Source organism: Podarcis tiliguerta, assembly GCF_965153285.1.
Source record: "Podarcis tiliguerta genome assembly, chromosome: 4".
Lineage (NCBI taxonomy): Eukaryota > Metazoa > Chordata > Lepidosauria > Squamata > Lacertidae > Podarcis > Podarcis tiliguerta.
The window spans coordinates 6,247,774-7,271,551 of record NC_139537.1 but is presented as its reverse complement, the minus strand read 5'-3'; the positions used below and the strand labels follow the sequence as shown (position 1 = coordinate 7,271,551).

The 1,023,778-nt window shown below is 46.9% G+C and overlaps 9 protein-coding genes and 5 long non-coding RNA genes across 33 annotated transcripts; 8 read left to right on the top strand and 6 right to left on the bottom strand.

Annotated features, from left to right (window-relative positions):
* Positions 1-1,652: 1,652 nt before the first annotated feature.
* RPS3 (ribosomal protein S3) lies at positions 1,653-9,697 on the bottom strand. Its single transcript, XM_083436874.1, has 7 exons — positions 9,539-9,697; positions 7,745-7,875; positions 6,412-6,505; positions 5,072-5,166; positions 4,153-4,340; positions 2,412-2,608; positions 1,653-1,725 (listed from the first exon to the last, which is right to left on the bottom strand). The coding sequence occupies exons 1-6, from the start codon at positions 9,566-9,568 to the stop codon at positions 2,415-2,417; spliced, it is 732 nt and encodes a 243-aa protein (XP_083293000.1). The 5' UTR covers positions 9,569-9,697; the 3' UTR covers positions 1,653-1,725; positions 2,412-2,414.
* A 22,249-nt stretch (positions 9,698-31,946) lies between these two features.
* Positions 31,947-177,890, bottom strand: FCHSD2 (FCH and double SH3 domains 2). Of its 6 annotated transcripts, none has more exons than XM_083436398.1 (20): positions 177,553-177,890; positions 172,498-172,595; positions 148,779-148,824; positions 115,962-116,038; positions 112,905-113,049; positions 109,632-109,765; positions 109,287-109,341; positions 108,147-108,275; positions 89,635-89,757; positions 87,254-87,349; positions 73,898-74,014; positions 70,221-70,325; positions 55,834-55,995; positions 47,429-47,563; positions 44,696-44,773; positions 44,343-44,520; positions 42,137-42,357; positions 38,847-38,976; positions 37,207-37,298; positions 31,947-34,991 (listed from the first exon to the last, which is right to left on the bottom strand). In XM_083436398.1, the coding sequence occupies exons 1-20, from the start codon at positions 177,571-177,573 to the stop codon at positions 34,911-34,913; spliced, it is 2,223 nt and encodes a 740-aa protein (XP_083292524.1). In that variant the 5' UTR covers positions 177,574-177,890; the 3' UTR covers positions 31,947-34,910. The 6 variants fall into 6 exon arrangements, with proteins under 6 accessions (XP_083292524.1, XP_083292525.1, XP_083292522.1 ...); XM_083436399.1 differs by having other exon boundaries at positions 37,207-37,292; positions 177,553-177,889; XM_083436396.1 differs by having other exon boundaries at positions 44,690-44,773; positions 177,553-177,888.
* A 5,963-nt stretch (positions 177,891-183,853) lies between these two features.
* LOC310675886 lies at positions 183,854-401,734 on the bottom strand. Its single transcript, XR_014510282.1, has 2 exons — positions 401,609-401,734; positions 183,854-184,060 (listed from the first exon to the last, which is right to left on the bottom strand). It is a non-coding gene; the product is annotated as an uncharacterized lncRNA (long non-coding RNA).
* Positions 216,476-261,498, top strand: P2RY2 (purinergic receptor P2Y2). Of its 2 annotated transcripts, none has more exons than XM_083436700.1 (2): positions 216,476-216,866; positions 258,129-261,498. In XM_083436700.1, exon 2 carries the CDS (start codon positions 258,133-258,135, stop codon positions 259,213-259,215), a length of 1,083 nt encoding a protein of 360 aa, XP_083292826.1. In that variant the 5' UTR covers positions 216,476-216,866; positions 258,129-258,132; the 3' UTR covers positions 259,216-261,498. The 2 variants fall into 2 exon arrangements, with proteins under 2 accessions (XP_083292826.1, XP_083292825.1); XM_083436699.1 differs by having other exon boundaries at positions 216,499-216,855.
* LOC310675861 lies at positions 217,664-404,906 on the top strand. The gene is made up of 2 exons (XR_014510253.1): positions 217,664-218,534; positions 403,188-404,906. It is a non-coding gene; the product is annotated as an uncharacterized lncRNA (long non-coding RNA).
* Positions 351,877-352,918, top strand: LOC310675922. The gene is made up of 2 exons (XR_014510320.1): positions 351,877-352,260; positions 352,744-352,918. It is a non-coding gene; the product is annotated as an uncharacterized lncRNA (long non-coding RNA).
* P2RY6 (pyrimidinergic receptor P2Y6) lies at positions 353,192-400,869 on the top strand. Of its 2 annotated transcripts, none has more exons than XM_083436749.1 (2): positions 353,192-353,302; positions 398,791-400,869. In XM_083436749.1, exon 2 carries the CDS (start codon positions 398,847-398,849, stop codon positions 399,813-399,815), a length of 969 nt encoding a protein of 322 aa, XP_083292875.1. In that variant the 5' UTR covers positions 353,192-353,302; positions 398,791-398,846; the 3' UTR covers positions 399,816-400,869. The 2 variants fall into 2 exon arrangements, with proteins under 2 accessions (XP_083292875.1, XP_083292876.1); XM_083436750.1 differs by lacking the exon at positions 353,192-353,302 and adding an exon at positions 386,129-386,509.
* Positions 404,907-407,174: 2,268 nt separating the features above from the next.
* On the top strand, positions 407,175-591,273 carry ARHGEF17 (Rho guanine nucleotide exchange factor 17). Its single transcript, XM_083436021.1, has 21 exons — positions 407,175-413,805; positions 526,840-526,917; positions 536,515-536,697; positions 538,212-538,328; positions 539,008-539,100; positions 549,856-550,032; positions 552,336-552,386; positions 556,057-556,166; positions 560,666-560,751; positions 561,875-561,993; positions 564,405-564,618; positions 566,461-566,534; positions 567,743-567,936; positions 570,482-570,732; positions 574,274-574,517; positions 576,264-576,350; positions 578,314-578,381; positions 579,885-580,033; positions 583,030-583,204; positions 588,758-589,015; positions 589,771-591,273. The coding sequence occupies exons 1-21, from the start codon at positions 409,918-409,920 to the stop codon at positions 589,944-589,946; spliced, it is 6,792 nt and encodes a 2,263-aa protein (XP_083292147.1). The 5' UTR covers positions 407,175-409,917; the 3' UTR covers positions 589,947-591,273.
* Positions 591,274-610,947: 19,674 nt separating this feature from the next.
* Positions 610,948-698,466, top strand: RELT (RELT TNF receptor). 6 transcript variants are annotated; one of them, XM_083436565.1, is made up of 13 exons: positions 610,948-611,138; positions 629,612-629,820; positions 655,078-655,160; positions 661,874-661,981; positions 665,977-666,155; positions 670,828-670,913; positions 675,349-675,606; positions 682,246-682,326; positions 683,656-683,737; positions 685,514-685,762; positions 687,018-687,198; positions 692,792-692,841; positions 695,341-698,466. In XM_083436565.1, exons 2-12 carry the CDS (start codon positions 629,733-629,735, stop codon positions 692,837-692,839), a joined length of 1,443 nt encoding a protein of 480 aa, XP_083292691.1. In that variant the 5' UTR covers positions 610,948-611,138; positions 629,612-629,732; the 3' UTR covers positions 692,840-692,841; positions 695,341-698,466. The 6 variants fall into 6 exon arrangements, with proteins under 6 accessions (XP_083292691.1, XP_083292693.1, XP_083292692.1 ...); XM_083436567.1 differs by lacking the exon at positions 629,612-629,820 and having other exon boundaries at positions 610,949-611,138; XM_083436566.1 differs by lacking the exon at positions 692,792-692,841 and having other exon boundaries at positions 610,949-611,138.
* Positions 698,467-715,520: 17,054 nt separating this feature from the next.
* FAM168A (family with sequence similarity 168 member A) lies at positions 715,521-889,413 on the bottom strand. 5 transcript variants are annotated; one of them, XM_083436845.1, is made up of 10 exons: positions 889,180-889,413; positions 856,178-856,275; positions 819,752-819,840; positions 751,204-751,284; positions 740,712-740,837; positions 732,988-733,130; positions 728,743-728,917; positions 725,613-725,693; positions 724,987-725,117; positions 715,521-720,553 (listed from the first exon to the last, which is right to left on the bottom strand). In XM_083436845.1, exons 3-9 carry the CDS (start codon positions 819,819-819,821, stop codon positions 725,005-725,007), a joined length of 789 nt encoding a protein of 262 aa, XP_083292971.1. In that variant the 5' UTR covers positions 819,822-819,840; positions 856,178-856,275; positions 889,180-889,413; the 3' UTR covers positions 715,521-720,553; positions 724,987-725,004. The 5 variants fall into 5 exon arrangements, with proteins under 5 accessions (XP_083292971.1, XP_083292970.1, XP_083292972.1 ...); XM_083436844.1 differs by lacking the exon at positions 889,180-889,413 and adding an exon at positions 885,381-885,503; XM_083436846.1 differs by lacking the exon at positions 740,712-740,837 and having other exon boundaries at positions 889,180-889,411.
* LOC310675911 lies at positions 729,096-730,366 on the top strand. Its single transcript, XR_014510309.1, has 2 exons — positions 729,096-729,664; positions 730,039-730,366. It is a non-coding gene; the product is annotated as an uncharacterized lncRNA (long non-coding RNA).
* LOC310675923 lies at positions 787,341-804,022 on the bottom strand. Its single transcript, XR_014510321.1, has 2 exons — positions 803,165-804,022; positions 787,341-787,473 (listed from the first exon to the last, which is right to left on the bottom strand). It is a non-coding gene; the product is annotated as an uncharacterized lncRNA (long non-coding RNA).
* A 26,475-nt stretch (positions 889,414-915,888) lies between the features above and the next one.
* PLEKHB1 (pleckstrin homology domain containing B1) lies at positions 915,889-957,657 on the top strand. Of its 2 annotated transcripts, none has more exons than XM_083436916.1 (7): positions 915,889-916,054; positions 918,236-918,316; positions 927,238-927,390; positions 939,670-939,772; positions 948,113-948,152; positions 950,147-950,249; positions 953,499-957,657. In XM_083436916.1, the coding sequence occupies exons 2-7, from the start codon at positions 918,280-918,282 to the stop codon at positions 953,633-953,635; spliced, it is 573 nt and encodes a 190-aa protein (XP_083293042.1). In that variant the 5' UTR covers positions 915,889-916,054; positions 918,236-918,279; the 3' UTR covers positions 953,636-957,657. The 2 variants fall into 2 exon arrangements, with proteins under 2 accessions (XP_083293042.1, XP_083293043.1); XM_083436917.1 differs by lacking the exon at positions 915,889-916,054 and adding an exon at positions 916,100-916,411.
* Positions 957,658-961,924: 4,267 nt separating this feature from the next.
* On the bottom strand, positions 961,925-1,021,402 carry RAB6A (RAB6A, member RAS oncogene family). 3 transcript variants are annotated; one of them, XM_083436900.1, is made up of 9 exons: positions 1,020,856-1,021,367; positions 987,716-987,774; positions 981,081-981,134; positions 978,713-978,826; positions 978,545-978,650; positions 973,209-973,320; positions 971,636-971,729; positions 967,698-967,764; positions 961,925-964,087 (listed from the first exon to the last, which is right to left on the bottom strand). In XM_083436900.1, exons 1-9 carry the CDS (start codon positions 1,020,923-1,020,925, stop codon positions 964,023-964,025), a joined length of 741 nt encoding a protein of 246 aa, XP_083293026.1. In that variant the 5' UTR covers positions 1,020,926-1,021,367; the 3' UTR covers positions 961,925-964,022. The 3 variants fall into 3 exon arrangements, with proteins under 3 accessions (XP_083293026.1, XP_083293025.1, XP_083293024.1); XM_083436899.1 differs by lacking the exon at positions 978,545-978,650 and having other exon boundaries at positions 978,721-978,826; positions 1,020,856-1,021,402; XM_083436898.1 differs by lacking the exon at positions 978,713-978,826 and having other exon boundaries at positions 1,020,856-1,021,374.
* Between the last annotated feature and the right edge of the window lie 2,376 nt (positions 1,021,403-1,023,778).

The following is a 1,023,778-nucleotide window of genomic DNA, read 5'->3' as shown; positions in this document are numbered from 1 at the left end:
CCCAAAGGCCTTGCCACAATTCAAGGACACATTTTAGCCAAGTGGGAAAAAAGCACACAAGAAGCTGGTATTGAGGCTTTTCTGGTTTTGTTTGACAGGAGGCAAGAACCTTATACACCATGAATTTTTCTTAATCCCCGTTGGCAGCAAACTTATTTCCCGTGGGACTGAATTGCATACAACACATGGTTCATGTGCTGAACGCTACCCCCACCCCCACTTGTGCACAAAGCATTGGGCCACTGCCCTATCGAGGGAAGGGACGCAAGGCAGAAGCCCCAATCAAGGGAAGACCTGGGACAGGCTGGGCAGCAGCTTTGGAGACTTCCAGGCACAGTTCCAGCTTTTAAAGTATTTCTTGTGCTGGGGTACTAGATACTGCAGCACACACAAAAGCTATCTGCGGAGTGTGCTTGGCTTCGATCTCGCCTCACCTGCTAGGCTTAAGCAAGTCAAGGGGTTCTCAGCAAGTCTCAGGATCTGCCTAGCAATGGCAACCTCTGCCTGGGTGGGGTGTGAAAATAGCACACACCTCCTCCTCTGCCCATGCAAATCCTTCCACAGCCAAATAGTACTATCTGTTAGGATATTTCCGTTCCACCTTAAAAGGGAGCAGGATGTTTGTGTCACAGCCTGCACATTTCCTGTCTCACAGGATGTTTATGTTATGCTTTTTGCTTTCGTTTCTCTCTCTCTCACTGCCGGAAACTCTCTAGCAGGCAGTCATGGTTTTTCTTTGTTCTGATCAACGCTGACTAAACTTGTAAATCATGCTCTCCTGGGTGCATCTTTTGCTGTGCATATCTGCTGATAGAGTGTGCAAGAGCTCTGGATCCTTTTCAAGCTATTTCTGGAGCTCCTGTCGCTAATTGCTGATACTGCGTGTCTACGGGAGATCAATGGACGTCCGGAGACGACATGAAGGTCAAGATGGACTTTGTCTCCCTGGCAGTATCCCAACACTATCCCCCCACAATAAGGGAGGTGTCAGGAGGCTTGGGGGATCCTCGAAATTTACAGAAATACAAAAAGGAATGAATTAGAAGCGGAAAACACCCTAACGAGAACAGAGCACGCTCAGTGGTCACACAATGCAGACTGAAAATCAGAAAATTTGGCAGGATGTTCAGCCAGACCTGCATGAACTAAGGCGTGACTGGCTAGTTGGCACCTTGAACAAGTGCATTGCACACAAAGACACTTTGCTGCAAGAGAATGAGTGTCAAGTCAAAATGGCAGCAGTTGTTTCGCTGAGGAGTCAGACTAATTCAAGTTTTCCACTCCTTCTCTGCTGCTATTGGTATTCCTCCAATGGACTTTGCTTGTGCTAGTGACATCAGCATATAAACAGGGCTGGGACACAGCTAGAATGCAATTTCTGGTTGGTTGGAATCTCAAACAGCTACAGAAAAAGGGGCAGCAAATAAACAACAGCTGTAATCAACGGGGGAGAGCAAAATCACTATCCCTTCAGCTTGAAGAAGATCGAGGTCGGTGCTAATGAGAATGTTCATAGAACCTTTTGAACACATGGGTGACTCAATGGTTAAATCTGAGCTGGGGTATCAACAGGGAACAAAACTAGAAAGTTTCAGATATTGGTTGGCAAAAAAAAGTAAGGTGAGCAGGTAACAGAAACAACCTCCAGCATGTTGTCTTTTTCTGATTTTATTAAAGAGATATTTGTACAAGACGCCAAACTCTTTGTTCCAGATGTTTTTAAACCTGCAACAGAAACCGAAGAATTAGTGAGTGGGGAGCTAATACCCATACCATGAACACAATCCCTGGGGCAACAGCCTGCATTGTTTTATCCCTGTAAAGCAGGTACAGGGAACCTGTAGCTCTCCAGAGGTTGACGGACTCCAGCTCCCATGAGCCAACAAAGCCAGTGGTGAGGGATGATAGGAGTTGCAGTCCTGCAACATCTGGTGGGCTGCAGTTATAAAGCATTAAATACACCGATTGCCATCTACAAAACACTAGCAGCAACATGCAGCCAAGAAGCGCAGTACGTTTCAGAGCACAATTCAAAGTGTTGGTGCTGACCTTGAAAGCCCTAAACGGCCTCGGTCCAGTATATCTGAAGGAGCGTCTCCACCCCCATAATTCTAAACGGACACTGAGGTCCAGCGCCGAGGGCCTTCTTGGTAGTGGCACCCGCCCTGTCGAACGCCCTCCCACCAGATGTCAAAGAGAACAGCTACTACCAGACTTTTGGAAGACATCTAAAGGCAGCCCTGTTTAGGGAAGCTTTTAATGTTTAATAGGTTATTGTATTTTAATATTTTGTTGGAAGCCACCCAGAGTGGCTGGGGTATAAATAATAAATTATTAATTATGATTACACTGTGGCTCACCCCCAACGTTTTCTCCCAAAAACCCGTGAGGAATAAAGCAAAGCGACTCACCCCTTATGCCGTGGGGACGGGCTGCGGCATGGGGGGCTGTTCTGGCTTTGTGCCTTTCTGCTCGGAGATGGGGGTGGTGGGCAAGATCTCCTCCTTGGGCTCCACGATGCTGACGTGGTCTGGCAAGGGCTTCTTGGGGCCAATTTTCCCGCTCGGGTCCCAGGGAAGCATGATTTTCACTTTAATGCCCAGCACACCTGGAGTAGCAAGGAGACGCTGTCAAGAAAAGCAGCCTGGGCAGAGAGTTTCCTCTGCCACCCACAGCCTAGGCCTTCATTCTGTCTTGGGCATAGGCAAACCCGGCCCTCCAGATGTTTTGGGACTACAACTCCTCCCACCATCCCTGACCACTGGTCCTGTTAGCTAGGGATCATGGGAGTTGTAGTCCCAAAACATCTGGAGGGCCAAGTTTGCTTATGCCTGGTTTTAGTCTTTGCTGTCCTTGTAGAAAGAGAGAGACCAAGCAGGCAATTCCCCTCTCACAGTATTGGGGGGTTTGGTGTTTCAGAACATTGTCCTTGGGCACCTCTCACACCTCTGCATGAAAAAGAGAGAAACAAGCCAGAGAGGTTTCCCGAGACACTTCTGCAAGCTGGTTCACAGGCCGTGAAACTGAGCTTTCAAGGAGTTACAGGTTCGGTGCTCCCCCCTCAACACATGGCGGTTCCTTCCCTTGGCTTGAGGCAAACCAGTGTGCAATTTTTCCCCAACCAGCAACTAATGTATAACAACAGCTTCATTATTTATACCAAGCTAAGATAAGAAATGAGGTTTTTAAGCACTGTTAGCAAGACAGGTGCAAGCTATGACAAGACAGCAAACTATGGTTTGCCTCAAACCAAGGAAGAAGGGGTACCAATAAGACCAAAGGTCCTTGAAGGCTCAATCACCATATGCAGGGGTCTGAAACCTTAGGTCCAAACGCAGGCCTCTATCTGGCCCCTGGGATTTCTCTCCCCAGACCACACCCTTCACCGGCCCTGGCTGTGAACTGGCTCTGATAATGCTCCTTGTTCTCCTGGATTCAGGGTAGAAAGGGATATAATAATAATAATAAATTTTATTTATACCCCGCCCTCCCCAGCCAAGACCAGGCTCAGGGCAGCTAACAACCAATATAAAAACAAATTGATTGAAATACAACTTAAAAACAAAATTAAAAGACAACATTCAAACATTAAAATGCAGCCTCATTTCAATAGAAACTCAAATCAAATCAAAACCTTTTTGGGGGATGAAAACGTCAAATCTCCACCAAGGCTAACTATCCAGATTGGTCCTGCTTGGGCCGGGAAAAAGCCAGGGAAGTCCCCAAATAGGAATTCCATCACAGGAGGAGAAAGGAAAAAAGAAAGAGGGAATCAAATAGATTCCAAGCCAAAGGCCAGAAATGCGGAAAGAAATCAGATCCTGCAGGGCCCTGGTCTCATGAGTCCCAGCCGGGGCCAGTGTTGAAAAGGCCCTGGCTCTGGTTGAGGCTAATCTAAATTCCTTAGGCCCCCTCTGGCCCCCTACACTACTGGCACGTGGCCCTCCAGAAGGGAACACTCAAGGAGGCTGAGAAGAGCCAAAGAAGGTTCCCCGCTTCCGACCTACTGCCAAACCATGGCTTGACGCAACAGGAGAACCAGCCCAGCTAGACTACGAAGCAGCCGGGGGTTACAGAAGTCCCAGAATCTTTTTAGGAACAAGGAAGCCAACTGGGGGCTGCCTGAGAGATTGCCTGCCCCCCCCCACTCACCCTGCCTGAGGAGGACGTGGCGGACAGCCGTGTCGACGTAGTAGTTGACGGGGTCTCCGCTGTGGATCATCAGGCCATCCACAAATTTCATGGACTTGGCTCGCTGGCCACGGAGCTTTCCCGACACCACCACTTCGCAGCCCTTGGCTCCACTCTCCATGATGAAGCGGAGGACACCATAACACGCCCTGGAAGAGAAGGAAAACTCTCCACTGAACTGCGCTGGGCCTTCTCCTCTGATCTACTGCTTTATTATCAAGTTAAGGAGGACATCCCACCCTCCCATCCCCATAGACTTCCAACATTGGACTTCATCCGCAACACTCCCTTCTCAGACAAATGCCTCAAGATCATCCAATGAACAGGACGCCTCTGTTGGGAGTACCCAAGCACAGCGCCACAGAACGTGACACTGAGCTGTTTACTCCAAGCAGGATGGCGGCCGTTTCTGACTCGTCATCGTATCATCACGGAAGGGTTTTTTCATTCCTTTCTTACAAGGGTTGCCATTCAGCAACGCTCAAGGAAGAGGCCATACTTTGGGGGAATCTGGCAAGGCAAGTTAGCTCGAGTAGAAACAAGAATCTCGCAAATTCGTTGTGGCGTAAACTTGCCTGGGTCCGGGTCTCCCCACTCTGCTCTCCCTTTCCCTATATTGAACATCAGATTGCAAGCCCTGCAGGGCAATGACTTGTCCTCTCCACCTCTGAAACAGCATGCGACATTAATAATTTTGCCCATTACGCAGAAGAGAAAGGAGCAACTGCACCAGTGCAGAGATGAGGGGAACTTTAAGGTGCGTTAAGGTGGGATTTAGTCAGCCCAATGTGTTGATTATAAACTTCCACAGAGGCACAATTAAAACCCCCGTTTTCTAAATGCTATTGCAAAATGATTAGACGGAGTGTTGCTTGCTTACCTACGGACGGCAAGGCCCCCCAGAAGCTTGTAACGCAGCGACTCAGCTTGAGCAATGGCGCACAGCCCTCTCGTGGCCACCTTCTCAGCGTACAGCTGGAAAAGAAAGCAGGAACTTTTTGTCCATTTTTTTTTTTTTGCAAAGTTCAGGCTTGCAGGCACCTCTGTTGCTTTACAGGCTCATCTTCACTTTGCACTCACGAACTCTCTGAAAATACTTACATGACCTTAAGGGTTTGTAGGTGTTCTCCTCCGCTCCACAGGCTGAGCCAAGGCATCCCATAAACACACCAGTTTTCAGTGTAGGGCCCACTTACGCTGTGCCTTGTTGCAGTATCATGAAAATGCGTTTTAAAAGCCAGTTTGGTTCCAGAACCGTTGGCCAACTTGGAGGTGCCACCGTTGAGACGCTTCCAAGGGTGGAAAGTGTCTACGGAAAGCTCAACCAGGTGACTCAACCTGTTTGGCCAATACTGGGCAAAAACATCATTCCAGACATGCCAAGCACAGAAGGGGCAAAGGGGCTAAAAACTTAAAAAGAAATTAATAGTAAGAGTGCCATATACGCAAGAGGTGGAAACACAGCACTAGCTGGGAAGCTAACAGCTGAGAACTTCTCTTAACACAGCCCAGCACCTTCCAAATGTTTTGAACTACAATTCCCAGCACCCCCAGCTAGCATGGTTGTTGCATGAAAGTAGATTCTTACAGCTTTGTACAGCTTACTAATGGTTAACGTAGGTGTTTGGCGAATCCAGCAGCTATAAGAAACTTGAAAGGGTAATTAAGTTTGCAAATTTGTTTTAGATTCGCAATTCTGATCATGGTTAGGGGCTTTGCTAATTTTAACCCTCATCCACCCAGAAGATTTGAAGCCTCTGACCTTCGTAGCCAATGCTCCAACCTAGACTCCTGCAACCCTCCAGATGTTTTGGGATCCAGCTTCTACCAGACACAACCTCTGGCCATACTGGACTGATAGAAGTTGTGGACCACTGACAACTGGAGGGAGGGGTGGCTGGCTAGACAAGGCTGCTCGTCTCTGAAAAACAAACCCCGTTCTCGTAGCGTTACAATCACATCAGCCTAGATCAATAAATCGAAACCAGTTTGAGGAAATACTCCCCAAACCTTGACTCGCCCTTCTCAGACAAATGCCTCAAGATCATCCAATGAACAGGTCACCTTTGCCCAAGCACCCACACACAGCACCACAGAACGTGGCGCTGTGCTGTTTACTCTGAGCAGGCAGGTGGCCATTTCTGACTCGTCATCAGATCATCACCGAAGGGGGAACTTGGCACACGATAAGCAGAGAGTAAAAACTGGGGCAGCCATTACCTCAACGCTTCCTTCGGGAAAGCCAAACCGCTTCTGGACAACAGCCGTCAGCTCACGAATACGTCGTCCTTTTTCACCCAGAACATTCTGAGTTCTGAAAGAAGGAGCAAAGGCAGGGCATTAAGTCCTCACTTAAGATGTTCAGGTATTTTAGTCTACATTTTGAAATCGCTGAAATAACATGGGGTACTCTAGGAGTTATCAGCACTGAGAATGTAAGAGGCAGGTTGCTTGATCCAGCAGGTTTTTCCCCTTTTAGAAACAGTGTGTAAAAGCAATCATTTGTCCCGTCCTAACTCTGACACTGCCAGAGTTTAACACATGAAGAGATGTTAAACTGAAGGATCTGATCATGTGTGTGTAGGCTGATATGGAGGAAGGGGTGAGTTGTTCCCAGTTACATTAGGCTGTGCATTTACGACTGGCCATGACTCACTCTTGGCAAAAAGCAGCCCTTGGGTCAACACGCAGGTTGGAAGGGTCTGCCATTGTTTTCCCACACCAAATCATTTGCAGCAGATGTAATGGAGGCCCAGCTCTTAAATCAATATTATACAGTCCCTGACCCATTAACAGGAAGAATAGTATTTCCAACATAAAATGAATTAAAACTACAAAAACACACATTTTAAAAAAGAACTAAGCTACACTTAAAACTGACGAGTCCCTCATTAATTTTTGCTGCAAAAAATCTGGAAAATGCTAGAAACATGTTTGAAACCAACATGGATTGGATTTCCAGGTACAGCAGCACTTAGGCCACCCCTACCCCCACGGATCACAACTCCAATCAGCCTCAGCCAGCATGACCGAATGTCAGGGACCAGGAAAACAGAGGGCATCAACGTGCAGAAGGCCTGAATCTAGATCAATACCAAGTGAGTCCAAGTGCACCTGTGGTTTTTGAAAAGGGTGAGGAATACAAAGCAAGTTGTTTGCTTCTACAGAGCAATATAGGGAAACCATGCAAATCACAGCAACTATTCTGATCCAACTCAAACATTCAGGAAGAAACCATTCCTATTCAACAGGAATGCAGTAGATCGATCCAATGGTTGGCTTGGTAAAAGGAAGCTTGTGATATTCCACCGCAAACTTCGCATGCGCGGGAGACTGGAGATATGGTTTTCAAATACACGTGCCCTACATTTACAGACACCCCCCCCCCAAATCTTCCTGCAGTGCATACATGTCTGTAGTGGGTACTGGCTTCAATATTTCAATTGCCTCCTGGATTCAGTCAAACCACCCTATATGAACACACCGCCAGACTTTTGAGTTATCGCAGCGGCAGAGTTGTTCGCCCACCACCAGACACCTAGATGCAAGTCACCTGGTTGCAAGGATGATGATTTCTGTCCTGGTTGGGGTAACTCTGACCTCCACACCAGAGTAGCCATCTTCAGCCAGCTCCCGGGTCAGGAATTCATTCAGTTCAGCTTTGAAGATACCATCAGCCACAAACTATAAAGAGCAAAACAGATTATGAGAAGCCAGCAGCAGTTTAACCCTGCAAACCCCAGGGGAAAAGTCTCGTTTAAAAAATAATAATTGACAAGCACTTACTTATCTGCTGGGCCTGATGTGCACCAATCTTGCCCAGTGCATGTGCAGCATAACCAAAAGGCTCAAAATTTTACTCAGTATGGAGATGGACTGGATTAAGAGCCACCCAAGTTTCTGCCGTGACTCTTGGAAGAACCTTAGGTGATATAGTTACACTTCCCAGAGTGGTTTAACAATTACCGTATTTTTCGCTCTATAAGACGCACCAGACCACAAGACGCACCTAGTTTTTGGAGGAGGAAAACAAGGAAAAAAATATTCTGAATCTCAGAAGCCAGAACAGCTAGAGGGATCACTGTGCAGTGAAAGCAGCAATCCCTCTTCCTGTTCTGGCTTCTGGGATAGCTGTGCAGCCTGCATTCGCTCCATAAGACGCACACACATTTCCCCTTACTTTTTAGGAGGGAAAAAGTGAGTCTTATAGAGCAAAAAATACGGTAATCCTTTTTCGCAGGAGACTGGGAACTGTAGTTTTCTACGGGAGAATAGGGGTCCTATCAACTCTCAGAACCCTTAACAAATTAGTTCCAGGATGCTTTGGGGCAAGCTCTGACTGTGGTATGATCCTGCGTTCATGTACAATGTAGATGGGGGCAAATTTCTTGATCCTGCTGTCCATAAAACCGGGTTGCCACCTTAAAAAAGAAAACTTTTAGCAGAAACCTTGTACTTTTGTCTACCGTGAACGAAGGCAATATACTACCCTGTCAGAGAACTGCCTGCTAGGTAGCTGCATTCTACAGGAAAATAATGCATTTGTGACGCCAAAACAGAATGCACTCCGGCAGTAAGTCCTCTTTTCCTGCAAAAACTCCTGGTCCTCCAGGACTTCATTTAGTTTCCCAGGGGCACATCGAGGACAAACCTAGCAATTGCTCTTCGCCCTGACAGCCCCACAGAACCTCCCACGTGGAAAAGCAGCATCCTTGCCAAAAATGCCAGTCACCGAGATACTGGTGCTTAAATGGTCCCCAAAAGGCATCTAGCCGAGACGGCATAGAATCATAGACCCTTCTTATTTATTTGGGAATAGGAGTTTGATACTAAAATACAGCTTATCATCCTTTTTCCATTAAAGACAGCCATTGCTTCGCACTCAGCAGCGAGAGCACTTGCGCTGCGTGCAACAGGCCCCACGCTCAACCCCCAGTGGCCCTTCCAGGCGCTTTTGAGGGTCCCCTTCCCCAAAACCTGGAGAGCTGCTGCCAGCCAGTGCAGGCAATATAGGCACAGGCAGACCAACGGCCTAAGTGGGGCATGGCGCAGGTTCCTGTGTTCTCCTGGGCAAACCTTTGAGGGCCTCGAGCGGCCTTCTCTTGTCTCCCAGCCCGGCCTGTCCAGGGCCAACCCGGCCTCTGCCTTGCCGCCATGTTCTTCAAGCCAGGCCCAGCCGGGATAGGGGGGAGACCGGCCTCAATCCGCGTCCATCCGCCGGTCTCGCCCCGCCGCCGGCCCCTCCGGAGATCTCAAACCCCACAGCTCGGCTCTCTGCTCCTCATCCCAGCCGCATTTCCCGGCTCGAGTCCCCGCGGCTCCGCACCGGCCCCCCGGGCTCCCTCACCTTTCGCTTCTTGGAGATCTGCACCGCCATCTTGAGCCGAGCAGCCCGGGCTGAAAAGAGGCTGTTTCCGCCGCCGCATAGGATTATAGGGCGGGCAGGCCGCTTTCCGTTGGCTCACGGGTGTCACGTGGGGGGAGCCGCTCTGCATGCTGGGAAACGTAGTCGACGTACCTTCGCAGCACGGCTCGTGGCGCATGCGGGATTTCGTCGCAGCAATTCGCTGCTTCCCATTGGTCCGCAGTGGTCCCCGCAAGAGTGCATCATGGGAAATGTAGTCTTTCTGTGTTTTTCACCCAATTAAAAGGAGTTTGGCCAGACTTGGCGGGGTCGAGGAATGAAATATTGTTAAATGAGCGCAAAGATAATTCACAGGAGCGCACATAGCTGTGCGCATTAGTCGCTTGATGATGATGCTGATGATAATAATAATAATAATAATAATAATAATAATAATAGTAATAATTAGTATCCCGCCCATCTGACTGGGTTTCCCCAGCCACTCTGGGTGGCTTCCACAAAGACCAAAAATACACTAATATGTCATACATTAAAAACTTCCCTGAACAGGGCGGCTTGAGGGAAGTATGGCCATATAATAAAATATAATAAAATTGCTAATAGGCAAATGAAACCTCCAGGAACGGAGGCAGTCTACCTTTAAGTGCCAGACAGCAGCGACAGCCAGCAATGGAAAAGCTGTTCATGTTACTTGCATTGGCATCTGGCTGGCCGCCTCCAGAGTATTTTGGAACAGGTGGCCTGATGCAATAAGAGGAAAGGCTGTCGCTCCACTAGTACAGCATCTGTTTTTCCTGTTGTTTTATTTGATGTTGTGATGTGTTGTAAACCACTTTGAGATTCCCGCCCCCCTTTTAAAATATAAGGCGGTATAGAAATGAAATGACTAAGAATAATAAATTTCATTGTAAAAAAAAAAATGGTGCCTAGCCATTTCGTTGTGCTGACCATAACCTAGGTTTAAGGTGCCATTTGGCGATTAGCTTCTACATCTGAGTTTCCAAAATTGCTCTGGAACTCTTCCAGCTCTGCAATTCTATGATTCATAGAATCATAGAGTTGGAAGAGACCACAAGGGCCACTGAGTCCAACCCCCTGCCAAGCAGGAAACACCATCAGAGCACTCCTGACATATGGTTGTCAAGCCTCTGCTTAAAGACCTCCAAAGAAGGAGACTCCACCACACTCCTTGGCAGCAAATTCCACTGTCAAACAGCTCTTACTGTCAGGAAGTTCTTCCTAATGTTTAGGTGGAATCTTCTTTCTTGTAGTTTGGATCCATTGCTCCGTGTCCGCTTCTCTGGAGCAGCAGAAAACAATCTTTCTCCCTCCTCTATGTGACATCCTTTTATATATTTGAACATGGCTATCATATCACCCCTTAACCTCCTCTTCTCCAGGCTAAACATGCCCAGCTCCCTTAGCCGTTCCTCATAAGGTATCGTTTCCAGGCCTTTGACCATTTTGGTTGCCCTCCTCTGGACACGTTCCAGTTTGTCAATGTCCTTCTTGAACTGTGGTGCCCAGAACTGGACACAGTACTCCAGGTGAGGTCTGACCAGAGCAGAATACAGAATTCCATGTACCGTATTTTTCGCACCATAGGGCGCACCTGACCATAGGGCGCACCTAGTTTTTAGAGGAGGAAAATACGGAAAAAAATATTCTGAATCAAATGTTGCACTAAACTATTTAAAGCAGCAAAGCGGGTGGCTCCTGTCCACTTTGCTGCTTTAAATTGAGCCTCAGAGGAGGGTAGGAAGGGGAACCATGGCTTATGTAAGTCCAGTTAATAATGCTGAGCCTGACTTATGGCCATCGAGATTAGCCTGGCCATCTCAGTGGAAATCTGGGGAGGCTGAGGTGGACTTTCAGTGGTCAAAGTGTGGTTGTGTCTTCCTGCCCAGCCTCTATTTCCTGCCCTCTTTCCCCCCTGCACCCCCGCACCCTGCTTTGAGGGAAGGAAGCGGAGCCATGGATCCTCTGCTCGCAACTGCACTGGATTCCCTCCACTTTGAAGCAGGAAAGTGGGAGAGGAGCTGCTTACACAAGTGTAAGCTGCTCCCCTCCCACTTTGCTGCTTCAAAGGGAGCCCGGGAGAAGGGAATCTGCTGCATTCGCCAGCAGAGGATGCATGGTCCCCTTCCTTCCCTCCTCCTTAGTTGCTTTGAAGGAGGAAAGTGGGAGAGGAGCTGCTTACACGAGTGTAAGCTGCTCCCCTCCCACTTTCCTGATTCAAAGCAATCACGGAGGAATCCCTGTGAGCAGCGGAGGATCCATGGTCCCCTTCCTTCCCTCCTCCGTAGTTGCTTTGAAGGAGGAAAGTGGGAGAGGAGCTGCTTACACGAGTGTAAGCTGCTCCCCTCCCACTTTCCTGATTCAAAGCAATCACGGAGGAATCCCTGTGAGCAGCGGAGGATCCATGGTCCCCTTCCTTCGCTCCTCCGTAGTTGCTTTGAAGGAGGAAAGTGGGAGAGGAGCTGCTTACAGGAGTGTAAGCTGCTCCCCTCCCACTTTCCTCCTTGAAAGCAATCACGGAGCAGCGGAGGATGCATGGTCCCCTTCCTTCGCTCCTCCGTAGTTGCTTTGAAGGAGGAAAGTGGGAGAGGAGCTGCTTACACGAGTGTAAGCTGCTCCCCTCCCACTTTCCTCCTTCAAAGCAATCACGGAGCAGCGGAGGATCCATGGTCCCCTTCCTTCGCTCCTCCGTAGTTGCTTTGAAGGAGGAAAGTGGGAGAGGAGCTGCTTACAGGAGTGTAAGCTGCTCCCCTCCCACTTTCCTCCTTCAAAGCAATCACGGAGCAGCGGAGGATCCATGGTCCCCTTCCTTCTCTCCTCCGTAGTTGCTTTGAAGGAGGAAAGTGGGAGAGGAGCTGCTTACACGAGTGTAAGCTGCTCCCCTCCCACATTGCCGCTTCAAAGGGAGCGCGGGAGGAGGGAATCTGCTGCAGCTTCCCCCACCTCCCGCAGAAGCCGTGCGCTCTTTAAAGGGGCTGCGCGGCTTCTCCTGGCTTTTCTGGGAGGTGGGGGGATTCCCCCACCTCGTAGAAAAGCCCGCAGGAGCCGCGCAGCCTTTAAAGAGGGCGCAGCTCTTTGGGGCTTTTCCCCGAGGAGGGAGAACAGACCGATGCGGCCAGTCAGTCCCTTCTCCCTCCTGGAGAAAAGCCCGCAAGAGCGCACAAAGCTTGTGTGCGGCTCTTGGGGGCTTTTCCCGCCTGCCTCCCCCTTGCATTCGCTCCATAGGACGCACACACATTTTCCCTTGCTTTTTAGGAGGGAAAAAGTGCGTCCAATGGTGCGAAAAATACGGTATCTTTTTTTTTTAAAGAAAATTTCTAGATATGACCACAGTGGGGCAGTCCCTTCCTGCAGAAGAAGACACATGCTTTGCTTAGCCTAAGATAGTCACATTTTCCAAGGAGGCAGGTGGACTCTGTGCTTCCTTAGAAGCTGATCAGGGGCTTCCTCAATGAGAGGACAATCGAGAGAGAAGATTTCCTAGAAGACAAGAGGCCCACAAAACCTCTAGTGACGTTCAGCCAATCATTGGTCTCAAGCATCAGACATATGCTGAGCCACCAAGGTTACACATAGGAGAGAACTTGAGCCACTGGCAGCTCACCATCGTCCACAATTATCACTGGTTCCGTGGCCCAATTGCTTCCTCCTCCTTTTCAGCTGAAATCAACACTCCCGTTGTAAGCCAGAAAATAGCTTATCTCCTGAGTTTATGCCAGTCCAACATTGATTGCAAAGCAATAGGTTACAGTCGGATCGTTCCGCAAAACTGTGAAATAAAAAAATTAAGGTCTTATATATATAATAAATGTACCAAGCAAACACGTAAATAAATATATAAACCACATGTCTGAAGCAGCACAGGAAAACAGCCCTGAAACCATCTTGACTTCCAAACTGACCAAATGATTTCTCTGCAAGGTCAAGGAAAATGGAAAAGCCTCCCCATTGTCTTTTCCTTCACAAATCCTGTCTTAAGGGTATGTCTGTGTATGAACAGGGTGAGTCTGTGACCTGGCTCAGGAACTAAGTGTTTATCATTACAAAAGACTGGCCAGGCTCTCCAGGGTATCCAATCAAGTAAGCATTAACAGATAACCTGCCAGACAGGAGGGAAACAATGCACTCGAATTTCTGTTGTAGACTGCCCTTTCTGTGATGCAGGTATGATGTATCTGGGGGGTGGTCTTGGACTCCAGGACAGGCAATTTAAAATGTCTATATAAGGGCAGGCCTCGTACTCCTGGGTGTGAAGGGGACACCCTGTTGCAACAGTTCAATAAAGATCAGGCTTATGAGCTGCTTTGCTTCTCAATATTTCCTGGTTGGCCTCTGTTATTTTCTCCAACCGATGGAGAACCTGCAAAGGACTCTATAAGGGCTCTTGTGTCCCCCATAAAGGAATAAGGGCAGATTTACGTTTATTACAACTGCAACCCCGCCCGGTGGTCCAGGCAGTGGTATTTATAAAATTTCGAGCAAAGCATTTCAATTTCCACCTATCATATACATCATTACCTCATTTTATGTTTAAAAGGTAAAGGGACCCCTGACCATTAGGTCCAGTCACAGATGACTCTGGGGTTGAGGCGCTCATCTCGCTTTATTGGCCGAGGGAGCCGGCGTACAGCTTGCGGGTCATGTGGTCAGCATGACTAAGCCGCTTATGGCGAACCAGAGCAGCGCACAGAAACGCCGTTTACCTTCCCGCTGGAGCGGTACCTATTTATCTACTTGCACTTTGGTGTGCTTTCGAACTGCTAGGTTGGCAGGAGCAGGGACCGAGCAACGGGAGCTCACCCCGTTGCGGGGATTCGAACCACAGACCTTCTGATCTGCAAGTCCTAGGCTCTGTGGTTTAACCCACAGCGCCACCCGCGTCCCTAAAGTCAATCAAATTCATGGTGGCATAAGCTTTTTGTCCTGCTTTCGAACTGCAAGGCTGGCAGGAGCAGGGACCGAGCAACGGTAGCTCACCCCGTTGCGGGGATTCGAATCGCCAACCTTCTGATCGGCAAGTCCTAGGCTCTGTGGTTTAACCCACAGCGCCACCCACGTCCCCTTATGTTTAATACGCATGCGCAATAAGCACTGGAAATTTCTGCTGATTAAGTTCTGATTCCCACCGTGTTCTGTTACATTGTGTTAGTGTGAATGTTGGAAACCTGTGTTACGTGGAGCCATTTGCACCATGTAGCAACTTATGTTCTAGCTTTGAGCTGTATCTTTGTGGTTCACATATTTGTTGTATTTCTGCCCCAATTGGGGGGGGGGGGGGAGCAGCAACTTGCAAGATCATGTTTCACAAAGTAACAGGCTACCGTAACTTCTCTAATAGAAGCACACTGAAGGATTTACAGGCGTACACATTATGACATTTATTGTGGCCCTTTGGGCCACTGCCACACCGTGACTAAAGCCCAATAGATGAAGCCGTGAGAAGATGCAACTTCAGGCCTCTTCTGCAAAAAAAAAAAAAAAGCATCATTGTGGCACCTGAAACAGCCATGGCTTCCCTCAAAGAATCCTGGGAACTGTAGTTTGAGAGACAGTGAGGTGTAGTGGTTGGAGTGTTGGACCAACCCCACTGAGCCAAGCTGAAGTTCACTGGGTGGTCTGCAGGGGGCCGTCACTGGTTCTCAGCCCAACCGACCTCACAGGGTTGTTGTGAGGATTGAATGAGGACAGAGCCTCGTGTACCACCTTGAGGTCCTGGGTGGTAAAGGTGGGATGCATTTTTATTATTATTGTTTTTATTTGATTTTACACATACAATGGTACCTCGGGTTACAGACTTCCTGTAAAGTGGGGCTTCCTGTTGGAGAGAAATAATAATAATAATAATAATAATAATAATAATAATAATAATAATAATAATTCAGTGGTACCTCGGGTTAAGAACTTAATTAATTCTGGAGGTCCGTTCTTAACCTGAATCTGTTCTTAACCTGAGGTACCACTTTAGCTAATTTCTGTTCTCATCCTGAAGCAAAGTTCTTAACCCGAGGTACTATTTATGGGTTAGCGGAGTCTGTAACCTGAAGCGTCTGTAACCTGAAGCATCTGTAACCCGAGGTACCACTGTAATAATAATAATTTATTATTTATACCCCACCCATCCAGCTGGGTTTCCCCAGCCACTCTGGGCAGCTTCCAACTGAATATTTAAAACACAATACAGTGGTACCTCTGGTTGCAAACGGGATCAATTCCGGATCCCCGTTCGCAACATGGGCAGAACACAACCCGCGTCTGCCTGCGCATGTGTGTGTCGTCATTTTGTGCATCTGTGCATGCGCGAGGGCGAAACCCAGAAGTAACCCTTTCCAGTACTTCCAGGTCGCTGCAGGACGTAACCTGAAAACACACAACCTGAAGCAAACGTAACAAGAGTTATGACATTAAAAGCTTCCCTAAACAGGGCTGCCTTCAGATGTCTTTTAAAAGTAAGATAGTTGCTTATTTCCTTCACATCTGATGGGAGGGTGTTCCACAGGGAGGGCGCCACCACCGAAAAGGCCCTCTGCCTGGTTCCCTATAACCTGGCTCCTCGCATGGAGGGAACCGCCAGAAGGCCCTTGGCACTACACCTCAGTATCCAGGCAGAACGATGCGGGTGGAGACGCTCCTTCAGGTCTACTGGACATTGCAAAAGAGAGAGAGAGAAAGAGTTGAGTTGTGCCTTCCTAAAAGGGAAGATTTCCATTCATAACCCCCGTTTGGAGGGTAGAGAGTTAATAATCATAGCAAGAGTCCACCGGGCTCCTCTCGTGTTCTTATAAACAATGAATACAGTATATAGTAAATAATCGGCTGCTTTCCTTGGTTGTCGGCCGCAGCCGAAGCAAGAGGAGAAGGTCAAAAACACAAAGCGCAGATAATTACAGGCTCGTATCCTGTCCCCAGCAAGGGCAAACAAGCAGAGCACAGTCCCCCTTCAGACTTTCTTATCTGGACCATGCGAATATTCATGCGAGGCTGCCTTGATTTCTGCGCTGCCAAAGCAAAGACGCTGCAACACAGACCCATCTTTGTTTGCTGAGAAAGAGGTCTCTGCAGAAAGCCGCAACGTGTAGTGGATTTTAGCAGTTTGAGCGCATCCGGGAAGGCAGGGTTCTTGCTTTCAGAGGAAGCGCCCCAAGCTCAGTTGGCAGGACACCTGCTTTGCATGCAGAAGGTCCCGGGGGTTCAATCCCCGATGGCACCTTCTTCAACACAATTCCTCAACATCAACTTCGTTGGACTGGTCGTGTGGTTCGGATGCCTGATTATCGTCTTCCAAAGCAACTACTCTACTTAAAGACACTCTCAAGGCAAATCTTTAAAAATGCAGTACAGTGGTACCTTGGGTTACAGATGCTTCAGGTTACATACGCTTCAGGTTACAGACTCCGCTAACCCAGAAACAGCACCTCGGGTTAAGAACTTTGCTTCAGGATGAGAACAGAAATCACGCAGTGGTGGCGCAACGGCAGCAGGAGGCCCCATTAGCTAAAGTGGTGCTTCAGGTTAAAAACAGTTTCAGGTTAAGAATGGATCTCCAGAATGAATTAAGTGCTTAACCTGAGGTTAAGTACATGGGGAAACTGTATAAGCAAAATGGGGAAACATGCCATTCACATTTTTCCAGATTTGAACCTAGAAGAAGAAGAAGAGGAGGAGTTTGGATTTGATATCCCGCTTTATCACTACCCGAAGGAGTCTCAAAGCGGCTCACATTCTCCTTTCCCTTCCTCCCCCACAACAAACACTCTGTGAGGTGAGTGGGGCTGAGAGACTTCAGAGAAGTGTGACTGGCCCAAGGTCACCCAGCAGCTGCATGTGGAGGAGCAGGGAAGCGAACCCAGTTCACCAGATTACGAGTCTATCGCTCTTAACCACTACACCACACCTAATCAGGAACTCATCATACGCTTTAGCTCTAAATAATTTAATTAGACAGCACCTATATGATATTGAGTGGCAGAATAATTTGGAAATCATAAGGAAATTTTGACCACGGTGCCATTATTTTCTACCTAGTCATTTTGATACATTGCCACCCTATTTGCAAAATTGAACAATTCCAAAATACTGATGCGCTTTCACTTCCGCAAGATTAAAGATGCTGCATAAATATATTTCGCTTTCAAAAAATTCCGCTGGAAAAACAGTTATGTCCCATGTGGAGATGGCAGTAGTGAGTCTGTGGCTTGTGCTTCTACCTTGCACTCTTTATAAAGATTTGAGGAGTGAGGTTATTACCCCTCTATTACTATCTGTCAGGGAACTGCCATCGGAGCCAGAGGGAGAGGGAGGGCTCCAGAGGGATTCCAGAGAGCGTCCCGGGAGGGAGAGAAGCAGCACATCTTCTGGGGAAGGAAATCAGCGTAGCACCAGTGGAGAAGGGGGGCAGATGGGGGAATCGGCGAGGCGGTCCCATGACTCCTTGCCGGGGACCAGCGGGGAGAGCACGGGTCCTCCGATGCCCACACCCTCCCTGCGCAGAAGGCTTCCGTGCAGGGAGAGTAGGCGGCGACTAGGCGTCAAATAACTTTTATGCTGGAGGAAGTTCAAGAAACGCCCACTGACGGATTCTGCCAGCGATTGAGACAGCCACGGGCGAGTGGCTGTCCAGACAGAAAGGGTTCACTCAGGCAACCCACCCAGGTGTGGCGCCGATTTACGCACGAGCAACCCCTAGAACCATTACACTATCCATGCTGGATTGCTCAACTGTTGCTGCTGTGTCCTTTATCCTAGCAGATTTAAAAAAAAATTAGCAGGAGAAATTAGAATAAAGTTATTGATTATTGATGTAAACCTCCAGAATGTATTTTGTATAGTTACGTTTTTACCCGTAACTTCAGTACATTGTACTTTATTGGTATGGCTAGTGGCTGATTGGTTCAAAATTGGGAAAGGAGTACGACAAGGCTGTATATTGTCTCCCTGCTTATTTAACTTATATGCAGAATTCATCACACAGAAGGCTGGACTGGATGAATCCCAAACCGGGATTAAGATTGCCGGAAGAAACATCAACAACCTCAGATATGCAGATGACACAACTTTGATGGCAGAAAGCGAGGAGGAATTAAAGAACCTCTTAATGAGGGTGAAAGAGGAGAGCGCAAAATATGGTCTGAAGCTCAACATCAAAAAAACAAAGATCATGGCCACTGGTCCCATCACCTCCTGGCAAATAGAAGGGGAAGAAATGGGAGCAGTGAGAGATTTTACTTTCTTGGGCTCCATGATCATGGCAGATTGTGAAAGCAGTCATGAAATTAAAAGATGCCTGCTTCTTGGGAGGAAAGCAATGACAAACCTAGACAGCATCTTAAAAAGCAGAGACATCACCTTGCCAACAAAGGTCCGTATAGTTAAAGCTATGGTTTTCCCAGTAGTGATGTATGGAAGTGAGAGCTGGACCATCAAGAAGGCTGATCGCTGAAGAATGGATGCTTTTGAATTCTGGTGCTGGAGGAGACTCTTGAGAGTCCCATGGACTGCAAGAAGATCAAACCGATCCATTCTGAAGGAAATCAGCCCTGAGTGCTCACTGGAAGGACAGATCCTGAAGCTGAGGCTCTAATACTTTGGCCATCTCATGAGAAGAGAAGACTCCCTGGAAAAGACCCTGATGTTGGGAAAGAGGGAGGGCATGATGAGAAGGGGACGACAGAGGACGAGATGGTTGGACAGTGTTCTCAAAGCTACCAGCATGAGTTTGACCAAACTGCGGGAGGCAGTGGAGGACAGAAGTGCCTGGCATGCTCTGGTCCAGGGGGTCACGAAGAGTCGGACACGACTAAACGACTGAACAACAACAGTGGCTGATGCAAATAAAGATTCTTCTGATTCTGATTCACTTTAGCTCTAATGATCACGGACTGTAACTTTTGCATCTTATTGCCATTCAGCTCCCACCATGTGATTCTCCACCCCCCCCCCCGGAAGATTTAACTTCCTGCTGCATCTGACCAAAGTGGTTTCGAGTGCATGAAAGCTTATTATGCTGCCACCAATGTGTTCATCTTTGAGATGGCACAAGACTCTTAGCTCTTTTCTCCACAAGGAGATCACACAGCTGCCCTTTCTGGAAATTCCTAGAGCAACATCTGTCTTCCAGGCCGGACGTCCCATCATTGCCTTTTTTGTTTCTGCCAACGTTTCAGTTTATAACTTGTTCTGCTTTTTAAGCAACCTGCTTTTCCGCTTCCTCTTAAATCATGCGAACATTCAGCGGATGCTGACTCTTGACTATATATATGTGGCATGTCTTTTATTATTATTATTCCTTCTTGGAAACAAGCTCATCTGGCAAAGGGCCCCGCATCTCAACGGCCAGGCTGCCTATCTGCCCAGACCATCTGCAGCAGAAAAGTTCCCTTCCGCAGAAATGACGAGGGGTCATAATTCTTGCTGTTGCATCACACATGCCAACCTGCCTCTTGGCTCCAGAGGTAGCAGGTTCACTGGGAAAAAAACTTGTACAGTGGTACCTCAGGTTACATACGCTTCAGGTTACAGACTCCGCTAACCCAGAAATATTACCTCGGGTTAAGAACTTTGCTTCAGGATGAGAACAGAAATTGTGCTCCGGCGGTGCGGCAGCGGCAGCAGGAGGCCCCATTAGCTAAAGTGGTGCTTCAGGTTAAGAACTGTTTCAGGTTAAGAACGGACCTCCAGAACGAATTAAGTACTTAACCTGAGGTACCACTGTACTAGTGCATACTCGATTAGACTCGGATTTTAGGAGGAATAAGGGATAGACGCGTGCAGTGGCGTAGCGTGGGTTGTCAGCACCCGGGGCAAGGCAAGTAATTTGCACCCCCTAACCCGTGGATTTTAGCACTCAGAGAGCTGCGAGTGCGAGCGCGCCCCCCGCCAGATGTTCCACCCGGTGCGGCCGGCCCCCCCTGCACCCCCTGCACCCCCCACGCTACGCCACTGGACGCTTGGGCCTTGCCACCCCTCTAACCTCCAGTTTCTTCCCTGAATCTCCCAGGACATAGGAACACAGGAAGCTGTGCTAACGGTCAGGAGCGAGCCAGCAATAAATCACACCGAGCCGTGGGAGTTAACTCTTCATTAGCCAAAATGGTCTGAGCAGAAATGCCAGACCTAATAAGCACTGCAATCCATCTCCAGCAAGTCTTGCCCCCATGAAGCATGAAGGTTTACACCGCCCCAAGTCCCCCGTACTTTCCAGGGCTTTCCCCACGCAATCAGAGACTGTGTCTTCATGAAGCTCAGTTCCAAATTTACGTACAGTGTTACCTCGGGTTACAGACGCTTCAGGTTACAGACTCTGCTAACCCAGAAATAGTACCTCGGGTTAAGAACTTTGCTTCAGGATGAGAACAGAAATCGTGCGGCGGCAGCGAGAGGCCCCATTAGCTAAAGTGGTGCTTCAGGTTAAGAAGAGTTTCAGGTTAAGAACGGACCTTCAGAATGAATTAAGTTCCTCTCCAGCATTTTGGTGAGGTTCCTGGGTGTATTAGCGTTAGACATGGAGACAAATAGAAGAAACCTGTTTGCCGTGCTTCTGAACTCCCACTCAGCTGTCCTCGAAGAGAGCAGCGTTCCCTGCTTTCAAGTCCTTGGGTTAACCCAGGCGAAGGCTAAATGCAGCCGCTTCATTAAAGTGTAAAGAGCGGAACAAATGCAGACTAAATCGCTCCTTGTTCTTTCTGTCTTCTTCCTTTCCTATGTTTACACACCCGTCACTTCAATAATTTAGTGGTGCATTAAAATTAAAAAAGAGAGAGAAAGAAAACAACCTCTTTGGAGTGAAGTGCTGCTGGGAAAGCAAATCTCTTGTTTGCAAAAAGACAACAACATTTCCTCTGTTCGTACCTGGATCCTTGCCCCTCCAGCTTCCTGGAGATCAACAACACCGTCATTTTATTTGTAGGCCGCCTTTCCATTGTTAAAACTATTGGTGGCAAGGGGGGAAAATAGGCCTAAAAGGAGAATTCCTGGGTGCCAGGATCCAAGCTTTTGGTGAGAAAACCCCAGATGTAGAATCGCAAAATATGCAACAAAATAAAGCATGGAAATACAGGCTGTTAGACTTTTAAAATATGACCAAGTACCTTCCAAAGTTCCCCTCCCACAGAAAAAGACCACACATTTGCTAAGTTAAAAACTGATTTACTTACAAACACTTCAAAGGTCAGGTTCATGTGCTTTTCCACGCATCAGTCAGAAAACACAGGCTGTAAAACGTGGCTTAGTTTCCTAAGTTATTGGTATAGGAACTCAAGAGTGGCTTGTGAAAGTCATGCAGTCTGAGCTGTTGCAACCAGCTCAAAGACTCTTCACCTGCTGAACTTTTCTGGCAGACTGAAAGTATAACCATAGACTTTTTATCTTCCTCCCAAGGTGGGGGGGGGGTGACCTAGCCCAGCCTGGCAGGACAGCTTACTCTGTGGCGTTAACCCCTTCATGCATTAATTAGACTTAAGCATGTTGGTTAGATGAGGCTGGTTATACCACAAAAACCATGTCAAAGCAGCTTACAACATGCAAATAAATTACACCATTACAAAAGTAGCTGTAAAAAATTGGTAAAAGACATCAAAAAGGACAAAAAAAGAACAATTTTTGCATAAATCATAATAAGATTTAAAAATAAATATTCCCAAAAAATCATGATTTTTGTATACTACTTAGATATTTTTTAATAGTAAGTCGCTCAGAAATGCAGACACACACACACACACACACACACACGGAGAGAGTTATCTGCTGCCCAATTAATCGGAGATGCCTTTCAAAATATATATATTTTGAAATTGATCAGTTTTTATTTTAAAATCAACCAGTTAATTGATTACACATTGCAGCACTGGTGGTTTGTTTGTTTTTTTAAGAAAAACCATGATTTAATTGGGGATGCAGCCTCAAATTTATAAAGTGCTTTCTATTGATCCTGCAAGTGCTCACTAATTTTTGGTCTCCTGTAATGGACGGCATTTGAGTAAAGCAAATCCTTTTAAATAAACAGCCAACTTTGCATTTGGTAATGCAAAAGTAATTCTTGGGAGGCAGCAATTTAGCATTTCGGACCACAGGCATTAATTTTAGCACGGCTGTTTTCTTTTGGTTTATAACCCTCTTCGTTGTTCCAGCCCTTCTGGGGTTTGTAGAAGCTCCAGAAATAGCTCTGAGGACGGACTCTGAAGCCTTCTGCAGCTTGTGGGTACAAGGCGAGTTCTTGCCCTTCCGAGGTCTTTTGTCCTCCAGACTTTGAGCATTGAAAAAAGAGAAGAAGTTCCTCTCTAGTAAAATGTTGTTGTTGTTGTTTGGTCGTTTAGTCGTGTCCGACTCTTCGTGACCCCATGGACCAGAGCACGCCAGGCACTCCTGTCTTCCACTGCCTCCCGCAGTTTGGTCAAACTCATGTTAGTAGCTTCGAGAACATGGTCCAACCATCTCGTCCTCTGTCGTTCCCTTCTCCTTGTGCCCTCCATCTTTCCCAACATCAGGGTCTTTTCCAGGGAGTCTTCTCTTCTCATGAGGTGGCCAAAGTCTTGGAGCCTCAGCTTCAGGATCTGTCCTTCCAGTGAGCACTCAGGGCTGATTTCCTTCAGAATGGATAGGTTTGATCTTCTTGTAGTCTATGGGACTCTCAAGAGTCTCCTCCAGCACCAGAATTCAAAAGCATCCATTCTTCGGCGATCAGCCTTCTTGATGGTCCAGCTCTCACTTCCATACATTACTACTGGGAAAACTATAGCTTTAACTAGACGGACCTTTGTTGGCAAGGTGATGTCTCTGCTTTTTAAGATGCTGTCTAGGTTTGTCATTGCTTTTCTCCCAAGAAGCAGGTGTCTTTTAATTTCGTGGCTGTTGTCACCATCTGCAGTGATCATGGAGCCCAAGAAAGCAAAATCTCTCACTGCCTCCATTTCTTCCCCTTCTATTTGCCAGGAGGTGATGGGACCAGTGGCCATGATCTAGCAAAATAGCAGCAGTCTGGTTTTTGCTGGCTGTTCTTGGGGTGGATTTTTCCATTTTTTACAGAGGTGTTTGGAAATAGCTTTGGGTATGCAGGACTAGCGTGATGCCACAAAGAGATTATTCAGCATTGCAGCACCTAAGCACTTCTGTGGGGAGGTATACCATTTAGGGGCTGCCACAGACAAGGACCTGTCCTGCTGCCCCAAAGCAGACTGCAGCTTCTGAGTGTAATGGAACTGCTAAAAGGGCTCTCTCGGCTGATTTTTTAAGGCTTTTTAAAAAAAATTATTTGATTTTACAAGCATAGAGTTATAACAATACCAAGTAAATATTCACATTAAGATAGATTTCTCTGAATCTCCATATTTCCCACCATGGGACTTATTGTCAACATTTTCAACTGCATATTATTTCATAATCCATTTTTTTTTTATATCTCTCCATAATGTCCATGATATTTGCTACGTTACAAGTGTTATTAAAATCCTGCTAAGGTGTTCACCTGCTGACAGTGGTCTCCTAAATAAATTATAAATTTCTCCTATTCTTTCTTAAAGTCTTCTCGGTTCCTGAGCTTTCCGGTCAGTTTTGCCATTTCGGCATAGTCCTGGAGCTTGGTTTGTCATTCCTCTTTGGTAGAGACTCTTTCTTCTTTCCAAACAACAAGAAGACACAAAACAAAAAAATTACAAATAAAACATGATTACGTACGAAAACATACAAAACAAATTGTCAATTACACACACACACATTTCACTTCTTCCAATTGACTTCCTTCATCCTCAACATGGTTCTTTTATCGTTTTTGGTAAACTGTCTCCTTTTTAGTTCATCATTACCTTTTTCTTTCTGTTTTTAACTTAAGTGCCATAAATTATTTTGCAGAAGTTAATGGAAACAAGTCCAAGTATTAATTTGAGGGCACTACTTTTTAAGATAGTCTCTGTATTTTACCCATTCTTTTTGGAATGGTTTTGCTTGGTTTGACCCTTGATTGGCTCTGTCAATCTGGTCAATTCAATATAATCAAATAATTTGTCCTGCCATTCTTTTTTTGTCGGGATTATTTATTTTTTCCCAATTCTTGGCAACTAGTGTTCTCGCCGCTCCTATGGCGCAAAGGAATATTTTCTTATTTTCTCCGGCAATATCTCATCTGACAGATCGATTCGGTACTTTGATTAGGGAGCACTGGTGTTTCTCGAAAGGTGACCAGTTTTGCTTTCAAGAGTGGCAAATTAAAATAGAAAGCTTTGCAGGGATGGTGAGTTGAATTTTTAATTGGACAGAATTTTTAATTGGACAGAATGTCTAGTTTGTACAAGAGAACAGGCCTTCTCTGTGGTGGCTCCCCGTGATAGGTGAAAACATTCAACTTTGCCCAGGCCTATGACTATTAAATAATCTATGGCCTTTAAAGAGGGGGGGGGAATGGGCTGCCATTATGATGACTATTTTATTGTTAGGCTGTCAGTCTGTATCCTTTTTACTATGTTTTTATTATATTTTTATCATTGATGTTTTGTAATGTGTTTCTAATGTTGTACACTGCCCTGGGATCTTTTGCTTAAAGGGCGGCATATAAATTGAATGAATGTAAATGTAAAGAAAAAGAGGGAACATTTTATCACATGTGGTGGGAATGTAAAAAGGTGAAATGCTTCTGGGTGATGATATGTAATGAGTTGAAAAAAATGTTGAAATATACATTTATAAAGAAACCAGAAGCATTTCTATTGGGCATTGTGGGGAGTGACATAAATAGAAAGGAATGTAAGCTCTTTTTATATGCAATAACAGCAGCAAGAATATTATTGGCCCAAAAATGGAAGCAAGAAGAATTACCGACGATTGAAGAATGGAGGATGAAGTTAATGGACTATGCAGAACTAGATAAACTAACAGGAAGGATTCGAAACCGGCAAGACCAGAAATTCACGGAAGACTGGAGTAAATTTACAGACTATTTGAAAAGTAATTGTGAAGAACAGACAACGTTTTAGGGTTGCAAGAAGTTTTGTGAGGAGTATTATTAGAAGTATTGTAACAATGGAGAAGGGGGAGGATGATTTGTTAAGAGATGTGAAGGCAATATAAAGTTAAGAAATACATAAGAAGTGGTAAAAACGGTGGATCATCAGAGGTGCTGATGGAAGTCTAAAAAGATTGTATAAGTGATACGTTTTGTGGTACATTTTATAATTTATATGTTATAGAAAATATTATAAAAAAATTAATTGAATGAATGAATGAATTATAGTTTCAATAATTACTTTAACTGTGCAACGCGTTTTGTTTTATGTCTCTTGCTTTGCAATGGCTGTGCAATCAAACATATGAACAGAATTTTAGGGGATTGTAGCAAGCGTCTGTAAGGAAAGGACCCCACTTTTATTATGAAAGCAGACACTTCTGAAAGTAAACTTCAGCCAGGGAAAGAACGCCGCCTAAAATGGGAACTTTGCTTCTGTTCACCAAATAAAACATTTTCCCGCTTTTGCGAAAATTCAGTACACTTGATGCCTCAGAATTAAATTAATCCTCGGGCTGAGAACAGTTTTTTAATTGGATCCTTGCCATTGATTTTTACCTGGCTAGTTCAGAAGATTTTAAAAGAAGCAATTAATACTTGTTAAGGCTTGCAGTTAGTCCTAGATGCCTCCTCCTCCGTTCCTTCCCCCTTGATTAATTAGCGCAAATTCTCCCTAATCGGCCAAAAATGTGTGTCTGCACATCGCCACTCTGTTCCTACTGAAGTTTAACAAAGTTCAAACTGCTGATGAGTGGTGCAAGAATAATACTGCTAGCACATTTGCAGAGCTAAGCAGCATCTGGTATGGTTTCAGTTTGGATGGGGGGCTGAATGTTGAGATCCCTTCCTTGCAAGGGGTTGTACTAACTAGAGCAGGGGTCAGCAAACTTTTTCAGCAGGGGACCGGTCCACTGTCCCTTAGACCTTAGTCTAAGGGGGGCCGAACTATATTTTGAGAAAAAAATAAAATGAACGAATTTCTATGCCCCACAAATAACCCAGAGATGCATTTTAAATAAAAGCACACATTCTACTAATGTGAAAACATGCTGATTCCTGGACCGTCCGAGGGCCGGATTGAGAAGGCGATTGGGCTGGATCCGGCCCCTGGGCCTTAGTTTGCCTACCCATTAACTAGATGACTATCAGTGGCGTAGCGTGGGGGGTGCAGGGGGGGCCGGCCGCACCGGGTGCAACATCTGGGGGGGGGGTGCGCTCGCACTCGCAGCTCTCCGCCCCTACCTGGCTCACTCACTCTCTCTCACTGCAGTGCTGGCTGTGCGAATCCGATCCGAGCCGCCGGGTCGCCGCCCACTGTGGAGGGGAGGGTGCCAGGCGTGCGGTGCGGTGCGGAGAGAGAGCGAGGGACTATCTGGGGGAGGGACAGTGCAGCGGGGGGGGCGCAAATTACTTGCCTTGCCCCGGGTTAGGGGGCGCAAATTACTTGCCTTGCCCCGGGTGCTGACAACCCACGCTACGCCACTGATGACTATTGGGGTCCGTTCCAGCTCTACAGTTCTATGAACAATCTGCTTATGGAAGCAGAAGGCCTTTGTGTATGGGAGGGATATAATGGGGGCAATTGTATTGGGCCCCAAAGATAGAGGGCCACATCAATGAGAAGAAATTGGTGTTCCCGCTGGTTCTCACTATCTGGGTCCTTTGTTCTACCCCTCATGGAGATGCCTCATTTCCACCTGCTAGGGCTGGATTAAACCTTTAGAGGTGCACAGCACACTTAAAATATTTTGGTGCCCCCATATATATACAGTGGTACCTCAGGTTAAGAACTTAATTTGTTCTGGAGGTCTGTTCTTAACCTGAAACTGTTCTTAACCTGAAGCACCACTTTAGCTAATGGGGCCTCCCACCACCACCGCGCGATTTCTGTTCTCATCCTGAAGCCAAGTAGTGGCACCCGCCCTGTGGAACACCCTCCCACCAGATGTAAAAGAGAACAACAACTACCAGACTTTTAGATGACATCTGAAAGCAGCCCTGTTTAGGGAAGCTTTTAATGTTTAATAGGTTATTGTATTTTAGGGTTTTGTTGGAAGCCACCCAGAGAGGCTGGGGAAGCCCAGCCAGATGGGTGGGGTATAAATAATAAATAAGTTGTTTATTATTATTATTATTATTATTATTATTATTATTATTATTATTATTAATTTCTGCTAGGGAATTCCCTATGAAGCGAATACCTCTGCCAGGTGCTTTATGCTTGCACCCAGGAAGATTGGATCAGGCCCCACATATCTGAGAGATCACCTTCCTCCCTACAGACACTCTTGGGGGTTAAGATCAGGAGGTGTGGAAGCTTTAGGGCACTTCTACCTCCCTCAGAAGTTCGGGTTTGCGTTTGCAATGCGCTCTACGTGGGGCTACCTTTGAAGGTGACCCGGAAACTACAACTAATCCAGAATGCGGCAGCTAGACTGGGAGTGGCTGCCGAGACCATATAAAGTCAGTCCTGAGAGACCTACATTGGCTCCCAGTACATTTCCGAGCACAATTCAAAGTGTTGGTGCTGACCTTGAAAGCCCTAAACGGCCTCAAAGGCCCAGTTGACCTGAAAGAGCGTCTCCACCCCCATCGTTCTGCCTGGACACTGGGGTCCAGCTCCGAGGGCCTTCTGGCGGTTCCCTCACTGCGAGAAGTGAAGCTACAGGGCCTTCTTGGTAGTGGCGCCCACCCTGTGGAACACCCTCCGACCAGATGTCAAAGAGATAAACAACTACCTGATATTTAGAAGGCATCTGAAGGCAGCCCTGTTCAGGGAAGTTTTTAATGTGTGACATTTTGATGTACAGTGGTACCTCAGGTTACATACGCTTCAGGTTAGAGACTCCGCTAACCCAGAAATAGTGCTTCAGGTTCAGAACTTTGCTTCAAGATGAGAACAGAAATTGGGCTCCGGCGGCGCAGCAACAGCAGGAGGCCCCATTAGCTAAAGTGGTGCTTCAGGTTAAGAACAGTTTCAGGTTAAGTACAGACCTCCGGAACGAATTAAGTACTTAACCCGAGGTACCACTGTATTTTTAATCCTTGTTGGAAGCTGCCCAGAGTGGCTGGGGAAGCCCAGCCAGATGGGCGGGGTACAAATAATAAATTATTATAATATTATTATTGCAGTGAGTGCAAAACACGGGGGGGGGGCGAGCCCACACCATTGGTGGCTTTCTATCTGCAGGCTTGTTCTTTTGTCTTATTTTTCTCATTGAAGTTTTGAAAGCCATTCCAAAGGGCCTTTTCAGTGGTGACTTGCAGAATCGGTCCCCCCCGCCCCCCCCCACGGTGTGTGCAATGGGTCAGTCTTCCTCATCGTTGACTTTCAGGGGGAAATACTGTCCTCTGGGATGGACTCACGTTAACCAAAGTGGATCTGTTGGGGTCCCGTTCAGAAACTCGGCTGCGATTCCTGCGCTGCAGGGGGGTTGGTCAAGATGACCTCTGGAGGGCCTCTTCCAACTCGGATGGTAATCTGCAGGCAGCTTTCCCCCCCCCTTCATTTGCACATAGCAACCCCTGACTCAAGGACTCCTAGTTTCCTCAGCGTGCATTTCCCTTTCCATCTGTCCGTAAAAATGGTTCCTCTTCTCCCTCCCTCCTCTCCTGCAATGCAGAGGCTTGTTCTCATTCTGGTCAGAGCCTTCAATCAGTTTTATAATCCCAGTTCCTCTGGGTTTAATGCTGGGGACAAGTAGGAGCAGCTCCTGCTGTGTAGATCGCAGGCAGAGATCTCTCTTTCTCGCTCACACAGTCAGCTTGCAGAGGCCTGGAAGATTTATACCCAATTTTGCCACACTGCACAATTCTTACCATGCAGGAAAAGCATCTGCCACATCTTCCAGTGCCCTGATCTGGCCACAGTGATCCACGCGATGGTCACCTCCAGGCTTGATTATTGTAACTCCTCTACACGGGGCTGCCCTTTAAGGTGACCCAGAAACTCCAGCGGGTGCAGAATGCCACAGCAAGGCTCCTTACGGAGTCTTTGCCGCAAGATCACATTCATCCAGTGCTTTACCAGCTGCACTGGCTCCGGGTGGAGTACAGGGTCAGGTTTAAGGTCCTGGTTTTGACCTTTTAAGCCCTACGTGGCCTAGGACCCTTGTACCTATGGGACTGCCTCTCCCGGTATGTCCCACGGAGGACCTTAAGGCCCACAAATGACAACACTTTGGAGGTCCCAAATCGCAGGGTGGTTAGATTGGTCTCAACTAGGGCCAGGGCCTTTTCAGTACTGGCCCCGACTTGGTGGAACGCTCTGTCACAAGAGACCAGGGCCCTGCGGGACTTGACATCTTTCTGCAGGGCCTGCAAGACGGAGCTGTTCCGCCTGGCCTTTGGCTTGGACTCAGTCTGACCCTTATGTTTCCCTCCCCTTATGGTTTTGATGGGCTACTATTAAAATGAGGCTGCATTTTAAATTGTACTTTGACCCGTATTTTAAATTGGTTTCTTTTCTTATCTTTTCTTTTCCACCCGTTAGGTTTTTATTGTAATTTTACTGGTGTTAGCCGCCCTGAAGAACAATACAATACAATATAAAGACACTACATAACACTAAACACAATAAACTAACAAAACCAAACAAAAACAATTTAAAACACTCAAACAATTTTGATATCTTATCTTTCAATCACTTATTTCACCGACCTCCTCACACCTCCCTTTTTGTATTCCACTTCTGTCAAATGTTTCAGCAATTCCTTTCCATCTTCCTCTGTTATCTGTCATTATTATTATTATTATTATTATTATTATTATTATTATTATTATTATGTGCTGCACCCCCCCCCAGCCATTTTGGTCTCTTTACTTAGCTCATCGGTCCAGCTTTTCCACATGTAACGACACCTGGATTGTATCTGTGCTATTTCAATGATGATAATTTTTATTAAATTTTCTGTTTTACAATTTCAAATGAACGTTTTACGAACTTTAAAATATCCAATGACGTCCCCCTTCTTCTCTTTCCACGGTTCATTTTACATATCACACATCCCTGCATATTTTACTATGACCATTCAAATCAATTTCCCACTTTTACATCTATCAAAAATTACTTACCTTAACGCTGCCAGTGTTTTCAGCCGCCTATTTTCGATGTTTTCCAACCTTCTTTAAATGTATGTTCTTGCTCTCTTGAGAATTCTAGATCAGGCATAGGCAAACTTGGCCTTCCAGATGTTTTGGGACTACAACTCCCATCATCCCTAGCTAACAGGACCAGTGGTCAGGGATGATGGGAATTGTAGTCCCAAAAACACCCGGAGAGCCGAGTTTCCCTATGCCTGTTCTAGATGTTAAATCTGCAAGTTGCGCACATTCTGTCAACGTAAGTTGCTAGTTCTCTTTGGTTGGGATCTTGCTTACTTAAATGTGCTGCCTCCGGGTCATGTGGCCAGCATGACTAAGCCGCTTCTGGTGAACCAGAGCAGCGCACAGAAATGCCGTTTACCTTCCTGCCGGAGCAGTACCTATTTATCTACTTGCACTTTGACGTGCTTTCGAACTGCCAGGTTGGCAGGAGCAGGGACCGAGCAACGGGAGCTCACCCCGTCACGGGGATTCGAACTGCCGACCTTCTGATCAGCAAGTCCCAGGCTCTGTGGTTTAACCCACGGTGCCACCCGTGTCCTTTCTAAAATTCTATGAGCATATTTAGGATATATATCAAACAAGCGTGTGTGTGTTTTGAGATTTTTGAAATGTATGGATGATGAAATGGAAGAACTGGACATTGCTTTGGTTGAGGTTTTTTTTTTACTAGATGACCCTCAAGATGCTTCACATCTCTACGATTCTTGATCATATTGATCTGTAAGTCACCCCGAGAGCCTCTGCCTGAGACCCTGGAGAGCCAATGGCAATCAGTCAAGGCAATACTGAACTGAGATGGGCCAAAGGTCCGATTCAGGGTAAGACACCTGCAGACATTCAGGTTTATAGGTAAAGGTTAAGGGACCCCTGACCATTAGGTCCAGCTGTGGCTGACTCTGGGGTTGCGGCGCTCATCTTGCTTTATTGGCCGAGGGAGCCGGCGTACAGCTTCCGGGTCATGTGGCCAGCAGGACTAAGCCGCTTCTGGCGGACCAGAGCAGTGCATGGAAACACCGTTTGCCTTCCCACCGGAGCGGTACCTATTTATCTACTTGCACTTTGACGTGCTTTCGAACTGCTAGGTTGGCAGGAGCAGGGATCGAGCAACGGGAGCTCACCCCATCGCAGGGATTTGAACCGCCGACCTTCTGATTAGCAAGTCCTAGGCTCTGTGGTTTAACCCACAGCACCACCCTAAATCCCTTTATAAAAGTGCCCCACTTGTTCAAGCTTGATGAAAGGCAATGCCTCAGCATTCAATATGCACTAAGCCACACCCCATGATTTAAAGCCACTTTTTATTATTCAACATTTTATACATAATAAATACAAAGTTTTACAGCCAATATAAAGAAAGCATTCAAAGTTCTGCTTTCAAGTGTACTGTCGGTGTACACAGTGATATGTTCTATTGCATGCCCTGTATGAAGTTTAAAAAGGAGGTGTATTTTTACAACTTTTATTTTTTAAATAAAAATTAGCAGCTCTTACAGAAAATATTTTTAAAATATAACTAAGAAGATTTTTTTTTTATTTTTTAAATAACACTTTCTGAATTTTGAGAGTCTGGGTAACACACACAAAAAAATATGCGGGAGACTGGCCAACCAAATGGAACATGTTGATATTATTGGCAACGTTTTTCATGAAGCATTTTAAAATGTATGCAGTACAGCTCTTTTAAAAAAATGGATTTGTGTTGTTGTTTTTTTAAAAAAACTTAAGAATAAGTTTGATAAACATTTTTTTTTAAAAGACCTCAAACAGATCAACAGGACAGAATTAGCACCCCCCCCCGCAACCCCCCCACCCACTCCCCCCAAAAAATTTCTTCACAGGAAAGCTGCCAGATACTTGGCAATTGCCGCCGAAGCCGCTATTAGGCTTCAAGCAGCTCTTCCCTTGCTCAGGCCAACCAAACGAAAGGGAAATAAAAAATTGGCAAAAACAGTCATATGTCCAGAGACCCAGCCAAGATTATTTGTGCAAAGTTTTAAGATGAAAAATCTCGTCAAACGGTTTCACGAAATGCAGCCACGGAATTAAAAAAGAAGAAAAAAAAGGAAGATGTACTCCATTAGGCAACAAAGTGCGGAAACGGATTCTAGGTTTTACTCGCTTTGCAGGGGGCCGGGAGGGTCGGCTGGAGAACGAACATACAAGAGCTCTTTCGACAGGACTGACCTTTCAGCTCCTAGAACATTTCTGTAGGTGGTTTTTTTAAAAAAATATATATTCCAGCCCTTTGGTTGGAAACGACTTGGGACGGAACTTGATTCAAATGGTCGCCCCTTCTTCCTTTTCCCTCGAGTATTGCCCCTCAGAGACTAATTCCACCCGAAAAACTTTTCCTCCCCCTTATTTGACTGTTATTCAACTACAAAACGACCGCCTGTCTTGTAAGTCGCAAGCGCCTTTCGCTCAGAGAATCCGGGGTTTGGAAGCGGCTTCTACGCTGCGCCCCCCCCCCCCGAGAACATCTACTTTCCGCTCTCCGCCCTCAAAAGTGGGGCGACGGTGATGGCAAGACCCCAGAGATGGCTTTTTGAGCTTGATTTGGGGAGGGCATGGTCGCCATTTCCCTGCCCCTAGTCCCAAGTGCGGGGGGGGGGGGAGAGAGCGAGCGGCAAGACGGAGGCCTTGTTTTCGATTTCTTTTGACCCGCTGCCATTTCCTCTGCCAAGCAGGTTTTTCAGATTTTTTGCAGAGCTGGCTGGGGGTGGGGAGATCATTCGAAAGCCTTTTGGAACAGAGGCGATAGCTGGACAAGCAAAACGAGTGCTGCAGGCGGCAATGGCGGCGCCGGGCCTCTTTCAACGCCGTTGGGGGTGAGGAGGAGAAATCAAAGGACTGTCCGTCTCCAGCCGACGTCGCCGCTGCCCCCTGGGTCAGAGGCTGGCCGTTGGGCTTGGCGCGGCGTTCTGAGCTAGCACTACCCAAAGCTAAAGCTAGACACCACACGTCAATATTCTAAACACTTAAAACTTCTTCACTCTAGCCGGATGTTCCAGTGTCCAAAAGATACTGCTAATGTCAAGAGAGGAAAATACACGGCAAGGACCGGGGCCAGGAGAGTACGAAGTACGAAAGGAGGGGAGGTTGGTGGGTTTGGGTGGGTGGGGGAAACCCTCTCAAAGAGGAAATGAACAGCTAGTTCCAGCTCTAAGGTGAGAATCCTGCTTATTCAGTTTTACCCTAAGAAAAACATGTCGTTGCTACTAAGTCAGCATTTCTGTAGTAGTAGATACTCTATTACTAAACGCACCGCATAAATATCAATACAAAAGGAACGTTCAGCGCTCAGGTTTCGCGGTTAATTACGAAAAGAGGTGCGCGCAGAAGTAATTCACCCCTATAGGGTCTGCAGTGCTTTTCTTTAGTTGTAGGATTGGGGTTTTTTGTCTGTTTCATCTTTTGTTCGGGGCAGGGGAGAGAAAGAGAGAGGAACCAGCCCCTCTTTTAACTTACACTTGTGTGCTTCCCCTCCTCTATCCCATACATTCTGATTAATAAATCTAATCAGATAAGTAACGCTACTTGAATAGGAAAAAGAATTATTTTTTTTGACACATTCCTATGGCAACAGTAATATACTGTACTAATGCACATGGTTTATGTATGCAAGACTATGGGATGGCCTACATGCCCTGCTACCGCCTTGCAGAAACATATTCCTGCGGCGACTTTCCGCTCCTGCCGCAGCCTGCAAGCACCGCTAAAAATCGCCCCCCATTTCCCTCGTCAAGAGGTCTTAAGGTGTCTGATGCGACGAGGAAGGGGACCTTAACTCTTGGTGCTACACGCTGCAGCAGTTACGGGGAAGAGTCAACCTGCAGAACTGTTTCCGCAAGGGAAGCTGCGATCTGTAGACCGGCTGCAAGCGACACGGAAAGGGGAGGTCCCAGAAGCCTCCGCCGGAAACTGAGACGGCCAGCTTTTCAGCTGCAAAGGCGTTCCTCTGCTTGCTTTTTGTGCTAAAGGAGTAAGGATGGCAGATATATAAAGTGGAACCAAACAGCAACAAATTAAAAGGCACAAAATATTAATGACCGTGGGAAGAAGGGGCCACCGCCACGTCAATGGCCCCGGAGAATCCTCCCGCTTCTCCTCAAGTCTTTAAAAAAAAGTCTCTTCCATCATCATCGTCATCATCATCATGCAAAGGTGCCCAAGAATGAGAGCTGACCAAACATCGCCAACATTCGGCCTTGATTGTAGCACTACTGCGCAATTCGTCCCCGCTGGTCACACCAAGGTGATTTCAACATCCTCAATCTTCTCTGTCGGCCTGCGATGCTGCGTGGGAGGGGGAGGGGCAGCTCGCACCTGAAACAGTCAAAACCGAGCATGAGAAACCAACCTGAGCACAGAGCCAACCATGGTCCCAGCCACTCTGGGCAGCTTCCAACAAAGATTAAAAATACATCAGAGTGTCACACATTAAAAACTTCCCTAAACAGGGCTGCCTTCAAATGTTTTCTAAATGTCAGGTAGTTTTTTATCTCTTTGACATCTGATGGGAGGGCGTTCCACAGGGCGGGTGCCACCACCGAGAAGGCCCTCTGCCTGGTTTCCTGCAGCGTTGCTTCTCGCAGGGAGGCAACCACCAGAAGGCCCTCAGAGCTGGACCTCAGTGTCCGGGCAGAACGATGGGGGTGGAGACGCTCCTTCAGGTATGCTGGACCGAGGCCGTTTAGGGCTTTAAAGGTCAACACCGACACTTTGAATTGTGCTCGGAAACGTACTGGGAGCCAATGTAGGTCTTTCAGGACCGGTGTTATGGCCCACCTAGACCAGCATCCTGCTCTCCCAGTGGCCGACCAGGTGCCTGTGGAAAACTTGCAAGAAGGCCAGCGCAAGAGCTCTCTTCTCCCCTCCTGCGGTTTCCAGCAACTTGTATTCAGAAGCATCGCTGCCTCCAATTGCGGAGGCAGAGCCCAGCCATCACGGCTAGTAGCCATCAATAGCTCCCTCCACCACAAGCTGCTGCTGGTTTGGGTGCTCAGCAAAGATCTTGGTGCCTATCTCCCTATTTTGCTGGAGGTGCACTTCCTTATTTACAGCAGCGGTGGCAAAGGGTGCCACAAATCAAGGGTAAAGTTACGAGATGCTTTGCCTATCGTGCCGGGAGAGCTAAACGGAGCCTCCATCTATTCACTCTGCTTCTGAACATGAGATGCTGCGGCCATAGCAACAGGACTACTACTGCTACGCCTTAAGGTAAAGTGGCCCCTGACCATTAGGTCCAGTCATGACCGACTCTGAGGTTGCAGCGCTCATCTCGCTTTATTGGCCGAGGGAGCCGGCGTACAGCTTCCGGGTCATGTGGCCAGCCTGACTAAGCCTCTTCTGGCAAGCCAGAGCAGCGCACGGAAACGCCGTTTACCTTCCTGCTGGAGCAGTACCTCTTTATCTACTTGCACTTTGTGCTTTTGAAATGCTAGGTTGGCAGGAGCTGGGACCGAGCAACGGGAGCTCACCCCGTCGCGGGGATTCGAACCGCCAACCTTCTGATCAGCAAGCCCTAGGCTCTGTGATTTAACCCACAGCGCCACCCATGTCCCTGCTGGGTTTCTATGCAAGCAGGCAGCCAACCCCTGTTGGAAAGAGCGTACTGGGCTAGCTAGATCTGTGGTCTGACTTAGCGTGGCTCTTCTTAGGTTCTTCATGCATCTAAGGTCTTCCACATTTTGGGTGTGAAAGATGGACGCCTTCAGCATCGCATCGTGGAAAGAGAGTGATCCACCACCAAACTCCTCTTCTACCCTCGCCCCTGGGATCTGCTTGACTGCTCCAGCACAGCCTTGATGGGGGAGGGGGGCAGGAAGAACATGGTCCTGTCATTATATACCACTTCCTGCACATGCTCCCTGCCAGCACTCAAAAATCTTGCAAGGTTCCTGAGCCCCACGGAGTCACAGGACTGCACCACTGGCACCACGACAATTAGCCTGGCATCTTCTGTCTCTGAGACCGCATCCTCGTTGCCAGGACTGTGTGCCAATGCTGGCCACCGCTTTTGCTGCCACCACCATGGCTGCTGGCATTGCTCAGGGCAACCTTTTTCTTTGGCCTACTGTACTGGGGAGCAGGAAGTAGAGGAACAGAGGAGAATGGGTGCTACAACCAAGTTTACAAGCCTCTTATCCAAGAAGACTCGGCTACCCATGAACAGTGGCGTAGCGTGGGGGGTGCAGGGGGGGGCCGGCCGCACCGGGCGCAACATCTGGGAGTTAGGGTTAGGGGGCGCAAATCCACGGGTTAGGGGGCGCAAATCCACGGGTTAGGGGGCGCAAATTACTTGCCTTGCCCCGGGTGCTGACAACCCACGCTATGCCACTGCCCATGACAACCATATCTCAGGCTGGCCACCAATGAAATGTAATGACAAAGTTCTACCCAAAGGTGCAGCATGCAGCAGACTGTTTCTAATCCAGTTTGTGTTTGAACCCAGTGCAGTTAAGCTGTTGACTTTACCCCACGAGAGTCAAAGCAACAACACTCAATTTCTATAGCTCTGCGGTGCGTTTGGAAAACTTACTGGTCTCAGTTTGCCATACGAAGTGCTTTCGGGAAGAGGTCGTGGTGGCTGAGAGAATCCAGGAGAGTTTGCAGGGTAGCTGTTTTCTGAAATTGGTGGGGGTGGGGTGGGGAGAGAAACAAAACAAAAACAAAGGTATGTCAGGACTGGTGCAGCTGCAGGTCAGCACAGAGACGAGCAGTAAAGCCGATCCTTCATTCAAGGAAACAGAATACGAACAGATAAAGCTACGGGCAAGACTGGCTCCTGTAAAGCAGTTGCCAGAACTGACGACCTGTGCCTCCCACTTCCCCCTTAGTCACCTCCCCGTCCGGCTGTTTTCCCAGCAGTCTTAAACTCTGCTGGGAAGGGACTCGGTTGTCTTTGCTCTGCTTCACACAAAGCACTCTGTGCCCTTGTAGAGGGAGCCAAATACAGTAGGACTGGCCGGCTCTTGTGAATCTGTTGCAGCCTCAGCCCCCACCTCCTCCTCAGCTGCCTGTCCTGCGTCTGCAGTGCTTTCTGCCTCTTCTTCCTCTCTCTCACTCCAGCCTGTTGCTTGTTCAGCATCCAACCATTCTGCCCCCTCCCTTCAAACTCTGACCTGTCTTCAGCGTCCCAACCACCACCACTCCCTGGGCTCTGAGCCTTCCTCTTCTTCCACCATTCCTCCTCATCCAGCCAGTCCCTGACAATATTTGCTTCTAGACGAAATCGGTCACATAGGCTGCACCTCTGACATAAGCTGAGTGGAGAACTTTAGGATTTCAAGCCTTGCGTAAGAACATTAATTTTGGGGAGACTTTTTTCTTTTGCAATGGAGATTCACGAACTTCAGGGATGTGTGTTTTCTGTGTGGCCACATAAGAGAACAACACCTCATTCAAAATTTAACATTCTGAATCCGAGACCAGGGAGAAGAGTCGGTGGAAGAAGACTGGAAAAAGTTTAAAGATTATTTACAGAAATACTGCAAAATTAATGAATGTTAAAAGATTGGTGGAATGAAGTTATATGGCTTTAGTAGAAATGTTATAAGGATTTAAGTATAAATAGATTAATAGAATATTATAGGTAAGGTAAGGTTAGAATGTGATAAGATAATTATAGGACAGAAAACAGAGGAAGATGGAAAGGAATTGCTGAAATAATTGATAGAAGTGGAATACGAAAAGGGAGGTGTGAGGAGGTCAGTGAAATAAGTGAATGAAAGATAAGATATTGAAATTGTTTGATTGTTTTAAATTGTTTTTGTTTGGTTTTGTTAGTTTAATGTGTTAGTGTTATGTAGTGTCTTTGTGTTGTATTGTATTGCTCTTTTTTGTTTTTGTTTTGTTTTGTAGTGTTTAAATTGTTCAAAAAGTAATAAATATTATTTTTTAAAAAAACCAAACAAAATTTAACATTCTGAGAGTTTATTTTCTGGTTATCCACCGCAGCTGCCCCCCCAGCTCCTGGTGCATAGCATTATACTGTGTAAATGACTGATTGCAGGACTTTGAAAAGTCAGAAGGGCAAACCCCAGTGGTTTGCATTGCTCCCTGCTACAACCTTACATTAAACCTGCTCCATCACCTTACAAAATTTGGCTATTCTCTCGTGCAGGGAACACAGAGACACCCAGGCTCTCATCTTAGCGCTAGAGCTTTCATCTCTCTTACCATTTGTCGTTGGAGACCTTGGGAAATACTGGGAGCTTCTCTTATCAGGGCTGTGGAAAGGACTGGTTGGAGGCTGGTCATAGAGCGGCAGTGGCGCCAGAGAATTCTGGGGTGCTGGAGATGGAGATACCTGCAAGACAAGGAATAAACAGTAGGAAGAGCTGAGACAAAGTAAATTGGGTAGTTTCTGCCCACAAAGAGTCGCGCCTGCATAGTAGGCTCTTTTCAGGGTTATCTTAGCAAACCATTTCAAACGACAGGAATAGAAGCATTCATTCATTCACCGTAATTCTGCGACCGGCAAAAAAGTTTTGTTATTTATGAATACTATCCAAGACCGATTTGTCACAGTGATCCAAGGTGATCAAACAAGAAGTTAAAAGGATTACTTTGTAAGCTGCTTTTGGCTTCACAGGGAAAAAGGGAAGAAAGGCAGACACACATTATGTAAACAAAAGCATAACATATATATTTTTTTAAAAACCCAGTGCACTGAAAACAAATTTAAAAGCAAGACACTGAAATTGAGATTACCATATTTTTCGCTCCATAAGACACACTTTTCCCCTCCTAAAAAGGAAGGGGAAATGTGTGTGCATCTTATGGAGCGAATGCAGGCAGGAGGCTCTGCTCAGTGCTCCCTTTAAAGAGCCGCGTGGAGCGTGTGTGTGGCTCTTGGGGGCTTTTCCCCGAGGAGGGAAGAGGGCAGCCCATCAGTCCCTTCTCCCACCTCCCTCCCCGAGGAGGGAGAAGGGCAGACTGCCAGTCCCTTCTCCCACCTTGGGGGAAAGCCCCCAAGAGCTGCACTCCCTTTAAAGAGCCACGCGGGGCTTTTCCGCGAGGTGGGAGAAGGGACTGACGGGCTGCCCTCTGTCCCTTCCTACACCTCCCGGAAAAGCCAGCAAGAGCCGCTGCCAGGCTCTGCTCAGCGCTCCCTTGTAAGGGCTCCCTTTCGTCCCTCGTCCGCTTTGCTGGGAAGCCAGCAGAAGAGGCGCTGTGCAGCTATCGCTCTTGCTCTGCTGGCTTCAGAGAGAGCTGCGCAGCTTGCTCTGCTGGCTTCTCAGTGAAGCAGGAGGAGGGACGGAAGGGTTTAAAGCAAGAAAAGCAAGAGCAGCTTACATGCTCTGTGCAGAATGTTTTTTTTCTTGCTTTCCCCCTCTAAAAACTATGTGCATCTTATGGTCAGGTGCGTCTTATGGAGCGAAAAATATGGCACTTAAAAACAGCAGAGATATAAAATATCAAGCTAGAAAAATCTATACTAAAAAGCAGAATAAAACAATTTTAGGGAGGCCAGGAGGGTTCATGTAGACCTCCTGAGGGAGATAACTCCACAGCTGGAGATAGTTTCATGGGCACATCTGCAGGGCATTTGCAGAGCTCCTTGCTCATTGAAATCTCCCTGTGTACCAGAGAACCCACAGAGCTCTGGGCTGCAGGCCTCTCCACCAATTAAGCAGTATCAAAGGAGTGTGTGCCCTCGTGTGTGTAAATGCAGCATGGAGTTGCAGCCAAGTCCAGTTCCGTGGCGTGTAACTGAAAGATGCAAGTGGCCAAAAGCACGCATTTGCCACGTGCGTGATTTACAGAATCAGTGTGCTACAGCGGAGACTTGAGTTCGAATCCCCGCTTGACTATTCTTTTTTAAAAAACAACAAATGCATGGGTTGCTTCATAGCGCAAAGCGGTCGACGTGGTGTTAAAGATAACGGCCACGAAGTTCACTGGGTGTGTTTTCAGCCCATGCCGCCACACAGAAATAGCTCCGCATGCATCACCCTTCGCTCCTTGGAGAAAGAGGAGGCAACAAACAAACAAAGGAAAGACGTTTTTAATGTAAAAGAAAGCAAGGAAGCAAGTTCAACAATAAAAAGTTGACTCACTCCCCCAAAATGAAGGCGCATTTTTAAGAAATGAGCGCACTAGGCTGGAACTGCAAGCACTGGCAATTCTGCTGCTGCCAAGCTCTGTTTGATCTCTCAATGTACCACACAGAGATTAATTACAGGAAGGAGACGGGGAACTTCCTTCTTCTGCCTCTTATTTCCTTTTTGCCCCTCACCACTCCTTTCATTCTTTGTGCACATCTGCTGTTAACCTTTGCCAATGTTCGAAGCACGATTAATATTAAATGGACTCGGGCAAAGAAAGCGGAGGGCTGGGGCCTTCGTTTGCAATTCTCCAAAAACCTCCCATTAATGCGGACATTTAAAGATCTCACAAGCAGCTACTGCCCCGAATCACAGCGGGAAAGTTAGGATCAGGTGGCTGTTACAACTTCCACAAAGGGATCCCAGGGTTTTGATGAGCACTTATAACCTCTAAGGAGCACAGAGGTACTGAAATAAGTGATCCTTACTTGTCCTGTCGGCCCACAATGTGTAGAGCAGGCATGGGAATCCTTTTTGGCTCCACAGGCCAAATCATCATCGGGACTGGCTCCACAGGTCAAATTTGATTGGTGGGGGGAGCTGCCCATCTGTCCATCGCTTGATGTCACAATGACATTCAGGATTTGAAAGCACCTTGCAACCCACTGCTAAAACAAAGCCCCTCCCCCATTTTTAGCAGGCAATTCTGATACAAACCACTTCCTATTACAGGAAGGTATTGTTGTTGTTGTTGTTATTAACAACAACAACAACAATTTTAATATATATTCCCTACCCATCTGGCTGGGTTTTCGCAGCCACTCTGGGTGGCTCACAGAACATTTGCACTGGTATCACCTGTTAAAATGAAGATTCCCCCCCCCCCTTTTTTAGCAGGGGTTCAGAAACGGGTTTACATGGGATCCCCTGCTAAAATGAATGGGGGCGGGGAGGAACTTTTGTTTTAGGAGAGGGATTTCCACGCAGGATCTTTCTGGAATCAGGAAGGGCTTTGCAAATTGCCAAGATGAACGGGATGGAACCCTGCTGCTTTGGCTGTGCACCTCTGTTCCCCCGCTGGTGACGCACACACGTAGGTGGAGCTTCTTTCAAATATTACACCTCTGCTGGACGTGTCATTGTGCGGAACGCTGCAAGCGGACCTTTTCAACAATTGCAGCAATCAAAGTTTTCCAGTGTAAAAGCAGTATGCCACCTGGCTCCTGAGCTAGGAGAGGAAGAGATCAGCTCCCAGATACTTGCCTGCCTTTGTTGCAGCGTTAAGGGCACTGTCTGAAAAGCACAACTGTCTAGTGAAACAGGGGAAATGTGGCAACTGCTGATTACATTGTGGCCGAACAGGCCTTTGTCCAGTCCCATGCATGCCCATTCAGGACGCGGGCAAAATTCTTCCCATACCTGAGCATCCACAACGCACTGAATCTCTCCGTTTTCCGAGGCCGTTAGCTCTTCTACTAGTACGGATGGGAAGACCCCGACACATCCGTTGAACTCCCCTTCCCAGAAGCCGTCATCGTCCTGGTTTTCTTTGTTCAAGATCCGGATTATCGCTCCCTCCGGGAAGGACAGTTCGTCGTCTGTCTGCCCCTCGTAATCATAAAGTGCTTTTACAAAACATACTGGGGAAAAAATGGCAAATGTCATGATACAAGAATCTGACAAGGTTTGAAACGTCTTTTAGCTGAATGTGCTTCCTAGATCTGTTTCTGCTGAAATCCTAAGGGTGGCTCCTGGAGCTTTTCCCAGCACAGCTATACAGTGGTACCTCGGGTTACAGATGCTTCAGGTTACATACACTTCAGGTTACAGACTCCGCTAACCCAGAAATAGTACCTCGGGTTAAGAACTTTGCTGCAGGATGAGAACAGAAATCGTGCTCCGGCAGCGTGGCAGCAGCAGGAGGCCCCCATTAGGTAAAATGGTGCTTCAGGTTAAGAACAGTTTCAGGTTAAGAACAGACCTCCAGAACGAATTAAGTACTTAACCCGAGGTACCACTGTACGATTGAGGGGTGTGTGTGTGTCATATATAAAAAGCAGTGTTGTAAGTGGCTGTATCTGCCCGTTTTGTTATTTACTTACTACAGTGGTACCTCGGGTTACAGATGCTTCAGGTTACATATACTTCAGGTTACAGACTCCGCTAACCCAGAAATAGCACCTCGGGTTAAGAACTTTGCTGCAGGATGAGAACAGAAATCGTGCTCCGGCAGCGCGAGGCCCCATTAGCTAAAGTGGTGCTTCAGGTTAAGAACGGACCTCTGGAACGAATTAAGTACGTAACCAGAGGTACCACTGTACTTCAATTTCTATCCTGCCCTTCATTAGTTTATGATCCCAGAACGGGTTACAGAATACAACAAAAATATTCAAGCAGCAGGCTAAAACAATCAGTTTGGAGTCGTATATTAAACAGGCAAGTTTTCCGCCGGTGACAAAAGCTGGACAATAGTGGTGCTTGTGGGAGAGGTTTACGGATCATCTGGGCTACCATTTATCTTTCAATAACACCCACAATGTAACTGGCTGGGCCTTTGCAAAGTATAGTTGTTGTATGCAGTTGCTGTATGCAGGTATCAGACGAAAGATACGAAAGATCTTCACGTAGCCTTTGCAAAATATAGTTGCTGTATGCAGGTATCAGACGAAAGAACTTAAGACAAGGGTTCCTGGAATAATACCTGGTTTCACCCTGCTGGGCTTCGTCAGCATAGCATGCTCGGCTGTATGCAACTATACTTTGCAAAGGCATATGTGGAACATTACGAAGAAAAAGTTCATTTATTGCAAGTACTGTTTCTTAAAGTTGTCGCGTCTGACACTTGTATTCATAAAGACATAAGTGGAACACAAAAAAAAGCTTCTATTTGGACATTACATATATAAGAACTGATCTATTTGTATTTCCTGTTCAAATGTTGGTCTTTAATTAAAAGGTAAAGGTAAAGGGACCCCTGACCATTAGGTCCAGTCGTGACCGACTCTGGGGTTGTGGTCCTCATCTCACTTTACTGGCGAAGGGAGCTTCTGGGTCATGTGGCCAGCATGACTAAGCCACTTCTGGGGAACCAGAGCAGCGCACGGAAACGCCGTTTACCTTCCCGCCAGAGCGGTACCTATTTATCTACTTGCACTTTGACATACTTTCGAACTGCTAGGTTGGCAGGAGCAGGGACTGAGCAACGGGAGCTCATCCCGTCGCGGGGATTCGAACCGCCGACCTTCTGATCAGCAAGTCCTAGGCTCTGTGGTTTAATCCACAGCACCACCTGTGTCCCTGGTCTTTAATTACTTCTTTAATGTGAAAAGAGGCATGTTTATATGATGTATAAAGAATTCCTATAGTTAAACACAGCCAGTTAAGTTGTGGGTGTTATTGTCAGTTGGATTTACGTAACTATAGGTTTGATAGTGTTGTGTACCACTTATGTTTCAGCAAACAAATTTGTTCTTAAACATTGCTTCCATTTATCTATGGCGTGTTTTAATCAATCTGCAAACTGCCTTTGAGTAAGAAAGAGTGCGACTCAAAACTTATGGAATAAACGTTCGCCACCTGAAGGACTGGAGCTCATCGCAAAACACCAGAAGTTGCTGGCACTCACCGCTGGAGTCTCCGTTGAGGCTCCCTGAGACCAGCTCGGCTTCCGTTGAATTACTAGAAGTGTGAGACCGACTGTCCAACGCCGCCAGTGATTGCAACATGCTCAGGAGACTGTTGGAAGTTGGGAATTGAAGGTACTTCTCTGGGACGTAACCCACGTGGCCAGACTTATTCCGTGCCTGCGGGAGTTGAGAAAATGAAAGGCTTAAGAGAAGGGGGCAAATGGATGGAGGAGCATATATATATATACACACCTTTCTGTCTTCTTTTCCCGTTTAAAAAGGGGCAACCTACCACCCGCCACGGCCCTTTCAACATGCCACAACGACAGGAAAAGCAAAATGATACCTTTACCCAATCTTCCATATCTCCATCTTCAATAACTTCCAAAACTTCATGTTCCTCAATGGTTAACTCGTCTGGTTGGGAAGCCTGTGGTGAAGGAGAGAGATAAATACCGTATTTTTCGCTCTACAGGACGCACTTTTCGCTCTATAGGACGCACCCGACCATAGGACGCACCTTGTTTTAGAGGGGGAGAACAAGAAAAAAAAATCCCCCCCCTCTCTGCTCAGCGCCCCTTCAGCGAAGCGGCAGGAGAAACAGAGCCCCTTTCATTTCTCCTTCCGCTTGGTTGAAGGGGTGCTGCACAGCTCTCCCTCTCTGCTGAAGCCAGGAGAGTCTTGCTCTCCTGGCTTCAGCGAAAGCAACGAGAAGCCTCCGGAGCGCGGAGGGAGCGCTCCCTCTGCGCTTTGGAGGCTTCGCGTTGCTATCGCTGAAGCCAAGGAGCCTGCATTCACTCCACAGGACGCACACACATTTCCCCTTAATTTTTGGAGGGGAAAAAGTGCGTCCTATAGAGCGAAAAATACGGTATCTTGGCACACTAAGGCTCAGGAAAGGATACTAAGGCTCAGGAAAACACAACTTGTAATGGGTCAATTTTAGCAAGGGAAGGATCAATGATGCCACTCCCTGGCTGAAGCAGCCGTCAAGTGATTTCTTGAAATCTATTCACAACTGAAAGAGTACCTTCTCCCATATTAACCAGGTGCAGTTCATTATCATGCTTCCTAGAGACCTATTTCCTCAGGATGTGCATGCCCCCCCCCCAAATTCGCCTTGTATTTGTAACCTGGTCATTAAATAAAAATAAAAATCTGCCAGAGATGGAAGGAAGACCAGAGAGGAATGGCAAGCTAAGCTGATGGACTATGCTGAAATGGCAAAGCTGACTGGAAAACTCAGGAACCAAGAGGACAAAAACTTTTTAAAAGGATGGGGAAAATTTATAACGTATCTAGGAGACCACTGCAAGCAGATGGAAGCATTAGCAGGATTTTAATTTCACTTGTAATGTAGCAGATACCATGGATAATTTGGATTGACATAAAATATAGAATATGGAATAATATGCAGTTGTAAATGTTGATAATAGGACCCATGGAAGGGGTTGGGGGGGGGGAGTCGCAAGATTCAGAGTAATCTCTACATATGGATATGCATTTGGATTGTTATAATTTTATATTAGTAAAATCAAATAAAAATGATTTAAAAGAATCTGATCTGTTTATATACAGCTCTCTGTTCCCTCTGCCTCGATATGTGCTCTGGATTTGAAGCCGTGCTATAAAATGAATCTCTGCGTCCCTCATTCTCTAGAGCGGAGAACCAAAAAACGACTATGGCTTTTCCCACTTTTGGAAATCTCTTTGGGAAATTCAGGAGCTGCTCCTCTGAAAGGGGCCAGAGCTGATGCAAAACAGTCCCTTCTTCCAAACGCAGTGCATTCATTCTAACCGAAACCTAGTGCTTCACGCTGAGGTCTACTAAGGATGCTTTGATTTTGAACACAGCTGAGGCTTCATTGATGTCAAAGTCGGTATGATCATTTGTTGACCAAGGCCTCTCCCTCTTCCCGGAAGGGAGGGGTTGTGAGTGGGAGCAGCTTCCTGCCGCAGCAGCAGGGAGGCGTATTCAGCTCCCTGCTTCTGATTTGCCCCGCTGCCGCGACCATGCCCTTGAGCCGGCCAATAGGGCTAGCTGGTGGGCGGGGTTAGCTGCATTTAAGCAGCCGTGGCAGCGCTCTGTCCCCAGTCTGTTCCTGCTTGCATTGGATCTCCCGCCCTCCCTCCCTTTAGGTCAGTTTCCTCTGCAGATTGACCTTGCTATGGACTTTGGTTGGTTGCCTTGGTTGCCCAAGGGACCTGGTAGGACTTTTTTTATCCATTTGGCAAATTGGCACCAGCCTCTTGGTTTTTTCGCCTACCTCGTAGCAACTTGTCACAACTTTCTGGTTTTGGAGGTTAGGCATTGGAATATGTGTACTGTGTTGGAGGATTGGGTATGCCCATCATCTGCCCCTCCTCTTTTGGGTATTCCGTTAAAGGAATCCGGTGGTCGTGGATCCTGTCCGATGCCCTGCTGGTGGCTAGGGCCATGGCACGACCCCTGGTGATGTCATGGGGAAGCTTCCAGTTGTATTTGCATCAACAAGCTCCTCCCACTGGTTCTTAACCCTGAAATGACTCCCTGAGGAGCGGGGGTGGAGTCATGTATTGCTGTTTTATTCAGTGCCTAAGCCAATACTACTCACATGCTGTAACCAATAAAGTTGTGGCCTTATTTTGCCCATTAACCAAAAATAATGTGTCTTTGTGTCTTATTATAATCCTATGCGGTCCAGTATACCTGAAGGAGCGTCTCCACCTCCATCGTTCTGCCCGGACACTGAGGTCCAGCACCGAGGGCCTTCTGGCGGTTCCCTCCCTGCGAGAAGCCAAGTTACAGGGAACCAGGCAGAGGGCCTTCTCGGTAGTGGCGCCCGCCCTGTGTAACGCCCTCCCATCAGATGTCAAAGAGAAAAATAACTACCAAACTTTTAGAAGCCATCTGAAGGCAGCCCTGTTTAGGGAAGCTTTAAATGTTTAATAATTATTGTATTTTAGTGTTTTGTTGTAAGCCGCCCAGAGTGGCTGGGGAAGCCCAGCAAGATGGGTGGGCTATAAATAATAAATTATTATTATTATTATTACTATGTGGGTGGCAGGTCCTCGACTCACAACAAGATCCCACCCTTTTACATACCTTGTATGAGTAAACAACTTTGCAGGTCAACGGGTAGTTTCTGAGCGTACCAGAAGGACTGGAGCTGCTGTCATCGAAAGCATCCATGCCATCCTCTAGCTCTTCCCCTTCTTCCTTTTCCATGTCAACATTTAGCTAATAGGAGAGAGATTGGAAGAGGAAAAACCTGTCACAATTATAAGGTAAAGGGACCCCTGACCATTAGGTCCAGTCGTGGCCGACTCTGGGGTTGCGGCGCTCATCTCGCTTTATTGGCCGAGGGAGCCGGCGTACAGCTTCCGGGTCATGTGGCCAGCATGACCAAGCCGCTTCTGGTGAACCAGAGCAGTGAACGGAAACGCCATTTACTTTCCCACCAGAGTGGTACCTATTTATCTACTTGCACTTTGACGTGCTTTCGAACTGCTAGGTTGGCAGGAGCAGTGACTGAGCAATGGGAGCTCACCCCGTAGTGGGGATTCAAACCACCGACCTTCTGATTGGCAAGTCCTAGGCTCTGTGGTTTAACCTACAGCGCCACCCGCATCCCACAATTATACCTACAACCTAAAGGGAACACCAGCAGGACACTTGCCAAGCGAGGATCCAAAAGCAAAGGCAGCAAGGGGACCGAGCTGTTGAGATAACAACATTATTTGCCAAGAAGCTGTTTAGGCACCACTGCTGCCCAAGTAATTTCATTCTACCTTGGATATTATCCCAGCTGTGAAGTCAGTTATGAAAAAAGGCACCAAATCAAAAAGGTGTGAATTGCCTTGTACGCCATGAATGAGTTAGAAAGCGAACGACAAGTTGGCCTGTGTGTTCCTTCCCTCCTATGGAAATTCACTCTGTGTGTCTCTCTCCTTCCCTCTTCTACGTACAGAAGCAGCTGCGCTACTTTGTGGATGGCAAACCTCTCCGACTGCCATGCACGCGTGAATCTTCCGCCTCCTGTTCGCAAGCCCCGAATCGCTTGCAGTACCTGCCATGTCTCAGTTTGAGCATCCATGGAGAAAAGCATTACTGTATTTTTCGCTCTAAAGGACGCACTTTTTCCCCTCCAAAAATTAAGGGGAAATGTGTGTGCGTCCTATGGAGCGAATGCAGGCTCCTTGGCTTCAGCGATAGCAACGCGAAGCCTCCGAAGCGCAGAGGGAGCGCTCCCTCTGCGCTCCGGAGGCTTCGCATTGCTTTCGCTGAAGCCTGGAGAGCGAGAGGGGTCGGTGCACACCGACCCCTCTCACTCTCCAGGCTTCAGGGATAGCCGCCTGAAGCCTTTGGAGCGCAGCGGGAACTTGCGCTGCGCTCCGAAGGCTTCGGGTTCCTTTTGCTGAAGCCGGAAGAGCAAGACTCTCCTGGCTTCAGCAGAGAGGGAGAGCCGCGCAGCGCCCCTTCAGCAAAGCGGGAGGAGAAACGGAAGGGGCTCCGTTTCTCCTGCCGCTTCGCTGAAGGGGCGCTGAGCAGAGAGTGGGAGATTTTTTTTTTCTTGTTCTCCCCTCTAAAACAAGGTGTGTTCTATGGTCGGGTGCGTCCTATAGAGTGAAAAATACGGTAGTTTTTTTGTACGCAGGGAGAGGCTGTAGCACAAAGAGAGTCAGGAATCTCCTCTTTTTCTCCCACCAGTCGAAAAATCCTGGAAACAACTCTTTCCAGACAATCCTGGCTCGGCATCCTCAAAGGAACGGAATGTGACTGCTGACAACTTCAGTGTGCACCACAGACAGTGCAGAGTGCTGCCAGCAAACAGAAATGGCTCTATTTTGCATTTCCTATCTTTTGGTGTTCCAGCGGTCTGGTCCTTATGCCAGCGTTTCCCAAACCTCTGGTAATCTGGGAGGACTTACAACATTACTTGAATTGAAAACTGGAGGCATGCTCCATTCTTTCACATTCTAAGCCCTTAGGGTCAAAACATCTAGTACTTTCAAGTTTTGTAACCCATGTGGCCTTAAGACAACTGTATGTTAATTACCCCTCAGTTTCCACATGAAGAGGCAATTGACAATCAGATTATCCAATGGATTTATGGCCCCTAAATGCCTGAGAAGCTTCAGGGCAGGAAGTCCTGAATTTGGATATCTCCTTTTTAAACCAAGAGGCTCTTTTGGGTTTACATGAATTTGTGGGGAAAAGGTGTTAAGAGCCAGGATTCTGCTGTAACTTAGGGCCCTTTTACACAATCACCTATGCTGAGAAGCCTGCAATGCAGTCGTCCAAAAAGATTTACCGTATTTTTCGCCCCATAGGACGCACTTTTTCCCCTCCAAAAATGAAGGGGAAATGTGTGTGCGTCCTATGGGGCGAATGCAGGCTTTCGCTGAAGCCGGGAGAGCGAGAGGCATCGGTGCGCACCGACCCCTCTCCCTCTCCAGGCTTCAGGAAGCTATCCGCAAGCCTTGCAAGCCCTGTGGGAGTTCCCACAGGCTCACAAGGCTTGCGGGCAGCAGCCTGCCGCCCGAAGCACGGGGAACCCTCCGGAGGACTCCCCGTGCTTCGGGCGAGTGTCCCCAAGCCTGGCGCGCCCGACGGGAGGTCCCGCCGAGCGCGCGAGGCTTGGGGCGGCAGCCTCCCGCCCGAAGCACGGGGAGGTCTCCCCGTGCTTCGGGGGCGTGTCCGCAAGCCTTGCGCGCCCGACGGGAGGTCCCGCCGAGCGCGCGAGGCTTGGGGCGGCAGCCTCCCGCCCGAAGCACGGGGAGCCCTCCGGAGGACTCCCCGTGCTTCGGGGGCGTGTCCGCAAGCCTTGCGCGCCCGACGGGAGGTCCCGCCGAGCGCGCGAGGCTTGGGGCGGCAGCCTCCCGCCCGAAGCACGGGGAGCCCTCCGGAGGACTCCCCGTGCTTCGGGGGCGTGTCCGCAAGCCTTGCGCGCCCGACGGGAGGTCCCGCCGAGCGCGCGAGGCTTGGGGCGGCAGCCTCCCGCCCGAAGCACGGGGAGCCCTCCGGAGGACTCCCCGTGCTTCGGGGGCGTGTCCGCAAGCCTTGCGCGCCTGACGGGAGGTCCCGCCGAGCGCGCGAGGCTTGGGGCGGCAGCCTCCCGCCCGAAGCACGGGGAGCCCTCCGGAGGACTCCCCGTGCTTCGGGGGCGTGTCCGCAAGCCTTGCACGCCCGACGGGAGGTCCCGCCGAGCGCGCGAGGCTTGGGGCGGCAGCCTCCCGCCCGAAGCACGGGGAGCCCTCCAGAGGGCTCCCCTTGCTTCTGGCGGGTGTCCGCAAGGCTTGGGGCGGCAGCCGCAGCTGAGGGGGGGAAATAAATTTTTTTTATTCATTTCCCCCCCCAAAAAACGAGGTGCGTCCTATGGGCCGGTGCGCCCTATAGGACGAAAAATACGGTAACCGGCCTCCAAGGTGTTGCATGTACAATTGTTAATTCAGAAACTAGGGGTGGCAACATTTGCTGCCTCTTGAATCCTTTGTATTTCATGCAAGGGAAAAGTAAATGTGCAAACCAAGCAGCAGGGTTAGCTCTGGTGGGCATTTCTCCCAATTCCATAGAGAAACAGTCACCAGGAAGCCCTGTCGGACGTCCGGCTTCCAAAAATAGTTCGCAAACCGGAACAGTCTCTTCCGGGTTTGCGGCATTTGGGAGCCAAAATGTTTGGGAACTAAGCTGTTCCAAAACCCAAGGTACAACTGTATTTGATCAAGTGAGGCTAAGCAATGGGATGTCAGCAAAGCATATGCACAGCTCCAAAACAGCCTGGAAGCCACTGCTCCTGCACAGGGAAGCTGGAATCCCAAGAAGAATGTCAAATGCCAACCTGCAGAACATAAACAAGTACCCAGTGCCCCCTCACGCTTCGAAAACATCACTTTGAAGCAGAATAAACATTTTAAGAAATAAATCAATAAACCAAAGAATGCTAGCAGGATGTAATTGAATAGGAAGTGTACTGGACATTCTACTGAAAGTTTAAGATTCTAAACCAAAAATGTTTTTTTTTAAAACAACAACCCATTGGAAGCCTGCATTGATTTATTTTTTAATGTGCAATACAACTGCTGGCAGCCTGTAAATGTCACAAGCTAGAAGCTGGCTCCACTCTGCTGCAATTGCTATTGCCAGTTCAGCAGCTTGTAGTCCTATAAAACGTGGAACGCAACCAGACTGTGCCTACAGACACCTTTGTTGTAATTTAAAACACAGGGTGATAGCTACCCGAAGTCATGAACAGCCTAGAGAACCACCAAAATGAATAGACTTGAGTTCATTTATTTCAATTGTCTTTTCAGAGTATGAGTAATTTTGGACATAATTCATTTAAAAACATGCTCACTTGTGAACGGCAAACATTTTGAGGAGGGTGGGGGAGAGGTGCTTAAATGTGCAATGTGCAAAGCAGAACAAGCAGTATTCAGGATATAGGGAAACTAGAATTGGAATAAATTGTAATTTTTGAGGGCGGGAGGAGGAAGTTATTATTGTGGGAAAATTCCAAAACCACATTCAAAATTGTGAATAACCAATCAATGTATGCTTGATGCTCTAATTGGATCTCTTGATCTTTCTAAAACGAATCTGCAAGAACCTATGTGTTCATAAAGGGCAATCCTCTCCTGTCCTACATTTCTGTGTAAGCATATGGGAAACTGCCAACCTAGCACTTCGAAAGCACGTCAAAATGCAATTAGATAAATGTCCAGTTGTCTGTGTCCAGTTCTGGGCACCACAGTTCAAGAAGGACACTGACAAACTGGAACGTGTCCAGAGGAGGGCAACCAAAATGGTCAAAGGCCTGGAAACGATGCCTTATGAGGAACGGCTAAGGGAGCCGGGCATGTTTAGCCTGGAGAAGAGGAGGTTAAGGGGTGATATGATAGCCATGTTCAAACATATAAAAGGATGTCACATAGAGGAGGGAGAAAGGTTGTTTTCTGCTGCTCCAGAGAAGCGGACACGGAGCAATGGATCCAAACTACAAGAAAGAAGATTCCACCTAAACATTAGGAAGAACTTCCTGACAGTAAGAGCTGTTCGACAGTGGAATTTGCTGCCAAGGAGTGTGGTGGAGTCTCCTTCTTTGGAGGTCTTTAAGCAGAGGCTGGACAACCATATGTCAGGAGTGCTCTGATGGTGTTTCCTGCTTGGCAGGGGGTTGGACTCGATGGCCCTTGTGGTCTCTTCCAACTCTATGATTCTATGAAATAGGTACCGTTCCGGCGGGAAGGTAAACGGCGTTTCCGTGCACTGCTCTGGTTCGCCAGAAGCGGCTTAGTCATGCTGGCCACATGACCCGGAAGTTGTGCGCCGGCTCCCTCCGCCAGTAAAGCGAGATGAGCACCGCAACCCCAGAGACGTCCACGACTGGACCTAATGGTCAGGGGTCCCTTTACCTTTATATGGGAAAGTTGGCTGTCCGCAGCAATCTGCTACACACAGTAAGCATCAGCAACTGGGACAATTCCACGCCTCTCCTGCTACATCCTCTAGGTGCCATTCTGCTAAAGTAGTGAGGTGCGAACGAGCCCTGGCTGCAGCAGCAGAACTTGGCAGCAGCCCAGCTTGGAAAGTGGTGGCAGGGCCTAACCCACCAGCCTTCACTGCTTCCTCAAAGTGAGCCTACAGTAAAATGACTTACTGACGAAAGCTCTGCACAACCTGCAGATGAAGAGCGAAGGGGCCTCGGTGGTATTAGCAAAGGTAACATGCAATTACAAAAGCTGCTGTCTGCACAACTTGGATCAATGAGGCATGAGGCTTTCCTGCCCTGAGACAACTGTTCCAACGTGATCCGTTGGAGAGCTCCAGCGCTTTCTGCAAGGGATCTTCAAATCCATCAGGTCTCGTGTTGCTTCAGTGGCGCACTGAAACATTTTTGCTGCAACAAGTGACTACATGGGCTGTTTTTTCTGCCGTAAGTTTGCTGGCTTGTAATACGCCACCTTTTAGTTGCTGTTGCAACAGCCTAACACTGCTACCCCTCTTGAAACTGATTCTTTAGTAAGCATTTTGACAGGATAAATATTGAACTTTCAAGCTGCTTGAGGAACGCTATTCTCTTATTTAGAATTTGTTCGGCACACAGCTGTCAAGAACCCCTTGAAAAAAATGGGTCTGCAAATGCAAAGAACACAAATGTACCTTTGCTAAGCTACGTTTGGTAAGGAATGGCAGAAATAGCTTTGCTGTTGTCATATTTTTAATCGCACGTGCCCCTAGGGAATGCACAACGGAGAACAAGAACGAGACAGTCAGGTATTTTTGTTTCGGAAACTCGCACCTTTAACTGCTGTAAAAAAAAAAAGCCAGCTTCTAGCTAACTCCAGCATGCCCGCCAAGGGCAAGCCAGGAAGCTGGCTAGAGGGAGTGTGTGTCAAAGGGGGGAAATGGAAATTAGATTTTATCCTCCCACACTCCAGCATCTGCCAGTTTGTCAGAGACTGGCAATGGCTATAGATGCCGTTCCAACTGCTGGCATGCTGCACTGGGCAGACGAAGGGAGCTGGGGAGAATCCAGGATTTGCAACAGGAAGGGAAGCGGGGAGCCAAATGAAAGGAGGGAGGGAGAAAGCAGCTTGGAGGAATGAGATGTTTCTTTTTCTGCGTGGTGGTGAAAAGAGATCTAAGGCTTAATCCCCCCCCAGGCCTCTTCCCAGCAGAAACAAAGCCCAAATTCACTTAAATCCATTTGTGTGCATTCACATTCCTCTTGAGCCTAGCCTCTGCATCCTTTCCAACCCCCAACCCACCCACCATCAAAATGTATACTGTAAGCTCCTTGGAAGAAAGTGGCTTTCTCTCCCCCATATTGCCCTGTCAAGCCAATGTGGTGTAAGGGGGCCGTGTATCTGACACAGGAGCTGGGAGACCAGGGTTCACAACCCCCGTTCAGCCATTTGAGTCACCTTGAGACAGTCCCAACCTGCCCTCGTAGGGTTGCTGCGAGGAAAGGCATGATAGTGACATGCGTCACCTTGAGCTCTTTTGAGGAATGGTGTGATATAAATGTAAGGGGGGGGGGGAATGTGCACCTTGATACCAGTTGCAACGGCAGCTTGAATGTAGACGTCGGCTTGCAATTCTGATTATAACCATCTGCAGAAATAAAGCTCTCAGGGACGGGGCTGAGAGAACCCATTGGAAACCTTGCAGGGTTTCCAGAGTGATCCACGGCAGATATAATAGGAATGTGGCAGGAAGGGAGGTGAGGAAAGAAGGAGAGTGGGAGGACTTGGTCAGTGGGCAGGAGTGCTTATTCTCTCCTGCACCCATCTCTCCCACAAAAATGCCCCCCACGGGGATTACTTAGCAGTGTGCCTGTGGTTTGCAGTTTCTTGTGAAACCTTTGTCTGGACTACGAAATGCTCGGCTGCGTTGGAGCAGATGTGCTAAGCCAGGGGTGGCCAATTCCCAAGAGACTGCGATCTACTCACAGAATTAAAAACTGGCAGTGATCTACCCCCTTTTTTGGGGAGGGAAAAAGGGGAAGAGCAACTCACAGATTGCTGAGGAAACAAACAGCCTCACTGAGTAAACTCTGTCTTCTGTTCTGCAGATTGTGCAACAATGGATCCCCACGACGGGATGAGCTCCCGTTGCTCAGTCCCAGCTCCTGCCAACCTACCAGTTCAAAAGGACGCCAAAAAGTGCAAGTAGATAAACAGGTACCGCTCCGGCAGGAAGGGAAACAGCGTTTCCGTGAGCTGCTCTGGTTCGCCAGAAGCAGCTTAGTCATGCTAGCCACATGACCTGGAAAAAACTGTCTGCAGACAAACATTGGCTCCCTTGGCCAGTAAAGCAAGATGAGTGCCGCAACCCCAGAGTCAGGGGTCCTTTACCTTTTTTAAGGAAAGGGACCCAGCGATCGACCGTGATCTACCAAAACCTCCCAGGGATCTACCAGTAGATCGCAATCGACCTGTTGGACATCCTTGCGCTAAGCAATCCGAAGCAAACTTTCTAATTCGATGGAAAGGGAGAGGGGGAAATATCAGAGTTTACGGCACCAGTTATGGAAAAGAGAGAAGCCCCATTGAATAGATGCCTGCTCACACTATGTTGGATCTCACTCTATGCACAAAGGGGCTTACGTTCCAAAGGCTCTTCTACATATGATATATTAAAAGGCGATGCAGTTGGCCACCTAGCTACTGGCTGCATAAATTCTCCTGGTATAGAGACAGCCAAAACACATCAATACTCATTAAATCATAACCACGCCTTTTGGCTCAGCCCTCTTCCATCTTTCCTGTTATTGGTGTGGCCCTCTATTCCACTTTGATTTGGAATATGCACTCACAGATCTGCTGGGCTGAAGTTAGAAACAGCCACCTCTGATGGTTTCTAACACCCACTGACAATCTGCAATGATCTGTTCCACTTAAGCAGTACCAGAGGAGACGCAGACGCGCCGCAGGGATGCGTGACTGTAACTAAGGGTTCAAAAGGAAAGAGGAGGGGAAAGGCAAACATCACGAAGAGGAACGTACCAAGTGCGAAGAGCCGTTATTGGCCACGGTGGGGAGGCTGGCCCATCTCTCGTTCTCCAGTTCCTCCATGACTTGATTCATTGCACTTTTTAGCCAGGTGTCCACTGAAACCCCAATCTGCTTCAGAAGGTCGAGTCGAGCTTCTGCTTTCAGCTTTATTATCTGTTGGTGGAAGGGAAAAGAGAAAGCAATTAGGCTCATTGCACTTCCTGAGGCACTTGCTTGAGGAAGACGGACGTCAGCAAGAAGATCTGGTTTTGAATGAAGTACCGTATTTTTCGCTCTATAAGATGCATCAGACCACAAGACGCACCTAGTTTTTGGAGGAGGAAAACAAGAAAGAAAAAATCTGAATCTCAGAAGCCAGAACAGCAAGAGGGATCGCTGCGCAGTGAAAGCACAAATCCCTCTTGCTGTTCTGGCTTCTGGGATAGCTGCGCAGCCTGCATTCGCTCCATAAGATGCACACACATTTCCCCTTACCTTTTAGGAGGGAAAAAGTGAGTCTTATAGAGCAAAAAATACGGTACCTAAAAGAGTTGTTCTCCCTCCCACCCACCATTTTGGGCACTTCGAGCAGCAGCAAAGGTCCTGCCCGCGGTGCCAGTGCTGAGTGGCACCGACCCGAAACAGAGCCTTAATGGTGGCATTTCCACCTTTTGCGGAATACACACTCCTTGGTGAGCTGCACTTGCCTCCCTCATTATTAGCATTCAGGAGGAATTTAAAACTCTCCTGTTCATTCAGGCATTTGATGGCTAAAAGAGGCCGTCCCTGGTAATCTTGAAATGATTAGCTGCAAGGGTGTGTGACTGCTTTTAAAGGGCTGATTTAAATAAGTCTTCTATTTATTGTTTTGTTCTCCTGCTTGGTTGCTTGTGATTCCTTTGGGAATCACAGAGTTGCAGAGTTACAAGGGGCCCAGAGGGTCATCCAGTCCAACCCCCTGGCAATGCAGAAATCTCAACTAAAGGGAGATGGGGAGCAACAGAAATCTAATAAATAAATTTCATTCTGCAGCATCTGTACAGAGTTATGGAAGCATTTGCCAAAATATTCTATTTATTCAGAAAATGATTTCTAGATTGCCCTTTGTCAGGGAACTGCCATCGGAGCTGGAGGCGGAGAGAAGGCTCCAGAGGGATGGCGGAGAGGGTCCCAGTAGGGAGAGAGGCAGCCCATCCGCTGGGGAAGGAAATCAGCGTAACACCAGTGGAGAAGGGGGGCAGATGGGGGAATCGGAGAGGTGGCTCCAGGACTCCTCGCCGGAGACCAGCGGAGAGAGTATGGGTACTCCGCTGCCCACACCCACCCTGCGCAGAAGACTTCTGCGCAGGGAGACTAGGAGAAGACTGGGCGTCAAACAGATTTTATGCTGGAAGGGGTTCAAGAAACACCCACTGACGGATTCTGCCAGCGACTGAGGCAGCCACGAAACTTGAGGCTGTCCAGACAGAAAGGGTTCAACCAGGTAACCTAGCCAGGAGTGGCGGCAACTTACGCACAAGCAACCTCTAGAACCATTACACCCTTCATCATATGATTCAAAAGTATGTTACAATACAAATAAAACAGTGTGTGCCGGGGGGGATGTACAGATCACAACTCTGCACATACATGATCACAGCCACCCTTTTGGACTTACACATTTACTATCAGTTGTTGTTTTGTTTGAAGGTAGCGCTTAAAAAATAGCTCTGTGCAACCCCCCCCTGCATATAGAAAAATAAAAGCTGAATAATACAAGCTCAGAATTCTGAGATCTGCTGGTGGTTTGAGGGCTTCAGTTCAGTGGTTAAGAACATGATTTGCATACAGAGGGTCTGTGTTGAATCTCTGGTACGTCCCAGCTAAAAGGAATTCTATAGCAGGGCTGGGGAAGACCTCTCTCTCTGTGCCCGAGACCGTGGAGAGCAGCTGCCATTACTTGGCTAGATGGACAAATAGCCTCATCTCAATGTAAGGCAGTTTCAAATGCTGTCAAAACCTTAAAGCAAAGTGTTAAAAGTTTCGGAAACTAGAAGGAAAGAAGAAGAGAGCAAACATCCCTTGCTTTTCAAACGCAAAGACTAAGGAACAATTTCCATGCATTACTGTACCCATCTCATTGCTCACTGCCAGTACTACAACCATCTCTTTGGAAACTTTAAATACCGCAAAGCAGTCTGGAAGGACCTGAAGTTTCTCGCTTCCCAAATATGCCCAAAGTTCAAAGAGATGGCCCAGAAGTGGCCCAGAAAAGGACTGCGAAACTAGGACATTTACTGCAATGTTATTGTTGGGTGGGCAGTGTTTGGGCCATCTTGCCCACAATAGCTCAACCTCTTGAGAAAAAAATTATTGCCACAATTCATTCATTCATTCATTGCCTTCTAAAACACCATCTCAAGGTGATTTACACACAGGAGTTAAAAACACAAAAGCAACAAATACATTTAAAACAAGGCTAAAACCCTAGTAAGGACCCATTCATCTGACAGCGAAAGCCTGTAGGAACAAAAATGTCTTCAACTCCTTCCAGAAAGTGAGGCAACCATTGTATCTCAACAGAAATGCTATTTCAGAAAACCTCAGTGTTCTTTCCTTGATGAGTGTTGCACAAGTGTTGTTGACACTCCCTATATACCACTATATAAAAACAAAGGGTTCCCACAGAGAGCAAAATGTGAACCCTACAACACACCACTACCTTTAACAAAAAAGCCCAAGCCCCACGCAGATATCTCCCCACACCATATAAAGGTAAAGGGACCCCTGACCGTTAGGTCCAGTCGTGGCCGACTCTGGGGTTGCGGCGCTCATCTCGCTTTATTGGCCGAGGGAGCCGGCGTACAGCTTCTGGGTCATGTGGCCAGCATGACTAAGCCGCTTCTGGCGAACCAGAGCAGCGCACGGAAACACCGTTTACCTTCCCGCCGGAGAAGTACCTCTTTATCTACTTGCACTTTGACGTGCTTTCGAACTGCTAGGTTGGCAGGAGCAGGGACCGAGCAACGGGAGCTCATCCCGTCGTGGGGATTCGAACCGCCGACCTTCCGATCGGCAAGCCCTAGAGGCTCAGCAGTTTAACCCACAGCGCCACCCACGTCCCTTCGCCACTCCATATACGATGCACCTAAAGTTGCCTTGGTCCTCTACCCTGTATGCCCACATGTTGGACTTCACATGGGACAAGAAGTCTAGAGGTTATCAAAAGAGGACCCTACTTGTGTGATCTTCACTACAGGATGGAGGAGCACCGTTCACGGATGTCAGGTGAGGCGGGGCACGATCCCCATCAAATCTGACACATGGCAGCAGGATGTCTGCAGAAGGGTTAAAGGTATACTGCTGGTTTGGGAGCAGTTTGCCAGTGTGCACCATTCCTTCCAGAAATAGTAGGAAACAACAACAACAACTCTTTCCATGTGATGATTTAGACAAGGAAGTGACTCATGAGACCAATCCAGCATCGCTTGAACGTTCCGTGGGAAGCAGACTTCATCGTAGCGTGCCCTTGAATCGGAGGGGGTGGGGGACAAAGGTTCCCACTTCGTTGACCCCAATTTGCAAGGCCTGACAGTGACAAGCATGTATTTTTCAACAAGAACAGCAACCTAAAAGGCACTGGAATACACCATGTAAAAAAACCAGGTTGTACTCCTATTAAGGATTGGAAGGAGGGAATAGGGGAGTGGATGATGGGAGCAAGAGTTCAGGGCAGCGTTTCTGTGGGAAAGAGCACGGCTACTGAACCAGGAAGAGGTTTCTGCGTCGCAGCCGCCCAGGCAATGTTGCTTATCGCCGAACCGTCGGATTAATGATTTAATGCCACAGATGCCAATTCTCACGGGCAAATTTCTCAAACGAGAAATCAAAATTCTCTCATGCGGCAGCGAATGCGTGCCCACACACCATTTGCCTTCAACTTGTATTAAAATGCCGAGTGTCAGATGGCAATGGTGGTTGCTTGCGAGTAACCAGTCAGGACTCTGACCTGTCTTTTACAGGTTTTATTTTGGTGCAAAACTATTTACAGTGCAGAGCCACAAGTTCATGTCTGCTTCGATCGCTAGCAGAATCCAGGAGTGGTCATAGAATCATAGAATCATAGAATCATAGAATCATAGAATCATAGAGTTGGAAGAGACCACAAGGGTCATCGAGTCCAACCCCCTGCCAAGCAGGAAACACCATCAGAGCACTCCTGACATATGGTTGTCAAGCCTCTGCTTAAAGACCTCCAAAGAAGGAGACTCCACCACACTCCTTGGCAGCAAATTCCACTGTCGAACAGCTCTTACTGTCAGGAAGTTCTTCCTAATGTTTAGGTGGAATCTTCTTTCTTGTAGTTTGTATCCATTGCTCCGTGTCCGCTTCTCTGGAGCAGCAGAAAACAACCTTTCTCCCTCCTCTATGTGACATCCTTTTATATATTTGAACATGGCTATCATATCACCCCTTAACCTCCTCTTCTCCAGGCTAAACATGCCCAGCTCCCTTAGCCGATCCTCATAAGGCATTGTTTCCAGGCCTTTGACCATTTTGGTTGCCCTCCTCTGTACACGTTCTAGTTTGTCAGTGTCCTTCTTGAACTGTGGTGCCCAGAACTGGACACAGTACTCCAGGTGAGGTCTGACCAGAGCAGAATACAGTGGCACTATAACTTCCCTTGATCTAGATGCTATACTCCTATTGATGCAGCCCAGAATTGCATTGGCTTTTTTAGCTGCCGCGTCACACTGTTGGCTCATGTTAAGTTTGTGGTCAACCAAGACTCCTAGATCCTTTTCACATGTACTGCTCTCAAGCCAGGTGTCACCCATCTTGTATTTGTGCCTCTCATTTTTTTTGCCCAAGTGCAATACTTTACATTTCTCCCTGTTAAAATTCATCTTGTTTGTTTTGGCCCAGTTCTCTAATCTGTCAAGGTCGTTTTGAAGTGTGATCCTGTCTTCTGGGGTGTTAGCCACCCCTCCCAGTTTGGTGTCATCTGGTCGTTTCTGGGTCCTCCCACAACATAAGAGCTTAGTCACCCCCAGCCTTTTCCTTCCTTCTTTGCGTTTTACACCTCTGCACAGAAGAGGCGTGCTTCCCTCCTGGCTGGCTTGGCAAGGAGTGGTGCTGAGGCTCCCAGCAGCATCCTCTAGCCCTTTCCCCTCCTTTACCCAGGAGGTGTGGCTTTCCCTTATCACTCCTTCGGGTAGTGATAAAGCGGGATATCAAATCCAAACTCTTCTTCTTCTCTTCTTCTTCCCCACCCTCAGAGTGTTGAGGTGCGGCGCTGTGGCTCCCAGCAGCATCCTCTGGTCCCTTCCCCTCTTCCCCACTGGAGGTATGGATTTCCCCACCGCAGGAATAGGAACTGCTTCGCAAGATTTTCGGAGGGCCCCTGTATCCCAACTGCCCCCTTCCTCCCTTCCCTGTTCCAGTGGCCGTCCCCTGACACCGAGGATCCAATCGAAGGCAGGAAGAGGAAACAAGGATCCGGCAAGATAGCACAGCATGGACCATGTTAAGGGGAGCTGCCGCAGGCTGAGAATGTGGCCGGTTTTTTCTGTGCATGCGCAAGACTGATAATCTACTAGGAGAAGTGGTTCCTCAGGTGAGGAAGAACCAACGCACTTCCACCACAGAAACACAGTTTTAAACACCCCATACAAAGTGGCACAATCCGTATAAAACCCCCCTGTAAAAATGCAAGCTCCACCAGCGGAAGCCGTCATGTTGGCAGCAGGATTGTTTAAAAAAAGAAACAGCCTCCACTTAAAGCTAAAAAACTGTGAGGTCACCCACATCTCTCACCGAAGATGGCAACCCAGAGCGTGGGAACAACCACAGAGAAAGCGCTGCCCGCCGCATGCTCCAGCGGAGCAAGCCTGAACACAGATACATCCTCCGATCTCAAATAGTGGGAAGGATCATACTGGTGAAGGCACGCCCTTCAAATATATCGGAACATGGCCAGTTGCAGCTTTAAAGCGGGGGGGGGGGGTGTATCTGTGCCCATCTAAATGTTGCTAAGACTCCAACTCCCATCAGCCCCTGCTAAGCTTGGCCAACGATCAGTGAGGTGGGAACTGCGAACCAATGACTCTGGTGGGTCACAGTTTCCCCAAACTTGCTTTAAAGGAAAGTATCAGCCAGGGCCATCTTACCCATAGGCACTTGGGGTGCGGGGCACCCGGGCGCTGGGCTCTCAGGGGCACCAGGCCGAGAGACCGGGGCCCGAGAGTGGAGTCTGGGGAAGAGCCCGCCCATCGGTCGGAGCGCCGCGGCCGACTCTTCTGCTGTGGGCTGCTCTGCGCCATGAGTTTGGGGCGACCGAGACAGCGAGATGCTGAGGCAGTTGGCCGGCTCCGCCCTCCTGCGCGCCTGGGACTTGGCAACCGGGGAGGGGGCACCAGGCGGATCTTTGCACCCTGGCGCCGCATATGCTTAAGACAGCCCTGGTATCAGCATCCTGAATTTGGACCAGAAGATTAGATGTTGTGGAGCCAGTTCAAGGTGAGCCCACACTGGTCTAATATGGGGCCTGTCACTTTTTCCTGTTATTAAGCAAGCCTCAGGGAAATGAGTTAAAATAATGAAGCACGTTACAAGGAAACCGTCTAAACTGTCCTTTCCTGTCAGCATAATTCTCAGAATCGTGAGTTTGCAACAGAAGCAGAAAAATCTGTTCCAGAAGGAAAGGAAAACAGTAACAATCATTACATTGCATCCTAACCTGTTAAGATGAAACATTTTTGGACAGAACTTGTAACATTAATAATTACTTTGAACCTTTCATGAAGTAAGAGGAGAATGAGCTTGCAAAGGGGTGGGGAGATTCTCCTTCAGCATTTCTAGTCTACCCTCTTCCACTTACAATCAAAATCAAAAACTGAATTTCATTGTCTACAAGAAATTAGACCTCCCCAGTCTGATTTCCTAAAGTCTTAGTTTAACACACTATTTGTCACAACTTTCTATCCTCAGGTAATCTTTTCTACACCAACCTATGTGCCAAGGAATATTGTTGTTGTAAAAATTATATTGCCCTTTATCTGAGGATCACAGGACTGTTTGCGTTTTTAAAAGCTGAAAAGTACATACCATAGTTACAAAAAACCCCAATACCTCCCCTCCCCAATTTAAAAGCCCATAGATAATTTAATTAGCCAAAGGCCTGGGAGAAGAGTAATGCTTTTGCCTGGCACCTAAAGATATGCAATGAAGGCACCAGGTGAGCTTCCCTGGGGAGAGCATTCCACAAACAGGGAGCCACCACAGAAAAGGTCACCCTCCAGACCTCTCCCAGAGGAGGCACATGAAGAATGGATGATCTCAGGGTCCAGGTAGGTTCATATGGGTCTTTGACATATTGTGGTCCTGTGCCATTTAAGCCTTTATAGGTCAAAACGAGGACTTTTAATTGGGCTTTGAAAACTTATTGGCAGCCAGTGTAGTCGGGCCAGGATTGGTGTTATATACTCAAACCGTCTTAACCCGGTAAGCAACCTGGCTGCTGAATTCTGCACCAGCTAAAGTTTCTGAACTGTCTTCAGAGGATGTTAGCCTATCCCTGTCCAGAGAGGGGCACAGCTGGGCTACGAGCTGAAGCAAGGGCATGCAGTCATCCTGACCAATGAAAGCACCTTGTCCATGCCTTTGAGCCTTACTAATGTAATGTAATACGACTAGACAGTGCTGTGGACTGAGGTTCATCTGCTGAAACAATGGAGCCAAGGTCCCAGTGGATGCAAGCAACTTTATCCTCAAAATGATTTGCGAACAAGTCATAGTGAGCGACCGTCAGTTCTGTCACCTCCTTAGGGCCAGACTGTAGAAGACTTCAGTTCTCTCTCCATCTACATTTGTTGTTGTTTAGTCGTGCCCTACTCTTCGTGAGCCCCTGGACCAGAGCACGCCAGGCACTCCTGTCTTCCACTGCCTCCTGCAGTTTGGTCAAACTCATGCTGGTAGCTTTGAGAACACTGTCCCACCATCTCGTCCTCTGTCGTCCCCTTCTCCTTGTGCCCTCCATCTTTCCCAACATCAGGGTCTTTCCCAGGGAGTCTTCTCTTCTCGTGAGGTGGCCAAAGTATTGGAGCCTCAGCTTCAGGATCTGTCCTTACAGTGAGCACTCAGGGCTGATTTCCTTCAGAATGGAGAGGTTTGATCTTCTTGCAGTCCATGGCACTCTCAAGAGTCTCCTCCAGCACCAGAATTCAAAAGCATCAATTCTTCGGCGATCAGCCTTCTATATGGTCCAGCTCTCACTTCCATAGATCACTACTGGGAGAACCATAGCTTTAACTAGACAGATCTTTGTCAGCAAGGTGATGTCTCTGCTTTTTACACCATCTACATAGGAAGCCACAAGTCAGACCTTTGGGTTCATCTAGTTCAGTACTGTCAACTGAATTAGTTGACAGCAGTTCTCCAGAGTTTCAGGAACCAGATTTCCCCAGAACTACCTGGGTGGCGCTGTGGGTTAAACCACTGAGCCTGGGGCTTGCCGATCGGAAGGTTGGCGGTTCGAATCCCCGCGACGGGGTGAGCTCCCGTTGCTCAGTCCCTGCTCCTGCCAACCTAGCACTTCAAAAGCATGTCAAAGTGCAAGTAGATAAATAGGTACCGCTCCGGCGGGAAGGTAAACGGTGTTTCCGTGCGCTGCTCTGGTTCACCAGAAGCGGCTTAATCGTGCTGGCCACATGACCCGGAAGCTGTACGCTGGCTCCCTCGACCAATAAAGCGAGATGAGCGCCGCAACCCCAGAGTTGGCCATGACTGGACCTTTACATGGAAACTGAACCTGAGGACTTTTTCACGTAAAGCATGTCCTCTACCAGTGAGCTACAGTCCTTTCCAATAACCCCAATGCACCTTCCATGAGCTCCCCTGCACTTTGCAGAAGATTCCACTACAGTGGTGCCTCGCAAGACGAAATTAATCCGTTCCGCGAGTCTCTTTGTCTAGCCGTTTTTCGTCTTGCAAAGCAACCCTATTAGCGGATTAGCGCTATTAGTGGTTTAGCGGCTATTAGCGGCTATTAAAGGCTTAAGGGATTAGCAGATTAGCTGCTAAAAGGCTATTAGCAGCTTAGCGCCTTAGAAGAAGGGGGTGGGGAGTGGAAAAAAACCTCAAGAATTGCAAGACATTTTCGTCTTGCGAAGCAAGCCCATAAATTCGTCCTGCGAAGCGCATTGAAAAATGGAAAACCCTTTTGTCTAGCGGGTTTTCCGTCTTGCGAGGCATTCGTATTGCGGGACACCACTGTACTTCTTCTCGGGCTTGCACTCCATCCACCTGGAGCACTGGCAGTGCTTGCCTTTGCTCTGCAGAAATGCCAGAATTTGTCCCAAATAATCCACAGCGGTTGCGCCTTGTGGGAAAAGATTGGTCATGGTGGGGAGGCTGCAGCTCAGCGGCCGACCACCTGCTCTGCCGGTCCCAGGTTTAATCCCAGGCATCCCCAAGGCAGGGCTGGGAAAACCCTCACCTGAAACCCCTGGGAATCACTGCCTATCAGTGCAGACAGAACTGGGCTAGATGGACGGACCAACCTGACTTGCTATAAGGTGGCCTCTTTCCCCCCCCTACACAAATGGGCTTTCATAAAATCTATTATTCACCTTGTTACTGCATAACCCGATACAGCAAAGCTCCTTGCAGTTTTGGGTCTCCTCAGAGGTTTCAGTGGAAAAGACTGAGGATAATAGAACAACAGTAGCAACCTTTCTTCTGTAGAGGGTCTTTCCTGGAGGGTAACCTGCCATAGATCACAGTGGCCAGTGTGTCCCCACACCCTTGTCTTTCCGCATCTCTACCTTCCTGCCCAGGGGACGCGGGTGGCGCTATAGGTTAAACCACAGAGCCTAGGACTTGCCGATCAGTAGGTCGGCAGTTCAATTCCCTGCGACGGGGTGCGCTCCCGTTGCTCGGTCCCTGCTCCTGCCAACCTAGCACTTCAAAAGCAAGTCAAAGTGCAAGTAGATAAATAGGTACCGCTCCGGCGGGAAGGTAAACGGCGTTTCCGTGCGCTGCTCTGGTTCGCCAGAAGCGGCTTAGTCATGCTGGCCACATGACCCAGAAGCTGTACACCGGCTCCCTCGGCCAATAAAGCGAGATGAGCAACGCAACCCCAGAGTCGGTCACGACTGGACCTAATGGTCAGGGGTCCCTTTACCTTCCTGCCCAGCAAGCTGTGGGGTCGAGGGACAAGCTGCTGCTGCTGCCCCAAGCCTGAACCAATCACTTGCAGGCTGCGTTTGGAATTAGGCTGAGGACTGCAGGTTGACCCAACCCTGCATTGCAAGTGAAGGCTAAAAACTACTGCACCAGCTGATTCAAGTCCTTAGGACACAGTATTCCATTGTCTATTCCAGCACATCAGCACAAAACAGCAAAATAGGTGCTGAAGGCCTGTCCCAGCAGTGCTGTGGGGCAGATATGCGATGGCAAGTGTTCAGGAGAGGGGAAATTGTTTCCCAGAGCTGGAAAGAGATGCTGATGTCTGCAAAAGCTACACGGATAACTTCCAGAAGCCGGAGCAGGGATAGAACAGCACAGCAGAGCTCTTCAGTTTTCTGAAGTGATTATCTGGGGAAAAAACATGAACTGGCTTCCTGGACTTAGTGATTTATTAAAATATACGGATACACACAAGATTGCTAAGTGAATGTTGCACAATATATATACTTATGCGTAAGCAGAAACAGGGGATGTTTGTTTTTTAAAAAGCAGTCTCCAGGCAAGATTTCGCCAGGGCTTCTATAATCTGGTGGGTGAAGTTAGTTTAGTTACTTTTGCATCAATGCTATAATTTGTATCCAAGTTTGGTGAAGGTCACCATTCACAGGAAATGTTAACTGTCATTATATTCTGGAATTTAGTGAAAAATCAACATAGCCAAGTCAATTAACCCCATGCTGCTCCTTAGCTTCTGATCAAAGAAGCTTTGCAAGCCAACACTCCCCCATCAATGTACAGGTGAGCACATCATTTTTAGCTACTTAATGCAGCAAGGCTCTTCAGAATGTTTTAAAAGCAGATTGCATAAAAGCAGTATTATGGCTTTGGTGAGACTGGACATCTAATTTTAGGCATGTGCGTCTCTGAACATAATTGACCAGTAACATGACTCAGTTGAACATTCCTAGGAGATGATTTACTAGCAGAAAAATAACACCTGAAATTCTGTTAAGCCTGGATTTGCCTAAATATTAAACTATGGGAAGCAAAGTGCTTCACAAAAAGCAGGACAGTTCATTATTTTGTCTGAGCAGATCCATGCAGAAAAACAGCACTATGCAGAAACGAAATAAAGTACAACTATAAACAGCTACTAGCAGCTGTTTTGCAAGTGCTGTAGTGGATTTTTCCAGCCATTTCCCCTTACAAATATTTACTTGTTCCACAAGTTAGCAGGTAACTCATGACAGCTTTGGTGGAAACCCATTTATTATAACACAAATAAGGTTTACTCAGCACACAGCATTTTCATCATTGTACATGGGAGGCAAACACTCCCAAAACTCATGCAACAAAAAGGGGCTGCCACAGAAACCGTGATCTACACTGGAAGATAAAAAGCAGTAATGTATTGAAGAGAGAATCATAAAATCATAGAGTTGGAAGAGACCACAAGGGCCATTGAGTCCAACCCCCTGCCAAGCAGGAAACACCATCAGAGCACTCCTGACATATGGTTGTCAAGCCTCTGCTTAAAGACCTCCAAAGAAGGAGACTCCACCACACTCCTTGGCAGCAAATTCCACTGTCAAACAGCTCTTACTGTCAGGTAGTTCTTCCTAATGTTTAGGTGGAATCTTCTTTCTTGTAGTTTGGATCCATTGCTCCGTGTCCGCTTCTCTGGAGCAGCAGAAAACCACCTTTCTCCCTCCTCTATGTGACATCCTTTTATATATTTGAACATGGCTATCATATCACCCCTTAACTTCCTCTTCTCCAGGCTAAACATGCCCAGCTCCCTTAGCCGTTCCTCATATGGCATCGTTTCCAGGCCTTTGACCATTTTGGTTGCCCTCCTCTGGACACGTTCCAGTTTGTCAGTGTCCTTCTTGAACTGTGGTGCCCAGAACTGGAGGTTCGACTGACCAGCTAAACCAGGTGAGGGTCTCAAACCCTCAGTGAGTTAGGGACTTGTGAAGACAGGCAGATTGAGTGGATGAGACCAAGAGTGGATCCCACGGTCAAGAAGGTGGTTTCTGCACGAGCTGTAGAGGGAAATGTGGGGCAGTTGGGGCCCATCAACCTGGGATGGGAGCCCACCTAGGAGAAGGAAAACTCTGAAGCTAAACCTCTGCTGCCTTGCAGCTATATCCATTCCTGAGAATGGGAGTAAACTCAGAGGAAAAATCCATACTGACTGCCTTATGGGACATCTTTGGGAGAAGAAAAGGCTAAGGAGTCAACTACACAAATCCAGAGTGGAGTCCCTAAGATGGTTAGATGGTGCCTTGTAGGCCTCCTTCCCGCAACTCCTGCAGCCAAGCTGGTGCCAAATGCCCTGCTCTCCTTTGGACCCCATCAGTGCGGCCGAGAGGTGGGTCGTTGTGTGGGAAGCCCAGGACCTCCAGACACACTGCCCAGGCTTGAATTCCAGAGAGGTCGCTTTCGTGCTGTTACAGCAGCAAAAACAACGCAGGAGGCAGTTAGGAGCTACCAGTCTCTACAGCCACAGCAGTCGCTGTGATTATTCTCCAGTAGTTGGACTTCGGTGCACTGCATTGTGTCTCGAGACAGACAGATGCCAACAAAAAAAGAGAAAAGAAACAGAGGCATGGTGGATGTTCACAATTTGCAAAAACAGTAAAAAGAAATCCTTGTTTTCTGACCTGCTTATGGGCTTCTTGGCAGCATGTGGAACCAGATTCTTTGGTCTGTTCCAAGCAGGGCCCTTGCGTTCTTTTTTGAGGGGAAAAGTCGACATTCGATACTTTCGCACTCTCCTCCTCCCTCACAAAGGTTTTCTGCACTAAGGCACATGTCAGCAGCAGCTGCTTTGCCTTACTGAAGGTGTGAAATCATTTTCTCATTGATTTCCTCATTTTCTCCCCAAAACAGACTAGGTTAATTTTAGACTCTATTAATATGTGCCGAAAACCACGCAAACGTCAGCACTGAGGTGAAAAGTTAGCAGCAAAAAATATGCCAACACCAGGAGGCTGAAAGATAGGCCCAGGCACTGAGATGCAACACACACACAGACAAAGGCTGCAGGATTTCAGAGAGGACGACACAAGCGAAGCATGACTGAGGATCAGTTAAAAGAGAACTGTTACTGGCAAGACACAGACTCGACTCAGATAAATGTTAGGTGGTAAAGCATGGGGAAGTTGTTGTTTTTTTAAAAAAGTTTCCTTTCCAGTAGCAATTTGTACCCAATCTTCTTTGGCGATCACTCATAGCCGAGTAAGATTGTCTTCCCTAGACACAGTTTTAACAATCAGTCCGTAAGTGACTGTGGAGGCCAATTCCGGATCCACACATCCTTCCACAGTGGGGACATTGGTTTCCGGGCGGGAATTGATCACGGTGTGGATTTACCAAGCGTGCCTTCCTCTTAGCACCTTGCGTCCTGAGTTCGAGCGTCTTCAAAGCCCATGACACCTTTGGTAAAGGCTGGACTGGAGAAGCTCCAACTGGAGCGCTCGCAGGCCAGTGTTTCCCAGTTGTTGGTGTTTATACTACATTTTTAAAGATTTGCCTAGAGAGAGTCTTTGAACCTCTTTTGTTGACCACCAGCATTACTCTTTCCATTTTTAAGTTCGGAATAGAGTAGTTGCTTTGGAAGACGATCATCAGGCATCCACACAACATGACCAGTCCAACGAAGTTGATGTTGAAGAATCATTGCTTCAACACTGGTGATCTTTGCTTCTTCCAGTACACTGGCATTAGTTCGCCTGTCTTCCCAAGGCATGTGTAAAAAATTTCGGAGACACCGTTGGTGGAATCTTTCAAGGAGTTGGAGATGTAGGAGTTGTCAAAACTACCTGGGAGTTAACATCACTGACCTAATTGGAGTCCTCCCCTCGGCTGCTTTAATTACTGCAGCCCATTCAGCCAAGAAACCTGGCAGCATCAGTACTTGTTTTTGCCAACAGGTGTCTTGAATCAGTGACCATACCCTTAACACAACACTGCCCGGTTTGGGGTGGGGGGGTTGGGGAGGAAGAGAGCTATTTCCTCTCCTCACAGCCTCATGTTTATTCTGCATTTTATCAATCTAAAACAGATTTTAGGAACCCTTTTGCATGTTTTAAGCTGCTGCACACACAACGAGAAAACTGCTAAAAAGAAATAATGTACCGCTGGTGCAAGACGACCCATTAGCTGCTGCAATCTGAGCCACTGCCCTAAACCATCAGAGATAAGGCTGGAGCTAACATTCCTCTCACCTCGGCTTTGCGGATGTTCTCTCTGGCTTCATCTATCTTCTGTTCCAGTTCTGCTCGGCTCTGCTCAGACACCACAGACCCGTGGCATTCTAATTCTTCCAGAGTCTGCCAGAAACAGGAAGGGGAGGGGGAAAACATTTGGTGTGTTTTTAATTGAACTGTTGTTTCTGGAAGGGATATGAAGCGTCGCTTCAAACCTCGCGCAGCAGCTCTTCCTTTGCAAGGCTTTAACAGGCGGACTGCCGTCCTGATTTGCAAACAGCCACAAATGGGAAGAAGAGAAGTCTTTGCTGCTCTCCCTTATGCGGTTTGATTTACTTCCCTTTGTATAAAACGAGCCCGAAGGAGGCCCCCAACCCGCTCACAGGTCCTTGTAGGATCAGTGGAAACAGTTGGCCCTGGCAAGTATCAACCACTCTCAATTCCAACCTGATAATTGCCACCTGCCCAGATTTTAACTTGTCTGAATTAATTTTAAGAGGTATTTTAATTAATTGATGTCTGTTTTTATGCATATTGTGTTGTTATGATGTTAGCCGCTCTGAGCCTGGCCTTGGCTGGGGAGGGTGGGATACAAATTAATAATAATAATAATAACAATAATAATAATAATAATAAACCAGACACGTATCCTTTAATGCTGCTCACTTTACACATTCGCATTTGAACACAGATCTAGGTCCACACATCTCATGGTTGCTTAAGACAGCGGTGCCTTTGCCCGTGTTGAGCTCAACAGAGCTTGTATTTTATGCAAACCACAACTCACAGCACAAACAACCAAAAGAGCCAGAGCTTGCTCTGATTTCTAATGCCGTAAGGGTGGACGTTCCAAGCCATGCCCTTCTCCTACTCTGACTGGTGTCTTTCCAAGAGATCAGGAGGAAAGGAAAAGAAGAAACTTGGAAACTGTCTCACTCAGCTGGCTTTGTTTATAAATTTAAAAAGCAATGTCACAACCATGCTACAGAGTACCAAGATTTTCCCTTCCCTCCTCTTTGAAGAGGGAGGAAAGGAGAATTAAGGATATAACCCTTTGATCTGGACATTTCCACTCAAATAAAATTGCTTAGATATGTGCAGTGTCTCGGCTTGCTTCTCAAACAAAATGAAAACAAAAATTAACAAAAGTGCAGCCTGAAAGATTATGCAGGGAAAGAGGTGTGGTTCCAGTACCATGAAGATATAAAAATAGATGTCTGCAAATGGAAACGATTTATGGAAAGAGTGCATGAGAGTACCTGAGTCAATTGTTTGTGATGTGAATTGCTCCTATTATTTTAAATGACAGTCTTGTAAGGTAAGGACAACTGAAGGGAGACATAGAAGATGACAATACATTGAGGGAAGTATCTATTTGTTTCCAATTCTATGTCCTCTCAGGTACAAGTTTTTACCCATGTTGTCTGGCTTACATAAAAACCAAACCTTGTAGGTTTGTTTTTAAAACAAATGTGTGTGTAACAACACATACAAGTATAATTGAGTCCGAATAGAATTGTGTCAAAGTGGAAAACTTAAGGTTAAATTGTGTTAGGATAAATTAGAGAATAAAAACTGAAGAAGAGGGAAAGGATTTGTTGAACCAGCAAAAAAGGGAGGTGCGAGGAAGTCGAGGAAATAAGTAAATGAAAGATATAGATATGAAACGTGGATGTGTGTTTAAATGTCTTTGTTTTCTTTTTTTGTTGTATTGTTGTATTGTATCTTTTTATTGTTGATGTATTGTCTGTTGAATTTATGTATTGTTTTTTTCTACTTTTCTTCTTTTTATAACTATAAAACATTTAATAAATATTATTAAAAACAACAACAAAAAACGAATAGAATTGAGATTTATACCAGTATAAAGCTACTGCTTTGCAAATTTAGAGAACTACCCTTTTTCCTCAGCGGTGCATACAGGCAGTGCCGCCTAATGTTTCCTGAAGCTACTTGGAAGCTACACAAATTAGGGGCTTGAAAAATCAAAAGGAGAACCAACTCTCTCACAATCCTAAATGTCGTATAGGCCTTCCTGGTGCGAACTGACAAGGACATAGATTTGTAAATGAACCAGAGACCTCTAATTTGGACTGCCCTTAAAAACGAAACATCTTGGCAAGGTAACGCTGCAGTGTAGTGTGGCAGCACACAACTAATAAACAAACGAGACAACTCTGGCAAAGGCAAGCCCCTTGAAAACATGGCCAACATGACTGAGAGTAATTATCACGTGTTAATTATCACACATCCCAGTTCAAGCACTTTGAAGAACAAGGTGATCTATTGGGACAATGTGGAACAAAGAACTCTCTCAGTGCAAACAAGGCCAAAGCCAGAGTTATGTGGGATGCCATAGGATGGAATATATACCGTATTTTTCGCTCTATAGGACGCACTTTTCCCCCTCCAAAAGTTAAGGGGAAATGTATGTGCGTCCTATGGAGCGAATGCAGGCTCCTTGGTTTCAGCGATAGCAATGCGAAGCCTCCGAAGCACATAGGGAGCGCTCCCTCCGCGCTCCGGAGGCTTCGCGTTGCTTTCGCTGAAGCCTGGAGAGCGAGAAGCGTCAGTGCGCACCGACCCCTTTTGCTCTCCAGGCTTCAGGGATAGCCGCCTGAAGCCTTTGGAGCGCAGCGTGAGTTCCCGCTGCGTTCTGGAGGCTTCAGGTTCCTTTCGCTGAAGCCAGGAGAGTCTTGCTCCCCCGGTTTCAGCAAAAGGAACCCGAAGCCTCCAGAGCGCAGCGGGAACTTGCGCTGCGCTCCAAAGGCTTCAGGGATAGCTGCAAGCAGCCCCTCCGGCAGGGAGAGACTGCATGTGGGCTATGGCTTCTTTAGCCCCACGCAGTCTCTCCTGGCTGGAGAGGTTGCATGCAGCTAAAGAGGAGGCAAAGACAGTGAGCCGGATCCATCCCGCTCGCTGTCTTGGCTTATGCCATAGCCGCGTGCAACCCCTCCAGCAGTGAGAGGTTGTGTGCGGCTAAAAAAGAGCTCTGGGAGAAGCGGACAGGCTGTGCACAGCCTGTACGCTGCTCCTTGGGGCTGGGGGGGAAATAAGATTTTTTTTCTTGATTTCCCCCTCTAAAAACTAGGTGCGCCCTATGCTCTGGTGCGCCTTATGGAGCGAAAAATAGGGTATACCAACGTCAGGGAACTGCCATCAGTGCCGGAGGGAGAGAGCAAAATCCAGAGGGATTCTGGAGAGCGTCCCGGGATTGGGAGAGGCAGCCCATCTTCTGGGGAAGAGAATCAGCGTAGCACCAGTGGAGAAGGGGGGCAGATGGGGGAAGCGGTGAGGCGGTCCCATGACTCCTTGCCGGGGACCAGCGGGGAGAGTAGAGGTCCTCCACTGCCTACGCCCTCCTTGCGCAGAAGAGGAGACTAGGCGTCAAAGAGCTTCTTTGCTGGAAGAAGTTCAAGAAACGCCCACTGACGGATTCTGCCAGCGATTGAGACAGCCACGGGTGAGTGGCTGTCCGGACAGAGAAGGTTCACTCAGGCAATCCAGCCAGGTGCTTGCACCGGCTTACGCACGAGCAACCCCTAGAACCATTACAACCAAGGAAGCTGTTTCCTTTCCTCATGGAATGACAGATGCTGTGAAATGGAATATGAGTGGTGTAGTCCTTCACCAAGGTGGCTGGATGAACAGGACAGGTAAGAAGCCACCAATAATCTTATTTGTTTTCAACCCACCCGTTGACTGTGAATAATGTTTTTGTGCTCTCTCGCCACACGCGTGGCCCATTTTCGGGCTTCCTTGTTCAGACTGTGCTCTTCTGTCGTTCCGGTCTCAGATTCCAGTTGTCTACTCTGAAACACACACATACAAGAAAGGAAAGTGAGTGAGGGGATTTCCTGGGTCCGGCCTTCCCACCTGTGACATCCTCGTTTATGTAGCCATCCGAAAAATGTTATTTAACTCACTTACAAGACTTCGCAAAAGGGCTTTTCCCAGATTCTTGTTATATGAAGCCGAACATAACAAGCAAATTTCAAACACAGAAAAAGCCCTGCTGTCTGTCCGTGAGGTTTGTCATGGGGGAAATGAAAAAACTGAAACCAGCGTAATTTGCTCTTTAATGCTTTTCAAAAAGCAAGATCGGGTTGTTTTCTTTCTTTTTTAAAAAAAGAGGCTGCTGTAAAGTGAAAAGGAATTATCTTTAATACGATAAATTTCTGAAGCAGAGGAACCAAACAAAGAGCAGATAAAATGCCTCAGGCAAAGAGGGAATTTGGGGGCTGAGATCTAACTGAGATCTAAACTTTATTCTGCATTGCGTTTCCCAATGTTTCATAAGCTTTCACGAGATTGGTGAACACATGAACAAAAGATGATTTCACAAAGACCCTGAATACTTACCAAACTAGCCCATGCATTTAATCGAGGCAAAAGCAAGGTATTGATCCGCACTCCCACCCCAGAAATTATTACCAGCAGCTGACAAGCGCATGCAATGCTTTACTTGCACCATTACAGGACGGTTCTCGCATCACAGGCAACAGTCCTATGATGGGACAACCACGTTTTGCAAAAGCCGACAGCAGGGGTGTTCGGGGTGGGCTGGATGATAAAGGGATATGCATTCAACCCTGAGCTCCTGCACGTCACAGAACGGAAAAGGTCTCAATCATCTAAAGAACCATATAAAGTACAAGTGGTCCAGAAGTTGAGGAGAGGCAATCCTCTCCACTGTAACAGTTGCTGCTTTCCTCCCTTCTCTTTCATCAGAGCATCTTGGATTTGGATTTGATATCCCACCTTTCACTCCCTCTAAGGAGTCTCAAAGCGGCTAACATTCTCCTTTCCCTACCTCCCCCACAACAAACACTCTGTGGGGTGAGTGGGGCTGAGAGACTTCAAAGAAGTGTGACTGGCCCAAGGTCACCCAGCAGCTGCATGTGGAGGAGCGGAGACGTGAACCCGGTTCCCCAGATTACGAGACTACTGCTCTTAACCACTACACCACACTGGCTCTCTTGCAGAGATGCAAAAAAAAAGTACGTTCTTCTAAAGCAGGAAGACTGTGCCCATTACCTCCTTCCCCGTGAATAGGGACTTTTACGTCTATTGGGAAAAAAATCCAAGAGCTACCCACTTTAATCCTTCAAACTACACTTACGAATTGGCTCCAGTCTCCTCTTTAAAGGTTCTACAATAAATCCCCTAACTCTCCCCTAAGCAACGGATGTTGTCGGATGATGCCCTCCCGCAAGGTGCCCCAGTAGCAGGAAGCAAGGAGGATAGCAGCTGGGGAGCAGACATTTCCCACACTTATCCACCCCACCAGTGGATCTCTCCCCCCCCCCCACTCCTGGCCAGGGAGGCTTGCTTGGGATACCTTTTTATATTTTCAGTACCAGGCAGATATTTTTATTCCTTTAAAAAAAAAGGGGGGGGGTCTCAGAACAAAATTGATAGAATCATAGGATTGCAGAGTTGGAGGGGGGGGTCATCTAGTACAATCCCCTGCAATGAAGTAATCCAGCCCACAGCCATCCCTGGGTGGGCTTGAACTACCACCCTTCTGGTTAACAGCCAGACACATGGACCCATTGCATCATAGAATCATAGAATAGAATCATAGAATCATGGAGTTGGAATAGACCACAAGGGCCATCGAGTCCAAACCCCTGCTAAGCAGGAAACACCATCAGAGCACTCCTAGCATCACTAGGGTAGTTTGGGTATTTCTGGTGACTTTCAACTAGTGCCCCTGTTGTTCCACTAATTAATTTTTCTTAATGTTTTATACCTGTTGTCTTTGTCCATGGATCACCGAAGAATGGATACTTTCGAATTATGGTGCTGGAGGACACTCTTGAGAGTCCCATGGACCGCAAGAAGATCAAACCTATCCATTCTTAGGGAAATCAGCCCTGAGTGCTCACTGGGAGGACAGATCCTGAAGCTGAGTCTCCAATACTTTGGCCACCTCATGAGAAGAGAAGACTCCCTGGAAAAGACCCTGATGTTGGGAAAGATGGAGGGCACAAGGAGAAGGGGCCAGACTGTAGAAGACTTCAGTTCTCTCACCACCTACATAGGAAGCCACAAGTCAGACCTTTGGGTTCATCTAGTTCAGTGCTGTCACTTAAGAGGCACACTCTTAAGACAGACGGATGCCGACAAAGGATGTGTGCCACTTTTGAGTGTCAGCTGCCAAAGAAAATATGGCTTGTCTCGGAAATAAAATAGAAACCATGCCAATATATTTCCTGAAGGGTAGCTGTGATGGTTGTTTCTGCTGGAATGGACGGTATTCAGGTGCCATAATGCCAACACATTGGTTCAGCGCCGTAAGATTCTTGGGTTATTTGAAGTGTCCCACCAAGAAAATTGCAGGATTTGCTCATCAATCCTATTATTCTGTAAGATTATAGATTTCGCTGGACCATTTATTTCAACCAACCAATCACACGTCTTGTGCACCATGAGGAAAATTTCTCCAGCTCCAGGGAAAACTTTGGTGGGTATGGCCTAATCTGGTATGTTGTGCCAGCTCACTTGCTAGGAACAACACAGGACACATAATGGTCTATTCCATTGTTATTCAGCTGTGGCCTGCTTGACGTAAGAATTCGAACAGTTCTTGAAATGCCCCTCTTTTTTTGTGTGGGCTACAAGCTCATATAGGCTTCAGCCACACTAACTGAATTCCAGCAGGGATGTGTATTTGCTGAGATGGTGCCAATGTTTATTACGGGATCTTAGTTCCAACTCCATCCAGGAGGAAGAAAACAAACCCTCCCCCATTTTGGCCTGAAAGGACAAACAACAGTCCAAAAAGCGGAGCTAATTATAGATTCACTTTCTGCCTTGAGACTTGCGGCGAAAGCGCTCTGAAAAACCCTCCAGCCTTTGAAAGCAAAAGAGAGCACTCAAGTACACAAAATGGCACAATATCAGCCGTCCCGTGGCACAACCATCTAGCCAGATGAACCCTACCTGAAAAGAGTGTTACTCCTAAGAAGTGGTAGAATAACTGTCTATCAAAAGAGGAGGCAGGGGAATGGACAGGGGTCATGAGATAGGAAGTGATGCCAAAAAACGGCATGGTTTGCTCAAACAGCAACAAGGGAAGCTAGAAATTGTTCCTGGAGCACTAAAGTAGAATCTAAACTGGGGACCACAACATTATAACGTAATGTGAGATGCTGTTTAGGGATCCCAGATATGAACATTAACAGCATCTTCAGCCAAAGACCAGCTTGGCTGCTTGACAAAACTGTTGGGAAATTCCATTCCACCTTAAGGAGCAAACATGGGATTATTACATGTCACATGTCTGTTTACATTCCAGCACAGTTTGCTGCGAACTTCCTTGTATGTATAGCTTTTGCTTTTGATTCTTTTGCCGAGAAGACAAAGAGAGAGACGACATGTTTCTTTGTCCTGATTTATGATTAATAAATTTGTAGTTGTAGTATACTTCCACAAGCCTCACGCCTATTCTGTGTGTGCAGTTTGCTCTGCTAATATAGTGTGCCCTGGCTTTGAAGCCTGGGTTGCTGATTTACATCGGAGCAGAGGCTGATGGGTCTTCGCTGTGGGATGGCTGGAAGGAGACGACCCAGCTAGGGCTAGCCAGCTGGCCTCTGGACCCACTGCAAGCCGACAACTACCAGCCAGGTTAGTAACTAACATACTGATTCTCAAACAGATTAGATCAAAGAACTACAGGCAATTGTGTAGAACTTACAAATAGTAACTGGGCCTTTGTCAGGGTTGCATAATGAAACGCTCCTCAATAATAATAAAACTGCCAATGTCACAATTTATAATCTATGGTGTGACTGCATTTGGGTATAGTTCTGGTTGTCTCATCTCAAAAAGGATATTGTGGAGTTGTAAAAAGCTCAGAAAAGGGCCACCAAAATGATGGTGGTCTTTGTTGGGAATCTGAATACGTGCAGCTACTCACGCAGAGTCAATTAGGGTTTGGCAGACAGCCAAGGCAATGTGGAGGAGTGAGTCTGCCTGGTGATACAGAGGCACGGAGACAGCTCCATGATTGGTGAAGCTCTCTCAAGGGAGTGATGATTAACGGCCTACTAACTGGAATGTGTTAGTTCAGCAGTACGAATTTGAGTGTAGGAGTTGGAGGTTGAGTGTTGCGAGTCGTGTATGAGAGAGTTAGCTAAAGATCCGTGTTCTGTTCTGTTCCTGTAAATAGTCCGCTGTATATAATAAACACCTAACTACAAGTTCCTGGTTCCTGCTTTGTCTATCCTGTCTGCAGCCAAGTTGCCAATTGCTTCTGTGGATTCTGCGTTACTTTGCTAGGTCTGGCTAAGCTCCTGCAACTAGTTGGAAAGTTGCGAAACACCAAACAGGTTTTGCCAATAGTCTTCTCCCTTGTTTCCCACAGGCATCTAGTTGGCCAATGTGAGAACAGGATGCTGGACTACACTGGGCCATTGGCCTGATACAGCAGGCTCTCCCTATGTTCTTATGTTAGCCAAGCCATTCCCCTATCAAGCTACTTTCCTATTTGCATAGATTTTATTTATTTGTGTGTGTGTGTGTGTGTGCGTGCGCGCGCGCGCGCGAAGAACATTCCACCAGTCCGAAGTTGCTCAGCCCAACCTCAACTTCTGTCTTTGAGAACCAGGCCACAGCCTGTATTTCAGAATCTCTAGACTCTGTTCCCCATCAGAAGCACCGCACCTGCCTTACAGAAAGGCAGAAAGACTGGGTCAAATATGTATTGCAAGCTTGACTGCTTATTCAGGAGAAAACCTGATTTCTCACCTATTTTCTCATAAATGGTGAGGAGTCTGAGAGAGGAACGGCTCAAAGTCTAAAAAAAACAGCAACATGCCAGGCTCTCATTAGAGCTGCAAAGGGAATGCCTAGCTGATCATTGTAAAAATCAGAAAACTCCCAACAGAAATGAGCATTTATTGCATGCCAGCTACCATACACAAAGTGCAACAAAACAACTCAGTCATTGCTTTGGACAGACATGGGGCGAGGTTTCTACAGCTCACCACTGTAGGGCCCAGCCACTGAGAGCAGGAGAATATGCACAATTTAGGGTTTAAAAGACTTCTGCCTTTTAAAAAGGCACAGTTGAATTTACCACCCTGATGCCCCTCGTTTTCAGTCTGGATTTATTGTGGCTTATTTTATTTTTACTTTAGTTGTAGGACTACTCGCTGTACCGTTTTTACTTTAGAGGAGTCTCTGAAAGCACTGCGGGATAATGTATTCTTCTGTTAATAGCGCTCACATGCAGTGTGAAAACTTGCACAAAGGCTCCCAACAATTCCTCGTTCTGTGCAGACAAGCCAACTACCACAGCAGCTGTGTTAGAATCTAGCACTTCTCACATGCAACGCGCAGATGTTTAAATAGAAGCAGAAGAAAGGTTCCTGTTAAAGCATCCCCAGTTCCGAGGCGGGGTGCGGGAACGGGGAGAGAAGCATCTTTGAAAGGCTCTTGGCACATAACTACAGACTCCTTGATTGTCTAAGGAAGACTGCAAAGAGGAGGAGGAGAAAAAAAGTTGGCTTTCTAAATGGGGGTGTTCACAAGCCTGTTGGGTCCCACAGAATGAAGTGACTCATGCCCCTGCACAAATACCCAACTTTGCTAATAATACTATTTTTGTTCTGCCTTATCTATTCACCGCCTTCCCAGGAGTTTCGGAAAACCCTAAAGGAAGTTCGGAGAGAAGAATGGCTCTCACTTTACAGCCCTGTTTTTCATTTGCGGCAGGTTTTCTCAAAGGGTGAGAGTGATATGGTTTTAGACCTGGGGTCCCACAGTATCTGCAAGAAGAAATTAACCTACACATTCACCGTTTGTTTCTTTGTACTCGTCTTTCTTTCTGCATGTTTTATTTCCTTACCCCTTTTACCTCCTTGCTTTTTTAAAAAAAAAAACCACCCCAAAATTGTGGGGTGCCATTGGTGTGACCCACTTTTAGGTCAGAATGTGAAATAACATGTGGATTCTGATCTGCCGCTCCAAGGAGACTTGCAGCCTACTGAACTCTTTCAGCAAGCCTTTAAGGCAGATTTCCTCAAACTCAGCCCTCCAGATGTTTTTTGGCCTACAACTCCCATGATCCCTAGCTAGCAGGATCAGTGGTCAGGGACGCTGGGAATTGTAGTCTCAAAAAACATCTGAAGGGCCGAGGTTGAGGAAGCTTGCTTTAAGCTAATATCTTTTCCAATCTGTATCGGGATTGCTTTTAAGGTGCTTTAAATATGTGCTTATTGCTTTATCACTCGGTGTTCACTCTTCTGGGTTCCTTTCAGAAGAAGGGTGAGATATAAATTTAATAAATAAATAAAACCTGTAGCATTTAGTATCAGCTAGAATTCTACACTTCAGCACTGACCATCACTCTGCATATTGGCTAGAATGAATCAGGCATGAGTGAATTTTGCAATACCCCAAGGTTAGAGCAGTTAACCTCCAACGTACAGAATATAATGTCACAGGCAGCAACTTGGCAAAAACAGGAAAGAACTGCTTTTAAAAAAAATTGTTTCAGCTCTTTGGGGCCATTATCTTGGCAGTAGATTTAGTTGTTTATTGCATTTTCTCACAGGATCACATGCTGTTTGAGGAAGGGGCCTCCATTTCCAATCAGGAAACATAAAGAGCTAGCAAATTTCCTCCTATATTTTGCCATGCTGTTGCAAATATGCTTATCTATGCATTAGTGAGCTTGATAGTAAGTGCACTGCAGTTTGGGGAAACTTCTGATTAAGACGTTTACCTTGCCTCCTGACAGCTTTGTGGTTCGGATTTGATTTTAGTCCATTTGCTTTTAACAAAATTTGATAGAACCCCACTCACCCCATTGCTAAGTTAAAACTACCTCCCTTAAGCCCATTTTTGTTCCCCTCCATTGCTCTTCCCACTGTCTTCTGTTATTTGCTATGCCTCCACCCTCCAATTCCCCAACCTCGGCCTCAAGACAAAGTCTTTCTAATCACAACACTCAGATTTTCCTTCAGCCTGGATTGTGTAAGCCACCAGCTTTGCACCACAACATTCAAATGTGATCTACCGTCCTCCTGCAAAGGGTAGCACGACGGTTGGGTGGGAACCCAATGTTCCATAGCCAGTAATTTACGTGACCAGGGCAGGTTCTCAATTCTTAACAGAGTCCCAGTACTATACAAATGTTGGCGGGTAATCTTCTAGGAGTGTAAACTGGCGACACACCTGCCCTGTACAAAGTGAATGGGATAATCCGGCAAGTTGAGAATGGCTGTGTATTGAAATTTCACCTTCTGCTTGCTGTTGTACAGTGGGCTGGATCGATCCGAAGCTGTACAGTAAAACAAGCAACAACCCTCTGTTGGCAGCAGGAGAGTCACCTGCCTCTTTTACTGACCCCCTTTTACATGTATTTGGTGGCTGACGGCAGCAAGAATACTTATCGCAAAGTATTGGAAGACACAAGAATTACCCACTCTGGAAGAATGGCAGATGAAGGTGATGGACTATATGGAATTGGCGGAAATGACTGGCAGAATCCGAGACCAGGGAGAGGGGTCAATGGAAGAAGATTGGAAGAAATTTAAAGACTACTTACAGAAACACTGTAAAATTAATGAATGTTAGAATGATGCTGGATTGAAGTAAAGTGGGACTTTTTAGCAGCAAGGTTAAGGAATATGTAAAAATGGATTGTTAACAGGTGATAATTTAAAGCTATAATATATTAAGACAAAAGATTAAGATAAAACTAAAGAGGGAAAGGATTTGCTGAATTAACCAACTGAACTGGAATGCAAGAAAGGGAGGTGCGAGGAGGTCAGGGAAACAAGTAAATGAAAGATATGATATGGAAAGATTGATTTGTTTTTAACTGTTTCTATTTTGCATCTTCTTTCTTTTTCACTTTTCTTTTTTCACTTTTTATATTTTCTTGTTTTTTTCTTCTTTTTTTCAAATCTTTGTAATATATTGAAAACCTTAATAAATATTTTTTAAAAAATAAATAAATACATGTATTTGGTGGCTGAAGGTGTTATCCTGGGTTGTCGACTTTACTAACCCTCCCAAGACATAGCCGGCTTCTCACTTGCACCCTGAAAACATGCTGAATTATTCCAAGCAGAAAAACATAGTTTAACAGCTATAAATGTTAGACTGCATATGCCCCTATCTCTCCCCGCTCTGTAGTTAAGCAACTGAAACCTCTCTAGGAAGAGGCACCCAAATTCTGTTGAACTATTTATTTGATTGAAAAATTAGTCATTGATCGGGCGGGGGGGGGGGAGTCTTGATTTTAGTTCAGGTCAGCAGATTACTCTGTAATGTTCACTGCACAGTTTGCCCATTGAAAACAATCATGCATATCCCATGAAAAAGCTACTTGCGCCGAACAGCTCCAACACAAAATGGAAACGAGGTGACTAAAATGCATAACAGTTGCATATTTTTACCCCCTACTTCAAGGATTGTTAACGAGGAGAAAAATAAGAGTGTATATAGAATTCCTGGTTTTGAGTATTATCCAAAGAATGACTTGCGGGATGAAATTTAGAAGGAAAGTAAAATGGCCAAAAATGAAACATCGGCTATGTGGACTGACAGAAATAAGGACCCCACTATCTGTTTCCTGGATCCAATTTGATGACATGCGTTTTTGGAAAAGCAAAACAAGGCTTGTCTTGCTTTTATGTCAACTTCAGTATAATGAAAACCAAAGAAAAAATTCAAGTACTGTATCTGAATACATTTGTACTGGCTCAATAATGGAGCCTACATTACAGTTTGAAGCTCCTGCATCTTGGAGGGGGGGCTAACTGAGCACGGCACCCATTCCTTTACCTGGCCCCTGAAGATTAAAGGTAAAGGGGACCCTGACCATTAGGTCCAGTTGTGGCCGACTCTGGGGTTGCAGCGCTCATCTTGCTTTTTTGGCCAAGGGAGCCAGCGTACAGCTTCCGGGTCATGTGGCTAGCATGACTAAGCCTCTTCTGGCGAACCAGAGCAGCGCACGGAAACGCCGTTTACCTTCCCGCCGGAGCGGTACCTATTTATCTACTTGCACTTTGATGTGCTTTCGAACTGCGAGGTTGGCAGGAGCAGGGACTGAGCAACGGGAGCTCACCCCAGTGCGGGGATTCGAACCGCCGACCTTCTGATCAGCAAGTCCTAGGCTCTGTGGTTTAACCCACAGCGCCACCCACGTCCCTTGAAGATTAGGACAAGTTAATTACGGGGCCTTCTGTATCTCACGGTACCTTCAAAGATGAAGTTAAGTGGGGTGCTTAAGAGGGCATTTTCTGTGCAATGCCTATTGTTCAAGATGGCTTTTGGCCACAGCTGAAGGTATTTTGATCCCTTGGGCAGCCTTCCTCAATCTGGTGTCCTCCAGGTGTTTTGCACTACAACTCGCACTGACCCCAGGCAGCATGGGCAACGGTCAGGGATGGCAGAAGTTGTAGTTCATGTGGAGGGCAGCAGGTTGGGGAAGAGTGTCCTAGCAGATGAATTATTTTTGTCTGCTGTCCTCTGCTATCTTAATAGTATTTGTTCGCTGCTGCTGCTGAAGTATGCTGCCTCGGGCGCTTTAGCAATTAAGGCAGAAAAATGACATATAAATATCTTAACTGCTAAGCAGTTGGCTCCTTACCTCTCTCGCCCTGACCTAGCCACTGTGATCCACGCGACGGTCACCTCCAGACTGGATTATTGTAACGCGCTCTACGTGGGGCTGCCCTTGAGACTGACCCAGAAACTCCAGCGGGTGCAGAATGCTGCAGCGAGACTCCTTACGGGATCCTCGCTGCGAGATCACATTCACCCAGTGCTATACCAGCTGCACTGGCTCCCGGTGGAGTACAGGATCAGGTTTAAGCTGCTGGTTTTAACCTTTAAAGCCCTATACGGCCTAGGACCCTCGTACCTACGGGACCGCCTCTCCTGGTATGCCCCACAGAGGAACTTACGGTCTTCAAATAAAAACACCTTGAAGGTCCCAGGCCACAGAGAGGTTAGGCTGGCCTCAACTAGAGCCAGGGCTTTTTCGGCCGTGGCTCCGATCTGGTGGAACACTCTGTCACAAGAGACCAGGGCCCTGCGGGACTTGACATCTTTCCGCAGGGCCTGCAAGACAGAGCTGTTCCACCAGGCCTTTGGTCAGGGTGCAGCCTGACTCCCTCCTCTGGCAATCTTTACAAAACTTTAGTTTATGGTTGCCATCAATTTTGAATTTGATCTTAATTAATTTTTTATAATGTTTTATAATGTTGCACTATTTTAGTGTTGTTAGCCGCCCTGAGCCCGGCTTCGGCTGGGGAGGGCGGGATATAAATAAAAAATATTATTATTATTATTATTACTTAGTTTAACTGAAATCAAGAGTATGGTAGTTTTATTCCGCTTTCCCAGAAGGGTACATGGAGCTGAAGGGGGCACTTCTGGTCACAGGATTATGTAAAGCTACTCTAGATATCAGATGGTGCATTGACATCTCACTTCAAAATTCCGAATTATTATAAATTGTGCGCTGTTTGGTCCAGCAAAGTTAAGTAGGGCTCCGAGAATTTAGTTCAGTTCTGAGATCTTGACAGTAGGAATCTGGTTTTTAACACGTTATGCATTCGTTTGTCACTTTATGCATGGAAGCAGATTGCACCATAACAGTCCTTGTCATCATGCATATCAGCAATACCACGAGACAGTAAATGGGGATAGCAGGTGCTGCCATATACCTCTACTAAGGTCATTCTCAGAGCACTGACAGGTGAAGGCTCAATATCCACCAGCTGAACGGCATTAAAACTCTGAATGTCAAAGGTTGCACAAGGACAAAACACACACACACACACAAACACATACACACACACACCAGTTAGAACTGCAAGGCAAACACAATTAGGCAAATATGGTTAGTCAGGGAAAACTCAGCCCACTGCCTTTTATATACCCTTGGACTTGATGTAAACAATGCGTTGGAAAAGTCAGAGATATAAAATTAACTTATCTTTTGTTGAGGATGAAGTTAGAAAACATCTGAATTTCAAGGGCAAGTTTGTTGTTTTTAACAAGGTTTACCCAGTTTTTATCTGCCTTTCCCCTAATGCAGCGCCGACCCAGATCCCCCCCCCTTGCTAACTATGGTTTATCAAAAATCTGCAAAAAGAAAGGACTTTTTTTTTTAAAAAAAACAACTTACACTTTGCTTAAATTGGTACTTTCTATTACCTTGGTGTAAGAAGCACAGAAAACTGCTCTTTAGCCACCTGGTGAGCTATTTGCTTAATGTGAACATCTGCAAATATTTGGGGAGACAGTACGATTTGGAAAAAAAAATATTTGCCATTATCAACCATTTCTTAAAATATGATAAAATTTTTAGCAAACCCCTCCCAGCTTCCCCTGTATTTACAAATTATTCTCAACATAAAATAATTAATTTAGGAAGCTTTTTTGAGGACCTAAAACCTTTAAAAAAAGGGCAATAAGCAAGGGCTGACCACACACAAGGAAAACACACAAGGCAAACACTGGGATCGGTTACAGAGCTTTGTTGTACGGTTGCAAAGATGAATTAGACCTTCCGCTTGGTAAAGGTAAAGGGACCCCTGACCATTAGGTCCAGTCGTGACCGACTCTGGGGTTGCAGCGCTCATCTTGCTTTATTGGCCGAGGAAACCAGCGTACAGCTTCCGGGTCATGTGGCCAGCATGACTAAGCCACTTCTGGCGAACCAGAGCAGCGCATGGAAATGCCGTTTACCTTCCCGCCGGAGTGGTACCTATTTATCTACTTGCGCTTTGACGTGCTTTCGAACTGCTAGGTTGGCAGGAGCAGGGACCGAGCAACGGGAGCTCACCCCATCGTGGGGATTCGAAACACCAACCTTCTGATTGGCAAGTCCTAGGCTCTGTGGTTTAACCCACAGCGCCACCCACGTCCCAGACCTTCCGCTACCATACTCTAAAAATGTGTCTAAATGAACAGATGTCTTAATAAGCTTCATATTCCAACCCACCAGTGCAACTGCTCAAATCCTACATGCGGCAGGGGATGGGACTGCGCTATCCGGCCTCACCTTTCATCATGCATTCACCCCATACAACACTTGCATGTTGGACTTCATATCTACATAGGGAATGGCATGAATAGAATGCAATCTATTGTACAGCTCAGTTTTGTGTGGGGCCAACAGGAAGAACTTGTGCTGGGCTCTAGACACCAAGGTCACTACGGATATATGAAGTTGAATGTGCAGTATCGGATGAGGAAGATACACCCTGAGTGGGGTAGGTTGGTATAATCCCAATCTCCCACCACTCATGGGATCTGAATGTTTGAAAAGGGGTAGAAATGTAAAGGACCCCTGACAGTTAAGTCCAGTCGCGAACGACTCTGGGGCTGCGGCACTCATGTCGCTTTACTGGCTGAGGGAGCCGACGTTTGTCCGCAGACAGTTTTTCCAGGTTGTGTGGCCAGCATGACGAAGCCGCTTCTGGCGAAACCAGAGCAGCGCACGGAAGTGCTGTTTACCTTCCCGCTGGAGTGGTACCTATTTATCTACTTGCACTTTGATGTGCTTTCGAACTGCGAGGTTGGCAGGAGCAGGGACCGAGCAACGGGAGCTCACCCTGTCGCAGGGATTCGAACCGCCAACCTTCCGATCGGCAAGCCCAAGAGGCTCAGTGGTTTACACCAGAGCGCCACCCGCATCCCTTGAAAAGGAGTAGCACTCAAAAATTTTGCTGTTGTCCAAAGCAACTAAGTGCACTCGAGCCCACTCCTTTTAACAGGCTTAGCACACCTGACTCAGCGCACCTTAGCACACCTGGGTCACAATCCAGTGTTCCCTGTCTGCTGAAGAAAGGTTTAAAAGGCTATGCGAGGTTGCAAAACTCTTGGGCAGCACATCAGTGTGTTTCTCCCTGCAGAAGTATGGATTTTAGAATTTCTTGGGTCATGCCCACGCAGACAACTGCACACGGCAATTTATTTGCACGTAGACCTTGTTCCCCTTACAAAAGCTGGATTGTGGCTCATTCAAAGCATTGAACAAAGGAGTGGAATTAATGTATTTTTTAAAATGCCCTTACGGTGTCACTGTCACAAGGCTGGAACTGGAAGGACTGCGGTTTATGAAATACGGAGTTCTCTTGCAAGAACAGCTGAAAATTGTAATCTCGCACTACCTGAAAGAGACAATGAATACATTTACAGGCATTTAATCCCTGATATTAAAGAGAGAATGTGTGAGACAGAAAAACTGAAGAAACTGTAACACTGCAATAGTTAAGCCAACACCGGAATTTCTGCAAGGTGCAGTACAACATTTAAAACGAAATCAACAAAGATGCTGTAAGAGCATCATTTAAAATACCAATAAAACATCAATGAATACTTACTGGATTAAAAAAACCCACATTTTGTAAAGGCCTGTCTTAACAAAAAAAGTTTTCACAGGACATATGCAGAAAGGGAGACATCGTTCCTGCTCAACCTCTAGTGGTAGGGGGTTCAAAAGAGCTGAGCCTGCCACACTGAAAGCTTGGCCCTGAGTGAAGACCAGCTGAACCTTGGGGGGCCACAAGGGAAAACGCAAGACGTGCCTGATCACAGGATCTCAGCCTTTCAAGTTGGAGCTTTTGGAACCAGGCCATTCTTAAGGTACTCTGGGTCCAAGTTGTTTAGGGCTTTTTGAATTAATGTAAATGCCTCAAACCTGGCCCAGCAGCAAACTGGCAATTTGCAATTGAAGAAGAAGAAGAAGAGTTTGGATTTGATATCCCGCTTTATCACTACCCGAAGGAGTCTCAAAGAGGCTCACATTCTCCTTTCCCTTCCTCCCCCACCACAAACACTCTGTGAGGTGAGTGGGGCTGAGAGACTTCAGAGAAGTGTGACTGGCCCAAGGTCACCCAGCAGCTGCATGTGGAGGAGCAGGGAAGCGAACCGGGTTCACCAGATTACGAGTCTACCGCTCTTAACCACTACACCACACAGGCTCTCAATTTGTATACAATTGCAATATATACAGGATCTGTAGATGCCTGATGGCTTGAATGCATATTGATCTTAAACGGGAACGTTATTCAGAAAACTTAAGAACGCATATACGATCCCAGAATCCAATGCAGCCACCTGCTCAATAGTGTAAGCCATCTTTATCAGGGTGTATTTTAATTCTTAAAACTCTACAAATTGGGTTGGAGTTGTAAGTGTCTGTTATTTATATCTATATTTTTAGAAACCGCAGAACATTAAGAGTGAAATGTGGTATCAGAAAGTCAAAAGGCTTATGAAGAGACTAGAGAAGCCGGATTAAACCATCACGAGCTTGAGATATCCAAACAGACAGCAAGGGTGGATTAACCACATCAGTATCAAATGCAAGGCAGATAAAGTTTTATGTGGGTTCCTCCAGTTGGCCTGGGTGGCCTGTACAACTACAGTCCTGTGCAGAGGTGATTGGACAGAGCAGAGGTGATGCGTAATGGATAAATCCATTTGATGGATTGAAACTGCCAGCTAAGGGAGACTGTATACCCTAGGAAAAACCAATGCTGCAAAATATTCCTCAAGCAGCATTGTAACTGCATTGTAAACAGTTACAGAACTTGTAACTGCTTTTAAAGTATACTTGGAGGATTCCAGGCCAACTTTGATAACAGTGCCGAGCTCCAAATCAAAGGGATAATGCTATTGCTGTAAGACAGAGACGGCCAACTCCTAAGAGACTGCGATCTACTCACAGAATAAAAAACTGGCAGTGATCTACCCCATTTTGGGGGGGTTCAGGTCAAAGCTCTTGCGTTGTTTTTTAAGGGAGGAAAGTCCCTTTTTTAAAGGGTTCAGGGCAAACTTGTTGACTTTTTTAAGGGAGGAAAGTCCCTTTTTAAAGGGGTTCAGGTCAAAGTTGGGCCGGATTTTACCACTGCTAACGAAAGGGAGCCAGCAATCGACTGCAATCCACCGAAACCTCGCAGGGAGCTACCAGTAGATCGCAATCGACCTGTTGGACATCCCTGTTGTAAGAAATGGAGTAGGGGGTGGCGGTGTCAGGTTTTTGCTCCGAATTATTCCCAGGTATATGAAACTGCCTTATATAGATTCAAGCCACTGCGCCAGACAGCCAGCGCTTCATCTGGTTGGCAGCAGTTATCCTGTGTTGCAGGAAGACATGTCTCTCAGCCCTGCCACCACAGACAGAACCTCAGACTTCCTGCATTTAAAGCTCACTATCAAGCGTTACATCACTACCTTACGAAGCGCTGGCCATCTCCATAATGCTGGCCTCTCCGTCCTCATCACCCTTTTCATGGTAGCTAGTATTAACATTGTGGTGGTGCAGTATTCTACTGCCCTGGTTATGACCACTTCAGGCTCCTCCCATTTTCAAAAAAAAAAGTCACAGGTCCCACCCTGTCACAACTATTTTAGAACACAGACAAAAAAACTAGTTTGCTGAAAAACTTACCCGACTGGAAGTTTCCAAAAGAAACTGGAATGTGCTTTGTACAGCTTGGCATACTTCTAATTCAGTCCTGCTGAATGCCATTAAATAATCCTTAAGGTGATCACATACATTCCCATCAAGAGCCTGCATTAAAACAGAAGCAAAAAAATAAAATAAATCCTATTCATGCTCATCTGGTGGAGTGAATATCCGCTATCTAAATAAAATGCATTTATTCGCCTTCATGCTTGGTCATCTTGGGCTCATAAGCATCCCACAACAGAACTGAAATTGCTACCTATTCCCACTAGCTGGCACTAAAGAGTATTCCTAAAGCCAATAGGGGCTAATAAAAACACTTTTTTTGCATTTTCACAAAGGAGATGTACCTATAACATATATTGGAGATATCAGGCCTGAATAATATATTTAGCTTAGAAAGGTTGCACTTCATCCGCAGAAGTTGATTGTCCCTGCAAGAAACACACAATTCCTATTCGATTAACCATGTTGCTTTCTTAACAAATGCTTTTACTTGAAAGAGTAAAAATATTTAAGGATACTCTAATCGCTAATAAACTGTAGTTGGCTAGTCACAGAAAGTAATAGGTAAAGGACCCCTGGACAGTTAAGTCCAGTCAAAGGCGACTATGAGGTTGTGGAGCTTCTGCTACCTTGCAGAGAATTACCGGAGGTTGTCAAAGTGAAAATGTATGCAGTGCTATTTCTAGATATGCAAGAGAATTATCCGTAGCTAGCATGTTTGCAGCTTTCTCATTTCACCTACTGCATTTAAAGATGTTGGTATCTCTCAAGTTCAGTGTAAAGTGGTTGTCAACACATCCCTGGATCATGCGAGAAGTTAATTAAACAGGAGAACATTCACGCTGACATTCAGCATATAGGAACTGAACTACTGCTTTAATTGTAACCGGCTGAGAGAAAGCAGGGTTTATCTCAGGGTTGTAATGGCTAAATTTGACTGGCCACAAAACCATTCATATTATATAACAAAAGATTTTTTTAATTCGCGGCAAGCAAGTGATATGAAGCAAGTATACAGCCATGGTAGGGAGTGCCTTAGGAGCAAAATAAACTTACTTGCTAAGTGCAGATCCTAGAACTGATCAGAAAGGAAAAAGCTAACAATGTGTGAATAGGCATAATGTAATATATCACACTTCCATCAGGGCTGTAATGGCTAATTTTGACTGGCCACAAAACCATTCATATTATATACCAAAAGGCAGAGGGCTGAAGGAAGTACAGTGGTACCTCGGGTTACATACGCTTCAGGTTACATACGCTTCAGGTTACAGACTCTGCTAACCCAGAAATACTACCTCGGGTTAAGAACTTTGCTTCAGGATGAGAACAGAAATCATGCTTCAGCGGCGCAGCAGCAGCTGGAGGTCCCTTTAGCTAAAGTGGTGCTTCAGGTTAAGAAGAGTTTCAGGTTAAGAACGGACCTCCAGAACGAATTAAGTACTTAACCCGAGGTACCACTGTACTTGATGGTTATTATGAGGGCTGCAACAGAGAGTGGGTTGGAGGCGCATTCTATGTGCACTGCATGAAGCTCTGGGGATGCAGAGCCTCTGTGCATCTAAGTAACAGGGCACCCCCGCAAAGAGGATTCAGGAGTTCACATCACCATGATGGCATCTCAAACACAGATTCTCCTTAGGAATGAGGGGCAGACAGTGGCAGCAGAGGCTGGGTGGCCGTCTGTCACGGAAGCTTCAGTTGAAATTCCTGCATTGCAAAGGGTTGGACTAGATGACTCTTAGGGTCCCTTCCAACTCTACAATTCTATTATTTATATAGGGGGAAAAGATGCATGCTTAGAGACGTCATAGAATCAGAGACCTGCAATAGACAGAAGCTTCTAGGGCAGTGGAAGAGATTATTGCAAGGCATAGCCCATTGACTAAGCCATTTAAAAGTATCTAGTTTAGCTTATATGCCTGTTGTCTTTGTCCATAGAGTTTTCTTGGCAGGGATACTGGAGTGGCTTGCTGGTTTGCTCCAGGTGGACCACGTTTGGTCAAAACTCTCCATTATGACCTGTCCATCTTGGGTGGCCCTGCACGGCATAGCTCATAGCTTCTCGGAGTTATTCAAGCCCCTTCGCCATGGCAAGGCAGTGATCCATGAAGGAGAGTCCCATGGACTTGAGAGTCCCCTGGACTGCAAGAAGATCAAACCTATCAATTCTTAAGGAAATCAGCCCTGAGTGCTCACTGGAAGGACAGATCCTGAAGCTGAGGCTCCAATATTTTGGCCACCTCATTAGAAGAGAAGACTCCCTGGAAAAGACCCTGATGTTGGGAAAGATGGAGGGCACAAGGAGAAGGGGACGACAGAGGACGTGATGGTTGGACAGTGTTCTTGAAGCTACCAGCATGAGTTTGATCAAACTGCGGGAGGCAGTGGATGACAGGTGTGCCTGGCGTGCTCTGGTCCATGGGGTCACGAAGAGTCGGACATGACTAAACAACAACAAGTTTAGCTTATGTCAGGAACAATTTCTTGTACAAAAGAAGAAGAGAAGAAGAAGAGTTTGGATTTGATATCCCGCCTTTCAGTCCCCTTAAGGAGTCTCAAAGCGGCTAACAATCTCCTTTCCCTTCCTCCCCCACAACAAACACTCTGTGAGGTGAGTGGGGCTGAGAGACTTCAGAGAAGTGTGACTGGCCCAAGGTCACCCAGCAGCTGCATGTGGAGGTAGCAGAGACTCGAACCTGGTTCCCCAGATTACGAGACTACCGCTCTTAACCACTACACCACACTGGCTCCCTGAAGAAGTAAACATTAGCAAAGCAAATGTATTTGCTAACTCAGTTGGTTTCCCCACCTCCCACCCCAGTACGTGAACTTGCTTTTAAAACAACAGCTACTCTACAGACTCATTTAGAGGAAGGCTAAAAGTTTAAGGAAGATAAGAGCTTCATCAAGTGGTATAATATTAACCGCATCAACTACCTGCTTCCTAAATCTGAGACAGAAGCAATCAGCAGTGGTTTGGGGTTTCAAAAATCCATAGGACTTTCAGGAAGTGAAACCAACAGCTTCAAGAGAAATGGCAGGTGTTTCTTTTTTTAACGGCAGGCTGAAATTCCAGTGGGACTTGTACTGTTTTATCATGACTTCAAATGCTGTTTTAATGTGCTTTCTAGCTTTTCCTCCTTGACACAGGCAAAGTTCCTGCTCAAATCTTCAACAGCTGCATAAGAACAACTATGCACAGGATAGCAGTTCTGTTATAAAGTCTTAGAATCACAGGGACAATCCTAGAATTCATACTGCCCTGTGCATGATTCTGCTTCCAACTCCAATGGAAGAACTACCTTTTTCTCGCAATGGACAAAGTGGCATCACATGGTCAAATGTTCTATCTATATATTTAATCAAACCTATTCGAGAAGACTCCCTGGAAAAGACCCTGATGTTGGGAAAGATGGAGGGCACAAGGAGAAGGGGAAGACAGAGGACGAGATGGTGGGACAGTGTTCTCGAAGCTACCAGCATGAGTTTGACCAAACTGCGAGAGGCAGTGGAAGACAGGAGTGCCTGGCGTGCTCTGGTCCAGGGGGTCACTAAGCGTCAGACACAACTAAATGACTAAACAACGACATTCCTTTTAAGAGCATGCAAGCTTTCGAGTTACAGAAACACCCTGGATTAAGAGAAAAATAATGTTCTCTAATTGTTAACTGGCAAACTCACACCAGAAGAACACTCACTGAAAAGGCATGTGTCTTGTATCTTTTACTCTCTAGGTCCTATTGCTTCATATATGTATTTTCATACCTGCACTAGTGTAAAATGATTCGACGTCCTACAAGAAATGGTACCACACAAGCCTTTATTGTGCTGACTCTCCTTGGCGATGAGCCTCAGCACTCAGTATGCACAATTTTGTGCTAGTGTTTTAGAAGCCCCTGGTTCTGCCTGCTTCTCTCATTCTGTCCCTATAACCCGCTTTTTGTACAAATTTTACTTGGGCAGAGGGCACACGGGTGGCGCTGTGGATTGAACCACAGAGCCTAGGACTTGCCGATCAGAAGGTCAGCAGTTCAAAACCCCATGACGGGGTGAGCTCCCATTGCTCCGTCCCTGCTCCTGCCAACCTAGCAGTTCGAAAGCATGTCAAAGTGCAAGTAGATAAGTAGGTACCGCTCCAGTGGGAAGGTAAATGGCATTTCCGTGTGCTGCTCTGGTTCGCCAGAAGTGGCTTAGTCATGCTGGCCACATGACCTGGAAGCTGTACACCGGCTCCCTCGGCCAGTAAAGCGAGATGAGCGCCGCAACCCCAGAGTCGGCCACGACTGGACCTAATGGTCAGGGGTCCCTTTACCTTTATGCTTGGGAAGGGACACAACATGGGATGGCTACAGCACCATGTGTTGTTGTAGTGGTGCGACACCAACCTAAGACTGGCCTGGTGAACTACACAGTGAGCAAACCTCTCAAATAACAAGAAAGAAAAGATTTATAATCCTGAAAAACACAGTCTTGATCTTATTACCATGTCAACGGAACTGTTACTGCTTAGGACAATTTTTGTATTTAATTGAATTTCCAGTTTAACAGTTTCTGGACATTAATAATGAACTTAACATACCTTAACTCTGCTGAGATCAGCAGCAACACTCTGACTAGCAGAAAATATGAGGGGTGGCCAACATTTTCTTTTTTTAGGAAGGATGAACAGGAAAAGCTCATTGCTAGTAGCTGCATTCCACTGCAATTCGGTCTCTTAGCAAAAGTGTATTTGTTACATATTTTAGACGCTTCTCCCTGCAGCAAACCAAAAGCCTCACACATCACTTCCTAGGGATCTACTCTTCTCCCCACCTCCCCCAAGTTGTTTTTGGGCAGAAAACACAAGCAGTTCAGCCTAATGGTACATATTTGTTATGGAAAGTTTGAGCCTGGACAGTCAATTTCTGGGCAACTGAAAAGAGTACTTTGAACTGGCATGTTTGTGGCACAAACTAAAACTAATACTTGCTTCACCTTCAACCTCAAGTGTCTTCAAACAATCAAGACTTTTAAAAAGTGTGCATCTAGTCACAGACTGCACCATAGGTGGGATACTTTTGGAGACCATGCTATTTCCCCTCAAGCATTTTAAGGTATTATATCAAAAGTTTAGAGTTTTAGGGAAACACAGTTGCAAGGGACTCCAGCAATCATTTAGTTCGTAAGACGGGCTATCCCATACCTAAAGCACTCTAAAGGTAAAGGGACCCCTGACCATTAGGTCCAGTCGCAGACGACTCTGGGGTTGCGGCACACATCTCGCTTTATTGGCCGAGGGAGCCGGCGTGCAGCTTCCGGGTCATGTGGCCAGCTGGACTAAGCCGCTTCTGGCGAACCAGAGCAGCGCACGGAAACGCCGTTTACCTTCCCGCCTGAGTGGTACCTATTTATCTACTTGCACTATGACGTGCTTTCGAACTGCTAGGTTGGCAGGAGCAGGGACCGAGCAACGGGAGCTCACGCTGCTGCGAGGATTCGAACCGCCGACCTTCTGATCGGCAAGCCCTAGGCTCTGTGGTTTAACCCACAGCACCACCTGCGTCCCTAAGGCACTCTAGCAAGTTCCTATCCAGCTTTATCATTTCAGAATAAGAGACCTTTGTGTGGGTAACATGCACACTGAGGAATTGCTGCAATCATACGTACCTCTGAATAGTGTCATAAAATGATCTTGAGACAAAGATTTATAAAACAATTTAAAAAACACACAAAAATTACAGTAGATCACGAGATAGCATGGAAAACCTTTTCCTTAACTGTCGCCTGGTGGCAAAGCTAGCGTTTGAGGGTTAACACAGAAGGCGCTTGGTGAATCTCTACTGGAAGAGCATTCCACAAGACTGGGCCAACCATACGGAAGGCTCAGTTTCATGCTGATGTCAAATGAGCCTCACCCACTGGGGACAAACAGTGATGCTCCTACAGGTGATTTCAGCGATAGAGCAGTTCTGGGTTCTGGGGTACCTAAGGCAAGTTGCTCAGGGCTTTGTAAGTGAACACAAGGACACTGAAGCTGGCTTGACAGTAAATTTGACAGCCAGTGCAGATGTTTGAACAACTGAAAATCTAGGGACATTAAAAAGCAATAGGTGTTGTTCTTTTCTGAAATTTTCTCTGCTTGGTAAAATGTTAAGCCACAAAAAAGCACCCAAGATGGTTTTTTTTAACCGATTTATGTTGTTGTTGTTTAGTCGTGTCTGACTCTTCATGACCCCATGGACCAGAGCACGCCAGGCACTTCTGTCTTCCACTGCCTCCCGCAGTTTGGTCAAACTCATGCTGGTAGCTTCGAGAACACTGTCCAACCATCTCATCCTCTGTCGTCCCCTTCTCCTTGTGCCCTCCATCTTTCCCAACATCAGGGTCTTTTCCAGGGAGTCTTCTCTTCTCAAGAGGTGGCCAAAGTATTGGAGTCTCAGCTTCACGATCTGTCCTTCCAGTGAGCACTCAGGGCTGATTTCCTTCAGAATGGAGACGTTTGATCTTCTTGCAGTCCATGGGACTCTCAAGAGTCTCCTCCAGCACCAGAATTCAAAAGCATCAATTCTTCGGCGATCAGCCTTCTTTATGGTCCAGCTTTCACTTCCATACATCACTACTGGGAAAACCATAGCTTTTACTATACGGACCTTTGTTGGCAAGGTGATGTCTCTGCTTTATCGGTTTATATAACCGATTTATAGGTATAGATAAATAGCAATACAATTTTCAGTCTCTTTTGCTCCATCCATCCAACCACCCCCCATGCACTTCCTTCAGCCTTGAAGAGCTATCCTGTCTCTTGACCAAGCCATTTCCCTTCTCTCTAAATCCACTAGGGAGAATCTGTTTCACTCAGATGTTTTACACTGTGTCCAGTACTGATCAGAGTCTGCAATGCTAGCAAAGCGGTATTACTGGATATTTCTCACCTTTCAAAACATGTTTCTTGCCCTATCTTTAATCCTGATAGCTGCTCTGTCTTTCACTGGAGAACAGTTCCGAAATATCATTCTGATTTGGAATCTTTTAACTTACAAACTAACATTAGGGGCAGATCAATGAGGAGGCAAATGGGGGTGTTTGCTCCAGGCTTCTAGGCAAGCAAGCAGCCAAGCCAAGGACAGCCGCTCCCCTAATTGTTTCAGACAGATCCTGGAGACCAAATACAATATTTTGCCTCCTAGGAGAAAAGAGATATATAAAAGATGGGTAGGGATGTGGTAGCAATAGTGGTGAGGACACATTATAAAAGGCTAAGATTTCCTTTGGACCCCCAAAGTCTAGAAACGACCTGTTTGACAAATCACATGGGTCTTTTTGAAAGGCATGTCACAAGATTGATGCAATCACCCGGTTATCAGCAATCTGCTCTCATATCCAGGGCAGGGTGCTTCACAGGGGCTTCCTTCAACATTCAGCAACGCAAAGAACAACAAAACTGCCTCTGTGAAATCAATGCCAAAACTGTTGCGAGAAATAACCATGAACTGCTACCGGCTGGGCTGAATTTTAAACAGATAAGATAGACAGATAGATAGATAGATGCAGGGCACTGTAGAAGTAGTTAATAAATTCTGAAATCTGCACATCGGGAAGAAATGCAAGAATATGTTATGCCACCAAGCTGTGACTGAGTAAGGGAACAGGGGCTTTTACAGCAGAGGCTAAAGAGAAGAAATGAAATGGAGAAGATGACACGTGTGTGTGTGTGTGTGTGTTTTAAACACCCCTTTGGGAAAGAGGAAATATATCATCCATTGAAGATTTATAGTGAATCTATTTTATTTATTTTTAAATAATTTGTTTTATGTACCACCAAATCCCAGGGGCTTGTGAAAAGGACTGCAGTATGTATTACACAGTTTAAAAACCTGAGCTGACAGACAAATGAGTTCAGGGCACGCTCCTCTGCCCCTCCTTTCCTTGATTTAACCCTCCCTCTAAATAAAGCAATTAAAATTAGAAAATTAATTACTGTATGTTAGTGAAATGCAAGCAAGGCATGTGGGGGATTTCCAGGTTATTATCTTTCTTTCTTTTTACTGTATGTCACATATACAGCTATCTCCCTGTTGCACAAAAATCCAATGAGCAATGAGCTGCTGGCTCTCCAGGAACAAGTTCATTCCCTTCAGGAGAAAGCTCGCTAACCCAGAAAAGATGAGAAGCAGAGAGATTGCTGGATGCGGCCTTTAACAGGAGGGGAGTGAGGAACTGGGGCTTGTCTCACACACAGCCAGCACTAAAACCACACACAGACTAAGCCCACAACAAAATTAAAACTGTTTGGTTAATGCTTTCTTTTGGACTGCATGGGTGTCCCGAGGGAATGAAGTACTATGAACCTGCTCATCGTCTTTTGATTTAGAGACAGAGGAAGATTTGAACGGTTCAGAGAGGAAAGAGGAAGCATCTGATTGGGGAAACACGGCCACAACTTGAAGAGTTCACAGTATGTAAAAATGCAAAGAATTCCTTGAGACAGCTTGCCTCTTACTCTTTAGCCACCAGAAGCCAACATACCACCATTTTTCTTTTTCGATGTTATGAAGGTTTAACGCTACAGTGCTTTAACTTTGCAGCCTCCTTCCACCTTGGCGCATCTCAAAGGAACTACCGTATTTTTTGCTCCATAACACTCACTTTTTTCCTCCTAGAAAGTAAGGGGAAATGTCTGTGCGTGTTATGGAGCGAATGCCTATGGGTGACGGGGGGGATCTGCTGCAGTCGTGAGCAGAGGATCCATGGTTCCCCTTCCTTCCCTCCTCCGTGGCTCGCTTTGCTCACTTTGAAACAGCAAAGCGGGAGAAGAGAGGGACAGAGAGCCTGGTTACAAAGCACGGATCCACATGGATCCTCAGGATTTTTGCACCGGGTCACCCCAAATTCACCATCAGATCACATAGCATGTCCATGGCTACAGCTTGCACCAAAAAAATCACGCACCCACTGTTGCCTGGGGCCGCAGTGGTGCAAAAACATGGTTACAAAGCATGGATCCACATGGATCCTCAGGATTTTTGCATTGGGCTACCCCAAACTCACCGTCAGATCACATGTCTGTGGCCACAGCATGAACCACAAAAATCATACATCCACTGTTTCATTTAGAATATTTTTTTTCTTGTTTTCCTCCTCTAAAAACTATGTGCGTGTTATGGTCGGGTGCGTGTTATAGAGCAAAAAATACAGTAGTTCCAACATTCTGCAGTCAGCTCTTGTTCACCTTTCATCTAGTACCAAACAGAACCCAGCTCTCCAAAGTACTGCTTGTATTACTAAAGGTTAAGGCATGATTCTGGAAGGACACACAGATGGGACTAGCTGATGTCAGTTCTCATTTTCTTGAGTGCAGGGCTTTGGAAAAGGCAAAAAGGTCTTTTGTGACATTGTATTTTAAGGGAGGAAGGGAGGCAGGGTTCTAGAACAAGGAGGAGGACACTGAACTTTCAGCACATGTTGGGCTGCACCAAAAAGTACACATGAAGATGCCCTTTCTTTCTCCCCTGTTTTGCAAATGCATCCACACCTAAACTCACCTCCCTTCTTACTCACCCTCAAGGCTGGCTCCCTAAACATATGAATTCAATTCCACCTTTGTCAAAGAAACGAAACACCCAAAGCACACAAAAAGTAACCACTACAACAAGGAAACATTTGAGCCTGCATTTTTCCATCACTCGATGAAGCCGCTCAAAGTCATTCCCGATTAAAAGGCCCATGTGCCCCAAAAGCAGCTCTAATAAGCCTCTGTGGGGAAAGAACTTGCCAGCTGGGCTACCAAGATGGCCTCTTCCTACACTTATTGCAACATCTGGGCACAAACAGTATATTCAAGGAGCCCTGAATTCCAGTATCTAGAAACTACAGTCATACCTCAGGTTACAGACGCTTTGGGTTGTGCGATTTTGGGTTGCGCACTGCGCCGAACCCGGAAGTACCAGAACGGGTTACTTCCGGGTTCGGCGCTTGCGCAGAAGCGCTAAATCGTGACCCACGTGTGCGCAGATGCAACACTGCGGGTTGCGAACGCGCTTCCCACACAGATCATGTTCGCAACCGGAGCATCCACTGTATTGTGGAGCAAACACCCCAAAGGAACAGAAGCAGAAAGATAAATCAATAGGGAGCGGAAGGAAGACAGGGGATTTTGCAAGCTGCCAAACAGGAAGGGAGAGGAATAAATCGGGCAACCTCTCTAAGATACAGGGGTACTTCTGGATGCGAACGGGATCCGTTCCGGAGCCCCGTTCGCATCCTGAAGCGAACGTAACCCGCGCCTGTGGGTCACGATTCGCCGCTTCCGCGAGTGACATAATTTTGATCGTCTGCGCATGCGCGAGCGACGAAACCCGGAAGTAACGTGCTTTGTTACTTCCCAGTCACCGCGGAGCGCAACCCAAAAATACTCATCCCGAAGCTACTTCAACCCGAGGTATGACTGTATCTCAAAAGGTCTGGGCTATCCTTCTCGTTTTTTAAAAAAATCAAAAGAAGATTAATAGCACATACTTTGGGGAGGGGGGCTATAAGACTATGTAGAAAATCTGACTTGTGACCTGTTAAGTTCACAATAATGGTTCCCCACCCCCAGGATTGGATGGTAATTTCATCAATCAAAGTCTCTAAACAGCTCCATGTTATGCAGACCACTGCAGTTTCTTTTTGTCACTTTCTTCAACACAAGCGTTGGGTTGTAACCAGTTCTGCGTGAGCCAAGCCCTGCTAAGATAACAGGACTTTCCTCTCCTCTCCTCTGCTGCCTCCCACACGTCACCCCAAATCTGCTCCAGAGGGTCCCCCCATCTGGAGAGGGTAAGCCCCGCTGTGCAAGCAGAAGTCGGTTCCACTGGCGCCGCAGGAACATTGGATACAACCCATTGTCTGAAATGCGATTTATGAGGCCAACAGTATAATTCACCAAAACAACTGTAAATCCGGGATTTTATGCACGGCTAAGTATAAAGACTCACATTTAGTGCACATATAATTATGTATTTTTTCAATAAAAAAAAAATTTCAAAAAAGACTCACGTGAGATACTATTTCTAGCATGTTTCAAAACCTTGTGGAGACAGTTCTTCTGTACAGGGCCTGCTTTAACATATTCTTGGGTGGGTGTGGGGAGAAATACTTAAGCAAACATTTTCCAGGAAAATATAATTAATAAGCTTATTTGCTTTGGGCACCTGCCATATGCAAAGCCTTTTCTATGATATCTCTCAAGTCGATACACTGCAACACACATACACAGTTTCTGCTGGGAGTTCAGAAGTAGTGCTGGTATTTTATGCCTGTGCTAAACAAAATTTACTGTTTTTATTTTTTCCAAGGTTTAGATAGAAGGCAGTTCTCTCCCTACTGCAACCCGAATTGGGTTATCCAAGTAAAACAGAGCTAAAAATACTAGCTGAGCCCCATTCCACACCGATTATGACAGTGCTTTCTTTACCAGTGAAAACTGCAGGAGTGTTAGGGCAGCTGTTATAGCAGCACTTGACTTTTATTGTTTATTTAAAATAAAATAAAATAAGGTATCTGAAGAAGTGTGCATGCACATGAAAGCTCATACCAATAACTAACTTAGTAGGTCTCTAAGGTGCTACTGGAAGGAATTTTATTTTATTTTGACTATGGCAGACCAACGCGGCTACCTACATGTAACTATTGTTTGTTTATTTATTGTTTATTGGGACCTTGCTCTTCTTTCAAGGATTCCAGGGCAATGCACACAGTCCTCCGATTGACAACAACCCTGTGCAGCAGGTTAGGCTGAGATATATAGGGAGTTTTATGGATAAGCCAAGACCTGAAGCCTGGTCTCCCTGGCGGAAGTCCAACATTCTCTAGTCACATCACACCATCATTTTTAATGTATTTATTAATCAGGGCTATGTGCAGCCCCATAACCAGAGCTCTCTAGGCAGTTCTCTGACCACTATTGGAGCTGGGAAGTCCTCTCCCTGGAACAGTTGCAGAAACAAAAGACTACCCTGGGTTCATGAGAGACGAACATCTGAAGAATACTGTGATTGTGTATTCTAGGGTCTCATTTGTAGCTCACTGTAATGAGAAAGGGGGGATTATACACACACAAACACGTCACAGGATCCATTTTCCTTCCAAGAGGTGAGCAGCAGATTTTGCACACACACAATCTTCACCTTCCCAGAATACGGAAGCACAAGACACAAGGTCCTTATAGTCTGGACCAATAAGTAAGATAAAGGTAAAGGTAAAGGGGCGCCTGACAGTTAAGTCCAGTTGCGAACGACTCTGGGGTTGCAGTGCTCATCTCGCTTTACTGGCCGAGGGAGCCAGCATTTGTCCACAGACAGCTTCCAGGTCATGTGGCCAGCATGCCTAAGCCGCTTCTGGCGAAACCAGAGCAGCGCATGGAAACGTTGTTTACCTTCCTGCTGGAGCGGTACCTATCTATCTACTTGCACTGTTCGGCGTGCTTTCAAACTGGTAAGTTGGCAGGAGTTGGGATCAAGCAACGGGCGCTCACCCCATTGTGGGGATTTGAACCGCCAACCTTTTGATCGGCAAGCCCTAGGCTCAGTGGTTTAGACCATAGCGCCACCCGTGTCCCTGGACCAGTAAGTACTGTACATCAAATGGAGAAATAGCGCCCAGCTGACATCCAAGGGAGAATAATTCTGTAGGGGTTAGGAGGCTGGGTCCAACAAGAGGCAGCCACCATTGTCTTGACACAGCTGCAATGCCCCCTCAGTTTCTGTTTTAACCTTTAGCAGCAATCAAGGACACATTTCCAAGATTTCCAGTGCAACTGTGAAAACTGAGATGTTCAGGACCTTGCACAAGACAACAGATCCCGCAGCCTAGGCCTGAGTGCAACAATGCAGATTCTTATACCACCCCACCTCAGGAATGAAGCCTGTACTGCGTTTAACCTCCCCCAACAGTTTCGGAAAACGATAAAGAATGGAATAGCAAGCTTTCAAGGAAAATCACAACCCATCTGTACAATGGCAAGGTCACAGCAATGGCAGATGCATCAACAGAAGCATCTCCTCAGAAAACCTCAAGTCAGCAGCAATTAAGGTGTACAATCTCTGAACTGGATCCGTTCCAGCAAAATAAGTCAGGCATCAAACAAGCACACTGTCAAACAGATCAGTGGGCAGCTGCCCCGCCGATAGGAAAGAACCACAGCACAAATTCCTGTACTTGGAAAAAATAATCGGACAAAGAGATAGAACGTGCAAAATCACAGTTTGCGGTACAAGGGAAACACAGAGGTTAGAATCAAATAATTGGAATTAAATGGTGCAAAATGCAAAACCATCTTGAAATAATGTCAGGGATTTTCATTTAGCAAAAACACCGCCGACAGCACTTTGGGGCTGCACATGAAGGAATTAAGTAGCAGGAGCCGCAGAGGGCTAAACATTCTGCTTTCTCTCCCCCCCCCCCCATGCTGGTCCTTCAGTCAAAATTAGCAGCCCTCCCATGGATCCTTTTGTAACAAAGGAAAAACATGCTGTGCCACATCTGTTTTGTTCCCAAGTTTCCAAAGTTTGGGACAGTACAAGGTGTTCTTGATTGTGCACTGGAGATTGCACAAATCTGAAATGGACACAACGTCCTGAAAGAGGGGAGAGTCCGGACCCCGTTGTCTTCAAGGTCTGAGTGGACGCAAGAGCAACCCTGGGAGCATATGGCAAAGAATTTAACTCCCAAGAAGGTAAAGCAACATACAAGGTTAAGTGCTCCTGGAGATCTTTCTGATCACTAAGAATTTCTGCAGCAGCCCCCGCCTGCTAACACAGACCCCACGTTGTTTTGATGTAACGTGGGTCTCAACATTTCCCTCCCCTTTTCTGATGGCTAGTTTTGTACATCTTCATCAAACAGTTTCCATGCCCGTTGCTTCCTTCTTTGCTCTCCTGGCTCCTATGAACAAATGATGCTGCCGTGGACCAGTGCAGAGCACCTACTCTTGCTAGCTATAGTTCCGTCAGGTGGAGACTTCGCCCCTATTCTTTTAATCAAGAGATGCTACAAACTGCACCTGGGTTCTTCTACATACAAAGCATTCATTTTGTCATTGATCTCCCAGCCTCATTTAGATAATGCAGTGCTACCTCTGGTTACATACGCTTCAGGTTACAGACTCCGCTAACCCAGAAATAGTGCTTCAGGTTAAGAACTTTGCTTCAGGATGAGAACAGAAATCGTGCTCTGGTGGCGCGGCGGCAGCAGGAGGCCCCATTAGCTAAAGTGGTGCTTCAGGTTAAGAACAGTTTCAGGTTAAGAACGGACCTCCGGAACGAATTAAGTACTTAATTAAGTACTTATATGTGCATAGTAATTTGTTCTTTTTTTTCTTCAAAATATAGTCCAGCACACCACATGGTCTGAGGGACGGTGGACTGGCCCACAGCTGAAAAAGGTTGCTGACCTAAATGAAAACATTCCTTTTCCCTCAGGCCTTTGGCTAATTAAACAATCTATAGCCTTTAAAACGGGGACACGGGTGGCGCTGTGGGTTAAAGCCTCAGCGCCTAGGGCTTGCCGATCGAAAGGTCAGCGGTTCGAATCCCCGCGGCGGGGTGCGCTCCTGTTGTTCGGTCCCAGCGCCTGCCAACCTAGCAGTTCGAAAGCACTCTCGGGTGCAAGTAGATAAATAGGGACCGCTTACTAGCGGGAAGGTAAACGGTGTTTCCGTGTGCGGCTCTGGCTCGCCAGAGCAGCGATGTCACGCTGGCCACGTGACCCGGAAGTGTCTTCGGACAGCGCTGGCCCCCGGCCTCTTGAGTGAGATGGGCGCACAACCCTAGAGTCTGTCAAGACTGGCCCGTACGGGCAGGGGTACCTTTACCTTTTTAGCCTTTAAAACAGTGTGTGTGGGAGGGTTGTTTGTTTGTTTGTTGTTGTGTATTTTTGTGTTTTTATATTGTAAACTGCCCTGTGATCCTCAAAGGAACGGTAGCATAGAAATTTAATAAATAAATAAATAAATGTCTACTCCCAAAGAAATTCTCTGAAGACACAAATATTGCCACTGGTCATATGATGCTAGACAAATTGCTCATTGGAAATCAGATATGCTCAAGTATTTGGTGCTGAGGTTATAAAATTATTTATATGAAACTTAAGAAGACAAGCACAGGCTAGAATAAAAACAACAACACGTCAGCTTAGCTATGATTTAAGGATATTGCAAATCAAAATGCCTTGAAAGCTCATCCTGGGCTTCAAATTACTAATCCGACCAGATCACTGGATTTTCTTCTTCTTTTTTTGGTCCAGCACATTTGTATTCCAAATATGTATGACAGAACTAAAATTACATCATGCTCTGCTGTGCCAAAGTGGTGTGTGTGTGTGTGTGTGTGTGTGTGTGAGAGAGAGAGAGAGAGAGAGAGAGAGAGAAAACGTAAATAATTTAAGAAATTAAGAGGCATGGAGGGGCTCCAGGAAAAGTGACATTAAATTGATTTTTGGATCATCCTCCCAGACTGTATTAATAATTAAAATGGCATTTTGAAAAGCACACTGCACAGTTGTCTGTCTGGGGATTTAAGAGTGCCCATCTCAGTTCTCATATTTCACCCTCAAGACAAAGTCCAAGCAACGGCTCCTGCACAGGCACCACCAAAATGCACACAGGGGCTCACAATAAGGTCTGTGCGCAGAAGGGTAGTCATTAGTGACGCCACTGAGATTTGAGCTTCTGGCAGGAAGCAGCCTTTGTCCTAAACCCAGTATAACGCCTGGTTCACAAGCTCAATAGTGATGAGGGGGCAAAAGTCTCTGAAATCTTCTAAGGCTATACTGGCCCAGCTGGTAAAAATCATAGAATTGTAGAGTTGGAAGTGACCATAATAATAATAATAATAATAATAATAATAATAATAATAATAATATATTTATCCCCCCGCCTATCTGGCTGGGTTTCCCCAGCCACTCTGGGCAGCTTCCAACAAAATATTAAAATACAATAATCTATTAAACGTTAAAAGCTTCCCTAAACAGGGCTGCCTTCAGATGTCTTCTAAAAGTCTGGTACAGTGGTACCTTGGGTTAAGTACTTAATTCGTTCCGGAGGTCCGTTCTTAACCTGAAACCGTTCTTAACCTGAAGCACCACTTTACCTAATGGGGCCTCCCGCTGCCGCCAGAGCACGATTTCTGTTCTCATCCTGAAGCAAAGTTCTTAACCTGAAGCACTATTTTTGGGTTAGCGGAGTCTGTAACCTGAAGCGTATGTAACCCGAGGTGCCACTGTAGTTGTTTTTCTCTTTGATATCTGGTGGGAGGGTGTTCCATAGGGCGGGTGCCACTCCAAAAAGGCCCTCTGCCTGGTTCCCTGTAACTTGGCTTCTTGCGAGGGAACTGCCAGAAGGCCCTCGGCGCTGGACCTCAGTGTCTGGGCAGAACGATGGGGGTGGAGACGCTCCTTCAGGTATACTGGACCGAGGCTGTTTAGGGCTTTCAGCACCCACCACCCACTGGCAATGCAGGAAGCTTTCTGCCCAACGTGGGGCTCGAACCCATGTCCCTGAGAGTAAGAGTCGCATTCTCTACCAACTGTGCTATCCCAGTTTACGTGCTGCTGGGGAAAAACTGCAGAATAATAGGAATAATAAAAATAATAAAATTTTATTTATATCCCGCCTTCCCCAGCCAAAGCTGGGCTCAGAGCGGCTAACAACAATAAAAGGAACACAGAAGGATTGTGTATGCAGGGATGGCCGTGTGCCACTTTAAATCGACCCCTCCCTGGCTCCGTTCAAATGCAGTCTGGACCTAAGTGACCAAGTGCAGCTATTCATCGAACCTTTTCCGTGTCAGGTTTTGCAGTCCGATGATCCATCTAGCCTCCAGCTCCAGAAGGCGGCTATCGTTCTCTACTAGCGGGTAGTGAAACCAAAAGCAGAATACATTCATTTAGCCCTGCATGCCTTGGCTCTGCGGATTTTTCTTGCAATGTTGTTGCTTCTCTATCACCAGATGAACTGCTATTTAGTTAATAGCTGACTGGTCAGGGACAAACTTTGTTCTCCAAACTAAACCCCTGCCAGCCATATACATTACGAAGATCCTGCAAAACTTTTCTCATTCTGATCTATCATTGTTCCATAAATAAGCCATAGGTAAAGGCAAAGGGACCCCTGACCATTAGGTCCAGTCGTGGCCGACTCTGGGGTTGCGGCGCTCATCTTGCTTTATTGGCCGAGGGAGCCAGCATACAGCTTCCGGGTCATGTGGCCAGCATGACTAAGGTGCTTCTGGCGAACCAGAGCAGCGCATGGAAACACCGTTTACCTTCCCGCCGGAATGGTACCTATTTATCTACTTGCATTCTGACGTGCTTTCGAACTGCTAGGTTGGCAGGAGCAGGGACCGAGCAAGGGGAGCTCACCCCGTCGCGGGGATTCGAACCACTGACCTTCTGATCGGCAAGTCCTAGGCTCTGTGGTTTAACCCATAGAGCCACCCGCGTCCCTCTAATAAGCCATACGTTGCTTCAAAGCCTGCTATTACTACTGTACAGGGTTTTTTTGGACAGGGACGGGGATCGTAATAGATGCTGCAGACTGTGGAGAATCTCCAGACTGTTTACAAAAGATCAGTTCAAATCTACCACCAGACAGCTGATGACTGGGGACAGGGTTGAAAAAGCTCAGTCATTTAACACCATTTTACGCACATACATTAAAAACCAGACTGAGATATTAAAAAATGCTGTTTGTGTGTGCTCAAAAGGTTTGTGCATGCCCAGTGGAGTGCCCTCTCTTGGTGGGGCATTCATGCCATTCAGACCACAGCGCCTTTGGGACACCACTCAAAATTCGAAAGCATGGTAAAGGGGTAACCACAAGTCCAAATGCTCTATGAGCAAGCAGAACTACCGTAATTCCCTAGTTCTTTAGATCCAGGCTGCAGAAAATACTCAGTGTGCACCAATTCAACATTCAGCACTGCATCACGTTCCACACTGGCTCAATTCAGACGTTAACACCAAACACACATGCACTAACCATTGGTTTAGGACCCAAATCACAGTTTGAGCTTTCAAATGCACACTATCCAAAAGTGACTTGGAGGGGTTTACCCGCTTTCACCTGCTATCTTCTCAGCACCAACAATGGCCTGTAAAATCCAACTATGATTTCCAGTGCTGGTTTACGGCTGACCATAAACCAAACTATCAAGTCAAACATCATACTCTGACGTCAGTAACACATACAGGCACGGTCTGATATATGAACGGACCCATTTTCTCTACTCATAATCTAAGGGGTTTGTAACTTGACAGTGTTTAAACATAGTTACAGCTTTATTTGGCTGGTATTACACAGTAAGGAAGCACAGAAATATTTCTGAATCTTCCAAAATCTTAAGACACAGCATGAACCTAAGCACAAAGCAATAACGCTCTTATATTATTCCAACACTGTATCATATAACAGAATCTATAACACAGAGGGGGAAATATAAATCATTTGACTAAATTTTATCTGTCATTACCTTCATAATATTTACTAAGTCTGTCTGATAGTAGCGATCTTGGTGTGCGTTCGCGGCTGCTAAAGTGAGAAGGTAGTCATTCCTCGCATGAGTAGCTTTGGAATTACACTCAGACCGTCGTGCTTTTAACTATATCAATAAAACAAAATTAGTTGGTAAACAAATGATGAGCAATGATTAAGACATGAAAGTTTAACATTGTGAAGCAATAAGAGGATGAAGTTTAACAGCCCAGTATATCTTTCCAATGATACCTGCTGCAATTCTTTATGGACTAGAATAGGTATCTAATTAGATACACAATTTTGAAATAAAATAAGCAGGGTACAAATATATAATACAACTTGTCATTTATGCGCTAAGTATTGAGGGCTCGAAACACTTCGTGTATGTTCTTTTACTAACAACCCCACAGAGCAGATTGTTATCCCCAAAATATAAATGAAAGGCTAAGCTTGTGACATAGTGGGTTAATTAATGTCACCGGTGGAGATTTTAACTTCATTGGGGACAACAATGCATCACACTACCCCTTAATGGCTCTAGTAAGGAACATAAATAATATATTTTATGAAGGTTGCATAAGTACTGCATAACAACAAGAAGAATTGCCTGCCACTCCTATAATCTGAGATGGAATCTGAGTCTTTGCCCTTTTGCCTTCTGCAAATTGTGTATTACAGAATGTTCTCGGTGCAAAAACAACATTGTCCTGCCATAAGCAGACTAACTGGGCTGGCAAAGTAGCTACAGGAGACACTTTGCTGTACACAATGAGGTAACCAAAACAAGACCATATTAAATATAATCAGGTAAACAGGCTAACTGGCCAAAGCCAAGAGCTCTGCTAAAACCCTGCTTGCTAAACCCAGCAGGTGGGAAGGGTTTGGCACTGGGAAGTATTTCCTCCTTTGGGAAGAGGTCAGAGTTGCACTTGTGGCAGAGATGGAAAAAGTTATTGCAGATTATAGACAGCTATAGCTTGATGCCGAGGAGAAATGCTTAAGAACTTCAAACTCCTGGGTTGTTCTGAATGGATTCTAATGTACTGTTACACCTGCGACTGGAAAATAACCTGCCCTGGTCACAGTTTATGGATTTATACTTTATATCCCTAGAATTATATTGTGCAACACTCACCTTTACACTTGCTTTCTGTAAGCTTATCCTTGACTGAAAAAGACTAAGTTTAGACCTGTGAACCAAAGTAAGACAATCGATCAGCAGATGTCTAGAACAGGCATTACATTTAGAAAGCAGCTCATTTGAAGATGCTTATCTCCCCCAATATGGATGTAACATAGACACAACACTGGAGAAAATGGAGACAACTCTTTCCTAGCGACTGGATTCGATTCTAAAGGTGACCAGCAGAGTGCCTGTTTACAGCCTTGAATTACATCACTAATATTCAAGCAGGGTGCATTACATAAAGCTATTTTAAACACATTTAGACGCAGGGACTGTAGACACGTCGTTACATACTTGGCCTCAATATCGGCCTTTTCACGGACAGCGTGAGCCATCTGCTCTGTTTCGAAGTACTTCTTCTTGCCCTTAGCTAAATCTTTGACCGTCTCTTGCAATTCGGCCTGGATTCTGGTCAGCTGGTCCACACACTGAACAAAAAACACACAAAAGAGGAAAAACTATTATTGCTATCATCATCAAAGTAGAACAGTAGCTACTACTGTATCCCTAATTCAAAAAAACCAACAACCTTCCATTCTAAACATATTGACACAGGGTATTTGTATTTTGTACATGCTGCTCCAAGCTGACATTGTCTACGATGGGAACACTGTAACCGCAGCCAGTGCAAACTGTTATACTTGGGAAGATGATGCAGGCAAAACGGTTTAACAGATGCTCAGCACAGAGCAAGTGATTGTGCTGCCAAAGTATTACTCCATGTGAGCGTGGCCATAGGATGCCGTAAGGGCCACTGGGATAAATGGTTTTTTAAAGAGCACTGAAGAGAAGGTGGTCTACTGATCACCGCCAGCTATAATAGCCAGAAATACAACTCCAGTTTCAGGGACCGCACACACTGGGGGATGAGTCTCTCCATCAAGCATTATTTGAGATCATCCCTGAAGCACCAGGGAGGGCATCGTCTGTGGAGACGGACCATTGGTTTACCTTGGATTCCTGCGTATGTGTGACTAGGTTACCTTGCCTCTCAGTAAGGTAAAGGTAAAGGGACCCTTGACCATTAGGTCCAGTCGTGGCTGACTCTGGGGTTGTGGCGCTCATCTCGCTTTATTGTCCGAGGGAGCCGGCGTACAGCTTCCAGGTCATGTGGCCAGCAGGACTAAGCCGCTTCGGGCGAACCAGAGCAGCGCATGGAAACGCCATTTACCTCCCCGCCAGAGCGGTACCTATTTATCTACTTGCACTTGGACATGCTTTCGAAATGCTAGGTTCACCTAAAAAAATGGCTCTTACTCCAGAACATAAATCTTGCCAAGGCAAGTTCTCATATAAGAGTTATTTTTGTGACGTGCTGATTTTTGAGTGTTACAGATGCTACATGGCATGCAATGTGTGTGTTACAGAGAGCAGCTCTCCCTGCATAACACACACACACACACACACACAAGAAATGTGCGCTTAAGTCACGTTTGGAACTCCAAGAGAGGCATTCAGCTACCATTTGCAGTCTCTCCAGATCTATGACAATGGTCTCCAAATTTTCATTGATCTTTCTTGGAAAAATTACAACATCAATTTGCAGAATGCAAGCGAAGCAACAAATAGATGCCATTTCTTGTGGCCTCACCGTTGCGGATACAGGGAACAAGTACAATAATTAATTTCGGATCTGCTATTTATATGAGAATGTCTTTTGATAAATCGGAAGAGGAGGAGGGCCTGGGAGAGCTATCTACCAGCTTCAGCTGATGTGCCAGTTACAGTCTTTGCCGGACAAGGATGGCAATATTAACCTTGAGATTGACTAGAAGAAGAGGAGTTTGGATTTGATATCCCGCTTTACCACTACCCGAAGGAGTCTCAAAGCGGCTAACATTCTCCTTTCCCTTCCTCCCCCACAACAAACACTCTGTGAGGTGAGTGGGGCTGAGAGACTTCAGAGAAGTGTGACTGGCCCAAGGTCAGCCAGCAGCTGCATGTGGAGGAGCCGAGACGCAAACCCGGTTCCCCAGATTATGAGTCCATCGCTCTTAACCACTACACCACCCTGACTACTGCAATGTGCTCTCTGGGGAGTTTCCACTCCACTTCCCAGTGGCCGGGGGTTCACTTAATGCTGTTGTTGGTTCCCTGGCTTTGTTGTGAGCCTTTCCTTTTCTTTTACTGTGGGGGCTGCTTGGGCTGAGGCAGCGGCCACATGTCTAGCTGCTGGGGCAACGCGAGGCTGCCATTTTGGACCACGCGGTCTACTACCGGGAGCGGTTAGGGTCATTCTGTTGCTGGTGATGGGGGGGGGGGGACTTCTGGGGCCAATTTTCAAGCATATTTCTGCTTCATCTAGAGAGCTTGGTGTCCTCTGATTTAATTTGCTCTCGTTTTGTCCTTTGGTGGGGAGCTGCTGCTGCAGCCGGCGTATAAGACGACCCCTGACTTTTGAGAAGATTTTCCTGGGTTAAAAAGTAGTCTTATACGACAGAAAATACAGTAAGTTCTATCCTAACACTAACCTGCAACCCGTTTACTCAATGCAAAATTAATTGTCACGATGTCACTTTAAAACCAGCCGCAGATTAGCATCTAAACTGATGAATTGGTACCTTTCACACTGGACATGTTTCAGGTACCCATACATGAAATATATTGCTACAAAGCTAGGAAACTGTACCCTTCAGCTATTGCATCATTTCTCAAAAAAAGAGGAAAAGGGGGGGAAAAAAGGAAAAGTAACATTTGCCTCCTTTAATCAGAATAGCCCTCTTTGTGTATTAAGGCACAAGGTTGCCTCTGTACTGATTTTTCTGGCCAGCTGCCTGGGATGCCTTTACAGGATGTGGCTGAATCATCTCGATTTCCGCTACACCCTTAGATCCTTCAATAATTCCTCAAACATTTTAAAAAGGTACCACACCTTAAATTCAAAGCCTACCCCAGCCTAACTGGGAAAAGTTCAAAGCTACCTCCAAAGATGCTTATTTTTCATAGATTTTTTGCAGTGGCACGGGATGTATTTGATTTCAGTGAGAAAGCAAGCTGTGATGCCTGTTCTCCCCCAGCTGTTTCAGCTAAAATACTGTATTTTTTGCTCTACAAGACTCACTTTTTCCCTCCTAAAAAGTAAGGGGAAATGTGTGTGCGTCTTATGGAGCGAATGCAGGCTGCGCAGCTATCCCAGAAGCCAGAACAGCAAGAGGGATCACTGCTTTCGCTGCGCAGAGATCCCTCTTGCTGTTCTGGCTTCTGGGATTCAGATTTTTTTTTTTCTTGTTTCCCTCCTCCAAAAACTAGGTGCGTCTTATGGTCTGGTGCGTCTTATAGAGTGAAAAATACGGTACAAGGCACATGATGGTACTTTGTTGCTTCAGAAAAAAGAAACTCAGTTTTAACTTCAACAGAAAGCATCTGTGTACATCATCTCAAGAGCGGTAGAGTTGAGACAAGCCTCAAGGTCATCTGGCTCAATCGCTAAGCCCCTTTGCCTCAGATGAAACACACTTAACAAAATAACCTTAGTGGGGGGTACATCTCCCCCTCACTCCTCTCTCTTCAAATCTGCACCCTGGAACACAAACGTTTGAAGCATCTGACGAACTGTTAGGACAATACCTTCTTCAGCTGCTGTTCTTTAAAACACTTGACTGCCCTGGCAGGTTCAGAAATTAGGTTCTTGTAATTTTCACAGATATTGAGTCTGGATTGAGCCACTTGCACTGTGCCTTCAAGAAATGATTTCCACACTGGATACATGCTCCTAAAATACAAAAAAGAGAGAGAGAGAGAGAGAGAGAAGGTTGGTATCACTTGCGCCAGTTAATGGGCTGTTGGAACCATCAAAGGCCTGCTGTGATAAGCTTGCTAGGCAATTTGAGGGCAAATCGCTCATCTTCATGCTGCCGCAATCCTGTCTTTGGTGAGGTGTCTGTGGAATCAGTTTCAGTTATAGAGGCCTGACAATGGGGATAAAATGACTCTGGCTGTCCATCCCACTCTTGCCCTCTTGCCCCTTGCCCCTCCTGGCTTATCCGTGAAATGGTGAGGGAGGAATGAGAAGGTGGATACAGGGGGTAGTTGGCATCTTCTTGCATGAGGGTGTGGTGTGCAGCACTTTGAAGGAGACAGTGCCCTTGGAATCATCTCTGCCCATGAGATCCAGGAGCCTTCATGGTAAAGAGTGCCCATCACCAGCTTTGGCTACAGCATCAACTGTGCCTTTTCCTGGACAAATATGAGACAGACAAATATGTCTATTTTTACATACCCTCTACTGTATCTACATCTTATTTCCCTTTTTTTCCTGTACTAAAAAGCTGCAAACTTTCCTTACAGGGAAGTTGTTTCAACCCCACGATAATTCTGATTGCTCTTTTCTGAACTCTTTTCAGCTCTGCAATATAATTTTTGAGGTGTGGCAGCCAGAACCGAACATAGCAGATTCATTTCAGTATGAGCAAGTTAGAGGGGTATTATATTTGAACATTATATTGGAGACTTCCAAGTTTTACAGTCAAATTCAAACCATCGTATGACTGTCCTAATTCCTTAAGTAACCTTTGCACACCTGGGCCAGGTAATATAGCATTATGTGAAAAACTCTTGATCCACTTAGGAGAACATCTACTTTTCTGCAAGTTGTTCCCATGGAGGAAGTTCATGAGAGATGGACTGATAAGGATAGAAAGGTGAAAAAGAATAATGGAGCATTTCATTCAAGCTGCCCTTTCACATCCACCATCCCAAAAACTTTACTGGTCCACATCTATTTCTTTTATTTTTTTCTTGAAGTGGCACTGTTTAATTGGAAATTAGACACATTTAGCGCAACAGCATATGCAAATTTGCTCATACTTATTTTTTATACTGCCATTCATCTGAGGATCACAGGACAGTTTACAATATAAAAACACAAAAACACAGTGGTACCTCGGGTTAAGAACTTAAATCGTTCTGGAGGTCCATTCTTAACCTGAAACTGTTCTTAACCAGAAGCACCACTTTAGGTAATGGGGCCTCCTGCTGCTGCCGGAGCACTATTTCTGTTCTCATCCTGAAGCAAAGTTCTTAACCCGAGGTACTATTTCTGGGTTAGCGGAGTCTGTAACCTGAAGCTTCTGTAACCCTAGGCACTACTGCACATAACATAAAGGTAAAGGTAAAGGGACCCCTGACCATTAGGTCCAGTCGTGGCCGACTCTGGGGTTGCAACGCTCATCTCGCTTTATTGGCCGAGGGAGCCGGCGTACAGCTTCCAGGTCATGTGGCCAGCATGACTAAGCCGCTTCTGGCAAGCCAGAGCAGCGCACGGAAACGCCGTTTACCTTCCCGCCGGAGCGGTGCCTATTTATGTACTTGCACTTTGATGTGCTTTCGATCTGCTAGGTAGGCAGGAGCAGGGACTGAGCAACGGGAGCTCACCCCGTCGTGGGGATTCGAACCGCCGACCTTCTGATCAGCAAGTCCTTGGCTCTGTGGTTTAACCCACATTGCCACCCGCGTCCTGCACATAACATAAAAGGTAAAAGGTAAAGGTACCCCTGCCCGTACGGGCCAGTCTTGACAGACTCTAGGGTTGTGCGCCCATCTCACTCAAGAGGCCGGGGGCCAGCGCTGTCCGGAGACACTTCCGGGTCACGTGGCCAGCGTGACATCGCTGCTCTGGCGAGCCAGAGCCGCACACGGAAACGCCATTCACCTTTCCGCTAGTAAGCGATCCCTAGTTATCTACTTGCACCCGGGAGTGCTTTCAAACTGCTAGGTTGGCAGGCGCTGGGACCGAACAACGGGAGCGCACCCCACTGCGGGGATTTGAACCACCGACCTTTCGATCGGCAAGCCCTAGGCACTGAGGCTTTTACCCACAGCGCCACCCGCATCCCCTGCACATAACATAGGAACCAACAAAACAATACCCTCCTAATTTAAAAGGCCCCGGACTGTTAAATTAGCCAAAGGCCTAGGAGAAGAATAATGCTTTTGCCTGGCACCTAAAGATATATAACAAAGGTGCCAAGAGAGCCTCCCGGGGGAGGGGAGAGCATTCCACAAGCAGGGAGCCAACACAGAAAAGGCCCATTCTCGTTTTGCTGCCCTCTGGACTTCTCCGAGATTCAGAGTCCAGGTCGGTTCATATGAGGAGAGGCAGCTTTTGAGGTATTGAGCTATTGCAGCCCTGAGCCATTTAAGGCTTTCTGGGCCAAAACCAGCACTTTGAATTAGGCCCAGAACTTTATGAGCCACGGAACTTCATAATTTCAAGAGCTTCAATTCAAATTTAGCCTCTGACAAAGGGCTCATTCAATGTACAAAAGGTTTTGATCCAGCAGAGATTTTCTGACAGAGTGGGGATGGGTAGGTGGGTGGGAGAGAAGTTCTTCAATTCCTGCCCCACGCCACAGCTCCTCCCACTATTCTGGAGGGTCACCAAAATCTGGGGCAGGTTTTCAGAGGATGCAAGTGTTGTAGGGGGTAGGGGGAATTAGTGAAAGATGCCCCTGCTTCCACCAGCAGGGACATCCTTTGCTCCAGAATTCTGCTCTGGGGATGGCTCCTACCCACAGAAGCCAAGTTGGGATACAAGTCCATATAGAATATCTGTAAGAAAATAAAGAGCATTTGATCTTAGGCACGGAATGCCATCGGCAACGCAAGTGAACTTGCTGAAATTACCTGAAGTCATGTCGATCATCAGCTTTTATTCCAGGCCACTCTTTCTTTAAGTACTGACTAGCCAATTTCTGAATGCCCTGTTTGAGAGAGAGAGAGAGAGAGAGAGTGAGTGAGAGAGAGAGAGAGAATTATTTACAAATGAATTTGGACTCTTGGCATTTCTCCAAAATATTAAATGTAGTTTTTCAGGAGGTGTTGAATTCCCTCTATAGTGGTACCTCGGGTTAAGTACTTAATTCGTTCTGGAGGTCCGTTCTTAACCTGAAACTGTTCTTAACTTGAAGCACCGCTTTAGCTAATGGTGCCTCCTGCTGCCGCCGCGTTGCCGGAGCACGATTTCTGTTCTCATCCTGAAGCAAAGTTCTTAACCTGAAGAATTATTTCTGGGTTAGCGGAGTCTGTAACCTGAAGCGTATGTAGCCCGAGGTACCACTGTATTTGAATTCCCAACAGGGCCAGCAACCCAAGACCCATCTATACTCTCAAAGAATGGCATAGCATCCCCTCATGGATCACAGCACTGACGGCTACTAAGATGCTTCACGGTGCACATTCACGACAGGAGTTAAATACTGGTAGCATGAAAGCTTGTGTTGCTGCATTTGTTTCACAGAAAGCCTATGCCCAAAATGGCTTGTGTTTATGCTTGCCACTCCGAAGACTGCTTTTTGCTGTCAATTTCAATGAAGCTGGTAACCTTGAAGAGATTTTCCTGAAGAGCATCCGTGGTAATTTCAGCTGTGTATTTAACGCTATTTTATTACCACTAGTGATCTGTGTAAAAGAAATCCAACTATTTCTATAAAAGAATTATATGTGAAATCCTTTATGCCTTTTAAGGTAGTGTAGGGGATGCGGGTGGCGCTGTGGGTTAAACCACAGAGTCTAGGACTTGCCAATCAGAAAGTTGGCGGTTTGAATCCCCGCGACGGGGTGAGCTCCCGTTGCTCGGTCCCTGCTCCTGCCAACCTAGCAGTTCGAAAGCACGTCAAAGTGCAAGTAGATAAATAGGTACCGCTCCAGCGGGAAGGTAAACGGCGTTTCCGTGCGCTGCTCTGGTTCGCCAGAAGCGGCTTAGTCCTGCTGGCCACATGACCTGGAAGCTGTACACCGGCTCCCTCAGCCAGTAAAGCGAGATGAGTGCCGCAACCCCAGAGTCGGCCACGACTGGACCTAATGGTCAGGGGTCCCTTTACCTTTACGGCTATTAGGTAACACAGCCTTTATATAAAGTATTTATGGCTGAAGTAGGAAAAGGTTTCACGTATACACACCAAAGGCTTGAATGAAGTTAAATTTGGTTGTAGGTTATAATAACTGGCCTTAAAAAGATTGTATCCATAAATAACACTTCAATAAGTGTGGAGATTCATTTTTGTGGCTTTGGATTTGTGAATGCAGATTTTAAAATTAATTTAATGAGTGATTGTTGACATTTTTCAGTTTATCCAGGAAGGCTGCTTATAATGGAAATTTGAAGTAAATGCTTTACTTCTCCTTTATTTGACTCTTCAGCGGTGAATATTGCTATCCTGTTTTTTTATGCATGGTTGCTTATTCTGACTTTAAGTTCCTTTAAAAACCAGTTTTGTTTAGTTTTTCTGGTGTTATATTAGGCGACTGTTGAAGACCTTCTGTTGAAACGTATTTGACTTACATTAAAATATACTGAACAGGACTGGCCTAATAAGGATTTATTACTGGGTTGTTTGTAAATATAGTGTTTATTTTACTGTAATAAAAGAATTCTGGGCCTTTTACATACATTTCCCTCCACAACTCTGTGCCATGGTTGTCTGGCCAATTTTTTTAGTGGTTTGTGGGAATGTTGCCAAGGAATTGGGGATATGACGTGAAGCCAATATGGTACAGTAGAAACACCAAGGGGCTTAGATGTGGGAGACCCCAGAAAATTACTATCACAACTACTGTGGACACGAACACAACTGAAGTATTGCAATACCAATCATGACCTCTTGCAATAGAACATATTGTGATTTTACCAATACCCAGCTAATACTCTGAACTACTGAACTTAGATAAAAATTCACCCAAATTGTCAAAAGGCCTGCACATTTTTTGGGTTGGTGGGTGTGATTTCACATACGTAGCCATAAATGGCAGCAAAAGCATCTCTTTTCCAGTGAAGGCTAGTACAGTGGGTTTGTATTTGCAGTAAGCGTATAATATAAGGTCCTCCTTGTTCTGTTCTCAAGGACACTTGCTGCTTCTCCTCTCAAAAGGTCCCCAAGACAAAGACCATCACTGTTTGGCTCCAACTGGGAAATCTACCAATAGTTTAACCTTTGGCACAGTTACATAGAGCATGAGGCTTAGGAGTGCGCTCAGTACTTGCTTGTGGGTCACTTGGCAACCTTTTAATTCAAACAGTCGTGGTTGCAATGTTTAAATGAAGGCAAAATCCCATTATTGTACATATGACAATTAGTCCAACTGTAAAGATTCGGGCTAAAAAATCTGGGGTGGGTTTTTTTAAAAAATTCCTATGTAGAAATTAAAAGGTACTGTTGCCTAACCTCTGGATTCCCTAATATTTCAATCTGAGGGTTTGCTCACATAATACACAAGGGAAGGTAATTTTCATAGATATATGACATCCATGATATAGGCCTGAGTATGTTAATTGGTAGTTTTTAGAATCTTAAATACTTTGTACCGGACACTGCCCTGCACTTCGAATGCAACATGTAGATTTAACCCTTTCCTCCTCATCACGGTCCTGACAAAAATACCCTCCATCCCCACAAATGCTGCGAACAGCATGGAGAATATGTACTGTATCGTATTCTTCAGCCACACCAGCCTAAGTTATGATCAGCATTTCACATAGGCGTGGTTCACACGTAAAACTAAGCCACCGGTTTATTTAGCCAAAATGTGGTGTGGTTTGTTTGAATGTCCAAATCAAGCCCTACAAACTAATCCTGGTTTCTCTTCTGGAAATAAACCATGATGTGAAGCCACTGTTTACCGTTGGCTTTTGAACCATGGCATGTTCCAACTATGGTTTGGCATTAATGTATAACAAAGGCGGCATTTTTTCATCTTCGCCAAGCTAAGCAGTTGTCTCCTTACCTCTCTCGCCCTGACCTAGCCACTGTGATCCTCGCGACGGTCACCTCCAGACTGGATTATTGTAACTCGCTCTATGTGGGGCTGCCCTTGAGACTAACCCAGAAACTCCAGCGGGTGCAGAATGCTGCGGCGAGACTCCTTACAGGGTCCTCGCTGCGACATCACATTCACCCGGTGCTATACCAGCTGCACTGGCTGGTGGAGTACAGGATCAGGTTTAAGGTGCTGGTTTTAACCTTCAAAGCCCTATACGGCCTAGTACCCTCGTACCTACGGGACCGCCTCTCCTGGTATGTCCCACAGAGGAACTTACAGTCTTGAAATAAAAACACCTTGGAGGTCCCGGGCCACAGAGAGGTTAGGCTGGCCTCAACCAGAGCCAGGGCTTTTTCGGCTGTGGCTCCGATCTGGTGGAACGCTCTGTCACAAGAGACTAGGGCGCTGAGGGACTTGACATCTTTCCGCAGGGCCTGCAAGACAGAGCTGTTCCACCAGGCCTTTGGCCAAGGCACAGCCTGACTCCCTCCTGTGAGGGCAATCCTCACAGAACTCTAGCCCAATGGTTGCCATTAATTTGATTTGAATTAATTTTACAATGAAATGATTTTAGAATGTTTTATCATTTTACTGTTGTTAGCCGCTCTGAGCCCGGCTTCGGCTGGCGAGGGAGGGATATAAATAAAAATTATTATTTTTTATTATTATTATTATTATTATTAGTAGTAGTAGTAGTAGTATTAACCTAGAACCATGGTGTGCTTGGCTACCTAACTGCAGATGTTGGCAAAACTAAACAAGCTTTGGAGAAACAAGTCCATGGCTTGCTTGCTTGCTTGCCTGCAAGGCAATTCCTAGATTGCTGAACAAAGCAAATGGAGAAATTGTATTGGCAGAGTAGCAAGCAGCCACATCGTTTGCATTTAGACACTCACATGAATATATAATTAACAAGATGAGGCCTGCGAAAAGCCTTTGAAAAATGGAAAGAAGGCAGGAAGGATAAAGAGGAATTTTTTTCCCATCCTTTAACTCTTTGGTTCCCCCCACCATACTTCCTCTTTAGACCTGACTCCAGGGATGATTTCTGCAGTTGCAGCCTCTCTGCTTGGGTTAGGGCTCTTCCGCAGCTCTTTGGAAGCCATTGTGGGCAAGGAAACCAACTCCTAGGGACCTAGGGCTCTTGGGCCCCCAATAAAATATTTTAGGGTGCCAGCCGGCCCTCTCCCAGTTGATGGATTCACATGCTCCCCAGCTCCTTTCCCTGTCTCACCCTCTCCACTCTGTTTCCGGGCTTGGGAGCAGGGAGTGATGCCCACATAGGCAAATGGACTGTGTGCGCACAAATCATGTGCATGTGTTTTAGCTCGGCTTTTTATTTCTTATCTTGCCCCACCATTTTATTCTTTTCAACGAGCAGGTAAAGGTTTTATAAACTCACAGCAGAAGAAATCATGGTCTCTTCTATACCAGTCATAAGAAGATATATTTGTTCCTCTCCATGCATAGTCCTCTGATATGATTCTTAAACTTTCACATAATATACCATTAGAAAGGGAAGAGGGAGAGGAAGCTGAAGATCAATGCATCTGTCAAGCAGAAAGTTACGAGTAGCAAAGGCCAGCTCCTCTGAAAACATCCTCCTATGCAATTAGCGAGATCTCCCCTTTCTAGCCTGTGCTTTTATATTCCACCTTTACAGCCTAATAAGGCTAATCTGAGAGAAGATGAGAAAGTAGAGATGAACTTTCCCCACTGTTAAGGAAAAATTATCTGGTCCAGATAATGCATTTTGTTCGATGCAACCAAGCCATCCTCTGACTGGAATTTAAATTGCAGAATGCTCTGCCCCAGCCTAGTTGAGCTGCTTCAGTGCACTTAGCAATTTTATCACAGGCAGAAGTAACTGCTGCATCAGTTAAGGAGTCCATACCCAGGATATTAAAAGGTCATCTTTAAAGTATATTCAGGGATCACTTAACCCCACTGCAGAATACAAAAGAGCACGGCCATATAGGTTTTTACTGTTATTCTCTTGTAGCACCAACACCCATATTTTTCTGGTTTTCCTCCTTGCATTTGCATGCTCTGGCAAAAATGGGAAACAGTTCCAAACAATTTAATGTTTCAAATAGTTAAACCTTATCCACGAAAATTTCACATTTCCCAGAATTAAAGAAAACCTGATGCAATTCGAGAGGGAGAATACGTAAAAGCAAGGTTTGCCAACTTTTGGACAAGCGTCTGCTCTTGTGCCTTTAGCTGAAGCTATTAGTTGATAATAATGCCATTAAAAGATTCACCTGATTCACAGAAAAAGCTGCTGTTAAAAGGCACAGAAATAGACCAGGCTGCCTGCTCCAGTCAACTGACAACCTTGAATTATATGGTGGTCAAATTGTGCAAAGAAGTGAGCATCAGGTCAGAGCTATAGTGAACACTCTCAAGGGCAAATGCAAGGCACTGGCAATATTCTACCCTAAGCTTTCCCCAAAAAGCTTTCCTGACAGCAGCCACGAAATTAAAAGACGCCTGCTTCTTGGGAGAAAAGCAATGACAAACCTAGACAGCATCTTAAAAAGCAGAGACATCACCTTGCCAACAAAGGTCCGTATAGTTAAAGCTATGGTGTTCCCAGTAGTGATGTATGGAAGTGAGAGCTGGACCATAAAGAAGGCTGTTCGCCAAAGAATGGATGCTTTTGAATTCTGGTGCTGGAGGAGACTCTTGAGAGTCCCATGGACTGCAAGAAGATCAAACCGATCCATTCTGAAGGAAATCAGCCTTGAGTGCTCACTGGAAGGACAGATCCGGAAGCTGAGACTCCAATACTTTGGCTACCTCATGAGAAGATTCCCTGGAAAAGACTGATGTTGGGAAAGATGGAGGGCACAAGGAGAAGGGGACGACAGAGGACGAGATGGTGGGACAGTGTTTTCGAAGCTACCAGCATGAGTTTGACCAAACTGCAGGAGGCAGTGGAAGACAGGAGTGCCTGGCGTGCTCTGGTCTATGGAGTCATGAAGAGTCGGACATGACTAAACGACTAAACAACAACAAGCTTTCCCCAAAACTCTCTAGGCAAGTTTTAAAAGTATATCTTTAATTTATTGTCTTCTCCTTTCTAGGACTAAATCCTTCCAAGGCAACTCACAACCGATTAAAAACATACAATTCATTTATTCTACAGATTACAAACCATAAAACAACTTTTAAATGTCAACATTACATAGAAAGCTCCAATATGTGCTCTGGGTGCACATCACCCCAAAATATGAGAACTGCAAACAGATCATGAAGAGAAAGAGATGCTTACTGAATATTATCCAATTTACAGCTAGCAGTTCTGATATAATAAGCACAACCAAATTGCTGGTTAGCAGTTCCTCTTCCAAATCCAGCTTAATGCATTTTGTAAAAATGTTCTAGTTCTAGCTGAGTGAATTTACATGTATATGTATAGCCACTACATAATTTTGTAGTTATTCATCAAAGTCTTAACTAATTTTTCTTTTAAGGGGCTATTTTATAAAGCTGCCTATCACAAAATTATGGGCTGATGTCCATTAGAGAAATGTGAATTTCAAATCCACCACCACTTTGCAAATCCTATGCAAAAAGCTGTAGAGATCCTTCTATCAATGCCTTCTTTCTACAGAAGTAACAATATTCCACATTCCAAGATAAAACTTCAAGAAATGTTTTCTCTCTCTCCAGACACTACAATACTATTTCCTCCATTACAACGTACTAATGGATATTTTAAAAACCTCGCAAATAACTGCAGATGCTATTGCAATAGAGTAACAAATATAATATGAACTCATGCAACAGTATGAAATCCTGCACCACAAAAAACAAACAAACCCACCCCCCCATACAATTATCCGTACAATTGGTTAGAGATTTCATTGTTTTAAAGGAACAGTAAAGCACTGGTGCTTCATAAGTGTTCTCTCTGATTTATATACATTATAAAATGAAATAACAACAACAAACTTTACACACACACAAAAAGCAAAGCACTGGTGCGTAACTGCATATTCCTTTGCATGTAGCTGCACGGCTGTGAGCATGCATCACTAACAAGGACTGAAGGCAAAGGTTATGCCAGGAATCTTAGCTTTCTGCTGAAAGTAAATTTGAACACAGGTGAACTCCATCATGCAATCCTCACTGAAGTGGGGCAGTGCAAGAACTAGAGGTGTCTTGTGTGCTGAGGCCACTGCCCCTGACACTGACACAGCTGTTTAATTAGATGGGGTTGGGGCAGTGTGCTTGAACCAGCAGGATCACCAGACTGGTGGCTTTGCTCCACTCAATGCCCTGCTACTGCCAGGAACAGGCTTACTGTACAGACAAACTCCTAAGCGAGAGAGCCTCTCAAGTCTGGACCCTGGAGTTCTCCTACAGAGGTCCCAGCCATACCTGCTGTTGCAAAGGGAATCATAGAATCATAGAGTTGGAAGAGACCACAAGGGCCATCGAGTCCAACCCCCTGCCAAGCAGGAAACACCATCAGAGCACTCCTGACATATGGTTGTCAAGCCTCTGCTTAAAGACCTCCAAAGAAGGAGACTCCACCACACTCCTTGGCAGCAAATTCCACTGTCGAATGGCTCTTACTGTCAGGAAGTTCTTCCTAATGTTTAGGTGGAATCTTCTTTCTTGTAGTTTGGATCCATTGCTCTGTGTCCGCTTCTCTGGAGCAACAGAAAACAACCTTTCTCCCTCCTCTATGTGACATCCTTTTATATATTTGAACATGGCTATCATATCACATGACAGCTATCATATCACGTGACAGGAATCACTCCTGTCACAGCCTATTATGATTTCATGCTTATTTTCCCAGGCTCCCCGCCATTTCTCTGCAAGTAGGACCAAGGTAGGTAATAAAAGGAAAGGGTTACGAGATGGTGGTGGAAGCTGCATGGAAATGGTTTGGAGCTCCAATGGTCTCGCTTAAGAAGTTCATGGGCTGGGCCTTTTGTTTTATGCATACACAGTGAATGGCAGAGCTGGAAGGAAGCCCAGAGGCCATTTAGTCAAACTCCTTGCAGATGCAAGAATCACAGCTAAAGAATCCCTGGAAAATGGCCACCCAAGCTCTGTTTGGAAACCTCCAGGGAAGGAGAGTCCACCACCTTCCAAGGAAGTCCATTCATAGTTGCACCTAGGTTCAAAAGGGATGGCACCACATGGAGCCACTCTTAGTTTGTGAATGCCAGGGGCAGAATCGGTGAGAGTGTTGTACTGTTGCTCTACCCAATCCAGCCATGTTGGTTGTCTTAATCAGTTGATCGCCTTATGGGCAGTTCTTTTAAAAATGAAAACAAGTCCAAATATGGGTTATGAAAATGGAACAGGTGAACCACGCTGTGGTTCCAAATGCAATTATTTCTTTTATTAAAGCATATGAAAGGGGGAGAGTTAGCTTTGATGGTAGTGTGAGGAAAACAAGCCCCTCTCCAGGGGGGCAGTGGGAAGGTCATTGAGCAAGACTTGGAAAATAGCCATGCTGTCAACTATTATAAATCTGATACATTTGGCCTTGCGCCTTTCCACAGGGAAACCTTTTAAAGTTTTATTATAAAGTGCCCCAGATCTCTCACATAACATCTACACTGCAAAATAAAGAAGATTTCCCCCTCCATACTTCTTTTCCGGATATCCTTTTCTGCAACACACTGCTTCTATAATAGCCCTAAACAAATATAAAAGTGGGTGGAATATTTTTTGCTTTGTCTTCTCTTTGCATTGTATTAAATGAGAGCATTGCTGCAACTGTGTGTGCTGTTCCAAAGTCCAATGATAAATACCTATCATTAAATGCTGAACACTTTGCCGTATCACACAGTACATACAAGCTAGCCAAATTAATGGTTAGTTCTTGGTTTGGTTAACAGTATCCTTGACTGGTCCAGGGGAGCTCTGATCTCTATGTGCTGCAAGCATGTGGGGCTGCATTCTCCCAGAACAGGTTTAGTGTAGCGACTGAGACACATGCTACTAAGTCCCTGGTTCATCTAGCACATGGATAGGCCAACTAAGGCCCGGGGGCTGGATCCGGCCCAATCGCCTTCTAAATCCGGTCTGCAGACGGTCCGGGAACCAGTGTGTTTTACATGAGTAGAATGTGTCCTTTTATTTAGAATGCATCTCTGGGTTATTTGTGGGGCCTGCCTGGTGTTTTTACATGAGTAGAATGTGTGCTTTTATTTAAAATGCATCTCTGGGTTATTTGTGGGGCCTGCCTGTTGTTTTTACATGAGTAGAATGTGTGCTTTTATTTAAAATGCATCTCTGGGTTATTTGTGGGGCCTGCCTGGTGTTTTTACACGAGTAGAATGTGTGCTTTTATTTAAAATGCATCTCTGGGTTATTTGTGGGGCATAGGAATTTGTTCTTCTTCTTCTCCCCCCCCCCCAAAAAAAAATATAGTCCGGCCCCCCACAAGGTCTGAGGGACAGTGGGCCGGCCCCCTGCTGAAAAAGTTTGCTGACCCCTGAACTAGCACCTCAACCATGAACAGAGAGTGACTTTAGGTGAGCCACTGTCTCAGACCCAGCCTCTCATCAACAACAATACTCCTGCGATTGAACTAACTTTCTCAGGAAGGAAAGCATTGCGGAACAGAGGCAAGGAGTGGTGACAAGAGATGAAGTTCTAGGCTCTGCTGGCAAATTAAAACCTGAGTCTGGGTTAGAGTTCTCAAAGTCCTAAAATGTGAAAATGGTGATTTTTTTTAAAAAAGAAAGAAACGAGGGGAAAGTAACTTGCCTTTAAGATCAGCCTCTGGACCAGAGGACTGGAAAGAGGGCATTGTGATACTCTTCTGGAAAGGGGACCCAGAGGGGAGCCAAGAAACTACCAGCTGGTTATCTTAATGTCTGCTCCAGGAAAATGGGTGGAAAGCACGATTAAGGACAGACACAGGAAGCAAATGGAATAATGTGCTTTGCCAAGGCAGAAACAGCAAGGCTTCTGCAAGGGTAATTCTGGCCTCTGTAATCTTTTAGGGTTTCTTTGAGTGTGTCGGCAAGCGTACAAATGGAGGCAATCTGATCAGCATTGATCAGCGTCCTTTCATTGATAAGAGTGACATGGTGCAAAGTGAAAATAGACTGTGCCGGATCACAACAGGCAAGGTAATAGATACAAAGGTAACTGTGGCAGGTGTTGGCTAGACCTCCCCAAAGAGAGCTGTGGTCTTCTGAAAGCTGGCTAGTCTGGACCTGCAGTTAATCCCACTCCAGCTAAGGGCCATTGCCCAATTTTGCAGTCACTGGCTCTCAGTGTGTAAGGGCAAGGAACATATCAGGGGGCACCATCCACATCTAAGGACTCTGGTAATGTCACATCTTCTGGCCTGGATGAAACCTGCAGCAGAGGGCTACAGGTCCCCGGGCAATGCCAGATGGGAAACTGAGGCCAGACACAGGACATGACACACATTGAGTATTAATCCCTAATCAAGTCATCAGTCCCTTTACTTTTCCACACTTTTCAACTGCCTCAGAATTCACCCTTCCTCCAGGCACCTCAGAATCCCCACCCAGATGAGAATGGAAGTCTATTCTGTCTTAAATTAAATTCTAGTTTAAATTAAATGAAAACTACCACCAAAAAGGGGGGAAAGATTAAGTGTAGTTTCCCAGAAGTATGTGTCACGATCAGCGGACTGAGATGTGGTGTGAGACTTTGTTGAGAATATTGAATCATTCCTTCTTCCATCCTATTCAGCTGAGCTCCCACCCCTTAGATGGCTCAACCACTTCTGCCTTCAGAGAAGACTTGCTGCTAGCCTGTGAAAGGAACCCTTAGCTTCTGTTTTTCATCAGCATGGTATTTTACATTTCTTTTTAACACTGACTTTCCTAGCTTTCTTTTCTGCCTGTCCTCTTGCTTGGCTGATGTCTGCTGGCCATCCTTTCACACACACCCCATCTCTGTGTTCTTATGTTCTGAATGTACAGTGGTGCCCCGCAAGACAAATGCCTCGCAAGACGGAAAACCCGCTAGACGAAAGGGTTTTCCGTTTTGGAGGTGCTTCGCAGGACGAATTTCTCTATGGGCTTGCTTTGCAAGACGAAAATGTCTTGCGATTCCTGGGGGTTTTTTTCCGCTCCCCACCCCCTTTTTCTAAGGCACTAAGCTGCTAATAGCCTTTTAGCAGCTAATCCGCTAATCCCTTAAGCCTTTAATAGCCGCTAAACCGCTAATAGCGCTAATCCGCTAATGGGCTTGCTTCGCAAGACGAAAAAACCGCTAGACGAAGAGACTCACGGAACGGATTCTTTTCGTCTTGCGAGGCACCACTGTACTTCTGTTCTTGCTTGTAGTACCCGACGTGATCTTCGGATGAAGGACAATACGTAAATTTAATAAGGAATGGTAATATTCTTGCTTCAGAATATCCAAATTCTAACAGAATCCACACTAACCTAAGTCCTGCTCACAGTGGCCAAACTAGGTAAAGGTAAAGGTACCCCTGCCCGCACGGGCCAGTCTTGACAGACTCTAGGGTTGTGCGCCCATCTCACTCAAGAGGCCGGGGGCCAGCGCTGTCCGGAGACACTTCCAGGTCACGTGGCCAGCGTGACATCGCTGCTCTGGCGAGCCAGAGCCGCACACGGAAACACCGTTTACCTTCCCGCTAGTAAGCGGTCCCTATTTATCTACTTGCACCCGAGAGTGCTTTCGAACTTGCACCCAGGGGTGCCAAACTAAGCCACAGCAATAAAATAGTCTATTGTAGACAGAGGCAGATCAGATCTAGAAGGTGGGTCAACTCCTTCCCTTAGGATGCAGAAGTCTCTGAAGACCATACCTGTCAGGATCCAGAGGGAGGCATCATCCTGTCAATGTCCTCCAGTTCATTCTTGCAAATCATGGAAAGTCTCTCAAATCCTCCAAAAACAACCCCTTTAGATGAATCATTTGCTGTGACATACATTGCTCCCTCCTTTTTAAGGAGCAAGTAAAAAAGGGAAGTACCGTATTTTTTGCTCTATAAGACGCACCTAGTTTTTGGAGGAGGAAAACAAGAAAAAAATATTCTGAATCTCAGAAGCCAGAACAGCAAGAGGGGTCGCTGCGCAGTGAAAGCAGAAATCCCTCTTGCTGTTCTGACTTCTGGGATAGCTGCGCAGCCTGCATTCGCTCCATAAGACGCACACACATTTCCCCTTACTTTTTAGGAGGGAAAAAGTGAGTCTTATAGAGCAAAAAACATGGTATATTGATTTGAAGTCCAACTGCAGATACAGGTATTGTTGAGCAACTTCATAGGGGACTGAAGAAGAATGTCAGCCTAATGCTACAAAAAGCAGCTTTCTCCTTTTGGTACTCCGTGGTATCTGCTCAGTTTGGGGATTGAGGACACTAGAAAGCATCAGAACCATCTTTGATGTGGATGCCCATCAAAACATCCTAGAACCATTGCCAGGGAAAGGGTGGTTCCTCCTCATGCTGTGTGAGAACTGCTAATCCTAACACCCAGCCTCTCATGCCATACCTTAAAGTGGTCGTATCACAAATCAATACTATGTGGAAAGTTGCTCATTGTGTGTGTGTGTGTGTGTGTGTGTGTGAGAGAGAGAGAGAGAGAGAGAGAGACAGAGAGAGATTTAACCAAGCCAGCATATTACCAAAAAGATGGTGGTATTCAGGTAGTAAAGGCTGACACCTTGTCGTTTGCCAGATGTTTATATGCTTGTTTTGAATATACCCAATTGGAGCTTTACACTGGATTAGATGAAGTTTGTGCTTAACCATTTGCGTCAGATTTTCACTTGACTCTGATATTTAACATACTGACTCCTTTCTATTTGTGCTTTTTCTAATCTGTGTTCTTCCTAGACAAATATGTCTAATCAACGGTGTGAAGGTATCTCATACACCCCCTGAAACCCAAGTGTTTCCCCCCCCAATTCCACTGAAACAAATTTAAAATATATTTAAAGGCTCCCTTAAAAGCTCCCTTCATCTCATACATGATTAGAGGACGTGCTTATAAAAATACACTGTAACAGCTCAAGTATTTGAGCTATGTTAGTCCAAAGCGAGAGTTGAGCAACTTTAAAAAGATTCCTTTTAAAAGAGCTGTGGCCAATGCAACCCTGAGGTTCTCTTAAAATAGAAAATGCCTCCTTTGTTTTCCCCACATTACTGAATACCTGATAGACTTGTAATCACTGCAGATGTGTTTGCATTCAAGTTCCAAAGGTAACGAGCTTTAACACCCCAGGATATAGAATTGTTAGGTGTCAAAATACTGGCAAAGTGTGTCTGAAAATATTTATCATTTCAAGTTGCAAAGTCAGCTGCGATCCGCGCTAACTGCAAAGACAAATCAAAATAACTTACATTTTATTCACAAAACGAACTGACCATAAGGTGCTTTTTAAGAAAGCTGACCTTACAATTAAATGGCATAAAAAGCAACAGCTGAAAGGGTGATACCACCATGATTTCCACAGCTGGTGGCTGAGGAAAGTGCAACACCCTGCTCCAACTGTGGATTTCCTTCCTTTATTTTTTCCATATGGGTGTCAAATTTAACCCATCAGTGTTGGGCTGTATGTTTCATCACCTAACAAAGTTTGCATTATTTGTGAAAGTACTAAAGTACTTTTTGCTTAAGCTGTCTAGAAAACAATGCTTCCAAACTCTAGTTTTTTTAAAAAAAAGTCTTCGAATATACATTTCCACCATTAAATATCCACATTAATCAACTTCCTTTCTTCCCCTTCCATGGTTTTTTTTAATTTTCCCATAGTTTCTGCATATTCTGAAAACACCCCAACCCATTTAATTTAATTTCCCCCAATCCTATTTCTTTATTATACATTATACTGTCGAATTTACCTTAATCCTGCTAGCATTTTCACTTGTTTACAATTATTTTCCAAATATTCCACAAAGATATTCCACTCCTCTTCATATACAGTATGTGATCTTCTTGCTCTCTTAATCTGCTGGTTAGGCCTGCTAACTCTGCATATTATATCATTTTAAGTTGCCTTTCCTCCTTCTTAGGGACCTCTCCCTAAGTGTGGTGAGTGAGCCAGTGTGGTGCAGTGGTTAAGAGCGGTAGTCTCGTAATCTGGTGAACCGGGTTTGCGTCTCCGTTCCTCCACCTGCAGCTGCTGGGTGACCTTGGGCCAGTCATACTTCTTTGAAGTCTCTCAGCCCCACTCACCTCACAGAGTGTTTGTTGTGGGGGAGGAAGGGAAAGGAGAATGTTAGCCGCTTTGAGACTCCTTAAAGGGAGTGAAAGGCGGGATATCAAATCCAAACTCTTCTTCTTCTTCTCACCCTCCATTTTCCGGCTAACAAAATCCTAGCTGCTGTAGTTGCATACATAAATAAGTTTTTCTGACTCCTGGGTACCTCTGTCTGGACCATTCCTAAAAGGAATGCCTCTGGTTTTGGGTGGAATGTTCTTTAAAACATTCTTTTCATCTCATTGCATATCATTTCCCAATATTCTTTGACTATTCTGCATGCCCACCACATATGACACAATGTTCCTTCTACTTCTTTGCATTTCCAGCACTTGTCAGATTCAGATTTATACTTCTTTGCTAATCTGCTCAGAGTTAAATACCACCTATATATCATTTTCATTCTCTTCAGATCATATAAATCTTTCGCCTTTTACAAAATCTAGTTTTACAGCAGAACACACTTGCACAGCTTAAGCTTGTCTTCATGGCTGCTATTGGAAATATTGGCTTGCTCTTGCTTGGCATTTGGTTTAATAACAGGCAAGCCTAAAAGACAACTAAACCAGGGATTATGAATTGTTGTTGTTGTTTAGTTGTTTAGTCGTGTCCGACTCTTCGTGACCCCCTGGACCAGCGCACGCCAGGCACTCCTGTCTTCCACTGCCTCGCGCAGTTTGGTCAAACTCATGCTGGTAGCTTCGAGAACACTGTCCAACCATCTCATCCTCTGTCGTCCCCTTCTCCTTGGGCCCTCCATCTTTCCCAACATCAGGGTCTTTTCCAGGGAGTCTTCCCTTCTCATGAGGTGGCCAAAGTATTGGAGCCTCAGCTTCAGGATCTGTCCTTCCAGTGAGCACTCAGGGCTGATTTCCTTCAGAATGGATTGGTTTGATCTTCTTGCAGTCTATGGGACTCTCAAGCACCAGAATTCAACAGCATCAATTCTTCAGCAATCAGCCTTCTTTATGGTCCAGCTCTCACTTCCATACATCACCACTGGGAGAACCATAGCTTTAACTATAAGGACCTTTGTTGGCAATGGTGATGTCTCTGGGATTATGAATATGTTTATATTTTGTACCCATCCTTCACCCTAAGGTCCCAAGGTGGGTAACCTTCAGGCCCAGGGGCCACATTATGCATTTTTCTGGGTTACCTTGGCCCCTGCCATCCCTCTGTAGCTCAGAATAGGAGATCAAGCTGCACCGCTTCTTACCTGACACGGCTCCCTCCCATCAGGAACCAAGAGGGCTAAAGTCTAATCTGGGGTGGCAGAGTCAAAGAAGAGGCATGTGCTCACTTACCTTAAAGGGCACTTCTCCCATTCAAAAATGAGAGATTATCCCAAGGCCTCTGGCGTAAATTCCATTTTGCAAAGAAAAGAGCGCCTACTGGATTGAAACCAGCATGCATACATGTACACGGCTTTTCATTTTAGAATCCTGGCATACTTTTTAATCTGATGGTCCTTGGCTAAACAAACTGTGATAGCTCAACTGGTAGAGCCTGAGGCTCTTAACCTCAGGGTCATGGGTTCAAGCCCCATGTTAGGCAAAAGATTCCTGCACTGCTGGGGGTTGGACTAGATGACCCCTGGAGTCCCTTCCAACTCTACAGTTTTAATATTATATGAACTGTAACCGTACTGAGTCTGGGATAATTCCAGGGTCTTCCTGGAAAAGCTGCTGGGGAGAGATAAAATAGCGATCAACTGCAAAGGGGATTTGGGTATTTAATTTGGCACATTTTACTAGAGAATCTTCTGCTATTCTAGTTTATGCAACAAAGAATCTTAGTAGTTGTGACCGTGGTTTATATTGTATGTGTGGTGCCTGATGATTTTTATGGTTAATGCTGTTTTTCCTTTTGTTATTTTTCTGAATGATGCCATGGCCTGTGGCTAGCGCAACATAAGTCTATGATGATGATGAATGCTGGGAAGAGAGGGTAATGTCATCATGATAGAGGTGGGGGAAATTCAGCCATCCAGGCTCAGAAAATTAGTCATTCCTCATGCAAAACATTAGGAAATGTCAGATTTTTAGATATCATGAAAATCTTTAACGTCTTCAGGGTACTCAAGGGAGACATACTCAGATGACCGCTTTCAGATTTTTCCAGTCCCTGAATGTGCGCACACCAGGTAGACAGGTTTTTAGCTTTTGGGGAAGTAATCTAACCGTTTCTAGAAGAGGATATCGAGGTTATTCCACTGTGGCAAATAAACCAGGACTCATGTGCCACCTTAAAGACAAACATAGATATTATGGACTCACTTATGCGTCAGCCAGTCCCCAGTTGTCACTTGTTTACTTAACTATATCTATTTTTAAAACTTGCATCTTACTTCCTATCCCCCCCAAAAAAAACTCAAAAGCGCCTTGCAACAATACAAGATACAAAATAAATTCACAAAAATTATTAAACCACGCCAGAAAATGCCGCTTCATAAAAGCAGACGCATTCCTAAAGCAACACAGAGCAACTCTCAAATCTCAAAAAAATGGAAACAACCAAAACATATGCACCATGAGAAGAGAAATTCTTCTGCTGAAGACCTTCCGCTGAAGTGAGGTTACAGGGAACCAGACAGAGGGCCTTCTTGGTAGTGGCGCCCACCCTCTGGAACGCCCTCCCTTCAGATGTCAAGGAAATAAGCAGCTATCCTATCTTTAAAAGACATCTGAAGGCGCCCTGTTTAGGGAAGTTTTTAATATTTAATGTTGTATTGTTTTTAACACTGGATTGGAAGCCGCCCAGAGTGACTGGGGAAACTCAGCCAGACGGGCGGGGTATAAATAAATTATTACTATATTATTGTTGTTGTTATTGTTGTTGCTGATATCATGTGGAGCTCTTGGAGAAGACTCAGAAGCTTCAAATTAGCTGCCAGAATTTTAACCACTGCAGCTGGATGGAATCACTTGATTCTAAAACAGGGGTAGTCAACATGGCGCCCTCCAAGTTTGTCCCAGCAGCACCAGCCACCACAGCCAGAGGTTAAGGTTAATGGGAGCTGTGGTCTAACATCTGGAAGGCATTGAGTGAGTTATTCCTGCTCTAGAGCAATGGTCTGTCACCAACCAGGATCCACAGAGCTTCCCCCTCAGTAATATTTTTCCTTGCCTGCCAAAGTGTGCCATCCTGATCGTTGTCAGGTCCAGTATACAACTCTTTGGCCTGAATCCTGGTATAATACAAAGACCCCTATATTTTTATCTGCTGCATCTCTAACGATCTCAGCTTGGATGCTCTGTTATTCCAGGCCAGAAAAAAGGACAAAAATCTATATCCCAGAAAGAGATGTTATATTTAAACATTTATGAAGCAACCTTATCGGGAAAAGTGGCATTAAGTGGGAGACATTGTACCATTTGTAGGAACCACGTCAAACAATTGCTTATGCTACTGCAAACCCTTCATTATCCAAGTACAAAAATGCAGCTCTTAAAAAGCTGCCTTATCATAAAAGTGTATTAACCTGAGACTACAATTCCACAATTACATCAGGAAGTGGTGACAAAAAACAGCATGCATTGGACAGAACTTTTGTGTCCTTTCAAGAGCTTTTCAAATATACTTTCTAATGACGTCAGTTCATAGGAAGTCAGCTATCGACTGTAATCTAGTGACATGAATTAACCCATACATACTGGGTGTTACATGTGCATTTTACATGTACACATAGATAAAAGTATATTGATGTGAGAGAAAGGGCTGGCTAGAAATATTATGGTATACCTCTTTAAATATAAACAGCCCTTGTATTTGGATTTCAACTTGATGCCTTAATATAGTTTGGCAAGAAGTAATGCAGTTATTCAGCTTTGAAGATCAGCAGCATTTTATCGTTCTTAAGAGGGTTAATGACTAAACCAAACAGGGGCTACATAGAGAGGTCAGAATGATGCGGTGAAAATCCATGCAGTCAAATGGTATAGTTTCTATTTTAATGTGCCCCCACAGTAAACAACAACAACAAAACCGTGCACAAAGCAACTAACAACAAATATTACTTTATCAAAATACATTACATTTTATGAAGAGGTACAAACGGATTTAGCTTTGTAAGCCCACTTTCTTAGCTAAATAAGCACCTGGGGAACATTACACATGCCTCTTACAAGGAGGTTAATAAAATAAATAAATGGATGCATTTAGTAGGTATTTTCATTTTTATTTTATTTCTATTTGCTAAATAGAAATTATAGTCATATCCAGCATTTTCTGAGGTTCATGTAACCTCCTGCAATGAAGTATCAGTGAAGTTTATCATCTTCCATAATTGGTTACCAGCAACTTTCTCTTTTCCCATTTTCTATCGTTATTATTATTATTATTCTCAATCATCATCATCATTTAATTGCTCTGCATAGGTGAACTGGACCATTAGCGAATGCTGAACAACATTTAATTTATAGAAAACATTTTGAAGTATGGAGGGGTTTCTTCCTCTCCCCCCCCCCACAATTCCCACACCCCTAATTAATATTCATGAGGATAATTTCACAAAGGCAGTTATAAAACTATGTCAGAGAGGACCTTCAAAATATCATTGTGTTAGCATAGAAGTAGGAAATTCCTTCGCTCCCTTGAAAGGGGGGATTAAAAACCCAACACAAGCATTTACTGAGTGATTAGTTTTATAATATTTTAATCAAGTTATTCATTACGCAGAAATAACACTGTGGAAACAGAGATAAACGTTGCACAAAGGCTAAGTTCATTTGTTCTGGACAGGTGGCCAGTCTGCTCCTCCACACTGGCATCCAGAGCCCGCCCACAATAGTACTAAAGACGATTATGCAAATAGCCACTATTCCCTGCTATTTTCCCAGGAATGGGAGAAGGGGTCCATGTGGAAAGAGCGATTGTTTCCCAGTCATGTGGAAAAACAAACCAGGATTTCCCTCTCTGCCTGTTCCCCAAAGGGGAGGAAAGGAGGGAGAGAGGGGAAGAGAGCGTGCAGGCGGACGTGTGTGCCGAAGTGTAAGAGGGCAAAATTAACTTACTCGCAACTCACTCCCCAAGTCCCCCTTTCTCCTGCTGTTCCACAGAAGTGTGGCACAATCGGACAGAGAGGTGGGCAAGAGAGGGAGAGGGAGGGAGATCAAAACCGAAGATGTGCTACCTCTAGAAGACATGTTAATACAGGTCAAAAGCGGTGCTGAAGCTGCAGGAAACAAATTCTGCTACACATCTCGAAAGCTCTGTTTCATGATTATCAAGAGCATTCCAAAGATTTTATATAATTTAGGAACCCCTATAGTTCAAGCTATGGTTTTCCCAGTAGTGATGTATGGAAGTGAGAGCTGGACCATAAAGAAGGCTGATCGCCGAAGAATGGATGCTTTTGAATTATGGTGCTGGAGGAGACTCTTGAGAGTCCCATGGACTGCAAGAAGATCAAGCCGATCCATTCTGAAAGAAATCAGCCCTGAGTGCTCACTGGAAGGACAGATCCTGAAGCTGAGGCTTCAATACTTTGGCCACCTCATGAGAAGAGAAGACTCCCTGGAAAAGACCCTGATGTTGGGAAAGATGGAGGGCGCAAGGAGAAGGGGACGACAGAGGACGAGATAGTTGGACAGTGTTCTCAAAGCTACCAGCATGAGTTTGACCAAACTGCGGGAGGCAGTGGAAGACAGGAGGGCCTGGCGTGCTCTGGTCCATGGGGTCACGAAGAGTCGGACACGACTAAATGACTAAACAACAACAACAACAACAACATGTAAATATTTATAGCATATGCTTAGTGATGCAAAAATATAAATTCATGCAACATTGCCTGCTATCTGGTAATTACAGCGGTGTGTAGGTTTATTTGTGTAGGCTGGCTGGGCAGGGGGTTGGACAATTTTCCCTTGGTTCATTTCAACTCCTCCCTTACTTGCCTTCCTTCCAGAATTACAATTTTGCAAAGCCTCAGTGAGTATTGTATACCATTGTCTGTCAGGCCACATGTGAGGAGCAACAAGAACTGGCAGGCTGCAGATATCACTATCATTGCTCAAATTTTCAACAGGCATATATATCCTAGAACAGAGGTGGGGAACCTCAGACCTAGATGTGGCCCTCCAGGCCCCTCCATCCAGTTCTTGTTGGGGGGGGGGCCACAAGCCTCAAAAGTCCTGCTCTGCGCTGTCACTGGTGACTGGGAGCAGCCGCCAGGACAATGTAACATTGGTCCTGAAAGACCTACACTGGCTCCCAGTACATTTTCGAGCACAATTCAGTGTGTTGGTGCTGACTTTTAAAGCCCTAAATGGCCTTGGCCCAGTAAACCTGAAGGAGCATCTCTACCCCCATCGTCCAGCCTGGACAATGAAATCCAGAAAGGATCTCCCTCTCTGTGAGAAGTGAAGCTACAGGGAAGCAGGCAGAGGGCCTTCTCGGTAGTGGCGCCCTCCCTGTGGAACGCCCTCCCACCAGATGTCAAAGAGAAGAACAACTACCAGACTTTTAGAAGACATCTGAAGGCAGCCCTATTTAGGGAAGCTTTTAATGTTTGATTACGGTATTTTAATATTTTGTTGGAAGCCGCCCAGAGTGGCTGGGGACGCCCAGCCAGATGGGCGGGGTATAAATTATTATTATTATTATTATTATTATTATTATTATTGTTGTTGTTATTATTATTATTATTATTATTATTATTATTATTATTATTACTATTATTATTATTAATATGTTGGAAGCTGCCCAGAGTAGCTGGTGCAACCCAGTCATGTGGTGGTGGTGGTGGTGGGGGGGTTATGAAGAAGAAGGAGGAGGAGGAACTTTTGCCTGGCTGGTATGTGTCATTGAACAGTGATGTTTCCTCCTTGCTTGGATATATGGGTGCATGCACATGGCATATCTGAATGACACAGCCCTCTGACATTTTGGAGTGGCAGGAGTGTTGCCTAATGTACAAAGGCAGAAGTCACATCCATTGCTTTCTCCAGTTTTACCTGTGGCCCAACCCACCAAAGGCCTTCAGCCCCCTGAAAAGTTTCCTGTGAGGGAATATGACCCTTAGGCTGAAAAAGGCCCAACGGCCTAGACACATAATTCTTCTGCAGATTCAACCTATCCTCAAGCGTACCAATTCCAACTGTAATGTGTTCCGCATTAATTCGGGGAACCCAACTCAGTCATCACCAATAAAAAGTGTACACTCAAATGAAAAACTTCCCGTGTTCTTGAGGAGTCTCTGGACTTGTGTTCTCAACAAGAAGTATATACAGTGGTACCTTGGGTTAAGTACTTAATTCGTTCCAGAGGTCCACTCTTAAACTGAAACTGTTCTTAACCTGAAGCACCACTTTAGCTAATGGGGCCTCCTGCTGCTGCTGTGCTGCCGGAGCACGATTTCTGTTCTCATCCTGAAGCAAAGTTCTTAACCTGAGGTACTATTTCTGGGTTAGCAGAGTCTGTAACCTGAAGCATCTGTAACCTGAAGCGTATGTAACCAGAGGTACCATTGTAATGCTGTACAGGAAACCAGATACCCTGGGGTATTATTTGAGCACACAAGCACAAAATAATTTGGCAAAAAATATATAAAAGGAACCAATAAACCCATGTTCAAAATGACGCACTGAAGTGCCGAGAGAGAGAACACATTGGTCAATAAAAGTAAAATAAGGAGGTTGAATGAAATCTTTTGCTGCTTACTGGCATGTTGATTTTTAAGATGATGAATTACTGGTCAGCAGTAACAAGCAGCAAAGTGCTCTTTAATTTCCTGAATTTCCAGTAAATGATGACAAAACTGAAGCTATGATAATCAGTGGCTGAGAGCCAATTCTGAAGGATCTCACTCAAGGACAGTGTAAAAATTTAAGTACCTTTGGCTGATATATATGCAGCCCTCTCACTAAGAACAGACTACAATGCCAGTCATCATCAGGTGCAGAAATGTAGGACTTTTAGATTTCAATACCACAACAGCCCCACACACCAGATCAAACATTCCACACACAGGTCCAACTGCCCCTCCCCAGTACAGAATTAGCTGCTCCATTATTTGGATTCCAGCCAATATTAAATAAATTAAACAAAAAAGCCTACCCTGAATAAAGAAGAAAAAAAATCTTCTTCTGACACCTGTATCCAAAGTTATGAGACTTTCCTGCCTCTGCTCCGGAGAGTCCCATAACTCCTGGGAACTCTTCCCACTCAGGGAGGCCTGTTCCACACATGGGTAGATACAAATGACTATCACTCACAAATTCTAAATACCAAGCTTAGCAGTCAAGATTTAATATAGATCATACTGGAAAATAGCAAAACTGTTCATTTTCAAAATTCTGACGCAAACAGAATTCCACAGCACTGACAATAAATGGAATTTCAATTCAAAATCTTTCTGAAGGTGGAGAGCAGGATTTGTTAAAAAACAGAGTTCTCTGAAAACTCAACTCCCCCAAGATATTTGGATATGGCGGAGGTATGTTGGGAAGTGGAACTGAGAGCTGGACCATAAAGAAGGCTGATCGCCGACGAATGGATGCTTTTGAATTCTGGTGCTGGAGGAGACTCTTGAGAGTCCCATGGACTGCAGGAAGATCAAACTTCTCCATTCTGAAGGAAATCAGCCCTGAGTGCTCACTGGAAGGACAGATCCTGAAGCTGAGGCTCCAGTACTTTGGCCACCTCATGAGAAGAGAAGACTCCCTGGAAAAGACCCTGATGTTGGCAAAGATGGAGGGCACAAGGAGAAGGGGACGACAGAGGACGAGATGGTGGGACAGTGTTCTCGAAGCTACCAGCGTGAGTTTGACCAAACTGTGGGAGGCAGTGGAAGACAGGAGTGCCTGGCGTGCTCTGGTCCAGGGGGTCACGAAGAGTCGGACACCACTAAACTAAGATGATTTCTCTGAACCCAGAAATGCCAACTATCCAAGGGTGTGACAAATATCCTCTTTGGAGGGCACAGGTGGTGGGAGCCCAGCTTCAGGCATGTATGAAGGAAACGAGATTATCTGAAACTGTTTCAGTCTGACTTCATGCCCAGTCACTGCACAGGAAAAGCCTTGGTCACCCAAGGGGGATGTGGTGTGTGTGGGACTGTTCAGTGCCATGGAAGCTGGTCTGTTGGATCCTGCAGTCTTTGGTCTTGCCCTCTATGCTATTCTACATCTACCTGAAACCACTGGAAGCTGTCATCAGGATATCTGGTATCATCAACATGCAGATGACACCAAATTTCTCTCTCTACTCCAGTGTTTCCCAACCTTGGGCCTCCAGCTGTTTTCGAACTACAATTCCCATCATCCCTGACCACTGGTCTTGCTAGCTGAGGCTTATGGGAGTTGTAGTCCAAAAACAGCTGGAGGCCCAAGGTTGGGAAATGCTGCTCTACTCCATCAGAATCAAGAGATGAGGTTGAAGAGCTAGGTGGTGATGGACTGGATGTGGACCAATAAACTGCAGCTGAATCCTGAAAATACAGAGGTGTTTATGAGTCTGGGAGGTGGGAAGATGGGCTGCTCTGGACGGAGCTGCACACCCTTCGTACGGTTAAGTCTTTGGAATTGGGGCTTCCATAACTAATACGGGAAGATAACAGGGGAATGCCTAGTTGCGCAGGGAAGCAGCAAGAAGGAATTGAAAGGAAAGGTTTCCCCAGACAATTTCCTTCACGGGCAAAGGGCACTTGGGAAATAGCAAATTACCAGTTTAATTTAATGGCATGCAACCTAGCTCTTACCACACAGCAACTGAAGGACAGCTCTCACTTGGGTTTTGTTTTTCCGCTCATGAGTTACTACACTAGCTCTGCATCTTAACAAAAACAGCCAGCAGCAGTTGCTAAGCCAGACAGTGTCTCGTCTCCCTGAAAGATGTGCCAAGAGGAGGAAAATCTCTTCTCTCCACAAAGGCTATTTCACGAAAACCGGACTTTTCTTTTTATGGTCCGCAGTTCTAACAGCCTCATGCTCCTTTATTCAAAGTTACAAAGCAGGAGGAAACAAAGTATTTCCAGGATTACACTGAAAACACATTTCTTAGAATGGCTGGCAGGAAATGGGGGAAATAAACCCCAAGGCAGGTTTAAGTTCAGATTTGTTTTTTTTTTTCTTTTAAAAAAGCCAAGTTAATTGTCAGAGTCCTTATAGATTTCCTTTAGAGCTTTCGTCACATCTTAACATAAGAAGGGTTTGCTGGATCAGGCCAATGGCCCATCTTGTCCGGCATCCTGTTCTCACAGTGGCCGGCCAGATGCCTGTGGGAATCTGGCAGGCTAGATCTGAGAACAAGGGCCCCCTCCCCTCCTGCCGTTTCCAGAAACTGGTTTTTTGAAGCACTACTGGCTCCAGCTGTGGAGGCAGAGCGTAGCCATTGTGGCAAGTAGCCCTCACCTCAATGAATTTCTCTAATCTTCTTTGAAAGCCTGCTAGGCTATCGCTACAGGGATGCGGGTGGCGCTGTGGATTAAACCACAGAGCCTAGGACTTGCCGATCAGAAGTTTGGTGGTTTGAATCCCCGCAACGGGGTGAGCTCCTGTTGCTCGGTCCCTGGTCCTGCCAACCTAGCAGTTTGAAAGCACGTCAAAGTGCAAGTAGATAAATAGGTACCACTCTGGCGGGAAGGTAAACGGCGTTTCCGTGCGCTGCTCTGGTTCGCCAGAAGCGGCTTAGTCATGCTGGCCACATGACCTGGAAGCTGTACGCCGGCTCCCTTGGCCAGTAAAGCGAGACGAGCGCCGCAACCCCAGAGACGGTCACGACTGGACCCAATGGTCAGGGGTCCCTTTACCTTTAGGCTATTGCTGCCGTCTGCTGTATGAGTGGAAGTGGCCAAGAGAGTTTCTGCCTGTGTGCTGACTAGCAATTTTAAAATGGAGAGGGGGGTATTAAGTTTACTTTGACTCTAACTTCTATGGAGAGGAGGTTTCTTAGTGAGAGAATAACGTAACACGTAAGTCTTTCAAACTGTTGTTTATTCATTCTAGCTCACCATTGTCTTTAGTAAGGTGAGTTTGAAGTGAAGAGGACATGACCTTAGTTTTGTGAAGACCACAAACTTCACCTTTACAGTTCCTGAATCACTCTGTTGTTGTCGTTTAGTCGTGTCTGACTCTTCGTGACCCCCTGGACCAGAGCACGCCAGGCACTCCTGTCTTCCACTGCCTCCTGCAGTTTGGTCAAACTCATGCTGGTAGCTTTGAGAACACTGTCCCATCATCTCGTCCTCTGTGGTCCCCTTCTCCTTGTGCCCTCCATCTTTCCCAACACCTGAATCACTAAGTCACCTTAAAACGTTTTCATTATCTGTATGAAGTCTGGTTTCTGCTTGCAGGAGAGTGATAATTAAACCTTTCTGGAACATACAAGGATTAGTATGCTGATCTTTTTTCCTTTTTTTGCAACTATTGTGGAACAAGATGTTAATTGTTCTTCCCAGTTCAAGTCGCAGATAGTTCATGAGCTGTATATTTTATATTAAACTCATGCCGGGTGCACGAATGCCATGATCCATAGACATAAAGCATGTAGAAAGTTCAGACTAGCACCTATCATTACAAGCATCAAATAAAGCTCCATGATTGACAGAACTGACTCATGGAGGGTAGGTCTTAGCCACTGACTGTCACTAGGTCATGTGGACATGAATCCATAAGGAAATTTTGCATTCAGCTACCCTCCTTTACTGGAACATACTGCAGCTCAATTGGCATGTCCTTGAATCACTTTTCTGGCTTCAGAGATTTCATCTGATATTGCTCAAAGATTTTCAAATAGATCACCACAACTGTAAGATTTAGAAATTTGCCTTAAAATAAATCAAAATAGAGATTCCCAAACTGCTGATGCCAATATCACACTCAGTGGTTTTCCTAAATACAGTGGTACCTCAGGTTACATACGCTTCAGGTTACAGACTCTGCTAACCCAGAAATATTACCTCGGGTTAAGAACTTTGCTTCAGGATGAGAACAGAAATCGTGCGGCGGCAGCGGGAGGCCTCATTAGCTAAAGTGGTGCTTCAAGTTAAGAACAGTTTCAGGTTAAGTATGGACCTCCGGAACGAATTAAGTACTTAACCTGAGTTACCACTGTATATGCTTACACTGGTCATCTCAGGACAACACTATCCACTTCCTTCCCTGAGCCACTAGTTCAGCATTCCAGTGTGATATAGCAGTCCCATCAATAACAGGAAACTGTGAATGGGAAGACACTAAAGGGAGAAGAGGGCGCTGCAGAGATTTGTCAAGAGAATGGAGAAAGTAAAGGAAGCTACGAAAGCTAAACTGAGGACAGACACACAGCTCTTCTTACACGAGCTAGAAAACTGACCCAGATCCTGTGATCATCATCGGAGGTCCTTCTCCATGTGCCTCCACAAGAGGCCTGGAGGGCGGCAACACGAGAGCAGGCCTTTTCTGCAATGGCTCCCCTGTTTGTGGAATGCTCTCCCTAGGGAGACCCTCCTGGCGCCTTCATTACATATCTTTAGGTGCCAGGCAAAAGCATTCCTCTTCTCCCAGGCCTTTGGCTAATTAAAGAATCTGTGGCCTTTTAAACTTTGTGTGTGCGTGTGTTTCTGTTTGTTACCATGTTATATACTTCTTTTTTTATATATTGCAAATGGTCCTGTGATCCTCAGATGAAGGGGCAGTATAGAAATTTAATGGATGATAATATAATAGAAAACTCAATTTTCCACTTCATAAAGAAGGATCTGCAATCCCATATGACTCCAGCATTGCATCACTCCGTTTTTTCAAGAAGTGAGCAGGTGGCAACGGAGGGAACTGTTACGTTTTCTCCTTACCTCTTATGCCCTTAAGGAATTGTCGGGGGGTTTCAGGAATTTTCCTGTGCAGAGTCCACACACATGCACACACAGGGATAGACAGCTTTTTGTCTACACAGCTATGCTTGTTTGGAGATTTTTGTCTCCTCCATATAAAAAATAAGTAACCTCAGGGCAAACTTCTTTTAAAAAGAAGAACCACTGATACCAATAATTGGCAATAATACTCCTCCTGTACCTGTATACAGACTGAACATCTGCATTGCATGAGTATCTTGAAGCCAATGGCAATAAATAAAGCAAAAAAATAAGTATTCACTCAGTCTGTATCTCACAAACACACCTCTTTTTATCCAAGCGCTGCTTCTGGGCTTGTGGCCAATGTGATATTTAATTAAAGTCTACTCACTCTTGATTCTCTCTCAATAACTTGGTTACCATCTTCAACGGCCATTAAAGGAATCTCATTACACAAACTGAGCTTCTGCTGAATTTCCAGATGTTGCAATGGTGTGATTTTGAAAGAAGTGGCAGCTTTAATGACAACAGAAGGCCACAGATAAGACTTTTAAAATCAGTGAGACGTCATAGCTATCCGTCTCCTCCACTGAGGGATGGTGTGAATTTGCAATTGTACCCTCCCGGCCTAGGACAACACACAGCCTTCGATAACAGACAGATCTTCAGGAGGGGACTTTGCCTGCACTCCCTGCTTCTTCATCCCAGATTTGTCCTGTCCTATAATATGCTGTATGTATGGAAGTGAGAGCTGGACCATAAAGAAGGCCGATGGCCAAAGATTTGATGCTTTGGAATTCTGGTGCTGGAGGAGACTCTTGAGAGTCCCATGGACTACAAGAAGATCAAGCCTATCCATTCTTAAGGAAATCAGCCCTAAGTGCTCCCTGAAAGGACAGATCCTGAAGCTGAGGCTCCAAGACTTTGGCCACTTCATGAGAAGAGAAGACTCCCTGGGAAAGACCCTGATGCTGAGAAAGATGGAGGGCACAAGGAGAAGGGGGCGACAGAGGACGAGATGATTGGACAGTGTTCATGAGTTTGACCAAACTGCGGGAGGCAGTGGAGGACAGAAGTGCCTGGCGTGCTCTGGTCCATGGGGTCACGAAGAGTCGGACATGACTAAACAACAACAACAACAATATGCTATTAGGCAAGGGTGTTCCTGTGATTGTACTAAGGGCCTTACATTTTAGAGACAGGGAAATCGAACCCTTCTTCCTGTACAAAGCTGAGTGTGACCTTACAAGATAAACCTTGGAACTGAGGCTACCTTCCATATCTCATCGCCAAGGAAGACCATTACCTAGCCATTGTGGATAAGGAAACCTGAGTAATTAAACTGGTGTCTTGTTACCAAGGGACTAAAAATATTTCAGATTCCCTACAGCTCTGTCAAAGCAATGAGCCAAAACCAAACTACTTAGAGAGAGTGGAGTTTGCGCACTATTGGAAGTTCAGATCTTGCATTAGTCCACTAATGTTTCTCCATGTGGGAAGAGGCTGGGCACTAACTGAAGGGAACAGGAAGTCTTACATGCGCCATTCTGACTTCTGTAAAAGGGCGACATGCAAACATATAAAGTGACTCTTTAAAATATGTGTTTCACTCCTCGTGAGCAAAAAGCACGCTGAAGCTAAAATCGAAGAACTGTTTTGGTCATTACATATACATTAAGCTCGCAACTTACTATGTCAGGGATGAGGAACATTTGGCCCTCTGGACATCGCTAGAGTCCAACTTCAGACAGCTTTTATCCAAATAATAACCCACTGAGAGGGCTGATCATTCTGTGTGACTTTCAGACAGTCGTTCCTAAGGTCAATGTACGCATGATTTCTTTGTCTATAGTTTGCAATTAACCAGCAGAGTTATAATGAAATCATCTGTTAAGGGTTTTAAATTTTGTATGAAATATTTTGTTCAGTGCGGGAGACATTAAGCTATATGTTATCTCTCTCACACTGAACAAAATAACATTTGCACAGGAAGTTCACCAGTCCCTGGGATCTGAACCATGATCTTTCGCACACAATTTAAAACCCTTAACAGATGACTTCATAGCACAGAAATTATGAAAGGGGAGGAAAAATCTATGCATATTTCCTTTACCCCATTGTAGTGGCTAAATAAGATCACATTGCTCACGGCAGTCAGTCTTCTGGCTGGAGTTTTGAACTGGAGTTTGAACCTTATCACTAAATGCAGCACTCCTTCAAATTAGGGTATAATCTTTTTTAAAAGAAAAAAGAAGGACCTTAGGGCTACAGAGAAAGTTATGACAATATTCGAAGCGCTTAGTGAAATCTCAGAACACCCTGGGGAAGGACACGCCAAACAGGTCCTAGTGGAAGTCTGCAATGCTCTGTGTTGTTCCTTGTGACATTAGCAGAAGACAAACTTGTGTTTAATAGACAAGACACAATAGTTCAGGTTGCAAAAATGTACCACCCCACTGCACAGAATTTGGACTTTTAATTTTAAAATATTAAGCACCAAGCACACACATCCCTTTATTATTTGGAAATTTAAGAAAGAAAAAAATGTAAGATATAAATAAAACTAATAGTAATAAAAAACCACTATGATCAGTTCACATTAAAGATACAGTAACCACCAGGGCATGCATCTTAAGTTAAATATATGAGTTTTTTTTAAGTTTTCTAGATGTCCAAATGGGTATCCACATGAAATTGATGCCACTCTATGCAATATGTTCAAACAAAGCCAGGGCGGAGTGGTCCTCAGATCACTGGGCAATGGATGTGTGTGCCTTTCCTGTAAAAGCACTCTTAAAGGATCCATGAAAAGCTGGAGAATGGAAGTTCTACTAGACAGAGATGGCATGATGGGTTGCACTACCATTATGCCAACAAGTTCAGTAACGTGCTGTAACTGAAAGATGCAGAAGGTGGGTTTTTAACTTCAATCCAATACTTTCATTCAATAAGTATTTTTCTTGTCTGGACAGCAACCCAGATCTTAACTTGCCTCGCACTACAATCTCACGCACACTGACCAAGAGGAAATTCCCACGGAGTTCAACAAGATAAACTCCTAGGAACTGCGTAGAATTGCAGCCTTAAGTCACACTAGTGGATTCAGATCTCAGTGATATTGCATGCTCCCTCTAGCATTAATTGCAAACAAAAAAGGGGGGGGGGGTTTCTAGCTTTGTTAATGAAATAAGGCTATCCAAGTGAATGTTTACACTTCAGGTGAGGAATGGGAATTTGATCCTGAATTGCTTAAGATAATTATGACAATGGCAGATGCAGCACTGCAGCCTTCACGATGGTCGGCCAAATATAACCCACTACCCTTTGGCCCTACAGGAACTTCTCCCTGCAGGTAGCAAATATTTGTCAGATTAGGAGCCTGCCTTTTTATTACTTGGCAGCTGGCACAGGCCACTTTCCTGAGTCGACTTGGCCACCCTTACATTTCCGCTCTCCCCCCTTTTCTTTCCTTGGGAGGGTAAGGGCTGGAGAGCTGGGCTGATAGAAGGCTTTTTATCTGCTCGAAGCCAAACAAGCCAGCTACTGTACACTTAGGACCTTATACACTGAATAATCATTTACAACAGATTTAACTTAAACATTCTCTCTGTTTTCTTTAGCTGTCAACACTTTCTGGATTTCTCTGCGACTGAAAGCACTGCTTCTAGCACTGCAGTGAGGGGAAACAGGCTTTAAGGAGTTCACTGTGCCCCTTATATTCCCTAGACTAAGAAAAAAAGCACTGTTCAAACCATCTTGCTCAGCTGTGCTCATAGCCGTCCACTGCATCTGGTGGGGTCTCCTATAAAGTCCTGCTCACTAAATCAGGGGCGTCCTTAGGATGGTCAATAAAAGTCTGGCTTAATTTGTACTAAATGTATGGTAACCATGGCCAACTTTATAGTTTAACTACTGCTACAGAAAAGGGCCCCGGCAGGACGATACACAAACACCTACGCAATGGACATATTCCATCCAATTCACGTTTCAATCCGCTTCAAGGTCTCCTACTGCTCAGAAATTCTGGCGCATGTTCCTTCAATCGACACATGAAAGAGTACAGCCTTTGCAATTCAGTATGCTTTATTATAGGACTTAAATGACAAAACACTGCCATTTCTTTGTTTCCGACAAGACACGGCTGGCACAGCACCAAAGAACTCGCACAAAGCAGTTTATTTCATCTGTACCATTTTGTTTTCTGAAGAGCAAGAAAAAAGGTTACTATTTCTGTCCGACGTAAGGGGCAATAAGAGGGACTCGCTGAAGCCAAATGTTTCAAGGTGAGGTCTGTTCTTCACTGCTTGTGGTCTTCAACATGCCACTCAAAATTTATTGGCAAGCTACATTTCCCCCTCAATAACTCTTCCCCTGCCTTCAAACAACAAACAACTGAAGATAAATGTTTGGTAATTGACAGACCGTAAGATAGCAGAAGGGGAGACACAAAGGGGGGGGGGGGATGTGACAAGTCTGACAGAACTGCGACCAGCAGGCATTATACATGTATTCTTTGTCAGAAATAATGAAAATGAATTTCAGATATGTTGCAGACAGACAGACAGGATAGAAAATGTTCTTATTTAGTGTCCGAATTCGCCTAACGAGCTGATGGTCAGCATGCCAGGAAAGCATAGACACTTGCAGACACATGAATAGTTCAGTTGCACCAAATTAAACCAGAATAGTTAAATGTGTGCATCCGTGCAGCATTTTTAGTAGCGCTGTTGGTATTATTTATTGTTCACGTGGGATATAATGTGCAAAGGATATCCAATTTCTCGCGAAATTCATCTTCTTAAGGGAGCCTGAGAAGAGTGCCCCTATTTCTGTTTTAATGAGGCAGCCCCTGCATTTCTCAAAGCTATTTAGGGACTTCATGGTGAAGGAAATTTATCCCTAGATTTCAGGAGTCCAAAGCCATTCAACAGCACCACACTGGCTCAAGCAATAAGTGTACTAAGAATGGAGTGCAATGTGCAGAACACTGAAGGCAGGGCCGCGTTATGCAACTCTTAAGTCAGAGGTCGGCAACCTTAATCGGAAGATGGGCCGGTCGATGCTCCGTCCGTCGGATGGGCTGGAGCGTGTGCACATGCGCGCTCTTCCAGGTAAGAGGAGGGCCAGTGTGCGTGCGCATACACTATTTCCAGCGCTCCTCTGACCCGGAAGAGCGCCAGAAATAGCGTGTGTGCATGCGCACAGGTGCTGGGCGCTTCTCCGTCCTGCACGTGTGCACGCACGCTATTTCCAGTGCACATCCAGGGCGGAGGAGCACTCGTGCGCACAGGCACCATCACCCCGGAAGTTGGTCCCTGTGCTACGCTGGGAAGAGCGGGCAGCGGGGGTCGCCATGGGCCAGTTAGACAAGCCTCGTGGGCCGCTACCGGCCCATGGGCCTTGGGTTGCCGACCCCTGTCTTAAGTGCACTGGAATAAGGAACCCCAATAGTCTTGAGGTGAGGGAACAGATCATCAGCAAGAACCTGTATGCAACAAAAACATTCCTACTGCTAGGAATGTGGAGGTTGGTAAGTTTCTCTGTACCTAATTTTTGTGGCACCGCTGCTACCTTTTCTGGGTCTGCCTTGTTGGCAGTGGCCATGTCACCAGGACGGGCTTTTTTTGGTTGGATGGGAGGGGAGAAGGAGACTTGGAGCAGAGGAAAAGAGACACTTTGCCAGCCCTCAGACAATCAGCACGGAGTTATTCTCCGACTTACCTGGGCATATTCTCTCTCAATTGCAGCCTTCTTCTGACTGAATATCCTACAAGAAACATGAAGGAAATGTCATCAAAACAGAGAGTATTACAGTGCAAATGCAACTGATGCACTTTAAATATAAGTTCTGCATAAGCTCAGTTCACTTTGTAGGTTTGCCCTGGCAAGAAAACACACAGACGATGAACTGTACAATGATTAAAACATTAACGGGCACCTGTAGCTTATGTGTTCAGAAGCACTTCCACCTCAAGTGGAGGACAGTTCTTGGGGATGCCACAAGATATTTCAACCAGCCCAGCTGAGCCACACCTAGGCTTTTTGAAAGGAACTGTTCCAGTTTTATCCTTAGCATGTTTGCCCAGTTTTCCCAAGTGCAAGACTCTCATCCCCTCTCAAAGAAATGCCCTGCTTCAGTCACATTGGCATAGATCCCCTTACTGTCAATGAAGTGAAATGGGAAATTTCCCAGTGCTTCATTTTTCTTAGGATTTTTTTCCATTTCCTAAGTTCATTAGCAGCAAACTACAAATAAATATCAGGCAAGCCTAGCAATTTCAAAGGTTTTAAGTTAAAATAAATTAAATCACTCTCTAGGGTATCAGGACGGCTTTCTTTAAATGCAGACTGAAAATCTGCATGTCAATTTACAATTCTATTCCTTGTAATGAACAAGTCCTACCTGAGAGGTGAAAAGACATTCATTCTTTATTGGTGTCTATTTTATCAGTTTTCTACTTTTCAGCAAATTCAGTAAAGGTTTTGTCAAGTAATAACCTGAACATTCCAAGATATATTTTAAAATTCTCGGTCATAAAAGCAACACCAGAATGAAATGTATATAATCTACTTAAAAGGAAACTCTCAATAACAGGAGAAATAACATGAAGACAAGGTAACTGAAAACTGAGATTAAACCCCCCCCCCCCAGTATTTTCTTATTGTTTTAGTCAGTCAATAATGGTTATAAATCATATGCTCTATATAAAATAACCCATTAATATTACATTATACCAGAAACTTAGAACCATAGAATTGCAGAGCTGAAAGGGACCAAAGATCATCTAGTCCAACCCCATGCAATGGGACTTGAACCCACAATCATGAAATTAAGAGACTCATGCTCTACCAACAGACCTATATTTCCATGAAAATATATTCCAATTTTAACAGATGTGTTTCAGCTCAACACAAGCTTTCTTCAAGCTGTAGGAATTTGTTATCTTTTAGGTACCAGGTCCTCATTCTAACCATATAATAGCCTTAATGGTATTAATAAATCCACACATGGCAATTCTTAATAATTTTGACAGATTTCTTTCAGAGCTGTTGAATATTTCTACATGCCCACCTAGAAAGCCATATGGTATTGGTTCGGCACATCTCTAACACAAGTGCATCTTTATTTATTTTACTTAGTCATGTTGAGATGGAGTTTTTTAACTGAGACCACATAACACTGGTTCTGAAAGACCTGCATTGGCTTCCAGGACGTTTCTGAGCACAATTCAAAGTGTTGGTGCCGACCTTCAAAGCCCTAAACAGCCTCGGCCCAGTATACCTGAAGGAGAGACTGCACCCCCATCAGACACGGAGGTCCAGCTCCGAGGACCTTCTGGCGATTCCCTCACTGTGAAAAGTGAGGTTGCAGGGAACCAGGCAGAGGGCCTTCTCGGTAGTGGCGCCCGCCCTGTGGAACGCCCTCCCATCAGATGTCAAGGAAATAAACAACTATCTGACTTTCAGGAGACATCTAAAGGCAGCCCTGTTTAGGGAAAATTTTAATGTATGATATTTTATTGTGTTTTTAATATTCTGTTGGGAGCTGATCAGATGGGCGGGTATTGATAATAATAATAATAAATTATTATTATTAAAATTTTCTCTCTATATTTTCATTAATCACTACTTGACAATAATTTGATCATTCGGCTTTCAAATAATGCATTTTCATTCTTTTCCTTCTCCATTAAACCACATAAAATTTAGATAACTCCTTCTGAGTCACCTGTAATTATACTAACAAATTTTCAAACCAAGTTAGTTACTGGCCTACCTTTTCATATATTTCAAATGAAAATATTCCAACCAATTCTTTCTTTCCAATATTTTTATTATCTTTAAATAAATATTTTCCCCTTTATTCATTTTTAAAGAAGATTTAGGTGTACACATTCACGCTTTAGTCAGGGCCATGTGTTTCCTGCAATTCTGCAAGAGTACAGAATATAGTGTTTATCATGGAGTTATTATTCATAATCTTGGCTTGCTTCTTTAAAAAAGCACGTTTCTGACTGCTAAAATCTGTGAAATTTTTCAAAGTCCTTGCCCCTCCTCTGATTAGCAAAACCATGATAAATTATGCGAGAGCAGGAGTTGCAGAAATATGCAAATTTGTGTAATTGCATTAAGCTATGGCTCACAGTTTAGCTTAAAACTTTTGTCCCCCCCCCACCAAGCGTAAACTAACAGTAGTGATAAAGCCTTGAGGATTTCCCCCTAAGAAGCTGACTTGAAACATAAGTTCAATTCATAGTTGCTTCCTCTCATAGAAGTCTGCTTTGTATGAGTCTCTCTTCAAGATAACTTGAAGCTCTATTGCAGAAACGAATATTGTACAGCAACTATGAGCGTTGCTCATGCTACTTTGTGAAAGAGTCAAGCAGCTTTTAAGATGCAGAATAGCCAACATCTGTTAGAAATGCCAATAAAGGCATCATTTTACCTTTCGAAAATTACAGAACAAAGTAAAAAACAAAACCAAGTTATGTTGTACAAATAGACTAATATTTTTCTGCATTCCAAATTAGTCAACAGCTGAAGCAGAAACTGATTTTTTTTGTCGTCTTAATCCATTTTATGGCAATAGGCTCCCTACCCCTCAAACAACCTCAAATTAGTTTGCTTTGCAGCCAATTCATATAAAATGCTCCTGTCTCTTGCAACAGCAGATACACTAAGTTGCACAGAATGCACTACGATGATTTAAAACTTTCTTTTTGTCCCCTGTGATCATTATCAAGCAGTATGTTAGAAATCTTGCTTTGTAGCAATGCTATTCTAAGGTACAGGAAAAGCCTCTCTCGCCCCCAATATTTAATTGCAGCATGAACTAGCTATTGCATTTTATTCTCTCTTTGCAAAGAATTGACTTAGGAAGAAGCAATACTGGAGATTGACAGTACCAGCCTTTTATGTTTTCAGGATTTGTGTTCTCTCCAGCTGTGTTACTGACATCCCTAAACAGACATATACAAAGCTTTTTTTTTTCCACCTCAGGACAGTTTATACAGGAACCCTCTTATGACATCTAGACGTTTATTACCAGACATCAAGAGAAACAAGATTTAAAGAGTCAGATTTCCCAAGAGTAAAGAACCTCTGCTAGCAGCAGGGGAAAAAGTCACTGATCTAAAACATTTACTGTCTTATCTTGAGTAATCTGACATTCCACATTTGTACAATGTCAAGAATTTCAGATTTAACAGTTTAATTCAAGAAAGGGGAGGGGGCTCGTTCGTTCACCAGCATTCTAGTAGTGAATGTTTGGCATTATATATTAACAAAAGCCTTCTGTAGCACTCATTAAAATCCTGGAAAGGCCTTATTTGCTTGCACAACCCCCTCCCCCATCTGTTATGCATTACGCACATGTATTCATAACTGCTGTTTTATATGCATGACTTCGACATTAATAATTGCTACAAAAGAAGGCTAAAGATGGTAAACTGCATTCCCTTCGACCTTGTCTCTGAGGCAGAAGCTGGTGTTTTCAAGAAATCTGTCAAGTAAGGAAACCTTGTCCTATCAGAGGTATTTATGCAGTATGCTTCCAATGTTTACCTTCATTTTTTTCCATAAGAGCACACAGAAAAAGCCAAAGGTTTTGTTTTAGATGACCAAGGTGGGGAAAATGCTTTGCCTATTTTTTTTTTATATGCTGATTTAAGTTCTCATTTATCCTCCTAAACTACTCAGGGCCAGGAAGCACCTTTGCACAAGCATAAAATCATGTACCTGTCTTATGCCTCCTTTGAAAAGCAACCTCCCAGGCTTCTTGGGTGCAGAGTAAAATGTGACAATATGCAGACATCAGAAGAAGCTGCTCACACCAGGAATCAGGGCTGGGCAGAAATTAGCAATGGCCTTTGGGTAGGGTGATGTGCATATATTCTCCCACAGTTACATCAGGTCCTCATGACTCCGCAATGCATCTTTTCTTGCCCCCAACAATCCACCTGCCTCTCAAGTGCTCACCAAGATAGAAAACAAACATGTAAATGGTTTAAAGGGCTTTGGAAATGCCTGTTGCCTTTGTCCATGGAGTTTTCTTGGCAGGGATACTGGAGTGGCTTGCTGGTTCCTGCTCCAGGTGGATCACATTTGGTCAAAACTCTCCACTATGACCTGTCCATCTTGGATGGCCCTGCATGGCATAGCTCATAGCTTCTCTGAGTTATTCAAGCCCCTTCGCCATGGCAAGGCAGTGATCCATGAAGGGGATCACTGCAGATGGTGACAGCAGTCACGAAATTAAAAGACGCCTGCTCCTTGGGAGAAAGGCGATGGCAAATCTAGACAGCATCTTAAAAAGCAGAGACATCACCTTGCCAACAAAGGTCTGTATAGTTAAAGCCATGGTTTTCCCGGTAGTGATGTATGGAAGTGAGAGCTGGACCATAAAGAAGGCTGATCGCCGAAGAATTGATGCTTTTGAATTATGGTGCTGGAGGAGACTCTTGAGAATCCCATGGACTGCAAGAAGATCAAACGCATCCATTCTTAAGGAAATTAGCCCTGAGTGCTCACTGGAAGGACAGATCCTGAAGCTGAGGCTCCAAGACTTTGGCCACCACATGAGAAGAGAAGACTCCCTGGAAAAGACCCTGATGTTGGGAAAGATGGAGGGCACAAGGAGAAGGGGACGACAGAGATGGTTGGACAGTGTTCTCGAAGCTACCAGCATGAGTCTGACCAAACTGCGGGAGGCAGTGGAAGACAGGAGTGCTTGGCGTGCTCTGGTCCATGGGGTCATGAAGAGTTGGACACGACTAAACAACTACACAACAACAACTTTGGAAATAGAATATGTGTAACAGGGGATGGGGAGAGATATCATTTTTGGTACAAAATTGGTTTCCTCTGCACATTCTTCAGATGGGCATTTTATATACAACTCATTCATTTGAAATTAAGTGAGATTGTCATGTTCTGGCCTTCTTGTTACTGCCCCATTAAGATTTGCTAGACAAAGGATGGCTCCTGGGGCAGACCTGCCAAGCCAGCAACCCCGCGGGGCCTCAGTTGTAACATGCCGGTCTTGTACTGCAGCCTGCCAAGCACTCAGTAAATATAATTTATGTAGCCCCAGGTAAACTTTAAAAGAAGAGCTTGAGTCTCTGTCTTGTGCGCTCTGTTGGTTGCTAATAGAAAACAGGCAGCCATGAGTTTGACAGTTCTGCCCTAAAAGGGAGATTCCACCATGCTCTCTGAGAAGGGAGAGCCTCTTCTCAAAGCAGCAAAGACTTCAAAACCAGGGGAACTCCTAGAATTAATAAAAGGGAAGGGGTGGGGATAGAAACACAGTAGAGGTATTAGCCATGTCAGGAAACTGGTGTAGAATGGACATAGGGGATAGCAAGAAGGCACGAGCCAAGGTTAGAGAGCACAATAGTGAGGACATTTCTGGTGCACTTCTAACCTGTCCCTGCTATTACATTGGGAAAGGGAGATAGCCATGCATGTGTCCAGACAGACAATTAACAACAGATCAATTCACACCGGATGACTTCCTAATGTGCAGTTAAAAGCAGTGTTTGAAATTCGCCAGGTGCATTTTGCACCCGTCACTTGCGACCAAGTGAAGACGCCCAGGCGCCACAATGTCGCCTGAAGTCTCCACCATCTGGAGATGCCTGCCTGGGGATCCTCGGATTTTGACTATTTTCACACACTAGCAACACATCCCGTAGAATTCCATCCATCATATTTTATCCGCACGATCAGAAAGTTCTATTGATAAAACGTGGTTTTGGGGCCTTCTGGCCCAAAAATGGCAACTAGGTTTCCATTTTGGCAACTATAACACTGGTTTTAAGGAGCTATTTGGCGCCTATCTGAGTTATTTGGCGCCTGAGTTTCTAACATTGGTTAAAAATCTGTTGCGTAAGACGGTTGACCCAAAGTTTCTTGCTGTCCCCACCATTCATTCTGCTGGATCCCCCTGCCTCTTTCTACAAATAAAATACTAGGGAAGGACAAAGGAAGCATTGAGAAAAAGCATACACAAGAGTTAGGGGAAGCTTTTTCAATCCAATGGGAATGGAATGATGGAAGCCAACAATTCTCTCTCTCTCTCTCTCTTTTCCTTTTAAGGGCTGCTAGCTAGCTGCACTATGCTTCATATAAGTGTAGTTTATACATTCAAAGATACATTCTGGACTTTCCAGGGGAACAGAAAGGCTAGCAGCAGTACCCTTGGGAATCACCTAAAACTGGTGAGAGGGCGATACATCAGTTCCTCCTCTATACATAACTGTGGAGGAAACTAGTATTATGTGGTCTGGCTTTTAAAAGAGTTCTTTCTCCTTATACCAAAACAAGTAAGCAGTGTGTGTGTGTGTGTGTGTGTGTGTGTACAACAACACACACACACACACTTGACAGAACTTGGCAGGTTCATGAACAGCTCCAGTTTCTGAAGATTTGCAACAAACGTACCACTGCAGACAGAATGTATATTGTTTGCTGCAACTGGCGAGCTAGTTTATAGCCCTGATTAACAAATAATATTCTCCACACCATCTTGAAATGGATGCCTTTATAAAGCAATGCCACTGCAAGATCTTAAGTCGAGATGCAGCAAAGTGTTGCTTAAATGAATGGAAAAGACTAGCTTCAGAGAGGTAGAGCTAGATGACAGCTTTGTGGCTATGAGTCTGTTTTAATACAGTGTTTATAAATCAGCTTACTGCCTTGTACCAAGAACTGTCACAAGTTATAATTTATAAAATTTACAGTTATAAAGGCTCTTCAAGGAAGTTCACACTGCAGGAGGGAAAGGCAGTATAATTTTGTTTTGCTTAAAATAATTACTAATTACTATTTAAATTTACCATTTACCGCATGACACAATTGGCCAACTATTTTTTGGCATGTGTGGCACAGGAAAAAAAGCCCAAGCTAAGACTGTACCACTCCAGTTCCATACACAGCTCGCTGCCACTCACTGTGAAAGTAGATTGTGATATGTAAATACTACCTTTTTTGTTTAAAAAGTATTTAAGTGCCTACCAATTGCATTCTTTTCTTTTGTTTCCTTTTCCTGTGTCAATGCATGGAGTCAGATTAAGCCCTCTCATTATCTTAGGAAGCTGGTGCATTTGAACTCAGAGAAACAGACTTCTTCTAATGATTCTCAGAAGATCATGTAGACTCAAACTAAATTTGGCACACCTGCCAGCACATCCTCTTTCTATCACCCTTGTAGCTTTCAAATTGAAGCGAAACTGAAATTCAATGCAGGAAGCAGGTTGGGATCGTAACGGTTTAGAAAGTTACGGTGGAGCAGGGGCCAAAAGCTAATAAAGGCATCGAACGGTAATAGAAAGGAGCATGTTCATGAAAGCAGAGTAGCTAGACTTCAAAATGAAAAAGATTGTGATTGTGGTGATCTTTTCAGGTATACTAACAGTGTGGAAGAACCTCATTTGACAAGGAGAACCTTTCAAGTGCTCTGGTGCACAATCTGATTCTAGTTTTGTATTCAACTGGTGAATGCAAGACACGCATCTATACAGTCAGGTGTCAAATACCTGCTGGGGCTGCCAGAGTCCGCTCACAGTTTTCGCCAGAGTTGTCCAATGCTAACTTTCCCCTTTAGTTTTTCTCCATGGTCCCCCAAGACTTTTATACCAGGCTGAGTGCAGGCAGTCTTTTTAAAAGTTTATCTCACACGTACATAATGCTCTGAGTCAGAGTTCAGGAAAAGTAAGTACTACACCTGTCCAGCAAATATAAAAAGGAATTTATTCTTTTAAGACATGTGGACTTTTCCACCCGGCTTTACCATAACATCCAATGAAGGGAACTGAAGGGAAAAACCTTTGTTTCATTTACAATTGTAAGGCAATAAAGCATGGGTAAATATATGACTTGCTACCAAAGGGAAGCTTCTCTATGTTTGTGCTGCACTTGTTTTCAAAAGGATGAAGCTTTTCCAGTGACTCAAAGTCTCCAGGTCTAAATTTTCCAACACTAGCTGCCATTCTGCCATCACTCTCAACATGCACTTTAAAAGCTACTTATCCAAGTTTTCTTTTAAAACCTTATTTATGAACATTATCTCCCACCTTTCTGAATCTAAATCCAATCCAGACAGCTTTCAAATAACATTCAATTATATACACAACAGTAGCATATTAAAGTGAGGGGGGGGGGGGACATAGCAGGATCTGGCCCACATGATAGTAGATGGTGGATCACCCTGTGTTGCTGGGGGGTGACGGCTACAGTACAACTGAGGCAGGCCCTGACACAGTCTTTTTCAGTCTGCCTCCCACTCCCTGCAATCTCTCCCACATGACAGATTTTCGAGAAACCGCATGGAAGAGATATATGCTCAATCCAAAAATAAATGGCCTAATAGAGAGGCACATCGTCCCTTATAGTTGACGGTGCCTCCACTTTTTGAAACATTCTTGGGATCCTAAGCCATTCTCCAATACCAAACTGATGTGATGAAAATGATGTGTAGAGCAGGCACAAGGGTTCAAACTGAGCTAGGGAGGAGTAAAATCTAGGTGACCACAAATTGTGGACCCCTGAATACAACCACCAAGGGCTATTCCAGCTTTATCAGGGTTACTTTACATGTCATTTGATGACTTGAGTTTGCTTATGAGCAGTGCTTTCTTTCTTTAAAAAAAATGTTTAGGGGCACTCTCATTTTCCTACTCATACTGAAATATTGCCCCTCAATGAGGCCAAACTTAGATTCACAAAATGTTTAGGGGTATGTGTACCCCCGTGTCCCCCAGAAAAAAGCACTGCTTATGAGCCATTACAAAACACACAGCAGAGACAGCGCCATCACACGCGGTATTTTGATGGAGTGAGTTTACACGCTGGCTTGCAAGCCTTCAAGCTCTGACTGTAAGACATGGTATACATGCATGAACTGGTCCTTAAATCTCAAAAGCGCTGTTTCTACCAGTGTAGCTCACCTGTATCCCTCAACAAATGTATGTGCAAGTTTCAACAGGCACCCACAAACCATTTCTGCAGGAAAGCCTTTGCACACTATTGCGCTTTGCTACACCCCCACATTAAACAGTGTCGGGGTTTTTTGTCGGTTTGTATTATTTGATCATGAATATTGCAGTATTTGACAAGACACTTCTCCAGTGTTAAGCCCTTGGCTCTCAGCTTGAGCAAAATGCCTGGGAACTTCAGCTTATGCTTATGAAAAGGTTAGCAGTGCAGAGAACACATGAACCTCAAGGCTCCAAAAGCAAAAGGCAGTTTTTAAACAAACAAACAAACAAACTTTGGGATTATTTGTTGTTTTGCAACGTTTTGGCAAAATATTTCCGGATGCCTGGAACCGGAACAAGTGAAGCTCACTGCTGACAAGCAGCCATTCCTCTAGCCTGCTGTTTTACCACTTGGCTGCGACTTCAGTTCTGGATGTCACCCTCTGCGCTTTTGAATGCACAGATTCTGCTTGTTTAATTCTTTTACACCATTAACATTTGAAAATGCTTCCAAGATTCTTCAGAGGCACAGGACAAGTTTTAAACGTAATGCAGAATTTTTTTTTCCTTCTGGTCCTATGTTTCAAAGGTCATGTTGATCTTTCATATGTAAAGTTTTGCCAGGTTGTAAATGCAAACAAAAAGTCTACATTGAGAAATAATATTTCCTTCCTGTTGGTTCATGTTTTGTTATGCAAGGACTATTATATAACCTAGACTGCCTCAGGTTCCAAAGAATAAAACACTTTAATAGTGCACGCAGCTGCTTTCTCTGCTGCCAAGCGGAAGATAAGTTGTTTTCTTTTGATTACCTATAGATATTTAATATTAGACCATTACACATAATAAAAACCATCTAGTTTCAAGAGGTCCAGCCAGTTACATCTTAAATTGGGAAATGAAGTTCTGTCTTTGACACATTGTGTTCACTCTACTGCCCCAAATTCTAAAAAGCAACTACCCCTATAAAGGCTATTATGTAAATCTTTCTGCCATGGAGGGTTTCCGGTTTAGTTCCTTGGAAAATAAACTAAACATGGGGACTGTCAGCTCCTTCACTAACCATTGTCTCTACACTGTGGTTTAACACAAAGGTTCAACCAGTATGAAACATCTATTCTTCCTACCTGGCTGTCATTTATTACTGACCAGAGCCATATGCAACAATACAGGACAGGTGGCAGTCAGTTACAACACTGTGAAATTGTAAACTTGGCTTTATAGCTTTGCTAGAAGCAATTAAATGACGTCTCGTTTTAGCACAGAAACTGTGTCACCCAAGATTTTGCATGCAGAAGTCAGATTCTGTTGTCCTGACACCATATCTATTTAGGACTTGTAAGTTCTATATAAAACCTTTTAACCCCCAGCAGCATGAATATATATGTAAACACCAAGAGGAAAAATATTCTAGTCTGTGTAACTGTTTTAAAAATGGATAAGCCACATACTGTAAAGGATTACAATGCGTTGCTATTGGCAACAAAGCTTTTTAAAAAAAATCAGATTGGGGCATCTAGAATTCCCTTAGCAATAGAAGTAGTAAATCCTAGGCAGCAATTCTGCTTTCATCAGAAAGACACTGGAGTACATCAAATGCTTAGAAGAACATTTCATCCTAGACACAATGGAGTACCAAGACTGGTGGTTTTTCCCAGGGGGGAGGGGAACATTGGTATGAACAGTAGCTATGGAAGAAGGTAATCATAGAATTGCTTGCATTAAAAGCTGCTAGTAATAGATGTGCTCAAATATGCTAGAAATACATCATAAAAGCCCTGACTGGCTTTTACTGTTGGTAATTACTTCATCTAGACCAGTGATGGCCAAACTTGGCCCTCCAGCTGTTTTGGGACTACAACACCCATCATCCCTAGCTAACAGGACCAGTGGTCAGGGATGATGGGAACTGTAGTCCCAAACTGCTGGAGGACCAAGTTTGGCCATCACTGGTCTAGACAGTATTAAGCTACCCTTTAATTATTTTTTTTATTTAACAAAGAACAAAAGTAATACGAGTAATTTCTACAAAATCAATCCTCTCTCATATTTCCAAGAATTAGCAGACAATAGCTAGTGCTGTCCCTCTAACAAGAATGCTGAGACAACAATCCGATGGGTTACCTCTTATATTGTTTATATATATATATCACCAGATGAACTCAAGGGCTGGCTCAATGCCTAGACTCCAAAGTATGCTACTTGTACCCTACAAGCCTTGGAGACTCATGTACCACCAACATATTTAACAGTGGAAAACAGCCTCTAGGTATCCGGTATTAACTGGCAAAACCATTGAAGAGGTCTTTTCTGTTAAAGCTCCCCTCAATCCTGAGAGTTAACAAAAAGTCTGAGCATCCTTAAGAACATATAAAGTTTATTTGAGCAAGCATGTGAGTTTTGCAACTACTATCTCACCAGTTCCAGCAGAGAATTCAACAGCCGCCTGACCACTTGGTCAAACTATCAAGTGCCTCCTCTGGTGGCAAAGACCTGCAACCCTGGAACAGAGTTGCATGCAAACTGCACATGTGATCCTGTATCCCTTTCTGAGTCGAGCATTAAAGCAGCTCTTTCCTCCAAGGAAGAAATGTCATCACTCATTGTGATTCAGGAACCTCCTGTGTCCACAGCGAACCATCAGATACACCTATTAATGTACTAAGATAGCATCAGAATTAGAATGACCTTCCAATTATAAGTGCCAGTGCAAATAAAAATGTATTGCAGCACTTCTGGGAAGTGCTTGAGTTTATTGGCAAATCTCCAGAAGGAGTGCCAGAACTGCAGGATACCCCATAATACAAGCTTGATGCAAAGTTGAGAGGTCAAGATCACAACGGAACACATAGAGGAGGGCAGCTTCTAAATATGGGAAGGATCCAAAGTGTTGACAGCTCATAAAGCAAAACCCAGCTTCTTGTATTCAACCTGGATGACATGGAGCAATGGTCTGACGCACTCTGTGAACTTGGAGGATTCTGCATGCACAACATATCCACCACCATCCCAGAAAGCATAGGTGGGAAGAATATTGGAAAATAATACAGTATGCAGTCTAGCATCTTCTTCTCAGCACCCAACCAAAAACAGGACATGAGCATGAGAGCCCTCTCAAGCTTTTCAAGGTGTAGCAACCAGAACTGTAAACAATATTCTAAGAGTGAACATGATATACATTTATATAAAGGCATTGCAATGTGGGTTTATTTTTGATCTTCTTGCTAATGATGCTCATTGTGGAATCTGCCTTTCACAGCTGCTGTGTACCGGGTTGACGTTCCATTGAACGTCAAAGACCTCTTTCCTGCTTAGCCACCATCAACTCAGTCTATATCTGTGTACAGTTGAAATAATATTTTTTGTCCCAGTGTGCATCGCATTAAGCTTTCACTGAATGACATTTGCCATTGTCTTGCCTGCTCACAGCGTTTCAAGAGATCGTTTTGGAGCTCTATGAAATCCCTTTGTGTTCATTGCCCACACAAACAATCTGGAGTCTTCCACAACTTGGCCACCTCATTGCTCACCCCTTCTGGTCATTATATCTCACAGATCTACAATACAGCAGGAGTATGAGCTTGCAAAGTGATAACCAAGCAATATCTGTTCAGGTCTTGGAAGGAATGGAAATTTTAAGCTGTAGTAGCTTACACTCGTGATCCAATGTTTGTGTACACTGGTGGAGTCACATGACTTTAGAAAAGAAAGAACAGTTGTATGGACATAGAACTGAATTTTGATATTTGCAAAGGTGTTACAGCTAAGACACGCAGTCAAGGTCACAGTGCTCACTGATGTTTGGATTTGCAGATGATAAAAGAAGGTACTGTTTCATGAAGTCAAAGCATTCCATGGCACATACCAAAAGCATACCGGTATGGTGCAGTTTTAACTTGACACACAATTCTATCTGAAGCAGCTGCAAGCTTCACAAACACTTCATTGAAAAAGCAGAACCATGTGATATCTGTCCCCTCGTGTTATCATAATCTTTGAACATGTCACCTATACATCACCCATTTTACGGATATACTACACCACATGGTGCCAATTTATGTCACAGATAAACAAAAGGCTGGCTCTTTGGTATTCTGTAGTCAAAGCAAGATAAAAATCTATAGGAATTATAGCAAGAAACACTGTAATATCCACTATGGAAATTTGCAACCAACATTTAAACTTGCCAGAAAGGAGGGTTGGACCCCATCATTGTTAACGATGCATATGAAGTATTAGTTATACACAATGAAGTAAATGTATATTTTTTCTTTAAAAGGGTGCTGTGTGCCAGGTTGGAGAGTTTATAACTGCCAAGGCCATCTATTTTATTCACTAATCCCCAGGGCAACGGTTTGGACTCAACTCAGAAAATCTAACATGCTAGTTGAAACCAAGGGTTGTATTCAATATAGCGCTCAGCAGAATGTGAAGGAAAAATCTTGTGCTGGTGCGACAATGGAATTATCTCCCCCTTTCATCTCCCAATACCCCTTTAAAGTAATTTTGTGGTTCCCCCAACCCCTCCAAAGAAATTAATGGGGGAACAGGAAATCCTCTTATGTGAGCATTAACCCTTGTACTAACAAAAATGCTGCCCCATATTTGTACAGCGAGGAGGGAAGGGGCAGGAATGCCTCATTCACAAATGGAACTCCACTCATGGTTCTTGGGATCCAACCTATAGTTCCAAATATTGGCTAAAATGTCACTGTGTTCAAAGTTAATCTACTAAATCTCCCAAGGCTATATTATGGGATACAGAGTTTTCCAGAGACAAGATTAATGTAAATCTTCACCAGCCTAAGTTTCTGGACTGTATTTAGAGGCAGCCCCACATATTACATATTGCAGTAATCTAACTTAGAAGTCACCAGAGCATGGATGACAGAGGCTAGGCTATCCCTGCCCAGATAGGGGCACAGCTGGGCCACCAGCCAAAGCTGATGGAAGGCTCTTCATGTCACCAAGGCCACCTGTGGCCCAAAGTACCCTAAACTACATATCTGCTCCCCATCAAGAGCAGGCAACCTCCCATCCATCCGGTCTAGGGAACTACCCACTAACAGTACCTCAGTCTTTTCTGGATTGAGCTTCAGTTTGTTGGCTCTCATCCAGGCCATTGCTGAGACAAAACAATGGTCCAGCACATCCACTGCCCCACCTGCAGATGTAATTGAGAAGCAGAGCTGTGTGTCATCAGCATATTGCTGACAACAGGCTCGAAAACTCTGGATGACCCCACTTAGCGGTTTCATGTCGATGTTAAACAATGTGGGGGATAAAGCTAAACCCTGAAGAACCCCACACTGAAGGCTCCATGGGGCCACGTCGCACTCGGCAAGCATCACCCTCTGGAAATAGCCATCCAAGTAGGATTGGAACCACCACAACACAGTGTCATCCCACAACCCTGCAAAGTAGGACAGCTACTCCAGAAGGATAGCATGGTTGATGGTATGAAAAGCCACTGAGATGTTGATGAGAATTAACAGGGACACATTTCCTCTGTCTCTCCCCCAACAGAAGTCATCATACAGGATGACCAAAGCAGTTTCTGTGCCAAACCCGGGCCTAAGTCCCGACTGAAACGGATCCAGTATGCATACTGTGTGGGTGGAGGGGAGAGAGGTTATTGGTTTGTGTCTTTCTGTTCCTGTTTTTATTGTCTATTTTGTGCTTTTATATTGCATTACGCTGTGAACAGCCCTGAGAATCTGCCAATGAAGGGTGAAGCCCTGAGAATCTGCCAATGAAGGGCCAGCATGTCTTTCAGAGAACTTGAAATGCCAATGGTGTTGAAGTTACACGGAGGGTTTTGACTAGCATGTGTCTATAAGACCTTAGCTAGAAAGTTCTAGTAATAATAGAAAGAAATGCTGGATGATCTCACCCCTGAAACTACTACTGTTCCAAATATCCTAAGGCTAGTAGGGAAAGCGGTTGGACTCACAAACTCTGGCACAAAGAACAATCTAGGGGCTACCAGCAAATAAGTAAAATGTTTGTTTCTTTGTTTGTTTATTACATTTCTACACTGCTCTTCATCCTAAGATCACAGAGTGGTTTAGAATATAAAATAGTCTGGTAACTATAATGAAGAATAATTGCTAGATGTAGCTGATTTTCTTTCAAGAGTGTTTTGGGGTGGTTTTTTCAGTGTGTTTTTAAAAAAAGACCTGGCATTAGTAAGAAAATAATTATGGTGGAGAATGAAGGAGTGGCAGAAACTGTATTAGGTGCCCCCAAGGAAAGAAACCTAGGAAATATTATCTGTTTTTCAAAAATTACCTGTCTGTTGTAATAAGAGTACGACTGAAAGGCACCAACACTTTTAATTTAGTTCCTTCAAAAAGAAGCAAAATCCAGAGCGCTCTCCATGCTATGCATTAATGTCCTTTCAATATAACATTTCCCCTGCTCAATATTGTTAAAGCATTTGCTCTGAAAGAGATGCAAATCAAACAGCAAGCTACAGTCTCACAGCTCAGCCACTAAGTATTGCATTTCTCAATTTCCTCCCTCTTTCCTCTAATCAGATTCCTGATCACAGATCCCTGTTTATCATATTTGCTGTACATGTTGTATTCTATGGCTCACGCAGCACATTACGTTGTGCCTGCTAGCTGAACATATTTGCTTTTAAGATTTCCACTACATGCTCAGGTGCGTTCCCAAACACAAGGCAGTCTCTTCTACAGCAAACAAAAATTGCTAAAGCTGGAAGGCAGGCTCAGAAGCTTTTCTTGTAACTGGAAAGTTTAGAAGGAAAGGAAATTTAGATTGCTGGTGTCTGGAAACAGGACAAGGTAAACATCAATAGTATTTGAAAAACCTTCAGTGCAAAGGGAGCCTAGAAATCTGACCAGTCTTAATAATTCTTTCTAGAGCCATGACTTTGATTAGTGGAAAGAGTTGCTTTTTTACTAACATCTACTCAAAGAGCTCCTGCCAACCTAGCAGTTCTAAAGCACATCAAAAGTGTAAGTAGATAAATAGGTACCACTTCGGCGGGACGGTAAACAGCATTTCTGTGCGCTGCTCTGGTTCGCCAGAAGCAGCTCAGTCATGGTGGCCACATGACCCGGAAGCTGTACGCCGGCTCCCTCAGCCAATAAAGCGAGATGAGCGCCGCAACCCCAGAGTCGGTCACGACTGGACCTAATGGTCAGGGGTTCCTTTACCTTACTCAAAGAGCAGAAGACCTTAATATGTTCACCTCCGATCCTTTTCACATGGTAAACCAAGTTGTAGCTGCTAAGATATGTGTTAAAGAAGATGTGAATTACAGTTACTCAAAGCACATTTTATTTGTAGGAGTTTTTCTCCAAGTACCCCTTTCTCGCCCTGTTCTTCAATTTCTATACATTAAGAGAAAATTGAATTCAGTAACTGCTTTTATTCCCATGCTGAGTTTCTACAATGCCACAGTCTATGTCGAATAGGCATCTTGATTTTGAAGTCTATTTCTTGAACATATTTCTCTAATTAGTGCTTGGAATCTGTGTCACTTGTTAACTAACACATTGTTACAACAATGTAATGAAATAATGTTTCTGCTTTGATGCTTTTATGTTTTGTTAGGTACATCATCAATGACAGGCTATACTCAGTTATTCCGTTTAAGACATATACCCAATAATCAAAACATGATTTGCTTACGATACCTGAGTTAGCAGTATGTAGCATCTTCTGATTTCACCCCATAATTTCAAACTTCTGTAGGACCAGGCTCTTCCCAAATTTAGATACACTACTTTAATCTATTCCTCCCTGCTACTGAGATACTTGTTGGATAGAAACCACATAACCAAGTATTCTTTATCTACACTTTTTTCCCCCCAGTAACATAAAAGATGGAAGGATAACTCACCAAGCTTTTATGTCTTTTGAGAATGATTGGCAGTGGTTTAGTCATGCTGGCCACATGAGCCAGAAAGCTGTTTGCGGACAAACGTGGGCTCCCTTGACTTGAAGCAAGATGAGCGCTGCACCCCATAGTCACCTTTGAATGGACTTAACTGTCCAGGGGTCCTTTACCTTTACCTTAGTACATAGTAAATTATAGCTTTGACTGGCCAGCTAAACCAGGTGAGTGTAGCCAATGAGTCTTAAACCCTCAGCGAGTTAAGGACTATCCCTGCATTCAAAGACAGGCTCTGGTGGATTGCGTAGACAAGACCGATAGTGGGTCCAATGGTCAAGAAGGTGGTTTCTGCATGAGCTGTAGAGGGAAGTGAGGGGCAGATGGGGCTCATCAACCTGGGATGGTAGCCCATTTAGGGAAAGGAAAACGGATCCTAAACCTCTGCTGCCTTGTGGGATATCTTCATGAGAAGAAAAGGCTAAGGAGTAAACCCTACACAAATCTAGAGGGAGTCCCTAAGATGGCTGGATGGTGCCTCGTTCCAGCAACTCCTGCAGCTAAGCTGGTACCAAATGTATTGTTCTACTTTTCTTTGGACTACACAGCGAGGCTGAGAGGGAGATTTTGTTGTCTGGGCTTCTCAGGACCTCCAGCCACACTGCCCAGGCTTGTGCCTCGGGGAGGTCACTTCAGTGCTACTAATGCAGTGGGATCTGACTTCACCCCCCAAAGTACACTCCATTCTCTCTGGAGACTGATGGATGCCAACAAAATTAGCGGAAAGATGGTTAGGGAGCTGAGCTTTATTCGGTTGGTGGATGAATGGCCCTGCATTTGAGCAGAGGATACGGTAGGTGGGTCTTACACAATCTGTGACCTACCAAGCTGCAAGCCAGCCATATATTGGGCTGTGTGTCAGATGCCTGGCAACCCCCCTGGCATTTTAGTTCCAGATGGGCAGCAAGAACAAAATGTTTACTGACCCACCATGTGCCCCTACCTCCCATTTGGTGTGATGGGTCACAAGTTACATAAGTTGAACTCGATGGCCAAATTGTGCCTCGGTTCCTTTCAATTTTACTATTATTCAATTCCAGCACTGGCAAAACACATACATGCAACCCCAAAAACTCCCATTAGCTCAATTCATAGAGTGAAAATGATAGGCAGTAAGCCAGTGGTCAAAAAAAAAGCACATTATCAGTGAGAAAGCTTCAATAATAACACCTCTGTTCAGGCGATGCCTCATGAAGAATCAGTACAGAAGTGAATCTTATTTGCAGTGGGTGTGTTCTGTCTTTCATGTGGCTATTTTGTGTTTACCAACTCCCTTCCTCTGAAGACATGGTAAAGCCGGGAGGGCTTCAGGAAGTGGTGGGTGGATTTCAGTGGTTGGCATTAAGTCAGCCAGTTTGTTTTGAAAAGAAATAGAGAAATCAATGGAAGATGTGTCTTTTTATCAATAGCTCTGGCCAGGATAGCTGAAAAGAACCCTAATGTTCTGAAGGTAACATGGTTAATTTATGATTGCCAGATGCTGGAGACAGTTATCAGTTTCATACAATCTGATGAACTTACTGAAGCCTCTGGCTTGCCTCTGCTGGAAACAGAACGCTGGGCAAGTTCTTAATTGTGTGGCTGTAGCCTACACCACTAGTTTTATCTCAGTGTTCAAGGACAGAATACTGCACAGTATCTTATGCAGGTGTTTGGTTCCAAGGGTTGCATTTATATGCAAAAATGCATATAGCTATGAGTCCTGGAAGGACTAGGAGGGCAGAACCCAGACTGACTCCAGCTACAAAACACAGGCCGATAAACAGACTCTTGGGCTCAGGTATTGCTTAGGGGAGTTTGTTGCTGTTACTGATGTTTCTTTGTTTTTTAGATATTATGATTTATGTGGAAATTGTTCAATTTGGTTGTGTATTTTTGGATAGTTTGTTTATGTTGTAATTATGTGTTTCTTCATGTTGTAAGCCGCCTTGAGCATGGTTTGAACCATGGAAAAGCAGCATACAAATAAAATTATATAATGTATATCTAAACCCTTGGGGAAAAAACTCCCCAGTGAGCATCCTGGGGCCGCTGCAGGCAGCGCGCCAAGAACGCCTTGCCCTCCCTGTCCCTCAAAGGAAGGCAGAGAGCTAAAAAGCTCTTTTGCAGGTTTTACCAGCACAAAAAGCTTTTAAGCTCTCTGCCTTGTTCGCATTTAACTTGTGGGATTTTCAGTCACCAGCCTCCGACCACATATGGTTGAAATCACCCAAGTTAAAAGTGCTTAAGATGCGACTGTACTGTAGGGAATTATTAAAGGTCCAAGCCCTGCAAAGAGAGCAAACGCTAGGACTAAGCTCCGGGGCCTGTGTATCCTAAAGGAATACCACCTGTTGAATGCACCTCCTAATTTAAACCTGGAAGGCCTCACTTTCCAGCCTTTCCTTCAAGCAGGTAAGCTCAGGCCAGGTCTTCTCCCAAACAGCCCCCACTTTTTAGGATGCATTTTGAGAAAGGTCTTGCCTGGCTCTTTCACTGGCAGTTGAAGACATGGCAGTTTTAGTAGACATTTTCTTCCGGTGGATGGCATGGGTAACCCATTCTAAATTATACATTTTAACTGTGATCTGAAGCTGCTGGGGACTTAATATTTTACTCTGTGAGCAGTGGGCTTTTTAATGTTTTTAATTTGGGTGTGGTTTACAGCAAAGTGGCCACTGAGAAATACTAAAAAGAACTGAATTTATTTTGGAGCACATTATGAAATGCAAGCTTTGGTGCATAATAGAGAGTGTTGGCTCATCTTTAAACAAGCCATGACACATACTCCTGAGACAAGCAACCTTCTGTCCCTCTGTGAAGATGAGCCACCATGCCAAATCCACACCTCCATGCTTGTATCACATCCAGTTCCAGCGTCAGATTACTTTCACTTTTTGTACAAGCAAGGTGGTTAAAAATAAACATCACTCTTTTACAAACACAGTTCTGAACTCCTAGTCAAATCTGGGACAGCACAGTAAGAGTCAAAAGAAGTCATCTATTCCACAACAATATGCCATGTGGCTAGTTACTAAAAATTCCTGCAAACTACAGTGCACAGTAAATTAAGATTCATGTTTAAAACAAAACATTTTCCTTGTGTATTTACATTATAGAAGGCAACTGCAAAAGAAGCTAGTTCAGAAAAAGATCTGTAACCTCTGGAGGGACCTCCATTTCCCAATACAAATTGCAGGAGTAAAAAAAAAAGTGTGCACATTTGTAGAATGTTCTCAGTCTTACTAATCACATTTGCTAAAGCACGAATTAGTAACTTGTATAGCCGTTTTAAGAACACAGCTCATTTATCAAGTTCAGTTGTACATCATCTATGATAACAGAGCTCCCAATTCTCCCAAGTGCCACTTCTTATGTAGTCAAAAATGGCACCACACACACACAAATGGAGCCTCAAAATTTGCAAAAGCCCCCACTCCAGCTCAACAGCCAAAGCCTGTTGAATAACCAGGGGGAGGGGGGGTGTTTGTCAGAAAACTGGGTGGAGGGGGGATGGGATGGCAGGAACCCTAAACAGATACTATCCACGCTGCAACATTCTGTCACCTCTATTGCTATCTCAGTTGCTGAAGAACATAAATTATCACCCTCCATTGCTCAATAGGTGCAGAAATCCATTCATTAGGAGTTATTTGAATTTTAATTTTTAGGTACCGTATTTTTCCATGTATAAAATGCCCCCATGAATAATACCAACAATCCCTATTTTTTTGAACCCCAAATTAAGAAATTGGGGCAGAGCCAGAGCCTGAACTCAGGTCACCCATGCCAGAGCCCGAAACGGACCCCAGGCTGCCCACACCAGAGCCCAAACACGAACCCAGGCCACAACGACCAGAGCCCAAGAATGAACCTGAACCCTTATGCATTCACCATCTGTGTATAATATGACCCCTAATTATTAACCCAATAATAACAAGAGCAATAGACTTACTGTAGAAACAAAACATGCAGAAGTGAACAGTCCTTTGTATGTTAACTCAGATATGCGCTTTTGTCCATGTACCTCTGTTCTGCTAAGAGAACACCTTAATTCTACTTGCTTTGAATAATCAGTGCTGACTCTGAATTGCTAGTTACATTTAAGTGTAGAAGTGCCAATTATTCTGCAATAATTAGCAGTGCATATTTGACACCAAAATTACAAAATAATTTTTAAAAGCAGTCCAAAAACTTTATGATCAGGAATGGACATTATCACAGCCAGAATGGGAAACCACGACAACTGAAGCACAGTTGGAAAAATCAGATCACTTATGTTTCAGGCATTTACAAATATCAACAGTAACAGCACAGAATCTTAAAATTGGCTGTCAGCAGACAACAGATTTTTCAGCTCGTATTTAACAAGTTAGATGAGTAAAAAAAAGAGGAGAGCGTGCTGGCACTTAATTAACAGTACACTCTTTAGTGAATCTTAAGAGAACTTTGAAATATAACTAAACCACCCCATCTGGATTTCAGGGGGCATCTGATTCTACCCACCGGAAAGACAAGGTTTGCTGTTGCCCAGGTCTCTGTTGTTGTTGTTGTTGCTGCTGTTGTTTTAAAAAAGGTAGCTACAGTCTAAAGCAGATGAACCATTTGGTTAGTGTCTGCCTGTCTTATTTTAATGCATGAATTGTTGTAAGATCTAGCAGTTATTAGGCAGGATACTTGTTTCCCTACAGAAGTTTCACAACTGGATTTGTATGAGATTGTGCAAGTTTGACTGACTGTGATTGTCCCTCAGTCTTGGGGAAGAGATGCGTACTAGTTATAACACATGAAGAGAGCAAGAATGGTTGACAAGTATTGGAAGAATATTAGCTGCTGCTGCTGCATCCAGCAGGTCAGAGGTTCCCCAGCACTCATATGCTGGATGGATTTCTTCAACCTACCAAAGCCTCTTGAAGCAAGCAAAACCGGAAAAGGGCCAGATCCTATGCTGTACGGTCTTGTTATTTCCGAAGAACCTTGAACCTTTGATTGCTATAGTGAAGAGATCAAACTCCAACCACAACAACGGCAGGCCAGCTGCAGATCCTTTTCATGAACTAAAACTGAAACACTTTGCAGATCAGCACAGGTAAAGAATTCTCTATTACAGATGTTCTCTATGTAGGTGCACCTGTTATCTTCCTCCTTATCTCGCACTGCAACGCTTCAGAAACTAACATAGAAAAGAACTATTCAGAACGTAAGCCTGAATTTTCAAATACCCAGGTTTCAGGGGCATATTTGAAATTTTGAATGCAAGTTACCCCAATTTATCATATGAGGAATTCTACACAGCCATTCCATGTAAAACACGGAGGACCCCCCCCCCCAATAAGGAATCCTGAGAATTCATCCCCCATGAAACTATAGACTGCCCTGCACAGGTCTTTTGTTTGATAAAGACTGAAGACTGTAAACAACCACTTACCATATATTATATTACAACAGACATATTTGCTTGGGATGGCTCAGTTGGTAGAGTAAGAGACTCTTAATCCCAGGTTGTGGGCTCAAGCCCCACCTTGGACAAAAGACTCCTTCACTGTAGGGTCTGGACTAGATGACCCTATGATTACATATTCTAGATATCACAACTTTACATGTGTCATGCTATAGAAAGTATTGAGAGAGGAGTTCCTGAACTTGCAACCAAGTGCCGCAGTCATAAAGTGTAATCCCTATAAACAACCTACTCAAATCAACCTGACCGTGGTTAACTAAAGTTTTATTTCACCAAGAATGCATACTCGCTATTTTTACATACCATATGCTGCAATCTTTCCCATAAAAAGCAAGTTTAACTAGTTAAGATATTGATCTTCATAGACTACGGAGCTTTTTAGAAGAATTTCAGTGATACAGAAGTACTGTCAGATTATAGGACTTTATCAAGCCGACACTTTCTAATCTGTCTCTTCCACCTTTTCTATGTGCTGATATGTAAGCCTAGGTAATCTTTTTGAATTTGCAGTACTGAGAGGGAAAGGGCAGCTACAGGTTTATTGACATTTAAATATTCCTCAACATGTCCATGCTAGAAATCAATGGTCTCTAAATGGAGCTATTGATTATTTCTCCAGATGCTTCTCAGATACACATTACTCCCCATAGTTGCTTTGGCAATAAAATGCATAAACACTAAGAACAAGAAATTCCCCATTAAGATCAGGTTATAAACGAATTTTGTACTGATCAACATAAAGGACAGTTGCATAAAGGCTGAATTAAGAAAAGTTAGTTACATGCAATTTAGGTGAATTACCACACCCTAACATTTGTAAGGTAAAGCTAGGAAGCATCAGAGAGCTTTCTATAAGAAGAATATTGCCAGAAGGACCGGGATTGTTCATGACACATATTTATAGCCACCCCTCTTTCAAACTGAGCAAGTATGCATTGTGTTAGTTCCAGTTATAATTTCCAGCTGTGTCAATGCTTTAAGAGTCTAAAAGCAGGAAATCCAAGAGGAAATTCCATCGTCAGTTCCCGGAGTTTTGTAACCCAAATGTTCTTCCAAAAAGGAGCTCTGAAAAGAATCTGGGAGTGTTTGTTGTAGCCTTACCTCATATCTTCAAGTAAGTCACATTCTGCCTGATGTTTGGCTTGAATTTTTGTCATCTGTTCAGCCTGGATGAGTTTTAGCTCTTGAGTGATTTTCACCTTAAAAAAATAATAATAAGACATATAGCGAAAGGTGTAATTTAAAATCTGTTTTATTCTTGTAAAATTGGTTCTCAAGATGCTATATTCTGGAACATATTATTTCATATTACAAGCTCCATGAACAGCGACATGTTTTTGCTGACTTCTAAACACTGCAGTTCCAAACTGTAGAATAGGCAACATGCCCTCCACCAATCTGTTTATATGGTCTACACTCCTGGAAGGCACCATGTAGCAAACATACCCCTCCTCTGAATTTTCTCTGAACTGCAGTAAACTTGAGGAGCAGGTCTCATGTCACGATGATTTGAAGCAAGCAGACCAAATGTTAGCACGGAAAGCACCTCACCACCACTAAGGAAGAGTAGGAGCCACTTCTCTATTGCAGTGAGCTCTGAAGAAGGCAGAAAGGCACATGTTTCTCACAATTTTACCCAAATCCGGTATTACAGAAAACACCCCTCTTTCTTTTTCCGAATCTCTTCTCCCACTCAGCCAAGCTACCCCAGGATGTACTATGGAGCTTGAGAACAAGTTAGAAGCAAAGGCAAATAACGGCCAACTAGTGAGCCAACCTAAAATTTATGGATCCCTAATCCACAATACTCTCATTTTATAATTTGACAACTGTAGCAACTAACATCGGCGAGTTTGCCAAAGTAAAGTCATTTGCATATCCAATTTTGAATATCTCAAGCTGGCATAATGCAAAAAACTTTGCCTTTGGATGGTATTGCAAGCAAAGTTTTCAGATTGCTAAACAGTCAAACAATCAAGAGAACTCAGAGTCTCAAGCCTTGAGCTACTGAGATGTCACCTTGCAGTCAGGTCACATATGAAGTTGGCAAAAAAACAAACAAGGAGGGAGAGGGCGCTCAGAATTCCAAGGTGCCAAAAAGCTTACTGAAACGTTTCTCAAAATTATTCTTAAAATGCAGATAATGTGGATTACGTGAGTCCTTATTTCTCTCTGTTCTAAACACTGTATTGAATTTAAACTTTCATACCCACAGCCTCTCACTGCTTCTTGCTGCTGCGAGCAATATGTTCACTTCTCTCTAAACATCCAAGCACGGACCCACTTGCAGCAAGAGATTCAGCTCTGTAGTGCTTGGAGCAAGAGTGCAAATACTGAGGGCAAAGAGGCAAAGCACTCCTAAACTCAGGATGTTGAAGAACAACACCAGAACACAGGATGAATCTGCTGAACCTGCCCAATGGTCCATCTAGCATAGCATCTTGTTCTCAGGATAGCTGACAAGATGCTTCTGGGAAGCTTGCAAGCTGGATATGGGTTTAACATATCTCCCAGTTGCGATTCCCAGCAACTAGTATTCAGAGACATATGATCACTATTACTATTATTATTAATTAGATTTGTAGAACAGTGATTGATGCAACTAAAGTTCACATTGGTTGACTCCACGTAACATCAACCTTTAAATGCAATTATCTCAGTCGAGTGTCCAACATCCTTAATGTTTTCTGAATATAGCAGTCAAATATACCTTTGTGTCGTAACAATATATCATGTTGAGGTCATGTTTTTTTCAAGCTGCCGCTTAGCAGCATGACAGCGGTTGGACTGACTCGTTATAGGCATCACCACAGAAATTCACAAACATTTTTTAAAACACACAGGCTCAAACCTTTTAACCCTTTTTGCTTTTAGCATCATGTTGAGCCAGATCATTATATAGAGAAAAAACACAACTCTTCTGAAAGAAAGAAAAAAAAGAACAAAAACAGGGAAACAGACCTTCCCTCAAGCAAAAGCAATCTTCCCCATCTTATCCACTAGGCAACAGAAATCTCACCTCCCCCTCTTCTGGCAATCCCAACCCTGAAAATACTCCCCCAGCAACAAGAATGCCCCAATCCTAGAAAAACACGAAGAGGCAAGCTTTTATGCCCAGTTAGCCAAGACTTAGTACTTTTAAACAAACGGAGAATCCAGTATTCTTTTTTTAAAAACTAAAAAGCTGAACATGTTTGAATTTTATCCAAACAGCACGAGAAATAAATTCATCAAGCATAGCTGCCTTAACCCATGGAATGGAGATAAAATCCCCTTGTGAAATTGAAACACAGTGCACAATGCATAAACTTGCATGCAATATAAACAGAGTGGAAACTAGAATGGCCTGTAACATAAATTCTGCTTCCTGGCCAAGTCCACCCTCAAAACAACACAGAGGGGCAGAGAAAAGCATCCTTCTTCCCTCCCCCAAATGTAACCAGCTATCTTGATGCACTGAGGAGTTCAGGCTTTTTGTTTTACACAGTTCAAACACACACACACACACACACACACACACACACCCTCCAATATATTCGGTAGCTTCCAAGTTCCATTTTAAACACACATATATATGCAGCTCTTTACAGAGTTCTAGTAAACAGGCCCCGAGATCTCAAGGGTAATGTCCTCAACTCTTACAGCACTATACCCTCCTCCTAACACTACCAAAAGCATTATTTGAATTATTTTTTATCCCCAATCCCGTGCATCACATTAAACATGCTGTCTGATAATACTAGAACCCAGAGCTTTCCAATTAAGCTGGTTATCAAGATTCAGTACACACAACACGAAGTACTTCTTCACACAGTGCACAGTTCTGCGAAAACAGAATGCTGGACTAGATTGGGTCTTGGTCTGATCCATCCAGGCTCCGAAGTTCTTGAGACTTACTCATTCCCCCTTTTATAACACAAATGGTTAACTCCACCCACCCTCATCCGTGTCCTGTAGACTGAATTGCTATTAATAGTCCTTCCATAACTCACTTCCCAAGTTCTCAAAGTGATTATCCCCACCACTGGGTGTCAACACCAGAGATGCTGCAAAAGCACCACAAAATAAAGGAATCTACAACCCTCTCTTATTTCTTTAGAGGCTTTAGCATGGTGCTGTCCTGACCTACCAGAGCTCTTGAATCATATGACTGCAATGCAAACAGCTGACCAGCCTCCTAACATCCCAATGTAGTCAAAGTCAACTTTAGGACACCTGACACCACAATGATTCTTTATTCTTTAATGCTGTCATCCACACTCAGTTCCTCTTTTCCCCGCCACCACAAAGTCACCAAACTTTGCTAATGCATCCCATATCCCCAAGGAGCAGCCTCAGTGTCTTGCTAGTGTATTTGGCACTGTACATATGCGCTCAGATGAACAGCAGCTGTCCAAGGTCTTTTGCAGGCCTCCTGGCCAATTACCTGTAAGCAAACTTCTGAGGACTTGCACATGCAATGAAGGTGCTTTACAATGGAGCTACAACCCCTGCTAGCACAGATTTTTGTGGCCCGGTCTGTGTGATCCAACATGACCCTACCCTAAAACAGCACCAGCCTTCCAATCTCACAGCACTCAAGCATCCATATAGCTATTTTGATCAAGACCTTAGTCCTCTTATACCAGAATCCTACCTTCCACTCCCATTGCTCTCTGCAGTGCATATCATTCCTATTTAACCCTGCCTGTTTCCAACTTCCTATGACAGCCAGCATCCACCAGAAATTGCACTTGGCCCCATATCGAACCAAGGCAGGCAATCTGCCCCCTTACAAGCAACCTGACCCCCAAACATTCACCAAACAGACCGAATCGCCATAGCTGACTACCACAGCCTTCAGACACTTTTGATACAAACTTGGCCCCCTAACAATCATATTCTGCCACGATTCCCATTCCTCTGCAGCCTACCCTCAAAATCCCTACAGCTCTCACTGCAACTATTTTCTCCACCTCTTCAGCACCTCACAACTGCTTGTTGCCTGTACTGAGTTCTAGTTCTCTTGCTGTTACAACCATCCCAATTACACACTGCCCTCCACCAACTTGGCTGCAAGCATATGGCACTGCTGCAAAGCCCCGTGGCCCCTTCACTGTGCCAATGGCCTCTTACTTTTAGGTAGCCCATCCAACACTCAACACACCCCAAATCTCAGTATGTCAAAAGCACCCTTAGGCCCCACTAATTCCATGCCCCAGGGCAACCTGCTACCAACCCCCACCCACTGCAATCTGAATCCAACCTCCAAAACGCTTAGCGTGGGACAGCAACCTACCTTCCACCAGTACCCCTTTGGTCCTCAGTAATATATCTAGCAATCCTTGCTCAGATTCACAAGTTGCACTGTACCTCCCCCTAAAAAAAAGCCTCAATTCATGGAAAGAGACCCAAGCACACGCCTGTCTTCTGCACCTCCCCGCCCTGTGCCACCTTTGCCATAAGCAGCTCTGCAGCCCAAGCAGACACACAAATAGCACCTTTGCAACCCTCCTTTCCTGTTCCCCCAAGATGCCACCCCCCCCCCCGCCAAAATAGGAAGCCTATGTGGCTTTGCCCTCCGGCCTGCAACACCAAGCATCCCTTCCACCTGCATCCCAATTCATAGGCTCCTGCAGCCAGCCTGACAGCCAGTTGCCCCCCCATCACACCTCCCTCCCTGCTGCCCCCTCCACCCCCCTGCCATGCCCCGCACCCTGAAATCCAGTTCCGCAAGGGACACCTCTGCAGCCCCTGCTGCGGTGGGTGCCACCCCCAAATGCAACACATTTATAACACACACGTACACACCCTCCCAAAATCCAAATCACACTCCCCCCCCCCCGGGGCCTTCAACGACCCTCTTCTCCCCCTCGTTCTAACCCTCTATAAAGCACGGACCACCCCCCCTCCTTCGCTCCCCTTTCCCTCCCCACACATCACTACGTACTCGCCCCCCCCTTTTTGCAACCAAGGCTGTCTCTCTCTCTGCATCCCCCCCCTCAATTCAGAGCCCCCTCCCTCAATTCAGCCTGCCCCCCCCCCGCCTGTGAGGGGGCAGCACCTTTTCTCCTCCCTCCCTCCCCCCCCGTTTTTAATTTTTACCTCAGTCCCGTCCCCCCCCCCGCACGGCCTGGCCCTCCAACCCCCCCCTTTCCTCCTCCTCCTCCTCCTCACCTTCCTCGGCGGGGGCTGCATGGCGGAGGCGGCGGCGCTGCCGCTCTCGGCCTCCACATCAATCCCTTCCCCGCCCCAAACGGCGGCGGCGGCGGCAACGGCGGCTCTGCTGAGGGGAGCTGGAGGGGGAGGGGAGCAGGCAACGGTCGGCTCCGAGGAGGCGGCGGGAGAGACGGCGGCGGCGGCGGAGGAGGAGGAGGCGAAGCCGGCCCAGCTCGGTCCCCGGCGCGTCTCGCTCTCTCTGCGGCAGAGGCAGAAAGCGAGAGAGGGAGAGAGGGAGCTGCGGGTGGGCGTGGCCAGGGCGGAGAGAGGGAGAACGAGCGGTGGGCGTGGCTACGGCACCGGGGGGGGGGGTGGGAGGAAGAAAAGGGGGCGCTGCTTTCGGCCCTCCCTTTTCCGCGCCGCCGTCTGCGCCCCTCGGGCGAGAGGTGGGAGGAGCTTGGCGCGCGAGAGAGAAAGAGGCAGAAAGACCTCGCGTCCGGGGCGCGCGCGGGAGACGCACGAGAAGGCGAGGTTATAAAAGGCGGCGGCGACGCCGACGCCGGGGTCTTCTCACTGAGGCGCCGCCGCCGGCGTTGCTGCCCAGCTAACGGAATGCGCGCGCGTGCCCGCCTCCCTCCCGTGTGGGCCTGAGGAGAGCGAGTACTAATGGGTTGGGGGCGTGAGGAGAAAGAAAGAGAGATTTGTCGGGGGAGAAGAGGCGAGGATACGGGTTCCCTCACTGTGAGGGAAGCGGGAGGAGGAGGAGGCGGCCTGACAGACGGAAAATGAGGCGCGCGCGCGCTCCCGCCCGCCTCACTGAGGGGACAAAAAAATTAGGGTTTTTTTATTTTAGTGAGTGGCCTCTTCGCGCGTGTCGGTGTGACACAGGCGGGACCGGCTTTTCATCGCCTCGCACGTGTGAAGGAGAACCCGCCGCGCTTCACATCCGTGACAACGTGGGGGGGGAAGGGATGGCGGCACGGGGAGATAGAGAGAACGCGAATGCTTTCCGTCTCCGTTTCATTCTCTCCTTCCCAAAAAGGGGGTGTCTTTCCAAGCCAGCCCCGCATCCCGCTTATTCAGACGACCACCTAAACACGGGGAGAGAAAGGGGCGGGGAAACACGGGAGAGTCTTGAGGGGCGGGGCTTAAGCGGGGCGCTCGCGCTCTGATTTGACTGACAGGCGGATTAAGTGGGCGGGGAAGGAGCGCGCGCGCCGACGCTGCCCCGCCTCCCTATTGGCTGGCGCGTGTGAGCGTGCTTAAATAGCGAGAGCCGGCTTAGCTGTTGCTGCCCCCTAGCGGAAAGACGCCGCGAATGCGTCGAGGCGCAGGCGAGATACATTTGCAGATCCTATATGCACGTGTGGTCGTGTTGGGGTCCCGCTGCTGGAGCTTGCGTGCAGTTGCCTGGGAATTCGGTCATCCGGTGCGTGGTTGCGGGGTAGTAAGCCTCGATGCATTCATGCCAAGCTGCCTTATACTGAGGCTGTAGACTCAGGGTCAATTTAAAATAAAAGTCATTATTTTTCGTAATTCAGATCAGAGCTGAGGGGGGGGGGGGGGTTAACGCTTTAAAAATGCAGTAGGTCATAAGAAACAATGGGGTATGGCCAACGTACATGTGTCCCGCACCCCAAAACCAGAGGTGGAGGTGTGCTGGATGCAGAGTGAACAGATTGTGCACAGTCTGCTCTCCAAGGTTTCTTACTGCATTTCTAGCTTGCTCCTTCAAGGAACTCAAGGTGGTGAGTTACCTTCCTTGCTTTATCCTCACAAGCACCCTGTTAAGTAGCTTAGGCTTGCCCAAGGTCACCCAGCAAACTTCATGGCAAAGTGAGAATTTGAACCCTGGTCTCCTAGTTCAACACTCTAACCCAGTGGTTCTCAAAGAATATGGCATTCCACATTGGTGTGGCAGGAGAGAATGACAAGTGTGGTGGGAAGATTCAAGGACCACCAAAGAGACATTTCAGTGTCATATAGGATAGTATAAGAAAAAATTAAATTTGCAGAATATGGCTATATATATATATATATATATATCTTTTCAAATGAAAGCAGGAGCATTCCCTATTCTACAGTTCTCCACAGCATATTGTTGTGAACAAGGATTTTCAACTCTGACAAATATGAAAGATCAGAAAAGAGAAAGGTTTCTTTGTATTGATGAGGAGATGGGAGTGTGTTTGTCTCAAAATTAGACCTAATAAATGAGATTGCCCTGCAAAAGAAAGCTCACATCTCTCATTGAGTTTGTATACATACTTCATTATGCAAGTGGCTCATTTATAATTATATTTTGGGGATGATTCATATTCTTATGTCGCTGTATCGTTTTATACTTCCCGGATGTCCCTTGATCATACTATAAAGTAGTTGTGTTCTGTGATATAAATCAAGCAGTAGGTGTTTTTTAATTTTTGTTTCCCAATATTCTTCTTGTTTGAGAACCACTGCTCTAACTACTACACCACAGTGGCTTTCAGATTTTAAGGCAGTGGAATCCCCAGCCCTACATGAAGATGTCAAGGATTTTGCATGCATGGTCCTTCTCTTTAAATAAACAAGGCAGTGCAACCTCAACTGTATCTACTCAAAAGTACCTAAAAGTCCCATTGAATTCAGTGGTGCTTACTCTCAGGTAAAAGGGATATAAGATTTCAGTCTTCGTCTGTCTTTTTGTAAGGAGAAGGGATAGTGCTTAGGATCTGCCAGGCTATAACAGACGTCCAAACAATGGGGCAAACTCAAAATGCAAATTACATGGAATCAGGGGTGCTAACTTGATTGGGCAGCCCAAGTAAGCTCTGCCCTGCACAATTGATCACATGACATGGTGCACAGACACCTATTTGAATAGCAATGTCCATCAACTTTGGGGAGGTAGCCTCAAATATTTTACTGGATCTCGGCCCCTAGGAGCTGGCTCCTATACGTGGGACTTGACCATTCCAGTTCTTGTTGTTTAGTTGCGTCCGACTCTTCATGACCCCCTGGACCAGAGCACGCCAGGCACTCCTGTCTTCCACTGCCTCCCGCAGTTTGGTCAAACTCATGCTGGTAGGTTCGAGAACACTGTCCAACCATCTCATCCTCTGTCGTCCCCTTCTCCTTGTGCCCTCCATCTTTCCCAACATCAGGGTCTTTTCCAGGGAGTCTTCTCTTCTCATGAAGTGGCCAAAGTCTTGGAGCCTCAGCTTCAGGATCTGTCCTTCCAGTGAGCACTCAGGGCTGATTTCCTTCAGAATGGATAGGTAATCCAGTTCTTGCAAAGTACTAATTATGTGGCTATTCCAACCTTAATGGGATGCGGGTGGCGCTGTGGTCTAAACCACAGAGCCTAGGGCTTGCCGATCAGAAGGTCGGCAGTTTGAATCCCCGCGATGGGGTAAGCTCCCATTGCTTGGTCCCAACTCCTGCCAACCTAGCAGTTCGAAAGCACATCAGAGTGCAAGTAGATAAATAGGTACCACTGTGGTGGGAAGGTAAACGGCATTTCCATACACTGCTCTGGTTTCACCAGAAGCGGCTTGGTCATGCTGGCCACATGACCCCGAAAAACTGCGGACAAACGTCAGCTCCCTTGGCCAGTAAAGCGAGATGAGTGCTGCAAACCCAGAGTCATTCATGACTGGACTTAACTGTCAAGGGTCCTTTACCTTTTATTCCATGGGTAGGCAAACTAAGGCCCAGGGGCCGGATCCGGCCCAATCGCCTTCTAAATCTGGCCCGCGGACAGTCCAGGAATCAGTGTGTTTTTACATGAGTAGAATGTGTCCTTTTATTTAAAATGCATCTCTGGGTTATTTGCAGGGCATAGGAATTTGTTAATTTCCCTCCCAAAAATATAGTCTGGCCCCCCATAAGGTGGACCGGCCCCCTGCTGAAAAAGTTTGCTGACCCCTGTTTTATTCCAACCTTGTCTAACAAAAGCAGATATTTTTGTCATCTTGGTCTCTTTGCCACTAGGGGGCATATGTTGCCAGGGTTATTTCTTTGGTTTCGTTGTCAAAATTGCTAGCTGTTAGAATTTCCCACCATGTCTTTTTTTCCTTCTCTTAACAGCAAAACAAAAATGATTGTATTTGTGTATTTCTGCCCGTCATTGCCCGCAGTGGCTTGTAGACTTCTGTTTGGCAGCCTTTTAAAGAATCTTTTGTAGATCACCAGCCAATGATAAAATACAATAAGAGGCATTGAATTCTCAGTTGCCTGCTGGCAAAGCTGTGAAGAGCAACTCCATAAGATAATGGACTCAACAGATCAATTGATGGTTTTATACACAAGCCCTTAAAGCAATCCCTGGCTTGAAAGGGCAAGTTGTTCCTTAGGAGTGGGAAGATGGATGAAGAATGGGCTGTTTCCTCCAAAAAGCTACAGTAGCCCAGTGGAAAGTGGCGGAGGCGGGAATGGACCTGCTTTCAGGTCCCATCTCTGCCTGAGGCCCAGCGCCTTGCTCTCTCATCTGCAAAATGGGACTGTGATGAAGTAGAATTACAACTGTGATTGATGTAACATACACAAAACAACTTTGATTATTAATGAACAGTAATCCTTGAGCAAAAATTAGAGGCCTCCCCATAACTAGTACAGTGGTACCTCGGGTTACAGACGCTTCAGGTTACAGACGCTTCAGGTTACAGACTCCGCTAACCCAGAAATAGTGCTTCAGGTTAAGAACTTTGCTTCAGGATGAGAACAGAAATTGTGCTCTGGCGGCGCAGCGGCAGCAGGAGGCCCCATTAGCTAAAGTGGTGCTTCAGGTTAAGAACAGTTTCAGGTTAACTACGGACCTCCGGAACGAAATAAGTATTTAACCCGAGGTACCACTGTAGTTATTGTTGTTTGCTATGATTCTCCCTGTGCATTCCAGCTCTGCAAAGGCAGGGATTTCTACCAGGGCCACTCTGCGGCGTTTGGGCACTGTAGGCAAAACTTCCTGATGCCCCTGCCTCGTTCCTGTGCCTGCCGTTGCACCCGCCTTGCCACCAGCCCCACCACTCCAGCTGTACCCTCGCCTGCAGCTGCAGCACCACACGGCTGCTATAACACAGCAACACTGCCAGTGCAGTTTTGTGTACAAAAAGGTAGTATTTTCAGTCTCTTCCAGTGTGACGAGCGAACCTCTTACTTAGTGTGGCTTCCAGAAGGAGGAGTGGACTTTGCTCTCCTCACATGGCTGGAGGCTGTGTCTTCCTAGGTGTAGGAGAAGAACAGGTCATAGGCTAGACTGGTTGGATCTTGTCTGGAGTTGAGAAGACACCTGAGATGAGCCACATTAGATGAGTGGGGATTTTTTTGCAAGGGTGAGAGTCTGCAAAATGTCACCCATTTCATGAATGGTGGATTTCTACTGGTCAGTCCACGCACCATTCCTCTTTATTAGTTCTGCGATGCTTCTCCAGTGTTGTTTCTATTTGGAGGGATGCTCTTAAAGGTAAAGGGACCCCTGACCGTTAGGTCCAGCCGTGACCGACTCTGGGGTTGCGGCGCTCATCTCGCTTTATTGGCCGAGGGAGCCAGCATACAGTTTCCGGGTCCTGCGGCCAGCATGACTAAGCCGCTTCTGGCGAACCAGAGCAGCACACGGAAACGTCATTTACCTTCCCGCCTATTTATCTACATGAACTTTGACGTGCTTTCGAACTGCTAGGTTGGCAGGAGCAGGGACTGAGCAACGGGAGCTCACCCCATCGCGGGGATTTGAACCGCCGACCTTCTGATGAGCAAGCTCTAAGCTCTGTGGTTTAACCCACAGTGCCACCTGCGTACCGAGGGATGCTCTTACCCCCCCCCTGCCCGTACGGGCCAGTCTTGACAGACTCTAGGGTTGTGTGCCCATTTCACTCAAGAGGCCGGGGGCCAGTGCTGTCCAGAGACACTTCCGGGTCACGTGGCCAGCGTGACATCACTGCTCTGGCGAGCCAGAGCCGCACACGGAAACGCCGTTTACCTTCCCGCTAGTAAGCGGTCCCTATTTATCTACTTGCACCCGAGACTGCTTTCGAACTGCTAGGTTGGCAGGCGCTGGGACCGAGCAACGGGAGCGCACCCCGCCGCGGGGATTCAAACCGCCGACCTTTCGATCGGCAAGCCCTAGGCGCTGAGGCTTTTACCCACGTGCAAAACAGAAACAGGACAAAATGTAAACTAGGGCAGTTGCGTTTTGGGAAGTTGCAGGATTCAGGAGGAAGCTATTGTGGCGATCACACAGGGTCCCCGGACGTTTCACCGTCTATTGATCCCTGTGCCACCACTTTATTTCTCACTGCCACCACCCAGGCCCTACCTGGTACAATACTGAGTCCAGTCAGGGTTAAATTGGAACATAAACTTCTGTTTATTTATTGCAGTTTAACAAGCGTGTGGTTTCATAAACAGTCTCGGTCAATTACAATCATGGGGTGCCTATCCAGACCTATAACTTCCGCTACCTGCTCTCACTCACTAAACCACCTCTCAGATATTTACTTGTCTTCCCAGTTCCTAACTGTACCTGACTCAGCTTATTTCTCTACACTAACTCAACCTGCCCACAGACTCTATCCCAATCCACTCCCACTCCAACCAACCACCCAACTCCCAACGAACTCCTCCCAGAGCTGGTTTTATAGTCCCTCTGACTCCACCCCCTTGGGTTCTGATTGGGTAACCTGTTTAACTATTTCACCTCCAGCACTCTCATATGTTAACGTCACAGCTATAGGGTGTTCAATGGTCAGGAGCCTGTCGCTCTGAGATGTTCGCAGATGTGGTATTGAAAGCGGGAACATGTGTAACCGGCTCCTAGACCATCAGGAGTGCAAATCCTCATGACTGCTCAATAAAAGGGGTATCCGGAGGACCCCAGAGTTTCTTTAAATCATCATTTTGGAAACATTTTAGTGTTTCAAATTGCTGACCTGATCTAAAGCAGCTTCCTGTGCTGCTAGAATAGAGGGCTCAAATAGAGGAGAGGCAAAACACTATCTCACATTGGGGGAGGTGTGCGCTCGATAGCTTCAAGAAAAATGCAGAGAGCAAAACCAACCCCTGTATATAGCCTTTATTGACCTGACTAAGGCTTTTGACACTAAATTGTAATGCCCTGTGGACTTTTCCTTCTGAAAATTGGCTGCCCAGATAAATTTGTGAACATCCTTCGGCTCCTCCATGATAATGTGACAGCAACAATAGCAGATAACAATGACTCTCAAAAAGAACCATTCACAGTGCGATCAGATGTTAAACAGGGTTGTGTTATTGCCCCATTATTCTCATTTGGGAAACACTTATTTCATTCATTATTTTCATTTGGGAAACACTTGCCTGCGAGCGCTCCAATTGGAGAACAGCCTTTACCAAAGGTGTCATGGGCTCTGAAGACTTTCGAACTCAGGCATGTTTAGCCTGGAGAAGAGGAGGTTAAGGGGTGATATGATAGCCATGTTCAAATATATAAAAGGATGTCACCTAGAGGAGGGAGAAAGGTTGTTTTCTGCTGCTCCAGAGAAGCGGACACGGAGCAATGGATCCAAATTACAAGAAAGAAGATTCCACCTAAACATTAGGAAGAACTTCCTGACAGTAAGAGCTGTTCGACAGTGGAATTTGCTGCCAGTCTCCTTTGGAGGTCTTTAAGCAGAGGCTTGACAACCATATGTCAGGAGTGCTCTGATGGTGTTTCCTGCTTGGCAGGGGGTTGGACTCGATGGCCCTTGTGGTCTCTTCCAACTCTATGATTCTAGGACGCAAGGGAGAAACACGCTAAGAGGAAGACACGCTTGGCAAATCCACACCGTGATCAACTCCCGCCCAGAAACCCATGTCCCCACTGTGGAAGGACGTGTGGATCCAGAACTGGCCTCCACAGTCACTTACAATCTCATTGTTAAAACTGTGTTTATGGAAGACAATCTTACTTGGCTACGAGGGATCGCCAAAGAAGCAGCACAAAAGTATGCCACCTTGAACCCCGTGGAGCAATGGTGGGATGATGATGATGATCTGGGAAAGCTGTTAGCTTAAGTATTCTGCCCAAACCATGGTTTGCTGTTTTGTGCAAGCTACTCCGCATCCTCCCCCCCCCCCATCTCTTTCCTTGTTGTTTTGGTTCTGTTATGTACTGAGTTGAATAGGATCCAAACTGCAGCAGTCTGATTGGTCCTAGAACAATAGGATCCAAAAGGCAGCAGTCTGATTGGTCCTAGAACAATAGGATTCAGAATGTAGCAGTCTGATTGGTCCTAGAACAATGCAGCAGTATGATTGGTTGGCAGGAACCACCCAGTCATGCTCCAGATAGAAGTGAATCCACAACCTGATTGGCTTACAGTAGAATTCCGGAATTAGCCAATCATGTGCAGCCCATTGTGTAAATAATGTATATAAAGCAGATACTTTGAGGGGACTTTCATTCATTCCTCCTCACCACTATGAGCTGAATAAAGAGCATGTAATCACTTTGCGGCTCTGAGTATATTTCAGGTTCTCTCCACATGAGGGAGAGCCTGCTCCCACAAACCAAAGGCCAGGAAAGTATATTTCCGAAGGGCAAAGTGAGATTGTATTGAAGGAGCACTGGATTGGGAAAGTGTTGAACATTACGGATTCAACTTTCTGCTGGTGCTAGTGTGGTCTCCACACCACTGCAATCTTAGGCATCTCTTCAACAGGCAGGCATCCATCAGGTGAAACCATTGCTGCCTGTTCATATCCATGGCAGGACAGTCTGCACCTTTGGGGTGGCTTCTTGTCACATGACCCCTGCCTGGTGGTGTTTTTTTAAATAAAAGGGGGAGACCATCATAAAAAAATGTGTTGACATGTCAGCTGGACGCAGAAAGAATGACATGCTCAAATAGCCATTCTGCCACATTCCTCAGTGCTGTGGTTTAGGTTGTTGCTCCCATTTTACATAGAGGAAACTGAGGCTGAGAAGGGGAAAAAACCTGGCTGCAGTTCCTGGAAAAGGTGTTATTCTGGTGTTCTTGGGTACAATCTGGGCTACCTTCCCAGGCTGATGAGCCCCCCAACCCTAACACCCCATAGACCATAATTGCAGAAATGAAATTTGCCGGCATGCAGTGGAATCTCACCCAAAAATAGTAACAGCCTGGAAAGCCCCCCTTTGTTCTTTATTATTATTTCAGGCCTGCCGGAGTGCCAGCAATTCCGTTCATGCGTCCTGCTAGCTTGGCTGTTAACTCTTTGACTCATAATATTTATGTTCCTTGGGTGTTGGTAGCAGGATTAGTCTCCATGGGAAACATCTGCAACACAGCGCCAGCTGACAGTCGTAGATCTCTCATGGGTTTTTAAATGTTTGGCTTGGGAGAGGTAGACCCGCAGATGGAAAATGAAAACAGAATCCTCAATCAGGTGGACTATCTCCTTGGTTCACATTTGGCCCTGGAGAATATTAAAGGTAAAGGTACCCCTGCCCGTACGGGCCAGTCTTGACAGACTCTAGGGTTGTGCGCCCATCTACTCAAGAGGCCGGGGGCCAGCGCTGTCCGGAGACACTTCCGGGTCACGTGGCCAGCGTGACATCGCTGCTCTGGCAAGCCAGAGCCGCACACGGAAACGCCGTTTACCTTCCCGCTAGTAAGCGGTCCCTATTTATCTACTTGCAACCGGGAGTGCTTTCGAACTGCTAGGTTGGCAGGCGCTGGGACCGAACAACGGGAGCGCACCCCGCCGCGGGGATTCGAACTGCCGACCTTTCAATCGGCAAGTCCTAGGCGCTGAGGCTTTTACCCACAGCGCCACCCGTGTCCCTATTAACCACTCTCAATTTTACCTGTGGAGAATATTAACCACTCTCAATTTTACCTGTGGACTGCCATCTGTCCAGATTTTAATTTGTTCTGAACTAGTTTTAAGATTTGGGACGCGGGTGGCGCTGTGAGTTAAACCACAGAGCCTAGGACTTGCCAATCAGAAAGTTGGCGGTTTGAATCCGCGACGGGGTGAGCTCCCGTTGCTTGGTCCCTGCTCCTGCCAACCTAGCAGCTCGAAAGCACATCAAAGTGCAAGTAGATAAATAGGTATCACTCTGGCGGGAAGGTAAACGGCATTTCTATGCGCTCTGGTTCGCCAGAAGCGGCTTAGTCATGCTGGCCACATGACCCAGAAGCTGTACACCAGCTCCCTCGGCCAATAAAGCGAGATGAGCGCCGCAACCCCAGTGTCGGCCATGACTGGACCTAATGGTCAAGGGTCCTTTTACCTTCAGTTAGTTTTAAGATGCATTTTAATTAATTGATTGCCTGTTTTTATGTTCTTATGTTCTTTGTATACTGTGTTAGTTTTATGATGTTAGCCGCCCTGAGCCTGGCTCTGGCCGGGGAGAGTGGGGTATAAATAAAAAATTATTATTATTATTATTATTATTATTATTATTATTATTATTATTATTATTGTAAAAGACCAGAAACATACCTTTTGGGAATATTGAATAGTGATATTTATAGAGAAAATACTAAATTATTTCTGTACGCGACATCTGCAGCGAGAATCCTGGTGGCTAAGTACTGGAAGGGTAACCAGGTACCGACCAAAGAGGAATGGTTATGTAAATTATGTGAATATTTGGAACTGGCCAAATTGACGGATATAATAAGATTAAAGCCAATTAATACAGTCAAGAAGGAATGGAAGTGCTTGAATGATTATTTAGAAAGACAAGGTTCTAGTGTGTGTGTGTGTGTGTATATATATGCATATATATATATATATATATATATATATATATATTTGCTTTCGTAGATTTTCACGGGTACAGGAATGCAGGTTTTGGTGTCCTCGGGTGTCTTCCCGTGTAAAAGTTGGGGTGTCTAGGCGACGTTTCGACGAGGTCTCACTCGTCATCTTCAGGCCGGTGCTTTCGGCTTCTTGTTCCAGTAACAAGAAGCCGAAAGCACCGGCCTGAAGATGACGAGTGAGACCTCGTCGAAACGTCGCCTAGACACCCCAACTTTTACACGGGAAGACACCCGAGGACACCAAAACCTGCATATATATATATATATATATATATACACACACACCCTATATATTAAGATGTATTAAGATGAAAATAATACTGAAATACAGATAAAATATGAAATGTGAAAGGAAGTGTTATGAGAGTGACGGAAGTCTATTACTATTATTACAGTGGTACCTCGGGTTACATACGCCTCAGGTTACATATGCTTCAGGTTACAGACTCTGCTAACCCAGAAATAGTGCTTCAGGTTAAGAACTTTGCTTCAGGACGAGAACAGAAATCTTGCTCTGGCGGCGCGATGGCAGCAGGAGGCCCCGTTAGCTAAAGTGGTGCTTCAGGTTAAGAACAGTTTCAGGTCAAGTACGGACCTCCGGAATGAATTAAGTACTTAACCTGAGGTACCACTGTATTTTGTGAAATAGTGTTTATTGTATTGAAATATTATACGTTTTTTTTTATTCTTTTACTGTCTACTTTTCTTCGTTTTTTTGCTTTCTTTTTTCTTTTTCTTTCTATTATTCTTTATGTATGGCTTGGTATTGATGTATTTACTTTACAATAAAAATTCTAAATAATAATAATAATAATAATAATAATAATAATAATAATAATAATAATTGCTTGTATAATAAGGCACCCTGGTCAGGACGCAAAGGACTGTGAGATTTGGCCCAAAGATCGCAAGGAACTTGTTCGTCCGGTAGACTCGTAATCTGGGGAACCGGGTTCGATTCCCCGCTCCTCCACATGCAGCTGCTGGGTGACCTTGGGCCAGTCACACTTCTCTGAAGTCTCTCAGTCCCAATTACCTCGCAGAGTGTTTGTTGTGGGGGAGGAAGGGAAAGGAGAATGTTAGCCGCTTTGAGACTCCTTCAGGTAGTGATAAAGCGGGATATCAAATCCAAACTCTTCTTCTTCTTCTTCTTCTCATGGATGAAAATATACTGGCATGTGGGTGAAAATATACTGTGAGCTCGGAGACTGAGTGTCATCAGCAACTGCAGGCACGTTCTTCTTCTTTCCTACAGTCTCTTTCTTGCTGCGTGATGATGCATCTCTTTGGTGTGGAACAGCCTGCCTTGATTTAAGAGCCGAGAGGGTGTTGCTACTTCTAGTTAAAAATATACTAGACGGCGTAATTGCCATGCAATATGCTTTCAGCAGTTCACAATATGTCATGGGTGGCTGCGGTGCATGTGACGCGGCAGCTAAAAAAGCCAATGCAATGCTGGGCTGCATCAATAGGAGTATAGCATCTAGATCAAGGGAAGTAATAGTGCCACTGTATTCTGCTCTGGTCAGACCTCACCTGGAGTACTGTGTCCAGTTCTGGGCACCACAGTTCAAGAAGGACACTGACAAACTGGAACGTGTCCAGAGGAGGGCAACCAAAATGGTCAAAGGCCTGGAAATGATGCCTTATGAGGAACGGCTAAGGGAGCTGGGCATGTTTAGCCTGGAGAAGAGGAGGTTAAGGGGTGATATGATAGCCATGCTCAAATATATAAAAGGATGTCACATAGAGGAGGGAGAAAGGTTGTTTTCTGCTGCTCCAGAGAAGCGGACATGGAGCAATGGATCCAAACTACAAGAAAGAAGATTCCACCTAAACATTAGGAAGAACTTCCTGACAGTAAGAGCTGTTTGACAGTGGAATTTGCTGCCAAGGAGTGTGGTGGAGTCTCCTTCTTTGGAGGTCTTTAAGCAGAGGCTTGACAACCATATGTCAGGAGTGCTCTGATGGTGTTTCCTGCTTGGCAGGGGGTTGGACTCGATGGCCCTTGTGGTCTCTTCCAACTCTATGATTCTATGAAGTGGAAGCCTGTGGCGTGCATTTATCCAGCTGCGTGCTGGCGGTGAGATGCTGCCATTCTGCACTCAGATATAGAACCAGTGCCGGATTTACGTAGAAGCTAAACAAGCTATAGCTTAGGGCCCCACTCTTGGGGGCCCCCAAAAAATTTAAAGGGAAAAACAACTGGATGCCCATTTCCAGAACGTAAGATAAAACATATTTTGTTGTGTGCAAATGGCTTGAGATACCTATTAGTTCCATAAATGACCATACAGCATATATTCAACACCAAAAACTCCTAGGCTCCTAGGATGTAAGCCATGGGCCCTGCCTGCTAGCCTGCTCCCTAAAATATCACTGGTTTGCTCATTTCTATATATAGGGTGCCGACATTCTGCATGGACGGTTGCACAGCAATATGTAGCAATTAGCTGCAGACTGCAGTGTAGCACAGCTGAATGTAGGTCAAGCTGTTCTACCTGTTGTTTATTCATTTAGTCGTGTCCGACTCTTCATGACCCCCTGGACCAGAGCACGCCAGGCACTCCTGTCTTCCATTGCCTCCCGCAGTTTGTTCAAACTCATGCTGGTAGCTTCGAGAACACTGTCCCACTATCTCGTCCTCTGTCGTCTGAAGGCAGCCCTGTTTAGGGAAGTTTTTAATATTTAATGCTGTATTGTTTTTAACACTTGATTGGGAGTCACCCAGTGGTGGCGCCTGCCCTGTGGAATGCCCTCCCATCAGGCGTCAAGGAAATAAACAACTATCTGATGTTTAGAAGACATCTGAAGCTTTTAATATCTGATGAATTATTGTGTTTTTAATATTTTGCTGGAAGCCGCCTCGAGTGGCTGGGGATAAATAATAAATTATTGTAGTAGTAGTAGTAATAATAATAATAATAATAATAATAATAATAATAATAATTTATTTATACCCTGCCCATCTGGCTGGGCTTTCCCAGCCACTCTGGGCAGCTTCCAACAAAATATTAAAATACAGTAATGCATCAAACATTAAAAGCTTCCCTAAACAGGGCTGCCTTCAGATGTCTTCTAAAAGTCTGGTAGTAGTTGTTGTTGTTTGTGTGTTTTTTTGGGGGGGGCAGGGTATTTCTTAAGGCTGTCCAACGAAGAACAATGTGGTCCTAGAAGAAGTGATTCAAACCCCCAAGAAACACCCAGAGAAAAGGAAGGCTTTAATTCTGTCTCCAATAAATACTCCCAAAGGAAGCCGTGTTTTCTTCCTTCTCCCAGCGATTTTCAGTAGGATTGAATTGCATCCTTTGCTTTGCAATGTACAATGCTTTGGCATGCCTTCTGCGTGGGATGAATGGGCTCCCTGAACGCCCAGCACAAAAGCCTGGGTTTTCCCCCTTGTCTGAGTCAGCCAGCACTGAAGACTCGTTGTTTGTAGGAGCAACTGTGGCTTCCTTCAGATCACACAGCACAGAGACACTCCTACTGCCAGCTAACATCCCCTTGTGCTTATGCTGTGGTTATCAAGTTCAGGATAGAGTGCAAAGCATACTGAAAATGTGCAGAGCTGCATAGATTGGCATTTTGAGCCTAATGCAGGTTACGATTGCTGCATGTCTTGCTTGAGAATTTCATCAGCCTTTTCCTCTTCCCTTTGATGGTTTTCTTTTACCATTAATACATCGAAGAGATCAAAAAGAAACCTTGTTTGTCAAATAAGATACCATTAGACTAGATTAAAATCACACAGGACTGAATGTTGTCATTAAACTAATCATTACAAAGAGCACCTATTTTTCTATAAACTTGTTACATGATTTTTTGGGTAGTATTTTAACTTAATCAGTGTTACAATAGACCAGACCTTTTTTAATCCCTTCGTGTTTTGTATGCCTTCCCCCAAGTCTTAGCAGTCATTATTCTTGAAGCTTTCAGAAGATTAATTACTATTTCTAGATCGTTTTCCAAAATAATATCTAAGCAGGAAGGCTTTAGGTTCCAAAGGTATATGACATTCCATCATTCTGCACTGTTTTCCAAAAGATTTGGAGCTGCAGACAAGAGATACGTATAAAATCAGCTTTAACTAAACCACGTCTCCAGCAAATGTCAACTCTAAGCGCATATTAGCTTTGATCATTTTCAAATGCAATTTATTTTGTCTTCCATTGATGGAGAACATTAGAAAGAAACACAAACTGACAAACTGGAACGTGTCCAGAGGAAGGCAACCAAAATGGTCAAAGGCCTGGAAACGATGCCTTATGAGGAACGGCTAAGGGAGCTGGGCATGTTTAGCCTGCAGAAGAGGAGGTTAAGGGGTGATATGATAGCCATGTTCAAATATATAAAAGGATGTCACCTAGAGGAGGGAGAAAGGTTGTTTTCTGCTGCTCCAGAGAAGCGGACACGGAGCAATGGATCCAAACTACAAGAAAGAAGATTCCACCTAAACATTAGGAAGAACTTCCTGGCAGTAAGAGCTGTTTGACAGTGGAATTTGCTGCCAAGGAGTGTGGTGGAGTCTCCTTCTTTGGAGGTCTTTAAGCAGAGGCTTGACAACCACATGTCAGGAGTGCTCTGATGGTGTTTCCTGCTTGGCAGGGGGTTGGACTCGATGGCCCTTGTGGTCTCTTCCAACTCTATGATTCTATGATTCTACAAGGAAAATATTTTACCACAGTACTATCAGGAACTCGACTTCTCCCCTTCTACATGAGCAGAGCAAACCCAGGTTTAAATGCATCATTTTGCTCCCATCAGGAGAACCCTAGAATTCTAGAATAACAGAATTGCAGAGCTGGAGGGGACCCTGAGGGTCATCTAGTCCAACCCCCTGCAACGCAGGAATCTCAACCAAAACATCCAGGACAGATGACCATCCAACCTCTGCTTAAAAACCTCCAAGGAAGGAGAGTCCACAACCTTCAGAGAGAGACCATTCCACTGTTGAGCAGCTCTTACTTTCAGGAGGTTTTCCCTGATGTTTGGCCAGAATCGCCTCTCTTGTAACTTGAGGCCATGAGTTCGAGTCCTGCCTTTCAGTACAGGAGAAAACAAGCTGCTCAATCTTCCATGGGACAGCCCTTAAAATATTTGAAGATGGCAATAATAATAATAATAATAATAATAATAATAATATGTATTTATTTATACCCCGCCTGGGGGGCTTCCAACAAAATATTAAAATACAGTAATGCATTAAACCTTAAAAGCTTCCCTAAACAGGGCTGCCTTCAGATGTCTTCTAAAAGTCTGGTAGTTATTTTTCTCTTTGACATCTGGTGAGAGGGCGTTCCACAGGACGGGTGCCACTACCGAGAAGGCCTTCTGCCTGGTTCCCTGTAACTTCGCTTCTTGAGTGAGGGAACCGCCAGAAGGCCCTCGGTGCTGGACCTCAGTGTCCGGGTAGAACAATGGGGGTGGAGACGCTCCTTCAGGTCTACTGGACCGAGTCCATTTAGGGCTTTCAAGGTCAGCACCAACACTTTCAATTGTGCTCGGAAACGTACCGGGAGCCAATGCAGGTTTTCAAGATGGTGTTATGTGGTCTTGGCGGCTGCTCCCAGTCACCAGTCTAGCTGCCGCATTCTGGATTAGTTGTAGTTTCCGGGTTACCTTCAAAATTAGCCCCACGTAGAGCGCATGGCAGTAGTCCAAGCGGGAGATAACCAGAGCATGCACCACTCTGGTGAGACAGTCTGCGGGCAGGGAGGGTCTCATGCTGCGTAACAGATGGAGCTGGTAGACAGCTGTGAGTCCAAAATGACTCCCAGGCTGCACACCTGGTCCTTCAGGGTCACAGTTACCTCATTCAGGACCAGGGAATCCTCCACACCAGCCCGCCTCCTGTCCCCCCAAAAACAGTACTTCTGTCTTGTCAGGATTCAACCTCAATCTGTTCACTATCATATCTCCTGTCAGTCTCTTCAGGGTAAACATGCCCAGCTCCTTCAACTGTTCCTCATAAGGCTTGGTTTCCAGACTCTTGACCATCTGGGTTGCCTCCTCTGCGCACGTTCCAGCTTGTCAATATCCTTCTGAAAGTGTGTTGTCCAGAACTGGACACAGGACTCCTGGTGTGGCCTGACCAAGGCAGAATAGAGTGGTACTATATCTTCCCTTGGGACGCGGGTGGTTCTGTGGGTTAAACCACAGAGCCTAGGACTTGCTGATCAGAAGGTCGGCGGTTCGAATCCCCGTGACGGGGTGAGCTCCCGTTGCTCGGTCCCAGCTCCTGCCAACCTAGCAGTTCGAAAGCACGTCAAAGTGCAAGTAGATAAATAGGTACTGCTCCAGCAGGAAGATAAATGGCATTTCTGTGCACTGCTCTGGTTCGCCAGAAGCGGCTTAGTCATGCTGGCCATATGACTTGGAAGCTGTACGCCGTCTCCCTCGGCCAATAAAGCGAGACGAGCGCCACAACGCCAGAGTCGGTCACGACTGGACCTAATGGTCAGGGTCCCTTTACCTTTATACCTTCCCTTGATCTGGACACTATACTCCTGTTGATGCAGCCTAGAATAGCATTAAGTTTTTTTGCTGCTGCATCACACTGTTGACTCATATTAAGCTTGTGATCCACCAAGACCCCTAGTTCCTTTTCACATGTACTGCAAGTGAGCCAGAGACATCCCTGCTTGATGTTTAGCATTATAAAAATCTCTGGCCAGGCAACAACAGCCTGGACATCCAAATCTTTCCTTCACAACAGAGAAATCTGCCCCAACAAGTTCCCTGTTACTTATTAAGCCACTGAGAAACAGAGGTGGCATATTCGGTCTGCAAATGGCATTGCGGCGCCAGTGACCTGCTGTGGTTAACAAGTGCAGAAAGATTCCTGCCTTGTGTAATATGTATATTGCTCCATCCATGTTTAGTGGCACATCACTTAAATGTTAAAGCAGTGGTTTCCAAAACCTTTTCAGGCCACTGCCCTCTTGGTTCCATAAACTCGTCCCCAGTGCTGTCCACCCTAAGGTAAAGGTAAAGAGACCCCTGACCATTAGGTCCAGTCGTGGCCGACTCTGGGGTTGTGATGCTCATCTCCCTTTATTGGCTGCAGACAGCTTTTCCGGATCATGTGGCCAGCATGGCTAAACCGCTTCGTCTGTGACTGTGACCCTGGTGCAAACTCCTATCTCAGACATGGCCTGGAAAGAATAATTAACATGATGATTCCAGTAGTTGCAGAGAAGTTCGGCACGCTCGTCCTAATGTTTACCAGCAAAGCTTTTGTTATCGTTCTCCAGTAACTTCCTCATCCTGGAGAATTTTGGGTTTGTATGGCTCCCTAAGCTGTTGGAAGAAGCCAGAGCGTCTTGTAAGCTGCTCGGCTTATTACACAAGCTACATTTCGCTAGACCTCTGTGGCAAATAAACTAGGGTCAGAATTTCTTGTGATAATCACCATTCGTTTATTAATCGCCTTCTACACAATTGTCTCAAAGCGATGTACCAAAAAAAAAGCAACCAATAACACGAAAAACAGCAGGAAAACTGATATTTCGAAGGACTTTATGGAAAGAATCTGGTAGAACAGCCCCTATGTGCTGCCCATGCAGTTGAAGATCTTTATCATTATTTACTATACCGTCCCTTGCATTCTGAACCACAGGCAAAGTTTATTCTGCAGTTGTTAAATAAGAAACCTGATATTGATGATCAAGCAAACATTCCGTATTTGGTGTCTGATTCTGACAAACTGGTGACAGACGACATTACAAGATTTGCAGGGGTAGCCCAAGAGCGAAGGATAAATCTTACTGAGACGAATGTGCCAAATTGCCTTGATTTAATTGGATCGTTTGATTTTAAAATTTATCTGGATGCTTTTAAATGTATTAGTTCTCCTAACTATTTGCATTTTAATATATAGTGTGTTTTATTCTTTTTTAACCTTTTTGTTAATAATAATAATAATAATAATGTGAAGACATTTTGGTCAATGCTGTTTTTCAATATTGCACCAGTATATGTTATTATTTTTCTGTGGCTTGTCAGGAGTGCGTGCAGGAGCCATGCCCTGTGACCAGTAAGGCTTTGCAGGACCAGGGACTTCCTAAGTTTGTTCTGGAGAGGCAAGGCACACAGGTGAGGCCGCTTGCTAACTCACAGCACCTGGTGGCTAGAGCCGGGAAGGGATATAAGGTCAGCATTTCTCTTCGGCTCTTTGCTTCTCGACCCTCAGACCCTTGACTTCGTGACTCCCTTGTTCCTGACTCTAGGACCCCTGGCTTCTGGACTCTCGTTCCTGCTCCCACCCCGCCATCTTGCCCCCAGTCCCGACGTCCTCAGCTGGGACTTTGATCTCCCGTAGACCGGACAGTGACATGGCTGATATAATAATAATAATTTATTATTTATACCCCGCCCATCTGGCTGGGCCTCCCCGGCCACTCTGGGTAGCTTCCAACAGAACACTCAAATACAACAACCTAATAAAGATTAAAAGCTTCCCTAAACAGGGCTGCCTTCAGATGTCTTCTAAAAGTTTGGTAGTTATTTTTCTCTTTGACATCTGGTGGGAGGGCGTTCCACAGGGCAGGCGCCTCTACCGAGAAGGCCCTCTGCCTGGTTCCCTGTAAATTGGCTTCTCGAAGCGAGGGAACCGCCAGAAGGCCCTCGGAGCTGGACCTCAGTGTCCGGGCAAAACGATGGGGGTGGAGATGCTCCTTCAGGTATACTGGACCGAGGCCATTTAGGGCTTTAAAGGTCAGCATGACCCTGATGGTCAAAACACCAACAATATAAAATAGACACTCATGGATAAGACTGATTCATCCTGCTCTGAGTTACTACGGAGCAGACTTCTGGGATCCTTACAACAAACAGAACAAATACATTGTGGGTGGGGGTGTAAACCTATTGCGTAACTATGGCAATGCAAAACTTCCTGTGCTGATACTAAGCACATTGCCCAAGAACCGGAGATCTTCCACTTTGAGGATCCATTTTTCCGCATTCAAACAGCTGGTGCAATGAAATCTGAGCAGCACCTGGAGAATTCCCCCCGCCTCCGGAAGCATATTTCACATATTTAATTGTGCGTGAAGCATCTGCGAAGATTTGCACACCAGAACTGCCCTAGATGCGTTGCGTTCCTGTTTGTAACCTTTTGCGCCCCGGCTATTTCTGGTGTGTCAACCCCAAATCTTCCTTACTTGATTTGGGTCCAGTCGAGGAATGACCCCCTCTCTCCGTTCTCCACCTGCTGAAAGAGGGAGTCGTTTTGCAAGGCATGTCAGGAGTTTGTTACAGGATCCATGGTTAGCTGAGTTTCTTTTCCAGCATATCTCAGGGTAGTTGGAAGGCTCCCGTTACTGCTCATACATATTGTTTTAAGAATTTTAAGGTCTTAGATATATAGTAAGGTAAAGGTAAAGGGGACCCGTGACCATTAGGGCCAGTCGTGGCTGACTCTGGGGTTGCGCGCTCATCTCGCTTTACTGGCCCAGGGAGCCGGTGTACAGCTTCCGGGTCATGTGGCCAGCAGGACTAAGCTGCTTCTGGCGAACCAGAGCAGCGCACAGAAACGCCGTTTACCTTCCCGCCAGAGTGGTACCTATTTATCTACTTGCACTTTGACGTGCTTTTGAACTCCTAGGTGGGCAGGAGCAGGGATCAAGCAATGGGAGCTCACCCCGTCGTGGGGATTCAAACCGCCGACCTTCTGATCGGCAAGTCCTAGGCAAGTCCACAGCGCCACTTGCGTCCCACTTGATATATAGTAAATGTTCATAAATGTACCAAGCAAACATGTACATAAATATATAAACCACATGTCTCAAGCAGCACAGGAAGACAGTCCTGAAACCATTTTGACTCCCAAACTGAGCAAATGTTTCTCTGCAAGGAGGGAGGAGGTGAAAAAACCTTCCTTGTTACAGGAATTGGGAAATCACCATCTCAAAGGAATGGCCAGACTACCAGGAAAGGCAGTCCGATAAGGCATTATCAGATAACCTGGCAAGGTACCACTGTATTGCAATTAACTTCGTGGCTAAATATACAAACAACCATACGCCATTGATAATTGCAGACCTCTTTTTTCCAATTGGGTGGGTGGGTGGGAGGAATGCAAATCCTCCTTTTGTGACCATGCCCCCCCTGCCTCGCTGTCCCCACCTTGAGTAAACCTGACTTGATAGGTCCATGAGAGACTTAGTGGGACAACTCCCAGGACTGGAATGTAGCAGCTGAAGGACAGAACCTCTTCGGAAAAAGAAAAGGGGGGGGGGAGTGCTGCTTGTATTTACCTACAGTGGTAAATACACCTGGTCTGGAGCATCATTCCCCTGTGTGTGTGGGCAGCACCCTAGCAGACCCTATAAAAGGGCCAGTCACACAGCCATCATCCTTTTTTGCTCTTTGCCTTCTTTTTGCCCTTTTGGACTCTTCTATTGGCTCTTAGACAACAGCACATGGCTCATCCTTACAGAAGATGGAAGCCGCAACGTAGAAAGTCTGAGGCCTAACTCAGGCTTCTCTTATCTACAAATGTACCTTGCTTTTGAATTGTGGTGCTGGAGGAGACTCTTGAGAGTCCCATGGACTGCAAGAAGATCAAACGTATCCATTCTGAAGGAAATCAGCCCTGAGTGCTCACTGGAAGGACAGATCCTGAAGCTGAGGCTCCAATACTTTGGCCACCTCATGAGAAGAGAAGACTCCCTGGAAAAGACCCTGATGTTGGGGAAGATGGAGGGCCCAAGGAGAAGGGGACGACAGAGGACGAGATGGTTGGACAGTGTTCTCAAAGCTACCAGCATGAGTCTGACCAAACTGCGGGAGGCAGTGGAAGACAGGAGGGCCTGGCGTGCTCTGGTCCAGGGGGTCACAAAGAGTCGGACACGACTAAATGACTAAACAACAACATAATCAAATCACAGCTTTCACATACAGGAATCGAACCTGCAACCTTGGCGTCATCAGCACTACGCTCTTAACCAACTAAGCTATCCAGGCTCAGCCAAAATAGAACTCTCAATAACTTATTTCCGATATGAAAATCTGTGCCGCAACCACATTTGCAACCCTGTGTAATGTTCTGGTCGCCACACCTCAGAAAGGATATTGTAGAGTCCGAAAAGGTTTAGAAAAGGGCCACCTAAATGATTGAGGGGAAGCGGCAACTCTTCTCTCAAGAAAGCTTACAGCGTCTGGGACTTTTAACTTTAGAGAAAAGGCAAGGAACACCCGATAAATAGAAGTTTATAAAATTATACATGGTAGGGAGAAAATGGGCAGCGAAAGCATTTTTTCCTCCCTCTTTCATAACGCCAGAATTCCTGGAAATGCCATGAAGCTGAAGGTTGGAAGATTCAGTACAGATAAAAGAAAGGTCACGTAATTAAACTGTGGAACTCCTCCCACAGGTGTTGCTGAAATCATCACCATTATCGCAATCCTTGCCAAGTCCCAGAAAGATTCCCAAGTTGCACACCAGGAAATTGTTTGAGTGCATGTCTGGAGGTGGCTAAATCATCCTTCCTTCTGCTAATAGCAAAACAAGATCTTTATTTGGGCCAACCGGAAAACATCCACGGTCGTGTGCCAACTTTCAAGCAGCCTGGAACTTTGTGATTTCGGCCGTTTTATTTACTTTGTTGTATGTAATTTTTATTAAATTTTCTGTTTTACAATTTAAAATACTCATTGTACATCCTTGAGATATCGGTGACTTCCCTTCTTCTCTTTCCATGGTTCATTTTGCATATCATAAATCCCTGAATAGTTTACAAAAACTGCACCATTCAGTATTCCATTGTTGCACCCATCAAAACTTACTTACACTGTTGAATTTATCTTAAGGCTGCCAGCGTTTTCAGCTGCACACAATTATTTCCCATATACTCAATATATGTTTTCCAATCTTCTTTAAATGTGTGCCCTCCTTGTTCTCTTATTCTATATGTTAAGTGTGCAAGCTGCGCATATTTTGTCAACTTAAGTTGCCATTCTTCTTTAGTTGGGACCTCGCTCGTTTTCCATTTTGGGGCTAACAAAACAAGGCCACAGTAGTAGCATACATAAGGAACATTTTTTTGACACCTGGGAATTCCAATCTGAATTATCCCCAACAGAAAGGACTTTGATTTTTTTGGGAAAGTACTTTAAAACATTTTTTTCAATTCATTATGGATCATTCCCCAATGCTCTTTTACCCTTTTCCAAGTCTGCCACATATGAAAGAACATTCCCTCTACCTCTTTGCATCTCCAGCACCTATCTGAGTCAGTCTTATACATCTTTTGGGGTGAAATAATATTTATTAAGTTTTCCATTTTAATAATCCAATAAAAACATTCCAAATTACAACACAATCAAAAAAGCCAAATATAAATGCCAAATTATATAACTTTGGGTGACTCCCATGCTCTGAATTTCACGAAGTGCTGATCATCTAATATCACGCTGCATTTCTTAATTAGTCAATAAACCATTCCGATGTTAATCCCACATTTAATTTTCATTTATTTTTACAGCCACTGGTCTGTTCAACTTTCGCCCTCGTACTTCTGTGTGAAATATTTTCCCCAGTCTTATACATCTTAGCAAGTCGCCTCAGAGTTAAATACCACCCGTGAATCATTTTCATGAAGTTCTCCTTCGAAGAATAACATGCTGTAAACTTCAAGTCGCTTTCCCAGAGTTTTCCCCAGAGTGTGATTTCGCCCGTTTTACAATCCTTGTATGGGTTTAAAAGTGAACCAGCTTGCACCAATTGTGATTTGGGTTCATCATTTAGTTCAGGGGTCCCCAAACTAAGGCCTGCGGACTGGATAAGGCCTGAGGTACTCGTTTATCTGGCCCATGGCGACCCCTGGTGCCCACTCTTACCGGCGCTGCGTTGCATGGCCAGCCACTTCCAGGTCGGAGGAGCACCGGAAATAGCTTGTGCGCATGCGCAAGCATTATTTGCACATATGCAAGCGTTATTCCCGGTGCACATCCAGGTCGGAGGAGGCCCGTACACATTTGCCCAAGCTGTTTCCGGTGCTCCTCTGACCCGGAAGTGCGCTGGAAATAGTGTGTGCGCACCCATATCCGCATGCGCTCCTCTGCCCTCCGGCCATAACTGTCAATTTTTCCCTTTTTTAAAGGGAAATCTTATTCGGAATAAGGGAATTTCCCTTTTAACAAAGGGAAAAAGTTGACAGCTATGCCTCCGGCCCACCGCGCGATCGGTGCTGGAGACCCCGGCCCGAGGCACGGTAAGTTTGCTGACCCCTGATTTAGTTAATTGTGGCTTTGGGGGAGACACGGCGGACGCCGGCAAAACGCTGGAGGGAACAAAACGAACGAGGATGTGAAAATGCGAAGCAATCCGGCCCGTCTGCTCCAGCAAGCAAACAATAGTGACCTCAACGCAGGGCATGGAACCATCAGGCCCTGCCAGTCAATGGGATGACGCAAGAGCATTCTGCAGCCTCCTGGTGGATTTAATCCATGTGCGGAGGGCTCAGATTTCATCGCAGGGCCGGCGCCTGCCAGCAGCAGCAGAAGCCACCAGCAGCACCCCTTGCTAAGCAGCACAGCTTTCCTGTTTCCCCTGCGTTGCTGACAAGGCAGCAGCAGCCAGCCGGCAGAAAACATGGGAACGGCTCTCGCTTGGACCGCAGGGAAGGCCAGTCGCATTAGGAGCAAAATAGGCTGAAGACAGGCCATCTCACCTGGATACTCTCCTCTCTGACATTCGCTTTCTAGGTCCTCAAGCAGGGATCCCTGCAATCAGGAATGAGCAAATCGGTCAATCTCAGACCCTCCATGTGCCCCCAATTTCCAGGGACAGCCCTGGATTTACAGAAGCTGTCCCAGTTTCTGATTTGATCCCAGAATGTCCTGCTTTTCCTTAGGATGTCCCGACTTTTAACAAAGAAATGTTGGCAGGTATGGTAAAGGTAAAGGTGGAGTATAGCATCTAGATCAAGGGAAGTAATAGTGCCACTGTATTCTGCTCTGGTCAGACCTCACCTGGAGTACTGTATCCAGTTCTGGGCACCACAGTTCAAGAAGGACACTGACAAACTGGAACGTGTCCAGAGGAGGGCAACCAAAATGGTCAAAGGCCTGGAAACGATGCCTTATGAGGAACGGCTAAGGGAGCTGGGCATGTTTAGCCTGGAGAAGAGGAGGTTAAGGGGGGATAAGATAGCCATGTTCAAATATATAAAAGGATGTCACATAGAGGAGGGAGAAAGGTTGTTTTCTGCTGCTCCAGAGAAGCGGACACGGAGCAATGGATCCAAACTACAAGAAAGAAGATTCCACCTAAACATTAGGAAGAACTTCCTGACCGTAAGAGCTGTTTGACAGTGGAATTTGCTGCCAAGGAGTTGGTGGAGTCGCCTTCTTTGGAGGTCTTTAAGCAGAGGCTTGACAACCATATGTCAGGAGTGCTCTGATGGTGTTTCCTGCTTGGCAGGGGGTTGGACTCGATGGCCCTTGTGGTCTCTTCCAACTCTATGATTCTATGATTCTAAAGGGACCCCTGACTGTTAGGTCCAGTCATGGCCAACTCTGGGGTTGCGGCGCTCATCTCGCTTTACTGGCTGAGGGAGCTGGCGTACAGCTTCTGGGTCATGTGGCCAGCATGACTAAGCCGCTTCTGGCGAACCAGAGCAGCACACGGAAACGCCATTTACCTTCCCGCCGGAGCAGTACCTATTTATCTACTTGCACTTTGACGTACTTTTGAATTACTAGGTTGGCAGGAGCAGGGACCGAGCAACGGGAGCTCACCCCATCGCGGGGATTCGAACCGCTGACCTTCTGATCGGCAAGTCCTAGGCTCTGTGGTTTAACCCACAGCGCCACCCGCGTCCCTGGCAGGTATGGTAAAGGTAAAGGTAAAGGTACCCCTGCCCGTACGGCCCAGTCGTGTCCGACTCTAGGGTTGTGCGCCCATCTCACTTAAGAGGCCAGGGGCCAGCGCTGTCCGGAGACACTTCCGGGTCACATGGCCAGCGTGACGAAGCTGTTCTGGCAAGCCAGCACCAGCGCAGCACACGGAAACGCTGTTTACCTTCCCGCTATAAAGCGGTACCTATTTATCTACTTGCACTTAGGAGTGCTTTCGAACTGCTAGGTAGGCAGGAGCTGGGACCGAAAGACGGGAGCTCACCCCGCCGTGGGGATTCGAACTGCCGACCATACGATTGGCAAGCCCTAGGCTCTGAGGTTTTACCCACAGCGCCACCTGCGTCCCGCAGGTATGGTAGGACGTCCCTACTTTCATCGGAGAAATGTTGGAGGGTATGGTTATGCAACCCCCGAGTGAAGGAGATAAGTAACAATGCAACCTTTAGAAGACATCTGAAGGCAGCTCTGTGTAGGAAAGTTTTTTAATATTTAATGTTTTATTGTGTTTTTATGTATGTTGGAAGCCGTCTAGAATAGCTGGGGCAGCCCAGTCAGATGGGCGGGGTATAAATAATAAATTTATTGTTGTTGTTGTTGTTATGATGATGGAATAGGACGTCCCTATTTTCACCAGAGAAATGTTGGTTGGTATGCAGCCTCTCTCTCCATTTTTCGTCCTTCCAACCTCAAATTCAGTTCTGCATTTGCGAAAATGGCATTTAAAAACGTGTTGTACAGTGGTGCCTCGCAAGACGAAAAGAATCTGTTCCGTGAGTCTCTTCGTCTAGTGGTTTTTTCGTCTTGCGAAGCAAGCCCATTAGCGGATTAGCGGATTAGCGCTATTAGCGGTTTAGCAGCTATTAGCGGCTATTAAAGGCTTAAGGGATTAGCAGATTAGCTGCTAAAAGGCTATCAGCAGCTTAGTGCCTTAGGAAAAGGGGTTGGGGAGCGGAAAAAACCCCCAGGAATCGCAAGACATTTTCGTCTTGCGAAGCAAGCCCATAGCAAATTCGTCCTGCGAAGCACCTCCAAAACGGAAAACCCTTTTGTCTAGCGGGTTTTCCGTCTTGCGAGGCATTCGTCTTGCGGGGCACCACTGTATTTCTTTGTGGGGGGGGGGATGTGCATCTTAGGCAAGATTGCATGTGAAAAGGTGTAGAGACAGTATGAGATTAAGAGCCTAATGCCAGGCTCAAAATGAGGGGGAACAGGAGGACAATTGATTGATTGATTGATTGATTGATTGATTGCTGTAGTGGAAGCTGACACATGGCTAAGGATGTACAAATCTATCAGTTTTGGTTTCTCCCAGGCTCTCATTTTGCCCAACGCGGGACTCAAACTCACAACCCCAAGATTAAGCTCCTGATAGATTCTATGATTTGCATGCATGCCTTACCCTGGCGCATATGCATTTTTGCACACATTACTTGGCAGGAGAGCTGCCTTGCAAAAATCAGAGAAGTGAGGATGCTGAAGGATTCCTGTGTTTCGGCTCACCTCTTGTTTCGGGAAGTGCTTAGGTAGATTCACCTTTAAATGTGAAACGAATCAGATTTCTCCTACACCGCTGCCTGCAACGTGATGCTTTTAACTGGGGAGGGAGGTTAGGCATCTAGCCAGGAGCTTTCTGCGTCCAGAGTGGTTGCCTCCCCAACAGGGGAACATCTATTGTCGCAGGCCAGACTATTTGTCCGTCTAGTGCAGGGGTCTGCAACCCGCAGCTCCGGAGCCGCATGTGGCTCTTTTACACCTTTGCCGCGGCTCCGGGGCGGATACTAGCGAGGGGAGGAGGCGCATTGTACGCCCCGACACTCCCCACTGTGGCGGGCGCTGTACTGGCTGTGACGTCGCATGGGGGCAGTGCGTGCGTTAGTCACGCACCGTCCTGACGTCACCTTCCCACCCACCCACCCGCTACATTGTAAGGGGCATGTACGCTGGTCACTGCATTGAAAGGGGGCATGTACGCTGGTCACTGTCTTGAAGGGGAGTGAAGAACACACACACACAAAAAGGTAACTTGTTAATTTAACGTTTATTTCTATGAGGAGGAGTAATTCTGAGGGGTCAAACAAAGAAATAATAATAAGTGACAAAAAAGTTATTTTTATAATGACGAGTTTTGCGGCTCCCAGTTTTTTTCCCTTCGGAAATGGGTCCAAGTGGCTCTTTTTGTCTTAAAGGTTGCAGACCCCTGGTCTAGTGCAACATTGCCTACACTGGCCGGCAGCAGCTCTCCAGGGTCACAAGCGGGACTTTTAAATTACTTCTTCCCACCTAAGCCAGGGGACGTCCTACTAAGACAGGGCCAAAACAATGCAAGGGAATCATCTCCCCACACCCATCCCTCGAATTTGAGAGCGAGTGTCTTGAGCTGGGATTTCTCCATGAAATGCGGAAGGGTGAAAGAGGGCGTCAGTTTTGTTTGGAAGCCTCATTCTGCAAGTGAAACACTGCGGGGCTGAATTTCCCCCACTCCTTTGGAAATGGGGGTGTGGGGCAGGGCTGGAATTAGGTTTGATGAGGCCCTCAGCTACTGAAGGTAATGGGGCCCTTTCAGTGGCGTAGCGTGGGGGGTGCAGGGGGGGCCGGCCACACCGGGCGCAACATCTGGGGGGGGGGCGCTCGCACTCGCAGCTCTCTGCCCCTACCTGGCTCACTCACTCTCACTGCAGTGCTGGCTGTGCGAATCCGATCGGAGCCGCCGGGTCGCCGCCCACTGTGGAGGGGAGGGTGCCAAGCGTGCGGTGCGGAGAGAGAGCGAGGGACTATCTGGGGGAGGGACAGTGCAGCAGGGGGCGCAAGTTACTTGCCTTGCCCCGGGTGCTGACAACCCACGCTACGCCACTGGGCCCTTTATATGTCCAGCTGTCCTTTGTCAACAACAAATTGTCGCTGTTTTTTTGTGTTGAATATATGCTATATGGTAATTAGACTCTTGAGAGTCCCATGGACTGCAAGAAGATCAAACCTCTCCATTCTGAGGAAATCAGCCCTGAGTGCTCACTGGAAGGACAGATCCTGAAGCTGAGGCTCCAATACTTTGGCCACCTCATGAGAAGAGAAGACTCCCTGGAAAAAACCCTGATGTTGGGAAAGATGGAGGCCACAAGGAGAAGGGGACGACAGAGGACGAGATGGTTGGATAGTGTTCTCGAAGCTACCAGCATGAGTTTGACCAAACTGCGTGAGGCAGTGGAAGACAGGAGTGCCTGGTGTCCTCTGGTCCAGGGGGTCACGAAGAGTCGAACACAACTAAACGACTAAACAACAAAAATAGGTATCTCAAGCCATTTGCACAAAGCAAAATATGTAGTTTATCAAAGTAATTGTTGAACTGAAATACTGTTAAGAAGAAGTGTATGAATAGTGAACTGTGGGTTAAACCACAGAGCCTAGGACTTGCTGATCTGAAGGTCGGCAGTTCGAATCCCCGCGACGGGGTGAGCTCCCGTTTCTCGGTCCCTGCTCCTGCCAACCTAGCAGTTCGAAAGCACGTCACAGTGCAAGTAGATAAATAGGTACCACTCCGGCGGGAAGGCAAACGGTGTTTCCATGCACTGCTCTGGTTCGCCAGAAGCGGCTTAGTCCTGCTGGCCACATGACCCGGAAGCTATACACCGGCTCCCTCGGCCAATAAAGCGAGATGAGCGCCGCAACCCCAGTCACGACTGGACCTAATGGTCAGGGGTCCCTTTACCTTTACCTTTAAGTTCAAGTAACAAGGGCCACTGCTTGTATTGCAACCCTTCCTGTCTTCTTCTTTCTTCTTCTTTGGTGATCAGTCTTACTCATAGCAGAGTAAGATTGTCTTCCATAAACACGGTCTTAACAGGGAGTCCGTAAGTGACTGTGGAGGCCAATTCTGGATCCACACGTCCTTCCACAGTGGGGACACAGGTTTCCGGGCGGGAGTTGATCACGGTCTGGATTTGCCAAGCGTGCCTTCCTCTTAGCACGTTTCTCCCTTGCGTCCTGAGTTTGAGTGTCTTCAAAGCCCATGACACCTTTGGTAAAGGCTGTTCTCCAATTTGGGGGGAGGGCCAAGAGAGTGGGGCCCTAAGCTATAGCCTGTTTAGCTTATACATAAATCCGGCACTGGTGTGGGGAACGTGTTGACATTCATTCCTGACCTGGAGAAATGTGTCGTGACCATGCTCATCTGAGTTCAATCCTGCACCTCGACGTTCCAGGCGTTGTCGCATATTACAAGCAAACAGGCCGACAAACAAACTCATGCCTGGAATGAATGCCTGCCATGGATGAGTACAAACAAACGCCTCATTTCGCAGGGGCCAATTATGGTTATTTTAAGGTTGTTGTCCAATGGCCCCTCTACTGTTTTGTAAGCATACTCACATTTTTCTCTCTCCCAGGCAGGCAGGAAAAAGCAAAAAACAAACAAGGAAGGGGCTGGAATAATCCCGCTTTGGGGGGCGGGGAAAGGTTATGACATTTGAGGTTTGGGGTTTCTTTGGTTTAGAAAAAAAAAAGAGGAGTAGGGTAAAGGGAAGTAGCAAAAAGGACGTGAGCAACAAGAATTTTTCCTCCATCTCTCAGAATTTGGGGACATCCAGCGAAACTGACAATTCAGGACAGACAATAGAAAGAACTTCTTCACAAAGTGCAAAGTAATCTAAGGCAGTGATGGCTGCTTACCTGTATGGTTTTAAGAGGATAAGGCAAATTCACGAAGGATAACAGGAGTCAGCAAACTTTTTCAGCAGGGGGCCAATCCACTGTCCCTCAGACCTTGGGGGGGGGGGGCGGAGTATATTTTGAAAAATAAAAAATAATGAACGACTTCCTATGCCCCACAAATAACCCTGAGATGTATTTTAAATAAAAGCACACATTCTATCCTTCGTGAAACACCAGGCAGGCCCCACCCTCACGACAAGAAAAAATAATGAACGAATTCCTATGCCCCACAAATAACCCAGAGTTGCATTTTAAATAAAAGCACACATTCTACTCATGTAAAAACACGCTGATTCCTGGACCGTCCACAGGCCAGATTTAGAAGGCGATTGGGCTGGATCTATCCCTGGGCTTTAGTTTGCCTATCCATGGATAAGACTGTCAGCAGCTACTACCACTATCCCAGGTCCTGAATGAATAGGGTAACTGTGCCCCTGAAGGACCAGGTGCGCAGCCTGGGGGTTATTTTGGACTCACAGCTCTCCATGGAGGCACAGGTCAAGTCAGTGTCCAGGGCAGCTGTTTATTAGCTCCATCTGGTACGCAGAATGAGACCCTCCCTGCCCGCAGACTGTCTCATCAGAGTGGTGCATGCTGTAGTTATCTCCCGCTTGGACTACTGCCATGCACTCTACGTGGGGCTACCTTTGAAGGTGACCTGGAAATTACAACTAATCCAGAATGCGGCAGCCAGACTGATGACTGAGAGCAGCCACCGAGACCATATAACACCAGTCCTAAAGGATCTTCACTGGTTTCCAGTACGTTTCTGAGCACAATTCAAAGTGTTGGTGCTTGAAAGCCCTAAACGACACTGAGCTAGATGGAGAAAAGATTTAACTTTGCCTAGCTTTCTGGTGGTTGGCACGAGGCTGCTAATAACATGACTTAGGAACGTTCCTCTGAAATTCCCCCTCCAATTTCTCCTTTCCGGCGCCTCTCCTCTCCCTGGCAGCTGGTGGAAAGAGGAAGTGGGACCCCTTTCTCCGCTACCCCCTTGCCCTTCCGCTGGGAGACGCTTCCTCTAAAAACCTCACACTCTGGGTTTTTCTTCTGCATCAAACCCAAATTAGGGAAACAAAAGTTTGAAGGCAGGATGAAAGAAACCACACCCAGAGCCACGAAATTGAGCCCTTTGCTCGCTGACATATCTCTGCAAATCTGTTTTTGGCTGTAAAACGAAGTGGGGAACCACCCAGCAATTTGTCTCCTTAAGCCAGAGGTTTTCAACCTTTTTGGGTCCACGGCTCCCTGGACCAACTACATTCCTTCTGCGGCACCCCTGTGGGGCTCAGGAACCCAGTTCTGTCCACCCCCCTTGCCTGCAGAGCTGGCAGCCCCCAGTGGCGTAGCGTGGGGGGTGCAGGGGGGGGCCCCGGCCGCACCGGGCGCAACATCTGGGGGTTAGGGTAAGGGGGCGCAAATCCACGGGTTAGGGGGAGCAAATTACTTGCCTTGCCCCGGGTGCTGACAACCCACGCTATGCCACTGGCAGCCTCTCACCCCTTTTCGAACACCCTCCCTTCTGGAGGGTTCCCTCAACCTCCCCTCCCCTTTCCTGGGTGTCCTCTGGGCAGCCCCAGTTGCTGCCCCTGTCCCAAAGAGAGAGACCTCATCACACTGCCCCACAGGGGCCTGGGAAACATGCCTGGCAAGCTCTGGTCCATGGGGTCACGGAGAGTTAGACACGACTAAACAACTAAACAACAACAACAACAGTGTAGCAGGCTAGTTTCTTCACACTTCTTCTTTGCCAAGCCTTTATTAGGCACTGCGAGCATAGGCCATCACAAAACATCCATATATAAAAGATTTAAAATATATGCAAATAAACAGCCATGTAAAATATGTAATAATGAGAATTTTCATTGGAATTTAGATTCGGCAACCCCTCTCTGTTCCGCAGCCGGACAAGCAAGAGGCACAAGTCCAAGGGCACATCTCAGTCAGGCGAAGATGAATGCACAGGTGTTCATTGAATTATAGACTTGGAAGGGTCCCCAAGGGGTCATCTAGTCCAACCCCCTGCAAAGCACATGACGTGTGCTGCTCATTTTGCAACTTCGGATGAGCTGAACTTGACCTGTCTGAGGAGCACGCTCCGTTGGTGCAGCCCTTGTTTCCCAACTCACACAGTACAAATTCATTGCTGTTGTAGGACTCTTATAGATACAGAAACAGGAACTGCCACAATCTTGAAACCAGCAAAACAGGATGGCTACTTGATTTGTAGTTTCCTGAGAAAAGTCCCTAAAATAAAAAAAGAAAAGAAAATTGGATTGCTGGTTGACCAGGAAGTATATGTGGGGGAACCCCACAACTAGCCCGTTTTAGTTTCTAATTCTTATTTTTCTCCCCTTTCGGACCACTTGCCAGAAAAGGGAGAAGGCGTTTTATCTCCCCGTAACCTTTCTGTGAAGCAGAAGTGGGCATCTATTTCTCTGTTGGAGGCTGCATTGCATCAGGGTGCCCTGTAGGGGGCAGCACTGCTAGAAGAGGCGGAGTCAAAGGTGGGTGGGGCTAAATTAAGGATGGGCGGAGCTACCCACATTCTCTGCTTACTGCCCTCTCTGTCTGTCTGTTTGTCTGTCTTTCTCTCTCTCTCCATATCTGTCCCACAGAAGGGGCTCTCTCTGTGGTGGCCCCTTGCCAATGATGATGATGATAATACAGTGGTACCTCAGTTTTCGAACGTCTCTGTTGACAAATGTTTCGGAATTCAAACACCAAAAAACTGGAAGTAAATGCTTCCGTGTTTTTTTTATTTTATTTTCAATGCAAAATTACAACAAAAATTACAAACAAATCCAAAATAAAACAGTACAAACAAGGAAAAAAAACACAAGAGAAAAAAAGAACACACAAAAAAACAACAAAAAATCTACAAATAAAACCATATCATCATTCTAATCTAATCATTACATACATATACACATATCAACTTCCTTCCTTTCTTCTAAGCCCTCGAAATTTTTACTCTTTCTAAGTTGTTGTGTCTAATGTAGATTACCTCTATCTTTATACTTTTTACACCCATTTTCTTTCTTTAACCCTGCAAAGCATCATTCATTACATACCGATATTCTTACTCCAGAACAATGTTTTTTCATATACTCTTTAGCACATCCCCATTCTTTTTATAATTTTTGGTCCGATTGTCCCCTTATGAATGCCGTGAGTCTTGCCAGATTTATATATTTACAAAATTTAATTTGCCATTCTTTTATTGATGGAATTTTTCTCCCTTTCCATTTTTTTGCTATGAGCATCCTGGCAGCTGTTGTCGCATAGAGGAATACTTCTGTGTATAGAAGAATGCTTCCATTTTTGAACGTGCCTTGAAAGTTGAATGACTTCTGCTGTGTGTTTCTCAATTTTCTCAGTTAAATTTCCAGGCCCTTTGCGCCTTGTTTTTCAAACGTTTCGGGACTCGAATGGTTTTCCAGAACGGAATACGTTTGGAAACCGAGGTGCCGCTGTATTCATATACTGCCCATCTTACAGTGTGGCCCCTGCCACTCTGGACGGCTCCAACAAAAATATTAAGAACTCAACTTTGGATCCAGCACAGAGCAAGAAGGTCTCTGTGTCTCCAGCTTCCAGCTGCTTCCAGCTCAGCCCCTACACCCAACTCTGGCCCTTGTTCTTCTACCCAGCAGACAGGTGAGGGGACTCACTCATTGTGAGCACCGTCACTCATGAGCACCTATCTGCCCGCAGACTGTCTCGCCAGAGTGGTGCATGCTCTGGTTATCTCCCGCTTGGACTACTGCAATGCGCTTTATGTGGGGCTACCTTTGAAGGTGACCCAGAAACTACAACCAATCCAGAATGCAGCAGCTAGACTGGTGACTGGGAGCGGCCGCCGAGACCATATAACACCGGTCTTGAAAGACCTACATTGGCTCCCAGTACGTTTCCGAGCACAAGTCAAAGTGTTGGTGCTGACCTTGAAAGCACTAAATGGCCTCGGTCCAGTAGACCTGAAGGAGCGTCTCCACCCCCATCGTTCTGCCCGGACACTGAGGTCCAGCGCCGAGGGCTTTCTGGCGGTTCCCTCCCTGCGAGAAAGAAGCCAAGTTACAGGGAACCAGGCAGAGGGCCTTCTCGGTGGTGGCACCCGCCCTGTGGGACACCCTCCCACCAGATGTCAAAGAGAACAACAACTACCAGACTTTTAGAAGACATCTGAAGGCAGCCCTGTTCAGGGAAGCTTTTAATGTTTGCTGTATTACTGTATTTTAATATTTGGTTGGAAGCTGCCCAGAGTGGCTGGGGAAGCCCAGCCAGATGGGCAGGGTATAAATTATTATTATTATTATTATTATTATTATTATTATGTCTCCAAGCTCATTATTTTGGGATGCTAGAGGACACTTGAGCTGCCAGCTAAGTTTTCTGACCTGTGCACAAATTTGTCTGAGCAGTTCAGCAACCTCCTCTGTTAGATTTTAACCCTTGCTGAGGATAGGATTCCAAGGATTGGAAGGGACTCAGGACATCATCCAGACTGACCCCCCCCCCCAACCCACAAAACTACATTTAGGATTCTGGGAGAGGGAGGTTCCTGCAGAGACGCCTGCCAGCGAGATGGGAGATGCTGGGAAGCTTTTTGCAGAGGCTCCTGGGAAATTAAAACTCCTGTTCCTGTGATAAACGATCCCTGGACGGTGTCCAAAGACTAGAAAGCCGGTTGCACATTAAAAGGGTTGCATTATTAATGTCGAATTAATGTCACATCCGAAACCACATGCCAATTATATGGGGTTCGACAGCTGGTCGACGTAGAAGGGCTCTTTGAGCCCTTACTTCTGGCAAAAGGTTGAGACTGATTCCCTGGAAAGCCCCCCCCCCCTTTGATCAATGGATCATTTAAGGAGGATGTTGACAAGCTGGAAGGTGTGCAGAGGAGGGCGGCTGAGATGATCAAGGGTCTGGAAACCAAGCCTGATGAGGAACGGTTCAAGGAGTTGGGCATGTTTAGCCTGGGAAAGAGGAGATGGAGAGGAGATAGGAGAGTGAGACTGGTGACTGGTAGTGGCCACTGAGACCTTATAACACCGGACCTACATTGGCTCCCAGTACGTTTCAGAGCACAATTCAAAGTGTTGGTGCTGATTGTTCAAGCCCTAAATGGCCTCGGTCCTGTATACCTGAAGGAACATCTCCACCCCCATCGTTCTGCCCGGACACTGAGGTTCAGCTCCGAGGTCCTTCTGGCGGTTCCCTCCCTGCGAGAAGTGAGGTTACAGCGAACCAGGCAGAGGGCCTTCTTGGTGGTGGCGCCCTCCCATCAGATGTCAAGGAAATAAACAACTACAGTGGTACCTCTGGTTGCGAACGGGATCCATTACAGAGGCCCGTTTGCAACATGAAAAGAGCGCAACCTGCAGCAGCGTGACTGCACACGTGTAGGTTGCGATTCGCCGCTTCTGCGCATGTGCGTGACGTCATTTTGCGCTTCTGCGCATGCGTGATCAGTGAAACCCAGAAGTAACCCTTTCCGGCACTTCTGGGTTGCTGCGGGACGTAACCTGAAAGAACGTAACATGAAGCGGACGTAACATGAGGTATGACTGTATCTGACTTTTAGAAGACATCTGAAGGCAGCCCTGTTTAGGGAAGTTTTAATGTTTGATGTTTTCTCGTGTTTTTAATATTCTGTTGGGTGCTGGCCAGAGTGGTTGGGGAAACACAGCAAGATGGGCGGGGTATAAATATTATTATTATTGTTATTATTTACAAATATATCAAGGGCAGCCACATGGAGGATGAAGCAAACCTGTTTTCTCCTGCTCTGGAGGGTAGGATCCGAACCAATGGCTTCAAGTTACGAGAAAGGAGATTCTGACTAAACTTTCTGACAGTAAAGAGCTATTCCACAGTGGAACAGTCTCCCTTGGGAGGTGGTGGACTCAGTGGCGTAGCGTGGGTTGTCAGCACCTGGGGCAAGGCAAGTCATTTGCGCCCGCCCCCCGCACTGTCCCTCCCCCAGATAGTCCCTCGCTCTCTCTCCGCACCGCACTGCACGCCTGGCACCCTCCCCTCCACAGTGGGCGGCAACCCGGCGGCTCGGATCGGATTCGCACAGCCAGCACTGCAGTGAGAGAGAGTGAGTGAGCCAGGTAGGGGCAGAGAGCTGCGAGTGCGAGTGGCCCCCCCCCCCAGATGTTGCGCCCGGTGCGACTGGCCCCCCCTGCACCCCCACGCTACGCCACTGGTAAAGAGCTATTCCACAGTGGAACAGTCTCCCTTGGGAGGTGGTGGACTCTCCTTCATAAGCAGAGGCTGGATGCCACTCTGTCATGGATGCTTCGGTTGAGATTCCTGCATTGCAGGGGGTTAGACTAGATGTCCCTTGGGGTGCCTTCCAACTCTACAATTCTGTGATTGAGTTTGTATACATACTTAAGGTACATATGAAAGAGGCTCATTTATCATCGAGGAACGGCTAAGGGAGCTGGGCATGTTTAGCCTGGAGAAGAGGAGGTTAAGGGGTGATATGATAGCCATGTTCAAATATATAGAAGGATGTCACATAGAGGAGGGAGAAAGGTTGTTTTCTGCTGCTCCAGAGAAGCGGACACGGAGCAATGGATCCAAACTACAAGAAAGAAGATTCCACCTAAACATTAGGAAGAACTTCCTGACAGTAAGAGCTGTTTGACAGTGGAATTTGCTGCCAAGGAGTGTGGTGGAGTCTCCTTCTTTGGAGGTCTTTAAGCAGAGGCTTGACAACCATATGTCAGGAGTGCTCTGATGGTGTTTCCTGCTTGGCAGGGGGTTGGACTCGATGGCCCTTGTGGTCTCTTCCAACTCTATGATTCTATGATCATTATATTTTGGGAATGATTCAGGATCTTATGTAGCAGCCTTGCTTTAAACTTCCTGGACATCCCATGATCATATTATAAATTAGTGGAGTTCTAGGTTATAAATCAAGCACTGCTAGGAATGGTTTCTTTCTGCTTTCCAAAGTATTCTTCCCACTAAAAAAAATACAGTGGTACCTTGGTTTACATACGCTTCAGGTTACAGACTCCGCTAACCCAGAAATAGTACCTCGGGTTAAGAACTTTGCTTCAGGATGAGAACAGAAATCGTGCTCCGACGGTGGGAGGCCCCATTAGGTAAAGTGGTACTTCAGGTTAAGTACAGTTTCAGGTTAAGAACGGACCTCCGGAACGAATTAAGTACGTAACCAGAGGTACCACTGTAAATCCAGTTTGGCACAAGCAATTTTTATTTTTTATTTAATTTTTAATCATTTTTTATTAATGTTTATAGAGAAAAACACAAAACTTAGTATTTTCCTCCCTTTTTAAAACCAAACCAAGATTTTTATATACATACAATAAAAACAGGAAAGGGGGAGGCAGAGAAATAGAGAAGGAAAAAGAAATAAATAAAAAGAGAGATAAGATGTTATAAGAGAAACACAGGGGGGGGGGGAAGGTTCAGAAAGTGATGAACTTCCGATTCTTCATCTGTCTGCCAAATAAAATCAATATTCACTTCGTCCAGACCATGGGTAGTCCAACTAAGGCCCGGGGGGCCGGATCTGGCCCAATCGCCTTCTAAATCTTGCCCGCGGATGGTCGGGGAATCAGCGTGTTTTTACATGAGTAGAATGTGTCCTTTTATTTAAAATGCATCTCTGGGTTATTTGTGGGGCCTGCCTGGGGTTTTTACATGGGTAGAATGTGTGCTTTTATTTAAAATGTATCTCTGGGTTATTTGTGGGGCATAGGAATTCGTTCATACCCCCCCCCAAAAAAAATATAGTCCAGCCCCCCACAAGGTCTGAGGGACAGTGGACCGGCCCCCTGCTGAAAAGGTTTGCTGGCCCCTGAGGTCTCCAGACCAATCCAATATAATAACCCACAGAGCCAATTTATAGAAACCAGTGGCGTAGCGTGGGGGGTGCAGGGGGGGGCGGGCGCACTGGGCGCAACATCTGGGGGGGGGCGCACTCGCAGCTCTCTGCCCCTACCTGGCTCACTCACTCTCTCTCACTGCAGTGCTGGCTGTGTGAATCCGATCCGAGCCGCCGGGTCGCCGCCCACTGTGGAGGGGGGGGGGTGCCAGGCCTGCGGTGCGGAGAGAGAGCGAGGGACTATCTTGGGGAGGGACAGTGCAGTGGGGGGGGGCGCAAATTACTTGCCTTGCCCCGGGTGCTGACAACCCACGCTACGCCACTGATAGAAACAATAGAAACAAACATCTCCAGTCCTCAAATCCAGATGCAAAGGTTCCATTTTCTTTTTTTATGCAAAAAGTCACAGGTTCACGATGACTTTTTTCTGATTAAACATGCAGTTTTTTTTATTCTGAAACGGTGGCCTGGAGTGGGCGGAAAAAAGTTTGAGCGCCACTGATGCAAACAGGCAACGCTGCGCTAAAGCGGACCGAAGTTCTGAATCTCTGTAGAAGGAAGATTCCTGGGTTGCCGGGGGTGGGAAGTGAAATATGGGCTGGGAAATCCGGCTTGTTTCCTACGAAGGATTTTGACCCCGAGCTGTTCGCCTCTGCTCTGACAGCTGGCGGCAACTGGGTGTCGCGTTTGCAGCGCGCGCCTTTGCCAATCTGACTTGAGAGCGCAGCAGCTTGCATTCCTACTCATCTTTGCCCAGAGAGAGAGAGAGAGAGAAAGGGAGAGAGAGAGAGAGAGAGAGGCAGGGCTGCCTCTTCTCTAATCTTCCCCCACCCAGGGGCCAGTCTGGGCAGGCCAGTTCGCAGTCCCAGGCACGCCTCTCTGCCTCCACTCCGCTTTGCTGCTGCGCCTCTTTTGCAAACCGAGACAGAAACAAGCGAAGTGCTGGGGAGAAACAAGCGCAAGAGCGCGCGCGAGGAGCCAGCCAAGGAGAGGCGGGTAGAGGGAGTGAGATGCTGTGTTTCCCGGCGATTCCTCCTCCTCCCGCTGCTTTTATCAGGCAAAGGAACTGAGCATGGAAAAGCCAAGAGACCTGGCATCGTGAGATTCTCCCTGGAAAAAGCAGAAACTGTAAGTTTTGGGTGGGTGTGTTTGCAGGTTTCGGAATAGCGCGCGGAAAACGTCTCTGACACACTCCAGTAGCGAGGAGTTCCAGAGGTCAGGCACTCCGTGGAAACTTCCACCCTCCTCACACAGAAGTGTTCCCTTTGATCTTAACTGGGTCTTTTCCTTCTCTTCCCCCCCCCAGGTTTGTGATAACTGAATCCCCCTGGGATGTCGATCTCTCCCTCTTGCGCTATTTTTAGGTTCCTGTTTTGTCAACCGCCGGTTTTAAATAGGTTGTGACCTGCGAGGGAGATGGGACCCAACACCTAGATCAGTTTGCAGCCTCGAAGACTTAGAAAACACACAATTAAAGGGCCATTTTAAAAAATTATTTTAAAAAAGAAGGTCAGGCAATCAGCCCTTGGGGGTTCAAAGCGGTATATGAACAGGTTTAGAAAAAGCCTTTTGAGTAATTGCAACATAGGTCACATTTTGCACGATAAAGTGATTTATTTCATGATGATTCATGGTTTATTTATGTTGTACAAGTGTGGGTTTGGTGTGTTTTTTTTAAAAAAAGGTTGCTGGCTCCTTCCTTTTGAGTAAGCATGAATAAACTCTGGCAGTAGGTTCTCGCAAGGGGGGTTGTTACACCATTGTATTCCCCACTCACTACAACCTGCGAGGCTTCCCGGTAGCCTTCATACCTGACCAAGATTTGAACCCAGTGCTTCTGAGTCCAGTGTTGTGTTGGTTGTTAAGTGTGGGTGGGCTAGGAAGCAGAAGTGTGGGTGGACATTACTTGGAAGGATCCGGCCATTAATAAATCTGAGCAAAAAGTTATTCAACTGTTAGTTATTTGATGAGTCAAATCAAATCCTTTACTAATCTCTGTGGAGCAACTGTGAGGACACAGGCAGGCCGTGGAAAAACACATTTAGGAAGAATATATTGCGATTTCTATTATGCTACCTCCCTGTTCAGCTCAGGGTGTTTGGGTTTGCGAGGAGCTGTTGTTTATTCTTTTTACTGTATTGGGATTTTTTGTCTAGGTTGAGAGTTTAAAATATATTACTTGACCTGCTCAAGTGGCATGGGCACCCATAGTTTGCAGGGGGTCAGGGAATTACTGGATGAACCCCAATTTCCCAGATCCTCAACTTTCATGAAGCAAAAAACTTCCTAGTATTTGTGAGCCTGAGATTTGAAGCAAAAGATACTGACACTGTTACGATCATTTGTATGTGTGCAAAACTAGCTTATTCCTCACTTTCAGAATTTGGTTTCCCCACCCTCCCAAAATTCCCGGGAACACCCATGGCTCTAAGGATGAAGATTCAGACACGGAAATAATATTGCAGCAGCATAGCTGTCAACTTACAGATTTGAAAATAAGGGACCAGCATCCTCGAAAGTAAGGGATCAGCAGCCAAAATAAGGGATCAACAATTACTTTTATAAAATACATATTTTGTTGCGTGCAAACAGCTTTAGATACCTAAAAGGTCCATAAATTACCATATAGCATATATTCAACACAAAAAACAGCAACAATTTGTTGTTGACAAAGCACAGCTGGACATAGAAAGGGCCCCATTACTTTCAGTAGCTTATTTAAGGGCCATCATCAATAAGGGACAGCAGTGGGACATGGCACTGGAATAAGGGACTGTCCCGCCAAATAAGGGACGCTTGACAGCTATGTGCAGCAGTCCATCAAACACACAACACACAGCCCCTCTAGGCTTTGCCAACTCAGTGCCCTCCAGAAGTTTGGGACTACAACTCCCATCAGCCTCGGCCAGCACAAAACATCTGATGGGCACCAGGTTGGTTAAGGCTTTGAGGGTCTTCTGTTTTTGTTTTACAGTTGAGGGATGTATAAATTTTATCAATCCAACAAATAAATAAATTCCAGAATGACGCGTTCTCCCACAGGTTTGTCACAAACTGCACATAGATGTCTCCGCAAATTAGTAGTTTCTGCATCCTGCATCAGACAGAAGGAATTTGAGCTAAGCTCTTATTTACTTAGTGTAATGCAAGGTGTTCAATTGGAGCGAGCCTCCTTTAATTCCCTTGTAGCATGTGCTGGAAGCACAACTTGAACGATTAAGCGCACGTTTCCCTGCTTCCCAGAAAGCCACGAGAAACTCAGGCTGCTATCGATGCCAGACAGCAGCATCTAGCTTCTAAAATTTCCGGGTAGGGCAGGGTGAGGCCCCCTTGCCCATGAAACCCTGGATAACCTCTGCCAGTCTGGGTAGACAATGCTGAGCTAGGTGGAGCAGCAGCCTGGCTCCTTTTCAATGCAGCTTCCCATGTATTTAAAGCACAATTGTGTTTTGGAATGTCAAAAACAATTGGCTCTGTGCTTGCAAAATGATCCGATCCAGTTTCGAGCGAGTCTTAACGCCCAGTGGGCAATCAGAATAGGCACAGGTGGCGTGTTAGCGACAGGACTGGGAACAAACCTCATCCTCATTGTTATACGCACAGAAAATAGTTATGTTGCTTGCTTTAATAGAAGGATGAAAGGAAGGATCAGATGACTCCATAGAACACATCAACACAAAAACACCCCTTGCTTTGGAAACCTGGGCTTGACCCCCCTAACCTTGTCTTTTCATTTGTTTTATCATTGAAGCGAAACCTGGTTTTGTTCTTGCGAGACGTGAATTTGCTTGGAGTTGTCACGGCGCCGTCAATCTCTTAATTTGTTTGCGGTGCGGGCGAGGGGAGCGTTTGCATACAAACAAGGATACCCGCAGGAACTGAAATCACTTCTTGCCTAGGACCCACGTATCTACGGGACCGTGGCTCCTGGTATGCCCCGTGGAGGACCTTAAGGTCCACAAATGACAACACTTTGGAGGTCACAAGTCGCAAGGTGGTTAGATTGGTCTCAACTAGGGCCAGGGTCTTTTCAGTACTGGCCCCAATCTGGTGGAACGCTCTGTCACAAGAGACCAGGGCCCTGCGGGACTTGACATCTTTCCGCAGGGCCTGCAAGATGGAGCTGTTCCGCCGGGCCTTTGGCTTGGACTCAGTCTGACCCTTATGTTCCCCTCGCCTTATGGTTTTGATGAGGCTGCATTTTAAATTGCATTTTAACCTGTATTTCAAATTGTTTTTCCCCCCTATTATGTTTTTACTGTAATTTTACTGGTGTTAGCCACCTTGAGTCCGGCTCTGGCCAGGGAGGGTGGGGTATAAATAAAATTTTATTATTATTATTATAAACTCCAAAGTGATAAGGAGCTGGCATTGTCGGAGTGGTGGATGTTTCAGGAGGTAAACATAGGGAAACAGAGTGCCTCTTTGGTGGCCAAACTCTTAGTATGCCCGGATTTGCAAAATATAGTCCCCAGCTGGGGCGTTGCTTCGGCAAGTGAACCCCATGCTCTTTCACTGTTCAAAAATGCCCTGGCTGTTGCTCAGATATGTCCAGAGCTGGTGCCAACGCCTGGCATTTGGGGGCAGCTGTTGGGGCCTCCAGTGCCCCCGGCAGGGCACACGGCTATGCCTGTCCTAATCCTACCCACTCCCCTTTAAATTCTTGCCTGGACCTGCAGTCAGTGCTGGATTAACCCCTCTGGAGGCTCCTAGGCAGTTGAAATCTCGGCGTGCCCCTCGCAAATGACCCGCTGATATATTTTTTTTGTTTGATTGTTCAAGATCAAATCAATATTACTTTGATCTGTTGCCACAGGACCCCTAAGGGACATGGGTCAGTGCCTACTCTACCTATTTTGGTAGGGTGGCGCTGTGGTCTAAACCACTGAGCCTCTTGGGCTTGCCGATCGGAAGGTCAGCGGTTCGAATCCCCACAACGGAGTGAGCTCCTGTTGCTCTGTCTCAGCTCCTGCCAACCTAGCAGTTTGAAAGCACACCAGTGCAAGTAGATAAATAGGTACCGTTGTGGCGGGATGGTAAATGGTGTTTCCGTGCGCTCTGGTTTCCATCACAGTGTCCCGTTGCGCCAGAAGCGGTTTAGTCCTGCTGGCCACGTGACCTGGAAAGCTGTCTGCGGACAAACACCGGCTCCTTCGGCCTGAAAGCGAGATGAGCGCCGCAACCCTATAGTCGCTTTTGACTGGACTTAACCGTCCAGGTGTCCTTTACCTTACCTTTACCTGCCTATTTCAGCACTGCCTGAATCTGATGGGATTCAAGCCACAAAAGCCTGATATTTTGGACCACAGCTCACTCCCCCCTGCATCGGTCCTGAAATCCTTTCCCAGTCCAGTCCTGTAACCCGTGAGTCGTAATAACAGTGTTGTGTAGAGACCTTTGCACCCAAGACACTGCTCTCCTGGTCCCATTGCTCTCTAAGCAGCTCTGGGCAGCCCCAGCCTGAAAGGGACTTTGCCCCTTTGGCAACCAGCAGCGTCGTAACCTGAAGCAAGACACAATTCGGCTGCTTATTGGAGCACAGCGTCCGAGAGGGCAGACTGAGTTTAGTGGGGCAATGCCCCACTGGCCCTAATGACCCCAATCCACCAGGTAGCAGCATGCCTTTCAGTGTGCGATGCTTGCCGTGCTTCCCTACAGACCCTCTCGGGTGCCAAGATCAGCCAAGGGGGCCCTCTTGGTAGTTCCCCCACCCTCAGAGGCCCAAAGTGATGGTGGCTGTCCAGGAGAGAGACTTCTCTGTGGCTCCTAAGCAGTGGAACTCCCTATCCACAAAGGGGCGCTGGGTACCTTCATTGTACAGCAGTGGCGTAGCATGGGTTGTCAGCACCCGGGGCAAGGCAAGTAATTTGCGCCCCCTAACCCGTGGATTTTAGCACTGATTTTAGCACTGAGAGTGCGAGCGCCCCCCCCCCAGATGTTGCGCCCGGTGCGGCCGGCCCCCCCTGCACCCCCCACGCTATGCCACTGTTGTGCAGCTTTCGGAGGATGCTGAAGACACACCTGGCTTTTGACACTTGAGGCCTACATTTTTAGGACTTGCCTGATTTCATTGATTGTAAGATGTTTTAAGTTGTTTTCTAATATTGTACAGTGGTACCTCGGGTTCCAGACGCTTCAGGTTATAGACCCTTCAGGTTATAGACTCCGCTAACCCAGAAATTGTACCTCAGGTTAAGAACTTTGCTTCAGGATGAGAACAGAAATTGCATGGCGGGGGCAGCAGGAGGCCCCATTAGCTAAAGTGGTACCTCAGGTTAAGAACGGTTTCAGGTTAAGAACGGACCTCCAGAACGAATTCAGTTCTTAACCTGAGGTACCACTGTACTTGTTTTACCATAACCTGCCCTGGAACCTTAGCGTAAAGGGATAGGTAGATACAGTCGTACCTTGGTTGTCAAACGGAATCTGTTCCGGATGTCCGGACGCCTTCCGAAAACATTCGACAACCAAGGCGTGGCTTCTGATTGGCTGCAGGAGCTTCCTGTACATTGAACCGGAAACCGCGGAAGCAGCGTCGGACGTTTGGCTTCCAAAGAACGTTTGCAAACCGGAACACTCACTTCCGGGTTTGCGGCGTTTGGGAACCAACACGTTTGACTCCCAAGGCGTTTGGCTTCTGAGGCACAACTGTAAATAGATACATAGATACTTACAGGGCTGTCTTAAGCATATCTGGCACTGTGGTCCCCCCCTTTCCCAGGGTTGTTGACCTTTCTCCAAACCTCTGCGGGGATCACCCTACTCCCGTGGGGGCTTGGCAGGCAAGCTGCATGCCCGCCAGCCGTATGGTTGGTGGGGCACAGCTGGCAGACCTGCAGGGAAAGGGGAGGCCGCTGGCAAAGCCGCACAGCTCCCCCACTCACTGGGGTGTCCCTGAGAGGCCAGCGCCCTGGCACAACGCGCCAGTAGGCCCAATAGGAAAGACGGCTCTGGATACTTAGATAGATAAACCGGGCTTTTCCCCCAGCTGGAACTCAATTCTAGTACCTCTCAGGTGGGCGCCATTGCTATTATAAAAGAATAAGGGAGGCGTTCCGTTTCTCCCAATACTCATATTTCGCAAGCGATCCTCAATAACACAGTACATTTCTGCATGTTATAATCACTCATATACTGGTTCATTTCTCTTGTTTTTGGTTGGACAATTGGACCTGGGACCTCCTCAAAATCCAGAGAATTACACATTGAAGAGCTGGGATAGACATAGTTGGTAGACATCGCTCGTAGCACTGAGGCTCTGAATCCAGGGTAGTGGGTTCGAGAACCACGTTGGGCAAAAGGTTCCTGCATTTCAGGGGGTTGGACTAGATGATCCTCAAGGTCCCTTCCAAATCTGTGGTTCATGGTGCGATCCGGAACCTCTTTTTTTATATGTATAGAAAAATAGCACACTGGATAGATAGATGATAGATAGATAGGTGATAGATAGATAGATAGATAGATAGATAGATAGATAGATAGATGATGGATATAGATAGATAGATAGATGATAGATAGATGATAGATAGATAGATAGATGATAGGTAGATAGATAGATAGATAGATAGATGATAGATAGATAGATAGATAGATAGATAGATAGATGATAGATAGATAGATAGATAGATAGATGATAGATAGATAGATAGATGATAGATAGATAGATAGATAGATAGATAGATGATAGATAGATGATAGATGAAAGATAGATGATTGATAGATAGATAGATGATTGATAGATAGATAGATAGATGATAGATAGATAGATAGATAGATAGATGATAGAGAGATAGATAGATGATAGATAGAGAGATAGATAGATAGATGATAGATAGATAGATAGATAGATAGATAGATAGATGATAGATAGATAGATAGATGATAGATAGATAGATAGATAGATAGATAGATAGATAGATGATAGATAGATGATAGATGAAAGATAGATGATTGATAGATAGATAGATGATTGATAGATAGATAGATAGATGATAGATAGATAGATAGATAGATAGATGATAGAGAGATAGATAGATGATAGATAGATAGATAGATAGATGATAGATGATAGATAGATAGATAGATAGATAGATAGATAGATAGATAGATAGATGATAGATGATAGATAGATGATAGATAGATAGATAGATAGATAGATGATAGATAGATGATAGATAGATAGATGATAGAGAGATAGATAGATGATAGATAGATAGATAGATAGATAGATGATAGATAGATGATAGATAGATAGATAGATGATAGATAGATAGATGATAGATGATATAGATAGATGGATAGATGATAGATAGATGATAGAGATAGATAGATTAGATAGATAGATAGATAGATAGATAGATAGATAGATAGATGATAGATAGATGATAGATAGATAGATAGATAGATGATAGATATAGATAGTTGGATAGATGATAGATAGATGATAGATAGATAGATAGATGATAGATAGATAGATATACATATAGATAGATATAGATAGATATAGAGATAGATAGATGATAGATAGATAGATAGATGATAGATAGATAGATAGATAGATAGATAGATAGATAGATGATAGATAGACAGACAGAGATGCCTGTCCTAGTCTTCAGATTGGACCAGGCTAGAAATGAAAAGGAAATGCAACGCCACTTCCCATCATATAACCCCACCACTAATTCCACGCTAAGCTAATTTCCGCTGATGCCGTCTTCCTCCCGAACTGTTTCCCCTTGAGGTTGCTGTGCCAGGATGAGGAAGGTTTAATAGTTCCTCTCTCAGCCTGGCCAGACTGCGGAGAAGAGAGAGGGAGAGATCGAGAAAGAGAAGACATTCATTGCTCCTCTTCCCTGGGCGAGGCGGGTGTTAGAATTCCTGCTCCGTGATTGCAGTCATGGGATTTTTGTCTATCACATGACGGTGTATGTTTTGACTCCACAGAGTGGGAAGTGACGGAGACAGGATGCTTCTGTTACTGTGTTCCGTGAAGTGGGACTATTGTCCTTTGTTTTTTCTCTTTGCTGTCTGATGCTAGAGAGAGAGGGAGCCATGTTGCAGTGCTCCATGTGTGTTTATATGTAAATAAAGTAGATTAGCCAAAATGCTGAGTTGCTGAGGTCTGTCACGCGAACTGCGCAAACTCTGCAGATCCCTAAGTGTGCCAGTGTTGGTTGGCATCGGTCGCTGTGATGTTCGGGCAGAAGAAAGCTTTTGAAGCTCCCAAACAAAAGACCAGGAGGCAGAGAACATGCCAGCCGGGCATGTGTCTCTACCAGGGTCCTACTTGAGTGTAGGATGAGCTCCTGACAGCGGGTGAGTTGAGGGGGGGGGGCTGCCCTTTCTCAACGGCACAGGATTAAAATCCTGCTCTCCGTTCACAAATGCATAGGCTCCAGTTAAGTCACGGGACCCAATGCAGAATCAGAAAGGTGTCTTTGCTGTAGGCAAGGAGGTGGGATTATAGTTATCAACTGAGACCCAGCATGGATTTCTCAAAAGCAAGTCATGCCCGAGAATCCTCATCTCTCTCTTTTTAAAATAGAGTTACAAGTTTGGTGGATCAGCATAGCTATCAACTTTTCCCTTTTCTTGCGAGGAATCCTATTCGGAATAAGGGAATTTCCCTTTAAAAAAGGGAAAAGTTGACAGCTATGTGGATCAGGGGAATGCTGTGGTTGTAGTGTAACTACTGAGATTCTATGATCATTAATGCTAAAAAAACTGGTTTTCTGGAGGAGACCTCATAGAATCATAGAATAGAATCATAGAGTTGGAAGAGACCACAAGGGCCATCGAGTCCAACCCCCTGCCAAGCAGGAAACACCATCAGAGCACTCCTGACATATGGTTGTCAAGCCTCTGCTTAAAGACCTCCAAAGAAGGAGACTCCACCACACTCCTTGGCAGCAAATTCCACTGTCAAACAGCTCTTACTGTCAGATGCAGGGCGGGGGGGGGGGGGGGGGAGAGAGAGAGAGAGAGAGAGAGAGGCTTCACACAATTTGCAGTGAATGTGCATACAGTGGTACCTTGGTTCTCAAACTTTATCCATTCTGGAAGTCCGTTCCAAAACCAAAGTGTTCCAAAACCAAGGCACGCTTTCCATAGAATGGATTAATCTGTTCCAGACTTTTAAAAACAACCCCTAAAGCAGCAATTTAACATGGATTTTACTATCTAGCGAGACCACTGATGCATAAAATGAAAGCAATAAACATGGTACTGCAGCCACACAACCAATCACTCAGTAGCTGAACTGGATTCCACACAGTCACAAAAACAAAACAAAAAGAGCTGCAAAAACGAAAACGCAAAAATAAATAGCAAAAACCTCAGCATAACAGACCTCAGCGTAACACTCAAAATGGAAGCGTGGCACTCAAATCAGAAGCGTAACACTCAAAACGGAGCACGTTTGGCTTCCGGAAAAAGTTCGCAAACTGGAACACTTACTTCCGTGTTTGCAGTGTTTGGGTTCCAAGTTGTTTGAGTACCAAGGCGTTTGAGAACCAAGGCACCACTGTATATATATATTTTGGGGTGAGACAGGAAGCCTTCCGTGTTGATGCCAGTTCCTGCCGCCCAAAGGCATTTCACCCTAACACCATCTGAAAAAGGCTCAAGGCCCAGCAACCAAACTGCGACAACTCAAGCGGCGGGGAGCCATGTGTGAACTGACTGCCTAGAGAATGATCTGGCAAGCTGAGCTGGCAGAAATCCTTCCAATTCCCAGAGACTCAGGGGACAACTCTTTTTTTTGGGGGGGGGGGGGACACAACCTGAACAAAATGTTCCATTTAGCCGGACATCAGAACAAATAGTTTACCGGCGGAGCGAGTTTGTTTGCTGTGTCTGCACAGAAGCACGGCAGGGCTTTTGGCTGCAATGCCTGGCTGGGGTGTGGGGCAGTATTAAGGGTGGAGGGGCAGCACCCCCCCTATTCTTCCAGACCCCTCTCCCCACAAGCTGCTTCCCTGTCATTGCAAACGAGGGGTGGACACTGTGAGAACAGGATTCTGGGATAGATGGGCCTTTGGTCTGATCCAGTTACAGAACTCTTTTTCTTCCTCGGTACAGATTTGCGTGCTTAAGTTTCTTATGCACTGGTCTCTTCCCATGTTCATAAGTTCTGTAAAAGGGACTGGGTTCAGAGCTGGTGTGTGTCGTTGCGCCATCCGAGTCCTGTTGTTGAGAGAGCAGGGGCTAGGAATCTCCGAGAAACACTGGCCTGAGATCAGAATTCGCATATGAAGTCCGACAGTCCAGAGGTCAGGGAATCCAGATGATCACAGAGCCAAGGGTACAGACACAGAATAATAATTGTTGTTGTTGTTTAGTCGTGTCCGACTCTTCGTGACCCCCTGGACCAGAGCACGCCAGGCACTCCTGTCTTCCACTGCCTCCCGCAGTTTGGTCAAACTCATGCTGGTAGCTTCGAGAACACTGTCCAACCATCTCGTCCTCTGTCCTCCCCTTCTCCTTGTGCCCTCCATCTTTCCCAGCATCAGAGTCTTTTCCAGGGAGTCTTCTCTTCTCATGAGGTGGCCAAAGTATTGGAGCCTCAGCTTCAGGATCTGTCCTTGCAGCGAGCACTCAGGGCTGATTTCCTTCAGAATGGAGAGGTTTGATCTTCTTGCAGTCCATGGGACTCTCAAGAGTCTCCTCCAGCACCAGAAGTCAAAAGCATCAATTCTTCGGCGATCAGCCTTCCTTGTGGTCCAGCTCTCACTTCCATACATCACTACTGGGAAAACCATAGCTTTGACTATACAGGCCTTTGTTAGCAAGGTGATGTCTCTGCTAATAATAATAATAATAAATTTATACCCTGCACATCTGGCTGGGTTTCCCCAGCCACTCTAGGTGGCTTCCAACAAAAGATTAAAAATACATTAATATATCAGTCATTAAAAAGCTTCCCTAGGCAGGGCTGCCTTCAGATGTCTGCTAAACATCAGATAGTTGTTTATTCCCTTGACATCTGATGGGAGGGCGTTGCAAAGGGCGGGTGCCACCACCGAGAAGGCCCTTTGCCTGGTTCCCTGTAACTTCGCTTCTTGAGTGAGGCAACCGCCAGAAGGTCCTCGGCACTGGACCTCAGTGTCCAGGCAGAACGATGGGGGTGGAGACGCTCCTTCAGGTATACTAGGCCAAGACCGTTTAGGGCTTTCAGGTCAGCACCAACACTTTGATTTGTGCTTGGAACGTACTGGGAGCCAATGTAGGTCTTTCAGGACCGGTGTTATATGGGCTTGGCGGCCGTTTCCAGTCACCAGTCTAGCTGCCGCATTCTAGCTACAGTAAGGTAGGGCCAAGAACCACAGGCGTCGTTTCCAGCACCTGACCGTTGCTGAGAGCTCTGTTTCAGAAGGCTGGAGCCAGTTGATTCCCATTAGTGCCTTTCATAGAATTGTAGAGTTGGAAGGGACCCGAGGGTCATTTAGTCCAACCCCCTGCAGTGCAGAAATCTCAGCTAAAGCATCCATGACAGATGGCCATCCAACCTCTGCTTAAAAACCTCCAAGGAAGGAGAGTCCACAACCTCTGGACGGTGAAGCCTGATCAGCTGCAGATGGAGCCAGTATGGTGTAGTGGTTAAGAGTGGTAGTCTCGTAATCTGGGGAACCGGGTTCGAGTCTCCGCTCCTCCACATGCAGCTGCTGGGTGACCTTGGGCCAGTCACACTTCTCTGAAGTCTCTCAGCCCCACTCACCTCACAGAGTGTTTGTTGTGGGGGAGGAAGGGAAAGGAGAATGTTAACCGCTTTGAGACTCCTTAAAGGGAGTGAAAGGCGGGATATCAAATCCAAACTCTTCTTCCTCTTCTTCTTCTGCCATGCCCCCCCTTCAGGCTGGTGTTCAGCAGGTGAAGCTGACCCCTGGCCCATGACTGTGTCCTTCACCAGATGCTGTTGGACTACAACTCCCATCATCCCTGAGCTCAGGCCTTGCTATCTAGGGGTGATGGGAGTTGTAGTCCAACAACATCTGGGGACCCACAGGTTGAGAAAGGCTGCCTTAGGGTTTCTGTATGTGTTTCCGCTTTCTGCAGCAGCGGCCAGTGGTACCTACAGGCTTGGCCCACTTCCATTTCTCAACTCTTCTCCTCGGATCGGCAGCTATTTAAGAGTCTGTTTTGCAGATGGTTTAGCAGGAATCAGAGCAGAGGTCTCCGCCTGTGTGCACTGAAGGAGGAGCTGGCGAAAATCAAGGACTCAAAACATTTCTAGTTTTCAAGGAACCTTTACGACCTTGTTAAAACCTCAGGGAGGACAAAGGGTGAAAATCAGAATATATTATAGAGCTGTTAGTGGTGGGAACTCACCCTTCCTGGCAGGCTACATAGGGAAGCTGCCTTAAACTGGTCTATCTAGCTCCATAGTGTCCACACTGACTGGCAGCAACTCTCCAGGATTTTAGATAGGGTTGTCCTCTCCTACTTACCAGACTCAGACCTGCAAAGTGGTAGCTTTGTGTAGCTTCAGACCCATTTTTGTTGTTGTTTAGTCGTTTTGTCGTGTCCGACTCTTCGTGACCCCCTGGACCAGAGCACGCCAGGCACTCCTGTCTTCCACTGCCTCCCACAGTGGATGCTGGTAGCTTTGAGAACACTGTCCCACCATCTCGTCCTCTGTCGTCCCCTTCTCCTTGTGCCCTCCATCTTTCCCAACATCAGGGTCTTTTCCAGGGAGTCTTCTCTTCTCATGAGGTGGCCAAAGTATTGGAGCCTCAGCTTCAGGATCTGTCCTTCCAGTGAGCACTCAGGGCTGATTTCCTTCAGAATGGATAGGTTTGATCTTCTTGCAATCCATGGGACTCTCAAGAGTCTCCTCCAGCACCAGAATTCGAAAGCACCAATTCTTCGGCTATCATTTTTGAGATTGCATCTCAGTACAGCTTTCGCCACTCTTTTGTTAACTATGAGGGCCACTCCATTTCTTTTACCGGTTTCTTGCCCACAGTACCCTGTTCCTATAGGGACACTGAGGATTTTCTCTCAGAGCTGAAGATAAATGGTGATTTCAGTTTATATCCACCTTTCTTCCAAATAGCAACCATTTAAACAAGCATTCTCAAAAGAACAGAAAAACATTCCAAACACAGTTTAAAAACATTCACCCAGTGGTTTCACAGGGTTGCCAGGCACAGTATATTTCAGCCATCAAATGGGTAAACAGGAATGTTTTAAAATTCCTTCTGTGAGACAGCAAGGAAGGAGGCAGACCCACCTCACAAGGGAGGGCATTTGGGAAACAAGGAGCCACCGCCGAAAAGACCCTGTCATTGCTCAATGCCAGCCAGGCAGCCACAGTGGTGTCACCACCAGCAAGGCCTTGCCTGATGATTGTAGGGCCTCTAGTTGCCTTGGGAAATGACAGTTCATAAACAAGATTTGGTTTGTGTAGAAATGAACTTTGTTTGTCCCAGGCTGTTAATAAGTGGCCTGGTCATGACTCTTCTGTTGGCCCAAATCCAGGTGTCCTCAGCAGCTCCTGGAGAGACTCTGATTACCGTGCATGTTCTGTGTGTGTAGTCCGTGTGTGTGCGGTTTGGGAGCTGCACGGTCAGGGGGAAAACAATGCTGTCCAGGGTTGTAAAGACTGCGGAGAGAATAATTGGGTGCACTCTTCCCACCTTGGATCAAATCTATGCTTCCAGGTGCAGCTGCAGAGACAGTGCAGGATAATGCACACCCCAGAAATGATCTCTTTCAGCTTCTGCCTTCTGGAAGAAGGTACAGGGTTATAAAGACTAGGACTAGCCACCTGAGAAACAGTTTCTATCCAAATGCGATTTTGGTTTTAAACGCAGTGTAAGGTAGTCTGCATGGGAGTATATTGTATTTACTTATCAGAGTTTTTAGGGGGCTAACCAGGTTGGGATAGCTGGGATAGCAGGCTTGTTGGTTTTGAACGCCTTCTGTAGATTTTTTTTCCAGTTTTGGGTGGCACTGTGGGTTGCACCTCAGAGCCTAGGACTTGCCGTTCAGAAGGTTGGCAGTTCGAATCCCCGCGACGGGGTGAGCTTCCATTGCTCTGTCCCAGCTCCTGCCAACCTAGCAGTTCAAAAGCACGTCAAAGTGCAAGTAGATAAATAGGTACCGCTCTGGCGGGAAGGTAAACGTCCCATCCCCAAATGGATATGTTGGAGACTGAAACCTGGGGCCTTTTGCATGAAAAACACAAGCTCATAGAAAGCTGTCTTATATTGAGTCAATTGGTCCATCTAACTCAATATTGTCTACACTGACCCGCAGCAGTTCTCCAGGGTTTTCGGCAGAGGGTCTCTTCCAGCCCCACCTGGAGATACCAAGGAATGAACTGAGACCTTAAGTACATAAGGAGAGTGCTGCATCTGGACCAGGCCAGCAGCCCATCTCTTCCAGCATCCTGTACTCACAGCAGCCGACCACTTCACCCAGATATTCTGCTTCTCAGCCCATTTTAACAATCTTATTAGGGAAATGAAAGAAATAGAAAGCTTCCTTTCTGACATTTCCCCGCAAGCCGAAACCACTTCTTTATGTGGTCAGCTGCTCGAAGCAGCCGTATCACTTAGAAAATCCACAAATGTCTGCTAAATCGAAATGTTTCCGAAAGCCTTTGTTAAAAGAAAGCATATTAGTAAACTGAAAAGCACCTCTTTTTTCCTGTTGCGCAAAGACATCCATGCGTACTGGCTGGTTTGAAGAGTTTGAAATCTATCAGGTAAATAAAAACAGTCTGAAATATCTAGCAGGTTCCAGTTAACCCCAACCCCAACTCTAACCCTAACTCTAAACCTAATCCCAACCCTAACCCTAATCCCATCTCTAACCCTAACCCTAACCCTAAGACCAACTCTAACCCCAATCTCAACTCTAACCCCAACCCTAACCCTAATCCCAACTCTAACCCTAATCCCAACTCTAACCCCAACCCTAAACCTAAACCTAATCCCAACTCTAACCCCAATCCCGACTCTAACCCCAACCCTAACCCCAAACCTAATCCAAACTCTAACCCCAAACCTAATCCCAACTCTAACCCCAATCCCAACTCTAACCCCAACCCCAACTCTAACCCCAACCCTAACCCTAAACCTAATCCCCACTCTACCCCCAATCCCAATCTAACCCCAACCCCAACCCTAAACATAATCCCAACTCTAACCCTAATCCCAGCTCTAACCCCAATCCCAACTCTAACCCTAATCCCAACCCCAACCCCAGCTATCAGTCATCTGAGAAGTGTTGTGGCTCTGCTGGAAGAGATGTCTTCCTAGTCTCTCTCTCTCTCTCCCTGCCCTCCTGCGTCTCCAGTCGGGTGACTCATTGCTTTAATAGGTCAAAGTCATCATGCTGTCGACGCGTGGGGTGATTTTATAGGCCGCTCAGGTGTGTGGGAGGAACATCGAGAAAGACAAAGGGTTTTGCGTTTAATGATGGGAAGGAACTTTTCAAAGATAAGAGGCCAATTTAGACAAGACGTTGAAAGGAGGAAGACCAAGTGAAAACGATGCACTTAAGGATTTTATTTGTTTGTTTTGGAGGGGGCACTTCCAGATTACCTGTTTCTTGAGGAATTCATCCTGATTCCTTTGCAGGGAGATGAGACAAAATTGGCTCTTGAATGAGAATTTGTTCTGCTTTGTTTTCAGGGAGATTAGACGAGAATTCTTTCTGTGTTGTTTTTTTGCAGGGAGTTTAGAAAAGGTTGGCTATTTAGTGAGTTATCTCAATTCATTTGTGGGGCAATTAGGCTATTTGGTTATTCAATGAGCATTCCAATTTAGGTTAGATGCTCCTGTGTCAAAGCAAATATTGGCTCACACTTTCCAGTGTGTTTTCTGCCAACTTCCTTATTGCTAAAAGCTGGCTCTTCGGGGGCGTGGGGTGCGGAAGTAGGTTTGTGGCACATGACCTCCCAATCAACTCTAATTACACAACCTGAACTTGCCATTATGGGATTGAGGTCACACCCACACCATGAGTTTCAGGCATGTGGCTTCACACAGAATCCTGGGGACTGTAGTCATTTAAGGGTGCTAGGAATTAGTTCTGTGATGGGTGAACTATAGTTCCTGAGGTTCATTGCAGGAAGCCATGGCTCTTAAAATGACATAAATGTGCATTAAATGTGGAGTTAGTAAAAGTAAAGGGACCCCTGACTGTTAGGTCCAGTTGTGGACGACTCTGGGGTTGCGGTGCTCATCTCACTCTATAGCCAGCGTACACCCTCCAGGTCATGTGGCCAGCATGACTAAGCCACACACGGAAACGCCGTCTACCTTCCCACTGGAGTGGTACTTATTTATCTACTTGCACTTTGATGTGCTTTCGAACTGCTAGGTAGGCAGGAGCAGGGACCGAGCAATGGGAGCTCACCCCGTTGTGGGGTTTTGAACCGCCGACCTTCTGATCAGCAAGTCCTAGGCTCTGTGGTTTAACCCACAGCGCCACCCGCGTCCCTGAAATGTGGAGTTATCCCGCTCCAAAATAGCTATAGTGCTGAAGTGCCCTGTGTTTCGTTTTTAATGAAGAAAGGGAACATGCTGAACATCCCATGTATAAAACAGGAACAAAATGTTGCAGTATGACAAGCTTCTGTTCATTGTTTCTTCTTCTCCCCCGCTTTTTATAATTCTTTTTTATTCAGTTTTACTCTATACATTTAAATTCAGACATTAATCATAATCATCAACATTCATGATTCCCTGAATCCTTGAACTTTCTTGCAATGCTTCCATTGCAAACTTTTTTCTACTCCATCATATATTTTCTCTATTTTCTTAAAATAATCCATTTCCTCCTTAGTTTTTAATATATCACAAGCGTCACTCAAATCCTGCCATAGTTTTAAGTTGTTTACAGTATTATCTTAAGTAAATTGTAATTTTTCCCCCCATCCCTTATTAAAGTTTCTGTCTTCTTGGTTTCTGATTTTCCCGGTCATTTTTGCCATTTCGGCATAGTCCATCATCTTCATCAGCCATTCATCTCTGGTCGTGACTTTAAAGTCCCTGTTCACTGTTTCAGCCAGCCGGATGTGCCTTCTTCCAAGATATTCCATCATGTTCTCCTCTCCCCAATTTCCACTTCTCCCTCCAAAAAGAGAAATTCAGTATTCCATGACCAAAGAGCATGGGTAGGCAAACTAAGGCCCGATCGGTGAATCTGGCCTAATCGCCTTCTCAATCCGGCCCACGGATGGTCCGGGAATCAGTGTGTTTTTACATGAGTAGAATGTGTGCTTTTATTTAAAATGCATCTCTGGGTTATTTGTGGGGCCTGCCTGGTGTTTTTACATGAGTAGAATATATGCTTTTATAGTGGTGCCTCGCAAGACGAAAAGAATCCGTTCCGCGAGTCTCTTCGTCTTGCGTTTTTTTCGTCTTGCGAAGCAAGCCCATTAGCGGATTAGCGCTATTAGCGCTATTAGCGGTTTAGCGGCTATTAGCGGCTATTAAAGGTTTAAGGGATTAGCGGATTAGCTGCTAAAAGGCTATTAGCGGCTATTAAAGGCTTAAGGGATTAGCGGATTAGCTGCTAAAAGGCTATTAGCGGCTGTTAAAGGCTTAAGGGATTAGTGGATTAGCTGCTAAAAGGCTATTAGCGGCTTAGATCAGCTGATAAGCGGCTTAGATCAGCTGTTAAGCGGCTTAGCGATCAGCTGTTAAGCAGTTTAGGGGCTTGGGGAAAAGGGGGGGGAGGGGAAAAAAACCCAGGAGTCGCAAGACATTTTCGTCTTGCGAAGCAAGCCCATAGCAAATTCGTTTTGCGAAGCACCTCCAAAACGGAAAACCCTTTTGTCTAGCGGGTTTTCCGTCTTGCGAGGCATTCGTCTTGCGGGGCACCACTGTATTTAAAATGCACCTCTGGGTTATCTGTGGGGCCTGCCTGGTGTTTTTACATGAGTAGAATATATGCTTTTATTTAAAATGCACCTATGGGTTATTTGTGGGGCCTGCCTGGTGTTTTTACATGAGTAGAATATATGCTTTTACTTAAAATGCACCTCTGGGTTATTTGTGGGGCCTGCCTGGTGTTTTTACATGAGTGCTTTTATTTAAAATGCATCTCTGGGTTATTTGTGGGGCATAGGAATTCGTTCACCCCCCACCAAAATATAGTCCGACCCCCACAAGATCTGAGGGACAGTGGACCGGCCCCCTGCTGAAAAAGTTTGCTGGCCCCTGGTCAAAAAGCATGGGCTCCTTTGGGTATCCTTTGCCCTCTTTTAGGTTTGCTTTCCCCCTAAAGATTTTGTGAACTTCTGCAAACTTTGGGGTTCCCCCTGCCCACCTGCAGATCACTAGCTCCCTCTTGTGGGTGGTGCGTTTGGGGCGCCTAAGAACAGGCGCTCAAGAGAACCAAGAGGGTTATCAACGACTTGGATGATGGACTCAAGGGCATCCTGATCAAATTTGCAGATGACACCAAACTGGGAGGGGTGGCGAACATCCCAGAGGACAGGATCACACTTCAAAACGACCTTGACAGATTAGAGAACTGGGCCAAAACAAACAAGATGAATTTTAACAGGGAGAAATGTAAAGTATTGCACTTGGGCAAAAAAAATGAGAGGCACAAATACAAGATGGGTGACACCTGGCTTGAGAGCAGCACATGTGAAAAGGATCTAGGAGTCTTGGTTGACCACAAACTTGACATGAGCCAACAGTGTGACGCGGCAGCTAAAAAAGCCAATGCAATTCTGGGCTGCATCAATAGGAGTATAGCATCTAGATCAAGGGAAGTAATAGTGCCACTGTATTCTGCTCTGGTCAGACCTCACCTGGAGTACTGTGTCCAGTTCTGGGCACCACAGTTCAAGAAGGACACTGACAAACTGGAACGTGTCCAGAGGAGGGCAACCAAAATGGTCAAAGGCCTGGAAACGATGCCTTATGAGGAACGGCTAAGGGAGCTGGGCATGTTTAGCCTGGAGATGAGGAGGTTAAGGGGTGATATGATAGCCATGTTCCAATATATAAAAGGATGTCACATAGAGGAGGGAGAAAGGTTGTTTTCTGCTGCTCCAGAGAAGCGGACACAGAGCAATGGATCCAAACTACAAGAAAGAAGATTCCACCTAAACATTAGGAAGAACTTCCTGACAGTAAGAGCTGTTTGACAGTGGAATTTGCTGCCAAGGAGTGTGGTGGAGTCTCCTTCTTTGGAGGTCTTTAAGCAGAGGCTTGACAACCATATGTCAGGAGTGCTCTGATGGTGTTTCCTGCTTGGCAGGGGGTTGGACTCGATGGCCCTTGTGGTCTCTTCCAACTCTATGATTCTATGATTCTACGATTAGTTTAGATGCGATGATAAGAAGATAAGAGAATGGAAAAGCGAAGGAGAAGAAGGATCGGAGCCAAAAATGCGAAACCTAACGAGTGTGGAAAGAGCAAAGGACATGAGATTAAGTGTACGGTAGATGAAAACTTAAAGGAACCAAGATAAGAAACTGATTTGCTGTGTCAACGTGATATTCCTCTCTCTGTTGTATACCACTCTCCCACAAAACTGTGTCCACAATTGTGGCTCGTGGCAGATCAAATGCGCAATAGCAATCCAGAAAAACGTATCAGAAACCATTAGGAATAAACATAATGTTAATAAGCAAATGCAAGCCATCCGGCCCCACTATAGCAAAAGAAACTAGCCTAATTTGACAGCTTAAGAGTAAAAGGAATACAGTGGACACTCAGGTTGCGAACATGATCCGTGCAGGAGGCACGTTCGCAACCCACAGCGTTCGCAACCCACAGTGCCACGTCTGCACACGTGCAGGTTGTGATTCGGCGCTTCTGCGCATGCGTGAGCACCAAAACCTGGAAGTAACCCATTCTGGTACTTCTGGGTTTTGGCGCATCCGTAACCCGAAAACGTGCAACCTGAAGTGTCTGTAATGCAAAACACAGAAATAAAATAGTGGCATACAAACTTCACCATGTTGCAGAGGATGTATCCTTAGGGCCCCACTCTCTTGGGGGCCCCCCCAAAATTTCACTATTAATATATTTCTTCTCAATTGTCTTTCAGTTCAACAATTACTTTGATAAAATACATATTTTGTTATGTGCAAAAGGCTGGTAGCCTGCTCCCTAAAATATCGCTGGTTTGCTCATTTCTGTATACAGTGGTACCTCAGATTACAGACGCTTCAGGTTACAGACTCCGCTAACCCAGAAATAGTACCTCGGGCTAAGAACTTTGCTTCAGGATGAGAACGGAAATCGTGCGGCGGCAGCGGGAGGCCCCATTAGCTAAAGTGCTACCTCAGGTTAAGAACAGTTTCAAGTTAAGAACAGACCTCCAGAACGAATTAAGTTCTTAACCCGAGGTACCACTATATAGGGTGCCTACATTCTGCATGGACGGGTTGCATGGCAACATGTGCAAAAATGGCTTTAGATACCTATTAGGTCCATAAATTGCCATAGAACATATATTCAACACAAAAAACAGTGACAATTTGTTGTTGTTGTTATTATTATTATTATTATTATTATTATTATTATTATTTATTATTTGTACCCCGCCCATCTAACTGGGTTTCCCCAGGCACTCTGGGCGGCTTCCAACAAAGATGAAAAATACACTAAAATGTCACATATTAAAAACTTCCCTGAACAGGGCTGCCTTCAGATGTCTTCTGAATGTCAGGTAGTTGTTTATCGCTTCGACATCTGATGGGAAGGCGTTCCACAGGGCGGGTGACACTACCGAGAAGGCCCTCTGCCTGGTTCCCTGTAACTTGAGTTCTCGCAATGAGGGAACTGCCAGAAGGCCCTCGGAGCTGGACCTCAGTGTCCGGGCAGAACGAAGGGGGTGGAGATGCTCCTTCAGATATACTGGACCGAGGCCGTTTAGGGCTTTAAAGGTCAGCACCAACACTTTGAATTGTGCTCGGAAACGTATTGGGAGCCAATGTAGGTCTTTCAAGACCGGTGTTATATGGTCTTGTACTGGGTAACGTACTGGGTCTCGTATGGTAATGTACTGGGAGCCAATGTAGGTCTTTCAAGACTGGTGTTATGTGGTCTCGGCGGCCGCTCCCAGTCACCAGTCTAGCTGCCGCATTCTGGATTAGTTGTAGTTTGTTGATGACAAAGGCCATATAAAGGGCCCCATTACCTTCAGTAGCTTAGGGCCTCATCAAACCTAAATCCGGCCCTGCTCAGAGGGGCCTTTCACCCACCATTATTGGGGTCTCTCACCCCACACGGCAGCCACAACATTCTTCCCCCCCTCTTCCACTAAGCAATATGTATTCCTCCTTCTGCGAGCCATGCGCAAAGCCTAGGAGCCTCACTCCCAAAGTCCTGACTCCCCAAAGGAGCAATTTCAGCACAGGGCCTCTGCTGTTTACACTCCACATCTGGCACTCAGAGGCAGACAATCCCTGTACATGGGTGTTCCTCGTCCTTTATTATATTGATATATCACATCACACACCCCAAAGTGATTTGCAGGACGGTAAAATACGGAGATACGCCGTGCAGTGGGAAGTTCACACACCTATAGACATACAAAAAGCGTTCGTCGAAAAATAAATAAATGAATCACTTAGAAACGCAAAGTCTCTGCCCACAACAGAAAACAAACGTGAACCCCGACAGCTGCCAAAAGGTCAATTGTTAGCGCTGTCCAAGAAACCCAGGAGAGTCAAAGCATCTTTCCCTGATGCTGAAAGGAAGATAGAGGAAGGTCTGGCAGAGAGCGTTCCATAGATGAGAGGCTAATAATCATAATAATAATTTTATTATTTATACCCCGCCCATCTGTCTGGGCTTCCCCAGCCACTCTGGGCGGCTTCCAACAAAATATAGGTAAAGGTAAAGATACCCCTGCCCGTACGGGCCAGTCTTGACAGACTCTAGGGTTGTGCGCTCATCTCACTCTAGAGGCCGGGAGCCAACGCTGTCTGCAGACACTTCCGGGTCACGTGGCCAGCGTGACGAAGCTGCTCTGGCGAACCAGAGCCACACATGGAACGCCGTTTACCTTCCCGCTAGTAAGCGGTCCCTATTTATCTACTTGCACCCGGGGGAGCTTTTGAACTGCTAGGTTGGCAGGCGCTGGGACCGAGCAACGGGAGCGCACCCCGCCGCGGGGATTCGAACCGCCGACCTTTTGATCGGCAAGTCCTAAGTGCTGAGGCTTTTACCCACAGTGCCACCCGGGTCCAACAAAATATAAAAATGCAGTAATGCATCAAACATTTAGAGCTTCCCTAAACAGGGCTGCCTTCAGATATCTTCTAAAAGTCTAGTAGTTGTTGTTCTCTTTGACATCTGGTGGGTGTCACCACCGAGAAGGCCCTCTGCCTGGTTCCCTGTAACTTGGCTTCTCACATTGAGGAAACCGCCAGAAGGCCCTTGGCGCTGGACCTCAGTTTCCGGGTAGAACAGTGCCCAGGTAATGCCCAACTCATTGCTGTCATTGGTGGTGATCATTGATGGGCCAACATGCCTGTCTCAGTTTCTTCTCAGTTTCCAGTTTTTTCAGACCCTAGATTCATCTTAAAGGAGATGATCTTAACCGATATTCTGACTAAACACCAGGAAAAACTTTTTGGCAATAAAAGCTGTTTGACGGTGAAACAGACTCCCTCCGGAGGTGGTGGACACTCCTTCCTTGGAGGTTTCTAAGCAGAGGTTAGATGGCCATCTGTCATGGATGCTGTTATGTATTGAAGTTCTCACCCTGGCCACCAGGAGTATCGTGTAGATAGTTTTCACTCAGGTCCACGTCAGTTACCTTAGGCAGGAAACCCTGGGTTGTTGTTGCTACAACGTTGACAGCCGGCTGCCTATAAAAGCAGGCCGGCTGAGCTGTTTGCTGTTCAGTTCTGTTCCAGCTTACAAATAAAGAGCTGCTTTGGAGAAATCGCTGTGTCGTCTGCCATGTCTACCCACTATTTAACAGATGCTTTAGCTGAGATTCCTTCATTGCAGGGGGTTGGACTAGATGACCCTGGGGTCCCTTCCAACTCTACAATTCTACGATTTGCTTCTCCGCATTGCTACATCAGTTTGTGGTTTCGTTTTATTTATTAAAAAGTCTCCATGAAACTTTGTCAGCATTTGTCAGCATTTCTCCTACTACAGAAAATTCATGTGCAACTTTTCCCCTGATATACACATTTTTGCAAAGCAGCTTTCCTGATATAACACATTTTGGTATGTTATTTTCACCAACTATGTAGTAATATGGACACTTTAGCCCAGTGCATATATTCTAGTACACATCACTCGGCTGAAAAACAGTCTTGCAAAATTCAGAGAAGTATACATTTCCGGATATGGCTGTGTTTTGGTTTGTTTATTGTTCCAGAAGGTGTGAGTTAGTTAGGATCATTTCTAAGTGTGACCTGAATTGAAGTCCTCCCTGCCTCTGTTAGGAATCCATAAGCGGCTGCAACAGGTCCTGCCAACATCTTGGAGCCTTTTCAGCTGAGTGAGGGGGCTGCATGCTGGTGCCTGGCGATCTGAATTCTCAGCCCCTATGATGTTGCAGTTCAGCCTAGGATGGTAGATGTGATTTTGTACTCCAGACTTGGCTGGGGAACTGCGTCGCAAAATTCAGAGCAGTTCGAATTTCGAAAGAGAGCTGTGTTTCAGTTCACAAATTTGGCATGTTCGCCGTTCGACACAAACTGATTTGGATCTCCCCCTCATCTCTAGTGATTGTTCAATCTGCCATGAGTTTGTCTAAGAAGAAAACGCACCAAGAACTCTGGCCAATATAATTTTCAATGGTGGGAGCAGTCCCTACTCGCAAACCAGTAGTCAATTGTAACAAAAACTAATCCATTCAAAAGCCTGTGTTCTGACAAGGATTACAAACTCAAATAGAGATTACAAACTCAAACAGAGATTACAAACTCAAATTTATAAGGACATGTTTAACACAATAATTTGTTACAGTATTAAAAACAAGAGTTTATGAGTAGAGATAAGTTCAAGTTAGTCCGTAGTCAGATTTGATGTGAAGATCTTAGTTTCAATCATTGACCAGAAGTCTTAAGTCAATTATGGATCAGAAACCAGGACAGGGCCCTGCTTCGATGTATTCATCTTCATCAGCTAATTTTTAAGGGGTCGTGTAAGTTTGAAGAATTCGTATAAATATATCCTGTTATTTTCTACGTTTCTCAGAGATAACAACTAAGTGCGGGTAGATCAACGTGTATCTTGAGCTTTTCTTAAAGAAAATAGGAAGGAAGGAAGGAAGGAAGGAAGGAAGGAAGGAAGGAAGGAAAGCTATCCTGGAATTGTAAATTCACGAAGGGAAGAGAACAGTCATGGCTTTCAAAGTTAGGAAGCTAATGTTTACAAAATCAGGAAAGAGACCAGTGGGGTTGAAGGGTGACAAGGAAAGGTGTATTCAAAGCTCTGAAGCGAAGGAACAAAACACTGAACAGGAAGCAAAGTGTTAAGCTTGGGGGAAAGGAAGGAGAGGGTTGTAATTCCATTCAAAGCCTGAGCTGGTCCTTGAACACTTTCAAGATGCCAAATCTGCCCTTGGGGTTGTGTTGCATGTTGTACGGTGGGCCTTTCGAGCACCAAAGGAAGGCAGAGGCCGAAGCGATGCTTAGAACGTAGCAGAAGGACGTCAGAAGAGCCTGGCAGCTGGATGAGGCCAAGCCCCCACTGGTCCAGCATCTCGTAGGGCCCTCGTATTTACGGGACCGTCTCTCCTGGTCTGCCCCGCAGAGGACCTTAAGGTCCATGAATATCCATAGTTTAGTGGTCCCGGGCCCTAAGGAAGTCAGACTATCCTCCACCAGGGCCAAGCAGCATAAAATACAGTATAAAAACATGAATAACAATAAAATTCAAGAATCATAAATCAATTAGATAATCCCCAGAGCTAGCTGGCTGAATTGGTCCTACTTGGGCCAGTGAGGAGGCCAGGGGAGAATTAGCTGTGGGGTCTCAGAGCGGGTGATCTTCATAAAAGGGGAGGGGGAGGGAAGAGAAGGGAAATAAAAGATCAGGCTGAATTCAAATTAAAGGCCAGGCGGAATAGCTCTGTCTTACAGGCCCGACAGGAGGGGGTTAAATCCTGCAGGGCCCTAGTCTCATGGGACAGAGCATTCCACCAGGTCGGAGCCATCACTGAGAAGGCCCTGGCCCGGGTGGAGGATAGTCTGGCTTCCTTAGGCCCCAGGACCTCTAAACTATGGTTATTCATGGACGTTAAGGTCCTCTGCGGGGCAGAACAGGAGAGGTGGTCCCATAAATACGAGGGCCCTTCATTTGATGAAGTGAAGGGACGTGAGGGCCAACCAGAGGGCCAGCCAAAGTTGTTAACCTTTTTTTAGGATTGAAGTTGTTGAGGTTTTTTTTTAGGATTTTACCCCAGGAAATAAACTGCCACAGCGGCTGGGTTAAACTGTCTTTGGACATGTCTGGTCTAGCACCTAAAGGTGTATAATGAAGGCACCAGGCAAGCCTTCCCGGGGAGAGCATCACACAACTGGGGAGCCGCTGCAGAAAAGGCCCTGTTCTCGTGTTGCCACCCTGAGGACCCTCGTGGAGGAGGCACACGAAGAAGGGAAGAAGGGTTGATCATTAAATCGTAGTGCTTTCTAGTGCAAGATGGGGCCTTAGTTCCTTACAAGCTAAGTAAAAAAACCCCCACAAGAGACGAGTATCGGGCTTCCTGCTTGCGAACAGAGAGGCATTTGCAGCCACTGGCATCTGTGTGACCCTGTCGCTCTTTGCAATCTTGCCAGCGCAAGGCTTAGTGCTTCCCTGGCACATTTTTGTCTGCCCACACCAGACTCCGCAAGAAGGTCACTGTGTTCCAGCATCTTTGCTCAGGGCGCCTGTGGATATTCCACCCAAGGTCCCCAAGGAAACAGGACTTGCTTCCCAGGATTCGCAGGAATGCAGATCTAAAAGCTGGTCCAATACCAGCCCAAGAGACGCTATAAATTCACAGGACGGCAGCAGGGCAGTTTGTGGATTTAAGATGTCTGGCAGGGTTTGCTGCACATGCCCGAAAACAACATTGGCTGTTGCCATGAGGACGGGACTCCCTGGCTCTGACATTTAGAGAGTGTGTGGGGTTTCTTAGATTTCTCCCTCTTTGCCCTGGCTTTCCTGCCCCATATACCCTGGTGCCCTGCAGTTTGTTGTCATTAGCAGCCAATTTGTAGAAATCTGAAAATCAATTAGAAAAGATTTGGCACACTGATGGACTTTTTGGAGCTGGCCGACCTGACGGGAAGAATCCGCCGCCAGAAAGAAGGGGAGACACAAGAGGACTGGATGAAATTTAAAGAATATTTAGCTAAATATTGTGGTATAAGATAAATAGAAAATCCTAGGAAGTATCAAATAGGTTTAGGAGTAGAATAAGAATAGGTGTTAGTAAGTATTAAAGATACAGTGGTGCCTCGCAAGACAAAATTAATTCGTTCCGCGAGTTTTTTCGTTGTACGAGTTTTTCCGTCTTGCGAAGCACCACTGCATTTAAACACTAACAACGTCGGGGAGGGGCGGGGAGAAGCAGGACAGCTGCCGCAGCCGGTACCTCAGACTCACCCGCGCGTTGTGGCCACCGTGCGACGCGGCTGCTGGAGGGCAGCAGGGCTCAGGAGCACGACTCTGGCTGCAACGCTGGCTGCTGGCGGCAACGGCTCTCTGAGGGGAGCGCGCGAGGGGGGTGGGCAGTGGCGCGAGGCAGCCGGAAGGTGGGAGGGAGCCGGAGGAGCGGGGAAGCGAGCGTGCGTGCGTGCAGTGACCGTCGCCATGACACGAGAGGCAGGGCTGTTTCGTCTAGCGAAGCAAGCCCTTAGGAAAATCCGTCTTGCGAAGCACCTCAGAAAACGAAAAACCCTTTCGTCTAGCGAGTTTTTCGTCTTCCGAGGCATTCGTCTTGCGGGGTACCACTGTAATAGTAAAGGAGAAGAGGTTGGTAAATGAAAGGAGTTAATATCATTAGAAATATGAATTTGGAGAACTGTTATAAAAGTGATATAATGAAATTCAGACAGAGGGGATTCGAGGAATTCACCTATTAATGTGAAAAAAGTAGGGTATTAGAAGAAATAATCTTTTTTGTATGTATTTAGTTTATTGCTGTGTTTTCTTTGTTGAGTCTTTTTATGTTTTTATGTGATGTTTTAGAAGTTGAAAATCAATTTAAAAAAATTGAAGAGAAAAAGAAGATGAAAAGATTTGGCACAAAGAAAACCTGGTGCCTTTTGGACCACAACTCCCACCATCCCTTAACTTCAGCCACACTGGCTGGAGCTTATGGGAGTTGTAGTCCCAAACAGCTGGAAGGCACCATCATGGAGGAAGGCTGGCCCTGAATCCTGGGAAATCCAACCAGACTCTGTGAAAAAAACAAGTCCCCAGGTGTCCATTGTGCAGCAATGGTCAAATAGCTCATATTCAGACACAGACTTGCTTCCCACGTAGCACTAAGCCCTGGTTTGTTAAACCATGGTTTGTAGTCCATGGGACTCTCAAGAGTCTCCTCCAGCACCATAATTCGAAAGATCCATTCTTCGGCGATCAGCCTTCTTTATGGTCCAGCTCTCACTTCCATACATCACTACTGGGAAAATAATAATAATAATAATAATAATAATAATAATAATAATAATAATTAATTTTATTTATACCCCGCCCTCCCTGGCCAGAGCCAATTTAAAATACAGGTTAAAATGCAATTTAAAATGCAGCCTCATTTTAAAAGTCAAAACCATAAGGGAAGGGAAACATAAGGGTCAGACTGAGTCCAAAGCAAGGGCCAGGCAGAACAGCTCCATCTTGCAGGCCCTGCGGAAAGATGTCAAGTCCCGCAGGGCCCTGGTCTCTTGTGACAGAGCGTTCCATCAAGTCGGGGCCAGTACTGAAAAGGCCCTGGCCCTAGTTGCGACCAATCTAACCACCTTGCGACTTGGGACCTCCAAAGCGTTGTCATTTGTGGACCTTAAGGTCCTCCGCGGGGCATACCAGGAGAGACGGTCCCATAGGTACGTGGGTCCTAGGCCACATAGGACTTTAAAGGTCAAAACCAGCACCTTAAACCCGACCCTGTACTCCACCGGGAGCCAATACACTCTGCTAAGTAAAGGAATTTGCTAACGCAAGTTAGGAAGGATATTAATAAACAATATATCCTCTCCTGCCTCCCTGAACATTCCCACAGCCCTCCCCCTGCCAGCTGGAAGGAAGCTTGGCAAACCTGGAGATTTCAGGTCAAGGCTGGATATCTGGGGACCTGAGTCTTTTGTTACATGTTGGGCAGAAAACTAACACCCTCTAACCTCATACTGAGCATTCAACAGCTGCTTGATCTGCAGAAACCAGCAGGCGATTCATTTGGAACAAAACATCACCTTCTGCAACCCCAGAATCATAGTGTGTTAGAGCTGGAAGGAACCACAAGGGTCATCTAGTCCAGCCCCTCCCCTGCAGAGAGAATAATTGGGTGCACTCTTCCCACCTTGGGTCAAATCTGTGCTTCCAGGTGCCATAAGAAAGCTGCAGAGATAGCGCAGGATAGTGCACACCCCGGAAATGATCTCTTTCAGCTTCTGCCTTCTGGAAGAAGGTCCAGGGTTATAAAGACTAGGACTAGCCGCCTGAGAAACAGTTTCTATCCAAATGCGATTTTGGTTTTAACCACAGTGTAAGGTAGTCTCTGGGACGCGGGCGGCGCTGTGGGTTAAACCACAGAGCCTAGGACTTACCGATAAGAAGGTCGGCAGTTCGAATCCCCGCGACCGGGTGAGCTCCCGTTGCTCGGTCCCTGCTCCTGCCAACCTAGCAGTTCGAAAGCACGTCAAAGTAGATAAATAGGTACCGCTCCAGCAGGAAGGTAAACGGCATTTCTGTGTGCTGCTCTGGTTCGCCAAAAGCGGCTTAGTCATGCTGGCCACATGACCCGGAAGCTGTACACTGGCTCCCTCGGCCAGTAAAGCGAGATGAGCGCCGCAACCCCAGAGTCGGCCACGATTGGACCTCATGGTCAGGAATCCCTTTACCTTTAAGGTTGTCTCTATGGGAGTATATTGTATTTAATTATGGGGTATCAGAGTTTTTAGGGTGTTAACCAGACTGGGAAAGCAGACTTGTTGGTTTTTGAATGTCTGTTGTAGATTTTTTCAACTTTGATGTTCTGTATGGGACAATGACAATAAAGATTATCGTATTGTATTGTATCGCAGGAACCTTTTGCCCAATATGGGGCTCAGACCCACGGCCCTGACATTAAGAGTCTCATGCTCTTGTGACAGATCTATCCTAGTTTCTCTGTGTCTGCAAAGTTTGAAGGTTGAATGCAATCAAGTGTAATGTGGTGCTAAACCAGGGCAAAAAAGAATAATTTCACATATATGCTCATGGGGTTTGGACTAGCTGGGAGCGACTAGGAATGAAGCCTTGGGGTCATAGCATGAAGATATGCGGCAGCTATGAGAAAGGCAGATTCCATGCTAGGGAGCATTAGGAAACGAAAGGAAGATGAAGGTGCTGATATCATGATGCTGTTATGCAAAATCTATGGTGCGACCACATTTGGAGCGCTCTGTAGAGTTGTGGTTGCCTCACCTCAAAAAAGGATATTGCAGAGTTGGATGTTGTGGGAAAGGGCAAGAAATGATCAAAGGGATGGAGCAATTCCCCTATGAGGAAAGATTGCAGCATTTTAGGGCTTTCTAATTTAAAGAATCCAGTAGTGATGTATGGAAGTGAGAGCTGGACCATAAAGAAGGCTGATCGCCGAAGAATGGATGCTTTTGAATTATGATGCTGGAGGAGACTCTTGAGAGTCCCGTGGACTGCAAGAAGATCAAACCGATCCATTCTGAAGGAAGTCAGCCCTGAGTACTCACCGGAAGGACAGGTCCTGAAGCTGAGGCTCCAGTACTTTGGCCATCTCATGAGAAGAGAAGACTCCCTGGAGAAGACCCTGATGCTGGGAATAATGGAGGGCACAAGGAGAAGGGGACGGCAGAGGACGAGATGGTGGGACAGTGTTCTCGAAGCTACCAGCATGGGTTTGACCAAACTGCGGGAGGCAGTGGAAGACAGGAGTGCCTGGCGTGCTCTGGTCCAGGGGTCACGAAGAGTCGGACACAACTAAACAATGACAACAACATTGGACTACAACTCCCATCATTCCTCGAGCATTGGCTACGGTGGCTGGGAGTGGTGGGACTTGTAGTCGAAAACGTCTTGAGGACACCAGGTTTGGGGGAGGTTGCCTTTGTGCCTGTGGCAGGGTAGAGGGAAGCCACCAGCCTGGCCTGGCCTGACGCGGGCTTCTTTCTCTCCACCTCGCGGGTTATTTGAGACTGGCAGGATTTCAAGAATCCCATGCCTGGGCACGAAGCTCCCGCTTGCAAAGGGAGCTGGTCTCCTCCGAGGCATTTGGAGAGAAGAAAGGCGAGAGGGGAGGCTGGTTCTCGGAACTGAGAGCTTCTCCCTGCCAAAGGGAGTCAACAATCGGGTGACATTTTGAGCGGCACGGAAACAATGGTGGCTTTGTTGCTGTCTGCTAATGCTGCAGCCAGGCTATGTCCTTTCAGCTGTGATAGGAATTTTGAGGTCTTGGATACATGTTAAATGTTCACCAGTGTACCAACCAAGCACGTACGTAAGATCAGCACAGGAAGACCGACCTGAAACCATTTTGATTCCCAAACTGAGCAAATGTTTTCTCTGCAAGGTCAAAGGAAAATGGAAAAGCCTCCCCATTGTCATTTCCTTCACAGACCCTGCCTTAAGGGCACATTTAAGATATGAATAGGGTGGGAGCCTGTGACCTGGCTCAGGAACGAAGTATTTATCATTATAAAAGACTGGCCAGGCTCCCCAATCAAGTGACCATTAAACAGGTAATCTGGCAGACAGGAGGTAAACAAAGCACTCAGATTTCTGCTGTAAACCGCCCTTTCTGTGATGTAGGTATGATGTATGGAGGGGTGGTCTTGAGCTCCAAGGCAGGGAATTTAAATTGTCAATACAAGGCCTTGCGTGCCATTGTTTGGGGTTCTTCCTCCCTCCTTTGCGCATGTGAGGAAGCACTGAATCGCAACCCGCTCATGCGCAGATGCGGGTTGCGAATGTGCATCCCGCACGGATCACATTCGCGACCCGAGCGTCCACTGTACCAATCATCCAGATGACAAATTATATAATTTAGGTGGCCTCCCGTGTGCTAGAATTGATGGTTCGATTATTTACTTTATTGCTGCGTTCCAAATCTTATTCATCTCAATTACACTCCAGCCAAAATAACAACCCCTTATATAACAACTGCAATATTAATGACTTCCATTCGGATTGACACATTAAATGATTTATAATTCTACAGGCGAAGCATGCAAACTATATCCTTGTTCTTCCTGTGTGTGGCAATTATTCGGTCCGTGATGTTTATTCCTGTCCTTGTAAAATATTATGTCTATCTATACTGCCTCCAGCATGAAGATCGCTACATGCTCACCTGCGCAACAGACTATTGGTGATGGATTGGGAGTGCAAGTTCCGGAGGTGGTGGGTTGAAAATGTTTGGAAGAAGATTGGAAAAAAATTAAAGTATATTTACAGAAATACTGCAAAATTAATGAATGTTAGAAGAATGCTGGAATGGAGTAATATGGTTTTAGCAGAAATGTTATAAAGAATTAAGTAGAAACTGATTGTTAATGGGCCAAAGTGGAAAATTTAAAGTTAGATTATGTTAAGATAAATTATAAAACAAAAAATTGAGAAAGAGGGAAAGGATTTGCTGAAATAGCTAATTGAACGAGAATACAAAAAAGGGAGGTGTGAGGAGGTCGAGGAAACAAGTAAATGAAAGGTAAAGATATGGAAATATTGGATGTTTTTTTAAATGTTTTTGTTTCTTCTGTTGTTTAGATGTATTTTTTTCTTTTTCTTTTTATTTATGATGTATTGTGTGTTAAACTTTTTATTGTTGTTTCCCCCCTTTTTTTCTGTAATTGTTAAACTTCTAATAAATATTATTTTTAAAAAAAGAAGAAGAAAATGTTTGAGAAACACTGTCCTAGTGAATTTTAGAAAGGGAGACAGAGAGAGTTTCCTACATTGGGCATACCTCCTTGGGCCTCCTCTCCCGCTTAGAATAAATTATGCAAAGCGCATGCCTGATTTGCATAATGCGGCCAGGCCACTCCAATATGAATAAATAAAAGGATTTGTTTATTTAATCATAACGTTTCCCCGCATGCTTTCCCCTCCAGCCTGGATGTCTAATGAGGTCAACTTCAACCCAAATAATTTCCCAACAACCTTACGCCAAAAACGCATCATAGTGGCTCGTCGAAATCTGACCCATAAAAATAACAATTCCCGCTCGTCATAGGATGAATTCAGCCTGATTGTAATGACCCCAAACTAGAGTGTTTAAGGTCCAGAAGCCTCATCTGCCTGATGTCCATTTGGCATGCAAGTAACCAAACAATTTAACCCCTGTTTTGCAAACAGTAGTCAGTGATATCCAAGGCAACACAATGACCAAATACAATGATACGACATCAATATACAGTGGTGCCCCGCAAGACGAATGCCTCACAAGACGGAAAACCAGTGTGGTGTGGAGAGCCAGTGTGGTGTAGTGGTTAAGAGCGGTAGTCACGTAATCTGGGTAACCGGGTTCGTGTCTCCGCTCCTCCACATGCAGCTGCTGGGTGACCTTGGGCCAGTCACAGTCTCTCAGCCCCACTCACCTCACAGAGTGTTTGTTGTGGGGGAGGAAGGGAAAGGAGAATGTTAGCCGCTTTGAGACTCCTTAAAGGGAGTGAAAGGCGGGATATCAAATCCAAACTCCAAACTCCAAACTCCAAAACCCGCTAGACGAAAGGGTTTTCCGTTTTGGAGGTGCTTCGCAAAACGAATTTGCTATGGGCTTGCTTCGCAAGACGAAAATGTCTTGCGATTCCTGGGGTTTTTCCCCCCTCCCCCCCTTTTCCCCAAGCCCCTAAGCCGCTTAACAGCTGTTCACTAAGCCACTTAACAGCTGTTCGCTAAGCCGCTTAACAGCTGATCTAAGCCGCTTATCAGCTGATCTAAGCCGCTAATAGCCTTTTAGCAGCTAATCCGCTAATCCCTTAAGCCTTTAATAGCCGCTAATAGCCTTTTAGCAGCTTATCCGCCAATCCCTTAAGCCTTTAATAGCCGCTAATAGCCGCTAAACCGCTAATAGCGCTAATAGCGCTAATCCGCTAATCTGCTAATGGGTTTGCTTCGCAAGACGAAAAAACCGCAAGACGAAGAGACTCACGGAACGGATTCTTTTCGTCTTGCGAGGCACCACTGTACACTCTTTATATAATAGGAAATATATGAAATCACATAAACGGAGTCTCTGAAAGTCACAAAATATGCACTCTTAATGGATTCTCTTGAAAACATAAAACCAAATAAACATAAGTCTTATAAGTCTCTGAAAGTCTTTGAAGACTATGCAAGTCTCTGAAAGAAGCAATGGATCAGATTCTTATCTGGTGAAAACAGGTTGAAAAGGTTTGTTTATGGCGTCCAACGCTGCCAAAGTAGTTCGCAAACAGACGTGGTGAACAGTGATTCTGGATATACCCACTGTTTCGTGAAATTCTGCTTCAGCACAGCAGAAGGATACAGAAATGCTTCATAAACCCATCTATATGGTGAATAGAAAAGTCTAACAACAATTGCTATGCAGCAGTGATCATAAGGTTATGTAGTCATTGCTGACTTTCAAATTATATTCAGGGTTTTCAATGCAAAACCCGTTTCCCAACTCCTGTACGCTGCAAATGCCTGGCATGATGGGGACCTGCCAAAGCTAGATGGCTTTCAGGCAAAATTTCTACAAAATTCAAACAAAATGCTTGTTTAACCTGGAGGGAGGCTGTATGAATTGTGCATTGCTTTGTAACGATTTGTTGGGTCTCTGGACCGTAATAAAGATTGATTGATTGCTATAAAGAGTGTATCATGACATTTGGCATGCAAAGCTGAGATATCCATATTTCACAGCTCCTGAACGACACCTAATATGGCAAAGCAGAAGAATAAACTCAATAGGTACCTGCTTATTTCACTGAAATTTACATCCGTCTGTCTTCTCATCAACCTGCAATCAGCAATGTTTTCTTGGGAGAAGGCAAAGTAGGCAAAGTGACTCTCTTTCTCAGAACAAGGAATTGGGCTGTGTCAAAGTGAAAGAAGATTCCACCTAAACATGAGGAAGAACTTCCTGACAGTAAGAGCTGTTCGACAGTGGAATTTGCTGCCAAGGAGTGTGGTGGAGTCTCCTTCTTTGGAGGTCTTTAAGCAGAGGCTTGACAACCATATGTCAGGAGTGCTCTGATGGTGTTTCCTGCTTGGCAGGGGGTTGGACTCGATGGCCCTTGTGGTCTCTTCCAACTCTATGATTCTATGATTCTAAGTGGTTGATTGACGCGAAAATCTGCAGTGGGGAGAAGGGAGGGAGGGAGATAAAAGCGACTGCTGCCAGCGATACACACAACAAGGTCAAGTTGGGCGTTTTTCCTGTCCAAAGCCCAACCATCACTTGGGCTGTGTGTGCACACCATACATTTAAAGCACCTTGTTGTTGTTGTTTGGTCATTTAGTCGTGTCTGCCTCTTCGTGACCCCCTGGACCAGAGCACGCCAGGCACTCCTGTCTTCCACTGCCTCCCCCAGTTTGGTCAAACTCATGCTGGTAGCTTCGAGAACACTGTCCAACCATCTCGTCCTCTGTCGTCCCCTTCTCCTTGTGCCCTCCATCTTTCCCAACATCAGGGTCTTTTCCAGGGAGTCTTCTCTTCTCATGAGGTGGCCAAAGTATTGGAGCCTCAGCTTCAGGATCTGTCCTTCCAGTGAGCCCTTGGGGCTGATTTCCTTCAGAATGGATAGGTTTGATCTTCTTGCAGTCCATGGGACTCTCAAGAGACTCCTCCAGCACCATAATAAATAAACAAATCTGGAAACTGTAGTTTGCCCCGGTGGAACATGCAGAGCGGCAGGGGTGCTGGCGCTTGCCAATGCTTTGCCGCTCGGCTCGCGAGTCATTGGTTTGGGAGTTGCGGGGGAGCCGCGCCAAATGTCGCCCCATTCAGGATGGTACCCAGGGTGGACCGCCCCTCCGCCCCGCTTCCTCCACCACTGGGCAGAACCAGCACCCTTAACAAACTACATCTCCCTGAATTATTTGCAAGGATGTGTGCGCTTTAAATGCATGTTCGTGGGCAGCCTTCTTCTCGAATGCGATGGTGGGAGACACGGCAGTCTGGATATGGGGAGTGCTTAATGCAAAGGCCCCTTTTCCCCTCTAAGGGCTGCATTACCTTCTCAGCGACCTTCGGGGGGCCACATGACAGGGAGGCCAGAGGCAAAATTGAGCAGAGCAGCGGGTGTGAATTACAGCTTTGTAGGATAGGCTTGTTTCTACACCTAGGCACCTCTTACCTACGGGACCGCCTCTCCTGGTATGCCCCGCGGAGGACCTTAAGGTCCACAAATGTTTAATGTTTTATTATGTTTTTATATGTTGCTGCACAGAGTGGCTGGGGCAACCCAGTCAGATGGGCGGGGTGCAAATAACAACAACAACTCAGTCCAACACCCCTATGTTGCAGGAATCTTTTGCCCATATGGGGCCAAACCCATGACCCAGAGATCAGGGGACTTATGTGTTGGGATACTGCCAGGGAGACAAAGTCCATCATGACTCCACGTCGTCTCCGGGCGTCCATTGATCTCCCGTAGACACGCAGTATCAGCAATTAGCGACACGAGCTCCAGAAATAGCTTGCCACATTCCAGAACTGATGCACGCTCTATCAGCAGATAATGCACAGCGAAAGATGCACTCAGAAGAGCATTATTTACAAGTTTATTTCTGCGTTGATCAGAACAAAGAAAAACATGACGGCCTGCTTCAGTGTTCCGGTGGAGAGAGAAACGAAAACAAAGACACAACAGAAACATCCTGTGAAACAGGAAATACGCAGGCTGTGACACAAACATCCTGCTCCCTTTTAAGGTGGAACGGAAATATCCTAACATCATGTTTATTTGGTTCTATGTTTTCAAGAGAATCCATTAAGAGTGCACATTTTGTGACTTTCAGAGATTCATAAGTTTTCTGTTTATGTGATTTCATATATTTCCTATTATATAAAGAGTGTATATTGATATCGTATCATTGTATTTGGTCTTCATGTTGCCTTGCATATTACTGACTACTGCTAGGGTGGTCAACTTTTTTGGGGGGGGGTTCAGCCCCCTCAAATATTTATGGGGCAGCAAAGGGACTTCTGTCCCTATGAGTTGGCTTCTATGGAGAGAGCAAGACTTGGAAACTGCCCAACAACAGACTGAGGAAGCACACAGACCACCTGCTGCATAAGCTCCAATATTTCTGCGATGAAAATAGGGATGCCCTATTATTATTATTATTATTATTATTATTACCCATCCATCTGACTGGGTTGCCCCAGCCACTGTGGGAGGCTTCCAATATATATAAATACATTTTTTAAAAAATTAAACATTAAAAACTTCCCTATCCAGGGCTACCTTCAGATGCCTTCTAAAGGTTGTATAGTTCCTTATCTCCTTGGCTCGGGGGTCGCCGACAAAAATAGGGGCATCCTACCATACCCTCCAACATTTCTCCCATGGAAATAGGGATATCCTAAGGAAAAACCATTTCAAATCAGAAACCGGGACGTCTTCTGTAAATCCAGGACTGTCCTTGGAAAATAGGGACACTTGCAGGGTCTGCTGTTGACAGCTTTGTTGCCTCTGTACTGAGATGAACTATATTTCTATCTAAATTATTAGGTAAAGGGTCAAGGGACCCCTGACCATTAGGTCCAGTCATGACCGACTCTGGGGTTGCGGCACTCATCTCGCTTTATTGGCCGAGGGAGCCGGCGTACAGCTTCCGGGTCATGTGGCGAACCAGAGCAGCGCTCGGAAATGCCATTTATCTTCCCGCCGGAGTGGTACCTATTTATCTACTTGCACTTCAAAGTGCTTTCGAACTGCTAGGTTGGCAGGAGCAGGGACCGAGCAATGGGAGCTCACCTCATTGCAGGGATTTGAACCGATGACCTTCTGATCAGCAAGTCCTAGGCTCTGTGGTTTAACCCACAGCGCCACCCGCGTCCCTTATCTAAATTATAGTCATTTCCAAATTTGTATCTACACACAAAAAGAATCTGTGTCTTTTTTTTAACCTCTCTTTTGGGGGGGCAGTTTGGGGACGTGGTGTGTGGTCCATAAATGGCCACCTTGGTCCATTTTGGCCTAATCAGATGCTACTGAACTGGTTAGGCTGCTGAAATCAGAGCAAAGCTTTCCGCTTATGCAGCAAAACCAGCCTGTTTGCTTTTTCATCTTCCCCCTCTGCATGACAGCTGGCCGGCACCTTCTGGGAGTTAATAATTAAAGTGCAAACTTTGCTCCTGAACCCGGAAAGAGTCATTTAATAGGAAGGATGAGAGCAATGAAAGAAATTTTTCTTGCACAATGAAAGAATGTTGTTTGTGCAACTCCCAGAATAGAAAGAGATTTTTTTATTATTATTTGAAGTGTCATGAGTGCTGCGGGGGCAATAAACTGCCATTGAGCATTTATTGGACTGGCAATTTGGGTTAAAAGGGTGATGACAGTGGAATTTCCCCTTGCTTTTGCCTTGGTTACTTGAATGCATCCGGACCTCATCTTAATGTGGATTGTGAACTCTGTTAATTCCCCCTTCCCCATAAATCTCTGTATTTCCCCTAAATCTAGAGATTCCTTATGCTTTGTCAATAATAATAATAATAATAATAATAATAATAATAATAATAATAATTTATTACTTATACCCCTCCCATCTGGCTGGGCTTCCCCAGCCACTCTGGGCGGCTTCCAACAGAATATTAAAATACAATAATCTATTAAACATTAAAAGGTTCCCTAAACAGTAAGAGAGCTACACTGATCGCACTGGGAATCTCCACATCCCTGCAACTTTTCACAATGCAATTTACTTTTAAAAATCCTCGTGAAAACCTGTTAGCGTTTTACTTCAAATTTCCTTCTAACAAAGACACACTTTGGCAAAACGATTTCGCCTAACGCAATGCATCTTTGTATGTCGTTTTCACGAATGTATGCTTTTCGATGGATGCGGTTCCCAATTGATACTTTTGAATTATGGTGCTGGAGGAGACTCTTGAGAGTCCCATGGACTGCAAGAAGATCAAACCTCTCCATTCTTAAGGAAATTAGCCCTGAGTGCTCACTGGAAGGACAGATCCTGAAGCTAAGGCTCCAAGACTTTGGCCACCTCATGAGAAGAGAAGACTCTCTGGAAAAGACCCTGATGTTGGGAAAGATGGAGGGCACAAGGAGAAGGGGACGACAGAGGACGAGATGGTGGGACAGTGTTCTCGAAGCTACCAGCATGAGTTTGACCAAACTGCAAGAGGCAGTGGAAGACAGGAGGGCCTGGTGTGCTCTGGTCCAGGGGGTCACAAAGAGTTGGACACGACTAAACGACTAAACAACAACAACGCATGTGTTTTTGTTCACATTGTAGGGCTGGAGAACTGCAGCAAAAGTCCCAGAGTTTTGAAAGAGCTGCGCTTCCATTTGTGTTCTGGTTCAAGGAGTATGAATGCAAAGAGAATCAAATTTCTTCCCCATCCCAAAGCCTTTGATATCTGCTTACGGCATTTGCTTCAACCACACCTGGGTTCCTATTCCTCTCGCTTTGACGCTCTTGGATGCTAAATCGGCACAAACCTCTTTTCATGTTGCCTGGTCTACAACTTCATTCGTTCATTTGGCAAATTTGCCTCCCAAAAAAGCTCCACAACTTTTCTGTCTGGATTTTCACAGTTTGAATTATGGCAACCATAATTTACGTCTAAGCTAAACAAGCTATAGCTTAGGGCCCCACTCTCTTGGGGGGCACCCCCAAAAATTAAAGGGGGAAAAACCTGGATGTACATTTCCAAAATATAAGATAAAAAAACAAATAAAACCTACATACAGCAACAGTGTTTTGTGTTGTGTAGGCTCCTACGATATAAGTCATGGGCCCCGCCTGCTAGCCTGCTCCCTAAAATATCACTGGTTTGCTCATTTCTATATATAGGGTGCCAACATTCTGCATGGACTGGTTGCACAGCAATATGTAGCAATTAGCTGCAGACTGCAGTGTAGCACAGTTTAATGTAGGTCAAGCTGTTGTACCTGTTGTCGCTCCACACAAAGAAAATGGTAGAGTTACGCAGCTGTGAATTCATTCATTCATTCATTCATTCATTCATTCATTCATTTTCTTAGCTATCTTCCCCGGGCAGGTTCCAGCAACAGCATATCCAATGATTTGTTGTTGTTTAGTCGTTTAGTCGTGTCCGACTCTTCGTGACCCCCTGGACCAGAGCACGCCAGGCCCTCCTGTCTTCCACTGCCTCCCGCAGTTTGGGCATCTCGTCCTCTGTCGTCCCCTTCTCCTTGTGCCCTCCATCTTTCCCAACATCTTCTGTTCTCATGAGGTGGCCAAAGTCTTGGAGCCTCAGCTTCAGGATCTGGTTGTACCTGTTATCTAATATTAAAGAGTGCTTGTAGACTGATGATCAGGAAGCATAGACTAAGGGTATGAGTCTTATGCCTACTGACTGATTTCATGTAACAATTACTTTGATAAAATATGTTATGTACTGAAGTTCTCACCCTGGGCCAGCAGGGGGATACTGTAGATAGTTTTCACTCAGGTCCTCATATGCGAATAAGGGATTGAAAGTGACGTTCAGTGATTGGATAGTTACAGAAAGTTGTTACTGTTGTGTTGTACTGGAGCTCTATATAAGCAGGCTGGCTGAACCCTTCAGTTCAGTTCTGTTCTGGCCTGTGAATAAGCAAGAGCTGTTTGAAGAATCGCTGTGTCGTCTGATATGTTCACCCACAACTTAACAAAATACATATTTTGTTATGTGCAAATGGCTTTAGATACCCATTAGGTCCATAAATTACCATATGGCATATATTCAACACAAAAATGAGCGACAATTTGTTGTTGACTAAGGACAGCTGGACATATAAAGGGCCCCATTACCTTCAGTAGCTTAAGGCTTCATCGAACCTAAATACGGCCCTGATGGCAACCCTAGTATGTGTATTTTTTTGAGCTAAATTGAGTGAAAGATTATGCGCCACGCGGACATGGATAGTGAGTACATAAACCTAACCGTGCTATGTTTATCTTTTGGCAGCTATTTCGTTCATGTTGCTAATATTTTTTCGCAGGATATACACGCCGTGTTTGTTAATCATCTATTCAGACATTTCCTTTAATTGTGCTATTTAGCTGATTTGTTCAGTTGCTTCGTGAACAGTGTGCTATAGATTACTATTGTTTCAAGGACGGTTTGTTGATTGTTCCATATGATTTATGCTGTGTTTGTGACGTTCTATTAGGCCCTTGTTATTTATTGTTTGTAAGCTGCTTCAGGATTCATCCGAATGAAAAGTGGTGTAGAAATATTCTCAAGCAGTCATCTTTTACGGCTTTTTTGTATTTGATTTTTATTTGTGGTATTTTTTAGGATGTTGTGTAGCGCTTATAGACTTTCTTTGAAATATGGCTGATTAAATAATCAACAACAAACTGTGGCATGGGTTCATTGTTTGGCTTGTAATTATGTATCTTTGCATTTTTATATTGCACAGTGGTACCTTGGGTTAAGAACTTAATTCGTTCCGGAGTTCCGTTCTTAACCTGAAGCTAATGGGGCCTCCTGCTGCTGCCGTGCCGCCACCGCACAATTTCTGTTCTCATCCTGAAGCAAAGATCTTAACCCGAAGTACTATTTCTGGGTTAGCTGAGTCTGTAACCTGAAGCGTTTGTAACCCGAGGTACCACTGTAAACCATCCTGTAGTCCTTATTTTAATCATCATCATCATCATCTTCCTTGCTGATCACTCATAGCCGAGTAAGATTGTCTTCCATTAGCACGATCTTAACAGTGAGTCCGTAAGTGACTGTGGAGGCCAATTCTGGATCCACACATCCTTCCACAGTGGGGACATAAGTTTCCGGGCAGGAGTTTATCCCGGTGAGGGCTTGCCAAGCGTGCCTTCCTCTTAGCACGTTTCTCCCTTGCGTCCTGAGTTCGAGCGTCTTCAAAGTCCATGACACCTTTGGTAAAGGCTGTTCTGAACTGGAGCACTCACAGACCAGTGTTTCCCAGTTTATACTCCATTTTAAAAGATTTGCCTTGAGAGAGTCTTTAAACCACTTTTCTTGACCACCAGCATTACCCTTCCATTTTTAAGTTCGGAATAATAATAGGAGTCCATCTATGACTGGCACACCGTCAACCGCCAATGCTGCTCCTTTCTAACCCTCCCTCTTTTGGTTCCCCCCAGGGCTATGGCGAATGCGTCCCTGCTGCTCCTGCTGCGCTCCTTGAACGCCAGCGCCAACGCCTCCGACGCCGACTGCGAGGAGGAAGACCCCTACAGGTGCACCTTCAACGAGGAGTTCAAGTACATCCTCCTGCCTGTCTCCTACAGCCTCGTCTTCGTGGTGGGCCTGTGCCTCAACTTGCTGGCCCTTTATATCTTCCTGTTCCGCATCAAGACTTGGAATGCCTCCACCACCTACATGTTCAACCTGGCTGTGTCGGACACCTTGTACGTGATCTCGCTGCCGCTGCTGGTTTACTACTACGCCAAGAGGAACCACTGGCCCTTCAGCGTGGGCTTGTGCAAGATTGTCCGCTTCCTCTTCTACACCAACCTGTACTGCAGCATCCTCTTCTTGCTCTGCATCAGCATCCATCGTTTCATGGGCATCTGCTTCCCGTTGAAGTCCCTGGAGTGGGGACAAGTCCGCTATGCACGCTGGGTCTCGGGCATCGTCTGGGCGGTCGTCATCGCCTGCCAGTCGCCCGTGCTCTACTTTGTCACCACCAGTCCCCGGTGCGACAAGATCACCTGCCACGACACGTCGGCGAAGGACCTCTTTGGCGACTTCATCGTCTACAGCACCGTGATGCTGGTCCTTCTCTTCTGCATCCCTTTCCTGGTCATCATCGTCTGCTACTCCCTGATGGCTCGCCGGTTGCTCCAGCCCACCCGCGGCACCACCCGAATGTCCAGCTCCAAGAAGAAGTCGGTCAAGATGATCGCCGTCGTCCTGGCGGTCTTCATCATCTGCTTCTTGCCCTTCCACATCACTCGGACCTTGTACTATTACTTCCGCGACTGGGACCTCAGCTGCGCCACTCTCGACGCCATCAACTTGGCATACAAACTCACCCGGCCCCTGGCTAGCACCAACAGCTGCTTGGACCCTATCTTGTACTTTTTAGCAGGGCAGAAGTTTGTGAAATTTGCTTGCCCCAAAACGCCGGGGCCGGGTGAGAACCAGACGACCTCCAACACCACCGTCAATTGCCGCTTGCGGGCCAGAGACCAGTTAGCAATGAAAGCGAAAAGCATCGTGTCGTAGGCGCTTGACATTTCCGCCTCCGCCCATCTGCAAAGTATTACTTACCCGTCTGTGTCGGTTGGGAAAAGTTCCATCTTGCAGGGAGAAGGGTTTGGTTCTTGACCTGTGAGACGCCGGAAGTGTATTTTCAACCTACATCTGCAAGAAGTGGTTCGAAAAGTGATGGACGCGTCACTTTTCCCTTTCCCCGACACTTGTTGTTGTTTTGGAAGCTAGGTACTATATTAAGCGTGTTGTCTAATCTGACAACAGCACAATAGACACTGAGTTGTGTGAATAGGGAATGCTACACAAGGTGTGTAGTGAGAGGCAATGTAGCGTAATGGACGAAGGATTGGGTTTAGACCCACTGAATACAAGCAGTGTATCACATGGAAAAATTCTTTCTAGACTGCACCACGTCAGTTTGCATTGGCGGGGTGTGTGTGTCACAAGTCTGAATGCTAAAACATTACTCTCCCACAACCAATGGAACCTACAGAGCTGCTGTATACAGAGTCAGACCACTGGTCTATCTAACCCAGTATCAACAAGTTTTACTGGGGCTGGATCTACATTGATCTGCTAAACCTTTTTGTAAAAAAAAAAAATGTTCTATAATGCTGAATAGCAGTTTTCCATCACTGACGGCTCTCTGCTCTGCAGCGCCCTCTGGGGTCAAATATTAATAACGTATTTTAACGTTATAAACGACGTGTGTAGATCCACCGAGGGATTTCAGGTCGAGAGCTTTCCCCAAGCCTACTTGGAGATGCCAAAGCTTGAACTTGGTCCTAGGAAGAACCTCTGGCATCTAGTTTTCAATACACGGGAAATCTTTTATTTAGGTGAACATTCAGCATTGCACCCGTCCACCCAAACATCTGCCGCTCGAAGCCATACAGTCCAGAAATGGTTTCATCATTTCATCTACCGTTCGGTCAGACCACAGCTGCCCCCTTCCTTGTTTCCTAGAAAGGGCTCACCAGGTGAAGCAGAGCTGCCACACTAACTTCCCAGCAGATGGCTATATTATTGTTATTAATATTATAGATGCAAGAGTAACCTCAGACCAGCTTCCCGTGAGCCCCACTTACTCCAGGCCAGTCCCGGCCAGCGACAACCCTCTTACAGGCAACCATTTAGTTAGACCCCACTCTCAGTATCCTTGAGCAAGCTTTGGGATCTCATCCTGACGCACCTCGCAGGGTTGTCGTGAGGATAAAATGAGCCCCGCGCTTTCCGCCCTGGCTGCTTGTGTTTTCTCTCATTTAAACCCAATGTCTAGATGCTGCCTGCCTTTCTGGGAAAAACCTTCCCATGCTCACCCATGCTTTCCCCCCCATAACCTCCAGGCTTGACTACTGCGATGCACTTTACGTGGGGCTGCCCTTGAAGGTAATTTGGGGACTGCCGCTGACGCTGGCTGTCTCTTTGCAGATTGGTCCCCCTCCCGGGCCCGAGCGAAGGTGCTGGTTTTTAACCTACAAAGCCCTTTGTGGGCCTGAAGGAACACCCCTCCCCGAATTAGCGGCAGGCGAGTGTGCGAGCCCCGGTTCCCGTGCCTTCATACTGCAATGGCTCCAAGAAATTGGACCTGACTCCTTCACACGAGAAAGAGTCCACCCCTGGCTGCCTTCTGCATAACACACTCCCTCTGCGTCTGCCTAAAACTCCACAAAGTCAGCAAGACCCATTTCGTCAGGCATTTAATTGAATCAGTAGTTTCAGTCTGTTTTGCTGTTGTCGATGTCTTTTCGTCTCGTGGTTTTGTGATCCTACTGTGTTGGTGTTGTTTTTTCAATATTGTATGCTGCTTGGAAAGTGGCCTATAGTGAGGTTAAATAAATTTATTATTATCAGCATTAACAAATATAGTGGGGGAGGGTTGTACAGGCGTGGCAGGGACAGCCCCCCCCCATGTAAGACGGATAGCTGGCCATTTTGCATGACTGAGTTTTAGACTAAGCCGGATGGAGGAGGTTCTGGGTTGCCATCTTATGTCTACTGGCCCTGCTCCTGTGTCCTTTGCACCTTCATGACTGGCAGGGATTTAGCACGAGGAGACTCCTCCTGGCATGCAGGAGGAGAAAAAGGCCGCCCTCTAAATTCCTGCGGGTTGTGCAGCTGCTTAAAAGGCATAGAAGAAACAAAGTTGGCAACAGCAATAGGGTGGCAGGAGGGATGGAACTGTGCCCTAAAACCCTGGACAATTCAGTTGAATGAAAATGTGACTGACGCTTTTTTTTTTTTTTTGCAAAAAAAGAGAAAGAATAAAATCTCAGCTATTTTGGGAAACCCAAACGAAGGTGTTGTGGTGGCATCCAAGGGTGAAATCCAGGACACATTCACCTGCACGGAGAAGAGTTGGTGTCCAAGTGGGTACCTTATAACTAGGAGGGACGCAGGTGGTGCTGTGGTCCAAACCACTGAGCCTCTTGGGCTTGCTGATCGGAAGATCGGTGGTTCGAATCCCCACGACGGGGTGAGCTCCCGTTGCTCGGTCCCAGCCCCTGCCAACCTAGCAGTTCAAAAGTACACCAGTGCAAGTAGATAAATAGGTACCGCTCCGGCGGGAAGGTAAACGGCGTTTCCGTGCGCTCTGGTTTCCGTCACAGAGTCCTGTCGCACCAGAAGTGGCCACATGACCCGGAAAGCTGTCTGCGGACAAACGCCGGCTCCCTCAGCCAGAAAGCGAGATGAGCGCCGCAACCCCATAGTTGCCTTTGACTGGACTTTTTTAAAAATTAATTTATTTAACATAATTATTACAAAATATAAGCAAAATGTTGCAAATACATACATACATATATATTTCAGATAAGCACACATATATATAAAAAAAGAACAAAAGAGAAAAAAGGAAGAAAAGAAGAAAAAATAAAGAGAAGAAGAAGAAAAGATGGAAGAATTCCTTCCAAATTTATTCTACAAATATCTCAAGAATAAAATTCCATTGATTGACTTCCATCACTTACACTGCACTTCCTATATACATTTTAAGCAAGGTTGTATCTGTTATTCCTTATTTTCCCCATACTAATTCACACAAATATTCTATAGTCACCATAGTCGCCTTTGACTGGACTTAACTGTCACGGGGTCCTTTAGCTTGACCTTTACATAACTAGAGAAGTGCAGTCTCTGGGTTTTTCGGGGAATGTCTTCACTACACATTTAAACCAATTTAACTGTCTTGGCTGCCATCCGAAGAACCCCATGGGACTACATTTCTCTGAAGCGTCCCTAGGATTCAGGCTGAAGCTTCTTGGAGCCCTCGCAAAATGGCGCCCCTTGCAGTGAGTGTTTGGGAAGCCCAGTGTGTAGCCCCTCTTTTAAATGGAACCATTAGGATCAGGGGGTTGGACTAGATGACCCTGGGTGTCCCTTCTGACTCTCCAGTTCTGTGATTCCTTCCTGCAGCCCTCTACTAGCTTGGAGAAGAGGAGGTTAAGGGGTGATATGATAGCCATGTTCAAATATATAAAAGGATGTCACCTAGAGGAGGGAGAAAGGTTGTTTTCTGCTGCTCCAGAGAAGTGGACACGGAGCAATGGATCCAAACTACAAGAAAGAAGATTCCACCTAAACATTAGGAAGAACTTCCTGACAGTAAGAGCTGTTTGACAGTGGAATTTGCTGCCAAGGAGTGTGGTGGAGTCTCCTTCTTTGGAGGTCTTTAAGCAGAGGCTTGACAACCATATGTCAGGAGTGCTCTGATGGTGTTTCCTGCTTGGCAGGGGGTTGGACTCGATGGCCCTTGTGGTCTCTTCCAACTCTATGATTCTATGATTCTATGATACTGCTCCAAAGCTACAATGTGTATGTGAAAAAGAGGGGGGAGGGAATACTGGTGTTCCTGTTCTCACTCAACAGGCTTTCGCTGCAGTTGTTGGGGGGGGGGTTGGGGGGGTGAGGAGAAACCATCACACAGATCAGGTCTGAAAAGACACGGCAGGACAGCACAGGGAACACAATGCAAAAACTGGACAACATCAGGCAGCCTGTTTACTGAGAGCATCCCTCCTGATTTGTAGTCACAAAGTTTGTGTGGACGTAATATGGCTTTTATTGAGCATTCATCCCTATTTGTTTGTACGGACGTAGTACAACATCGTGCCAAATGATGTTTATTCCACACTTTTCTCCACCGTACAGTGGTACCTCAGCTAAGTACTTAATTCGTTCTGGAGGTCCGTTCTTACCCTGAAACTGTTCTTAACCTGAAGCACCACTTTAGCTCATGGGGCCTCCCGCTGCCGCCGCACGATTTCTGTTCACATCCTGAAGCAAAGTTCTTAACCCGAGGTAATATTTCTGGGTTAGCGGAGTCTGTAACCTGAAGCGTATGTAACCTGAAGCGTATGTAACCCGAGGTACCACTGTATTTCACCGTCACCTTCCTTTCCTTTTTTTGGGGGGGGGGGGCATCTAGAGCAAGGGTCAGCAAACTTTTTCAGCAGGGGGCCGATCCACTGTCCCTTAGACCTTGTGGGGGGCCGGACTATATTTTGGGGGGGAGGGGATGAACGAATTCCTATGCCCCACAAATAACCCAGAGATTCATTTTAAATTAAAGCACACATTCTACTCATGTAAAAACACCAGGCAGGCCCCACAAATAACCCAGAAATGCATTTTAAATAAAAGGACACATTCTACTACTACTAATAATAATAATAATAATAATACTAATTTATTTATACCTCGCCCATCTGGCTGAGTTTCCCCAGCCACTCTGGGCGGCTTCCAATCAAGTGTTAAAAACAATACAGCATCAGGTATTAAAAACTTCCCTAAACAGGGCTGCCTTCAGATGTCTTTTTAAAAGTAAAATAGTTGTTTATTGCCTTCACATCTGAAGGGAGGGCGTTCCACAGGGCAGGCGCCACCACCGAGAAGGCCCTCTGCCTGGTTCCCTGTAACCTCACTTCTCGTAGGGAGGGAACTGCCAGAAGGCCCGTGGCACTGGATCTCAGTGTCCGGGCTGAACGATGGGGGTGGAGACGCTCCTTCAGGTATACAGGATGTAAAAATGTACCGTATTTTTTGCCCTATAAGACTCACTTTTTCCCTCCTAAAAAGTAAGGGGAAATGTGTGTGCGTCCTATGGAGCGAATGCAGGCTGCGCAGCTATCCCAGAAGCCAGAACAGCAAGAGGGATCGCTGCTTTCGCTGCGCAGCGATCCCTCTTGATGTTCTGGCTTCTGAGATTCAGAATATTTTTTTTCTTGTTTTCCTCCTCCAAAAACTAGGTGCGTCTTGTGGTCTGGTGCAAAAAATATGGTACGTTATGTACATTATACTCATGTAAAAACACGCTGATTCCTGGACCATCCGCGTGCCGGATTCAGAAGGTGATTGGGCCGGATATGGCCCCCGGGCCTTAATTTGCCTACCCATGATCTAGAGCGTCAAATCTATTCCCAGGTAAGTGGGGTTAGCATTGCAGCCTTGGCCATCTTTCGGGGCCCCTTAAAGAATGTCACAGAAACAAAAACCAGTGCAACCGATTAACAGATAAATTTCAGGGGGGTGCATTTCAAACCGGAGGCACGGCTGGCTATTCCAATCCATTGCAAGGAGAAAACTTGACTGAGCTGTGAATCTGTTCGTAGGAACCCAAGTCCCTTAAAGACCCCCCTGAGGATGTTTTGAACCTTAAAGACCTCTCTTGCAGGAGAACACTGGCCTCTTCTTAAGCAAAACAACAGATGCTCCTTTTGTTAGTGAGACCGATGGCACAGGGCCTCAAATACGCCATTAGCTGGGTTTGGCGTGGATGCAAACGTCGAGTTCTTCCGCCTAATGCAACGGGGAGAGTTGAGTTTTCAACACATCCTGTCCAGGCTGGAATTTGCTGCGGAGGTGTGTGTGTGGAAAATACACCGGGGAGAAAAACTGTCCGTCGCTTTTGCACGGCCCAAAATGAGGTACCCCGGGGAGGTGTCATGCTTTTAAGGCAACGGCAGAGGCTGTACCTTACACAGGAACCAAGGACTGAGGTGGGAACTTGCAGCCCCCACCATCCCCAAATTGGCCTGTTGGGTCAGGAGGCCGGAGCCTGCCAACCGTCTCCATAGCAACCGCAGCAGATCGTAACCCGAGCCCCTTGGCCGGTGCTTTCTCTTCTCCCATCCACTGCTGCTGATTGGCCAGCCCGGCCCTGCTCCCTCCTCATTGGGTGAATGCCAGGATATATTTTGGAGGTTGTTTTGCTGTTTGTGCAGTCGGGTTCCTCTCCAAGGCAACTGTCACCCGAGGCTTGATGGATGAAACTTGCTGAGCTGGAGTTTGCAGATTTTCGTCGCTGATCTCCCTCTGTCTTTTTAAAGGATCGGCTGTCCTGGGTTGCTCTGTCTCGACAGCTCAGCAACGATGCAGTGCTGTTCAGAGGAGAAGAAAGGAACTATTTCCCTGGCACCTCAATGTCCAGGATTTTATATGTCTTTGGAGAGTGTGTTTTAACAGAGGCAATATCTAGGGTGCTATGTTTAGGGAAGCTTTTAATGTTTAATAGGTTATTGTATTTTCGTGTTTTGTTGGAAGCCGCCCAGAGTGGCTGGGGAAACCCAGCCAGATAGGCGGGGTATAAATAATAAATTACCATATTTTTCGCTCTATAAGACACACCAGACCACAAGACGCACCTAGTTTTTGGAGGAGGAAAACAAGAAAAAAAATATTCTGAATCTCAGAAGCCAGAACAGCAAGAGGGATCGTTGCGCAATGAAATCAGCAATCCCTCTTGCTGTTCTGGCTTCTGGGATAGCTGTGCAGCCTGCATTCGCTCCATAAGACGCACACACATTTCCCCTTACTTTTTAGGAGGGAAAAAGTGAGTCTTATAGAGCAAAAAATACGGTATTATTATTATTATTATTATTATTATGCGACCAAGGCCACATTCGTGCTAGGAATTTAAAGCACTAGATACCACTTTAAACAGTCATGGCTTCCCCCACAGAATCCTGGGAACTGTAGTTTAAGGGTGCTGAGAGGTGTCCAGGAAACCTCCCTATTCGTCTCTGAGAGCTACAATTTTCAGAATTCCCTGTAAAGAGAAGGCATTGATCGTTAACCTAATATGGGGAATTTTCACAGTTTCACTCCCCCATTCCCAGCCCCTAAGTTCATTTCTTCCTATTTCCACAGCAGTTAACTTTTTTCTCTTTAAAGGTCCCATGAAAACACCGCATTTTAATGCAAATTTCTCCAAACAGGCATTTGTTTCAATGCAAGTTTGCCTAATATATTATATATAATATATATTTCGCCACGCCGTTTCCCTTCTAGTAGCGAATTCCTGTAGGTCATTCTCACTAGTACAGTATATGCATTCTATGCAACGCAAACCACAGCTGACGGTGGAAATTCACACTTTTCTGAATTTTGCAGTGTACTTCTGCAGCCAAGGAATGTGCACAAGAATGCATGCATGAGGATAGTATGTGCATAAAAACGCATGCATTAATGCAAATAACTTACAAAATATCTAATAGTAGGAAAGAACGCACCATGTTGGGGGACATTGCTTTGCAAAAATGTACATGAGGCGAAATCGCATACAGAAATTAGTCCGTGTTACTGAAATGCCGATGAATTTTCACGAGGGATTTGAAATCAAGCAAGCCACAAACTTGTGGATATGTGGAGAACGGAACATAAGATAGGAAAAGTCTGGTACGCAGGATGAGACCCTACCTGCCTGCAGACTGTCTTGCCAGAGTGGTGCATGCTGTGGTTATCTCCCGCTTGGACTACTGCAATGCGCTCTATGTGGGGCTACCTTTGAAGGTGACCCGGAAACTATAACTAATCCAGAATGCGGCAGCTAGACTGCTGACTGGGAGCGGCCGCCGAGACCACATAACACCGGTCCTGAAAGATCTTCGTTGGCTCCAAGTATGTTTCTGAGCACAATTCAAAGTGTTGGTGCTGACCTTGAAAGCCCTAAACAGCCTCAGCCCAGTATATCTGAAGGAGCATCTCCACCCCAATCATCCAGCCCGGACACTGAGGTCCAGCACCGAGGGCCTTCTAGCAGTTCCCTCCCTGCAAGAAGTGAAGCTACAGGGAACCAGGCAGAGGGCCTTCTCTGTGGTGGCACCCTCCCTGTGGAATGCCCTCCCATCAGATGTCAAGGCAATAAACAACGATTTTACTTTTAAAAGACACCTGAAGGCGGCCCTGTTTAGGGAAGTTTTTACTATTTGATGCTGTATTGTTTTTGATATTTGGTTGGAAGCCACCCAGAGTGGCTGGGAAGACCCAGTCAGATGGGCGGGGTATAAATTTAAAAAAATATTATTATTATTATTAAAAAGTGAGAGACCAAAACAGACAAATTCACTCCCTTGTGTTGTGCCGTATCACATAACAATGTGAGAAAGAGGCCGGCTTGTTCTGCAGTCCGGTCAAGACTATACGCCTCTAAGAATGTCACTCACCTAGAACGTGCAGATGTTTCTCTGCTTACTGCTGCGCTCACTTGGCAAAGCTCCCAGACGCACCTCTCTGGAGCTGACCCAGATTCATCTCTGCCCATAGGGAAGGGCCAGACACCATGTCACAATGTCTGGATGAGACCTAGTTCCATTCCAACTCTGCCTCCTGGGACCGCTGGCAACGTTGAACTTCAGCCCATTCTAATGTTCCTCTGCCTACTGACCATAGCTGTCAACCGTCCCTTATTTGGCGGGAAGCTCTCTTATCCCAGCACTGTGTCCCACTGCTGTCCCTTATTGATGAAGTCCCTTAAATTTCCCGGGTTTCAAAGGAAGCAGCTCCTCTCCCTCCCTCCCTGCCAACCAGGGAGGAGGGAGGCTCCAACTGTGTTGCTTGGCTGCGTTGCTCACCCAATAAGGAGTCTAAGAACGACTGGGGGGTGGACCTTGCATGCCTTGTGCCGATCAAATCGGACGCGTTGCCTGGGGACTTGCGTTTGCTCAGCGCTTCCCAGCGGAGAGGTGACGGTGGTTTTCCTTGCTGCATCCCCTTTGCCGGGTTGCTGCGCTGTGGGAACCACCGCTTGAGGCTTCGTTTGGCTGCTGGCTGGGCTTTCTGCCTTTGGCTCGGAGGGGCTCAGAAGTTGAACATACCTGTGCTCTGAAAATCCCTTATTTTGGCTGCTGATTCCTAATTTTCGAGGCTGCTGGTCCCTTATTTTCAAATCTGTAAGTTGACAGCTATGCTTCTGACCCAGTTGTCCATTCTGCACCTGAGCAGGCAGACGGCTGGTATTATACCAGACAGATTTACATATAATCTAAGAAAGCTATAGCAGCGATTCTCAACCTGTGGGTCCTCAGATGTTGTTGGACTACAACTCCCATCATCCCTGAGCTCTGGCCTTGCTAGCTAGGGGTGATGGGAGTTGTAATACAACAACATCTGGGGACCCACAGGTTGAGAAAGGCTGAGCTATAGCTTAGGGCCCCACTCTCTTGCCCCCCCCCCCGAAAAAACCCCCTGGATGTACATTTCCAAAATATAAGATAAAAAACAAATAAAATAAAACCTACATACAGCAACAGTGTTTTGTGTTGTGTAGGCTCCTACGATGTAAGTCATGGGCCCCGCCTGCTAGCCTTCTCCCTAAAACATCACTGGTTTGCTCATTTCTATATACAGGGTGCCTACATTCTGCATGGACTGTTACTTGCAAATGGCTTGAGATACCTATTAGGTCCATAAATTACCATATAGCATATATTCAACACACACACAAAAAAAAACAGTGACCATTTGTTGTTGGCAAAGGACAGCTGGACATATAAAGGGCCCCATTACCTTCAGTAGCTTAGGGCCTCATCAAACCTAAATCCAGCCCTGGGTATATATTTAGGGTGGTCATGTTGGGAGCACCCCAGAACCTGAGATTTCAGGGTCCAAGCCTGAGACAGTGATGTCACAGGGGGAGGGTATGTCATTTTGTGACATCACCAGGTGGTCCGCGACCAATGGCAACAGCTGGAGAGGTATCAGCATCGTCTTCCGAGGACTGACAATCATTAATCAGTAGCAATTAATGAATTGATTATTTCTCCTTTTAAATACATCTTTATTGGTGTTTTTTAATATATCAGTTCCAACAGTCATACAACATATCTTCTCATCTTATGCAATGCTTTAGACTTCCATCAACACCCCTGATGATTTCCCATTCTTTATCACTTATTCCACATTTCTTAATTTTTATATTGCATTTTATTATCCTTAACTAATAACTCTTTTCATGGTCTTTCTTGTAATATTTCGAATATTCCACCTCACAAAACTTCTTGCAGTCCTACTAGCGTAATTTGTTCATCACAATTACTTTTCAAATAGTTCATATATTTACTCCAGTCCTCTAAGAATCTCTGATCCCGCAGGTTTCGAATCCTTCCTGTTAGTTTATCTAATTCTGCATAGTCCATCAACTTCGTCCTCCATTCTTCTTTCGTCAGTAGTTCTTCTTGCTTCCAATTTTTGTGGCAATAATATTCTTGCTGCTGTCGTTGCATATAAGAACAAATTACAATCCTGTCTGTTAATATCATCTCCTACAATGCCAAGTAAAAGATTATTTCTCAGCCAGCCACACCCTTCGCGTGTCCTGATATGGGGCAGGGAGGACAAAATAAGTCTCAGATTTTTTAATATATTATTATTATTATTAATTGAATTTATATACCACCCTATACCTGGAGGTCTCAGGGCGGTTCACAGAAAAGATCACAACATATATAAGCAGAACAAAAATAACAACCCAATAACACGCCCCTCCCAGAAAAGAGCAACATTTTAAAAGGGTATAGGATGTCATTCAGGTCAACCAAAGGCCTGGTTAAAAAGGAACGTTTTTGCCTGGCGCCTAAAGGTGTATAATGAAGGCGCCGGGCGAACTTCCCTGGGGAGAGCATTCCACAGACAGGGAGCCACCACAGAGAAGGCCCCGTTCTCCTGCCTGTTGCCACCCTCCAAACCTCTCAAGGAGGAGGCACACGAAGGAGGGCCTCAGAAGATGATCTCAAGGTCTGCGTAGGTTCATATGGAAAGAGAGTTTCTATTATCTGTCTTTGAAGAAAGAGATAGGATAGACGCTATAGCTAGATGTACAGTGGTAGCTCGGTTTAAGAACAGTACCGTTTATGAACAATTCGGTTTATGAACTCCGCAAAACCGGAAATAGTGTCTTGGTTTGCGAACTTTACCTCGGTCTAAGAATGAAATCTGAACGGTGGAAGGGCACTGGCAGCGGGAAGTCTTATTAGGGAAAGCACGCCTTGGTTTAAGAACAGTTTCGGTTTAAGAACGGACTTCAGGAATGGATTACGTTCAGTGGTACCTCAGGTTAAGAACTTAATGTGTTTCGGAGGTCCGTTCTTAACCTGAAACTGTTCTTAACCTGAGGTACCACTTTAGCTAATGGGGCCTGCTGCCGCGCCACCGGAGCACGATTTCTGTTCTTATCCTGAAGCAAAGTTCTTAACCTGAAGCACTATTTCTGGGTTAGTGGAGTCTGTAACCTGAAGCATATGTAACCCTAAGCGTCTGTAACCCGAGGTACCACTGCAACTTTAAAAAGCTAAAACAGTTGCAAAAGTAAGATGACTTTTGAAGCGATACAAAATGGGCATCTTGGGCAGAGACTTTCATCGAACTCAGAATGCTCATGTTTGTAACTCGAGGTATGACTGTATTCTTATATTTACGGTGTTGCAACACAGGCTCGCCACTTGGTGGCAGCACCCAAAAGCGAGAAAACCATTCCGGCGGAAAATGAAAAGCAAATAACAGAAAACAAGATTGAGTTTCTTTCTTCGATGTTCAAAGACAAACTTGGACCAATCTTCTGTATAAAACAACTTTTTTTCTTTCTGCAAGAAACTGCTTTAGGAGTGCACCAAATCACATCAAATCACAGCCCAGCACAAGGCTCCCTGGAACTGATTTCACGGAGAATTCTATCATAGAACCAAAGGAACATACAGCTGGTGGGACCCCCCAAAAAGTGGCGTAGCGTGGGGGCTGCAGGGGGGCCGGCTGCACCGGGCGCAACATCTGGGGGGGGGGGCGCTCGCACTCGCAGCTCTCTGCCCCTACCTGGCTCACTCACTCTCTCTCACTGCAGTGCTGGCTGGGCGAATCCGAGCCGAGCCGCCGGGTCGCCGCCCACTGTGGAGGGGAGGGTGCCAGGCGTGCGGTGCGGTTCGGAGAGAGAGCGAGGGACTATCTGGGGGAGGGACAGTGCAGCGGGGGGGGCGCAAATTACTTGCCTTGCCCCGGGTGCTGACAACCCACGCTACGCCACTGCCCCCAGAGTCATCTAGTCCAACCCTGTACAACACAGGAATCTGACAACGCAGACCCCTATACGATTTGAAACCATTACAGACCCTGCTTCCACCACTGGCGGAAAAAAACCCTTTCCCCCGAGTTTCAGTGAAAGATTGGCAGAATAGCAGCGCCCTCGGACGTAATGTCCTCCTTTATCTCCAGGGTTTGCCCAGGATTATTATAAATAAATAATAATAAATTTTTATTTATACCCCGCCCTTCCCGGTTCAGAAAACTGGGCTCAGCGCGGCTAACAACAAATTTAAAACACTTAATTGATGCAACAAAAAACAGCATAAAATACAGTATAAACCGTGAATAACAATAAATTCAGAATTCAAAAATCAATTTAGGGGGAGGAAATCCATCCAATAAACATTAGCTGATCACCAGGGCTAGCTGGCTAAATTAGTCCTATTTGGGCCAGCGAGGAGACCAGGGAAGAATTAGCTGTGGGATCCCAGAGCGGGTAATCTTCATAAGAAGAGGAGGGGGAGGGAAGGAAGGGGAATAAAAGATCAGGCTAAGTTTAAATTAAAGGCCAGGCGGAATAGCTCTGTCTTACAGGCCCTGCGGAAGGAGGTTAAATCCTGCAGGGTCCTGGTCTCATGGGACAGAGCATTCCACCAGGTTGGAGCCATCACTGAAAAGGCCCTGGCCCTGGGGGAGGATAATCTGGCTTCCTTAGGGCCCGAGACTCTAAACTATGATTATTCATGGACCTTAAGGTCCTCAGCGGGGCATACCAGGAGAGGTGGTCCTGTAAATATGAAGGCCCTAAGCCACAAAGGTCTTTAAAGGTCAAAACCAGCACCTTGAACCTGATCCTGTACTCCACCGGGAGCCAGTGCAACTGGTAAAGCACTGGGTGAATATGCTCCCATGGCAGGGACCCCCACGTAGAGCGAATTACAGTAGTCAAGACTCCAACAGCAGAAGAACACATGTGGAGGAGCAATTTGGCAGTGGGGCAGAGTGGAGGGGCACCCGCAAACCAGTGCAACAACAACAACAACAACAACAACAACAACAACAACAACAACAACAACAATTTATTATTTATACCCTGCCCATCTGGCTGGGCCACTCTGGGCAGCTTCCAACAAAACACTAAAATACAACAACCTATTAAACATTAAAAGCTTCCCTAAACAGGGCTGCCTTCAGATGTCTTCTAAAAGTTTGGTAGTTATTTTTCTTTTTGACATCTGGTGGGAGGGCGTTCCACAGGGCAGGTGCCACTACCAAGAAGGCCCTCCGCCTGGTTCCCTGTAACTTGGCTTCTCACAGTGAGGGAACCGCCAGAAGGTCCTCAGCGCTGGACCACAGTGTCTGGGCAGAACAATGAGGGTGGAGACGCTCCTTCAGGTATACTGGGCTGAGGCCATTTAGGGCTTTAAAGGTCAGCACCAGCACTTTGAATTGTGCTCGGAAACATACTGGGAGCCAGTGTAGGTCTTTCAAGACCAGTGTTATGTGGTCTCGGCGGCTGCTGCCAGTCACCTGTCTAGCTGCCACATTCTTGATTAGTTGTACTTCCTGGGTCACCTTCAAAGGTAGCCCCATGTAGAGCGCATTGCAGTAGTCCAAGCGAGAGATAACCAGAGCATGCACCACTCTGGCGAGACAGTCTGCGGGCAGGGAGGGTCTCATCCTGCGTACCAGATGGAGGTGATAGACAGCTGCCCTGGACACAGAATTGATCTGCGTCTCCATGGACAGCTGTGAGTCCAGAATGACTCCCAGGCCGCGCACCTGGTCCTTCAGGGGCACAGTTGCCCCATTCAGGACCAGGGAGTCCTCCACACCCGCCCGCCTCCTGTCCCCCCAAAACAGCACTTCTGCCTTGTCAGGATTCAGCCTCAATCTGTTAGCTGCGATCTTAATCATGGTCTGAGTTTGCAATGATGCCGAAATCCAGGCTTTGTAAAGGAAGCGGAGAGGAAGTTGAGTGGGACGCGGTGTGTACTTTTGTGAATGAAGTCTCCCTGAGTCGCTTGTGGCTGTTCCCTAATGTTGGTTTTGGACGGCCTCGCTTGTTAGCTCACAGCGAGTCCCTGGTTGTGAAACCAAGATCCCACATGCAGTCCAGATGTTGAAGGAGTTTTGACTGGAAGGGGCAGGAGTGTCTTAGCGGCAGAATGGATGCCCAGCGACGTCCCAGCTTCAGTCCTTGGCATTGCCAGATAAAGCCTCAGGTGGTCCCAGTCATTGCCTGAAATCTTAAAACAGGCGTCCCCAACCCGGTGCCCTCCAAATGCTTTGGGCTACAGCTGCCATCAGCTCCAGCCAGCAGTTTTTCCTCCCTCTTTCATCATACCCATGGACAATGAATCTGAATCTTGGAAGATTCAGGAAAGACTTCTGAATGTGGCACATAGTTAATCTGTGGAACTCCCTGCCGCAGGAACGTTTGTGCAAATTAAGGTAAAGGTAAAGGGACCCCTGACCATTAGGTCCAGTCGTGACCGATTCTGGGGTTGCGGCGCTCATCTCGCTTTATTGGCCGAGGGAGCCGGCGTACAGCTTCTGGGTCATGTGGCCAGCATGACTAAGCCGCTTCTGGCGAACCAGAGCAGCGCACGGAAACGCCGTTTACCTTCCCGCCGGAGCGGTACCTATTTATCTACTTGCACTTTGATGTGCTTTCGAGCTGCTAGGTTGGCAGGAGCAGGGACCGAGAAACGGGAGCTCACCCTGTTGCGGGGATTCGAACCGCCAACCTTCTAATCAGCAAGTCCTAGGCTCTGTGGTTTAACCCACAGCGCCACTCGTGTCCCTTTGTGCAAATTAGATTCATCTTAAAGGAAATGATCTTAGAGGAGATTCCGACTAAACATGGGGAAGAACTCTCTGATAGTAAGAGCTGTTTGACGGTGGAACGGTCTCCCTCGGTAGGTGGTGGACTCTCCTTCCTTGGAGGTTTTTAAGCAGAAGTTGGACAGCCATCTGTCATGGTTGCTTGAGCTGCGATTCCTGCCTTGCAGGGGGTTGGACTAGATGACCCCTGGGGTCCCTTCCAACTCTACGATTCCATGATTCTTCATGCAGCAACTATGGAACTCTCTGCCACAGGAGGCAGTGATGATGACAGACCTAGATGGTTTTAAAAGAGGGTTAGATCAATTCATGGAGGAGACAGTTATCAATGGCTACTAAGCAGGACAGCAATGCTTCTGAATGCTTGTTGCTGGAAGCCACAGGGGTGAGCACTGCTTACTGAGGTCCAGCGCCGAGGGTCTTCTGGCGGTTTGATAAAACATCAACCATAAAAAGCCTCCCTAAACAGGGCTGCTTTCAGATGCCTTCTAAAAGTCGGATAGTTGTTTATTTCCTTGGCATCTGATGGGAGGGCGTTCCACGGGGAGGGAGCCACTACCGAGAAGGCCCGTTTCCTCGTTCCCTGTAACCTCACATCTCTCAGGGATTACAGGGAACCAAGCAGAGGGCCTTCTCAGTAGTGGCGCCCACCCTACGGAACGCCCTCCCATCAGATGCCAAGGAAATAAACAACTACCTTTTAGGAGACATCTGAAGGCAGCCCTGTTTAGGGAAGTTTTTAATGACTGATGTTTTATCGTGTTTTTAATATGTTGTTGGGAGCCACCTAGAGTGGCTGGGGAATCCGAAACCAGGGAGAAGAGTTGGTGGAGGAAGATTGGAAGAAATTTAAAGACTATTTACAGAAATATTATAAAATTAATGGTTGTTAGAATGATGTTGGATTGAGGTTAAGGGGTTTTTAGTAACAACGGTACGAAGGAATATGCAAAAACGGAATGTTAACAGGTGAAAATTTAAAGGTATAATATATTAAGATCAAGATAAGGATAAAGTAAAGAGGGAAAGGATTTGCTGAATAAATAAATTGAATTGGAATACAAGGAGGGGAGGTGTGGGGAGGTCCGGGAAACAAGCAAATGCAAGATATGTTATGAAAAATTGAATTGTTTTTAACTGTTTTTCTTTATCCATTTTTGTATTTTTCTTTTTGGAAAGTTATGGAAAATCTTAATAAAAATATTATAAAATAAAATAAAATAGAGTGGCTGGGGAAACCCAGCCAGATGGGCAGGGCATAAATAAATAATAATAATAATAATAATAATAATAATAATAATAATAATAATTATTATTATTATTATTATTACATGCTCAGGACCTGTTGATTTCGTATGGGCATGTTGAGAACGTGGCGATGAACTAGATGGGCTGCTGGTCTGATCCTGCAGGCTGCCTGAAGCTAAAGGTCTTGGGTGTTTTCATGTGGCCTATAGTTCCAGTGTCTCAGCCACGAGGGCCTTAGGATCAGAGCGCTGGTTGCTGCCACCGCAATTCAAAGACCACTGTGGCAGATACATACTCATCACTGTTGGGAAATAAGAAAGACAAGCAGATCTTGACTCATATCAATAAACCTCGAACAGCCTCCATGATCGCCAAATCAGCCTCCTCTTCCTGTTTGGTCAGCTGGTTCCCTGAGCTTGCAGGCTGTTCTGTGAGCAACTTGACCTTCTGGGAAAGGGGGAAAGGGAGAAAGATAAAGCGTGTTCTCATTAAAGGAGAGCACGTGTTGCGGATGGGGCCGAGCAAAGCACCCCATGGTTGCCAGGCAGGATAGATTGAAGGGGCTTGGATCGGATTGGTGGTTGGTGTTACTGGGGTAAATTTGATGTTGCCAATTTAGGGGTGGGAACAGAGTTTATTTAAACAAGGCTCACAGCATGTTCCTTTCTCTTTTGCTGTGGGCACCGGATCACCCGCCCACCCTCCCTTGATTGGGCTTGTGCTTTGACCTTGCTATGCCTGTCATGGGGTCGTCCGCCTTGGTGCGGGGGCCTGGTAGGAATTTTTCCTTTTGGCTGATTAGTGTGTGCCAATTGGGTTTTGCCTACTGCGTAGCAAATCGTCACAACTTGTAAGGTTGGCGGTTAGGCATTGGTTTAAATTGGTTGGTGGAGGAGTGTGGATTGGCTGTGCCTGCCCCTCCAGAGCTGCTGCTGCACGGGAATTCTGTTAATTCAGGGGCTTACCATCCTCTCGTCCAAACCCCTGGAATCGGGTGCGGGCCGCGTAAGCTCCTGGGAGCATGCAGGGAGAACCTGAGGGTCTGTGTCGTCCCTGATCTTGTTCCTCCACACTGGCTCTCGCTGGAATCCGGGAGTCAGTGCTGTCCCCCAAGGCGGGGGGGGGGGGGGGGACAGCTAGTCATAACCAATGCCTAAGCAACCACTCACAATTTGTATGTTAATAAAGTTGTGGCCAAAATTATGCCAAAAACCTTAAACAAAAATTATGTGTGATGTGTGAGTTATTGGGGTAGGGGGGTTTTGGGGACCTCAGCACGCAAAGTTCTTCTTGCAGAATAAACACTCATCCTTTTGCCCACAGTCCAATGCCAGAAGCACAGGCCCAGGATTTCGAAATATGCTGTGAGTTTGGCCGCCAACAGCTCTGTCTTTAGCATATGCGCCACCGGGGTGCAAAGATCCGCCCAGCGCCCCCAAATTTAGTTTAGCCCCCAAATTAACTTTTATTCTGCTTATGTCAGACACCACGCTTACGCCTTATCTCTTGTTTATGAAAGAAGGGAGGGGAAAAGAGCCAAACGTTTTTATTTGCTCATTTATTCACAATACCTTAAGTATACAACACAGCCATGCTTAAACTTATATAAGTATTGTTTAGGCACCTACTTAGGAGAAACACCAGTCGTGTCAAAGGTGCAGCTCAATACACTATGTAACACAATATTTTGATGTAAGAGTTAATTTCACATGCACGACGCCGTTGTGAATGACAAGCGACAACGGTGGTGTGGTGCATCTTTAATAAATGAGTGCACAAAGTCTCAACTAGGGCCAGGGCCTTTTCAGCACTGGCCCCAACTTGGTGGATTGCCCTGTCACAAGAGACCAGGGCCCTGCGGGACTTGACATCTTTCCACAGGGCCTGCAAGACGGAGCTGTTCCACCCAGCCTTCGGCTTAGGCTCATTCTGACCCATTATATGGAATTTGTCATATAAATTTTCCCTTGGCTTTTTTGCTGGCCCATGTAGGAGCAGCATGGATAGCTGGCTTGGGTGAATATCTGATGTTTCCTCCCTTTATGGTCTTGATTTATGGGCTCCTACTAAAATGAGGCTGCTTTTTAAGCTGTATTTTAAGACGTATTTTAATTAACTGGTGTTTTTTCTATTACGTTTTACTGTAATTTATATTTGGTGTTAGTTGGGGAGGGCAAGGTATAAATAAAATGTTGTTGTTGTTGTTATATAAAGTCCTTTATTGAAACAGTAGGTATACATTTTGGTAATACCTAGGTATATATATGTATTTTGTTTTTCTAGCTTGATCAAAATTAATTATTATTTCATAACAGGTAGATAGCTAAGAGCTTAGGTGGTTTCAGCAGCGGGTGCCTGGCGCCCCCCAGAATTCAGCACCCGAGTGTCCTGCACCCCTTGTACCCCTGGATAAATACGGCCCTGCCACCAAAATTTGAAGCAAGCAGAATGTGGGGTGAATAATACAAAGTTCCCCATTTCTCCTTAATAATTGCACTCTCGCTTGTGGGAGGTCAACAGCAAGTCATGCAGAATTGGAAAGAATCTGGGCCACCTTCTTTTTGGAGACAGGAGCATAGAATCATAGAATGGTGGAGTTGGAAGGGACCCTGAGGGTCATCTAGTCCAACCCCCTGCAATTCAGAAATCTCAGCTAAAGCATCCATGACAGAAGGCCATCCAACCTCTGCTTAAAAACCTCCAAGGAAGGAGAGTCCACCACCTCCCAAGGGAGACCTTTCCACTGTCAAACAGCTCTTACTGTCAGAAAGTTCTTCCTGATGTTTAGTCGGAATCTCCTCCAAGATCATTTCCTTTAAGATGAATCTAATTTGCACAAAAGTTGCATGTGCTACTAATTCATTGGTAGAAATGCAAACTTTGGCTAACCTCTGGAGGGAAAGCTGACTTGTGAGCAAAGGAAAATCTTCTTCTTTCTTCCTTGGTGGTTACTCAAAGCCGAGTCAAATTGTCTCCCATGAATGAGATCTTAACAGTGAGTCCATAAGTGACTGTGGAGGCCAATTCTGGATCCACACGTCCTTCCACAGTGGGGACGCAGGTTTCTGGGCAGGAGTTGATCACGGTGTGGATTTGCCAAATGTGCCTTCCTCTTAGCACATCTTTCCCTTTCGTCCTGAGTTTCAGTGTCTTCAAAGCCCATGACACCTTTGGTAAAGACTGTTCTCCACTTGGAGTCTTTGCAGGCCAGTGTTTCCCAGTTGTCGGTGTTTATACTACATTTTTTAGATTTGCCCTGAGAAAGTCTTTAAATCTCTTTTGTTGACCACCAGCATTACGCTTTCCATTTTTAAGTTGGGAATAGAGCAGTTGCTTCGGAAGACGATCATCAGGCATCCAAACAACATGACCAGTCCAACAGAGTTGATGTTGAAGAATCATCGCTTTGCCATATTACGGCCATAGCCAACCAAACAGTTATGTTTGTGCAGTTAGTTTTGGCTGTACAATGAAACTTCTGTGCCCTCCCCTATTACCCTGTGACACCCCCCTGCACCCCATAACCCCTGGCCCAGTTTTATGGGGCACACAGGAGATGTGTGGGGAGAGGAGAGGGCAGGGAAATTCCATTGTGCTGTTAAAAGCTATTGCACTGACAAATAGGCTTAGATGGTTATTGCCCTATTTTGTTTGTTTGTTTGTTTTTAAGGATGAAGAAGAGGAGGAGATTTGCGGCCTGGTGCAAAAGACCAGGGACTCGGGGTTCCTGGGCGACACCCCAACAACACCTCTGGCCATAGCTCCAGCAGGTTCAAATTCCATGGCCTCTGGCACACAGATAACAGTATTATGGCTTCCGCTTTGCACCTCAGTTAGGAACACAAAGAGTCTGAGCAGACAGTGGCGGCTGTTGCTTCCCTTTTCTTTGACGGTGACAAATATACTGTTAGGGGTTTGTGTGTGTGTGTTAGATAAAGCCCTGGTGATGTCAGGCCAAGATAGGGCCGGATTTAGGTTTGATGAGGCCCTAAGCTACTGAAGGTAATGGGGCCCTTTATATGTCCAGCTGTCCTTTGTCCACAACAAATTGTCGCTGTTTTTTGTGTTGAATATAAGCTAGATGGTAATTTATGGACCTAATAGGTATCCCAAGCCATTTGCACATGCAGAATGTAAAGGTAAAGGTAAAGGGACCCCTGACCATTAGGTCCAGTCGTGGCCGACTCTGGGGTTGCGGCGCTCATCTCGCTTTATTGGCCGAGGGAGCTGGCATACAGCTTCAGGGTCATGTGGCCAGCATGACTAAGCTGCTTCTGGCGAACCAGAGCAGCGCACGGAAACGCCGTTTGCCTCCCCGCCGGAGCGGTACCTATTTATCTACTTGCACTTTGACGTGCTTTCGAACTGCAAGGTTAGCAGGAGCAGGGACCGAGCAACGGGAGCTCACCCCGTTGCGGGGATTCAAACCGCCGACCTTCTGATCGGCAAGTCCTAGGCTCTGTGGTTTAACCCACAGCACCACCCGCGTCCCTATGCAGAATGTAGGCACCCTATATATAGAAATGAGCAAACCAGTGATATTTTAGGGAGCAGGCTATAAGGCGGGGCCCATGACTTACATCATAGGAGCCTACACAACACAAAACACTGTTGCTGTATGTAAGTTTTATTTTATTTGTTTTTTATCTTATATTTTGGAAATGTACATCCAGGTTTTTTTCCCTTTAATTTTTTTGGGGGGCCCAAAGAAGGTGGGGCCCTAAGCTATAGCTTGTTTAGCTTATACGTAAATCTGGCACTGGGCCAAGATGTCACCTTCTCAGTGCATGGTATCAGGCTGGTTTATGGCAGGTTCTGATGGGGGAGAGGAGATCACTGTGGGTAGCTTTATGACATACATCCAGGCAGCTATACCAACTTAGAACAAACAAAGCCATAAGAAGAGCCCTGCAGGATCAGGCCCATGGCACATATAATCCATCTTGTTCTCACAGTGGCTAACTGGACACAGTGGCCAATCAGCATTTTAATGTGGATTTATCCTAATTTACATATTTTTGTATGCAACTTGGGCTAATCTACACTTGTTTATTTTTTGCAAAGCACTTTCCCCTAATATAATGTACTTTGGGGTGTTCACCTGCACTCCTTACCCTGCTAGATGCAATTTTGTACACATCCCTGGCCTGGAGAACTGCATTGCAAAATTCAGAGGAATTTCGAAGAATGGCCACGGTTCGATTCGTGCATTGTTTAAAAACGTGAGAATTAGGGAGGTTAGCCTTGAAAAGTGAACTGAATCAAATGACTCACCCATCGCTGGTGGCATGCGGAAGCTCCTAGCTTTATTCCCCAGCTACCCCAGGTGGGGTTGGGAGAGATCCCGGCCCGAAAACTACTGGAGAACTACTGCCAGTCTGTGTCGACATTATTGAAGTAGATGGACTAAGGTTCTGAGTCAGTAAAGGTAAAGGTAAAGGGACCCCTGACCATTAGGTCCAGTCATGGCCGACTCTGGGGTTGCGGCGCTCATCTCGCTTTACTGGCTGAGGGATCCGGCGTCCAGCTTCCGGGTCATGTGGCCAGCATGACTAAGCCGCTTCTGGCAAACAAGAGCAGCGCACGGAAGCACTGTTAACCTTCCCACCAGAGTGGTACCTATTTATCTACTTGCACTTTGACGTGCTTTCGAACTGCTAAGTTGGCAGGAGCAGGGATCGAGCAACGGGCGCTCGCCCCGTCGCGGGGATTCGAACTGCCGACCTTCTGATCGGTAAGTCCTAGGCTTTGTGGTTTAGCCCACAGCGCCACCCACGTCCCTCTGAGTCAGTAGAAGGCAGCTTTCTCTGTTGCTATGTTTTCTTTTGCATAACATCTGGGGTGGACATGAGCTTCTGAGCGTCACCAAATCTTGTGAAAACGGATTCCGTAAATTGGCTATTACGCGTCGTGTGAAGAATTGCATCTGTCTGTCTGCATATAACCAATATATTTCCTGGCCTGTACAGGCAGTCACATGAACTGCTGCGGATTGTACCTGCAACTGCACATTTCAAGGTGCAATGCTTGTTTGCACAAGTGTTTGCCCCAGGAAAACAGGCTGTGCTTTTCTGGAGAAAGAAAGAAGAAAAACCCAGAATGCATCAACCAGCCCTTGGTCTCTGCAGAAACAGCTCCCAAACCTCCAACACCAAGAAAAAACACTGATTCTTTGAAGTTAGCCCTCTCTCCTTTCATCCCATCTCCTTTGGGGCAGGGGGAAAAAGAGAGAAAATTGAGCCTCTCCAGACACGGAGCCTGATTCTGCTTGAGCAACGAGCGCAGCCACATCCTGTCAGATAACCACAGCCTTGGCAGCATGGCCGTGGCTGCGTTGTATCAAAAGCTTTCTCTCCCTCCTTGCGGCGTCTGAGGAATGACAGGCTCAGCTGCGCTGTTCAGAAATTAGAGTGGAGAAGATGTGTGGTCCTTTTGCTGTTCGCCACAAGCCTTGTCCCCCGGGGAAAGGCCCTGGGGTGGGGCGGGAAGGGCCTTGGCACGCCCTGCGTTTGACCTCCTGCCCCAGCTATGTGTCACCTAGCGGCATGCTTGGGCTCAGCTCTGCGATACCTGATCCCGTTCCTAGAGCAATAATCCGCCAATGAATTTGGGATGTGGAACTGCAATGCCAGGTGACCGAGATGAATAAGCACCCAGCAATAAAAGGAAACGGGAGAGGATTTACTCCAGCAAATTATTTGTCAAAATTTGTTGTTGTTGTTGTTTAGTCATGTCCGACTCTTCGTGACCCCATGGACCAGAGCACGCCAGGCACTCCTGTCTTCCACTGCCTCCAGTAGTTGCTTCCTGAACATAAGAAGGGCCTGCTGGATCAGGTCGGCAGATGCTGCAATGGGAAACCTTGCAAGCAGGATTCGAACCCAGGAGCATCTCTCCCCTCTTGTGGTCTCCAGCAACTGGCTTTCAGAAGCATTGCTTCCTCCAACTGTGGAGGCAGAGCAGTGGCGTAGCATGGGTTGTCAGCACCCGGGGCAAGGCAAGTAATTTGCGCCCCCTAACCCGTGGATTGGCGCCCCCTAATCCTAACCCCCAGATGTTGCGCCCGGTGCGGCCGGCCCCCCCTGCACCCCCCATGCTACGCCACTGAGGCAGAGGATAGTTGTCATGGCTGGTAGATCACTCCATGGGAGCAAGCGCTGTGGGATGTAATCCACTGGGAGCAGTCAAACACAACATTCCTTGATTTCCTAGAGTGGGCATGCAAAGAGGATGTTTGGTCCAGCCAGTCGAAACTTCCTTGTTCCTCCCTGGGCTGGAGCACCCTTCCTTTTGCATGTGACTAGAAGTGGGTGTGACCTTACCTGTCCAGCTAACAAAAGGACAAAGCAAACAGCCCTCCTCCCTCTCTTTGACGTCCTCCGTCGTTGGACCAGCAGCTTTTTAGCTAGAGATGCTCTGCTGGCTTTCAGCCAAAAGAGGACAAAGGGACTGTCCACATATGAGATAGACCCACATGTGTATATTTTGTAACTAAGTCTGCCTTCAGGGAGCCAACTGTGAACTGACGATGTGAGTAAACTTCTTTTACATACTTTACACAAGACTGTGGTGTGTTAATTCTTTTAAGAGGGATATGTTGTTGTTTAGTCGTTTAGTCGTGTCCGACTCTTCGTGACCCCCTGGACCAGAGCACGCCAGGCACTCCTGTCTTCCACTGCCTCCCGCAGTTTGGTCAAACTCATGCTGGTGGCTTCAAGAACACTATCCAACCATCTCGTCCTCTGTCGTCCCCTTCTCCTTGTGCCCTCCATCTTTCCCAACATCAGGGTCTTTTCCAGGGAGTCTTCTCTTCTCATGAGGTGGCCAAAGTATTGGAGTCTCAGCTTCAGGATCTGTCCTTCCAGTGAGCACTCAGGGCTGATTTCCTTCAGAATGGATCGGTTTGATCTTCCTGCAGTCCATGGGACTCTCAGGAGTCTCCTCCAGCACCATAATTCAAAAGCATCAATTCTTCGGTGATCAGCCTTCTTTAGGGTCCAGCTCTCACTTCCATACATTACTACTGGGAAAACCATAGCTTTAACTATACGGGCCTTTGTTGGCAAGGTGATGTCTCTGCTTTTTAAGATGCTGTTTTAAAAAGAGGGATATAAAGGGGACTTACCAGGAATCTAATATTGAGAGGCTTGAACAAGCCTGCAACCAGCTATCTGCTATGGGTTTAAAAGGGGAATGTGAAACTCTGCTAAGTATAGGAACTTGCTAGCGCAAGTTAGGAAGGATATTAATAAACAATATATCCTCTCCTGCCTCCCTGAACATTCCCACAGTTCCAAAGTTCAGGAGATTGTTGTTGCATTTATATATTACCTTTTCTTCCAAGGAGCTCAAGGCGGTGTACATGGTGCTCCTCCTTCCCATTACACCCTCACAACAACCCTGCGAGGTAGGTTAAGAGTCTGCGACTGGCCCAAGGCCACCTGGTGAGCTTCAAGGTGGTCCAGGTCATAGTCCAGTGCTCTAACCATTACGCCACGCTGCCTCCCATGGCTGCACACCCCACTGAGAGTCCACAGCCACACTCCAAAGAAAAATTCAAAAATGCAGGCAACTGTATCAGCTACGGGGGACGCTTGGCCCTCCAGATGTTACTGAATGACAACTCCCAGCAACCATGGCTAGAGATTTCACTTGAAGAGCCCAAGATTATCAGCAAGCTCTGCTCTATAGGCTTGCCTGAGAGAGAGTCAAAGCTAAATTTCAGAGAGAGAGAGAGAGAGAAGGAGAGAGGGAATATTTTAAGAGCATTTCTTGTGGTTCCTTTGGAATAACCACATAATAACTAGATGTATCCAAAGTTCCTTCGCTAGCTGTAATTGTCTCAAGGACGGCGGACATTAGGGCCAATCTGCATTCTTTCTCAGAGCTCCCAGCCTTGTTTTCTTTTTGCAAAAGCGGCCTAATTTGGACGTGGAGAGGAGATGTGATGCTTTGCGTCCTCTGCTGCAAGTCCTGATCTCTCCCGCCTTGTCCCCGCACTCCCGGAGCTGCTGTTAGCTGAGGAGCAGAACATCTGGGGCAGGCCTAGGCAAACTCCAGCCCTCCAGATGTTTGGGACTACAATTCCCATCATCCCTAGCTAACAGGACCAGTGGTCAGGGGGAGATTATTTTTTTATCTGGTGCTGAGGGGTCTTGGAGCCTCAGCTTCAGGATCTGTCCTTCCAGTGAGCACTCAGGGCTGATTTCCTTCAGAATGGATCGGTTTGATCTTCCTGCAGTCCATGGGACTCTCAGGAGTCTCCTCCAACACCATAATTCAAAAGCAAGGTACATTTGTAGATAAGAGAAGTCTGAGCTAGGCCTCAGACTTTTTACGTTGCGGCTTCCATCTTCTGTAAGGATGAGCCATGTGCTGTTGGCTAAGAGCCAACAGAAGAGTCTAAAAGGGCAAAAAGGAGGCAAAGAGGAAGATGGCTGTGTGACTGGCCCTTTCATAGGGTCTGCCCATCTACCTGGTCACACACAGGGGAAGGATGCTCCAGACCAGGTGTGACAGGAACACCTCCCTGTACAGAGCAACATTCCCCTGCCTGTCCACTCTAGGAAACAGGAAATGTTGTATTTGACTGCTACAGTGATGATACCTCCCGCATCCCGAATCTTCCAAGATCCGGCCTCGTGGAATGTACACGAGTTCTTGCATTATGATGGGGAAAGGAGAACATCCTTTTCTCTATCCACCATGCTATTTATAGTTTTATTAGCTTTATTAACTTTATTAAAGAGCCAGCGTGGTGTAGTGGTTAAGAACGGTGGACTCCTAATCTGGTGAACCGGGTTCGCTTCCCCGCTCCTCCACCTGCAGCTGCTGGGTGACCTTGGGCCAGTCACACTTCTCTGAACTCTCTCAGCCCTACTCACCTCACAGGGTGTCTGTTGTGAAGGGAAAGGAGATTGTTAGCTGCTTTGAGACTTCTTAGGGGAATGATAGGCTTCCGGAGGCGGCGCGAAACCGTGATGGCGGACCTCTTCGAGCTCTGAAGAGGGGCACCGCAGAAAAGGGTTGTTTCGCTACGGCGCAGCGGCAACCCATCAAGAAAAACCACGGACAGAGAGAGTCCGTGGCCGTGGGACTCGGCGGGCACCTGGAGCGACCCCAAATTCGCGGAAGGGACCCCGTAAGGGGCTCCGGAGTGAAGGAGGGGGAGCGGTGCTGTGAGTTCATCGCTCTTTCTGCGGAGGCGAAGCCGCGCGGCTGTCACGGATGAGCGCTGACCTTTCTTCCAAAAAATACTACTCTGAAACAGCAAACCCGTGAGTAAGGACTTAAGATTTGTTACAATAACTTGAAGAAATTTGGCTGAAACCGGGAGATGAGAAAGAGGAAGTCCGTCTTCCGGCACTGCTTATAAGATCAAAGCAGACTGTTTAAAGAGCGGAAAGCGCTGTGAACAGGGAAGCTTTAAGGCTTTAAAGTGGGACTTTCGTGCACACTTGAAATTCTATTCTTAAAGGAAGAAAAAATACAGTTTAAATTGGACTTGGAGCGGTCCCCCATGGGGCGAGGGAAGACTCTAACTCCAAATCTTCGGGTGGCCGGGTGAAGTTGCTTGACTGCGGAACTGTTACAAACTTCCAGATACTTTTGTAACTGAAGTGCAACTTTTGGGCTTACTCAGTTTGAGTGGATACAATTGCAGGCACCTTGTTGGAACATTGTTAAACGTTTTAAAGTGCTCTGCAGGACTTTTTTCTTAGTGTTTTGGAACTAACTTGCTTTTAAAATTGTTTTTGAAAACGGAAACTTTAATGGCGGAAAAGTTACCTTCTTCTTACTAACTTTTGGTGGCACTCCCCCTAGAGGACATTGGATAGCAAAGGCCTGGGAAAAGTTTTTTTGCTTACTTTCTTTCTCCAGACTGTTTATAAATTTGGACTTGTCTTTCCCATGGGATTATAACATCTGACCTTGAACATTGACTGATGAGTGGTACAGGAAAGACAAGAGCAGCCAAAGCTAAGGAAGCTAAGGAAAAAGAAAAAGCAAAAAAGCAGGCACAGCTTTTGCAAACAACTTTAACTCAGGGACGTAGACTATCAGTGCCTGCTGTGCTTGCAACACAAAAAGTAGAAAGTGAAAAGCCTGAAAAATCTGAAGAGGAAGATATGGCATCAGGAGGAGCAGAGGCAGCACTGAAACAAGCTTTGGAACAATTGTCAACATTAAATCAAAAAATTGATAACCAATCAACAAAAATTGACCAAGCTACATCCTCGATCCAGAAATTGACAGATCAGGTTTCCCAACACACCCAAGCAATTGAAAAATTGCAAGGAGCAACGGAAGAGAACCGTAAATTGGCAGGGGAAGCCGTTGAAATTGCAATATCAGCTAAAAAAGAGGTTGAGGAAGTTAAAGCAGAAGTCAAGCCTCTGCATAAACAGATAGGGGACCAACAAACCTATCTCTCTTTGGTGGAACTGAAAAACCGGGAGACTAATCTTAGGCTTAGGGCGGTCCCAGAAATCGAACAAGAAGATTTGATTGGATTTTTGACAACAGAATTTTCAAAGTTCTGGGGCTTAAAAGAAGAAAGTGATTTTAAAATAGTATCGGCTTTTCGACTGGGAAGATTGGTAAGAAAAGATAGATCTAGAGACTGTCTAATAGCTTTGAGATCAAGAGAGGAGAGAGACAAAATATTAGGCCTACACTTCAAAAACTCAATTGAGATACAAGAGAAAAGGGTGGAAATCTACCGAGATATTCCTAAACAGCTATTGGATCTGAGAGCCACCTATTCAGAATTGGCTAAGTTGTTGAGACTTAACTCAATCCCTTATAGGTGGGAGTTCCCACAAGGACTATCATTTACTTACAAACAGAAGAAGGTTAAAATAAGATTACCAGAGGATCTACAAAAGTTCCAGCACGACCACGGAGAAGATCTCCAAAAAGAAGCAGCAGCCCTTTGGCCTATACTTAAACCAGGACCCACTCTGCCAGCAGGCGGAGGGACGCCTAAACCCTCGGAATTAGAGGAAAAAGAAGATACACCGCTCTAGGTGTAACAGAATAGTTCAGGATGTCTCTGCAGCTACTCAGTTGGAATATAAATGGCGGAAATTCCCCGGAGAAAAGAAGGAAACTGTTTCATATATTGAAGAAAGAACAATTGGATATTATTTGTTTACAAGAAACCCATGTGACCAGGCTCCACAGGAAAGTTTTGGTCAACAAAAGACTAGGCCAAGAGTTTATTTCCTCAGACAAGGTAAAGAAAAGAGGAGTGGTGATTTATGCTAAGGAGAGCCTGATACCTAAATTTTTATTCAAAGATGAATATGGAAGAATTCTGGCAATTGAAATCCAGACCCAAGGAGAAAAAATATTGATACTAGGAATTTATGCTCCAAACGACGGGAAATCAGAATTTTTCAAGAAGCTGCATGAGACGCTGCTGGACTATCTGGACTATGCTAACATCATAATGATGGGAGACATGAATGGAGTGGTGTCTACACATATGGATAAGTCTTATAACCAAAATCTAACATCAGACGGCAGACTGCCTAAAACTTTTTTTGAAATGACTGACAATCTGGATTTGATTGATATATGGAGGACAAAGAACCCCCTAGGTAAAGAAGGAACTTTCTTCTCTGAGGCCCACCTGTCCTGGTCAAGGATCGACCAAATCTGGACCTCCAGGGGGCTGGCACCCAAGATTAAAAAGGTGGAAATCTGCCCAAAAACATGCTCCGACCACAACGCTCTGAAATTAGATCTCAGACTTACTCAAACCGGTTCCTTCAGATGGAGAATGAATGACACTCTTTTAAGAGATCAAGAGATTGTGAAAAAGGCCCAAAAAACATTAAAGGACTATTTTGAGATAAATTTGAATACTACAGTAGAAAAAAGAACGATCTGGGACGCAAGCAAAGCTGTCATGAGGGGGTTTCTGATACAACAGAATACAATTAAGAAGAAGCTCTGGAATGGAAAGAAAGATAAAATACTGGAGAAAATACATCAAGGAGAGAAAAAATTGAGAACCAAACCAAAGTCAAAGGATCTGTTGAGAGAAATTAAATTCCATCAAGCAGAATATTCAAAATTGATTAATCAGGAGATTGAATGGAAAATAAAACAGATGAAGCAAAGATCCTTTGAATCAGCAAATAAATGTGGAAAGCTGCTAGCTTGGCAGCTGAAAAAAAGACAAAAGTTGAATACAGTTACAAATCTAGAGATTGAAGGAAGAACGGTGCAGAAACCAGAGGAAATTAGGAAGTGCTTCCACAGATATTTTAAAGAACTTTATGTACAGGGGCCTCAGAAAGAATCAGAGATAGATCATTTTTTAAAGACAAATGGACTATCAAAAATAACTCAAGATAAAAGATCAATCTTGAACTCTACAATAACCACCCAGGAAATTGAAAGTGCCATTCAGAACATGCAACTAGGCAAATCTCCAGGCCCGGATGGGCTTACCTCCAAATACTACAAGACTTTGAAAGACTATTTAACACAACCCTTGTTGGAGGTATGCAACCAGATCATGGATGGGAAGAGGGCACCAGAAACGTGGAAAGAAGCGTTCATCACATTGATACCTAAGATAGAATCTGAAAAGACTCAACTCAAGAACTACCGCCCCATCTCACTCCTGAATGTGGATTACAAAATATTTGCAGACATTTTGGCAAGTAGACTTAAAAAAGTTTTAATTGAAGTAATTCACAAAGACCAAGCAGGCTTTCTCCCTGGTAGACATTTATATGAGAATACCAGAAACATCATCGATATTTTGGAACTTTTACAAACTGACAGGAACACAAGGGCGGTGTTAATTTTTGTTGATGCGGAGAAAGCATTTGACAATATATCTTGGATGTTCATGAAGAAAAACTTGGAAGGGATGGGAGTGGGGCGGGGGTTTGAAAATGGGTTACGAGCAATTTATTCAGAGCAAAAGGCCAAATTAATAGTGAACAATGTGGTGACGGAGGAGTTCAAAATTGAAAAAGGGACACGACAAGGGTGCCCTCTATCCCCTCTTTTATTCATTTCAGTCCTGGAGGTGCTATTGAACATGATAAGGGAGGACCGGCTGGTACAAGGGATAGAGGTCGGAGTGAAACAATATAAACTTAAAGCTTTTGCAGATGACCTAGTTTTGACATTGCAGGAGCCAGAATCCAGTACAAAAAGAGTTCTTGAACTTATATCTGAGTTTGGTCAGGTGGCGGGGTTTAAGTTGAACAAACAAAAAACCAAGGTTTTGACCAAGAATTTGACACTTACAGAAACAGAGGGGTTTCAGAGAGAAACAGAATTAAATGTGGTAAAGAAAGTGAAATACCTAGGGATCTATTTGTCTTCCAAAAATTTGAATTTATTTAAGGACAATTATGAAAAATGCTGGTTGGAAGTAAAGAAGGATTTAGAAATTTGGTCAAGATTGAAACTTTCCTTGTTGGGAAGGATTGCAGCAATTAAAATGAATGTATTGCCGAAAATGTTATTCTTGTTTCAAACCCTACAGATCGTGGACAGAGAGGAATGTTTTGGAAAATGGCAGAAGGATATATCTAAGTTTGTCTGGCAGGGCAAAAAGCCCCGAATAAAGTATAAAATATTAACTGATTCAAAAGAAAGAGGGGGGTTTGCCCTGCCGGATTTGAGGTTGTACTATGAAGCTGCAGCCTTCTGCTGGCTGAAAGATTGGTTTTTGCTAGAAAACACCGACGTCCTAGATCTGGAAGGTTTTGATAATGCATTTGGTTGGCATGCATATCTATGGTATGACAAGGTTAAAGTTCACAAATTGTTTAAAAGCCATATTGTCAGAAAAGCGATTTTTGCAGTCTGGATGAAATATAAAGACTTATTAGAGAGTAAAACACCGAGGTGGCTATCACCGGTGGAGGCCAAAGCTCGAAAAAGACCCAATATGGAGGCCTATTGGCCGAAATATTGGGAATTAATTGAAAAAATTGGAGACGGTTGGAAGTTGCAGAGCCAGGACAAATTAAAAAACAAGGTGCGAGATTGGTTACATTATGCTCAAATTCAAGAGGTTTTTAAAATGGATAAAAAGGTTGGTTTCCAGGAGGGGAAATCGAAACTAGAGACAGAATTGTTAGAACCAAAGACCAAGATTTTATCTAGAATGTATAACTTGCTGCTTATGTGGAACACACAGGATGAGACAGTTAAATCTGCTATGATAAAATGGGCACAGGATGTTGGACATAATATTATGTTTGAAGACTGGGAAAGGTTATGGAACACCGGAATGAAATTCACGGCATCTAGTGCCTTGAAGGAAAACATTATGAAAATGATATACCGGTGGTACATGACCCCAGTCAGGCTAGCCAAGATGCATCACCTGTCTGACAACAAATGTTGGAAGTGTAAGGAAGCAGAGGGGACTTTCTTCCATCTCTGGTGGACCTGCCCAAAAGTGAAGGCCTTCTGGGAAATGATTTATAATGAATTGAAAAAGGTATTTAGGTATACCTTTCCTAAGAAACCAGAGGCCTTCCTGTTGGGCATGGTGGACCAGAAAATGTCAAAGAAAGATAGAACTTTGTTTATGTACGCTAGCACAGCAGCAAGAATACTCATTGCAAAGAGTTGGAAGACACAAGATTTGCCCACGCTGGAGGACTGGCAGACGCAGTTGATGGACTACATGGAGATAGCTGAACTGACCGGCAGAATCCGAGATTTGGATAAAGAAACAATTGAGGAGGACTGGGGAAAATTTAAAGATTATCTGAAAAAATATTATAAGCTGTATGAATCCTAAGAAAGTGCATGATTAGGAAACGTTAAGCCTCTGCGAATATGATTAAGTAAATGGTAAAATTAGTGACAAAAGAGAAAAGGAGATAATTTAAATTGAATATGTTATGTTTATTTTAAAGGTATTGAAATTGAGATATAATATATTGTATTTGGATACATAACATTCGAAAGTTACAACAAGGTATGAAATAAGGTAACAAAATGCTGACATTGTTAATGCAAAGAACGCAGAATCGGAAGGGGTGGGGAAGTCCAAGTTTTATTTTGTTTTTGTTGTTAAAAAAGAGAAAATTTGTTTCTTGTAACTACTTTATTGTTTATAAACCTATAAAATTATGGAAAGAAACTTAGGGGAATGATAAACCAGGATATCAAATTCAAACTCTTCTTCTTCTTCTTCTTCTTCTTCTTCTTCTTCTTCTTCTTCTTCCTTCCTTCCTTCCTTCCTCCTCCTCCTCCTCCTCCTTTTCCTTCTTCCTCTTCTCTTACCTTGTCTCTAAAAAGTCTCCAGATTTTGCAGTGCTTTTCTCCAACCAAATAATGTACGCAAAGGTGTATATATTAGGGAAATGCTGTTGTTTATTTATTTATTAAATTTGCATACCCCCTCCATCTGAAGATCACAGCATGAAAATACAAAACGAAAACACAAAATACATAATTAAACAAAAGCAAAAGCCAAACAATCCAGTACCCCCCCCTGACTCATTCAAAAGGCCTTAGAATGTTATGTGCATAAAAATCAATATGCTAATTGAAATAACATAGAAAACTGCATTAGATTAGGGCAATTTGCTTGCAAAAATGTCTACATTCATGAAAACTGCATACAAAGCTATGCTTACTGGGATAAATTTGGGCAATTCTCTCTCTCACACACACAAATATTAATTTATTTTTAAAATGGTTATAGACGTTTCTGCAAAATAGAATGTTGACAAACAAGATCTGGTGCCAATATACATAGTCCACATACAATTATAGACCACTATCAAACAAATACAGACATAAAATAACACCAAAATAAATAAACGAAAGGTATGTGAGTGCATGCTTGGGAGGAAAGCAATGGCAAACCTAGATAGCATTTTAAAAAGTAGAGACATCACCTTGCCAACAAAGATCCGTATAGTAAAAGCTATGGTTTTCCCAGTAGTGATGTATGGAAGTGAGAGCTGGACCATAAAGAAGGCTGATTGCCGAAGAATTGACGCTTTTGAATTATGGTGCTGGAGGAGACTCTTGAGAGTCCCATGGACTGCAAGAAGATCAAACCTATCCATTCTGCAGGAAATCAGCCCTGAGTGCTCACTGGAAGGACAGATCCTGAAGCTGAGGCTCCAATACTTTGGCCACCTTATGAGAAGAGAAGACTCCCTGGAAAAGACCCTGATGTTGGGAAAGATGGAGGGCACAAGGAGAAGAGGACGACAGAGGACGAGATGGTTAGACAGTGTTCTCGAAGCTACAAACATGAGTCTGACCAAACTGCGGGAGGCAGTGGAAGACAGTGCCTGGCGTGCTCTGGTCCAGGGGGTCACAAAGAGTCGGACACAACTGAACGACTAAACAACAACAACAACATGTGAGTGCATGGAAGGTAGCAAGTAGAACTATTTATAACATAGACACATAATGGTTAAACAAGACAAAGTTACAAAACATCAACCCTGTTATATTATATCAGTCATATCTATTCATAGGCTGAGGGGGTCCTTAGATACGCCCCCCCTGCACAAATGTATGAATGAATTTTCATGAGCAATTTCACCAGTTGCTGCAGAAACTGGAAGGACAGAACAGAAGAGAAACAGAGAATATTTATTTATTTATTTATACCCCGCCCATCTGGCTGGGTTTCCCCAGCCATTCTGGGCGGCTTCCAACAGAATATTAAAATACAATAGTCTATTGAACATTAAAAGCTTCCCTAAACAGGGCTGCCTTCAGATGTCCTCTAAAAGTCTGGTAGTTGTTTTTCTCTTATACATCGGGTGGGACGGCGTTCCACAGGACGGGTGCCACCACCAAGAAGGCCCTCTGCCTGGTTCCCTGTCACTTGGCTTCTCTCAGCGAGGGAAATGCCAGAAGGCCCTCGGAGCTGGACCTCAGTGTTTGGCAGTGTCTGGTGGAGACGCTCCTTCAGGTATACAGGACCGAGGCCGTTTAGAGCTTTCAAGGTCAGCACCAACACTTTGAATTGTGCTCAGAAACATACTGGGAGCCAATGTAGGTCTTTCAAGACCGGTGGTATATGGTCTCGGCGGCCGCTCCCAGTCACCAGTCTAGCTGCCGCATTCTGGATTAGTTGTAGTTTCCGGGTCAGCTTCAAAGGTAGCCCCACATAGAGCGCATTGCAGTAGTCCAAGCGGGAGATAACCAGAGCATGCACCACTCTGGCGAGACAGTCTGCGGGCAGGGAGAGTCTCAGCCTGCGTACCTGTGATGGCCTGGGACTCGGACCCAGATGCTGAACCTGAGGGATCCCAGCCTGCACAGGATTCCCTGCGTCCAGACCCAGCTGAGCCGGGGCTGGGGCATGAGCCTGAAGGGTCCTCACCTGTCCTGGATCCTCAGGAGCAGACACCAGATGAATCCACTCTGGCTCCGGAGGTGATTGAGGACCCATTGCCTGCAGGTGCTCCACTCTCAGCCCCATCAGAGGAAGCTGAGGTTGCCTCTGGGTCCAGTAACCCTCCAGCCTCTCCTGAGCTGCAGATGCTCAGGGCAGAGAGGCGGAGGGAACTAAGTTCCCGCAGGAGGAGTGCTCGCCTCCAGGCCAGGAGAGGCGAGTCACCTGAGGATCGGGGCCGCCCTATGCCTCGGGGCATCTTAAGTTGTGGGTGAACATAGCAGACGACACAGTGATTCTTCAAACAGCTCTTCTTTATTCAGATGTCAGAACAGAACTAACTGAGGAGCTCAGTCAGCCTGCTTATATAGAGCTCCAGAACAATGTAACTGTTGCCATTTTCTAAAACTATCCAATCACAGAACATCACTTTTCGATCCTTCATTTGCATACAAAACTATCCAATCACTGGACGTCACTTTTCGATCCTTCATTTGCATAACTATCTACAGTATCCCCCTGCTGGCCCAGGGTGAGAACTTCAGTACATAACAGGGCAGATAAAAGCCAGCCAGCCCCAGTCCCAAGTTGCGGGAGCAACATTGTTGGTTGCTAGTTCCTGCCTGAACCCTGTCCTGCTTTCCTGCCTGAGCTCCTAACCAGCCCTGGCTCCCTGCTTGCAAGCCTGTTCCTGACTTCACCCGACTCCCTGCCCTGCACCCAGCTTCAGCTACTATGGACTGTCTCCACGTTGCACCTTTGACCACGGACCGGACTTGGACCTCGCCTCTCGGGTAACCCATGGGACTAGCACAGTACCAGATGGAGCTGATAAACAGCTGCCTTGGATACAGAATTGCCTGTGCCTCCACAGACAGCTGTAAGTCCAGAATGACTCCCAGGCTGCGCACCTGGTCCCTCAGGAGAGAACTCAGATTGACAGATCTCTTCATCCCTAACTGGATGGCATGTTGTTCACCCTCTGCTCATCCTTCTGCTAAAACTGAAATTGCCCTGAGCAAGGTGGAGGCCAGAGTTGGCAGCCGGGTGCTTCTCATCGCCCCACTGTTATGTACTGAGTTGAATAGGATCCAAACTGCAGCAGTCTGATTGGTCCTAGAAAAATTGGATCCAAACTGCAGCGGTCTGATTGGTCCTAGAACAATAGGATTCAGAATGCAGCAGTCTGATTGGTCCTAGAACAATGCAGCAGTATGATTGGTCGGCAGGAGCCACCCAATCCAGCTCCAGATAGAAGTGAATCCACAACCTGATTGGCCTACAGGAGAATTCCGGAATTAGCCAATCACATGCAGCCCGTTGTGTAAATAATGTATATAAAGCAGATACTTTGAGGGGACTTTCATTCCCTCTTCACCACTACGAGCTGAATAAAGAGCATGAAATCCACTCTCGACTCTTGAGTATATTTCACCCACGCAGACCTGTCCATCACTCAGGACAAATGTCCCATTTGTTCAGTTTTGTAACTGGCCTTGGCCTTGGTCTCTTTGGAGACAGGGCTTTCTGTTCCTTACCAATGCCCAGGGAAGATAGAATTCTGGAGCGGCGGCGGGAGGGGGTGGGGCAGAACAAAGAGCCTTTTGTGGCACTTAAAAAAAAAACAACCCGAATGAGCAAATTTATTGTGGCAAGAGCTTCTGTAGGCTCCTTTCTTCAGCTGTAAGCTTGCGGCATAAGAAATCCATTCCGCAAGACTCTTTGTGTTTGTTTTCCTTGCTGCAAAAGACTAAAATGGCAACAGGATTCCAGAAGAAGGACTTTTCCTGTGTGCGGGTCACACAAATCTACAGACGTTGCTTGAGTTCTCTGCCTCTGACTGCTGCACATTTTGGTAGCTGTGCGAAGTGAATCTCGCCGTCCTTTCCCCTTGGACACTGGGAATATAGACACACACACACAAAATCTATCTGGAGAATAGAACACTGAGAGGTGATATGACAATCGTATTCAAATACAGTGGTGCCTCGCAAGACGAAAAGAATCCGTTCCGCGGGTCTCTTCGTCCTGCGGTTTTTTTCGTCTTGCGAAGCAAGCCCATTAGCGGATTAGCAGATTAGCGCTATTAGCGGCTTAGTGGGCTTAGCGGATCAGCTGATAAGCGGCTTAGCGGATCAGCTGATAAGCGGCTTAGCGGATCAGCTGTTAAGCGGCTTAGCGGCTTGGGAAAAAGGGGGGGGAGGAAAAAACCCCCGCAGGAACTCGCAAGACATTTTCATCTTGTGAAGCAAGCCCATAGGAAATTTGTTTTGCGAAGCACCTCCAAAACGGGAAACCCTTTCGTCTAGCGGGTTTTCCGTCTTGCGAGGCATTCGTCTTGCGGGGCACCACTGTATCCGAAGGGCTGTCCCATAGAAGATGGAGCGAGCTTGTTTTCCGCCGCAGGGAGGACCCAAATCAATAGGTCCAGATTGCAGAAAAGAAGATTCCAGCAAAACATTTGAAAGAACCTTCTGATGGGAATAGCTGTTCCACAGTGGAATAGATTACCTTAGAAGGTGCTGGGCTCTCCAACAACTGATTGGCCTGCAGGAAAAGACCAATCAGGCTCCAGGAGGAAGTTAATCAGCCTTTTAGGCTGGTAGGATCATAGAATGCAACAACTGATTGGCTTTCAGGACAAGACCAATCAGGCTCCAGGAGGGAAGCAGAATCAGCCAATCAGACGGGACTCAGTGTAAATAATGGATATAAAAGCCTGAGGTTTGAGGGGCAATTCAATCACTGTTTTACAAGCTGCAGTAAAGAGCATGAAATCACTACAGGACTCCGAGTATATTTCAGCTCCGGAGCAAAATCCCATGAAAGAAAAAGCCCTTCCCAGAACCTCAGTTTCTCTAGACCCTTTGCTTGAGGTTAGTTCTCCTTGCCTTCCTTCTTCCTGCCACTGTGGTCTTGGCCTCCCTGATCCAGCCAAACACAAAAGCATCCATTGTTATTCAAGGAGGGCTTACGGAAAGCCAGCCAGGGTTGAGTGGGAACGGATTTGAAGGTGAGGTAGGTCACTTGTCAACCGGCTGATTTGTCTTTCGGAGAGAAGGGTTCGTTTCTGAGGTCACGTCTTCTTCACCAAGTTTAGCAAATGCCTTCTCTTTGAAGTGTACTCTGATTTGATATCATCTCAACGGCGGTTCCCAGCCCGTCCTCCTTCCCAGAAAAGAGCTGGATCTTTCCCAGTACTCAGGCGCAACCTCTTCCAGGACCACGGAGCGGGACCACTAACCAGAGAGGGAGGGCAAAGGAAGGCAGTTGGGCTTTTCTACCTTCTCATTGTTGCATTATCCTAGGGAAAACCTGCCAGGGACAAGACCACTTTCGTGGAACTCGGATGGTCTGGGCCTGGTCAGTTTGTGGATGGGTGAGTGTCTGGGGGCAGAGAGTGGGTGGAATGGAGTCATAGCTGTCAACTTACAGATCTGAAAATAAGGGACCAGCAGCCTCGAAAATAAGGGATCAGCAGCCAAAATATGGGATTTTGACTTAGCTTATACAGAAATCCATCATTCATGGAGCCATGCTGCTTTTGCTGCGACTGACTGTGTTTTGCAGGGGGTTGGACTAGATGATCCTAAGGGTCTACAACTCTGACCAAAGAAGAGTGGCAGACAAAACTGATGAACGACGTCGAGATGGCAAAGCTTACAGGCAGAATTAAAAACCAGGAAGAGGACCTCTTTCATAAAGAATGGGGAAAGTTTATAATTTGTTTGAAAAGCTATTGTAAAGAGTTACATACATTGGTAGGATTGACAGAAAACTTGTAGTAAAAATTTGAACTGTGGATGGACAAATGATTTATCAAAATAGTTATGAAAGGGATGCAGAGGGGGAAATCACTGCATTAAGATGCTGCACTGGTTGGAGGGGATGCTAAGCAGCACGTCGGGGCTGCCGTCGTCCTGGCGTGAGGAGTTCCATTGGCCCTTCCCCGCCCAAGAGAGAGGGAGGGAGGGAGAGAGACTCTTGCCCACACCGCCCACGAGCCCGGCATGAGGTGGTTGCGGCGCCGCCACGGCCGCAGAAGCGCCGCTCTTCTGCATCCCTCCTCATCCCCTCCTCTTCCTCCTCCTTCAGGCTGCCTCCTCAGCCACCGCAGCCACTGCCGCCTCCGGCTTCCCCTGGCAGCGCGGTGGAAGTTTCGCAAGAGCGGGGCTGCTCGCCCGCCTGCCGCCACCCGTCTCCTCATGACGCACCCCTGAGGGGGAAAAGGGAGAGCGGAGACGCGGCAGCTCGTGCGCATGCTCTCTCTCGCTCTCTCACGGCGGAGGACCCCGAGCCGCTGCTTCCCTTCCGAGCCGGGCAAGCATGAAACCCGGGAAATTTAAGGGACATCATCAATCTGGGAAAGCAGCATGAAAGGGCGCTGGCATAAGGGAGTTTCCCACCAAATAAGGGACGAATGACAGCTATGAATGGAGTATCCTGTAAAAGGGCAGGGCTGGCTGGAAGCTGAAACAGGAGGACTCTATGGATTTACAAAGGCATCATTTTCTTCTACTCTCTACTCGGTGTGGCCAGCATTGCTTCTGTTCCGCTGCAGTTCACCCTCCACCAAAAACGATGCCATTCTTACTGCTGTTTGCTGTGGCGAAACTATGTAACCTACATAATTTGTGTAATTAAGCATGTGAGGTATGCTGTCATCCTGTTATTCATTTCAACGAGAAGGGCAAGCAGTGCACAACAAGAGCCTGCTGGATTCAGGCCAGTGGCCTGTCAAATCCTGTTCTCACAGTGGCCAACCATCATCATCGTCATCATCATCATCATCATCATCATCATTTATTTGGCCAAGGCACAGTCTGACCCCCTCTCTCCTTCTCTAATCCTGATAGAACTCTAGCCCAATGGTTGCCATTAATTTGATTCTGAATTGATTTTAGAATGTATTTTAATTAATTGACTGTGTGATTTTATGTACACTGTGCTATTTTTACTTGTTGCTAGCCACTCTGAGCCCTGCTTTAGCCGGGGAGGGTGGGATATAAATAAATAAATAAATAAATAAATAAATAAATATTATTATTATTATTATTATTATTATTATTATACCCTGCCCATCTGGCTGGGCTTCCCCAGCCATTCCGGGAGGCTCCCAACATAATTATTACAAAAAGGGAGGCGTGAGGAGGTCGGTGAAATAAGTGAATGAAAGATAAGATATTGAAATTGTTTGAGGTGTTTTTGTTTGGTTTTGTTAGTTTAATGTGTTAGTGATATGTAGTGTTTTTGTATTGTATTGTACTGGTTTTTTTCTTTTTTTCTTTTTTTCCCTTTTTTCTTTTTCTTTTTGTTTTGTTTTGTAGTGTTTAAATTGTTGGAAAAGTAATAAATATTATTTTTCCAAAAAAACCCCAGAAGCATTGTTGATTCCAACTGTGGAGGCAGAGAAGAGCCATTATAGCAAGAATTATGGACTGACAGATATGCATAGTTAGAGAAGAAGCTATTCCCTGAAATCCGGCCTCTTGCAGTCTGATAAACAACGTCTCCTTCAGATAACAACCTTTTCTGGAGAAGGCCCTTTTCAAAAGTGGACTGCTGGATGACATTATTTTATATAATAAAAATAACAGAATATTTCTGATATCCCATCCATCTGAATCTGTCGCCCCAGCCAATCTGGGCAGCTTCCAACAAAATACAAAGGGACAAAACAAAACATCAAACACAAAGAGCTTCCCAAAACAGGGCTGCCTTCTAAAAGTCAGATAGTTGTTTATTTCCTTGACATCTGAAGGGAGGACGTTCAACAGGAAGGGCTCCACTGCCGAGAAGGCCCTCTGCCTGGTTCCCATGTAAGCTGCCTTCTCGCAGGGAGGGAACTGCCAGAAGGCCCTCGGAGCTGGACCTCAGGGTCCGGGCTGAATGATGGGGGTGGAGATGCTCCTTCAGGTCTATTGGGCCGAGGCTATTACATTGGTACCTCAGGTTACCTACACTTCAGGTTACATACGATTCAGGTTACAGACTCCGCCAACCCAGAAATAGTACCTTGGGTTAAGAACTTTGCTTCAGGATGAGAACAGAAAGCGTGCAGTGGCGGCGCGGCGGCAGCAGGAGGCCCCATTAGCTAAAGTGGTTCTTATGTACTCACCCTGGGCCAGCAGGGGGATACTGTAGATAGTTATGCAAATGAAGGATCGAAAGTGACATTCAGTGATTGGATAGTTTTTATGCAAATGAAGGATCGAAAGTGACATTCAGTGATTGGATAGTTTTAGAAAGATGCTACAGTAACGTTGTACTGGAGCTCTATATAAGCAGGCTGACTGAGCCCTTCAGTTCAGTTCTGTTCTGGCCTCTGAATAAAGAAGAGCTGTTTGAGGAATCGCTATGTCGTCTGATATGTTCACCCACAACTTAACAGTGGTGCTTCAAGTTAAGAACAATTTCAGGTTAAGAACGGACCTCCAGAACGAATTAAGTACTTAACCTGAGGTACCACTGTATGGCTTTAAAGTTCAGCAGCAACACCAGAGTGCCTTCCATCTTCTTCGGCTGGTGGCCCAGCTACGCCCCTATCTGGACAGGGATAGCCTAGCTACTGTTGCCTATGCTCCGGTAACTTCAAGGTTAGATTACTGGAATGCGTTCTACGTAGGGCTGCTTCGGAAGACGGTTCAGAAACTTCATCTAGTGTATAATTCAGTGGCCAAGTTGCTCACTGGAGCAAGAGAGTCTGAGCACATTACACTGATCCTGGTCTGACTGCATTGGCTACCGATGAGTTTCTGGGCCCAATTCAAAGTGCTGGTTTTGACCTATAAAGCCTTAAACGGCTCAGGACCACAATACCTCAAGGACCGCCTCTTTCCATATGAGCCTATCTGGACCCTGAGATCATCTTCAGAGGCCCTCCTTCGTGTGCCCCCTCCTCGAAAGGTCTGGAGGGTGGCAACACTTTGAACTGGTCCCAGAAACGTACTGGGAGCCTATGTAGGTCTTTGTTATATATGTCAAAGAACGTATATACAGTGGTACCTCGGGTTAAGTACTTAATTTGTTCTGGAGGTCTGTTCTTAACCTGAAACTGTTCTTAACCTGAAGCACCACTTTAGCTAATGGGGCCTCCCTCTGCCACCGCACCGCCAGAGTACGATTTCTGTTCTCATCCTGAAGCAAAGTTCTTAACCCGAGGTACTATTTCTGGGTTAGCGGAGTCTGTAACCTGAAGCGGATGTAACCTGAAGCGTATGTAATCCGAGGTACCACTGTACAGTCATACCTCATGTTACGGACGCTTCAGGTTACGTGTTTTCAGGTTACGGCCCGCAGGAAAACCGGAAGTACCGGAACGGGTTTCGCCGCTCGTGCATGCGCAGAAGCGCTATATCACGCTTTGCGCATGCGCAGAAGTGCGCCGGCACCTGGGCAAACATGGCGCTTCAGGATGTTAACATTATATGTTGCGGACGTGCCTTCGTCACGGATTAAGTCCGCAACCCGAAGTTCCACTGTACTGCTAGATTGATAAAAACATGCAAACCTCAATGTGGTTTAAGGAAATAATAAGTCAATGACACCAGCTATTTAAAACGTTCAGAAAATAATTAAAATCAACGATAAGCTGAAAAGCAGATTAAAGCACATGCCAGCATTCTGCATGTCTGGAGACGCTTGCCTGAATGAAAATGTTTTTAGCGGAAACTGGAAAGAGTACAGCAAAAGTGCTTGCCTGATCTCAATAGGCGGGGAGCTGCCACACTAAGAGATCCATTTCTTACAAATGTGGAATGGGTATTAGGTGGCATCTGTAACAGGGCCATTACGGAGGATAGTCCTTTACTGAATGTGTGTTCTCTGTTTGTAGGATGGTTGTTATGTACTGAGTTGAATAGGCTTCGAAATGCAGCAGTCTGATTGGTCTTAGAACAATAGGATCCACAATGCAGCAGTCTGATTGGTCCTAGAACAATAGGATCCAGAATGCAGCAGTCTGATTGGTCCTAGAACAATAGGATCCAGAATGCAGCAGTCTGATTGGTCCTATAACAGTAGGATCCAGAATGCAGCAGTCTGATTGGTCCTAGAACAATAGGATCCAGAATGCAGCAGTCTGATTGGTCCTAAAACAATAGGATCCAGAATGCAGCAGTCTGACTGGTCCTAGAATAATAGGATTCAGAATGCAGCAATCTGATTGGTCCACAGGAGCCACCCAATCCAGCTCCAGGTGGAAGTGAATCCGCAACCTGATTTGCCTACAGGAGAATCCTGGAATTAGCCAATCATGTGGGGCCCATTGTGTAAATAATGTATATAAAGCAGACATTCTGGGGGACCTTCCATTCCTCCTCACCACTATGAGCTGAATAAAGAGCTCTGAGTATATTCCACTCTCAACTCTGTTTCAATGGTCCAGTCCAAGTCTGGTTTGGAGACAAAGAAGCCCAGGAACAGAGAGCAGGGAGACTGTAAGTTGCCCATTAGCAGTGAGAAAAGTCCTATGAAACTGGAAAAACAAAAGCAAAAAGCAGTAGAGCAGATGAAAAAGGTGTTATTGATCCAACATGTTTTGAACTCTCCTAGTCCATCTTCAAGGAAATCGAAAATCATTTCAAAATCAGTTACAGAAATGAATAATACATGATGCAGAAAAGATAAAGAAAATATTTAAAGAGTGCAGTTTGTTCCTCACATTCAAAGCAAATTTGGGAGATTAAGATCTGCTTCTTTCAGTAAAAGCTTTCTAGCGGAACAACAAACACTCCCGTTCTTAATATGTCAATACCCATCTTTTAGGAAAACCACATGCATACACGGCATAGATGATCAAAATTATAAATATAAAAAGGAGATATATTAGTGGAAATCACAAAAATGCATTATATGGGGGGGGTGCTTTTTAAAAATGGATATGTTAGGCAGAAAAAGCATTCAAGATTGTGTATATTAGGAGGACGTTGCACTACAGTGTTGACATATTTTCATGGGGATAAAAAGAAAAAATCACGAGCTGATGTGGAAATGTAAAGAAGTGGATTTAAGACTGGGGAAAAGAGAAATTGATCCCCACATTTCCTCCTTTCGCAATCCCACCTTGCACCCTTCTGCTTCTCCAAAGCCTGCTCTCTCCGATGGGTAAGTAAAGTAGCTTCATTTCGGATAACTCAGCTGGTAGACCGGTGACTCTTAACCTCGGTTGTGGGTTCAAGACCCACTTTGGTGTTGCTGTCAGTGTAAATTTGCAAAAATGAGCTCAAATTTATGTTGGAAATATAAAGGTCCACACGTGGTGGACATGTACACTGGTAAAGGCTTTCTGGGAAATGACAGATGATGAACTAAAGAAAATGTTTAAAAACACATTTGTTAAAAAACCAGGAGCCTTTTCGTTAGATATAATATGCAAAGAGATACCAAGAGGGGATAAAAGACTTTTTAATGTACGCAACGACGGCAGCAAGAATGCTACTAGCCCAGAGATGGAAGGAAGGAGAAACACCAAGGAAAGACGAAACTGATGCGGAGATGGAAAAACTGACAGGGAAGATCCGAAACCAGGAAGATCAAGTATTTCTAAAAGACTGGAGCAAATTTTTAATTTATTTAAAAGACCGCTGTAAACAGTTAAAATCCCTGGCAAAGATGTATTGACATTTGTAATGTGGAATCAACTACTACGGTAATTATGGATATATAACAGATGGACAATGGTAAAAGATGCAGTAAATTTAATCTTAAATATACAGTAGTACCTCAGGTTAAGTACTTAATTCGTTCCGGAGGTCTGTACTTAAACTGAAACTGTTCTTAACCTGAAGCATCACTTTAGCTAATGGGGCTTCCTGCTGCCGCTGGAGCACGATTTCTGTTCTCATCCTGAAGCAAAGTTCTGAACCTGAAGCACTATTTCTGGGTTAGCGGAGTCTGTAACCTGAAGCATATGTAACCCAAGGTACCACTGTAGAACCCACGGAGGGAGGGAAGGAGGTCTGAAGGTTCAAAAGACCCTTTAATTTTAATGTTTGAAATGGTTAAAGTCAAAATGTATAAAATTGTGAAAAGTCAAAAAAAAGGAAAAAAGACCCATGTTGGGAGGGAAAATTCCTGTATTGCGGAGGGTTGACCATTGGTCATCCAACTGTACAATTCTGTGTATGATCTATCTCAGCCCTGCTGGGAAGCTGTCTGGAGAAATCGTTTCCCAAGAAATCTTGAAAACGAGGTTTCTTGTTGACTTTGGAGCGTGGTTCATTTCCACGTCAGCGGCACGTCATCAAAGGAAGAGAAAGGTGTTGGTTCGGTGGGAATGCCTGCCGGATATTGGGAGAGGAATTATTGGAAGTGACTCAGGTCGTTGTCAGTACACCAGGGTGTGTTTCGTGTGTAGGCGGCAGTAAGTGAGATGTATAGTAATCACTCATCTCCCACTTCTCAGACAGGTTTCTCTGGAAAAGTTACCTAGAATCACAAGCCCTCCAGCCCTTCGGCACATCTTGTTCTGAGGAAGCCCAAATTCCTTCGGGAGGAAGAGATAAACAACGAGGACACAGGGACATAAAACGATAACGTCGATTTAGCCAGCAAAGGTCTTAATTGTGTTTTTGTTGGGAGCAGAAAAAATGGTTATGTCACAAGGACGAACGGCTGCAGACTTTTCGCACGTGGCTTAAGAATGTGTGTGTGTGTTTAAGAACGAAAAATGAGCCATTCAGGGACAGATTGTGATGTGGGGCTCGTCTGGTCCAGCCTGTTTTCAGAAGTGGCACCCCAGGACAGGTGTCCCACAACAGCCTGCAAGCGGCACAATAGCTGCACCCTCTTCCACAAAGCATGTGAAACTTGAACCACAGGCATATTTGTTGTGGTTCTGCTGGCTTCTTCGTGGCACAGTTTCTGTGCTGGTCCCGTGGGTTAACTGAGAGGCGAGGTCCTAGTCCAGTCCATGGTCAAAGGTGCACAAGGAGGCAGCCCATAGAAGCTGTAGCTGGATGCTGGGCATGGAGTCGGGTGAAGTCAGGAGCAGGCATCCAATCAGGGAACCAGGGCTGGCCAGCAGCTCCGGCAGGAAAGCAGGACAGGGTTCAGACAGGAACTGGCAATCAGCAATTTTGCTCCCGCAACTTGGGACTGGGGCTGGCTGGCTTTTATCTGCCCCGAGGCATGAGGCGGCCCCGATCCTCAGGTGACTCGCCTCTCCTGGCCTGGAGGCGAGCACTCCTCCTGCGGGAACTTAGTTCCCTCCGCCTCTCTGCCCTGAGCATCTGCAGCTCAGGAGAGGCTGGAGGGTTACCGGACCCAGAGGCAACCTCAGCTTCCTCTGACGGGGCTGAGAGTGGAGCACCTGCAGGCAATGGGTCCTCCATCACCTCCGGAGCCAGAGCAGACTCAGCTGGTGCCTGCACCTGAGGGTCCAGCATAGGTGAGGACCCTTCAGGCTCATGCCCCAGCCCCGGCTCAGCTGGTTCTGGAGGTGGGGAATCCTGTGCAGGCTGGGATTCCTCAGGTTCAGGATCCGAATCTGAATCCCAGGCCATCATAGTTTCACTCTTGAGGCTGCATCTAACATTAACCTTTCATAAAGCAGTGATTATGGTTCCACACAAAGAAAATGGTAGAGTTACGCAGCTGTGAATTCATTCATTCATTCATTTTCTTAGCTATCTTCCCTGTTCCCTTTCAGCAACAGCATATCCAATGCTAGAACAAATAAAACAGTTACAAGCATGAAACAAGGGTTGCTGAGTTACATTCAAGGCATCGCATTGAATAAAGAATAACTTCAACAGGGACAATCTCAGATTTACAGTAGCCATCCCAGTTTCTGATTTGATGCTGGATTTTCCTGCTTTCCCTTTATTTAGTCATTTAGTCATGTCCGACTCTTCGTGACCCCCTGGACCAGAGCACACCAGGCACTCCTGTCTTCCATTGCCTCCCGCAGTTTGGTCAAACTCATTCTGGTAGCTTCGAGAACACTGTCCAACCATCTCGTCCTCTGTCGTCCCCTTCTCCTTGTGCCCTCCATCTTTCCCAACATCAGGGGCTTTTCCAGGGAGTCTTCTCTTCTCATGAGGTGGCCAAAGTATTGGAGCCTCAGCTTCAGGATCTGTCCTTCCAGTGAGCACTCAGGCCTGATTTCCTTCAGAATGGATCGGTTTGATCTTCCTGCAGTCCATGGGACTCTCAAGAGTCTCCTCCAGCACCATAATTCGAAAGCATCAATTCTTCGGCGATCAGCCTTCTTTATGGTCCAGCTCTCACTTCCATACATCACTACTGGAAATCCCCGCAATGGGGTGAGTTCCCATTGCTCGGTCCCTGCTCCTGCCAACCTAGCAGTTCAAAAGCACACCAAAGCGCAAGTAGATAAATAGGTACCGCTCCAACAGGAAGGTAAACAGCATTTCCATGCGCTGCTCTTGTTCGCCAGAAGGGGCTTAGTCATGCTGGCCACATGACCTGGAAGCTGTACGCCGGCTCCCTCGGCCAATAAAGCGAGATGAGCGCCGCAACCCCAGAGTCGGCCACGACTGGACCTAATAGTCAGGGGTCCCTTTACCTTTACCTTACGGAAGAAGAAGAAGAAGAAGAAGAAGAAGAAGAAGAAGAAGAAGAAGAAGAAGAAGAAACATTCTTGGCGTATTCTGTTGCACGGTCAGGTGCAACAGCCTTGGGATCTATGAAAGCGGAACCCGGGTCTCTCTTCCCTGCTATCTGGGGCCTGAGGAGGAAATGAAAGCTCTCTAAATAGCCACTTGGGAGGAAATTCTGCACATGAGTTCTGCCCAGCCGTTGTACGCCTGCTTAGTTTTCAGCAGCGGCCCCCTCCAAGCTGCTATGCCAAATTTGGAACATACCGAGAGTTGCCATGAAAGCCCCTGCTTTGCCAAAAACAACCTGGAAGGTCACGGTCGAGTCCCCAAAATGGAAAGAGCTGGGTTTGACTCCTCTTAACACCACACACACACACACCCTGCAACCATTTTCACCGGAGAAATAATGACATGTTTGAAACCCGAGGGTTGGCGCACTGATCAAATGTGGTCAGCTGTCTACCAATTATTTGGTTGTGGTCAATTGTCAAATGAGCTATGAAACCGAGAACGCTGCTGGGTCAAGTCGAAGCTTTCGTTTACGATGAAAAACCAGCTTTAAAATATTACTTAGCTTTATTTCTGTTTCTGTTCCCATTAAAGAAAAATTAACTGTAGGTAGACAGTAATGTTGCAGGATAAAAACATGGGAGGGGAAGCTCAGGTCTATGGGGCAAATGTGGCCCTCCATGCTTCTCTGTTTGGCCCTTGGGTTGCTCCCCAGGCCACACACCCCAGGGCTTTGCTTTGCACCCTCCTTGATAGTTTTTGCCTAGCTAGAATTTGCCCTTAAATTCTGAATATACCTCTTGCTTGTCTGGAGGGCAGTAAAGGGCGCATATGTCTACATAGAAACTACCCCACTGTACAAAGCTATAATTTGCATTAATTACTCTGCTCCCTTTTCCCTTTGGCCTCAGGTACCAACATGTGGCCCCTGGGAAATTGTCTGGAAGGGAAGGCGGCCCTCAGAATCGAAAGGTTCCTTTTTAACCAGGCCTTTGGTTGAACTGATCAACATCCTATAACCTTTTAAAATGTGGGTCTTTTCGGTTTGTACAAACTCGACACACACACACTCACACACAACATACGTGATGTTTCTGTTATAAATTCATAGAAAATCAACCGTACATCGGATCTACACCAGTCCACTTTTATTTTGCTCCATGAAGGAAGGACTATCAAAAGGGGATGGTTTGATACAGGACAGCCATAATCCCTTGAGCGTATGCAGGAGCCCTACCCAGTTGGCATGCCAACCTTGATGGTCCTAGACAGAAGACCATCAAGGACACAAAGAACTTGCATATGGGAGTGGATTCAACAAGGACTGGAACAAAGGACAGCCACCAGCTCTTCCCTCTGGGGGCAGGAAACTGCCAGCTCCCCTTTGTCCTCTGGAAAATACTCATGGGGAGGGGGAAAGGAGGGACCAGCCAGGTGACAAGATACTCAGGTTACCTCCACAAACCCCTCCCGCAACTCCTCCTTTTTGTGATGTATCAATGATGTAGTTGTGATGTAGTTCTAGGGGTGTAGCTTAGGGGATTAGTAGCTAATAAAAGTTGGGGTCTTCATTTGTTCTGGGCTTCCATCTTGTTCCACCGTGTGGCAGGTGGGAGTCCTGTTGCAACAGTCTTCAATAAAGACCAAGCCTACTGGCTGCTGTTTTGCTCTGGTATTCCTGGCTGGTGTCCTTGCTTTTTTGTCCAAGGGAGCCCTCGGATTTCTCCGTTAACAGTGTTATTGGGTTGTTGTTTTTATTCTGCTTATATACGTTGCGATCTTTCCTGTGAACCGCCCTGAGACCTCCAGGTATAGGGCGGTACATAAATTCAATAAATAATAATAATATATTTAAAACTCTGAGCCTTATGGTGTCCTCCCTGCCCCATAACATGACACGCAAAGGGTGGGGCTGGCTGAGAAATAACCAATTCATTAATCGCTGCTGAGGCGTCCCACAATTATCAGTCCTCGGAAGATGATGCTGACACCTCTCCAGCTGTTGCCATTGGTCGCGGGCCACCTGATGATGTCACAAAATGACATGCCCTCCCCCCGTGACATCACTGTCTCAGGCATGGGCCCTGAAATCTCAGGTTCTGGGGTGCTCCCGACCTGACCACCCTAAATATATACCCAGGGCTGGATTTAGGTTTGATGAGGCCCTCAGCTACTGAAGGTAATGGGGCCCTTTATACGTCCAGCTGTCCTTTGCCAACAACAAATGGTGACTGTTTTTTCTGTTGAATATATGCTATATGGTAATTTATGGACCTAATAGGTATCTCAAGCCATTTGCACATAACAAAATATGTATTCTATCAAAGGAATTATTGGACTGAAATACAGTTAAGAAGAAGTATGTTAATAGTGAAATAATTATTAAGCTCTAACTTAAAATGGTTTTTTATTCCTAAAAAACTTAATAATGCAAACACATTGGCATTTGGCAATAACAAAAGTTCCTTTAGAAGCACAATTTACAAAGGCTCATAATCTAGTCTCTAGAAACTTGTTATAACATGAAATAATAGCAAAGCAATGATATTTTAGGGAGCAGGCTAGCAGGCGGGGCCCATGAATTATATCATAGGAGCCTACGCAACACAAAACACTGTTGCTGTATGTAGGTTTTATTTTATTTGCTTTTTATCTTACATTTTGGAAATGTACGTCCAGTGTTTTTTTTCCCTTTAATTTTTTTTTGGGGGGGGGGCAAGAGAGTGGGGCCCTAAGCTATACGTAAATCCAGCACTGAGCTCCTTCTGCGGTTGAGCAGCCATCCATCGTCGCATCTGGTGGGAAGAGCATGTTTGCTGAACTATTGAAATATTTGTCTTGAGCAAAGAGGGATGCGGAAGGAAGCTTATTTGACACGCTGAAATATACCCGGAGTCGAGTGTGAATTTCATGCTCTTTATTCAGCTAGTTGTAGCAAATGAATGAAACTTTCCCCAAAACGCCTAGCTATATATACATTATTTACACAATGGGCCCCGTGTGATTGGCTAATTCCGGGCTACTCCTGTAGGCCAATCAGGTTGCGGATTCACCTCCTCCTGACGCCTGATTGGCTGCTCCTGCAGGCCAATCAGGTTGCTGATTCACTTCATCCAGGAGCCTGATTGGCTGCTCCTGCAGGCCAATCAGGTCGCTGATTCACTTCCACCTGGAGTTGGATTGGGTGGCTCCTGCGGACCAATCAGACTGCTGCACTCTGGATCCTATTGTTCAAGGATTCAGCTTAGTACATAAGACATGCCATGATGGAGAGGCGGAAAAGGACCCAGCAAGCCTTGGGTTTGCCAAGTCGGGGAAGGCTTGTAACCAAGGGAGGAGGAGGAGTAGAGGCGCCATGTCAGATTGCAGCCAAAAAAGCGTAGGGAGTCTGTGAAGTTTCAAGGTCTGCTCTGGGATGTTTTCAAGATGCAAACTGCCAAAATAAAAAATAATTAAAAGTAAGCAATGCGCTTTTAAGGACATTTGTTGTGGTTCCCTTTTTTAATACCTCCTAATAACCAGCCATGTTGTCAACACAGATTGATCTGTCTGCTGATCAAAGTGAAGGGATTTCTGCAGCTCCAAACGGATTTTTGTCCATCCATTCTTGCAGTGAGAGCGATATACAGTCATACCTTGGGTTACAGATGCTTCAGGTTGTGTTTTTTCGGGTTAAAGGTAAAGGTAAAGGTACCCCTGCCCGTACGGGCCAGTCTTGACAGACTCTAGGGTTGTGCGCCCATCTCACTCAAAGAGGCCGGGGGCCAGCGCTGTCTGCAGACACTTCCAGGTCACGTGGCCAGCGTGACATCGCTGCTCTGGCGAGCCAGAGCTGCACACGGAACGCCGTTTACCTTCCCGCTAGTAAGCGGTCCCTATTTATCTACTTGCACCTGGGGGTGCTTTCGAACTGCTAGGTTGGCAGGCGCTGGGACCGAACAACGGGAGCGCACCCCGCCGCGGGGATTCAAACCGCTGACCTTTCGATCGGCAAGCCCTAGGCACTGAGGCTTTCACCCACAGCGCCACCTGCGTCCCCACAGCGCCACCCACGTTTTTTGGGTTACGGACCGCTAAAACCCGGAAGTACCAGAACAGGTTCCGGGTTTTGGTGGGCGTGCATGCGCAGAAGCGCTGAATCACGCTTTGCGCATGCGCAGAAGCGCTGAATTGCAGCCCGCCCATGCGCCCATGCGCCACTGTGGGTTGCGAACACTGCGGGTTGCGAACGTGCCTCCCGCACGGATCATGTTCGCAACCCGAGCATCCACTGTGTCATAATTTACGACAAGTGTCACTAACTCTATCCATAATGAATTGGGGAAAAAATGTTTAAAAGTACTTTCCCAAAAAATATCAGAGTCCTTTCTGTTGGGGATAATTCAGACTGAAATTCCCAGGTGTCAAAAAAGGTTATTTATGTATGCCACTACTGCGGCCCGTGTTTTGTTAGCCCAGAAATGGAAAATGAATGAGGTTCCAACTAAAGAAGAATGCCAACTTAAACTAATGGAATGTGTGCAGCTTGCAGACTTAACATATAGAACATATAGGACCAGGTGTACAGCCTGGGAGTCATTTTGGACTCACAGCTGTCCATGGAGGCGCAGGTCAATTCTGTGTCCAGGGCGGCTGTCTATCAGCTCCATCTGGTACGCAGAATGAGACCATACCTGCCCGCAGACTGTCTTGCCAGAGTGGTGCATGCTCTGGTTTTCTCCCGCTTGGACTATTGCAATGCGCTCTACGTGGGGCTACCTTTGAAGGTGACCCGGAAATCACAACTAATCCAGAATGCAGCAGCCAGACTGGGGACTGGGAGCGGCCGCCGAGACCATATAACACCGGTCTTGAAAGACCTACATTGGCTCCCAGTATGTTTCCGGGCACAATTCAAAGTGTTGATGCTGACCTTGAAAGCCCTAAATGGCCTCGGCCCAGTAGACCTGAAGGAGCATCTCCACTCCCATCGTTCAGCCCGGACACTGCGGTCCAGCGCCGAGGGCCTTCTGGCTGTTCCCTCGCTGCGAGAAGTGAGGTTGCAGGCAACCAGGCAGAGGGCCTTCTCGGTGGTGGCGCCCACCCTGTGGAATGCCCTCCCACCAGATGTCAAGGAAATAAACAACTATCTGACTTTTAGAAGACATCTGAAGGCAGCCCTGTTTAGGGAAGTTTTTAATGTGTCATGCTTTATCCTGTTTTTAATATTCTGTTGGGAGCCGCCCAGAGTGGCTGGGGAATCCAGATGGGCAGGGTATAAATAAATACTACTACTAATACTACTGCTGCTGCTGCTGCTGCTGTTACTACTACTAGCCCCCAGTTTTAAAATCCTATATAAGAAGGCTGATCGCTGATCGCCGAAGAATGGATGCTTTTGAATTCTGGTGCTGGAGGAGACTCTTGAGAGTCCCATGGACTGCAAGAAGATTAAACCGATCCATTCTGAAGGAAATCAGCCCTGAGTGCTCACTGGAGGGACAGATCCTGAAGCTGAGGCTCCAAGACTTTGGCCACCTCATGAGAAGAGAAGACTCCCTGGAAAAGACTCTGATGCTGGGAAAGATGGAGGGCACAAGGAGAAGGGGACGACAGAGGACGAGATGGTTGGACAGTGTTCTTGAAGCTACCAGCATGAGTTTGACCAAACTGCAGGAGGCAGTGGAAGACAGGAGTGCCTGGCGTGCTCTGGTCCAGGGGGTCACGAAGAGTCGGACACGACTAAATGACTAAACAACAACAACAAAAAGAAGGAGGACCTGTGGGATGTCACGTCCAGCTTGGTCCTCAGATGCCAGAGCAATTTTAGCAAAGCAATTGGCTTAATTAGAGTTGGCAAGCCAGCTGGCATCCTTCCTTGGTCTGACCTCGCGAGTCATGCCAGTTCTGGAGCCAACAGTCCGTGCCAAACCCTTTTGAGAGGAGACAGGCACACAATGGCCCTCTCCGCTGAGCTTCCTTGGGTTGCCTCAACCTGCAGAGAACACCCGACACCTCCTTGTCTCATCAGGATGGGCTTGTTCGTGTTTGCGAAACGCTTCGGGAGCTCTGAATGAGAAATCAAACAGCCGGGGGGGTGGATCTGAATCGCTTAATGGGGCTCCACCTCTTCTGTGGCCAGAAAGAATTATAAAGGAGGAAAGCTGAGACGCAGCCTTTAGATGAATGATGGCCTGTCCGTTGCCAGCGTCTAGGCTTTCGGTTACTATGGGGATAAAGATGCTGGCGTAACTGGCAGGTTTGCATAGTCTGTTCTTGTTTGGATTTATCAAAAGTTGCATTCCAAAGAAATGCAAAATATGAACAACTCAGCTGAACAGTTCAACAAAGACAAGCATCTGGTGGCCAGGAAAAATATATATATAGTTAAGGAAAGTTGTTGGTTTCACACATAATGACAAGCCCTAGTTAAAGCAAACCACAGTTCATGAGCCAACCACACTCCATGGTTTCAGACTGTGGTTTGTTCACAGTAAACAAACCATAGTTAAGTCACTTTTCTCAAGTTTTTCATGATGCATGTTATGTACTGAGTTGAATAGGATCCAAAATGCAGCAGTCTGATTAGTCCCAGAACAATAGGATTCAGAATGCAGCAGTCTGATTGGTCCTAGAACAATAGGGTCCAGAATGCAGCAGTTTGATTGGTCCACAGGGACCACCCAATCCAGCTCCAGGTGGAAGTGAATCTGCAACCTGATTGGCCTACAGGAGAATCCCGGAATTAGCCAATCACGTGGGACCCATTGTGTAAATAATGTATATAAAGCAGACATTCTGGGGGAACTTCCATTCCTCCTCACCACTATGAGCTGAATAAAGAGCATGAAATCCACTTTCGACTCCGAGTATATTTCAGGTGGGATAAAACTCAGGGGCATCAATCTCATTCAAAACTGAATCTCTCAAATCCACGCTTTGCATTACATGCAAACAGAGCTGTCATTTGGAATTTTTGGAGTTTTGCGATCCAGTTGTCACAATGCAGTTTTTGTTTTTTACAAAAAAGCATTCATAAGGGGAAAGCGAGCATAAAAATGAAGATATTAATGAAAATAACATACAAAAATGCATTATATCGGGACATATTGCTTGCAAAAAAAAGTGTGCTTCAGTCAAAACCGCATATAAGAATGCGTTTGTGAGGAGAAATTTGCTCTAAAAGGGTGGTGGTTTTCATCAGGGGGTTAAAAAGAAATGGGAAATTGTTGCAAAATGTGGGGAATTGAATTTAAGAAGAATATGAAATGGAGACAACAGAAGTTGACAGATTCTTCCGTGCCAGTCACAGCACAAGCTAAAGAAGGTCTATTCAGACAAGAATCCTGTTGCGCTCGATGAATCTTATTTAAAATCACGTCCGATTGCGCTCTTAATCAATGAAATTTGCATGTGACTGAGTTCTGGTGAGAAACAACCTGCTTTATTTTTAGCCCATTAACAAGCCGTGACCTTTTTTAAAAATGGCAGGAGAGGCAGCAGAGACCTTCACCTGCTGTTTCCCTCCTGCGGCCCGCCAGGAAATGTCACTATTAAGAGACACATTTCCAAATAGGTTCCAAGAATCCATTAGTCACTAGGAAGGCCCAGAGTCTCATTGATGTAGCACATCTGCTTTGAAGGAGAAAGGGACTCAGCTAGACTGGTGGAGAAAAAGCGATTTCCGTGGGCTGTGTGTGCGACATAACATGGTGCCACCAGATGGCGATGTGGAGCCCCTATTTCCCCCCACCTGTTTTCCCTATTTAAATTGACAACGCTTTAAATTGAAACGCTTCTTTGGTGTGTCTAGGATCTAACTATGGTTTGATCCCTGGAATCTCTAAGTAGGCTTGGTAATGCCTGAAACCCTGGAGAGCTTCTGCCAGTCAGTGTGGACTATATGAGGCTAGGTGGACAATGGTCTGACTCAGTATACAGCAGTTGTTTTGTTCCTGTATCCCTAAGCACCTAGGGTCCAACCGAGACAGAGCTACGGCTCACTGGGAGGGCGGGTGCTCTGTGTGCAGCCTCTTTTATAATGGAGGCAATGAGAGATTTTACTTTCTTGGGCTCCATGATCACTGCAGATGGTGACAGCAGTCACGAAATTAAAAGACGCCTGCTTCTTGGGAGAAAAGCAATGACAAAACTAGACAGCATCTTAAAAAGCAGAGACATCACCTTGCCAACAAAGGTCCGTATAGTAAAAGCTATGGTTTTCCCAGTAGTGATGTATGGAAGTGAGAGCTGGACCATAAAGAAGGCTGATCGTCGAAGAATGGATGCTTTTGAATTCTGTGCTGGAGGAGACTCTTGAGAGTCCCATGGACTGCAAGAAGATCAAACCTCTCCATTCTGAAGGAAATCAGCCCTGAGTGCTCACTGGAAGGACAGATCGTGAAGCTGAGGCTCCAGTACTTTGGCCCCCTCATGAGAAGAGAAGACTCCCTGGAAAAGACCCTGATGTTGGGAAAGATGGAGGGTACAAGGAGAAGGGGACGGCAGAGGATGAGATGGTTGGACAGTGTCCTCGAAGCTACCAGCATGAGTCTGACCAAACTGCGGAAGGCAGTGGAAGACAGGAGTGCCTGGCGTGCTCTGGTCCAGGGGGTCACGAAGAGTCGGACACGACTAAACAACAACAACAACAACATGTTTTATTTATGCTTTTCGGGTTTATACATTTCACTGATTTTACAATCATTTTAACATTTCAAAACTCAACTTCCTTCCCCCTATTTCTGCGGCTCCTTAAATTTATTTTTTAATATCTTCTGCATATCCAAATTAACTTAATTTGCTCTTTTATTCATCGACTGTAAATATAAACTCTCACAAAACTGCAGGTTATTACAATAATCCTGCCAATGTTCTTATCTGTTTGCAATTTATCTGTAAATATTTCCATTCTTAAATAAAAAGTTTTTTGTCTTGATTTCTTATTCTTGCAATAAGTTTCGCCATTTCTGCATATATTCTATAAGTTTCTGTATCCATTCTTCTTCCTTTGCTGGGACTTCTGTTTCTTTCCATTTTGGGGCAAGTAACATTCTTGTGTGCTTCTTGTAGTAGTTTAGGTATAATAATAATAATAATAATAATAATAATAATAATAATAATAATAATTTATTATGTATACCCCACTCATCTGGCTGGGTTTCCCTAGCCACTCTGGGCGGCTTCCAACTGAATATTAAAAACAATACAGCATCGGACATTAAAAACTTCCCTAAACAGGGCCGCCTTCAGTTGTCTTTTAAAAGTAAAATAGTTGTTTATTGCCTTGACATCTGATGGGAGGGCGTTCCACAAGGCAGGCGCCACCACTGAGAAGGCCCTCTGCCTGGTTCCCTGCAGCTTCACTTCTCGCAGGGAGAGAACTGCCAGAAGGCCCTCGGAGCTGGACTTCAGTGTCCAGGCTGGATGATGGGGGTGGAGACGCTCCTTCAGGTCCACTGGACCAAGGCCAATTAGGGCTTTAATGGTCAGCACCAACACTTTGAATTGTGCTCGGAAATGTACTGGGAGCCATTGAAGATCTTTCAGGACCAGTGTTATGTGGTCTCGGCAGCCGCTCCCAGTCACTAGTCTAGCTGCCGCATTCTGGATTAATTACAGTTTCCGAGTCACCTTCAAAGATAGCCCCACGTAGAGCGCATTGCAGTAGTCCAAGCAGGAGATAACTAGAGCATGCACTACTCTGGCGAAAGAGTCCACAGGCAGGTAGGGTCTCAGCTGGTAGACAGCTGCCTGGACACAGAACTGACCTGCACCTCCATGGACAGCTGTGAGTCCAAAATGACTCCCAGGCTGCGCACCTGGTCCTTCAGGGGCACAGTTACCCCATTCAGGACCAGGGAATCCCCCACACCTGCCCTCCCCCTGTCCCCCCCAAAACAGTATTTCTATCTTGTCAAGATTCAACCTCAGTCTGTTAGCTGCCATCCATCCTCCAACCGCCTCCAGGCACTCACCCAGGACCTTCACCGCCTTCACTAGTTCTGATTTAAAAGAGAGGTAGAGCCCCCGTTTCCTAGGAAAATCAAGATTGCATTGGTACCAACCCATGGGCCCAGCTGTAACTCTGGCCGAGAAGAGGGGAAATTGGTCTGTAGCCTGCCCCCCCTCCTTTTAAAGCTACATCTTGGGCCATTTCATCCAAACGATAAATTCTTTTTAAAAAATAATAATTTTTATTAATTTTAACATATAAATTATAATACACCACAAAACCTCATCACTTATACAACCTTTTTTTTTTTTTTTTACTTCCATCAGCACCTCTGATGGTCTACCGTTTTAATCACTTCTTATGCATTTCTTAAATTCATATTGCCTTTAATTATCTTAATTAATCATCCTCCCCTTTATCCATGTTTGCAATAGTTCCAATAATTCACCTCACAAAACGTCTTGCAAACGTAGTTTGAACATCACTATTACTTTTCAAATAGTCTGTAAATTTACACCAGTCTTCTGTGAATTTCTGGTCCCGCAGATTTCAAATTCTTCCTGTTAGTTTATCTAGTTCTGCATAGTCCATTAATTTCATCCTCCATTCTTCTTTCGTCGGTAATTCTTCTTGCTTCCATTTTTGTGCCAATAATATTCTTGCTGCCATCGTTGCCTCCAAACGATAATTTCCGACATACTCTGCTGAAAAGGCTCCTTCCAGTCCCCCACACGGAGCTATAGCTTTCATGGCGGACATGACAATGCAGCTTAGAGGAAACACAAAGAATGTGTAGAAAAGGGCAGGCGTTGAATAGGCTGAGAACCGATCCCATGTCCACTAAAATGCCCAGCCAAAGAACCAATTGAGTTGTGACAGCTGGGAGGAGACCTGCCTCATTCTAGATGCAATGACGTTTTCTTTTCTTTGCTACCTGACCTGTGTTTACTGCCACCCGCATGGCGGTTCGGACAAAGGAGGCTGCTGTGGATCCGTCTCTGCTTCCAGGAACGATTCAAAGGGCTGGTTTCAACCCTCAACGCTGAAAAGTGTTGCTGGCACCTAAAGCAGGTTGGCCATTTGCCCTGCTTTACAGAGGACTGTCCTCTTTCAGAAGGGCTGCAGAAGGGCAGTTCTCTATTTGAAGGCCTTCCTGGTTCGAGTCCAATTTAAAGACCTCTCCAAAGGGGTCTTTAAAGGTAAAGGGACCCCTGACCATTAGGTCCAGTCGTGGCCGACTCTGAGGTTGTGGCGCGCATCTCGCTTTACTGGCTGAGGGAGCTGGCGTACAGCTTCCGGGTCATGTGGCCAGCATGACTAAGCCGCTTCTGGCGAACCAGAGCAGCGCACGGAAATGCCATTTAACTTCCCGCCGGAGTGGTACCTATTTATCTACTTGCACTTGGACATGCTTTCAAACTGCTAGTTTGGCAGGAGCTGGGACTGAACAACGGGAGCTCACCCCGTCACGGGGATTGGAACTGCTGACCTTCTGATCGGCAAGTCCTAGGCTCTGTGGTTTAACCCACAGCGTCACCCGCGTCCCTTAAAAGGTCTTTAAAACCCTCCAAATGCACTGGCCACTGTGAGAACATCCAGCTTTCCTGGATGTCTGCAAGTTCCAGCATTATCCGAGAGGAGGGGGAAAAACCTTTGTCTTCACACTTTCTCCTTGCCAAGCCTAATTTTTATAAACTTCAATCAAGTCACCTCTCAGGGCTTAGCCACACTTTCGTTTTGCCCTCTTCTTTGAAGGCAGAGGGCAGCACTTTAATTCTCCATGTCTGATGAGTTGTTGTTGTTGTTGTTGTTGTTGTTGTTTGCTTTGTTTTGCCCTGAGCTTTCCCTCCCCCAAAAAACCTCAACTCTTTAACGCTGAATTGGAGCAAGCGTCAATTCAGGTTTTCCACGGGCTGTTTGCTCCGATTGAGCTTTAAAGAGTGGGTTTTAGTGGGGAAAGCTCCAAGTGGGGGAAAAGAGAAAAGGATGCTTGGAGCTTTAAATTGCAGGCTGTGCCTGGAAAGGTGAGGGTGGATAAGTCTCTCTAAAATCCCAAGCTTTCTCCATAGGGAAGTTGTTCCATCCTGTTATGTACTGAGCTGAATCCTACAACAACAGGATCCAGAATGCAGCAGTGTGGTTGGTCCACAGGGGCCACCCAATTCAGCTCCAGGTGGAAGTGAATCAGTGACCTGATTGGCTTGCAGGAGCAGCCAATCAGGCTCCTGGATGAAGTGTATCAGCAACCTGATTGGCCTGCAGGAGCAGCCCAGAATTAGCCAATCACGCGGGGCCTATTGTGTAAATAATGTATATATAGCTAGACATTTTGGGGAAAGTTTCATTCATTGCTACTACGAGCTGAATAAAGAGCATGAAATTCACACTCGACTCCGAGTATATTTCAGATCCCTTTGGTAATTTTTGTTGCACTTTTCTGGGGTTTTCTCCTACAATAAAGGTAAAGGGACCCCTGACCATTAGGTCCAGTCGTGGCCGACTCTGGGGTTGCGGCGCTCATCTCGCTTTATTGGCCGAGGGAGCAGGCGTACAGCTTCCAGGTCATGTGGCCAGCATGACTAAGCCGCTTCTGGCGAACCAGAGCAGTGCACGGAAATGCCGTTTACCTTCCCACCGGAGCGGTACCTATTTATCTACTTGCACTGGCGTGCTTTCGAACTGTTAGGTTGGCAGGAGCAGGGACCGAGCAATGGGAGCTCACCCCGTCGCAGGGATTCGAACCGCCAACCTAGTCCTAGGCTCTGTGGTTTAACCCACAGCGCCACCCGCATCACTTCTCCTACAATACAAGTCTCCAAATACCTACCATGCTTTAGCAGGCTAGGAGCATCTGTGGCCTTATTTGCAAGGCTGGTTTGAATGCCTCTGTTTGTTTTGAATCCTGCCCTGCTTCCAGCGGCGTTTCGCATGGCCCGGTGCATCGCCCATGCCAATTTGCATTTGCAAGTCATCCCAGGAATGGCAGCGCTCTAAGATGGGGCGCGCATGGTTAATAAATGCATAATTTGTCGGTACAGTCCCTTTTGGGTGGGGGGGGGGGTCCCGTCCAAACGCCTTTTTCTCCAAGCACAAGATGAGCTTTAATTCAGACAGATGTCTGAGGTGGTCTGTAGGAAAGGCAAGGACGGAACGGATTCCTTTATTAGATCACTTCGACGGCTGGAGAAGAGGCCTATTGCGACAACATCTGGTTCCCCTCTAGGTGGTAGCGAGACAATGGCGAAAGGAAAAGGCCTCTGATTTAATCCGTTGCAGGGCTTGTTATGGCATGTAATTGATTGAGAGTAAATTGAATGGGGTGAATAATTCAAGGGCGAGCGGAGGCGGGCAGAGCAGGAAGACAGCATCTCATCTGGAGGTGGGTCTGTTTCTTCTCAGTCGTGTGTTTGGGTAACCATCTCAACGAAGTTCAAGGAACTGTCTGTGGCTGCCTCCCAGGGACAACCGTCTCCAGAGTCGTAGAGCGGGAAGCGAGCAGTGGGGATACAAAAGCCACGTACTTCATCCCCTGGACTCGATGTGCGTCAGGAGGCAGTGGCCCAGGGGGTGCTGGGGGACGAGGCTCCAAACCTGAGGACCACCACAGGGCTGGAGGCCCCCTAGCCTGGACCCTCAAGGCTGGCCCAGCGACTGCAGCCACCTTGTCCCTTACCTCTCTCGCCCTGACCTAGCCACTGTGATCCACGCGGCGGTCACCTCCAGGCTGGATTACTGTAACTCGCTCTACGTGGGGCTGCCCTTCAGACTGACCCAGAAACTCCAGCGGGTGCAGAATGCCGCGGCGAGACTCCTTACGGGGTCCTCGCTGCGGGATCACATTCACCCGGTGCTATACCAGCTGCACTGGCTCCCGGTGGAGTACAGGATCAGGTTTAAGGTGATGGTTTTAACCTTTAAAGCCCTATACGGCCTAGGACCCTCGTACCTATGGGACCGCCTCTCCTGGTATGTCCCACGGAGGACCTTACGGTCTTCAAACAAAAACACCTTGGAGGTCCCGGGCTACAGAGAGGTTAGGCTGGCCTCAACCAGAGCCAGGGCCTTTTCAGCCGTGGCCCCGATCTGGTGGAACGCTCTGTCACAAGAGACCAGGGCCCTGCGGGACTTGACATCTTTCTGCAGGTCCTGCAAGACGGAGCTGCTCCACCAGGCCTTTGGCCAAGGCACAGTCTGACCGCCTCTCTCCTTCTGTAATCTTCATAGAACTCTAGCCCAATGGTTGCCATTAATTTGATTCTGAATTGATTTTAGAATGTATTTCAATTAATTGACTGTGATTTTATGTAAGCTATTTTTACTGTTGCTAGCCGCTCTGAGCCCGGCTTTGGCTGGGGAGGGCGGGATATAAATAAATTATTATTATTATTATTATTATTATTATTATTATTAATCCCAGGGCCAGCACAGAGCCAGGATTCAAAACCCATGAAAAGTCTTAGTCAACTTCCCTGTTTTCTCGAAGCTACGAACATGAGTTTGACCAAACTGCGGGAGGCAGTGGAAGACAGGAGTGCCTGGCGTGCTCTGGTCCATGGGGTCACGAAGAGTCGGACACGACTAAAGGACTAAATAAACAAACAAATTTTCATAGTACTTTCCCAAAAAATACCAGAGTCCTTTCTGTTGGGGATAATTCAGATGCAAATTCCCAGGTGTCAAAAAAAGGTTATTTATGTATGCCACTACTGCGGCCCATGTTTTGTTAGCCCCAAAATGGAAAACTAAAGAAGAATGGCAACTTAAACTGGTGGAATACGTGCCGCATGCAGACTTAACTTATAGAATAAGAGAACAAGAAGAACATAGAAAAACTGGAAAATGTTTAATGACTATACGGGTGAGAATTGTGTGCATTTGAAAACGTTGGCAGCATTAAGATAAATTCAACAGCATAAATAAGTTTTGATGGATGTAAAAACGGAACACTGAATGGTTTAGTTCATATAAAATATTCAGGGATGTATGGCATGCAAAATGAACCATGGAAAGAGAAGAAGGGAAGTCAGTGACATTTTAAGGTTGTGCAAATGAATATTCAAAAATGTAAAAAAGAAAAACTTAATAAAAGTTATACAAAAAGAGAGAGAAAGAAAAGTCTAAGTAAACTTTCCCTTCAACCTCCATAATGTGTGTTCCCATTTGCACTGGTTCCCCTCATAAATGCCCCTTAAACGGTCTGAAGAGAGGAGAGGTGGAAAGAGCTTCTTTCTGTGACTGAATGTGGTAGTAGCTAGTTTGGATTTATTTCTCCCTCACCCACCCTATAGATGAGGGGAGAACATGCCCACATCTTTTTGTGACCCTCAGCTCTTATAAGGTGTGGCAGCCATTTTGCGTTATGCTTCCTTGCGGTGGCCATTTTGTTACTGGCGCCCGCGGCATTTTCTCAGCATCCTGAATGCATAGCTGTCAAGCATCCCTTATTTGGCGGTACAGTCCCTTATATCAGCGCCATGTCCTGCTGCTGTCCCTTATTGATGATGTCCCTTAAATATGCTGCTGAAGGTAATGGGGCCCTTTATATGTCCAGCTGTCCTTTGTCAACAACAAATTGTTGCTGTTTTTTGTGTTGAATATATGCTATATGGTAATTTATGGACCTAATAGGTATCTAAAGCCATTTGCATGCAACAAAATATGCATTTTATCAAAGTAATTGTTGATGCCTTATTTTTGAGGCTGCTGGTCCCTTATTTTCAAATCTGTAAGTTGACAGCTATGCCTGAAAGTGCCCGCTTGGGCCAAAAAGGTTGGCGATCTCTGTGGCTATCCAGAACCTTAAGGAGAAAAACAGTAACATATTTTCAAATGTATCCCTATCGTGTTTTATGACTTCCTTGATATTGTATGTGGTCTGGAACTGGTCTGTGTCCGAAATAAAAAAAATTCATTCAGCAACATAGCTTTCCCATCACTAGCAACCTGATAATTTTAACGGGAGATGCCAGAAATTGAACGTGGGACCCTCAAAGTTCAGAGCAGGTTCTCCACAGCTGAGCTATGGCACTTGGCAAACTGAATACACATCACAGCCCAGGCAACTTTCTGAACCTCCGTAGATGAGCTGGCCAGACACAAATTCCCTGGTCCTGGCAGTTTCTGACGTTCTCCTCGCCTCGTAGACGAAAATATTGACAGGAACTCTTGCGCTGCTCTGTTGAAGCAGACGAAAATTCAACCAGAACTCTGTTGGGTGAAAAGGCCACGAGGTCTAAAGATAGCCAATTTCTGGTTTCCAATATTTGATTTCTGGGCTAGGCGGAAGCTGTAGAAATAGCAAAGACAATGACCAGAGGAAGTGGCCTTTTGCTGCCAGAAGACTCGGCAGGATGTGTCTGTGTTTGCCCAAAGGAAGCCTGCAAAACAGGCTGTATTACTCACGGGTGTCTTTGCGAGAAGAAGCAGGTCAACCTGCCTGCTGGACTTTTTTTATATTGAAATATACTCGGAGCTGAGAGTGGATTTCATGCTCTTTATTCAGCTCATAGTGGTGAGGAGGAATGTCTGCTTTATATACATTATTTACACAATGGGCCCCACGTGATTGGCTAATTCCGGGATTCTCCAGTAGGCCAATCAGGTTGCGGATTCACTTCCACCTGGAGCTGGATTGGGTGGCTCCTGTGGACCAATCAGACTGCTGCATTCTGGATCCTATTGTTCTAGGACCAATCAGACTGCTGCCATTTGGATCCTATTCAACTCAGTACACAACACTGCCAGAGTGGTACCGGTTTATCTACTTGCACTGTCGTGCTTTCGAACTGCTAGGTTGGCAGGAGCTGGGACCGAGCGACGGTAGCTCACCCTGTCGCAGGGATTCGAACCGCTGACTTTCTGATCGGCAAGTCCTAGGCTCTGTGGTTTAATCCTATTCAACTCAGGACATAATATATATATATAATATTTTTATTGCATTTCCATTTTCAAAATTTAAACACAATCTTATTGTCCTCGCTGCTTTTTGCTCACAAAAGCCTGTCGACTTCTCTCCCTCCCACCTCATGGCTTTCAAAGTTCATCTTTATAGCCTAACACTTATACATCTTCCATTTTACGTTTCTCTCAATCAACTTACCTCACTTCTTAGGTAAGTATAAAAAGGTAATAACCACGATCACTGCAAGGCTTCTTACAACCCTCCTAGTGTCATTAATTGCTTACAGTGACCCTTCAAATATTGTACAAATTTATTCCAGGCTTTTTGAAAAGCTTGATTGCACTGGTTTCGGATTTTCACGGTCAGCTTCGCCAGTTCCACATAGTCCATCATACGCTGCCTTTTTTTATTATTAACAATTTTTTATTTCCCAAAGATAACAAAAAATAAAAACAATAACAACAAAACAAAAAGAAATTGACTTCCCTCTAGTCCCTTCCTTGGTTCCCTTGTTTATCAATATACTCCATGTCCATTGTCAGTTTAAAATCTTATTTAAATTACTTATTGTCCAATCATAAACTTAGAGGTACAGTGGTGCCCCGCAAGACGAATGCCTCGCAAGACGGAAAACCCGCTAGACGAAAGGGTTTTCCATTTTTCGATGCGCTTCGCAGGACGAATTTCCCTATGGGCTTGCTTCGCAAGACGAAAATGTCTTGCGAGTCTTGAGATTTTTTTTCGCTCCCCACCCCCTTTTTCTAAGCCGCTAAACCGCTAATAGCCTTTTAGCAGCTAATCCGCTAATCCCTTAAGCCTTTAATAGCCGCTAATAGCCGCTAAACCGCTAATAGCTGTAATCCGCTAATAGGGTTGCTTCGCAAGACGAAAAAACCGCTAGACGAAGAGACTCGCGGAACGAATTAATTTCGTCTTGCGAGGCACCACTGTAATCTTAAAACCCTGCTAATGTATTCACCTGTGTACAATGTTTCCGTATATATGCAATAAGCATCTTTCATTCTTCCTTGAATTTGTTGTCGTCTCTTCCTCTTAATTTCATTGCCAGTTTTGCCATTTCAGCATATTCCATTAATTTAACTTGCCAATCGTTTTTAGCTGGGACACTTTCTTCTTTCCAATATTGTGCTAATAATGTCCATGCGGCTGTAGTTGCATGCATAAACAAGTTCTTTTGTGATTTTGGTAAATCTGCTCCTGTAATGCCTAATAGGAAAGCTTCTGGTTTTTTAACAAAGGTTATTTTAAACATCTTCTCCATTTCGTTATAAATCATTTCCCAGTATTCCTTTACAATTTTACAATCCCACCACATAGGGAAAAATGTCCCTTTTGTGATTTTACATTTCCAACACTTGCTTTCCTTAAAATTTATGGACCAGATGAGCCTTCCACTCCAACGATTCTATGGCAGGAGCGATTTTACGCAACACTGGGGCTTCCCCAGAAAGGTCAGATCTGGACTGAACAGGTCGGATGGAAAGATGGAGTGGCATTTTGATACCAATGACCTCGTCTGGATGCTGCCAAAAATTTGCACGTCGGAAGAGCACCCATCCCACAATAGGCACCACAATAAGAGGAGGTGCAGGATTCTGATCTTATGGAGGTATCTCTGACCTTTTTGGGAAGATGGTCCACTGTCCTAAGGCTATTTCCATCCTTGGCACTTAACCGTGGCACTGCCATCCAACATGCAGAAGTTATGGTCATATTTACTGCATCTTTGTTTTATTATTAATTAACAAATGGCAATAATTTGTTAGAATTATTCCTCGCACACCTTAAACTTAGTCGCTGGTGAACAGTTCCAACAAAGAATATAAATGGTTAAATTGTGGGTAGGCAAACTAAAGCCCGGGGGCCAGATCCGGCTCAATCGTCTTCTAAATCTGGCCCGCGGAAGGTCTGGGAATCAGCGTGTTTTTACATGAGTAGAATGTGTGCTTTTATTTAAAATGCATCTCTGGGTTATTTGTGGGGCATAGGAATTCGTTCTTTTCCCCCAAAAATATAGTCCGGACCCCCCACAAGGTCTGAGGGACAGTGGACCAGCCCCCTGCTGAAAACGTTTGCTGACCCCTGGGTTAAATGAACCTTGTTTATCCATAGTTTATTTGCTTGCTAATAATAATAATAATAATAATAATAATAATAATAATAATAATAATTTATTATTTATACCCCGCCCATCTGACTGAGTTTCCCCAGCCACTTTGGGGGCTCCCAATCTAGTGTTAAAAACAATACAGCATTAAATATTAAATAATAATAATTTATTTAATTTATTAAATTTATATCCTTTCCTTTAGGGACATGGGTGCCGCTGTGGGTCCACAGAGCCTAGGACTTGCCAATCAGAAGTTTGGCAGTTCGAATCCCCGCGACGGGGTGAGCTCCCGTTGCTTGGTCCCAGCTCCTGCCAACCTAGCAGTTCAAAAGCACATCAAAGTGCAAGTAGATAAATAGGTACCACTCTGGCGGGAAGGTAAACGGCGTTTCTGTGTGCTGCTCTGGTTCGCCAGAAGCGGCTTAGTCATGCTGGCCACATGACCCAGAAGCTGTATGCCGGCTCCCTCGGCCACTAAAGCGAGATGAGCGCCGCAACCCCAGAGTCAGTCATGACTGGACCTAATGGTCAGGGGTCCCTTTACCTTTTATCCTTTCCTTTAAGGAGCTCAAGGCTTCCACTGCGTTCCATTTTAATCCTCACAACCACCTTGAAAAGTAGGCTAGGCCGAGCGGCAGCGATTGGCCTAAGGTTACCTATTGAGTGAGCTTCATAGCTGAGCCAGGATTCAAACCCCAGCCTTAGTCTGATACTCTGACCACTACACCGCTTTGGGGTGGTGATGATGCCTTGTTGACAATGAAGGTTGTTGCAGTTAAGATAGCGTCCATCATGCTTTTGTTTCTCTGCCACAGTGATTCACAGCAATCCTTAAACATCTTTGCTGACGAGTAGCCCCGGCCAATAATATTTGCATGCGGCTGCAGATAGAAAGATAAGGCATCTCTCCGTTGTCGTGCGCATGCTGCTCCGCAGGCTGTGTCAGAGCAAGTCATAAGAAAGGAGATAAAGGGGGAAATATGGGGAAGATCTCAGCAGCGCAGGCAAAACGGAACTGATAAGCAAAATGCCATTTGCGTTGCACAAGTCAGCTATCGTCTCGAATGCCAAGGACAGAGAGAAAGCCGTGACCAACTTGGATTTCAGCATGGCTGTTTCTCTCTGCAAGACGAACGCTCCTATACCCTCCAGCATTCCTCAGGTGAAAATAGGGACATTTCGCACTCCCCCGAAACCACAACTGACCCTCATCGACCCCCCCCCCCATTTTTTGTCGTCCCCTCCGAACCAAAATTGCTGCCACCAGAAGCATTTTTATTGGGCATTGTTGAGAGTGATATAAATAGGAAGGAATACAGTGGTACCCCGCAAGACGAATGCCTCGGAAGACGAAAAACTTGCTAGACGAAAGGGTTTTTCATTTTCTGAGGTGCTTCGCAAGACGGATTTTCCTAAGGGCTTGCTTCGCTAGACGAAACGGCCCTGCCTCTCGTGTCATGGCGACGGTCACTGCACGCACGCACGCTCGCTTCCCCGCTCCTCCGGCTCCCTCCCACCTTCCTGCTGACGGCTCCTCCGGCTCCCTTCCGGCTGACGGTTAGTGCCTCGCGCCGCTGCCCACCCCATCGCGCGCTCCCCTCAGAGAGCCGTTGCCGCCAGCAGCCAGCGTTGCAGCCAGAGTCACGCTCCTGAGCCCCGCCGCCTTCCAGCAGCCGCGTCGCACGGTGGCCACAACGCGCGGGTGAGTCTGAGGTACCGGCTGCAGCAGCTGTCCTGCTTCTCCCCCCCTCCCCCGCCGTTGCTGGGGTTTAAATGCAGTGGTGCTTCGCAAGACGGAAAAACTCGTAGAATGAAAAAACTCGCGGAACGAATTAATTTTGTCTTGCGAGGCACTACTGTATAAGCTTTTTTTATATATGCAATAGCAGCAGTAAGAATATTACTGGCACAAAAATGGAAGCAAGAAGAATTACCGACGACTGAAGAATGGAGGATGAAGTTAATGGACTATGCAGAACCATATAAACCAACAGGAAGGATTCGAAACCGGCGGGAACAGAAATTCACGGAAGACTGGAGTAAATTTACGGACTATTTGAAAAGTATTTGTGAAGATCAGAGGACGTTTGTAGGTTTGCAAGAAGTTTTGTGAGGAGTATTATTGGAAGTATTGCAAAAATGGAGAAGGGGGAGGATGATTTGTTAAGAGATGTAAAGGCAATATAAAGTTAAGAAATGCATAAGAAGTGTTTAAAACGATGGATCATCAGAGGTGCTGATGGAAGTCTAAAAAGACTGTATAAGTGATAAGTTTTGTGGTACATTTTATAATTTATATGTTAAAATCAATAAAAATTATTTAAAAAAAAAACAAAAACAAACCAAAATTGCTGCCATGGGCAGCCAAAAATAAAATAGTGATGGTATTTTGTATAGCTGAGTACCATCACAAAAAAGCACCCAAACCCCATATGATTCAAAGCATATGACTCCCTGCAAAGAATCATGGGAACTGTAGTTTCTTCCTCACGGAGCTACAGTTCCCAGCGCCCTTAAAGAACTACAACTCCCAAGATTCTTTAGGAGAAGTCATGAGCTTCAAACATAGGGTGTGTACACAGTCAAAGGCCCCACCTGCAACTCTGGAGAGAGATGCAGGTGAGGAAAACCCGACCTTTTGGGCCAAATGGTAAAGGTAAAGGGACCCCTGACCATTAGGTCCAGTCGTGGCCGACTCTGGGGTTGCAGCGCTCATCTCGCTTTGTTGGCCGAGGGAGCCGGCGTACAGCTTCCGGGTCATGTGGCCAGCAGGACTAAGCCGCTTCTGGCGAACCAGAACAGCGCACGGAAACGCCGTTTACCTTCCCGCCAGAGTGGTACCTATTTATCTACTTGCACTTTGACGTGCTTTCGAACTGCTAGGTTGGCAGGAGCAGGGACTGAGCAACGGGAGCTCACCCCGTCGCGGGGATTTGAACCGCCGACCAAATGAGGTCTAAGAAAAAAAGCAATTTGGGCCACATGTCCATATTTAGCCAGCCTCAGCTACCTGTCTCACACCTGATGCCATATGAATGATTATGAGAGAGATAGACGGGGTTAGTTGTTTGCTATTTTTCACCCTGCCTTCTTTTCCACCAGTTATCCCTGGCTCTGCATCCCAATTTCAGACTGGGCTAAACCTGTTGTATTTCTGCCTAAGCAGCTGATCTCCCCTTTCAGGATCACACCCAGAGACATCACTGTTTTGTGGGTTCTGTTTTGGTATGCTGGCAAGGAAGCTGAAATTATTAAAGCTTTGGAATGGGTCCAAAGTTGTTGTATTTTTATTTTATGTCCCATCTGTAAAAATTCCAAGACAATAATCTTTCAGCAGGAATCCTGATTATCTAGAGTGCTCCTTTTCTACAAAGGCTGCCAAACAAGCTGTCTAAAAAGTCTAATGGAATGAAACAGGTTTTTCGTCTGCGTTTCAGTTTGATTAAATCATAAAGCTCTCTAGACTGAAGTTACTTAACTTTAATCAGTCAGTCAATCTGGGACACTTGTCAGTCTTAATAACTTGAGTCAAACTTGAGCTTTCAAGATTTCTGATTATCATTATTACTAGTGTCAGGGCTGGCTCCGGGTCCCAGCTCACCAAGGACCAACGCTAGCCGATAGTACAGTATCAAAGTCTTTATTGAAGAATAGTCTCCATTTACAAGTCTCAGCGTCCCAGCCCTACGTCTGGACTTTAGACCGGCGAAGCTCTGTCTGGATCTCCACCCCCCGTGCACCAGTTCAAGACTCTAATCTTACTCCACCTCTTCCTTCTTTCTCTCTTCCTCTGGGTCTTACTACCCCCCGGGGTCTCATTCCTCCTGGACTCTTCCGACGCGGAGCTAGACCCCTCTGACTCCTCCCCCTCTCTTCGGCGGGCTTTAGGACCTGGCTCCTTACCCGGGCTGCCCACCTTGCCGCCCTCCTGTACATTTGAACTTGGCGCGCGCGCGCGTTTTACTTTCCGGATGACCGTTTCCTCGCTCCCTGACGAGGGTGTGGCCACTCCTGCCTCACGTTCTCCCTCTGCCTGCGCGCTCCCTGATCCCGATGCCTTAGACTCCTCCCCCCTACTGCACTCTGGGGGGGACGCTGGTCCGGATTTCCAGCTGCTACTCTCTGAGTCCCCTTCTTCCCGAGGTGTCCCCCTGGGCACTCCCCTTGCCCTGACCATGGGGGCCCCTTTCTGTGAATCCTCCGAGTCACTGGAGAGACTCAGAGATCTTGGACTACTGTCGCCGCTGACATTTCCTTCCGACTCCTCCCCCTCGCTCTCTGTTTCTTCCCTCTCCAGTGACTCTGCTCCTGAACCCCTGACATCCATCCCCCCCTCGAAGCCCCCCCTTCCCCCCTCCCCTTCCTCCGGCGGGGGTGCTGGGTGCTCCGTCGCTGTGGGGGTGAATGGCGGATACAGTTCGTCCCCCGTGGCGTGCATCCAGTTAGAGAAATCCGGCTCGTCCTCCATGTCTTCGCCGACCTCGTTCTCCTCTGCTTCCATCTCCGTGCCGCCATGCTCGAACCCAACGTCCTCCCCCATCACGTCCATGTCCCTCTCACCCTCGTTCCCCTCTGGGTCCGTTGCCTGCCAAGGGCCCCTCAGCCACCTCTCCTCTCCTCGATTGTCCCACCAAAACGAGCGGTCTGAGGCAAACCCCGAGGGCGAGCCCTCCGGTGAACGTGTGTCTAATGGTGGTTCTTCGTCCGAGGTGAATCCCTGGAACGTGCTGGTAGAAAGCGTGGGTGTGAAAAGCCAGTCGTCGAAATACTCGGCTGGCATGGGCCTGTGTGGGAACAAGGCATGAAACTCCTCTTTGAGGAGAGGCTCGTCCAGGGCATAGTCCGGCACCCAACTGTTGGCGCTGGCCGGGGTACCTTCCCTTGCGAGAAAATATTCTACTCCCTCTTCCCCCCATCTCGAGTCCAAAATCTCTGTGACCTGGTTGATGGGTTCCCTTCTTGGCGACTCCCTCCTTGGGGGGATCTCCTTATACTGGTCTGGTGCCGTGCCCTGCGCCTGAAATCGGTGAGGTGCTTTGTAGGGCGTGAGCACCGACCTATGGAATACTGGGTGCATTCTGGATCCTTCCGGAAGTGTCAACCGGAAGGCCACCGGATTGATCTGTGCCTCAACTAGGTAAGGTCCTAGCTGCTTATGTCCGAGTTTCTTCTTAGCTAAGGATCTGGTCGGCACTGCGTGGGCCGCTAACCACACCCAGTCTCCCACCTGTATGTCTTCACCAACCCTCCTGTGCTTGTCAGCCTGCAGTTTGTATGCGTGCTTTGCCAGCTCTAACTGCCTCCTAAGCTGCTCGTGGACTTCCTGCAATTCCGCCGCCAAGACTTCCGCTGCCTGTGGCTCCCCCTCCCCCAGTCTCTCTAATCCCGGGAAGGTTCTGGGATGCCTCCCGTTGTTGGCGAAGAACGGCGTCACCCCTGTGGACACGTGCTTCGTGTTGTTGTAAGCGAACTCAGCGAGCGGCAGGTAGTCCACCCATGTCGTCGGCTGTTGATTTGCGTAGCATCTCAGGTACTGCTGCATGACGGCGTTGACGCGTTCCGCTTGTCCATTGGTCTGCGGGTGTCTCGCCGACGCTAGGTTGATCTTGACGTTCAGGAAACCCATCAGCTTCTGCCAGAAGCTCGAAATGAACTGGCGCCCCCTGTCGGACAAGATAGACCGTGGCAGTCCATGCACTCTGAAGACGTGGTCTATGAACAGTTTGGCGGTCTGTTCTGCCGTGGCGACCTTCGCGCACGGAATGAAGTGGGCCATTTTAGTGAACATGTCCACCACCACTAGCACTGCCGTTTTACCCCTTGAGCTGGGTAAATCCGTGACAAAGTCCAGGGCCACCCTCTCCCACGGTTCGCTCGGAGTCTGCAGCGGTTCGAGCAGTCCCGCCGGAGGTTTGTGGACTGACTTGGCCCTTTGGCAGGTGTCGCACCTCGAGACGTACTCCGCGACTTCCCCCCGCATCTTGGGCCACCAAAAATCTCTGGCAACGAGTTCTGCCGTCTTCTCCTTGCCAAAGTGCCCGGCGGTGGGTGCGTCGTGTAACTGCTGCAGTACTTTCGCCCGGAGGTCGTCTCCCGGTACGTAGAGGGCCCCTCTGCGGATGAGCAATCCGTCTCGTACTTGGAACTCGTCGTCCTTCACCGTGCCCTTGTGCACCTCCTCCATCTTGGCTTGTGCAAAGGGGTCCCCCTGCAGTGCTCGACGGACCGCCTCCAAGTCCACGGTTGCTGCAGCGCACGCCCACGCTTTCGGAGCGAAAATGTGCTTGGCCGCTGCTGGTGCCGCCTCTTCGAGGTATTGCGGCTTCCTGGACAGTGCATCCGCCATGATGTTGTTGTCGCCTGGGATGTATTCTATCCTGAAGTCGAAATCCGCGAAAAATTCCGCCCATCTGATGTGCCGCTGGTTTAGGAATCTTGCCGTGCGCCAGTACTCCAGGTTCTTATGATCCGTGCGAACCTGCACGGTGTGCTTGGCCCCGACGAGGAAGTGCCGCCACGCCTTGAATGCTGCATGAATGGCCAGCAACTCCCTGTCCCAGATGGTGTAGTTTTGCTCCGACTTGCTGAGCTTCCTAGAGTAGAAGGCACACGGTCTCCAGTCCCCATGCGGGTCCTCTTGCAACAGTACGGCGCCCACGGCTCTGTCTGAGGCGTCTGTTTCAACCCTCAGCGGTTTGCTGGGATTCACATGCAGTAGCTGCCCTTCGGACGAGAAGAGACGCTTAAGGTTCTGAAAGGACTGCTCCGCTTGCTCCGTCCAGATGAACTTCTTCTTCTTAGAGCTGAGCGTGTCAGTAATGGCCGCCGTCTGCATCGCGAACCCCTTGATGAACTTGCGGTAAAAGTTGGCGAACCCCACAAACCGCTGGACCTCCTTCCGATTGCGCGGGCTCTTCCAGTCCAACACTGCGCGAACCTTGGCGCTGTCCATGGCAAGCCCCTTGTCCGACAGCTTGTAGCCCAGGAAATCCACCTCCGTCCTGTCGAACTGGCACTTCTCCAGCTTGGCATACAGCCGATGCTCCTGCAGTCTCTGCAGAACTTCCTTGACGTCACCTTCGTGGGCCTCCTCAGATTCTGAGAATATCAGGATGTCGTCCAAGAAGCAGACGCATGTCTTGTAGAGGAGACCCGCCAGGACGTGATGCATGAAAGCTTGAAAACAGTGGGCGCCATTTTGTAAACCGAAGGGCATAACTCTGTATTCATATGTGCCCAGGGGCGTGAACATGGCAGTCTTCCACTCGTCTCCTTCCCGTATGCGAATCAGGTTGTACGCCCCTCGCAGATCCAACTTTGTAAAAACGCGTCCTTTCCTCGCCGTCGCCAGCAGGTCATCTATCTTGGGCATGGGAAAGGCCGCGGGCTTGGTTCTGGAATTTAAAATTCTGAAGTCTACCACAAGTCTTTTTTGGGGCGTGTCCCTCTTCTTCACAAAGAATACAGGACTGCCCCCCGCTGCCTTCGACTCCCGGATGAAACCGCGCTTCAAGTTGAGGTCTATGAACTCCTTGAGCTCCTGCAGCTCATCCTCAGACATGGAATACAGTTTCCCGGCTGGCAGCGTCGCTCCTGGCAGGAGGTCAATCTTGCAGTCATAGGGCCTGTGGGGGGGCAGCTTGTCCGCTTCCTTCTCGCAGAAAACCTCCAAAAACGCTGCATACTTGCGAGGCACTGCTTGCAGCGTGCCTAATTGTAGCTGCGGGTCGTCCCCTCCTTCTTCCGGGCTAGGAAGGATGCAATGTTCCGCGCAATAGGAGGAGCCGAAGGTCAGTTGGCGTTGGTACCACGCCAATGCTGGGCTGTGCCTGTGCAGCCAACTCATGCCGAGGACTACAGGCGTGTCCGACAGGTGTGTGACATTAAAGCTGATGACTTCTCGGTGATTTCCAATCCGCATCACCATTGGTTGCGTTTGTTGCACCACCTGCCCCCCTAACAAGTCTCTGCCATCCACCGTGACAACGTTCAGGGGCAGCGTGGCTGGTAGCAGTGGTATATTGTGCTGCTGAATGAATTCCAGTCCTATAAAGTCAGCGTTGCTGCCGGAGTCAATGGTGATCGGCACCTCCAGAGTGCGTCCATTGGGCAGTTGGAGAGACGCTGTAAGCTGCACCACTGGTTTGGGTGGGAGGGGGTCTGTGGGTTGCAAAAGTGCTGGGGATTGTTTCATTGACTTGTCTGACTGGACCCCAGTGCCTCTTCCTCCAGCCAGACTCCGTCGTTTAACTGTTGCTGCGTTTTCAATTGAGCTGCTTCAGCGACTGTTGCGGAGGCTGCAGTGTGCTTGTGGAGCCTCTGGGGACACTCTTTCGCCATGTGTTGAGCACTGTCGCAGATGTAGCACTTCCTGTTCCCTCTAGGAGGCTTCGTTTTGGCTGCTCCCGGTGTTAGGGCTCTGTTAGCTGACTGAGCCCTGGCACCTCCTATCTCCATCGGCTCTTCTCCCCCTCCCTGCGAGGGTGTGGAGTGCGCACGCGCTGCTTCTCTGGGAAAGAAGGGAGGTGCTCTGGCTGGTGCCCTTCCCCAACGCCCTTCTTCCCTGTTGCAAGGACGTTCTTCCAGATGCACCCCGATCTCCAGAGCCCTCTGGACTACCTGCTGGGTGCTCCTTGGTCTCTCCCCTCTTCCAATCTCCGCTTTTACATCTGCATTCAACCCCTCCCAAAAGAGGTCTCTGACTGGCGCAGAATCTTTTTCCCACCCCAGGGCATGAACCAGTCCGAAAAATCGAGTATGGTACTGCCGCACGCTGGCTTTTCCTTGTTTAAGTCCATGTATGTCCCTCCTGGCAATATCGACGTCTACCTTTGATAAAAAGCATGAGTCCATTGCTTTAATAAAAGCCTTCGCATCTTGGAGCGCTGGATCATTGTCCCTCCATAGATTCCGCAGCCACGTTTTGGCTTCCCCATGCAAATGGGACAGGATAAACCCCACTCTCTCTCTCTCATCTCTAAAGTCTTTGTCAAGTAAATCCAGCGCAAACAGCAGGTCTGCTCTGAAGTTGGGGTACTGCTGCAAACTCCCGTCGAAATGCGATACAAGGCTTCCTCCCCTTCTCCCCAAACCTATGCCTTCTGCCTTGGCTCCCGTTTGCCCCTCTTTGGAAAGCACGTCCAACCTGGCCTGGAGATCCCGGCAGGAGGTAACCATCTCCTCCTCTCTCTTCCTGGATGCAATTACCTCAGTGCTGAGTTGTGTCACCGCTTCTTGCAGGGCTTTTATCTTCTCTTCCGTCGTCATCTTGCCTGAGTTTTGTGAGCTCTGTAAGCACCCCTCCTCTGTCCTCGCTGCGCCGACTCACGTGGCGAGGTTCTTGGTGCCAAAACTTTAAAATAGCAGACAGAGCTTACTGTCAGGGCTGGCTCCGGGTCCCAGCTCACCAAGGACCAACGCTAGCCGATAGTACAGTATCAAAGTCTTTATTGAAGAATAGTCTCCATTTACAAGTCTCAGCGTCCCAGCCCTACGTCTGGACTTTAGACCGGCGAAGCTCTGTCTGGATCTCCACCCCCCGTGCACCAGTTCAAGACTCTAATCTTACTCCACCTCTTCCTTCTTTCTCTCTTCCTCTGGGTCTTACTACCCCCCGGGGTCTCATTCCTCCTGGACTCTTCCGACGCGGAGCTAGACCCCTCTGACTCCTCCCCCTCTCTTCGGCGGGCTTTAGGACCTGGCTCCTTACCCGGGCTGCCCACCTTGCCGCCCTCCTGTACATTTGAACTTGGCGCGCGCGCGCGTTTTACTTTCCGGATGACCGTTTCCTCGCTCCCTGACGAGGGTGTGGCCACTCCTGCCTCACGTTCTCCCTCTGCCTGCGCGCTCCCTGATCCCGATGCCTTAGACTCCTCCCCCCTACTGCACTCTGGGGGGGACGCTGGTCCGGATTTCCAGCTGCTACTCTCTGAGTCCCCTTCTTCCCGAGGTGTCCCCCTGGGCACTCCCCTTGCCCTGACCATGGGGGCCCCTTTCTGTGAATCCTCCGAGTCACTGGAGAGACTCAGAGATCTTGGACTACTGTCGCCGCTGACATTTCCTTCCGACTCCTCCCCCTCGCTCTCTGTTTCTTCCCTCTCCAGTGACTCTGCTCCTGAACCCCTGACAACTAGTCATTATGAATTTATATAGCATTGCACTGAATGCAAAAATGGGCTTCTCGGCTGGTCGAAGTATTTCGATTGCCACATGTCCATGCCAAACCTCTTTCATCTGTATTCAATAAAGTTGTGGCCTGTTTTTACCCCAAACCCAGTCTCACTGGTCTCTTATTTATATGGGTTGGGGTATGGAAAGTCCGATGCCTTGTCCTGCAAAGTACATTTCTAATATTCAAGAGTGAAATCTGGTGGGTAAGTGTACAGTGGTACCTTGGTTCTCAAACGCCTTGGAACTCAAACAACTTGGAACCCAAACACTGCAAACCCGGAAGTAAGTGTTCCGGTTTGCGAACTTTTTTCAGAAGCCAAACGTGCTCCGTTTTGAGTGCCACACTTCCATTTTGAGTGTTACACTGAGGTCTGTCTGTTTTGGCTATTTATTTTGCGTTTTTGCGGCTCTTTTCGTTTTGTTTTTGTGACTGTGTGGAACCCAGTTCAGCTACTGACTGATTGATTGTGTGACTGCGGTACATTGTTTATTGCTTTCATTTTATGGATCAATGGTCTCATTAGACAGTAAAATTCATGTTCAATTGCTGTTTTAGGGGTTGTTTTTGAAAGTCTGGAACCGATTAATCTGTTTTGCCTTGCTTTCTGTGGGAAAGCACACTTTGGTCTTGGAATGCTTTGGTTTTGGAATGGACTTCCAGAACGGATTAAGTTTAAGAACCAAGGTATCACTGTATCCCGAGCCCCACATTCGTTCGGAAGATGGAAAGCATTAATACAGCGGTCAATGATTTCTAGTCACGATGACTGTATATTCCTCTATCTTCAGCTTAAGTTTATCTTTTCAGATATGAAAGGGCTTCCTGACCCTCTGGCATTAGCGTTTAAAGAATTGCAAGTGGGAGGGTCCTTGATAACAGCATTTCAGGACATTTCTCACCCTGTCTTGACTTGCAACATGAGGAATCGTTACGCAGAGGGATCCATCATGAATGTCCTACAAAATATATCCACAAGATAAAGCTGAAACAATATCTGCTTTGGACCTACAGAATCAGACTAGGCAGAGAATACTTACCTGGGTCAGAAGTGGATGGAAATGAGGAGCCAGGTGTCTGGGAAATGACGATTTCAAAAAATTTAAAGCCTATCTACAAAAACATTGTAAAATTAATGAATGTTAGAAGGATGCTGGAATGAAGTTTTATGGTTTTAGCAGAAATGTAATAAAGACTTAAGTAAAAGTGGATTGATAACGGGATAAAATGAAAAATTTAAGGTTAGACTGTTAAGATAAATTATAGAACAAAAATTGAGTAAGATGGAAAGAATTTGCTGAAATAGTTAATTGAAATAGAATACAAAAAAGTGAGGTGTGAGGAGGTCGATGAACCAAGTTAATGAAAGGTAAAGATATGGAATATTGGATGTGTGTGTTTAATGTATTTTTTTTTTCATTTTTCATTTTTTTGTATTGTTGTAGTGTGTTTTTTATTGTAACTGTAATGTATGTTTTGTTAAATTTATATTGTTTCCTTTTCTTTCTTTTTCCTTTTTTTTGTAATTTCCAAACCTCTAATATTTTTTTTTTTTTTTTAAGGGAAATGACAATTTCATTTGCAGGAGAGCTCATTGATCCATTCACGAGAAAAGATGGGTTCAAACTGAAAAGTAAGGCACCTAAGGAAGTCGGCAAAATACTGCAGTTCAAAAGCAACTGCAGATCTCCTCAAAAAAATCAGGATTTGAAAGGAAACGTAAATCAAAGAAATAGCCCAAGAGTTTGGAAAGGGTAGTGGCTGTTCCAGCAAACTCATCTGGAAAACTAAGAGAACTACGAGCAATGAATTGATTCCAGCAAATCCACAAGAAATTGTTTATTGTTGATAGAACCCCATCTAGGAAGACCAATAGCATCAACAAAAGCATACCTTAGAAGATGAAATAGCAGATGCTGCAACAGCTGAATCGTAAATGTTGTATCACGCAACATGCCAGTTTTATTTGAGGCTTTTCATTTCATCCATTCCAATACAGTGGTACCTCGGGTTACATATGCTTCAGGTTACAGACTCCGCTAACCCAGAAATAGTGCTTCAGGTTAAGAACTTTGCTTCAGGATGAGAACAGAAATCATGCTCCGGCGGCGCAGTGGCAGCAGGAGGCCTCATTAGCTAAAGTGGTGCTTCAGGTTAAGAACAGTTTCAGGTTAAGAACGGACCTCCGGAACGAATTAAGTACTTAACCCGAGGTACCACTGTATTTGACACTTCAGAAACTGACAAACGTTTCGGGGTTTTGCTGACAATGGCATGTCCTTTACCCACTCGATACAACAGGAAAACATAATTCCTGTCCAGGGTTGTTAGGGGAGAAAGTTTCTGGCTCAATGGTGGAGCATATTTTACCCAGAGAAAACCCCAAATTTAATCCCTGGCGTCTCCAGGCAGGGATGAGATTATAGGAATGGGGCAAAAAATTGATTCCGTTTGCATTTAAAAGTGAATCCACCTAAATCTGTGCTTTCTGAAACAATAAAGGTAAAGGTAAAGGGACCCCTGACCGTTAGGTCCAGTCGTGGCCGACTCTGGGTTTGTGGTGCTCATCTCGCTTTATTGGCTAAAGGAGCCGGCGTACAGCTTCCGGGTCATGTGGCCAGCAGGACTAAGCCGCTTCTGGCGAACCAGAGCAGCGCACGAAAACGCCGTTTACCTTCCCGCCAAAGCAGTACCTATTTATCTACTTGCACTTTGACGCGCTTTGACTGTTAGGTTGGCAGGAGCAGGGATCGAGCAACGGGAGCTCACCCCGTCACAGGGATTCGAACCGCCGACCTTCTGATCGGCAAGTCCTAGGCTCTGTGGTTTAACCCACAGCGCCACCCGCATATGCAAACCAAACCACAACCATCGTTCAACATTCACACTTCTCTGAATTCTGCAATGCGGTTTCTCAGCCATGTGTATAAAAATGTATATATTTGGGAAAGTGAGAGAGAGAAATTAATCATATTGGGAAACTATGCTTTGCAGTAAATGTGTCTATTAGGCAAAACTGGGCAATGTACACCTGTCAGGAGCGACACCTCAACGCCTTGCAGACGTGCTGCATCAGGCAGATTTTAGGCATCACATGCCAGGAGAGAGTCTCAAGCAAAGGTGTGCTCTCCCAAGCTCACATTCCTGCTGGCTTGGTCATGGCCACAGAATGTTAAATGGGGAGATCCCCAAAGACGTTCTCTGTGGGGAGCTGGCTACAAAGATGTAGCTGCGCAACAAAGATGTCTGCAAAATGTGGCATGAAGGGTCAGGACATTCTCAGGGAAACCAAAATGCTTGTTTATGAAGCTATTGTACTGCCAACCTTACTGTACGCTTGTGAAACATGGACCACTTATAAACACCATCTCCAATTCCTCGAAAGATTCCATCAACGGCGTCTCCGAAAATTTTTACACATCACTTGGGAAGATAGGCGAACTAATTCCAGTGTACTGGAATAAGCAAAGATCACCAGTGTCAAAGCGATGGTTCTTCAACATCAACTTCGTTGGACTGGTCATGTTGTGCGGATGCCTGATGATCGTCTTCCAAAGCAACTACTCTATTCCGAACTTAAAAATGGAAAGCGTAATGCTGGTGGTCAACAAAAGAGGTTAAAGTCTGTCTCAAGGCAAATCTAAAAAAATGTAGTATAAACACTGACAACTGGGAAACACTGGCCTGCGAGCGCTCCACTTGGAGAACCAGTGGCATAGCGTGGGATGTCAGCACCCGGGGCAAGGCAAGTAATTTGCGCCCCTTAACCCAGGGCAAGGCAAGTAATTTGTGCCCCCCCCCGCTGCACTGTCCCTCCCCCCAGATAGTCCATCGCTCTCTCTCCGCACCGCACCGCACGCCTGGCACCCTGCCCTCCACAGTGGGCCGCGACCCGGCGGCTCGGATTGGATTCGCACAGCCAGCACTGCAGTGAGAGAGAGTGAGTGAGCCAGGTAGGGGCAGAGAGCTGCGAGTGCGAGCGCGCCCCCCCCCCCCCAGATGTTGTGGCCGGTGCGGCCGGCCCCCCCTGCACCCCCCACGCTATGCCACTGTGGAGAACAGCCTTTACCAAAGGTGTCATGGGCTTGAAGACACTCGAACTCAGGACACAAGGGAGAAACGCGCTAAGAGGAAGGCACACTTGGCAAATCCACACCGTGATCAACTCCCGCCCAGAAACCAATGTCCCCACTGTGGAAGGACGTGCGGGTCCAGAATTGGCCTCCACAGTCACTTTCGGGCTCGTTGTTAAAACCGTGTTTATGGAAAACAATCTTACTCGGCTACGAGGGATCGCCAAAGAAGACATGAAGGATGACTGCCGGGAGGAGCGCAGAGAGAGGAATCTCTCCCCCCAATGCTATAAAGTTGAGAAGCTAAGCTGACAAGACCCAGAGCTGGTTCAGACCCTGATTAACAACTTCGACCTGGGTACCTTCTTAGATGTAGGAAATAACAAGTCAGAGCCTGTTTCTACCAAAACAGCGGGCGGACACTGTGGCCTCATCTCCTGACGTTGGAGACCACTTGATTTGGAAAGCATACATGTGAAAGAGCAGAACTTCTGGAAATGCCCAGAAATGGATCACGCTGTCTAACAAATGCTTGGAACTTTGCCTTGACTGTCTGCAAATACCAGAATTGCCTCCTTGTCTGGGAACAAGCTTTGAGGGTCAAGCATCCTAGCGACAAACAATGAGAAGCTCAGGAAGAAAAGCACATCTCTGCCCGTTTGGGAAAGGGATGTGAATCACTTTTGCCAAACACCAGCCGCACAGCACCCACCCGAGTGGCAATTCCACTCCCAGAAATTCCCAAGGCCTCCGACAACGTCTGTGATAGATGATGGATGAGCGGCGACCGGGGCACAAAACGTCGGGGCAAGGGCATGTCCCGGCGTCCAGCCAAATTGTGTGCCGGAAGGGTCCCTCGCTGGCTCAGTTCTAGAGCAGATGAGCAGCTCTCCAACATGGAGGGAGGCAGAAATCTCCCTTGGCAAGGGTCGGATGAAGGAGGAAGCCGGCCAGCTATTTGAGAGGTGGAAGGAAGGAAGGAAGGCTCTCTGCCAAGGGCCCCATGAAAGGATAAGAGAAGGGGTATCTGTCGGTCCCAAAACTCCCTGAAATAGTTGCAAGCAGCTAGGAATAGCTCCGGACACCTCGTGGCCCCCCTGAAATCCATGGAGTGGCCTATAAATATGGAACACCCTCCCGTAAGATGTCAAGGAGATAAGTAAGGAGATGAGCATGTGTTAATCTCTGCATATTGTAAAATTGTAAAGATCCTTAATTGATCTATATGTATGTTGCCAATAATAAATTTGTATATGTTTATTCAAAAACCTGCCAAGGAGTCCAGTTCAGTTTGTTGTTTCTTTAAGTACTTTGTAAAAGGTTCCCATTCTTCTTTAAAGTCACAGTTGTCCTTATCACGCAGTTTGTGTGTCAGTTTCGCCAATTCCACATAGTCCGTCAATATCTCTTGCCATATTTCTTTGATTAGGATTTCCTCGTTCTTCCATCCTTGTGCTATTAAGACTCTTGCCGCCGTTGTCGCATACATGAAAATTTCCTTGGCAGGTCTTTTCCTACAATCCCTAACAGAAATGCTTCGGGCTTTTTTAGTTGGAACATTTTCTTCAACTCATTGTATATCATTTCCCAATTTTTTAAATTTTTACTACAATCCACCACATATGGTAACTGTTATGTACTGAAGTTCTCACCCTGGGCCAACAGGGGGATACTGTAGATAGTTATGCAAATGAAGGATCGAAAGTGACGTTCAGTGATTGGATAGTTACAGGAAGTGGTTACTGTTGCGTTGTAGTGGAGCTGTATATAAGCAGGTTGGCTGAACCCTTCAGTTCAGTTCTGTTCTGGCCTCTGCATAAACGAGAGCTGTTTGAAGAATAACTGTGTCGTCTGATATGTTCACCCACAACTTAACAGTAACCTTCCAATCAAGCTTTAAGCAGCTTTGAGACTTTATGCATACCAGGGTGGAGAGCTCAAAGGCATACCTGCTCCCAGATTTTTCACTTTGGCAACAAATTCCGCATTCAAATCCCACCTTTTCCTCCATGGACCTCAAGGTAGCGCTCATGGTTCCTGCCTCCTCCTCATTCAGTTCACGCAACAACCCTGTGAGGTGGGTTAGACTGAGAGGCTGTAACTAACTGGTCCAAGGTCACGAGTGGTGCTGAACTCTCCTTCCTCGGAGGTTTTTAAGCAGAGGTTGGACGGCCATCTGGCATGGATGCTTTAGCTGAGATTCCTACATTGCAGGGGGTTGGACTAGATGACCCCTGGTGTCCCTTCCAACTCTTCCAAGATTCCTTGATCTATGAGCCAGCAAACCTCATGGCCACTCCACCAATGTCTTCTCCTCTTGGACGTTCAGTTGCTCAGATCTGAATGTCTTCCTGCTGGCCTCCTCAGCTCTAAACAACTGTTAAAGATGAGCCACGTTCTCCTTTTGACTAGCTGCGGGTGCCGCTGTGGTCCAAACCACTGAGCCTCTTGGGCTTGCCGATCAGAAGGTCAGCGGTTCGAATCCCCGCGACCAGGTGAGATCCCGTTGCTCTGTCCCACTTGCTGCCAACCTAGTGGTTCGATAGCATGCCAGTGTAAGTAGATGAATAGATACCACTGCGGTGGGAAGGTAAACAGCGTTTCCGTGCGCTCTGGTTTCTGTCACAGTGTCCCATTGCACCAGAAGTGGTTTAGTCCTGCTGGCCACATGACCCGGAAAGCTGTCTGTGGACAAACGCCGGCTCCCTCGGCCTGAAAACGAGTTGAGAGCCGCAACCCCATAGCCGCCTGGATTAATGGAGTTTGCCACCCGCAGAGTCTGCCCTCCTCAGAAGTGGGCGTGTGCTTTGGGTTGACAGATCAGGATTTCACATCCTTATGGCTATTTACAGTGTGCCCCTCCTCAAAGACAACAATGCACACCTCCTCAGAGAGAGCAGAACAAGGCGACTCGCTCTTTCTCTCTGAAAAGACTCCAGGGGGGATTGACAGCTGAGAGGTCCAGCCTGGAGGTATCAAACACCTGTGCAAATATTATGTTTTAAGGCTCTATCTGCACCAACTCCCTTCCAAGTAACTCCTTAGTTACTTCTCATGCCTAACATTTTGAGAAGGCTCAGAGCACCGAAAAGAAGAAGAAGAGTTTGGATTTGATATCCCACTTTATCACTACCCGAAGGAAACTCAAAGCAGCTAACATTCTCCTTTCCCTTCCTCCCCCACAACAAACACTCTGTGAGGTGAGTGGGGCTGAGAGACTTCAGAGAAGTGTGACTGGCCCAAGGTCACCCAGCAGCTGCATGTGGAGGATCATAGAATCATAGAGTTGGAAGAGACCACAAGGGCCATCGAGTCCAACCCCCTGCCAAGCAGGAAACACCATCAGAGCACTCCTGGCATATGGTTGTCAAGTCTCTGCTTAAAGACCTCCAAAGAAGGAGACTCCACCACACTCCTTGGCAGCAAATTCCACTGTCGAACAGCTCTTACTGTCAGGAAGTTCTTCCTAATGTTTAGGTGGAATCTTCTTTCTTGTAGTTTGGATCCATTGTTCCGTGTCCACTTCTCTGGAGCATCAGAAAACAACCTTTCTCCCTCCTCTATGTGACATCCTTTTATATATTTGAGCATGGCTATCATATCAGCCCTTAACCTCCTCTTCTCCAGGCTAAACATGCCCAGCTCCCTTAGCCGTTCCGCATAAGGAGCGGAGACGCGAACCCGGTTCCCCAGATTACGAGACTACCGCTCTTAACCACTACACCACACTGGCTCTGAAGGCATATCCATAGCAAACAAATATGTGTGCAGCCAGGGAGCCCTGCCCTGGCTTCACAGTGCAGCACATGCCTTGTCTTGGGTTCAAATCCCGACGTCTCCAGTTAAAAGGAACAGAAGGAAATCTCCACTCAGGGCCTCGGGGAAGCTGCTGCCCTTCATTACGGTCATTAATGGGGAAATAGCATTACGGTATTGGTTGCCAATATCATAAAACTGCCCATATCATAAGGCCATTATTATGCAAATCTGTGGCGCGGCCATATTTGGAGTACTGCGAACGGTTCTGGTCGCCTCGCCTCAAAGTTGAGTTGGAAAAAGTTCAGAAAACAGCAACCAAAAATGATTGAGGGACTAGGGCTCCATGAGGAAAAGTTTGGGACTTTTTAGTTTAAAGGGGAGTAAGCGGGGCACAGATAAATAAAATTATTCACAGTGTAAAGAAAAATAGAGACCCATTTTTTTCCTCCCTCTCTGTCCAATGAAGTTAGGAGATTCAAGACAGTACTTTTAAACACCAACGTGGATATATTTAAAGAGAATTAGATGAGTTCAATGAGGATAGAGCTATCAATGGCTGTTAGTCATGATGTCTATGCTCCACCTATGTTGCCAGAAGCTACCGTATTTTCCGCTCCATAAGATGCACCTGACCATAAGACGCACCTAGTTTTTAGAGGAGGAAAGCAAAAAAATAATAATATTCTGAACGAAACAGTGGATGTATGATTTTTGTGGTTCATGCTGTGGCCACAGACATGTGATCTGATGGTGAATTTCGGGTGACCCAATGCAAAAATCCTGAGGATCCATGTGGATCTGTGCTTTGTTACCATGTTTTTGTGCCATTGCGGCCCCACAAAACAGTGGGTGCATGATTTTTTGGGTGCAGGCTATAGCTATGGACCTGCTATGTGATCTGATGATGAATTTGGGGTGACCTAATGCAAAAATCCTGAGCATCCATGTGCTTTTACCTCCCCCCTCCCAGGCAGCCTCCTTTATCTCTAGAGTCCCTTATCTCCCTCCCAATTGCTTGCCGATCAGCTGCTCAGCGGCTTCGTTTCAACGCTCCCTTCCCTCTTTCTTAAAATAAAAGCACAATCTGCTTTTCGCCCCGGGCAATTCAGCTCCAGGGACCACGCATTTGCTCGATAAGACACACAGACATTTCCCCTTACATTTCAGGAGGGGGAAAGTGCGTCTTATGAAGCGAAAAATACAGTATATGCCACTGCTGAGAACCTCAGAAAGGGATATTGCTCTTGTGCTTGGGTCCAGCAACTGGTATTCAGAACTATAATAGACTCACAGAATCATAGAATTGTAGAGTTGGAAGGGACCCAAGGGTCATCTAGTCCAACCCCCTGCAATGCAGGAATCTCAGCTAAACCATGACAGATGGCTGTCCAACCTCTGCTTAAAAACCTCCAAGGAAGGAGAGTCCACCACCTCCCGAGGGAGACCATTCCACTCTGGAACAGCTCTTTACTGTCAGAAAGGTCTTCCTGATGTTGAGTTGGAATCTCCTTGCTTGTAATTTGAAGCCATGAGTTCGAGTCCTACCCTCCAGAGCAGGAGAAAGCTACTCCCTCTTCCATGTGACAACCCATGAGATATTTGAAGATGGCTCTCCTATCTCCTCTCTGTCTCCTCTTTCCCAGGCTAAACATCCCCAGCTCCTTCAACCGTTCCTCATAAGGCTTAGTTTCCAGTCATCTTGGTCGCCCTCCTCTGCACACCTTCCAGGTGTCAACATTAAATAGTGGTGCCCAGAATTGGACACAGGACTCCAGATGTGGTCTGACCAAAGCAGAATAGAGTGGTCCAAGCTGGTGTGCCGTCACCGTCTCCTGTGGCAGCGAGTTCCACAGGTTATTTTTAAAAAATATATTATTATTATTCTAATAATAATAATAATTTTTAAAAATAAATCCGTGGAACTCGCTGTCACGGGAAGTATATGAATTATTTGCAGAGCAACTGTAATCAACAAATTACGCAAGCAGGACTACAAGACGTTTTGTAAGGAGAAATATACGAAGTGGTACAAAGTGGGAAAAGATAGAGATATTGGTTATGAGTTTGAAATGTAAAAGGGAAGATAAGAAATGAATACTAAGAGATTAGATTGGAAAATTTTCAGACAAGATTGATGGAAGTCAAAAAAATGGAATAAGATGCAAAAGTATGTTTAATTACTGTTGAAAATGATACGTTAAAAAACTAATAAAAATTTATATATATATATATATATATATATATATATTATTAATAATAATAATAATAATAAGTACGTTTCCAAGCACAATTCAGAGTGTTGGTGCTGACCTTTAAAGCCCTAAACGGCCTCCGTCCAGTATACCTGAAGGAGCATCTCCACCCCCATCGTTAATCCCAGACACTGAGGTCCAGCGCCGAGGGCCTTCTGGCGGTTCCCTCATTGCGAGAAGCAAAGCTACAGGGAACCAGGCAGAGGGCCTTCTCGGTGGTGGCGCCTGCCCTGTGGATCGCCCTCCCATCAGATGTCAAAAAGATAAACAACTACCTGACATTCAGCAGAAATCTTAAGGCAGCCCTGTTCAGGGAAGCTTTTAATGTGTGACATCTCAGTGTATTTTTGGTCTTTGTGGAAGCCGCCCAGAGTGGCTGGGGAAACCCAGCCAGATGGGCGGGGTACAAATAAAAAATTATTATTATTATTATTATTATTATTATTATTATTATTATTATTACCCCACCCATCTGGCTAGGTTTCCCCAGCCACTCTGTGATGTGCAAAAGTGCTTTCTTTTATCTGCCCCGAATCTTCATCTGATTCCCACGAGTTCTAGTTCTAAGCGAGAGGGAGAAAGTACTTTTTTTCCCCATGCAACGCATCCTTTTATAAACCTCTCTCATGTCACCTCTTCCGAGAAGCCTCTCTCCTTATCTGCCCAGCCCTGAGGCTCTGGGGACCTAGCCACATCACTCTCGGAGCCCAAAATCTCTTCTCCTATAAACATGAATCCCCGCTCCCGTTCAGAAGAATTGCAGATGACAGCCTTCTGCAATCTTTACAAAGTCCTTCCCGCAAAGAGTGCACAGATGGCCTTCTGGCGAAGTCCCTCTTGTCTAATGGTCTTTCTGCTCCCATTCATCAAACGTGAGCTAATGGTGTGTTGGCTGCCGTTGCGCGAAGCTCGGGCCCAGACTGCATCCATCAATCTCTCCATTTAGGCCTGCTGTAAATCTCGCTGCGCCAAGCTCCTTACAGAGCCAGGGTTCCTCCTGAATTAAGCATCTCAAGTTCCTAGGAACAGAGCTGTAAAGGGAGATACACAACTTGCAGGGCTAGGTAAAGGTAAAGGGACCCCTGGAGAGCCAGCGTGGTGCAGTGGTTAAGAACGGTGGACTTATAATCTGGTGAACCGGGTTCGCTTCCCTGCTCCTCCACATGCAGCTGCTGGGTGACCTTGGGCCAGTCACACTTCTCTGAAGTCTCTCAGCCTCACTCACCTCACAGAGTGTTTGTTGTGGGGGAGGAAGGGAAAGGTGATTGTTAGCCACATTGAGACTCCTTAAGGGGAGTGAAAGGCGGGATATCAAGTCCAAACTACTCCTCCTCCTCCTCCATTAGATCCAGTCCTGGCTGACTCCGGGGTTGCGGCGCTCATCTCGCTTTATTGGCCGAGGGAGCGGGCGTACAGCTTCCGGGTCATGTGGCCAGCAGGACTAAGCCGCTTCTGGCAAAACCAGAACAGCGCACAGAAACGCCGTTTACCTTCCCGCCAGAATGGTACCTATTTATCTACTTGCACTTTGATGTGCTTTCGAACTGGTAGGTTGGCAGGAGCAGGGACCGAGCAACGGAAGCTCACCGCATCACTGGGATTCGAACCGCCGACCTTCTGATCAGCAAGTCCTAGGTTCTGTGGTTTAACCCACAGCGCCACCCGCGAGAAGCATCTTAATATACTGCAGGACCAAAAGGTGCTTGTAAATTTGAGTCCAGGTTCCGTCTTCTGTCCGATGAACAACAGGGCAACCTCATTGCTGTTACTCCTTCAGAGTACAGTGGGACCTTGGGTTAAGTACTTAATTCGTTCCAGAGGTCCATTCTTAAACTGAAACTGTTCGTAACCTGAAGCACCACTTTAGCTAATGGAGTCTCCCGCTGCCGCCGCGCCGCCAGAGCACAATTTCTGTTCTCATCCTGAAGCAAGGTTCTTAACCCGAGATACTATTTCTGGGTTAGTGAAATCTGTAACCTGAAGCGTCTGTAACCTGAAGCGTCTGTAACCTGAAGCGTCTGTAACCTGAAGCGTATGTAACCCAAGGTACCACTGTGTGTCACGTGAGCAGTCAACCAGGGCTAAACTCTGTCCACCTGTGGACCTGAAGTCACTATAAATTGCTGTGCACAGGAGGTAAAGGACCCCTGGACAGTTAAGTCCACTCAAAGGCGACTGTGGGGTTGCGGCGCTCTCGCTTTCAGGCCGAGGGAGCCGGCGTTTGTCCGCAGACAGCTTTCCAGGTCATGTGGCCAACAGGACTAAACTGCTTCTGGCGCAATGGGACACCGTGACGGAAAGCAGAGCACACGGAACGCCGTTTACCTTCCCACCACAGTGATACCTATTTATCTACTTGCACTGGTGTGTTTTTGAACTGCTAGGTAGGCAGGAGCTGGGACCGAGCAACGGGAGCTCACCCCGTCACAGGGATTCGAACCGCCAACCTTCCGATCAACAAGCCCAATAGGCTCAGTGGTTTAGACCACAGCGCCACCTGCGTCCCTTAGAAGAAAGCAGGGACCCGAAACAAAATCTCTCGTGCCAAGCAGTGCATCCACAAGCCAAAGCTGATATCCCATTGTGGCTTCACATTCTTCCCACCCCATTTGGATTGTCGTAAAATCTGACCTCATGGGAAGCTGCCTCTGGGTGCTCTAGATTCCGAGGACTTGCTAAAAATGTGGGTCTGCATATTTTCACGCTGGAAAGATAAACAGTGGGCATTGAGTCTGCAGAGTCTAGACCCTCTGAGCCTGCGAAGGATGAGCGCATTGTATATAGGCCTCCTGGGGGAAAAACAAGAGTGTGGATTATTATCAGGGGGCACTTCCTGGCTCAAATGTATGGAACGGTTTCCCAAGGAACTGTGCCAAAACACCCAACCTAGAGGCAGTAGGAAACTGAATCAGGGACGAAATGCGAGGCGATAATGCGCTCGGCTTGCATCAGCAGGGATGAATTTTGCTGACTGTTTGCGTCACTGATTGTTCACTGTCCGCTGTGCCGTTAAGCGCATTAAACTGCATGACTTTGGGCCGTGTTAATATTTGGATTTAATTTCGAATTGAAAGCAGCCCAACCAAGTCTGCAGATGTCATTGGGGTGGTTTGCAAGGGACCTCTTTGAGCTGCGCTGATTTCTGGGAATCTCAAGGCTTTATGCGACAGAAACCTGACACACACCCAGCCTAAGTTTTTCTAAAAAGGTACCGTTGAAATTAAATCGGAGGCTTAAAAGGCTTTCACCGGTGGTGAAAACACCATGCCTAGCGAGCTTCTCTGTGGGGAGGCGATTCCGCAAATAGGGTGCCACCACCGAAAAGGCCTTCTCCTAAGAGGGCACCTGGCTAACTTCAGTGGGGCACCGGTGAAGATCAAAGGACCAGGCAGGTACATACTTATGGTAGAAGGTGATCCTTCAGATAACCTGCTCCCAAAACAAGGTTGTATCTGTTGACGATAGCAACACTAAGCATGTTGACAATAACTAATGTTATTTGGGAAACCAACGTCCCCCAAACATTTGTTGTTAGGACAGGCAGGAGGCAAGGAGCCCAGGAGAGTGTTGTCCATAAAATTGCTGGGGTAACTCAGTTGGTAGAGCATGGGTCATGGGTTCGAGTCCCACATTGGGCAAAGAGATTCCTGCATTGCAGGGGGTTGGACTAGATGACCCTTGTGTTTCCTCTCAACTCTTCTATGCTTCTTCTTCTTCTTCTTCTTCTTCTGTGATCACTCGTAATCGAGTAAGATCAGGGGTCAGCAAAGCTTTTCAGCAGGGGGCCGGTCCACTGTCCCTCAGACCTTGTGGGGGGCCGGATTATATGGGGGGGGGAATGAACAAATTCCTATGCCCCATAAATCACCCAGAGAAGCATTTTAAATAAAAGCACACGTTCTAGTCATGTAAAAACACCAGGTAGGTCCCACAAATAACCCAGAGGTGCATTTTAAATAAAAGCACACATTCTACTCATGTAAAAACACACTGATTCCATCCACAGGCCAAATTTAGAAAGCGATTTGGCCCAATCCGGCCCCCGGGCCTTAGTTTGCCTACCCATGAGTAAGATTGTCTTCCAAAACAGGGTTTTAGCAGTGAGTTCGTAAGGGACTGTGGAGGCCAAATCTGGATCCACACGAACTTCCACAGTGGGGACATAGGTTTCCGGGCAGGAGTTGATCACGGTGAGGGTTTGCCAAGCGTGCCTTCCTCTTAGCATGTTTCTCCCTTGTGTCCTGAGTTCGAGTGTCTTCAAAACCCATGGCACCTTTGGTAAAGACTTTTCTCCAATTGGAGCGCTCGCAGGTCAGTGTTTCCCAGTTGTCGGGGTTTATACTACATTTTTAAAGATATGGTCAGGACACAGAAACATCGTGCCCCCTTCTGCCCCACAGTGGCCTGTGCTAGCATTCAACACAAGTGTAGCAACAAACTTCCACGTGGAGCCGGAAACGGCAGCAACTGGAACCCAGGCACTGAGAGTCAATCTGAAGACCAAACCCACCTGCCCTGAATTGGCCTGACTTGGGCTGCGTTGCTCAAGAAGCTCAAGTAGGGTGGTTATGCTGGGAAATGGGTATATTATCACAGCCTTCATCAACCTCTGACCCTACAGATGTTCTGGACTACAAGCGGTGAGTCTTGCATTGCAGGGGGGTGGACTGGATGACCCCCAGGGTCCCTTTCAATGCTACAGTTCCACGATCCCATGTAATAATTCAGCAGCAATTCAAAATTGCAATAAATCATTACTAAAAAGATAACCAATAAAAACAGCAGCAAAGTTACCATATACAAAAGGCCACCCGAATAACCCCTGCTAAAAAAAGATCCATCTTAGCATAGAAGCCAACTTGGGGCCCCCAATAAAATATTTGAGGGCCCCCCCCAAAAAAAAAACCACCTTGATGGGCATTGCCATTCAAATGGTGTGTATGTGCCATGTCGAGAACTACGCAACTTTGAAAAGACATCTGAGAACAGCCCTGTACCAGGAAGTTTTTAATGATTGATGTTTTATTATGTTCTTTTGTATTGGAAGCCGCCCAGGGTGGCTAGGACAACCTGCCAGATGGATGGGGTATTATTATTATTATTATTATTATTATTATTATTATTATTATTATTTATTATTTTTATCACCATCATCATTATCATTATTATCAGTGCTTTTCCCCTAGAAAAATAAGTGCTGGCACTCAGGGGCAAAGCCAGGCTTTAGTTCACCCAGGTCAAAGACTCACTTTGGTACCCCACAACACACATTTGCATGCGCACACACACACACACACACACACACACGCATGCATGCAGGCTGTGAGCCTCAAGTGGCGACCCTCTGGGGCACACAAAAAACCCTGCCAAAAACCTCTTGTAGCTACGACTCTGCAGTACTGACTGTGAAGTTGTTACCGTAAGTGCCACACTTTTTAACAACAAGAAAAAGACGTGCCATACTACCCCCTGAAAAAAAGCACTGATTATTATTATTATGTGGGGGGGGGGTTACCTGCCCCCCATATATTATTCAAGCTGCCCCCCTCGCCACAGAGCATAGGAGCCACCTCCTAGGGGCCAAAGGGATCTTCGCCAACCCCCCTCCCATTATGAAACATTTGAGGGGGCCACCTCATGGGCGTAGCCAGGATTTATGTTAGCAGGGGCAAGCTTTATGTTGGGCGGGGGGAGAACCTCAGCTAGTTAAGTACCGTATTTTTCGCTCTATAAGACGCACCAGACCACAAGACACACCTAGTTTTTGGAGGAGGAAAACAAGAAAAAAAATATTCTGAATCTCAGAAGCCAGAACAGCGAGAGGGACCGCTGCGCAGTGAAAGCAGCAATCCCTCTTGCTGTACTGGCTTCTGGGATAGCTGCGCAGCCTGCATTCGCTCCATAAGACGCACACACATTTCCCCTTACTTTTTAGGAGGGAAAAAGTGAGTCTTATAGAGCAAAAAATACAGTATTTTATAGGTTTTTATTGATGGGGGGCTACGTCGATGAGCCGCCATGCCCCCACCCCCACCGCCCCATAGCTAGTGGGCATTGCCATTAAAATAGTACCTGTGTGCCATGTGGTCATGTGATCGATTATGCAGGGCTTACTTGGGGACCCCCCCCCGCCCCCCAATATTTTATTCAAGTTGGCACCCTTGCAACTGAGAGCAACATGACCTGTTGATGGCATGTTACCATTGGACTGTTGAGAGTGTATTAACTTACGGTCTGTGTGTGTGGTTTGGGAGCTGCACGGCCAGGGAAAAAACAATGCTGTCCAGGGTTGTAAAGACTGCGGAGAGAATAATTGGGTGCACTCTTCCCACCTTGGATCAAATCTATGCTTCCAGGTGCCATAAGAAAGCTGCAGAGATAGCGCAGGATAGTGCGCACCCCGGAAATGATCTCTTTCAGCTTCTGCCTTCTGGAAGAAGGTACAGGGTTATAAAGACTAGGACTATCCGCCTGAGAAACAGCTTCTATCCAAATGCGAATTTGGTTTTAAACGCAGTGTAAGGTAGTCTCAAGCTGTACGCCGCCTCCGTTGGCCAATAAAGCGAGATGAGCGCCACAACCCCAGAGTCAGTCACAACTGGGCCTAATGGTCAGGGGTCCCTTTACCTTTTTAAGGTAGTCTCTAGGGATGTGGGTGGCGCTGTGGGTTAAACCACAGAGCCTAGGACTTGCCAAGCAGAAGGTCAGCGGTTCAAATCCCCGCGACGGGGTGAGTTCCCATTGCTCGGTCCCAGCTCCTGCCAACCTAGCAGTTCGAAAGCATGTCAAAGTGCAAGTAGATAAATAGGTACCACTCCGGCGGGAAGGTAAACGGCGTATCCATGCGCTGCTCTGGTTCGCCAGAAGCGGCTTAGTCATGCTGGCCACATGACCCGGAAGCTGTCCGCCGGCTCCCTCGGCCAATAAAGCGAGATGAGCGCCGCAACCCCAGAGTCAGTCACAACTGGACCTAACGGTCAGGGTCCCTTTACCCTTTACCTTTAAGGTAGTCTCTATGGGAGTATATTGTATTTAATTATGGGGTATCAGAGTTTTTAGGGGGCTAACCAGGCTGGGATAGCTGGGATAGCAGGCTTGTTGGTTTCTGAATGTCTGATGCAGATTTTTTCAGTTTCGTTGTTCTGTATGGGACAATGACAATACAGATGATCGTATGGTAATTTAGGGAATTGTGGGTTAAAATTACCCCGCTTCTGAACTCATCCTCCTCCCCTTTTCCAAAGGCGCGCGCCCCTGACATCCCAAAGGGGATGGAGATCTGGTTAGAGGTCCCCGGGATGGACGTGGAGCAGGTGTCAACGGAAGGTGGCGGCTGCAGGAGCGAGGCAGCAGCGGGAGCCTCCGACAGGGCGGGCTTGGAGGGCTGGCCCGGGGCGTGTCTGCCCTCCCTCCCCACCGCCTTCCCTGCTGCCCGCCCCGCGCGCCGCTTCCCGGAGCCAGAGCGCAGCGCAGGTTCCCACGCGCCGGCGAGGAGGCTGGCTCGCGCCTCCAGCCAGGAGAGAGAGAGACCCCCGCAGCCCGGAGGAAGAGGAGGACACGATCCGGTAAGGCTGCCTGGGAGGGAGAGGAGGGGAGCCGGACCTCGCCTGGGGCTGCCTGCGTTTGCTTCAGCTGGAAACCCCCCCACCCTCTTTGGAGAAGGGTGCCCCAAAGACCCGGGGTTGGGGAAGGTTGGGTGGGTGGGTGCCTTTCCAGAGACGCCCCTTGCCTTCTGTGGTTCCAAGTCGCTTACAGACTGAGCGTTACGTCTCCATAATTATAATTGATTGACTGGTCTTTTGATTAGGCACCTAACTGCAGAAAAGCCTCTTAGACAAAATCAAGAGCCCCAAACGGCATTATTCACGTTGCTTTGTTAAGAGAGAGACTTGGTGTCAGGACAGCTGCTGGGCTTGCAGAAGGCCCCGGGTTCAGTCCTGGAGATCTCCAGTTCTAAGAGGGTCAAGGGATGGGAGATAGCTCTGTCTCTTTGCCTGAGACCCTGAAGAGAGTAGATTGGCTGGTCAAGGATTCGAGCTTCCTCTTATTGGTGGAGCACCTGCTCTGACTGCAGAACGTCTCAGGTTCAAGGTCTGGCATCGACTACGGCTTCAGAGATCAGGCAGTAAGTAATGGGGGAAGACCACCCATCCGCCATGCTCCAGGTTGAGACCATGGACAGCTGCAAGCGGTCTAGAAGGCAGCTCCTTACATTCTGCCACCACCACAGCTCCTCCTGCCATTTTTGGATTCAATAGGCAAATGGTCTGACCTGGGCTTCTCATATCCCAGTCTTGTTTGAGCATCAGTCCAGCATCTCCCGTGAAAAGGGGAACCACGGTGGTGGGAATTGCCTCTCTCCCAGACCCCAAAGCCCCCCAGAGTGAACCCGGCTAGACAAAACAGACCAACAGCCTGCTGACCTGGTCCGTCATAGGTTTTGGAAAGTCTTTCTGGTTTTTCGTGGGGGGGGGGGTTGCACAGAAATTTGATGCCACCGTTGCCAAATGAATTTAACAGCTTTAGCGCTGCATTGAAGTGCCAAGCTATGTGATGTCAGAAAATCTGATCGCAAAGCCCCTGTGTCTTTTTCTCTACTTGAAGGGAGAGGAGGGGGAGAGAAGCTGTGGGGACCAGGGGGTTAACCCTTTCCCCTCCTGGCTACTATTACCTCTGGGTTTGGTTTGGTTTCCAGGCAGGTGTTTTGTTGTTGTTGTTTAGTCCTTTAGTCGTGTCCGACTCTTCGTGACTCCCTGGACCAGAGCACGCCAGGCACTACTGTCTTCCACTGCCTCCCGCAGTTTGGTCAAACTCATGCTGGTAGCTTCGAGAACACTGTCCAACCATCTCGTCCTCTGCCGTCCCCTTCTCCTTGTGCCCTCCATCTTTCCCAACATCAGGGTCTTTTCCAGGGAGTCGTCTCTTCTCATGAGGTGGCCAAAGTCTTGGAGCCTCAGCTTCACGATCTGTCTTTCCAGGGAGCACTCAGGGCATACCTGTTTCTTCCTTGCAGCTTGAAGGAAGGACGTGAATTTGAGAATGGGCTCAAGGGAAAGCATTAAACTCTTCCTCTCTCAAGGGACTGGTCCTCATGCAACCCACACTGCTCCTTTCAAGCGAAGAAAAGAACCTTGAGGGATCTCTCTGTCCTCAGATATAGATAAGATGCCTCTCTGAGCCTCTGGCTCAACATCCATCTCAAATCAATATGTAGTCCGTGGAATGCCAAAGGGAGGCACCTTTGAGTTAACATAATTGAGTTAAACTGTGGAACTCACTGCCACAGGAGACAATGGTGGCCTCCAACCTTGATGCCTGGGTTACACAAATACATGGAGGAGAGGGCCATTGATGGCTCCTAGCCATAAGGGCTGTGCTCTGCCACCACATGGAAGCAGCAATGCTTATGAACATCAGTTTCTGGGAACCGCAAGAGGGGAGAGTTGCTCTCATGCTGAAAGGCTGCTTGCGGGTTTCCCTGGTCGGCCACCGTGAGAAGAGGATGCTGGACTAGATGGGCCAGTTAGCACGCCTTATGCTCTTCCGTGGAGTTTTCTTGGCAGGGATACTGGAGTGGCTTGCCGGTCCGTCTAGTTCAAGCTCTGGTTTTCCCAGTAGTGATGTATGGAAGTGAGAGCTGGACCATAAAGAAGGCTGATCGCCGAAGAATGGATGCTTTCGAATTCTGGTGCTGGAGGAGACTCTTGAGAGTCCCATGGACTGCAAGAAGATCAAACCGATCCATTCTGAAGGAAATCAGCCCTGAGGGCTCACTGGAAGAACAGATCCTGAAGCTGAGGCTCTAATACTTTGGCCACCTCATGAGAAGAGAAGACTCCCTGGAAAAGACCCTGATGTTGGGAAAGATGGAGGGCACAAGGAGAAGGGGACGGCAGAGGACGAGATGGTGGGACAGTGTTCTCGAAGCTACCAGCATGAGTTTGACCAAACTGCGGGAGGCAGTGGAAGACAGGAGGGCCTGGTGTGCTCTGGGTCATGGGGTCACAAACAGTCGGACACGACTAAACAACAGCAATGCTCTTCCGAGCCGTTAGTTTAGCAAAAGCTCTCTCTTCTCCAAACTCAAACACTTTTCGAAATAGCAGCTGGGTGGAATCAGAGCGCTGGGTTATCTAAGGATCGGTATATATGCTTTGTGTTCCTCTGCCTGGAAGTGGATATCATAACAGCCTCGGAGGCAGGGATGGAGGCCAACATATTTTTGAGGGGGGGGGAGGAATTTATGGAGCCCTGCAACCTCTGAAGAGAGAAGAATTACAGAGTGTGGATGCCTGTTACTTAGCACCCACAGAGGCATAACACTATCTATATAAGTTTGGAAGCGCTGGCATTTTGGACATTTAGAAGACGCCCCCCCCCCCAATAGTCAAGATCCCTCATAATCTGCTTAGTAAAACTTTTAGAAAAGAGTACTGTTTTTCTAGAACTCAGCCTGAACGCCTCCCTCGTTCTCTTAGAATTGCAATGGTGCCCACGGAGTTATGGGGGGGGACCCTGGAATGATAGATAGATAGATGATAGATAGATAGATAGATAGATAGATAGATAGATAGATAGATGATAGATAGATAGATAGATAGATAGATAGATAGATAGATAGATAGATAAAGGTAAAGGGACCCCTGACCATTAGGTCCATTTGTGGCCGACTCTGGGGTTGCGGCGCTCATCTCGCTTTATTGGCCAATGGAGCCGGCGTACAGCTTCCGGGTCATGTGGCCAGCATGACTAAGCCGCTTCTGGCGAACCAGAGCAGCGTGCAGAAATGCCGTTTACCTTCCCGCCAGAGCAGTACCTATTTATCTACTTGCACTTTGACGTGCTTTCGAACTGCTAGGTTGGCAGGAGCAGGGACCGAGCAATGGGAGATCACCCCGTCACAGGCATTCGAACCGCCGACCTTCTGATTGGCAAGTCCTAGGCTCTGTGGTTTAACCCACAGCACCACCCGCGTCCCTCAGATAGATAGATAGATAGATAGATAGATAGATAGATAGATAGATAGATATCAAAAGTATCTCAGTGCTTTGGCAGCATTGCTTAGTTCAGGAAAGCAAAATATGGGAACGGAAGTTTGAAAAATTATGCTAGCATGTCTTGACAGTGGGTAGCTCATACTCCCTTCAGACTGGAACTTTGAGTTCCCCCACTGAACGGGATTTGCAATGGATTTGGGAAACACCAAGGTTTTCAGACAGTGTGTTTTTTAGTTTATGCAATTTGCATAAATTGGGCGCTGCTTCTGATAACTTGAAAATAGGACCAGGCGTGGAGATACAAAAAAAAGCTCATCACTATTCTCTAAATGCATCCTCCATCTCAATACAGTGTTTATGATCTGTAAAAGAATATGAACAACATTAGCAAAACAGCAACCCAAAAAACAAACTGTTCAGTTTGTACATGCAGTCTCCCATTGGTGCAAACTCCCTGGGGCCCTGGGTGCCTGAGCACCCACAAAATTCCCCATGAAGGGGCCGGGCACCCAGAAATTTTGGTGCCAGGGCCATGCACACTGGATGGCATCCAAGGCCCTGGGCACTAACGGTTATGGGGCCAAGTTGGCATCCCTGCACTCTCCACAGCCCCGTGACTCATAATCGTTCACTCAATTTGGGTTATTAAAACACCCAGACACATATGTGTCTGTGGTTTCATGCCTGCTTTACCTGTGGGTGTGTGGGTGTGTGTTTGAATGAATTCTTGCACTTGGCTGTTGCAAAATTCGGTTAAGCGCAATTTTGGAAGGAGGGTTACGTTCTGGTTTGCGTCTTATTCTGGAAAGTGCAATTTAGTGTGAACTGAATGAAATTTCCTCCCCGTATCCCTCCATCTCCGGTTGCCCTCTCCCTGGGCTGACCTGGGGGAGCTCAGTCAGTCGATCATGAGACTCCCAAATGGATGGAAAACCACAAGGCTTTTAATCTCAGTGTTGGTGGGTTTGAGCCCCATGTTGGGTGAATGATTTCTGCATGGCAGGGAGTTGGGATAGATGACTGTTGTGGTCCCATACAATTGTATGATTCCTCTCTCTCTCCCTCCCTCCCTCCCTCCCTCCCTCCCTCGGATTCCTGCTTTCCCTGCCTCTTCTGCATCTCCTCCTCCTCCTCCTCCTTTCAACTCCCTTCTCAAGCAAAGCTTTATTTTGCACTTCCATTAGCATTCCTCTGGCTGCTTCTCCATCTCTGCAGGGACTTTCTCTCTTTTCTCTTTCGAGCAATTCTTGACCAGCGCGATATTGATGTGAAATTGATGCATTAGTACAGGGGTCAGCAACCTAAGGCCCATGGGGGTCATTTAACCGGCCCATAATAATAATAATAATAATAATAATAATAATAATAATAATAATAATAATTTATTATTTATACCCTGCCCAGAGTGGCTGGGGAAACCACTCCAACAAAGTAGTCTGTTAAACATTAAAAGCTTCCCTAAACAGGGCTGCCTTCAGATGTCTTCTAAAAGTCTGGTAGTTGTTGTTCTCTTTGACATCTGGTGGGAGGGCGTTCCACAGGGCGGGCGCCACTACCGAGAAGGCCCTCTGCCTGGTTCCCTGTATCCTTACTTCTCACAGAGAGGGAATCGCCAGAAGGCCCTCGGAGCTGGACCTCAGTGTCCAGGTAGAACGATGGGGGTGGAGACGCTCCTTCAGGTATACTGGACCGAGGCCGTTTAGGGCTTTAAAGGTCAGCACCAACACTTTGAATTGTGCTTGGAAACGTACTGGGAGCCAATGTAGGTCTTTCAAGACCGGTTTATGTGGTCTCGGCAGCTGCTCCCAGTCACCAGTCTAGCTGCTGCATTCTGGATTAGTTGTCGTTTCCGGGTCACCTTCAAAGGTAGGTGCGCATTGCAGTAGTCCAAGCGGGAGATAACCAGAGCCCATGGACCCCCACCACCTGCTTGGGGACCCCTGCCACCCACTCGGTCGGCTCCCTAAACCGGCGCAGAGGAGAGTGGGGACCGCCTTCCGTGACACTGGCCGGCTTCCCATTCGCTGCAGGAAGCTCCTGGAGCCAATCGGAAGCTGGGCATGCCTCCTCCGTGCCAGAAGGAGCGCCGGAAATAGTGTTTGCGCATGCGTGTGTTCACGCACACTCTGGCCCACCGCAGCATCTGCGGGACCGTGAACCGGGGCAAGCCACAAAAACTTTGCCGTCTCCCTGCATTAGTAGCGAAACGAACAGATGAGAGCTGTGTGTGCCACAATTGCAGCTCCACGTGGATTTTCATCTGCTGAAAGTTCTGCGGTCACATCCCAAGGCTGGCAGAACAAAGGCATCTTTAGCAGAAAATGATCGCCGGGAACAGCTGTTGCTACCCTGATGCCCTTCAGACTGCAGGTCCCATCAGGCACAGCCAGCACGGCCGTACAATGTTGGGGTCATGGGAGTTGTAGCCCCGAAAGCCTGGAGGGCAGCAGGATAGCGGAGGCTGGTCTGGAATATTCTAGAAAATGACTCTGGGGTTGCGGCGCTCATCTCGCTTTACTGGCCTAGGGAGCCGGCGTACAGCTTCCGGGTCATGTGGCCAGCATGACTAAGCCACTTCTGGCAAACCAGAGCAGCGCACAGAAACGCCGTTTACCTTCCCGCCGGAGCGGTACCTATTTATCTACTTGCACTTTGATGTGCTTTCGAACTGCTAGGTTGGCAGGAGCTGGGACTGAGCAACGGGAGCTCACCCCGTCGCAGGGATTCGAACCACCGACCTTGTGATCAGCAAGTTCTAGGCTCTGTGGTTTAACCCACAGCGCCACCCGCATCCCTTATAAGGGAGCTTACCAGGAATCTAATATCGAGAGGCTTTAACAAGCCTGCAACCAGCTATCCGCTGTGCGTTTAAAAGGGGAATGTATAACTCTGCTAAGTTATAGAAATTGCAAGTGCAAGCTAGGAAGGATATTAATAAACAATTTATCCTCTCCTGCCTCCCTGAACAGGAAGCACAAAGGGGCTCCCCCCCCCCAAGCAACCCTGTGCACCTTCCCAAAATTTGCTTTGGGGTGGGGTCAAGAGACACACACCCCTCCAGGACAGTAGGCAGGGATGGTTCTGTGAAATGCTTTCACGGGCAGAACTATCTGCTTAGTGCTGCACTGAATTCCACCCTATATTTATTTACATTCCTTGCCCTTCCTCCCAAAGTTGCTCAGGGCTATCAGCTTAGGTCAGTCACAGTCTCACAGCCTACCCTGCCTCGCAAGGTTGTTGTAAGGATAAAGTAGAGACAGGAAGAAAGGATGCCTGCCACTCTGAGCTCCTTGGGGGAAAGTTGGGATAGAAACGTAATAACAACTAATAAATATACACATGAAAACTTTTTTTAAAACCCAGTTAAAATATCTAAAAATATTATTATTGATAATAATAAAAATTATTTGCAGCTGTCCTGTAAGACTGGGTTTCCAACACGTGGGTAAAAATTAAAAGGTTTGGCAATAAACATCAGCACATATGAATAATTCAGTTCCAACAATTCGGTGAATAGGTACGATTTGAACGATTTAGCAGCTCGTTAAGTTTTAATTGTACAACAGATTGACGCCAGTATTGTCAAATATTAACACATAAGTTCTCCAAGGTATGAATTGATCTGCAGGGATCTAGAGGGCTGCATAAATAACAGCAAAATGCACGACACTAATACGAAATTATAAGCTATTCTTCCTCTTTTCTGCCTAAATTCACTGTGCGGTAAAAACCACCCATAGCCACCTGTTCCCTGCCTGGTGGTAGCGGCTGAGTCGATGACTTGAAAGGGATTGTGTCCACTAATTGTTAGTGGGACCCAAGGGGGAAGAAATGTTGAAAAGGATCGTTCGGCAGAATGTGTGCAAATACTTAATAGTACAGGTATCTGGTGGGTTCAGATTCCTAAGCTCTGCTGGGAAGAGCTTTGTTTACGCAATTGTGTGTTAACCCTCATTGATCGGTGCAGAGACGCAAAGCCTTTCTCCTCCTTTTCTTAAGATCTGTCTAATGGTTTCTTTGCTGCTGCTATTTGGGTGTAGCCCAGAGCTGGAAATAGCCAAGAAGGGAAAAGGAAAGAAGGTTTAGAAGCCTATTACTTTTCGAAGAAATCAACCGGGGCCTGGAGGGGCTAATTGGTAGATGTTTTCAATTAAGTCTATTCATCATGAATACCGCTCGTTGTGGGGCGAACAAACAAACAAGGCTGGGTCCTTTGCTTGCACGTCCCATTTGTGGCTTCCCAGAAGCTTCTGTTGCAAACGGATGCTCAGCTCAGCAGACCTGTTAATGTCTTCGAGCAGATTCCCTGATTCTTCTCTAAAGTCGTCCTCTCTTAAAAGCCATTCGATGTGGGCGGCGCGTCTTTAAAAGCTACGTGCAGGTTCTTGCAGATATACGAACTGTGATGTCTCGCTCAGGAGCGAGCAGCAATAAATCACACCAATGAGTTGGAGTTAACTCTTTGTGCGCAAAACAGGATCTGCACAGGTGTCAGGGTTTGAATCATAGAATCATAGAGTTGGAAGAGACCATCAGGGCCATCGAGTCCAACCCCCTGCCAAGCAGGAAACACCATCAGAGCACTCCTGACATATGGTTGTCAAGCCTCTGCTTAAAGACCTCCAAAGAAGGAGACTCCACCACACTCCTTGGCAGCAAATTCCACTGTCGAACAGCTCTTCCTGTCAGGAAGTTCTTCCTAATGTTTAGGTGGAATCTTCTTTCTTGTAGTTTGGATCCATTGCTCCGTGTCCGCTTCTCTGGAGCAGCAGAAAACAACCTTTCTCCCTCCTCTATGTGACATCCTTTTATATATTTGAACATGGCTAGCATTTCACCCCTTAACCTCCTCTTCTCCAGGCTAAACATGCCCAGCTCCCTTAGCCGTTCCTCATAAGGCATCGTTTCCAGGCCTTTGACCATTTTGGTTGCCCTCCTCTGGACACGTTCCAGTTTGTCAGTGTCCTTCTTGAACTGTGGTGCCCAGAACTGGACACAGTACTCCAGGTGAGGTCTGACCAGAGCAGAATACAGTGGCACTATTACTTCCCTTGATCTAGATGCTATACTCCTATTGATGCAGCCCAGAATTGCATTGGCTTTTTTAGCTGCCACGTCACACTGTTGGCTCATGTCAAGTTTGTGGTCAACCAAGACTTTGGTTCAGAAGCAGGCCAGTGCAAAGAAACAGAGTCAGTTGTCAGTGAAGCAGACCCTCCAACATTTCTCTGATGAAAATAAGGATTTCAATAACAACAACAACAACAACAACCTGCCCATCTGACTGCGTTGTCCCAGCCACTCTGGGCGGCTTCCAACATAAATAAAAACATCATAAAACGTAAAACATTAAAAACCTTCCCTATCCAGGGCTGCCTTCAGGTGTCTTCTAAAAGTTGTATAGTTACTTATCTCCTTGGTTCTTGGGGTCGCATAGCTCCATACCCTCCAACATTTCTCCGATGAAAAGAAGGACATCTTAAAGAAAAGCGGAACATTCCAGGATCAAATCAGAAACTGGGATAGCTTCTGTAAATTTGGGACACTTGGAGGGTCTGATAAAGTTATTCTTTATTCGAGGCAATGCCTTGAATACAACTCTGCAACCCTTCCCCAGTAGGTCTTGCCCAGGCACCCCCAAACCCGGCCCTCCAGATGTTTTGGGACTACAACTCCCATCATCCCTAGCTAGCAGGACCGGTGGTCAGGGATGATGGGAATTGTAGTCCCAAAATATCTGGAGGGCCAAGTTTGGGTGTGCCTGGTCTTGCCACTCTAGAGCAGTTGCCAGAAATGAAGGTGCCTTCCTTCCACCCTTTCGAAGGCTCCTCCACTGCCAGATGTTTCCCAAGAACACCTGTGGCATCTGTTCTGCTCTCCTCATTATTCTGCACATTTTTGGAGACCAGGGGGGATGGGAGCTTCTCACAGCAGGAGAGGGAGACTCCAGGGATTCTTTGGTGGTCTCTTAACCCCCCCCCCCCTCTGCTTCAGCCTCAGCATCTGAACTGCTCCCTGTCACAGCTTCCTCCTGCTCACGAAATCCTGTTGCCCCTTCAGCCCCTATCACCTCCTTCCAATCTTCTCCCTCTGACCTGCTGTTGTCCAGCCAGTCCCTTACAACAGGCCTATAATGATTTATTATAATAATTTGTTACTTATACCCCACGCATCTGGCTGGGTTTCTTGGTGGCTCCCAACAGAATATTATTAATAATAAAGCAGCCATAAAACATCAAACATTAAAAACTTCCCTAAACAGAGCTGCCTTCAGATGTCTTCTAAAAGTCAGATCATTGTTTATTTCCTTGACATCCGATGGGAGGGCATTCCACAGGAAGGGCGCCACTACCGAGAAGGCCCTCTGCCTGGTTCCCTGTAACTTGGCTTCTTGCAGTGAGGGAACTGCCAGAAGGCCCTCGGCGCTGGACCTCAGGGTCTGGGCTGAACGATGGGGGTGGAGATGCTCCTTCTGGTATACTGGGCTGAGGCCATTTAGGGCTTTAAAGGTCAGCACCAACACTTTGAATTGTGCTCGGAAACCTACTGGGAGCCAATGTAGGTCTTATATGGTCCGGTGTTATATGGTCGCAGCTGCCATTCCCAGTCACCAGTCTAGCTGCCACATTCTGGAATAGTTGCAGTTTCTGGGTCACTTTCAAAGGTAGCCCCATGTCATAGCTGTCAAGTGTCCCTTATTTGAAGGGACAGTCCCTTATTCCATCGCCATGTCCCATTGCTGTCCCTTATTGATGGATGCCCCTTAAATGTCCCTTAAATTTCAAAGGAAGCAGCTCCTCTCCCTCCCTGCCAGCCAGCCAGGGAGGAGGGAGGCTCCAACTGTGTTGCTTGGCTGTGTTGCTCACCCAATAAGAAGTCTAAGAACGACTGGGGGGTGGAGCTTGCATGCCTTGTGTGTGGCTAGTTAATGCAAGCTGAGGGTGTTTCTGAATGCTGGACGCCATTTTGTTGCACGTGCTGCTGCAAACGTTGCAGTGCAAAGCCAGGCCGGGGAGCCATCTTAAGTTGAGGCTGCATAGGCCTTGTGGTGCATGTGATTCAGATTCTATTCAGTTGAACCTCTGGATAGAAAGTTGTTTGGACAGTGTTCTCGAAGCTACCCAGTATGAGTTTGACCAGACTGCAGGAGGACAGGAAGACTGGAGTGCCTGGAAGAGGTGAGGCTGCCGGTCCCTTATTTTGGCTGTCGGTCCCTTATTTTCAAATCTGTAAGTTGACAGCTATGCCCCATGTAGAGCGCATTGCAGTAGTCCAAGCGGGAGATAACCAGAGCATGCACCACTCTGGCGAGACAGTCTGCGGGCAGGAAGGGTCTCAGCCAGTGTACCAGATGGAGCTGGTAGACAGCTGCTCTGGACACAGAATGAGCACAGCAGGTCTTTCCCCCATGAAGCAGTTGTGGTGACTAAATATCCTGACTCCCCACAACTGGCCATGTCTCCTTCTCTCCAGGGTGATTTCCAACCAATCAGAGACTGCGCCTGCATTCCTCCCTTTGCTCCTCTCACTTCATGCCTCTGCCATGGACCACTTGAAAACTGCTGGAGGTCTGGGTGGACCACTTAATGATTTTTCTTCCTAGAAGAAGCTGGAACATGTGCAGAGGAGGGTGACTGAGATGCTCAAGGGTCTATTAACCAAGCCTTATAAGGAACAGTGGAGGGAGCTGGGGATGCTTATCCTGGAGAACAGGAGGTATGATAGCCATCTTCAAAAATCTGATGGGCTGCCCTGTGGAAGATAGAGCAAGCTTGTTTTCTGCTGCTCAAACCAATGGATTCAAGTTAGTAAGAAGGAGATTCCGACTCAAAATCAGGAAGAACTTAAAATAACAGAAATTAAATCTGCCTTTGGCTTGTTTGTAATGTTTAGAAAGATGAGCAAAATGGATTTTTTATTTCTGTTGTCTAGTCATCTAGTGCAACCTCCTGCAATGCTGGAATCTCAGCTGAAGCATTCACTTACAGTGGTACCTTGGTTCTCAAATGCCTTGGTACTCAAACAACTTGGAACCCAAACACTGCAAACCTGTAAGTAATTGTTCCGGTTTGCGAACTTTTTTCGGAACCCAAACGTGCTCCGTTTTGAGTGTTATGCTTCCAATCTGAGTGCCGCACTCCTGTATTGAGTTTTACGCTGCGGTCTGTATGTTTTTGCTATTTATTTTGTGTTTTTGTTTTCGCGGCTCTTTTCGTTTTGTTCTTGTGACTGTGTGGAACCCGGTTCAGCTACTAATGGATTGATTGACAGCAGTTCATTGTTTATTGCTTTCATTTTATGGTTCAGTGGTCCCGTCCGATGGTAAAATTCATGTCAAACTGCTGTTTTAGGGGTTGTTTTTAAAAGTCTGCAACAGATTAATTCATTTTGCATTACTTCCTGTGGGAACGCTCGTCTTGGTTTTGAAACGCTTTGGGTTTAGAACGGACTTCTAGAACGGATTAAGTTTGAGAACCAAGGTACCACTGTAGCTCTTACTGTCAGAAATTTCTTCCTGATGAAAGCCTTAAAAACTGGCTGCCCAGTGGGTGGGGGTGACTCCAGTGGGCTGCCCCTCCCTGGGTGGCGATGGGGAACACTCCACCCCTGACTGTGAGAACGGGGCTGGACAAGGTGGAAACTGCTCTCCTCAGGCAGGTTCGCCTTATGTTCTTATGTTCTTAAGGAGTTTGGGGAACAGGGCTTTAGGCAGAAAGCAAACCCTGCTGTGTGTTCTGTTTCCCAGAAAGAATGTTGAGAATTAAAAGGCAGCTGGAAGTCAGCAAGTAATTAAAATTCTTCCGGGGGTGAAAGTTATGGGTAATAAAGAGGCTCTTTAAGTCCAGCGGAGCAGACAGGCCCGGCGTCAACCGTTGGCGCGTGAAAGTCGAACCCTGGCAAATTTTACATGGGCAGCAAGGGACGGACTGGAGGGGCGTCAATCAACCCTTGGAGTGCTTGCTACCTCCGTCTTGCAGGTGTCGGTTCAGCTATCCACATGGCATTCCCCGGAAAAGTGCAATCATCGGAGCGCAAAGTAACGAGGCTCTGATGTCGCTGCTTCAAGCTTTAATTGATTAAATCGCTGCAATTAATCAACTGGGGTTTGATTGCAAGTTCAGGTCTGATTAATGACTTGGCTGATGACAAGCAAAGACTCGGGGGGAGTGTTTCCTAAATTTCCAGTACCTAAGGCACAGAGGTGCCCCCCCTCGAATTAAAAGTGGGAGGGTACTTTTGAGCCATTTGGGGCCATCATTGTTGTTGTTGTTTATTTGTTTAGTCATGTCTGACTCTTCCTGACCCCCTGGACCAGAGCACGCCAGGCACTCCTGTCTTCCACTGCCTCCCGCAGTTTGGTCAAACTCATGCTGGTAGCTTTGAGAACACTGTCCAACCATCTCGTTCTCTGTCGTCCCCTTCTCCTTGTGCCCTCCATCTTTCCCAACATCAGGGTCTTTTCCAGGGAGTCTTCTCTTCTCATGCGGTGGCCAAAGTCTTGGAGCCTCAGCTTCAGGATCTGTCCTTCCAGTGAGCACTCAGGGCTGATTTCCTTCAGAATGGAGAGCTTTGATCTTCTTGCAGTCCATCGGACTCTCAAGAGTCTCCTCCAGCACCATAATTCAAAAGCATCCATTCTTCGGCGATCAGCCTTCTTTATGGTCCAGCTCTCACTTCCATACATCACTACTGGGAAAACCAGAGCTTTTACTATACGTTGGCAAGGTGATGTCTCTACTTTTTAAGATGCTGTCTAGGTTTGTCATTGCTTTTCTCCCAAGAAGCAGGCGTCTTTTAATTTCGTGACTGCTGTCACCATCTGCAGTGATCATGGAGCCCAAGAAAGTAAAAACTCTCACTGCTTCCATTTCTTCCCCTTCTATTTGCCAGGTAGGTGATGGGACCAGTGGCCATGATCTTCGTGTTTTTTTTTTATGTCTGGATACATAATAATAATAATAATAATAATAATTATTATTATTTATTTATTTATACATACATACATACATACATACATACATACATACCCCGCCAATCTGGCTGAGTTTCCCCAGCCACTCTGGGCGGCTCCCAATCGAGTGTTAAAAACAATACAGCATTCATATTAAAAACTTCCCTAAACAGGGCTGCCTGGCTGAAATCCTACCGAATGCATGGCTGAAATCCTACCAAAATCTGAACAGAGATATCGAGGGGGAGAGGCAGGCCTGTGTGAAAGGTCGCTGGTGGTTTTCAAAAGATATACAGAAGGTCCTAAATTTAATCTCCAGTAGCATCTCCAAGCAGAAAGAACCCTACCTGAAACCTCAGAGTCGCTGCCAGTTGGGACAGAAGACTCGGCTAGTTGTACCAATGCCATCACCTTCCTATGTCCCCAAAATTGCTGCAGCTGGTCTTGTTTTGAGTGGGAGAACTGGGGGGTAGGGGATATTTCAAAATCGCCCATTCCGGTACATGTTAGGCGAAATTCACCTGGTGAGTTTCCATGAGGGATGTTTTTTTTTAAAATGCAAACCTGATGCGCAGAACTGAACTCAGATTGGAAAGATGCAAATCGGGAGAGATTTGCACTCCGCTGGTTGCTCCCCAATCCCTCCCCACCCTAGTCCTTTGCCCTCCCTTTGGGTCTGTCAAGGCTGCAGCGCCGACAATGGAGGCCACATCTGGCAGAGTTTCCCCTCCCGGGATCTAGACTCCAGACATAACAAACCGTTCCTTTTCAGCCACCCTGTCGAGTGGCCAATCTCCCTCACATTCCTCCCTCTCTGGCATCATCTAGCACCTCCTGGCTTCAAGGTCTGTGGCGTTTTCTTCAGAGCAGTTCTTCTGCCAGCCCCTTGCTAACCCACTGCAAATGCTTCCTATTTTTGCCTGCGGTTTTTTGCCATAATGTACGCAAGCTTGCAAAGCCGTTTCTGTGGGAATGTTCCAAGTGGCAGGAGACGATATATTGCTTATTCATAACCTTCCTAACTGGCGCTAGCAAGTTCCTTTACTTAGCAGAGTTACATTCCCCTTTTTACATACACATCAAATGTCTGGTTGCAGGCTCGTGTGAGCCTCGCACTACAGTGAACCCTCTAGTTACGTACCACTCTGGATATGTAACTTTCGGGTTATGAACGTGGCAGACCTGGAAGTGTATATTTCCGGGTTTCGCTGCGCATGTGCAGAAGCGCTCTGTGCACCGTGCACATGCGCAGAAGTGCTCAATTGCACCATGCGTGTGTGCAGAAGCGGCGCCTCTGCTTTCGGACTTTTCGGGTTGTGGACAGACCCCCGGAATGAATTTAATTCATATCCGGAGGGTCCACTGTATTATACAATTCAGTCTGTCTCAGATTGAATTGTACATTCCTGGAAAGTTTCCTTGCAAAGGTAAAGGGACCCCTGACCATTAGGTCCAGTCGTGACCGACTCTGGGGTTGCGGTGCTCATCTCGCTTTATTGGCCGAGGGAGCCAACGTACAGCTTCCGGGGCATGACTAAGCCGCTTCTGGCAAACCAGAGCAGCACATGGAAACACCGTTTACCTTCCCGTCAGAGTGGTACCTATTTATCTTCCCGTCAGAGTGGTACCAGGGGGTTGGACTAGATGACCCTGGGGCCCTTTCCAACTCCACAATTCTATGATTCTATGACCATTCTCCTGATCCCGCAAGCACTTCTTATGCTTTTATGTTCCTAACTTAATATGATCCTGGCATCTCTGTTCTGCCTTTCTTTTCTTTCTTTCTTTCTTTCTTTCTTTCTTTCTTTCTTTCTTTCTTTGCGGTTTTGTTTTCTCTGCTGCAAACAATTTCCCTCCTGTGTCAGTCAACCAGTTTGACTGGTTTGGGTTCCTCCGGCGGCATGAAAGCAGAGGAGCTCCGGGGGGGCTGGATCTCTCTGGGAACTGGGAACACGACCCCCTCTTTCCACACCGCGCTCCTGCGAAAGCGAGTCAGGGGCTGGCGACTTGTGCATAAGGCGCCGTGATCCTGCTGTCAGTGCAAAATCTCAGCTGTGGCAGGCAGGTTCCAATGGGGTTTTGGTAACTGAGCAGGCTATTGAGCAAGGGCTATACAGAGCTTACTGGCAGGGCTGGGAGCCCAGGGCAGTTGTCTCCTTGCCCCAGGTGGAGAGAGAAAGCAGGAACTCCCCCCCCCCAGGTAGGAGCTTTACTTTAAGGGATAAAAAGGTAAAGGGACCCCTGACCATTAGGCCGACTCTGGGGTTGCGGCGCTCGTCTCGCTTTATTGACCGAGGGAGCCAGCGTACAGCTTCTGGGTCATGTGGCCAGCAGGACTAAGCCGCTTCTGGCGAACCAGAGCAGCGCACGGAAACGCCGTTTACCTTCCCGCCAGAGCGGTACCTATTTATCTACTTGCACTTTGATGTGCTTTCGAACTGCTAGGTTGGCAGGAGCAGGGACCGAGCAACGGGAGCTCACCCCACCTGCTTTTCGCCCCTGGGCAATTCGGCTCCAGGGACCACGCATTCACTCTATAAGACGCACAGACATTTCCCCTTACTTTTTAGGAAGAAAAAAGTGTGTCTTATGGAGCAAAAAATACGGTATATTGCTGGCAGACATGTGGCTTCCTTCCCAAGCCCCCGTGGGAAGAGAGCGATCCCCACAGAGGCTTGGGAAAAGGTCGACAACTCTGGGAAATGCGGTGCTGAAGGGATCTTTGCACCATGGCGCTGGATATACTTAAGACAGCCCTGTTTTCTACTTAGCTACGGACCCTACGCTTTCCGTTCTCTGGTAGACTGTCCCTGATTCTCCATCTCATATCTAGGCATATCATATCAGTGGAAATCTGCCTGAGCCTCCTCATAGCCCGATGGACGAAGCCGTCCTCGGGGGGCTGGCGTTTGAGAAGTATAACCCCCCTTACCGTCTATATTTTACCGAAAACTCCCAATAAACTCAGAAAAACGGGTTCCTAATGCATCCTTCCAGCGAGTGCTGCGGTCTGATTGCTCCTTCCGGGCTGAAGGAACTTCGGAAAGTGGAAGCCGCTGCTTGGTCAACTTGCGAGTCTGAGGGGGGGGGTTGCGGTTTCTCCCCCCCCCCCCGCCTGCCCACAGCGCTGAGTGCAGCCAGCCTCTGCCGCACGTAATGGATGAGTCTCGAGCTCAGAAGAAAAATCGATAAATCTCTTTGCTTCGCTGCGCAGCCTGTCGAGAGGCTATAAAAGAGGCTCTGCAGATTGATTCATCAGCTCATGTTTGCAAAGTGCCTGGAAGATATCATCACACACACCCCCAACCCAGTGCCTTTTTTTAAAAAAAAAGAGAAAAAAAGCAGAAAAGCCATTAGGGAAAGAGTAATTCCTTGTATCGAAGCAAAAAACCAAGTCTCAGAAAGATGCAGATTTCAGCAGTTCTGTGTGGACCAGCTATTATCTGTTTGTTCACCACTGAGAGAGAGAGAACCTTTTTTTGGGGGGGCAGATGCTTCAAGATGGGTGTCTGTTGTAAGATCTTATGTGCTGAAGAACCTCAAAGCAATGGCCAATCTAGAGCAGCATCCCGTACACAGCGTGGCCAATCAGAAGTCCGCAATCAGGATTCGAACACAAGATCAACTCTCCCCTCCTGTGGTTTCCAGCAGCGGCTATTCAGAAGCATTGCTGCCTCCGACTGTGGAGTCTGAGTGTAGCCATCACAGCTAGTGGCCGTCGATAGCCCACAAATTTGTCCAATCTTCCATTAGTTGGTGTCCGTCACTGTGTCTGGTGGGAGAGAGTTCCGCAGTTCAACTCTGTGCTGTGTAAAGAAGGACTTTCTTTGATCTGAAACTTCCAGAGGTCAGCTTTGTAGGCTGCCCACGAATTCTAGGTTAAAAAAAAAGGTGAAGGGCCCCTGGACGGTTAAGTCCAGTCAAAGGCGACTTTGGGGTTGCAGCGCTTATCTCGCTTTCGGGCCGAGAGAGCCGGCGTTTGTCCACAGACAGCTTTCCGGGTCATGTGGCCAGCAGGACTAAACCGCTTCTGGTGCAACGGGACACTGTGACGGAAACCAGAGCGCATGGAAATGCTGCTTACCTTCCCACCGGAGTGGTACCTATTTATCTACTTGCACTGGTGTGCTTTTGAACTGCTAGGTTGGCAGGAGCTGGGACCAAGCATCTACACGTTGTTGGCATCAAAATCCCAGTCTGCATTCCCCACCCCACCCTGTTTAAACTTCATTTACCCTTTGACAGGAAATCTGCCAAGTTTTGAAGAAGAAAAACGTCACCAGTGGCCTGTTTGCAAGGGAAGATCATCACTGGGGCAAAGCAGGGCAGAGACCTACCATAATTATTTTTCTAGACCCCAAAATTCAGAATGGTGGCTCTGAAGTCCATTGATTGTGCAGAAGGACTTGAGTTCAGTGGCGGGTCACAGGCCTTGCATGCAGAAGGCTAGCTCTATGATACCGGACAGCCACTGGCAGTCAATGTAACCAATACGGAACTAGATGTTTTTGGCCTCGGAGGCGAAACCGCAGTCTGGACGTTTGTCCGCTGCAAGAGCATTTCCTCTTTTCCTCTGTCTTTTGGTTAGGAGCTTGCATGTGGCGTCTGCATGCAGAAGGGGAGAGAGGATTCCCACCCCTTTTTGAAGATGGTGACAACACTTGCCTTCAAGTCTGCAGGAAAGTCACCGACATTGGCAAAGGAAATGCGCTTTATATCTGTTGTGCATGCAGTTATAACACGCCGACACCAGGTGGCGATGTGGGGTTCCGTTTTTGCCCACCTGATTTCTTTCTTTTTTATGAAAAAATTATTCACTGAAATTCATGAATGTCATTACAGATTTGAATTCTCACATACACATAGATATAAAAAATACATACAGTGTATTCTTACATTAGTTTAACATAAAATGTTAATTTAACCTTCCAATTCCACTTAGATATCCACTAAGCTAAAATCGTATAATGTTACATAAAATAAAGTAAAAACAAACAAACTAACTAAAGTAAAATAAATATAGACTTCCCATATTTCCCAATATAGTTGACATTTGTGATTTTGAAAGTATTTATAATTATTACCTTACATTTAATATACTTTCTAATACTTTCTTACAACCTAGTGTACCGGTTTTCCTCTATTTCTTAATTTTTTAGGTACACAAGGGTCATACAAACACTATCATAGATAATACATCGCTGTTACCTTTTTTGGAAGTATCTCTTAAACATTTCCCATTTTTGAGAAAATAATTGTAAACCCGATTTCTCATACAAAGTTTGCAACGCATTTTCCTGAAAAGCTTCTTGGATGTGTCTAGATCCAGTGGCGTAGTGTGGGGGGTGCAGGGGGGCCGGCCGCACCGGGCGCAACATCTGGGGGGGGGGCGCTCGCACTCGCAGCTCTCTGCCCCTACCTGGCTCACTCACTCTCTCTCACTGCAGTGCTGGCTGTGCGAATCCGAGCCAAGCCGCCGGGTCGCCGCCCACTGTGGAGGGGAGGGTGCCAGGCGTGCGGTGCGGAGAGAGAGCGAGGGACTATCTGGGGGAGGGACAGTGCAGCGGGGGGGGGGCGCAAATTACTTTCCTTGCCCCGGGTGCTGACAACCCACGCTACGCCACTGTCTAGATCCAGCCCTATTCCCCAAGGATTCTCAAAGATTATAGGCAGAGACTCTGAGATTACATCTGTAAACTCTCTTGGGTGCAGCTAATCAGGCCCTGGAGACAATTCATTTGAAGCAACTAGGTATTCCCTGACCACCTCTTTTTGTATCTTGGCTCCCTCCTTGCATCGTTTGTTCTGTTATCACCAGGTTGGGCACTGCTTTGGGCGAAGACAGAGGCGATGAGCAGTTCCTCCTCCTCCTCTCTGTGTCACCCAATAGCATTTGTGGACTCTCCTGCCTTGGAGGTTTTTAAGCACAGGTTGGATGGCCACCCGCAATAGATGCTTTAGTTGTGATCATTTTGAATTGCATTTAGTTATTTCTTTGCATTTAGTTACTTCTTTGCATTTAGTTATTTCCTTGCATTCTGCTATTTCTTTGCATTTAGTTATTTCTTTGCATTCAGTTACTTCTTTGCATTTAGTTACTTCTTTACATTTAGTTATTTCCTTGCATTTAGTTACTTCTTTACATTTAGTTACTTCTTTACATTTAGTTATTTCCTTGCATTCTGCTATTTCTTTGCATTCAGTTACTTCTTTGCATTTAGTTACTTCTTTGCATTTAGTTATTTCCTTGCATTCTGCTATTTCTTTGCATTTAGTTATTTCTTTGCATTCAGTTATTTCTTTGCATTTAGTTACTTCTTTACATTTAGTTACTTCTTTACATTTAGTTATTTCCTTGCATTCTGCTATTTCTTTGCATTCAGTTATTTCTTTGCATTTAGTCACTTCTTTGCATTTAGTTACTTCTTTACATTTAGTTATTTCCTTGCATTCTGCTATTTCTTTGCATTCAGTTATTTCTTTGCATTTAGTCACTTCTTTGCATTTAGTTACTTCTTTACATTTAGTTATTTCCTTGCATTCTGCTATTTCTTTGCATTCTGCTATTTCTTTGCATTTAGTCACTTCTTTGCATTTAGTTACTTCTTTGCATTCAGTTATTTCTTTGCATTTAGTTATTTCTTTGCATTCAGTTACTTCTTTGCATTCAGTTTTTTTTTTTGTTTTTTTTTGCATTCAGCTATTTCCTTGCAGAGCTGTGTGCGTGTGCAACCCCACCAGGGCTCCCCAAACCTCTCTGTCTAATCCACTCCTTCAAAAGTGCAGATTGCAAGCTTCCCTCGTTTATTTGCCAAGCTCAGAGCAGCCTTCTCCTCAACCTGGCACCCTCCGGATGTTCTGGACTACATTTCCCATCAGCCCTAGCCAGCATGGTCCCTGACCTGGGATGGTGGGAGTTGTAGTCTAAAACATCAGGAAGAAGCATTGCAGGGGGTTGGACTAGATGACCCTCAGGGTCCCTTCCGATTCTGCAATTCTATGATTTTATGATTCGGCGGTGGTAGGTGCAGTGGTTGGATGCACAGCTGGACAAGCCAGCTCTTCCTTGAATAGCTGTGGTTGCTGGAGCCATAATAATAATAATAATAATAAATTTTTATTTATACCCCACCCTTCCAGGTTTAAAAACCGGGCTCAGGGCGGCTAACAGCAAATATAAAACATTGATTAAAATGTGACTTAAAAACAGCATAGAATACTACATAAAATGCAGCATCAATATCAATAAAATTCTGGGGTCATTTTTTGGGGGGAAACAACAATTGTGTAGCCAGTGACTTCCCTCCATTCCACATCTGGGCTCTGCATGGGGCTTCCCTTAACTGCAAGCTGCCATTCAAACCCTAAAAAGAGCCTGCCAATGGCCCATCAAACACAGCATCCTCTTCTCCCATTGGCCAACAACATACCTGCAAGAAACCGTCAGAAAGGACCCTCTCCCCTCCGGCTGTTTCCAGGAACTGCTGTTCAGAATCGTTGCTGCCTTCAACCATAGAGACAGAGCAGAAGAATCCTGGTTTGCAGAAGCCGTCAATAACCCTTTGTTGAGAGCTCTGTAGCCAGGTTATTCAGTAAAGTAAAAAGAGTAAAGGTAAAAGATGCCTGCTTCTTCAGAGAAAAGCAATGACAAACCTAGACAGCATCTTCAAAAGCAGAGACATCACCTTGCCGACAAAGGTCCGTATAGTTAAAGCTATGGTTTTCCCAGTAATGATGTATGGAAGTGAGAGCTGGACCATAAAGAAGGCTGATCGCCGAAGAATGGATGCTTCTGAATTATGGTGCTGGAGGAGACTCTTGAGAGTCCCATGGACTGCAAGAAGATCAAACCGATCCATTCTTAATCAGCCCTGAGTGCTCACTGGAAGGACAGATCCTGAAGCTGAGGCTCCAAGACTTTGGCCACCTCATGAGAAGAGAAGACTCCCTGGAAAAGACCCTGATGTTGGGAAAGATGGAGGGCACAAGGAGAAGGGGATGACAGAGGACGAGATGGTTGGTCAATGTTCTCGAAGCTACCAGCATGAGTTTGCCCAAACTGCAGGAGGCAGTGGAAGACAGGAGTGCCTGGTGTGCTCTGCTCCATGGGGTCACGAAGAGTCAGACATGTCTAAATGGCTAAACAACAGCAACAAAAAAGGACCCCTGGACAATTAAGTCAAGTCAAAGGCGACTATGGGGTTGCGGTGCTCATCTTGCTTTCAGGTCAAAGGAGCCGGCGTTTGTCCACAGACAGCTTTCCGGGTCATGTGGCCAGCAGGACTAAACCGCTTCTGGCGCAACGGGACTCCATGACAGAAACCAGAGCGCACGGAAACGCCGTTTACCTTCCTGCCGCAGTGGTACCTATTTATCTACTTGCACTGGTGTGTTTTTGAACTGCTACGCTGGCAGAAGCTGGGACAGAGCAACAGGAGCTCACTCCATGGTGGGGATTCGAACCGCCAACCTTCCGATCGGCAAGCCCAAGAGGCTTAGGGGTTTAGATCACAGCGCCACCTGCGATCTTCCCTTGAGCAGAATTCCAGGATCCACACCTATTACACCTGGGGGGGGGGAGCTGCAGTGGCTGTCGATCAGCTACCGGGCCATCTCCAAAGTCTTGTTAAAAGATAATGCCACAAACGACTTGGGATAAGCTAACCTGTAGGACCACCTGCCCCTGTGCAGACCTGTACGATCGCTTTGTCCACCTGGGGAAATTCTGGCACTGCGTCCATTGTAGAAGCCAACTCCATGGGGCCAAGATGTCTTCAGCCACCCCTTAAATATTTGGGCCTCCTCCCCAAAGTTAATGGGGATTGCCATTCAAATGGTTTGTGCATGATTGGTTTTGCAGGACAGGGCTTGCCAGTGTGGTGTAGTGGTTAAGAGCTGTAGTCTCGTAATGTGGGGAACCGGGTTCGCGTCTCCGCTCCTCCACATGCAGCTGCTGGGTGACCTTGGGCCAGTCACACTTCTCTGAAGTCTCTCAGCCCCACTCACCTCACAGAGTGTTTGTTGTGGGGGAGGAAGGGAAAGGAGAATGTTAGCCGCTTTGAGACTCCTTAAAGGGAGTGAAAGGCGGGATATCAAATCCAAACTCTTCTTCTTCTTCTTCTTCTTCTTCTTCTTCTCCTCCCCCCTCCCAATATTTTATTCAAGTTGGCACCCCTGGCACCAGTATTTACTGAGACTTTTCCCAGGTGCCCTTTGAAGTACTGACTGGGCACAGCAGCACCCACAGCTGTTGGGTTGGCAATCCCTGCCAGAGACAGTTCCTTTATTTGTTGACGCTATTTCTGTACTGCTCACTATATTTAAAAATATCTCAAAGTGAAAACGACAGCAACTTGAAGAGCCACAGATATTACCAAAATGCAGTTAGCTCGTAAAAGGGGGTATGTCCAGTGGGGCTTACTTTTGAGCATAAAAAGAAAAATTAGGATGGCACTATAACACATTTATCTTGGTTTATAAGCCTTTGTGAGCATACTTCGGAAGAAAGCTCTGAAAATTCGGATCTGACCCCTGACCCCTTATATGGGATTTGACATATAGATTTTCCCTGGGCTTTTTTGCTGGCCCATGTAGGACCAGCATGGATAGCTGGCTCGGGTGAATATCTGATGTTTCCTCCCTTTATGATCTTGATTTATGGGCTGCTACTAAAATGAGGCTGCATTTTAAGCTGTATTTTAAGCCATATTTTAATTAACTGTTTGTTTGTTTGTTTGTTTGTTTGTTTGTTGTTTCTATTACGTTTTATTGTAATTTGTATTTCGTGTTAGCTCCCCTGAGCCCAGTCCTGGCCGGGGAGGGCGGGGTATAAATAAAATTGTATTATTATTATTATTATTATTATTATTATTATTATTAAAAGTTGACCCATAAAGCACATAATAATTTCTATAATTCGCCCTATTGGGTGAAGAGGAAGGGGAAAAGCCTTGCATTCTTCAGTTTGGATTCTTGCTCTGCTCCAGAGGTTGAACATAAGTTTCACAACGCCACAATATTCATGTTAGGAATATTAACAGCTCTTGTCTCGTCCGCGCTGAGTGACGTTTTCCGGAGATGTTCTTTCTTTGATTGAAGATTTCCTCCTGGGGTGTTTGACTGCTTTCTGCCGATAAGATCAGACGTGAGCCAGCCATAAACAGAATACCGCTGCTTTCGCCAAGCCGGCGCCCGCCGGATGTTTTGAACTTCATTTCCCATCACCCTCAGCACCGCAAGACTTTGAAGTCACAAACCTCCAGAGGGCACCAGCTTGGGGAAGGCTGGAGCAGGTTGTTTTGGCGAGCTCAGCTTCGTTTTGCAAGCTGGGAAAGTCCCCGGTCTTTATCCTCACCCTAACTGTCAGGCGTGCTTTTCGACTTGAAGACTGAAAAGTCTACAAGGAAAACAAAGCCCTGGGGGGGAATTTGTTGAGAGATGTAGGAAGCCGATCCTTGATTGCTGATTCCCGGAAGGGAGACGGGAGGAATCATATCTTAGACGCAGATCGTATTCTCTTGACTTGATGCTGACATGTACCTTTGCCACTGACGCAACCCCACAGCCAGGCAGGGCTGGGAGGGGCTGGGAAATCATTGAACAGTCCCTGTGGGCAGGTGAGAAAGCAGCCGGATTTTGATGCAGAAGTTTGCCTAAGGTGAAAGGGTTAAGCGCCCTGCATCGCCCCCTCACCGCTGCTATTTAGCTCACATTTATTCAGCGAGAGAGGTGCCTAGAAAGTGGGGAGCCTAGCCCTGTCTCTCCTGCTGTCATTCATCCAGTTTGGCCGTAAAGGTAAAACTTTTCAGGTTGCATGTTGATGGTAAGGATTTGCGCCAAAGGACGGAAGGACTTCATTCGATTTTGATAAGTAGGAGGCACAGGGCTTCTCTGGAAAGGAGCATTTGTGTAGCTGAAAAAGAGGAAATTCCGTTTTGGTCTTGTATGCACAGCCAGAATGAAACTTCACAGATCCTCTGGATTCCAGAAATGAAAATGGTGTTCAGTGTGCATATGTGCAGAAAATGTACTTCCTCAATCTTCTTTGATGGGCCACTCCAGATGTCCTTTTCGTTGTGCATTCACGATTCTTTGTTTTATTTATTTAACCACAACAACAACCCTTTGAGGTAGGTTAGGCTGAGAGGCCTGTTGTCTTTGTCCTTGGAGTTTTCTTGGCAGGGATACTGGAGTGGCTTGCCGGTTCCTGCTCCAGGTGGATCACGTTTGGTCAAAACTCTCTGCTATGACCTGTCCATCTTGCGTGGCCCTGCATGGCATAGCTCATAGCTCCTCTGAGTTATTCAAGCCCCTTCGCCACGGCAAGGCAGTGATCCATGAAGGGGAAGAAATGGAGGCAGTTAGAGATTTTACTTCCTTGGGCTCCATGATCACTGCAGATGGTGGCAGCAGTCACGAAATTAAAAAAAACGCCTCCTTCTTGGGAGAAAAGCAATGACAAACCTAGGCAGCATCTTAAAAAGCAGAGACATCACCTTGCCAACAAAGGTCCATATAGTTAAAGCTATGGTTTTCCCAGTAGTGATGTATGGAAGTGAGAGCTGGCTGATCGCCGAAGAATGGATGCTTTTGAATTCTGGTGCTGGAGGAGACTCTTGAGAGTCCCATGGACTGCAAGAAGATCAAACGCATCCATTCTGAAGGAAATCAGCCCTGAGTGCTCACTGGAAGGACAGATCCTGAAGCTGAGGCTCCAATACTTTGGCCACCTCATGAGAAGAGAAGACTCCCTGGAAAAGACCCTGATGTTGGGAAATATGGAGGGCACAAGGAGACAGAGGACGAGATGGTGGGACAGTGTTCTCGAAGCTACCAGCATGAGTTTGACCAAACTGCAGGAGGCAGTGGAAGACAGGAGTGCCTGGCATGCTCTGGTCCATGGGGTCACGAAGAGTCGGACACGACTAAACGGCTAAACAACAACAAGGCTGAGAGGCAGTGTCGGGCAGCGAGGTCACCCAGTGAGAAATTTGAACCCTGATCTCCCAGGTCCATATCTGATACTCTAGCCCAGGGGTCAGCAAGGTTTACCTCGTCTGGGCCAGTTCACTCCAGTGGAGATCCTTCCGTGGACTAGATCATTCGTGCACCCGCGATTTCCGGCATCTGCACAGAAGTGATTTTTTGCACCTGCGCATGCGCAGACATGATTTTCGGTGCTGCGGAAGCAATTCCTGCGCCATACTGCACCAGTTCAGTGCAGCGCAGGGGGAGTCACTGAGTGGGTGGCTCAGTTTGGGGGTGGCTCGTGGGCCAGTTAAACAACTCCCGTGGGCGGCTTGTGGCCCACGGGCCACAGGTTGCCAACCCCTGCTCTAGCCACTACCACCACACTGGTTCTCAGACCGCACTGGCTCTCTCAGGGATGATGTTGGGTGCTTATACCCAATTCTGCTTGCTTTCTTGTCAATCCATGCAGCTTCCTGCCCCTCCAGGCAGCAATAATGGGTTATCATTTAAGAAGCGTTGCAAAATAAGAGTGGAATGGCGTGTGAATGACTCATTATAAATCCAGAGTGAATGCATTATTATTGCATCAATGACATGTTTTGTGCATAGGGCTTCAATCTAAAAGTTCCACATTATATTTTTATTTTCGAAAAAATGTCTGCGGCCTGTACCAGGGTTCACACATGTGTGGTGCAAGCGAGGGAGATAATGAGACAGCCATACTTTTAAAGTAACTTTAAAATAACTTTTTGAGGGCTTCCCAGGGGCATTGAGTTGGCCACTGTGAGAAAAGGGTGCTGGTTTAGAAGGGGCTCTGGCCTGATCCTGCAAAGCTTCTCATGCATTCTTAGCATGCAGCTGTTCCCTGAGAGCACCTGGAATGTGGCGTTTTATTGTACAATTCTGCCCATATGGTTTTGGAGGAAACTTAGTGAAGAAATTGGCTGTGTTGGCCGAACTCTGCCCTTGAACTGAGCAACCAGTGTAGCCCAAACACATCCAGAGTCCAGAATGCGCCCTCATACTTTACCCCAGAAAATATTTGTATGTCCTGATGTCATTGTTTGATCAGAGACTTATGTAAACTTCTGGATGGGGACAAAGGCTAAAATTGTGAAAATGGCATTATCAGCGACAAATCCGCTGGTGCGCCCGGGATATACCGTATTTTTTGGTGTATAAGACGCCCCCATGTATAAGACGCCCCCCATTTTGGGGGACTAAATTTAAAGAAAATGAGGGGAGATGGCTCAGAGTTGTTGAGCTTCCCTATATGAATCTATTATTCTCTCTCTGTGTGTGTCTCTCATAAAGGTAAAGGGACCACTGACCATTAGGTCCAGTTGCGGACAACTCTGGGGTTTTGGCGCTCATCTCGCTTTATTGGCCGAGGGAACCGGTGTACAGCTTCTGGGTCATGGGGCCAGCATGACTAAGCCGCTTCTGGCGAAACCAGAGCACCGCACGGAAATGCTGTTTACCTTCCCGCTGGAGTGGTACCTATTTATCTACTTGCACTGGTGTGCTTTCGAACTGCTAGGTTGGCAGGAGCTGGGACCAAGCAACGGGAGCTCACCCCATCACGGGGATTCGAGCCACCAACCTTCTGATCAGCAAGCCCTAGGCTCTGTGGTTTAACCCACAACGTCACCTGCGTCCCTCGTACACATTTCCAAACTGGAGATCATTTAAAGAAGTTCACGTAATGAGACTAAAACATCAATACTACGGTAGCACTAACTCTCAATTAAAGTTTACTTCTTATGTATCCCAGTATTCTTGCAGGGTTTGAAATGCTAAACTTTTGTACGGCTGCATTGATCTGTTGCATGATGGGCTTGTCGTGGCCTTTGGCTCTAGAACAATAAACTTTGACAGAAATACAATAGCATGCAAACAAAAAAACCCCGCATTTTAACTTGTGTGAGCTGCTAATTTTCTGCACAGTCTTTGGTGACGCTTTCAGGTTGCATCGACAGCCCCAAAGAGGAAGTCAAGGTGTTTGGTTCTTGGAGGGGTTTTTCGAGAGCAAATCAGACTATTTGCACCTGCATATTTACACAGCTCATATCAAATATTGAAGGATCCAGGGCAATGCGCTTGACTGAGGAGAGGCTTTTGGGACGTTTGTTTAGGCCTTGCGCAGAAAGAAGAAAAGTCGGCGACAGATACGAGAAACTCAACAGTTTTGTCCTGTTGGGTAGATGACAAAGAAAGCACAGATTTGCATGCACTAATTTTTGTGTGCAGGTGCAAATTTAGAAAAGTCTCCTCTAACTTGAGCAGAAATATATAACAGGTGGTAGAGCATGAGGCTTGTGCTCTCAAGGTCGTGGGGGCAGTGGTGTAGCGTGGGTTGTCAGCACCCGGGGCAAGGCAAGTAATTTGCGCCCCCTAGAGTGAGTGAGCCAGGTAGGGGCAGAGAGCTGCGAGTGCGAGCGTGCCCCCCCCCCCAGATGTTGCGCCCGGTGCGGCTGGCCCCCCCTGCACCCCCCACACTACGCCACTGCGTGGGGGGGAATCCTGCATTGCAGGGGGTTGGACTAAAGGACCTTAAGGGTCCCTTCCAGTTCTACAGTTTTATGATTCTATAATACATCTCGCCATATGTTGAAGGCTCTGACAGGTGACCCATGAACTTGCCTGATCTGCTGTCAAGGTGCACACTGTTGACAGGCAACTTCAAGGCGTCTCTCTCTTGAGTTCTTTATTTTTGATGCAGATTTTACTGGGCTATTCCAAGACAGTCCTTTGAAAATCAGACAAATTCATGGAGGAGCAGGATCAACCAATGGCGACTAGGCAGGATTGGTGTGTTCTCCTGCCCCTGTCAGAGGCAGAATGCCCCTGAATTGCTGGGAATTGACAAGTGGAAAGAGCACTTTTGTCCATGGGTCCTGCTGGCTGTGAGAGGTTTTTAATATTTTTAATGTTTTTAATATTCTGTTGGGAGCCGCCCAGAGTGGCTGGGGAAACCCAGCCAGATGGGCGGGGTATAAATAATAAGTTGTTGTTGTTGTTGTTGTGAAGGTAAGTTAAAGGACCCCTGGACGGTTAAGTCCAGTCAAAGGCGACTATGGGGTTGCGGCGCTCATCTCGCTTTCAGGCAGAAGGAGCCGGCGTTTGTCCACAGACAGCTTTCTGGGTCATGTGGCCAGCAGGACTAAACCACTTCTGGCACAACAGGACACTGTGATGGAAACCAGAGCACACGGAAATGCCGTTTACCTTCCCGCTGCAGTGGTACCTATTTATCTACTTGCACCGGTGTGCTTTTGAACTGCTAGGTTGGCAGGAGCTGGGACAGAGCAACGGGAGCTCACTCCGTCGCGGGGATTCGAACCGCCGACCTTCTGATCAGCAAGCCCAAGAGGCTCAGTGGTTTAGACCACAGCGCCACCCGTGTTCCCCATTGTGAGAACAGGATACTGGGCTACATGGACCATTGGCCTGATCCAGAAGGCTTTCGCTAGGTTTGTAAGTCTGCTGTGCCATCACAGCTAAAGGGAACCAAATCCTGCAACAATATCTATAGAATCATAGAATCATAGAGTTGGAAGAGACCACAAGGGCCATCGAGTCCAGCCCCCTGCCAAGCAGGAAACACCATCAGAGCACTCCTGACATATGGTTGTCAAGCCTCTGCTTAAAGACCTCCAAAGAAGGAGACTCCACCACACTCCTTGGCAGCAAATTCCACTATCAAACAGCTCTTACTGTCAGGAAGTTCTTCCTAATGTTTAGGTGGAATCTTCTTTCTTGTAGTTTGGATCCATTGCTCCGTGTCCGCTTCTCTGGAGCCGCAGAAAACAACCTTTCTCCCTCCGCTATGTGACATCCTTTTATATATTTGAACATGGCTATCATATCACCCCTTAACCTCCTCTTCTCCAGGCTAAACATGCCCAGCTCCCTTAGCCGTTCCTCATAAGGCATCGTTTCCAGGCCTTGGACCATTTTGGTTGCCCTCCTCTGGACACGTTCCAGTTTGTCAGTGTCCTTCTTGAACTGTGGTGCCCAGAACTGGACACAGTACTCCAGGTGAGGTCTGACCAGAGCAGAATACAGTGGCACTATTACTTCCCTTGATCTAGATGCTATACTCCTATTGATGCAGCCCATCTATATTAATATCAAACGACATTAGGATGCTCGGCTCAATACGCCCCCATTGCCCTGACCCAGCAGAGATCTTCTTAGCTTATTTTAACTCTTCATCTGTCCCGTGCCACGTTTTTTGGGAGAGAGATCCCCAGGCAGCTTGCATGCACAGAGAAGGCACCAAATCTCATTCCAGTGAAACAAAACCATGAAAACAGTAGCCTGAAAACAATTTCACAGCCCAGTTTCACAGCTCATATAAAACCAATTTGCACAACCAAGGAGAAACCATTTAAAACCAGCCACACTTTGTTAAATAGTCAGTATTCAGTCCAAAATTTGGGATTAAAAGCGACTGGCAAGAAATGGATTTTAGAGGCCCCAACTTGAAGCCGTTACAGATGGAGGCCAAGCATCTACCCATTAAGTGGGATATGGGGCCACCAGCAAGAAGCCCTCCCTCCGTACAGTTTGCTGTGCAAGAAGACTTCCTGTGCAAAGTTCGTCGAAAGGAGCAGCAATCGCTCAGAGACATCTCCTTTTTGGATCTGACAAGAGTTTGTTCTCTGCGAGCGAGAGCTCAATCTAGATAACCATGTTCTGCCCTCGTCAGCTTGTAGAATTTCCTCCTCTCTCCCTCCCACAGCCTCTCATACATAATCTGTGTGGGGTCTTCTGCCAAACCCATCTTGGCAGCCCTTGCGTGTGTGTTTATGTGCGCGGCCTTTGTGGAGCAATTGTCGAAACATTTGCGAGGTTGTTGGAGGAGGGAGAAAGTTTGTTTGTGGTTTTGATCAAAGCCACGCATTGTCCCAGATCAGCCTGACCGGGCCGTCACCTTCCACGTGACGCTGTGAACACGCCTGGAGAGATCCCTGCTGACATGTCTTGCAGGAAACAAGGGTCAAGTCGATTATCCCATCTCCTTCCGCCCCCTCGGTGCTTTCTGGCTGCGAAAGCTTTCGAGCGTCAGCCATGGAAGATGCAGCGCTTTCCTGGTTCCCAGGCTCTCCTGGAGTTTCAAAGAGATCAGAGAACGGTAGAGTTGGAAGGGAACCCTGAGGGTCATCTAGTCCAACCCCTGGAAATGCAGGAATCGCAGCTGAAAAATCCCTGACAGACGGCCATCCAACATCTGCTTCAAAACCTCCAAGGAAGGAGAGTCTACCACAGGGGTCAGCAAACTTTTTCAGCAGGGGGCCGGTCCACTGTCCCTCAGACCTTGTGGGGGGCCGGCCTATTGGAAAAAAAATAATGAACGAATTCCTATGCCCCACAAATAGCCCAGAGATGCATTTTAAATAAAAGCACACATTCTACTCATGTAAAACACCAGGCAGGCCCCACAAATAACCAGAGATGCATTTTAAATAAAGGCATACATTCAACTCGTGTAAAAACACGCTGATTCCCAGACCGTCCGCAGGCTGGATTGAGAAGGCAATTGGGCCGGATCCAGCCCCCGGGCCTTAATTTGCCTACCTGTGGTCTACCACCTCCACTGTCTAACAGTTCTTACTGTCAGAAAGGCACTTCTTGATATTTCATTGGAATCTCCTTTCTTGTAACTTGAAACGATTGATTTGGGTCCTGTCCTCCGCAGCAACAGAAAACAACCTTGCTCCATCTACTATGAGACATCCCTTGAGATATTTGAAGATGGCTAGCCTATTTCCTCTCAGTCTCCTCTTTTCCAGGCTAAGCATACCCAGCTCCTTCAACCATTCCTCATCAGGCTTGGTTTTCAGAGTCTTGGTTGCCCTCCTCTGCACACACATTCCAGCTTTTTAATGTGTGGCATTTAAATGTATTTTTAATCTTTGTTGTGAGCCGCCCAGAGTGGCTGGGGAGGCCCAGCCAAATGGAGGGGGTACAAATAAATTATTATTATTATTATTATTATTATTATTATTATTATTATTATTATTATTAAGATTTGCCTTGAGAGAGTCTTTAAACCTCTTTTGTTGACCACCAGCATTACATTTTCCATTTTTAAGTTCGGAATAGAGCAGTTGCTTTGCAAGACGATTATGCGCTCCCGAGCCTGGAAGTTCAACGTAGCAGCTGTGGCCCAAAGCTGCAGACAGTTCTGTTATCGGTGAATCTTTCTAAGGTCTATTTAAAGCATTTGCTAGAATCTGCAGCCTCCCTCCCTCTTTCTTGCTCAGCCCCTGTCAGGCAGATACACCCGCCGCCCAACAGTTCTTCTGCCAGCCATCTTCTGCCACTATTCCAGTGGTCTAAAAGGGGAGGCTGGTTGCAGGGAATGTAAGAAAGTAAAGAACTTCTGGGAAATGATATATAATGTGATGAAAAAGATGTTGAAATATACATTCTTAAAAAAAAAAACAGAAGCATTTTTACTTGGTATTATAGGCCAAGACATTAATAGGCAAGATGTCAAACTGTTCTTATATGCAACAACAGCGGCAATTGTATTGTTAGCCCAGAAATGGAAGCCAGAAGAAATTCCGACGAAAGAAGAATGGCAGACGAAATTAATGGACTATGCAAAATTGGACAAAATGACAGAAAGGATTCAAAATCTGCGGGACCAGAGATTTACAGAAGATTGGAAGAAGTATATGAATTATTTGAAGAGCAACTGTAATAAACCAATTACGCTAGGAGGGCTACAAGAAGTTTTGTAAGGAGAAATATACGAAGTGTTACAAAGTAGGAAAAGAGACAAATATTGGTTATGAGTTTGAAATGTAATGGGGAAAATAAGAAATGCATACTGAGAGACTAGATTGGAAAATTTTCAGACAGGACTGATGGAAGTAAAAAAAAACTGAGTAGGATGTAAAAGACCATAAAGAAGGCTGATCGCCAAAGAATTGACGCTTTTGAATTCTGGTGCTGGAGGAAACTCTTGAGAGTCCCATGGACTGCAAGAAGATCAAATGCATCCATTCTTAAGGAAATCAGCACTGAGTGCTCACTGGAAGGACAGATCGTGAAGCTGAGGCTCCAATACTTTGGCCACCTCATGAGAAGAGAAGACTCACTGGAAAAGATCCTGATGTTGGGAAAGATGGAGGGCACAAGGAGAAGGGGACGACAGAGGACGAGATGGTTAGACAGTGTTCTCGAAGCTACAAACATGAATCTGACCAAACTGCGGGTGGCAGTGGAAGACAGGAGTGCCTGGCGTGCTCTGGTCCATGGGGTCACGAAGAGTCGGACACGACTGAACGACTAAACAACAACAACAGGATGTAAAAGCATGTTTAATGATTGTTGAAAATTGTATGTTAAAAAGCTAATAAAAAATTATATATATATATAAAAGCGGAGGCTGGTTGCACTTCCTCCTATCAGAGGCCAGGCAGAGGTCCATTCTCCCAAACTCCTGCTCCCGGTTGCTGCCCGTGATAGTGCTTTTGTGCCAGCCATCCCACAACACCAGGATGTGGTTACTGGACAGGTCAGATTTGCTGATCCTATCGCTCTTGCCTCGAGTTTCGTACGCTGCCACCCAGCCATCTGACATCCTGCTTCTGCTGCTTCCTCTTGCTGCCTATATAGGGCAGCCCCACAGAAGGACTTTCTGAGCTCGGGCACAGCAGGTGGAAAGGCAGCACAGGGCTGGGGGTTGCCGAGGCCACCTGAGCCGGTCCAGGAAAAAGAGGATTGTCCTGCAGGTACGCCAAAGGATTTGCAGTTGCCTGCACAGGCGTTTTGAAAAGCCACCCCTTTCGTGTGCCTCTCGCTCTCTGCGTGTGGCTAGACCTCCTGAAACAGAGGTGAGTGGCAGACCTGGGGTGGGTTGGCTGGAATTGTAGTAAAGGTTCGTTGGCACGTATCATACTTGTTTTTTAAAGCTAGGTTTAAGGATGAGTGAGGATGGGCAAATTGGCTTCTCATTTTTCCACTCCAAAGTTCAGGTTCTCCGCACGTCCACATCAGTTTGCAGAAAAAGTAGTGGAAACCCTGAAAATTTACCTGCTAATTTCTCTCAATGTACATAGTTTTGAATGCAGTTTCACCTGATAGCATGTGATTTTGCAAATCAATTTTCTCTTCTCTTCTTAAAATTTTATATTCTTTGTTGAAAAATTGTTGCTGTTGTTTAGTCGTTTAGTTGTGTCCGACTCTTCGTGACCCCATGGACCAGAGCACGCCAGGCACTCCTGTCTTCCACTGCCTCCTGCAGTTTGGTCAAACTCATGTTGGTAGCTTCGAGAACACTGTCCAACCATCTCGTCGTCTGTCGTCCCCTTCTCCTTGCGCCCTCCATCTTTCCCAACATCAGGGTCTTTTCCAGGGAGGCTTCTCTTCTCATGAGATGGCCAAAGTATTGAAGCCTCAGCTTCTGATTTCCTTCAGAATGGATAGGTTTGATCTTCTTGCAGTCCATGGGACTCTCAAGAGTCTCCTCCAGCACCGTAATTCAAAAGTATCAATTTTTCGGCGATCAGCCTTCTTTAGGGTCCAGCTCTCACTTCCATACATCACTACTGGGAAAACCATAGCTTTAACTATACAGACCTTTGTCTGCAAGGTGATGTCTCTGTTTTTTTAAGATGCTGTCTAGTCTGTGATTCTATCCTTGACTAAATTCAATAAATGTATTAAGAGGTCAATGGGTATCTTTGATCTGAAAACTTCCTCTTAATATCTCTGTTTCGTGCACCCAGAACCGTTTTGCTTTTCTGCACTCCCATCACAAAGGGGCAAAACTGTTACCTTTTCCTGTTCCCCAAACCAACACTTTCCCAGTGATTTTTGGATCCCCCTGTCTGGAAACCTCTTCTTGTGTAATTTAAGCCCATGCGATGTGGCTCTGCCCTCTGGGCAGCAGAAAAACAAGCCTTTGCCCGCTTTGCTGCAACCCTCGGGCATTTGAAGAGGAATTTTAAGTCCCCCCTCTGAGCTCCATGTATTACACATCCTCCTTTTCCCCTCTCCCTCTTCTGTTCTAATCCAAACAGTGCCCATTCAAAACCTGAACTTTCTGCCAACTTTACCTTTTGAAATCCGCTGGGGGTTAAGGTGCCCATTATACCAGGAGCGCTGGACCAGATTGGTTGGAGAGGCGAAGCAGTTTCTCAACCTCACAGGTGCCCGGAGACGGCAGTGGGAGGAGAGAAAAGTATCGCTTTCGCCCAAATTCAACACCCCACAAACAATTCCAACGCAATTAAGCGCTATACAATTGTTGGAAAGGAGGAGCCGTTCCTTTCAGCGCTGGCGATCTGAGTGGCTTTCAGCTTTTGTGGAGTGTGAATGGGGTAACAAAAAGGTGTTGTATGTCTGCCTACGTGACCCAGCGACTCTCATTAGCCGCCACGCGCAGTTCGTGACCTTTGCCTGTGAAGGTCATTGCTCTTTGGGGCCGGATCTGCCATTAGGCAGGAGAGGCACGTGCCTCGGGCGGTTGGATTGGGGTGTCACGAAAAGGCAGGAAATTGCTCGTTCTTTGGGGGATTTTTACGGGGATTTTCGGCTGTTGCGAGCCTTGCCTCTTGGGTGGGGTGGTGGGCAGAGGGGGGCATTTGCTGTTCCACCTCAGGCGGCAAACTATTTAGGGCTTGTCTTCAGCAATCCATGGAGAGAGTGATATGAGGGGTGCTACCAGACCCATTGAGGACCCCCAAGTAGCACAAGATGTATGTCTGTCATTCAGGAGTGCAGCCTTTCCCCCGTGACAGTGTGTGCCCGAGATCTGTGCTTTTTTCTAGGGGGTTGCATGCTCCTAAACGTTTTGCGAATCTTTGTACTTTTTTCCCCATTTACTGTATTTATTTCCCCCGATTTGAACTATAAAATGGTGATTTTCTTGAATCAAAATGAGAGTACCTCTAAACTGGGAGCTGCCGCCGAGACCACATAACACCAGTCTTAAAAGACCTACACTGGCCGCCAGTACATTTCCAAGCACAATTCAAAGTGTTGGTGTTGACCTTTAAAGCCCTAAATGGCCTCAAAGGCCCAGTAGACCTGAAGGAGCGTCTCCACCCCCATCGTTCAGCCCGGACACTGAGGTCCAGCTCTGAGGGCCTTCTGGTGGTTCCCTCACTGCGAGAAGCCAAGTTACAGGGAACCAGGCACAGGGCCTTCTCGGTGGTGGTGCCCGCCCTGTGGAATGCCCCCCCCCCCGATGTCAAAGAAATAAACAACTACCAGACTTTTAGAAGACATCCAAAGGCAGCTCTGTTTAGGGAAGCTTTTAATGTTTAATAGGTTATTGTATTTTAATATTCTGTTGGAAGCCGCCCAGAGTGGCTGGGGAAATCCAGCCAGATGGGTGGGGTATAAATAATATATTATTATTATTATTATTATTGGGAAAAAAGCACTGCCCGGGGCCATGGGTGCCGTGCAGAGTGCACTGAAATTGGTGGGTGCCCGGCTCCTTCATGGGGAATTTTGTGGGTGCTCGGGCACCCCGGGCCCCATGGAGTTGGCACCTACGCTGTCCCTTCTGAGGAGGAACTCATCGTGTGGATTCAGACCCCGGCACTTTCATATTTCAAACCTAAAAGATTCTGCGAGGATCGGCTTGGGATAGGAAACTGGGGAGATCAATCTGCCACACGATTCCAGGGACCAGACCCCCCCTACATCAATTTGATTTGATTTATTACAGTTCATAGAACCATAGAACTGTAGAGGTGGAAGGGACCCTGAGGGCTATCTAGTCCAACCCCCTGCAATGCAGGAATCTTTTGCTCCACATGGTTCTCGAACTCATGTCCCTGAAATGAAGAGTCTCGGGTTCTGCTGACTGAGCTACCAAGTTTTCCATGCTGCTTTTCATTCAGGCAAAGCCCCAAAGCGGCTTACAAACAATAACCAGTGATAATATGATAGGTAATGACGTAATAGGTAAAGGTAAAGGTACCCCTGCCCGTTCGGGCTAGTCTTGCCAGACTCTAGGGTTGTACGCTCATCTCACTCTAGAGGCCGGGAGCCAGCGCTGTCCGCAGACACTTCCGGGTCACGTGGCCAGCGTGACGAAGCTGCTCTGGCGAGGCAGAGCCACACACGGAAACACCGTTTACCTTCCCGCTGGTAAGTGGTCCCTATTTATCTACTTGCACCCGGAGGTGCTTTCGAACTGCTAGGTTGGCAGGCGCTGGGACCGAACAGCGGGAGCGCACCCCGCCGCGGGGATTCGAACCACGACCTTTCAATCGGCAAGTCCTAGGTGCTGAGGCTTTAACCCACAGTGCCACCCGCGTCCGTAATAGAGCATCGCAAAAGCAGCACAAATCACATAGAGTAATTAACAAATAGATGGTGGAACAATAGCAATCTATAAAACAGAGTTTGGCTGTCCAGTGTCCCTCGATTATTATCTGTGAGATGTCATAGAATTGCAGAGTTGGAAGGGACCCTGAGGATAATAATAATAATAATAATAATAATAATAATAATAATAATAATTTATTTTTATACCCTGCCCATCTGGCTGGACTTCCCCAGCCACTCTGGGTGGCTCATTCAGTTCAGCTGCCATTCTATGGTTCTGTGAGTTAAGAACTATGTAGAAACCTTTTAAAAATATTTGAAATTAGAGGTTGAAACTCACCAACTGGATAGGCTTGCCCAACTAAAATGTTTTAAGCAGGTGCAAAAACGAGTACAGGCAGGGAGTTCCAAAGATTCGTTGCCACTATGCTAAAAGAAGGATTTCTTACAAGTGCGGTTATTTGACAAATAGACTGCGGTGGAATCTACACACCTGTTCAAAACATTGCGGAAATGCTTTTTTTCACCACCTGGTGTCACAAATATATATTGCACTTTGCAACACATTCAAAGTGTTTCATTTGCAGCTGTATAGCTGAGTCCTGTATCTCTTTTGACCAGACCATGGGTAGGCAAACTAAAGCCCAGGGGCCGGATCCGGTCCACTCGCCTTCTAAATCCGGCTCCCAGATGGTCTGGCAATCAGCGTGTTTTTACATGAGTAGAATGTGCCCTTTTATTTAAAATGCATCTCTGGGTTATTTGCGGGGCCTTCCTGGTGTTTTTACATGAGTGGAATGTGTGCTTTCATTTAAAATGGGTTATTTGTGGGGCATAGGAATTTGTTCATTCCCCCTCCCCAGAAAATATAGTCCGGCCCCCCACAAGGTCTGAGGGACAGTGGACTGGCCTCCTGCTGAAAAAGTACCTGGCCCTCAATTAATTTTCGTTATCCTTCCTAACCCCGATAAAATAAAAAACGACGGGAAGAAGAAATGCAATTCCTTAGATGCTGGAGCATTAAAACGAGTTTGAAATCTGCTGCCCAGGAGGAACATTTGAGAGAGGCAGGTGAAAGATGTAAGCAGTGAAAGATGGATAGGATTTGCTGACTTAATTATTAACTAGAATACAAAAAAGGGAGGTGGGTGGAGGTCGAGGAAATAAGTCATTGAAGGATTGTTGTTGTTTAGTCGTTCAGTCGTGTCCGACACTTCGTGACCCCATGGACCAGAGCACGCCAGGCACTCCTGTCTTCCACTGCCACCCGCAGTTTGGTCAGGTTCATGTTCGTAGCTTCGAGAACACTGTCTAACCATCTCATCCTCTGTCGTCCCCTTCTCCTGGTGCCCTCCATCTTTCCCAGCATCAAGGTCTTTTCCAGGGAATCTTCTCTTCTCATGAGGTGGCCAAAGTATTGGAGCCTCAGCTTCACGATCTGTCCTTCCAGTGAGCACTCAGGGCTGATTTCCTTCCGAATGGAGAGGTTTGATCTTCTTACAGTCCATGGGACTCTCAAGAGTTTCCTCCAGCACCATAATTCAAAAGCGTCAATTCTTCGGCGATCAGCCTTCTTTATGGTCCAGCTCTCACTTCCATCCTTCCATTGAAGGATAGAGATGTAAAAAAAGGATGTGTTTTTAAATGTTTGTGTTTTTTCTCTGGTTGGGTGGAGGTATTGTTTTCTTTTTCGCTTTTTGATGTATTTTTTAATTTTTTACTTTTTCTTTTTTTCTATATATATATATATATATATATATAGTGTTTTTTTCTCTTTTTTTCTTTCTCCTCTGTAACTATAAAACTTTTAATAAATATCATTTTAAAAAAAAAAGAGAGAGAGAGAGGCAGGTGGCTTTCTGGCAGCTTCCTCCTCCCTAAATGTGTCAGCAAATTGCCACAGGCGATGGACGGACGGCCGTCTCCTCTGCCAGCAACCCCGACGGAGACACTTCAGAGCGAAACTTGTGCAAAAGGAGGAAGCGGTTGGTGTGTCAATTTCGGGTGAAAGTGATGCATGGGCACAGGCGGGGGGGGGCGGCCCCCTGGCCTTTGCAGCTGAAACCACAATGTTGCTTGAACGAAAAGGGGCAGAGGAATTAGACCGGCCCTGGGTGCAGGAGGCTGCCTGCCTTCTTATTTTTAGGTTTGAAGTTGCAGATTCCGATCCAACTATAGGTAAGTGGGGGGGGGGGCAAAGTCATAGCTTGGGGGTGAGGCATCCTCTTGGCATGCGCAAGGTTATATCCCGCTTAGACTACTGCAATGCGCTCTACGTGGGGCTACCTTGGAAGGTGACCCGGAAACTACAACTAATCCAGAATGTGGCAGCTAGACGGGTGACTGGGAGCATAGCTGTCAACTTTTCCCTTTTCTTGTGAGGAATCCTATTCAGAATAAGGGAATTTCCCTTTAAAAAAGGGAAACGTTGACAGCTATGACTGGGAGCGGCCGCCGAGACCACATAACACCGGTCTTGAAAGACCTACACTGGCTTCCAGTACGTTTCCAAGCCCAATTCAAAGTGTTGGCGCTGACCTTTAAAGCCCTAAACGGCTTCGGCCCAGTATACCTGAAGGAGCGTCTCCACCCCCATTGTTCTGCCCAGACACTGAGGTCCAGCACCGAGGGCCTTCTGGTGGTTCCCTCCCTGCGAGAAGTGAGGTTACAGGGAACCAGGCAGAGGGCCTTCTCGATAGTGGCGCCTGCCCTGTGGAACGCCCTCCCACTAGATGTCAAGGAAATAAACAACTATCTGACTTTTAGAAGGCATCTGAAGGCAGCCCTGTTTAGGGAAGCTTTTTATGTTTGGTGCATTACTGTATTTTAATATTTTGTTGGAAGCCGCCCAGAGTGGCTGGGGAAGCCCAGCCAGATGGGTGGGGTATAAGTAATAAATTTATTATTATTATTATTATTAATTTCCTGAGTTTGATACTTGACATCGCCAGGCAGGGATGGGAACATTCACTGTCTGAAACTCCAACACAGCCACTGACGGCCAGTGTAGACAGAGAGACAAATAGTTTGACCTGTTTATATGCTCTGCCTTGGAGGCAGATTCGGGTTCAACCCCTGGCCTTGCCAGGCAGGGCTGGGGATGTCCCCTGCCTGAAATCGCTGGTGATCCACTGCCAGTCCGTGAAGGCTGTACTGATCTAGGTGGAACCATCGGTCAGAGTCGGCAGAATGGAGCTCCCTATTAAGCTGGTTCCTTGTAAACCTCAAACGTTTCTGCGTAAGGCTGACACGCAGAACCCTCGTGCCTGAGGATTTTCTCTCTCTTTCTCTCCCAGTACTTTCCCCAGGAAAACCTGGATTTTTAACCCTGAACTGGAGCAAAACGGCAACTGTGTTTTCCGCCGGCTGCCAGCTGCTCCAATTCAGCTGTTAAAAAAACAACAGCAGCAAATGGGTTTTCCTGGGGAAAAGAAAAAAGATCAGACACAGAACTTTAAAACAGTGGCTAGAAAGCGCGGCACAACAGGAAGTCTGGATGAGCCCTGTGTGTGTGTGTTTGTGTCTAATCGCAGGATTTAGGTGGGAAGATTTGGGGCAGGCTAAAGAAAGCCCCTCTTCATGCAGCACATCGTTAAGCTGTGGAACTCATTTCCGCAGGAGGCAGTAATGGCCACCAGCCTAGATAGCGTTAGAATAATAATAATAATAAACATAATAATAATAATAAACATAATAATAAACAACTAAGTTTGTTCTGGGTATAAGATTTCATGTGCATGCACACTTCTTCAGATACTTTTATTCACATGTAGTTTTGTGCATGCACACAAAAGCTTATACCCAGAACAAACTCTGTTGGTCTCTAAGGTGCTACTGGACAATTATTATTTTTTTGACTGCCTCAGACCAACACGGCTACCTACCTAAATCTATAATGATGATGATGATATTTATACCCCGCCCATCTGGCTGGGTTTCCCCAGCCACTCTGGGCAGCTCCCAACAGAATATTAAAAACACGATAAAACATCAAACATTAAAAACTTCCCTACACAGGGCTGCCTTCAGATGTCTTCTAAAAGTCTGGTAGTTGTTTATTTCCTTGACAATCTGGTGGGAGGGCGTTCCACAGGGCAGGCGCCACCACTGAGAAGGCCCAATTCATGCAGGAGATGAGAGCTTCTCCTGCTTCGGCAGTCCTCAGGATATAGTGCCTCCTCCTAAAAGCCTTTGCCTTCTGCTCTATCCTTTGTGCAAGTCTTTAGCGCCTGCATACGCACAACTGCTTTCTTCCTGCTGTTGGTGCCAGAGCAAAGAGATAAAATGCATGAGGTTGAGCAAAGGGTGTCAAAAGCCATGTGTGTCTAGCCTGGCTGCAGGTCGGCCGGCGGACTAGCACAAGCAGTGCCGTTTCAAAATGCCAACCTCTCTGCAAAAGACAACTTCCCCGACCTCTTTGCATCTTCCAGCTTAAAAAAAAAAAGAATTAAAGCAAGCCAGAGGCCTGTGGTGGATAATAATAATAATAATAATAATAATAATAATAATAATAATAATAATAATAATTTATTTGTACCCCGCCCATCTGGCTGGGTTTCCCCAGCCACTCTGGGCGGCTTCCAACAAAGATGAAAAATACACTAAAATGTCACATATTAAAAACTTCCCTGAACAGGGCTGCCTTCAGATGTCTTCTGAATGTCAGGTAGTTGTTTATCGCTTTGACATCTGATGGGAGGGCGTTCCACAGGGCGGGCGCCACTACCGAGAAGGCCCTATGCCTGGTTCCCTGTAACCTGACTTCTCTCAGGGAGGGAGCAGCCAGAAGGTCCTCGGAGCTGGACCTCAGTGTCCGGGCAGAACGATGGGGGTGGAGACGCTCCTTCAGATATACTGGACAGAGGCCGTTTAGGGCTTTAATGGTCAGCGCCAACACTTTGAATTGTGCTCGGAAACGTACTGGGAGCCAATGAAGGTCTTTCAAGACCGGTGGAGATGATGTCAGGCTTTTCTTGCCCATTTGAACTTCTCATTTGGGTTGTGGTTAGCTGCTATCGGATGGTCTCGCTGCGGATGGTTTTGGTGGGTGGGGAGGGCGGGAGATGTTGGAGCAAGGAACAGAAATGTGTAAAGATGTGCAAGGCAGTAAAAGAACCAGCTTTCCTGGAAAGCCACTTCTGCCCTCCAGAGGAGGTGGGCTTCACGGCCCCTCCACTGCACGGTGGGTGGAGGCCAGCCCCCACGCGATTGGGGAGGATTCCCAGCTGTGTCACCTCCTGGCTGGCCAATTGGTCGGCTCAGGGGGCGTGGCCTGCCCTATAAAGGCAGGAAGTGGCTGGGGATCTCCGTCTTTGCTGCACATCAGCTGTTCCTGTTTTTCCCACCGTCCCACCCTATAAGGCTTTTGTTCCTTGACCTTGCTATGGACCTTGGTTGGTCGCCATTGAGGGGCCTGGTAGGAATTTTTTCCACTTGGCAAATTGGCACCAGCCACTTGATTTTCGCCTACCACATAGCAAATCATCACAACTTTCTGGGTATTGGTGGTTAAAGGTAAAGGTAAGGTAAAGGTACCCCTGCCCGTACGGGCCAGTCTTGACAGACTCTAGGGTTGTGCGCCCATCTCACTCAAGAGGCCAGGGGCCAGCGCTGTCCGGAGACACTTCCGGGTCACGTGGCCAGCGTGACATCGCTGCTCTGACGAGCCAGAGCCGCACACGGAAACGCCGTTTACCTTCCCGCTGGTAAGTGGTCCCTATTTATCTACTTGCACCCGGGACTGCTTTCGAACTGCTAGGTTGGCAGGCGCTGGGACCGAACAACGGGAGCGCACCCCGCCGCGGGGATTCGAACCGCCGACCTTTCGATCGGCAAGCCCTAGGCGCTGAGGCTTTTACCCATAGCGCCACCTGGTTAGGCATTGGTATATTTCTGTAGATGGAAAAGGGGAGGTAGCACCTGAAGGGTAGTCCGATAAAGGATTCCGGGGGGCGTGGCCCTGTCCGAAGCCTGGGGAGGTGAGGGCCTAAGGCATGCCCTCTATTGGTGACCCCGGGGAGCTCCTAGTTGATGTGCCTCAGCAGGACTCCCCCTACTGGTAGTTAACCCTTCCTGGACTTCAAGCGGATGGGCTGAAGTTGGATATACAGTGGTACCTCGGGATGTGAACGGGATCCGTTCTGGAGCCCTGTTCACATCCTGAATGGAACGTAAGACGCGACGGTGCGTCTGCGCACACACAGGTCACGTTTTGACATCATTTTGAGAGTCTGTGCATGTGCGAGCGGCGAAACCCGGAAGTAACATGCTCCATTACTTCCGGGTTGCCGCGGAGCACAACCCGAAAGCGCTCAACCTGAAGCACATTCAACCTGAGGTCTGACTGTAGCCGGTTAGGACCAATGCCTAAGCCAATACCACTCATCACCTGTAACCAATAAAGTTGTGGCCTTTTCTAGCTCATTAACCTTAATAATTGTGTCATGCATCATAATTTCCACGGGGGGGGGGGACTCGGCTTGCAAACCCATGTGCCTTGCATGCTGCTGGGCTCCGTCGTTTGCCAAAGGTGGTACGGATCGCTTTTCTTTTGGAGTTCTGTCAGTGGCGTAGTGTGGGGGGTGCAGGGGGGGCCAGCCGCACCGGGCGCAACATCTGGGGGGGGCGCGCTCGCACTCGCAGCTCTCTGCCCCTACCTGGCTCACTCACTCTCTCTCACTGCAGTGCTGGCTGTGCGAATCCGATCCGAGCCGCCGGGTCGCCGCCCACGGTGGAGGGGAGGGTGCCGGGCGTGCGGTGCGGTGCGGAGAGAGAGCGAGGGACTATCTGGGGGAGGGACAGTGCAGCGGGGGGGGGGGGGGCGCAAATTACTTGCCTTGCCCCGGGTGCTGACAACCCACGCTACGCCACTGAGTTCTGTTCCTTCAGGGTAGCACCAGTGTCGCCATAAAGAGACAGAAGAAGCACCCTGGGACTTTATGGTCAAGGGTTAGAGTAAGAACCCCAGGAAATAATGTTGGTGGTGATGTTGGGGACTTTTTGTGTTGATTAAGTGGACTTCTGGCCACCCAGCTGCAGTTTTTTTCTAGAGGGCCCGCAGGGAACACTAAAGGTTTCAGCCTAGGAAACGATTTGAGTTTTAGATACGTCAGTGGGCCAGCGCCAGGATTTGCACTGAGTTCAGAGCTCCAAAAAGCACTCCCTTCTGAGATCCACATGCCAGCGGTAGGAAAGGTGCTGCGCCAACAACAGGGGGATAGGTCCCTGCCCCAATGAGCTTCCAATCTGAAATTGCAAGCTCCTTTGGGACGAAGGGCGGGATAGAAATGTAATGATTAAACGAAGTAAATTTGACACAAGAGGAGGCGGCAGACAGGGGAAGGAGACAGAGGCAGTGAGTAAACTAGAAGAATATGCACACACACACATACACCTGCAGATACGTGTACTTAGGTGTACTTGGAGTGTTTTTTGGGTTTGTATTTTAATATTACTAAATGACATCCTTTTTGCATGACCTGTAATTGTAAGAATGTGCAGGCTTTCGAATGCTGCTTCAGTCAATTCAGTCAACGTATTCTGGCATTTAATTACTTTTTAACAAATACATTGCATATGGATTTAGCTTTTTGCATTTGATCTGTGTTGCAAGCCTCTTCAAGTCCCGGCCTGAGAAAAAGGCAGGATATAAATAAATGGATGGGGTTGAGGATGCATCACTCTGTAGCAGGAGCAGCTCAGATGCAGGTGCAGCACAAATTTGATTTCCTCCCTCCTTTCCTGTTTATCGCCTGGACTTTATCTCCCTGTGCGTCACACAGGTGCCATCTGCTGGCAAGCGAAAGTTAAACCAGGAGATGGTTTTCCCAATTGCAACAGATCTGACTGGGTTTTATTTTTACAGGGACCAGCCTCCACTGAAATAAACATGTATTAGAATCCAAGAATCCTAGAATTGTAGAGTTGGAAGGGACTATGAAGATCAACTAGTGCAGGCATAGGCAGGCTCGGCCCTCCAGATGTTTTGGGACTACAACTCCCATCATCCCTAGCTAACAGGACCAGTGGTCAGGGATGATGGGAATTGTCCCAAAACACCTGGAGGGCTGAGTTTGCACCCAATGTGAGGCTCAAGATGATGATGATGATGATGATGATGATGATGATGATAATATTTATACCCCGCCCTCCCCAGCCAAGACCGGGCTCAGGGCAGCTAACACCAAATATAAAAACAATTGATTGAAATACAGCTTAAAATACAAGATTAAAATATTAAAATGTAGCCTCATTTCAGTGGAAACTCAAAACCTTTTTTTGGGATAATGTAAATTGACTGTTAATTGGGAAATGTATTACGGTAATTTGTGTGTTTTTAATATCTATCTATCTATCTATCTATCTATGAATGAAATAATTTTTATTTTACAAGTGTACATTACCAAATACATATCCATATTTAGAGATTTCTCCGGCTCCCATGGGTCCTGTTATCAACCTTTCCCACTGTATATTATTTCATCGTCCAAGTTTTACGTCTCTCCATTTTGTCCATAGTAGTAATTTCTACATTACAAGTGTTATTGCAGTCCTGCTAATGTTTTCATCTGCCTGCAGTGGTCTCTCAAGTAAATTGTATTTTTTTCCCCCATTCTTGATTAAAGTTTTGGTCTTCTTGGTCCCTGAGCTTGCCGGCCATTTCGGCATAGTCCAACGGCTTGATTTGCCATATTCCTCTCTGCTAGGGACTTTATCTTCTTTCCATCACTGGGCCAGTAATATTCGTGAACTTATGAATATTTTGATTAAGGAATCTTTTGCATTCAGCACGGGACTCAAACATCTCACCCTCTTTCTGCCTTGCCCACAGATCCTAGCTGCCTCGAGGACAACCCAGGGCTCGATCCAAGCCCAGGAGCTTACGGCATGGATAACCTGACCTCTGCCTCCGGCAAGGACTCGTGCACCTACCACGAGGAGTTCAAGCAGATCCTGCTGCCGGTGGTCTACTCGGTGGTCTTCGTCCTGGGGCTGCCCTTGAACTTCATCGTCATCGCCCAGATCTGGCTGTCGCGCAAGTCTCTGACGCGGACCACCATCTACATGTTGAACCTGGCGGTGGCTGACCTCCTCTACGTCTGCTCCCTGCCTCTCCTCATCTACAACTACTCCCAGAAGGACTACTGGCCTTTCGGGGACTTCACCTGCCGGTTCGTGCGCTTCCAGTTCTACACCAACCTGCACGGCAGCATCCTCTTCCTCACCTGCATCAGCGTCCAGCGCTACCTGGGCATCTGCCACCCGCTCTCCACCTGGCACAAGAAGAGGGGCAAAGGCTTCACCTGGATGGTCTGTGGGGTCGTGTGGTTCCTGGTGGTCGCCCAGTGCCTGCCCACCTTTGTCTTCGCCGCCACCGGGATCCAGAGGAACCGGACTGTCTGCTACGACCTGAGCCCGCCGGACCGCTCTGCCAGCTACTTCCCTTACGGGATCACCTTGACGGTCACGGGATTCCTGATCCCCTTCGTCTCGATCTTGGGCTGCTACTGCTGCATGACCAAGATCTTGTGCCAGAAGGACGAAATGATCGGGCTGGCCGTGCGCAAGAAGAAAGACAAGGCCATACGGATGATCGTCATCGTGGTCCTGGTCTTCGCCATCAGCTTCTTCCCCTTCCACCTCACCAAGACGCTCTACCTGATCATCCGCTCCATCCCCGAAGTGCCCTGCCTCACCCGGCAAGCCTTCGCCATCGTCTACAAGTGCACCCGGCCGTTCGCCAGCATGAACAGCGTCCTCGACCCCATCCTCTTCTACTTCACGCAGCGCAAGTTTCGCGAGAGCACCCGCCACTTGCTGGATAAAGTCAGCTCCAAGTGGAAGCACGACTCGTGAGGAAGCGTCCGTGATCCTGTGCCAAGGGAGGGTTGGCGACGCCCCGTCTGCGCGGCACCGGGTGCCAGAGGGAGAGCTCGGCCTAGCGCGGCTTCAGAGGCCTAACTCTGGTTGCCATGCCAACCCTATTGGAAGGCCTTGGGAGAATGTCACTGTGTGAACAATGGACCGCTGGGATGCTCTGCTCCCTTCCTTGCCTTAGGGCTGCGAGGATTCGCTCCTGCTGGTTTGGGAGATATTTGCTGCCCGTGGCCGGCGCCAATGGTCCTTCGTACCGCCATGCACCCAGAATTGAGTGGCGGAAGAACAGGAGAAATGCGACTGGCGTAAAGTCAGGGACATCGAAGCCACCTTTCCCCAAGTCACTCTGCCAGTCCACCTGGCGCAGTCTTGTCTACCCGGACTGGCAGCAGATCCCCAGGGTTTTTGGCTGGAGCCGTACCTGGAAATCATAGAATTGCAGAACTGGATAGGAACCTCAAAGGTCCTCTAGTCCAACCGCCTGCAATGCAGGAATAAACGAGATGCCATTGGACACTGAACTTGAGACCTTCTGCATGCTGAGCAGTTGTTCTGCTGCTGGGCTACGTCAGCTGAAGGAGGGAGGATCCTGAGAGAGGATCTCTTTAGTGAGATATTCCAGTTGGACTGAATTGGCTCTGGGTGACCGGGAGTGGGTGGGGGGGTGGGGTCATCGCTTAATTGTTTAAAGCTTTTGGGGGTCACCCAGGCCTTGTTCAATAAACAGTATTATTACCTTTTCACTGAGAAAGGAGTCCTAGTCTTTCAGATCCCTTCTGAAATCAGGGGGTTCCAAGCATGAGCTGTGAACAGATCCTTCGACGACAGATCTCCAACCGGACAACGAACATCAGCAAATAAATGCAAACCCCCCAAGTTGCTGCGATGAACTGAGAAATGGGGCGTTGTCCCGTCCGGCGAGTCCTCCATCGCCACGTTTCTCTGACGGGACCCCGTTGAAAAACCACCAGTGTTGATTGATTTGTTGTCATTTCTTTCAGAAGATGTAATAAATTTCAGGCTTGGAACCTCAGCTTATTATATACCAGCTCCTGTTTGTGCAACAGTTGTGTGGAAACGTCCTTGTGAGCCTTACGAGAGAGTTGCGCTGTGGAATCGGCCTTCGGAAGAATGCCGGCTTTCTCTTTTCCCTGCTTACCCGTAAATCAAGCAAGTTCCTAGTCCTCATGAAATCCACGGTGCCTCTGAATACCAGGTGCTGGGAATCACAAGCGGAGAGAGTGTTGCTGAGCTCAGGTCTTGCTTGTGGGCTGCTCATAAGCGTCTTGTCGGTCCCTGTGAGACCAGGGTGCTGGAGTCAACACAGTAGGAAGCGTGGTGTAGTGGTTAGAGAGACGATAATAACTGGGGGGCCCTGGGTTCAAATTCCCGCTTGGTACTGCAGGCACTTTTCCTCTCACCCCAACGCACCTCACAGGGTTGTTGTGAGGCCATGACGAGCCAGGTTGGTGGAGGGAGAGAACTCTGCACACTATTCTGAGCCCTTTCAAGGAAAAGTAGGATAAAAATGTAGGCATTTCCGCATGTGCATCTTTCCATTCAGGCACATCAGAGCCATCGTCGCCGTTTAAAGACATATTTCAGCCAAGCAAAAGGCCAGCTAGGTGCTTGACCCAAGGCAGCCGTTCTAGCAGCAGAAAGTGGTGCCTAAGGCAGGGGGCAAATCTGAGATTTTCCACCCCCAGCCAGTTTGCTTTGCCCCATTGCCCTGGCTCAGTTTACCTGTCTGCTCTTTTGCACGCTGGTTTCACCTGTGCCTAGGGACGCGGGTGGCACTGTGGGTTAAACCACAGAGCCTAGGGCTTGCTGATCAGAAGGTCGGCGGTTCAAATCCCCGCGACGGGGTGAGCGCCCGTTGCTCGGTCCCAGCTCCTGCCAACCTAGCAGTTCGAAAGGACGTCAAAGTGCAAGTAAATAAATAGGTACCACTCTGGCGGGAAGGTATACAGCGTTTCCGTGCCCTGCTCTGGTTCGTGGCTTAGTCATGCTGGCCACATGACCTGGAAGCTGTACGCCGGCTCCCTCGGCCAATAAAGCGAGATGAGCGCTGCAACCCCAGAGTCGACCACGACTGGACCTAATGGTCAGGGGTCCCTTTACCTTTACTTCACCTGTGCCAGGAGGACTCCTTGCAAGATCCAGCCGGTCTTAAGAACCGATGTGGTTCTTTCTCCCTGGCAAACCTGCATCTGTTTTTCAAACCCAACAATGCCAGGAAGGGTGCCATTCATGGCAGCCCCATGGTAGCCAGTGTGGTGTGGTGCTTGGAGTGTCAGACTAGGACCTGAGAGACCAGGGTTCGAATCCAGGGAGAAATCCAGGGAGAACCACCTTGAGCTTCTTGGAGAAAAAGGTGGAATATACAATAAATGGAAATAATAAACCCACCCACCGGAGCCAATCTTCCCATATGTATTTTTCTCTGCCCTTTGCTTTCAACTACTATTTCATTCCTTGTCCAAATGCATGTGGAACAAGTGTTACCTGCAACAAAATGTTGCAGCGCATCTCTCCTACCCCCCAGCAGGAAGTGGCCCCCCCCCAATTTTTTAAATTGATTTTCCAAAATTTTTAAACAAACAAACATACATCTTAATTGTACTTAATCCAATCTTAGTAACATTATTAAGTGACTTCCTCAAATCCCCCTGGGTGAATTTCAGTGTATATCATTGTAACAGTTTTCCAAAACCAATTTTCTCATAAAATTAACTTAGTCACTTAACATCTTTCTTTCTTTTCATTTTAACTTTAAACATGTTATTCTCTAACATCACATATTTAAATCCTAAGCCTATCTGGTATTTGCAAATGTTTCCAATTAACATATTTAACTAAATAGTCTTTGAATTGCATCCATTCCTCCTGGTAGTCCTCCTCCTCCTTCTGGTCGCGGACTCTTCCGGTGAGGTTGGCTAGCTCCAAAAAGTCCATCATCTTCATCTGCCATTCTTCCACTGTTGGGACTTCTTGTGTTTTCCAATTCTTAGCTAACAAAATTCTAGCTGCTGTTGTGGCATACAAAAACAGTCTAACATCTTTCTTGGGCAATTCCAGACCTGTTATTCCAAGAAGAAAGGCCTCTGGTTTCTTAAATGTATATTTCAACATATTTTTCCAATTCATTATAAATCTTCTCCCAGAAGTCTTTCACTTTGGGGCAGCTCCACCACATATGATAAAAAGTACCTTCTTTCTCTTTACATTTCCAACATAAATCATCACTATTATGAGATATCTTTGCCAATTTTACAGGCGTTAAGTACCACCCAGCAGGAAGTGTTGCAGCTTCCGCTAGGTAATTCAGTCCCTCCTCCTGAGGTATTCCAGGTTGTGTGGTACCTTTTTCATCCCAACAGCCACAAATCCTTCTGAGCAACCTTACAGGATCCACATTCCAGGAATGGGTGGGTCCGGAAGCAAAATGGGGTGCGGGGCAAGATAATCTATATGATTTTGACCTCTTATATTCCAGACTTTCTTCTCCACACACAACATCCATCTCCCAGGCAAGCAAGAATTCATCAGAGTTGGAGGACGCATTTGAAAATCAGGCAGAGACATTAATGGGATAAGCAAAGCAGGGATTGGGCTGGGTGCGGCTGGGGAGGGGGGGTGTAGCCTGAGGAGAGTCCCCGGGGCCAGATGAAGAGGACTGGAGGGCCACATTCAGCCCTGGGGCCTGTCAGGAGCGAGAAAGCAGCAAATCGCACTGTGCAAGTAGGAGTTAACTCCTTATTAGCAAGAACACAATCTGCACAGACTGAGTGGAGTGTCAGGCCTAATGGGCACAGCAGCGCATCCCCGGTAGGCCTGGGTCACCCATGGATCAGTTGCCAAGACTGAAAGTCCCCTCCACCCCACAGCCATCCAAGTCCTCTCGAAGCAATCGGAGACTGCGCCTGCATGTAGCCAACCTCTCCTCCGCCCTCTGCATGCCTCTTCTAGTACTGGGAGACCCATAGCTGTCAACTTACAGATATGAAAATAAGGGGCCCGCAGCCTCAAAAATAAGGGATCAGCAGCCAAAATAAGGGATTTTCCAGGCATAGGTATGTTCAGCTTCTGAGCCCCTCTGAGCCAAAGGCAGAAAGCCCAGCCAGCAGCCAAACAAAGCCTCAAGCCTCAAGGAAAACCACCATCACCTCTCCGCTGGGAAGCGCTGAGCAAAGGCGAGTCCCCAGGCAATTTGATCAGCACAAGGCATGCAAGCTCCACCCCCCAGTCATTCTTAGACTTCTTATTGGGTGAGCAACGCAGCCAAGCAACACAGTTGGAGCCTCCCTCCTCCCTGGCCGGCAGGGAGGGAGGGAGAGGAGCTGCTTCCTTTGAAACCTGGGAAATCTAAGGGACATCATCAATAAGGGACAGCAGCGGGAGATGGTGCTGGGATAAGGGACTGTCCCGCCAAATAAGGGACGCTTGACAGCTCTGGGGAGACTAGGATGGAAGGGGAGTGTGTTGCAGCAGGAGGGAGAGACACGTAGGACTCATCTCTGCCTCTTGGCCTGCTTCCACTTCTGTACTTCTCTGCCACAGATTCTCCCCGCTCACGAAGCCCTGTTCCCTTTCCATCTTCTGACCCCTCCTCCTCCCAGTCCTTTTCCTTTCTGTACCTACTGAGCTTGTTCAAGGCTCACTGGGCCCATGGCTGGTGTTGTGATTTTTCATTTCAGAAATGCAGATCTGGGGGGGCTGCTCTCTGCCTGTCGATGCCTCCCTCTCGCTTCAGAGTAAGCCACGCCTTGCTTTGCAAACTGTCTCTGTACCCAAGTAGGTGAATTTGAATGCTGCAAAATAGTACGCCTCCCTTTGCAAGATGTTCCCAGTATTTACTTTTTTCCTTTCAAGCTTCAGCTCTATAAATAACTAGCTGTCTCGCTTAAATTTCCCCCCTCCTGTGTGTCCTTGCTGTTTGCTGTTGTGGGTTGAGGGTTTGTGAATGCCTTTGAGAATGTCTTTGTAAGCTCCTTGGGGCAGGGAACAGTGTTTGTATAACTTCCTATGGTCCTCTCTAAATAAAGAGATTTCTCCTGCTTGCACCTCTCACATGTTGTGGTGTTGTCCAGCTTTGTTTTGTGCACACAGGTTAAAGTAAATTGTACAGCATTTGTGGTGGTGGTGGGCGACTCTAGATTCAATAGCTTTTTGTGTGGAACAATTTGATCCTCTGGGGTGCCTGATAATACAAAGCCCATCATCCACAGCCGGCATGACGGTGGATGGTGGGAGTTGTAGTCCAAAATGTCTGGAGGGCACCGCCGGGTTGTTGAAGACTGGAAGTGGCGGCAATTGTACTTAGGAGGGGCTGAAATGTTTGGGGTGCCCTCTCCCCTCCTGTGTTTTCCAGCAGCTGGAATTCAGAAGTGTTGCTTTCTCCCACTTATAGAGGCAGAGTGAAGCCATCCTGGCTAGGAGTAGTCGAGAGCTTTCCCCTCCTTGATTTGGCCAGCAGTGCACGGAAACGCTGTTTACCTTCACGCCAGAGTGGTACCTATTTATCTACTTGCACTGGTGTGCTTTCGAACTGCTAGGTTAGCAGAAGCAGGGACCGAACAACGGGAGCTCACCCCGTTGCGGGGATTCAAACTGCTGACCTTCTGATCGGCAAGTCCTAGGCTCTGTGGTTTAACCCACAGCGCCACCCGCGTCCCTTTCTGTGGTAACATTTCTCTGATGAAAATAGGGACGTCCTATTTCGGATAATGGTTAAAAGCCTCAGAGAAGCAGCTAGTTGTTGTTGTCATCCGTCCCCACCGATGTATTTCTTATCCATAAAAAAATTGGTGTGGCTGAAAGTGTGGACCAGAGGAACCGCTGTTTTGCTCTCCCAAAAAACAGACCTTGGAGCATTTTACAGGAGATGCTGTTTGGTTATAGTGTAACCAGTGAATGCCACCAGCAGAGAACATCGGTTCAGATCAGAGATGGGGAGCACAGCGTCTAATCAGTAACTCATTGACAGCAGGCAAGAGTCTTTGGGTGTTCCTGGAATGCCTTGATGGCTCATTCTTGACAAACCTTTGCAGGGGACCTGCCAGAACCATGCGGAAGTAGTAGCCAGCCCAGAGAAGCTCCAGGCCACAGAGATGTCGCCCTCCCAGAGAGCCAGTGTGGTGTAGTGGTTAAGAGCGGTAGTCTCGTAATCTGGTGAACCGGGTTCGCGTCTCCGCTCCTCCACATGCAGCTGCTGGGTGACCTTGGGCCAGTCACACTTCTTTGAAGTCTCTCAGCCCCACTCACCTCACAGAGTGTTTGTTGTGGGGAAGGAAGGGAAAGGAGAATGTTAGCCGCTTTGAGACTCCTTAGAGGGAGTGAAAGGCGGGATATCAAATCCAAACTCTTCTTCTTCTTCTTCCCAGTCACGGGTATATTACAGGGCAGCGATGAGGATTCATTGATTCATAGAGCTGTAAGGGACCCTGACGGTCATGTAGCCCAACCCCCTGCAATGCAACACAGGACTCGAACCCACAACCCAGCGATTTAAGAGTCTCGTGTTCTACCAACTGAGCTACCCCAGGCAGGCAGCCTGTGTTCTTACAGACGCTGACGGACCCCCGACTCTCATCAGTCCCTGCAGCCAAACATGGCCCGACATAGCTTACAGCCCAAAATCTGCTGCAGGAAGTAGAATAAGAGGGAGAATGTGATACAAAGGAGAAAGATATTGATTTATTTCAGATAAGTGAATTCATTGGAGCTCCCTCTGCCAACTTGGAGCCCTCCAGGTATTGAGAGATGAGAGGCAGTATGGTATAGTGGTCAGAGCACCAGACAAGGATCCGGGAGAGCAGGGTTTTCATCCCCACTTGTCCGCGGCAACGCTCCTCCTGGGCAAGCCTCTGCCTCTTAGCCTATTCTACCTCACAGGGATGTTGTGGAGATAAAATGAGGAGGGGGACAAGGACCACCTGTGCCGACCTTGAGCTCCTTGGGGAGAGAAAAAGAGGGGATATAAGTGCAATAGATGCCTACTTGGGACTGCAACTCCCATCATGGCGTCTGGAGGGGGCAACTTGGGGGTGCTCTGAGATGAGGCGACATACAGTGGTGCCCCGCAAGACGAAATTAATTCGTTCTGCGAGTTTTTTCGTTCTACGAGTTTTTTCGTCTTGCGAAGCACCAATGTGTATTGACGGTTTCCCATAGGAATGCATTGGCGGTTTAAAAAAAAAGGCGCAAGACGTTTTCGTCTTGCGAAGCAAGCCCAGAGGGAAATTCGTCTTGCGAAGCAACTCAGAAAACGGAAAACCCTTTTGTCTAGCGAGTTTTTCATCTTGCGAGGCATTCGTCTTGCGGGGTACCACTGTACGCACTGTATACATTTAAAACACATTTCACACACAACCATCCAAAGAATTTTGGGTATTGTAGTTTGAGAAGGGGCGTCTGGGAACTGTAGTTCTGCAAGGTATACAGCTCCCAGAATTCTTTGCGGGAAAGAATGTGCTTTGAGGGTGCTTCAAAAGTGACATGTGCTTGCAAGCTAATGCACCCAGTGTTGAACTGTTTGGTCTGCCTTTCGACACATAGCCCGCTCCTGTGGGTGCAAAAGTGTTTTTTAATGAGCAACAGTGCTCGTAATTTTATTTTATTTAAAAAAGACCCATACAACAGGCAGAAACCAACAGGTGAAGCTTTCCCAGAATGCGCCTCTGCAACCGTACCTTCTCATTCATGCTTGATGAAAAGTCCATTTTTATTTGACTTGCAGCCTTGCAGACCACTTGACAGCTAATGTTTGAAAGTGTGTCTTCAATGAAAGATACCTATGCTAAACATGGATGCCTTAGAGCAGTCATTGCATTCAAGTAGGGTTGCCATGTGTCCCCTCCCCCCCCCCCAGAACATGTCCTCTTTTTCAGGGGTAAATTTTGAGACCAATTGCATCTATTTGCTTTGAACGGCCGTCCTCGCATCCTCAGTTCTGCTCTTCGGAATACAGCAAGCCCAAGAAGAGAACCGAGTTCTTTAAAAACAGTAAAATTAATAAACCACGTTTCTTAAAAGTACACCCAGCGCTCTCATTTGCTCCTTCCAAAAACACCAGCTGCAAGTTTGCATTTAGATCTGGATTCAAACGTTGGTTCGGCCAAAGGATTCCCTAACACGCGGAAACGTTTTATTTCACTCTCGATTCCTGCCTGTGAAATGGGTCTATTTATATCCTACCCCAGAAAGGCAGGGAAGAGAGCAAACATGTATACATAGGTATATGCACACAAGTGAAGACAGCTGCACAGTTGCTGGCGTTTAATCGGTAGATGGTGCCCAAATTGCTTCCAGAGGAAATGGGCTTTCCCAGGCCTTACGAGTTAAAAGCAACAACACTATTAAAATATTTGGCTGCAGTCCTAGCCCATTAAAGTCAATGGGAATTTTGGAACCGACTTCAGCAGAGGGAGCAAAGATCACACACCCTTTCCGTTCCTGACTTGCTACCTCAAAAACGGAGGGAGCCTTGGAAAGGAAGAGCTCCGATTTGGCCCAGATCAGAAAGCCACATCCTCTAAACAGAGAAATGGGAACTGACAAAACTCACAAGGCATAACCCAGCTGGAGATTCGCTTTGGGGGCAACTCGGTGCAGGAGATGCTCCCGCTGGAGTGCACCGCCAGCGCATCCACGGAGGACAGGCCCACCAATGGCTTTTTGTCACGGCTATTGCTACGGAGGAGCTCCCTGTGAAGGAGCAGTCTACCTCTGAGTATCAGTTTGCTGGGGAGCAAGCGTAGAGGGAGCAATCACTTCCAGGCTTTCTTCCTTGAAGCGTCTGGCAGGACACTGTGGGAAGCCAGATGCTGGCTTAGAGAAGTCCTGGGGTCAGATCCAGAAAGCAGTTTTTACGATCCTCCTGCGCCTAGCAAGCTGCCTTCAAGTTCGCTTGTTTGCAGAACCGACTCTCGCAGCGCAACGCTCTGGCACAACCCGATCCTATGCCCCTAGAAACAAGCCTTGCATAGGATGGCGGTTGCGAGGCCTGCTCCTGCAGGTTTCAGGGTCTCGCGGCTTGCAAGACCTGGAAGTCGAAATATAATATCCCTTCCGAAGAGACAAAGGGGGGGTGACTCCTCGTTTCCTCCTCCTCTCTCTCCCTTTTTAATTGCACAAGAAATGTTCCCAGAGACTTTGCTTTGCAAAAGACCATCCCCCTTTTCTTCTTCCTTTTTTTAAAAAAAGAGAAAGAAAAGAAACCACGCCTCTTGAGGGGGAAAGTTTATGTGAAATGCTAAAAAAAAAAAAAAAAGGCAGAGGGAAAAAAGAACCACGCAAAAATAAACACAACAAACAAACGGCTGGAGAGAGTAAGACGGGATGCCGTTTGCAACGCCGCCGGGGGCTCCTGCAACCATTTTTTAAAATTACTTTTTGTAAATTATTTTATTTTTTTTAAAAAATGCACGATGGCGAGAAGGGACCCCCGACCCCCACCCCCGGCCCACCAACCCCGGAGAATTCCTGCGCGTACTTGGAAGGGCGCTTCTTCGTACTGAGATGCGGCGGGGGGCTCTCCCGTTGAATCCGACGGGCCGGCCGGATTCCTGGGCCTGAAAGTTTGGCGTCGCAACCATCACCCTCGGCTTTCCTTCCGCTTCTCCAGCCGCCGGGATCTTCTTTCTTCTTCTGGGAAGGAAAAGAACCAGAAGTCCGGGTCGCGGGTGGTGGGGAAACGGCGGTTGCACCTCCTCCGGGAACCTGGATCGAGCAAAAGGAAAAAGCGAATCTGCAAGGCTGCGATCTCCCTTCCTCCCCTTTTTGTGCATTGTTGCAAAATCCAGCGCGGGCTGCTGCTGCAGCCGTCCACCCGCCCCGCTTCAAACTGAACTGCAAAACTGTGCGAACTTGCCTGGAAGTTTGGCCGCTGCAAGATCTGCTTCTCTCTCTCTCTGCCGCTTCCACCCCCCCCCCCCAAAAAAGGCCGCCCCCACTTTCTTTGCACGGCGGAAAGGAAGCGCGGATGGGCGCCGGCGCGGTGCCCCGGACGGTTTAGAGAGAGGGGGAGCCAGGAAGGGGGCGATTCCGGGGGTGGCTTTGGAAAGCTGGGCGCGTAAAAACAATGGCGGAGGGGGAGGCCGGGAGGAGAAGCCCCCTTTCCCGGAGCGCCTCGTGCAAGCGCCTCGAGAGGTGGATCGGGCCCGAGGAGCGGGCCGGAGGAGGCGGCGGCATCGGCGGCCCCCGGGGGGAGCGGGAGGCGGCGGCGCGCCCGGGCGCCCAGCCGTGCCAGGGTCAGCCTCCAAGCGCCAGGGCGCAGCAGCCGCCGCCGCCGTCGCCAGCACAGCCCATCGGACGGCGATCGCCCAGCCGAGCTGCTTCGTTCAGCGTCTCCCGCAGCGTCGCCAAGCTCTCGTCTTCCTCGCCTTCTCCCGGGCCGGATCCTGCTCCTCCGACGCCGCTGCCGGGCGGCCGAGCCCTGCGGAGCCTGTCGCCGTCGGTGCGCCAACTTTCGCGGCGCTTCTGCGCGCCCCAGAGCGAGCCGGGCGCGGGGAGAGGAGGCTCCTCCACCTGCGCCGGGGCCAGGGAAGACCAGGCGGCTCGGCCCGCCGATGAGACGCCGGCAGCCGCCGCCGCCGCCGAGCAGCCTCCTCCTCCGCCTCCTCCTCGGGGGAAAGGACTGAGCGAGCCCCCCAAAGGCGGAGACGCGGCGCTCGACTGGCCCAGCGTGACCGAGATGCGCAAACTTTTCGGAGACGGCTTTCGACGGCAACAGCAGGGAGGCCCCCGAGGCGACGCCGTCGAGGAAGGCGCGACACCGCGCGCCCCCCAAGACCAAGGCGGGGAGCTGGGGCACCTGCCGGGCAGCATTGACGGCGCCCCCCGCCTCCTGCCCGATGGGGCGGCGCCCGGGCGCAGGGAGGAAGAGAAGCCCCGCGTCGCGGAGCAGCGCCGGGAGGCCCCCCCGACGCCTCCCCCGCGCAGCTGCATCCCCTTTCGGACCCACCGCCTGCCCGCCGGGGGCGCCCCCCAGACCGAGGCGGAGAAGTTGCCGCAGCCGCCGCCACTTCGGGAGAGTTTACATTCCTGGCATAGTTGGACGCTGCTGCCAGCTGCCGCCTCGTCCTCTTCTTCTTCCTCCTCGTCCTCTCCAGCCGTCCTTCTCCTGGGCGAAGGTGGAAGCAGCAACTTCAGGCCAGGGGAGATTTCCAGCAGCGAGGAGGAGCTGATGGCCAGGCCCCAGGGGGCCCCCCAGCCGGCTGCCTGCTCCCCCCCTGGCGGCAACGGCTGGCACGGATCTCCCCACGAGAGGTCCTCGGGGAGCGAGGAGGAGAACCGCCTGGGCGCCCCCAGGAAGCGCTCCCTCCGGAAGAAAAAGAAGGACCCTTTGCCCCGAGAAGAGGCCTCGGGCAGCGATGGGCTGGTGGCGGGGATGGAGTGGTACCTCAAGGCCCAGGAGGACCTGGCACAGACTCTCTCGCTGCCCTCTGACGAAAGGACTAGGCCGTCTCCCGAGGTCAAGGCCTCAGCCACCGCCAGCTTGCTGGGCGAGACCAAAGCTGCAGGCGAGGGCCCCATCTTGGGTCGAGGCCCATTGGAAGGCGGCGGCGGCAGCAGCAGCTCCCTGCTCTGCACCCACGGGCCCCTCTCCTCAGCACCCACTCTCCCGCTCGTCTCCCGAGTCTCCAAAGTCAACATCCCCCCTTTCTCCCCGAGCCCCTGTGGGTCGCGAAGCAGCAGCAGGTATTCCAGCACCGAGACGCTGAAAGAGGAGGACCAGTTTGGGGCCTCCTGGCCTGGCCAAGGCAGGGCCTCGCAGGGGGCTCCGGGCCTCTTCCGCTCCCCGAGCTTCAACCAAAGCGACAGCCTGGCTCGGCTGCAGGCTCAGGTCCGCGCCCGCCCCAAGTTCCCCTTGGGGATCGTCCGAGCCAAGCAGGACTTCCCTCCGTACGAGAACCTGCGCGGCGTCGGCCTGGAGGCAACAGAGAAGTCCCGGAACAGGAAGTCCATGTCGAACCCGGATATTGCGACCGAGACGCTGGCGCTGCTCAGCTTCCTGAAGTCGGACCTCTCGGATCTGAAGGCCAGCAGGAAGGACGGCAGAGCCAGCCAACTCGAGGAGGAGGAGGAAGAGGCCTTTGGTGGCGGCAGGTGCAGAAGTTACCAGTATGGCCTGGCTGGACAGCAGCTGGTAAGTAGAACCCAAAGCGAGGCTCAGCCACCAAACCGGTGGGCACCGGGCGGCAGCCGGCCGACTCTGAAAGACCTCACAGCCACCCTGAGGCGGGCCAAGTCTTTCACCTATTCGGACAAACCCGTTCCCCGCAGGCTCTTCCACCAGAGCGCGATGAAGCAGAGCTCCTCCGAGCTCCTCCTCACCAACGCCAGCGACCAAGATGCCGTTTGCGGCCGTGAAATTGGCCGGGACGGCGAGTTGCCCGTTGTCATCCAAGACCAGTACATCCAAGAAGCCAGGCAGGTCTTCGAGAAGATCAGCAAGATCGGCTCCCAGCACGATTACAACTTCGGTCTGGACCAAAAGGACGTGGGAAGCGTGGAAGGCGAAGGAGAGGATGTGGAAACGTGGAAGGAGGGAGCTGCGGAAGAAGGCCGCGGGCAGGGCTTGCGGAAGGCGGACTCCGAAGGGAACCTGTCTGGCGGGAAGTCCTTGGAGGAACTCTCAGGTCCTGAATCCAGCATGACGGACGAAGGCATCGTAACCGAGCCCGAAACAGGCCCTGCCTACAGTTACCTTAACCCGTCGGTTGCGGCCTGGAAGCACCAAAGAGGAAGTGAAGGCGGCCTGTCCGCGGTGAGCTTTCCAAACCACACAGCCAAAGTGAACAGCGAGAAGTTGGGCACCACCGAAGAGGCCCTTCCCAACGCCAAGGCAACGCTGGAGGCGCCTTCTACGCCCAGTGCTCTCCGCCGGCGTAGGAAGTTCCCGTCGGTGGGGAACGGCACCTCCGAGTCCAGCAGCGGGAGCAACGGCGACTCCAACGGCGAGGCCTACCGGTCTTTGAGCGACCCCATGCCGCACAGGAGGTCCTCCCTCACGGACGACGCAAATAACTTCTCGGTGGACAGTAACCTCCTGGGGTCGCTGAGCTCCAAGTCGGGGATGCCGGAGGCCTCTGCCGTCGCTCTCTCCGAGTGCGCCGCCAGTGCCGCCAGCGACCTGTCGGTCTGCAGCGAAGGCGTCAAAGACTACAGCACCGTGATCCAGAACATCGTCAGCCAGCCCGGCGCCCTGGACAAAGTGATCGACGAGAAGGGCAACGGGAAGACCATCAAGAAGAAGTCTTTCAGCGACCCCAGCCGCCGGGGAGAGCTGTCTGGCGCTGGCTTTGACGGCCCCGGGGAGCCCATCAGCGAGATGGACCAGAGCATCCCTCCCTCCAGCAGCGAGCCCATCCTGTCGGACCAGGTGAGGGAGGCCGATGGCGGGAAACTGTACTCCCAGTCCGAGCACATCTTGCCGGCGGCTCCAGAGGGCGACATGGCCGACGTGGCTCCGAGCTACGGCTTCGACCCGAAGCTGGCCGAGGTCTTGTCACCCAGGATTGTCCGCCGAAGCTCAAAGAAGCGCAGCAACAGGGCCAGCTCGCAGGAGGGCCGGGCGGAAGACCCCGATCTGCCCCCTGCCGTCGCCCCTTCCGCTCTGGGGAGAGCCAGGCCGCCCTCCAAGCACACCCGCCACGCCAGCGAGCCTGCCACCTTCATCCCCATCACGGGCGCCAACACCCCCCCTCCGTTGAGCCAGAACGTCCACGGGGCCACGCCGGACCTCCCTCGCCTGCTCACGAAACCCTACCCAGTCCTCCAAACCCCTTCGTTGGAAGACGTCACTAAACACTACATCTTGGCCCTCGGTGAGCTGCCCTCTGCCGGCTCGGTGGATACGCCCAGATCTTCGCCCGCCACGCCGACCACGTCTGAGCCCAAACTGCCCAGGTGCCCGAAGCATCATGAGGAGCCGGGCGCCGGCCTGGCCAGGAACAAGCCGCAAGTGGTGAGTTGTAAGATATTTTGATTTGGTAGGGGCTAAGAGCTCTCATCCTGACTTTTTTGGGGGGGGAGGGAGGATTCCACCTTTGTAGATGGAGTTGCAAGATCTGGGCTTGAGTGGCGTGGGGTTGGGAGTCCCCACTTGCTTTCGAGCGTGGCTGAACTTTGGTGCACCTATAAATGCAGCTTGCTGTGCTGGAAACTGACATCCCGAGATGCTTGGCACCACGGAATTGGTTGTCAGTGGAACGTTTTGGGGAAGGATCCAGGGCTCCTTGCAAAAGTTGCATGGAGATGGTTGGTTCTGGAGAGGAAACTGTTGTGTGGAAATACGATCTGCATCTGCGATCTGGCGGATCGGTGCCGCTGTCCATATGTGATTTCCTTTTTCATTTCGCTTTTAATGTGTACTCTCGCCCCTTGTAATGATCGGATCCTGCGCAAAAAGTCATAGTGAAACGTAACTTTAGAATGCATGACTTAACATCAAGTGGCATTCATCTGTTTGAATATAACAGCACACAATAAAATTAACAAAATGCCAGCAAATAATTACAGAAATCCACTCTTAACCATTGCAATGATTACCAAACTATGATAAATAAAAAATAACGCCAAGTTATTAAAATGCCACAATATGTAAAAAGCCATGTAAAATAAGGTTACCAGATTTTTTTCAATGAATCTGGGGACACTTTTCAACTTCCTACTAAACAGATGGATTTTGTCAGGGGGCTGATTTGTAAATCTGGGGAAACGGGGACATCTGGTAACCTTAGTGTAAAAGGATCAAACTGAGGAACAAAGACTTATAAAATCATTCCTAGCGCTCATGCGCAAGTGGACCCGAGACGGCTGCACCCAATACCAGTGTTTTATGGTGTAAGGCTGCAGCCCACCATCTCTCCCAAAATTCCTGGTTGAGGAGTAAGCAATTTATTCCTCTGGGTTTGTTTGACATGCTTAGAGCTTGTGGTAGTGAAGATCTTGAGAGGTTTGATGTCGGGATAAGAGGTTCCTAGAGGAAGCACAGGCCCAGCTCTATCCAAAGAGTTTAGCTTTCCTTCCGGGAAACCCAGTGCCCAGCAAAGCGTTGAAACTGTGCGCCCAGTAGGACAGCCTGACTTGGGTTTTTTGCTGACTTGTGGTGTCTGTGTGACCAGGACACTTGTATCCAGCTTGCACATGAGCTCATTAGTCCAGAGAACCGTTCTCTTCCTGGCCTTATATCGTTCCTGCCTTTGTGGAAGAGGCATCGCTCCGTGGTACATCATCTACCTTGCATGCAGGAGGTTGCAGGTTCAATTTCCAAGGGAAGGACTGGGAATCAATGTTAGAAGTTCAGATACAGTGGTAGCTCGGGTTACAGGCGCTTCAGGTTACAGACACTTCAGGTTACAGACTCTGCTAAGCCAGAAATCGTACCTCGGCTTAAGAACTTTGCTTCAGGATAAGAACAGAAATTGCGCGGCGGCAGCGGGAGGCCCCATTAGCTAAAGTGGTACCTCAGGTTAAGAACAGTTTCAGGTTAAGAACAGACCTCCAGAACGAATTAAGTTCTTAACCCGAGGTCTGCGTATGTGCGGGTCATGATTTGCTGCTTTTGCGCATGCGCGAAGCGTTATTTAGCACTTCTGCGCATGCGCAAGGGCCAAAACCCGGAAGTAACCCGTTCCAGTACTTCCGGATTCGGTGCGGTGTGCAACCTGAAATCGCACAACCCGACGCGTCTGTAACCTGAGGTATGACTATATAAGTGAATTGCCACATGGTGCCTTAAACCTAGGTTAAGGTCACCATGGTATCTTGGTGACATTTGCTCCCCTGCAGTGGGATGTTGTTGTTGTTGTTGTTAATTTCATTTCCATACCACTTTATATTTTAAAGAAAAAAGATCGGAAGTGGTTTGCAGCACATCAGAACAGCAACTAAAACAATCCAGGATAAAACAAATGCAAGCTTCTTGGGAAATATTTCAGGTCTTTCTCTCAGGACTTGCCCCATGTTTATTTACTGACTTAATTTATAGAGCTGCCCCCTAGTGGAGGGACTCTAGGGAGCCAGGATTGTGTAGTGGGTCTGGGTTCAAATCATCACTCAAGTCATGAAGCTCACTCGCAGGGTTGTCGTAGGGATTAACTGGGCGGGGGGTGAACCATGTACTCCTTGGAGAAAAAGGTGAGATGTATGTGTGTGATGACAGCGGTGTGTGTATGTGATAATAGATCTATAGAATCTTTACAACATATACTATTCTGTCGTTCACTACACTCAGTTTCTCGGATCAGATTTTTGTCTCCTTTACTATCGGAAATCTCAGGTGATTCCCTGGAAACACAGCTAATGCATTTATTGCAAGATTCTGATCCGAGTAGGTCCCTTTCTGTTGCCAGATTTCTGATAACAGTATTAGCCTATAAAAGGAAAAATGGATTACTCCATGATTATTGATTATTGATTTTGCCTAAAAAATATTGATTTATACTGATAATTTGATATTTTAAGTGCTATATTGTTCTTATTTTAATGGAATTTAGAAACTTATGGTCTGAGATGTACTTGATTTTAACGTAATTTAATTTATTAATTTTATCTTGTTATACATGTGCTGCTTGTTATACATGTGCTGATGTATTGAATATGGGCATATGGCCGTAATAAACCATCTATAGGTTCAAAAGGCAGTATGTAAGCTCTTCTGCTCACCTGCTTAAGAAAGTTGGAGGGGGCCAGACAGGTGGAGATGTCAGTCAGCCAACCTGGCGCCCAGAGATCTCCACGTGGTCGCAAATGGACCCATGCCATTCGCCAAATGCTCCTGCCACCTGGGGAATTTTTAATTTTTTTAATAATATTTATTAAAAGTTTAATAGTTACAGAAAAAGAAAGAAGAAAAAGCAACAAAGAATTTAACAAACAATACATAAAAGAAAACAGAAAAAACAATACATCAAAACAACAAGAAAAACAAAAACATTTAAAAACGCATCCAATTTCCATATCTTTCCCTTTCATTTACTTGTTTCATTGACCTCCTCACACCTCCCTTTTTTGTATTCTAGTTCAATTAGCTATTTCAGCAAATCCTTTCCATCTTTCTCAATTTTTTGTTCTATAGTTTATCTTAACACAATCTAACTTTAAATTTTCCACTTTGGCCCATTAACAATCAATTTTTGCTTAATTCTTTATAACATTTCTACTAAAACGATATAGCTTCTTTCTTTCTTGGTTGAGTCCAAACCAAAGGGCAGGGGGAACAGTCTTAAAGGCCCTGCCACCTGGGGGATTTTGAACACGGGCCTGAAGCCCTGGAGAGCCTCTGCTGGCCACTGCTGACAATACTGATTTGGATGGACAAAGCATATTATTCAGTAAGGTCCACAAATGACAACATTTTGGAGGTCCTAAGTCTCAAGGTGGTTAGATTGGTCTCAACTAGGGCCAGGGCCTTTTCAGTACTGGCCCCGACGTGGTGGAACGCTCCGTCACAAGAGACCAGGGCCCTGCGGGACTTGACATTTTCCCTCAGGGCCTGTAAGACTGTTCCCTCTGCCCTTTGGTTTGGACTCAGTCTGACTCTTACGTTCCCCTCCCCTTCTGGTCTTCGGCGACTTTTAAAACGAGACTGCATTTTAAATTGCATTTTAACCTGTATTTTAAATTGGTTTCCCCCCGCCCTATTATGTTTTTACTGTTATTATTATTATTACAAGACGGCTTTCTATGTGCCTGTAGCTGAATCTGGGTAGAGAAACGTCGTGGTTTGAACGCTCTTCTGCACAAAAGAACAAAAGGTTGCAGGTTCGATACCCGTGTGGGGCAGCTAGCTGCATATTCCTGGATGATGCTCAGAATCCCTTCCAGCCCTGCAGTTCTTTGATTTTGTGATCTCCTTGCTCTTAGAGTTGCAGGCTGGCTTTTTCCTCCAACGTGCTGGTTTTGAATGCGTGAAGTTTCTCCCGCAATTGCGGGGGGGAGACACATTCATTCAGCCACTGAGTTCCTCCCACCTCCAGCCCAGTCGCAGAACGGTTTTGCCAGCTCGGCTGTGCTCTCTGCGCATCAGCCAGGAAGGCCCAGGAGTTTGCTTGCGCCCAAAGCGAGGGGAGCCACGTGGTGCTGGACTCGGTGCTGTCATGTGTGAACGCTGCCAGCAATAGTTCCCTGGACTGCTATATAAGGTCTCTGCAAAGTGTTAATCCGTTGGCTGGCTGTAGCCGATTTTGTGCCTAGAACATTGGATGAAAAAAAAGAGTTTTCAACTCCTCTGTAGGGGGTTTAGGCGGCCTTCTCTCTGTTTTATTTGATTACTTTCATTTTTTGCATTTGCAAAAAAATTCTGATGTTCTGCCCATTGTCATGCAAAAGCGAACAGAGGGTTTATTATTATTATTATATATTAAAAAAGGGAAAAAAAAACCTCTTTAATATCTCAACATTCCTGCATATGGGTATCTTTTTGTGGGAAGGAATGCAATGCTTCTCAGATTCGTATTTTGTTTTTGTGCGACAGAGAGGAACGGTTTCTTTTTCGAAAGCAGGCTTGCGACAACGCAGAGGAATGTGAAAATAAACGGGGATTTAAGATAAAATTCACGCGTATTGAACGTAAGGTTTCCATATATGCATATACACGTACATATAGCTCCGCTGGTAGAGCATGAGACGCTTAATCCCAGGGTTGCGGGTTCGAATCCCGTGCTGGGCAAAAGATTCCTGCATTGCAAGGGCTTGAATCAGATGACCCTTCTAGTTCCTTGCAGCTCTATGATTCTAAGGAAGGACTTCTGATTAAGATTGTTAAAGCGCAATATAAATTTAAGAAATGTGAGTAATTGTGATAATATGGAAAATTGTCAGACAGGCAGAGGGTAGTCTAAAAGATGTATATGTTAGAAGTGGATGTTAAACGTGGATGGAATGCATATTGGAAATTGAATAAAAATTAATTATTAAAAAAAAAAGAGATTCTTAGGAAGGGCTTCTTGCAGAGTTCATCTGTAGAATTTGCATGTTTTATGCCCTGTGTGGTTGTAATTTTGCAAGTTTGCAATCAGCTTGGATAGCTTGGATTTCTTTGTGACTGCATGTAGGAAGTCACAGTAGTCACCCACCAGAGACCTCCCTCCATCTCTCTTCTGGAAGTCTTCTGCCCCAGAGAGGAAGGCAACTAGTGTTTCGCCCCTAAAGTTTTATATTTGCCTACAAAGGTATAAATAAGATTGTTAAAAATATATATATATTTGAACATGGCTATCATATCACCCCTTAACCTCCTCTTCTTCAGGCTAAACATGCCCAGCTCTCTTAGCCGTTCCTCATAAGGCATCATTTCCAGGCCTTTGACCATTTTGGTTGCCCTCCTCTGGACACGTTCCAGTTTGTCAGTGTCCTTCTTGAACTGTGGTGCCCAGAACTGGACACAGTACTCCAGGTGAGGTCTGACAAGAGCAGAATGCAGTGGCACTAATTACTTCCCTTGATCTAGATGCTATACTCCTATTGATGCAGCCCAGAATTGCATTGGCTTTTGTAGCTGCCGCGTCACACTGTTGGCTCATGTCAAGTTTGTGGCAAAACCAAGACTCCTAGATCCTTTTCACATGTACTGCTCTCAAGCCAGGTGTCACCCATCTTGTATTTGTGCCTCTCATTTTTTTTGCCCAACTTTACATTTCTCCCTGTTAAAATGTGTCTGTTAAGATAAAATTGCACTACGATGCTGATGAGTTTTCATGAGAACTTTTAAAAGAAACCCCCACAAAGTGATGTGGAGATGTGCGGACCCTCAAGCTAAGATTGAAAAAAAATGAGGAGGAGGGAAACTGAAATGGACAGATTCAAAAGTCCGTACATCCAGGTAAAGGTAAAGGAACCCAGGATCCACCCGCATCCCTAAGGGCTTTAAAGGTAAAGGTAAAGGATCCCTGACAGTTAAGTCCAGTCAAAGGCGACTCTGGGGTTATGGTGCTCATCTTGCTTTCTGGCCGAGGGAGCCGGTGTTTGTCCACAGACAGCTTTCCGGGTCCTGTGGCCAGCAGGACTAAACCGCTTCTGGCACAACAGGACACTGTGATGGAAACTAGAACGCACGGAAACACCATTTACTTTCCCGCCACAGTGGTACCTATTTATCTACTAGCACTGGTGTGCTTTTGAACTGCTAGGTTGGCAGGAGCTGGGTCAGAGCAGCAGGAGCTCACCCCGTCGCGGGGATTTGAACCGCCAACCTTCTGATCGGCCAGCCCAAGAGGCTCAGTGGTTTAGACCACAGCGCCACCCGCATCCCTACATCCAACATCTTTTAGACAACACAGGGCTACATAGACATTTAGCTTGCTTGCCAGAAGGCAACTTTCTGTGTTTTTCGCTGTCACAAATATTTGGATATAGACTGGACCCTTCGTATGTGCTGCACCAGACATATCACTGCAGCAAAAGAAAGTTTGCACATACAAGACCAGAGTGGGGAAAAATTGCCACGTGCTACATTTCTGTGTCAGGTTGCTGTTAAAAACAGGCTCGGGTTTTGTCTGCAGTGAAATAAATCAACAAACAAACAAGAAACTGCAGCACAGGGGCATTTTTATTTTAAAGTAGCTACTGCACCTCAGAGCTCAGAAACTCTGGGAAGCTCTGATTTAGAGCAGAGAAACAATTTTTCAACCGAAGGGGTGTTGGGGAACCCTTAGCAAACTCAGGGCCTCTGGTCTCAAAACTTTTTTTTTTACTTTTCCCGACTCAAGCGTTTTTAAAAATCTGACAGTGAGGAGGGGAAGACAAATCTGCAGAGGATATAAATGTTAAGGTGGATTTTGAAAATCTGGCTGCAGCAAAGGGATCGATGCGGGTTCTTCGACACTTTTGTGGGTATCCAGCTATAAAAAAATACAGTGGCGCCTTGGTTCTCAAACGCCTTGGTATTCAAACAACTTGGAACCCAAACACGGCAAACCCGGAAGTAAGTGTTCCAGTTTGCAAACTTTTTTCGGAAGCTGAACGTACTCCTTTTCGAGTGCCACGCTTCCGTTTTCAGTGTTACGCTGAGGACGGTCTGTTTTTGCTATTTATTTTGCATTTTTGTTTTTGCAGCTCTTTTTGTTTTTGTGACGGTGTGGAACCCAGTTTGGCTACTGATTGATTGATTGATTGATTGTGTGACTGCAGTACATCCTTTATTGCTTTCATTTTATGGATCAAAGGTCTCATTATATAGTAAAATCCATGTTAAATTGCTGTTTCAGGGGTTGTTCTTAAAAGTCTGCAACGGATTACAGTGGTACCTCGGGTTAAGTACTTAATTCATTCCAGAGGTCCGTTCTTAACCTGAAGCACCACTTTAGCTAATGGGGCCTCCTGCTGCCGCCGCGCCACCGGAGCACAATTTCTGTTCTCATCCTGAAGCAAAGTCCTTAACCCGAGGTAATATTTTTGGGTTGTCGGAGTCTGTAACCTGAAGTGTATGTAACCTGAAGCATATGTAACCTGAAGTACCACTGTAATCCATTTTGCATTACTTTCTATGGGAAAGTGCGCCTTGGTTTTGGAATGCTTTGGTTTTGGAACGGACTTCCGGAACGGATTAAGTTTGAGAACCAATGTACTAGGGAAGCTTTTAATGTTTAATAGGTCATTGTATTTTAGTGTTTTGTTGGAAGCTGCCCAGAGTGTCTGGGGGGACGCAGCCAGATGGGCGGGGTATAAATAATAAATTATTATTATTATTATTATTATTATTATTATTATTATTATTATACCACTGTTTAGGTATCTGGAATGGGGACAATCCTGTGTTTTCTCATGCTTGCCTCTTGCTTTCCTTCCTTCCTGCATCAACAGGAGTATAGCATCTAGATCAAGGGAAGTAATAGTGCCACTGTATTCTGCTCTGGTCAGACCTCACCTGGAGTACTGTGTCCAGTTCTGGGCACCACAGTTCAAGAAGGACACTGACAATCAAGGGAAGTAATAGTGCCACTGTATTCTGCTCTGGTCAGACCTCACCTGGAGTACTGTGTCCAGTTCTGGGCACCACAGTTCAAGAAGGACACTGACAAACTGGAACGTGTCCAGAGGAGGGCAACCAAAATGGTCAAAGGCCTGGAAACGATGCCTTATGAGGAACGGCTAAGGGAGCTGGGCATGTTTAGCCTGGAGAAGAGGAGGTTAAGGGGGGATAGGATAGCCATGTTCAAATATATAAAAGGATGTCACCTGGAGGAGGGAGAAAGGTTGTTTTCTGCTGCTCCAGAGAAGCGGACACGGAGCAATGGATCCAAACTACAAGAAAGAAGATTCCACCTCAACATTAGGAAGAACTTCCTGACAGTAAGAGCTGTTTGACAGTGGAATTTGCTGCCAAGGAGTGTGGTGGAGTCTCCTTCTTTGGAGGTCTTTAAGCAGAGGCTTGACAACCATATGTCAGGAGTGCTCTGATGGTGTTTCCTGCTTGGCAGGGGGTTGGACTCGATGACCCTTGTGGTCTCTTCCAACTCTACGATTCTATGATTCCTTGAGGCAGAGAAGTTTGTTTGCATGTGAACCCCCCCGTCTGTCCTTCAGCCTGTACCTCTGTGATTTAAAGCGCACCAGAGGCTGGCTGGAGGTGGTGGTTTTTCCTCTTGGCACAGAGAAAGGGGAAGGATCTCTGATCTCCGCAGGGGGCCTGCCGGAGGGGGGGCGGGAATCATTCTCCTTCTTCCACCAAGGGGGTTATTATCCTTTCTAAAAGTATATTGGCATTTAATTCAGCACAGCTTGACTGCCCGCTCACTGGGACGTGGAGTTCACTCGCAGTTTCTTAGCTGCACATTGTGATTTTTTTGTTGTTGCGATGACGTGGAGGCAGAAAAATGGGATCTGGGCACGGTTGGTGGACTGGCCACATTCACAGACCGTACATTTAAGAGCATGAGACTCTTTAATCTCTGTTTTTTTAATTATTATTTTTTTAGGTTTTTTTATTCAAAATTAAAACAAGACATATCCAAAAACATTTCTTCCTTGTCCCCCCCCCCCATTTTTCCTCCCCCCGCACACACACACCCGACTTCCCTCAGTTCCAGTCTTTGGTTTCTCTAAAAATGCTGTTTTCTGCATGTTACAAAGTTGTATAGATCTTCAAACTATTTAGCTGATTATTATCAATAAAAAGTTTGTGCATGTTTATTCAAAACCTGCCAAGGAGTCCAGCTCGTTTTGTTGCGTCTTCAGATACAGTGGTACCTCGGGTTAAGAACTCAATTCGTTCCGGAGGTCCGTTCTTAACCTGAAACTGTTCTTAACCTGAAGCACCACTTTAGCTAATGGGGCCTCCCGCTGCTGCCGCCCCGCATGATTTCTGTTCTCATCCTGAAGCAAAGTTCTTAACCCGAGGTACTATTTCTGGGTTAGCGGAGTCTGTAACCTGAAGCGTATATAACCTGAAGCGTATGCAGCCCGAGGCACCACTGTACTTTGTAAAGGGTTCCCATTCATCCTTAAAGTCACAGTTATCCTTGTCCTGTAGCTTATATGTCAGTTTTGCCAGTTCTGCATAGTCCGTCAATTTTTTCTTGCCATAATTCTTTAGTTGGGGGAGACTCTTTAATCACGTTCTTCCATTCACTGTGATACTGCTTTAAACAGACATGCCTTCCACGCCCCCCCAAGAATTCTGGGAGATGTAGTTTGTTAAGGCAGGTCAGAGTTGTTTGAAGACCCCCGCAGAGGTGCCTTTCCGCAGAGTTCCCAGGCAAGAGGGATTGAGTGTTAAACCACTCTTGAGATTGCATGTATAAAGCACTCACCCCAAAATATTAGGATGAGTCCTGCCCATTCCCTTAAAAGTTGAACCCCGTTTTAGGAGGCAGCTTAATTACCAAAGGCCTGAGTGAAAAGAAAGGACTTTGCCTGCCATCTTAAGGCTGGCCATGATGGTGCTTGGTGTGTCTCCCTGGGGAGAGCATTCCACAAGATGTGGAGCCACCACCGAAAAGGCCCTGTTCTTGTGCGGCCGCCCTCTGCCCCTTGGGTGGGGCACACGGAGAAGGGCCTCTGATGGAGACCGCAGGGGCCCAGGCTGATTCATATGGGAAGAGGCAGTCCTGGAGGTTGTGTTGTTGCTGCTGTTGTTGGCATCCGTCTGTTTCGAGAGGTAATGGAGTGTGCCTCCGAGGGTGAGGTCAAATCACTGTGTTTGCAGCACTGAAGTGACATCTCTGGGACGCAAGGATAGGCAGTGTGTTTGGAGGTCCTGGGATGCCCAGATGACAAGACCGACATCTTGGCCTTGCTGGTACAGTGGTACCTTGGTTCTCAAACGCCTTGGAACCCAAACAACTTGGAACCCAAACACTGCAAACCCGGAATGAAGTGTTCTGGTTTGCGAACTTTTTTTGGAAGCCAAACATGCTCCGTTTTGAGTGCCACTCATCCTTTTTGAGTGTTAAGCTGAGGTCTGTCTGTCTTTGCTATTTATTTTGCATTTTTGTATTTGCGGCTCTTTTTTGTGACTGTGTGGAACCCAGTTCAGCTATTGATTGATTGATTGTGTGACTCTAGTACATTCTTTATTGCTTTCATTTTATGGATCAACGGTCGCACTAGATAGTAAAATTCATGTTAAATTGCTGTTTTAGGGGTTGTTTTTAAAAGTCTGGGACAGATCAATCCGTTTTGCATTACTTTCCATGGGAAAACGCGTCTTGGATTTGGAACGCTTTGGTTTTGGAACGGACTTCCGGAACGGATCAAGTTTGAGAACCAAGGTACCACTGTGTTGTGGTTATTATTATTAGGCTTTTGTGGAAGTGCCGTATCCCAGGAGGTTGAGCCCAGGTCAGAGGCCAGAGCGATGTGTGCTTGTAGTTATAGCCCAGGTTTTCACCCTCAATCTTACAACAACACTCACAACAACAACCCTGCGAGGGAGGCTAGGTTGCGAGACAGCAACTGCCCTGGGGCTGTCCAGTGAGCTTCATGGCCGAGCGGGGATTTGAAGATAGGACTTGCAGACCAGTGCTCCAACCACTAGGCAGCACTGCCTTTTGGCATGCATCTGCAACATATAGACCCATTTCGGTGCCCTGGGTCAGGTCCCCATCCCACCAAACCACACCGGCTCTCTTCGTCTTTTTGGCACCAAAACAAGCTTTTAAAGTCAAAATCTTTCCCAGTCTGCATCTGTACTAGGCTGTTAGCATCCTAGACTTGCAAAGCTGGAAGGGAGCTGAGGGTCATCTAGCCCAACCCCCTGCAATGCAGGAATAATTTGCTCAACGTGAGACTCGAACCCACAGCCCAGAGATTCAGAGCCTCGTGCCTCTACCTGCTGTGCTATCCCATGTTTAAATGATGTTTAGATATATTTTTAATCATTTTTTTTTCTCTCTCTCTTTTCACAATGAAATATTTCCTGTGCCTCCTTGATAGATTTCAACAGACGGATTTCCTGGATTGCTTTGTGCTTTCCACACTGGTTTTTGTTTTTTTTAATATTATTAATGACACCGCCGCTGGCTCTTCCTGCGATTGCAATCCCACAACATTATATAGCTCTTTCAAAGTGCTTCAGAAACTGGGATTAAGCCAGAAGGTCGTCAAGTCCGTGAAACCACCCCCTTTCCTTTTTTTGCAACAGCAAAAAAACGAAGCTAATGATATTCTAGGCTGCATCAACAGAAGTCTAGTCTCTTTATCAATTTCATTTCATTTCACTTTTAAGTTTTTATATGGTGCTTCACAAGCTGGAGAAACAACCACGTAATCTAACAACCTGAACCAATACCCCCAAAAAAGGCACAATAAACACGTTATATAAAATAAAGCAATATTCAGTCATAGAATCATAGAATCATAGAGTTGGAAGAGACCACAAGGGCCATCGAGTCCAACCCCCTGCCAAGCAGGAAACACCATCAGAGCACTCCTGACATATGGTTGTCAAGCCTCCGCTTAAAGACCTCCAAAGAAGGAGACTCCACCACACTCCTTGGCAGCAAATTCCACTGTCGAACAGCTCTTACTGTCAGGAAGTTCTTCCTCATGTTTAGGTGGAATCTTCTTTCTTGTAGTTTGGATCCATTGCTCCGTGTCCGCTTCTCTGGAGCAGCAGAAAACAACCTTTCTCCCTCCTCTATGTGACATCCTTTTATATATTTGAACATGGCTATCATACCACCCCTTAACCTCCTCTTCTCCAGGCTAAACATGCCCAGCTCCCTTAGCCGTTCCTCATAAGGCATCGTTTCCAGGCCTTTGACCATTTTGGTTGCCCTCCTCTGGACACCTTCCAGTTTGTCAGTGTCCTTCTTGAACCGTGGAGCCCAGAACTGGACACAGTACTCCAGGTGAGGTCTGACCAGAGCAGAATACAGTGGCACTATTACTCATCCATTAGTATGAGTCATCCATTAGTAAACTGTATCATTAAATGTCAGCAAATATTAGTTAAGCAGTTTACGCTTATCAATTACAGTGGACACTCGGGTTGCAAACGTGATCCATGCGTTCACAACCCGCAGCGGTGCGTCTGCGCATGCTCAGGTTGCGATTTGGTCTTCTGCGCATGTTCAAAGTGTGATTAAGTGCTCCGGCGCATGCGCAACCGCTGAAACCCGGAAATAACACGTTCCAGTACTTCCGGGGTTTTAGCGGGTGCGTAACCCGAGAAAATGCAACCTGAAGCGGCTGTAACCCTAGGTATGACTGTACAATAGGGAGAGTCATAGTCCTGCTCTCTTCTGCCTTGGTCAGACCACACCTGGAGTCCTCTGTCCAGTTCTGGGCGCCACAATTTAAGAAGGATGTTGACAAGCTGGAAGGTGTGCAGAGGAGGGCAACCAGGATGATCAAGGATCTGGAAACAAAGCCTTATGAGGAACGGTTGAAGGAGCTGGAGAATGTTTTGGAAAAGAGGAGACTGAGAGGAGATAGTTCTAGTTACAGGTAGGTAGCCGTGTTGGTCTGCCGTAGTCGAAACAAAATAAAAAAATTCCTTCCAGTAACACCTTTCTTGTTGTTTAGTCGTGTCTGACTCTTCGTGACCCCCTGGACCAGAGCACGTCAGGCACTCCTGTCTTCCACTGCCTCCCGCAGTTTGGTCAAACTCATGCTGGTAGCTTTGAGAACACTGTCCCAACCATCTCGTCCTCTGTCGTCTCCTTCTCCTTGTGCCCTCCATCTTTCCCAACATCAGGGTCTTTTCCAGGGAGTCTTCTCTTCTCATGAGGTGGCCAAAGTCTTGGAGCCTCAGCTTCAGGATCTGTCCTTCCAGTGAGCACTCAGGGCTGATTTCCTTAAGAATGGAGAGGTTTGATCTTCTTGCTTTTAATCTGCTCTTTGGCCAGAGAATGGCCCATTTGGCTACAGTTCCCAGAATTCCCCGGGAGGTGTTTTTCTAAACCGGCACAACTCCTGTTCCAAGAAATGGGTTATTCAAGGTCCCTTTAGCATCCTCATCCGTCCTCACAGTTTAACAGCTCCTTGGAGGAGCTGGCACCATCATCTTTGTCCCCCCAAAGCAAGATATTTTGGAGGGACCGTGACCCAAAATCCCTTTCTGGTCTCGCCTCACGCTGCGGTTACTTATTAGTATGGGAAATGGACCCCCAAGAAGCCGAAATTCCTCCCCGTGATTTTCTTAGGGATGCGTAGGAGAGACGAGCCTCTGATGTGAGTTCCTCATTCCATTTTCCTTTCTGTGTCCATTTCCAGATATAGATGGAAGTGACTTTCCTCATAGATTTTGCACCGTCAGCAGATTCCTCATTATTCATGATCCACACAGACAATCGAGTCTTCCGTGCTGAGTTTCCCCTTGTAGGTCAATACCCTGAATTCCTGCCTCAGATTAGATATCAATATTATTGCCTTTATTTCAATTAATTACGCCGTCTTTCACCCTCAGGTCCCAGGGTGGGTCACAGCCATTTAAAACACAACAGATTGGTTTTGGTTTTTTTTGCAATCCTATTTTATACTTTCTCCTCTATATAGCAAGTTACATTTGTTACTCAACAATTATATTCGAGTTCAGCAAAACTTCCCTCTCACCCAAGATGGATGCTTATAACTCAAATTGCACACAGTTACATTTTAAGGCTCCGTCTCATCTAATTTCATCCTCTCTAACATGTTTCTTAATATATCCTGCTCTTTTCTTACACTTCAAACCCCGCTGTGATCTTCGCGTACGGGAAAATACGGCGTTAGGAACGATTTTTTAAAACCTGCACTTGCAAAAAGCACAAGCACACACACAAAAATTAGCATCGCATAAAAAGCAACCAAAGTCCACATAATTGCTTTCAATTTGATTTCCAACCTTTCTGCGTTAGAAATTAGCCATTTGCTAAAAAGAGATTACTTTCTCCGTGTCACGGGACGCAGCCAGGAAGGCAACCTCTAATGCAGTGGTGCCTTGGTTCTCAAACGCCTTGGTACTCAAACAACTCGGAACCCAAACACTGCAAACCCGGAAGTAAGTGTTCCAGTTTGCGAACTTTTTCCGGAAGCCGAATGTGCTCCGTTTTGAGTGTTACGCTTCCAATTTGAGTGCCATGCTTCCGTTTTGAGTGTTACGCTGAGGTGAGGACTGTCTGTTTTTGCTATTTATTTTGTGTTTTTGTTTCTGCGGCTCTTTTTGTTTTGTTTTTGTGACTGTGTGGAACTCACTTCAGGTACTGATTGATTGTGTGACTGCAGTACATTATTTCTTTCATTTTATGGACCAACGGTCTCGTTAGATAGTTAAATCCATGTTAAATTGCTGTTTTAGGGGTTGTTTTTAAAAGTCTGGAATGGATTAATCCATTTTTGATTACTTTCTACGGGAAAGCGTGCCTTGGTTTCAGAACGCTTTGATTTCAGAACGGACGTCTGGAACGGATTACGTTTGAGAACCAAGGTACCACTGTACAGTTTTAAAGTCCAACTGTTGATCGGAAATGCGCTTTCAAAATGGTCCCTAATGTCCACAGCTGGCTCCCTGCCACAACCTGGAGCCCTCTATAAGTTTTGGACCACAACTGTTACCCCATCTATCTGCAACCCTGCACTGGCCCTATTTATAGGCTTATTTATAAGCTATTTATAGGAGGGCACCAGGTTGGGGAATGCTGACCTGGAGCAATTAAACAGGCATATTGCTTGCCTTGCAGGCTCATAATCCTAAGGCAGGCACATGGTTGTGTCTATTTGAAGGCTGATTAGTGCATATATTTAGATACAAGCTCTGTATTTCTCAGTTCGGTCTCATGATCGTAAATTAGCAGGGGAGGCGTTTGCTATATTCCGATATTCGCACCGGGTTTAGCGCCAGCTGCCGAATCTCTTCTTCATTCCTTTGTAACTCCAGATGTGTGCCACGGATGTGATGATGAGGCTTATTGTTTCCTAGTGGGGCAATGCTGCCATCAACCCAGAAATGGAATTGTTAATAGCCGCTCTGCTCACCTTTTGTGGGGTAAATGGAGGTGGCCAGCAGCAGAGTTAATAATAAATAATAATGATGAATTTTTATTTATACCTCACACTTCCCAGTTTAAAAACCAGACTCAGGGCAGCTAACAACAAATATAAAACATTGGTTAAAATGTGACTTAAAAAAAGCATAAAAACAGCATAAAATGCAGCATCAATGTCAATAAAATTAAAAAATTCAGGGTTCATTTTGGTGGGGGAACCCCAGCTAGTAAACATCAAATGATCACCAGGGCTAGCTGGCCAAGTTGGTCTTACTAGGGCCAGCAAGGAGACCAGGGAAGAGTTTAAATGTGGGGTCCCAGAAGGGTTTCTTCATAGAAAAGGAAAGGGAAAAGGGGATAGTAAAAGGTAAAGGGACCCCTGACCATTAGGTCCAGTCGTGGCCGACTCTACGGTTGCGACACTCATCTCACTTTATTGGCCGAGGGAGCCGGCGTACAGCTTCCAGGTCATGTGGCCAGCAGGACTAAGCTGCTTCTGGAGAACCAGAGCAGCGCACGGAAACACCGTTTACCTTCCTGCATGAGTGGTACCTATTTATCTACTTGCACTTTGACGTGCTTTTGAACTGCTAGGTTGGCAGGAGCAGGGATCGAGCAACGGGTGCTCAACCCGTCGCGGGCATTCAAACCGCCGACCTTCTGATCGGCAAGCCCTAGGCTCTGTGGTTTAACCCACAGCGCCACCCGCGTCCCAAAAGGGAATAGAGCATCAGGCTAATTCAAATTGAAGGCCAGGCGGAATATCTCTGTCTTACAGGCACTGCGAAAAGATATCAAGTCCTGCAGGGCCCTAGTCTCGTGGGACAGAGCATTCCACCAGGGCGGAGCCATCACTGAAAAGGCCCTGGTCCTGATGGAGGATAGTCTGGCTTCTTTAGGGCCCGGGACTTTTCAGCTATTATTATTCTTGGACCTTAGGGTCCTCTGCGGGACGTACCAGGAGTTGGTCTTTGCTTACCCTCCTCTCCAAAACATCTCCAGGCCACAAAATAACGGACGCAGGTAAAAACATTTGGGGCCTAGCTCAGTGGCAGAGCCCATGGGATGTGTTCTGAAGTTCCCCAGTTAAGCCCTAGACATCTCTGGTTAAAAACTAGCAGGTGAGAGGGATATAGCGTTCTTTTTCTCCCCATAAATTTTTATTGACTTTCATGTTGTTGTTGTTTAGTCGTTTAGTCGTGTCCGACTCTTTGTGACCCCCTGGACCAGAGCACGCCAGGCACTCCTGTCTTCCACTGCCTCCCGCAGTTTAGTCAAACTCATGCTGGTAGCTTCGAGAACACTGTCCAACCGTCTCGTCCTCTGTCGTCCCCTTCTCCTTGTGCCCTCCATCTTTCCCAGCACCAGGGTCTTTTCCAGGGAGTCTTCTCTTCTCATGAGGTGGCCAAAGTCTTGGAGCCTCAGCTTCAGGATCTGTCCTTCCAGTCAGCACTCAGGGCTGATTTCCTTCAGAATGGAGAGGTTTGATCTTCTTGCAGTCCGTGGGACTCTCAAGAGTCTCCTCCAGCACCAGAATTCAAAAGCATCAGTTCTTTCGGCGATCAGCCTTCTTTATGGTCCAGCTTCCATACATATTGACTTCCATACAATTTAACAAATTCAATTCCGTTTCAATGCAATGTCCAGGGCAATGCAATGGCATTCAGAGGCGTGCAATGGCTTCCTGCATTGCAGGGGTTGGACTGGATAACCCTACGGTTCTGTGATTGTACAAAGCTGGCATCGACTCTCGAGCTCATAAACGCCCAATGAAGCGAAGTTCTGGAAGATTTGAGAAAGATAAAAGAAAGTACTTCTCCAAGCCGCACGCGGTTGAGCTGTGGGACTCCCTGCCACAGGAGGGGGAGCGTACCCATTGCTGCTAGTAGCCAGTGGTGCCAGCACCGTCTGTTAAGAGTTTGGGTGTCATCTTCACACCTCCCTTTCCATGGAGGCGCAGATTTCAGGTATAACAAAGGCGGCATTTTTTCGTCTCCGCCAAGCTAAGCAGTTGGCTCCTTACCTCTCTCGCCCTGACCTAGCCACTGTGATCCACGCGATGGTCACGTCCAGACTGGATTATTGTAACTCACTCTACGTGGGGCTGCCCTTGAGACTGACCCAGAAACTCCAGCGGGTGCAGAATGCTGCGGTGAGACTCCTTACGGGGTCTTCGCTGCAAGATCACATTCATCCGGTGCTATACCAGCTGCACTGGCTCCCGGTGGAGTACAGGATCAGGTTTAAGGTGCTGGTTTTAACTATTAAAGTCCTAGACGGCCTAGGACCCTCGTACCTACGGGACCGCCTCTCCTGGTATGTCCCACGGAGGACCTTACGGTCTTCAAACAAAAACACCTTGGAGGTCCCGGGCTACAGAGAGGTTAGGCTGGCCTCAACCAGAGCCAGGGCCTTTTCGGCCGTGGCCCCGATCTGGTGGAACGCTCTGTCACAAGAGACTAGGGCCCTGCGGGACTTGACATCTTTCTGCAGGGCCTGTAAGATGGAGCTGTTCCACTAGGCCTTTGGCCAAGGCACAGTCTGACCCCCTCCTTCGGTAATCCTCACAGAACTCTAGCCCAATGGTTGCCATCAATTTGATTTGAACTGATTTTATAACAAATTGATTTTAGAATGCTGTATTATTTTACTGTTGTTAGCCGCTCTGAGCCCGGATTCGGCTGGAGAGGGCAGGATATAAATAATAATAATAATAATAATAATAATAATAATAATAATAATAATAATAATAATAAATTATTATTATTATTATTATCCCCCCATGGAGTTGCCTGGTCTCTTTTTAAAGCCGTCCAGGTGGCCATCACTGTCTCTTGTGGAAGCAAATTCTACAGATTAACTCTGCAAGAGGTCCTTCCTTGGAATCACAGAATTGCAAGAGTTGCAAGGCGCCCCCAGAGGCATCTAGTCCAACCCGCCGCAATGCAGTAATCTTTTGCCCAACATGGGCTCGAACCCACAACCCTGAGATTAAGGGTCTCGTTCTCTACCAGTTGAGTTATATCCTTTTGCCGCTTCCAGATCTCCCAGTGTTCAGCTTCCTCGGACGCCTGCGAGTTCTCGCATTGGGAGAGAGGGAGGAAAGCTTTCGTGTGCCCACGTTCCTCAGTCCACTTGGCTGCATCGAGGAGACGCTTGATCTTTCTGGGCAGGGCTGAGTGCGGGCAGCGGATCTGAGACGAGGCCTTACCTCACGCGAACCTCTGGGCTGCCCCGACCAGCGAGGGGGAGAAAAAACCCAGAATAACGGGTGCAATTTTTTCCCTTTTAAGGGCAAAGTTTTCTAGCCGTATCTCGGAATATCTCTCCTGCCTTTCGGCCTCTTTGTGCCACAGCCATAACACAACTTAAAAGAGCATTTTATCCCCCCCCCCTTTTGATTTATTATATATCAGGGCAGGGCACTGCGGGATGTTGAGATTTCAGAAGGCATCGGGTGGGAACGCAGAGCCCTTGAATTATTGCCGCACTGAGCTGCTTGGAAGAACCGGTTGCGACGGCACCAGGCATGCCTGCCTCCAGTTAACAGCGGGATAGGAGCAGATGCAGCTGCCTTGCACTGAGTCGGACCACTTAGCCCAGCACTGACTGGCAGCAGCGCTCCAGAGTTGCAGGCCAGAGTCTTCCTTGCTCTTTATTCAGTGCTGGAGGAGTGAGGAAAAGGGAAATCACAGTTTGTTTTTAGGGAGTCAAGTTGCAGGGAGACCATCCAGGGATCATCTTTCTATCCTTTGCCACACTCTGCATACATGTTTGCAGTTGCCAGGAACCATAAAAATAGTAAGAATTTATTATTTATACCCCGCCCATCTGGCTGGGTTTCCCCAGCCACTCTGGGCGGTTTCCAACACAATATTAAAATATAGTAATACATCAAACATTAAAAGCTTCCCTAAACCGGTCTGCCTTCAGATGTCATCTAAAAGTGTGGTAATTGTTTATCTCTTTGACATCTGGTGGGAGGGTGTTCCACAGGGCAGGTGCCACCACCGAGAAGGCCCTCTGCCTGGTTCCCTGTAACCTTGCTTCTCGCAGGGAGGGAACTGCCAGAAGGCCCTCGGAGCTGGACCTCAGTATCTGGCTGAACGATGGAGGTGGAGATGCTCCTTCAGGTATACTGGACCGAGGCCGTTTAGGGCTTTAAAGGTCAGCACCAACACTTTGAAGAGAGGAGAGTTGCTCTTACGCCCGAATCCTGCTTGCAGGTTTCCCACAGCCATCTGGTTGGTCACTGTGGGAACAGGATTCTGCACTGCATGGGCCACTGGCCTGATTCAGCAGGCTCCTCTTAATTTCTGAAGTAGATACACCCATTTATCAGCTCCAGATTTTAGCATCCCCCAAATGGAAAGCAAGAACTGGGAGTACCCATCAAGGCTCCCACAAATTCCTTTGCCATTATGGCTCTACCTGTCCCAAGGGACGCGGGTGGCGCTGTTGTCTAAACCACTGAGCCTCTTGGGCTTGCCGATCGGAGGGTTGGCGGTTCGAATCCCCGCAACGGTGTGAGTTCCTGTTGCTCTGTCCCAGCTCCTGCCAACCTAGCAGTTCGAAAGCACACCAGTGCAAGTAGATAAATAGGTACCACAGTGGCAGGAAGGTAAACGGTGTTTCCGTGTGCTCTGGTTTCCGTCACAGTGTCCTGTTGCACCAGAAGCGGTTTAGTCCTGCTGGCCACATGACCCAGAAAGCTGTCTGTGGATAAATGCCAGCTCCCTCGGCCTGAAAGCGAGATGAGTCCTGCAACCCCATAGTCGCCTTTGACTGGACTTAACCGCCCAGGGGTCCTTTACCTTTTTACCTTTCTACCTGTTCCAGGCTCTACCAGAGTTCACAGGACGCCAGGTGAGTGACAGGCGGATGTGGCCAGCCAAAACACCCTACTGAGCCAAAGGGTGGTCTCAGTTAATACAGAGGCCTCAGTTTGCCCATCTTTGAGCATCTTGACTGTTGTTTCTGACTTGCTGCCAGGAAGGATGCTGAGAAATCCAGGTGTGTTATCCATCAAATGAGCCAGCCACTCAGGTGATTTGGCCGCCGCCTCTGGCTCTCTATTCCTCCATCTTCCTCAGGTTCTTCACCCGCCCATTCTTCCTTGCTTACCCAACTGGGAGGACCAGAGTCAAGTCATGCAGATCTTGGTTTTGGCTTGGTGACCCGGAATCTATTGGAACACATCCATTGCAACCTTCCCCAGAGACCCTACTTGCCTGCCCATCATTTCCCAAACCCTCCACCATCCCTATTTCTCTGGGTCAGGTTCTTCCAAATTAATTTGGCTTCTTGCAAAAAAAACAAACACACTGTTCCCCATAATTCTTACTGAGACACTATCACCACCTGTGAGCATCTCATGGCTTTTGCAGCCCATCTAGCCCAACCCTTAGAAACTTGACATCTGAAACTCTAAATGAATTGGTTCCATAAAATACAATTTTGGCTTGCCGTGTGTTCTGCGGTGTGGCAACCAGTGCTTTTTATGCAACTTGAGGAGTGCATAACTTACTGTAGTTGGCACAATCTGAGCCACAGATGTTGGTGCAGTTGTTGTTGTTTTTTTTAATTCTAGACTGCTTGCCTATTTATTTCTTTTTTTTGCAAAGCTGCCGCAGAAGCTAGGCCTTCTTTGAGACGTGCGCGCCGTTTTGCAAAAGCGCTCGGCTCCTTTTTGTTCCTCCCGTCAGCGAGGAGGGGGAAGGAGGGCCGCGGGGAGGAAACATAAATATATCCTTTCCTGTATTTTGCTTACAGTAGTGATGCCCTCTCCGATGACCCTTCGGCCTCCTGGCCTCTCTTCTCGTTTCCCAGTGAGGCTCAAGCTGCAGGCGACAGCCGCAGGCTGGCTAGCTGAAGTCTCGCTCTGCCCCAGCCAGTTCACGCTCCCTTTAACCATTCACTCCTTCCTCTGAACAACCAGCCCCTTCCCCGTTGGCATACATCAGGGGTCGGCAAACTTTTTCAGTGGGGGGCCAGTCCATTGTCCCTCAGACCTTGTCGGGGGCCAGATCATATTTTTTGGGGGGGAAATGAATGCCTATGCCCCACAAATAACCCAGAGATGTATTTCAAATAAAAGGACACATTCTACTCATGTAAAAACACGCTGATTCCTGGACTTTTTTATTTTTTAAATGCTTTATTAACCGTAGTTACATCCGTACATCGAACATATTTTATAGTCTGCAAATCAAACTCATCAAAATAAAAATTCCAACAAAGAAGTATATATATCTTCATAAATTTGACTTCCTGTCCTTCTCAACATCTTTTCACTCTAATAAACCTATTGCCTAAATTTATCAGCAAAATCATAATAAAATATTGATACGCATCTATGTATATATTGCAATGCTTATTTTTTAAGTAACTCAGATTGCAATGCTTATTTTTTAAGTAACTCTTTCGAGGTTTCCAGTTATCAGCGAACTCCTGTTTTTGCATATCTTTAATCTTTTCCAAGAGACTGTATCTAGTTCAGCATATTCTAACAATTTTAGGAACTATTCTGATCTGATGGGGATTTGGCCCCTCTTCCAATGTTTTGTTATAAGTACGGTATTACTTTCGCTTTCTTTTTTTAAAAAACGACTTATTCTGATGGGTATTCGTAAGAGATCCAAAAGTCCAGGAGGACTTCCTCAGGAGGTAGTGCACCACCCTGGGAGGTTTTTAAGCAAAGGTGAGACGGCCATCTGTCATGGATGCTTTAGTTGTGATTCCTTGCGACTAGAAGACCCTTGGGGTCCCTATCCACTCTGCAATATGATTCTGTGTTACTGGAGCAAATATTGGCCTCTGAGCCCTTTGCAAACCCAGCTTTTCTGAAAGCCACAAAGTCTTTTTGTGCCAAATTATTATTATTATTATTATTATTATTATTATTATTATTATTACTATTATTTATTATTTCTACCCGGCCCATCTGGCTGGGTTTTCGCAGCCACTATGGGTGACTCCAAACAGAATATTTGTTGTTGTTGTTTAGTTGTTTAGTCGTGTCCGACTCTTCGTGACCCCCTGGACCCGAGCGCGCCAGGCACTCCTGTCTTCCACTGTCTCCCGCAGTTTGGTCAAACTCATGCTGGTAGCTTCGAGAACACTGCCCAACCATCTCGTCCTCTGTCGTCCCCTTCTCCTTGTGCCCTCCATCTTTCCCAACATCAGGGTCTTTTCCAGGGAGTCTTCTCTTCTCATGAGGTGGCCAAAGTCTTGGAGCCTCAGCTTCAGGATCTGTCCTTCCGGTGAGCACTCAGGGCTGATTTCCTTAGGAATGGATCGGTTTGATCTTCTTGCAGTCCATGGGACTCTCAAGAGTCTCCTCCAGCACCATAATTCAAAAGCATCAGTTCTTCGGCGATCTGCCTCCTTTATGGTCCAGCTCTCATTTCCATATATCACTACTGGGGAAACCAGAGCTTGAAGTATACGGACCTTTGTTGGCAAGGTGATGTCTCTGCTTTTTAAGATGCTGTCTAGGTTTGTCATTGCTAACAGAATATTAAAACACGATAAAACCTCAAACATTAAAAACTTCCCTGAACAGGGCTGCCTTCAGATGTCTTGTAAAAAGTCAGATAGTTGCTTATTTTCTTAACATCTGCTGGGAGGGCGTTCCACAGGGCGGGTGCCACCACCGAGAAGGCCCTCTGCCTGGTTCCCTGTAACCTGACTTCTCTCAGGGAGGGAACAGCCAGAAGGTCCTCGGAGCTGGACCCCAGTGTCCGGGCAGAACGATGGGGGTGGAGACGCTCCTTCAGGTCTACTGGGCCTTTGAGGCCGTTTAGGGCTTTCCAGGTCAGCACCAACACTTTGAATTGTGCTCGGAAACGTACTGGGAGCCAATGTAGGCTTTGAGCTGCCGCTCCCCACCTTTTCTTTTCCTCTCTCTGTTTCCATCCCTTTCGGAGGGTTTGAAAACAAAAACCTTCCACCGGTTGAGGATCCAAGACGAGAGCCGAAATGCCAGCCGGCGATTATGGGAGGAGGCCGGTTGGGCCGAAGGAAAATAAATAAGCCAAGGCCAAGCAGCTGGTTGCCATGGAAACCTAGCTCCCAGGTATGCAGTCTTGAGATGACTGAAGGGAAGGGGGAGAGAATGGCGTTCTGTTACTCGAGTGAAAAGCCGTTTATGCTTATTCCCACCACAAACACAGGCACTCAAGATGGTTGCCCGGTCTGCAGTTTTATTTTTGGGGGGAGGCTCTGCTTTATGTAATATAACTTTATTTGTCCCTCTTAATGCGAGTGCTTGGAAGCAAGGCCTTGCCTTGCCTCTGGATGGCTGCGGTGGTAAAGGCACAAACCCAGGCCCTTCTAGGTACCGTATTTTTCGCTCTATAAGATGCACCAGACCACAAGACGCACCTAGTTTTTGGAGGAGGAAAACAAGAAAAAAAATATGCTGAATCTCAGAAGCCAGAACAGCGAGAGGGATCGCTGCGCAGTGAAAGCAGCAATCCCTCTTGCTGTTCTGGCTTCTGGGATAGATGCACAGCCTGCATTCGCTCCATAAGACGCACACACATTTCCCCTTACTTTTTAGGAGGGAAAAAGTGAGTCTTATAGAGCAAAAAATACGGTATTTAAAGTGCAATAGGCGCTGCTTCCGACGAAAGTAGTAGATCTGCAACCACAAAGCTGGAATGCCATTTTGCTACTGGTGCAACTGGTTCCAGTTCCGACTACATGGAGGTTTCTGGGCGTCGGGTTGGCGACAGACATTCAGGACTGGGGAGTCCCCCACACCCGCCCACACCCTGTCCCCTCAAAACAGTACTTCTGTCTTGTCAGGATTCAATCTCAATTTGTTAGCCGCCATCCATCCTTCAACTGCCTCCAGGCACTCACACAGGACCTTCACTGCCCTCACTGGTTCTGATTTAAAAGCGAGGTAGAGCTGAGTATCATCGACATACTGATGAACGCCCAGCCCAAACCCCATGATGATCTCTCCCAGCAGCTTCATGTAGATCAAGGGTCAGCAAACTTTTCCAGCAGGGGGCCAGTCCACTGTCCCTCAGACCTTTTGGGGGGCCGGACTATATTTTGAAAAAACACACACAAAAGAACGAATTCCTATGCCCCACAAATAACCCAGAGATGCACCATAATTCAAAAGCATTAATTCTTTGGCGATCAGCCTTCCTTATGGTCCAGCTCTCACTTCCATACATCACTACTGGGGAAACCAGAGCTTTAACTGTATGGACCTTTGTTGGCAAGGTGATGTCTCTGCTTTTTAAGATGCTGTCTAGGTTTGTCATTGCTTTTCTCCCAAGAAGCAGGCGTCTTTTAATTTCGTGACTGCTGTCACCATCTGCAGTGATCATGGAGCCCAAGAAAGTAAAATCTCTCACTGCCTCCATTTCTTCCCCTTCTGTTTGCCACGAGGTGGTGGGACCAGCGGCCATGATCTTAGCTTTTTTTGATGTTGAGCTTCAGACCATATTTTGCGCTCTCCTCTTTCACCCTCATTAGTTTGGGCCAAAGGTTCCAAAAATCTAAATAATGGGGAAGTTTTTGCTGAAGAAAGGGATGAAGGGAAGATGCCATTGGGGTCTCAAAGGAGATTTTTTTTTTTACCTTGCACAGATCTCTCACTTGTCCCTTCTTAAAGTCCCCCTTTGCCCCATGCCTCCTTCCCCACCTTATCTGCATTAGACTGAGTCAGACCATTGGCCCATCTAACTCAGTGTTGTCTACTCTGACTAGCAGCTGCTGCCTAGGGTTTCAGGAAGGAGATGTTGGAGATCGAACCTGAAATATTCTTCGTGCAAAGCGAAGCTCTACCACTGAGCTGTGGCCTTCCCTTGTCCTCATAGCCTGAGCCAAAACTGCAAAATGAAGAAAGCAAAATGAAAAACACTCACAAACTGACTCTCTCTCTCACACACACCAGTAAATAAAGTCCAGCGTAGCAGCTGGAATAAATGATATCTATTCAGGACGTCGGTGCTGATTGCAGTCGACAACTGCAAATGTTTATGACCAGTGCAATTAAACGTAGGTTCCGCTGGAATTTCAAATTCTCGACAGAACAAACACAACTTATCCAATTTATGGCTATTAAGATCTGATAATGAACTCGGCAGCAAGTCGGAGGAGACCAGTCTTAACCTTTGCGCTTCAGGTTTATTGTGTATATGCTCTTGTCATACCCGTCCCTGTCCCCCCAATCTCTTAATAATAGGAAACACAGCTGTTTTCATGCTAAGAGTTTGCTCACTCAAAGGACTGTTTTTGTGGGTAGCTACCTCCAATTTAGGGACGTGGGTGGCGGCGGTTCGAATCCTCGCAACGGGGTGAGCTCCCGTTGCTCGGTCCCTGCTCCTGCCAACCTAGCAGTTCGAAAGCACGTCAAAGTGCAAGTAGATAAATAGGTACCACTCCGGCAGGAAGGTAAACAGCATTTCCGTGCACTGCTCAGGTTCACCCGAAGCGGCTTAGTCATGCTGGCCACATGACCCGGAAGCTATACGCCGGCTCCCTCGGCCAATAAAGCGAGATGAGTGCCGCAACCCCAGAGTCGGCCACGACTGGACCTAACGGTCCTTACCTTTACCTTACCTCCGATTTCTCGGCTTTTTGTAATTCTACCAAACAAGGTCACCTTGGGGGAAGCGAGGGCTTTGGGAATGGGTTTTGCATCACCCAGCTTGCAGGCAGAAGGTGTTGTCTACAAGTCTGTGATTTTTGAACTCCCCTTCGGTCTTGGGAGCCCTTGATCTCTTACAGACGCACAGATTGGGAACCTTTTCTCGTTCACCTGAAGCACATCTCTCTTAATTCTGGATAAAATCCTAAATCAAGCCCAGAGTGGCTTCAGAGTCTCAGCAGAAGACCAATGATGCCAAAGGAGGTTGCAAAGTGGTTCTAGTTTTTGCAGTTTTCTAGGTGTTTGTTCATGTGCTCATAGCCAGAGGACAGGATGGAAACGTTCTGTTGTACCCAGTAGAATAGCCTGCAATGTTTGCTGGCTTGTGGTACCCATGGCACCTTTCACCAGATAGCTAATGTGCTCAAAGGCCCAGAGAATTGTGTATCCTGTGGAGAAAGAGCTGGAGCTCAGAGGTAGGACATCTGTCTTGCATGCAGAAGCTCCCAGTTTCATTCCCCAGCATCTCTGGGTAGAGCTGGGAATGTTCCCTGCCCTAAACCCTGGATAACTGCCTACCAGTCACTGGGTTTGATGATCCAGCCATCTGACTCCGTATAAGGCAGTTTCCTGGGTTTGGAATGACAGGTTTTTAGCAATGGTGTCAAATAGATTCAGGCAGATGGCCAGCTGCAGTGCCATTGACCAACAAAAGTTTGGGATGGGCAACACATTTGCAGAAGAGTTATTCTTCAGAGGCTTCATGCTGCTCCATGGGAGTCCACAGGCGTTGTTTGTGGTCACCGCTGGTTGCCTTGCCTGCATCTCTGTGCAGGTATAGAGAAGTTAATAATAATAGTAATAATAACGATAATTTTATTATTTATACCCCGCCCATCTGGGTGGGTTTCCCCAGCCACTCTGGGCGGCTCCCAACAGAATATTAAAAACAGAATAAAGCTTCAAACAATAAAAACTTCCCTAAACAAGGCTGCCTTCAGGTGTCTTCTAAAAGTCAGATAGTTATTTATTTCCTTGACATCTGATCAGAGGGCGTCACTACCGAGAAGGCCCTCTGCCTGGTTCCCTGTAACTTGGCTTCTCGCAGTGAGGGAACCGCCAGAAGGCCCTCGGAGCTGGACCTCAGTGTCCAAGTTGGTCAATGGGGGTGGAGACGCTCCTTCATGTCTACTGGGCCTTTGAGGCCATTTAGGGCTTTCAAGGTCAGCACCAACACTTTGAATTGTGTTCGGAAACATACTGGGGGCCAATGTAGGTCTTTCAAGACCGGTGTTATGTGGTCTTGGCGGCCGCTCCCAGTCACCAGTCTGGCTGCCGCATTCTGGATTAGTTGCAGTTTCCGGGTCACCTTCAAAGGTAGCTCCATGTAGAGCGCATTGCAGTAGTCCAAGCGGGAGATAACCAGAGCATGCACCACTCTGGCGAGACAGTCTGCGGGCAGGGAGGGCCTCATCCTGCGTACCAGATGGAGCTGTAAGACAGCTGCCCCGGACACAGAATTGGTCTGCGCCTCTGTGGACAGCTGTGAGTCCAAAATGACCCCCAGGCTGCGCACCTGGTCCTTCAGGGGCACAGTTACCCCATTCAGGACCAGGGAGTCCCCCCCTGCCCCCCCAAAAAACAGCACTTCTGTCTTGTCAGGATTCAACCTCAATCCGTTAGCCGCCATCCATCCTCCAACCACCTCCAGGCACTCACACAGGAGCTTCACTGGTCAGCACCAACACTTTAAATTGTGCTCGGAAACGTACTGGGAGCCAGTGTAGAAGTTAAGGGGGGTGAGACTCCTGCGTAAGGGGTCTCTGGCTTGACAGTTGACCTTCTTGCCCGATTGCCAAGGGTGCCCACCCTTGACGAGCCGCTGAATGAGTCTGTGGACCCCTCTCCCTGGGGTTTCCTGGCCCTGCCGCTGCAAACCTTGCTGGGGTTAGATGGTTTCAGCAGAGATGGCTTTGGGAAGTACTGAGCGGTAGTGATTTATGTACGTCCTCACCAAGCTGGCAGCTGTGGAACCTGCAAAATAGGGTGCTGGCTAGGAAAATACCCCTGTTGAACACAGTGCTTCTGAATGCCCGTTGCTTGTGTCTGCAGACTTGCGTTCGAATCCTGCCTGCACATTTCGCACGGGTAGCTGGTTGGCCACCATGATGCTGGACTACATGGGCCATTGGCCTGATCCAGCGGGCAATAATAATAATAATAATAATAATAAAAAAATTATTTATATCCCGCCCTCCCCAGCCGAAGCCGGGCTCAGAGCGGCTAACAACAGTAAAATGATAAAACATTCTAATGTCATTTCATTATAAAATTAATTTGTATATTCTTAAGAATCCTGTAGGAAGAAAGCAGCTTTTAATGGGGGTGGGGGGTGGGATTTGGAAAATAAAAGTGCAGGTGGAGAAAAAAGTTTTCCGTCCCTGCTCCAAATCTCTCTTTTCAAATAATGCATGCAAAATTTAGTCAGGTCCGGGATCTTTGTGGAGGCTGGGTTTTTCCTCGTTTCTAAGATACGAAGAGGAGTTGGCTGTTCCCTTCTGTAGCTTCCCTCAGGCTGGTACTTCCAGCTGTGTGGTCTAGGATCTCGCAAGCCGGTCTGGAACCAAAAGACGTTTTAAAATAATAACTCCATCGGGCTTGTGAGGTTTTTTCTCTCCCCCCCCCGCTCTCTTAATGTCTTTGGCTCCTCTGCTCTGTTTGTCCGCCGGTATTACTTTGCCGCTGCTATTCTATACACAGATATAAACACGGATATTAGAAAAGGGAGGGAAGTTTGCGTGCGGCGAGGAAATGGCAGGCGCTGCTTTGGGGCAGAGATACACCCCAAACCAGCTGTGGGATCTGTGATTCAAAGAGGCGGGGGGGGGGATGAACAAACTCACTCTCTTTTTCCTCTTTCCCTCCATCCCTTTTTCTTTTGCGAGCTGACGATACCCCCAGATGAGCCCCCATAGTCGCCCTTGACTGGACTTAACCGTCCAGGGAGTCCTTTTATTTTACCTTTTGCCTAACCCAGAGGAATCTTCAGATTCCGTTGCCACATTCTGGGGGTGGCAGGAATGTTTGTTTGTGTTTGGGGTGGCTGTTGCCTTCGAGCCCTGCTTCAGATATAAAATTTTTCTAATTTACATTTCAAAATATTCATTTGTTGTTGTTTAGTCGTTTAGTCGGGTCCGACTCTTCGTGACCTCATGGACCAGAGCACGCCAGGCACTCCTGTCTTCCACTGCCTCCCGCAGTTTGGTCAAACTCATGTTAGTAGCTTTGAGAACATTGTCCAACCATCTCGTCCTCTGTTGGCCCCTTCTGCTTGTGCCCTCCATCTTTCCCAGCATCAGGGTCTTTTCCAGGGAGTCTTCTCTTCTCATGAGCTGGCCAAAGTATTGGAGTCTCGGCTTCAGGATCTGTCCTTCCGGTGAGCACTCAGGGCTGATTTCCTTAGGAATGGATTGGTTTGATCTTCTTGCAGTCCATGGGACTCTCAAGAGTCTCCTCCAGCACCAGAAGTCAAAAGCATCCATTCTTTGGCGATCAGCCTTCTTGATGGTCCAGCTCTCACTTCCATACATCACTACTGAGTAAACCATAGCTTTAACTATACAGACCTTTGTTGGCAAGGTGATGTCTCTGCTTTTTAAGATGCTGTCCAGGTTTGTCATCGCTTTCCTCCCAAGAAGCAGGCATCTTTTAATTTTAAATATTCTGGACCCATGCAAGCAGCAAAACACGCCTGGCGCCTGGCTAATTTCTAACACCGGTGCCTGTATATATTTTTTTCATTTTTTCACCCATTTAGAACATTCTTGCCCCACTCTTCAGCTAAAAAAGGCTCCCAGAGTGGCTTACATATAGTCAGTTAAAACAAGACAATCCCTTCTCTGCTTGCTTACAGTGACACGGCACAAAAGGAAAAAGGAATAGGGTGGGCAGAGGAAAAAAGTAAACCCAGGCACCAATTGCCGCTGCTTGTTTGTATATCTGCAATCTAAAATGGAAACCAAATTCCACAGGAAGTTAACTGGAGAGTAACAGAGGTCAAAATAGAAGGAGTCCAGCCTTCGGGCCACCTGCTTAGCAGCAGATGCAGTTTCCTGCGTGGCTCTAGGCTTGACTTGTAGCTGTGGCTGATTTTCAAATTGATGCCGTTCCCTTTCTGGGAGACCTCACTGATCCGAACTAAAAACCCCGACTCCGTGTCATAAAACAAAGCTTTTCAGCCCTTAGCCCTGCAAACTTAAGGTAGAAGAATCCGGCAGTGCCTCGGGGTAATCTGAAAAGCTGACCAGAAATTCAAGTTAGCTTGCATCAGCCTCTGATACAGTTCCTTGCCCTCTTGAGGGTTGGCAAAAAGCAGAATAAATTGGTTTTTTAAAAAATAAAATGCAGAGGCGTTTCTGCACAATTTTCAAGTTTTTAGCCAGATTGAAGGTCGCTGTAACTGAATGCAATGAAATAACTGAATGCAACGAAATAACTGAATGCAACGAAATAACTGAATGCAACGAAATAACTGAATGCAAGAAATAACTAAATGCAAGGAAATACAGTGGTACCTCAGGTTAAGTACTTAATTCATTCCAGAGATCCGTTCTTAACCTGAAACTGTTCTTAACCTGAAGCACCACTTTAGCTAATGAGGCGTCCCGCTGCCGCTGCGCCGCCGGAGCACAATTTCTGTTCTCATCCAGAAGCAAAGTTCTTAACCAGAGGTAATTGTCAGGGGTTCAGGAGCAGAGTCACAGGAGAGGGAGGAAACGGAGAGCGAGGGGGAGGAGTCCGAAGGAAATGTCAGCTACGACAGTAGTCCGAGGTCTCTGAGTCTCTCCAGTGACTCGGAGGATTCACAGAAAGGGGCCCCCATAGTCAGGGGAAGGGGGGTGCCCAGGGGGACACCTCAGGAAGAAGGGGCCAGAGGGGACTCAGAGAGTAGCAGCTGGAAATCCGGACCAGCGTCCCCCCCAGAGGGCAGTAGGGGGGAGGAGTCCAAGGCATCGGGATCAGGGAGCGCGCAGGCAGAGGGAGAACGTGAGGCAGGAGTGGCCACACCCTCGTCAGGGAGCGAGGAAACGGTCATCAGGAAAGTTAAACGCGCGCGCGCGCCAAGTTCAAATGTACAGGAGGGCGGCACGGTGGGCAGCCCGGGTAGGGAGCCAGGTCCTAAAGCCCGCCGAAGAGAGGGGGAGGAGTCAGAGGGGTCAACGTCTGCGTCAGAAGAGTCCAGGAGGGAAGAGACCCCGGGGGGTAGTAAGACCCAGAGGAAGAGAGAGAGAAGGAAGAGGTGGAGTAAGATTAGAGTCTTAAACTGGTGCACAGGGGGCGGAGACTCAGACAGAGCTTCGCCGGTCTAAAGTCCAGACGTAGAGCTGGGACGCTGAGACTTGGAAATGGAGACTATTCTTCAATAAAGACTTTGATACTGTACTACCGGCTAGCGTGGGTCCTTGGTGAGCTGGGACCCGGAGCCAGCTCTGACAGTAATATTTCTGGGTTAGCGGAGTCTGTAACCTGAAGCGTATGTAACCTGAAGCGTATGTGACATGAGATACCACTGTAACCGAATGCAAAGAAAGAACTAAATGCAAAGAAAGAACGAAATGCAACTTAAAATGACCATTCCCGACTATAGTGATTCCTCCCCTCTTGCCTTCGCATTTGGGACTGATGCTGCTCTGAACTGAGAAGGTGCTGGCCTCTCTCTCTCCTTGGACTTCTGCCAGGAAAGGGGGTGGGGTGGGGGCCGAGCGCTTGGCAGGATGCCACAGAGGAAGCCTCGAAGATCCGTCTGCTTTGGCAGGATCCTCCTCTCGGAAATTTCAGATGCTTTTGTTTTATGGGGCCAGAGGGATCGCGAGCACAGCTCTCTTTCCCACCGCGGCTCTGCTGGGCTTTATTTACTTGTGTTTGGAAAGCGGTCGGAAGCCAGGGGCCGCCACCCCCACCCCCGCATCATCAGCCTTCCCCAGGCCGGAGGGCATCAGGTTCGGGGGAGGTTGTCAGAAACTCTGAAATATAATCTAGGCGCCCAATAGCTCCTTAAATGAAGGTCTCCGCAATGGAATGTCTGATCGCCTGCGGGTTGGGCTTGATGACCGTCGGGGACCCTTTGGATGCTACGAGTCTATGATCTCAACTAGGTTGCTTGACTGCAGCTTGCTCCTGCAACAGTTGACTGGCAAGGAGGAGAAGCATACACAGTGGAAGTGGAAGAAGATAAGATAATATTTGTTGTTGTTGTTGTTTAGTCGTTTAGTCATGTCCGGCGCTTAGTGACCCCTTGGACCAGAGCACGCCAGGCACTCCTGTCTTCCACTGCCTCCCGCAGTTTGGTCAAACTCATGCTGGTAGCTTCGAGAAACACTGTCCAACCATCTCGTCCTCTGTCGTCCCCTTCTCCTTGTGCCCTCCATCTTTCCCAACATCAAGGTCTTTTCCAGGGAGTCTTCTCTTCTCATGAGGTGGCCAAAGTCTTGGAGCCTCGGCTTCAGGATCTGTCCTTCCAGTGAGCACTCAGGGCTGATTTCCTTCAGAATGGATCCTTTTGATCTTCTTATAGTCCATGGGACTCTCAAGAGACTCCTCCATCACCAGAATTCAAAAGCATCCATTCTTTGGCAATCAGCCTTCTAGGTTTGTCATTGATTTTCTCCCAAGAAGCAGGCGTCTTTTGATTTCGTGGCTGCTGTCACCATCTGCAGTGATCATGGAGCCCAAAAACTTAGCCAATGGCCATAGCAACAGTAAAACATTACAGTATACACAGAAAAGGAAATTGGATATAAGAGCACAATTCAAAGTCCTGAATCATCCTTCAGTTAGTGGCCCTTATTCTGATTGCCCTGGCTATGAACCTAGCAACCTTTGCTGTTATCTGCTCATTTTGATCTGATAGAATAAAGGACATTGTGGCAGCGGTTGAGCGTCCTGGGATGGTTAGTACGAGTGGGGTGATGATCTCGTTCCTCAGGTCTTTGTAGGGAGTACAGGACAGGAGGACGTGTGCCGCTGTTTCGGTGCTACCATCTCCACAGGGGCAAAGACATTTCTCAGGCAATATCTTTTGGAATTGACCCCCAAGTACCACAGATGGCAAAAATCCAGTCTTGCAAGTGTGAAAGCATGTCTGTATTCTGGGATAATAAGTTTGTGCAGATATGGGGCCAGAGAATCAAAATGGAGAGGTGGAAAATGAACATACCAAGGGCAGAATTTCCGTATAGAATCATAGAATCATAGAGTTGGAAGAGACCACAAGGGCCATCGAGTCCAACCCCCTGCCAAGCAGGAAACACCATCAGAGCACTCCTGACATATGGTTGTCAAGCCTCTGCTTAAAGACCTCCAAAGGAGGAGACTCCACCACACTCCTTGGCAGCAAATTCCACTGTCGAACAGCTCTTACTGTCAGGAAGTTCTTCCTAATGTTTAGGTGGAATCTTCTTTCTTGTAGTTTGGATCCATTGCTCCGTGTCCGCTTCTCTGGAGCAGCAGAAAACAACCTTTCTCCCTCCTCTATGTGACATCCTTTTATATATTTGATCATGGCTATCATATCTCTGCACTGAGCATTGTACTCACTTTCCTTGAGATGATGATGGAGGACTAAGATGCGCAGGTGTGCATCTGTGTGTTTCCGCTCATCGGAATCATTTGGCATACTTGAGTCTCCCAGAATGGGAGAGCGGGAGGGCTGGTAGTTTGCCAACAGTCCTGCAAAGCTTTGGAACAACCAATCCTTTGGACAGCAGACTTGCATCGCTCATAACTTGACATGAGCCAATAGTGTGACGCGGCAGCTAAAAAAGCCAATGCAATTCTGGGCTGCATCAATAGGAGTATAGCATCTAGATCAAGGGAAGTAATAGTGCCACTGTATTCTGCTCTGGTCAGACCTCACCTGGAGTATTGTGTCCAGTTCTGGGCACCACAGTTCAAGAAGGACACTGACAAACTGGAACGTGTCCAGAGGAGGGCAACCAAAATGGTCAAAGGCCTGGAAACGATGCCTTATGAGGAACGGCTAAGGGAGCTGGGCATGTTTAGCCTGGACAAGAGGAGGTTAAGGGTGGCTATGATAGCCATGTTCAAATATATAAAAGGATGTCACATAGAGGAGGGAGAAAGGTTGTTTTCTGCTGCTCCAGAGAAGCGGACACGGAGCAATGGATCCAAACTACAAGAAAGAAGATTCCACCTAAACATGAGGAAGAACTTCCTGACAGTAAGAGCTGTTTGACAGTGGAATTTGCTGCCAAGGAGTGTGGTGGAGTCTCCTTCTTTGGAGGTCTTTAAGCAGAGGCTTGACAACCATATGTCAGGAGTGCTCTGATGGTGTTCCTGCTTGGCAGGGGGTTGGACTCGATGGCCCTTGTGGTCTCTTCCAACTCTACGATTCTATGATTCTATGATCCGCAGATGAACAGCAATTGTGTGGTAGCATTGGAGAAGCGTTGCAGAGCAAACTAAAGCAGGAGAAATCCGCTGTTATTCTTTTAAAATCTTGCTGCAGAGCACACCCACAGTAAAAACACCAGCCTGCACAGCTCTGTATACAGTGGTACCTTGGTTCTCAAACACCTTGGTACTCAAACAACTTGGAACCCAAACACTGCAAACCTGGAAGTAAGTGTTCCGGTTTGCAAAAAAAAAAAAAATAGAAGCTGAACATTCTTTGTTTTGACTGTTACACTTCTGATTTGAGTATTACACTGAGGTCTGTCTGTTTTTACTATTTATTTTGTGTTTTTGTGACTGTGACTGTGGAACCCAGTTCAGGTAATGATTGATTGTGTGACTGTAGTACATTGTTTATTGCTTTCATTGTATGGTCTCGTTAGGCAGTAAAATCCATGTTAAATTGCTGCTTTGGGGGTTGTTTTTAAAAGTCTGGAACGGATTAATCCGTTTTTGCATTACTTTCTATGGGAAAGCGTGCCTTGGTTTTGGAATACTTTGGTTTTGGAACGGAAATCCGGAATGGATTAAGTTTGAGAACTAAGGTACCACTGTATTTTGCAGCGTGTTTGCACCTCTTTGCGGAGGCATCTTCAGCCTGTATGTGCACATAGGGCATGGAGAATGGAAGGGATGAGAGGCTGAGGATGCTGAAGGTACCAGTTTTTTTCAGATTGTTATACAACCTCCATCCATGCCGTGCAGGCTCATCAATATTGGAGGCCCCCCGCCTGATACGAAATTGTAGAATTGGAAGGGGCCCTCCGGGGTCATCTAAACTGACCCCAAGCGAGGCAGGGATCTCAACATGTCAGGAGAGCGAGAAATGGGCATTCTGTTGCTGCTCACTGTGGCAAATAACAACAATAATAATTTATTATTTATACCCCGCCCATCTGGCTGGGTCTCCCCAGCCACTCTGGGCAGCTTCCAACTGAATATTAAAAACAATACAGTGTCCGACATTAAAAACTTCCACCAAACAGGGCTGCCTTCAGTTGTCTTTTAAAAGTAAAATAGTTGTTTATTGCCTTGACATCTACTGGGAGGGCGTTCCACAGGGCAGGCGCCACCACCGAGAAGGCCCTCCGCCTGGTTCCCTGTAACCTCACTTCTCGCAGCGAGGGAACCGCCAGAAGGCCCTCGGCGCTGGATCTCGGTGGCAAAGGATGTATAAGGGGGGGGGGGGAGTGACGGAAAGGAAGGGAAGGAGGGAACTGACAGGTAGGGGTGAGGACTGAGAAAATCAGGAGATATAGGAGTGCAGTGAGACTTGCGATGGCGCAAAGAGGGGAGGGTGGCAAGATTGCTGCGCGTCAAAGAGGGCGTCCGAGAAATGCCACTGCAGAGCTGTTGATGGGAGCACAAAGTTGAACCGAGTCTGCTTGCCTGCAGGTGAATCCCCATTAGCAGGAGAACCGTGTGCTGAGAGCCTGAAGGTCCTGGTCCTTGCCTCTCTCCACCTGGCTTGAGTCGGAGCCTGACAGTCTTCACAAGGACTGCGGCTGCTGCTCAGCAGAGAGGGCTCCTCTTTTAAGTTGTTTTTAATTTCTATCTGTGTTGTTTTAACACACACATCTTTTTTAAAATAATAATATTTATTAAATTTTCCACAGATACAAAAACAAGACTGCAAAACCAAAAAAGTCAAATACAACAGAGTAGAAAGAGGAAGAAAAATGGGGGAAAAGCAAATACCCAAAAATACATAAAAGAAACACCCTCCCCTACCCCACCAACACAAAAATAAGGCAAAAAACAAAAACATTCAAAACAAAACAAAGAAAAATTCCATTTTTCAAATTCCATCTTTCAATAACTTATTTCCTCCGCCTCCTCCCACCTCCCTTTTTGTATTCCAGTTATTAATCAGATCAGCAAATTCTTTCCATCTTTCACTGCTTACTCACTTATTTACCTTAATCCATTTAAGCCTTATTATCTCATCAGCATCACCAAGTAGGTAAGCATCTAAAAAATGAAATTATCCAAACTCCAATTCACTAGATAGCAAAGAAAAGAAAAGAAATAACCTTAAATCTTATACTCTTAAATCCTAATATCATATACCCTTATATCCTAATATCTTAAATCTCTATCTTATTTCACTAAAGCCAGATAGCATCCTTGCACCATCTCCCAAGGGTTCTTAATCAAACAATGTTATGTTAAATATTACTTAAAAGTTCCCAATTTATCCCACCATCTCTTCCCCCTGGTTTCGGGTTCTGCCAATCCTTTTTACAAATTGCTTTAACACACACATCTAGCCCAGAAACTGAGGTCCAGCGCCGAGGGCCTTCTGCCGGTTCCAGAGGGCCTGTAAGACAGAGTTGTTCCGCCTGGCCTTTGGCTTGGAATCAACTTGATCCCCTTCCCCTCTTTCCTTTTTCTTTCTGTGATGGAACTCCTATTTGGGGACTTCCCTGGTTTTTTTTTCTGGCCCACGTAGGACCAGTCTGGATAGTTAGCCTTGGTGAAGACATGATGTTTTCATCCCCCAAAAGTTTTTGATTTGAGTTTCTACTGAAATGAGGCCGCATTTTAAGGTTGTACTTAATCTTGTTTTTAAGTTGTATTTCAATCAATTGTTTTTATACCTGGTGTTAGCCTCCCTGAGCCTGGTCTTGGCTGGGGAGGGAGGAGTATATATAAAATTATTATTATTATTATTATTATTATTATTATTATTATTACGCTCTTCCTTCCGCATTTAGAGGCAGCAGTGCTTCTGAATCCCAGTTGATTAAAAAACCCCACAGGAGTGGGGAGTTGCTCAGATTTCCGCAGGCATATTTCAGTCCCTGTGAGAAGAGAACAATGGACTAATAATAATAATAATAATAATTTTTTATTTATACCCCGCCCTCCCCAGCCAAGGCCGGGCTCAGAGCGGCTTACAAGCAATAATAAAAACAAGATGAAGGATTACAACTTAAAAACAAAAGTAAAATACAACATTAAAATAATGGAACATTAAAATATTAAAATGTAGCCTCCTCGCAGGAGGAGAAGGAAAAGAAAAAAGAAAGAGAGGGAGGGAGGGAATCAAATTGGCTCCAAGCCAAAGGCGAGGCAGAACAACTCTGGCTTACAGGACCTGCGGAAAGAAATCAGATCCTGCAGGGCCCTGGTCTCATGAGGCAGAGCGTTCCACCAGGCCGGGGCCGGTGTTGAAAAGGCCCTGGCTCTGGTTGAGGCTAATCTGACTTCCTTAGGGACGTCTAGGGTGTTGCTATTTATGGACCTTAAGGTCCTCCGCGGGGCATACCAGGAGAGGCAGTCCCGTAGGTACGAGGGTCCTAGGCCGTGAAGGGCTTTAAAGGTCAAAAGCAGCACCTTAAATCTGACCCTGTACTCCACCGGGTATGTATATAGAGGAGCCTTTGGCCTGGTCTCACGAGGGCATTATAAACAAGTGCGCGAGGATGACAGATTTGCAGAATTTGAGAGGATACGCCCAGGACAGCCTTCGCCAAGCCGTTTCCCTCCGCGTGAAGTTGGGACTACAACTCCCATCAGCCACTGTCGTGCCGGCTGTGGACGATGGGCTTTGTAGTCCAAAGGCATTTCGAGGGCGCCGCCTTGGCACAGGCTCCCTGGGGATCTGACCTGTGCGCAGACTGGAAGCGGTCCCCAGGCGGTTTCTACAGATGTGGCGCCTGTGTGGCTATTCCGGCAGTGGCTTCTGGTGTCGGTGCCTCTCTGCCCAATTTTTAAAACGAACAAATACATATATATAAATACCCGTTTCTCTCTTTTTTCCCCTTCTCTCTCTCTCTCTCTCTCCACCCCCCTCCCTTTCTTCCTTATAAAGCCCTGGAGTTTGCTCCCAGGGGGGCTGTTTCGTGGGCTCTTTCGGTTGCCATGGTGAAAAATGAGCAAGGAGTTTTCAAAGCCAATATCTCCAAGCTCCAAGAAGTCCTCTATAAATAGAGCAGTTTTGCTTTTCTGTCTTTGGGAATTGCAAACTGCCCGAAAAAGAAAGAGAGGGGTGAGGGGTGGTGGAAGAAGATTGCAATTTCAGATTTATTTTTTTATTTTTTCAAAAAACCACACCCATAAAACCTTAACGTTTCTGTTACTTTGCATCTCTCCAACCCCACTTTTTAAAAATAAATAAACAAACAAATACACTGGCTACCAGTCTGTTTCCAGGCACAATTCAAATGCAGGCTATGCCCCATTAAAGACCCTACACGGCTTGGGTCCTAGTTATCGGAAAAACCGCATTCTCTCCTGGCCGTCTGCCATAGATGTTTTCGCTGAGATTCCTGCGTTTGTAGCGGGTTGGGCTAGATGACCGCTGGTGTCCCCTTTCCAACTCTGCCGTTTTATGAACCTGCCCAGGTTTTGAGATCTTGGGAGAGGCCCTTCTCCCGGTTCTGCCACCCTCGCAGGGACGCCTGGTGGGAACGCAGGTGGCGGGGCCTTCTTGGTGGTGGCTGCTCCCAGGCAACTTTGCCTAGAGAAGGCAGACCAGCTCCCCTGCTGTCCTGAGTATTATACATGAACCAGGACTTTATAATCTTCTCGGCTGATCCCCAGGAGCTGGTGTCGCCTCGTGGGTCAGGGACTGAGCTACGAAGATGAGACAATTCACATAGCGCATAGTTAAGCTGTGGAACTCCCTGCCACAACTCAGATGGCTCTAAAAGAGGATTAGACAAGTTCGTGGAGGGAGAGGTCTAGCCAGAGGCTACTAGCCGCAATGGCGATCGAATGCTCCCGAATCGCAGTCCCTGGAAACCGCCGGAGGGCAGAGGGCTCTTGTGTTGGAATCCTGATTCCAGGCTTCCCACAGTGAGAACACGATGGCAGACGAGACTGGTCATTTGCCCGGCTCTTCTTACAAATCAGGAAGTCCTGGGTTCGAATCTCGCCTCTTCCATGGAGCTCCCTGGTTGTCTTTAGGCAAGTTAGTGACCTTTCGTCAGCCTCGCTCTTCCCATCTGCAGTATGGGGGTAATAGTTCTGATTTACTTGCAGAATTATGTGGAGGTAATTCGGGCTTCGGGTGCTCGGAAGGGCTGTGTGAATGTTCAGGGTTTAAAACGATTACCGGCCAAAGTTTGCATAAATGTTGTATGTCACCCTCAGCCCTTAGGAGGAAGGAGGGGATTAAAATTCTTATTTCCATGGTTTACTTTGCCAAGAAAGGAGGACAGTGACACCTTGCAGAGCATAATAAGGATGCAGTCTGAGTGTCGGAGGAGGACCCGAGAGACCCGGGTTCGAATTCCCACTCAGCTCGCTTCGCTGACCTTGGGGCAGTCATAGCCTCTCAACCGAACCTGCCTCCTGGGGCTGTTGAGAGCATGCAGTGGGGCAAATTATGTACGCTGGCGAGACACGAACGAAATGCAGCAATAAAATAAATCTGAGAACGAGCAGGGTTTCTGAGGAGGCGTGGGCAGAGTCACAGCTCTGCGGCAAAAATCAGGGCGAGACCAACGACGCCTTTCATGGCCAGCCTGCTCCAACCTGGCGCCCAGCGGGCGATCTGAACTACAACTCCCGTGGGAGTTGTAGTTCAGAACGTCCGCAGGGCGCCGGCCCGGGGGACGGCTGCCGTGTACGTTCATGGGCTTCAGACCACTTCCGGGGGGGGGGGGAGAAAGCCTTCTCCTCTCCTGGCCATTGTGGATCTCCTGGGGTTGGGGGGGGGTGTGGGGAGAGAAGGGGGGCAGAGACCCTTTAAGAGGGACTTGGATAAGTTTGCTGGGTTTAGGGGAGGGTGGAAATGGGGGAATCTGCCGGCGCATTATTATGGAGCTGGCTGGAGCCATGTCCCGAGAGCGTCTTTGGCCAAATATGGAAGGTTTTTGCCTCGGAGTTTAGTCACACAGGCCCCTACCCAAGAGAGGACTGCTTTCCAAGCGCTTAGGTCACACAGAAACAGCCTCCCTTCCAGCCATTTCACTCCCCGGCTTATAAACACCCGCCAGCGAGGCTCCATGCCCTCTTTTTCCGGCCCGTGTGAGCGAGGAAGAGATTGCAAAGTTCTCCTCTCTCTCTCTCGCCACACCAGACCTCGTGGAAATCCAGGAAGATTCAGGAAAAAGGACGCACTCCTCTTCAGGCAGGGAAAGGCACCGAGTTCGAAAGAGGGCGAGACAGGTTCAGGGAGGCTGTGTGAGAATGCGCACCAAAGTTGGTTTCTCCCCCGTCGCTGGATAATAATAATAATAATAATAATAATAATAATAATAATAATAATATAAAAATAATAAAAATAATAAATACAGTGGTGCCTCGGGTTAAGTACTTAATTCGTTCCGGAGGTCTGTACTTAACCTGAAACTGTTCTTAACCTGAGGCACTACTTTAGCTAATGGGGCCTCCTGCTGCTGCCGCGCCGCCGGAACACGATTTCGGTTCTCATCCTGAAGCAAAGTTCTTAACCTGAAGCACTATTTCTGGGTTAGCGGAGTCTGTAACCTGAAGCGTATGTAACCCGAGGTACCGCTGTAATTTTATTTATACCCCGCCCTCCCCAGCCAAGACTGGGCTCAGGGCGGCTAACACCCGATATAAAACAAATTGATTGAAATGCCACTTAAAAAGAAGATTAAAATACAACATTAAAACGTTAAAATATTAAAATACAGCCTCATTTCAACGGAAACTGAAATCAAAAACTTTTGGGGGGATGAAAACGTCAGACGGGGGAGCCCTCAGACTAGAAGCACAAACCCCTTCACCAATTTCTCTCGGCCCAATAGGGCTTGTCTTGGGTCCTACGAGAGACGCTGGCTCATTTCAGCGCAACTAGCTCAGGTGATGTACCTGGCGGCAGCTGGTACCTGCCCACCCTTAAAAAACGAACGTCTGAATCCTTACACACAGGCACTCGCTGCTCAGGAAATGCTCTCCTGCCTTTGGACTACAAAGCCCATCATCCACAGCCGGTGCTGCTGTGGATGATGGGAGTTGTAGTCCAAAATGTCTGGAGGGCACCACCGGGTTGTTGAAGACTGGAATTGGCGGCAATTGAACTTAGGAGGGGCCGAAATGTTTGGGGTGCCCTCTCCCCTCCTGTGTTTTGCAGCAGCTGGAATTCAGAAGCGTTGCTTTCTCCCACTATAGAGGCAGAGTCGAGCCAACCTGGCTAGGAGCAGTCGAGAGCTTTCCCCTCCTTGATTTGGCCAGCAACTCTGATCAACCCCAGCCGGCAGGGCCAGTGGCCAGGGATGATGATGATAATAATAATAATAATAATAATAATAATAATAATAATAATAATAATAATAATAATAATAATATTTATACCCCACCCTCCCAGCAAAGGCCAGGCTCAGGACGGTTAACAACCAATAATAAAAACAAGTTGAATGAATACAACTTAAAAACAAGATTAAAATACAACATTAAAACATTAAAATGCAGCCTCATCACAGGAGGAAAAAGGAAAAAAGAAAGAGGGGGAGGGAATCAAATTGGCTCCAAGCCAAAGGCCAGGCGGAACAACTCTTACAGGCCCTGCGGAAAGAAATCAGATCCCGCAGGGCCCTGGTCTCATGAGACAGAGCGTTCCACAAGGCCGGAGCCAGTGTTGAAAAGGCCCTGGCTCTGGTTGAGGCTAATCTGACTTCCTTAGGGACCTCTAGGGTATTGCTATTTATGGACCTTAAGGTCCTCTGTGGGGCATACCGGGAGACACGGTCCCGTAGGTACGAGGGTCCTAGGCGGTGAAGGGCTTTAAAGGTCAAAACCAGCACCTTGAACCTGACCCTGTACTCCACCAGGAGCCAGTGCAGCTGGAAAAGCACTGGGTGAACATGCTCCCATGGCAAGGACCTCGTGAGGAGCCTCGCTGCGGCATTCTGCACCCGCTGGAGTTTCTGGGACAGCTTCAAGGGCAGCCCCGCGTACGATGGGACTTGGTAGTCCAAGCAGCCAGAGGAGATCAGGCTGTCGAAGGCCGGGAGTAGGCGATTTGGGGTTAGATTGACAGGCGATCTGACTCAGCAGCAGCCGGCTTGGAAGGAGAAGAGAGACTCCCTTGTATGCAGAGCGAACAAAGAGCTCTTAGTAGGGCAGGCAGCCTGCAAAACAAGCAAGGAGCCAGACTTGACGTACGCCCTGTCTTGGGGAGGGGCCGCAGCTCAGCGGAGGGACACATGCTTGGCATGTAGAAGCTCCCAGAATCAACCCCTGGCCGAGCCGGGATCGAAGGTCCTTTTCCTGGGCAGCTGCTGCCGTTCAGTGCAGACAATGCTAGACCAAATGCTAGCATCTTGGGGTGAGGCCGCTGCCTGTGTTTCTTAGCCCCACACCCACTTTTTCTTCAGGAAATGGGCAGGGCACGGCCAAGCCGTCTCCTCCCTGCGTTTGCTTCAGGTCAGAATGGGAGAACTGTAGAGTTCATCGCTTGAAGCCATGGGTTCGAGTCCTACCCTCCAGAGCAGGGGAAAATTCTCGGGCTCCATGATCACTGCAGATGGTGGCAGCAGTCACGAAATTAAAAGACGCCTGCTTCTTGGGAGAAAAGCGATGACAAACCTAGACAGCATTTTAAAAAGCAGAGACATCACCTTGCTGACAAAGGCCTGTCTAGTCAAAGCTATGCTTTGCCCAGTAGTGATGTATGGAAGTGAGAGCTGGACCATAAAGAAGGCTGATCGCCGAAGAATTAATGCTTTTGAATTATGGTGCTGGAGGAGACTCTTGAGAGTCCCATGGACTGCAAGAAGATCAGACCTCTCCATTCTGAAGGAAATCAGCCCTGAGTGCTCACTGGAAGGACAGATCCTGAAGGTGAGGCTCCAATACTTTGGCCACCTCATGAGAAGAGAAGACTCCCTGGAAAAGACCCTGATGTTGGGAAAGATGGAGGGCACAAGGAGAAGAGGACGACAGAGGACGAGATGGTTGGACAGTGTTCTCGAAGCTACCAGCATGAGTTTGACCAAACTGTGGGAGGCAGTGGAAGACAGGAGTGCCTGGCGTGCTCTGGTCCAGGAGGTCACGAAGAGTCGGATACGACTAAACAACAACCATCTCCCATGGCAGAGCCCTGGAGACATTTGAAGATGGCTGTTGTATCTGCTTTCAGACTCCTCTTTTCCAGGCGAAGCATACCCAGCTCCTTCGACCATTCCTCATCAGGCTTGGTTCACAGATCCTTCGTCATCTTGGGAATATGTATGTCAGCCTTCAGAGTGGATATCTTGATGCTCAGTCCAGTTCTGGCTCTGCGACCATTCCCCAGACTAATGTGCAGGCCAGATTTTTCTTTTAGATTCCACACTTCTCTGGGTTTTGCGTTGCAGTTGACAGCTTTAAAGATGTACAGCCCAGTTGTTAGTTGTTAGAGCCTCTTAATCTCAGGGTTGTGTGTTCGAACCCCACGTTGGGCAAAGGATTCCTGCATTTCTGGGGGTTGGATTAGATGACCCTCTTCAATTCTATAAATTTAATTTTAATTTAATTTATTAAATTTGTACATCACCCTTCATTAACATGCCCATTTTTGGGGGGGGGGTGAATATGTCCAGCAATGTGTGTGTTGATACGAAATACAAATTTCGGGGCGGATTTTTTTTTTTTTAATGCAGAAACGGGACGAAACAGATTAGTGAATGGACACATGCAAACTTGAAAAGCGGCTGGAAAAAACCAGCTGATCCATCTCGACCCGAAGTCTTTCTTCTTTTCCCTGCCCAGGGCTGTCGGCAGGACTCCATTCTGGCCCCCCCCAACCCAAATGAAGGGTTCTGAACACGGGGAAAGTAACTCCTCAGTGCTACTTGGGAGCCTGGGAAAGAGACTCGGAGGAGTTGGAAGCAAATATCCCGTGCCCGAGGGCTGTGGATAAACACTGGAGTATATTCTTAGTAACCCAAGTGGAGGCTGAATCAGAGAGCCACTGATTTATCCTCCTCGCGTCCCTCCCTTTGGAGAGGTTATGCCTTACAGAGCCTCTTGGACTTTTCTAACCGTGGGAGAACGGCCAGCTTAGCATGCAAACCGGGCGGGGAGGGGGCGGGCAGACGACAGGCGCAGCTCTGGGAGCAGGAAGCGAGCTTCCGTGGCAGGAAAGCCACGTTCGGTGGCTGGCTTGGGATTCCGAAGCAGCAGGGGAAGGGTTAAGCTCGCACTCCCCTTTCGGCCTGTCTCGGCTGTGAATGTGTCCCCCCCCCCCATGATAAACGCTTCCTCCTTCCATCACTTTTCCTCTGCAGTCTGTCTGCTTTTTTTTCTAGGGAGAGCACATGCTTAACCCTTCTCCTTCCATTGTTTTTTTCTGCAACCCTCCCTGTCTGCTTTTTCTAGGGAGAGCACATAGGTAACCCTTTCTCCTTCCATCACCTTTTCCCAGGGAGAGTGCATGCTTAACCCTTTGTGGTCTTGGTTGACCACAAACTTGACATGAGCCAACAGTGTGACGCGGCAGCTAAAAAAGCCAATGCAATTCTGGGCTGCATCAATAGGAGTATAGCATCTAGATCAAGGGAAGTAATAGTGCCACTGTATTCTGCTCTGGTCAGACCTCACCTGGAGTACTGTGTCCAGTTCTGGGCACCACAGTTCAAGAAGGACACTGACAAACTGGAACGTGTCTAGAGGAGGGCAACCAAAATGGTCAAAGGCCTGGAAACGATGCCTTATGAGGAACGGCTAAGGGAGCTGGGCATGTTTAGCCTGGAGAAGAGGAGGTTAGTCATGCTGGCCACATGACCCGGAAGCTGTACGCTGGCTCCCTCGGCCACTAAAGCGAGATGAGCGCCGCAACCCCAGAGTCGGTCACAACTGGACCTAATGGTCAGGGGTCCCTTTACCTTATGTCTGTGCATTCTTTCTTTAAAAAAAAAAAAATCCAATTTGCGGCTGCCTTTAAAAAAAGAAGAAGTATAAATTGACATAATTCCAGTGAGCATCGGCTCTGTCCCCTGGGTACCAAAACAGTTGGGGAAAACTTGCTATATAATCCCTTATGGTTTGGAAATATGTACAGGGAAGGTTTTAGTGTTTGTTGTTTCATTGTGTTTTTAGTGTCTGTTGTTTCATTGTGTTTTTAATATTCTGTTGGGAGTCACCAGAGGAGCTGGTTCAACCCAGTCAGATGGGCAGCGTGTAAATAGTAAGATTATTAGCATTAGCATTGGCATAACATGGGCAAGATCTTGGGCGTCAGAGGTAGGCCAGGCAGGCCTTTCTGGAAACTTGCAGCCCCGCAGACTTCAACTTCCGCCATCTCCAAACAAATCAGAGCTTCCGTTTGGCAGCGATTTGCATCAGAGAAAATGTGTCTCTTGTCTCGAAAGAGATTTAATTTTTCACATGGTTTATTTTGCTTCTTACCAGCTCTCTGGGACGCGGGTGGCGCTGTGGGTTAAATCACAGAGCCTAGGACTTGCCGATCAGAAGGTCGGCGGTTCGAATCCCTACGATGGGGTGAGCTCCCGTTGCTCGGTCCCAGCTCCTGCCAACCTAGCAGTTCAAAAGCACCTCAGAGTGCAAGTAGATAAATAGGTACCACTCCAGCGGGAAGGTAAATGGCGTTTCCGTGCGCTGCTCTGGTTCGCCAGAAGTGGCTTATTCATGCTGGCCACATAAAGCTGGCCTCGGTCAATAAAGCAAGATGAGCGCCGCAACCCCAGAGTCGGTCACCACTGGACCTAATGGTCAGGGGTCCCTTTATCCTTTACCTTTACCAGCTCTCTGTTTCTTGCCTGCTTCCTTTCCCCTTTTGCCTTCGCGCTAACTTAACTTGAGACGGCGCTAGGAAGGAGATGCTTTCTGCTTCTCCTCTCGCTTTCCAACGGCGCATGTGAGATCAGTCGCCGCCCCAGATGTGGGATCTCAGCTGGCTGAGGGACTCCCCCGCTCCCCAATAAAAAGCAATTAGAGGTTGGCAGGAGATAAGAAGGCACTTTCGAAGCCCATGTGAAATGCAGAGAGGCGTTCGGCGGCTCTTGGCTTTCTGCAGAGACATCTCAAGGTCACGTTGGTCCTTCCTGATAGCCCTGGGGTGTGCGTCCAAAGATTACGCATGCATCTGGCAACTGTCTTGTTGGCATATTTCCGCCGCCCTCCCCCCTCGTGCAGCATCCTAGAGTTTTCAGAGGCGCGTTGGTTCCAGAAAGATTGAGGTTGAATCCTGACAAGACCAAAGTACTGTTTTTGGGGGACAGGAGGCGGGCAGGTGTGGAAGACTCCCCGGTCCTGAATGGGGTAACTGTGCCCCTGAAGGACCAGGTGCGCAGCCTGGGAGTCATTTTGGACTCACAGCTGTCCATGGAGGCGCAGGTCAGTTCTGTGTCCAGGGCAGCTGTCTACCAGCTCCATCTGGTACGCAGGATGAGACCCTCCCTGTCCGCAGACTGTCTCGCCAGAGTGGTGCATGCTCTAGTTATCCCCCACTTGGACTATTGCAATGCGCTCTCTGTGGGGCTACCTTTGAAGGTGACCTGGAAACTGCAACTAATGCGGCAGCTAGACTGGTGACTGGGAGCGGCCGCCAGGACCACATAACACCGGTTCTGAGAGATCTACATTGGCTTCCAGTACGTTTCTGAGCACAATTCAAAGTGTTGTTGCTGACCTTTAAAGCCCTAAACGACCTCGGTCCAGTATACCTAAAGGAGCATCTCCACCCCCATCGTTCTACCCGGACACGGAGGTCCAGCGCCGAGGGCCTTCTGGCGGTTCCCTCACTGCGAGAAGTGAGGTTACAGGGAACCAGGCAGAGGGCCTTCTTGGTGGTGGCACCCGCCCTGTGGAACACCCTCCCTTCAGATGTGAAGGAAATAAGCAGGTAGCCTATCTTTAAAAGACATCTGAAGGCAGCCCTGTTCAGGGAAGTTTTTAATATTTAACACTGTACTGTTTTTAACATTTCATTGGGAGCCACCCAGAGTGGCTGGGGAATCCCAGCCAGATGTGTGGGGTATAAATAAATTATTATTATTATTATTATTATTATTATTATTATTATTATTATTCTAAAATGTGTGGCGGCTAAGAATGTCCTTGGAAGCTGCTGTGCTTCATGTAGCTCAATACTGTCTGCACTGGCTGGCAGCAGCTATCCAGGATTTTGGGCAGGAGTCTAACTCAGAGGTGCCAAGGATTGGGCCTTGTTCTCAACCTCCCCCCGGAGACCAGGCCGTTCCTTGATATGATGGTGAGTTTCGTGGCTTTCTTAAGAAGCGGTATTTTGGGGGGATATCCCATGGTGAGATCCGCCAGGGTGAGAGGCTTTGGAGGCGGTGGATCTCCGGATCTGCAGGGCAGATTCCTGACTGATCCGTTATGAGGAAATCATCTGTTGAATTTCCGCAAGTTCGTATTCGTGGTTATAATCCAGCCCGGACACGGAGGTCCAGCACTGAGGGTCTTCTGGCGGTTTCCTCGCTGTGAGAAGTGAGGTCACAGGGAACGAGGCAGAGGGCCTTCTCGGTTGTGGCGCCTGCCCTGTGGAACGCCCTCCCATCAGATGTCAAGGAAATAAACAACTATTTTGCTTTTAAAAGACAACTGAAAGCGGCCCTGTTTAGGGAAGTTTTTAATGTCTGATGCTGTATTGTTTTTACTATTCGGTGGAGCCGCCCAGAGTGGCTGGGAAAACCCGGCCAAATGGGCGGGGTAATAATAATAAAAGATTATTATTATTATTATTATTATCAAGAAGTATGTCAATGATAAGCATTATCAGGGGTGTCCAAACCTTTTTTCAAAGAGGGCCAGATTTGACGAAGTGAACATGCCTGAGGGCCAACCAAAGTTGCTTTTTTCGGATTTTCATCCAAAATTGTTGACCTTTTAGGATTAAAGCTGCTGAGCTCTTTTTTAGGGTGCCACAGGGGCCAGATTAACCCGACCGGCGGGCCGGATTAGGCCCCCGGGTCGAATTTTGGACGTGCCTGCATTAAATGATGCAAAAAAAGGGAGAAAAACAGGAGAAGAGATTGAGATTGTCCTTTTTGGTAGTGCGATGGGAGGAAAAGGTGCTGTTGAGGGGTGTGGAATTTGAGAGCGAGGGGCTGTTTGCTAAGTTTTCAAGTGTTGTCATTTGTTTAATGCACTGATGTGCCCTGTGTTTCGCACGTTTACATTGTGAGGGTTCGATTGCTTGCTGCCAGGCCCTTTGGGTACAGGTCATTGTGAAAAAATGGCCCATACATAAACTCAGCCAGTCAGTCAACATCATGTTAATAATAATAATAATAATAATAATAATAATAATAATAATGGTGTTCGCACAAGAGCTCTGGCCTTAGAGACCCGGAGGCCGCGCAGAGGAGGAGGCCGAAAGCAATAATCCCTCTCTGGTTTGGCCGAGGCACGGAGATTTCGAGGGAGTCCATCCTTTCACTTTTTTTTGACGAGCTGAGCTTGTAAACGAGTTAATTAAAGATGCCTTTTCTTCCTTATGAGGAAGTGGAGGTTAAGCTGGGCAGCAGCTGCCAGATAATCTGTCCTCGTTTGGGCTTCCTGGACTAATTAGCCGAGGACCACGCAGGCAGGCGGCTGAAGTCAAGAGGTGAGAGTTGTGCCAAAAAATGCCATTTCAAGGCCCGACCAGAAGCCCTGCTGTCGTCCGGAGCGATGGAGGATGCTCCTTGTCCTGTTCCCCTCTTGGCCCTGCCCGCCTCGGCTTTGGGTACCCATTTTGCCCATCACATGACAAGGAACAGGGGCGGAAGCGCTTGGCCTTTTCCTTTTAACCTCCGGCCTCCTTCCCAGCCAAATCCTTATTTGCCCATTTTGCAACCACTTCGGATGGATGAATCTGGCCATTTTAGTTTCCTCTCACATTCTTATATTTTTTGCAGCAATTTGCGGGGTTGTTGTTTTTAATACAGTCATACCTCGTGTTACAGACACTTCAGGTTGTGTTTTTTCAGGTTACGGACCGGCGAAACCTGGAAGTACCGGAACAGGTTACTTCTGGGTTTCGGCGGTCGCGCATGCGCAGAAGTGCAAAATCACACTCTGCGCATGCGCAGAAGCGCAAAATCATAACCTGCGCGTGCGCAGACATGGGTTGTGAACGCTGCAGGTTGTGATCGTGCATCTATCATGGATCACGTTTGCAACCTGAGCGTCCGCCGTACTCACAAAAAATTGACACTGTTTTTAGTAATAGCTGTCAACCTTCCCTTTTTAGCGGGAAGAATGAGTCTTTCTGTTTTGTTTTTTAAAAATTGATTTAAATCAAGTCTTGCTGACTAGTGATTTAAATCGTGATTTAAATCGATTTGATTTACAGTGGTGCCCCGCAAGACGAATGCCTCGCAAGACGGAAAACCCGCTAGACGAAAGGGTTTTCCGTTTTGGAGGTGCTTCGCAAAACGAATTTGCTATGGGCTTGCTTCGCAAGACGAAAATGTCTTGCGATTCCTGGGGGTTTTTTTTTCTCGCTCCCCACCCCCTTTTTCTAAGGCACTAAGATGCTAATAGCCTTTTAGCAGCTAATCCGCTAATCCCTTAAGCCTTTAATAGCCGCTAATAGCCGCCAAACCGCTAATAGCGCTAATCCGCTAATGGGGTTGCTTCGCAAGACGAAAAAAACCGCTAGACGAAGAGACTCGCGGAACGGATTCTTTTCGTCTTGCGAGGCACCACTGTAAATCAAATCCACCCTGTTTCTGAGAGTGCAGATTAAGTGGGCCGGCCTTTAAATGTGCACTGAATTGAATTTATTCCCCATCCTCAGGCGGCTGGCAGCCTTTGGAATGATGGGGGCCCGTAGAACGCAACCCGTTCTTCTTCCCCGCAGGTGAGGGCTTTCCTTCCCCCTTCCTCGCCACTTGAGCTGGCGTGAGCAGCGGATGGAGTGCAGACAGGTGCAGACAAGCTGGCACTAATCTGGGACGGCCTCTGGTCTGCTGCCCGCCGAACTCGACGCCGTATTTATCATCCCTTTGCTTTGGCTTCTGGGCACGAGTGCTGACAGCTGGAAGCGCGGGAGCCGGTGCTGTTTAGCAATGCCACCCTCTTTGCGTGGCCCGCTGCCAAGAGGTTTCGCTTTGCGCTCGGGCTTCGTGGAGAAAGACAGCCTTTGCCACCCTGGCGGTGCCCTCCGTGAGTTTCTGGACTACAAGTCCCATCAGCCCCGGACGGCACATCTTAAGGTTACCAGACGTCCCCGTTTCTCCGGGACAGTCCCCAGATTTACAAATCAGTCCCCATACAAAATCCGTAAAAACTACTCTGAAAATATATTATTCTAAAAAATGAAACCTTCCCCCCCCCCAATGTCTCAACAAATGAAACTGATTTGTAAAAAAACATGGGAAAAATAGGAGAGACATTACATATACTTCTGTAAAACAAGAAAATCTTTAATAATAATAATAAAAAATGAAACTTTCATCTGGTTGTAAATATTAAGATGATACCAGCAAGAATGAGTCTGTAAAAAAATGATTTAAATCACATCTTGCTGACTAGTGATTTAAATCAAATCTTACTGACGAGTGATTTAAATCGATTTGATTTCATAGAATCCTAGAGTTGGAAGAGACCACAAGGGCCATCGAGTCCAACCCCCTGCCAAGCAGGAAACACCATCAGAGCACTCCTGACATATGGTTGTCAAGCCTCTGCTTAAAGACCTCCAAAGAAGGAGACTCCACCACACTCCTTGGCAGCAAATTCCACTATCGAACAGTTCTTACTGTCAGGAAGTTCTTCCTAATGTTTAGGTGGAATCTTCTTTCTTGTAGTTTGGATCCATTGCTCCGTGTCCGCTTCTCTGGAGCAGCAGAAAACAACCTTTCTCCCTCCTCTAGGTGACATCCTTTTATATATTTGAACATGGCTATCATATCACCCCTTAACCTCCTCTTCTCCAGGCCAAACATGCCCAGCTCCCCCAGCCGCCCCCCACAAGGCATCGCCTCCAGGCCTTCGACCACCGTGGCTGCCCTCCTCCGGACATGCCCCAGTCCGTCAGTGTCCTTCTTGAACTGTGGTGCCCAGAACTGGACACAGTACTCCAGGTGAGGTCTGACCAGAGCAGAATACAGTGGCACTATTACTTCCCTTGATCTAGATGCTATACTCCCATTGATCAAATCCACCCTGAGTGATCTTCAGGCTATCTACCTCCTGGTGGTGGAGATTTCAGGGCCCATCCTGGCTCCTGGTCATCTTCACTTGGTCCCAAGTAGCCAATAGCAATGTCCAAAATGCGCCCAGCGCCTGGCTAATTCCAAACACTGGTTTGGGGGCAAAGTTCAGGAAAACACTGTGCTTGGTTTTGCATAGCAGGAAGTGTGAATTCAGTAGGTATGTCTTTAAATGCTAACTAAGCGGGTGGTGCTGTGGTCTAAACCACTTAGCCTCTTGGGCTTGCTAATCGGAAGGTCGGCGGTTCGAATCCCCGGGACGGGGTGAGCTCCCGTTGCTCGGTCCCAGCTCCTGCCAACCTAGCAGCTGGAAAACACACCAGTGCAAGTAGATAAATAGGTACCGCTCCAGCGGGAATGTAAACGGCGTTTTCGTGCGCAGCTCTGGTTTCGCCAGAAGTGGCTTTGTCATGCTGGCCACATGACCCGGAAAAACTGTCTGCAGACAAACGCCGACTCCCTCGGCCAGTAAAGCGAGATGAGCGTCGCAACCCCAGAGTCGTCAGCGACTGGACTTAACTGTCAGGGGTCTTTTACCTTTACCTTTTTAAATCAGTCATCTGCCACATTCCTGGCAGTTTCTCCACCTAAAATAAATTACCGTAGTTTTCGCTCTATAAGACGCACCAGACCACAAGATGCACCTAGTTTTTGGAGGAAGAAAACAAGAAAGAAAAAAAAATTCTGAATCTCAGAAGCCAGAACAGCAAGAGGGATCGCTGCGCAGCGAAAGCAGTGATCCCTCTTGCTGTTCTGGCTTCTGTGATAGCTGTGCAGCCTTCATTCGCTCCATAGGACTCAAACACATTTCCCCATACTTTTTAGGAGGGGAAAAGTGAGTCTTATAGAGCAAAAAATATTGTACACATGCTCTGGGTTTTGCCGGTTATTGCGAAGTGGAGAGCAATTTGCATTTCATTTGAGTTGGGTAGATATGCTAGGTTGAGGCTCAAGGTTTCTTACTGTGCAGCTTGGCTCAGTTGCTTGAGCGACCTTTATCTTCTCTGCAGGCACCGATTTGCTCAAACACCCAAATGGTGTCCCTTTTCAAGTGTGTAAAAATGGAAGGATGATTCTCCCTCGGTACAGTTCACCCCCCCCCCCCCCGTGGTTCTTCACAAGTCCCTGTCCTGGCCATGTTGGCCTATCAATCAGGAGGAGGCAAGGCCAGAGTGGCCGCTCATGCAGAGATGCAACGGGTGACCTCCTTTAAGTTGTGCTGGGAGCAATTCAGCGACCCAGTCCGTGGCGACTAGAGATGTGTTAGAGTGACCTGCCCCTCACCTAGAAGAGAGGAATCGAAAGGGGTGGGGAACAGAGCCCTGCATCGTGCAGGGGTGCAGTGGGCAGACTCCTTTCTGGGTGGCGACAGCGGGCACCCAGCAGTCTTTGCATCTTCAAAGTTGACTTTTTCCCCTGCGGTTCGTGAAAGCGTGCTTTGGAATTACTGGGTTACAGGACTGTGTCTTAGTTCTCAACCCTTAAAAAGGTTGCGGCTTTGCGATCCATAATGAGCCAAAACTTGGTCATTGCATGACAAAACCTCTCCTTGCTGCTGCCCCTGCTGTGGGGAGGGGGGCAGAGATGATTGACACCTGTCTCCATGCAGCGTTCTTGTCTAATGTCTCACAGCTCCAAAGCGGGGGGTGGGGGGGAGAGTGAGGATGTTTCTCAACCGTTCAAGGAAACTGCCCCTTTTTTCCAAAAAACCAGCTTGGCTGTCTTGCTTCTCCGTGCGAAATCATGTGGTTTTGTTTTAAAACGAGATGGAAGGGTTTCTCTCGCTGTCTTTCTCTGCCCTGGCAAAACAAAGTTGGTTAAGGTTGAATCTATATATTTATCCAACATCCCGGCTCGATGGCTGAGATAATTTGCAGGAGCGTCGCCGCCATTGCTGAGGCTCGCTCGATACCAACGTGAAACCTAGCAAGCTCTTTTTTATTTTAATCTTTTGAACGTTTGCTGGAAACTTCCCTTCGCTTCCAGGCGTACAGAGGCAACTGAGAAAGGACTTCTTTGCGTGGCGCAGGGAACTCCCTTAAACTGTGGAACTCGCTGCCACAGGAGACGGGGACGGCCACCGACTTATACGCGGCTTTAAAATAGGGTTAAGACCAATTCGTGGAGGGGAGGAGAGGGCTTTTGATGGCTCTGCTCTGACAGCAACGCTTTGGCATCCCAGTTGTGGGAAACAGCACTAGGGGAGACCGCCGCTCTTGAGTTCGAATCCTGACGGCTGGTTTCCCACAATGCACCTGTTCAGCCACTGTCAGAATAGGGTGCTGGACTAGATGGGCCGCTGCAAAGTCCAAACCCACCTGGTTTATGGGAAGGTAGATTTTGGTTCAAGCGCCTTCCCCGGTGAAAGCTAACTGGGAAGAGGTGAGAGGCCCGGATGGCAACTCAGACAGAGATGCAGCAGGCACTCTGGTGGAAGATGCTATGGAGTCACAGGAGTTTTAGCGAATTCCTTGTATAATGGTAGTTCATTAGGAATCACCACCTGAAACAAGGGCATCGAGTCTTTATATTTATTGCGGTTCCTCCCAGCTCTGTGATTCTATTATTCTACATCGAGGCTTCCTCAAAAATTGGTCGCAGGGCAAAAAAAGAAGAATATGAAAATGTAATAAACAGAAACTCCTAAGTTACATACCTAACGATAGCATAAAAACAGACCCACCAGCCCCTAAAATAAAAGAAGGGGCTTTCCTTTAATTAACCGAGGTGAAATGCTTGGGGGCAATGTGTATTTTTGCGGGGGGGGGGGTCATTCCACAAACGTGGAGCCACCGCTGAAATTTTGAAGTTATATCTTACTGGCAGCTTTTTATATCCTGCCTCCCCCCCCCCCCCGCAAGACAAAATTCATGTTCTCTCCCCTCCCTCCATTTAATCCTCACAACAATCCCGTGAGGTAGGCATTTTAATGTTTGATGTATTACGGTATTTTAATATTTTGTTGGAAGCCGCCCTGAGTGGCTGGGGAAGCCCAGCCAGATAAGCGGGGTATAAATAAATTATTATTATTATTATTATTATTATTATTATTATTATTATTATTAGGCTTGCACTGAGAGGTGGCCCAAGGTCACCCAGTGAGTTCTGAGGCCGAGTGGAGATTTGAACCCAGGTCCCTAGTCCGACATCTTAAACCACAGCCTCTCGGTTGTATAAATGATCGCTAGTCAAATTTGAACCCAGAAAGAGAGAGAAAATTCCCTAAAAACCACGCCGTCCCTGTGAGCTGACCGTTAGCAAGCAAGAGAGTTTCGGCCTAGCAGGAAATATTTGGCATTTTCCTTCCTTCCCCTCTTTTTAATTAGTATTTTATTGCGTTTTAAATCAGAGGGGGCCGTGTTTACATGAACGGCTGCTCAGATATTTCATCCGTGAAACACCAGCGCAGATGAACAACAGGCTCTGGAGCGGGGCCATTTCATCATAATTTCGTGTCGGGGGACTATCTTCCCCTCGCCACAGAGATTTAACTCTGTAAATAGAAAACTTTCCCGCTGAGCATCCGGCTGGTGACAGCGCGTCCTTAGGCCGGAGGATACGTCCTCCCAAATGGAAACATCTGTGGATTAATAGCAACGACAACCATCAAAGCTTCGCTGGCATGCAACTAAGTCTTACTCAAAGTAGACCTAACTCCCCTGAATTTCACTGGGTCTGCTCTTGAGTGAAACTTGCTTGAATACCACCACCCTGTGAGTCAGATTCTTGCATTGGGGTTCTTAAGGCCCATCATTTATTTCTGTAAGAATCGTAGAATTGTAGAGTTAGAGTCCTCCAGGGGTTATCTAGTCCAGCCCTCTCAATTAAAGCATCCTTGAAAGATGGCCATCCAACCTCTGCTTAAAAACTTCCCCAAAATGAGAGCCCACCGCCTCTCTTGGGAGACCGTTCCAGCTCCTGCTGCAAATTATTCCTGATATTTAATAATCATAATAATAAAAATAATAATAAATTTTATTTGTACCCCGCCCTTCCCAGCCAAGACCGGGCTCACGGCGGCTAACACCAGGTATAAAAACAATTGATGAAAATACAACTTAAAAACAAGATTAAGTACAACATTAAAATGCAGCCTCATTTCAGTAGAAACTCAAATCAAAAACTTTTTGGGGATGAAAACATCATGTCTTCACCAAGACCAACTATCCAGACTGGTCCTAGGTGGGCAAGGAAAAAAGCAAGGGAAGTCCCCAAATAGGAGTTCCATCACAGAAGGAAAAGGAAAGAGGGGAAGGGGATCAAGTTGATTCCAAGCCAAAGGCCAGGTGGAACAACTCTGTCTTACAGGCCCTGTGGAAAGAAATCAGATCCCAAAGGGCCCTGGTCTCATGAGGCAGAGCATTCTACCAGGCTGGGGCCAGTGTTGAGAAGGCCCTGGCTCTGGTTGAGGCTAATCTGACTTCCTTAGGGCGCAGGACCACTAGGGTGTTGCTATTTGTGGACCTTAAGGTCAGAATCTCCTTCCTTGGAGCTTGACGCCATGGGTTCGAGTCCTACCCTCTGGAGCAGGAGACAGCAAGCTTGCTCCATCTTCCATGTGATAGCCCTTGAGATGTTCGATGGTGGTTCTCATGTCTCCCCAACTCCCTCAACTGTTCCTCATAAGGTTTGGTTTCCAGACCTTTGGCCACCCACAATTTAAGAAGGATTTTGACAAGCTGGAATGTGTGCAGAGGAGGGCGACCAAGATGATCAAGGGTCTCCCAGGTCTAGAAAGGATCCACTTCTGCTTCGTACCAGAGCCTGCAATAAACCCAGATGCTAACTTTGCTGCCACCTACACCTGGACAGCACCATTACTGGCCCCGGCAACATCAAACATACCATCGCAGGACTATTTAATTGCTCATCTTCTAACCTTGTGTATGCTATCAAATGCCTTCAGCCCTCTATATTGGACAAACAGGCCAAACCCTACGCCAAAGGATTTGTTGTTGTTGTTTAGTCATTTAGTCGTGTCCGACTCTTCGTGACCCCCCTGGACCAGAGCACGCCAGGCTCTCCTGTCTTCCAGTGCCTCCCGCAGTTTGGTCAGACTCATGCTGGTAGCTTCGAGAACACTGTCCAACCATCTCGTCCTCTGTCGTCCCCTTCTCCTTGTGCCCTCCATCTTTCCCAACATCAGGGTCTTTTCCAGGGAGTCTTCTCTTCTCATGAGGTGGCCAAAGTCTTGGAGCCTCAGCTTCACGATCTGTCCTTCCAGTGAGCACTCGGGGCTGATTTCCTTCAGAATGGAGAGGTTTGATCTTCTTGCAGTCCATGGGACTCTCAAGAGTCTCCTCCAACACCATAACTCAAAAGCATCCATTCTTCAGTGATCAGCCCTCTTTAGGGTCCAGCTCTCACTTCCATACATCACTACTGGGAAAACCAGAGCTTTAACTATACAGACCTTTGGACATAAATCTGATACCAGGAATCACAAGACAGAGAAACCAGTAGGAGAACACTCCAGTCTCCCAGGACATTCTATACAAGATCATTCTATACAAGTAGCTGTCCTACTACAAAAGAATTTCAGAAATGGACTGGAAAGGGAAGTTGCTGAATTGCAATTTATTACCAAACTTAAAACCATGGAGAGACCTGGTCTGAATAGAGACATTGGATTCTTTTCTCTTACGTGATAAAGCTATTTTTGTCCATTTCACCCCTTTCTTTTTCCTGTATGACCAATCGCAGTCGTTCATATATTTTTTTTCCCGTTTCGACTACGGCAGACCAACAGGGCTACCTCCCTGCTTTGTCTATGTTACGGTTGCTGTAGACTCTTGCCTGACCTGCCTCTGTGCTTGATCCCAACTTTGCCTTTTCCCTGACATGCTGCATTTCTGTGTGCGAAGGCATTCCGAAACACGACCTCCGTCGCTACCTCCTGCAACTCAGGAGCCAGCCTCAAATTTCCAGGCCCCAGCTCAACAAGGACTTCAGATTTGGACATGCCCGGAGGTCAAATCTTTATGGTATTTCTCCCCCACCGCTCCCCTAAGCAACATCTAGTTATCTGCAATTATAGGAACAATGGAAAACCAGGCGGCCAGCGTTTTGTGGCTTGGCATCTGCCCTAGGCTATGCAAATGACATGCAAATCGCACAGATCGCCAGCAACGAAGTGCGTGCCTTTGCTTCAGCTCTCGGTTTCCAGACCCCACAAGGCATGAATGCAAAACAAAAACAAAAGCCACCATATTTTGGGGGGCATTAACCACATGCAGCAATTCAAGCCGGGCCCATGACGAGTCTTGAATCCAAAAATTGCAGATGGGCGAAGAGGTCCGGGAACTTAGCTGCGGGTTTGGGCTTTGAGATCTGGCTTTTGGGGGGGACGCAGTGCCAAGCGAGGGGTTGGCGCCAATTGCCGGCTCATTGTTTTCCTTGCTCTCTGAAAAGGGAGTTGTGCGTGTGACCAGTGTGTGGCTTGGTGGATATTTTTCGTATTAAATGGAAGCCAGTGGCACATGATGCTGATGCGCGCGGGGGGGGGGGGGAGGGGGCTTCATCTGATTGGCGCAGGAGGAGGTGGCGTCGCCGGTACCCACAAAATCCAGAGCAAGAAACCGCTGGAACAGAAAGCAACAGGCAGGATGTGGGCTTTGGTGAGATGGCCTGGGACTCGGGCTCAGACTTGGAGCCAGAGGAGTCTCAGTCTGCACCGGATCCTTGGCCTCAGGCGGCAGCTGAACCAAGTCTGGGGCCTGATCCTGAAGAGTCCCAGTCTGCACAGGTTCCCCTGCATCAAACACCAGCTGGGCCGAGTCAGGGGCCTGCACCTGCCCTGGCTCCAGATGCGGGGATGACCTCGTTGCCTTCAGCTGGGCCATCGCTTACAGCTGCTCCACTACCGGTTGGGTCGGGAGGCTGAGGCGGCCCCTGGGTCTGGTAACCCACTGACGTCTCCCGAGCTGCAGAGACTGAGGTCTGAGAGAAGGAGAGACCTGAGTACTCACAGGAGGAGTGCTTGCCTTCAGGCAAAACAGGGAGGTGAGTCACCGGGGGATCAGGACCGGCCACTACCCCAACAAAGATAAAAGGCTGTCAGACCTTGCCCCAGGTTGCGGGAGCAACATTGCTGTATTCTAGATTCTGCCTGAGATCCTGTACCTGTCCTTGCCTGGTTTCCTGTCTCGTCTCCTGCCTTGGCCCTTTCAGACTGACTCCTCGCAGAACCCTTGGATTCAGGACCGGACCTGGACCATGTTGCTCTGGTTACCCCTGAGCCCAGCAGATTTGGGGAGAATTGTGTGATTTGGAGCCACTACCATTGTACAAGGAATTCACTAAGACTCTCGTGACTCCAGAGCGTCTTCCCCCAGAGTGCCTGCTGCATCTCTGTCTGAGTTGCCGTTCTGGCCTCACCTCTTCCCAGTTAGCGTTCACCAGCGAAGGTGGTTCTGCTGTATCTTTGTACCCGGGGCGGGATCATTCCTTTGCTCCTGGGATTTGGCAGAAGTACCTGACCTCAGAGGACGTTTCCTGCCGCGTCCCAGCATGAGTCACTGCTCTGAGCTTGCCTTCTTCCAATCCCGCAGGGCATTCCAAGCAGCAACCCAGGCAAAGCAAAATAAATAAAAACGATTCCGTCTGTTGCTATTAGCGCTGCAAACATAAACAGCGTCCCTTAGTGCCCTGTTTTCAGACATGCGTTTCTGTGACAGGTCCTGTCTCTCCTGGACCAAAATTAGATTTGATCTCACTCGGTCCATGTTCCGTCTCATTTGTGTTGGAAGACAGCCACTGTTTGAAGAAGGCTTTCTCAAGGGCCTTGTTGGTGGTGGCTGCCCCCAGACTCTGGAACTCCTTCCCTGGAGAAGCCAGATGGGCTCCCTGCTTGCTGTCTTTCCGCCGGCAGCTGAAGACTTCCTTGTCCAACAAGATTTGGGGAACTGCCTGCAGGATTTGCGGTCGGTGCCGTGCTGCTTTTATTGTAATTATTTGGATGGTTTTAAACATGCAGTTTAAAAGAATGGATGCTTTTGAATTCTGGTGCTGGAGGAGACTCTTGGGACAGTGTTCTCGAAGCTACCGACTCTTCGTGACCCCCTGGACCAGAGCATGCCAGGCACTCCTGTCTTCCACTGCCCCCCACAGTTTGGTCAGACTCATGTTCCTAGCTTCAAGAACACTGTCCAACCATCTTGTCCTCTGTCGTCCCCTTCTCCTTGTGCCCTCCATCTTTCCCAGCATCAGGGTCTTTTCCAGGGAGTCTTCTCTTCTCATGAGGTGGCCAAAGTATTGGAGCCTCAGCTTCAGGATCTGTCCTTCCAGTGAGCACCCAGGGCTGATTTCCTTCAGAATGGATGGGTTTGATCTTCTTGCAGTCCATGGGACTCTCAAGAGTCTCCTCCAGCACCAGAATTCAAAAGCATCCATTCTTCGGCAATCAGCCTTCTTGATGGTCCAGCTCTCACTTCCATACATCACTACTGGCTAAACTATACGGGCCTTTGTTGGCAAGGTGATGTCTCTGCTTTTTAAGATGCTGTCTAGGTTTGTCATTGCTTTTCTCTCAAGAAGCAGGCGTCTTTTAATTTCATGACTGCTGCCACCATCTGCAGTGATCATGGAGCCCAAGAAAGTAAAATCTCTCACTGCCTCCATTTCTTCCCCTTCTATTTGCCAGGAGGTGATGGGACCAGTGGCCATGATCTTTGTTTTTTTTAAGGTTGAGCTTCAGACCATATTTTGCGCTCTCCTCTTTCACCCTCATTAAGAGGTTCTTACTTCCCTTGTAGGGTTCTCCAACCACAATTCATTCCTCTTCAGCCCTTCCAGGGCACCAGAGGGCACCACGTTGGCAATGGCCGATTACCTGGCTTGCACTCTGCCACATTCCCAGCTTTCCCATTGTGCTTCACGGTAAATAACATTCCACTCTCCCTAGTCATTATTTTTCTTCTCCCCCTCCTCTCTTTGTCCTTTCTCTCCTCCCTCCGTCCCCAAGACCGACGCCCGCAACACGATGGACAGGTGCCAGTCTGAGCCTGGCTGCTGCCCATCTCGGATCCCGACCAGTTTCTCTGCTTTGCAAAAGTCCCGCAATCACAACAGGCCCCTGAACGGAGGTTACCCCTTGGGAGGAAAAAGGCGGTTAGTGATCCAGCAGCTGGAACGCCGAGCTGGGTCTGTGGGCGAAAGACGCTCGTAAACTGCGACTGGCGACCGCAGAGAAATTGCCCACAGAGCCGTCTAATAATAACCGGCTTCTCAAGTTGCTCCCACAAACCAGAGAACTGTAAATGCGAACATTGTAGGTTCAGCGACTGGGGAAGTTTGAGTGGCGTTTTTGCGCCTCTTTAATAATAATAATAATAATAATAATAATTTATTATCTATACCCCACTCATCTGGCTGGGCTTCCCCTGCCACTCTGGGCGGCTTCCAACAAAATATTAAGACACCGTAATACATCAAACATTAAAAGCTTCCCTAAACAGGGCTGCCTTCAGATGTCTTCTAAAAGTCTGGTAGTTTTTAATATTGCCGCATTTGGATTATGTGAAGCCGCTGGGCAGGGACCCTGGTTTTTGTCACCGCAAAAGGATTTATTACCTAGGCTTGTATTACTTACATATATACAGAATCATAGAACTGTAGAGTTGGAAGGGAACCCTAGCGGTCATCTAGACCAACCCCCTCCAATGCAAGAATCTCAGCTGAAGAATCTCTGGCAGACAGGCATCGAAACTCTGCGTTAAGACCTCTGAGGAAGGAGAGTCCACCATCTCTCGTGGCAGTTCTACCGTCAAACAGCTCTTGCCGCCAGAAAGTCCTTCCTGAAATTTAGTCGGAATCGCCTTTCTTGTAACTTGAAGCCGTGGGTTCGAGTCCCCCCCCCCCCCCCCAGAGCGGGAGAAAAAAAAGCTTGCTCCCTCCCTCTTCCGTGTGAAAGCCCTTGAGATATTTGAAGATGGCTATCCTATCTCCTCTCAGCCTCTTCTTTTCCAGGCTGAACATACCCAGCTCCTTCAACTGTTCCTCATCAGGCTTGGTTTCCAGACCCTGGGTCATCTTGGTCGCCCTTCTCTGCACACCTTCCTGCTTGCTCGGGTTGCGAACGTGATCTCTGTGGGATGCACGTTCGCAACCCGCAGCGTTTGCAACCCGTGTCTGCGCACACGCGGGTCACGATTCGGCGCTTCGGCGCATGCGCAAAGCGCAATTAAATGCTTCTGCACATGCATGGCCGCCAAAACCCGGAAGTAACCCGTTCCGGTACTTCCGTGTTTCGGCTGTCCGCAATCCGAAAAAACACAACCTGAAGCGGCTGTAACTCGAGGTATGACTGTATCTTTCTTAAATATATTCCGTTACAGCAGTGTTCCCCAAAATGTGGCAGGGGTATGCGAACAGGTTTCAAATGGGTACGCTGCAGAATTTTTTAAAATTTTACTCTACCGTATATTCTGTTTGCCAACAAAGGTCCGTCTAGTTAAAGCTATGGTTTTCCCAGTAGTGATGTATGGAAGTGAGAGCTGGACCACAAAGAAGGCTGATCGCCGAAGAATTGATGCTTTTGAATTCTGGTGCTGGAGGAGACTCTTGAGAGTCCCATGGACTGCAAGAAGATCAAACTGATCCATTCTTAAGGAAATCAGCCCTGAGTGCTCACTGGAAGGACAGATCCTGAAGCTGAGTCTCCAAGACTTTGGCCACCTCATGAGAAGAGAAGACTCCCTGGAAAAGACCCTGGGAAAGATGGAGGGCACAAGGAGAAGGGGACGACAGAGGAGGAGATGGTTGGACAGTGTTCTCGAAGCTACCAGCATGAGTTTGACCAAACTGCGGGAGGCAGTGGAAGACAGGAGTGCCTGGCGTGCTCTGGTCCATGGGGTCATGAAGAGTCGGACACGACTAAACAACAACAGATATTCTGTTTGCTGTAGCCTGGATAAACGAGTCTTATTTTATCGATGGAAGCTGGGAAATTTGGGCAAGTTCAGGACTGATAACTGGGAAACTCGCTCCAACCAACTTAGATAGCTTGAAAGAAGGATGAGACTAATTTCATGGAAGGAGGGAGGGCTATCGAAGGATGCTAGCAGGAGTGGAGTGTGGCCTCGTGTGCGAATTCTGCTTCTAGGTTTCTCGTTGGTTGGTCCTGCCTGCCTCTTAGCATGTAGGGCAGGATAGGGGTATCAGGCTAGGCTGCTTTGAAGTCACATTGGTGACGTGCTGGTGTATCCCCTCCTTCGTTTTGATTTTGCAACCTATTGGCAGGCTTGGGGGAGCCACGTTAAATTCCTGCCCCCTTCCAGCCGCGTCTCAGCCCTCTGAACACCCACGTGTCGTTCTCTTGGCAAGCTTTTGCTCAACTTTCTGGCTATTTCTGACCTTTTCCAGGAGGTGGGAAGCTGCATATGTCATACATTCCAGATTTCATACACATATATCTTCAGGGGGGAAAGCCTTGTGTTTAAACGGATAAACATATCAGTAGAAAGGAATGCAGGTTGCTGATAATCTGTCTGGGCCCCAGCAGTGAACGCCTTTGATTTCCATTTTTAATAGCCTGCGTTTTGAGGGATGCGCTTCCAAAAGGTGTTTGCAAAAGAACCTTTTCTATAAATAACCGCTGCGCATTTTAGACCGGACTAAAAATAGGCCCCGTGCGGCGAAAGTGCCCAAACACTACAAGAATTTCCTCTTCTGAGCCATGTTTGGGGCGGGGGGAGGAGGAGGAGGAGATGGAGAAAATGCTGTTTTTCCTGCTTCTTGGAAATGATTTGTTATCCGGTTTCGAGAAGAGAGCAGAGCTGGCGGGTGACGGCCTGCCGAGATTGCTTTCCCACCCTATCGGTGGGGCTCTGGGCGGACTATGAAATATTTGTGTGGTTCAGTAAGAAGAGAGCCAGATTTCGCACCCCTGACCCACAATTTGCTCTTGTATCTCACATATAAACCGATCTTCCCTTAATCTTTTCCTCTCGAGTGGGGTGATGGGCAAAAAACCTTTCCATCAGCTTCGGTTGTGGCCCAGCTACGCCCCTATCTGGACAGGGATAGCCTAGCTACTGTTGTCTATGCTCTGTTAACTTCAAGGTTAGATTACTGCAATGCGTTCTATGTAGGGCTGCCTCTGAAGAAGGTTCGGAAACTTCAGCTGGTGCAGAATTCAGTGGCCAGGTTGCTCACCGGAGTAAGACTTATTTGAGCACATTACATTAATCCTGGTCCGACTGCAGTGGCTACCGATTAGTTTCCGGGCCCAATTCAGAGTGCTGGTTTTGACTTATAAAGCCTTAAACAGCTCAGGACCGCAATACCTCAAGGACCGCCTCTTTCCATATGAACCTACCTGGACCCTGAGATCATCTTCTGAGGCCCTCCCTTGTGTGCCTCCTCCTCGAGAGGTCCGGAGGGTGGCAACACGAGAACGGGGCCTTCTCTGTGGTGGCTCCCTGTCTCTGGAATGCTCTCCCCAGGGAAGCTTGCCTGGCACCTTCATCACACACCTTTAGGCGACAGGCAAAAACGTTCCTTTTTAACTAGGCCTTTGGCTGATCTTATTGACATCCTATATGCCCTTTTAAAATGTGACTCTTTTCGAAGGGGGGGGGGGAGTGTTGTTGGGTTGTCGTTTTTATTTTAATATGTATTTTGTGGCTTTATATCTTGATTTTATTCTGTGAACTGCCCCAAGACCCCCAGGAATAGGATGGTATATAAATTCTTTTATTTATTGATTGATTTAGACTTTATTAACATATAAAACACATGCATATACATTTACGCAATACACAACACACTACCTTATTTTCATAATATAAAACATACCTACATTAATCTATGTAATACCTACCTATATCGTACATATCAACATACCTACACACCTACCCCATAAGAACGGCTGGAAGTCCAGTCATTTGGTGGGTATATAAATTCAATAAACAACAACAACAATTCTTCACAACAACAACAACAGTTCTTCCCTGGAAGTGAAATGCTTCATTTTCATGCATTCAGGCTCAGCCGAGAGCTGAACATCTAGCTATAAAGCAGTTGCTGTAAACTTGCTTGCAGATTTCCCAAAGGCATCCGTTTAGCGACTGCAAGAACAAGATGCTAGACTAGATGAGTCCCTTCAGCCTGATCTGGCCATCTTGTCTTACATTCTAAACCCCCAAACCAGCCCCTCCCAAAAAACACCTTCCCAGAGTTGTGGAGCAATCACAGTGTTCCTTTTTGGAGTGAGCATAAACAAGCATGAACTTGAAATCGTATCAGCTGCCTGAACCTGACCTAGAACCGAACACACTAACACTTGATTTATTCTGCGTTTTCATAGGACTCTCTTCTCTTCTCTTTGGCGATCCCTCGTAGCCGAGTGAGATTGTCTTCCATAAACACAGTTTTAACAGTGGGTCCGTAAGTGACTGTGGAGGCCAATTCTGGATCCACACATACTTCCACAGGGATGACACTGGTTTCCGGATGGGAGTTTATCACGGTGAGGGTTTGCCAAGCGTGCCTTCCTCTTAGCACATTTCTCCCTTGTCCTGAGTTCGAGTGTCTTCAAAGCCCATGATACCTTTGGTCAAGGCTGTTCTCCAATTGGAGCACTCATGGGTCAGTGTTTCCCAATTGTTGGTGTTTATACTACATTTTTGGGACGCGGGTGGCGCTGTGGGTTAAAGCCTCAGCACCTAGGGCTTGCCGATTGAAAGGTCGGCGGTTCGAATCCCCGCGGCGGGGTGCGTTCCCGTTGTTCGGTCCCAGCGTCTGCCAACCTAGCAGTTCGAAAGCCTTCCCGGGTGCAAGTAGATAAATAGGGACCGCTTACTAGCGGGAAGGTAAAAAATGGCGTTTCCGTGTGCGGCTCTGGCTCGCTAGAGCAGCGTTGTCACGCTGGCTACGTGACCCGGAAGTGTCTTTGGACAGCGCTGGCCCCCGGCCTATAGAGTGAGATGGGCGCACAACCCTAGAGTCTGTCAAGAGTGGCCCGTACGGGCAGGGGTACCTTTACCTTTACCTTTTATACTACATTTTTAAAGATTTGCCTTGAGAGAGTCTTTGAACCTCTTTTGTTGACCACCAGCATTACGCTTTCCATTTTTAAGTTTGGAATAGAGTAGTTGCTTTGGAAGACGATAATCAGGCATCCGCACAACATGACCAGTCCAACGAAGTTGATGTTGAAGAATCATTGCTTCAACACTGGTGATCTTTGCTTCTTCCAGTACACTGGCATTAGTTTCCCTGTCTTCCCAAGTGATGTGTAAAAATTTCCAGAGACACCGTTAATGGAATCTTTCAAGGAGCTGGAGATGGCGTTTATAAGTGGTCCATGTTTCACAAGCATATAGTAAGGTTGGTAGTACGACTAGCCCAGTGCTGTCCATATTTGCTCAGAAGTAACACTTTCTGAGTCAGAGGAACTTGAAGACATCTGAAGAAATGTGTGTAGCAGGGCTGGCTGACCTGTGACCTTCCAAAGGTTGCCGGACTCCAACTCCCATCATCCCCAGCCAGCAGGGCCAAGAATCATGGGAGTTGTAGTCCACAGCATCTCAAAAGCCATAGGCTTTGCATCTCTGATATACAGCATTTTGCTGTTCGTGGTTGAGCACTTTCGCAATTCAAAACTTTTTCTGATTCAACATTTTCCAGAAAATCTTCATCTACGAAAGAGTGAGACATTTGGTTCAGTGTATGCGCCTACTTCACGCACACTTAACAACAACAACACATGGACTGAAACACAGCCGCTTAGTGAAATTCGTACTTCTCCGAATTTTGCAGTGCGAAGCATGCGCACAAAAATGCATAAAGGTTGCACACAAATGCGTATATTCGTGAAAATACAACTTGGGAAAAATCATATGGGGAAATTGTTTTACAAAAAAAGTGTGTGTTGTTTAAAACAGCCTCCCCCCCCCCAAAAAAACCCCCACCAATATTCACGTTAGGAGAAATTTGCAATAGAATCCTGATGAGTTTTTGCGTTGCTTTTTTTAAAAAGCCACAAACCGATTTGAAAATATGGAGAAGTGGACTTTAGATGGGGAAAATGGGAAGCTCTGGGAACCTGAACTCGACAGAATTGCTCATCCCTACTAATATCACTGGTCCTGCTGTCCCTGAAAGAGAGATTTTCTATTCCCCACCCCACCCAAAATGAAGGGGGTTGTCCCTGCTCTCTGCAATTTCTGGTTTTGGATTCTGTTTAATTTATCGGAGCAAGATTGCTGTCCCCAGCGGAGAGGAATGCGTTCTAATCCAAACGAGTCTCTGCATTCCTCTGGCTTGCGAAGCGTAAGACCTTGCCCACCTGGGATTGTGGGCAACCCGCTTTGCTACCTGTGTTTCAAGGCTGGAATGCAATAAATAAAAATCTCCCTTGATACCTAAGATGCTTTTGATAGATTCCAGGCATAGAAGACTTTCTGGCCAAGACCTCTGACCTGACATTCACAGCTGCTCTGCTTCTGCGGCACGGTTCAGAACTTGGAATTCCAGAGAAAGGAAACCTTTCCTGGTTTAAAACAAAAGCCGAGCTTCCAGACCACAGCGATGGCCTTTGCATTGCAAGTTGCTGCTTGCAAGCTTCTAGAATCATAGAGTTGTAGTGTTGGGAGGGACACCAGGGTCATCTAGTCCAACCCCCTGCAATGCAGAAATCTCAGCTAAAGCATCCATGACAGATGGCCAGCCGACCTCTGCTTAAAAACCTCCAAGGAAGGAGAATCCACCATCTCCTAAGGGAGACTGTTCTACTGTCAAACAGCTCTAAATGCTTCCTGACGTTTAGTCGGAATCTCCTTTCTTGCGACTTGAAGGCATGGGTTCAAGTCCTGCCCTCCAGGGCAGGAAAAAACAAGCTTGCTCCATCTTCCATGTGACAGCCCTTGGGATATTTGAAGATGGCTATCATATGGGATAAGGGACGCGGGTGGCGCTGTGGGTAAAAGCCTCAGCGCCTAGGGCTTGCCGAACGAAAGGTCGGCGGTTCGAATCCCCGCGGCGGGGTGCGCTCCCGTTGCTCAGTCCCAGCGCCTGCCAACCTAGCAGTTCGAAAGCACCCCCGGGGGCAAGTAGATAAATAGGGATCGCTTACTAGCGGGAAGGTAAACGGCGTTCCGTGTGCGGCTCTGGCTTGCCAGAGCAGCAATGTCACACTGGCCACGTGACCCAGAAGTGTCTCCGGACAGCGCTGGCCCCTGGCCACTTGAGTGAGATGGGCGCACAACCCTAGAGTCTGTCAAGACTGGCCCGTACGGGCAGGGGTACCTTTACCTTTTTATCATATGGGATGCCGGTGGCGCTGTGGTCTAAACCACTGAGCCTAGGGCTTGCCGATCTGAAGGTCGGCGGTTCGAATCCCCGCAGCGGGGTGAGCTCCCGTTGCTCGGTCCCTGCTCCTGCCAACCTAGCAGTTCGAAAGCACACCAGTGCAAGTAGATAAATAGGTACCGCTCTGGCGGGAAGGTAAATGGTGTTTCCGTGTGCTGCTCTGGTTCGCCAGAAGCGGCTTAGTCATGCTGGCCACATGACCCGGAAGCTGTACGCCGGCTCCCTCAGCCAGTAAAGCGAGATGAGCACCGCAACTCCAGAGTCGGCCACGACTGCAGCTAATGGTCAGGGCTCCCTTTACCTATACTTATCATATCTCCTCTGGGACTGGGTGATGTAATCATCCAAAACCGGTTTGAGGTCCGTAGCATGATATTGGTTCCGTGAATTTGGACTGGCAAATATATTGCGAATCGTGGTGTGCGTTTGTGTATGCAGTGCAAAAATCACAATGCGGGAAAAGCTGTCGTGCCAGCCCATGCCTCCTCTACATATAGCTCCATCTTTATATCAGGCATTGTGATATATCCGTATATCCCGATGTTTAGCTGGTGATACGTCACATGTTGAAAACCAGATAATCCCCCAGCCCTAATCTCCTGTTAGTCTCCTCTTTTCAAGCCCTCTTGGTTTCCCCAGCATTAAAAACAGGCTGGCAGGGTTTGCAAAAGGTGGGTGTGGTGGTGGAGGACATGACATGTCTACCTTGAGAACATCCAGAGATTTCTGCTGCATCAGGCCAAAGGTCAACCAGCGCAATTTCTGCAAAAACGCACCAGCCACTCCTTTGGTGAGTCTCTCTGGACTTGACTTTGTTGTTGGAAATGTGGCATGCAAAGCAACAGGCCTCTCCTGACTTGCATGCCAGGTTTGCTGGTTTGGTAGCTCTGCTAGCATCCAGTTTGGCCTTAAATAATAGTCGTCTTCATCTTCGGCAATGCCTCATTGCCGAGTAAGATTGTCTTCCATAAACAAGGTTGTAACAGTCCGTAAGTGAGTGTGGAGGCCAGTTCTGGATCCACACGTCCTTCCACAGGGGGGACATAGGTTTCTGGATGGGAGTTGATCATGGTAAGGGTTTGCCAAGCGTTCCTTCCTCTTAGCACATTTCTCCCTTGCGTCCTGAGTTCGAGTGTCTTCAAAGCCCATGACACCTTTGGTAAAGGCTGTTCTCCAACGCTTTCCATTTTTAAGTTCGAAATAGGGTACCGTATTTTTCGCTCTATAAGACGCACCAGACCACAAGACGCACCTAGTTTTTGGAGGCGGAAAACAAGAAAAAAAAATATTCTGAATCTCAGAAGCCTGAACAGCAAGAGGGATCGCTGCGCAGTGAAAGCAGCGATCCCTCTTGCTGTTCTGACTTCTGGGATAGCTGCGCAGCCTGCATTCGCTCCATAAGACGCACACACATTTCCCCTTACTTTTTAGGAGGAAAAAAGTGAGTCTTATAGAGCAAAAAATACGGTAGTTGCTTTGGCAGACGACCATCAGGCATCCGCACAACATGACGAGTCCAACGAAGCTGATGTCGAAGAATCATTGCTTCAACACTGGTGATCTTTGCTTCTTCCAATACACTGATATTAGTTCGCCTGTCTTCCCAAGTGATGTGTAAAAAATTTCGGAGACACCGTTGATGAACTTTTTCGAGAGGTTGGAGATGGCGTTTCTAAGCGGTCCATGTTTCACAAGCATACAGTAAGGTTGGTAGTAGAAGGTTGGTGTAGCCCTGCTGGCATACAGTTTGGCCTTAAATAATAGTAATTAGGAGGAGGAGAATAAAATCTCCCTCTGCTAAAATGCTTTCTGCCTGCGTGTATTAAGGTCAGGCAGCATTTATGGCTTTTTTCTTTCTTTCTTTTTAAAAGGCTCATCTGAAACATAATAACTCTCGGATTCCAAATCTAGCAGAGATGTTTTCGAAATCCTGGGGACGTTCTGTTCTGTTTAATTGTTTTATCCCCCCCCCCCCGAGCAAAGCCCCCCCCCCCCCAGATTACGCAAGAACCAAAATGGCCACATGCTTTCAGATGCTTGACACAACGAGAGAGACCTATGTTGGGGCAGGCTGAGATTACACAGGAACAGCCTTATACCCAGTTGGATTCAGTATAGCCTGCTCGGACTGGCAGCAGCTGTCCTGGGTTTCAGGCAGGTGGCCTATTCCCAGCCTTACCCGGAGATGCTGTTGGAGACTGAATGTGGGGCATCTTTTGCATCTGGGACCTTTGGTTGCAGTTCCTGCCTTGCAGGGGTTGGACTAGATGACCCTTGAGTTTCTGCTGAAATGAGGCTGCATTTTAATGTTGTATTTTCATCTTGTTTTTAAGTTCTATTTTAATCAATTGTTTTTATACCTGGTGTTAGCCGCCCTGAGCCTGATCTTGGCTGGGGAGGGCGGGGTATAAATAAAATTTATTATTATTATTATTATTATTATTATTATTATTATTATTCCAACTCTGCAGTTCTGTGATTCTAGTTGCTCTTCCAATGAGATACAGCCCTTTCCCCAGGCTCCAACATGCTTCTACTTTGCCAAAAAACTTGCCTTTTTAGATGGGGGGGGGGGATAACTTTTATCTCTGCTATTTCATCATCATAGAATTGTAGAGTTTGAAGGGATCCGAGGGTCATCTAGTCTAACCCCCTACAATACAGGACTCTCCAGTAGGAATTTTAAAATGATAATAATATTTATTATTATTATTTATATGTAGCCCATCTGACTGGGTTTCCCCAGACACTCTGTGGATAGCTCCCGGCAAAATATAAAAAGAAGATAAAACGTCAAGCGTTTAAAAACCTCCCTATGCAGGGCTGCCTTCAGATGTCTTCTAAAAGTCATATCGTATATTTCCTCGACATTTGAAGTGAGGGCGTTCCAAAAGGAGGGAGCTACCACCAAGAAGGCCCTCTGCCTAGCTCCCTGTAACCTCCCTTCCACAGGACGGGCGCCACTACTGAGAAGGCCCTGTGTGTGGTTCCCTGTAACTTCGCTTCTCGCAGGGAGGGAACCGCCAGAAGGCCCTCGGAGCTGGATCTCAATGTCCAGGCAGAACGATGGAGGTGGACATTCTCTACTAGGTCAACTGGGCCGAGTTCTGTTTAGGGCTTTTGACTCCTCCATTTTTTTCCTTCCTCCACCCCCATCGCTTTGCCCGGACACTGAGGTCCAGCGCCGAGGACCTTCTGGCGGTTCCCTCATTGTGGGAAGCCAGGTTACAGGGAACCAGGCAGAGGGCCTTCTCGGTGGTGGCACCCGCCCTGTGGAACACCCTCCCACCAGATGTCAAAGAGAAAAACAACTACAGTCATAGCTCAGGTTGAATGTGCTTCGAGGTGAGCACATTCGAGTTGTGCTCTGCGGCAACCCGGAAGTAACGGAGCATGTTATTTCCAGGTTTTGCCGCTTGCTCATGTGCAGACACGCCGAAACATGACACGCGCAGACGTTTGCTTCTAGATGCGAACGGGGCTCCGGAACGGATCCCGTTCGCATCTAGAGGTACCACTGTACCAGACTTCCAGAAGACATCTGAAGGCAGCCCTGTTTAGGGAAGCTTTTAATGTTTAATAGACTATTGTATTTTAATATTCGGTTGGAAGCTGCCCAGGGTGGCTGGGGAAATTATTATTATTATTATTATTATTATTATTATTATTATTGCCCCCCTTCCCCCCCATCTCGTTTCTGTAATTTTAAGCTTGCAAGGCAGGGCCCTCTATAATTTGCCGCTGTAATGAACCCAGCAGATTGAAGTGCTTCCTATGAAATGAAACGAAAAAGCACTTTTTGGAAAACGATGTCACAACCAGCGCCCTGAGAGTCATCTCCGGAGCCCCGTTCCTTTTGACGTGGGTCTTACAACCTGGCACCGTCTCCGCTTGAGATGCCAGGATGCTGCCTTTGATCACGCCCCGCAGGGAGCCGCTGGCCACGCAATCTGTCTGGAGTTTCCGCGCTGTGTGCCAAATTCTGCCACAAGCGTCAGACTCGACCCGGTTTGCCCGGTGTTGGCGGCGAAACCTGGCGCTCCGGGTGCAGGCCAGCCAGACCATTCTGGCAACGGGCCAGAATCAGAGGGGCGGAAAAATCTGGGTGAGGGAGGCCCACCTGTGATCGAAACGGTTGCAAGGGTTTTTGCCGCCTTGGCTAACCCTGTTGGGTTTTGGCGCTGGGTTCGGCTGGGCGAGATCCGTGTTCACTGCCATGCTACACAGACAAAGCTTACTGGGTGGCCTACGTAAAGTGGGAGTATTTTGCAGGCCACCTCACGAGTAAGGCCACGTTCGCAGCATTTAAAGCCCTGCGATACCATGGCTCCCTCCCCAGTGGATTCTGGGAACTGTAGTTTGCCAGGCGTCCTGAGAGTTGGTAAAGGTAAAGGGACCCCTGACCATTAGGTCCAGTCGTGACTGACTCTGGGGTTGCGGCGCTCATCTCGCTTTATTTGCCGAGGGAGCCGGCGTACAGCTTCCGGGACATGTGGCCAGCATGACTAAGCCGCTTCTGGCGAACCAGAGCAGCGCACAGAAACGCCGTTTACCTTCCCGCCAGAGTGGTACCTATTTATCTACTTGCAATTTGACGTGCTTTCAAACTGCTAGGTTGGCAGGAGCAGGGACCGAGCAACGGGGGCTCACCCCATCGCGGGGATTCAAACCGCCAACCTTCTGATCAGCAAGCCCTAGGCTCTGTGGTTTAACCCACAGCGCCCTTCCTGAGAGTTTTTAGGAGACCCCTATTCCCCGTCAGAACTACAATCCCCAGAGTTCCCTGGGGAAAGCGATAGATTGCTAAGGCACTCTGGGAATTATACTCTGGGAGTGGGATAGGGGACTTCATAACAACTCTCAGAAAGGGAGCCTTTGGTGTCATGGGCCCAGTCCTGTGGAACTCTCTGCCACTGGAGATTTCAGCAGGTGTCAACTTTTAAACACCTGGTGCAAACCTTTCTGTTCCCCCAGGTGTATGCAGGAAATGGTTAACTTGATGCCTGCTTTAGCCTTTGTGTGGCTTTTACTCTAAAGTCTCATCTTTGAAATTTGAATATTATTATTTTTACAAATGAAATGTTTTTGTTGTAGACCAGGTTGATTTTCAAAATTGAAATGCTGGTCCGTAAATATTTTTATGAATGAATAGTTGGCAGATTTGGGCCCTGGTCTCCCAGGTCCTAGCCCGACACTCTAACCACTGCGCAACGCTACCTCTCCCCCCACTACACCCAGAGAATCCTGGTGAGAAAATATTGTTTAAAAAGGTGTAGTCATAGGTATATCAGTGTATTCAAAACTGAATTGTAAAATTGTGTTATTATTGTTATTATGGTTTTTGTTGTGTGTATCTTTCGCGGTTGATGTTTGTATCGAAAAAATGATTAAATAAATTAAAAATAATAATAATAAATCATGGGAATTATAGTTTGCCCCCTCAGAGCCGCAATTCTCAGCACCCTTAGCAAGCTACAGTTCCCAAGGTTCCTAGAGGCGGTGCTTTAAATGGGTGCACACCTTTAGCTTTGCTACTATAACGTGTGGCTTGACAGTGAGTTCCGTCCCAAACAGCCTAATGCCATCGTCATTATTCCCAGATTATTCTCCGTCTCACTCGAACGGAGAGTATTGTGTCTCAGAAGGATAGGCTTGCAGAGCAGAAGCTGCAAATATTGCCATCTTCTGGAGTGCGGGGAAGTTGCAAACCTGAGGTTTGTAGAATCATAGAATCATAGAGTTGGAAGAGACCACAAGGGCCATCGAGTCCAACCCCCTGCCAAGCAGGAAACACCATCGGAGCACTCCTGACATATGGTTGTCAAGCCTCTGCTTAAAGACCTCCAAAGAAGGAGACTCCACCACACTCCTTGGCAGCAAATTCCACTGTCAAACAGCTCTTACTGTCAGGAAGTTCTTCCTAATGTTGAGGTGGAATCTTCTTCCTTGTAGTTTGGATCCATTGCTGCGTGTCCGCTTCTCTGGAGCAGCAGAAAACAACCTTTCTCCCTCCTCTATGTGACATCCTTTTATATATTTGAACATGGCTATCATATCCCCCCTTAACCTCCTCTTCTCCAGGCTAAACATGCCCAGCTCCCTTAGCCGTTCCTCATAAGGCATCGTTTCCAGGCCTTTGACCATTTTGGTTGCCCTCCTCTGGACACCTTCCAGTTTGTCAGTGTCCTTCTTGAACTGTGGTGCCCAGAACTGGACACAGTACTCCAGGTGAGGTCTGACCAGAGCAGAATACAGTGGCACTATTACTTCCCTTGATCTAGATGCTATACTCCTATTGATGCAGCCCAGAATTGCATTGGCTTTTTTAGCTGCCGCGTCACACTGTTGGCTCACGTCAAGTTTGTGGTCAACCAAGACTCCTAGATCCTGAGGTATGACTGTATAATCTGGCCCCCCTCAAAGTCTGAGGGACAGTGGACCAGCCCCCTGCTAAAAAAGTTTGCTGACCCCTGGTCAAGCCAGTGTCTCACCTAGTCCAGCAAGCCCCACATCCCACTTGCGACCAAGGGAGGATGCCTGGGGGCCAGGATGGCGCCTGACAGCTCCACGTCTTGGGGTTATTGGATCAGGACTGTTTTCCGTCTTGATGTTGCCGTCTTCTGCAGAGGACATATCCGTCCGTTAAACCGGGCAAGCTGCCTTTCCAGGAGCTTAGTAATCTCCCCTGTGCCCCCCGACCCGTTCCAGCCAGCGGAAGACAGAGCAGCTTGAAGCCCCAGAGGACGTGCCGTGCCGGGTATTAACGGCCAGGGAAGCTTTCCGTGCCAGAGAGAATCCCTTTTGGCCTGCACAGGCCTCACTGCGACTTCCTCCAACGGCTCCCTAAGAGGAAATATACTGGCTGTGGAAGCGATGCGGTTGCCATAGAAACCGGCAGACATCAAATTAGGGGGTTAATTATGAAGCAGGAGGCCAGTGCTCTGAAGGAGGAGAGGAAGGAGCTGAGATTCAAATATCCTTCCACCCTTTCAGACAAAATCAGCTAATTGGCCTCCCTCTTATCGTGGCATCCTGGTGGCCGGTCCCCTTTGGGTAGGGCAGAAGGCCGGGAGATGAACAGTAGGGGGCGCCAGAGGCTGTGACAGGAAGAATCAGCTAATTCTCGCTTTGTCTCCATCCTCCTCCTCAACTCTGATTTCTGCAAGGGCAAGACTGGGTTTAAAGGGGGGGAAAGGAAGAAGCGAGTCGTCAGCATTATTCCACTGGGTGGTTGGATTTAAGAAGGCAGGCAGCTGCAGGATGGCTGAAGGCAGGTGGGCATAGGCAGGGCAGTGCCCCATATACTGCTGCCTTGTGGGATATCTTTGAGGGGAGAAATGACTAAGGAGCAAATACTACCCAAATCTGGAGTGGAGTCTCTAAGACCTTGGATGGTGTCCTGAGAGATCTGCATTGGCTCCCAGGACGTTTCCGAGCACAATTCAAAGTGTTGGTGCTGACCGTGAAAGCCGTAAACGGCCTCAAAGGCCCAGTAGACCTGAAGGAGCATCTCCACCCCCATCGTTCTGCCCGGACACTGAGGGCCTTCTGGCAGTTCCCTCATTGCGGGAAGCCAAGTTACAGTGAACCAGGCAGAGGGCCTTCTCGGTGGTGGCGCCCGCCCTGTAGAACGCCCTCCCACCAGATGTCAAGAAAATAAGCAGCTATCTTATCTTTAAAAGACATCTGAAGGCAGCCCTGTTTAGGGAAGTTTTTAATGTTTAATGCTGTATTGTTTTTAACACTCGATTGGGAGATGCCCAGAGTGGCTGGGGAAACTCAGCCAGATGGGCGGGGTATTAATAATAATAATAATAATAATAATAATAAGCCTCCTTCAGAAACTCCTGCAGCCAAGCACATGGCTCTGCTTTCCTTTGGGCTACATCAGTGAGGCTGAAGGGAGTCTTGTCGTCTGGGCAACCCAGGACCTCCAGACTGACTGCCCAGGCTTGTGCCCTGGAGAGGTCACTTTGGCTTCAAATGCAGCAAAAAATGCTGCTCTGATTCTCCAGCTGTTTCCCTTCACTCCTGGAGGTGCCCTCCATTGGGGCAGACCAATGCCAACAGCCCCTTGTGCCCTAATGGAACAACAGCACCCTGCAACAGGTTCTAGAAGGGCAGGCGATATTTCCACGCCAGTTATTTCCTGCTCTCTGCCATCCTGCCGTTCCAGAGAAGTCAGATCAGAAGCTACCCTGGATTGAGTCAGATCATTTGCCCATCTGGCTGAATACACACTACACTGGCTGGCAGCAGCTCTCTGGGGACTGAGCTAGGATTCCCTCCCAGCCTGACCTGGAGATGCCCTTGGGAACCGAACCTGGGGTCTTCTGCATACCAGGCAGGTGTTCTGCCACTGCGCTACAGCCCTTGCCATGCCTGTACAGGTCCTCATCAGCAGTCTTGTAAGGTGAAAAGGGGCACAGCACACAAACATGAGTGCTAGAAACCTTTCCCCCCCTGAACTCTACAGTTCAGGTTCTCCAGAGCAGGGATAAGAAATCTGCAGCGCTCTAGAGGTTTCTGGAGGTCAACAGCTGACTATTGGCAATGTTGAACAGGGGTGATCAGAGTTGGAGTCCCAATAACATCTAGAATGGCAGGGTGCACATGTCTACCTGTATGTGATGATCAGAAAGGAGCTCTGCCTACTAACCATACCTTTTTGTTGTGTCCAACTCTTCGTGAACCCTGGACCAGAGCACGCCAGGCACTCCTGTCTTCCACTGCCTCCTGCAGTTTGATCAAACTCATGCTGGTAGCTTCGAGAACACTGTCCAACCATCTCATCCTCCGTCGTCCCCTTCTCCTTGTGCCCTCCATCTTTCCCAACATCAGGGTCTTTTCCAGGGGGTCTTCTCTTCTCATGAGGTGGCCAAAGTCTTGGAGCCTCAGCTTCAGGATCTGTCCTTCCAGTGAGCACTCAGGGCTGATTTCCTTCAGAATGGATCGGTTTGATCTTCTTGCAGTCCATGGGACTCTCAAGAGTCTCCTCCAGCACCAGAATTCGAAAGCACCAATTCTTCGGCGATCAGCCTTCTTTAGGGTCCAGCTCTCACTTCCATACATCACTACTGGGAAAACCATGGCTTTAACTATACGGACCATATCTTATGAGCTTGTTAAAAAATGAGTTGGTGAATGTGGACAGGCTTTGATTGATCTAGGGCCAGCTAGACAATTCTTGGGTCAAGTCCTTCCCCTTGGCCCTGGGTAATCTTAAATGGCGTATTGACATCTTTCTTTCCAATGTGAGGTCTGCCTGCCTGCACCTGCTAATTCCAGCCCTCTTAGGAGGAATTGCAAAGACCGCAATGCCTTTGGGACATTTTGCTAACTGCATGCAAAGTGCTCTTCTGCAAAGGCTTGCTAGCATGGCTGCCAGCTCCTCTTTGAAGCCCGCAGAAGTTTTATAATATCAGACAGACACAGTGTGCTGCATTAATATTAACGCTGCTCCCCCATCCTCCAACTTTGAATCTAAATCCCTTTGGAAGCAATTAAAGGCTTTAGTTCAACAGCCCCTGTCATCCCAGAAATTAAAAATCCACGGCCAAATAGCTCCCGCCAACAAAAGGTGGAGATGAGCGGTTGCGCGAGCGCCGTGCATCACCGTAAAAACTGAGTTTTATCTTTCGCTAGACAAAACAGCACCGGCAGGATATTAGGTGGTGTCGGGGAAGCAAGGATTTGTAACCCTTCGATTTGCAAAGTCAAGTTCCCGGTTTAAAACCCTCCACTTTCAAGCTCTCTGAAACCTCAGCCCCTAGAGGAATTTGCACTAGAATCCCAGGCCGTCGTCGGCTTCTAAGCAAATAAACTTCCGTCTTCACAAGAGCGCTTAATCACTGGGTGGCATTATGCAAAGAGGGGGCAATCGCCCCTGGAATTACAGAATTGCAGAATCGGAAGGGACCCAAGAGTCATCTAGTCCAACCCCCTGCAGTGCAAGAATCTCTTGCCTGGCAAGGGACTCGAACCCACAACCCTGAGATTAAGAGTCTCGTGCTCTACTGACTGAGCTATCCCAGGTCATTGCTTTGATGGCTTTTCAAAAGAATTAGACAAGTTCACAGCGGAGGATGCTTCTTCCGATGGCTCTCAGATGGGACCTCCATATTCAGGTCTAGTATGTTGTTAAAATACTAGGCGTTGATGGCAAAGCAACAGGGTGGTTAGTTTGCTGCTGTGTGGGTGGCGCTGTGGGTTAAACCACAGAGCCTAGGACTTGCCGATCAGAAGGTTGGCGGTTTGAATCCCCGCGACGGGGTGAGCTCCCGTTGCTCGGTCCCTGCTCCTGCCCACCTAGCAGTTCGAAAGCATGTCAAAGTGCAAGTAGATAAATAGGTACCACTCCGGCGGGGAGGCAAACGGCGTTTCTGTATGCTGCTCTGGTTCGCCAGAAGCGGCTTAGTCATGCTGGCCACATGACCCGGAAGCTGTACGCCGGCTCCCTCGGCCAGTAAAGCGAGATGAGCGCCGCAACCCCAGAGTCGGTCACCACTGGACCTAATGGTCAGGGGTCCCTTTACCTTTACCTTTTATCTGACCTTCCCTGAGGCACCTGCTGCCTGGCATTATACAGTACTTTCAGGGGTTCCAACGCTCTTCGTGGGCATTTTCTGGTTGCAGTCCTTAACAACAACCCTGTAAGGTTGTCCAGCATTCTCAGTCTCATATTGCAAGGTAGGGGAGGCTGGTGGCGAACGATACCGCTGTGCCCCATCACCTGCTCATTACGAAGTGTATTTAAGGGCCACTGGGCAATAAATCTCGCTTGCGTTCATGGGACTTTCTTCGGAATGAAAATGCGCCGTGTGGATTTTGGCCAACAACCACAGTCGTTGCATGCAATATAACAAAGGGGTCTGCACTCCACAGTGGTTTAATCGGTTGGTTTTATTAAGGAAAACCTTTCAATTGATTAAAAAGGCGCCACCGATTCCATGGAGGTTTGAAAGCAGAGGTTGGGTGGCCATTTGTGCTTTAGCTGAGATTCTTGTGGTCCCTTCCCACATGACAATTCTAAGATAATAATAATAATAATAATAATAATAATAATAATAATAATAATAATAATAATAATAATTTATTATTTATACCCCGCCCATCTGGCTGGGCTTCCCCAGCCACTCTGGGCGGCTTCCAAAAAATATTAAAATACTGTAATACATCAAACATTTAAAGCTTCCCTAAGCAGGGCTGCCTTCAGATGTCTTCTAAAAGTCTGGTAGTTGTTGTTCTCTTTGACATCCGGTGGGAGGGCGTTCCACAGGGCGGGTGCCACTACCAAGAAGGCCCTCTGCCTGGTTCCCTGTAACTATGATTAGTCGCCTGTTATTTGAAAGGTTTCAGCAATGTCAGTTTAAAAGCATTGATCATTAAATCATAGCGAGGGGAATGACATAAAACACTAACGATTTGAAATATACCTAGAAGGGACCCTGGGGTCATCTAGCCCAACCCAAGGAGAGCTGTTGCTTCAGCAATTTGAATATTTATGAGCTCCCACTTTCCTAGCGTATATCAAGATGGCTTGCAGCATAAATATAGCGAAGCAATAACTAAATGAGGAGGGAATGTCTCTGCACCTCACATCCCACTGCCCTAAAAACCTGTGAAATGGGCTCACATGCGGTCTCCGTTAAAAGTGGCAAGAGAGACCCTTTACCCAAAGGGGTTTTTTTATTCAAGAAACTCCACCTGGGAATGAAGAAGGGAGTGGAACTGTTCACTCCTTGGACATAAATGAATGAAAGCAATATATGTAAAGCAAAATGAAAAGCAAACCAATATTTACTGCAATGAAGCAGCTCAGGATGGGAACTTGTGCAGGAGGTGGTGGCCCTACTTTTCTCTGGCTCTCAGTCTGGACCTGATCCCGTTGCGGGATCACGTTCACCCAGTGCTATACCAGCTGCACTGGCTCCCAGTGGAGTATAGGATCAGGTTTAAGGTGCTGATTTTAACCTTTAAAGCCCTATACGGCCTAGGACCCTCGTACCTACGGGACCGCCTCTCCTGGTATGTCCCACGGAGGACCTTACAGTCTAAAAATAACAACACTTTGAAGATCCCGGGCCCCAGGGAGGCTAGACTGGCCTCGACCAGAGCCAGGGCCTTTTCGGTCGTGGCCCCGGCCTGGTGGGATGCTCTCCCACAAGAGACCAGGGCCCTGCGGGATTTGACATCTTTCCACAGGGCCTGCAAGACGGAGCGGTTCCGCCTGGCCTTTTAGCAGATTGCAGTTTGACTTACTTTCCTTTGTATAAATCAGTGGAAACAGTTGGTCCTGGCAAGTATTTTTGTTGTCGTCGTTTAGTCGTGCCCGACTCTTCGTGACCCCCTGGACCAGAGCACGCCAGGCACTCCTGTCTTCCACTGCCTCCCGCAGTTTAGTCAAACTCATCCTGGTAGCTTCAAGAACACTGTCTAACCATCTCGTCCTCTGTCGTCCCCTTCTCCTTGTGCCCTCCATCTTTCCCAACATCAGGGTCTTTTCCAGGGAGTCTTCTCTTCTCATGAGGTGGCCAAAGTCTTGGAGCCTCAGCTTCAGGATCTGTCCTTCTAGCGAGCACTCAGGGCTAATCAATTCCTACTTGGTAATTGCCACCTGCCCAGATTTTAATTTGTCTGAATTAATTTTAAGATGTATTTTTATTAATTAATGTCTGTTTTTATGCATACAGTGGTACCTCGGGTTACAGACGCTTCAGGTTACAGACTCCGGTAACCCAGAAATAGTACCTCGGGTTAAGAAGTTTGCTTCAGGATGAGAACAGAAATCGCGCTCTGGCAGCAGGAGGCCCCATTAGGTAAAGTGGTACCTCAGGTTAAGAACAGTTTCAGGTTAAGAACGAACCTCCAGAACGAATTAAGTTCTTAACCCGAGGTACCCTTGTATTGTGTTGTTCCTAGCCGCTCTGAGCCCGGCCTCCTCCGGGGAGGGCGGGATACAAATAAAAATTGATGATGATGATGATGATGTCCTCCCCTCTCCTCCCAAGTAGCCGCAGCTGGATGGACACTTGGGTGGCTGTTCTGATGTTCCTGCCTGTCTCATCTCTTCTTCCCCTGCGGAAGATGAAAAGGGGATCTGATTGCTGACCAGGAACATTTGGTCCTGAGATGGATTCCCATTCCCAGTGGCTCATCGGTAGATCCCTAGCAGGGCAAAGCTCTGCTGTGGAGGGTCTGCCTCCCTTTGTTCCATATCGGAGAGGACCTCGAACAGGACAGGACAGGACTGAACCCTCATAGTCAATTTCATCAGAGTTGCTTCCCAACTGATAGCTTGGTCTGTAGTCATTGCGACTCTTAATCTCAGGGTCAAGGGTTCAAGCCCCATGTTGGGCTAAAGTGATTTCTGTGTTGCAGGCAGTATTAGAAATTAGCCAGGCGCCAGGTGTGTTTCACACCTGGTGTGGGTCCAATTGTGACCACGTCGAGACCTCTGGATGCCAGGATGGCGACTGGGGAAAGCAAAACATCCCTTCAAGAAGGATCTGAAATATTTTCCTTGAAGTTTGAATTGGTATTATTCTGGATTGTTTTGATGCTTTGATGTAAACCGCTTTGAGAGTTGTTCTTTAAATATAAAGTGGTGTAGAAATAATAATAATAATAATAATAATACAGTGGTACCTCTGGTTGTGAACGGGATCCGTTCTGGAGGCCTGATCACAACATGAAAAGAGCGCAACCTGAAGCGCAGTATCTGCGCAGGTGCGTGGTGCAATTTGGCACTTGTGTGCATGCGCAAAGCGCGATTTAGCGCTTCTGCACATGCTCGAGCGGCAAAACCCGGACGTAACCCTTTTCGGTACTTCCGGGTTGCTGTGGGATGTATCCTGAAAGAACCTAACATGAAGCAAACGTAACATGAGGTATGACTGTAATAATAATAGTAATGGTAATAAAAAATCATCCATCGGGGGGAATGGCACCATTTGGCCATTAGATTATGTATCTGAATTTTCGGTCCCTTCCAACTCTACGATTTTTTATTCTATTATACCCGGCAGATTTGCACATCCTATGGTCCTTGTGCCTAGCACTGAGGCGAAGCCAAGAGATATAATCAAAAAGCAAACCGTGATGCCCATTTCAAAGCCGCGAGACCTCGGGATTTCGCTAAATTCCCCTTTTCTGCTGCAATTTTTCAGGAGGCGTGAGGTTTCTCGAATCGAAACGAGTTCAAAAAGCCGGCGTTAGAGCAAACTCTGCGCGTGCGCACATGCGCGCAAGTGGTTCTCCAATGATGCTCAGCCTCCTTCTCTCTCTCTCTCTCTCTCTCTCTCTCTCTTTTGCCCAATCCTTTCCTCTCCCACTCTGACGGTGATTGCTTCTGCCTGCTGGATGCTTCATAATAACAGCAGCAAGCAGCCGCGTTGCAAAGAGGCAGTTACACCTGCTAGAGAATAAGAGAGCGCGATTATATATGTAGAAAGGGGAGCAGAGAGGACCGTACGGAGGAGGAGGAGGAGGAGAATCAAAGGCAGCGGCGTAGAAGGAGAGAACGGACGGGTGATCTATTCACACCCCTTTTGCAAAGCCATCTTCCCCCCTTCCTTTTTCCCCCTTTTCTTTTTTGTGGGTGGCACCTGGTTTTATTTCATCCCCCCGTTAAGAGAATTGTGCCGTTGTCGGACGGACAAACCCACCCCCCGGGAACCGCATGCTGCAGATGGTCAGGACCCTTGCCCAGTTCACAATCGCATTGGAAGACATGCGAGAACTCGGGGACGCTGCGGCTGGAGATGCGACGCTGAGCGCCCCTCCCTCGGCCGGGGGGGCCGCCGAAGAGGGGCAGGAAAAGGCCAGGTGCAGCCCCACCAGGAATGGCACCGCCGAGGTGATGTGTGTGCGCGCGGGGGGAGGGCTGGGGAAGGGAAAAGGAAGGCATGAAAGGGAAGATGGCAGGACACCCACACACCCCAGAGCCTATTTTTTGGGGGTGGCAAATTGCATCGTCGGCAAAGCAGCGTTATGGGGCACCGCTGGGAGAATCTCCAGCACAGGGTGGCGGCTGCATGCGTTGGGTTGGATGCAGTGAACGAGAGAATTCAAGGAAGTTCCCCAGGATGGTTTGTCCCAGAGATGGCTGGCGCCGTTGTTGTCGTGCCACAGAAGTGTGTGTGGGGTGTTTCATCACACACAGAGAGAGATACAGCAATAACAACAGAGGCATAATCAGGGACGGGTGTGTTTTGAGCGTACGGCAAGGGGGAGATGCCTGGGGGCAGGCGACGATGGCTGGCTGAGCATCCTTGCCGGGAGAGGGCTCTTGGTGACGCAGTACCATTTCTTTCGGGTTTTAGTGTGGCACACGGCCTGCCAAGGGGGGGAAGCACCTGACGCTGCCTCCGACAGCTGCCCACCTGTTGGGCTCTCCCCAGGTACAGCGGGCGATTCTCCGGTACACGGAAGCATCTTGCTTCCAGATAGGAAGATCCACGTGGAGAGTTTGTGTGCTGGTGGGAATGATGTCCCCACACCTACTGGTTTTGCTCCAGAGATGAGGCTACCCTGGGAGGCCTTGGCAAACATGAAATCTGTGGTGTTTTTTTTAATCCAAGCTAAGCCACCCTTAACTGGTATGGGCCTTGCTGCCTTTGCAGCGCAGGTTAAAGGTAAAGGGATTCCTGACCATTAGGTCCAGTCGTGACCAACTCTGGGGTTGCGGCGCTCATCTCGCTTTATTGGCCGAGGGAGCCGGCGTACAGCTTCCGGGTCATGTGGCCAGCATGACTAAGCCGCTTCTGGCGAACCAGAGCAGTGCATGGAAACGCCGTTTACCTTCCCGCCAGAGCGGTACCTATTTATCTACTTGCACTTTGACATGCTTTTGAACTGCTAGGTTGGCAGGAGCAGGGATTGAGCAACGGGAGCTCACCCCGTTGCGGGGATTCGTACCACCGACCTTCTGATCGGCAACTCCTAGGCTCCGTGGTTTAACCCACAGCCAATACAAGTTAGGGTGATCTCAAATCCTTCTTGTAGACTTGCACTGAGGTGGGGGGGGGGGTTGGCAGCCAGGGAGTTGGGGAGCTTTTATTTTTCCATGCTGTCTTGACGAAAAGCACACCCAGTTCGGCTCTTTGGCTGTTTCAGAGCTGCTTCGCTCAAGAAAGCAGCTGTCAATCAAGACGCGTGCAATATTTTTGTTTGTTTTGATGCTGAAATGTGGAGCAGGGTTGGAATAAGCAATGGGGGCTGAAATGGGGGGCTGGTTGAAATCCAGCGCACAACGTTTGCGAAACTTTCAAACGTACCGGAATTTTTCATTCTAGCTTCCATACGAAAACGTCACTATTCAACCAGGCCTTAGCATTTTGGGTTGGGGAACGGAGGTTAAAGGGTTGTTTTGTTCTTGTTTCTATGATGTATCTCAGGTTTTTATTTGGTACTTTTGTGCTGTGAGCTGCCCTGAAATCTTCGGGCGAATGATGGCAAACAGGGCCTTCTCGGTGGTGGCACCCGCCCAGTGGAACACCCTCCCACCAGATGTCAAAGAGAAAAACAACTACCAGAGTTTTAGAAGACATCTGAAGGCAGCCCTGTTTAGGGAAGCTTTTAATGTTTAATAGACTATTGTATTTTAGTGTTGGAAGCTGCCCAGAGTGGCTGGGGAAACCAAGAGAGATGGGCAGGGTATAAATAATAAATTATTATAATATTCAATAAATGAAATCCTGCCTAAGGTGACCACGCCAGCCTTCACTTGGTGCCCTTTAGACTACAACTCCCATCAGGTTGGTGGAGGCTGGCTTGCCCCAAAGAGCAAACTTGTTTCCAGGCTCTTGAACGTGTTATTCCGACACTTAAGAGTTTGAACTGAATGATGCCCTGAAGGGCATCTTCATCTGCCCCGGCGCCGTCTCCCAGGCTGACTCATTGCCTGGTTTTTTGCCAGGGATTCCAGAAAGGGCAGGCAGGGAATTGGATTGATTTCATCTTCATCATAGAAGGCTTCTCCACGACCGCAAACACAGGGCGCTTGGATTAGCCTCAGCAGGAACGGTGGAGTTGAGTCGGAAAGAGACGTAGAGCGCATGGCAGTAGTCCAAGCGAGAGATAACCAGAGCATGCACCACTCTGGCGAGACAGTCTGTGGGCAGGGAGGGTCTCATCCTGCGTACCAGATGGAGCTGGTAGACAGCTGCCCTGGATACAGAATTGACCTGCGCCTCCATGGACAGCTGTGAGTCCAGAATGACTCCCAGACTGCGTACCTGGTCCTTCAGAACCCAGGGCAGTCTTTTGGCACGAAAAAGTTGTTAATAATAATAATAATAATAATAATAATAATAATAATAATAATAATTTGTTCCCCAGCCACTCTGGGCGGCTTCCATCGAAGATTAAAAATACATTAAAATGTCACACATTAAAAACTTCCCAGAGCAGGGCTGCCTTCAGATGTCTTCTAAATGTCAGGTAGTTGTTGTTCTTTTTGACATCTGATGGGAGGGTGTTCCACAGGGCGGGAGCCACTACTGAGAAGGCCCTCTGCCTGGTTCCCTGTAGCTTTGCTTCTCACAATGAGGGAACCACCAGAAGGCCCTCAGAGCTGGACCTCAGTGTCTGGGCAGAACGATGGAGGTGGAGACACTCCTTCAGATCTACTGGGACAAGGCCATTTACGGGTTCAAAGGTCAGCACCAACACTTTGAATTGTGCTCAGAAACGTACTAGGACCCAATGTAGGACTTTCAAGACCGGTGTTATGTGGTCTTGGCGGCCACCCCCAGTCACCAGTCTAGCTGCCGCATTCTGGATTAGTTGTAGTTTCCGGGTCACCTTCAAAGGTAGCCCCACGTAGAGCGCATTGCAGTAGTCCAAGCAAGAGATAACCAGAGCATGCACCACTCTGGCGAGACAGTCTGTGGACAGGGAGGGTCTCATCCTGCGTATCAGATGGAGCTGATAGCTGCCCTGGATACAGAATTGACCTGCGCCTCCATGGACAGCTGTGAGTCCAAAATGACTCCTAGGCTGCGCACCTGGTCCTTCAGGGGCACAGTTACCCCATTCAGGACCAGGGAGTCCTCCGCACCAGGTCACCCCCTGTTTCCCCAAAACAGTACTTCTGTCTTGTCAGGATTCAACCTCAATACCAACCTGTGGTCTGTTTGGAACGTTATGGAATCACCAAATTGTAGAGTCGGAAGGGACCCCGTGGGAATCTCAATGAAACCATCCGTGACAGATGGCCACCCAACCTCTGCTTAAAAGCCTCCAAGGAAGAAATGTGAATTTTTGTTACTAGCTCTATGTTGTTGATAGCAGCTAGCGGTATCTCTCTGGGGTTTTAGATGCGGGGCATTCCTGGCCCTACCTAGTGATTCCAGAGATTGAATCTGCAAGCTTCTGCACGCCTGGTCCTTCTTTTGAAACACCAGGGAATTAATGCAGAGACCGTGGTTAGAATGTTTTATGGAACCATGGTTTTGGAAACTGCAAACCATGGTTATATGGGACCCCTGTCCAGCAGCTGAACTGGGCTTTGTTTCCTGCCAGCAAACCACAATCCGTTGGCTTATGAGTCTGGGCTCCTTCCCGGTCTTTCGGGGTTCACTTAGCCTTGTTCCCCCCTTAGGGTCTCCGCTGCCGAACGTGTTCCCTCCCCCAGGTTGGGAGAGCGAGAAACACGCGTCCGTTTGCTGGTAGCGACAAAACAGGAAGTCCACAAACTTTGGAGATTACCGTATTTTTCGCTCTATAAGACGCACCAGACCATAAGACGCACCTAGTTTTTGGAGGAGGAAAGCAAGAAAAAAAATATTCTGAATCCCAGAAGCCAGAACAGCAAGCGGGATCTGGCTTCTGGGATGTTGTTGTTGTCGTTTAGTCGTGTCCGACTCTTCGTGACCCCCTGGACCAGAGCACGCCAGGCACTCCTGTCTTCCACTGCCTCCTGCAGTTTGGTCAAACTCATGCTGGTAGCTTCGAGAACACTGTCCAACCATCTCGTCCTCTGTCGTCCCCTTCTCCTTGTGCCCTCCATCTTTCCCAACATCAGGGTCTTTTCCAGGGAGTCTTCTCTTCTCATGAGGTGACCAAAGTATTGGAGCCTCAACTTCACAATCTGCCCTTCCAGTGAGCACTCAGGGCTGATTTCCTGCAGAGTGGATAGGTTTGATCTTCTTGCAGTCCATGGGAATCTCAAGAGTCTCCTCCAGCACCAGAATTCAAAAGCTTCTGGGATAGCCTCTTGCTGTTCTGGCTTCTGGGATAGCCGCACAAAGCCTCTCCCGGGCAACTGGAGGAAGTCTTCCCCAACAGCCGCACTCCCTTTAAAGAGCGCGCAGAGCTTGTGTGCGGCTCTTGGGGGCTTTTCCCCGAGGAGGGAGAAGGGCTGCTGTGCTGGTCCCGAGGGTTAACCGTGCGGCGAGGTCCGAGTCCAGTCCTAGGTTGAGGGTGCCGTATGGAGGCTGTCCGTCAAAGCTGAAGCTGGGTCCAAGGCCGGGAGTCGGGTGAGGTCAGGAACTCTGGCAGAAGAGCAGGACAGGGTATAGGCAGGAACAGGCTACCAACAATGTTGCTCCCACAACCTGGGACTGGGGCTGGCTGGCTTTTATCTGCCCCGAGGCATAGGGCGATCCCGGTCCACAGGTGACTCGCCTCTCCTGGCCTGGAGGCGAGCACTCCTCCTGCGGGAACTTAGTTCCCTCCGCCTCTATGCCCTGAGCCTCTGCAGCTCAGGAGAGGCTGGAGGGTGACCGGACCCAGAGGCAACCTCCTCTTCCTCTGACGGGGCTGAGAGTGGAGCACCTGCAGGCAATGGGTCCTCCATCCCCTCCAGAGCCAGAGCAGACTCAGCTGGTGCCTGCACCTGAGGATCCAGCACAGGTGAGAACCCTTCAGGCTCATGCCCCAGCCCCGGCTCAGCTGGTCCTGGAGGCAGGGACTCCAGTGCAGGCTGGGATTCCTCAGGTTCAGCCTCCGAGTCTGAATCCCAGGCCATCACAGCAGCCCTTCTCCCTCCTCGAGGAAAAGCCCCCAAGACATGCTCCACGCTGCTCTTTAAAGGGAGCGCTTTAAAGGGAGCGCTGAGCAGAGCCTCCCACCTGCTTTCGCTCCATAAGACGCACACACATTTCCCCTTACTTTTTAGGAGGGGGAAAGTGCGTCTTATAGAGCGAAAAATACGGTAAGTGTTTCCCACTCTACTGACTGAGCTATCCAGAAGTTGCATTTCTGGACAAAGAAACCCCCTTGTTGGGTATCTGTTCGGCACGCAAGGACCCTCCTCATTTGGCTTAAGGATTGGCTTAATTGTGTCCATCGGGTCATGCATAATGGGATGGATGTTGCTTAGGGCAACTGCTTCTTCAGAGACGCTCTTCCGCCAGACCTGGAGGCAGCGGTGCTTCTGAGTACCAGTTCCTGGAAACCTCGGGGGGGGGGGAAGAGTTGCTCTTGCGTTCGAATCCTACTCGCCGGTTTCCCAAAAGAGGCATCTGGTCGGCCGCGGTGAGAACAGGACGTTGGCCTCATCCTGTGCACTCATAAGTGTTGCCTTTCTCGTGGATGATGTGTTTTTCGCGGCTACAGTGTGAGATCCTTCCCACCTCCCTCAGCTCACGATTAGATCTTGTTGTTCTTCCCATCCGCCCAGGCTAAAAAAGCTGCTGTTTTACTGTGGATTACTGGTACAGATAAAGGGTTGTGCGAAATCAGATTCCCGGTCTGTGTGTATGTGAGACAGAGAGACAGAAAGAAATCAAACAGTGTAGCGCCATGGTCTTCTGTTTTGCTGGTGGTTTTATTGCAGATTAAGAATTCAATCCTAAACATTCATATGACCTTGGAAGCAAAGCCCTATTAAAATAATTGAAGTGATGCAGTCTCTGTGGTTTCGCCCTCCGCCGAGTTTGCGATTCTTCTCCCCCGCTTCCCAGCTTTTGTTTCCCATCTGGTGGAGAGTTTCTGAAGAACTCCAAATCCTTCGTGTGACGTGACGTTTAATTGTTTCTTTCATTCCATTTAAGAGTCGCTTCCCATAAGAATAAGAACATCAACGTTAAAAACAATTCCGTATGTGAAAGCAATTTCAAATCCAGGTACCAAGGCAGGCTGGGATAAAGATCTATATTTAGAAGGCCTGTTGAAAAGCAAAGATCTTTGGTAGCCGATAGATTCTGCGCCTGTCGAACACGTATAATGATAATAGAATACTCATAATTTATACCCTGCCCATCTGGCTAGGTTTCCCCAGCCACTCTGGGCGGATTCCAACCGAATATTAAAAACACAATACAGCATTAAACATTAAAAACTTCCCTAAACGGGGCTGCCTCCAGATGTCTTTTAAAAATAAGATAGTTGCTTATTTCATTTACAGCTGATGGGAGGGCATTCCACAGAATGGGTGCCACTACCGAGAAGGCCCTCTGCCTGGTTCCCTGTAACCTCACTTCTCGCAGGGAGGAAACCGCCAGAAGGCCCTCGGCGCTGGACCTCAGTGTCTGGGCTGAACGATGGGGGTGGAGATGCTCCTTCAGGTATACTGGGCCTTTGAGGCCGTTTAGGGCTTTAAAGGTCAGCACCAACACTTTGAATTGTGCTTGGAAACGTACTGGGAGCCAATGTAGGTCTTTCAGGACTGGTGTTATATGGTCTCAGCAGCCACTTCCAGCCACCAGTCTAGCTGCCGCATTCTGGATTAGTTGTAGCTTCCAGGTCACCTTCAAAGGTAGCCCACATAGAGCGCATTGCAGTAGTCCAAGCGGGAGATAACCAGAGCATGCACCACTCTGGTGAGATGGTCTGCGGGCAGGGAGGGTCTCAGGAGGGAGTTCCACTGGGCAGGTGCCACCACACTATAGACCTGAATCCTACAGAGCATCATACAGAGTGGACCTCCTAATGAGATGGTCTTCACAAGATGCTTACCTGCAGTGCTGCCCAGTGATTGGTTGGGTGGTAATAATGATAATAATCAGGGCGGTGTACAACATTTAAGAAATGTTTTACAGAGTATAATAATAAAAACACAGTACACAGCATAATAACACACAGTATAATAAAAATAATCTTAATAACCATGTCCTACACCACCATAGTTTATTTAAAGGCCTGCGCAAAGAGCAACGTTTTTGCCTTCTGTCTAAAGCATGTAATGATGGTGCCAGGCGAGCCTCTCTGGGGAGAGCATTCCACAATAGGGGAGCCACCACCAAAAAGGCCTTTTCCCTTGTTGCCACCCTCTGAATCTCTCAGGGAGGGGGACACAGAGAAGGGCCTCAGATGACAAGCACAGGGACCGGGCCTGTTCATATAGGGCAGCGATTCTCAACCTGTGGGTCCCCAGATGTTGTTGGACTACAACTCCCATCATCCCTGAGCTCTGGCCTTGCTAGCTAGGGGTGATGGGAGTTGTAGTTCAACAACATATGGGGACCCACAGGTTGAGAAAGGCTGGTATAGGGAGAGGTGGTAAAGGCATTGAGGTCCTGAGCTGTTTAATAACAACAACAACAACAACAACAACAATAATAATAATATTTTTTATCTATACCCCGCCTTCTCCAGCCAAGGCCAGAGCAGCTTACAAGCAATAATAATAACAAGTTGAATGATTATAACTTAAAAACAAAATTAAAATACAACATTAAAATATTGAAATCTTAAAATATTAAAATGTAGCCTCCTCGCAGGAGGAGAAGGAAAATAAAAAAGAAAGAGAGGGAGGGAGGGAATCAAATTGGCTCCAAGCCAAAGGCCAGGCGGAACAACTCTGTCTTACAGGCCCTGCGGAAAGAAATCAGATCCTGCAGGGCCCTGCTCTCATGAGGCAGAGCGTTCCACCAAGTCGGGGCCAGTACTGAGAAGGCCCTGGCTGTGGTTGAGGCTAATCTGACTTCCTTGGGACCCAGGACTACTAGGGTGTTGCTATTTATGGACCTTGAGGCTCTCCGTGGGGCATACCAGGAGAGGCGGTCCCGTAGGTATGAGGGTCCTAGGCCGTGAAGGGAGTTTAAAGGTCAAAAGCAGCACCTTGAATCTGACCCTGTACTCCACCGGGAGCCAGTGCAGCTGGAAAAGCACTGGGTGAATATGCTCCCATGGCAGAGACCCCGTGAGGAGCCTCGCTGCAGCATTCTGCACCCGCTGGAGTTTCTGAGTTTAAGGTTTTATAGGTCAGCGCCAGCACTTTGAGTTGGGCCCAGGGACTAATAATTGGCAGTCAGGACAGGATCCATGTCATAGGCTCAAACCGTCTTGTTCTTTGCGCCGGCTGAAGTTTGTGAACCATCTTCAGAGGCAGCCCCATGTCTCACACCTTGCATCCATCCAGAGAAGGAAGGGGCGAGACAATTATGAAATTAGCTGTGTTGTCCTAATATGGATTTGGATCCCAGTTGGATCACCTTGTCAGCAAATACGGTCAGGAATTAAACTGAAAGATGCTTCGGGAGTCTGTCCTCTTGGCTTGAAATGACCCTGCCTGGGACTAAACCATCTCCTGGTTTCACGCTTATCCGAATGTTGCAACGCAGAATGTCGCTTGGCAGTTCAGTGAAGGATTTAAAGACTTAGCTTGCGATGGATTTTTTAAAAAAAAAACACAAGTTTGCAGATTAAGGCAGAAACCAAGCAGAGCATGTATGTTCATGCCTAGCATGTGGGCTCACTAACCTCAATGTTGCCACTTCCAAATTCTGACAGGTCTAAGGAGGGGCGCATTAGCTTCCGAGAAGCCCTAAAGCAGAGATGGCGGAACCTGTGGCTCTCCAGATGTGTGTGTGTTTTTTTACCCCATCATCCTTGGCCATTGGCAATGCTAGGTAAAGGTAAAGGGACCCCTGACCATTAGGTCCAGTCGTGGCCCGACTCTGGGGTTGCGGCGCTCATCTCGCTTTATTGGCCGAGGGAGCCCGGCGAACAGCTACCGGGTCATGTGGCCAGCATGACCAAGCCGCTTCTGGTGAACCAGAGCAGCGCACAGAAACGCCGTTTACCTTCCCGCCGGAGCGGTACCTATTTATCTACTTGCACTTTGACATGCTTTCGAACTGCTAGGTTGGCAGGAGCAGGGACAGAGCAACGGGGGCTCATCCCGTCGCGGGGATTCGAACCACCGACTTTCTGATTGGCAAGCTCTAGGCTCTGTGATTTACACCACAGCACCACTCGCATCCCAAAAAGTATTATAGGTAAAGGTAAAGGGACCCCTGACCACTAGGTCCAGTCGTGACCGACTCTGGGGTTGCGGCGCTCTTCTTGCTTTATTGGATGAGGGAGCCGGCGTACAGCTTCCGGGTCATGTGGCCAGCATGACTAAGCCGCTTCTGGCGAACCAGAGCAGTGCATGGAAACGCCGTTTACCTTCCCGCCGGAGCGGTACCTATTTATCTACTTGCACTTTGACGTACTTTCGAACTGCTAGGTTGGCAGGAGCAGGGACCGAGCAGCGAGAGTTCACCTCGTCGCTGGGATTCGAACCACCAACCTTCTGATCGGCAAGTCCTAAACTCTGTGGTTTAACCCACAGCGCCAGCTGTGTCCCACTGGCAATGCTAGCTGGAGTCTATCTCTACAGCATCTCTGGAGCCAGAGTTTCCTCTCCCCTAAAAATACAGTTTGGAAACTGCTGTTGTAAAGCATAGCTGGGGTTATGACTCTGCAAGTATTTTTCTGAGCACGCTCCCCGCCCACTCCCTCTTGTACGCTGCAAAAATCCACATTGCTCTCTTTGCACCAAGCAGGCTGGGAAGAGCCCACCCTCAGCCAAAAACACCCTGCATCCTTTAAGAGGACGAGGAGCACCAAATTAGCCTCACTGCCCAAGACTGAGCTTTCCAGGCACATTCCGAGAGCCATTTTGCAGCCTTCGCCTGCTTGCTTTTGCAGTCGCCAGATAACGGGAACTGCCTGGAAATGAGTTGCTTGACAAGAACCATAGAAACGCAAGGCGAGTCCAGCTGGGTTGTCGCCAGGGAGGAGAGAACCTGTTTCTTTCAGTTTCTCGTTTTCCCAGGCTTCAGTGCAGTTCTCCTCATCGGTTTTCTGGTTTTTTGGTTTTTTTAAAAATCACTGTGAAAATTCATTTTGCAATTTTCTCCTTACGCATCCATCCTTATGTGCAACTCCCCGTAATTCATGCATTTTTGCAATGCAAATGCCCCCTAATAGTATGCATTGCTGTATGCTGTTTTCAGTGTTATGCCTGTTTTTATGCATCTGCGTTTTTCTACACTTTACTTGGCTGCATTACAAAATTCGGAGACGTGAGAATTCCGAAGGATGGCTGCGCTCTGGTTTGCGCATTGATTCGGGAAGTGAAAACTGGCTCAAATTCCTTTCACATCCCTAGCTGTACCACGTACTCCAGCATCCTTTAAAAAAAAATAATTTTAGGTTTTCCAGAATTATAACAAATATCACATAACAAAACAACAAACAAAAACAAAAAAGTACACCAAAGAAGAAAACAATACAAAATACATCATCCTACCCACCACCATGATCACTGCAGATGGTGACAGCAGTCACGAAATTAAAAGATGACTGCTTCTTGGGAGAAAAGCAATGACAAACCTAGACAGCATCTTAAAAAGCAGAGACATCACCTTGCCAACAAAGGTCCGTATAGTCAAAGCTCTGGTTTTCCCAGTAGTGATGTATGGAAGTGAGAGCTGGACCATAAAGAAGGCTGATTACCGAAGAATTGATGCTTTTGAATTCTGGTGCTGGAGGAGACTCTTGGGAGTCCCATGGACTGCAAGAAGATCAAACCTCTCCATTCTGAAGGAAATCAGCCCTGAGGGCTCACTGGAAGGACAGATCCTGAAGCTGAGGCTCCAATACTTTGGCCCCCTCATGAGAAGAGAAGACTCCCTGGAAAAGACCCTGATGCTGGGAAAGATGGAGGGCACAAGGAGAAGGGGACGACAAAGGACGAGATGGTGGGACAGTGTTCTCGAAGCTACAAACATGAGTTTGACCAAACTGCAGGAGGCAGTGGAAGACAGGAGTGCCTGGTGTGCTCTGGTCCAGGGGGTCATGAAGAGTCGGACACGACTAAACAACAACAACCCACCACCATAACGAATAAACAATAAAAATGAACTTAATTCTTTAAAAGCCCAACCTTATGTACATATTGATTGACTTCTAGTCCCTCCCTTCTGAGTTTCCGTGTATCTGCATATAACAGCTTTCCAATATCATTATTAAACAAAAATATTTCCGATTATAATCTAATTTATTCACTTTCCTTACTGTTCTGAATCCCATTTATTTAATTAAATCCTAATTTAATCCTAGGCCTATTTGGTGCTTTCTGATTTTTTATATTACAATATTTATTCAAATAGTCCTTGAATTTCCTCCAGTCCTCTTGAAACTCCTCTTCTTTCTGGTCGCGGATTCTCCCAGCCAGGTCAGCCAGCTCCGAAAAGTCCATCATCTTCATCTGCCAATCTTCCACTGTCGATCGTTCTTGTGTTTTCCAGTTCTTAGCTAGTAAGATTCAAGCAGCCATTGTGGCGTACAAAAATAATTTAACATCTTTCTACGCACTCCAGCATCCTTGCCCCCACATAGAGGCCAGGTTTGGGCACCCATCCTGCAAGAGCCCTCTTCTCTCTGTGTGTGTCATTGTGAGCGGCATCTGTCACTCAGAACTATACTGCCGCTGTCTGTTGAGGTTCTGCTTAGCTGGCATGACTAATGGTGTATGTCACATTCTGCAAGAATTTGTCTCCTTCTCAAAGCCTTCCCAGTCATTCATCTTGGTGATGAACTGGCATGTGATGGTCTCAGGTGTCACACTGAATCCCTTCTTCAAGGAGAAATGAGTGGGATCCCCAATTGTGTGTGTGCGCACACACGCGCACACGCACACAGAGTATTTCAGTCACTGTATATTAAGGTCCTTTATGGCTGCATCACACTTTTGACCCATGGAAGCTTGTCATCCTCTAAGACCGCCAGCTGGTTGCGCAGCTGGTTTTTCCTGCCTAAGTATAAAACAGGGGTAGGCCAACTAAGGCCCGGGGGCCGGATCCAGCGCAATCACCTTCTAAATCCGGCCTGCTGACAGTCCGGGAATCAGCATGTTTTTACAAGAGTAGAAGTAGATTTAAAATGCATCTCTGGGTTATTTGTGGGGCCTGCCTGGTGTTTTTACATGAATAGAATGTGTGCTTTTATTTAAAATGCATCTTATTTGTGGGGCATAGGAATTCGTTCATTTTCCCCCCTCCGAAATATTGTCCGGCCCTCCACAGGGTCTGAGGGATTTTGGACTTGCCCACGGCTGAAAAAGGTTGCTGACCCCTGGTATAGAACCTTAACATTTGTCCCTATTGAAATTCATTCTTGTATGTATATAACTGCATCTATGTAGCTCTGCTCACTCCTACTCTATAATTCAGTGTAGATCTATTTCTTATATACCGTATTTTTCGCTCTATAAGATGCACCAGACCACAAGACGCACCTAGTTTTTGGAGGAGGAAAACAAGAAAAAAAATATTCTGAATCTCAGAAGCCAGAACAGCAAGAGGGACCGCTGTGCAGTGAAAGTAGCAATCCCTCTTGCAGTTGTGGCTTCTGTGATAGCTGCGCAGCCTGCATTCGCTCCATAAGACACACACACATTTCCCCTTACTTTTTAGGAGGGAAAAAGTGAGTCTTATAGAGCAAAAAATACAGTATTTTGTGCTTTTCAAAAAACCCACACATTTAAAAATATGTGTTCTTTATATTGAGCCAATAAAAAAAGAGATGTCAAATTACGTGCTACTAAATCTTTATAGTGTTTATCCTCCAAGAAACTCAAAATAATGTCCATGGATTCCACCCCACTGCCTCTGATATTATTTTATTTATTTACTATGTAATATATTTATATCCTGCCAAGTTGGAACTCAAGGTGGCTTACAGCATTTAAAAAACATAAATCATTGAATAAAGAATAATAAAAGTAAATTGGTTCAAAACAATACTTAAGATACATCACGATACATCTGAAAACAGCAATTAAAATTGGATCTGACAGCAGCCCTTAATCAGCACCGTCAGCGCCTTAGTTTTCAAATGCATGAACCCTTCTAATTGTTGCTTTCTTGTCTGAACAGAAGGACAGGAGTCAAGTAACATTGATCTTAGCATGAAGAAAAAACTTTGTTTGCTGGTTGGAATTTCTGTCCCATGGCAAGCAAAGTTTATTTTTCTCCCTATAAGATCCGTGGAGCTTTAAGGCAGACACCTCTTCTCTTGCTAAGCAGAGTAGAGACCCTCATATGAAGACTCTGATATCGTGCTTAGCCTCTTACCGGGCTGGGTCTCTACTCTGCCTAGCAAGAGAAGAGGTGCCTGCATAGTGGGGTAACTGTGCCCCTGAAGGACCAGGTGCACAGCCTGGGAGTCATTTTGGACTCACAGCTGTCCATGGAGGCGCAGGTCAGTTCTGTGTCCAGGACAGCTGTCTACCAGCTCCATCTGGTACGCAGGATGAGACTCTCCCTGCCCGCAGACTGTCTCATCAGAGTGGTACATGCTCTAGTTATCTCCTGCTTGGACTACTGCCATGCACTCTACGTGGGGCTACCTTTGAAGGTGACCCGGAAACTGCAACTAATCCAGAATGTGGCAGCTAGACTGGTGACTGAAAGCGGCCACGGAGACCACATAACACCGGTCCTGAAAGAGCTACATTGGCTCCCAGTACATTTCCGAGCACAATTCAAAGTATTGGTGCTGACCTTTGAAGCCCTAAATGGCCTCGTACAGTATAGCTGAAGGAGCGTCTCCACCTCCATTGTTCTGCCCAGACACTGAGGTCCAGCTCCGAGGGCCTTCTGGCGGTTCCCTCATTGCGAGAAGCGAAGCTACAGGGAACCAGGCAGAGGGCCTTCTTGGTGGTGGTGCCCGCCCTGTGGAACGCCCTCCCATCAGATGTCAAGGAAATAAGCAACTATCTGACTTTTAGAAGACATCTGAAGGCAACCCTGTTTAGGGAAGCTTTTAATGTTTAATAGGTTATTGTATTTTAGTGTTTTGTTGGAAGCCGCCCAGAGTGGCTGGGGAAACCCAGCCAGATGGGCAGGGTATAAAGAATTATTATTATTATTATTATTATTATTATTATTATTATTATTATTATTATTGTAGCAAGAGCAAAGCCACATGGATCTTATCGTTTGCTTATCTTTGCTGAGCGAAATCTCCCTGCCTTGGCAGGCAAGCTTAATTGTTATGCTAGCCAGAGGAAGGGGGCTTGTGCCTGCAGAAAGCAGCTTTTACTGCAAAGTAAAGCCTTTACTCAGAGAGGCGGCAGGGGCTTATGCCTTGCAGATCAGGCAGGCAGGAAAAGGCCATTTACTTTGCAGTAAAGGCTTTACTTTGCAGTAAAGTGCCGCTTCCTGGTCTGCCGGGTCTGCAAGGCCAGTTGGGCAGTCCTTTTCGATATATTACAGGGTGAAAAAAATATGAAACCTTTTTCGCTGACTGGAGTTCACACCGATAGGAGACAAAGCATTGATATATCACCCACACCTACTCTGGACACCTTTCTGCATTTCTGACTCCCATGACTCAAAGCAGCAGCAGCAGCACAGCCGCAGACAAGATTTCTGCTTCGGAAAGCGCTTAATCCAGTAATTATGTCCAATTAGCCCCACGGTAAACATGCCATGGAAGCCTTCTAGCAAGCACCAGGCGGGAGCTAAATTTTCCATTCCCAGCATCTCCCATAAGGGCTGGCAAAGGCTCCCTTCTTGGAACCCAGAGAGCAGCTGCCAGCCTGTGTAGGCAGCACTTCCCCCAACCTGACATCCTCCAGATAGTTTGGCCCCATGCCAGCCAGGGGCTGATGGGAGTTCGTCCAAAATATCTGGAGGTCTCTAGGTTGGGGGCAACTGGTGTTGGTAATACAGTGGTACCTCAGGTTAAATACGCTTCAGATTACATACGCTTCAGGTTACAGACTCTGCTAACCCAGAAATAGTGCTTCAGGTTAAGAACTTTGCTTCAGGATGAGAACAGAAATTGCGCTCTGCCAGTGGGAGGCCCCATTAGCTAAAGTGGTGCTTCAGGTTAAGAACAGTTTCAGGTTAAGTACAGACCTCCGGAACGAATTAAGTACTTAGCCTGAGGTACCACTGTAAATAAATGAACTCTAAATGGAGTTGTGTCATGGGATATTTCTGGTTCGCAACTCACGTTTGCTTCCTTTGCCTTCAATTTTTTCCCACTCCATGAGCAGAGTGTAATTGAGGGGAAGGAAAGAGTTGTGGTAGAGGAGGAAGAAAGAAGCAAAGTCCAAACCTTTTGAACCGAGAGAGGGATGAATGGCAGGCGCCCCGTGTCTCATTCTGAACATTTCCACCTCCACTGCTCCTTACAATAAGGTTACCAGATTTTTTCCCCAATGAATCCGGGGACACTTTTCGACTTCAGTGGATTTTGTATGGGGGCTGATTTGTAAATCTGGGGACTGTCCCTAGGAAATGGGGACGTCTGCTAAACATGTTGTTGTTTAGTCGTGTCCGACTCTTCGTGACCCCCTGGACCAGAGCACGCCAGGCCCTCCTGTCTTCCACTGCCTCCCGCAGTTTGGTCAAACTCATGCTGGTAGCTTCGAGAACACTGTCCAGCCATCTCATCCTCTGTCGTCCCCTTCTCCTTGTGCCCTCCATCTTTCCCAACATCAGGGTCTTTTCCAGGGAGTCTTCTCTTCTCATGAGGTGGCCAAAGTATTGGAGCCTCAGCTTCAGGATCTGTCCTTCCAGTGAGCACTCAGGGCTGATTTCCTTCAGAATGGATCAGTTTGATCTTCTTGCAGTCCATGGGACTCTCAAGAGTCTCCTCCAGCACCAGAATTCAAAAGCATCCATTCTTTGGCGATCAGCCTTCTTTATGGTCCAGCTCTCACTTCCATGCATCACTACAGGGAAAACCATAGCTTTCACTAGACGGGCCTTTGTCGGCAAGGTGATGTCTCTGCTTTTCAAGATGCTGTCTAGGTTTAACCTTACCTTATGACAAACTGATACTCAGCCCCCCACCTAAGGTCTGTTTCAGCAACACGTCCGGTGCTACTCAGGAGGGTCTTGCAAGGGTCCTGATCCAGATTTAATAGCTGTTCATGAAAGTTTGCAGCTCTGTTATTGGCATCTGTCTTGAGAGACAATGGTGTCCACCTCTAGGGGTGAAGTCAAACTGCTGCTGCGTTAAGCAGCACTGAAGTGATCTGGAGTGTATCTGGAGGTCCTGGGCTGCCCAGACGACAAGACCCCCCTCTCAGCCTCTCAGATGTGGTCCATAGCAAAGCAGAGCAAGACATTTGGTATCAGCTTGGCTGCAGGAGATGCCGGAAGGAGGCGTACAAGGCACCATCCAACTGCCTTAAGGACTCCGCTCCAGATTTGTTTAGGGTTGACTCCTGAGCCTTTTCTTCTCCTGAAAATGTCCCGCATGGCTTGGGATCAGAGTTTTGGTCTGATGCAGTCAAAATGAATAATTTTTTTTTTAAAAAAATGTCCAGTAGCACCTTAGAGACCAGGATGGACGCGGGTGGCGCTGTGGTCTAAACCACAGAGCCTAGGGCTTGCCAATCAGAAGGTTGCCGGTTCGAATCCCCGCGACGGGGTGAGCTCCCATTGCTCAGTCCCTGCTCCTGCCAACCTAGCAGTTCAAAAGCACTTCAAAGTGCAAGTAGATAAATAGGTACCACTCCGGCAGGAAGGTAAAAGGTGTTTCTGTGTTCTGCTTTGGTTTCGCCAGAAGCGGCTTGGTCATGCTGGCCACATGACCTGGAAGCTGTCTGTGGACAAATGTTGGCTCCCTCGGCCAGCAAAGCGAGATGAGCGCTGCAACCGCAGAGTCGGTCATGACTGGACCTAATGGTCAGGGCCGCCTTGAAGAGTGAGTATCTGAAGAAGTGTTCATGCACACGAAAGCTTATACCCAGAACAAACTTAGTTGGTCTCTAAGGTGCAACTGGACAAGTTTTTAATTTTTTAATTTATTTCCCCTTCTTGACCATTGGACCCACTCTTGGTCTCATCCACTCAATCTGCCAGAGCCTGTTTTCACAGGCAGGGGAAGTCTATATAGCTCTGTCCTTGATGAATATTCATAAAAGTTTTTATAAAATAGTTTTGAGGCGATTTGGGGTGGCCCATTTCTGTTTCTCTGAGTTTCTCATTTTTCCAATCATTCCCTGCCTTGCCCACAAGTTTGCAATTCTCTTTGTTTGTTTGTTTAAGTTCTTTTGAAAAGTAGCCAGCATTTAGTGCACATTTTCCCTTATGTGCACATTTTGCAATCCGCTCCCCCAGCCAGATGGGTGGGGTATAAATAATAAATTACAGTGGTACCTCAGGTTAAGAACTTAATTCGTTCTGGAGGTCTGTACTTAACCTGAAACCGTTCTTAACCTGAGGTACCACTTTAGCTAATGGGGCCTCCCACTGCCGCCGCACAATTTCTGTTCTCATCCTGAAGCAAAGTTCTTAACCCGAAGTAATATTTCTGGGTTAGCGGAGTCTGTAACCTGAAGAGTATGTAACCTGAAGCGTCTGTAACCTGAAGCATCTGTAACCTGAAGGGTCTGTCACCCGAGGTACCACTCTATTATCATATTATTATTTGGACTTGCCCTGGCAAACCAAAAAGGCCTCCTGCTCACCTGAAGTACCTGGCTCATGTTCTTAAAGCCAAGTTTGCTTTCTGCCGTAACCCTCAGTCTGCAAAGCTGACAGCTGAGGATGCTAAAATCTGGAACCTGAAGCTTACTGGTGTCTCCCCCCCCCCCCTTTCACAAAAGCTGTTTTGCTCTACTAGCGCAGCCCACCTAAAACCTGCGTTTGGCGGAAGGAGAAGACATTCGCCTTGTGTTCTAACGCCCCCCGTGTGCTTCTGTGGCCTTCTGCACGGGATTTGAGCTTCTGCGAATAACAAAACACCATGTTCTCTACCCTGAGCCAACACTGTCATTGCAGCTGATGTCCCAATGCCTGAGTGACTGGTTTATCGGACTGGGGTAGTCACAGCAGCTGGTGTGAATCGCTATCTGTGGCACAGAAGGGGGGGCGCAGAGACGGAATAGCTTTGGGGGCCGGTCAGAGGAAAGACGGGTTCTCAACTCTTGCAGCTTGGAGGTTGAAATCTTTGGGAATCCTGGGTTTCAGGCATTTTGATAGAAGAAGTTCGTAGCCGTCACGGAGGTGAACCTGAGTACGAGGCGGCAGAAATTTGCATTTTTGCTGGGTTTAGTATCGAGCGACATCCCTAAGAATAAAAGGCACACATTCTTTTACGCAACCGCGGCAGCCAGAATTGTAGTGGCGAAAAATGGGAAAACTGATAAAATACCATAATTATTAGAATGGAGAACCAAACTTCTTGAATTCGCGGAGATGGCAAAATTAACAGCATCAATCAGAGGCTACTCCAATCAAATAATTAATAAAGAATGGGAATGCATTAAGGAATACTTGGGGAAAGTGGGTGCTGGAGCTTAAAAATTAATATGCAAAAGTATAAAAGGCGCAAGGAGATTGGATAATATTATATTGAGGATGGAATAACAAATAGAGTGAGTAACGCAACAATAGCAAAAATAATGGTAGGCAAAGAACACAGGTGGAGGGAAGTATTGGGTTGTGGGGGAGGGAGGTGAAGGGATTGCCGTATTTTTCACTCTATAAGACGCACCAGACCACAAGACGCACCTAGTTTTTGGAGGAGGAAAACAAGAAAAAAATATTCTGAATCTCAGAAGCCAGAACAGCAAGAGGGATCGCTGCACAGTGAAAGCAGCAATCCCTCTTGCTGTTCTGGCTTCTGGGATAGCTGCGCAGCCTGCATTCGCTCCGTAAGACGCACACACATTTCCCCTTACTTTTTAGGAGGGAAAAAGTGAGTCTTATAGAGCAAAAAATACGGTAATTGAAATTGTTAAAGATTGGTATAGGATTTAAGAGATTTAATTTTTTTATAAAGATTCTATCAGGAAAGCAGTTCTTTTTTAAAAATTAAAAGAAATAAAGAAATTTTCAGTGTGATCCTCGTTGGTGCTAGGCAGGGATGCCCTCTTTTCAGATGTGGTGGCCCTCAGCCAAAGAATCGTGGACTGGGTACTATTTTGCCCAGGACATGAAGCGAGGCAGTAGAGATGATGGAGGCACACACAGAGATTGCCTTGCAGAAAGCTGTGGCTGGTTTATTTAAATACAGTCGTACCTCAGAAGTCGAACAGAATCCGTTCCTGAAGTCCGTTCGACTTCCAAAACGTTCGGAAACCAAAGCGCAGCTTCCGATTGGCTGCAGGTAGCTCCTGCAGCCCATCAGAAGCTCCGTCAGACATTCGACTTCCAAAAGAACGTTTGAAAACCAGAACATTCACTTCTGGTTTTTGATCCTTCAGGAGCTGGACCGTTCGACTCCCAAGGCGTTCAGGAGCCGAGGTACGACCGTGCCGCGTTTGCTACTGATAACCTCTGAGCTCAGAGTGGTTTGCAAAATAAAATAAAAGTAGCAAATGTAATAATTCACTAATGGTTCTCCATTTCTGGGCACATTTGCAATGTAATGGGCAGCATACCAGCACTACAGCTGCACATGTAAATAGACACATACTTGTGCCTTTTCCTTTCACCCCACCAGAATTCAGGCTTGAAAATGATGGGGTTTTTTTCTTTTTTCTTTTTCCAAGCCTAGTTGGGTAGAGGGTGTGATATTCTTGGAGAGTACAGCCGAGGAGGCAACAGCCGTCGCTGCTGTTGCTATAAAATAATAATCGTCATAGATTCACGCACAGCTTAATGCCAACGAAAGCTGCTGTTTCTAAGACCGGTGCCGCAAGCGTTAAAATAAACATTCATAATTCAAACCTTCGAAACATAGAAGCATCCATCCTTAATTAAATAAAGCAATTTCCTTGAAGCAGCAGGTGGGGGTCCAGAAAAATATGGGAGGGGGTCGCTGGCAATTTCAGAAAGGTCCACATCTGGGTAGACATGTGAAGAGAACTTCTTCAGAATTACCATATTTTTCACTCTGTAAGATGCACCAGACCACAAGACGCACCTAGTTTTTGGAGGAGGAAAACAAGAAAAAAAAATATTCTGAATCTTAGAAGCCAGAACAGCAAGAGGGATCGCTGCGCAGTGAAAGCAACAATCCCTCTTGCTGTTCTGGCTTCTGAGATAGCTGCACAGCCTGCATTCGCTCCATAAGACGCACACACATTTCCCCTTACTTTTTAGGAAGGAAAAAGTGAGTCTTATAGAGCAAAAAATACGGTATTTGTCATAGTTATCGGTTACTCCTCTCCCCCCCCCTTCCTAGTCCTGATTTCAGCAAGAGGAGGCGCGATATGACCCTGCAGCGTGGCAGGCTATTTTGGCGCAGAGGACTGGCGGGGGGCAACAGCTGGGGGACCCCAAGAGAAGAAGGCTCAGAGCCTGGAGATTGGTGGTGGGGTGACGATGAGGGGTCAGAGGGAGAAGAGGGAGCAGCCTGGCAGGAGGAGGTGTCGGAAGATGGAGAGGGAATGAAATATACTCGGAGTCGAGAGTGGATTTCATGCTCTTTATTCAGCTCATAGTGGTGAGGAGGAATGAAAGTTTTCCCAAAGTATCTGCTTTATATACATTATTTACACAATGGGCCCCACGTGATTGGCTAATTCCGGAATTCTCCTGTAGGCCAATCAGGTTGCGGATTCACTTCCATCTGGAGCATGATTGGGTGGCTCCTGCAGACCAATCATACTGCTGCATTGTTCTAGGACCAATCAGACTGCTGCATTCTGAATTCTATTGTTCTAGGACCAATCAAACTGCTGCAGTTTGGATCCTATTGTTCTAGGACCAATCAGACTGCTGCATTCTGGATCCTATTGTTCCAGGACCAATCAGACTGCTGCATTTTGGATCCTATTGTTCTAGGACCAATCAGACTGCTGCATTTTGGATCCTATTGTTCTAGGACCAATCAGACTGCTGCATTCTGAATCCTATTGTTCTAGGAGCATGCAGACTGCTGCAGTTTGGATCCTATTGTTCTAGGACCAATCAGACTGCTGCAGTTTGGATCCTATTCAACTCAGTACATAACAGGGAACAGGGCTTTGTGAGCGGGGAGATTCTGTGGCAGAGAGGCGGCCAGAATCAGAGACAGAAGCCGAAGTCGGAGAGGAGGGAGGGGAAGGAAGTGGAAGAAAACATTTATTTCTGTTCAGATGTACTTTTTGTTGTAAAAAAATTGGGAAACAAAAAATTGGAAAAATAAAATATCAATAAAATAAAATAAAAACCAACCCCTCTGGATGGTTGGAGATAGTGAGGGGCCTTGCTTGGTTTGAGCATATAACCCATCACAGGTGATTTCTAAGAGGGATTATGAAACAACGTCACTTTGATGTTGTATGGCTTCCGTTTATATGCTTTATAAATAAAAATAGTGCACTGCATAGACACACCCACCCCTGCCAGCAGCACATGCCCCTATGTGGCGAGGTTACATTATCCATATGTGACTCTCAATTCCAAAATGTCTCTTTCCAGAACCTATTTTATTAGAATGATCGCAAGGGTCAACTGAACCTTCTGTTTATTGTATCCTAACCACATATGCTGCACACAGTTGTCATTTTTTTGTTTCTTTATTGCTTCTCTTGTTTGTACAGTGGTACCTTGGGTTAAGTACTTACCGTATTTTTCGCACCATAGGGCGCACCTGACCAAAGGGCGCACCTAGTTTTTAGAGGAGGAAAACACACACAAAAATATTCTGAATCAAATGTTGCACTAAACTATTTAAAGCAGCAAAGCGGGCGGCTCCTGTCCGCTTTGCTGCTTTAAATCGAGCCTCAGAGGAGGGTAGGAAGGGGAACCATGGCTTATCTAAGTCCAGTTAATAATGCTGAGCCTGACTTATGGCCATTGAGATTAGCCTGGCCGTCTCAGTGGAAATCTGGGGAGGTTGCGGTGGATTTTCCAGTGGTCAAAGTGTGGTTGTGTCTTCCTGCCGGGCATCTATTTCCTGCCCTCTTTCCCCCCTGCACCCCCGCACCCTGCTTCGAGGGAAGGAAGCGGAGCCATGGACCCTCTGCTCGCAACTGCAGTGGATTCCCTCCACTTTGAAGCAGGAAAGTGGGAGAGGAGCTGCTTACAGGAGTGTAAGCTGCTCCCCTCCCACTTTGCTGCTTCAAAGGGAGCCCAGGAGGAGGGAATCCGCTGCAGCTTCCCCCACCTCCCGGACAGCCAGCAGAAGCCGTGAGCTCTTTAAAGGGGCTGCGCGTTTTCTCCTGGCTTTTCTGGGAGGTGGGAGAAGGGACTGATGGGAAATTGGCGCCAACGTGCTGATTATTGTTCCTGTGGATTTAAAGAACATGCATGCGGAGAATGAGTTTAAGATTGGGGAAAGGAGAGCCAGAAATGGACAGACACGTCCGTCCCTTGTGTGCAGGCAGGATTCCTTCCCGAAGAGGCGATTCTTACCGTTTTGGCTCACGCTTCCTCTGAACACCTCTAGAAATTAAACAATAGCATCTTTTCCCAGCTCCAGGTCAAGAAAAGCTTCATCCAGTTTGTTTCTCCCCAATTCAATGCACAGGAGGAAGAGCGGGAGCAAAAAAACCGGCGACCCAGTTCTCTTCCTGGGGCCGTTCCTGATAGCATCTGAAAGGGAATTCCAGTTCTGTTTTGCACGCCTGATTCTCCCAGATCTCAGTGGATTTACTGAGCACTTCCTGTCTCGTTGCCGAAAGGGGAAGGAGCAACCCCGCTCCTCTTGCAACAGATGTAATCCTGCTTCATTGATTCTGTATTACTCACTAACTTAATTAAGAGCCAGCCATTCCTGATTTAATTGAAAGATAAACAGCTACGGCGTGCATTCCTGAGTCACACGGGAGGCTGGCAAAGGTATCCACAGTCAGGGCCGCTGAGAGCAGGATTGGGCCCGGGGGGGGGGGAATCAGGCATCCCCCCCCCCCGCACACACACACCAGCAAGGGTGGACTGGCTAGAAATCTGAACGTGGGGCATAAAATAAATGTGGGGTCTTGTTTTTATGCTAATAATAAGTACGATGATAGCCATACCTGTTCAGAATATTAAGATCTTAATGACTAATATCGGCAATATAAGCACACGCACAATGGATGCTGAACTGTTCGTGCATTTACGTTAAACTTGTACATCTAACACAACACAGTGTGTGTCACGCAACGAGTTTGCTGTATTCACGCAGCCGCCGCTTACGAAACCCTGCAAATTCAACTGCAAGGAGATGGCACTGCACAGCCAGAGTGCAGAAGCGAAAGTTCATACGTAATTGGGAATACTTAGAAAGGTTTGGTTTGTGGCACAAGTTTGCAAGCAGTTATTCAGAGTTGTGCGTGCGCTGAACACGAAGAATATAGTGTTGTGAGTTTGGGTGGAGGGTTTAGGCTGAATGCCTGGGCCTTCTTCTAATTCTTGGAATAGCCTAGCTAGCTTCCTGGCTAGGTGATCGATCGCCTGGGCGATGGGCCATTAAGGGGGACAAAGGGGGAGGCTCTGTGCGAGATGGCAAATGGGTATGTGGGTCCCCTCCCTCAACTCTCAGGTAGTTAGAAGGACAAAGGCAGAGTTGACCGTTGACTTGGAACCCAAACACTGCAAACCCGGAAGTAAGTTTTCCAGTTTGTGGACGTTTTTCGGAAGCCGAACATGCTCCATTTTGAGTGTTACGCTTCCGGTTTGAGTGTTACGCTGAGGTCTGTCTGTTTTTGCTATTTATTTTGCGTTTTTGTTTTCACGGCTCTCTTTTTTGGTTTTTGTGACTGTGTGGAACCCAGGTCAGCTACTGATTGATTGATTGATTGTGTGACTGCAGTACATTTTTTATTGCTTTCATTTTTATGGATAAATGGTCACATTAGATCAGGGGTCTCCAAGCTTTCCTTGCCTCGGGCCAGTGTCTCGAGCGATGATCGTTCAGCAGGCCGGAGGGCAGGGGAGCATGCGCTCATACGCACGCGCACATGCTATTTCTGGCGCACTTCTGGGTCGGAGGAGGCGCATGCGCACATGCTATTTCCGGGTCTCCTCCAACCCGGGAGTGGGTCCCCGCGCCACGCCGGTAAGAGCAGACGGCAAGGGTTGCTGCGGGCCGGATAAACGAGTCCCTCGGGCCTTATCCGGCCCCCAGGCCGTAGGTTGGTGACCCCTAGGTTAGATAGTGAAATTCATGTTAAATTGCTGTTTTAGGGGTTGTTTTTAAAAGTCTGGAACGGATCAATCCGTTTTGCATTACTTTCTATGGGAAAGCGCGCCTTGGTTTTGGAACGGACTTCCGGAACGGATTAAGTTTGAGAACCAAACAAATCAATGAATTTGCAAACGTGCAAATCCTATAGGCAAGGGAAGCTAATGGAGCCTGTTTAATTATGCAAATGGGCACGTTTGCTTATTTTATGCCGTGTATTGTCTCCCTACACCCAAGAAGGAAAGCAAAGAGTGAGGCCGCGTCATACCCAATTCTTTCCTTTTTTAAAAAAACAAAAACTTAGTGGATACATCATTACGAGTGTCAGTCAACTAATCAAGGCGCCCACAATCTGCATGCCGACAAAAGAATGCTGACTTGTTTTTTTTAAAAAAGAAAGGTTGCTTAGTAGGTAATGTGTGCCCACGTGGCAACCGGGCAACACCTGAGAGCCCAGCTACGTATGATAGTTCGACATTGCACACACTTATTTGTGGGGTTGTGGTTTTTTCAGTGCAAATAGCAGCTCCAGGGAAGCCTGATGAAGATCAGGGCTGCAGCATTTGGGGGGAGAGAGATGTAACCGTTTTTCTTAATAATAATAATAATAATAATAATTTTTATTTATACCCTGCCCTCCCCAGTCAAGGCCAGGCTCTGGGCAGCTAACAAGCAATACAGTGGTGCCCCGCAAGACGAATGCCTCGCAAGACGGAAAACCCGCTAGACGAAAGGGTTTTCCGTTTTCAGAGGTGCTTCGCAGGACGAATTTCTCTATGGGCTTGCTTCGCAAGACGAAAATGTCTTGCGATTCTTGAGGGGTTTTTTTCGCTCCCCACCCCCTTTTTCTAAGGCGCTAAGCTGCTAATAGCCTTTTAGCAGCTAATCTGCTAATCCCTTAAGCCTTTAATAGCCGCTAAACCGCTAATAGCGCTAATAGCGCTAATCTGCTAATAGGGTTGCTTCGCAAGACGAAAAAACCGCTAGACGAAGAGACTCGCGGAACGGATTAATTTCGTCTTGCGAGGCACCACTGTAATAAAAATGAGTTGAATGAATACAATTTAAAAACAACATTAAAATACAACATTAAAATATTGAAACATTAAAATATTAAAATGTAGCCTCATCGCAGGAAGAGAAAGGAAAAGAAAAAAGAAAGAGGGGGAGGGAATCAAATTGGCTCCAAGCCAGGGGCCAGGTAGAACAACTCTGTCTTACAGGCCCTGCGGAAGGAAATCAGATCCCGCAGGGCCCTGGTCTCATGAGGCAGAGCGTTCCACCAGGCCGGGGCCAGTGTTAAAAAGCCCCTGGCTCTGGTTGAGGCTAATCTGACTTCCTTAGGGACCACTAGGGTGTTGCTATTTATGGACCTTAAGGTCCTCCATGGGGCATACCGGGAGAGGCGGTCCCGTAGGTACGAGGGTCCTGGGCCGTGAAGGGCTTTAAAGATCAAAACCAGCACCTTGAACCTGACCCTGTACTCCACCGGGAGCCAGTGCAGCTTGAAAAGCACTGGGTGAATCTGCTCCCATGGCAGGGACCCCATGAGGAGCCTCGCTGCAGCATTCTGCACCCACTGGAGATTGCCACTCTTGCGGCAATCCCAGTTAAAGCTGGGAACTGAAGGATGGCAGCCTGCCCTCCTCAAATCCCTGCTTGCAGGTTTCGCCAAAGAGGCATCCGGTTGGCATGGGGGGTGGCATGCTGGCTTAGATAGTCCATTGGCCGGATCCAGAAGGCTCGTCTTTGCTTCCTCTCCATGTCTTCTTAAGCTCCTCTCCATCTTCTCAAGCTGCTTGTGGGCAAGAGAGGGACGTTCCTTCTGGCATCCATTCAGATTGGGACCGGAGCTCAACTGCGTGGGAGAGCTTTCCTCTTCCTGCGCCCCCTCTATTAGAAGTGGAACCTCTACTTACAACCATAAATCCGTTCTGGAGGTCCTGTCGTAACTAGAAACGTACATTAGTAGAGGCACACTTTCCATAGAAAGTACAGTGGTACCTCAGGTTACATATGCTTCAGGTTACAGACTCCGCTAGCCCAGAAATAGTACCTCGGGTTAAGAACTCTGCTTCAGGATGAGAACAGAAATCGCGCAGCGGCGGCAGCAGGAGGCCCCATTAGCTAAAGTGGTACCTCAGGTTAAGAACAGTTTCAGGTTAAGAATGGATCTCCGGAACGAATTAAGTTCTTAACCCGAGGTACCACTGTATTATGGTTTACAGATGAAAAGGACTTCAGGATCTGTCCTTCCAGTGAGCACTCAGGGCTGATTTCCTTAAGAATGGAGAGGTTTGATCTTCTTGCAGTCCATGGGACTCTCAGGATTCTCCTCCAGCACCAGAATTCAAAAGCATCCATTCTTCTGTGGTCAGTCTTCTTTATGGTCCAGCTCTCACTTCCATACATCACTACTGGGAAAGCCATAGCTTTAACTAGACGGACCTTTGTCTGCAAGGTGATGTCTCTGCTTTTTAAGATGCTGCCTAGGTTGGTCAAGTGTCTTTTAATTTCGTGGCTGCTGTCACCATCTGCAGTGATCATAGAGCCGAAGAAAGTAAAATCTCTCACTGCCTCCATTTCTTCCCCTTCTATTTGCCAGGAGGTGGTGGGACCAGCAGCCATGATCTTAGCTTTTTTTGTTGTTGAGCTTCAGACCATATTTTGCGCTCTCCTCCTTCACCCTCATTAAGAGGTTCTTTAATTCCTCCTCACTTTCTGCCATCAAGGTTGTGTCATCTGCATATCTGAGGTTGTTGATATTTCTTCCAGCAATCTTAATTCCGGCTAGGGATTCATCCAGCCCAGCCTTTCGCATGATGAATTCGGCATATAAGTTAAATAAGCAGGGAGACAAAATGCAGCCTTGCCGTACTCCTTTCCCAATTTTGAACCAATCAGTTGTTCCATATCCAGTTCTAACTGTAGCTTCTTGTCCCACATAGAGATTTCTCAGGAGACAGGTGAGGTGATCAGGCACTCCCATTTCTTTGAGAACTTGCCATAGTTTGCTGTGGTCGACACAGTCAAAGGCTTTTGGAAAGGCCATTCGTTGTTTGTCGCCGCAGCTTTGTTGTTGTTGTTGTTGTTGTTTAGTCGTTCAGTCGTGTCCGACTCTTCGTGACCCCCTGGACCAGAGCACGCCAGGCACTCCTGTCTTCCACTGCCACCCGCAGTTTGGTCAAACTCATGTTAGTAGCTTCGAGAACACTGTCCAACCATCTCGTCCTCTGTCGTCCCCTTCTCCTTGTGCCCTCCATCTTTCCCAACATCAGGGTCTTTTCCAGGGAGTCTTCTCTTCTCATGAGGTGGCCAAAGTATTGGAGCCTCAGCTTCAGGATCTGTCCTTCCAGTGAGCACTCAGGGCTGATTTCCTTCAGAATGGAGAGGTTTGATCTTCTTGCAGCCCATGGGACTCTCAAGAGTCTCCTCCAGCACCACAATTCAAAAGCGTCAATTCTTCGGCGATCAGCAGCTTTACTGGCGTGCAAGTAGCTTTGCAGTCCTTTCCCTCTGTGTTCTCTAAGGAACCCTGAGAGAAGAGTTCTTAATGAGCCCATTTCACAGAAACGGAGCTCAGTTGGACCTGCCTGGGGCTGTCTGAAGGCAAGTCAAGTTTGAGACGATTGCCCTCAGGCTCACTGAGGTTGTAAAGCTGTGTCTGGGCTGAAGCACTTTAGATTTCAGATGGCAGCTCTCTGGATTGCGTAGGACAGCAAACTTATTCAGCAGGGGGCCGGTCCAATGTCGCTCAGACCTTGTGGGGGGCCGGCTTATATTTTTGGGGGGGAAATGAACGAATTCCTATGCCCCACAAATAAGCCAGAGATGCATTTTAAATAAAAGCACACATTCTACTCATTTAAAATCACACTGCTTCCTGGACAATCCGCGGGCCAGATTCGGAAGGCGATTGGGCCGGATCCGGCCCCCGGGCCTTAGTTTGCCTTCCCATGGCTTAGGATGCAATCCGGAACGTGGCTTCTTTTGATGCAAGAGCTTCTGACGGTAGCTTCTCAACTTCAAATCACACAGCAGCAGGGTGGATTTCATTTAAATCAAATTGATTGAAATAATGATTTAAATCACTAGTCAGTAAGACTTGATTTAAATCATTTTTTTAACAGAAACACTCATTCTTGCATATTTACAACCAGATGGAGGTTTCGTTTTGGGAATAATAAATTTTCAGAGTAGTTTTTACAGTTATATCAAAAATTACTGATTTGGTTATACTGTTAGATAATTATGAAATTGCGAGGTTTAATAAGTTAACTGTTTATATTTGGAGAACTTTTCAGCTGTGCTTTATCGGAAGGAGAAAAAGAAGCATTTCCTTAAGAACAATCTAAACAATTTATTTAACTAAAACAATAACATTGTAGCATATGTTTCCAGGTTTGTTAACCAATGTGGTTAAACGTGTTTTAAAAAACCCCAAAACAACTTAGACTGAGTTTTAGCACACATGAAAAACTTAAAACAAATCCTTATTCCCTGATGAATAGCCTTTGGACTATAATGTAACTTAAATAGAAAACTATATTTAGAAAGATTTTTCCTCCAAAAGCATTTTATTTTAAAAATCTGATTTAAATAAAAAAAATCTGATTTAATTTTTTTTAAAAAAATCAGTGATTTTTATCCACCCTGTTTAGCAGTGGTTCGGCAGTAACACAGGTGCCCTGATCTGGGTCGGTCTTGGCCCTGAGCAATAAACAGCAACACATTTGCAAGAGGCTCTTAGCTTTCAAAAACTTTCATAGAATCGTAGCATTTTACAGTTGGAAGGGACCCCAGGGGTCATCTAGTCCAACCCCCTGCAATGCAGGAATCTCAGCTAAAGCATCCGTGATAGATGGCCGTCCAACCTCTGCTTAGAAACCTCCGAGGAAGGAGGTTTGTTTGCTGTTTTGACAAGGATACAGCAGTTCTTATTAACCTTTGAAAAGGTGTTGCAGATCTGAGCAGTCAGAGCAGCAGGGATTTTTTGGGGGGATGTTGGGTATTGAAGATGTTGGCGCTCAAGATAGCCTGTTCCGTTTGATTCTAGGCTGTGTTTGCACCCAGCACAAACCCTTCATGGTGGTTATTTGCCGGACGCGTTTTTTGCCCTGCTTTTCAGCCCAGAGAACGCTGCAAAAGCAACTCATAAGTGTCAGCGGTAAGACATTTTCCTGCCTTCGGTCTTATACCGTATTTTTTGCTCTATAAGACTCACTTTTACCCCCCTAAAAAGTAAGGGGAAATGTGTGTGCGTCTAATGAAGAAGAAGAAGAGGAGGAGTTTGGATTTGATATCCCGCCTTTCACTCCCCTTCAGGAGTCTCAAAGCGGCTAACATTCTCCTTTCCCTTCCTCCCCCACAACAAACACTCTGTGAGGTGAGTGGGGCTGAGAGACTTCAGAGAAGTGTGACTGGCCCAAGGTCACCCAGCAGCTGCAGGTGGAGGAGTGGAGACGCGAACCCGGTTCCCCAGATTACGAGACTACCGCTCTTAACCACTACACCACACTGGCTCTCAGTGGAGCGAATGCAAGCTGCGCAGCTATCCCAGAAGCCACAACAGCAAGAGGGATCTCGGCTTTCGCTGCGCAGCGATCCCTCTTGCTGTTCTGGCTTCTGAGATTCAGAATATTTTTTTTCTTGTTTTCCTCCTCCAAAAACTAGGTGCGTCTTGTGGTCTGGTGCGTCTTATAGAGTGAAAAATACGGTAATCTGATGAAGGCACGACACGAAAGAAAAAGACGTTGGGAGGGAGAAGGAAAAGGATAAACTGGGGCACTTGTTTCTTAAGCTCTTGTTTTTACCTCCAGGAAACTCTGTTGCAGGTTGCGGCACCCTTTCTCAAACGCCTCTCCTCCTCTCTTTTTTTGCAGGATATGCGGAAACACGTGATTATGACACTCCTGGATACAGAACAGTCGTACGTGGAGTCGCTGCGGACCCTGATGCAGGTAACTGACCCGCGTGGGAACAGAGCATCTAAATATAAAAGCTCCCTCGCGCCCATAATTTGCATGCTATAATTTGCACACAGCTTTCTCACTACCGTCTTGTGACTGGCAGTCACAGTACAGTGGTCCCTTGGTTCTCAAACGTAATCCATTCTGAAAGTCCGTTCTGAAACCAAAGTGTTCCAAAACCAAGGCGCGCTTTCCCATAGAAAGTAATGCAAAATGGATTAATCTGTTCTGGACTTTTAAAAACAACCCCTAAAACAGCAATTTAACATGGATTTTACTATCTTAACGAGACCATTGATCCATAAAATGAAAGCAATAAACAATATACTGCAGTAACACAATCAATCAATCAGTTAGTAGCTGAACTGCGTTCCACACAGTCACACACACAAAAAGAGCCACAAAAACGCAAAATAAATAGCAAAAACAGACAGACCTCAGCATAACACTCAAATCGGAAGTGTGGCACTGAAAACAGAAGCATAACACTCAAAAAGGAGCATGTTCGGCTTCCGAAAAAAGTTCACAAACCAGAAAACTTACTTCTGGGTTTGCAGTGTTTGGGTTCCAAGTTGTTTGAGAACCAAGGCATTTGAGAACCAAGGTACCACTGTACCAAGTTTCCTTGTTAAACCTTTGCATTGCTTATCCCACCTGCATTTTTCCCTGTGTTTGCTATTTGGTTGCAGAACAGCAGTGTGGTGTAGTGGATGGAGTAGGTCCCAGGAGGTAAAGGTAAAGGTACCCCTGCCTGTACAGGCCAGTCGTGTCCGACTCTAGGGTTGTGCGCCCATCTCACTTAAGAGGCCAGGGGCCAGCGCTGTCCGGAGACACTTCCGGGTCATGTGGCCAGCGTGACGAAGCTGCTCTGTCGAGCCAGCACCAGCGCAGCACACGGAACGCCGTTTACCTTCCCGCTATAAAGCAGTACCTATTTATCTACTTGCACTTAAGGGTGCTTTCAAACTGCTAGGTGGGCAGGAGCAGGGACCGAGAGACGGGAGCGCACCCCGCCGCGGGGATTCGAACCGCCGATCATACGATCGGCAAGTCAAAGGCACTGTGGTTTTACCCACAGCGCCACCCGCGTCCCTTTGAGTGGTTCAAATTCCCACTCTGCCATAAAGCTCCCTGGATGGATGACCTTGGGCCAGTCATGGTCTCCTCTCAGCTCGATCTACCTCGCAGGGGTAACAACCGTGGTAATAGACCTTACGGTGAGCTGGGAATGAGCGCCGTTCTACTGCCTGCTGCCAGGTGGCTCCACTTTGCTCATAGACCCTAAGGGGACCCCAGGGGTCATCTAGTCCAACCCCCTGCAGTGCAGGAGTGCAAGTGTGGATAACAAGCCAAGATGCTTTGCTTAGCTTGGCCTGCAAGCCAGGGTTGATATGATATAAATCAAATTGATTTAAATCACTAGCCAGTAAGACTTGATTTAAATAACTAGTCTGTAAGACTTGATTTAAATCACTAGCCAATAAGACTTGATGATGATGATGATATAAAGTCTGATGAGGGAAGGTTATAGGAACTGGGTGTGTTTAACCTGATTCTGCAAGGATGTTCTTACATTCCTTGACTTTTAGAAAACACCTGAAGGCAGCCCTGTTCAGGGAAGTTTTTAATGATTGATATTTTATTGTGTTTTTAATACAGTGGTGCCCCGCAAGACGAATGCCTCGCAAGACGGAAAACCCGCTAGACGAAAGGGTTTTCCGTTTTCAGAGGTGCTTCGCAGGACAGATTTATCTATGGGCTTGCTTCGCAAGACGAAAATGTCTTGCGATTCTTGAGGGGTTTTTCCGCTCCCCACCCCCTTTTTCTAAGGCGCTAAGCTGCTAATAGCCTTTTAGCAGCTAATCCGCTAATCCCTTAAGCCTTTAATAGCCGCTAAACCGCTAATAGCACTAATCCGCTAATAGGGTTGCTTCGCAAGACGAAAAAACCGCTAGACGAAGAGACTCGCGGAACAGATTAATTTTGTCTTGCGAGGCACCACTGTATTTTGTTGGGAGCTGCCCAGAGTGGCTGGGGCTACCCAGTCCGATGGGCAGCATATAAATTATTCAATAATAATAATAATAATAATAATAATAATAATAATAATAATAATAATAATTTATTTATACCCGCCCATCTGGGTGGGCTTCCCCCAGCCACTCTGGGCGGCTTCCAACAAAATACAGTAATGCATCAGACATTAAAAGCTTCCCTAAACAGGGCTGCCTTCAGATGTCTTCTAAAAGTCAAAGTAGCAATACGGACAGGGGTGCCCGGTCTACCCGCAGGAAGGTCTGGTGGGGATTTCTGAGCACGTTTGGCCGAGCGATGCCCAGGAGTTTCTCTGTGACCAAGAAGCGCACCCTTCTCTCCCTTGCGCCTCCTTGCTCGGCTGCAGCGCCTTCGCAGGGCTGCCGGAAACAAGATCTGTGCATTCCTAATTCAGCAGAGCGACCCACGCCGGGCACTGGGAAGCTTTTGTCAGCCCAAACCCAGCCTGCGCTCGTCTCCGTGGCAACTGCATCCCGTTGCCACGGGATCCGGGGCTCGAGAGCAGAGCACCAGGGATGACGGCGCTCAGGATCAATTTGTCAGGGAACTTGCATTCAGGTTTATTCCCCCTTTGAAGTGTGTGTGTGTTTGTGTGAGTGTGCAAATGCTATCCGACCGGGAAGACCTGCCTCCCCATGATTCATTCGCAAGTGTGACTTTGCTCTGAGGCAGCAATATGAGTCTTTCTTGTGCCTGCCGCAGTTTTGATTCCACGGGAATCTATTTCTGCCTTTTCCATTGTCCAAATGGGGAGCCCTTAGCTGTTTCCCCTCCCTTTTGGTCCACGTACAATTAATCCTTCCCACGCACCGCAACTCTCAAGTGTGAAAATTGAAGGGTTATTTTCGTACCCTTCGCCCTCTGCTGCGAGTCTCTAATTCGCAGAAAACAGACTTGTCAGCCGCAGCTCTTCGCCATTTCCGAATGCCAGCCTCTCTCAACCTCCTTTGTGCAATAAGACTTTTTATTTAGTGCTATGAGTCCTTTTCATCTGTAAACAATAATCATAATTGTCAGGGAACTGCCATCAGTGTCCGAGGGAGAGAGCAAGCTCCGAAGGGATCCCAGAGAGCGTACCGGGTGTGGGAGGGGCAGCCCGTCTTCTGGGGAAGAGAATCAGCATAGCTCCAGTGGAGAAGAGGGGGAGATGGGGGGATCGGCGAGGCGGTCCCATGATTCCTTGCCGGGGACCAGCAGGGAGAGTAAGGGTCCTCCGCTGCCCACGCCCTCCTTGCGCAGAAGGCTTCCGCGCAGGGAGAGCAGGTGGAGACTGGGCGTCAAAGAACTTCTTTGTTGGAAGAAGTTTAAGAAACGCCCACTGACGGATTCTGCCAGCGATTGAGACAGCCACGGGCAAGTGGCTGCCCAGACATGAAAGGTTCACTCAGGCAACCCAGCCAGACGTTGGGACAAGCTTACGCACGAGCAGCCCCTAGAACCATTACAACAACAACAACAACAATAATAATAATAATGATGATGATGATAATTTATTATTTATTCCTTGCCCATCTGGCACGTTTCCCCCAGCCACTCTGGGCAGCTTCCAACAGAATATTAAAAAACAATAAAACATCAAACATTAAAAGCTTCCCTAAACAGAGCTGCCTTCAGATGTCTTCTAAAAGTCAGGTAGTTGTTTATTTCCTTGACATCTGATGGGAGGGCGTTCCACAAGGCGGGCGCCACCACCAAGAAGGCCCTCTGCTTGGTTTCCTGTAACCTCACTTCTCGCAGGGAGCGAACAGCCAGATGGCCCTCGGCACTGAACGATGGGGGTGGAGACGCTCCTTCAGGTCTACTGGGCCTTTGAGGCCGTTTAGGGCTTTCAAGGTCAGCACCAACACTTTGAATTGTGCTCGGAAACGTACTGGGAGCCAATGTAGGTCTCTCAGGACCGGTGTTATGTGGTCTCGGCGGCCACTCCCAGGCACCAGTCTAGCTGCCACATTGCCCTCCTTTGAGGAAGGGTTGTGGCTCAGAGGTAGAGCATCTGTCTTCCACGAAGAGGGTCCCACGTTCAATGCCCAGCATCTCTAGATAAGGGAGGGAGGGTCTCCCTTCCTGAAACCCTGGAGAACAACTACCAGTCAGTGTAGACAAAACTGAGTCAAATGTCCCCATGTTCTGACTCAGAATAAGGCAACTTCCGGTAGGATTAGATCAAGCCCATGGGTAGGCAAACTAAGGCCCGGGGGCCGGATGCGGCCCAATCGCCTTCTAAATCTGGCCCATGGAGGGTCCGGGAATCAGTGTGTTTTTACATGAGTAGAATGTGCCCTTTTATTTAAAATGCATCTCTGGGTTATTTGTGGGGCATAGGAATTTGTTCAATCCCCCCTCCATACAGTGGAACCTCTGGATGTGAATGGGATCCATTCTGGAGCCCCGTTCGCATCCTGAAGCTAATGCCCCCCACATCTGGACGTGCATGGGTTGCAATTTGCCGCTTACGTGCATGCGCGTGACGTCATTTTGAGTGCGCATGCGCGAGCGACAAAACCCAAAAGTAACGTGCTCCGTTACTTCTGGGTTGCCACGGAGAGCAACCTGAAAATCATTTACCTGAAGCGGCTTCCACCTGAGGTATGACTGTAGAGAGAGCCAGTGTCGTGTAGTGGTTAAGAGCGGTGGACTCGTAATCTGGGGAACCGGGTTCGATTCCCCGCTCCTCCACATGCAGCTGCTGGGTGACCTTGGGCCAGTCACACTTCTCTGAAGTCTCTCAGCCCCACTCACCTCACAGAGTGTTTGTTGTGGGGGGGGGGGGAGGGAAAGGAGAATGTTAGCCGCTTTGAGACTCCTGAAGGGGAGTGAAAGGCGGGATATCAAATCCAAACTCTTCTTCTTCTTCTTCTTCTTCTTCTTCTTCTTCTTCTTCTTCTTCTTCTGTATAGTCTGGCCCCCCTCAAAGTCTGAGGGACAGTGGACCAGCCCCCTGCTGAAAAAGTTTGCTGACCCCTGGTCAAGCCAGTGTCTCACCTGGTCCAGCAAGCCCCACATCCCTTCAGCAGGCTCATTCTGGAGGGACGTTGGGCTTGTTGAAGCAGTTGGAAGAACAAGCTGTATCAGCACCTCGGCAACGCAGCTTGTTTCTCCCTCTGCAGGGATATGAGGGTTGACCGCAATGGCGGTTCCACTCGGCGGTATAATGCCAGCAAAACCGCCAGCGCTCTGGAGTCCCTCTGTCTCCAGTTTTTTTTCCCCTCGCTGTGCTGGGCGCTGGGAGCAAGGGGACTCAGAAAATGGCAGTCTCGCCAGCAATATACCGCTAAGCCCCTTGCTCCGGTCCTGGGCGATACAGTGGATGCTCGGGTTGCGAGAACGTGATCAGTGCGGGATGCATGTTCACAACCCGCAGCGTCCACAACCTGCAGCGGAGCGCCTGTGCGCACGAGGCTCATGACTCGGCGCTTCTGCGCATGCACAAAGAGCGATTTAGCACTTACGTGCATGTGCAACCGCCGAAACCCGGAAGTAACCCGTTCTGGTGCTTCCGGGTTTTGGTGGTGGCACTGTGGGTTAAACCACAGAGCGTAGGACTTGCCGATCAGAAGGTCGGCGGTTCGAATCCCCGCACCGGGTTGAGCTCCTGTTGATCGGTCCCTGCTCCTGCCAACCTAGCAGTTTGAAAGCACGTCAAAGTGCAAGTAGATAAATAGGTACCACTCCGGCGGGAAGGTAAATGGTGTTTCAGTGCACTGCTCTGGTTCGCCAGAAGCGGCTTAGTCATGCTGGCCACATAACCCGGAAGCTGTACGCCGGCTCCCTCGGCCAGTAAAGCGAGATGAGCGCCGCAACCCCAGAGTCGGCCACGACTGGACCTAGTGGTCAGGGGTCCCTTTACCTTTAACCCCAAAAAAATGCAACCTGAAGCGTCTGTAACCCGAGGTATGACTGTATATGGATATATCTAGCCCAGGCCTAGCAGGGACAGGGAATAAGGTCCTGGTTTTTGCTCTTTGGAAGTCCGATTCAATAGCCTGGATCGGCGGCGGCTGCTCAAAGTTGCGCTTATGCAGAATTCTGCATTGTCGTCATCAGAAAGCCTCGGGACGGGGCGTGCCAACCTTTGTGGTGCCAGGCTTTTTTCAAGCAGGGGACAAGGGGGCTTTAATTGGCAAACCCATCGACTCGCCGAAAAGGAGAGCTAAAGAGAGCAGCTGCATTGTGGGCTTGAAGGACAGGGGAAGATAATTACAGCTCAGGAGCCTTTAATACGGCACAGTGAAATTCCTGGAAATGCTCCTGACTCATTCAGAGATGACATCTTTGAAGAGCGGAGACAAGGGCAGCAAAAGGAGCAATCCAGCTTTGATTAGCTTTTTAAATACCTACGAGATGCGGAACGTTTCCTCCACCTTTGGAAAGTTATATAGCTGCAGTGGAAGCAGGCCAGATTTCAGTCTCTTTCGAATGTGACACTAAACTGTGGGTTAGCTTAACGTGCACCCAGTGTCCCTCACCTCTTTGATTTCTGTTTTTGATCACTTATTATTATGATTTGTTAATTGTCTATCCCGTGTTTCATCAGTGTGTCCTTAGGTGCTAACCTTAAAATGTGGTTTAGGCTTAACTGCGGTTTAGGGAAACAAGCCAATACAGTGGTGCCTCAGGTTACATACGCTTCAGGTTACATACGCTTCAGGTTACAGGCTCCACTAACCCAGAAATAGTGCTTCAGGTTAAGAACTTTGCTTCAGGATAAGAACAGAAATCGGGCTCCGGCAGCGCAGCAGCAGCGGGAGGCCCCATTAGCTAAAGTGGTGCTTCAGGTCAAGAACAGTTTCAGGTTAAGAATAGACCTCCGGAACGAATTAAGTACTTAACCTGAGGTACCACTGTAACATAAACCATGGTTTGAAGCTGGCCTAACTTTAGTTGTAGGTTGTAACCTCAGCTTTGAGGGTCTATAATTCAAAGATTTGGGCTTTAACCATAATTGTCTTACTTGCTTACTTGTTCTAGTTACAGTGGTGCCTCACAAGACGAAATTAATTCGTTCTGCGAGTTTTTTCGTCTTGTGAATTTTTCGTCTTGCGAAGCACGGTTTCCCATAGGAATGCATTGACGGTTTTAAGAAAAAGGTGCAAGACGTTTTCGTCTTGCGAAGCAAGCCCATAGGGAAATTCGTCTTGTGAAGCAACTCAAAAAACAAAAAAACTCTTTCATCTTGCGAGGTACCACTGTACAGGTAGGTAGCCGTGTTGGTCTGCCGTAGTCCAAACGAACAAACAAACAGTTCCTTCCAGTAGCACCTTCGAGACCAACTAAGTTTGTTATTGGTATGAGCTTTCGTGTGCATGCACTAAGTAGTATCTGCAGAAGTGTGCATGCACACGAAATCTCATACCAATAACAAACTTAGTTGGTCTCTAAGGTGCTACTGGAAGGAATTTTTTGTTTGCATTCTGGATTAGTTGTAGCTTCCGGGTCACCTTCAAAGGTAGCGCCACATAGAGCGCATTGCAGTAGTCCAAGTGGGAGATAACTAGAGCATGCACCACTCTGGCCAGACAGTCTGTGGGCAGGTAGGGTCTTAGCCTGTGTACCAGGTGGAGCTGGTAGACAGCTGCCCTGGACCCAGAATTGACTCCCAGGCTGCGCACCTGGTCCTTCAGGGGCACAGTTACCTCATTCAGGACCAAGGAGTCCTCCACACCCACCCACTTCCTATCCCCAAAAAACACTACTTCTGTCTTGTCAGGATTCAACCTCAATCTGTACTAGGCTCCCCTCCACCCTCTTAGCGAAGGACTCAGAAAGCTTTGCATCTGGCAGAACAAAGAGTGTGAATTCCTCCTAGGGCAACTTCTGGCTGAGAGAGAATAGGGTTGCAAGGACTGTCAGTCCTGGCAACTGTGTTATAGGGACTGAGGGCTCTCTGCCTGTATTTTTGAATAAAAAGTTAACTCGACTGCTCGCCTCCTCAGTGCTGACACCAGCTCAATGGCACTGTGCCTCCTTTGCTTGCAAGAGGTCCTAGGCAAAATAGAGCATCTCTAGGGAACGTGTCCAGAGGAGGGCAACCAAAATGGTCAAAGGCCTGGAAACGATGCCTTCTGAGGAACGGCTAAGGGAGCTGGGCATGTTTAGCCTGGAGAAGAGGAGGTTAAGGGGTGATAGGATAGCCATGTTCAAATATATAAAAGGATGTCACATAGAGGAGGGAGAAAGGTTGTTTTCTGCTGCTCCAGAGAAGCGGACACGGAGCAATGGATCCAAACTACAAGAAAGAAGATTCCACCTAAACATTAGGAAGAACCTCCTGACAGTAAGAGCTGTTTGACAGTGGAATTTGCTGCCAAGGAGTGTGGTGGAGTCTCCTTCTTTGGAGGTCTTTAAGCAGAGGCTTGACAACCATATGTCAGGAGTGCTCTGATGGTGTTTCCTGCTTGGCAGGGGGTTGGACTCGATGGCCCTTGTGGTCTCTTCCAACTCTAGGATTCTGTGATTCTAGGGAAAAGTAGGAGGTGATGGGAAGGAGCCTTTTCTGCCTTGGACTCCAGAGAGCTGCATCCCCAACCTGGTGCCCGCCATATGTTTAGGGGAGCAGCTCCCACCAGCCACGCTAGGCTGGGGAAGATGGGTGTTGTAGTTCAAAAAATCTGGATGTCACCCACCTGAGGAAGGTGTGTGTGTGTGTATACCTGTGTGTGTATACCAGCGTATTCTACGTCACAAATCAGCATCTGGCTGAGCTGGATTGTTGTTGTTGTTGTTTAGTCGTTTAGTCGTGTTCAACTCTTCGTGACCCCCTGGACCAGAGCACGCCAGGCACTCCTGTCTTCCACTGCCTCCCGCAGTTTGGTCAAACTCATGCTGGTAGCTTTGAGAACACTGTCCAACCATCTCGTCCTCTGTCGTCCCCTTCTCCTTGTGCCCTCCATCTTTCCCAACATCAGGGTCTTTTCCAGGGAGTCTTCTCTTCTCATGAGGTGGCCAAGGTCTTGGAGCCTCAGCTTCAGGATCTGTCCTTCCAGTGAGCACTCAGGGCTGATTTCCTTCAGAATGGAGAGGTTTGATCTTCTTGCAGTCCATGGACTCTCACATATGTGCATTTTAATGAACTGAACAGAGTGAAAGGTTATGAGTCATGGGGGGTGCAGAGATTGTGTGAATAAACTCAGCGCTCAGCTTATATTTTTAGTTGCTGTTTCGTTAATGTTTTTAATATTGTTTTATAGATTCTAAACACCGGGTTGATTTGTTAATCAGACGACTTGCCTATAATTGTGAGGTTTAGCTTATTTTTTCATTGCTGTTTCGTTAAAAATTTTTTATAGATTGCAACTGTTTCATTGAAAATCTGTTAATTTTTTAATAAGATGTATGCTGTATTCGCGATGTGATGTTATGTGATATTACGTTATGGTTGTTTATCAGTTGTAAGCCGCTTTGAGACTCATTTGAATGAAAAGCAGCGTAGAAATACAATTGATCAATCAATCAATATTGAATTGGGTGGGCCTTGGTATCGTCATCTTCCTTTCTCCTAAATGTCTGCTCTTCCGTCTCTTCTTCCCTTCCCAGGGTTACATGAAGCCTTTGAAGCTGCCGGAAAATGCCATCCTCTGCGATCCCGCCCTGGTGGACGAGATCTTTGACCAGATCCCTGAGCTGCTAGATCACCACGAGGAATTCCTGGAGCAGATCAGCGAGTGCGTGCAGAGCTGGAGCGAGAAGCAGAAAGTGGGAGACATCTTGGTGAAGTCTGTGAGTTCAGCCTTTCCAACAACACACACACACAACCTCTGGCACACACAACCTCTGATCAAGGTGCTGGTATTCGAGATGGAAATATGGTTTTCCTGGGTTACTTAGCCCAAAGGATGCAGGGTTTTCTGGCATATTTCATTTTATTAATTATTATTAATTTTATTTTGTTATTTTAACTTCCGGTTCTTCTTTTTTATATATATAATAATTTTTATTAATTTTAACATATGAATTATAATACATACTACAAACCACTTATACAATCTTTTTTCTTTTTGACTCTCATCACCTCTAATGATCCCCCGTTTTAACCACTTCTTACTCATTTCTTAAATTCATATTGCCTTTAATTATCTTAACTAATCATCCTCCCGTTTATCCATTTTTGCAATAGTTCCAATAATTCACCTCACAAAACGTCTTGCAAACCTGCAAACGTAGTTTGAACATCACTATTACTTTTCAAATAATCTGTAAATTTACACCAGTCTTCTGTGAATTTCTGGTCCCGCAGATTTCGAATCCTTCCTGTTAGTTTGTCTAGTTCTGCATAGTCCATTAATTTCATCCTCCATTCTTCTTTCGTCAGTAATTCTTCTTGCTTCCATTTTTGTGCCAATAATATTCTTGCTGCTGTCATTGCATATAAAAACAGCTTACATTCTTTTCTATTTATATCATTTCCTACCATGCCCAGTAAAAATGCTTCTGGTTTCTTTATGAATGTATATTTTTTCATCTCATTATATATCATTTCCCAGAAGCTTTTCACTTCTTTACATTCCAACTTCCGGTTCCTCTCATTGTACTATTTTACTTTTTGTTCAGCTGTCCACAGTTCATTATTACTTTTTAACTTTCCCAATTCTTATCCAGAATACTCTTTTATATACTGTCTCTGTATTTCAAGATTCATTCTGCCGGGAGTTTACCATTATCACAATAGTTTTTAAGATAATCTTTAAACATTATCCAATCTTTCATTAACTTTCTGTACTGAATCGCCTCTTAAATCTCCCTGTCATCCTTGCAAGTTGTAAATATTCTATCGTTTTTGCTGGCCAGTCAGTTTCTGCGGGGATGTTGTCACTTTTCCAGTTCTTTGCTATCAAAATCCTAGCCGCTGTGGTCGCGTACATAAAAAGTGGTCTAAGATTTTTCTTCATTTCCACGGACGTAATTCCTAATAGGAAGGCCTCAGTGTTTTTTGTGTGAATGAGAGTTTGAATACCTTTCACTGTATATGGTGTCCCAAAATTCTCTTATCTTACAGTCTCACCACATGTGCATAAAAGTACCTACCCCATTTTTACACCTCCAGCTGACCTCTGAACTATTCTTATACATCTTGGCCAGTCAGCAATGCGAATTCGCGTTTGCTTGTTTGAAAAGCGATAATCCCCAGGGGCTGAAATTCTCCACTTCACGTTCTCCCACCTCCCCACTTTCTACGCCTTCAGAGGGAAATGTCCCCTTTTCTCATGAAGCCTTTGTCTCGTTCCTTCCCCCAGTTTTCCAAAGACATCCTGGTGAACATTTATTCTGCCTACATCGATAACTTCCTCAATGCCAAAGATGCTGTGAGGATCGCCAAGGAAGCCAGACCAGCGTTTATGAAGTTCCTGGAGGTAGAACATAAATCTTTTTTATATATATAACGTTTTATTGGGTTTCCAAAAAATAACAAAATGGAAAAAAATGGCGGGGGGGGGGGATCACAGCCAAATTAAACCATAATTTTTTGTCAACTCTACCCCCCCTCTTGGTTCTGTTATAATACCTCGTGTTGCGTTTGCTTCATGATACGTTTTTTCAGGTTGTGTCCCGCGGTGACCCGGAAGTACCGGAAAGGGTTACTTCCGGGTTTCGCCGCTCGCACATGTGCAGACATGCAAAATGACGTCACGCGCATGCGCAGAAGCGGCAAATCGCGACCCACGGGTTGCGTTCTGCTCATGTAGCGAATGGGACTCCGGAACGGATCCACTGTACCACTGTATACTTAATCCAATTTTAAAACCTTCTTCATCCTATTACAAGTGACTTTTAAAAGTTATACTAATGCAAAAATCTATACACAAAGCTTTCAAAAATATGCCTTAAACAGTTGCCCTAAATTTGATGAGTAAATGAGCAAATTAAGTTAATTTGGATATGCAGAAAATATTTAAAAATAAATTCAAGGAACCGCAGAAAGAGAGAGGGGGAAGGAAGTCAAGTTTTGAAATGTTAAAATGTAAAATTGAAATGTATAAACCTGAAAAGTATTTTTTTAAAAAGCAAAACCTGATCTTCATGTTCTTTCAGCAAAGCATGAGGGAAAACAAAGAAAAACAGGCGCTTTCAGACCTCATGATTAAGCCGGTTCAGCGGATTCCACGCTATGAGCTTCTGGTCAAGGTGAGTCCAAGAGGCCTGGTTATTAATTGCTGTTCATAAATTGTTGTTATTAATTGTTGAACTGCCCCGAGACCTGCGGGCATAGGGTGGCGTATAAATTCAAATAAACACCATCTCCAACTTCTCAAAAGATTCGATCAACGGTGTCTCCGAAAATTTTTACTTTCACTTGGGAAGACAGGTGAACTAATGCCAGTGTACAGGAAGAAGCAAAGATCACCCGTGTCAAAGCAATGATTCTTCAACATCAACTTCGTTGGACTGGTCATGTTGTGCGGATGCAACTAATCTATTCTGAACTTAAAAATGGAAAGCGTAATGCTGGTGGTTAACCAAAGAGGTTTAAAGACTCTTTCAAGGCAAATCTTTAAAAATGTAGTATAAACACCGACAACTCGGAAACACTGGCCTGCAAGTGCTCCAGTTGGAGAACAGCCTTTACCAAAGGTGTCATGGGCTTTGAAGACCCTCAAACTCAGGACAAAAGGGAGAAACGCGCTAAGAGGAAGGCACACTTGGCAAATCCACACCGTGATCAACTCCCGCCCGGAAACCAATGTCCCCACTGTGGAAGGATGTGTGGATCCAGAACTGACCTCCATAGTCTCTTACGGACTCACTGTTAAAACCGTGATCATGGAAGACAATCTTACTCAGCTACGAGTGATTGCCGAAGAAGAAATAAGAAATTCAAATTATTATTATTATTATTATTATTATTATTATTATTATTATTAGTTGTTGTTGTTGTTGTTGTTGTTGTTGTTGTTTAGTCGTTCAGTCGTGTCCGACTCTTCATGACCACATGGACCAGAGCACGCCAAGCACTCCTGTCTTCCACGGCCTCCCGCAGTTTGGTCAAACTCATGCTGGTAGCTTCGAGAACACTGTCCCACCATCTCGTCCTCTGTCGTCCCCTTCTCCTTGTGCCCTCCATCTTTCCCAACATCAGGGTCTTTTCCAGTGAGTCTTCTCTTCTCATGAGGTGGCCAAAGTCTTGGAGCCTCAGCTTCAGGATCTGTCCTTCCAGTGAGCACTCAGGGCTGATTTCCTTAGGAATGGAGAGGTTTGATATTCTTGCAGTCCATGGGACTCTCAAGAGTCTCCTCCAGCACCAGAATTCAAAATCATCCATTCTTCGGCGATTAGCCTTCTTTGTGGTCCAGCTCTCACTTCCATACATCACTACTGGGAAAACCATAGCTTTAACTATACAGACCTTTGTTGGCAAGGTGATGTCTCTGCCATATTATTATTATTATTATTATTATTATTATTATTATTATTAACTGATGGCAGTATTCAGCTTCTGATATAGAGGAACAGAGAACAGTGCAATAGATATTTAGCAACCCGAAGAGCTAAAAACTTGACATTTGTTTTGTTTTCTTGCTGGAAGCTGTGCTTCTCAGGGTGCAAAACGTTTCCGCCAAGTCAAGAGACTTGCGGAACAATCTGTGTCGCAGCTACACTGAGTCACCATCCTTGTTATTTTAGAATTCTGCTTCTCGACTCTCCTTGAACGGAGTCGCTCCAGCGAATGCCCAGCAAATATTTACTGCAAAGAGGAAATAGGATGCTTGCATCTTACCAGTTTTGTTTTGGGGTTTTTTATTTTTTTAAAACGGGATAATTCTCAAGGACCTTTTCGGCAAACCCAGTTGGGATGAATGGAAGAGAACTGATGTGTTCTTGCAGAGACACCTAGATTTCAGTGAAACTTGGCAACTAGTTACAAACTTCTATTTGCCCTGAGAAGTTGTCCAATTTAGCCCAGCTGTTCTGCTGCCTGGATCCCGGATGGTGGGCTGAGATGACAGCTTGCTTTTCGGCAAGCTGCATTCCTTGAATACTTCGCATGCCTATGAGTCAGAGCCGCAGGCTTGGATCTGATTCCAGGAAAAGAGACAGTTACTCATTCAGGAGCTCTGAGCCCACCAGAGAGAAGAGAAATTAGATCCTTCGTGCTCCGTGTCCTCACAAACCAAAGTACTGCAGCAAACCATTTTATTTGTTGGTTCACGGCGTTTATCACCCTATTCGGAGGTCAACGTGGCACACACAGGTCTCTTCCTTCCCATTTTATCTGCACAACAATCCTGTGAGGTAGGTTAGGCTAAGAAATCGTGACTGGTCCACGGTCACCCAAGTGGAAGTGAGGATTTGAATTTTTTTTTAATTATTTTTCAATTTTCACTTTTACAACAAACAATTAAAAAAACACACAAAAAACCATCCAAAATACATACATAGTTTGAATTCCCTCCCCCCCTCCCTTCATGGTTTTTTCAGAAATCACTTTTGCTACTGAATCACCCCTGTCGTTCCTTATACTTATTTTTCTCTACATTCCCAATAGCTTTATAGTCGTAACTGTTTGGGTTAAATTAGTCCTAATGCAGTTAATTGCTGGAGGAGACTCTTGAGAATCCCATGGACTGCAAGAAGATCAAACGCATCCATTCTGAAGGAAATGAGCCCTGAGTGCTCACTGGAAGGACAGATCCTGAAGCTGAGGCTCCAATACTTTGCCCACCTCATGAGAAGAGAAGACTCCCTGGAAAAGACACTGATGTTGGGAAAGATGGAGGGCACAAGGCGAAGGGGACGAGATGGTTGGACAGTGTTCTCGAAGCTACCAGCATGAGTTTGACCAAACTGCGGGAGGCAGTGGAAGACAGGAGTGCCTGGCGTGCTCTGGTCCAGGGGATCACGAAGAGTCAGACACGACTAAACGACTAAACAACAACAATGCAGTTAATTGTTTACCAAAATAAAATAAAATTCAAATACTCCCCGTATTTTCCCCATTCTTCTTTTAAAAATTCTTTCCTCTTGCTTCCTTATTCTTTCAGTTAGTTCTGCCATTTCTGTGTGGCCCATTAATTTTGCCTGCCCTTCCTCTTCGGCATGGACTGCATCTTCTCCCCATCTCTGCGCTTACGTCGTTCCGGCAGCGCAAAGCCAGGATTCGAACCCAGGTCTCTCAGGACCTAGTCTGACACTCTGACAACTAACTCCACACTGGGTTTCTCTCTAGTCGTGCCTGAACAGCAGCCTGGCTTCCTAAAGCCCGGCCGCAAGATTTCCGAAGCCCAGTGGGAAAGGAAGAGCAACACGGAAAGTGGCCTCGCGCTGTGTCAGACCCTTGGTCCAGCTAGTATTGTCTGCACTGAGTGGCAGCAGCTGTCTGAGATCTGAGGCACGTGAGTCTCTTCCCAGCCCTATGTGGCAATGCCATTGGGCATCGAAGCTGGGGTCTTCCGTGTGCAAAGCAGACGCTCTAACCACTGAGCTGCAGCCCCTTCCCTACCGTTCCCATATTGTTATTCTGCTGGTCAGCCAACTTTCTTGACCAAGGAAGACTTGCAGAAATCCTGAAGGGCTTACAGTGTAGACTTCACCCTGCAAAGTCCGTGGAACTTCTTGTTCCTAGCTTGGCATGCTTAGAACTGCAACCTTAAGGAGTATATACTTGCTAGGTTATTTTTAACAAAAACCAAAATGACAAAGTGACACTCTCGGCCGCCGAGACCATACAACACTGGTCCTGGAAGAGCTACATTGGCTCCCAGTACGTTTCTGAGCACAATTCAACATGTTGGTGCTGACCTTGAAAGCACTAAATGGCCTCAAAGGCCCAGTAGACCTGAAGGAGCGTCTCCATCTCCATCATTCTGCCCAGACACTGAGGTCCAGCGCCGAGGGCTGCGAGAAATGAGGTTATAGGGAATCGGGCAGAGGGCCTTCTCGGTGGTGGCACCCGCCCTGTGGAACGCCCTCCCACCAGATGTCAAAGAAATAAAAAACTGGCATCCACAGACACTTACGGACTCACTGTTAAGACCGTGTTCGTGGAAAGACAATCTTACTCGGCTACTAGTGATCGCCAAAGAAGAAGACGACAGCCAGGCCAAGACAGATGAGGGCTTTTGCTGCGACTCCAGTAGGTTTTATTTATTTCTTTGTTTTGAAAGAAAGCAACCCGTTCTTCCGTGCCATTTGGAGAGAGCGTGTGGGAGATCGCGTTGGTAGGATTGATGTCTTTTCGGAAAACGCCAAGCCTTTAAGCCAGCACGAAGCTTCTTTGCATCTGGAGAGAATGAGGAAACTGCCAATTCCTTCCACGCACACACACACAAAACTTTTAGGCGTGTATGAAACCGTCTCCTTTAGGGTTGCCATCTTTTTTTTCTGCCTTCTGGCTCTGCTCCTGTGCCATTAACCAGCATCTGTTGTTGTTGTTGTTGTTGTTGTTTAGTCATGTCCGACTCTTCGTGACCCCCTGGACCAGAGCACGCCAGGCACTTCTGTCTTCCACTGCCTCCCACAGTTTGGTCAAACTCATGCTGGTAGCTTCAAGAACACTGTCCAGCCATCTCGTCCTCTGTCATCCCCTTCTCCTTGTGCCCTCCATCTTTCCCAACATCAGGGTCTTTTCCAGGGAGTCTTCTCTTCTCATGAGGTGGCCAAAGTACTGGAGCCTCAGCTTCAGGATCTGTCCTTCCAGTGAGCACTCGGCGCTGATTTCCTTCAGAATGGAGAGGTTTGATCTTCTTGCAGTCCATGGGACTCTCAAGAGTCTCCTCCAGCACCATCATTCAAAAGCATCAATTCTTCGGCGATCAGCCTTCTTTATGGTCCAGCTCTCACTTCCATACATCACTGCTGGGAAAACCATAGCTTTTACTATACGGACTATACTATACTATACTATACTATACTATACTATACGGACCTTTGTTGGCAAGGTGATGTCTCTGCTTTTTAAGATGCTGTCTAGGTTTGTCATTGCTTTTCTCCCAAGAGGCAGGCGTCTTTTAATTTCCTGACTGCTGTCACCATCTGCAGTGATCATGGAACCGAAGAAAGTAAAATCTCTCACTTCCTCGGGGCTGATTTCCTTCAGAATAGATAGGTTGAATCTTCTTGCAGTCCATGGGACTCTCCTCCAGCACCATAATTCAAAAGCATCCATTCTTCAACTAACATCTAGACAAGTGTAAAAATACAGAAGGTGTGAACCAGCGTTTGCCAGGAGCCTTTTGCCAGCAGCTCGCCCTCTTGGCGCAACTTAGCCCACAGGGTTTTTGTGAGGGGTGGGGTGTTAAATGAGATGGAGGGGAGAGCTACATACGCCACCTTGAGCTCCTTTGGAGGAAAAAGGTGGGCATAAATAAAATAAATAAAAGACATTTTCAGCCCCTGCCATTGGAGATTGAAGCCCAGGACAATTTAGGCCCAAATTTGACACGCTGCAACTGAAGATACTGCCCTTTTGCTCCTTTTTCCTGGCGTGGCGGCAAGTGATGGGAGGAGCTTCACTTGCAAAAGACGTTAGAACAGGACCAGTGAAAAAGAGCAGCTCGATAATAATAAATAATAATAATAATAATTTTTTATTATTTATACCCCGCCCTTCCTGGTTCAAAAGACGGGCTCAGGGCAGCTAACAACAAATTTAAGACACTTTAAAATACTCAATTATAAAAGCAGCACAAGACACAGTACAAAAACATGAATAACAATAAAAATCAATTAGATAATTAGGTAGCTTGATGGGTTTCCGAGCCCAGCTTTCTGATTTTGGAGGGCTGATCAACCTCTGCCTCCCTCCCCCAGGCCTGGATAATCTCAGGTTTTGAATCTGGACCAGGTTAGTGCTTCCCTCAGTTATAGATCATTTTTGCAGGGTATACTCATCTTAAATATATGGCTCGTCCCAGACATAACACTGTCCAGGGCTTTGGCGGGGCTGCTTGAAATGTGGGTCTTAGGAAACACTAGGCGGATTCCTACTCTATAAACATATGTGTACATGCTATATATTTATATCAGTGTATAAAAAGATAATTAGGGACGCAGGTGGTGCTGTGGGTTAAACCACAGAGCCTACGACTTGCTGATCAGAAGGTTGGCGGTTCGAATCCCCGTGACGGGGTGAGCTCCTGTTGCTCAGTCCCTGCTCCTGCCAGCCTAGCAGTTTGAAAGCACGCCAGTGCAAGTAGATAAATAGGTACCGCTCTAGCGGGAAGGAAACGGCGTTTACGTGCGCTGCTCTGGTTCACCAGAAGCGGCTTAGTCCTGCTGGCCACATGACCCAGAATTTATATGGCGGCTCCCTTGGCCAACAAAGCGAGATGAGCGCCGCAACCCCAGAGTCTGTCACGACTGGACCTAATGGTCAGGGGTCCCTTTACCTTTACCTTACTATAAACAGATAAGCCAACAAACATTTGCCTGCAGTTTTTAAGAGGCTTGGTGGGAAACATGTGGAGTTCTCGGCTGGCGAAGTTTCCCTTTTGACACATGCCCCCTACGCTTTTATCGGCAAAAACTGCAATTGTGACATATAGGGGGGAATTCTGTATGCAACGCTCCATTCGCTTCTGACATTTGTTGTGATGGTTGCCAGTGGCTCAGGTGGCTTTAAAAATGGAGTTGTGGGAAGGAGGGACCCCCCCCCCGAAAATCTCTTCTGTTAGTTACGATAGCAAATAGAGCAGAGCATCCATATTCAGGAGCAGTATAGCCAGGAATATGTGCCGCTGGGAACTAGCAGCAAGGGAGTGACATGGTTTTCGTGCCAGCTGGCTTGCCCCTGTTGGAAACTGGGTGCAGGGCTTGTTCTGACCTGGCGTAGCTTCCATGACCCCCGTTCTTACTTGGCAAATGCGCTCAGTTGGCTGGCAGCAAGAATGAGTAACCTCTGGCCAGAACTCAAGGATGATGATGATGAGCCCAGGGAGGCTCACCTGGAACCTTCGTTACATCCCTCTAGGAGCCAGGCAAAAACATCCCTCTTCTCCCAGGCCTGGGGACCACAATTTGAGAAAGGCATTGACAAGCTGGAAGGTGTGCAGAGGAGGGCGATCAAGGGGATCAAGGGTCTGGAAACCAAGCCTGATGAGGAACAGTTGAAGGAGCTGGGTATGTTTAGCCTGAAGAAGAGGAGACTGAGAGGAGATAGGGTAAAGGTAAAGGGACCCCTGACCATTAGGTTCAGTCGTGGCCGACTCTGGGGTTGCTGCGCTCATCTCACTTTACTGGCCGAGGGGGCCATCGTACAGCTTCCAGGTCATGAGGCCAGCAGGACTAAGCCGCTTCTGGCGAACCAGAGCAGCGCACGGAAACGCCGTTTACCTTCCCGCCAGAGCAGTACCTATTTATCTACTTGCACATGACGTGCTTTCAAACTGCTAGGTTGGCAGGAGCTGGGACCGAGCAACGGGAGCTCACCCCGTTGCGGGGATTCGAACCGCCAACCTTCTGATCGGCAAGTCCTAGGCTCTGTGGTTTAACCCACAGCGCCACCCGCGTCCCTGGAGATAGGAAAGCTGTCGTCAAATATCTCACTGTCACATGGAAGAGGGAGCGTGCTTGTTTTCTCCTGCTCTGGAAGGTAGGACTCGAACCCACGGCTTCAAGCTACAAGAAAGATTCTAACATCAGGAACAACTTTCTGACAGTAAGAGCTGTTCGGCAGTGGAAGGGTCTTCCTTGGGAGGTGGTGAATTCTCCTTCCTTGGAGGTTGTTAAGCAGAGGTTGGATGGTCCTCTGTCCTGGTTGCTTTAGCTGAGATTCCTGCATTGCAGGGGGTTGGACTAGATGACTCTAGAAGTCCCTTCCAGCTCTAGGATTCTAGGATTTGGGTAAGCAGTCTATGGCCTTTCAAACTTTGGGTGGGTTATTTTCATTTGTTATTATGATACATATTAAGGCTGGGATAGCTCCGTTGGTAGAGCACAAGACTCTCGAATCTCAGGGCTGTGGGTTTGAATCCCACGTTGGGCAAAGGCTTCCTGCCTTGCGTGGGGTCAGACTAGATGGACCGCAGGTTTCCCACCCGTGACTTGCCAGCAAATGTCACGCCGTCCTGACATTTCCCTCCGAGCCTCCTCCGATTTTGCAAACTGCCAGCAAATGTCAGAACCCGTGGAATTCCTGGCATCTGAAGCAGCGAGAGAGACCAATTCCCCAAACGGGTTTCTAGGAAGCCGCGTTCCCTTGGGGGGGGGGGGAGTTCAGTTGGGAAGGAGGATGGGATGAATCACGTTTCCGGCCGGGAATGTTTGTTTAGCAAGAGACGGATCGGCGTATAGCCAGGCTGCATCAGAGAGAGAACTGAGGAAAGGCAGAGATCTTTTTGGCGGGTTCTCATGAACCATACGTCAGGGGACTTCCTGGCGAGGGGAGGGTGTATCGGGAGAGGCTGGGGCATGCTTGGAATAATAATAATAAATTTTATTTATATCCCGCCCTCCCCAGCCGAAGCCGGGCTCAGAGCGGCTAACAACAGTAAAATGATAAAACATTCTAAGATCATTTCATTATAAAATTAATTCCAGTCAGATTAATGGCAACCATTGGGCTAGAGTTCTGTGAGGATTACCGAAGGAGGGGGTCAGACTGTGCCTTGGCCAAAGGCCTGGTGGAACAGCTGTCTTGCAGGCCCTGCGGAAAGATGTCAAGTCCTGCAGGGCCCTTGTCTCTTGTGACAGAGCGTTCCACCAGATCGGGGCCAGTGTTGAAAAGGCCCTGGCTCTGGTTGAGGCCAGCCTAACCTCTCTGTGGCCTGGGACCTTCAGGATGTTTTTATTTGAAGACCGTAAGTTCCTCTGTGGGACATACCAGGAGAGGCGGTCCCATAGCTACGAGGGTCCTAGGCCGTATAGGGCCTTAAAGGTTAAAACCAGCACCTTAAACCTGATCCTGTACCCCACCAGGAGCCAGTGCAGCTGGAAAAGCACTGGGTGAATATGCTCCCATGGCAGGGACCCCGTAAGGAGCCTCGCCACGGCATTCTGCACCCGCTGGAGTTTCTGGGTCAGTCTCAAGGGCAGCCCCACGTAGAGCGAGTTACAGTAATCCAGTCTGGAGGTGACCGTCGCGTGGATCACAGTGGCTAGGTCAGGGCGAGAGAGGACGGTGCCCCCAGAAGTCTGCCTGTCGGGCCACGTTGCCAACATCACAAATAACATTCTGCCTGCCCAGGTTCTGCCCGATGGGCCTTCGTTCCTCCCTGATTGATATCCCCATCTACCTCGTTGGCACTGGAAAACCACCAATTACTCGTGAGCTCCACTGCTCTGCACTTACCTCCGGCCCATTAACCAGCCAGTTTTATTTACTCTTCCCGTGATGGATAGCCCCAGAGGAGAGAGGCAGGCAGCATCTTTTCCTGGCCTTGCCTTCGTTCTTTGCTTCCAGGGAGCAGATCGGACTCCATTTCCCCCCAGCCGGCACCGTTGCTCTCCAGGAATGGCATGTGGGTTTTTTGGAATCGGTTGGAAGGAAAGCAGCTAAGGTTTCAGAGATGGATGTGCCCACAGAAATTCTAAAGACCTCAAGCATGGCTCGGTGACTGAGAATACGCCTAGGGAATGGATTTGGGATTCAATATACTTTCTTGGGCTCCATGATCACTGCAGATGGTGGCAGCTTGCTTCTTGGGAGAAAAGCAATGACAAACCTAGACAGCATCTTAAAAAGCAGAGACATCACCTTGCCAACAAAGGTCCGTCTAGTTAAAGCTATGGTTTTCCCAGTAGTGATGTATGGAAGTGAGAGCTGGACCCTAAAGAAGGCTGATCGCCGAAGAATGGATGCTTTTGAATTCTGGTGCTGGAGGAGACTCTGGAGAGTCCCATGGACTGCAAGAAGAAAGACTTTGGCCACCTCATGAGAAGAGAAGACTCCCTGGAAAAGACCTTGATGTTGGTGAAAGATGGAGGGCAGAAGGAGAAGGGGATGACGGAGGACAAGTTGGTTGGACAGTGCATTTGCGGATCTACCTGCTCCTTTCAATTCTGCAATGCGGTTTTCTGGCCAAAAAGCGTGTGCCTAAAAGGCGCTTAGTCCAGGGTCAAATGAGCTTGTAAATGCATATGTATCCGTGAAACTAGCCTGCCCAAATTTGTTACATTTGGGGAAATCGCTCTGCAAAAACGTGTAAAAATGAGGCTAAACTGCATAGAGAAATGTGAGTAAGTTTGGAGAAACTGGCGGCAAAACGCTGATGAGTTCACAAGGACCTATTTCTTTTAATTAATTTATTACCATCTATGGAAGTCGTAAGGACTTGGGGGAGGGAAGGAATCACAAACTAATGAGATAATGTGGAGCAAATTTGACATTTTGGCCCAGGGAGGTTCTGCAATATATATATATTGCGCATATATATATATATATATATATATATATATATTGTGTGTCTGTGTGTGTGTACATATATATATATGTGTGTGTGTGTGTGTGTGTGTATATATATATATATATATATCCATTTCCTGCTCTAAAGAACTACACTGTCTCCCAGTGCGTTTCCGAGCACAATTCAAAGTGTTGGTGCTGACCTTTAAAGCCCTAAATGGCCTCGGTCCAGTAGACCTGAAGGAGTGTCTCCACCTCCATTGTTCTGCCCGGACACTGAGGTCCAGCGCCGAGGGCCTTCTGGCGATTCCCTGACTGCGAGAAGCCAAGTTACAGGGAAACAGGCAGAGGGCCTTCTCGGTGGTGGCGCGTGCCCTGTGGAACGCCCTCCCACCAGATGTCAAAGAGAAGTATAACTACCAGACTTTTAGAAGACATCTGAAGGCAGCCCTGTTTAGGGAAGCTTTTAATGTTTAATAGGTTACTGTATTTTAGTGTTTTGTTGGAAGCCGCCCAGAGTGGCTGGGGAAACCCAGCCAGATCGGCGGGGTATAAATAATAAATTATTATAATATAATTCCCGCTGCGCTTTCTCCCACCAGGACCTTCTCAAGCACACGCCCGAAGCCCACCCTGACCACCCATTCCTGATGGAAGCTCAGAGGAGCATCAAGCAGGTGGCTGAGAGGATCAACAAAGGGATGAGGAGCGCTGAAGAGGTGGAACGGAACGCCCGGATAGTGCAGGAGATTGAGTCGCATATAGAAGGAATGGAGGATGTAAGATTTGCCAAGATGCTTTCTTGAATGTGTGCTTCTTTTAGGGGGAGGAGTGGGGGTAGGGATACGTCTATGAACACATAGGGCAGGGGGGCTTCTCTGCTGAGGACCACATCACCCAAACATCATGGGTCTGGTTCCAGTAGTGGGCCAGTCTTATTGCACAAACTCAAACAAGCACATGGAAACAGAGGTCTGTGTCTTTAATTCTTAGTAACTCCACTCAGATTTCACCTTTTTTCTCCCTTTTTAATCACTGAGGTTTGTATGCAAGGCTTTCCCAACACTCTTCACCTATCCTAATTGCGCCCCCCGCAAATGTCCGGGGGGAAAGGGGACACTCGCGAGAGAACAGGGAGGTTGTTTTGGGTGCTGTGATTTTGCACGATTTCGTGCCGAGATCTTGCCTTGAAAAAGCGTTTTCCCTATCCAAAAAGGGGTGCTGGGGGCTGCAATATTGTGTGGTACCCCGAAACACGCGTGCAAGCGTGTTCCTGAAAAATGTGCATCTTTGGGGTACTGTGATCTCGCACGGATCCATAGCTGTCAACTTTCCCCGTGTCTTGCGAGGAATCCTATTCGGAATAAGGGAATTTCCCTTTAAAAAGGGGAAGCGTTGACAGCTATGCACGGATCACATGACTCATGCAGGAAGATGCACACCCCGTTTGGGGGACTCGAGGTGTTGGACGGAATGCAGTTGTACAAAAAGCACTGGGCAAGCCCAACCTAAGAATGCCAGTAAGGCTGAACAGAAAGCCTTTGTGATGGTCCCAAGGGTTAACCATATGGCCAGGTCCGGTTCCAGTCCGAGGTCGAGGGTGCAGTATGGAGACTGTCTGTCAAAGCTGAAGCTGGGTCCAAGGCAGGGAGTCAGGTGGGGTCAGGAACTCTGGCAGAAGAGCAGGACAGGAACAGGCTACCAGCAACGTTGCTCCCGCAACCTGGGACTGGGCAGACTAGCTTTTATCTGGCCCGAGGCATAGGGCGGCCCCGCTCCACAGGTGACTCGCCTCTCCTGGCCTGGAGGCAAGCACTCCTCCTGCGGGAACTTAAACTTAAAAATGCAGTTGCATCCCCCCCCCCCCAAAAAAAAGTCCACGTAAGCAGTTTTGTTACCTAACTTTATTGCCTGCCTTTCTAACCAAAGCACTCAAGGTGGTTTATGTTTTATCGTAATGACCTGCAATCTACAGGACGTAATATGAAATGGAAAGGGGATAAAAAAATAAGAGCTTTTATACATTCCCATAATGGCCAGTTGGAATTATCGCTGGAGGTGGGGAAGTTTGGGGAGGGGTGGCATCTAGAAGGGGCACGGCTGTCCCACCTGTCCCCGTGCTAAAGTCAGGTTGCCATAATCCCTAGGCCTGATGGAAAAACTGATGTTGGTTAATGCCATTCATAATCTCCCTCAGGAATAATTTTATGGGGGCATTTGGCTGGAATAACCACTGTCGACTGCTCTGACTACATGCATGCCAGGGATCAGCAAGTCACAGTGGTGGGGCTTGTTCGGGGGGCTATCTATTTTGTGTCCAGGGCAGCTGTCTACCAGCTCTATCTGGTACGCAGGCTGAGACCCCCCCTGCCCGCAGACTGTCTCGCCAGAGTGGTGCATGCTCTGGTTATCTCCCGCTTGGACTACTGCAATGCGCTCTACATGGGGCTACCTTTGAAGGTGACCTGGAAACTACAACTAATCCAGAATGCGGCAGCTAGACTGGTGACTGGGGGCAGCCACCAAGACCACATAACACCAGTCTTGAAAGACCTACATTGGCTCCCAGTACGTTTCCAAGCACAAATCAAAGTATTGGTGCTGACCTTGAAAGCCCTAAACAGCCTCGGCCCAGTATATCTGAAGGAGCGTCTCCACCCCCATCGTTCAGCCCGGACACTGAGGTCCAGCTCCAAGGGCCTTCTGGCGGTTCCCTCACTGCGAGAAGAGAAATTACAGGGAATTAGACAGAGGGCCTTCTTGGTGGTGGCGCCCGCCCTATGGAACGCCCTCGCAACAGATGTCAAGGAAATAAGCAACTATCTGACTTTTAGAAGACATCTGAAGGCAGTCCTGTTTAGGGAAGTTTTTAACGTTTGATGTTTTATCGTGTTTTTAGTATTCTGTTGGGAGCCGCCCAGAGTGGCTGGGAAAACCAGCCAGATGGGTGGGGCATAAATAATAAATAATTATTATATTATCTTGCTTCGCCACACTGTCACATCTGATAAGTCAGTGATAAGATCCCCCTTGGGCCTTTGGCGACATCCCTAAATCGCTCTGATTCCTTGTTTCTCCCCAGCTTCAGGCCCCGCTGAGGAGATTCTTGCGCCAGGAAATGTTAGTGGAAGTGGTAAGAGAACCCTCCGTGATCTGTCTTATTTTGCAAGTCGTAGTCAGCTTTTTAAATGAATGTTGCCTATTTTTCCTCGTTTTGTTTGGGAGGGTCTATGCAAACGGTCTCTGTGAGCTGAACAGCCCCGGGTGCAACACAGGATCAGAACCCCAGCTTGCTCATTCCCTCACCGAAAGCAATTTTTTAAAAAATAAAAAAACGATCCTAATGACTGCTGGAAGTGTAAACAACTTTGGTCGGCCCTGACGCCTGTTCACTTCATCAGATCTGGCCCTCTTTGAAAAAAGTTTGGACACTCCTGATAGATGGTTCTTTCATATGTGGTGGACTTGCAAGAAAGCGAGGGAATTTTGGGAAATGATATATGATGAGATAAAAAAAGATGTTTAAAGTGATTTTCCAAAAAAGAAAAAGGAAAACTGAAACTTTTCTTCTAGGGATTATAGCTACAGAAGTTCCAAAAAGATGGTTAAGTTGTTCATGTATGTAACTACAGCAGTGAGGATCTGTTACGCACAAAAATGCTGAATCAGTGAAAATAAGAGAACTTGATGATTGCTTTATGGAAGAATGGAAGGCTTTTTTCAAACTATTTAAAGAAATACTAGGGTGGGATGAATTCGTGATCAGGATTTGAACCAGGAGCAGCAGAAGGAATGAGAGATTATTGTATTAATGTTATGATATACTAGAGGGAAGATAGGGTGCAGCAAGGGGACGCAGGTCGGCGGTTCGAATCCCCACGGCAGGGTGTGCTCCCGTCACTCGGTCCCAGCGCCTGCCAACCTAGCAGTTTGAAAGCACCCTCAGGTACAAGTAGATAAATAGGGACCGCTTACCAGCGGGAAGGTAAACGGCGTTTCCATGTGCGGCTCTGGCTTGCCACAGCAGCTTCGTCACGCTGGCCACGTGACCCAGAAGTGTCTGCAGACAGCGCTGGCTCCCAGCCTCTAGAGTGAGATGAGCGCACAACCATAGAGTCTGGCAAGACTGGCCTGTACGGGCAGGGGTACCTTTACCTTTACCTAGGGTGCAGCAAAGTATTCTGCCGACGAGACAGAAGAAAAATCTATTACGTATTGGAATGCTTATGTGAAATTTCTGGAAATTTAATAAAATATATCTAAATATAAAAAGGTAAAAGTACCCCTGACCAGTCGCAGATGACTCTGGGGTTGCACACTCATCTCGCTCTATAGGCCAAGGGAGCTAGCGTACAGCTTCCGGGTCATGCGGCCAGCATGACTAAGCCGCTTGTGGTGAACCAGAGCAGCGCACAGAAACGGCGTTTACCTTCCCGCTGGAGTGGTACCTATTGATCTACTTGCACTTTGTGCTTTCAAACTGCTAGGTTGGCAGGAGCAGGGACCGAGCAACGGGAGCTCACCCCGTCGCGGGGATTCGAACCGCCGACTTTCCGATCGGCAAGCCCTAGGCTCTGTGGTTTAGACCACAGTACCACTTGCATCCCTATATCTAAATATAAAAACAGAGGTTATCAGGAAACCGAATTCTTTATCTCGTATCTCAAGTCTCCGGCTTGTTCCCCCCACCCTTGTGCTTTTGCAGAATTTAGGCTGTAAACGCAGTACCTATATTTTAGCTGCCTTGGGACTCCCCAAGACTTTGGGGGTTTGCTTTTTAGACAGAAGCAACCTCCCTCCTTTCTTCCCCCCACACCACCACACCACAGAACATTTTCCCCGGCTCCCGGTGCTGTGAGGGGGAGATAACAATCAAAATTCCCCCAGCCGAGCGTGTGGTACCCTGTGTTGCCATGGCAACCCCGGGAGCTGGGAATCCAAATAAACAGGCCCCCTTCTGCACAAAAGGCCTTGCAGATCATGTTGGATGGCAGCGCGGCCGCAAAGAGCCAGTCGTGTCTGCCGCCGCCCCAGCCTCGCGACTCACCCAGCCTCCTGACACCTTATAACTAAATTTCAGGGGGTTATTCAGCCGTTATCTGCGTACGGAACGCATCCAGTCAGAAAAATGCCAAAAGGAAGGATTGCGTTCCCTCGGCAAGCCGGCCCAAGCTGCCTTTTTATATGGCGAAGCTGCAGTTTGGGGAGAGGGTAGTAAAATCTCTATTAATTAGGGATGAATTAAATCCAAAACGATGGGGAGAGCTGCGGTGTTTTAATGCGCGATACGTTAGCGAGGCCCACGCAGATTTTGGGTGGAATTAAAAGTGCGCGTACTTTTATTTCTCTGTTCCCTTTGGTGGTTGGGGTTAGGTTTATTATGCAACCGAGTAACGAACCGCCGCTGCCTCTCTTGACGGCCGGGAATCTAATTAAATATTGTGCAAGGAGGCCGTGTGGGGTCTCCCCGCTGGGTTTGGGGGGTGGCAGTTAGTTCGGGGCAGAAGGGGGAGGCATGTCTTATCTCCCCTGACCCCCTCACCACACAGCTGCTTTCCTGGTAAGAGTTGCCAGGGGCCATTGTTTTGCTGCCACTTCTCTCCATGTTGATCTAATAATAATAATAATAATAATAATAATAATAATAATAATAATTGTGAGATACTGAAGTTCTCACCCTGGGCCAGCAGGGGGATACTGTAGATAGTTATGCAAATGAAGGATCGAAAGTGACGTTCAGTGATTGGATAGTTTGTATGCAAATGAAGGATCGAAAGTGACGTTCAGTGATTGGATAGTTTTAGAAAGTTGTTACAGTAACATGGTACTGGAGCTCTATATAAGCAGGCTGACTGAGCCCTTCAGTTCAGTTCTGTCCTGGCCTGGGAATAAACAAGAGCTGTTTGAAGAATCACTGTGTCGTCTGATATGTTCACCCACAACTTTAATAATAATAATAATAATAATAATAATAATAATAATAATAATAATAATAATAATAGCAGCAGCATACTGCTTTTCAGCCAAAGATCTCAGGGCAGTTTGCAGCATAAAAAATGCAAGATATAAGCAGGAAATACACAATAAAAACGAGCAAAAGCGAAACACATCCAGTCACCCCCTTCCCACAAACGACGATTGCTGTGATCCCATAGAATATCCAGGAGCAGCAAAGCGAAGGGGAAGGCTCAGATACGGAATAGTCACAAAGAGCACCTTTTCCTGCGACGCAAGTAAAATGGCAGCTTTGCCACGGGAGAAAGTAACTTGGGAGCATAAGGGAAGCAGAGGCGGTACCCTGTTTTTTGTTTCATTTTCATAAAGTTTACATGGCGCTTGATTGCAAAAGAAAGAAAAAACCCTCCTCAAAGTGGTTTATAATGAAATTTAGGTATGTGGGTGGCGCTGTGGACGAAACCACTGAGCCTCTTGGGCTTGCTGATCGGAAGGTTGGTGGTTCAAATCCCCGCGACGTTGCTCTGCCCCAGCTCCTGCCAACGTAGCAGTTCGAAAGCACACCAGTGCAAGTAGATAAATAGGTACCACTGCAGCGGGAAGGTAAATGGTGTTTCCGTGTGCTCTGGGCCCAGGACCTGTAAACTATGGTTTTCATGGACCCTAAAGTCCTCTGTGGGGCATACCAGGAGAGGTAGTCCTGTAAAAACGAGGGCCCTAAGCCACTTAATAAATGCAGGGCTCTTTCGCCCAATGTGGGACTCGAACCCACAACCCTGAGATTATAAGAGTCTCTTGCTCGACCGACTGAGCTGTCCCAGCCTGACCTCTCCTGTGTCTTGTTGCAGAAGGCCGTGGGCGGGAAGAAGGACCGATCGCTTTTCCTCTTCACGGACCTGCTCGTCTGCACCACCCTGAAACGCAAGTCCGGGTCCTTGCGGCGAAGCTCCATGAGCCTGTAAGTGACCGACCCCCAAAGCCCACCGGACGTTGCTGTGTGATTGACGGCTCAAGGGACATGTCTGCGATGGACTGGGGGGGGCAGAACCAGCTGGGAAACCCCCAAGGGAAGAAGGCTCAGAGCCCGTGGGTTGGTGGTGGGACGATGATGAGTGGTCAGAGGGAGAAGACCAGGAAGAGGAAGCGTTGGAAGATGGAGAGGGAACAGGGCTTAGGGAGCGGGGAGATTCTATGACAGAGAGGCGGCCAGAATTAGAGGCAGAAGCAGGAGAGGAGGAAAGCCAAGAGGAGTCTGCTGATGAAGAGTCACGGGTGTCTGTGGGAATGTTCAGGGAGGCAGGAGAGGATATACCATATTTTTCGCTTCATAGGACGCACCAGACCACAGGACGCACCTAGTTTTTAGAGGGGGAAATCAGGGGGGGGGGATATTATTTCCCCACCCAGCCCCAAAGAGCAGTGGACAGGCTTCTCGGGGCTGCGGGGCAAGCCCAGGTCCCCCCCCCCAGCCCCAAAGAGCAAAGAAGCCAAGACAGCGAGCGGGATCCATCCCGCTGGCTGTCTTGGCTTCTGCCATAGCCGCGCAACCTCTCCAGCCAGGAGAGGCTGTGCAAGGCTAAAGAAGCCAAAACAGCGAGCAGGATGGATTGCGGTCTCGGCCTTGGCTTCTTTAGCCTTGCGCAGCCTCTCCCTGGCAATTCCCCCACCTCCCACAAAAGCCCACAGGGGCCACGCACCCTTTAAGGAGCATGCGGGTCCTGCAGGCTTTTCTCCTGGGGAAAAGCCCGCAAGATCCGTGCGAAGCTTGTGTATGGCCCTTGGGGGCTTTTCCTGCCTGCCTCCCCCCTGCATTTGCTCCACAGGACACACAGACCCCCCCTTAGTTTTTAAGAGGGGAAACGTGTGTCCTATGGAGCGAAAAATACGGTATTGTTTATATTGTTATTGCGTTAGCAAGTCCCTTTACTTAGCAGAGTTTACATTCCCCTTTTAACGCACAGTCATATGTGGTGGGATTGTCCGTTAGTTAATGAATTTTGGAAACAGATTGGTATAAAAATACTGGGAATTGTGGGTAGGAAGGTGAAAATATCTAAATTAATGGTTCTTATTCGTCTGAGTAGCACCGAGTTAAAAACAAAAGAAGAATGTAAAGGCATAAAATTGATGGTAACTGCAGCCAGACAGGTTATAGCGAAGAATTGGAAAAATGCAGAAGAGCTGGGGTGAACCAATGGAGGAAAGAACAGAATAATATTATGATTTTAGACTATCTAATTGTGAAGATACACAAAATGAAAGGGTTGAAGGTCAGTGAGAAAGAGGAGGATTGGTTTGAGAAGATAGTGAATTATTTGGGTAGGTTTGAACAATTTGGGGCAATTAAAATGTTAAAAGTTAAATAAACCTTGTGGATGGAGGAGCGTTAACATATATAAAATTGTACATATGGTTGATTTGAATATGTTATTATTGATTATGTATAACCAATGTATCAGTCGCCTGGTGAGTTTCGCTGTTTGCGTTTTGGTTCCTGGTAAAAAATAAAAAAATTTAAACATTTTTAAAAAAAAACATTCCCCTTTTAACGCACAGCGGGTAGCTGGTTGCAGGCTTGTTTAAGCCTCTCACTATCATATAATTCAGTATTGAATTGTATGTTCCTGGTAAGTTCCCCCTTTTTATCCCTCTTAAAAGAAGGAACACACGACAATCTTATTTAAAGTCAATAAAAGTAGTTTACTCACATTCAGTTTGCAGTTGGATCCCTGAAGGCAGACTTAGTTATAAAATACGTTACAAAATATATAACTAAAATATATCCCATATGGAGATAGTCCTAGTGTCCTCTGATGGCTGGAAGCATCTCTAGCTAAAAAAGTTGCTCCAACGATGGAGAGAATTCAAAGAGAGAGAGAGAGAGAGAGAGAGTTTCGTGCCCTGTATTTGTGTTACCTGCACAGGTAAGGTCACACCCACCTCTAGTCACATGTAAAGGAAGTATGTCCCAGCCCAGGAGGAAACAGGAAGTTCTGACTGGCTGGACCAAACATCCCCTTGCATGTCCGCTCTAGGAAAACAAGGAATGTTGTACTTGACTGCTGCTTATGGATCACATCCCAGATATCCCACAGTGTCTCCCCCTCCTGTGACAAACTCCCCTTCCCCCAGTCTCCCAGGCCAGAAGAGGCATGAAGTTGCAGGGGCAAAGGCAGACACACAAGCATAGTCTCCCATTGCTTGGGGGAAAGCCCTGAAGAGGAAGGGAGTTAGATAAATCTGTGGGGAGATGGGGGCCTGCTGATTTCATGGGGTGAGACCTGCTGTGCTTATTAGGCCTGACAGCCAAGCCTGTGCAGATCGTGTTTTTGCTAATAAAGAGCTAACTCCCAACTTGGAACGGTGTGATTTACAGCCACAATACCGTATTTTTCGCTCCATAAGACGTGCCTGACCATAAGACGCATCTAATTTTTAGGGGAGGAAAACAAGAAAAAAAATATTCTGAACGAAGCAGTGGGTGTATGATTTTTGTGGTTCATGCTGTGGCCACAGACATGATACATGATTTGACGGTGAGTTTGGGATAGCCCAGTGCAAAAATCCTGAGGATCCATGTGGATCCGTGCTCTGTAATCATGTTTTTGCACCATTGCGGCCCCACGCAACAGTGGATGCGTGATTTTTTTGGTGCAGGCTGTAGCCATGGACATGCTGTGTGATCTGATGGTGAACTTGGGGTGACCCAATGCAAAAATCCTGAGGATCCATGGGCTTTTACCTCCCTCCTCCCAGGCAGCCTCCGCTAGCTTCCCTTATCTCTCTCCTGATCCCACGGATCAGCTGCTTCCTTTCAACACTCCTTTCCCTCTTGTTTGCCTTCGTGCCTTTTCCTTAGCTGGAGCAGTTTTTTTGCTCCTCCCTTTCTTCTAATTTCTCTCCTCATTGCTTTAGTCTTCCTGTTGCCCACCTTTGCAAGTTTTCTGTCTTTACCTCCCCCCTCCCAGGTAGCCTCCTTTATCTCTAGCATCCCTTATCTCTCTTCCCAATCGGCAAACGATCAGCGGCTTTGTTTCAACACCCACTTCCCTCTTTCAAAAAAACCAAAACATGATCTGCTTTTTGCCCCTGGGCAATTCGGCTCCAGGGACCACACATTCGCTCCATAAGATGCACAGACATTTCCCCTTACTTTTTAGGTAGAAAAAAGTGTGTCTTATGGAGCGAAAAATACGGTAATTGCAAAGGACAGGCATCTTATTAGGAGCCAGACGGGGACCATTTCTATCCATAAGGCACGGGCCCAAACCATGCCCGCCTGCCCCACACCTGATGTCAGGGGTGAGTTAGCCAGAGATGTGGCTGCCAGTGAGTAACCACTGTGGCATAACTGGGGGTGCCTGGTAGCCCCACGGCAGCTGGGATAAATTAATAAATGAGCATGGAGTTCTCCATTGGGAATTCGGTCACACGGTCAGTGCTGAGTTCGAGTCCTGCTTTCAGCAGGGGTTGGCTGTTCTTTGCAGTTCCCCATCGGGAACTTCAGGATCCAGCTCAACGGCTGGGAAAGGCCCCACCTCTAGTATAGAATTGCGCACACCTGAAGTGCAGCAAAAATAAAAATAATAAAAAAATAGGGTCCATCTCAGCCATAGCTGTCAACTTACAGATTTGAAAATAAGGGACCAGCAGCCTTGAAAATAAGGGACCAGCAGCCAAAATAAGGGATTTTGCTTAGCTTATTCTCGTCGGGGCTGCCGTCATCCTGGCGCAAGGAGTTCCATCGGCCCTTTCCCGCTCGAGAGGGAGGGAGGGAGGAAGAGAGACTCTCGCCTGCGAGCCCGGCATGAGGCGGTGGCGGCGCGGTGGCGGCCGCTGAAGTGCCGCCCTTCTGCGTCCCTCCCCATCCCCTCCTCTTCCTCCTCCCTCAGGCCGCCTTCTCAGCCGCCTCTGGCTTCCCCTGGCAGCGCAGCGGAAGTCTCGCAAGAGAGGGGCTGCCTGCCCGCCCGCCGCTGCCCGTCTCCTCATAACGCGCCGCTGAGGGGGAAAAGGGAGAGACGGAGACGCGGCAGCTTGTGTGTGCTCTCTCTCGCGGCAGAGGACCCCGAGCCGCTGCTTCCCTCCTGAGCCGGGCGAGCATGAAACCCGGGAAATTTAAGGGACATCATCAATAAGGGACAGCAGCAGGAAACGGTGCTGGGATAAGGGAGTTTCCCGCCAAAAAAGGGACGGTTGACAGCTATGCTCTCAGCCAAGAATGCACAACTGGCAGACAAGTGTGCCTTATATCGGAGGCATCTCAGAAATCTGGGTTTTCCACATAAGTTAGAAAATTGACTAGGCCCTGCCCACAAGCTTAGCATCTTGATCAAGGGAAGAAAGAAGACTTGAGATCTAAATGGAAGGCGTTCGTCTCTAAAATAGGCCAACAAGGCCACTTAGTGGTTGCAGTCAGTACTGTTCCCGTTCTTAGTGTTACGTGATTTTTCTTTGCAGTTACACAGCAGCCAGTGTGATTGACACAGCCAGCAAGTACAAATTGCTCTGGAAATTTCCGCTGGAAGACCTGGACATTGTGAAAGGTTTGTTGCTTTCGGTGTTGTTCCCTTTCAGAATGCATAAACATCTCTGCGTCCAGAGTATACCCGAGCGTTGTTCAAAAACAGAAGTCTATAAAACACAATGCAGACAATAAAACAGAATTGAAACGTACAAACGTACAGGGATTTAAAGCTGCAGAAATAAAATTAATATGTTTTGGGGGGAGGCTTAAGAGGAAAACTTGAATGTAGCTCAGCAGCCTTGGCAGCTGATGGAACATTTTGAACAGCGGTACCTCGGTTTTCGAACGTCTCTGTTGACAAACGTTTCGGTTTTGGAACGCCGTAAACCTGGAAGTTAATGCTTCGGTTTTTGAACACTTTTCAGAAGTAGGACATGCCATGCATTTCAATACAGTGGTACCTCAGGTTACATATGCTTCAGTTACAGATGCTTCAGGTTACAGACTCCGATAACCCAGAAATAGTGCTTCAGGTTAAGAACTTTGCTTCAGAATGAGAACAGAAATCGTGCTCTGGCGGCGCAGCAGCAGCAGGAGGCCCCTTTAGCTAAAGTGGTGCTTCAGGTTAAGAACAGTTTCAGGCTAAGTACGGACCTCCGGAACGAATTAAGTACTTAACCTGAGATACCACTGTACGCAGTTTTCCGTATTGAGGCTTTCGTATTGAGTTTTCGGTTTCTAAACATCTCGGAACTCGAACGGTCTTCCGGAACAGATTACGTTTGAAAACTGAGGGACGCAGCAGAGTTTTGCACGAGCAGCAACTTCTATATCAAGTTGTTGCCGTGCCGTGTGGCTCATGATCGTCAGTCGAGAACAGCAACCACAACCTTTAGAAACACACAGTTTGCTTGCCACCACCTCATGCCCACTTTAAATTAGGGTTCGTCAATTTAAAGTGAAGGGTATCATTAGCATAACTGGTGCAAGGAATACAGAAATTCAAGGAGTATCGCCGCTGATCTTCCACGTGGCGTAACCGCTTGCCACATTTTAAAACCTCCAAATGGTACTATATAAAGTCGGTGTTTCGTGTTATGTCAGAACAGGCCGTAGATACTGAGAAATGCAGCTGGCTTAGATCTCCAGCTTCCTTGCCTGAGGCAAACGTGGTGTGATGTGTGATTTCTGTCCGTCTCCAGGGGCTTCTCAATCGCCCAATCGTGAGAGCATCCAGAAAGCAATCTCCCGCCTGGATGAAGACCTCAGCACCCTTGGCCAAGTTAGCAAGCTTTCAGAGACCCTCAGCTTCCCCCATCAGGTGAGAACCATCAAGGTTGTCGGGGCAAGTACAGGCGTTTTGTAAAATTAATAATAATAATAAAATTTATTTATATTCCGCCCTCCCCGGCCAAAGCCAGACTCAGAGCGGCTAACAACAATAAAAGTAACACAGTTTATATAAAATCACAATCAGTTAATTGAAATACATTCTAAAATCAATTCAGAATCAAATTAATAGCAACCATTGAGTTTGAGTTCTATGAGGATTACAGGAGAGAGGGGGTCAGACTGTGCCTTGGCCAAAGGTCTGGTGGAACAGCTCTGTCTTGCAGGCCCTGCGGAAAGATGTCAAGTCCCGTAGGGCCCTAGTCTCTTGTGACAGAGTGTTCCACCAGATCGGGGCCACAGCCGAAAAAGCCCTGGCTCTGGTTGAGCCTGGGGCCTGGGATCTCCAAGATGTTTATATTTGAAGACCGTAAGGTTCTCCGTGGGACATACCAGGAGAGGCGGTCCCGTAGGTACGAGGGTCCTAGACCATTTTGAGTTCTCTAACAAGACCACCAGAATGACTTCCATATATATATATATATTGACCAAACTGTGGGAGGCAGTGGAAGACAGGAGTGCCTGGCGTGCTCTGGTCCAGGGGGTCACGAAGAGTCGGACACGACTAAACGACTAAGCAACCACACACACATATACACACACACACACACACACACACACATATACACACACACACTGTGTGTGTGTGTGTTATTAAATTTTCTGTTTCATAATTGAAAATATTAATTTAAACAACCTTAAAATATCAATGACTTCTTCTCTTTCCATGGTTTCTTTTTCATATCATAAATCCCTGCTTATTTTACATAAACTATACCATTCAGTATTCCATTGCTTTTGTTGTTTAGTCGTGTCCGACTCTTCATGACCCCATGGACCAGAGCATGCCAGGCCCTCCTGTCTTCCACTGCCTCCCGCAGTTTTCCAGTATTCCATAATTACATCCATCAAAACTTATTTACACTGTTGAATTTATATTAACGCTGCCAACATTTTCAGGTGTACATGATTTCCCCCCCATATATTCAGTAAACATTTTTCTAATCTTCTTTAAACGTATGTTCTTCTTCTCTTCTTCTATATGTTAAGTCTGCAAGCTGCGCATATTCTGTCAACTTAAGTTGCCATTCTTCTTTGGTTGGGACCTCGCTCATTTTCCATTTTGGGGCTAACGAAAAACGAGCCGCAGTAGCGGCATACGCAAATAAAGGTTATTTATGTATGCCATTTCAAGATTAAAATATACCAACTCTAAAAGTCACAAACAAAAAGGCAGCAGCATTTAAACCTCCACAAATGCGTTCCAGAAAGAAAGAATAACTTAGCAAGTTTCTAAAATCAGGAAGATTTTAGTCAGCTCACCCTGGGGAGAGAATCCCACATCTGTGGTGCCTCCACCAAAAAGGCCCTGTCCTTGATGCCTTCCAGTTGGGTCACCTCTAAATGTGGAGATTGGAAATCAAAGCTCTGATCCCAACCCGGTTGATAATAATAATAATAATAATAATAATTTTTATTTATACCCCGCCCTCCCCAGCCATGGCCGACCTCAGGGCGGCTAACAAGCAATAATAAAAACAAGTTGAATGATTACAACTTAAAAACAAAATTAAAATACAACATTAAAATAATGAAACATTAAAATATTAAAATGTAGCCTCATCGCAGGAGGAGAAAGGAAAAGAAAAAAGAAAGAGAGGGAGGGAATCAAATTGGCTCCAAGCCAAAGGCCAGGCGGAACAACTCTGTCTTACAGGCCCTGCGGAAAGAAATCAGATCCTGCAGGGCCCTGGTCTCATGAGACAGAGCGTTCCACCAGGCCGGAGCCAGAGTTGAAAAGGCCCTGCTCTGGCTGAGGCTAATCTGACTTCCTTAGGGCCCGGGACCACTAGGGTGTTGCTATTTATGGACCTTGAGGCTCTCCGTGGGCCATACCAGGTGAGGTGGTCCCATAGGTACGAGGGTCCTAGGCCGTGAAGGGCTTTAAAGGTCAAAAGCAGCACCTTGAACCTGACCCTGTACTCCACCGGGAGTCAGTGAAGCTGGAAAAGCACTGGGCGAATATGCTGCCATGGCAGAGACCCCGTGAGGAGCCTCACTGCAGCATTCTGCACCTGCTGGAGTTTCTGGGACAGTTTCAAGGGCAGCCCCACGTAGAGCGAATTACAGTAGTCAAGCCTGGAGGTGACCTTCGCATGGATCACTGTGGCCAGGGCGGGGCGGGAAAGGTAAGGGACCAACTGCCAAAGGTTGCCCTTACAGGCTTGTGGGCTGTTGCGACTGCATAAGATGGACTAGAAACTTGCTGCCGCCGAGTTGTATTCCACAAAGTCCATGGCGTTCTCCCAGCTAATGCCGGCGTTTGTGTTCACTCACCCTCAGAGCCTGGACGATGTCATCAAGGACCTGATGGCTGCCATCCATCGCGAGTTGGCGGAGAAGCAGTCTCTTTCCTTCGCCCAGTCTTTCCCACCCAACAAAATGGAACTCACGGCAACCAAGGCGGACGGCACGGAGTCCTACATCTTTGAGTTCCCCAACCCAGACGCGCGACATAGCTTTGAGCAAGCCTTCGAGGACACCAAAAAGAAACTAGGTCTTTGTCTTGAGTGTTTTGGGGGTTTTGATTTTTGATATTGTAGGGTTTTTTTTACTGCTTTACCCTGTTTCAATGTTTTGGGGTTGGGAGCGCTTAGTAAAGCGCCCAGAGGACTTTTGTTACAGAGCAGCCGCACACGTCATGCGGTTAATAAAACTCATGTTTGGCACAAGAGCACTACTTGATGGCCCATCCCTGCACATAGAAAAGTAGCGTGCCAGTATGAAGCTGAAGTCTGTCTCCCTGACATGCTAGCTTTCTGTGTGTGTGGATTTATATTTTTAGGGGGGGACATTGGGTAACTTGAGTCATAGCTGTCAAGCATCCCTTATTTGGAGGGACAGTCCCTTATCCCAGTGCCATGTCCCACTGCTGTCCCTTATTGATGGACGTCGCTTAAATTTCCCGGGTTTCAAAGGAAGCAGCTCCTCTCCCTCCCTCCCTGCCGGCCAGGGAGGAGGGAGGCTCCAACTGTGTTGCTTGGCTGCCCGCCCCGCCCCCCTCCAGCCTCCTCTCACCAGCCTCGGCCTCCTGGAACCCCTCCCTGCCAGGACTGGCGGGAGCCTCGGGCCCTTCTGCCTCCATCCTCCTTGCGGCCACCGAACTGAGCGTCTGTGCCTGGGGCCTCCCCTCTGCCCGTCACCGCCGCTCCCGCTAGGCCGTACTGCGGCTGTGCGGCTGAAGGACCCGGATGAGATGGGCAGCCTGGCATGGTCTATGAATTGATGAGGAGCCTTGAGAGGAGGGCGAGGGCAACCATAGAGAAAGCAGTTCAGAGAGAGGAGGAGGAGGAGGAAGAGGAGGCGTGGGCAGGTGTTCCAAGGGCTACAAGGGAAGGACCGCAAGCGCTTCTCCCCTAGATTTGTAGTGGTAGACTAGCATAGATGGTCTGATCTGCGGGTTTACTTCAGGCGCTATTTCCCCCCCTTCCTCCCGCCCTGCCTGATGGAACTGAGAGCTGCAGATGGAGCACGAGAGAAAAGATACAGAACTGCAGCAGCATCTTCGTAGCTTGGACTTCGTTTTGCGCGAAAAGTGGTTGCTGCTTGTAGTTATTTAATCGCAGTGTTTCATCGGCTGGTGTCTTGAGCAGCAACCTCTGGAAACGAAGGGCTAAAAACCAGCGCTGCTCTCCCAAATTATCTGGTCCCTTTTAACTTCGTACTTCAGCTGGTTGTCTAAAATCCCTTATTTTGGCTGCTGGCCCCTTATTTTCAAGACTGCTGGTCCCTTATTTTCAAATCTGTAAGTTGACAGCTATGGCTTGAGCTCAGTCTGAACTGATAGAGCCTCTGCGCAAGTTATCTTCCTCTTCTGCCTCTTTAGGCCTTTAGTAGTAGTTCTGAAGAGAGAGGTTGGCCAAAAAAATGTTCTGTCGTGCTCCTCCCTCAACCTAGAGTTCAACCCAAGACATACTCTGTTTTGCCTCTTCCTCTATATGGAGGGGCTGATCTGGAACATAAATAGGTGTGGGGGGGTTTCCCCCCTAACACTCCCCCTCTCTGTAGGTGCTCCTGCAGCACTGATGAACAAGCTGCAAGGTTTTATCCCCAGTCAAATTGACCGCTTGCTTCCACCGCAGGAACACCACTTTTTGCAAACTGCTTCTGACAAATAGCATGGGCAGCTGAAATGTTTTCGAACATGCTGTGACATCACAGCAGCTCAGCCAGTGGCTATGGAGTCTTAGAGGCGAGAACCGGGGAACGGTCAGATTTTAGAAGCAGGGTAGATAGATTCAAGATGGCTGTTCATTATCGTGACTCCACAGAGCTGCAGTGGATTATGCCGCAAATCGGACCGCACTACAAGTTTGTTTGTTTTCCTTTTCCTAACCAGCTTCCTACAAAAACTGCCTGGATCCTGAGTTCCTGAAGGCGATTCCCATCATGAAAACGAGGAGTGGAATGCAGGTAGGTCCAAGCCTTGCAAACCAAATTCACACAGTTCATCTGTTGTGTGTTCTACCGTTTCCATATTAACTTTCTGAAACCATAGTTCCACTTGCTGATGGTTTAGAAAACACAAACCCTCAGCGCACCTTAGTGCAGCTCATTGAATTCTACTGCACTTTGAATGAAGACCTTCGCCACCAATGAGTCAAAAGCGCTTGTACCTAAAATCTTGAGAAATGGCTTGCTGGAGCTGGTTGTTAAAGGCTTGAGCTCTGAGCAGCGCTTCAGTTTCAGGCATTAATGGTCCTCTTTGTAAGCAAAAGCTCTGTTCGAACCTGTATGTTTGGAGGATATTATTTGGGGAAATTTTCACAGACAGTGGAGCTTCCTTCGTCCCAGCCAAGGTAAGAGCCATTACCCACCGAGCATTCCCTCTTATAAACAAAAAGGTCCTTTGAAAAAGTAAATAAATAAAATAGTTCCACCTCCTTACTGCTAAGGAAAGAAACCCCCAGTGCACCCCAGTGCTGTTCATTTAATTCTACTGCACTTCCGTTAAAGACTCTTGTCACCAATCAATTATTGGTTCTGGAGAATGTATTTTTGGTTGGGCCCATGCCGGTGAGCGCATTTTTATGGCCTGTTTTATTTTTTATTTTATTAATTAATTAATTTATTTAATTTTTATTGATACAACAAGAAAAAAGAAAAAAAACCACAAATACCAAATTACACACAAGAATAACCATCGACACATAATTTTCTTAGCAAACAATAAAACATATATTGGTCTTAACACTAAAGACACAACCTCCCGTCTATTCCATATTCCATATTCCAATTTCATATTACTTATTGCCAATACACACTTTTATCATAATTAAACTGATTCTTAATAAATCTAATTTCTTATATCTACCTTGCAACTATTACTGAAGTTCCTCGAATGCTGCAACAGAATTTAAACTACTATATTTATTTTTCAGATATTCTTTGAAAACCTCCCATTTTGAAACAAATTCCTGTTTTGATTTAGCCTTTATTTTTTCTGATAGACCATCTAATTCGGCATCTTCTGTCAGCTTTTGGATCCAATCTTTTTATATGCGACGGCAGCAGCAGCAAGAGTTTTGATTGCAGCAAAATGGAAGAGTAATGAAATCCCCTCTATACAAGGTTTAGGGCCTGTTTTAAAACCAACCTGTTTTTTGTCCTTTCTCTGGCAGTTCTCCTGCGCCTCGCCCAGTCACAGCAACCCGGAGAACGCCTACGAAGTCTGGGTGTGCAACAGCGACGGTTACGTCGGGCAGGTCTGCCTCCTCAGCGTCAAAAAGGAGCCCATCGTCGAGGCCTGCATCGCCGTCTGTTCTGCCAGGATCCTCTGCATCGCCTCTGTGCCGGGCCTCAAGCGAAGCTTCCGGTAAGGACATCGGCAGAAGAGGACTTTCCTGTGGGTGGTTTCAATTTTAGAACGTCTGCGGCAGCAAAGAGTCTCGTGGCCCCTAGAAAGCGAACGCATTTGTTCATGGCGTAAGCCAGCCTTTCTCAACTTTGGTTCCACAGGTGTTGTTAAAACTACAACTCCCATCATCCCTAGCTAGCAGGACCAGTGGTCAGGGATGATGGGAGTTGTAGTCCAATAACGTCTGGTTGAGAAGGCCTGGCTTGTAAGCTTTTGGGGGATCCAGAACCCGCTTCTTTCAGATAAACGTGTGTGCTGGTCCCAAGGGCTAACCGTTCGGTGAGGTCCGAGGTCAAGGGTGCGGTATGGAGGCTGTCCATCAAAGCTGAAGCTGGGTCCAAGGCAAGGAGTCGGGTGAGGTCAGGAACTCTGGCAGAAGAGCAGGACAGGGTGCAGGCAGGAACAGGCTACCAACAATGTTGCTCCTGCAACCTGGGACTGGGGCTGGCTGGCTTTTATCTGCCCCGAGGCATAGGGCGGCCCCGGTCCACAGGTGACTCTCCTCTCCTGGCCTGGAGGCGTGCACTCCTCCTGCGGGAACTTAGTTCCCTCCGCCTCTCTGCCCTGAGCCTCTGCAGCTCAGGAGAGGCTGGAGGGTTACCGGACCCAGAGGCAACCTCAGCTTCCCCTGACGGGGCTGAGAGTGGAGCACCTGCAGGCAATGGGTCCTCCATCACCTCCGGAGCCAGAGCAGACTCAGCTGGTGCCTGCACCTGAGGATCCAGCACAGGTGAGGACCCTTCAGGCTCATGCCCCAGCCCCGGCTCAGCTGGTTCTGGAGGCGGGGACTCCTGTGCAGGCTGGGATTCCTCAGGTTCAGCCTCCGAGTCCGAATCCTAGGCCATCACAACGTAGCTGGAAGCCAGGGAGATGTGTCCTGCAGAAAACGGCTGAATTAGAATTTATTTATTGTCTGTTTATTGCATTTCTATCCTGCCTTTCCTGCAAGGAGATCAAGGCAGCCGACGTACATCTCCTCCTTGTTTTATCTTTACAGCTATAACAACAACCTTATGGAGTAGATAGGTTAGGTTGAGAAGCAGTGATTGGCCCAAGGTCACCCAATGAACTCCACAGCCGAGCAGGAATTCGAACCCTGTTCTCCCAGGACCTAGTCCAACACAGTGGGGTCAGAACCTGTGGTTTGAATATCTGAAAGACCACGTCCTTCCCTACAGACCCTCTTGGGTGTTAAAATAGGCAGAGGGGGGCCTTTTAGTAGTTCTGGCACCTTTGGAAATGTTTTGGGGGGGGAGAGATGTCCTGGACCCAGGAAACGATCCCTGCATTGTAGGGGGTTGGACTAGATGATCCTCAGGGTCCCTTCCAACTCTGCAGTTCTATGATTCTATTAAAGGGCATTTAGTTCTGTGCTTCCTGGTTCCTGAAAGCAGCAAATCCCCAACCTCTGCAGTTCTTGTCCCCTCTTAGGCTTCCATCCTGGCAGCTCATGTTTTGCTGCTCAGTGCAGAGATGCAGCTTCTCTGTTTATCTTCTTCCCATGCCTTTTTGTTCTCTTCACGTCTCCACCCCCCATCGTTCTGCCCAGACACTGAGGTCCAGCTCCGAGGGCCTTCTGGCGGTTTGCTCCCTGAGAGAAGTGAGGTTACAGGGAACCAGGCAGAGGGCCTTCTCGGTGGTGGCACCCGCCCTGTGGAACGCCCTCCCTTCAGATGTCAAAGAGAACAACAACTACCAGACTTTTAGAAGACATGTGAAGGCAGCCCTGTTTAGGAAAGCTTTTAATGTTTAAAAGACCACTGTGTTTTATTTTTTTCAAAAAAAATATTGATTTTCCAGAATTTTTAAACAAACAAACAAACATAAATTTTAACTGTACTTAATCCAATCTTAGTAACATTGTTAGGTGACTTCCTCGAATCCCCCCAGCTGAGTTTCAGTGTATATCATTGTAACAGTTTTTCCAAAACCAAATTTCTCATAAAATTAACTTAATCACTTATCACTTAACATCATTCTTTCTTTACATTTTAACTTTAAACATATTATTCTATAACATCACATATTTAAATCCTAAGCCTACCTGGTATTTGCAAGTTTTTCCAATTAAGTTATCTTAGCATGTTTAACTAAATAGTCTTTGAATTTCATCCTGGTAGTCCTCCTCCTCCTTCTGGTCGCGGACTCTTCCGGTGAGGTCGGCTAGCTCCAAAAAGTCCATCATCTTCATCTGCCATTCCTCCACTGTTGGGACTTCTTATGTTTTCCACTTCTTAGCTAACAAAATTCTAGCTGCAGTTGTGGCATACAAAAACAAGCTAACATCTTTCTTGGGCAATTCCAGACCAAGAAGAAAGGCCTCTGGTTTCTTAGTAAATGTATATTTCAACATTTTTTCCAGACCACTGTATTTTAATACTTTGTTGGAAGCCGCCCAGAATGGCCAGATGGGCGGGGTATAAATAACAAATTATATTATTATTATTATTATTATTATTATTATTATTATTATTATTATCTTCCCATCTCACTCTGCACCCAGGGAGCGTCCCGAATCTCTGGCCAGCCCTTCCTCAGAACCAGTTCACACGTCGATGGACGAGTCTGGCCCCCAGCAGTGCTTGCATATCTCCATTTCCGGCTCTTCCCTGGAGCTCTCGGACCCAGTGGACAGCACCAACCGAGAACTGGTCCCCTTTGACAGCGACGACACGGATGATGAGTCCTCGCCGAGTCCTTCCGGCACCCTCCAGAGCCAAGCCAGCCACTCCACGATATCTTCCAGCTTCGGAAGTGAGTCGGACCATTCGCACGGCAACGTTGAGGGCTAGTAACTTAGAATCATAGAATCATAGAGTTGGAAGAGACCACAAGGGCCATCGAGTCCAACCCCCTGCCAAGCAGGAAACACCATCAGAGCACTCCTGACATATGGTTGTCAAGCCTCTGCTTAAAGACCTCCAAAGAAGGAGACTCCACCACACTTGCCCCAAGCCAGCCATGCCCCCTTCCCCAGGTGCCCTTCTATCACTGAGCATATTTTTGAACCCCAGCACCTCTCCTTTCCAAACCCAACTCTGCATCTATGCAGAGTGTCGTCCTAACAAACCATTCCTTTTTAGGAACGTCTCTTCGACTTCCTTGTGCAAGCTGGCAGAGTAGAAACATTTAAGCACGTGAATAGATTGCCGTCGGCGTCTTCGTTTCTGAGAAACAGACGTTTTCAGAAGGCTGTAAATGTCCCGGCGGTTGTTTTACACGGTAGCTGCTGTTGCTTGTTCAGCTCACAAGTTCAGGAATGGCTGTCAGTGTTTCTTTTACATGGAAAATAATACGACATGACCAGTGGTACCAAATAGTATGGGAAACAGCCCTACTAGAAAAATTAACTAATAAACTGAAACTGACACGGGGACAAACAGAAGAAAACGCCTTCACCCCGCAATGGCTCCCCTTTATCACATACACAGCCCAACAAGACAATGACAAAAAGCCACCAACAGCATACAAATCAATATGGCTAACCTGATCCAAAACACCCACCCACCTCACTCACACACGAAAACAAAGATCACCACAGCCAATCACAGGCAAACAATCACACCCTAGGCCAACCCCAACCTCTCTCACCACCAAAGGAACACAAGTGAACAACACAAGCAACGCTGACACCAAATTCTACATACAGTAAACATAATAGAAACACCGCCACCCGACCCCACCCCCATCCATCTTCCCTCTCTCCACCCCCCCCTTTCTTTTTTCTTTTTTTTTCTTCTCCCCCTAATGCCTCAACAAATGAAACGGATTTGTAAAAATGTTACATGGGGGGAAAAAATACGAGGCATTACACTTACTTCTGTAAAACAAGAAAATCCTTAATAAAATAATAATAATAATAATAATAATACGACATCTTCCAAGCAAAATGAGAGCCTCCCACTAAATGTTAGTTGTTGCTGTTATTATTATTATTTTCCTTTTCTTCTTTTGGAATATGCCGTCAAGTCGGGGCAGTAGGCTCCTCGGTGCAGCTTGCCGCAAAATAAACAATGGCACCGCGCAGCAACAACAGTACAAGCTCTTTTTAATAAAGCAGCCCTCCCCCAGCTTATGAAGCCTTGCTGGCTGCTGCCAGTCAGAGCAGGAGCTCTGTTTGCCAGCTCCACGATTGGGCTCCCCGGATCCGGGCCCTTGCTTGTCACCCCACCTCAAAAGGCCTTGTTCCCAGAGCCTCGTTCTGCCCTCTATTGACAGGAACCTGTTGGTGGTGGCTCCCCAAACAGCCCTCGCCTTCAGTGGGCTCAGCAGGGTCTTCCATGGCAGCAGAGCAGAGTGGAGGAAGACCCCCCCCCAATTCCGACTTCCTCCAGGGGTGCGGATGGAGGGTTTTAGGGTTGCCCCCTAAAACACACTCTCTGCAGGCTTCTGCGGGAGGTGGGAGAATTCCCCCATCTCCTAGAAAAGCCAGTAGAAGCTGTGCAGCCCCTTTAAAAAGCACACGGCTTCTGCGGGAGGTGGGGAATACCGTATTTTTCGCTCTATAGGACGCACTTTTTCCCCTCCAAAAATGAAGGGAAAATGTGTGTGCGTCCTATGGAGCGAATGCAGGCTCCGCCGCGATGCGCCGGTTCTGGAAGCCGGAGGAGGAACAGAAGGGTCTCCTTCTGTTCCTTCTCCAGCTTCACTGAAGGGCGCTGCGCCTTCTCCCTCTCTGTGAGAGGCGCTGCGCAGAGAGGGAGAAGGTGCAGCGCCCCTTGAGCAACGCGCCTATCAAGCGAAGCCAGAGGAGGAACAGAAGGGACTCCTTCTGTTCCTCCTCCCGCTTGGCAGCGATGCGCCTGTTCAGCTTTGCTGAAGGGCGCTGCGCCTTTTCCCTCTCTGCACAGCGTCTCTCCTGTGAAGGAGAGGCGCTGCGCAGAGAGAGAGAGAAGGCGCAGCGCCCCTTGAGCGACGCGCCTATCATATCAAGCCGAGCTGGAGGAGGAACAGAAGGGTCTCCTTTTGTTCCTTCTCCAGCTTCGCTGAAGGGCGCTGCACTTTCTCCCTCTCTGCACAGCACCTTTCCTGTGAAGGAGGGGCGCTGCACAGAGAGAGAGAAGGCGCAGTGGCCCTTCAGCGACGCGTCTGTCCTGGCTTCTGCTTTAGCCCTGTGCAGCCTCTTTGGGCAGGGGGAGCCTTCATCCCGCTGCCCTGAAGAGGCTTGGCGCGGTTACCCAGAAGCCAGGACAGCCACACTGTATCCCAGAAGCCAGTTCCTTCTTGCTGTTCTGGCTTCTGGGGTTCAGAATAATTTTTTCTTGTTTTCCGCCTCCCAAAACTAGGTGCGCCCTATGGTCCGGTGCGCCCTATGGTGCGAAAAATACGGTACTCCCTGAGCAGCTCTGGGGTAGCCCACGAAGCCTCCGCAGGGCAGCAGCGAGCCTTCATCCCGCTGCCCTGCGGAGGCGCTCTTGGGGGCTTTTCCCCTTCTCCCTCCTCGGGGAAAAGCCCCCGAGAGCCAAACACACATTCCATGTGGACTGTGAAAGGGAGCGCTGGGCAGAGCCTGGGATGCCTACAGGCTCTGCTCAGCGCTCCCTTTAAATAATATCTTTTTTCTCGAATTCCCCCCCTAAAAACTAGCTGTGCCCTATAGTCTGGTGCGCCCTATGCAGTGAAAAATAGGGTATAAAAGTCATAGCAGAAATTGGTAATTGACAGGTGATGCATAGGGGAAAGCGATGAGATTTTGAAATGCAAATTAGAAATGTTGTTGTACTGGGAGCGGCAAAGGAGGGAAGAAAATAGAGGGAACACCTGGGGCTTGGGAAGTCAGTTTTTAAATTTGTATTAATGTGGAACACAATTTGTTAAGAATTGTGGAAAAGCAATAAAACATAATTGGTAAAGAAAGAGAGAAATTCCTCCAACGTAGTTCCAGCTTAGCTAAATACAGTGGTACCTCGGTTTAAGTACTTAATTCGTTCCGGAGGTCCGTTCTTAACCTGACACCGTTCTTAACCTGAAGCACCACTTTAGCTAATGGGACCTCCTGCTGCCGCTGCGCCGCCAGAGCCTGATTTCTGTTCTCATCCTGAAGCAAAGTTCTTAACCTGAAGCACTATATCTGGCTTAGCGGAGTGTGTAACCTGAAGCATATGTAACCTGAAGCATATGTAACCCGAGGTACCACTGTACTAACGGTCTAGATTAGATGTGCATTTGGCAGCAAAGCTGACAAATAAATTGGGTTCAGAACTGAAAATGAACTGTTAGGTTTCAATGGCCAAGCCAGGGGCCTTCCTTGACTTTGAAGGTTCCTTGCTAGTTCCTTTCACCTCTCGTTTGCCAGATGAGGAGATCCCGAGCTCTAAAGACGCAACGGCCGAGACAACCAGCTCAGAAGAAGAGCAAGACCCTGCTGGCTTCCTTCCCATTGCCACCACTTTCGCCCAGAACAGCGACAGCCCCATGGACGGCCGGGCGTTGAGGCGGTCAAGTCGAGGGTCGTTCACCAGAGGCAGCCTGGAGGACCTGCTGAGCATCGACCCAGAGGCCTATCAGAGTTCCATGTGGCTGGGGACAGAGGATGGCTGGTAGGCAGACGGCGCCTTGAAATCTTTTTAGACTTTCTTCTTTCTTTCTCCCTACATAACAAGCTAAAACTTGTCTGCTCTCAGTGAGCTCCCTTAGCTACTGGTTTGGCTGCTGTGACGTCATGGAATGTCGAAAGGCGTTCTGACACAGAGTGGGAAGGATCTGTCATCAAGTATTGAAAGTCAGTGCTGTGTCTTTGGCAAATCCATAAGATCTCTTTGGCAGTGGCATAGCGTGGGTTGTCAGCACCCGGGGCAAGGCAAGTAATTTGCGCCCCCCGCTGCACTGTCCCTCCCCCAGATAGTCCCTCGCTCTCTCTCCGCACCGCACGCCTGGCACCCTCCCCTCCACAGTGGGCGGCGACCCGGCGGCTTGGATCGGATTCGCACAGCCAGCACTGCAGTGAGAGAGAGTGAGTGAGCCAGGTAGGGGCAGAGAGCTGCGAGTGCGAGCGCCCCCCCCCAGATGTTGCGCCCGGTGCGGCCGGCCCCCCCTGCACCCCCCACGCTACGCCACTGCTCTTTGGCCACAGGCCTGCAGCCAAGGGAGGCTAGATCCCAGGAATTTATATTGCATTTTAATGTTTTAATGTTGTATTTTAATCTTGTTTTTTAAGTTGTATTTCAATCAATTTGTTTTTATATCGGTTGTTAGCTGCCCGCAGCCCGGTCTTGGCTGGGGAGGGCGGGGTATAAATAAAATTTATATTTATTATTATTAATAATATGTTTCAAAAGCAGAATCTTTCTTCCTCTTTGGCTATCACTTGTAGCCAAGTAAGATTGTCTTCCATGAACACGATTTTAACAGTGAGTCCATAAGTGACTGTGGAGGCCAATTCTGGATCCACATGTCCTTCCACAGTGGGGACATTGGTTTCTGGCGGGAGTTGATCACGGTGAGGGTTTGCCAAGCGTGCCTTCCTCTCAGCATGTTTCTCCCTTGCGTCCTGAGTTTGAGCGTCTTCAAAGCCCATGACACCTTTGGTAAAGGCTATTCTCCAACTGGAGCGCTCGCTGGCCAGTGTTTCCCAGTTGTTGGTGTTTATACTACATTTTTTAGATTTGCCTTGAGAGAGTCTTTAAACCTCTTTTGTTGACCACCAGCATTACGCTTTCCATTTTTAGGTTCGGAATAGAGTAGTTGCTTTGTTGTTGTTGTTGTTGTTTAGTCGTTTAATTGTGTCTGACTCTTCGTGACCCCCTGGACCAGAGCACGCCAGGCACTCCTGTCCTCCACTGCCTCCCGCAGTTTGGTCAAACTCATGTTGGTAGCTTCGAGAACACTGTCCCACCATCTCATCCTCTGTCGTCCCCTTCTCCTTGTGCCCTCCATCTTTCCCAACATCAGGGTCTTTTCCAGGGAGTCTTCTCTTCTCATGAGGTGGCCAAAGTATTGGAGCCTCAGCTTCAGGGTCTGTCCTTCCAGTGAGCACTCAGGGCTGATTTCCTTCAGAATGGAGAGGTTTGATCTTCTTGCAGTCCATGGGACTCTCAAGAGTCTCCTCCAGCACCATAATTCAGAAGCATCAATTCTTCGGCAATCAGCCGGAAGATGATAATCAGGCAACCGAACAACTTAACCAATCCAATGAAGCTGATGTTGAAGAATCATCGCTTCGACACTGGTGATCTTTGCTTCTTCCAGTACACCGGCATTAGTTTGCTAAGTCAGCAAAGCACTGATTTTTCTCCCTACAAACCAGCCAGAGTCTCATGCCTGCTTCCATTCTCTTTGATTTGCAGCATCCATGTCTACCAATCCTCAGACAACATCCGCAACAGGAAGAATAGCATGAAGATGCAACATTCGGCCTCCGTGACGTGTATTCTGTAAGTGGAGCTTCACGCAGGGTGCACTGAAATGCAGAATGTATGATAAGTGAGCACAGAATCCAGCTTCTTGAGAAACCCAGCTTTCTTTTTAAACCACCTTTTTAGACCACAGGGCTGAAAATCTGTGTGTGAAACTGGTTTCTTAAATTGCAAAGTCCAAAAGTAAGGTAAAGGGTAAAGGTACCCCTGCCCATACGGGCCAGTCTTGACAGACTCTAGGGTTGTGCGCCCATCTCACTCAAAGAGGCCGGGGGCCAGCGCTGTCCGAAGACACTTCCGGGTCATGTGGCCAGCGTGACATCGCTGCTCTGGCGAGCCAGAGCCGCACACGGAAACGCCATTTACCTTCCCGCTAGTAAGCGGTCCCTATTTATCTACTTGCACTTTTGACGTGCTTTCGAACTGCTAGGTTGGCAGGCGCTGGGACCGAACAACAGGAGCGCACCTCGCTGCGGGGATTCGAACCGCGACCTTTCGGTCGGCAAGCCCTAGGCGCTGAGGCTTGAACCCACAGCACCACCCACGTCCCAAGTCCAAAAGTGGCTGAATACAATTTTCAGTAGTGAGGCAATGGGGGAATTCAAGGTCCTTGCCCCACCCTCGACTAGCAAAAACCAGAACAAATTATTTTTAAAAAGCAGGAAATGAGGATGTTCATATTTAGTTGTGTGAGCTCTCACCTTCAAGATGAAGGGGTACAGCCCAGACGCAGGTAAGGCTAAGGTCTTGGCCTTCCTGTTCACCGTCATGTGACTGCACTGCTGGGTTAATCGTACTAAGAAGTACATATTGTACCATATTGGTCTGAATAGAAGCCTCACCTTTTCCCCAGATTCCGACTGTGAAAAGTTAAAGCGCTGCTTAAATTTGTGACCTTACAAAAACCGGCTTTTACGATATTGCTGCTAAAACAGACATATGGTAAGACGGAACGGGTGTGACTGCCTGCGGGATTTTAAGGGAGCGACTTATATTCGGGTATTGTCTTTTTCTTTTCTTTTCCCCCCTTGAATTTTAAAGGTGAGGCTTATATTCGGGTGCGGCTTATATCCGGGCCAATACGGTATTTACTCCTGCAAAACTAAGCAGTTGCTAAAGTGATGGAGATGAGGAAGCATCTACCCCAGGGCAATCTCGCCCTCCTCCCTCTAGCCTCAAACGGAGATGGGTGGAAAACATTTGCGATGGCATTTGCTCCCCAATCTCAGAATGACTGAGCTCTGAATCAGTTCGTTCACATGGGAAATTAATGCTTTTAAGCAAAAAGGTGTCCCCCCCAATATTAACTGCCATTCATGATTAAATTAGGAGTTGCTGTATCAATGTGGACATGGGCAACCCTGATTCTTGCTTAGCCCGCAGAGGACCTTAAGGTCCATGAATAATCATAGTTTAGAGGTCCCGGGCCCTAAGGAAGTCAGACTATCCCCCACCAGGGCCAGGGCCTTTTCAGTGATGGCTCCGCCCTGGTGGAATGCTCTGTCCCATGAGATTAGGGCCCTTCAGGATTTAACCTCCTTCTGTCAGGCCTGTAAGACAGAGCTATTCCGCCTGGCCTTTAATTTGAATTCTGCCTGATCTTTTATTTCCCTTCCCTTCTCTTCCCTCCCCCTCCCCTTTTATCAAGATCACCCGCTCTGAGACCCCACAGCTAATTCTCCCCTGGCCTCCTCGCTGGCCCAACTAGGACCAATTCAGCCAGCTAGCCCTGGTGACTATCTAATGCTCTATTAGATGGATTTCCCCCAAATTGATTTCTGAACTTTGAATTTTATTGCTATTCATGTTTTTATGCTGTATTTTATGCTGCTTTTACAATTAAGTGTTTTAAATTTGTTGTTAGCCACCCTGAGCCCGGTTTTTGAACCGGGAAGGGCGGGATATAAATAAAAAAATTATTATTATGCCGCTCATTTGATTTCCAGCTTACGTTGTAAAGCCCATTGCTTTTCCCCCACAGGTATCTAGATAACCAGGTGTTTGTATCGCTGGCGAACGGAGAGCTCGTTGCCTACCAGAGAGAAGCCGGTGAGTTCTTTGACCATGAAGATGCTTTCAGGAAGGCTCTAATGCTGGAAACATGGGCGGCTGTAGCAAAACACCTACCGTATTTTTCGCTCCATAAGACGCACTTTTTCCCTCCTAAAAAGTAAGGGGAAATGTGTGTGTGTGTTACGGAGCGAATGTAGGCTGCGCAGCAATCCCAGAAGCCAGAACAGCAAGAGGGATCACTGCGCAGCGCTCCCTCTTGCTGTTCTAGCTTCTGGCTTAGCCCTTCTGTCCCTTCCCCCACCTCATGGAAAAGCCCCCAAGAGCCCCCTTACACGAGCCGCGTGGAGCGTGTGTGCGGCTCTTGGGGGCTTTTCCCCCAGGAGTGAGAAGGGCAGCCCATGACGGCTCGTGAAAGGGAGCGCTGAGCAGAGCCTGGGCTGTATACAGGTTCTGCTTAGCGCTCCCTTTAAAGAATATTTTTTTCTTGCATTCCCCCTCTAAAAACTACCGTATTTTTCGCTCTATAAGATGCACCAGACCACAAGATGCACCGAGGAAAACAAGGAAAAAAATATTCTGAATCTCAGAAGCCAGAACAGCAAGAGGGATCACTTTATTTCTAGGAGGGCTGCTAGAGACTTACTTTTAAAAATAAAATGAAATGAAATGAAATGAAAGGGTGGTGCCACCCTTTCTGCCTGCTCAGCGTTTTATGACACTCCATTCTCTTTTTTAAAAAAAATAATAATTTTTATTTGCTTGTAAAAGCGTAGAGTTACAACAATACCAAGTAAATACCCACATTAAGAGATTTCTCTGAAGCTCTAGTCTTCCCACCATCCCCTGCATGTGTCCTATTGTCATCATTTTCAGCTGCATATTATTCCATCCTCCATATTTTAAGTCTCTCCATATTATCCAACATATTTGTTAAAATCCTGCTAATGTTTTCATTTGCCTACAGTGGTTTCTTAAATGAATTATAAATATTTCCCATTCTTTCTTGGAACTTTTGTCGTCTTGGTCCCTGAGCCTTCCGGTCAGTTTTGCCATTTTGGCGTAGTCCAACAGCTTAATTTGCCATTCCTCTCTGGTAGGGACTTTATCTTCTTTCCATCTCTGGACTAACAGCATCCCTTGCATACCTGAAAAGTCTTTTCTGATGGTATGACCTGGAATACAGGGAAGGGAGGCTTGGGGAAGTCGGAGAAACAAGTTAATGCAAGGAACAGTATGAAGATAAAACTGTTTTTATTTTCGTCGTTTTTATTCCTTTTCTTTTTTCTTTTTTCTTTTCGTAATTGTGTATTTTCTTCTGTTCTGTTTGTTGTTTATTGTACGCTTTTTTATTTTTTCTTATGTTAAACTTAATAAAAAATATTTATATATATAAAAAATGAAAAGTCTTTTCTGCTCCTTTAGAATCTCGGTACCCTCCATTCTCAGCTTATTTTTCCGGGATGTTTAAATTCTGTGAAGGAGAAGAGAAACCTCTGACATCTTATTTCCGCTTCTCCCTTCTCTCTCTCTCTTTTCCAGGACGCTTTTGGGACTCTCAGAACTCCAAATCCCTTTCTCTGGGCTCTCCCGGCAGCCCTGTGACCAAAATGGTGGCCGTGGGCGGCAAACTTTGGTGCGGATGCCAGAACCGTGTCGTCGTCCTTAGCACATCTTCGTTGCAACAGGAGGTATGGAGGAAACAAGGAGAGTCGTTTTTAATTAGTTTTTTTTCAATCCTATAAGGCAGTGTTCCCCAACCTTGGGCCTCCAGATGTTTTGGGACTACAACTCCCATCACCCCTCTCTAGCAAGACCAGCGGTCAAGGATGATGGGAATTGTAGTCCAAAAACAGCTGGAGGCCCAAGGTTGGGGAACACTGCTATAAGGGAGCGACAAAAGAACGCAGCATGTTTTAACATGGTGTTGCTCCAAACTGGGCTCTTCCTCCCACATTCCTAACAACAACGCCCCCCCCCCTTACGGTGGCTGTTTGTAGCCAAAAGTCTCTGTTTCCATTGTTCCTGCACCCCTTAATTTACACCAAATTCTGGGAGAAGGGGGTTCAGAAATACTCTCCAGTGACAACGTGTCAGCTGGCTGCCCTGTCACGATTCCCACCCACCCACTTTCTTCTAAAAACGTCCCAACTCCTTTGTTTGTCTATCTCTGCGCTGTGACCTCAATAATAAATAATAAAAATAATTTTTTATTCGTATCCCGCCCTCCCCGGCCAAAGCCGGGCTCAGAGTGGCTAACAACAAGTAAAAATAGCACAGTGTACATAAAATCACACAGTCAATTAAGTAAAATACATTTTAAAATCAATTCAGATTCGAATTAATGACAACCATTGTGTTAGAGTTCTGTGAGGTTTACAGAAGGAGAGGGTCAGATTGTGCCTTGGCCAAAGGCCTAGTGGAACAGCTCCGTCTTGCAGGCCCTGCAGAAAATGTCAAGTCCCGCAGGGCCCTAGTCCCTTGTGACAGAGCGTTCCACCAGATCGGGGCCACGACCGAAAAAGCCCTGGCACTGGTTGAGGCCAGCCTAACCTCCCTATGGCTCAAGATCTCCAATATGTTTTTATTTGTAGACCGTAAGGTCCTCCGTGGGGCATACCAGGAGAGGCGGTCCCGTAGGTACGAGGGTCCTAGGCCGTATAGGGCTTTAAAGGTTAAAACCAGCACCTTGAACCTGATCCTGTACTCCACTGGGAGCCAGTGCAGCCGGTATAGCACTGGGTGAATGTGATCTCGCAGCGAGGACCCTGTAAGGAGTCTTGCCGCAGCATTCTGCACCCGCTGGAGTTTCTGGCTCAATCTCAAGGGCAGCCCCACATAGAGTGAGTTACAGTAAAACACGAGGTGACTGTCGCGTGGATCACAGTGGCTAGGTCAGGGTGAGAGAGATAAGGGGCCAACTGCTTAGCTTGGCGGAGATGGAAAAATGCCGCCTTTGTTATAGCTGCAATCTGCGCCTCCATGGAGAGGGAGGTGTCGAAGATTACACCCAAACTCTTAACGGACGGTGCTATCACTAATTGCACCCCCGCAAGAGATGGGAGTTGCCCCCTCAATCCCATATCGTCCCGTCCCAGCCACAGGACCTCTGTCTTCGAAGGATTTAACTTCAATCGGCTCCCACGTAACCATCCAGCCACAGCTTCCAAGCATCTGGTCAGTGTGTCTGGGGCCGAGTCAGGATGGCCATCCATCAAGAGATAGAGTTGGGTGTCATCAGCATACTGATGGCAGCCCAGCCCAAAACTCTGAACAAGCTGGGCGAGGGAGCGCATAAAGATGTTGAAAAGAATCAGGGGGAATATTGCAGCCTGCGGCACTCCACCCACCGAGTGGCACAACGACAGTCCCGCCCCCCCCCCAACGTCACCCTCTGTCGCCGACCCGAAAGGAACGAGCGCAGCCATTGAAGGGGTGGGCCCTGGATCCCCACGTTGGTGAGGTGGTGGTCCAGAAGTTCGTGATCGACCATGTCGAAGGCTGCTGACAGGTCTAAAAGAATCAGCAGCCTTGACCCGCCTCGATCCAGCTGCCTGTGGAGATCATCTGTTAGGGCGACCAGAGCTGTCTCGGTCCCATGACCAGAGCGGAAGCTGGACTGGAATGGATCCAGAGCCGATGTTTCAGCCAGAAATCCACCAAGTTGTTCAGCAACCGCCTCAAAGCCCCGCTGTACATCAAACTGTCTCCCTCTTCTCCTGCAGCGTCGGGAGAAATGGGGGTGTGTGATCCCCACCAGTCCTCCTCCTCCATCTCGTCCTCTTGAGTCCAATCCCTGACAATGGGATGCCCCAGCTGCCCTTTGGGCGGCTTCCCACAGAATAGTAAAAACACAGTGAAACAGAAAACATGGAACGCTTTGAGATAAGCAGCTCAGCGAGTGTGGTTGTGCTGGTCCCGGGGGGGGGGGGTGTTACCGTGAGGCGTGGTCAAAGTCTGGTCCTGGGCCGAGGGTCTGGAGACTGTCCACCAAGGGGGAAGCAGGGTCCAATCAAGAAGCTGGGCATGGTTGGGAACTCCAGAAAAACAGGTTCTTTGTGCTGGCAGAAACAGGTTTCCAACGTCGTTGCTCCCGCAACCTGGGACTGGGCTGACTGGCCTTTATCTCCTCTGGGGCCTAGGACAGTCCTGGCCCACAGGTGACTCGCCTCTCCTGGCCTGGAGGTGAGCACTCCTCCTGATAGAACTTAGTTCCCTCCGCCTCTCTGCCCTGAGCCTCTGCAGCTCAGGAGAGGCTGGAGGGTTACTGGACCCAGAGGCAGCCTCACCTTCTCCTGACAGGGCTGGCAGAGGAGCACCTGCAGGCAATGGGTCCTCCATCACCCCTGGAGCCAGAGTGGATTCATCTGGTGTCTGCTCCTGAGGATCCGGCACAGGTGCGGGCCCTTCAGATTCAAGGCCCTGCCCCGGCTCAGCCGGCCCTTGAGGCGGGGACTCCTGTGCAGGCTGGGATTCCTCCGGTTCAGCCTCTGAATCAGATTCCCAGGCCATCACACCAGTTCAAGGGGGACCCTGTTCCCTGGACCACAACGCCCCACTAGCTGCCACCATCTGAGGTCAGGTTTCTGCACTGGGGCGAAACCCTGGGAGAAGTGGTCCCCCGTTCAGAGCGTCGGGGATTCCCTCTGTTCCACACGGCTTCAGCCTGACCTCTTCTCTTCCCCAGCACTCCTTTCACGTCGGGCAGGACAGCAACCGCAGCCTCACCTGCATGGTGAGCTCCTCAGCGGGCGTCTGGGTCACCCTTCAGGGCAGCGCCCAGGTGAGGCTCTACCACCCTTCCAGCTACGACCAGCTGGCCGAAGTGGACGTCACACCTCCGGTCCACAAGATGTTGGCAGGTGAGAGACCCAGCGCTTTGGCAAGTCTTGGTGTCACGATCTCAGGCAGCCAAGCACGCTCCGATCAGAATTAATGAGTCTCTGGCTGTTTTAGGGCATGTTTATTTACAATTTACATCCCTGCCTGCCGCTCTGTGCTACGAGTTGGTCGCTCTGAGTCTCCGCCCCTTTCGCAGCGCGAAGGGTGCCAAAGTCCAGTCCTTCCTCCCTTGTACTTCTGTTGCATTTAAACTCTTTCAGGTCTTCTGGTTTGGGGAGAAGGTGGGTAGACATCCCCCCCCCCCCCCGTTATCAAACGAAGATCCCTCCAAACGCTGCCTCCCTCCTGGTTGCATAGCAACACCCTCAATGTCATCTATCTCCTCCCCTCCCTCTGCCTGCAAGCTTTCTGAGTTCTGCTCTATCTGGGAACTCTCAATGAAGGAGGGTCAAACTAACCCACTCCTGCTTTGTCTGCATTTCCTCGTCTCCAGAGTCAGACTCTGGCTGCCTATGGAATGGCATTCCTTCATCTCCAGAGTCAGCCTCTTCCCAGGCATTTGATTCGGCCGTGTCTCGACACCTGAGAATGACTTGGAGGCGCCCAGTTTTGTAAGACTCTGGTGAGAAGGATGTCACTCGCAGGCAGAGGTCGACTAAGGGTGACATTTTCATGGTCGGGGGGAAATCCTGCTAGGTCCCCACCCCCTCTGCTAATCGTGGTTTTGCCCTCCCCCTCTAGCACCAGGCATGGAAATATAAGAAACTGTCCTATATTGAATAAGACCATTGGTCCTTTTGGCTCAGCCTTTCCCAAAGTGGTCTCCCCGCAGATGCTTCAGACTACAACTCCTGGTTGGAGTTATAGTTTCCAAAACATCTTGAGGGCACCAGCTTGGGGAAGCCTGTTTTGACTGGCAGTGGCTGGGCAGGGTTTCAAGATAGCTTCAAGGTAGATGTTGTACCTTTCAGCTACAGATTTTTGGCTCTTGAGGTGCGGTAAGTGTCTAAAACAGGGTTCCCCAAACTTGGGTCTTCAGCTGCTTTTTTGGACTACAACTCCCATCATCCCTAGACTACCAGGACCAGTAGTCAGGGATGATGGAAATTGTAGTCCCGAAACGGCTGGAGATCCAGGTTTGGGAAACACTGGTCTAGAATAAACTCGGGGGGGAAAGTTATAGGAGCCAAAAACTGAACTGGGTTGAAGTCAGAATGCCGTACATTTGTGAAAATATCTCCTGGGTAGCCAACGAAATGTAGCAGCTGAGAGCTAAGTAGAGCGTTGGGCTTAGAGCAATCAGACCTGGGTTCAAATTCCCACATAGCCATGGAAGTGTGTGACCTTAAGGCAGTCACTGTCTCCCATCCTGGCCTGCCTCGCGGGGATATTGTGGGAAGGGAAACCCCTTCTGTGGTCATTTTAAAGCCCTATATGGCCTAGGACCCTCGTACCTACGGGACCGCCTCTCCTGGTATGCCCCACAGAGAAACCTACAGTCTTCAAATAAAAACATCCTGGAGGTCCCAGGCCACAGAGAGGTTAGGCTGGCCTCAACCAGAGCCAGGGCTTTTTCGGCTGTGGTTCCGATCTGGTGGAACACTCTGTCACAAGAGACTAGGGCCCTGCGGGATTTGACATCTTTCCGCAGGGCCTGCAAGACAGAACTGTTCCACCAGGCCTTTGGCCAGGGCACAGCCTGACTCCCTCCCTCGGCAATCTTTGCGGAGCTCTGGCCCAATGGTTGCCAGTGGCTTGAATTAATTAATTTTTTAGTGAATGATTTTAGAGTGTTGTTTGTGCTGTACTTTTGTACTGTTTTATTGTTGTTAGCTGCCCTGAGCCCGGCTTCGGCTGGGGAGGGCGGGATATAAATAAAATATAAATAAATAAATAAATTTTGAGCTCCTTGCATCTCTGAGGACACTAAAGTGGTAGTCATCCAATCTCTGGTTGAGATTTCAGGGGGGGGGGGGGGCGGCAGCATAAAGGATGAGAAGAAAACCATCCAGCAAAACAAAAAAAGAGGATAATTTGATTTTATAACATGGTATGGCCAGCATGTTTTGCCTTGTCGCATTATGTAGGAGGGAAAGGTGAGTTGACCGCATGAACTATATTCAGAGCGCTGCATTAAAAACCTTACATAAGGTTATTGCATTAACATTCTTAATATAGCCCTCCGTGTCATCTTTGCCTGGAGAAGATGACTCACCGAAACACGGTGGGCACGGAACCTCGTAAAACAACATTCTTGTCCTCCTGGCATCATTTTGAATTTCTGCCTCCTATAGTTCTCTTGGCTTGTCTGCATCTTGGCTGTTAAGTCATCTGGGGAAACTTTTCAGCCTCCACGCACACCCCAACATAACACACAACACCCCGACATACACACCCTGCAATATGAAAACACACTAACCAGCAGGGAATTCCCCCTCACCATTGAATTCTGTTTCCCCTCTCCTGCTTTCTCTTGCGGCATCAGAACTGCCAGAAGAATTGGGGTTGGGGGTGTTTTTTGACAGGGGGGGTTGTTTTGAAATGACCCAAACCTTTGAGCCTCCTTTGTGCGTCATTGCCACATATTTATTCAAGATCGTGTTGGTCAGAGGTTTGGGTAGGCGCCTTGAGTCAATAATAATAATAATAATAATAATAATAATAGTTTTATTCTTTATACCCCGCCCATCTGGGTGGGTTTCCCCAGCCACTCTGGGTGGCTCCCAACAGAATATTAAAAATACAATAAAACATCAAACATTAAAAACTTACCTAAACAGGGTTGCCTTCTGATGTCTTCTAAAAGTCAGGTGTTTATTTCCTTGACATCCGATGGGAGGGTGTTCCACAGGGCTGGCGCCACCACCGAGAAGGCCCTCTGCCTGGTTCCCTGTAACATCACTTCTCACAGGGAGGGAACCGCCAGAGGGAACCCTTGGAGCTGGACCTCAGTGTCCGGGCTGAACGATGGGGGTAGAGATGCTACATATGGGCCGAGGCCGTTTAGGGCTTTTAACGTCAGCACAAACACTTTGACTTGTGCTCAGAAACATACTGGGAGCCAATGCCGATCTCTCAGGACCGGTGTTATGTGGTCCCAGCGGTCACTCCCAGTCACCAGTCTAGCTGCTGCATTCTGGATTAGTTATAGTTTCCGGATCACCTTCGAAGGTAGCCCCACGTAGAGCGCATTGCAGTAGTCCAAGCGGGAGATAACCAGAGCATGCACCACTCTGGCGAGACAGTCTGCGGGCAGGGAGGGTCTCATCCTGCGTACCAGATGGAGCTGGGAGACAGCTGCCCTGGACACAGAATTGACCTGTGCCTCCATGGAATTGACCTGTGCCTCCAAAATGGCTCCCAGGCTGCCCACCTGGTCTTTCAAGGGCACAGTTACCCCATCCAGGACCAGGGAGTCCTCCATACCTGCCCACCTCCTGTCTCCCAAAAACAGTACTTCTGTCCTATCAGGATTCAACCTCATATTGCAGGGTGTGTATGTTGGGGTGTTGTGTGTATGTTGGGGTGTGCGTGGAGGCCGAAAGGTTTGCCTGGATGACTTAGCAGCCAAGATAAAGACAGGGGAGAGGGCCCTTGAGATCGAATCCTGCTTTCTGGTTTCCCACTGCCATCTGGCTGGCCGCTGTGAAAACAAGATGCTGGGTTACGTGGACTGTTGGTCTGATCCAGTAGGCTCTTCTTCCTTGCCTATGCTCTACAGCCCTTTTCCCCAACTCCTTTTGCCCTTGTATGGTGTCAGGGACTGGCTGGAGGATGAGGAACCCCCCTAGGGAAAGCCTCAAAGCAGAAAGGCTCAGAGCCGAGGGAGTGGTGGTGGACACAGAGGACAAGTCAGGGTGGGAAGGAGAGGAGGAATGGATGGCAACAGGCTTAGGTGAGCAAGAAGAGCCAGTGAAGAAAGAAGTTCAGACGCAGCTGATGAAGTTCAGAGGCTGCAGAAGCATCCCAGGAGCTTGCCGTTCCTACTGCAATAAGTTCCCATCCCCTCTTGTATCCGAGGCCACAGAGAGCTGTGTTGTGTAGCAGAACAAAGAGCGCAGGTTTCCAGCAGCAGCAGCGTAGTTTAATGATGAGTTTTGGATATAATGGAGGTGTGAAAAGATTTGGATTGTTATAAAAGATGCAGGAGGAGATGATTAGTAATAGGACCCACAAAGGAGAAGAGGGAAGTCCAGGAGATTCGTTAGAATCTTGTTTTTATGTTGCATGTTTGTGATTGTAAAAAAATTTATTTGAAAAACCATATACACACACACACACACACACACACACACACATAGTGGACGCTTGGGTTGCGTATGTGATCTGTGCAGGAGGCACATTCACAACCCGCAGCGTTCGCAACCTGCAGCGCCGTGTCTGCACACGCCCAGGTTGCGATTCGGCGCATGTGCGACCACTGAAACCCGGAAGTAACCCATTCCGGTACTTCCAGGTTTCGGCACGTCCGTAACCTGAAAAAATGCAACTTGAAGCGTCTGTAACCTGAGGTATGACTCTGTGTGTGTGTTTGCAGATAGAGAGAGAGAGAGAGAGATTGCACAGGTTCCCACCACCAGAAGTGAAGTTTAAGGCTGCTTGGAGAACATCTGGCTGGGGAGAAGGAGACAGGGGGAATTAGAAGGCAATGATCATCAGTCCTAGCAACTAGTCCTGCTTAGGAGATATTCCTGCCCTTGTAGGCTGTTTCCTTGAATATAAAGTTAACTTTTCTGCTTGTCCTTGCGTGTTGAGTGCCGGCCTGTATCTGAACCAACCTTGACACACGGTGAAAAATGTAACGTCAGGTGGGTGGGAATGGGGAAAACTGCTTTACTGACACAGGAAGCCAAGAACCACCTCAATTTCAGAAACAGAATCATCTCATGAGTTGGTCTAAGGTGGCCTTTCCTAACCTGTGTGCTCTGCGGATGTCGCTACCATAGCTGTCAACTGTCCCTTATTTGGCGGGAAAGTCCCTTATCCCAGTGCCGTGTCCCGCTGCTGTCCCTTATTGATGGATGTCCCTTAAATTTCCCGGGTTTCAAAGGAAGCAGCTCCTCTCCCTCCCTCCCTGCCGGCCAGGGAGGAGGGAGGCTCCAGCTGTGTTGCTTGGCTGCGTTGCTCACCCAATAAGGAGTCTAAGAACGACTGGAGGGTGGAGCTTGCATGCCTTGTGCCGATCAAATCGGCCGCGTTGCCTGGGGACTCGCCTTTGCTCAGCGCTTCCCAGCAGAGAGGTGGTTTTCCTTGCTGCATCCCCTTTGCCGGGTTGCTGCGCTGTGGGAACCACCGCTTGAGGCTTCTTTTGGCTGCTGGCTGGGCTTTCTGCCTTTGGCTCAGAGGGGCTCAGAAGTTGAACATACCTGTGCCTGAAAAATCCCTTATTTTGGCTGCTGGTCCCTTATTTTTGAGGCTGCTGGTCCCTTATTTTCAAATCTGTAACTTGACAGCTATGGTTGCTACCCAGTGGGCGGTGCTGGCAGGGTGGGCTGGTGGGAGTTGTAGTCCAAACCAGGTTGGGGAAAGAACCATCTAAGGACTTGCATGAACCACTCGCCTTGGATTCGCAGGCTCAGATGCCATCATCCGCCAGCACAAGGCCGCTTGCTTGAGGATCACCGCCATCCTGGCCTGCAAAGACCTGCTGTGGATCGGCACCAGCGCTGGAGTGGTCCTGACTCTGCCCATGATGTCCAACGCCGCCTCCTTGAAGACCCCGCCATCGCCAGTGGGCCTCTCCCAGGGACACACAGGCCACGTCCGGTTCCTCACGTCCATCGAGCTGCCGGAAGGTTTTGACATCCTCTTTCCCCTGCCCAGGGATCCAGGTGGGTTCGAGTAAGATGAGGCAGAAGGGGCAGCCTGGGGTGAGATAACAATCGGGTTTTCCATCTGAGCAGGAAAGGTGTCCATCAGGGATTCTCCAGCTGCGACGTCTGCATTGCAGGGGGCTGCACTAGATAATCATGTGGTGGCGGCGCGGCAGCAGCAGGAGGCCCCATTAGCTAAAGTGGTGCTTCAGGTTAAGAACAGTTTCAGGTTAAGAACGGACCTCCGGAACGAATTAAGTTCTTAACCCGAGGTACCACTGTACATCTATGCATATAGGTAAAGGTAAAGGTACCCCTGCCCGTACGGGCCAGTCTTGACAGACTCTAGGGTTGTGCGCCCATCTCACTCAAGAGGCCGGGGCCAGCGCTGTCCGGAGACACTTCCGGGTCACGTGGCTAGCGTGACATCGCTGCCCTGGCGAGCCAGAGCCGCACACGGAAACGCCGTTTACCTTCCCGCTAGTAAGCGGTCCCTATTTATCTACTTGCACCCAGGAGTGCTTTCGAACTGCTAGGTTGGCAGGCGGTGGGACCGAACAGCGGGAGCGCACCCCGCCACGGGGATTCGAACCGCCGACCTTTCGATCGGCAAGCCCTAGGTGCTGAGGCTTTTACCCACAGCGCCACCCGCGTCCCACATCTATGCATACATGCTTACAAATCTACATAGGGTGCATACTTTGTCCCGGTCGCAGAATTTGGGTTATGCAGGTGCAGAAAGAAGTATGACTCACTCTCCTCCCTGCTTCTAGGTACAGAAAAGTCCAACGACTTGGAGAAACGGGACTCCACGAGGCACAGGCCCCCCAAGTCCAAGATGCTCATCATTAGCGGCGGCGACGGGTACGAGGACTTCCGGCTCACCAACAGCAGCGAGACCGTGGGGAGGGATGATAGCACAAACCACCTGCTCCTCTGGAGGGTCTGACGAGCGAGATGAGGAACAGGGCGGACCCCTCCGGAGGGAGAGAAGCCGGGAGAGAGAGAGAGATTGCGTCCCGTCCTCGCCGTCCCCACACGGACGCGTCCCCGTGTCTCATCTCCCACCCTGAATGTCTCGTGCGCAGGGTCGCCTTTCTGGATCCGCCGCGCGGAGTTAGCGGCGCGCCTCGGGACTGGCCGCGTGCGGAACCTCCAGAACGCAAATCCATGTTGCACGACTCGCGCTTGCTGCTGTGTCTTGAGTGTGCGGGAGGGGGTGCGCTCAGTGAGAGATTAGGTGCAGCCGCCCTCATGCGCCAAGCCCCATTCAAATGGGACTAAGAGAGAAACCATTTAGGAATTCAGCCCTGCTTAGGAAAGGATTGTCTGCTCTGTGTGTGCTGCTTGGTTAGAAACACCCAGCTCAGCCGAGAAGTTGTTGAATCTCGTCGTGTCTCCCGTTTTCGTCCGCTGAGGCCCCCGAGTCCAGGTGGCCGGGGCAACTTCCCCCCCATTCTCACCAAACACGGATCATTTTCCGCCCTCTCTTTGGTTTCTCCTCGCCTTCCTCCATCGGATACGGACGCACAGCTTCTCCACTCGATTCCACCCTTTCGTTCATGCAAGAACCGCTCACCAGAACCAGACACTGCGCACCATCGTCTCGCCAACTTTTGCGAGGCACACTGCAGCCAGCATTAAGATAACTTGAGGGGTGGGGTGGGTGGGTGTCTGTTCGTGTATAAATTACCTTTATTTATTGCCGGCTAGGAGGAGGAGCTGCTCCAGAAAGGAGGGGAACGGGGAGGCGGACTGACGCTGTTTCTGAGCAATTTCCAAAGAGATTGGGATGGTGGGGTGGAGAGCAGTTTTGGTCACTTGTCACGGTCAGAGACACCCCTGAGTCCGGGCTCAGTTGTGATAACCGCAGGGTTGTTCCCGCACATCAGTGTTCGAAGACGTAAGGCTGTGTCGGGTTGCAGTGTTGATGATGGCCGCTACCCAAGATGGTGGCTGGAGTTTGTGTCTGCTGAGAAGGAAGGGAAGAGAGGTTGGGCATGGAGAAAGCCCGTTCTTGATGGGGGGGTGGGGGGCACCAGAGACAAAAGACAAGAATCTTGACAGGATGATTGTGCAATATTGAGCAGCATTCCCCACCAACCCCGCACAGGCCAGGAGGCCGCACCACACAGAGGCCTCATCCGTTACCATGGCAACCGTACTCCATGTTGTCAGGGGGTGGGTGGGCAGGAGTTTGCACCACCCTGGTCTTCTACCTTGTACAGTATTTATGATTTATTTGTTGTGGTTGTTTTTTATTTTATTTTATTTTATTGTTTTTTTAAAAAAAGAAAACCTAGCTACCGTTTGTGGAGGGAGTCAGCGAGTTGAACTGTTAGCGGCGCTTAATTTAATCAAGCTCGTAATCTTCCGTTGCGAGAGGGGTAAATTTGCCTCAGAGACCGAAAGGTCTCCACAGGCAGATTGAAGGCCGTCCTTAAAACCTTGAACAAAGTTAGATCCCCGCTAGCATCATTGTGAACATGGTTGAGGCCTGGGAAGAAAGCGGGCTGCATTTCGCTAGCAGACCACGGGACGCATTCTGGGGACACATCAGTTGCCAGGTTTCCTGCAAAGATTCCTGAAGGAGGTGAACCGTTGCTTGATCCTGCAAGGAACCTCTCGGCTGCCCAGTCCTCTGCGTATTTACTCAGAGGTACGTCCCGCTGACTTTCAGTGGTGCTTACTCCCAGGTAAGTGTGTGTGAGATTGCAGCCTTCGTGCTCTGAGGCGAGAGTTCTTACTCGGGATCCCATTAAATCCGCCAACACAAAACCTCACCTGATTGGTCTGGTGCGAGTTGGAAGTCTGAAACATCCGGGGGTTGTCGGGTTGACCAGAGGCACATGTTGCGTGCACAGTTGCGTTGTCGATTTAAAATGAATTGGGAGGCCGCTGGCATTCCAATAACCAGATGAATAGGCCGTGCATTATGGAAGCCAGACCACCTCCCAGTGAACATTGCCAAAGGTGGGGAAAGGGTTTGGGGGTGGCAAGATGTCAAACCAGTGTCTCCTCCTCTGAAGTGAAGGTGAAGCATCTCATGTATCCACTCAGTACCCCCAATTTCCCCTAAGACAGGAATACAGCTGATACCTCGAGCCAAGAACAAGGTCTCCTTATAAACACATACGTAGTGTTTCTTATGCACCGAGACTGGATGCCAATGAAGACATTAAAGAAAAGAATTGTTTTCAGCTGGATGCTATCCTATCAGAGATGCCTAAGGTGATTTTAATGCAGGCATAAGCAAACTCAGCTCTCCAGCTGTTTTGGGACTACAATTCCCATCATCCCTGACCACTGGTCCTGTTAGCTAGGAATCATGGGAGTTGTGGTCCCAAAACATCTGGAGGGTCGAGTTTGCCTATGCCTGTTTTAATGCAAGAGTTGGGCGAGATGTCAATCTGCGGCCTGAAACTATTGGGAAAGAAGGAATTGGCAACAGCAACCACAACTTTTGACTATCTGTGCAGTGCACAACCTTGTTATTGCCAACATAAACTTTCGACAAATTTAAAACATTATGGAGGCGCCCTTGGTCGAACCACTGGCACCTCTTAGACTATGTGGTTGTCTAAGCTGAAGATCGCCGAGATGTGTGAACAGAGCTATAATGAGTGTCTATGACTTCTGGACACATCACCGATTAATACGCTCCACGGTGGCTATCAAGATTGTACCTCAATGCAGACTTCAGGAAGGGAAACTAAGGTGCAAAATGAACACTCAAGCCCTTCAAGATCCTATTAAGCGGGATTGCTTCCAAAGGACCGTCTGCTTTCAGAGTTCCCTGATAACATTGAGGAACACTAAAAAACATCCATTATTGCAGCCTGTGAACAAACTATTAAATACCAAACTAAGAAACACCAGGACTGGTTTGATGACAAAGACAGTGAGATTGAACACATTCTTGACAAGAAAAGGAAGGCCTTTCAGATCTGGCAAAGAGATAGAAACTGCGCCACCGAGGAAAAAACCTATGCCAATGCGAAGGCTGAGGTTCAAAGAACCAGAGAACTAAAGAACACCTGGTGGATTAAAAAAGCTCAAGAGATCCAGCACTTAGCTGATGCTCATGATGCACAGAGTTTCTTTAAAGCCATAAAGACCATCTATGGGCCAATAAATAATGGCATATGCCCCCTATGCTCAACAGATGGTAAGGTAAAAGGACCCCTGACCATTAGGTCCAGTCGTGGCAGACTCTGGGGTTGTGGTGCTCATCTCGCTTTATTGGCCGAGGGAGCCGGCGTACAGCTTCTGGGTCATGTGGCCAGCATGACTAAGCTGCTTCTGGCGAAACCAGAGCAGCGCACAGAAGCACCGAACAGAATGTACCACACTTCAAAAAAATAAAGAAGCTATTGCACTGCATTGGAAAGAATATTACCAGCATCTCCTTAACTGCAACTCCCCTGTAGCTGCTGAGGTCCCCTCACAAATTCCGCAAAAACAAATTAAGAGATGACCTTGCAGTATCTCCAAAATGGGAGAGTGGTGTACGGCTATTAACCAAATGGAAAACAACAAAGCCAGCAGACCTGATGGGATACCTGCTGAAGTCTTCAAAGTGGGTGGAATTGAACTTCCACAACAACTTCACAAGCTCATCGAAAAAATCTGGGAGCGAAAGGAGCTCCCAACAGACTTTAGGGATGTCAGAATTATCAGTCCTACCCTTCCTGAATCCCAAAATAGTTTTAGACCTTCCAGGGGGACAGTAGAAATGATTTTCAGTGTTTGGCAGCATCAAGCAAAATGCAGAGAGCAAAACCAACCCCTGTATATGGCATTTATTGACCTGACTAAGGCCTTCAACACTGTAAATTGTAATGCCCTGCGGACTGTCCTTCTGAAAATTAGCTGCCCAGATAAATTTGTAAACATCATTCTGCTCCTTCGTGATATGACGGCAACAATCGCAGATAACAATGGCTCTCAAAATGAACCATTCACAGTGGGATCGGGTGTTAAACAGGGTTCTGTTATTGCCCCAACTCAGTTTATTATTTTCATTGCCATGATCCTACACTTTGTCAAAGGAATACTCCCCACCGGAGTAGAAATCATATATTGTACAGATGGAAAGCTCTTTAATCTGAGTAGGCTGAAAGCAAAAAGTAAGGTTACTGTAATTTCTGCCATAGAGCTTCAGTATGCTGATGACAACATAGTGTATGCCCATTCAGAGGATGACCTCCAAACCATCCTAAATATCTTCGCAGAAGCTTGTGAAAAGCTTGGTCTATTGCTCAACATCCAAAAAAACCAAAGTGCTGCACCAACACGCACAAAACAATACCCCTGCTGCGGCACAAGTCCAACTCAGTGGTGTAACTTTGGGAAATGTTGATCACTTCTCCTACCTGGGCAGTTATCTTTCCACAAGGGCTGGAATCCAGCACTGCCTGAGCTCTCTGAGCGCAGCTTTCTCCCGATTGAAGTGCAGAGTGTTTGAGGACTGGGACATTCGCAGGGAAACCAAAATGCTTCCTTTGTACTACCTATTATACTACCAAAAGCTAATGTACTACCAAACTTACTGTATGCCTGTGAAACATGGGCCACTTATAAACTCCAGCTCCAACACCCCGAAAGATTCCATCAACTGTGTCTCCAAAAAATGTTACAAATGACTTGGGAAGACAGGTGAACTAATGTCAGTGTACTGGAAGAAGTAAAGATCCCCAGTGTTGAAGCAATGTTTCTTCGACATCAGCTTCGTTGGACTGGTCATGTTGTGCGGATGCCTGATGATCGTCTTCCAAAGCAACTACAGTGGTGACTCACAAGACGAAATTAATTCGTTCTGCGAGTTTTTTCGTCTTGTGAATTTTCCGTCTTGCGAAGCACGGTTTCCCATAGGAATGCATTGACGGTTTTAAGAAAAAGGCGCAAGACGTTTTCATCTTGTGAAGCAAGCCCATAGGGAAATTCGTCTTGCGAAGCAACTCAAAAAACAAAAAACTCTTTCGTCTTGCCAGTTTTTCATCTTGCGAGGCATTCGTCTTATGAGGTACCACTGTATTCTATTCCAAACTTTAAAATGGAAAGCGTAATGCTGGTGGTCAACAAAAGAGGTTTAAAGACTGTCTCAAGGCAAATCTTTAAAAATGTAGTATATACACCAACAACTGGGAAACACTGGCCTGTGAGCGCTCCAGTTGGAGAACAGCCTTCACCAAAGGTGTCATGGGCTTTGAAGACGCTCGAACTCAGGACGTAAGGGAGAAACATGCTAAGAGGAAGGCACGCTTGGCAAATCTACACCGTGATCAACTCTCACCCGGAAACCAATGTCCCCACTGTGGAAGGACGTGTGGGTCCATAATTGGCCTCCACAGTCACTTAATGGACTCACTGTTAAGATTGCGTTCATGGAAGACAATCTTACTCAGGTGCGAGCGATTGCCAAAGAAGAAGAAAATATTTGTTTAGACTAAAGAGTTTGTTTCGATTAGGTCCTAGAGATAGAAAATTTCACCCAGACTTCATATGAGTTAGGCACAAAATTTAAAATCCCTCCATCCTACCATCCACTTTATAAAAAGACCAAAGGCAACTTACATCATAAAACTGGGTTTCATAATCCGCATTTGAGACCAGAACTCAGATTTTGAAGCCAAATGGTAAAGGTTTGACACTCAGCTTTGCAATAATAAAAAAGTAAAGGGTAAAGGGACCCCTGACCATTAGGTCCAGTTGTGGCCAACTCTGGGGTTGCGGCGCTCATCTTGCTTTATTGGTCGAGGGAGCCAGCATACAGCTTCCAGGTCATGTGGCCAGCATGACTAAGCCGCTTCTGGAGAACCAGAGCAGCGCACGGAAACGCCGTTTACCTTCCTGCCGGAGTGGTACCTATTTATCTACTTGCACTTTGACATGCTTTCGAACTGCTAGGTTAGCAGGAGCAGGGACCGAGCAACAAGAGCTCACCCCGTCGCGGGGATTCGAACCGCTGACCTTCTGATCAGCAAGTCCTAGGTTCTGTGGTTTAACCCACAGCGCCACCCGCGTCCCATTTTGCAATAATAGTAATAATGCTATAATTTGTATAATTTGTGCCCCGCCCATCTGACCAGGTTGCCCCAGCCACTCTGGGCAGCTTTCAACAAAATATAAAAACAGTAAGTCATACATTTAAAACTTCCCTATTCAGGGCTGCCTCCAAGTGTCTTCTAAAAGTCAGATAGTTGCTTATTTCCTTGACATCTGATGGGAGGGCTTTCCACAGGGCAGACGCCACCACCGAGAAGGCCCTCTGCCTGGTTCACTTCTGATGGCTGAATTCCCCCTAGGAGGTTTTGGAATCCATAGACTGGACTGGCACACTTAGAAAATTGAGTTTTTGATTCAAAGTCACTCAGCCTGGAATTGATGTGTATTTCTTTTTGCGGGAGGGTGTGTGTGTGTGCTGTTTGTCTCCATTGGATCACGTGATGAGTGCCGAGGCTTCTTTCAAAAATGAGTCATGAGGAGCAAGCTTTAATCTGCATACCTGGGCAGAATGCAATGCACAATGCACATAATCTGATATCTTCTTATTCAGAAGCTGTTTCCATGAAATGCAGAAAATGCACCCATATTAGCTCTTTTAATCTGCATCTATTCTCAGTGCTTTAATTTTGCAATCCCCATTTCCATACCTTTCTTTGAAACCAGGAGGGATGGGAACTGTGTTTTTGGAACAGGGATTCTGCTCAGGATATACAGGTCACTGAGGAGCCTGACCCTGAACAATTGTTTGCATTCCAGAAATAGAATTTAGGAGGTCACAGACTGCGTGTCTTCATCATGACCTTGCCATCTACAAAATGGAACACAGAGATTTAAAATCCTTCCTTAAATAGGTATGTGTCTGTGGAAATTAAGCAGTCCCGATTCAATCCTGCCACTTGCATGAGCTCACTAGTTTGCCTTAGACAGCCATTCCGTCTTCAGCTTTGGGGTTCACAAACTGACCAGCCTTACAGGGTTGTTGTAATGATTACATGGAGATGGAGTATGCGGAACGCTTGAAATACTCCATGGGCTAAGGTCAAGTCATACTGTGTGAGTGCAATGGAGGAAGGGGAGGTTTTTTGCCTGTTGCTCAATCTTCGCGTTAGAATGTTAAGCATTTTGCGCTTGGGGACTCTGCAGATTGCCCAGGCGGTATGCAAAATGAACACGGAAGCTTTGCAGATCCCCCAGGCGATGTACAAAACATCTCTGATCCGTTCGTTCACGTTCTCCATCTTCCGCTGAGCCAAATTGACTGTGCAAAATGCAAAGTCCCCCATGGAGCCGCTTAGCGTTACAAATGTTCCCTGTGTGTCCACACGAGTCCCTTGGGTTTGTGCTTGTTCACAAGCCAACACACGTTCACCCCAGCAGGTGCACGAGTGTGTGGGTTTTAGGGGTCCCCCCTAACCTGTCTTACTGAGGCCAGGCTGAGAATCTCCCATGTGTGGAAGGCAGCGCAGGCGTAGGAAAAGTGATGCTCTACAGATGTTGCTGGACTACAACTCCAAGCAGAAAGGCCAAAGGTGAGGGATGGCAGGAATTGCAATCTGGCAACCTCCTATGGGGTAGCTGTGGTGCAGGATCACAGATTGTTGTTGTTGTTTAGTTGTGCCCGGCTCTTCGTGACCCCATGGACCGGAGCACGCCAGGCACTCCTGTCTTCCACTGCCTCCCGCAGTTTGGTCAAACTCATGTTAGTAGCTTCGAGAACACTGTCCAACCATCTCGTCCTCTGTCGTCCCCTTCTCCTTGTGCCCTCCACCTTCCCAACATCAGGGTCTTTTCCAGGGAGTCTTCTCTTCTCATGAGGTGGCCAAAGTCTTGGAGCCTCAGCTTCAGGATCTGTCCTTCCAGTGAGCACTCAGGGCTGATTTCCTTCAGAATGGATCAGTTTGATCTTCTTGCAGTCCATGGGACTCTCAAGAGTCTCCTCCAGCACCAGAATTCAAAAGCATCCATTCTTTGGCGATCAGCCTTCTTTATCACAGACAAAAGTAGACATCTTTTATTAGCTCCTTTGGGTGCTTTTGGTTGCCATAGATGAGCAACCTCTTGGCCGTTGCAAAACTAAGGATTTTTGTGTTTGACTAGCGACTCCCATGTAAACCCATCACAAAGGACCGGAAGGGAGAACCTCATACCTGATGGGTGGGACCTAACTTTAAAGGATCGGACAAATTCATGGAGCAGAGGGCTTTCAATGGCTTCTGGCCACAGTGGCCATGCTCTGCTGCCACAGTGGGAGGCATCAATGCTTCTTTTGCTGGAAACCACAGGAGGGGAGATTTGCTTTTGTGTTTGAATCCTGATCGCATGATCCAGCCCCCACTTCTTAGGCTTTTAACTTGCGGCCTGGTCGTGTGTGCATGTTTACACCATAGCTGCCCCACCACATTCAATGGGGCTAGGTAAGTCGGCTCTCTGACATCTGGGAAACTCTGCTATAGACTCCTGGTCATTATGGGATGGATGATTCAGCATCAGAAACAAACGGACGATAAGCAAGTCCCGTCCCCCCCCCCAAATCATAGCTGTCAGCGTCTCCCTTTTTTTAAGGGGAATTCCCTTATTCCGAATAGGATTCCTCGCAAGAAAAGGGAAAAGTTGACAGCTATGCCCCAAATACCCAAAGTTAGTATGGCAGCACTTCTATGCAAGGATCAGATGCGACACTCACCCACCCCACTTTCCTCTCTAGGTTTTCCGACACAAACCAAGTTTACTTCCTGCATTCTCAAAAGATGCTCACGGATCTCCCTTGGTCTTGTTTCGAGATTCGAACACTCAAAGGGGTGGAATTGTTTATAGCCCTCTGGTAGGCTTCTTCAACATGGCTCCTCTCCCGGGTCATAACTGTCAGCAGCTGACATTTGCAAGACATCTAGAGGGCAGCGTGGTGGGCAAGGCTTCTCTGTGGCTTGAAAAGTGAAGACATTCCCTACTCCAAAAAGAATGTGCATTCCTGGACCTGTGGCATCGATAAGTTTTGAGGGGTGCCCCTGATGCACTGTTTTGTTGGCAAACATCACGAAACCTGTGTCAGACATAACCTGTTATGTGTATCCAAAATGGCACTGGAAATGCATTTTGGGGCTAAGGATACACAATAGAGAAGCTTTGCTTACGGCGTTAATACATTCATATTCCGTTTATTCCGCTCTCGCCTCTGGTCAAATAGGTTGTGCAGGTTTCTGAAGCACCGCAGCACAAACCTGCCAGGCCTGTTTGACCAAGCTGAAAGTGCATTGCCATGAACAGCGCTTCCTGTTCCTAACGCCTTTCATTCCTTGTGCCTGAAAGGCATATAAATATTGATTAATTGGTTCCTACTACAGGAAGCAGCTGTTTTGAATTCTGATTCTAGTCCTCAGTGATGTGTGTGGCCTGGCGCGTGGACGCAACCTTGCTCCAATGAACTTAATGTGCAAAAAAAAATTTGCTTTCCCAATGGCTGGCTTTGCCACAAAGGAACATATCTTTTGTGCAGGTCTTTGGTATAGGAGCCTTATATCCAAAGAGGCGCAAAGGCTTCACTCTTCGTGGCAAGCACACAATCTGCCATGAAATGCCCTCCCTGCTCCTTAATCCTGTGCGTTGAGAAGATGCTGTGGTTGCTCAGTGGCGTGCGCTCTGCACATGTGCAGAGGCATTTCCCCCTCCTAATCGATTCACATATCCCAGGACTCGGTTGTGACATCGTATAGATTTCCTGGGCTGAGGATCGACACGAAATGAAGCCCAGGCTGGGTACCGAAATGTGAAGATTTGGGTATTTGTGGAATGTGGCTCCCACATCATCACCAAATATAGCGGCTGATGTGATGGGAGAAGCATTTCTGAAAACCTCCACTCCACGGTCTGCCTTTGCAGTGTTGCGCTTGTGGTTGTTTGTTGTTGTGGTTGCATGGAAAACACCTTAAACAGAATGACTTGGGAGCGGAAAAGGCTGATGCTAGCAAGTCTCTCTTTCCAGTGACAACCCGCTCCTCCCCATCTCAAAGTTTAACTCTCTTACTGACCTCCTTGGCTGCCGAAGACTTACTGTAAATATTGGTATATATCGCCTCCTCTGTACATAACGCCCTCGAGTCTTGATTGTCGATACGGATTTAATGGCATATTTTTATATACTTGTTTAAGTTTCCACCGGCGCAAGCGAGGGTGCCGACACACAGCCTTTTAAGTTATGATGACAACTCTTAAGCGTTGAATTGAAAGACGAGGACAAAACAGGGAAGAGCAAAGAAACAGAACAAGATTCCTTGCCCAAAACGTTACCAATTCCAGTGAGATGTTAACAATTATTAGTCCTGGGGTTTTATTTTATTTTTTCCTTTTTCGTCACTGTGGGTTCCTAGTCATTAAAGGTCACTGGTGTCAGAACCCAGCCTTGGCGTGTGGACTCTTCTTTTGCAGGCTTCGGCCGGATTAGGGGACGGGGCACTGAGCTTTCCTATTGGACAGAGTTGGCAAAAGAGTTCTCTATTTTCTTTTACCTTATTTCGTTTTCACAAGTGTTGCACCTCCCTGTGAACCTCCTGGTGGTCCAGACACTGATTGAGGATGCATGCTGGCATAATTTTAATAGTTTTAATTATTATTTATACCTTGCTCATCTGGCCGGGTTTCCCCAGCCACTCTGGGCGGCTCCCAGCAGAATATTAAAAACACGATGAAACATCAAACATTAAAAGCTTCCCTAAACGGGGCTGCCTTCAGATGTCTTCTATATGTCAGATAGTTGTTGTTCTCTTTGACATCTGATGGGAGGGCTCTCCACAGGGCGGGCGCCACTACCGAGAAGGCCCTCTGCCTGGTTCCCTGCAGCTTTGCTTCTCGCAATAAGGGAACCGCCTGAAGGCCCTCGGCGCTGGGCCTCAGAGTCCGGGCAGAACGATGGGGGTGGAGACGCTCCTTCAGGTCTACTGGACCGAGGCCATTTAGGGCTTTAAAGGTCAGCACCAACACTTTGAATTGTGCTCGGAAACGTACTGGGAGCCAATGTAGGTCTTTTGCAATGTGTCTGGAAGTGCAGGATTCTGTCCACACAGGATAAGAATGTGAATGGGGGGGTGGGGGAGAACATCAGGTACAAAGTGCCCCCAGTTCCCTTAAAAAAAAAACATTTCCCCCTTGATTCCAAAAAAACTCACCCCAGTGCCCCCTACCCTACCATAGAAAAAGCATCTTCCAGAATAGCAGTTTGCACGACCCACCTAGGAAAAGAATAACAATGAAACTCAGAACAGTACATTCATCCCACATTTATTCCAAATCCAATTTAAACTATTTAGTACAGCAAAATGGAACAGCTTGATCCGGAGATGGTAGCTTTTCGAAGTTTCTCATTTACAAAGTCTTCCTCATTTGTACCTCTCTCACACCCTGCCTCCTTAGCTCCACCACACCCCCAGTAATCCTAGGGTACCACCCCCTTGGGGAGCTCTAGCAAGATCAACACACTTTTTAAAACCAACAAACTTTTTGAGCTTTGGAAAGTGACGAGGAATCAAACGATGAACAGGAAGATGTCTAAACACTCTGCAAACAGATGGGAATGAGTGTGGAACGAATGCCCGTCGTCGCATAAAAAGGTAAAGGTACCCCTGCCCGTACGGGCCAGTCTTGACAGACTCTAGGGTTGTGCGCCCATCTCACTCTAGAGGCCGGGAGCCAGCGCTGTCCGAAGACACTTCCGGGTCACGTGGCCAGCGTGACAAGCTGCATCTGGCGAGCCAGCGCAGCACACGGAACGCCGTTTACCTTCCCGCTAGTAAGCGGTCCCTATTTATCTACTTGCACCCGGGAGTGCTTTCGAACTGCTAGGTTGGCAGGCACTGGGACCGAACGACGGGAGCGCACCCCGCCACGGGGATTCGAACCGCCGACCTTTCGATCGGCAAGCCCTAGGCGCTGAGGCTTTTACCCACAGCGCCACCCGCGTCCCCCGTCGTCGCATAACCTCCCCGTAAACTAACCAGAGCAAATGCTCATTGTATAATCTGACCTCCACTTTGTCTGAATATATCAGGATGTAAAAGGACCCCTGACCGTTAGGTCCAGTCGCGGACAACTCTGGGGTTGCGGCGCTCATCTCGCTTTCTTGGCTGAGGGAGCCAGCGTACAGCTTCCGGGTCATGTGGCCAGCATGACTAAGCCGCTTCTGGCGAACCAGAGCAGCGCATGGGAACGCCGTTTCCTTCCCGCCGGAGCGGTACCTAATTATCTACTTGCACTTTGACATGCTTTCAAACTGCTAGGTTGGCAGGAGCTGGGACAGAGCAATGGGAGCTTACTCCGTCGCAAGGATTCGAACCGCCGATCGGCAAGCCCAAGGCTCATTGGTTTAGACCACAGTGCCACCCGCGTCCCTCCTCTTATTTAATACATAGGTATAAATAACTGGGGACGTGGGTGGTGCTGTGGGTTAAACCACAGAGCCTAGGACCTGCCGATCAGAAGGTTGGCAGTTCGAATCCCCGCAGTGGGGTGAGCTCCCGTTGCTTGATCCCTGCTCCTGCCCACCTAGCAGTTCGAAAGCACATCAAAGTGCAAGTAGATAAATAGGTACCGCTCCAGCAGGAAGGTAAATGCCGTTTCTGTGTGCTGCTCTGGTTCGCCAGAAGCTGCTTAGTCCTGCTGGCCACATGACCCGGAAGCTGTACGCCGGCTCCCTCGGCCAAGAAAGCGAGATGAGCGCCACAACCTCAGAGTTGTCTCTGACTGGACCTAATGGTCAGGGGTCCCTTTACCTTTTTATAAATAGCTGAGAGCAGTACTGTTTGCACAGCAGAACTGTTTGCACAGCAGGACTTTCCCCCCATCTCCCTCCGCTGTACACCCCCTAAATCTGTTGTGGGTTTTCCACCAACCTCCCATAGCAGACATTTTTTTTGGGGGGGGGAGCATTGAGCAAGCAGAAGTTCTGCTTCTGCAGCTCTTTGAGAGCCAGTGTGGTGTAGTGGTTGAGAGCGGTAGTCTTGTAATCTGGGGAACCGGGTTTGCGTCTCTGCTCCTCCACATGCAGCTGCTGGGTGACCTTGGGCCAGTCACACTTCTCTGAAGTCTCTCAGCCCCACTCACCTCACAGAGTGTTTGTTGTGGGGGAGGAAGGGAAAGGAGAATGTTAGCCGCTTTGAGTCTCCTTAAAGGGAGTGAAAGGCGGGATATCAAATCCAAACTCTTCTTCTTCTTCTTCTTAGTTGACTACTGCCCTAAGTCCGCACCCGTACATCTCTAGGGTGCTTCGTGGTCTCCCGAGTCCCTGCCCTCCTATCGATCAAGCAAAACAAGCCCTACCCTACAGCCAGAGGGAGAAAAGGCCTGCCTAATGATGCCAGTCTGCCAGTTAAATGCCAGGTGCAGACCTGGCAGGTGTTTTGCACAAACCGCCTGCTCAAGTGGGGGGGGGGGGGAGAGGCCTCTTGCCGGTCTAGGTATCCATCAAAAAGCCACTCGTCATGGCATATTATTGGTAAACCTCTTGGCACTTCCAAATGGGCAAAACAACTGCCGCCGCCAACCAAGCTTTTAGGAGAAAATACTGGGCGAGGTGCAATAGCCTTGGTTGTGTTCAAAGCACTCTTAAGGCCTGATTACGTGATGCAACAGGGGTCAAGCATTTAAGCCCAATTTGGGGTTTAGATGTTTATGTGGGCTGCTTTTGTTGACGAGCAGTGGATTGTGAAAGGGCAATTGATCCTTAAGATTCAGCCTGTCTGGCTTTCTTATGATGAAAGAAAAGCCTCATAAGAAAAGCCTGCAGGATCAGGCCAGTGGCCCCAGCTAGTCCAGCATCAGGGGCCGATCAGATGGCCCAAATTCTTCTCCTACTCCAATTTTAGCTCTTCTACTCAGATCTGAATTCGGTTCAGATTTCTCGCTTCCTTTCAACCCCACCGACTCTGAGCAGTTGTGCTCCCTTTACAAATGTGGCCTGGCTGAAAAGTAAGGTGAGATACATACTAGATTTGGGGAGGGGGCCAGATAGCTCAACTAGTTTCTGATACATATATGAGGAGCTGACACACCAGACCAACCCTGTGTGAGATGCCAGTTCTGGGGGGCAGGCAGAGGGCAGAGGAAGAAAAGGGGAGCAGAGCAGAGCACAAGGGAGTCTTCTTTTTTTTTTTAATTGCTTTGTGTGCCCGCGTCTAATCATGCCCCTTTCTTAAAATTTATTTCCTGCTGTGGGTTTTCCTTTTTGCAAATCTACCAAAGAATGAAACAAAACCAGGATTCAGGGGGATTTCTCTGGACGGCGGAGGGCATGTGCCCCATTGGTGTAATGGTGGTGGAAATGCTATGTAGGATCAATAAATCAATCTTTATTGCAGTCGAAAGACCAGATAGCAGAATGAACAACAGCAACAACAACAGCAGATGCAGTAGACGGAATTGAAAATTCCCTATGTACTTATTTGCATTAAAAATGGAACACCTTCAGCTAAAATCTTTATTCCAGAGTTTAAAATCAGTACTCATTCAAGGGGAGGAGGGACAAAAAACAAGGGTGGGGGGGCTTGAGGAAGGTCGGTTGGGGTGGAGTGAGATTCCTCTGGGGAATGTTGGAAGGTATGAGAGTGTGTGCAGCCCCCAAACATACCTGAAAGTGTCAGAAGGATAGTTCACTGCTAGCTTTGACCTGGTTCTCAACCTTCCACAGTGAAGAGTCAGTCATTCATTTTATTTCTACGCTGCTTCTCCACACACAAAAACCATGTTCGAAGTAGCTCCCAATATGATTACCAGATTTTTTTCAATGAATCCGGGGACACTTTTTTTTTTTGAAGCTGAGTGCTCTGGTCCATGGGGTCACGAATAGTCGGACACGACTAAACAATAATAATAATAATAATAATAATAATAATAATAATAATAATAATAATAATAATAATTTATTTGTACCCCGCCCATCTGGCTGGGTTTCCCCAGCCACTCTGGGCGGCTTCCATGAAACAAAAAATACAGTAAAATATCACAGATTAAAAACTTCCTTGAACAGGGCTGCCTTAACAACAACAATTTGTCCGGGGACAGATTTGCAAATCTGGGGACGTCTGGTAACCCTAGCTTACAACAAAGGAAAAAGGATGGCATGCCCAAACTTGTTTAGTCATTTAGTCGTGTCCGACTCTTCGTGACCCCATGGACCAGAGCACGCCAGGCCCTCCTGTCTTACACTGCCTCCCGCAGTTTGGTCAAACTCATGCTGGTAGCTTCGAGAACATGGTCCAAGCATCTCATCATCTGTCGTCCCCTTCTCCTTGTGCCCTCCATCTTTCCCAACATCAGGGTCTTTTCCAGGGAGTCTTCTCTTCTCATGAGGGGGCCAAAGTCTTGGAGCCTCAGCTTCAGGATCTGTCCTGAGCACTCAGGGCTGATTTCCTTCAGAATGGATGCCCAAAAGCAATTTCATAATAACATAGCAAAGCAGCACTGTAGCACATGCAAAAAACAACAACATTTCAGTACTATATAACAAGATTAGATAAACAGCACCTAGCATCCTAGAGCAAAAGAAACCAGGAAGCTTCACAGTCTCACCGATGAGGAAGACGTTTGTTCAGCTCACATGTAACTAAATTCGCCTTGCCTGAACTAGTTCGTGAACTGAAATGCAGCTACCCTTCGCCCTTCGGATTTTGCTACGTGGTTTTCCAACCTAAGCAGCATCACAAAGGTGCACACCAGCAAAACATACGCACAGAGATGTGTAAAGGATAGCAGTGTTCAAAACTGCATTATGGGTGCCGGTGCGGTGTAGTGGGTAGAGTGTCAGACTAGGACCTGGGAGACCTGAGTTCGAATCCCCTCTCGCCCATGAAATGCCTGGTGGCCTTGGGCCAGTCGCTGCCTCTCAGCCTAACCAACTCACAGGGCTTTTGTGGGGATTAAATGAGCAGGGAAGGGAAAGAGCCATGTACAGCACCTTGAACTCTGTGAAGGAAAAAGTGGGATATTGATGTGATAAACTAATTAAACAAATAATATATGGGGGGACTGCTTGCAAAAAACCTTACAACAGGAAAAAATAGCATAGGGAAATGTGTATATTAGGAAATTTCATACAGATCAATTATTATTATTATTATTATTATTATTATTATTATTTACTTATACCTGGCCCATCTGGCTGGGTCTCCCCCAGCCACTCTGGGCTGCTCCCAACAGGATATTAAAAACACAAAAAACATCAAAAGCTTCCCTAAACAGGGCTGCCTTCAGATAGTCAGATAGTTGCTTATTTCCTTAACATCTGGTGGGAGGGCGTTCCACAGGGCGGATGCCACCACCGAGAAGGCCCTCTGCCTGGTTCCCTGTAACCTCACTTCTCAGAGGGAGGGAAGTGCCATAAAGCCCTTGGAGCTGGACTTCAGTGTCTGGGCTGAACGATGGGGGTGGAGACGCTCCTTCAGGTCTTCTGTGTAGCTGCTGCATTGTAGTTTCTGGGTCACCTTCAAAGGTAGCCCTGGGCTGTCGTTTTTTTAAATGCACAAATTGATGGGGGTCAAAGACCGGAGAAATGGGAGCTCTGTTCCTTGCACCCATTCTGTTGCACACAGAGTGGGAATGGGTGCCTTACCTAACCCCTATAGAAAAAAGACAGTCGTGGAACTGAGAAGTTGCACAAAACAAATGCAATACCGTGAAAATCCCTGAAACGAGAAGTAATCGACTATAAATATTATCTAGTGGAAATCAACTAAATAATAAAAATCAAAAAGCTTAAAGAAAAAAATCAGAAAAATAGAACGAAACCTTAACGGGATGCCGGCTACAAACTTCGTTACACCGAACTATTCAGTTTCCTCAGAAGGAAATAGAGAAATCATAAACTTTAAATGGCCAAAATTCAAACAAGGGGAGAACCCCCAAAATTCTTACATATTAGATTGAGGACTCAAAAGTACAGTTTACAAAAAAGGTTTGAAAACCTAAATAGCAAGTTTTACAAACTCAATAATAGGGCTGAAGCGCTCCCATGGTCTAGATGTTACTGCTGATGTTAAAGGCCTCCGGTTCTACTGTCTAGCTGCCCCATTGTAGTTTCTTGGTCACCTTCAAAGGCAGCCCTGGGTTGTCGGTTTTTTTAAGTCAAAGGCCTGGAAACGATGCCTTATGAGGAACGGCTAAGGGAGCTGGGCATGTTTAGCCTGGAGAAGAGGAGGTTAAGGGGTGATATGATAGCCATGTTCAAATATATAAAAGGATGTCACATAGAGGAGGGAGAAAGGTTGTTTTCTGCTGCTCCAGAGAAGCGGACACAGAGCAATGGATCCAAACTACAAGAAAGAAGATTCCACCTAAACATTAGGAAGAACTTCCTGACAGTTAGAGCTGTTTGACAGTGGAATTTGCTGCCAAGGAGTGTGGTGGAGTCTCCTTCTTTGGAGGTCTTTAAGCAGAGGCTTGACAACCATATGTCAGGAGTGCTCTGATGGTGTTTCCTGCTTGGCAGGGGGTTGGACTCGATGGCCCTTGTGGTCTCTTCCAACTCTAGGATTCTGTGATTCTGTGAAATGCACAAATTGATGGGGGTCAAAAACCAGGGAAATGGGAGCTCTGTTCCTTGCACCCATTCTGTTGCACACAGTCAACAGAATGTGCCTGGCCTTACCTAACCCCTGGCTTAAGAAGAGGGGGAAAGTTTTATTATTGAAAACACCTCGCTCTTTAAAGTCAGGTTTGCTGAGTCAGAATTGACTCGTGGCTGCAACCAGAGACTGTCCTTGCGGGTGCGATAATGAAGACTTTGAACCTCCCTCTCGTCTACCAACTCCCATTCAATATATTTTTGTTTTGTCTTTATCCTCTGAGGTTTAGGAGGTGTTTGTGCTGCCGGCTCTTTTTTTGCTGTTTGTTTACATGTTGCTCTTTTTTTATATTAAAAAAAAACACACCATGTTTTTTTGTTGTGTAGAACAGAGGTTAGTTAATAGCTGGGTGGTAAAACATGTTTGCCAGCTGTGGAAAAGGGGTTGTTTAGGAGCCCAAGGGACGCGGGTGGCGCTGTGGGTAATAGCCTCAGCGCCTAGGGCTTGCCAATCGAAAGGTCAGCGGTTCGAATCCCCGCGGCGGGGTGCGCTCCCGTCATTCGGTCCCAGCGCCTGCCAACCTAGCAGTTCGAAAGCACGTCAAAGTGCAAGTAGATAAATAGGGACCGCTTACTGGCGGGAAGGTAAACGGCGTTTCCGTGTGCGGCTCTGGCTCGCCAGAGCAGCGATGTCACGCTGGCCATGTGACCCGGAAGTGTCTCCGGGCAGCGCTGGCCCCCGGCCTCTTGAGATGGGCGCACAACCCTAGAGTCTGTCAAGACTGGCCCATACGGGCAGGGGTACCTTTACCTTTACCTTTTAGGAGCCCAAAACCCATTAGGCAAGCCCAACATTTAGGATACTGTCTTGACACTCCCAATGTCCCTGTCTGTCTTGACACTCCCAATGTCCCTGTCTTAATATTTTGCACAGCTGAAAGATAACAGGTGCTAGTGGCTAGAAGCTTGAGCATTGAGGGCTGGTGGCTGCTAGCTATCAAGCACACCTCAGCTACTTTGGTACAGGCTGAAGAGAAGCAGTTTGAAATATAGCAAGTAAAGGAGTCACAAGCTTTTAGGAAGGAGCCTGAAATTGGATTATGGGGCAAGCTTCTCCACAGACTAGCACAGTTGGGGACGACTTGATCCTCCCTGTTCACCTCCTATATTTGAAACTAAACCAATATTGCGAGAACATCATAAGACTCCGCTAAGCCTCACCTCGCAAGGAAGCGGGCCCACTCTTGGGATCCAAGAAGTTTTATTCAACGTGCAAAAGAGCAAAGTCCTTTTCCAGCTTTTCTTGCAGATACAGTGGTACCTCAGTTTACAGATGCTTCAGGTTACAGACACTTCAGGTTACAGACTCCGCTAACCCAGAAATAGTACCTTGGGTTAAGGACTTTGCTTCAGGATGAGAACAGAAATTGCGCAGCGGCAGCGAGGGGCCCCATTAGCTGAAGTGGTACCTCAAGTTAAGAACAGTTTCAGGTTAAGAATGGACATTGGCAACGAATTTAGTTCTTAACCCAAGGTACCACTGTATAAGTAAAGGTAAAGGGACCCCTGAACATTAGGTCCAGTCGTGACTGGGGTTGCGGCACTCATCTCGTTCTATAGGCAGAGGGAGCCGGCGTACAGCTTCCGGGTCATGTGGCCAGCATGACTAAGCCGCTTCTGGCGAACCAGAGCAATACACGGAAAAGCCGTTTACCTTCCCGCTGGAGCGGTACCTATTTATCTACTTGCACTTTGACGTGCTTTCAAACTGCTAGGTGGGCAGGAGCAGGGACCGAGCAACGGGAGCTCACCCCGTCGTGGGGATTGGAACCGCCAACCTTCTGATCAGCAAGTCCTAGGCTCTGTGGTTTAACCCACAGCGCCATTCGTGTCCCTACTTTATAGATATACAGTGGTACCTCAGGTTAAGTACTTAATTCGCTCCGGAGGTCTGTTCTTAACCTGAAACTGTTCTTAACCTAAAGCACCACTTTAGCTAATGGGCCTCCTGCTACCGCTGCACCGCCAGAGCACGGTTTCTGTTCTCATCCTGAAGCAAAGTTCTTAACCTGAAGCACTATTTCTGGGTTAGTGGAGTCTGTAACCTGAAGCATATGTAACCTGAAGTGTATGTAACCTGAGGTACCACTGTATCACAATAAAAGTGGCGTCCACAAGGATCACCAGCCTTTTCGAAACAATGGTGGATTTTGCATTCTTCTTAGATGCCATGAACTGGCTTTGAAGAATCCCGTGAGCTGGCCAAAGCTGGCAGAATCGACCCCACAGGCCTCTTGTAAGACAGAAAAAAACACTCTGTACATGTTGTCCCAAGAATCTTGGGGGAAGGAAGACGAACCAGTTGAAAGCTGGTTAAGGCATTTAAGAACGGTGTGGAAGTGAGAATTTTAGCAGTTGCATCTTTTGCTAACTTGCCCCCGTGTAAGAGCTTTTCGCTGTAGCCAACACCCTCTTCTGCTTAATATGCAATCCTGCCCTTAGGGTTGCCAACTGACCGTAAACAAAACACACCCTGACCTGTTTCCATGCCTGCAATCACAGCTCACTTTACAGAACTCCTCGTGTGTAGTTCCCCCCAGGATACAGGTAAATCATGAATCATTTCCTAGATGTCAGTAAAGCGAACGGCGGCAGATTGCCCAGGAGCAAGGGTGTGTTGAAGAGATGGCAACCTCCTCGGGATTCTTCCGCCCGCCCTGGAGGAAGAATTGTCCTGAAAACATGATAACATACATTGCTGGCCTGAATGAATGAAGGGTTCAAATCTGCACTCAGCCACAAAACTCCTTGGGTGACTTTGGGCCAGTCACAGTCTCTCAGCCTCGCCTACCTTGCAAGGGTGTTGTGAGGATAAAATGGAGTGGGTATTTAAATGTAGTAGTAGTCAGTGCTTTTTTCTCTCTTAAAAAAATGTAGTAGTAATAATAATAATAATAATATTTTATTTATACCCCACCCACCCTGGTCAGAGCCGGCTCAGGGCGGCTAACACCAGTAAAATTACAATAAAAACATAATAGGGGAGGAAAAAAGCCAACAATTTAAAATACAGGTTAAAAATACAATTTAAAATGCAGCCTCATTTTAATAATAGCCCATAGTACTACAACAACAACAACAACAACAGTAATAAAGTCTGGGCCAAACACAAATCAGATGTGCTGGTTCTTGCACACGCTGACTCCCGAGTAAGCCGGCGCAGCCCATGCTTCCAGTTCAACAAAACCCCTGAACGCTGCACCTTCAACCCATCGCCACGAGGAGGCGCCGCGGAGCCAATACGCCGCCCGCAGGGAGCCGTGGGCGTGGTCCGGCCCTGCGGAGGCCGCCCTCCCTTTGTGACGTAGGGGGTGGGCGGGCCCCGTCCTATTGTGACGGCTCCGCCAGGGGGCGTGGCCCCCGCGTCGACCTGCTCACTTTCCCCGCCGGCTGATTGAGCCGCTCATTCATTCATAAAGAAGAGGCGGCGGCGGGAGAGGCTGACAGCGCCGCGCTTGGCTCCCTTTCTCCGGTTTTCCCCTGAACGCTTGGCAGCCGCTTCTTCCAGACGCACCGGCCTTTCCTCCCCAGGTAAGGAGCCGCTTCTGCCCACCTGCCATTGCTGGATTCCTGCGGGCTGGAAGGCAGGGCATCGGGGGTGGTGGCCCCCTTTATTTAGGGGGCTGGGGGTCTCGCCCCTCTTCAGCTGGGAGAAGGCGCCCCTTGCCCCCCCGTTTGCGCCCCGGCTCGCTTCTTAGAACCCGGGGCTGCGGTGCTTCGGCGGGCAGAGCGCCTGCCCTTGTCTTGTCCAAGGTTCCGAGTTCGAATTCTGCGCAGCTCTGGTTGGCATTGTCCGCCGCTGCGGAGGGACGGTGCCGGCGGTCAGCGTGAGATGGGCAGCGTACTAAAGGCTTAGGCCGGAGCCCGGGGGTGGCGGGTCCGATTCGCGGCATCTCCTGGTAGGGCTGTTAAACGTGTTGCAGAGGTGCTGCCAGTCCGTGTGGGCAGCATTGAGGTGGATGAGCCACTGGCTCTGACTTGCTCGTCTTCAGTTTCTGTGTTGGTCCTCGCGCTCCGCGTCCCCCGGTGTTAATTGTCCATAGACCTTTGTTCGTGAGCAGCACATCTGCAAAGCTTTTCTGCGCTTGAAATGTTGCTTTTAAAAGATTTAATTCGTTGTTTACGACTTTGCTGTGGTGCTCTTGCTGGTCCTTGCTACAGCCTTTCAGCTCCGCCCCAGCTGTCCCCATCTCCTCGGGAAATTCAGCGAGGTTTACTTTCAGGTAAATGGGATTTTAGGAGGGGCAGCTTGGATCCGGCCATCGCAGGATTCTGTCCTGGAGAGGAACCAGCCAGGTGCTTCTATAATAATAATAATTTATTATTTATACCCCGCCCATCTGGCTGGGCTTCCCCAGCCACTCTGGGCGGCTTCCAAAAAAATATTAAAATACTGTCATATATCAAACATTAAAAGCTTCCCTAAACAGGACTGGGATGCTTCTGGGATGCTTTTGCAAGCGAGGGGGGAGTGGGGGTGTGTGAAGGCAAGGCTCACCCACCCTCCCCATTTCTCCCGGACACCAGGGTTCTCGGGGATATACTCCACCTGTACATGGAGGTTTTACCTCGTTGTGGTGACTTAAGGAGCCATGGATGTCCTATCCGAGACACCAGTCCGTGTTGCCACATCTTACTCCCCCGAAACTCGCCGCTTCCGGGTAGCCTTTGGGCATGGCGACCCCTCTGCCCGCCTGTTGCCAAGCTGGTGCCCTTCTGATGTTCTGGACCACATCTCCCATCAGCCCCCTAGATTGGTAGAGGCTGGAGTTAACGCAGACTTCACTGTGATGAAGTCAAGAAGCCAAGTGTGAAGGAGATTCGCGGGCACACCTGGACCGCTCTAACAGTTGCACAGAAGGAGCAACTTCAGTGAGGGCACAGCTGGGTACACGGTGGGTAAGCTGCCTAGGGCTCCTTCTTTTTAATAATATAAATAATAACAAAATTTTATTTATATCCCGCCCTCCCCAGCCGAAGCCGGGCTCCGAGCGGCTAACACCAATAAAAGTAACACAGCGTTCTAAAATCAATTCATTTTAAAATTGGTTCAAAATCAAATTCATGGCAACCATTGGGCTAGAGTTATAATATAATTTTTATTTATACCCCGCCCTCCCCAGCCAATGCCAGGCTCAGGGCGGCTAACAAGCAATAATAAAAACAAGTTGAATGGATACAACTTAAAAACAAAATTAAAATACAACATTAAAATATTGAAACATTAAAATATTAAAATGTAGCCTCATCGCAGGAGGAGAAAGGAAGATTACAAAAGGACGGGGGGTCAGACTGTGCCTTGGCCAAAGGCCTGGTGGAACAGCTCTGTCTTGCAGGCCCTTTAACAGCACCTTCTTGGCAGCAGATCAGTCCAGGATCCCCTTTCGCTGGGATCTAGGATCTGGTGGGGAGCCTAAGCACATAGTCCCCTTTAGATGGGTTTTCCCCTTTGTGTGACTCAGTACCTGAGAAGGGCCTCGTGCAGAATTGCAATCCCTATGCAAGCTGCTGCCACTGAATTCTGCTTCTTGGTTTTAGTTACGCATTTGCTGCTTTTATATCCCAGCTCTTCCTCCAAAGCAGCTCGAGGTGGCATGCATGGTTCCCCCTCCACTTTCTCATTTAAACCCCACAACAGCCCTGTGAGGTAGGATGGGCCGAGAGGCTGGCCCCCTAGGTTACCCTCTGCGAGCTTCAGGGCCGAGTGGGGATGGAGCCCATGTCTCACAGGTCCTGGCGCAGCGCTCTAACCACTACCCCCCACTGCCTCATCCTTTTGGGGGGCTTAGGATTGCACGGTCCGTGTGCGTTCCAACAAAAGTGTGCAGGTCACACCTGAACAGGTAGCAGTTCAGTTCACATTTATAATAATAATAATAATAATAATAATAATAATAATAATAATAATAAATTTATTATTTATATCCCGCCTATCTGGCTGGGCTTCCCCAGCCACTCTGGGCAGCTTCCAACAAAATATTAAAATACCATAATACATCAAACATTAAAAGCTTCCCTAAACAGGGCTGCCTCCAGATGTCTTCTAAAAGTCTGGTAGTTGTTGTTCTCTTTGACATCTGGTGGGAGGGCATTCCACAGGGTGGGTGCCACTACCGAGAAGGCCCTCTGCCTGGTTCCCTGTAACTTGGCTTCTCTCCCAGAAGGCCCTCAGAGCTGGACCTCAGTGTCCAGGTAGAATGATGGGGGTGGAGACGCTCCTTCAGATAAACTGGGCTGAGGCCGTTTAGGGCTTTCAAGGTCAGCACCAACACTTTGCCAGGTTTGGTGTTTCATGGCTGAGCGTAGGACTTGTGCTCCCATCTCTTCCTCCTCCTCACTCCTGTGTTTCCTCTTAAGCAGCTGCTTTCTTTTTTTAAAATTAATTTTTATTCAGTTTCCAATATACAATTTATCCCAATTTAACATTCGTCTTATACATAAACATCTTTTGGACTTCCCTCAACCCATTTGACAATTCTCCATATTATCACTACTTCTCACATTTCTTAATTTAAGCAGCTGCTTTCTGGTTCCTTCCAAACCATAGTGTGCTGTTGCATCTGAGCTAGGTACATACCTTATATGTGCTGGCACTGGCGAATAAAACTCTCACCCCTTATATACACAGCTGAAGAAGGGTTTGGATTTGATATCCTGCCTTTCACCCTCTTTAAGGAGTCTCAAAGCGGCTAGCAATTTCCTTTCCCTTCCTCCCCCACAACAAATGCTCTGTGAGGTGAGTGAGGCTGAGAGACTTCAGAGAAGTGTGACTAGCCCAAGGTCACCCAGCAGCTGCAGGTGGAAGAGCGGGGAATCGAACCCGGTTCACTGGATTACGAGTCCGCTGCTCTTAACCACTACACCACACTAATCACTGTGTTACATCTTCAAACATCTTAAAGGCTGCCACATGGAAGAGGGAGCAAGCTTGTTTTCTCCTGCTCCAGGTGGGTACGATTCGAACCCACGGCTTCAAGAAAGGAGAATCTGACCAAACATCAGAACTTTCTGACATTAAGAGCTGTTGGACAGTGGAACAGACTTCCACGAGCAGTTGTGGACTCTCCTTCCTTCCTTGGAGGTTTTTAAGCAGAGGTTGAATGGCCATCTGTCATGGATGCCTTAGCTGAAATTCCTGAGCTGCAGGGGGTTGGACTAGATGACCCGTGGTGTCCCTTCCAATTCTACAGTTCTATCCTTCTAGGTCAGGGCTTCCAGCAGATACCATTTTATCAGGAGGTCCATTCTGCAGTAATGAAGTAATCGGGCCTTTAGCATTGTGGCAACTACCCTTCAGAGCTCCCCTCCCCATGAATATTAAACAGGGACCATCTCTCTTACGTTTTTAGCCCCAGCTGAAAACCACCTTCTTTCAGCAAGCCTTTCAAAGCAGGGGTCTTTCCCAGTCTGGATCCATACTGGTTGTGTTTTAAAGATCCTTGATTGTTTGCCACCCTGAGCTCCTTTACAAGGAATGGCAAGATATCGGTGTCATAAAAACAAAAACTTCCATGCCAGTGAAATCCTATTTGGCTTTGACTTGTAAAACTAGACAAGGTCCTTGTTTATGATCCTAGTTTAGAGAGTATGCAAAAAAACCCCATAGTTTAATGGGTTGCTGTAAGAGGGGGGAAAAGGTGAAAAAGAGTATATGAGTCCACATATTCCCCCCTCCTACTTTATTGAATAAATCAATACAACAGAAACAATAGAAATACAAATAAAAAACAAAAACCCAGCATGTTACATATTTAAGTAGAGTTAGATTACTTGCGACCATCAGGAGTCCACATCTCATTCTTGTAGCACCAGTCCATGGTTTAAAATGGTGACAAATGCTCCCTTTATACAGTTGGACATTCACTTTTATTCCTGTCTATGATTTATTTACCTTTATTCTCTTCTAATCAACCAATTATGCATATAGTTTAAGCCCTTGCCCCAGGTCTCAAGGCAGGGTACTCCGCCATGAAGCAGACTGGGCAAACTCGGGCCCTCTTTTAGCCCAGGCACGGGCAAACTTGGCCCTTTAGATGTTTTTTTAGACTACAATTCCCATCATCCCTGCCCACCAGTCCTGTTAGCTAGGGATGATGGGAGTTGTAGTCCCAAAACATCTGGAGAGCCAACTTTGCCTATGCCTGCTTTAGCCTAACCTGCCTCACAAGGTTGTTGTGAAGGCAAATTGTAGACCACCTCGATTTCTTAGGAGGAAACTTTAAGCTTACTTAATACAGATAAAAATTCACAGCTGCTATTCTGGATAATTTGTGTGTGATCCCAATTCACCAAATGGGGGTCTAAACCTAGAATCTCCTTCTGTCTGAGAAGCCAGTGGGCTGTACAAGACAGTCCCTTTTGGAAATTAAAAGTGTCTGTAGACGATTTGGCCGAAGCCTTAGGAAGCTTATTAATAGCTGCCTTTAGCGACTGCTCACAAATTTGGAACAAGGGGCTGAGTATGTGCAGAATAATGAGATTATCTATGTATATACTCACGCCCTAATGTTAAATATGGCTGGCATTATTTTTAGGCGCATCAATGAAAAATGCCCGCCGTGAGACTTAATGCCTCTTCATGTTACACAGCTAAGATATTGTCTTGGTACTTTGCTCTGAAATAGGCGTGTTCCCGGCAGACGGTCTGTGCCAAGCTTCCATTTGTGGGGTTGTGTCTGAGTGCCCCTAAATCAGAATATCCCCTAAATATTCGGGTGCCACGACAACACTGAGGAGGAGACTTGGGTGGCTGGCGCATGCAGCCTGGCGCAGAGAGCTCTGTGAAGGATAGCTCCGTTGGTTACAGCGCTGTGCTGATAACGCCGAGGTTTCAGGTTCAAGCCCCATGGCTGGCGGTTGGACTAGATGATCATCAGGGGTCCCCTTCCAACGCTACAATTCTATGCCTATCATGAAACGCCCTGAAACCTTTTCCACTGGCATGGGATGAATGAATCACATTAGACTACTGTGATTTTCCTCTCTGGTGATAAACAGGGAATAATTGCGTCTAGAAACTGATGAGTAGTTTTAAGATGATACCCAAACAATTGAGGCAGTGGTGATGATGAGACAGTTTTCATCGCCTGCTTCCTTGGGGTTAAATTTGATTTGATTCATTCTTTTTATAAAAATTTCATTTCATTTATTTTTTGCACTTCTCCCCCAAGGAGGAAAAATTGGCTCCTATGTTACTTTTATTGTTGTTAGCTGCTCTGAGCCCGGCTTTGGCTGGGGAGGACGGGATATAAATAAAATATTATTATTATTATTATTTTAATCTCCACAACAACCCTGTAAAGTAGGCCAGGCTAAGAGGCAGTGACTGGCCCAAGGTCCCCCAATGAGCTTCATGGTGAAGTGGCAATTTGAACCCTGGTCTCCCAAGTCCTAGTCCAACGCTGTAACCACTGCACCATACTGCCTCTCTTAAATGGTGAGTGGTTTTTATTTTTTTGGCCCAGTAGGCCACAATTATACTCCCCCGTCGCAGTGAGCCGACTCTGACATGTCGGTGGCGCCTCTCCAAGTTCCGTGCCAGGATGGGAGGGGAGATCCAGCACAAAGCGGGTTCGCCAGTTTGATCCTGCTTTCTGCAAGTTTCGGATTTTGGATGGGGTTCTTTTTTGTGTGTGTGCATTGCAAGATGAGACCTTTCAGTTGAAAAGGTCCTTCTGTCCTCCGAGGTATTTCACGTTTGGTATTGCATGCTTTTAAAAAACAAAACACCATCCTAATTTGCGTTTGAGTAAGCAACAAATAGAACGAATCATATGGAGGAGAAATGAGTGTGATTTCAGAAAGAAAACGGCTTTCTATCAAATGGGGAGATCTGGTGGGAGAGGTTTCGCCCCTGGGCTAGCTAGAAGATGTCCCGTCCCCCAATTAAAAACGTCGTGTGGCCATCTTGCCTGTAAGTTTCCATACGGTCTTTTCGATTGGCACGAAGCCATGGAAACAGGACCCTGACAGCGAGCGACAGACGATTACGCTCCAACCAGGTTTGTTCTGTCTCCCTAGCAGTGTGTACATAAACGCAGTTGCTGTGCATAAAATGTTGCAGCTGTGTGTGAACGGAGACTTATTGGAGGGGAGGCGAAAAGTCACGTTGCACCTGATTCCAGGTGAACATGAACGCCCGATTTCTTTTTGTCCTGGATTTTTTTTTAAGGTATTTGATTTACTGTTCCAGCTTGTTTTTGCTACCGTCTCAAAACACAGCGAGGCAAAGAGGCAGTCGAGTTTTTTGCAAGGGAGGTTTTTAAAACCTGGATGTTCTTGCCAACTTTGGGGGGCCTTTATTCAGTATCGTAGACCCCAGCCGGTTTTTAAATGGGGGGAGGGAGATTGAAGGAGGCAGGGTAGGGTCACTAATATTTCTCACTCACATAAAAAAACAATTTTGACCATTTCTGGCAGAGGGGAACAAATGAGCAGTTGGGGATGGAGTTCAGCTGCCTCCTCAAACGCCTATTCAGAGTGAGGGGCTTTGCTGCCCTCACTCTGAGCTGGCTCAGTGAATTCATGTAACCAAATCTGCAGCTTGGAGATGTCAGATTTATGATGTGTTCGCTGATTACGGTGATCACTTGGGGGTGGAGGGCAGCTGGGGAGATTCAGGTTGCCATGGTAGCAGCAGAGGGGGACCAAATAGGCTTCTCTGATTAAAAATGTGAGCACCCTGGCTACTGCTGTTCCCAATAATTTTGCAGGTGAATACTTAGTGTGTCTTAGTTTTCAGCTGGGCATGGTTTGCATTGCACAATTGTTGTTGTTGTTTAGTCATTTAGTCATGTCTGACTCTTCGTGACTCCCTGGACCAGAGCACGCCAGGCACTCCTGTCTTCCACTGCCTCCCGCAGTTTGGTCAAACTCATGCTGGTAGCTTCAAGAACACTGTCCAACCATCTCGTCCTCTGTCGTCCCCTTCTCCTTGTGCCCTCCATCTTTCCCAGCATCAGGGTGTTTTCCAGGGAGTCTTCTCTTCTCATGAAGTGGCCAAAGCATTGGAGCCTCCGCTTCAGGACCTGCCCTTCCAGTGAGCACTCAGGGCTGATTTCCTTCAGAATGGAGAGGTTTGATCTTCTTGCAGTCCATGGGACTCTCAAGAGTCTCCTCCAGCACCATAATTCAAAAGCATCCATTCTTTGGCGATCAGCCTTCTTTATGGTCCAGCTCTCACTTCCATACATCACTAGTGGGAAAACCAGAGCTTTAACTATACGGACCTTTGTTGGCAAGGTGATGTCTCTGCTTTTTAAGATGCTGTCTAGGTTTGTCATTGCTTTTCTCCCAAGAAGCAGGTGTCTTTTAATTTCGTGGCTGCTGTCACCATCTGCAGTGATCATGGAGCCCAAGAAAGTAAAATCTCTCACTGCCTCCAATTGCACAGTTAGATTGGGTCTATTGCGTGGCCTAGAAGATGACCTTACAGCTCTACAGTTCTGGCAATCTGGGGTAACACTGTTCAATTTGCTCTTCCTTCAGTTTTGCAGCCTGGAGTGTGTCAGTTGAGTCAGTCGTGTGTGTGTGTGTGTGTGTGTGTGTGTGTGTTTGCTTGCTAAAAGGGATGTTGGTGGGGGAAGCTTCTGTGAAGTGGTTTCGGGAGGAATGCTCAGCTCTGCAAGCTCGTAAATTACAGGCTGTGCAGAAGTTTCTCCATCCGGAATCCTGTTGCTGAAATCCTTGGAGAAAAACCGTGGTCCGCTCCTCTTAACAATACAGATCGTGCCCTGAAGCCATGTAAACTCTGCTCTTGTGTGCGTGCTTAAAACCACACAGACTTTGCAAACCATGCAATGTGGGCTTGCAGGCCACCTTCATGCAGATTCATAGGACCATAGAGTTGGAAGGGACCTTGAGGGTCATCTAGTCCAACCCCCCTGAAATGCAGGAATCCGCAGCTCTCCCGTACGGAATTCGAACCTGCAACCTTGGCATTTTATCAGCGTCACGCTCTAACCAACTGAGCTATCCGCTTGGGTTCGTAAGAACGTAAGAAGACCAATGGCCCATCTCCAGCCTCCTGGTCTCATAGTGGCCAACCAGATGACTTGGAAACTCACAAGCTACATCTCTCGCCTCTTGTGGTTTCCAGGAACTCGGAGCTCAAAGCTACCTCACAACTGTGGAAGCAGAGCAGACCCGTTGTGGGTGGTAGGCCTCAATAGCCCTCTCCTCCACAAATTCCTCCAATCCTCTCTGAATTTATTTTATATATATATATAATTTTTTATTAGTTTTTTAGCCTATCATTTTCAACAGTAATTAAACATACTTTTACATCTTATTCAATTTTTTTGACTTCCATCAGTCCTGTCTGTAAATTTTCCAATCCAATCTCTCAGTACGCATTTCTTATCTTCCCTATTACATATCAAACTCATAACCAATATCTCTATCTTTCCCTACTTTGTACACCAACAGCAGTGTCACACAATGGTTAGAGTGTCTGACTAGGACCTGGGAGAGCAGGTTTGAATCCTCAGCCAGCCGCGAAACTGATAATAATAGACAGAGCTGTTCCACCAAGCCTTTGGCCAGGGCACAGCCTGACTCCCTCCTTTGGCAATCTTCACAGAACTCTACCCAATGGTTGCCATTAATTTGATTTGAAATAATTTTATAATGAAATGATTTTAAAATGTTGTATTATTTTATTGTTAGCTGCCCTGAGCCCGTCTTCAGCTGGGGAGGGCAGGATATAAATAAAATTTATTATTATTATTATTATTATTATTATTATTATTATTATTATTATTGTCCTTGGCCATTGTCCTTAAATCCTGCTTTTCAGCCAAACCCCCAGGCAGCCACGCTGCAGGCGGAGTTCTGCCCCTTCTGGGGTCCATCGAGCAGCCTCAGAACCCCTTTCTTCTCAGAACCTCTTTCATCTGTTTTGCATAACTTTTATTAGAGATATTCTTAATTTCCAAAGTATTTGCATTCTCCCCTGCTTCAAGATCAGTTGACTTGTGACGTATGACACTATGCACCTGCCAGATGGGTGCTGGGTTTTGGGGAGCACGACGGTGGAAGTATTGGACCAACGGGGGGGGAGGGGAGCATGGACATGTGAGGCATCTTCCCAAGGGCGTTCCATGAAGTCCACGTCCATGAAATTGGCCGTAGACCCCAAATCTATCATCTTCTTTCGCCATCACTCCTAGCCAAGCAAGATTGTCTTCCATGAACAAGATACTAACAGTGAGTCCGTAAGTGACTGGGGAGGCCAATTCTGGATCCACACATCCTTCCTTCAGATGTCTACTAAAAGTCAGAGAGTTGTTTATTTCCTTGACATTTGATGGGAGGGCGTTTCACTGGGCGGGCGCCACCACCGAGAAGGCCCTCTGCCTGGTTCCCTGTAACTTGGCTTCTCGCAGTGAGGGAACCACCAGAAGGCCCTCGGAGCTGGACCTCAGTGTCCGGGCTCAACGATGCGGGTGGAGACGCTCCTTTAGGTATACTGGGCTGTAGCTGTCTTGAGCATGGGTAGACAAACTAAGGCCTGGGGACCGGATACGGCCCAATCGCCTTCTAAATCCGGCCCGCGGGCGGTCCAGGAATGAGCATGTTTTTACATGAGCAGAATGTGTTCTTGTATTTAAAATGCATCTCTGGGTTATTTGTGGGGCATAGGTTCATTCCCCCCCCCATATAATCCAGCCCCCCACAAGGTCTGAGGGTCAGTGGACCAGCCCCCTGCTGAAAAAGTTTGCTGACCCCTGGTCTTGAGGCTTCTGTCTCTCCCTCCCTCTGGCCTGAGCAAGCCCTGAGCAACAAAGACATGCTTGCTAAGCCAGCTGTTCTGATTTCAACAGCCTTCTCTCCCCCCAAACCCCTCCCATCTCCAGATGTTTTAAAGTACAGCAAGATGGTTGGTGCCTTTCAAAACTCCTGGATTTGCAGGAAAGACTTTTCTGCAAAACCAGAGTAGCTTTGGAGAAGAGAAGCCGGAGAAAGCAAATCCGAACTGCCTGCAACCGGACCTTTCAAGGAGAAATCGGTAGCAGGATTAAGGCAGGGGCTGCCAGCAGCATCGCTATCCAAACAGTGGAAAGGGCTCGGACGTAGCAGCGCAGCTACTGCAATGCAGATAAACCAAGTGGTGAGGTCTTTAGAGCTAAGGCGAATATTTTCTGCAGGAATCTCAAGTTTTCCTGGGCTGGTTGGGTTGCAGAGCAGACGAAACGTGAAGCTCTTGCGGTGCAGCGAACCATGTTCTGGGCCATGTGCTGAATGTGGCATGGATTTTAGACAGGCTATATACCAGAGAATGCTTTCAGTATATTCTTTGCGCCTGCAGAACGTTCTAGGGCGGGCGCACCGCCTCGTTTCCGGTTGTTGCACGTCTTGTGACTTCCTGCCCAAATCCTGCAACTTTTCATAACACAAATGTTGGAGGGTGTCTCACTTTCGTTGCCCCTCTCCGGTAACATCGCAGAAGCATCACAGAAAAACTAATCGAGCAAAATAGTGTGTAGACGGCCCAGTATAAATCACTCAACTCCTGGCAAATGGGGCATGAGCTTAAGACCTCTCCTGTGGCTTTTCTCCGGAAATGGGTCTTTAGAAGCTCAACCGCCTCTGCTCAAGGAGGTAAAAAGGTAAAGGGACCCCTGACCGTTAGGTCCAGTCGTGGCCGACTCGGGGGTTGCGGCGCTCATCTCGCTTTACTGGCCGAGGGAGCCGGCGTACAACTTCCGGGTCATGTGGCCAGCAGGACTAAGCCGCTTCTGGCGAACCAGAGCAGCGCACGGAAACGCTGTTTACCTTCCTGCCGGAGTGGTACCTATTTATCTACTTGCACTTTGACGTGCTTTTGAACTGCTAGGTTGGCAGGAGCAGGGACCGAGCAACGGGAGCTCACCCCGTCGCGGGGATTCGAACCGCCAACCTTCCGATTGGCAAGTCCTAGGCTCTGTGGTTTAACCCACAGCGCCACCCGCATCCTGCTCAAGGAAGGAGCAGGAGGTAATGAGGTCTAGTAACCCTGCTTTGAATTTGTCTACTTTCCTTTTCAAGCCTCTAAGCTAACAGTGGTCACTATGCCTTGTGGCAGGGAGTGGCATATATTGATTGTATGAACCAGTTGCTTTGGCTATATTTGGTTGCACTTAAGTAAGCCTTAAGTCTACCCGACGACACAGAATCTCCTGTCTCTTGTATACCTGTCTTGAGGGAGAGATAATTGTTTGTTTTAATTCCTTTCTTTTTTTAAAAAAACACCTTTCGTGATTTCACTGCATGGTTTTGTGGTTTTACATTGCTGTAAATATCTTTAAGCATAAAATATAAAGCAATATACAGTGGTACCTCGGGTTAAGTACTTAATTCGTTCCGGAGGTCCGTTCTTAACCTGAAACTGTTCTTAACCTGAAGCACCACTTTAGCTAATGGGGCCTCCAGCTGCTGCCACGCCGCCGGAGCACAATTTCTGTTCACATCCTGAAGCAAAGTTCTTAACCTGAAGCACTATTTCTGGGTTAGCGGAGTCTGTAACCTGAAGCGTATGTAACCCGAGGCACCACTGTATAGTTTTTTTAAAATAAATAAACAAACTGCATTATATAAATGCTTAGTTATCAACTTGGCCTTCTGCTTATGTTTTGAGTTGAAAATACTTTCCATTTTATTGGGTGCCTCTAATGCAGGCATCCCCAACCTTTGGCCCGCCAGATGTTTTGTCCTACAACTCCCATGATCCTTAGCTAACCGTGGCCAGGGATGATGGGAATTGTAGTCCAAAACATCTGGAGGGCCGAAGGTTGGGGATGCCTGCTCTAATGTATGCTGAGAACATTTCTATCTGATACTTCCAAAACTTTCCAGGGGGCTAACAAAGAGTGTTATTTATGGTAGTATGATGGGAAATAAACCATGCATATCTCCATAAATCTCTTTTCGCATCCCTCCTTTAGCCATCATGGCTGAGCTAGGATTTGCACCCAGTTCCCAACTGCATTGATATAGGACTCTGATCTTCCTGGCCAGCAAAAGGAATTGATGAATTAAAAAGATAGATATATCATTATTATTATTAATTATATTTATATCCCTCCGTTCCTTCAAGGAGGTCAAAATGGCCCTTTCCATCTTATCTTTAAACAGCTCTTAGGCTGAGAGGTTGGCGCAAGGACACCCAATGAGCTTTGCGGCTGAGTGGGGATCTGAACATGCGTCTCGATCCAACGCTCCAACCACTAGACCGCACTCCTCCTCTGCACTTAAATCCATATCTGTTCTTCTTGTCTTCGCCTCAAAGAAATGTCAACTTTGCAGGTGCTTTCCCTACCCTTTCCTTGCCCTCTGCAAGTCTCAACTCTTCCAATTATATGGTGCTGTACATCCTCCTCAGACGTGGAAATTGCAATAGGTCCAAATTATGGGATGTTGTGCAGGTATTTGTCTGTGTCTTAGGATGTTGGCACCTGCAATTTTTTTGTTTGTCTCGGGGGGCGGCAAGCGTCTCGTTTCCTCTGGAGCAAAAACATCCTCTAATTAACAGATGCAGCAGGCTGAGAGATCCCCTCTGCCTGGTGATCTGCTGACTCTTTGCGTAAATCCATCTGATCCAGAGACGGCCTTGACACGGCTTCCTCGCCACTTGACCCATCCTGCAAAGTCTTCCAGCAGAGCCCGTGGCGCAAAACGGGGTTCTTCACTCCCAGCATGGCCCACTGGGAAGACTGGGGGCATCCCCAGTTTCCATGGGAATCTGTTTCCCTTATTATCTTCCCTTCCCGGGCAGAATGCCAGGAGTACACCTAACATTAGGCTACTTTTTTGGAAATGCTGTCATGTCACGGATGAGAGAGACAGGCTTCTAGACGTACTATTGGGGGGTGGGAAGCGAGAGACAGAAATCCTGTAATTACTTGCTTAAGGGTTGGCGTGGATCTTTCCCAGACACCTTGCCCCATCCGGAAATTGCTGGATTATATTCAGAGCGGAGCGCAAAACCAATGCAGGGAAACCTGGGTGTGTCTGTGCAAATTTTGCATATCCAAATTGGGACATGGTCGATTGGTGGTCTGTGTTGCATTCATCAGGTCTTTTTAAAAATCTCTCTGTGGTCTCGGACACTGGATGGTAGTCTGATTTCTAACTTGAAACAGAAGGAAGCAGTGAGGGGTTGGTATCGACAAGCCTTTTTTCAGCTGGAACTCGCCAGAACTCAGTTCCGGCACCTCTCAGGTAGGCAAGGAAGGCATTACAGGTGAGTTCTGGCACTGGGCATCGGTGTGTGTTGCTGGTGACTCTGAATTTTGTGTGTCTTTGTGTGATTTTTAATACGCTATCAGGTGCCTTGAGAGACTGAGAATCGTTTTGTATTTCAGAAGTACCTGTTTTAATAAAGTATTTTAAGAAATAAAATAATATGGTCTAGATGCGGAACGAAGGCAGATAAAAAGGAAGCCAAGGAGATGGAAGATTGTGTCCTCGTGATAGCAGGCTCCAGAAAGTTTTTTGATATCGGCTGCAGGTTCTCTTGCAGGTTTGACTGACTGAGGACAAAGTTTCAAGAGCTGCTGGCAACAATAGCTAATTTGTTCTCCGCTGGCAGAGAAGATATGCCTCTGAATGCCCAGGTAGTACGAATTGCAGGTGAGCGGAGTATGTTGCAGGCTCCCCGCAGGTTTATCGTTTGTTTTGATCATAGGCTGCTTAAAGCAGCCTAAAGTACTCCTAATAATAAAAAGTAATATAATCTGATGGTCTATTGAGACAAGGTGCTTTTAAAGTGTTGAAAATGGGAGCTGCCTGCCTGCCTTCTCTTTGCAGGTTCATGTTGTTGTTTTTCTATTGCACTACAACTTTTTTTAAAAAAAATATTTTTTTATTAGCAATTTAAACAAAACATATTATCTTAAAACATAACATCCTTAATTCCCCCCCCCCCATTTCCCCCCTCCCCCCAATGCAATTCTGGGCTGCATCAATAGGAGTATAGCATCTAGATCAAGGGAAGTAATAGTGCCACTGTATTCTGCTCTGGTCAGACCTCACCTGGAGTACTGTGTCCAGTTCTGGGCACCACAGTTCAAGAAGGACACTGACAAACTGGAACGTGTCCAGAGGAGGGCAACCAAAATGGTCAAAGGCCTGGAAACGATGCCTTATGAGGAACGGCTAAGGGAGCTGGGCATGTTTAGCCTGGAGAAGAGGAGGTTAAGGGGTGATATGATAGCCATGTTCAAATATATAAAAGGATGTCACATAGAGGAGGGAGAAAGGTTGTTTTCTGCTGCTCCAGAGAAGCGGACACGGAGCAATGGATCCAAACTACAAGAAAGAAGATTCCACCTAAACATTAGGAAGAACTTCCTGACAGTAAGAGCTGTTCGACAGTGGAATTTGCTGCCAAGGAGTGTGGTGGAGTCTCCTTCTTTGGAGGTCTTTAAGCAGAGGCTTGACAACCATATGTCAGGAGTGCTCTGATGGTGTTTCCTGCTTGGCAGGGGGTTGGACTCGATGGCCCTTGTGGTCTCTTCCAACTCTTCTATGATTCTATGATTCTAAACAACCCTCCTCCCACCCACCCCCGACTTCCCTCAGTTCCAATCTCTGTTTTCTCTATAGATGCTATTCTCTGCATGTTACAAAATTGTATAAATCCTTAAGATGTCTGACTGGTTATTATCAGTAAAAAGTTGGTGAGTGTTTATTCAAAGCCTGCCAAGGAGTCCAGTTCACTTTGTTGCTTCTTTAAATACTTTGTAAAAGGTTCCCATTCATCTTTAAAGTCACAGTTATCCTTGTCCCGTAATTTGTGTGTCAATTTTGCCAGTTCTGCATAGTCCATCAGTTTCTCTTGCCGTAGTTCTTTAGTCGGGGTTTCCTCATTCTTCCATCCTTGTGCTATTAAGACCATAGCTGGCATGTGTCCCTTATTTGTAGGGACAGCCCCTTATTCCAGCGTCATGTCCCGCTGCTGTCCCTTATTGATGGATGTCCCTTAAATGTCTCTTAAATGATGTCCCTTAAATTTCAAAGGAAGCAGCTCCTCTCCCTCCCTCCCTGCCAGCCAGGGAGGAGGGAGGCTCCAACTGTGTTGCTTGGCTGTGTTGCTCACCCAATAAGAAGTCTAAGAATGACTGGGGGGTGGAGCTTGCATGCCTTGTGTGTGGCTAGTTAATGCAAGCTGAGGGGTTTTTTGAATGCTGGACACCATTTTGTTGCACGTGCTGCTGCAAACTTTGCAGTGCAAAGCCAGGCCGGGGAGCCATCTTAAGTTGAGGCTGCATAGGCCTTGTAGTGCATATGATTCAGATTCTATTCAGTTGAACCTCTGGTTACAAAGCTGGTTGGACAGTGTTCTCGAAGCTACCAGCATGAGTTTGACCAGACTGCAGGAGGCAGTGGAAGACAGGAGTGCCTGGAACAGGTGAGGCTGCAGGTCCCTTATTTTCAAGGCTGCTGGTCCCTTATTTTCAAATCTGTAAGTTGACAGCTATGATTAAGACTCTTGCCGCCGTTGTCGCAAACATGAAGATATTTTTCAGCTTCCTTGGCAGGTCTTTCCCTACAATCCCTAACAGAAATGCTTCAGGTTTCTTAGCAAATGTTAGATGGAACATTTTCTTCAATTCATTGTATATCATTTCCCCAAAATTTATTTCATTACGATCCCACCACATATGGTAAAATGTCCCCTCCTTTTCCTTACTCTTCCAATTTGAGCTAGTTTTATACATTTTCCCTAGCTGCACTGGTGTCATATACCATCTATACATATACCATCTTCATTTAATTTTCTTTCAACAAAGAACAGTCTGTAAATTTTAAATTTCCCATAACCTTTCCCAATCTTCCATCATGATATTATGACCTATATCTTGTGCCCATTTGATCATGACTGATTTTACCTCTCCCATTCTAACAATGTGCTGTATGCGGCCACAACTTTTAAGTTCCTTCTCCCAGCTGCTTTGCAAGAGGTTTGAAATCCTTCCCTGGGTGAAGACTAGGTGGCACAAAGCATCTTAGACTCACACTGTGATTCACCCTGCATTGCAGTTATTTGCAATCAGCAAGCAGATCCACCATCAGTCTCTCTCCGCCCCCCCCCCCCCTGTGCTTTATGAGCAAAAAAGAAAATGTAAAACATTTCGTTTTCCAGCATAGGAATCACTCCCTCCTCAAATCTCTAAAGCTGCAGTAGCATCCTTTCATTTTTCACCAGAGTAGCTGACGAAGGCAGGAGCCAAAAAGGTTTTGCAACAGAAATCGGATCCCTTTAGTTAATCGCGGTATCGTATGATCTTATTAAAACAAAAACTGCAAGCATTCTTTGAAGACGCTGGGGATTGGGGGTTGGGAAGCATGTTTGCGATAAGAGCGCCAAAACTGGTTTCTGTTGTTGTTGTTTACTAGATTGGGATTGAACCTGTTAGATAGTGGGTGGACATAGCAGACCACACAGCGATTTCTCCAAAACAGCTCTTTATTTGTAAGCTGGAACAGAACTGAACTGAAGGGTTCAGCCAGCCTGCTTATATAGAGTCCAGCACAACGCAACTGTAACCACTTTCTGTAACTATCCAATCACTGAACGTCACTTTCAATCCCTTATTTGCATATGTGGACCTGAGTGAAAACTATCTACAGTATCCCCCTGCTGGCCCAAGGTGAGAACTTCAGTACATCACAGAACCTATCCATGTCTGAGAACCTTCTGCTGTTGTTGACCCTCACTGCCTACTGTGGAAGGGAGTTCCACAGTTTGACTACGTGCCGTGTGATAAAAGTCCTTCCTTTTATCTGCCCTGAACCTTCCAACATTCAGCTTCTTCGGGTGGTCGCAAGTCAGGCCAGCAGGACTAAGCTGCTTCTGGTGAACAGAGAAAACTTTTCTCCATCCGTTTTTGAAATACCATGCACAATTGGGGACATTTCTATGCTTATTCTCCAAACAAAAATGTCCCAGGCACTGCAAGCTGACTTTACAGGGGATTTGCTGTGCCTGCTTGATCCTTTTGGTTGCCCTCTCCTGAACCTGCATCTCCATCCCCTCTTCTCTAAACAGGAACTGGAGCAAACCATCCCTCCATAGGGAGACACGGGTGGCGCTGTGGTCTAAACCACAGAGCCTAGGACTTGCCGATCAGAAGGTTGGCGGTTCGAATCCCCGAGATGGGGTGAGCTCCCATTGCTCGGTCCCAGCTCCTGCCAACCTAGCAGTTTAAAAGCACATCAAAGTGCAAGTAGATAAATAGGTACCGCTCTGGCAGGAAGGTAAACGGCATTTCCGTGTGCTGCTCTCGTTCACCAGAAGCAGCTTAGTCCTGCTGGCCACATGACCCGGAAGCTGTACACCGGCTTCCTTGGCCAGTAAAGCGAGATGAGCTCCGCAACCCCAGAGTCGGCCTCGACTGGACCTAATGGTCAGGGGGTCCCTTTACCTTACTATCCCTCCATAGAGAGAGGCACGTATGATCATCCCTGTCTATACGGTCCTTTAGTCTGGTCCAGCCAGACTCTTGCTTTCTTTTCCCCTCTGAATGCCTCCCACACAGATGCAGCCATGTTTAGAGACCCTTGATAATTAGCTCCCACGGGTGCAATGTTTGAATCCACAGGTGGCGAAGAGGAGGGAAGCTTTAAGCAGGCGATCTATAACGGGAAGTCCAGATAGGAGCTCCTAATTGCCAGTCTCTGTGCCAGCCTTCAGCCTTTCTGGGTCCCCCCCCCCCTTGCATAAAATGTGGGGCCTGACCTACTTCAATGTTCTTTCAGCCGACAATGCTGGGGCTCACGTCTTCGCCACCGAGACCCCCTCGGTTGGCAGTGGCTGCCTCTCTGTTGATGCAACAAAGATATTTCAGAGAAGAGGAACCCAGGACTCCCTCCCTGCAAACAAAAGAAATCTGTGTCAGTGAAAACAATAAATAGCGCATGAGAGAGAGAGAAAGAGCTCTTTGGCAGGGAGCCACACTGATGCCACGAGATGTTGTGGCGGCCCAAGTAAATTTCCATCCCATCTCTCTCTCTCTCTGCAGCTGCCACCCAGTAAACTTTGCTTCATTAGGAACTTGGGTTTTGTCTGGAAGCTGCAGAGGCTGCAAAAAAATGCCGCAGGTGGACTGCTAAAGTGGGACGCCAAACCACACCCCCTCCCTCATGCCGGTGGCAGGATTGTGGTCCAAACCATCGCCACTTCGGAAGGTGGTGGACTCTCCTTCTTTAGCGGTTTTTAAGCAGAGGTCAGGTGAGCATCTCTCTTACAAATCCTTTAGCTGGGATTCCTGAATTGCAAGGGGTTGGACTAGATGGGGTCATGTCAAACTCTACAGTGCTATGATTCTACCGTTGCTGTGTTGCCCATTGTACATTTGGGACATCTGGACGTATTTTGGGTTTTGTTGTTGTTGTTTAGTCGTGTCCGACTCTTCGTGAGACCAGAGCACGCCAGGCACTCCTGTCTTCCACTGCCTCCCGCAGTTTGGTCAAACTCATGCTGGTAGCTTCGAGAACACTGTCCCACCATCTCGTCCTCTGTCGTCCCCTTCTCCTTGTGCCCTCCATCTTTCCCAACATCAGGGTCTTTTCCAGGGAGTCTTCTCTTCTCATGAGGTGGCCAAAGTCTTGGAGCCTCAGCTTCAGGATCTGTCCTTCCAGTGAGCACTCAGGGCTGATTTCCTTCAGAATGGAGAGGTTTGATCTTCTTGCAGTCCATGGGACTCTCAAGAGTCTCCTCCAGCACCATAATTCAAAAGCATCCATTCTTTGGCGATCAGCCTTCTTTATGGTCCAGCTTTCACTTCCATACATCACTACTGGGAAAACCATAGCTTGAACTATACGGACCTTTGCCGACAATGAACTCCCCTTTGTGGGAGATTTTAAACAGAAGCTGGATTCTTGAGTTGTGAGTCCTGCATTTCAGGAGGCTGGACTAAATGAGCCTTGGAGTTCCTTCTCGCTTTCTGTGCTTCTGTTATTCTGTCCGTTTTGATGGGCAAACAGTTTATGTGCTACCGAAAATGTCTGAGGTTTTTACAGCTTGCCCAAAGGACCAGCTGTCCAGATTTGGGTGTGGATTCTACCCAGGAACTGTGACTGCATGCAGCTAATTTTCTTACTTTTTTTTCTTACTTCCCCCCTGAAATCGTTAGTGATCCTGCAGCTCACAATCTGACCCATGTTTACAGTTCTTATCTCCTCCATCCCCCACATGCTTTTCCCCAACTTTAAAGAGGAGCTCTCTGTCCGCCAAAAGTGGCTATTTTAACACCTGCTGTTGATCTTTCTTCCTCTTCATCACATCCTCATATCCTGCTGTTTTTGTTTCAGAGTCGCTCTCTCCTTCAAAGTTCAAAGCTCTCTTCCTTTGTCTGCCCTCCACCATTTGCCAGCTGCTTGTTTGTGCGATGTCTGTCCTCTGTTTTCTTCTCACATTCGCAACAAAAGCAATCCCACTTTGAAAAGACAGGTTGCGGGGAAGGGAAATAACCTGGATATTTCTCCCCACACACCCCGCTTGCCATAGACCAACACAATCCTTGATCTATCAGGAGTATCGTGAAGTGTGCACAGCTGGGCTGGCTGAGCCTGGCGGAAGTTGTAGTTTCGAAACATCTGGGAAGGTGCCAGCTTGGAGGAAACTGGGGCAGTTCATTTGTTTGAGGACCTCTTCTCTGTTGTTGTAAATAAAAATTGCCCTTCTTCCCTTATGGGGTATCCAAGAGCCCATATAGAGTCCTTACATAGGTTCCCTATTGGTAGGAGAGAATAACAGAGGCCAACCAGAGAATATTGAGAAGCAAAGCAGCTAGTAAGCCTGATCTTTATTGATCTGTTGCAACAGGGTCCTCACTCACCACACACAGGAGGGAGGAGGAACCCAGAACAATGGTGCACAAGCCCTTATATAGACTTTTGAAATTGCCCACCCTGGAGCCCAAGACCACCCCCAGAAACATCATAACTACATCACAGAAAAGGTGGTCTAAAACAGAAATTTGAATATTGTTTCTCCTGTTGTTGTTTATCTCCTGTCTGGGAGGTTACTTGATTGGATTGCCTGGGGAGCCTGGCCAGTCTTTTGTAGTGATAAATACTTAGTTCCTGGGCCAGGTCACAGGCTCACACCCTATGTGCCCTTAAGACAGGATTTGTGAGGAAAGAGACAATGGGGAGGTTTCCCACTTTGGCCTTGCAGAGAAAACATTTGGTCAGTTTAGGAATCAAAATGGTTCCAGGCTGGTCTTCCTGTGCTGATCTATGTACGTGCTTGGTTGGTACATTTATGAGCATTTCCATATATCTAAGACCTCAAAATTCCTATCACACTGTCTGCAGCAGGCTTTATTTCAGGGGTGGGGAACCCTTTGGCCATCCAGATGTTGTTGAACTACAACTCCCATCAGCCCAAGCAAGCATGGCCCAGGGATGATGGTGTTACTGAGAAATCTAGGTGTGAGGCTGCTCAGTCACCCAGCTGGTTGGGCAGAGCTCGCGGGTCCCTGCGGAATAAAGGAAGGAGTCCAGCCACCAGCCAGAGCAAATAGCTGTAGACCAAAGTTTATTGCGCAACAGGTTCAAAGAGGAATTTTTAACCCCGAGGATGGGGTGACAAGGACTTTTAAAAGTTTCCCACCACATCCCAGAATACTGTACAGCATCATTGATACATCACTGACGTGTCACAAAAGGGGAGGGGTAGACAGGGGTTAAACTGGGATAACCTTGGCAAACATGTCCAAACAAGTCCTTGGTACAAGATTAGCATAAGCAGACCCAGGTATAAGATTAGCATAGGCAACCACCTCTGAAGTCCCACCACCCAAAGTACAAGAGAACCTCCTTTTCATGTCTGGCCCCTGGACAAGTCTGGTGATGGGATTAGGCTTACCTTGGCCAACAATCAGCTCAGCAATTGTCACCTCTGGGAACTTCCTGGAGTCCCTTTCAAGGGGAAAATAGCTTTGGAATGGAGGAAACTGGCAAAGGGGTTGATTTTATATTGTTTTTAAAGCTAGGGGGGACACGGGTGGTGCTGTGGGTTAAACCACAGAGCCTAGGACTTGCCGATCAGAAGGTCGGCGGTTCGAATCCCTGCAACGGGGTGAGCTCCCGTTGCTCGGTCCCTGCTCCTGCCAACCTAGCAGTTCGAAAGCACGTCAAAGTGCAAGTAGATAAATAGGTACTGCTCCGGTGGGAAGGTAAAGGGCATTTCCGTGCGCTGCTCTGGTTCTCCAGAAGCAGCTTAGTCCTGCTGGCCACATGACCCGGAAGCTGTACGCCGGCTCCCTTGGTCAATAAAGTGAGATGAGCGCCGCAACCCCAGAGTCGGCCACGACTGGACCTAATGGTCAGGGGTCCCTTTACCTTAACTTCCCTGAGCTGTCAAGTTGAAAGGATACATTCAGGCATAATATTTGTAACATTTATCAACTTTAAAGATGTGCTTGTTGTTGTTGTTTAGTCGTTCAGTCGTGTCCGACTCTTTGTGACCCCCTGGACCAGAGCACGCCAGGCCCTCCTGTCTTCCACTGCCTCCCGCAGTTTGGTCAGATTCATGTTTGTAGCTTCGAGAACACTGTCCCACCATCTCGTCCTCTGTCGTCCCCTTCTCCTTGCGCCCTCCATCTTTCCCAACATCAGGGTCTTTTCCAGGGAGTCTTCTCTTCTCATGAGGTGGCCAAAGTATTGCAGCCTCAGCTTCAGGATCTGTCCTTCCAGTCAGAACTCAGGGCTGATTTCCTTAAGAATGGATAGGTTTGATCTTCTTGCAGTCCATGGGACTCTCCAGAGTCTCCTCCAGCACCACAATTCAAAAGCATCAATTCTTCGGCGATCAGCCTTCTTGATGGTCCAGCTCTCACTTCCATACATCACTACTGGGAAAACCAGAGCTTTTACTATACGGACCTTTGTCGGCAAGGTGAAGTGCACCCCCTCCCCTGTAATTTCCGTAGCAATGGGAATTAAAGTTCAACAACATCTGTAAGGTCAAAGGTTCCTTGCACCTCATTTACTTAGTCTGTGATGGCACGAAGTGTGTTTTGGCATTTGTGCTGGGTGGGCCTAGAAAAGGCCTCTGCCTCAAATAATTGGGCAAGGCAGCTCTGGCTATTCCCCACCTCTGTGCCTAAAGCCTTGGATGCCCATTAGAGCTGAGAAAGATTGGATGAGCACTGAGTCCGTTGTTTCTTTTCTGTGCCGCTTTTCTGGCGTTCTCTGCAGCTTTTTCGGCGTCTATAAGTGTTCCTGTCTCTGTTTAAATTAAATCAACATTTATTTTTTCCCCTGTGGCAGCCTCTCTCCTCCTCCTGCTTAGCCGGTGCATTTTGCGGCCTGCTTCTCGCAAAAAGCCTTTGCTCTGTGTCAGGTTTCGTAGGCATAGCCAAACATGGCCCTCCAGCTGTTTGGGGACTACAACTCCCATCATCCCTAGCTAACAGGACCGGTGGTCAGGGATGATGGGAATTGTAGTCCCAAAGCAACTGGAAGGCCAAGTTTGGCCATGGATGGAAGAAGAGGATTCTAGAGAACAGGGAGTGTGATAGGAATTTTATGGTCTTAGATATATGGTAATGTTCATAAGTGTGCCAACCAAGCATAGATCAGCACAGGAAGACCAACCTGGAACCAATTTGATTCCTAAACTGAGCCAATGTTTTAAAAGACTGGCCAGGCTCCCCAGGCAATCCAATCAAGTAACCTGCCAGACAGGAGATAAACAACAACAGGAGAAAAACAATATTCAAATTTCTGTTTTAGACTACCTTTTCGGTGATGTAGGTGTGACATATCTGAGGGGTGGTCTTAGGTTACACCCCTTCTGTGATGTATGTCTGATGTTTCTGGGGGTGGTCTTGATCTACAGGATGGGAATTTCAAAAGTCTTTATAAGGCTTTGCATGCCATTTTTCTGGGTCCCTCCTCACTCCTGCGTGTGAGGGGAGCACCCTGTTGCAACAGATCAATAAAGATCAGGCTTACAAGCTGCTTTGCTTCTCAGTATTCTCTGGTTGGCCTCTGTTATTCTCTCCTACCGATAGGGAACCTATGTAAGGACTCTATATGGGCTCTTGGATACCCCATAAGGGAAAAGGGCAATTTTTATTTACAACAGGAGGCCTAGAGCAATCTTCTCACCCAGCACCCCCACCCAAAAAAATACCCTGGAGCTCTCCAGCTCCCATGAATCCCAAACCAGCAGAGGGGACCAGGAAAAATGTAGAAACCATTCACCATGTTCACCTCTAGTCTTAAGCTCTTTTTTCTTATAAAAGCTCCAGTGTTTGGCACATTAGAGTTAATTATCTAATCTTAGGCAACTCAGCCAGCTTGACAACTCTTTCTCTCTGACTCACTAATGTTCGTTATTTCCCAGCAGAGGCTGTTAATCGGGTAATATGGAAAGCTGGTTATATTTGGCATCTCTCTCTCTCTCTTCACCCGCTTAATACTGATGTTGCATGTGTCAACCGGGGGGTGAGCCAGCGTTGCCAACGTTTCAGCCGGCCCCTGCTTCTGTGCACGTGCGTTTTTAACAGCGGTTTTCCCGCAGAGACGCTGCAGCACATTTTTTAAAAGCACCTTTTCGCTGGAAGGTTGCCTGCAGACTTATGAAGACCCGGCTTCTGTTTCAAAGGCGCAAGAGCAGGCCGGGTTGCCTTCTTGTTTGGTCAGTTGGCAACCCTCTGCTCAAGGCAAAAACTACGTGTTGGCTATCTCGTGCCAAGACCCTGTGAATAGGTTTGCGATGGTTTGTGCTTAGGAAGGTTTTGGGATGGTTATAGGCTGTCCCAGTCTCAGTACTGTTTGCATTTGCAGACATTTGGGGACGGACATCCTGGTTCGTTCCCAATCGCTGCATGTCCCGCTGCTTTCCCCCTGGAACTCTGGAACTTCTTATACCACATATCTACTGGGTTTTACAGTGGTATCTTGGTTCTCAAACGCCTTGGTTCTCAAACGCCTTGGTTCTCAAACGCTGAAAACCCGGAAGTAAGTGTTCTGGGTTTTGAACGTTTTCTGGATGCCAAACATCCGATGCGGCTGTTGGCGATTGTTTCCGGGGCGCCTGCTCCAATCAGAAGCCGTGCCTTGGTTTGCAAACATTTCGGAAGTCAAACGGAAGTTTGGCGATTTTGTTTTCACTATTTTGCGTTTTTGTTTTGGAGGCTTTTTCAGTTAATTTGTTTTTGTGACTGTGTGGAACCCAGTTCAGCTACTGATTGATTGATTGATTGATTGATTGTGTGACTGCGGAAATGGATAAAAGCCCCCCATCCAAACAGTGACTATCATCAGTGCAGCTAAGAAAAATAATAATTTTAATTTTTATCATCTGCAATACTGTCTTATTTATCTTACAGTACAGTACATTTATTATTGCTTTCATTTTATGGATCAATGGTCTCGTTAGGTAGTAAAATTCCTGTTAAATTGCTGCTTTAGAGGTTGTTCTTAAAAGTCTGGAACGGATTAATCGGTTTTGCATTACTTTCTATGGGAAAAGTGCACTTTGGTTTTGGAACGCTTTGGTTTTGGAACGGATTAAGTTTGAGAACCAAGTTACCACTGTACAGACGTTTGGGCAATGCTATCCTGATTCATTCCCAGTTGCTTTGTGTCCCGCAGCTTTCCCCTGGAACTTCTTATACCACAAATCTACTGGGTTTTAGTTGTTGTCCCACTTTTGTTGTGCCGTTGGGCAAGATGACAATAATGGCAGCCATGTTGGGGAAGCACCACACAAGACCTAATAAATCGTGATCCAGTGTAGGTCTTCCGCTAACCCACGACTGTGGCATCAACGACATGTTGCAGAATGAACAGCAGCGAGAATATTATATGCGCAGAAACAGAAAGCATAGCAGGTCCCAGCAAAGGAGGAGAGACTTTTGAAAAGAATGGACCATGCTGAGATGGCAAAGCTGACAGCGAAATTAAGAGATCAAAATGGCCACCCTTTTAACAGAAGAATGGAGGAGGCCTTTCATGGAATATTCTTTAAAAATACCGTAGTCAGCTGAAATCACAGGCAGGATTCAAAATGAAAGCAGCGGAAGGAAAATAATTGTACAGTGGTACCTCGGGTTACATACGCTTCAGGTTACATACGCTTCAGGTTACAGACTCCGCTAACCCTGAAATAGTACCTCGGGTTAAGAACTTTGCTTCAGGATGAGAACAGAAGTCATGCGGTGGCAGCGGGAGGCCCCATTATCTAAAGTGGTGCTTCAGGTTAAGAACAGTTTTGGGTTAAGAACGGACCACCGGAACGAATTAAGTACTTAACCCGAGGTACCACTGTAATGGAGAAACTTTGGGTAATAAAGATCTAGGCTGAATCTACACACATCAGAAAAGCGTTTCAAGGAAACACGTTGTGAACTTTATTACGGGAAATAACGTTGGCGAAACGCACACCCCCACAGCGCCACCTGGGGTCACAGTGTTGCAACGCGCATAAAATGCTCTTTTGCTGAGTCCATAGTGCAGTAGAAAAGGTTTGAGTGAAAACACGGTGGAGGTGGGGAGTCAATTTATGGGGTGAAATGTAACTCTTTGATATGAAGACGATTGTGAAAATATCTGAAACGTTTAATTAAAGAAAATTATATTGGAAAAAAAATGACATGCTGCAGATGTTAGGATATTTCTGTTCCACCTTAAAAGGGAGCAGGATGTTTGTGTCACAGGCTGCGCATTTCCTGTTTCACAGGATGTTTCTGTTGTGTCTTTGTTTTCGTTCTCTCTCTCTGTGCCGGAACACTGAAGCAGGCAGTCATGTTTTTCTTTGTTCTGATCAACGCAGAAATAAACTTGTAAATAATGCTCTCCTGAGTGCATCTTTCGCTGTGCATTATCTGCTGATTGAGCGTGCATCGGCTCTAGAATGTGGCAAGCTATTTCTGGAGCTCGTGTCGCTAATTGCTGATACTGCGTGTCTGCGGGAGATTGATGGACGTCCGGAGACAACGTGGAGTCATGATGGACTTTGTCTCCCTGGCAGTATCCCAACAGCAGAATGCACCCCACAAAAAATTACCCCACCTGTCTGGGGTACGGTGGGCCTTTACTTCTGAGTAAGCACACAGAGGCCCATGAAATAAAAGCCCAATTCTGTTCAATGCAGTGTTCGGCTGTTGACCATGAGGGCTAAAATAATTTAGCCTCTGAGTTCAGGGACCTTTTAAAAATGCATTTTTAATTGCTGGGTTGCAATTGCCTTGAAATGTGGAGGTTTCATTCAGGATTGAACCCGGGGTTTTCTGCATTCGAAGCATGTGCTCTAACCACTGAGCAGGCTGGCTAGGCTTTTCTGCAGATGGCTTCTGGGTACTTTAAGGCCAATATCTTTGTGCTGCACTCTTCGGAAAGAAATAACTTGTTTTTGCATATTTTGGGGGGGCTTTATCCAACTACCACCATATCTAAAAAAGAAACATGTCACCAAAGGACTAATGTGTCCTCTGTTGTTGCATGATCCATTCTTCACTCATTTTGAACGAAAGCTCGCATGATAGCCACCGCTAAGTAAGGCAATATTGATCGTCTGCTGTAGCCGTAATGAGACCCATTTTGGTTCTTTAGCTGCTTAGAGACGTGTTATCGAATGGCCTCTTTTCAACCATTTTCCTTTTTGCATTTCTAGAATGAATTTTATTGAATTTTCAAAAGTTTAACAGATTCTTCAGTACATAATGTTTATTCCCCCCCCACCACCACAGTTTTCCACGGTGTTTCTATTTCCTGCATTGCAGGGGGTTGGACTAGATGATGATGATGATGATGATGATGATTATTATTATTATTATTATTTATTATAATTATTATTATTTATTTATACCCCACCCATCTGGCTGGGCTTCCCCAGCCACTCTGTGCAGCTTCCAACAAAATATTAAAATACAGTAATGCATCAAACATTAAAAACTTCCCTAAACAGGGCTGCCTTCAGATGTCTTCTAAAAGTCCTTGGAATCCCCTCTACAATTCGTACCATGTCTGTGTCACTTTTCGGCCACCAAGCCCATCCTGGAGATCTTTCTTTTTGAGCCTGTAGCTCTTTCAGGCCCCAGCAAGTGCCACCCAAATCGCCTCTGAGCAGCAGCAGAGATTGAGTTTGCCCTTTTCTTCCCCCAAGAAAAGATCTGCTGTGCTTGCAAGGGTGTGACGATGACTCTGTTCTTGCTGCGTGGCTGTCTGTGCCCTGACTCTGGGAAATAAGACCTCTCTCTCCTCCTGGGTGCTAAAGGACTCTCCCTTGGCACGGCCTCAGAGTTCCCTGACTAGAATAGCCGCCTTGGAGCGGCAGATTTCTCCCTTTGTCAACGGTTTCCTGTTTCCGTATTGAGGGGGCGTTCCAACCTGCCACCAGGCGTGACTGGATTGCAAATTCAGGTTGTGCAATCCAAGCTGATTAAGGGAAACAATGGAAAGGTGCAGGATAAGACTTGCTTGATGGTGACACATCTTCAGAACGGATAGCTGGCACCGTCTAATCCAGGCATAGGCAAACTCAGCCCTCCAGATGTTTTGGGACTACAACTCCCATCATCCCTGACCACTGGGCCTGTTAGCTAGGGATGATGGGCATTGTAGTCCCAAAACATCTGGAGGGCCGAGTTTGCCTATGCCTGGTCTAATCTCCCTGTAAACAAATCAGTATTATTATTATTATTATTATTATTATTATTATTAATACCCCACCCATCTGGCTGGGTTTCCCCAGCCACTCTGGGCGGCTTCCAACAGAAGATTAAAATACAATAACCTATGAAACATTAAAAGCTTCACTAAACAGGGCTGCCTTTGGATGTCTTCTAAACGTTTCGTAACTTGAATGCATAACGATCAGTTTTCACACCTGGTGAAAAGAAATAGGCAAACATGGCCAATACTTTAAGGCAGCGGTTCTCAACCTGTGGGTCCCCAGATGTTGTTGGACTACAACTCCCATCATCCCTGAGCTCTGGCCTTTCTATCTAGGGGTGGTGGGAGTTGTAGTTCAACAACATCTGGGGAGCCACAGGTTGAGAAAGGCTGCTTTAAGGTGTCCCTTAAAGTGTTTACCATGTGTGCCTTTTTCTTTAAGGAAGACTTGCCAAACAATTTCACAGTCTGGGACTTTTCGGATAGCGGGATTTATTTTTCCTACGCAAGCTTCCTAAAACGACATCCCAGCTGAAGATTCATGTTTTGCTCCCCTCCAAGCACCGGTGGCAGTTTGCAAGAAGGAATCCTTCGGCGGGGGATGATATCAGGCTAAGCTGGTCTGGATGGGAGATGAACCTTAATTTGAGGTCCCACTCCAGCCAGTCGAATGCATTCTGGAAGAAGGCAGAGCAAGCCTGGGGGGGGAGGGGGGGCGTCGGGAGAATCCTGCAAGCTGAATAGAGAGGCCTGGCCACATTTGGCTCCTGGGCCTGCAGTTCCCCACCTCTGGATTAGAACCGTGAAGTTACTATATTTTTCGCTCTATAAGTTGCACTTTTTAAGGGGAAATGTGTGTGCGTCCTATGGAACGAATGCAGGCTCCTTGGCTTCAGCGATAGCAATGGGAAGCCTCCGAAGTGCAGAGGGAGCGCTCCCTCCGCGCTCCGGAGGCTTCGCATTGCTTTCGCTGAAGCCTGGAGAGCGAGAGGGGTAGGTGCGCACCGATCCCTCTTGCTCTCCTGGCTTCACTTCGCTAGAGAGTACCTGGAGTACTGTGTCCAGTTCTGGGCACCACAGTTCAAGAAGGACACTGACAAACTGGAGCGTGTCCAGAGGAGGGCAACCAAAATGGTCAAAGGCCTAGAAACGATGCCTTATGAGGAACGGCTAAGGGAGCTGGGCATGTTTAGCCTGGAGAAGAGGAGGTTAAGGGGTGATATGATAGCCATGTTCAAACATATAAAAGGATGTCACATAGAGGAGGGAGAAAGGTTGTTTTCTGCTGCTCCAGAGAAGCGGACACGGAGCAATGGATCCAAACTACAAGAAAGAAGATTCCACCTAAACATTAGGAAGAACTTCCTGACAGTAAGAGCTGTTCGACAGTGGGATTTGCTGCCAAGGAGTGTGGTGGAGTCTCCTTCTTTGGAGGTCTTTAAGCAGAGGCTTGATAACCATATGTCAGGAGTGCTCTGATGGTGTTTCCTGCTTGGCAGGGGGTTGGACTCGATGGCCCTTGTAGTCTCTTCCAACTCTATGATTCTATGAGAGGAGCTGCGCAGCTTTCCCTTTCTGCGCAGCGCCCCTTCGGCGAAGCGGGAGGAGAAAGGGAAGGGGCTCCGTTTCTCCTGCCGCTTCGCTGAAGGGGCGCTGTACAGAGAGGGAGAGAATTTTTTTTCTTGTTCTCCCCTCCTCCCCAAAAAAACTACGTTCGTTCTATGGTCGGGTGCATCCTATAGAGCGAAAAATATGGTAATTGTTGCTCAGCTGCCTTTTATCGGCTTGGCTCCTGTGCTTTTACGGTAGCTTGGCGCACTTACAAAAACTCAGCAGCTAATTAATTTTCCTGGACATCGAGATAAGCTGAGCGAGGGAGAGCATTTTCCTCTCTGCAACCAGGAGAAGTAATTGTCTGTTTGATGTCTATGTGTCAGGTGAGCACCAGGACTATTTCTAGGTGAGCGTGTTAGAAGGGTTGGGTGGCGATGTTTTGTTTCTGATTCTAAGGGCACCTGAGGTTAAATTATCCAGCAAACGGCGGCAAGCACATTTCTTCCCATATCATCACTGCTGGCCTATCTGTCTGTTTGTGTCAGATGTGTCGTCTTGCAAGAGAGAAGAATGGCCTCTCTTCCAACCTAAATGTTAGGGCTGGCTGGAGGGATGCAAACATCATTTGTCAGCACTTGTTCTGCAGAGAGTTTATTACTGCTCTCGTTATTAGCACTAGCAAGGAGCACAAATTGGCATGCATAATTTCCCTCCCACGCCTCTCCATTTTACTCTCGCAATGATCCTGAGATGTAAGTTAGTCTGGGAGACACTGACTGAGCAAAGGTTACCCAGTGAGCTTCATTCGTGGCTAAGTGGGTGTTTGAACCCTGGTTTCTCAGGTCCTGTGGGACACGAGTGGCGCTGTGGGTTAAACCACAGAGCCTAGGACTTGCCGATCAGGAGGTTGGTGGTTCGAATCCCCGTGATGGGGCGAGCTCCCGTTGCTCAGTCCCCGCTCCTGCCAACCTAGCAGTTCGAAAGCACGTCAAAGTGCAAGTAGATAAATAGGTACCGCTCTGGCGGGAAGGTAAACGGTGTTTCCATGCGCTGCTCTGGTTCGCCTGAAGTGGCTTGGTCATGCTGGCCACATGACCCGGAAGCTGTACGCCGGCTCCCTCGGCCAGTAAAGTGAGATGAGCGCCGCAACCCCAGAGTTGGCAACGACTGGACCTAATGGTCAGGTGTCCCTTTACCTTTACCTCTCATGTCCTAGACCAACACTCTAACCGCTACAGTGCTCTAACCCGGTTCAGGCATCACACAAAACCTTGGTTTGTACCATGGTTACAAATGTATATTAAGCAAACCATGGTTTATGGTTGCTTAATATACATTTATGGTCTGCAGAGGTAGAGCTAATCAATTGCTGCAACAACCTTATTGTATCAAAGTTGAAAATTTTTGCTTGCAAACAGCCTCTGTTATTGGGAAGTACAGCAGTACAACTTTCGTTTGTTGAAATCCTCACTTGCCATTGCAAAAATAAAAGTGAAGAATATGCTAAGCAACTCCGGGGTTAAACCAAGTCAGCTCCACGCACATTCCTAGGGATTCAAGGAGCAGGTACTTTATAAAAAGAAGACTCTGTGGTCTATAAATATTTCTGCGGTTGTCTGCTTGGAGACTGTTGCAGTTGGACATTTTTAGCATAGCGCAGAGGATGCAAGAATTGCAATAAATAGCTTGCGCTGTGAGCTAAAGAGGCAAACCCCCTTTTATTGTGCTGAATTATGGAACCAGGGACGAGGAGAGTTGAGGGCTGGCAGACTGGGAACTCATTTAACTCCAACCAATGGCTTGCATGTGCGAAACAATTGTCACAGGTCAGAGACTTGCTGACAGGACTCCATCATTGCCCCAAACAATCCTATCCAATATTATTAGTTAAGAATAATTACCCTTCAACACCCCTCTCCCACTGGGGGGCACTTCAGACCTTTAGGCCAAATTCCGACTCCACAGTTCCGGGCAGGTGGTAGCCTTAGTTGTAGGACTAACTCCAAGTTTGAGAGGGGGCTCTGGCCAATTTGGCACAACAATAAGGGGACGCAGGTGGTGCTGTGGGTTAACCCACAGAGCCTAGGACTTGCCGATCGGAAGGTTGGCGGTTCGAATCCCCGCGACCAGGTGAGCTCCCGTTGCCCGGTCCCTGCTCCTGCCAACCTAGCAGTTCAAAAGCACGTCAAAGTGCAAGTAGATAAATAGGTACCGCTCCAGCGGGAAGGTAAACGGCGTTTCCGTGCACTGCTCTGGTTCGCTAGAAGCGGCTTAGTCATGCTGGCCACGTGACCCAGAAGCTGTATGCCAGCTCCCTCGGCCAATAAAGCGAGATGAGCGCCGCAACCCCAGAGTCGTCCGCGACTGGACCTAACGGTCAGGGGTCCCTTTACCTTTACCACAACAATACAAAAGCTCTTTTGTCAGTTTTGCCTTTCGGTTTGCTGACTCTGGCGAATGCAAACACCGAAATTCTTCTGATTCCTCATCCAGACGGCAGGAGATGCCCTTAGCAACCATTGAGGACCATTAATTCTGCTTTTGCCAAAAAGCTTTGCTGCGGGAACAGCATGCACAGACTCACAGGGGAGGGCTTGGCTGTGTTTTAGCAACACTGAGCAAGAGCGCCTGATGTCGCAAAAGTACCAGGAGGAATGGCTCAGGATTCTCGTCATCTTGGGGTCAAGCTAGCCGCATTTCGGGGTCTCCTGAGTCACTGGAGCTGCGGCGGTAGAGGAAGCGGGCCCTTTTCTGCACAGGTTTTCCCCGTTAAAATTGTTTTTATTGCAAAGCCATTCTTTGCAAGAGCCAGTGTGGTCTAGTGGTTAAGAGCGGTAGATTTGTAATCTGGGGAACCGGGTTCGATTCCCCGCTCCTCCACCTGCAGCTGCTGGGTGACCTTGGGCCAGTCACACTTCTCTGAAGTCTCTCAGCCCCACTCACCTCACAGAGTGTTTGTTGTGGGGGAGGAAGGGAAAGGAGAATGTTAGCCGCTTTGAGACTCCTTCTGGTAGCGATAAAGCGGGATATCAAATCCAAACTACTCTTCTTCTTCTTCTTCTTCTTCTTCTTCTTCTTCTTCTTCTTTTCTTTCTTTCTTTCTTTCTTTCTTTCTTTCTTTCTTTCTTTCTTTCTTTCTTTCCTGTTATAAGAAAAAAACCTGTTCCTTTCCCCTTATCCAAGAGCCCTTAAGTGGGTTCCCTATCAGTAGGAGAAAATGACAGAGGCCAACCAGAGTATATTGAGAAGCAAAGCGGCTAGTATCTTTATTTAACTGTTGCAACAGGGTCCCCACTCGCCACATGCAGGAGGAGAACCCAGAACAATGGTGTGCAAGCCCCTATATGAGACTTTTGAAATGGCCCACCCTGTAGCACAAGACGTCATACATACATCACAGAAGGAGGAGGTCTGCAGCAGAAATCCTGTTTTCCAGGATACCTGATAATGGTCACTGATTGCTTTTACCTGGCCATTCTTTTGTGATGATTAATACTTTAGTTCCTGAATCCAGGTCACAGGCTCACCCTGTTCACACACAAATACTCCCTTAAAGACAGGATTTGTAAGCAAAAGACAACAGGGCGGCTTTCCTAGTTTCCTTCCTCCTAGCAGAGAAATATTTGCGGTCAATTTGGGAGAGTCAAAATGGCTTCAGGATTGTTCTCCTGTGCCTAGCTGTCAACTTTTTCCTTTTCTTGCGAGGAATCCTATTGGGAATAAGGGAATTTCCCTTTTTAAAAGGGAAACGTTGGCAGCTATGCTCCTGTGCTATTTCAGAGATGTGGTTTATATACCGGTACTTATGTGTGTGTGTTTGCCTGGTACATTTATGGACATTTGATTTACATTTGAGACCTTAGAATTCTTATTACAATCCTAAAGCAAAATATACTGATAGACAACCCACAGGAAGCATCCCTCAATTCAGAGTAGGGTGTGGCTTCTGAAATATTTTGAAGAGAGAGACTATTGCCGCAAGGGCGATTTTTTTGTGGTGCAGTAGCAAAAGGAAGTGGGGGCAATGTTAGACATGTACATCTCAAATTTCTGCATGAAGCTGACCTACTTTTTCCCCTGTGGGGCAGGGCAGGCCTGATGAGTCAGCGCTTTTGTCTCTCCCCCCCCCCCCCCGCAGTGACTCATCCCTCTCAGCTGTTCCCCATCTCTGGAAAAGTATGGAGCCAGCCCTGGAATTGCCAGAGGAATCTTGGGAATGTGAGCTAAAGGGAGCCACTTTGGAGGGCTGGGAGAAGGGAAACGTTAGACTGGTGCCTGTTTTTGCGAATCTATTCTGTAAATGTCCCCCTGATACACAAAGGCAAAATTCGAAGCAGAGCCCCAAAGCTCCCGCCCAGTGGGAATGTGAAATTGTATTCAATTACTTCCTTGGTTTCTGAGACTTGGCCGTGCGTTACTCACACAAGTTAAAACCAGGAGTGGGAGACCTGTAGCCCTCCAGATGTTGTGGACTACAACTCCCATCATCCCTTATTTTCTCCTCCTCCAGAGGGTAGGACCCAAACCGATGGAATCTACTTTCTTGTAACTTGAATCTAACTAAACATCAGGAAGAACTTTCTGACAGTAAGAGCTGTATGATTCCATGATAATAATAATTTATTATTTGTACCCCGCCCATCTGGCTGGGTTTTCCCAGCCACTCTGGGCGGCTTCCAACAAAGATTAAAAATGCAATAAAATGTCACACATTAAAAACGTCCCTAAACAGGACTGCCTTCAGATGTCTTCTAAATGTCTGGTAGTTGTTTATCTCTTTGACATCTGATGGGAAGGCGTTCCACAGGGTGGGTGCCACCACCGAGAAGGCCCTCTGCCTGGTACCCTGTAGCTTTGCTTCTCGCAGTGAGGGAACCGCCAGAACTCTTTACAATAGCAAAACCCCTTATTTTGGCTGCTGATCCCTTATTTTCGAGGCTGCTGGCCCCCTATTTTCAAATCTGTAAGTTGGCAGCTATGCCTCCCGCAGTTTGGTCAAACTCATGCTGGTAGCTTGGAGAACACTGTCCCACCATCTCGTCCTCTGTTGTCCCCTTCTCCTTGTGCCCTCCATCTTTCCCAACATCAGGGTCTTTTCCAGAGAGTCTTCTCTTCTCGTGAGGTGGCCAAAGTCTTGGAGCCTCAGCTTCAGGATCTGTCCTTCCAGTGAGCACTCGGGGCTGATTTCCTTCAGAATGGAGAGGCTTGCTCTTCTTGCAGTCCATGGGACTCTCAAGAGTACTCCTTTCCCAATTTTGAACCAATCAGGATATGATAGCCATCTTCAAATATCTGAAGGGAGATGGAGCAAGCTTCTTTTCTCCTGAACCAAATGGATTCTCCTTTGCTCCTGAACCAAATGGATTCAAATGGCAAGGAAGGAGAGTCTGATAACATTCAGAATAACTTTCTGACAGTAAGAGCAGTTCAACAGTAGGAATGTGGCGGCCTCTCCATCTTTGGTGGTTGGGTGGTCAGCTGATGGGGTACTTTAGCTCAGTGTTTCCCAACCTTGGGCCTCCAGCTGTTTTCGAACTACAATTCCCATCATCCCTGACCACTGGTCTTGCTAGCTGAGGATTATGGGAGTTGTAGTCCAAAAACAGCTGGAGGCCCAAGGTTGGGAAATGCTGCTTTAGCTGCATATTTCAGGGGGTTGGACTGCGTGACTTTTGGGGTTCCCCTTCCAACTCTACAATTCTGTGAACAGCTTTCCGGTGGCGGCTGACTCGCTCGACAGATTCCTGCATTAAAGGGCACCATTCAAGCCCACTCCTGAAATACTGGCTCTGTTCTGATTCTGTCTGATCCCCTTGGCACTCGCTTGGAAGAGTGGTACTGGATCCATTTTGGCCCCCGGCCAGTTTTGTTGCTGCTCGTTGTCCCTTTACTCTGGAGCTTGCCAGTAGCCTCTCTGGGGGGTGTCCCTTTCCCCCCTAACAAAGGGGCTTTGTCATGGGAGAATTCCTGGGAACAATGACGCGGCCCACGCATTCCTGTGCACACGGCTTTGCTTTCTGCATCAGCGACAAAGGAGCCATCTGTGCCCTTCTCGAGGGAGCGCCGGGGGGGGGGGGTAGAAAGGCTGCAGCTGTGCCTAGTGGGTGGAGCCAGTGTGCCATCTCCACACTGAATGTCGATGGATATTGGTTTGTGCAAACCGTCAGCGGGAAATGCACGATTTCAGCGTTTCGTACAGCACCTAGCGCGGAACGCAGGGACAGTGGTGTTCCCATCAGCTGTAGGACTAAAGTCTCCCTTGAGTCATCCCTCTTTCTCCTCAATTCACCCCTCCAAACGAGCCAGCAGGCCATCTTTCCCTTGGCCCCTGCACCTACCTCTCTGGAGAAAGAATTATGGTGTTTCTGGCAGCCTTCGCCGGATGCCATTGTGACGCAGGTAAAGCGTGAACTTTCCTCCCTGTAGGCTAGGATGGTAGGCGGCCTTTGCTTTTATCCTGACACCTGAATATGCTTAAGCATCCATGCTTCGTTGGAAGGAGCCTAATTAAGGACATCGGCTGTAAACTGAGCATCTACCTTTTGACTCTTGGGATTCCTTGGCAGGGCTGCTGTGATGGGGGCCGGACTAATTTCCTTATATTTCACCTCTGCAGGGAAATGCTAGCTACTGGTTTCAGAGTAACAAGCTCTCGTGGGACAGTGTTATTTTGTGCGCCAGAGTTTCGGCTTCGAATACCGTTTGTTTGTTGATTTAAGGGACCCTGATGTTTTAACAGCAAAGCGTCATGCAGTAATGATCCTCAACAGTATCTTCATAATCATAAATTGCTTCACCTTCCAGTTTTCATTTTTAGATTTTATTCATCATTTCCCACTTTTACAACAAACATATGTAAAACTTCAACGCATCCAACATATTCTTTACAGCCACTTCCTTCCTCATCTGTGGTTCCTTCTGTTTTACCTTTACTACTGTATATCCAAGTTCATTCCTTATTTATTTTTTTCTCTTTAAGAACTTCCTTCCACATCTGTCTCAGTTGCTCATCTTACATTAATCCTGGTCCGACTGCACCGGCTACCAATTAGTTTCCAGGCCCAATTCAAAGTGCTAGTTTTGACCTATAAAGCCTTAAACGGCTCAGGACCGCAATACCTCAAGGACTGCCTCTTTCCATATGAACCTACCCGGACCCTGAGATCATCTTCTGAGGCCTCCTTCGTGTGCCTCCTCCTCGAGAGGTCCGGAGGACAACAACATGAGAACGGGGCCTTCTCTGCAGTGGCTCCCCATCTCTGGAATGCTCTCCCCAGGGAAATTCACCCAGTGCCTTCATTATATACCTTTAGGTGCTTGGCAAAAACGTTCCTTTTTAACCAGGCCTTTGGCTGATCTTATTGACATCCTATGCCTTTTTAAAATCTAGTTCTTTTGGGGTTATTGGCTTGTTGCTTTTATTTTTGATTATATATATTTTTTGTGTTGATCTTTTCTGTGAACCACCCTGAAACCTCTGCATATAGGGGCTGTATATAAATTATAATAATAATAAGTCATGGGGAATAAGTCTCAATTGCTACTAGCTGTGATAGAGGCTAAGCTGTTTCTGAATTCTGGAAGCTACAGGAGGGGAGATTGCATTTCTGCTTAGCTCCAGTGTTAGAAACACAGATATATAAGCTATTCACCAAATAGTGCCTTAAACCTCGGTTATGGGCACTGCGATGGAAAGTCTAGGATCCTCTCCCTACCAAGATTGCAAAGTCAGCACGATAAAATTCAATAAGTGTAATATTTTTTTATTTGATTCCCTGGGGTTATTTCAGGTGTACTTTGTGGCCTTTTGAAAAATGGAAGCCATTAACCATTCCAAATGGGATGCGGGTGGCGCTGTGGGTTAAACCACAGAGCCTAGGACTTGCCGATCAAAAGGTCGGCGGTTCGAATCCCCGCGACGGGGTGAGCTCCCGTTGCTCGGTCCCTGCTCCTGCCCACCTCGCACTTTCAAAGCCCGTCAAAGTGCAAGTAGATAAATAGGTACCGCTCCGGCGGGAAGGTAAACGGCGTTTCTGTGCGCTGCTCTGGTTCTCCTGAAGCCAGAAGCGGGGTCCCTTTACCTTTTTAACCATTCCAAAAAGAAAGCATCACAAATAAAAGGAGCAGCCTTGCTTGTGGGATTTCCCACAGACATCTGGTTGGCCACTCTGAAGAAGAAGAAGAAGAGTTTGGATTTGATATCCCGCCTTTCACTCCCTTTAAGGAGTCTCAAAGCGGCTAACATTCTCCTTTCCCTTCCTCCCCCACAACAAACACTCTGTGAGAAGAGTGGGGCTGAGAGACTTCAGAGAAGTGTGACTGGACCAAGGTCACCCAGCAGCTGCATGTGGAGGAGCGGGGAAGCGAACCCGGTTCCCCAGATTACGAGACTACCGCTCTTAACCACTACACCACTCTGGCTCTCAGTGAGAACTCAATGGGCCATGGGCCTGATCCAGCAATGCTCTCCTTGCATTCTTAAGCCCAAGACATGAGCACGGCCTTGGAATGGGTGCAGAGTGGACCCCTGTCCTTTCAAAGCAGCCCCCACGTGCGTTTACAGCATCTGCTTGAGAAAAAAAGCGTATTTTCTTCTCCAGCAAAACACCTCCAGATGCTTGTCTCGTGGGAGTGTGGGCTGCTTAATTAATTTCAAGGGATGTGCCTCTGATTCTTCTGGTTTGACAAAAGGGACGAGGCAATTAATGCAAGATACACAGAGATGGATTAAGCTTCTTATGCAACCGCTACCCAGAAGGGTTACGTCCCACTTCAAGGGAGCCTGTTCTGCTTTCTGTGAGGAATTGCTTATAGGGTCACAGAATCGTAGACAGCTGGCCGTCCAACCTCTGCTTAAAAACCACCAAGGAAGGAGTCTGCATTCTCCCGAGGGAGTCCGTTCCACTGTTGAACAGCTCTTACAGCCAGAAAGTTCTTCCCAGTGTTGAGTCAGAATCTCCTTTCTTGTTAACTTGAAGCCCTGGGTTCGAGTCCTACCCTCCAGAGCAGGAGATACGAAGCTTGCTTCATCTTCCATGGGATATTTGAAGATATTTCGTGACTGTTGTGATCACTGCAGATGGTGACAGCAGTGACGAAATTAAAAGACGCCTGCTTCTTGGGAGAAAAGTGATGACAAACCTAGACAGCATCTTAAAAAGCAGAGACATCACCTTCCCAACAAAGGTCTGTATAGCTATGGTTTTTCCAGTAGTGATGTTTGGAAGTGAGAGCTGGACCATAAAGAAGGCTGATTGCCGAAGAATGGATGCTTTTGAATTCTGGTGCTGGAGGAGACTCTTGTGAGTCCCATGGACTGCAAGAAGATCAAAGCGATCCATTCTGAAGGAAATCAGCCCTGAGTGCTCACTGGAAGGACAGATCCTGAAGCTGAGGTTCCAATTCTTTGGCCACCTCATGAGAAGAGAAGACTCCCTGGAAAAGACCCCGATGTTGGGAAAGATGGAGGGCACAAGGAGAAGGGGACGACAGAGGACGAGATGGTTGGACAGCGTTCTCGAAGCTACCAGCATGAGTTTGACCAAACTGCGGGAGGCAGTGGAAGACAGGAGTGCCTGGCGTGCTCTGGTCCAGGGGGTCACAAAGAGGCGGACACGGCAAAACGACTAAACAACAACAAATCAGAACTCCTGTCGGTATCCTCTTTTCTAAACTGCTGCCATCCAGCAGAAGCAGATTTAGGAGAGCGTGATCGGTTCGGTTGTGCTGAACGCAGAGCCTTGGGGGATGTTGCAAATATTATTTGAGAGGCAAGCGGATGCTGGATTTTGGTGGCGCATAGGGCGCCGCCAAAATTTGAGACCTCAGAGTCTGCCACTGACTCATTTCTACACAGCCTCTCACCCGCCACTCTCTATTCCCTGGCCAGGCAAGTGAGAGACATTATCAGAGCTCAAGACTCCATTCCAGCCAGGTGAAAAAACACTCAAGAAAGGTGCAAAAATGGCATATCCTCCATTTTCCAGGGACGGCCCTGGATTACAGAAGCCGTCTTGGTTTCTTATTTGATCTGGGAATGTCCCGCTGTTCCTTAAGACCTGAAGGAGCGTCTCCACCCCCATCGTTGAACCCGGACACTGGGGTCCAGCTCCGAGGGCCTTCTGGCAGTTCCCTCCCTGCGAGAAGTGAGGTTACAGGGAACCAGGCAGAGGGCCTTCTCGGTGGTGGCGCCCGCTCTCTGGAACACCCTCCCATCAAATGTCAAGGAAATAAACAACTATCTGACTTTTAGAAGACATCTGAAGGCAGCCCTGCTTAGGGAAGTTTTTAATGTTTGATGTTGTATAATGTTTTTTATATTCTGTTGGGAGCTGCCCAGAGTGGCTGGGGAAACCCAGCCAGATGGGCAGGGTAGAAATAATAAAATTATTACTACTACTCCTCTGTGATCAGAGATCTGCACTGGCTGCTGATTTTTCTCCCAGGCCAAGTTCAGGGTTTTACTATTTGTATCCAAATCCCTTAACAACTTGGGACCAGTTTACCTCCCACCGTTCCACTTAGTGTAGCAGCATTTATACTTTGGAACTCCCTGCCACTTGAAACCCAGCCACATGGACGGGTTATAAATAAACTATTATTATTATTATTATTATTATTATTATTATTATTATTATTTTATTTTCATTGGAGAAATGTTGGAGGGTATGGAGTTATGCAACCCCCAGCCAAAGAGATAAGTAACTATGCAACCTTTACAAGACCTCTGAAGGCAGCCCTGTTTAGGGAGGTTTTTTAATGTTCTATTATGTTTTTATATATGTTGGAAGCTGCTCAGAGTGGCTGGGGCAACCCAGTCGGATGGGATGGGAATAATAATAATAATAACAATAATAGTACAGTAAAAGAAAATGCCTATTTTCATCGGAGAAATGTTGGAGGGTATGTACCTTTACTTCTTCAGACAAGCCTGCTTTCCATCCTTGGTAAAGCTGTAACCTCCTCAGGACTCGACACTCGAGCCGTTTGACACCATCCTTGGCTGTCCTCCTGCCTGAAGTGTGTCCAAGAGCCGGCACTTGGGACAAGCGTTCAGTCTGTCTAACAGCCAAGCCGGCCCCTGCTCCCGACCTCGGCTCCTGGCTGTGTTCCCAGGCTGCAATTCCAGGCGGTGCCAGGGAGTCCGGGCATCCTGAGCCTTCTCTGGGCGAGCTCAAAGTGTGCCAGATGTGAAGGGGGAAGGCTGTTCCTCCGGGGGAGCCAATCGATCAAATTAAATGAATGCGCGGTCATTTCATTGTTGGGCTCCTTTCGGCCCAATTAGCCTCCCGCGGATCGTTCTTCACAGCCGCTGGGTTGGCCGAGGTCGCTTTTAATGGCGCAAAGTTCTTTTCAGACGCGGCGCCGGCGGACGCTTTCCGAGAGCTTCGTGTGCAATTATTTTGGAGGTGACTTTAGGGAGTTTGGCTGTCTTGAGGAGACTAGAGAGCCTGCCAGTGGCGCTATAATGGGAACTCGCTGTTCCCCAGAGGGGATCCGTCAACCCTTTGAGATTTGCTAAGTCCTACTTTCAGCCTTGCTTTTAGAAACTTGGATATATCTTTTTTGCCAGCTTGGTGCCCTTTGGGTGTTCACACCAGCCATTCTGCGCATTTGCACCAGGAAAAAGCTGCCTTCTGTGATCCGTGGAGGAAGTGCAAATTAGGCGGGTTTGCGTGCGTTTGCTTAAACAGGATTTTCTGCTACTCTGTAGGGGAAGGCAGAGAACTGTAAAGCACCAAAGCCATACTAGCAAAATCAAATGCAAACCTTATCCGTCCAATTTCCCCCCGGGCATTGAAGCTCATTTCTGCAGCCTTGAGGATGCTTGGAATGGTATCCCTTGGGTGGTTGTAGACTCTCCTCCCTTGGAGGTTTTTAAGCAGAGGTTGGATGGCCATCGGTCATGGATTCTTTAGCTGAGATTCCTGCATTGCAGGGGGTTGGACTAGATGACCACTGGGGTCCCTTCCAACTCTGATTCTATGATTTTCCTCCCTCTCTCATAAAACCCAGTGGGGTCATCCAACAAGCATAAATGTTGGAAGATTCAGGACCCACCAAAGGAAAAACTGGTTCATGCAGCACAGGGTAGAATTCGGGGATTTGGTCCTCAAGATGCGACGATGGTCCTGAAAGACCTGCATTGGCTCCCAGTACGTTTCTGAGCACAATTCAAAGTGTTGGTGCCAACCTTGAAAGCCCTAAACAGCCTTGGCCCAGTAGACCTGAGGGAGCGTCTCCACCCCCATCGTCCAGCCCCAAGGGCCTTCTGGCAGTTCCCTCCCTGCGAGAAGCAAAGCTACAGGGAACCAGGCAGAGAGCCTTCTCGATGGTGGCGCCCGCCCTGTGGAATTTCCTCCCAACAGATGTCCTAAACGACCTTGGCCCAGTATACCTGAAGGAGCATCTCCACCCCCATCGTTCAGCCCAGACATAGGGGTCCCACTCCAAGGGCCTTCTGGCAGTTCCTTCACCACGAGAAGTGAGGTTACAGGGAACCAGGCAGAGGGCCTTCTTGGTAGTGGCACCCGCCCTGTGGAACGCCCTTCCATCAGATGTTAAGGAAATAAACAACTACAGTGGTACCTTGGGTTAAAAACTTAATTCATTCCAGAGGTCCATTCTTAACCTGAAACTGTTCTTAACCTGAGGTACCACTTTAGCTAATGGGGCCTCCTGCTGCCGCCGCGCAATTTCTGTTCTAATCCTGAAGCAAAGTTCTTAACCCAAGGTACTATTTCTGGGCTAGCAGTCTGTAAACTGAAGGGTCTGTAACCCAAGGTACCACTGTATCTGACTTTTAGAAGACACCTGAAGGCAGCCCTGTTTAGGGAAGTTTTTAGTAGTTGAAGTTTTATCGTGTTTTTAATATTCTGTTGGGAGCCGCCCAGAGTGGCTGGGGAAACCCAAACAGATGGGCAGGGTATAGATAATAAAATTATGATTACTATTATTATTTATTAGGATCACCAACTTGGATGGCTTTATAAAAGGATTGGGCCCAGTGTGGGGAACTTTGGTTCTCCAGGTGCTTCTGAACTACAACTCCCAACAGCCCCAGCAAGCATGGCCAATGGGCAGGGGTGATGGGGATTGTATTTCAGCCACATTTGGGGAGAACAAGGTCCCCCACACCTGGCTTTAGACAAAGGCTGCTTCTCAAGACCCCATCTATGGAGCACTCAATTTGCTTGCATGGAGATTAGATGATGTTTGCAGAGAGGTTAGATGATGTGCCAGTGCAAGCGTTAATCCCGTGCTTTCCAGTGCAATTCTCCGTTACTTTCCTGATCTAAAAAATGTCTGACCTTTTGGGGGGGGGGAATGCAAGCCCTCTCCCACGAACCATTGCACAACTTGAATGTGCAACTTGACGAATCCCACTTGAAAGCAGCAGTCCGGAAGCCTCGTTGAGGATTGGGCTACAATGGCCTTGCAGATAATATTCCTTTGAATACTGGGACACGGGTGGCACTGTGGGTTAAACCGCAGAACCTAGGACTTGCCGATCAGAAGGTCAGCAGTTCGAATCCCCGTGATGGGGTGAGCTCCCGTTTCTCAGTCCCTGCTCCTGCCAACCTAGCAGTTCGAAAGCACGTCAAAGTGCAAGTAGATCAATAGGTACCGCTCCGGCAGGAAGGTAAATGGCGTTTCCATGTGCTGTTCTGGTTCGCCAGAAGCGGCTTAGTCATGCTGGCCACACGACCCGGAAGCTGTACGCCGGCTCCCTTGGCCAATAAAGCGAGATGAGCGCCGCAACCCCAGAGTCAGCCACGACTGGGCCTTTATTCCCTTGAATGCCAGCAGCTGGGCATCCCAAGTGGGGGTTGTTGCACCCAAGTCCTGATCGCAGGCTACCCCGTAGACATCTGGTTAACCCCTGTGAGAAACAGGATGTTGGACCCGTCGGGTTTTTCCGGTCTCATCCAGCACAGCTCTTCTCTTGCAATCGGCATTTTGCCCGAGAAGCTTTCCTTCAGAACTGGAAGGCTCTGAGGCATTGAATGACTTCAAAAGCACCTGAACCCACATAAATAAACCGAAGAGGGGAAGCGTTTTTGACTCCAACCGCGGGAGGAAGCCTGTACACTTCCCGTTTCCTTCTCTTTAGTTTAAATCACAGCTGATAAGTTTCCTGTGCAATTGACTGTAATTTGCAGGGGTAAACAGAGCTGTATGGGGGATGGAGGTAAACACAGCTCATTCAAGGGAGCTGGGACCACAGCCTGTACAGAGGAGAGTATAAAAGACTGGGCCTCTGTCAGTAAACTCTCTGTTCTCTGCCCCCCGACAGCTTCGTTTTGCGGCTGCTTTGAAACCGAACCCCTCAAGATGAAGAGGACCCTGAATTTCTGGTCAGCCCTCAGCCTCCTGATGGTAAGTGTGATTTCTTCCCCATGACTTGACTTTGTTGCCTCTCGTGCCGTGCTGCAAAAGTGCTCCCCACAGTGTTTCCACCGGCAATCTCTGCCTCCACTGCTTTGCAAATATTCCCCTTTCTTATGCACACACCCGGATTGGCAGTAAGCCCAAGGATGCGATGGTTTATTGTAAGAGGGAGGAGGGAAACAATGATTCCCTGCCTGTGGATAAAATCCACATCAGCCAAGCAAGGAGCTGCTTATCAATCTACCAGGCAACTTACTGGCTCTTTACATTGGCTCCCAGTACGTTTCCGAGCACAATTCAAAGTGTTGGTGTTGACCTTTAAAGCCCTAAATGGCCTCAAAGGCCCAGTAGACCTGAAGGAGCATCTCCACCCCCATCGTTCTGCCTGGACACTGAGGTCCAGCTCCGAGGGCCTTCTGGCAGTTTCCTCCCTGCAAGGTTACAGGGAACCAGGCAGAGGGCCTTCTTGGTGGTGGCGCCCGCCCTGTGGAAAGCATTCCCACCAGATGTCAAAGAGATAAACTACCACCTGACATTTAGAAGACATCTGAAGGCAGCCCTGGTTAGGGAAGCTTTTAATGTTTGATGCATTACTATATTTTAATATTTTCTTGGAAGCCACCCAGAGTGGCTGGGGAAGCCCAGCCAGATGGGCAGGGTATAAATAATAATACAAGGGGTCAAAAAAAATGGATGTACCGTGCCATATTAGAAGCAAAAAAACTTGTTTTGATGAATTGGAAGAGCTGCAAAAAGATCCCATTGAGCACATGGATTGACAATACGGATAGAATTGTATATCGACGCAAATTGAAAATGGATAAATATGAAGAAATCTGGAAGGAATACTTAAGCGATAAGGTGGACAAGTGGTGGGAAGTAGGGGGAGGAGAGGTGGGGAAATATTGTTTAAAAGGTGTAGTTATAGGTATATCAGTACTGATATCTGAATTGTTAAATTGTGTTATTAGTGTTATTGTGGTTTTTGTTGTATGTGTTTTTGGTGGTAGCTGTGTGTATTGAAAAAATGATTCAATAAATTTAAAAAACAAATTAATAATAATAAAAAATCAAGGACAAGGGAACTTTTTGAGGGTGCAGTCACCCCTTTCTCTTTCTAACCCTGCCTTTACAAGCTCTCTCTCTCTCTCGCCTTCTGCCATTTCATTTTAGTGCCATCTCTATTTCTGCCATCCCCTTTCCCCACACTCTATCTCTCCCCCTACTTCTGGAAATGAGGCTAGCACAGAGCAGCGACTCATACTTCTTCTTCTTTGGCGATCCCTCGTAGGCGAGGAAGATTGTCTTCCATAAACATGGTCTTAACAGTGAGTCCGTAAGTGACTGTGGAGGCCAATTCTGGATCCACACGTCCTTCCACAGTGGGGACATTGGTTTCTGGGCGGGAGTTGATCCCGGTGTGGATTTGCCAAGCGTGTCTTCCTCTTAGCACGTTTCTCCCTTGCGTCCTGAGTTCGAGCTTCTTCAAAGCCCATGACACCTTTGGTGAAGGCTGTTCTCCAACTGGAGCGCTCGCAAGCCAGTGTTTCCCAGTTGTCAGTGTTTATACTGCATTTTTGAAAGAGTCTTTAAACCTCTTTTGTTGACCACCAGCCTTACGCTTTCCATTTTTAAGTTCGGAATAGCGTAGTTGCTTTGGAAGACAATCATCAGGCATCTGCACAACATGACCGGTCCAGCGAAGTTGATGTCGAAGAATCATTGCTTCGCCACTGTTGATCTTTGCTTCTCCCAATATACAGAGCAGTGACTCATACAGAGAGGCATTAGCCACCCTCCTCTGACACAGCACACTCTCCAGCTGCATCTCTGCCTCAGGGGTGATTAAATGCTCCACCACTCATACCCAAGACAGAGAAGGGGACCATTACCCGTCCTAAGGAAAGAATCGAGGTCAAGAAATGCATTGAGTAGGAGCCCCTTCTGTAGACAAACACTTTGTCCTTCCAGGAGATTCTTATGATTAATTCTTGGAAGATTTATTTTAGCACCAGCAGTTCCCTCCTGACCCATAAATGTTCCTTGGCAGACAGTTTGGGCACGACAGGTCCAGATGGTAACCTTGAGGAAACCCAGGAAGACCCAACGGACGAGTCTCTTTGAAGCCATCAACGTCTTTGCACTTAAACCCCACTTGGGATTGGCCAGCTGAGCTTTGTTCTCGCCCTCTTTTCCAAAATAGGCTCCTGACTGAGGCGGGGGGGGGCAGGCCATGTACGGGACCCCAGCCAACCAGGGGATGTTTTCCAAGGGAAGGAAACAAAACCACAATGGGCAAGTCTGAACTGCAACCCACATTGCCACATGTTCTAAAATGCTGCCTGGGCAGTCATTATGCCAGGGGGCTGCTCTGTCATCTTAAACTGGCGGTGAGTCAGTTCTTGCCAGTGCAGGCAGACATCTAAGAGCTCTGAGAAACTCAGGAGAAGGGAGGTGGCCAAGAACATCTGAATATCTGCAGAATGCGGGGGCCTTTAAGACCATCTAGTTGTCTCCCACTTGGACTACTGCAATGCGCTCTATGTGGGGCTACCTTTGAAGGTGACCCGGAAACTGCAACTAATCCAGAATGCGGCAGCTAGACTGGTGACTGGGAGCGGCCGCCGAGACCATATAACACCGGTCTTGAAAGACCTACATTGGCTCCCAGTATGTTTCCGAGCACAATTCAAAGTGTTGGTGCTGACCTTTAAAGCCCTAAACGGAGTGTCTGCACCCCCATTGTTCTGCCCGGACACTGAGGTCCAGCTCCAAGGACCTTCTGGTTTTTCCCTGGCTGCGAGAAGCCAAGTTACAGGGAACCAGGCAGAGGACCTTCTTGGTAGTGGCACCTGCCCTGTGGAATGCCCTCCCAGCAGATGTCAAAGAGAACAACAACAATCTGACTTTTAGAACACATCTGAAGGCAGCCCTGTTTAGGGAAGTTTTTAATCTTTAATAGATTATTGTATTTCAATATTCTGTTGAAAGCCGCCCAGAGTGGCTGGGGAAACCCAGCCAGATGGGCGGGGTATAAATAATAAATTATTATTCTTGTTATTATTATCTCCAATCCTTCCTGTTTCATGGTTTGTGTTGAACTCTGGATTTCACCTGCTGATGATATTACAGACTGACTTCCCCAGCCGAGAGTTCTTCCCTATCTTCTTCTTCTTCGGCAATCCCTCGTAGCCAAGTAAGATTGTCTTCCATGAACACAGTTTTAACAATGGGTCTATAAGTGACTGGGGAGGCCAATTCTGGATCCACACGTCCTTCCAAAATGGGGACATTGGTTTCTGGGCGGGAGTTGATCACGGTGAAGGTTTGCCAAGTGTGCCTTCCTCTTAGCACATTTCTCCCTGTCATCCTGAGGCTGAGCGTCTTCAAAGCCAGAGTTGTAGAGTTAAAGGGACCCCGAGGGTCATCTAGTCCAACCCCATGCAAGGCAACGCCCTACTGCCACTTTCTCCTCCTCCAAATACTTCAGAGGTTGCGTCCACGAAACCTGGAAAAGACAGCTGTATGGGCGTCTGTCTTTTGTGCCACGGCTGCATTTCTGGGTCTTGTTTTGGTTTCGTGGTGTTGTGTTGTTTTTTTTACTGAGTCAGAGGGATGAAAAGTTTACCTTTGTGATCTGCGAAGCCACAATTTGTGGAGATCATTGATGATGCTCCTGTTCCCAGATTCATGCTTGCTATGGTCCTTGGCCATGGACCAAGAAAATCACTTGTGGTTCCTAGAAACTATTATTTGGAGCCTTACTGCCTCCAACAGTGATGGTAGCAGCCATTGATAGCCTTAGTAGTAATTCATCTACTTATATACTTCTTACTCTGCCTCCTGTTCTGGAGGGTAAGACTCGAACCCATGGCTTTGAGTGTTACAAGAAAGGAGATTCCGACTAAACCTCTGGAAGAACTTCCTGAGAGTGAGAGCTGTTCGACAGTGGAAATAGTCTCCTTTGGTCAGTGATGGACTCTCCTTCCTTGGAGGGAGTGTAAAACCATGTTTAGAAATGTACCCGACATAATTAAAATGCACAATAAAACAATTCCGCCCATACGCTGAAAGCCTCCTTTATTAAATTGCGCAGTGGAGACGAGTCATTACAAGAGGATAAGAATTAAAAACAGCAGTGAAAACAGCTAGCTTAGGAAGTTCAGGTCATAAGATCAGGGGACCGCTTGCCTTAAGCAGATGCATCTTTAGGAGCCGGCGGAATGCCAATTCAGATGGGGCATCTCATATTCCAGCAGAGACAGCATTATCCTCCCCGAATCGGTCTAATCCCTGGGAACAAATTCCATAGTTTCACTGTACTCAGTGTGGAGAGATCCTTTCTCGAGCAAGCAGTTCGTACAAAGTCTCCCTAAGCTCATTCTCTATTTCCCGGCATGCTGTGGTTTTTCTGATGCCCTTTCACTGCAGTTTGCTTTATGGGCTGGTTTTGTTTTTAATTATGTTGTAATTTTATATTTTTATTGCAACCAAAGATTCTGGCATCAGTTATCTAGCTCTGTAACATCTGCTCCCAATTCTTCCTTTTTGTAAGTTTCCCTGCCTTGAACTTTCCTCGTGCCTCTCGTCAAATGAAAGATGGGTGCAGTTGCCCTCAGGTACCATGCGGGACACGGGTGGCGCCGTGGGTTAAATCACAGAGCCTAGGGCTTGCCGATCAGAAGGTTGGCGGTTCGAATCCCTACAACGGGGTGAGCTCCCATTGCTCGGTCCCTGCTCCTGCCAACTTAGCAGTTCGAAAGCACGTCAAAGTGCAAGTAGATAAATAGGTACCACTCCGGTGGGAATGGCGTTTCCGTGCGCTGCTCTGGTTCGCCAGAAGCTGCTTAGTCATGCTGGCCACATGACCTAGAAGCTGTACGCCGGCTCCCTCGGCCAGTAAAGCGAGATGAGCGCCGCAACCCCAGAGTCGGCCACAACTGGACCTAATGGTCAGGGGTCCCTTTACCATGCGGAACACAGTCCTGGTTACAGTGTGGACAAAAACCTACCAGTCTGGATGTGTATGGAATTGGGGACTTGGGAGAGCAGGCATCTAGTCCATCATTTCAGGAAGCAAAATCCAGCTTTGCAAGGCAAAGAAAAATCCCAGTCATTTTGCATCACCTGCAGAAACTTTCTTCCATCTGCTTGCAGCAGAGACTTATAAAAACACACGACCACAGCAGTTGTCGACTTCTGGCGACTTCACTGCATGCAAGACAGACTCTGGAGCTTCTCAATCTTTGAGGAGGTCATGGAGTGCCTTTTAGGAGTTGCTCAACTGTAAAACGGGCTCCCTCGGGAGGCGGTGAATTCTCTCTCTCAACACCATCAGAATGGCTTCCATTTCAAGATATATTTTGTGTGTGTGTGTTATTTTTATTAATTTTTCTGTTTTACACTTTAGAACATTCATTTAAACAACCTCAAAATGTCAATGACTTCCCTTCTTCTCTTTCCATGGTTCATTTTGCATATCATAAATCCCTGCATATTTTACACAAACTAAACCATTCAGTAGAGACACCACCTTGCCAACAAAGGTCCGTATAGTTAAAGGTCTGGTTTTCCCACTAGTGATGTATGGAAGTGAGAGCTGGACCATAAAGAAGGCTGATTGCCGAAGAATGGATGCTTTTGAATTATGGTGCTGGAGGAGACTCTTGAGAGTCCCATGGACTGCAAGAAGATCAAACCGATCCATTCTGAAGGAAATCAGCCCTGAGTGCTCACTGGAAGGACAGATCGTGAAGCTGAGGCTCCAATACTTTGGCCACCTCATGAGAAGAGAAGACTTCCTGGAAAAGACCCTGATGTTGGGGAAGATGGAGGGCACAAGGAGAAGGGGACGACAGAGGATGAGATGGTTGGACAGTGTTCTTGAAGCTACCAGCATGAGTTTGACCATGAGGCAGTGGAAGACAGGAGTGCCTGGCGTGCTCTGGTCCATGGGCTCACGAAGAGGCAGACACGACTAAACAACAACAACAACAAACCATTCAGTATTCCATTATTGCATCCACCAAAACTTATTTACCATATTTTTCGCTCTATAAGACGCACTTTCCCCCTCCTAAAAAGTATGGGGAAATGTGTGTGCGTCTTATGGAGCGAATGCAGGCAGCACAGCTATCGCTGAAGCCAGAAGAGCAAGAGGGGTCGGTGCGCACAAAATCCTCTTACTCTTCTGGCTTCAGGGATAGCCACGCAAAGCCTCCTGAGCGAGGCTGGAACGCTCCTCCCTCTTTGCTCAAGAGGCTTTGCGTTGCTTTCTTGTTTCTTGTTTTCCTTCTCTAAAAACTAGGTGCGTCTTATGGTCGGGTGCGTCTTATAGAGCAAAAAATACGGTGCACTGTTGAATTTATCTTACTGCTGCCATTTTCAGGTGTACACAATTTCCCCCCATATATTCAATAAACGTTTCCCAATCTTCTCTAAATGCATGTTCTTCTTGTTCTCTTATTCTATATGTTAAGTTAGGGTTACTAGATGTTCCCGGGGACAGTCCCTGGATTTGCAAATCTGTCCCTGGACAAATTCTGTCCCCGGAATGTCCCCAGATTTGCAAATCTGTTCCCGGGAAACGTGGAAGCGGCAGCCTCAGCAGCCTGGAGACAACCTGGTAGCGCAGTTGGCTCTGGCTGGCTCCAGGAGCTGAACACTGTGGACATCAATTCTCTCCCTTTTGCCTTTTTCAGGCCTTCTTCTGGCACCAGGCACAAGCATGCGGCAGTCAAGAGTACTGGAGTTCCAAAGGCTACTGTGTCCCTTGCGAAGGGTGTCCTCCGGGAGAGGAGCCAGACAGGGTAAGCAAACCTACCTGAGATGTTTCCGAATGCCTGGCCTCTGCAGCCCAGCTGCATTGGTGTTGAATGGGTGCTTTTGTTTTCATCCATCCATTTAAAATCAAATTATTATTTTTATTTTTTTTAAATGATATTTATTAGATTTTCCACAAATACCAAAAACAAAGTTACAAAGACAAAAAGAACAGAACACCACAAAATAGAAAAAAGAGGAAGAGGAAAAAACAAATACCCCAAAATACATAAAAAACATAAAAAACACCCTCCCTCCACCCCACTTACACAAAAAGTAACAAAAAAGCACAAACATTCGAAGAAAAAAAGAAAAATTTCCATTTTTCAAATTCCAACTTTCAATAACTTATTTCCTCGGCCTCCTCCCATCTCCCTTTTTGTATTCCAGTTATTAATCAAATCAGCAAATTCTTTCCATCTTTCACTGCTTGCTACTTATTGCTTATTCACTTTAAAATCAAATTTTCTAGTCCCTATGGATCTGAATCTACTCTTGGAGATACTTGATGCTGCTCTTGCGGGGCGGGGGAACCTCGTCGCAAAGCCTACTGGCGTTTCCAAAACCAAAGGGGTCGCTGAATTATATTTCCCCTAAATTATGCAATTATTTGCGTCATTTCTGCAGGCAGCACAGTTCAGCACCGAATCCGCAACAACATTTATTAATGGCAAGAGGAGGCTTCCATTCACAAAATATGCCGTTGCCCCGACATGCATTAATAATAATAATAATAATAATAATAAAAAGCAGTGCTAGGTTCATAGAGGGAAATGGCTTAATTTAGAAAATGTTCCTCTTTCGGTTTTGGATGCAGAATGGGAAACTGTAGTATTCTAGCATTCTTGTCTGTTTATGCTTTCGCCTAACCATGGGCAAGTAAATGTGTCTGACAAAGCTACAGCCTGAAGGTTTTACACTCGCATTTTTTAGTTTTCTTTTTTATGTTGCAGCATGCATTTCGTTCTCAGAATGGGAGCCACCTCAAAGCTGAAAAGGCCTTTCTCTGGCGATGCATGCTGGGCCACATTTTTGTGGCTGTTCTTTTTAAGCGTTCGCTTCCAAATTGCCGTCGCGTTAGCACTGTTTTCTCCTAACTCCAGGCAGCTGTGTTCTGTAAACAAGACAGCCATTGAGCCTTTCAATAAACAGGGCCTACTATATTAACTGCCGCTTATTTTTCTTCCCGATGGTTGCAGTCCCTTTTGAGCAGGGTGGATTTGATTTAAATCAAATCGATTTAAATCACTAGTCAGTAAGACTTGGTTTAAATCTTTTTTTTTTTTACAGAAGACTCATTCTTGCTGGTATAATCTTAATATTTACAACCAGAGGAAGGTTTCATTTTTGGAATAATAAACTTTCAGAGTAGTTTTTACAGTTGTATCAAAAATTACTGTTTTGGTTATACCATTAAAAATACATGACAGGTAATTATGAAATTATTGTGAGGTTTACTAAGTTAACTGTTTATATTTGGGCAACTTTTCTGCTGTGCTTTATTGGAAGGAGAAAAATAATCATTTCCTTAATAACAATTTATTTAATTAAAAAAATAACATTATAGCACATTATAGCATTATAGCATACCATGTTTGTTAACTGATGTGGTTAAACATGTTTAAAAAACAAAACTTAGACTGAGTTTTAGTACACATGAAAAACATAAAACAAATTCTTATTTCCTGATGAATAGCCTCTGGACTATAATGTAACTTAAAGAGAAAACTAACTTTAGAAAGATTTTTCCTCCAAAAGCATTTTATTTTAAAAATCTGATTTAAATTAAAAAAAAAATCCGATTAAAATTTTAAAAAATCTAATTTTTTGATTTATTTATTTTTAAAATCATTGGTTTTTATCCACCCTGCTTTAGACCTTTAGATTATACAGAAACCTGCTGCATCGATTTCACAGGAACTGTATGTCTCCGCAGAACCTGCGCCCTGTGCAGCTCAGTTGCGCACTGACTGTGAGCTAATGCTCAACAGCTTCTCTCTTTTCTGCCACAATCTGATTTCCTGCTTCTCCGTCCCAAATCCCATTTCCCACTACGAAGGCCGGTAGCAAAAAAAAGCACATCCAACTTCAGCTGGGAGGGAACTTAGAATCATAGAGTTGGAAGAGACCACAAGGGCCATCGAGTCCAACCCCCTGCCAAGCAGGAAACACCATCAGAGCACTCCTGACATATGGTTGTCAAGCCTCTGCTTAAAGACCTCCAAAGAAGGAGACTCCACCACACTCCTTGGCAGCAAATTCCACTGTCAAACAGCTCTTACTGTCAGGAAGTTCTTCCTAATGTTGAGGTGGAATCTTCTTTCTTGTAGTTTGGATCCATTGCTCCGTGTCCGCTTCTCTGGAGCAGCAGAAAACCACCTTTCTCCCTCCTCCATGTGACATCCTTTTATATATTTGAACATGGCTATCATATCACCCCTTAACCTCCTCTTCTCCAGGCTAAACATGCCCAGCTCCCTTAGCCGTTCCTCCTAAGGCATCGTTTCCAGGCCTTTGACCATTTTGGTTGCCCTCCTCTGGACACGTTCCAGTTTGTCCGTGTCCTTCTTGAACTGTGGTGCCCAGAACTGGACACAGTACTCCAGGTGAGGTCTGACCAGAGCAGAATACAGTGGCACTATTACTTCCCTTGATCTAGATGCTATACTCCTATTGATGCAGCCCAGAATTGCATTGGCTTTTTTAGCTGCCGCATCACACTGTTGGCTCATGTCAAGTTTGTGGTCAACCAAGACTCCTAGATCCTTTTCACATGTACTGCTCTCAAGCCAGGTGTCACCCATCTTGTATTTGTGCCTCTCATTTTTTTTGCCCAAGTGCAGTACTTTACATTTCTCCCTGTTAAAGTTCATCTTGTTTGTTTTGGCCCAGTTCTCTACTCTATCAAGGTCTTGTGCATTTCGTTCTTGTGCATTTCTTGTGCATTTCGTTCACTATTTGCAACCTTCAAGCCCAAAATCCAGCCTTTTAATAGGGAACCCTCTCGCCTGCCTCGCGAGTGTTGGGATTTTCATGAAGATTCCGCCACATCCCAGCGGCGGACGTCAGTCCAACAGCTGGAAGGGAAGTGAGGTATAAGGAACTGCACTCCCTGCCTGGTTGAGCTTGTGGCATCTTAACCTTTAAAGCCCTAGGACCCACGTACCTACGGGACCACCTCTCCTGGTATGCCCCGCGGAGGACCTTAAGGTCCACAAATGACAACACTTTGGAGGTCCCAAGTCGCAAGGTGGTTAGATGGGTCTCAACTAGGGCCAGGGCCTTTTCAGTACTGGCCCCGACTTGGTGGAACGCTCCGTCACAAGAGACTAAGGCTCTGTGGGACTCGACATCTTTCCGCAGGGCCTGCAATACAGAGCTGTTCCGCCTGGCCTTTGGTCTGGACTCAGTCTGACCCTTATGTTTCCCTCCCCTTATGGTTTTGATCTATGGGCTACTATTAAAATGCGGCTGCATTTTAAATTGTATTTTAACCTGTATTGTAAATTCCCCACCCACCCCCATTATGTTTTTACTGTGATTTTATTGGTGTTAGCTGCCCTGAGCCTGGCTCTGACTGGGGAGGGCAGGGTATAAATAAAATTTATTATTATTTTATTTTATTTTATATCAGAATGGATCAGAAACTAGCCAAGCTATCTAGCCCCCTCCCCAAATCTAGTATGTATCTCACCTTACTTTTTAGCCAGCCAGACCAAATATGTAAAGGGAGCACAACTTTATTATTATTATTATTATTATTATTATTATTGCAACGTTCAAGCCCAGAATCCAGCCTTTTAATAGGGAACCCTCTCACCCGCCTCACGAGTGTTGGGATTTCCGTGAAGATTCCGCCACATCCCAGTAGCGGATGTCAGTCCAACAGCTGGAAGGGAAGTGAGGCATAAGGAACTGCATCCCTTGCCTGGTTGAGCTTGTGGCATCTTAACTCTGCTTTTTGTTTGATTTCCCACCCTAGACATGTGGCTATGGGAAAGGACTGGGGATGATTTGCAAGGCTTGCTCTGCGGGAACCTTCTCTCCCAGCTACGGGCTAGAATTCTGCTTGCTGCATACCCACTGCGAAGCCAAGAGGAGGGTTCATGCCAGCCCTGGAACAGCCGCGGCGGACACCTTGTGCGGGGACTGCATGCCCGGGTAACGCCGCTTATTGCTTTTACTGTCTGTTCTCTTGCAGGGCAGACACACCTGCGCCAAACCCTCCCGCTCTGGGGGCAGCGGAGCACCTCTCCGGCAAACATGGAGCCTTGTACGGAGAATCAGTTGGCAACACACCTCCCTGTCAGAATATAAAGTTTTGCACGAATGTGAAATGGTGGCAGGATTTGGATTTGCGCTTACCGTATTTTTCGCTCCATAAGACACACTTTTTTCTTCCTAAAAAGTAAGGGGAAATGTCTGCGCGTCTTACGGAGCAAATGCACGGTCCCTGGAGCCGAATTGCCCAGGGGCGAAAAGCAGATCATGGTTTGTTTGTTTTTTGAAAGAGGGAAGGGGGTGTTGAAAGGAAGCCGCTGATCGCAAGCATTCAGGAGGGAGATAAGGGAGGCTAGCAATAAAGGAGGCTGCCTGGGAGGGGGGAGGTAAAGACAGCGAACTTGCAAGGAGAGGAGACAGGTAGACTAAAGCAATAAGGAGAGAAATTAGAAGAAAAGGAGGAGCAGAAAACTGCTCCAGCTAAGGAAAAGACACCAAGGCAAACAAGAGGGAAGGGAGTGTTGAAAGGAAGCAGCTGATCAGTGGGATCGGGAGAGAGATAAGGGACGCTAGAGATAAAGGAGGCTGTCTGAGAGGGGGGAGGTAAAAGCCCATGGATCCTCAGGATTTTAACATTGGGTCACCCCAAACACGCACGTATCCTGCAAGGAACCACCATGCGTTGCTAAGGATTTGGGGCAAGAGGAGGGCAATTGTTGAGTTGAGCATGCATGCGTTTTTCCATGTGGCTCTGCATTGTGGAGGAAAGCTGGCAACCGGGCGTTGAAGCAATCTTCCCTGAAAATTATGACCGTCAGTCGCCTTGTCGAGAAACCACAAGAGGCCGTAACGACCACACAGCTTGTTTAAGCGTTTTGTTAAACTGTGAAACCTGCTCTCATGCGAGGCAGGGATGGCTGCCAGCCTAGATGCCTTTAAAAAGAAGATTAGACAAACTCACAGAGGAGGCTGCTCTTGATGGCTACCAGCCAGGAAGCCGATGCTTTTTGCCTTCACAGCTGGAGGCAGCAATGCTTGAATTGCTGAAAGCCGCAGGAAAGGACAGTTGCTCTTGCGCTCACGACCTGCTTCCACAGGTCTCTGTTTGGCCACCGTAAGAACAGGATTGCGGGGTTAGATGGGTCGTTGGCCGGATTCAGCAATCTCTTCTAATGTTTTTAGCAACAGCTGATTGACACAGTCCCTGGATCTGTTTTTATTTTGCCCTTAATGGTCCTGCTAAGCCTGTTTGCAACCCTCATACAGTCATACCTCTTGTTACGTTCAGTTCAGGTTACATTCTTTCAGGATACGTCCTGCGGCGACCCGGAAGTAACGGAATGGGTTACTTCCGGGTTTTGCCGCTTGCGCATGCGCAGATGCTCAAAATGACATCATGCGCAGAAGCAGTGAATTGCAACCCGCGCAGACGTGGGTTGCGTTCTGCTCATGTTGCGCACGGGGCTCCGGAATGGATCCTGTTCACAACCAGAGGTACCACTGTACTTCTGTCGTGACTTAACTCTTGCCTGTGTTTTCTATGGAAATGTCCACATTCATTCATATTCATATTCATTCTGTGCAAATGTCCATATTCGTTTCCGAGCACAATTCAAAGTGTTGGTGCAGACCTTTAAAGCCCTAAACGGCCTTGGCCCAGTACACCTGAAGGAGCGTCTCCACCCCCATCGTTCAGCCCAGACACCGAGGGCCTTTTGGCGGTTCCCTCCCTGCGAGAAGCCAAGTTACAGGGAACCAGGCAGAGGGCCTTCTCGGTGGTGGCACCCTCCCTGTGGAACGCCCTCCATCAGATGTCAAGGAAACAAACAACCACCTCACTTTTAGAAGACATCTGAAGGCAGCCCTGTTTAGGGAAGTTTTTAATGTTTGATGTTTTATTGTGTTTTTAATACTGTATTCTGTTGGGTGGGAGCTGCCCAGAGTGGCTGGGGAAACCCAGCCAGATTAGATTGGTGGTGTATTATTATTATTATTATTATTATTATTATTATTATTATTATTAGTTGTGCAGTGCCTGAGTAGTAGTAGTAGTAGTAATAATAATAATAATAATAATAAATAATATTTTTTATTTATACCCCGCCCTCCCCAGCCAAGACCGGGCTCAGGGCAGCTAACAGCAAATATAAAAACAATTGATTGAAATACAGCTTTAAAAACAACATTAAAATACAACATTAAAACATTAAAGCGCAGCCTCATTTCAGTGGAAACTCCATATGCTCCATATGGCGTACATATGCTCCAAAAGCTATGAGGATCTTAAACTTCCTAATTCACCCGGGAGCCAACCATTCCCAGCTTGTCTCACGTTCTTATACTCTTATATTCTTATATTCGAAAAATCAGCGATCCAGATTGTACAGCAGACCGGGCTGGTGGGTAGAGGACCCTCCGATACCCCAGGGCTTAGTGGCCTGCTATTCAGTCCAGCCTCATTCCTGGGGGAAGTCAGCTGATGCCGATAAGGATCTCAGGAGTGCAGGTAGAGAGGGGTGTGAGTGCAAAAGGAGGTCTCAACGCAATTGATACCACAGCAGTGCTGAAGTTCAAATAGGCAGGGACTCATCGGTCCCTGAGATGGCTTGGGACATTTCAAGCAAGAATCAGAAGGAGGGAATATTGTTTTTAGAAGGGTTGCAAACTGGGCTTCTGCCCCCCCCCCCCACTGTATAGTCCCATTTTCAGAGCAATTATTCTTACTGGTTTTGGAAGAGGGACTGCATCCCTCTTGGACAGTACTTGGTGTGTTCAGAGTCAGGGAAAGGTAGCAAGCACAGGTGTGCATAAATTTGTGGCTCTGGTGTGCCTGGGCTGGAAGTTGGGACGGGACAGAAATCTGCTTCACTTTTCAAAGGCATACAGTGGTACCTCAGGTTAAGTACTTAATTTGTTCCGGAGGTCCATTCTTGACCTGAAACTGTTCTTAATCTGAGGTACCACTTTAGCTAGTGGGGCTTCCCGCTGCCGCGCGATTTCTGTTCTCATCCTGAAGCAAAGTTCTCAACCCGAGGTACTATTTCTGGGTTAGCGGAGTCTGTAACCTGAAGCGTCTGTAACCCGAGGTACCACTGTACTTGCTAAATTCACACCTCTTCAGACCTTGCCTGCATCAAAACACCGCCGTCCCTTGAAATTTGCACTTTCTCCTAATTTTCCAGTGCGCTTTTCCAGCCAAGTAATGTGAATGAAAATGCATGTTCTAGGGTGGAGTCTGCGTGGACTGCGTCTCTTAGTGAAAACGGCGTCCAAAAAAACCACAGAGAGAGAGAGTGAATGAGAAGTGCTTGCAAAAATGTGTATTCTGGGCCAATTTTGCAATAATGAGAACAGGAACAGGGGGAGAAAGCAGAGTAGAACTGAGAAAAGGAGAGACCAGTATTGAGATGTTCCGAATCCTAGCCAGAAATGCTATCAGGGTTGGGGACACCTGAAAGTTTACGATCGCCCGCGAAGGGAGTCCTTGTGGAGAGGCAGCAAAGCAACAGTTCCGAAATGCCGCAGTCTGCAAAACTGCGTACCAGGAAGAGCCGGAATCCCAACATCTTGACGGGAAACCAGTGAGGAGGAAGTGATGGGGCAGGAACCAGTGATTCATCGCCAGCTCTCGGCTGAACTCTGCCTGCTTTGCTTAAGGCTAGAGGGAGGAGGGAGAAACTAGATGGCCCCTTAGTCATGTTTTTGGCTCACTCCGGGCTGCCGATTAATCCAAATTCCCCGCGTCGATTTTACAGAGTGTGGAAAAGGAGATTCCCGCCACCCTTGCCTTTTTCCTTATCCTCTAGCATTTTCGGTGGGATTTTTCCCTCTGTCCCCCTGTGCAGCATAAGATTTTGCACCTCTTTTAGCCACACGGGAGTCCTGCGAAGACTTTGCACCTCTTTTAGCAGTTATCGGATGGGACTTATGGGATACTTTTGTGTTGCTGTGACTTATAAGTGCAGCAGCAGAAGACTGAGTGAGGATAATGGCAACCAGGGCTGAATTTAGGTTTGATGAGGCCCTCAGCTACTGAAGGTAAAGGGCCCTTTATATGTCCAGCTGTCCTTTGTCAACAACAAATGGTCGCTGGCTTATGTTAAACATATGTTGTATGGTTTATATTATTATTATTATTATTATTATTATTATTATTATTATTATTATTATTACCCTGCCCATCTGGCTGGGTTTCCCCAGCCACTCTGGGCGGCTTCCAACAGAGTATTAAAATACAATAACCTATTAAACATTAAAAGCTTCCCTAAACAGGGCTGCCTTATGGACCTAATAGGTATCTAAAGCCATTTGCACATAAGAAATGAGAAAACCAGTGATATTTTAGGGAGCAGGCTAGCAGGCGGGGCCTATTCCTACACAACACAACACACTGTGTAGGAGCCTACACAACACAAAACACTGTTGCTGTATGTAGGCTTTATTTTATTTGTTTTTTATCTTATATTTTGGAAATGTACATCCAGCTGTGAAATTTCAAAGTCTGGAGTGGACCTGTTGGGGATCTTTGTCCTGATGGGATACGCCGGTGTCTCTGGGGCATCTCTGAGATACCAGCCTTTAACCTGATCATCTCTCTTCTTCCCATCCACAGATATTATAGCCCTGAAGGTGAGACAGACCCAAACGCCACCTGCCTGCCTTGTTTGTCTGCCCCCAAAGGCCTCCCAGGATGCTCAGGTGAGAGCAAAAGATGGCGGAGGTGCAAAAAGGGAACATTTTATTTCCATTCAAGCTGGAGAGGGAAGGAGTTGGCTGGGCGTGGTCTGCAGGTTAGGTTGTCCTGCCAAAGTGAAGCAGCTCAGGGCCTGGGTGGGAGATCACCTGGGTTACCTTCAGTTCTTTGATGGACGACTTGGAACCAAGTGACATAAAAGATGCTCTCCTCAGCAACTGTGCTCCTCAGGTGTGGCACTGCTGAGAGTACCAGGTTCCCCAGAGGTGCGCTTAGCTTGTCCTAGAAAAGAGGCTTTTAGTGTTGCAGCTCCAGCCCTCTGGAATCATTTGCCAGCTTGAATAAGACAAGCGCCTCGCATTGTGATATTTAGCAAACTCCGGAAGATGGTTTTGTTTAAAAAGGCTTTCCCTGAAGTGTGAGCCAGTTGTTGGATGGGGGATTGCGAGTTGAGATTCCTGCATTGCAGGGGGTTGGAAATTGTTGTTGTTGTTATTATTATTTATTTTATTTTATTTTATTTTATACCCCACCATCTGGCTGGGCTTCCCCAGCCACTCTGGGCGTCTTCCAACAGATTATTAAAATAATACAGTAATGCATCAAATATTAAAAGCTTCCCTAAACAGGGCTGCCTTCAGATGTCTTCAAAAAGTCTGGTAGTTGTTCTCTTTGACATCTAGATGACCCTTGGGGTATTTTCCAACGACGATTCTATGATTTTATGCAATGGGATAAAATTGTAGAAATAGTTCCTCCGCTTTTCATTCATTGAATTTGTAATCTTTTGCATTTTATCTTGTATACCACGGTGGCAGCTCTGTTTACAAAATCTCCAATGCAATAAATGAAATTTAAAGGGCAAAGTAAAGGTAAAGGGACCCCTGACCGTTAGGTCCAGTCGTGACCGACTCTGGGGTTGCGGCGCTCATCTCGCTTTATTGGCCGAGGGAGCTGGCTTTTGTCCGCAGACAGCTCTGTCATGTGGCCAGCATGACTAAGCCGCTTCTGGCGAACCAGAGCATTGAAACGCCGTTTACCTTCCCGCCAGAGCGGTACCTATTTATCTACTTGCACTTTGACGTGCTTTCGAACTGCTAGGTTGGCAGGAGCAGGGACCAAGCAACAGGACCTCACCCCGTCGCGGGGATTTGAACCGCCGACCTTCCGATCGGCAAGTCCTAGGCTCTGTGGTTTAACCCACAGCGCCACCCGCGTCCCCTAAAGGGCAGAGTACAAGTGTACTAATAAATATTACGGCACTTGAAAGAGCCTCAGAGTCTGGAACTTCATAGGGAGAGGCAAGAAATGCGAGTTGACTGCTGCTCCTTTCTTATTCTCTTCCTGGGAAAGTTGAGTTGCGTTGAAATGTGGGGTGTGATGTCATTGCCCCAGATGCTCCCTTCCCCATGTGAGTGGCAGTGGGGGAATATTCCATGCAGTGATACCATGTCATGACTTGCCTTAATGTGACATGTTAATGTTACTGGGACAAGTACATTTATTTAAAAATAAAAACCCAAGAGTTCCAGGATGCGTTGCTAAATTTCTGGTTTTTGTCTATTTCTCTCTGATTATTATTTTTCTATATTATCATTAGCTGCCCTCCACCCTCAGATCCCAGGGTAGGGTACCACAGTTCAAAATACATCGTCGAAAACCTTTTAAAGCAAATTAAAATCACGAAAACAGGGCGGGTCCTAAAAACAGACAACGGTGTGTCTATAACACAGCGCTGAGTGGAACTTGAAGGATTAATTACAACCTGGTATTCTCTCTTGTGTCACACGAAGAAAAGTTGATTATAGTGAATCATGCTAATTCTCTTTGGCTTGTTGGTACACCTTTGGTACACCTCAGCGTGTCTCAGTGCATGTGCAAACCTTGGGATTTCCTGGGTGGGTCTGAGAGATTTTTTGAAACCTGTATCTCTTTCAAATCGGAACCAGTGAAGGCGGTGAAGGTCCTGTGTGAGTGTCTGGAGGCGGTTGGAGGATGGATAGCGGTTAACAGATGAGGTTGAATCCTGACAAGACAGAAGTACTGTTTTGGGGGGACAGGAGGTGGGTGTGGCGGACTCCCTGGTCCTGAATGGGGTAACTTTGCCCCTGAAGGCCCAGGTGCGCAGCCTGGGAGTCATTTTGGACTCACAGCTGTCCATGGAGGCGCCATAAGTTCCATCTGGAACGCAGACTGAGATCCTCTGCCCGCAGACTGTCTCGCCAGAGTGGTGCATGCTCTGGTTATCTCTCGCTTGGACTACTACAATGCACTCTACGTGGGGCTACCTTTGAAGGTGACCCTGAAACTACAACTAATCCAGAATGCGGCAGCTAGACTGGTGACTGGGAGCGGCCGTCGAGACCACATAACACTGGTCCTGAAAGACCTACATTGGCTCTCATTATGTTTCCGAGCACAATTCAAAGTGTTGGTGCTGACCTTGAAAGCCCTAAACGGCCTCGGTCCAGTAGACCTGAAGGAGAGTCTCCACCTCCATAGTTCTGCCCAGACACTGAGGTCCAGCTCCGAGGGCCTTCTGGCGGTTCCCTCGCTGTGAGAAGCCCAGTTAAAGGGTACCAGGCAGAGGGCCTTCTCGGTAGTGGCGCCCGCCCTGTGGAACGCCCTCCCACCAGATGTCAAAGAGAAAAATAACTACCAAACTTTTAGAAGACATCTGAAGGCAGCCCTGCTTAGGGAAGCTTTGAATGTTTAATAGGTTATTGTATTTTAGTGTTTTGTTGGAAGCCTCCCAGAGTGGCTGGGGAAACCCAGCCAGATGGGTGGGGTATAAATAATAAATTATTATTATTATTACTACTAAGGGACGCAGGTGGCGCTGTGGGTAAAACCTCAGCGCCTAGGACTTGCCGATCGCATGATCGGCGGTTCGAATCCCCGCAGCGGGGTGTGCTCCCGTCGTTCGGTCCCAGCGCCTGCCAACCTAGCAGTTCAAAAGCACCCCGGGGTGCAAGTAGATAAATAGGGACCGCTTACTAGCAGGAAGGTAAACGGCGTTTCCGTGTGCGGCTCTGGCTCGCCAGATGCAGCTTGTCACGCTGGCCACGTGACCCGGAAGTGTCTGCGGACAGCGCTGGCTCCCAGCCTCTAGAGTGAGATGAGCGCACAACCCTAGAGTCTGTCAAGACTGGCCCGTATGGGCAGGGGTACCTTTACCTTTATTACTACTACTACTACTACTACTATGAACAAGGTGGTGTAGAAAGGCAGGAAATTCCAAGCCCTGGGATTCCCGCTTCCACCTCTGTGTAGTCTGGCTGTCAAATACCAGAACAGGTCCGAGGGGCGCATTGCGGTTCCTTACAACACGAGGTGCGAAAGCATCACGGCTAGTCAGACATAGGTTGCAACAGGAATTTCTGCAGGGCAGATCGTGGCAATAATTGTTGATACCCAAATGTTGACAAACTCGTGGTTGAGTCATCCGTCAGGCATGCCTGTGGGGCAAAGGCAGGTTGTAAAATTCTGCCACAAGCATGCATTCTAATGAACACCCAGAAATGATCTCCAGGTGAAATGTGGGTTTTGTTTTAAGTAGGAACAACCAGGATGTGATGTCAAAGGGTGTTTTAATTTGATTGCACACCCTGCGCCGTTAACACCACTGCTTTGCTTCTAGATGCCGAAAAGGCATTTGACACAATGGAATGGGCTTGGTTGTTTTTATGTTGCCCTGTGACCTTGAGATGAAGGGCAGCGTATAAATTTGATAAATAATAAAATGCACTAAATAATAATAAAGCCTTTGAGCATCTCGGCTTAAAAGAGGGGACCCATTAAGGTCAGCTGTGCTTTCAAAGTGTACTGTAAGTGAGCATCAAGGAAAAGGGAAGATCTGGGAATTGCTGGTTTCTTTCCCCATAAAATTAAATGAAAGCTTTTAAAACACATATCCAACATACAACATAAAAATACAATTCTGAAGAATCTCCTGGACTTCCCCCCTCCCCTTTGTGGGTCCTGTTGTTCTTGCATCTTTTGTGATTATCCAAACCTTTTACTTCTCCATTATATCCAAAATTCACCATTGAACTACAAGTGTTATTCCAATCCTATGAACGATGTTAACCGTTTTCAACGGTTTGTAAGATGAATGATGAATTTCCCCCGTTCTTTATTAAAACTTTGGTCTTCCTGATTTCTGATTCTTCCGGTCTATTTTGGTCATTTCAGCATAATCCATCAACTTAATCTGCCAGTCTTCTCTGAGATTTGTTATAGGGAACTGGAATGGTGAAGTCCAAATCCATTAAGGCCACAGTGCCTGGTTTCCATTGGGACTGGGATGGCAGAAGGCAGGGAGCCCATCAGTTGTTGGAGCTGGAGCCAAGGACAGGGAGGGGGTCACCCCACAGCTGGTGGTACGTTCTGGTTGATCTTGTGATGCCACCAACGTCTCCCAATTCCTTACCCTCTCAGGATCCAGGAAGTGGCTGACCCGCCTGGCACGCAACGCCGAAGCTCTGCAGAGGCGGGACAACAAGATGGCTGCCAACGGCACCCGAGAGGGGAAGCCGGAGGAGAGCGCCACCCAGTACGCTGTCTTGGCCATTGTTCCGGTCTTCTGCGTGATGGGCTTGCTAGGGATCCTCTTCTGCAACCTGTTGATGAAGAAAGGCTATCACTGCACCGCCCACAAGGACACGGACGAGGAGGGGGCCAAATCCGAGAGGAACGGTGAGCCAGGGCAGGGCCAGGGCGGGACGTGAGCTCTTCTGGATTATGATCAGGGCATATCCATTGGCGCACCCTGTATCTCAGATTGTCGCATTTTGCAAGCATTGCAGAGTGCACTTTTCAGGGAGCCATTAAGGCAATAGAGTAATTTATTTTTGTTTATTTATTATTTGTACCCCGCCCATCTGGCCAGGTTTCTCCAGCCACTCTGGGCGGCTCCCAACAGAATATAAAAAACACAATAAAACATCAAACATTAAAAACTTCCCTAAACAGGGCTGCCTTCAGATGTTTTCTAAAAGTCAGATAGTTGTTTATTTCCTTGACATCTGATGGTAGGGCGTTCCACTGGGCCGGCGCCACCACTAAGAAGGCCCTCTGCCTGGTTATTATTCAAGGTATAATAATTCCCTTTAATTCTGCTTCCAAACTGTTATTCAGTCCAGTTACAATCCAATCTTAATAATAATCCCTTATACAACAGCTACCGTGTTCTAACTTCAATTTGTGTTGACACATTTAAGAATTTATGATCCACAAGTGAAGTTCTCCTTTCTTCTTCCTGTGTGTGGTGTTTAAAACCATATTGTTCCTTTTGGTCCTTGCCAAATGTTATGTCTATCTTCCCCATCATGCCTTGAGGCATTGCTATCATATTACCTCGTAGTCATCCAGGAAGCATTGCAGAACAACAAATAATGTCAAATTATGTGTGGATGTTCCAGTATAATCCCACCACCAATGCAGTTATTAACGAACACAGGTGGCGCTGTGGTCTAAACCCCTGAGCCTCTTGGGCTTGCCGATCGGAAGGTCGGCAGTTCGAATCCCCGCGATGGGGTGAGCTCCTGTTGCTCTGTCCCAGCTCCTGCCAACCTAGCAATTCAAAAGCACACCTGTGCAAGTAGATAAATAGGTACCGTTGTGACGGGAAGGTAAACAGTGTTTCCTTGCACTCTGGTTTCCATCACAGTGTCCTGTTGTGTCAGAAGCGGTTTAGTCCTGCTGTCCACATGACCCGGAAAGCTGTCTGTGGACAAACGCCGGCTCCCTCAGCCTGAAAGCGAGAAGAGCGCTGCAACCCCATAGTCACCTTTGACTGGACTTAACTGTCCAGGGGTCCTTTAAAAAAGGTAAAGGTACCCCTTACCGTTAGGTGCAGTCGCGGACAACTTTGGGGTTGCGGCACTCATCTCGCTCTATGGGCCGAGGGAGCCGGCATTTGTCCACAGACAGCTTCCAGGTCATGCGGCCAACATGACTAAGCCGCTTCTGGCGAACCAGAGCAGCGCACGGAAACACCGTTTACCTTCCCGCCGCAGCAGTACCTATTTATCTACTTGCACTGGTGTGCTTTCGAACTGCTAGGTTGGCAGGAGCTGGGACTGAGCAATGGGAGCTCACCTCGTCACAGGGATTCAAACTGTTGACCTTCCAATCAGCAAGTCCTAGGCTCAGTGGTTTGGACGACAGCGCCACCCGTGTCCCCCGGGGTCCTTTACCTTTACCTATTATGGCGTCAGTGAACTGTTGCAGAATAGACCCACAACAGAGCACCAACTTCCTGTGCAGTAAAACAAGAAAGCGAGGCGCAGGTCTCAGAAACTCTTTTGCTAAGACCACGGAGGGTCATTGCTGGAGCAGATTGTACACTTGCGGCTAGATGAGCTGGCTCGATGCAAGAGGGCTGTATCCGTTTCCGTCTGGTGTAGCAAGAAGGACAGGCTGCATGCTCATCTTGGGTGCAGATCCAGCACCCTTCTTCCTAGACATTGCTTAAAAGCAGCTCCGCCCTTGGCTGAGAAGTCTGCCAGCGGCAGAGCTTTTGTGGTGCATCACCTATTCAAGGCACGTGCCCGTTCTGAAGGCGTTGGTCGTATCGGGGAGTGTCCATTTGCTTCTTTAAAGCTGTCATCTGTACAAACAGTCATAATCTCCTTTGTGCTCTTTGTTGTGTGTTGGTCGGTCCTGCTGTGCTTGTTCTACTCTGCCTATGGGCAGGGTAGAAAGACTCTGCCAAAGAAAGGCTGCCAAGATAGCGCCGGATTTAGGTTTGATGAGGCCCTAAGCTACTGGAGGTAATGGGGCCCTTTATATGTCCAGCTGTCCTTTGTCAACAACAAATTGTCGCTGTTTTTTGCGTTGAATATATGCTATATGGCAATTTATGGACCTAACACATATCTCAAGCAATTTGCACATGTTGCCATGCAGCCAGTCCATGCAGAATGGAGGCACCCTATACAGTGGTACATCGGTTTACGAACTTAATCCGTTCCTGAAATCCGTTCTTAAACCAAATCCGTTTTTTCCCTAATGAGGCCTCCCGCCACCAGTGCCCTTCCACTGTTCAGCTTCTGTTTGTTATTGTTGTTGTTGTTTAGTCGTGTCCAACTCTCCGTGCCCCCCTGGACCAGAGCACGCCAGGCACTCCTGTCTTTCACTGCCTCCCGCAGTTTGGTCAAACTCATGTTTGTAGCTTCGAGAACATTGTCCAACCATCTTGTCCTCCGTCGTCCGCTTCTCCTTGTGCCCTCAATCTTTCCCAACATCAGGGTCTTTTCCAGGGAGTCTTCTCTTCTCATGAGGTGGCCAAAGTATTGGAGCCTCAGCTTCAGGATCTGTCCTTCCAGTGAGCACTCAGGGCTGATTTCCTTCAGAATGGATCAGTTTGATCTTCTTGCAGTCCATGAGACTTTCAAGAGTCTCCTCCAGCACCAGAATTCAAAAGCATCCATTCTTCGGCAATCAGCCTTCTTTATGGTCCAGCTCTCACTTCCATACATCACTACTGGGAAAACCATAGCTTTAACTAGACGGACCTTTGTTGGCAAGGTGATATCTCTGCTTTTTAAGATGCTGTCTAGGTTTGTCATTGCTTTTCTCCCAAGAAGCAGACGTCTTTTAATTTTGTGACTGCTGTCACCGTCTTCCATTCGTAGACTGAGGTAAAGTTCACAAACCGGAACACTACTTCCAGTTTTGCGGAGTTCGTAAACCGAACAGTTCGTAGACAGGACTGTTTGTAAACCGGGGAACCACTGTATATAGGTAAAGGTAAAGGTAAAGGTACCCCTGCCCGTACGGGCCAGTCTTGACAGACTCTAGGGTTGTGCGCCCATCTCACTCAAAGAGGCCAAGGGCCAGCGCTGTCCGAAGACACTTCCGGGTCACGTGGCCAGCGTGACATCACTGCTCTGGCGAGCCAGAGCCGCACACGGAAACGCCGTTTACCTTCCCGCTAGTAAGCGGTCCCTATTTATCTACTTGCACCCAGGGGTGCTTTCGAACTGCTAGGTTGGTAGGCGCTGGGACCGAACAGCGGGAGCGCACCCCGCCGCGGGGATTCGAACCGCCGACCTTTCGATCGGCAAGCCCTAGGCATTGAGGCTTTAACCCACAGCGCCACCCGCTGTCCCTACCACTGTATATAGAAATGAGCAAACCAGTGATATTTTAGGGAGCAGGCTAGCAGGCAGGGCCCATGTTTTATTGTATTTTTCGCTCTATAAGACGCACCAGACCACAAGACGCACCTAGTTTTAGGAGGAGGTAAACAAGAAAAAAAATATTCTGAATCTCAGAAGCCAGAACAGCAAGAGGGATCACTGCGCAGTGAAAGCAGCGATCCCTCTTGCTGTTCTGGCTTCTGGGATAGCTGTGCAGCGTGCATTCGCTCCATAGGACGCAAACACATTTCCCCTTACTTTTCAGGAGGGAAAAAGTGAGTCTTATAGAGCAAAACAGTACATCATAGGAGCCTACACAACACAAAACTCTGTTTCTGTATGTAGGTTTTATTTGTTTTTTATCTTATATTTTGGAAATTTACATCCAGTTTCCCTTTAATTTGGGGGGGGGGGGCAAGAGAGCTTGTTTTGCTTATACATAAATCTGGCACTGGCCAAGTGCCACCACAGCCAGCATTGCTGCCTCAGGGGAGGAAGAGGATTTGGCCAAGGGGGAAGCCCAGATTTCACCGGCAAGGCTGCAGCTGTGAGACCGGGAACCCTGCGCATAAGTCCACCCCCCACTATGAGGTCATTGTTTACTCAGGAAGGTCCTAAGGAGTTGCTGGGTTCCTGAACTCCACCACAGCATCTCCAGAAATTGTCCCCCTCCCTCTTGTATTACCAGCAACAGGCAGGCTATTAAATTCAAATCACAAAACCTTTGCTCACAATTTTGGGGCAAAGCTTGTGTTAAGCCAGGTAGCATTACTCAGAGTGAAACATAACTGCAATGAGGGTGTTTCTTTGTTTCATAGCAAATACATAAAGATGGGACACATCGGAGCTAGGCTTTGATTATTTCTATTTATGGTAAAAAGAAACAAGTAACCTCAAGGCAGTTTACAGAAGAAGAAAGACAAAACAATAAAGTTATCAAGAAGAAGAAAACGACAGTAGTTTCGAAAAGTTAAAATAGCAGATTAAAACTCACATAAACTGTCTAAACATTTTTAGAATGTTGATTGTTTTCATTGTTGTTAGCCGCCCTGAGCCCAGCTTTGGCTGGGGAGGGCGGGGTATAAATAAAATTTATTATTATTATTATTATTATTATTAAACATCTGGGTAGACTTTTCTAAACAGGAATGCTTTCAGCAGCTGTCAAAAATAGTACAGCGAAGGCGCCTGAGATCAATAGGCAGGGAGTTCCAGAGTTGTAGGTGCTGCCAAACTAAAAGATCAAGTTCCTACAAATGTGGGGCAGGTATGTGGCACCTGCATTGGTGCCAGTTGCTCTGACAGAAGCAATTGAGAGGGCATATATTGTATGGTTGCCAGACACATGGCAGCCCATGTCTGCAGTGTAGATTTTGGCGATGTTCATTTAAAATACAGTGGAACCACGGGTTGTGAACGTGATCCCTGCAGGGGGCACGTTCACAACCCACAGTACCACCTCTGCGCGCGCACATGACGTGATTCGGCGCTTCTGCGCATGTGCAAAGAGCGATTTAGCACTTCTGCACATGTGCGGGCGCCGGAAGTAACCTGAAAACGTGTAACCCACCGCAACAAAACAACAGGAGTGCGTCTATTGTGAATTTGACTTGTATCTCTCTCAGGTCACGCTCCTGAGATTTAAATCCTGCCTGTGAGTCATTTTAATAAACCATCTTGATCATTTATTTTCATCCGGCCCTTCTATTAAAAGTACCCAAAGCGGCGTAGCATCTAATAATAAAGCCGTGTCATATAATCAAGAACAGTGTAAGTACAATTAAGAAAGCAGTTTCTGCAGTCTGTAACCGAGAATGCATAATAATATGCAGCCACTGTTTCTTTTTTAAGAAGATATGCCTCCTAGCAGAAAGGACAAGAGATATTACACTTTGAAACTGCCAGCAATAAAACCAGGGGTGTTAGGCACTCTGTGAACATAAAAATGCCTTCGGTTTCTGGTGTAGGAGACGCAAAAAGGAGTCTGGTTCACGTCAGTCTGGGGCATTCCAGAGCAAAAGCACCACCACAGAAAAGGGGTTCATCCAGTTTTCCTCTCTCTCTGTCTTGGCTTAATTTACATCACAGGGTGGTTGTAAGGGAGGAGGTGGAACTGGTTTGGCAATCTGGGGTATTCCAGAGCCCATATAGAGTCCGTAAGTGGGTTGTGCGGGTTGCAATTCGGTGCTTCTGCGCTTTCGCGACCGCCGAAACCCAGAAGCAACCCGTTCTGGTACTTCCGGGTTTCGGCGGTCTGTAACCCAAAAAAATTCAACCTGAAGCGTCTGTAACTCAAGGTATGACTGTATTTACATCTCCATGTCAGTCTGTTATCCACATTTGTTATCCGTCTAAAATGCCCATAGTCTTTGTTACTTTACAAGTGAGATTAAAACCTTGCTAAAGTTCTCATCTGCTTACAATGGTCTCCTAAACAGATTATATTTTTTCCCAATACAGTGGTACCTCGGGTTACATATGCTTCAGGTTACAGACTCCACTAACCCATAAATAGTACCTTGGGTCAAGAACTTTGCTTCAGGATGAGAACAGAAATCGTGCTCTGGCGGCGCGGCGGCAGCGGGAGGCCCCATTAGCTAAAGTGGTGCTTCAGGTTAAGAACGGACCTCCAGAATGAATTAAGTACTTAACCCGAGGTACCACTGTAATAATAATAATAATAATAATAATAATAATAATAGCAATAATAAGAATAATGAACCACTACATAAATAGCCAAACAGGTAAAACATCAATACAGTGGTTCCTCAGGTTAAGTACTTAATTCGTTCCGGAGGTCCGTTCTTAACCTGAAGCTGTTCTTAACCTGAAGCACCACTTTAGCTAATGGGGCCTCCTGCTGCTGCCGCACGATTTCTGTTCTCATCCTGAAGCAAAGTTCTTAACCTGAAGCACTATTTCTGGGTTAGCAGAGTCTGTAACCTGAAGCGTATGTAATCCGAGGTACCACTGTAAAAACAACTGAAGCCAGTGCCACTGTTTTTCCAAGTCATGTAAAAAGATATTCTGTAAATAAAAATATTATCGCTGCACAAAGTACGAATGAGCCTTCCTTTAGTTCCAGGGACTGACTCCCTTGACCTACCGACCCCTTTTGGACTCCGCTGGCTTCAGAGCAGGTCAGCAAAGCCAGGGAGAGTTTTTCATCCTGCCGTCCTTTTCTCCTTAGGGAATAGTCCTGCCTACAGAATAGAAGATGCCAATGAAGACACCATTGGGGTTCTGGTGCGTCTGATCACGGAGAAGAAAGGTGAGCCTTGCGCAGGAAAGAGGGGGGCCGGGAACCTTTGCTTTATCCGTTCGTTATGGGTGGTCAAAGTCCCTCTGCCTTGAGCCCCATTCATTGGCAAGCTCAGTGCCAGAGCCTCTGCCTGCATGTGTGGGAATGTTCAGGGTGGCAGGAGAGGATAAGGTAAAGAGACCCCTGACCATTAGGTCCAGTCGTGACCGACTCTGGGGTTGCGGCACTCACCTTGCTTTATTGGCCGAGGGAGCCGGCGTACAGCTTCCGGGTCATGTGGCCAGCATGACTAAGCCGCTTTTGGCGAACCAGAGCAGCGCACAGAAACGCCGTTTACCTTCCCGCCAGAGTGGTACCTGTTTATCTACTTGCACTTTGACGTGCTTTCGAACTGCTAGGTTGGCAGGAGCAGGGACCGAGCAACGGGAGCTCACCCCATCGCGGGGATTTGAACCGCCGACCTTCTGATCGGCAAGTCCTAGGCTCTGTGGTTTAACCAACAGTGCCACCCGCGTCCCTAGGAGAGGCTATATTGCTTATTAATATCCTTCCCAACTTGCGCCAGCAAGTTCCTTTACTTAGCAGAGCTTACATTCCCCTTTACACAGCAGAAAACTTGTTACAAGTCTTTACAGAAGATTGGAAAAAGTATATGAATTATTTGAAGAGCAACTGTAATCAACAAATTACACTAGTAGGGCTACAAGAAGGAGAAATAGACGAAGTGTTACAAAGTAGGAAAAGATTGAGATATTGGTTATGAGTTTGAAATGTAATAGGGAAAATAAGAAATGCATACTAAGAGATTAGATTGGAAAATTTTCAGACAGGATTGATGGAAGTCAAAAAAATTGAATAAGATGTAAAAGTATGTTTAATTACTGTTGAAAATGATATGTTAAAAAAAACTAATAAAAATTATATTTAAAAAGAAAAGAAAAAAGAAAACTTGTTGCAAACTCGTGTGAGTTTCTTAAGACAATACGCAATTCAGTCTGGCTTGTCCAGGTTGACATGCGTTATAATATTTTCCTGGTTAAGACCCCTTGAATCCCTCCTGAAAGAATAAAGACACCACAGTCTTACTCGTAAGTAACAAAAGAAAGTTTACTTGGGATCAGGCAGAGCACAGTGAGACCCCTGAAGGCAGCCTTTAGGCTTAAAGGTTCAAGCGTCTGCAAACAGGTTTACCCCATAAATGAAGACACCTTAATGAGGACTAGTGGGCTTGCTAGGCTTCGTGTTGCAACGATAACTCTCTTCCTCCTCCTTTTTCGCCTCCTGTTCAACGGCTCTGCTTTATTTCCCCTCCCTGTCCCTCTCATTTGCCGCCCACAGAAAACGCCGCAGTCTTGGAGGAGATGCTGAAAGACTATCACAGCAAGCAAGTCTTGCAGCCCATCTATAAGCCTGTCAACAAGTAAGAAGGCTGGCTTTTTCTTTGCTCAATTGATCATTTTATTACGGCCATAGACCAGCAGTTTTAAAAATGAGCTAAAATACAAAATTGTAAAAAAGCAAGAACGAACGAATGAATGAAACTTCATTTGCGTCAGCCATCGCCCACAGCAACAGAAGAACATTGCGATATACATAGAACAAAATAAAGAGTTGATTATATAAAAGCAAGATATCTGGACCTTTTCCGTCTCCTGCTGCCCCCTATCATCGCTCCTCGTTAGAGAAACGGGGCCATTTATGTGAACAGATTGGACTACAAAGAGATGGCCCCCTGTCTAAAAAGAGAGAATCACATAAGCCATGGCTCACTCCTCTTTGTGGCTGAGCTATAAACAGGGAGGTTTTAGTGTTTGACTTTTTATCGAGTTTTTAATATTCTGTTGGGAGCCACCCAGAGTGGCTGGGGAGACCCAGCCAGCTGGGCGGGGTATAAATATTATTATTATTATTATTATTATGGCTCATCTTAAACTTTGCTAAATGTAACTGCATCTCAATGATTTAATTTTTTCGACTTAATATCCTCTGTGTATTGTTTGCATGCTTGTGTGTTGGTTTGTATGTGTCTTGTGAGAGGCTCCCTGGATGATGATATTATTATTATTATTATTATTATTATTATTATTATTATTATTATTGTTATTATTGTTATTATTGTTATTATTGTTATTATTATTATTATTACCGAGGGAGCCTCATGACTGGGACTAGACTCAGTTCCCCTCTCTGACTGCTTCATCATCCTCTATTTTTATGGTGTGAACTGCCCAGAGATCTACGGATGAAGGGTGGTATACAAATAATAATAATAATAATAATAATAATAATAATAATAATAATAATCCTGGTTCTCAACACCCAGATACACCCATTACATTTTTTGCCCACGATGCAGCAGATTGAGGAATAGAGTGGCACAGACACTGAAAAAGGATGTAATATTAAGCTGAACCTTTTCTTGAACCTCTACGGGACCGCCTCTCCTGGTCAGCCCCGCAGAGGACCTTAAGGTCCACAAATAACCATAGTTTAGAGGTCCCTGGCCCTAAGGAAGTCAATTATCCTCCACCAGGGCCAGGGCCTTCTCAGTGATGGCTCCAACCTGGTGGAATTCTCTGTCCCACGAGACCAGGGCCCTTCAGGATTTAACTTCCTTCCGTCGGCCCTGTAAGACAGAGCTATTCCACCTGGCCTTTAATTTGAATTCAGCCTGATTTTTATTTCCCTTCTCTTCCCTCCCCCTCCCCTTTTATGAAGATCAGCCGCTCTGAGACCCCACAGCTAACTCTCCCCTGGCCTCCTCGCTGGCCCAAGTAGGACCAATTCAGCCAGCTAGCCCTGGTGACTATCTAATGCTCTATTAGATGGATTTCACCCAAATTGATTTCTGAACTTTGAATTTTATTGCTATTCATGTTTTTTTTTACTGTATCTTATGCTGCTTTTACAATTAAGTGTTTTAAATTTGTTGTTAGCCGCCCTGAGCCCGGTTTTTGAACCGGGTATAAATAAAAATTTATTATTATTCTTAGGAGTCAAACCTTAGAATTGTAGAAACTGAAGGGAACCCCAGAGGTCATCCAGTCCAACCCCTGCCATGAAGGAGTTGATGGAGTGATTCCTGGCATAGCATGATCAAGTTGGGTGGTGAACCTGTGGGGTGGCCTTTGAGGGGGTCTCTGTTCTCTCCTCTAACGGTGGTCCTTTCCCTCTCTCACCCCCTACCGCCACTTAGGCTTCATCTCCTGCCTCAGTTGCCCCACATCTGCAGGCACCAGCACCACCTGCACACAGTCCAAGGCTTGGCCACCCGCCCGGGCCCCACCTGCACCCGGTGCAGCCAGAAGAAGTGGCCGGAGGTGCTGCCATCGGCAGAAGCCACGCCGGCCACCTCCATCGCTCCTGGCAGCGCCACCGCGAAGCTTGCGAAGCCCGGAGGCAAGGCTGGCAGGCCGGGAGAGATCACCATCCTCTCTGTGGGCAGGTGAGTCACGGAACAGGCCGCACCACGCTCTGCGATTGTACTTGCAAAGCTCAGGCACTTGATGTCCCGGAAACTACCATTTTGTTCGAGTCAAGTTTCTAGTCCTTAAGATTGCAAAGGCAGCCCTCGAAGCTACAAGGCCCTGCTGCGTTTCCTCCTGAAGGCAGCTCTGAATTCCCTAATGCTCGGATCAGGGCCACCCTGGGGAAAACAACACGGGAACGGGCTTTTCGGTGGTGGCTCCCTGTCTCTGGAATGATCTCCCCAGAACTCAGTATAAAAAAATACATCTATATATCTTTCCTTTCTCCTGTGATGGAATGCCTATTTGGGGACTTCCCTGGCTTTTTTCTGGCCCATGTAGGACCAGTCTGGAAAGTTAGCCTTGGTGAAGACGTTTTCATCCCCCAAAAAGTTTTTGATTTGAGTTTCCATTGAAATGAGGCTGTGTTTTAATGTTTTAATGTTGTATTTTAATCATGTTTTTAAGTTGTATGTCAATCAATTTGTTTTTGTATCGGGCGTTAGCTGCCCTGAGCCCGGTTTTGGCTGGGGAGGATGGGGTATAAATAAAATTTATTATTATTTATTATTATATATACACACCAAGCGGGACACGGGTGGCACTGTGGGTTAAACCACAGAGCCTAGGGCTTGCCGATCAGAAGGTCGGTGGTTCGAATCCCCGCGATGGGGTGAGCTCCCGTTGCTCGGTCCCTGCTCCTGCCAACCTAGCAGTTTGAAAGCACGTCAAAGTGCAAGTAGATAAATAGGTACCGCTCCGGTGGGAAGGTAAACGGCATTTCTGTGTGCTGCTCTGGTTCGCCAGAAGCGACTTAGTCATGCTCTCCACATGACCCGGAAGCTGAACGCCGGCTCCCTCGGCCAATAAAGCGAGATGAGCGCCGCAACCCCAGAGTCGGCCACGACTGGACCTAATGGTCAGGGGTCCCTTTATCTTTACTATACACACCAAAGGGGCACCATTGAGGCTCCCAGCCTGTGTGTATTTACACAAATATGCATGGGTGCGTCTTTGACCAAACTGGGCCAAACTGGGTCTTTGACCCGGGTGAAATAAAGCCTATTTTCAACCCCCGGTTCACAGAGACCAGGGGCCGCTGACTCTGCTTGCTGCGCTCCCCAGCCCTGCCTTCCCTGGAAAACTGCGGAGCATGACAACCACCTTACCTTTCTATGTATATAGCAAGATAAGATACACCATTTATATACGGTGTTTTGTTTTGTGGCCCAGGTTCCGCGTGGCTCGTATCCCCGAGCAGAAGCCCAGCCCCTCGGAAGTGAAAACCGTTTCGGAGAGCGTGGGGGCTGAGCCCGCCGAGCCCCCCTATGCCTGCCTCGTCCCGGAGGAAAAGCCACTGGTCAGCAACGGAGTGAAGCCGAAATGGCTGACGACGGCAGATGGCCGACAAGAGGTGAGTGGGAGAGGCTGGGAAATCTCGAACACTGAACACGCGCTCTCTGGACCGAGGTCCTTAGAGCCTGTGAGGCTCTTTTCTGAGAGAAGCTGGTCTGATTTAAGGATATTTCTGCCCCCCCTTTTGGCAACGAGGAGGAAAAGTCCCTTGAGGCAGCTTCTAGATTAAAAGGCAGGAACGCAGGAAGCCAAGAAATACTTTAAAATGGCTCGAACAGCAGTAGGAGAGGAGCGCAGAATGACCAGGTCGTTTAAAAAGGGCCGTGACGGAGCAGTAGGGGAAACTAATACGAATTTAGAATCCTGGTGAAATTTCCTGTCTATTTCTGTGTCACTGATTGATTGATTGATTGATTGATTGATTGATGCCTTCTTTAAAGACATATCTATCTTGAAAAGAAGCCAACCGAGGTTTCTTTCCCCCTTGCAAATTATTATTATTATTATTATTATTATTATTATTATTATTAATACCTCGCCCATCTGGCTGGGTTTCCCCAGCCACTCTGGGCAGCTTCCAACCGAATATTAAAAAGAATACAGCATCAGACATTAAAAAGAGGGCCACGTTCAGTTGTCTTTTAAAAGTAAAATAGTTGTTTATTGCCTTGACATCTGCTGGGAGGGCGCTCCTGGGGAGGGAACAGTTTGCTGTTGTTGTTTAGTCGTTTAGTCGTGTCCGCCTCTTCGTGACCCCCTGGACCAGAGCACGCCAGGCCCTCCTGTCTTCCACTGCCTCCCGCATTTTGGTCAAACTCATGCTGGTGGCTTCGAGAACACTGTCCCACCATCTCATCCTCTGTCGTCCCCTTCAGGGTCTTTTCCAGGGAGTCTTCTCTTCTCATGAGGGGGCCAAAGTATTGGAGCCTCAGCTTCAGGATCTGTCCTTCCAGTGAGCACTCAGGGCTGATTTCCTCAGGAATGGATCGGTTTGATCTTCTTGCAGTCCATGGGACTCTCAAGAGTCTCCTCCAGCATCATAATTCAAAAGCATCCATTCTTCGGCGATCAGCCTTCTTGATGGTCCAGCTCTCACTTCCATACATCACTACTGGGAAAACCATAGCTTTAACTATATGGACCTTTGTTGGCAAGGTGATGTCTCTACTTTTTAAGAACAGTTAAACTGTGGCTAACAGAGATGAGATTTCCTTAACAAGAAGAGGCCCATTATACTCATCTCGATTTTTAGGTAAGACGGGAGCCCAGATTTACCTGTAGTGTTGATCCCCTGGGGCAGGAAACCTGTGGCCCTCCAAGTGTCAAAGAACCATAGAACTGTGGAGGTGGAAGGGACCTGGGGTCATCTAGTCTGACCTCCTTCAAAGTTGTTGGACTCCCAACTTCAATTAACCCCAGTCAGCGTGACCAATGGCAACATCTGGAGGGCCCTGGGTTCCCCATTGGTGGCGTAGATCAGAGGCAAGGAAGCTTTGTCAAGGTGGGGGCCACATTGCCTTCTGGACAAGGTTCTGGGGGCCGCATGCTGGGCCCAGAGGCAAAATGGATGGAAATCTTACCTTTGCACAGCAGGAATCAAAGAACCATAGACTTGTGGAGTTGGAAAGGACCACAGGGATCATCTAGTCTGACCCCTTGCAATGCAGGAATCTTTTGCGGAACCCGGGACTCGAACCCACAATCCTGAGATTTAGATTCTTATGCCCAACCGACTGAGCTGTTTGGTGGGTTTGGGTTTCTGCATGCACAGAAACACCCTTCTAAGCCATCATTGTTTTTCAAACTCAACAAAAATTTCTGCATTGAGTGCGAAGTAGACCTCCTCAGGGGCGTGGCCTGAGGAGAGTCCCAAGGGCCAGGTGGAGAGGCCTGCAAGGGCCACTTTTTGCCCCTGAGCCTGAGGTTCCCATCCTTTGGGCAGCTGATGCAGCAAAAGCTCAGAGAAGCCCAACAAGGAGAAAGAGGGGAGGTCCGTGCTCAGGCATAGGGAAACTCGGCCCTCCAGATGTTTTGGGACTACAACTCCCATCATCCCTAGCTTACAGGACCCCAGTGGTCAGGGGTGATGGGAGTTGTAGTCCCAAAACATGTGGAGGGCTGTTTTTCCCTATGCCTGTCCTTGCTCCAGGGAGGTCCAGCTCTCCTCCCAAGCCTAGAATCTCATGAGCTGCCCAGAACCTCCACTGCGGCGGGCAGAAGTAGGTGACCTAGCAGCCCTGTAATTCTGTTGACGTTTGCCACAGACAGCCTAGTTTGCAAAACAAGAGATGACTAAGGCCGACGCTTGGGGAGAGAGAGGAGCTTTGCTGCCAGCCAGGCTGAATCGCCCGTGACACCCTTTGGAGTGTTATCGCACAAATTAAATGCTGTGCAATTTCCGGAGCAGCAAAGAGGAGCCTGGAGAGAGGCGCTTTGCTTCAGGCTGCGGGGTGCGAGTCCGAGGAAGCCGCGTGGAGAGCGGCTCAAAAGGAGACAGAGATATTCTTACGTACGCCTCCCTCGCGCTCTGGAATGGTGTCGGCAGCTTTCTGCAAGGTTCCCAAATCTCTGCACGATGAGATTTTGTCCTTGGAGGGTCCTGAACCCCCTTCCGCTGAATTCCAAGCACCGGTCTCCCCTGGGTACACAGATCATCACCCTATATAGCCCTTTTGAACCTCAGAAGAAACAGTTCCCTTCCAGTGATAGCCGTAGCTAGAATTATGTTTTCCTTTCTAAGCAGATGCTGGCTCAGTCCCTCTGGCCACGTGCAGAGTGTCTTTCGTACAGACTCTTAAGCCATAGAAGGCCGGTTGACCCAGATTGGCTCAAACACCCTTTTAAAGAAAAGTAACCATTAAATCAAAGCAGAGACATCACCTTGCCAACAAAGGTCCGTCTAGTTAAAGCTCTGGCTTTCCCAGTAGCGATGTATGGAAGTGAGAGCTGGACCATAAAGAAGGCTGATTGCCGAAGAATGGATGCTTTTGAATTATGGTGCTGGAGGAGACTCTTGAGAGTCCCATGGACTGCAAGAAGATCACACCGATCCATTCTGAAGGAAATCAGCCCTGAGTGCTCACTGGAAGGACAGATCCTGAAGCTGAGGCTCCAATACTTTGCCCACCTCATGAGAAGAGAAAACTCCCTGGAAAAGACCCTGATGCTGGGAAAGATGGAGGGCACAAGGAGAAGGGGACGACAGAGGACGAGATGGTTGCACAGTGTTCTCGAAGCTCCCAGCATGAGTTTGACCAAACTGCGGGAGGCAGTGGAAGACAGGAGGGCCTGGCGTGCTCTGGTCCATGGGGTCACCAAGAGTCGTACACGACTAAACGACTAAACAACCATAAAATTGCAAACGAGGGGTTGGGAACCGCAGGCACAGGGCCCAAATGCGGCCCTCCGAGACTCCCTGCCTGGCCCTCAGGACTGTCCTCGTGCCACACTGCCTGACCAGGCCACGTCCCCTCTCCCCAGGCCACGCCCCTCACTAACCCAGATTCACACCTTCCTTGAGAGTGCAGGTCTAGCTGGAAATGCATCCTTGAGCTCTGCCTTTTGCTCTCTCGGTTGCAGGATGGAGAGAGAGAGAGAGAGAGAAGAATGTCATTTAGGCTACATGCGCAGAAGTCTAGTGTCCAGGTCAAGGGACATCCTAGCCCTATTCCTAGCTCTCTCTCTCTCTTTTAAATCAGAACCAGTGAAGGCGGTGAAGGTCCTCTGTGAGTGCCTGGAGTCCACTAGAGGATGGATGGCAGCTAACAGGTTGAGGTTGAATCCTGACAAGACAGAAGTACTGTATTTGGGGTACAGGAGGCGGGCGGGTGTGGAGGACTCCCTGGTCCTGAATGGGGTAACTGTGCCCCTGAAGGACCAGGTGCGCAGCCTGGGAGTCATTTTGGACCCACAGCTGTCCATGGAGGCACAGGTCAATTCTGTGTCCAGGGCAGCTGTTTACCAGCTCCCTCTGGTACACAGGATGGGACCCTCCCTGCCTGCAGACTGTTTCATCATTTCACCATTCAGTGGTGCACACTCTAGTTATTTCCCACTTGGACTACTGCAATGCGCTCTATGTGGGGCTACCTTTGAAGGTGACCCAGAAACTGCAATTAATCCAGAATGCGGCAGCTAGACTGGTGACTGGGGGCGGCTACCAAGACCACATAACACCGGTCCTGAGAGATCTACATTGGCTCCCAGTACGTTTCCGAGCACAATTCAAAGTGTTGGTGCTGACCTTGAAAGCCCTAAACGGCCTCAAAGGCCCAGTAGACCTGAAGGAGCGTCTCCACCCCCATCATTCTACCAGGACACTGAGGTCCAGCTCCGAGGCCCTTCTGGCTGTTCCCTCCCTGTGAGAAGCCAAGTTACAGGGAATCAGGCAGAGAGCCTTCTTGGTGGTGGTGCCTGCCCTGTGGAACGCCCTCCCACCAGATGTCAAGGAAATAAACAACTATTTTACTTTTAAAAGACAACTTAAGGCGGCCCTGTTTAGGGAAGCTTTTAATGTCTGTGGCATTGTTTTTAGTATTCAGTTGGAAGCCGCCCAGAGTGGCTAGGAAAACCCAGCCAGATGGGTGGGGTATAAATAATAAATTATTATTATTATTATTATTATTTATTTATTTATTGGAACCATAATTTAGGAATTGCAGAGTTGGAAGGGACCCTGAGCATCATCTAGTTCAACCCTCTGCAATGCAGGAATAGGTAGCTGTCCCGTACGGGGATCGAACCTGCAACCTTTGTGTTATAAGCACTACGTTCTAACCAACTGAGCTATCCAGGCAACACATAATACCAGGCTAGAGGAGCCAGAGGTCTGGCTCATGTGCAAGGCATCTTCATGTGGAATATGCCTTATGCTGCACTGGGGCCGGATTTAGGTTTAATGAGGCCCTAAGCTACTGATGGTAACGGGGCCCTTTATATGTCCAGCTGCCCTTTGTCAACAACAAATATATGCTATATGGCAATTTGAATATATTGAATATATGCTATATGGTAATTTATGGACCTAATAGGTATCTCAAGCCATTTGCACATAACAACATATATATTTTATCAAAGTAATTGCTGAACTGAAATACAATTAAGAAGAAGCATATTAAGAGTGAAATAATGATTAAGCTCTAACGTAAAATGATTTTTTTATTCATAACAAACTTAATGATGCAAACACATTGGCATTTGGCAATAACAAAAGTTCCTTTAGAAACACAATTTACAAAGCCTCATAATCTAGTCTGGTCTAGAAACGTGCTATAACATGAAATAATAATAGGTGTAAATATAGGATGCAAACTACTAATAATGATAAATAGCAGAATGTAGGCACCCTATATATAGAAATGAGCAAACCAGGGATGTTTTAGGGAGCAGGCTAGCAGGCGGGGCCCATGACTTACATCACAGGAGCCTACACAACACAAAACACTGTTGCCGCGTGTAGCTTTTATTTTATTTGTTTTTTATCTTATATTTTGGAAATGTTCATCCAGTTTTTTCCCCCTTTAATTTTTTGGGGGCCCCCAAGAGAGTGGGGAGCTAAACTAGAGCCCCGAATCCTCACCTGTTTGGGGGGACGGGGGTGGAGAGCACACAGACACCAGCTCTGACTGCAGCCTCCTTCGTTCGTTTTCCAGGACAGCCCGTTCACTGTTAGGCTTGGGGAGAGCAACCTGGTTATCTGAAGGTAATCCGTCAGCTTCTAGCTCCCTGCCCACAGCTTCTCAGGGGTGATGGGTTGGCTGCCAAGTCCCATGTAGCTTTTGCTTCTGGTCATCTTCTTCAGTTCTGGTGCTTCGGAGAGCGGGGCTGTGCTGGGCTTTGTTTTCTCCTTTGCGGGTTACCTGGGGGCGCCATTCTAGGCAAATAGAAAACGGCTGAGAAACAGCTTTCTGGTGGGGTTTACTTGCGTGTCAAGGTCCCCAAGACACCCACTGATAAAAACACAATTGACGCATAATTTTGTGTAAGGTTTTTGGCATAATTTTTGGCCACAACTTTATTAAAATACAAGCAATGTGAGTGGTTGCTTAAGCATTGGTTGCGACTATCTGTGGGACGCGGGTGGCGCTGTGGGTTAAACCACAGAACCTAGAGCTTGCCGATCAGAAGGTTGGCGGTTTGAATCCCTGTGGCGGGGTAAGCTCCTGTTGCTTGGTCCCTGCTCCTGCCAACCTAGCAGTTCGAAAGCACGTCAGAGTGCAAGTAGATAAATAGGTACCGCTCCAGCGGGAAGGTAAACGCCATTTCCGTGCGCTGCTCTGGTTCGCCAGAAGCAGCTTAGTCATGCTGGCCCCATGACCCGGAACCTGTACGCCGGCTCCCTCGGCCAGTAAAGCGAGATGAGAGCCGCAACCCCAGAGTTGGCCACGACTGGACCTAATGGTCAGGGGTCCCTTTACCTTTTATTGGACACAGACAGTAAAAGTCTCAGGGTGGAAGGCAAGTAGATTGGGCTGCCTTGGTTTAAGTCTCCTGTTAAAGGGGTTAAAGGAAGGGGTGGAATTAGCAGGAAAACATGCTTTTGCACGTCAGCTGCCAAAGACTGGCGGGTGCTGCGAAATCCTCTTATGGCAAATTCTTGTCAAATATTCAGACATTCAAGTTGTTCTGGGTGACCTGCGAGGCAAATCTGTTCAGCTCTTCCCTATTCTCTGTCTTTCCTTTCCTCTGTGGATTTCTAGCATTGGCTTCCTTTTTTAAAATGTTAATTTATGTGCCAAAAAAGTTGCAAGCAGAACATAAAGGAAAGAAACGACGAGTCAGGCATTTAAACCATAAAGCGCCACAGCCCAGAGGGACAAAAGTACAATGTTATAGCGCAGATCGCTATGCAAATAATAAAGAAAGTATTAATTAACTCATACAAAGATTCTCTTTACAAATAATAACGATTTATAAAAGTAATAGTATTCTCCACTTGTGAGTTCCATTATTATTGAGAACAAAGGTTCTATGAGCCAGACTTCTGTTTATATTGGTGGCACTGAAAATGCCGCAGTATTTGTGTGAGAAATAAAATCATGCCTTATTAGGGCATGTTGAATTTTTTAACTTTGAAATTCCAAAAATGAAGGCTGCTAAAAAGTTGTAACGTGATTCGAAAGGTATTTTGGTTAAATTAATATAATTTAGGTTTGCTCTGTAGGTAAAGTTGCATGGAAGTCATTGAAAACAATTGCCAAGTGCTTGCAGGTTTATTATATACTAATATCATTTTTAGTTATTATTCTTTAGCATTGCCTAACAGTTTCAGAAGGCGAAATAAAAGTTCTTTGGTTTTCCGAAATCAGTGTGCTTCATCAAACGTAGACTTGCCAAGCTACATGCTGTCCAGTCACAAAAATAACAGCAGATTTGAATCCCTCACACCCAGAAACATATTTGAAGAAATTTGCAAAAATTAAGTTTCACCCCCTAAAATGGCACACAGTGATGCCATATATAAGGGGCAGGGAGCAGTCATTTGAGCTCTGCCCTTTGGATCAGAGTATCCCAAACTTGGGCCTCCAGATGGTTTTGGACTACAACTCCCATCATCCCTAGCTAGCAGGACCAGTGGTCAGGGATGATGGGAATTGTAGTTCAAAAACAGCTGGGGACCAAAATTTGGGAAACTCTGCTTTAGAGATTTCTAGCATATACAGTCATACCTTGGGTTGAAGTAGCTTCAAGTTAAGTATTTTCGGATTGCGCTTTGCGGCAACCCAGAAGTAATGGAGCGCGTTACTTCTGGGTTTCGCCGCTTGCGCATGCGCAGACGCTCAAAATGACATCACGCGCATGTGTGGAAGCGGCGAAACACAACCCGCAGACATGCAGTCGCATCTTATGTTTACTTCAGGATGCGAACGGGGCTCCGGAATGGATTCCGTTCGTATCAAGAGGTACCACTGTACAGTCATACCTCTGCTCCTGAATGTCTTGGGAGTCGAACGTTCCGGCTCCTGAATGATCGAAAACCGGAAGTGAGTGTTCTGGTTTTCTATCATTCTTTTGGAAGCTGAAAGTTTGACGGGGCTTCCTATTGGCTCCAGGAGCTTCCTGCAGCCAATCAGAAGCCGCACTTTAGTTTCCGAATGTTTCAGAAGTCGAACAGATTCTGTGCAAGGTACCATTTCAAGGAGGGCCAAATTCTGCCATTTGCCTCCTGCTGACCTCACCGTCCTCTCTCCCACCTTTGCAGGTGATCATCTGACTCCAAGCCGCCGCAATGCAGATGGGACATTGGATCAAGGGGAGGCCTCCAGCCAAACAGCCATCACCCGAGGCTTGCGAGCGCTGGGCGCTGAAGAAGGTGAAGGACTGCCCTCGTTTTCCCCCCACCTTGCTCTTGGGAAACCGCCAGCGTCCTGGAGCAGAGCCATGGGGCAGGCCCTCCATGGGTGTAACGCCGTCCGTGCCACCTGGAGAGTCGAACTCTGGAGGACACCCTTGGCATTGCAAAGACTCTCCGCTGCCCTTCTTACCCCTTGCGCAAGGACCTAAGGGAAGCAACGCCGTGGGGGCATTAGGGCAGGGTCTCCTTTTGGCCGCCAAACTTGGAATATCACTACATGTGCGCTTTTGTTTACATGGCATGGAATCAGCTCTCTAGCGCCAGCCGGGCTGGGTAGGCTTCTGAACAGTGAAAAAATAGTTTTTTGGAGTTGTTTCCCCCCCCTAGGGGTGAATATCCTCCATAGATCTAACACAGGGCCAAATTCTGCTGCAGAGGAAATAGATGCTTTAGAAGTTTTTCGCTTTCCCGAGCTGCTGTACATGATCCGGTCGCGAGGGCATAGGGTTTTCTCAGCACCGAACCAGCAATATTTGCTTTAGTTTCTTTGTGTTGTATCGTGCCTTTCCTCCCAGGACGTTAAGGCGGCAAACGTGGTTCCTCTCCACCTGTTTTAGACTCACAACCAAGCAGAGAGGGAGGTCTGGCCCAAGGTCACCCAGTGGACTGAGTGGGGATTCGAACCCAGGTCCTAGACTTGGCACTACAGCACACCTTTCTGCCACTGGGGGAGGGGGGGCATTCATCCCTACGATTCCCCACCTGCCCCCTAAGTAGCTATTATGGTGGCTTAGTGCAGTTATGAAATGGGTTTCCTCCAATGTCATGCGCACCCCACAAGATGCAAGCATCAGTGTTGTGGCCCGGGGCTCCTGGCTCCCTCATGTCGCCCTCATTTTAATGGGGGGGGGGCTTTCTTTAGAGAGCAATCTATTGCTCTCCTGGTACCGACCAAAAGAGAGCGCTTGTTTTTGTGTGTGTCTGGAAACGCCCTCGGGGCCTGATCCGCTGGGAAGCCCCTCCGTGCATTAACCATGCCACCCAGCACCTGTCTGCTCAGCAGTAAGCCCAGCTGAATTCAGTGGGACTTACACCCAAGTAAGCGCGTACATAGGGTTGCAGGCTTGAGCGCTTGTCTGGTTCCCAGCCACGTCGGTGGGACTGGAGAACCTTTCTCGTGGATCGCGCCCATTGAATTGTAGAATGGTGGAGTTCGAAGGGAACCAAAAGGCCCCTTCGTCCTCCGTGAGCAAACGCTGTTCCCATGTTTGGGAACACGAGGAAGTGGGAAAAGAGACTCCTGTCTTTCCTCCCGGGAGATAGGTGTGCAGGTAAGGTCTTGCTTTCGCCCCACCTGGTCCTTTCATCTCGCATCACCTGTTAACGCACCTGGGTTCGCCGCCTTGGTCCTGGGAAGTCCCAAGACTGTGCAGACATTTCTGGAATAGTTCCGTCTAGTTCAGCCTCCTGTCTCCAGGCGCAGAATCACTGCAATGGTAGAGTTGGAAAGGATCCATAGAGGTCATTTAGTCTGACCCCCTGCAACCCGGACGCCTCTAGAAAGCTCACAAGCAGGAGACAGCCCCCCCCTCCTCCTCCTCATAGTCTCTCAGCTTCTGGAGGTAGAAACCAGCAACCGATGAATCTCTCTCTGTTCCGAAAACCCCTCTCTGTCAGGGAGAGACGATTTCGGCTGTGCCTGGATTCCAGCTTCCAGTGTCCCTGGATCATTTTGGCGGGGGCAGTTGGGAGCTGGGGGGGTCTCCAACAACTTCTGGAGAGCCATGGGTTCCCACCACTGCATTACCAGAGAGTGCGCACGCATATGCGCGCAGGTTTAGCGATGCTCAATATTTAAAGGTTCTGCATGGGGGGAACGGTGGCCAGGATAAAAACGCAGCTCATTCCAATTTGCATGATTTCCTCTTCCTCCAATTAATTTATACTGCTTGGGCCAGGTGCAAGGGAAGGGGGGGGCTTGAGAGAGTGCTGGAAGTTGTTTAAGAATCCCCTCTGGCTTCTTAGCAGGCATTCCCACACTTTGACAGCGATGAGGAGTAGACACTTGAAAAGGAAAGAAAAGGGATCTGTCATTCTGAATGGAGGAGCAAAGCAACATCTCCAGAAATTGAATTCCACGTTCTTTCTTTTTCTCTTGATTTAGAAGATCCCACTTTTGGATTAAAATAAAGAGCATCACGGGCATCAAATATGAGCTTCCGATTTAAAACAGACACTATAAGCAAGAGCCACTGAGATCAACAACAAAAATGTAGTCTACACACTCAAATTTACCCCTAGGCAATGTGTACAAGCTAAAGGTACCCTAATGAGCTTGGCCATGTTGCTAGACCTCAGTGTGCGGGGCAGGTAGCGCCTTAGAAACATGCTGTCTTTGGGTTCCTAAAACGGCAGGCTAGGAAACAGGGTGCGTCTCGATTTTCTGCTGCTAATCTGGGGGTGGACTAGATGACTCTTGGGGTCCCTTCCAACACTACCATTCTAAATCCCACAGAGGAACTGAAAGGGGTGCAGTTTGAACTTCCAGGTCGCAGTGGGCACCCGGCAGCCAGACTGAGCCCTGGCACCTTTTAGGAATCAAATGTTTCGGGCCCTTGGTTGTGGAAACATCATTTGCTAAACCTTGAGGCTGGCAGATTCCGGCTGTTTTCCGTCCAGCTGTTTACAAACAGTCTACTTCTCTTAACCCAGCTCATCAGCCAACACAGCTTTTTTTTCTGTTATCTGTCATTATTATAATTATTAATTTTTTTCTACATCAAAATGTTATTTATATGGGCAAAGCAGGGGGAGGAGGGGGAAATTCTGACCTCCTCAAAGCAGCCAGCCCCCTCCCCCCCAGCTCAGACTCTGCCCTTTGTCTTATTTATTTTATTGATGGTTTGTGGTGTTTTGTCGGGGAGAGAAGGTTGTGGGGGGGGGTCTTTTATGTTAAGGGTGTTATTGGTGGCTTTCAAGCCTGTGGGTTTCGTTTCTGTACATTGATAAATAAAAGCAATCTTGAAAGCGAAATTGCTGTGGGGTTTTTTCCCCTTCCCACTCACCTTGTTTCTGCTGCTTATGGGAAATCTACCCCTCACTGATTTGGGGAACTAGATAGATAATTTATTATGATTGGAGACCAGCTTATAAAACACACTTGGGGGTACATTCACAGAAGGAAAACAAACAATTAAAACATTGTACAACAATAAATTTGAAAACAATGTACAACAATAAACAACCGCAGGGAGCTGACTCAGAGTCACCCATAGAACTGAGTTTGGGGATTTTCTTAAACTATTTTGGGTCTGGGGATGGTCTGCGCCTACAGATCTGTACACAGAATCTGGCAACCATCCAGGTCGTCTTCTGATCTTTGCCTAACAGGAAAAGTTTGAATTTTTGCTTTTCCGGCAGGTCAGCAAGCCACACCAGCAGGGGATCAATGGTCTCACTACGTGCCTCTTCATAAAAGGGACATCTAAAGAACAAGTGCTCTGGGCTTCCTATCTCCCTAAATGAACACGCGCAAAGTCTCTGAGCATATGGGACTTTTTTAAAGGCTCCTTCCAGGACCTGTGAGGGCAGAGCCGAGCTTCTGGCAAGTGTAAAAGCCCTTCTTGCATTTTTGGATACGAGAAAGAAGAGATACGCTGCCGGTGGAATTATGATTTGGGGGAAGTTGCCAGGGAGAGAAAAAAAAGGTTGCCAGACCAGGAACAATGGGCATATCTCCTAAAATCCAAGGCCAAATACCTCTGAGACTCTCACCTGGCCCTTAGTACAGGGCTTAGGAGTCTCCAGGCTTTGGGCCAAATTTGCCCCAGATTTCTTTGGGTCTCACACAGCTGCCCTAGACCCAACATGCCATATCAAATTTGTTTTAACGTGTTTCAAATTTTGCATCGCTGTGACCTGCCCTGCAGCTTCATGGAAGGAGGGGCTAATAATAATCATGTTAACGATTCAAGACAGGTGTGGAGCGGGTAAAGATGATTTTTAAGTTTCTTTCTTCTCCTTTGGCGATCACTCGTAGCCGAGTAAGATCGTCTTCCATAAACACAGTTTTAACAGTGAGTCCGTAAGTGACTGTGGAGGCCAATTCTGGATCCACACGTCCTTCCACAGTGGGGACATTGGTTTCCGGGCGGGAGCTGATCACGGTGTGGATTTGCCAAGCGTGCCTTCCTCCTAGCATGTTTCTCCCTTGCATCCTGAGTTTGGGTGTCTTCAAAGCCCGTGACACCTTTGGTAAAGGCTGTTCTCCAACTGGAGCGCTCGCAGGCCAGTGTTTCCCAGTTGTTGATGTTTATACTACATTTTTAAAGATTTGCCTAGAGAGAGTCTTTGAACCTCTTTTGTTGATCACCAGCATTACGCTTTTCATTTTTAAGTTGGGAATAGAGTAGTTGCTTTGGCAGACGATCATCAGGCATCCGCACAACATGACCAGTCCAACAAAGTTGAAGAATCATTGCTTCAACACTGGTGATCTTTGCTTCTTCCAGTACACTGGCATTAGTTCGCCTGTCTTCCCAAGTGATGTGTAAAATTTTTGGGAGACACCATTGATGGAATTTTTCGAGGAGCTGGAGATGGTGTTTGTAAGTGGTCCATGTTTCACACGCATGCAGTGAGGTTGGTAGTACAATAGCTTTGTAAACAAGCATTTTTATTTTCCCTGCGAATATCCCGGTCGTCAAACACTCTGCACTTCAATTGGGAGAAAGCCGCATTTACAGAGCTCAGGCGGTGCTGGATTTCGGCATCAACGTCGGCCCTTGTGGAAAGATAACTGCCCAGGTAGGAGAAGTGATTGACATTTCCCAACGTTACACCATTGAGTTGGCTTTGTGGCGCTGCAGAGGGGTTTGTAAACAAGCCTTTTCCCTGCGAATGTCCCGCTCCAGCCTGGCCTGAGGTCACTTGGAGGGCAGCCGGCAGCCAGCGATTCCCATTGTGAGGCCGCAGGCAGGCAGAAGCGGAAAAGCCAGGCTCAGGCCAGGCCCAGAGCGCCACGCAGCTGCGGCCGGTCGCTTGACGTTCATGCGGTGCAGCTAAATATAGAGACAACCTGCGCCAAGGCAAGGTCCCCTTCAAAACCTGCAGCTCTGCTCAGAAAGAAGCAGAGTCAGCTGAGGAGATTGTTCTTTTTTTAGAAAGGCGAGAGGATGCCCAGAAAGTTGCTGCTGTGTTTAGTTTTGTTTTGTTTTGCTCCTGGCTCTTGCTGCAGGCTGGGCTCCCCTGGGGAGGGGAGGCGACTCCTGCAATGTGGGTTGCAGAAACTGCAGAAGGAACTGGGAGCTGGGAGCCAAGGGTCCTGGGCTCTTTGTTTTGTTTTTTAGTATATGTTTACTGATTTAAAATAAATACATTTATGGGAAAACAGACAAACAAACAAATAAACAAGCATATAATCAATCAAACAAATAATAGAAAAGTCAAACAAACAACCACAATATAAGAAACAACAAAATTAATATAGCTAACATCATTTATACTCCTGATACTGAAAACAATTATAAAACTCTGGGCAGCTTCCAAACAAAAATTACATTAAAACATCAGTCATTAAAAACTTCCCTAAACAGGGCTGCCTTCAGATGTCTTCTAAAAGCCTGGTAGTTGTTTTTTTCCTATATATCTAGTGGGAGGGCGTTCCACAGGGCGGGCGCCACCACCGAGAAGGCCCTCTGCCTGGTTCCCTGTAACCACACTTCTCGCAATAAGGGAACCGCCAGAAGGCCCTCAGAGCTGGACCCCAGTGTCCGGGCAGAACGATGGGGGTGGAGACGCTCCTTCAGGTATACTGGACCGAGGCCGTTGAGGGCTTTCAAGGGCAGCACCAACACTTTGAATTGTGCTCGGAAATGTACTGGGAGCCAATGTAGGTCTTTCAGGACCAGTGTTATGTGGTCTTGGCGGCCGATCTCAGTCACCAGTCTGGCTGCCACATGCTCTTTCTACCGGGGAGAAACTGCCCTCTCATACCCTCCAACATTTCTCCAAGGAAAATAGGGACATTCCTTAATACAGTGGTACCTCGGGTTAAGTACTTAATTCATTCCAGAGGTCTGTTCTTAACCTGAAACTGTTCTTAACCTGAAGCACCACTTTAGCTAATGGGGCCTCCTGCTGCCACCGCGCTGCCGGAGCACAATTTGTGTTCTCATCCTGAAGCAAAGTTCTTAACCTGAGGTTGTATATCTGGGTTAGCGAAGTCTGTAACCTGAAGCGTATGTAACCTGAGGTACCACTGTAATAATGTTATATGAAAAAACTGCTCCCTTTCCCTTATGGAGTATTCCAGAGCCCGTACAGAGTCCTTGAGGGGCCTTCCTGCCTGCTTCAGTTTGAACAGCCATTCCCCATCATTTGACATTTATGTGAAGCAGGAATCTCTTACTGCATAGTTCGGCCTAAAGATGGGTTTGAAGAAGACAAAGGGTTAACCCCCTTCAATGCAGGACTCACAATATTTAAGATGTGTTTCTGAAATATATATATATATATATATATATATATATATATATATATATATATATATAAACTGCTGATCGTATTAATTTTTTGAGGGTTTTTTAAGGCCTACTTGACCTAAAACTTTTGACCCCTCACTGATAAGCTTAATGCATATTTTCTATTTTAGGGTTGTTGTTTTTCCTTTACGATACAGTACAGCTGAAGAAAGATAAATAAATGTAAACAGTATTACAGATCTGCCAAACTCGTTAACTGAAATCCAGTTAACACTTAAATACAGTGTCAATCTGTATAATGCCCCTATTAGATCATATGCTAGATTTTGTGGGGGGGGGGGTCCCTCTGTCTGTTGTCTCTCTGTCTGTCCGTTAACATACCCAGGTAATGAGTTACATGTTGTTGTGTCCAGTTTTCTAGGCTGTTCTGGATTTTAAAATAGAAATCTGTGTCAGTCCCAAAGGGAATAGTCTGAGAGGGCTCTTTGTTATTTGTTTATTTATTTTTTTATAGAGAGAAATTTATTCTTGCCAAAGCAAAACTTTTCAGCAGGGCCAGTTGTGAGACTCTTGAGCAAACCGCCTTCCAAAATCAGCAGCCCAGTTTTAAGCGCAAGAGCTCAGGGGCCGAGTTTTGCAGGCAGCAGGTCCCGAGGTCCAATTTTAAAAGCATTTATAAGCTGCTTTTATAGTGTGTGTGTGTGTGTGTGTGTGTGTGTGTGTGTGTGTGTGGTTGCAATAATAATGAGTACATAGGTAGAGGGACCCCTGACTGTTAGGTCCAGTTGCAGACGACTCTGGGGTTGCGGCGCTCATCTCGCTTTACTGGCTGAGGGAGCCAGCATACAGCTTCTGGGTCATGTGGCCAGCAGGACTAAGCCGCTTCTGGCAAACCAGAGCAGCGCACGGAAACGCCGTTTACCTTCCCGCCGGAGCGGTACCTATTTATCTACTTGCATTTTTGACGTGCTTTTTAATTGCTAGGTGGGCAGGAGCAGGGACCGAGCAATAGGAGCTCACCCCATCACAGGGATTCGAACCGCCGACCTTCTGATCGGCAAGTCCTAGGCTCTGTGGTTTAACCCACAGCAGTGCCACCCACGTCCCTCATGAGTACACAATCTATTTCAAATTAAAAATGCAACATGAAAGCAGTACAGTGGTACCTCGGCTTACAGACACTTCAGGTTACAGACTCTGCTAACCCAGAAATAGTACCTCGGGTTAAGAACTTTGCTTCAGGATGAGAACGGAAATTGTGCTCCGGCGGCAGCGGGAGGCCCCATTAGCTAAAGTGGTGCTTCAGGTTAAGAACGGACCTCCGGAACGAATTAAGTACATAACCAGAGGTACCACTGTAGTTATAGAAGCATAGGCCATAAAAACAAATATAAACAGGCATTCAGGGAATGCAAATAAACAAAAACAAGGTCTGATCTCGCGAGTCAGGGAAACCCTATTCAAAAAAGACATCGGTGTTTCATATTCTGATGGGGAGTGAGGGGGGCCTTTCAAAGCCAACAGGCTCAATATGCTGACAGGGCAAACCCTGGATTTCCTATCGGGAGAGAGGCTGTGTTTTTGCCTAGGTTTCCTGATTTAGCTCCGGGAGTCTTGTCTCATGTGCTAACAGCGGACCAAGCCATCAGTCTCTTGGAGAGTCGCCTGGATGTTTTGTGACATGCTGAGATCAGTGGGGATGACACATCCCTCCTGGTCATAGGTTAGCCTGTCCTTCCAGAAAAAGTAAAGCTGATAGTGGAATTCTCAACCCCCCCCCCCCCCCGGTGCTCTCAATGGATGGGAGGTGGGTGCCCTCTGCTGGGTATGCCAGGCAATACAGCCTTTCTAACAGCAGTCACGAAATTAAAAGACACCTGCTTCTTGGGAGAAAAGCAATGACAAACCTTGACAGCATCTTAAAAAGCAGAGACATCACCTTGCCGACAAAGGTCCGTATAGTTAAAGCCATGGTTTTCCCAGTAGTGATGTATGGAAGTGAGAGCTGGACCATAAAGAAGGCTGATCGCCGAAGAATGGATGGTTTCGAATTATGGTGCTGGAGGAGACTCAATAAGGGCTTAAAGGTCCCGGGCCCTAAAGAAGCCAGACTATCCTCCATCAGGGCCAGGGCCTTTTCAGTGACAGCTCCGATCTGGTGGAATGCTCTGTCCCGCGAGACGAGGGCCCTGCAGGACTTGATCTCCTTCCGCAGGGCCTGTAAGACAGAGCTCTTCCATCTGGCCTTCAATTGAATTAGCCTGATCCTCTATCCCCTTTATCACATATCACATTCTTTAAGCTGAACATTGTTCTGTTCTTATCATTTTTATACCCTAATTGTTTTCAGCTTGCCTCTTGCACTTTAATTTTATCTGATTATTAGGTCTTCATCTCTATATCTTATTTGTTAATTGTAAGTGGATGCTCGGGACGCGGGTGGCGCTGTGGGTAAAACCTCAGCGCCTAGGGCTTGCCGATCGCATGGTCAGCGGTTCAAATCCCCGTGGCGGGGTGCGCTCCCGTCTTTCGGTCCCAGCTCCTGCCCACCTAGCAGTTTGAAAGCACCCCTAAGTGCAAGTAGATAAATAGGTACCGCTTTATAGCGGGAAGGTAAATGGCGTTTCCGTGTGCTGCGCTGGTGCTGGCTCGCCAGAGCAGCTTCGTCACGCTGGCCACGTGACCCTGAAGTGTCTCCGGACAGCGCTGGCCCCCGGCCTCTTAAGTGAGATGGGCGCACAACCCTAGAGTCGGACACGACTGGCCCGTACGGGCAGGGGTACCTTTACCTTTACCTTTAAGTGGATGCTCAAACCCTGCTAGTGAGTCCACTTCTTTACAATATCTCTGCAAGTACGATATAAATGGTTCCCAATCTTTTTTGAAATCTCTAATGGCCTTATCTCTGAGTTTTCCGGTAAGCTTTGCCATCTCCGCCTAGTCCATCAATTTTTCTTGCCATTCTTCTTTTGGTTAGTATTTTGTCATGTTCCCATTTTTGGGCTAGTAATATCCTGGCTGCTGTTGTAGCGTACATAAATAATTTGTTCTCCTCCTTTGGCAAGTCTTGTCCTGTAATGCCTAGCAAAAAGGCTTCTGGTCTTTTAACAAAGGTTACCTTAAACGTTATTTAAATTCCATTATAAATCATTTCCCCAAATCATTTCCCAATGAATGAACAGCAGCAGCTCTTTTAATGGAGTGCTTGGAATCACAGAATTGTAAAGTTGGAAACGGATACCAAGGCTCATTCTACTCCAGGCTTCCTCAACCTCGGCCCTCAAGATGTTTTGAGACTACAATTCCCATCATCCCTGACCACTGGTCCTGCTAGCTAGGGATCATGGGAGTTGAAGGCCAAAAACATCTGGAGGGCCGAGGCTGAGGAAGCCTGATCTAAACTAATGCTCATTTTTTTGTAGTTTGAATCCATTGGGTCAGGTCCTCCGTCTAGCGTGTTCATTTCCCACGGGAGAAATCTTCGGATATTTGAAAATGGCTACCACATGCACAATTGGCAAAAGCTCAACAATGGAAGAATCCATCCGAAATACCTCTGAACATATGGGAAAATAGTATCCTGGATACAGCAATGTCTGAGCACCTCCCCAGACACAGGAGGGCAATTAAAAGCATAACGAAGAGACACACACATCCCAAGTAAGGTGGACTTCATTCTTTAACTATGTTAATGAGAAACCAGCTCTCAGTGGGGACGTTGCCTTAAGTAACATGTTTGAATTTGAACACGGAATGTGTAAGTGGATGTCTAAAATCAACGGATAGAGCAAACATCATGAGATGTTCATTGCTGGATAAGTGTTTAATGGTTCTTGTGTTTGTATAAAAAACAATAAATGATTATTAAAACATGGCTATTGTATCATCTCTTCATCTTCTCTTCTCTTCTCCAGGCTAAAGGTAAAGGGATCCCTGACTGTTAGGTCCAGTTGCAGACGACTCTGGGGTTGCGCGCTCATCTCACTCTATAGGCCGAGGGAGCCGGAGTTTATCCACAGACAGCTTCTGGGTCATGTGGCCATCATGACTAAGCCACTTCTGGCAAAACCAGAGCAGCGCACGGAAACGTCATTTACGTTTCTGCCGGAGTGGTACCTATTTATCTACTTGCACTTGACATGCTTTTGAACTGCTAGGTGGGCAGGAGCAGGGACCGAGCAACGGGAGCTCACCCCATCACGGGGATTCGAACTGTCAACCTTCCGATTGGCAAACCCTAGGCTCTGTGGTTTAGACCACAACGCCATCCGTGTCCCTTTTCTCGAGGCTAAGCATACCCAATTTTATTTTTTTAACGTATTTTTTTATTAAAAGATTTCTTGGTTTACAAAAGTATGTGCAATGTCTCTTTTTTTCAAGTTACATTTTCTACAGATCAGTTTACTTGGTTGAGATGTTAAGTGTTACATTAGGAAGAAAAGGGGGAACGAGGTGGAGGGGGCCATGGTGAGTGGGGTCGGGTGGCGATGCTTCTATTCTACTTAGTGTATGTGTGGGGTTTTGTGTTGTCGCAGGAAACCCCCCCGACAATCATTCACTTTGTACAAACTTCACACACACTCACACTCACACACTACATACGCTACGCTTCTGTTATAAATTCATAGAAAATCAACCATGCATCGGATTTGCACTGTTCTACTTTTATTTTACTCCATGAAGGAAGGACTATAAAATGGGGAAGGTTTGATACAGGCCAGCCATAATCCCTTGAGCATACCAGCACATCCACAGGAGCCCTGCCCAGTTGCTATGCCAACCTTGATGGTCCTAGACAGAAGACCATCAAGATCACAAAGAACTTGCATATGGGAGTGGATTCAGCACGGACTGGAACAAAGGACAATAATCAGCTCTTCCCTCTGGGGGCAGGAAACTGCAAACTCCCCTCTGTCACCTGGAAAGTACTCATGGGGGGGGGAAAGGGGGAACCAGCCAGGTGACAGGCTACCACCACAACTCCTCCCTCAACCCCTCCTTTCTGTGATGTAGGTATGATATATCTGAGAGGTGGTCTTAGGTTACACCCCTTCTGTGATGTATGCATGATGTTTCTGGGGGTGGGCTTGACCTAGAGGAGGGGAATTTCAAAAGTCTTTATAAGGCCTTGCATGCCATTTTTCTGGGTCCTTCCTCTCTTCTGCAAGTGAGGGGAGCACCCTGTTGCAACAGTTCAATAAAGGCCAAGCCTACAGGCTGCTGTTTTGCTCCAAGTAATCCTGGTTGGTGTCTTTGTTTTTGTCCAAGGGAGCCCTCGGATTTTTCCGGTAACAGTGTCAGCGTTGCTTGTGTAGGTTCTCTCTACTATTCGCTTGTGTTCCTTTGGTGGTGAGAGAGGTTGGTGCTGGCCTAGGGTGTGGTTGTTTGTTTGTGATTGGCTGTGGTGAACTTCGTTTTCTTGTGTGAGTGGGGTGGATGGGTGTTTTTGAATCAGGTTCGCCATATTGATTCATATGCTGTTGGTGCATTCCTGTCGTTGTCTTGTTGGGCTCTGTGTGTGATAAAGGGGAGCCATACTGGGGTGAAGGCGTCTTCTTCCATTTGTAGCCATGTCAGTTTCAGTTTATTGGTTAGTTTTTCTAGTAAGGCTGTTTCCCATACTATTTGGTACCATTGGTCCAGGCTTACTCCTGACAGGTCTCTCCAGTGTCTGGTTATGGTGTTTCTGGCTGCTGAGAGTAGGTGGGTTATGAGTTCTTTGTGGTATAAGTGGGCATTATTGTCTTGGAATGTGTTTAGTAGGGCCAGTTCTGGGGTGACTTCTAATAATTCCATCATTGGGGCACCGGCCAACCTGACAAGACTCCAGGATGTGTATCTCCATTGCCGCCTTTAAACCACCATCTCCATAAAAAACAACAACAACCCCTCTATGTTCAACTGGACTTACCAGGAAGTAAGAATGGCCATGGGAGTAAAGCACAGGCCCCAATTGACCCCTTAAGGGCAGGCACCCCCAAACTCGGCCCTCCAGATGTTTTGAGACTACAACTTCCATCATCCCTAGCTAACAGGACCAGTGGTCAAGGATGATGGGAATTGTAGTCCCCAAACATCTGGAGGGCCGAGTTTGGGGATGCCTGCCCTTAAGGCTTGGTTTCCAGGCCGTGGGTCATCTTGGTCGCCCTCCTCTGCTCACCATCCAGCTTGTCACCACCCTTCTTAAATTGGGATGTCCAGAACTGGACACAGGACTCCAGGTGTGGTCTGACCAAGGCAGAATAGAGTGGCAGCTAGCTGACAAGGAGCCACCAGGCAGCCTTCTCTTTGTTAACATAGTCCAACAGCTACAAGAAAATGTCAAGTACAGCTCTATCCAACGTGCAAATGAGGGTGGCACAGAGTTTGGATGTGGCATTTTTTCCCTGCATGTCCAGCTTCTACAACCAGGTTGAGCGCATTATTTCTCCACAGTTTTAAATTCTCTCCCCTCCCCTTCCAAGTTGAACGTTTGATGTATCGCCAACAGCTTCATATCCATTGTCCAAATTCCCATAGATTCACAACAAACCTTTGGGGAGGCTATTTGAGCTGAGATTCCTGTATCGCAGGGGGTTGTACTAGGTGACTCTGGAGTAGGGTTACCAGACGTCCCCGTTTCCCGGGGACAGTCCCCGGATTTGCAAATAAGTCCCTGGGCAAATTTATGTCCCCGGATTTCATCTAATGTCCCCCAGAAATGCAGCGGCGGCAGTCTCAGCAGCCCGCAGCAGTTGGCTCTGGCTGGCTTCAGGAGCTGCTCGGAAGTCCCCATATGATGGTGGTGCAGGGGCTCCAAGATGCAGCTTCCAGGCTGCCTCCACCTTCCCTGACCCCAGCAACTAAGCTGTGAAGGGAGGCTTCATGCTGCCTATCGGAGCAGCCTCACAACTCCTACTTGTGTGCAAGCAGGAGTGGGGCGGGGATTTCTCAGCTGTGAAGGGAGGCTTCACACTGCCTATCCAAGCTTGCGTGCAAGCAGGAGGGGGCAGGGATCTCTCAGTTAGGCAAGGGGAAGCCTCCCTTCCCAGCTGAGGGATCCCCGCGCCCTCCTGCTTGCACGCAAGTAGGAATAATAATAATATTATAATAATTTATTATTTGTACCCCGCCCATCTGGCTGGGTTTCCCCAGCCACTCTGGGCGGCTTCCATAGGTACCAAAAATACACTAAAATATCACACATTAAAAACTTCCCTGAACAGGGCTGCCTTCAGATGTCTTCTGAATGTCAGGTAGTTGTTTATCGCTTTGACATCTGATGGGAGGGCGTTCCACAGGGTGGGTGCCACTACCGAGAAGGCCCTCTGTCTGGTTCCCTGTAGCTTTGCTTCTCGCAATGAGGGAACCGCCAAAAGGCCCTCGGCGCTGGACCTCAGCGTCCGGGCAGAACGATGGGGGTGGAGACGCTCCTTCAGGTATACTGGGCCGAGGCCGTTTAGGGTTTTAAAGGTCAGCACCAACACTTTGAATTGTGCTCGGAAACGTACTGGGAGCCACCAGTCTTTCAAGACTGGTGTTATGTGGTCTCAGCGGCCACTCCTAGTCACCAGTCTGGCTGCCGCATTCTGGATTAGTTGTAGTTTCCGGGTCACCTTCAAAGGTAGCCCCACGTAGAGCGCATTGCAGTAGTCCAAGCGGGAGATAACCAGAACATGCACCACTCTGGGGAGACAGTCCTCGGGCAGGGAGGGCCTCAGGGGTTTGGGATTGGGGCTGCTCCAATGGGAAAGGAGGCATTGCGCTGCCTGAGAGATCCCTGCCCCCTGGCCGCCTTCCAAGCCTGACCCACCGCGCAGCGCTTCCCCATCATCACCACCACCACTGAAGAACCAACAACTCAGGGGCTGCCCAGGCTCATGGAGAAAGGAGATAGAAGCCTTGAAGCGGAAACGTGGTGGTTGAGGTCAAGGCGGCGGCTTCTACCCCTCTGCCACCACCATTGCTGCAGCATCAACATCCCGAACGTGTAGTATGTGTGCATGTATGTATTTAAAGTGTCCCCGGATTCACTGAAAAAAATCTCGTAACCTTACTCTGGGGGTCCCTTCCAACTTACAATTCTATGATTCTGCCATAAGGAGCTGGTTAGGAAGTCTCCCTTAAGGCATACAGGGCAAGTGGGTGTGACCTTAACATATGAGTGCCGGAGGAGAAATAGTTAAACAGGTTACCCAATCAGAACCCAGGGGGGTGGAGTCAGAGGGACTATAAAACCAGCTCTGGGAGGAGTTCGTTGGGAGGTGGGTGGTTGGTTGGAGTGGGAGTGAATTGGGATAGAGTCTGTGGGTAGATTGAGTTAGTGTAGCGAAATAAGCTGAGTCAGGAACAGTTAGGAGCTAGGAAGACAAGTCAATATCTGAGAGGTGGTTTAGTGAGTGAGAGCACGTAGCAGAAGTTATAGATCTGGATAGGCACCCCATGATTGTAATTGACCGATACCGTTTATGAAACCACACGCTTGTTAAGCCGCAATAAATAAATAGAAGTTTATGTTTCAATTTAAACCCTGACTGGACTCAGTATTGTACCAGGTAGGGCCTGGGTGGCGGCAGTGAGAAATAAAGTGGTGGCACAGGGATCAATAGATGATGAAATGTCCGGGGACCCGGTGTGATCGCCACAGTGGGCAGGCCCAATTCCAAACTGTGCAGCTGTAACCTGAAACCGGGACGCGGGTGGCGCTGTGGGTAAAACCTCAGCGCCTAGGACTTGCCGATCGCATGGTCGGCGGTTTGAATCCCAGTGGCGGGGTGAGCTCCCGTCGTTTGGTCCCAGCTCCTGCCCACCTAGCAGTTCGAAAGCACCCCTAAGTGCGAGTAGATAAATAGGTACCGCTTTATAGCGGGAAGGTAAACGGCGTTTCCGTGTGCTGCGCTGGTGCTGGTTCGCCAGTTGCAGCTTCGTCACGCTGGCCACATGACCCGGAAGTGTCTCCAGACAGCGCTGGCCCCCGGCCTCTTAAGTAAGATGGGCGCACAACCCTAGAGTCGGACACGACTGGCCCATACGGGCAGGGGTACCTTTACCTTTACCTTAACCTGAAACCATGTTAGAGCCTTGCGGCTTAAGCTGATGAAGCAGACCCTAGCATAACAAACGTGCAAGTCTTTAGGGCGTCACAAGACTCTTCGGCTGTTTTTGCGGTAGCAGACTTCACACGGGTACCTACCCTCTGGCAATGGCCCTGGCGATCCGCAGGTGGCGCTTGCTGCGAGATGATAAACCTAGCCTCCCCCTCTGAGCCCCTTTTGCTCGGCACTCTTGCTTAGGGAAATCGGACCCCCTGCTTCTGCTCTTACAGAATTGTAGAGCTGGGGGGTGGATCCCAAAGGTCATGCAGCCCACCCCCCTGCAATGCTAAAGAATCCCTGACAGATAGACACACAACCTCTGCTTGGAAACCTCTAAGGAAAGAGAGCCCAACGCCTCCCGGCTCAGTGTCAGAAAGTTCCTCCTGCTGGAAGTTCAGGCGGCAGAGAAAGAGACTCTTAAACTCTGGACTGTGGGTTCGAGACTCCTCCTATTGCTGGGGGCTCGTCTAGATGACCATGGCGGTCCCTTCCAACCACACAATTCTGATTAGGCTTTTTACCTGCCCAGTAGATAATGTTTTATCTGGCGGCAGCGTTCTATTTGCTGTTCCTCCCTGATTTAAGTGAGACCCCTTTATTTGCAGGCCGATGTGCCAAGTGAAACCACAGACCCAAATCTCCGCTTGAAGCAGTGAATCTGCTATTGGGGAATTTCTGACTTTATAAGATAAACATGGCAGATTCTGGAAGTCTACCCAGCAGCCCAAAGGGCGAGGTGGTCATAGCACAGAGAGGTTGGGAAGTTTTAACTTACTAATTTGAAGGTCTATTGGTTTCTGCAGGGATGGTGCATGTTTCGTGCTTGTAAGCAGCTTTGAGTTTCTTTGTAGAAATATCTCGGGTAATTTAAAGTGAAATAAAATAAAATAAAAACACATTGAAAAAAGTATTCTTGAAAGATACTCAAGGCCTTTTTTTTTTGGAAACATTTTAATAGTTATCGAATGTTCTACATCTTACAGTAAATATCATACAGTTACAAACTCTTGGCTTAAATTTGTCTCAGGGAGATCACTAGCTGATCCTCAGAACAAAATAATAATAATAATAATAATAATAATAATAATAATAATAATAATACAGATTTACACTTCATATTCACAAGTTGAGGCTGTGGGGCTTTCCGACTTAAATCTCAAAGGCTCCTCTCTCTGTGCCCATTGGTTAAGTCCTTGGATTTAAAACTTGGAAGACTATTAATTTCTATTTTGTTTTTGTTTCCAATGAAAATTTAAAAACCAGGTTGTCCAACCTGCAGAGTCCATAGTTATTATTATTATTTTAAAACAAAGAACCAAATAAAATCCCAGAGCTGCCTCTTGTCTCCACCTGCCCTCCCCAAAAGTTGACATCCTAGGAGCCAAAGTTCTCTGCCATGGGCTATGGAAACCAAACGAAGGCTGGGGGGGGGGGTGAGGGGAAGAGATGTTTGGGGTTTTATTGGTGGCTACACGATGGCGCTGTTGGTTAAACCACAGAGCCTAGGACTTGCCGATCAGAAGGTTGGCGGTTCGAATCCCTGCGACGGGGTGAGCTCCTGTTGCTCGGTCCCTGCTCCTGCCAACCCAGCAGTTCGAAAGCACACCAGTGCAAGTAGATAAATAGGTACTGCTCTGGCGGGAAGGTAAACGGCATTTCCGTGCACTGCTCTGGTTCACCAGAAGTGGTTTAGTCATGCTGGCCACATGACCCGGAAGCTGTACGCTGGCTCCCTCGGCCAGTAAAGCGAGATGAGCGCCGCAACTCCAAAGTCGGCCACGATTGGACCTCATGGTCGGGGGTCCCTTTACCTTTACCTTTGCTCAAAAGTGACATGATAAGAACTCCCCTCCCCGAAAGCCTTCCCTTTGCATAAGCAAAAGATGGAACCAGTTATCAAATTTTAGGAAGGTGCCAGGCCCAAGTGGGTGAGGGCAGTGGGAGAGCAGAGACAGCTTGGCGGGGCAGAGAGCCAGCGGAGGTTCAAGGCCAACAAATGCCAAGTCCTGGTGCTGCCAGCCAGTAGGAATCCACCCAGCCTTAGGGAACATCCAGACTTCCATTTGCCCCAAGATTTCTAGAAAGGGGCCCAATAGTCTCTCTCTTTTTGGTTCCCTGGGGAAAACCCGCAGCGCCAACCCGCAGAAAAACACAATTGGCGTTTCTTCTGAGTCAGAAGTTACCTGTGGGTTTTCTCGGGAAAAGCTCAGGAAAAAACCACCACTCTCTCGGCCCCCGAGGACAAATCATGGGATAAACGGAAGTGTCGATGGGCCCTTAGCGCCTGCTAGGTTTGCTAACGGGATGGAAATGTTCACGGTTCAAAGGGGCTGCCCCTCTCCCTGCAAAAGGGGAGGGAAACCTGGACATGGCCCCTCTTTGGAAACCTCAAAAGCAGGCGCCGGGCATTTCTGCACGGTTTTTAAGCAGCAAGTGTACGTCCCCCTTGTTTGTTGGGTGTAGCCTTCTCACCTACAAATCCTTGCTCAATTGCAAAACACAGGCTGGCCAGTCCAGCCAACCTCGTAGGGTTGCTGTGAGATTAAAGTGGAACAGGGCCTGAGCTCCTTAGAGGGAAACACAAGTGAAAATTACCGTATTTGTTGCTCCATAAGACAGACTTTTTTCCTCCTAAAAAGTGCACAGCTGAGATGGCTCAGTAGGTAGAGCAGGAGACTCTGAATCTCAGGGTTGTGGGTTCGAATCCCACATTGGGCAAAGGATTCCTGCATTGCAGGGGGTTGGACTAGATGACCCTCGGGTCCCTTCCAACTGTATGATTATGTCTGTGCGTCTTATGGAGCGAATGTGTGGTCCATCGCTGGCTCCCTTCCCGACCCCGGCCCCTTGCCCAAGCCTCCATTTTTGAATGTTTTGCAGGTGGAGGCCGTTTGTTTGCCCAGAGACATGGGACTGGCTGATTAGATTATCTGTCTGAAAACTGTAGAAATGGCTCCCTTTCCTAAAGAAGCTGCAGAACGGTGAGTTGAACCCCATAAAAACAGGATTTTTTCCCTTTGCAAAAGAAGCTGCACAATTGTGAGCTGATCCTCAAAAAAACCGGGGCTTTCCCCCTTTTCTCCTCTAAAAACTAGGTGCGTCTTATGGAGCGAAAAATACGGTACTTTGCCAAAGAGAGATATCGTGCTGAAGGTTGCTGAGAATGACCCCGCAAAGCACAGCCTTTCCCGCTCGGAGGCCTACAACTCGCATAGCGCTGGCTGGCGCTGGTGGGAACTCGAGCCCCAAACTTCTGGAAGGCTGTCGTAGCCCATGGCAGAGAAAAGGCATCCTGACCCACTTGATGAACAACTCTGCCCGATTGACTAGATCCTCACAGGTCACCTTGGCTGGTCGATGCGAAGCCCTAAAAATACTAAGTGAGGACAGACCCAATCCATAACCTATGGTGGTTTCGTTTGTTTGTTTGTTTGTTTAAAAGGAATGTCAACACCAAATTTGGCATGACAAATAGAGGTCACACCAGAATGGTCCCACAAAGCTTTGGCTGGTGCCAAGATGGGAAATGCAAACTGGGTGCAATGTGAGTGGCTCACCCCCAAATCCTCTCTATCGAAGGAATTGCCTGAAAGCTTTTAAAAAGGTAACTGCATGATATTTCATGGTCCTTATTGCTATTTTAAGCTGGTGGATTTGATTCTCTGAAAGGTAATTTCTAGCTCGAGGGTTTTTGCGTGAGTTTAAAAAAGATGTATAAAAAGTGCAGAGATTTGACTTCACCTGGACAAAACTGTCTAGGGCACTCAAGCGAATGGGAGGAGTGTGTGTGTCTTTTTAAACAATTGCCAAGGAGATGGAGGTTTGCTGGGAAAGTCAGCTCTGCTGTTCCCGTGGGAATGTCGATGGTCGCACTGCAAGACACGCACACATCCATGGAGACCCATCTGTCACAGCCCACAATAGGAGCCCTGTGTCTGCATGTCTGGGCTCAGAGGAACGTTACTGATTTGACAAAGGATGCCCCTTCCCAGACTGTCTTGTCTGTGGGCATGCAATCGATGCACAACCGTTTGCTACTACAGGAAATCTGGGCATTTGCCTTCCAGGGAAACCACACTTTGCCAGCACCCAAAATGCAAGCTTTTTTTTTGCAAGGTGAACATGGACATGGCCCCAGCACCAAGCTCCTCCTTGCTTTGCAGTGGTCCTTGTGTGGTTTGGACCCCAGGAATTAAATGGGGGAAAGGATACTGCTGCAGTGCCAAGGGACGGCACAGAGGAATAGTGGATTGCTAAAAATAATACAAAGGTATTTTGGGGTGTGGAAAGGCCCAGTTTTTTTGCAGGGGAGGGGGGCTGCTAGGAGACTGACTAGGTTTAGATGGAATTGTGGTGCCAGTATTCTCATGGATCTTTCTGTACACAGGGCACCCCTCAAGAATACTACACAGTGCCCAGTGCCAACATGTGTTCATTGCAATTGCTGCTTAATGATGGTTTTCTGAATTCGCATCTCAGAATTAACGGCTGAGACTGTGTGTGTGTGTGTGTGTGTGTGTGTTTGTGTATGTTTTCAAAAAATCATTAGTACGTTTTTGCTTTCTCTTTCCTCTTTTTTTAGGGGGAGCCACCCAACAAACTGTTGATCAGCAAAAGCCCACAGACTTGTGTTCTGAAGTGCTCCCTGTAGCTTGAAGAAGCTTCCAACCAGTTCAACCATAAAGTTCCTCTAGTGAAGAATAATAAACATCAATCATTAAAAACAAAAACAAAAACTTAAATAACACTTATGGTAAAAAGCGCCTTTTAAATTACATATCTGAACTGCAAATAATTTTTTTTTTAAAAAAAATTAAAATTGACTAAGTTATTATGGTTCATAAAATACAGGAGCAAATACTCGCACACACTGTTCCGTTTTCCTGGAGTCGCGGTTGGGAGGCTGCTTTGAGGTGGGCTTGGGCCAGTACAATGATTAATATGCATTCTTTCGTGGGTCGGTCGATTTCCAAGCACATGATTTTAAAGTGAAGGTTATTCTGAGGGGTCAGTTTAACAGCAGGAGCTAGCATTGGCGGAGATCGTCACAACATTTTCTTGGTTTCATTATTCACGGGGAAAGGGAGAGGGTGCAATGGATTCTTGAAATGCAAAAAAAACAAAGGTGGTGTTGCAATATAGAGCCAACAGAAGCAGCAAAAGGGACTGCCCTAAGATGGCATCTGGCTACGACTCAAACACACACACACACACACACAAAATTTCATTGCAGACATCATTCCCTGGCCCTCCGCTGACCCTCTTGCCTTCCCCAACCTAGCACTGCTCTCCCCAAATGCTTTCCAGCCAAGATTCAAAGGCTCTAACTTTATACAGCTATATACAAACAGAAACTCCAAAGATCACTTGCATTATCTAAACATTGGATCCCAATTACTTCGAGCTGCCTTCGTGAGGCCAGGTTTTCAGGAAGTCTCAGCCGCTGCCAAGCAGATCCACCGGCCTCACAGTGGGTACTGCTAGGAGGAGGAGAAGGAGCAGAAAGTAAAGAGAGGGTGAAAATGGGGGCCATTGGTTACAAATATAAACCCCCACTGCTGCCACCCACAACAACCTGCACAGGACTTAGCAGGCCATGTGGCTCCAGGTGGTAGAATTTGGCTCTCCAGTGACTTCTCAGCCCTGCGTAGACCCTCCGAGCCTAGGATCCATCTAAAGGGCAGGATCCATAATCGCTTCCTGCCTTTCGGTGTAGGGGAAGGTGGATTCATTTCCCTGCTTGGCCGTAAAACATAAATCATGAACTGTTTCCTGATGCGAAGGGTGGTTGCTGGGCAGATAACGGCAGAAGCCAAGTTTATATGGACCAAGCACTGCAGAAACAGCCACGGTACCACGAGGGCTGCCTGTGCCCAGAGTGGAAGGGTGCTTTCCGCAATGCCACTGGTATTTCTCTTGCCTTTGGATGGGGCGGCACCCAGGAAAAGGGGTGGCAGGGTTAGGGAGCCTGGCTTGCGGCTAGCCCCCTTGGGCACAGCTCCTTCTCCAGCACAGAAAGGTCCCCCACACACCCTGGACCACCCAGGCAAGTTAGTTGGCCTTCAGAATGATGGACCCAAAGGTGTTTGTAGGAAGGATTCCAAAAATTGGGATGGGGCAATTTCTTCACAGCTCTGTACGTTAAATGAAACAACCACAATGATTAGCAGGGGGGAAAACCAGAGTTTTCAAAAATGATTGCCTTGGTTCTGCACACCACAAGAGATGCATTAAGGACCCAAGAGGCCCCTGGGAAACTCTCACAGCCTTCGTAGAGGTCCCCATCTGGCTCTTCTAAAGCTCTTGTGCTTTAGATCCGACACAAGCCAGCAACCATCCTGTGTGGAGCAACCAGTGTCAGATGAACAGGGCAGAGCTCCATGGAACTGGGCCCCCTTACAGGCTCCCCTTAGCCTTGCCCGCCTGGTATTTTGGCTCAGAAGACGGGACGCTTTGAACTGGACTTTTGGGTCTCCTGGGTGCTCTTTGCTATCGCAGCTCTACGGGCCCCCTCCTGCCTGAAAAATTCCACAGGGCAACGGCTCCAGCTCCAGCAGCAGCTGGCCAGGGGGGCTGAGAAAGCACAAGGCCTTGCACAAAAGGTTTCAGGGTGAGGCCAGACAGAGACGCTGCTTGGAGCCCAGCGGCGCAGCCACATGGAGACCAAACACACCCTCGTCCCTTCCAGTTTATTCAGCCTGAAACACTTGCACTTTTGGTGTCTCTAACTCCTTCCGGCTACAGGTGATCCATGGCACAGGTGAGCAGGTTTCCCATCTAGGGCTGTCCATTGGCTTCATACTGCTGTCTCCTGTGGAGCGCCGAGACCCCCTGCCATGTCCCGTATGCTGCCCGCTGCACTCCCAAGCCTATCCCACTTTCCCCCTCCCCGCCTTTCGCCCCTGGGAGATGTGGTCGCTGGCAAACCATGCTCTGCGTCGGCTGTTTGCCTGGGCTCCTTGCCAGGGCTGCAAGCTCCGTCTCAGCCAACCTCCAGCTACTTGAAGCTTGCACCGCTCCCAGAATCTGCCTCCAGCAACACCCAGGGACCAAGGCAGGGTGCTGACTTGTCAGGAACCAACGGCTGCTTCCTGGGCACAGATCTAACAAGCCAGCAGAGGTCTCTACCCGACATCACGAGATGACGCCCTCCACGGATGCAAATACGTTGTTTCCCTTCCACCACACCAGCTTTCTATTTAAACTATTCCGTTTTCTCTCTCCTTTGGCAGATGCTGTTCCAGCCCGGCTGCTTCTCTAGAGTAGGGGCATCTGAGATGATGCTCTGTTGGCCACACTGGCTGGAGCTGACAGGCGCCCACAGGGCACCGCATTCCCTCCCCCTGTGCATTGGAAAGGAGTTCCCTTCCGATGAATGCCCTCCCCAGAGACCTTTCATCAGAAGCCACATGACGCCAGGGCTGCAATTAATCTGACAAAGAAGATCCCGGGAGCATCCTAGGTGAACGGAGATCTCCCAGGATGTTCCCAGGAAACCTAGAACCCAATCCTGCCAGAGGAGTAGATTTTCCACCCAGCCACACGCCCTACAAGTGCTGCCTCATGCGCCCAGAGGGACCTCAGCGCCACACACACGGCACAAAGGGATCCAGGCTAAAACTTCAGAGATGTTGGGCAGTGGCACACCCGCCAGTTGCGGGCTGTGCCCTTCTAAAGAGCCTAGAGGACACGGTGGAGCAGAGGAAATCCTAGCTCAATTCATCTCTGTTGAAAGCAAACAAATGATGGGGCGGCAGTCTCAATGTCCAGCTGCATAAGCATCTCTCTGAAATTTGCTACATTCCCCCGACTGTCCTTGCTCTGCCCACCCCCCTGGTGACAGCGGAAGAGCCTGTCCTGTGACCAGCACTTCCAGACAACCTCCCTTGCTTGGGCTATCACATATTTAAACCTCACTTGCTCTGGACTGCCCTTATCGCGATGGGCCCAGTCTGTCCCTTCGGCCTGACCTGCTGCCCACCCTTTTCGCCCTGTGGGCAGCCATCCCAACTAGGAGGCTGCCAACCTTCCCGCGAGTTGCCCCACGCTTCAGAAACGAAAATTCAAAGGAACTGCCCCACTCCACTTTCAGGCCCACAGCGACGCTCGCTTAACCTCTCCAACCACATTCATAGTTAGTTGCATTCATTCGGGCTCATACTAAAAAGAAGCCACACACACACGTTCCCCAGGCCCAGTCGGCTCCACACATTCTTGGGCCAATTCACACAACCGAACTGGTATGCCGGGAATGTGTCTTGTGCGAATCCGTGGTAAAAAATACCGAGTCTGCAAACAGGAGTGGCAGCTGCTCAGTGCAACCCAACGCCTTGGATACTTCTGCACGTGCCAAACTAGAGAAGCCGAAAGGGGTGGGGTGGGGTGAACGTTTCCTTTTATTGAAACGCCACTTCGCTTAGTTTGACTGAGCAGATCGGCCGTGAAACAAGAGACCAGCTCAGCCTCTCCTTTGTTGCGCTCCTGCTGAAGCAACTGCTGAAGCCCAACGGGTTAAAAAACACACATCCCCTCTCTTCCCAACTTCCCTGCCTGTACGCCAAACGTTAATTTGCCAACCTCTCTCACTTGATCTCCTCACCAAGCTCCCAATCATTCTCCTGTCTGAATCCAGAACACGGTCAGATGGCCATAAACACCAACAGAATGACTCTTGCTCACTTAAGGTTCTATGCCTGTATGCAAGTCCACCCCCGTTTCCTCTTCCTGTGGATCAGGGGAAGACAGGGGGACGTCACAATTTAAAAATAAACCCAGGTGTGGTTTTTTTAAAAAAAACTCTGAATAGTTAGCAGCTTCCCTGCTTCCTGTGACACGAGGGGCGGGTCTGGCCTGACAACGCCATTCATCCTTTTGCCTGCTCCTGTAAATGAAGGAATGAGCTCCACGTTTCAACGCAGATATAATGAACTGTAAATCTAATTCCGACACCTTATCTGGAAGACGCCAATTTTCCCGTGTCATGTTGTGGAAGATGGAACAATTGAAGATACAGATATAGACAGATAGGTAGGTAGATATTAATGGAACTGGAAAGGGGGAGGGGGAGAAGCCTGCTAGCCTGCCAGCACTGTGCTTTTTTTTTTCCACTCAGAAACCCTGAACATCACCAGTCAATCATTTTTGCTAGTATTAAAAAAACCCAAATTAGACTCTGGGTGAAATGCATGACATCAGGAGACACTTGCGACGTGGAACTGGGGGAAGAGAGGAAGGTGAAGACTGGGGGATGGAAGGGGGAGGAAGAGGGGGGGTTGAAAGCACGAATATTGCTCAGCATCAGTGGGTGCCATGAAACAATTCTGAGTGGGGAAGACGAGAGGAGAAAGGCGGTGGCAGCGAGAGAATGGGGCTATGGCAGGGAAGTGGCTTTTACAAAATCAACTTAAAAAAAAAAGAATTAAAAAATTAAACCCTACAGAATGCATAAAGTGACCCTTGCACTTCTTTTGTTTTTGTTCTTGCTAACAGACTTGGTGCCTTGGGACAGTTGCTCCAGCACCCATGTAAGACTTGAGTTGTTGCATACAATGTCTGACTCCAGATCTGCCGGAAAGAGAGAGAGAAAGAAAACAATAGGACTGAAGTTAGAAGCAGCAACGCGGAGAGACAGGCAAGGCTGGATTCACATCTCTGCCATCAGGGACCCAGCATTTGACAGATTTCACTCTTCCACCCAGTCGACACCTTTGCCTGCGAGACTGGGTCCCCACCCCAGCTAAGTTGGTGCATCTCTCTGCGGAGGCTCAATTTAACAACCTCAGAGGAGTTCTGCATGTCAGATGTGGTCTGCCAGAAGAACAGAAGCATTTAGGACAGTGCCGAAAATTCACACCCAAGGTGCCTCTTCCCCAAGATCAAACTGTGGTTATGAGTTTCCATGTGGCAACTGGAGACACCATCATTTTGAAGGCAAGCAAACATGGTTTCCCCACTCCTATAGTGAAGCTACAACTCCCAAACTCACCGTTGGGCAAGGCTTTTTTAAGAAACAACAAAAGAGTCAGGTTTATTTGTGGGGGGGTTGGAAGGGGCTTGGGGTTACAAAAGTATTACCCAATTGTGAACGGTGGGATTCTTTTGAAAGCTGCCTGAAAGAGGATTCACATCCCATCTTGCCACCACACAAGTATTCGTTTCATCCCACAGTCGCGCCTCCGGTCAAACAGATTGTGCAGGTTTTATGGAAAGAAAAGGCAAAAACCTGCACAACCTGTTTGCTAGAGGGGGACGTAGGGTGAGCCACAATACCGATGCTGCTAGGAAGAAAATTTACAGGTGTTCATCCATTTCCATCCTGTGTATGACATCTGGATCTGCCCTCATCGTTCTGCAGTTTTGGAAGGGAGAGTTGGCACTCCGGAGGAAGACACTCTGCCAGCTCCCACCAACCAATGGTCCTAACTTCCGATATTTCAGATCAACCTCACCTATGCACTCCTATCAGAAACTGAAGGGGCAGGTGGAGGAGTAGAGAACCTCTTCTAAGCTGGCCTGTGACCTGAACACAAGATCTCTTGGTAAGAGGGAGCTTATATTTAACTCCTCCTTCCCGATTTGCTGCCTCATGTTAAAGTCCTGTTCTGCTGAAGGTCCTGTTCTGACTAATACGCCCTGTGGCAGCAATTGGAAACCTCTCCGACCGATGCAGGTGGAGGAATTTTGGCCGGTAACGCTTCTGTCCGTTTCCATTCTCTAAAGAAAGAAACAATTCCGCCATCGCTCCTTTCTCTCGGCAAAAATCGACCCTATTCAGGAGGAAGAGTTTTGTGTGTTGGCGAGTGAGCGCACCCCCCCCCACACACAAATGCGTCCAGGTCCTCTCCTCTCCAAAGCCAATGTGATCTTCTTGTCAGTTTGCATTTCTTAGTACAGAAGTGTGCAGAGATCTTTCCTATTCTACTTAATTCAAGAGGGTTCTGGAAGCTTTTCTGTGTGAAAGAAACAAGCAGAAGGTTTGTGGTGTTTGGGTTATTCCTTCCGAGAAGCTGAGTACAGTGGGGTTAAACTGGTTCTGTTATCTTTTTCTGTCAAGGTCATGCTGGCTATAATAGTAAGGCCAGAAGAAGCCTCTACCTCTTTCTTTCTTTCTTTCTTTCTTTCTTTCTTTCTTTCTTTCTTTCTTTCTTTCTTTCTTTTTCTCTTTCTTTCTCTCTCTCTCTCTCTCTCTCTCTCTCTTCCTTCTGGTGTGGTTTCTATGCTCAGCGTTGAGGTTTAGTCTTATTATAAGTTATTGTAAATTTAAGTTAAGTCTGCTGCAACTGGAATTCTTATGGACAGTGCCAATCCTGGACGTTTTGGATTTGTGACCATTATGCTGATTTGCCTTCAGTAGCAGTAAAGCTCTGCTGGATGAAATACAATTTCCTCTAGTCTACTTTTTTGGGAATCCTGCAACGTGCTTAAGTTTTCACTCTGCGAGTTCTGCTCTGGATCAATACTGAGTAGAATTTCATGACACCAGTAGCCCCATCAGTCATGATTCAGAAGGCAACAGAGAGGGGGATTTCCTACGGCTCTTGAATATTATATCTCCTGGTGGCGATTTCCCCTGAATACACCCTATTGCCATAAGCTGCTTTAATGTTCTTTTGTGATACAGTGGTATAAAACTATTTTTTGATGAACAAGTAAATAATAAATAAATGCACCCCTTGATCTTCTGCACCTCTTGGCAGAAGAAGAAGAAGAGTTTGGATTTGATATCCCGCTTTATCACTACTGTAAGGCGTCTCAAAGCGGCTAACATTCTCCTTTCCCTTCCTCCCCCACAACAAACACTCTGTGAGGTGAGTGGGGCTGAGAGACTTCAGAGAAGTGTGACTGGCCCAAGGTCACCAGGCAGCTGCAGGTGGAGGAGCGGAGACGCGAACCCGGTTCCCCAGATTAGGAGTCTACCGCTCTTAACCACTACACCACACTGGCCACACTGGTCTTCCGCTCCACACAGGGAGGGCTGTGAAAAATCCACAGCAGCTGGGTGTGCCCGGAAACTAGTAAAGGGTTGGTGGCACATGCAGAAAGACTGGGAGCAGAGCCAACTTCAGCAGAGGTCGCTGGGCCTTGTTCTAGAGCAGGGCCGTCCAACAGGTAGATGGCGATCCACTGGTAGATCGTGAATGTTGACCCCACCGAATGTTGACTTCCCAAAAAAAAACTCAACAACCACTGCCAGTTTTTTTATAGTGGGAGTAGATCTCGGTCTCTTGAAAGTTGGACATTCTAGAGCAATGGGGTACCAAAATGCCTCTGAGGGAGACTTCGGGCATCTGCAAAGGGAGGCTCAGGGCTCCTCTCATCCGCCTTGCAATGGTTCTTGTGCTGCTTCTCATTGCTGGGTTGTGGGGAAAGCAATTCCTCACCACCTGCACATACAGACAAATATTTCCTTTGAAACCCTGAAGGTGAGAACCAGGGTGGATAAAAATCATTAAAATAAAATAAAAATATTTTTTTATTTTTAAATTGGATTTTTAAAATAAAATGCTTTTGGAGGAAAAATCTTTCTAAAGATAGTTTTCTATTTAAGTTACATTAGAGGCCAAAGTCCATTCATTAGGAAATAATAATTTGTTTTAAGTTTTTCATGTGTGCTACAACTCAGTCTAAGTTGTTTTTTTAAATTGTTTAACCACTCGGTTAACAAACATGGATGCATATGCTATATAATGTTATTGTTTTGGTTAAATAAACTGTTTAAATTGTTATTAAGGAAGTGATTGTTTTTCTCCTTCCAATAAAGCACAGCAGAAAAGTTGTCCAAATATAAATAGTTAACTTACTAAACCTCACAATAACTTCATAATTATCTGTCTATGTACAGTGGTGCCTCGCAAGACGAAATTAATTCGTTCTGCGAGTCTCTTCGTCTAGCGGTTTTTTCGTCTTGCGAAGCAACCCTATTAGCGGCTTAGCGGATTAGCGCTATTAGCAGCTATTAGCGGCTATTAAAGGCTTAAGGGATTAGCGGATTAGCTGCTAAAAGGCTATTAGCGGTTTAGCGGCTTAGAAAAAGGGGGTGGGGAGCGGAAAAAAATCTCAAGACTCGCAAGACATTTTCGTCTTGCGAAGCAAGCCCATTGGGAAATTCGTCCTGCGAAGCGCATCGAAAAACGGAAAACCCTTTCGTCTAGCGGGTTTTCCGTCTTGCGAGGCATTCGTCTTGCGGGGTACCACTGTATTTCTAATAATATAACCAAATCAGTAGTTTTTTATGTAACTGTAAAAACTACTCTGGAAATTTATGATTCCAAAAACGAAACCTTCATCTGGTTGTCAGTATTAAGAAGATACCAGAAAGAATGAGTCTTTCTGTAAAAAAATGATTTAAATCAAGTCTTACTGGCTACAGTCATACCTCAGGTTGCAGACGCTTCAGGTTGCGTTTTTTCAGGTTACGGACCCGCCAAAACCTGGAAGTACCGGAACGGGTTACTTCCGAGTTTCGGGAGTTGCACATGCGCAGAAGCGCCGAATCACAACCAGCGCACGCACAGACGTACCGCTGAGGGTTGCGAACGTGCAGAGGCTTGACAACCATATGTCAGGAGTGCTCTGATGGTGTTTCCTGCCTGGCAGGGGGTTGGACTCGATGGCCCTTATGGTCTCTTCCAACTCTATGATTCTATGATTCTATGATTCTATGATTCTATGATTCTATCCCACACGGATCACGTTTGCAACTCGAGCGTCCACTGTAGTGATTTCAATCATGATTTCAATTGATTTGGTTTAAATCAAACCCACCCTGGTGAGAAGCCAATTCAAAGCTGGCTCCTGACTTCATCCTTAGCCCATGATGCAAGTACAAAAGCGAAGGTTGCGTTTTGGACTTCCGGTCTCATTTGGGGAAGTTGCCTTTTGGGACTCCGGTCTCAGACACTAGCTGACGGCCGACTGGCCTCTAGAGAAGCATTGTAATGCAGCCCCCACCTGCCGCGACATTGGGGGTGTCCCTGCAAGCACTTGCAACGACTTACGTGGCTTGGCCAATGGGATTACCAATGTGGAGGTACGTAGCTGTAGGCAGGGGTCCCTTGAGCCCTGTACGTTGGCACCGAGACGGGATGTGCTCCGATGGCAGTGTGTTGAGGGGTGGTCAGCAAAGTGCCTGCAACAGAAAGAGAGGGGGTCAGGCGGGAGGAGGGCACAAAGCGCTGCATCCCGGCCCCTCAAGCAGGTGTCAGAAGCGGATTCTGAACCCAGGGCCCCGGAGGAAGTGGGAGCACGGTTTCCCTGGCACGTGCGGCTCGGCTTGGCTGTGATCCCTGCATTGCGGGGGCAGGTTGGGGGTCGAGAATAGATGACCCTGGGAATCCCTTCGCCCTCGACAATCCTACGATTGTATGCTTGGCTCTCTGGCACAAATCCCTTGCAAGCGTCCGCACACCTGTGGACTGAGCTCCTGGGAGCTGGTGGAGGGTGGGGTGGGGAGACGGCAGAAGCAGCCGCAGGCCTGTGGGACACAATGGTTGTTCCTCCTGTGGGGCTGGCGGGCGGCCGATCTTGCCCTTCGGGGTCCGACCTGGGGAATGATGCCCGAGGATGCAGCATGGCACAGATGAAATCCCTGGGCACAGGCCATGCAGAATATCCGATCCCTTACCTCCGACCATGTGCCAGGTTGCACCCGAGTTGTAACCAAACAAATAGACCTTCACTGGGGGAGGAGGGGGCGGGGCAGGAGCTGGCAGATAAAGGAGGCCATTTTACTTCAGCTTAACCGTCCTGCTGGTCTCAGGCATTTTTGCACAATTAGCGACGGAAATCAGACATAACAAAGTGCGTACATTTCAGTGAGTGCTGTCCTGCCCGCCCCCAAACTGCCTAGGACCCTCGTACCTACAGGACCGCCTCTCCTGGTATGTCCCACGGAGGACCTTACGGTCTTCAAATAAAAACATCTTGGAGATCCCGGGCCACAGGGAGGTTAGGCTGGCCTCCACTAGAGCCAGGGCTTTTTCGGCCATGGCCCCGATCTGGTGGAACGCTCTGTCACAAGGGACTAGGGCCCTGTGGGACTAGATATCTTTCCGCAGGGCCTGCAAGACAGAGCTGTTCCACCAGGCCTTTGGCCTAAGCACAGTCCTTTGGTAATTCTCACAGAACTCTAGCCCAATGGTTGCCATTAATTTGATTTTGAATTGATTTTAAAATGAATTGATTTTAGAATGCAGTGTTCCTTTTATTGTTGTTAGCCGCTCGGAGCCTGGCTTCAGCTGGGGAGGGCTGGATATAAATAAATTTATTATTATTATTATTATTATTATTATTATTATTATTATTATTAGGTTTGCAGGTCACCTTCAAAGGTAGCCCCACGTAGAGTGCATTGCAGTAGTCGAGCTGCCGTTTCCCCGCAAATGGGAAGGCTGCTTTTGAAAGGGTCACTTGGCTGTCAATTCTCGGCTTCCATCTACTTTAGAGCCCATCTTACCCCCCAGACAGGGTGCTTTCAAAACAGAAACCTGCCTAGCCATCTTTCCATCAGGACAGGGACATCAGGGAGGGTCCTAGCTTTCTCTCTGTTGCACAACGCTGCTCTTTCTGACAGCCGGGAAACTGTGGTGCTGGGTGAACCCTGGCTTGTTCTCCTAGCTGAGGGACTCCGAATGAGTCCCTGTGCTGCTCATTCCAGCCTGGAAAGACCACCGACGCGGTGAGGCCAATCCCACCTCCTGCCCTGCAAGGCGGCATGTTCTAGCCGATGAACAGAAACTGAGGGTAGCAAGGCAGGCAAGGTCAAACAAGGTCAGTTGGACACTGGAGGTTGAATCCTGACAAGACAGAAATGCTGTTCTTGGGGGACAGGGGGCGGGTGGGTGTGGAGGACTCCCTGGTCCTGAATGGGGTGACTGTGCCCCTGAAGGACCAGGTGCGCAGCCTGGGAGTCATTCTGGACTCACAGCTGTCCATGCAGGAACAGGTCAATTCTGTGTCCAGGGCAGCTGTCTACCAGCACCATCTGGTACGCAGGATGAGACCCTCCCTGCCCGCAGACTGTCTCCCCAGAGTGGTGCATGCTCTGGTTATCTCCCGCTTCGACTACTGCAATGCGCTCTACGTGGGGCTACCTTTGAAGGTGACCTGGAAACTACAACTAATCCAGAATGCGGCAGCTAGACTGGTGACTGGGGGCAGCCGCCGAGACCACGTAACACTGGTCTTGAAAGACCTACATTGGCTCCCAATACATTTCCAAGCACAATTCAAAGCGTTGGTGCTGACCTTTAAAGCCCTAAATGGCCTTAGCTCAGTAGACCTGAAGGAGCGTCTCCACCCCCATCATTCTGCCTGGACACTGAGGTCCAACTCCAAGGGCCTTCCGGCGGTTCCCTCACTGCGAGAAGCAAAGCTACAGGGAACCAGGCAGAGGACCTTCTCGGTAGTGGTGCCCGCCCTGTGGAACGCCCTCCCATCAGATGTCAAAGAGATAAACAACTACCTGACATTTAGAAGACATCTGAAGCCAGCCCTGTTCAGGGAAGTTTTTAATGTGTGACATTTTAATGTATTTTTAATCTTTGTTGGAAGCCGCCCAGAGTGGCTGGGGAAACCCAGCCAGATGGGCGGGGTACAAATTAATAATAATAATAATAATAATAATAATAATAATAATAATAATAATAACTACTACTACTACTACTACTACTGGAGGCATTTATGCAACGGCTGGCCAGCCACCTGTCAGGGATGCTGTAGCTGCAGCATCCTTCACTGATTGATGGGATCAGTTAGATGACTTCCACAATCCCTTCCAACTTTAAAACTCTATGAAGGCACGGCAAGCAAATCAAATAGTGCCAGCAGAGCGAAATGCCTCACTTTGTTGAAACAAAGCGCTTAACAGGAAAGATGACCTGGCGGTGTATTGGGAGAACTTTGGTTTATTACAGTTCCGTGCAGGACTGGGGACAAAGCAAGAGGGACTCAGCAGCAGGCATGAAGAAGCTCTTAGAAGGAAGCGGTTCCCGTCAGTGGGGCCTATCTGAATTCTGCACTCGGAAAAGCTAAATCCTGCGAGCCAAATAAATTTCGTAGCAATCAAATGCACTGGCACGGATTCTCCAAATTTTGTATCATCTATTCGACTTTTTAATGGGATCGATTTGTCTTGTCAGCACCCCACTTTTCAGCCAAACTTGGAGCCCAAAGTGGCAAGCTTTTAATATGATTGTGAGTTCTATAACAGAGTCTTCCAGTTCTGGCAACTGTCCTGGTTCCAGACTCATCCTTCCAGAAAGAGGGGCAGAAGCAGCTGAAATGGGCTTAAGGGCTGGCTGGTGGCAGAGATGCCATTCCATCGAATTAGCAGCCCTATATAATTTTATCCTTTTTACTAGTCGTGGGGAGACGAGAGGAGTCCAGAAAGTTCAAGTCCAACACCCAACTATTGGAAATCTTATTCTGCCTCCCACTCCAGATTCAGAGGTCTCATGTGGCTGCCAGCCTTCCAATAATATTTCCACAGCCACAAGAAAAGGAACTTTGGGCAGGGTTTTGCTTAGCAGAAAGGCGCGATGCTCAGAAATCCAAATTCCCCGCAGTGTCCTGGTACTGTGGCAGACAGAGAGAGATCTGCAAATACAGTTTAGGAGTTGCAAACAGGACAACACAGTTCTGGTTTCATACAAGCTGTGCTGCAGCCTTTGCCCAACGTGGAAGGCGCCACGTTGGCAAAGGCTGCTCTACCGCAAGGGTTAACAGGAGACGGTTTATTTCCACTTTGTTCTCACCTGCTGACATTGCCATGGTGGTCCCAGCTACCATCCCCATGGCCACGCCGTTAGTCCTTGGGGCAGCCACGGGAGCTGGGTAAATAGCAGACGGGATGCTGTTTGGCTGGACCACGGTGGTGTGGTGGATGACATGAGGCTGTGCCGCGTACACTGGCTGTGTATAATATGCTCCCTGTTCAGAAAGGGGGTAGGGGAGGAGAACCACATTTCAGCAGAGGTTGGCTTTTTCAAAAATCAGCAACAATGTAGGACAGGCCATCACAACACAGCTGTGTTAGAAATTGAAGTAGGAAAGCTAGAAGCTAAATGGCACCTTAAACCGAGGTTACAGGCACAATGATTGAATGTCTAAGGTAAAGGGACCCCTGACCATTAGGTCCAGTCGTGGCTGACTCTGGGGTTGCGGCGCTCATCTCGCTTTACTGGCCGAGGGAGCCGGCGTACAGCTTCCGGGTCATGTGGCCAGCAGGACTAAGCCGCTTCTGGCGAACCAGAGCAGCGCACGGAAACGCCGTTTACCTTCCCTATTGATCTACTTGCACTTTGAGGTGCTTTCAAACTGCTAGGTGGGCAGGAGCAGGGACCGAGCAATGGGAGCTCACTCTGTCGCGGGGATTCAAACCGCCGACCTTCTGATCGGCAAGTCCTAGGCTCTGTGGTTTAACCCACAGCGCCACCCACGTCCCGATGGAATGTCTAGGCGCACTTTTTTTATAACAAGAATACAGAGCTGAAAATGAATGAACTGCAGGTAAGATATTATGTTCATTTTTCACACAGTCTAGTTCTTCCCCTGCCCGCCATCCCCTAATCTTCTTAAGAGGGTCTCTTCTCCAGTCTTCAGAGCGTGGCTGGAAGTGGGGAGGCAGAAAAAGGCCCCCCTTTCCTTCCACTCTGCAGTTTTAATCTGAAATCCTAGGTGCAGTAGGTGGGACGCGGGTGGCGCTGTGGGTAAAAGCCTCAGCGCCTAGGGCTTGCCGATCGAAAGGTCGGCGGTTTGAATCCCCGCGGCGGGGTGCGCTCCCGTTGTTTGGTCCCAGCGCCTGCCAACCTAGCAGTTCGAAAGCACCCCTGGGTGCAAGTAGATAAATAGGGACCGCTTACTAGCGGGAAGGTAAATGGTGTTTCCGTGTGTGGCTCTGACTCGCCAGAGCAGCGATGTCACGCTGGCCCGTGACCCGGAAGTGTCTCCGGACAGCGCTGGCCCCCGGCCTCTTAAGTGAGACGGGCGCACAACCCTAGAGTCTGTCAAGACTGGCCCGTACGGGCAGGGGTACCTTTACCTTTTACCAGGTGCAGTACCGTGCCCAGAGCTCAGAAATTGCTCGTGCAGTAATGAAATTCCCTGTCGCAAAATGTGCCTGGAACAACGGGAGCTTCGGACACTGCCACACAGAGCTCAAGTCACTTGGCTCATTCAATTGAATTTAATCTGGCTTTCAATTGTATGTCTGTGGGCAGGGCCTGCTGTTTTTAATTTTTGCACAGTGCCCATCCATTAGGTTATAGCACCACTGTCTAGCTATACTCTGCATCACACCTACAAGGAGCACATCAAAGACCTTTTTGTCTGGTAAAACAGTTATGCTCCAATTTGTACTGGTATTTACAAAAGGCATGTGAGCAATCTCTCTGCACACCCCAGACTATGCCATGCCTTAGTGGACGTAGCAGAGCAGCACATCCTTCATTTAGAAAGAGGAAGGACAAAGCAAGTTTGGCATTCCTCTCATCTACTATGTGTTTTGGAAAGTGGTTTGTCCGCCTGTTCTCTTAGGCTTGTGGAAAAGCTTCCTTTTGCCTGAATCTTCCAAAATTCAGCTTCGCTGAATGTCCACAAATTCTAGTGTTATGGGAAAGGGAGAAAACCTACCTCTTTGCATCTTCTCCACACTACAAATAATCTCTATCATGTCCTGAATTACCTTTTTCTATATACTAAAAAGACTCGAGTATTTTAACTGTTCCTCCCAGGGGAGTTGCTCCAACTTCTTCAACGTTTTGGTTGCCCTTTTATGGAACTTTTCCAGCTCTACAATATCCTATGCGATGGAACTGTACACAAGCGTTCCACAACATTCTGATACTGGCATTCTTATTCTCAGTTCCTTTCCCTATGATCCTTACCAGGGAATGTGCCTTTTTCAAGGCTGCTGCATTGTGGGTTGACATTTTCACTGAGCTACCCCCGCCACTCCAGACCTCATTTAGTGTATAAATATGCTGTAAGGATATTTTTTGCCTCAGTGTGCATCACTTCACACCTACGGACACTGAATCCCATTTGAAATTTTAATGCCTGTTTACCCAGTTTGGAGAGAACCTCCTTGTAATTCCTTTCTTTTTTCTTACCACCCTAAACAAATTGGCATCAATAGCAAACTTGGCCACCTCACTGTTCAGACCTAACTTCAGGCCATTCATGAACATTAAAAAGCACCAAAAATGATCTTTGAGGAACTCCACTTCTTATATCCCTCCATCACTGCTTCTTATTCTTTAACCAGTTACTGATCCGTAAGACAGTCTACACTCTTATCCCTTAATTGCTAAGCTTACTAAGGAATCTTTGGAGACAAAACGCCTACTAGATCGCCTCTATCTGTATGCTTATTGACACTCTCAAAGAGTGAGCAAGACAGGATTTCGCCTTGCAGAAGCCAGGCTTGTTCTTCTTTGCAAGGCTTGTCCTTCTGCATGCTTAAAGGTAAAGGTAAAGGGGCCCCTGACCATTAGGTCCAGTCACGGACGACTCTGGGGTTGCAGCGCTCATCTCGCTTTCCTGGCCAAGGGAACCAGCGTACAGCTTCCGGGTCATGCGGCCAGCATGACTAAGCCGCTTCTGGCGAACCAGAGGAGCTCATGGAAATGCCATTTACCTTCCCGCTGGAGTGGTACCTATTTATCTACTTGCACTTTGACATGCTTTCGAACTGCTAGGTCGGCAGGAGCAGGGACTGAGCAACGGGAGCTCATCCCATCGTGGTGATTCGAACTGCCGACCTTCTGATCGGCAAGCCCTAGGCTCTGTGGTTTAACCCACAGTGCCACCCACATCCCTTATCTGCATGCTTAGTAATTTATTCTTAATCCTGCATTCCATGAGCTTTCCCACAATATGTTAACCAGCCTGTAATTTCCAGCACTGTCCTCCCTGGACCCCTTTTAAAAACTGGCAATACAGTGCCCACGTTCCAGTCTTCTGCCATAGAGGCCGATGTTAGGGACAAGTTTGTGCGCTTTTGTTAGAAGAGAGGCAATTTCACATTCTGAGTCTTCAGCGGATACCATCCAGACCCAGGGATCTGTTCCTTTTCAATTAGTCAATGAGGCCAGGAATCTCATCTCATCTCACAACTATTAGCCTTAGTTGCCGAGGCTTCCCTTTCCTCAGAAAGTTGCTTCAGGTACAGGGATCTCCCCTACACCTTCCACTGGGGAGACAGATGCAAATAATTCATTTGGCTTCTCTGCAGTCTTTTCCTCTTTTAGCACACCTTTGACCCCCCCCCCCAATGTCATCCAAAAATTCAGCAGCCACCCGAGCTGATTCAGAGGCCTGTTTAAAGGGACAAATTCATAGACGATAAAACTGTCAATGACTACTAGCCATGATGGCTGGGAACTACCTCCAGCACTGAACACCGAGTGCTTGGAATTACAGGTTGCCTTAGTTCCTGCTTAAGAGCTTCCCAGAAGAGGCATCTGAATGGCCACAGTGATAAATGGCTGCTAGACTAGCTGGGTCTCTGTTCAGACCTCACAGCACTCTTCTTATGCTCTTAATGATGGCACCATCATTACAGAATACAGCGGTACCTCGGGTTACATATGCTTCAGGTTACATATGCTTCAGGTTACAGACTCCGCTGACCCAGAAATAGTACCTCGGGTTAAGAACTTTGCTTCAGGATGAGAACAGAAATCGTGGTCTGGTGGCACGGCAGCAGCAGCAGGAGGCCCCATTAGCTAAAGTGGTGCTTCAGGTTAAGAACAGTTTCAGGTTAAGAACAGACTCCGGAATGAATTAAGTACTTAACCCGAGGTACCACTGTATCCTCCCAAGGGAGGTCTGCCAAATCACAGTGTTTTAGGCATGACATAGAACTTTCAGATTTTTCCAGATAAATTCAATTTCGTTTTCTACACTTAGATTAGCAGAGTTACTAAACAGCCGTCGCTTTTAGGCTCTTGTTTTTGTTCTTGCTGTTTGACATCAGCACGGCCGCCGGTTGTACTCACTTGGGCATACAGGTTCTGCTGCGGATAGGCACTTCGGATGGGGTACATAGCGGTTTGGTAAGGATTTGGAGATGGAGAATACGGAGGAGGTGCGCTGTTGCTCTGGGTGGGAGGGACCTTGTAGGGCGTTCCTGCGGTATACCCTGTTGAGAAACAAAAAGCAAGGCCCGTCAATCGGGGAGGTTAAGCCATTTCCACCAACCACCTAGCTTGTTTCTGCTTTCTCAGAAAGAGGCAGGTCTCTTCCAAACAGCCCCAAAGCAACAGCTGAATCCATAAGAATGCGGTTGTTACTGTTCTTAAAAAAAGAGGCCCAAAGCACAAAATGACGTTTCATAGCAATACAGCAGCTAACAAGAGTTAAGCGGACTTGAAAACGTGCCCCAAATTAGCTAAGTGTTGCTTTCCACCCCCCAGGAGGGTGACGAAGGCGTCCAGTTCATGTCCATTATGTGCTCAATTGTGCAAATGCAAAAATTCATCCAAAATCTGATAGTGAGGCGAAAGAACACCGAACTGCAGGAAACAGATGGCAAATACAGTAATTTCCTCCAAGAGGCACATAATTGCCTTCCTTTTCACTGACCTCAGAGTCAGACCCAGCGTTAACAAACCAATTTTGAGATTTCAGGCACGAGAAGCCTCTCAGGCTGGATTAATCCTGCCGCCACGAAAACGGGCAGCGTTTCCCTGAGCGCAGCTGCACATTGTCAGGGAGGTGCTATTAGCATCCTGGAACGAACTGAGTGGGCTATTCCAAGACAGAGGTATTTAACAAAGCATCTGTTGCAGTGTATGCCATCAGCGGCATAATTAGAAGACAAGGCAAAAACCACTTAGGAACCCGGAGTGGGTGCCACTGCTACATCTCCGCACGGCATGGGGCTTATACGGAGGTTAACACAACAAAGGCCAAATAATGGTATATCGAGTGGCAGAAATAGGGGCAGGATCACAACCTCAGTGATTACTAGGCTTGCAAGTGGGATTTTGTGCAACTCCACGTGCAGCCAGGACTCGAGCGGAGCACTTGGGCATTGAGCTTTCAGCATTGTTTTTTTAGTACAATGACTACCGCAACGTGTTTACTAGGATCCAAAGACTGCTTAGGCTAACAGTGGGAGCTTGTGCTAGCCCAGGTGCAATGTTCGGCTTCTCCCTCCTATCCTCCCTGCTTGCCCCTTGCTATATCACAAACTAGCTTCAAATCTCCTCCTCCCTTCACAGTTTGAAGGGCATTTGGTGAGCATTTGGGATGAAAAAAACAACTCTCTAGGCTCAGAGAATGAGCTTTGTGTTTCTTGGGATCCTAGCTTGTGTCTGAGCTGCACAGCTTCTCTCCTGAGTCCACCCTCATCCCCACCCCCCACAAAAAATTGTGGGATGTGAAACACAAGAGCAGTCAAGTACTACATTCCTAGAGTGAACATGTTTACACTTGGGGAATGTTTGTCCAGCCAGCAGGTAAACTTCCTGTTTCCTCCTGGGCTGGGACAGACTTCCTCTGCATGTGACTAGAAGTGGGCGTGGCCTCACCTGTGCAGGTAACGACAAAAGCACAGGGCAGGGCAGACATCTCTCTCTCTTTTGACTGCATGCATCGAAGAAGCAACCTCTGCTTAGCCAAAGATGCTCTCTTGTCTCTAGCCAAGAGAGGACAAAGGGACTGTCTTCTTATGAGATAGTTTCTAGGTATATGTTACTTTTCTAAGCTAAGTCTGCCTTCTGGGATCCTATTGTGAACAGAATGGTATGTGAGTAAACCTTTTTATACTTTTATAGAAGACTGTGTCGTGTCTTATCTTTTATGAGGGAATAGGGGGAAAATACCAGAACAGTTATTATAGAGGCTTTGGTGAGCCTCAACAAACGCATCCGCTGCAAGTTTAAAAGGGGGAATGTTACTCCGCTAAATTGCGAACTTGTTAACACAAGTTGGATAAGGATATAATCAGACAATATATCCTCTCCTGCATCCCTGAACATTCCCACAAAAATGGGGGGAACCTTTGGCCCAGATATTGCCGAACTACCATTCCTGCTATTTTATTTATCGTAAGTATTTCCACACCACTCTTCAGTCACATTCCTGGGACAGGTATTTGCCAACCTACTGGAATCCCAGGATGAGGGGAGAGGTGAGTCCTCAAACTTACTAGAAGTTAATGATTCTCTTCCATCCCACTTATTCCCCAATGAAATCAAATCAAGATGTGGGCTACCGTATTCTGAATTTCAAATAAATTAATAATAATAATAATAATAATAATAATAATTTATTATTTATACCCTGCCCATCTGGCTGGGTTTTCCCAGCCACTCTGGTGGCTTCCAACATAATATTAAAATACAATAGTCTATTAAACATTAAAAGCTTCCCTAAACAGGGCTGCCTTCAGGTGTCTTCTAAAAGTCTGGTAGCTGTTTTCCTCTTTGACATCTGGTGGGAGGGTGTTCCACAGGGCGGGTGCCACTACCGAGAAGGCCCTCTGCCTGGTTCCCTGTAAATTGGTTTCTCGCAGCGAGGGAACTGCCAGAAGGCCCTCGGAGCTGGACCTCAGTGTCCGGGCAGAACAATGGGGGTAGATATGCTCCTACAGGTCTACTGGACTGAGGCGGTTCAAACCCCCATTCATAATTTCAACCCATGCAATGCAGACCACAAGGGGTTCCACTGCTTCCATTTTCACAGTGCTGTTTTATTTCTTTGTCAAATGGGTTCATTTTTTTTCTTATTGCACTCTGCACTGATGGAAGCAAATGCACTGGAGGGGAGGGTTGGTTTTCTAAATAAATAAATATTGGAAGGGCTGCTCCAGATGGCCCAGGGCACGTGAGCGCAGGCCAGCTAGCAGAGGCATCTGACATGATGTTTTCTTCCAGGTACAACATGCATGCCACCCAATGTTATTATTTGAGGACTCGGGTTTTGTCGGCAGCAGACTCTGCGTGATTAAAAACAGGCACCCTTCCAACACTTATGTTTCCAGGCACACAGACTTGGCAGGAGGAGGCTGCAAGCAGAGTCATTAATTGGTCTGCCTTAGCCTGTAAGCAAAGCAAACACACAGCACCAGGCCTGCCTTATTCCCTCCTTCACATCTGAAATTAACAGGAGCTCCTTTTAGACAAAGGACTCGGCTCTAAGCAGCCACACCTGCTGAACAGGGTCAAAGTGGCAGGGGAGAGTTCAAAGCAAGCTGAGCAAGTAGGGAAGGGAGATCTCTGAACTGCTTGCGGAGACTAGGCTGTCCTGTATCACCAAAGGTCACCTTAGCCTAGCAGAGATTTCTCTGATAGCTTTGTATGCACCTCTGCTCTCTCCACAGGCCCATTTGCATTATTGACAGAAGCAGCTCCTATTAAAAACAGAGCAAGGACTTGCTCTTTGCAAACATGCAGAAAAATAGAAAGCAGCAACCTTGCCTGAAAAGAGCAATCTGGGACGTCAACACAAAACCACAGGAAGGTTGTCTCGCAGAGGATAATTAGCAAACAATGGGTTTTTAGGGGTGGGTGGGGGAGAAAGACCTCTTGAGGTTGAATTTGTCTACCAAATATATAGCTAAAAGCTATCTGGGCGGGAGCCAGTTTAGGCTTATCAGGTTGGTAATAAAAAAATGTAGTATAAACACCAACAATTGGGAAACACTGACCCATGAGCGCTCCAGTTGGAGAACAGCCTTTACCAAAGGTGTCATGGGCTTTGAAGACACTTGAACTCAGGACGCAAGGGAGAAACGTGCTAAGAGGAAGGCACGCTTGGCAAACCCTCACCGTGATCAACTCCTGCCCGGAAACCAATGTCCCCACTGTGGAAGAGTGTGTGGGTCCAGAATTGGCCTCCACAGTCACTTACGTACTCATTGTTAAAACCATGTTTATGGAAGACAATCTTACTCGGCTATGAGTGATCACAGAAGAAGAAGAAGAAGAAGAAGAAGAAGAAGAAGAAGATCATCAATCTAGCTCCAAGACCACTATTGTCTGGCAACCCTAAACTGAACGTGAAACGCCTGTGAAACAGAATCCATGTTGCATTCTTCATAGGACTGAGCGCCACGTGGATCTCCACAGGCAAACCATTCTGGGATCTGAATCACAGCAATACTGTGTTGTAAAAATTTGGGGTGCCCTCACACCGCAGAGACACAAACAGAGCAATCCTGAAGCCATTTTGACTCTCCCAAAATGACCTCAAATATTCTTCTGCAGGAGGAGGAAGGAGATGGGGAAAGCTTTCCAGTTGTCTTTTCACTTGCAAATCCAGTTAATAAACTGCCTGGAATGTAGGGGGCAAATCCAGCCTTGCAAGTTTCTCTTAAGCTAAGCAGTCTATCAGTAGGTGTAAGTTTGTAAATAAGGGATTCAGGAACCAAAGTATTTACCATCTCAAAGGAATGGCCAGGCTGCACAATTAATGCAATCAGGTACCTTGACAGACTGAGGGATGCGGGCGGTGCTGTGGGTTAAACCACAGAGCCTAGGACTTGCCAATCAGAAGGTCGGTGGTTCGAATCCCCGCGACGGGGTGAGCTCCCGTTGCTCGGTCCCTGCTCCTGCCCACCTAGCAGTTCAAAAGCACATCAAAGTGCAAGTAGATAAATAGGTACCACTCCGGGGGGAAGGTAAACGGCGTTTCTGTGCGCTGTTCTGGTTCATCAGAAGCTGCTTAGTCATGCTGGCCACATGACCCAGAATCTGTACGCCGGCTCCCTCGGCCAATAAAGTGAGATGAGCACCGCAACCCCAGAGTCGGTCATGGGGTCCCTTTACCTTTACCTTGAGAAACATGAGAGAAGTAAGCTCTCAAAGGAGACCACCTCCTTCTGTGATGTATGTAGGATGCTTTTTGGGTGGTCTCTGGCTAAGAGGTTGGGCAAATTCAAAGTCTTTAAAGGTTCCTGCACACTTTGTTCTTGGTCTCTCTTGCAAGGAGGGGAGGGATCTCTGTTGCAACAGAAAAATAAAGATCGGCCTTGCTTTTCTCTGGATCCCGCTTCCATCCATTCATCTCTGACCGATCACGGACTTAGGGGACTCAGTCCCTTGGGGAGGTGGGCAGAAAAACCAAACCCCAATTATTCTACATCAACTGGAAGCTGCCAGCCAGTTTAAAGCCAGAATCTCACAAATCTCTCAGACTAGAACTCCCAGAAACATCCTCCTCTGCACTGTACCCAATAACCATGACCCACACACAAACAAACACAACTCCCCAGAAAACAGAAGCACACCTGGCTTGGACCACCGTCAACCCACAGCTTAAAAACCCAGAAGGAGTGCAAGCACGTCCATTTTCAAAATGACAGTGCACTGCACAGGCTTACAGAAAAGCAGACAAAACTACAAGCTACTGGCTCCAATACTTTGGCCACCTCATGAGAAGAGAAGACTCCCTGGAAAAGACCCTGATGTTGGGAAAGATGGAGGGCACAAGGAGAAGAGGACGACAGAGGACGAGATGGTGGGACAGTGTTCTCGAAGCTACTAACATGAGTTTGATCAAACTGTGGGAGGCAGTGGAAGACAGGAGTGCCTGGCGTGCTGTGGTCCAGGGGGTCACGAAGAGTCGGACACGACTGAATGACTAAACAACAACACTGAGATGAGTCTTGCCACAGAGGCACTGTGTACCTTCTACCCTACAAATCTCTGGGAACAAGCCAAAATCTGTATGTGTATGCAGCTACCAACCCAAAGACGACAACCTATTTAAGAGAACTTCAGCTGGTACAAAATGATACAGCAAATCTTTGGGTGGGTTGAGCAGCTGAATTAAAAACAATAAGATCTCATATATATATATATATATATATATATATATATATATATATATATATGAGATCTTATTGTTTTTAATTCAGCTCATATATATGAGATCTTATTGTTTTTAATTCAGCTGTTTTTAATTCGGCTTGGTTGGTACATTTATGAACTCTATATATATAGAGAGAGAGAGAGAGAAAGAGAGAGAGAGAGAGAGTGAGTTCATAAATGTACCAACCAAGCCGATACATAGATGTGTGGACCACATGTCTGGAGCAGCACAGGAGGACCGCCCTGAAACCATTTTCACACCCAAACTGACCAAATGTTTTCTCTGCAAGGAGGGAGGAGGTGGGGGAGCCTCCCCATTGTTTTTTTGTTCCCAAATCCTGTCTTAAGGGTATGTCTGTGAATAGGGTGAGCCTGTGACCTGGCTCAGGAACTAAGTATTTGTCATGACAAAAGACTGGCCAGGCTCCCTAGGGTATCCAATCAAATAACCATTAACAGGTAACTTGCCACACAGGAGATAAACAACACACTCAGATTTCTGTTGTAGACCGCCTCTTCTGTGATGCAGGTATGATGTATCTGGGGTGGTGGTCTTGGGCTACACCACTTCTGTGATGTATGTATGGTGTTTCTGGGGGTGGTCTTGGACTCCAAGGCGGACAATTAAAAATGTCTATATAAGGGCGGATACACCTTGGTTCGGGGTCCTCCTTCTCCTCCTGAGTGTGAAGGGGACACCCTGTTGCAACAGTTCAATAAAGATCAGGCTTACTAGCTGCTTTGCTTCTCAATAATCTCTGGCTGGCCTCTGTTATTTTCTCCTACTGATGGAGAACCTGCAAAGGACTCTATAAGGGCTCTTGTGACCCCCATAAGGGAATAAGGGCACATTTATGTTTATTACACAGCCTGGGCTACATTAGCTAAGCCCTGAAGCACTTGCAAAAGTTGTTGTGTCCTGGGCTCTCTTCTGCACAGTGGTAATGAAGGCTTCATGTAGTGGTGGGGAACCTGTGGACTCCCAGAAATTATTCAACTACCTTCATCCCTAACCATCAGCCACAATGGCTGTGACAGATGGAAGCTGGAGTCCAGCAATGTGAGGACTGCCCCCTCTCAGCCTTAATGTGCCGGGCTCCACTCACCCCTTATGGCCCCTCAAAGTGAATGAAACTTATGTTTTTATGCACGTAGCTGAGACTGTGAGGGCCCACAGACCCTCAGAGAATGTTCATCATAACCCTTCTTGGTGACTTGCCAAAGGCAAAAAGTATTCTGTAAAACAGCGCAAGGAGTTTTTACAACAACTGACTTCCAATCTAAAAAACAATTTAAAAGCACACGCACCTGAAAATCCTTAATAAAAACTATTAAAAAACCAAACCAAACCGGTTTTCTGTCTCCAAAATGGGAGGAGGTGGCTTGATAACTGTACAGTGGTACCCCGGGTTACAAACACTTCAGTTTAAAGACTCCACTAACCCAGAAATAGTACCTCAGGTTAAGAACTTTGCCCCAGGATGAGAATAGAAATCGCACGACGGCAGCCCGACGGCAGTGGGAGGCCCCATTAGCTAAAGTGGTGCTTCAGGTTAAGAACAGTTTCAGGTTAAGAAGGGACCTCCAGAACAAATTAAGTTCATAACCCAAGGTACCACTGTAATGTGTTTTCTGATTGTAGCATGCTGTGATCGGGGAGCCCTTGCTAGGTCTCAGGCTGGAGCCCTGAAAACTGCTCCTGACCTGGCAACTCCATTGCAAAAATAATAATAATGACGATAATAATAATAATGATAATAATAATAGAAATAATAAATGCAAAGCAGGCAATACAACCCCCTCCCAAATCAAGAAAGAAACACAGACATACACACAGAGAGAGACAGAGAGAAAGAAAAACCACCAGGAAAAAAAAATCCCCAGAAGTATAAAGTTCTATTTACTGAATGCTGCTGATGAAGCTTGGTAAGTTCTGTTCTCGGTCCCAGTGTCCACTGGGAGGTGAAAGGTACCCTCAGTGGCACAAGAGGATGATGTCTGAGGCCAGGCCTGTTTCATCAGAAGTGTCGCTTGAGTGAAGACAGAAGAGAAGATGTTACAAATGGGACAAACAGCGAGGGGGCAAACACAATGATGAAGGCGCAAGCATCCATTGTAAAAAAAACGAAACCCCAAAACCACTTTTTCGTGAAGTTCAGCCATCCCCTTCGCTGCGGCAACATAAGGCATATAAAGGGACAGCCGAACCTGTTCTGAGAGATTGGTTCGAAATTATTTTATCTTACACAGCAGGTGATTGTTATAAGCAGTTGCCTGGGGCATCGATTAAAGGTTGTGGCTGATTTCGGGCTGTCTAGGAAGTGGGGATCTGAAACTGGGACGCAGGGGTTTTTTTGCTGGCTCAAACTGCCTAATTGCCTGTGGTGGGAGGAGGGAGATACAGAATATTTTGCAAAAGTGGACACTGAGAAAAGGAAGAGGTGGTTGGGCAGGTGAGTTACTTCCTCGCCCACCTTCATGCTATTCTTCTCCTCCGCACTTCCAGTCCCCCACTTCTCTCGCTCTCTTTTTCTCCGCTTCTATCCATCACGAAAATTCCTATCCTGACACGGAGGGGGCCCGTCCATCGCCTCTCCTGCAGCCACTGGGAACACGGAGAAGGAGAAGCAGCAAGGCCTACGACATGATGGTGCCAGTTTTGGGTGCTGGCATCTCCGCTGAATGCACAGGTGAGCAACCTGTGGTCCCCGGGATATATGTGATAGGAATTTCGAGGTCTTAGATATATGTTAAATGTTCATAAGTGTACCAACCAAGCACGTACATAGATCAGCACAGGAAGACCGACCTGAAGCCATTTTTGATTCCCAAACTGACCAAATGTTTTCTCTGCAAGGTCAAAGGAAAATGGAAAGGACTCCCCATTGTCTTTTCCTTCACAAATCCTGTCTTAAGGGCACATTTAAGATATGAATAGGGTGTGAGCCTGTGACCTGACTCAGGAACTAAGTATTTATCATTACACAAGACTGGCCAGGCTCCCCAGGCAATCCAATCAAGTGACCATTAAACAGGTAACCTGGCAGACAGGAGGTAAACAAAGCACTCAGATTTCTGCTGTAGACCGCCCTTTCTGTGATGTAGGTATAATGTATCTAGGGGTGGTGGTCTTGAGCTACAACCCTTCTGTGATGTATGTATGATGTTTTTGGAGGTGGTCTTGGGCTCCAGGGTGGGCAATTTCAAAAGTCTATATAAGGCCTTGCGCACCATTGTTCTGGGTTCCTCCTCCCTCCTGTGTGTGGTGAGTGAGGACCCTGTTGCAGCAGATCAATAAAGATCAAGCTTACTAGCTGCTTTGCTTCTCAATATTCTCTGGTTGGCCTCTGTTATTTTCTCCTACCAATAGGGAACCTATGTAAGGACTCTATAGGGGCTCTTGGATACCCCATAAGGGAAAAGGGTAGATTTTTGTTTACAACGTATACAGGCCGCCCTTGCCCCAATCTCACAATGGTGGCAAGGGGTGGGGCAATGGGGGGAAGGTGGTAGCAGAAGGGAGGAAGGAGAGCAGAAAGAGAGGAGGAAGAGGAGACGGAGGGGGCAGAAAGAAAAAGCGATGCCTCATCCACTTTTGACTCCAGCCTGGCCCCTTCTACTATGTGTGTCCCCACCCCTCACCAACAGTGGGGAAAAGTGTGGTCCACTTCTGGCTTGAAGCATAGATGGGCCAATGGTATGATTTTGCAAAAGGAAACTTCATAAGAATATTTATCAATGTCATGGTCAGAAATGGGTGAATAACGCAACAGCGAAGCACCATATTTTTCGCTCTATAAGACGCACCAGACCATAAGACATACCTAGTTTTTGGAAGAGAAAAACAAGAAAAAAAATCTGAATCCCAGAAGCCAGGCTGTCTTGGCTTATGGGATAACTGCACGCAGCCTCTCCCGGGCAGCGGGATGAAGACTCCCCTTGCCCGGGAGAGGCAGTGCAGCGATCCCGCTGGCTGTCCTGGCTTATGAGAGAGGCTTATGGGAGGGGCTAAAGCTCCCCCAACAGGCGCGCTCCCTTTAAAGAGCGTGCAGAGTATGTGCCAACCCTTCTCCCTCCTCAGGGAAAAGCCCCCAAGAGCCGCACACAAGCTCCACACGGCTCTTTAAAGGGAGCGCTGAGCAGAGCCTCCCGCCTGCATTCGCTCCATAAGACGCACACACATTCCCCCTTACTTTTTAGGAGGGGGAAAGTGCGTCTTATAGAGTGAAAAATACGGTAGCCATTTTACAGAAACAACCAAGCAGCACCCGTAAAGCGATGTTCAGCAACGCCCCCTGATCCTTCTCATTGCCTCTATTCTCCTATCTTTCTAAACTGCTACTTTGAACGATGTCACGTCCGTCCCCTTTGAAGCCGTAATGGACAGTGCGATTCTGGAAAAATGCCCTACTTATTTCTACATACCTCCTCCCACCCTGGTGTGTTCCCCAACAGTAGTGGATTCGCTAATGGTCTCGGCTTTTCACTATGGGCAGTTTTGTGCCGGTGGGGAGATGCAACAGGGGTGCGAGAAACAGGAGGTTAGAGACAAGGCGGGCAGCTCATGGGCTCACGAGACGTGGAAGGGAGCGCTCCTTCGTTCACTGAGGCAGACGTAAGCGAAAGCTGGCTTTTCACAGGTTTGATCTCTATTGTCGGCAAAGCTTTTTGAGCTCTTCTCAAGGCTGTGCTTGCACACAGATGGAGGGGAAAATATAGTGGGGGAAAGGTATGGCTCTGGCTTCTGAGAATCTTGTAAAAAGGCTAATAACTGAGCGCCTTTCTGAAACGTTAGTGTTTTGCAGTGAACGTGAACATAGCTCAGATGCTGCTCCTGAGCGATATGCCAATGGAGGGGTATAATTTCCCAGCACAGGGTGTCTGGGAAATGCAACCCTTCTCGCTGAAAGCACATCCATCAGTATTGTGATTGTGGTCAGGATGTTGCTTGTGCAAATGCCACCTTTTTGTTGCCATTGCATACAATCTTCTCCTTGGCTGTAGGCTTCCCTGGAGTGCAATTCAAGCACTGGTGTATTCATCCACTAGGGTGTGTGCGTGTTTTGTTTTCAATTTTCTGACTGGCTGTGCTGTCCTTTCATGCACAAAGCAAAGACTCCAATGCCCTCCCAGCCTTGTTTTCAGCCAGCTATCCTCCGCGGCAAAATGACCTCCCATACACTGAAGAACGCGAGGGGCAAAACCTTGAGCTTTTGCTTCAGGACTGTGGTTTGATCATGCAGTTTGCATGCCCATCATTTCATGACTGGCTGCTCAGCTGAGCCCGCTGGAAAGGATGGCATCTGAGGCGACGTGTAAATCCTATGCGTCTCCTACGTATATCTACTGGGATTGCCCGTTTGCAAATGGAAGTTATCGCTTGCTTTTGCAGCAATCGGGCAACAAACGTGCACGTGTGAAGCTGCCCTTGGTGAACAGCAGTCATCCGAAATATTTATTGCATTTCATTCTACTTTTTCTATTTCCTTCCAGCTTTGTGGGGTTTCTTTGCATGGCTTGCAAAGAATGAAAATGAATGAAACATCAAAAATAAAATTCTGCCCCACCCGTTAAATCCTACCTTGAAACTGAGAAGAGTAGTAATAAAATGATGCATCAAGTGCTCAGCACATTTTTAAAAAAGATATTTCAACCTCGCACTCTGTCATTAAAGTGAATCTCATAGGCTCTCCAGGGAGGGTATTTCACAAATGGGAAGGGGCCACCAGAGGGAAGGCCCTATCCCTGACCACCTGATTTCAGAAGGTGGGGGATACCTGGAGAAGGTCCAGAGAAGATGCTTCTTTTACGGGAAGGTAGTAGTTCGCATTGCAAGGGTGGTGCTATGGGTTAAACCACAGAGCCTAGGGCTTGCTGATCAGAAGGACGGTGGTTCGAATCCCTGCGACGGGGTGAGCTCCCGTTGCTCGGTCCCTGCTCCTGCCAACCTAGCAGTTCGAAAGCACCCCAAAAAGTGCAAGTAGATAAATAGGTACTGCTCCAGCGGGAAGGTAAACAGCGTTTCCGTGCGCTGCTCTGGTTTGCCAGAAGCGGCTTAGTCATGCTGGCCACATGACTGGGAAGCTGAATGCTAGCTCCCTCGGCCAATAAAGCGAGATGAGCGCCGCAACCCCAGAGTCGGCCACGACTGGACCTACTGGTCAGGGGTACCTTTACCTTTAGCAGTTTGCATCAAGCAGGGAAGGGAAACATTAAGAGTATAGGAAATGCAGCCGCAGAGTATAGCAGAGCAGAAAGTGGCCGAGTTTCATTTACTTACTTGTCTGAATTCCTAGCACTTTCCAGCAGCTAACTGCCATGACTGCACATTCAGACATGCAGGAGAAAATAGCCCCTTTTGATAGAATGGGCCGCATTAACAGATCTTGCTGTGAAGCAGGTTCCTGGCAGAGTGAGGCTCCCCAGCAAGAGCCTCTCTCCACCACGGTGCCCCTGAAATTTGCCACAAAGCTAAGTGCGAAGGGTCTCCCTCTGAGGAAGAATACCCTCACTCCCACTGGCCTTTACAGTAACTTCAGGCGAGAAGGTAACATCTCCACCCTCACTTTGCAGGGCTCACCACAGTGGCCAAATTATTCTCTCCTAAACAGTCCCTCCTCTCTGGCCAACCCCTTGTCCCCTTAGCCAGGGATGATGGGACCTGTGGCCCTCCGGATGCTGCCAGATTCCAGCTCCTATCAGAGTGGCTAGGGATGATGGGAGTTGTAGTCCAACAACATGTTTATTTTGTATTGTATTCTGTGAACTGCCCTGAGATCTTGGATAAATTTAACAAATAAATAAACACCTGGTGGGCCACAGGTTACCCATCCCTGCTCTTGGTCAACCTTCTTCAATGTGATGCCCTACTCCTGGTTCTTTTGGATTACAACTCCCATCATCTCTGAGTGTTGACCATGCTGTCTGGGGCTTGTGGGAATTGGAGACTGTCAGGGTTGGGGGAAGACTGCTTGAAGCCACACACATCATTGCCTCGTAACATCTCCCATTCAACAGTCCTTCTCTTTTGATTCCCTCCCCGCCCCCCAAATCCTGATTCACTTCTATGCCTAGCCCACCGACTCATTTTCGATGCCTCCACTCATCCATTCCCAACTTCTCCCCAGTAGCCACACAGACTCTGGAGTGAGTTCCCCAATCCCAGTATTCCCGATGCAGGGCATAACACATGGGCCAGGCTGGCAAAATGGCAGCTGGATCTCTTGCAAAGGCGTTGAGTATCTCAGCATCACAACGGCTCCTTCAACGAAATAAAGTCCTGCCTGACCTTTGAGTGACTCGCTTGCCAAAACTGAACAAGCTCGAGACACCGATAAAATACTACTTAGCTGAAATCCAATAGAGCAAAAAGTCTGAAATGTAGAACAGTTGGGGAAGAAGTTATTTCATGCATGGCTTTCTTTAAATAGTCCTGTGTTGAGGCAACTGCCTTTGTTTATACACAGCAAGGAGAATGGAATATAGATATACACCGCTAGAGACCTGCAGTCAAAGATTTGGCTGGCTAGTTAAAAATCAATATATGAAATTCAGCCACCCACACTCAAATACCATTTCCCCCCACCTCACTATAGTTCCCCCATATTCAAAGCTCCTTTGTCTGTCCAAAACCTGCAACGCCATCCCCCTAAACCCCAGGTGAAGATTTTCTCCAGACAAACTGCTCTTCCACTGCCGTCGTTTCTCATAATTTCCTCTTAGCCGCAAGAAGTAACATTCCAGGACATCACAGCAGTTGAGCTAATGGCTGGTTTGAAAGGTGGAGGCGAATAGCCACAAGACAACTGGCAGCCCAGTTTTAGCAAGAAATACTGGTGGAACCGGCAAACACCATCACACACTCCCATCAGCCCCAGCTAGCATGGTATGGCATCAAGGAACCACACTTCAACATCATCAGGAGAGCCACAGGTTTCCCACTCCTGGTCTAGAGGCTCAGGTGCTTCCCAGAGATCTTGTGTTATGGGACAGATATATATATATATATATATATATATATATATATATATATATATATATAAATTCAGTAAAATCAGAGTCAATGTAGTGTAGTGGTTAGAGCAGTGGATCTCAACCTGTGGGTCCCCAGATGTTGTTAGCCTACAACTCCCATCATCCCTGAGCTCTGGCCTTGCTAGCTAGGGATGATGGGAGTTGTAGTCCAACAGCATCTGGGGACCCACATGTTGAGAACCGCTGGGTTAGAGTGCCAGATTTGGAGCTGGGAGAGACCAGGGTTCAAATTGCCACTTGGCCATGAAGCTAGCTGGATGACCTCGGACCAGTCGCTGCCTCTCAGCCTACCCTACCTAACAGGGTTGTTGAGGGGATTAATTGAGGAGGCAGGACCATGTATGCCATCTTGAGCTCCTTGGAGGGATATAAACGCAATCAATTAATAAATAAAGTTAACGAATGCCTCTAAAGAAGTATCAAGGGGCCTTCGAGATTCTAGTAAACCACCAATTTCAGGTAAATCGCACTCAATTGTGGAAGCTCCACATCCATCACAGATGGAACTGCTCACCGGGGAGTCAAACCAGGACTAAGCAAAGGTATTTTTAATGAGTTAACTCTAGACAAGCATGTTCCTCCCCAAGCCCTAAGGAACGAGTTGACAAAAGTTCAAATGAGCCAATTTATTTCAACTTTGGGTATATTCCTTCCTTAGGGCTTCGGGCGCAATACAAATATATAAACATCACGCTAAGCATAGCATGTCACAAATCCTCACCCCCAATTAAAAGCTAAATCCTGGCCCCAAGTGCCTGTCTCAAAAGAAAAGAAAAATCTTACAACGCTGGTAGAAAGAAAAAAACTGTATCAGAAAGACTGAAGACTGTATCAGAAATGCAGGAAGCCAACGAGCCTGGAAGATGCTCCTGTAAGCACTATGGAGGCTACTTGGCTTGTGCTGGTCCTGCTCTTACCTGAGGAAGGGCAGCAGCAAGCCAAAAGTCTCAGTGCCATTGAAAGTAAAAAAAAAAGGTAAAGGGACCCCTGACCATTAGGTCCAGTCGTGACCGACTCTGGGGTTGCAGCGCTCATCTCGCTTTACTGGCCGAGGGAGCCGGCGTACAGCTTCCGGGTCATGTGGCCAGCATGAATAAGCCGCTTCTGGCGAACCAGAGCTGCACACGGAAACGCCGTTTACCTTCCGCTGGAGCGGTACCTATTTATCTACTTGCACTTTGACGTGCTTTCGAACTGCTAGGTTGGCAGGAGCAGGGACCGAGCAACGGGAGCTCACCCCGTCGCAGGGATTCGAACCGCAGACCTTCTGATCGGCAAGTCCTGGGCTCTGTGGTTTAACCCACAGCGCCACCTGCGTCCCTTCAAAACCATCATCAGTTGGGATCAGTTGGTCCCTTCCCTTTCCCGCCCCGACCTGGCCACAGTGATCCATGGGACAGTCACCTCCAGGCTTGACTACTGTAACTCACTCTATGTGGGGCTGCCCTTGAAACTGTCCCAGAAACTCCAGCAGGTGCAGAATGCTGTGGCGAGGCTCCTTACGGGGTCCCTGCCATGGGAGCATATTCACCCAGTGCTCTATCTGAACTGGCTCCCGCTGGAGTACAGGGTCAAGTTCAAGGTGCTGGTCTTGACCTTTAAAGCCCTTTGTGGCTTAGGGCCCTCGTATCTACAGGACTGCCTCTCCTGGTATGTCCCACAGAGGACCCTAAGGTCCGTGAGTAATAACGGCTTAAAGGTCCCGGGCCCTAAGGAAGTCAGACTATCCTCCACCAGGGCCAGGGCCTTTTCAGTGATGGCTCCGACCTGGTGGAATGCTCTGTCCCACGAGACTAGGGCCCTGCAGGACTTGATTTCCTTCCCCAGGGCCTGTAAGACAGAGCTATTCCACCTGGCCTTCAATTTGAATTAGCCTGATTCTCTATTCCCTTTCCCACTTTCCTCTTCTATGAAGAAACCCTTCTGGGACCCCACATTTAAATTCTTCCCTGGTCTCCTTGCTGGCCCTAGTAGGACCAACTTGGCCAGTTAGTGATCATTTGATGTCTACTGACTGGAGTGTGTCCCCCCCCCCATGAGCCCTGAATTTAGAATTTTATTGATATGATGCTGCATTTTATGTTGCATTTTATGCTGTTTTTAAGTCACATTTTAATCAATGATTTATATTTGCTGTTAGCCGCCCTAAAACAGGAAGGGTGGGGTATGAATAAAAATTGATTATAATACAGTGCAGTGGTGCCCCGCAAGACGAATGCCTCGCAAGACGGAAAACCCGCTAGACGAAAGGGTTTTCCGTTTTGGAGGTGCTTCGCAAAACGAATTTCCTATGGGCTTGCTTCGCAAGACGAAAATGTCTTGCGAGTTGCTGCAATTTTTTTTCGCTCCCCACCCCCTTTTTCTAAGGCACTAAGCTGCTAATAGCCTTTTAGCAGCTAATCTGCTAATCCCTTAAGCCTTTAATAGCTGCTAATAGCCGCTAAACCACTAATAGCGCTAATCCGCTAATGGGGTTGCTTCGCAAGACAAAAAAACCGCTAGACGAAGAGACTCACGGAACGGATTCTTTTTGTCTTGCGAGGCACCACTGTATTATTATTATTGATGCAGTATCAAATAGGGGGGAGCACATGCAATGGAGAGAGAAGGAAACCTCAAGCCAATCACAGCCAATTTTGTGGTTGGAGTTTAGCAAACATCTCTTCTGGGTGGGAGCTGATATAATGGATGACCTGCATTATCATCTGCTCTATTATTAATAGAAATGGATCTAGGAGGAACTGGCCCCTGTGGAAATTAAATGTACACTTATATGGAAATCGCAAAGCAGATACCCCCTCCCCCCCCAAAAAAAAACCCTCCACAGAAAGCAAGAAACCTAAAGAGGAACAGATACATTATTAGGTTTTAATTAAAGGAGCTGCTGGAGGTGGAAGGATTCTTTACCCATCTTTTATTAAAATATAAGCAATTTTATCAAACATTCCTTCTGCCTGCAAAGTTCCTGACACACACATTTTGGGCCCCTGGGCTAAAAGGTTAGTACAAGATTTCCTGACAGTCAGGCTCACGTTAAGTTTGTTTGATCAATATTGTATGAATTGCTTAAACCTGCTTTGCATCTCTTTCCAGCAAGCACAGAAATATAGGAAAATATAGGTTAAAATCTCCCTTTTAAAACGCACCTTTGTAGGAGGAAAGGCGCTCACCTTTTAGAAAGTTCTCATATGCAAATGAGCCAAATGAAGTTTTTTTAAAAAAATATTGTTACTATATATAGCTTCAAATCAGAATCCATTTTGAGTACCGTATTTTTCGCTCTATAAGATGCACCAGACCACAAGACGCACTTAGTTTTTGGAGGAGGAAAACAAGAAAAAAAATATTCTGAATCTCAAAAGCCAGAACAGCAAGAGGGATCGCTGCGCAGCGAAAGCAGCAATCCCTCTTGCTGTTCTGGATCCTGGGATAGCTGCGCATTCTGCATTCGCCCCATAAGACGCACACACATTTCCCCTTACTTTTTAGGAGGGAAAAAGTGAGTCTTATAGAGCAAAAAATACGGTAATTCAGTTCACCTGAGTTATCAGTAAGGTCTTGCCACTTGTAGGAATGATGGAATGTGCAAGAATAATGCAGGCAACAACATATTTCTGGACTTCTGTAATTTAAAGCTTAGTATCAGTGGTTCCCAATCTTTACCCTTTCTTAGACTCTTTTTTTTGGGGGGTAGACCCCCCACATACTGCTTCAATGGAAGCTATATCATGGAACTAAGGCAGCTGCCTTGTACTGACCCACACCATTGGTCCATCTAGCGGTCTACACTGAACTACCACCAAATTATGACACTTCTCAATTGCATTTGTACATTTTTGCTGTCCATTTTCAGAATACAGGAGACGCTCGGGTTGCGAACGTGATCCATGCAGGAGGCATGTTCATAACCCGCAGCACCGTTTCTGCGCTTGCGCAGGTCGCAATTCGGCACTTCTGCGCATGCGCAAAGTGAGATTTAGCGCTTCTGCGCATGCGCCAAAACCCGGAAGTAATCCATTCTGGTACTTCCGGGTTCGGCGAAGTGTGCAACCCGAAAACGCGCAACCTGAAGCATCTGTAACCCGAGGTTTGACTGTACAGACAACCAGCGATCAAAGAAACCAGGCAGGATTGCCATGTATATTTGGTTAAGCTACGCAGTGCATGCAGTTCTTACTGAGAAAGCACCTGACATTTTGTTAAAAAAAGACATGTTGATAATGGCAGGTCTGTTAATGGTGCTGAGAGAATGAAAGATCTGATGAAAAACACACAGACACAAGAGCCGCAACATGTGGCTTACAGACAAGGAAGTGCATACCGCCAAATGTGGCTAACAGAAAAATAGAAATCTCCGTTTACCTGGGGCATAGCCTGGGCTGGTGGTCGGGTACATATTTGGGTTGTAGGTGGGGGCAGCCGTGGGATATCCAGCAGGATAACCTGAGAAGAGAGATGAGGTACTTTAGCTGGGGGAAAGTCAAACAGCAAATATCTGTGCAAAGAGAGAGAGAATGCAGTGATGAAAAGCAATAAAAGGATGGCAGGTCAGCAGGAGAACTAGCCAGGGACTCAGATTCTGACCACCTCCTTAATTTCTGCAAAAGGCAAGTAAACATAAAGACATGCAAATAGCCCCTTACCTGACAATTACCCCTGATTTCTAAAATATTCCATGTGCAAAGAATGAGGATTTTTTTGAAAAAATTATGACACCTGTATACATCTTTTCAACCCTAACAGTTCTCAAAAGTGGTCCATGATAACAAAATCAAAATGTTTGGTGAAGTTTTCTCCTAGGGAGAAATAGCAGCTGTGAAAAGGAGATTTTCATTAGCACTGAGCAGAGGGGGAAAGTTTTAACTATCCCATTTCTTCCCTCTCTACCCCCCTCACAAACAGACACACACCATGGTCCTCACCATGATTCCCACCCACCCCCCAAAAAGTCAGGGGTCCCTTTACCATGATTTAAAAAACACCAACAGATACAGGAAAACAACAATAATACACTTTACATATAATTTGTTTTGGCCAGAAGCAATCCAGAAAACCAGGTGCCGCTGATAGTATTCAACATGCTGGGGGGGGGGGGCGGTGTTCTTCAGGGTCCCTGCCCCAGTTTACTACATACCCCAACCATTGATATATTTTTAATCCTTGTTGGGAGCCGCCCAGAGTGGCTGGGGAAGCCCAGGCAGATAGGCGGGGTACAAATAATAAATTATTATTATTATTATTATTATTATTATTATTATTATTACTGCTGCTGCTGCTGCTGCTGCTGCTGGTAAAGTCCTAAGAGGCAAAGGATGTTGGAGGCTGAGGGGGGGGGGGAGAGAATAAGCAGTTACAAGGAACTCTTCTTCCTGCTGCCAGAACAGCCCCCCATCACCAGCCCCCCCACTTGGATAGGCAAACTAATAAGGCAAGGGGGCCGGATCCGGCCCAATTGCCTTCTTAATCTGGCCCACGGCCGGTCTGGCAATCAGCGTGTTTTTACATGAGCAGAATGTGCCCTTTTATTTAAAATGCATCTCTGGGTTATTTGTGGGGCATAGGAATTCGTTCATTCCTCCCCCCCCCCTCAAAAAAAATAGTCCGGCCCCCACAAGGTCTGAGGGACAGTGGACCGGCCCCCTGCTGAAAAAGTTTGCTGAGCTAGATGTTTTCAGTCCCAATGCTGGCTCCTGGCTCTGCTCCCATAAAAGGTGGAAGCAGCAAAAGGGGTGTATTGCAGGGGGACAGACGATGCCCAGTCCGCCAAGAGTTTTTCTTGCCTGATAACCAATGCACTTTTCAGGTGAGTAGACAAACCCCAAGTCCTATTAAAATGCAGCCACTGGATGACTAGGAAAGCAATCACCCGCCCCACAGAGGTGCTTGCAGGATGTGACCCCTCTTCTACCCAACTCCATGGGCATCCTGAGTAGCTATGGGACGTGTCTGGGATCTTTGCCTGCCCTTTATAAATTTATGAAGCTCCTCCTTGAAGTTAATTAGAATCATCTATTTCAACAGTCATTACCACTGTGCTGGAATAAATAACTATTTGTTCCAACCTCTCATTTTCATCAGCGTTGCAATTCTGCTACTAAATCAGGTTAATTAAAAATGGTTGCAGTTAATGCCGGAGATGCCAGCGATTCGCTAATAGTATGTAAAGCCCATGCCACTGAGCAGGCTGTGGGGTGTACAGGATTCTGGCAATCAAACGTCTCTTTTGAGTGTTATTTATAGAACCAGCAACGGCACACAGAATTCTAATGAGGACACGGCCAAGTCAAAGGAAGAAATGCGCACTTGGCTTCTCATGCGAAGGTTCTTGACTGTGGATTTGGGGGGCGGTTCTTTTGGCTGCTTCTTTTTTAAAGAAGGAAAGGCAAATGCACTGCCGCGATGACTAATTCGCTGCTGTCTTTTTACTACACATCACATCCATCTTCCTTGCCTGGAAGCGTTTCGTAACAAAAGTGCCCTTTAGATGTTACCACAGTGGCGCGAGAGCTTTTCCTGCGAGGGCTCCTTCCCTGACGCCACCGCAAGGTCCCAGTGAAAGTGAAGCTCCTTAGGACCTGGTTTGCCACCCTTGATATGGCTGGGTGGAAACTGCCCGGGAAGAAGTGGAACAGCTGAAACTGCCGCAAGCCGAATCCACAGGAGAGCTGCGGCTGGAACGGCCAAAGTCCTAGACTGCTTGGGACCATGGAAAATCGGCTCACCTCTTATATACCCAATAGATCACTGTACTGGGCCTCCAGCAAACAATGGAGGTCCGCTTCAAACAATGTGGGAATTGGGTCTTTTTAACACGCATCCTATTTTGGTGATTGCTGGTTGATTTAAACCAGGGGTCAGCAACTTTTTCAGGAGGGCGACGGTCCACTGTCCCTCAGACCTTGCAGGGGGCCAGACCCACCCTCTCCCCAAAGCACCCCCCCCTCCTGAAAGGAACGCCCACCACCGCTACTCTCGCAGCAGCTACCTTCTCTTCAGCAGCCCATCAGAAGCCGTGCCACAGAAGTCAGGCTCCGCGCCGGTTTAGCACGGGGACTGACCTAGCGGGCGGCAGGGTCTGCAAGGTTCGTGGGCCGGATTAACGAGCCCGGCGGGCCACATCCGGCCCGCAGGCTTTAATTTGCCAACCTCTGATTTAAACTGTGAACTGGGTGGTTTAAATTGTTGTAAACCACCCCTGCATCTTAGGGCAAAAGGCAAGCGATAAGTTAAATACTGTATTTTTCGCTCTATAGGACACACTTTCCCCCCCAAAAAAATTAAGGGGAAATGTGTGTGCGTCCTATGGAGCAAATGCGGGCTCCTTGGCTTCAGTGATAGCAACGCGAAGCCTCCGAAGCGCAGAGGGAGAGCTCCCCCCGTGCTCCAGAGGCTTTGCGTTGCTTTTGCTGAAGCCGCCTGAAGCCCCTGGAGTGCAGCGGGAGTTCGCGCTGTGCTCCGTGGGCTTCAGGCAGCTATCCGCAATCCTTCGGAGCGCAGCAGGAGTTCCCGCTGTGCTCCAAAGGCTTGTGGATAGCCGCCTGAAGCCTGGAGAGCGAGAGGGGTCGGTGCACACCGATCCCTCTTGCTCTCCAGGCTTCGCTTTGCTGGAGAGGCGCTGCACAGTTTTCCCTCTCTGCGCAGCGCCCCTTCAGTGAAGCGGGAGGAGAAATGGAAGGGGCTCCGTTTCTCCTGCCGCTTCGCTGAAGGGGCGCTGAACAGAGAGGGGGAGAATCCCCCCCCCCGTTTCCCCCCTCCTATGGTCCGGTGCATCCTATAGAGCGAAAAATACAGTAATAACCCCCTCCACCATGTTACAGCAGGGTGAATTGCTGCTGACCAATCTCTGGCGTCCACCTAGCGCTCGCTAGTGTGCTTCAAATGAAAGACGCAGGAGATTCACAGACAGGCCCTGGCAGGGTCACATGCAAGCAAGTGCAAGATGTGGAGCAAAACAAAAGCGGAGACGGTACCCAGAGATGCTATCACACGTAGCGAATCGGGTGTAATTACTTTGGTAAAAATAGGTAAGTGAAAAGGCAGCCATGCTGACATGAAATCAATTCTTCTTCCCCTGCATTCGTCTTGCTTTTCGGTTCTCAGGGGCCGTTCGCCCATTATGTCAGAGATCTATGTCAGAAAAGAAACTGACCGACCCACAGCCCAGGGCAGCAGACAACTCCGTGCGCTCAGATGCTTGAACCTGGGTCACTTGTTCAAGTGCAACACAAATCTACACAATCTACTCCCCAGCACAATGATGTGAAGCTAGAGAACATGCCTTGCTCACATTCAGACCTCATCAGCTCCAGCATTTACTTATTTTAATAAAAAGAGTAGGCAGCATGTGATGTGAAAAGCCTCTCTCAGCCTAAGACCTTGGGGAACTGTTGCCAGCCAGAGTAGGCAGTATTAGGAAAAGAAGAATGGATACAAAAGCTTATGGAATATGCAGAAATGGCAAAACTTCAAGGAAAAATAAGAAATCAAGATAACCAACTTTTTATAAAAGAATGGAAATGGTTGATTGAATATTTACCAAACAAGCTGTAAACAGGTAAGAGCATTGGCAGGATTATTGTAATAACCTGCAGTTTTATAAGAGTATATATTTAAAGTAGATTAATAAATGAGCAAATTAAGTTAATCCGGATACACAGAAAATATTAAAAATAAATTTAAGGAACCGCAGAAAGACGGGGAAGGAAGCCAAGTTCTGAAATGTTAAAATGATTGCAGAATTATTGAAATGTATAAAACTGAAAATCATAAATTATATGAGAGACAGTGTTACGAAAACATCAATTTCATACCTGCTTCCTCCACCTCCACCACCACCCCACCTCATCAAGATCACACAGAAAACTCCAAAGTATTGATGACTGCAGCTCGAAACAAAATAGGCATCAGTTTTGCCAAATACAGTAGGCCTGAAGTGCAGGATGCTTTGCAAACGTTTAGCGTGGTGTATATTCTATAAAAGGATGACATATCATGTAAAAGGAGTTCAGAGTACAACCAGAGCTTTCAACCGCAGCAAAGGAGAGCTCACCGGAGGGAAGAGGAACACTCAACACTGGCAGATTTATGGAGCCGTAGTAGGAACCCTTCCCATTTGCAACCCTTGCTGGGTTCTACACTTATCTGGAATTTCTCCTGCCGAAAATTGAGCCCCTCTTGCTCTTCTGCACTGGGGTTTCCAAAAACAATCCCTGTAGCTCAGCACCAGAAGCAGCTCACCCAGCTGGATGGAACCGCAATACTGGCTTCCCCGAAAGGGCTGTCTCATGGAAGATGGAGCAAGCTTGTTTTCTCTTGCTCGGGAACATGGGTCGGCAAACTAAGGCCTGTGGGCCGGATCCGGCCAAATTGCCTTCAGGATCCGGCCCGTGGATGGTCCGTGGATCGGTGTGGGCCGTGGGGATTCTGCGGGCCAGCTCCTGGTGGACCCGAGCACAGCCCGTCGCCAAAGGAGGCACCCGGTGAGAGTCCTTGAGGCCGAAGCGCCGGAGAAGGGCTCCCACTTCCCCTTCCAGGAGAGGGCGAAGGGGCCATGGGTGCTCAGATCACGGGTCTGGGAAGGAAAGCGCAGCAGCTGGGGCTGGGGCTGGGGCTAGAGGACTACTTCTCCCCCTCGCCTCTTCTTCCAGCTCCCCCCCGAAATAAAAACAATTAAGGTCTTATATATGTAATAAATGTTCATAAATGTACCAACCAAGCACGTACATAGGTACAGTCATACCTTAGGTTACAGACGCTCCAGGTTGCGTTTTTTAGGGTTGCGGACCGCCAAAACACGGAAGTACCGGAACGGGTTTTTGGTTTTTGGCAGTCACACATACACAGAAGCACTAAATTGCGCTTTGTGCATGCGCAGAAGTGCCGAATCGCAAACTGCGCAGACGCAGGTTGTGAACGTGCATCCAGCACGGATCACGTTCGCAACCTGAGCGTACACTGTATGTGGACCACATGTCTGGAGCAGCACAGGAAGACCGTCCCTGAAACCATTTTGACTCCCAAACTGACCAAATGTTTTCTCTGCAAGGAGGGAGAGGGTGAGGGAACCTTCCCATTGTCTCAGGAATTGGGAAATCACCATTTCAAAGGAATGGGCAGACTACCAGGAAAGGCAATCAGATAAGGAATTATCAGATAACCTGGAAGATGGGAAAAACAACATTCAAATTTCTGTTGTAGACCACCTTTTCTGTGATGTAGGTATGATGTTTGGGGGGGGCGGGTTTTTGGTTACACCCCTTCTGTGATGTATCTATGATGTTTGGGGGGGGTGGTCTTGAGCTCAAGGGCGGGCAACTTAAAATGTCTATATAAGGACGGACACACCTTGGTTCTGGGTCCTCCGCCTCTCTCCTGTGTGTGAAGGGAGCACCCTGTTGCAACAGATTAATAAGGATCAAGCTTACGAGCTGCTTTGCTTCTCAATAATCTCTGGTTGGCCTCTGTTATTTTCTCTGACCGATGGAGAACCTACAAAGGACTCTAGAAGGGCTCTTGTGTCCCTCATAAGGGAATAAGGGCAGATTTTGTTTATTACAACCCCCAATCTGCTTCTCCGGCTCGCCACAAGGTCTGAGGGACAGTGGACTGGCCCGCAGCTAAAAAAAATTTGCCGACCCCTGCTCTGGAAGGTAGGACTCGAACCCATGGCTTCGAGTTACAAGAAAGGAGATGCCAACTAAACATCAGCAAGAACTTTCTAGCAGTAAGAGCCATTCGACAGTGGGACGGTCACCCTCGGGAGATTGTGGACTCTCCTTCCTTGGAGGTTTTTAAGCAGAGGTTGGGTGGCCATCAGTCATGGATGAATTAGCTGAGATTCCTGCATCGCTGGGGGTTGGACTAGATGACCCTTGGGGTCCAACTTTACAATTCTATGATTTTATCCTCTATAGACATTTGAAACCTCTGTATGCACACACACACAGCTGGCTCCCCTCCAGCCCTGGGAATGGCAAGACCTCAGGATCCAGAAAGATTGCCCATTAATTGAGTCCGCCTTTGAAGACGGAGCTCTCTTTCAAGCCAGAATTTAAGGCTGCTATAAATAATATTTGTTTATCTCTTTCATCTACCTGTTAAATCTGTGTTGAGTCGCTCAACATGAAAGGATTAGAAGTGTGCAAAAGACTCCATCCTTTTGAAGGAAGTGTAAAGGGAGAGGCGAAGAATGCCGCAGTTTCTGAAGCCTAGGCTGATAATGAGCACATTAAGTCTTTCCCTTTCTCCCCTGAACCCATTTTGATTCTAATCAGCCCAAGAACTCCCATCAGTCAGAGACTGCAAGGAAAGGGACCATCAGACAGCACTGCTGAGACTGTACGTTGATGACCTGCACAGCTTTGATCCACACCATTTCCCTCTTTTTTTCTGTTTCATTTTCTCTGTGGAAACTATACCTTTACAGTCAGGGGTCTACTTTACTACCCGAACTCGAGTGCAGTGGCGTAGCGTGGGTTGTCAGCACCCGGGACAAGGCAAGTAACTTGCGCCCCCCCCCCGCTGCACTGTCCCTCCCCCAGATAGTCCCTCGCTCTCTCTCTGCACCGCACCGCACGCCTGGCACCCCCCCCTCCACAGTGGGCGGCGACCCGGCGGCTCGGATCGGAATCACACAGCCAGCACTGCAGTGAGAGAGTGAGTGAGCCAGGTAGGGGCAGAGAGCTGCGAGTGCCCCCCCCCAGATGTTGCGCCCGGTGCGGCCGGGCCCCCCCCTGCACCCCCCACGCTACGCCACTGCTCCAGTGCAGTTGTGACAGTGGTCCCCTGCCAACCCTGGAAGCCAGCATTGGGGATGCAAGCCATCTTCAGAGCAGATTCCCTAGAGCAAGCACACCAACATGAACCTGGTTAGCACTAACCGCCTTCTCTTCTAACCACAAATACCATATTGGCCCAAATATAAGCCGCACCACAAATAATAATAAATACATTTTTATTTATACCCCGCCCTTCCTGGTTCAGAAAACCGGGCTCAGGGTGGCTAACAACCAATTTAAAACACTTAACTGATGCTACAAAAAACAGCATAAAATACAGGATAAAACGTGAATAACAATAAAATAAAAAATCATTTTAGGGGGGAAATCTATCCAATAAACATTAGATGATCACCAGGGCTAGCTGGCTAAATTAGTCCTATTTGGGCCAGGGAGTAGACCAGGGGAGAATTAGCTATGGGATCCCAGAGCGGGTAATCTTCATAAAAAGGAGAGGGGGAGGGAAGGGAAGGAAGGGGAATAAAAGATCAGGCTAAGTTCAAATGGAAAGCCAGGCGGAGTAGCTCTGTCTTACAGGCCCTGCGGAAGGAAGTTAAATCCTGAAGGGGTCTAGTCTCATGGGACAGAGCATTCCACCAGGTCGGAGCCATCACTGAAAAGGCCCTGGCCCTGGGGGAGGATAATCTGACTTCCTTAGGGCCCAGGACCTCTAAACTATGATTATTCATAGTTATTCATTTGACGGTTTGGGGGAGGCTTGGGAGCCACAGACAGGACAGGAGCCGTTGCCCCGCACTGCTTTCTGGGGGGGGGGGGGCACGTCACTTTGCTGTCGGCCTTCCCCCTTCTCAGCCGGTGTAGGGGAGGCTTAAGAGCGGTGTGCGGGCTGCGCGCCATTGCCCCGCGTTCCTGGGCTGCTCTCTGGGGGGAGCTGCGCCACCTTGTCGCCGGCCTCACCCCCTTCCCCCTGACGGCTCAGGGGAGGCTTGGGAGCGGCAGGCAGGCTGCGCCCCACTGCCTCATGCTCCCAGGCTGCTCTCATGAGCGGGGGGGGGGGGGGAGGGCTGCCGCGCTGCTTTGCTGGTGGCATAGGGTCAGATATAGAAGCCGCACGTTAACTTTTCACCATAGGAATTTGGGGGGTGGTGGAGTGTGGCTTATATTTGGGCCAATGCAGTAACAAAATCTGCTTCAAGCTTAGCCTTAGGAGGGAATCAAGGATTGTGTGTGAGCACAGGCCTCCTGAAGCAGAGTAGATTGGGCAAGTCTGAGGACCAACATCTTCTTGTTGTTGTTTAGTCGTTTAGTCATGTCCGACTCTTCATGACCCCATGGACCAGAGCACACCAGGCACCGCCTTCAGTTGTCTTTTAAAAGTAAAATAGTTATTTATTGCCTTGACAACTGCTGGGAGGGCGTTCCTGGGGAGGGCACAGTTTGTTGTTGTTGTTTAGTTGTTTAGTCGTGTCCGACTCTTCGTGACCCTCTGGACCAGAGCACGCCAGGCACTCCTGTCTTCCACTGCCTCCCGCAGTTTGGTCAAACTCATGCTGGTAGCTTCGAGAACACTGTCCCACCATCTCGTCCTCTGTCGTCCCCTTCTCCTTGTGCCCTCCATCTTTCCCAACATCAGGGTCTTTTCCAGGGAATCGTCTCTTCTCGTGAGGTGGCCAAAGTATTGGAGCCTCAGCTTCAGGATCTGTCCTTCCAGTGAGCACTCAGGGCTGATTCCCTTCAGAATGGAGAGGTTTGATCTTCTTGCAGTCCATAGGACTCTCAAGAGTCTCCTCCAGCACCATAATTCAAAAGCATCCATTCTTCGGAGATCAGCCTCCTTTATGGTCCAGCTCTCACTTCCATACATCACTACTGGGAAAACCAGAGCTTTAAGTATATGGACCTTTGGCAAGGAAGTAACATGCTGGTACAGCACTTGACTCCTTGGAATGTGTTAACACATTCTGCAAAAGCTGGGTTCATCCTGCGAGTGGGTTCCCTGCTCCGACTGCTCTCACGTCTAATTCCATCCTGGTTCAGAGCAACCCTCCAGCACGGGAAAGGGAAAGAACAGAAGTTAGGCCTGTCAAAATGTAGAGCCCTGGAATTCAGACCCCATCCTCTCCACAAATGAAATATAGACAACACATTGGTAGTCTGCAATGCCTCTTCTTCAGAAGAAACTCAATTGCAATATAACAGCCTGTTCCCCTGAAAATGTCAGGCAACTGCTATTTAGCATTGCAGCATGCCATACGGCAGGCTGTGGGAGCCGGCACACACTCCCTGAAGTCGCAAATTGTTGTCAATCTGGCAGGGGAAGCATGCATATTCCTCAAAACAACTGTGGGCAAATTCTGCAATTATAAAACAACATCTCTGTGCGTCAAGAGCAGGGTGGTCATATCCTCACAGAGGAAGGTTTAAAAGACCACCTCACCTTTCACCTGTAGGTGCTTAATTTCTGCACCCTAATTAACTTCAGACGGTCCCTGTGTTATTTTGGATGGTTCTGGACTAATACCAGCAGAGCAAATTGCTCTCAAATCCATTAGCTTTCGACAAAGGCAAAAGCAGATGGAGCGTGCATGGAATATTAGCAAAACCAGTTTTAGAGTGTTAAAAAGGCTTAATGCTTCTCTCCTGGGTCCCTGGGCCAGAATCAAAATGATGCTTCGGGGAACTGGGGAATTTACAGTATCTCGACTGGCAAAGCTACACAGCTGTGTCTGGAGAAGAATCCAGTAAAAGTAAATTCTAATATCATGGGCTGGAATAGTAGGAAGCCCTTGTTTAAAATAACAGAAGTCACAAGTATTATAATACCAACATACATAGATGACTGTTAGTTCTGCATTTGTTCATTTTAAAGTTTTAATTAAAACAAAAATTTAGTCACAAAGGAATTGTTACAGGAATTCTAAGGTCTCACATATACATAAATCATATGTTCATAAATCTACGCAGCAAATACATTCATAAGTATATATAAATAGGAGAGCAATCCTGTAGGCATTTTGTAGGTTATTCCTTTCCAGGGGTCAGCAAACTTTTTCAGCAGGGGGCCGGTCCACTGTCCCGCAGACCTTGTGGGGGGGCCGGACTGTATTTTGGGGGGAGGGACGGGATGAACAAATTCCTATACCCCACAAATAACCCAGAGATGCATTTTAAATAAAAGGACACATTCTACTCATGTAAAAACATGCTGATTCCCGGACCATCTGCGGGCCGGATTGAGAAGGCATTTGGGCCAGATCCAGGCCCCAGGCTTAGTTTGCCTACCCATGCTTTAAACCGAGTTGAAATGGGACCATTTGCCGATTTGCTCAACTCCACTCACTCAAAATACAGAAAGAGAACAGAAATCTAAGGATTAGCAAACACCTTGGTACGCACTGAAATTGTGACCTACTTCAGCTGATTTTAAATCACTCTAAGCTGAGCAAAGAGTTAAAATTTGTTGCTACATGTAAAAGTTGGAGGGTGGGTGGAAACACTGAAGCTTAGGTTAGAAATAACAAAATTGGCCTTCAGATCTCGAACTTTATATGAATTTAACCAGATAAAGCCTCAATTTTTAACTAGATGACAACACTAGGAAGGGTCTTAGCCTGAAGGATTCCGAAGGAGGTTTTCAAAAGCACAAATAAAGTGAGCAAAGGAAACCAGTTTATGACGATGACACATCCTGCCCCGAAATATCTCTGACTCCTCTTTAGGTGGCCTACCTGCCACCTGAAGTTATTCTGCCTGGATTCACACTGACTAGTTTGTTTCCCAGCCTGCAGTTCACTTATGCTTTTAAACCCTTTAATGATTTCATTGCTTTTATTATGGATGTTAGCACCCTTGAGCAGCTCTTGTGAAATGGAAAGACATGTTAAGCATCTCTTACTGGTATAGAACATGGTTGACTTAGGATATTCATGGATAGAAGCACAGACCTTACAATGTATGGTAAATGCAACTGTATGGCACCATCAATGTCTGGATAGCTGCCAAGTTCCACAAATGCAATATTAAAAAAAAATAGGAATACAGCAAAAACTCCCCAGTGAAATACACAAAACACCTTTTCAATTCCCATTCCTTCAAAAGGAGTCCACAGAAGAATTTACTGGTTAAAAATAGGTTGCTTTTCATTGTTCCTTTTGTAATATTGATTTTATAAAACAAAAAACAGCAAGACAATAATTCATATTAACATGGCCCCAGATTCCAGCCTAAAGCAGCCCACTTGGGCACAAACGCCACTTTAAGAAGAATTACAAGCAGAATGATTTGGCAATCCATAATACAGTTTCTCTCAGAAACAGGCAACAGTAAATCCACGAGGTATAAAGGAATAATTATGGTGACATGCTGGCTGCGTCATTTTTACATAAATCTTCATCAAGGCACATGTCTGAGGACAGTAGAAATTATAGTGAATCATACTTCTGCAATTAGAGGGTTTTAAAAAACCATTTCTTCAGCTTCTGAATTTCCTTTTAAGCTGCATTCATTCACAGAGTCATGAACGATTCAATGGTCAGAAGTCAAAACCCACAATATTAAATTAAATGGGAACTTTGGCCATGCAACTCAACTGTTTGGCCCGAGTCTTCCAACACATAGAAGACAGAACGCAACCTGAAGACACACAAACCACAACAGAGGACCCTTGATATGCAGGCCTATTTGCACAAGCAAAATGACACTTGGAAACAAAGCATATCAAATTATGGGTGCCCCCCCCCCGAATTTTTAAGGCCACACCCACAAATCTTGCTTTCCTCCCCCCCCCCCAAGCACTAGCTCAGTTTTTCACCATTCACTGAACCCATTCCAGAATCAAAATTTTTGCCCTAACCACAGCAAAAAGACTGATACTGATGAATCGGAAAAATAAAAATGCGGCTCCCTTCTACGATTGGATTGAAGACTTACACACACTCGTAACATATAAACAACTTGCAAAAAAATGCAGACTTGCCATGGACAAATTCAGTACAGTGGTGCCTCGCAAGACGAAAAGAATCCGTTCCGCGAGTCTTTTCGTCTTGCGGATTTTTCGTCTTGCGAAGCAAGCCCATTGATGGATTAGCGCTATTGGCACTTTAAGGGCTAAAAACGGCTTTTTAAGCCTTGGGGGATTAGTGGTTTTGCTGCTAAAATGCTTTTAGCAGCTTAGCGATTCAGAAAAAGGGGTTTTGGAGCAAAAAAAAAACCTCAAAATTTTTCGTCAATTTTTGTCTTGCGAAGCAAGCCCATAGGGAAATTCGTCTTGCGAAGCGCCTCTGCAGACGGAAAACCCTTTCGTCTTGCGGGTTTTCCGTCTTGCGAGGCATTCGTCTTGCGGGGCACCACTGTATTTGGACTCCATACTTACAAATACTGTAATAGGTTAAGATTTGGTGAAGTACAATAACAACTTTATAAAGTATACAAAGTTCAGAAGGGCAGTGATTTGAGCTGTAAACCTGGACGGGACTAGTGGATCTCCTGACATGCTCCAAGCGCACTAGCAAGAGGACTCTCTAAATCTTAAGACATTCTTAATAAAGGAGGGAATATTTGCATATGGAAGCAACTAGGAAACGTATCCTCAAATATCAGGGAGAGGAAGACCACAGTATATCTGAAGGAGCGTCTCCACCCCTATTGTTCTGCCCGGACACTGAGGACCACCACCGAGGGCCTTCTGGTGGCTCCCTCACTGTGAGAAGCCAAGTTAGAAGACATCTGAAGGCAGCCCTATTGAGGGAAGCTTTAAATGTTTAACAGACCACTATATTTTAATACTTTGTTGGAAGCCGCCCAGGGTGACTGGGGAGACCCAGCCAGATGAGCTGGTGTAAATAAATTATTATTATTATTATTATTATTATTACTACTACTACTACTATTGTTATTACTTAAAAATGGAAACCGTAATGTTGGTGGTCAACAACAGAGGTTCAAAGACTCTCTCAAGGCAAATCTTAAAAAATGTACTATAAACACTGACAACTGGGAAACACTAACCTACGAGTACTCCAGTTGGAGAACAGCCTTTACCAAAGGTGTCATGGACTTTGAAGATACTCGAACTCAGGACGCAAGGGAGAAACATGCTAAGAGGAAGGCATGCTTGGCAAATCCACACCGTGATCAACTCCCGCCCGGAAACCAATGTCGCCCCTGTGGAAGGATGTGTGGGTCCAGAATTGGCCTCCACAGTCACTTACGGACTCACTGTTAAAACTGTGTTTATGGAAGACAATCTCACTCAGCCAAGAGTGATGGCCAAAGATATATCAAAGCAATGCAGAAACCAATGCAGTGGCCGAATAATGGCTTGAGGCCTTTTGAAACCTACTTTGAGGACCACGGCGACAAGCACCTGCACTCTAACGAGTTGTTCATTCTGTCTCGCAGGCAGTGCCTGTTGAACCCAACATTTAGAACTGTCGCTTAATTTCATGTCTCTTCCCTCCCTTTTAAAGTTCTTGCATGCAGTCTTCTAATTGCTTTCTCAACATATCCAGTATAATCTTCTCTCCCTGTTGTTGCAAGGATTATGGAGAAATAAAAAGATAAAGCTATGTTTTATTAATTTGGAAATCAGAAATTAACTTCCATATGAAATGCTGAGACTCTTCTGCTCTTGCACTGATCCCCCCCACCCCTAGTCTTTGGAGGATTATAAATATACTGGAGAGTAATAAAAAGAGTCTTGAAGCTAACTAAGCAATCTAAACTGAGAACGGTACATTCAGAAATTCTTTTCAAGACAGAAAGGTAATACAAAACCAAAAGGAACTGGCATAGGCTGCTGCCCAGAATGTGGGCATTTTCCCTGAAGAATCTCTATTCAACATAATAGACTGGCACCCAGGGAAGCTTATGAACTCTGGGCTTCTGATCAACAACTCTCCATTAGTCCTCTTCAGGATAAGCTCTTCAGTTGCCCTTTACTATACAATTGTTTCTACAGATCTGGTCTTTTGTTGTTGTTAATTGTTTAGTCATGTCCAACTCTTCGTGACCCCCTGGACCAGAGCATGCCAGGCACTCCTGCCTTCCACTGCCTCCCGCAGTTTGGTCAAACTCATGTTGGTAGCTTTGAGAACACTGTCCCACCATCTCGTCCTCTGTTGTCCCCTTCTCCTTGTGCCCTCCATCTTTCCCAGCATCAGGGTCTTTTCCAGGGAGTCTTCTCTTCTCATGAGGTGGCCAAAGTATTGGAGCCTCAGCTTCAGGATCTGTCCTTCCAGTGAGCACTCAGGCCTGATTTCCTTCAGAATGGACAGGTTGGATCTTCTTGCAGTCCATGGGACTCTCAAGAGTCTCCTCCAGCACCACAATTCAAAAGCATCCATTCTTCGGCGATCAGCCTTCTTTATGGTCCAGCTCTCAATTCCATACATCACTACTGGGAAAACCATAGCTTTAACTATACGGAGCTTTGTTGGCAAGGAGATGTCTCTGCTTTTTAAGATGCTGTCTAGGTTTGTCATTGCTTTTCTTGTTGGGCAGATAAGCTTCAAAAACCCCTCCGGAGGAAATAATTTTCTTCAACACTTACTCAACACGGCCAATTTTTGACCTTAAAATGCTATGAAGTCTCTAAGCCAGGGAGAGGAAACTTGTATCTCTCCAGATGTTGCTGGGATGGGGCTGCTGGTGGTTAGAGTGCAACAACATCTGGATGGCCACAAGTTCCCCATCCTTGCTCTAAGTCAGTGGTGTCCAAACTTTTCCCAAAGAGGGCCAGATTTGATGAAGTGAAGGGCCGTGAGGGTCGACCAAAGAGCCAACCAAAGAAGTTGTTTACCTTTTTTTTGGATTAAAGTTGTTGAGCTTTTTATGATTTTGCCCCGAAGGTTTTGAGCTTTTTTAAGGGTTGAAGTTGTTGTGGCTTTCTTAGGATTTTACCCCAGGAAATTAAACCGACCAGCGGGCCAGATTAGGACCCCAAAAGGGACTTTGAACATGCCTGCTCTAAGTAATCCTGCCGGAAGGAGAGCTCTTTCTTTCCCGGGAAGAACAAAAGTTCCTACTCTGCACATCTCTTTGAAGATTGAGAATCTACTGGATCTATCATGGCAGCAGTTCAGGTCTTAATGTTCAGTGGCAGGTGGTCAGTCAGTCAGTCAGTCAGTCTCTCTCTTTCTCTCTCTCTCTCTCTCTCTCTCTCTCTCACACACACACACACACACAAGCATTATATTCCTTTTTAATGGGAATATGAGTTCTGAGTACATGTCTCAATTTCAGAGCTGCAGTTAACAAAAACTCTCCAGTTAGAGCAAGGGTCACTAAGCTTTCGGGGTCTGTGGCCACCCCTGCAAACTGTTACTGGCACCAAACACACTCTGCAACCAAGCACACAACACAAACTATTATTCTGGCTACAGGATGCTTATTTCAAGACCAATTTCACCGGTGGGTGGGAGGACTGTGTGGGTGCCAGGGAAGGCCCCCCGAGGGTGCATGGGTACCCATGGGTGCTGAGGTTAAAGGCACTCACATAGTAAAGCTGGGAGAAAGCTCTGCCTGAAACTTTGGAGAGCATTTGCCAGAGAGCAGACAGTACTGGGCTAGAGGGACTAATGGTCAGGGGTCCCTTTACCTTTACCTTTAAGGCAGCTTCAAGGGACATGGGTGGCACTGTGGGTTAAACTACAGAGCCTAGGACTTGCCAATCAGAAGGTCGGCGGTTCGAATCCCCGCAACGGGGTGAGCTCCCGTTGCTCGGTCCCAGCTCCTGCCAACCTAGCAGTTCGAAAGCTTGTCAAAGTGCAAGTAGATAAATAGGTACCACTCCGGCACGAAGGTAAACGGCGTTTCCGTGCGCTGCTCTGGTTCGCCAGAAGCGGCTTAGTCCTGCTGGCCACATGACCTGGAAGCTGTACACCGGCTCCCTCAGCCAATAAAGCGAGATGAGTGCCGCAACCCCAGAGTCGGCCATGACTGGACCTAATGGTCAGGGGTCCCTTTACCTTTTAAAGCAGCTTCAAACATACCCTGTGCTGTAAAGACAGTAGTGCAATCAAGCAAAAGGAACCCAGAGAGCAAATTGCATGAATACTCATAACTGCTGATCTGGCATCTGCATGCATTTAAAGTTAAGTTAGTAATGTTATTATAATAACACTGCTTACTCTCTTGTTTTTTCATTTCCCCTCTGGAAATCTCCTTTCACATTAGCATCATGTTGTGGCTGTTTTCGTTGTACTTTTGCACCAGAGTCCCAAACTGGCCATCAGCAGCCATATAGTACACATAAAGGTAAAGGACCCCTGACAGTTAAGTCCAGTCGCAGACAACTCTGGGGTTGCGGCACTCATCTTGCTTTACAGGCCGAGAGAGCCGGCGTTTGTCCGCAGACAGTTTTTCTGGGTCATGTGGCCAGCATGACTAAGCCGCTTCTGGTGAAACCAGAGCAGCGCACAGAAACGTCATTTACCTCCCCGCCAGAGTGGTACCTATTTATCTACTTGCACTCTTGATGTGCTTTAGAACTGCTAGGTTGGCAGGAGCAGGGACCGAGCAACGGGAGCTCACCCCGCTGCGGGGATTCGAACCGCCGACCTTCTAATCGGCTCAGTGGTTTAGACATATAGTACTCATAAAACAAAACACTATCAAAAAGATTCACACACATTAAAGGAAAACCACCACAGAAAGGTAATGGCAGAATTAAGAGAGTTGCTCACCTCAAAGACAAGAAAATTCCAAGAAAGCAAAATCAAAGAGTAATCTTGATTTAAGGCTAGAATTCATGAGTAGTTTAAAGCTTGTGTTAGAGGCATTGCAAAATTTGGAAAAGAGAGGAAGGGGGAATCAAAGATGCAAGCCACAGTTTTAGCACATCGTAGCTCTAGGCGCTGTTCCCCAATTTTCTTTCTGAATTCAAACACTTTATGAAAGAAAGAAGATGTACAGTTTGGACAGAAGACCTACAGGATAAGTCAAAGCTGGTAAGATGTCGTGTGGAATCCTGCTCTTCTTCAATACAGTAGAGCTTTCAGAGTAGTTTCCTTGCATTACACTCTGCATATAGTTGCTTCCACGTAATAACAAAGGCAATACAATTGAGATGCAGGTTACAAAAAGCCTCAAACATCAACATTAACCTGCAGAGTGCTCACTGGAAGGACAGATCGTGAAACTGAGGCTCCAAGACCTTGGCCACCTCATGAGAAGAGAAGACTCCCTAGAAAAGACCCTGATGTTGGGAAAGATGGAGGGCACAAGGAGAAGGGGACGACAGAGGACGAGATGGTGGGACAGTGTTCTCGAAGCGACCAGCATGAGTTTGACCAAACTGTGGGAGGCAGTGGAAGACAGGAGTGCCTGGCGTGCTCTGGTCCAGGGGGTCACGAAGAGTCAGACACGACTAAATGACTAAACAACAACAACAAAAACTTGCAACAAAGGCAAATTGCATCTCCAGTCCAAGCCCTTAAAATCAAGTAGGAAGAAAAAAAATTGTCTTAACCACAATCTTACAGTGAGCTAGGTGTATTTACAGGAGGAAATAAGGTAATCTATACTTTTACAGTATACCCACTTCACCCCCTTCTTCATCCCCAGGCTCTTGTCCATAGAAGCCAATAGGTATTCGTGTGTAAGGGGAAAATAAAGATATATTTTAAAATCTGCATTTTTAATGAAAGTGTCACCAAATATTGGAGGCAGTTTTTAACTGAATCAAAACCCACATGAGTATTCCATGATTAAATTTAGTGGGTGTGAAATTTCATTAGGTTGCTCAGTTTTAAGCAGATTGGATAATTAATTCTGAAGGACAGAATTTGAGAGGGGAAAAATAATACTGCCATGTTTTTTTTTTATCTCACTTCCAGCCTTCCGCCATCTGTGCGATTATTCCCATTCATGTAATACATCAGTGTCTCACAGCTTGGTCTTTGATGAATTTATAAAGAATGTGACCTTATCAATCAAGGGAGGTTAACGGCTTCTAAATGCTGATAGATAGCCAAGAGCACATGGCCAAATCCTTATGACCCTTTGGGTAAAAGTTGACACTGAAGTAGAAAACTCTGTATTTCATTTAGTTCCAACTACAGTACAAAAGGAAAAGGAAAAGACGACAGGCTGGAGACTTAAGGAGGCAAATAGAATGCATATTAATAAACTTATTATTGTTGTTGTTGTTTAGTCGTTCAGTCGTGTCCGACTCTTTGTGACCCCATGGACCAGAGCACGCCAGGCACTCCTGTCTTCCACCGCCAGCCGCAGTTTGGTCAGATTCATGTTTGTAGCTTCGAGAACACTGTCTAACCATCTCGTCCTCTGTCGTCCCCTTCTCCTTGTGCCCTTCATTTTTCCCAACATCAGGGTCTTTTCCAGGGAGTCTTCTCTTCTCATGAGATGGCCAAAGTATTGGAGCCTCAGCTTCAGGATCTGTCCTTCCAGTGAGCACTCAGGGCTGATTTCCTTCAGAATGGATCGGTTTGATCTTCTTGCAGTCCATGGGACTCTCAAGAGTCTCCTCCAGCACCAGAATTCAAAAGCATCAATTCTTCAGCGATCAGCCTTATTTATGGTCCAGCTCTCACTTCCGTTCATCACTACTGGGAAAACCATAGCTTTTACTATACGGACCTTTGTTGGCAAGGTGATGTCTCTACTTTTTAAAATGCTGTCTAGGTTTGTCATTGCTTTCCTCCCAAGAAGCAGGCGTCTCTTAATTTCGTGGCTGCTGTCACCATCTGCAGTGATCATGGAGCCCAAGAAAGTAAAATCTCTCACTACTAGTCTACCTCCACTAGTCTACATCAATGAATATTTTCTCTTCTGCCCTGCTACCAATACGTACCAAACTGCTTGGTGCACTACTCATGAATTCTGTGTCTGTGCATGGAACAGATTTTCTAGATCAACCTTCTCCAACATGGATCCCTCCAGATGTTTTAGGCTTTCATCAACCCTGACCATAGGCCCTGCTTGTCTGGGGTTGATGCCAACTGAGAGTTCAACGTTTTGTTTTCCTCCCTCTCTCGTAACATCACGTTAGCCACTGTGAGAACAAGATGCTGGACTATACGGGTCTTTGGGTTTGGTTTAAATACCTATAATTAATATATTAACAATATAGTGCGAGGAGAGTCTCATGGATGCTCACGTGCATGGGGAAAAAATGACTCCAATTCCTAACTATATCTTTTCACTGGGAAGAGCCAAGGGCTGATGGAATGGTTAAAATGAAAACAGTTTCTTTCTTTTTTAAATAATATTAAAAATATTTTTTAATATTAATAATATTTTTTGCAAATATTTTTTAACATAGCATCCGTCTTGCATATAATATATAAAAACCAATTGGCCATCTCGGCCTGAGACTTCCCACCTCCTCGACCAATGGTTTTCTTGTTTACACTCTGATATTGCATTTTGTTAATATTATTATTACCCTTAAATCTTATCAATTAAAAATAATATTTAATAGTAAATGGTACATTTAACCTTACAAAACTTCTTGGAACCCCACTAACGATGTTAATTGTTGACAATTGTCTTTCAAATGCAAACAAACATTTGCTCCAGTCTTTTGGAAAGGTCTGGTCCTGCTGGTTCCGAATTTTCCAGGTTAATTTTGCCAGCTTGGCATAGTCCATTAACTTCATCTGCCACTCTTCTTTCATCGGAATCTCTTCTTGCTTCCATCTTTGGGCCAAAAACGAAAACAGTTTCTGACCTTCCATGCAATACAGTAGAAATACCTGTCAATATTGGCCAGTGTGGTGACTTGGATGAAAAGAATTTGAGGAAAGGGGCTGTCATGATATCTTAGGAAACATGGTGTTGGGGAACACCCTACGATAAGCCCATTGCTTAGTGAGCCGACCAAAGCGGAGCTGGACATCATTTTCTTTGTCTCCATTTTGAATTTAGCCCCAGCACTGAGCAGATGTGGGGTTCCTTCTCTAATTAACAGTATTAATAATCGCTGGGAGCTGAGCTGCAACAGTAAGCAGAAGATCGTGTCTGCAGCAGTTTTCTGCAGCTCAAGGAAATGACAGAGTCATGGGGCTATAATCTCCTGGTTCATATTTGATGTTGCATCACTTAGCACGAGTAATTAGGAAGGGGTCGGCCAGCTCTACTTGCAATGGAAGCTTTTCAGATTGTGCAAATGTCGACACTGGGTTAGTGGCCATGCATTCATGAGCACTGGGTGTAAAATAATTGACTGATGCTTCTCCAGATAAATAGTAATGTAATAGCTTATTATTTGTATAATGTCTTGCGTGCTGCAGAGTTTCTTGTATGCAGCAGTAATTCAGCTCAACATTCACAGCGGGATGAGGAGGAGAGTGGAGACTTCTGTCTTTCTGATCACGAGCACGTGGATTGCCAACCGCAGTTGACCAGAACGTGGGACATTCATGGGCTCTTTCCCTTTCTGCAGCTGAGAACTGGAACATGTTGGTTGAAGGTGCAGCTTAAATCTCCTGGATCGTGGCCTGTATTTCAGATTTTTAACCTGAAGTCCTTCAAGGCGAATTTTGCAGTTAAATGGGACATGGGGTTTAACTAGATATGACAGTTGTTTTTGACACTTTGAGTTCCATGATAGAAGAAAGGCAGGATATAAATGGAATAATAGAAAACAAACAGTTGCTCATTGACTGGGGCAGAACAAGCCAACTAACACTGGGGCAGACATCTCCAGAATCTGGCTTTTACAAAACTTGTGGATTTTGGCAAGTCATCTGTTTCCGCAGCATCTTTAGCTGTAAAAATCAGGTTCATCATACTTGCCTCACAAGGAGCTGTGAGATGGCATATTACGATTATAAAACTGCAGTAAATAAATTTAATAAATAATAATAATGTTGTTGCCTGTGCTTTCCAAATATTTTATATGATGAACTGCATTCACCTTGAATGATGAGACTTAATCACAACGTAAAAAAGTAATGAAAGCAGAAGACTCCTAAATTCCTGTACAATACTCTCTATAAAAGCCAAGTAATCTTCTATAAAGGACTGTTCTATAGAAAGGCATTTAATGAAAATAAGCACCAAATAATGCTAATGTTGTCAATCTTGCAAAGGGGCACAGCCTACTCTTTCATGTAGGAACACATGAGCATGAAGTTTTCTATGAACGGTAAAACGTGCCCAAATTGACATGGCCCAGCCTGATGAGTCATTTGCATGGAAATTTAAATAGGAAACTGAAAAGGTCCCATGCTGCAAGGTGTCATATCAACAATAAAACACAGCTGATGCTTCAAACAAAAAGTAGCAGTAATGTGGAATAAGCATGTTGTCACTCAAGCTGGTTCCTTGATAGAGGATTGAAAGGTAACCAATTTATCAGCCACTTTCAAAGAGCCATCTAACATGAACCAGGGAATTCTAGGTCTGTTAGCCCAACTGTCTTATCTCAGGATAAGCATTGTAATAATTATGAAGTATACAAACGAACAAGGCGTGCCAAGGATTAATCAGCCCAACTTCTGCCTCACCAGGATTCCAGATTTTTAAATAAACTTTGTTCATGGAAGATTCAGAGCTCTCCACTCAGAATTAATTAGAAATTTTGCTACTATGGGTTCAAGACTTTTCTCCATCCTTGGCTGGTCTCTCGTCTTAGTGGCCTGGATTTGAGGCATACATGGAGTGGTAGCTTTCGAATCATTTTCCCCTAACACTTACAGTTTGTACAAGCAGGTGGTGACATTCAGTGAAACGAAAGCCATTTTTGCTTTTAAAAACAGGATAAAATCGCCGGCCGGGGATGTGGCTTTGTCTTGGGCATGCAGTTACAAAGCGAGTGTGGAAAAGAAACACAGCAAATCCAGGGCTTATCCTGAAAGCTGTTGGGAAGCAAAGTAAATACATTGCTAAGAAGGAAAGGGCCTCTGCTTCTAAGGCATGCACACATTTGAAGGATCCATTATGTTGATGAAGGAAGCATATATTGTTTGCTCAATGCTGATTTGGTTAAGCCTTATTACATCCGTCTAAGCAGGGCGGTATGAAACCTCTTATCCAACCTATTAGGATGGTCTGAGAAACCCAACGTCTCTATTTAAGAGCGAAATTGCTTTGTTAGAAAGCTTGAGCACTACAGACATATTCTTTCCTTAAAGACCAGTGAGGCATGGAGGAGGATGAGTACTTAAAGAATAAAAAATAGAGTGCAAGTGGAGCTTGGATAGTTAAATTTCATTCTAACACACACAAACCAAGACAGGCTTTGTTACTGATTTTCTTATGAAGGTGAATTCTGCAGCTGTGTCCCAGCATTGCAAGAAGAGCAAGTCACATCTTGAAGAACAATATACGTGACGTGATCCAGTCAAGGTTAAGCATTTGTCCCATTGATTCCAATGACAAAAAAATTAACCACATCCGATCTGCACCACGGAAATCAACCTGATTCTGATTTTAAAGAAGAAGAAGAAGAAGAAGAAGAAGAAGAAGAAGAAGAAGAAGAAGAGGAGGAGGAGGAGGAGGAGGGGGAGGAGTCTGGATTTGATATCCCGCCTTTCACTCCCCTTCAGGAGTCTCAAAGCGGCTAACAATCTCCTTTCCCTTCACAACAAACACTCTGTGAAGTGAGTGGGGCTGAGAGACTTCAAAGAAGTGTGACTAGCCCAAGGTCACCCAGCAGCTGCATGTGGAGGAGCAGAGACACGAACCCGGTTCCCCAGATTATGAGACTACAGCTCTTAACCACTACACCACACTGGCTCTCCAAAGTGCGTACCTTCAGCAAGACCATACCCAGGGCTGCGAAATGGACGATGGCACAAGCTGGTTTTCTGCTGCTTCAGAGGGCAGGACCCGAACCAAAGGATTCAAAAGGCAAGAAAGGAGCTGCTGAATGAACATCAGGAAGAACTTTCTGACGTTAAGAGCTGTTCCACAGTGGAACAATTCCCTTGGAAGATGGTGGACTCTCCTTCATTGGAAGTTTTTTAACAGAGGTTGGATGGCCATCTGTCAGGGATTCTTTAGCTGTGATTCCTGGATTGCAGGGATTTTGACTAAATGACCCCTGGCGTCTACCAACTCTACCATTACAGTGGTACCTCGGGTTAAGAACTTAATTCGTTCTGGAGGTCCATTCTTAACCTGAAACTGTTCTTAACCTGAAGCACCACTTTAGCTAATAGGGCCTCCCGCTGCCGCCGCACGATTTCTGTTCTCATCCTGAAGCAAAGTTCTTAACCCGAGGTACTATTTCTGGGTTAGCGGAGTCTGTAACCTGAAGCGTCTGTAACCCAAGGTACCACTGTATATGATAAAAATAGCTCCCATACAAATGAGCCACAGCAGCCCAAGATTCACAACTGATTTGCCAGCATCTTATCTAAACACTAGGGACGCGGGTGGCGCTGTGGGTAAAACCTCAGCGCCTAGGACTTGCCGATTGAAAGGTCGGCGGTTCGAATCCCCGTGGCGGGGTGCGCTCCCGTTGTTTGGTCCCAGCGCCTGCCAACCTAGCAGTTCGAAAGCACCCTCGGGTGCAAGTAGATAAATAGGGACCGCTTACCAGCGGGAAGGTAAACGGCGTTCCGTGTGCTGTGCTGGCTCGCCAGATGCAGCTTGTCACGCTGGCCACGTGACCCGGAAGTGTCTGCGGACAGCGCTGGCTCCCGGCCTATAGAGTGAGATGAGCGCACAACCCTAGAGTCTGGCAAGACTGGCCCGTAAGGGCAGGGGTACCTTTACCTTTACTTATCTAAACACTGGGCAAACATGACACAACTTCAATACTGATGAAATATCAGGTGTAAGGCAGGTCAAGTACTGTATAGCACAGGGGTCAGCAACCTTTTTCAGCCGTGGGCTGGTCCTCTGTCCCTCAGACCATGTGGTGGGTCAGACTATTTTTTTGGGGGGGGATGAACGAATCCCTACGCCCCACAAATAACCCAGAGATGCATTTTAAATAAAAGCACATATTCTACTCATGTCAAAACACGCTGACTCCCGGACCGTCCGCAGGCCAGATTGAGAAGGCCATTGGGCCTTAGGTTGCCTACCCCTGGTGTAGCATATAATTTATCCCAAAGTACAAACCAGAACCTGTACTTAACCCTTTACTGGAAGATAGTCTCAGCATGAGGTGAACTAAGTGGCTGCCTCCAGAGCTGAATCTCAGAGGTTGCCAAGAGGGGCAGAGTAGAAGACTAACAGCTCTGGCTCATGGGTACAATCCACTGGCAAGTTCTATGCAAGCCCTTGTAAATTCAAGCACATCTGTAAGATTAGCACAAGGACGGTGGGGTCAGAGATAGAACATTCAAATGGCACATCTTCTTCCACTAATTAATAAGGAATGCAAAACACTGGGAAGTTCTCCTCTATAAACATCAGGGAAAGGAACTCATGTCAGTTCTGCGTCCCTAGAGGCTGTCCAAAAACTTCCTCATGCTAAAGCCAACTTTGACTTTTCCACCAGGCTGTCATAATTTAAAGTCTGAAATAGCAGAAATCTCCAACTCCTATTACTCCAAAAAGTCTTTAAGAAGAAGTGAAAGAGGTGGGGAAGATTATATTTGCATGCACACCTACTTCCAACCAAGAGAAGTAAGTCCTTGACCCACAAAGAAATGGTTGACAGCAGTCCTTGTTGCTGCAGTGTTATGCATGCTTAATTAATAGTCATTTTCCAGATCAGCAAAGTGCGCTGGGCACTCTACAAAAGCATGAGAGGCCAAGACCTTGCCCTGAAGGGCTCAACATCTAATTTACTGCGGCAAGTAGCTCCAATCAACTCCTGGGGATTGCACTGCCCATAAATCAGGATATGAACATGAACCGTATTTGCTGAATCTCTAGATGGAGATAGTATTGTCTGGAAAGATTGTTTATATTGGCATAGGTACCAGGCAACAGTTGAATTTCACATTGGGATATGCAAAAATCCGAGAGTTGGAAAAACTCTTTAAAGGTATCTAATCCAGCTAGCTAGACTAGCCAGAGACTAAAGCCATGCCTGAGATGGTGAAAGGAGGGCTGAATTTTTTGGGGGACAAAACCTTTCTGTCTTAGTGTGCAGAACCAAAGTTTGAAGGGCCTAGGCTGCAATTCTTACCTGAGAGTAAGCTGCATTAAATTCAATAGGACTTGCATCTGAGTAGTCATGGTTAAGATTGTGCTGTCAGTTGCTAAAATGTGTAAAATGAGGGTTTAAAGAGAAGCGGAATAAATTAGCCGGAGTCAGTCTTGGTGAAACACACGACCAATATATGTGGTTGTCTTTCTGGCATGGGTAGTCAGATCACTATTTGTATCATTTTATTGTTTTTAGATCACCTGCAAAATACAGCTGCTATACTTTAAAAAACCCCATGCTTTCTAGTTCTGCTGGGAAAGACTATTCATCTTTTAAACAATCGGGGGATACCAAAGCAAACCAACTACATATCTAGATACTTCATGGAAAAGAAATGTCTTAGTATGTGGTTGGTGTCCTCATCCATCAGAGATTCTGTTGTTCCAGGATGGTAGTGGTTCCCAGAAGATGCAAGGCAAGGTGGATATAGCTAGAACTGATCTGGAGCAAGGCAGGTTCAGGACCCTGGACAGCACTGCAAATTGTTGGCATCTGTGTCTCAATGGAGGAGTGCACCTTCTGAGGTTACGTCAAACCTTTGGAATTGTCACAGCGCGAGCTGTGGCTGTAGAGACTGATACGGGAGAGACATGTTTTATTGCAGGTGAGGGAGATGAAGGTGTCCAGTTTCGCTGCTACAGGTGCACCGTGGGGTTTCTTCTGTCTGCACTCCCCCCAGTGGTCATTCCTCCTCTGGTAGCACTACTGGGGATACACAACCTGTCTCCACTGCAGCACTGCAGATGCTGCCCCAGATATTATTTGCGCCAGTTCAAGGCCACTGACAGCAACCCTGTAGCTATAGTAATAGTAATAGTAATAATAACAATGATTTATTAGCCTGGAGAAGAGGAGGTTAAGGGGTGATATGATAGCCATGTTCAAATATAGAAAAGGATGTCACATAGAGGAGGGAGAAAGGTTTTCTGTTGCTCCAGAGAAGCGGACACGGAGCAATGGATCCAAACTACAAGAAAGAAGATTCCACCTAAACATTAGGAAGAACTTCCTGACAGTAAGAGCTGTTCGACAGTGGAATTTGCTGCCAAGGAGTGTGGTGGAATCTCCTTCTTTGGAGGTCTTTAAGCAGAGGCTTGACAACCATATGTCAGGAGTGCTCTGATGGTGTTTCCTGCTTGGCAGGGGGTTGGACTCGATGGCCCTTGTGGTCTCTTCCAACTCTATGATTCTATGATTTATTTATACCCCCCCCCCATCTGAGCGGCTTCCAACAAAGTATTAAAATACAGTGGTCTGTTAAACATTAAAAGCTTCCCTAAGGTACTTCTGGTGCTGGTGCTGGAGGAGACTCTTGAGAGTCCCATGGACTGCAAGAAGATCAGACCTATCCATTCTGAAGGAAATCAGCCCTGAGTGCTCACTGGAAGGACAGATCCTGAAGCTGAGGTCGGAAACGACTAAACAACTAAACAACAACAAAGGTATTTCTGGAGATTCAACCCACGCTTAGTGCTACAACCAGCCATCTTGAAGGACCTGCACCTTCTTTTCCAGTTACTGGCTCCTTCTTGTGGGTGAAGGTTGTGGTTAGTGGGGACCTGGTTGAAAAACACTACCCCCCAAGGCATTCTAGCTTTCTGGAAAAGTCAAAGTTCCACCCTTCAGAGTCTGAGTGCTTCCTAAGCAGATGGGGACAGGATCAAAAACAGAGGGTCCTGTGTGGGAAGGATTGGGGAGCAAGTCTGACGCCACTTCTCAACTGCTGCCCGGTACCTCAGTCCTGGGGCCATGACAACAGCAGGCATTTTCAATCATGTGAGCTTCAAAACAAGGACTGGAGACCTGAAGGTCCAGCTGTATAAACCTATTTTTAGTTCTGAGCAGAGCCTGGAGTTTTGACTGGACTTTCAAGTAATGAAAGGGATGGAGTTGTGCTGCCGAGGTTTAAAAATAGAAGATAGTTTTATTGTTAAGTGGACAGGTGTAGATGCTATAAGGATCTTGCACAGCGTCCAGTGAAGCAACACAGATTGTATTTAACACTCAAACACAGTTGAGATGCCAGGGGGTTGCAGGAGGGGAGAATAGTGCATCGTGTAAGTAATAAATAGTCATAAATAGTGTTTGCCCGACTTGGTGCTGTGACATTCGCAGTCCTTGTGCAAAAAGAGGGAAGGGGTGGAGGGGAAGAACCAGCAGGATACAGCAGTCTGAATGCTGAACTTTCACCAAAAAGAGAGATGGGACTGGGTTCAGATAATTGATTTCTTTCAGAAGTGTCCACAGCTGAACTGCCATCACTCTCTCCAGCATGTTGCCCATAAAGGAGATAATAGTCACTGGGTGATAGCTGTCACGTACCTCAGGAGCCATGGAGGAGTATTTTTGGCACAGTGTTAAAGAGATGAATAGTGAAATGCTGACTGTTCTCCCATATAGCTTCCGGGGCATCCCCTCAGAAGGATAGGATTTTTACAGCTCATGCTATACCCAGTTGTTTTCATTATGAAGATTTTGCAATCTATTTAATCCTGTTCTTTTCTTGTTTGGAAAATTTTGAAGTACAGATTTTGCGAGATGGAAAGGGTGTGGCGTTCTGGAGCCCTAGAATAAATCAAAGCAGATTAAATATCTTTGGAGATAGGCTTAACCTTTAAGAAGTGTTATTCCTTGGCAGCAAAGGGTATTCATTTTTTTCAAAAGAGTAAATTTACTGCTCGTGATAGTTTGGAACACCAGGAAAAATTTAGCAGAAGCCTTCTGCTGAGCTGTGCCAATATCACATACTCCCAGTAGCTACAAATTCTATTCTGAGTGTGTTCCAAAAAGATGAGAGGAGAATGCAGGTTCCAGTGATTTACGCTTCTGCAACATACGTCACATTTTTATAGTGTTATTCGGATTGCTAACTGCAACATGTCTGCCTGCCTTTCACAGAGGTACGTGGAAGCAATGTTCTGTACAAACAAGAAAAATTCTTACTATTTTAAATTAACTTTTTGCTTCATCCTACCCTCAAACATATAGCAGGAGGAAAGTTCCCTCCAAGTATTCAGATATCAGTAAGCAAGGATGTGGGTGGCGCTGTGGTCTAAATCACTGAACCTATGGCTTAGCGATCAGAAGGTCAGTGGTTCGAATCCCTGTGACGGGGTGAGCTCCCGTTGCTCGATCCCAGCTCCTGCCAACCTAGCAGTTCGAAATCACATCAAAGTGCAAGCAGATAAATAGGTACTGCTCCGGCGGGAAGGTAAACGGTGTTTCCGCGCGCTGCTCTGGTTTGCCAGAAGCGGCTTAGTCATGCTGGCCACATGACCCAGAAGCTGTACACTGGCTCCCTCGGCCAATAAAGCGAGATGAGCGTTGCAACCCCAGAGTCGGCCACGACTGGACCTAACGGTCAGGGGTCCCTTTACCTTTAAGCAAGGCAGAGAGCCTACAAGCTATCTGGTAAGGCAAGATGGTGCACACAGGGACAGTTCCAAGGCGGTGGTTTGAGTATATGCACTTTTGCGTATAGGTGCCATCCATGGAACGTAACAGCTGCATATGGTGTGCATGCCCTGGATCTAGTTAAAAGGATTTCAGATAGAAGACATCAGGTGGGCACCTTTGCTTTTTCCCGATTGAAGTGCAGAGTGTTTGAGGACAGAGACATTCGCAGGGAAACCAAAACGCCTGTTTACAAAGCTATGGCACTACCAACCTCACTGTCTGCTTGTGAAACATGGACCACTTATAAATGCTGTCTCCAACTCCTTGAAAGATTCCATCAACAGTGTCTCCAAGAAAATTTACACATCACTTGGGAATACAGGTGAACTAATGCCAGGTTACTGGAAGAAGCAAAGATCACCAGTGTCAAAGCAATGATTCTTCAACATCAATGTTGTTGGACTGGTCATGTTGTGCGGGTACCTGATTATCGTCTTCCAAAGCAACCGCTCTATTCCCAACTTAAAAATGGAAAGCGTAATGCTGGTGGTCAACAAAAGAGATTTAAAGACTTTCTCAGGGCAAATCTAAAAAATGTAGTATAAACACCGACAACTGGGAAACACTGGCCTGCAAAGACTCCAAGTGGAGAACAGTCTTTACCAAAGGTGTCATGGGCTTTGAAGACACTCAAACTCAGGACGAAAGGAGAAAATGTGCTAAGAGGAAGGCATGCTTGGCAAACTCTCACCATGATCAACTCCCACCCAGAAACCTATGTCCCCACTGTGGAAGGATGTGTGGATCCAGAATTGGTCTCCACAGTCACTTACGGACTCACTGTTAAGATTGTGTTCATGGAAGACAATCTTACTTGGCTATGAGTGATCGCCTAAGAAGAAGACTCTTCCCAGCACCTGCTTAAAATATTGTGTCTTGATTTGTTTATAGCTTACTGTTTATTTTAATTAGATTGGAATGGTTTTTAAATACCTGTTTTTAGCTGTCTTTTATTGATAATTATTGGGTGGAATTCAATGTCGCACTTGGAATATTCTCCTCCTCTGAGTTCTCTTGACCCATCCATAGCCACTTGGTGGGGGGCGACGGGGGGTGGGGAAGAGCAAGGAAAGGCCTACTGCACTAGCAGGACTCACCGTGAAGGCTCCCACTAGTGCAGCTATATAGCTGAATCCAGCCCTGAATGCCTTATTTTCTGTAAACTACTTTGAGGTTGAATTACAATCAAGTGGCATATGAATATTGTTAAATGGAATAACTCAACAAATGGCAAGTCAGCCACACGAGCCTGCGCTAATCAGAGTTGCTGTTAGGCTGCCTGTTTGCAGGTCACATGCTGCTAGGCATGGAAATCGCCCTCTTCAAATCTAGCAATATGGTGGAGAGGTAATGAATTCGCCTCATTTCCAGGAACTTCCTCTTCACGTAATATATGCTTCTTTGTGTACACACAAACACACACACACACACTAATGAGGAAGAGGGAAAGAGAGAATTATATACACAAAAGAGATTATGCAGCCATTTCCCATTCTGCCATAACACAATCAACTAGATTTTCACAAGAAGCTAAAATATTATGCCAAATGGTTTAATCAACAGGCCATACAAAGATGTGATTTCTGGTTCAGATATCACATCTTATACATAATATACACGTACAGAAGAGTGGTGTTGGTTATCTCCTATATCCTTTCTACACTGGAAGCATGAGCCCTGTAACTGTCTCCTTTTGACTCCATGACTTTCACTCTGCTCATTCACCAGCTCATTACTGCATCACTCTGCCGGAATGTAAAAAATATTAACTCTCCTTCAGGCACAGATTGTATTGCTTCTTCCATAGCGGGGAACACAGCCTTAGCACAAAATTACCTTAATTCATTCTGACTCCGCTCCTCGCTGCTCAAAACACTGTATGCTCACATAACACTGTTAAAGCTTCAAAAGCAAATTTTAGATCGTGGCCACCGTATACTCCACCGACAGATAACACACAACAAAATACAAAACAAAACAAAGAAAAATCAATGGAAGCAATCTACATTTTCAAGGTTATAGATCAAAGCCGGGCTGGGGAGGCGGAGGGAGAAAGCATATTGTGTTCCTAGCCTTTAATATATGAATGCAAAAGCTGAACACTCAAGAGGGCGAAAAGCCATTTTGATGTACGTTGAGAGATTATAAGCAAGACATTAAAAAAAACCTCATGCAATCTGCTCTTGACTGTTGTGGAGAGATAAAGCACAATCCTTGAAAGCAAAAGGAAGGCACCTCATCTTTAGAAACCTCATCTTTAGAAAGCCAGCCCTCCTGCCACCATTAATTCAGCCTGTCTTATTATCTAAGAGGACCTCAAGTCACTGATCTCTGCTTGCATGTCCCCTTTTCATTAAAATATCTGGTTGCATCGTCAAGAGGACACGATTTCGCACCACCGGCACCAGTCCACCTGAAGGAATTCCTTTGATCGCCCCAATCCTGATTCTTACCATGGCAAACCCTTTCTCAACAGGCAGGTTGCAAAAAGGAAACCAAAGAAATCCGCACACCTAAAGCCGTGCTCACACCATACGTTCAAAGAACATTCCCCCTCCATCCCCAAAGAATTCTGGGAAATGTAAATTATTAAGGGTGCTGGGAATTGTAGCTCTGCAAGTAAGCTACAGTTCCCAGACTATTGGGAGGGGTAGAATCTTCTTTCAAATGTGCTTTAAATGCGTGGTATAAATGCAGCCTAATTTAATTTCCTGGATTGTGATTTGAGTGGGTCTGTGTTTAAATCCCAGTTCGTAGATGGTGTTTCAGGTGACTCTGGATAATCTGTTATCTCTGAGGCCCAGTAAACTTGGTGTGGTGAGCAGTTGTTGCTGGGTTGTTCATGTTAGCCCAGTGGCAAGGAAAGAGCAGAACTGCTTCCTTAAAAATCCTGGCTCCATCAGTGAAAGCCTCATCCCTCAGGATTACAAGAGATACTCACGCAGCCTTCCCCAACCTTCTGTAGAGCTGGAAGGGCCATCTAGTTCAAATTGGAATCCCAACCAAAGAATCCCTAACAGGTGGCCATCCAACTTCTGTTTAAATACCATCCAACTTCTGTTTAAATACCTCCAATGAAAGAGCATCCTCCAGCTTCAAAAGTTGGAGATTCATTCCCCGTGTCTGCAGTCATGGGATTGTAGTCTATCACATGACGGTGTATGTTTTCATTCCACAGTGTGGGAAGTGACGGAGACAGGATGTTTGTGTTACTATGTTCCGTGAAGTGGGACTATTGTCCTTTGTTTTCTCTCTTTGCTGTCTGATGAAACAGAGGCAGGAGCTAAGGCAGAATGCTCCAAGTGTATTATATTTAAATAAAGTAGATTAGCCAAAATGCTGTGCTACTGAGTTCTGTTATGCAAACTGCCAATACTCTGCAGGTCCCTAAGTATGCTAATACCTTTTGGTATTAGTCGCTGTGATGTTCGGGTTGGAGAAAGCCTTTGAAGCTCCCGAACGACCAACCAGGAGGGAGAGAACATGTGTCTCTACCAGGCTTCTACACAAGAGTAGGGTGCTCCCAACACCCATCTTACATGTGACAACCCTTCAGATATTTGAAGTTGACTATCATATCACCTCTTAGTCTTCGCTTCTCTGTGTTAAATGTTAAATACATCCAACAACCTCATAAGGCTTAGTTTCCGGGTCCTTTAGAATCTTGGTTGCCCTCCAGCTTTGTGCGAGAGAAGAAACCACACACAATTTTGTAAGGGGCTGCCCCATCCCCTTAACCTGACAGGATGACTTCCCAGTTGCAGAAACCAAGGAGTCATCGGAAGCAGCTGGTGAAAGGGCCAAACAAAATAAGCTGAAGAGACAAAGAGATGCCTATCAGGAATCATAGAATCATAGAGTTGGAAGAGACCACAAGGGCCATCGAGTCCAACCCCCTGCCAAGCAGGAAACACCATCAGAGCACTCCTGACATATGGTTGTCAAGCCTCTGCTTAAAGACCTCCAAAGAAGGAGACTCCACCACACTCCTTGGCAGCAAATTCCACTGTCAAACAGCTCTTACTGTCAGGAAGTTCTTCCTAATGTTTAGGTGGAAACAGCTCCACAACCATGAGTGTGTCCCCCCTTCCCAGGATCATACAGCTCCATGCCTAGCAAGGTGGAAAATGGTTTTTTAATGGTTTTTTCAATGGGTTTCTTTTATTAAAAAATCAGATTTATTTTTAATTTAAATTGGATTTTTTTTTATTTAAATTGGATTTTTTAAAAAATAAAATGCTTTCAGAGGAAAAATCTTTCTAAAGATAGTTTTCTATTTAAGTTACATTATAGTCCAAAGGCTATTCATGGGGGGGGGGGAAGGATTTGTTTTTAATTATGTAGCATGAGGCTTTATATGCAATGTTTAAATTTTTTGGTAAATGAATTCCATTAATCCGTTCACAATGTCATGCTCTTCCAGAGGTTTCTGTAAGGTGATTTGGGGCAGTTTTTCTAACGAGAAGATATTATCACAGATGCTTGTTTTTGCAGTTCTCAAAAGTGTGAATTTGTGTCTGCAGAGATAACATGCCTTTTATTCACAGGAAAAATGTTACAAAATGAACATACAGAGTTGAGGAAAAAACCTTAATCCCATTGTTCCTTTGCAAATTTATATACACAGAAACAACCCCTTACCTCTTAAATGCTAAGTTCCAAGAGGTTCAATGAATAGATTGTTTGGGGTGGAAAAGATCTGCACAAGTAGCTGAGTGTGAAGCAGTAAAAATGAAAGTGCAACCAATTAAGGGACTATGCAGAATTGGACAAAATGACAGGAAGGATTCGAAACTTGCAGGACCAGAGATTCACAGAAGATTGGAAGAAGTATATGGATTATTTGAAGAGCGATTGTAATCAACAAATTACGCTAGTAAAAAAGAAGTTTTGTAAGGAGAAATATACGAAGTGTTACAAAGGAGAAAAAGATAGAGATATTGGTCATGAGTTTGAAATGTAATAGGGAAGATAAGAAATGAATACTGAGAGATTAGATTGGAAAAATTGCAGACAGGATTGATGGAAGTCAAAAAAATTGAATAAGATGTAAAAGTATGTTTAATTACTGCTGAAAATGATATGTTAAAAAAACTAATAAAAATTATATATATATTTTAAAAAATGAAAGTGCAACCTTGTGAGCAGAATACTCCACAAGTCTTGGGGTCTTTGTGTAATAATTGTGCAAGTCAGTTGCATGTCCGTGCAAATCAGACTTGGAATTTGCTGCCAAGGAGTGTGGTGGAGTCTCCTTCTTTGGAGGTCTTTAAGCAGAGGCTTGACAACCATATGTCAGGAGTGCTCTGATGGTGTTTCCTGCTTGGCAGGGGGTTGGACTCAATGGCCCTTGTGGTCTCTTCCAACTCTATGATTCTATGATTCTGAGTGCTGAAGGCATTTCAGGGCTGGCAACCTCTTCCCAATCCCACTGGGTTCCAACAACTGCACTAACACTTAACTGTACAGAATAGGAACCTGAATGTAGAAGCAAATCCAAAGGGTGTATGCGTGTGTGGTGGAAATAGTAACTGGGATCTGTAAGTCCTTGGCGAGACCTTGAAGTGCTTGCCAGACAACTAATAGGAGTTCAATGGATCCATGCCCTTCTTCCCAATTGTAAATATTAAGATTATACCAGCAAGAATGAGTCCGTAAAAAAGTGATTAATAATAATAATAATAATAATAATAATAATAATAATAATAATAATTTATTTATACCCCGCCCATCTGGCTGAGTTTCCCTAGCCACTCTGGGCGGCTTCCAATCAAGTGTTAAAAACAATACAGCATTAAATATTAAAAACTTCCCTAAACAGGGCTGCCTTCAGATGTCTTCTAAAGAGAAGATAGCTGCTTATTTCCTTCACATCTGAAGGGTTCCACAGGGTGGGCGCCACTACTGAGAAGGCCCTCTGCCTGGTTCCCTGTAATCTCACGTCTCGCAATGAGGGAACTGCCAAAAGGCCCTGGGCGCTGGATCTCAGTGTCTGGGCTGAAAGATGGGAGTGGAGACGCTCCTTCAAGTATACTAGACCAAGGCCGTTTAGGGCTTTAAAGGTCAGCACCAACACTTTGAATTGTGCTTGGAAACGTACTGGGAGCCAATGCAGATCTCTCAGGACGGGTGTTATGTGGTCTCGGCGGCCACTCCCAGTCACCAGTCTGGCTGCTGCATTCTGGATTAGTTGTAGTTTCTGGGTGACCTTCAAAGGTAGCCCCACGTAGAGCACATTGCAGTAGTCCAAGCGAGAGACAGCCAGAGCATGCACCACTCTGGCAAGACAGTCTGCGGGCAGGGAGGGTCTCATCCTGCGTACCAGGATGGAGCTGGTAGACAGCTGCCCTGGACACAGAATTAACCAGCGCCTCCATGGACAGCAGTGAGTCCAAAATGACTCCCAGGCTGCGCACCTGGTCCTTCAGGGGCACAGTTACCCTATTCAGGACCAGGGAGTCCTCCACACCCGCCCACCTCCTGTCCCCCCAAAACAAAAACAAAAATCTTGTCAGGATTCAACCTCAATCTGTTAGCCGACATGCATCCTCCAACAGCCTCCAGGCACTCACACAGGACCTTCACTGCCTTCACTGGTTCTGATTTAAAAGAGAGGTCTTTTATCAAGTCTTACTGACGAGTGATTTAAATCGTGATTTAAATCAAACCCACCCTGATGCCTAGCAAACTAAAATCAGGATAATGATTTTAAAACTGGCATGTCAGTGTCACACACCCGGACAGTGTCGAGAAAGACGTCCCACAAAAAGCATGCCCACTGGGCAAAGAAGCTGATGAAGATGTCATGTCACGTGCTTTCCAGAATCCTTGCAGCATTATAGTGTGAATGCTGCAGTGCCGAAGCTACACACCATGCTAACTAACACCAGAGGGGGTCAGCTAATGTCATTTGCCAGCACAGATGTGCACACTGGCCTACGGGAGAAATATCTCAGCTCTAACCGGCTGTCACGTGGAAACGTTTACAGCTGCAAGAAGCTCGCCCTGAAATTTCAGTAGCAAAGAAGGAATGCTTAAAAAAATAATAATTCAGTATTAAATTGGCAGCCAGATCTGCGGATGCCTGTGTCTTCTGCAGAGCTATCAAGCATGCAGCTGACCAAAGCACCCATTTACATGAACAGTCCCCCCCCCCCTAGTTTTTCAAATGGACTTCAATATTAATTAACTGAGTGTTCGTTTGAAGAGACTGATGTCACAAAAGCAGCTCTTGGAATGAACAAGCTTTATTTAACAGTTAATTTGGAAGTGTGGAGGGGGGCTGTATTGGCATGCCAGTCTACTCCTGATAATTCTCCAGCAGCCACCCATATCTCTCACCATCCAAGTAGCCACAGCTCCCTACAAGGAATGAAGCATAGAGGCTGGCATTATTCCATTATTATTATTATTATTATTATTATTATTATTATTATTTATACTCCACCCATCTGGCTGGGTTTCCCCAGCTACTCTGGGAGGCTTCCGACAAAAGGATAAAAATACATTAAAACATCAGTCTTTAAAAACTTCCCTAAACAGGGCTGCCTTCAGATGTCTTCTAAACGTCAGATAGTTGTTTATTTCCTTGACATCTGGTGGGAGGGCGTTCCACAGGGCGGGTGCCACTACCGAGAAGGCCCTCTGCCTGGTTCCCTGCAACCTCACTTCTTGCAGCGAGGAAACTGCCAGAAGGCCCTCGGAGCTGGACCTCAGTGTCCGGGCAGAACGATGGGGGTGGAGACGCTCCTTCAGGTATACTGGACTGAGGCCATTTAGGGCTTTGAAGGTCAGCACCAACACTTTGAATTGTGCTTGGAAACGTACTGGGAGCTAATGTAGGTCTTTCAAGATTGGTGTTATGTGGTCTCGGTGGCCGCTCCCAGTCACCAGTCTAGCTGCTGCATTCTGGATTAGTTGTAGTTTCCAAGTCACCTTCAAAGGTAGCCGCACGCAGAGCGCATTGCAGTAGTCCAAGCGGGAGATAACCAGAGCATGCACTGCAACACAAACACCTCACAGATCAGACTGCCTCCTCTCCTACAAGCAAGGGATTCAAGTGCCACTTTCTCATTTTCTTTTTTAACTGAAGCAATTATACATATATTTGCTTATGAGGCTGTTCAGAATTTGTTAAATTTTATAGCGCTTTATTTGTCATGTCGCATATAAGCAAACACGAACAATGAACTACTACAAGATCAGAAGAGTGGCTCAACAGACAAAATCCGTTATTTCCAGGGTCTCAGACTGGGTTCCCCTCCACTTCCACAAAACATCCCAAAATGTCTTTCCACGAGAGGCAGGTTGTCGCCAGAGGTCAATAAATGCATATTTTTAAAGATAATGCTCAGGAATTGCTTGATAACAGTGCACAAGCTTAGAAAAAATATATGGTGTTTCATAGAAGACCCAACCATCTTCAAGCAGTCATATTTTCATTTTGCAGGTTGATTATTCAGAGGGATGGAAGTGGGGAAAATCACTGCTAAATCAGTAGTGCGACCACTGAAGGGACAAAAGGGGCCTGAACCACAAATTATCATGCAGCCATTCAGGTTTCAATATCCAGATAAGGAGTGCATGTTACGGCATTAAACCCAGGAGTCCTGGCAATCCACCTTTAAGACTGCAAGCTACTTCTCTGGGGTACATAAAATTTTTACCTTCCCCAAGGGCTCCTGTATAGATTAAGAGGTCTGGCTGGCTCTGCTGGAAAGAGATGCTCTGGCAGTGTCAGCCAAGTGCTGCTTTTTGGCTACCATAAAAAGGTGCAGAGATCAGCAAATGCCACGTCTTTCTGGATCCCATCCAGACAATAATCTTGTGAAACAGAAGCTGTTCTTTGAAATAAGTTTTCATTGTCAAATTTAAACTGTTCTGGGGTGGGGGGCTCCAGAAAAGTCAACTCCCTGTCTGGTGAATGAAGAAAATAGAACACAAAGGGAAACGATGCCTTATGAGGAACGGCTAAGGGAGCTGGGCATGTTTAGCCTGGAGAAGAGGAGGTTAAGGGGTGATATGATAGCCATGTTCAAATATATAAAAGGATGTCACATAGAGGAGGGAGAAAGGTTGTTTTCTGCTGCTCCAGAGAAGCGGACACGGAACAATGGATCCAAACTACAAGAAAGAAGATTCCACCTAAACATTAGGAAGAACTTCCTGACAGTAAGAGCTGTTGGACAGTGGAATTTGCTGCCAAGGAGTGTGGTGGAGTCTCCTTCTTTGGAGGTCTTTAAGCAGAGGCTTGACAACCATATGTCAGGAGTGCTCTGATGGTGGTTCCTGCTTGGCAGGGGGTTGGACTCGATGGCCCTTGTGGTCTCTTCCAACTCTAGGATTCTATGATTCTATGATTCTATGTTGAAGTACAAACAAATACAGTGGACGCTCGGCTTCCAAACGTCATCCGTAAGGGATGCACGCTCACAACCCGCGCCTGCGCAAAGTGCGATTTAGTGCTTCTGCGCATGTGCAACTGCCAAAACCTAGAAGTAACCTGTTCCGGTACTTCCAGGTTTCGGCGGTCTGCAACCCAAAAAAACCGCAACCTGAAGCAGCTGTAACCCAAGGTATGACTGTATACTTGTTACTTCTATTGTGATTTGCAAGTAACAAAAAGGAACTTGCACCCATTGAAAACCAAACTTGAGTCCAAACTAGATATGATGTTAAATGTGTATATCCATTCAGTGTGGACTTTAAAAAATGCAAATAGCAACTGCTTGGGGGATGGAGTTAAATTTCCCCAGCACCCATGCAGTAGTAATGATAATTATAATTTGTATCTTAACACAACAGCGTGTTAAATGCAAAGGTGCACTGAACATCAGTTTGGCCCGAGGGGCTCACAGCAGGACCCAATTCCCCAACACTCCTAGCCACCACCAATACCTCTGGCTTGGCTACTCCTTTATGCTTCCCTTGCATACATGTACTGTACAGTGGTACCTCAGGTTACAGACGCTTCAGGTTAAGGACTCCGCTAACCCAGAAATAGTACCTCGGGTTAAGAACTTTGCTTCAGGATGAGAACAGAAATCACGCGGCGGCAGCAGTGGGAGGCCCCATTAGCTAAAGTGGTACCTCAGGTTAAGAACGGTTTCAGGTTAAGAACGGACCTCCAGAACGAATTAAGTTCTTAACCTGAGGTACCACTGTGCACATGTTCATCATCATAAAGAAACATGGTGACCAAGACTGAGAGCTGGCAGCCACTGCAATCCATAGACACATCCAAGGGTGGCAGGCAGGTTACAGAATGGGACAAGAGAGAGCTTTCTGTACCTTAGTGGTTAAATGCAGCCCTGATTTTACGGCTACTGCATTTTTACAGTAACCAAGCAAAATCCCACTTGGTCATGGAACAAACCCTTTTTGACAAGGCACTATAAAATCAGCAACAGAAAGGCTGCGCGTTTAACAAGGCTGTAAATCTAAATTAAATTCCATTGTAGCGGCATGAAATTCCTCAATTAAATGCCGGACGGAATTATCCCCCTGAGTGTCTCAGATGTCTGTAAAACATCCCATTTTATTTTCACTGGTTACTGGAGAGCGACAGAATACACGCGGCAATGTGTTGTTTGTATCTTGCAGGCGCAGCTCTTTCCCTTTGCTTTGGAACAGGATTTTTCTTGTCTTTGATCCGACAGTATCAGAAGGTGAAAACTTAAGCAGCCAACACACACAGGGGCAGGATGTCTCAGCAAGCTTGGAGGAATTCTAAGGTTTACAGAAGCACAAAAACTCTTAAGAACCACCAGGGAGAGAGGGGAAACAGGTCAATGAAAACTGAGCGTGCTCACCGCGCATGGAATACTGATTGGGCTTGATGGGGAGCAGAGAGGAAACTGGAGGTGAAATGGAATGAATGGAATATCCTGGTGCGAAGTCAGGGGTGGCTGCCATTTTGAACAGGAGCACCCCACACAGAGACAATTTGTTTCTGGTCCGACTTTTCTTCTAAAAAATGCTAAACATTTGCATGTGAAACTGAACAAATGACTTGAAGACACTGATATAGCAAGTTGAATATCTGAAATGTGAGCATTTAGGGAAGCTTTTGCAAAACTGGATGAAAATAGACAACATTATCATAATGCTTGCCACCAATCAGACTGTGGGGGCACACTGTATGTATTTTGTTTTGAACAAATACAGTGGTACCTCTGGTTACAAACTTAATTCGTTCTGGAGGTCCGTTCTTAACCTGAAACTGTTCTTAACCTGAGGTACCACTTTAGCTAATGGGGCCTCCCGCTGCTGCCGCCGCGCGATTTCTGTTCTCATCCTGAAGCAAAGTTCTTAACCCGAGGTACTATTTCTGGGTTAGCGGAGTCTGTAACCTGAAGCGTATGTAACCCGAGGTACCACTGTAACAACTTTTAGTACATTTTTGAATTGGCTTTCTAACCTAAGATGTTTCAAAGTGGGGTGAGTGTATCTACTTATCTATATATAACTTAATTCTTTTAAATCTGTACCCACTTTTTGATGCACTGGTCCCCACCATAACAGCAGCACACAAAAGGCACATGTAAAGAGTATGTGTATGCAGTGGCGTAGCATGGGGGGTGCAGGGGGGCCGGCCGCACCGGGCGCAACATCTGGGGGGGGGGGCGCGCTCGCACTCGCAGCTCTCTGCCCCTACCTGGCTCACTCACTCTCTCTCACTGCAGTGCTGGCTGTGCGAATCCGATCCGAGCCGCCGGGTCGCCGCCCACTGTGGAGGGGAGGGTGCCAGGCGTGCGGTGCGGAGAGAGAGCGAGGGACTATCTGGGGGAGGGACAGTGCAGCGGGGGGGGGGGGCAAATTACTTGCCTTGCCCCGGGTTAGGGGGCGCAAATTACTTGCCTTGCCCCGGGTGCTGACAACCCACGCTACGCCACTGTGTGTATGCAAAACGTGCATGCATAAATGGGGGGAAAGTAAATGAAACCATAGAAAGCCATAACAAAGTATTTCAGAGCAGCCTCTTCCTGAAGGTTCCTGCTTTTGACTCACCTCCTTTTCTCTTAGGTACAAGCCACACACATTTAACACGACAGAATCTTCTCTCACCATTCAGGCCAGGGACCCAAAGCCATTACATCACCAATAATTGAGAAAATAAGCGCTAAAGTATTGCCCATCACTTGAAAGAGAGGAACACCAATGACAGGGAGATCTTTGCTGCCAATATCTTTCACGGTGCTTAAAATGAAGTTGTTTCACGACTTCAGTCGAAGTTGGTCTCCATGGGAAGAGCAAATAAACTAAAAATAACTTGATGGCATGACATTTCAACCATCTCACAGCAAATTGTCATGGCAATGGAAGAGTTGTGACCTGTTGTCATGCTAACCAAAGTCTGAAGATTAATGGGAAAGCAGTTGGTTTCTACTTCATGTTTACGCTTTCAGATTTTAGTCTGACACACTTGGTGGGATGGATTTACACAGTGTTGAGAAAGCAAAACCAAACCACTGGGCTTTGTTCCTAATAGAAACTTTTTGGAAATCCATTTGCTTTAAGTGCCTACACCTACTGTTCATATTATTTGTGTAGAATTTCTTGTCCACAAGACTTTATTGCCTTTGCTTTTGCAAGAGCCCATTTTACATATAGGAAACTAAGGCTGAGAAAGAGAGACATGGCCAAAGCCATATAATGGGGATGAGCCCAAATGCTATACTCAACTACAAATGGCAGCCCTGTGCTGGATTCTCTCCTTTTCCCGCCCCCGATAACTGCTTAAGTACCATTAAAGGTAAAGGTACCCCTGCCCGTGGGACGCGGGTGGCGCTGTGGGTAAAACCTCAGCGCCTAGGACTTGCCGATCGCATGGTCGGCGGTTCGAATCCCCGTGGCGGGGTGAGCTCCCATTGCTCGGTCCCAGTGCCTGCCAACCTAGCAGTTTGAAAGCACCTCCAGGTGCAAGTAGATAAATAGGGACCGCTTACCAGCGGGAAGGTAAACGGCGTTCCGTGTGCTGCGCTGGCTCGCCAGATGCAGCTTCTCACGCTGGCCACGTGACCCAGAAGTGTCTGTGGACAGCGCTGGCTCCCGGCCTATAGAGTGAGATGAGCGCACAACCCTAGAGTCTGGCAAGACTGGCCCGTACGGGCAGGGGTACCTTTACCTTTTTACCCCTGCCCGTACGGGCCACTCGTGACCGACTCTTGAGTTGCGTGCCCATCTCACTTAAGAGGCCGGGGGCCAGCGCTGTCCGGAGACACTTCCGAGTCACGTGGCCAGCGTGACAAGCTGCTCTGGCAAGCCTGCACCAACGCAGCACACGGAAATGCCGTTTACCTTCCCGCTATAAAGCGGTACCTATTTATCTGCTTGCACCCGGGGTGCTTTCGAACTGCTAGGTGGGCAGGAGCTGAGACCGAACGACGGGAGCTCACCCCGCCGCGGGGATTCGAACCGCTGACCATACGATCGGCAAGTCCTAGGCGCTGAGGTTTTACCCACAGCGCCACCCGCGTCCCTTAAGTACCATTACTAACGTTGAAACACCATGGTAAGAGTGTTCATACCCGTGCCAGTCTGTTAGGAAGAACTGGGATGAGGAGGTGGGAAGCAAGCAAAACAGTATGCTGATACCACAACAGAAAAATTGCATGCCTTCACTTTCCAGTATGAAGGAGATAGAACCTGCCACAAAAGTATAAATGTTGGTGAGACCCAAATTCATGTCTCCCTAAATTTACTCTGTAATCTCCATACTTTAGCAACTTTTCTAGACGGTTGTAAGCTGAGAATCCAGTCCTAGACTGCTATGCTCTGGGGCTGACATGATTCACCAGTCACAAATTCTCTTGATTCATACTTTTTTGTTCATCTGAAGTAGTAAGCAATGCATGCAAGCTAAGCAACCTGCTAAACTGGGGACAGTGGTACCTTGGTTTACGAACGTAATCCGTTCCAGAAGTCCATTCTTAAACCGAAACTGTTCTTAAAACAAGGAACGCTTTCTCTAATGAGGCCTCCTGCCGTCGGTGTCCTTCCACTATTCGGATTCCGTTCTTAGACCAAGGTAAAGTTCGCAAACCAGGACACTACTTCCGGTTTTGCGGAGTTTGTAAACCGAATCATTCGTAAACAGGACTGTTCTTAAACCGAGGTACCACTGTAATACTATTCTGCTTTCAAAATAATAATAAAATAATAAAAGTGTCCAGTAGCACCTTAGAGACCAAGTAGGCTTGTTCTTGGTTTAAGCTTTCGTGTGCAGAACTGTGCATGCACACGAAAGCTTATACCAAGAACAAACTTAGCTGGTCTCTAAGGTGCTACTGGAAAATTTTTTAATATATTTTGACTGTGTCAGGCCAACATGGCTACCTACCTGAATCTAGAACAATAATAAAACCAGCCTGTAAAATTTCAGTGGCTTTTGAGCAGATTCCTTGCCTGCACCCCATCGATCACACTTCCAAAATAAAAAAGCAGGGGGGGGGGAGCAGGAAATGGTCCTTACCTGAGGAAAGATAGAAAGGGGCGGAAGCGAAAGCAGCTCTGAGTCAAATGATCAAAGGCAGGCAGACAGCATCATCTGATTGCCACCCATGTGGTTCTTTTACCCCCTTAAGCTAACATGAGTCACCTCCCACTGATGGTTATTATCATGCACTTTACCTCCTGGGGACCCCAATAAAAGAGACAGCTAAATCCCTCTCCCTAGAGGAGGAGAATGCTCATTCCTACAACATGTAAGGCATTTAATAAATGAGAGGCAGAAACATAATCCTTAAGAGGACACGGAAGGCAATAATGTCAAACGCAAAGCTATAACTGCCCAGCTACAATAACTGCTTCATAGAGGATAAGACAGGTTAAGGAACTCTCATTTCTATGGGCTCAGTTAGCTTTGTAGACTAAATCATTACAATGAAAATTCAGCTCAAGTATCACTGGGTGTTTGGAGGGTTTTTTAGTGAAATTTCCTAAGCAATCTCATTACACACACATGTGGGGGGGGGGAGGCAGAGAAGCAGGGCTCTATGTAAGAAATGAAATGCTCGATCAAGCCAGAGAACTTTGCAATAGCTCAGTTCTACTGCAATTTAAGATGAACATATTTTGTCTTGCAACAGTTCCAGTCTGAATCAGTTCAGATTGAAATTTATAAGCAGCACTAGTGATTGTGATGGGCTGGGGCGAGATCAGCTTTTCGACATCGCGGTGTAACGCCAGCCAAACATCGCAGTTTGGCGATATACCACGATGCTGGCAAAACAAGATGCATTGGCCTCTGCATGCGGGGCACCGGGTGAAACTGCCCTAGCTCTCACCTCGAGAACTAAGGCGGTTTCACCCAGGCACTCGCAGTCTGGGACAATGCAGCTTGTTTGCACTGCTCAGCTGGGGAACGGGAAGGAACTCTTGATTCCCCCCAGCGGACACTGCTAACAAGAGAACTCAGGAGTGGTGGCAGTTTCGCCAGCGATATAGCGCTGAGTGAAGCCGACATCACAGTCTGCTCCTCATACCGCTCCAGGGCGAGATTCATATACAGCAGGCACGTCCAACTTCCAAGAGACTGCGATCTACTCTCACTATAAAAAAACTGGAGTTGTTGAACTTTTTTGGGGGGAGGGTGACCCAGAGTTGTTGAGCTTTATTATTATTATTATTATTACTATTATCATTATTAAAAAATGGAAAGTATAATGCTGGTGGTCAACAAAAGAGGTTTAAAGGCTCTCTCAAGACAAATCTTTAAAAATGTAGTATAAACACCGACAACTGGGAAACACTGGCCTGCAAAGACTCCAAGTGGAGAACAGTCTTTACCAAAGGTGTCATGGGAAGACAGGTGAACTAATGCCAGGTTACTGGAAGAAGCAAAGATCATCAGTGTCAAAGCAATAATTCATCAACATCAATGTTGTTGGACTGGTCATGTTGTGCGGGTACCTGATTATCGTCTTCCAAAGCAACTGCTCTATTCCCAACTTAAAAATGGAAAGCGTAATGCTGGTGGTCAACAAAAGAGATTTAAAGACTTTCTCAGGGCAAATCTAAAAAATGTAGTATAAACACCGACAACTGGGAAACACTGGCCTGAAAAGACTCCAAGTGGAGAACAGTCTTTACCAAAAGTGTCATGGGCTTTCAAGACGCTTGAACTCAGGACAAGGGAGAAATGTGCTAAGAGGAAGGCACGCTTGGCAAACCCTCACCATAATCAACTCCCACCTGGAAACCTATGTCCCTGCTGTGGAAGGACATGTGGATCCAGAATTGGCCTCCACAGTCACTTACGGACTCACTGTTAAGATCGTATTCATGGAAGACAATCTTACTCGGCTATGAGTGATCGCCTAAGAAGAAGAAGATTCTTTCCAGCACCTGCTTAAAACATTTTGGGCTAGGCAGTTACATGTGTCTTAATTTCCCTATAGCTTACTGTTTATACTGTTTATTTTAATTAGCTAGGAATGGTTTTGAAATACCTGTTTTTAGCTGTCTTTTATTGATAATTATTGGGTGGAATTCAATGCTGCACTTGGAATGTTCTCCTCCTCTGAGTTCTTAATCTTACTCGGCTACAAGTGATCACCAAAGAATTATTATTATTATTATTATTATGGCCAAACAATCAGGAACCCACGGTCGACCAGGGGCACCCCGCGATTAAACTAGTAGATCGCGATCAACCTGTTGGACATGCATGATATACAAGCGAGTTAGAATGGTAAAACTGCTGGTTTTCCCTCCCTGAATTGTTACATACTGAGTCCAAACCCAGTTCATTCCAGGCTCACTTGGTGCCATCTAACTCTCTCCACTGCTGAGACTACTTCCCCCTCCCTTCCAGGGACAGCCAGAGCCGCTCAGTTAGGCTCTCAGCACTACTACTGCTGCTGCAGCATCTGGGCACAAGAATCCATGACGGAAATGTCCTAGCAGGAACCACATTTCTTATGGATCCTTGAGCCCACGATGCTGCTGCAAAAAGGCCGAGGGCCTAACAAAGGCCCAGCTGCATGGCTTCCCTGCCTGCCTCCATTTTGATAATAATGTTGAAGTCACTAAGTGACCAACTTAGATTCATTTATTTCAACAGGTCCATTCTAAGTAGAACTTAGTTCATTTATTTTATGAAGAGCACCAGTTCTGAGACCCCACAGCTAATTCTCCCCATGCCTCCTCACTGACCCAAGTAGGACCAATTCAGCCAACTAGCCCTGGGGATTATCTAATTGATTTTTGATTTTTATTGTTATTCATGTTTTTGTACTGTATTTTATGCTGCTTTTATAATTAAGTGTTTTAAATTTGTTGTTAGCTGCCCTGAGCCCGGTTTTTGAACCGGGAAGGGCGGGGTATAAATAAAAAATTATTATTATTATTATTATTATTATTATCATCATCATCGTCATCATCATCATCATTTCAATGGGTCCATTCTAAGTAGAACTCAGTTCATTTATTTCAACGGGTCCATTCTAAGTAGAACTTAGTTCATTTATTTCAACGGGTCCATTCTAAGTAGAACTTAGCTGGATACAACACTTCAAAATAGGCTCAGAAATAAAGAATAAACCATTTTATTGCTAGGGATGTATGTTTTTCCAAAAATCCTTCTACCTAACCCTATTCCAAATTGAGCAAAGCTGGATGGGGAAGGGGGGTGCTCATCATTAAGCAGCACAACATAAAAACAAATGCTTCGGTTTGATTGCCCTTCCTGAGCACATGGGCAATATGAAATACCAGGGTTTGTTTCCAGGAACTCTTTCAGCACAAAACCAGTAGCAGGTGCTTGTGTTGAGTTGGAGAGGTCACCAAGTGCAGCCGAGATGAGGGTTGTGGGTCTGGGAACAGAGCCTGCCATTTACCTCTTGCATTTAAAAAAACGGTGGCAGGTTGGTGCTGAATCGAGAGACAAACACCCCGTTGAAAAAGCTCCCTTTCAAACAGGCACAATGCAAAACTGGTGGAGGCCAAAGCATTGGAAAGTCTTTCCGGACTCGTGTATTTGAACAGTGCCAAGCAAGCTCATTGAGACAATATTTTCTTCCTGTTGTCCTAGCCAGAGCTCTGGGAACTGATAAATCATCTCTGGCTGCAGATGCATTAACATTCCAGGCCGGTACTGGGTTAGATGAAATGAGGACGAAAGCCAGCAAGAGCACAGGGGGAGAAAGGGACACGGGGAGAAGGTTTCAGAGCAAAATGAAGCCTTGCACGTCCTCCAGATTTCGAGAGAAACACAGGCGCACTTGGGTTATGCTAAAGGGACAAGAAATGCTTGTCGTGCGGTAGAGAGCAAGCTAAACAAGAAAACTCTCAAATGTGGCAGCAGCCCTCTGCTAAATAATTATTTTAGTGGGGTGGGTGGGCATGCATGTGGGTGCAATTTCCAGGGATGGGAATTTCCAGGGTGCCCTGGCAACTTAATAACTGGGTCTGGCAACTGGACTGCTGAAAAGGGGGTAGAAGCAGGTTTCCCTACCTTCCAGATGTGCTAAATAACATCTGGGTGCCACCAGCATCATCACCCCTCATATTCTCTTTTCCAAACAATGCTTTCTCCTGCCACCCTCTCCCTCCCACCCACCAGGGCTTTTCCCTGCTTGATTTTCTTGTTTTCTTGTTGTTGTTCCTTTACATAACCTTCTCATAACTCAGCCTTATTTGTTTAGAGTTTGGATTTGGATTTGATATCCTGCTTTACCACTACCCGAAGGAGTCTCAAAGCAGCTAACATTCTCCTTTCCCTTCCTCCCCCACAACAAACACTCTGTGAGGTGAGTGGGGCTGAGAGACTTCAAAGAAGTGTGACTGGCCCAAGGTCACCCAGCAGCTGCATGTGGAGGAGCGGAGACGCGAACCCGGTTCCCCAGATTACGAGATTACAGCTCTTAACCACTACACCACACTGGCTCCCACAGTTTAGACTGTGAGCTGGCCCACAATCCAGCAACTTAAAGGGTAAAGGTAAAGGTAAAGGGACCCCTGACCATTAGGTCCAGTCATGGCCGACTCTGGGGTTGTGGCACTCATCTCGCTTTATTGGCTAAGGGAGCCGGCGTACAGCTCCCGGGTCATGTGGCCAGCATGACTAAGCCGCTTCTGGCGAACTAGAGCAGTGCACGGAAACACCGTTTACCTTCCCGCCGGAGCGGTACCTATTTATCTACAGTGGTGCCTTGCAAGACGAAATTAATTCATTCTGCGAGTTTTTTCATAGAGCGAGTTTTTTCGTCTTGCGAAGCACCACGGCGGGGAGGGGTGGGGAGAAGCAGGGCAGCTGCCGCAGCCGGTCCTTGGACTCACCCGCGCCTTGTGGACACCGCGCGACGCGGCTGCTGGGGGGCGGCGGGGCTCAGGAGCGCGACTCCGGCTGCAGCGCTGGCTGCTGGCAGCAACAGCTCCCAAGGGGAGCGCGTGAGGGCAGTGGGCAGCGGTGCGAGGCAGCCGGAACGTCGGAAGGTCGGCCGGAAGGTGGGAGGGAGCCAGAGGAGCCGTCAGCAGGAAGGTGGGAGGGAGCCGGAGGAGCGGGGAAGCGAGCTTGCGACCTTGCCATGACAGGAGAGGCAGGGCTGTTTCGTCTAGCGAAGCAAGCCCTTTGGAAAATCCGTCTTGCGAAGCACCTCAGAAAATGAAAAACCCTTTCGTCTAGCGGGTTTTTCGTCTTCCGAGGCATTCGTCTTGCGGGGTACCACTGTACTTGCACTTTGATGTGCTTTCGAACTGCTAGGTGGGCAGGAGCAGGGACCGAGCAACGGGAGCTCACCCCGTCACGGGGATTCGAACCGCTGACCTTCAGAACGGCAAGCCCAAGAGGCTCAGTGGTTTAACCCACAGTGCCACCCGCATCCCAATTGAAAGGGGCGGGGGGGGGGAGTTAAAACAATGATACATACCAAGCTGGCAAAACATAAAATTAAAGACAACAGAGGGAATAAAACAAGCATAAAAAAATAAAACCTGATTCAGCTGATGTTTTAAAGGGCAGCGTATGGGGAAAGGAAGTAACAAAAGGAAGTAAGAGGTGGTGCCAGGTAAGAATGAAAGAATCTGCTTTAAATGGATTTATACACAGTTTTTGGTAGTTCTGACCCAGATGAGCTTTGACTGCATCAAACAGCCTCTTCCATCAAGCCTCCTTCACTTATGTCTGTGCTACTCCTGCACTGTGGGTTGTTGTTTTAAAAACCCAGCAAATTATACGCAAAATTATGGACAGAAATAAGAATAATCTGCATACAATACATACAAAAGTGTCAAGCCCCATGCTATACTTCTGCATCATGACTTTATAAGTATATTAATAATATGTATTTAAATTCAGTTATATGTATCTGTATATTTTCTGGCTACTTTAAGAAACCTGGAGTATAAATGCCTATAGCATTATCTACATAATATTATGTATAATATGTGAGAATTGTTTGTATTTTAAGCAAGGGGGGAAAATTCCTCATTAGGATTAAGGAACAGGACAGTTATTAGAATAATATTCCATCCCCAGTGCTAGGCAAGCAGGGAGTCAGAGCCAAAAAATATTCTCACTGGTTAGATAGTCACCAACTATCTAATTTCAGAAGGTGGGAGAATCTGAAGAACAGTCTTTGACAATGAGCTCAATCATGTATGAAAACAGTCCCACAGCTACACAACCTCCAGACCATAAGGCTTTAAAAAGTAAACGTCAGCACTTCGAATTAGGCTCAGAAATGGATAACCAGTGAAGTTGTTTTAAATCTGGAGAGATAAAACCCACAGCTGATGTTGCCCCATTGAAAAGACTGACTACCTCCCCATCCAATCTTGCAACCATTTTTCTACAACCGTAGCAGTCTTACTTCAACCGACGGCACCTTGAGACCAGGCAACTTGAAGGATCGCCTTGCCCCATATATGTCTGCTTGGCCACTTCAGTTTGCAGAACCAACTGACTTTTTAGTGTGCCAGCACCCAAACTTTCCATCTCCCTGCCTATTGACATCAGGCAAGAACCTTCGCTGCATTCTTTCTGACACCTGCTTAAAACATTTTGGTTTAGGCAAATCTATCTAGAGATGTAGGATCTGAATTGTTTTAAAAACTGTTTCAGCTTAACTGTTGATTTTTACAAATATATCTGCTTTTTTAAAAAAATAAAGGCTTTTATTTACAATTTCCATTTTTGTGTCATTTTTTGTAAATGGCTAAGAGGTTTGATTTACAATCAAGCAGTACATAATTTTTTGTTAAAAATAAACAATCCAGTTCCTTCAATGAATCTGCGATTGTCCCCTTCTTCAGAAATGTTGGTGCCACAAACAAGATTGTCACTCGAGGTGGTGGCTGCGATGGATAGGACCGGCAGGTGGCAGTTTTGAGGCCCAGGACAGATGAACCAGGCCCAGCATGGTAAGCCACCCAGCACAAAGCTTACATTTCAGAACAATTAGATCTGCATTACAGTGCAGCACAGAAATCTGATACAAAGCACCGGAGGAAACTGATTTCTCAGAATGCTCTAGGCGGGATGTGCATGCTCTGCGCAAACGAAACAAACCATTATAGAAAGCCAAATTCCATGAATCGTGTATAAAGCTAAAGCAGGGATCAGCAAACTTTTTCAGCAGGGGCCAGTCTACTGTCCCTCAGACCTTGTGGGGGGGCTGACTACATTTTGAAAAAATAATAATGAATGAATTCCTATGCCCCACAAATAACCCAGAGATGCATTTTAAATAAAAGCACACATTTTACTCATGTAAAAACACCAGGCAGGCCCCACAAATAACCCAGAGATGCATTTTAAATAAAAGCACACATTCTGCTCATGTAAAACACACACTGATTCCCAAACCGTCCGCAGGCCGGATTGAGAAGGCGATTGGGCCGGATTTGACCACTGGGCCTTAGTTTGCCTACCCATCTATGACAGCCTGCTCCCCACCACAACATTCATCCTCTTTCATGGTTGAAGCTGCAACACTCAGAGCAAATCAAAGAAACAGAATGTTGTGGACGGTGCCTTCCTCCCAACCAAGGCAAAGAGCAGAATACTGGGACCAAGAGAAACAGCAAAAGGGTTAATTAAGATAGGGTGCGACGCGGGTGACGCTGTGGGTTAAACCACAGAGCCTAGGGTTTGCCAATCAGAAGGTCAGCGGTTCGAATCCCCGCGATGGGGTGAGCTCCCATTGCTCTGTCCCAGCTCCTGCCAACCTAGCAGTTCGAAAGCACGTCAAAGTGCAAGTAGATAAATAGGTACCGCTCTGCCGGGAAGGTAAACGGCGTTTCCGTGTGCTGCTCTGGTTCGCCAGAAGCGGCTTAGTCATGCTGGCCACATGACCCGGAAGCTATCCGTTGGCTCCCTCAGCCAGTAAAGCGAGATGAGCGCCGCAACCCCAGAGTCGGCCACGACTGGACCTAACGGTCAGGGGTCCCTTTACCTTTACTAAGGAAAGGAAAGGAAGCCTTCACTTGGCTCCTTCTTCCTTGTGCCAACAAAGGTAGAGGGTTTAAGAAGGAGAGCAGTGTCTGTCCTGTGTGTTCCATGCAAACATCTGGCTGGCCAGCTACAGGCATGATGGTACCACACAACTTCAGGGGCTGGCATGCAGCAACTTAGTCAAAAGAGCCAGCGTGGTGTAGTGGTTAAGAGCGGTGGACTCGTAATCTGGTGAACCAGGTTCGCTTCCCCGCTCCTCCCCCTGCAGCTGCTGGGTGACCTTGGGCCAGTCACACTTCTTTGAAGTCTCTCAGCCCCACTCACCTCACAGAGTGTTTGTTGTGGGGGAGGAAGGGAAAGGAGAATGTTAGCTGCTTTGAGACTCCTTCAGGTAGTGATAAAGCGGGATATCAAATCCAAACTCCTCAAAAGAATTACTTTGACAACTTGTAACAGAGGCTTTACCAGCCAGCACTGGATCAGATTTCCATCCATAAAAGCTGACCTTTCAACAAAATTGTAATGCCTGCCTAGAATGTAATTTATTTTTTTTTAATTGTCTACCTGGGGTGGAAAAATTTTCAATATTTAATATACACCCTTCCAAACACAAAATCCTAATTCACTGCTCATAGAAACAGACAATGCAAACATTACCCAAATTGCTCATTGCTAAGCCTGCCTGAATGCAAGATTAGAAGTAAATCCAGCAGACTGCTAGCAGGTTCCAATTTCATTTGTTTCTTCATGGAATCTACAAACTGTGAAATCCCAGTAAAGGACAGCCTCTCTAAGAAGGATGGTCAAAGAGCCATTTTTCAAGATTACAAAACTGGTCTTGCAAATATTTGTCAAGAATCAAGTCTCATGCAGGACCTAAGTTCCACAGTATGTTCCTATATCTTCAGGTAGAAAACAGCCCCTTGCCTGTAAAAAAAGAATATGCAAAACAGGACAGATCAATGCCAATTTATTATCAATGCTACATTTTACAGGGATGAAAGTTGTTGTGCATGACTCACGGAAGTCTGAAGATTGTAGAGGTGCAGATTTCAGAGGTTTCCTGCTCTGAAAGCTCACACAGCTCTGGATGGACAAACACAAGAAGTCTGGCAAGAGCTTTAAGCACAGCCATAGCTACAGGATGGGGGGCTAGCCAGTTTTTTTGCCCTGGCTGAAGCCCCCAGAGGGGTGCCATTGTGTGTGTGTGTACGCAAATGTGCATGGGAGTGTGCCAAACTGGGTCTTTGACCCGGGTGAAATAAAGCCTAGTTTCGCCCCTGCCTTAAGAACAAAATAAGAGTCTGCTGGAACAAGCCAATGGCCCATCTAGTGTAGGGTTACCAGACGTCCCCATTTCCCGGGGACAGTCCCCGGATTTGCAAATCTGTCCCCGGAAAAATTCCATCCCCGGATTTCATTAAATGTCCCTGGGAAACGTGACACCCTGCTCTCCTGGAGTAATATGCAGCTGGAGGGGTGGGAAAATAGTTTTTGCACAGGCAGAGTCGGGGGGGGGGTTCGAAGAGTGCGGAAGAAGGGTTTTGCACCTTGCCTGGCAGAGAAACCGCGTGCCTTGTGCCCATCCTGGGCAACGGCACGTCGCCCGCCCGTGACTCCCGAGCCTCTGCCAATCTCCTACCCCCTTCCCCCTTCATTTTGAGAGTTTCACAGGGTGTGGAAGAAGAGCTTTGCACCTTGCCCTGCAGAGAAACCGCCCTCCTTTGCGCCCCTTCCGGGAAACGGCTGCCCGCCCATGACTCCCAAGCCTTCCCTGATCCGTCAAAAGGAAGGGGGCAGGAGATTGGGGGAGACTCGGGTGTCACAGGTGGCCAGCGCACCGTTGTCCACGAGGGGCGCAAAGTGCACGGTTTCTCTGCCGGGCAAGGCGTGGAGGGGTGAGATGACTCCGATCCCCTCGGCCAACTGGAGCGGCGGCGGAGCGTGCGCGGAGCCGGGCAGCTGAGCGTGAGAGAAAGCCTGAACGAGAGCGTGTCCCCGACGGCCCGGAACTGCAGAAGTCAAATTGGAGCAGGGAAGCCTTATGTTCTTTTAAGTTGAGGCTGCTTGAGTTGAGATAGCTCCGTTGCAGGGGGTTGGCCTAGATGCCCCTCAAAGGCCCTTTCCAAATCTGTGCTCATCCCACAGTCGTATTCTCAAACTTTGCTTCCAACTGACCCCCCCCCCCCAGGTTTCTCTCCTTCTCTGGACTTCTCAAGATGGCAAAACAGCTGCATTCTCCCCTCCTGTGGCTTCCTGCCACTGGTATTCAGAAGATAACTGCAGCCCAGAAAAATACTTACTGCGTGTCTCCCTTTACCTGAAGGTGCCATGGTGACTTACGTAGTAAATAAATAAGTATTTAAAATACACAACAACAGTTAAAAGTGATCACACTAAACATCCCCCAGGTACACATTCCCCTGCCATAAAATTATCACAAGCAATCACCATAAAACAGCAAGCAGCTAAACCATCCACTCAGTGTATATTAAAAAAAAAAATCATGGGGGGCGGGAGAAGGATCTTAGACTTGGGGACAGGTTCACCTCCCTGGGGAAAATGTTCCAAAGATGGGGAGGCACTACAGAAAAGGCCTTCTTTCATACAGCCACCCTCCACACCTCTCTTGGGTCTGGTACTTGGAGAAGGGCCTCAAAAGATGAAGTAAGCGTCAAAGAAGTCTCATAAAGGAAACAATGCGCTGCATGTTAATGGGGTTCTGAGCCGTATAAGGCTTTGTAAGTCGAAAACCAGCACTCCAAATTCAGCTCAGAAACCAAATGCAAGCCGGTGCAGATAGTCCAGCGCCAATGTTATATGTTCGGAGCTGTGAACATATATGTGAAAAATGAACGTAACATTTTAGCTGCATTCATTCATTTTCAGCTTTGTATTCTTGTTATTAAAAAATGTGCCTAGGCGTTCCGTTGTTGCGCCCATAATCTTGGTTTAAGGTGCCATTTAGCTCCTAGCTTTCATATCTGTTTCTAACGCTGTATATGAGAATGTGTGTATTTTCAAGCGTTGCTCCACTCATAATCTGTCATCTCAATAAAAATACTTCTTTTGAAAAAGGAGATTACCAGAGGCAGGAATGCTCCCTTTTCCAAGAATGAATCCAATTACTGTATGCCTCTAGCAAATATCTGATCTGCTGTTCCTCTATAAGAAGCCTGAGGCTCCCATTGACATTGCCAGTGCTGCTCCTAGTGGCCACTGGCACTCTCAGCTCACCTGCTGAAAAGGTAAAGGTAAAAGGCCTGCTATATGTCCTCATGATATGCACAGAGAAGGGTCTTTTGAGGCCTGGCTTTCACTGACTAGTAAGCCCACATCCAAACTGAACTGAACTAAACTTTGGACTGTGGGTGGGGTTTGCGTGATGAACTGCTCTTCCGTACCAAACCTGGCACTGTGGTCTAAACCACTGAGCCTCTTGGGCTTGCCGCTCAGAAGGTTGGCGGTTCGAATCCCCGTGACGGGGTGAGCTCCCGTTGCTCTGTCCCAGAGCCGGCCAACCTAGCAGTTTGAAAGCATGCCAGTGCAAGTAGATAAATAGGTACCACTGCAGTGGGACGGTAAACACGTTTCCATGCGCCAGTTGCGGTTTAGTCATGCTGGCCCATGACCCGGAAAACTGTCTGTGGACAAACGCTGGCTCCTTCGGCCTGAAAGCAAGATGAGCGCCACAACCCCATAGTCGCCTTTGACTGGACTTAACCGTCCAGGGGTCCTTTACCTTTTTTTTTTTTACCATACCAAACCACTACCTACAAAACATAGAACATTAGGATTTCAGCAAAAAGGCTACGCTAAAATCCTTTCCTATTCACATGTTGGTTTTCTTTGACAGGGGGTTTGTTTTGAACAGCAGCTAGCAATGTGCCCCCCACCTATGTTCTGAAGTGTCATTGCCCAAAGCTTAATTGTTTCATTTACTTAAAGATTTATAAACTGCTCTTCGGACATGCATCCAGGAAGATCTACATAACACACAATATAAACACCACAATGCAAAATGAAAAACAAAAACCCAATTGAAAGTAGCATTGAGTCACTTGCAGGTAAACAAAAACTTTTGCACTTGGGCAAAAAAAACGAGAGGCACAAATACAAGACGGGTGACACCTGGCTTGAGAGCAGTACATGTGAAAAGGATCTAGGAGTCTTGGTTGTGACCACAAACTTGACATGAGCCAACAGTGTGACGCGGAAGCTAAAAAAGCCAATGCAATGCTGGGCTGCATCAATAGGAGTATAGCATCTAGATCAAGGGAAGTAATAGGGCCACTGTATTCTGCTCTGGTCAGACCTCACCTGGAGTACTGTGTCCAGTTCTGGGCACCACAGTTCAAGAAGGACACTGACAAACTGGAACATGTCCAGAGGAGGGCAACCAAAATGGTCAAAGGCCTGGAAACGATGCCTTATGAGGAACGGCTAAGGGAGCTGGGCATGTTTAGCCTGGAGAAGAGGAGGCTAAGGGGTGATATGATAGCCATGTTCAAATATATAAAAGGATGTCACACAGAGGAGGGAGAAAGGTTGTTTTCTGCTGCTCCAGAGAAGCGGACACGGAGCAATGGATCCAAACTACAAGAAAGAAGATTCCACCTAAACATTAGGAAGAACTTCCTGACAGTAAGAGCTGTTCGACAGTGGAATTTGCTGCCAAGGAGTGTGGTGGAGTCTCCTTCTTTGGAGGTCTTTGAGCAGAGGCTTGACAACCATATATGTCAGGAGTGCTCTGATGGTGTTTCCTGCTTGGCAGGGGGTTGGACTCGATGGCCCTTGTGGTCTCTTCCAACTCTTTGATTCTGTGATTCTGTGATTCTGTGAAGAGACTGGGAGAATAATATGTCCTTGCCTGGTGCAAAAAATAGCAATGATAGTGCCAGGCAAATCTCCGTAGGAAGGAAATGTCACATCACAGAAATGGGTCTCTCTGGTAACTGCCACCTTGCCTCAGATAGTAGGAGTCCCCGAAAGAAACTGTCCAAAGATTGCCATAATACACAGGCAGGTTGTTGTGGGGAGAAGGCATTCCTACAGGTACTGAAGGTTAGTCAAAAAGCACTGTGCCTGGAAAGTATCTGGGAGTCAGTGAAGCTATTTCAGCACCAAGGAGATATATATTCCCACTGAATATACAGTGGTACCTCAGGTTAAGTACTTAATTTGTTCCAGAGGTCCATTCTTAACCTGAAACTGTTCTTAACCTGAAGCACCACTTTAGCTAATGGGGCATCCTGCTGCCACCGCGCCGCTGGAGCACGATTTCTGTTCTCATCCTGAAGCAAAGTTCTTAACCCAAGGTACTATTTCTGGGTTAGCGGAGTCTGTAACCTGAAGCGTATGTAACCCGAAGTACCACTGTAATGGTATTGTGATCTAACTGCATTTCCCAAGTAATCCACAAAGGCAGCCCTCTGCCTCTAATACATGGGCAGGCAAACTAAGGCCAGATGCAGCCCAATCGCCTTCTAAATCCAGCCCGCAGACGGTCCAGGAATCAGTGTGTTTTTACATGAGTAGAATGTGTCCTTTTATTTAAAATGCATCTCTGGATTATTTGTGGAGCATAGGAATTAGTTCATTTTTCTCCCCAAAATATAGTCCGGCCCACCACAAGATCTGAGAGACAGTGGACCAGCCCCCTGCTGAAAAAGTTTGCTGATCCCTGCTCTAATGCATTACAGTGATCAATTCATAGAATCACAGAACTGTCGAGTTGGAAGGGACCACAAGGGTCAATATAGTAGCTGATCATATCAGCAAAAAACTGGCCTGAGATCAAGGAACAAGTACAGAGCGAATGGACAAGTGACTGGACTTGTTGGCTGGGGAGACTAAGCAATTGCCTGACCCTGCTCAAAGCCATCCTCAAGACAAGGAACACACACACACACACACACCCTACTCTGGCTTTTACCTGTGAAGCCTCAGAGCTGTGAATCATTCATAGTAAAGGTAAAGGTACCCCTGCCCGTACGGGCCAGTCTTGACAGACTCTAGGCTTGTGCGCTCATCTCACTCTAGAGGCCGGGAGCCAGCGCTGTCCGCAGACACTTCCGGGTCACGTGGCCAGTGTGACAAGCTGCATCTGGCAAGCCAGTGCAGCACACGGAACGCCGTTTACCTTCCCGCTGGTAAGCGGTCCCTATTTATCTACTTGCACCCGAGGGTGCTTTCGAACTGCTAGGTTGGCAGGCGCTGGGACCGAATGACGGGAGCGCACCCCACCGCGGGGATTCGAACCGCCGACCTTTCGATCGGCAAGTCCTAGGCGCTGAGGCTTTTACCCACAGCGCCACCCGCGTCCCTACGAGTCATTCATAGTTATCATTTAAAAGGAGCAACGGAACACAATGTGCTTGCCCTTGTAAGATCCTCAAAGAATCTTTTTTTGTTTTGTTTATTAAAAGCAGAGGATTAGACTGCTTGAACACCAGAAGGCATAAGAGCCAGCAGTTTTCCCTCTCGCCCTTTGTTTTAATTGGGGCCAGCAGCACAGCACCTTCCCCTGGGAAATCATTTGGAAAGTTACACTGCAAACCAGAATTAAGGCACAGGTTTGTAACGCTGTGAACAACAGATGCAAAAATGCACTCCCGTGTGCTAAAGAGAATCAAGGTCAATGAGGCTGAAATTCTCCACAAATGTCACCAAGCTGGAACTTGCACAATCTGTCCTTGAATCCTAAGCACCTCGGCTTTCTCTTGTGGTAAGAAAAGCATATTTCTAGCCTTCTAGTCTACAGAAGATCCTGAACTGGTGATCTGAACCTGACCAGGGCAGGGATTTAGCCTATCAACTAGCACCAAGCTCTAGCCAAAAAAAGAGAAGTAAATAGAGAACTATAAGTTCAACAGTAGAATTTAGATGTTTTGCTCTCTCAGTTGAAGAGACTGATTAAAGGAGTGTATTTCCGCATCGGACTATACAGGGAGTAAACAGATAGAAATGTCCATCTAAGATCTGACAGCTATCTGTACCATATCATGATTACACAGAATTTCCCTTTTGGGCAATTCCTTCCACTCCGATGTAACTGTGCTAATTTAAGAGATTTCAGCGCAGAGGCCTTGCAAGTACAGGTTTCTCTTTTGAGCAGAGACTATTCTAAGAACATAATTACATCAGCCAAATCCAAAGTTTTGAGCTCAAATAGGAATGTGCTTGGTTCAGAAAGCTTCAAAAAGTGCCCAGAATAGTCAGTCTCTTGCAGCTTTACTTTTGATTATGTAAGCAGATCTTTGCGGTGAACTGTATATATCAATACAGTGGTGCCTCGCAAGACGAAAAGAATCCGTTCCGTGAGTCTTTTCGTCTTGCGGTTTTTTCGTCTTGCGAAGCAAGCCCATTAGCGGAGTAGCGCTATTAGCGCTATTGGCAGTTTAAGGGCTAAAAACGGCTTTTTAAGGCTTAAGGGATTAGCGGTTTTGCTGCTAAAATGCTTTTAGCAGCTTAGCGCTTCAGAAAAAGGGGTTTTGGAGCGAAACCCCCCCCCCAAAATTTTCATCAATTTTCGTCTTGCGAAGCAAGCCCATAGGGAAATTCGTCTTGCGAAGTGCCTCTGCAAACGGAAAACCCTTTCGTCTTGCAGGTTTTCCGTCTTGCGAGGCATTCGTCTTGCGGGGCACCACTGTATTGGCACTTGCTACACAATGTAGCAGCCATGAAAAGAAACCTCTAAATGCTTATAAAAAAGCCAGGAATTGCAAAGACTGGTAAGTTCGTAATGATGTGCATAGTTCAACAGTCCACTTTGGCACCTTCCAGACATCACCAGTGTGGAAACTGTTTCGATTCAGAATACACCAACAGGATGCATTCATTCAGTAGTCCAGTTGACCATTAAAATGTACAAAAACTTCACTACTTTTGGCTGCCCTCATTGGTTCATGCCATCAAATGATCATGTGAAAATATTTACGTTGGTCAGAGCTTTGAAAACACTGGCAACATCTGCACTTGTAGATCTGGGGCTCTTCTGGTGGTGCATTTTGAGAGCGCCACCACAACCACGAGTCCCTGAGACCATAAAAAATGTAAATCAGCTGGCTGTCAAATTGCTGATGAAGAGGGAGCTGCGCTGGGTCCTTAGCCTACGGTTTAACTCCCCGATGAAGTGGATTTCCTCCCTTTGCTGTGAACACACATGTAGGATTTTCTCCTTCATTGTTTCTTCTCTGCTTCTTGTTTCCAGGTTTTCTAACATACCACCTATTTATTCAGTTCTAGGTACTTTATACCAGTAAGTGGTTAAAATCACCTCTTCATTCCGTTCCATTTAGCTTAAACAATGCACCTGCTACAACCTCTCATCTTCAGAAAACTGGTTTCATTAGTAGTACCTGACTGCACAGACAGCTGATTCCAGTTTATATAATAGGTCCAATGCATCACTAAAAATTGTCAGTTTATTTTCATGATTGTGGTTTAGCTATCTCTGCATATATTGTTAAAGAGAGGGTTTTAAAGATGACATTTTGAGTTTTATTAATCAGGTTTTTATTGTTCTCAATTTTGGAGGGTCGTATCACCTTTAAGCGTCCTGTTTTTACTTTGGTTTTGTTAAATATGTTTTCTTGAGACACCCACACCCACACCCACATACACACCCACCCACACACACATATTTCATAAATTTCACATTTCTGTTTATGTTTCAACAAAAAACACTTTGGTAATTTTGTTTCATATGCATTTAGAAGAAGACTATGATAATGTATTAATACTTTACTGTTCCATGTTATTTGTATGTTTATAGCACATGTGGCTCCCAGGCAGTCACCCATCCAGGCCTGCTTAGCTTCCTGGGCCTTCAGACCATAGTCTAGAGCAGGCTTCCTCAACCTCGGCCCTCCAGATGTTCAGAGACTACAATTCCCGGCAACACTGACCACTGGTCCTGTTAGCTAGGGATCATGGGATCTGTAGGCCAAAAACATCTGGAGGAAGCCTGGTCTAGAACAGGGGTAGGCAACCTAAGGCCCATGGGCTGGATGTGGCCCAATCGCCTTCTCAACCCAGCCCACGGACGGTCCAGGAATCAGCGTGTTTTTACATGAGTAGAATGTGTCCTTTTATTTAAAATGCATCTCTGGGTTATTTCTGGGGCATAGGAATTCATTCATTACAGTGGTACCTCGGGTTACAGATGCTTCAGGTTACATACGCTTCAGGTTACAGACTCCGCTAACCCAGAAAGAGTACCTCGGATTAAGAACTTTGCTTCAGGATGAGAACAGAAATCGTGCGGCAGCAGTGGGAGGCCCCATTAGCTAAAGTGGTGCTTCAGGTTAAGAACGGACCTCCCGAACGAATTAAGTACTTAACCTGAGGTACCACTGTATTTTTTCTTTCCAAAATATAGTCCGGACCACCACATGGCTGAAAAAGGTTGCTGACCCCTGGTCTAGAACTTAGGTGTTTGCTCATACAACCTGGTGCTAGACCACAAGTGTGCTTTTGACTGCATCTTTCCTCTTGTTTGCCAAATCCACTGTCTGACCACTAGCCTATCCATGACTATGCCTTCTGCCTCTGGCCCACATGATCCTCAGCTGCAGCCTATAATGAAACCTGGCCCCAAGCCTGACCGGGGTGGGTAGGTGGGAGCTGCTGCTATGGCCATGGCGTGTGGCTCTGTTTGATGGTAGCACTCGCTGCTTTTCAAAAACCTCCTTTCCCAGTCCTCTGCCTACTCTTACTGTCATTGGTGCTCTTGTGCTCCTTCTCCCGCCCCTTGATAATTTAGATTTTGTCATTCCAAAACGCTGGTTTTTAAGAATTCTGGGGACTTACTAACGGACAGGAACTGTCACCCAGCCTAGAGTTATGAAAAACCTTGATGCAGCTGTTTTTTGTGGACTGTTGCCTTGGCCCAGCACGGACAGTCTTATGAGAACAGCACAGATATTTCTCGTATGAATAAATGGGAGTCTTTTTCATTAAAACGTCGAGCGATCTTTAGGCAACAAAAAAATATATAGTTCTGTTCTCTTTTGTAATTCAGATTTAGCTCACCCCATGCAAGAAAAATGGTAGGACATGAAGAGCTTTTGATATATTTTGTGCCTGGGCTTTTCTTCTCCATCCTGAAGTTTTCTGTTTCATGGTTTTTAAAATAAAAGCCACTCTTATGACAACTCTTTGCCTCCTGGGCAGCCAAGACAAACATCTAAGGGCTCTAGTGGTTCAATTGATTCATCAGTGCTCTGTGTATGGGTTCTCACACTGGCAACATCTAAGTTTCCCTGCCTTTTGTGCATTCACTTGCATTCCTGGGGACCTTGTTAAGCATTTCCGTGTTTGAATTTGCCTTCCATTTCCTTTTCAAGCGATTCCAGCTCTCCCTGGGACCTCCAGCAGGGCAAATAAAGGTCATTTGAGTACCTGATTAGCTGGAATGCACATTCACTTGGTCCCTCAATTCCATACAATTTTGCTCAAAAGCACTCAGCAGAGCCAGCGGTTTCATTCCTAGACATCTTAGCAGGCTGACTCTCCCACCTATCAAACCTCAACCCTCTTACCTCTCTCAATTCTGCTAGTGAAAACAAAAGATGCTTCAGGTGGATTGCATCCACTGGAGAGGGGAGGAAATAATAAACCTACAAATAGCTGAAATTAGCAGACATTTGAGAGGAGCCTTCAACATACCTCTCCTGAATAATCCTTTGTTATCTTCCCTCTCTGAAATCCTGCATTGTCTCCGATTCTGGTGCCAAGGAGCCAGAGTGTGACACTGGTCAGAGACAAACAAAACCACCCACTGTGGAAATTTGGCCCACGCTTTCTAGAAAGATAACGGGTTGCACAAAGACGGCTTGTGGTTTCCAAGAGGACTTTGGCTGGCCACTGTGAGCAAAGAAGGCAGAACTAGATAGGCTTTTGGTCTGATACAACAGGGCTCTGATTATTCACAGGTATCTCACAACATAGATTAGGCTGAGAGATCATGACTTGCTCAAAAGAGGCTCAAACAGTACGTTCAAGTTCAAGTTTGGCTGGGAACTGCCCAGATAGGTGGCATATATATAATACTAATAATAAAAACCACATACTTCCTCCTACTCCTACTCCTACCACCACTATTACAACTGCCATTTCACTACCTAAAGCATGGGGAGGCAAACTAAGGCCCAGGGGCTAGATCCAGCCCAACTGCCTTCTCAGTCCGGCCCGCGAACAGTCTGGGAATCAGCGTGTTTTTACATGAGTAGAATGTGTGCTATTGTTGTTTAGTCGTGTCCGACTCTTCGTGACCCCCTGGACCAGAGCACGCCAGGCACTCCTGTCTTCCACTGCCTCCCGCAGTTTGGTCAAACTCATGCTGGTAGCTTCGAGAACACTGTCCAACCATCTCGTCCTCTGTCATCCCCTTCTCCTTGTGCCCTCCATCTTTCCCAACATCAAGGTCTTTTCCAGGGAGTCTTCTCTTCTCATGAGGTGGCCAAAGTATTGGAGCCTCAGCTTCACGATCTGTCCTTCCAGTGAGCACTCAGGGCTGATTTCCTTCAGAAGAGTAGAATGTGTGCTTTTATTTAAACCGCATCTCTGGGTTATTTGTGGAGCCTGCCTGGTATTTTTACATGAGTAGAATGTGTGCTTTTATTCAAAATGCATCTCTGGGTTATTTGTGGGGCATAGGAATTCGTTCACCCCCCCAAAAAAACTATAGTCCGGCTCCCCACAAGGTCTGAGGGACAGTGGACTGGCCCCCTGCTGAAAAAGTTTGCTGACCCCTGACCTAAAGCAAGTGAAATCATCAGTACGTACATATATTCAAGTATCAAGCTGGGATATTTCTGTAAATGCCACACACATTCATTAATGCAATGTAAAGAGAAAAGAACTTCATAGTTGCTCAATATGCAAGGCTGGAAAAATCCCAGGTGCGTGAACTCGTGGAAGTTTACTGCTGAGTCTTACTACTTTGAAATATTTATTCAAGCTTCTGCAAGTCGGCCGCATGAAAGATTGATGCTGGCACTGCCTAGACACTAGAATTATTTTTCTAGCCCTGTCAATATACTTTTCCTGTTGAATCAAGGAGACACTTCATCAACAGGGAAAAAATTATGAGTGCATTTATTGGTGAACGCTTTATCCAGCTAAGTTACCTCTGCTGATTTTTCAAAACATCACTATTTAATTACTATCGCCACTCAATGGCAAAGAGAAATAGATCAAATTGCGGCTCTTACTAGGAGAGCTAAATTATATTATGGGATGCCCTGGGGAGCACCTCTGAGTTCATTATGATGAGGTTAGTCCTTTGGCCCGCCACAAATCCATGGCAATAGAATTAAGTAACAGAATGGCTGATACTCCACAGAATATTTGCTGAATGGGAAGAGGAAGGCAGTAAACTGGAGCTTTGGGCTCATCCAAATCGGGGTCCAGCAAGAAAGCAAAGAGCTCCCTGCACATACCTAAACTTTTAAATGGTGTTTGTTTCAAATACCTGGATCAGCAAACATGGCATATTCACATAAACTCTCATAAGTGTGTATGTTTGTACGTGTGTGTGTGTTTGTTTGCTTGCTTGCATGCATGCATCAGGTTTTATTTTCTGTAACTGCCCACAATACTTTATCAAAGCATATCCCCCAATTGTTCACCAAAGCACTCCCTATTATTATTAATAATAATAAAAAAGAAGCAGGATATAGAAAAATACAAAATGGAACCAAATACTAACATACCTAAAAACATTTTGCTATGGCTTCTAAATTAATCCACCTTTATATTCCATAATCTTGGAAAGATTGAGCGAGGAACCCATGGTGTTAGCCAAAGGTACATAGTTGTGACATCTGACTGCATCATAAGACCCCAAGGGTACATACACAGCCCAACAAGACAATGACAGGAATCCACCAACAGCATATGAATCAATATGGCGAACCTGATTCAAAAACACCCACCCACCCCACTCACACATGAAAACAAAGGTCGCCACAGCCAATCACAACAAGCAACCGCACCCTTGGCCAACCCCAATTTCTCTCACCACCAAAAGAACACAAGCAAAGAGAACCTGAACAAACGACACTGACATTGTCTGCAAAGTGAAACTGACCACTGGTCCTGTTAGCTAGGGATGATGGGAATGGTAGTCCCAAACATCTGGAGGGCCGGAGTTTGCCTATGGCTGATCTACAGGAGACCAGCTTCTCCATCCCTGCTTTGGGGGGGGGGGGAGCTTATCTATTTTAAATCAATTCAAATTAGATAAGAGGGTTTTCAGCAGGTCTATGTCACTGGAACAGTGTTGGTCCTGAAAGTGAGTAAATGCCTTTTATTTGGACCAACAGCTACTCAAACAGCAGTCTTCCCTTTCAAAAGACAAGGTAGCTCAAATAAAACACTTTGGTGTAATCAATTCATATAGCTCATTTGATTCATCGGATGTGAAGACAGACAGAGCAGTTACCTGTCATTGACATGCAGCCAGAATAAAGCCAAGGCGCTTGACATTTCTGCTAAACTGCAGTCATGCAAAAGGAAGGCAACCACCCATTCCAATACATAAGGCTCACTCAACATTTCAGCATCGCTCCAGCCATTTTGCTGCACACAATCTCACAATATAGATTCAGCAGGAATAATAAGGCTGAATTTGAAGGAGAAAGCGCATCAAAATAAGGAGATTTTTAAAAAGCTATTCAATATATAACTTCATCCAGAAGATGATGGAAAACTCTGAACAAAATGTATACTGCATCACTTGAGAGAAAACAAATATTTACAAATGCCAGGAGACTGAGTGCTACCTTTGTCAACTACAAATGTGTCTTGTGGCACCTTTGTTAGTCTAAATCAGGGGTCTGCAACCCGCGGCTCCGGAGCCGCATGTGGCTCTTTTACACCTTTGCCGCAGCTCCGGGTCGGATACTAGCGAGGGGAGGAGGCACATTGTGCGCCCCGATACTCCCCACTGTGGCGGGCGCTGTACTGGCTGTGACGTCGCATGGGGGTGGTGCGTGTGTTAGTCACCCACTGTCCCGACGTCACCTTCCCTCCTGCCCGCCCGCTACATTGTAAGGGGCATGTACGCTGGTCACTGTTTTGAAGGGGAGTGAAGAACACACACACAAAAAAGGTAACTTGTTAATTTAACGTTTATTTCTATGAGGAGTAATTCTAAGGGGTCAGACAAAGAAATAATAAAAAAGTGACAAAAAAGTTATTTTTATAATGACGAGTTTTGCGGCTCCCAGTTGTTTTTTCTTCGGAAATGGGTCCAAGTGGCTCTTTTTGTCTTAAAGGTTGCAGACCCCTGGTCTGAATGCAACAGGGTTATTTGTTATTTTAGCAAATAAAACCCTTTGCTCCTTCAGCAACCAAGGCCACAGAAAAACTTCCTATTTTCCTATTTTTCCCTAGGAGTCTGAAATAAGTTTTAAATGCATATCTTTCATACAGCTACCTACAGAATACATTAGATTATCACGGCCCCATAAGCTTGTCTTCTACGTTTAGGAGGTTAACATATTTTGATGCTATTAAACAACATTTATCTTCATGCATATTACAAAGACACACAAAGAACCAAGCTCAGACATGACATGCATGCTTATTCTCAGCCTCTCCTGAACTCTTCTTCCCTTACAGCCATTTCCTGATTTTCTGCTGGAACACTCTGTCTGTTCCAATATATCGTTCTGTTTCCAGATCCTGTGCAGGTTTGCCTCTTATGCAATTCATATGGATCACCAGCCATGACATCATTCCTCCTCAGGTCTCTCTCTCCCCAGGTATCTGCACCTCTTAAGCTGCCCCATTCCGTCACCTTTCTATGCACTAGATGCTCAGCTCATATTTTAGGTCCCTGCATGCCAACTGGCGTTGGTCGAAATGCCCATCTTCCTAATTTCCGACTGAGAAGGTTTTTCAGAGACAGTCTCTTGCTACCGGCTGCAGCAGCAGGAATGAAGACACTTCCAAACAAAACAACTGGGCTCTGTAGGACACGTGGCAGCTTCTTTCAAGATCTACAACATGGTAGTTGTAGACTTACAATAGCCTGTTATATTGTGGCAACTGGTGCATCCCAGAACAGCATCCCAGAACAGTTGAGCATCACTCCTGTCTGCAAAGTGACAAAAAGATCTAGGACAGATGGATACTGGCCCAATTTTCGATTACAGTGGTACCCTGGGTTCTCAAACTTAATCTGTTCTGGGAGTCCGTTCAACTCCTGAAACCGTTCAGAAACCAAGGCGCTGCTTCTGATTGGCTGCGGGAGCTTCCTGCACTAATCGGAAGCCGTGCCAGACATTTGGCTTCCGAAAAATGTTCACAAACCGGGACATTTCCAGGAACACTTCCAGGTTTGCGGCCTTCAGGAGCTGATTTATTTGACAACTCAGCCCTTCGGGAACCAAGGTACCACCGTACCTATTTATGGGGTGTGTATGTCATCCCATAACATCAAGTTCTCTGGGTGGCTTACACTAAATAAGTAGATAATAAGTAGATGACAACAACAACAACAACGAATAAAAAGCTACGTAGAAGATGGAACAAGCTTGTTTTTTCCTGCTCTGGAAGGTAGGACCAGTACCAATGGATTCAAGTTACAAAACAGGAGATTCCGAGTAAAAACCAGGAATAATTTTCCGACAATAAGGGCTGCATGACAGCCAAGGGGCTGAGCAGTAAGCTCCCAGCACCACCTTCAGGAAACAGCCATCCAAGTAGGAAGAGAATCGCTGCCAAAAACCACCTCCCACACCTAACCTGGATAGCCCATCCAGAAGGATACCGTGGCCAAAGGTATCAAAAGGTCTAACACAGGGGTCGGCAGAGGTTTACCTTGCCTGGGCCAGTTCACTCCAGTGGAGATTCCTCCGTGGGCCGGATTGCGGGCGCACATAAGCGCCCATGCCCTCAATTTCCGGCGTCTGCACAGATGCGATTTCCGGCATCGCAGAAGCGAGTCCCTGCGCCACGCTGCTTTAGCGTAGCGGACGGGGACTCGTCGAGCGGGCGGCTCGGTTCGGTTTGGGAGCGGCTCGTGGAGTGGTTAAACAACCCCCGTAGGCTGCTTGAGGCCCATCGGCCTGAGGTTGCTAACAGAATCGTCAGGGTCGCATATCCCTTAACTTTCACTCAGGAAACGTCACCCCACAGAACAACCGAGACAGTTTTCCTCCCCCAACCAGGCCTGAATTGGAACCAAAAGGGATTTGGAAAAACAGTTTCTTCCAAGAGTGACTAGTGTTGCCCTGCTACTAAGTCTACTGTTGCTGACAGGGCACAGTAGAAAAAGAAAAAGAAGAAAAAGAAAAAGTCATATATTCCAAATCTAGCTGCTGATTCATCAATACAGTTGCAGAACATAAACAACTTCCAATAATTATAGGGAAATTTTATCTGTGTTTTTCACTAAGGAACCCTAATGAGGAAATCTTTATAAAGTTGAGAGGCACGGGCATGCAACTAAAACAAGAAACCATCAGAAATAAATAACTGGATTGGGGCCTCTTTTTTTCATTTTGTATTTTCAGCAGATGTAATTGCTAACATATGGATGAGTTTTCTTGTGCAATATTCACAGGTTACATCAGTGGTAATTCATGGCAAAGTTCATCATTGTAACCTACAGAGAGTTATTTATGCAGAAGAAAGCAGCCATCAGCAGAGAGAGAAACCACTGACTTTTTTAAAGCGTGCAGACTGAAGATAAGTGATGTGATCCCATAGGGTAGACATACGAAATGTTAAGCACAAATTGAAGCATCACATTAGAACATGCCTGAGGAGAGAAGTCTTATCAAACAAAAGCTGGTGTGCTGAAGGAAACTCCAGGGGTAACAACAAGATCCCAGAAGAACAACAAAACTTGGTTATAGCAACGCACTTCTTCGAAGGGTTCAACTTATCTGAATTAACCAGCTGCCTGGTACACACACTGCTGCATGGAAAACCTGTATCTGAACTATACCACTTCAAGCTGCTGATAGGAGCTGCTCTCAGGAACAAATGTACAAAGCAAAAAACAAAACAAAAAACCACACACACACAGAACTTCACAAGGCTAAAACCCAGCTAAGACCCTGCCATCCCGGATCTAGCTTTCTACATGCAGGGAGTGGAGGTGGGGGTATTAAAGAGCATTGTTTGATTAGCCCCACCTTCCATGTGAAATGGTACATCCCATAAAAAGGCACACGACCTGCATGGGAAGTAGGCCTCTGAGCATGGTAATATAAGCCACCTTACCTGTATAGGCCATGTTCTTAGGGTTTCCATAAGGAGCCCCAGGTTGAACGGGGCTGTAAACTGGATTCATTGTGGAAGACGTGAAAACTCTGAAAGAGAAAGGGGGAAAGTGATTACTGAAAAATATTCCCGACTCTCACGTTAAGATTCATGTTTACGATTCATGACATAGATCTGCAAAGATAAGTATTTACGAAAAGACAGCAGCTTACTCAGTTACTCAAGTTTTGGAGCTTTCACTTAATTCTCTTAAATTATTCTCACGGGTGACTTACCTGTCCTCCTAATTACAGCGGAAGAATTGCAAGAAACGAGTTTTTCAGTACTGCGATGAAATGGTACTTGGGAGAAATCAGAAAGAACAATTCCCCTCTTCCACCAGGGGGAGTCCAAGCCAAAGGACAGATCAGGGAGTTGAGGTCAAAAAAAACCCCACAATGTTTGGGCCACAGGTGCATGTTGTACACTGACTGTAAGATTCATTTCACGGGAAATAAATCGTACTCCTATCATAAAGCAATGTTCATAACATTATTAGTGTTGTGTGGCAGCTGGAGTGCTGGGCTTGAGGTTCTACTCAGCTGTGATACGCAACTACTGCAGTGCGCTGTACGTGGGACTACCTCTGAAGATTGTTCGGAAACTTCAGCTGCTGCTGAATTCAGCAGCCAACTTTCTCACTGGGACAAGACAGTTTGAGCATATTACACTGATCCTGACCTGACTGCACTGGCTGCCAATTAGTTTCCGGCCCCAGTTCAAAATGCTCGTTTTGACCTAATGAAGCGTAATAAAACCTAATGAATTTAGAACCGCAATACCGCCAGGACTGCGTCCCCCAATATTATTATTATTAATAATAATAAATTATTTATACCCCGTCCATCTGACTGGGTTTTCCCAGCCACTCTGGACGGCTTCCAACAGAATATTAAAATACAATGGTCTATTAAACATTAAAAGCTTCCCTAAACAGGGCTGCCTTCAGATGTCTTCTAAAAGTCGGGTAGTTGTTTTTCTCTTTGACATCTGGTGGGAGGGCGTTCCACAGGGCGGGTGCCACCACCGAGAAGGCCCTCTGCCTGGTTCCCTGTAACTTGGCTTCTCACAGCAAGGGAACCACCAGAAGGCCCTTGGCGCTGGACCTCAGGCAGAACGATGAGGCAGAACGATGGGGACCCGGGCAGAACCTGCCATCATCACCTGAGGCCCTTCTTTCTGTGCCCCCTCCACTAGAGGTCTAGAGGGTGGCAACACTAGAACGGGTGGCTCCCCATTTGTGGAACGCTCTCCCCAGGGAGACTCGCCTGGTGCCTTCACTTACACCAGTTATTACTCTAAAATATCCAGGGGGAAATAGAAATTGGTGGAAATTCTGTCACGCATCATGGTTTCAGTGCTCCACAATCCCACTGGCAAGCCATTGTTAGGAAAGAATCTGGCAAGTGATAAACATGGCTGCAACATAGATGTGAAACAGCACAGAAGGGAGGTGAGCTCTCAAGCAAACAGAATGATCCCCAAATTGGCTAACTATGGTTAAAAGAAACAAAATTTTAAAAATTCCTTCCAGAAGCACCTTAGAGACCATTTAAGTTTGTTATTGGTGTGAGCTTCCGTGTGCATGCACACTTATTCAGATACCACTTCTTCTTCAGATATTTATATTATATATTATATTTTTATTTTGTTTTTACGGCAGACCAACATGGCTACCTACTTGTAACTAGAACTATGGTTAAAAGGTCAGAACAGGTATCTATGCCACCCTGAGCTTGGGGAGGGGCGGAGAGAGAAGGTACAAGTGGAACAAATAATCAAATCACATAAAGATGCAGATTTCCAGATACATTGAAACCAACTATCCAGGGAGCATCCTGAGTGGAGCTTTGGGCTCTGCTCTATAGTTCAAGCTTTGGCAGCACTGAGGAAGTGCCAAGGTCTGATGGCCTACTTGTGTTAAATGTCTGGCTGGATGCAGCTCAGCTCTTCATAACAAAAAGCTAGCTTCAAATTTATCTCTCTGTTGCCAGACCAACGTATGAACTAAAATATGCTTTCTGGCTGGCACACCAACAGTATGTTCCGTACTATCCGAAATGTCGCAGCTCCAGGCAGAGAGCTGCCTTTTAAAAAAATTAATAACCCTTTTGCCCATCATCTTGCTAATAAAGAGAGCCATGATCTTTTTTTCCTCTGGCTTTTATTTAGAGAAAAGCAAGGAACCTGGGAATTTGTGTCTAGGAGTGACAGTTAAGCAACTACTCAGTTAATTATCTTAATGAAGCACATTCTTAGCTCTGATTAGTGGAGGGAAAAATCAGTCATTAAGCTTTATTAGGCAAACCATTTGTCTCCACGGCTACCTAGACAATTTTAAACATCATACCCATCACATTTACACCACTTCTGGATTGCCTTTAAAAGGAAAAGGGGGGGAAAGATGCTTCATAAAATAATCATTCATACATACAACAATGTGGACATTTATGAGCGATGAGCAATTTGTTAGATCATTAGTTCTTTTCCTTTTTATTTCCAGATAGTAAACAAGTCAAATGTTAAGCCTAGCAACAATTGGCTTGACAATCAGTGCTTAATTAATTAGCTTTCCTACCACTTCTAAGTTAGCATTGTATTAGCGGCTCGCTAAATAGGGAGAAGGGGACGCGGTTGGTGCCGTGGGTAAAACCTCAGCGCCTAGGACTTGCCAATCGCATGGTCAGCGGTTCGAATCCCCGCGGCGGGGTGCGCTCCCGTCATTCGGTCCCAGCGCCTGCCAACCTAGCAGTTCGAAAGCACCCCCAGGTGCAAGTAGATAAATAGGGACCGCTTACCAGCGGGAATGTAAACGGCGTTCCGTGTGCTGTGCTGGCTCGCCAGATGCAGCTTGTCACGCTGGCCACGTGACCCGGAAGTGTCTGCGGACAGCGCTGGCTACCGGCCTATAGAGTGAGATGAGCGCACAACCCTAGAGTCGGACATGACTGGCCCGTACGGGCAGGGGTACCTTTACCTTTACCTAAAGAGGGAGAAGATGGGGGCTATAAAAAAGCAAAGAACTTGGGGGTGGAGAGGGTGGCCAGGAAAGGGACACCAACAGTCCAAATCAATGAATATTTGCAAAAGCCCCCCCTCGCAACTGGAAGTATGTGTGTTCCCTGTCTGTGAGTCTCATCCGCCACACAACGTTGCCGCCGAAGATTTACATGTCACACATGCCAAGTTTATGGTCCTCTCAGCATTTGCAGCCTGGCACTCCTGCCCGTCCGCAGTATTTTTTTTGCTACTGTATTTATAGAGCCATTAAGTTTACACCGTAATATATGTATGCACTGTGGCCGTTACTTTTGCCGCAGGGACTATAAGTCTCAATTTCCTGACTGGTGTGAATTTAAAATTCTCCACCAGAGTGCTTCACAGATAGAATCTTTTAATGCTGGAGATAAGAGTCTTTTGATTTAAAAAGGAATAACTTCAAAGAGAAATATCATGGATACTTCTATGCTACAAACGCAATGTTAAAGTAATTTAACAGTCACGCCCCCTCCTCCCAAAATTGACAGTTAAGAAACTCCTATCCACCCGCAATTACAATTCCCCCAAATTTCTTGAGATGAGATTCCAGGAAAGCTAAAACTTGCATAAAGTACAAAGTGCCATTGTCATATGGTGGTCCTCCAGTCCTCAGCTCATGGGCTCATGAAATCTACCAAAATACATAGATTTGGCAAGGTTAATGGCAGTCTTAAGAGGACAATCAGATAAACAATTAATAAAATAATGGGATTGTGTTAGAGAGTATATGAAAAAACATTGTTCTGGAATTAACATATCAGTATGTAATAAATGAAGTTTGCAAGGTCAAGGGAATGAAGAAATGGTTATAAAAGGTCTAAAGCTAGAAATAACATATATATACATCTATATAACACAACAATCAAGATAAAATGAAAAGTTGAAGTCACAAAAGGATGGAAGGGAATCAAAGTGTATGTATGTTTGTTTATGTTTTGTGGTTGTTGTTGTTTCTCTTTCTTTGATTTTTTGACTAATGTATTATTTTGTTTATATTTTATGTTGTAATTTTGCATTGAAAATAAAGTTTAAAAAAAGAAAAGAAATCTACCATAATAGAGACAGTGAACTAAGTCTGAGAATTATGAACACCCAGCAATTCCAGCTAGCGGCTACGAGGCTGGAGAGGGGTTCAGCACACCATCAAGGTACAATGACAGGCAACACAGCAGGGATGTCCTCTTGCTGCAAGCCTCTCCAGGTAATATTTACAAGTACTATGTAATCAGACCACTTACTGTATTTTTCGCCCTATAGGACACACTTTTCCCCCTCCAAAAATGAAGGGGAAATGTGTGTGCGTCCTATGGGGCGAATGCAGGCTTTCACTGAAGCCTGGAGAGCAAGAGGGGTCGTGCGCACTGACCCCTCTCACTCTCCAGGCTTCAGGCAGCTATCCGCAAGCCTTGGGAGCCTGGCACGACTTCCCGCCGGGCTCCCTAGGATTGCGGATAGCAGCCTGCATCCCAAAACTGGGGAGCACAGCGGAGCACGCCCTGGGATTCGGGCAGATATCCGCAAGCCTCCCCAGGCTTGCGGATAGCAGCCTGTTCTGGGGGCTGGGGTTGGGGGAAGCTCGGGCTTCCCTGGGGGGGAAATTAAAAAAAAAACTTTATTCCCCCCCCCCAAACTAGGTGCGCCCTATGGGTGCACCCTATATGGCGAAAAATACGGTATTTGATGTGCTGGCCAGGACGTGTGAAGACCTGGAGACATACCTCGGCTACTATATTCAAACTCATCTCCATTTGGTTCCAGAACTGATCTATTGGAAGCCATTGCAGCCTGAGAGGCAGGACTGCCAGATTGCAGAACAGTGGCTTTCCACTCTTTCCATCCAAAGTAGTCATTATAAGAACAGGCGCTTGAGTTCACTTGTTCTACTCCTCCCTTCACCCCGCCCCCCGCCCCGTTTTTGAGCTCTCAATCTCCCAACTCCAAATATGCCATCTTCTAAGCCCACCCCAAAATGGCAACACCCACTTTTACATTTTGGCTATGCCCACTTTGACCACGCAGCCCCCAGAAGGGTTGATCTTGGGGTCAATGTAGTCCTTAGCCCCAAAAAGGTTAGTCACCCCTACTTTAACCACCTACTGCAAATCACCAAGTGGTCTACAGCAGGGTGATCTTCAAACTTGGGTCCCCAGACGTTGATGGACTACAACTCTCATCATCCCTAGCCAGCTCATGAATGATGGGAGTTGTAGTCCAAGGTTGGAGAGCACTGCACTAGGAGATCAAAATCTATTCCTTGCTCATTCCATATAGGTCTTTAGATGCTAAGTTCATTTGCTGCACCGGTTTCACTAGATCATGCAACTATGTCACCCATTTAAAAGTGGGATTTAAAAGATCATTTTTGTTTTATAAGTGTGGACAAGCAGTTGCACTGGAAACATTTCTTTCTCAGTTCAGTAACTGATTATTACGTTGCTTATGCAAAAATCTAGGTTTGCACCAAACGGGGTCTGCCTGAAATAGTTTCTGCAACACTTGTACCTAGTCAAATACATAGTTCAACTTCACATTGGCACTGGAGAGGCAGGGAGAAGAAACAAGTCAGAAAGACAAGTAAAATCTAGGAGAGGGGCTGTGCCAGTCCAATGCAACAAACACAGCAAATAAGCTTGGGACACCTTAAAGCCTGAACACAATTTAAAGTGGCAAGAGCCCACCAAAGCAGATGCAGGCTTGAAACTTATTTTATTACTTAAAAATTATTGGGAAATGATATACAATGAACTGAAAAAAATGTTTAAAATGACATTTGTAAAAAAAAAAAAAAGAAGCATTTTTGTTAGGGATTGTAGGACAAGACCTGCCAAGAAAAACAAAAAATTTATTTATGTATGCTACAACAGCGGCAAGAGTCTTGATAGCAGAAGGATGGAAGAATGAGGAAATCCCAACGAAAGAACAGTGGCAAGAGAAATTGATGAGTTATGCAGAGATGACTAAACTGACACACAAATTGCGGGGGAAAGGACAACTGTGGCTTTAAGGAAGAATGGGAGCTTTTTACAAATTATCTAAAAAGACAACAAAATAAACTGGACTCCTTGGCAGGTTTTGAATAAACATCCACATATTTATTGGTTGATAACATGTTAGATAGATAATGCAAGGATATGTAAAATTTTGTAACATGCAGAGAATAATATGTGCTGAGAAATCAGAAAGAGGACCCTAGGGAAGTCTTTGGTGGGGGAGGGAGGGGGAAGGGGGGAAATAATATATGCAATTATATGGTTTGATAATTTGTTATGTTGAAATTGCTAATAATAATAATAATAAAAGAAACTTATTTTATTACAGCAGCTTTGCACCGCAGACACGATGGGAATGGACAGACAACACACAACTAAAAACAGAGCGAGATGGAATATAATAGAAAAGACAGACCTAAAAGACATACAGTAGAAGTGCTCCAGTGCTATTTTTGCTTAGAAACTGCCAAATACCCGGAGGAGCAAGAATTCCAGCAGGACAATCCTAAGAGGCCCCTACTGTTGAGCAACCTCCAGCAACCTGTCCACCATAACTTGGTGACTCTCCTATCGCATCTCTGCTGTGAAAGCAGTCGCCGGCAAAGGAAATTACTTCAGACGAAGTGTAAATAGCAACACAACAGAGGTCGAGACATCACTCAATGGCCCGTGTGTCAGTCAAAGGGGGTGAGAGGAGGTGGGTGGGGGGTGGATATGAAGGATATGCCTTGAGAAAGGGGAAAGGAAGCACTGTAAACACTCAACTTGAACTTTCCACGCTATTAAGTGGCTGCGGTGTCACACTCAGATGCTCTCGCCTCGCTGAACAATAGTGCTCTTCCAAGGCTGTGCGTGATAAAATGGAAGCTTTGCTCAGCAATCACCAAGAGCTGCAGATGGGAGATCTGGGAGCATCCGTAAGGCAGTAAGAGAGGTTCAGTTGCCTCTCAGCTTTTAGACCATTTGGGAAAAGGCAATGCGGCATAGCTGATTCTCAGAGCCTCACACCAGGGCTGTGCAAAGAAGAAAATAAATGCCAAACCTTCTCTTTCACAATCCACCAGGACGATTTCCTATGCTTGCACAACTCTGGTTCATTTCAGTGGGGAGATTCCTGGCTAAGCCATGCTCCATCGGTTAAATTAGTCTTCAGTTTTGCTGTGCACTAGACTGAAATTGAAATTGTAATACTTTGTCACTTGTACAACTTGTATACAGTGAGATTACACGAGCACCCACTCAGCTCTCTTAGTCTTAATTCCCCTCGTTTACTGACGCACGCCCACCAAACCTGAAAGTCAGTTGCCCTGTTGTTATCTTTTCATTCAGCAGCCTAACAGCCCAGGATAGAAGCTGTTCTTTACCCTGTTGGTGTGACTAATCATGTTTCTATATCTTCTGCCCGAGGGCAGGAAATCAAGAAAGTGCCAGCCAGGGTGTGAATCATCCCTGAGAATTTTCCTCACTCTCTGGAGGCAACATTCTTCCGTGATGTCATCCAGCGGATTCACAGGACAGCCCATAATATCTTGTGCTGTATTCACCACCCTCTGTAGGCACTTCCTATCCACTGATGTCAAACCAGTGTACCACACCATGACGCAGTATGAAAGGACACTTTCTATTGTGGACCGGTAGAAGGAGATCCATAAAGAAGGCTGATCGCCGAAGAATGGATGCTTTTGAATTATGGTGCTGGAGGAGACTCTTGAGAGTCCCATGGGCTGCAAGAAGATCAAACCTCTCCATTCTGAAGGAAATCAGCCCTGGGTGCTCACTGGAAGGACAGATCCTGAAGCTGAGGCTCCAATACTTTGGCCACCTTATGAGAAGACTCCCTGGAAAAGACCCTGATGCTGGGAAAGATGGAGGGCACAAGGAGAAGGGGACGGCAGAGGACGAGATGGTTGGATACTGTTCTCGAAGCCACCAGCATGAGTTTGACCAAACTGTGGGAGGCAGTGGAAGACAGGAGTGCCTGGCGTGCTCTGGTCCAGGGGGTCACGAAGAGTCGGACACAACTAAACGACTAAACAACAACAGCAAAAGAAGGAGATCATCAAATACTGCTCCAAATCCACTATCTGAGGTCGGCCGCTTCACTGCACTACAAAATCTGGAGAAGTGTGAAATTCAGGATTTGGGGATCAGGCCTGTTCACGTCAGAATTCCTCAAGCATCCCTAGCTGGTATCTCCTGCATGTCCAAGCTATCAAACAGAGGCCCATCATACAAACAACCCCGAACATTGGAGCCCCCCCCCCAAAGAAGTGCCAGGTTCCAAGCCCTAAGAGGCAACCCACAGTCTGATGATGTGGGGCTTAGGGAAGTATATAAGAACACAGTCAAGATAACAGACTTGGAGCTTTCCAAGGTCCTGCAGCCTCTGAATGACCAACAGCCATCTTCCGTTGGATCTCATACCACTTGGTCCTCCAGCTTAAATTGGACCACATTTTTTGTGTGGAATCACACTTGTGCAGCCAAACACCCATCACTCCATGCTTTAGTTTTACAAAGTGTCTGAGTTGTAAAGAGGTAACAAAAACCCCACAACAGCCTAAGTATAATTTTGTAAAATTCCAATTAGGGTAAGTTATGCGCAGATAAAGCAGTTTGAAGACCCTTTATTTCAGCAGGCATTTAAAACATTAAAACATCCCATTTTATTGCTTCCACTTTTTAAATGTGTAACATCTTTTACCCTTGCCGCTGTTGAGTTGTTGCTTTGTTTTTAAGTGTTAGCCACATTTTATGTTCCTTGTTATTGCTTTCAGAAATGGACTGCTGGTTGCATTTGCACTTTTTATTGATTTATATTATATAATTTCCTGATTATGCTGTATACCGTACCAGGTACTTTTCGAACTATATATAAATAAAGTATTATTAGTGCTACGATTTTGTTTGAGAGGGCCCATTTCTAATAGAAATTAGAAGTACTGTATAGGAACAATTATTAACTGCATTAGAGAGTTTTCCATCTCTAGATTTAATAATTAAAAGCAAATTACATGGTGATTGGGTATTTATAATTACACACTAGTCCAAGTTGGAGCCTATTTGGTCACACAGATACAATGAATGGAAGTAATGTCTATGGGATGGTCAGTTCAGCAATCCTGCAGCCTATTCCAAGGATTTAGGAGAAGTAAAGTTACATTCCACAAACATAAAATATACAATGCCTGTCCTGAAGGTTTGGTCGCTAAATATGCATCAGAAGATGGGAAGACAATGAAGTAAAGCACAGAGAAACAAACCCCAAGCCCTCTCTACCCTTTCCCGCAACATTCAAGCCTGAAAATAGTCTACTCTCTCCCTCTTCACACAAGAGGACTGTGAAGTAGCATACTAGATCTGGAAGATCTGGGTTCAAATCCTGATTCAGCCACAAAGCTCTCTAGGCTGGCTTTGGACAAGTCACCATGACTCAGTCCACCCACACACCATAGCATAGCCTGGTAAAGCACTCCCTTATTTCCACAGCAGGCCTTTCTAGCGAGTCCGGGAGCTGGCAGATTAATTTTGCAACTCTAAAACAGATGGTCCTTTCCAAGCATCTTTAAAAAAAAATGTTTCATAGAATCATAGAATCATAGAGTTGGAAGAGACCACAAGGGCCATCGAGTCCAACCCCCTGCCAAGCAGGAAACACCATCAGAGCACTCCTGACATATGGTTGTCAAGCCTCTGCTTAAAGACCTCCAAAGAAGGAGACTCCACCACACTCCTTGGCAGCAAATTCCACTGTCAAACAGCTCTTACTGTCAGGAAGTTCTTCCTAATGTTTAGGTGGAATCTTCTTTCTTGTAGTTTGGATCCATTGCTCCGTGTCCGCTTCTCTGGAGCAGCAGAAAACAACCTTTCTCCCTCCTCTATGTGACATCCTTTTATATATTTGAACATGGCTATCATATCACCCCTTAACCTCCTCTTCTCCAGGCTAAACCTGCCCCACGAACTGCCTGTGTGACATTCTCACCTTCCACTCTGCAATCCCCATGCTTCCTCTTGCCTCCCTTCTTCCTCTTCCTCACCCACAACCCCACCTGCCGCTATGACCCAACATGAGACTAGAATGAGAATCCATCCTCTAAATAAGAGTTCTTGGTTCCATTTAAAATTTCGTACTTATGTACAGTGGTACCTCGGGATGCGAACGGGATCCATTCCAGAGTCCCATTCGCATCCCAAAGGGAACGCAAGATGGGACGGTGCGACGGCACGCCACGTTTCGCCGCTTCCGCGCATGACGTCATTTTGAGCGTCTGCGCATGCGCAAGTGGCGAAACCCGGAAGTAACGCACTCCATTATTTCCGGGTTGCTGCGGAGCACAACTCGAACGCGCTCAACCCAAAGCGCATTCAGCTCAAGGTATGACTGTACAGTGGTACCTCGGGTTAAGTACTTAATTCGTTCCAGAGGTCCGTTCTTAACCTGAAACTGTTCTTAACCTGAAGCACCACTTTAGCTAATGGGTCCTCCTGCTGCCGCTGCGCTGCCAGAGCACAATTTCTGTTCTCATCCTGAAGCAAAGGTACTGTTTCTGGGTTAGCGGAGTCTGTAACCTGAAGCGTATGTAACCTGAAGCGTATGTAACCCGAGGTACCACTGTATGTACTTTGGGAGAAAAAAGGGATGGTAATGTGTTTCTTCTTCAAGATCTGAAAGACTCATGAATAAGACTTGACACCTTTATCCACACAGGTTTCACTGCATTTTTCCTACTTAGCACAAAGTTAATGCTCTCACAGTAAAACAGGGAGATGGTTTGCTTCCGTACTTAACGTAAGAGTTAAGTTTCAAATCATGTTACTCCTCCTCTTGTCAAATTCCACTGGAACAGTTCTGGATTGCCTATCACTTTCGCACTCCAAACACCTCACTTCCAATGATGAGTTTCAGAACCCCTGGAATCATGTTGTATAGTCTTGTGAGACTGCAGGTCTTATATATAAGGGGCAGGATGCAGACCTACACATAGAGAGAGGCACATGACTTGAGGCCGTAAGAGTGGATCAAATAATCTTAAAGGGTTCGGAAGCTTCCCCAGTCAATGAACACACACACACACATTATTATTTTTTAAGGAAAGGTGAGAATGGAGGAATATTTTCTTGCCACAGGTGGTGAAACAAACAGCTATTTATAAGCCTTACAAAAACGTAAGGTCTGTTGGAATACTCCTAACAAGGCATTGTATGAAATTTGAAGAGAGCTGATCTGCCTCGTTGTCAAACGATACAGTGAAAGTATCGTCCCCAAATCCTACCACCATCAAAAATCACCTAAATCTCATTAGTTCACAGATCTGACTATCATTTCTAGCAAAGTCCTCAATGCTACAAGTGACTACAAGTGATAAAAATTCAACAGTGATTTTTAAAAATCAAAGATTCTGATGCTATGCACGGATGGGGGTCAATTTCTTTTCTTTTCAATATAATGGCTTAATTTCATATTAATCCCCATTACCAGAAGCCAATTTTAGAAAAATTCGGTGATTCAGATAGTTTTAATAATTAGAATCAATAGGTTACTCTAAGTCTTTCACACATGCTGCCAAAGTAATAATTGTGTCTAGAAAGACTTAATTATCCTCTGCATAATTTCTCCATGTTATACCTCTGATCCATGATAGTTCATCTTTTATAGCTAGGCTTTTGTTTGGAGACAATCTAATGAGCATAAGATGTGGTAGGTTAAAAATTTAAATATAGAAATATTATTTTTGCCCGTGGATGTGATCCTATGGGCAAGACTCTGTACTGGCATGGGTCTCCATTCACATGGAACACACACACAAACACACAACAGCTGCTGGTGCCAGAATACAGGAAGTATGCTAAAGATTCCTAGCATACTGCAGCAAAAAAACCCAAAAAACCCCTGAGTTTAGGGCTCCCACACTAACATTGTTCACACAAGCAGATGTCTTCTGAATGATGTATCCCCCTCTCTTTGTTCTCAACTCTGAAACAACAGTGATGGTTGGGGTTGATGGGAGTTGGGAGTCCAAACCATCTGGACGTCACCAAGTTGGTGAAGGTTGATCTAGTCTAACCCCAGTAACCTCAGTACAGGAAATCCATAACAAGAGAGAGCACCTTGACATGAGCCAACAGTGTGACGCGGCAGCTAAAAAAGCCAATGCAATTCTGGGCTGCATCAATAGGAGTATAGCATCTAGATCAAGGGAAGTAATAGTGCCACTGTATTCTGCTCTGGTCAGACCTCACCTGGAGTACTGTGTCCAGTTCTGGGCACCACAGTTCAAGAAGGACACTGACAAACTGGAACGTGTCCAGAGGAGGGCAACCAAAATGGTCAAAGGCCTGGAAACGATGCCTTATGAGGAACGGCTAAGGGAGCTGGGCATGTTTAGCCTGGAGAAGAGGAGGTTAAGGGGTGATATGATAGCCATGTTCAAATATATAAAAGGATGTCACCTAGAGGAGGGAGAAAGGTTGTTTTCTGCTGCTCCAGAGAAGCGGACACGGAGCAATGGATCCAAACTACAAGAAAGAAGATTCCACCTAAACATTAGGAAGAACTTCCTGACAGTAAGAGCTGTTTGACAGTGGAATTTGCTGCCAAGGAGTGTGGTGGAGTCTCCTTCTTTGGAAGTCTTTAAGCAGAGGCTTGACAACCATATGTCAGGAGTGCTCTGATGGTGTTTCCTGCTTGGCAGGGGGTTGGACTCGATGGCCCACGTGGTCTCTTCCAACTCTATGATTCTATGATTCTATGATCTTCTGTATGGAGACCTCCAGTTAGGGAGATTCCCAACACCTTCCTAGCCAATTGATTCCATTTTCAAACTGCTCTTTCTCATCAATAAGCTGCTCCTAATATTCAAGCCAAATCTACTCTCTGATATTTAAGCCTATTAAATCTAGTCTTGACTTTCAAGCTGCAGAGGATAAACTTTTGTCCGTTTCTACATTATAGCCCTTCAGAGATTTGAAAAGTGTTATATGTTAGTCCTCTATTTTCTCTCCTCCAAGCTAAATATCCTAAATCCTTCAACCTTTCCTCATAGGGCCGGTTTTCCATATCGCTGACCATCTCAGTTGCCCTCCTCTGAATCAATTCCAATTTGTCTATATCTTTGTTAAAGTGCAGCACCCAGAACTAGACACGGTACACCAGAGAAAATTGGACCGATGAAGAATAAAGGGGATCTATTACTTCCAGTGACTTGGAAACTATGGTCCTATTCATGGAGCCTAAAATCTCATTAGACCTTTTTTTATGCAGTTGCATCAATGCTAACTCGTGTTCTGCTTCTGACTAACTGGAATTTTGAGAGCCTTTTCAAATAGGTAAAGGACCCCTGAACGGTTAAGTTCTGTCAAAGGCAACTATGGGGTTGCGGCACTCATCTCGCTTTCAGGCTGAGTGAGCCGGCCTTTGTCCACAGATAGCTTTCCGGGTCATGTGGCCAGCAGGACTAAACCGCTTCTGGTGCAAAAGAACACCGTGATGGAATCCGGAGCGAACGGAAACATTGTTTACCTTCCTGCCACAGTGGTACCTATTTATCTACTTGCCCTGGCATGTTTTCGAACTGCTAGGTTGGCAGAAGCTGGGGCAGAGCAATGAGAGGTCTCACCATCATGCAGATTTGAACCGCCAATCTTCCATTCAGCAAGCCCAAGAGGCTCAATGGTTTAGAACACAATGCCAAGCCAGTTGTCCCCCATCCCCAAAAACAAGTGTCTGGAAAGGTACTAACTCTAAAGATTAGATACTCAGATATCTATGATGAAAGTTGCATGCAGGTATTAATTTTTACTAGCTCTAGATCTTAAAAACAAGCAACGGATTGTTCTTTGTAATGTGTCTGGAGGCTATCTGGGGGTAATTTAAAAGACTTCCAAGTGCAACAGTTTACTTTCACCCTAAGGCAATCCATAGGGAAGCAGGTAGCTGGATGTGTACCTTTAAGCATTTAACATCTTTGGAAAGGAAACACGGGTACTAAAAGATCTGGATTGCCTGCATCCAGATCTTTTAATACCCATGTTTCCTTTCCAAATGCAAAAGGAAATGCAAAAAAGCAAAGTGGCTGTCCAACGAGGTCTTACAAATAGTGGGGGAGAGAAAGCAAGCAAAATGTAAGGGAAATAGTGAAAGATACGGGAAATTGAATGCAGATTTCCAGATATATTTCTTCCGGGGAGCTTTCCTTAACCACATTCAAGGACTGTGTAATATATGAACTCAAACAAGAATGTATTAAGAAAGGAAGAAATATATCTGCATTGGATTTAATTAAATAGGTTATATACCTTGCTTAAGGATTGTATATGGTGTACATCCTGAACTTGATTCGTATGTTAGGAAGTAGCCAGCAAAGAAATTTGTTACAAGCATCAGCCCATTACCACCACCAGGCACGGAGGCCAAAGTCAGAGCAGGAGCTGAGCCAGGGAACTGCAGTGCAGGAGAAAACGAACTGGACATTAATTAAGGAGCTGAAAAGGTATCTGTTAACTGAGCAAATGTTCAGAAAAGACTGAAACAGAGGCACAAACACATTGTCACTCAAACTCCCATTCTACTTGGTCCTCAGCTCAACCGTTGCTTGCAACTGGGTCATTGCCTGAATAGAACCTTCTTCCCAACTTCACACCTGGCAACACAACGGCTTGGCAGCCATTTGGGCCACCCAACAACAACTCTGAGGTTCCTGTTGGGTCCAGTACCACCTTTGCTCTCGAGACCCGGGGGATAACTGGGAAGAATCAGGGATCAAGGCAGGGCTCGGGACAGAGTCAGAGGGGTTTATGGGGACGCCAGGCAAGACAGATGGACGGCCCCAGGTCCTGTGTAATCTCAACAGGTCTATGTGAACTGGTTTCAATGACTGCCAGTACGCTTCTGGGCATCGTTCAAGGTTCTGCTTTTAGCATTCAAAGCCCTGAGCAACTTGGGACCAGGATATCTAATGGACGGCCTTGGCCACTATATTGAGCACTGCTCAGAGTACCACCTATTCTAGAAACCAGGCTTTTAGCGTTGTGGCTCCAGCCCTCAGAATCAAGACATGTTTGCTTAAGGAAGGACCCAGTCATTTGTGAAAGCTCACTTTTACATCTGATGAAATTGTTTCCTTGTTTTTAGAGCTTGTACGGACAGTTTTATTGTTTGAGAGTCTGAATAAAAGATTTATTGTTCTTGTGTTTCTGTATTTTATTCTGCTATATTTACTAATTATTATTATTATTATTATTATTATTATTAATGTTCTGATTAATGCTTTGCTTTACCTGAACACCAGTTTGAGGTGGGGAATTTGCTGATATACAAGACAAATATAGGGCAACTGTCTCACAATTTTTCTTTTTTTATGAAAAACTGCTTATGTCGGCAAGGAACATCAATATGCCTTGCGAAGTTTGGAAGGCTGCCAATTCTACACATAAATAAATATCAATAAACACCTGCTTTTTAAAAGATGAAAAGGGGAGAATTTCTTGAGATGTTCATCTCCCACATCATTGTGTCCTTTAATTAAAGAAGCATTAAAGCCTTGTTAAAACAGGTGGAAAGATTTCACAGCTGAATATTGATTGATCTCAACAAAAAGCATTGGCCAAAAATTGGGAATATTCAGCAAACAGGCAATGTTCATTGGAATGGGCACATTTACTAAAGGAGAACAATCACAGCTGATTTCATGCTTGCGGAGGAAAAACCACCACCTTGAAACCCTTCACCTTGGTGCGCTACGGAGTCAAAAGAAATGAGGCAAGAAAACCTTCTAAGTTATTTCTGTACTTCAAAACTAAAGAGCCAGAGGCTGGTCTAATTATTTCGAATTGCTATAGAGCTAGCAATTTCAGCTACTCCAGCAGGGATCGAAACCTCTTCTTTAACAACCAGGAGACAGATATTGTAACCTGTGAGACTTGGGATGACTTAATGGAATGGAAGAAGTAAATCAGCACACTTTAATCATTAACTTAGCATTAGTATAACCCATTCCAATGTCCAAAGGGCTTAAAATAATTTTTCTTAAGAACCTAAATAACTAATAATAATAATAAAATTTTATTTATATCCCGCCCTCCCCAGCCGAAGCTGGGCTCAGAGCGGCTAACAACAGTAAAATGATACAACATTCTAAAATCATTTCATTATAAAATCAGTTGCTGTACAGTTGCTGAATATTATCTATGTATGTATTTGTTGTTGTTGTTTAGTCGTTCAGTCGTGTCCGACTCTTCATGACCCCATGGACCAGAGCACACCAGGCACTCCTGTCTTCCACTGCTACCCGCAATTTGGTCAGATTCATGTTTGTAGCTTCGAGAACACTGTCCAACCATCTCGTCCTCTGTCGTCCCCTTCTCCTTGTGCCCTCCATCTTTCCCAACATCAGGGTCTTTTCCAGTGAGTCTTCTCATGAGGTGGCCAAAGTATTGGAGCCTCAGCTTCAGGATCTGCCCTTCCAGTGAGCACTCAGGGCTGATTTCCTTCAGAATAGAGAGGTTTGATCTTCTTGCAGTCCACGGGACTCTCAAGAGTCTCCTCCAGCACCATAATTCAAAAGCGTCAATTCTTCGGCGATCAGCCTTCTTTATGGCCCAGCTCTCACTTCCATACATCACTATTGGGAAAACCATAGCTTTTACTATACGGGCCTTTGTTGGCAAGGTGATGTCTCTACTTTTTAAAATGCTGTCTAGGTTTGCCATTGCTTTCCTCCCAAGAAGCAGGCGTCTCTTAATTTCGTGGCTGCTGTCACCATCTGCGGTGATCATGGAGCCCAAGAAAGTAAAATCTCTCACTGTCTCCATTTCCTCCCCTTCTATTTGCCAGGAGGTGATGGGACCAGTGGCCATGATCTTCGTTTTTTTGATGTTGAGCTTCAGGCCATATTTTGCGCTCTCCTCTTTCACCCTCAATAAAAGGTTTTTTAATTCCTCCTCTATAGTATTGTTATTTAAGCAAGCATCGTAATAGCCCTAAAATGTCGCCATCACCAGCATTTTTAATGTTTTGTTATGTTTTTATATGTGCTGGAAGCTACCCAGCATGGCTGAGGAAACCCAGCCAGATGGGCAGGGTATAAATAATAAAATTGTTGTTGTTGTCATTGTCGTCATGTGCACACTGCAGGCAGGAGACTTGAGGCAGAAGCTTCCTGGGTTGCTCAAAGCCAGCCAAGTGGAATTCATGGGTCAGGATTTGAAAGAGAGACATGGGTTTGTATGACCACCCCTGCCTTCTCCAAGCTGGTGTCCTCCTACATTAAATTAAGGGACTGCAGCTCCCCATCAGCTCTAGTCAGCTATACAGTTGCAGTCCTAAACACCTGGAAGTCACGGGGTTGGGTAAGACTGGCTTACAGAGTCTTAGGGAAAGCAATATACCGTGGTATCTTGTTCTGAAACGCCTTGGTTCTCAAACACTTTGGTTCTCAAACTCCGAAAACCCACAAGTAGGGTTCCAGTTTTCAAACGATTTTTGGAAGCCGAACATCCGATGCGGTTGTCGGCTATTGTTTCCGGGGCACCTGCACCAATCAGAAGCTGTGCCTTGGTTTTTGAACATTTCGGAAGTCAAACGGATTAAGTTTGGTATTTTTGTTTTTGCTATTTATTTTGCATTTTTGTTTTTGAGGCTTTTTCGGTTCATTTGTTTTTGTGACTGTGTGGAACCCAGTTCAGCTACTGATTGATTGTGTGACTGCAGAAATGGATAAAAGCCCCCCATCCAAACAATCACTATCATCAGTCCAGGGAAGAAAATAAATAAATTTTCATGTTTATCATCTTCAATACTTTCTTATTTCTTTTATAGTACAGTACATTGATTATTGCTTTTATTTTATGGATCAATGTTCTTGTTAGATAGTAAAATTCATGTTAAATTGCTGTTTTAGGGGTTGTTTTTTAAAGTCTGGAATGGATTAATTCGTTTTGCATTACTTTCTATGGGAAAGCATGCTTTGGTTTTGGAACGATTTGGTTTTGGAATGGACTTCCGGAATGGATTAAGTTTGAGAACAAAGGTAACACTGCACGACTTGCAAATGCCTGCACCAATACTTTACTGCACCAAATTGATGTTTTAATTGAAATCGGGTCCTGTATACCTGAAGGCATGTCACCACCCCTATCATCCAGCCTGAGGTCCAGCACCGAGGGCGAGAAGCGAGGTTACAGGGAACCAGGCAGAGGGCCTTCTTGGTGGTGGCACCTGCCCTGTGGAACGCCCTCCCAGCAGATGTCAAGGAAATAAACAACTCTCTGACTTTTAGAAGACATCTGAAGGCAGCCCTGTTTGGGGAAGTTTTTAATGTTTGCTCTTTTATCATGTTTTTAATATTTTGTTGGGAGCTGCCCAGAGTGGCTGGGGAAACCCAGCCAGATGGACGGGGTATAAAAAAATTCTTATTCTTATTCTTTCCATTGGAAATTTTTTGGAAGGTATAGAGTTATGCAACTCCCGAGCCAAGGCAATAAGTAACTATGTAACCTGTACAACACCTCTGAAGGCAGAGGTTCAATTAATGTTCAATTATGTTTTTATATATGTATTATTATTATTATTATTATTATTATTAGCAGGTCAGATGTCTGGGCAGTCAAGAGGGGACAATTGCTCCTTCCCCCAGCCTGTTCTTCTACTCCAAGTTGCAGAGTTGAAACCAGGCTTACTTTCACCTGGGTCCAAGACCCAGTTTGGTACACACACAGCCATGCACATTTGTGCAGACACATACATACACAAGCTAGGAGCCTCCATGGCGCCCCTCTGGAGGCTTCATCCAGGGCAAAAAAAAAACTGGCCCTCCTAAGCTGCTCACAGGATGTCAGACACATGTGGCTGAACAAAAATGTCCCAATCTCGCCACCCAATTTGCAGGCAGTGAAATGGAGAAGAGGGTTTTCAGGGGCGATTACAGGTGCAAGCAATATTCCCTACGTGCGCCATTTCCATCCCGCCTCTCCAAATTAAAAATGGGAAATGCCAAGCGGTCCACTGCTACGAAACCACACACTGAGAGACCAGCTTCAGCGCCTGCACGCCTGCCCTTCCAGTGTATCAGAAATTATCAACGGGATAATGGAAATGGGTTTTCTGCGCCCTAATGGTGGCCGCTGAGAGATTGATATTGAGGAATTGGAAAAATAAATATGATACCCTTCAATCAATGGACTGACGGTATGACATCACTAGCAATTTATGAACAGACTGCTTACAGGCGCAGGCTCTGTATGGATGAATATGATAACAATTGGAATGAATTTATACAAAATGTAGTAGGGCTATTAACATCTACATAAGCACTAGGACAAGGGACACAGGTGGCGCTGTGGGTTAAACCACAGAGCCTAGGACTTGCCAATCAGAAGGTCGGCGGTTCTAATCCCCGCAACGGGGTGAGCTCCCGTTGCTCGGTCCCTGCTCCTACCAACCTAGCAGTTCGAAAGCACATCAAAGGGCAAGGAGCTAAATAGGTACCGCTCCAGCGGGAAGGTAAACGGCATTTCCGTGCGCTGCTCTGGTTCGCCAGAAGCGGCTTAGTCATGCTGGCCTCATGACCCGGAAGCTGTACGCCGGCTCCCTCAGCCAGTAAAGCGAGATGAGCGCCGCAACCTCAGAGTCGGCCACGGCTGGACCTAATGGTCAGGTTTCCCTTTTCCTTTCCCTTTAAGCACTAGGACAATAACACTATACCAATTTATACAAGAATGTACGGGAATGTTGCTCTCTCTTTTTGCATTTTTTTGCTTTAATATGTGTCGTTGTTTTTCTCCCTCTCACTTTTCGTTCTTTTTTTTCTGTATCACTTTATTTCTTTTAACTGAAATCACCTTAATAAAATTAAAATATTCAAAAATATGTATTTTAGCTGTATCAGATGCTGTTTTCGTGTACAGTTTTAAATTTTTAAATTTGTTTCTCACTAGAGGCAAGATGAGCTAGAGATAATCTACTTGGTGCCCTGCGAAGGCACCTGGTCTACAATCCCATTTTCCTTGACCATCAGCCATGCTGGTTGCAGGCTGCTAATAAGTGATGGAGTTCTGGTGCTAGAGGGGGAAATGTCAGCCCCCCCCCCATATATTCTTTATTTCATTCTTCTTAGACATTACCATCTCTTCAACCAACATTGCATAAACTTCGTTTTTTTTAAAAAAAACACCTCTCTGTGAAATTGAGCATTTGCCTGACTAGCGCTCAGGAAAGTAGAGATACAGTGGTGCCCCGCAAGACGAATGCCTTGCAAGACGGAAAACCCGCAAGACGAAAGGGTTTTCCGTTTGCAGAGGCGCTTCGCAGGACGAATTTCCCTATGGGCTTGCTTCGCAAGACGAAAAATGACAAAAAAAAATTGAATTTTTTTTTTTGCTCCAAAACCCCTTATTTTGAATCGCTAAGCTGCTAAAAGCATTTTAGCAGCAAAACCGCTAATCCCCCACCCCTTAAAAAGCCGTTTTTAGCCCTTAAATCGCCAATAGCGCTAATAGCGCTACTCCGTCAATGGGCTTGCTTCGCAAGACGAAAAAACCGCAAGACGAAAAGACCCGCGGAACGGATTCTTTTCGTCTTGCGAGGCACCACTGTATATATCTATCAGGCCCATCAGTTGCTGCTGGACAGGAACAAATGTGCAAAGCTGTAATCTGAGAAACATTAATTGACACCAGATAATCCTTTACCCAAGCAAAAGCAACAATATGAGCTCTGCTAATATGGAAGTGAGCATCCCCCCCCCCCAAAAAAGACCAAAATAAAATAAACACGGTCACTGACAACCCAGGCAGGCACACAAAGCCAATGCTATTAACGCTTTGGGCAAAACTAATGCAAGGCTTAATTGCAAGCACTTTTTTCGAAGAACATTCCTGCTGTGGAAAAAAGGAACCTGCATTCAACAAGAACAGCACTAGCAGATTGTGTGCGGGTCTCTGCAAAAATCACTTTGAGAAAGATTTTTTTAGAAATAAAATGTATTTATTGTTTAAATGAAATGTATTTATTGTTTTATGTATTTAAACAATTCATATACCACTTACCAGTAACTACAATCCAAGCATCCCCCCAACACACTTACGTTCTACTTGCACGTGACCGTTGCTCTTACAATCCAGTGATACATAAATTTTGTTAAACAGATAAATGGAGAGAAGGAAACGAGATCTCTTTAGAACTGCACAAGCAATAGTGTGATGATACTGCAGAATTCTCAACCATTCAGCAGTGTTCTTGTTCCACTAACAGCAGATACAGCAAAACAGAGTGGTTGTATAAGCAGCATCTGTGTCATTTGGACACGGCGCATCACACACACACACACACACACCCACACCCCAAAGCTTAAGGAGACCTGATGAGGTAATCAGGAGAAGAATAGCTCATATTTCACAAAACACTCTACGAGGCAGGTTTATAAATTATGTATCCTCTAAGTCCAGACTAATCCATTATATTTTGGGTGCACTGGTGATGACTGATTTGTTAACTACATGAGTAAAGGTAAAGGGACCCCTGACCATTAGGTCCAGTCGTGGCTGACTCTGGGGTTGCGGCGCTCATCTCAGTTTACTGGACGAGGGAGCCGACATACAGCTTCCGGGTCATGTGGCCAGCATGACTAAGCCGCTTCTGGCAAACCAGAGCAGCGCATGGAAACACTGTTTACTTTCCCGCCGGAGCGGTACCTATTTATCTACTTGCACTGGCATGCTTTCGAACTGCTAGGTTGGCAGGCGCTGGGACCGAGCAACGGGAGCTCACCCCATCGTGGGGATTCGAACCACCGACCTTCTGAATGGCAAGTCCTAGGCTCTGTGGTTTAACCCACAGCGCCACCCGCGTCCCTTCTAAGTACACGAGTAGTCCAAAGTAAATACAGTGGTACCTCGGGTTAAGAACTTAATTTGTTCTGGAGGTCCGTTCTTAACTGAAAACTGTTCTTAACCTGAAGCACCACTTTAGCTAATGGTGCCTCCCACCACCACCGCGCACTTTTTCTTCTCATCCTGAAGCAAAGTTCTTAACCCGAGGTACTATTTCTGCGTTAGCCGAGTCTGTAACCTGAAGAGTCTGTAAGAAGAGTTTGGATTTGATATCCCGCTTTATCACTACCCGAAGGAGTCTCAAAGTGGCTAACATTCTCCTTTCACTTCCTTCCCCACAACAAACACTCTGTGAGGTGAGTGGGGCTGAGAGACTTCAGAGAAGTGTGACTGGCCCAAGGTCACCCAGCAGCTGCATGCGGAGGAGCGGAGACGCGAACCCGGTTCCCCAGATTACGAGACTACCGCTCTTAACCACTACACCACACTGGCTCTCTGTAACTCAAGGTACTACTGTATGCCGTTTGCACATGCCCTTAATGCCCGCTAAATGCAGTGTCAAATCCCCAGAGAATTGCCAGTGAGCAGTTTCAACGCAACAGAAGACTAAGGGACAATGCAGTAGGGATGATGGGGCAACTGGCGGTTTCCTCGCTGCGAGAAGCCAAGTTACAGGGAAGCAGGCAGAGGGCCACACTTGCTCACCTAACACCATGGGCTCCTTCCGGACTTGCAGCAGGGCCACCCTGTTCCTCCGCCAGCAGCTGAACAGGGTTCTGATCTGCCTGAACCTAGAAGGAGCGTCTCCACCCCCATCATTCTGCCCAGACACTGAGGGTACAGCTCTGAGGGCCTTCTAGCGGTTCCCTCGCTGCAAGAAGCCAGGTTACAGGGAACCAGGCAGAGGGCCTTCTCGGTGGTGGCGCCCGCCCTGTGGAACGCCCTCCCACCAGATGTCAAAGAGAAAAACAACTACCGGACTTTCAGAAGACATCTGAAGGCAGCCCTGTTTAGGGAAGCTTTTAATGTTTAACAGACTACTGCATTTTAATATTTTGTTGGAAGCCGCCCAGAGTGGCTGAGGAAACCCAGCCGGATGGGCGGGATATAAATAAAAAAAGATACTAATTATTATTATTATTATTACTGCATCACCTTATGAATACATCTGCCCGGTGCTGTTTTTCTAGAAAAAGAGGTGCCAGAACCTACCATGTTCTTTTATAACAGCAATGGCGCCCACCTGGGAGGTGCCGGAACTGAATTATGGGAGTTCCGGCTGGGCAAAAAGGCCTGTATCTGCCCTATTTGCGTATGAAATGAGGGAATCTTGCTGCAACGTCAAAAGGGTTGCATAAGGACAGCACTGTCTTTCCACTCCACCTTCAATTCCTCATGATTTGCTGCTTCAGATCATTTCTGCTCTAGGCTTAGCTTCCGTTCAGGTATCAGATCCAGGCTGAAAGAAAGAGCCTGAGGCTGAGGGAGCAAAGGAAAGCAAGGCAGGGGAACCCCTTTTGAGGCTTGAGTAGGACTTCACCCTCACCCTGTTCTACGCATGAATCAGGAACATTCATGAAGAAACGGGGCTGCTCTATCACATCCAGCCTGGCGCTCAGTGTGGACCTGCTTACATCCTCCTCCCACAACACAAGACAGTTAGGCTGTGTTAGGGATGCAGGTGGCACTGTGGTCTAAACCACTGAGCCTCTTGGGCTTGCCGATCAGAAGGTCGGCGGTTCGAATCCCCGTTCGAATCCCATTGCTCGGTCCCTGCTCCTGCCCACTTAGCAGTTTGACAGCAGACCAGTGCAAGTAGATAAATAGGTACCACTGAAGCGGGAAGGTAAACGGTGTTTCCGTGCGCTCTGGCTTCCGTCACAGTGTCCTGTTGCGCCAGAAGTGGTTTAGTCCTGCTGGCCACATGACCCGGAAAGCTGTCTGTGGACAAACGCCTGCTCCCTCGGTCTGAAAGCGAGAGGAGCACCACAACCCCATAGTCACCTTTGACTGGACTTAACCATGCAGGGGTCCTTTACCTTTTTAGGCTGTGTGCACATCTTGCTGTGCCAGGGAGCTTGGCGCTTGCAACTGGGAATTTGAGGCTGGGATCCAGCCTTGTACACAGTATAAAGCAGTTGCAGAACATTTCAGGCACAGGAGAGGATATAGGTGTGTGGCCTAGAATCACCACATGGCTTCTGTATTGGCCAGGCTGGGTGCAAATATCATTTGCTAGTCAACTGCATAGGACCTTCAAGCCCCACCCCCGAGCTGAAAACTATCCAGGCCTAGAGGTTGGTCTGCCGTTTGTACGTTGATAAAAAGGTAAAGGGACCCCTGACCATTAGGTCCAGTCGTGGCCGACTCTGGGGTTGCGGCGCTTATCTCGCTTTATTGGCCGAGGGAGCTGGCGTACAGCTTCCGGGTCATGTGGCCAGCATGACTAGGCCACTTCTGGCAAACCAGAGCAGCGCACAGAAACGCTGTTTACCTTCCCGCCAGAGCGGTACCTATTTATCTACTTGCATTTGATGTGCTTTCGAACTGCTAGGTTGGCAGGAGCAGGGACCGAGCAATGGGAGCTCACCCCATCGCGGTGATTCAAACCGCCGACCTTCTGATCGGCAAGTCCTAGGCTCTGTGGTTTAACCCACAGAGCCACCCGCATCCTATTGTATGTTGGTAATTAGCCACAAAGATCAGTGGGACAACCTTTGCGCAAGACGCTTGTCGGGGCAGTGGGCTTCCCAAGCTCTTTAAAGTAAGAAGTCAAATGCCACCACTGCTGTTTGCTAACACATCTTTAAGGTTGTGAAGTTTGTACAAATCACATCTGCATAAACCCATGCAGCCCTCTTCCTTATCCTTTTATCATATTGTGCATTTAAGAAGTGTTACCATCCTCCAGCCTATATTACGTATAAATAAATAAAAATAGCTGGCCTGTTTAAAATTTTATTATTTTGAAATTAAGACAGCAGAACCAAATTACAAGGACACAGCACAAAAGAATAATCATCTAATTTTGCACGGTGCAAACACAGATATTGGTGTAGTAATGAGATTATTTCTTTCCAAGTAAAATGTTAGGCCCCATGAGAACGGCAGTTCTTTTCTGAAGAACTTGCCCTTTAAACGCCAAACTGAAGGCAATTGTTCTGGCCAGCAAATTCAGAGGGGGCTTGTCACCTAAGCATAGCATCTGGATGCGCACAGATGAACTTTCAGGTGAGTTTGTTTGTTTGTTGAAGCGCCCTGAAATCTCCCTTAAATTGTGCTCAGCTGCTTTCTTGGAAAGAAATTATCTACAGCAGCTGCTCCATCAAGCTCTAGGAAAGCAAGCGATACGAGACTGCAGGGCGTCTCCATTCACGCAGCTGGAAGGTCAGCTCTATCAGGCTCCATCTACAGAAGCCATTCCACAGGGCTGTCAATGCTTCTGAATACCAGTTGCTAGAAGCCCCAGGAGCAGAGAGCGCTCTTATATTCCGGTCCTGCTTGCAAGCTTCCCGCAGGCATCTGGTTGGCCACTGTGAGAACAGGATGCTGGCCTAGATGGGCCATTGGCCTGATCCAGAGGGTCTTATGTTCTTAACTCTGTAACTAAGAAATAGCTTTCTGTTTTCCTCCTCCCTGACAATCCCTTTTCCTTCTTTTGTGTAGGGTCCTTTCGACTGCAACTCTGCACTGGCTCCCGGTGGAGTATAGGGTCAGGTTCAAGGTCTTGACCTTTAAAGCCCTTTGTGGCTTAGGGCCCTCGTATCTACGAGACTGCCTCTCCTGGTCTGCCCCACAGAGGACCTTAAGGTCCATGAATAATCATAGTTTAGAGGTCCCGGGCCCTAAGGAAGCCAGACTATCCTCCACCCGGGCCAGGGCCTTTTTAGTGATGGCTCCCACCTGGTGGAATGCTCTGTCCCATGAGACCAGGGCCCTGCAGTATTTAACTTCCTTCCGCAGGGCCTGTAAGACAGAGCTATTCCGCCTGGCCTTTAATTTGAATTCAGCCTGATCTTTTATTTCCCTTCCCTTCCTTCCCTTCCCCTCCCCTTTTATGACTATCACCCGCTCTGAGACCCCACAGCTAATTCTCCCCTGGCCTCCTCGCTGGCCCAAGTAGGACCAATTCAGCCAGCTAGCCCTGGGGATTATCTAATGCTTATTTCCCCTAAATTGATTTTTGATTTTAGAATTTTATTGTTATTCATGTTTTTATACTGTATTTTATGCTGCTTTTAAAATTAAGTGTTTTAAATTTGTTGTTAGCAGCCCTGAGCCCGGTTTTCAAACCAGGAAGGGCGGGGTATAAATAAAAATGTTTTATTATCATTATCATTATTATTGTTGTTGTTATTATAACTCTTGAGACCATTCTGTGAGCTGAAGATCGAGGTAAAAATGCTTTAAATAAGCTCTCTTTCTCTCTGACTACTTTTGAAAACTAAATGCTCCAGAGACATACATTATGCTGACAACTTTTTCGGCTGAAAGAAAAGAGTTACGCGAAGGAAATAACACTGGGGGGAAACAATCATTTTTATGCCATTTTATAAAAAGCATAGGACTATCATTCTCCCAGCTCCCAGCATTTCCATAATCCCAGAGGATAAGCAGCACCAATTCATATGCCTGTTAATTAGCACTTATTGCCTGCCACATGCAAAAAGAAAAAGAAAAAAGAACAGAGCAGAGCAGGCAGCAACCAAACTCATCTGTAGTCAGAATGTGTTTTTATCGCCATATCAGCTGCAGCCACTGCCAGGCCTGACAACAGCTGAACACAGCTTGGCAGAGTGCCTCAAATTACTGCCGACTAGAAGCACTTAAAGCATCCTCCTGGAGCTTGACATGACAAATAAAGCAATGATTCATAACTGAATTACAGCGAGGTTCTCTGGAAGGAAACAAACGCGACGTTGAGGAGAACAGCTTGGTCGTTCCTTCACAGAGCTGAAAGGGAAAAGGAACACCGAGGATGCTGCGCTGACATGAGACGAGACACAAGCCCAGGAGGAAGCGACTGCTCAAACCAAGGGCAACCCGGCAGGAGACAACGGAACGGATACAAGCTGCCACGGGAGAAACACCCCCAACACTTTCCATCCGAGAGGTTGCATTTGAGGCCCAAAGCAACGAGTTCAAGGAATTGGTAAAATGGGCTGGTCCACCTCCTGAGATGGCACTCTGGAACCATCGCAGACTGCTCCCTGGGGGCTTCCACCAGCACCACAGATATGGCACATGCTGTGGTCAGCTTCCCCTGCGAGGCTCAAGCCACCGCAGGACATCCTACCTCGAGCCTGTGATCGGATACCAGTTGCTGGCAGACAAAAAGGAGGTGGTTGCTGCCTTTGTGAGCTGCTTGTGGGCTCATAGGATGCATCTTGTTTTTACACACGTACATCGTCTTATCTGCATGCCCCCTTTCCACAGTTAAAACCACTCTCAGGGAGGCTGACAACATGAAAAAATATGCCCATTTCAAACACGACAATTAGTCGTGAACAATAAAACATCAAAAAGTACACAACCAAATTGAACACAGTGGTACCTCGGGTTAAGAACTTAATTCGTTCTGGAGGTCCGTTCTTAACATGAAACTGTTCTTAACCTGAAGCAACACTTTAGCTAATGGGGCCTGCTGCCGCCGTGCCGCCAGAGCACGATTTCTGTTCTCATCCTGAAGCAAAGTTCTTAACCCGAGGTACTGTTTCTGGGTTAGCGGAGTCTGTAACCTGAAGCGTCTGTAACCTGAGGTACCACTGTAGTTTCCACATAAATCATGACTAAGGTACAAAATAAAGGTATAGTAAACTGACGAATTAAATCATCAAATCAAACATCAATGGATGAATATCAATTTATATCCATAAGAGCAACAACCCCTCTTCAACAAAAAAAAGCCCTATGCAATAGAACAGGAAGAGTCTGTTCAGGAGCCTCAGCTTTTGTAGCTGGAGTCAGTCAGGGCCCTACTTTGCAAGGCCAGGTGGGAAAAGGCCAGCAAGGCAGGAAAGCAGATCTTCCAGAAATCACAGCTAATATGCTTGTGGATGTGTTTTGAACTTCTTTTTAATATTGCAAGCCGCCCTGGGGCCTTGCAGTGAAGGGCGAGCAATAAATAAAATAATCATCATCCATTGGACCCAGGAAGCTCGAACCGTGAAGCACATCTAGCAGTGCTCTTGCAGCGTTTGTAGCCAGGTATACAGCTCAACACGGGCCAGATGTACCCTGCTGAGCTTCCCAATCAGGAAACACAGCAGGATTTTCCGGCCAGCAGACAGCTGTGCTGGCTCCCTCTCTGCCCCTTTGGTAAGCATAGAGGTTGGCAAGTAGGTGCTGAGGCACTGGCACCCACAGACTCTCCTCCTCTCCCTTCTGACTTTAATACCCAAAGTCACGGCAACAGGAGTCAAACACTTCAGGGATGCATTGCACTCAGCCGGCAGGCTAGCCAGGCTAGTGTCTGCAAAAGCTGCACAGAAAGAGCAGAAACAGAACCTTGCTCTTCCAACTGAGCAGAACAGGGAGCAGCAAGCTTGGTCCTCTTGCATCGTTTGAAATAATTTCCTATGGAAAGATGGGTGTTGGGAGATGCTTTCGAAGAAAAAAACTCAGCAAAGAGCCTGTCTGTGTAGGTCAGGGGTTGGCAACCTGCGGCCCATAGGGGTCGTTTGAACGGCCCACAAGCCGTCCCTGAAGCGAGCCGCCTGCTGTGTTATACCGACGCAGCGTGGAGCGGGGACTCACTTCCACGGCACCGAAAATCGCATCTGTACAGATGCCGGAAATTGCTTCTGTGCAGACACGATCCGGCCCATGAAGCGATCTCTGGAGGAGTGAAACAGCCCAGGCGAGGTAACCCTTGCTGACCCCTACTGTAGGCGATCCCAGAGTTGCCTTTCACCTTGGGATTGAGATCACTGGGGTTTCTGGCCTCCAGATCAAGAGGAGCAGCTTTCTCGGGCTGAGATCTCATGCAGTTAAAGGTAAAGGGACCCCTGACCATTAGGTCCAGTCGTGGCCGACTCTGGGGTTGTGGCGCTCATCTCGCTTTATTGGTCGAGGGAGCCAGCATACAGCTTCCGGGTCATGTGGCCAGCATGACTAAGCCGCTTCTGGCGAACCAGAGCAGCGCACGGAAACGCCGGTTACCTTCCCGCGGGAGCGGTACCTATTTATCTACTTGCACTTTGACGTGCTTTTGAACTGCTAGGTTGGCAGGAGCAGGGACCGAGCAACGGGAGCTCACCCATCACAGGGATTCAAACCGCCAACCTTCTGATCAGCAAGCCCTAGGCTCTGTGGTTTAACCCACAGCACCACCGGAGCTCCACAAATTACAGAACTACGTAGCTAGAACCACTTGCATGATAAATTCCCCCGTCCTCACCACCCTCCTGTCAAGATGGAGCTCAAGCGGGGGGAAACCATGAAAGTAGCTCCAATGGCATAGCTGTGGCATTGACACACAAATTGCAGCTGCATGCTATGCCATCACTATACAGCAGCTTGCCGTGAGGCTGACTGAGGGTCCTAGGTCCAATCCCAACATCTCCCAGGAAGAATGGGGAAGACATCTCTCTGAAACCTTAGGGAACCGCTGCCACTCAATGTAAACAATGCTGAGCTAGGAGGACCAATGGTCTGACTCAGTATAAGGCATGGGTAGGCAAACTAAGGCCTGGGGGCCGGATCCAGCCCAATCCCCTTCTAAATCCGGCCTGCGGACGGTCCGGGAATCAGTGCATTTTTACATAAGTAGAATGTGTCCTTTTATTTAAAATGCATCTCTGGGGTATTTGTGGGGGCTGGCTGGTGTTTTTACATGAGTAGAATGCATGGTTTTATTTAAAATGCATCTCTGGGTTATTTGTGGGGCATAGAAATTCATTCATTTCCCCCCCAATACAGTCCGGCTCCCCACAAGGCCTGAGGGACAGTGGATCGGCCCCCTGCTGAAAAAATTTGCTGACCCCTGGTATAAGGCATCGTCCTACGTACTTCAGCATTACGGGCAAACGAAAGGTTGAAAACCTCATAGTTGTATAGAATGGAACAAGACATTCTTGGGTTCTCTACATCGCCATGTGCATCTGGCTCCTTCCTTTTCGGCTTTCACCACCAAAAGAAGATAACTTTGTTCAATGTTTTTTATTAACACTGGTATTTTACAACAGCTCTGATGTTTTAATTATCTACCATGCTGGAGTGTGTGCGTATGTAAGCACCTGTTTAGTCGTTTGAATGTTGAAACACTGGTATGTTGTTAGTGGCCTTAAAAGCAGCTTTGCTACCTGGGAAGGCAGAATAAATTATTCTTATTAAATATGTAAGATACAGAGCCTTAATACAGCCAGAACAGGTTTGGCAGCTCAAAGCCCCTTTACAGAAGAGAGAATGAGGAGAGGGGATTCCCCAAATTATGGCACTCCTTAAAAGCTGCAACTTTAGAGCCCTAGAGTCTAGACAGAACTAATTTCTTTGTCTGCTAAAAATAGGGATTAAACAAATCTGACAGTGCCATTCCTTCTTACACGTGAAAGCTAAGACACTTGGGGCTAACAACCTGGCAAAATTCCAATAGCTACTTTGTTAGGAGACTGAAGAAAAGGTCTACAAAAAAACCCCAATATTCCTACCTAGGAGCCACAACAATTAAGAATGTTGAGCTGACAGTGGAAACTACATCGAAAAGCCCTAAGGCTTAAAAATAGAGAGCAATTTCAAAGACTATCTCATCTACTATATAGAATGCATAATGGTTAGAAAATTTATTTCAGAATGTTCCTGATCTATTAAGACATGCCCCAAGAAACTCCACTGAACTGACTCTCATGCAAATCAGCTCTTCTAGATACTTTTCAGGTTTAGTGCTAAACCTCTTGTTTTACATCCAACGGTTAAAGGGGAATGGGAAGGATCCTTGCTGTGCGTGTGCATGGTACCCCAAGCTCAGTCTCCCCAACTACCTTGAGTTAAGAGGTGTGGGCCTGAGACAGATGCACTTCCAGAGCCATTGGACAATTGAGTTTGAAGGTTGGCAAGACTGGGCTCACTTAGCTGGAAAGGAATCAGTTGGAAATGACTAGGTACTGTTGGGTAGCAGGCACCAACTGACAACAGCTGCCCACAATTTTGCAGTTTGCTGGTGAGGAATAAACTTCTTATTTATCACTGTATGCATTTCTGTTTCAACTGATCTAATACAGATAGAATTCATGCATGCATTTTAATGCTGTTTTATTATGCTTTGTTCGTAAGTTTGATGTGCATTGCCCTGGGCGCTTTCTGAAGAAGGGCAATTTAGAAATTATGCATCTCTTAATTTTGTTATAGTAATCAACCAAAAGCGATGGTATCCCTTTAGTATTGGCACAATTCATACCATACCACAGATATTTCCTATGTCTGTCTTCCTTCTGTCCTGAACCGGTTCATTGGTTGGACCATTACCGGAGCAACCCTAAATGGCTTCTTCCTTCCTAGCATCTTACAAGTTCTTGTTGGTACCCAGAGATCTGAAACGTTTCCTCCAGCCCAAAATTTCTCAGAAAACTGCTCATGTTGCTGGATCCTTTTCCTCATTCAAACTACCGTATTTTTTGCTCTATAAGACGCTCCGGACCACAAGACGCACCTAGTTTGTGGAGGAGGAAAACAAGAAAAAAAATATTCTGAATCTCAGTAGCCAGAACAGCAAGAGGGATCGCTGCACAGTGAAAGCAGCAATCCCTCTTGCTGTTCTGGCTTCTCGGATAGCTGCGCAGCCTGCATTCGCTCCATAAGACGCACACACATCTCCCCTTACTTTTTAGGAGGGAAAAAGTGAGTCTTATAGAGCAAAAAATACGGTACTTCTTGACTCTGCCACTGCAACATCCTCTCTGCCTGGTCTTCCCTCCTGCCTTTCCCACATCTCTAATCCATTCAGAATGCCTCTGAGCTCCCCTCTCTGCTCCTGCTATGATTGTGTCATTCCCCATCAGCTTACTTTTAAGCCTCTCCCCCTCTGTGTCCCTTCCTTCCCCTTACATCCCTTCTTGCTTACTTCAAATTCCTCCAGTTGTCTCGGCCTTTAATTCCAGTCTCTTTACAGCAGCCTTCCTTTCTCTCTTCTTAAGCCTACCCTCAAAGTCCACTTTTGAGCTAAGCGTATTCTGATCCACCCTGAGCTTAAACAGTTTACCTGCTCTGTCTCTTTCACACACCTCCCAAAATATCCTAACACAAATCGTTAAGGTTGCTGCACACATTAAGGCAGATACCTAAAATTCTTTACACATATAGCTAAAAAATGGGGGGGGGGGTGTTGCTCACAGATATGTGATAGGAGTACTCAAACCCAAAAGCTGGGATTGGCCTCATTTCCCTGTGGAATAAAAGATGGATGTGCTGTTGCATGGTGTGTGTGTGTGAAGAGGCCATAAGCCTTCTTGGCTGGACCATGAGTCAATGGCAAAGCTTTGCATGTAGCTTCAATCCCCAGCATTTCCTGATAAAAGGATCAGGAAGAACACAATTTCCCACAGAGGTCACTCTGGAGATGACTCTTGTTTAATATCCCTTAGTGTCTTACCTATTAAAAAATATATATTATGAGAGAGTACTTAGTTTATCCTGCCTTCTCCAAGAAACTCAGCGTGGGAGTAAGTTAGGTGCTGTGTCTGCCTGCGTGAGCATCCACAGCACGGGTGGCGCTGTGATCTAAACCACAGAGTGTAGGGCTTGCCAATCAGAAGGTCAGCAGTTTGAATCCCAGCAATGGGGTGAGCGCCTGTTGCTCTGTCCCAGCTCCTGCCAGCCTAGCAGTTCGAAAGCACACCAGTGCAAGTAGATAAATAGGTACTGCTGCAGCAGGAAGGTAAATGCTGTTTCCGTGTGCTCTGGCTTCCGTCACGGTGTCCCGTTGCGCCAGAAGCGGTATAGTCCTGCTGGCCACATGACCCGGAAAGCTGTCTGAGGACAAACACCGGCTCCCTCAGCCTGAAAGCGAGACAAACAACCCCATAGTCGCCCTTGGACATAACCGTCCAGGGGTCCTTTACCTTTAGCTACCTGGACCTGCCTCCAAAGCACATAGTGGTGGGAATGTGAACCCAGGTCAAAACCCAGGCCCTAAAGAGCAATCTAAAAATCCACAGAAGATGCCAAGAACATTCCAAAAGTCTTTCCTGCCCACTCTACTGTTTTGCTCCCAGACAGGAGGTTTATTTACTGATACAGCGGTGGAAAACCTCAGGCCTAGGGGCCAAATGCAGGCCTCTCTAGTCAGGCCTTGGAAGTATCCCAAGGCCACAAAGGTCATTTTCCACATCTTCAAGTGCTTTTGCCAGGCAAGAATGTTTTCTCATAACGTAACAATGGTTCTTGCTTGCCTTGATGAAAAGAGGTGGGCGGGTGTAGAAACCTGAATTACGTATGGCTGCAATACAGTCTACTGTACAAATCACATCCCCCACCAACTTTTTGCCTCTGCCCACTACATATGGCCCCTAGAAGCTTCCTTGGAAGGGAGTGTGGCCCTCAGGTGGGACAAGGTTCCCCACCCTTGACTCAAGCTTCAGCATTCGCTCATCTCTCACAGGCACTGCCGCATTTGCTTGACTTTCTCAGGCAACGCATCTCAGTGGCTCTCCCACGTAAGCTGTCTAAAATTTAAATTAGGACTTGCCAAGAAAGCTGAAATCTTAATTTGCCTCTTACTAAATAACAAAGGCTTGTTTCTTTGACCCACAGCATTTATGGGGCATGTCTGGAGGAGGCACTTAATCACAATAATTTGTAGTGGCTCAGAAACTTTCAGATTTCATGACAGCCTGGCATTAAAAGACGCCACAAAACAAGAATGACAAGCTATAAGGAGCCCCAAAACCTTGTTCTGGGGCTGGCTTTGGATTTTATTTTAGAGAATTTGTGGGTTTCCCCCCCTTTTTTAACTAAGATAGCGCTGTCATACAATGTCCATGGGACTATCCTGAAGAAACCCAGACTTGCAACTTTGGTATCTATTTAACAAAAGTAAGGCCAATGGAAACAGGAAGCGTTCATGGGCTAAGACGACCCAGCTTATTAACTCAACTTTGTGATTCAAAAGCACTTCACAAAGACCCAGGTATATTCAAGCACAGCATGTTCAGCCTACAAAATTGTCAGCAGGCTGTACGCAGAGAACACACACTTACCAATACAAACAAGGCTGGCGCGCCAGGAAAAACACAGTAAATTATACATCAGAAATAAAGAGCTGCCTACTTCCAGCCAGGCTTTTGAAGGGAGAACTATGTAGGACATGCTCAGTGGGAAGGCACCATGAAAAAGCAGGTACAAGCGAGCAAACCTCTTGTTCTAATCTCATCCCAGCCACTTAAAGATTTCCCACTGCTGAGAAGCCTGCTGCACTTTTCCAGGAAATAGGAAATCGCTAAGCTGGTCACCCACCAGGTTCTATTCAATAAGGTCTCTCGGCATCCTTCATTCTGCGCTAGATTTGAGAAGATATTTATGTACTCAGCTTTTGGACTGACCGCGCTCTTCTCCCAATCCTTGCCAAAACCCATCAGACAATCTTATGCTTCAAATGTTTCGTTTTCAAAAGAAAAGAGAAAAATCACAAAGCAAATTGCTCAAAAGCCACATAGAGAAAGGACGGTGCTGCTTCAGAGGGTTTGCTTTCACGCTGAGCAGTAGCTACCAAATCACGTGATCTACAGAGGCTCAGGAGCAAGATCTGAAGAGCAAACAGATGAGCTAAGCTGAAGTCATTTTCCCTGCAGAGCTAAAGAGAAAAGCCTGGGCACCAGAAAGCCAGGGGTGCATCAGGGGTGGGAAACCTGTGGCCCTCCAGACATGGCTGGACCACAGCTCCCGTTAATCCCTGATCACTAGATATGTTGGCAGAGGCTCATAGAAACTGGAGTCCAGCAATGTCTGGAGGAACAATGGTCCCCTACTTCTCCCATAAATGAAGTTCTAGGATACGATGTTCAACCATCTGCCTAGCAGCAAGTGTCAAAATCCCCCAGTAGAGATCAGTGGCCTAGCTGCTGCTCCACTGGCTTCCTGTTCTTTTCCAAATAAATAATACTAATAATAATAATTTATTATTTGTACCCCGCCCATCTGGCAGGGTCTCCCCAGCCACTCTGGGCTGCTTCCAACAAAGATTAAAAATACATTAAAATGTCACACATTAAAAACTGCCCTGAACAGGGCTGCCTTCAGGTGTCTTCTAAATGTCAGGTAGTTGTTTAATCTCTTTGACATCTGATGGGAACTGACATCTGATGGGAGGGCGTTCCGCAGGGCAGGCGCCACTACCGAGAAGACCCTCTGCCTGCCTCCCCTGGTTCACTTTGTGATCCTAACCCATTTATTTATTTCATGCCAAGTCGCCCACCAGCCTAGGCCATCTTCTCTTTTATGTTTCTTAAACACAATGTAGTGGCGTTTCCGTGCGCTGCTCTGGTTCGCCAAAAGCGGCTTAGTCATGCTGGCCACATGACCCGGAAGCTGTACGCCAGCTCCCTCGGCCAGTAAAGCAGATGAGCGCCGCAACCCCAGAGTCGTCCGCGACTGGACCTAAAGGTCAGGGGTCCCTTTACCTTTAAACACAATGTAGACAATTCCTTCTCTACGTGAAGGCTGCCTCCGTTGCATCTGTGAGCTGCTGAGCAAAAGATCTACAACAGGCCCACTCCTGGGCAAGAGGTCTTCTCCAACCACAGAAAGATAACGACGCTCAATTCACTTTATTGGCTGAGGGAGCCGGCGTTTGTCCACAGACAGTTTCTCCGTGTCATGTGGTCAGCATGACTAACCCACTTCTGGCGAACCAGAGCAGCGCACGGAAACACTGTTTACCTTCCCGCCAGAGTGGTGCCTATTTATCTACTTGCACTTTGACGTGCTTTCAAACTGCTAGGTTGGCAGGAGCTGGGACAGAGCGATGGGAGCTCACCCCGTCGTGGGGATTCGAACCGCTGACCTTCCGATCAGCAAGCCCTAGGGTCTGTGGTTTAGACCACAGCGCCACCAACTTAGATGGCTTTAAAAGAAGATTGTTACTGTTTTTCATTTCATTTCTACATCACTTTATATTTTAAAGAAAAAATAATGGAAGAGAGGGCTATTGATGGCTACTAGCCATGCTGATTACGTTCTATAACTACTTTTGGAGACAGTATGCTTCTGAATACCAGTTGCTGAGAGTCACAAGTGGCAAGAGAGCTGTCCTGTCCGACTTGCCTTGTAGGCACCTGGTTGAGCACCATGAAAAGAGGATGCTGAACTAGACAGGCCTTGAACATCAGTCCGGCTCTTCTTAGGTTCTTAAAATGTTTTAATCTTATTGCATACTATAATCTCAAAATCTCTGCAAAGTGCCCAGTTAATACCAGAGTTTTACAAGGCCCTTCTCAGCAGATATACGTTCTACTGTGTGCTTTAGGACCTGGAGAAAAAACTGGTTGAAATTCCGCACAAAGATGAAGTCTGTTGAGGCAGTAAGGATGAAGTTTGGTACCTTTTATAGATGAAAGATATCCTTCAGCTGAAAATAGTTCCAAACGTATTTCGTCTATGACTGTGGGGCCAGGGAAGTCTTCACAGCATTCCACAACTCTAAAACAGCAAACAACAAAGGAAGAGGTGAAAACACAGCCATAACTTGCTGCAAGACATGGCCCTGTGAAGAGCGATTGGTTAAATTTACCTAACAGCAAAAGCATGAAGCAGAGTCTTTCTTCAAAACCAGGCAGCATCTGACATGAACCATCTTGAGCAGTTGAGCATCTTGATGCCTTTTAGTTGTAGCCTTACCAGCTTATTTCCCCATGTAGCCAATGGATGAAACTTTCCCCATGACTGAATCACCACACTGGGAAAAGCTTCAGCTGTGAAATTTCTTATACAACTGTTAAAAGTGGAAGAACCTTGCCAGTATTTTTTTTTTAACTTATTTTCAAAAAGACTTTGACCAGCTGGTGACAGCCCAGTAGCAGCTTCCGAAATTCCCATATAAAAGCAATATCATACAAGATCCTGCAAAACAAAAAATGTCTGGGAGGTAGGGGGTGGAAATAATCTTTGGTGGAAAGTTCATTAGGCATCAAAGAAGCAGCCTGGTCAAGACCACTTGCTTTCAACCCCATGTTTATCTTCAGCCTCAAAATCAAGGCTATTAAAAAATCACCTCACTATTCACCCAACCAAATTATGTCCAAAACTAACTCCAGTAAAATGAATATGGAATATGGAAAATCATAGAATCATAGAATCATAGAGTTGGAAGAGACCACAAGGGCCATTGAGTCCAACCCCCTGCCAAGCAAAATAAAAGAGATATTCCCAGATAGAAGTCTAGTGGGGCATATCTCAGCTATTAACAAAAAAAAAGCTTAACATGGGACAAAGATAAATCACAGCACCTGCACTAACAGACTCCAGGTAAAAAGAGGTAAAGGACCCCTGGACAGTCGAAGGCGACTATGGGGTTGCAGCGCTCATCTTGCTTTCAGGACAAGGGAGCCAGCGTTTGTCCACAGACAACTTTCCGGGTCATGTGACCAGCAGGACTAAACTGCTTCTGGAGCAACAGGACACCGTGATGGAAACCAAAGCGCACAGAAACGCTGTTTACCTTCCCGCCAATGCAGTAACTATTTATCTACTTGCACTGGCGTGCTTTGAAACTGCTAGGTTGGCAGGAGCTGGGACAGAACAACGGGAGCTCACTCTGCCGTGGGGATTTGAACTGTTGACCTTCCGATCAGCAAGCCCAAGAGGCTCGGTGTTTAGACCACAGCACTACCAGCATCTCAGACTCCAGGTACTGTATTGTTGACAGTCCAAAGACTTCCCAAAATCCAAAATCGTGCACATGCACACAAACTGCCAAACAACATTTTCAAGGAGTAACATAAACACAGGCAGCAGCCTGGGCAAACACCATCATATCAACCCTCTGTGATGTCTTGGCATATTTCCCTTCAGGCACCTTCATCCAAGTTGCATTCCTAATTTCAGAAAGCCATCTCTAATGTTAGTCAACTTCATTTTATTAAGTTTGTTTCACAAACGCGCGCACACACATTTGCGGAGGCAACTAGGGACACAGGCTCACATCCAAGACTCCTGGAACAAACTGCCTGAACAGCCCAGTACTAAGCGACTCAGATGAAAGTTTATGTGAAAGATCATGAAGTAATGCATAACCTGTCACTCCTGCTCCATTTCCTTTGGTTTGAGGTTACATATTTGAATATGTAGCCGGGTGCATTGCAGTGAAAGAGAGAAGACATGCAAAAGCACAGCGGTGGGCATGAATGAGGATACATGGACAGGGATCTAGTTGCCAAAGGAGATCAATCAGTTGGTGTTTTGATCAAGCTACAAAGGGCCTGCTGAGGAACACTGACAGAATGGGCTACAAATGACACCATCAAGAATTGATTAAGAAGTGAAGGAGGATGTTAGGATGTTTCCGTTCCACCTTAAAAGGGAGCAGGATGTTTGTGTCACAGCCTGCGTATTTCCTGTTTCACAGGATGTTTATGTTGTGTCTTTGCTTTGCTTTCTCTCTCTGTGCCGGAACATTGAAGCAGGCAGTCATGTTTTTCTTTGTTCTGATCAACGCAGAAATAAACTTGTAAATAATGCTCTTCTGCATGCATCTTTCGCTGTGCATTATCTGCTGATAACAGCGTGCATCGGCTCTGGAATGTGGCAAGCTATTTCTGGAGCTCGTGTCGCTAATTGCTGATACTGCGTGTCTATGGGAGATCAATGGATGTCCGGAGATGACGTGGAGTCATGATGGACTTTGTCTCCCTGGCAGTATTCCAACAGAGGATTCATTAGGAGAGCAGAGGTGGTAGCAGCAGCAGGAGAAAGGTAAAAGGTAAAGGTAAAGGACCCCTGGACGGTTAAGTCCAGTCAAAGGCAACTATTGGGTTGCGACACACATCTCGCTTTCAGGCTGAGGGAGTCGGCGTTTGTCCACAGACAGCTTTCCGGGTCATGTGGCCAGCAGGACTAAACATCTTCTGGCGCAACGGGACACTGTGACAGAAACCAGAGCACACGGAAATGCTGTTTACCTTCCCGCCAGAGTGGTACCTATTTATCTACTTGCACTGGCATGCTTTCAAACTGCTAGGCTGGCAGGAGCTGGGACAGAGCAACGGGAGCTCACCCCGTTGTGGGGTTTCGAACCGCCGACCTTCTGATCGGCATGCCCAAGAGGCTCAATGGTTTAGACCACAGCGCCACCTGCGTCCCCCAGGAGAAAGGACTGTGAGATGGCTCACAGGGAGAGAAGAGCAGCAATAGAAGTTCCATGTCTTCTGTTTCTTAGCCTTATGAAGTCTTCAGCAGGTGACTCCAAGTTGATTTTGCAACTCTGGCCACCCAGGTTCTAGGTGATGCTCAGCAACCTGGGAGAACTCCAGGCATTTTCCAACATTACTCAGGGCCTGGGGAGGGGGGGGGGGATTCCGTATAGCCTTGCAGTCTCAGACCAATGTTCATTTAGTCCAACATGCTATTCCTAGCAGCAGCCAGCCAAATGCCCCATCAAAGCTCACCAGAAAGGACACCAGAAAGGTGGCTGCATTCAATATTAATCACATAAACACATAATCTGAAGGCACTCATAAAGACAAAACAAAAATAACCAGGCCAAAGAGAATGAGAGCCTAGACCATTTCCAGGGAGCTGAGTGGCACTGCTCATGTAAGCCTCTAATATCAGCCCCATCATGTACACAACCACTATCCCTTGCACATCTCGATCCATCACCCAACTCTTGTGTCTCCTTTTCAGAGGAGGGATTTTCTTGTGCCGCAAACAGACCTTGTTTCCTAGCTTACATAAGAACGTAAGAATAGCCTGTGGTGCCTGTCAGTAGCTATGCTTCATATGTTAATGGGTGGCAAAAAATTGCTTTTTTTCAGAGCTTCCTTTTCTTTTTCTTGTCGGAATGAAGGTTCATCACTAGCACAGCAGGAATGGAAATCTATGCATTTCTGAGAGCTAAGAATAAGATGAAGTGAAATGGGCAAGGGTCTCCCCATCAAATAATTCATGGCAGAGGCTGGTGTTAAAATCTGTTAAGCTAGCTGGCATGCATGCATGCTCATGCGCACACACACGCACACAACACACCCCTTCTCAATCTATTCTTCCCCCATGCCTGCTGGAAGGTTATTTTCCTCTTACAGTGGAGAGACAGCAGTACCTGCAGCCTAGTGATTTTAGAAGACACAAAAGGAGAAAAGTACAGATACTATGTGGCCATCGGCCACAGTGTTTCACCCCTATCATCCAACCTTGTCTTCTGGGTTCTCTTGCTTTCAATAAATAAATGAAATCCCAACTCCTGCATGATACACCTTGTTGCCTTTCATAGCCAAGACTGTTTAAGGAAGCAACATCTCACATCCCTTCACACAAATTAGGGCCCATCACTCAATTATCGAATCGGCAGGTTGCTCCTTAACTCTGTTTGTCATCACAACCAGGTTGTCAAAAAGCATTAAGAGGTATGGATTTTTCCATATTTTCAAATTAACGCAGGCTCACTGTACAAAATCCTGACTATACTCCTGAGTAAGCTCAACTGTTCTTAGTGAACTGGTCACAATGACTGCCAGTCTCTTACTGGGCACAAATCAAGGTGCTGCTTTTAGCAATCAAAGTCCTAAACAACTTGGGATTAGGATATCCAAGGGACTGCCTTGTCCACGCTATGGGGAACTCAAAGTACCATAAGCCTCAGAGGTACATTTAGCCTGTGCAGACTTTTTAATGTTGCAGCTGAGACTGAAATCAGGCAGGTACCTAGAATGATGGTGTTTAGGTATCTACTGAATACATATTTGCTTACAAAGGCATTCCCTGAGGTGTAACCCAGCCATTTGTGAAAGATCAATTTTATCTCTGAAAAAACTGTTTCATCGTTTTTAGAGTTTGTATGGACAGTTTTATTGTTTTAGAGTTTGTTGAATTGATTTTATTGTTTTACAGCTTTATTGTTTTTACTCTGCACACCATTTTGAAGGCTTTATACTGTGAAGTATACATTTATTATTAATAATAGTAGTTATAATAATATTAAGTGCAGGGGTCAGCAACCTTTTTCAGCAGGGGGCCAGTCCATCATCCCTCAGACCTTGTGGGGGGCTGGACTATATTTTTTTTTGGGGGGGGGATGAACAAATTCCTATGCCCCACAAATAACCCAGAGGTGCATTTTAAATAAAAGGACACATTCTACTCATGTAAAAAGACGCTGATTCCTGGACCATCCATGGGCCGGATTGAGAAGGCAATCCATGTTTGATCCTCCCCTTTCTTTTTAAACAAGGAGAATTTAAGATTAAGGGGGATCTTGTGCTTCAACACAACTGAACCTTTGAGCCCCACCTTCCACAGGGGCAGTAATAAACTTTGCTTACTGGAAGGATATTTGAATTGGTTGTGTTTCTTCACCTGTGCTTTTTTTGGGGGGGGGGAGTTTTGCAATTTAATGAAATTCCTTTCTCGACTTGCAGGATGTGGACACGATTATTGGCAAGAGTCTGAGGATGTGTACTTTTCCCACAGATGCTGTCTGGCTAGATTTATAGCCAGTAGAAGCAGGCTGGCACGTTGAGGAGGATGAAAAGGCACTTGTTAAGGGACTCCTTTTGGGGGTGGGGAAGAAGAGCACGCATGAGAACAAAAAATATATAAAACCATAGGGGAAGGACAGAGGTGACAGAGGTCTATTTTATGGAAAGTGACCTCAGATGATTTGCATGTTAACACATGCAGCTCAGAATCCTGGAAACCACGCAAAGCTGCAGCACTGGGGGGAAATGCAAGCATCAAATTGAGTGCAGAAACTTAGCAACTGGGAAGGAAGCTGAGTGGCTGAGTTGCTGGCTGAGGCTGAAAAACTATCATACTCTTTAATCCAAAATAATTCTCCTCCTCCTAGTTCACAGCTTAAAAATATTCACCATAATATACTTGTTCTCCAAGAGTACAAAAGGTATTTAAATAAGGGTATTTAGAAGACAAGTGCTGTGCATTATCTTGTCCCTGTGCTGTGACCCAAATTCCCCAGCGTCATAACCTGCCTCAGGACCAGAAATGGAAACCATGGTTTCAAATAGATTGCCAGTTCTGACTTGGAAACAAGGGATGGTATGTGGCAATCACAGTTGCCAGGTGTAGATGTAGTAGTTAGTGTTGGTGTAGGACTGGGGAGACCTGGGTGTAAATTAAGGTTACCAGATTTTCCCCAAAGAATCCAGGGACACTTTTTTAAAAATAAAAAAGAGAAAAATGTTATTTTAAAAAAAAGCTATTTAAAAAATTTTTTAGAAGTAATATCTTCTCTTCTGTGATCTCCTCTGTCGCATGGCCTTCCTCTGGGCCCCGGCCTGCTCTCTTGGAGCGCTAGCCGCCGTGGAGTGGGCTCTGGTCAGGAGCCACAAGTCAGTGCACTCCTGGTGCTCTCCTACCTCTTCTCAGCAGCGGCGGGGCAAGGTTGGGGCTCCCCTCTTTTTTCTCCTTCCTCTTTCTCTCTCTTTCTTCTCCTTCTCCTCTCCTCCTTCTCCCTGCGTTGGCTCCTGGATTTTCATGTCCCCGGAGCACCGCTGGGCAGTCAGCCTAGTGCTCTCTCTCCTGGTTCGATTTGGGTCACTGGGGTGTGTGTGCATGTGTGTGTGTGTGTCAGTGGTTCCCCAAGTTGACACGCCGGGCGTCCCCAGTTCCCCCTTGGCAGTGGCACCCACCATTTTGCCTTGCCGGAAGTCCCCATATGATGCGTCTTGTGCCGTTGAACCAATCACACAACATTCTTTCGCTACTAATAAATCTACAACACTTAAAATAGAAATCCAGGGACATTAAATGAAATCTGGGGACATTGTGGGGACGGATTTTATCCGGGTCAGATCTGTAAATCCGGTGTCTGTCTCCGGGAAACAGGGACGTCTGGTAACCATGGTGTAAATCATAGAACCATTGAATTCCTCGTAATAAAACTGTTGGTACATTTGCAAAGCTAAGCGGTGTCCAATATGGTTTCAAATTGGATGGGGGCCCCACCGCAATCTGAGATTCTTGCATTGCAGGGGGTTGGACTAAATGGTGCTTGGTGTACCTTCCAACTCTACAATTCTCTGACTCTCTGAGGACTACTGGGTGACCTTGGGCCACTATCTCTCAACCTAACCTCCTTCACATGGTTATGGGGAGGATTAAAATAGAAGGGGGCCAAATACACTATCCTGAGCTCCCATGAGGAAAGGGATATAAATGTTATAATAAATAAGAAGTCTACTTAACATCAGTCTCAGAGTGTGGCGGCTCTTGAAAAAGCAACTTCCATGCTAGGAATCATTAAGAAAGGAACTAAAAATAAAGCTGACCAAATCATAATGTTGTTATATAAATCTATGGTGGGACCACACTTGGAATACTATGTACAGTGGTGCCTCGCAAGACGAAAAGAATCCATTCCGCGAGTCTCTTCGTCTAGCGGTTTTCTCGTCTTGCAAAGCAACCCTATTAGCGGATTAGTGCTATTAGCGGTTTAGCGGCTATTAGCGGCTATTAAAGGCTTAAGGGATTAGCGGATTAGCTGCTAAAAGGCTATTAGCAGCTTAGTGCCTTAGAAAAAGGGGGTGGGGAGCGGGGAAAAAACCCCAGGAATCGCAAGACATTTTCGTCTTGCGAAGCAAGCCCATAGAGAAATTTGTCCTGCGAAGCGCATTGAAAAACGGAAAACCCTTTCGTCTAGCGGGTTTTCTGTCTTGCGAGGCATTCGTCTTGCGGGGCACCACTGTATATGATGCGCTGCTTCGTCTTGCGGGGCACCACTGTACTGTGTACTAGCCATGCTGACTATGCTCTGCCCTCACAATCGGGTGTGTTAGTGCTTCTGAAAAGCAGCTTCTGGAAACCATGGGAAGGAAACTACTCTTGTGCTTGGACTCTGTTTGCAGGTTTCCTACAGGCATCTGACTGGCCGCTATGAGAACAGGATGCTGGACTAGACGGGCAGGGGTCTGATCCTGAAGGCTCTTCCGATGTCCTTAAAAAGTAGAGAGATGTCCAAAAAAATTGCCAAAGAAAGCTCTGGCTCAGATTTGAGCTCTGTGGCCCATTAAAAACCTACCTCAAAGGAGAGGAGAGCTTCACAAGCTCCCAAATTCTTCTCCAGCTTGGAATAAAATCCCAACCAGAGAAGAAGTCCAAGCTTATCCAGAGAGGGAAATAAGAACATCTGAACACCTCCTATTCACACAGTAAGTATAATTTAAAGGGATGAGAGGAGGGGATTTAAGGGGAGCAGGAATATGATGGAGGGAGGGGCAATTTCCAGAGTAAAACTGGCTCAGAAAAACAAGCTTTTCCTGACTTTTGAGGGAAGAGCACCACTTGTTTCCAAGCCATTCCAATTTGCCCATCTCAATGAAATATATTGCTAACTTTCATGTGGTCACTACCCCATACTCCCAGAAATAATGAGCCCCTGAGATGTGGGCTGCAAGACAATGCACACTGTGGCTGAATGAATGTTGTACCAAATTATTTGCTCTTCGGCAGCTCTTATTTTCCATCTGCAGCAGGAGATGGTTGTGGTGGCAGAAATCTCCACAAAAACTCACCCTGGTGAGTTTTAGGTGAAAGGTAAGGCCATTCTGTTCATCAGAAAACAGCACTTCAAAAGAGCATATATTATGTGTTCATGAAAAGATACACTGACTGCACTTTTACACAAAGTGGTCACATTCCGGTGACAGAGAAAGAAATGCAGTCAAAGCAGAAATACGTTCTCTCTCACACACATGCTCACACACTTTTCTTGTAGGACTTGCTGTTCTTTTAATAATGGCATTAGACATGTACAGAGACAGCTTCATTTTCAGTATTATATTATGTGTTTGTTTAGGTCAGGGACTCAACTCCCATACCCAAACTACAGCATAAGATCCACTCTGAATTTTACGCAACCCACACACACAGCCTCATCTTTTTAACACTAAACATGGTTTAGCATTGCATGTAAATGCAACCCGTGAGTTAGTACCAATGGACAGCTTCAGAAATTACAACTGCATAATAATCTCATCTCCCAAGTGAGAACATCCAGGACCCTAGAAAACCATTGTTGTGTTGAACACACAATTAAAGCAAAAGAGGGGAAGGGAGGGCAGTCCAATGTTGAAATAAAACATGTGTTTCACGTAAGATGGAATAGTTGTACAACACAACCATAAAACCTTCCTTGTCTTTTAATATTCTGAACTATTAGCAGAGCTGTAGGTGTTTTCTCTGCTCATCACAACAAATTTCCAATCATGCTACCATTTCCACTGCTTAAGTTTATGATGTAGAAAGAAAAGTTTGTCATCTATAAAAGATGCCAATCCTTTAAGTCGCCCCTCTTAATCAGAACCTCATTTTGGAACTCAACTGTTTTCTGCACACAGATCTCCTCAGGCTCTTTCTCTCAACTGATTGTTTGATGGTTTTAGGCATCATTATCCCTTATGCATCCTCAGCAATATTTAAAAGTGTGCCATTATTATAAATTACTGTGACAATGGGGGGGGGATCACAATTTTCTCTGTAATTATTAATTCATCCTCCACCTGCAAGTACAAAAACCCAGCTCCAATAAGGCACTAAATGTATTTTCAATCTGTTATTGATAAAACACAGAACACAGGCTCCCTTTAGGGGCCTCTATTTGTACCTAGAATACAGTCCAAACAAACCATCCTTCTATATAAATTTCCCTCTAGCACTGTAATGATTACAACAGAAAACCATGGTTTGTAAACTTGTTTACTAGCTCTGCCACTTTCCACTGAAACGTGAAATTTATTTATTTCTTAATTTAATAAATTTACATCCAGCCTTTCGGGGAAACTTCCTTGCGAGCTGACTTACAACACCATATTTGCAACATCATAAGGAAAAATAGTTAAAAATAAAACCACACAATCAGAATAAAATTAAACAGCAGCAGCTAAGCAAGTGGTCATCAAAGGATCTAGGCCAGGACAGCATACTCTCAGCTTGATGTATGGCATACAAGTTACTGCAGTTAAGCACTCACATGATACCCATTAGGAATAGTATGCAGGTAAGGAGGAATCTTTGATGTAGGCTATAAGAATGACACAACCTTGATGGTAGAAAATGAGGAGGAATTAAAGAACCTTTTAATGAGGGTGTTCTCATCCTGAAGCAAAGTTCTTAACCCGAGGTACTATTTCTGGGTTAGCAGAGTCTGTAACCTGAAGTGTATGTAACCTGAAGCATATGTAACCTGAGGTACCACTGTATAGTTAAAGCTATGGTTTTCCCAGTAGTGATGTATGGAAGTGAGAGCTGGACCATAAAGAAGGCTGATCGCCGAAGAATGGATGCTTTTGAATTCTGGTGCTGGAGGAGACTCTTGAGAGTCCCATGGACTGCAAGAAGATCAAACTGATCCATTCTGAAGGAAATCAGCCCTGAGTGCTCACTGGAAGGACAGATCCTGAAGCTGAGGCTCCAAGACTTTGGCCACCTCATGAGAAGAGAAGACTCCCTGGAAAAGACCCTGATGTTGGGAAAGATGGAGGGCACAAGGAGAAGGGGACGACAGAGGACAAGATGGTGGGACAGTGTTTTCGAAGCTACCAGCATGAGTTTGACCAAACTGCGGGAGGCAGTGGAAGACAGAAGTGCCTGGCGTGCTGTGGTCCAGGGGGTCACGAAGAGTCAGACACGACTAAATGACTAAACAACAACAACATAAGAATCAAGACTCTGGTTCTCCCCATCCCTAGTCCTTCCTTCCCCTCCCCTTTAGTGCCTAGCCACACACTTTCCCATCCCATCCCAGGAGGGTTTCGTCCAAGTGAATAAAGTGGCAATTAACTTCTGTGTTGTACACAATTTGCAATTCTGCTCTGTCTATAAAAGGACTAGTAAAAATGGTGCAGGCTAATAACTTGTCCAGGCTTATTCACAGAGCTGTTCTGATGCCAAGGCAGATGTTAAACCAGGTTATCAGAGCAGCACTGGCAAGTTCAACAGGCTAAAGTGCCAGGTTGCAGCCTCTAAGCGGCAGCGTCTAAGGTCGGTGCAACAGTGCAGAGGGGGGAAGACAGGGTCATTTTGCTAGAAGTCACAAGCATACAGCAGGGCAGGCACACAGGGTTGGAAAGTAAAGGGGGAAGTCGAAAGACATAAAGCAGAGTTGGAAATAGGAGACACCAGGTTGGGAACTCGAGACAGACAAAATCACTTGGGAACAAAAGAGCAGAGCATCTTCCTGTTGAACAAGCAACAACCAACCATTACGTTTCTAGTATTTAGTACTGAAAATGGCAACACCAAACTGGAACTGAAACAGATAGAAAAAGTTTGAAAGCTCTTTGTCTCCTGCTCAAAAGGGTTTCTCTTAATATGCAGCTTTTGTGCACAGCTAGATCTCAACAGCAAGGAGGACTGTTGCAGAAATACAAATACAGTGGTACCTCGGGTTACATGCGCTTCAGGTTATAGACTCTGCTAACCCAGAAATAGTACCTTGGGTTAAGAACTTTGCTTCAGGATGAGAACAGAAATCGTGCATCGGCGGCGCAGCAGCAGCAGCGGGAGGCCCCATTAGCTAAAGTGGTGCTTCAGGTTAAGAACAGTTTCAGGTTAAGAATGGACCTCCAGAACGAATTAAGTACTTAGGTACCACTGTACCTAAATTCAAGGCCTGCCCATCTTGACACTACCTGTCAATATACAGTCCACTAAGTACTGTACATTGATTTATTTTCAAAGTTTGACAAAAGCCCCATAAAGCAACAATATGTGGTATCCACGCAGAGGTTTATCACCTGAAAGCTGTTTTGTGTCCCGAGAAAATTACTTCTAGGACTGCCTATGGTCTGCTGCCATTGTAGCAATGCTGTCATTGTAGCAATGCTGTGATTTTTGCGTGCAGGATTTTATGTCAACACTAATACTCATTTATATTCACATCCACTAGTCAGTCCAATGTTGATGTCTTCAACAGAGTTCCTCAGAGGAATAATAAGACTTTGCATGGCACAAATCAATCACTGCAGTGGAGAGATTATCTCTTGTAAATATCTCTCCTTGGTAGTAAAAGAAAAAGAGAATCAGAATCACTGATTTGTTTAACTTAAAAGTATATTTCCCAGCAGTTAAAGCAAACTGGAAAATTCCCTATCATCCTCTCTTTTTGAAACTCTAACATGATCAGCGAAACAGATGCTCTGACATGACATGTTAATATTTCCATAATATACTTGTTAACATTTTTATATCTGTGGGTAATTGTAACACCTCGTGCCATTTCCTTTCCTTCTTATGTAATTGCAACATCTGCAAACTCTAATGCTCATCACCCCATCATTAGTGGGGTGATCTATACCCTAGATCTATGAAGCTTTACAGAATTTAGCCCTTTTTAAGGTGAACTGGAGAACAAGAATACAGAAATACTCAGTGGAACGGTTAACTCCAGCTCCAGCCAAGGCTAAAATACAGCATAAAGCACTTTAGAAAAGCCTTGAACTTTACAACTTGCCTGCTGCGTGGCCATGTGTTCCACAAAGGCATATACAATGGAATCTCACATAGGCTACTAACATGCTTGCTACGAGCTTGTGGGATTTCCAGACTTCTTTACATTGTTCAAAGTTTCACATCCACACGACAATTTGGTACTGTAGGTCAGTATTAGCCTTATATCGCAGGCCGGGGGGGGGGGGGGAGGTTGAAATTGAGACAAACAGTAGCTTAGCTAAAGCTTCTGCCTTGTTTCAAACAATGGTTGGTTTAACAAGCCAGCTTCATTACTCATTTTTGGGAGGGGGCACAATGTGTGAGGCCAAGACTACGCTCAGGCTCCTCCAAATAGCACTAAACAGAGCCAGAGAACCTTTTTCAGCTCAAGGGCCGCATTCCACGCTGGGCAGCTTTCCGGGGGCCACATACCAATGTAGGTGGGGCAAGAGGATAAAGTGGGTGCAGCAACGGATGTGGCTGCTGTCTTTGTACAGTGGGCTACATTTCAGCCATGCAAAAATGTCTTTTCTACACATATGCACCCACCCACACAAAACCTCTCCATCCAGGCAAGTAAGAGGCATTAAAACAGCTCAAGAACACTTTGCAGCCCCAGAGGAAGGCAGAGGGCAGGGCTAGTAAGGGGTGTGGCCTAAGGAGTGGGTGTGGCCTTGGACGTAGGCATGGCCTAGGTAGAGCCTCAAGGCCTGGAGAGTGACATTTGGCCTGTGGCCTTAAGGTTTCCCAACCCCTGCAGTAAACCATGGTTTAGTGTAACATATGTTGCACATATTCTAGAGAGTCTAACATTCTCAAACATACCAGAGAGAAGTCTAACCATAGCATGTTGTGTGCTAAAATTCTGATAAGTCAGTTCTGCTAACCATGAGTAGGCAAACTAGGGGCCGGGGGCCGGATCCAGCCCAATCACCTTCTAAATCCGGCCCGCAGACGGTCCGGGAATCAGCGTGTTTTTACATGAGTAGAATGTGTCCTTTTATTTAAAATGCATCTCTGGGTTATTTGTGGGGCATAGGAATTCGTTCATTTTTTATTTTTTTTCAAAATATAGTCCGGCCCCCCACAAGGTCTGAGAGACAGTGGACCGGCCCCCCCTGCTGAAGAAGTTTGCTGACCCCAGTGCTAAGCGGTACAACTGCTGGAAAATCGCACTTTAAATTCAACTGCACAATGTTAGACGGTGAAAGACCCGAGAAGCCAACTGTTATCAGGAGAAGCACTTCAGCAAACAGAATAACAGATCTTACTCACAGAAGACCACAGCTGTTAGGTGCTAAAATACTAGGCTTCAGCAATACACACCAGTTAGTGTATACCCTGTAAAGGATTTGGATTCTTAGATACAGAACTGCCTTATACCTTCGGTCCTTCTAAGCCAATATTGGTTCCCTTAACTGACAGGTGTCCTCCACTGTCTCACTCTTCCCAGTCCTGGTACCCAAGAGATGCTGAGTGCTGAATCAGGGACCTTCTCCGTGCAGAGCAGATATTCTACACTAAGCTATGGCTCCTCCCCTAATTAAGAGCATTACTTGTTGCATCAAGCTCCTGTGGCACCCAATTAAGTAATGACACCAAAGAGGCACTCCTAATTAATAAGGAAGTCCTCCACAAGCCTATGCACATGTGAATATCTCAACCAGAGCCCAAGACAGCTGACTAGATAATTTATTCCTCTTTAAAAACACTCAAGGTGGCACACAATTAACTCCAGAGGAGGAGTACTCTGTGAAGGCAATTCTTTTGAGAGGCTTATATTTCTCTCAGCAATGTTCAGCCGTTAAATAGGCTACACAAGGAATTCAAGGCAAAATAATGGCTATGACCAATAAAAAAATAAGCCACATCATTGAAATATAGACAATATAATCTCCAGAGGGATAGCTGTCCTAGTCTGTCGAAGCCAGAATAGAGTCTTGTGGCATGTTAAAGTCAGACAAATTTTATTATGGCACAGACTTTCATGGATTAGATGCCTGAGCATTGTGGTCCATGGATACATGTAGTAGATTAGGAAGGAACAGGTAAGCTACTTGCCTAGAAGGAATTATTGCTTGGCCCTGGAAATTCTAAGGAATGGAGAGCCCCCAAAGATAATCAAATTTTATGTATTTATATAAATCTCCAGCATCCCCTTCCTCCTTAGGCTCCGGCGGGTAAAACAATGATACAGGCACACTTAAATAATCTTAATGATCATACAACCAACCACTACAAGCAGGGCTGTCTTAAGCATATGCAGCACTGGGGTGCAAAGATCTGCCACCGCAGTGCCCACCCCCCAGGTTGCCCAGTCCCAGGTGCGCAGGAGGGCAGAGTCGGCCGGTCGCCTCAGCGTCTCACTGGCTCACCTGAACTCGCGGCACAGAGCCACCTGCAGCAGAAGAGCCCACCCACAGCGCTCCAACCGACGGGCAGGCTCTTCCCCGGACTCAACTCTCGGGCCCCACACTCTCGGCTTGGCACTGCTGAGCCCGGCGCCCCGCAACCCTAGCGCCTATGGGTAAGACAGCCCTGACTACAGGGAAGTTTGCAAGGGGGACCTGCAATAATATGCTGAGTGGTAGTTTGCTCCAGACGGTTATGGACAGACTGCTAAGCACTTTTCCAGGATACAGGAAACTGGCTAACATGTGGCCCTCCAAATGGACTTGGATCAGCTCCAGCTAGCATGGGCAGTGACCAAAGATGAAGCAGTCCAACATCTGGAGGGCTGAGGGTTAGATTTGTTTATCTACGTGTTTTTTGGTCCCATTCTAATGCCTCCATTCTATCCCGGTTCCTGCCTCTCCCCACTGACAGTTTCTTCCCTCCCAGACACACAAAACCCCAACACCATTTGAGTTATTGTGGGGCTGTTTTATGAGGCAGTTCATCCTCCTTGGGGTTCCCCCCACCCTGCCTGCAGATTTCTTTGTATTCTGCAAACCCTGGCGCCACTTCCGACACCATTTTCTTATTTGTGTGCAATGCCATCTTTGCTACAATAAGAGAAAGCACAGGAAAAATTGAATTGTTACTGGCATATACGGAGGAGTAAGATACATACACATCCTTTGAAGCAAACCTACATCATCCTGTTCTTCCACTGTGTAAACACCTCAGGCAAGGCAATGCTTCTGAAAGACCCACAACGTGAAAAAGTTCAACTCAATCAAAATGAATAGGGACAAGTGGCACGCAAACATTAGGCGCCTAACCTGGGAGGCAAATCCCTAGCATTCCTTTATACAAACATTTCCTAACTTCTTGCTCGCCCTATCCTGAAAAAACAAAAATAGGCAACACTCGTGTATCATTAAAATACACTAAACAGCTTGCGCACACACATTTATACATGCATATTTACACATGGCCTACCAAATACAACCAAAGAGTCTTAGTTTCTTTTTCTACATGACACAGAGATCAGGCAGCATCCAACATCTTCCTCAGAGACGGCAAGGAACATGATCCTTTCAAAGCATGCAGTACTTTGATAAATGGAAGAGACTTGCAGGAGAAAGTATCTCGGGGACATAATTCTTGAAACACTCAGGACTTAAGCTGCCTCGACTGCTGTCAGATGCTTGCGGGCTAGATAATGGACTACATAAGGCACACCCTGAACAGCTGCAGCCCAACACATCATGCAGAGCACAGGAGATAAACATTTATTTAATCCACCCTATAAACATGAAAGGAAGTAACTTCTCTGTAAATCCTCTCCAGAAAACCTTTTATGAGCAACTCCCCATTATCACCTTCCAGGGGAAATTCACAATGGCGAGGTGTCAAGACCAGGACCAGGACCAGCATTCAGTCATGGAGGGCAGTTGCTGAGGACCCCTCACTGGCCCACCCATTCACTCACCACTGGGAAGGCTCCCATCCGCAGCAGCTGCTCACCTCTGTCCTCCCTGCTTTATCTGAGCAGTAGCACTGGCAGTTTCTTCACCACCTCCCTTGCCTGGGCTCTGCAAAAGGGCCAAGATCAGGCATCCTCAAACTCGGCCCTCCAGTTGTTTTGGGACTACATCTCCCATCATCCCTAGCTAAGAGGACCAGTGGTCAGGGATGCTGGGAAATGTAGTTCCAAAACAGCTGGAGGGCTGAGTTTGGGGGTGCCTGGCCAAGATGATCCTTCCCAGAGGCTGGCATTACAGGTAAAGTGGCCAGGTATCACCTGTGCTGCTGCAGTGCTTTGCCAAAACAGGTAGAAAGGCTCTTAAAATATAGACATTTTTAGAGCTTTTTTCAGATACATATAGGTTTTTTAAGTCTTTCTAGCAAGCGGTGATAGCGGCACAGGTATTCTCCTGGCCACCTCTTGGCCCTTTCACAGAGCCCAAACTGTGGATTAAAGGGTAGGTCTATCCTAAAGGATCTATCAACCATAATTTGGCACCAGCAGGACACTTCAATTATGCAAAGTTGCTGCAGCAAAATAGGTCACGACATATGTAAGGTGGCCTTTGCTACTGGCAACTATTTCTTCGTGACTTCCCAAGAGCAACAGTAACACACATTTCTAAATTGCAACTCAACCTTTTAATCACAGGGCTATCATGAATTCTTACTCAGGGAGACTAGCCAGTTACCTAGTAACCACCTGGCAGCCCATAGCAAAGGAGAATGGACTGTGTGTTGGGCTAATTACCAAACCATATGGGAAACACTAGACTAGATCTGCAGAGGATAAAAAGAGTAGATTAGCTAGCATATTATAGAAATTAACCACAACAGGAGACTTTTGAGCCAAAATACGCGAGCTATTTCCATGAGAATAAAATCACAGGCATTTATGAGTCCTGTGGATCATACTATCATTAAAAACAAACAACCCATTTAAGCAACTATTTGTAAGATAAAAGAGCATTATTGTATTTATTGTTCCATCCACTGCAGCAGAGGGCTTGAGACTGAATGATCGTTTACCAGAAGGAGCAATTTCTAGGAAATTGCAGTTCAAACCTCCATCTTATTACTCCCTTTGTGATGTGCAGATATATAGTCCATGGGAAAGAAGAAGAAAAATTGCACAGCAACATACATAAACTAGCCTCTTATGACACGGCATCTGCAACGGTAAGGGCTTATTTTACTGTATCAATGCCTGTGTTTTCGTAAGATAGAATTTCCAAGTCTGGAAAAAAGAGCCGACTTGAAACCCAGCTGCAACACTGTCTGAGCAGGGAGATCTTGGCTTCCATTGTTTACGCTCAAATAACCTCTAGGTTATACTGCTGCAATGTGTTATATGCAGAGCTGCATTTGAAGAGAGTTCAGAAATTATAGCGCAGAACATGGTGGCTAGACTGTTAACTGGGACAGGAAGGCATGAACATTTAGCACTGGTTCTGGCCCAACTGCACTGGCTGACAATCTGTTCTCTGGGGCCTATTCAGAGTGCTGGTTTGACCTACGGCTTGGAACCTGCCCAGACGGCCCCTCTCTGCACATCACCTCCAAAGGGTCAGATTTAAGGTGCTGCTTTTGACCTTTAAAGCCCTTCACGGCCTAGGACCCTCATACCTACGGGACCGCCTCTCCTGGTATGCCCCACGGAGAGCCTCAAGGTCCATAAATAACAACACCCTAGTGGTCCCAGGCCCTAAGGAAGTTAGATTGGCTTCAATCAGAGCCAGGGCCTTTTCAACTCTGGCTCCAGCCTGGTGGAACGCTCTGCCTCATGAGACCAGGGCCCTGCAGGATCTGATTTCTTTCCGCAGGGCCTGTAAGACAGAGTTGTTCCGCCTGGCCTTTGGCTTGGAGCCAATTTGATTCCCTCCCTCCCTCTCTTTCTTTTTTCTTTTCCTTCTCCTCCTGCGATGAGGCTACATTTTAATATTTTAATGTTCCATTATTTTAATGTTGTATTTTACTTTTGTTTTTAAGTTGTAATCATTCATCTTGTTTTTATTATTGCTTGTAAGCCGCTCTGAGCCCGGCCTTGGCTGGGGAGGGCGGGGCATAAATAAAAAAAATATTATTATTACTATTAAAGGGAGTCTTGAGAGACAGCAGCAAGATTATGGTCCTTTTCTGTAATGGCTCTCCATCTAGTTGGAAGCCAGCCAGAGTGGCTGGGGCAACCCTATCAGATGGGCAGCATATAATAACAACTTATCATCATCATCTATGCTCTCTCCAGGAAGGCCTGCCGGGCACCACTATCATCATTCCAATGCCAGGCAAAGCCTTTTTATGACTATTTCCCAAGGGTTTGCACGGCACCAACAACTGAATGTTTTTATTTTACACTTTATTCTATGACTCAAAGTCACTCCTCCTAGATAAATACAGAGTGAACATTTAAGTGGCGATGCACAATCACTCTGGGAAGAGGAGAATGGGAGCTCAAACTCTTGGCTTTGGTACAGCAGTTTCAGCTGTCCTGTCCCCATCTGTTTATCAGGTAGCTCAAAGTCGGCTCACAGCAGAACTGTGTTTTTGCAAATGGCAGCTTGCTGCATTTGGGGCTGATCAGAGACACTGAAATGCCAAGGCATTTTCAATGGAAATACTTCTGTTTCATTATCAGTTCCACATTATAATACGCTAAGACTACATTTGGTAGTCTTCTGGGTTATGATACAAGACATCAGCATAATTTGCCTTCGAGGATATCTGGGAGTGCATTATCAACTTTGATAAGAAGGGCTGGAGGAATCACTTATCCCCATTTGAAAACAATTATCATTTTGTTTCCTTGGGCTTAATTCTGCTATGATTTGTTAATGCACTCAGATGTGACGCGAACGGTCTGATACAGATTGCAAAATTAATAGCAATTCTGCAGTACAAAACCAAGTGCAAGAAATCTATAGAGTCTACGTAATAAAGTTTAGTAATAAAATAATTACAAAGTGAGATTATATCACTTTCAACTCAGTAAATACAAAAGGACACCTTGATTCTGATCTCATCAGTCCCTCCATCACAGTTGTTTTGTGGACAAATCAGAGGAATCAGGCTGAGGGAATTTGGCAGACAGGAAGACAACCAAGATCTCTTGGTTGCCAACTTCCCATTTAGGCTCTTGGGAAGCTGTGCTTGCTCCCTTCAGAGCAAGTACAATTTCACTGCTCTCTGGAGGGCTAAGACAAGAGTCTGTGTGTTGCTTTCCACGGCTGGTACATTCACCGGTGACACAGGAGAGATGCATATACGTAAAAAGGGATCCACAATTCCACATGCCATGGTGTGCATTTGACCCCTGTTGGGTAGAGATAGCCTGGCCACAGCTATCCATGTCCTCGTAATTTCAGGGGTGGACCACTGCTATGTGCTTTATGAGAGGCAATGTACTTTTATGAGGCACACCATCAATATGCTGGTGACACCTAGATCTACCTGTTCCATCCGAATCAGGAGTGGCAGTTGAGCTGCTAAGCCATTGCCTGGAGGCAAAATGGGCTGGATGTGAGCCAATAAACTGAAGCTGAATCCAGAAAAGATAGACGTGCTATGTATTTAGGGTTCTTGAGCACAGGAAGTAGAAATACTACCAGGTGTGGATGAGGTTGCACAGGGGCATTATTTGGGGTGGTCCTTGATGCAGTACTGTCATCTGAAGCCCAGGTGGTTTCAGGTTGCCAGGAGTACCCATTTCAAACTGTTGTACCCAGCCTTCTCTAGGGTGAAGGGGAGGTAAGGCACATACGTAATAAATAAATATGTTACTCTAATCCAGTGTTTCTCAACCTTGGGTCCCCAGATGTTGTTGGACTACAACTCCCATCATCCCTGAGCTCTGGCCTTGCTAGCTAGGGGTGATGGGAGTTGTAGTTCAACAACATCTGGGGACCCAAGGTTGAGAAAGGCTGCTCTAATCCAATATAAACTCTAGGATTTTGAAAACTCAGATATCCATATTGTTATATTACTTATGGTATATAGGTGCTAATTTCTGTACGTTGTATCTCATTATAACCTAAAACAAATGGGTAGACAAACATATCACTCTTTCTGTTGATAAAGTGGATGTTCTGCGTGCACCAGGAAAATCTACCCTGAGGTGCTTCTATTAACATGGCAGGATCAGGCAATTAGTTTTTAACTTTGTTTAAATTTAAGAACGTCTTCTTAACTGGATTATGGACAAATTAACTGGCTTGAGGCTTTACATGACTACACAGACCAAGACCCCAGAGAGATAAAAATAGAAAGCTTATTAAGACATACAGATAAGCAGGCAAAGTCCTATGGGGTACAGAGTCAATCAGCCTGGGGGAAAATGTTGATCTGGTCAAGTGTTCACAGTTTTACAAATCCCTAGGAAAAACACTACTCAAATTATGGACCACTAACCTTGCTAGTAAAGGATTTCTACGTGGTCAAAATAATCATATTTAACAGGACAAAAGCAATATATAAATATGGCCTGAGGCTTGCAGACCTCTTAGGCCTCCCCTGGGCAGGAGAATAAGATAATTTAGCAAGTGCTTGCTCAAGTACTAACTTTAAGAGAAGAAAGGACCATGATGGGAATTAGCATGACCTTCTTAATAGTGGCCCCTGAGTTGAGCTGCAAAATTTTACCTCAGTATTTTCACTGAGGGACCTGTATAAAGCTCATTGACACTGCTTAACGTCTGGAGACTGCAGAGAGGTTTCAAACTTTACTGCTGCTTTTGGAGCTGGGTGCTATAATTAACAGTGTGTTATATTTATGGTTTCCTATGTAATTAAGGAGTTATTAATAATTATATTGGGATCCTTTTTTTTCCTGTCATGAATTGCCTTGAGCTTACCAAGAGGCAGGATACAAGTGTTATAAAACAAATAAAGAGTCTGCCATCTGAAGCTCTGCTATTTTTCACTTCCATTTCAATTAACAGAAAAAGGCAGAGGGAAGATGTGACTGCGCCACTGTGGCTGCCACTTCATTTTTGTTATTTGCAACATTATTTTTTATGCTAATTCTAGTGTTTTGTATTTTAGGTACCTTTCATCGTTATTTTCACTAGCTGCTTTGAAAGGCCCATTTCTAAATTAAGACACCCATTTAACTTACATTTAAAAAAAATATATCTAACCTAAAATCCTTCCTTGAACGTAACTGCAATTTATTGTTCTCTGTATTTTCAAAACAGTGTCAAACCTGCACCTAATGGCTTTCAATTAGCAGATCTATAAAAACCAAAATATGGATTTCTTGTGTGGGAGTGTCCCCCCCCCCCCCAGTATCCCTTTGTAAGAAAGCCTAATCATTTGGAGAAATCTAACAAAAACAGTGTCCCATTTATCTTAAAGTCCTGTTCCTCAACAGTCCAGATTCAGGTAGGTAACTGTGTTGGTCTGATGCAGTTGAAATAAATAATAAAATAAAATAAATTGTCCAGTAGCACCTTAGAGACCAACTAAGTTTGTTCTGGGTATAAGCTTTTGTGAGCATGCACGCTTCTTCAGATCAGTAGCACCTGAAGATATCTAAAGATATCTGAAGAAGTATGCATGCACACAAAAGCTTATACCCAGAACTAATTTAGATGGCCTGTCGTCTTTATCCATGAAGGCTGAAGGCTGATCACCGAAGAATTGATGCTTTTCAATTATGGTGCTGGAGGAGACTCTTGAGAGTCCCATGGACTGCAAGAAGATCAAACGCATCCATTCTTAAAGAAATCAGCCCCGAGTGCTCACTGGAAGGACAGATCGTGAAGCTGAGGCTCCAATACTTTGGCCACCTCATGAGAAGAGAAGACTCCCTGGAAAAGACCCTGATGTTGGGAAAGATGGAGGGCACAAGGAGAAGGGGACGACATAGGACGAGATGGTGGGACAGTGTTCTCGAAGCTACCAGCATGAGTTTGACCAAACTGCGGGAGGCAGTGGAAGACAGGAGTGCCTGGCACGCTCGGGTCCAGGGGGTCACGAAGAGTCGGACATGACTAAAGGACTAAACAACAACAACTATTTAGATGGTCTCTAAGGTGCTACTGGACACTTTTCTCAACAGTCTAGTTAGCAGTCCTTGACAGAGTCCAATCAACTTGCTTTGAAGGGCAAAAGGTAAAGATAAAGGGACCCATGAGCATTAGTTCCAGCCGCGGACGACTCTGGGGTTGCAGCGCTCATCTCGCTTTAGTGGCCGAGGGAGCCAGCGTACAGCTTCCAGGTCATGTGGCCAGCATGACTAAACTGCTTCTGGCGAAACCAGAGCAGCGCACAGAAATGCCATTTACCTTCCCGACGGAGCAGTACCTATTTATCTACTTGCACTTTGACACGCTTTCGAACTGCTAGGTTGGCAGGAGCTCACCCGTTGTGGGAATTTGAACCTCCGACCTTCTGATCAGCTGGTACCTCCTAAATGAAACAGCCTGATATTCCTGACTCTCTAGGGAACACCTGTAGTTCATCTTTGTTATCACAGGGATTCAAAGACTGGAGAGACACTACAGTGGAAGTGATCATCACCTCAAGGGTTTATCGGCCCTTCAGTGAAAGGAAGCTGTGGAAGTTATGCTATCATTTGGAACAGGGGTAGGCAACCTAAGGCCCATGGGCCAGATGCGGCCCAATCGTCTTTTCAATCCGGCCCATGGATGGTCCAGGAATCAGTGTTTTTACGTGAGTAGAATGTGTTCTTTTATTTAAAATGCATCTCTGGGTTATATAAGAAGAGTTTGGATTTGATATCCCGCCTTTCACTCCCCTTCAGGAGTCTCAAAGCGGCTAACATTCTCCTTTCCCTTCCTCCCCCACAACAAACACTGTGAGGTGAGTAAGGCTGAGAGACTTCAAAGAAGTGTGACTGGCCCAAGGTCACCCAGCAGCTGCATGTGGAGGAGCGGGGAAGCGAACCCGGTTCCCCAGATTACAAGATTACCGTTCTTAACCACTACACCACTACACCACACTGGCTATTTGTTATTTGTGGAGCATAGGAATTCGTTCATATTTTTATTTTCAAAATATAGTCCGGCCCACCACATGGTCTGAGGGTCGGTGGACCGGCCCACGGCTGAAAAAGGTTGCTGACCCCTGATCTGGAACAACAAGCTGCTTCCCTGAACCAGTCACCTGGCCCCAGGCTCCCTAAGATCCACAAGCACCCTTTCAGACTCTATGCCTTGAGAGATGCTCCTACCCCTGGGGTGTGGAGAAGTGGGATGAACCCTGAAGATCACAACCAAATTTCAAATGTGCTTATGAAGTCAGACTTTGCATTCTTTCTGAAATTGTCAAGCTGTATGGGAAAAAAATGTTAATTAGCATTCTGCTATCTGAATTGCTTGGGTTTAATTACCAAGGGCTGATTAATGATGTCTCATACTCAAGGCATGCTTTTGTAGTCCCAATAATATTTTTTTTGAGGGGGGGGGGACCTAAGCTCATCACAACACTAGACAGGAATCACCACGATTCAAGGGCAAATGAATACTTTATTCCTATTGTTAATATCAACAACCTCAGATATGCAGATGACACAACTTTGATGGCAGAAAGTGAGGAGGAATTAAAGAATCTCTTAATGAGGGTGAAAGAGGAGAGTGTAAAATATGGTCTGAAGCTCAACATTAAAAAAAAAAAAACCTAAGATCATGGCCACTGGTCCCCTCCTGGCAAATAGAAGGGGAAGAAATGGAGGCAGTGAGAGATTTAATTTCTTGGGCTCCATGACCACTGCAGATGGTGACAGCAGTCACGAAATTAAAAGACGCCTGCTCCTTGGGAGAAAGGCGATGGCAAACCTAGACAGCATCTTAAAAAGCAGAGACATCACCTTGCCAGCAAAGGTCCGTATAGTTAAAGCTCTGGTTTTCCCAGCAGTGATGTATGGAAGTGAGAGCTGGACCATAAAGAAGACTGATTGCCGAAGAATTGATGCTTTTGAATTATGGTGCTGGAGGAGACTCTTGAGAGTCCGATGGACTGCAAGAAGATCAAACCTATCCATTCTGCAGGAAATCAGCCCTGAGTGCTCACTGGAAGGACAAATCCTGAAGCTGAGGCTCCAGTACTTTGGCCACCTTATGAGAAGAGAAGACTCCCTGGAAAAGACCCTGATGTTGGGAAAGATGGAGGGCACAAAGAGAAGGGGGCGACAGAGGATGAGATGGTTGGACAGTGTTCTCGAAGCTACCAGCATGAGTCTGACCAAACTGCAGGAGGCAGTGGAAGACAGGAGTGCCTGGCGTGCTCTGGTCCAGGGGGTGACGAAGAGTTGGACATGACTAAACGACTGAATGACAACATTGTTAATACTTCTGTTCAGGAATGTTCGACACTCCCAGTAAGCATGAATGCCAACACTAATGTTACAGCACTAACCTGCACCATTCAAGTCTATAATTTTCCCATTCAATACTGATTTAGAGTGAAGACCAAGTCCCCTGCTATTTTCCCCAAGTTGTCATTTAAGGTAAGGAAATAAATGTGTGTTAATAAAATTAAAGGTAAAGGTAAAGGGACCCCTGACCATTAGGTCCAGTCGTGGCCGACTCTGGGGTTGCGGCGCTCACCTCGCTTTATTGGCTGAGGGAGCCGGCGTACAGCTTCCGGGTCATGTGGGCTGCATGACTAAGCTGCTTCTGTCGAACCAGAGCAGCGCACGGAAACGCTGTTTACCTTCCCGCCGGAGTGGTACCTATTTATCTACTTGCACTTTGACGTTCTTTCTAACTGCTAGGTTGGCAGGAGCAGGGACCAAGCAATGGGAGCTCACCCTGTTGCGGGGATTCGAACCGCCGACCTTCTGATCGGCAAGCCCTAGGCTCAGTGGTTTAGCCCACAGCGCCACCCGCATCCCTTGTTAATAAAATGAAGTACTAGCAAAATGTTTGCCATTATAGTGGGGTGAGTGTGCGTGTGCACATATAGGGATGTTTTGTAGAGCTGCTAGGACAAGATCTCGGTTGAGCAAGATCTCCGAATGGAAAGCCTGGGAAGCATAGAAAAGGGCTGGAAAAGAGCTCAAATCAAGAGCTCCAGCAGATATAATCAAGCCTGAAAGGCATTAAGTGAAGACAAATGAAGATTGTAAACTGGACTGAAGGGCAGACAGAGCACTTGGGAGGGAAAGCACATAAACAGTGTTTCCCTTTTAACAAGCTCATCATCTCCAGCCACCCAGCATTTTATGAAAGAAGATCAAAAATCCAGCCATGATTGTAGCATTTTTAAAAATGAGTCAGAAACAATTGTTAGGCTGAAGGATACACTCAGGCTGCCTGAGCAGGGTGCCTCTGCAATTGTGGCCATTTCAGGGCTTACCTGCATTTCCAAGACTGATTAGAGTGGATGAAATTTTGCTATGCTTGAGCCGAAATACTGCAGGGAGTCAGAACAGGGACAATTTTCTAAAACATCCTGGGTTGTTGCCTAAGAGATGTTTTGTGTTCTCGGATAACAGCAATTATTCCTCATTGGGATTTCTCAATTGTCAGAAAAGTATAGAGGGCCATCAATGCTGTTCTCTCTTTTGGGGGAGGGGGGCATACCAACCATTATATATTTCACACACAATAAAAGTTCATTACAGGCAGTTTCTCTTTTTAGATGTACTTTAGTCAAAGCTCAATCCGACAAGTGACACAGCAGCATTTGAATAAAGAAACTGACAGGTGCATTATTCAGCCTCACTAGAGAAAAATAATCAAATAGACATTTCACATCATAACTATGCTGTTGCTCAGATTTAACATTTAAGCTACTCCCAAGTGTTATTTCTTAGCAAATTAGTAACAAATTATTCATCGAACAAAATTTCCCCCTTCAAATCTGCTTAAAAGGTAAAGGTACCCCTGCCCGTACGGGCCAGTCTTGACAGACTCTAGGGTTGTGCGCCCATCTCACTCAAAGAGGCCAAGGGCCAGCGCTGTCCGAAGACACTTCCGGGTCACGTGGCCAGCGTGACATCGCTACTATGGCGAGCCAGCAACAGCGCAGCACACGGAAATGCCGTTTACCTTCCCGCTAGTAAGCGGTCCCTATTTATCTACTTGCACCCAGGGGTGCTTTCGAACTGCTAGGTTGGCAGGCGCTGGGACCGAACAACGGGAGCGCACCCCGCCGCGGGGATTCGAACCACCGACCTTTCGATCGGCAAGCCCTAGGCGCTGAGGCTTTTACCCACAGCGCCACTCCAGTATTATTATTTGGGGGTGGGGAGAATACAAGGTCCAGGGTTCAAATCCCTACTCAGCCATGAAGCTCACTGGGTTACATTGGGCCAGTCACTGTCTTGGCTATTCTACCTCAGAGGGTTGTTGTGGTGATATAATGTGGAGGTGGAGAAGCATGTTCGCCACCTTGATCTCCTTGGAGAAAAAAGTGGAATATCAACGTAAAAATAAAATAAACTGCCATCTGGATTCTCCCCTCAATGTCCATGGTATGGGTTTGCTTTAATTTCTTCCTCCCTTTCTCGTGTGCCCATTCTTTTAAATGGAAACTGGTGAAAAAGCAGGATGTAAATGTAACAAACATATACATTAATACGGTAACACTACCTCTATGATTTTGATGATTGCAGCTCTAGCCTATGAACACAGTCTGGGTAGAATCCAATATAGTACTGACGTTTCGACAGTGCAAGGATTTCTGCTTTCACAAAGGAGTGTTTCCCCCGCCCCCCAGCATACACCCTAAATCTGTTCTGGAGCAGATCTGGGGAAGGCATTGGGGAAGAAGGGGGGAAATCCTGGTTCACAATGATGGGACACAGCAGAATACCCTCTGCTACAGGTGCAACCTACTAAAATCAGCTAGCTATCCTGACAGTTAATCTGCTAGAGGCCAGAGTATGAACAGCCTTGCAGGATCAGGGCCAAGAGGAATACTGCAATAGCAGGTGAATCATAAGTTCCAAGGTCTATACCAGGGATCGGCAAACTTTTTCAGCAGGGGGCCAGTCCACTGTCCCGCAGACCTTGTGGGCGGCTGGACTATATTTTGAAGAGAGAGAAAATGAATGAATTCGTATGCCCCACAAATAACCCAGAGATGCATTTTAAATAAAATGACACATTCTACTCATGTAAAAACACCAGGCAGGCCCCACAAATAACCCAGAGATGCATTTTAAATAAAACGACACATTCTACTCATGTAAAAACACACTGATTCCTGGACCGTCTGCGGGCCAGATTTAGAAGGCGATTGGGTCGGATCTGGCCCCCGGGCTTAGGTTGCCTACCCATGGTCTGTACAGAGGGTCAAGGTCCTGAAATGTGGTCCTTCTATGCACTATCACGTAGGGAACAGCTTGGGATTGTTTCTTTGCATTCAGAAAATATGAAAGGCTGACTGAAACACCAAAGACAGAAAGAGCTGGAGCCTCGTGGATGCCAGCAGAGAAAGCAGGGCAGTAAAGGAGGCTGGAGGTCCCAGCTGCTGCTAGCTGGCAGAATTTATACTATCAACAGCTAATACCAGCCAGGAAGGAGTGAATTGTTTCCAGGTGCAAAATGAAGCCCCCCAAAACCCCAGTCAACTATTTAGCAGTCTGCTAAAGGGTAACTGCTTAGCACTGCACAAAGGCTACTGAACCAGATAACCTGGGTTCAAGATGTAATACCCAACTGTACCCCCTTCCCAATAGTATTATGATCGTAAGTCATGTTACCACCAGGAACAAATTCCATTGATTCAAACAGGAGTTAAAAGTAATTATGTTGATTAGCACTGGATTGCCAATCAACAATTAATATTGTTTATTGAGGGATTAGCATGGAGTTATTAAGCTTACCTGCATTCAGTGAAATTGTTTACAAACATTAAATGTTATTTCTCTATGGATTCATTGGTAACTGAAATACATGTCCCAACACCTGTAAGTAGTTAATATGTATAATTTAATAAGCCAGGAAGATATTGCAAAAAAAGGTGGCAATTGAAAAAAAAATATTAAATGGCCAAGATGTGATTTGATAGCAGAATGATTTTTCGGTCTGCAGCCTGTATCCTGCCTCATTATGCTCCCCTCTGGCTCTAACCAGACTATAATCAGCAGCCACTTCACAGTTAACATTTCATCACCAAATAACACTGTTGATTCAATCAAGCCCAGCAAAATGTTTCCCTTAAGATGCTTTCATCATCTGCATTTCTTGAAGAAATGCCCTTCCTTTCACCATCGCAACTTCTCAGTGAGAACAAATACTCTGCTGCATCTGAAATCATATTTTGATTAAAACGTAAATGGAACCAATTGCCTTTCCCCCTCGTTGGCTAACACAACATGCCTTTGTCTGAAGGAAGGCAGGGAGACAGATGAGAGGGAAAACTCCACCTGCTCATTTTTCCACATTTGACAGTTTTCAGCACAAACTGAATTCCTTCTGGATGAAATTCAATCAACAGGAAATACAAGCTATAACCTGAATGCTTATCACCAAACAGGGCAGGGGTGGGAGGAACTGCTAGAGCAAAAAAGCCTTTCAGCAATGAATAGGGTTTTGGTTTTTTTTGCCATATTTCATGACTGTTTACAAAGAAAGATGAACACAGGACTACTTTCACCTCAACACTATTAATCAGCAATATAATGATAAACTTAATTGCCCTTATTATTGCTGTCCCAATAAATGAACTCTTGCAGCAATCTCTTTAAATATAAAAAAACCTTTTATCCCCATTCCAGCCTGTATTCATGATAGAAAATTAATGCAGCTGAACATTTCTCAGTCTTGCAATATATCTGCTTTCAGCCCACGGATGTTACATGATGACATTTTCAATCACATCAAATCCAAAGCTTGGGTTCCAGCACATCATCAAAGACAAGGCAGAAACCATATTCATTCCCCACCACATAGGGTTACACAACACCCATCCATTTGCTTTTTCCCAGTACGCACAAGGGCAGCCCTAGTTACATTGTAGGCACATATACTGATGCCGATTTTTATTTTATGTGGTCACTACCATCCACACAATGTCCAAAGTGATTTACATGCAAAAAAGGAACGTTGCAGAACACGCACATTCCCCGGTTTCTCTAAAAGAATCCTTCTGCACAGCCCCAGAGTAACTTCCAAGAGTTGCCCTTTGCAAAGCTCAGAGGAGGTAGTAAAGGTTCAGAGTATTTGCCGTTCAGGAACTGCAGTGATGCTAAGCAAGTATATGTGTGCTCTTAATTCTCCTTCCAGCTCCCAAGAGGAGGGGAGGCAAATTAGAATCCCAGCTCTTACCTTCCCCACGCTCTTGCAAAATGCCGCGTTCCTCTGTCTAAAATGTGCATGTAACTCCCACAGCACCTCATCACAGATCAGTCTGGCATAGTACACGTAGGAGTCATTCTCTAAGTGTGCACATTCCAATACTCTGCATTGAACATTCATGACGCTTGAGAGGTGCTGTGCTTATGAAACATTGCTGCAGAAGCTCAGCTGAGGAAGCATATATTTAGGCTGCAATCCTATACACGCTTAGCTGACAGTAAGTCCCACCAAACTCAAGGGGCACTTTTGAGCGGGCATGGGCAAAATTACACTGCGCTGATCACTATTCATCGGGATGTATGCCATCTTTACTTGCTCCCTATTTTCACAGCCACTCCTGTAACTTGGTCCTCTTCCTACTGCCACTGCCACCCTCGCTCCAAAAGGCATTCTTCCTAGTGTTAGAAACTGAATGGCACCTTAAACCGAGGTTATGGGCGCTGCAATGGAGTGTCTATGCATGCTTTTTTATAACAAGAATACAAAGCTGAAAATGAATGAACTGCAGCTAAAATCTTATGTTCATTTTTCACATGGTCGAGTCCTCCCCCTGCCCATCCCCCTAATATTGTTATGAGGGTCCCTTCTCCAGTCTTCAAGAGTGGCTGGATGTGGAGAGGCAGAAAAAGGTCCTCCTTTTCTTCCAGAAGTGGCAGTCCCAATCTGAATTCTTAGGCTCAGTACTGCACCCAGAGCTCAGAAACGGATCGCATGAAATTCCCTGTCGCAAAACGCGCCTAGAACAATGGGAGTTTCAAACGCCAATTCCTCCCAATCTCTTCCACAAATATTAACCTTTGATGGCAGGATATACATGCTGAGTATGAACAAGTTTAGATACCCCATCCCAGACCCCTCCCATCAAGATGTTATCTCGCTACCCTCCCCTGCCTGTTACCTATCTCACTATCAGCAATACCCCAATTTACCCTCACCATACTCCCTTTGCCTAAACAATCATATTAAACATCTGCTTCATTAAGACAGAAAGCATGATGTGCCCATCCAGTTCTCTCCCAGTGGCCAATGTTTTTATGCCACACCCCTCGTGCCTACACTAGTGCCATGATCAAGTTCACTCATGGCACCATGCTGGAATTCTTTCAAAACTTCTTGCCGGCATGCTGGCTTGCAAGCCCTAGGTCCCGTGCACTCCTTTCAGACGTTCACTCTGGCTTTTGGTGCATCTCCCTCATCCACCCCCAAAGCATGCTGTTCGATTCCTTCACGATTTCCACCACGGTGTTTCTTGGTCCATCCTGCTAAGCACCTAGAAAGATTCCCCATTTCATGCTATGGCCCTGTACTAATCCACAGTGTTCTAAAGCCACCTACCTTAAAGCTTTTATGGGCAACGCATCACCATCTTGCTTTTCCTCCATAATGCCCAGCAAGCATCCAGAAATTATCCCAAATCCGTTTAATTATCCCTTTTGTCTCACCCACAAACACATTTCCCCTTCCCAAACCCAGGGCTTTTGTGATACCCCTGTACCAGCACACCGCGTTCCCATTCCTGCTATGCTCCTTTGCCCCTGCTACACCAGATATCAGTGCCCCGTGTCAATGCCAAGCCAATGCCCTTTGTTGTTGTTTAGTCGTGTCCGACTCTTCGTGACCCCATGGACCAGAGCACGCCAGGCACTCCTGTCTTCCAATGCCCTTTACCATCTCCCATTGCCTCAATGCCTGTTGCCATCATCTGCCTTGTCCCAACCCTTAACTCTAACAGGGACTTCCTCTGTCCCCATCACAGGCACACCAAGGCCACCTGTTAAAGCCATCTTGCCCATGGGATACTGCCACTCTCTAAGACAACCAGCCTGTGGAAGTGCCAGATTCCAAACATCTTGCCGAACCCTGTATCACATCTACATCAACCCCCACTGAGATCAGTACCCTTTTACTATTCTGCCCCTACCCAATGATATGTACCCCAATGCCTTTTGACATTTCCGTCCTTTTTAAATTTATACGTATCCTGATTCTCCTCCTCCTCCTCCAAGGAACTCAAGGTGCAGTTCTCCCTGCCATCTGATCCTCAACCCTGTGAAGCAGGTGTGCGCCAAGAGGCTGGCCTAAGGTCATGCAGCGAGTTTCGTGGCTAATCAGGGATGTGAACCTGGGGCCTGTCTGGTTCTCAGTCAACCATTCTGGATTTTCCCATTGCGCCGCCACCACCGCACCAGAACACACAAAAGGATTCACAAACTTCATCTGCATGTTCCACACCACACTGAGCCATAGCTGTCAACCTTCCCTTTTTTTGCAGGAAATTCCCTTATTCCAGCGCCGTTTCCCGCTGCTATCCTGGATTGTTAGATATCCCGTAGACTGTCCCCGGGACAGGTGAGGCTGCTGATCCCTTATTTTCAAATCTGAAAGTTGACAGCTATGCACTGAGCCATCAACACACAAATGAACCCCGACACACTCCTGACAATTTCCCCCACCCTTCATGCCACTAGAGGTCAGGGGTCCCAACGCAGACCCACAAACCCTGTCCTCACAAAGCATGGCATCTCTTTCCCAGATCCCCCAGCTAAAATATTTTTAAAGGGTGCATACAAATTAGTAAGAGTACACAATCTCTCTCCCTCTCTCTCTCTCTCTCTCTCTCTCTCACACACACACACACACGTATATATATACACATACATACATACATAACATGCATGTGCATGCACAAATTACCTCAGCCCCCCCCCCCATCTAAAAAAAACAATCCTTTAACCTTAACAAAGCAAGCACTCTGGGGCAGCCCCTCCTCAGTGATTCTGCGCTGCTCCCCCCAAAAAAACCTGCCTTGAGCCCTCTCTTGTGCATAACCCCCCCCCCACACACACACATTTCACATACGCACCACCAGCATCCTCGGCATCCCTCTAAACACGCCAATACCCTGAGACTGCAGGCCAGAAATAATAAAACCACTAACAAGCCCGACCCCACATTAACTTCCCAGACACACACCCCGCCCCCCACGACTGCAAGAACTTGGTGGAGGGGGGCACAGAAAAAGGGAGAGAAAACCGAGGAGACCCCTTACACTTGACCCTGCTAGGGTTTCCCCTCTCTCCCACACTCTCTGAGGCTAAGGGGGCGATAGATAGATAGATAGATAGATAGATAGATAGATGATAGACAGATAGATATAGGTATAATATATTATATTATATATATTTAATATATTACCATATTGTATCTATCTCCCACCTTTTTCCCTGATGGAACTCAAGGTGGCTATGAGGGGGTCTCAAGGGGGTGGTTACCGAGGGGCTCTACGGGGGTTATTGAGGAGGTCGAGGGGGGATATCGAGGGGGGATACCGAGGGGGTCTATGGGGATCTATGAGGCAGGCTCTGAGGGGGTCTATCGAGGGGGGTTATGAGGGGGTCTATGAGGATCTATGGGGGGGGTCATCGAGGGGGTCTATGAGGGAGGCTGAGGGGGTCTATGGGGGATATCGAGGGGGTCTATAGGGATCTATCAGGGAGGCTCTGAGGGGGGGTCTATGGGGGGTCATCGAGAGGGTATACGAGGAAGGCTGAGGGGGGGTCTATGGGGGGATATCGAGGGGGGGGTTACCGAGGGTGTCTATGGGGATCTATGAGGGGCCCCATGGGGGGCTCTGAGGGGGTTTCGAGGGGCTCCCCTTCCCGCCCGCGAAGGGGGGAGGGGAACTCGACGGCGCGTGAGGGGGAGGCTGTTGTTGTTGTTGAGGGGTTTTCTGGCGGGGGGGTGTCCCCCTTCCCCCCCCCTTTCCCACCTGCGGGTCTGGGGTCCTCCTCGTCCTCGTCGCCTCCGGTTTCTCCTCGTCGGCGGGGCTCCGGGGCTCCAGCCTCCCCTCGCGTAGCAGCAGCAGCAGCAGCGTCCTCCGGTGTCGAGGGGGGAGCAGGAGGCCTCTGCGAGGGAGCCAAGGACGCGGAGCTTTGTGGGCGAGCGGCGGGCGAGCGGGGCTGTGCGGGAGCGCAGCGCCGAGGATCCTGGCTGAGGCGGGCGAGGGAGGGAGGAGGGAGCCGGAGAGGGAGGAGGGGGCGGGGGCAGCGCCAGCCGGCAGAACCGTTACGAGAGCCGGGAGGGCGGCGAGACTACAGATCCCGGCATGCCCCGCGCAAACAGGGATCAGCCCCGTGAGGCGCCCGCCTCGCCGCGGGGCATCTCGGGGGTTGTAGTCGCCGAGGAGTCTCCGCCTCCTCCTCTCGGGCTTCGGCGGAAAGGGGAGGGAAGGGGCCCGCGGGGCATGCTGGGAGTTGTAGTAGGCGAATCACAGATTATTAATAGCTGCTGGGAGAGCTAATAAAACGAAGCGGCATCGCCGGTGATGGCGATCGCCGTCATTATAGGTTTTCCTGGGCGGCTTAAAATGTGAAAAGCACAACGTTGTTGTGGTTGTTGTTTAGGAAAAGAGGAAGGAAAGGCAGCCACACACTTCTTTGCGCGGAGGCTGCGTAAAATTGCTTGAAGTCCAGATTTAAAACACAGTTAAAAGGCTACTTGAATAATAAAAAAGGGTATACACTCGGCGCTAAAAAGACCGGAGAGACGCACACACAGAGAGATAGATGTGCTTGCCGAGTCTCCACGACGCACCATTGCACATTTATCCATATTTTTATCATACATCTTTTACATCTCTATGGCGCTCATTAATTAAGCCTTACTTGGCTTTTAGGAAGTGCCGTTGGAAAATATTGTTCGTATTTTTATGAATTGATAAAGGACTTTGCTTTTATTGTTTTCTGTGCAGATCGCTTATTATTATTATTATTATTATTATTATTATCTAAGCGAAACGTGTCGTCTGAGCGGTTGGTTTGTTCTCTCCCTGCCGCTTTTCAGACCGAAGGCTCCACAGTTCGGCTCAAAGCATGCAATGAGAACCATTCTATAATATTAATAATCGGAGGATGAAATGCAAATAATAATAATAATAATAATAATAATAATAATAATAAAGCGGCTGCCTGGTCCAATGGAAGCTGAGGACGGGATATTAGAGCCTTGCGAAGTGGATATGGTAAACAACGTGTGGAAAAAATAATAATTGCTGTGGACGCGAGACCTGGGAAAAGGTTAGGCGGAAAACTATTCACCTTTTAAGGTTCCAGGAACTGAAAACGCCTTGCGGGGAGAGAAATGAACTTGCGCGGAGGCTCCATCGTTTGGGACCTGCTGCAAACATTGCAAAACGATGCCCCTACGCGGCTCTGGAGGAATAAATAAGACATTATTCTTTCCTGGCAGCGGAGCGGTGCCGAGCCGCCCTCCTTGCAACTTGCAAGCATTGCTGCAAGCATCTCAAAATGAGCACTGAAATGCAATAAAATGGACCGACTGCAGACGCTGCAAGGGAGACACCCAACGTGGTCTCAGGCGCTTTCCCACGAGCAGAGCCCGATGGGAGATGTAGTTGGAATAATCCACCCATTTCCTAGTTTAAGGTTTCCTCATATGCTGGGTAATGTAGTTTCTCATCTGCTTGGGTGGCTGATGGACAAAGAATATAGGAGGCGGCAAGGAGCAAAGGATGTCAGATCGCGGAGGAGATGGGGGGAAAGAGAGTCTGGTTAACCCTAACGGGTTAACTGCTGCAAGAGTTTTTTTCTATGGGGAAGAATATATTTATTTTGCAAGATGCGTTCAGGGTTGCTCTCAGCTGATACATGCTTTTGTAGCCTTTTTAATCCATGGGTAGGAATAATTGTTGCACCCGAGCAGAGACAAAAGGAGCCAAACGACACCAAGGGGTTAATCCAGAGAAAGAGCGTTTTATTCTGCCATCGGGAGGGGCAGAGGCACCTGTGTGATTCAGTTCACAAAAGACAGGCCGCACCGAAAACATTTTACAAGCAGGTTTTATCCTTTTTTCAAACCCCTTTTCCCTCTCCCCCTTCACACATTCTTACATAGTATGTTGCTTTTTTCGTTCCCTGGTTCTGTTCCCGGAAGTATGTTGCAAATCAATGTACCAGGACAAGGTTGCTTAGATCTGGGAACCGAAAGGTTTTCTGTTCTCAGCTCTAGGTTTGTTACAGCGTTTTTGTTACAAAGAGGACTGCTTAGCTTGTGCTTTTTGTCTTAGAGGAAATTGCAGTTTTTAAAATGCGTACGCCGAGGCCTGGCTGGGGGGGGAATTCGCAAACAGTTTTTAGGGCTTTCTGGGGTAACCCTAACTGTACCCCTTCATTCCATACCTCTCAATTTTGGACAGCCTTTTTCTCAAAAAGGCTCGTCCCAGGAAGACACAGGCTGATATTCTCGGGTCAGAGCTATAATCTGGGGGCGAAGCATGTGAGAAATCATATTGCGTGTCATTGTATGCAAGCATTGCAGCAAGCAAGGTACAGAAAAGCAAAAAATTAGCAAAATGAAAAGTGGGCCAAGCAGCAGCAAAAACAGGCCTTTTACCCATCCTAGTTTTGGCAACCAGTCAAGCCATGACATGTCCCATCCCTCCCAAGTTTGGGTAGGAATATGGGCCACTGTTTCAAGTCCTGCTGCCAAATTGCGAATGGCCTCACCATGATCAGAGATGTTAAAGCAACAGGCCCCACCTGTGAGATTTAAGGCTGCACAAAAGCCGCCATGTTGCGCCAGGAGAAAGTCCAACGCTAATCAGACTGAGAGAAACGCATTGCGTGTCTCATCCAATTGCGTGGCAATTAGCCTAAGGGCCGTGGCTGTCGTGTTAGCAACAATCTCTACCACTGCCTGGAGTCTGATTATGCGGTTCAAGTTATAGATTGGCCCCCTTGCCCCAGAGATTTTCTCTCCCCGATTCCAAGAGGCTGGAGCATAATGGGCCAGTATCCTTTCCGGAGGCCACTGATTTTGGCCCCAATCCTGGGAGCTGCCACCTGCAAGTGTTGCCAGGTCAGCCGAACGCCTCCTTCTAGGGGGTACAGAGGGTATTTGGTCAGGAATCCACATGGGGGGTATTAAGTAGGCTGGAAAACAGACCCCATACCATCCTCTTGGGAGGGCATGATAGGCCTTTCTGCCACACACCCAGTAAACGTCCTGACCATGGGCAGATGTGGTGCCTGTCAGCAAGCGGGCCAGGCATGCAGTCAATTTGGAACCAGAAAAAGTTCCTGTCTCAGACTCAGGCATGTTAGTTGGGGCTGGGAAGGTACGATCACAGTGGGAAGTGCCCACATAGGTCTGAGCGTCACTGGCGTCATTTGATTTGTTGACACAAAGGCAGCCAGTGATCCTGTGAACCTGGAAAGGGACGGAATGATTCCATAAAGAAGAATGGTTGCCCAGAGGCTGGAAGGCAACAAGTGGAGTTGTAACCAAGGATTCATTCCAAGGCACAGGGAGGAGTGGCATTCCTCCCAGAGCATCTACAGGGGCCAGAGTGCAAACGGCACAATTGGTCTGATTTGCAGAGAACGCAACCATCTCAGCAACCTGAATCCACTTATTTATATGTGTGGTGGGCCCCCCACGATTGCAGCAGTTGTCTGGTCACTGTGAGTGGTATTGGCATATCAAAGGTCAAAGGCAGCAGAAATACCAGCACGGGGACCCACAGTCGTATTTGAGCCATTGTATGCATGGGGAGGGGCTTAGGTAAGTGCTAGAGAGTGGGCTGGGGTGTAATTACGCTGAAAGAAAAGACCCACTAGACACCCTCCTCTGCAGGGGTGGCGTAAAGCAAACCAGGCCCAGGTACCTTCAATAAAGTTCAGTTATGCAAAAGGAAAGAAAAAGAAAATGTCCCCTTTCAATCCACGCTGGTTGCAGGAGCTGGAGCGCAGGCTGGAGCACGTCTGGAAATGGTGAGTCGAAGCGGCTCTTGTTGATGCGGTGTAACAGTCCAATCTGAGAAGGCCTTCTTTACACGGGTATGATGTATCCAAGGAGCTATGCCAGAGACTTTAACAGCCGTGGGAGTAGAAAGCAAGATGATGTGTGGTCCTTTCCATCAGGGCTGGAGCGATGTCTGGACGTCTGGGGTGAATCAAAGGGGCCAGTGCAGATCAGGTGTCACAGATGCTGGTGACTTTAACAGCTGTAGAGAAACAGGACAGCCTCTGGCCGGTTTACCTGTCAAGAGAAGCGAAAAAGAAACACACGGCAGAACGACTGTACATTGACAGATAGCATTTGCACCTAAGGTATAGGCCTAGCAAACATTAATTCAAAAGGGTATGCTTGGCAGGAAACTTCACAAGGGGTTAACAGTTCTGTTCCTTGGGTTTAGTTTTTCCAGCTGAGATTTTTTTTTTTAAGTCTCATTCGTGTGCTCTAAATTTCAGAGCTCTCGTGGCCTGTAAGCCATGTTGCAAATTTCAGTTTTCATCTGCCAAGTTTGCTAGTGTTAAGCAGGAGGGGCACAGTGTTCCCGTGCACTGGCAAAGTATCAAAGTTTCAAAATTCCTATGTTATGCTGCAGCTCCTTTTTCAGAATAAAATTGCACCTAAAAAAGAAAAACTTGACAAAGTTCACAGAAAGCATTCACTTGCTTTTAAGAAAGTCACTTTCCTCAGGTTAGTGCTTGGGGCAAGGGGGGTGGGTAACCCTTGGCCTTCTGGGTTTTTTGTGGCTGAACCATAAATCCAGACAGTGTGGGGTTCAGGGTAGCTGGCTGGTGAGAATGCAGGATTTTCCTCTTGGGATAGCAGCCAAGAGATAAAGCTCTGAAGCTACTTCCAAGCGCCTGGCACAAGGGAAAAAAAAAAAAAAAAAGCTGATGTCCTGTTACTTGCTTCTAGCTGCAACAGTCTTTTAGCAAGAACAGAGATGAGAAGAAATCATTTTTGAGAAATCTTATTGTTCCCAGCCTGTGGGGGTGGGGTGTGTCGGGCGTGGGGCCTATGGGCATTCCATTTCCTAATGACCCTCTTGCCTGCAGATGGTGCACTGGCTTCTTCCCTAGGCGTCTTCTGTCCCTCCCGTGGACACCCTCTTGCATTTTTGGCTTTCTGGCTGCTTGAAGACAAACCCCTAATTATTTTGGCTGGGTCCTCTTCGAAAGAAGGATTCTGATTTAGGGTGCTTGGAGGTCTGTGGTCCTGTACATCGGATGACTCCAGGGGATCACACAGTCAGTGGGTGGGCCTTCAAAGTGGAGTTTTTAGTTGCCTCAATTGCAACATCAGTATTGTCCGCTGACCTGAGGGCATATATCTTGCGGATTTCCTCAATGGTCAATATTGTACTCCTGGGGCTTTTTCAATCCCTTGGGTTTAATTGTCTCTTTTTTAACAGTTCTGTCCTATGCGGCTCTCAAAGCCTTCTGCTCTGTTTCTTTCTGTCTGCCAATTCACATCCTTGCATTGTGCTGCTTCTAGAACCAAGAAGCCACATCCAGTTCTGTTTTAAACGGTTCTACATACTGGAACACTCTGTCAGACTGCTTACTAGTCCATCTTATCTCTTTATCTAGAGTTTTTCTGAAGTCATCATCATCACCATCATCATCACCTTCCTCTTCACCTTCCTTGCTTGCATCAAAAGGGGGTTGGGGAGGGGCAGAGGGGGGAATCTTCTCATTTGGGTCCTCAGTCTGGGCATTGGGCGGAGAAGCAGCCCTATTTGGTTGCCTTGGCGCAGTTGCTGCATATGGTGGTGGTGGGGTAATTATCTCCTCTTCCAGGACTGGCAAAACTGGTGGCTTTTTAACATGTAATTGTACTGAACACAGTTTGACTTGGGCAGTCACAATTCTATTTTTCCGAAGCCATGAGGGATTTTGATCCACATTGGCTTTCCAGATAGAAATATAGGGAATCTGATCTGTGTGGGCCTTGAAAATGTTACTCCATAAAATGTTGACCAAGTTTGGATCAAAGGATCCTCCAGGAGGCCATTCTGGTAAATACGAAGGCCAGTCAACTTCACATAAATGTTGGAGTCTGCTTTTTTTGAGTTTATATCCCCACTCTTCTGCTTTCATGGCACTTTTCCAGTTTTCCAGAAAGCTCTGTAGTGGTGTCTCAAGAATTGTTTTACTGCTTTTATTTCCCATGACTCTGGGATCCTGGGGACACTGGGACACTCAGCCCTCCTAACGTTATTTTCTCTCACTCAGTCACAGGCCGGACGTTGCTTTCAACGTCTCACACACTCAAAACATTCACTGGAGTGTCCCCACACGCACATTCAGAAAAAAAAACAAAAAACCATGCACCTCCCCCAATCCCCTTTCCCCCCAAAAAATAACCACAACCGGCAGCGTTTAGACTTCGACCGGGGCCCAAGAGCACTCTACTGCTTCTTTTGGACACAAAAAGAACCATAACCGGCAGCGCTTAGACTTCGACCGGGGCCCAAGAGCACTCTACTGCTTCTTCTGGACACAAAAAGAACCATAACCGGCAGCGCTTAGACTTCGACCGGGGCCCAAGAGCACTCTACTGCTTCTTCTGGGCACAAAAAGAACCATAACCGGCAGCGCTTAGACTTCGACCGGCGCCCTGCAGCACCCTTTTTGCTGCTTTTCTGGGCAATACCAAAACCAGTGGCACTTCTTCTACCCTGCTGGCGGAGTTGATCAGACTCTCTTATTGCTCCCACCTATCCCTGTGGAGCTTACCTTGTTCCTCGAGGTACCTTCTTTCTGCACGGCCGTTGCTCTTTCTCTCCGTCACTTGTTGCGTGTCCACTCAGGAACGGGTGGCCAGTCCCTCCCACGAAGTTGGCAGGATGCGCGCTGGAACTGTTGACCCAGGATCCTGAGCTGCTCGCCTTGCAGTGACGCCCTGGACCTCTTTGTCCCTCGATCTCGGGGAACGTGCTTATTCCCGGCCGATGCACCAGAAATATGTAGCCTTTTTAATCCATGGGTAGGAATAATTGTTGCACCCGAGCAGAGACAAAAGGAGCCAAACGACACCAAGGGGTTAATCCAGAGAAAGAGCGTTTTATTCTGCCATCGGGAGGGGCAGAGGCACCTGTGTGATTCAGTTCACAAAAGACAGGCCGCACCGAAAACATTTTACAAGCAGGTTTTATCCTTTTTTCAAACCCCTTTTCCCTCTCCCCCTTCACACATTCTTACATAGTATGTTGCTTTTTTCGTTCCCTGGTTCTGTTCCCGGAAGTATGTTGCAAATCAATGTACCAGGACAAGGTTGCTTAGATCTGGGAACCGAAAGGTTTTCTGTTCTCAGCTCTAGGTTTGTTACAGCGTTTTTGTTACAAAGAGGACTGCTTAGCTTGTGCTTTTTGTCTTAGAGGAAATTGCAGTTTTTAAAATGCGTACGCCGAGGCCTGGCTGGGGGGGGAATTCGCAAACAGTTTTTAGGGCTTTCTGGGGTAACCCTAACTGTACCCCTTCACTTTCTGGCAGGGCGGCGAGAGAATTGCAAGCAGTGAATGGCTCATGAAAACAAAAACAAATAAATCAGTTTCCTGACTGGTGAACATGTTCGAGTCTTTCAGCAAAAACACCAAGGTCAGTGCCGGATTTATGTATAAGCTAAACAAGCTATAGTTTAGGGTCCCACTCTCTTGGGGGCCCCCAAAAAAATTAAAGGAGGAAAAAACTGGATGTACATTTCCAAAATATAAGCTAAAACACAAGTATGTAAAATAAAACCTACATGCAGCAACAGTTTTGTGTTGTGTAGGCTCCTGTGATGTAAGACTGCTAGCCTGCTCCCTAAAATATCACTGGTTTGCTCATTTCTATATATAGGGTGCATATATTCTGCATGGGATGCGGGTGGCGCTGTGGTCTAAACCACAGAGCCTCTTGGGCTTGCCAGTCAGAAGGTTGGCGGTTCAAATCCCTGCGACGGGGTGAGCTCCCATTGCTCGGTCCCTGATCCTGCCAACCTAGCAATTTGAAAGCAAGTCATGTGCAAGTAGATAAATAGGTACTGCTCTGGCAGGAAGGTAAACGGTGTTTCCGTGCGCTGCTTTGGTTCGCCAGAAGTGTCATGCTGGATATATGACCTGGAAGCTGTCTGTGGACAAACACCAGCTCCCTCGGCCAGTAAAGCGAGATGAGCACTGCAACCCCAGAGTCGTCTGCGACTGGACCTAATGGTCAGGGATAACTTTACCTTTACCTTTTTACATTCTGCATGGACTGCTTGCATGGCATCATATGCAGATGTCTTTACATACCTATTAGGTCCATAAATTACCTTCTAGCATATATTCCACACACAAAACAGCGATCATTTGTTGTTGACAAAGGACAGCTAGACATATAAAGGGCCCCATTACCTTCAGTAGCTTAGGGCCTCATCAAACCTAAATCCGGCCCTGACCAAGGTATTGTGGAACCTTAAACCTTCATAGTGTACAAGGTATTTGTGGACTACAGCCTACTGAAGGGGGTCACAGCTCACAAGGTTGGCTTCCAATTCCAGTCCACCGGCTCTTTAAGGACTAATGTTAGATAATTTGTTGAAAATATTTCTGCATTATACTGCTGTCCATATGTATGGTGTGTTAGGGGTGGCGTAGTACCTCTGATGGGAGACACATTGTGCTCCTTCTGGGGTTTGCCAGTTTGCCCACTCAGCTCTCACCTGTGGCTCCTGGAAGCTGCCAACATGCGGCCACACCTTGGGAAAGGCTTTGACTGGACAGCTAAACCAGGTGAGGGTAGCCAATTCATCTCAAACCTTCTGTGAGTTAAGGACTCCTCCTACATGTGAAGTCAAGCTCCAGTGGATAGAGCGGATGAGACCTAGAGTGGGTCCAATGGTCAAGGAGGCAGTTTCTATACTTGCTGTAGATAATAATATAGTGGTACCTTTGTGGTACCTCTTGAGAGTCCCATGGACTGCAAGAAGATCAAACCTATCCATTCTGAAGGAAATCAGCCCTGAGTGCTCACTGGAAGGACAGATCCTGAAGCTGAGGCTCCAATACTTTGGCCACCTCATGAGAAGAGAAGACTCCCTGGAAAAGACCCTGATGTTGGGAAAGATGGAGGGCACAAGGAGAAGGGGACGACAGAGGACGAGATGGTTGGACAGTGTTCTCGAAGCTACCAACACGAGTCTGACCAAACTGCGAGAGGCAGTGGAAGACAGGAGTGCCTGGCGTGCTCTGGTCCAGGGGGTCACTAAGAGTCGGACACAACTAAACAACAACACCTCTGGTTGCGAACGGGATCCATTCTGGAGGCCTGTTCGCAACATGAAAAGCCCGCAACCTGAAACGCTGTATCTGCACAGGTGCATGGCACAATTTGGCACTTGTGCACATGCACAAAGCACAATTTATCACTTCTGCGCATGCGTGAGTGGCAAAACCCAGAAGTAACCCTTTCCAGTACTTTCAGGTTGCCGCGGGACGCAATCTGAAAAAACGTAACATGAAGCAAACATAGCATGAGGTATGACTGTAATAAATAATAATAATACATAATACATAATACATAATAATAATCTGGCCGGGCCTCCCCAGCCACTCTGGGCGGCTCCCAACAGAATATTAAAAACACGATAAAGCAACAAACATTAAAAACTTCCCTAAGCAGATGTTTTCTAAAAGTCAGGTAGTTGTTTATTTCCTTGACATCTGATGGGAGGGCGTTCCACAGGGAGGGCGCCACCACTGAGAAGGCCCTTCTTCAGATTCTGATAGTGGCCATCCTTCCTTCATTTTCCTCTGTTTTTAAGCAGAGGCCTTCTGTCCGGGATTCTCTAGCTGTGATTCCTGCATTGCAGGGGGTTGGACTAGAGACCCTTTGAGGTTCCATCCAACGATGCCATTCTGTGATTCTCAGATCTCGTTGCCCTCTCTATCCAGCACCATGTGCAATGGAGAGGGTGGTGGCAGGGAGACACATGATCCTCGTAGATTAGATCCACTTCGCTACCAGCGAAGAGCCATGCCTCCAGGGGTGCTTTCCCTGGCAAAGGCACCGAGGACGATCCGCAGTCATTTAAGTGCGCCACGCTGCGGCTCGTAGCCTCCAAGAATGTGCCCCCCCCCCCGTTTTGTGTGAATTTTTTATAAAGCAACAGGCATGCAATGTTTAAATGAAACCCTGCGGGAGCCATTACTCGCTGAACAAAAGAAGAGCAAGCCCGGTTCATTTTGGGCACAAGCATCTGCTGCTTGCATCCACTCCTCAAATGGGGAAGAGCAGGAGGATTTGCTGATGGGAAGAAGGGAGTTGCGCATCGACAGAACGGTTGGAGCAACAAGCTTTCTGCCCTTAGTGATGTTTTCCACGGTGCGCTGCTGTGGATTAGTTCACCACAGCTATTCTTCAGATTGTGTGTGTGTGTGCGTGTGCTGCAGGAGTCCTTTTTACAGTGCATTCGTGATGTTTCGTGCTCACGATGCTGTCAGGGCAGTTATATATAGCCAAACCAACAAATTCAAATGACAATTATTATTCCTATTTTATTTTATTTTATTATTTATTGAGTTTACAGTCATACCTCATGTTACATCCACGTCACGTTAGCTTCTTTCAGGTTATGTCCTGCAGCGACCCAGAAGTACAGGAAAGGGTTACTTCTGGGTTTCGCCACTCGCGCATGCGCAGAAGCACAAAATGACGTCATGCGCAGAAGCGGCGAATCACAACCCGCCCGTGCGCAGACGCGCCGCTGCGGGTTGCGCTCTTTTCATGTTGCGAACAGGCCTCCAGAATGGATCCTGTTTGCAACTAGAGGTACCACTGTATATTCCCGCTTGGACTACTGCAATGTGCTCTACGTGGGGCTACCTTTGAAGGTGACCAAGAAACTACAACTAATCCAGAATGCGGCAGCTAGACTGGTGTCTGAGACAGGCCGCTGAGACCACATAACACCGGTCCTGAAAGACCTGCATTGGCTCCCAGTATGTTTCAAAGTCTTGGTGCTGACCTTTAAAGCCCTAAACGGCCTCGGTCCAGTATATCTGAAGGAGCGTCTCCACCCCCATCGTTCTGCCCGGACACTGAGGTCCAGCTCCCAGGGCCTTCTGGCGGTTCCCTCACTGCAAGAGGCTACAGGGAACGAGGCAGAGGGCCTTCTCTGTAGTGGCGCCCGCCCTGTGGAGCACCCTCCCATCAGATGTCAAAGAAATAAATAACTATCAGAGTTTTAGAAGGCATCTAAAGGCAGCTCTGTTTAGGGAAGCTTTTAATATTTGATGAATCATTGTATTTTAAGATTCTGTTGGAAGCCACCCAGAGTGGCTGGGAAAACCCAGCCAGATGGGCGGGGTATAAATAATAAAGTTATTATTACTATTACTACTACTACTACTACTATTATTATTATTATTATTACATATTATTATAATTCCACCCTATACCTGGAGGTCTCAGGGCATTTCACAGAAAATATCACAACATATAATGAGAATAAAAACAATAACCCAATAACACTCCCCGCCCGGAAAAGAACTACATTTTAAAAAGGCATAGGATGTCAATAAGATCAACCAAAGGCCTGGTTAAAAAAGAACATTTTTGCTTGGCGCCTAAAGGTGTGTAATGAAGGCGCCAAGCGAACTTCCCTGGCGAGAGAATTCCACAGACGGGGAGCCACTGCAGAGAAGGCCCTGTTCTCGTGTTGCTGTCCTCCAGATCTCTTGAGGAGGAGGCACACGAAGGAGGGCCTCAGAAGATGATCTCAGGGTCCAGGTAGGTTCATATGGGAAGAGGCGGTCCTTGAGGTATTGTGGTCTTGAGCTGTTTAAGGCTTTATCAGTCAAAACCAGCACTTTAAATTGGGTCTAGAAACTAATCGGTAGCCAATGCAATCGGACCAGGATCAGTGTAATGTGATCAGACCGTCTTGCTCCGGTGAGCAACCTGACCGCTGAATTCTGCACCAGCTGAAGTTTCCAAACCGTCTTCAGAGACAGCCCTACGTAGAACGCAAGAAAGGAGATTGTGGCTAAACACCAGGAAGAATTTTCTGAGGGCAAAAGCCGTTCGACGGTGGAACGGGCTCCCTCAAAAGGTGATGGCCTCTCCTCCCTTGGATGGTCCTCTGTCAGGGATTTTAAAGCTGAGATTCCTGCGTCGCAGAGCGTGAGAGAGTTGGCTCCTTAGGCAACTTGTGTTGAAAAACAGGTGCTGAAAAACAGATGCACAAAAAGTGAAGCCATTGCTCTCCCGTTGTAGGCAGATGCAGTGGCGTAGCGTGGGGGTGCAGGGGGGGCCGGCCGCACCAGGCGCAACATCTGGGGGGGGCGCGCTCGCACTCGCAGCTCTCTGCCCCTACCTGGCTCACTCACTCTCTCTCACTGCAGTGCTGGCTGTGCGAATCCGATCCGAGCCGCCGGGTCGCCGCCCACTGTGGAGGGGAGGGTGCCAGGCGTGCGGTGCGGAGAGAGAGCGAGGGACTATCTGGGGGAGGGGCAGTGCAGCGGGGGGGGGGCCAAATTACTTGCCTTGCCCCGGGTTAGGGGGCGCAAATTACTTGCCTTGCCCCGGGTGCTGACAACCCACGCTACACCACTGGGCAGATGGACTCATCATAGGTGAGCTCCAGGTTGCCCATCTCCCCTCAGCAAAGCAGCATGAGTGTCATTTCTGTACCTTCTGGTTATCTCCCGCTTGGACTACTGCAATGCGCTCTGCATGGGGCTACCTTTGAAGGTGACTCGGAAATTACAACTAATCCAGAATGCAGCAGCTAGACTGGTGACTGGGAGTGGAGCTTATTGTTGTAGATCAGGGGTCAGCAAACTTTTTCAGCAGGGGGCCGGTCCCCTGTCCCTCAGACCTTGTGGGGGGCCGGACTATATTTTGAAGAAGACAAATGAACGATTTCCTATGCCCCACAAATACCCCAGAGATGCATTTTAAATAAAAGCAGACATTCTACTCATGTAAAAACACCAAGCAGGCCCCACAAATAACCCAGAGATGCATGTTAAATAAAAGGACACATTCTACTCGTGTAAAAACACCGGGCAGGTCCCACAAATAACCCAGAGATGCATTTTAAATAAAAGGACACATTCTACTTGTGTAAAAACACGCTGATTCCTGGACCGTCCGCAGGCCAGAAGGCGATTGGGCCGGATCCGGCCCCCGGGCCTTAGGTTGCCTACCCATGTTGTAGATCCACTGATCTCAGCTTAACCTTTTAAAGCACACAAAAGCTTTGTTGGAAGTCTGAATACTGCATATGCATAGGCTCCCAGACAAGTATTTTTATTATTAAGTGAGAGGCTGCAAAGTCATCTGAAGTGTTTTCCTCTTCTGGCTTCCCTTCCTGTGTTAATTGTCTCCGGAATATATTTTTCGAGCTGTTCCGACTGTGCTCTCTGTGTGCTCTAATAAGCCCAATAAATAAATAAATGCTAATAGCGGCCTTGGAAAAAAAGATTGCCTGCGCAAACATCCCTAAATGTGCATGCAAATTTATTTAGATGCTAACCTCAAACGACCATTTAGATACACCAGAAATGGCAGTGCGCTTGTTTCAAGCTATTAGCAGCTTTGCTGATGTGAAAACACCAGCCTTTGGAGAGAGAAAAAATGTGATTTGTGCACAAAGAAGGCTTCATAAAATATGGAACGCTTGATCATTTCATTAGGGATATGGTAAGAGAGATGCCAGCTCTTGAAGCCTCTGATTTAAACCATTATTGCCCTGTTTCAAACATGCCCTTTTGAGGCAAGTGCCCATTGGTCCATAAATTCCACATTCATAGAATCATAGAATCATAGAGTTGGAAGAGACCACAAGGGCCATCGAGTCCAACCCCCTGCCAAGCAGGAAACACCATCAGAGCACTCCTGACATATGGTTGTCAAGCCTCTGCTTAAAGACCTCCAAAGAAGGAGACTCCACCACACTCCTTGGCAGCAAATTCCACTGTCAAACAGCTCTTACTGTCAGGAAGTTCTTCCTAATGTTTAGGTGGAATCTTCTTTCTTGTAGTTTGGATCCATTGCTCCGTGTCCGCTTCTCCGGAGCAGCAGAAAACAACCTTTCTCCCTCCTCTATGTGACATCCTTTTATATATTTGAACATGGCTATCATATCACCCCTTAACCTCCTCTTCTCCAGGCTAAACATGCCCAGCTCCCTTAGCCGTTCCTCCTAAGGCATCGTTTCCAGGCCTTTGACCATTTTGGTTGCCCTCCTCTGGACACGTTCCAGTTTGTCAGTGTCCTTCTTGAACTGTGGTGCCCAGAACTGGACACAGTACTCCAGGTGAGGTCTGACCAGAACAGAATTCTCTTGGACGAAACTGATATTTTGTTTTAGATGCCTGATTACGGTCTGGTTTCTGGCCGGTCCTACTCTGCAAGCATTGACCTCAGCAGAGGCAAGGCCACAGCGAGATGCGTGCTCTGCGGCCGACAGGACGGACCATATTAAATCAATTTCATTGGCTTGCAACAAGAAATGGCTCAGGGTATCATATTTTTACCCAGAAAGCCCGAAATGACCTGGGATCAGGGTATCTCAAACAGCTTCATGGACCTGCTTGAGAGTCCTGCATTCCTGAGGCCCTCCTCATTTCACCTTCGCCAGTGGCGTAGCGTGGCGGGTGCAGGGGGGGCCGGCCGCACCGGGCGCAACATCTTTGGGGGGGCCCGCTCACACTCGCAGCTCTCTGCCCTACCTGGCTCACTCACTCTCTCCCACTGCAGTACTGGCTGTGCGAATCCGATCCGAGCCGCCGGGTCGCCGCCCACTGTGGAGGGGAGGGTGCCAGGCGTGCGGTGCAGTGCGGAGAGAGAGCGAGGGACTATCTGGGGGAGGGACAGTGCAGCGGGGGGTGGTTAGGGTTAGGCTTGCCCGGGGTTAGGGGGCGCAAATTACTTGCCTTGCCCCGGGTGCTGACAACCCACGCTATGCCGCTGACCTTCGCCAACAGAAGTGGGGGCGGAGGGTGAAATATACCCAGAGTTGTTGATTTCATGCTCTTTATTTGAGCTCATGGTAAACAGTGAGTGAGTGCTTTCTCCCAAAACCGCTGGCTATATATACATTTTTTACACAATAGGTCCCGTGTGATTGGCTGATTCAACTCCCTTCCTGAAGCCTGATTGGACTGTTCCTGCAGGCCAATCAGGTTGCTGATTCACTTCCTCCTGGAGCCTGCTTGACTGTGGAATGGCTTCCCTCTGGAGATGCTGGACTGTCCTTTCTTGGAGGTTTTTAAGCAGAGATCAGATGGCCATCTGTTGTGGATGCTTTAGCTGAGATTCCAGCTCAGCAAGTCCTCCATGCGCTGCGCTAAAGTAGTGCATCGCAGCGCGGGGACTCGCATAGTGGCGCCGGAAATGGCATCTGCGCATGTCCAGACGCCGAAAATTGCTTCTGCGCAGGCGCGATTTTCAGCGTCTGGGCATGCGCAGAAGCGGTTTCTGGCATGGTGCTGTGCCAGTCCAGCCCACAATCTCCGTGGGAGTGATCCTGCCTGTCAGATGCTGTTGTGGTTGCGCGAGAGCAAACAGGCAAGACTCCAACCTGCCTTTTCCAGGCTTTATTATCAATACAAACTATTTACAGTGCAGAGCGTCGCAAGTCCATGCCTGCTCAGTCGCTAGCAGGATCTGGGCGTGGCCGGTCTTTGTTCCTCCCCCAGCTAAAAAAGCCAATGCAATTTTGGGCTGCATCAATAGGAGTAAAGCATCTAGATCAAGGGAAGTAATAGTGCCACTGTATTCTGCTCTGGTCAGACCTCACCTGGAGTACTGTGTCCAGTTGTGGGCACCACAGTTCAAGAAGGACACTGACAAACTGGAAGGTGTCCAGAGGAGGGCAACCAAAATGGTCAAAGGCCTGGAAACGATGCCTTATGAGGAACGGCTAAGGGAGCTGGGCATGTTTAGCCTGGAGAAGAGGAGGTTAAGGGGGGATATGATAGCCATGTTCCAATATATAAAAGGATGTCATATAGAGGAGGGAGAAAGGTTGTTTTCTGCTGCTCCAGAGAAGCGGACACGGAGCAATGGATCCAAACTACAAGAAAGAAGATTCCACCTCAACATTAGGAAGAACTTCCTGACAGTAAGAGCCGTTCGACAGTGGCATTTGCTGCCAAGGAGTGTGGTGGAGTCTCCTTCTTTGGAGGTCTTTAAGCAGAGGCTTGACAATCATATGTCTGGAGTGCTCTGATGGTGTTTCCTGCTTGGCAGGGGGTTGGACTCGATGGCCCTTGTGGTCTCCTCCAACTCTATGATTCTAACATAACAGTTGTCTGACCCCCATCCTTCTCCTCCCCTCTCTGCGCCCAGACCTCCTGCGCAGAGTGGGCGCTGGCAAAGGGGGACTTCCCTCCTCTCCGGTTTGCTTAGGTTCAGTGTTGAGGCTCTCCCTAGCATCCCCTGGTCGCTGCACCTCCTCTCCACTAGAGGTGGGGCTTTCCTCCTCGCCAGAGGAGGAACAGCTTCCCAAGATCTTCCGAGGCTCCCTGTAACACAACTGCCCTTCCACCTCTCTCCTCTGAGCTGATGGCAGTTCCCTGGCACTGCCCATGGCCGGTAAAGCTTGTGGCCCCTTTGCTAAGGCAACAACTTATTGCAGCGCTTAAGCGAAACCTGCACGGTTGAGAATAATTGGACCCAACCGCAGAGCCCACATCCCTGCTGGGTTTTGAGCTAATAGTCAGCAGATAGCCTGGAGCGGATAAAAAACCCTGCTAAAACTTCCGCACTCCTTGCCTAAGGGAGAGACTTTAATTATTGTTATAAATTCGCTTTAAGGGTGGGGAGGGGAGTTCAGCACTTTGCTTAATTCCAAGCCGTGCAAAAGGCTGGCATGTTTAGAGGCTTGCCTGCCCTCCCTTAGCAGAAGATAACACACACACACACACATCCCACTTTGTAATCAACTGGTTATGTCGCAGGGTTAACCTAATTCCTTCTGACGATTTCACTTGGCAAGTCCCGTCAGCGCACAAAATGGGTGGGGGAAGCTTTAGATAGCGAGACTGCTTGCCTGGAATAGAGGGCTTAAGTATTTAAGAGTTGCCAAGTGGTTATTAAACAACTTTATTATCAAGCCAGGCTTTGATTGACTATAAATAATTCAACCAGGGGATTCATTTTTAAGGCTTGGAGTCACATGGGTGTGAGTGTGGGTGGGTGTTTACTGTATGCTTGTGAAACACGGACCACTTATAAATGCCATCTCCAACTCCTCGAAAGATTCCATCAACTGTGTCTCCAATAAAATTTACACATCACTTGGGAAGACAGGCGAAATAATGTCACTGTACTGAAAGAAGCAAAGATCACCATTGTCAAAGCAATGGTTCTTCAACATCAACTTCGTTGGACTGGTCATGTTGTGCTGATGCCTGATGATCATCTTCCAAAGCAACTACTCTATTCCAAACTTAAAAATGGAAAGCGTAATGCTGGTGGTCAACACAAGAGGTTCAAAGACTCTCTCAAGGCAAAATTAACAAAATGTAGTATAAACACCAACAATTGGGAAACACTGGCCTGCGAGCGCTCCAGTTGGAGAACAGCCTTTACCAAAGGTGTCATGGGCTTTGAAGACACTCGAACTCAGGACGCAAGGGGGAAAGTGGAAGGCACACTTTGCAAACCCTCACCGTGATCAACTCCCGCCCGGAAACCTATGTCCCACTGTGGAAGGACGTGTGGATCCAGAATTGGCCTCCACAGTCACTTACGGACTCACTGTTAAGATCTCATTCATGGAAGACAATCTTACTTGGCTATGAGTGATCGCCAAAGAAGAATGATCTTATTCTCTGTGTGTGGTATACATCACCTGAAGAGGAATCTGACTCCACGTCCCTGACACCAGGTTCCTGGGATAAGCTTCAGACTTAAACCTCCTGGCTGTTGTTTCTCAATCTCTTGCTGGCCTGAGCAGCTGGCTGGTATCTTTGGTCCGGTCCTGGTGGGCAAGATGGACCCAAAAGTGTAGAAATCTCACTGCTGGCATGAAATTCTAATGCTTAAGGCATTAGGATGAATAACTCTCAGGCTGTCTCCTGAGCATGACAGTGAGGTATGACGGAGCATAAACTGAGCTGACAGGGTGGGAACTAAAAATAGCTGCAGTGCATAGCTGGGACAGACATATTGTCAAGAACACAGAGTCATTGTAGTGTAGAATTGTTGAGCTGGAAGGGACCTCCAGAGTCATCTAGTCCAACCCCCTGCAATGCAGGAATCTCAACTAAAGCATTCAAGACAGATGGCCACCCAACCTCTTCTTAGAAACCTCCAAGGAAGGAGAATCCACCACCTCTAGTGGGAATTTGCTCCACTGGAAACAGCTCTTACCATCAGAAAGTTCTTCCTGGTGTTTCGTCAGAATCTCCTTTCTTGTAACTTGAAGCCATGGGTTCGAGTCCTGCCCTCCAGAGCAGGAGAGAACAAGCTTGCTCCATCCCCCATGTGACAGCCCTTGAGATACTTGGAGATGGTGATTATATCTCCTCTCAGTCTCCTCTTTTCCAGGCTAATTATACCCAGCTCCTTCAACCGTTCCTCATCAGGCTTGGCTTCCAGACCCTTGATCATCTTGGTCACCCTACTCTGCACACGTTCCCACTTGTCAATATCCTCTTTAAATTATGGTGCCCATAACTGGACAAAGAACTCCTGCTGCATCACACTGTTGACTCATGTGAAACATGTGGTCTACTAAGACCCAGCCTATCTCAACCTGTGGCTCCCCAGATGTTCTTGAACTACAACTCCCATCATCCCTAGCTAGCAAGGCTAGAGCTCAGGGATGATGGGAGTTGTAGTCCAACAACTTCTAGGGACCCACAGGTTGAGAACCACTGCGACCCTTTTCACATGTACTCTAAAAATGTACTAGAACATCAATGCACGAATATTAAACCATTCATTGCAACATCAAATGTGAGATAATTACCCTTCTTCTTCTTCTTCTTCTTCTTCTTCTTCTTCTTCTTCTTCTTCTTCTGTGATCACTCATAGCCGAGTAAGATTGTCTTCCATAAACACGGCTTTAACAATGAGTCCGTAAGTGACTGTGGAGGCCAATTCTGGATCCACACATCCTTCCACAGTGGGGACATTGGTTTCCAGGCAGGAGTTGATCACGGTGTGGATTTGCCAAGCGTCCCTTCCTCTTAGCATGTTTCTCCCTTGCGTCCTGAGTTTGAGCATCTTCAAAGCCCATGACACCTTTGGTAAAGGCTGTTCTCAAACTGGAGGACTCGTAGGCCAGTGTTTCCCAGTTGTTTGTGTTTATACTACATTTTTTAAATATTTGCATTGAGAGAGTCTTTAAACCTCTTTTGTTGACCACCAGCATGACGCTTTCCATTTTTAAGTTTGGGATAGAGTAGTTGCTTTGGAAGACGATAACTGGGCATCTGCACAACATGACCAGTCCAACGAAGTTGATGTTGAAGCCCAACAGTTAAACACAAAGAACCTGCCTCGTTTTATTGGTGGTGGATTCTCAGATGGCTCAGCAATGGAAGTCATGTGCAACGCTCCCTAAAGAGGAATGTTTCTTCAGTGATGGGATATAGCCTTGTCTGAACATCTTTCACAATGCAGAGGATTAGTCAGAGGTGAAACAAAGAAAGATCAGTTCCAGGAAGTGTTTTCTTATTATTTCCCCTTTTTAAAAAGAACTAAAAAATGATCAGGCCCTCAAAACACCTGTGCCTCACTTTGGAGGGGCCGCACAGATGCATAAAAATCAAACAAAACTGGTAGCGACTCTTCTAAGATCATTTAATCCAGGCATAGGCAAACTCCGGCCCTCCAGATGTTTTGGAACTACAATTCCCATCATCCCTAGCTAACAGGACCAGCGATCAGGGATGATGGGAATTTTAGTCTCAAAACATCTGGAGGGCCGGAATTTGCCTATGCCTGATTTAATCATTTGCTGCAAGCTCATCTGACTCTGTAGAAGGCATTATATAATGTGTGTCTGTAACTAGGTTGTGTTATGCATGTTTACTCAAAGTTGTTTTGTTTTTTAATTAGTTTTTTCTAAGCCTGCTAGACTCCAGGATGCCTGTCCAAATCAGACACGTCCTGATGTTCGGGTGTAAAAAAGACGTCATGGGGAATTTTGCCGAATCTGCAGAATGTCAGGGGGAACACGGCTGCAAGGCAACATGATGGGAAAAGCACTGGGAAGCTCAACAACTTTGTGGGTGTCGGGAATTTTACTTTTTGAAATATGGCAACCCTATCCCTGACCGATCAGAAGGTCAGCAGTTCGAATCCCCACGACAGGGTGAGCTCCTGTTGCTCGGTCCCTGCTCCTGCCTACCTAGCAGTTCGAAAGCACACCAGTGCAAGTAGATAAATAGGTACCACTGCGGAGGGAAGGTAAACGGCGTTTCCGTCCACTGCTCTGGTTTCACCAGAAGCGGCTTAGTCATGCTGGCCACATGACCCGGAAGCTGTATGCCGGCTCCCTCGGCCAATAAAGCGAGATGAGTGCCGCAACCCGAGAGTTGTCCGCGACTGGACCTAACGGTCAGGGGTCCCTTTACCTATACCTATCCCTGACCGTGGGCCTAGTTTGCTGGGGCAGTTGGAGTCCCTTAAACCTCCAGAGGGCCAGAAGTCCCCTGCCCCTGATTTAAACCTTATTTTTAGAGCGAAAGGGCCACAGATGTTGGGAGTGAGCTCTACAATTTGAGCTGCAGCAACAGTGGCTGCCTGTTTGTTAAGCCGAGCCCTGAGAGAAGCCTCTTCTGCCGTTCCGCTAGCAAGACAAACAAGCCTTTGAAACTTCCAGAGAGCAGGATGGACATTAGCATCCAGGCTGAGCAGCCAAAGTAAACGGCCAGCTCATTGTAAAATATGATCGCAGATAGAATCCCAGTTGGAAGGGACGACGAGGGTCACCTAAGTCCGGCCCCCTGCAATGCAGGAATCTTTTGCCCAAAAGATCAAACCCACGACCCTGACATCAGAAGTCTCGTGCTCTACCTACTGAGTTATCGGGGGTTGCTGTAAGGAACCCCTGTAAGGGAATAAAGGGATCCCTGACCATTAAGTCCAGTCGTGGACGACTCTGGGGTTGCAGCGCTCATCTCGCTTTATTGGCCGAGGGAGCCGGCGTACAGCTTCCAGGTCATGTGGCCAGCATGACTAAGCCGCTTCTGGAGAACCAGGCAGCGAACGGAAACTCCGTTTACCTTCCCACCGGAGCGGTACCTATTTATCTACTTGTACTTTGACATGCTTTCAAACTGCTGGATGGGCAGGAGCTGGGACCAAACAACAGGAGCTCACCCCATCGCAGGGATTCGAACCGCTGACCTTCTGATCAGCAAGCCCTAGGCTCTGTGGTTTAGACCACAGCACCACCTGCGTCCCTTGTAAGGAAACAGCTGAAGGTATTGGTGAATTTCTGACAAGGGTCACCAGAGCTGAGTCTTGATCCTCCACCTTCCTGCATGGAAGCCTTCTTCCGACGATTTCCAACTTTCTGACTCTTGCCTGCTGCTGCGTCTTGACCAGACAGCCAGTGTTGCATAACGGTTCGAGTGCTGGACTGTGACTTGGGAGACCAGAGTTCGACCACCGGAGACCAGGCATGAAGCTCGCTTGGTGTCCTTGTGCCAGTCCCTATCTCTTGGCCCAAACTACCTGATCAAATTTGCAGATGACACCAAACTGGGAGGGGTGGCTAACACCCCAGAGGACAGGATCACACTTCAAAACGACCTTGACAGATTAGAGAACTGGACCAAAACAAACAAGATGAATTTTAACAGGGAGAAATGTAAAGTATTGCACTTGGGGAAAAAAATGAGAGGCACAAATATAAGATGGGTGACACCTGGCTTGAGAGCAGTACATGTGAAAAGGATCTAGGTGTCTTGGTAAACCACAAACTTGACATGAGCCAACAGTGTGACGCGGCAGCTAAAAAAGCCAATGCAATTCTGGGTTGCATCAATAGGAGTATAGCATCTAGATCAAGGGAAGTTATAGTGCCACTGTATTGTGCTCTGGTCAGACCTCACCTGGAGTACTGTGTCCAGTTCTGGGCACCACAGTTCAAGAAGGACACTGACAAACTGGAACGTGTCCAGAGGAGGGCAACCAAAATGGTCAAAGGCCTGGAAACGATGCCTTATGAGGAACGGCTGAGGGAGCTGGGCATGTTTAGCCTGGAGAAGAGGAGGTTAAGGGCTGATATGATAGCCATGTTCAAACATAAAAAAGGATGTCACATAGAGGAGGGAGAAAGGTTGTTTTCTGCTGCTCCAGAGAAGCGGACACGGAGCAATGGATACAAACTACAAGAAAGAAGATTCCACCTAAACATGAGGAAGAACTTCCTGACAGTAAGAGCTGTTCGACAGTGGAATTTGCTGCCAAGGAGTGTGGTGGAGTCTCCTTCTTTGGAGGTCTTTAAGCAGAGGCTTGACAACCATATGTCAGGAGCGCTCTGATGGTGTTTCCTGCTTGGCAGGGGGTTGGACTCGATGGCACTTGTGGTCTCTTCCAACTCTATGATTCTATTCTATGATTCTACCTCAACAGGTTGTTGTGAAGGTAAAATGGGGAAGGGGAGAAGCACGTACAACACCTTGGAAGGGAATGGTGATGTATCAGTGTAAAAAAATACAAATACAATCAACCATGGCTTGAACTTCAGGCATCAGCAGCTGATCCTGCTGATCTCCCATGTCGTTAAATAAGTTGGAGTTCTTGTTATTAAATATACCAAGAAAAAGCACACCAAGAACTCTGGCCAATATAAGTTTCAATAGTGGGAGTAGTGGTCCCTACTCGCAAATCAATAGTCAATTGTAACAAAAACTAATCCATTCAGAAGCATGTGTTCTGACAAGGATTACAAATTCAAATAGAGATTTCAAACCCAAACTCATAAGGATATGTATAATACAATAATTCGTTGCAGTATTAAAGATAAGAGTTTGTGAGCAGAGCTAAGTTCATGTTAGTCCCTGGTCAGTTTTGACGTGAAGATCTTAGTTTCTTTTCTTTTTTTAAATAATATTTATTAAAAGTTTTATAGTTACAGAAAAAAAGTATGAGAGAAAAAGAAAAAAGAGTAAAAAAAAATTAACAAACAATACATCAAAAATAGAAAGAAAAAACAGTACATCAAAACAACAAGAAAAAACAAAAACGTTTAAAAACACATCCAAATTCCATATCTTTATCTTTCATCGTGAAGATCTTAGTTTCAATCATTGAGCAGAAGTCAGAAGTCAATTATGGATCAGAAACCAGGACAGGGCCCTGTTTCGATGTATTCATCTTCATCAGCTGGAAGTATCAAACATTACATGAAAATACATTTAAATTCTAAATTGTCATAAAGTATAAAACAGTCGTGCAAAACGTTGCCTGCTGATTTCTGCTGATCAAGCGGCGTAGCAGCCGCAAGAGAGGGCAGGGTGGACACAGACACACCCCCCCCCCCCGACAGCTGGTCATCGTGGACTTCCTTCCAAATTCCTAATATGTCCGCAATGCCTGTAGCTAATTGGTAGGACGGTGAACGAACACCATCCGTGCTCAGAGCTAATTCTCCCCAGTTGTTTTCAGCAGCAAAACTCCTGTGCTGGCCCCGGGGGTAACCCATGAAACGCAGTCCAGGACCGGACCAGAATCCAAAGGTTCTGCTAGGAGTCAGTCCGACAGGGTCAAGGCAGGAAACCAGGCAAGGACAGGTACAGGATCTCAGGCAGGATCTAGCATACAGCAATGTTGCTCCCGCAACCTGGGGCGGGGTCTGACAGCCTTTTATCTTTGTCAGGGTAGCGGCCGGTCCTGATCCCCCAATGACTCACCTCCCTGTTTCGCCCGAAGGCGAGCACTCCTCCTGCGAGTACTCAGGTCTCTCCTTCTCTCAGACCTCAGTCTCTGCAGCTCGGGAGACGTGGGTGGGTTACTAGACCCAGGGGCCGCCTCAGCCTCCCCTGACCCAACCGGTAGTGGAGCAGCTGTGAGTGATGGCCCAGCTGGAGGCAACGAGGGAATCCCCGCATCTGGAGCCAGGGCAGGCTCAGGCCCCTGACTCGACCCAGCTGGTGTTTGATGCAGGGGAAGCTGTGCAGACTGGGACTCTTCAGGATCAGGCCCCAGACTTGGTTCAGGTGGTGCCTGAGGCAAAGGATCCGGTGTGGGCTGAGACTCCTCTGGTTCTGAGTCCGAGCCCGAGTCTCAGGCTCCAACGGAAACAATTGCACACCTGGTTTCTCACACAGCTTGGTGCAACGACGCTCTTGAAGATTCCTCTTCCCACCTGCCCCTGTGCTCTCCCTCCTTGTAAAATGAGCCTTGATATCAGCAAACTCGTTTTCTTCATGACGTCAGAACCGTTTGGATGCAGATTGCAGCTCTGGGGGAGAGCACAGATTCCCCAGAGTCTCATTCATGCGCATGGTAATAAGCAGATGGCATCAGTGTCTGTCCGTGGGAAGCCACGAGCAACACTGTAGTAAATTCTCCCTGCTCAATCTTTGCTCTTGAACGAAGGGGGATCTGTTTTCTTCCCACATCCCAGAGGGAGAAACAGGCCAATCTCTTGGCTGGGTAAGGAACAGGCCAGGTAACCACAGGTTATCGATCAGTTCCTGGGCGCAATTCAAAGTGCTAGTTAGGTCCAGACTATCCAAAAGACCATAGTTTCTCATAGGAATTTGCCCAGGCTCTGAGGTCTTGAGGGAAGGACCTTCTTTCAGCCTCACAGGGACGCAGGACAGGGCCTTCTCGGTGGTGGCTGCTCCCAGACAACTTTGGAAGTGCCTCCCTAGAGAAGCCAGACCTGCTCCCTCTTTGTGGTCCTTCCACCAGCAGGTGGAGACTTTGGGAACTGGCTCCCCCCCCCCTTTTTAAGGGCTTTTAATAGTACTGTGCTGTTTTCATCGCCTATATTTCAATAGGCTGGGTTTTTAAAAATATTAAATATAAATTTTATATTATTTTAATTCCATTAGCGTTCAATTACTTTTAAACGATTGTTTTTAGTGAGCCGGGGTGAGCAGTGGTGAAAACAACTTGGGGCGCCTCCTCCCGAGGAGACGCATGCCTTGCACATGCCTGGTTGTTGTGACCCCCAAGGCAGCGGAAGGATGCCTTTGTCTGCATCATTGTTTTCTCCTGTTTTGCCAAAGCCTTACGTAAGGAGGGACACAAGAGTGTGGGCCTCGGTGGGCTTCTCTTTTGGCACGGTCAGTGCCTCTTGTCCTTTCTCTAAGCCAGAGGGCGGCGTGGAGGGGGGGCGCAAGTCACCGGAGCATCATTTGAGCAGCCGATGTGCTGAAGCGCCACTAAAAATAGAGCAAAATGAGAAACACGCTGTGGGGAACAGATGGGAGCATCACTGCTGCACACACTTCCAGCTGCTTCAACTGCACCTGCCAGGCTGCGGATGCATCCTGCATTTAAAGTGCATCTCCTCCCCATCAAGAAACCTGGGAACTGTAGTTCACCCCCTCGGAGAACTACAATTCCCAGCACCTTAAAAAAAAAAATATAGTTTCCAGCGTTCTCTATGGGGGTGGGGTGTGCAGGGTGTCCTTGAAATGTATGGTGTATCCGCTTGTGGCTCTTTCCTGTCTAAAACCTGCTACTCAGCCAGCAAAAGAACAAAGTCCCACTCGGACTGGAAGATTGGAATGCACAGTGCTTTTTTTCGGGGGGGGGCGCAGGGGGATGCATTTGTTGTTGTTGTTTAGTCATTTAGTCGTGTCCGACTCTTCGTGACCCCATGGACCAGAGCACGCCAGGCACTCCTGTCTTCCACTGCCTCCCGCAGTTTGGTCAAACTCACGCTGGTAGCTTCGAGAACACTGTCCCACCATCTCGTCCTGTGTCGTCCTCTTCTCCTTGTGCCCTCCATCTTTCCCAACATCAGGGTCTTTTCCAGGGAGTCTTCTCTTCTCATGAGGTGGCCAAGGTACAGTCATACCTTGGGTTACAGACACTTCAGGTTGCATTTTTTTAGGTTACGGACGCTCCGAAACCCGGAAGTATCGGAATGGGTTACTTCTGGGTTTCAGAGGTCACACATGCACAGAAGTGCTGAATCGCAACCCGTGCATGCGCAGATGCGCAGATGCGGGTTGCAAATGTGCATCTCGCATGGATCACATTTGCAACCAGAGTGTCCACTGTATTGGAGCCTCAGCTTCATGATCTGTCCTTCCAGTGAGCACTCAGGGCTGATTTCCTTCAGAATGGAGAGGTTTGATCTTCTTGCAGTCCATGGGACTCTCAAGAGTCTCCTCCAGCACCATACCCCTTGTGAATCTTTGTACTTTTGTCCATTTACTTTATTTATTTTTCCCCGATTTGAACGATAAAACTCTGATTTTCTTGGGTCAAGATGACGACGGAGAGGAGATCTAGCTCCCCAGTTTTCTGTTTTCTCCAAGGCTGCGGATCCTAGATGCCCGTATACCTGAGGGTCAGCCCCATGAGAAAGCAATGGGGCTGATTTCTGAGTAGGCACCAGAGAGCATGAAGGACCTCCCTCCCCTTTGCAACGGATGCACAACGAAACAGGGGGAGTCAGGTGAGGGGGGCCTTGGGGGGGGAGAGGCGAGCATCTCCTCCTCCTCCTCCTCTTGCATCCTGGGAGCTGAAGTCCATCCCGGGCTGCGCTACCCAGTGCAAACTACGACTCCCAGAATTCTGTGCAAAGAGAGAGAGAGAAAGAGAGTTGGCGTTTGAAGGGCGGGTGTTGTGTTTCCATCTGCCAGAGGTTTGATGTGGCTGCCCGGCGAGTCCCGGGAAAGGTGGCAGCGCGCGGCGGTGGCTCTCTAGGTAAAAAGCAGGGTGAGGGGGGTGGGTGGGTGGGGAAGAGAGGACTTGGACCTGATGGGCTGGGCGAGGGATGGTGCAAAGGGGTGGCGCGTGGCGGAGTTTCTTTGCGCGCAAGAACGCAGGCAGGCGCGGGCGCACCTGGGCATCGCGTGCGCATCTTTGCAACCCCGGGAGAGGCGGCGCAGCTTCTTATTTGCAACGGATCCACCAGGTGGGAAGGGAGGAGAGAGCGAGAGGCGACGAGGCAGCCCTGAAGCCACCCGCCCCGATCCCAGGCTTGGTGTGGGAAGGAGGGAGCGGAGCTGATCCACCTTACCCAGACCTAAGGCGCATCCATCCCCTTCGTTCAGGAGAAATGTGAGTGATCTGGGCGGTCCAGCAAGCGGGTGTAACCGAACCCTGGTCCAGGCAACGTCAGAGCGCGACGACCCGGGTTCATTTTGAGTTCTCTTTCCTCCGCCGGAGGTGGAATCGCAAATAGAGTTTGGGTCCAGTTTCAAGCTCCGGATTAGCGGGGCAGATTTGTGCGGGCAGAGACGGGAACGCAAGAGATAAACTTTGGGGATCCTTTTTCCATCAGGCTTCGGGTTTCTCCTGCCGGCACCGAAAATATATATATATATATCTCCTCTCTTCTCCCCATTTCTCCCTCGCCTTGCGGGCTTCATCCAGCCAGGTAGATCCGAGGCACGTTTACCCGGGGGGAAGCGCCAGGAAGAGTTAGATGAGGCTTGCTCCCCTGTAAGCGCATGTTGGGCGACAGCCTCAATGGTACTTTTCTGTAGTGTTTTTGCTGCCCTGTTTGAACGAAACTCCTGGACTTTTCACCACTCGTTTTCCTCTCCATTATTTCATAGACTAAAAACATATTTTTTTATTTTTAAAAAATGTTTAATTTCGGATTCCATGTGCTCCTATGATTCTGCAGACCTGAATCTTCCTTCCCTTGACCACCCACCCCGTTCATTGATTGATTAATTGATTGATTGCATTTATATCCCCTCTGACTGGCTACAAGGAACTCCAGGTGGCCTACATGGTTCTTCTCCGCCCCCCCCCCCTTATTATTGTTGTTTAAAATATATTTTTATTGAAAGATTTCCGATAAGGAACAAGAGTACATTCAGCGTCTCTGTTTTCAAATTGTAGAGTCTTTCATAAAGCTCAATTACAGTCAATATGAGGCATTTTTTGTTGTTGTTGTCGTAAGCAATGTGGGGTTGAGGGGGGGGGCGAGAAGGGGGGAGAGAGAAGGGGAAGGAGGGTTGTTGTGAGAGAAGGCAGTGGCTGAGTCCAGGCTCACCCAGTGAAAGGTTCGTGGCTGAGTGGGGGTGGGGGTTGAACCCTTATCTCTCCCAGGTCCAAATCCAGCACTAACCATTATACCACATTTTCCCCAACCTACTTGCCTGGCCACTTTGTGGCTCCATGCTTATATTCCTCACCGTCTTGATTCCATTTCTGTACTTCTGCCAAGTTCTGCGCTTTGTGTGCCTGCGCAAATTAGCAAAATCATACGCTTTCAAGTGGCGTGGGTTTGTTTACGTGGCAGAGCCCTGAATGGGTGGGTGTTTATACTCTCTGTCTCCCCCCAACTTGGTTTTCATTGTGAGCCTGACTGCACAGCGAAGGGGTGTTTTGCAACAGCTCAGCGGCAGAAAGGAGCCGGGACGCTTAGAAAGCAGTTTAAAGCAGCCTTCTCCAACCCAGGTGTTTTAGACTACAACTCTCACCAGCCCCACTAGGGGTGGAATGATGGGAATTGTAGTCCAGAACAGCTGGAGGGCCCCAGATTGGAACAGGCTGCTTGGAAGCGATGCCCTGCGCTCCAGGTATGTTCTAGATAGCTTCAGTTAAAGATAGAAGCAAAATGCTAATCTCTAAATCCCGCAGAGGGAGAAGGCGCCGGATCCTCCCCCTCCCCACCCTTTTGTAATTTACATAACAGAGATAATTCGAGAGGAGCATTAAAAAAAGATCTGGTTAGCCGCACACTCTGTGCCTTTATTTAGAAGTCCAGTGACCCCAATTGCCGCTCTCGTCACTCCTCTCCCCCCCACGGTTGGAAAATTCCCACTAGCAGAAAAAAAACAAGTTGTTTTCTCGGACAGGAGTGAAGGTGATCTGATGTTACGTCCTGATAGTTCTGCATTCCTAACTCCCGCTTTTCCTCTTCTTAAGTTCTTCTCCTCCCGGGATAGATCAGGCTGGAGATCGCTGCAAAAATGGCCCTGCTGAAGTGCGGCTGGCTCTGGAGACAGAGTAAGTCTTAGCCTGGGAATTTACAGCTATATAAGAGGCCCTTTCTTCTTCTGATAGAGGCGGGGAAGGTTCTGGGATGGCTGCCGTTGCCGGGTTCATGACGGGGGCGCTTGAGAGACCAGTTATGTCTTGGGATTCCTTGCACGGTTCGGACCCCAAGCCCCGAAACAGTACACAGCCCGTTTGTGTCTGCTTGGAAGCAAGGGCTTGCTCCCAGCTAAGCTTGCAAAAGATTGGATGTTTGCTCTTGGTGGGGGCCACACTCTTTGTAAAAAACAAAACAAAAAACAACGGCTAGAGATGGACAAAGCTGTCTTTGCTTCCCAGACACATCTGGCTGACTGCTGTCAAAAATGGGAAGGTGAACCAGGTACGGTCGGATCCAGAAAGGCTCTTTTCATACTCTTATCATGTTTTTAATATTCTGTTGGGAGCCACCGTGGGTAGCTGGGGAAACCCAGCCAGATGTGTGGGGGGGATAAATATTATTATTATTATTATTATTATTATTATTATTATTATTATATCTTAGGGCATTTGGTACCAGAAGCAGAAAATCCAGGCAGCACTCCCCCAAAGGTGGTGGAATGCAACAATTCCTTTAACAATGTTCACTTTGCTTTGCTGTGATGATATTCCAACTGCCCAATGATAGGACAGGCCCAGAAAACGACTGGGGCAACCCACTCAGATGGGGGAGGGGTATAAGCAATATATTATTATGAAAACCAGCTTTTGGTGATTTTAATTGACTGGTAGCCATTGCAAAATTGTCACTGAAATTTATAGATGTTTAGGAGGAGCAACTTTTGTCTTTAGGGACCTATCTATAGGCTTGAAAACTTAAAAAAAAAAACCATATACAGTGAGAAAGTCCAGGTTCTCAGAATTGCACGAGGTGGAACTGGCAGTTTTTGGAGGCCATTTACAATATGCATATTTTTTAATTGCCTTGGACTTGGTTTCCATGAAATGGCAGCATAACTATAAACAAATATTCTGTATGAAAGTTTTGGGTAGCAGTTATTTCCTAGATCGCCACCCCCCCCTTTCCGAACATCTAGAGCAGTGTTTTCCAAACTTGGGTCTCCAGGTGTTTTTGGACTACAACTCCCATCATCCCACACTACCAGGATGTGTTGGATGTGCACAGATGTGTGGGCTGCATTTTGAGGGCTGCAAGCTTCTCCACCCATTAGCTTACAGCGCAGTTCTCTTTTTTTTAATTAAAAAAACTTAAATTAAAAATGCAGTAAAATGGCTACATACAAAGTAAGTAAAACAGAGAATACAGCACAAAGCAACACATATACAGTGGTACCTCAGGTTAAGTACTTAATTCGTTCCAGAGGTCTGTTCTTAACCTGAAACTGTTCTTAACCTGAAGCACAACTTTAGCTAATGGGGCCCCCTGCTGCTGCCGCGGCACCGGACCACAATTTCTGTTCTCATCCTGAAGCAAAGTTCTTAACCTGAAGCACTATTTCTGGGTTAGCAGAGTCTGTAACCTGAACCTATATTATATGAGGCAGGTGCCAGGCCAAAGTCCTTTTACATCAGACATCCCCAAACTCGGCCCTCCAGATGTTTTGAGACCACATAACACCTTGAAAGACCTACATTGACTCCCAGTATGTTTCTGAGCACAATTCAAAGTGCTGGTGCTGAAAGCCCTAAACGGCCTCGGTCCAGTATACCTGAAGGAGCATCTCTACCCCCATCGTTCTGCCTGGACACTGAGGTCCAGCTCTGAGGGCCTTCTGGCGGTTCCCTCATTGCGAGAACTCAAGTTACAGGGAACCAGGCAGAGGGCCTTCTCGGTGGTGGTGCCTGCCTTGTGGAATGCCCTCCCAGCAGATGTCAAAGAGAACAACAACTACTAGACTTTTAGAAGACATCTGAAGGCAGCCCTCTTTAGGGAACCTTTTAATGTTTAACGGACTACTGTATTTTAATACTTTGTTGGAAGCCGCCCAGAGTGGCTGGGAAACCCAGCCAGATGGGTGGGGTATAAATTATTATTATTATTATTATTATTATTATTATTATTACTACTACTACAATTCCCATCATCCCTGACCACTGGTCCTGTTAGCTAGGGATGATGGGAGTTGTAGTCCCAAAACATCTGGAGGGCCGAGGTTGGGGATGCCTGTTTTACATGGTCTTCAAACAGTCCATATCGATCCTCCACAGGCAGTTTTGTGAGGTTGGTGGGAGAGCGTCTTCCCTTATGTATGAAAAGAAGGGAGGCCCGGTTTCATCAGAGGCATTTTCCTCTATCGCCGTGTCTACTTAGGAGCAAGTCCTGCTGCATTCAGCGGGGCTTCCTCCCAGGTAAAAGGGGGTCAGGATCGGAACGTTACTTCTTTGCTCCGCTTCCATCCTGCTTCTCTGCCCAGGCAGTTTGCCACTTTTAAATCCAAAAAATGGGGGAAACCAACAAGAAGTTAAAGCAGGCAAAATAATACAGCGGTACCTCGGGTTACATACGCTTCAGGTTACATACACTTCAGGTTGCAGACTCCGCTAACCCAGAAATATTACCTCGGGTTAAGAACTTTGCTTCAGGATGAGAACTGAAATCGTGCGGCAGCAGCTGGAGGTCCCTTTAGCTAAAGTGGTGCTTCAGGTTAAGAACAGTTTCAGGTTAAGAATGGACCTCCGGAACGAATTAAGTACTTAACCCGAGGTACCACTGTACCTAAATTCAAGGCCTGCCCATCTTGACACTACCTGTCAATATACAGTCCACTAAATACTGTACATTGATTTATTTTCAAAGTTTGACAAAAGCTCCATAAAGCAACAACATGTGGTATCCACGCAGAGGTTTATCACCTGGAAGCTATTTTGTGTACCGAGAAAATTACTTCTAGGACTGCCTATGGTCTGCTGTCATTGTAGCAATGCTGCGTTTTTTGCGTGCAGGATTTTATGTCAACACTAATACTCATTTATATTATATTTATAATTTATATTATATTTATAACTTTGCTTCAGGATGAGAACTGAAATCGTGCGGCAGCAGCTGGAGGCCCCATTAGCTAAAGTGGTGCTTCAGGTTAAGAACGGACCTCCTGAACGAATTAAGTACTTAACCTGAGGTACCACTGTAATGAATATGATGCCCCCTTCTGATGTTGGCATGAGCTCCAAATGGTCTCCCCCTTTCGCTCGCCTGGCCTCCTTCTCTCCTCCTGTTTACTTGGAAGCAAGGCCCGTTGCTTTCGACAGAGGGTGGGCTGAGGACTGTAGCCTAGGCAACATTTTGTTCCAAACCGCTCTGCTCGAGGCAATCATCCACCTGAATAACTGCTGAAGCCACCCAGGCAGAAGAAACCTCTCCTCGCTCTCTGCGCTGCCGTCCGTCCCCTTGAAGTTGGACCACCCGTTCCTGCTCGCTGTCTCCAGAGAGATGCATGAGTGAGAGCAAACACACAGGGTCCCCTCTCCTCTCGTCCTCCAGAACCTTCCTCAGGGTCCTTGTTCGACGCCTGCTCAGTCTAAACCACTGAGCCTCTTGAGCTTGCCGATCAGAAGGTCGGCGGTTCAAATCCCCGCGACGGAGTGAGCTCCCGTTGCTCTGTCCCAGCTCCTGCCAAACTAGCAGTTCGAAAGCACACCAGCGCAAGTAGATAAATAGGTACCACGGCGGCAGGAAGGTAAACGGCGTGTCCGTGCGCTCTGGTTTCCATTGTGGTGTCCCGTTGCGCCAGAAGCAGTTTAGTCCTGCTGGCCACATGACCCGGAAGTTGTACGCCGGCTCCCTCGGCCAATAAAGCAAGATGAGCGCCGCAACCCCAGAGTCGTCCTCAACTGGACCTAACAGTCAGGCGTCCCTTTACCTTTACCTGTCTGCCACAGGATAGCGCCTGACGTCTCCCCCATCTGGAGGCGCGGGCCTGGAGAGCCTGGTGTTCTGTACTGAAGTTCTCACCCTGGGCCAGCAGGGGGATACGGTAGATAGTTCAGGTCCACATATGCAAATAAGGAATCGAAAGTGACATTCAGTGATTGGATAGTTACAGAAAATGGTTCCTGTTGCATTGTAGTGGAGCTCTATATAAGCAGGCTGGCTGAACCCTTCAGTTCTTTTCTGGCCTGTGAATAAACAAGAGCTGTTTGAAGAATCGCTGTGTCGTCTGATATGTTCACCCACAACTTAACACCTTGGATCTCGACTGTTTTCGCACACTAATATCCCGTCCTGTAGAATTCCCTCAGTTATATTTTATCTGCACGTTCGGAATTAATTTCTGGGACCGAAATGCTTTTTCTGGGCGGCCTTGAGCAGGAGAAAAAGAGGTCGGAATAGGCCAATAGATACATAGACTGTCCGTCAATCAAGCAAGTTTTCTCCTTTGAGAAAATTCCCCACCCCATCTGACCCCATTGTATCACACCCTCAGTGGGTGGGGTCTCCTAAAACCCAAGAGAGGCGAGATGTGGAAAAGGGCCTGATTCTGTGTGATGATATTGTTGTTGTTGTTGTTGTTACAGTGGTACCTCAGGTTAAGTACTTAATTTGTTCTGGAGGTCCGTTCTTAACCTGAAAGTGTTCTTAACCTGAAGCACCACTTTAGCTAATGGGGCCTCCTGCTGCTGCCCCACCGCGGCTGGGCCACATGGGATTTGGAGTCCACCAACAAAATCTGGAGGGTGGTTACTGCTGGCAACAGCCCAGCCTATGTTGTACTCTGGGGAAGAAAAATGCAAATTTTGCAGCCCAAATATGCTGTGTGACTATATTCATGCTTGTGGCATGCAGTTATACAGTACTGTGGTACCTCAGGTTAAGAACTCAATTCGTTCCAGAGGTTCGTTGCTAACCTGAAACTGTTGTTAACCTGAAAACTGTTCTTAACCTGAAGCACCACTTTAGCTAATGGGGCCTCCTGCTGCCGCCGCACCGCCAGAGCACAATTTCTGTTCTCATCCTGAAGCAAAGTTCTTAACCTGAAGCACTATTTCTGGGTTAGCGGAGTCTGTAACCTGAAGCGTGTGTAACCTGAGGTACCACTGTATTATTATTATTATTATTATTATTATTATTATTATTGAATTTATATACCGTCCTATACCCAGATGGTCTCAGGGCGGTTCACAGAATAAAATCAAAATATAAAACCACAAAATACATAATCAAAATAAAAAAAAATAGCCTCCCCACCCCCGCCGACATTTTGATATAACATCAGTGTTGTATATCTGCAATATCTGCCTGTCCCTCGTTAACGTGATTCACACATTTATTCTGGGAATCTTCTTGGGATCCGGAGCTGTTCTCCCAAACGAGTAAGATCCCGTGCTCCTTTGTGGTCGAGCAAGGGCTGGCTCCTCCATCCTGCTTCCTGGTCAGGCAGTGTGGAGACTTGTGTGGTTAACAGTCGTAGAATCGTGGAATTGTTGGAAAGGGACCCGAGGGTCATCTAGTCCAACCCCCTCCAATGCAGGAATCACAACTAAAGCATCCCTGACAGGATGCCGTCCAACCTCTGCTTAAAAACCTCCCAGGAAAGAGAGTTTACCCCCTTCCTTCGCATCTGCTCACGAGAGCAACTTTTTCTTTCTTTCTTTCTCAAAACACCATGAGGACTAGATTCATGCCTGGAGGAGAAAAGCTTGAAATAATTTGTCAGTTGTAAGGCTTGCTGATGCACTGAATACAGTCGTATCTTTGTTTTTGAACAGCTTAGTTCTCAAATGTTTTGGCTCCCGGACGCTGCAAACCCGGAAGTGACTGTTCCAGTTGGCAAAGTATTTTGGGGCTTCTGCGGCTTCTGATTGGCTGCAGGAGTTTCATGCAGCCAATCAGAAGCCACGCTTTGGTTTCCGAACGTTTTGGAAGTTGAATGGGCTTCCGGAACGGATTCCGTTTGACTTCCAAGGTACGACCGCATTCAGGTATTATGTTGGAGTAGAAACTCTGGGTAGGTGAACAAGGCGGTTGCCTTGTCTTGTAGGAGATTATTAATAGATTATATGGTGCGCTGCTCTGAAATGGTGGGTTCCTTTTTCCTTAAAATTAATCGTTCGAAAAGGGACACGGAACAACTCAAAATCACATGCATGTTGTTCGGAAGAATTGTACACTTTACACGTTCATACTGCATATTTAAAGCACTGTGTCGTGGTGTCTCCCAGAGAATTCTGGGAGCTGTAGTTTGTTAATGGTGCAGAGATGATGATGATGATGATGATGATAATAATAATAATAATAATAATAATAATAATAATAATAATTCATTTATACCCCGTCCACCCGCCCATCTGGCTGGGTTTCCCCAGCCACTCTGGGCGGCTCCCAACAAAATATTGACAAAATATGAAAAATACAATAAAACATCAAATATTAAAAACTTCCCTAAACAGGTCTGCCTTCAGATGTCTTCTAAAAGGAATTGGGAGTGGCTGCTGAGACCACATAACACCGGTCTTGAGAGATCTGCATTGGCTTCCAGTACATTTCCGAGCACAATTTAAACTGTTGGTGCTGACCTTTAAAGCCCTAAACGGCCTCAGTCCTGTATACCTGAAGTAGCGTCTCCACCCCCATCGTTCAGCCTTGAGGTCCAGCACCGAGGGCCTTCTGGCAGTTGCCTCATTGCAAGAAGTGAGGTTACAGGGAACTAAGCAGAGGGCCTTCTCGGTAGTGGCACCTGCCCTGTGGAACACCCTCCCATCAGATGTCAAAGAAATAAGCAGCTATCTTCTCTTAAGAAGACATCTGAAGGCAGCCCTGTTCAGGGAAGTTTTTAATATTTAATGCTGTACTGTTTTTAACACTTGATTGGGAGCCGCCCAGAGTGGCTGGGGAAAGTCAGCCAGATGGGCGGGGTATAAATAATAAATTATTATTATTATAAATTATTATATATGTTAGGAGTCTCCTGTTCGCCTCGCAGAGCTACCATTCCCAGAGTTATATTTTGGAAGAGAGTTGTTAAACCACTCTGGGAATTTCACCTCTTCAAGGCTTCCTCTGCTCCCAAATCCCTTCGGTCCTTTAGTCATCCTACCTGCAGCTGCCCACAAAAGCAAAATATGAGCTGTATTTTCCTCTCCTTTTTTCCCCCAAATAGCAAGCAAAACTTTCACATTGCTCCCTGCCCCTCAGCGAAACCAGCTTCTTTTCTCGTGTCAAATGCTTTTAGTAGACATTTGATCCCGGAGCCTCTTTCTTTATATATATAAAAAAGCAGAACAGAAATCCCGCAGACGGGGCAGAATACGAGAGGAATATGGCTGGGAAACAGAGTCAGCAAACTGCGGAGGGCATCATCCACCCGCAGCCTCGATCCCCTGGCTTTGGCTTTTTCCTGGCTTTTTCTGGCTCCGGAGCTGCGCGAGGGATATGTAAATAGAGAGGCGCAGTGACCTCAGCGCTCAAGGAAGGGCTGGCAAAAAAAAAAGGCATTATATTTGCATACTGCTATATCATCTCCACTTTTTTGGTCTCCGTAGTCACCTTTCTCCACCCTTCCCTCTCTCTCTCTTTTTTCCACAATAATATTTATTATTTTTCATACAAAAGCATAACAAAAGAGAGAATAAACAATAATAAAAGAATAAGAAAAAGAAAAAAATATGAAACATAAAATACTTCAAATTTCCCATATATCACCACATAAACTAAAACTTAGTTAATTGAAATCCATCTTCATAAACATATTACCTGACTTCCTCTAATCTCTTCCATCTGAATTTCTTAGTAATTAAATGTAGCAGTTTATAATACAGTGGTACCCCGCAAGACGAATGCCTCGGAAGACGAAAAACTCGCTAGACGAAAGGGTTTTTCGTTTTCTGAGGTGCTTCGCAAGACGGATTTTCCTAAGGGCTTGCTTCGCTAGACGAAATGGCCCTGCCTCTCGTGTCATGGCGACGGTCACTGCACGCACACACGCACGCTCGCTTCCCCGCTCCTCCGGCTCCCTCCCACCTTCCGGCTGCCTCGAGCCGCTGCCCACCCCCCTCGTGCGCTCCCCTCAGGGAGCCGTTGCCACCAGCAGCCAGCGTTGCAGCCAGAGTCGCGCTCCTGAGCCCCGCCGCCCTCCAGCAGCCGCATCGCGCGGTGGCCACAACGCGCGGCTGAGTCCGAGGTACCGGCTGCGGCAGCTGTCCTGCTTCTCCCCGCCCCTCCCCGCCGTTGTTAGTGTTTAAATGCAGTGGTGCTTCGCAAGACGAAAAAACTCGCACAACGAAAAAACTTGTGGAACGAATTAATTTCGTCTTGCGAGGCACCACTGTATCATTATTTCATAAAACCGTATTACAGTCATAATCAAATTTCCTAACTTTTCTTATCGCACATTTTCTTATTTATTTATTTAATCCTAATTTAATCCTAGGCCGAATTAGTTCTTTCAAGTGGTTACATAGCTTTAATATTCCAATATTTATTCAAATAGCCTTTAAATTTCTTCCAACCTTCTTGGCGTTCCTCTTCTTTCTGGTCGCGGATTCTCCCGGTGAGCTCAGCCAGTTCCATAAACTCCACCATCTTCATCTGCCATTCTTCTACCGTTGGTAGTTCTTGTGTTTTCCATTTTTTTTGGCTAGTAAAATCCGTGCTGCAGTTGTTGTTATGTACTGAAGTTCTCACCCTGGGCCAGCAGGAGGATACTGTAGATAGTTATGCAAATAAGGGATCGAATGTGACATTCAGTGATTGGATAGTTTTTGAAAGTTGTTACAGTTACGTTGTACTGGAGCTCTATATAAGCAAGCTGACTGAACCCTTCAGTTCAGTTCTTTTCTGGCCTGTGAATAAACAAGAGCTGTTTGAAGAATCGCTGTGTCGTCTGATATGTTCACCCACAACTTAACAGTTGTGGCATACAAAAATGCTTTTACATCTTTTTGGGGCAATTCAGAACCTCTCTCTCTCTTTCTCTCTCTCTTACCTCTCTCTGCAGGCTCCATCCTGAGACGCTGGAAAAGGAACTGGTTCATCTTGTGGGTCGATGGCACCCTCGTCTACTACCACGACGACACCGGACGCGATATGGACGGCCGGATCAACATCAAGTTCAACTGCCGGGACGTGCGGACGGGCCGCGAGTGCCGCGGTGAGTGTTTGCTCGTCGCTTGCGGACTGCGCCGACGCGCGTGATCCCACAGGGACAGGGAGCGCTGGTGTTTTTCTGACGCTGGAATCAAAACCGCCTGGGGAGCCGCCGTTATTTTTTTCCTTAAACAAGTTGCTAGTCCTTAAGACTGTATCTGTTTGTTCATTGTGCTTATATCTTGAAATACCTACATTGGCTCCCAGTAAGTTTCCTAGCACAATTCAAAGTGCTGGTGCTGACCTTGAAAGCCCTAAATGGCCCTGGTCCAGTATATCTGAAGGAGCGTCTCCACCCCCATCGTTCTGCCCGGACACTGAGGTCCAGCTCTGAGGGCCTTCTGGCGGTTCCCTCGCTGTGAGAAGCCAAGTTACAGGGAACCAGGCAGAGGGCCTTCTCGGTGGTGGCGCCTGCCCTGGGGAACGCCCTCCCACCAGATGTCAAAGAGAACAACAACTACCAAACTTTTAGGGAACCTTTTAATGTTTAATAGGTTATTGTATTTTAATATTCTGTTGGAAGTCGCCCAGAGTGGCTACGGAGGCCCAACCAGATGGGCGGGGTATAAATAATAAATTATTATTATTATTATTATTATTATTATTATTATTATTATTATTATATCTCACTTCTTCCAGCCCCCACCAAGGAACTTAAGGCTGTGTGCATATCTCTCCCCCCTCCTCATTTAATCCCCACTGTGAGGGAGTTTGGGCTGAGAGGCAGCGACTGGTACAAGGCTGCCGGTGAGCTTCGTGGCTAAGTGAGAATTCGAACCCTGGTCTCCCTCTGGTCCTAATCCAGCACTCTAACCGCTACACCACACCGGGTTTTCGACTGTGAAAAGGGGCTGAAAAATAGGGCTGAACTGAATTGCTTCCCACTTTCATCATAACGATGATGATTTATTATTTTATTATTTTTATTATTTTATTCCTGGTTTCCCCAGCCACTCTGGGCAGCTTCCGACAGATACAGAAGCATAACAAAACAAAACACCAGACATTAAAACTTCCCTGTACTGGGCTTCCTTCAGATGCCTTCTAAAAGTTGTAGAGTTACTTATCTCCTTGACATCTGATGAGAGGCCTTCAGACTATCAAAGAGGTATATTAGATCACATTGCATATGTTTATAGGAAGCCGGTTTGCCAATATACTTCATATTTTTCATCATCCGTTCCAAGAGACCACATTACAAACCCTTCCCTTCAATTGCCTGCCTTCCCTTTGCCTCTGGGGACCCACCTGATATTTACAAAACAGCTCTGGTTATATAAAAGAGGCTCAGAGGCACATTCTTTGCAGCAAAACATCCTCGGGGGACGGTGCTGGGTTGCAGCAGAGAGACAGCGGCGGAGAGGGATGCTTCACCCTTCCCCTGCCGGCTGTTTCCCCCTGAAACCCCTCCTCTTGTTAATAATAATAATAATAATAATAATAATAATAATTTATTATTTGTACCCCGCCCATCTGGCTGAGTTTCCCTAGCCACTCTGGGAGGCTCCCAATCGAGTATTAAAAACAATACAGCAATTAAATATTAAAAACTTCCCTGAACAGGACTGCCTTCAGATGTCTTTTAAAGATAGGATAGGTGCTTATTTCCTTCACATCTGAAGGGAGGGCGTTCCACAGGGCGGGCGCCACCACTGAGAAGGCCCTCTGCCTGGTTCCCTGTAGCTTTACTTCTCGCCATGAGGGAACCGTCAGACGGCCCTCAGTGCTGGACCTCAGTGTCCGGGCTGAACGATGGGGGTGGAGACGCTCCTTCAGGTCTACTGGGCCGAGGCTGTTTAGGGCTTTAAAGGTCAGCACCAACATTTTGAATTGTGCTCGGGAACGTACTGGCAGCCAATGCAGATCTCTCAGGACGGGTGTTATGTGGTCTCGGCGTTCGCTCCCAGTCACTAGTCTAGCTGCCGCATTCTGGATTAGTTGTAGTTTCCGGCTCACCTTCAAAGGTAGCCCCACGTTACTTCGCTGGCCCACCCTGTGGGATTCCAGACAGTCTTACCCACAGAGGCTAGTGGTGCAGGGCGCCAGGGCGCCAAGTTCTGCAGGGCGCCAGGGAAGAGGCGGAGGCTGGCCGCGGCTCTTCCTGGCATGAGCTCGCCACCCTCGCCTGTCTCCGCCATGCCCGGAGCCTCCATCTGCCATGGCCAGAAGCAGCCAGCTGAGCCGGGAGCCGCCGCGTCCAGCCTCCGCCTCTTCCCCGCCGGAGGAGCCGCCTTCCAGCCACTGCCCGCCCCATCCAGTCCTGCAAAGCTGGGCGCGTCACCGGCAGCGCCGTCCTCCCTAAAAAAGGTCGGCAACCCTGGGAAAGGGGGGGGGGCGCTGGAGGGATCTTCGCAGGACGGCACCAGATATGCTTAAGACGGCCCTGGGTCTTACTTACACACTGGGAGTAGCAGAATAAAGAGGAAAAGCTGGCACGGGATAGTTGGCCAAACTGCCTTGTTTCGGAAGCTGCAGACCCCGAGTGCGAAACCTGCACATGTTGTTGGACCACAGCTTCCGTCAGCTATGCTGCCGGGGGCTGATGGGAGCTGGGGCAGGGCCGGATTTAAGTTTGATGAGGCCCTAAGCTACTGAAGATAATGGGGCCCTTTATATGTCCAGCTGTCCTTTGTCAACAACAAATGGTTGCTGCTTTTTGTGCTGAATATACGCTATACAGTGGTATCTCTGGCTGCGAACAGGATCCGTTCCAGAGGCACATTTGCAACATGAATAGTGATTAGCCACTTCTGCGCATGCGCGCAACATCATTTTGCGTGTCTACACATGCGTGAGCGGCAGAAGCCGGAAGTAACCCTTTCCGGTACTTCCAGGTCGCCACGGGACGCAACCTGAAAAAAACATATCATAAAGCAAACGTAACATGAGGTATGACTGTATGGTAATTTATGGACCTAATAGGTATCTCAAGCCATTTGCACATGTTGCCTTGCAACCAGTCGATGCAGAACGTAGGCACCCTATATATAGAAAGGAGCAAACCAGGGATATTTTGGGGAGCAGGCGGGGCCCCTGACTTACATCATAGGAGCCTACACAACACAAAGCACTGTTGCTGTATGTAGGTTTTATTTTATCTGTTTTCTGTCTTATATTTTGGAAATGTACACCCAGTTTTTCCCCCTTTGATTTTTTTTGGGGCCCCCAAGAGAGCGGGGCCCTAAGCTACAGCTTGTTTAGCTTATAAGTAAATCTGGCACTGGAGCTGGGTAGAGGGTCCCACGACAACTGGGGAGCTCCAGATTAGCCTCTCGCCCTGCTTTAGAAGTTATTGTTCCAGGTTTAGGGCAGATTTGCTTGTTGCTTTTTGGGCAGAGTGGGAAGACCCTGGCTGTCCCAATCCAGATGGGTGACCATCTGTCATGGATGCTGCAGCTGAGATTCCTGTCCTAGGTCCTTTCCAAGTTCAGTGATTCAATGAATTGTTGTTGTTGTTTAGTCGTTTAGTCTTGTCCGACCCTTCGTGACCCCCTGGACCAGAGCACGCCAGGCACTCCTGTCTTCCAATGCCTCCCACAGTTTGGTCAAACTCATGCTCGTAGCTTTGAGAACACTGTCCAACCATCTCATCCTCTGTCGTCCCCTTCTCCTTGTGCCCTCCATCTTTCCCAGCATCAGGGTCTTTTTCAGGGAGTCTTCTCTTCTCATGAGGTGGCCAAAGTATTGAAGCCTCAGCTTCAGGATCTGTCCTTCCAGTGAGCACTCAGGGCTGATTTCCTTCAGAATGGATCGGTTTGATCTTCTTGCAGTCCATGGGACTCTCAAGAGTCTCCTCCAGCACCAGAATTTGAAACCATCCATTCTTCGGCGATCAGCCTTCTTTATGGTCCAGCTCTCACTTCCATACATCACTACTGGGAAAACCATAGCTTTTACTATACGGACCTTTGTTGGCAAGGTGATGTCTCTGCTTTTTAAGATGCTGTCTAGGTTTGTCATTGCTTTTCTCCCAAGAAGCAGGCGTCTTTTAATTTCGTGACTGCTTTCACCATCTGCAGTGATCACAGAGCCCAATGAATTAATTGCACATTTATTCAAAATCCCATTTGAAAATGTTAGTTTAATCAATTCAGCTTAACTGATCCCGTTGTACCAGCTTTCCTCCCTGGGGCAGAAGCAACATTCCTCCCTCTGCCCTCTTTCTGTCTCTCCTCCCTCTGTTTGCGTGTTTTTGCTCTTGCACTGCTTGGTACCACAGTGCTGAGTCACACAGAGCATTCTTTCGCAGACAATGGATGGAAAGAAACAGCCCAAACAGAAGGCTGGTTCATGCAGCTCCATGCCTCTCCTTGCGGAGTCTTCCAGCAGCAAAAAATTAAAATTAAAAATTGCAACGCTCTGCAGTTGCCCAAGCTCCCTGCCAGTTTGCTGCTCACTCCCTGCAGGGGATTCCGGGATATTGATGCATTATGTTCAATAAACTTTAAGTGGCCTGTTCATCTCGTTTTTCCTCCCTGGCTACAGCTGGGGCTGAAAGGGAACTTATTGCTCTTCCAGCCTGAACGCTTGGAAAAGTCAAATTCCTCTTCCCAAAATGTGACTTTTAAAACAACAACAACTTCATTTTCGAAATTTACAAAGAAAGAATAAAAAGAATAAATTGATTCTAAATCACATATCCTGAGATAAGAAAAAAAAGTAGTACAAAATACATAGTAGAAATGTATACAGATCTAAGGTAAATAAGACGATGACGAAAAGGAAAATAATACAAAAAATATTAATAAAAAAGAAAAGAAAGAAAAATAAAAACTCAACAAAAAAAATCAAAACCTAACAGAAAAATATTTATCAAAAACAACATTCTTTAAAGAGTACAAACCATAACTTAAATATTCTATACACAAAATCCTAAAAGGAAATTACCTTCATACTGGTTTGAGTCCCTTATAAATTTGTTGACTTCCCTCTATCTCTTTGCAGTTTCAACTATTACATTTAAATTAGCTGTATTTAATTGTTTGTCTGGAAAACAATTCCTCTTCCCAAAATTTGAGAGTCTTTTTATCCCAACACCATTCTCAAATCTGTTTGTTTCAGAATCATTTTTCATGCATGAAATTGGAATGGCTTTTAATTGCTTTATTGTTCTTGATGCTTTTCCCATGAAGTCGCTTCAAGGTATTTCATGGGAAGCGGAATAAAATCGATTCAGTACCTCATTCCTTACATTTATATCCCACCTTTCCTCCCAGGATCTCAGAGTCGGGGACACAGTTTTTCTCCCTTCCGTTTTATTCTCACAACAACCCTTTGAGGTAGGTCAGGCTGAACGAGGCAGTGACTGGCCCAGGGTCACCCAGCGACCCTTTGTTGCTTGGGTGGGGATTCGAACCCTCCTCTTCCAAGTCTTAGTCCACTGCTCTCTATCGGAGGAAGAGAGGACAACTAGCCCCGCTGTACATCGGGGAGGGCTGTGTGGAGAGAGTCTCTTCCCTTAAATTCCTAGGAGTTTATCTCAGCGAAGACCTTGCTTGGAAAATCAATACAACCCAGGTGGTTAAGAAAGCCCAACAGAGACTCCATCTCCTCAGCGTACAGTCATACCTCGGGTTGAAGTAGCTTCGGGATAAGTACTTTCAGGTTGCACGCTGTGGCGACCAGGAAGTAACGGAGCGCGTTACTTCTGGGTTTCGCCGCTCGTGCATGTGCAGATGGGAAAATGGTGTCACGCGCATACACAGAAGCGGCGAATCACAACCCACGCGTACGCAGACAAGCGGACGTGGGTTGCGTTCAATTCTGGATGTGAACGGGGCTCCGGAACGGATCCCGTTCGCATCCAGAGGTACCACTGTATTGCGGAAGAACGATGTCAATCAACATTTGATGATCTCCTTCTACTGGTCCACAATAAATAGTGTCCTTTCCTACTGCATCACGGTGTGGGACGCTGGTTTGACACCAACTGATAGGAAGTGCCTAGAGAGGGTGGTGAATACAGCACAAGATATTATGGGCTGTCCCGTGAATCTGCTGGATGACATTGCGGAAGAATGTTGCCTCAGGAGAGTGAGGAAAATTCTCAGGGATGATTCACACCCTGGCCGGCACTTTCTTGATCTCCTGCCCTCGGGCAGAAGATACAGAAGCATGATTATTCACACCAACAGGGTAAAGAACGGCTTCTATCCAGTGGGCTTTTAGGCTGCTGAATGAAAAGATAACAACAAGGCAACTGACTTTCGGGTTTGGTGGGTGTGTATCAGTAAACGAGGGGAATTAAGACTAAGAGAGCTGGGTGGGGGGTGCTCGTGTAATCTCACTGTATACAAGTTGTACAAGTGACAATAAAGTAAAGGTAAAGGGACCCCTGACCATTAAGTCCAGTCGTGGCCGACTCTGGGGTTACGGCGCTCATCTTGCTTTATTGGCTGAGGGAGCCGGCGTACAGCTTTTGGGTCATGTGGCCAGCATGACTAAGCCGCTTCTGGCGAACCAGAGCAGCACACGGAAACGCCGTGTACCTTCCCACCTGAGTGGTACTGTGATGGGATGAAGAGCTGCTTGTGTGTAAACTGCAAATCCCTCAGAGTTTGAACAGTTTCTCAAACCTCTGCCTGTGACGGAGCCCCTCCAGCATGGCTGCGTCAGTCGCTAGCAGAATCCGAAAGTGGTTGCTTTCGGAAACGTTTCCAACATAAAAGCTCCTTAACGGAAACACGTCTTCTGGACTCTCTGCGTGACAGTTTCCGGCGAGGAACGGGTGTCCCTATAGGAGGACCTGAGACATCCCCACTGTTTTCGCTGGAAACGTCTCTGAGCCATTCCTCCGACTCTCCTTCCCTTGACATTCCTGTTCGCCCCCTACTGGTTCCCTCTTCAGGTGTTACGTCTCTCTCTACTTCAGAGAGCCTTGGCACCTCTTGTGCTGCCGATGGCAGTTCCCTGACAGGTACCTATTTATCTACTTGCACTTTGACGTGCTTTCGAACTGCTAGGTTGGCAGAAGCAAAGACCGAGCAACAGGAGCTCACCCCGTCACGGGGATTCGAGCCACCAACCTTCTGATCGGCACGTCCTAGGCTCTGTGGTTTAACCCAAAGCCTGGCAGAAATTTCAGAGGCAGAATTTCCCCCTCCCTTCACCCCACCATGACCTACAAGCGCAAAGAAGATTTGCTTCCAAGCCCAGCTCAGGTCAGGGACAGACAAGTTTGCTGTCTGCGTTTTGACTTGAGGCTGGATTTCCTACTGACGTCAAGCGGAGAATTTCGGGCAGCTGAGACCCAGCCAGGTGTACCAGACAGCCATGCCCTCTGCCCTGGTGCAGTAACCTCCGTCCCAAGCACCACATATGGAGCTGGTTGCAGTGATTTTAAAAACGGCAGTCTTGCCTAGTGGCAAGGATACTCCCATCACAGGTTTAAGGGCAGGGCCCCAATAACTGGAAATAGATATGGGGGCTAATTCGCCTGGGTGTAATTAAAGCTTTGTCAATTACACCCCCCGGAAGGTTTCACAGTCAGGCAGAGAAATCCAGAGACATCATTGCCAAATCTTGGAAGTTCTTTAACCTTAATAATTTAGATCGCTGGTATCCAAGGGTTTGGCAAATTGCCCTTCTTGAAAAGAGATTGTGTACGCTAAATGTCTCTAAAGGGCAGAGCTTGAACGACCCCATATATATACATATATTGCATGGTTTTATTTCTTATACAAATATTGAGGCATGTGTTTCCTTCAGGGCTATCAGCTTTTGCAAATGGCTGGCTCTTTAAGGACTACATAGAACCTTTAGTTTCAGGAACGATGGAACTGACGGATGGAGAATACTTTCATTTTTGCAAATCTTTATTATTTGAAATGGGAATCTCTGTTACGAGTTAATACTTTTCGATCCCTTTTGGAGGTGCGCTGCGTCTTTGTCCTTTTGTCCTTCCAGACCATGGTTTTAAATTCTGATTCCCTGTTTCCTTTCTTTCTGCTATGTATGCACTTTTCTTTTTATAACAAATCAATGATTTTTAATTTTTTCCTGATCCCTTGTTTTGCACGCCAAGAGTGGAACTTGGATGGAGTTGGGGGGACAGGACGACGACGGCGACTGATGCCTGCAAGGCCTGTCCTCCCTCTCTCTCTCTCTCTCTCTCTCTCTCTCTCGTCTGGTCTCTTCTGAACGCTGCCCCATCTCCTGAGTGTCTCTGGGCTCCTTGCCAGATCTTGCACCGCCGTTTGTTTTGTTGTGGTTTCAGCAGGAGCCACGAAGTCGGCAGCTTCTCCCCAAGGTCCCAATTACTCCGCCGGTTGCAGCAGCGAACCTGACATGCAGAGGCATTTGGCTCGCTCGGCTGCGTGCGGCTGATTCCTTGATTTGCCACAGACTTTCCCTTCTAAATCGGCATGTTTTGGCAGCAGGAGGGTCACGGGGCTATGGCGTCTTCGCTCCATAGGACGCACACACATTTCCCCTTCATTTTTGAAGGGGAAAAAGTGCGTCCTATAGAGCGAAAAATACGGTAAGTTTGTTCTGAGTATAAGCTTTCGTGTGCAAGCACATTTCTTCAGATACCCAGAACAAACTTAGTTGGTCTCTATGGTGCTACTGGACAATGTTTAAATTTATTTCGACTGCGTCAAACCAACATGGCTACCTACCTGAATCTAGTTCTATGATTCTGTGCCGCTAGACTTCACCCTGATGACTCCACCTGGTGACTACTCTAGAGGAGTCATCGAGGCTGCAGCTCCTGGCCAGGGATTTTTCTTTTCTTTACACATTTTTATTGGTTTTTTTTTAACATATCATTTCCAACAATCATATAACATAACTTCTTATCTTATACAATATTTTAGACTTCCGTCAACACCTCTGATGATTTCCCATTCTTTATCACTTCTTCTGCATTTCTTAATTTATCTATTACTCTTAATTATCATTAACTAATAATTCTCCTCATAGTCTTTCCTGCAATATTTCAAATGGTCCACCTTACAAAACTTCTTGCAGTCCTACTAGCGTAATCTGTTCATTACTATTACTTTTCAAATAGTTCGTATATGTACTCCAGTCTTCTAAGAATCTCTGATCCCGCAGGTTTCAAATCTTTCCTGTTAATTTATCCAGTTCAATTTCATCCGCCATTCTTCTTTTGTTGGTAATTCTTCTTGCTTCCATTTCTGTGCCAATAATGTTCTTGCTACCGTTGTTGCGTATAAAAACAATTTGCTATCCTGTCTCTTAATGTCCTCTCCTACAATGCGAAGTAAAAATTCCTGCTTTCCTTTAAAATGAAAAAAAGTTCTCCAACACTCGCAGGCCAGTGTTTCCCATTTGTCAGTGTTATACTTAGATTTGCCTTGAGAGAGTCTTTAAACCTCTTTTGTTGACCACCAGCCTTACGCTTTCCATTTTTAAGTTAGTAATAGAGTAGTTGCTTCGGAAGACGATCATCAGGCATCCACACAACATGACCAGTCCAACAGAGTTGATGTTGAAGAATCATCGCTTCGACACGGGTGATCTTTGCTTCTTCCAGTAAACTGATATTAGTTTGCCTGTCTTGTTGATCCATCTAGTATTGTCTACACTGACAGGCAGCCTCAGAACATAAGAAAAGCCTACCAGGTCAGGGAAATGATGCTGTCACACTAAAATCTCTCTCTCTCTCTCTCATTGGATGAGCCCTTTTAGTATTGTGTACGGTTTTCAAAAATCGTGTTCCCTTTGTATTTATGGCAATCCTGTGTCAAACATCTTTGGAAGTTGCTTTGTAAAAAGCAATGGATGAAAAGCTAAACGATACGAAAGGTAGCATACAGGCATCCCAGCTGCCCCTTAACGGTCCATAGATGGGGCCTTGGACGGATCCGGCCCCTGTAATAGCAAGGGAATGCCTTCACCCTCTGCCCTCCTTCCTCCAATCTCTGCGCTTCAGCCCATCTGTGGGAATACCATTTGGTAAACCTTCGACTACCAAGCACACTGAGTGTGGCTTTGTGGGAAGCTGAATTCTGAGGCTTTTTATAAAAAAAAACAGAACAAGAGGGATAATAACTCCTTGATTAATTACAAGGTCCTTTGAACCTGATTCCGGGCAAAGTAATGGGAAATTAATAAAGATATTCCGACCAGGCGTTTTAATCAACACGTTGAACGCAGTTTAATGAACACGATTAGAGCAAAACGTCTCATCTATTATTTTATTAAATAAAGACAACGTTTAGTGTAGTTTTTGGTTTCCGTCTTCTCTGCCCAAGGGGTGGGTGAGCTTATCTAGAATCCATGGACTTTGGGCAAGGAGGGGCCTGGTTCCTGGGAGTGGGAGGGGGTCCCGTAAATGATGCTGCCTGGCACCAAGGTCAGGATGGCATCTCTCCCTTCCCCCCACCCCACCCCCGATTCCAGGGACAGGAGCCAAGCAGGGCTGGCAGTCGATTGTTCCTCCAGCTTCCTCCGAAGGGATGCCGGTGGCACTGTGGTCTAAACCACTGAGCCTCTTGGGCTTGCCGATCGGAAGGTCGGCAGTTCGAATCCCCGCAACGGGGTGAGCTCCCATTGCTCTGTCCCAGCTCCTGCCAACCTAGCAGTTCAAAAGCACACCAGTGCAAGTAGATAAATAGGTACCGCTCTGGCGGAAAGGTAAACGGCGTTTCTGTGCGCTCTGGCTTCCATTACGGTGTCCCATTGCGCCAGAAGCAGTTTAGTCCTGCTGGCCACATGACCCGGAAGAACTGTCTGCAGACAAACGCCGGCTCCCTTGGCCTGAAAGCGAGATGAGCGCCGCAACCCCAGAGTCGTCTGCGACTGGACTTAACTGTCAGGAGTCCTTTACCTTTAAAGCCCTTAGGGACGAGGGTGGCGCTGTGGTCTAACCCACTGAGCCTCTTGGGCTTGCTGATTGGAAGGTTGGCGGTTTGAATCCCTGAGACGGGGTGAGCTCCCGTTGCTCTGTCCCAGCTCCTGCCAACCTAGCAGTTCGAAAGCACACCAGTGCAAGTAGATAAATAGGTACCGCTCTGGCGGGAAGGTAAACGGTGTTTCTGTGCACTCTGGTTGCCATCATGGTGTCCCGTTGCACCGGAAGTGGTTTAGTCCTGCTGGCCACATGACCCGGAAAGCTGTCTGTGGACAAACACCGGCTCCCTTGGCCTGGAAGCAAGATGAGCGCCGCAAGCCCAGAGTCGCCTTTGACTGGACTTCACTGTCCAGGGGTCCTTTACCTTTACCAACTTCCTCCAGTTCACCAGTTGGGGCTTGCAGCTGGAACCTTCTGCAAGCCAAGCAGCTGCTGTTCCACTGAGCTCCTCTCCACCCAGTAGTCTCCTATGTCTTGGTGCACAGCTGCTTTTCCTGCTGTGTCGCTTGAAAACTTTCCCCGAGAAGTATCCACGCTCACTCTGCAGACCTTCTGAATGCAAAGCAGGGGAGCAGACATTCATTTCTGACGCCTTCATCGTCCGAACCTACTTTCTTTCCTAATTCGTTTATTTGGTTTTCAAATCAAAGTTTTACTTTGTGTAAAATAGGAAAATTTGATAAAACTGAAAGCAAGTCAAAGTCAGACAACAGGGAGAAACTTTAGGCAAGTGCAAATTTAAGGAATTTAATCAGGGAACGCAGCGGGAGGATTGGAGGTCAAGTGAAATTGAATCACAAAAAGCAAGTATCAGTTAAGGAATGAAAGATTGTATACTTTTATTTTTGTTATGCAATTTTCAACCAATAAAGCATTTATTTTAAAAAACACACTCGAAGTTTTACAATCACATATCAAATATATAACATAGAAACTAGATTCCAGGGAATCTCCTGGACTTCCCTCCTCCCCTTTGTGGGTCCTTTTTTGAATCATTTCCTCCTGCGTCTTTTATAATAATCCAAATCTTTTTCATCTCCATTATGTCCAAAATTCACCATTAAACTCCAAGTGTTATTCCGGTCCTGCTAACAGTTTACAATGGTTTTTAAGATAAATTATAATTTTTTCCCATTCCTTATTGAAAGTTTGGTCTTCTTGATTTCTGATTCTTCCTGTCATTTGAGCCATTTCGGCATAAATCCATCAAATTTGTCTGCCATTCTTCTCTGGGTAGGAACATTTATCTTCTTTCCATCTCTGGGCCAATAACATCCATGCAGCTGTGGTCGCATATATACATAGTTTTTTTTCTGCTCTCTTGGGGTTTCGGTACCTAGAATTCCTTTTTAAAAAAAGGTTCGGTTTTTTAAAGAAAAAGTTATGCATTTTAAACATTTTTTTTGCCAACTGCTTTCTCTCCCCCCCCCTTTTTTTTTGTCTGCCTCTCCTTTGGCTTTCCAGACATCCCTCCTCCTGAAGGCAGAACCCGCGAGTGTCTGATGTGCATTGTGCAGAGAGACGGCTCCAAAACGATGCTGTGTGCCGAAAGCGAGGACGACGCTGTGTAAGTTGCTGCAATAACATTCCCATTTTACAGGTGGACAATTGAGGCCAAGATTTGCCCATAGCTGCTCAGTTTAATATGAGTTAGTATTAAATATTCTGCATTTCATATAGTTGTTATTGTTATGAATTGTTCCCCCCCAGGTGGGTTCCAGCATTAAAAAAAAATTAAAACAACTTGCGGCCGTGAAAATAAAGTGTGTCCTTAAAGCACACACTTCAAGCCCCTTCACCATCCTCTGAAAAAATACAATGAAGGTGCCAGATGTATCTCTGTGAGGAGTTGCACGGCTTAGGGGCTGCCACAGAGAAGGCCGTGTCCCCCTGGGCTACTGTCAGGAGTTCAGCCTACACTCGAGTAGGACCCTGGCAGAGACACATGCCCAGCTGGCATGTTCTCTCCCTCCTGGTCGATCGTTCGGGAGCTTCAAAAGCTTTCTTCTGTCCGAACATCACAGCGACCGATGCCAACAGACATCAGCACACTTAGGGATCCGCAGAGTGTTCGCAGCTTGCGTAACAGACCTCAGCAACTCAGCATTTTGGCTAATCTACTTTATTTACATATAAAAACACACAGAGCACTGCAACATGGCTCCCTCTCTCTCTAGCATCAGACAGCAAAGAGAAAAAGAACAAAGGACAATAGTCCCACTTCACGGAACACAGTAACACAAACATCCTGTCTCCGTCACTTCCCACTCTGTGGAGTCGAAACATATACTGTCATGTGAAAGACAACAATCCCATGACTGCAATCATGGAGCAGGAATTCTAACATCCTCCCCCAAGGCTCTGAGGGCACAGGAACTACCAAGAAGCCGATCCCATCACCTGAGAGGATCTGTAGGGAAGGAATCAAAGAATTGTAGAATAGGAAGGGACCTTAGGGTCATCTAGTCCAACCCCCTGCAATGCAGGAATCTCAGCGAAAAAATCCATGGCAGGAGGAAGAGGCCTTTCAGATATTTGCAGCCTGGGTCAATTAGGACTTCAAACACCAATGCGAGCCCCTAGAATTGGACCTGGAAACGAGCCAACGACCAATACAGATTAAGAACTTAATTAATTCTGGAGGTCTGTTCTGAAACTGTTTTTAACCTGAGGTACCACTTTATAGCTAATGGGGCCTCCCGCTGCTGCCTCGCAATTTCTGTTCTCATCCTGAAGCAAAGTTCTTAACCCGAGGTACTGTTTCTGGGTTAGCAGAGTCTGTAACCTGAAGTGTCTGTAACCTGAAGAGGCTGTAACCCGAGGTACCACTGTACGTATTAATACTGTTAAATATGGGAGCTAAGAAGGGGGAAATGGGTCTGCAGCCCTCTTTCCTCCACAATGTCCCGTGACTCTGGTTCCACGATCTGTAAAATGGGAACAGGCGGGCTCTACTGTCAAACAATCGCCGGCCGGTGAAGCCTGAGAAAACTGCTGGAAAGAGCTTCCTTGGGATGAAGCAAGGCTGTAGCGTTGGGGCTGGGACTACAAATCCCATGATGCCTGACCATTGGCTGGGCTTTTTGCAGGGGCTGCTGGGAGCTGGAACCCAGGGCATTGGGGAGGGGAGAGATGCCCCAGTTCTCTGCCCCTGAGTTTTTGGAGCATCACTTCCTTCCTTCCTGTCTCTGAGATCCAGCCAACTAAATGTTTGCCACCAGCCCTTGTTAATGATGTTTACTCTTGATCCCGGGGCTGCTGCCTCCAGGCCTCGGGGAGCACTGTTTGGAAACAAACCGGCTTCCTCCAGGGATCTGGTAGCTCTTGAAGGATTTCCACCTCCTCGCATCAGCTGCTGTGTTTACAAACTTGAGGGCAACTGCGTTTCTCCCAGGCTCCCCTGGCAACAGACCGGTTGGAAATATTCCCCCTCAGATTCATGCAGTGTACGGAAGCCAGGTGTGCAAGCTGTTCAGACTTAAAGCATGCCGAGGGTCCTGGGTTCAAGTCCTGACCCGTGGCTTCGAGTCACAAGAAAGGCAATTCAGACTAAACATGAGGAAGAGCTCCCCCCCCCATTTTTTTTATTTATTTTATAACACAACTAAACAACACAAACAGAGAAACAAACAAATTCTTGTCTTATCCTTATTTTTTCTAAATATTGTTAGGTGAGCTTCTCCAAGCCCCCCCATCTGATTTTCATTTTACCTCATCTTTAGCAGTTTACATATATCATAATTTTTAACCATTTTTTATCACACTTACTTTTACCATAAAAATCTTCACAATTTATCCCTTACAGGTAATACTATTTTAAAATACACTATCTTCTACTTCTAACCCTACAGCCTATATCCACTTCCAAATCTATTCTAAGATTTAAATATTCTTTAAACTTCTTCCAATCTTCTTCCATTGTCTCTTCTCTCTGGTCTCAGAGTCTCCCAGACAGTTCGGCAAGTTCCATACAGTCCATCATCTTCATCTCCCATTCTTCGGTAGCTGGTAAATCTTGTTTCTTCCAATGCTTCGCTGGTAATATTCTCGCAGCTGTTGTGGCATACAGAAAAAATAGGAAGAGCTCTCTGATGGAAAGAGCTGTTTAACAGCAGAACGGACCCCCTCAGGAGGTTGGGGGCTCTCCTAAGAGGCTTTTAGGCAGAGGTTGGATGGACACCTAACATGTATGATCTAGTTGAGATTCCTGCATTGCAGCGGGTTGGACTAGATGACCCCGGGGTCCCTTCCAACTCTGCAATTCTGTGAAACCCATGGAGCTCCCTGGGCGACCTTGGGCCAGCCCTTACCTTCTCAGCCCTAACCTGCTCACAGCGTTGTTGTGATGAGGAGGGATTGAACCACGTCCACCACCTTTGAGCTCCTAGGAAGGAAGAGTTGGGTTGTGAATTCAATAAGTTCAAGTCATCTCTGTGCTGGAGAGACATTAGTAACGCAATGTCCATCTGGGCCGTGACCGAAGGCCACCCGTTATTTCCCAGCTGCTTAGCAGAGCAGCTTGGGCAGATAATTAAAGATGACTTGAAGACGTCAAGGGCCGCAGAGGTCAGAGAAGGGCCAGAACAACCCCTGCTTAGCTGGGGAGGGGTCATTTGCTGAAGGGATGCTCCCCCCCCTGCAAAATCCAATTAGAAAAATCCCTGGCCAGCGAAGGCAGTAAGAATATTATTGGCACAAAAAGGGAAGCAAGAAGAATTACCGACAAAAGAAGAATGGCCGATGAAATGGATGGACTATGCAGAACTGAATAAATTAACAGGAAGGATACGAAAACCTGCGGGACCAGAGATTCTTAGAAGATTGGAGTAAATATACAAACTATTTGAAAAGTAATTGTAGTGAACAGATTACGCTAGTAGGATTGCAAGAAGGTTTGTAAGGATGATTACTTGAAATATTGCAAGAAAGACTGTGAGCAGAATTATTAGTTAATGATAATTAATAATAATTTATTTATTACAGTCAAAGACCAGTTCACATAACATAACACAATAAAAACAGCGTTCATAAAGATAAAATATATAATCGGAGCAGATTGCAGCAATAGCTCATGAGTTAAAATTGAGATATATATACACCCGTACAACTGAGATTTGGGCTACCATAAAAAACTGACCCTGAGGCTCCCCAAAGGGCGACTTCAGCATTTCCCTAGTAAGCTATTTTATTCTAGAGGATGATCTGTGCCTACAAATCTGGGCACAGAATCTGGCTACCAGACAGGTCGTCTTATGATCTTTGCCTAAGAGGAGAGAATTAAGTTTAGACTTGTCTGAAAGATCGGCAAGCCTCTTCAGCGAAGGATCAATGGTGTCTCTACGAATCTGAACATAAAAAGGACATCTAAAAAATATATGTTCGAGGCTTCCTATTTCCCCTAAGGGGCAGGCGCAAAGTATCTGTGCGTACAGGACAGAGGGGACAGAGGACAGGACAGAGGGAGGAGAGACAGAAAGAGGGCAGAGGGAGGAATGTTGCTTCTGCCCCGGGGAGGAAAGCTGGTACAACTGGATCAGTTAAGCTGAATAGGGACGTGGGTGGCGCTGTGGGTAAAAGCCTCAGCGCCTAGGACTTGCCGATTGCATGGTCGGCGGTTCGAATCCCCGCGGCGGGGTGCGCTCCCGTCGTTCGGTCCCAGTGCCTGCCAACCTAGCAGTTCGAAAGCACCTCCGGGTGCAAGTAGATAAATAGGGACCGCTTACCAGCGGGAAGGTAAATGGCGCTTTGTGTGCTGGGCTGGCTCGCCAGATGCGGCTTTGTCACGCTGGCCACGTGACCCGGAAGTGTCTGCGGACAGCGCTGGCTCCCGGCCTATAGAGTGAGATGAGCGCACAACCCTAGAGTCTGGTAAGACTGGCCCGTACGGGCAGGGGTACCTTTACCTTTTACCTTTTTAACATTTTCAAATGGGGTTTTGAAAAAAATGTGCAATTAATTCACTGGGCTCCATGATCACTGCAGATGGTGACAGCAGTCACGAAATTAAAAGACGCCTGCTTCTTGGGAGAAAAGCGATGACAAACCTAGACAGCATCTTAAAAAGCAGAGACATCACCTTGCCAACAAAGGCCTGTATAGGTTTTCCCAGTAGTGATGTATGGAAGTGAACTCTGGACCATAAAGAAGACTAAGCGCTGAAGAATTGATGCTTTTGAATTATGGTGCTGGAGGAGACTCTTGAGAGTCCCATGGACTGCAAGAAGATCAAACCTCTCCATTCTGAAGGAAATCAGCCCTGAGTGCTCACTGGAAGGACAGAGCCTGAAGCTGAGGCTCCAAGACTTTGGCCACCTCATGAGAAGAGAAGATTCCCTGGAAAAGACCCTGATGTTGGGAAAGATGGAGGGCACAAGGAGAAGGGGACGACAGAGGACGAGATGGTTGGACAGTGTTCTCGAAGCTACCAGCATGAGTCTGACCAAACTGCGGGAGGCAGTGGAAGACAGGAGTGCCTGGCATGCTCTGGTCCAGGGGGTCACGAAGAGACGGGCACGACTAAATGACTAAACAACAACACCCTGCCCATCTGGCTGGGTTTCCCCAGTCACTCTGGGCGACTCCCAACAGAACATTAAAAACACGATAAAACATCAAACATTAAAAGCTTCCCTGAACAGGGCTGCCTTCAGATGTCTGCTAAAAGTCAAACGATTGTTTATTTCCTTGACATCAGAGGACGTTCCACAGGGCGGGTGCCACCACCGAGAAGGCAGCACCTTCCTGTTTCGCCTCAGACAGCGAAAGAGGGCGGTCTGTAATGCAGAACATCCGAAGGGCGTCAGGTTTGCAAAAACAGCTATGGAGGCTACTCTAGTTCTTGCTGCTGGGCCGCTTTTCTGCTCCAAGCTGGGCAAGCGGAAGGAACACAGGGCTCCTTTTGTGTCTCCCAGATCTGCAGAGCCCATGCAGCTACCCGGGAGGGACTCTGAATTTCTGCCTGGCATTTCTGTACGTGCGCCTTCCTCCCAGCAGAGGGGGAAATGGAGAAGTCCTGAGGACCCCGAAAGTCGTGGGTGCGGCTGCTGGACCTGCACATTCCAGGCAGAGCATGGGACAGAGTCACCCGGGTGGGTGAAGGTCGCAATTTGCCTTTGCGAAAAAATGCGCTCATTGTGATATGCGGGTCTGCAGAAGTTATGGGCACAAACTTCTTATGAGAAGCTTCTTTAGCGATCCCTTGTAGCAAGAAAGATTGTCTTCCATAAGCACAGTTTTAACAATGGGTCTGTAAGTGACTGTGGAGGCCAATTATGGATCCACATGTCGTTCCACAGTGGGGACGTTGGTTTCTGGTGGGAGTTGATCACGGTGTGGATTTGCCAAGCGTGCCTTCCTCTTAGCGCATTTCTCCCTTGCAACCTGAGTTTGAGCGTCTTCAAAGCCCACGACACCTTTGGTGAAGGCTGTTCTCCAACTGGAGCGCTCACAGGCCAGTGTTTCCCAGTTGTGTTTATAGTACATTTTTAAAGATTTGCCTTGAGACAGTCTTTAAACCTCTTTTGTTGACCACCGCCATTACGCTTTCCATTTCTAAGTTCAGAATAGAGCAGTTACTTTGGAAGACGATCATCAGGCATCCGCACGACATGACCAGTCCAACGAAGTTGAAGAATCATCGCTTTGACACTGGTGATCTTTGCTTCTTCCAGTACACTGGCATTAGTTCGCCTGTCTTCCCAAGTGATGTGTAAAATTTCGGAGACACCGTTGATGGAATCTTTTGAGATGGCGTTTATAAGTGGTCCATGTTTCACAGGCATACAAATACGAGAAGCTATAGCTTGCGGCTGAGTGTGCGTTCATAATAATTGCACCAGGCAAGATCAGAATGAGGAGGCTGAGATCGGGTTCCAGCATCCTGGAAATATCCGTTAGCGTTTGTTTTCTCATGAAATCAAGTTTCTAGTCCTTTACAGAAGCCACAATAGGCTTAGAAGTCAGGAGGAAATGCAGAAGTAAGAGGAGGCAGATGAGCAGGTCTGAGAGTCGTAGGAAGAGGGTACAGTGGTACCTCAGGTTACATACGCTTCAGGTTACATACGCTTCAGGTTACAGACTCCACTAACCCAGAAATAGTGCTTCAGGTTAAGAACTTTGCTTCAGGATGAGAACAGAAATTGTGCTCTGGCGGTGCGGCGGCAGCAGTGGGAGGCCCTATTAGCTAAAGTGGTACCTCAGGTTAAGAACAGTTTCAGGTTAACAATGGACCTCTGGAATGAATTAAGTTCTTAACCTGAGGTACCATAGTACTGTATAACTGCATGCCACAAGCATGAATATAGTCACACAGCATATTTGGGCTGCAAAATTTGCATTTTTCTTCCCCAGAGTACAACACAGGCTGGGCTGTTGCCAGCAGTAACCACCCTCCAGATTTTGTTGGTAGACTCCGAATCCCATGTGGCCCAGCCAGCAGGTCCAGTGGTGAGGGATGATGGGAGTTGTGATGCCACAACATCTTCAGGGCATTCCATTTTTATCCCATCCCTGGGCTACACAGCATTATCAAAGGGAGGGGTCTTGTGGACCACTGAGTGTTGCTGAACTACAACTCCCATCATCCCTCACCTCAGTCTTGCTAGCTGAGGTTGATGGTTTCTGGAGTGCAACAACTGGCGTTGAAGTTACCTGAGCCCAGGTAGCTGTAGCCAAGCTCTCTCTCTCTCTCTCAGATGGCCTCCTTCAATAGGGACGAAGATAACGCGTTTGTGTGTCTGTACTGTATGTGCACACACACAAAGACACACACAAATTAATAGCTCCACCACAGCAGCTCGAATGGTGTTTTCCCAAAAAGTGGAAAGAAGAATCTGCCCCAAATACAGAGGACCAGCAGCAAAGGTTTCGCAGAAATGGCGAAACTTACGGGAAGATTAAGAAATCAAGAAGATAATTTTTAAAAAAATTAAAACAAAAGCAAGAGTGGGGGTTTGGTTATTGAATGTTTAAAGAACTATTGCAAACAACTTAAAACATTAGCGGGACCGCTGTAAACACGTGCAAAGGGCCATGTTGAAATGGTGACTTCAAGAGATGAATTATAATTAGGTTTTGATGTTGGAGGTGCAGGAAAAAGAAGAGACAGCTTATGTAACTCGCGAAGGAGGGAAGTTGATAGCAAAATTAAATGTGTAAAAAGAATGTCTGATGTATTCTGCAAAATGTGAAAATAAAATTTATTAAAAAATGAAGTACCATATTTTTCGCCCCATAGGGCACACTGGCCCATAGAGCGCACCTAGTTTTTTGGGGGGGGAATAAAGAAAAAAAATATATTTCCCCCCCAGGCGCGGGGCTGGGGCGGGGGAAGCCCGAGCTTCCCCAGCCCCCAGAACAGGCTGCTATCCACAAGCCTAGGGAGCCCAGCGGGAAGTCGCGCTGGTCTCCCCAGGCTTGCGGATATCTGCCCAAAGTCGCGCAGCTCTCCCACGGCTTGCTGAGAGCTGCGCGAAGCCCGAAGCCTGCAGGCAGCTTTCCACAAGCCGTGGGAGAGCTGTGCAACTTCATGCTGGGCTCCGCAGGCTTGCGGATAGCTTCCTGAAGCCTGGAGAGCAAGAGGGGTCTGTGCGCACCGACCCCTCTCGCTCTCCAGGCTTCAGCAAAAGCCTGCAGTCGCCCCATAGGACGCGCACACATTTCCTCTTCATTTTTGGAGGGAGAAAGTGCGTCCTATAGGGCGAAAAATTTGGTAGATAACTACAAAAGGGACTCCTAATTTAAACACAATCAAAATCCAGTAATAGAGCTGCAAGGGTTATTCATGGTTTCTTTTTGCAGCAGTTGGGTGGGAGGGGAACTTGGGAAAAAGGGGGAAGGACTTTTTAAATTGCCCATCTCTGCTGGTGACACTTTGCTTTAATTGCGGCCTCTCTCTTTATCTTGACAGAGCTTGGAAGATAGCGATTCTGGAGGCCAAAGCTACTCAGGTGAGTCTGCCTTACATTCCTTGCCTGGTTTCCTGCCCTGATTGTGAACTGTTCCTGCCCCTTTAAATGCTCCTTATGGGCAAGAGCCCTGCAAGTCTGAGATTCTTCAGGTTTCTAGTCCTCATTGCTTCCCTGAAAATACGGGAGAATGAAAAAGAACAGAGTGCTGGACTAGATGGGCCATTGTGTTGAATAAATGCTCTATGTATTTTATCAAAGTAGTTGTGGAACTGAAATACAATTAAAAAGAAGTATTTCAATAAAAAAAGGTAAAGGACCCCTGACAGTTAAGTCCAGTCGCAAACGACTCTAGGGTTGCGGCGCTCATCTCGCTTTACAGGCCGAGGGAGCTGGCATTTGTCCGCAGACAATTTTTCCAGGTCATGTGGCCAGCATTTCTCAGCCGCTTCTGGCGAACCAGAGCAGCGCACGGAAACACTGTTTACCTTCCCCCTGGAGTGGTACCTATTTATCTACTCGCACTGGTGTGCTTTCGAACTGCTAGGTTAGCAGAAGCTTGGATTAAGCAACGGGAGCTCACCCCGTCGCAGGGATTCGAACCGCCAACCTTCCGATCAGCAAGCCCTAGGCTCAGTGATTTAGACCACACCGCCACCCGCGTCCACGAGTATATCAAAAGTTAAATACAATTAAGAAGTATATTAATAGTTAAATTATTATTAAGCTCTAACTTAAAATGATTTTTTTATTCATAAACTTTTTTATTCATAACAAACTTAATAATGCAGACACATTGGCATTTGGCAATAACAAAAGTTCCTTTAGAAACACATTTTACAAAGACCCATAATCTAGCCTCTAGAAACTTGCTATAATGTGAAATAATAATAGGTGTAAAGACATCATACAAACTACTAATAATTATAAATAGCAGACTATAGGCACCCTATATATAGAAATGAGCAAACGTGTGATATTTTAGGGAGCAGGCTAGCAGGCGGGGCCCATGACTTACATCAAAGGAGCCTACACAACACAAAACACTGTTGCTGCATGTAGGTTTTATTTTATTTGTTTTTTATCTTTTGCATTTTGGAAATGTACATCCAGTGGTTTTTTTCCTTTAATTCCCCCCCCCCAAGAGAGTGGGGCCCTAAGCTATAGCTTGTTTAGCTTATACGTGAATCCGGCGCTGTTCCCATGCTGCCCGAAGGGGCAAGTGGCAGGGAAAAGTAATTCGCACATGAAACCGATTCGCCAGTCGCCTGGTTGCCACGTCTTCCTGCTCCAAGTGGCTTTGCTCTGGAGCCGCGCGGCTCGATTCCTCTCCTGCTGAGGCAACTCTATTTTTAGCCGAGCCTTCCCCCAATTTCCCGGCCTGGCCAGCCACACAGATCAATAAGCGCAATCAGGCTGGCGATCGATGGCTCTGACGCCGCAGGAGGGCCCAGAGTGCTCCGGACTGAACTCGGAAGTCTCCGGCCTTTGGGATCCAAAGACTTGGCGAGCTGTTCAGGATCCGGATGGGAAAGCCCCCCCCCCCCCCGTCTTCTGCATTGCTCCCCTCCGTCAACAGACCTCTGCCCCTCTCTCCTTTGGGGTCTGGGTGAGCATCTCTCCTTCACAGCTGCCAGCTGTGTTCACATCTTGCAGGAGGTCTTCCCTTCAAATCCATGTTATTTCCCCCCCATAGCTGCTCCATCAACAACTTAGCAAAGGGAAACGAGCAGCAGACTCAACCAGTTAAAAAAATCAGAATGAAAATGGGTTTCTGCTGGCATACGCAAGAGAAGGACCAGGCAGGCCTCCCTGAGCAGGGAATTCCACAGATGAGGGGCCACCACCATGAAGGCTCAGTTTCTGGCTGCCACCCAGGGCACCTCAAGATGCCAGGGGCACCCCGGGGGAGCTTCCAAAGCCAATCTGGGAGCAGAGGCTGGTTGCTATAGGGAGCTGCCTCCTGCCCCCCCCCCACTCCAGCTTCCGGCTCAGGTTTCTCAGCTGCAAACGTTCTTGTTTCTCACCTTCTCCAGGTGCACCTGTATGACCCGTACGACGACTATTACCAGACGGTTCCCCTCGACTCCCACCAGGCGATGTACGTCAGCTCCGATTACTACGGCAACCAGTACGGAGGTATGTGTTCATCCATCAACGTCCCTTTTCACCTCCCCACTCCCAGGCCAGTTGAGGTTTGCTCAGCCAAGGGCTCTTTTCAGCCCCCCAAGGCTGGGTGGCGATGGGCCTCTTTGTGACGTTTTGGGCGCTGCAGCAGAGGGCCAAACATTTCAGCTGGGCAGACGGGATGCAGCGATGGGTGTCGCAGATGCGACGCTTCGAGGCTGTTGTTGCACACCTGCCCAGTCTCCCAGCCGTGCAAGACTCCGGGGGTTCACGGCTTTGAGGAGAAGCCAGACTGTCTCTCTGCTTGCTGTCTTTTGGCCAGCAGATTAAGACTTTTCTTGTTGAAACAGGGTTTAGGGAACTGATTGCTTTTATGAAAGGGCTTGTGCCACACTGTTATTGTGATTATTTGCATTAGAGATGATAGATAGATTATAGATAGATGATAGATAGATAGATAGATAGATAGATAGATAGATAGATAGATAGATAGATAGATAGATGATGGATAGATAGATATAGAGATATAGAGATGATAGATAGATAGATAGATAGATAGATAGATAGATAGATAGATGATCGATAGATAGATGATAGATAGATCATCCATCTATCTATCATAATCAGTAAGAAACAATTATAGATAGATGGATTGATAGATGATAGATAGATAGATGATATAATTAAAACTACACTATCATCTGTCTATCTCTAATTGTTTCTTATTGATTATGATTTATAGATAGATAGATAGATGGATGATAGATGATATAGAATTAAAACTGCACTATCATCTATGTATCATCTATATCTCTCTATCTATCATAATCAATAAGAAACAATTAGAGATAGATGATAATTAAAACTGCACTATCATCCATCTATCGATCATTGATCAATCCATCTATCTCTAATTGTTTCTTATTGATTATGATAGATAGATCGATGATAGAAAGATAGATAGATGATTGCTAGATGATATAGAATTAAAACTGCTCCATCTATGTATCATCTCTATCTGTCTGTCTGTCTGTCTAATTGTTTCTTATTGATTCTCCCCCACCCCCGCCCGCCATGTTTTCAGCTGTTCGTATTTTTATCTGTAAGCTACCTTGAGTCCTTATTGGAGGTGGGGGGAGGGGGTATAAATAATAAAATCATTAAACTGTAGAAGGGAACCAAAAGGATCATCTATTGTTAACCCCTGCAATGCAGAAATATTTTACCCAATGTGGGGCTCGCACCCGCAACCCTGAAATTGAGAGTCTCACGCTCTTACTGACTGAGCCATCTCCTTTCACATCAACTTTTCATTTGAGCTTAAACATCCTTGTCCTCAAAAGCCAGACCAGCTTACTTACCCCTTTCCAAGCCGGGTCCAAATTCTCCCTGCAAGTGGAGGTGGACCATAGCCTCACTTGCCCTCCCCTCTGTGCATTCGTCTAATGCAAGTTATTAGCCATCACTGCCTCTTGTGGAAGGGAGTTCCGTAGTTTCACCACGCAATGTACTGCAAGATGCAGAACATCCAGAACTAAAAGGATGGTCAGGTGAAGATGACAGATTTTGCGGAACTTGCCAAATTGACAGGGAGGATCCGGGACCAAGAAGACCAGAGATACAAAAACAACTGGAGTAAATTTATCAAATACTTAAAGGAGAACTGTAAAAACTTAAAGAGACTAGCAGGACTGGAATAATACCTTCAATGTAAAATAGTAGTGATATAAGAATAACATACACGATAAGAATGTGATAAGTATACCAACTGCAGGGAGGGAAGGAAGTCAAGACTTGGCGGAGTCAAAGGGAATATATTGTAATAATAAGGATTGTTGGGAAAATAATACTTAAAGAAAATAATAAAAATTTACTTGGAAAAAAAAAGAACTCTTCAGCTGTACTCTTCAGCTGATGGGACTGACAGAATAATTCCAGCATCTTGGTACATAATTGGTATAATTCCCACCGGCTAATTTAATCCGGCCTCCGTGGCAGTATATGTCCTGAGCTAAAATCCTAAAAAAATCTCAGCAACTTTGGAGTTAAATCCAAACAAAAAGCTCAGCAACTTTGGGGTTAAATCCTCAAAAAAAAGCAGCTCAGCAACTTCAATCCTTATTCAATCATGTTCAAATCCGGCCCTCTATGCAAAAAGTTTGGGCAGCCCTGATGTAACCGTTGCTGGTTTAGGAACATCCTGAAGTGTAGGGTGACCTCTGGTGGCGCCGGGTGCGAATTTCTCTGCATTGCACGAAAAGCAGAAGAGACTGTTTTTCAAAAGTCAGGCATTACCAACCAAAATTTCACAAAACACTGAAAAGCCTTCTGATTGCTGCATGTAGGTTTTATTTTATTTGTTTTTTATCTTATATTTTGGAAATGTAGACTCAGTGGGGTTTTTTCCGTTTACATTTTTTGGGGCCCCCCAAGAGAATGGGGCCCTAAACTATAGCTTGGTTATTTAGCTCAGGGGTCAGCAAACTTTTTCAGCAGGGGGCTGGTCCACTGTCCCTCAGACCTTGTGGGGGTCAGGACTATATTTTCAGGGGGGGGGGGTGAACAAATTCCTATGCTCCACGAATAACCCAGAGATGCATTTTAAATAAAAGGACACATTCTACTCATGTAAAAACACACTAATAATTTATTATTATAATAATTTATTATTTATACCCCGCCCATCTGGCTGGGGTTCCCCAGCCACTCTGGGCAGCTTCCAACAAAAACACTAAAATACAATAATCTATTAAACATTAAAAGCTTCCCTAAACAGGGCTGCCTTCAGATGTCTTCTAAAGGTCTAGTAGTTGTTGTTCTCTTTGACATCTGGTGGGAGGGTGTTCCACAGGGCGGGTGCCACCACCGAGAAGGCCCTCTGCCTGGTTCCCGGTAACCTCACTACTCGCAGGGAGAGAGCCGCCCGAAGGCCCTTGGAGCTGGACCTCAGTGTCTGGGCAGAACGATGGGGATGGAGATGCTCCTTCAGGTATACTGGTCCAAGGCCGTTGAGGGCTTTCAAGGTCAGCACCAACACTTTGAATTGTGCTCGGAAATGTACTGGGAGCCAGTGTAGGTCTTTCAAGACTGGTGTTATATTCCCGGACAGTCCATGGGCTGGATTTAGATGGCAATTGGGCCAGATCCAGCGCCCGGGCCTTAGCTTGCCTACTCATGGTTTAGCTTATACGTAAATCTGTCACTGGCCATGTTTCCTGCTTACATTGATTACTACATCTGTTCCTTTTCCTCTCTCCGCAGCACCTGGAACGACCCATGTCATTTTCCGTGAGGATCCGCACCGCGTCTCCGGAGACCAGATGGCCTTGGGCCTGCTGGCGGGGGCCGCTTCGGGGGCCGCACTGGGCTCATTCATGTGGATGCCCTGTTGGTTCTGAGCCCCCTCTTCCGCAGACCCAGCCCAGACGCTCAGCTAAGACGCCGCTGCGATTCCCCACCGGAGAGGGGGGGCCAAACGGGGACGTGCTTTGTAGGGGAGGCCAGGGGTGGGCAGAAGCAAAATCGGGATCCCCCCGAAAATCTCTGGGCCGTTTGCGGGCGGCCGGCGGCCGGCCCTTATCACTAAATCGTCTTAACAAAAGAGTTAGCACCAGAAAGGCTTCTTTCGTCGCAAGGAGGCCATTAGCATCCCTGATCTACAGGTAAGCCCAGCGGGGTAGGGTAGGCAGTAGGCTCCGCCCAGTCCCAGCCGCCATTCTTCATCTAGCCCCGCCCTCCCGAGCCGCCATTTTGCACTTGGCCCCGCCCACCCGAGCCCCCAGTTTCTCTCTGCTCTAACAAACCATAGCTAGCAAATATAATCCGAAATGGATTCCACCAGCCTGGTTAACTGCCCACACCTGATGTCGACTCCGGGTGATATTTGCTTCTGCCGTCAATCACAAGAGCCGCTTTCTGCGCTGCCGCACCCTCCCCTCCGCATTTCGCTTTGCTAGGCATCCTCCAGCTCGGCTTACTCAAATCGGTCTTCGTGTATTTTGGAGCGTAGCTGCCAGCTACGTTGCCCTGCCTCCCCAAACAACACCTCGGTTTTTGTGTTGTTTTTGCTGGCACCCTGGAAATTGCAGGTGATTTCCCAGCTGCACCAGGGCGCTTGTGAAAAAGGGCAGGCACCCTCCAGTGCCCAGCGGCTACAAACTTTTCCCACTGTTCTTTCTGGCAAGGACCCCCTCTGCATTTTGACGCTTCCACGGCAGGCCGGAATCCATCAGGTCAAGTCTTTCCGCAACAATGGGGAGCGGCTGCACCTGTTGATTTACTGCTTTTCCAAAGCACAGAGCCCTGCGGGGAAGGAAGCCACAAACCTCCAGGTTACAGGTGTCAGCCTGACCTTATTTATTCCGGTGAAACGAGCTCCTGGGGGGCTCGTTTCAGATTGCTGGTTGTTGTAAAGCTGGGTTGCCATCTCTTCCAGATACTTGGAGGTGTTGTGGCTGATCTCACCGGGATCACGGCCTTGGGACTCTGGCTGATTTCTGGGATGGCAGCCGTTTTTAAGACGCCTGGCAACAGAGCAGCTGTAGCTCAGTGTACGCAGAAGGTCCCTGGTTCAGTTCTGGTTTCTGCCATAAATCCAGCAGGGCTGCTGCCTGCCCGTGTAGGCAACACTGAGTTCAATGAACCAACGGTCTGGCTCTGTAGGAGGCGGACTTCCTAGCTTCCTAATAAAGAGTCATAGGGCGCTTTTGAAAACTGCCAAATTTATTATGGCACAAGCTTTTCATGCAAAGAGGTCTAGTCCGTGGAAGCGTCCCACTGAGTTCAAAGGGGGCTGGTGTCCCCGATAAGTCTGTTGTTTTTGCAGGTTACAGTGGTGGGTTTGTGCTTTTTGGTTTATACAAGTGTAAACCACTATAAATGCAGTTAAGACTGTGGAACTCCTTGCCACAGGAGCCAGCGATGGATGGCCACCAGCTTAGCTTTGAAAGGGGACTAGGCAAACACATGGAGGATAAGGCTGTGCTTAAGCCCTGCTCTGCACACCAGTTGCTTGTGGGCTGCTTTCCCATCGGGGCATCTTCTTGGCCGCTGTGAGACTGAGATGCTGGCTAGACAAGCCTTTGGCCTGATCCCTAGAATCATAAGAGAGTTGGAAGGGTCATCTGGTCCCTGCTGGAATCGCAGCAGGACTCTCCTCGCGCCCTTTGCCCGTTTGGTGTGAAAATTTTCACGGTGACCCTGCCAGATGGTTGCCCAGCCTGAGCGTGGACAACTCGGAAGCAATAGTTTAAAAGCTGCAATCTGCGTGTGCAGAGGTGCTATAGAGGAGTGCTGAGAAGGAACAGTGTCAGAGAGACCCCCAGGTTGCCCCTAATAACCCCCTGCCCTAGAGCAGTAGCTTGGCAAGGCCGAGTGGCAGAAATGCATTGCTTGTGTTTTAGCAAGTGAAAGGTAGGTTTTGTGAGGTTGCTAGCCACAAGGCCCGGCCCTTGAGCAAAGGCTTAAAATAAGAATGGGTGGAAGCAGTAGATGCAAGCTTTCCCAAGTGCCACAATACTAAAATCGCAGCAATCTTTTTTTCTTGGCCGTTTCAGAACTTTCCCTCTCTGCAACTTGAAAGCACAATTATGTGACCAAACCACAACCGATTGCACTTCACAGCTAACAACGCAAATATACAGCCTCTCTCCTTCTTTTTTGACTGTTTATTTCCTTTCCAAAGTTATTTACTGACCATTCCACCCCACCCCCACCCCAGAAATTCCCCAAGCAGCATATAAAATTAAAGAAAAAGAATCTCCCCTCCCTATGGATCGATAACATTACTGTCATTAAAACAGTCCAAACAAGCGAGGGGGCTGACTGTAGGAACTCTGCACACTTAGCCGCAGCAACATTACAGAGACCACAGCGGCGGCTGGTTCCTTTGGGCGCAGGGAACATTGCCCGCCAACCTCAGACTACACTCTGCCAGCCCCTGCTGCTTCCTTTCTTTATTACAGCTATTCCAGGGGGTTGCACTGCCAGCCAACTTCCTTCCCCCTCCATAGTCTCAGCTTTGAACTCAGCAAGGAAGATGGGGAAGATGTGAGGATGACTTTGCTCTGGCGCCACCTACTGTTCAGCTCCCTGCCTTGTGCCCTACCGGTTGACACTACTCCTAGAATCCCAGAACTGTAGAGTTGGAAGGGAGTCATCTAGTGCAATGCAGGGGTCTCAAGTGGGAGGCTGCTTATCAAAGATGGAATTGGGGTTTGGGAGCATCGCTTGTGGTCCTGATGTGCATCTCTAGGAGGTGAGCATTCACCAGGGCGCACACTCCCATTCTGCTTCTGCTCCCGTTCATTGTAGTAGCTCAAAAGTTCTCTTGGGGGCGTTCTCACATTCTGGAGGCAGAATTGCAGGTTGCATCTAGTTCCAGGATTCTATAAACACACATTGCACCAACCGACAAAACAGAATATGCTGCAAAGCAAGACATTTAGACTTCCAGCTGCTCAGATGCAAATCGAAGGTGCCCCGAAGCCAAGGCTAAATGTTTTACTTTAAATCTCTCTGGGTTGTATTCCATGGGAACAACTTCTTCCCGCATGATGGAACATTCCCCTCTCTCCCCCCCACTTCTGCACACGCCCCCTAAATCTCTGCCAGCTTGGGGGATGGCGCACAGAGCATTGGGGCAGGGGAGAGGAAACATCATTGCACGAATGCAGAATGTCTGGATATTGCGCCGTTTCGTTAGCCTGCGTAATAGATATGGTTTACGTGATTCTCTGTGGGTGACTCTTAAGCAGATTAGTCAGAGTGGGGAAAGACGCCCTCCCCAATATGCTTTAACAGCCGGGGGTGGGCATTATTTCTGCCTTGTGGGATGCAGTGCGGTTTGTGCAATGTACAAAGAATCGTGGAACGAGCTGCTTGTGTGTAGTTCTGCCTTTTCTGAGGGGCTCTGGCCTGGCCTGTCAGGCCTTGCTCATGAGTTAAAGGCCATTTCAAACGAGAGTCAGGTATTTTTGTACTTGGGTACACTGTCATGTTCACAGATCGCGCCTCTTTTTAAAAGAAAACAGCCCGGAATAAATCCATGCACACATCACCTCTGGATTTGCAGGGAAGTGCGCTGTATCTAAGCACCAAAATATCTCTTGTCGGTGAGAGTGCAGCTGCCAAGGGGTCAGTGAAGCTGCTAGCCGCTGCCGGAAGGGGGGTGCCCTTCAGGGCCCTGCAGTCCTTGGCTGGGAAATGGGGGTGTCTGGAGCCCCTCACGATCCACAGCACAAGCAAGACCTCGCTTAAGATCGCTTCGCACACCACACATTTCATGTCTGGGTTTCTCCTGTGTCCGTTTGCAGTTTGGTTCTGTCAAGTGTTGTTCAAAGCACTAATAGTTATGTATATTTTTTGGTGGGGGGGGGGAATAAAAGCTATTTAAGAATAATAAAAGTTGCTATTCACTGCACCAAAGTCTTTGTTTCCTTTGTGGGGAAAGGGTCCGTAGAGTCCAGCCTTTGATGGGTCTTGGCCAGGGGTCAGCAAACTTTTTCAGCAGGGGGCCAGTCCAATGTCCCTCAGACCTTCTGGGGGGCCGGACTATATTTTTTTGGGGGAAATTAACAAATTCTTATGCCCCACAAATAACCCAGAGATGCATTTTAAATAAAAGGACACATTCTACTCATGTAAAAACATGCTGATTCTTGGACCATCCATGGGCTGGATTTGGAAGGCGATTGGGCCGGATCCGGCCCCCGAGCCTTAGTTTGCCTACCCATGAGTAAGATTGTCTTCCATGAACACGGTCTTAACAGCGAGTCTGTGAGTGACTGTGGAGCAGGTGTTTTGGACTACAATTCCCAGAAGCCCTAGCCAGCTTGTGATGCTAGGGCTGATGGGAGCGAATAGCTCTGCTCGCTAGGAGTGATGGGAATCGTAGTTCACAACATCTTAAGGGTGGCTGACTCGAGAATTGGGAACGCCAGCTGGCTTTTCCCTTCTGGCCAGGCTTTAATGCCTTCAACCGGGCACAAGATAAGGGAAGCTTTCGCCCTAACAGCAAGAAGGGAATGCCTGCTCTAACACAGAAATAACTCTGAACTGGGTTGTTCTATTTCATAGACTCATAGAGTTGGAAGAGACCACAAGGGCCATCGAGTCCAACCCCCTGCCAAGCAGGATTCACCATCAGAGCACTCCTGACATATGGTTGTCAAGCCTCTGCTTAAAGACCTCCAAAGAAGGAGACTCCACCACACTCCTTGGCAGCAAATCCCACTGTCGAACAGCTCTTACTGTCAGGAAGTTCTTCCTAATGTTTAGGTGGAATCTTCTTTCTTGTAGTTTGGATCCATTGCTCCGTGTCCGCTTCTCTGGAGCAGCAGAAAACAACCTTTCTCCCTCCTCTATTTCTAGCAAGCAACCAGCCAGCAGATGTCACTATAGAGACATTTAGCATCTCAGGCCCCTCCTGGAAAACTGGACTCCCAGATCAGTAAGAGCAGTTATACAATCTGGCAATATCCTTGACGTAGCAACACATTGAGTATGTTTTAGATTACTGTTACACTTCTTAGTCATTTCTTACACAAAAGTGACTCAACAGCACCTATATCCAAAATGCAGGCACAGTCCCTACAAGTTCTGTATCCATATATGGTACAAATCACAATTCAGGGCCCAGTTCAACTACCCAGCTGCATTATCAAAAGCCAGCAAAAGGATTCCTGCTAGTGCAGCTGGAATTTCTGTTCTCGTGCACCACACACCTGGTGCCATCCCAAAATCTGCTCCAGATTTAGAGGGCACCAAGGGTTGGGAAGAGAGAGAGGTTGTTGTTGTTGTTTAGTGGTGTCCGACTCATCGTGACCCCATGGACCAGAGCATGCCAGGCACTCCTGTCTTCATGGATCACTGCCTTGCTGTGGCGAAGGGGCTTGAATAACTCAGAAAAGCTATGAGCTATGCCGTGCAGGGCCACCCAAGATGGACAGGTCATAGTGGAGAGTTTTGACCAAACGTGATCCACCTGGAGCAAGAACCAGCAAGCCACTCCAGTATCCCTGCCAAGAAAACTCCATGGACAAAGACAGCAGGCATATAAGAGATAGAACCATAGAATTGTTAGAAGGGACCTCAGAGGCCATCTAGTCTAACCCCCTGCAATGCAGGAATCACAGCTCTAGAATTCCTGGCGGAGGACCCTCCAAACCTCTGCTTGAAAACCTCTGCCATCTTCTGAGGGAGACCATTCCGCTGTCAAACGGCTCTTGCTTCCAGAAAGGCCTTCCCAAGGTTGAGTCAGGGAGAAAATTCCATCGCGCACAAGGCAAATTCTCCTTAGCTGTGGAGCTACGCTCAATACAAACCTTACTGGCCTTAAGTACCATTTCCATCCAAATGCATTTGCACTCTTGTCTTTGGCAATTCTGCTCCCGGGGGAAGAGAGGTGGTGATGGAAAGAAGAGGGAAGGCCTTGGGCTGTTTGGGGTTACTGGCAATCTTCCTTCCTCCTGGAAGAGAACACACACACAGCCCAGGCTCCTACTGGCAAGAGCTCCCTGTCTCCCTATGAATTGGATAGGACATGGGTCGGCAAACTAAGGCCCACAGGCCGGATCAGGCCCAACTGTCCTCTGGATCTGGCCCGCAGACAGTCCTGGAATTGCCGCTTGGACCGGCGTGATCATTCGGGCTGCACAATATTTCTTTTGCAAAATTTTTCGGACACAATTCCCCCCCCCCCCACTGCAGCAGTGCCTCCTCCTGGCTTCTCCCCGCCCTGCGGAGGGAGGGAACTGGGCTTTGATTGGTGCCAGCAAGCAGCCAATCCGAAGCCTTGCCGCCCGCCAGCCTCACTGCCCATGGCCACACTGTGGGCATCATGAAGGGCGTGTTGTGATGGCGTTGCGAGGCTTCGGCTGGAGCTTGGCACGCCTGCTGGTTCCGTGATGGGCGCTTGGGAAAGCTGGCCCGGAAAGGAGAGGCGCCACCACCACCACTGGCTCCCAACCGCAGGCAGAGCGGTGGTAGAGGTAGGAAATAATAATAATAATAATAATTTATTATTTATACCCCACCCATCTGGCTGGGTTTCCTCAGCCACTCTGGGCAGCTTTCAGCAGAATATTAAAATACAATAGTCTATTAAACATTAAAAGCTTCCCTAAACAGGGCTGCCTTCAGATATCTTCTAAAAGTCAGATAGTTGTTTATTTCCTTGACATCTGATGGGAGGGCGTTCCATAGGGTGGGGGCCATTACTGAGAAGGCCCTCTGCCTGGTTCCCTGTAACTAGGCTTCTCGCAGGGAGGGAACCGCCAGAAGGCCCTCAGATCTGGACCCTTGTGTCCGGGCTGGACGATGGGGGTGGAGACGCTCCTTCAGGTACACTGGGCCGAGGCCATTTAGGGCTTTCAAAGTCAGCACCAACACTGGGAGGGGAGGGGCTGGGGGAGAGAGCGCGCGCGCAGTCTGGCCCACCAAAAGGTCCGAGGGGCGGTGAACCAGCCCCCTCCTTAAAGTGTTTGCTGACCCCTGGGATAGTGTTTTCCCCGTATTTGAGGGAGGTCACTTGCGCCTTTGCAACCAGTCCCAATAAAGATCTGAGATTCATTGGCTTGGCCAACGCACCAAACCCAAAGAGCGAAAGCACTGCAACAACTTGCCTCAGCTAACGTGCCACCCAAACTGGCCCTCCCCACCCTCCTAGCACCGTCATACCTACGAGGAGGAGTGCTAGAAGCCAGGAAGGAAGGCTGGGAGACGGGGACCGTAGCAGCAGCATAGCTGTCAACTTACAGATTTGAAAATAAGGGACCAGCAGCCTCGAAAATAAGGGATCAACAGCCAAAATAAGGGATTTTAGACAACCAGCTGAAATGCAAAGTTAAAAGGGACCAGATTATTTTGGAGAGCAGCGCCGGTTTTTAGCCCTTCGTTTCCAGAGGTTGCTGCTCAAGACACCAGCTGATGAAACACTGCAATTAAACAACTACAAGCAGCAACCACTTTTCGCACAAGTCCAAGCTACGAAGACGCTGCTGCAGTTCTGTATCTTTTCTCTCATGCTCCATCTGCAGCTCTCAGTTCCATCAGGCAGGGCGGGAGGAGGAGGGGGGAAATAGCGCCCGAAGTAAACCCGCAGATCAGACCATCTATGCTAGTCTACCACTACAAATCTACGGGAGAAGCGCTTGCGGTCCTTCCTCCGCTTTCCCCCTCTATGGTTAGCCCTTGGAACACTTGCCCGCGCCGCCTCCTCCTCCTCTCTCTCTGAACTGCTTTCTCTATGGTTGCCCTCGCTCTCCTCTCAAGGCTCCTCAGCAATTCATAGGCCACGCCAGGCTGCCCATCAAATCCAGGTCCTTTGGTGGAGCAGCGGTGGCGGTGGCGGGCAGAGGGGAGGCAGAGACGCTCAGTTCGGTGGCCATGAGGAGGATGGCGGCAGAAGGGCCGGAAGCTCCTGCCAGTCCTGGCGGGGAGGGGTTCCAGGGGGGCGCAGCTGGTGAGAGGAGGCCGGAGGGGGGTGGGCCGGGCAGCCAAGCAACACAGTTGGAGCCTCCCTCCTCCCTGGCCGGCAGGGAGGGAGGGAGGGAAACTGCTTCCTTTGAAACCTGGAAAAGGGACAGCAGCGGGACACAGCGCTGGGATAAGGGAGTTTCCCGCCAAATAAGGGACGGTTGACAGCTATGAGCAGCAGCATAAAATGAGCAGAGGCGAAGGCCTGTCCATTTTAGTGTTTTGATTAGATACTTTATTGGAAGCAAAAAATTCTGTGCATGTTTAAAAAAATCCAACCCGTGTACACATTTTCATTGCTTTAAGAACCCAAGCCACGGAAAACTCAATATTAAAAAGCAGCAAGATGGATCATGTTTTTAATTTTTTTGTGGGTTTTTCTTTTTCTTTTTTTTTCTCTTCGCACACATAGAATACAACAGTACAGGAAAAGTAGCCAGGCCTTCCTTCCCTTTCGTTTTTCTTTTCGGGGGAGGAAAAGAACACATCCGCCTGTCGTCGCCATATTTAAACGCCTTAATTCCAGACATGCTACTTCCAAAAAGGAAAAGGAAAGATAAAACCACCTCTTCGATATTGCATTAAAAGCATTTGGGTGTCTTGTTCTGCCCTCGAAACATACGGTGACATTGCTGGTATATGCAAAGTTACTGGAAACTCAGGCCAAAGTGATGAATTTGCCATTCCAATTCCACAATGCAGGAACAGAGAGACTTTGCGTGTGCACATCCGAAGCTGGGGTGCTTGGGGAGGGGGCTTCCCCCCCCCTAAAGTGAAGGGGGGGCATTGAAGATAGAGAGGGAGAGCCAGTTCTTCCCATCCTCCCCCCATTTTAGCCGATCACTTAGAAAAACGGAAACTTGAGAGGCCTTTCCTGGATTCTACCCCTCCCCAGCCGCAAACGCTCCTCCCACAAACAATGTATTTACAGTTGTGTTAACTTACACAGCAACTTCACAATGACTAGTACAGATTAAGAGAGTGCGCTTCTAGAGTGAGCATGTGAATGTGTGTCCCCACTTCCCGGTGTGTTTCTTGGATTAGCTATATCTCGTGACGTTGCCAAAGCTCTAAATAGATTAACAAACACCTCCCCCCCACAAAAAAAAAAAAAATACCCTTGAAGACAGTAAAAAAAAAAGCAAAGAAATAAATATTGAAGGTTACCACGGTTAATTGTAGTCCAGTTAAAACGTAATACTAAACAACCAATTATTTAACCAAACTACTAACAAATACGAGACTCCGAAGACCCAAAATAATAATAAAAAATGCTAAAAACAAAGGCAAAAGTCTGCATAATTTTAAGTTTTGTTTCCATCTTTTGTTCCCTTCCTTTTTCATCTAAGGGACTTTTAAAATCTACTATTACAAGCACCCTCCTCCCTTTCCAACTCAGGAATAGTCTCTTCTGCTCTGTCTCATCTCCCTCATTATGTATTAACTTTATGTTGGATCTTTAAATGGTTGGCAGCGTAGGTGTCTCTGTTCAGAGACAGATTCACAGCTTGACCAAGTTGTCTACAGTGCCAGAACCTGTTTGAAGCCTCTGTGCCTCCCCCCATCCTCATTCTGAAGACAGTCCAGCCTAGTGCAGCAGCCCCAAAGGTGAACTGCAAACGGGTTCATTTGTTCTGTGGGGCTCCTATGCAGAGCGAACGGTTTCTAAACCCTGAGAACAGTATCTTGCAACTTAGCCCCTTTACAAAAAGCATCTTATTAGCATTTCAAAAAAGGCTACTGTTTAGGGGAAAAAATGGCCAGAGGATCTCAACCGAAAAGGCAAAGCAGGCTAGTTTTGGTTTTTTTTGCAAAATAACAGGCTGAACATCCGAGGACTGCTCCACGGTGCCTGCCTTGGGTGCCGAAGCATTTTTACCCTGCAACACTCCTTTTCACCAAATCCAAACGTTCTACTCCCATTTCCACTAATTCTGTAAGTGCAATATTGAAACATTAAAAAAAAAAAATATTACCAAATTTGTACCTATCTTTCTGGCGGGACTGCTGTTTTCAAAAGGATCACTGAAATACGCTAGGATCGTTTTGGCTCGTTTTTGAAACCTCCTTAGAAATAACGAAGACACCAACTTTTCTTTTGTGCTTGTGAAGCTAACAGATCATCTTCACGAGACAAGCAGCAATGATGAACCGCGGCTACGTTACGGATGGGGTGGGGTGGGGTGGGGGGTGAGGGGTGGGCAAGCCAATAGTCACATTGCTGCCAATGAGTCTGGGGAGGGGAAGGGGGGGGGAGAGGAAGAAGCAGTGATGGTCTGGAGAAAGGTAAGAGAAAAGCAATACACTATATTAGCACGAACAGCCGCCTTCGCTGACTGGCTGCTCCTGAGGCTTTTCAAGTTTGATGTCGATCACTGTTGGGGGAAAGTAGTTAAGGGAAATAAGAACAGAAAGAGGAAGACAGGCTGAAACAGTCTCCCCTCAAAAAAGGACACGTGGCTCACCCCCCCCCCCCCACTTCCAAGTTCTCCATGCAGATAGCGTGCTCTTTTTGGTAGCCCTCGCTCCTACGGAATAAGCCCTTCCAGAGTCTCTGGCATTGTATTCCCTGCAGCCCCCTTCCTGCATGAAACATTAATTCCCCACTGGGTGAAAACTGCAGCTTCACCTGTAACTACAGTGGTGCCTCGGTTGTCATAATCCGTTCCAGAAGACCGTTTGACTTCTGAAACGTTCGACAACCGAGGCACAAAGTCAATGGAGAAAATTGAAAGGGGAAAAAACGCAGCGGAAGCCGTTCGACCTCTGAGACGCGTTCGAAAACAGAAGCAATTGCTTCCGGGTTTTCGGCGCTCGGAAACTGAAACGTTAGGCTTCCAAGATGCTCGAAAACCGAGGTACCACGGTATGATACTGCAAGCTGCCCTGTGATCCTCAGATGAAGGGTGGTATAGAAATTTAAACTACAGCGAGTGCTGGCAACTGTTTTCCAAACAATGGGAATGCCTGGTGAAGTTTGTGATGGTTGTGGAGTCTGCTTGGGAAAGCCACAGGGTCTGAAAAGGTTGTCCTTTTGCTTGTAACCATCAACACTGAGGAGGAATGAGGCTTCCGTTGATTTTCAACAAGTGTTGATTTCCTTGAGGTTTCATCACAGAAAGAAGTATCACCCATCTCCTGAAGCTCTGATATCCCTCTCAAGTGTGACTGAGAACTAGCCTTCTGGTTTGCTCTCTTTTCTCCTCCCTCCCCAACCTCTTTTCCTTCTGTGTTGTGTATTTTAGAGTGTAAGCCTGAGGACAGAATCTACATTATTACTGATCTTTGTAAGTTTGATCTGGGAGGCTTTTTGCAGCCTTTTTGCAGGGGGGACCACATCTAATTAAGGGGAAACAAGCTAAAAAGCTTTGTATGCTGTGGGTAATACGACACACATGTGGCAACAGAAGCAAGGACCTTTGAACCTTTGTCTTCCAGCACTGCATGTCGTGTTAACCCACCATATCATAAATGCCTCCTTTATCAGTCTGATCAGAACAAACAATTCACACAGCCATGACTAGAACTAACAATTCAGAAGGGCTGGAAGGTGATTAAAGTGGCTATCAGTAGCCAGGGCAGAGGAATGGCAAGCAAAGTGCCTCTGACCAAAGTTCTCCTTAGTCCATTCAGAAATCCGCTGCTACCTACATTCTAGAAGAGGCACGGATACAAGTGCACTCTGATCTCGCCTTACTTTAGAAGACTGAACTCTGTCGACTAAAGCTGACATCTGACATTAACCCATTGGGCAATAATGACAACGTCACTAGGGTTTCGGGGTAAATAAATTCATAGAATCATAGAGTTGGAAGAGACCACAAGGGCCATCGAGTCCAACCCCCTGCCAAGCAGGAAACAGCATCAGAGCACTCCTGACATATGGTTGTCAAGCCTCTGCTTAAAGACCTCCAAAGAAGGAGACTCCACCACACTCCTTGGCAGCAAATTCCACTGTCGAACAGCTCTTACTGTCAGGAAGTTCTTCCTAATGTTTAGGTGGAATCTTCTTTCTTGTAGTTTGGATCCATTGCTCCGTGTCCGCTTCTCTGGAGCAGCAGAAAACAACCTTTCTCCCTCCTCTATGTGACATCCTTTTATATATTTGAACATGGCTATCATATCACCCCTTAACCTCCTCTTCTCCAGGCTAAACATGCCCAGCTCCCTTAGCCGTTCCTCATAAGGCATCGTTTCCAGGCCTTTGACCATTTTGGTTGCCCTCCTCTGGACACGTTCCAGTTTGTCAGTGTCCTTCTTGAACTGTGGTGCCCAGAACTGGACACAGTACTCCAGGTGAGGTCTGGCCAGAGCAGAATACAGTGGCACTATTACTTCCCTTGATCTAGATGCTATACTCCTATTGATGCAGCCCAGAATTGCATTGGCTTTTTTAGCTGCCGCGTCACACTGTTGGCTCATGTCAAGTTTGTGGTCAACCAAGACTCCTAGATCCTTTTCACATGTACTGCTCTCAAGCCAGGTGTCACCCATCTTGTATTTGTGCCTCTCATTTTTTTTTGCCCAAGTGCAATACTTTACATTTCTCCCTGTTAAAATTCATAGAATCATAGAATCATAGAGTTGGAAGAGACCACAAGGGTCATCGAGTCCAACCCCCTGCCAAGCAGGAAACACCATCAGAGCACTCCTGACATATGGTTGTCAAGCCTCTGCTTAAAGACCTCCAAAGAAGGAGACTCCACCACACTCCTTGGCAGCAAATTCCACTGTCGAACAGCTCTTACTGTCAGGAAGTTCTTCCTAATGTTTAGGTGGAATCTTCTTTCTTGTAGTTTGTATCCATTGCTCCGTGTCCGCTTCTCTGGAGCAGCAGAAAACAACCTTTCTCCCTCCTCTATGTGACATCCTTTTATATATTTGAACATGGCTATCATATCACCCCTTAACCTCCTCTTCTCCAGGCTAAACATGCCCAGCTCCCTTAGCCGATCCTCATAAGGCATTGTTTCCAGGCCTTTGACCATTTTGGTTGCCCTCCTCTGTACACGTTCTAGTTTGTCAGTGTCCTTCTTGAACTGTGGTGCCCAGAACTGGACACAGTACTCCAGGTGAGGTCTGACCAGAGCAGAATACAGTGGCACTATAACTTCCCTTGATCTAGATGCTTGTTTGTTTTTGCCCAGTTCTCTAATCTGTCAATTCATGAAGGGTTATCATGCCTTTTCTGCTCTGCTACCCTCGTCAGAAAAAAAGCTGTACTCGCTGCCTTGTGGGACATCTTTGGGTAAATCCTACACAAATCTAGAGTGCAGTCCCTAAGATGGCATCTGCTTTCCTTTGTACCATCTCAACAGGGGGTGGGGGGGCATGTCTTGTCATCTGGGCAGCCCAGGACCTCCAAAAACACTGCCCAGGCGTGCATCCTGGGGAGGGTCACTTCTATGCTACCAAAGCAGTAAAAACATGGGACTCGGCAATCACGAATTACTGGTCTCTGCAGCCACAGCAGGCGCCGTGATTCTCCAGTTCGACTTCAACCCCATAGTCCACTCCATAGTCTCTCAAGACAGACGGATGCCAACAACCCTCATCAGGGTCTCAGTGGGACCAGGAAGCGGGTTTTCTTATACTTTCCCCCACAGCCACCTGTGACTGACAACTGAACTAATGGAATTTCCTTCACACCGTACGGCCTAGTCGACCCAATCACTGGGTTTGAGGTCAAGTGGCAATTTCCCTGCAAAGCAAACTGACTCGTGAACTCTGGCTTGGCGGACTTTGGGCTTACCTGGCAGGGATCGTTTTCAGTGGGCACACCTGCACCTCGTGCACTGCAATTCCAAGTTAAAATGCTCAACCCAAGCTTCTGATAATCCCCACCTCGAGTCTCTTTTGAAGAGCTCTCTTTTTGTACTTGCTACTCCCCTATTGAGAAGGCTATGCTTTCTTCAATCCCATGGACCTCGACACCCACTCTCCTCCTTAATCCACAGGCTGAAAAAGCTGGGCTGAAAAGGATACTGTCTTCTCTGCTTTTGTCCTGCGTGCTTTCCATCCCAGGCAAGGCAGCAGCCACACGTCGGAAAAGCTAGAAAGGGTGAGGGGGTTGGGGCAGAAGAAAACAGAAGAAGTAAATCAGAAACACAAAAACCAATTCAAGAGGTTTGCAATACATGCAGCTGCACTGGGAAAGGGTTCTGTGCTCAAAGACTCCCAAGGCCACAGACCTGTGATTCTGCACAGGGCAAAATAAAGTCATGCCTATCTCCCCCACAACTTACCGTATTGTTCACTCCGCAAGACACACTTTTTCCCTCCTGAAAAGTAAGGGGAAATGTCTGTGCGTCTTACGGAGTGAATGCACTGGATGATAGAGCAGTGGCGTAGCGTGGGGGGTGCAGGGGGGCCGGCCGCACCGGGCGCAACATCTGGGGGGGGGGGGCGCTCGCACTCGCAGCTCTCTGCCCCTACCTGGCTCACTCACTCTCTCTCACTGCAGTGCTGGCTGTGCGAATCCGATCCGAGCCGCCGGATCGCCGCCCACTGTGGAGGGGAGGGTGCCAGGCGTGCGGTGCGGAGAGAGAGCGAGGGACTATCTGGGGGAGGGACAGTGCAGCGGGGGGGCCCCCCGCAAATTACTTGCCTTGCCCCGGGTTTGGGGGCGCAAATTACTTGCCTTGCCCCGGGTGCTGACAACCCACACTACGCCACTGCGATAGAGGGATCCCTTGGCTGCCGCTGCAGTCGCAAGCTGAGGGATGCCTCCGCAGCCAGAGCCATGGCTCCCACCCGTCACTTGCTGTGAAACCAGCAGAGCAAGAGCCGCTGACACGCTCTGCGCAGCTCTCACTATTCTTGCTTTAAAGCGAGAGCTGCGAAGAGCATGTCAGCGGCTCTTGCTCTGCTGGCTTCACAGCGAGGCGGGAGGAGGGGCGGACGGGAGCAAGCAAAGCGAGAGCCGCTTACATGGCTTCTGTCCCGCTTTGAACAGCTCTCACTTTGCTTGCCCATCCCTCCTCCCAACTCGCAGTAAAGCAAGCAAAGCACCTGTCCCGGTGTCTCCTCCTCCTCCTCTTGCTCCGGCGTCGCCACGCTTTACAGCGAGGCGGGAGGAGAGATGGGCAAGCAAAGTGAGAGCTGCACAAAGCGGGACAGAAGCCATGTAAGCGGCTCTCACTTTGCTTGCTTTAAAGCAAGAAAAGCGAGAGCCGCTTACACGCTCTGCTCAGAATATATTTTTTTCTTGCTTTCTTCCACTAAAAACTAGGTGCGTCTTATGGTCAGGTACATCTTATGGAGGGGAAAATACGGTATCTTTTTTGCATCCAGGCAAAAAGAGGTGCCTAGCACATACCATCATGATGAAACTTAAGTGCACCTCCTTCTCAACGGGAGAGGTGAGCAACTGCTCATCAGTGAATTCAAGACAATTTTGTTTAACCAGGAAGTTGCTCTAAAGGTCAAGATGTCCTCAGGATGCAAGCAACTGGGCATTTAAGGGCAGTGCTAATACAGTGGTGCCTCGCAAGACGAAAAGAATCCGTTCCGTGAGTGTCTTCATCTAGCGGTTTTTTCGTCTTGCGAAGCAACCCCATTAGCGGATTAGCGCTATTAGCGGTTTAGCGGCTATTAAAGGCTTAAGGGATTAGCGGATTAGCTGCTAACAGGCTATTAGCAGCTTAGTGCCTTAGAAGAAGGGGGTGGGGAGCGAAAAAAAATCGCAGGAACTTGCAAGACATTTTCGTCTTGCGAAGCAAGCCCATAGGAAATTCGTTTTGCGAAGCACCTCCAAAACGGAAAACCCGTTCGTCTAGCGGGTTTTCCATCTTGCGAGGCATTCGACTTGCGGGGCACCACTGTACAGACACACATAACCAGGGGCGGGCAGCACAGAGCTTCCTGGGCGACATCCATATTTCAAAACTCAGTTTTCAAAAAACAAGATGAGAAAGCTTCGACCTCTCATTCTCAAAGAGGCCATCAAAGAGCAATGTTTGAAAGCAGCAAACCACCTCACCACTAGGATTCCCAAATCTTTCACCCCCAAGCTCTTTCCATGCGCAGCTTCTACCCTGGTTAATGGCGTGTGGCATCTCAATCTGCGCTCTGAGGTTTGGCCCAATATTCCATTTCATGGGATTATTCTTGCTCTGGGGGAAACCAGTGGGTCCTCTGATCACCATGGTTAATCATACTGAGTAATCAAAGGGTGGTGAGGAATACTGAAAAGGCCAGAACACACCTTGGTCTGCATCTTCCTATGCTCATCCCAACGTCACAGCTTCCGCTGCCTGCCTGAACAAAGGAGTCCAAGGCCCTGGCGGTGTGTTTGAGTGATTATATTACCCCTAGCTCCTTTCTCCTGCTGACTGTGCTAGAGGGCTCCCCTTTGCAGTATTTAAAGACCACACTTTTTTCTTTAGGAAATCTTTTTTAAAAACGGAGTCACTTGACAGAAACCAATTGGATTACTGCATTTAAATCCAGCTGCTGACAAGAGGCGTTTTAAAATACAGTAATCACTTCTTTATATTTAAGCTGGGAACAAAATTGTGCCCTGAGCAAGGTTGTCCACCAAAATTACCAAACTAAAGAGAGGGACTTGGCAAGCAAGTCAAGTCAAAGTGGATTTACCAGTCGGAGCATGCAAGAATAAATCCAATTAGGGAAACGTTACAAAAAGCCAGAAAGCTGCATAAGGAATTCGCGGTCCAGTGTTCCTTTCCTAATGTTTAGTGCCTATTTTATTTGTCTCCTAGGGCTACGGATTTCTATGCAGCACAAAGCAATGCCGCTGTAGCAGGACAGAAGTGCAGCCTCGTCTTTCAACATGAACCTGGGCATCATTTAGTGTTGCATCCTCTGTCAATATCCAAAAAACCAGGGCCCTGCCTCCCCAGCTTTTCAACGGATCTCCCAACCCAGGTTTCTCCAAGACTTGCAGCAGGTATAGGGGGTAGGCTTGCAACCCTTTCTTGGCAACGGTGAGATCTTTAAACCAATAAACCCTTGGGAAGTCAGGTTCCATCCCATGGGGGCACAAGGCATGCAAGCACACCCAGCCCAGCACATATACCTACCAAAACTCCAGAAGAGTTATGTACAGTGGTACCTTGGTTCTCAAACCCTTGGTACTCAAGCAACTTGGAAGCCAAACACTGCAAACCTGGGAGTAAGTGTTCCAGTTTGCAAACGTTTTTCAGAAGCCGAACATGATCTGTTTTGAGTGTTACACTTCCATTTTGAGTGTTACGCTGAGGTCTGTCTGTTTTTGCTATTTGTTTTGCATTTTTGTTTCTGCGGCTGTGTGTGTGTGTGTGTGTGGAAGCCAGTTCAGCTACTGATTGTGTGACTGCAGTACATTTTTTATTGCTTTCATTTTATGGATCAATGGTCTCATTAGATAGCAAAATTCATGTTAAATTGCTGTTTTAGGGGTTGTTTTTAAAAGTCTGGAATGGATTCATCCAATTTGCATTACTTTCTATGGGAAAGCGCACCTTGGTTTTGGAACGCTTTGGTTTTGGAATGGACTTCCGGGACGGATTAAGTTTGAGAACCAAGGTACCACTGTATTCAGTTTTATTTTACCTGTTAAGTTTATCTGCCACTCTTAACCCCACCCCATCCCCAGCCAATAGTCTATGCTAAGGGCCGGGCCATAAGATTCTTTCAGCATACAAGGATTTGGGTGGACCTAACTCTGGCATAGTTGAGCACACTGGGGGAAATAGTTGTTTGACTGTGTTACTGTGGGACGACTGACTACTTGACAAAGCAATCCAACAACCAATGAATCCAAAACAGCATTCTGATGAAAGCGGGGAAACTTCTGCAAACTGATCTCAGATTTTCTAACGTGACTGCAGTTATTCGAGCTAAAAACATGACTTTACTCCTTTACTCCAAGAATATACCCTGCTCCCCAAAATTTGGGGTGCTGCCTCCCCACCACTTACCTGTTTTACATTGTATCCTGCCTTTGCGCTAGTTTCAATAAACATTACATTCAGCTCTTTGGCTTTCCTCTCCCCTTCTTCAATAGATACTTGCCTGGAGAAAGAGAGAACACGCTGACCAAGATGACATTATAGGCACCTGAAATCTTGACTGACTGCCCACCCATCCTGCAGCCGCCTCAATCCCCAAAAGCATTTACAGAACCGCTACCAGCTTCCACACTCTAGGTGGTCCAAGACATTAACATGAACAAGCAAGACCTGCCTTTTTATAGCACTGTCAATGCACTTAAAAAGTAACAAGGCAGACAGCCCCCTGTGCCCTCAATAACTCAAGGATTTAATACTTTTGCAGATCTTTACACAGTTAACAAGGGATGCATATTTCAGGAAGGGTTGAGGACTTGGTGGGCTAAGCCAAAAACGTCAGTGAAGAGGTGGGTGTTTGGAGGAAGACTGGGAGTGACACCAGACCACTCAGAGAGAACAAGGGAGAAAGAGCAAATGTATTTTAAGGGGAGCAGGAGGTTTTGGGTCTCATTTTGGTGACGGAAAAGATGAATCATGTCTCTAGGAATCTTCCTAACTCTCTGGAGGAGGTTTGCCCTCTTCAAGAGCATTCCTTGGAACTGTCAGTTCATATCCCACACCTCTTTTTGGCTGTAAGCGGTACATGAATCATCAGCAGGTACCGTATTTTTCGCCCCATAGGATGCACTTTTTCCCCTATAAAAATGAAGGGGAAATCTGTGTGTGTCCTATGGGGCGAATGCAGGCTTTCGCTGAAGCTTGGAGAGCGAGAGGGGTCGGTGTGCACCGACCCCTCTTGCTCTCCAGGCTTCAGGAAGCTATCAGCAAGGCTGGGGAGCCCGCGGGAGTTCCCGCAGGGCTCCCTAGGCTGCGGATAGCAGCCTGCTGCCCGGACCATGCTGAAGCAGGGCGCCCCGCGCTTCGGGCAGATATCCGCAAGCCTGGGGAGCCCGCGGGAGTTCCCGCAGGGCTCCCTAGGCTGCGCATAGCAGCCTGCTGCCTTGAGCACGGGGCGCCCTCCGGAGGGCGCCCCGTGCTTCGCGCAGGTGTCCGCAAGCCTTGCGAGCCCAGCAGGAGTTGCCGCTGGGCTCGCAAGGCTTGAGGATAGCAGCCTGTTCTGGGGGCTGGGGGGGAATAATTTTTTTTTATTCATCCCCCCCCCCCCAAAAAAAGGAGGTGCCTCCTATGGGCCAGTGCGTCCTATAGGGTGAAAAATACGGTAACCTCTTAATACCATATGTTTCTCTTGAGATCATCTCTACTGCTCCATTACTTTTCTCCTTTTGCAAACTGACCATCTGAACATCCTAATACTGGGTGGGGTGGGGGAATGAGCATATGGGTTCAAGATGCACTGACGTTATGATTTCCATATTTTCCAGGCTTCAGCTCCTCAGGCCTCCAATTACAACCCTATACCTGTGGAGCTGTATACAGCCCAAGGGCCAAATCATACACCACCCTATACTGTCGCACAGCACAGACTCTCTCAATATAAAAGCCGGTCGGATTGGCCACAACGGCAAGGAATGAGCTGCCTTACCTCTTATCTGCTAGATCTGTTTTGTTCCCTACTAGCATTATGATGACGTCGCTACCTCTTTCCGTTCTGACGTCATCAATCCATTTTGTGGTTTGCTGGAATGAGTTTACATCTAGGAAGGAAAAGCAAACAAGCAGGTGAAAGTCACCTTACAACATTCCCATCACTCTCAATCATCTGCGCGTGATGCTCCAGGTTGTCATCTGTGCCAGAGGTTAATTAAGATTTTGGTGTGTCAACGACTACAGGCGGGGGGGTGCAGAGATGACGGGTTCTGGATAGGGTCACCCTCTCATATAGGGAGCAGGTTTGCAGCTTGGGGGCAACACTGGAGGATCAGGTCTTGGTTTGCCAGCTATGCCCCCTTTGGGACAGAAGTGACTTGGCCACTGGACTCCATGCTCTAGTAATGGTTCTCAAAGGCTGTGGCAGGGCCGGGTAATTTCCTGAAGTTTGGACCACAGTGGTTGTCATCTCTTTATTCAAAAAGGGTCTTACGTCCGATCCGGCTAGTTACAGACCGATTAGTTTGCCAGCTGTAATTAGCAAATTATGTGCAAAGCATCTTCACAATAAGCTAGTTGATTGGGGAACTGATGAAGCTATTCTTGCCGAACAGCAAGCAGGATTTAGACAAGGCAGATCCACTATAGAACATTGCTTTGTACTAGCCCATTTTATAGGTAAGTATGTTAAGAAACCAGGTGGTGTGCTATACGCAGCTTTCATCGATCTGAAAGCTGCATTTCAGTCAATCTCTCAAGTAAGACTGTGGGATAAGTTGAACTCTTCGAGTATAAGGGTGTGGCAGGACAGGAAGGAAAGTGTGGCTGGAAGATTCAAGGACAATCAAGGGGAAATTTAAACATTTCAGTTTAGCATGGTATAATATAGCATCAAAATATTTTATTTATTTATTTGCAGAATGTGGATAGGTATCTTTTCAAAATGAGAGCAAGAGCATCAAGTGATACAGCAAGCCTCTCGTTGCGTTTGTATACATACTTTCATATGAAAGAGGCTAGTTTATAATTATATTTTGGGAGTGATTCATGTTCTTAAGTAGCTGCGTTGTTTTATACATTCTGGATGTTCCATGATTATATTACAAAGTGTGTTCTATGTTATAACTCAAGCACTGCTAGCGGTTGTTTCTTTTCCTTTTCCAATGTATTTCTTATCAATTTAAAAAAAAATGGCCTGGCATGAGAAAATTTCTATTCTGAAAGTGAGTCCTGGAGAAAAAGGTTTGAGAGCCACTGCTCTAGACACTTCTAGATTGGATTATTGCAATGCGCTCTCCATGGGGCTAGCCTTGAAGACCACTTCAAAACTTCTTATTTTTTCAAAATGCCATTTATTGTTTCAAAATGGCTGGAGTTCTGTTTAGATCTCACATAATACCCATTTCAAAAGAACTGCGCTGGTTGTCAAGTTTGTCTCTGGGCTCAGTTCAGGGTGCTCACGTGAGCATTTAAAGCTCTAAATGACTCAGGTCCAAATATTGCAAAGACTGCTTCCTTCTCTACAGACCATCTTGGGTGTTTGGCTCAGCGGAGGAGGCCCTTTTAGTAGTTCTGCCATCCACAGCAGCTGGGGGAAGGGAGGTGGCCTGTGAGAGGGCACCCCCCAGCAGCCCCTAAGCCGTGGAAATCTATTCCCACAAGGGTGCATCTGGCAACCTCACTATAAAGTTTTTGGTGAATGCTGAATATTCACCACTTAGCCATCACCTTTGACACCTGGGGTCCCACACTATTTCTGTGATTGTAAGTTGTTTTAAATTGTTTTCAGTGCTGTGTTTAAAATGGTTGTGCCTCTCCCTGTGACCTTAGGGAGAAGGGTGTGTAAATTATTATTATTAGTAGTAGTAGTAGCAGAAGTAATATTTTCAGCACATCCAGTGGAAGTGGGCCTAAGTGACAGAAAAACAACATGTATTATCTCCTAGAATAGAGCTTCAAACTGCATTACAGGGAACCTCTGTAAAAAGGGGTGGGGGGGGGGAAAGAAGACCTGGTAGCTTTTTCCACTGCCCCAGTTCAGAGATAGATAACCCTAAGAGAGAATGAATAAGATCTATTTACATGGAGCTTTCTTGGGACATAGGCTAAGAAAGCAAATAGGAGAAAAATAATAGCATGTAGCCATAGCTGAGGTGGATAAAAATGGGGCAGCACTCTGCCTCCTGGGCTATCCAACAGGGCAGGTAGCAAGACAGGCTGGCATTCATATGGATGCACAGAGACTATAAACCATATCCTATCACTTACTTAAACTGCGACCTACTCTCCCATTAATACATGCTTGATTGACAGTCTGTGGGCCCCCGATAAAAGAATGGTCACGGACCTCAGCTTTAAAAAAAAGGAATTTGTACTGCCAACTTCTTTATTTGTTAATTTGCATTGTTGAGAAAATTACTCCAGAATAGCTGAGCTATGGAGTTCATACAAATTAAACTGGGCAGAGAACAAAAACAGGAATATTTCTGTATGCTTGTTGTCTGCATGTTTCTTTGGGGGGGGGGGGAGAAATAACACCAGCCTTTCGGTGTTTCTCTCTGCAAAATTGGCATGTAGGTCTGGACAGAGAATGAAGCAAAATGTAGCACTGAACTTCGTTTTATCTAACCTTTCTCCGCCCAAAAAGACAGGAGAGAAGGGGGGCTTGAAAGGAGTCGGGCATGGAACAACATCATCACACCTGCGCAGAATGACAATTGCACACGAGTGGTTGAAAGGAGGATTGAAACAGCCTTGCTGCTGCTCATGGATTTATCTTTCTCAGTCCTTTTTGGGGACAGAGAGCTTGGTACATTTTTATTTCACTTTCCTAGATGCTGAGTCCTGGCATGATATTTCTTGGCAATGTTGTGGGGGGGGAAGTCAGCTGCAGAGAGCCTGAACAATTCTTCATCTGACGAGAACTGAGCCCATTCCCCAGTTGTGAGCAAGAGAGGCGCTAAGTGTTAAAACTGCTTCCACTGCAGAGATTTCATTGGCCTACTTCCACCCGGGGTTATTTGAGGCCGACTGCTTCCCTAGACTTAAAAACAGAGGAAGTTCACTCAGCCGACGTGGACTTAAATAGCAACTATTGAGCAAGAAATGGCACGCATGCTCAAGAGTTTGGGGCAGGGGGAGTGATTGCCTGAACAACACTTTGCATCCTAAAATAAATTAATGGGAGAAATAGCTTCCCCCCACGCCCCACTAAAGCCCTTCTTGAGGGTTAGGAAGCGTACCTAAACCAATGAGTTGGGGGGCTTGGAAGAGGAGGAGATGGGGAGATTTCATTCCAAGAAATTTCTTGCGTTGGCTTACCTTAAAAATAATTAACAAACATGAGGTGTTTGTTTTTTAAATTTTCAATAAAGTTTTTTTGGGGGGGGGGGGGATGCCTATCTAAGTATCCAAGCCAAGCATGCCTTGGATGGGCTCAGGTGATTTAGAGCGTGGTGCTGATAATGCCAAGGTTGCAGGTTCGATCCTGTATGGGACTACTGCATATTCCTGCATTGCAGGGGGTTGGACTAGATCAGGGGTGGCCAACTCCAGAGAGACTGCAATCTACTTCCAAAATTAAAATCTGGCAGTGCTCTACCCCCATTTTTAGGAGTTCAGGTCAAAGTTGTTGAGCTTTTTTGGGGGAGGGGAAATAGGGAGGGGGGGAACAGAAGCAGCCACTAACTTTACAATCACTAGCCAGATGACAGCAGCCTCCGTTTCTAGCTTCCCTTCTGTAACAATAGAGGCCGGCGCAGGGAGAGGGGCCGGAGCCAGAAGGGATTGACCAGTAGATCGCGATCGATGTGTTGGACATCCCTGGACTGGGTAGGCAAACTAAGGCCTGTGGACTGGATACGGCCCAATCGCCTTCTCAATCCGGCCCGTGGACAGTCTGGGAATCAGCGTGTTTTTACATGAGTAGAATGTGCCATTTTATTTTAAATGCATCTCTGGGTTATTTGTGGGGCCTGCCTGGTGTTTTTACATGAGTAGAAGGTGTGCTTTTATTTAAAATGCATCTCTGGGTTATTTGTGGGGCATAGGAATTCGTTCACATTTTTTTTCTTCAAAATTGATAGTCTGCCCCCCGCACAAGGTCTTGAGGGACAGTGGACCGGCCCCCTGCTGAAAAAAATTGCTGATCTTTGGACTAGATAATCCTCAGGATTCCTTCCAACCCTACAATTTTATGATTCTATAATCAGAACCCAAAGAACTTTAGTTGTAGCCATTCAAGAGAAGTCTGGCTGGTTAAATAACATACATTTTGCTTTTTTTATCTTCGAATGCCAACAATTCTGATTCCATCTGTTTGTTCCACACAGGATGATGTGAGATGAAGCTGCAAAAAGGTTTGTTCTCTTGCAACTTAAGTCGTTTTTGTTTTTTTTAATTTAAAAAATGCTTTGCTTGTGTTTTTCATTTGTCATGTGAAGATAGGGGTTTTTTAAAAAATAGTTCTTAAAGATGTACATACCTCGGTTGGACATGAAAGAGCAAAACTGATTAGGAAAGAAAGAAATGTGGCACATGAGGGGGGGGGGTGTCACAATCCTGGGAGCTCACCCCCAGCTATTAGGAGAAGCGGAGAAGCAATCAGCGGGTGACTTCAGCGGAGAAGCTCAGTTTGAGAATTACAGTTTGCAGAAGCCAAACACATGACAGTGACACCCATAGAACAGCAGATAACTAAGATGGCGATGAGGTCAGCTTGCTTTTCAGGAATTCTGGGCACACAGGGTGGGGGAAGAGAAGTGAAAAATGGAACAGAAAAGAGGTAGAGGTTTCGCTTCAAGGGTGAAAACCCTAGCACACCTTTGGGCAAACGTACCACGGTCCACTCAAGAAGAGAATCTTGCAGATATAATGCTGTGTATAGGATACAGTGCTTAAAATTTAGAACATCAGAAGTGCCAGGGGTCTCGCTTGTGAAGCCTGGAGGAGCTCCTCTTTGAAGTCCCCAACGTGCACGTTAATTTTGTGTAGCCAGCAGTGAGAAAACGCTTTCTGCACGTGCTCAAAGGCACTCTTCATCAATGCACATTGCAGGTGCACGTTCCGGCTAGCTGCAAGGTTCGGCTCAAGTGAATCCAATTCAAAACATGTCCCTGCACACAAGATGTTTGGAAAACAATAGAAAGTCTCCCACTTGAAGCTCCGAGCCAGAAAATTTTCATGCCACAATGAGGAGCAAGCAGGTGAAGGTGGTATGGCATGCACAGCTAGGCTTGAAGATGTGTGTGTGTATATAGATGTGAGAAAGAGAAAGAGGGAGGGAGGGAGAGCAGAGAGTACCAGAAATGCAGAAATTTCCCCCCCACTCACTTGTGATATCATAAACAACAACTGCAACAGTGGAGTCACGAATGTAGCTAGGAATCAAGCTCCTGAACCGCTCTTGACCTGCTGTGTCCCACAATTGCAACCGTACCTAACGGAAATCAAGTCAAAACAAGCAAGAAAAAAAACACAAAGTCAAAGCCAGAGCAAAATATACCTACTTGTGATATCGTAAACTACTACAGCAGCGGCAGAGTCACGGATGTAACTGGGAATGAGGCTACGGAAACGTTCCTGACCCGCAGTATCCCACAGCTGCAACCTGATCTGTGGGATGGGAGAAAATTAAAAAAAAAAGCCAAACTGCCACTAAAAATGAATCAATTTTTGATTGCTTTTTTTTTTAAGAACAAAAAAAGCGAAGTAAAAATGATATAAAACTCATGCGTGGAAGGAACCGCTTTAGGGTTGCGAGCGGAAGCAGAAGGGCGGGACTTTTCAGCGGCCCGCCCATTCTGGCAGGCAGGGAACAGATTGGCAGCTGCCAATCATCAGAGGGCAGCGCCAATCTGCAGCTTTCCTTCACAGGCAGTAGAAGTGGGGGTCTTGCTGCAGCTTGCAGGGGAAGGTTTAGAAGCATTCCCTCCACAGAGGGACCCTCTCTTGTGCCAAGGGCACGGTGACCGAAAGATCAGACCAAATCGGATCTTTCACGAGGAACCAGTGGCTGTCAACAATCAGCTGAGCAGTGATCAAATGGGTTTCATCAGCAAAGCCAATCGCCAGCCAGCGGCCATGTAGAGAGAATCATTTTGGTTAAAAGGAGCGTGTCAAAACACAAACAAACCAGCATTCATGGCGGGCATTCACATAAAGCGATCTGACAATACCCCAGAAAGGACACATCGGGGCTTGGGACAGTGAGAAGCCTAGGATCATCGGGGGCACCCACACTGCTGGACGCTGGTCTAGTGCTACAAGTAAATTCCATTTAGATTCCATGAACATCATCTCTGCCAATACATTTCCTAATACACCAGCCTGGGGGAAAGCAATGCCATGTTAAGAGATGGAACCAAGAGGTGGCAAACAGTGGGGTTGCCTTTTAACTTTGTAGTATCTGAGAGCAGGCAAGCTCCCCTGCTTTTTGGTTAAGACGTTTTTGTTCTCGTAGGTCCTTGGGTATCGGGAGAGTATCACTGCTGTTTCATTCGCAGATGTGAGAGGCAATTTTGTGCTGGTCGAAGTACTGTTTAACAAACTTCGTTATTAAGTTATGTGTCTGGCATTATTTATTATGCACAGCATCCTGCATCCTTTGGGTGAAGGAACAAGAAATAAGTGATATAAACCAACCAACTTGTGAAGCCCAAATCAGCTCGTCTTGTGTCGCCTTCTGTTTCCCACTTGAAAGGAGCATGGGTCTGAAGGCACAAAATGTAGCATCTTTGGCTCCATCACAGAAGATGGGTTATAATGAGATAACTAAAAAGGCAATATATATCCACTGCCTCAGTGTTGTTGCAAGGATTAAAAAGAATGTACAATAAAATTAAAAATGGGAAAGCTGTGTGTGTGTGTGTGTGTGTGTGTGTGTGTGTATGTGTGTTTTTTGTTTTTTAAAGGGACAGCATCCTTTTGTGACAGCCAAATTTGAGCTTCTAAATCAGGCATCCAGCCCCTCTCTTTTATGGCTGTCTGTGATGGTTAGGACCTGTGTTAGGAGGGTGAAGGAACTGCTTTTTAACAGTTCATGTTTTGATATTATGCTTTGAGGCTCTTGAATATAGCAACCAATAAGCTTAAGAAATAAATAATACAATAACAATAAAATGTTATTCCTCCTTACAAGCAGCTCTGATTGCTTGGGTTGAAGAAAGAGCAGCAGATATTGCAAATAAAGAAAAACAGATGTAGGGAGAAGAGGACCACTTTTCCATTATGTTCAGTGACAGACCTGGAAAATGCAAGCGTCTGCATCCTCCTGGCTCAGCAGTGGGGCTTCCAGATGTTGCTGGATTACAACTCCCATCATCCCTGGACATGCTACCCAATGATGGGAACTGGAGTCCAACATCTGGAGGTCACAGGTTCCCCCTCCCTGTCTCAGCCCAAGAACAGACTATCCAATAAAGAAGAACCACCTTCCTTATTCTGCATCTCTAATTATGGTAGTAAGGCAGCTTTTGCTCACTGTGTTAATTGCTAGCTGGCTTAAACGAGTTTATCTGCAAAGCAAACAAAAAGCCAATCTGTAGAAAAATGCCCCATAAAATCTACAAGTGTTCCACTGAGATCTAGGTTTGTGTTTTCACATAAAGTCTGTTCTACAGCAGTGTGATCTAATTATAAGCCCCCAAATGCACACTGAGCCATACATTTTTCAAGCCAGTGTAGACATGCCGTATGGCATTCTGAAGAGTTTGCACTGACAGGGACAGAGGTAGCATCTCCAGCCACGACCCAATACAGACATGGTTGGAACGCCAGGCTGCTCTCGCATTTGGACCTAAGTTCCATTTAGATTGCGAATGTGCTTCCTGGACTACAGTAGTCCAGTTACTACAAAAGTCTTACTCACTGTGCGATCTTCCAGGTACATGGTTTTTGATAAGAAGTCAATGCCAATAGTTGCCTGCAAAACAAAGTTTTCATCAGTGAGCAAATACGTTACTTTTTCTTAGGTTGCTTAGGTCGTGTTCCCCAAAACCAAAGATCCACCCTGCCATTTGCAAAGGACAAAAATACCTCATATATTGGCCACAATGCCAAGGCCACTTATTCCTACAATATTGAACAATAGGGGGGGGAAGCTCATTTCTGATCTCAAGTAAACGGCCAGCAATAATCTACAGGGATGTAATCACAATAATCCATGGATCATGAAATTTACCCAATGGCAGGATCCATCGGAACTGCTCGAAAAAGACTTGAACTTTCCTTTAAAAAGCATGATCAAACACGCACACGCAACAAGGGAGGGCAAACAGCTATAAAGGATTTCCCAAAGGGGAGTGTCCCCAAAAGTGAAGATCCTCCTATGTTTTTCTGCCTCCACAAAAACCATTTCAAAGGTTACAGCACACGTAGTGTGTTATGTGCCATACAGGAGATGGATGTGATCTGGCCCCTGCTCAGAGTACAGTGGTGCCCCGCAAGACGGAAAACCCGCAAGACGAAAGGGTTTTCCGTTTTCAGAGGCGCTTCGCAAGACGAATTTCCCTATGGGCTTGCTTCGCAAGACGAAAATTGACGAAAATTTTTGAGTTTTTTCCCCGCTCCCAAACCCCTTTTTCTGAAGCGCTAAGCTGCTAAAAGCCTTTCAGCAGCAAAACCGCTAATCCCTTAAGCCTTTAATAGCCGTTAATAGCCCTTAAACTGTCAATAGCGCTAATAGCGCTAATCCGCTAATGGGCTTGCTTCGCAAGACGAAAAAACCGCAAGACGAAAAGACTCGCGGAACGGATTCTTTTCGTCTTGCGAGGCACCACTGTATTTAGGAGAATAGAGCTAGCAAGGGAGAAGTGAAGGAAACCATGTGGTGGTAAAGCTGGAGTGCTTTGGGAAAGCTATACTGATGAAGGTAATTTTAGACCTGAGAGAGGGAAGGTGGTGGGAGGAAAGAAAGGAGCAGCAGGCAATGTTTCTTTCAGCCATATTGACTTTGTTGCAGAGGACTATACTCAACACCCTATCTGGGAAAAGAAAGGAAAGGTATCTTCCCCACTGAAAATTAGCTTGGGAGGGGTGGGTGGCAGGGAGACCAATGCAACAGAATTCACCTTCTTTCATAGCAACTTTGGGTGCTAATAATTCACGCCATTCCATTTTAGGTTTTCCAGATGGGCCATGGAAACTTCTTGAACACACTTAAAAGTCTGGTCATTTCCAGCTAATTTCATTTCCAGCATTTCATTACGGAAGTTCTAAACACATCCAAAGCTCCACCTATTTGCCAAATCCAGCTGAACAAACACCTGTTCCAAAATGGGTGTATCTACATCACAAACTTTTAAACTACTTTAACAAGTCAAACCCAGAGATGCCTGGGAACTATACTTCTGCATGGGATCCAACAGAATTCTCAGCAACCTCTCCAAATGACAATTCTCATGAATCTCTGATACGTTATTTGCCCAGATACGTCTCCAAGACTGCTGCTGAAGAAGACAAGCCAACAAAGAGTAGTCAATATAGCTATAGCAACTGTTTTTCTTTTGTATGCTCAACAAGTCTGCTTTAAGATTTGAACAGAATCCCAGGCACATAGGTTCCCCATTATATGACTGACTGCTAATCTGCCCTTTCTCATGACTTTAATATATCCCTGTGTCTCCACCAAACACCACTGCAGCATTCCATTCTGCCAAATGTGGTATCTCTTTGGAATTAAGCAAGTGAAGGATGGGATTCACTAAAAATATACACGGTGGTCAAAATGATATGGCCCCGCATGGCTTTCTAGACAAATAGACATTTCTATGCTTGCCAAAGCAGCAAAATTTGGTCTTCGACAAGGAGTATATGTGTGTTTGCAGAGATTCATATATAAAAATGTGAGACTATTTACAAGCACGGGAAAAACCTGCGCACACTGTTAGCAATTAAAAATGGAGCCTTTTGCTCTCCGTGCTATGAGAAGCCTCCTCTACAAAATGTGCCATTTCATCTCCTTCAGTTTTTCTGACACTCAGTAGGAAATGCTGCACTGATTTGCAAGTCTGTTCCGATGTTCTCCTGAAGGCGGTTTATTAATAATAACTGGCAGGCAACAGCTAAAGTCCTGCACAGCAGCTAGCAGGCACATGCACCACATACACACACAGCAAATTTAAAATACAATCTTCTTAATTTTTCTAGTGACTGACAACAGTATGAGGGTTATTCTGTCTAGGTGCTGAGCAACACTGATTTGCTTGCTGTCTTATTTCCACCACCAAACCCTAGATAGCCCCAGGCTTGTGAGAAGCCTTTCAGACATAGCTTTTTATCAGGAAGGAGTAGCTAAGCTAGCAGAATCTCCCAAGGGGAAAATGAAGGAGAACAACAAACAGAAGCCCATTCCCACCTGGTCTAGACAAGAAGGAACAGCACCCAATCCCAGCTTCTGATATAGAGGTCAGACCTTTATTGCATCCACTGAGGGCTAACTGCCTCTAATGAAAACTGAAAAGAAATAGTGACCATTTCCTGGACTCCAAGATTACTTTCACATCTATCAAAGCAAGGGGCATTTCTGCACAGTTAATAACATCATCTGTCCATCTGTTCCCTTTTCCATGTAATAAGATCTTAAGTTCCAAGGCATGGCAAGTCTTAAGGTTTTAAGTTGAGGTTGGATGTCCCCCTGAAAGAGTTTGCAACTTATGAGGCAGTCTGCTCTGCCATGGAACATCTCGTACCATAAGCAAGAGTTTCTCAAGTTTTGTCTAAAGCCCTTTTCTTGTAATTGGGACCCATTGGTTTAGATCCTACCCGAAGCAACAGAAAGCAAATTTGTGCCATCATCTAAGCGATAGCCACTTAAAATCTGAAGATGGCTATTGCCTCTTAATAGTCTCTTGAACACCGCTCATTAAATAATTTTGCCCTTTAAGCCATTAATATGCTGGCCAGGGAAACTGGGATCTTTTTCCATGAAGGTGAAGAGAAGGTGAGACAAACATCTGCTTGACTGAATATCCTTAGGCATGGGGATTGGCCTAAAATCATATATTGCTCTAAGACTCCAAGTATTCTATGGGACCAACACAGCAAAACGGACAAGATTGCTTCCTGCATGAATTCTGACAAGTCACCTGTCCTTTTTTAACCACATAATTCTCACCTCATCATCTTCTTGGTGGCAGCACCCCAATTATAGAACACTCCCATGAGATATTTGATTAGCACCCAGATTAAAAGTCTTCAGGTATAAGATAAATTCATTTTTATTTATACAGGCCTTTGGGTCTTAGAAGGAGGTACCTCCCAAAATTACTAGGGCTGTAAGTGACTGTTGCTGCTGATCTGTATAAATTTCACTGTAATTTCATGGTTTAATTATTGTTTTATTACTATATTGTTTGCTTTCGGTAATTTTATATTGATAGCCACCCTGTTTGAAGGAAGAGAACAATATTAAAAAATACATAAAATAAACCCGTCCCTCTGTGAGAAGTGCAGAAATGCAGACCACCTATTCTCCCTACTAGTGGCTTAGTTTTTAAAATTCATAATCACAGCATTCACATTTCAACCCTTATGGCTATTAAAATCATTTATGTAGTGAAGGCTTGGAAGGCCTTAGTTCCAGCCTATACAGTTCCTGAACTGTCTCCCCTGATTGCTTTTCTCCACTATGGCTAGACATAGATGCTGCCCTATTCTATATTTCATCTTCACTAAGCATTCTCTGAACATCTCGTACAGTGGTGCCCCGCAAGACGAATGCCTCGCAAGACGGAAAACCCGCTAGACGAAAGGGTTTTCCGTTTTTCAATGCACTTCGCAGGACGAATTTCTCTATGGGCTTGCTTCGCAAGACGAAAATGTCTTGCGATTCCTGGGGGATTTTTCCGCTCCCCACCCCCTTTTTCTAAGGCACTAAGCTGCTAATAGCCTTTTAGCAGCTAATCCGCTAATCCCTTAAGCCTTTAATAGCCGCTAATAGCCGCTAAACCGCTAATAGCGCTAATCCGCTAATAGGGTTGCTTCGCAAGACGAAAAAACCGCTAGACGAAGAGACTCGCGGAACAGATTCTTTTCGTCTTGCGAGGCACCACTGTATTTGGTAGCAGTGAAAGTTTCTTACAAATTATGCAAATTCAGGTGAAGTTTGCGCAATTCATTCTGCGCACACAGCAGGAGCTCCCCCTTGGGTAAAGGTGGTTTTCCCTCTCCTTAGATAGGAAAAACACACAGGGCTGGCAATTATGGTTGCAGAACTCTCTGAGCATGTGCTGTGCAGGCATGTGCTAATGTTAAGACTCGAATCAGAGGGATAAAGACAGTTAAGCAAGCCTTACAAGTAACTGTTCTGCAGATGCTTCTCTCCTTTCACACTGCTGCTCTCTCCCTACCACGCCCGCCCGCCCCCCCCCCCCGAGCTGCCTTTTCCCAGCTACCAAAGATACTGCTGCCTGTCTCAATCTCTCCTTTCCCCACCCCTATTAAAGGGAGGGGGGCCAGACAGACAGTGCTTCACTAGATTAGCAGACAGGAAAAGCAAGTGGTGGACGGGCACACAAATCCAATAGAACTGTTCTGTAACCATTCAGACCAGAAAACATAACTAGGGTGGTGCTGGAAGGATGGGCAGATGCAATTCAGGGCCAAATTATACTCGCCCAATGCAAATCAAGGCAAAGTGAAATACAGGGTAGAGTCTGTCCAGCAGAGATGCCTTGCAGTTTCAAGCTTTTAGTCATTCACTTTACAATTGGTTCGTTCATTATACCAAGATTCCTTTCCATGAAGATAGTCCTATTATTATAAAGTGCTGAGGGTCAAAGATCCAAGCCAAAATCTAGGGCACATGTTCCACAGAGAAAAAGAGGACTGAAAGAGGACCATGAGAAAGACAGATGATTACATAAAAGAACTGCTTCAACGGCTCTGTAATTACAGTGGCCGGAAATGGAAAAGATGTTTGCTCCACTGGGAGGCTTGAGGCATATCCAAGTCGTCCTGTGCCACGAAAGCTTTGCCAAATCTGCTGACCCAACAGGAATTTCTATTTGGCCGTTAGGTCAAGTGTTGCTCACGTTGCAGGAAAGACTAATTTGTAACTGGAAGGAAATACTGTATTTTTTGCCCCATAGGACGCACTTTTCCCCCTCCAAAAATGAAGGGGAAATGTGTGTGCGTCCTATGGGGCGAATTCAGGCTTTCGCTGAAGCCTGGAGAGTGAGAGGCATCGGTGCGCACCGATCCCTCTTGCTCTCCAGGCTTCAGGAAGCTATGCGCAAGCCTTGCAAGCCCGGCGGGAGGGCGCCCCGTGCTTTGGGCAGGTGTGCACAAGGCTTGGGGCAGCAGCCCCCAAAAATGAGGTGCATCCTATGGGCCGGTGCGCCCTATAGGACGAAAAATACGGTATGTTAAGAACTACCCTTACAGATTATTTTAAATTAGGGGGGAAAGCACCCCCAAATTGTGTTTAGCAAGCAGCCCATATGCAGAGGGACTTCTTAAGCCCAGCATGTGGGGTTTCCTTGATCACTTAAGATGTATTCGCAGATGGGATTCTCAGGAGCACCTTGCTGCCCAATACTTACAATGCATGCAATTGCTCTCTTAGAGATGTCTGGGCTCCGTCCTAGAAGCTAGATTCACTCAACTGCAGTTTGCAGAAAGTATTTCCTCACCAAGAACAACCAACAATATCAAGTGTACGAAGCCCGAATACCACAAGCTAGCCCTACATAGAAAGTAAAGGTAAACGTAAAGGGACCCCTGAACATTAGGTCCAGTCTCGGACGACTCTGGGGTTGCAGCGCTCATCTCGCTTTATTGGCCGAGGGAGCCAGCACACAGCATCCGGGTCATGTGGCCAGCATGACTAAGCCGCTTCTGGCGAACCAAAGCAGTGCACGGAAACACTGTTTACCTTCCCGCCGGAGCGGTACCTATTTATCTACTTGCACTTGATGTGCTTTCGAACTGCTAGGTTGGCAGGAGAAGGGACCAAGTAATGGGAGCTCACCCTGTCGCAGGGATCCAAACCGCCAACCTTCTGATCGGCAAGCCCTAGGCTCTGTGGTTTAACCCACAGTGCTACTCGCATCCCACACATAGATAGTAGGCATGTGAATTTGCTATGTGTGTATCCTGCACCCCATAGTCACCTTTGACTGGACTTAACTATCCAGGGGGGTCCTTTACCTTTACCTTTCCTGATTTATAAGGCAAATCAGCATGATCTGGGTAAATTCTGAGCTGGATCAAGCTGTTAACAAGGTGTCTCATGGCAGATCAGGGACTCCCTAAGCTTCCAAGTGGCTTTGGTTATCCAAACAAAATGTACGGCCATTTTTTTCTCCCCCTTTGAAAAAGGAAACCAATCTCCCAGCGCACAAATTAATATTATTTTTAAAAGCAAGTGGAAGGGGTCTATTGTCTCCCAGCTGTACAGTGTTAAAATCACATGAAAGTCTCTATTATTGGGAACACGCACTGGATAAATCCCTGCATTATATAAGTTGACATTTGTAAATCATGAAACAAATACTGCCTTACCTGGTAGGTGTTGTCAAAGCTGTCATACATGAACCTGGTGATCAAAGAGGTCTTCCCCACTGGAAGACAAAATTGAGAGAGTATTAGTCACATCCAAAAAATGCATTCCAGGTGTTACACTTAAGTTGCAGCAGAAGATTGCCATATAATCAAACCCACAAAGAGGAAAATCGTCCAGTACAGATAGCATTTGAGAGTGAAGATGCTTCAGGAGGGGGAGGCAACACCAGATCAGAGCAAGAGACTACAAAAAGTTACTAGCTTTACTCTTTTTTTACCATCTTGTGGTTGCCTAGAACCTCAAAGGCGTAGGGTTTTTAGATGCTGTTTTCGGGGGGGACGGACAATCTTTGACATATTCTATAGAAGTATTTATATACAGCCCCACTCATAAAATCTCAAGGTGGTGCGCAATATAAAATATCATAAAACCAGACAAAATATGCTGTTATCTACTCAGTACATCCAACAGGGGGAAATATATAACAAGATCTTAAATTATAAGCTCTTACATTAGGATTGTTATAAAAGACTATCATTAGCAAAACCTTTAAAGTACATTTCATCCACGTTTTCCAAGATATTGATCTGCGAGTTTCATAAAGCTCATTTCAGCCTACATAATGACTATTTGTGTGGCTCATATTGGACACACTTCCCTATAAGGTGACAAAAAGGATCTCTTTCATATGAATGTCTTCAAGTACTGGGATCTCACCATTTTAATTCAGCGAGGACTGTTAATGTGCAAGATTGCTGAAGTGATAGCACAATGAAGTACCTTTCCAGAGATTATAAGAATCAACAATAGCCGCTTCCTGCTGTGTCTGTAATTAAAGAGAAGCAGTGGGCTCCGTTCTTAATATGAACAGATTTACATAATGCAAGAACGCCCACTCAAAAGTTCGAGTACAGTATTCAGAGGAATGGGACTTGAGGATTCGGTGACACAATACATTCCTGTGTTCAAAGCACTCCACCCTTTGTAACAGAATACCAGCCAGTAGAGCAAACAAGTAATGGAATCTGAACTGTTCCTAGTATTTACTCTCCCTGCATTAGAAGGGCATTATAGCCTATCAGGACCCAAGAGGAGTGTACTGGATCAGGCCAGCAGCCCATCTATGCTACATTCAATCTCACCTTCTGTGGGAGGAAATTCAATATATGAATCCCTGTGGACCATGTGTGTGGGTGAACAACAAAAGAATTGGTGGGGTGCTTGGATTCAAAATATGGGGCTAGCAAAAAGAGAGCCCCAGTGGCCAAGTATTAAACTCATAACAATAAGCAGCACTATAAAGCGTTAGGAATACAGGTTGCTCAACCTTTTTATGCCGTTGAGCTTCTAGCTCTCTTGCAATCAGCAGGCCACACACTGTTAAGTTTAAAACGTTTCACTTGCAGACTCAAGGTATCAGTCCTGTATTGTTCTGTGCAGCAACATGGGTAGTACTGGCAGAAAACCCTTGGGTAGAAAATACAGAATATAGTTCCAAACCAGTGCTCAAAGTTTGGGAATAAGCTTTCACATGCTATCCTTCGTTGGTTACATGGTGTGGGAAGGAGGGAGGGAGAAAGGAAGTGGAAAGGCTGCACTTCCTCCCTCCCCAAAGGAGAGGGTTGTACCTAGCTGAGTCTGTCTAGCAATTCAACTCTATTTTCCTCTACCCCTTCACGCACTCACTAGCAGTCCTGTATACAGTCATACCTCATGTTACGTTTGCTTCAAGTTGAGCATTTTCAGGTTGCGTCCCGTGGCAACCCAGAAGTACTGGAACGGGTTACTTCCGGGTTTCGCCGCTCGCGCAGACATGCAAAATGTTGTCATGCGCATGAGCAGAAGTGGCGAATTGCAACCCGTGCGTGCGCAGATGCGGGTTGCGTTCTTTTCAGGTTGCAAACGGGCCTCCGGAACGGATCCCGTTCGCAACCAGAGGTACCACTGTAGTTACATTTGCCTGCAATCTCTCACACCCAACGGGCACACAGGAACACTATTCAACATTCGTTATATGCTATCATTTTGTTGTTGTTGTTTAGTCGTTCAGTTGTGTCCGACTCTTCGTGACCCCATGCACCAGAGCATGCCAGGCACTCCTGTCTTCCACTGCCTCCCACAGTTTGGTCAAACTCATGCTGGTTGCTTCAAGAACACTATCCAACCATCTCGTCCTCTGTCGTCCCCTTCTCCTTGTGCCCTCCATCTTTCCCAACATCAGGGTCTTTTCCAGGGAGTCTTCTCTTCTCATGAGGTGGCCAAAGTATTGGAGTCTCAGCTTCAGGATCTGTCCTTCCAGTGAGCACTCAGGGCTGATTTCCTTCAGAATGGATAGGTTTGTTCTTCTTGCAGTCCGTGGGACTCTCAAGAGTCTCCTCCAGCACCATAATTCAAAAGCGTCAATTCTTCGGCGATCAGCCTTCTTTAGGGTCCAGCTCTCACTTCCATACATCACTACTGGGAAAACCATAGCTTTTACTATACGGACCTTTGTTGGCAAGGTGATGTCTCTACTTTTTAAAATGCTGTCTAGGTTTAACATTAATGATAATGCTATCATTAAGGTAACCTAATACAGCAGTGGCATTCTGTACCTAGGGATTGTAATCAACAGTAGGCCAGGCTTGCAACCAATAATTTCCAGGTCTGATCACCAGCATAGCCAGATGGAGCTGAGAAAAGGTGGCCTCCTAAGTGCCTAGAATTGCTGGATCAGTGGTTTTCCAAAATCCTACCATCAGGGAATCAATGTAAGAAAAGGACTCATATATGCAGGAATCCTTGCATAGCTGCCATGAAACCAATGTATGTTGCAGCAGGGAATTCTGGGAGTGATCCTGAGTCCACACTGTGAGAAGTGAGGTTACAGGGAAACAGGCAGAGGGTCTTCTTGGTAGTGGCACCCACCTGTGGAACGCCCTCCCGTCAGATGTCAAGGAGATAAGTAACTATACAACCTTTAGAAGACATCTGGATGGTTTTAGTGCTTGTTTCTGGGTATTCTGGAAGCCACCCAGAGTGGCTGGGGCAACCCACTCAGATGGGTGGGGTACAAATAATAATAAAGTAAAATAAAAACAATAAGATGCTCTCTGAAAGCAAAAGTGCCTGAAAACTTAATGGATGCCAAGATTGTGGATTCTAGTGAATACTGTTGCTGAAATCAGAGAGTGTTTTCAGCATGGCCAAACAAAAAGCTAGAAGGCAGTTAAGGTTTGTTTTATTCTGTAATAAACTATTTCTGTATTTTATTCTGTAAGAAACTATTTGTTATGGAAAGCAAGCTTCATTTTACTACCACTATTCTGAGTGCTCTTTCGTATTACTTTAGAGGTCTGCCAACAATCTTGGGGGTTCGCAGGTCAGGTTTCATAAAATACTTAAACTTTTATTAAACTTTCTCAATTGGTGCTTAGTTTCAAATAGCCATTCAGCCTGCTACCTTAACTGATTTCTGCTCCTCTGTTATCTACTGCGAGGGCGTTGTTTTAGTTCTATTTAATGAAATTTAATGAAAAATTTATTTCCCGGGGAAATGGGAATTAGAAAAGATTCAAGGAAAATTCAAAGAAAGGCTTTAAATAAAAAAAAGACGTATCTTTCCAAAAGAACCTTTCTTAAAAACCCCGAAGGACTAAGCTAAATTAATGTATGTTAACTACTGGAGATAAAGCTAGCATACAGAATATTTAAGAGAGTCCAAAAAAGTAGTGGCTGAGCATGGAGGTACTTCTGACTCCACAGGCCAGAACCCAGCTTGTGAAAGGCTAATCTTTGCAAAAGCAGATATTTTTCCACTTCCCCATCTAATCATTAGACAGAGGGGGAAACAAGAGTACAGTGGTGCCCCGCAAGACGAATGCCTCGCAAGACGGAAAACCCGCTAGACGAAAGGGTTTTCCGTTTTGGAGGTGCTTCGCAGGACGAATTTCTCTATGGGCTTGCTTCGCAAGACGAAAATGTCTTGCGATTCTTGAGGGGGTTTTTCGCTCCCCACCCCCTTTTTCTAAGGCGCTAAGCTGCTAATAGCCTTTTAGCAGCTAATCCGCTAATCCCTTAAACCTTTAATAGCCGCTAATAGCCACTAAACCGCTAATAGGCTTGCTTCGCAAGACGAAAAAACCGCAAGACGAAGAGACTCACGGATTATTTTCGTCTTGCGAGGCACCACTGTAGAAAGGTAGAAAGCAGTGGTGTCCAAACTTTTTTTCAAAGAGGGCCAGATTTGATGAAGTGAAGGGCCGACCAAAAGGCCGACCAAAGTTGTTGAGCTTTTTTCTTTTTTTAGGATTTAACCCCGAAGTTGAGTTGTTGAGCTTCTTTTAGGATTTTACCCTAGGAAATGAACTGCCACAGGGCCTGGATAAACTGACCAATGGTAGAAAGGATACAATGCCCAGCTAGCCTGAGTTTACATGTTTAAGAACTCTCTTCTGTTTACATTACATTCTACCAAGTAAATACTCTGGGGTGGGTTCGGCTAAGAAGAATTCTAAAAGTCTCGTGCTAACCACTTTCATTAGAGGCTACCCAGCAAGTTTTAATGCTGAGGGCTTATCTACACAACGTTTCCCCTGCTCTTTCCAGGTGCAGATGTAGGCTTCAAAGCTCTTTAGTGCTCAATTGGAACAAATTTGGGTTTTCTGCAGTTTGCCATTTGCTCCGATCTAGTTCTGAAGAGCGGATTTTTGCAGGAAAACTCCAGAGCAAAAAGAGGGCAGGAGGATGTCTGGATACAGAGCTTTAAAGTGCATACCATGCCTGGTAAGGTAAGTGTGGATAAGCCCGGAATGGAAATTTAAACCTGGTTCCCAGCTCTGCCTAAATCTCACAGCAGCCAATGCATACACAACAGGATAGCCTATGGAACAGCTCTTTCACATCAGCTAAGCACATCAAGTACTGAGTGGAAAGTTCAATGTCTAAATATCAGACATTTAAGAGTATATTTCTGAAAGCTAGCAAGGAAAGCTAAAGCAGCTATTTCTAGTGGGAGCAGCTGCTCACATGGATTCAAGCCGCCAGGAACATCATGTACTGCTAGGAGAGCAGGAGGGGAGTCTACTGCCTCAGTCGTCGTTCAGTGGCTCGCATGTGCAATGGTGAGCTTTTAGGCAAATGTTCACACAAAATGGTGACATCTCATAATTCTGCACACCAGTCAAATTAAAATGTAAGGAAATGTGGCAATTAGCCAGTGGCTTGAGGAAAAGAACGGTCCTGTCTTGGCAAGGAATTTGGTCGCATTGCCCTTCAAACAGCTCTAGGACAGAACATAGGCAAGCTTTCAGGGTTAGCACTTATCTACATGGCTACACTGCTATAACTTTAGTTCAGCTATTTGAAAGCATTCTTTTTGCCAATGATGACTCTGGTGTTTGAAAGCTAAAATGCAAGTCTTGCAACTATTTCCCTGGCTAAAGTAAAGGTAAAGGTACCTCTGCCCGTACGGGCCAGTCATGTCCGACTCTGGGGTTGCGCACCCATCTCGCTTAAGAGGCCGGGGGCCAGCGCTGTCGGAAGACACTTCCGGGTCACGTGGCCAGCGTGACAAGCTGCATCTGGCGAGCCAGCGCAGCACACGGAACGCCGTTTACCTTCCCGCTAGTAAGCGGTCCCTATTTATCTACTTGCACCCGGGGGTGCTTTCGAACTGCTAGGTTGGCAGGCGCTGGAACCGAGCAACGGGAGCGCACCCCGCCACGGGGATTCAAACCGCCGACCTCACGATCGGCAAGTCCTAGGCGCTGAGGTTTTACCCACAGCGCCACCCGCGTCCCATTTCCCTGGCTACCACTACATAATTGAGGAGTTTGAACTGCACACTTTGTGCAAGGAATTGATGCAAGGATGGGGGAAAGGCAAATATGCAATCCTGCTTTGATTCCATTCCATTGGGAGGAGCCAACAGGTATTCTGGGAACCTCCCCCCCCCCCCCCCCGGCCATGCCCTGTTTCCATTTAGAAGCTCCTCTGATTGGATTGAACAGTTGAAAATTTATTTTAAAATGTATTGACAGCTTTCCAAAAGTTCAAAGCTGAGTGCAATAGGCACCTTAAACAGAACCTCAGTAGACAAAATGAGTAACCTTAAACTGAAAGAGTAATAAAATAAAATTAGAGGGCAATAGGATGCACCAACATGAAATCACACTAAGAGCTAAACTGGCATTGAACCAAAGCCCGAGTAGCTATTCCCCACACTGCATATTAAAAACAAACACAAAACAATACATACTATTTTGTACTCAAATAAGGGCAAGAACCTCTATATTTTGCTTTTCCAGTTCTCATTCCAACAAAGTAAAGTACGAATAGGTTCATCACTCAAATCAATCTTGATCCCTGAATCAATTGGCTGGTGCCAGCCAAGCGCTGGGTGCAACTGCAAAGGGACCTGCATTGCAGCTTCCAAGTTGCTTGTCTCGCTAGCTACAATGAGCAAATACCTATGATGTGCCAGGGCCTGCTGATGAGAGCCCACTCAGAAAGCATGGGCAAGAGCTCTGCTCATCATCTCTGTGGGCTTAATTTGATCCATTAGCGCTACAACCTGTTCTCAACACCAGGCTTCTGCTCTGGAACACAGGTAAAGGTAAAGGTACCCCTGCCCGTACGGGCCAGTCTTGACAGACTCTAGGGTTGTGCGCCCATCTCACTCAAGAGGCCGGGGGCCAGCGCTGTCCGAAGACACTTCCGGGTCACGTGGCCAGCGTGACATCGCTGCTCTGGCGAGCCAGAGCCGCACACGGAAACGCCGTTTACCTTCCCGCTAGTAAGCGGTCCCTATTTATCTACTTGCACCCGGGAGTGCTTTCGAACTGCTAGGTTGGCAGGCGCTGGGACCGAACGACGGGAGCGCACCCCGCCACAGGGATTCGAACCGCCGACCTTTTAATTGGCAAGCCCTAGGCGCTGAGGCTTTTACCCACAGCGCCACCCGCGTCCCGGAACACAGGTAAAAGAGTTTATTTGCATATGTATGCACAAAGTGCTGTTCCTCACCAATAAGTAATCACTACTAGGCCCCACACATCTATTACAGAGGACTTCCAGCCATGCTTGTGATATATGGGCTTGAACTGCAGCACTTCCCATCAGTGATTCTTGGTAACCTGCTCACCTGCTTCTAATCACTGGTGTTCAAGTTCGCTGTTACATTAAGAATAAGCAACTATGAGTTGATTCATTTGATCAGCCTGCTGTCCAAAAGTGAGATACCGCATTGGCATGAATATAAGCCACACCCACAAATAAGCTGCACCTTTAAAATTCAGTGTCTTGGGGGAGGCTTGGGAGGTGCAGATGGGACGTGTGCCATTGCCCTGTGCTCCCGGGATGCTTTTGGGGGGGGGGGAGCTGTGCCGCTTTGCCGGTGGCCTCCCCCCCCCCGATGGCTATGGGGAGGCTTGGGAGCAGCGGGCGGGAGGCACACCGTTGCCCTGCACTCCCGGGCTGCGGGGAGGGGGGAGTCGCACCACTTTGCCAGTGGCGTAAGGTTGCAAATAAAAGCCACACTTCAACTTTTTGCCATCAGAATTTGGAAAACAGTGCAGCTTATTTTCGGGCCAATACAGTACTGAGTTTTACAAAACAATGACAGCCCTGTCCATAATCATGCTGTGTTAAAATGTACTGGAGAGTACTGGGGAGTAACAATAATGAATAATGAATAACAACAACCACCACCACCCTTAGAGTGAACCTTACAAGGCAGGTTGCAACATTAAAACACATAGTTGGACCTTTCGTGGTTCCGCAAACATATATGAAGATAACAAGGAGATAAGCACCAGTCTCATTAACATCTCTTCTGGTTTGCTGAATTCTTCTACATTCGAACCAAAATGAGACACCAAAGGCACAGAAGTGTTTATGAGAGGTTGGGTTAACATTCACCTGCCTGAAATGCATGTTCTGCTTCTTTCATTACCGACTAGGCCAGTTCCACTGCTGTTCATTTTCTCCTCTTGCCTTTCGGGCACACAAACACTAACCTCTTTCCGCATTGGTCAAAATTCTGTATTTGTCATATTGTTTCTCCCAACTTTATTTGTAGGCAGCAAATTGCCTGACAGTGGGACTAATTTACAGTGGTTCCAATTAACATGCTCTTTTATTTGCTGCTCCTGTAACCGTCCATCCAACAGCACACTGCCTCAGCACTGTAGAAAAAGAATCCGTGTTGTAATTGCAAGTCATTGCCATAATTGCTCTGGGCAGCAAGATCAGGAATTTGAGGGAGTGGGAGAAAAGAGCAAAAGTAAAACTTGAGGAGGGGGGAAATGAAATTTATCTGCACAAATAGTCTTGCTCTTTCTGCTCTTTAACTGGTGCTTTGGCCAATTTTACATTAAGGTTTTGAAAATTGGCCTTTTAATCACGTCCTCACAGTCCCACTGTGAGGCAATTTGCTGCCTACAAATAAAGCTGTAAATTATTATTTTTTATCAGCCAGAAGATGAAGCTCCTCAAAGTTGGGTCGCTGCAAATGCTTTTCAGTGCTCCAATCCCTTCACATTTCATTAGATTCTCTTATTTTGGATTCATAATGACTCTGCACTTTAGAGAAGGGCTACATGTAAGGAAAGTGCCTGTGCAGCTGCAGGGAGATTCCTATTGTGTTTTTAAAGAAACATTTTAGTTCTCAGGACTGTTAACACAGAGGAAGAGGAAAAGCTATTAGCATCCTGCAATTGATTGCCGAATTCCCCACCAATGTTTCTTAAAATGGCACCAAGGGCAATTTCCCAGATTAAAACTGGAGACACACTTTCTGTTCCACTCAAAAAGGCATTTTCCCTTTGATCAAGTCCTTGACCCCCACCTGAGGCATTCTTGCAAATGAGGGACATACCAGTTAGCATTGCCTCCTACCCTCCTCTTTTACTTCATCAAACCGTGCTTTCTGAGCACTGATGATCTTCTGAGCTTCTACAACTCTCTCTCAAGTAATCATTGGTGCAGCATTTGTGTGTCATCATTTTTTTAAAAACACACACGAATGTATAGAATGGGAATTCTCCGTGGTGCTGAAATTGGGGGTGGGGTTGCACTGGACAGACATCCTGAGAGTGTAAACAGCGGACGCTCGGGTTGCGAACGTGATCCGTGCTGGCTACACGTTCGCAACCCACACCTGCGCAAGCGTCTATGGAGTTTGTGGGATTTTGGAGTAGTATTTTGTATATTACGGGTACCATCCCTCTACGGTGTCCCTCTGTTGTTAGGAGGAGGTTTTCAAAGGTTGGCAGGGGCCTAGTTGCTACTGATTTTACTACTGGATTGTTTAAGAGGGCGTTCAATTGGTGATGTGTTAACCAGGGCATTTGGGTGTCTTCTAGTTTGTCTTGTCTTTCTTGTGTTGCCAAAGGTTTGCTATTTTTATAGAAGTCTATTAGGCGATATAAGCCTTTGGTTTGCCAGGTTTTAATCTGGAGGTTTTGTGCTGCGTGGTGGAATAATGGGTGGTACGCCAGGGGGATTAGTGGGGATGGGGTTGGGGATAGTTTGCCTATTACTGTTTTCCATGTTTTGAGCGTGGTCTGTGTGTACCTGTTAAGTGTTGTGGGAATTTTCCTTAGTTTGTTTGGGAGGAGAGGGTATGCTGTGGTGAATATTTTCAATTGTGTCCTTCTCTAGGTGTATCCATTATTTTGTCTCATCTTCTAGTTTATATGGGATTATATGGCGTATTTGGCTGGCAATGTAATATGTTTCTATGTTGGGGACTCCCCATCCTCCTTCTGAGGTGGGGAGGTGCAGGTATTTGGGGCTTATTCTTGGTTTTTTGTGTGAGAGAAGATAAAGGAGTGTAGTTTTCTCTGCCATCTGCGGAGTTGGGTTTGGGAAATCCAGACTGGGAGGGTTTGGAATAGGTAGGTTAGTTTTGGGAGGGTGATCATTTTGATCATGGCTATTTTGTCTGAGAGAGTTAAATTCATGTTGTTCCATCTTTTTAGGTCTTTGTTTATTTGGTGCCACAGGGGCTTGTAGTTGTGGAGGTATAATTTATTGAGGTTTCTGGCTATTTGTACTCCTAGGTATCTGAACTTGGTGTGGCAAAGTTTTATCTTAGTGACATTGGTGAGTTCTTTTTGGGTGTGAGGAGGGTGTTGAAGCACATAGCTTCTGACTTTGCAGATGACCTACTGGTCACAACACCAGACCCCTTAAACACACCAACCTCTCTAATCAGAGAACTCATCACATTTGCAATGGTGTCGTGCCTACAAGTAAATTTTGCAAAGAGCCCTAATTTATAGGTTCTGCCTTTTATTTCCACTCCCTTGATGTCTGTGGCTGGTTCGATTCAGATTGCTAAGGGTTCCAGAGCCAGGATAAATAAGAAGGGAGACAGTGGGCATCCTTGTTTTGTGCCTCTTTGGATTGCTATGGTGTTAGAGCCCATATTGTTGGTTCTGCATTTTGCTGAAGCTTGGGAGTATATTGTTTGAGGATTTGTAGGAAGTTGGGACCAAATTTCATGCTAGTTAGTACATGCCCCTGTTTTTGTAAGTTAAACAGCTTAGACAGATATGGTGAGACATGCTAGAGTCACAGCAAGAAATGAATATTTAAGAGTGCAGAGTATACTGTGACTTGTACATAAAGTGGGTGAGATAATATGGAAACTCACAATAAAATTCAGTTAGATGGAAGAATGTTTAAAATTCTCTAGAATCATCATCCAGATGCAGCAACTGATGGCTAAATTTCCCCAAAAAACTGCAAACACAAAGCGAGTCTGTAGCTCTCAAAAGGGAGACTGCAAAGCTAAGAGTCTCAAGCATTAGTACACTAAGCAGCCCTCTCCACTGGCATGCTAAGACAAAGCCCTTTAAAAAAGTAGTAGTAACAGGCCATGAGCTAAGTATACAAGACTAAAGGGATGACGGAAGCCCACATGAATATTTATGATTGTCTGGTGTAAAAGACGCAGAAATGGAAGCTAGAGTAGAGTGAAATGGCATGAAATAATGAGGAATGACACCCAGCTAGCAGGAGAACATCTTCAGAAGAGAGAAAATTCTACATACTCTGGGCTCCACTGGAAGAGGGGGTGGGGGTGGGGAAATCAACCCTAAATTAGCCCCATTCTCAGCAGCACACAAATATCAACACCAACATTATCAAGGGTAATGGAAGTAGACTCTTGATAACCGGATCACACCAAACGCAAAATACATGCAGAATTTTGCAGATGTCGTCACTGAAGAAGATCCGACACCCCGCACAATTAGATTCATAGCCTCTTCCACTTCTCCTCAAGAGAAAGTGGGGAAATGCTCGTTTATTATGTCGTCTGGAAAGAAAGTTGCTGAATGAATGCTTGTATGCTACAGGGACTTCCCAACTATGAAGTCCTTGTTGGTGAAGGCTGTACATTGGGAGTTCAGGGCAGAGTCTTCCTCCTGTTCCCCCTCCCTCCATAGAAGCAAATGATACAAATCATTTATATGGAAGGAGGAAAGGGATGTTTGTCAGGCCAAGTTTAAAAATACCTGGTGGCTGGGACAAGAGGCAGGCAGTGCTCCAGTTCAACTCTGATACTATATCCCATTTACTTAGTTCCACTGAATTTCAGCGGGAGGCACTGAGAACAGAACCTGCTCCTATAAGCATATTCTTATCCTCAGTTTCTAGACCCAAAGCATGATGAGCCCAGGCTGCCAGTCCCTGGTGAAATGCTTATTTTTCTTTCTTTTTTTTACACTGCTAATGAAATAGCCTAACCCATATTCTCCATGTTCCAAATGGAAGAAAACAATGTTTTAAAATCTATTGCCTAGCCTTATGAGAACTTCCTTCCTGTCTTTATCTGGGAATAACTTGTGCACATTTTCAATGCAAACATATACAGATGGATTTCAAAGCAATACTGAAATCTTTGGTCTCTGACTTTACATCAGCAACCTATGCAGTCTTCTGTACAGTGGAGAGCTTACAAAAAAAAAAAAAAAAAAAAAAAGGGAAGCTCCACCTGCAGATAAGCCTAGAGAGGCAGCAGATCCTATTCTCCCATCACAATTTGTCTGCCTCCAAGTGCAAACTGGAGGGCTTAGTTCCAGTCAGTCTGACAGGCAATAACTAAAGTAAACAAGATTTTTCATGCCTACTTGCTGGCTGCTGGTGCATTCCTAAGAGTGCTCTCCTAGCTTAAGAAAAGCAGCAAGTTTATCACCTCTACAAGAGCCAGATGTCAAGCAAGTAGTACTCAGATCACACGTTTAGAGAAAAAATGATTGGGAGAAGATGCGGTGTTGAGTTTTAGAGATTCTTGTACTGTGTTGTGATCTTTTGGAATTTTCATCTATTATCCTAGCTAGGAATGCATGGATCCTGCATCCAAAAGTGTCAAAAACCTAGCGTCCCACTGGAGAAAGGTCCCCCCCCCCCAATTATCTGTATTTCAAAATTATGCACTCAATTGTATTTTTAGGTTTCATATTTCCTTCTTTTAGTAAACTGCCCTGTGTATAAAATTTAAGGGCAACAAACATACTTACTGAAATATTAAAAGCTGCTTAATTTGCACATCTTTTTCACAATCCATAGTTTATATCTCAATGATCTTTTTTTTAAAGAAACAACCCCCCCCCCCAAAAAAATATGATAGAAGGAAAGTTTGTAACAGCGTTTTTTTTAAAAAGGGATTGTGGGGTGTGGGTGGGGAGTTCAGGAAATAACAAGCCAATTAGCTCAATGTCCATTCCAGGTCAATTAGTTAAAATCTTTATTAAAGATATTATTAAAGACATATAGAGCGTCTACAACAGGACCATGGGTGTAGCCAAGGGAGGGGCAGCTGCCCCCCACAAATCAATTAAAATATATAGCAAACTGAGGTTCTGCCCCCCCAACGAAATGTCTGCCCCCCCTAACAAAAATCCTGGCTGCAGGACTGTGGAATGAGTTGTAGTCCAAAACATCTGGAAGCACTAGGGGAAGGCAACAGTAGTCCAATTTGGATGCAACCAGGGCATATTAATTAAGTTCTAAGTATTAGCAGATGGCAAGATAAAATATATTGACAAAAGGCTCCTGGGAGGTTGCATCCCCTGCCTCCAAGAAATATAATCACAGCTGTCCTTGCATCCATTGGTCAGAGAAGGAGAGGCTTCAGGGACTGCCAGCTACACTAGAAATGTAGAGTACTTTGTCAGATCAGTAATACTGCTTATAATAAGTAACTTTAAAATATAAACCCAGAGCAGACCCCAAGGAGCACAACTAGCTTTTTGGGTGGGGAAAAATCTTATCTGGAGATGTTAGATAGGCTTGCTATTCTGCTCAGTGTCAATATGTATATCTTTTTTTCAAAGTGCTTTTTTCCTTTTCCTCTGCTATTATTTGAGAGATTATACCTCAGACATTTGTTGCAGTTCTTTGTCAAGTTGATGGGGGTTTTTTTGTACTATGCTTTTCAAAAATCAAATAAAAATAATATCAGATAATCTTTGCCTGAAGATTTACAGTCCTGTTCTCTAATCTCCATACAGTGCTTGTTATATTTGAAGCACTTGGAAAGCGATAAATAGTTCAAACTGAATTTTATTTAATTCCACATCTCATTATTGGTAATACCACTTGAGATTTTAGTGCAAGAGTAGTCAGATCACAGAAACACACAGCAGCAGGCGCTAGTAGCGTGGAAAAGGAAGCATTTCTAAGCCTTTTTAATATCATAGGTAAGGTAAGTCACTCCCGCCCCCTGAAAATATTAACAATATGATAAGCTCTTTCAAGTGGCAAGATATTTGAGGGTGCATGTTTTTTTCCACAGCCTGAAGATTACATCTATTATCTTTTCCCCAAAGATAAGAGAAAGAGCTAATCAGCAATTACAGACAACAAATGCCAGACACAAAGGCTCCAGAACCCCTCTGAGCTGCACCTGCTATTGCATCCTTAAGCACTATTTCAGCAGCAATCCACACCTAAGATGCAATCAAGTACATAAGCAATGGCATTCCCACCCCAACATTTAGGGACAAATGTGTAGCTCTCTGGAAAAAATATCAACAGGGGGCTCATCCCCATGCTCAAATCTGGACATTGATGTTAACTTTAAAAAAATGTTGTCTGTCTGAAATTGGGATACAGAAAGTTAAGCAACCAAGATTAACTGTCCTCCTTTAAAAAAGAAAATACATCAAAATAATAGAAACTGACCAGAAAAACCAAACCAAGCCGGATTCCTTTCAGGAGATTCCCTTTACAGTATTCTTGTAAATACCAAGCAAGAGGCATTTTTACAGCTTGAAATACAAATTTTAAAGGTTTTTAAATTATGCAGGGTGGGCAGATTTCAGGATACATTTCAACCCTAGCAAAGCAACAGTTAAATCTGAGATCCAACTTTTGGTTGACATTTGTAAGATTACTCAGTGTAATCTCTCTCCCTAAACTTCTTGTCATTATAAGCAACCTTTAGAAGATTGCATTGTGGTGTGCAATCCCTTGGGCTGTGGAGGACCTTGAGCAAGAGACCCTAGGGAAGCAAAGAACTTTCCGAAAAGGCGGCTAGGTTTGCCCCATGGATCTCCACCACTGCCAAAGGAAGGAAGGAAGGAAGGAAGGAAGGAAGGAAGCCGGGTAACACTTGGCTCCAGAAAGTAGCAACTGATATAGGTTGCCGGTGTGTGTGCACGTGCGAGCGCAGGCATCTTGCTAAGAAGCGTGTCTTGTGAACATCCACGTGGCAGAAAGAAAGCAATTCCAATTAGATTCTGCAGTGCAATATGCAATAGCTATCTATCTATCATTAAGTGCAAGTAAGAGATCCAGAATCATCACTGAAAATCAGCTATTCTTTATCTCCATCTGCTACCAACGTTTTCTGGACTTAAGGGGCTACTAGGTCTTTAAAATCAGATGTGGGCAAGTCACATTTAATTGTCACAGAACTGCCAAGAAAAGAAACACAGGACTATGCTGGCCACTGGGCTGAGCGCTAAAGGGCTGGGACAGACACCCAGGACAGTGCTGAAGCACTGGAGGAAGGAAAAACGGGAGACAGAGGGGCAGGTGCTGCTTCATCTTGGCTGCTTGTAGAGGGACCAAACAGTACCTGTCCAAGGTGAGCAGATAAGTGGCAGATACTGGGGTTTCAACATCTTCGGAAACGTATTTCTAGTTTTATAGTGTATACCACAGTGCTCTCATATTAAGATCATCATTCTTATCTTAATAAAGGTTTGTTTGTTACATTTCAGGTAGCCTGAATTTCAAACTCTTTCATTCATTAACTGCACTTACTCCAAGGAAGCCAAACATGGAGAGTAATCAATATTTTATATATGAAGTGCAACAGAAATATTGTGTGCCAAAAACAGGCAAACCCAGTCTTGGCTAGCCAAATACAAACAGCTATATGATGCTACTAAGTCACCTGTTCTAGTTCCAGCAACCATCATGCCACACTTAATGCGAAACACAGGGCTTTGATTGGATGGTTGGCATCCGTCTGTCTTGGGAGCTAATGGAAATGCCTAATTAGGGCAACCTTTGGAATGTTCAAAGGTCCTTGAGTTACTATTGATAAGACAAAAGGACATCATAAAAACTTAAGCATGCCTAGAACATAATTTTTGCTTCTTCCAGCAGCAAATCACACCTCAATTTGGGGAGGAGGGGTTTAAGCCCCTAGGTTTTTCTGAGTCTTTTATTTGTTCGATGGTAAAGGTAAAGGTACCCGTGACCATTAGGTCCAGTCGTGACCGACTCTGGGGTTATGCGCTCATCTCACTCTATAGGCCGAGGGAGCCGGTGTTTGTCTGCAGACAGCTTCTGGGTAATGTGGCCAGCATGACAAAACTGCTTCTGGCGAACCAGGGCAGCACACGGAAACGCCGTTTACCTTCCCGCTATAAAGCATTACCTATTTATCTACTTGCACTTTGATGTAATTTCAAACTGCTAGGTGGGCAGGAGCTGGGACCGAGCAACGGGAGCTCACTCCGTCGCAGGGATTCGAACCGCCAACCTTCTGATCAGCAAGTCCTAGGCTCAGTGGTTTAACCCACAGCGCCACCCGCATTCGATGGTACAATATAGCAAAAACTAAATCTGGACCTTCTGCTCTCTACCTATCGCCAGAAAGCTTGTCCTTATTATTAGTGTTTCAGATTGGAGAATTAGTGTGGTTAAACATACCAGAACTCATATTTAATAACAGTAAAAAAATGACAGCAGACAACAGCTGCAGATGGTTGGCTTGCTGTAAATTTGAAAACTATTATTTGAGTTCAAGCCTATGAGAAGTACATGTACCACAATCCAGTGTGATGTCTGAAAGGAGCCAGTTTCCACACGATTAAGTGGGGAAGGGGGAGAACCATATGCTTTTGAGCAACAGTACACCTCATCAAGCAGCAACACTTTTCAGGTCACTTGGCGTTAAATTTTTTAGCAATAATTCACATGACAAAACCATAACTGCAGCAATATTCACTCTCAAGAGGATAATTTAATGCAATGGCCAATGGAGCAGATTTTGCTTCAGGTGGGAAAGTTCAGATCTTTTATTAGAGAGCCTGCTTAAGGGAGAAGAAACCTTCAAATCAACAGTTTAACATAGGCTGGGATTTTGAAACCTTACACATCTGTTTTATCTATGACGGTGCTAAAAAAACCAAACCTGTTGCCAGAGTTCTTTTCTTGAAAAGCCAAAGCAAGTCAGATACTTTCCTGAGAAGGCTATCAGTACATGGGAGCATCGCCAAAGAACATAACATTTCGGAGGAAGGGCCATTTTTAAGGGGCTGCTCACTTCCTTTAATTCTTCTTGCACCCAGTTAAGGTATTTTTACTCCATATTTTGACCATTTGTATACCACTTAATCACCGTAGTCTCTAAGTTAGACCACATAACTGGCTTGTTACCCATTGTTCTGAGAATATCTAGCAATCACACGTGTCAAAAGGTTTTAGGTAGCAGATACCAGTGCAGGGCTGGCTACTGCTAGCTGGCCACGTTTTCAAGTAGAGGAATTTGGTGGAAATGCAAGTTTCAAAAAGGCTGCCACTAAGCGTGAATATTTTAGCTACATAATTAACATTGCATGATCACAGTCCTTGTAGACTAGGAGACATTTTGCATTTCTTCTACAATGCTATTTATGCAATTTCCACTGCAAGCCTAAAAAGGAGTGCATTTTAAAACGAGACAATAAACGAAAGTATCAGCTTTATACCCTTTTGGTCAGATCAATTTTCGAAGGCATGTACATGTTTTAAAGGCTTTTATATTAAGGCATTCAAACTCAAAGAACAGACATCTTTAATTTGAGGCTTGAGGTAGTTCTATTATTTATACATACCACTTCATAATTTATCCCCTATTTTGTCCTCCCTTCCCCTTTCCCCATTCAAAACTGTTGTCTTAATCACGTGGTAGCTTTTCAATGGATGTCTCACTTGCATGTCTGGCATCTTAAGCAAAATAAAGTCAGGTATTCAAGAAGTGAGGCATCTGACCTAGTATGTGGCTATAGGAATATTTGTTTGATGCCAGGGCTACTTTGCCATCTTACTGCACAAAACAACTGAAAATATGGTGAAAATCCCATAAGAGAAGGCTTAGAGAGTTTTCTCTAAGCCAGTTTCTGACCAAACTGCGGGTGGCAGTGGAAGACAGGAGTGCCTGGCGTGCTCTGGTCCATGGGGTCACGAAGAGTTGGACACGACTGAACGACTAAACAACAACAACACAGAGAGTTTTCACAATATAAATGTCCCTCACTGAGTAATTAAGAAGGCATGTGATCAATAAAGGCACTCCTAAAATTCTGGAGGCTAACATAGCTGAAAGGAGTTTAAAAATTATTTTAAGCATAAATATTTCCATTTTAAAAGACAGTATATTTCTACAGAACATAACATTCTCTTTGCTTTATTTAACAGCTGTGCTGTGGTTTCCAACCTAAACATCACTTTTGTCTTTAATGCAGTCATTGAAGAAAGACTGGCTTTTCATGAGAGGCAGAAGCGGAAATGACTAGGTAATCCCATCACATAAGGATTTTACCAAGTGGATGCCTTATTCCCAATGGAACCGTGCAAGGCAATGCTTTCAAGCTATGCGGATCATACCAGTTTAGTCAGTTTCCAACAACAGCAGAACTTCAAGGACAGGCTCATTAAATTGTAATCTGTATATCCCAATTGAATAGCTCCCCATTTACGTTCTGCCAGACAAGGGTTTTTAAAGGCTGTGACTGCTCTGCTGTTAATGTTACAGCTTTAAGTAGTTATCCAATACCAGTAACCAAATGCCATAATAAAAAGATTCTACATTTTATATTTTGTTTTCTACCAGGATACTGAATACAAATCTCTCTTCTAAGATGGACTAGAGCAGGCTTCCTCAAACTCAGTCATCCAGATGTTTTTGGCCTACAACTCCCATGATCCCTAGCTAGCAGGACCAGTGGTCAGGGATGATGGGAACTGTAGTCTCAAAAACATATGGAGAGCCAAGTTTGAGGAAGCCTGGCCTAGAGAGGCAAACCATCAATGAGGCACTGCACAAGAGAAAATACTGGCCTTCCATTTAAGCGCATCTTCAGATATCAGACACTACCAAGACAATATTAAAGACTTTAAGTGGCTATGTTTATGGAAACTTTCCGCAAATCAGAAAAATCTAACACAACCGCTTAAGCCACCTGCAGGGCACATCAAGGCCTTGAGGTCTAGTTAATCATTTATGATGCCCCCCCACTTTAGTGTGTCACATTAATATAACTTTAGAAACCTATGACAATGTAACACATGCCAGACATTACACAACAGGTCAAGGGTAATGAAGTTACATGCCAAATCTGCAAGTGGGTGATGTCAAATGAAGGAGGAGGATGAACAACATGGAACACAGGCATACTTGCAATAGAGCTGCTCTCAAGCAACCCAATTTGACAGGAAACTCCACTGCTTAGAATTCACACAGCACTGCGAAAGGCACACACACACATTCTCTCTCTCTCTCTCCAGAACAAAGCACTGAGGTAGTGCAAGACATTACAGGAGATCCATCAAGATCCCATTATGATTTACTCTGGTTTCCTTGCAGTGGAAGTAACTTCCCTCTCACTGCTTTGACTTACACTGGGAGCCATGCAAGAACTACCAGCCCAAGGAGCTATCAAGCAACTACCAATCTAGGGAAGATATAGTTGCAGATAACTGGACTTGCCCCACTGGCCTGTAAGGAGTCATATCGCTGCAGTATCATCATCTAGAGGAAGACTAATATCCTTGAGCTTTGGTGACTTTTCTATTTCCAAACAAGGGTGACATATGGTAATAACTCAAAGCTACAGTCTTTGTCCCTAAAGTGAATTAGCTTTATATTTGTGAGCAAAATTGAGGACAGTCTGCTACAGTCTCATAAAAGCCGCAAGGTTTTTATGGGAAAATGTCTAGCTTATTTTAAACAAAGCTACGTAGTTCCTGCTTTTAAAGTCTCACAGCTCATGCATCCCCAAAGAGCCAATGGTTAACGACATAATGACTTTTGCTGCAATATCAAACTAATGGACCCATTAACTAAGGCAGGCCATTCCTACTGACATCTGATTACCACCCATAGCTGTGTATGCAGTATGATTTACTTGCTAGTAAATCAAGTAGGCTATAATGATAGTTCCACACTGAACACACTTCTGGATGCAAAGAACTGTCCTTTCTGTACCTGCAGTAATTGGGAGGAGGCTGCACTACGAGTACTGGACCACATACACCAAGTAATGGTATCAGCAGGCAAAGCAAATGGCCAAAACTAAGTACAGTGGTACCTCGGTTTACGAACTTAATCCGTCCCGGAAGTCCGTTCTTAAACCAAAATCTTTCTCAAACCAAGGCACACTTTCCCTAATGAGGCCTCCTGCTGCCGGTGCCCTTCTACTGTTCGGATTCCGTTCTTAGACCGAGGTAAAGTTCTCAAACCAAGACACTATTTCCGGTTTTGCAGAGTTTGTACACCAAATCGTTCTGAAACCAGACTGTTCTTAAACCGAGGTACCACGGTGGAGCTACATCAGCTAACAAGAAGCATGCACAGGACAGAGAATGAACTGAGCCAGAAAGCTGGTAATTCAAATGTCACATCAGCCATACACTTACTAGGTGGTCTTAAGCAAGAACAATGCCCTGCTTGATAAATCTCTGTAAATCTGTTGGATGCTAATTTACAAATCAGGATTAGAGGGAGCACTTTAGCTAGTTTCACAGTTTTGGCCTCCCAGGAAACATGAATTCACCAGGAACACAAGGAGGTTGGGGAAAAGAAGTGCTAAAGGTGGCTTTGTTGCAACACCAATAAACTGAATTGTTGAATGAGCAGCACTGTCCCTAAACTGAGCTACTGATGCTTAGCCTCAGCCATTTGCAGTACATCAACATTAGCAGCCCACCTTATCCGTTTGTTATAAGGATTACCAAGGAGGCGTTTGAAGTGCTTTGAATGTTTAAATAGTGTTTTCTCCAAGTAGCACTGTAATTAGCACAATGAAGACACAGCTGCATAAACAGTACCAACTTTAGAATGCTCTCACCATGTTACACGTATTTTGTAGCTGAGACTAAGGCTGGGGCAGCAGAATCCAGCCTTGGATTGTGGGGATCCTCCCCCCTTCCAACCTCACCATTCACGATCTGTCTGGACATGATTCCATTGCCTCTATGCAGCATGCACCGCCTAGAACTCTTCAATTGTATTTCTTTAATCCAAGTTCACAAAAGAACAATTCACAGAAGACAGGTCAAGGTAGGTGGAACTACAAACAAGGTGGTCTTCCAAGTCTGCCTGAATGCGCAGAATATCAGCCCTCTTTGGACCCAAGAGGTCAGAATTTGAAACTTTCAGAAACTTGTACAACAGGGGAAATAAAAAAACAGGCTTTAAAAAATGAATTCCACATACCCATGACCTTAATAATCCTGGACACAACTATGTCTAAAGACTGACACTTCTTAAATAAGGGACTTCCCAATTCTACAGCTACCCACCACTATAAACATTCACTAGTAACTACACTCAAACGGCAAATCAGTTCTGTTGTCGGATCATACAGATTCATGTAGTGATTTTTTCAACCAATGTGAATAACTTCCTGGGAAGATCAGCAGTGTGCTTCCCAATGGCGAAGGATGGAAGGGAAGGGAATGGTATAGGTAAGGATTGAGGCTGCAGACTGGGAAAGGCTATGTTCATCAATGCAAGTAAAGCAGCTATAGCTGAAAGGGAGGAAGATTCCACACCATTCTTTGGGGGCTTGGAAGCTTTTGTATGGGACAATTGTAAAATGGTAATCAGTTGAAGAGGCATTGGAGCCAAGAGTCTTTTCTTCACCAAGGGTGAGAAGTTAAGAGATCCATGAACTGCAACTAATCACAAAGAAGGCACATCAGGGAACTATATGATGCTAATTAAGGTCGGATCTATGAAGCTGTTTCAGGAGAAGAGAAGACTCCCTGGAAAAGACCCTGATGTTGGGAAAGATGGAGGGCACAAGGAGAAGGGGACGACAGAGGAGGAGATGGTGGGACAGTGTTCTCGAAGCTACCAGCATGAGCCTGACCAAACTGCGGGAGGCAGTGGAAGACAGGAGTGCCTGGCGTGCTCTGGTCCATGGGGTCACGAAGAGTCGGACACGACTAAATGACTAAACAACAACAACATCAGCAAGATGCTAGAAGAGAGCTGATATGAGATTGCAGAATAAGAGCGAGTCAACATTTCTGGAAACCCCTCTCCAGTTGATCGGTGTATGTACATTATTATTTGAATTCAATTTTTTTAAAAGCAGTCAAGGTCTCATGTGTGGAGAAGTGACTGGTTGTGACAATATAAAGACAGTTTCTCTGTTCATTGAACATACCTGTACCAACAGTAAAAGGGCAAGAACCCATTGAACACCCATATACATATCACAAACACACCATGTACACATTGTAAGCCTACTTCGAATCAGCAGATTGTTTTGTCACTTAAGCATGCTTGCTCAAAAGGAAGGATTATCTAATCTGTAAAAATCCTGCTCAACAATCCACAAGCATTTAGGTATTTGCTGATAGCTAAGGAATAGCAGTTTAACACAGCAGGATACAGTTTCAGATCTTTGGGTTATACAAATGTTATTAGACTAATGCAAGATGCAGCTGAGTTGCCTAACCCAAAAACTCAACATGAAATGCACAGAAAAAGGCCTACAGCTCAGTTACAGACCTTTATAGACAGAAGATCCCAAGTGCAATTCCCAACATCTCTAGGTTAGAAGGAGCATGTGCTACAAGGGTGAGAAAGAACACTGCCAATTGTTTGTATGGTGTTTGTTCTCTGCCTGAGATCCTGGGAATCTGCTTCCAGGGTACACAATATTGCTGTCAGGGTACACAATACTGGTCTAGAAGGACCAAAGGCCTGACTGAATACAATGCATCTTGTATACCATGGGGCTGTCTCAATTTGCACAGAATAAGGCATTACGCTCAATTTAAGCCTTTGCCTTGTGATGTGAGGGGATGGTCTGGATATTTGGGAGTGGAGAAAATCACCTTTGTTATTATCATGATCACACCACTAACAGGTGAAGTTTGGTCTTACAGCACGTTGCCTCAACAACCCTTGTATGCTAGGAGATCCATTAGGATGGTCACCACTGGATTCCTAGGATAGTCTAGATAATTTTGGGGTAGCTGAAGTCGGTGATTCTGTTGAGGTTTAGTCTCGCTATGGAACGGTAAATCACAAAGGACTATCAACAATATCACTTCTGGGTTCCCTCTCCAGTGCTGTGGAGCCCAGCATGCCCCTGATTCTCTAAGCAGCTCCAGGCAATGAAACAAGCCAGACTACTATTAGAGCACAAAAGGCATTAAGACTCAATGTGTGACTGACCCAATGTGTTCAGAATGTATAATTTTACCTACCTAGCAGTAAAGGCAGAGAAGGACTACTTTACTGTCTCTGTTGCCTCCTGAAATAGCCTGTCAGCAGAGCTGTCCGGAGTGGTGCAGGGCTTGTTGACATCTACTCCTGTGAATGGTTAATTGCCTACCGAGACAATTTTGCTAGGTATTTTGAGGATGAAATTGCTCACCTTCATGCCAGCTTGAATACTGTCATTAGTGCAGTGTCAAGCCATGTGTCCAATGCACCATTTTATCCCATTTTTGTGGAATCAGCTCGTTTTTGTGGCCGGAGGACTTGCAGCTGTCCTGCTTACATCCTATCATTTCAATATTTGCCTGTCACGGCTTACTCATGTCATAGGGGAGTGGTTAATGGATTTTTATGGCGTGGAGTGCAGCTCACCACTTTTGAGGTGGTGATGAATACACTCCTGTAAAAAATCTTACACAGTAACAGCCTGACCAACTTGTGATTCATGGCCTGAACTCCTCTAATGGGCTCTTCGTATGGCTACCCTTAGGACTGGTTTGGAAGCTGTAGCTGGTACAGAATGCAGCAGCCAAATTACTGAGTGGAGTGACAGTTGTGCTGGGGGTTTTTTCCTTCTGCCAAAGTTGCTGAGTTTTTTTTAAAAAAAAAGTTTAGAAAATTGGCAAAAATTGCATGTTTGGCAACCCTGCCTGTGCTGATATTACTTGTGTTGAAGGAACTGCATATGCTGCCTATCAGGTACTGAGTCATATCCAGGTTCTTGTTATTAACTGCTCAGGTCCTTGGAGAGGTCTTGTTGGCTGCACCACTTCATCTAGGGACAATGCAGAAACTGGCCTTCTCCATGGTAGCACCTATACTTTGGAATACTCTGTCCCCATTTATGAGAGGCAGTAGAATGCTTCCAACATTTATTGATAACCTCTCTCTGCTCAGGCATTTCCCAATCATTAATGCTGGATATTAAAGGTAAAGGTAAAGGTACCCCTGCCCGTACGGGCCAGTCGTGTCCGACTCTAGGGTTGCGCGCCCATCTCGCTTAAGAGGCCGGGGGCCAGCGCTGTCCGAAGACACTTCCGGGTCACGTGGCCAGCGTCATGAAGCTGCTCTGGCGAGCCAGCACCAGCGCAGCACACGGAAATGCCGTTTACCTTCCCGCTATAAAGCGGTACCTATTTATCTACTTGCACTTAAGGGTGCTTTCGAACTGCTAGGTGGGCAGGAGCTGGGACCGAACGACAGGAGCTCACCCCGCTGCAGGGATTCGAACTGCCGACCATGTGATCGGCAAGTCCTAGGCGCTGAGGTTTTACCCACAGCACCACCCGCGTCCCTAATGCTGGATATTACAGGCTGGAATTTTTTACCATTATATACAGAGAAAGGCTTTGAATATATGTTTTAATGCTGTAATGTGCTCTAAGGTTTGTTTTTAATAGACAGTTGTCTAGAAATATTTTAAAATAAGATACATATGAAATCTTGCGTAAATGCAAAACACAATACAGTCCTCTAGCCATAGCTGCCCAAATCCTAAACACTTTACCATTATACAAAAGAAACAGTGTCACTCATCTACATACTCCGAGGTAGCAGTAAGTGATCTAGAAAAAAAGTTGAAGTAGATGATCCTCAGGGTCCTTTCCAACTCTATGATTCTTCAAATTATCATCCCTGAACAAGAATTCTGAAGTTCCAGTTTGTGTCTTCAAGTACCTTTAAAATGTTTTCATGTGATATGGTCAATGATAACAAAAGAGGCTTTATGACAGTACCATAAACACGGATTAATGTAGTCACTCATACTAACTCGAAGAAATGTGCTAGGAGAAGGTAGATAAGAGGTGCTGACACAGAAAATGATTCAATGCAAGTGACTCGCACACTCATGAGCATGATCAAAGTCTGAATGGCGTAAGTCAATGGGATTCTTTGCCTTGAGGCAACCCTTAGACATTTGATCCTTTCAGCTGTCCTTAGATCTAAAGGTGGGTTTTAATGGGGTTGCACAAACCAATTTGGGGGAAACAAAAATCCAAGTTTTTAAAATGTGAAAGCTAAAACTCAAATAATAAAACAAAGCTTAGAATGAGATGCATGAGAAAAAGCTCAAGGAACTAAACAGACCAAGGAGGAATGATGATGATATTTATTTACTTACCTTCCACCCATCTGACTAGGCTACCCCAGCCACTCTGGGAGGCTTCCCAGATTGTTTCAGTTATCAAAAAACAATGAGACCAGTTTTAAATGGGCCTCTTCCATGTCATTTAACCATTGGTGTCTATTTGCTAATGTCCCCAATCTGATATGCTGTTGCTGGCATACAGAGCTATGAAACTCATGGCCTGGATATCTGCTCCCATATAAGCCCTGCTGCCCATCGAAGGTGGGCTTGCACACTGTCCCTTCAACTTCTGATTTTGCAGCAAACTCCACAGCAAGCAGTTAAACATCTGAACCAGCAACTTCTGGTTTGCTGCAAAATCTAAGCACATGAGCCCAAATCTTGCTCCTGTAACACACAAGGCATCGAATCACAGAATTAGAATCATGGAATCATAGAATCATAGAGTTGGAAGAGACCACAAGGGCCATCGAGTCCAACCCCCTGCCAAGCAGGAAACACCATCAGAGCACTCCTGACATATGGTTGTCAAGCCTCTGCTTAAAGACTTCCAAAGAAGGAGACTCCACCACACTCCTTGGCAGCAAATTCCACTGTCAAACAGCTCTTACTGTCAGGAAGTTCTTCCTAATGTTTAGGTGGAATCTTCTTTCTTGTAGTTTGGATCCACTGCTCCGTGTCCGCTTCTCTGGAGCAGCAGAAAACATCCTTTTATATATTTGAACATGGCTATCATATCACCCCTTAACCTCCTCTTCTCCAGGCTAAACATGCCCAGCTCCCTTAGCCGTTCCTCATAAGGCATCGTTTCCAGGCCTTTGACCATTTTGGTTGCCCTCCTCTGGACACGTTGCATAGATGGAAGGGACTATGAGACTCATCTAGTCCAATCCCCTGCAATACATGAATCTTTTGCCTGACTTGAGACCCATGACCCTGAGATTAAAAGTCTCATGCTCTACTGACTGAGCTATCTCAGCAGGATGGGAGTTTTTTGGACCAACCAGTTTATTGGTACCAAATCAGATATCATTTTAAGGCAGGTTATTTCTAGAAGAACGCTTAAGATTTTAATTATCCATCCAGATACTGATAGAATTACATTGTTCATTTCTACAAATTCTAATTTTGTTTCCACAAACCTAAATATCTATTTCAGCCCATAATGTTGGTGTTCCTCCACACACACACACCAAAAAAATCTTGTTCCCAGATACTATCAAATATCCTAGCAATATCCTAGCACACCACATGATCTCAAGAAGCAGTAGCTAATGCAAACTTATCCTATTTGAATCACGGTGGAATTGCTATGAAGATAACCACAACAGTGTACAATCCCTTTGTATAACCATACACACAAATGCACGTTTAGTCAATATGATGCAATTACTCAGCAATACCAAAAACAACCAAACAAACAACAGTTGGGAATCAGCTTAGAAGATCTATTAGATATGTTGGGGTCAAAGCATTTTAAATGTTTGTGGGGTGCTCTCCCCAGAGAGGCTCCCTCAGTGCCTTTGTCACATATCTTTAAGAGCCAGGCAAAATAATCCCCCTGCTCTCAGGCCTTTGGCTAATTAAACAATCAATGTCCTTTTAAACTGGGGGTGGGGATATTGTTTTTATTCCAGTCCCAATAAAGCTTATGCCATACCATTCCCAAATTATTTATTAAATAGGCACTGAGTCACTGGTGTGTGTGTGTTTGTGTTATTTTTTTAAGGTTGCATAAAGCAACAGTGTATAGTATCCACACATGCAATATTTACATTAAAGGTAAAGGTAAAGGTACCCCTGACCGTTGGGTCCAGTCGCAGACGACTCTGGGGTTGCGGCGCTCATCTCGCTTTACCGGCCGAGGGAGCCAGCGTACAGCTTCCGGGTCATGTGGCCAGCATGACTAAGCCGCTTCTGGCGAACCAGAGCAGCGCACGGAAACGGCGTTTACCTTCCTGCCGGAGCGGTACCTATTTATCTACAGTGGTACCTCGGGTTAAGAACTTAATCTGTTCCGGAGGTCCATTCTTAACCTGAAACTGTTCTTAACCTGAAGCACCACTTTAACTACGCCGCCGGAGCATGATTTCTATTCTCATCCTGAAGCAAAGTTCTTAACCCGAGGTACTATTTCTGGGTTAGCGGAGTCTGTAACCTGAAGCGTATGTAACCCGAGGTACCACTGTACTTGCACTTTGATGTGCTTTCAAACTGCTAGGTGGACAGGAGCTGGGACTGAACAACGGGAGCTCACCCCGCCGCGGGGATTCGAACCGCCGACCTTCCGATCGGCTAGCCCTAGGCTCAGTGATTTAGACCACAGTGCCACCCCTGTCCCTAGCAATACTTACATTAGATAGTTCTTAACTCTCTAAATACAATTTATTCACTAAAATATTCTTGATAGCTTGTGGAAACACCCCCATAACCATACAGCAAGATATTGGAGGAGCAAATCAACCTCTTTATGCCCCCAAAGGCAGCAGAAGATGAAGGCTGCACATCTGCAGTAGCCTCATGGTGCAAGAAAACTTCAGGAGGAGACTGAATGCTGCTGACAACCACCAAGGGCTGGATGTTAAGATGAAAGGAAGTGCTACTTGCTTCCTTTTCAGTCTGGGCCAAAAGTGGAAGAAGGGAAGCTGTTTTGAGTCTTCCAAGGGCACTGTATTGTATTTTCTGCTGCAACAGATCCAACACCAGTAGACTTTCTTCTTGCTTTCTCTTGCAAGATTACCATAAATTTCCACCAGCATTCTCATGATCTAAACACTAATCAATTAACTCATCAGGGAAGATTATTCTAATCTACTGGATTAAAGTGGGAAACAAACAGCAAGTACACCCTTTTCAACAATTCCTGCAGGACAGGAGCTGTTGGTTTTGCAATATCATCTACAGATCTCAGCCGCCTCGTTGACCTTTGAGCAACTACATCACCGGAAAGGATTGAAACTTTCACAGTTTATACCTGTAACCTGCCAAATGTTGGCAGTGACAGGTGGCATTGGAGCTTGAAATCCAGGTTAGAGGGTTTCCTTTTTTCCAGTCACCCCACCTCCTCCTGGTATTCACACCTGCAAAGACTCCACGTGGAAGTGGAAAGAGCAAGCCAACAGTCCTCCCCACTCTCCTCCCCACATAGGTAGGATGAATAGTTTCAACTTATTTTTTTTAACCAAAGATTGCCAATGTACCCAACTGTTCTTTAAAAAACTATTCATTAGGAATTAGGTTCTTTCCCCAAAGAGCTAACTTTTTAACTTATTACCGTATTTGCAGTTGGTAAAGCAAAAGGCCTCAATTTATTTTAAGCATTTATATCCTGTCATTAAGGGATGCGGGTGGCGCTGTGGGTAAAACCTCAGCGCCTAGGACTTGCCGATTGCATGGTCGGCAGTTCGAATCCCCGCGGCGGGGTGAGCTCCCATCATTCGGTCCCAGCTCCTGCCCACCTAGCAGTTCGAAAGCACCCTTAAGTGCAAGTAGATAAATAGGTACCGCTTTATAGCGGGAAGGTAAACGGCGTTTCCGTGTGCTGCTCTGGTGCTGGCTCGCCAGATGCAGCTTGTCACGCTGGCCACGTGACCCGGAAGTGTCTGCGGACAGCACTGGCTCCCGGCCTCTAGAGTGAGATGAGCGCACAACCCTAGAGTCTGTCAAGACTGGCCCGTACGGGCAGGGGTACCTTTACCTTTACTTTATCCTGCCATTATATTTAAAAATTTTCTTGGAGGCTACATCTAGTTAGTCTCAAAACTGAATCTGCCCATTGCATCAAGAATAAGCCACACATTATTCCAAACAACTTTATATAGTGTATTAAAGATTATACACTGGCAGTCAGTCTCAAACTGCTATTGTAACCTGAACAACAACAGTAGCTGGACTGGCCTAACAAACTGAAAAATCATTAAGACCCCATTATTTATTTATATAAATTATATACCACCTTTCATTTCAAGAAAAAAAATACACCAGTATGGACATCTTTAGTCTTAAGCATACAGTATATGTGTTGATATAGCAAAAAGAAAAGGAATGCAACAATGTGGTTCAATCAGAAGCTATAGCTTAAGAAATAACCACAGTCCAAGCAGATATAGACTGGGAGATAGAAAAGCCATAATATTATTTAGAGCAGATTCAACTTGCATCTCCAACTAGAACACACTTCTATTTTTGAAGCATATGTAAAAATAGAATTGCAGCAGAGCATCCAATCTCAGGCAGCATCCTTGATCACATGGTATCTCTGTGCAGGCATTTGGGGCTTTAACAAACTTAATTAAGAATCAGAAACACATAGTTAAAGGGAAGATTTATGCAGTCTGCACAAGAGGCCAGATCAGAGCCTTGGCATACTGATTTACCGTAACTCCTAATAACCTGTCAGATGCTTCAGAAAATGGCAAACAGACCACTAAAAAGAACAGTATTCCACTCTCCTAGGTGTAGCAGGAGCATATGGCTTCTGTCTGACAATGCAAAATTAACTAAAGCATGAAATGGAAACCATTTCTTTCTGTTTTTAATACGAAAAATCCTGACAGATGCTTATCATGGCTAATATTCACTTACAAACCAAACGAGAACCTCCTGAACGATATGCCACTGATTACCAGTAGATGGGGATTCACAGTGAGGGTTATTACCCTGCTTGTGAGCATCTTGGATGCATCCAGCTGACCAGTTAGAAAGACGATTCTAGACTAAATCTTCTAAAGCCTGCAAAGTAGTTGGATTACGTCATCTGCTCGCATACTTTTATACAGCATCTTATACAGACTATACAAGCCATATGGGAGTTCTTACCGTCTCAACATGTAATTTTGCTACATAAATAATGAACTAAAGAAAGGTTAAATAGCAAAATTACAGCTTCCATTAATCAAAGCTATTCCATTTTTCTACATAAAATGCAATCAACGCAGCACAGAAGAATGAGTAACATACGGTAACCAGGGTGAAGTAGTGGTTAGCACATTAAACTCAGACCCAGAGGATCTGGATTCTAATCGCCCCCTTAGCCACAAAGCTCACGGGGTGACCTTGGTTTAGTCTTGCTCTCTCAGCCTAATCCAAGTCACAAGGTTGTTAGGACTGAGTGTGTGTGTATACTCTCTGTATATATATGTGTGTGTGTTATGAGAGCAAAATTTAAACAGAAGATACTGTACACCTTACATTGCTTTACAAAACATATCCATCACTTCAGAGTTGTACCAATTTCACTGCAAATTTCACAAACATTGTTTTCAGCCTACACAGATATGTTCAATATCTAGGTCAGCCATCTTTATACCACCTTGGCCACTGCACCATGTGGCTCAACCTATCAATTTACATGAAATATACAAGACGTTTTTGGTGTGAGAAGAATTCTACTAAGGTGGGGGAGAAACTACTAAAAGAAAAGTATTTCTGAGATGCCAATCCCAAAGGCTTTATTCAGATTTATGCATCACATTATATCAAACAGCTATATCCAAAAGGCCCGAGGCCAACACTTTGCCTTCATTTTGTCAATAGTTTCTTGGCACAAACAACCATCTTTAAACACTAGCAAAAAGCTCCTTGATTGCTCAGACCTACGTGACCTTTAGCATGGGCATGCTATTGCCCCCAAATGCACCACCTCTATACAGAAACACTAAAAAACACCCTCAGATATGGATTAATTTCCTTACCATCATTTCTAAAGCAGAAGACAGATGAAAAGATTACAAGGATGACAAAAGGGGATCATTTTCAATTATATATTTATATGTTATTATTCAATGTTTTGAATAACATATAGATATATTAAAAAATTGGAATCGCCGTGGTTGCAAGTTCTCATTCGACTGACCGTGCAATCCTATAATGCCTATTCTGAAGTTTGCTGGCATCCATCTGTCTCGAGAGACAATGGAAGAGTGTACCTTTGGCTTCCAGGATAAAGTCAAACCATAGAAGAGTTACAGCGCCTGCTATGGCTGTAGAGACTGATACGGGAGAGACATGTTTTACTGCCCCACTGAATTCAAGGACTTACTCCCTGGTGAATGTGCACAGTATTGCGATCTCTTTGATGGAAAGCCAAATTTGCATATCCAGATAATGGCCGATGAAAGTGTTTGAACATAAAAAGGTGCTTTATATTGACATCAGACCGCTTTTCATTTTATCCAGTTTAATTTGCTGATACCAGCGCTCCACGGTGTAAGACTACCTCCCTCAGCTCTGCTATCTAGATATGCCATGACTTAACTATGGTCCCTGTCTTCTGGACCAAAATAACCAACTGCAAATTGTTGGGGGAAACCAAAGCCTAGTCTCCTAAGAAGCAAGTGGGCATGTAGATAAAGGAAGAGTAAGTGAAAAGAAGGAAGGTTTACTATGGTAAATGCCTAGACTACTAGAATCATTGGATTAGGTTGTTTTTCTGTGAGGAAACCGCATTTAATTGTGAAAACATGTATTAAACAGAATTGCCCGCCTTCTCACCTCATTCCACACCCAGTAAAGCCACAGAAACTGAGAATGCATCAATCATCAAGGTTGTGGTTTCTTTAAAAATAAAAAGCTTAATATGCTATTATCTAAATCTTTTATTCAACTTGAAGCTTTTCTCTTTCCCCAAGACCACTATTTTTTTCTTCTACTAAACGGAGCGTGTACCATACCAGGACCAAACCACTCTGCCAAGCCCACATCTGAAAACCATGAATTGCTTGTTCCAAAAAATTATCTAGTCAGGGGTTAAGCAGTGGGAAAGGTCTCAATTCTTACAGAAGCTTACAAAAGTCAATCGCCTAAGTGTGGAATTCAATACTAAGAATATTGTCAAAGGATCAGGGTTGTGATTGAGGGGGGAAATAGTGGTCCAAAAAGCAATTTGCACACAACCCTTAATGAACAGGAATTCCTACCATCCTTACTCCTTTATCAGATTCAGGACCTCACACAGACTTGAAAGCAGGTACACACATTATAAACCCTCACATTTCCCCATCTGAGGAACAACAGCAGGGGGGGCTTTTGAGCCTTGAAGTTCAAAATGAATTATCTCATGCCTAGGAACAGCGGAAATATTGGAGATTTCCATAGGGTACTATTTTTATTTTTTTGCATTTTTGTTATCTATTCCTGGCAGGGAAAGGGGTAGAGAGATATACAAAGAATATGAGGAACCCAGTGCAATCAAGGAGAGATAACATTTCAATGGGCTCTGGTTTCTTCCACACTGGAATGGAAGGGGAAGATTTAGGTGGCCCGGTTCGTTCCTAGAGATGAGAAACAGCAAGGCTCCCCTTTAGTGACCCTTTCCTTCCGCAGAATACGGAGAGGAAAAAGGAGAAAATCAAGGTCTCGACGACAACAACAACAACCAGGAGTGGCAGCAGCGAAGGAGGTGCTTGATAACAGAGGCACAGAAAAGACAAGTGTCATCCGCTTTAAGCACCTGGCCATGCTAGAGAGAGCACCAGACAGGCTCTCCAAGCTTCAGGCCTGGAGAGATCCGTGCATGGGTTGAATGACTCCCTCCATCTGCACCAAAGCCATCTTCCCCACCACGACAGGAAGAAGGTGGGAAGCAGGGATTTGGGCTGCTGGCTTGGGGGCCTCGATCCGAGGGAGGGGAGGTTGCTTAGGAATATGGAAGCAACGTACAAGCAAGAGGGGGGAGATGGCTGTTTCTGGGGTGTTGTTGTTTTTGGAGGGGGTGTTGGCCCCCAAGGGATTCAAGAGGCGGCGGCGGGGGGGGGGGAGGATATTCCCTCCCTCTCTTTCCCTTTCCACCCAGAATACAGAGCCAAAATCGGGGGCGTCAAAATCCCGAGGGAGGAGAAGATCCCCTTTTCCAGCCGCACCCACGATGAAGGGGGCAGGAAAGGAGGAGGAGGGCGGCGGCGGCGGGGAGCGATCCGAGGTCTCCGCCTGAGCCTGGATCGGGTCCAAGAGGACCGGTCGGGCGGGGGGGGAATGATGCGGCGCGGTGTTGCGGGGTGGGGTGAAATAGGAGGCAGCCAGGTAGGAGATTTCGGGGGGGGGGGTTCCTCACCGTTGATCACCCACCCAGCCCCCACCCGGGCTAGGATCGGGGCCTGACTCACCGCTCTGCTCCCCGAGGAAGACCAGCTTGAATTTCCGCAGAGGGTTGCCGAAGTCTCCGCCCGCCGACATGATGAGGAAGAGGAGGAGGAGGAGGAAGGTGGGGAAGCTGGAAGAGGAGGAGGGAGGAGGAGCCGCCGCCCGTCCTGGGGCTCCCCTCGCTGGGCTCCCTCGGGGGCGGAGAGGGGGCTGGAGGGGGTGAGGGGACGGGGGAGGGAAGGGAGGCCGCCGCTGCTGCTGCTTCTCGCCCCCCTCGCTCGCCTGCTCTTCCCCCCCGCGGCGGGTCTTTCCTTCTCCCCTCACGGAAAGGCGACGGCGAAGGGAGGGAGCGGTCGGCGGGGCTCGGGGCTCTTCTCTTCTCCGGCGACGGTCGGCCGTCAGTCCCTCCTCCGCCAGCCAGGCAGCCACGACGCAACGTCGCCCTCTGCGCCCGCTGAGGCAATCCCGGCCCCGCCTGCGGCCTTGCCTCTCCTCCCTCAGGCTCGCCGGCGCCGCCTCTTCCCCGGCTCCCTCCCCTCAGCTTGTTATTCGCTTCGCCAGGGAGCGAGCCCGGGCGGAGGGAGGGAGGAAGGTGAAGAGCGAGCGTGGAGGCCAATCAGAGGGCAGGGAGATGAGGCACGTCCCGCCCCTGCCTCGCGCCTGACGGACGGACAGGGAGGGGGAGGGCGAAGAGCGAGACTGAAGGCCAATCAGCCGGCAGGGAGAGGAGGCACGTCCCGCCCCTTTTCGCGCCTGACGGAGGGAAGGAGGCGCGCCCGACTCGCCTGCCACTCATACCGCTAGAACAACCCAGGCAGCGGCGGCGGCGGCGCTCGAGACGAGCCCCCGCGCATGCGCGCAAAAGGAAAAAGAGGGCGTGGCCCGCAAGGAACAGCGGGGTGGGGCTTGAGGTTGGCGGCGGCTGCAGGGTTCTTGCCTTGTTGCGCGTGCGCCCCCGGCCAGTGTTGATTGGTTAAGGTACCCTCCCCTGGGGAGGCGGGGTTTTCCCTCTTTTATATTTCGTCTTCGCGTGGCATTTATTCTGAATACCCCGCGGTGTGTGCAGTTCAGGCAAGCTGTGCTGGATTTATGTACAGTATAAGCTGAACAAGCTGAAGCTTGGATGTACTGGATGTACATTTACAAAATATAAGTTAAAAAAGAAATCAAATAAAACCTACATGCAGCAACAGTGTTTTAATAATAATAATAATAATAATAATTTTTTTATTTATACCCCGCCCTCCCCAGCCAAGGCCGGGCTCAGAGCGGCTTACAAGCAATAATAAAAACAAGATGAATGATTACAACTTAAAAACAAAAGTAAAATACAACATTAAAATATTAAAATGTAGCCTCCTCGCAGGAGGAGAAGGAAAAGAAAAAAGAGAGGGAGGGAATCAAATTGGCTCCAAGCCAAAGGCCAGGCGGAACAACTCTGCCTTACAGGCCCTGCGGAAAGAAATCAGATCCTGCAGGGCCCTGGTCTCATGAGGCAGAGTGTTCCACCAGGCCGGAGCCAGAGTTGAAAAGGCCCTGGCTCTGGTTGAAGCCAATCTAACTTCCTTAGGGCCCGGGACCTCTAGGGTGTTGCTGTTTATGGACCTTGATGTTCTCCGTGGGGCATACCAGGAGAGGCGGTCCCGTAGGTACGAGGGTCCTAGGCCGTGAAGGGCTTTAAAGGTCAAAAGCAGCACTTTAAATCTGACCCTGTACTCCACCGGGAGCCAGTGCAGCTTGAAAAGCACTGGGTGAATATGCTCCCATGGCAGAGACCCCGTGAGGAGCCTCGCTGCAGCATTCTGTACCCGCTGGAGTGTTGTGTAGGCTCCTATGATGTAAGTCATGGGCCTCCCCTGCTAGCCTGCTCCCTAAAACATCACTGGTTTGCTCATGGAGGTTCCGTTTAGTGAGCATGACGAATGTATTATATAGCCATGGAGTACATTCACATTACTCAGTGACACAGCTGTGGTAAAGCCTTTTTTCAAATAGGCCCCATATGCATACCAGAAGACAGATGGACATTTAACAAGGAAGCTCTGCCCATCATCGCTGCTGCAAAAAAGCTCCCCTGATAACTATATGGCTGCTTTGAGGCTATTGCAGGCCCAGCAGCTCTGACAGAGGAAACCCCTAAGTATAGTCCATCCCAACAAATAGGGGAACAGGAAGCAAGGATGCCCTGTCAAGAAGGCTTGAACCCCAAAACACCACTCTTTGGGCCCTTCCAGTCTGCCACTGTTTTGGAGTAGGATTCAATCACATACTGGCAAAGTAAGGTTGCACCTCCCTTCCCCAGAAGATCAGACTTGTTACACTAAGGAAAGTGATGGAGAAATGTACTGGAAATTGCAAGGCAACATTATCTAACATCCCTGTGAACTCATAATGGATGCTCAATAATTAAGCAACTTTACCTAACATCCTTGCAAACAAATTGGCACAAATCCACATTAACCGCGTTGTTTACAAAGCGATGGTTCTAAGTTAGGGGTAGGCAATGTCGGAGCCTCCGCTCATCCTCCGGTCAAGTCCTTCGGAATCGCCTCCACTGATGATTAACGACCTGAGCCTCTGATAAGGCTCCAGGCACGTTCGCTCATTACGCAGAGTATCCAGCAGCAGGGAAGAATGAGAAATATGAGCTACATTGCAAAGAGTTTTTCTAACTACGCAGACAGAAAAGAAACATCCTCTCTCTGTGAGAGCAGAGAGGCAACTGGAAAATCAAAGGAACAGGAAACCAGTAACATCACATCCGTCTCCCGTCTTCCAAGAGACTTCCAATAGTCTGGAAGGTCTGGAATGCAAAACAGTCTTCTGACTCCAAGCACTGCACAGTGGCAACACACAGAAACCTAAAAGGCAACCTAATAATAATAATAATAATAATAATAATAATTTATACCCCGCCCATCTGGCTGAGTTTCCCCAGCTACTCTG

Bases quoted from the DNA above. Each gene is read 5' to 3' on its own strand.
- RPS3 (XM_083436874.1), bottom strand. From the start codon at position 9,568: ATGGCGGTGCAGATCTCCAAGAAGCGAAAG. The intron at 7,876-9,538 runs GTGAGGGAGCCC...TGCTCTTTATAG, and splicing joins AGATCTCCAAGAAGCGAAAG to TTTGTGGCTGATGGTATCTT. The intron at 2,609-4,152 runs GTGAGTGGGGGG...TTGCTACTCCAG, and splicing joins CCACGTCCTCCTCAGGCAGG to GTGTGCTGGGCATTAAAGTG.
- FCHSD2 (XM_083436396.1), bottom strand. From the start codon at position 177,573: ATGCAGCCCCCGCCGAGGAAG. The intron at 113,050-115,961 runs GTAATTTCAGCA...TTTGTATTTTAG, and splicing joins GATGATCGACATGACTTCAG to GAGCATGTATCCAGTGTGGA. The intron at 37,299-38,846 runs GTAAGAGAGATG...CACCCCCACCAA, and splicing joins AAGGTCTCCAACGACAAATG to TTTCAGAAAACAGCTACCCT.
- P2RY2 (XM_083436700.1), top strand. From the start codon at position 258,133: ATGGCGAATGCGTCCCTGCTGCTCCTGCTGCGCTCCTTGAACGCCAGC.
- P2RY6 (XM_083436749.1), top strand. From the start codon at position 398,847: ATGGATAACCTGACCTCTGCCTCCGGCAAGGACTCGTGCACCTACCAC.
- ARHGEF17 (XM_083436021.1), top strand. From the start codon at position 409,918: ATGGCGGAGGGGGAGGCCGGGAGGAGAAGCCCCCTTTCCCGGAGCGCC. The intron at 567,937-570,481 runs GTAAGGACATCG...CTCTGCACCCAG, and splicing joins GGCCTCAAGCGAAGCTTCCG to GGAGCGTCCCGAATCTCTGG. The intron at 589,016-589,770 runs GTGGGTTCGAGT...CCCTGCTTCTAG, and splicing joins TCCCCTGCCCAGGGATCCAG to GTACAGAAAAGTCCAACGAC.
- RELT (XM_083436563.1), top strand. From the start codon at position 624,575: ATGCAGGGAAACCTGGGTGTGTCTGTGCAAATTTTGCATATCCAAATT. The intron at 666,156-670,827 runs GTAACGCCGCTT...TCCCATCCACAG, and splicing joins TGCGGGGACTGCATGCCCGG to ATATTATAGCCCTGAAGGTG. The intron at 670,914-675,348 runs GTGAGAGCAAAA...TTACCCTCTCAG, and splicing joins AGGCCTCCCAGGATGCTCAG to GATCCAGGAAGTGGCTGACC.
- FAM168A (XM_083436845.1), bottom strand. From the start codon at position 819,821: ATGAATCCAGTTTACAGCCCCGTTCAACCTGGGGCTCCTTATGGAAAC. The intron at 728,918-732,987 runs GTGAGTACAACC...CTTTCTGAACAG, and splicing joins AGCAGAACCTGTATGCCCAA to GGAGCATATTATACACAGCC. The intron at 725,694-728,742 runs GTGAGAACAAAG...TTTATCTGCCAG, and splicing joins CACCATGGCAATGTCAGCAG to CTCCTGCCCCGCCCCCTCCT.
- PLEKHB1 (XM_083436916.1), top strand. From the start codon at position 918,280: ATGGCCCTGCTGAAGTGCGGCTGGCTCTGGAGACAGA. The intron at 918,317-927,237 runs GTAAGTCTTAGC...CTCTCTCTGCAG, and splicing joins CGGCTGGCTCTGGAGACAGA to GCTCCATCCTGAGACGCTGG. The intron at 939,773-948,112 runs GTAAGTTGCTGC...TTATCTTGACAG, and splicing joins GAAAGCGAGGACGACGCTGT to AGCTTGGAAGATAGCGATTC.
- RAB6A (XM_083436900.1), bottom strand. From the start codon at position 1,020,925: ATGTCGGCGGGCGGAGACTTCGGCAACCCTCTGCGGAAATTCAAGCTG. The intron at 981,135-987,715 runs GTAAGGCAGTAT...TTTGTTTTGCAG, and splicing joins GCTTTGACAACACCTACCAG to GCAACTATTGGCATTGACTT. The intron at 967,765-971,635 runs GTAAGTGGTGGG...CACCCTTTCTAG, and splicing joins CAGGATACAATGTAAAACAG to CTTTTCCGACGTGTGGCTGC.